Source organism: Schistocerca gregaria, chromosome X, assembly GCF_023897955.1.
Source record: "Schistocerca gregaria isolate iqSchGreg1 chromosome X, iqSchGreg1.2, whole genome shotgun sequence".
NCBI lineage: Eukaryota > Metazoa > Arthropoda > Insecta > Orthoptera > Acrididae > Schistocerca > Schistocerca gregaria.
In genome coordinates, this window is record NC_064931.1 from 53773562 (window position 1) to 54926994 (window position 1153433).

The following is a 1153433-nucleotide window of genomic DNA, read 5'->3' on the forward strand; positions in this document are numbered from 1 at the left end:
GGCCGAGCGGTTCTAGGCGCTTCAGTCTGGATCCGCGCGACCGCTACGGTCGCAGGTTCGAATCCTGCCTCATGGATGTGTGTGATGTACTTGGGTTAGTTAGGTTTAAGTAGTTCTGAGTTCTAGGGGACTGATGACCTGAGATGTTAAGTCCCATAGTGCTCGGGGCCATTTGAACCAGCCATATTAAGCAGTGGAGGCTCGTGCAAACATATACCAATGTGCTACAATGTGGTGACCTATAGCCTTTGGACTTACAGTGCTAGTAATTGTAACTAAATCGAATATAGCAATTTTATGTATATAAACAGCACTGTTATTTTTAAATTTTATAATTAATAGTTTAACATTGTGAGAAATAAAATAAAATGAAAAAGTTGGTATTAGCTGGAATGGAACCAGGGTCCGCAAACTACCAGTGTATATTTTAGATGACTCGCAAACAGCACCGCCTCGTCAATGGATCTTTAAACAGTAGTCATAGTTTAGATGTGCACAATACGCTACATGCAATTTCAAATAAATACTGGCCTGCTGCCGCGATCAACGTAGTGCCAAAAGGGATGACGTCACATCAGAGCATGCGTCGATCGTAACGCGCCAGATCGCCGTTTCAACACTTGCCATTGGTTTCTACTTACCGCAGAGAGAGCGCTGCAATATATGTTTTCATTCATTTTATTGGCATGCAAGCATGCATTCGAAGAAAAATAGCGTAATTTTAGTACGATTTCCGGCTGTCATTCGAAGAGAAATAGTGTCATTTCAATGTGATAGGTACAGTGTGCTGTAGCACATTAGCGTATGATAACCGGCCGCCACTGGTATTAAGCGATAAGCTTTATTCCTTTCGTCATTTTGTGAGGGAGGGGGAGGGGGAGGTGTCAAAGAGAAAAGTCTCGTAAAGGTTTGAAATTATGTGTGAAGGTTATTGGAACCTGCTAGTGCTTTCATTTCTAAATACTGAATGACTGAAGTTCGTGTATTTGCGTGCTACCATTTACACTGTCTCAGGACAAGCACTCTGTTTCTAACTGTAACACTTCTCTTATTGTGTAAAACTATTAACATAATAGCATACATCTTAATGAGTGGATTACGACAGCATTTTTCATTTTATAACTTTCCCAATAATTAGCGAAATATTCAAAATCGATTTTTCCCCCCTATGTAGCAAGTGGTACAGCGTTTCTAGTTACGTATTCCGGGTTCCAGGATAGCCTTTTGGTAATATGTGGGGCTTACATCAGTGGCGTCGATAAATGAAGATACATTGATGGCAGCAACCGTGAACATCGTTCAGTTTAGCGGCTCCCCCACTAGCGGCATAACTGCGCTATTCGGCCCCCTGGAGAACTACGAAGCTACATCTCCGTTCAGGGTAATCAGAAACAGTCTGGAAAGATTGTAAGGCTTTTGAAGATCAGGTTGTGCCGATAAATAATTGTTAAGAAAAAACTCGATACGTCGTGCCATTTCTGAGTTAATTAGCATTTATTTTAGCCAACTAGACCCTTGCAAGCACAAATTCAACTAGTCCGCCAGAGACGGTGTCACCAAACGTGTGCTTTGTTTGATTTCCTAAAACCGAACAAGAGAACGATACAAGAATTAGCCATGGGACTGTAACAAGGATTGAACCCGAGCCAAAGGCTGAGCAGTCTCGTGTGCTATCATACACTCTGTGAGAACAGATGACACAAATTGTATCGTGTGGATTGCTTGAATTTGCGCGCACAACAGCTTTATTGTCTAATTTCAATGCTAATTAACTCAGGAACACCGCGGCAACACCCTTACCTGTTTATCACAGTGTCCTTACTACCCTGTATGTATCTATATATTATAACAGAGGACGTATGTATGTTCATTCAGCATCTCCTCCTAAACTACTGGATCGATTTCAACTGATCATAGTACACATATCATTTGATATCTGGAAAGAAAGGGTGTTGGATTAAGAACCACCTACCTCTCAATCGTGTGGGAGTGGTGGTGAAAACAAAGCATAACATATCGCGCCAAATACCGACACTTTCTATGCCCATTGTTTGAGAATGAGAGCACTTAGGAACTTGAAACATATATAATTTAAAACTTTACGAAACTTTCTCCCGCTGACACCCTTCACAAAATGACGAAAGGAGGGTAAATTTATCGCTTACTACATTTTTCGCAATTCATATAGTAAACCTGCCGCATCAGGCACAACCTTTTTTAATTTATTTCTTCTTTACTACTAACTCTGTCCGCAACATATTTCTCTGATAGTATCCATATATACAACAGAATGTGTCTCCAATGTTAGATCATCGAACGAGACACAGTTCAGAGTAGATACGATGTTCTGAAAAACTATTTCTTCTTAGAACAGAGCTCAAATTACCCAGAATATATTCAGCCCGTGTTTGATAATGAAAGAACTTGGCAACTGCCAACAAACATTGAACATAACAATAAACCTTCTCTACATTTTTTCTCAAGCCCATGGTTTAATGACAAATATTTAACACGTGACCTCTTTCGTAAAGTAGTCAGAAGTTTGAAATTTCTCGTAAAGGCGAGTTCGATTCTTTAAGGAATAGGTTGTTCGTTATTTACTTAGGATCTGAAATGAAGCACTGTGAAGTAAATAACCACCTATATCACACTGGTGTGGGAATGGAATGGGGTGATATTAAAGCATATCTCAGGAACATCTGGTGCAATTTCAACTAGGTCTGTTACGTACATGACCCATTATTTGCATAAAAATACTGTGGGAGTAGATTTCCCCACTACCACTAGGAGTGGGGTTTCTATAACAAGTGGTGACGTAAAACTGTTCGAAAACAGCCTGTAGATATTTATTTCATGCATTTGTTGATTTGGAATACTTTAAAAGTGTGAAGTGCTATTTGTCTTTCATTTGAGCTGTCCAGTGTGTCATCTACGACACGAGAATGGGTCAACAACTTTGTCAACTTGTTTCGGAAACTAAGATCAACCAAACAGCTGAATACCAGAGACAAATTTAGCATCCATTCTGCAGTCGTATGGCGTAAAACAACAGAGAATAAGACAAATGTGTGTGCAACACACTGAGGTGACAAAAATTATGAGATAGTGATATGCACATACAGATGGTGGTAGTATTGCGTGCGCCAGATATAAAAGGACAGACCTTTCATTTGTACTCAGAAGATTCGTGTGAAAAGGTTTCCGACGTGATTGTGGCCGGACGACGGGAAGTAACACACATCGAACGCGCAATTTATTTGGAGCTAGACGCACGGGACATTCTGTTTCGGAAATCGTTAGGAAATTCAATATTCCGAGTTCCCCAGTGTGAACAGTGTGCGGAGAATACCAAATTCAGGCATTACCTCTCACCACGGACAACGCAGTGGCCGACGGACTTCACTTAACGACCGAGAGCAGCGACGTTTGTAGAAATGTCAGAGTAAACAGACAGGCAACACTGTGTGAAATAACGGCAGAAATCAACATGGAACGTACGACGAATGTATCGGTTAGGACAGTGCGTTAATGGGCTATGGCAGCAGACGACCGACGCGAGTGCCTCTGGTAACAGCACGACTTCTCCTGCAGCACCTCTCCTGGGCCTAGTGCCCATTTCTGTTGGACCCTAGACGACTGGAAAATCGTGGCCTCATCATATGAGTCCCGATTTCAGTTGGTAAGAGCTGATGATAGGGTTCGAATGTGGCGCAGACCCCATGAAGCCATGAACTCAGTCAACAAGGCACCGTATAAATAAGTCACTTGGCCGCAATTGTTCGTGACTGGTTTGAAGAACATTCTGGACAGTTCCAGTCAATGATTTGGCCAGCCAGATCGATCCACCATGAATCCCAATGACCATTTATGGGACATAATTGAGAGATCAGTTCATGCACAAAATCCTGCACTGGCAACACTTGCGCTATTATGGACGGCTATTGAGGCAGCATGGCTCAATATTTCTGCAGGGGCTCCCATGCCGCATTGAGTTGTTGCACTATGCTGGCGAAAAGAAGGTCCGACACGATATTAGGAGGTATCCCATGACTTTAGTTACCTCAGTGTATACGTCACATACGAGGATGTTCAACACCTCCTCCTACGCCTCTAGTTCGATTTCAACCCAACTTTTACACATAGTTACTTACTACCTGGAAAGAAATACTGTGGGAGGTAGAAAACGGTAACCCACCACTGGAATGAAGGTGGGGGTGGTAACAGAATGGTTGGCAGAGAAGTGTGAGAGGAGAAGCTGGACTGAGAGAGGGGCATGAGGAGATGGACATAGATAGAAGGGGGGATGTGGTGGACAAACAGAGAGGTGGAAGGAGGAGATGGAGGAAAGAGGGGACGGAGAAGATGAACAGAGAGGTGCAGGAGGAGGAGATAGATGGATAGGGGGTAAAGGAGATGGGCAGAGGAAGTGGGGATGGATAGAGAGGGAGTAGAAGGAGGCGCACAGAGAGAGTGGGTAGGAGGAGATGGACAAAGAGAAAGCAGGAGGAGTTGCACTAATAGAAGTCTGAAATAAGTAAATACCTGGGCAACACTCGGTTTCTAGTCCTTATCTGTTACATACATAAAGTGGAGTGTATATGGGTATGTCCGGGATCTCCTCCTGAACCCCGGGATCGATTTCAGCTGAATTTGGAGCAGAAACAACAGACCTCGTGTATAACAGCAGTGTGGTGTTTATAACATCCTAGCTTCAGTAGGAGCAGAGGTAAGGGCAAAAACGTGTTTTTTCCTACATCTGGCATATAGGCTACCCTGCATGACAGGTATGTTGTGTGGGCTTATAAAACTAGCCTTCCGTGAAACAAGCTTATGTTACCCTCTGAGAGGACTTTGAATTTTGACAGCGCACATGTCTCTAATGGATAAAGATATCGCACTATAATTTTGAATATGGTGAAATTAACAGGAAGAAACAACAGAATTTAACCTTGGGAGTTAATGAAAGTGATAAAATTCATATCTGAATGAAAAAAATGAACGGTCACCAACCCAACTGGGCACATTAATTTGGAAATATATGTTTAAGAAAATTGTATAATGAAACTTCCTGGCAGATTAAAACTGTGTGCCCGACCAAGACTCAAACTCGGGACCTTTGCCTTTCGCGGGTAAGTGCTCTACCATCTGAGCTACCGAAGCACGACTCACGCCCGGTACTCACAGCTTTACTTCTGCCAGTATCCGTCTCCTACCTTCCAAACTTTACAGAAGCTCTCCTGCGAAACTTGCAGAACTAGCACTCCTGAAAGAAAGGATATTGCGGAGACATGGCTTAGCCACAGCCTGGGGGATGTTTCCAGAATGAGATTTTCACTCTGCAGCGGAGTGTGCGCTGATATGAAACTTCCTGGCAGATTAAAACTGTGTGCCCGACCGAGACTCGAACTCGGGACCTTTTCTGGAAATTGTATAATGGTTATTAAAGTTACTTTCATTAACATTTCCCTTTGAAAAGCGCACAGGATACAAACTGACATAGGGTACTCTGAGCTATATGCAGCAGTTATCAATAACGCACACTCCAGTAATTATGGAAAGCAAATTTGCACTAAACTCATACTAATAACAGCTACACTCAAGATCCTTACGTAAACCGAAATGTTATTGCATGAAATTCAGAACTAAATTTGGGCATGTGGGACTTCTATCTTACCCAACAGAAAAAACACAAATAAAGATAATATCATAATTACACTATTTACACTCCAATATATATACTAATGGCCATTAAAATTGTTACGCCACGAAGACGACGTGCTACAGACGCGAAATTTAACCGACAGGAAGAATATGGTGTGATATGCAAATGATTAGCTTTTCAGAGACTTCACACAAAGCTGGCCCGGTGGCGATACCTACAACGTGCTCACATGAGGAAAGTTTCCAACCGATTCCTCATACACAAACAGCAGTTGACCGGCGTTGCCTGGTGAAACGTTGTTGTGATGCTTCGTGTAAGGAGGAGAAATGTGTACCATCACGTTTCCGACGTTGATGAAGGTCGGATTGTAGCCTATCGCGATTGAGGTTTATCGTATCGCGACATTGCTTCTCGCGTTGGTCGAGATCCAATGACTGTTAGTAGAATATGGAATCGGTGGGTTCAGGAGGGTATTACGGAACGCCGTGCTGGATCCCAACGGCCTCGTATCATTAGCAGTCGAAATGACAGGCATCTTATCCGCAAGGCTGTAACGGATCGTGCAGCCACGTCTCGATCCCTGAGTCAACAGATGGGGACGTCTGCAAGACAACAACCATCTGCACGAACAGTTCGACGACGTTTGCAGCTGCATGGACTAGCAGCTCGGAGACCATGGCTGCGGTTACCCTTGACGCTGCATCACAGACACGAGCACCTGTGATGGCGTACTCAACGACGAACCTGGGTGCACGAATGGCAAAACGTCCTTTTCTCGGATGAATCCAGGTTCTGTTTACAGCATCATGATGGTCACATCCGTTTTTAGCGACATCGCGGTGAAAGCACATTCAAAGCGTGTATTCGTCATTGCCATACTGGCGTATCACCCGGCATGATGGTATGGGGTGCCATTGGTTACACCTCTCGGTCACCTCTTGTTCGCATTGACGGCACTTTGAACAGTGGACGTTACATTTCAGATGTGTGACAACCCGTGGCTCTACCCTTCATTCGATCCCTGCGAAACCCTACATTTCAGTAGGATAATGCACGACCGCATGTTGCAGGTCCTGTACAGGCCTGTCTGGATACAGAAAATGTTCGACTGCTGCCCTGACCAGCACATTCTCCAGATCTCTCACCAACTGAAAACGTGTGGTCAATGGTGGCCGAACAACTGGCTCGTCACAACACAACAGTCACTACTCTTGATGAACTGTGGTATCGTGTTGAAGCTGCATGGGCAGCTGTAACTATACACACCATCCAAGCTCTGTTTGACTCAATGCCCAGGCGTACCAAGACCGTTATTACGGCCAGAGGTGGTTGTTCTGGGTACTGCTTTCTCAGGGTCTATGCACCCTAATTGCGTGAAAATGTAATCACATGTCAATTCTAGTATAATATATTTGTTCAATGAATACCTGTTTATCATCTGCATTTCTTCTTGGTGTAGCAATTTTAATGGCCAGTAGTGTAGTTCATATTTTACTTTGCATGGGAAAATATTGAACACTGAGCTCAAATAAGTTCAAAAAAAAAAAAAAAAAGGAACAATCTGGCACTGTATTCTTACAAAACTATGCTTTGCAATAAACTGAGGGTACTTTAGCAAAATCCTTCCAGACTTAACTTCTTGAAAGCTTTTAGCTTTAACTTTTGCTACCCCTTTCACATTTGATAAAAAAAAAGAAACCACTTTGAATTCCTTGAAAGCAATAATTGTTCATTTAAAAAAATGATACTCGGTTTTAGTAGCACTTAGGAGAGGACCCTGCATAGGTTCTTGATCAGAATAGAAGATATGATTCTGAACACCGATTTATAGTATTTGGATTATTATTAAAACCACTCACACAAGTTAACTGATCCATCCTCATATGCATATGTGGATGTTTGAGATTAGTGAAGCAGTGGCGAAGTTTTGGAGGCAAGCGACATGGTTCTTGAGGTTCGATTGCTCTATAAAATCTCTTCTTGGGATCGGATTTTCAACGTGTTAGAGTCATTCCTTTTTGCCAAGAATATCAAGCAATAACCAGATCCACATCCAAGGCAAAATTCCTTGCACGGTAGCTTCCAGCTTCCTCTCTTTGCACCTTCGAAGTGTACCGTGCTACGGCTAGCCACTTACTGCGTACTGTTCCCACCAAGGAACCGCCCAGTTCGAAGGCCAAAACCACCTTTTACATTGCACCACGCCACTTCTGTTGTGGAGGGACTTCACTATATCTTTTACGTTTTACAATGCAAGTGCCATAAGTATGAACCAGCTTCCAATGAACATTGTCTTTCTTATAAGCATACCCATATTATAAAATCTCATTATTTTAACAAATCATTTTGATTTTTTCATATATATTTAGTACAAAACTCTAAATTTCCTGTTACAAATCGATGACTTTAAATAACAAGTAATACATTCTCCATAATTGCAGATACAGAGTTACATAATGTAAACTTACTTCTGATCGATTTAAGTGTTACAAGCTGCCCTGCACAACAGGGATGTTGTGTGAGAACGGTACTGGCCTGCCAAATCAACCTGTTTTGCAAGGCAGTCTACTCATCAGGGACAAGAAACAGTTTGCATTGCCCTGACATGTGGGCTGCCCTGCATGACAGGTGTGCTGCAAGAGTAGTATCAGCCTGCTTTATTGAACCGTATTGCAAGTACTGCATGTACCGATGAGCTTGGATAGGGACAGGTTGAGACGATAGAGCGGCTGGACAGAGTGAGTGGTCAGAGGAAAAGGATATAGAGAGGGGAAGAAGAGAATATGTATAAGGCAGGTGGAATGTGTGGAGGGAGTGTTGGCAGTAGGAAAGAAAGAGTGGGAGATGGAGATGGAAAGAGAGAGAGAGGGATGACAGAAGGAATGGGGAAGAGGAGATGGACAGATACATGAACGATGATGAGATGAACAGAGGGAATGAGGGAGGAGAGAATAGAGAGACAGAGAGGGGACAGGCATGAGATGAAGACAAAGAGAAGGGTAGGAGAAGGTGGATATGAAAAGAGTTGCATGTGTATATGTCTGAATGTATATCCAGCATCTTCTTCTAAACCACTCAATAGACTGCAATAAAATTTGGCACACGTATTAAGTGCTATCTGGGAATCAGGACTGTGTGATTAGAATCTCCTACCTCCCATAGGAATGGAGCTACATGCGATCATGGTTTTCAACACCTAATCTCTAGCCTGCACTGCACAACAGGCATGGTGTGTGAGCAATATCTGCATGCAATGCGTGGGCTGCACATGTGAACAGGCATGGTGAAGCAGCGAAAGCAATAGGAGAAGATGAATAATCAGAGGGAGAGGATGAGATAGACACAGAAGCAGGGAGGAGGAGATGGATAGACAGAGAGATGAGAGTAGGACACTGACATAGAGTAGGAGGTGGAGATGGAGACACAGAGGGACAGAGGGAGTGGGGGTAGAAAGAGATGGGCCAGAGAAGGTGATGGACAGAGAGAGGGAGCAATAGGATTTGGTCTGAGAGACAGGGGAGGAGCAGATTGCAAGATACAGTTGGGAGGAAGAGATGTACAGAGATACAGGAGGAGCAGATAGTCTGACAGAGGGAGAAGAGGAGATGGTCAGAGAGTGGGGGAGGGGGAGAAAGAGAGGGGGAAGAGATGGATGGAGGAAAGGGATGACATGGATGGACAGAGATAGGGCATGAGGAAATGAACAGAGAGATAATATGGGGGAAGGAAGAGCTGGACAAAGAGAGGAAGGAGAATTAGATGTACAGAAATAGGGGAAGACACAGAGGGTGAGAGAGAATTGACCTGAGACACTGTGGAGGAGATGCTTGACAGACAGAGTGGGCAGGAGGCGTGGACAGAGAGAGAGAGAGAGAGGGAAGGAGGACGCGGTCAGAGAGTGGGGATGAGGAAATGGTAAGATAAAGGGGAAAGTAGGTCATGTTCAGAGAGAAGGGAGGAAGAGAAAGAGATGTGTGCAATATATGCATCGAATGAGTACGTGGGTGAAACTGCAAGCAAGAGGCCAGTCTATTATAAGATTAGATTGTATATGTACGTGCACCTCTTCTCCTAAACCACTGGATTGATTTCAACAAACTTGGTACACACATCATTTACTATCTGGAAAGAAGCACTGTGTGAGTAAAGAAGCCTCTACCTCCCACAGGGGTGAGTATGGTGATACGTCAGTCGATGGTTGCATAAAAGGTATCCAGTTAGCAATTACTGAACGTGTTTATTTATAAACGATTAATAGTACATCTAATCCGTTGTGAATTGAAACAAAACGCAAAATAATACACTTCTTGAAATATAACAACGATACTTCCGGCAGCTGAAAGCCAGTCTGATTGTCACTGAGTCTAATTTCATTAAAAACACACTTATAAAAGTCGACGTCCTAGTATGCTCACTGTTAAAGTACAAACTGGAGAAAAAAAGTACTTTAGGGAGCAAAACTAAGTCCAGTATGTAGCCATTTGAAATCTGAACAGGAATAAATTTAGAAATTCACAAGTCTGTTGTGATGACAGAGTCACCATATTTTTCGTCGGGGAGGCCACAAACACTCTAAGTCCACAGCTGGCAGCTTCTGGGATCATGAAATGAGATGTGAATGGCAAAAACGTCGTGGATGCGCCTCTTGAGTGATAATCCTGAGTGATGGAATCATTGCAGAATTGGCGCCTAGCCCACGAAACTCATTTCGAGTGAAATTGGCCCAGTTTGGCCCAAGCACTGCCCTAAATACCATTCGACACTAGGGTACAGCTGGGCATATTTTCTGTCACATGCCTTACGGAAGAGAATAGGATCATATTGGACCATGACCTCTAGTGGCACTTAAGTAGCCTCATGATGGATGGTCGGAACATAGCTGTCTGTCTTCTGGAAAATTTTCCCCTGTTTGTTAGGCATCTTCAAAGCACTGTTGTGATGTTTGTTGCTGACACTGCAGATATTAAGACTTAGTACACAATCCCTGACTCTCCCTCCACCTCACCCCTGCAGAGCAAAGAAGATAGTGAAGTTCATCTCCATGTCCCTCAATAAGGCTTGTTCCATGCTGGTGGCCAGGGTGATGATGTCCACATCCACTGTTATTGGTCCTGACGCGATGTATGTAGATGTTGAAAGCCCATTCAGTGAGCTAGTCGCTGGCAGGGCTTGATATGGTTCAGCATGTCCAGGGTGGAGACAACAAGTGGCCCTGTCTCTGAAAAAAGGGATGTGGTTGATTCTCAGCGTCAGGAGAAGGACCACAGTGAAGTCACAATTGGTTAACATGATTGGGGCATAGTGTGCCATCCTGAAGGGTCATGTTGGCCATTGATCGTCCTAGTAATTTGGGAATTACTGCCAGAAACCGATGTTGGCGTTGCTTAGTAAAAACAAGTGCTCACACTAGTTCTTTAAGTGAGAAATGGTGGCAGCAGTAGAGGGGCTGTGAACTGTGGGGTGAAGGATCTATTTGAGGCAGGGTGGAGGGTGCTGTGTACTAGTGTGATGCCATTTTTATCACAGAAAGTGAAGAAGTCCTTCAATCGAAAAAGTTAGAGATAATGTTTGAATAGTTTGATTAGCTGATGTGGCAGACACGTGGGAAACATATAGGAGGCCATTGCCTGAGTTTATTGCAAAGAGCCAAGTGTGGCCTAAGAAACGTCCTATGAAATCCAAATGAAACCTGGCTCAAGGACTGGGAGAGCCTTGCCAAGAGAAGAAACAGCTTGAGGGAGGCCTACTTGCTCAGGCAGGTGGTGCAGTAGGATACCATCTGAGTAATAGCAGTGTCCATGTCACATCTATAGACGTGATGGAGAGCCAGACATTTCGTGAGACCACACCTCAGTGCTCATCGTAGAGAGGCTACAAAATGTGTTTCTGGACAGATGCAGGGAAAACCTCCCAACTGTGGCCATCTTATTCTGCACGGGATTGGCCGAGCGGTCTGAGGCGCTGCAGTCATAAACTGTGCGGCTGGTCCCGGCGGAGGTTCGAGTACTCCCTTGGGCATGGGTGTGTGTGTTTGTTCTTAGGATAATTTAGGTTAAGTAGTGTGTAAGCTTAGGGACTGATAACCTTAGCAGTTAAGTCCCATTAGATTTCACACACATTTTAACATTCGAACATCTTTTTCCTTGGAGCAGCAGCATGAGTTTCAGTGTTGAGAGTTCATTCCAATGTTGCCAACAGGCTGGGACCTCCGGCTGCTGGATCTGTTTGCAGTCTGGTGGCCAACCATGACATACCAGGTGGAGGATCTAGCTGAGGGCGGGGGGTTGTCTGTGGTGTGACATGCGATGAGCTTTGAGGCCAGTGGGAGGTTTACCAATGCTTCTTCTACACAGATGTTCAGGTGGAAACACATTTTGGGATCCTTGTCGAACAATGAGTTCCATGGTAGGCAGGAAAGGAGATTCCCCCTGCATGTTATCCCTGAACGCAAAAAGAACATTTATAGCCATAAAAGAAGGGCCATTTGGGTTTCAAAGTCAGGTGTTAACTTGAATTTTTTTTAAAAAAAGGATTTGAGGTATGTGGTCGTACACAATGAGTTGACTGTGGGGGCAGAGTCGTGAATTTCTAACCCAAGTGCATTAAAAATATCCGTGCCTAAGAAACTGAAAGTACTCCAGGTATCCACCGCCAAAATCCAGGCCACGATGTTGTGTGACCGATGCCATACTTTGGCTATGAATTGTCCTTTAATTTTTATAAAGTCATTGCTATAACTTCACATCAGGGCATGAAGGGGCTGGAGGGGAGGCGACAGGATGCTATAAAATGATCCTGAATCGATAATGGTCATGGCGGATGACTATCTATCTGCAAGAAGATAAGAACAGTATTTATTTTGACAGTTAACGAGAAACTTTATGTACAGTGTGGCTATACTAACTGAATACATCCTATGCCAAGGCACAGTTCATCCACGTTGTCTGTCTCCATGGCTCAGGGATCCATGTGGGTGCATTCCACTGACATCTTCAGAGCTGACTCACATACTTCAGCCCTGCATCTGGATTTCCTTCATTAGGTGCACTATGTTCTCCAGTAATGGCACTGATGTCACTGATGACCGATAAAACACTGACTGAAGGAAGGAAACTGTTGAAACCAACATGCATGCAATTTCGAAGGAACATTGCATCTAACTATACAGGCACCGTAGAATACAGACACTGCCCTACTGTAATGCATGCCAAAGCAAGGCAGTCTGACGAGCAAAACAATGTCTCTCCCTGTGCGGAAATCGTACTGTTTGTATGCGAGCACTACAGGATATAGCCACTAGAATGTATGGAAGTTTGGCTCGTCCTGGAGCCTGCTCGGATGTCCAAGGCTGTTAAAACGATCGCTCGCGTAAAGTGGAAAATCTGGGTTCGAGTCTTAGTCCAACACAAATTATCATATGTTACTAGTAAATCATATAGCCGTTGTACAATAGTATTAACAATCGAGTCAGGGTCCAGCACAGGTTATTATATTTTACCAGTAAATCGTATAGCCATTATAAAACAGTATTCACAATTTGCGATTTAATAATTTAACATGGCTGTCAATTGTCAGTGGTGTCTGTTCCACCGGACATGGGTGCATGTCTGAAGGACCATTGCATAGAACTATACGAACACTGTAAAATTCACACACTGCCTTACTGTATTCGATAATGACCAATATTAGTATCAGATCGAAACTGGTGGCAGTCCTGCTGACGTTTCGCCCCTAAATGTGGGTATGTGTGTTTACGGGGGGAGGGGGGGGGGGGGGCAAGAGGGTACAGACAGTTACATATCAGCCCATATACTCTGTAATCCTTCTAGCAGTTAGTACAAAACTGGGTAGACGTATCACATGCAGACTGGAAAAATTACTGGGGCAGTAAACCGCCTAGTACCCCTACGTTTTAGGATGGTGGTAAAAAGCGGTGATACAGAAGAATAACTCGGGGACACATGGGACAACGTCAACCCAATTTGGTATGCACACGACTCATATCTGTGTAAAAATACTGTGGGAGGAAAATATCTTTCTAACCTCTAGCGATGGAAATGAGAATGAGAAGGAGGTGATAGAAAAAATGATGTAAAACCACCTGTTGATATTTATTTCCTGTATTTAGTTGGCGTGGAATGCTTTAAACGTGTCAACCAGGTCGAGAGGATGGCAGTGACCCAATAAATTGTCAACGTGTTTCGAGACATACGATCGTGCCCACCGCTCAAACTCACAGATAAATTTGACATTCTTTCTCGAGTCGTACGGTTTAAAAGAGGAGAGAATAAGATATACACGGTCCATTCACATTAATGTGACCACTGCCTACGTTCGATGTCAACGTGCGATAAACACTGACTGCCGACAGGTGGTAGCACTAGCAGTGCAGGGTATACAAAGCGTGCCGGGAGTACGCAGAAAACAGTGCAGTCGTTGTTGTAGGGAAACGGGGAGATTTATCTGACGTTCAGAAGAGCACGATCATTGGCTTTCGGGCCAAGGATGGAAGCATTTCCGACATGGCTAAATTTTTAAACTGTTCACTGATGCCACGTTAAAGTATACCATACACGGCAAATGGGTACTATCCAAAACCGGCTGCAAGCCAACTGTGGTGCACCTCGAGCGATAGATGAGTGGGCGAACAACGGAGCGGAGATGCGTATAGACGTGTCTGACTGCTGTTCAGCGGTAACGAAGGGTGGAATCTGCACGCCGGTACCGCAGCTTCACATCCACCAGTGGCGTCAGCCTGCCTTCTCAGATCCATCACGCTTTATGCTGCATTGGACAGATACAGACCTGCAACAATCGCTAGATGGGTTCAAGCCAGAGGAGGGAGCGTTATGGTCTGGGAAATGTTCTGTGGCATTCCCTGGGTGATCTCCTCATTCTGCACAATGGATCAACACGAGATTGCATCTTTCCTTGTTGACCGTGTCCACCCCAGCATGCAGCTTGTTTGTACACAGTACGATTGCATATAGCAGCAGGACGATGCAACATGCCACACAGCTAGCAGTTTACGTGCCTGGTTCGGACACGACCAAAATGTGTTTGCTGTACTCCTCTGGCTCGCAAACTTTCCGGATTTAAACCCAATCGAGAATGTGTGGAACTCTCTCGATAAGATTCTACGAGCCACGTTTTCTAAACAGAGTGACTCGGAGCATCTGTCTACGGCACTGGAGTCGACTCGGCTGTACACCCCTCGCGGTAGCTTCCAGAACCTCTCTGACTCTTTTCCTGCACAACCGTGCTGCAAAAGGTGGTTATACAGGCTTTTGAAGGTGGTCACATTAATGTGACTGGATCGTGTATATGTGTGCAATATACGTGATATTCGCGAACGTGGGCGAAGCCGCGTGTAAAAAGCTCGTGTAGCAATATAATCAGCAGCAGTAACGTCAGAAGTCAGTTCCCTTTAGTCAGCCGCCTCGAGCATATCATTGCCAGTTACGCTAAGCAACCGTCTTCTCGCCACATATGCCCCTGGAGTCTGAGAACAACATCGTTCCGTTCAACTGGACTCGGCCGAATTCGTCGTCTCGCGCGGCTGTATCGATACGGGACTTGGAAACATTTCTTCTGAATATCTGTGCTACCGTATGTTGTGTGGAACACTCTGAACTTGCTAGATTGATAGATGCTGAACTTAGTGTATTAGTTCCGTCTAAAGGGTGGGAAAAATATAAGACGCAGTTAAATGGAAACGGGACATATGAAAGAAACGTAAGTCAGCTGTTTATTATTTCAAAAATAATCGCCATAGCTGTCGATACGCTTGTCGCACTGTGAGGCAAGACGGTGAATGCGTTCGTGCAAACATGTATTAACCTTTATGATGATTACTTTTCAAATAACAAAACGTTTGCTTACTTTTTTTCCATCTGTCTCGTTTTCATATGACTGTCACAACAATGGCCAGCAAAATATTCTGTGCTTCTTAAGATAGACAACCCAAGTTACATCATCCTCCCCTGGAGTAGATCGTGTAAGTTGGGTTGCATATCTTAAAGTTCATTAAATACACTGACAGAAAGAACCACAACACGAAAAAATATATACTGCACAGTAATGAAGTTTCGGGAATACATTTGTCTAGATAACATATTTAAGTGATTAACATTGCAAGATCACATGTTAATACCAGCGCGATATAAGTCATTGCAAATGTGCAATGCTGGTAGGTTAGTAACCGGTGTAACCGCGAGAATCTCGGCCGCAAGCGTGCAACCGTGAATGCAGTGCGCTGTACACGTTTCTAATGTCAGCTTGCTTGATGGAGTTCCGTGCCTGTCAAACTTAGTCACTGCAGATACGCTTAATACTGTTTGTGGTCGACGCTCGAGTTATCGTCCGATGATGCCCCATACGTGCTCGACTGGAGACATATCTAGTGATCGAGGATGCTACGGCAACATGTCAACGCTCCGTAGATCGTGTTGCGTTACAACAGTGTTATGTAGCCGTAGTAGGTGGGATAACCACGAAAGTGTTCCTGCTGTTATCGAAATAGCACCCGACACCATAACTATAGAGTGTCTAGCACTAGGCCGGTTGCAGGCCCTCAGCGGGCCTCCTTCTAAGCAACATAGGCCCGTCACTGGCACCGAGCCAGTGTGCATTTCAAGCAAAAATAACTTGCACCTATCCTCATAGTGACTCCACTAGAGCCACTCTTACCTGAATAGATATCATCTTTCAGATGTACAAACACACTTACTAACGTTCGTTCGTGTCGCACAACTCCTTCTTTATGGTGCGATTTTTTCCGTCAGTGTATTTTCGCGACTGGTTTTGTTCTGTTCACCCTCTACTTCGTTTATCTTGTGAACTTCATAACCATTTCCTACATACAAGGATGCAATGGTTTAAGTAATATTAGTGTGTCATAACTAGCCGATACTGTAGCTGTAAAAGTGCTTATTTACTGCCATAGGAACAGCCAGTCGCAGACCCAGGGTTCGCTTCTCCCTCCCTCCCTCCCTCCCTCCCTCTACTCCCCAAGACACTCCTAGCCCCCCCCCCCCCCAAGATATAATTTGCTGTCACCTCCAGATTTAACACGCCACAAATTCGTAAGATTTAATAACAACAATAAAATACATAAAATGTTCTCATATAATCAAAATAATCTGCTTAGAGCAGTGATCAGTGCAGCCCTTTTCTAATTTCTTTGAAGGGTGATCCCAAAGCTGGATCCGTACGTGGTACAGCAAAGGTAATGGGCCCCGACCTTCTTTAAAGAACTATCGTGGCATCCGACCTACGTGATTCCGGGAAATCTGTGAAAAGCTAAAGCAGAACTGGTGGAACTCCAGTGCGCTGCCTCTCTGTGCAGAGCAGACGGAGCGCGGCAAGTGTGCGGAGCGTATTGTTTCCAGCAGCCCGAGGGAGAGGCCGAGAGGGTGCCCGCGCCAAGGGGACTGGCCGACGAATCATCGTCAATTGTGCCATATGCCCTCACTTGATGCGCGCAGGGGAGAGGTCTGGGATTTAACGCACACCTCTTGTGAGCAGGAGACGCGCGCACTCACCCCTCGCAACCTGGCAGTTCTCCTACCGCCGCTTATAATTTCTCCTCGAGTACGTACACAGCTGATCGCTCCGACGGCAGGATGATTTCAGACGTGCGGTCGTAGTACAGCTTTTTCGAGCCACTGAGAGTTCCAAACACAGTGTCTGAAAACTTGACACGTCTAACACAAGATCAGGGACACTTTCGGATCGCCCATCTGGTCGGTTGGTCGATTTGGGAGAGGGGACCAAACAGCGAGGTCATCGGTCCCATCGGATTAGGGAAGGATGGGGAAGGAAGTGGGCCGTGCCCTTTCGTGAGAACCACCCCAACATTTACCAGAAGTGTTTTAGTGAAATCACGGAAAGCCTAAATCGGGATGGTCGGACACGGGTTTGAACCGTCGTCCTCCCGAATGAGCGTCCAGTGTGCTAACCACTGCACCTCCTCGCTCGGTGAGCCCATCTGTTGACAACTGGTATTACAAGAGTTTTTAGATATTTCTCCAACACGCCTAGATACGAGGGTCATACTGAAACTCGAGAACAACTCTTTGTTACAACTCCAATTCCAACTTGTAATAAAAACTACTATGTTATCGTAATGGACAGACTTGACATCTTGTGCTGGCACATTATGTCCCGATTACTTCTTATCTCCTGGGCGCAGGCTATATTTACAAAATGGCCGACAACGATTTTTCGTTCGAACAGTATGCTGGCATCGAATACTTTGTTCGAGAGAAAAAAAGCTGATACTGCAATTCATCTCTGACTTCAGAGAGGACAAGGATATATAAGCGGTGGACAAAAACACGGGAACGACAAAAAACCTTCAAGTGGTCTCAGAATGGATAATTACAAGTGCTACAGCGTTTCCGAGGGAATCTTATACCATTCTTCCTGCAAAAGTGTGGCAAGTTCTGGTAAGAATGACGGACGTGGATAGCAATCACGCACCCTTCCTCCAAGGTAGGCAAGAAAGGCTCAATAATGTCGAGTTCTAGTGGCTTCGATGGCCAAGGGAGATGCAGCAGTTGATCATCGTGCTCACACGAGCAGTCCTGAACGATGTGACCTGTGTGAATAGGGGCCCTGTCGTCTTGGAACATATTATAACCACTGGGAAACAAACATTGTACCGTGAGAGAACTCGATTAGCTTATATGGTCATATAATTCTTCGCAGTAATACGACCTTGCTGTTCACTCTTTCGACGTAAACTCAGCCAGAAGCTGGAAACAGTCTGAAACAAGACTCATTCGACCAAATGACTTACTTCCATTGCTCTACAGGCAAAGAGTCACGGGCATTCGCATCACTGACTGGTGGTTTTGGATTTCCAGTTCGCCCTGCAATTCTCAGCTTATGAAGCTCTCTTCGTGTTGTTTTGATGCTGACACGGTTCGCGAGTGCGACATTGAGTTCTGCAGTGAGTTTTGCAGCTGTCGTCCTCTTGTTCTAAATCACAATCGTCTTCGACGACCATCTGTCACGATCATTCGAAACGCACTTTCTTCCGCTTAACTGATGATGTTTTTCCGCTTTCCGTGTGTGCGGTATTTTGATACGGAGCCTCTCGTAACACCAAATACTTCGTCTACCTCGGGTACGGAAGTTCCCACTGTACGAGCACCGACAATTCGAATACACTCAGATCCGATATAATGCACTCGCAACTAAACACAGCACACTTCTGGCTACGACTGGCACTTGCAACGTAGTGAGGGCATTGCACAGGTTCTGTACGTGCTCAAACACGACACCGCAATCTGCAGGTTTGGCTATTGTCTGAATTTCTGTTCGAGGATACATTTCGCTCAGTGTTTCCATATTTTTTTTCCAAACCCTGTTTGTGCCTGGGTGCGAGCAGTGGTAGCACATGGGTGAACGCTTCCGAGATGGGAACACGAGCGTTCGAAACGAGCCTGGACGGAATACCGCGAAGTTTGAAGAAGAAAATATTGAAGAAAGATAACGGATAGCCTCACACTGGTTAATGGTAGGATATTTCGGTGATAGATTCTTCTGTGCCCTCCTTCATCCCAACTTTGTACCCTTGGACTGCCACCTTCTCAGTTCTGTGAAAGAAGCTCTGCGAGGCCAGCGTTACGAAACGGTGGACGATGTCGAGAAAGCGGAGCGGAAAGTACTGTGGGCAGTCGGAATGGTTTTCTACTGGAAGGCAGTTTTCAGACTTACAAAACGGTGAAGGAAATTTGCACAATGAAAAGCATATAGATGAACATGAGGTACACGGTTTCTTTGGAAAACAACAATTAACATTCACAATAATGGATTCCTTGTGATTTTCAATATGAACAAAGTAACTACTTTAATCAATGTAACTGGGTGTGCACTCCCTGCGTTTTTTGTCTCGCTGTCGCCTAGCTCTCAATTTCGGACTCCCACGACATACAGTAACAATTTCATCAACTGCCAAGCTTAAATAAAATCCAAACGCGATAACCTCGATTGCCGATCATCTCCAATTCCACGTTAATATTTTTCTCATGAATGGTGTTTACTTTGTGGCGATATAGAGGATCTCAAACAATTGCCGTCAAAATTCTACATATACAGGAAATGGATGTTATCGCAGAAGAAACTGAGTAGCACCGTGGGTGTAGTGGTTATCATAAAAAACTGTTACATGGAGAGTCATGAGTTCAAAACTGATCTACACTATACAACTTTAATTTTTACATTCGATTGCGTGCATTTAGAAGTATCCACAAATGTCAAATGGTTCAAATGACTCTGAGCACTATGGGACTTAACTGCTGTGATCATCAGTCCCCTAGAACTTAGAACTACTTAAACCAACTAACCTAAGGACATCCCACAAGTCCATGGCCGAGGCAGGATTCGAACCTGCGACCGTAGCGGTAACGCGGTTCAAGACTGTAGCGCCTAGAACCGCACGGCCACTCCGGTCTGCACACAAATGTCAAGAATCACTGTACTGGACTGTTGTAGCTGTATATATCCTGTATGTGTTCTGGCCCGAGGCACTTCGCACCGCCCTCTTGTATGTGCAGGTGCTGATTAAACCTTCGTTAAGTGAAGTTAGTGTTCGTCATTCGTCTAATTACACCTCCTTCTACGTGACATTATTCTGGTGGAGAAGCCGGGTATTGGAACTTGTGACAGCGCACATTAGCGACGAAACAGTGGCTCCAATCATGCCACGACAGAGCCGCCGTTTACGTGGCAAGAAACACGAGTTCGAGCCATATTCAACATATCGCAATCTATCGGAGACAGAAGAAGAACAGGACGTTACGATGACAGCAACTGTGTGCCACCACATGAGACATCTTTCCGTGCTGTCTGGTGACGATGGCCAAGATCCAAACAAGTGGCTGAAGGTATATCAGCGTATAGCCAAATTTAACAAATGGGATGACACCGTGTGTTTGGCTAACGTATTTTTCTACTCGGAAAGGTATGAGAACAACGAGGAGAAGTTCACAAGCTGGGAAGTATTCCAGGCGGAACTGCGCAAGTATTTCGGCGACACACAACGACAGAAGTGCAAGGCTGAGTATAAATTAAAGAACAGGTCTCAGCGTCCAGGAAAAACAACAGCATCCTAGAATGAAGGAGGAAGATAAGGTTGCACATCTCATCAAGGGTGTTGCTGACGGCATGTATCAAGCCCTACTCCAGAAGGAGGTTTCGACAGCAGACGACTTCGTAATATGGTGCCAGTATATCGAGGCAATGCATAAAAAAAGAATTACAGGCAAGAGGTTTGAATGGCTTCCAAACGTCGTATCGATGTTTGTGATGGAGGAAGCAACAGATTTCACAAGTGTCCTTCGTCAGATAGTGAGAGTGGAAGTTCAGAAGGCACTTGGGCTGCAGGGAGAGCAAAAAACCGAGACGCTTCAATAGGTCATATGGGAGGAAGTGGAACAGACATTGAACCCAATCTCTCGTCCTTCATTTTCCTTTAAAACGGTGAAAAAGTCGAGACCCAGGCGAAGTTACGTTCCCACAATGCTGCATGAGGAACCTGTTTGGGCACCAAGGAAGACTGAGGTCTGGAGGACTCTCCATAGCCAACCAGTATGTTTCCTCTGTGGACGACTAGGACATGTGGTGCGATATTGTCGAGAAATGCAGCGGATATTTGGTGACGCCCGCGCCACAAGACAGCAGACCAATCTTAGCCGACGCCAACTACGGGACGACGAAAATGAACGAGAAGATTTGGGTGCAATACGACGTAGGTCACCATCGCAGCAAGCTAGCAGCTGGAGAGGGCGCTCCCCGACGTGCCGATCAAGGGCTCCATCACCGTTTAGAAGCTCCATCCGATCACCTAGCCCCCGCAACCTGGAAACCTAAAGGGTGCAACCTTCCGTAGAGGTGAGGGCGCCGAAGAGAAAAATCCTCCGCCGTCGATCACTACAAAAATGATAGGAAAGTAAGTCGAAACTTGGTCATCCCAGGCTCTGTCGTCTCGTTTAGGAACGGATTCGGTGAATTGTTGATAGATAACTGACGCCGAGAACCGCAGATCCTTCCAAGACGCATGTGCATAGCAAACGCTCAACCAATCGTTGGAGAACAGCTGAGCATCATAGAAAACTCCTATGCCGAGTCTGTGGGGGAAATTAGCGCTACCACTTCGAGACAAGATCTTCTAGATCGACTATCACCAGATCTCACTAAGGAACAACGGAAAAAGCTAGTTGCCATTCTTCAAGATTTCTCTGAATGCTTCAATTCACAGGTGAAGAGGAAGTTAGACAAATCGACGGTGAAGCACCGGTTTAGCACTGGAGACCATCAACCAATAAGCCAGAGAGCATACCGTGTGTCAGCAACGAAACGTCGAATAACTCGCGACGAGGTAGAAAAAATGATGAAGAATGACATCATTCAGCGCTTTTGAGTTGATTACAGTAAGGTTAATAAGATAACTAAAATGGAGGTTCACCTTCTTTCTCGAATGGACGATACACTAGATTGTCTGAAGGAGGCTAGGTTTTTCTCAACCGTGGACATGTACTATGGATACTGGCAAATCGAAGTAGATGAGGCTGATCGTGACAAAACTGCATTCATCACCTCTGAGGGCCTGTATAACTTTAAAGTAATGCCGTTTGGTTTGTGTTTTGCACCAGTAACTTTTGAACCGATGATGGATAACCTTCTAAGTCACCTGAAGTGGACGATGTCTTTTTTTGTTATTTCTATGACATTCTAGTGATCTCAGAGACATTTGATAAAAGACTGAGGGCCGCTCTTAAGTGTCTCCAACAAGGCGGACTGAAACTTAATCCAAGAAAATGTCTCTTGGAGAAAAAGAAATCAAAATACTTGGACACCTTGTGTCAAACGGTGTACCGCCAGACCCAAAACAGGCGAGATCTATAACGGAATTTCCTATTCCTTAAAGTATTAGAGATGTGAGAAGCTTCCTCGAATTATGTTCTTATTACCGTCATTTTATCAAAGACTTTTGTATCAAAGCCAGGCCACTCCAAGAGTTGTTAATAGCTAATGCTAAATTTATCTTTGGTGGTGCTCAATAATATTCTTTCGTTGTGCTACGAAAAGCTCTGACGACTGACCCTGTATTTGGTCTGTATGATGAGAGAGCACTTACAGAACTACACACAGATGCCAGCGGGTACGGGATCGGTGCTGTTCTGGTGCAAATTTCGGATGGAAAAGTGAAGATTATAGCCTATTCTTCTAGGACACTTATAAAATCCGAGAGAAACTACTCAACTACAGAAAGAGAATGTCTTGCTGTGACGTGGTCCATGTGCAAATTCCTACCGTATCTCTATGGAAGGCCATTCACAGTTGTTACAGACCATAGTTCACTTTATTGGTTGACAGGTCTTAAGGATCCAACAGGATGACTCGCCAGGTTGGCACTACGTCTCCAAGAGTTTGACATTACCATAGTGTACAAAAGTGGAAGAAAACACCAAGATGCCCACTGACTCTCAAGGAACCCTGTGCAAGACCATCAAATCTATGATGAAGATAGTGTCTGTCTCGCTGCACTCCAGGACCTCTCTGCTGGGCAGAAGAAGGACACCAAGATATCTGAAATTATGGTTGCCTTAAATCTGTCAGAGGATGTGAAAGGATAATTTAAGGTAGTTAATGGATTACTTTGCAAGAAAAACTTTGATCCGTTTGGAATGAGGTGGCTACCAGTGATTCCTAAACACATGCGCTTAGATGTTCTACAGAAATACCATGACACTCCTGAGGCTGTACATTTAGGATTTATTAAGACATACGATAGAATCCGCAAGAGATTTTTCTGGACAGGTTTATTTAGGAGTGTTCGTCACTATGTGTCGCACTGTCGAGAGTGCCAGAGGAGAAAGACGGTTTCTCAGAAACCACCTGGCAGACTCATACCAATTCCACCAACCGAAACGCCTTTCCACCATGATGGAATTAACCTCCTCAGACGATTCCCAATCTGCTAGTGGCAATAGCTGGATTATTGTTTGCACTGGTTATATGACACGCTATGCTATTACAAAAGCCGTGAAACAGCCGAAGCATCCGAGGTAGCCAAATTCATCATGGAAGACATTGTTTTAAAACGCGGTACCCCAAGGTCGTTAATTACGGTTCGAGGGAAAGTTTTTCAATCGAATCTTGTGACAGAGATAAACCGTCGGTGCAATGTTACTCATCACATGACGACTGCCTACCATCCTCAAACTAATGAGCTTACTGAAAGGCTTAATAAGACTTTGGCCGATATGCTATCAATGTTCATCAATGTTGAGCAGAAGAACTGGGATGAGGTGCTACCTTTCGTGACGTTTGCCTACAACACCACCAATCAAGACACCACAGGATTTACGCCTTTTTCCTGGTGCATGGGGGTGAGGCGACTACGACGATGGACACTGTGTTTCCTTTACCTCCTGATGACGTGGTCGACGACTACATTGAGCAGTTGTTAACCAGAGCTGAGGAAGCTCGGCAGTTAGCTCGACTCTGCACGCTGCAGGCTCAAAAAAAACGATCGCCGAAGGTATGACTCGAGGCACCGCCCTGTTGTCTACCAGCCTGATGACCTTGTCTGGGCCGGCCGCGGTGGTCTAGCGGTTCCAGCCGCGCAGTCCGGAACCGCGCGACTGCCTCGGGCATGGATGTGCGTGATGTCCTTAGGTTAGTTAGGTTTAAGTAGTTCTAAGTTCTAGGGAACTGATGACCACAGATGTTAAGTCCCATAGTGCTCAGAGCCATTTGAACCATTTGAACCACCTCGTCTGGATCTTCACCCGGTTGGGAAGGTCGGTCTCTCTGAGAAGCTCCTCAGGCGCTACTTTGGACCTTATAAGGTTGTAAGACTGTTGTCTGATGTTACTTATGAAGTTGAAGATTTCGATCCCGGCACAAGATGACGAAAGGTCAGAGATACGGTTCCAGTCCACGTCCGCGCACTGTAGGGCGCTCTCTTCTATCCGCGCTCTCTTGCGCCGCGCATTGCACATCGCGCAGGTAGGTCGTAGGGACTCCCCTCTTCCGTAGGGACACGATACACTGCACTTTCGCTGAAAAAGCAAAAATTGTCATTTCGTAAAAAGAGCAAAACTGTCGTACGTCCTTCTCTATCCGAATAAAATTCCTCCAAGCAGCAAAGATGTCTCATCTCCTGTGCTTGCCCACCACTTACACGCAGCAAAGCTGCAGCCCAAGAGGCGGGAATGCCGGCTACTCCCGCCACCATTTCCGTCCCACTGTCCACCTTCCGAGAGCAGGTCGCCTCGAAGGACAAGCAGATTGCACATCAGCAAGAGCTGATCGTACTGCTGACGGGCAGTGAACACTCGCAAAAAGCAACACCCACACCGCCCACACAAGCGCCTGCTGAAAACTCGCAAGGTATGCCCCATCTTTCACCTCCGGCGGCCCAGCACCGACGGAACTGGAGCCATAGCCGACGGAGGACACAACTAACACTGAAGACGGACCGTGGCAGCAGGTCGGTCCGAGACGCAAACAGCCGCCAAACACGCAAACGAGTGTGCCCACAAACTCACGAGGCAACCGCCAAGTGGTGTTGCCAACTCCAACTACACCGCAAATTAACAACGACGGCAACACAGGGACCAACACGAACAACCCTGCGACTGAAGCACCCACAAACTCACAAGCAGCTACGCAGAACCCAAACAAAACCGCTACTGGCTTCCCACCAGTCATCATACACAACTATGGAGACCTTAGTCACCTAAACAAACAATTTAGTAAGAAACACAACCCCACAACATACTACGCAAAACTCACCGGGGAACTGTACGTGGCAAACAAAACAGACGCGTCGAATCTGCTGGACTTTCTTAAAGAAATGAAGGTAGAGCATTTGACGTACAGAACAGTCCTCGAAAAGACACAGCAGTACGTGATCGAGGGGATAGTTTCACGAGCCCCAACCGAAACAGTACACGAAGAACTCACTGCTCTCGGATGGGAGTGCATTCCGGTAAACCGAATGGCAGAGTTCGGCACAGCAAGACCATCGCACAACTACATGGCGGAATGTAGAGATTTACAACGCCCCCTCCCCCCCCCCCCCCCCCCAACAATGCCACAACTGTCAGCGCTTTGCGCACGCGGGTATCCGACGCGTTCTCGCTCCCCGCTGCCGGGTTTGCGCTGGCGGTCAGACGACCCAGCAGCGCGCCACACCAGCACCGGCACACCACACGACACCAGCAGCAACACACCCTACCCCCTGAGATCGCGGACTGCAGCCCACCACAGGCTACAGAAGAGGAGGAGAAGGAGAAACAGGAGGAACGCGACCACACCTCGACGAGTACACAGGCAACAGGACACCAGTACTCACGAACACAATCCGGACACCAACTCGACAACTCACACAACACACACACACACACACTCACCACAGTGAATACATAGGCGCCCACAACCGACACACGAACTGCTGACACACAAGCCAGCCCTCACCAGACGCCAACACAGGGACGAGCGGTCGCTAACACGACTGACAACACACGGGCCGACACGCCCAACATTACGTCAACGTTCCAGAAGATAATAGAAACATTATTCCCCGGACTCACGACCACCGAAATAGCCGCGAAGATTATGGGGTGCGTCTCACAACTCTTCATGCAGTTCATGTCGAGCACGCTCAACTGGACTAGCTTCCAAGCCACTGTCACACCACTTTTTACACTACTACATGGATAATACGCTACACCAGCCCCTGTACTTGGTCTATATGATGAGAGATCACTTACAGAACTAAACACAGATGCCAGCGGGTATGGGATTGGTGCTGTTCTGGTGCAAATTTCGGATGGAAAAGAGAAGGTTATATCCTATTCTTCTAGGACACTTACAAAACCCGAGAGAAACTACTCAACTACAGAAAGAGAATGTCTTGCTGTGATGTGGTCCATGTGCATATTCCTGCCGTACCTCTATGAAAGGCCATTCACAGTTGTTACAGACCATCGTTCACTTTATTGGTTGACAGGTCTTAAGGATCCAACAGGATGACTCGCCAGGTTGGCAATACGTCTCCAAGAGTATGACATTACCATAGTGTACAAAAGTGGAAGGAAACACCAAGATGCCGACTGTCTCTCAAGGAACCCTGTGCAAGACCATCAAATCTATGATGAAGATAGTGTCTGTCTCGCTGCACTCCAGGACCTCTCTGCTGGGCAGAAGAAGGACGCCAAGATATCTGAAATTATGGTTGCCTTAAATTAATCAGAGGATGTGAAAGGATAATTTAAGGTAGTTAATGGATTACTTTGCAAGAAAAACTTTGATCCGTTTGGAAGTAGTCCTAAACACATGCTCTTAGATGTTCTACAGAAAGAGATTTTTCTGGCCATGTTTATTTAGGAGTGTTCGTCACTATGTGTCGCACTGTCGAGATTCCCAGAGGAGAAAGACAGTTCCTCAGAAGCGACCTGGCCGACTCATACCAATTCCACCAGCCGAAATGCCTTTCCAGAGTGTTAGGATTGATATTCTCGGGCGATTTCCAACGCCTGCTAGTGGCAATAGATGGATTATTGTTTGCACTGATTACCTGAGACGCTGCATCATTACAAAAGCCGAAGCATTCGAGGTAGCCAAATTCATCGTGGAAGAGACTGTATTAAAACACGGTGCCCCAAGGTCGTTAATTACGGATCGAGGGAAAGTTTTTCAATCGAAACCTGTGACAGAGATAAACCGTCGGTTCTACATTACTCATCACATGACGACTACCTACCATCCGAAAACTAACAGGCTTACTGAACGCCTTAATAAGACCTCGGCCGACATGCTATCAATGTTCGTCAGTGTTGAGCAGGGCAACTGGGATGAGGTGCTACCTTTCGTGACGTTTGCCTACAACACCGCCAAACAAGGCACCACAGGATTGCGCCATTTTCCTGGTGCATGGGTGTGAGGCGGCTACGACGATGTACACTGTGTTTCCGTCACTTCTGAACGACGTGGTCGATGACTGCATCGGCCAGGTGTTAACCAGAGATGAGGAAGCTCGGCAGTTAGCTCGACTCCGCACGCTGCAGGCACAAGGAAACGATCGCCAATGGTATGACGCGAGCCACCGCCCTGTTGTCTACCAGTCTGGTGACCTCGTTTGGATCTTCACTCCTGTTGGGAAGGTTGGTCTCCCTGGGAACCTCCTCAGGCTCTACTTTGGACCTTGTCAGGTTGTAAGACCGTTGTCTGATGTTACTTATGAAGTTGAAGATTTCGACCCCGACACGAGACGACGAAAGATCAGAGATAGGGTTCATGTCCTTCAAATGAAGCCCTATAAGGATCCTGCAACGCAAGGTAAATTCTAAGCTCCAGCGACAGGCAACAAGCGGAAAGGTGATGAAGAGCGTAGTGGCAAGGGAAGTTCGAAGAAGATCACCTCCAGGGTGAGCATCAGTCATCGGCAGTCGGAATATGCAGGACCGATGACTCCTTCCCGGACTAGGACGACGTAACACAGAGACGCTGTTCTCTTACGGATCTAACAGTCTGGCGCATTTGTTAGATCGGTTACTGCTGCTACAATGACAGATTATCAAGATTCAAGTGAGTTTGAAGGTAGCGTTATTGTCGGCGCACGAGCGATGGGACACAGCATCTCCGAGGTAGCGATGAAGTGGGGATTTTCCCGTACGACCATTTCAAGAGTGTACAGTAAATATCAGGAATCCGGTAAAACATCAAATCTCCGACATCTTTGCTGCTGGAAGAAGATCCTGCGAGAACGGGACCAACGTCGACTGAAGAGAATCACTCAACGTGAAAGACGTGCAACCGTTCCGCAAATTGCTGCAGATTTCAATGCTGGGCCCTCAGCAAGTGTCAGCGTGCCAACCATTCAATGAAACATCATCAATATGGGCTTTAGGAGCCGAAGGTCCACTCGTGTACCGTTCAAGACAGCATGAAACAAAGTTTTACGCCTCGCTTGGGCCCGTCAACACCGACATAGGGCTGTTGATGACTGGAAACATGTTGACTGGTCGGACGAGTCTCCTTTCAAATTGCATCGAGCGGATGGACGTGTACAGGTATGGAGAAAACCTTATGAATCCATGGACCCTAATTTTTAGCAGGGTTCAAACTGGTGGAGGCTCTTTAATGGTGTGGAGCGTGTGCAGTGGGAGTATATGGGACCCCTGATACGTCTAGGTAGGACTCTGACAGGTGACACGTACGAAAGCATCCTGTATGATCACAGGCATACAGCAGGCCGCTGTGACCGAGCGATTCTAGGCTCTTCAGTCAGGAACCGCCCAACTGCTACGGTCACAGATTCGAATCCTGCCTCGGGCATGGATGTGTGTGATGTCCTTAGATTAGTTAGGTTTAAGTAGTTCTAGCTTCTATGGGACAGATGACCTCAGATGTTAAGTCCCTTAGAGCTCAGTGCCTTTTGAACCATATGAACCATTTGAACCCGCATCCATTCATGCCCACTGTGCATTCCGACGGACGTGGGAAATTCCAGCAGGACAGTGGGACACCCCACAGTTCCAGTTTGCTACATAGTGGCTCTAGAAACACTCTTCTGAATTTAAACACTTTCGCTGGCCAGCTAACTCCCTAGACATGAATATTATTGAACGTATCTGGAATTCCTTGCAACGTGCTGTACATAAGATATCTCCAGCCCTCTTACCCTGACGGATTTATGGACAGCCCTGCAGGATTCATGATGTAATTTCCTTCCAGCACTACTTCAGACATTATTCGAGTCCTTACAACTTCGTGTTGCGGCATTTCTGTGTGTTTGCGGGGGCCCTACATGATATTAAGCAGTACCAGTTGCTTTGGCTCTTCGGTGCATTTATGAAGGTGGTGTACAACTTCTGTTTAGCTATTTTTGGTGAGATATAATTTTATTGCACTCTTTTAATTCGATGTGACGGGACATGGTGGGTCAACAGATCAGACTGCCTGAAAGTGTTACATTTGTATGTTACACTCAAAGTACTATCGTGCGCAAAAGTATACGAACGACCTGGGTTGTAATTCGCCTTATTTCCATGCAACCAATATAACGTAGCTGTCTAGCGGGACCTATAATCGCTTTGCGGTACAGTCGTTCGACTATACAAAATAGATACCACGAGACACCACTAGACAACACTGTTCTTTAACGCAATCAGTGCGATGTAACATCCCACCATGGTACTGCAATAACTAGAAAAACAAGTAATTAGAGATGAGCTAGTCCGTAACGCTTGTACAGGTTACCATGATTTTCAAATGCTTTATCATCTCATAACAATCTGAAACAACTATGTCACTATATCAATCGTTAAACAAAGCAAATGTTTGCATGAACAAGATATACTGAGACAATTTCTGGACTAATAAAGGTCTATGTCAGTTCGAAGTACTTTTCATCTGTATAAGGTTTTCCGCGCCTGCTAAATGTCCCAATGACGACTGGTTTTTGCGTAAACTGGTCGTTAAAGCATCTAGTTAAAGGAAACGCGATAAACAGCGGTAAACGCTCTATAGAAACCGCAGTATTAGTGGAGTATAATCAGTAACGTCACTGTACTAATTATTCATGAAGAATTATTTGTTCACATGTTTGAACTATAAATGACATGACGAAATTTTTTGTTCAGGATCTGGACAGAAACCCAGCAGACGTAGCCACTACTAACTAAAATACACTTTCCCACCTGCCCGGGACTTGGTCAAGGCAACGATAATCAATGCTGACTAGCCGTAAAGAGACGTGAAATATAAAGGTTTTCACCAGTATTAGTTAACACATCTGAACTTGAGACGAAATGACGAAATTATTTATACTACATCTAAACCATTATCGCCCTGTTAACTAACCACGAATGACGTTTAATAAACTCTCCTTCAGAAGTGACCAAGTATGCATGTGCTGAAAACTGGAATGCTATGATTTAAAATGTTGTGACGGGATTTTCTACCTAGCACGTTATAGGATTGTTAAACAAGTAAAATCAGATGTTGGAAATAGAATTTGTTTATGAGCAGCGAGCTGTATCAATACGAGATGAGGGTACAATTTGTTTTGCTCGCCCGGGAATCGAACCCGGCGCGTACTGTTGCTGTTTCCCATTCATAAGTAGACGTTAAGTATCAAGTGCTTGCTCACCGGTAGTGAAATGCTCGCACGTTTCACTAGAAATAACAGTACCTATCGTTATTGTTGACTATTCCTGAGCAGACATTAAATACGCAAATTATTTTTCGGTGGTAGGTCAGTGTGCACATGCTAGGGCGTAAAATAAAATTATGAATATGTTTGTGCTGGACCAGAATTGCAACCCAGATACGTTCTATTCCTAGAGATCCGAATTACAATTACAGTCGGGAACCAAAAATTGCAGTGTCTCAAGTTCAATTTAAATATAAACACTGTGAACGAAATAACCATTCCTAAATTAAATGAAATAAACTTTTTATTGCTAGTTCAATGACGACAGGGTTTGTGCCTTCGGCGGCTGCCGCCTTTGTTATGGCGCCATTTAAACAGACTCTGACGCTGTTGGTACTGAAGGGATATTGTTTTTAATGCGGATTCTTAACCTCTGTGCAACCTAACATTCTGGACCTGGCGATTCCATTGGTGAATCAGATCTTTTAGTGAATCTTAAAATGGACGCCGTTAGTGGGAATCGAACCTATACCCCGCAGTTATCAAACCACAATCAACCCAGCACACCACTACAACGCGCGATTAGTAACATCCTGATTGTTGTGTCAGACGATGCGCCTGGAAGCTGTGAAAAAATCCGGCTCCCTCGATTAACTGGTTAATTACCTGCTAGTTTCTAATGCGGGTGTTATTCTAATCTCATGACTGCGTGATATAAGGACCATTCTAGTTTTCATAGCTCCGATTTGATGCCAATATGAAATTTTTTCTATGACAACTAATGTTTTAGTTCGAGAAAAACAACTGCAGCGTGTGAGATTGCCAGATAATTCGATGATTACTGTCATGATTACTATTATTATCTTCATTATGCTGCTACTACACATGTGATTGAAGGAAAGGTATATGCTCTTTGATCATTTTTAGAACCATTTGCCCAAATATAGTAATTATGTAGTTCCTTCAATGTATAGGGAATACTTTTCGATTTAATGTCGGAAATCTCCAATTCTTCGTTAATCACATTAAAATTAAATTAATTGCTGTAACCTTTATTTGAGATCAGAAATCGTGTTGCTTTTATTTATTTATTTGCGCTTAGCGACGATGCTTGTAAAATGCGAGATCTGGAGTTAAAACACTATTCGAAATTGTTGTTGTTGTTGTGGTCTTCAGTCCTGAGACTGGTTTGATGCAGCTCTCCATGCTACTCTATCCTGTGCAAGCTTCTTCGTCTCCCAGTACCTACTATAGCCTACATCCTTCTGAATCTGCTTACTGCATTCATCTCTTGGTCTCCCTCTACGATTTTTACCCTCCACGCTGCCCTCCAATACTAAACTGGTGATCCCTTGATGCCTCAGACCATGTCCTACCAACCGATCCCTTCTTCTGGTCAAGTTGTGCCACAAACTTCTCTTCTCCCCAATCCTATTCAATACTTCCTCATTAGTTATGTGATCTACCCATTTAATCTTCAGCATTCTTCTGTAGCACCACATTTCGAAAGCTTCTGTTCTCTTCTTGTCCAAACTATTTATCGTCCATGTTTCACTTCCATACATGGCTACACTCCATACAAATACTTTCAGACATGACTTCCTGACACTTAAATCTATACTCGATGTTAACAAATTTCTCTTCTTCAGAAACGCTTTCCTTGCCATTGCCAGTTTACATTTTATATCCTCTCTACTTCGACCATCATCAGTTATTTTGCTCCTCAAATAGCAAAACTCCTTTACTACTTTAAGTGTCTCATTTCCTAATCTAATTCCTTCAGCATCACCCGACTTAATTCGACTACATTCCATTATCCTCGTTTTGCTTTTGTTGATGTTCATTTTATATCCTCCTTTCAAGACACTATCCATTCCGTTCAACTGTTCTTCCAAGTCCTTTGCTGTCTCTGACAGAATTACTATGACATCGGCGAACCTCAAAGTTTTTATTTCTTCTCTTTGTATTTTAATACCTACTCCAAATTTTTCTTTTCTTTCCTTTACTGCTTGCTCAATATACAGATTGAATAACATCGGGGAGAGACTACAACCCTGTCTCACTCCCTTCCCAACCACTGCTTCCCTTTCATGCCCCTCGACTCCTATAACTGCCATCTGGTTTCTGTACAAATTGTAAATAGCCTTTCGCTCCCTGTATTTTATTCCTGCCACATTCAGAATTTGAAAGAGAGTATTCCAGTCAACATTGTCAAAAGCTTTCTCTAAGTCTACAAATGCTAGAAACGTAGGTTTGTCTTTCCTTAATCTTTCTTCTAAGATAAGTCTTAGGGTCAGTATTGCCTCACGTGTTCCAACATTTCTACGGAAGCCAAACTGATCTTCCCCGAGGTCGGCTTCTACTAGTTTTTCCATTCGTCTGTAAAGAATTCGTGTTAGTATTTTGCAGCTGTGACTTATTAAACTGATAGTTCGGTAATTTTCACATCTGTCAGCACCTGCTTTCTTTGGGATTGGAATTATTATATTCTTCTTGAAGTCTGAGGGTATTTCGCCTGTCTCATACATCTTGCTCACCAGATGGTAGAGTTTTGTCAGGACTGGCTCTCCCAAGGCCGTCAGTAGTTCCAATGGAATGTTGCCTACTCCGGGGGCCTTGTTTCGACTCAGGTCCTTCAGTGCTCTGTCAAACTCTTCACGCAGTATCGTATCTCCCATTTCATCTTCATTTACATCCTCTTCCAATTCCATAATATTGTCCACAAGTACATCGCCCTTGTATAGACACTCTATATACTCCTTCCATCTTTCTGCTTTCCCTTCTTAGCTTAGAACAAGGGTTCCATCTGAGCTCTTGATATCCATACAAGTGGTTCTCTTATCTCCAAACGTCTCTTTAATTTTCCTGTAGGCAGTATCTATCTTACCCCTAGTGAGATAAGCCTCTACATCCTTACATTTGTCCTCTATCCATCCCTGCTTAGCCATTTTGCACTTCCTGTGGATCTCATTTTTGAGACGTCTGTATTCCTTTTCGCCTGCTTCATTTACTGCATTTTTATATTTTCTCCTTTCATCAATTAAATTCAGTATTTCTTCTGTTACCCAAGGATTTCTACTAGCCCTTGTCTTTTTACCTACTTGATCCTCTGCTGCCTTCACTACTTCATCTCTCAAAGCTACCCATTCTTCTTCTACTGTATTTCTTTCCCCCATTCCTGTCAATTGCTCTCTTATGCTCTCCCTGAAACTCTGTACAACCTCTGGTTCTTTTAGTTTATCCATGTCCCATCTCCGTAAATTTCCACCTTTTTGCAGTTTCTTCAGTTTTAATCTAGAGTTCATAACCAATAGATTGTGGTCAGAGTCCACATCTGCCCCTGGAAATGTCTTACAATTTAAAACCTGGTTTCTAAATCTCTGTCTTACCATTATATAATCTATCTGATACCTTTTAGTATCTCCAGGGTTCTTCCATGTATACAACCTTCTTTCATGATTCTGAAACCAAGTGTTAGCTATGATTAAGTTGTGCTCTGTGCAAAATTCTACCAGGCGGCTTCCTCTTTCATTTCTTTGCCCCAGTCAATATTCACCTACTACGTTTCCTTCTCTCCCTTTTCCTACTACCGAATTTCAGCCACCATGACTATTAAATTTTCATCTCCCTTCACTATCTGAATAATTTCTTTTATTTGATCATACATTTCTTCAATTTCTTCGTCATCTGCAGAGCTAGTTGGCATATAAACTTGTACTACTGTAGTAGGTGTGGGCTTCGTATCTATCTTTGCCACAATAATGCGTTCACTATGCTGTTTGTAGTAGCTTACCCGCATTCCTATTTTCCTATTCATTATTAAACCTACTCTGCATTACCCCTATTTGATTTTGTATTTATAACCTTTTAGTCACCTGACCAGAAGTCTTGTTCCTCCTGCCACCGAACTTCACTAGTTCCCACTATGTGTAACTTTAACCTATCCATTTCCCTTTTTAAATTTTCTAACCTACCTGCCCGATAAAGGGATCTGACATTCCACGCTCCGATCCGTAGAACGCCAGTTTTCTTTCTCCTGATAACGACATCCTCTTGAGTAGTCCCCGCCCGGAGATCCGAATGGGGGACTATTTTACCTCCGGAATATTTTACCCAAGATGACGCCATCATCATTTAATCATACAGTAAAGCTGCATGCCCTCGGGAAAGATTACGGCCGTAGTTTCCCCTTGCTTTCAGCCGTTCGCAGTAACAGCACAGCAAGGCCGTTTTGGTAATTGTTACAAGGCCAGATCAGTCAATCATCCAGACTGTTGCCCCTACAACTACTGAAAAGGCTGCTGCCCCTCTTCAGGAACCACACGTTTGTCTGGCCTCTCAACAGATACCCCTCCGTTGTGGTTGCACCTACGGTACGGCTATCTGTATCGCTGTGGCACGCAAGCCTCCCCACCAACGGCAAGGTCCATGGTTCATGGGGGGAGGTATTCGAAATTAAGGGATGTTAATGTCTGCCGTTAAATGTCAAGTGTATGCTTTACAGATGATTTGGTCAGACTGTGGTGAATCACGTGGGAGTTACATTGCTGCTGCTTAATATCTCCCTCACTTTTGTGTGTCGTGTTTAATAAACTACCGAAAAGACCATATGCAGTATGCAATATAGTAATAAAAATTGATTACAACTTATCATGATAACGGTACAAAAAAGTCTGCCTTCTTAAGGCAAAATACGCCTAATCATTACGAATTAGCAAGAGAAAGTTAAAAAAAACATTCAGTGCAGTACTTAAGTCAATATTATTGACAGAAGCAGAGAAAAAGGGATTAACATGTGTGCATTTCTGTAAATGTTGTGCCTATACATCCACGGACTAGAAAATAGAGGTACTGATATAATAGTGGAGAAGTTTTCATTCGATGTCTTTACTGATGTTAATCTGCCTTCGAGATTCTATTTTACAAAGGAGGAAAACGCACTGTCGCCACCAGCATCTGAACCGACAGCAAGCACAGTTTGCAATTTCATATCCAAACACTTTACCCCTACTCTAGAAGCCATCTGCAACATATGTGGCCTCCTTGTCACCTCAATCGTAGATTCGTCTGCTAAACAGCGATGTAAATAGCGAAACCAGCTGCAGTTTCTGTTGGAACGAGCTTCCTGGGATCAAAATTATTCATTTGATACCTTCTATATCATCTTCTAAGGGAGAATCATTCAGGATATTTAATGAGAATCAGATATTACTGAGCGAATTTAGAAGGAAACTTTTGCACCAGTCCAGGGAGTAATTTGAAGGTCGCAGTGCTGCCAAATGTATGCTGCAATGTTGCCCATTCTCCATTAGACTGGTGACAGGCAGAAGACACATGCTAACGCGAGAAGTCTCTCCAGCTCGTAACCATAGGACAAGCTCGCACAACACAGACGTGACAGAGCCGGCGTTCGCGCTAGCGCCGGTTGCTACCACTTTGACGGAGGCCTAAATTAACAAACGTAAAGGTCAATTAGCTACCGACTGAAACTAGAACATCAGATATAAATATCGGGGAAATAATTTACGGGGCCCTCCTTTTAAGTAGCTGTCGTAGCAATTTTTGTTATTATGTCTTATAAGAACTGAAAAATTAAAAAAAAGTATTCTCCAGAAGCGATTAGGTTCTGTAGTATCACCTGACGCCGTTCACAGCATGAGTAAATAATATTCTTTTTGCTAATAAATACGTGTAAATAATTTTTATTACGTACGATTTCTTTGGCACTACTGCTGTTACATAATAAAACATGTGAAACCACAACATGACACTGATTACAAAATGCAAACGTCGACAAAGACATTTCATAAACTGCGAATAACGCATTATTTCATCTACACCTCACAAGCCGTGTTACGGTGTGTAATAGAGGGCACTTTCTACATCACTATCAGTTCTCCATTTGTTTGCTCCAGGCACGAATGTTTCGTGGGAAGGACGATCGCTGGTAAGTATCTACATTCGTTCTAATCTCTCTAATTTTATCTTCATGGTCTTCAGATGGTTCAAATGGCTCTGAGCGCTATGGGACTTAACATCTAAGGTCGTCAGTCCACTAGAACTTACAACTACATAAACCTAACTAACCTAAGGACATCACACACATCCATGCCCGAGGCAGGATTCGAACCTGCGATCGTAGCGATCGCGCGGTTCCAGACTGAAGCGCCTAGAACCGCTCGGCCACTGCGGCCGGCTTCAAGGTCTTTCTGCAAGATATAAGTAGGAAGAAGCAATTTATTGCCCGACTATTCAAGTTACCTACGGTCTAGGTATTAAACGGCAGACCGTACCACCCTGGAGGCTGCCTCTTTTGCAGCGTCTTCACCTGGAATTGAATGAGCAACTCTCTGACGCTTTCGTGCTTACTAAATAATCTAGTAACTAAAGAATTTGTGGGATCTTCTCTATTTTGGCTATCCTACCTGGTACGGGTCTCAGAATGATGAGCAGTATTTAACTATTGGTCAAACGATTGCAAGAAGTCAAGATTGTAAGAAGTCCAGATTGTAAGAAGTCAAGGAACATAGCATCTACCTGGTCACCTGTGTCTACGGTTTTCTGGAATCTCGTGGGCGAACAGAGCGTTCTGAGTTGCACACGATCCTTGTTCACGGAAATCGTGTTGATTCTTACAGAGTAGATTTTGAACTGTGCGAGTATGAAACATATTACTAAGTTCTACAACAGACCGACGTCAGAAATGTAAACCTATAGTTTTGTGCCTCTTTCCGACGACCCTTCCTGAAAATGAGAATAACCTGTACTTTCTTCCAATCATTAGGATGGCTCATTAGGACATCTACGGTAAGATGATGTTAGGAAAGGAGCAAGTTCTTTCACATACTTTGTGTATAATCCAGTTAGTATACTTGCATGTGCAGTGCCCATTCTTCTGATGAGTTATTTCTGTAGCTTCACTAAACCGTGGTCACGTAGTTCTATATGCAGCTGTCTACTGGGTTGATCGTAGCTTGATAACTGCGGGGCATAGGTGCGTTTCTCACTCATGGCGTCCACTTTTAACATTCACTAAAAGATCTAAATCACCTATGCAAACGCCAAGTCCAGAATGTTAGGTCGCACAGTGGTTCAGTATCCGCATTAAACACAATATCCCTTGAAACTTCCTGGCAGATTAAAACTGTGTTCGGGACCGAGAATCGAACTCGGGACCTTTTCCTTTCGCGGGCATGTCCACACTGACCTACCACCGAAAAATAATTAACATATTTAATGTCTGTTCATGAATACTCAACAATAACGATAGGTACTGTTATTTCTAGTGAAACGTGCGAGCATTTCACTACCGGTGAGCAAGCACTTGATACTTAACGTCTACTTATGAATGGGAAACAGCGACAGTACGCACCGGGCGAGCAAAACAAATTGTACCCTCATCTCGTATTGATACAGCTCGCTGCTCACAAATAAATTCTATTTCCAACATCTGATTTTACTTGGTTAACAATCCTATAACGTGCTGGGTAGAAAATCCCGTCACAACATTTTAAATCATAGCATTCCAGTTTTCAGCACATGCACACTTGGTCACTTCTTAAGGAGAGTTTATTAAACGTCTTTCGTGGTTAGTTAACAGGGCGATAATGGTTTAGATGTAGTAGAAATAATTTCGTCATTTCGTCTCAAGTTTAGATGTGTTAACTAATACTGGTGAAAACCTTTATATTTCACGTCTCTTTACGGCTAGTCAGCATTGGTTATCGTTGCCTTGACCAAGTCCCGGGCAGGTGGGAAAGTGTATTTTAGTTAGTAGTGGCTACGTCTGCTGGGTTTCTGTCCAGATCCTGAACAAAAAATTTCGTCATGTCATTTATAGTTCAAACATGTGGGCAAATAATTCTTCACGAATAATTAGTACAGTGACGTTACTGATTATAATCTATTAATACTCCGGTTTCTATATAGCGTTTACCGCTGTTTATCGCGTTTTCTTTAACTAGATGCTTTAACGACCACTTTATGCAAAAACCAGTCGTCACTGGGATATTTAGCAGGTGCAGAGGACAAATACTTCGAACTGACATAGACCTTTATTAGTTCAGAAAGTGTCTCAGAATACCTTGTTCACGCAAACATATACTTTGTTTAACGATTTCTACATAGAGTATGTGACACAGTTAGTTAATTCAGATTGCAATGAGATGATAAAGCTTTTGAAAGGCATGGTAACCTGTACAAGCGTTACGGACTAACTCATCTCTAATTACTTGGTTTTCTAGTTCTTGCAATATCATGGTGTGATGTTACAGGAGCAGGAAGAAGAGACCAGGAAAGTAGCCTTTCTACCATATGCGGGGCCTATATCTGCCAAGATCAGCAGAATCCTGAAGAAACACAATATCAAGAGTGTGTTCTGCCCACCTAACAAGATCAGGACGCTCCTTGGAACTGTCAAGGATGATTTGGGGTTAAGGAAACCTGGTGTCTACCATATACCGTGTGAATGCGGGATGGCTTACATCGGCCAAACTACAAGAACAGTTGAAATAAGATGTAAAGAACACCAGAGACACACCAGGTTACGACAGGTAACTAAATCTGCAATAGCAGAACATTGCCTTGACCTTGAGCACACCATGGAGTATGACAAAACTATGATCCTGGCTCAGACCCCCCGATTCTGGGCTAGTGTCATTAATGAATCGATTGAAATCAAGATGACGGAGAACTTGATCAACCGAGAAGCAGGATATCAGCTTAGTACTGCGTGGAATCCTGCTTTGGAACTACTACAGAAACAACGGAAGGAAGTTCCATCCTCCAGGAATGAACTACAGACGTCCAAGGGTATAAGTAACGGAACAGAAAGGCATACGCGACACCAGGCGGCAGCAAGCTCCTTGGAGGATGGCCATCATAATATGCAGCTCCAACAACAGTCGGATGCCACAGGAAAAGCACCTCACAGGCGCATACCGGGTTCAGAAGGCGAGGACAATGGGTCGGCCACGAGAGAAACTCGCCGCGGTCGCGGACAGCATAAGGAGCTTCAGCAGAGCCATGATAGTGCTAGGATCGCGCCTATCGGGCGCGGACCCAATAGGGAACGCCTTGGGACGTCCGATACCTCAGAAGAGAGCCGCAACGGGCGCGGACCGAAGAGGAAGCGCCTAGAGACTGATACCACCGACAGAAATGGCCACAGCGGGCGCGGACGGCATAGGGAGCACCACACACCGCCCAGGCATAAATATGGGACGAGGTCAGCTCGCCAACCAGTCTCAGGGAACACCTGATGAAGACGCCGAGTTACGACGTCGAAATATCGTGTTGGGAAGACGCGGACCACCGGCAGTACACCCGATTTTACGAGATGTCAGCAAATCGCCGGGAAAGTCTTAGAAATTACATGGAAATGATCGTTTGGCGTCAGTGGCCGGGAATTTCCAGGTGGAAAGTTGGGCCTCCAAGTGCAAGTCTTATTGAGTGCGACGCCGAGATCAAATGATGATGAGGACAGCAAACACCCAATCCCGGAGGGGGAAAATCTTCCACGCCAACCGGGAACCGAACCTGGGCCCCCGTGCATGGCATTCCAATACGCTGACCGTTCAGCTATTGGGGCGGACTACTCAGTAGTAAAGCCACTTTATAAAGAGGGAGAAAGGGATAATGTAGACAATTTTAAACTTATTTCTATGCCATCAGTGTTTGCTAAAGTTACTGAAAACGCTATGTATATAAGGATATTTGATCATTTTATATCACATAATTTGCTATGAAATGACCAGTTCCGCTTAAGAAGTCGTTTAACAACTGAAAATGCTGTATTCTCTTTTCTCTGTGAGGTACTGAATGGGTTAAACAAAAGGTTTCTAACGGTCCTTTGATTTAACTAAGGCATTTGATTGTGTTGATCACAAAATATTGGTCCAGAAATTGGGCCGTTGTGGAATACAGGGAGTAGCTCACAATTCGCTCACCTCTAACGACAGACAGCAAAAGGTCATTATCCACAGTGTTGAGAATGGCTATGATATGGGGTCTGAGTGGGGAATGGTTAAATGGGGGGGGGGGGGGGGGGGTGACCTAAGGATCAGTGTTGGGGCCACTCCTGTTCCTTATTCATATTAATGATATGCCCTCTAGTATTACGGGTAATTCTAAAAGATTTCTGATTGCTGATGACACTAGCTTGGCAGTAAATGATGTAGTGTGCAACAATGGCTCTATTTCAAATAATGCGGTTCATGACATAAGTTCATGGTTTGTAGAAAATAAACTAATGCTATATCACAGTAATACTCAGTCTTTTCAGTTTCTAACACACAATTCAACAGAACCAAACGTTTTAATTCACAGAATAGGCATACGATCTGAACAGTTCAAATTTCTAGATGTTCAGATAGATAGTAAACTGTCGTGAAAAGCCCACGTTCTGAAACTTGTTCGAAGTTTTAATGCTTCCATTTTTACTGTTCGAACGCTATCTGTAGTAAGTGATCGTTCGACAGGAAAGTTAATCTACTTTGCTTATTTTCATTCCCTTATGATGTATGGTATTATACACGCACCAAAAAAAGTTTTGCGTCACTTCGCTTCCGAGAGATCCGGAAACTATACAGAAAATTGGAATAGAGACCAACATAAACATCATTTCAACCCTTCTTATTGCTCTTGAAAACCATACATTGCATCTTGTACCACCATACACCGAGACCTTCAGAGGTGGTGGTCCAGATTGCTGTACACACCGGTTCCTCTAATACCCAGTAGCACGTCCTCTTGCATTAATGCATGTCTGTATTCGTCATACTATCCACAAGTTCATCAAGACCCTGTTGGTCCAGATTGTCCCACACCTCATCGGCGATTCGGCGTAGATCCCTCAAAATGTTTGGTGGGTCACGTCGTCCATAAACAGCTCTTTTCAACCTATCTCAGGCATGTTCGATAGGGTTTATGTCTGGAGAACATGCTAGCCACTCTAGGCGAGCAATATCGTTATACTGAAGGAAGTCATTCACAAGATGTGCACTATGGGGGCGCTAACTGTCGTCCATGAAGACGAATGCCACGCCAATATGCTGCCGATATGGTAGCACTATCGGTCGGAGGATGGCATTAACGTATCGTACAGCTGTTACGGCGCCTTCCATGACCACCAGCGGCGTACGTTGGCCCCATATAATGCCACCCCAAGACAGCAAGGAACCTCCACCTTGCTGCACTCGCTGGACACTGTATCTAAGGCGTTCAGCCTGACTGGGTTGCCTCCAAACACGTCTTTGACGATTGTCTGGTTGAAAGCATATGCGATACTCTTCAGTGAAGAGAACGTGATGCCAATCTTGAGCGGTCAATTCGGCATGTTGTTGGGCCCATATATATGGTGTCGTAATTGCAAAGATATATCTCGCCTTGGACGTCGAGAGTGAAGCTGCACATCATGCAGCCAATTTCATACAGTTTGAATTGTAACACGACGTTCTATGGCTGCACGAAAAGCGTTATTCAACATGGCGGCGTTGCTGTCAGAGTTCCTCCGAGCCATATTCCGTAGGTAACGGTCATCCACTGCAGTAGTAGCTCTTGGGCGGCATGAGCGAGGCTTGTCATCGACAGTTACTGTCTCTCTGTATCTCCTCCATGACTGACGAACATAGCTTTGGTTCACTCTGAGACGCCTGGACACTTCCCTTGTTGAGAGCCCTTCCTGGCACAAAGTAACAATGCCGACGCGATCGGTATTGGTCGTCTAAGCACGGCTGAACTACATACTACACGAGCCGTGTACCTCTTTGCTGGTGGAATGCCTGGAACTGATCGGCTGTCGGACCCCCTCCGTCTAATAGGCGCTGCTCGCATGGTTGTTTACATCTTTGGGTGGGTTTAGTGACGTCTCTAAAAAATCAAAGGGACTGTGTCTGTGATAAAATATCCACAATCAACGTCTGACCTCAGGAGTTCTTTCAACTGGAGTCATGCAAAACTTTTTTTTCATGTGTGAATTTTGGGGTAACTCTTTGCATACTAAAAGGATATTTCTGGATCAGAAACGGGCAGTTCGAGCAATACGTTGTGTAAGTTCGCGAACCTCGTGTCCACCCCTGTTCAACTAGTCTGAGTATTTTGACATTGGCCTCTCAATATATATGGCCTGTAGAAAATAAACTAAGGCTAAATCGCCGGCGCCGGCCGCGGTGGTCTCGCGGTTGTAGGCGCGCAGTCCGGAGCCGTGCGACTGCTACGGGCGCAGGTTCGAATCCTGCCTCGGGCATGGATGTGTGTGATGTCCTTAGGTTAGTTAGGTTTAAATAGTTCTAAGTTGTAGTGGACTAATGACCACAACAGTTGAGTCCCATAGTGCTCAGAGCCATTTTTTTAAAGGCTAAATCACAGTAAGAGTCAGTCTTTTCAGTTTCTAACAAACAATTCAACAAAACCAGACATTTTAATTCACAGAACAGACATATGATCTGAACAGTTCAAATTTCTATATATTCTTTACTGTCGTTTCTGCCGGCCAGAGTGGCCGAGCGATTCTAGGCGCTACAGTCTGGAACCGCGCGACCGCTACGGTCGCAGGTTCGAATCTTGCCACGGGCATGTATGTGTGTGATGTCCTTAGGTTAGTCAGGTTTAAGTAGTTCTAAGTTCTAGGGGACTGATGACCTCAGAAGTTAAGTCCCATTGCTCAGAGCCATTTGAACCATTTGAACTGTCGTTTCTTTTTGACATTATCAGCTTATTCCCAAGAATTTGCAGCTTTCACTCAGTTAATACTGGGCAGAAATCCAACCTGCATTTAGATGTCAGAAAGGTGTGCAGTATACTGCTGCATCCATTTTCAGTAAGCTACCACAAGAATTCAGAAATCTTAGCAGTAATCAACACGCTTTCAAACCGAAACTGAAGAGTTTCCTCATGGGTCACTCCTTCTAATCTGTTGAGGACTTTGTTGAAAAATAAGCTGATTCTTATGGTATATTGTTGACTGCGCTTACTTAAACTTAAGGCTTAACTTTTTGGGTTCATAAACATTTTATTTTATCTGTTATTAGTTTTATGTTGTAACTTCATGTACTGAAACGTTCCACGACCTTGCAAATTTGCTCCTCAATCTGTAAATAAATAAATAAATCATAACACTGCATCTTGGAATGCATCGTGTTGCCGCCGAGTTCTTCCCACGGCTCGTCAGTCAATACAGGTAAGACCTGCGCCTCGCAATCTGTGAAGAGCTTTTGGATAATGCAAATGAGAACGAGAAGTTCCTTAAGTGGATCATAATTGGTGATGAACTGTAGGTCTTCGGTTATGTTGTTGAGACCTAGGTTCAGGTCGGGATAGGTTCTCCAAGACCAAAAAAAGCTCGTCGGTCAGGTCAGATCAAATGTCAAACCCAAGCTGATAGTTTTCTTTGACCTTGAAGGACTAGTTCATCATGAATTCGTGCCACGGGACAAATTCTTAATCAATGGTACTGTCGGGACGTGTTGCGGCGACTGCGAGAAAATGTGCGAAGTAAAAGGCCTGAAATGTGGCGAGAAAATTCGTGGGCCTTTAAACACGATAACGCACCCGCACATTCATCCCTGTCGGTGCGTGACTACTGCATAAAAAACGAAATCACTGTGCTGCCTCAGCCTCCGTACTCTCCAGACCTGGCCCCTACGGACTTTTTTTATTTCCAAAATTGAAACCCCCGTTGAAAGGACGAAGATTTGCAATGATAGACGAGATGAAAGAAAATTGGCAGACGGCGCTTCGCACGATCCAACAAGAAGCGCACCAAGACTGCTTCCGGAAGTGGAAACTGGGCCGGGAAAGTGAAAATTGTGGAAGAGAGTATTTTGAAGGAGACCGTGAACAATAAGTAAAAGGTAAATGCAGAAAAATTTTGTGGACAAATTTCCGGGAGTCTTTTTATTTTTAGACAGAGCTCGTAATTCGTAAGTATATAGATTCGTGTCTTGGGTTATTGATGGTCGCTTTCGAAGTAGCACACATCAGTATTCGATCCTTCGAATGATCACTTCGGTCCTTTCGTGTTTATTTTGATTTTGTGCATTTCTTTACTTATTGTGTTTTATAACACTGGAGCAACTCGGCAACTTTTGTTGTTTTTTGCCACTTCACTGTTATAGTTAACCTACGTGTCTGACAAACAAGAGATTTCTGGAAACATGAAACACGTTAAAGGAAGAACAAATAAAGAATATCGACTGAGGATATTGTAACTACGTCGAAACATGTTGAGGCATAGAACAAGTAAGTGCGGTTGTCAAAGACGGCCCTCCACTAGCACATTTATTAAATTTCTGAAGTTTATGTTTTGATTAGTACGGGGTGTTCTGTGTTTTTGCCAGTACAGCGACACGTTCCAAATATTTTTCTGTTTCTTCAGCTGGAAGCCTGCACTACCCACCGAAGCGAATGAAGTAATGGCCGCGGACCGCGCGGCGGCTGCGGCTGAAGAATGCGCAGGAAGATGAGCATCTCAGGCGGCTGCGTCGGAAAGCGGCCCGTGATAAAAGCTTGCTTTAACATCCCCTGCATGGCTGATCGCCGCTCCTGATTAACGCACAATAGACTCTTCTTTTGATGTCAGTTGCCGCGCGTGGCGGATTTCTGTCGACGACCATCTATTCTTTCTTGGCCGGTGGGGGAAAAGAAAAACTTAAAGAATACGGACATTATAATTAAAAGGACTCTAAATGCCCATGTTTAAAGCTTTGGTGTGGTGTTACTAGGAAAGACTGCAAGACGAAGCGTGTATACATCAACTCGAAGAAACTGTAGCAAGGAATAATCCGAAGTTAAATTTGACACACAACTACCGCACAGTCCGGTGATACAAAGACGAAAGAATGAAATATTAGAGCATTTTTTAGTCTGCGGTTGAAGCTTCAGCTAAACGAAACTAACACCACGTTTTATCGTGGTCATAAAATGTCGTGATATTCATGGGGACTAGCAGGGGAAAGGTAGCTACTTGTAACTATAAAAGCTGAAATTTCAAATCAAAAATATTTTTTCTTGTATTTAGACTTCCAGTAATAATTTGTAAAAAAATTCTGTATTGTTGTTCATAAATTAACATGACATGCTTTATAAACACCACAGGTTTAAAATTTGCACTTTTGCTAGGTACCTAAATGTCGCCCGCACGAGTGGCCCTTCTCGTGTATCCTTTGTGTGACTAAGACATGCAAACGGTTTCTAAAAGCTCACATATTGAAATATGAATATGGTGTACACACTAAACAAAAAAAACTATTTCTTAATCCTTATATATACATAGTGACTACGAAGATAACCGAAAAATTTTCGGAGGTTTTTCGAAGATATTTTCTAAGTATTTTGGTATAAGGGACGCGTTGTCTCCGGTGGTTCTTTACAGAACAATAATGTAATTGCGATTATTCGGTTTGTTACCTCAATTACCTTTGTTACTGTGAAAATAGCTTTGTGACAGAGAAAAAGCCTGTAATGCGCACTCACCAAAGCGCACTATACAAATGCAGAATACTGTAAGAACCCTGGGATGAAATAAGTGCGTTCTCTGCCTCGTGATGACTGGGTGTTGTGTGATGTCCTTAGGTTAGTTAAGTTTAAGTAGTTCTAAGTTCTAGGGGACTGATGACCATAGATGTTAAGTTCCATAGTGCTCAGAGCCATTTGAACCTTTTTTTAAAGTAAGTACACTTTTATCACAGTGTCGTTTACTCTGTTCTGTCAGTATCCATTTCCGTACGTAACAAATGCAGCATTATTTCCTTACAGGTATTGTTCAAAATGTCGACCACCACGATCATGACAGAGTAGACGGTGATTGTCAAAGAAGCAATCAAAACTGCGGGACAGACAAGCCCGAGGCAGAATGCAATACAACTTGAGGGCGATGTATAAAGTGGGCATTACACTTGTCAACAGAAAGTTTCGCTAGTGAATGGAACAAGTTTGTTTCCATAAAACGCACATTCTGCACACTGTCGACATTTGCACTGTTGTGCAGATATTTTCAGTGTACTGTATATACACGTATGAATGGGGGTAAGAAGTCATATGAAATGCAATTAGTCTGTAACGAACCACAAAAATTCACGTCTCTCTTATACCGGAATACTCACAAAATATCCCTGAAACAACTCCTTAATTTTGTCGTTCGAATCCGCCAACAAACGGAGACTGTCCAGATCCAGGAAAAGGAGGTTAGCTTAGTGCACTTCATTTATTTTGGTTGGGAAGCTGAAGTGATCGGTCCTAATTACGTAATTAATCATAAAGATTGGCCTCAGTTACACAACCATTTGCATAGTGCTAAAAAAGTATTGTCTAAAATCGCAAAACAACTCAAAAATTGACGATGCCATACAACTGATGTCATCCTGCTGGGGAAAAAATGTCACAATACGACTCGAAACTAGTGGCAGACGTACATTATTGGCCGTTAAAACTGCTACATAAACGGGTATTCATTGGACAAATATATTATACTAGAACAGACATGTGATTGCATTTTCACGCAATTTGGGTGCATAGATTCTGAGAAATCAGTACCAAGAACAACCACCTCTGGCCGTAATAACGGCCTTGATACACCCGGGCATTGAGTCAAACAGAGTTTCCATGGCGTTTACAGGTACAGCTGCCCATGCAGCTTCAACACGATACCACAGTTCATCAAGAATAGTGACTGGCGTATTGTGACGAGACAATTGCTCGGCCACCATTGACCAGATGTTTTCAGTAGATGAGGGATTTGGAGAATATGCTGGCCAGGACAGCAGTCGAACATTTTCTGTATCCAGAAAGGTCCGTACAGGACCTGCAACAAGCGGTCGTGCATTATCCTACTGAAATGTAGGGTTTCGGAGGGTTCGAATGAAGGGTAGAGCCACGGGTTGTCACACATCTGAAAAGTAACGTCCACTGTTCAAAGTTCTGTCAATGCGAACAAGAGGTGACCGAGACGTGTAACCAATGGCACCCTATACCCGGGCGATACACCAGTATGGTAATGACGAATACACGCTTCCAATGTGCGTTCACCGCGATGTCGCCAAACACGGATGCGACAATCATGCTGTTGTGAACAAAACCTGCATTCATCCGAAAAAATGACGTTTTACCATTCGTGCAGCCAGGTTCGCCGTTGAGTACACCATCGCAGGCGCTCCTGTCTGTGATGCAGCGTCAAGAATAACCGCAGCCATGGTCTCCGAGCTGATAGTCCATGCTGCTGCAAACGTCGTCGAACTGTTCGTGCAGATGGTTGTTGTCTTGCAAACGTCCCCATCTGTTGACTCAGGGATCGAGACGTGGCTGCAAGATCCGTTTCGGCCATGCGGATAAAGTGCCTGTCATCTCGACTGCTAGTGATACGAGGCCGTCGGGATCCAGCACAACGGTCCCCATTACCCTCCTGAAGCCACCGATTCTATATTCTGCTAACAGTCGTTGGATCTCGACCAACGCGAGAAGCAATGTCGCGATACGATAAACCGCAACCGCGATAGGCTACAATCCGACCTTCATCAAAGTTGGAAACGTGATGGTACACATTTCTCCTCGATGCACGAGGCATCAGAACAACGTTTCACCAGGCAACGCCGGTCAACTGCTGTTTGTGTATGATAAGTCGGGTGGAAACTTTCCTCATGTGAGCACGTTGTAGGTGTCGCTACCGGCGCCAGCCTTGTGTGAATGCTCTGAAAAGCTAATCATTTGCATATCACAGCATCTTCTTCCTGTCGGTTAAATTTCGCGTCTGTAGCACGTCACCTTCGTGGTGTAGGAATTTTAATGGCCAGTAGTGTACTTAAACTCTACCCTTCACCTACAAACTGGCAGGAGAAAAGCTGGGGTGGGAGGTATTATCTTTATTTTTTAAAATGGGAATTGCGTTCAACTGATGAGACGCTGGTTTGGACAGAGAGGATTTTAATAAGTGTATTACCTGTAAGCATACAGCAGAGGACTTTATTAGTTTCTGATGTCAGAGTTCGCTACAAGCACCTGCTCAACAATCACCCTGCAGCCCAGGTAATAGAAGACAATACACACCATCACAACTGATGGAAAATTTTAGGGTCAAATTTATATAGACGACATAGGGCCATAAAATAATTACTTTTAGGTAAGGAATGTTGTATACATGGAAGAAGCCTGGATATACTAACAGATTTCAGATAGATTATATAATGGTAAGACAGAGATTTAGGAACCAGGTTTTAAATTGTAAGACATTTCCAGGGGCAGATGTGGACTCTGACCACAATCTATTGGTTATGGACTGTTAATTAAAACTGAAGAAACTGCAAAAAGGTGGGAATTTAAGGAGATGGGACATGGATAAACTAAAAGAACCAGAGGTTGTACAGAGTTTTAGGGAGAGCGTAAGGGAACAAATGGTAGGAATGGGGGAAAGAAATACAGTAGAAGAAGAATGGGTAGCTTTGAGGGATGAAGTAGTGAAGGCAGCAGAGGATCTAGTAGGTAAAAAGACGAGGGCTAGTAGAAATCCTTGGGTAACAGAAGAAATATTGAATTTAATTGATGAAAGGAGAAAATATAAAAACGCAGTATATGAAACATGCAAAAAGGAATACAAACGTCTTAAAAGGAGATTGACATGAAGTGCAAAATGGCTAAGCAGGGATGGCTAGTGGACAAATGTAAGGAAGCAGAGGCTTATCTCACTAGGGGTAAGATAAACACTGCCTACAGGAAAATTAAAGAGACCTTTGGAGAGAAGAGAGCCACTTGTATGGATATCAAGAGCTCAGATGGAACCCTTGTTCTAAGCTAAGAAGGGAAAGCAGAAAGATGGAAGGAGTATATTGAAGGTCTATACAAGAGCGATGTACTTGAGGACAATATTATGGAAATGGAAGAGGATGTAGATGAAGATGAAATGGGAGATATGATACTGCGTGAAGAGTTTGACAGAGCACTGAAAGACCTGAGTCGAAACAAAGCTCCGGGAGTAGACAACATTCCATTGGAACTACTGACGGCCTTGGGAGAGCCAGTCGTGACAAAACTCTACCATCTGGTGAGCAAGATGTATGAGACAGGCGAAATACCCTCAGACTTCAAGAAGAATATAATAATTCCAATCCCAAAGAAAGCAGGTGTTGACAGATGTGAAAATTACCGAACTATCAGTTTAATAAGTCATGGCTGCAAAATACTAACACGAATTCTTTACAGACGAATGGAAAAACTAGTAGAAGCCGACCTTGAGGAAGATCACTTTGGATTCCCTAGAAATATTGGAACACGTGAGGCAATACTGACCCTACGACTTATCTTAGAAGCTAGATTAAGGAAAGGCAAACCTACGTTTCTAGCATTTGTAGACTTAGAGAAAGCTTTTGACAATGTTGACTGGAATACTCTCTTTCAAATTCTAAAGGTGGCAGGGGTAAAATACAGGGAGCGAAAGGCTATTTACAATTTGTACAGAAACCAGATGGCAGTTATAGGAGTCGAGGGGCATGAAAGGGAAGCAGTGGTTGGGAAGGGAGTGAGACAGGGTTGTAGCCTCTCCCTGATGTTATTCAATCTGTATATTGAGCAAGCAGTGAAGGAAACAAAAGAAAAGTTCGGAGTAGGTATTAAAATCCATGGAGAAGAAATAAAAACTTTGAGGTTCGCCGATGACATAGTAATTCTGTCAGAGACAGCAAAGGACTTGGAAGAGCAGTTGAACGGAATGGATAGTGTCTTGAAAGAAGGATATAAGATGAACATCAACAAAAACAAAACGAGGATAATGGAATGTAGTCGAATTAAGTCGGGTGATGTTGAAGGAATTAGATTAGGAAATGAGACACTTAAAGTAGTAAAGGTGTTTTGCTATTTGGGGAGCAAAATAACTGATGATGGTCGAAGTAGAGAGGATATAAAATGTAGACTGGCAATGGCAAGGAAAGCGTTTCTGAAGAAGAGAAATTTGTTAACATCGACTTTAGATTTAAGTATCAGGAAGTCGTTTCTGAAAGTATTTGTATGGAGTGTAGCCATGTATGGAAGTGAAACATGGATGATAAATAGTTTAGACAAGAAGAGAATAGAAGCTTTCGAAATGTGGTGCTACAGAAGAACGCTGAAGATTAGATGGGTAGATCACATAACTAATGAGGAGGTTTTGAATAGAATTGGAGAGAAGAGAAGTTTGTGGCACGACTTGACTAGAAGAAGGGATCGGTTGGTAGGACATGTTCTGAGGCATCAAGGGACCACCAATTTAGTATTGCAGAGCAGCGTGGAGCGTGAAAATCTTAGTGTGAGACCAAGAAATGAATACACCAAGCAGATTCAGAAGGATGTAGGTTGCAGTAGGTACTGGGAGACGAAGAAGCTTGCACAGGACAGAGTAGCATGGAGAGCTGTATCAAACCAGTCTCAGGACTGAAGAATACAAGAACAAGAACACGTAAGGAATGAATATGTTCGTCGGTGTGAGTTCTCGAATGAGCAATGCCTGTGAATCGGCCACTGTGGCCGAGCGGTTTTAGGCGCTTCAGGCTGGAACCGCGCGACCGCTACGGTCGCAGGTTCGAATCCTGCTTCGGGCATGTATGTGTGTGATGTCCTTAGGTTAGTTAGATTTAAGTATTTCTAAGTTCTAGGGGACTGATGACCTCAGATGTTAAGTCCCATAGTGCTCAGAGCCATTTAAGCCAGTGCCTGTGAGGCAGGTGTTTGTAAACTACTTATTTCTCGTGACGAACAGCTATCTGCCACTTAGATATTAGTGTTGCTAATTTGTGTGACAGCGTGAGCCTATACAAGAGGTCGCGATGTCGTACAACAGACAGTCGCAGCAGTACACTCGTGCAGTATTACGCCACGACACCCTCCTGGCCTACCGGTCAGTTACTGAAACCGGGTTGCTTCGGCATTTGCCTCAGTAACAACAGAGTAAACCCGCTTCGGCGAATGTAAATACTGCTCATTCGCCACAGTGTCGACTTCCATCGGGAGGCCGCTACTCACTGTCATCCTGAAAGGACCACCTGCAAGAGCGACCAGCTGAAGCACTGATGGGCTGAGAGTCACAATGAGAGCTACCTAGCCGCCGATCCACTGAGCTTCCGCGGGACCGCGGTTCGTTCCTCGGACGTCACCCGCCACGGCTGTGGCAGGCACTGAGCCGCGGCCTGCCGCATCAGCTCCTGATGAGCTCAACCGCCATCCGCGAATGTTTACCCGGGGCTGCTCTGGGCCTGCGTCATTAAAATAACACATCGCCGCTGAGGCCGTGGGTCAGCGCCCGCCGTATGTGGGAATGACCTACTAATACGAACCGTTGAAAATTAATAAAGGGATTGTGCCGTCACTGAGCGGCTTTTGACTCACCTGGACCCACCGAATTCCACCAGAGCACATCCACACCCTTTATATTTCGAAAACAGTACTGAATGACCTGTAATGTGTTCACAGTGGTATCACCGCTGTTTTTACGTGACTAATTGTCAAAGATGGAGGATTACTCGTTACATTAACTTGCAGACAGGCATTTAATGTATGGTGCAGCGAGATGTAGTTCCTGGATAACCGAATTGACGTTCAGAGGAAAGTTTCCCAACAGCTGCCATCCTAACTGAGTGGAATAAATCACCGTAGATAGAAACAGTGAGGATGCCATTATAGATACCCTGACTAAAGATCGATGGTAACAGTTCATTTCCGATGACTGCATTTCTGCTCATGTTCTCGGAGGATCTGGAAGTTACAGTACGCGCAAACGGTCAGGGAATCCAAATAGACTGCGCCCCCTTTCGAGACAAAATGTCAGTCTGTGGCTAGTTGTCACGGATGACCGTTGGGCTGCGGCCCTCAAGCGTGAACAAAAGTTTAATTTTGAACCGTAATCAGTTAGCAAGTGATTAGGAGAAGTATTTGAGTAGTGTTCAAACGAATATTCGTGGGAAGTAATATTGTGAAGCAAAATCGTGTAGAATCGTGAGTTTCGAAAAGATTGAAAATCGTACAATGATGGTGTACGACAGTCGTTATAAGCACATCGTAACCTGATCTCTTAGGCGACTGTGTATAAAAGCTGAATATCGAAATAAGTCTTCAACAATTTCAGATGAAATAACTAAATAATTGAAATAATCGTACAGTGAAATATTTGAAAGTGCCTTATATAGCTAAGCAGGTTGAGTGATACTGAATTGAGAGAGACTGATGAGGTACCATAAACTTGCTATAACCCAAAAAGTAAATAGTGGTTAATCCGAATGGCGTTCCTCATTCCAGAATAATCACCGCATGCAATATGCGATGTTGTGGTCTTTCTCAAGCAAATTGATAAAGCGTAGCCGTCGTCAGATTGGCAGTGTGCGGCTGGGCTTTATTGTGCCGTCTGACATCCTCAAAGCCAGTAGTGGAAACATCGCACATCTGAAGCCGTTCACACAGTTTACAGGAAGGTCACGAGACCTTGAAGGAACCGAGTTCCTCGAACTCAGAACCAAAAGCAGTGCGCAGAGCTAGGGAGACACTTTGCAGAAACTGCGACGCGCCATATAGTCAAATCGCTCAGAAATACTGCCGAATACTGCTGACACCACACTTATCCGCCATATGCTGGAGTATTGCTGTGCGGTGTGGGATCCGCATCAGATGGGACTGACGGATGACATCGAAAAAGTACAAAGAAGGGCAGCTCGTTTTGTATTATCGCGAAGTAGAGGAGATAGTGCCACAGACATGATACGTGAATTGGAGTGGCAATCATTAAAGCAAAGGCGTTTTTCGTTGCGAAGGGGTCTTCTCATGAAATATCAATCACCAGTTTTCTCCCCCGATTTGCGAAAACATTCTGTTGGCACCCACCTACATAGGGGGAAATGATCACCATTATAAAAGAAATCAGGGCTCGCACAGAAAAATTTAAGTGCTCGTTTTTCCCGCGCGCCGTTCGAGAGTGGAACGGTAGAGAGACAGCTTGAAGGTGGTTCATTGAACCCTCTGCCTGGCACTTTATTGTGAATAGCAGAGTATTCAAGCAGATGTAGATGTAGATGTAGTGGATCCGTCAGCGGCCGACTGCACTCTGCGAAACAGGAATTGATCATTTCGTATCCCAATGGGATAAATGTCTGAATGAGTGTGGTGATTACTTGTGAATGGAACCACACCATTGTCTCATTGTGGTGGATGTTCGGTTTTCATTTCATTGCCTCTTATAGGATGGAGTGCACAGGTTTGTTTAGCTATGTGGTTCAATTTGGTAGCCGTCTGCGTATGTAATGTAACGAACACGTTTCACTCGTCCGATAGTCGTAAACTTCCACTACTGACAGATGTAGGTAGGAGGGTGGTGGGAGTTACAAAACTTCTGATAAGAAAATCGTTAAAGCCACAGAGAGCAGGCCAGGGTTCTTGAGGAAGAATTGTTGGGACACTAGAATTTGAATGATGGTGTTGGAAGAGACTTCTCACAAAGTATCCTTCGAAGTGATGATTTTCACCTTGCGTAGTTGCTAAGAGCGGCGGTTCTTTTGTTTCACACTACTTTCGGGTACGTTCAATCAAACAATTTTTGATGTTCTGTGTCTTTCTATTAGCCCAGTATTGTTTCATTCTTAGTTACCTTGCTTTCCTTTCTTCTTCAGAGATTTGAATTGTTCGTTTGATTTTTATTTTGATTTGGTACCTCTCTTTCTCATCTTTGGTTTCTTTTTGCAGTTTCATCTATGAACATATTTTCTTTGATTTGGAGTTCTCTTAAGTCCTTTTCCGTTTACTGAAACCAGTTTGTTTCCTTTTTTTGCAGAAGTAGTCTTTTTTATCTATTTGGGTTCATTTTGAGGACGTGTCCATAAAAATCAGATCTTCTTTCCGTCATTGCGTCTGAGAGCTTTTCAGTAGTTTGGTAAAAGGTGATGTGAATTAGTTTTTTTGTTGTGGAAGCTGGGACCAGGTATTTTTCTTAATATTTTCCTTTCTTTGATCTCCAGGCTTTCAACTGGGCCATGGTTGGCGGTGGGCAACGTTTTGGATGCATATAGGACTTCCGGTCGGATTGCTATAGTAATATCACCATTTACAACACTTCCATTAATACCACTCGACTTAACCCAAATATAAATGCCATCATCTGAAACAAGGCGTCTTCTTCCTCTTGTCCTTATCCACATAGGTGCAGTAGTCTCAATGTAGTTGGTACTCTCCATAGTATCAACAATTTCACGAACGTTCCAGGTCCTGTATGCAATAACATCTCGAGGATGGAAAGACTCCAAACCAGGAAGGTTAGCAGATGTAGCACGTACAATTGCACATGTAAACCATCCTCCTCCACTCTTCTCAGAAACTCCAGTAAGAGTAAGATACAAAGTACAACCGACAAAAGTAACAGGTCCTTTCAAAACTTCGGTATTGCCTACATTTTGATTGTCGAGGCTAATAAAATAATGTCTTATTTTTGCATTCTATAAAGGGAATTTTTGTTATTACTTCTTCTAGATCCCATTTCTTTTTTCTCGATGGCATTCCTACTGATCCATTCTCTAATATATTTGAATCCTTTGATGATCTCTATTTTTTCCTCCTTTGATATGGTTTGGTGTTTTTTATGTTTGTCTTTTGAAAGGAGATTATGAGATATATCTTGTCAGCTTCTTTTTGTAGTTTGTAATCTGCTCTTTGGTTTTTTCCCAGGTCTCAGGTAGTAGGGCCATATCAGCTTCAAAGGCTCGACAAATGACTATGATGCCTTTGTTTTTCTTTCTCAGTCGTATTTCACTATGGATCTTCGTGGTCCACTCTCTGACTTCTTTTCCTATGGTGCAGTTAAATAGCAGTGGGGATAGAGACCATCTCCTTGCCATACGCCATTTTTTATCTCAAGAGGGTCGGAGAGTTTTCCCATGAATTTGCCTTTGACATATGTGTTCGTAGGGTCCTCTGTGATTAGGTTTGTGGTTTTGCTGTCTAGGTATAATTCTTTTAGTGCAGAGACGAGGGCTTCCCGGTCTACTGAGTTATATGAGTTTACTCTTGATTTTTGATATGACATAAGGTTTTTGATGTTTAGGATTTGTTCTGGGCAGGATCTTCCTTTCCTGAAACCCGCTTGGTATTCTCCAAGTTGATGGTCTAATTGGGGCTCTGTCCTGTTTAGAAGGACTTTACAGAATATTTTGTACGTTACATCTAGGAGTGAGATCCCTCTGTATCTGTTTGAGATCAGAAGAAGGTGTAAGTGGAGGAATGGCGAACACTAACTTCACTTAACGAAGGTTTATTCACCACTTGCACATACAAGACCGCGGAGTGAACTGCCTGCGGCCGGAACACATACAGTATATGTACAGTTACAGAACATTCCAGTACAATGATTCTTGACATATGTGGATACTTCTAGATTGAACTCGAACCGAATATAGAAATTAAAATTTTACAGTTAAAGTGAGTATTGAACTTGAACTCACACCTCTCTGTCCAACAGTCTAATACCATGTTCAAAGTACTTACGGGCATTCAGCCAGGTTGAATTTTCGACAACTGCCGATATTTCGGCGGATGCACCCTCCGCCATTTTCAAGGCTTAACTGCAACGACCAGACGAAGTGCAGAAAATACGAGAGATCGGTTCTGCGAGTCTAACAGAAAAGATAACACACGTCTAAACAAAAGCCACCAAAGATGAACGAAGTCAGAGCTATCGATAGTAAGAAACTATGGACTGGTAGTTGAGGAAACGTTAACTCTGTCCCTATGTTTTTTAACAAGTGAAAGAGCAGGATTCCAGGCCGAGTTTAAACAAAAGCCTCCATCCCTATTCACAAGGTTGCTAGCCAATTTAATTTCAACAGACTCCTTAATCACACTATCCCAATACCCGGACGTGCATGCTAATATCTCGGTATTATTATACCACATGGGGTGACCAGTGTCCAAACAATGTTCGGCAATAGCAGATTTGCGAGGCTGCTGTAGTCGCGTGTGCCGTTTATGTTCAATACACCGATCCTCCACGGTCCTGATGGTCTGACCAATGTATGCCATGCCACAGCTACAAGGAATGCGATAAACACCTGCCTTACGTAAACCAAAATCATCCTTAACAGACCCCAAAAGCGCTTTAATCTTAGATGGAGGTCGGAAAACACATTTCACATTGTATTTCCGTAAAATACGACCTATCTTGTTTGAAGTGCTTCCTATGTAGGGCAAAAAGGCAATAGATTTAGGAGTCAACTGAGAATCATCATCAGTCACCTGGCGCACAGTTGGTTGATATCGCAACGCCCGTTCAATCTGTCTGTCACTATATCCATTGTGGCGGGAGGTAGCCTCAAGATGGGCCAGCTCAGCAGGCAAAGTCTCAACGTCGGAGATGACATGTGCCCTGTGTACCAGGGTACGAAGTACCCCTTCACGTTGGGCCGGATGATGACAACTGTCCGCCTGCAGATACAGGTCAGTGTGAGTACGCTTCCTATAAACTGCATGTCCCAACGATCCATCCACCTTCCTCCTAACCAAAACGTCAAGAAAGGGAAGGCAACCATCCTCTTCCATCTCCATGGTAAAACGAATGTTGCGGTGGATCGAGTTTAGATGTTTGCACCAACACCGAAGAGTTTGCCGGTAGTGGATTTTATCAGTTCGATTGAACAGGCAGTTTACAAACTACCTCCTGTTGATGCAGAGGATGTCAGGAGGGAGACATGTCGTGTTATGACTAGGGCTCGTCCACCCAAGAGCAATGTGACATCAGCGGAGAGGGCTGCTTTACGCTCTCTCAGAGCTGATCCGGACATTGTCATTTTACATGCGGACATGGGCAATGCCACCGTTGTTTTGAACAAACATGACTATGTACAAAAGATGAATTGTTTATTATCTGACTCAGCGTATCGCAGGATCGATGCTGACCCCACGAAAAGCGTTGAGAGGAAGACCAACAACCTCCTGAAGAAAAGTGGTTTGCCACAGGACACTATCAAGAGTCTTAACACCTATAGTGCTGTTCCCCCAAGGTTATATGGCCTTCCGAAACTACATAAGGAGGGGGTCCCTCTCCGCCCCATAGTCAGCAATATCGGTGCTCCAACATATCGTGTGGCTAAGCACCTTGCTTCAATGTTAAGCCCACAAGTTGGACGTTGTGAACATCATATTAAGAACTCAGCTGACTTCTTACGGCGTTTGGAGGGAATGCAGTTGAATGACTCTGATATGTTAGTAAGTTTTGATGTGGTCTCGCTCTTTACTCGTGTTCCTTTGTCTGATTCGTTGCGGTTAATTGAAGTGAAGTTTGGATTCGAACTAACTAATTTGTTTCGACATGTGTTGACGTCCACGTATTTCTTATTCAATGACCAGTATTACGAGCAGACATATGGAGTTGCGATGGGTAGCCCGTTATCTCCTGTGATTGCAAATCTGTTCATGGAAGACTTCGAGGAGCGTGCATTGGAGTCGGCGCCATTGAAACCTGCCTGTTTTTTTAGATACGTTGACGATACTTTTGTTGTTTGGCCGCATGGCAGGGAGAATTTGAATGCCTTTTTAGAACATCTAAACTCGATCCACCGCAACATTCGTTTTACCATGGAGGTGGAAGAGGATGGTTGCCTTCCCTTTCTTGACGTTTTGGTTAGGAGGAAGGTGGATGGATCGTTGGGACATGCAGTTTATAGGAAGCGTACTCACACTGACCTGTACCTGCAGGCGGACAGTTGTCATCATCCGGCCCAACGTGAAGGGGTACTTCGTACCCTGGTACACAGGGCACATGTCATCTCCGACGTTGAGACTTTGCCTGCTGAGCTGGCCCATCTTGAGGCTACCTTCCGCCACAATGGATATAGTGAAAGACAGAGTGAACGGGCGTTGCGATATCAACCAACTGTGCGCCAGGTGACTGATGATGATTCTCAGTTGACTCCTAAATCTATTGCCTTTTTGCCCTACATAGGAAGCACTTCAAACAAGATAGGTCGTATTTTACGGAAATACAATGTGAAATGTGTTTTCCGACCTCCATCTAAGATTAAAGCGCTTTTGGGGTCTGTTAAGGATGATTTTGGTTTACGTAAGGCAGGTGTTTATCGCATTCCTTGTAGCTGTGGCATGGCATACATTGGTCAGACCATCAGGACCGTGGAGGACCGGTGTATTGAACATAAACGGCACACGCGACTGCAGCAGCCTCGCAAATCTGCTATTGCCGAACATTGTTTGGACACTGGTCACCCCATGTGGTATAATAATACCGAGATATTAGCATGCACGTCCGGGTATTGGGATAGTGTGATTAAGGAGTCTGTTGAAATTAAATTGGCTAGCAACCTTGTGAATAGGGATGGAGGCTTTTGTTTAAACTCGGCCTGGAATCCTGCTCTTTCACTTGTTAAAAAACATAGGGACAGAGTTAACGTTTCCTCAACTACCAGTCCATAGTTTCTTACTATCGATAGCTCTGACTTCGTTCATCTTTGGTGGCTTTTGTTTAGGCGTGTGTTATCTTTCCTGTTAGACTCGCAGAACCGAGCTCTCGTGTTTTCTGCACTTCGTCTGGTCGTTGCAGTTAAGCCTTGAAAATGGCGGAGGGTGCATCCGCCGAAATATCGGCAGTTGTCGAAAATTCAACCTGTCTGAATGCCCGTAAGTACTTTGAACATAGTTTACGCCAGGAGTAGCTCAGGTATCACAGTCTAATACCATAATCACTACACCACTATTCTGCTCAGATTGTGCTCTGCCATTGCTCCCTCCTTAACAGAACAGCGTCTCGGTGTTACGTCCTAGTGCGGTAACGGGTCATTGGTCCTGCATAATCCGACTGCTGATGACTGATGTTCGCCCTGGCGGTGATCTTCTTACAACTTCCCTTGCCACTGCGCTTTTCGTCACCTTTCCGTTTGTTGTCTGTCGCTGGAGCTTAGAATTTACCCTGCGTTGCAAGATCCTTATAGGTCTTCATTTGAAGGACGTTTATTATAAGAGGTGGAGCCCCTCCACGCCCACACCGGCATGATGGCCAACTCAATAGGTCTACTGCGATCTCTGCATGAGGGTTAGTATTCACTAAAGTGAGGTGTCGCAGGTGGGTACTTTGATGTTTGCGTCCGTCTGGTTAAGGTTAACCGTTAATAGGCGCTCATCTGGTGATAGATTGGGTCGAAGTCGAACCAAGGGTAGCGGTTTGAAAGGCAGAGGAAAAAAAGTGCCAAGGCAAGAGCCAAGGGAAAAAAACCTCTGCGATAGTTAGGTCGGGTGGTAAGAGCAGTAGCGGAAGTCTTGCTGCCTGCGATAGGTCGCGCAAGGGTAGTGGGTATCATGCATGTCGATACCTTTGACGTTGTGCGGTTGTGTTGCTCGGAGGCTGGCGCTGGGTGCCAGCGTAGAGCTCTCGTTCAGCGTCAGCAACCTGCAGCAGTTAGGTTTATTATCGTTTTTGTGTCCGATAGGTCATATATTGGATGCACAGTGTAAGGTAATGTGGGCGATTTGTTTGTGCGTCAGTGGGCGAGCTCGTCGGTGTCCTTGCTGTGGCCTGTTGGTCGGCTCTAATAGCATCTGGTAATTACCAGTTAGTCTTGCTGATATGCAATGGCTTGCCGACGTTTGTCGCTTGTTTGCGTGTGTTAGATTACCGTAGGTGACTATGCCCTAGCTAGTAGTGTCTTTGGCCGCTTGTGCTTCCACCTATGATTGTGATCGTAGTTTACCAGAGTGAGGATGAAAGGATTGTTCGAGTGTCTCGAGTTCCTGTATAGTCGTATGGCGTGTTTTTTGAATACTTCCTTGAGGGTATCAAGGCGATATTCATGGTGAATATCCACGGTGCGTGTGTAGCGTGGAGCGTTCTTAATGATTCGTATCACTTTGTTCTGTATAATCTGCAGGCGGCGCAGTCGTGTAGGAGCTGCATATCCCTAGAGGAGGGCTGTGTACGTCATCAGAGGTCTAATCAGTGTCATGTAGATGGACCTCGACACCCTCCTATTCAGTGTGCTTTCCCTGTTGAGCATTGGGTAGAGCTGTTTGAGCCTCGCGTGCGCTCGGTTGGCAACGTACTCGATGTGGTCCCTCCATGCAAGTTTCCGGTCCAGCCAGACACCTAGGTATCTGAATTTCTCTCGGAAACGTATTGAGTGTGTATGTAGTGTTATCGGTCTACAGTGTTGATGTTTGCGCAGTAGCTCCGGCCTACATGCGAACAGAATTGCTTCGCACTTGTCGATGTTTACCTTAATACGCCATCGCTCCAACCAAGTCTCAGCTGTTCTGAGTGCTGTCTGTATTTGTGAATTGATATTCGACGGTTTCCAATCTTGCGCAAGGATGGCGGTGTCATCCGCGTAGATGGCTAACGTCGTGTTTTGTGTTGCTGGGAAGTCGTTAATGTACAGGTTAAACAAGATGGGCCCTAGGATGCTTCCTTGGGGTACTCCAGCTTGTATGCCGTGTTGTGTTGATTGTTTATCCTGCACGTTAGCGTTGAAACACCTGTTCGTGAGATATGAGTGTATGAGACGTACGAGTCCGTCCGGGAAACTAGCTTCGCTTAGTTTGCGTATGAGTCCGTTGTGCCAGAGACGGTCGAAAGCCTTTTCGATGTCCAGGATCGCGGCCCCTGTGGCTTTGTTCACGTTGTAGCAGTGTGTTGTATGTTCGACTACGCGGAGTGGTGATTCCTAAAGCCGAAATGTTCCGGTCTTAGGGTGTCATTGGCGATGCAATGCTTAGTGATACGTTTTAATATTACCTTCTCAACAATCTTGCTGAGCGAACAGCAGACTGATGGGTCGGTAATTTTGTGGGAGGGAGTGGTCTTCTCCTGGCTTCCTGAACGTCAGGACCTTGGCCGCCTTCCAAAAGTCAGGGAAGTGTTGGTGTGTCAGAATGGCATTCGTTAAGTGTGTAAGGTATTCTACGGCTTTATCCGTGAAATCCTGGAGGACACGGTTTTGAATGCCATCAGGCTCATGGGCTATCCTAGCGTTTAATTTCGTTGCGCGAGGGCTGGGCTACAAGTCGTGAAACCTCCTGGTCCGTTTCAAGTGTGAATACTGGGTCTGAGGGAACCAGATTCGGCATGAAAGACGCTGCAAGTGTTGTGGCCATAAGCTCTGCCTTCTCCGTCGCGGAGTAGGCTGGGCCGTCTGTTCCTTGTGACGTGGGAATGTAATGTTTCTCCCTGGTGAAGTATCTGGCTACCTGCCACACGCCAGGACGTGTGGTATCTAGCCCAGCGAGTTTCTCTCGCCATTGTTCGTTTTTGGCTGTTTGCATTTTATCCTGTATTATACCCTGGAGTCTGTTGACGTGCAGTTTATAGAACGGGCGCGTGGTACGCTGCCAGTATCTCCTGAGGCGGTTCCTCATTGAGATAAGGCCCATGATCTCCAGGGGCAGGGCCGCCGAGTGTTGTCTTGGTGTTGTATATGGAATGGCGTCAGTCATTGCGTCCTGGACGGCAGTTGTGAGAGCCTCCACAGCCTCATCGATTTGCCGCGTGTTGTTAATTAGGTGGGTGTCAGGATTACGACTATCAAGCGTTTCCTCGAACAGAGTCCAATTGGCGCGCTTGTAGTTCACTATCCTGCGTGGTTCGATGTCCTGGAGTGTTTCTTCCGTGTGCAGTATTACAGGCATGTGGTCTGAGTCCAGATCGTTTTCAACCGTAAGGTTGAGTGTGCATGCGATGCCCTTTATGAGGGCGATGTCTAACACGTCTGGCCTCTGTCGGTGCTGTGTAGGCACGAACGTGGGAAAGTCCGGCCCAAGTATAATGTAATTTCGGCCTAGTGTGTGTTCGTATAGTTTCTTGCCGTTGGAGGTTCGTATTCGTGAGTTCCAATCGGGGTGTTTTGCGTTTAGGTCTCCAGCGGCGATTACCCGCGGTGCTATGTTGAGTACTGTTTTGATATCGCGTGTTAGTATGTTTTTAGGAAAATTGTACAGCGATATCAGTGCAGTGTTGGCTCCGTTAAACTTGACCCTGACGGCCTTGGCCTCTAGTCTTTCAAGCGCAGCGAGCTCGATGTTCGTGTGTTCTATGTCTCTGTATATGATGATTGCCGTGCCGCCTCCCCTCCTGCCATCCGCTCGGTCGGTACGATAGACGCAATATCCTGGGATGTTCAGCTGTTTGAGAGGCGTAAGCAGTGTTTCATTCACAAGAGCGATTCGGATACCCTTCCGCTCCACGAACGCGGCCATTTCGGCTTTTTTGTTTGCAATCCCGTTGACATTCCAAAACAGGATCTGTGAGTTTGTGTTAGAGTAACAACTGTGAATGGCCTTCCATAGAGATACGGCCGGAATTTGCACATGGACCACATCACAGTAAGACATTCTCTTTTTGTAGTTGAGTAGTTTCTCTCGGGTTTTGTAAGTGTCCTAGAAGAATAGGTTATAACCTTCTCTTTTCCATCCGAAATTTGCACCAGAACAGCACCAATCCCATACCCGCTGGCATCTGTGTGTAGTTCTGTAAGTGCTCTCTCATCATATAGACCAAGTACAGGGGCTGGTGTAGCGTACTATCCATGTAGTAGTGTAAAAAGTGGTGTGACAGTGGCTTGGAAGCTAGTCCAGTTGAGCGTGCTCGACATGAACTGCATGAAGAGTTGTGAGACGCACCCCATAATCTTCGCGACTATTTCGGTGGTCGTGAGTCCGGGGAATAATGTTTCTATTATCTTCTGGAACGTTGACGTAATGTTGGGCGTGTCGGCCCGTGTGTTGTCAGTCGTGTTAGCGACCGCTCGTCCCTGTGTTGGCGTCTGGTGAGGGCTGGCTTGTGTGTCAGCAGTTCGTGTGTCGGTTGTGGGCGCCTATGTATTCACTGTGGTGAGTGTGTGTGTGTGTGTGTTGTGTGAGTTGTCGAGTTGGTGTCCGGATTGTGTTCGTGAGTACTGGTGTCCTGTTGCCTGTGTACTCGTCGAGGTGTGGTCGCGTTCCTCCTGTTTCTCCTTCTCCTCCTCTTCTGTAGCCTGTGGTGGGCTGCAGTCCGCGATCTCAGGGGGTAGGGTGTGTTGCTGCTGGTGTCGTGTGGTGTGCCGGTGCTGGTGTGGCGCGCTGCTGGGTCGTCTGACCGCCAGCGCAAACCCGGCAGCGGGGAGCGAGAACGCGTCGGATACCCGCGTGCGCAAAGCGCTGACAGTTGTGGCATTGTTGGGGGGGGGGGGGGGGGGAGGGGGCGTTGTAAATCTCTACATTCCGCCATGTAGTTGTGCGATGGTCTTGCTGTGCCGAACTCTGCCATTCGGTTTACCGGAATGCACTCCCATCCGAGAGCAGTGAGTTCTTCGTGTACTGTTTCGGTTGGGGCTCGTGAAACTATCCCCTCGATCACGTACTGCTGTGTCTTTTCGAGGACTGTTCTGTACGTCAAATGCTCTACCTTCATTTCTTTAAGAAAGTCCAGCAGATTCGACGCGTCTGTTTTGTTTGCCACGTACAGTTCCCCGGTGAGTTTTGCGTAGTATGTTGTGGGGTTGTGTTTCTTACTAAATTGTTTGTTTAGGTGACTAAGGTCTCCATAGTTGTGTATGATGACTGGTGGGAAGCCAGTAGCGGTTTTGTTTGGGTTCTGCGTAGCTGCTTGTGAGTTTGTGGGTGCTTCAGTCGCAGGGTTGTTCGTGTTGGTCCCTGTGTTGCCGTCGTTGTTAATTTGCGGTGTAGTTGGAGTTGGCAACACCACTTGGCGGTTGCCTCGTGAGTTTGTGGGCACACTCGTTTGCGTGTTTGGCGGCTGTTTGCGTCTCGGACCGACCTGCTGCCACGGTCCGTCTTCAGTGTTAGTTGTGTCCTCCGTCGGCTATGGCTCCAGTTCCGTCGGTGCTGGGCCGCCGGAGGTGAAAGATGGGGCATACCTTGCGAGTTTTCAGCAGGCGCTTGTGTGGGCGGTGTGGGTGTTGCTTTTTGCGAGTGTTCACTGCCCGTCAGCAGTACGATCAGCTCTTGCTGATGTGCAATCTGCTTGTCCTTCGAGGCGACCTGCTCTCGGAAGGTGGACAGTGGGACGGAAATGGTGGCGGGAGTAGCCGGCATTCCCGCCTCTTGGGCTGCAGCTTTGCTGCGTGTAAAGTGGTGGGCAAGCACAGGAGATGAGACATCTTTGCTGCTTGGAGGAATTTTATTCGGATAGGGAAGGACGTACGACAGTTTTGCTCTTTTTACGAAATGACAATTTTTGCTTTTTCAGCGAAAATGCAGTGTATCGTGTCCCTACGGAAGAGGGGAGTCCCTACGACCTACCTGCGCGATGTGCAATGCGCGGCGCAAGAGAGCGCGGATAGAAGAGAGCGCCCTACAGTGCGCGGACGTGGACTGGAACCGTATCTCTGACCTTTCGTCATCTTGTGCCGGGATCGAAATCATCAACTTCATAAGTAACATCAGACAACAGTCTTACAACCTTATAAGGTCCAAAGTAGCGCCTGAGGAGCTTCTCAGAGAGACCGACCTTCCCAACAGGAGTGAAGATCCAGACGAGGTGGTTCAAATGGTTCAAATGGCTCTGAGCACTATGGGACTTAACATCTGTGGTCATCAGTTCCCTAGAACTTAGAACTACTTAAACCTAACTAACCTAAGGACATCACGCACATCCATGCCCGAGGCAGTCGCGCGGTTCCGGACTGCGCGGCTGGAACCGCTAGACCACCGCGGCCGGCCCAGACAAGGTCACCAGGCTGGTAGACAACAGGGCGGTGCCTCGAGTCATACCTTCGGCGATCGTTTTTTTGAGCCTGCAGCGTGCAGAGTCGAGCTAACTGCCGAGCTTCCTCAGCTCTGGTTAACAACTGCTCAATGTAGTCGTCGACCACGTCATCAGGAGGTAAAGGAAACACAGTGTCCATCGTCGTAGTCGCCTCACCTCCATGCACCAGGAAAAAGGCGTAAATCCTGTGGTGTCTTGATTGGTGGTGTTGTAGGCAAACGTCACGAAAGGTAGCACCTCATCCCAGTTCTTCTGCTCAACATTGATGAACATTGATAGCATATCGGCCAAAGTCTTATTAAGCCTTTCAGTAAGCTCATTAGTTTGAGGATGGTAGGCAGTCGTCATGTGATGAGTAACATTGCACCGACGGTTTATCTCTGTCACAAGATTCGATTGAAAAACTTTCCCTCGAACCGTAATTAACGGCCTTGGGGTACCGCGTTTTAAAACGATGTCTTCCACGATGAATTTGGCTACCTCGGATGTTTCGGCTGTTTCACGGCTTTTGTAATAGCATAGCGTGTCATATAACCAGTGCAAACAATAATCCAGCTATTGCCACTAGCAGATTGGGAATCGTCTGAGGAGGTTAATTCCATCATGCTGGAAAGGCGTTTCGGTTGGTGGAATTGGTATGAGTCTGCCAGGTGGTTTATGAGAAACCGTCTTTCTCCTCTGGCACTCTCGACAGTGCGACACATAGTGACGAACACTCCTAAATAAACCTGTCCAGAAAAATCTCTTGCGGATTCTATCGTATGTCTTAATAAATCCTAAATGTACAGCCTCAGGAGTGTCATGGAATTTCTGTAGAACATCTAAGCGCATGTGTTTAGGAATCACTGGTAGCCACCTCATTCCAAACGGATCAAATTTTTTCTTAAAAGTAATCCATTAACTACCTTAAATTATCCTTTCACATCCTCTGATTAATTTAAGGCAACCATAATTTCAGATATCTTGGCGTCCTTCTTCTGCCCAGCAGAGAGGTCCTGGAGTGCAGCGAGACAGACACTATCTTCATCATAGATTTGATGGTCTTGCACAGGGTTCCTTGAGAGTTAGTGGGCATCTTAGTGTTTTCTTCCACTTTTGTACACTATGGTAATGTCATACTCTTGGAGACGTAGTGCCAACCTGGAGAGTCATCCTGTTGGATCCTTAAGACCTGTCAACCAATAAAGTGAACTATGGTCTGTAACAACTGTGAATGGCCTTCCAAAGAGATACGGCAGGAATTTGCACATGGACCACGTCACAGCAAGACATTCTCTTTCTGTAGTTGAGTAGTTTCTCTCTGATTTTATAAGTGTCCTAGAAGAATAGGCTATAATCTTCACTTTTCCATCCGAAATTTGAACCAGAACAGCACCGATCCCGTACCCGCTGGCATCTGTGTGTAGTTCTGTAAGTGCTCTCTCATCATACAGACCAAATACAGGGTCAGTCGTCAGAGCTTTTCGTAGCACAACGAAAGAATATTATTGAGCACCACCAAAGATAAATTTAGCATTAGCTATTAACAACTCTTGGAGTGGCCTGGCTTTGATACAAAAGTCTTTGATAAAACGACGGTAAGAACATAATCCGAGAAAGCTTCTCACATCTCTAATACTTTTAGGAATAGGAAATTCCGTTATAGATCTCACCTTTTCTGGGTCTGGCCGCACACCTTTGTTTGACACAAGGTGTCCAAATATTTTGATTTCTTTTGCTCCAAAGAAACATTTTCTTGGATTACGTTTCACTCCGCCTTGTTGGAGACACTTAAGAACGACCCTCAGTCTTTTTACGTGTTCATCAAATGTCTCTGAGAACACTATAATGTCATCGAAATAACAAAGACACATCGTACAATTCAGGTGCCTTAGAAGATTATCCATCATCGGGTCAAAAGTTGCTGGTGTATTACACAAACCAAACTGCATTACCTTAAACTTGTACAAGCCCTCAGGGCTGATTAAAGCAGTTTTGTCACGATCAGCCTCATTTACTTCGATTTGCCAGTATCCGGAGTACATGTCCATGGTTAAGAAGAACACAACCTCCTTCAGACAATCTAGTGTATCGTCAATTCGTGAAAGAGGGTGAACGTCCATTTTAGTTATCTTATTAACCTTCCTGTAATCAACACAAAAGCGCTAACTGTCATCCTTCCTCCTGACGAGGACCCATGTTGACGACCATGGACTCTGCGAAAGTTGAATGATGCCACTCTTCATCAGTTTCTCTACCTCGTCGCGAATTATTCGACGTTCCGTTGCTGACACGCGGTAAGCTCTCTGGCTTATTATTTGATGTTCTCCAGTGCTAATCCAGTGCTTCACCGTCGATTTGTCTAATTTGCTCTTCACCTGTGGATTGAAGCATTCAGAGAACTCTTTAAGAATGGCAAGTAGCTTCTTCTGTTGTTCCTTAGTGAAATCTGGTGATAGTCGAGGTAGAAGATCTTGCCTCGTAGTGGTAGCGCCAATTTCGTCCACAGACACGGCATGGGTGGTTTCTATGACCCTCAGGTGTTCTGCAATTAATGGCTCAGCGTTTGCTACGCACGTGTGTCTTCGAAGGATCTGCGGATCTCGGCGACAGTTAACTATCTACAGTTCACCGAATCCGTTGTTAAACGTGACGACAGACGATGGGGTGATCAAGTTATTCTTCAGTGGTGTGCTTCTCTTACATTCCACTACATGATCCATGGGTTGATTCATGGCAAGACACGTGACAGTTACCTTTATAGCGCTGACTGTAGGAATTATCACTTCATCCAGCACAAATAGTCTCCACACACTCGACTGCGCATTTTCCTCTCCGCAATATCTCACGTCGTCTAGCATAATCTTAGAGCGACCACATTCTATGACTGCCTGAGAAGCTATCAAAAAGTCACATCCGATAATGACGTAATGACTACACTATTGCAGGACGATGAATTCTAAGGGCTGTGAATGGACACTTATACCCACACGAATGGTACAGCTTCCTGTAGATTTTACATATTTTCCATTCGCCACCTTCACTAGAGATGTTTTGTTGTCGACGAACACGGTTTTCTGCAACTGGCGACGACACTTCTCCGAAATGAATATGATGCTCCAGAGTCCACAAGAGCTTGGGCTGGTCGGCCATCCATGAGGGTATCGACTTACTTTCCTATCATTTTTGTAGTGATCGACGGCGGAGGATTTTTCTCTTCGGCGCCCTCACCTCTAAGGAAGGTTGCACCCTTTAGTTTTCCAGGTTGCGGGGGCTAGGTGATTGGCTGGAGCTTCTAAACGGTGATGGAGCCCTTGATCGGCACGTCGGGGAGCGTCCTATTCAGCGGCTAGCTTGCTGCGATGGTGACCTACGTCGTATTGCACCCAAATCTTCTCGTTCATTTTCGTCGTCCCGTAGTTGGCGTCGGCTAAGATTGGTCTGCTGTCTTGTGGCGCGGGCGTCACCAAATATCCTCTGCATTTCTCGACAATATCGCACCACATGTCCTAGTTGTCCACAGAGGAAACATACTGGTTGGTTATGCTGGGTCCTCCAGACGTCGGTCTTCCTTGGTGCCAAAACAGGTTCCTCATACGGCATTGTAGAAACGTAACTTCGCCTGGGTCTCGACTTTTTCACAGTTTTAAAGAGAAATGAAGGACGAGAGATTCGGTTCAATGTCTGTTCCACTTCCTCCCTTATGACCTCTTGAAGCGTCTCGGTTTTTTGCTCGCCGTGCAATCCAAGTGCCTTCTGAACTTCCTCTCTCACTATCTGACGAAGAGCACTTGTGAAATCAGTTGCTTCCTACATCACAGACACCGATACGACGTTTGGAAGCCGTTCAAACCTCTTGCGTGTAATTCTTTTTTGATGCATTGCCTCAATATACTGGCACCATTTTATGAAGTCGTCTACTGTCGAAACCTCCTTCAGGAGTAGGGCTTGATACATGTTCTCAGCAACACCCTTCATGAGATGTGCAACCTTATCTTCCTCCTTCATTCTAGGATCCACTATTTTACACAGCTCCAAGACGTCTTGACTGTATGATGCTGTTTTTGCTGGACGCTGTGACCTGCACTTTAATTTAACTTCAGAATTTCATTTCTGTCGTTGTGTGTCACCGAAATACTTGTCAGATCCGCCTGGAATACTTCCCAGCTTGTGAACTTCTCCTCGTTGTTCTCATACCATTCCGAGTAGAAAAATGCGTTAGCCAAACACATGGTGTCATCCCATTTGTTAAATTTGGCTATACGCTGATATACCTTCAGCCACTTGTTTGGATCTTGGCCATCGTCACCAGACAACCCGGAAGGTAGTCTCATATGGTGGCACACAGTTGCTGTCATCGTAACGTCCTCTTCTGTCTCCGATAGATTGCCATCTGTTGAATATGGCTCGAACTCGTGTTTCTCGCCACCTAAACGGCGGCTCTGTCGTGGCATGATGGGAGCCGCTGTGTCGTCGCTAATGTGCGCTATCATAAGATCTAATACCCAGCACCTCCACCAGAATAATATCACGTAGAAGGAGGTGTAATTAGACGAATGACGAACACTAACTTCACTTAACGAAGGTTTATGCAGCACTTGCACATACGGTATTTATACAATTACAGAACATTCCAGTACAATGATTCTTGCAATTTGTGGATACTTCTAGAATGTACTCGAACCAAATATAGAATTTAAAATTTCACAGTTCCGGGGAGGTTTGAACTCACAACCCTCCATGCGACAGTCTAGAATCAGAACCACTACAACACAGGGACTGTGCTACGCAGCTTCGTCTGCCACAAAATTCGAATGCAGTGCATTGCCTCTGCTAAGAAAAAACAGCTCAGTCTTCTATTATCAGGTTCAGTATCATAGAGCAGGAAAATCTTGATGCTGGGCTGAATTACTTATGAAGTTGAACGAGTTCATGACTCTTTTGAGAACAATTACCTTCTCCTATTATAATCTTGTATCTAAATTTACGGCTTATCGGAAACCAAGTCAGAAGCCCTTCAGCACATAAAAGCATCCCAAGTTCCTCAGCTCAGTCTCAATTTTTGTTAAAGTATCTTTCATTTGGTTAAAATCTTCGATTTCCTTGCTTGATCAAGAATTTCAGTTATTATAGTATTACATGAGAGTAAATAGGTTTTGGACGAAAGAGGTGGAGGGCGAGAAAGGGGGGTGGGGGTGGTACAGGACGCACTCGACTATGACAAATTCAAGTAACCCGCTGAAAAAAATCTTTTAGAAACGGACGAACTATACAATGTGTTGTCATCACATACCCCTTCCACTCTCCCCGCTGCAGGTCCAGGGGTTAGAGGGGGTTAGAATGGGCCCGAGGTAGGCTTGCCTGTGGTAAGAGGCGACTAAAAGGAGTCTCTCACTTTTCGGCCCTGTAAGTTCAGGTCCCATTTTATGGTTTGACCTGCCACTTTCCAAATTCTACAGAAGTGTGGGCCATATGGAGAAGGACGCCTTACGTGGTGCATAATTTATCCCTAGTGCCCTTACATTTGATCTCCTGAACCTCTTGTCATGGCATTGTATCTCCACCTGCAATTCAACTATTTGGGTGAGGACACTTTCCGGGGTATGTCATCTTCCGTTGTCTCCTGTCCTCTTTCGCCCCCACAGCAGTATTGGATTTCTCTGTGCACAGTAGCCAGTCCGCTGTGGTGAGGCCGTCATGTACCCATTTGGTGGTAGCCCACTGACAACACAGGAATTACACTGCTCATGCCTGAGCTGTAAACTCCCCACATATGCCAAGGAGTAGATGCCTGTCTTCCTGGGGCATCAGGACTCCCGGCAACAGGCGTCATGCCAGGTGGCCTTTGCTGGTGCTGTGTGGCGCCTGTAGGGAGAGCCCCTGATCAGAGTGGGAGGCATCAGGGCTGATGACCCACAATGAAGCAGACTAAGTCATCTGTTGCTGGTGACCGTACGGCGCCAGCAGTCTCTAAGAAGGCAAGATCGAGTACAATGCTGCCACATATGACCCTAAATTGTTTCCCTCAATCACTATACCATGGGAGGAGCGTATGGCTACAGAAAGAAGAGAGCTATATTCGCCTCGGTATTTAGTCTGTAGCAGGATGGAAGGGGACTCAATTCTATCTATGAAGCCTCAATTTTTCATTGGACATCTTCAGGATAAGTATGGGGAAGTGACAGCACTTTCCAAGATGAGAAGCGGTGCAGTCTCCATTCGGATAGCATCCCCAGCCCAATCCCGGGCGTTACTCGCGTGTGACTGGCTGAGTGATATTCCTGTTTCCGTCAGTCCCCATAAAAGCCTCAATATAGTCCAGGGGATTATTTTCCATCGCGACATCCTCTTGCAGAGTGACGACGAGCTCCGCGCCAATCTAGAATGGCGGGGTGCTCACTTCATCAGGTGAGTTTACAGGGGACCCAAAGACAACAGGGTTGTCATCTCGTAGAATCGGGTGTACTGCAAGTGCTCCTCGTCTTCCCAACACGATATTTCGACGTCGTAACTCGGTGTCTTCATCAGGTGTTCCTAGAGACTGGTTGACGAACTGACCTTGTCCCATATTTATGCCTGGGAGGGTGTGTGGCGCTCCCTATGCCGTCCGCGCCCACTGTGGCCATTTCTGGCGGTGGTATCAGTCTCTAGGCTCACCATCTTCGGTCCGCGCCCGTTGCGGCTCTCTTCTGAGGTAGCGGACACATCCCAAGGTGTGAATGTGGGATCTCTTACATTGGTCAAACTACCAGAACAGTTGAAATAAGAACATAATCCGAGACATACCAGGCTACGACAGGTAACTAAATCTGCAATAGCAGAACATTGCCTGGACCTTGAACACACCATGGATTATGACAAAACCAGGATCCTGGCTCAGACCCCCCCCATTCTGGACGAGTGTCATTAATGAATCGATTGAAATCAAGATGGCGGAGAACTTGATCAACCGGGAAGCAGGATATCAGCTTAGTACTGCGTGGAATCCTGCTTCAGAACTACTACAGAAACAACGGAAGAAAGTTCCCTCCTCCAGGAATGAACTACAGACGTCCAAGGGCGTAGGTAACGGAACAGAACGGGATACGCGATACCAGGTGGCAGTAAGCTCCTTGGAGGATGGCCATCATAATATGCAGCTCCAACAGCAACCGGATGCCGCAGGAAGCGCACCTCACAGGCGCATACCGGGTTCAGAAGGCCAGGAGAATGGCTCGGCCACGAGAGAAACTCACCGCGGTCGCGGACGGCATAAGGAACTTCAACAAAGCCATGTTAGTGCTAGGATCGCGCCTATCGGGCGCGTACCCAATACGGAACGCCTTGGGATGTCCGTTGCCTCATAAGAGAGCCGCAACGGGCGCGTACCGAAGATGGAGCGCCTAGAGACTGATACCACCGCCAGAAATGGCCACAGTGGGCGCGGACGGCATAGGGAGCGCCACACACCCTCCTAGGCATAAATATGGGACAAGGTCAGCTCGTCAACCAGTCTCAGGGAACACCTGATAAAGATGCCGAGTTACGACGTCGAAATATCGTGTTGGGAAGACGCGGACCACCGGCAGTACACCCGATTCTACGAAATGACAACAAACCACCTGGAAAGTCTTCGAAATTATACAACAGGGTTGCTACTGGTGCCTTCATCTTGGCGTTTGAAGGTGATTCACTGTCTGATAAGGTCAAGTTGATGGTTTACCGCTGTGACGTTAAACCATACGTCCCTCCCCCCCCCCCCCCCCCCTCCCCTGCTCGCCAGACTGCACAGTACTCCAAAAGGAGCAGAAGATCATGGAGTAAAAGACCCTGGACCAGTTGACTTACCAACAGAGTAAACGTAAATTTGAACGATTACACCCCATTTGGTTGACTTCCACATACGCTGCATCTGCATTACCATCGCCATCACAGGTACCAGTCATACCACACTCTGTGCCATGAACAATGGGCCCTCCAGGCCTCCAGAGTACATCCCCCCCCTTTGTTGATATGGGAAAAAATCTCCTTCCATTGCTCCCAAAGTAAGGCCCTCCTCCCCCCCCCCCCCCCCCCCCCCCCCAGCCGGCTCCTCTCATGTGGTGCCACAGCGGACACTCGCCAGTGGCTAAAGGAGCCAAAAGCTGCTGGACAAAGAGCTTCATGGTCTTCTGTGCCTGAAACTACTTTCAGCATCCCTTGAGGACCTAGATCTCACTGATGCCTCATCCACAATAGGAATGGATACAAATACTTAATCGGTGGCAGCAGGTGACCCTGAGGGGTAACCTGCCTCCTTGCATGCTTCATGCCTTCCCAGGCCACGTTAACGTCATCCTCCAGTGGAATTGCTGCGATTTTTCCACCACCTGGCTGAGCTATAGCAACTGTTAAGCTTTCCACCTGCTTTCTGCAAAGCCCCCCAGGGAACCTGGTTCCCAGCAATGCAGACGTCTGCCCTTCACAGCTATAGGAGATATTACAAGAACCATATCGACTATAATAGAGTTTTAGTTGGAGTTTGTGTCTATGTTCTGAGCTCAATATGCAATGAACCTGTGTCCCTTCAAACCCCTCTTCAAGCTGTGACTGTCAGGAAAGAGATGATGTAGGAAATAGCTGTCTGCAACGTATATCTTCCCCCAGATGGTTCAGTACAGATGAACGCATTGGCTGCACTGATTCATCAACTCCCTAAACCTTTCCTACTTTTGGGAGATTTTAACGTCCATAACCCCTTGTGGGGTGGCACTGTGCTTACTGGCTGAGGTAGAGATGTGAAACTTTAATGTCTCGAATCGGCCTCTGCCTTTTAAATAATGGAGCCCCCACACATTTCAGTGTGTCTCATGGCACTTACTCTGCCACTGATTTATCCCTCTGGGGCCCGGGACTTCTCCCATCAGTCCACTGACAGATACCACGATAAATTGGGGAGTAGTGACCACTTTCCCATCTTCCTGTCACTCCCCAACGCCATTCGCTGGACGTCTACCAAGATGGGCTTTAAACGAGGCAGACTGGGAAGCTTTCACATCTGCTGTCACCAATGAATCTCCCCCACATGGTACCATCGATTTTGTAGTTGAGCAGGTCATTAGAACGACCGTTTCTGAAGCGGAAAACACGATACCTTGTCCTTTAGGGTGCCCCCGGCGAAAGTTAGTACCTTGGTGGTCTCCGGAAATCGCTGAGGCGATTAAAGAGCGTCGGCGAACTCTACAACGTCATAAGCGGCACCCTTCCTTAGAGCTTTTAAACGGCTCCGTGCTCGCGTTCGCCAGCTTATAAAAAAAAAAACGGAAACAGGAGTGTTTGGGAGAGGTACGTGTGCACCATTGGATGCCACCCGTCACCTTCCCTAGTCTGGACGAAGATCAGACAGGTGTTACTGGCATTAACATCAATGGCGTGTTATCTACCGACGCAAACGCAATTTCCGAGCTCTTTGCTGAGCACTATGCTCCAGCCTCTGCGTCAGAGAATTATCCTCCAGCATTTGGCACCCTCAAACAGCAGATGAAAAGGAAAACCCTCTAGTTCACTGAACATCACAGGGAAGCCTACAATGCTCCATTTACAGAGTGGGAACTCCTGAGCGTCCTTGTACATTGCCCCAACACAGCTCCTGGCCAGATCGGATCCACAGTCAGATGATTAAACATCTCTCGTCCGATTACAGGCAACATCTCTTCGTCATCTTCAACCGGATCTGGTGCCATGGCGTCTTTCCATCGCAATGGCGGGAGAGTACCCTCATTCCAGTGCTCAAAGCCTTTAAAAACCCGCTTGGCGTGGATAGCTATCGGCTCATCAGCCTCAACATCATTCTTTGTAAGCAGTTAGAACGTATGGTAAGTTGGCGGTTGTGTTGGGTTCTGGAGTCACGTGGCTTATGGCTCCTGCCATGGCGGTTTCCGCCAGGGTCCTTCCACCATTGAGAATATAGTTTCCCTCGAGTCTGCCACCTGAACAGCCTTTTCCAGACGACAGCACCTGGTTGCCGTCTTTTATTATTTACGAAAAGCTTACGACACGACCTGGTGACATCATATCCTTGCCACAATATATGAGTGGGGTCTCCGAGGCCTGCTCCCGATTTTTATCCAAAATTTCCTATAGCTCTGTACTTTCCACGTCCAAGTCGGTGCCTTCTGTAGCCCCCCCCTCTCCCCCCATATACAGAAGAATGGGGTCCCGCAGGGCTCTGTATTGAGCGTATCGGTACTTTTAGTGGTCATTAACGGTCTAGTAGCAGCTGTCGGGCCGTCGGTCTCACCTTCTCTGTATGCAGTCATACCACATGCATTTCGTACTGCTCCTCCAGTACTGGTGTTTCTGAGCGGCGCCTACAGGGAGCCACCCACGAGGTGCAGTGATTGGCTCTAGTCCACGGCTTCCAGTTTTCAGCCGCGAAGTCGTGTGTCATGCACTTCTGTCGGCTTTACCTTAACGACGATCCACTTACTGTAGAGGAGACATATCAAATCTCAGTACTGCTTTCCGACGCCCAATTGACATGGCTTCCTCATCTTCGTCAGCTGAAGCGGAAGTGCTGGCAGCACCTCAATGCCCTCCACTGCCTGAGCAACACCAACTGGGGTGCTGATCGCTCTACGCTGCTGCAGCTCTACAGAGCCCTCGTTGAATCCCGCCTCGACTATGGGAGTCCGGTTTGTGGTTCGGCAGCGCCCTCAGCGTTGCGTTTACTCGACCCAGTGTCCCACTGTGGAGTTCGGCTGCCAACAGGGGCTTTTAGGACGAGTCCGGAGACCAGCGTCTTGGTGTCGGTCAGAGCCCCTCCATTGAAGGTTAGGCGTGCACAACTGCTTGTCAGTTAGATTGCACACATTAGTAGTTCTCCTGAGCATCCGAATTAATGTCTCCTTTTCCCATCTACAGCGGTTCATCTCCCGCATCAGAGGCACAGGTCAGGGCTAACGATTAGAGTTCATGTCCGATCTCTTCTGTCTGAAGTGGAGTCTTTGCCTTTACCACCTATCCTCGAGGTCCATGGTGTACACCTAGGCCGAAGCTTCGCCAGGACCTTTCACAATGTCCTAAGAACTCAGTTAACACCGCAACTCTCCGCTGTCACTTCCTCTCAATTCTTGACATGTACCGTGACCATGAAATGGTTTACACTGACAGCTCGATGGCTAATGGTTACGTTGGCATCGCATATGTTCATGGAAGACATATTGAACAGCACTTCTTGGCAGATGGCTGCAGTGTTTTCACTGCAGAGCTCGCGGTCATTTCTAGTGCTCTTGAGCGCATCCACTCATGCCCTGGCGAGTTGTTTCTTCTCTGTACTGACTCCTTGAGCAGCTTTCAACCTATCGGACAGTGCTACCCCCCGCCACCCTTTGGTAGTGACCATCCAGGAGTCCATCTATGCCCTGGAACGGTCCAGTCATTTCGTGGTGTTTATGTGGACCCCAGGCCATGTCATAATCCCAGGAAATGAACTTGCCGACAGGCTGGCCAAACAGGCTACATGGAAACCGTGGAGATCGGCATACCTGTAACTGACCTGCGATCATTATTACGCCCCAAGGTTATTCAGCTTTGGGAGATGGAATGTCATAATCTCAGTACGCACAACAAACTGCGTGCTCTTAAGGAGACTACGAATGTGTGGAAGACCTCCATGCGGGTCTCTCACAGGGACTCTGTGATTCTCTTCCAGCTCTGCATTGGCCATACATGGCTAACACATGGCTACCTCCTCCGTCGCAAGGACCCACCTCGGTGTCACTGTGGTTCGTGTATGACTGTCTGCCATATCTTGCTGCTCTGCCCACTTTTAGCCACTCAGCGGCAGACTTTTAACTTTCCCAGCACCGTACCTTCGGTATTGGGCGACAATGCCTCAACAGCAGATTTAGTTTTACGTTTTATTTGTGAAGTTTTTTTTATTGTACCATCTAAGGGTGGGCAAGCCTTCTCTCTGAGGTCGCCACCCTCCCTCCATTTTAACTCTGTCGCACTTTCTTTGCATTTGTTTGTCTTGGTGGTCGTCTTTTCCCTACATGTGTTCATCTCACCTTGTCGTTTTGGGGTGGACATTTTAATGTGTTACAGAGTGGCTGGCTCATCCTCTTTTGTTGTTGTGATCAGCCAGCCAAGACCATCTGCTCTATGGTTTTAACACCTTCTACTTTTCTTTGGGCGTATTCTTTCCCCGTTTTTTATTCGTTCCATTCGTTTTCCTTTTAGGTGTGGTGTTGGGTGTTTTTGTACCTTGAGACTTGCTTGCGTCAGGGAAAACGGACTGATGACCCTGTAGTTTGGTCCCTTTATACCCCAAAACAACCAACCAACCTTCCGCTCTCCGCAGACCCCCTCCAATGGTTCAGTAGCACAACTGCTTTCTATAATTGAGTACCGTTGGGTGACCAGGCTTGGCGATATTTTGCCATTTGGGCTAGTATTGATAGAACTGAAAAATTTCTTTTAAAGAAATGTTACCATACTCGTTTGGACGATATTTCTGTTGAGCAACGCTATTTTTGGGCGAAACAAGCAAGTCCAAGTATATTTTTATGCTCTGATTTTAAATTTAATGTTATTTGTAAAGATGTTTACCGCTTTGATGCCCTGTAAAATACTGAACTACTGCAACCCCGAAGTTCTACCAGTCTCCAAGTAACGACTCCACTGCTAACATTAAACCGCTATAAATAGGTCATTACGCTATTATAGTAGTGCGTACATATTTTTAACGTACCATAATAGCAGTTTTCCTCTTCTTTCTTGTTTCAGGCTCTTCCATAATTAGAAACTATCACAACAGCACAAAGCAAAAAAACAATAAACGGCAGTGCTTAAATTAAACTGCAAGTAAGAACTGGGCTGATTTACAAAACAACAACTGAGCTCAAGTAACGCCAACAATGTATAGTAGCTGAGCTTGGCTTCGGCGATAAATCTATTGACAGCCTTGTTGAGTACCGATAGTGCATATCCTGTTTAAGTCGTATGACTGAAAATCAAAATGTCTTTCAGTTTCACTACATGCAAACTAGGCCATATGTAATTTCATTAAGGTGATAGGGGGGGGGGGGGGGTCCGTACCCCCCCCCCCCTCCCCCCGTGGCTGAATCCATAATTCCGGTAATGGCTTCAACTTCCAAGATGTTAATACACAAGCGCACCGCGCTAATCTAGTACAGACCCTGCTCCAAGAGAAAGGAATCAACTGAATGAAATGACCTCCGCTAGCTACTGATCTGAACCTAACTGAACATTTATGATACCAGTAGAAACTTCCCCTTGAAAGTTGTCTATCAGATTTTCTACATCCAGTAGTGCAGACACTCTGCAAAGGTATATTCTCTACCGAGGAACCAGTTTGGAAAGCATGACTATCTCTAATACGCTCTAATAATATATGTAAGGGGAGTGAGCAGCGTCAGATCTTGAGTGATGACTGTGAAGAACACAGAGAAACTCGTGTTAGGCAGCGTTATCAGCACCTGGAACAATTTGAAAAGGGCCTCACTGTTGGTCTCCATTTGGGACAGACAGCTCGTCGAATCGCGTAATATCAAGATTTGTGGGACATTCGGATGTGACAGTGGCTCGATGCTGGTTTGCATTGCAACGTGAAGGCAGGCATACTCGTCGTCAAAGTTCTGACTGGCCACATGTGACCACCACAAAGGAGAATTGCTCTATTGTGCACCAAGTACATTATAAGCCCTTCACATCTGCACCTGTCATCCAAGAACAAGTAATAGATTTCCTGCTGCGCTCTGTGTCGTCCCACACCGTTGGTCTGACACTAGCAGAAAACAGGCCAGAGAATTGTTGGCTCAAATAGCTCTGAGCACTATGGGACTTAACTACTGAGGTCATCAGTCCCCGAGAACGTAGAACTACTTAAACCTAACTAACCTACGGACATCACACACATCCATGCCCGAGGCAGGATTCGAACCTACGACCGTAGGGGTCGCGCGGTTCCAAACTGAAGCGCCTAGAACCGCTCGGCCACTTCGGCCGGCAGAGAATTATTGCTCCATGCGTATGCTGCCACTGATATCTCAACACAGACAGCTACATATGGAGTGGAACCGTGAGTGGAAGCATGGACTGCTGATGAACGGTGTCATATTGAGCTCAGCCACGAATCGAGAATCTGCACTAAGCCCTGCTCTGGTGAATGTTCCCATTGTTCAGAGTGATTCGCAGTTCCTGCAATACGCCATCACCGACGAATATGGCAATGACATGGGGAGAAGCCACATTCTTCCAACGTTTTGGAGAAGCGCGGCAGCACTACTTCTGGCAAGACGTCGGGAATGACTCCAGGTCACAGACGGTAGCGATCGAGGGAACTCTGTGATGGTACAATTATACAACCATATGTCACGGATCTATTGCATCGTCATTGTTGTCTCTCATGCGATAGTATCTTGGTGCCATTTTTCAACAGGACAATACTTATCCACATACGATACATGTTTCTATGAACTGTCAGCGTGATTTTAGTGACTAATTTAAAACTTCTTCAGTTACATTCATTTGAATTTAATGTATTAGAATTTACATAACTGTTTGAATATCAAAGAGTTATGACTATACTAACCTGGCTGTAAGCCATTTTTGCAAAGAAAAAAAGTCCAAATGTGTGTGAAATCTTATGGGACTTAATTACTAAGGTCATCAGTCCCTAAGCTTACATACTACTTAACCTAAATTATCCTGAGGACAAACACACACAGCCATGCCCAAGGGAGTACTCGAACCTCCGCTGGGATCAGCCGCACAGTCCATGACTGCAGCGCCTCAGACCACTTGGCTAATCCCGCACGGCTTGCAAAGAAAAATTGAATTATTACTTCCATATTCGTAAATTAAGAAACATTTACTTTTTTGCTAATAATGAAGAAATACTCTTTCATACATTTTAACAGTAGCTAATTTTTACATTCGAATGTTTTAAAAAATATGTTTGTTTTTGAATTTACTGAGGGTTGTATCGTGTAAATGTTGATAGCTAAAAATTATAATTGTTTATGGCTAAATAAAATAAATAACTAGAATTTTACTGTCGTTCAACTATTACAGCAATAGATAATGTCAAATGGTTCAAATGGCTCTGGGCACTATGGGACTCAACTGCTGCGGTCATTAGTCCTCTAGAACTACTTAAACCTAACTAACCTAAGGACATCACACACATCCATGCCCGAGGCAGGATTCGAACCTGCGACCGTAGCAGTCGCACGGTTCCGGACTGCGCGCCTAGAACCGCGAGACCACCGCGGCCGGCAGATAATGTCAAGCTACAAATGTACACACATCAATAAAAGTTTTGTTCGCCCCAGTTCCCAGAACTCCTGAAGATAGACGTTGACTGTGGATATTGTATCTCAGACACAGTCGCCTTGACTGTTCAGAGATGTCACTAAACCCACCCAAAGATGTAAACAGCCATGTGTGAGTAGCGCCTATTAGACGGAGAGGGTCCGACAGCCGATCTGTTCCAGTAATTCTACCAGGAAGGAGGTACACGGCTCGTGTTGTCTGCAGTTCAACCATGCCTAGACGGTCAATACCGCGGTTCAACCGCATCCGCATTGTTACTTTCTGTCTGGAAGGGCCCTCCACAAGGGAAGTGTACAGGTGTCTCGGAGTGAATCAAAGTGATGTTGTTCAGTCATGGAGGAGATACAGAGAGACAGGAACTGTTGATGACATGCCTCGCTCAGGCCGCCCGAGAGCTATTACTGCAGTGGATGACCGCTACTTACGGATTATGGCTCGGAGGAGCCTTGACAACAACGCCGCCATGTTGAGTAAAGCTTTTCGTGGAGCCATAGAACGTCGTGTTACAATTCAAACGGTATTCAATCGGCTGCATGGTGCGCAACTTCACTCCCGACGTGATGGCAAGGTCCATGTTTGCAACCATGACATCAGGCAGTGTGGTACAGATGGGCCCAACAACATGCCGAATGGACTGCTCAGGATTGGCATCACGTTCTCTTCACTGATGAGTGCTGCATATGCCTTCAACCAGATAATCGTCGGAGAAGTGTTTGGAGGCATCCCGGACAGGCTGAACATCTTACACACACTGTCCAGCGAGTGCAGCACGGTGGAGGTTCCCTGCTGTTTTGGGGTGGTATTATATAGGGCCGACGTACGCCGCTGGTGGTCATGCAAGGCGCCATAATGGCTGTAGATACGTGAATACCATCCTCTGACTGACTGTGCTACCATATCGGCAGCATATTGGCGAGGCATTGTGCACATCTTGTGAATGACTTCCTTCAGTACAACGACATTGATGGCCTAGAGTGGCCATCATGTTCTCCAGACATCAACCCTATCGAACATGCCTGAGATAAATCGAAATGCACTGTTAATGGACCACTCTGAAGGTTCTACGCCAAGTGGGACAATCTGGACAAACAGTGCCATGATGAACTTGTGGATAGTATGCCACGACGAATACAGCCATGCATCAATACAATAGGACATGCTACTGGGTATTAGAGGTACCAGTGTGTACAGCAATGTGGACCACCACCACTGAAGGTCTCGCTGTATGGTGGTACAACATGCAATGCGTGGTTTTGATGAGCAATAAAAAGGGCAGAAATGATGTTTATGTTCAAATGTGTGTGAAATCTTATGGGACTTAAATGCTAAGATCATCAGTCCCTAAGCTTACACACTACTTAACTTAAATTATCCTAAGGACAAAGACACACACCCATGCCCAATGATGTTTATGTTGATCTCTATTCCAATTTTCTGTACAGGTTCAGGAACTCTTGGAACCGAGGTGATGCAAAACTTCTTTTGATGTGTATATATAAATATACAGATTAGTTTATAAAAACTAGAACGACAATAAATTAAATACATTTCCAATAAAGTACAATATTTAGGTTAAAACAATATGAAAAAAGCAAGTTGTACTGACAATGTTAAAGAAATTATGGTACACTCTCCAAAGAATTACCACTATGCTGTCATATTTTTTTCATAAAATTCATTAACTGAGTAGAAAGTATTAATGGATAACCAACTGTACAATTTGTGCTTAAATAAGTCAAACGTAGCTTCTGCACTTTCTAAGAGGCAGTTTGTTGAAAATTCTCGTGCCCACCATTTCGTAGTTGTTCTGTGATTTAGATAGTCTATAGTAAGTATGTCAATATGCCTATTATTTCTAGTGCCATGACAGTGTTAATCCTCTCTAAGCTGGTATTCTGATGCATTATTCTTTGTGTACTAGAGAACAGAGTAAGTGTACAAGTTTTTACAATTAATATCTTCAGGTCAATAAAAAAAATATCTGCAGTGGGCAAACTTTTCTGAGTTTGTAGTATTATATTAATTTCCTTTTGAAGTACCAAAATAACCTGAACATGTATGCTATTGCCCAAAAATAAAAGCTCATACGATATAAAGCTGTGAAAAAAGAAAATTGCTTGATCTTACACAAGACAAAAGTACATGATTTTTTAACCTTTTAAGAAGATACCACTCTAGACAACCTTGCACTAACATACTTAATGTGTGAATTCCAAGACAACTTACTATCAATGACAATACCTAAAAACTTACACTACCTAAACATCTTCCACAAGCAAATCTCTTAAACTAAATACAATTTTTTGAGTTCTGCTCTCATTTTGTAAGAATCCATTAGCTCTAAACCAGACTGATATTTGTGACAGAGTGTCTTTACTTATGGTTTGAAGTGGTATCATCAGTTTAGAGAATGGACAGAGCATTTATATAAAATGGGAAATCATTTATCGTTTGAATAAATAACAATGGACCCAAAAGTGAACCTTGAGGCACACCATACATAATTTCAGTTATCTGCAATAGCGTATCCACAGTGAAGACCAAATAAAATAAATTTCACACTGTAAATGTGTCAACACAACTTGATTCTTCTTTTGCTCTAAATATGAAGAGCACATTATCAAGTAATACAATGACTCACATCCTTGCAAGAAGTTATTTCTCAGCCCTATTGATGGTATATTAAATGACCAAGCAGCTAAAGGGGAAATGTGAAGAGAAATATTGTTCATGTACCTCAACATGTTCCGGCAATGTGAGACTTTGTCAGTAGTAAAAAATTTTTTCAGTTACATTGTGGTGGAATATTATAAGTCACAGTAACTAAATTTCCACAGCAAAGAATGACATTATTACTGGTCCATTCCAGCATCCTCAGCCCATCAAAAGTGTACACTGGCTGATAAAAAAGTGAAATCGGGTCAAATTTATAAAAAAAAAACTTGGTAGTATGAGCCCCTTTTCGGTATGTTGTTGCACGTCCTCAGGCCTAAATTCATACATTGATTTGCTTGGAGAGGGTGTCAAAAAACAATGTATTTTTACCTGAGGCAAGCTGGCCCACAACTATTGTAAATGCAGCTCGATAACCTGAATGCTAGATGGTTCCAAACACGTTCTATCAGGAGCAGATATTGGGATTTTGCTGCCCAAGCAAGTACTTCAACATCAGACAGACAGTTCATACAGACAATGCCACATGTGAACAAGCATTATCCTGTCGAAAAAAAACAGCACCACGATATGTCACATGAGAGGTAACAAGTGAGGTTGCACGGTGTTCGTACTGTACCTTTGTGCCTACACAGTTCCCTCCGTCACTACCAGCCCACACCTGAAGTCATGCCCCAATGGCTCCCAACACTATGACACTACACGTACCACCAATGTGGCTCTTCAGAACATCGGAAGGAATGGGAACTGCCCCTCGGTTACCGCCATACTCCCAGACCGTGCTCATCCGGCATAGAGCAGAATTGTGGTTCGTCGTTGAAAACAATATGACACCATTTTCAGCAGTCCGTGCTTCCCAGTCACAGCACCACTTTGAGCACAACAATTTGTGTTGTGGTGTTAGTGGCAGCTTGTATGTGCAATAGTAATTTCCAGTCTGGCTGTTGCTAGTCTTCAAACCGCGGTGCAGAAAGACACAGAATGTTGCAAGTAGTCCATTATTTGTTCTCAGATGACAGATGTTACGAAATGTTTGCTGCAAAATACAGTGGTCCTCCCTTACGGTGGTCAGATATGGTCAACTGGAACCTTGACGATGAGAATGCCTGCCCTCACATTCCAATGCAGTCCATCTTCGGGCCACTGTCACATCCAAATGCCCCACAGATCTGAATACTGCACAATTCAACTAGCCAGTCAAATGGAGACCCACTACGAGGTCCCTTCCAAATTCGGCCAGATGTCAATAACGTCGTCTTACGCAACTGCACGGCATCTCTGTGTCTTTCACAGTTATTACTCAGCATCTGTGCTGTGCCTGCCCCATATATACCCTACTGGACCTGGTAACAAAACCAAATGTGAAGAACACTAATGCATTCTACCTATCACAGAGAACTGTAACTCTAATAATTTACATACCTGCCAATGACGTATGGGTACTAAGTTACACTGACATCTGACCGTGTCTTCTAGGTGCTTCACTTTCTTTGTCACACAGTGTATATTCAAACTGAATGAATGGTGGTTAACAGTTTTCTCATGACAGAAGCAGCAATACGTTTATGAAGTGAAAGAAAAGCAGACTCTGAGATGCCTCATAAAGTGCCATTTGATACATTTTTTTTATTTGTAGTACGTATTGGAGCTAATGAAAATTCTATGTGGTGTGCATATGGAACACATATGAACATGTCAAAATCGAGGAAATACATAAAAGAACAAATATAATGCAGCAGTACAGCATATTTATCCGTCATCCAGCTGTGATTCAATGCAGTGAATTATTTTAGACAAGTTTGGTCACATTTTACATCCCTCAGCTTCATTAGCAATGATACAAGAGGAAACCTGCAGTCATCTCTACTCTGAAAGAGACAAAAATTGCTCTTTAATATGTGTAAACTATCAGTGTAATTGGGGCATTCCATCTCACCAGGCAACAAAACTGTATCATAGGATACACTTGGTCATTTAAATTGCTACATAACCTTTATTCACAATATTTCCCTGCAGTGTATCAACTGGTCAACTGCAATATTTTCAAACAAACTCCATGAAACAGTAGCAAACACGCAGTTGAGCACATTTCATTGTTTGGATGTTCACTCCACATAAATCACACTTGTTACTGGAAATAAAGTGAATGATGACTCATTAGACAATATTATTCTCTTGTAATCACTACTGACTCATATGAAATGATATCTGCCTAGTATACATTGTGTTACAACATTCTTGGTGGCAATCACAAATGTATAGTTTTGATGTCACTTTTATTATACAGGAAGCTATAATACAGCTCTGTTTGGCCAAATAAAAACAACCTATATCCATGCACTCATAATTCTACAATTGCATGACTAATATAGAGGTCTTTATTGGAATTTAGGGTACAAAATTTCCAACCCACTGTGTAGCTTATTCATTCTGTGGATACAAAACTAAACTACCAGGCTCAACGACCTCTAGTGGAAAAGCCGTCTCCACATATGGTAGCACAATATCAATAGACATACCTGAACAAATGAGAAGAAGAGGAAGAGATTTGTGTTTAACATCCCATTGACAACAAGGTCATTAGAGACAGAGCACGAGATTGGACTAAGGAAGAACGGGGAAGGAAATCGGCCTTGCCCTTTCGAAGGAACCGTCCCGTTATCTACCTGAAGCGATTTAGGGAAATCACAGACAACCTACATCGGGATGGTCGGACGTGTGTTTCATCCACTGTTCTCCTAAATGCAAGTCCAGTGTGCTAACCACTGTGCCACCTCGCTCAGGGAAACAAATGAGATAGTCTACTGCACTGTAGCACGAGAGGCAAATTCGGGATAATCCCATTCAAAAAGGTTGTACGCAGTTTCCTAGAAAACACCGGGAGATTAAAAGTATGAGTGATTATAATTAATAAGTTTATTAAACACAATGTGTACACACGGTTTTATTTCAGTTACATTTTGACCAGTCTTTTGCCGATGTGCTTTGTTGTGAAATTCTGCTTTCACACTATGCGAAAGGTGTTTTGGGCATGGCTTGGTGCATAGTTGACAGATACAGTCCTGCCTGGGCTCACAATATGATACATTTTGCCATATCTTCTCACGGAAACTGTGGGCGGCAAAATGTATGTACAGGTCACAAAGCTGGAAGTTTGGTCCTTTCCAGGTACCTGAATTCGTCGCTTCCGTTTCCATGATTTCCTTCGGCACCTCGTTGGCTTTGTTTGGTCTCTTTTCGAGGCAGTTTTGTATGCACGATTATAATTTTCCTAAAGAATTTGAACGCATTGGCTTCAAGATAGTATATTCCTCAATTTATTGTAGAATAGCGTACACTGTGATTTAACGTGCGGGACTGTAGTACTTTAATGTTTGGAAAAAAACGGATAAGGTGTAACATGTCATAAGTGACAAGTTCACTGGGGGAGATGGACCACTAACTGGCATTGTACAATGGACGAGGAAATCTGCTGACTCTCCTTCAAAGAATACAACCCCCAGAACTCACCTTAACCAATTTAGGGGAACCTACATCTGGGTGGCCATAAGGGAACATGATCCATACTACCCCCAGATGTGAGTCCTGTGCCTTAACTGCTGTATCTGCTTGGTTTTGCTGATTGGCATGTAAGCAGATGGCTCATGTTAATTTGCACCATCTTCCATTGACCACATTTGTTTTTCAGGAGAGTAATTGTGGTGTCATTTGCTCATGAAATTAGCAAGACTTGTTGCCATGTCAATGTTTCGATTTCTGTCAACAGAATACATAAGGTAACACTTGGTATTCCCTCAAAACTGTATGGAATTAAATAAACAGCCCTCAAGCAGCATAGAAGTTGTCTGCCAGATGAGAACCATCTCTAAAATATTTTTTGAACACAAATGGTGCAAGTGGAGACTAAAGTCTCACTTTTGAGAGAAAACATTCAGCAGTAAATTAGAATATATTTAGCATTCAGTTGCACACGCACACACTCGAAACAAGACAAATTCAAGCCTGAAAGCTGATCTAGAATGTTCAACTTCTTATATACGTGCCTGTCTACTGTTCATCGCTTCCTGGATCCACCGATTGCCTCTACTCGTACCATTCTTCATATTACACCCACAAAGCTTCTATTATTTAATAAACAAAATATCTATAGAATTTCTCTTTAACTTAAACTGCTGAATACAATTACAACATGCTACGTCAGATTTGTAAATACACATCACTGGCCACAAGTCATGTACAGTCTGATTAATAATGCATAAAAATCAGTTGTGACTTTAAAAGATATACTCCAAGAGATAAACTGAATGGCACTGACCAGGTACACATCCAAAATACTAAAGACTGTTCTTGAATCACGTATTACATTCAGGTTTGCATTATGCCATCAGGTACACATCCAAAATACTAAAGATTTTTCTTGAATCGCATATTACATTCAGGTTTGCATTATGCCAACACACACACACACACACACACACACACACACACTCTCTCTCTCTCTCTCTCTCTCTCTCTCTCTCTCTCTCTCTTTTTCTGAACTAATATGAGTTCCAGCTTCACCAAGAGCATTACACACTAATAAGATCATGTCTTACATTTATTTCCAGAACTATCTAATTTCTAAGAAATGTAAATAGTTATCCAGTATTGTGCAACTTTTCAGTCTGATATTAGAATTTTTGGGACTCAAAGCAATCTACGTAATCCAATGAAACTAACTTTAGCTTCTAATTTTCTAGATCTGTAAAGTTGAAGGAAAGACATGTTGCAACTGCATGCCACATTCCACAGCAGAATTTGTTTCTTCTTGGTGCTGTCACATCATTTAATTCAAATTTGAAAATATTTCTGACCTTATCTCTCGGTTGGTATCTACAGATATTAAAAATGGTACACCTTATAGCACAAAAAATGGTCATGGCTAAAATTTGAATTTCCCATCAAATTACACAGGAGCCAATCACGTGGTAGGTGTACAGATCTGCCCATACAAGAACATTTGTAATTGTGAGCACAGTAGAAGAATTAACACCTTTTGTCTTATTCAGTTAATTTGTTTAACACATTTGTTTAACATAGGTCAGGACGCTGTGCAAGTCAATCCATTACAGAGATGTTATTGTCACGTAACCATTCCACCATAGGATGTGCATTATGAAAAAGTGCTCAATCGTGTTGTATATCACACAAGAGGTAGCAAAAAAGATGTGCAGTTATAACAACACTACATTGTATGTTCTAAATTATTTTAATTGTCCATGGTAGAGCATACATAAGCACAACAACTGACATTTAATGTTTAACAGATAACGGCAGTCAACAACTTTTTACACTCATCACATGAAATACAAATTCATATAATACTATTTGTATGTTTCAACAAGTGAAAAATAACAAAATTGTGATTATACTGTCTGGAATACATTTCCATTCATACACAGGTGCTAATTCCATATAATAAATATTATTTAAATTTTAACATATAGTTAAAAGACCAAGTTTATGATGGCAGATTTGTTTTGCTCAAAACATTTCATGTAACAGTTACTCCTGCATAAAATTCCTGCAGTTTGCCTCACACACACTCCCAGTACAAGTAATGTAAGAAATATGTTTTTCTTACACATATTCTAATGACAAATAGTGGCTTAAAACCTTTACAAATACAATATTGACACATGAGTATACAATAAATGAGGTGCTAAAACCTTAGGTCCTCAACTGTGCCTCCCATATCCCATGATCCAACATTTAACATGTTTCCTCTTCTGACAGGATACTGTGAATACATGATATTTCCAGCATTTTTAATAATAAAGTCCCTTCCAAAATATGTGCATTTCTTTTCTCTCATGAGATTTTTGCCTTAGTTCCTATTCCTACAATGCATCTTGAGAATGGTCATATTTTGATATTTCATAACATACACCTCTATTTTATAGCAAACAGTTTCACAGGTTTTATGCCATCATGGCCAGAGACATAATTTATATTGTGGATTTATGTTATCTTGTTCATGGGTTATTTCATTAATATCAGCTAGGCTGCTTGACAGCTATAATATGTTATTAATGGACATTAAAGCTGTTCTAGATTTGCCTGCAATGAGTCACAGTGAGTGTTTATTGTTAATAATTCTATCACAGAACATAAAGTTGACACCTGACAGGTTAGCTCTGTTCCGTACATGGTTTTGTCCTACATATTCATTCACTAGTCAATACATACAAATTTTTAAATGCGTCTCTTGTTGTGGAATGCTCTTATCACTTAACACTGAACATCACATTATTAGTAACCAACCCATATGCCACTCATTCCTTTATGTTGCTTCCCCCAGTAACCATCTGTATTTTTTACTTTGCTGCTGACAGAGCATGTAGACACTAATTTGCAATAAATTATATATGTAATAAATTATATTTGTAACAATGAGATTTATTTTGTTGTATTGTAAGGAGATAAGCACACTCCCACACAGGACACCCCCCCTTCCCACACACACACACACACACACACACACACACACACACACACACACACACACACACAGAGAGAGAGAGAGAGAGAGAGAGAGAGAGAGAGAGAGAGAGAGACAGAGAGAGAGTGTTTGAATTAGAGAGAGAGAGAGAGAGAGAGAGAGAGAGAGAGAGAGAGAGAGAGAGAGAGAGAGAGAGAGAGAGAGAGGGGGGGGGGGAGATATGCATATGATGGAATCTGTTCAGAAGTATGATCATTAGGAAAAATCTTCATTTTATTAACAGTATTCTGACATCCATGTGCTGAGGTCACATTTAATAGAATAGCAGGTACCTTTGAAAGCTGTAAAGTTATTTCTTTCAAGGTTCTTTGTTAGATAGAAAACTTTGCTCTGCTGCAGTGAGGTCACTAATGTCACTAGCACTATTCTGTAGTTTTCATGTGGCTTTTGAAAGCTAATTCCTAATGACATGTCCACGATGTCCTAACAGGATTAACGTTTATGATTCATATGAGCAGCAGCAACAGTATTCTTTAAAGTGTAACAAATTTACAAAGCCACCAACTACTGTGCACCATACCCAGCTCTATTACCTTCCAGTATGTAATAGTTGTAAGTGATTCGATGGTTGGTTATATGTAGAAATTTGATGCACAGCTATAATTTCACTTGCAGCCATTTCTAGCACCTATTTGGAACTATTTATATTTGGTTTATTCTCTTGCAGTCATTTGTATGTACATTGAAACATTTGTTCTTTGTCACAATGTAATACATTTAAATATATTGTATTTTGTCCTTTATTTCCATTTTTTCCTTAACTTTATCACCAATGCCTGTAGTACTGTTACTGATTGCAGCTGCTGCTGCTGTTACTGATGAATTTCATTATTTAGTGGTTATTATTATTCACTATAGTCTTAAGACAAAGTGAATAGCGGTCCTCTAACTACTTTAGTCTGTGAATTTTGGGGTAGAGCCAACTTCACCATTAAGGCAAGCTGAAGTATCAGTGATGTTTAAAGAAAACTGTAGCAAATGAAGTTACAAAAGTTGACTGAATGGGCATTTATTTGGTTTCCATGAACTGCCATCCACACGACTGAAAAAATATATTGCATGTCACTAATACTCATCACGTACTCAATAACAGTGGCCCACTGCCAGTAACCAAGTAGTACCAATTATTTAAGTCTAATTATATTGTTCTTAAATCTTCAACCACAGGTCTGCCGCTCTAACATAGCAGCTTTCTGTCACAATAAAGCTGCTGATGTGAAATTAATTGTTCATTTCTGTGGATAGCTATTAAAGCACTTCTGACAGGATCCTGCATAGCAGTATAGCTCCTTCATCAGAATTCAAGTTTTTGATAGTTAAATAGCAAAGCAATTATTTTATGTCTAGTATAACACTAAATTACTTCTGTAGTTGTGATTCAAGGTATTGTGCACAATAACACCAGATCTCACATCGCTTACTTTTTCAGAGCCCTATCTACCACCTATTACAAAGCAGCATTTTCTTACTGGACTAATGTCTTCTGCGAACTTATCTTGAAAAAGAGAAACAGGGAGAAAAAAACTAAAATAATTGCCACACAGAAAATATATAAAATGAAGAGTTCTTTGTGTACAGTTTTAAATATAAAGCAAACAGTGGATGAAATGGAAATGAGGCTCCATTAAAATCTCAGCAAAAGATAGAAAGATGTGCAGGAAACAAGTAATGTAGCAGATCAAATGCTCAATGTTTTATCCAGATGTCGGAAAGCTGTATGAAACACCGAAGTTTTGCCATGTTACTTTCCACCTATACTACAACTCAGACAGTACACCTTCACATTGTCAACACACACAATAAGAAGTTTGCTTAAGTCTGATTTAAATTAAGTCTCCCCTCTACAACATTCTTCAGTAAAAGTATATATACTTTACACTTTTCATATTTAGTTTTACTGAATGTGGTAATTATCAGTCCTGAGTATATATATAACCCATAGAATGAACTGGGATAAAAAATGACATATCAGGCAAGCACTGAGCAGTTGGTACATACATAAAAAAGGAGACCATCAACATTGTAGCTCAGTCTACAGCTTTTGTGTGTGTGTGTGTGTGTGTGTGTGTGTGTGTGTGTGTGTGTGTGTGTGTGTAGCACTTGCAAGCCTAAGTTGATGTTACTACAGCAGTGGTGAAGTAGTGTGACATGACAACACTGAGCTCCCAATTGTCCCAAAGACAAATCTGTCAACAGGTCAAAGACTGACTGTTATGGTATGTTACTGCTCCCCTATTCCTTCTTTTAGATACCACATTCTTAGCAAAAAAAGCTATTGAGTATGCAGAAGTCTTGAAAAACCACACTGACTGGCTGAAAAGGCTACCCTAGTAGATGTTTGTCATGCCTGCTGATTCAATAACATGGAAACATAACATATAAAGTAATTTCAGGCAGTTTTACCTTCTTTCTGACACTGGAAAATAACATGTAACACAAGATAACATAATCAGATTCCTTATGAATGCCTATCTATTACATATTATGAGAACACACAAATTTTCTCAGATCATTATCTACACAATATCTTCATGGCAAAAGATTCAGAAGAATACTAGGAAATGAATATTCCCATCATACTTGAGGAGTTTGTTATGGCTTATGAAGAAAGTTTTATTAAAAACTTTTTGCTGGTTCTCTCTTCTGTCATTATCTATTTAAGACATAATGAAAATGAATGTTCCAAAACTCAAGTGTGTTTTCCTTCTTTATGACACTGTCTTTCTATTTGCTCATCTTAAATAACTCATTTAGGAAACTCACATATATCTTAATTACTTTGCTAAAATTACAGTGTAACGGACTTCTTATTTATCATCATCTTTGTAAATTATGGGTAATTTCATTTAATAATATTATATAATGTATCCCATTGATATTTAGTTTCTTACAGTTGATATACGTCAGCTTGACGACAAATCTTTTGTACGGATCACTATATTGATACAAGCAAAAAATTTCAGAACCACTTAATTCCTTAAGAATGTAAAAAGAGTACTCATATGATCAACTACTTGATCACTGTTAAAACATGCAGATTTATTAACAAAACAACACGCTGCTTTTGCTGGTACACCACACTTTTTCAATGTAACTACAGCAGTGGAGTGAAAGTCATTATGCACTAAAAACAATTAAGCTTTTTGACAAATTCTTGATAGATAAATAAAAAGGTTTATATGTAGTATCATGATATGAAGAACTAAGCTGGATGTAAGTTCACATGAAAACATAAATATGAAGATTAAAAAAGACAGGTACTTGAGCCACCTAAACTCAATCCACTAATCTCACAATCTGAAATACTTAAAAAGTCTTCCAAAGAACTTGTACATAAAATTCATGGCAATGGAACTGTATTCCGGACACCAAGTGTCTTCCATAAGCATATTTAAAACACAGAATCTTTTCAAGTCATATTAAAAGAAATACTTATTTCAGTTCACGTAAGTTTCACATTATTTCTAAACAGAACACTATTCCTTCATCAAAGAAATTATAAAATAAGTCACTCGAAAAACAAGGGACAGTGAAATATTTATGAATCATTACTCTGGGAAAAAACCAAAAAATTCAAGATTGTATGAAATATTTCTTAAATAACTATATGATTTGATACTTTCATTGCTTGTTCTGGAATATATATCTTGAGTTCAATTTCCCTCTGCCTTTAACACAAAACAGAGAACAAGCACCATGTATTAAACATCCATCAGTTTCATTTTCTGACAGTGTGAACAGAAGCATTTACTCTTTCTTCTGTGAGAACAATGAAAATACCCATCTAATATCATATCAGTTTGAAAGAATTGATAAATACTCATGTAATTTTATCGTGAAAGAATAAATGTCAGGTATTTCTTGTTCACAAAATACAACTCGGTACACAATTTTTATCCTTAGCCTAATTCACATGTGATGTTTTAGTGAATGACTGCATCATTAACAGTATGAAACTGCAGATAATTAAAACAATAAAGCATAATCAGACCCATATGTTGGGGAAACTGGATCTAAAAACAAGCAACCCAAAAATTTTCCCAATTAATACTCATTAAACAAGGGGCTAACAAGAGCTTAGGAGGGGGGAAAAACCCTTGCATGCCCCCCCCCTCATACACATACTGCTTTGCTCTCGAGGACTCCTGGTGAATATGTTCCACATACTGACTGCAACTAAATCTATAAACATATTTTGGCAAAATACCATAACAGCCAATTATCAACAAGAATATACAAAGCAGTGCAATATAAAAGCCAAACTAAATAAAATATTTCTCCAGCAACCTTCTTTCATCCCTACAAATAATATAAAACATAATTGACACGATGCAAGTTCACAGGATCCGGGTGTCATCTTTCTCCACTTTGAAGATGATTTGGTGCATCTGCAAAGGTAAATTTCAGTCGGTATGCTTCTGCCACTAGCATTCCTATTTCAGCATGGGTCCAATTCTGTGTAGGCAAATTCTGCAGCATCAGCATAAGGCCCTAGAATGGAGATAAATATGGCAATAAACAATGACCATATAGGATTAAAAATATCATATTTTATGTTCAGAGACATTGAATGATTGCATCTACAAATGAAAAATAACTAGTCTACAACAATTAAAATGCAACAACGAGTAACCGTGACTAAATGACTGATGGCTGGGACACTGATCTTCGTGTGCAGAAATACCCATAAACAAGTGAGAGTATCCATCCTCCCCCTCCCCCTTTCCACGCACACCACACACTATAGCTAAATGCATGTTTATGATTGGGGAGCACTCTGGCAACATCATTTGAGTGATACCTTTGTCTTGCAGCATGCCATTCACAAAATGAGGACAACCCCTTTAACCTGTAAGAGAAAAGTCATCAATGGCACCAGCAGACAGCACAAGAATATGGCACAGGAACTGAATCCCATCCCTTGGAGCCATCATTAAAGAACTTTTTTGGGTAAATATGGGTATTTATATCTTCCCATGCTTTTTCCTATTTATTCTCAGTTGTCACCATAATACTGCAATATTTAATACACAAAGCAGTGTTTTTTTCCAAATTTATCACGCAATATAAATCCTTTAGTGTCCATTACACATCTGTTGAAGTGTGCACCAAGGCACACGATAAAGCGCAAGGGAAGTCACATGTGGTTAGATTTGCCACAAATGAGCAGATGGAAGGAAAGGAGAAGCTCGACATTTCTTCGAAAATAACTTCTTTTAGATGATGAATACTTATTTTGAAATTAACTGAAGTGAGCGAGGATAATTATTGATTCCTACTGAACATTGTGCAATATAAATTAATGGAGCAGGGCACTGTGGTGAGAAAAGATTGATTGATAGATTTGTTTATTCATCCGTATAACAATACAAATTGTATGGATGTCGCCAATTCTGTCTTATGAACTAAAACTACGTGGGTTCAAACAATGTTTACAATTCAATTCTTACAATTTTTGCAGGTCAATTCTTCCAGCATTTATAATTATGCCATAGACAGTCACTCTCTATAGACTGGCCTATGAACTATGGACCTTGCCGTTGGTGGGGAGGCTTGCGTGCCTCAGCGATACAGATAGCCATACCATAAATGCAACCACAACGGAGGGGTATCTGTTGAGAGGCCAGACAAACGTGTGGTTCCTGAAGAGGGGCAGCAGCCTTTTCAGTAGTTGCAGGGGCAACAGTCTGGATGATTGACTGATCTGGCCTTGTAACAATTACCAAAACGGCCTTGCTGTGCTGGTACTACGAACGGCTCAAAGCAAGGGGAAACTACAGCCGTAATCTTTCCCGAGGGCATGCAGCTTTACTGTATGATTAAATGATGATGGTGTCCTCTTGGGTAAAATATTCCGGAGGTAAAATAGTCCCCCATTTGGATCTCCGGGCTGGGACTACTCAAGAGGACGTCGTTATCAGGAGAAAGAAAACTGGTGTTCTAAGGATCGGAGCGTGGAATGTCAGATCCCTTAATCGGGCAGGTAGGTTAGAAAATTTAAAAAGGGAAATGGATAGGTTAAAGTTACATATAGTGGGAACTAGTGAAATTCGGTGGCAGGAGGAACAAGACTTCTGGTCAGGCGACTACAGGATTATAAACACAAAATCAAACAGGGGTAATGCAGGAGTAGGTTTAATAATGAATAGGAAAATAGGAATGCGGGTAAGCTACTATAAACAGCATAGTGAACATATTATTGTGGCCAAGATAGATACGAAGTCCACGCCTACCACAGTAGTACAAGTTTATATGCCAACTAGCTCTGCAGATGATGAAGAAATTGAAGAAATGTATGATGAAATAAAAGAAATTATTCAGATAGTGAAGGGAGACGAAAATTTAATAGTCATGGGTGACTGGAATTCGTCAGTAGGAAAAGGGAGAGAAGGAAACATAGTAGGTTGAATATGGATTGGGACGAAGAAACGAAAGAGGAAGCTGCCTGATACAATTTTGCACAGAGCGCAACTTAATCATAGCTAACACTTGGTTTAAGAATCATAAAAGAAGACTGTATACATGGAAGAAGCCTGGATACACTGACAGGTTTCAGATAGATTATATAATGATAAGGCAGAGATTTAGGAACCAAGTTTTAAATTGTAAGACATTTCCAGTGGCAGATGTGGACTCTGACCACAATCTATTGGTTATGAACTGTAGATTAAAACTGTAGAAACTGCAAAAAGGTGGGAATTTAAGGAGATGGGACCTGGATAAACTGACTAAACCAGAAGTTGTACAGAGTTTCAGGGAGATCATAATCGAACAATTGTCAAGAATGGGGGAAAGAAATACAGTAGAAGAAGAATGGGTAGCTTTGAGGGATGAAGTAGTGAAGGCAGCAGAGGATCAAGTAGGTAAAAAGACGAGGGCTAGTAGAAATCCTTGGGTAACAGAAGAAATATTGAATTTAATTGATGAAAGGAGAAAATATAAAAATGCAGTAAATGAAGCAGGCAAAAAGGAATACAAATGTCTCAAAAATGAGATTGACAGGAAATGCAAAATGGCTAAGCAGGGATGGCTAGAGGACAAATGTAAGGATGCAGAAGCTTATCTCACTAGGGGTAAGATAGATACTGCCTACAGGAAAATTAAAGAGACCTTTGGAGAGAAGAGAACCACTTGTATGAATATCAAGGGCTCAGATGGAAACCCAGTTCCAAGCAAAGAAGGGAAAGCAGAAAAGTGGAAGGAGTATATAGAGGGTCTATACAAGGGCGATGTACCTGAGGACAATATTATGGAAATGAAAAAAGATGTTGATGAAGATGAAATAGGAGATACGATACTGCGTGAAGAGTTTGACAGAGCACTGAAAGACGTGAGTCGAAACAAAGCTCCGGGAGTAGACAACATGCCATTAGAACTACTGACAGTCTTGGGAGAGCCAGTCCTGACAAAACTCTACCATCTGGTGAGCAAGATGTATGAGACAGGCGAAATACCCTCAGACTTCAAGAAGTATATAATAATTCCAATCCCAAAGAAAGCAGGTGTTGACAGATGTGAAAATTACCAAACTATCAGTTTAATAAGTCACAGCTGCAAAATACTAGCGTGAATTCTTTACAGACGAATGGAAAAACTAGTAGAAGCCGACCTCAGGGAAGATCAGTTTAGATTCCATAGAAATATTGGAACACGTGAGGCAATACTGACCCTACGACTTATCTTAGAAGCTAGATTAAGGAAAGGCAAACTTACGTTTCTAGCATTTGTAGACTTGGAGAAAGCTTTTGACAATGTTGAATGGAACACTCTATTTCAAATTCTGAAGGTGGCAGGGGTAAAATACAGGGAGCAAAAAGCTATTTACAATTTGTACAGAAACCAGATGGCAGTCATAAGAGTCGAGGGGCATGAAAAGGGAGCAGTGGTTGGGAAGGGAGTGAGACAGGGTTGTAGCCTCTCCCCTATGTTATTCAATCTGTATATTGAGCAAGCAGTAAAGGAAACAAAAGAAATATTTGGAGTAGGTATTAAAATCCATGGATAAGAAATAAAAACTTTGAGGTTCGCCGATGACATTGTAATTCTGTCAGAGACAGCAAAGGGCTTGGAAGAGCAGTTGAACGGAATGGATAGTGTCTTGAAAGGAGGATATAAGATGACAGGGTGTCTACGTGGACAAGAAAAAAAATTCCCAGTTTTCCAGGTTAAAAACACAATTTTTCCCGGATGAAACTACGTATAAAGCGGATGAAAATACACCTGTGTTAAGTAACAGTATACTTTCCCTCGGGGCTGTAAAACCTATCAGTCCTTTGAATCGTAAAGGTCTTATACCGGCGGAGGATGTCCCAGAACTTCGGGAAAAACAATGTGTTTGGAAAGTTGTTTGATGCAAGACAATATGCACAGAGAGTATTTTCGTATTGCAAAAGTATACACACAAATTCCGCAAATTACAGCACTGTAGCTTCCGAAACTCTAAAATACAGATTGCGTTGAATTTTTTTCAGCCAGTCATAGATCATGTCACGTGATCTCACTAGCGAATGACGGCAGTTATTCAGAGCACGAGGCCTATGAGAAAGACAGGCACGGCATGTACGTTACGAAGGTAGGCCGAGCTCGCTCAATTCAGGAAAGTGTATTTCTACACCGGTTAACTCTTAAGAAGTGTATGTACGAACAAGAATTGCATCGTCTATTGGCATCCACTGTTATTAGCCCTACAGTGATAGGAAGTCCGTACGCCTACCAATAGGCTCTGCTTTGGCAATTAAAATAGTGCCAAAATGATTATCAGTTGCGTAGAAAAGTCAAGGTGTTCTGGCATGAAGAGACTTGTGACACTGCTCAGTAACACATAATGAACTTTTTTTTAAAGTTTAATTACGCTTCTTGCCAGCGATTGCATAATTTTTTATCTATGAAAGAAAAACATTAAATATGAAAACTTACTTGAAGCTCGGTCTTTTTTTAGCGTTTGTTACACGTTAAGTCATATCAAATACAAATGCGCCGGTAAAATTTTAAATAGTGGCATAAATGACATCTTCTGACCCCCACATTTTTCAAATGGCTGATCCTCAAAGTGTTACGTTTTAAATGGGTGTTATAACGCCCTGTGATTTAAGAAATTCACTGCACATTCTCACACGTAACATAAATCATCTTGTGTGGAAATTTACTTTGAGAGTAACGCATCTCAAGCCACTATTCGTAATAGTTTCTGGTGATCTGTTAGAAATGTAAACAACTGTGACGTCATGCACATCGAATGCACGTTAGTTGTTACGGACGTAATGCATAATCTTCGACCTAAAGCCTTTGACAGTTTTCGGTGTCGGCAAACTGGTCTGTGCATTGTGTAAATTACCCATTTTCTATGCAACTAAATATTTATTTTGGGGTTATTCTCTGCTTTATGTTTCATTGCTGCAGTATTATTCAGCAATAGTGGACTAAAGTTCTTTGTCAGTGTGTCAGATCTTACACATCAAACCTACAAAACTTCAACTTAAATCTAAAACAATGAAAAATCCCAGAATTCTAAAAAATTCCCGGGTTTTTCCTGGCTCTCCCGGGCTGTATACACCCTGGATGAACATCAACAAAAGCAAAACAAGGATAATGGAATGTAGTCGAATTAAGTCGGGTGATGCTGAGGGTATTAGATTAGTAAATGAGACTCTTAAAGTAGTAAAGGAGTTTTGCTATTTGGGGAGAAAAATAAAGAGAATAAAAGCTTTCAAAATGTGGTGCTACAGCAGAATGCTGAAGATTAGATGGGTAGATACATAACTAATGAGGAAGTATTGAATAGAATTGGGGAGAAGAGAAGTTTGTGGCACAATCTGACTAGAAGAAGGGATCGGTTGGTAGGACATGTTCTGAGGCATCAAGGTATCACCCATTTAGTATTGGAGGGCAGTGTGGAGGGTAAAAATCGTAGAGGGAGACCAAGAGATGAATACACTAAGCAGATTCAGAAGGATGTAGGTTGCAGTAGGTACTGGGAGACGAAGAAGCTTGCACAGGATAGAGTAGCATGGAGAGCTGCATCAAACCAGTCTCAGGACTGAAGACCACAACAAACAACATGTGGTATCTGTGTCTACTAAACAGCTATCTACAATTATTCTAAATACTCATTTACCTTGTAACAACTGTTACGTAATAAATACTTAAAAATAATAATATGAAGATATGAAGTTCGTTTACACCTTTTATTTCCTGTGGCGGCCTGTTTTAGTTTTAGGCCATTATATAGCAAACTGTTCTGTGTTTTGGACTTGTTTTTCCTGTTTAGGTATAAGTACTGGCTGGATCTAATTTCACTGTCATGTACTTAGCTGTTTGTAGCATACAGATGAAAATTTTTCCTTGCATACATTACAGTCTGGAAAATGTATTCGCATGAGACAGTCAGAATTTCTAGTTCTTTTTTTTTTTTTTAAATAAATCAGTACAATGTGCCCCACTGCTGCTATTTGTTGTTATCCGTACAGCTCTTTTCTGGATCTTGAAGGCACACTGAATATCCCCATCACTTATTCTCCAAAACGTAATTTCATAACTGAGGATTGAGTGTATGTCTCCACTATATGTCATTTTGAGGCATGAAATATTTCACACTGGTGCAAGTATTCATAGAGCATAGCATGCTGTGGATAGTCTTTTTGTTAAAGCTTTTACATGTTCTGTCCATTTAAACTGACTATCTGCCTTCAACCCTAAAAATTTGGTATCCATCACACATTCTATTATATCATCATTAATTGTTAATTTACCATTATTGTGTCTTTTATTCAACTGGAAGTAGATACAATTAGTTTTCTTTACGTTTAAAGTTACTTTATTTTTCAGTGAACACTTGTGAACATCTTTGAAGGCTGCAATTGCCTTTTCTGTCAACTGTGTTGGATTTTTGGCTGTGATCTCATCAGCAAAACCAATTACTTTTTCCAAGAAGTTATCAGCTACTCTAACATTCCATGCTACTGTTGAATCAAAGACTGTCAAAAACTATACTTCTGGTACATAAATATCATCATTGTCTGCACTATTTCTCTTCAAGGTCTCAATTGCATGTCTCTCTTAGCAGTACCATGAAAGCAGAGATTTTATTTGCTTTTTAATTTGTTCCACTGTTATTTGTGGCCAACACTATTAATGCACAACAGATTTTGTTTAATGATGTGTGATGTTTGTTCCTGTTGTGATAATCCTTACTTACACAGCTTCAGTTCATACCGTCAATTAACATACTCATGGGTTCTTTGCACCAAGTTGCAATATTTTACTTTCATTCTTCTTATGATTACTCATCAGCATGTAGCAGGAAGTGTGAAGTGCATAGCTGCAGATGTCTTCACCACTTGGAAAGCACACTTGTGGTAGGAACTTAGTTGTCAGGATGGATATTAGAATTATTAGTTGTCACAAAACAATATACATTTCTATTCAGTGTGGCTCTGCTGAGTCCCTGCTGGAGAGCAACAGAAAAAAGGTAATGAATGTGCTGGCCAGCATAGATTATACTGCTAGACCAACAGTTTACGCAGTATCCACATGAGAAATGCATGGTGCTACTCACTATTCAAGTGTGATCCTCACCACAGTCACGTTAGTTTGCTGTATAACATAGCAACTACGTTACATAGTATTGTATAAATGACTCCCCCTCTAACTTCCAATTACTTTAAATGAAAGTCTTAAGTAACATTTTGCTAATAATAATAAAGTAAAACGCTTCACCTAAATTGAAATATAAGAATTCAACCACCGAGGAGGTGACATGAATAAACTATTTATGTTTTAATTAAATTCAAGTAAAAGAGAGCACATTAAATAACATCAGCCAGTCATTTACATAGAGGTTATGTACAGAAGACACTTGTCGATCTAGTGGCAAAGCTTCTGTAGTTAATATGGGTGTTGGTTGGATGGGCATGTCATTTGCGTGGGAAATCGGATAGTAACTACATTGCTCTAGGACACTCTTCACATAGGTAGGCCTTATGTGAGCTAAAAGGCACATGAAACAACTATGTTGAAGGACAATGCCCCTTGCTGATCTGCTATGCATTGTAACTCTTCAGTTTATGAACTATTTACTTTACAAACATATGGATGACAGACTGTAATCAGTTTGTTTCCCCTGTAAGCGTGAGTGTACATACATCCATTTGTGAAATTGAGTACGTCTAATACAACTCGCAGGTCAGGAGCATATGTCTTGTGGGAAAGAGTTCCAGCTCCAGTGTTGGCGCACTCGTAGCTACAATTTGCTTTCACACAGCTTTGGAGCTAGATCACATATGTGAACCCTCCAGTAAAAATTTTCATTTCTGTGTTTGTATTGATTGTATTTTTCAAACTACAAATGCTTTCCGGACACTGTTCCAAGTATTAGAAACAGCATCTGAATAGTGGCAGGCCATTATTTTGCTCTAATTACATGAAAGTAATTTGTCAGGTACGGAGCAACTATTAACTGTGTGTGCAAGTACAATTTTTGATTGTGATGATCTTCAGAATGACAGTGGGTCCACATTCTCGAGTCAAAATGTTGCTTCAACATAATGAGCAAGTCATTCCAGCACATGGCTCTGAATTTGTGAGGATTTCTGATGTTTTGTCTTCATTATTCAGTCACACAGATGGCTGAAGGGCCAGGTGTTCAGATGCCAAGATATTCCCAGTCAGAAAATTTATTTTGAATGGCTGTCAACCATCAGTAATGTCTTTTCTTTCAGACATGCAGGTATGCATAGCTTTTTTTCTGTAGTGAGTACCAATTCTGTGCTAAAGATAATGATTAACATGGATCACTGAAGTATCTTTAAAGGAGCACGAGTCAATGAGTTTCCCAAATACAGATGTTTCTCGTGTGCTCTCATCGTGAAACACAACTGTAATTATCAAGCCCTTGCTAATGTGAGATGCATATTCAGAGAGAACCATGTGCCTCTTAATTAAAATTGGTTGTTCATTATAAATTTGATCTTTTTATTTGTGGCTAACTTCCAACTTCCCAAGCCACTTCATTTTATTAAGATTTGTTCAAAATTACTAAATCATGTAATAACAAGGGCAGAAGAGCAGAATTATCCCCGAGTGCAGAATCAACGAGATACTCACAGCGTCCTACAAACTGTAAGATTGTCACTGGCACACAGGCTATCATGACTGATTAATAATGTTGCACCTGTGCGCCCAATGAATTGGACACTATAAAAATAAAGTGTAATCCCTTAAGATTTAGTTTCATTTAAAGGGATGCATCCTTCCAGTTACAATGTTAATAAGATCAAATTCATTAATATTTTCAACCTCCCATCTAGCCTGCTATCTTCCAGCTGCAATATATGTCGCTTACCATTTTGCTTCCTACACTGTTTGCTATGTAACTACTTGCTGTTAGTTTGGTTTTTCACACTGGATCTGTTCGTGCTGTTCTCGTTACCTAACAACAAATTTAGCTTCGCTCAAACTTCAGTGAAGTATAAGATTAAGATTTTGGTGTTTCTCCCACTTTCTTCAAAAATATAAGGTCTGAACTTCATAACATCTCTACTGTATTTTAGGGTGTCATACACAATGAAACGTTCTCGTGTATCTGCAGAAAGATTAAATCCTCAGCCCCAAATCTTAAGTCATTTTCAATTTCTCGCGGCGTAGTGAATATCCCATTAAATTTTAGGCATGCAGCCACACAAATATAATTTCCTCCACTGATATTAGACATCTGGTGTCTTACAGCCTGAAGTAATGCCACACCTTCCGGCAATTCAATATATTTTATTTCACCAGAGCAACACTTGACAATGCCTGACAAGTTATGTACCAACCTTCTTCAAAGAACCGATATACCATTTCTCTAGACTGTCAGTTCATTTGGGATATTTTCCATTGAACATGTCTGGAATAAAGTTTGTCAGCAACTTGTTTGACAAAGTCCTCTGGCAACCACTGTTCATACTGTATGGACTGCATTCAAACAGCACAGAAAAAGATTTTCCAGTAAAATACCCGGGCACTTCCCATTTCCATACAACACTTTATACATGCTTGGGTTCAGCATATTGGGATCCCACACCAAATTGAATTTTCAGAGGTCATGAACTGTTTTCTAACTTGCATTCTCAGAAACCTAATCTGTGGTATAATATTCATTTCAGGCACGTGAATCCTCTGTGGTGTTGCAATTTTCACAATTTAATGAATGAACACTGGTACTACTAACACAAGACACTGCTTGCATGTGCACAACATTCACCCAAAGGGATTGGCAACACCTCAGACACTGAAGCATCAAGGGGTTGCATATACCGACGGCATTGCCTCCCCAGACTATGTCGACCACAACAAGGACAACAGACAGCAGGACAAATGCCACCAGAGGTCCTCCGTGCCAGGGATCTATTTCCTCTGCTGAGTCATATGTGCAGAACTGGATCGGCACAAATTCCTCCTCACCCCTGCTACATAGGGTAGTGCAAGCCAACATGTCGGCAGTTCAGTTCGCTCCACTGAGATGGTGTCTTACTATTGCTTATTAAGCATCTTCCCTTGGGAGGTATAGCACTGCTTCTCTTTCCCCCTCTCCCAACCCTGCACATATTCCAATATAAGTAACATAAGTAAAAGTAATGTGCAAGGAACACAAATGCAATGCTTGGTCAGAACAATTTGAAAAGGTCTGCCACTGTTCAAGGAGATCTTAACATAAGGCAAAGTAAGAAATACAAATATAAAAAGATTCTTTAAGTTTCTGCTTCATAAAAGAACTTCATAAGCAAAGAATCAGTTATGATATGCATCTCTGATAATTTGATCCATACATACTTGAGTTAACAAATTTTCAAAATTTGGAGCTTAGAACTGCGGTCACTGACACAAACAGAAGATATGACAACAATGGAGTATGATGTATTATGGCCACAACATACACCTGAAGACTTTGTCAGCCTGACCGACAGCTATACCACAAAAAAACTGAAGCACCCGGAAGGGGAGGAGAAAACAAAATGAAACTTCCCAAGTCAGAAAGGTATGTGATGTTATTAAAGAGAACACATTTACAAAGAACTTGGCAGTATGATGTTGCACCCCCTCTGGACTGAATGTATGCACTGATGCCATGAGGCAAGCCACAACTCAACTGTTGTAATAAGGTCCTTGGTATACTGGATATGAGCACTGGGACGGAGTTGAGTCCAAGCTGATCCCACACATGGACAGATCTGGAGATCTTGCTAGTCATGAGAGTACTTCAGCATCACACAGGCGGTTCATAGAGCCACATGCCATGTGTGAACGAGCATTGTTCTGCTTAAAATGGCACCACAGTACTGTCACACGAGATATAACACACAAGGACATAAGATGTCCATGTCATACCAATGTTCTGTCCGACAGATGTCATACCCAATGGCTCTTAACACCGTGACACGAGGAGTAATATCACTGTGCCTCTCCAAAGCAATTGAAAGATGGGATCACTTCCCAAGTCACCACCATACTCGCCAACGACGATCATCTGGTGTTGTGCAGAAACGCGATTCATCACTGAACACAACACAACACCACTCGTCAGCAGTCAGTGCTTCTCAGTCATGGCACCACTACAAATGCAGCCATTTGTACTGTGGTGTTAATGGCAGCCTATGTATGAGACAGATCCCAGTTCGGCCGCTGCTAGTCTCCATCCAACACCGTGGGATGACACATAATATTCCAGGCAGTCCTGTATTTGTTTACAGATGCTAGGCACAGGTGTAAGGGATTATGATGTGCTTAGTGAACAGTATAATGATCCTCCCTTATTGTGGTCAGAAATGGTCAACTAGAACCTTGATGACCAGTATGCCAGCCCTCTCATTTCCTTGCAATCCAACATTGGCCTCTTGTTGTTGTTGTTGTTGTTGTTGTTGTTGTGGTCTTCAGTCCTGAGACTGGTTTGATGCAGCTCTCCATGCTACTCTATCCTGTGCAAGACTCTTCATCTCCCAGTACCCACTGCAAGCTACATCCTTCTGAATCTGCGTAGTGTAGTCATCTCTTGGTCTCCCTCTACGATTTTTACCCTCCACGCTGCCCTCCAATACTAAATTGGTGATCCCTTGATGCCTCAGAACATGTCCTACCAACCGATCCCTTCTTCTGGTCAAGTTGTGCCACAAACTTCTCTTCTCACCAATCCTATTTAACACTTTCTCATTAGTTATGTGATCTACCCATCTAATCTTCAGCATTCTTCTGTAGCACCACATTTCGAAAGCTTCTATTCTCTTCTTGCCCAAACTATTTATCGTCCAGGTTTCACTTCCATACATGGCTACACTCCATACAAATACTTTCAGAAACGACTTCCTGACACTTAAATCTATACTCGATGTTAACAAATTTCTCTTCTTCAGAAACGCTTTCCTTGCCATTGCCAGTCTACATCTCTACTTCGACCATCATCAGTTATTTTGCTCCCCAAATAGCAAAACTCCTTTACTACTTTAAGTGTCTCATTTCCTAATCTAATTCCCTCAGCATCATCCGACTTAATTCAACTACATTCCATTATCCTCGTTTTGCTTTTGTTGATGTTCATCTTATATCCTCCTTCCAAGACACTATCCATTGCGTTCAACTGCTCTTCCAAGTCCTTTGCTGTCTCTGACAGAATTACAATGTCATCGGCGAACCTCAAAGTTTTTATTTCTTCTCCATGGATTTTAATACCTACTCCGAACTTTTCTTTTGTTTCCTTCACTGCTTGCTCAATATACAGATTGAATAACATCGGGGAGAGGCTACAACCCTGTCTCACTCCCTTCCCAACCACTGCTTCCCTTTCATGCCCCTCGACTCCTATAACTGCCATCTGGTTTCTGTACAAATTGTAAATAGCCTTCCGCTCCCTGTATTTTACCCCTGCCACCTTTAGAATTTGAAAGAGTATTCCAGTCAACATTGTCAAAAGCTTTCTCCAAGTCTACAAATGCTAGAAACGTAAGTTTGCCTTTGCTTAATCTAGCTTCTAAGATAAGTCGTAGGGTCAGTATTGCCTCACGTGTTCCAATATTTCTATGGAATCTAAACTGATCTTCCCTGAGGTCGGCTTCTACTAGTTTTTCCATTTGTCTGTAAAGAATTCGTGTTAGTATTTTCCAGCTGTAACTTATTAAACCGATAGTTCGGTAATTTTCATATCTGTCAACACCTGCTTTCTTTGGGATTGGAATTATTATATTCTTCTTGAAGTCTGAGGGTATTTCGCCTGTTTCATACATCTTGCTCACCAGATGGTAGAGTTTTGTCAGGACTGGCTCTCCCAAGGCCGTCAGTAGTTCCAATGGAATGTTGTCTACTCTGGGGGCCTTGTTTCAACTCAGGTCTTTCAGTGCTCTGTCAAACTCTTCACGCAGTATCGTATCTCCCATTTCATCTTCATCTACATCCTCTTACATTTCCATAATATTGTCCTCACGTACATCACCCTTGTATAGACACTCTATATACTCCTTCCACCTTTCTGCTTTCCCTTCTTTGCTTAGAACTGGGTTTCCATCTGAGCTCTTGATGTTCATACAAGTGGTTCTCTTATCTCCAAACATCTCTTTAATTTTCCTGTAGGCAGTATCTATCTTACCCCTAGTGAGATAAGCCTCTACATCCTTACATTTGTCCTCTAGCCATCCCTGCTTAGCCATTTTGCACTTCCTGTCGATCTCATTTTTGAGACGTGTGTATTCCTTTTTGCCTGCTTCATTTACTGCATTTTTATATTTTCTCCTTTCATCAACTAAATTCAATATTTCTTCTGTTACCCAAGGATTTCTACTACTAGCCCTCGTCTTTTTACCTACTTGATCCTCTGCTGCCTTAACTACTTCATCCCTCAAAGCTACCCATTCTTCTTCTACTGTATTTCTTTCCCCCATTATCACATTCAAATGTGTCACAAATAGTGATATTGTACAATTCAACCAGAAGGCAAAATGAGACCAAGACACCAACAATGTGGCCCTTTCAAACTCTGTCAGGTAATGATAACGCTGTCTTACAGGCGTTCACAGCATCTACATTTTCTTTACCATGGCCACTCAACATCTGATGATGTTCATGCCCCTTATGTAGCCTACCAGATCTGGTAATAACACTACACTAGAACAAAACTAATGCACTCTGATGGCTGTTCTACCCATCACAGAGAAATGCAACTGCAATCATCTACATACTGGCTGGTGGTGTGTATGTGTACAAAGTTACGATGATGCCCAACCACATATTTTGGGTGCTTAACTTTTTTCTGTTTAGCAGTGTATTTATTCACTTGAACAAAACTTGTGGGCACAATTCTTTGACACGTTTCAGTCACCTGTCAGCTCTCCCTGGTGAAGTCTGTGCAATTCACACTTGTTACTATATAAATCTTCATTTTTGGAAAACTCAGCAGCTGCATCACTGCTCTTGATCTATGATGAAAAACTGCCTCATTCAAATAGTGTGGAGTTTTTAAAACGATTGCATCTGACATTACATCTGGATAGATTTTCACAATGTATTGGCAGACATGGCCTCAAATAACACTAAGTTCAAAGGAAAACTGTCCACAATAAAAGCAGTTTAAGACATAAATGTGAGCTGCTTCAAATACACCTACTGTATCTATAACTTTTAACAGCATATTTTATTTACTCAAAAGCCTTCGCGCCTTCTATGAATAGGTTTAGAATACAGACATACACAGACACAGCCAGACATTTGTAAAGGCCTTTAGAAATGTCTGCTTGTATCTGTGTGTGTGTGTGTGTGTGTGTGTGTGTGTGTGTGTGTGTGTGTGTGTGTGTGTGTGGGCGCGCGCGCGCGTGCATGTGCGCAAGAGTGTATACCTGTCCTTTTTCCCCCCTAAGGTAAGTTTTTCCGCTCCCGGGATTGGAATGACTCCTTACCCTCTCCCTTAAACCCCACATCCTTTTGTCTTTCCCTCTCCTTCCCTCTTTCCTGATGAAGCAACCGTCGGTTGCGAAACCTTGAATTTTGTGTGTATGTTTGTCTTTGTTTGTGTGTCTATCGACCTGCCAGCGCTTTTGTTTGGTAAGTCACATAATCTTTGTTTTCAGATATATTTTTGTCACGTGGAATATTTCCCTCTATTATATTCATATTATATTATCAGAATGACGAAATTGATCTGTAAGACAGTTCCAAGCAACAAGGCTCAGTCTTGGACCTACTATTGTTCTCCTAGTTTGTCAATGATATATCGCATCATTAAATGACCATAACGAAAAAATTCAAGAAATTAGATCCAATACATTCTTCCCAGGAGCCACACACTAGTGGAACATTATCTCCTTACGAAATTGCAATCACAAGCTTTCTCCTTCAAATGGAAAAACATTTTGTTGACACCGATTTACATAGGGGAGACAATTATCATCAAAAAAATAAGCAAAATCAGTGCTCGCACGGAAAGATATAGTGTTCATTTTTTTCCATGTGCTGTTCGAGAGTGGAACAATAGAGAATTATTGTAAAGATGGTTCAATGAACCCTCTGCATGGCACTTAAGTGTGATCTGCATAGCAGCCATGTAAATGAAGATGGTAGATCTATTCTGCCCACCCGTAAACATCACCATTTCTATGCTGAAGACGTCCACACTAGATCGCGTGTTAATGTGGAGCTGCAGTTTAAGGGTAAAACAATGGGAGAGGTGGGGATGTGGACGGGGGGGAGAGAGAGAGCTAGTTTTTTATATTTCACTTACGCAGACATTGTTATTTATTGTATAATTTCCTTACACAAAATTTTATGTTCAAGGCATCACTATTGAAGCAGAGGAACGAGAAGATGGAAGTAATGTAAACTTGTGAAATGACTCATTCCGTCAAATCTCCAATACTACACTGTAATCTAACATGGCATGCACAGTGAAAACTAAGGAAACCCTTAGCCCCAACCATAAATGACTGTGTGTGTTACTTCTGCAAAGTCCATTTATTTGACCATCTCAGTGCCTCATCCACCCTGTTACTATGGTTGCAGCCAGACAAGTTATGTGACTATCATGTCTACTTCATCAGCTTCTTAGAGTGCAAGATTCCTGGTATTTCACATCAGAAACAAAGTACCTGTCATATCATCATAATCACAACACAAAGCCTCACACTTATCAATTTTACTAGCAGTGGCCATTCATTCATGAAACAAAAACATTTGTGAAGTCCTCCTCTGTCGTTAATTATCCTGCATTCTATGAATAATGTAATGTCCTTTCACAATTAAGAAAAAGCTGAAGCATTTCCTTTTGTCAACCTCATAATTTTTTACCCAAAAATTAAAATATTATGCTAAAGAGTAAAGCAGAAGATCTTATGTTCTCTTATTTTGTTTCTTAATCTTGTCACACCATTTCCTTTTCCCCTCACTTTATAATTTATGTTCTATCATGTTCCTCTTTCTCTCCCTCTTCTCTGCTAGCCATACCTGCCAGAGCTCTCAGGTTAAATCTCTAACTACCGTATTTACTCGAATCTAAGTCACACTCGAATCTAAGCCGCACCTGAAATATGAGACTCGAAATGAAGGAAAAAAAAAAAAAATTCCCGAATCTAAGCCGCACCTGAAATTTGAGACTCGAAATTCAAGGAGAGAGAAAAGTTTCAGGCCGCACCTCCAGATCGAACAAAGTTGGTCCATTGTAATATGAGACACAATTTAGGTCGAATGTATGATGATACACCTACAGTAGTCTGGTGCGAGTCGTAAGCTTAGCAGTTAAACTTTACTAGGTAGCCATTGCTATGCGTCAGGCGCTTCGTCCGTATTTATACGGGTACCCTTCATTTTTCACGTGCTTTGTCTGGTTTGAATCAATTGCTTATTTTGCTTTTGATCTGATAAGTACCGTTTTCTTTGTTATAGGTGTTTACGTCTCTCTAAGCTGAAAATGCATTAGTGTACTGTGTCATGCATCGTTTGTCGCATTCTGATAGTGCGTGTTTACGGCCTGTCGCCGCCCGCGGCATGGCTTGCTTTTGTGCGCGCTACCGCCGCGTACAACAATAATAATAATAATAATAAAAAAGGAATCATCTCATTAGCGAAACAATGGCAAGAGACTGCTATTTGTTGTTACTTACACTGCTGCTTTCTTTGATAATGATCAACAAGAACTAAATAATAGACTGTGTATGATAGAACATGTTCTGAACGAGTTAGGTGAAAATTTTTCTCCATTTGAAAATCTTTTCGGCCGCTTCTTTAGTACATCAAACTCTGCACAGAAATTAGTCATCTTAGATTTTAAAATCTAGTCAGTTGCCGTGCTTCATTTCTGACTGTATCACTATTCAGCATAAGAATAATATGAATATAAATGTGACATGATACGTATATTCTTCAGCGTTTGCTATTGTCTCACTCTAGTTTTGTAGTTTATTAGGCAGACAGGATTTAAATGAGATAGCAGCAAACACGAAAGAATACATGGCAAAATGTTTATATTTGTATTATTCTTATGGTGAAAAGAATACTGTATGTGATTCACATTTCATCAGGTTCCTATTAGCAACCATCTCTTCAAAACGTAGAGTTGGCCATATTGACAAGCATCCCAAACAGGCTTGCCACTCAGATTTTTGTAGTACATTGACATTCTGCTACATTCGAAGATGAACAATACGGAATTTGTATTTACTTCGTTGGATAATGTATGAAAATGCAGTGGTCGAAACTCGGGGCGGAGAAAAAAAGCTCGTCTTCCACCTTTTTTTAAAAATTTATTTATTGACGCAGAGGGTTTTGGCGCCAGTATTTATCTTTGTGCCTACAAAGCATGCCTGTGTAGCGCTACATATATTCGACGGCAGAAATTAGTTGTGGCGGCAGCTACCAACATTTTTGAGAACCTCCGCTTGCTTTGCACTCGATTCTAAGCCCCAGGCAGTTTTTTGGATTACAGAAACCGGAAAAAAAGTGCGGCTTAGATTCGAGTAAATACGGTATTCTTCTCTCTAATCTTATACTTGTCGTTAACTAATATAAAGGTGTTTATTCTACTATAGCTACTAACTACTGTTTCCACTACTTATGTCATATTTATTTCTAAGTGTTACATCTCATATAGAATGTAAGATTTATTTTCTTATAACTTGTGTGTTGTAATGAACATAGGGTAAATATGTTCAATGCTTTGTTAGAAGCAAGACTGGTCCTAATGGTCCTTATCTTCACAGGATAAATATATAATTACCGTTTTTGAAAATATGCATTATTTATGGTAACTGCCAATTTAAATAAGACTGTACACTGTAAACACTGCAGTAGAACTATGTATTTGTTCAAGACATTATTTCCTGTATTGTTGCCTGCTGGCAGTAAGAGATGAAACAGAATAATTGTAAGCCAATAATAGGACATTATGTACAGAAACTGACTTAGCAGATGTATTAGTAATAATAATACCTGGAAATCTCTTTCAAGCAAGAGTTCTCTTCTCCAATGCAAGAGAAATGCAGCACACACATATAACTGGAACGAGGCAAATCCATCAGACTCTGCTAGATATGTGTCCCATAGGCGAATTGTACAGTGTAATGGCAGTTCACGGGTCAACAGATTGTTCATCCACCGGAAAGAAAACTGTAAATAGTCCACTCCATGATTCTGGAGATGCCTATGCAACTGGCCTGAAAAATCAATATTTGTTGGTTTATAGTTATGGAATGTGTGCTGTTTAACGAACACTGCACAGTATTTAAATACGAGCAGAAACCCAAAATAAACTGCTCTGTCTGTACAAACATAAATGCTTAATAGTGGCAACAGTGAAGACTTTTGTGAAAATGATTATCAACACAGACAAAATTTTAAAACTGATGATATAACTTTTTAAAAATTACTTTATCATCAATAAAGCAGAAGCAAAGTTTTCCAACTTCTAGCTTAATACAAAATCATAATAAACAAACAAAACTCCTTCACTCCTTTTTCACACTTTAGAACAGAAAATGCTGTGAAAATGCAATCCTGAAGTGTCCTTCAGCAAGTGTCCTACAGCTTGTCCTAATATTTATCTCAATTCCTAACAGACTCAAATGATCATCTATCCGAAAACTTCTGTCACTCAGTTCTATAAGATAAATACGAGCTATTCTACAGAAATTAGGTTGCATGTAAGTGGTCTAATTCATAGACTCCTGGACTTTGTTTCTGTGAAGACTACTGATAAGTTCTTTCCAGGTATGTATTTTACCAAGTGTTATGGTATTTCCTAAATGCAGACAGTTTTCACTTTTGTTTAAATTATTTTACTACAAAATTAAATTTTCTCAACTTCTGTTGCTGCTGATTAGGCGTGACATATATTCATAAATAATAATTTTGTGTTCAGAATTAATCACAAACAACTTTTACAGCAATCAACAGTAGTTTCATGTTCAGATAGTCAGCCCTATTGTGGCTCTTGATCTGTTTCGGATCATTATCTTACAATAACTTTTTGCATCTGAACAGATGCTGGTCAGCTGGAAAAGATTACTCAATTATATGCTAATTTTAAATTTTATACTAAATACATTACAAATAATTACACAACATTTACATATTTTGCATGATATGGAAGAATGATGGAATATAGCTGAAACAGTTTTGTTTCAATGTACTTTCATCAGTTCCAGGTTTAATGCAATGAAATGATTTTGAAGCAAGGGGAAAGCTTTGTGCTATCCATTATGTCTTGAAGGACATCTTTGTTTTTGTTTGTAGAACCACTGTGCATTTTTATTTCAACTAAGTTCCTCACAAGGAATCGTAAACATCTTTTATTTAAATTAAAAACTGAGTACACTTTCAGCATTTGTACCCAGTCCAGTCGCATCAATGTGACCACCACCTATGTTCGACGTCTACATGCAATAACCAATCACTGACAGCAGGTGGCAGTACTAGAAGTGGAGGGTATATAAAGCATGCCAGGGGGACGAGGGACACAGTGCAGTTGTCATCGTAATTGGGAAATGGAGCGATTTATCTGACATCCAAAAGGGCAAGATCATCGGCTTTCAGGCGAAGTGTGGAAGCACTATCAAAACAGGTAAGTTTGTAAATTGTTCACACGGAGCCACAGTTAAAGTATACCACGCATGGCAAAATCGCCATATCCAAAACTGCTGCCGAGGTAACCACAAGACATAGATGACAGAAGTATAGATGTGTACAGGCGAACAGACATGCAACTGTTGAGCAACTGACTGTCCACATAAACCAATGGGATACCAACAGTGTCTACTCAACAATCTTTCAGAGAACGTTGTTGCATATAGGAATCCACAGCTGGTACCTGGTTCATGCTCGTGCACCCATGCTGACTGCTGCTTATCAGTGACGATGGCTGGAGTTTCCAAGCCAATACTGCAACTATTGTGCCAATGTACATTTCATGTAAGGACCGTGAAGATAAGATTAGAGAGATTATGGCTCGTATGGAGGCATACAGACAGTCATTTCATCCTCACTCTATTCAAGAGTGGAAGAGAAAAGGAAATGACGAGTAGTGGTACAGAGTACCCCCTGCCATGCACCATACAGTGAGCTGCTTGCAGAGTACACATGTAGATGCAGAACTAAATGTACACCGAGTGGTGACAGGGGGCCTTTTCAGGTGAATCAAATTTTACGCTTCATCGGACAGATGACTAATGGCGATTATAGCACGAAACGTCCGAAAAGATACACCCTGTAACAATTGCCGGAAGGGTCAAGGTTGGAGTGTTTTCCCTGGGTGATCTCAATATTCTGGAAGGCGCAATGTGTCAGCACAAGTACACATCTATCCTTGGGGACCATGTACACCCCTACATGCAATTTGTTTTTCCTTGGCACAATGATATCTACCAGCAGGACAATACAATGTATCACACAGCTTGCAGTGTACTTTTGAGGTTCAAAGAGCACAAGGATGAGTTTACCGTACTCCCACAGTCACCAAGCTTCTCGGATTTAAACCTAATCGAGAATCTGTGGGACCACCTTGATTGGGCTGTTCGTAATATGGATCCTCAATCGAGAAATCTACCACAGGTGGTCACGGCACTGGAGTCGGCACAGCTTCTCATCCGAGTCAGTACCTTCCAGAACCTTACTGACTCTTCCTGCACATCTTGCAGTGCTATGTGCTGCAAAAGGTGGTTATTCAGGTCAGGTGGTCACATTACTGTGAGTGGACAGTGTACATTAAGTTACCAATATCACTACAATAACTTCCAAATTATTGCCAGAGTTTGCAGTCACTTTATCACCACAGGAAATCAGGGCATGGGGACAGCCAATTGCCACTACAAAATGAGATCAACGCAGCAACTTTTTGCTGAAGTTCAGATGTACACAATATTTTATGAGCTTTTGCTAGTGTCTTCTTGCATAAATCTCTGAGCAGAAGCTTCATTTAGTTGTGGAAAAAACAGCTAGTCTCTTTTAGTCCACTATTGACTTCAATCATACCAAACTCTGTCTACCAGCATCAAGTTTCATCATATGAAACAAGGAAAGCATTTGAGTCTACTATGATTTTCTATGAAACTTGAATACACCCTCTTGTGACTTAACGGTGAAAAAAATTAGCTTACTTAATTGCAAGTTAATTCAGCACAACTTCTGAAGCAAATGAGTTTGAGAGTTACACTAAACAGTCTAGTCAAATTCTTAACCTTTGATTGTTGGTATGACTTAGTAAAAGTATAATTTTTGGTTCTTCACCACATCACTGTCGTTTCCCCTGGATGATACTTTTAGTGCAAATGAAAGTTTCTTTTGGCATGTCATTGCAGTAATTCCTGTTGGGTTTCCAGCTGCTAGAAAAGTGGCAAGAAAACCCAGGAGAATTGTATTGCATTGACACGCCATCATTTGAATATCAACCCTTTCCACTCCAAATGTGAGTGGTGCGCTACACTGCAAATTTCGGTTTCCGCTCTGATACTGAGCCTCATTCAACATTACTTTTCATAGCTCTTACACGCTGCAGTCGGAAATCAGACTGCACTAGGTATCAATGCTGCATGGTGCTGCTACCTGGGGAAGCCTGCATTATCTCGGTGTCGAACTGCAGCAGTGGTGTTGAGAGAGAGTGAGTTTATAATTATTATGTTTAAAGTTAGTAGGCACAATATGGATAGTTCTTCATGCACAGTCCTTTCAGAGAAACAGATTGCAGTGATTTTAGAGGGATGTCTAAATGAAAGTGAGAGTGAAAATGAGTTTCATGACAATGATTTTGATGGTGAGAGAGATTCATTTCAATACAATTTGAGCAAAATGATGGAAACAGCCCACTCTGAAGAGTTTCAAATAATATCACTCATGGAAAATTTTTGTTTTGTAATGCTTGTGTAAATGCATTTCAATGACGACACATGTTTTGTTTTGCTGTATACCCTAATTGTTGGTCAGTGGCCTCTCATTCTTTCAACAAAGACTTGCATAATTCTCTGTGATGCACTTGCCAACTGGGCAGCAGTGATTTAAATACGAGTACACAGAGATGCCCTGTGTCTGCATTGCAGAGTGGAAAGGGTCAATCACCTCTTGGGAATGCTACCAAGTAAAAATTAGTATTTTCTTTCTTTCTTTTTTTGTAGCTAATGACAGGGTTTCGTTTCTATGTGCTACTGACGTCCTTTTAATTTCTTGAAAAATATGACAGCACAAATAAATGACTTTTTCATTTCGATGATAAATTTTTTTTTAACTTGCTCTTAACTTATCAAATCCTCTGCTACAATATCTTTTTACTTCAGCTCTGTTTCCTGGCTACAATTGTAGCTTCTCATTCATCTCACGGAACTCTAATATCTGCTCCTTGTACTTCTGTTATAGGGATGATTTCCACCACACCGCAATATATTGTACAATCCATGTTTTAAGACCTTCTTTGTGCTGTTGAAGTTCCTTCGTTTATTTATTTATAACTGAAGGTGGATAATAAGAATATAGTCAAATATTCATTTTTGTCAATAGTTAGTAGATAAAAAAATAGCTTTTTTAACTGTTGTTGTTGTTGTTGTTGTTGTTGTTGTTGTGGTCTTCAGTCCCGAGACTGGTTTGATGCAGCTCTCCATGCTACTCTATCCTGTGCAAGGTTCTTCATCTCCCAGTACCTACTGCAACCTACATCCTTCTGAATCTGCTTAGTGTATTCATCTCTTGGTGTCCCTCTACGATTTTTACCCTCCACAATGCCCTCCAATACTAAATTGTTGATCCCTTGATGCCTCAGAACATGTCCTACCAACCGATCCCTTCTTCTGGTCAAGTTGTGCCACAAACTTTTCTTCTCCCCAATCCAATTAAATACTTCCTCATTAGTTATGTGACCTACCCATCTAATCTTCAGCATTCTTCTGTAGCCCCACATTTCGAAAGCTTCTATTCTCTTGTCTAAACTATTTATCTTCTATGTTTCACTTCCATACATGGCTACACTCCATACAAATACTTTCAGAAAAGACTTCCTGACACTTAAATCTATACTCGATGTTAACAAATTTCTCTTCTTCAGAAACGCTTTCCTTGCCATTGCCAGTCTACATCTCTACTTCGACCATCATCAGTTATTTTGCTCCCCAAATAGCAAAACTCCTTTACTACTTTAAGTGTCTCATTTCCTAATCTAATTTCCTCAGCATCATCCGACTTAATTCAACTACATTCCATTATCCTCGGTTTGCTTTTGTTGATGTTCATCTTATATCCTCCTTTAAAGATACTATCCATTCCGTTCAACTGCTCTTCCAAGCCCTTTGCTGTCTCTGACAGAATTACAATGTCATCGGCGAACCTCAAAGTTTTTATTTCTTATCCATGGATTTTAATACCTACTCCAAATATTTCTTTTGTTTCCTTTACTGCTTGCTCAATATACAGACTGAATAACATAGGGGAGAGGCTACAACCCTGTCTCACTCCCTTCCCAACCACTGCTCCCTTTTCATGCCCCTCGACTCTTATGACTGCCATCTGGTTTCTGTACAAATTGTAAATAGCCTTCCGCTCCCTGTATTTTACCCCTGCCACCTTTAGAATTTGAAAGAGTATTCCAATCAACATTGTCAAAAGCTTTCTCTAAGTCTACAAATGCTAGAAACGTATGTTTGCCTTTCCTTAATCTTTCTTCTAAGATAAGTCGTAAGGTCAGTATTGCCTCATGTGTTCCAGTATTTCTACGGAATCCAAACTGATCTTCCCTGAGGTCGGCTTCTACTAGTTTTTCCATTCGTCTGTAGAGAATTCGTGTTAGTATTTTGCAGCTATGGCTTATTAAACTGATAGTTCGGTAATTTTCACATCTGTCAACACCTGCTTTCTTTGGGATTGGAATTATTATATTCTTCTTGAACTGTGAGGGTATTTCGCCTGTTTCATACATCTTGCTCACCAGATGGTAGAGTTTTGTCAGGACTGGCTCTCCCAAGGCCATCAGTAGTTCCAATGGAATGTTGTCTACTCCGGGGGCATTTTTTCGACACAGGTCTTTCAGTGCTCTGTCAAACTCTTCACGCAGTATCGTATCTCCCATTTCATCTTCATCTACATCCTCTTCTATTTCCATAATATTGTCCTCAAGTACATCGCCCTTGCATAGACCCTCTATATACTCCTTACACCTTTCTGCCTTCCCTTCTTTGCTTAGAACTGGGTTTCCATCTGAGCTCTTGGTGTTCATACAAGTGGTTCTCTTCTCTCCAAAGGTCTCTTTAATTTTCCTGTAGGCAGTATCTATCTTACCCCTAGTGAGATAAGCTTCTACATCCTTACATTTGTCCTCTAGCCATCCCTGCTTAGCCATTTTGCACTTCATGTCAATCTCATTTTTGAGACCTTTGTATTCCTTTTTGCCTGCTTCATTTATTGCATTTTTATATTTTCTCCTTTCATCAATTAAATTCAATATTTCTTCTGTTACCCAAGGATTTCTACTAGCCCTCGTCTTTTTACCTACTTGATCCTCTGCTGCCTTCACTACTTCATCCCTCAAAGCTACCCATTCTTCTTCTACTGTATTTCTTTCCCCCATTCTTGACAATTGTTCGATTATGATCACTCTGAAACTCTGTATAACCTCTGGTTCTTTCAGTTTATCCAGGTCCCATCTCCTTAAATTCCCACCTTTTTGCAGTTTCTTCAGTTTTAATCTACAGTTCATAACCAATAGATTGTGCCCCTGGAAATGTCTTACAATTTAAAACCTGGTTCCTAAATCTCTGTCTTACCATTATATAATCTATCTGATACCTTTTAGTATCTCCATGCTTCTCACATGTATACAGCCTTCTTTTATGATTCTTAAACCAAGTGTTAGCTATGATTAAGTTGTGCTCTGTGCAAAATTCTACCAGGCGGCTTACTCTTTCATTTCTTAGCCCCAATCCATATTCACCTACTACATTTCCTTCTCTCGCTTTTCCTACACTCGAATTCCAGTCACCCATGACTATTAAATTTTCATCTCCCTTCACTATCTGAATAGTTTCTTTTATTTCATCATACATTTCTTCAATTTCTTCGTCATCTGCAGAGCTAGTTGGCATATAAACTTGTACTACTGTAGTAGGTGTGGGCTTCGTATCTATCTTGGCCACAGTAATGCGTTCACTATGCTGTTTGTAGTAGCTTACCCGCATTCCTATTTTCCTATTCATTATTAAACCTACTCCTGCATTACCCCTATTTGATTTTGTGTTTATAACCCTGTAGTCAACTGACCAGAGGTCTTGTTCCTCCTGCCACCGAACTTCACAAATTCCCACTATATCTAACTTTAACCTGTCCATTTCCCTTTTTAAATTTTCTAACCTACCTGCTCGATTTAGCTGTAAAAACATTTAATGAGATTGCCAGTGAGAATGTTATTTTCTTGAAAAACAAATTTCTCTCTCTCTCTCTCTCTCTCTCTCTCTCTCTCTCTCTCTCTCTCTCTCTCTCTCTCGAGTTGTACTGGTCATCAGTCTGAAACTTTGCCAACACTGGCCAGCGAGTTCTTGCTCTGGCGAAAAACAGTAAAGTTCCAGAGCAGCCAGAAGGAGAACACTTCGCTTTAAAATTTGGAAGAATAAACACTTTGTTTTAGGACTTTGTAAAGTTGTGACTTCACTGTAGGATTTGTGAGAGTACACTTTAGAGTTACAGCTTTAGGTTAGGACATGAGAGATGACTGGTGAAACGAGCCTTGCTGCCTCTGGAACGATGTCCGTACTCAAGTACTAAATACAAAGAGAGGACAGAAATCATCATCTCCAGCTGCGTTTGCCGGCAGTTACTTTAGTCATGTTCTGCATGTTTTGGTAAGATGGGCTATCGTCACACGTGCAGTCATTGCTATGACACAAAGTTAATTTGCTGTCTTCTGTGATCTTGAAGTCACAAATCCAGCCTGTTGCTCTCAATGCAGATTTTTGGCAGTCTTATGGTGTTTGCTCCAATCTTTCCACGTACTTTCGGCTAATCATTTATACCGTCACTCATCGTGTCCACGAATTATTAACGTAAGTTTTATTCTCTCCACCCACTTGTGCCAAGGTTACACTTCAGTGTTATTACCCCTTGTCTACTTGTCAACGATTCTTTATAAACATCGGTGGGTAATTCTCATGTTTAAAGATAATAAATCAAATTGTTAAAGTGACCACTTGTTTCCAGTCATAGCTAGAAGCTCCATCATATATGTCTATATGAGCGGTGTGGGCCTCTTTTTGTTTCATGCTTAATTTGTCCGTCCCTATTAATATTCATTTAAATAAAACACTTTCTATTGCACAGGAGTATCCTTCTTTTTAATTAATTAGTAAGATCATTTGGGATGGTTCCTCAGTCTGTTGGTCATGAGAATTAGATCATGTGCATCCTAGAGATATGCTCCAACCGTATCCAACACCCTACAACAGGAAAGATTAAAAGAAACCACTTAAGCACGAAACACAATGACACCAAAAGAATTATGATAAATTATCTTTTCAAATAAAATATTATTGTAGGAAATAAAATACCGCCTCTAGATAGTGGAAAGATATGCAACTGACAAACTGAGGTATCTGTAGAACCACAAGCATTGTTTATAAATTCAGTGACTTCTAACATTGATTATATTTCTATACTTACCATCAATTCGTTGAATAAGCTCCTTCAGTTGATTGACTTTATGCTGAATACCAAGTTGTGCAAAAATGTAATTATCCTGGATGCCATCCAGAAATTTTGAAAGGCACCAAAATGAGTCTGCTTCTATTATGTCTCTATGATCTTGTGGCAAACTTTCAACATCATAGTTGTCAATATCACTGTCTACAAAAATTAAACAACAATTACACTTCACGTTGTCAAATAAATTTACAGAAAATCAAAAGCTGTAGCTATAGCTCGACTGAGTGAATTGTGTGCTTAGCTAATAGAGCAGTACAGTGTAAGTTGTTTTTCATGGGAACAAATATAGATGTTCACTTACTCATGGGAAATGAACAATAAAAATAATAAATGGGAACAAAAGTATTACTTTTTACACACTACATTATTTTACTCTCTTTTAAAGGAATCTTTTGTCATTTATATAAACATGACATCCTCCTGTAATGCAATTCAGACTATCAGCTTTATTATAGAGAGATTTTATTTGTACCAGCAGTATAGGATAAAAACTAAACACAAAGCCAAAAAGATTATGTTTTACATGATGTATGTAAATAGGTCTAGAACAATTTAAGCTAACAAAGTGACAATGCTTTAAAAGCAATGCCTAATATTATCAAATTAAATACACTCCTGGAAATGGAAAAAAGAACACATTGACACCGGTGTGTCAGACCCACCATACTTGCTCCGGACACTGCGAGAGGGCTGTACAAGCAATGATCACACGCACGGCACAGCGGACACACCAGGAACCGCAGTGTTGGCCGTCGAATGGCGCTAGCTGCGCAGCATTTGTGCACCGCTGCCGTCAGTGTCAGCCAGTTTGCTGTGGCATATGGAGCTCCATCGCAGTCTTTAACACTGGTATCATGCCGCGACAGCGTGGACGTGAACCGTATGCGCAGTTGACGGACTTTGAGCGAGGGCGTATAGTGGGCATGCGGGAGGCCGGGTGGACGTACCGCCGAATCGCTCAACACGTGGGGCGTGAGGTCTCCACAGTACATCGATGTTGTCGCCAGTGGTCGGCGGAAGGTGCACGTGCCCGTCGACCTGGGACCGGACCGCATCGACGCACGAATGCACGCCAAGACCGTAGGATCCTACGCAGTGCCGTAGGGGACCGCACCGCCACTTCCCAGCAAATTAGGGACACTGTTGCTCCTGGGGTATCGGCGAGGACCATTCGCAACTGTCTCCATGAAGCTGGGCTACGGTCCCACACGCCCCAACATCGTGCAGCCCGCCTCCAGTGGTGTCGCGACAGGCGTGAATGGAGGGACGAATGGAGACGTGTCGTCTTCAGCGATGAGAGTCGCTTCTGCCTTGGTGCCAATGATGGTCGTATGCGTGTTTGGCGCCATGCAGGTGAGTGCCACAATCAGGACTGCATACGACCGAGGCACACAGGGCCAACACCCGGCATCATGGTGTGGGGAGCGATCTCATACACTGGCCGTACACCTCTGGTGATCGTCGAGGGGACACTGAATAGTACACGGTACATCCAAACCGTCATCGAACCCATCGTTCTACCATTCCTAGACCGGCAAGGGAACTTGCTGTTCCAACAGGACAATGCACGTCCGCATGTATCCCGTGCCACCCAACGTGCTCTAGAAGGTGTAAGTCCACTACCCTGGCCAGCAAGATCTCCGGATCTGTCCCCCATTGAGCATGTTTGGGACTGGATGAAGCGTCGTCTCACGCGGTCTGCACGTCCAGCACAAACGCTGGTCCAACTGAGGCGCCAGGTGGAAATGGCATAGCAAGCCGTTCCACAGGACTACATCCAGCATCTCTACGATCGTCTCCATGGGAAAATAGCAGCCTGCATTGCTGCGAAAGGTGGATATACACTGTACTAGTGCCGACATTGTGCATGCTCTGTTGCCTGTGTCTATGTGCCTGTGGTTCTGCCAGTGTGATCATGTGATGTATCTGACCACAGGAATGTGTCAATAAAGTTTCCCCTTCCTGGGACAATGAATTCACGGTGTTCTTATTTCAATTTCCAGGAGTGTACATCCACAGATTCAAAGGAATCGCTAATTAGTTGACAGGCTCTACATTCAACTTAGTTATGCTATTCACTACTGACAACAAGAATTATCTGGTTTCAAAAAACAATGAAGATAGTTTAGTATGATGAGAGATTAAAAGTTAAATACTTTCTCTAAAAATTCTCTACATATCTGCAAAAATTTGGAAGAGACCTCCGATAACTTTTCTCTCCACTGCAAGCAATGATTTGCAAAATAGAAATGATAAGTTCACAAAAAACACGTGTGACTAATAAAATAACAAATAGTTGTGCAGTATTTTGGAAAAATAAGAGAATAATGCAACTTTTATTCTTGCCAAATTAATGTTAATCCCAGGTTTACATAACATACGTGAAGTAGGTGAAACTCAGTACAACAGAAACATATGTACCATGGAAGTAACTTGTCAGGTTTCTGATCGATGGACATTGCACAGTCTACCATCTCTACTATACGCAGTTATGAGGTCAAGCTTAGCAATACACTTTTTTTTTTTTTTTATATAAGTTCTTATAATGCTCTCAAAGCTTTTAGTGTTTTGGACAACATGAACATACTATTCAGAATCATATGTATTTTGGTAGCCCTACATGCAAATTCATGCTTATTAAAAAACTTAACAAAGTGCAAAAAAGTTCTCTCACCTTCTGGTATCACTTCCTGCAGGAAAACTACATAAAATGGTGTGACTAAATCATTTATGCCCTGAACATAACCAGATGCTGGATGTCGAATTGCCCAGATAAACAATATTCTTTCAAACATTTCTTGAACAGTCTTTTGTTGAAACAAGGCAATCAGTGGGCTCATGCGAGGGATGTCTATATGAATCTAGAAAGATGATAAAATGTAGAAATACCACATCAAAAAGAATTGATTTTCATACATACCATTAAAATAATACACATGTATTTATGTTTTTTGTTAGTCTGCTTGGTAAGTCATTATTACACAGTTTCCTTGGAGGCTGTATAATTGAAACAGCACTTTTCATTTTCCAAATACTGTGAATGCTGATTAAATGTATTTAAATTACTTTTTTCTGTTTAACTGTTGTGGCAAATATCAGAACACTATTGTGTATTTGTGAAAGGTGTAACACAACAGATTCATTAACAGGTAGATTGGAAGAATTAACTTAAAAACATCAATTCATTGTAAAAGAAGCCACGATATTCTCATTTAAAAAGTAAAAAAAATCATAAACCCAAAGTTTGGTTTGAACATCACAGTGCTTTAACAGGTCTATTGGAGATTCTACACCTTTGTGTGTTACTGACTTTTGTTGAACCTCACTTAGACATTTATATCAGACCCTACTGACTGGTATGGAACCTGAACCACAGAAAGACTTTCTTTTTACAACATACAAAAATCACGGAAAAACAGAAAAAAAGTAGTCATGTATTTAGCTGTTAAACTCACAAGATATGTATACAGAAGATGAATTTAATTATAAACAGGGCATAAAACTTTTTTGGGCTTGAACGACACACAAAGAAATAACTTTTTACTTTATTTCATATATACATAAACTCAATACGGGGTATACAGGGGTTGTAAAAACTGTATTGTACTTTTAATATGAGAAGGCCACTTTAGGTCTAAAAAGCAGCATAACTTCTCCTGCAGCTCAGTGTATATAAACACTGTACGACAGTACAACATTCTTCGCACCAAAATGGTCCAATTTTCCCCACTTATTCTGGAGACATGGCAACAAGTTCTTACATGTTTTCCCAGAGCAGAAAGAAAACTGTTGTTTCATTTCATGCTCATCAAATTAATTTTGGGCATTACTAGCATTGTGTGTGAAGATATGAGCACAAAATCAACTTAAAACTACATTATAAACATGCGGAACCTAATAGTACCTGCAATGTGGATTGCAGCTGAATGTAAGCAGTCTACATTGTACATTTCCATGGTATCACACATATGTAAATATGTCTTTGCTTCAGGGGGGGGGGGGGGGGGGGGGGACGACGACGAAGAAAACACCCATACTTGTCAAAAGCAGTACAAGTTGCTTGTGGTAGGAAGCACAATTTTTCAGCTCCTTACACCACTGAAGCCTTTTCTTTGTGTTCACTTGGTTTATAAGAGGTTTGGCAACATCAGTTCAATCCACAACACTTGGTGCCATTTTTACTACACTCTTTTCACTATCATTGTATTTTATAGATTCATGTAAAGCTCAGCAACCACTTTCATAACAGTTCTTTCCTTATTAAAGCTCAGAGTTTAATGCATTTTTTTTTCAATTCTGGCTCATTTGAGAAACAGGCGTATTAGCTACTGAGGAACAAACTTCAAAATACAGTCTGCTCTATCCCCTCCCCCAATTTTATTTAGCTTTATATACTGAGATTTCACCAGATATTACTTGTATGAGATACATAGTGCCAAGCAGCATCTCTCTATTTTGCATAAGATTTGTCCAGCTCATCTTCCTAAAAACAGGACACATACAATGCCAGATAAAAAGTTCGTGAACAGTCAAAAGCAAGCACGAAACTAATGTGACTTTTTTGAAATCGGAATGAACTCTGTGTTAGATGAGTTGAAAATAGTTCATTATTTTAATAATCATTGCAGATATATAAATTAAGGACATCATTTATATAACTTTTATCAAAATATTTGTTTCCCATATTGTGAAAAATTTCAACAAGAATCCTGTGATTATATAAGACAACAAATTTTAACTTTTTGCTTTCGACAAAAGGCCAAAATAGTTGCTTTACATGGATTTGAGTTTGTTAAAGTTGAAAATGACAACTAAAAATCAAGATCAGCTCAGGTTCGGAAGTTACTGAAACTTTAATATTCTTTACATATTATAATGCAACATAGTCAATCAAGCCTAGCACTGGGCAACACACATTTACTTCCAAATTATTTGACAGTGGTTTTGGTGTTAATTTGATGCACTCATCACAAATATGTCCATTTTTTCTAGAATGATTCTAGTCTTCTTAGATGCAGGGTGTTGAGGCTCATATTTTTACTGAAATATTGATACATATAATTTTCAAATTTTGTTCAAAAATTTTAATAGTGATGAAAATATCTAAATGGATTTAAACAATTTAAGGGGTGCTGAATCCATATAACACATTATTTTTGTCAGATAGGCCCTAGTTTGTTTTAGATATTTGGTAGGCTATGTCACTGAAACATACGAGCAATGAAAGTTGTAAAGTCTACCCTTTTCACAAATCATGTTGAAAAATAAGTGCTTCAGACTAAGTACACGAAAAGCTACAGTCAGTTTAAGTCAGTTAAAGATACACTATTAACAGCTACCTTGTGTACAACACACACTTTCTCCTTACCTGTCGCTCACGGGGAAGATGTAGAGAAATATGCCAACACTGAAGCATTGAATCTTCCATGGTATCGATATTCCATTACAGAAACATGTTGGTAAAATTTATCGCCATGTTTATCACTAAACACTCTTCAGTCTTCAAGGAAAATGTTGATATGTGAGTAGATGAAGTGCATTTTGAGTGATACATTGCAGTGCAGTCTCTCATCGGCACATAACATGGTCATAGGCACATACAAGGGTGGTTTGAAATGTTGTCGGAATGGAATAGAAAAAAAGTACTTACATCACTGAAACTTTTTTTAAATATTTTTCAATGTAATCTCCTTGTAGATTAATGCACTTGGTCCAACGGTGTCCCAGTGCTTTGATCCCATCTCGAAAAAAAAGTTTCCTCCAGGTGTGCTAAATAGTTGTCAACTCTGGCTATCAGTTCTTCGTTTGAAGTGAATCTTCGTCCACCAGGAAAAATTTTCAGTTTTGGTTAGAGATGGAAATCTGACGGAGATATAACAGGTGAATAAGGCGGGTATGGCGACAATTCGTACCTTAGTTCGTGTAATTTTGCCATGGCGACGGAACATGTGTGAGGGCACACGCCAAGAGTCGTGGCTCCTGTCTTGCAGATAATTTTTTCATTTCTAATTCGTCAGTTAAAATGTGATATACCCTTTCAGATGGCATCTGGCAAGCATGAGCAATTTCACGCACTTTCAATCGACAATCCTCCATCACCATTTTTTGCACTTTCACATTGGTTTCTTGAGTAGAGACACATCTTGACTGATGACTACATGGATCATCATCTAAGCTCTCCCGACCAAATGTAAATTCATTTGTCTACTTCGCAACAGTTGAATATGAAGGAACAGAGTCCCCCAGTGTATTCTGGAAATTGGCATGAATGTTCTTCCACTTTCATACCTTTCTTTACGAAATACTTAATTGCTGCTCGAATCTCGATTCCCCCCCCCCCCCCCCTCATCCCCCCCTTTTCTTCTTTTCTTTCTCTCCAGCTTTGCAAATCACTACAGAGGAACAACAGAGCCACATCACCACCACAGCTCTCTTCCGAGAGCACTGACGTGGCATGTGTTTACAGGCAACAATCCAATGAATATCACGTGAACAACTCATTGTGCTAGTGCTGACCTCTCATGGTGATTCCGAGAACTTTTCAAACCACTCTCTTACATGGTCATTCACAAGTTCAATATAATTTTCAGCCCTCCGATTGACCAGAAACAATGTCATACCTTTCTGAAACTATTGCCACATGTTTAGCACATAAAGACTTTTCGTCGTGGCCAGTCCTGTTTGTAACATAAGTCCTTAGCATGATTGTCCCACTCACAAATGTAGCAACAGTACTTACTGTACCCACCGTGTAGGCCCACAAGCATACCAGTGACTTTTAAATCAGCACATATGAGCCACTGATGCTTATCAGAGTTAGTGTTGTGTAAAATATCTCTCAGCATAATGTAACTTCCCTTTGCTAAGGCTGCATATTCCACTGGAATGGAAGGAAGCATGTTGCCATCATGTAACAGTGTGGCTTTCAAACTAGTTTTTGAACCACTTATGAAAAGTCTTCTGTAGTCTTGTTTGTAAAAGATATTGAATTCTTGAATCAGATCTTCAATATATGTACACTACGTCATTATATTTGTTGTGTCGAAAAATCTTTAGAGTGGTTTTTGACATCGGCAAATAGTATGAATGTGTGCTGAAAAGTAACACCTCTGAATTTTTTATGTGAAAACTCTTAAAGCTTTATAAGTAGAACAAACATTACTAACAACCTACACCTTTTTCTTTGCGTTTGCATATTTGCAGCCCTCTGCTGCTAGAGGGCTCCGAATTATAGCATGTAACATGACGGTGTGTAACATAACTATGTTGGTATACAGGAAATGACGTGCTGTAATAGACTTTTGAACTCGAGGGATTCGTCCACACCCAAGTGCAGTGACATCTGCAGGAGTTCAACACCTCAGGTTCGCTGTCATTGATCATTCTCCATACAGTCTTGATTTGGCCCCATCCGATTTTCATCTGTTTCCAGAACTTAAAGAACATCTTTGAAAACTTCACTTTGATGGTAATGAAGTGGTACAAACAAAGGTGAGGTTACGGCTGTGGCTCCATAAACAGTGACATCTACAGTGAGAATATCAACAAATGGGTGTCTCGTCAGGAGAAATGTGTCCGTTGCCAGGGTGACTGTCGTGAGAAGTAAATATGTAGACATGAAGAATAAAGATGTAGAATGTTAATAACATTTGTTTTATTTAAAAAGTTTTAAGAGTTTTCAGATTATAAATTCATACTTTTCAGCACTCACTTGTACATACTCAAGCTGTATCTTCCACAAAATTCCACTCTCTGAAGCAAGAAGCTAATAGTTTGGCTTTATATTTTGGAAGGTTCAAGTCTCTAACAAGATCATTGAATTCAGCTTATGTGATTTTTTTGCATTTGATGTTGGTTTAAAAGTGGAATTATTAGATGTGGAACAATGACATGTATCTGACTGGTCTTCATTTCTTCACTGTCACTATAAAAGTTTATTGTTGTGGCTGCTGCAGAGTATAGAACTCATAAGACCCACTCCATGAGGCACTAGTCACATTGCAATTGGTATATTAGAATACTGCATTATACTCTTTTTTTCCCCCCTTGTTAAATCCCTTATTGAGTGGAGGCAATGAGCAGTAGTAGCCAGTTGTTACGGGGTTTGTAGGTTTGTGCCTAAGGGCTGGCACTGCAGAATTCATGAAAACTTTTTTCCTTTCATCCTTGCACTTAGACTTGATGAACATGACATATAACAAACATGAGGAGCCCATGTTTTTGATTAGTCTCCTACATGGCACCCAAAGTATAGGAAATAAGCTTCTTTCACTGCTTAAGCTGGCTGTGGTGGCCGAGCAGTAATAGGCGCTTCAGTCCGGAACCGCATGACTGCTACGGTCGCAGGTTCGAATGCTGCCTTGGGCATGGATGTGTGTGACGCCCTTAGGTTAGTTAGGTTTAAGTAGTTCTAAGTTCTAGGGGACTGATGACCTCAGATGTTAAGTCCCATAGTGCTCAGAGGCATCATTCCCTGCTTCTGACAATGTTATCGTCCTTTGTCCAAAAATTGCATCTCCACGTGTGCAACAAAAATTGTTGGGGTTAGTAACACACCTGTGGGGTATAATAGCAATTTTTATTCCACACAGTAACTCAGAAACTCAAGCAAAAGTCACAATACACGCTGGAGCATTCCGGAAGGCAAAGAGTGATACCAAAATCTATAAAGATTTGGTATTTTTCTTCATGTAAAAATTTAATTGTTGAAGAATGTAATCCTTAAATAAGGTTGTTTCTGGCTTAACTGTAACAAACTAGCATTGCCTATTCACTTTCAGTTATACACTAACATCTTTGCAAGCATCTGAACCATCAGAACATGTGTGATCATTGAGTATTGTGGTGATCCACTGTCTTGTCAGAGCTTACAGCTTCTTATGTGGGCAGAGTGTCATTGGTGCCTGAACTGAACCCGCACCGACAGCAGTTGTAAAACTATAGTGTATATCTAATATATATATATATCACTATAACAGTATACAGATTTCATGGGAACGTAGTATACTAAACATAGTATTAGAAGAAAAATTTGTCTTCAGAATTGAAAAAAAATGCATTAAACTCTGAGCTTTAATAAGGAAAGAACTGTTATGAAAGTGGTTGCTGAGCTTTACATGAATCTATAAAATACAATGATAGTGAAAAGAGTGTAGTAAAAATGGCACCAAGTGTTGTGGATTGAACTGATGTTGCCAAACCTCTTATAAACCAAGTGAACACAAAGAAAAGGCTTCAGTGGTGTAAGGAGCTGAAAAATTGTGCTTCCTTGGATGATTTCTTTGATTATTTAAATAAAATTCACCCAAAAATACAGTTTACCATGGAAATAGAAAAGGATAACAGAATATCTTTCTTGGATGTCTTAGTTATGAGACGGTCTGATAGAAGCTTGGAATATAAAGTTTTTCGAAAGGCAACACATACGGACAGATATTTACATAAAAATTCTAATCATCATCCACAACAAAAAAGAGGTGTCATACTTTCTTGTCGATCGAGCGCAACGGATATGTACACCTGAACATTTGGATGCTGAAGTGAAACATCTGAAGCAGGCTTTCGAAAAAAACGGCTACTCAAAAAAAGAGATAAATAGAATTTTGCGTCCAAGGAACAGAAGACCAAAAGATAAGAATGAACCACAACGACAGAAAAATACAGTAGTTCTCCCTTTTATTAAAAAAGTAACAGATCGGATCGGTAAGATTTTACGAAAACATGACATAACACCGGTCTTTAAACCAACAAAGAAAATAAGTCAAGTACTACGATCTGTGAAGGATAAACGCCTTCCTCTGTCGACATGTGGTGTGTATAAAATTCCATGTACCTGTGGGAAAGTTTATATTGGTACTACCAAAAGAAGCGTAAATACGCGACTGAAAGAGCATAAAAGTCTTTGTCAACTTGGAAAAATAGAAAAATCAGCTGTAGCGGAACATGCTCTTCAACCAGGAAACCACCAAGTGAAGTTTTCGGATACTGAAGTTTTATCTACAACGTTAAATTACTATCCACTGCTATACAGAGAAGCTATTGAAATTGATAAACATCACGATAATTTTAATAGGAAAGAGGAGGCTATGATACTCAGCGATATATGGACAGTGGCACTACAAAACTGCTAACAATTTTTATCTTGACAAGGTGGTAATCCATAGTCAACCTTATCTTTGCTATGGATTATCACTGCTCATCACGTGTCACCTCAACCACGCCCCCCTTTCTCACAATATATAAGTCACTCTCAGACACCCGACCAGTCAGTCGGCAAGACTCAGCGGAGCAGCGCCTCTGAGGAAGTCCAGCGCAGTCCTGGACGAAACGTAAGGAGCAGAAAATGTTCTTGGACCACGACCTCACATCCCGGAAAGTATATCAACAGCCATGTCACCCGGTCGTGAAAGCCTTCATTCTACAATCAGAAGACTCTACGGGGAGGATTTCTCAATATCAGTTAGACGTATGTAAATAGTCTTCATGCATGTGCCGTCGGATGACGTTGTGCAAATCCCACAATATTTCCTCGAAGCAACTGTCCAACATCATCAACTGGTTGAACCTCACTGGTGGCTAGGTACGACTGACAAGATCCGCATGTCGACGCCGCTGTATATAGAGCACGCGCGTGAAGATTGCGCAGGCGCGGGAAACACACATGCGCAAAAATTTGCAGATAGATGGCGCCAGACTCAAACGCCCTCTGCCGGGAAATGCAGAGCAGCCGTTCTGCGCATGCCCTGATGCTGTGTTTGTTAACATGCTGCTGAAGTTATGACAGGTCTATTATGGAAAGCTCTTTGCTTTCTCGTCGTGATTTTTACAGCAGCCAATGCACGGTTCCAGGCTGTACTCAATTGAAATCCCGCATTCCTGTTGATAAAGTTATCAGCTGTACGGATATGTATTGTTTCCTTAATGACGCAATCCCAGAAAGAGGATGCTGGGGATAAAACTTCCGTCTTTTCATAAATCATGTGATGTCCTGTGTTCAGACAGTGTTCTGCAATTGCCGACTTCTCCGGTTGGCGTAAGCGTGTATGACGCTGATGTTCATTGCAATGTTCTTGGACTGTGCAACATGCCTGACCTATATATGCCGCCCCACACTGACAAGACATGTTGTACACACCACATTTCCTCTGACCGAGATCATCCTTAACCGAACCTAACAGGTTCCTTAGTTTTGCAGATGGTCGGAGAACACACTTGATGTCATATCTTTTGAGGACTCTTCCGATTCTTGTGGTATGGCAAGAAGGCCAAGGTGGTGGGTGTCTTCGTATCTTCATTCTGCTCCATAGATTGAACTTGCTTGGGCCTGAATGCATTACGTATCTGTCTCTCAGAATAACCGTTTTGACGGAAGACTGTTTCAAATGCATCTCACTCGGCAGGCTTTCAGAGTCAGATACCACACGCACTCTATGAACTAGCGTATGTAAAGCACTACCGCATTGTGCTGGATGATGGCAGCTTGTGGCCTGCAAATATAGATCTGTATGCGTTGGCTTGCAGTATACGCTGCGTCCCAAGGTTCTATCTGCTTTCCTTCGTACCAATACATCAAGAAAAGGTAAAGTGCCATCTTTTTCCACTTCACTATGGAAGTTAATATTCGGATGGAGCGAATTTAAATGTTGAAGAAATGTAGGTAAAGTATCCAGTCCGTGTGGCCACACCACAAATGTATCGTCAACATACCGCAGAAAACATGAGGGTTTGAGAGTGGCTGACTGTAGTGCTTTATCTTCAAAGCCCTCCACAAAATAACTGGCCACCACAGGAGAAGGGGGGCTCCCCATGGCGACACCGTCCACTTGTTTAAAATATTGGTCTTGAAATAAGAAGTATGTTGAAGTACGCACATGTTTAAATAGTGCCACTATGTCCTCCTCAAACTTGTTATTCTGAGAGACAGATACGTAATGCATTCAGGCCCAAGCGAGTTCAATCTATGGAGCAGAATGAAGATATGAAGACACCCACCACCTTGGCCTTCTTGACGTACTTTGGTGCCATGTCGTCAAGAATTGGAAGAGTCCTCAAAAGATATGACATCAAGTGTGTTTTCCAACCATCTGCGAAACTAAGGAACCTGTTAGGTTAGGTTAAGGATGATCTCGTTCTGAGGAAACGTGGTGTGTATAAGATTCTTTGTCAGTGTGGGGTGGCATATATAGGTCAGGCATGTCGCACAGTACAAGAACATTGCGATGAACATCAGCATCATACACGCCTACGCCAACTGGAGAAGCCGGCAGTTGCAGAACACTGAAGATAGGACATCACAAGATTTATGAAAAGACGGAAGTTTTATCCCCAGCATCCTCTTTCTGGGATTGTGTCATTAAGGAAGCAATACATATCCGTACAGCTGATAACCTTATCAACAGGGATGTGGGATTTCAATTGAGTACAACCTGGAACCCTGCATTGGCTGCTGTTAAATCACGACGAGACAGCAAAGAGCTTTCCATAATAGACCAGTCATAACTTTGGCAGCATGTTAGTAAACACAGCGTCAGCACACGCACAGAACGGCTGCTCTGCGTTTCCCAGCAGAGGGTGTTTGAGTCTGGCGCCATCTATATGCAAATTTTTGTGCACACATAGTTCCCGCACCTGCGCAATCTTCACGTGCGTGCTCTATATACAGCAGCGTCGACATGCGGATCTTGTCAGTCGTACCTAGCCACCAGCGAGGTTCAACCACCTGATGTTGTCGGACAGTTGCTCCAAGGAAATATTGTGAGATTTGCACGTCATCCCGCGGCACACCCGTGAAGACAATTTACAACATATCCGCCAGAAAAGCCTGAAGAGTTACATCACATAATTAATGTATAAAAAATGATATGCTGCATTTCAAATTACACACACATATATAATGTAAACCAAGTGCACCCTGTTTGTTGGTGAGTAAGTTAAGGTGACTGTTCAACTGTTTGAAACTAGTGCAACAATAGTAAAGAAAGCTTATTATCTGCCAGATTATTGTCTTGCTGTTTTGTTGGTGACAGCAGTCTCATTTGAAAACCACCAGACACTAATGAATATCCGCCCAAACAATTTTTGCAAATAATACAATAAATGGAATTTCACAAGATGAAATTACAAAACCGAGTATCAAAGTTCCTGTGCCAACAATCTTTCACACTGCATCAAGTTTGGGATGAACTGAGCAACACCAAACCATAACTTGTTCATATTCAAACAATGAGGTCTAACTACCATATCACTGTGGCAATTAAATCTTTTTACTCAACTGTATTGTAACAGTTCCTCTATACTCGATCCTGATATGCTGAATGCCAAAATTTTATTCTTTAACCTACTTTTTCTTTTAGGTACAAAAGATGCATTTCCTGGTGTTGAACTACGAGTGCCACCACAAGCCATTATTGTTTTCTTGTTTCCGTGAAGCATTCAAAAAATGGGTGAAGTCTGAAGAATGATCTTGAAAAAGCTGGTTGCTTTGATTTCAACATCACTGTCTTTAACTAATTCAGCCTTGTCATGAGAAACTTCCTCTCATTTGTTGACACTAACCTAGTTTAATTTATTTACAGTTCCTACAACCACATGTAGATAATCCAATGTCACTTTAATTTTAAAATATTCCAATTAATAATTACTTTTTTTCTAATCCCTTACTTGTGGCTACTTTCTTGTAACATTTCTTACATGTTAGCAACCATATACATCTTTGATACATTCTAGTCGCTGCCCGTAGAAACTGAGGGTGCGTTGCGATTTGCCTAACAGACAGCGCTCGATGAATCTCCAAGTGCTGTATTCCTGATTGTTTACTTCACTATGCATTATTGCCGAGCAGTGATGTCCTGAAGTCAGTTGTTTGCTCTTTTAGTACTATTACAAAATGCTACATGACTTGAAAAACATATTAAAGGCATAACCAGTTCCTGCACATTCACTGTTGCGGTGTGGTTCCTTAGTTGTCTTGATTGCAAAAGTTTGTTGTACAATGGAGACAGTTTGACTCAGGGAGAAATTCAGAGGCTGCTCGAAGAATCTTGTTCTGAAATTGATGATGATGATTTTAAAATCTATAACAGTATTTCTGAAACATATAGCAATCTGCCCGAATCCTCCCTCTCGTAAGCAGAAGCCACACAAAGAAGTCGGTAAACTTTACAATGTCTGGGGGAATGCAGCAGCCACTGTGGCCCAAATGGAATTCTTTAAATAGTCATGTTAAACTCCGAGACTGTAATGCCACCAACACTTCTCGATGCTATAAAGTTAAAAAGCAACTCTGCCACAGCTGTCACAAGCAGGCCACAGATCAAACCACCATTCAATCAGATGCAGCAATACTACCATCAGATTTCCACATTGGTGGCCAGGGTCCAAAACTCACCATATCAACAACGCGGGCACCGAATCTGTATAAATACCCATCGTGCACTAACTACGGGGAAAGATCCGTGCCAGGCAACAAGGCAGAACAGGTTTGCAGGCAGCCACGATAAGACCCGGATTCCACCACTGACGAGCCTGCTGTATGTTCCGAGTCCACTCCCTCGGACTCGGTGCCGATCAGTTGGTGGGACAGCTGGGGCTAACTGCATCTGCACTTCTGCCTAGGAGGGCAGCCACTTACTGGTGGCACCACTGGACAACATCTCGACGACAACCCACTGCCTCAACTTGACCCCGCAACTGTAGAGCCCACCCAATGCTGACCTCCACATTTTGGTGTCAGAAGAATTTTCGAGACGAACACTAACAGCCAGACCCAGCATCACGTAGCAGCCACAGTGGTTACAGTGGCACAGGTGGACAACTATTTTGTTTTCTTCTCCTACTTTCACTTACAGACGATGAGATCTAGGTTGGACGATCATTGTAAATTGAGAGTATTTATGAAGGTGGAGGAACCAACTGATTTGTCACAATTTCATGGTAACCCCAGGCAGTGATATTTCCAACCAGTAAGGTGCTCGCAGTGCAAGTTATTAGAGCACCACACGCTGAATCGATATCAGTGGAGTGTTCCACGTGCCACCATTGTGGCCATACTGCTGGGCAGTGTAGTGAGTCAATTTGTCTCATGATCAGACATAATGTGTAAGCTAATATTCTATGACTGTGCTTGGGCATTGTCCCAGTGTTGTTTTGTTATACTTTTTTGTCTACTAGGGATTAAGCTTCCACAATGACAGAGTCCAGGATACAGAGTGCATCAAGGCAGGTGGTGTTGAGTCATTAATAAATTAGGCAACACAATTATCTGTGGACAAATCAGGTGCACAGTCAAATGTTTGCTATGAAAGAAGGTGGGGCATCATACTCTTTTACCAGTGAATCCAGCTGCCACTAGTCTGATTACTCCCTTTCCTGGCAAGACAACTGAGGATGTATTGTCATTTCTGGTTGATCTGAAGGCAGCAGCAAAGATTGGGTTTTATTTAGACATGATGAGCTATTACAAATCATATGTTGCAATTGATGAGGAGGCAAAAGAATTCGTGTGTTGAAATGAATAATAGAAAATTGCACTGATGTTTGAGCAGTCTGGACAAAGGCTCAAGCAATGCTACAGGGAACAGAATAGCATGAGGCTTTTTGGGGCAGCTGAGAAGAATGTCACAGAAGCACAGTGAGTCAGTGGTAACTTTCAGTAACAGGATAAGAAAAGTGAAGCAAATAAGATTATTCTCCAGAAAGCGGAGCATAGGCTCCAAGTGCTTTACTAAAGATGCCTGCTGCATGATGTGTCTAGGAGGGTTCAGGCAAGTACCGTAAAAGACTTAAACGCTGGAGTGTTATTGAGCAAGAGGAAATAGATCTAGCAACAGTGTTGTGCGATAGATTAAGAGTTATATCTATTGACAAAGTGTTACAGATGTGGGTATGCAGGGAACCTATAGTGGCAATGCCGTCAGTCACTATGTGATCAGCAACAGGATTGCAGAAGCAAGGTGCAGAATCGGCAGGGGCGAAATGTTCAGGCGTTAAATACAAATAGGAACACCAAGTCTGAGAGATGGCACTCCCATTAAATTTCACTGCTAAAGAAACATATTCAAGGCGGAGAACGACATAGGGGTAAGAAGCATGCATTTTTATTGGACACAAGTGTGCATGTGTCAGTGGTGCGCTTGGACCTCATAGGTAGGAAAAGGTTAAATGCACTGCACTATACTTTACATGGGGTGGGGGATAATGACGTGAGCTCATTGGGCTTAGCAACATTACATTTTCAGGTTGGGGCAGAACAATCTCAGGAGTGCGTGGTAGTCATACCTCATGTACGTGAACATTACTGCACAATACTGGGGGCTAGATTTTCTTTTCAAACATCAAGCCATAACCGACCTTTGGTGAAATATGGTAGAACTCAAGGAGACAATACTCCAACTGGGGGAAACAGCCACCAGTGAAATACTGCCACAAATTACACTACTGGCCATTAAAATTGCTACATCACGAAGATGACGTGCTACAGATGCGAAATTTAACCGACAGGAAGAAGCTGCTGTGATATTTAAATGATTAGCTTTTCAGAGGATTCTCACAAGGTTGGCACCGGTGGCGACCCCTACAACGTGCTGACATGAGGAAAGTTTCCAACAGATTTCTCATACACAAACAGCAGTTGATCGGCGTTGCCTGGTGAAATGTTGTGATGCCTCGTGTAAGGAGGAGAAATGCGTACCATCACGTTTCCGACTTTTATAAAGGTCAGATTGTAGCCCATCGCGATTGCGGTTTATCGTATTGTGACATTGCTGCTTGCGTTGGTCGAGATCCAATGACTGTTAGCAGAATATGGAATCGGTGAGTTCAGGAGGGTAATACGGAACACCGTGCTGGATCCCAACGGCCTCGTATCACTAGCAGTCGTGATGACAGGCATCTTATCTGCATGGCTGTAACTGATCGCGCAGCCATGTCTCAATCCCTGAGTCAACAGATGGAGACGTTTGCAAGACAACAACAATCTGCACGAACAGTTCGATGCTGCTTGCAGCAGCATGAAGACCATGGCTGCAGTTACCCTTGATGTTTTAACACAGACAGGAGCGCCTGCGATGGTGTACTCAATGATGAACTTGGGTGCACAAATGGAAAACTGTCATTTTTTCAGATGAATCCAGGTCCTAGAATGCAATTTTCACTCAGCAGCGAAGTGTGCGCTGATATGAAACTTCCTGGAAGATTAAAACTGTGTGGCTGAACGAGACTCGAACTCGGGACCTTTGACTTTCGCAGGTAAGTGCTTTACCAACTGAGCTGCCCAAGCACGACTCGCGCCCTGTCCTCACAACTTTACTTCCGCCAGTACCTCGTCTCCTACCTTCCAAACTTTACAGAAGCTCTCCTGCAAACCTTGCCGAACTAGCACTCCTGAAAGAAAGGATATTGCGGAGACATGGCTTAGCCACAGCCTAGGGGATGTTTCCAGAGTGAGATTTTCACTCTGCAGTGGAGTGTGCACTGATATGAAACTTCCTGGCAGATTAAAACTGTGTGCTGCAGAGTGAAAATCTCATTCCATGCAGTCCTCATTTACCTCAAACAATGGAAATTTCTGGGTGGAATAACAATAATATGAAGAGGATAGATTTCTACTCATCATATAGAAGAGGCACTGAATCACATACAGGCACAATGAAAATGTCTGCTACAATATTAAGGCATTGCAGCCTGGCAGCACCAACTACGAAGGGAAATCCATGTCAGGTGATGGGGTGACAATTCTTATAAATTGCCACTACAAGACTTGGGCTCCACTGGTGATAGGGCTATTGCATGTTCTAAGTCCACTTCCATTGACTCATCACCTCTGGGCTAACTTTAGCCACAGCCGGATTTCTGTCTTGGAGGGCAACTGTTCATGATTGGGGCAGTGCAGCTACCCAACCACATATATTTGTGCAAGCAAACAGATACTGTACACCTCCACTCATAAGAGCAGACAGCATCATGGAGAGGCTGGCTGTCTTCCTCTGCAAGAATCATAATGGGTTTCACCATCTGCACAGGTGTGGACTCGTGACGGGACAGTGCAAACGTCAGCATTCTATCTTGACCACCAGCCATGCCGCTGGTAGTTGTTGTATCAGCACCACTGACTTCGCTGCTGACAGCACACACCAAGGGAGCATTGCTACTACAGGACGATGGTACGAAGCCTGTAGCTTGCAATGTGTGCAACTGTAATGATGTTCTCTTGAGCCACCATCAGAAAACATCCTGACAACAGCCCATCACCTGAACTCAACCCTGCCACAATAGAAGCCACTATAGAAGCCACCCACCCCGGACCTCTATGTGATTGTTAGTGTTCTCTCTATCCTCTACATGTACTTCTTTGGCACTATATTTTTATATCAGTATTTCAATACATTTACTTTGGTGGCTCCATGTTCTCTACACACTCCCGCAAAGTAACATGCATCTAAGACCTCATACGCATACTTGACTGGAGTCCTTCAGCTGTGTAATTACGATTTTGATGTCATATTGTTGGGTCCTGTGCAAAGATATGGACCAAATTTTTAATTTATTTTGTTTGTTCGAATGTGATTTACATTTATTTGGTGGTGATATAATTCATCTTGGTTCATTAAAGGTGCAAACCACAGTTGTACCACAGTAGCTCTTGAGAGCATTCCAGGCAGGCAGGGTACTGTGCAATGTAGGATCACCACATCAAATTTTATAAACAGTGTGGAGATTTAAAAGGAGCCCAAGATCTGGTTTCAAAATTTAGTTGAACTGCAACACAGCCTGTTTCACACATCAAACGTTTAACTGTAGTCTCTCTGATGTGAAAAAGATAATTATGTCAAACAAGAAGTGTTAATGAGTAGCATGAGTGATGTTTAAAGAATATTCTAATGTCCTCATTTCATGCACAAAATATGCACCTAAACCTTTGAGGGATAATCGGCCATATAAAGTGCCAGAGCCTCCAGATACAATAGTCCTGCACAAGGCAATAAATGGACTGTGAACTGGGCTCTCATTGTACGTGCAAAGTTTGATAAGAATTTCACAACACTTTTACACAACTGCTCTGCTATTTTCTTATCTGTCAGTCAATTAAAAGTATTATATGCAGGGTGTAGACGTGGACAAGTAAAAAAAAATCCCGGATTTCCCACTAAAAAATAATTTTTTCCCATGGGAAAATACACTTTTTCCGTGTAAAGTAACAATATACTTTTCCACAGAATTTTAAAACTTATCACTCCTTTGAATGGTTAACGTTTTATACTCTGGTGTAGCTCTTCCTGCCGCCACTTTAAGGGGGGGGGGGGGGGGGGGGGGCGCAGCGACATGTACGCTTCATGTTATCATAATTACGAAATTATAAATTCGAATTCCACCAAGCACAGCAAGTTAGTATCTAAAGCATTGAAATCGATATTGCGATGCCCTTTTGTAAGCCAATCATTGTTCATGTCATGTGACTTCGTCAGCTGATGATATTCACAATGATGTAGGCACAATCCTCCTATTAAGCTTTTCACTGTGGTTTTCAGGATGCAATTTCTTAGAGTACCAGAACTGCACTATCTCACATTTGGTTGTTTATTATGGCAAAAAGGCGTACTTGCCAAAAGATGAAAACGTGCACTTGAAATTCAGCAGACAGTTGGAACTAGCCATACTGTGGAATGAAACACTTCCTTTCAAATAAATTGACTACCTCAGCGGAAAATATTAATTAAAGCCGAATTTCTTTAGAAAACCGACAAAAATAACTTCATCATTCTGCAAGACTATTATTGATTGACTGCCAAAAACAGAGAAATAACATAAAACCAGAAAACATGAAACTAATAATAGATTTCAGCTTTCGGTAATTATGTGAATGTATTTTCATTCACTTCGTCTCTCCCAGCCACAGAAATCTGTTTTATTTTCATTTGATGTTGGAGCTGTAAACTAAGAGCAAACAGCAAAATCAATAAACGTAAACATAGGTCACTACAACTAAGACTGCTCAGCACATGCACGAACCTGGCAGTTCGGGCACTCCAGAAAAATTTTTCCACTTGGCATCTGCCTTCAAGTAGCCAGAAGCAGGAGAAGGTACTGCTCATATGCGACTGAACGATGAATGTGCATGAGCCCATTGGCAACTGCTTGAACTAACCTAATGTAAACAGTTTTGATTTCACACTCATCAGAAGTAATTTGTTGTTAAGAAATATTTTATAGTCCTCGTCCTAAGGCCTTTGACACATTTTGTTGTTGGAAGGTGGGAAGTTGTGAAGGGCACATTTCTTTTGCAACTAAAGTTTTATTTTTTTCTCCTCTCATTTATGTTTTACTTTTGCAGTATTATTTTGCTGTAGCGGGATACAGCAATATTCTTTGTTAGCGTACCAGTTTTTACCAGTCAATATTACAAAAATTTAACTGAAAACTAAAACAATGAAAAATTCTAAAAATTCCTATATTTTTCCTGGTTTTCTCTCAGATGAAAAAATTCACGGGTTCTTCCCAGATTTCCTGGTTGTCCCGGAGCGTATACACTCTGTCTATTGTTACTCAGAACCATTTGGTGAAAGGAACAGAATACGCATTCACGTAGCATGACACTACTTGGGCACTTCTTAGCCTGAAATTGGTTGTCGATTAGTATTGTGTTCATCAAAAAATCTTTTAGATATTAGAACACTAGATTGATGTGGTAATCAGAACCAGACACAGCTCCGCTAGAGTAACCCACACCTTGTTACAAAATCCTATTATCATACGACATCTTTATTTACAGTCTTGTACATTCTGACTTCATGACAGTATCTGCTACTAAGATTTGCACTTAACATTAACAAATTTATGGCAACACCAGGAAGAAATACACAGCTCAGTTCCTTGTCAACAGCAAGGTTGTTCGGGGCAGAACAAGCTTGGATTAAAGGATAGGGAAAGAGATCTGCTGTCTGCATTCAAAGGAGCCATCACGGCCTCTCTATTAAGTGACTTAGGGAAATCATGGAAAACCTATATTTGGATGACCAGGCAAGGGTTTTAAGTGCCATCCTCCCAAATGTTCAACTGTCATGCCAAAGGCAAATGCAAGTTCAGAAAACATCCCAATCACGTAAAATTAGAAAACCATTCCACTCATCATGTTGACAGGAGCACTTTTTTTTCCAAGACAGATGCTAACTCTAGTTTAACTGTGCATGAAACATAAGGTTACTGTGTGAAATATGAGTCCCAGCACTTGGAAGTCTTAAAGCTGATGATTTAATTATTCTGAGGTAAACTGTTAAAGAGCAAGAAGAACAATAATAGCAAAGTAGTAGTAATGTCAAGGTGGAAAATCAAGAATTTCTGTTGACTAGCTTGTTTACCATGGCAAATCAATTCCTTGAAAACAAACTCGTCCCTCACAGATTTAAGAGGAAATGGAGGTATGCAGTAACATTTATTTTTACTAATCCCACAACCTATATTTATAGACAGCAATTTTTGTGCCACAACAACTAATACTGATTTCTGGTCACAAGACTCATTCCACCTGGCCCACAAACAAATGCTCAATAAAAATTATGAAACAATTTTTAAATCTGTCACGGTATCATCATAACAAAACATACATATTTCTTTGCCACTTACAGCACACCAACTAGTTCTAATGACATCACAATGAGCTCTAAAACAACTACACTACTACTAAATAAAAACAATCAATTGTACCCAACCTGCCTGTATGTATCTTGGTAAGTTTCATCTCTCTCTGTGTTATAATACTGTTTCACAAGATTCCAGTAGTCTATTCGTTTGCGTTCTAACACTTGCTGCCTTCGTTCTAAGCTTGCTGGTAAATAACCCTGCAACAGAGAATAATTAATTTCAAAATGAGAATGTCTAAGACAACTGAAATTAAGAAATGCTCAATATATAACTGTGGCTCATAAATCATAGCTACAAATGCCACAATTTCATCAAATGAATGCTTTCCATTTCCAGCTATTTATAATACATAGCCACTGTGCTTGTGAACTCTGCAAGTCCTTTGTTGACAAATACTGAATGTGTTATTTACAAATGTAATTATGGACTCCTGCCTGCCACTGAGTGGTCAACTTAATTACAAAGTATGAAATAGTTGTTAAAACAGTTGCAATATGACTACTGAGGCACAAGAATATGTAAATAGAAGGAGAAGTTAGCAACAAAATCTTAACAAGCAGAGAATATTATGGAACAACATTACATAGTGAAATCACAGAAATATTCCGAAAAATTTAAGTATAAAATAAGAAAAACACACAAGCAATCCGAGAACTTCAGAAGATGATTTCAGTACAAACCTTTCTATATTAGAAGAATGCACACCACCAGAAGAAAATATTCTTAAATTAACTGAGCAAGACTGACAATCTAGAATGCAAGCTGGAGATAGCTGACAAAACTGTACTACTTGATCCAAAGTATGCAGCCAAATATTACTGAACATTAAGATGCGGTGTGTCCACCTTCATCTTTATGCCAGCTTGAACTCTGCTGGGGACACTTTCAACAAGGTGTTTGAATGTCTGTATAGAGATGGCAGCCCATTCTTGCTGAAGAGCCATAAGGAGAAGGTAGTCATGTTGGAAGCTGGGGTCTAGAGTGAAGTCAACCTTCTAACTCATCCCAACAGTGTTCCATTGGGTTCAGGTAGGGACTCTGAGCAGGCCAGTCCCTTTTAGGAATGTTATTGTCAACAAGGCATTGCCTCACAGATGCTTCCTTATGACAGGTAGCATTATAATCTCGTTACAAACAAACGTAATCTTTGCACTGTTCCTCTACTGTACGCAGTACACTACGTTATTAAATGCATTCATATTCTTCCACATTTAGCATTTTCGTAATATTAATAGTGCGACCACACCATAACTACAAAAAACATCCCTGCACCGCAACACCACCACCTCCATACTTTACTGTCGGTACTACGCAAGATGGCTGGTAACATCCTTCAAGCAGATGCCAAACCCAAACTCTGTCACTTTCACTCACTCATTTCCAGTCATCCACTGTCCAGTAGCATCACTTCTTACACGACCTCATGATTGTTTTGCATAAACTACAGAAACGTGTGGCTTATCAGGAGCTGCTCAACCATTGTACCCCATTCCTTTTAACTCCAAGCGCACAGCCACTGAGCTAGCTGAACTGCATTACAAACAAGTGTCCACATACTTTTGATCAGTGTATTTTGAACAGTCAGAAAAAAAGCACTGACTACAGCTTGCACACTGCCACCTATGAACAATGTAATACCCCAAGAAGTAGGACAAGCAGCTATATCTCACAAGATAATTTATGAAATTGTTAGAGCTATACAAGCAAAATTCACTGAAGAGATCGGCATTTGTTGAAGTCAGTATTTCTAACACCACCACTTTTTACATGAAAATGAAATTTATAAATAGGACACCCAGTAATAGTGTTATTCACATCCCCATAATTACTAATATTTGTACTACATAGACTACTACAGCTAGACCTGCCAGGGTAGCTGAGACGCCAAATGCGCCGCTTCTTCGACTCGGGTAGGCACGGCAGCCCCAGATCGAATCCGTCCGCCAGATTAACGACGAGGGCCGGTATACCAGCCAGCCTGGGTGTGGTTTTTAGGCAGTTTTCCACATCCCGCTAGGTGAATACTGGGCTGGTCCCCACGTTCCGTCACAGTTACATGACTTGCACAAATTTGAAAATGTTCGCACTATTTCATGGCTTACACTAGATGCAGACAACTGGGGTACACTAATTCAGTACCGGGGGATTCGGGGTGGTGACAGGAAAGGCATCCAGCCATCCTCTGCCACTAACATTGCCAAATCCATAGTAACTCAGCCTACCCCACATTAAAGCGAGACAAAGGCACAAAAGAAATGATGATGATGATGATAAACTGCTACAGTTAATTACGGTTTTCTCTCCTACACACACACACACACACACACACAAATGCGCGCGCGTGGGGAGGGGGGGGGGGGGGAGGGGATAGAATTAGTTAATTTGTACATCACGAGAAATTTTAAGTATCAGCTGATCGTAAGTGCAATTCTGGTGTCACACACAATTTTTAAATATGTACCATGTTCATTCTACTACCATAAAGAAGACAATCCATGGCTAGATAAAATGAGACTGCTGCTGTCTTCTCACCAAATAAAGCATTGTTGGAAAAAAACTATACACAAGAGACGGGGTAAGGTCAGGCATTGTCAGGCTCAAATAAAGCTTAAGATGAAAAGGTGATCGGTTTCATGGATGGCAATGATTTTTTATTGAACTCCTGGCCCTTATTTTTACAGTGATGACCATGCCCAGTTTCACAGGTAGTGTGTGGGCACAATGGGCACAACAGTTCTAAGCTTGATGTAGAAATATCTTGAAGAACAGTGATTCCCAACTTTTCTTAGATCATTACCTCTGAGTGCAATCAGACATCAGATAGTACCTCCCCCCTACCCCACATTTTCACCAAGTTACTTTTATTTTTAAAATGATGAAAAATGAATGATACTTGTGTGTGTGTGTGTGTGTGTGTGTGTGTGTGTGTGTGTGTGTGTGTGTGTAGGGGGGGGGGGGGGGGGGGTACCCACAACTCCTCCTCAGAAAAGAAAGCTAACAGTTCACAGTGAGGTTAAACATTTGTTAGAAAACATGCTTCCTTTGCACTAATTTTCCCCATTGTGGTGCTTGACCTGCATGCTGAGACCCCATTTTTAAACCAAATAAATTCAGATGTGTCGACTATAGTTACTGTTCATAAATCACTTCACTACTGCCCTCCTTACTTCTGAACTGGCAGAAATTTGACAACTTTGGGCTGTTAATGTTTTGTGTCTAACCTCTCTAATAATAATAATAATAACAATAACAATAAAATTGTGTACAATAGTATAGTAGCCCTACTGTAGTTACTGCTGTGTTGCCATCGGTGATGTACGGGACAAAGGACAATGTGTGTGTGTGTAGTGGGTGGACTATGTGAGGAACCTGTAACCTCCTCTGCATTAATACCACTAATTGAGAAAAAGTAATCATTGATAACTTATATAATAAATATTAGAGTCTTACAAAATTGTGATAATAGTAATGATCTTTTGAAAATAATTTAGTTTTGTTTCTTTTAATTTTTAACCCTCAGAAAATTTCATTTCACCTCTCTAGAGGTAATTAACCCAAGGCTGGGAACCGCTGTTGTAGAAGGTGCAGAGGGGCATCCTAATAAGGTTTACTGTACAATATGGAAGCACTGTAGTAGAGTCACTGCTTGCAGTTTTAGGCACATTCCCAATAAATACAATAAATATTACTACCAGGAATTTATCTACTTCATATTTTCTCAAGAAGGGCAAGCTGGACAACATCCAGATGTTAATCTCTAACGGAATCTGCAAAGAAAGTCCTGCTAAGGCACTAGTGGATGAATACCTGCCAAAGCAATTGTGACTTATCTGATAAGGGTTACTGGCTCTACAAAACCTTCCCTGACATCTGGGAAGGGCTAAAGCTACAGCATGTCTCTCTGAATCAAAGCAGGACACTTCTGTTAACTGGGAACAGCCATGGCCCAAAGCATCTCTATTTTGAAATCAACACTGCCAAAGAAGAATTTATCGAAGAAAACGTGTAGAGTGCAACCCGTTCTCAATAGCATCTCACACCATAAGGCTTTGAGTTGGCACTCTATGTCTTGTGTGAATGAAGTCACTGTGATGCTGCTCTCCCTGTCTGCAGTGAACCAAAATGCAGCCATCATTTTCAAACAAACAGAACCTGGATTCAATCGAAAACACTACCCTATGCCATTCCTGTGTTCTCTACAGTACTTATTACTGTAGATTCATTGTGTGTACAGTTGTCTGTTTTTTAACATGTCTGGATTCAAACGTATACACGTTAACTCTTTCACTAAATGAAAAATTAGCAGTGCTACAAAGACTGGACGAAGGAGAATCGCTCCAAAAAATTGCAAAGGAATTGAATATAGGTGTTAAGGATTGGAAGAAGAATCGGAAAGACATTGAATCCTATACATTTACGATTTATGGTGAAAACACTCTGAAGAATCGCAAATTATTAAAAAAGTCTAAATTTGAACTTGCGTGGTAACGCATTGTGGATGTGGTTTTGTCAAGAAAGAAGGAAAGGAACTCCAATATCCGGGCCATTTCTCAAAGAAAAAGTGATAGTTTTGCACAAAAAACTGGATGTTGACAGTAAATTTGCTGCTAGTGAATGTTGGATTGACCATTGGAAAACTCGTCATGGTGTCCAATTTGTTTCTATTTCCAATGAAAAACTATCTGCTGATGCCGCAGCTGCTAAGGACTTTTCTGTTAAGTTTCAAGAAATTGTAGAAGAAAATGAACTGTTACCTCGCCAAGTGTATAACATCAACGAGACAGGGCTGAACTTTAAAATGTTGCCAACAAAAACACTCGCAGCTCCAAATGAATCCGTGGTAGAAACGAAACTTACAAAAGACAGAATAACAGTCATTCCTTGTAGCAACGCAGATGGTACCCACAAGCTGCCCTTCTTCGTCATTAAGCCAAGGGCATTCAAAAATATAAACGTATCTTCCCTGCCGGTTTATTACCGCAACGCAATCAAAAATCTGCTTGGATGGACTGCAACCTTTTTAAATCCTGGTTTTTCAACGAGTGTGTGCCATCGGTCGGGGGGTACTGCCTATTCACGCTCTACTACTGTTGGACCATTACATCCATCTGAGAAGATTTAGTGAAAGGGGACATAAAAGATCTCTTTCTGCCTCCTAATGTAACCTTACTCATCCAAACAATGGATCAGGGCATTATCGAATGGTTAAAAAGGCGATATCGCAGAAAGTATATCAGCTAAATCTTGGAAAAATCTGAAGGAGGTCATAACTTACTTGAGGCAATGAAATCCCTGAACATCAAAGATGCTATCTACACAATCGCTGCAACATGGGATGAACTGAAACCTGACACACTGCGGAAATCGTGGCGTAAGCTTTGGCCCCAAGTTATGACTGAAAATGAGCATACCGAAGATGAACAAAACAACGACGCACCAGAAATCGTTAAGGATCTACAAACTCTGGAGCCAAACGTCCCTGCCAATGAATGAAGTTGAAGAGTGGATCAACGAAAGTGACGAAGACTGTGACACTTGTGAAGAGCTCAGTGAGGACCAGATTGTTACCGCTGTTAGCCAGGAAACTGTGAATGAGGACTTGGATGGCGAAGACGAAGCCCCCACCCGGTTTTCACACAATGATGCAAAAAACACTTTTGACATAGCCCTTCAATACATTGAGCAGAATCCAACTTCAGTTCCAATGGATGTTATGTAGACAAAAAAATGGAGGGACACTGCAGCTAAATCTAGAATAACATCTGCTAAACAAAAATGTATCACTGACCTTTTTTTACAAGTAATCTGTTTTCGTCTTTACTGTAAAAACAATGCATACAGTATGATCATTCCAGACCAATACATATTATAGTGTGTGCAGATGTTTTTTAGTTAATATGTTGTTTAACACTGTGTAAAAAACATCTTTTTATATTGCTGTAGATGTCTTTTAGTTCTTAAATCTTTTAATTTTTTATAATTAATGTCTTTTTATATTTTTTGCAATAAATATTAGATTTTTCGGATAATCCGACTTTTTTTTTCCTTCTGACCATGGTCCCGGTCCCGAAGACGGCGGATTAGAGGGGTTCTACTGTAATGCACTAAAAGTTTGACACTTTGGGGAACAATACATAAAATAGAGATTATGGTGTAGATGGCAATAATGGTACAGATAAGCGTACCAGATTTGACGGACATCTACAGCCCTCCAGACTAAAATACTGTTCCTAATGAGAGGCTGCAGCCTCTCCACTAGCTGCTGGGATAAAAGTCTAAATCAGGCGTGGCTCGTGGTTTCCATACCGAGGAAGGCTGAAACATTTATCGACCAGAACTAACCTAGACCTCAGGCTATACTACACCTCGTTGGTGCAGGAGGGAGTAGAGGGCAGGGGCACAATATTGCACTCTAGCCAAAAGATTACAATTTTATCTTGCTTCTCTTTCAGTCAACTAATAAATAACACCAAAATTCTTTTTGTTTCATAACCAACTCTTAAATAACACCAAAAGATAACTTCAAGATACAATCTATAGGTAGTATATTTATCCACTAGCACATTTCCCAACACTTTTATCACAACAAACTGTACTAAAAGATACATTTTGGAGAGATATTTAATATTGTGTATGTTAGCTTTTCTGTGTTCTCAATTCTAAACCTGAAACATTTAATGCTTTGTGTGTGTTCAATCTGTAACACTTACGAGTTCGCGCAACAATAGAGTGATGTTTCCATGAGATCACAAGTCTTGTGCTGCGATTGTGATTTTTGGGTGAATAAATAAATAACACATCATGATGGAATCAAGCAGTGACATAGGAAAAAATCTTCATGGGCCCATATTTTCCAGCACATTCACACAATGGAACAAGCTCTCTTAAGAGAAAGAGGGCTCTTATGTGTATATAACGTCTAATATCACAGAACATACTTATATTAAATTAATAAGAAAGTCTCAAGATATTCTAAAAAACATAGAGGTGAATAAAAAAATTGGAGGGCAGTAGTAGGCAAACTCATGAACTTTAACTATGTATCTCCATGGTCTCGACTATATCCACTACACTACCTTGCTCTCTCAAGTTTAAGTGCCTTATATTGCGTAATGCCCTAGCTACTGATGTGTCTAACGGATATTTATTTACAATTAATCATTCCAAGAACAAAGTGTTTTTGATACACCTTCAATGTGACATTACCTTGTAATGAAATATTTCCCTAACACTCTAGTCATAATATCAAAACAACAAAAAGTCTTTGAGCACTAATATGAAATTTCCCATCATCATCTTACAACAAATGGTATCAATAATGATGCCTTTTTGGGAGAGCGTCAACATGCTAGAGCTTTGAAGCAACATTTATTCCTAGGACATAAAACTTATAATATAAAGCCACAGACAAAACCCACCAAATACGGGCCTCAGCCAAGCGTAATAAAGCGTCTCCCTAGTTCTGCCTGTGACATTTACATGGCATAGACGTGACAAAGGGCAGCTACGCTGAAGCGACTGAGCCTTCAAGAGGACCATGAGAGCTGTACTTTGTAGAAGCCGTTCTCCCAAAGCTCTGCTACATGCAGCTTGACTAGCATTTAAAGGCACAGCCTTAACTAATGTGTGTTCGAAATATATCAGCCAATGTCAACAGTTTCAAAAACTGTTGAATGTAATTGGGTAAATTCATGAGAGATATTCAAAAGTTTCTTTATAATTTAAATTCATAATCCATTATTGAGGGATGTATTTAAATATATATTTTGGGGCAGCTCAGTCTTAGAGCCTGTAACTATCAGCCGTGCCTGATACAGACGATTGACTTATCTGGCCTTGTAATATTAAGCAATAGTGGCTTCCTATGTTGGTAATGCGGACAGCTGGAAGCAAGGGGAAACTACAGTCATGATTTGAAACTTCCTGGTAGATTAAAATTGTAGGCTGGACCAGGACTTCTACATCTATATCCACTTCACGGGTGAGCCGCTCACGATGCAGACCAGTGAAAGCCTTGCTTAAAGACTTGGCCAAATGGAACACAGCCTGGTGACACGTCTCGGGCCATGGCAGATGGCCAGTGTTTACAAGACAAGGGATGCCACACAGGCAAGAGCCTGGCTGTTGCTGTATCAGCTGTCACTGTGGAAGCAGCTGATACCTCATTAGCACCTTGCATGTGTAGCACGGTACAGTGCTGCCTCCTATGCTGCTGCAGCACAGCAGTCAAATGTGAACATTATTTACGGCCTACATCTGCGCTAAACATTGATCCAGTGCAAACACTTTTAGTAGGCAACAATGCCACTAAAACTACCGACTGCCCATGAAATGTGTTGACTTCAGCATCGGCAGCACGTTCCACTGAACAAACAAGTTCACTGTTGTCAGTTTGTACATGGAGTTCTATGTTAGTTGTTTCTTAATTTCATGCAAGTGTCTCCGAGTGTCGAGTTTATGCACAAAATGTCTGGCTTTAAGAAGATGGAAATTAAATGTTGAATGTCATCAATTCCAGCAAAAATGGACTCTTCACTATGTACATCAATCAACCTGTTTGCTCATAGTGTAGTGAATCATCTGTAGTGAAAAAATATAACATGAAAAGGCACTTTTCTAAAAAAACACACTGCTCAACAACAGCTTACAGGGCAACTGTGGAAAGACAAAATTAAGTTATTAATTTCCAATTTGGACAAGCAACTTCAAATGTTTGCCAAACTGAGGGCATAGTGCGAAAATTTGTTTATCTCTAGTTTTATAGTGAGCAGAAACATTGTGAAGTCAATAAAGCCTTTGTCTGAAGGCAAATTCATGATGCAGATGTACTAAGTCCTGGTAAGAAAAAGTGTTGGAACGAATATGTTTCTCACAATGAGCAGTGGTTCAATGAACTGAGATGATGATTGGTGACAGTAAAAAGTTTGTGTGATGGTGCTGCACTTTCGAAGCATTTTCCATTGCTTTGGACGAGAGCACTGATTTGTCACACGCGGCTCAATTAGCGATTTTTGTTCGTGGTGTACATGTGGACTTCAAAATAATGAAAGAATTATTAGCATTACAGCCATTAAAAGGAACCACTACCGTTTAAGATGTTTTTCATGAAGTTGAAAAAATCATTGAAACCTTCAACCTGCAGTGGAGTCAACTCACTGGAGTTTGTTCTAATGAAGCACTTGCAATGGTCGGTTCACAAAAAAGTTTTATTGGCATATTAAATGAAAAATCTTCTGAACTAAATATTGACAAAGAAAGTTAAACAATTCTTCACTGCATTATTCACCAACAAAATTTGTGTGCTAAATCAATAAAAATGAAACAGGTAATGGATGTGGCTACCACAGCATCAATTTCATTAAGTCTCATGCACTAAATCACCACCAATTCAAGCAGTATTTGGACAATCTGTGCTCCGAACATGAAGATTTAGCTTACCATTGTGAAGTGAGATGGCTGAGTAAGGCCACAACGCTAAAATGTTTTTATTATTTTCAACAAGAAATAGCTGATTTTATGGCTATCAAAGGGAAACCACTGGCTGAAATGAATGATCCCCAATGGATCTGTGATTTAGTATTTCTGGTTGACATCTCAGCTCATTTAAAGGACTTAAATTACAAACTCCAGAAACAAGGGCATTTAATTCATGAACTATACAGCCATCTGAAAGCTTTCCAGACAAGATGCACTTGTGGGAAATGCAAATGAGAGCTGAAAAATGTTACCACTTTCCTACAGTGTCAACTCACAAAAATATTGATTATGTTACTTATGCTGATGAGCTGAAATCATTATTAGTTCAGTTTACCACACGGTTTTCTGATTTCAGGAATGCAGACAGCATGTTTGCTACATTTGCTAACCCAATAACATGTGATGAAGAAAAGGCCCCTGAAATCTTTCAAATGGAACCTATTCAACTCCAGGAAGATCTGTCTTTAAATTCGAAGTAGTAAACCTAGTTGAATTTTGTAAAACTTATTTGACCAAAGCGATCCTTTGCAAGAAGGAAAATTTGTCTTTTGCAAGTGCACAGAAGTGTGAACAACTTTTTCTCTAATGAAGACAAATAAATGATGCAACACACGTACAAAGTTAACAGACGACAACTTGGAAAATACCTAAAGACTCAGTATCAGTGACATAAATCTAGATATCAACAATCTTGTATTAAAAATTCAAACTCAGAGCTCACATTATTCTGTAGTTGAATATTTCTTTAAATCAATGAACTACTGTAAATACATTTATTAAGTGTAACTTTTCAGCTTTCATAATGCCTGATAGCAACATTTGTGTGATCAGCAAATTGGATTTTGACAATGTCGCCACGTTTCTCATTGGTTTCTGTGCAATTACATGAACTTTAGAAGTTTTATTTTGGGGTATGAGTTGTTATGATGAATTGTAAGGAACCAAGATGCTGAGTTAAAGTATGGTGCAAAAATAAATATAACCATCTGAAGATGGGGTGCCGTGTATTGTCACTGTCATGGATAACAAAATTCCACCTTATTCTCTGGGCAAGCTGCTGTCAAGCCAAGTGAGTTTCCTTTTGGCTGTGAGACCGTTTTCTGGATTTCACTTTGTATGATAATGTGCATGTTCTCTTGAAAACCTTAGGGATGAGTCAATGAGTCCAAATATGTTATCTGCAAACCTGCATATCACCAAATGTCTTTGAACTTGTATATTACACGTGCTGCTATCGCGTCACGTGAGTTCTGTCTTTTTCTTGTTTTATTGACTGTACAGGCTTAAAGCCTCTGCTGTCATTTCTGTGAGCAGTTTTGTACTTTTTGTGCAGTGTAAACAACATACGATTTGTGCGTACCATTAACAATGATACAAATTTCACACCGAAGTCAGGAGGCCCTCACAAGTTCCACACTATTGTCAATACATCAATATAATGCCGGCCTGAGGGCAAGTGTTATTTTATTGTTAAAGCTAGAAATATCGAGGAACAGTACTGATGCCACCCAAAATATTCAGTATTACCAACGTGTACCGAGTTTGTGAGTACAATTATCAGTCTGACAAACTGACATTCAGTTCAAAAGCTTGCAGTTCTTTCTCATATAAACAATTAGTAACTAATTCTCTTGTCTGCTGTGGACACGTTAGAACATTGCAGCTGTTGAAATTGTGGGTAATTTATAGTAAATTAGCTGCAACCAGTTACTTTATTTTTCCATGACAACATTTTAAGATGCCTGGCACCCCGTCTTCAAATAATTTCATTTATTTACATGTCATGAGCACAGTTTCTTTACTAATGGTGTTGCAGAATTTTCCAAAGGAAGTTTTATGCCAGCTATTGCAATAAGTCATAGGTAAAGACACATTGTTTATGACAGGCAAATAAATGAAAATGTGAAGATTGGACAAATATAAACCTACTTGTTTTCGAGTCATAATTTGTTGGGTTGGCTTGTTGGGAAAGGGATGTCATTCATATCAGCCCGTTATCCCATTAACATTGACATCACAGACCCATTAGTTTTGACTTTATGTGTTACAAGAACTGCTGTCACGTCATGTGACAAGGCAGCCCCAAGCAAAAATATGTATGTGAAGCCAGCCCGCAGGTCATCAAAGGTTGCCCGTGACTAATCTACATCTACATACATACCCTGCAAGCCACCATATGCACTCACCAATAGTGCAAGGGAAAAAACAACTGTCTATATGCCGCCTCATTAGGGCATCCCGTCTCTGAATTGCTTCAATGTCTTCCTTTAATCAGAGCTGGTGCAGATACCACACACACTAACAATACTCAACAATGGGTCACAAGAGTGTCCTATACGTGGTCTACTACAGTCCTTATATGCTCACTCCATTTCATACTGCTTAGCAACATTACACCTAGATATTTAACCAATGTGACTGTGTCAAGCAGCACACTACTAATGCTGTATGCTAACATTATAGGTGTCTTTTTCCTACTCACCTGCATTAACTTACATGTTTCTGTATTTAGAGCTAGCCAACATAGAGAAAGAAAAATATTACACTAACAGGCTGTTGGGAAAGGAATGAAAGGGGAAGCTGGGCAGAGCACAATTTTATAATTGCTAACACCCATTTTAAGAACTATTAAAGAAGGTTCAATATTTATTTATTGTTCCGTGGGACCAAATTAAGGAGAAATCTCCATGGTCATGGAACAAGTCAATACATGAATTTATAACACGATAGTAGAAACAGATAAAATATTCAGGCGACAAGTCGTAAGTTTAAATAAAGAAAATCAACAATGTAACACTGGAATTTGCTTAATTTTTTAGCCCTTCCAGGAACTCCCAGACAGAATAGAAGAAGTGAGCCATGAGGAAACTCTTCAGTTTAGACTTAAAAGACTTTGAGCTACTGCTAAGATTTTTGAGTTCTTGTGGTAGCTTATTGCAAAATGGATGCAGCAAAATACTGCACTCCTTTCTGCAAAAGAGTCAAGAAAGTGCATTCCACATACAGATTTGATTTCTGCCTAATATTAACTGAGTGAAAGCTGCTAACTCTTGGGAATAGGATAATATTGCTAACAACAAACGACATTAAAGAAAATACTGTGAGGTCAATGTCAGAATTCTCAGACTATTGAATAGGGGTCGACAAGAGGTTCTTGAACTTACACCACATATAGCTCGAATAGCCCGTTTTTGAGCCAAAAATACCCTTTTTGAATCAGAAGAATTACCCCAAAAAATAATACCATACGACATAAGTGTATGAAAATATGCGAAGTAGACGACTTTTCGTGTTGAACTGTCACTTATTTTATATATTGTTCTAATGGTAAATAAAGCAGCATTTAGTTTCTGAAAAAGATCCTGGACATGGGCTTTCCACAACAGCTTACTATCAATCCGAACACCTAGGAACTGGAACTGTTCCATCTCACTTATAATATGCCCATTCTGTCTGATCAAAATATTGGTTCTTGTTGAATTGTGAGTTAGAAACGGTAAAAAAAAAATGAGTCTTACTGTGATTTAGCATCAAATTGTTTTCCACAAGTCACGAACTTATTTCATGAACTACATTATTTGATACTGTTTCAATACTACACACAAGATCCTTCACTACCAAGCTGGTGTCAAAGCGAACAGAAATATTTTTGAATCAGCTGTAATACTAGAAGGCAATCATTTATATAAATAAGAAACAGCAGTGGCCCTAGCACCGACCCTTGGGAACGGCCCACTTAACAGTGCCCCATTGCGACTGAACATTACTACCACTCTCAATATTGTGGAAAATTACCTTCTACTTTCTGTTCTTAAAGTAAGAGGCGAACCAATTGTAAGCTACTCCCCTTACTTTATAGTGGTCCAACTTCTGCAGTAATATTTTGTTGTCAACACAGTAAAAAGCCTTCGTTAAATCAAAGAAAACACCTAGCGTTCGCAACCTTTTATTTAATCCATCCAAAACCTCACAGAGAAAAGAGAATATAGCATTTTCAGTTGTTAAACCATATCTAAAACCAAACTGTACATTTGACAGCAAATTATGTGAATTTAAATGCTCCAGTAACATTGTATATACAACCTTCTCGATAACTTCAGCAAACACCAATGGCATGGAAATAGGTCTAAAGTTGTCAACATTATCCTGGTCTCCCTTTTTATAAAGTGGCTTCACTACAGAGTACTTTAATCGGTCAGGAAACCGACCACTCCTAAAGGAAAAGTTACAGTTATGGCTAAGTACTGGGCTAACATACACAGAACAATACTTCAGTATTCTGCTAGATACCCCTTTATATCCATGAGAGTTCTTGGTCTTTATTGATTTAATTATTAAGTCAATCTCCCTCTTGTCAGTATCATGGAGGAGCATTTCAGGTATCAGTCTCGGAACACTTTTTTCTAAGAGCGCTATATGATTCCCTGTTGGGACTAGGTTTCTATTTAGTTCACCTGCTATATTCAGAAGGTGATTATTAAATACTGTACATATATGCGACTTATCAGTAACACGGACATTCCCACTACGCACTGATTCTACATCCTCGACCTGTCTCTGCAGACCAGCCACTTCCTTTATGACTGACCATATGGTTTTAATTTTATCCTGAGACTTAGCTATTCTATCTGCATACCACTTACTTTTTGCCTTCCTAATAACATTTTTAAGCACCTTACAATACTGTTTGTAATTGCTGCTGCATTTAGATTTTGTCTGTTTCTAACGTTTTTATATAATTGTTCTACAAGATATTCTTATCCCTCTTGTCAGCCACCCAGGATGCCTGTTTGTGCTAGTACCCTGTTTTGAACGTTCTAACGGAAAGCAACTTTCAAAGAGCACGAGAAAAGTCTTGAGAAAAGCATTATATTTACCGTCTACTGTATCAGCGCTATAAACATCTTGCCACTCTTGTTCCTTGATAAGGTTAAAAAGGTCTCTACAGCAACTGGATCAGCTTTCCTACACAGTTGATAACTATATTTAACATGCGTTGCAGCACAAAAATCTTTTAGAGTTAAAATTTGTGCATCATGATCTGAAAGGCCATTCACCTTTTTGCTCATATGAGTAATGAACAAAAATGTTGTCTATGGTTGTTCTACTGTTCCCTTCCACTCTCTTTGGAAAGAATACGGTTTGCATAAGATTATATGAATTAAGGAGGTCTACCAGCATCCAGTCCCTTGCACAATCACTTATACAATTAATACTGAAGTCACCACATATGACTAACTTTTTGTATTTCCTATAAAGTGAACCAAGAACCTCCTCTAGCTTTAGCAAAAATGTTGTGAAATCGGCGTCTGGGGATCTATAAATAACAACAGTTAGAAGTTTAGCTCCATTAAGTTTAACCACACCTGCACAACATTCAAACACCTTTTCAGTGCAGTACTTTGAAACATCAACTGACTCAAATGGGATGCCGTTTTTCACATACATGGCTACTCCCCCACACCGCAAAGAGCTCCTAGAAAAGCTGCCAGCCAACCTGTATCCTGGTAAAGGAAACCTCTGAATTGTCTCCTTATTTAAGAAGTGTTCAGATACACCAACAATTTCAGAGTCAACATCTATAAGCAGTTCACTAACTTTATCTCTAATACCTTGTATATTTTGATGAAATATACTAATTCCCTCATTACTCGGATACCTAGGCGTTGTCAAAAGTGGTTCCTTTGTTAGACAGACTTCCCTTAAGCAGGAATACCTATCAGCTGACTTCAATCTAAAAAAGGTGCAGCTCTAACACCTGCTACTGCAGGAATTTTCCCATGAGTGATCCCACCACCCCCACCTATGCTGTCACCTATAAGCTTTGCCAACCTCCCCTTCCCATACCTCTTGAGGTGCAGGCCATGTCTAGTGAAACCCCTCCTACTGATAGACTCCACCGACACCAATGAAATGTCACCCATGCTTTCTGTCATCAGCGCACCCCCAAGTCTCATGTTATTACACCTGTATTAAGATGAAGCCGATCGTGACGCTGAAACAGTTCCACGAAATGCACATTTGTGTTGCCAGTCTGAGTGGCTATCTTTTCCAGGTCACCATGTATGTCATACTCCCCATCCCTATCAATACTATTACCAGACCTACCCACAATCAGTACCTGATCCTCTTTAGTAAAATCCCTACACAACCCCCCCTATGTTAACACTCACCTGAGCCAATCCTACATTAGGCTTCACAATGCTGGTGAGCTGGTACTCACTCCCCAACACTTCCTGCAGCTGCTGCCCTACACCTCTGCCATGAGAACTACCTAACAGCAGAACCTTCTTCTTCCTCTTCGACTTTGCAACTGTCCTAGCCACCATAACTGTTGAGGTCTGCTGCATACTTCCTACATCTACAGCTACTAGAGATTCCTCTCCACTAGATTCTGATATGTGGAAGAGACCTGGAGGTACTGGTGGGTTTGCACATATATTACATACTGGTATGACAGATATTTCAAAATTGGATTTTAAACTGCTAAACACTTACACAGGTGAACTCAGACCTTCATTTATTGGGTATGAACGGCAGAAATTTCAGAAAAGCAGGAAACTGAGAAGATGAGACCTTGATTAATTGAAGAAACTACTGGTTGTTGAGAGTTTCAAAGAGAGAATTAGGTGACTACTGACAAAAACAAGGCAAACGAATACAGCATAAGATGAATGGGCAGCTTTGGGACATTAAATAGTGAAGGCAACAAAGAACTGAATAGACGAAAAATAAGACACAGTAGAAATCCTTGAACAACATACAAGATACTGAATTTTATTGATGAAAGGTGACAGGAATAAAATCTATAACTTGTTCAGAGTCCTGATTGCGGTTATAAGGACCAAAGGATGTGATAGGGAAGCAGCGATTGACAAGGGAGTGAGAAAGGGTTGTTGCCTATCCCCAATGTTATTCAATATATAACCTGAGCAAGTAGTGATGAAAATTACAAAAAAAAAATTGAATAGAAATTAAAGTTAAGGGAGAAGAAATAAAAATTTGATGGTTTGCCGATGACATCATATTTCTTTTGGAAATGGCTAATGGCTTGGGGCATCAGTTGAATGGAATTGATGATATCTTGAAAAGAGATAAAATGAACACAAACAAAAGTAAAATGAAGACAATGAAACGTAGTGAAATTGAATCAGGTGCTGCTAGGGAAATTAGATTAGGAAATAAGAGACTAAAAGTAGTAGTGGAGTTTTGCTATTTGAACAGTAAAATAATTATGACGGTCCAACTACAGAGGATACAAAATGCAGATGAGTAATAGCAAGAAAAACCAACATATTTGTTAACTTCGAATAGGAATCTGCCAGGAAGTCTTTTCTGGAATCTAATGTGTAGAGGAGGCACTAAAGAACATGAAAGGAGGAAAGGCAGTGGGGTTGGATGACCTAAATGTCGAAATAGTGAGAGCAGCACAGGAGGTGGCCTAGTAGACTTATGAGAGTCGAAAGGAAATGAAAACTCAAGAAAAGTGGAAGAAGGGAATAACACCGTACCTGTCTTCAAAAACGGAAGCCAAAAGTATATAAAAAAAAATTATAGAGACATTAGCCTTAGATGCCACTGTTCAATTTTTTTTTATATAAAATACTGGACTGATGAATCTGGAGAATAGTAGAGAAGCAACTAAGAGAGAAACAGTGTGACTTCTTCTGGTTGTGGTCTTCAGTCCAGACTGGTTTGATGCAGCTCTCCATGCTACTCTATCCTGTGCAAGCAGCAAGGGGGGGGGGGGGAGCAGGGGGGGAGGGGGGGGAGGGGAGGGGGGAAGATCCATAATTGAACTCATATTTGCAGTGAGACATCTGCAAGAATGTAGTGTCTGACAGTGATCTGGGTTACCTAGCCAGCCAGCCAGCCAACCAAAGTACAGATATGGAGAGCAGGTCAGAGTATCGGGCATTATACTCCGCCACAACCACGGACATATCACATGGACCTGTTGTGAGTGTGGTGGTGGTGGTGGTGGTGGTGGTGGTGGTGGTGGTGGTAGTAGTAGTAGTAGTAGTAGTAGTAAATACCGCGGACCAACTTGCATGTCTGTCTCGCTAGTTCCTTGATGCCTTTCATATGCACAATCAATTACTATAGTGACTGGCCTTGCCTGTGCTGCATTTTGATCTAGATTGCTCCCTGGACTGTTTGCGCACACTTACGATGACGCTCGCTACACTCTGGACTTTGTTTATGACTAGTTTTTCACTTCGTGAACTACGCCATCATCGATCTCATGGACTGCTTGTTTGTTCGACCGGCCACCATGTTGCCACCAGTCTGATCATAAATTGCATTTTATCAATGAAGAGCAGGATAGAAAAAGGAACAGCACAAAGGTCTCTTGGAATCAGAGAAAGCATATGAATTTGCTTTCAGAAGTAAAGTTGGGGAGACACAAGAAAGGAAAGGGGTAGAGAAGCAGAGTTCTGAGGATAGAAGAACTGTGCCAGGGAAGTTTACAATGCATGAGAATGGGAGGAGAGAGAACAGGATGGCTGAAGCAGAGAACTGGTCTGAAGCAAATAAAGAAGGTTATATACTAGATATATTAAATAGCAATAATGACATATACTGCAGGAACTTGGATCATGAAGGCAAGGGAGGAAAAAAGGAAGGTGGACACAAGTTAAATTTAGTTTGTGGGATGACAGGTTGGAAGGGAGAGGAAAATTTTGCAAAAATTATAATGCAAAAAATAGTGTGAAATTGTTGGTTTTTAGTAATATCACATGAATTTGACAAGTGTTACAAAATATTGTGAAATCAGTGATTTTTTTAAATATTGTGAAAACTGTCATTTTTCCATGAAAAAAGTTATGAATCTGAGGGGGAAAAAAACATCTAAGTTGGCAAATAAAACAGTGAAATTGCATAAAAATAACAGCAAAATTTGCTAAGAATTAACACTGAAATTGATTAAAAAATAGTCCTGAATTTGGTCATAAAATAAAATGACTTTTTCCTTGCTCTACAGGTAGGTGTAACAAAAAATGGAAATGCTGATAAATGAAAGTGTTAAAGGGATAATACACAATGAATACCTGTTTGTAGGAAAACAGTATTGGTATGTGCAGATAATTTTAGGGCAGAGGAAGCATAGGAAGATACACAAGACAGACATGGAAGGCAATAGACCAGGCAAAGACCAAGAGAGAAATGGTTAAAAGAGAAAGAAGAAACCATTCAGAAAAAGGAAGACTGCACTAGAGCAATGACAGAGGTGGTTGGAAGGCATGAGTAGATGGAGAGGCTTGTGTTCCAAGCAGACCTTGCCAGTGGCAGGAACCTGCAAGATGATGATGATGATGATAAATGGATATTAGAAAAATAGGGAAAACATTTTACGGTAATTTTATTTTTATTAATCCGAGATAAGTACGTCCTGGAATAACATCATTCAAAATACTGAACAAATTAATATTATCAGTAGTTTATATCCTTTAAATGGTACTTACAGATAGGAGGCGCCACGTGATTGGTCTCACTTTTACTGGAATGCCAGACCAACTAAGGTGTCTGAGGTCCTCTAAATTCAAAAGAGAACTTTCCAGTAATGGTTGAAACCTTTCTAACTTACTTCCTTCTGAATCTGAGCCTGTAAAACAACCGAATAATAAGGCAAATACAAACTGAGTAAGAAAACAAACTGCTGAAGAGGTAGCACTGAAAAATAAATTGTTTTCATACACTTTTTGTAACACCAATTTGATGAAAATTTGGTTACTCTTAATTACTACAGAAAAGACAAATTTAATTTCAGTTGCAAGTCGTTTAGTTTCATAAGTTATTCTGTTTCTTTCTATCAACAACCTCCAAATTTATTTTTAAATTATATTACAATCTCAAAACACTTACTTTTGGAATAAACAACTTCAGAAAGTTTCTTTCACACACTCATTATCCACAGACAAAATTAAAAACACACAATATTTCACAACCACCAAAAGCATGTTATGTATGTCAATACTTTTGCATTAATATCCACAAATTTTACAGGAGAGTTTTAATTATGTGAAGGCTGAATTACAGTCTAGTGATGTATCTGTACACAACAAGCATAACTTGAACCAATGCTATATTCTTCATGAAAAAATTATTTTACACACAGGATACATTTCGAACAAATTACTATTCCATTTGAACACTATAGTTCCACTCCGACCTGCAATTTAGAAGTCAGCTATTAATTTTCTTCTAGTTCTTTCTACTGAGAAAGAGACTTAGCTGCAATAGATGGACAGATGGAGTAGCAAACATGTGTCAGACAAAGAGAGACAGACAGAGATGGATACAGGAGGTGACACTTTTAATTTTCCAATTTTTAATTAGGGACCAAGTAACACATTTTGATAAGAGATACAAAATTACAGGCTTGATGGTTCCAAAATGGGGTAACTGACTGAAAATTATAATAAGTCAAACTTCAGTAAGAGACACAAAATAATGGGTTGGACGGTTCCAAAATTAGGGAAGTGGCACAGAGGGGGGACGAAAAACATACAAAATTCATTTTATTTCCTCCTGTAACACTTAGATAGAAACAAGAAACTCTGCTTATAGGATATACATAATTGATTGGATAAGGAAGGCCAATTATATGACTTTAAATCTGATTGTAGTATAAAAACATCCAATGAAAATATGATATACTATCACACTGTGGCTGGTTTTCCAAAAAGAGGGAAATGTACACAAAGCAAGGCACACAACAATAGCCCACCATGCATCAGTAATTGAAAGTAACCACTCCACAGATGATTAATACACATCATTAAATAAATGCAAAGAGTTGTACGGGGGGGGGGGGAGGGGGGGGGGAGGGGGGGGAAGGAATGGAAATTTACTTCAGTATGTATTACTATAGCCTGACTTGATAGTTGACACTTCGCCTGTTGAAGGTATCTTCTTCCAAAAAGTGTACTCAACGCCACGCATGAACTATTCACCATTGCCAAACTGCCACAGCAAACTTCCAATCCCTTGTCTGTTTTTTTTTTTTTTCTTCTTCTTCTTGTTGTGTTTGGATCCCAAATCCTGGGTACTTCTCTTTTGTTTCACATGTCATCACAAACAATAAACACACACAAAACAACAGTGATAAAATAATGCACATTTCGTACACACCACTAGGCAAAGACTACTGGATTCTTTCAAACAAGATGCAATTCAGCTCCACATCATCACAGAGATTGGCTTACAGTAGGTAAACTTCATACGAAATGAGGTAAACCGAACTTTTTGAAGGCACCAAATGATTACTGCAACTTGTGCTACACATAACCACTTATAACAACATAACCCAAAAGTCTTCTGTAGCATAGTTGTAATGTAACAGTTTGAGAAGCAAAATGTGGTGGGTTCAAATCCCTTCTGGTGACAATTTTTAAATTTTTTAAGTCTTCATCAAGAATACTCTAATATTATTTTCAATTAAATGGTTTCAGTGTATTTTTTATCTTTAATCTTTTGTTGCATCATTTTCATCATCGTATTGACTTTTTTATTTGCTGTTATTTTTCTTTCTATCTTTTCTTTTCATTTGGAATCTGTCGGTGTCAAGTATAATCTGCAAATGGTTTCCAACAAGGACTGCTCATCGCTCGGTATTGCACCAACTTGTGCAGCAAAAGCAATATGTTACATTTCACTTTTCATGCCGAAACAGTTTCTTTTTTTTTTTTTTTTCCATGTATGTCAGCTTTAAATGCTGTGAGCAAAGTGAGAGTCATTAATGGTTCTTCTGCAGGATCCTGACCATTATGTTCTCAGATACACTGGATATCAAGGAGTTGTGATTATCTTAAAAAATGAGTGTAAGTTCAGGACTACAAAACGTGTTTTCTGCTACAGTTCAACCATTGGACATTTAAAATCAGTTGTGGATAGAGCATCTCATGTTCCCACCATACCTGATGGCAGCAACCTCCAACATCGCTCTGCGATACACAAACAGCATTTCAGCACCTGTGAAGTGATCTGCTGTGTTGGTAAGTCACCTTTAACTGAATGGTGGCCGATGTGGCAACACTGCACTGCCAAACGACAGTTGTCAACTATCAAGTAATTTTAAACAGACTATAATTACAGTTAATACCAGTTACACGGTATTTCCTTTATCATCACGTATTTCTTTTAAGTGAAGCTACTTGTAACAAGACTGAGTCTGCACACATTTAGATGGTTATCATCAATCACCTCTTAAACATCATATGTAAACATATTGGACAAAAAATTAGTTACCCCAGGAGACATCATGCCAGCACCATATAAAACCATCTATAACCTTGATAATTGCCTTAATTCCGCATGGTCAAGGACTCAAGTTTTTCCAGGTATGTAATGTCCAGCTGAAGCCACTCATTGATTATAATAAGGGCCAGTCAAACAAACACAAGGCAAATGTAAAATTTATACTATAATTTTACTGACCAGTTTTTTACCTGGTTACACATGTTGTACATAGGTTGGTGTTAAGTGTTTGTCTTACATTCCAAGATTTGTTTGATGACATAAGTATTATCTTCTTCACATATCCACGTCATATTTCACTGCATTCGATATAGGGTATCTGGATAGAGCACATATATTTTTGTGTTTTGTGGTTGTTGACCGCTTTGTCTGGATAGGGTTTTTTCATCTTTGATATTACTGGTAACTTATCATATGATTTATGGATACTATATGTTGTGTGTTGTAGTAGCTACTACAAACAGCATAGTGAACGCATTATTGTGGCCAAGATAGACACAAAGCCCACGCCTACTACAGTAGTACAAGTTTATATGCCAACTAGCTCTGCAGATGATGAAGAAATTATGAAATGTATGATGAGATAAAAGAAATTATTCAGGTAGTGAAGGGAGAGGAAAATTTAATAGTCATGGGTGACGAATTCGTCAGTAGGTAAAGGGAGAGAAGGAAACATAGTGAATGAATATGGATTGGGGCTAAGAAATGAAAGAGGAAGCTGTCTGGTAGAATTTTGCACAGAGCACAACATAATCATAGCTAACACTTGGTTTAAGAATCATAAAAGAAGGTTGTATACACCGAAGAATCCTGGAGAAACTAAAAGGTATCAGATAGATTATATAATGGTAAGACAGAGATTTAGGAATCAGGTTTTAAATTGAAGGACATTTCCAGGGGCAGATGTGGACTCTGACCACAATATATTGGTTATGACCTGTAGATTAAAACTGAAGAAACTGCAAAAAGGTGGGAATTTAAGGACATGGGATCTGGATAAGCTGAAAGAACCAGAGGTTGTACAGAGTTTCAAGTAGAGCATAAGGGAACAATTGACAGCAATGGGGTGAAGAAAAACAGTAGAAGAAGAATGGGTAGCTCTGAGGGATGAAGTAGTGAAGGCAGCAGAGGATAAAGTAGGTAAAAAGACGAGGGCTGCTAGAAATCCTTGGGTAACAGGAGAAATATTGAATTTAATTGATGAAAGGAGAAAATATAAAAATGCAGTAAATGAAGCAGGCAAAAAGGAATACAAACGTCTCAAAAATGAGATCAACAGGAAGAGCAAAATGGCTAAGCAGCGATGGCTAGAGGACAAATTTAAGGATGTAGAAGCTTATCTCACTAGGGATAAGATAGATACTGCCTACAGGAAAATTAAAGAGACCTTTGGAGAGAAGAGAACCACTTGTATGAACACCAAGAGCTCAGATGGAAACCCAGTTCTAAGCAAAGAAGGGAAGGCAGAAAGGTGGAAGGAGTATATAGAGGGTTTATACAACGGCGATGTACTTGAGGACAATATTATGGAAATGGAAGAGGATGTAGATGAAGACGAAATGGGAGATAAGATACTGCGTGAAGAGTTTGACAGAGCACTGAAAGACCTGAGTCGCAACAAGGCCCCCGGAGTAGACAACATTCCATTAGAACTACTGACCGCCTTGGGAGAGCCAATCATGACAAAACTCTACCAGCTGATGAGCAAGAAGTATGAAACAGGTGAAATACCCTCAGACTTCAAGAAGAATATAATAATTACAATCCCAAAGAAAGCAGGTGCTGACAGATGTGAAAATTACCAAACTATCAGTTTAATAAGTCACAGCTGCAAAATACTAACGCGAATTCTTTACAGACGAATGGAAAAACTGGTAGATGTGGACCTCGGAGAGAATCAGTTAGGATTCCGTAGATATGTTGATACACGTGAGGCAATGCTGACATTAAGACTTATCTTAGAAGAAAGATTAAGGAAAGGCAAACCTACGTTTCTAGCATTTGTAGACATGGAGAAAGCTTTTGACAATGTTGACTGGAATACTCTCTTTCAAATTCTGAAGGTGGCAGGGGTAAAATACAGGGAGCAAAAGGCTATTTACAATTTGTACAGAAACCCGATAGCAGTCATAAGAGTCGAGGGGCATGAAAGGGAAGCAGTGGTTGGGAAAGGAATGAGACAGGGTTGTAGCCTCCCCCCGATGTTATTCAATATGTATACTGAGCAAGTAGTAAAGGTAACAAAATAAAAATTCGGAGTAGGTATTAAAATTCATGGAGAAGTAGTAAAAACTTTGAGGTTCGCCGATGACATTGTAATTCTGTCAGAGACAGCAATGGACTTGGAAGAGCAGTTGAACGGAATGGACAGTGTCTTGAAAGGAGGATATAAGATGAACATCAACAAAAGCAAAACGAGGATAATGGAATGTAGTCAAATTAAATCGGGTGATGCTGAGGAAATTAGATTAGGAAATGAGACACTTAAAGTAGTAAAGGAGTTTTGCTATTTGGGGAGCAAAATAACTGATGATGATCGAAGTAGAGAGGATATACAATGTAGACTGGCAATGGCAAGGAAAGCGTTTCTGAAGAAGAAAAATTTAACATCGAATATAGATTTATGTATCAGGAAGTCGTTTCTGAAAGTATTTGTATGGAGTGTAGCCATGAATGGAAGTGAAACATGGACAATAACTAGTTTGGACAAGAAGAGAATAGAAGCTTTAGAAATGTGGTGCTACAGAAGAATGCTGAAGATAGGGTGGATAGATCACGTAACTAATGAGGAGGTATTGAATAGGATTGGGGAGAAGAGAAGTTTGTGGCACAACTTGACTAGAAGAAGGGATCGGTTGGTAGGACATGTTCTGAGGCATCAAGGGATCAACAATTTAGTATTGGAGGGCAGCGTGGAGGGTAAAAATCGTAGAGGGAGACCAAGAGATGAATATGCCAAGCAGATTCAGAAGGATGTAGGTTGCAGTAGGTACTGGGAGATGAAGAAGCTTGCACAGGGCAGAGTAGCATGGAGAGCTGCATCAAAACAGTCTCAGGACTGAAGACAACAACAACAACAACAACAAACAACAACAAACAACAACAACAACAACAACAATGTTATGTGAACATACATTATTAATTTCTGACGTCTACATGATTTAGATGGTACTTCTCATTTGATTTTTGTTTAATGGCAGTACACGATACATGGATGCATTCACACACAATGTTCTTCGGCTTGATAGTATCTTAGGGGGATTTTTCATAAATTCTGTAGATGTTACGACGGAGGTGCTTATCTACATTTGGTCTTTTGACATTTTTTGGACACTCATTTTATACATATGATTTAAGACTGCTCCACTATGGTTTCCACCTCAATATTTTATAATTGTGATGTGACATATGAATATATTTATATTGTCATTTTAATTATGTATATAAAATAGAAAGAAACTTCCACATGGGAAAAATATATTAAAAACAAAGATTCCAAGACTTACCAAGCGGGAAAGCGCCGGTAGACAGGCACAATAAATAAAACACACACACACAGAATTTCTAGCTTTCGCAACCAACGGCTGCTTCTTTAGGCGCGCACGCGCCCATACACACACACACACACACACACACACACACACACACACACACACACACACACACACACACAAGCAAACATTTGTAAAGGCAAAGAGTTCGGGCAGAGATGTCAGTCGGGGCGGAAGTACAGAGTCAAAGAAATTATTGAAAGACAGGTGAGGTATGAGCGGCGGCAACTTGAAATTAGCGGAGGTTGAGGCCTGGCGGATATCGAGAAGAGAGGATGTACGGAAGGGCAAGTTCCCATCTCTGGAGTTCGGATAGGTTGGTGTAGGTGGGAAGTATCCAGATAACCCGGACGGTGTAACACTGTGCCAAGATGTGCTGGCCGTGCACCAAGGCATGTTTAGCCACAGGGTGATCCTCATTACCAACAAACACTGTCTGCCTGTGTCCATTCATGGGAATGGACAGTTTGTTGCTGGTCATTCCCACATAGAAAGCGTCAAAGTGTAGGCAGGTCAGTTGGTAAATCACGTGGGTGCTTTCACACGTGGCTGTGCCTTTGATTGTGTACACCTTCTGGGTTACTGGACTGGAGTAGGTGGTGGTGGGAGGGTGCATAGGACAGGTTTTACATCGGGGGCGGTTGCAAGGATAGGAGCCAGAGGGTAGGGAAGATGGTTTGGGGATTTCATAGGGATGAACCAAGAGGTTATGAAGGTTAGGTGGACGGCAGAAAGACTCTCTTGGTGGAGTGGGGAGGATTTCATTATTTCTTTCCGCTCCCGGGATTGGAATGACTCCTTACCCTCTCCCTTAACACCCACATCCTTTCGTCTTTCCCTCTTTCCTGAAGAAGCAGTCGTCGGTTGCGAAAGCTTGAAATTCTGTGTGTGTGTTTGTGTGTTTTATTTATTGTGCCTGTCTACCGGTGCTTTCCTGCTTGGTAAGTCTTGGAATCTTTTTTTTAAATATATATTGTCATTTTGATAGTTTTACCTATAGTGACTTAGATTTTGTTGACACTGTCCTTTTGCAAATGCTACTTGCATGTAACTGTATATATGCTGTTCGTTCTGAATATTATTTTGAGTTTTGTACATTCTATGTATGGTATGACATAGGTGGTTTTCTCTATTTGGTTTTTTGACATGTTCTTGGACATTCAAGTTTTTGCAAATGACAAAAGATATGCCCATACACAGTTTACACCTCTGCATTTCATAATTTCAATGTGACATGTAGACATATTTATACTGCCATTTTTATTGATTTACCTACACTGACACTCAGATACCATTGATGCTGTCCATGCAAAGACTACTTGCACACGCAGATTAATATTTATTTGGTTTATTTATTTCTGATGTTGTTGTTGTTGTTGTTGTTTCTTTCATAAATCTATAATTTTGTACTGTTATTTTTGTAGTTTACTTCATTATTTTGCAGTTTACTGTATCACCTAACTTACCACTTTTTAATCATTTTATTAATAAATAGTACATTTGTACAATGTATAGAGTGGAAATTCATCATGGTATACTACATATAATTCTATTTTAGGAACATGACAATGGATGTGTGTGTTGGTTTGTATCAAATTATTACTGTACATTCACAAACATAGTATATCCTTGACTTCTATTCTGTTTATAAACAAAAAAAAAAAAAAGGTTCAAATGACTCTGAGCACTATGAGACTTAATATCTGTGGTCATCAGTTCCCTAGAACTTAGAACTACTTAAAGCTAACTAACCTAAGGACATCACACACATTCATGCCCGAGGCAGGATATGAACCTGCGACCATAGCGGTCACGCGGTTCCAGACTGAAGCTCCTAGAACTGCACGGCCACACCGGCCGGTGTTTATAAACAGTCTTTGTATTTGCATGGTTGGTAAGTTGTTGATGCTATCATTATTGTTTATGCATACATGCTTGAAGATAGTGAACTGAGTCACTGAAACTGGTTAATAATAAAATAACATAAAACTTATATCTGCAGCTGTTTCATTTTTTTTTTTTTGTTTTTTCATAAGTGAACTGCCAAAGTCCTCCAGACCATCAGTCACAAGGATGGCCATGCAAAAACCAGATGTAAAGGAGGTAAGTTAACTGTTAATTATTTCAGAAATAATCCCAATAACTTTTGATACATTTATCCCACTGTGAAACAAGATGGTCAATACCTTCATAGAAACACACACTCACGCCCCCCCCCCCCCCCGTTTTTTTAAGGGGGGGGGGGGGGGGGGGGAAGAGGAAGAAGAAGAAGAAGAAGAAGAAGAAGAAGAAGAGACACCATGAAGGAATTATCCGAATGGGACAGAAATCGGTAGATGTAATGTACATGTACAAACACATGATTTCAGAAAAACTGGATAGTTTATTCAAGAGAAAGAACTTCACACATTCAGCACGTCAGTAATACATTGGTCCCAAACTCTAGCCTTCTAGTAAGCAGTTATTCAGTTTGGCATTGACTGATAGAGTTGTTGGAAGTCGTCCTGATATCATGCCAAATTCTATCCAACTGGTGTGTTAGAAAATCAAAATCCTGACATGGTTCAAGGGCCCTGCACACAATACTCCAAAAATTCTCTATTGGGAATTGGGAAGGGATCTGGCAACCTTTCTGGCCAAGGTAGGGTTTGGCAAGAATGAAGACAAACAGCAGAAACTCTGGCCGTGTGCAGGCAGGCGCATTATCTTGCTTAAATGCAAGCCCAAGATAGCTTGACATCAGGGACAACAAAACGTAGTATAGAATATCATCTACATACCAGTGTGCTGTAAGGGTGTTGCAGATGAAAACCAAAGGGGTGCTGCTGTGAAAATAAATGGCACCTCAGACCATCACTCCTGGTTGTCAGGCCATATGGCAGGCTACAGTCAAGTCAGTATCCCATCGTTGAATGAGGCATCTACAGAAATGTCTCGGGCTTGGTTTCTCATTTACTGGAGTAGAGTTGTCTTCAGTGATGAGTCTCATTCCGAACTGAGCTTCAACGATCAGCTACAATGTGTGTCTAGTTGCCCTCGACAGAGGTGAGATACCAACCTGACTATCACCCAATATATGGCTTCACAACCAGGAGTGATGTTCTGGGGTGCCATTTCTTTTCCTAACAGACTGCTTTTGGTTGTCATCTGTGGCACCCGTACAGCACAGCGGTATGTCAATGATATTCTATGCCCCATTTTCTTGCCCTTAATGCCAAGGAATCCTGGGCTTACGATTCAGCCCGATAATGTCCATCTGCACATGGGATCCATTACAGGTGGATACTTTAATCTGGCATCCATTGACTGGGAAAATCACACGTTTATCACAGGGGGCAGAAGCAAAGACTTGTGTGAAGTTATTCTAGGAGCACTCTCAACATACAACCTTGAGCAATTGGTTGGAAAACCAACTCCAGATGGGAACATATTAGATATCTTGGCAACAAACAGACTTGATCTTTTTGAGGAAGTTAATCTAGAAGAAGGTGGTTGTTGTTGTGGTCTTCAGTCCTGAGACTGGTTTGTTGCAGCTCTCCATGCTACTCTATCCTGTGCAAGCTGCTTCATCTCCCAGTACCTACTGCAACCTACATCCTTCTGAATCTGCTTAGTGTATTCATCTCTTGGTGTCCCTCTACGATTTTTACCCTCCACAATGCCCTCCAATACTAAATTGGTGATACCTTGACGCCTCAGAACATGTCCTACCAACCGATCCCTTCTTCTGGTCAAGTTGTGCCACAAATTTCTCTTCTCCCCAATCCTATTCAATACTTCCTCATTAGTTATGTGCTCTACCCATCTAATTTTCAGCATTCTTCTGTAGCACCATATTTCGAAAGCTTCTATTCTCTTCTTGTCCAAACTATTTATCGTCCATATTTCACTTCCATACATGGCTACACTCCATACAAATACTTTCAGAAACGACATCCTGACACTTAAATCTCCACTCGATGTTAACAAATTTCTCTTCTTCAGAAACACTTTCCTTGCCATTGGCAATCTACATTTTATATCCTCTCTACTTCGACCATCACCAGTTATTTTGCTCCCCAAATAGCAAAACTCCTTTACTACTTTAAGTGTCTCATTTCCTAATCTAATTCCTTCAGCATCACCCGACTTAATTCGATTACATTCCATTATCCTCGTTTTGCTTTTGTTGACATTCATCTTACATACTCCTCTCAAGACACTGTCCATTCCATTCAACTGCTCTTCCAAGTCCTTTGCTGTCTCTGACAGAATTACAATGTCATCGGCGAACCTCAAAGTTTTTATTTCTTCTCCATGGATTTTAATACCTACTCCAAATTTTTATTTTGTTTCCTTTACTGCTTGCTCAATATACAGATAGAATAACATCAGGGAGAGGCTACAACCCTGTCTCACTCCCTTCCCAACCACTGCTTCCTTTTCATGCCCCTCGACTCTTATAACTGTCATCTGGTTTCTGTACAAATTGTAAATAGCCTTTTGCTCCCTGTATTTTACCAATGCCACCTTTAGAATTTGAAAGAGAGTATTCCAGTAAACATTGTCAAAAGCTTCCTCTAAGTCTACAAATGCTAGAAACATAGGTTTGCCTTTCCTTAATCTTTCTTCTAAGATAAGTCTTAAGGTCAGTATTGCCTCACGTGTTCCAGTGTTTCTACGGAATCCAAACTGATCTTCCCCGAGGTCGGATTCTACTAGTTTTTCCATTCCTCTGTAAAGAATTCTTGTTAGTATTTTGTAGCTGTGACTTATTAAACTGATAGTTTGGTAATTTTCACATCTGTCAACACCTGCATTCTTTGGGATTGGAATTATTATATTCTTCTTTAAGTCTGAGGGTATTTCGCCTGTTTCACACATCTTGCTCACCAGATGGTAGAGTTTTGTCAGGACTGGCTCTCCCAAGGCCATCAGTAGTTCCAATGGAATGTTGTCTACTCCGGGGGCATTTTTTCGACACAGGTCTTTCAGTGCTCTGTCAAACTCTTCACGCAGTATCGTATCTCCCATTTCATCTTCATCTACATCCTCTTCCATTTCCATACTATTCTCCTCAAGTACATCGCCCTCGTAAGGTCTCTCTAATTTTCCTGTAGGCAGTATCTATCTTGCCTCTAGTAAGATAAGCCTCTACACCCTTACATTTGTCTTCTAGCCATCCCTGCTAAGCCATTTTGCACTTCCTGTCGATCTCATTTTCGAGATGTTTGTATTCCTTTTTGCCTGCTTCATTTACTGCATTTTTATATTTTCTCCTATCATCAATTAAATTCAATATTTCTTCTGTTACCCAAGGATTTCTAGCAGCCCTCGTCTTTTTACCTACTTGATCCTCTGCTGCCTTCACTACTTCATCCCTGAAAGCTACCCATTCTTCTTCTACTGTATTTCTTTCCCCCATTCCTGTGAATTGTTACCTTATGGTCTCCCTGAAACTCTGTACAACCTCTGGTTCTTTCAGTTTATCCAGGTCCCATCTCCTCAAATCCCCACCTTTTTGCAGTTTCTTCAGTTTTAATCTACAGTTCATAACCAATATATTGTGGTCAGAGTCCACATCTGCCCCTGGAAATGTCTTACAATTTAAAACCTGGTCCCTAAATCTCTGTCTTACCATTATATAATCTGATACCTTTTAGTATCTCCAGGGTTCTTCCATGTATACAACCTTCTTTCATGATTTTTAAACCAAGTGTTAGCTATGATTATGTTGTGCTCTGTGCAAAATTCTACCAGATGGCTTCCTCTTTCATTTCTTAGCCCCAATCCATATTCACCTACTACATTTCCTTCTCTCGCTTTTCATACACTCAAATTCCAGTCACCCATGACTATTAAATTTTCATCTCCCTTCACTATCTGAATAGTTTCTTTTATTTGATCATACATTTCTTCAATTTCTTCGTCATCTGCAGAGCTAGTTGGCATATAAACTTGTATTACTGTAGTAGGTGTGGGCTCCATATCTATCTTGGCCACAATAATGCGTTCACTATGCTGTTTGTAGTAGCTTACCCGCATTCCTATTTTCCTATTCATTATTAAACCTACTCCTGCATTACCCCTATTTGATTTTGTGTTTATAACCCTGTTGTCACCTGACCAGAAGTCTTCTTCCTCCTGCCACAGAACTTCACTAATTCCCACTATATCTAACTTTAACCTATCCATTTCCCTTTTTAAATTTTCTAACCTACCTGCCCGATTAAGGGATCTGACATTCCACACTCCGATCCGTAGAACACCAGTTTTCTTTCTCCTGATAACAACATCCTCTTGAGTAGTCCCCGCCTGGAGATCCGAATGGGGGACTATTTTACCTCCGGAATATTTTACCCAAGTTGACGCCATCATCATTTAATCATAGAGTAAAGATGCATGCCCTCGGGAAAAATTACGGCTGTAGTTTCCCCTTGCTTTCAGCCGTTCGCAGTAACAGCACAGCAAGGCCGTTTTGGTTATTGTTACAAGGCCAGATCAGTCAATCATCCAGACTGTTGCCCTTGCAACTACTGAGAAGGCTGCTGCCCCTCTTCAGGAATCACACATTTGTCTGGCCTCTTAACAGATACCCCTCCGTTGTGGTTGCACCTACGGTACAGCTATCTGTATTGCTGAGGCATGCAAGCCTCCCCACCAACGGCAAGGTCCATGGTTCAGGGGGGAGGGGGGGGGGTTAGAAGAAGGTATTAGTGACCATAATGTCATTGTGGCTTCTATGTCAGTGGCAGTTGCAAAAAAACCACAAAGAAACAGTGTAGAGTTTCCTTGTTTGGGAAAGCAAATAAAAATGTCATTAATGAATATCTTCATAGTCAGCTCCAATCATTCACTGCAGGACACAAAGATATTGAGCATCTTTGGTTGAAATTTAAAGGTATTGTCTACCATGTACTCAAGAAGTATGTGCCTGGCAAAAATATAGGGGAGGGAAAAGATCCACCTTGGTACAACAAACAAATTAGGAAGTTGCTGAGCAAGCAGAGAATTTTGCACAGTCATTTTAAACATAGTCACTGCCCCACTGACAAACAGAAATTATGCGAAATGAAAGCAGTTGTCAAAAAGTCAGTGAGAGATTCTTTTAACAAATTTAAAGCAATATTTTATCTAAAATTCTAAAAATAACCCAATAAAATTTTGGTTGTACGTATAATCTATGAACACTACAAATAATTCAATACCTTCTCTTGCTGACAGTATGGGTAATGTAACTGATGATGATAAACAGAAGGCCGAATTTCTAAACTTAGCTTTCAAAAACTCGTTTACTGTAGAGAACTGCAGCACCATTCCCCCTTTCAATTATCGAACAAACACAAGGATGTCTGACATACTGTTTAGTGTATCTGGGATTGTAAAACAATTAAGGTCCTTAGATGCCAGGAAGGCATCTGGCCCAGACGGTATCCTGGTAAGATTATATGTTGACTACGCTACAAATATAGCACCATTCTTATCCATCATCTATAAGAGATCATTGGAACAGGGAAAGTTCGACGGGACTGGAAGAAGGCCCAGGTCATAGCAATCTATAAAAAGGGTAGAAAATCAGATGCACATATTTACCGGCAAGTTTTACTGACATCGATTTGTTGTAGAATCATGGAACATATTTTTTCTTCAGACATAATGACCTTTCTCGACTCTGAGAAGCTCATCTGCAGAAACCAGCATGGTTTTAGGAAACAGTGGTCATACGAGACACAGCTGGCCCTCTTTGTGCATGATAGACAACAGGCTCTAGATACTGGCTCCCAAGTTGATGCCATATTTCTCGACTTTCGAAAGGCATTCGACTCAGTTCCGCACTGTGGCTTGCTCCATAAGGTGCGTGTTAACGGTCTATCTGATAATGTATGCAGTTAGACAGAAAGTTTTCTAACAGACAGAGAGCAGTATGTTGTCATGAATGGGGTGACTTCAACAGAAACAAGTGTGACTTCAACAGAAACAGGTATAACATCAGGTGTGTCCCAGGGCAGTGTAATAGATCCACTGCTTTTTATGATTTACATAAACGATCTGGTTGATGGTATTGACAGCAACATTAGACTGTTTGCTGATGATGCTGTAGCCTACAGGAAAGTAGTATCACACAAAAGTTGTGGACAAATCAATGAGGATTTGCAGAAAATAGGTTGGTTGGTGGCTGAAGGAGACCAGACAGCGTGGTCATTGGTCTCATCGGATTAGGGAAGGATGGGTAAGGAAGTCGGCAGTGCCCTTTCAGAGGAACCCTCCCGGCATTTGCCTAGAGTGATTTAGGGAAATCACAGAAAACCTAAACAAGGATGGCCGGACGTGGGATGGAACCGTCGTCCTCCCAAATGCGAGTCCAGTGTTGCAGAAAATAAATAAGTGGTGTAATGACTGGCAGTTATCTCTCAATATTTGCAAGTACGAGGGTCGGTCAAAAAGTAATGCCTCCCATTTTTTTTCTACTTAAAAAAATTAAGTTAAGTGAAAAATTTGAATTTGGTGCCATTCCTCAAACCTTCTTCTGCAATCCACTGCAGTAGTAACTTTCTGTGTCAACAGGTGGCAGCACAGCAGAAGTTTGTAAGATGGCCGACATCGATGTTCGTTTGAGACAGCGTTGTGTGATTGAATTCTTGAATGCAGAAGGTGAAACGCCCATACGCATTCATGAAAGACTGAAGAAGGTGTATGGTGTTGTGACAGTGGATGTCAGCACTGTTAGACGATGGGTTCGTCGTTGTAAGGAAGCTGAAGGGCAAACACCGTTGACTGACGAAAAGCGGAGCGGCAGGCCGGTGAGTGCAGTGACTCCACACAACATTCAGCAAGTTGATGACATCATTCGTGGTGACCATCGGGTGACTGCAGATGAAGTGTGTCGCATTATTTCTCTTAGTAAAGGCAGTGTGATCACGATTATTAAACAATTGGGGTACTCAAAAGTTTATGGACGGTGGGTTCCAAGAATGTTAACCGATCAGGATAAAGAGGCAAGTAAAACAATAGCCTCCCAACACTTGCAGCGCTTCCGTTTGGAGGGAGATGAGTTTCTGAAAAAAAGTTGTGACTGGGGACGAAACATGGGTGCATTTTTTTGAACCCGAATCAAAGAGGCAGTCAATGGAGTGGCGTCACACAAGCTCGCCGAGGAAGAAAAAATTCAGAACTGTGCGATCGGCAGGGAAAGTTATGGCAACAGTTTTCTGGGATACAGAGGGTGTGATTCTGGTTGATTTTTTGGAGCAGGGATGCACAATAAATTCTGTTCAATATGTCACACCCCTCAAAAAACTTAAAGCACGTCTTCAGCGAGTTCGCCCAACAAAATCAATGGCAGATGTTCTTCTTTTGCATGACAATGCAAGACCACACACCAGTCGTCACACCTCTGACGAGATTGTCAAAATTGGATGGGAAGTTTTGCCTCATCCCCCATACAGCCCTGACCTGGCACCATCAGACTTCCATCTGTTCGGGCCACTAAAAGAAGCTCATCGTGGTATTCATTTTGAAGATGAGGAGGCCGTCAAAACATCCGTGCGTCAATGGCTTAGGAAGCAGAGCTGTGATTTTTACCATGCTGGGATACATGCCCTTGTTCAAAGATGGACCAAAACTGTAGAGATGGGCGCAGATTACATTGAAAAATGACAAAATGATCCTCAATGTTGTGGTTTTCAACCTATGTAATTGCATTTAAATTTCCTGACAATTAAACGTAGAAAAAAAAATAGGAGGCATTACTTTTTGACTGACCCTCGTATAACCTACTGTGTATAAGAAGGCAAAAATCCCCATTAATGTACAAGTACAAAATAAATGCCCAGTTTCCCGAAGAGGTAACATCCGTCAAGTATCTGGGTGTGACTATTCGAAATGATCTCAAATGGAATGATCAGATTACAGAAGTAACAGGCAAAGTGAACTCTAGATTGTGCTTTATTGGTAGAATCTTGAAGCGATGCGGTCTTTCAAGAAAGGAAACAGCTTACAATATGTTAGTTCATCCAGTCTTAAGAGTATTGTTTGTCTGTATGGGACCTTTACCAGTTGGGTCTGATTCAAGAGATAGAGAAGGTCAAAGATAAGTGGCAAGATTCGTGATTGGTACATTTAGCCATCACAAGAGAATTCCAAATCTCATAGAAAGTTTGAAGTGGGACACACTTGCAGATAGATGGCACACTAAGCGAAAGGGGTTGCTCACTGAATTCCGAAGTCTGATCTTCACCGAGGATGTAGAGCATATATTACCACCTCCAACTTTCAAATCGTGCAGTGATCACCATACAAAGATAAGGCAAATTAGAGCTTGTACTGAGGTGTTCAGACAGTTGTTTTTCCCTCACATGATCCGCAAGTGGAACAGATGGGGGGTGGGGGGGGGGTGGGGGGGGGGAATATGACTTTGATGTGAATTGTGCCCTCCACCACACACCACTTGGTGGCTAACAGAGTATATATGTAGAAGTAGATGTAGATGGCGAGAGTTTCTAATGCTTGTCTTCATGCTTGTCAAACCCTACCTTAGCCAGCAAGATCACCACATCTCTTTCCAATTGAGATCATTTCCAGCATTATGGGCAGAGCCCTCCAACCAATGCAGGATTTTGAAGGCCGAATGTGCCAACTGGACAAAATCTATCACACTATGCCTCAGGAGAACATCCGACAACTCTATCAATCAATGCCAAACCGAACAACTGCTTGCTTAAGGGCCAAAGGTGGACCAATGCAGTATTGACATACTCAAATTGTGAAGCTCTTCTCTCAAATAAATCATCGATTTTTTCTGAAATTGTAATCATTTGTTTTTCTGTACACATGCATCACATCTACTTATTTTTGTTGCATTTGTATAATTCGTTCATAGAGCATCTTTTTTCCCTTAGAGTGTATTTATGGTTTCTTACATAACCACCACTGACCGAGGCAAAATTGAAGGCAGTGAATATCTTCTTTCTGGGTGCTTGAACTCGATGACATGCTTCAATTTATACAAAATGTTCACGTACTACTGTGTGTTAGTTGTGGTGCTGCATTCCAGAAAGTCAATGAGCATCGGGCCCTTCCAGTCAATGAAAAAGGTATCACAAGTTTCCTGGAGTTGGCATCCCTGTTATTTCAATTACAATGCAGAAGTTTTGCTAGCAACCCCTTACACACCCTATGTAAATTCCCAATGCCCCTTTCCAATGCCCCTCTCATGCAATTTCGATATTTTTGGAGCTCTGACAAAAGAAATATGTGACCCTCGATTTGCTTCAGATGATGAGGTGCACACCAGGGTACAACCTTAATTCTGTAGACAACTGCAAACTTCTTTCCGTGAAGGCATTGACCATCGTATCTCACAGTGGGATAAATGTATTCACAGTTATGGCACTCACTTTTGAAATAACAAACAGCTTACTTACTTCTTTCCCATCGGTCTCATTTTCATTTAACTGTCCCTTACAGATCCTGTGAAGTTACCAAATTTAGAGAATTCTGACTGTTTTGGTTCAACTTATGTTTCGAATAGTCCCAGATATTTTCTATGGTATTAAGAATTGAGTGAATTTGAGGGCTAGCTGGGATATGATAGGGTGCCCTAATGTTCATCAAATCAATGTATGCGTACAACCGTGTGAATATGGCTGTTGAAACCTTGGAAAACAAATGTGTCCACAGCATATTCACCATGAATTTGGTAACTGACAATGTTAAAATAAACATCCCAGTTCACTTCTACAGTAACCTGAATGAGTGAGACTTTGTCATGGTACAACAAACAGCCTAAAATCAGCACAAAACCATATCTGACAAAAATTACACTCTTCACACACTGCACATTAAATGCCTCAGCGGGCTATTAGTGAGCTTGACATGTCGCATAATTTTAAAAGAGGAACACACTATGCACCTCCAGTCAGCTACTGCCCAGTTTTTTGGCTTTTTTGGCCCACTGAAGACGCACAGCTTCATGTGCTACTGTAAGCTATGGCTTTTTGCAATGTACCTGACCCCAAACTGGTTGACACTAACCTACATTAACTGACACTAACCTACATTAACTGACACTAACCCACATTAACTGACAGCTGCAATTCCTGTCAGCTTTGAAACCGACTGTCACTAACAAAGGATGACAGTTATCTCTGATCACGTCAGTTGGGATCTTTTTACCACTCTCCTTACACCATGTACATACCCGTGAGTGGTATGACATTCCTCGTCGACACGTTCGACAATTCACCTTGATACACTGACAAATCGGGCAAATTAGTACACACCGTTTGGTCATGGGGTGGTCCTAACATGTGAGCTACTTTCTGTCATTCTGTCACATTTGCACACTGACCCATTTTACTCTGTTGATTCCATACAACTGGCTGGCACATACTCAGCACTTCACAACAAAGACTGAATCAGTGGTGGTGGGTCACGCGAGAGCCTGATACCCATTCTACACCATCTACAGCACTCTAAAGTGACCATTGTGCTGTTATAAGGGAGTTATTACTACTATTTTGTCTAGTGAGCTTGCGTACCATTAAGTATGCTAAGTTACTGCATTATTGCAAGTGTAAAAAAAAACAAAACACTGAAATCTGTAACCACTTGTGAATTATTTCATTAGTACCATGTAACACATTTGGTCTACATTTACTCAACAAAATTTAGCTTTGTATCCATCTGATGTTAGAATAGGAAGCAATGACTTTTCATTGCAAGAATACACCAAGCCATATGACTTGCAGCAAATACAGAACAGAAGTGTCAAACAGAAAGTTATGAATGAGATTTTGAAACTAGTAGCACAATATTTATAAAATCATTTGCGACTGGTTACAGAATTCATTTTTCACACCACTGTTTTACACATTCAGAGTAAGTATAATCTCAAACTGTCGACATTATTGCTGCGTAATTCTTGTTTGCTGATGAAACTATTTTAGTATGACTGGAAGTACTACCTTACTTTTCTTCTTTTACTTTCTTATTTTATATCCAAAATTCTCTCTTTGTTATTTCTCACTGTTATATAACTTTTACATCACTTAAACACATTGTGTTTGCACTCAATGAGAAGTACTGTGTCCTAAAATTATACAATGCCTTATGTTTAAAACTAGTTAGTATACTCTGCCACTATGGTCACAGATAAGATTTAACACAAAAATTATTGTTCATTTTGAAACATCAGCATTAGACATGAAAGTGCACAAAGCATTATGAATAGCATCAAGCAAATAAAACTGTATTCAGCCTGACCTGGAAAGAGTAAATAACAAAAGACTTAATTTGCTCCCTCTACCGTATTTACTTGAATCTAAGCCACACTCGAATCTAAGCTGCACCTGAAAAATGAGACTCGATATCAAGGAAAAATAATTATCCCAAATCTAAGCCGCACCTGAAATTTGAGACTCGAAATTCAAGGGGAGTGAAAAGTTTTAGGCTGCACCTTCAAATCGAAACAAAGTTGGCCCTTTGTAATATGAGACACAATTTAGGTCAAATGAATGATGATACAGCTACAGTAGTTTGGTTCGAGTCGTAAGCTTAGCAGTTAAGCTTTACTAGGTAGCCATTGCTATGCGTCAGGCACTCCGTCTGTATTTATACGGGTACCCTTCCTTTTTCACGTGCTTCATCTGGTTTGAACTGATTGCTCATTTTTCTTTGATCTGATAAGTGCCGTTCCCTTTGTTATAGGTGTTTACGTCACTCTAAGCTGAAAATGCATTATTGTACTGTGTCATGCATTGTTTGTTGCATACTGTTAATGAGTGTTTATGACCTGTCGCCGCTCGTGACAGAGAGAGAGAGAGAGAGAGAGAGAGAGAGAATCATCTCATTAGTGAAACAATGGCACGGGACCGCTATTTGTTGTTACTTACACTGCTGCTTTCTTTGATAATGATCAACAAGAACCAAATAATAGACTGCGTGTGATAGAAAACGTTGTGAAGGAGAGTTTAGCGGAAAACTTTCTGCATTTCAAAATCTTTGCAGATGCCTCTTTAGTACATTACATTCTGCACAGAAATTAGAGTCATCTTAGATTTAAAAATCTAGTCAGTTGTCGTGCTTCATTTCTGACTGTATCACTATTCGGCGTAAGAATAATACAAATATAAACATGGCATGAGGTGTACATTCTTCCGCGTTTCCTGTTGTCTCTCTCTAGTTTTGTAGTTTATTGGGCAGACAGGATTTAAATGAGATGGCAGCAAACACAAAAGAATACATGGCAAAATGTTTATATTCATATTATTCTTATGGTGAAGAGAATACTGCATGTGAATCACAATTCATAAAAGTTCCTATTAGCAACCATCTCTTGTCACAGGTAGGAAAAAATTCAGAACGTTGAGTTGGCCATATTGACAAACATCCCAAACAGTCTTGCCAGTCGGATTTTCGTAGTACAATGAAAGGCTGCTACATTCGAAGGTGAACAATATAGAATTTGTATTTACTTCGTTGGATAATGTATGAAAATGCCCTGGTCAAAACTCGGGGCGGAGAAAAAAAAGCTCGTCTTCCACTTTTTTTTTTTTTTTCACTGGTGCAGAGGTTTTGGTGCCAGTATTTATCTTTGTGCATCTAAAGCATGCCTATGCAGCGCTACATACATTCAATGGCAGAAGTTAGTTGTGGCGGCACCTACCAACATTTTACAGAACTTCCGCTTACTTTGCACTCGATTCTAAGCCGCAGGCAGTTTTTTGGATTACAAAAACCGGAAAAAAGTGCGGCTTAGATTCGAGTAAATACGGTATATTGCAACTCGTGTAACACTTCCACTGAGCAGGTTGATACTTTGCCATAAAGCCAAAAATCAAATGCAAAGTTAAATCTGCTCTATTATCATGAACAGGAAACTACAGCACACACGTTATGACAGAAAAGCTGAGAAGAGTAATGCAGTAGTAAACACAGTCAATCAAGATTATATTTACAACACATTACAAATACTTGAACAGAATAATACCAATGATATTTTAGATGACCCAACTTTCCAATTCCAAATGGAAATTAAGAAAAGAACTTTGTTTTCGAAAAGAAGTGGTTCACCTCTGAGTGTTACTGAGCCCAATGGTCCCCATTACAGCCCCAGGCAGTAATATACAAGAAAGCTGCACTAACCAGTCGATAGTAAATTGAGTTCAGAGCCCCACTCAGTTTATTATGGAGAAATGACTGCAGATGCTCTCAAATGCACACACATTTGGAAGTAAAAGGTTTGTCTGGAAAGCAATGTCATCAGCTCTATTTTAACACTCCTACTGGTCAGATCATGGCCTATCCGTCAACCAGTAGACGGGGTTTGTTTGCTTCCCAACTCAACCAACACCACTCTGGGCTCCCAGAGTGTCAAGATATGTCCCTAATGCAAACCTGTTAGGTGATCTGCTTTGTTCACTTGCATGCAGTGAAATTCAGCATGAAACTTGGGAAGTCTACTGCTGAAACATTTCCAATAACTGAAGAGGCAGTTGTAAATGAATGTCTGTCAACATGGCAGATATTTCTGTGGCACAACATGTTTCTGGAATGCCAGGATAACATCTACAGTGGAAGTTGCTCTGGATGCTCTTCAGTGTTGAAAGGTGAAGACAGTATAACTCGTGTGCATGAACTTCCTAATACATGTAGTAGAATGAGTGGTTGTCCAATAGATCAGACTCTGGGGAGACTGTAACCAAACAATTGAACACGAAGAAAGTTTATGCAAAACTGGCCTCAAAAATTCTGACCAACTACCACAAGTCCAAGTGAGTGCTTACTTGTGAAGAACTTTATGAACTGAGCAGAAATATGGCCCTTAAATAAAGAGAGATAGCTCCAAGTGGTACATTTCTGTGCATGAGCAGATCCAAAGTGAAGACAATGCTCACTGTCTCTTCATATGCTAGTGACTTTGTCCACCATGCGTTTCTACCTGCCAGACACACTGTCAATGCTACTTTGTACGTTGAAGAGCTCAAACGGCTGGAAAGAAAGATAGATTTGCATATCAGACCCTGCATAGTCTCTTCCTGGAAGCTCCACCAAGACAATGTGCCCAGTCACACCCAGCCTTCTTGATGAAGGATTATCTCATCAAAGACAATGTGGCATTGCTCCCCCAGCCATCTAGTTGCAATCTGGTTCTGGCAAAGTTATGTTTCCTTGGCTCAGGACACCCTTGAAAGGACCATTTCGAGACCAATGACAATGTGAAAGTTGCTCTTACCCATGCCCCAAAGGACATTCATCCCAGACCTTCTAGGGCGCCTACAACACTTGGAAATCGTGCTGGCAAAAATGTAATGATGCAGGTGGGTCCTATTTTGAAGAGTTCTGAGGCATTGTAACACAACCCATACATTCTCTTTCATCTGATCAAAGCGAGACTAAAATCACAAGAAATCAGATAACAAAAATTACACACAACCATTAGCTTCAGGTCAAGCAGGACTGAAGGACTAGCAGAGAGAGGACTACAAAATGAGATGCTGGAAAATTTTTTATGACAGAAATATTGAAAGGATATCAATTCTATAATAATAACATCATTCAACAACTGGAACAATTTTTTCACTTTCATTGAGAGAATACTGATAAAATACTTAAAACTATAAAAGAAAGCATGTAACATTATATTCCTGCATATCTGGGTGACACGGCCATTAGTGGTGGTGTATAATCCAGTAAAAATTGCCACATAACCTTAGGATGATAGGCTCTGTTGAATAGCTAGAAACTATAAGTGTACCTTGGTGTCAATTTTAAGTTTGTGGTTCATACAGTTGCTGCTAGGGTGTCCTTGATGCAGTGGTAACGGTGTGGAGCAAGGACAGTGCAAAGGCAAACTCGCTAAATTTATGTAAGCCTGACAAGGAAATTGTACACTGAGTGTCCTACAGCACTGCAAACAACTGCTTGAAGCAATGGAAAAAGATGAAAAATAACTGGACAATTACAATATTGCCAAGTTTAAAAAGAACTTAAGCTGACAAACACACCTTCCTTCGAGGAAAGACAAATCTTTGAGCGACCCTGACTTGAAAGCAAGGGTCGTGGTCTTCCAGGATAGTTACGAGACACTGTTGGAGAACAGTGTTGTGGCAGCGTAGAACTTTGTTGTTGTTGTTGTTGTTGTTGTTGTTGTTGTTGTTGTTGCTGCTGCTGCTGCTGCTGCTGCTGCTGCTGGTGTTGTTGTTGTTGTTGTGAACTTCGCACAGGTGACAGCGAGGATGCTAAACAATACAATAATTTACACATTTAAAACATAAACTTATTTTTGTTATTATCACAAGGTATTTTGTAACTGCAATAGGTTTTTCACGCAAAACAATTACCCTGTTTATGCATATAAGTCTCTCCGTACGTCAGAGATGCGCTGATGTTTGCTTAAAGTACAACTCACTAGTTTCAATTTGCAGTACATAAATTTTAATTTTTTGTGTTTACATATGCGTGTTTTGATAAATCATTCCATTACTGATGGAGTCATCACAAGCCTGACAGTTACTCGGACTGACCCAAGACAAAAATTGGGGACGACCATTGTCTTTTTGTGTGGAAGGAAAAAAATTCTCTATGTGAAACTTCCTGGCAAATTAAAACAGTGTGCTGGACTGAAACTTAAACTCGGGACCTTTGCCTTTCACAGGCAAGTGCTCTACCGGCCGAGCTACCTGAGCATGACTCACAACCCATCTTCACAGCTTTATTTATATCATTACTTCATATCCTACCTTCCAAATGTCACAGATGCTCTCCTGCGAACCTTGCAAGACTAACACTTTTGGAAAGAAGGATATTGTGGAGACATGGCTTAGCTACAGATTGGGAGATGTTTCGAGAGTGAAATTTTCACTCTGGAGCAGAGTGTGCACTGATATGAAACTTCCTGACAAATTAAAACTGGGTGCCGGAACGAGGCGAGGTACTAGCAAAAGTAAAGCTGTGAGGATGGGTTGTGAGTCGTGCTTGGATAACTCCTGCGAACCTTGCAGGAGAGCTTCTGTAAAGTTTGGAAGGTAGGAGACGGATACTGGCAGAAGTAAAGCTCTGAGTACCGGGCGTGAATCGTGCTTCGGTAGCTCAGATGGTAGAGCACTTGCCCACGAAAGGCAAAGGTCCCGAGTTCGAGTCTCAGTCGGGCACACAGTTTTAATCTGCCAGGAAGTTTCATATCAGCGCACACTCCGCTGCAGAGTGAAAATCTCATTCTGGAGTTGAAAACATATTTTTCATCCAGATCACATGCCATGGCAAAGATGTCTCACAGAAATAGAACAAGGATTTTGTGATAGCACATTTATAATAATTTTGTGTTTAAATCTGACAATACAATTGCAGCAACTACATATACTACTCACATATATATTTTGTACCACACACTGCAGATTGTAAAGATTGGCGGCAGTGATAGAAGCCATGAAGCAAAACTGTAGCACCTGAGCTTTCTTTTAAATTTATATTTTACACAGTGTACAGAAATTCACTGAGGCGCCTTCTAATTAGGTTGTAACGTCAACTAGGGAAGTTCTTATCCCTACCGCCACTCTGTACCAGCCAAAGCCACTTTGTCTAGCTCACTACATAACAAAGTTTACAGACCTTCGCCTAAGAAACATTCAAAATTCCTAAGGTACGGGATTATTAAGTATAAACAGGCACAGACGCTATAAATTGAAGTCAGAACAAGAATTTCATTCTTCTCCTCCTTGGTAGCAATTTTACCAACATTCACAACATCAACTGCCATAACCAAATCGCAAACCCATAAACTGACAAGAAAGAAATTTCAAAATTTGATGTCATATAATAGACCAATTAGGAAAAAAAGTGGGTTCTGCCGTTAGTAATACTGTGGGGTACATAACTGAAAAGACTGTCACTTTGCTAATGATATCCGAGGTAATTGAGCCATTTCCCAACACACTACGGCCACAAGTTGTACCTTAAAAATGCAGTTTTGAGAGTTCTTTCCTTTTATGTTCAATTCGAAAATAGCAAAAATTTATGGCCTACATGGTGAAATAAACTGAAAATTGTGAAATACAGTGAAAACTCTCAGATTACAACATATCGGCTGTTTGTTTTCCACCTGCAGCCAACAGCTGTATAGCATGGTGATGTCACAGTAATGCAATGAGCACTATCTGTTTAATTGCAGTTTGAAGATTGCTTTTTTCTCCTTCAAACACCAAATAATTTTTTTCGTGGTACACACCAAGTTTTGCTGAATGAAGCAGTATGATTAACACTTATGAAAACTTCACATAAAAATAAAGAGTTCACACCACACACATTATCCTGTGAAGACATAAGCTACAGATATTTCCTACTTTTCAGTCATTTTGTCAAATTAGCAAATACACTGAAGCACCAAATAAATTGGTATAGGCATGCGCATTCAAATACAGAGATATGTAAACAGGCAGAATACAGTGCTGCAGCCAGTAACACTTATATAAGAGAACAAGTGTCTGGCGCAGTTGTTAGATAAGTTACTGCTGCTGCAAAGGCATGCTATCAAAATTTGAGTGAGTTTGAATGCGGTGTTATAGTCGGCACACGAGTTATGGGACACAGCATCTCAGAGGTAGCGATGAAGTGGGGATTTTCCCGTACGACCATTTCACAAGTGTACCGTGAATATCAGGAATCCGGTACAACATCAAGTCTCCGACATCACTGCTCCCAGAAATGGATCCTGCAGGAACAGGACCAATGATGACTGAAGACAAGACCTGCAACCCTTCCGCAAATTGCTGTGGATTTCAATGCTGGGCCCTCAACATGTGTCAGCATGCTAACCATTCAACAAAACATGTACCCTTGATGACTGCACAACACCTCGCCTGGGCCTGTCAACACTGACATTGGACTGTTAATGACTGGAAACATGTTGCCTGGTCGGACGAGTCTCGGTTCAAATTGTATTGAGCAGATGGACGAGTACAGGTATGGAGACAACCACATGAAGCCATGGACCCTTCATCTCAGCAGGGGAATGTTCAAGATGGTGGAGGCCCTGTAATGGTGTGGGGTGTGTACAGTTGGAGTGATATGGGACCCCTGATACGTCTAGATATGCCTCTGACAGGTGACATGTACGTAAGCATCCTGTCTGATCACCTGCATCCATTCATGTACACTGTACATTCCGATAGACTTGGGCAATTCCAGCAGGACAATGTGACACCCCACATGTCGAGGATTGCTACAGAGAGGCTTCATGAACACTCTTCTGAGTTTAAACACTTCCACTGGCCACCAAACTCCTCAGACATAAACATTATTGAGCATATCCGGGATGCCTTGCAACGTGCTGTTCAGAGATCTCCACCCCCTCGTACTCTTAGGATTTATGGACAGTGCTGCAGGATTCATAGTGTCAATTCCAGCTAGCACTAACTCAGACATTAGCTGATGCATGCCACATTATGTTATGGCACTTCTGCGTGCTTGCGGGGGCCCTACACGATATTAGGCAGGTTTACCAGTTTCTTTGCAACAGTATAAAGGGTATCAAACCCAATCTGTTTAAAATGAACTGAAGATATTTTGTCATTCAAATATGATATCTGTGGTCTCATGTTTTGAAAAAGCAACATTTAAAAATAGACTTCATTTTAGAAATTAAAAGAATTTCTAGCAGATTCCCTCCTTGGTGTACACAGTCCAGTTTAAGTTACACTTGTAGAACTCAATAAGATGTTATATAAGAGATTTTATGCAATAGTAAATCAAGACACATAACAGAAAACAAAGATAGTAGGATAATTTTTTCAGGCCACTGCTTACCTTCAGGAAGCAAAATTTGTATTACTACTGACAGACATATAAAAGTGAAAGTTATACACATCCTAAATTTTGGACCTACGAGTTCTTCACTCAGAGGGGAGAGAGGGATAGGTTGGTGAAGGTTAAAAGGAAGGACAGATTACTCACACACCAGGGTAAGAGGGGCCCATCTATAGGGAAGACAAGGATAAACAAAGACGCAGGGGAAATGTTAGGGAGAATAGGTCAGAGGTGGACATTAGTAAGTACGGTGCCAGCTTCAGTCCAGGGATGATTAGGTCCGAGTGAGAAGATTCGGGGTAAGAGAAACATATAATGCATTAAAGAATTACGATAGTGAGTCAAAAATTGCCTACAAATTTCATTTTACAATGTATTTACAAAAAAAAATTATGGTTTGACATATACATTATTTTTCAATATATTCTCCTTTCTTTTCAATGCAGTGTCCAGCAGTCCACAAGCTAACATATTCCCACCAAGAAGGTTTTCAGTTGGTAGCAAAGTAATTTTTGCACCGATTTCTGCACTTCCACATCTGAAGAAACTCTATGACCTTATAGCATATCCTTGAGTGGCCCAACTTGACAAAAGTTGAAGGATGCTAGATCTGGGCAGTAAAGATGATGTCCCAGCAGTTCAAAACCCGATTTATTGATAGTTTCAACAGAGCAGTGAGCCCTGTGCATGTGGGTTTGTTGTAGAACAGCAATACTTTCTATGAGAACAGACCTCATTGTTTGCTGTTAATTGCAGGATTGAGCTCTTTTCTGACAATTCACTGTAAAACTCTTTGTAGGTGGCTTTTCCCTCTGTTATGTAGGGGAGAGTGTTGAACTTAAGAGGATAGTGTACCTAGACCCACATGATGTTTTCTGGTCAGTGGTTCAGTCTAAACAGTTTCTGCAATTTTCTACAAATTTTATTTTTATTAGATATTAGGTTTTGTTTCGTGCAGCATTTGTAAACGTTCTGCATACTACGCATTTAAGTACTGTATAGTACATTAAAACTATTTGGAATGTACTGTTAATTCTTTAGGTACAGAATTTTATGGAGAGTAAAATAATATGTATTTTTAGAGCTACTTGTATAACATGTGAACAGTTAAGCCATACTCTGCAAATCATGTACCACCTTGTACCTTGAAACATGAAAACATCTTTTACCATGGAACACATGATACTTCCAAACTGACTTTCTTTAATGTCCAAACAATTTTACCTGTCTTGAAAATGGAAATGTGTGTTACATTTCAATAGTTTCCACCTCAAAATGTATTTAACTTGTAACTGGTTTTTGACAATGCTTCTACTTAAACTGATTTTACTTACTGATTATTGGTTTGCAGTAGAGTAATAATGTAACAAACAGACAAATAAAGTACTGACAAGATTTTTTTTTGATTGCAATGCTTTTAAATTTTAATAGAATATTTGTTCCTTGATTGCAACAGTTTTAAATTTCAGTAGAATATTTGTTCATAGATACACGATCAAGTTGTACCTCAGAACATGTTGTTGTATCTGGAACAGCCTTAATTTTCTGGAGTAACTTTTGTGATTTCACAAAAAGACTGCAGTACTTAATAAGTGAGTGCAATCATTTACAAATGGAATATATTAAACTTCTAGTACAGGGCTCACTAGAGGCAAAAGTCTGAAAAGTGTACCAAGACACAACACTCTCCCCTACTCTTGCAGCATATGCCCATCTGCATCCCAAAAAATAGTGAGTATAACCTCTCTTTTTCCAATCCATACTCTGGTGCTTTGATCCTAGCTCACAATGGTGCACTCATGTTCCATCACTGATAACTATTCTAGTCAAAAATTGACCACCTTCCCTGTAGGAATGATCAAGCAGGCATCAGCTGAAGTCAACACATGTGATCTGAAGTTCTTTAGGAAGTCATCTCGGTACCTGTCGTGCAGAAACCTTACAGAAGTGAAGTTGGTCGTTGAGGATGTGTTAGGAAGAACCGTGACTGATGTCCAAAAGGACGCCACTATACTGATAGTAACTCGCATGTCAACTAAAATCATCTCTTGGGCTTACTGAATCTTTTGGACTATGGTGGACATTGACAGTCGTCCTGTTCCTCTTCACATGTCATACTCGTCTGGGCACTTTCAAACCACTTAACAGACAAATAAAGAGTTTTATGTGACACACACACTGTCCCTGAATTGTGATGAAAATCTATGATGAATTGCAGTCTCACTGCTCGTTGTTACTTCTCAGTGAAAACTAGCAGTGGGGCAGACAGGTTTACATCATCACTGACATACTGCAACTGAAGTGGTCGGGGTCATGTTATACATATAAATGAGGGTCGATTATTTACACATTCATCATAAAACACCTTCACAATTCTCGTACTGCATGGGTGTGTGTGTGTTAAAGAAGATTTAGTACAAGAATGTGTCAGGATGAACAGATACTGTATTTACTCGAATCTAAGCCGCACTCAAATCTAAGCTGCACCTGAAAAATGAGACTCGAAATCAAGGAAAAGAAATTATCCCAAATCTAAGCCATACCTAAAATTTTGAGACTCTAAATTCAAGGGGAGAGGCAAGTTTTAGACCGCACCTCCAAATCGAAACAAAGTTGGTCCATTGTAACATGAGACACAATTTAGGTCGAATGGATGAAGATAAAGCTATAGTAGTTTGGTTCGAGTCATAAGCTTAGCAGTTAAGCTTTACTAGGTAGCCAATGCTATGAGTCTGGCGCTCCGTCTGTATTTATACGGGTACCCTTCCTTTTTCATGTGCTTCGTCTGGTTTGAATAGATTGCTTATTTTGCTTTGATCTAATAAGTGCCGTTTTCTTTGTTACAGGTGTTTACGTCACTCTAAACTGAAAATGCATTATTGTACTGTGTCATGCATTGTTTGTCGCATTCATTATAATGAGTGTTTACGACCTGTCGCCACTCGTGGCATGGCTTGCTTTTGTGTGCACTACCGCCGCATACAATAAAAAGGGAGGAACTGTCTCATTGGCGAAACAATGGCAAGAGACTGCTATTTGTTGTTACTGCAGTGGTTACTTACAATGCAATGCAGGGGTCAAAACTCGGGGGCGGAGAAAAAAGCTCATCTTCTACCTTTTTTTTAAAAAAGATTATTTACTGATGCAGAGGTTTTGGCGCCAGTATTTATCTTTGTGCCTGCAAAGCATGACTGCACAGCGCTACATGTATTCGACGGCAGAAGTCAGTTGTGGCAGCGCCTACCAACATTTTTCAGAACTTCCGCTCACTTTGCACTTAATTGTAAGCCACAGGCGGTTTTTTGGATTACAAAAACCGGAAAAAAATGTGCGGCTTAGGTTTGAGCAAATACGGTATGTTGGAGGGCAAGCTCCTGTCTCCAAAGTTCAGGGTAACTAGTATCAGGTGGGCAGATCTAAATAGCCCATGTAGTGTAGCAAGCACTCAGGTCTGTTGAGTCAGATTGGGTAAGAGTATGAATGGGCAAAGAAGAACTATCTGCCTTGAGGACACCCAGTACCTAGTTGCTCAACAGTATAACTGAAGGGACCTGAGTAATTCCTATCCTCCCACCTGATACTAGTTTTCCTGAACTCCAGAGATGCGAATTTGCCCTCCAACACATCCCCATACCTCTACATCCTCTTGGACTTAATTTACATTAATACAGCCCACCCTCTATGACTACTTTTTACCTGTCTTAATTATTGATTGCACTATTCATCCCTTTTCCCCCTAGTCTACCTTTACCTCTCACTCTGACCTTATCTATGAACTAAAGTTCACATTTTAGTTACTAAAGCACCATCCCTGACCTACTCTCACTGATGCTTCTCCCTCGATCTTTGTCTATCCTTGCCCTCACTACAGATGGGCACCTCTCATACTGGGACCTCAGTGACATGCCCTTCCTTTTTAACTTTCGACAACCTAACCATCTCTCCTCACTGAGGAAGAAACTATGGTTCCCAAAGCTAGGAAATGTCTCACTTTTACTTTCATATGCATCTACCGGCAGTACTAAACACACAAATGTAAACGTCATTCGGTACTGTTGGCTGGGATATCCCACGAGGTGTGTTCATCCATCTGTAGGAAAGGGTGTTCTTCCTCCACACACACTGGTCTCTTTCCTTGTGGTTACATGAGAGTTGTGTTGTACATTTATTTGTAGAGTGTAGGTGAATTTCATGGATGTGTGTGTAGTATAGTGTCATGTTTGTGTTGTACAATGATGATCAGTGAAGAGTGTGGTGAAACTCAGCACTAGCACATAGCCTATGGGGCTGCCGAACTTAACATTTGCATCCGACAGAAGGATAACCATCAACATTTCATGAGACAATGCAGAGGGGTTTGGAATTTAATCCAGGACATTGGTGTAAAGACTGGTGACCAGGAACTTTACACTACCACCTCTCCCCCATTTCCTGACCACATATGGCAGTGAAAATTTCATCCACCACCAGGATTCGGACCACATTACCTCAGAGTCAAATGCCACCACACACACATGTCAGCAAACTTGGATACAGAGATGGGTAGTGCTACACATTTTGCCTATTGAAGGTAACGGATGGCCAACAATTCTGTCTCATAAAATTGGTTTTCTCGACTGACTTTTTCTTTGATACACTGGAGACTTTTTTATACAGATCTTACCTCTTTTTGCAGAAAAGGTAAACACATTTCCCTCAGATTTGAAATTCTGCGTATGTGGAGAAATATCAGCAAATGCTGCTTCGGAGGAAGTATGGCGATGACTGTTAATCACAGTCATTGCAGCTGATTGTGCCACACGTTTAGAAATCTTCACATCTGGAAAATGAAGAACAAATTCATATTAAGACACCCATAAAATGCAGAACTACTAAGGTACGGAACATAGAATTACTAATACTACTGCCCACCACCACCACCACCACCACCACCACCATCACAGTCACAATACAGCATAAATGTAAAATTCTTATGAAGTGGCTGATGTCTAAAGTTACTTCAGGGCATATTCACAGGAGTTGCATTGTGATGTAATTTTTATCAAGCAGTTTATTTAAGATGTATCTTAGCACAAGTCATGACCAATCTGTGATGGAGTATGGACATCTTTCTTCCCTGGTGACCTATAGATCTGTTGAAAAGAAGTTTTCTCAATTATCATAGATGTATCACTGATAAGACTATCAGTTTATATGCAGATACTGGAAATACAAGGTGACAGCTGAATTTTTAACAAAAGTAATACTGGGAAAAAATAGTCAGAAATGGTGATACAATTCCTTTTCTCCTTGGAAGCTGCCAGACATTATGACCTATGTTTCTGTCAGTAACAACATTATTTTAGTTTTACACATACAAATGGTTTCATTTTATGGAAATGAGGAAGCTTTTTTTAACTACAGGCATTTTAAAACTCATGGAGCTTCAAAAAATGCTTTTGGTCTTGCAAATAAAGAATTTTGCAATTTTAATAAGCCAATCACTAGTATGCTCCAGAGAAATGCCAGTATACGGCAGCTTGCTCTTTATTCAACTTGCTCTGAGGCATATTCTTAGGAAGCAAGAAGCTACATCAAGGTGTATACTTGGACAAGGAAAAAAATTCCCGGATTTTTCTCAGATTTGCCGGTTAAAAAATACATTTTCTCCCAGGTGAAAATACACTTTTTCCATGTTAAGTGACAGTACACTTTCCCCCAGATTTGTAAAACTTATCAATCCTTTGAATGGTCAAGGTTTTATAAACCGGTGTAGGACCTCCCGTCACTTTACGAAGCAAACCCCAGAAAAAAATGCATTTTTGAAAAATCTTTGATTTATAGCAACACATACGCTGCATATTTTCATATTACAAAAGTACATAGTCAAATTCCACCAAACACCGAACGTTAGTTTCTGAAGCACTGAAAACGAGATTGAGATGCGCTTTTGTAAGTCAATTATAGCTCAAGCCACGAAATCTCATCACCCAATGACAGCAGATATTCATTGCGTTTATATGGGGCTCCCAAAAGCGGATTTCGTAAACCGAATACAGCTTCTGGGTGGTCATGTAAACACTGCAAAATCAATTCTGGAAATCCGCTTCCTGTTGCCAGTTTCCCAAGTCCGCAATCTATTTCCGCTCCCATGTAAATGGAACCAGTACAGAAACGTGGTTGGACTGTCAGGTTTTGACTTGTTTTCTAAAAATTTCACCTAATATTGACAGAGCGGCTTTTTGTATAGTGAATGGTAAGTGGAAATATTAGACTGAAGCTGTTTACATCTCGTCCAACTGAAGAGAAGTTGCGATTGTACTGACTAAATCATAAACTATATCAACTGTTTTCCAGGTGCCATAGTTAACTGGGTTAGCAAATCCGCTTCAGACCTTAACATATAAACATGACACATTTCCCAAACACTGTTTTTGTCCTTCCGAAGATGTGTCACAAGTAAATGTAGTGATTCAGAGCATAGGACACATGACGTAGTCCTAGTCAGCCTATAGTAACATCACTGTTAAGTACCGCGAACACACAAATAGGGAAAGTTAATGGTTTCAATTAATGTACATAGTGTAACTACAAGAAAAACTAAGCTTTCACATATAATATTTGTCTTTTTGTCGATACATCAGACAAATGTGCCAGTAAAATTTTAAGTAATGGCGCAAATGTCTGGTCTTCTTAACTCGAAATTCTTCTAAGTGACTGGCCCTCAAAGTGTTGAGCTTTAAATGAGAATCAAATGCTCTGTGATTTAAGAAATTCAAAACATGTTCACACACATAACATAACCTGTATTGCATAAAATAAAATGTACTTTGAAAGTAACACTTTTCAAACCACTAACCACAATATTTTTACTGTGACCTATTACAATTCATTTCAGCAGTTGTCAGAGAGCCAGAAAATGGCGTTACTGGGCCTGCGCACCTACAATGATGTAGGCAGCCCACATACATCATCTACATCTACGCGTACATGGATACTCTGCAAATCACATTTAAGTGCTTGACAGAGGGTTCATCGAACCACCTTCACAATTCTCTATTATTCCAATCTCATATAGCGGGCGAAAAGAACAAACACCTACATCTTTCAGTACGAGTTCTGATTTCCCTTATTTTATCGTGGTGATCATTTCTCCCAATGCATGTCAGTGTCAACAAAATATTTTTGCATTCGGAGGAGAAAGTTGGTGATTGGAATTTTGTGAGAAGATTCTATCACAATGAAAAACACCTTTCTTTTAATGATGTTCAGCCCAAATTCTGTATCATTTCAGTGACACTCTCTCCCATATTTCGCGATAATACAAAACGTGCTGCCCTACTTTGAACTTTTTCGATGTACTCTATCAGTCCTATCTGGTAAGGATCCCACACCGCACAGTAGTATTCTAAAAGAGGATGGACAAGCGTAGTGTACGCAATCTCCTTAGTAGAGCTGTTACATTTTATAAGTGTCCTGCCAATAAAACACAATCTTCCCCCACAACATTTTCTGTGTGTTCCTTCCAATTTAAGTTGTCCATAATTGTAATTCCTAGGTATTTAGTTGAATTTAGGGCTTTTATATTTGACTGATTTATCGTGTAACCAAAGTTTAACAGATCCCTTTTAGTACTCATGTGGATGACCTCACACTTTTCGTTATTTAGGGTCAACTGCCAATTTTCACACCATTCAGATATCTTTTCTAAATTGTTTTGCAATTTGTTTTGATCTTCTGATGACTTTATTGGTTGATAAACGACAGCGTCATCTGCGACCAACCTAAGAGGGCTGCTCAAATGGTCTCTCAAATTGTTTATATAGATAGGGAACAACAAAGGGCCTATAACAATACCTTGTGGAACGCCAGAAATCAATTCTGATTTACTTGATGACTTCCAGTCAATTACTGCGAACTGTGATCCCTCTGACAGGAAGTCACAAATCCACTCACATAACTGAGACAATATTCCGTAAGCACGCAATTTCACTATGAGCCGCTTGTATAGTACCGTGTCAAAAGCCTTCTGGAATTCCAGAAATACAGAATTGATCTGAAATCCCTTATCAAGAGCACTGAACATTTCATAAGAATAAAGAGCTATTTGTGTTTCACGAGAACAATGTTTTCTAAACCCATGTTGACTGCGTATCAATAGACCGTTTTCTTCGAGGTAATTCATAATGTTCGAACACTATATATGTTCCATAATCCTGCTGCTTATCGATGTTAATGAAATGGGCCTGTAATTAAGTGGCTTACTCCTACCACCTGTATTGAATATTGGTGTGACCTGTGCAACTTTCCAGTCTTTGTGTATGCATCTTTCATCGAGCAAACAGTTGTATATGATTGTCAAGTATGGAGCTAACATATCAGCATACCCTGAAAGGAACCTAATTGGTATACAATCTGGACCAGAAGACTTGTTTTTATTAAGTGATTTAAGTTGTTTTACTACTCCGCGGATATTTACTTCTATGTTACTCATGGTGGCAACTGTTCTTGATCCGAACTCTGGAATATTTACTTCGTCTTCTTTCGTGAAGGCATTTCGGAAGGCTGTGTTTAGTACCTCTGCTTTGGCAGCACTGTCTTTGATAGTAACTCCATTGCTATTGCGCAGAGAAGGCATTGATTATTTCTTGCTGCTAACATACTTCACATATGACCAGAATCTCTTTGAATTTTCTGCCAGGTTTCGAGACAAAGTTTCGTTGTGGAAACTGTTATAGGCATCTCGCATTGAAGTCCGCACAAAATTTTGAGCTTCTGTAAAAGACCGACAATCTTGGGGATTTCTCATATTCGTATGTATATAACAGCAAGAGATCTTACATTATGTCATTACTGAAACAGGACATCAGAGGATATTCCAAGAGCATCGGAATTTTGTAAACTATACAAAAAGCCATAATTTGACTTAAAGGGTACATTTGTATTTCCAGATTCACAAAAAAAAGTAGGCCCCAACCTCATATGAAACTTTCCAGTGTGGTTTTCAGGAATGCAAATTTTCTTGGAGTACCTGTACTGTATTATCTCATATTTAGTTCTTTATTATGGCATAATGCCATACGTCCCAGAGGATAAAGTGTAGATGAAATTCTGCAAACAGCTGACACTAGTAATAGTGTTTGAAATAAATTGACTGCCTCTGCAGAAAAGATTAATTGAAGGCAAATTTTTTTAGCAAACCGATAAAAATAAATTCCTTGTTCTGCAAGGCAATAATGTGCAACTACAAAAAACCTGGAAATATAATAAAATCAGAGAACTGAAACTAACAACATATTTTAACCTTTTATAATTATGTGAACGTATTTTAATTCACTTTCTAGCTCGTGGCCACAGAAATCCGTTTGGTTTTCATTTGATGTGAGAGCTGTAAACCAAGAGGAAACAGCAAAACCACTAAACGTAAATACAGTTCACGTGGAGACTGCCCCCTAATCCTACAACAATTCAGACTTCTCTGCGCATGCACGAATCTGGCAGCTTGGATGCACCAGTAGCCAGAACTGGGAGAAGGTACTGCTCATATGCAACTCAACTGTGCATGTGCATAAGCCCGCTGGCAACTGCTCAAACGAACCTAATATAAACTGTTGTGACATCACGCCCATCGGAAGCAGTTTGTTGTTATGAAGTATTGCATCGTCTTCATCCTAAAGCTTTTGACACATTTTGCTGTTGGCAGACGTTTGTGTGTAGACTGTGTTTTGTTGTTGTAAATTGTACATTTCCTCTGCAACTTAAGTTTTTTTTTACCTTGTTTATGTTTTATTGTTGCATTATTATTTTGCAGTACCAGGCTAAAGTTTTTACCAGTACAAACTACAAAAATTTAACTGAAAACTAAAACAAGGAAAAATTCCCGGAATTCTAAAAAAGTCCCAGTTTTCTCCCAGATGAAAAAATTCCCTGGGTTTTTCCGGATTTTCCGGTTGTCTTGGAGCGTATACACCCTGCACATTATTATTAATAATTAGATTCAAATGAACCACGACCACTGAAAAATCTCTCATCTTTTGTTACAAAGATTATATTGCCTTAACTGATTTTTAATTTTGCATGCCCTCTAATGGGACTATTGTAAGCTATAAATGGCAGTAATACAAAATCAAAAGGCCCTGGGGTCAAAATTCTGATCCTAGTCACAGCTTAGATTTTGAAGAACAATCACCAGCAGCAACAGCTGAAGACTTCTGGTGCAAGTAGTCACCAAATTTCTGCCAACAGCCTTGTTAAAGAAGGTGGAGGTGCAGATAGAGTTCGTGGCAGCCTTTTGCCCTTGTGGTGTGAAACTGCTCATAAAGGCAGAAGAAGCAGCAATTTTCTATGTCATGCGGATGCAGAAGGCAATGGAAACCACTGTATTAAAGAAAGATAATGGGAATCCACAGGAAAAACAAACAGCACTGAAGAAGTGTCATGATAATTTCTGCACTGGTCTCCCATTCAGATCTCCTGGAGGGGACTGCCAAGAGAGAGGTAACCATGAGAATAATATTGAAAAACCAACAAAAGCACTACAAGTCAGAGCATGGGACGTCAGAAGTCAGATGACGTAGGGAAGGGGGGGGGGAGAATCTGAAAATGGAAATGCAATGGCTCAGTATAGATACAATAGGAGTCATTGAAGATAAATGGAGAGAGAATATCAACAGCAACAGAAAATGGTACCACAGGATGTCATGCATACATGCATTCCCTTCGCATGTTTAAGCCAAGTATTAAGCACATTTACACAATCGGGAATGCTCAGTAGCAGCCAGGTTGTGTGTACGTTTGACAATTAAGTGTCAGCAAGGAGCATTGGTGATGAAATCATAGGAGGCAATGTAGTGCAATCTTAGTAGGGACAAGATCGACTATTCGGGAGTAGGATCTTACAACATCACGAGTATGGAAATTGAGAAATGTGTTAATGTGTTGTAAAGGGTTGAATAACGGCGTAGCCAAGAGACACCATATTGGTAATTCTTTGAAGTGTGTTTCAAAGTATTTTCTTTATTAAAACGAGTATAGTTGATGGCTCAACACAAAAGTTTTGTCTCAAGTACAGATAGTGTTGAGGACCAGGGGACAAAGTTCAAAACCATCGTACAATATGTGTTAGATGAGTATGTGCCAAGCAAGATCGTAAGAGATGGAAAAGAGCCACCGTGGTACAACAACCGAGTTAGAAAACTGCTGCGGAAGCAAAGGTAACTTTACAGCAAACATAAATATAGCGAAAGCCTTGCAGACAAACAAAAATTACGCGAAGCGAAATGTAGTGTGAGGAGGGCTATGAGAGAGGCGTTCAATGAATTCGAAAGTAAAGTTCTATGTACTGACTTAGCAGAAAATCCTAAGAAATTTTGGTCCTATTGCAAAGCGTTAGGTGGATCAAAACAAAATGTCCAGACACTCTGTGACCAAAATGGTACTGAAACAGAGGATGACAGACTAAAAGCTGAAATACTAAATGTCTTTCTCCAAAGGTGTTTCACAGAGGAAAACTGCACTGTAGTTCCTTCTCTAGATTGTCGCACAGATGACAAAATGGTAGATATCGAAATACACGACAGAGGAATAGAGAAACAATTAAAATCTCTCAAAAGAGGAAAGGCTGCTGGACCTGATGGGATACCAGTTCGATTTTACACAGAGTATGCGAAGGAACTTGCCCCCCTTCTTGCAGCGGTGTACCGTAGATCTCTAGTAGAGCAAAGCATTCCAAAGGATTGGAAAAGGGCACAGGTCATCCCCGTTTTCAAGAAGGGACATCGAACAGATGTGCAGAACTATAGACCTATATCTCTAATGTCGATCAGTTGTAGAATTTTGGAACACGTATTATGTTCGAGTATAATGACTTTTCTGGAGACTAGAAATCTACTCTGTAGGAATCAGCATGGGTTTCAAAAAAGATGATCGTGTGAAACCCAGCTCGCGCTATTCGTCCATGAGACTCAGAGGGCCATAGACACGGGTTCACAGGTAGATGCCGTGTTTCTTGACTTCCGCAAGGCGTTCAATACAGTTCCCCACTGTCATTTAATGAACAAAGTAAGAGCATATGGACTATCAGACCAATTGTGTGATTGGATTGAGGTGGTCCTAGATAACAGAACGCAGCATGTCATTCTCAATGGAGAGAAGTCTTCCGAAGTAAGAGTGATTTCAGGTGTGCCGCAGGGGAGTGTCATAGGACCGTTGCTATTCACAATATACATAAATGGCCTGGTGGATGGCATCGGAAGTTCACTGAGGCTTTTTGCAGATGATGCTGTGGTGTATCGAGAGGTTGCAACAATGAAAAATTGTACTGAAATGCAGGAGGATCTGCAGCGAATTGACGCATGGTGCAAGGAATGGCAATTGAATCTCAATGTAGACAAGTGTAATTTGCTGCGAATACATAGAAAGATAGATCCCTTATCATTTAGCTACAAAATAGCAGGTCAGCAACTGGAAGCAGTTAATTCCATAAATTATCTGGGAGTACACATTAGGAGTGATTTGAAATAGAATGATCATATAAAGTTAATCGTTGGTAAAGCAGATGCCAGACTGAGATTCATTGGAAGAATCCTAAGGAAATGCAATCCGAAAATAAAGGAAGTGGGTTACAGTACGCTTGTTCGCCCACTGCTTGAATACTGCTCAACAGTGTGGGATCCGTACCAGATAGGGTTGATAGAAGAGATAGAGAAGATCCAACGGAGAGCAGTGCGCTTCATTACAGGATCATTTAGTAATTGCAAAAGCGTTACGGAGATGATAGGTAAACTCCAGTGGAAGACTCTGCAGGAGAGACGCTCAGTAGCTCGGTACAGGTTTTTGTTGAAGTTTCGAGAACATACCTTCACCGAGGAGTGAAGCAGTATATTTCTCCCTCCTACGTATATCTCGCGAAGAGACCGTGAGGATAAAATCAGAGAGATTAGATGTAGATGTAGATAGTACAAAATGTTGTTGACATTTAACAATTGTCATCACGAAACACTCCACTTCAGTAGGATCGTAGCCTACATGAAACCTGGCACCTGAGCACTAATACTGTGCAATGAGGGGCTACTGAAGCAGGTTAGTGATAAATCGATCAGAGAAGTACTTCCTTCTACCTACAATGCAGCTGAGAGCATTGTAAGGAGTGGGATTCATTACCAATAGGGAGGCGAGGCTAAGGGCAAGTTCCTGTCAAATGTTCAGTAACAGGATGAATATCATCAGAATCGAAAGCACACAAGCAACAGTAGTTCAAGTGCACATGTAGACATCAAAAGCACAAAATGAAGAGAGAAAGGAATGAGTTGTGAGACAGCCACTGGAAAATAAAAGTACCATGAAGTATATCTAAGTTCTCACAAAGTTAGAGTAGGTTCAGTTGAAGAAAACTGAAAGAATAAAATACACACATCAGAAAAAGTTTTGCATCATCCCAGTTCTCAGAACTCCTGAAGATAGATGTTGACTGTAGATATTTTATCACAGACCCAGTCCCTTTGACTGTTCAGAGATGCCACTAAACCCGTCCAAAGATGAAAACAAACATGTATGAGCAACGTCTATCACACGGAGTAGGTCCGACAGCCGATTAGTTCAAGTTGTCCCACCAGGAAGGAGGTACACAGCTCATGTTGTCTGTAGTTCAACCAAGCCTAGATGGTCAGTACCGCGGTTCGATCATGTCCACCTTGTTACTTTGTGCCAGGAAGGGCTCTTAACAAGGGAAGTGTCCAGGTATTTCAGAGTGAACCAAAGCGATGTTGGACATGGAGGCAATACAGAGAGACAGGAACTGTCGAAGACATGTCTTGCTCAGCCCGCCCAAGGGCTATTACTGCAGTGGATGCCAGCCACCTACGGATCATGGCTCGGAGGAACCGTGGCAGCAATGCCACAATGTTGAATAATACTTTTCGTGCAGCCACAGGACCACATGTTACGACTCAAACTGTGCGCAATGGGCTGTATGATGCGCAACTTCACTCCTGACATGCTTGACGAGGTCCACCTTTGCAACCACATCACCATGCAGCGCAGTACAGATGGGCTCAACAGCATGCCGAATGGTCCACTCAGGAATGACATCACATTCTGTTCATCGATGAGTGTCGCGTATGCTTTGAACCAAACAATCATCAGAGACATGTTTGGAGGCAACCCGGTCAGGCTGAACTCCTTAGACACAACGGCCAGCGAGTGCAGCAGGTTCTTTGCTGTTTTGGGGTGGCATATGTGGGGCCACAGTACGCCGCTAGTGGTCATGGAAGATGCGGAAATGGCTGTACGATATGTGAATGCCATCCTCCAACTGATAGTGCAACCATACCAGCAGCATATTGGCAAGATATTCGTCTTCGAGGACAACAATTCGCACCCCATTGTGCACATCTTGTGAATGACTTCCTTCAGAATAACGACATTGCTCGACTAGAGTGGCCAGCATCTTCTCCAGACATCAACCCTATTGAACATGCCTGAGACAGAGAGAAATGGGCTGTTTACAGACGACGAGACCCGCCAACCACTCTGAGGGATCTACACCAAACTGCCGCTGAGGGGTGGGACAATCTGGACCAACAGTGCCTTGATGAACTTGTAGATGCCTCGACGAATGCAGGCATGCATCAATGCAAGAGGATATGGTACTGGGTCTTAGAGATAACGGTGTGAAAGCCACCTGGACCATCACCTCTGAAGGTCTCGCTGTATGGTGGTACAACATGCAATGTGTGGTTTTCATGAGCAATAAAAAGGGCAAAATGATGTTTATGTTGATCTCTATTCCAATTCTCTATACAGGTTCCGGAACTCTCGGAACCAAGGTGATGCAAACCTCTCTTTAAGATGTGTAGCTAGATCTACGAGATGTTGTCAAACCAATTGCATCTGGCACCCCAGACAGCAAGATCAAACCAACAATCACCATCCAGTCAGAACATCTGACAATGTTGAGAAACAACTGGTTAAATATCTTTATTAAATCATCTACATAAGACTAGAAAACAGACAAAATTTAATAACTCATCTGACAAGTCTCCATTTCTAAGCATTGGTATACCATTGTTTGTCTACAAACAAATGGCACAATTGTTGAGGAATGACGGCACTAATGGCACATTCCATTTCTAAACTTTCTTGGCACTAGGTGGGGAAATACTCAACCTACTGATACCAGCCATCTCCTTTCAGCTATTACCAGTTGTACTAGTATGAAATGCGGACTTTTTATCTCAAGAAACATATAAAAATACCAGAAAAAATGATAAATAGTGCTTTATTCAAAATATGCTCCATCATTTGTTATACATTTTCCCCATCTTTCGAGTAATTTGTAACCACTAAAAATTTTCCAGTTTAGCTGCAAACCATTCATAAATCCATTTTTTCACACTTTCATAAAAGTCAAAGCACTGCTCAGCAAGTGCGTGATCCATCAACGCAAACAAGTGGTAATCGGAAGGAGCCAAGTCTGGTGAGTAAGCCGCATGGGGTAGAACTTCTTCGCCAAGTACTTCCAACATGGTGTGCCTTGGTCTACCCATGATTGATTGCACTTGGGATTCTCAAAATAAATTCATTTTTCATTCTCTGCAACTATGTGATGTAAAAATGACTTCCTTTTGTACCGAGCAACCAAAATCCCACATGTGTTTTTGCACTTTTCCATTTGCCTGTAATTCAACTCATGTGGTACCCACCTACCGGTCTTCTGAATCTTTCCGATCTCTCGCAGCCAATTGAAAATACTTTGTTGACAAATGCCCAATTACTCGGTGAGTTGATTCTGTGTGTGAGAATCATCTTCATTCAACAACGCTTCCAATGTCACATCTTCATATTTTTTGTGGTTTCCCACGTTTTCTGTCAGCAACATCGAAGTCACCATTTTTTTAAACACGGACCCATCATTCATACGTATCTTGCGATGGAGCATGCTCACCATAAGCTTCTCGAGGTAATCGGTATCATCCAGTGGCAGTTTTCATCAAATCAAAACAAACAATTAATGCAGTCCATGAATGCTCTTTCTTCCATACAAATTTCGACATATTGAACACAACACTACGCACACACTTTTCCAATTTATCACACATGCACAGCTGACACTTGTTAATGACACAACAAAATGGTACACTGTCAAATGTATATTGCACAAACTGCATTGGTGCGACAAGTGTTGTCTGAAATCTGCATTTCATACTTGTACACCTGGTATGTCATCAAAACAGCAGATATAAGTTACCCACAGAAATCCAATATGCATAAATTAACACCATAGCAAAAATTATAGTGACTTTCATGACTTCAGATTTGTTGGCTTCGCCAACTCGCAAACAAATTGTTATCTTTCAGCTTAACATAGACCTGCTGCTACACTACAGTTCAGTATGTCTGCACCAAAAACATGAAAACACCAAAAATACGACACATTACCACGCCTATACACTCAAGGGCCAAAGGAACTGGTACAGCTGCCCAATATCATATAGGGCTCCCAAGAGAAAGCAGAAGTGCCGCAACACTATGTGGCATGGACTCAACTAATGTAAGAAGTAGTGTTGGAGAGAACTGACACCATGAATCCTGCACGGCTGTACATCAATCCCTAAGAGTATGATGGGGTGGAGATCCTTTCTGAACAGCAAAATTCAAGGCATCCCAGATATGCTCAATAATGTTCATGTCTAGGGAGTTCGGTGGCCAGTGGGAGTGTTTAAACTCAGAAGAGCATTACTGAAGCCACTCTGTTGCAATTCTGGATGTGTAGGGTGTTGCATTGTCCTGATGGAATGCCCAAGTCTGTCGGATGAAGGGATGCAGGTGACCAGACAGGATGCTTACGTACGTGTCACTTGTCAGAGTTGTATATAGAGGTATCAGGGGTTCATATCACTCCAACTACACATACCCCACACCATTACAGGACCTTGACAAGCTTGAACACTCCCCTGCTGACATAGGGTCCACGGATTCATGAGGTTGTCTTCATATCCATACACGTCTAATCACTCAATACAATATAAAATGAGACTCGTTGGTATCGGCAACATGTTTCGAGTCATCAACAGTCCAATGTCTGTGTTGACGGGCTAAGGCAAGGCAAGGCATAAAGCTTTGTATCATGCAGTCATCTAGGCTACAGGAGTGGGCCTTCGGCTCCGAAAGCCCACATCGATGATGGTTCACACATTGACACTTGCTGATGGCCCAGCACTGAAATCTGTGCAATTAGCGGAAGGGTTGCACTTCTGTCACATTGAACGATTCTCTTCAGCCACCATTGGTTCCATTCTTGCAGGATCTTTTTCTTGCCACAGCGATGTTGGAGATTTGATGTTTTACTGGATTGCTGATGTTCACGGTATACTCGTGAAACGGTCGTATGGAAAAATCCCCACTTCATCACTACCTTTGAGATGCTGTGTCCCATCGCTCATGGGCCAACTATAACAACACATTCAAACTCACTTAAGACTCATAACCTGCCATTGTGGCAGCAGTAACCCTATCTAACAACTGCGCAAGAGACTTGTCATCTTCCATAGGCGCTGCCGACCACGGCGCCAATGTTCTGCCTGTTTACGTATCTGTATTTGAATAAGCATGCCTATACCAGTCTCTTTGGCACTTCAGTGAACCATTCTTCCTGCAAGACAGAGCCCAAGTTCAGGTAATGATGAAGGTGAATGATCACACACCCTTTTCTCCAAAGTAGACCACAAAGCCTAAGTAATACTGAGATCTGATGGCTGTGGTGGCCAGGGAGATGCAAAAATTCATCCTTGTGCTCACAAAGCCATTCCTGGATGATGCAAGCTGTATTAACAGGCCCCTGTCACCTTGAAACATAGCATCACAACTGGGGAATAAATACTGTAACGTGGGATGGAGCTGATCAGCCAGAATCGTTATACAATCTTTGGCAGTAATGCAACCTTGCAGAGTAACCATGGGGCCCATGGAATACAATGATAAGGCTGCCCAAATCATCACTGAATCCCTGCTATATTTCATTCTCGGAAGCAAGCAGTCTGCATCACTGGCTTGGGATGGTATGCCAGATGTAACTTGGTCATAAGTTGGAAACTGTGAAACAAGAATCATCCGTCCAAATTACTTTCTACCACTGCTCCTTAGTACAGGTTTTATGAATTCGGCATCACATTTGCATCAATGATATATGGTTTTGGAATTCCAGCATGTCTTGCAATTTGCAGCTTACAGAGCTCCCTTCGTGTTGGTGTTGACAGGGTTCTGGGGTGCAACATTCAGTCTGCAGCAACTTTTGCAGCTATCACTATCTTACTTTTCTTCACAATGCTCTTCAATGAATGTACATTACAGTCACTCAACACACAATTTTGTATGTGTTGTGGCTTAAAGGATGATGTTCTCCCACTTTCCCTCTATGCAGTATAAATCTCTTAAAACACCAAACAATTTAGTTGGTTGGTTACTGAAGCACTCACCACATGAGCACCAACAATCGGAACAAATTGCAACTACACAGAACACTGGCCAAGACTGATACTTGCAACATACTGATGGAATTGCCGCAGGTGCCATTTGTGGTTAAATACAATAATGCCACCTGCAGGCTTGGCTAGCAGTTGCATTTGTGTTCAAGCATGCATTTCTCTCAGTGCTTCAAAATTTTTTCCAATCTCTATGTGATTCTGTATTCACATTTGTTGGGCTCACCTACTCTATGACCAAACTATCACCTTCTACTGTTAACACAGACATCACACTATACTACAGATCTGACATCATTACCAACATTCCAGAAATAGTATAAAAACAAATTCAATTTTGTATGCACATCTATGACATCACACACGACATCGTCGTCGTCATTATGTAATGGATCGTTATCGTCGCCCGATATTGATTGGTACAACCAACCCATAGCTGCAATACAGCAGTTAAGTTTACAGCATACTTCTATTCCTTAACGATAGCCCTTCAAATTAAACACTAAACAGCACAGCACTAAATATTAATTTTATAGTAAACACGATATGCAGATTGTACATACTACTTTTAGTACATGAAACATGTTAAATGTATGTGACATGCATGTATTCTGGCAAAGTCATATGTAAAAAGCTCCTCTTAAAAATCCGGATCATTTCAACCAAACTTGGTACACATGTTACTTCTTATCTGGAAAGAAATACTGTGGGCTTAAGAGCCACCAGCCTGGTGTTGGAGTGGGGGTGATACCTTGATGATGGTGAGAGGTGGTGAAGAGCAGATGGAAAGAGAGGAGAAAGGAGGAGATGGTCTGAGACTGAGTGATTGATTGATTAAATGAGAGGGGTTATGGGACCATATGACGAGGTCATCAAACCCGCAATCCCAAAGTGAGTCACAGAAGAAAGAGGGTCCGCTAAAAGTGGATGGATCCAGTCAAAGGAGTCAAATTATAAAATAGTGATCATTAAACACACACAGTAAAGGCATAAAAGGTGGGACCAAATCTAAAAACTGGGAAAGAAGGGGGTGGTCATGGGGTCTCAGACTGAGAAGACTGCAAAAGAAGTTCGAACCACAACCAACCTACCCCTGCTCCAAGACTAAAGTAGAACTTTATATCTGGAAATAAAAACCACTTTCACACAGGAAACTGAGGACCAGTTCCACCATCCATGGATCGTCTGCTAATATCAAATTTACAGAATAGGGAAGACTATACTTAACACGAAGGGCTGAAAGAAGGGGACAATCCACCAATATGTGAAATATCGTCAGTCTGTCTCCACAACTACATGTGGGGATGGGTCGTAATGTGGGAGGAAACAATGGGTGAGCTGCATATGACCAATGCATTAACGGCATAAAATAGTGGACTCCTTCTGAGAGCAGCGGAAGGAGGAGCGCCAAACTGCTGTAGACTCCTTGATTGTGCAGAGTTTATTACTACGAGCAGCAGCACTCCAGATAGCATTCCACTTTTGGGCAAACAGAGATTTGACATAGATCTGTACATCCGCAGCTGGAATCACAAAAGGGAAAGGGGGTAAGTAACTGCTTCTCTCGCCAAACGGTCAACCAGTTCATTCTCTTGGGACCCAGAGAAAGATGACTGAACAGGCGGCACGTGCAAGGACAGAGAGGTGGTCATGGATAGCAGATACCAAAGGGTGACAAGAGTAGCATTGGTCGATAGCCTGCAGGCTGCTCATGGAGTCTGAACAAATTAAAACACTGTGAGGGGAGGCCTGAGAATCAACAAGGAGGGCCCTGTGAATGGCTAGAAGCAGTGCTGTGAACACACTACATGATGCCAGCAATAAATGGTGTTCAAAGCCAGTAGGAAACTTGAAAGCGTATCCCACCTTATCGATTGTCTTAGAACCACCAGTGTAAAAGATAGTGGTACCCTGGAACTCTGCGAGGATGGCACATACAAGACGCCGGTAAACCACCGAAGTGACAGAGAAAGACCTTAGGACCCTGGAATAGATCTGCTCCAATCTGTGGTCTAAGCATCATCCAAGGGGTGGGGGGGGGGGGGGGTTATGGGAGGAAAGACACAGGGTGCAGTCCAGTAAGTGGAGATGGAGATCCCAACAGAGGGAAGTGAGACTCATGCCAACTAGCAATCCCACCAGTGGACTGGTGTTAACAGAGAGATATCCCTCATTGGCGAAGAGCACAGGGTACACAATAGCGATTGCATACGAAACAAGGAGCTGGCTCTATCAGAGGTGTAGAGGGGGAATGCCTGCTTCTGTGAGGAGACTATCAATAAGACTAGTGCGAAAGGCACCAATCGCCACACACACACACACACACACACACACACACACACACACACACACACACACTCTCTCTCTCTCTCTCTCTCTCTCTCTCTCTCTCTCTCTCTCTCTCTACAATGATGGACAGGGTCAAGGAGTTTCAAAGTGGAAGGAGCTGCTAAGCTATAAACCTGACTACCATAATCTAAACTGGAAAAGACCAGAGCATGGTAAAGATGAAGTGTGGAACAGTCTGCACCCCAGGATGTGTGGGCCAGGACGCAGACAGAATTATGCTTCCACATACATGTAGTCTTTATGTTGCAAATTTGGGGCAGCCATGTCACCTTGTTATCAAAAATAAGGCCCAAGAAACGGGACTGTGCTACAACATCAAGGAGCTGGTTGCCTAAATAAAGTTCTGGATCAGTGTGTACTGTGGGTTGACGACAAAAATGCATAACCCACATTTTGAAGGGAAAAAACTGGAAGCCATGGGCAGTGGCCCACACAGAGGACCATCAGATGAAGCCTTGGAGCTGGTGCTCAGCAGATGCTACTGAGTGGGAGCTGCACCAGGTGCAAAAATCATCGACATACAATGCCGGGGTAACAGAGGTCACAAGCCCATTGATGGCAAGGAGGAAGAGTGCGACCCTTAGTGCAGAACCCTGTAGGATACCATTCTCCTGAATCTGAGGGGAGCTGAGTGGAGTGCCAATTCGAACCCAAACATGGAAGAGTCGGTGAGATAAAAACTCATGGATAAAAACTGGAAGGGGACCACAGACCCCTCAGTCATAGACGGTAACTAAAATGTGATGGTGCCAAGTCATGTCTTACACCTTATGTAGGTCAAAGAAGATAATGACAAGGTGCCAGCGGTGAGTACAATCCTGACAGATGGCTGATTCCAATCGGAGTAAACGGTAAGTTGGAGATTGTACTGCTCGGAAGCCACAATGATACGGGGACAAAAGGTCCCAAGATTCAAGTACCCAACATAATCTGAAGCTGACCATCCTTTCGAGCAGTTAACAAAGTACATTCATCAGGCTAATTAAGTGGTAGCTGTCTAGAGATGTTGGGTTTTCCCCAGGTTAAAGGACAGGGATAACTATACTGTATCACCATTGTGACGGAAAAGCATTCGTGGCCCAATGTGGCTGAAGACCCTGTTGCCTCTGGGGAACATCCAAGTGTTGGATCATCTGGTTGTGGATGAAATCTGGGCCTGAGGTTGTGTCTCATGAAGAGATAAGAGCTTGCACCAATTTCCATTCAGTGAAGGGCGCATTATAGAGCTCTACTTAGTGCAGGACGAAACAGAAGGGGGTCTGTCCTACTCTGTGTTTCCGCCAGAATAAGGAAGTAGGGTAGGAAGAGGACAATGATGCCATCGCAAAATGTGTCACGAGATGTTTTGTGAGGACCAATGGATCAGTGCATAGAGCACCTAGGAGGTTTGGGCCCTGGACAGTTGACTGTAGCTGGTGGCCCAGAGAGCTACGGGGCTTGGACCAAACCTGCAATGAAGAGGCATACATCCCTAGGGAGGAAACATGGCACTCCCAACATTCCTTTTTACTCCATCTAATAAGGTAACGAGCCCTAGCACGGAGATGCTTAAAAGTGAGGACATTTGCCTGTGAAGAGTGTCGCGTAAATCAATGCAGCGCCTGTCGGCAGTTGTGGACAGTGACTGTGACATCCTTAGTCCACCACGGTACCGGTCAATGAAGAGGGGGACCTGTAAATAGAGGGACAGCAGTGTCAGCAGCATGAGGAATAGAGGCAAAGATGCTTTGCACAACTACAGAAATAGAATTCGAGAGGGAGGTGTCAAAGTTGACAGCAGACGTATATAAAGGCCAACTGGCCTGGCGGAATGCCCAACGTGGGGGACTGTCTGACTGGTGGCAGCAGGGGAATGATGGAATCAATAGAAAGTGGTCATTGTCACAAAAATCATCAGGGGATGACCAATGTAGGGAAGCCATGAGAGCAGGGAAGGAGATCGTGAGACTGATAGCAGAGAAGATGCCATGAGTGGTACTGAAGTGGGTAGGGGAACCATCATTGAGGAGACACAAATCGAGGTCCATGATAAATTGGTCAATTAGGATACCCCTACACGTTGAAGTGACACTCCCGCACAGTGGATGGTAGGCACTGAAGTCACCAAGGAGGAGAAACAGGGCAGGAGTTGCTGGATTAAGGTAGACAGTGCAATTTAAGGACGTGGCCTGCCTGTAGGGAGGTAGAAATTGCAAATGGTGATAGCCAGAGTCCTTTGGACTCGAACCACTATCGCTTCCAAGTTGGTACGTACGGGGTACCAGTCACTAATGACATCGGAGCGAACCAAAATGCAGATCCCACCAGATACTACTCAGGGGCCAGCATGTTTCCGACAGGATGTCCGATAACCATGAAATGTTGGAGAGTGGTCATCATGAAAATGAGTTTCTTGAAGAACAAGACAGAACACAGAATAGGAGGAGACAAGACCTTGCACTTCTGGTAGGTGGCGATGCTATCTGTTGCAATTCCACTGGGTGATCATGTGGCGAGAGTCCAAAGTAAACATGAAGAAGCCAAGGAGGAGGTCAGGTCACTCTATCAGTAGTTGTCACCGACAAGGATGGCGTGACATCAATAAATAAGATATTAGACTCAGGTTGTGAGGAGGGAGAGGGCACCACCTGGGGCACCTTGTCTTGGGATTTATGTTTCTTCTTCTTCTCTTTATGAGGTGGAGCAGGGCAGGGCATAGGAGGATACAGGCTTCTGCAAGATCTAGAACCAGATCGGGTGACCTGGGGGTGCACAGATGGTGCACCTCATGGCCGAGTGGTGGTAAGAATCTTCTGGCCTGAGAGACACCAAGGAGAGGTGTCCCAGGAGGGAGTCCAATCACCGTCAGATGCTGAAGAAGGGGACACTTCTTTGGCCGGGGAGGGAGAGAGGCTCCCTGACGGGAAGTCATGGGAACTGCAGGGGAGGTGGAGAGGAGAGGGGGACAGGGCTGGGGTAAGGATGAGGGAGGAGGAAGAAATGGAGTAACAGAGGCAAAAGTTGAAGATAGAGATACTGGATAGAGTCTCTCATACTTTTGGCGAGCCTCAGAATAAGACAGGCGATCCGGGGACTTGTATTCTTGGATCTTCTTGTCTCTCTTGCAAGCAGAGCAATCCAGCGAGCGAGGAGAGTGGCGGTCAGCACAATTAACACACACAGCTGGTGGAACACAGGGGCTTCCCTTATGGAGTGGGAGGCCATAGTCGCCCCACAAAGGGTCTGCCATACAGTGGGAAGACGTGCCCAAAATGTAAGCACCAAAAGCACCTCATAGGTGGAGGGACGTACGGCTTCATGTCACATCTGTAGCACATAACCTCTATATTCTCTGGGAGGGTATACCCTCGAAAGCCAGAATAAAGGCACCAGTATCGGTATGGTTGTCTTTGCGACCCTTCTGCACACGTTGGACAAAATGAATGCCATACCGCTCCAGATTAGTTTGCAAGAGGAGGTCCTATGAAAAATTACTCCCTGGTCCATATTGGTGAGGAGTGATAGACACCGAGACACTGCTAAGATGATCACAGGCATGAACAGCTGCGGATTGGGTGGCAGAAGAAGCTTTTGATCAACAGGGAGCGCGACCACATCTTACGAAGAGACTCCACTTCAACATTTTCCTCGATATTTTCCACGAAAAACAATCGCTTTGTGCCACTGACTGTGTCCCCATCCGTCCTAGTACAGACGAGGTAATTGGGAAAGGGTTTAATCCCAAGATGGCGAACATGGCACTCCTCCCATGGTGTAGCCAGGGAAGGGAAGGTTGCTGGGTCATACAAAGCAGCATTCAATGATCCTTCACCATTCGAAGAGATGGCCATTTGAGAATGGACAGATTTTTGCAGCTCGATACACTTCATGTGCCAAGCATCTGCCCTGATACCGGGTACATAACAGCCCCACCACATAGACTGGCTACACGTGCTGGTGACCTAGCAGAGTGGAAGGGGGCTACTGTGGGAAAGGGAGAGGGGATGGAAGGGGACAGAGGAATCCACATCGTAGATGCTCGGGAGGGAGTTCTTCCCCATTTGGCTCACACTAAAAACAGGAAATTTTGAAGTGGAGGTCAAACCTCAAGTCAGGACCTAAACGCCAAAAACGATGAAAGAACAGGCAAAAGGAACAAAACTGCAACCAATACAGGAAACCAGGTGGATAGCCAGGTCGACATAAATCAGAATACTGAGAGAGGGGAAGGAGATGGAAACGGCGAAGGAGCGAGGATAGGGAGGGAGAGCAGGGTACAGGAAATGCAGCCATTGAAGGAAGAATTGACTGCAATAGCTCGGGGCCCCATGTGTGCCACGCACGAACTCACAAAAAAACCGTGTGCCCCCTTAGGGAGTCAGACAGTGAGGGGAGAAGGAGATAGGCTAACAAAAGATGGAAATAGATGCCTACTCAGCATATTTTGGGTAGTCAGCTAGTTATCTAGATAAAACAAGTTCTCGCTTACAGTTTCACAGTTTACACACAATCCTACCTAAGTAGTTTAAGCTTGCATTCAAGTGTAAATATGCAAACATAACATTTCTGCTTAACAAAGGGACCATGCCAATTCGTCATTGCAGATTTCATCCAAATTTATGTTATATGCAAGACTTGGCCAGAAATGAAAGCTCCACACGACCAATAATTTAGAAGAAAATAGAATTTCTGGTGCAGGTCAGGTGAGGAATGAGCAATTTATGTTAGCGTAATTTCCAGGCAGCGGTAAGAGTACAGGGTGGTAATCCAAGGGTTATGAGATTGCGTCCCTCAGCGGAAACTTTTATGCTACTTACATTGCAAATAAACCAAGATAATGCCTAATTTTATTTGATGAAACCCTATGTGCAGCAGAACAATTTTCTTCTGTCAATTGGCTCACGGGGCAGGCAAGCAAATCCACAATTATATGACAAGATTTTTCCAAATGATGAAGGATAGCCATCGTGCAGTATTAAAAGTGATCTTCTCCCCCCCCCCCCCCCCCCCCCCCCGAAAAAAAGCAATACAATACTGTGATGTTCAGTTCCACTGTCAGCTAAAGAATTTGACCAAGAAGCTTCAAAACTATTCTTATCCCACCGAGAGGAAAAAAGAAATCACACCCCAAGAAGACTGTATCAAAGTTTATTCCATTGTACATCACCCTATATCCTCGCCTTTTTTTCGTGAAAAGATGCATTGTGTGTGGTTTGCTATGAAACTGCAGTAAGAGAGAACCCTTTATGAATTACAAACAGTTTGTTTTGTTATAGAAACTTTTTAAAACAATCATGTAGATGAAAATTGCAATGTATTCAACATATGCAAAAATGGCGGGAAAAATAATGTTACCATCTAATATGAAATTTAAAATTTTCCCGGCGAACTAAACATTCAAAAAGATTTCGGTCTTTGCAGCTGGTCGTCGTTAGCTTCCATCCACGATATTTTGACTGGACAACAGCCAGCCATCTTCAAGTGAGTCATCGAAGACTCCGTTCCACAATATATAGTGGTGCAGCAAATATTTCACGCATGCGTTCAAAATCATATTAACAGACAAACCTACACTGCCTGCCAGCGCCCTTGCTGGTGGAACTGCAGAACTTAGCTGTCTTCGGCGTTGTCAATTGCCACGTCCATCGGAGTAGTGAGCAATATGGGGGGCCCCACTTACGATTTAGCCAATCTTTGCTGAGGCCATTTGTATGCAAATGTCCACACCACATACAAAACTCGGCCGATTTTATCAACAGACTGGAGGCTCTCTAAGTACTTCTGATCTTTTAGTTTCGTTTTAACGTCGTGTGTCTTCTTACAAAGGTACCCCTCGCAGACTCCTTGGCACTGATTAGCACTAAGTTTCAGGTGGGAATCACTGCTTTGTTTCGCCACGCTCTCTCCTCAACATATTTTTGTTCAACCAAGAATATTTTGAACAGATTGATGGCGTCGCCATGGGTAGCCCCTTGTCTCCCCTTGGTGGCCAACTTTTTTATGGAGGATTTTGAGGAGAGAGCACTTTAATCAGCAGCCCTCAAACCAACTGTTTTTTGGGAGGTACGTGAATGACACTTTCGTAGAGTGGCCTCATGGAGAAGAAAAATTAATGGAGTTTTTAGATCACCTTAACTCCATTCATGAGAACATTTGGTTTACCATGGAATTAGAGAAAAATGGTTGCCTCCCTTTCTTGGATGTGCTAGTTAGACGAAAGAGTGATGGCTCTCTGGGGCATTCAGTTTATCGAAAGCCTACACGTACTGATTTGTATTTAAATTCATCCAGCTGCCATCACCCATCGCAAACAATGAGTGTACTTAAAACAGTGGTACACAGAGCTCATGTAGTGTCAGATGCAGATAGTTTGCGTGAAGAGCTTGCCCGCCTGAAGAGGGTTTTCAAACAGAATGGATATTCTACAAGGCAAATTAGCAAGGCACTTGCAATTAAGCCAAAGAAACAGGGAGTGGAGAAAGAAGAGAGCACAACTACTAAATCTTTAGCTTTTCTTCCCTTTGTTGGCAACATTTTCTTCAAAATTGCAAGAATCCTCCACGGTTTCGAAGTGAAAGTGATTTTCCGTCCACCATCGAAGATTTCTGACCTGCTGGGATCAGTGAAAGACAATCTGATATTGCAGAAGGCGGGAATTTATAAAATACCTTGTCAGTGTGGCACATCATATATAGAACAAACATTGCGAACAGTAGAAGAACGTTGCACTGAACATCAATGCTGTACTCGCCTTTTGCAACGTAGCAAGTCTGCAATTGCTGAGCATTGCATTTCCACTGGACACTCAATGGAGTATGACAAGACAACAATTTTGGCCACAGCAACATCCTTTTGGGACTCTGTCATGAAAGAATCAGTGGAAATTCGCATGACAGACAATATTATGAACCGTGACAACGGCTACCAGCTAGATTATGCGTGGAACACCATCATCTCTAAGATCTGCTCCAGACGAAGACGTCAGAGTACTCTGATAACCGCGGCAATTGAGACGCGCCGAAGACAGCTGAGTTCTGCAGTTCCACCAGCGAGGGCCGCTGCTGGCAGGTGGTGTGGTTTGTCTGTTAATATGATTTTGATGCATGCACAGAATACTCGCTGCGTGCTATATATTGCGGAACAGAGGGCGTCTTCGTCAGCCTTCGTTGGCTCACCTGAGGATGGCTGGCAGTTGCCCAGTCGAAATATCGTGGATGGAAGCTAATGATGATCGGCTGCAAGCACGAAATCTTTTTGAATAATGTTACCATCGTTTTTAAGGTGAATACCTGTCCCAGCACGTATAAATCATCAACTGTAAAATAATATATTTAATTTTATATACAAAGTTCTTCAGTATGCCTTACAATCCCTAACTATAAATTTACTTGCAATTCCAAAATTTCCTTTGCATTTCCTTTTATGAAAATATTAATAAATACCAATATCCTGAGAACTACTATGGTTTATTTGCAGTGTAAGTAATGGAAAAATTGAAAATAAAATTTTGTGCATAGGGACTTGATCCCATGACCTTTGAATTACCATTCTGCTCTCTTTCTGCTGTGCCAACCGCTAACATAAATGGCTGATATCTCCCTGTGCCAACCGCTAACATAAATGGCCGATACCTCCCCTGACCCAAAAATGCTATTTTTTTCTAAATGGAACTTTCTATAAGGAACTACTGCTCCTGTCACTTTTTTTTACCAGTCCTTGCATATATCATAAATTTGGATGAATTGGTGATGACGTATAGGCGTGGTCCCTTTGTAAGTGCACACAGTCAGTGCAGTACATATGATAAAAGAAGCATTTTCAAAACAAAAACAATATCATTCAGCATACCTGTACATGAGTAATCAGGTGGAAATGTCATTTAAGATACAGGTACTAGATTTGATTTATGGGGAGCACCACAGATTTTTCTGTTTAGAAGGATCTTAGAAGGATCAGGAACATTATCCAATAATCATTATGAGGCCAAATGAAAAGCTTCTTCAATAAATAATGTCACTTACATGCAAGCAGACAAACTGCTATCCAAGAGGAAGGCTTGGCAACAAGGCATACAGCCTCTTCTTACTTGTTTTTGGTGTATAAAAAAAATTCAACAAACCTGATATAACACAAAATTCATCATCACCTATATCCCATGCATCACTGACGCTTTCTTGGAAATCTTGGAATGAAGTTGAGCTTGATGCACCTCGCTGCCTTTGTGGTCTGGACTCCCTTTTGGGGCTTGGTCTGGAATATGTCATAACCAGATTTTCACAACAGTACCATAAAAATTTAATCATACTACAATACTAAATGCGAATTTTTAAAACTCTGAAAATGAATGTCAGACTCTTTAATATTATTTTACGTTTATTTTACAATTTTTGTAACTTAAGTATCATTTTGACTAGTTAACCATGAAAGTCATCACTGCTACAGCACATTTTCTTACAATCCAATTAGTATAGTTATCAAGCACATGATCCTTCGGCACATGCTTGTCACTTAGCTAAAACTATAATATTCTCTATTAATTTAACTAGAAGAGGGGATGAATAAGTATCTCAAGAAGGTAAAAATAAAATAAAGAAAAGAAAAAAGAAAGCATATGAGCAGCAAAGACTGAGTATGAAGACATGTATTCAAAAAACAATTTCTCTAATATAACATTATGGGCAACAACTAAATAACTCTAAGTCTCAGAAGATGCTCGTGGTGGTAATTGATGATTCAAAAATGTTATGTGCTAGGTGAAGAGATAAGTAAATAGCTGTCCAAGTAGAATATGTCTTTTGACATTCAAACTGTAATTACCATATTATCCCCATGATTGCAATGTAAACGACAACCTTTGCATACATTCCTATCACAAAGAATTTGGGGAAAATGACGTACTGAGAGACAAAGGATGGTAGGTATTGGCTTCTTTGGAATTCCTGTTCTTGCATTGGCATCTAACCAAAGCACACATTAATCTATCAGGGAACTCACACATAATTTATTAGGTTTTAATATATGACAAATGAATGAACTTTTCACTCTGCAGTGGAGCGTGCACTGATATTAAACTTCCTAGTAGATTAAAACTGGTGCCGGACCGAGACTCAATCTCAGGACCTTTGCCTTTTGCGGGCAAGTGGTTCACTGACTGAGCTACCCAAGCACATCTCAAAACCTGTCCTCACAGCTTTACTTCCATTAATACCTCATCTCCTACATTTCTATCTTTACAGAAGTTCTCCTGCAAACCTCACAAGCATAGTAGTCTCAGAATAAAGGATATTGCAAAGACATGGCTTACAATGAAATTTTTACTTTGCAGTGGAGTGTGCACTGATAAGAAACTTCATGGTAGAGGGTAGATCACTTGCCCGTGAAAGGCAAAGCTTCCGAGTTCAATTCTGAGTCCAGTACACAGTTTTAATCTGCCAGGAAGTTTCGTGTTGTAACGGACCTTACATATTTTAGAGTCAGAACTTTTCTGTGCATTGCATGAATTCTGGATAAAATTTTATGCTTGCAAATTATGATCTTATGAAGTGAAGCATGGACAACAAACAATTCTGACAAGAATAGAACAGAAGATTTTGAAATGTTCTGCAGGATAGTGCTAAAGATTATATGGGTGGACTGGATAACTAATAAGTAGGTACTGTATCAAATTGGGGAGACAAGAAATTTATAGAACAACTAGACTAAAAGAGGGATTGGTTGATAGGAAACATCCTGAGGCATCTAGGAATTGTCAGTCTGGTAGTGGTGGGTGGAGAGAGAGAGAGAGAGAGAGAGAGAGAGAGAGAGAGAGAGAGAGAGAGAGAGAGAGAGAGAGAGAGAGAGAGAGGGGGGGGGGTGGGGGGAAATTGTGGATGGAGTCCAATGCTTGACTACAGCAAACAGGTTTAAATGGACATAGGCTGAAGCAAATGCAAAAATGAAGAAGCTTGCCCCAGGACAGACTAACATCTTTAGACTGCAGACCGTAATGCCAACATTATGACCTTTCTGAAGATCCCAAATCTCCTCTGTAACCATCAGCATGGAGCCACAATCATATAAAAACCCACCTTGCTCTATTCAGCAACAAGGCCCAGAAGGTAGCAGATACCAGAGCATAAGTTGATGCTGTCTTCCTTGACTATCACTGGGCATCTGATACGATTCTACACTGTGATATTACAAACACAATTTAAATTTACCAAAGTGGATTGAAGAGTTCCTAGCAACAGACCCATTGCATGTCAGTCTTAATGGAGGGAAATCTTTGGACATAAACGTAGTTTTGTGTACACCACAGCTTAAAAAACCCTTGTTCAACAGATATTTAAGTACTGTTCCTCAGTGTGGGACCCTTACCAGGTATGACTGACAGAGCAAAGATTCAAAGATGAATAGTGCATTTTGCTCCAAGCTCATTCCGTAAGAGCGAAAGCATGAGAGAGATGCTCATCTAAAACCAAACACTACAAGACAACCATTCTGCATTACAGTGTGATTTGCTGTTACACATCTGATAGCATATGTTCCTGGAAGGGTTAACCAACACACTGCTTCCGTCTATGTACTTCTAATGAGAAGGCCATGAAGGTAAAATCTAAGAGATTCAAGCTCATAAGGAGGCTTACCACCATTTGTTCTTTTCATGCGCCCTGTAATACAGGAACATCAAGGGGGGAGTGATAGGAGTACAGAAAGTACTCTGTCCCACACACTGTAATGTGGTTTGCGGAGTACAGATACAGATGTATGCTTACCAACAGTTGTCTTTTTGTAATCCTGCCAGAAGTATAAATGGAGTACCTGATATAATTATAAATAAATCTGATGAGGCCCTTGGGTGGGTGCAATGTGGAAGGATACATCAAATGGTGCCAAGTTACAAGCCAAAACATCCCCCCCCCCCCCCCCCCCCCAAGCAGATGTAAGATCTGCCACATACCACCAGACTCTCACATGTCAACCAGACAATATTCACAGGAAGCTCTCCGGTACCTATTTATGACAACCCAGTGCTATACAGTTTTCTCCTGGACTGCGATTCGGACTTTGTTGTTACCTACTGATGACTTTCGGCTAGCATTCTGATCTGCCTTATGTAGGACTATCTTCTCTTACCATTTCAGCAGTCATTATGTTTTTGGTGAACAAACTGATAACATATAGGTACAATGAGAGTGTGGTTCATACCCGAGTGTTTTCCAGTCATACCTACAATCAGTGTTCTCCAGAACTGACGTGAAAGTTATTCAGCAAACCTAGATGGTCCTGTATTGGCCACGAGGTATCCACCTCCAGAAGTTTCTCATTTTGTGTACTTCCAAAAGAGTCAGGAACTATTACTTTTTGTGATTTAATTGTAAATAAGTTGTGCATAATAAAATCAGTGTTATTAAAGAAGCATACTTACCATTCCTGCATACCCTTTGCTGTAGGGACAAGAAATGAGGAAACACCAGTTGTACAAAAACTATACACTGTCATACATTACTAGGTGGTTTGTGGCGTATAGCTGCAAATGTGGATATATGCCGATGGGCGAGGGAACGTGCGTGACAAAGATGGCATTATCAACACCTCACAGAGTTTGAATGAGGTTGTGTAAATGAGCTGCAAGAAGCTGGATGTTTCTTTGGCAATGCTGTGGTAAGTTTTGCAGAAATGTAGCCACTGCACATGATTGCTGGCTGCAGTGGTCATGAGAATGTACATATGCAAAAAGATCGGACTCCGGACAGCCCTGTAGCACTACCAAGAGGGAAGACCATCATGTTCGAGATATAGCTCTGGGACATCATACTGCATCTGCTGCAGCAACGTGCACAGCAGCTGGCACTAGTGTTGCAATGAATTGTTACAGATCGGTTACAAAGGACAGCTCTGAGCTAGATGCCCTGCAGCATGCATTCCACTGACCCCAAACCACTGTCATTTGCGACTTCAGTGGTGTCAAGTGAGAGCTCATTGGAGGTCTGTTGCGTTTCCTAATGAGAGATTGTTGTGCCTCTGTGTCAGTGATGACCATATGTTGGGTAAGGAAGAGATCAGTTGAGGGTTTGCAACCAAGCTGTCTGCACGCTAGATACAATGGACCTACACCTTGAGTTATACTCTACAGTGCGATTTCTTAAGACAGCAAGAGTACTTTTGTGGCTATCCCACACACCCAGACAGCAAATTTGTACATCAATCTGGTGATTTGACCTGCTGAGCTGCCATTCGTGAACAGAATTCCAGGAGCTGTTTTCCAATGGGATAATGCTCACCCACATATTACTGTTATAACCCATCCTGCTCTACAGAGTGCTAACATGTTGCCTTAGCCTGCTCCACCACCAGACTTGTCTCCAATCAAGCACATATGGGACATGATCAGACGACAACTCCAGTGTCTTCCACAAACAGCATTAACCATCCCTGTATTGACTGACCAAGTGCAACATGCCTGGCACTCCATCCCACAAACTTATATCAGGCACCTGTACAACACAATGCATGCGTGTCTTTATTCACATTCTGGGTATTAATGTACCAACATTTCACATTTTCAATGGCTTATCTCGCACTTACATTAACCTGTGAGCTTGCAATGTCAATCACTTAAATATGTTACCTAGACAAATGTATTCCCAAAATTTCATTACTCTACATAAATTATTCTTTGTGGTGAGATTTTTTTCCAGTCAGTGTATTATTAATGCTGTACAAACTTTTGACAGTACTCATGCTTTAATATGCATTAGGAAGTGCTACTTCATTGCATGTACATAGTGTTTCAGTTCAACAATACCTTCTGTGCCATCAAACAAAGTATAAATTATTTATTGTTGTGTGAAAAATGGTATGTTACACGTGGAGTAATTGAAGGTTTCTCTGATAACTTTTAATTTAACTTTCATAGCTGTTCACTAAAACTAATACTGATTTACGAGGAAGTATCTCAAATTTATGACTGGTACTTAGCTTCAATCTGGTCAAGATTTTTAAGATTTCTCCAAAATCTATAGTTTAGCCATTACTCACACTCACTGTCTGCAAAATGTTTCCCTCAAATGCAAATGTATCAAAGATATGTAAAGTAATTAATTGTACATCACGATTTGGCAAGCCATTTACCACAGGATAGTCATGTGTTTCTTTAGTTTCCACTTACTGACAAAAAAATTATCAATGATGCTAAATTGTAAATAGACACTATCTCAAAATCACTTTTTTCTACAAGACTGTGTTACAAAATTTTTATTATAATCATCAACAATCATTTATTTCTGTATTTCACATGACACAATAAAATGTCAAAACCATTCATAAAAAATCCACCCATTTCCCAGTTAGGTACTTATACAATTACAAGTGTCATATTTCAAAACATTTATTGTTTGCAGGCATTTGTACTTGGATTCTCTATCCATGTGATTGTGCAGTATTACAGCAGAAAAATTCTACCCATATAACTGTGCAGTATCCAGACAGACCAATTACATCAGTTCCATCAATTCTTAAAGTCTTTCAAACACAGTACAACTCATTTACTTTTTTTACCTATTGACATAACATAGAGCTACAGACACTATCTAAATGTGTCAATGTGTGAATTTTTAATTAGTGGAAGAGAAAAAGTACTTGCAAGAAATAGATCAGGAGGGAGAAGTATTTTTGGACAATATGTTCTCAGTTAACTACAGCCTACATATTCATCATGAGATAATTCAGCATCAATACGAAAAACTATACACACATCATTTATTGTTCAGTCCCAGCTGCACATTTTTACAGTATGACTGGTTTCAATCTCCCTCGATCATTTTCAGATCTACATAGTTGCATTGGCAACCTACATTCTTTATTGGAACTACATATCAGAATGCTGTTCTTGGTTAAATTTCCACAACAGATTTTATTCTAATCTTAAACTTTGATGTTTTAATTCTTAAACATCACTAGTGGACCTGGCAATGCTTTGCAATTGATACATAGGTATTAGAACTGAAAATACGTCCTAATCTGCCCCCCCCCCCCCCGACCTACAGTCTATTTTATTATTATTGCAAACAAAACCTTGACTGGGAACTGAAGTCGCTTAAGATGAGTTGGTAAATCAGTTGGAATCATTGGTATACAAGCTATGGGAGAGACCTCTCCTACTGCTGCATCTGTGAGGATAGTAGCTTCAACGACAGCATTTCACACAGTTTTAATCTGTGAAGGGGTTTTCTATTAAAATTGACTGTGATGAAGAAAACAAAACAGAACACTGTTGTGTATCCAAATTTTATTTAAAATTATATATGTGTTGAAAGGGTATACATGGGAAAAACAATTTGTCAAATGGTTTAAATGCCCTGCTTTCATAGCTAAAACTGACTGCAAGAAAGAAAACTGAAGCATTGTGTAAAAATCTGAGGTAAATCAGTTAAAAATGTTTCAAGGTATTTTGTAACATTTCTCCTTTTTATACAGAGTGAAAAGTATTTAAACTGACAGACTGGGAGGTTGTAGGGGACATCAAAACTAATAATTTTCCCTAATGTCATTTTTTCCTACGAGGAGTATTAAAACCGGTAGAGGAAGATTTCTCTGGCGGCAGATTAATTACACCAACAAACACTTTACTATTTTTTTAATGACCAAGAGACAACACAACCCAATTTTAATTACAGTAGATTTTCACAAATGCCTCCATTGACACGTAAGCAAAGGTTACACCGTTGGATCATGTTCTGTCTGACACGGGCAAAAACCCCAGGAGAATCCTGAATTGTTCCTGCTGCTGCTACTACCTGGGCAATCAGATCCTCTTCCGATGCAACAGGAGTTGCGTAAACAAGTTTGCACATCTCTCTCCACACAAAAAAATCCTGAGGGGACATATCTGGGGATCGAGCAGGCCACGGTACAGGACCACCTCTGCCAATCCACATTTCTAGGAACCATCAGTCCAGGAATCGACGCACACAACGACTGAAATGTGCTGGCACCCCGTCATGTTGGCACCACATGCATTGTCTTGTAGGGAGCGGGACATCTTCCAGCAATTCTGGCGAGAAAATTGTACTAGTGCCTGCCATCTAATGGCCTAGATAGCAGATACGGCCCAATTAAACAGTCCCCAACAACACCGACCCACACATTAACAAAGAAACGCACTTGGTGTGGGCTAGTACCTGTTGCATGTGGGTTATCCTCACTCCAAACATGTGAATTGTACATGTTGAAGACTCCATCACGCTCGAACATTGCTTCATCGGTAAACAACACAGAGGATGGAATGTTGGATGCATTTCACAATGTTCCAGGTACCACTGCGAAAACTGTGCTCTGGGTGGATAAACAACTGGTTCCAGGTTGTGGACACGCCGTAGTGAAATGGATGTGACAATAGCTCTTATGGACTGTTCTTACATCCGTCTGATTCGTCCCCATGTTACATGCAATTGCACAAGTGCTGATTGAAGGATCCCACTCCACATGCTGCAAGACAACTTCCTCAAATTGCAGCATTCTTACCTTCCGACGGCGTCCCAGTCAAGGTAATCTGCTAAGTGACCTGGTCTCACGCAAATGTTGGTACACAGCAGCAATGGTCGTATGATGCGGGATATGGCAATTAGGATATTGTTGTTGATAAACCCGCAGTGCAGCTCGTCTGTTGTGGTGCGCTATGTAGTACGCACCAACCATATCAGTGTACTCACTCCAGATGTATCGCTCCATTAGTAAACAGAGAAAATGCACTACGACATTGGTGGATAGCAGTTGCCTACAACTGAAGGGCGTAATACAGCCTCCACCGGTTTAAATAATCCTCATAGGAAAAAATGACATTACGGAAAAATATTTGTTTTGATATCCCCTACAACCTCCCCGAGTTTGTCGGTTTAAATAACTTTCACCCTGCATATCTGTCCATCCAAGTGTCTATTAGAGCATCGTGCAAAAATAAGAAGTAAATCAGTGAAGAACTTGAAGATTTTTGACAACAACATAAAACAATGTCTTGTCTTTATATAGTAGAATAGACTGGTAAGGTTTTTTGTAAAATATCTACTCTAAAATTACACAGTTTTCTTTCATGTAAGTCCAGGATGAATAAATTTTATTTTATTTTTATTTTCAGTCTGAATTTGATGCAAAGAGTTTATATTAGATAAAAGCTTCCTGCTTCTTGAGACTGTTACACAGATGAGATATTTTGTGGTAGTTGCAATTGGAATGGATATATCTTTTCATAATATTTTGTTAAATCTCTTATACGGAAATGTAAAAGAACATGTAACTGCCTATAATACAATCAAATAGCTCTTGAAGCTTTAATTAGCCTATACACTTGGATAGATTACATCAAACTTCATGACCCTTCAATATGTAAATAAGATGAATGCTACAGCGGAGACACAAATGTGGCACACAGTGTGAGCATTACCGACTGGGCTTGGTCGAGAGCTACGGGCTAGACAAGCTAGCTGGGCTGATGGCCCAGCTCAATGTCAAGGTCAGACAGAGGCAGGTTGGTGAGCTAGTAAGCAGTGACCCTACTGTGGAAGGTTGAGGAGCACCAGCAGTCTGCAGCGCATGGCTCTGACTGAATGGCACATAGAACTACATTTATAACAATTTTTTTCTGATGGCAGGCAGCAAGATTTTTAAACTCACTTATTTTTAGTAAACTCTAAATATGAGATGCCTATATCAAAACTGGCCAAGTGACTGAAGGCATGTCCCTCAATATGGATGAAAAACCTCCAGAAACAAATTAATTATGATCACAAACGTTTTTCTTCCGTAGTTACATTCTTCATGGTTTAATATTAAAGTTCTATTGTTTTGTGAAATCTGATTCATAATGAACCTGTTTTTCTGTTAATTTAAGTCTCGACTTGAAGTTTTGTTACAAATTTATATAATTTTAATGTCTCTTTTTATAAAACTGGACTATTTTTAAATTCTAAAAACTTGTGACATAAGGAATGGAATGAAAATAGAGTGATAATATTATCAAGAACAACATCAGAAACCTGAGGAGAAAATATAACAGGATTTCTCTCATCAAAAGTTTGTAGTCCACTTAGATCTTGACCACAATAAAAAGGAAATGATCTGCAAATAATCAAGTATGTTTAGAGAATTATTATAGTAAACACTGTTCAAATATACTGAGTAATATAGCTGTTTTAAGTTTTCAATTTGCTCTCATCTGTGTTATAGCATCAGGCATTTCAGGTGCACCACTGATGCAGACTTTGAGTATTGTGTTGGAATTCTCATCACCAGTGTAAGCTGTTTCACAAGCTAAAGTTACCGTTTTATAGAACTGCAATGATTGAAGATTTCCCATGTTAGGCCAAAGTACTTCTGCAGGAGATTTTTTTATGTCTTTTTGTTTTAGATTCAGGAAAAGTAATGCCTCTGACTACTGAGTGAGGAACAATATACAAGTCACACAACAAAACAGTGTCAAAATGAAAGTGCACTATAACATAAAGACAAGGCTGATTTTGATACATATTCTTGTATACACTGCTTCATGAGGAAGGGTTTTGTATATAAATTAAAACACTTAATACAAATTTTCTGAAGCATAATTAATATTAAGCTGTGAAAATGATGCTATTGGCACCTAAAGAAGAGCCGCCATCATGCAAGAGAGCAGCTGTGGCTTGAGACAGCAGAAAGCATGACCATGTTCACATCTCTTAGATAGATAGATAGACAGACAGACAGACAGACAGACAGAGAGAGAGAGAGAGAGAGAGAGAGAGAGAGAGAGAGAGGTGTTCCAAAACCCGTGGTTTTCAATTATTTACGCAGACAGTAAAACATAGCATGGGATGCAGCTTTACTTAGTTAATGTAAAGAAATTTTTGCAGCACTGCAGCAGATGACTCAGCTTTCAACTTTCCTGGAATCAAATCTACAGGTGGACATGATTCTTTGCTTCACACAGCAGATATACCTGCCATAAAGTGTCCAATACCTGCAGCCATGCGCCTCAACAATGCATCATAGCGTGTACTATGCTTCATATGAGGAGTGCTGTAACACGGGCTAAATATGTAGATCATGCATGTTTCTTTTTATTTCTACTTTTATTTGTGCTCCCTCAGCCAGCCTCCAATACGTACTGCATCAATCACATACACATACACCTATGATTCGCATACAATAGTTACATTGGCTATAAATATATTTCTTACATCACAACATGCTCCCACCATTGCCATATGTTGCTCCAAATGCAAATTAAATATGGAACACACAACATTCATTCCTCTAGACAACTTTCATGGCATGCGCTGCTTACATCACGTAAGTTACATGAAAGTGATGATATTCACTGACTTAACATTGTTCTCTGAATTTTATTCATGACTCCCAAATAAAATATGCAATGCAAGTCAAGTCATCTGACCATAGGTACTTAATGCTACCTGTGCAAAGCCGGGTTGGGTCACCTGTATGGTATAATTATACAGATGACTGAAAATAAGTGTCACACTTTTCTACTGTAGACCTGGAATTTCTGAATTTCTCTTACAACTTTTAAGGGTTTAAGTTATTAAACACAGAAGCTCTTTTCAATGAATGTGAGAGAAACAGTTGTCTTCTACCAGGCAGTTTCTTTAAAATCAGTTGAGAAAGAATGCAGAGAGCTGGCTTACATGTGCTGTCACTGAGAAATATAAAAACAATTTAATTTGCAGAATCCTTGCTTTTTTTCCTTCAGTAAATCACCACCAATGCTGAGTTTTTGAGTAATCCCTAACTTCTCTTCTTCTTGTTCATTTTCCTGGCCTTATCCTGTCACTACAAAGGGTCAGCATGTTAATCTGGATTCGACAATATTAGTCATAAAAGGTGGCCGGACGCCATCCCCGTCACAACCCAGGAATTTGTGTATCACATGTCTCTATCTAGTGTTAACTCATGTCGAAGTGTGTGAACATTTCCAAAATGTTTGCAAATCGTGTAAATGTACCAGGACATGGGTATCAGCCTGGTATTTACCTATTCGGTTGCAGTAAACCATCTAAAAACTGCATCCATGCTGATCAGTACATCAACCCTAGTCATTAATCAGCAGGGCACATTCGATCTTGACCAAACGCGCCTCCCAAATCCTGGAAGTGGCATTTAACATGCACAGCTATCCAGGAAGGTACATAAATTCACTTGTTGCCATGTTAAAATTTGCTGATTTTGTAAAAACACAGAAGAGTTTACAAAGATTAAACTCACTATTATCTAATGCAGTTGAAATTGTGACATAATCCTCAAACAGTATATTTTTAAACAAGCAGCTGACAGCAAGACAGGTCAATAGTTTGTGTGAAAGCCCATTATAGGTATAAGATGTTGCAAAACTCACAGAAATTCTTATTTCACCAGCTTTTGATGGCTCTTAAAAAAATCCATTACTTCATTAATACATTTGTAGCTACTTGCACATGCAATAAATACTCTCCGCATAGGGAACAACCATTTGACAAAACCTCGTTTTGATATCTCATAACATTTATGAGAAACGAGGAATGTTATGATATTACTTCTGGCTTTATCGTTGGCACATGTAAGCAGAACCGAGGGTGCTACATAACATCCATTTTCTTTTGACTGGAGATAGAAATGGATTTGCTCCAAAATTTAAAGAATAATTCAAAATGTTAGCTACACTTTATAAGCACCAATGTATGACCTAACATGTACCAAGTGCAACTAATAGCAACCCCAATTTTTCATTGCAAACTATAAGAATTTCTTGCAGTAGTTTACTTACTTTTGAAACATCACAATAACTATTACAATTTACAAAATGATAGGCAGTTCATCTTGAATACTGAGTAATTTCTTTAAAATATTTTGAGAAACATCGGAGAGTTGGCTTTTGTGCACTGCTGTTGACAAAGTCGAGCAAGCCTGCTACCTGCAACATCAAGTATTACACCAGGTGAGACCTTTAGCATTTGATCTAGCTTTCTCCCCACTCTGCAGGCAAAGTCAAGTGTACTACCTAGCAAACTAGAAAATTTTCTTAAGACCAAGAAGCTTATGTCCAAAATCAGCATTGTTCTAGCAAGCATCACTCATGCGAAACTCAGCTTGCCCTTTTCTCACACGATGTACAGCGAATTACGGAGAAGAGCAACATATTTCTAAATTTCTGGAAAGTATTTGACATGGTGCCCAACTGCAGACTGTGAATGAAGGTACAAACATATGGAATTGGTTCCCCAATATGAATGGCTTGAAGACTTCTTAAGTAATAGAACCCAGTATGTTGTCCTCGATGGCGAGTGTTCATATTCTCAGGAGTGCCCCATGGAAGTGTGATTGGAATGCTATTATTTTTTTACACGCATAAATGATCTGGCAGACAGGGTCAGCAGTGATCTGTGGTTGTTTGCTGATGATGCTGCTGCAGTGTACAGGATTGTGTGACAGTTGGGTGACTGCAGGAGAACAGAAGATAACTTGGACATAATTTCTACTTGGTGTGATGAATGGCAGCCATCACTAAATGTAGAAAAATTTAAGTTAATGCAGATAAGTAGGAAAAACAAATCCATAATGTTCAGATACAGCATTAGTAGTGTCCTGCTTGATACAGTCATGTTGTTTAAATATATGGGCATAACGTTGCAGAGTGATATGAAATGGAATGAACATGTGAGGATTGTTTTAGGGAAGATGAATGGTCTACTTCTGTTTAGTGGGAGAATTTTGGGTTCACCTGTCAAGGAGACTGCATATAGGATGCTAGTGTGACCTATTCTTGAGTACTACTTTAGTGTCCACGATCAGTGCCAGGTCGGATTAAAGGAAGACATCAAAGCAATTCAAAGACGGTTGCTGCATTTGTTACTAGTACATTTGAATTACATGCAAGTGTTACAGAGGTGCTTCAGAAAATGAGATGGGAATCACTGGAGGGAAGGTGAAGCTCTTTTCAAAGTATATTATTGTTGAGAAAATTTAGAGAACCAGCATCTGAAGCTGACTACAGAAATGATTCTACTGTCACCAACATACATTTTTCATAAGGGCTATGAAGATGAAATATGAAAAATGATGAGTCATACGGAGGCCCACAGACAGTCATTTTTCCCTTGCTCTATTTGCTAGTGGAACAGGAGCCAAACTGATTAGTAGTCTTAAGGGTACCATCTGCCGCACACTGTACATTGGCTTGCGGAGTACATATGTAAAGGCAGAAACTTAAGAGGGACCTTACTCCATGTGAGACAGGATTTAGCTCAAGTCTGGAAAGGACAGAGAAACAAATCAAAAGCTCTTCCTCTCATTTAAGGCAAATAAGTAAAGTGTCACCTAGCTTAGATTTTTAATCAATGAAAACAATGAAACAAGCTTCATTTGCAATAACAATATAATTTATGGATAACAATAATGTTGCACTTAGAACAGTTTACCTTCCTGGAACAGCTTTTGCATTTTTCTTCCAAAAAGATCTTGCATCTGTGTCTTCTTCCATATTCCACTCAACTCAGCATCATTAGAAAGGTAGTAGGAAACCAGGCAATCTTGTGATTGCCAACCACGAACTCAGCTGTCAGCAACGGATAACTGACATAACCCCTTTTTGATTCCATTAAATAATTATTGACACATATTTTAAAGTGTACTCAAAGGGAAAGTAGCAGACACCGATGCAGAAGCCTGAAACATGGAAAGCAGTAAAGTGCCATTTATGAATCATGACAGAAAAAATAAGACAGGGCAGACTAACATGGTGGAAGGACAGGAGCATAAGAATTGAATAGGTGGTAGGTAATGGCAGGGCGAGGAAAGTAACAAAATTCCTAACAAAAACAGCAAAACAGTGACAAAGAGGATAGAATATTACAGTGTGGTGGCAGTGAAGGATGAGCAACTGATAAAAGCAGTAAGTTTTCTGCAATCTAATCAAAGTTATATAAAAAAAGTTTGGATCATTTAGAGTCAGATATAAAATAAATATAAATTGCAGAATATATTTCACTTGACAAACAGATAAGCTTCTACTACCTCCAACTTTGGCTACAACGGTAATGAAGTATACGGCCTTAATAGGCAGCATAGTGAAGTGCACAGTCCAGCAAACAGTAAAAATGTGTCTAAAAGAAGATTAATATTGTTTCTCCCATACAATTTCCCGTATTATACACGAGTTCTTGAAAAGAAGCAACCAATCACTTACATATTAGTATGTGGTCAGCATGTAACGATATACATTAAACTGCTATACTAAGATAGATACCTGAGATTGAAACAAGCATTAAACCATACATGAAGAAATGGCAATACATAAATCATTACAACGATGACTGATACTGAAGATTCAGTATGGTGGGAAGCACCCATATGCTACAACAAAAAACTCTTTAAAACAACACAGGATTGAACCAAGGAATGAATGGAATTCTTCTTGGAGCATATACAAAGCTTCTATGCAAGCCCACATAGCATCAACAGTGGTTGCTTGAAGATCACGTTTGTGGATGTTGCATTGTGTGCTGATTTTGGGAACAACTCACGTGATGAATGATTGAAACTGAATATGATGATTCATGAGGCACTTGTCAGTGTACATAATTCGGTATGGTTAATAAATAAAGTTAGCTGGTATTTTGTTCTATTGGGTTAGAACTTTACCACATCATAAGAATTTTCTGCAACATCGAAAAAAAGACACATAAGTAGGTTATTGCAATGGTGAACCTGCGCTACACATCAATCTATTACAGAAATTGTATTTTCATGTGGAGATTTGTTGGCTTCACCAACTCACAAGCAAACTGTCATACTCCAATAAAACCTATGCCTCAGGCTATATTAAAGGTCAGTCTGCCAGCACATTTAGTTTTCTTCCTGCTCTCCATATCAAAAACAAATGTAGCCAATTTGTAACTTCTGCAGAAAGAAATAATTAGATTCAGTGATTCTTACAGACTACCATGTACTATGATCCAACTGGTTACAATCATCAACAACGAATTGCCAACAGCAGAATGCAACAGAAGAGTTGCTGACAATATAAGTGTACTTCAACTTCAATCATACCCGAGATATGTGCAATGGACAAAATGTCGGGCAAAGCTACATTCCATGAAAGCAATGACACTGTCATTATTTGAGGAAGGTGGCACACTCCTTGCACTGATGAAATATAGTATGTGGAATACTTAACACAGCAGATCAAGTTGAAATGAGCTTCATCTGAAAATATTACATCACATTCTGCACATGGAATTTTTTCTCTGTCCAGCTATCTTGATTTAGATTATCCTAAATTATTTCTGGCAAATGTTGGGATGGTTCTTCTTCAAAGGCCCAGTTGATCACCTGTCCTACCCTCAAAATGCATACTTATTTATTTTGTGTTTATGTATATTTTTTGCTATACTTATTTTCATTCTATGATGTGACAAGTCCAGTATCACTCTAAAATGATCCCTGGATGAGTAAACAAAAGAAGGAATGAATTTTGCCAATCAACACAACAATGCTTTCACATGTTGCTACATGCCCACTGCAGTTCAAGATACAAAAGTGTTTGTGGTTTTTGAACAAATAAATTGAGGTTCATTACAATGTCTGTCCTCAGGCCATCCAACACAAACTGCATTGAACTGCTGATACCTGCAGATCTGTGTCCACTGTAAAGCTACAATATTGTACGAACACTGTGGGTGAAGTTGTATAGCATCTTACAAAGATGTGGATAAAACAACTATAAACCTGTGTACTGGGCAAACTTCAAGATGGCACTGAATGAAAATGATGAGTGCAATAGCTTTGTAAGTAAAATTACAAATTATGATGAAAAGTGCACAGCGTGCGAAAAAATCAGTACTTATTGTGATAATACTTGTCTGGCTTGTTCTATTATTTAAAAATTCAATAGAAGAAGAAGAAGAAGTGTGAACACTGAAAAATATGAAGGTGAACTTGTGTGTACAGCATCAACGACCAACACTGAATATTTGCAAGAAAATGGGACGTATTCCCACTGCTATTATGAAAAAACATGCCGACAAAGGAATAACATGTCTAAAATGTGAAACAGTTTAGCACTATAAGCATGCGAATGTAAGTCCAAAACGAAAGACTTGGTACTGTTTCAATCGTTGTAAAGACAAAATGCATGAAAATGTAAACAGCAAAGACACTAAAGACAATATTATCATGTTTCTATTACATGACATTTGTGGGTTAAAGCTAAAAAAAGATGAACTTGAACAACAGTGTGAATATCCATTGTACAGTGATGCGGTAATAGAAAATTTGACTAGTAAAAATACAGGCGACACGACCAATCAACAGTGTCGAAAATACCAGAAAACTGTGAAAAGCAGTGTTGAGTGCTCGGAATGTGGAAACATATTCCATTTTTGATGTGGGAAAGTACATCCCTCACTAAAAAAACAGCAGATAACTATAAAAAACTGGAACTGTGATGAATGTAGGATGAAAACTATTAGGCCAAAAATATGTAACATACCCGATTATAAAGGACTTTGAAGATATTGAAATTCACAATCACGCCAAATAAAAGAAACAGAACAACGTGGATTGGGGCACAAAAAGTGCATATGTATTTAAATCATCTAATAAAAACTATAGCAAAACATCATGCAGCAACCCAGATTTGAAGGTGCTCAATTTGAATTTGGGTAACACAAACAATGTATCAAATGCAACAAATAAAGTACAAGATGGAACAGAGTGTCAAGAAATACCAAGGGGAAAAAAACAACACACATCAGAATATACTCTGATGGTTCTAGAAGAGGGATGGCTACAAAAACAAAGACCCTGACAGTTAAAAACACATTAAAATTGAAGGCATAGTGAAACCTGGTGCAAGATTCAACCTGATCCTCACCAACACTGAAGATTGCAGTAATCTGTCAAAGAGTGACTTTGCATTTCTTATAGGTGGTTCCAATGATGTATACCGTGATGAAACAGCTGCAGCAACAACAGCTTTGAAGAAAACTTTGGGCAAGTTAACAAACACAAATGTTATATTACTTAAAATACCTCATCACTACAATTTAACTGAATCATCATATGTAAACAGAGAAATAACCAAAGCTAACAAGTATTTTGAAACAATCTGCATACAGTTTAAAAATGTAATGCTTTCAGATATTAAGAAATGTATCAGTTGTAACCATGAACCCTCTGACAATTTTAACTGCTCAAGAACTTGTCATACAAGACATGGTCAAGGCCTAAGAGGATTAGTAAAGACACTGCTAGGCCAAAAAATACTCAGTGTGGTAAATAATAAATTATCCTGTATCATCAATTTAGAACATGTCTCAAAACTCAGAACCAGATCAAGGAAATTTATAAGGCTGACCAAGCCTGAAATGTGTCAGACTTGGTCAAAACAAAGAGCTTCAGAACATAATACAAAAAACACACTTAAAGTAAATAATCAAATTAAGCCCAATGTAAGCAATGCACCACCTTGCAGCAAAAATGAACTACTTTTGTTACAAATAAAAGTACAATCTTTAAGACACAAAGTCAGTGAACTACAGTACTACCTGGAAGAAATTAAGTGTGACATTCTCTGTGTGAATGAACACTGGATTAAAAGTGCAGAAATAAGCTTACTTGTACCATTCAGCTACTCACTGACAACAAGCTACTGCAGACCAAACAATGCCCATGGAGTGTCCATTTGTGTCAACAAAATTTTGAATCTAAAATATTCAATCATAGATCTCATAAGCCTGTCTGTTAAAGAACTTTTTGAAGCATTTGCCTTGGTTATACACACTGAAACTCATTATTGCAACAGTTTACTCACCACCAGATACTGATGAGGAGAGATTCACAGAAAAAGTATCTGAATTAATCTAAGTCACTGCCAAATACAAGCAATATAAAACATTTTTCACAGGAGACATTAATATAGATGTAAGAGTAAAGAGAAAAACTGTGGTACACATCCTAAATATCTTAAGATCAATGAATTAATACTGTTTAAATGAAAAACCAACCAGAATGGAGGCGTGCCTTGACAATATAATTAGCGAGGTGTGCAGGAATCAGAGTGGGAGACCATCAAATTAGGACTATCTGACCATGATGGAATATGGCTCAAAACTGGAAATCTGACACTTGATGATACCATGATGCTAACTACATATAGAGCTCTCAAGGATGAGAAAACTGAAATAATGAGAAATGAACTGAGTAGAATAGAATGGGCAAGAATACTAACCATAGACAAAGATATAAATTAAAGCTTTTCTGCATTCATATCCAATACAAAAAATACATTACTAAGAGATAACACCAGCAATATGCATAAACCACAACATACAAAAAAGTGATACACCCCACACCTCAATAAAACCACAATCCTTTTACTCATGATGAAGAACAAAATTGAAGAGAGGTCAAGAGAACAAGAATAGATATATAAACTTAAGAAAAATATACAAATACAAAATTAAAGCAGCAAAAATGAAAGCAAATGAAGAGTATATTTTAAATTCTAAAAACAAATGTACTAAAGCTACACGGAACATAGCTAAAAGTGAGACAAACATGGGAAAGGAAGAAATCAGTAACCCAATTAATTGTAACACTCAATGAACACTTCATAAAGTCAGTAAATGCCCACATACGAAAAAGTGACAATTTAACTGATGTGGAAGCTTTTCTGTTGCAATAACAAAATAAAACAGATAAAAGATTTAATTGGAGTAGAGTAACTGCAACAGATATAAATAACTCTGCAACCAAGCTGAACAACTCTAGAACAGAAGACTACTATGGATTCAGTAACTTTGTAATAAAGGCCATAATTAATGAAATTAGAACTCCTCTACTCTACCTTGCAAATAAAATCCTTAATGATGGCATTTTCCCTGATTGTCTTAAAATTACAGTTACACTCCCCATATACAAAAAGGGTGAGAGATAAATACCAGATAACTATAGACAAATATCAATTGTCCCTTTAATGGCCAAAATCATTGAGAGTTGTTCACACACACAGATTTACATGTATTTTGAGAGCAATAAATTTCTTAATGACAGACAGTTTGGATTTAGAACTAATCAATCAACCATGAAAGCTTGATAACTGAAATCCACAATGCGTTTGAAAGGAAACTGACCACCTGTACAACACTCATAGACTTAAGCAAAGCATTTTATTGAGTATCACACGAGATAATTGTTAGAAAAATTAGGATATTATGGTACCACTGACAAACCACTTAATTTGATTAAATCATACATAAATAACAGGTGACAGTTAGTGTATATGAACGATGAAAAGTCAGAACTAATGAAAATTAAAGAGAGGAATTCCACAGGACTCCATTCTTAAGCCCTTCCTTTTTATTGTCTATGTTAACGGCTTCTCAGACTATATAGCCTGCAAAAGTGTCTTATATGCTGATTATATGGCCATGATCTCCACAGGTGAGAGTGTGCAAGAAGTGGTAAACAAAAATAATGAACTTTTTGAAAAATGTAGCTTGTGGTTTATTGCTAAGCAGTTACACTATGTGATCAAGCGTATCCGGAAACCTGGCTGAAAATAACTTACAAGTTTGTGGCACCATCCATCAGTAATTCTGGAATTCAGTATGGCGTGGGCCCACCCTTAGCCTTGATGACAGCTTCCACTCTCGCAGGCAAATGTTACAATCAGATGCTGGATGGTTGCTTGGGGAATGGCAGCCCATTCTTCACAGAGTGCTGCACTGAGGAGAGGTATTAATGTCGGTCAGTGAGACCTGACACAAAGTCAGCGTTCCAAAAAATCACAAGGGTGTTCTATAGGATTCAGGTCAGGACTCTCTGCAGGCTAGTCCATTTCAGGGATGTTATTGTCGTGGTACCACTCCACCACAAGCAGTGCATTATGAACAGGTGCTCGATCGTGTTGAAAGATGCAATCGCCATCCCCGAATTGCTCTTCAACGGTGGGAAGCAAGAAGAAGGTGCTTAAAACATCACTGTAGGCCTGAGCTGTGATACTGCCATGCAAAACAAGGGGTGCAAACCCCCTCCATGAAAAACACGACCAAACCATAATACAACTCGCTCCAAATTTTACTGTTGGCACTACAAACACTGGCATCTGTCATACCCACACCCTGCCATTGGATCGCCACATTGTCTACTGTGATTTGTCATTCCACACAATGTTTTTCCACTGTTCAATTGCCCAATGTTTACACTTCTTACACCAAGGGAGGCGTCCTTTTGCATTTACCGGCGTGATGTGTGGCTTATGAGCAGCCACATGACCAAGAAATCAAAGTTATCCCACCTCCCGCCTAACTGTCCTAGTACTTGTAGTGGATCTTGATGCAGTTTGGAATTCCTGTGTGATGGTTTGGATAGATGTCTGCCTAGTACACATTTCGACCCTCTTCAACTGTCGGCGGTCTATGTCTACATCTACATCTACATCTACATCCGTACTCCGCAAGCCACCTGACGGTGTGTGGCGGAGGGTACCCTGAGTACCTCTATCGGTTCTCCCTTCTATTCCAGTCTCGTATTGTACGTGGAAAGAAGGACTGTCGGTATGCTTCTGTGTGGGCTCTAATCTCTCTGATTTTATCCTCATGGTCTCTTCGCGAGATATACGTAGGAGGGAGCAATATACTGCTTGACTCTTCGGTGAAGGTATGTTCTCGAAACTTCAACAAAAGCCCGTACCGAGCTACTGAGCGTCTCTCCTGCAGAGTCTTCCACTGGAGTTTATCTATCATCTCCGTAACGCTTTCGCAATTACTAAATGATCCTGTAACGAAGCGCGCTGCTCTCCGTTGGATCTTCTCTATCTCTTCTATCAACCCTACCTGGTGCGGATCCCACACTGCTGAGCAGTATTCAAGCATTGGGCGAACAAGCGTACTGTAACCTACTTCCTTTGTTGTCGGATTGCATTTCCTTAGGATTCTTCCAATGAATCTCAGTCTGGCATCTGCTTTACCGACGATCAACTTTATATGATCATTCCATTTTAAATCACTCCTAATGCGTACTCCCAGATAATTTATGGAATTAACTGCTTCCAGTTGCTGACCTGCTATTTTGTAGCTAAATGATAAGGGACCTATCTTTCTATGTATTCGCATCACATTACACTTCGCTACATTGAGATTCAATTGCCATTCCGTGCACCATGCGTCAATTCGCTGCAGATCCTCCTGCATTTCAGTACAATTTTCCATTGTTGCAACCTCTCGATACACCACAGCATCATCTGCAAAAAGCCTCAGTGAACTTCCGATGTCATCCACCAGGTCATTTATGTATATTGTGAATAGCAACGGTCCTATGACACTCCCCTGCGGCACACCTGAAATCACTCTTACTTCGGAAGACTTCTCTCCATTGAGAATGACGTGCTGCGTTCTGTTATCTAGGAACTCCTCAATCCAATCACACAATTGATCTGATAGTCCGTATGCTCTTACTTTGTTCATTAAACGACTATGGGGAACTGTGTCAAACGCCTTGCGGAAGTCAAGAAACACGGCATCTACCTGTGAACCCGTGTCTAAGGCCCTCTGAGTCTCGTGGACGAATAGCGCGAGCTGGGTTTCACACGATCGTCTTTTTCGAAACCCATGCTGATTCCTACAGAGTAGATTTCTAGTCTCCAGAAAAGACATTATACTCGAACATAATACGTGTTCCAAAATTCTACAACTGATCGACGTTAGAGATATAGGTCTATAGTTCTGCACATCTGTTCGACGTCCCTTCTTGAGAACGGGGATGACCTGTGCCCTTTTCCAATCCTTTGGAACGCTTCGCTCTTCTAGAGACCTACGGTACACCGTTGCAAGAAGGGGGGCAAGTTCCTTCGCGTACTCTGTGTAAAATCGAACTGGTATCCCATCAGGACCAGCGGCCTTTCCTCTTTTGAGCGATTTTAATTGTTTCTCTATCCCTCTGTCGTCTACTTCGATATCTACCATTTTGTCAACTGTGCGACAATCTAGAGAAGGAAGCACAGTGCAGTCTTCCTCTGTGAAACAGCTTTGGAAGAAGACATTTAGTAATTCGGCCTTTAGTCTGTCATCCTCTGTTTCAGTACCATTTTGGTCACAGAGTGTCTGGACATTTTGTTTTGATCCACCTACCGCTTTGACATAGGACCAAAATTTCTTAGGATTTTCTGCCAAGTCAGTACATAGAACGTTACTTTCGAATTCATTGAAAGCCTCTCGCATAGCCCTCCTCACACTACATTTCGCTTCGCGTAATTTTTGTTTGTCTGCAAGGCTTTGGCTATGTTTATGTTTGCTGTGAAGTTCCCTTTGCTTCCGCAGCAGTTTTCTAAGTCGGTTGTTGTACCACGGTGGCTCTTTTCCATCTCTTACGATCTTGCTTGGCACATACTCATCTAACGCATATTGTACCATGGTTTTGAACTTTGTCCACTGATCCTCAACACTATCTGCACTTGAGACAAAACTTTTGTGTTGAGCCGTCAGGTACTCTGTAATCTGCTTTTTGTCACTTTTGCTAAACAGAAAAATCTTCCTACCTTTTTTAATATTTCTATTTACGGCTGAAATCATCGACGCAGTAACCGCTTTATGATCGCTGATTCCCTGTTCTGCATTAACTGATTCAAATAGTTCGGGTCTGTTTGTCACCAGAAGGTCTAATATATTATCGCCACGAGTCGGTTTTCTGTTTAACTGCTCAAGGTAGTTTTCAGATAAAGCACTTAAAAATATTTCACTGGATTCTTTGTCCCTGCCACCCGTTATGAACGTTTGAGTCTCCCAGTCTATATCCGGCAAATTAAAATCTCCACCCAGAACTATAACATGGTGGGGAAATCTACTCGAAATATTTTCCAAATTATTCTTCAGGTGCTGAGCCACAACAGCTGCTGAGCCCGGAGGCCTATAGAGACATCCAATTACCATGTCTGAGCCTGCTTTAACCGTGACCTTCACCCAAATCATTTCACAATTCGAATCTCCGTCAATTTCCTTCGATACTATTGCACTTCTTATCGCTATAAACACGCCTCCCCCTTCACTGTCCAGCCTATCTCTGCGGTATACATTCCAATCAGAGTTTAGGATTTCATTACTGTTTACGTCTGGTTTCAGCCAACTTTCTGTTCCTAGTACTATATGGGCGTTGTGACCGTTTATTAATGAGAGCAGTTCTGGGACCTTTCTATAGACGCTTCTGCAGTTCTGTCAGTCAACAGAAGAGGTTGGCCTGTACGCTTTCGTACTGTACATGTCCCTTCACGTTTCCACTTCACTATCACATAGGAAACAGTGGACCTAGGGATGTTTAGGAGTGTGGAAATCTCGCGTACAGGCATATGACACAAGTGACACCTAATCACCTGACAACATTAGAAGTGCGTGAGTTCTGCGGAGTGTCCTACTGTGCTCTCTCGCGATGTCTAATGACTACTGAGTTTGCTGATAGGGAGTAACTGGCAATAGATGGCAGCACAATGTATCTCATATGAAAAATGTATTTTTTGGGGGTGTCCAGATACTTTTGATAACATAGTTTATGTATAAACAACACAAAAACAGAAGATATTTATTTTAATCTGAAAGTACGGAAAAAAAAGAGAATCACAGTGTCAAACTATTGGGGCTAAAAATAGACCAAAGGCTCTCATAGGATGACCATATAAGCTACCTGAAAGGCTAATTTGCATGAGTGATATTCCTGCTGTATAAACTAAGACATTCTGCTGTGTAAACTAAGATATTCTGTCAGTAAAAGTTTATTGATAATTTGCTACTATGCATTCTTTTAGTCACAGCTACAACAAGGGATTCTGTCATGGGGTACTTCAACAAGCACAAACTGTGTATTCAAATGGAGGGGAAAAAAAACAGTAATTAGATGTATACAAGGATTGGGTCCAAGAGAAATCCGTAAGGAGCACTTCAACCTAATAAACATAATGACCCTCCCAAGTCTCTACATGTATAACTGCTTAATATAAGAAAGAAAATATACAATTTACACAGAGAATGAATTTACATAGCACTAGAAATAACTGCATGCTTGATATACTGTATTCTAGGCTGTCACTGACACACAACAATCACAAACACCTAAGTCTAAAGTTATATAATAAACTGCCACAATCAGTCAAAACCCTCATGCACTTTAAATTTAAGGACGTACTAGAAACATGGTTTAAAAGTAAAGCACGATACTCAACTGAAGAATATCTTGGAAGTAATTTGGAAGGAATGTATAAACAATGAAATAATATAATTATCATTATCTAAATGTGTAAAACTGTATAATTAATTCTTGATTAAAATAAATAATGAACTAGTGTAACTATCATTAACTAAATGTGTAAAACAGTATGATTAATTCTTGAGTGTAAACTATATAATGATTATTACTGAAATCTTCTGATTAGTAATAAGTTTATATACATATTTTAAATAAATATAAAAATTACTAACTACTGAAAAGGTGTGTGTGTGTGTGTGTGTGTGTGTGTGTGTGTGTGTGTGTGTGTGTGTGAAATGTATGCATGGTACACATGTTGAATGGCTAATAAACAAACATATAAACATGGTGCAATATCAATTCATCATTACATACAACATTCTTCTATCCAGTGATCTGAATTCAAAACATTAATGGGGGAAAGGAAACAGAGGAGTGGGGGGGACTGTTCTTGGGGGCCAATTATTCTACCCCTGATTCATCATCCTCACAAGCTGGTACTTGCTTTCACATTGCCAGGTTGTTTGTTGTGTCTCCAGTTTCTGGTACTGGCATAAGACAAGTGTCTTCTGCTAGACGTACACGGTATTTTCTTCAAGTCCCTTAAGTCTGAATTCATTTGAGACATTATCTTTTGTGTTCTTCTGAAGACACTTAGGGTATAAACTTTAATATGGTATTAGCTTGGTCACTCATTAACAGTACATATAAGGAAACACATTTCTATGGACAGTCACTGTAAGTTCATAACTGTGAATTGTGTACTGTTGGTCTAATGCATACTCTGGGAAAAGAATGTGTATAGTTACTGTTCCAACATGGAAAAAGAAAAATTATACTCTGTCTTGACAGTGTTGGGATCATTACAGGCAAAGCACAAGCTCAGATTGGACAAGGGTGGAAAGGAAATTGGCCATTGCTTACTCTACGGAACCACTCTGGAATTTGGTATAAGTGATTTAAAGAATGCAAGTTATTTAAAGAAGTGACGGGAGATCCAGATGGCAGATTGCAAATTGACACCTGCTCCTCTCAAAGATGAATTGAGTATTGTAACCAGTACAATGTTACAATGTTTCAATGTTCCAGTAGTGTGTACAAATTATAGTTAATTTCTGCACACTACTGGAATATTGAAACATCTAACGGCTATTCTATAACCGGCTTAATGCTATGCTTAGTCATATGTATGAATAAAGTTCCCAATTGGCAGCATGGTAACTACAGATGTGGCACTGAATTTGACAGTGATGGACACTAACTACAGTCCTGACCTTTGGAGAAGCACGAGTCCCTGTTCACTTAGATTGCTACAAAGAAATCAGAAAAACGTAATTCCAGAAATCTGTTAATTTGAATTAACAAATCGTACCTTATTTTTGTAACAAAGATAGGGAAAAAATAATTTCTGGTATACGCCTACTGGGCTACTCGAACGTACCAGGCGATCCTCAAATATTTTGAGAGTTGTGATGAAATGTGCTTCCGATAACCATTTTTCAGAACAACACAACCAACCATCCCCCCCGCCACCCCACTCCTGGGTCCCTCGTTATGAGCCCGGAAGCTATGTGCAATCTCCTCCCCCTCCTCAAACTGTCAATACTATTTTGGTCCCACATCCTTTAAGTAAAATAGCCAGAATCACATCTTTTGTACAAGCACAGTGTAGAGTAGGCCTACTTAAATTTTATATCTGCAAGGTTACAAAAACTCCTTGTGAACCATGGTGCTAAATTCTGGGACATTAAGTTACACTGTAGATATTTTGTAATGTGAATGTATATGTCAACAGAAACTTCTTCTCATCTGCCTTTTCTTTTTAATATTCAACACCTGGGAACCGACCTTACCACTAAACCAACATAAGTTGTAATAAGGAGGTTAAATATTGCAAGAAAATAGGTTTCAGTTGACTTGTTGTATATTTCAAGTACACACATTGTACAAAATGCAATCAAATGGGACCAAACAAAAATCAATCAACTGCATGGAGCCTGTGGCAGCAGCAATCTCACAGAACAATGGAGCTAGTGAGATGAATGTACATAGCATTAGTTAAAGTTTGCTTTGTTAGTATAACCAGATTAATCAGACAATTACTTATCAAATTCAACATCTAGAATGTCTGCAGCCTACTAGGTTTAACCCTTTTTTAAAACAAAAAAGGACACGAAAATACAAACACGAAAATCAGAAACTGTACCTACAGAAAACATAACCAAGTGCTGACCATTTTTAGCAAAGTCCTCTGAGCAGAGCTTGTTTCTGTTTGATAATCAAGTGCTAAAGAGTCCTTTAATTGTTAATATGTATGACAAATCATTTGAGGCAGGGTATGTAGGGCCCTACTGGAAAACCAATGTTGCAGTTACAATCTGCTTAACAAAAAGCAGATGGATAGAATCACAACTTCTGGTTGATCTAAATCTAGAAGGACTGTTAAATTTTAATGTATCACTAACATCCAAGTCACAAGGATATGTCAACAGCATTACAACGTTGTGGAAACAAAATTGCCGTCAAGGAAATTACCCAGCAGGGGTGGGAGGGAGGGGGGGGGGGGGGAGATTAGTGAAACCATGGGAAATCTTAATCATTATGATTCTGGAAACATAAATTCTGTGTGAGGTCAATGCCACTGTGTTACAGCAATGTGGTGGAACTTTCTTTTTTAAATGGTGGGCTGTTAGTTTGCCAAACTTGTTTAAAAATAAACAATTTGAATTTATTCAATGACTGTCAATTACCCTCATCAATGTCTTCACCATGACATTTATTTGTGCCAAATCTTACGAGACAGATTCCTGCAAGATTTTACATATTAAGAGTCAGAAGGAGGCAACGCAGCTGAGTGTTATGTGAATAGCTTAAAGCTAAGTTGCACTATGACTCCGTCACTCTCAAAACAAGTAATACTATTTTCACACTGGGCGATGATACACTGAAAGGCTTCTGGGAAGTGTTGTCTTCCAGTTTTCATAAATACACAATTTCCTCAGTTTCAGTTAACATCACAACTGTTTGGCGAAATTTTACGATTATGCACATTCCTTCAAGTTTGCAAAACATTACGGGGGTTTCTATCACACAGTTTAAACTACCAGCGTACATATTCTAATGCAAGGATTTGGGAAATTTAATCGTATTCAGGAAATTATACAAGCTGTCACGTAACATTTCAGTATAATATTTAGAGAATACTGTACTTTGTTCCTATTACCATAAAATACTGTCATGCTTAATACCTTGCGGTAACAACGCAAACATGGTCTTTATAAATCAACAAACAGGAAACTGTCTTCCATTCCATTCACATCTTCATCATCCACACTTACTTTTAAGGGCTGGTTACTGTCATTGCAGCAATACTGCATGGAAACTGAAGGTTTCTAGGGCACCTCAAGTTTCTTATACGACACCCCGGACTCCTCAGTTTATTTTATAAATTGTCATGTTCTTCCAGTAGCACGGTTTTCCATAACTGTCTCTTGGTATGGTTTACCGACATTTACACCCTCCAGTAAATGAACTCAATCAAAGTTTACATTCATTTCAAACAGCACTTCACAATTGTTGCAAATACTCCACTTCACCATAAACTGTAAGTTATACTCTCATCGCGTTTTACTGGTTCTTCTGTATCTATTCTTTAATTGTTGAAATCTGTATCTTCAAAAGCCGAAATAATCAGCTAGTCTCATGTCAGCTTTCTTGTTCTTCAGTGGCTTTATCCGTATTTATGCGACATAGACGCTAAACGTAGCATATTTTCTTTCAGCTCAAATAATTGAAAAATACATGCAATCATCAACACAGGCATTTAAACGTACCGATAGCACACGTTTCACATGCCGAAACCACGGTAACCGCTATCCCTACTAAACATTTCAGAGGTTACATACTGCTCTTCAGTAGTCCACACCTCAAAGTTAAATTGCAAAGGCTGTGGGATTATTTTAATTACAAACAGTAATTAATTCGGGTAATTTACCCACAATAAACCCAGCCTATTTTCTGTTGTCACAGAATGTTTTAACCTTAGATAGTTGCGTTATCTTCGGTTATATGCTACAGACGTTTCCCCCCACCCCTCCCACTTACATACACATCCGCATAAATGTTGAACGACTCACTCACACACAATAGCCACTAGCCAGCGTGCGCGCGCAAATTGCATCTTTTTCTCTGTTGACCTATACCGACGCACGGTTGTGTTTGTTTATACTGCCATCTATAGGTAAGATCAGAGAAATTACGTAACAATGTTTTCTGCTGTGTGGAATAGGTGAAGGTTGAATTTTCATAACCTGTTTAATGTTATTGCTACACGTGCAAGTTGCTGAAGTGGGTTGGAATTGTAACTCCTGAACTATAAGTGTTTATTCAGTTACTGCGTATGCAAGAAGAGGGACGCTTTATTAATCAGTTCTTCAACCGTAACAGGTGAGCATCGTAGCAGACAAGTTTCATTTTCGGCACTCGTAAGTGTTGTAGAAGTGACGATAACTTACAGGAGTACATTTGTGTGTTTGCGATCGCGCTCTTGCTTTGTTACGGTTTTCTCTCATTTTTCATTTATATTCGTAGAGTCAGTGTAATTCGGGTGTTAGAACGTTGGTTTAGAAATGAAGCGCATCTTCTTTCCAACAGTTTTTTTTATTATTATTATTTCTCATGCATAATTGTGACGAACTATGTCATTAGTGCTTATAAGTATAAATAAGTTGTCAGTTCGACTAGCAAAACAGCAGGACAAAATGCTTCATACTTTTTACTATATTTGGGGATTTTTTGTCACAACACCTTTTTATAGTAAACAACGACACTTCAGTTCTTATGGGAGTAATTTATTGCTGCATTAACGACCGTAGTACACATTGTGGAACGTTATTGCCGCATTAACGACCATAGTACACATTGTAGAACGTTTGACAAAATCGCAATCACACTCCTTGCTCAGTCTTATACTTCATCTGTGGCTATCTGATCTGTGTTACTGCTGATTTCGCCTGCTAGAAGCCCCTCGCGGAGAAATTGATTGCATGGCAGTTTTTCCAAAAGAATAGAATTTCCCCTTTTTGTAAGTTGATCGCTGGTGACACTCGTAATATGTCGCACATCATCAACTCTTATAATTAGTAGGAAGATATGTGCTCTGTTGAATATACCTAGATTATGGATGAAGTGGTCATATCCTTGATGCTGTGACAGTCCGGCCACCGTATACCGAAGAACATTGTTACTCAGGTTGTTTTATAACTAACTGTTCTTTCCATTAAATCTGCACATGAAAGAGCAAACATTTATGACCTATCCTAGAATCGTAATATATAAGTTGGGAAGACAGCAACTTTCACTAACTGAATGTTCAATCTTACATTTCTTATTTCATCTGTAATTTAAAAGCAATAGCCATCAACTACCCCTGTTATTGTTGTAGGCCTACGTAGTCCAGATTAGACATCATAAAATTTGTAAGGTAGTGGAGAGCATTTTTTATTTCTTCATCTTTGTTTTTTGCATGTTGTATTTTTCTGTCGTAGTGTAAGGTGTTTCTTTTAATAAGTTTGTGATTTACTTGGAGGAAAAAAAAACCTCTCTTCATAAATGTGCTCAAGGCAGACATTGTAATTACATTCTGCAGAATAAAGAAACTTAACATGTATGTGAAATTGTATCCACATATCTAATATACCATTAATATGAAGCACAATTAACTTGTATTTTTGCCTTTAAAAAACTGTCTGGTCAGATTTAATGACCTTGGCCTTTTACAAGAACTAGGAACTAGCTCTTTATGTAGATAAATGTAGTGATCTGCTTTCCAGTAACTGTAAAAATGTGATAAGTTTTGACTGCAGAATTGATGAGGATGTAATCTTGTAAGTGCACAGTTTTATGGTGGCAGTGCCATTCATTTGCAGATGAGGTACCAAAATTTTGTATACCATATACAACCTTAAAAACTGAAAGTATCCTAAATGGTAAAAACCACTTTCTTGATCCTCAGAACATAACTGGATAGTAATGGTACATGATACTACTGTTTTCAAAATAAATATTGTGTGTTTCACATAAACACCTGTACTCTGCAGTGCACCGTGAATTGCATGGTGGAGGACCATCCCATTGTACCACCTATTAGAGCCTTTTTTTCCACTCAATTCATGTATGCACTGTAGGAATAATGATTACTTAAATGGCTGTGTGCTTGCTGTAATTAGTTTAATCTTGTCTCCACTATCCCTGTGGGAATGATATGTGAGGGGTTGTAATATATTCCTAGATTCATCACCTAAAGTTGCTTTCTAAGTTGGTTTTCATGGGATAGTTTTCATCTGTCTTAAAGTGTCTGCTAGTTCAGTTGTTTCAGCATCTTTGTGACACAGCATGCCCCTTGCTTTTTCAGTTCTTAGAAGTTGATGACTTAAGTTTCATTGATTATATTTTGTTGTTGTCATTTATTGGTTCATTTTGAGCTTTTGTATATTGACATAGTGTATAGGACACAGTGCAGGAAGTGGCTGCATAACAGACTGTGAGATGTTGAGGAGGTTGGGTTCCATTGAAACTGAGCCAATATGTGACCAGTTTGCAAATTGTGCTGTCTCATTTAACACATTTTTTGTGCATTTAATAAGTGTACTTAGATTATATACACACAGGCTGAGCTTTTGAATTTATTATTACATATTCAGATGAACTAGTAGTTTGTAAGAGGGAAAGGAACCTCGATTGGCCTGTTCTTCCCCCACCATTTCTTATGGTATAGTTTCCCCCATGATCCCATAGTTGTGTAATTTTGATATTGTAAACTAACCTAAATGTGAGCCATACAATCCGTAAACTGTATCATTTCTCATGGGAAATCAGTGCTTATAGGTTTTTAATAACAGAGTTCTAAGGTTTGTTAGAAAGAGAGTAGTAGTGCCCTATTGATCAGCCATTTATTTATTTACTCATCTGTAGGCTATTTTGGCAGATATGTCAGATAAATATATAAATGATAAATAAAAATATATAAAATAAAGATATGCTCAGCGTACCTCCAAGGAGGTTGGCCCCTTGTGCAATGAGCGGGAGTAATTTTAGTGTTCTGCGAAGCTTGTAAAACTAGACCACCATGCAAAACCTCAGCTGCATAACACATGCATAGTACACTAGTGTAATGTCTTCCCCCCCCCCCCCCCCCCCAAATGGCTTGGTTCCTCCCTCCGAGGTGTGAATGTTTCTTGGTGACCAGTATTTGGATGACTTGGGATGGGTCATTTACCATGATCCAATAGGTTTCTTTTTTGCTGTTGTGTAATGTTTATTATTTTATTTATTAATTTAAAAAAAAAAAATTCGGATGGGAGATACGGAAAGGAGAAGTACTTTATTTCAGTTCCTATAATAATGTGCGACACCAACAACTACTTCTATGTTTGCACAATTCAGTGCCCCTTTAACCCATACAGGCACCGACTCTGATTCATTTACTTTATGACAAATCCTCGCTCTAAGAATCAACGGCACTGTAGACATATAATAAGATGTACCACAATCTCTGTTATACGCTTCACATATCTGAAATGTGCGGTAAGCAATAACTTCTCGGCTTGTAAAAGTCTCCAGCCCAGATACAATCGCCACTTTACCACTGCGAACTAGAGCCATAGTAACCCAACAATTACCATGTGCACTAGCGTCTGCATTAGTAAGTGTAAGTGTATAAAGCTATTGATAATATAGCTATTACTACGAAGAGTGGAGTAGGTGCGCAAATTATTCTGCTTGGCCCTTCAGTGTTTTGTGGATGCATACTGAATTTTACACTTACTAATGTTGACGCTAGTGCACATGGCAATGGTTGGGCTACTGTGGCTCTAGTAAATGGTCATAAAGTGGAGACTGTATCAGGGCTGGAGACTTTTAACAACTGAGAAGTTATTGCTTATCGCACATTTCAGATATGTGAAGTGTATAACAGAGACAGTCGTTCACCTTGTTATATGTCTACAATGCCCTTGGTTCTTAGGATGAGGAATCATTGTTACTGTCCTTCAAAGTAGTCAGCAGTGTTGTGTAAAACCCATTGCCAGTGACTGGAAAGCGTAGAGTACCATTAGCAGAACCTGTTTTGTTAATGGTACAAATGGAGCGGTCTACTGCCTGTCAAATCTCTGGAACAATTCAGAAGGGAATTCAACAAAATGGTTCCTTTATCTTCGGAATCAAATCAAAGTCGCAGGGACTTAAGCCCGGGGAGTACGGTGGATGGTACAGTAACTCCCAGTCCCATTGACCGAACAGAGCAGCCACAGCTTGCGCTGTATGCATCCGCGACTTTGTACAACAAATTGATGGGTGGGTTGTGCAGAAAGTGTCACAGCTTCTTTTGCAAAGCTGGTCACAGGTGATGCTCCAACAACAGTTTGCCATGGAGGAACATAATGTGTTAGGATAACACTGTCACAATCATACACGAGAATCACCATAGCTTTAGACCGCTCCATTCGCACCATCAACAGAACAGGCTCTGCTAAGAGTATACTACACCTTCCACATTGCTGGCAATGGGTTCTACACAACACTGGTGACTACTTTGAAGGGCAGTAACAGGTGCATACATGTAACTCGTTTGTATCAGTTGTGAATAAATAGTTGCCCTATTTAGGTTCCAACCCTCGTATATAAATAATGTTCTTACCTCTAGATATGTCAGGAACATAACATGGCCTAATCAAAGGAACCATCCACATTAGCAGCAATGGGAAACCATAGAATGTTCGGGTCAGGATAGCCAGGTGGGGCATACACCCTGATCCTGCTGAATGCAAGTCCAGGGCATTAAAACTGGAGGAGCCACATCACAGAGGAAGAGTAATCACATTGTGAGTGCAACAGGCATAGTAAATAAATCAGTGAACGAGAAATTTTTTAAAGTAAAAACACTACTGAAAAAGTGAAAACTCATGAACAACTTATATAACTCTGTGGAAAAGTACAAAATCCATGGCAAGTCAATCAGTGATATAGGTTAATTGTGAGACTTTGATTTAAAATGCCCCATCAAAAATAAAACATCAGAGCACGGTATGTAGCACTGCTAAAAAGTGTAATGCTCAAACACATGAAAACCTGCTGACACTGTCAGTATCAGTAACTACGGCATGAATGCTGTTGCTCTTCTTTTGTTGGAAGCTGATTACACAGTGTCTAATAAGCATCATACTACATACTGACTTTCCTTCAGTGAGAGTCATTGAATGTACAGTCTGATTTAGGTTTGGGCATATTGTTGATGAGACAGTAGAAAAATACGAAAGTATTAAGCTGTAGAAACTCATGTGAACTGAATTTGAAACTGAATTAGCTAATCTGTTAATAAAGTGTTTTTGGAAAACTCTTCAAAAGAGAACTTAGTGTGCATATAACACCTACGTAGAAATAAGATGACAGAATTAGTTCAGAATTGAGCACGTGGTCAAAAGCAGTTCAGTTGACATTTTTGTTGAAAGAGTACAACGATTATAATTTTGTTTCATTTTTGTTTGGTCAGGACATATTAGTTAAGTCAAAGGAGGAGGGTTTGAGGAATATAAGAACAATTTCCTACAAAATAAATCCATGTTGTTGTTGTTGTTGTTGTTGTTGTTGTTGTTGTCTTCAGTCCAAAGAATGATTTGATACAGCTATTTACACTAGTCCCTCCTGTATGAGTCCCTATTTGACTTTTTCAATCATTTAATCATGTTTGCTGTAGTCAGTGCTTGGTCACCATCTACAACTTTTTCCTCATACAGTTCCCCGTCACCTAACTGATTATTTCTTGATGATGCCTCAGGATGTCTCCTTCATTTAAATTTTCCATAAACTGCTCTTCCACCTGATTCTATTCAGTACCTTTTCACTAATTATCCTTTCTACCCATCAAATCTTCAGCATTATTCTTGTATAACATTGAATTTCAAAAGCTTCTGTTTTATTCTTTGCTAGATTGTTTATCACATGCAAGTCAGTTCTGTACAAGGCTGCACTCCAGACAAATACCATCAAGAAAGAGTTTCTAAAAGTTAAATTTGTTAAAAAATTTGCTGTATATTTTATATACGATTTGATATTAATGCGTATTATTTTAATCTCGCACAGCTAATGTTCAGATAGATGTGAATGATTTCTAGATTGACATAATTAGTATTTTTTGATGTTGGTATGTAACTCGAAGAGAAAAATGCTATGAAGTGAGGACACAATACTACTAGAAGCTTTTAGAACCCAAATCCACCAGACCCAATTTTCAGTTGTAAAGAGGTGAGTGGTGAATGGCAAAATAGTTTTAAAGTTTCATGACAAATAGCACTGGGGACTTGTGTTACTGGTCAGTATCCATGATATATTCTGACTCTTTAAACATATACTGATTGATGCATCTGCCTGTGTGGAGAGGCATGCTGCGAGTTCTGCAGATGTATTTCACAATTTTTCTATTATTGTTTGGGGGAGGGGGAGGAAGCTGCTGTCTCTCTCTCTTGCTAATGTGCCCTTGATCTAGGCACTTAAAGATCTTTAACAAATTACGAGAGCTGTTCAATAAAGAATGATCATATTTTTTGTTTTTTGACAACATACCTTTACTCATACTCATAATTTTGATGGTCTTTCTCAAAGTAGTTTCCCATGAATGTGATGCACTTGTCCCATTGTTTCTGCCAGTCTTCAAATACATGCTGGATACCATTTTTTGAGGGGTCCTTCAAAATCTCCTCCACAGCCTTCACCACCGCTTCTGATGATTGATAATGCCTCCCACAAAGGCTTTTCTTCATTTTAGGGAATAGAAAAGTCACTAGGGGCTAAATCTGGACTATAGGGATGTTGAGGGATGCACTTTGTTGATTTCTGCAAGATATTCAGCAACAACATTGGCAATATGCGGCTGCGCTTCACGGAATTGTGGTCTCTTGTGCCTGATATGTATTTGCAATGTTTATAGGACATCCTTGTAGTATTGTCCAGTTACTGATGTGTGTGCAGGTACAACATGCTGATAAACCATTCCATTGAGATAAAGAATGAGATGACTGTAACTTTCCCAGTAGAAGCAACCAGCTCTGCTTTTTTGTGGCTTGGTGATGGAGCTTTGCTGTTTGCTCTCAGGATTAAATGATGTCACCAAGTTTCATCAGCAGTGATTACATTTGAAAGACACTCCGAATCTTCCTCTAAAATCAACTTTAACTGTATGCAGAACTGCATGTGAATGTCCTTTTGTTCAGGAATCAACAGTCCTGCAATCCATCGTGCACAAACACGTGTTGTGCATAATTTTTCTGTCACCAATGTGTAAGTGGCTCCGAATGAAATGTTCAGTATTTCAGAAAGTGATCTTAAGGTAATTCATTGATCCCCTCTCACAGTGACAGGAGCAATGTTGATGTTTCCTTCCGTAAGAGCAGTAACTGGAGCACCGGATCCACATTGCTTTGAAGTTGATCGTATTCCCTCTTTAAACATTTTAAACCACCTTCGGGCTGTGCTGTAGGGAAGAACAGACTCCCTATAGGCCTCCTGTAACATTGTATAGGCCTCAGCCGAAGATTTGTTGAAACAAAAGCAGAATATCAAAGCTGCATATTGTTCCTCGCATGTTACCTCCATTGCAGCGGTAGGCGATACTGAACGTGTCTGACCTTGCCTGCCTCTCACAGGCAGGAACCAGGAGTCCAACAAGGAAACTACTACAGCATGTTTGTTGCACATTAAGCTAACAGAATATCATAATATTAACTTTTAGTGTGAGAAATTATGACTATAAAAAAATTATGTACATTCTTTACTGAACAGCTCTAGTATTACATTTTATTGTTTGTGAATTTGTCTAGAAAGAATGCCCTATTCCCCCTGCAGGTCCGGGGATTAGAATAGTCCTGAGGTATTCCTGCCTGTCATAAGAGGTGACTAAAAGCAGTCTCTCGCGTTTCAGACTTTATGTGATTTTCCCCTCTAGGGTATTAACTCCATTTTTCAAAATTTTCCCAAAGAGCGAGCCAATTGGGGAAGGGTGCCTTACATGGTGCATCGTGTCCATCGTGCCTCAAGATCATTGGCCCACTTTCTCATTGTCACACTGCAGACCAGCTCATTCTCCATTTGTTGGGCGTGGACGCCTTCTTGGGTGCGTTTTCCACCATGTACTATCCAGTGTTGCTTTTTGCACTGATGATAACCATGGACTTCTTTGCACCTCATATCCAGCACAGTAGCCATTCCATTGTGGTGGAGCCACCATGTACCCTGTTGGTTGATCCACCATGCACCCTGTTGGTTGTAGCTCCCTGACAACATAGGGATCACTCTGCTGATGCCTGCGCCATTAACTCTGTACGTATGCCAAGGAGTAGGTGCTCGTCATTCTGGGGCATCGGGACTGCCGGCAATGGCCATTCTGCCAGGTGACCTTTGCTGCAGCTAGGTGCTGCCAGTTTCGAGGGCCCCTGGTCGGAGTGGGTGGCATCATGCTGGATGACGTGCGATGAAGCGTACCACATCATCACTTGCTCCTGATCACTCACTAGCCGTCTCTAAGCATTCCAAGTCTCAGTACAATGCAAGAAAGTACAACCCTAAATCGGTCCTCTCCAAGGTCACTCCATTGGAGGAACGCCAGGATAAGGATGGCAGCCAATCTTATTCATCCCGGTACCTCATATGTACAAGAACGGATGAGGACTCCTTTGTTTCGATGAAGCCACAGTTTTTTGTAGAGCATTTAGAGGACAAGTTTGGCTTGTCCAAAATGCAATCTGGGTCAGTCTTGATCAAAACAGCATCCTCTGCCCGGTTACGGACTTTACTCACTTTTAACAAGTTGTGGGACGTTTCTGTCACCATCACACCACATAAGAGATTAAATATGGTCCAGGATATTATCTTCCACAGGGATCTTCTTTTGCAGTCTGACGACGAGCTGCATGCCAATGTAGAGCGGCGAGGTGTTCATTTTGTGCAGCACGTCCATTGGGGTCCAAGGGATAATCTGGTTTCCAGTGGTGCCTTCATCTTGGTCTTCGAGGATGACACCTTACCCGAGAAGGTCAAGATGATGGTCTACCACTGTGATGTCAAGCCATGTATCCCTCCCTCAATGCAGTGCTTTAAGTGCTGGAAGTTTGCCCATATGTCTTCTCGCTGTACTTCCAGCATCACATGTCGAGATTGTGGACGTTCATCACATCTCAATAATCCATGTGTCCCGCCTCCCATCTGTGTCAACTGCAGAGAGCATCATTCACTTTGCTTGCCAGACTGCAGGATTTTACAGAAAGAGGCCGGCCGGGGTGGCCAAGTGGTTCTAGGCACTACAGTCTGGAACCGCGCGACCACTATGGTCGCAGGTTCGAATCCTGCCTCGGGCATGGATGTTTGTGATGTCCTTAGGTTAGTTAGGTTTAAGTAGTTCTAAGTTCTAGGGGACTGATGACCTAAGAAGTTAAGTCCCCCATAGTGCTCAGCGCCATTTGAACCATTTTACAGAAAGAGAGGAAAATTGTGGAATAAAAGACCTTTGACCGACTGACCTACTCTGAGACTAAGAGAAAATATGAATGCCTACATCCTGTGGCTATGACCTCCTCATACGCCATTGCTACGAGAACAGTTGTAGCGCCATCAATTCTGTGAATTCCAGTCAGCTCTCCTTGATGGTGGGGGGGCACGTATCCCAAGTTGCTCCCGCACAACCTACCTCGGGAGCACTTCCCCGCCAACACCAGTCCCCACTTCTCAGCTGGAGAACCTCTGGCCAGCAAGGGGTCACTTGGGTCACCCCCTTCTCAGGTTTCTCCTAATGGGAAAGATGACGCCTGCCAGTGGCTGAAGTGCCCAAAAGCAGCTAGTTGTAGGGCTTCACGATCATCCTGTCTGGGAGACTGAATCAGTGAAGCCCTCCCAGCCAAAGAAACCAAAGACCCAAGGAGTAGTCAGAAAAGTTGAGAAAGAAGACCCCTAAGACCAAGGAAATTGCGGTGGCACCCACACCATCACTACCTAAAAGGTCTGCGTGGGGATAATGTGTAGATTCTGGCATTGGACACTCACACAATGAATACATCTACATCTACATCTACATCTACATCTACATCTACATTTGTATAGATTGCTCAGGCAATAAGTCGGTGGCAACAGGTGACCCTGAGGCGTAAACTGCCTCAATGAATTTTCCATGCCTTCCCAGTCTCACGATGGCAGTTTTCTCCACCACGTTGCTGAGCTATGGCAACTATTAAGCTTTTCACCTGCTTTCTGCATTGCCCTCCAGGAAACAGGAAACCTGGTTCCTGGCAATGCGGACCCCTGCCTTTCGCAGCTACAGGGGATATTACAAGAACAATAGCGAATATAATAGTGTGTCAGTTGGAGTTCATGTTTATGTCCTGAACTCAGTATGCAGAGAACCTGTGCCCCCTTCAAACCCCTCTTGAAAGTGTGGCTGTCACAATAAGGACGACTCAGGAAATAACTGTCTGCAATATATATCTTCCTCCAGATGGTGCAGTATGCCTGAATGTATTAGCTGCACTAATTGATCAACTCCCTAAACGTTTCCTACTTTTAGAAGAGTTTAATACCCACAGCCCCTTGTTGGGTAGCACCATGCTTACTGGCCGTGGCGGAGATGTCGAAACTTTACTGTCTCAGTTCGACCTCTGCCTCATAAATACTGGGGCCGCCACACATTTCAGTGTGGCTCGTGGTAGTTTCTCGGCCATTGACTTATCAATTTGCAGCTCAGGACTTCTCCCATCTATGCACTGGAGGGCACATGACGACCTGTGTGGTAGTAACCACTTCCCCATCTTCCTGTCACTGCCCTGGTGTCAGGCACACGGATGTCTGTCCAGGTGGGGTTTAAACCACGCAGACTGGGAAACTTTCACCTCTGCTGTCACTGTTGAATCTCCGCCACATGGTAACATCGATGTGATGGTTGAGCAGGCGACTAAAGAAGTCGTTATTGTGGTGGAAAATGCGATCCCTCGGTCTTTAGGGTACCCCCGGCTAAAGGTGGTCCCTTGGTGATCACCAGAAGTCACTGAGGCAAGTAAGGATCATTGGCAAGCTCTACAGCGGCATAAGTGGCACACTTCCCTGGAGCACCACATAACCTTTAAGCGGCTCAATTCCCCCTTTCAACAGCTTATCAAAAGACGGAAGCAGGAGTGTGGGGATGGATACATCTCGACCATTGGGTGCCATACGTCACCTTCCCAAGTCTGGAAGAAGATCAGACTTTTTTTTGGGTACCAGACCCCAACAGGTGTCCCTGGCATTAACATCAATGGTGTGTTATCTACTGACGCAAACGCAATTACTGAGAACTATGCTTGAGCCTCTGCGTTGGATAATTATCCCCAGCCTTTCGCGCCCTCAAACGACGGATGGAAAGGAAAGTCCTCTCGTTTGCTACACACCATAGTGAACCCTATAACGCCCCATTTACAGAGTGGGAGCTCCTCAGTGCCCGTGCACATTACCCTGACACAACTCCTCGGCCACATCGGATCCATGGTCAGATGATTAAACATCTCTCATCTGACTCATCATCATCTTCAACCAGATCTGGTGGGATGGCATCTTTCCATCGAAATGATGGGAGAGCACCATCATTCCAGTGCTTAAACCGGGAAAAACCCGCTTCATGTGGATAACTATCGGCCCATCAGCCTCACAAACGTTCTTTGTAAGCTGCTGGAACGTGTGGTGTGTTGGCCATTGGGTTGGGTCCTGGAGTCACGTGGCCTACTGGTTCCATGTCATGGCGGCTTCCGCCAGGGTCACTCTACCACTGATAATCTTGTGTCCCTTGAGTTTGCCATCCAAACAGCCTTTTCCATATGCCAACACCTGGCTGCAGTCTTTTTTTGATTTACAAAAAGCATGTGACATGACCTGGCAACATCATATCCTTGCCACATTATACGAGTGGGGTTTCCAAGGCCCGCTCCCAATTTTTAATCGCAATTTCCTGTCACTTCATACTTTTCATGTCCAAGTTGGCGCCTCCCATGGTTCCCCCCCATATCCAGGGTCCTGGGGTCCTGCAGGGCTCTGTATTGAGTGTCTCTCTCTTTTTTAGTGGCCATAAATGGTCTAGCAGCAGCTGTAGGGCTGTCCGTCTCACCTTCTCTGTATGCAAATGACTTCTGCATTTCGTACTGCTCCACCAGTACTGGAGTTGCTGAGTGGCATCTACAGGGAGCCATGCAAAGGTGCAGTCAAGGACTCTAGCCCACAGTTTCCAGTTTTCAGACGCAGAGTTGTGCATTATGAACTTCTGTCAGCATCTTACCTTTCATCCGGAACCAGAACTTTACCTTAATGATGATCCACTCACCATAGTGGAGACATATCGATTCTTAGGACTGCTTTTTGATGCCGAATTTACATGGCTTCCTCACCTGCATTGGCTTAAACGGAAATGCTGGCAGCACCTCAGTACCCTCTGCTGCCTGAGGAACACCAGCTGGGCTGCAGATTGCTCTATGCTGCTTCAGCTCTACAGAACCCTTGTTCAATCCCACATTGACTATGAGAGTGTAGTGTATGGTTCAGCAGCACCCTCAGCATTGCGTTTACTCAACCCAGTGCACCACTGTGGTGTTCGCGTAGCGACAGGAGCTTTTAGGATGAGTCCAGTGACCAAGCGTCCTTGTGTCAGCTGGAGTGCCTCCATTGCAGGTTAGGCGTGCACAACTGCTAGCCAGTTATGTTGCACACATTTGTAATTCTCCTGCACATCTGAATTACTGTCTCTTTTTCCCCGCCCACAGCGGTTCATCTCCCTCATCAGAGGCCCAGGTCAGGGCTTACAATTGCATTTACTTCTCTCCGAACTGGAATCCTTGACTTTACCACCTATACTTGAGGTTCATTCACGAACACCCCCATGGTGTACACCTAGGCCGTGGCTTTGCCTGGACCTTTCACATGACCCTAAGGACTCAGTTAACTCTGCAGCTCTGTGCTGTTACTTCCTCTTGATTTCTGATTTCTGTTGGCTGATGGTCACATTGGCTTGTCCTATGTTCATGAAGGACATATGGAACAGCACTCCTTACCAGATGGCTGCAGTGTTTTAACTGCCGAGCTGGCGGCCATATCTCATTCTCTTGAGCACATCCGCTCATGTCCAGGCGAGTCATTTCTCCTGTGTAATGACTCCTCGAGCAGCCTACAAGCTATCAACCAGTGCTACCCTTGTCATCCTTTGGTAGTGACCATTCTGGAGCCCATCTATGCTCTGGAATGGTCCAGTCATTCAGTGGTGTTTGTCTGGACCCCAGGTCATATAGGAATCCCAGGCAACGAACTTGCCGACAGGCTACGCGGAAACCACTTATGGAAATCAGCTTCTCTGAAGCTGACCTGCATTCAGTATTACACTGCAAGGTTTTGCAGCTTTGGGAGACAGAATGGCATAACCTCAGTACGCACAACAAGCTGTGTGCCATTAAGAAAACAACGAATGTGTGGAAGAATTCCATGCGCACCTCTTGCAGGGGCTCTGTGGTTCTCTGTTGGCTCCACATTGGCCATACATGGCTGACACATAGATTTCTCCTCCGTTGCGAGGACCAACCTCAGTGTCGTTGTGGCTCACGATTGATGGTCATCCATATCTTGCTGGACTGCCAACTTTTAGCCGCTTTACGGTGGACTTTTTAACTTTCCCAGCTCCCTGCCCCCGGTGTTGGGCAACAATGCCTCAGCAGCAGCTTTAGTTTTACGTTTTATTTGTGAGGGTGAGTTTTATCATTTGCTCCAAGTTTTAGTACATTTCCTTTGTCCCTATGTGTCCTCTATCCTAGTGCTTTCAGGGTGGAGGTTTTAATGTGTTGCAGACCGGCTGGCTTTTCTTTTTATCCTCATGGTCAGCCAGGCATGGTAACCTGGTTTCTTGTTTAAACCTCTTCTACCTGTTTCTTGCATCTTAGTGGTTTTCTTGTCCACTTTTGTCCATTAAATTGTTTGTTACCCTTCAGTCTTTCTTGGGATTTTTTCCTTTCATTCTGTTTTGTGTTGCAAGTTTCATTCACACCCTTGTGGCATTTTTTTCTTCAGAACAACTGACCAATGAGCTCGTAATTTGGTCCCTTCTCCCCCTCTTTTAAACCAGCCAACCAACCAACCAATTCCATATTCATGAGTAACAATATGTATACATAGTATATCAAATTTTTACATATTTTCTATGGTGAACACAAATGTGCTGTTTGATTTACATCTTCAGTTTCTTTAAAGATTTTTAGTAGATACTAATGCAGCAGTGACAAGGCATTAAGGATTTTGACCTGAAACATTAAGCCATAGGGCAGTTAATTTTTAATGTCTGGTTCACAGTAATATAAAACTTTCTGAAGCTGTTGAAACTATTTATTCATAAAATTTACTATTCCACTTTTGTTGGTGTGTGTAAGTATCCATTGGTATCCCTAAGATGAGTATCTGATGTTGAAATCTTTTACATTAATAACATTAAATGACTGCATGTGTTGGATATTTAAAAATAATCTGTGACATATGCAAAATCACAAAAAGACATTGGACTCTAAAGATGACGATGACTCAGATCTCCTTATGGCTATCGAGATTTAGTTTCTCCGTGTTTTCTCTAAATAACTTAAGTCAAATGTTGGGATGATTCATTTGAAAAGGGCACAGCCAATTTCCTTCCACATGCTTTCCCAGTCTGATCATGAGCTCCATCTCTAAGGAACTCATTGCCCCCTTGTTTTTCACTTGGAGACTCTTGTCACATCTATTAGGCTCACTGGTTTCTCTTGCACCCTCAACTTATTAAATTGTTGTTACCTACTCCAGTAGAATGTGAATAAAACACACTCGTGTTATTTGCTATTCTCGTGTGTGCGACACACACACACACACACACACACACACACACACACACATACACACACACACACACACACACACACTCTTTTTGTGTAGGACACTGATACAATGCTATAAATACAGTCTCAACCATGCTGTGGACCTAGTGTTGACAACATACTACAAATATAAACATTGAGTCCATAAAAATATATTTCACTTACTCTAAGAATGTTCCATTGATGAATCATTGTACTGGGTTTGTGGGAAGGTGCTGTCAATGAGTATAATTTGGGCAGTTGATTGTCAGTTAAATTGTATTGCAAGAGTGAAGAATGCTGGATAGTCGTAAACAATAGTAACAAACATTGGAATGGATGTTTCAGCAGCGAATAGTGTTCTTGTCAGTGATCCAAGAAAGATGTTCGTGCTCATAATCTTCCTTCAGAAGCATATTACCGTAAAGATTCCTTCCTAGATCATCCCATCAGCCATTTGTAGCAGTATAATGACAATAGCAGGAATTGGGACCAAATTGCACCTGGTGTCACCTAGGCCCATCAAATTATTTGCTGTAAGCTAGGCTGGTGTCACTCATCAAGATTCCTCTCAAACGATGTTACTGTACAGTTTCATACCAGAGTATACTAGGCAGTGATGCACAATGCCAGTTCTAAGCCTTGTGATGTAGGAATCTGTAATCAACAATGACCTTCCAATGCCCTAGATTACATTACATTAGATTAGATTAATACTTGTTTCATAGATCATAAATACGACACTTCGTAATGATGTGGAACGTGTCAGGTTAATGAAAGATGTCTATACAAGGATATTACATTACACAAAATATTGCATAACACTAATGCTTAAGTTAGTTTTTTCCCTCCCTTCATTTATATCTAAAAATTCAGCCAATGAGTAGAAGGAGTTGTCATCTAGAAATTCTCTTAATTTATTTTTAAATGTTGGTTGACTATCTGTCAGGCTTTTGATGCTGTTTGGTAGGTGACCAAAGACCTTTGTGGCAGCATAATTTACCCCCTTCTGTGCCAAAGTCAGATTTAACTCTGCATAGTGTCAGAAGAGCGATTGGGCGGTAGTTGTTGACATCCGACGTATCCCCCTTTTTATGCCATGGTTTTACAATGGCATATTTCAGTCTATCGGGGGAAAAACACCCTGCTCTAAAGAGCCATTACATACGTGGCTGAGAATCCTACTTATCTGTGAGGAACAAGCTTTAAGTACCTTGCTGGAAATGCCATCAATTACGTAAGAGCTTTTACTTTACAGTGAGTTTATTATTTTACCAGTTTTCAACTGTTTCGGAGAGGCACAGCCGTGTTACTCCTGGTGCAATGGTGGGAGGAGTCATCGGATATGACTTCAGGTCACAACTGGTAGTGATTGCGGGAACATGGTCGACACAAACAGGACAATACTCGTCCACACATGGCATGTGTGTCTGTAAACTATCTGCTTGATGTTGAGGTGCTCCTATGGTCAACAAAATCCCCAGATATATCATCGTCCTAGTACCTTTATATAGGCTATCAAGGACGAGTTACAACAATTGTTGGCCGGTTTCCTCAGAATAGGACGGCTTTATGTCACTCTCCTAACCGAATCGATGCACGTATTAGGACCAGAGGGAGTACGACGTCATGCTGATAAATGAACTCATACTGCCAAGTTGTAGACATTACACTTGATTTTGTAATTACTGGAATAACATCACATACTATATCAACCTGTGAAGCCTCGTTTCTTCTACTATTTTTGTGGGGGAGGGGGGGGGGGGCGGCAGTGCAGCATCACAGTTATATATTTTATTCCAGTTTAACTATATAGCGTGGTCAACATTGACAAAGGCATATTTTTATGGACGATTTCGCGTTTTAAATGGAGGCAGAGAGTGAACCCTGTTGTCAGCACACTGATTTACCTAGAAATCCATCGTGGAGTTGCTCCCAGATTTTAATTCTTTATGGACAGTATGACTCGGAAATGAGTACTGTCGTCAGTGAAATACACGCAGCCGGCCGGTGTGGCCGTTCGGTTCTAGGCGCTACAGTCTGGAACCGAGCGACCGCTACGGTAGGAGGTTCGAATCCTCCCTCGGGCATGGATGTGTGTGATGTCCTTAGGTTAGTTAGGTTTAATTAGTTCTAAGTTCTAAGCGACTGATGACCTCAGAAGTTAAGCCGCATGGTGCTCAGAGCCATTTCTGAAAAACACGCACGTGTTACATGTAGCGCATTTACTGTGGCATTACTACACGCAGTATTATTATTTCAGTTCCATTTCAGGTGACATGAGTTGGCTTCAGTTAATTACGTTGGTTAGTTGGTTGGTCTAGGGGAGGGGACCGAACAGCTAGGTCACCGGTCCCATTGGATTAGGGAAGGATGGAAGGAAGTTGGCAATGCCCTTTCAAAGGAATCATCCCAGCATTTGCGTTAAGCGATTTAGGGAAATCACGGAAAATCTAAATCAGGATTGCCGGATGCGAATTTGCAGCGTCGTCCTCCCGAATGCGAGTCCAATATGTTAACTATTGCACCACCTCGCTCGGTATTTAATTACGTTAAGATAGCATACTACAGATGGTAATTCTTATTCACGTTTAAAAAACTCCGAAGAGACGGCTGAGGCATATGATTTAAGACAAAAGGCGGCCTCAAATGTCGGGAAGTACCCCAAAAGAGGATGAAAAATGTTGACATGTGACGTCGGTGCAGTGCAGCAGTTGAGCCTATCGGTCTGTCGCACGTGGTCTGCGTGCGCTACTTCAGCGCGTGGGGCTCAGGATTCAAGCCTTGCTTCTGAAAGGCATTATTTTTTCTTTCACTGCATTAGACAGTTATGTGGCTACATTGAGGTAAGATTTTCTGTTTTATTTACGGGTCTCCGCTAGTTTATTGTGAAGTACAGAACAACAAAAACCTAATGTGTTGAATCACAAGTAAACGAATTTAAGTTTCCGAGTTTCGTCGTCACCAGTAAATGATCTATGTGTTCTTTGCTAAATGTCTGTAAATAAAAAGGGACAAAAGAAAAGAAACACAAAATGAGTACAGCTTTTGCGTGACTACAGCGAGAACAATTTTGTAACTCCTACTTTTACAGCAGATCACAAAAATTTGCAGCGATGCGTAGCGCTGCCCCTACCGGCTCGTGTAGGATCGACAAGCCGAAGCGCTGGTGACGTCATATGGTAAAGATTTGTTACGAACTTGAGTTATTTCCCGAAATTTGCGGTCTCGTGTGTCTTTAATTGTCGCAGCGGCGTCTACGTTCATTCGGGTGTTTTTAAACGTTAATAAGAATCACCCTGTGTATTACTACTGCACCAGTTAAATTTTGGTAAGTTTGTAAAATGACAGAGAATTTTGTCGTAAGACGCTGCCATTGATAGATCTAAGAACGATTCAGTTAACCGTCGTAAACGAAGTTTGAACTGTATGTGTCACGTTGTGAGAAATAAATGCGAACTCCTAACTGAAGTGGCTAGTATAATACCTGCTACGGAACATTACACAGGATGTTTAACAATTCGGGTGACACTCTTGTAGAGGTTGTAGAAGGGACTTAATGGCTCAAGCTTTACGTAGGACCCTTTTCTGGAAACTGCGCCTATAAATGTATATACAGGGTGATTCTATAATGATGGTGATGATGATACTACAGACTTTCAAGGATGATAAAAAGATCAATGTATCAATTTGAGATAAGGGTTCCTGATTCGGAAACGAACGAGTCGAAAGTTGCAGGCGAAAATCATTCTGATACCTCTGACACTGGAATACATATGCTGATACTGTTGTTGATAAAATTGTAGAGTAGGCAGCTTTCAGAGGTGGTGGTATGGACCAAAACTAGGTAAAAAGTTTATTAAACATGGGCTGTAAAATGCACACCTTATGAGCTACGAGCACTTGTCTAATACAGGAGATGTGTTTCACACCAGCGAACATGAGCAAGTTCTCATAGCTCCTCAGCTAAGCATTTTAGAGCCCATGTTTATTTGACGTTTTTTCCTTGTTTTGGTCCAAACTGTCACCTCTGAAAGCTGCTTTCCCTACAATCTTGGCAACAACAGTACCGGTGCATGAATTCCACTGATAGAAGTATCAGTTTGGTTGCGATTATAACTCGTTCCTTTCCGGTACAGGGACCCTTAGCTCAAAATGATACATTTATCCTTCTCAATCATCTTTGACAATTTGTAATATCATCATGGAATCACCCTATGTGTACATACATTTACAGGCGCTGGCATCTACAACTTCGACGATCTGTACAGTTGTTGAATGAAGTTTCCAGACTTGGGTTCTCATGTAACACTTCAACTACTAAGTCCCCTCTGCCAGCTATAGAAGTGTGTAAGATGAATTGTGGGACACCCTCCGTATATAAAGATTAGTGCTGTTAAATACACACATCAAAAAAAGTTTTGCATAACCCCAGTTCCCGGAACTGCTGAAGATAAACGTTCACTGTGGATATAGTGTCACAACACAGTCCCTTTGACTCTTCAGAGATGCCACTAAACCCGTCCAAAGATGTGAAAAACCATATATGAGCAGCGCCTGTTACATGGAGGGGGTCCGACAACCGATCAGTTCCAGTCGTTCCACCAGGAAGGAGGTACACGGCTCGTGTTGAGTGTAGTTCAACCATGCCTAGACGGTCAGTACCGTGGTTCGATCGCGTCCACCTTGTTACTTTGTGCCAGGAAGGGCTCTCAACAAAGTGTCCAAGCGTCTCGGAGTTAACCAAAGCGATGTTGTTCCGACACGGAGGATATACAGAGAGACGGGAACTGCCGATAACATGCCTAGCTCAGGCCGCCCAAGGGCTACTACTGCAGTGGATGACCGATACCTACGGATTATGGCTCATAGGAACCGTGACAGCAACGCCACCATTTTGAATAATGCTTTTCGTGCAGCCACAGGGCGTCGTGTTACGACTGAAACTGTTCGCAATAGGTTGCATGATGCGCAACTTTACTCCCGACGTCCATGGCGAGGTCCATCTTTGCAACCACGACACCATGCAGAGCGGTAGAGATGGGCCCAACAACATGCCGAATTGACTGCTCAGAATTGGCATAACGTTTTCTTCACCAATGAGTGTCGCATATGCATTCAAGCAGACAATCGCAGGAGACATGTTTGGGGGGCAACCCTGTCAGGCTGAACGCCTTAGACACACTGTCCAGCGAGTGCAGCAAGGTGAAGGTTCCATGCTGTTTTGGGGTGGCAATGTCGGCGGCCGACGTACGCCGCTGGTGGTTGTGGAAGGCACCGTAACGGCAGTACGATACGTGAATGCCATCCTCCGACCGATAGTGCCACCATATCAGCAGCATATTGGCGAGGCATTCGTCGTCTTGGACGACAATTCGCGCCTCCATCGTGCACATCTTGTGAATGACTTCCTTCAGGATAACGACATCGCTCGACTAGAATAGCCAGCATGTTCTCTAGGCATGAACCTCATCGAACATGCCGGAGATAGATTGGAAAGGGCTATTTATGGACGACGTGATCCACCAACCACTCTGAAGGATCTACGCCGAATCGCCGTTGAGAAGTGTGACAATGTGGAGCAACAGTGCCTTGATGAACTTATTGATAGTATACCACGACGAATACAGGCATGCATCAGTGCAAGCGGACGTGCTACTGGGTATTAGAGATATCGGTGTACACAGCAGTCTGGACCACCACCTCTGAAGGTCTCGCTATATGGTGGTACAACATGCAATGTGTGGCTTTCATGAGCAATAAAAAAGGGCGGAAATGATGTTTATGTTGATCTCTATCCAATTGTCCGTACAGGTTCCGGAGCTCTCGAAACCGAGGTGATGCAAAACTTTTTTTTATGTGTGTAATTAGTTTTTAAGGAATTAATTGCTTGGCAGATTTGATGAAGTACATGGAAACTCTGCATAAATAATTAAGGCAGATTACTTTTGAGTGAATGAGTTTAAACGTGACCTGTAGAAGCACCGAAGACGAAAAGGGATTCTGCGCCCCCCCCCCCCCCCCCCAAATAAGTCATTTGAGGCCACTACTACAGGGATCGTTGGGAAAAGTCTTTGTTTTAAGGCTGAATGTAAACTAGCTATGATATCGTACGGCCGTAGTAGTAGTACGACTTACTCTCACGTATTCGTCAGACTGTCCCATGTTTGACAAACAACATATTGTACCTGTTCCCTTACCTTTACAATTCTCTTTTTTTAGACGAAGACTAAGGCGGCGCAGAAAAAGGAAGAAGTATTGGACGAATGTGCTGCATAAAAGGAGAGGACAACTTACTGTATTGACACTATACGTGGGATTATGTAAATAACAGTCGTGATAGGTTATACTGGCCGAGCGAGGTGGCGCAGTGGTGAGACACTGGACTGGCATACAGGAAGAAGTTGGCTAAGACTCCCGTCCGGCTATTCAGGTTTACGTTTTCATTCGCTTATCTTTTAGGGAAAGATACGTTCAGTTTCTTTTCCAGGCTTGTGCTCCGTCTCGAATGACCTCGTCATTGACGGGACGTTAAACTCTTCCCCATTTCTGCTTTAGAACAAACAAAAAAAAGTAACTCCATTCTGACAAGTATGTAATTCCAAGTTAGGAAGTTCAACAAGCATGTGTCAGAGGCTAAAAAATTTTAAGAGAGTGTGTTTGCTGTAATGTTCAGCAAATTGCGGGTGTTATTGAAGGCTTTTGAAGAAAGCTCTTATCGTGCGAATATTAGAATAAAATGTATATGTTTACTGTATAACGTAATAATTGATAAGGAAGGGTTTGCAGACAACAACACAGCCGCCGGTGTGGGTCCTTAGTTATTGTCAGACAACTATGCAACCCACGTGGAAACCAAGGTGTTAGGATATAGGTTAAGAGAGATACATTCAAAACTGTACTTGATGGGAACTGATTCGGTTCAACAACAGTGCAAGAGTGTGAAAGAGTCCCTGGTGAAGTGTCTTGATGAAGATATGTTGCAGTGTCTCTTATTTAACGGTTTGAGTACCACTGGTTTCTGCCTCAAACCACCATTTTATTAATCTTCTGTTTGAAGTACCAGTGTCTTTCACATGGAAACTGACGATGCTATTGCAATACAGACATCTAGTTGCATACTGAGGTACTTCTACGAATGTAGTGCATTATAACAGTCATTTACAGTGTTCAAGGCAACAGTCGGCGCGGAGATTGTGCTACATGATTGTAGGAGATTTTGACATATTTTTTGTATTGATCATACTGAGATCACAGACAGTAAACGTATTTATATCTAAAGTTATTGTAACATAAATTTGAGTTTTTGCTACTGGTTTTGAAATGGAACCATGGGGTCAGTATTTACTTCTGATATAAATTTATTAAATTTTAGACCAATTTTTACTTGTTATTTAGGCCTGTAATTGTTTTAGGCGCTATGATTTCATCGAAGTTTCGAGATGTGGGATTGTTTTCAAACATATCACATTAAATCATGGGCGTGTGGAAACTGTATATCCCGGTGGTTCCAAAGTGGAACCACCTCCTTAAAACAGTTGATTATTTGCTTTTTGCACATTTTATCTTGTATTCGTTGCTTATTGTGATACTAGAGATTACTTTTGTAAAAAAAATAAGATAATATTTTTTTCATATTGCTGGAATTCAAAACTGTTAAGAGGAATTTTAGACGTTTTCTGAAAGTGACACGAATAACGATGTAATTTTGAAATTTATCGCTGTAAATACTCCGTGTCGTTGACGCTAAAACCACTGCGAATAATTTATATTATCATCTTACTAAATCAGCATAACAGTCTAATACCATGTAATAAAATCAACTTTCAAAATACTCCTGTTAACTTGGAGGCTATGTTAATAACACTTACAGAGCAAGTTCATTTCTGAGGAAGTTTGCAACCATTAAGCTCTTTGCTGGTCAGGTTAGTGATATTTGGAATCACTCTGGGCATAATAGTTTGTGTTCGTAAATGAAGCTAAACGGCTTTTCCGTCTCGATTGCACGTAACTGAAGGGTCGTACGACTTTTTGCTTAAATATTCCAACATAATGGAATGTGATTGCACGTCGGATGTATAGGCCCGCAGGGATACAACATATTGTTGGTATCGATGGTGCGAAGGTGTGAGACTTCGGGCAACTGAAAGTCGTACGACGAGGACGACGACGCAGAGGAGCACAGAGTGAAAGTGTATTAGTTGCCTAGGGCTGCAGACACAGCATTACTTTCAGAACTCCGAGAGCCGATGTCAAGCCTTGTCACGTAATCAACACGAACGTAATACTAGATAACTTGGAGTTTATACAAAGAGATGCCGACAGTCTTTTCTACCGTGCCCCATCCACGGATGGAGCGAGGAGAGGTAAATTATTTGGTACATCCTGCATCCTCCGTCACACACCGCACAGATGTATAGGGGTTGGAGACAAACATGGAAACACTGCGGGAAATGTGTGCTTGAACATAAATGCAGATGCTAGCCAATCCTACACGTTGCGCTGTTCATTTGACCACCAAGAACAGCATACGTTGTGTGTCCTTAATAAGAGTATGTTGCTAACGTCAGTCGTGCTCAGAACAGTGTCGGAACGAAGTTGGTGCTCGTGTGGTGGGTGCTTCCGTAGCCGAGGTGGCCGCAGTGGCACTAGGCGTCATGTCGAAGATTTATACAGCGTCTACAGGGAAAGCGGGAAAATACAGGGGTATGTTGACTGATAATGACGGACGGTCGCTTAAGAAAGGCAAGTCTTTCGGTCCACATGGTATACCAATCAGGTTCCTTTCAGAGTAAGCACACACTTGATGAAAGGTATGTTCCTAAAGACTCGAAAGTAGCACAGGTCACACCAATATTCAAGAAAGGAAATACGAGTAACCCATTGAATTACAGACCCATATCACTGACCTCGATTTGCAGTAGGATTTTGGAGCATATACTGTACTCTAGCATTATGAATCACCTTGAAGAAAATGATTTATTGACACATAACCAACACGGATTCACAAAGTATCGTTTTGCAACACAGCTAGCTCTTCATTCCAATGAAGTAATGAGTGCTGTCGACAAGGGATCTCAGATCGATTCCATATTCCTAGATTTCCGTAAGGCTTTTGATACCGTTCCTCACAAACGACTATTAATCAAATTGCGTGCATATGGAGTATCGTCTCAGTTGTGTGACGGGATTCGTGATTTCCTCTCAGAGAGGTCACAGTTCGTAGTGATGGGCGGTAAATCATCGATTAGAACAGAAGTGATATCTGGCGTTCCGCAAGGTAGTGTCATAGGCACTCTGCTGTTCCTGATTTACATAAATGATCTACGTGATAATCTGAGCAGCCCCCTTAGATTGTTTGCAGATTAAAGTGATATCAGGTGTTCCCCAGGGAAGCGTCCTGGGACCTTTGCTGTTAGTGATCTATATAAATGACCTAGGTGACAATCTGAGCAGTTCTCTTAGGTTGTTCGCAGAGGATGCTGTAATTTCCCGTCTAGTAAGGTCATCCGAAGATCAGTATCAGTTGCAAAGCAATTTAGAAAAAATTGCTGTATGGTGTGACAGGTGGCAGTTGACGCTAAATAACGAAAAGTGTGAGGTGATCCACATGAGTTCCAAAAGAAATCCGTTGGAATTCGATTACTCGATAAATAGTAAAATTCTCAAGGCTGTCAATTCAACTAAGTACCTGGGTGTTAAAATTACGAACAACTTCAGTTGGAAAGACCACATAGATAATATTCTGGGGAAGGCGAGCCAAAGGTTGCGTTTCACTTGCAGGACACTTAGAATATGCAAAAATTCCACCAAAGAGACCGCTTACACTACACTCGTTCGTCCTGTGTTAGAATATTGCTGCGCGGTGTGGGATCCTTACCAGGTGGGATTGACGGAGGACATCGAAAGGGTGCAAAAAAGGGCAGCTCGTTTTGTATTATCACGTTATAGGGGAGAGAGTGTGGCAGATATGATACATGAGTTGGGATGGAAGTCATTACAGCATAGACGTTTTTCGTCGCGGCAAGATCTATTTACGAAATTTCAGTCACCAACTTTCTCTTCCGAATGCGAAAATATTTTGTTGAGCCCAGCCTACGTAGGTAGGAATGGTCATCAAAATAAAGTAAGAGAAATCAGAACTCGAACAGAAAGGTTTAGGTGTTCGTTTTTCCCGCGCGCTGTTCGGGAGTGGAATGGTAGAGAGATAGTATGATTGTGGTTCGATGAACCCTCTACCAAGCACTTAAATGTGAATTGCAGAGTAATCATGTAGATGTAGATGACGCTGTAATTTACCGTCTAGTAAAACCATCAAACGATCAATTCCAATTACAAAATGACCTAGAGAAAATTTCTGTATGGTGCGAAAAGTGGCAATTGGCGCTAAACAAAAAAGCGTGAGGTCATCCACATAGGTACTAAAAGAAATCCTATAGATTTTGGGTATACGATAAATCGCATAAATCTAAGGACTTTAAATTCCACTAAATACCTAGGAATCACAATTACGAGCAACTTAAATTGGGAAGACCACATAAATAATATTGTGCGGAAGGCGAAACAAATACTGCACTTTGTTGGCAGAACACTTAGATGATGCAACAAACCCACTAAAGAGACAGCCTACATTGCATTGTCCGTCTTCTGCTGGACTGTTGCTGCGCGGTGTGGGATTCTTACCAGGTAGGATTGACTGAGGACATCGAAAAAGTGCAAAGAACGGCAGCTCGTTTCGTGTTATGGCGCAATAGGGGGTGAGAGTGTCACTGATATGATACGCGAGTTGGGGTGGCAGTCGCTGAAACAAAGGCTTTTTCTTTTCCGGCGAGATCTATTTACGAAATTTCAATCACCAACTTTCTCTTCCGAATGCGAAAATATTTTGTTGACGCCCACCTACGTAGGGAGAAATGATCATCATAATAAAATAAGAGAAATCAGAGCTCGAACGGAAAGATTTAGGTTTTCCTTTTTCCCACGCGCCATTTGAGAGTGGAATAGTAGAGAAGTAATATGAAAACGGTTCGATGAACCCTGTGCCAGGCACTTAAGTGTGAGTTGCAGAGTAACCATGTAGAAGTAGAAGAGGATTGTGCCGAAAAGTAAGACGATGACAGCTGTAGAAGTCACTGCAAAATTGAATGTCGTACTCGCGTACCTTGCCAGCACCAAAACAAAACGATGCGATCTCCATAAGCTGGGAATTTCAGTTTGAGTTGTAATTTCAAAACCACACATAAGTGATGAAAATGCTTGTAACAGGAAAATATGGCGCCGAAACAATAAAATCTGGACTGTAAAGAAATAGAAGAATGTCATTTAGTTGCACAAGTCTTGTTTTTCAGTTTCTGGCTTCTAGCCTGGTTTACGTCCCAAGAGTGAAACATATTCCGCGTTCGGTGGTTATTTGGACAGTCATATCATAATATTCCATGGGCCCCAGGGCTGCTCTGCAAAGTTACATTACTGCCAAGGATTATGTGACCAGTTTGGCTGACCACGTCCATCCCAGGATACAATGTTTGTTTCCCCAACGGTGATGCTGTGTTTCAAGACGACTGGATCCCTATTTACACAGCTCACATCGTCCAGGACTGGTTTTGTGTATATGAGGATGGATTGTCGCATGTCCCCCAGCCAGCACAGTCATCAGATCTCTGTATCTGTGGTCTACTTTAGTGAGAAGGGTGCGTGATCATTGATCCCCATCGTTGCCTGAAAGTATAACTATTTTGTAGGAAGAATGATATAAGACTCCCCTGAAAATTATACAGGACCTGTACTTATCCATTCCGAGACGACTGGAAGCTGTTTTGAATACCAGCCGTATATCTACACCGTATAGGCATGGTAATGTTGTGTTTATTTAGTATTCTATATTTTTGTCCATCTCTTCTAGACGTACAGTGCTGAAAGGTGGAATGCCTTCAGTTTGTGCTGTTTGCAGCGAACCCCTTTTCAGTCGGAGCTTTGGAATTTCCTGACAGCGACAGGCAGAAAAGGTCACGTCTGCCTGCTTCCTGACATTCCGTCCAAAATCAAGAAATGCTCTTGCCACTTGACGCAATTATGTTTTCTTGTGTAGCATTTGCATATCCTACAAGAGAACTACATAGCAGATCGTGCTACACTTCAGGGAATAATTTGTTCTCTGTCATGTTGACAGTTCTCAGGGCCAACTGCGACGCATTGTACCGTGTGCCGATGAGCAGCAGCAGAAGAAGTATTGAAAACTACCTAGCAGCTTAAAACCGGGTCTCTAACCTGGGACCTTGTGTTTGACCCTGTAGGCTGTGGCTAAGCAGTGTCTCCGCAATATCCTTTTTACCAGTAGTGTTCGAGCGGCAAGATATGAACGACAATTCTGTGAAGTTTTGAAGATAGGAGATGATATACTGGCGAAAGTAAACTTGTGATGGCGGATCGCAAGTCGTCCTCGCATAGCTCAGTCGGTGGAATATTGGCCGTGATAGGCAAATGTTCCGAGCCACAGTTCGTCACTGGCACACAGTTTGAATCTGCCAGAAAGTGTCAGATCGGCGCACACTCCGCGGCGGAGTGAAAATTCGTTCTGAAACGAGAACAAGGCCGTGTAGGAAAAGGAGCTGCCAGGCAACCTCCGCTGTTACAGCATACACTTGCGTGCTGGGTTCGCTCGCTCACGAGGCACACGCCCAGTCCGACAAGGATAACTTATATAACAAATCGCGCCACCTCCACATGGAGTTGTGCAGAGACTGGCACACTGTCAGCTTCTACACTTCCATCGGATCTCTACGGCTCATTGTGCAAGTGAGTGTCGGAGTGCACTTATCACTGTACGAGGGGACTTCACAAAGTAAGTTACTCATTACTGTGGCAGGTCAAGTAACATTAATCGAATACTGCAATACGCTTCAGAGTGACACAGATATGTGAGACTGTCTTTCACCGTAGGCACCAAGTCTCTGTAAGCACTGACGGGAACTTCCTACTAATCGTTCAGTTCGTCGACTATAGAAATCGCCTCCCGGTCTCTGAGTAATTCCAGAGTCGCCGTCTGAAGGGCCTCGTCGTCGAAAAATCAGCGTTTGCTGCGAATCAGTTCCTCGATTGCCTGGAGATTGTCGTCCGTGTTCGGTGTCGATGGCCCGCCTTTCCGCCGAGCATCACCCACGTCTGTGCGGCCTCGGTCATAGTTGGCACCATTTCACTATGGCTACATACACTATGTGATCATAAGTATCCGGACACCCCCAAAAAATAAGTTTTTCATATTAGGTGCATTTTGCTGCCACCTAATGCCAGGTACTCCATATCAACGACCTCAGTAGTCATCAGACATTGCGAGAGAGCAGAGTAGGACACTCAGCAGAACTCACGCCCTTCTAAGGTGGTCAGGTGATTAGGTGTCACTTGCGTCATATGCCTGTACGCGAGATTTCCACACTCCTAAACATCCCTAGGTCCACTGTTTCCTATGTTGTAATGAAGTGGAAGTCTGAAGGGACATGTACAGTACAAAAGCGCACTGGGCGACCTCGTCTGTTGACTGACGGAGACCGCCGACAGTTGAAGAGGGTCGTGTTGTGTAATAGGCAGACATATATCCAGACCATCACACAGGAATTCCAGACTGCATCAGGATCCACTGCAAGTTCTATGACAGTTAGGCGGGAGGTGAGAAAACTTTGATTTCATGGTCGAGTGGCTGCTCATAAGACACACATCACGCCGGTAAATGCTAAACGTCGCCTCGCTTGGTGTAAGGAACGTAAACTTTGGACAATTGAACAGTGGAAAAACGTTGTGTGGAATGACGAATCACGGTACACAATCTGGCGATCCGATGGCAGGGTGTGGATTTGGCGAATGCCCGGTGAATGTCATCTGCCAGTGTGTGTAGTGCCAACATTAAAATTTCGCAGGCGGTGGTGTTATGGTGTGGTCGTGTTTTTCATGGAGGGGGCTTGCACCCCTTGTTGTTTTGCGTGGCACTATCACAGCTCAGGCCTACATTTATGTTTACAACACCTTCTTGCTTTCCACTGTTGAAGAGCAATTCGAGGATGGCGATTGCATCTTTCAACACGATCGAGCACCTGTTTATAATGCACTGCCTGTGGCGGAATGGTTACACGACAATAATATCCCTGTAATGGACTGGCCTGCACAGTCGTGACCTGAATTCTATAGAACAGCTTTAGGATCTTTCGGAAAACTTCGTGCCAGGCCTCACCGACCGACATCGAGACCTCTCCTCAGTGCAGTACTCTGTGAAGAATAGGCTGCCATTCCCCAAGAAACTTTCCAGCGCCTGACTGAACGTATGCACGCGAAAGTGGAAGCTGTCATCAGGGCTAAGAGTTGGCCAACACCATATTGAATTACTGCATTGCCGATGGTGGGCGTCACGAACTTGTAAGTCATTTTCAGCCAGGTGTCCGGATACTTTTTATCACATAGTGTACGATATCCTATTTGTTTCAATACCCACCATAATTTTACAGTGAATCTGTGTAAAATTTAGACGTTTCCATAACAATGGAACTGTCCCGCGTATTTCCAGATGCCGCACCAGTTCATTCCCATAACTTGACGCACCTGTTACCCATACTGCAGCAGAACTGTCGGCAGGAAACGCAGAGCATTTACTATCTTCTGACAATGCGCCTCTCTTGTTGTGTCACGGTCTTAGCACGGGACAACATGCGTAACTTACTTTTTGAAGTCCCCTCGTATTATACCTACAGTAGCGCGGTGGTTAACACATCAGCTATGTTTTGTTGAGAAGTGCCCTACAAATTAGTGTCAAAGACAAATGCTCATAACACCACCTCTGATACCCTTCAGTGTCGTTGTGCTCTGGTCCAGAACTCATATAATATAAATATTCACAATATACAGTACCTGCACAATAAAACAGCTACAGCCTGAGGGTACCGCCGACCGAAGTTGCCAAATCCTCGCTCCCTCAACTGATATCGAGCCTAGGCATGTTGACATCGTTCCTCAGCCGGTAGCAAGTTAAAAAACAAAGACACATCCCCTTCAGGCACCTGCTTTTACCGCCCGCCCGCCCCCCCCCCCCCCCCCCCCCTGTGATATACCGTTGAAATTCTACAGAGATTACACGAAACAACTTGCTCACCTTCTAGCGGTAGTTTTATAGTAGGCCGCTGGATCAACGACGGAGTAATATGTCCCAGAAAAAGCGCATATCATTCCCATTTTCAACAATCCTCGCAGTACAGAGGTACATAATTATAGGTTTCTATCGCTCCTGTCAGTCTCATGTAGCAGTTTGGAACATTATTTATGATCACGTATTATATCGTTTCTGGAGAACGAAAACCGTCTCTGTAAAAATGTACATAGGCAACGACGCCCGGCTTAAGCTTTTTTTTTTTTTTTACGTCAGAAAGGCATTTTGTACATTTCTGCACTGTCGTTTGGAGACCAAAATACGAGCTTACCGACTATCAGACCAAATTTGAGATTGGATGGTCAACGATCGTGCCGAGGTGGATACGCCGGTTCCGTCATATCACCGAACGTAAAGCACCGTTGGGCCACACTTTGGATGAGTGACGGTTGGGGCACTCTGCGCGCTGTTGACAAATTTCCCTTTGCCTTTACGGCAGAGGGGACAGGAACAGTGATGGCGTAAAGTCGCTGGTCATCAGTCTTGGCGCCAATTTCCTGTATTAAATTCCATACCTCTCTGCAGTGTCTCATGAAGTGAGGACATGCTGCGCTGTTGGTGGGGATCCGTTCGTCAGATGGAAATGTGAAGCTCGGTGGCCCTCTTTTTTTTTTTAATCCCATACATTGGTGGAATGTCACCTTCTGTTGGCCTATCGTACTAAGTACAGCCTTCCAAATTCCTGCTCGTTAATATTAGCAGACGATTCATGGATCATTAACCTGGTCCTCAGTTGTATTGGAACAACCTGCATTCTACCCCAAAGTACCATCATCCAAGATGGTGGCGATGACGTCATCCAAGATGGCGGCGTTCTCGTAATCCAAGATGGCGGCCGTGACGTCAATCAAGATGGAGGATTTTGGCAGGAAGTTTGAATTTTGGGGGGGAAAGTGCCACGACCCCCACGCCCAGAAAAATGGCGCGAACAACAAATTCCAACATCATACTACATCACACCACAACTACCTCTACTAAGAAAATTGCGGGAGAAAGGACGTATCTTTATTATTTAACCAATTTCAAGCATGTGTGTTCCCCACTGGATCTGGACTCCAGCTGGCTTAGTTCATATCGGTGCCACCAGAGGGCGCTCTCCTAACGTCAGATCATGACAGAAGTACAGGTATTCAAGATGACTGCACCCAGTGTGTTCACCGCGAGCTTCAGAGCCCAACTGACTTATTTCATATCGTGACCACCAGAGGACGCCACCGTGATGTCTGATGATGACACGATATCGTTCGTTCTCTCTCGCGCCGCGCCACCGGCCCGTGGGCGACCGACCGCTTATGTCACAAACCCTCGGGCGCCACCTCCATACACGCGCCGTACAAAGTCTTCTGTAAATATGCTAACTAAATTAACATCCACATCGCGCATCTAACCTATCAATTACCTAAGTACTTAATTCCATTCCACTTTTAATCATGTTCAATAAGTCAATTTACAAGTTCAATACTCAATGATCAAATGAGAAGTTCCACATTTTCCCACTATCATCGCGTGTTCATTCATGACCTAGCACCCCCCACCCATAGAATGCTGCACACCTATTGGCTACTGCATTAGTCACGTGATTCGACTTCGTAGAACCCAGCACTTGGAAGCAATTTTCACCAATGCCACACCCACCTGGACTTGGAATCAAATAGTTAAATTCTCAACCACGATCCTCAACGCAGCACCACGCCACCTTACTGACCTGTGTTGGTGGGCCAACGTATACTAACCTGTTTTAACGTGCACAGCACATGACGTCATCCAAGATGGTGGGGCGAAATGACGAGGAAACAGATCTGGACACAAGTTTTTATTTTGCAGGCGCTCCTCCACCACAAGATTTACTGTCCAACTGACGTAGTACTTATTATTGTCATCAGAGCGAACTGTCAGCCATCCTATGACCTAATCGCAGATGGTGGTCTGTAGGGGCGAGAATTATGCTAAAATTACTCAGGCTGCTCTAGGCTGCTGTGGAAAGTAAGGAAGAAGTCCACTCTATTTACTTTAGAACGTTTTATTTAGAGATCGAATATATTTATCACACTGAAGCGAAACACTCTACATCTTATGCTTGAGCTCACAATACGCAGTGTGCAGACAGGCAGACGACTCCTAATTTACGCAAATAATTTAGTTACAGCCATTCATACTCCTACTAAATAATTCAGCACAGGTATGTCCAAATAACTCGTAGCACAGCCTACACACCTCCTCGCAAAATAATTCAATCAACGGCCGCAAGCACCCTCAGCCAACCCATGTACAACAGAGCGCATAGACAAGCCCAACGACGTGGCTCGCCCGTCAGCTGTCAAGCCACGCACACGCGCCCACAAGTGACGACATGTCATTCATCATTTCTGAGAGGTTCCTATCCAAATACGTGTTTACCTACACGCCTATGATGAAGCGATCGGGCGGGAGCGAAGATATATTTACAGAGCGAAAAAGTTAGAATCTAGTTCTGTGCGCATTTGCAGTTGACACGGCCATCAGCTGTGAAAGAACACACAGACGTCCATTTAGGGCCGCACAAACTGAGGTGGTCGGAGCTCGGGTTCCGCGCGCTGCGTCACAGTCCCCGAGCCGGTGTTGTCGAAAACGGGTGAAAGTTGCATGCCTCTATACTGTCACCGTTATACTGACACCATAGCATTCCAAAGCACGCTCACGGCAGTCTTATATTTGAGGCATCTCCAGGCCCCACTTCTCTTTACCATTGAAGGCAGAATAGCCGAGCATACCCCCAGCTTGAATGACTCCGCGCCATTTAAAACATTCTCAATCCTATTCTGATGTCACAATGCTCTTTGATTAAAAAAAATTAACTAATTCCAGCTCTTCGTAATTTTATAGTGCCCCAGAAATGGTTAACGCTCGCTTTCTTGTTGTCTCAGCTTGTATGCCCGAAAATTCCTACCCTAACAGAACCTGTTTACAAAAATATCGCCTAATCCAGTCTTCCTCCCGGATATAACGTGACAGACTTCCTGCTACCTATTTATGCAAATGTTCTCACCGCTCCTATATCCCACCACAATCAATCTAGCATTCTGATTCGCTCTTATCGAATATACCAGTCGAATTACTAACGCCGCCGGTATCAAGCACCATGCATGCACCTTTTCTTTCTGGGGCTTAATATGCTTATTTCGCAGAAATTGCTAAATTTCAGTGACAGTTCCCTCAATCTTACACGCCCCAAACCTGTTCTTTCTTTCTACAGACGCTATACTCAGCGGTAATAAACTGTTTTACACTGATCACCATTTTGCACCGACAGTTAAACCCGCAAAGTTGTCCACAGATCTTAAAATACATGCTAGACTTCCAAGAATATTCGAGGCCAGGAACATATTTACCAGAATAACAACAATTAAATATTACAGTTGCTGCTACAGTCGGACACCGATAGGGAAGCATCGTCAGCCTTTTCTGCCATTCTACAGACGCGACAAACAGCGGTAACAAACTATTTTACACTGATCACCATATTGCACCAATAACCATATCTCGCAAAGTTGTCTACACTTCACACACGAGATTCGCAAGGATATTGGACCGTGAAACCGATCTCCATCCCAGCAATATATCACCGAGTACCATCTAGATCTAGTAAACATGCAATGCATATCTCCCACCATACAAAATCATCCCTTTTACATGAGCGAACCGAAGTCACTCTCAGAACTGATGCACCAAGACAGGCTCCTTCCCCCATCGGCACAAACGCCCTACTGTTTCTAGTCCGGACCTGTCTGCTTGCTGCCTTTCTACACCCATCTCCAGACTCGTCAGTTACAAGAACACACTTATTTTCACGATAAAATTATTTCATTATCGCAGTACTTCTCGATATCAAACACACAGCAGTAGCCTACCAATCGCTCACACAACATAATTCCCAAGATATAAACTCGCAATTATTTCTATACAAAGCCGAAACTTTAGCTATGAAGAGCGTTATCCAGACCACTCAGTACCTAGAAACAAATAGAGTAAATTGATATTTGCACTCTCGAATACCGAAGTCGGTCATGTAACATATTCCAGATGATCAATATTGTTTACAAGCCAACTAACGTCTTTCCCATGTCTAGAGAACAAGCAAACGTGTGTCCAACACACCACAGTCTATCTTCCCGCAACTAAATAAAGGCGCTAATGTGCAGAAGCTGTCGACCGAACACTTTTCATGGGAGGGAATAACGCTCCACCGCAAACGCACCATCTTTCTTGATCACGAAAGCGGCCCAACACATACTAAATATTAGTTCGCTATTCGGTCGTCTAGAAGGTGGTAAAGTTAACACTGATACATTCCTACACTCCAACAGGCCTCTGCATTCGGAAGACTGCGACTGTTAACATGGGAACACGAATCGATACCACCACAGACTTTGCATAGACGGACACATTCTTGAAAACCACTCACATAAATCTACTATTTTACTTACAATTAAATGTTATGTCGCGGTTTCACCTGAACGGTATTCGACAATGAGCGAAGTATCGGAAATACCCGGTGTTGACCGCTGTAGATCTGGAAATACCTGTACCTTCCTTACGACTAGATATACTATTCCCTTCGCTATCACAGTACTCCAAATCAAATCCATACCCTCCCTACAACAGCACATGGACATTTACTTTTACTCACACACACACACACACACACACATACTTTATAAACCTGATGCCCAATGTGAACATATCACCTACCCACCACTAATACTAAGTATAATATTACCTCGTCAATAACTGGATGCATACGATACCAAATAATACTGACCGAAAATCAACGATGGGTGTGCATGCCTCTTACGTCCTTCCTGCGAGTGATACCACCATGTAATAGACATAATGGAGCAGATGTTAAAGGAAAAGTGCCGATCCCAACAACTACTGCATTTTACTCTCACAAGCGCTCATCGTTCTACAGGTGCACCCAGGCATCCATGTTAAAACCTATAACCGCTTTAGTAATCGAGATACGACGTTACCTGTGAATGAGGTGGTGTTTTCCGGACAAATGCAGCGACGGTGATTATAGAAATGTGTGTATTAACAGCCAGGAATAAACTCAGTGAACTATGAAAGTGATTCGGCAAAGGAACGTGGTATGCAAGCGCTATTTGCGACTCCATCACACCACACCCAACTACATAATTCATTAGTTTTTGTAACGCATTCTGTCTCGAGACCATATCAGAGGTGACAGACAGTAGTAGTAGTAGTAGATGATGCGCTGATTGATGTCGTAAGAAGAAAAATATACACTAACTTCTCAGATCTCTAGCGTTACGCTATATGTTTGAAACTACGTCCATTCAAACACATGCTTGCATAGGCTTGCCACGCATGGCAGTTTGATCCGTCATGTGCAATGTACGAAGCGATGTTGGGATGCAGATCCACAATATACCACATCCGAGTAAGCATTTGGGTGTGGATCTGCTGCGGACTATATATACGGAGCTATGTTCGGAGACAGATCCACCAGGTGCCATATCTGTGATAGGGTTCGCGGGTGGACCAACCACGCATTACGTTCAGACACGTATTCTATGTTCAAAGTTTGGTCCACCATCGGAGAGGACTGGGTCCTGGGAACCGTCAGCGAAGTGGACAGGGCATGGTTTACCTATGACACTGAAACTGGGGAAACATCATTGGCCGGTGCTGAATTTAGTGTAAAATACTTCGCACTAACAAGTCAGTTGCTTAACATTACAGTACATTGGTGGCGTCTTTTCCATCACATCAGCGCATTGGTTACCACATAATGATTGAGTGACATCGCTTGTATGAGTTGGGGAAGAAGTTTTATGGATGGGTGACAACTACTGGGGGTTGCTAGCAGCTACACAGCAACCGTGTACATGAGTGCAAAATTAAGAGTAAGTCGAAATGGAACACCGAGGGATCATCTATTCCATCACTGTGACATATGAGTTTAATGTAGAGGTCATCAATCACTTTTGGACGGAAGTTTGGAAACTCACATCAACACTGCCAAACTCTTCTAGTTTCCTTATGTTGAAACTGTGTTTTATTTAAAAATCATCCAGTGTTATGCTATCCGCTGTAAGAATATGATTTACAAGGTGTGATACCTAGTTTTTTATGAGAGGTCGTGGATCAGAGCGTCTTAATGTCAGTTTAGAATCTGACACAGACCTAGAAGTCGTGGCAGAAAACGAAACGTTTGGCAATGTACAAAAGCGTGTTAGAAAACTGTTTCAAACAGGAGAAGAGGGAGCGTCTCATACGATAATTCGCTTAGAGTATAGGTGACGAAACTTTAAAGTGGTCCATGGGGTGTCTGTATATTTAATATGATCGTGTCCACATAGGCAGCTGCAGTTAGAGGTGTCGGACTTGGTGAACCTTTAGGAATGCCTGGATGGCTGCACGCTACACTATTCAGGGGAAGTATTGTGAAATCTTTCTTTGCGCTGGAGGCCCACCGTAGCTATACGTCATTGCGCTCACATCGATGCCTAGGTGACTTGAAAATAGGATGAGTTTTTATAGTTAATAATTTTTCTCTGTTGGGGTGGGTATACAGTAACGAAGATATCATGTTGGGAATCTGTAGTACTTGTATCTAGTTTGGGAATGTACCACTTTGCGCGCATTTCCACCGAATGCCAAAACACGGTCTTGTTGCAGTAACTCAGCTGGATCTGTTCCTACACGGGTTGGAGAAGGTGTTGGATATGTCTTACTCCGACTTAAATTGGAGCTAGTACTTGTGGAAAGCTGTAGAAATGGGTGCGACTGCAAGATGTGTAGAGTGTGGTTAAAAGAATGTTGCAATTTTACTGTAGCAGACAGATTCGAGGAAAGTGACTCGTTTAAAGATATGAGAGTGTGTGAAATATGACTGACTTGTGGGTGTGAGCCTATGCAAGCATGTGTTTGAATGGACGTAGTTTCAAACATATAGCGTAACGCTAGAGATCTGAGAAGTTAGTGTATATTTTTCTTCTTACGACATCAATCAGCACATCATCTACTACTACTACTGTCTGTCACCGCCTATAGCTCAGCGGATATATCGCGGAACCTCTGATATGGTCTCGAGACAGAATGCGTTACAAAAACTAATGAATTATGTAGTTGGGTGTGGTGTGATGGAGTCGCAAATAGCGCTTGCATACCACGTTCCTTTGCCGAATCACTTTCATAGTTCACTGAGTTTATTCCTGGCTGTTAATACACACATTTCTATAATCACCGTCGCTGCATTTGTCCGGAAAACACCACCTCATTCACAGGTAACGTCGTATCTCGATTACTAAAGCGGTTATAGGTTTTAACATGGATGCCTGGGTGCACCTGTAGAACGATGAGCGCTTGTGAGAGTAAAATGCAGTAGTTGTTGGGATCGGCACTTTTTCTTTAACATCTGCTCCATTATGTCTATTACATGGTGGTATCACTCGCAGGAAGGACGTAAGAGGCATGCACACCCATCGTTGATTTTAGGTCAGTATTATTTGGTATCGTATGCATCCAGTTATTGACGAGGTAATATTATACTTAGTATTAGTGGTGGATAGGTGATATGTTCACATTGGGCATCAGGTTTATAAAGTATGTGTGTGTGTGTGTGTGTGTGAGTAAAAGGAAATGTCCATGTGCTGTTGTAGGGAGGGTATGGATTTGATTTGGAGTACTGTGATAGCGAAGGGAATAGTATATCTAGTCGTAAGGAAGGTACAGGTATTTCCAGATCTACAGCGGTCAACACCGGGTATTTCCGATACTTCGCTCATTGTCGAATACCGTTCAGGTGAAACCGCGACATAACATTTAATTGTAAGTAAAATAGTAGATTTATGTGAGTGGTTTTCAAGAATGTGTCCGTCTATGCAAAGTCTGTGGTGGTATCGATTCGTGTTCCCATGTTAACAGTCGCAGTCTTCCGAATGCAGAGGCCTGTTGGAGTGCAGGAATGTATCAGTGTTAACTTTACCACCTTCTAGACGACCGAATAGCGAACTAATACTTAGTATGTGTTGGGCGGCTTTCGTGATCAAGAAAGATGGTGCGTTTGCGGAGGAGCGTTATTCCCTCCCATGTAAATTGTTCGGTCGACTGCTTCTGCACATTTGCGCCTTTATTTAGTTGCGGAAAGATATTCTGTGGTGTGTTGGACACACGTTTGCTTGTTCTCTAGACATGGGAAAGACGTTAGTTGGCTTGTAAACAATATTGATCATCTGGAATATGTTACATGACCGACTTCGGTATTCGAGAGTGCAAATATCAATTTACTCTATTTGTTTCTAGGTACTGAGTGGTCTGGATAACGCTCTTCATAGCTAAAGTTTCGGCTTTGTATAGAAATAATTGCGAGTTTATATCTTGGGAATTATGTTGTGTGAGCGATTGGGAGGCTACTGCTGTGCGTTTGATATTGAGAAGTACTGCGATAATGAAATAATATTATCGTGAAAATAAGTGTGTTCTTGTAACTGACGAGTCTGGAGATGGGTGTAGAAAGGCAGCAAGCAGACAGGTCCGGACTAGAAACAGTAGGGCGTTTGTGCCGATGGGGGAAGGAGCCTGTCTTGGTGCATCAGTTCTGAGAGTGACTTCGGTTCGCTCATAGACAACTTTGCGAGATATGGTTATTGGTGCAATATGGTGATCAGTGTAAAATAGTTTGTTACCGCTGTTTGTCGCGTCTGTAGAATGACAGAAAAGGCTGACAATGCTTCCCTATCGATGTCAGACTGTAGCAGCAACTGTAATATTTAATTGTTGTTATTCTGGTAAAGATGTTCCTGGCCTCGAATATTCTTGGAAGTCTAGCATGTATTTTAAGGTCTGTGGACAACGTTGCGGGTTTAACTGTCGGTGCAAAATGGTGATCAGTGTAAAACAGTTTATTACCGCTGAGTATAGCGTCTGTAGAAAGAAAGAACAGGTTTGGGGCGTGTAAGATTGAGGGAACTGTCACTGAAATTTAGCAATTTCTGCGAAATAAGCATATTAAGCCCCAGAAAGAAAAGGTGCATGCATGGTGCTTGATACCGGCGGCGTTAGTAATTCGACTGGTATATTCGATAAGAGCGAATCAGAATGCTAGATTGATTGTGGTGGGATATAGGAGCGGTGAGAACATTTGCATAAATAGGTAGCAGGAAGTCTGTCACGTTATATCCGGGAGGAAGACTGGATTAGGCGATATTTTCGTAAACAGGTTCTGTTCGGGTAGGAATTTTCGGGCATACAAGCTGAGACAACAAGAAAGCGAGCGTTAACTATTTCTGGGGCACTATAAAATTAATTTTTTTTTAATCAAAGAGCATCGTGTCATCAGAATAGGATTGAGAATGTTTTAGACGGCGCGGAATCATTCAAGCTAGGGGCGGGTATGTGCGGCTGAACGCTTGTGCCAACATGCTCTGTGCTATTCTGCTTTCAATGGTAAAGACAAGTGGCCCCCTTGCGGTTTAGGGGGTAGGAATAGGAATAGGCCCATGGCTCTCCTGCCTGTCGTAAGAGGCGACTAAAAGGAGTCTCAAACGTTTCAGCCCTTACGCGAAGGTCCTCTCTTGGGTTTGACCACCATATTTCAAAATTATTTGGAAGAGCTAGCCAATTGGGGGAGGGCGCCTTACTTGGTGCATTGTGTCCATCGTGCATTGAGACCCTTAGCCAGGTTATTCGTTGTTGCATTGCAGTGCCGCTCGCTCTCCATCTCTTGGGCGAGGATACATTCATGGGTGCGATTTCCGCCATGCGCTCTGCAGTGTCGCTTTGTGCACTGACGACGACCATGGACTACTTGCCACCTAATATCTAGCACGTTAGCCAGTCCATTGTGGTGGGGCCACCATGTACCCTGTTGGTTGTAGCCTGCTCTGCTGATGCCTGTGCCATTAACTCCCCACGTATGCCAAGGAGCAGATGCCTATCTCCATGGGGCATCGGGACTCCTGGCAATGGCCCTCCCTAGCCACACCATGGGAGGAACGAAAGGCTGAATGTCAGCGAGACATATTCTTCCAGCACCTAGTCTGTATGAGAACTGATGGGGAATCCTTTGTGTCCATGAAGACTCAGTTCTTTGTAGAGCATTTAGAGGACAAGTTCGGGAAGGTGGACGGCTTGTCAAAAATGAGGTCCAGGTCAGTCTTGATAAAAACAGCATCCTCTGTCCAGTCACGAGCATTACTCGCTTGTAAGGAGCTGGGGTATGTTTCTGTTATAATCACACCCACATAAAAGTTTAAATATGGTACAGGGCATTAGCTTCCACAGGGATCTTCTTTTACAGTCCGATGACGAGCTGCGCTCCAACTTAGAGCGACAAGGTGTCCATTTCGTCCAGCGCGTCCACCGGGGTCTGAGGGATAATCAGGTTGCCATCAGTGCCTTCATATTGGTCTTGGAGGGTGACAAATTACCCGAGAAGGTGATGGTCTAACGGTGTGATGTCAAGCCATATATTCCACCCCTCGATGCAGTGCTTTAAGTGTTGGAAGTTCGGCGATAGTCTTCTCGCAGTGCTTTCAGACCCATATGTCGCGATTGTGGTCGTGCATCCCATCCCGATACTCCATGTACCCCACCTCCCATCTGTTTCAACTGACAAGAGCGCCATCCCCCTTGCTCGCCGGACTGTATGATTCTACAGAAGGAAGGGAACATAATGGAAGACCCTGGACCAACTGACCTACACTGAGACTAAACGGAAATTTGAACGTCTTTATCCTGTCTGCATGATGTCATCCTTATGCCGCCACTGCCACTCCTGTTATAGCTCCATCCGTTGCACCACGTACAGGTCTCAGAACCGAAGGACCACCCCCTTGATGATTGGGGGGGGGGGGAGACTTCCACCCCTGTTGCTCCCACACCACTTACATTGAGAGCATCCTCCCCATCCATCGGGGACACCAGTCCCCCCTTCGGCTTCTCTCGCTAGGTAGGGATCCCTTGGGCCACTCCCTTCCCAGGTTCCTACCAGTGGCAAAGCAAACACCCACCAGGGGCTGAAGACGTCCCAAGTAGCTGATTGTAGGGCTTCGCAGTCCTCTTCAGTCTCGGAGACTAAATCAAAGAAGCCCTCCCAGCAAGAGCAACCAAAGGAACAGCGTGATAAATCAAAATCAAAGACCCTTAAGACCAAGGAAATTGCGTTGACACCCACTCCACCACTACCTACAAGCTCTGCATCTGAGGATGCAGTGGAGATTCTGGCGTCCGCTGAGGACCTAAATCTCGCTAGTCCCTCAGACATGATAGATGTCACTCCCATCGGTACTCAGTTGGTGGCAGCAGGTGATCCAGTGGCGTAATCTGCCTCCTTGTTCCCTTCACGCCTTTCTCGGCCATGGACAATGTCATCGTCCAATGGAACTGCAGCGGTTTTTTCCACAATCTTGCTGAGCTCTGACAACTTCTCAGCCTCCACCCTTTCCTCAGCATTGCTCTTCAGGAAACTTGGTTTCCGGTGATGCGAACCCCTGCCCTCCGTGGCTATCGGGCAGCTTATGAGAGGGTATCTGGTGGCATCTGCATCTACGTCCTTCACTCTCTTTGCAGCGAGTCTGTCTCTCTACAAACACCTTTAGGGGCTGTCGCTGTTTGGGTGTGGACGCCTCAGGCTGTTACTGTCGGCAGTCTCTATCTTCCACCGGATGGTGATATCCCGCAGCATGTCCTGGCTGTGCTGATAGCCCAATTGCTTCCACCGTTTCTATTACCTCCACTGTTTCTATTACCGGCCGACTTCAAGGCCCATAACCCATTGTGGGATGGATCAGGGGCAGCATCGTTGAGCAGGTATTGGCACAGCTCGACCTTTCTATTTTAAATACTGGTGCCTTCACACATTTCAGTGTGGCGCATGGCATGTACTTGGTCATTGGGCTTTTAATCTGCAGCCCTAGCCTATTACCTTCTGTCCAATGTAGTGTGCTTGACGACTTGTGCGGTAGTGACCACTTTCTGATCTTTCTATCACTCTTCTGGGCGCCCCCTGCAGATGGGCTATGAATAAGGCTGACTGGGACTTGTTCACCTCCATCGCCACTATTGAGCCACTTTCCAATGACGCCATTGATGCTGTGATTTACTCGGTCACCACTGGCATCATTACTGCTGCAGAATCTGCCAGTCCCTGTTCTTCTGGGTCCCTTGGTGGAGGAGTGTGCCTTGGTCGCCCGAGATCGCTGAGGCGATTAAAGATAGCAGGTGGCCACTCTAGCGTCACAAGCAGCATCCCTCATTGGCGCACCTCATCACCTTTAAACGACTCCGTGTGCGAGCCTGCCGCCTCATTTGCCAACGCAAGCATGAGTGCTGGGAAAGGTATGTCTCCACCATTGGCTTACGTACCTCTCCATCACAGGTTTGGGGCAAGATTAGGCGACTCTAGGGCTATCGTACCCCACGTCAGTGTACCTGCACTTTCACTGAATGGAGCAGTCTGTACTGACTCCGACGAATTGCAAACCACTTAGCGAAGCATTTTGCTCAGAGTTCCACTTCTGCGAATTACCCACTGGCCTTCCGCGCCCTGAAAGAGCGGTTGGAACATCGGAGCCTTTCATTTCACATGTGCCACCCTGAATCGTACAATGCTCTATTCAGTGAGTGGGAATTCCAAAGTGCTCTAGCCGCTTGCCCTGATACGGCTTTTGGGCCAGATCGCATCCACTGTCAGATGCTGCTCAAACACCTGTCGGTGGACTGGCAGCAACGCCTCCTAGACCTTTTCAATCATATCTGAGTCAGGGTGAGTGCCCATCGCAATGGTGGGAAAGCATTGTAATCCCTGTGCTGAAACCTGGCAAGAACCCACTGGAGGTGGACAGCTACCACCCCATTAGCCTCACTAACGTTCCTTGCAAGTTGCTCGAATGCATGGTGAGCCGAAGGTTGAGTTGGCTACTTGAGTCTCAGGGCCTTCTGGCTCCGTCTCAGCATATGTTCCGTAAAGGCCGATCTGCCGCCGATAATCTGGTGTGCCTGGCGTCTGTCATCCGTACGGCCTTTGACCACCGTCAGCATCTGGTCGCCGTCTTTTTTTTCGTATGTGGAAGGCATACAATACGACATGTCGACATCACATCCTCTCTATGCTTCATGCTTGGGGTCTTTGGGGTCCGCTCCCGATTTTCATACAAAATTTTCTGTCACTTCGTTCCTTTCGTGTGCAAGTTGCGACCTCCCCTAGTTCCTCCCGAATTCAGGAGAATGGGGTACCTCAAGGACCTGTCTTAAGTGTCTGCCTCTTTTTAACTGCAATTAATGGGCTCACTGCGGTGATGGGAACGTCTGTCTCAGTTTCCTTGTATGCTGACAACTTCTGCCTATACTTTAGCTCCACTGGCATTGTAGCTGTAGGGCACTGTCCGCAAGGTGCAGTCTTGGGCTGTAGCGCATGGCTTCCAGTTTTCGGCTGCCAAGACCTGCATTATGCATTTCTGCCAGCGACGCACTGGTCACCGTAAGCTATGGCTATATCTTCACGGTGAACCTCTTGCTGTGGTGGAGACGCACCGGTTTTTGGGATTGGTTTTTGATACCAGGTTGACTTGGCTCCATCATATTCAACAACTTAAACAGACATGCTAACGGCATCTTATTACTCTTCTTTGCTTGAGCTACACCAGATTGGGGCCTGCTGCATTGTAGTTGCTGGACCCCATCTTTCACAGCGGGATCCGACTCGCCACTGGAGCTTTCCGGAGAAGCCCTGTTACCAGCATACTTGTGGAGGCACCTCCATTGCGATTTCGGCGCCAACGATTACTGGCTGCTTATGCTACACATGTTTGTAGCTTGCCCAGGCATCCCAATTATCGTCTCCTGTTCCCTCAGTCCGTCATCCATCTTCCGCAATGGCTGCCCAGGTCAGGGTGTACGATCGCGTTTTGCGTCAAAGCTCTTCTCTCTGTGCTTGAAGTTTTCCGTCTTCCACCTCTTTTCCATGCCCCTCTGCGTATACCCCCATGGTGTGTGCCCCGCCCACGCTTTCGGCTCCATTTGGCACAGGTCCCGAAGGATTCAGTCTGTCCTGGGGTCCACTGCCGCCGCTTTCTTTCAATCCTGGCCGCTTTTCAAGTCTCTGACATTGTCTATACAGACTGTTCGATGGTTGCTGGTCGTGTCGGTGATGCTCTTACTCTAGAGGATCATTATGAACAACACTCATTACCGGCTGGCTGCAGTGTTTTCACTACTGAGCTGGTAGCCATCTCTTGCGCCCTATAGTATATCCGCTCCTGCTCAGGTGAGTCCTTCGTTATTTGTAGTGACTCCCTGAGTGGTTTACGAGCTGTCGACCAGTGTTTCCCTCGCTCTCGTCTGGTGATGGCTATCCAGGAATCCCTCCATACTCTTGCCCGTTGCAGCCTCTCTGTGGCCTTTGTGTGGACCTCGGGTTATGTCGGCATCCTGGGAAATGAACGTGTTGACACGCTGGCCAAATAGGCTGTCGGTGCACCAGCCTTGGACATTGGCCTTTTGGAGGTGACCTCAGGTCTGTTTTGTGGCAGAAGGTACTTCACACCTGGGGTGAAGAATGGTGCACACTTCCATAGGGCCATCAAGGAGGCTACCAGTGTGTGGCGCTCCTTCTTGCGGTTCTCTCGCAAGGACTCTGTTGTCCTCTGCCGGCTGCACATTGACCACACGTGGATAACACACAGCTATTTCTTGTGCCGCGAGGACCCACCTATACGTCCCTGCAGGTCTGCTGTGACGGTGGTCCACATCTTGTTGGACTGCCTGCTTTTTACTCCGATCAGGCAGACATTTGCGCTGCCCGATACGCTTCCTGCACTTCTATCAGATGACGTTGCCATGGCAGATTTAGTTTTGAGTTTTATTCATGCAGGGGGTTTTTATCGCTTGATCAAAGTGTTTGTCCTTTTTTGTGTTTAGTCTGACCTTTGGCTGACAATTTTAACCTGGGGTTTTTAGTGCATTTCTTGGTGGTTGGCTTCCCCTTTCGCTTCTGTGGTCAGCTAACCCCTGTCACACTTGATGTGATTTTATTTCCTTTTTTCTGGTCTCTGTCTGTGTCTTTCTTGTCCTGTGTCGTCTCTTGTATCTCCATTGTTTCTTTTCATTCTTTGTGGGAGAACGCGCTTTGGAATGCTATGGTGTCAGTATAACGGTGACAGTATAGAGGCATGCAACTTTCACCCGTTTTCGACAACACCGGCTCGGGGACTGTGACGCAGCGCGCGGAACCCGAGCTCCGACCACCTCAGTTTGTGCGGCCCTAAATGGACGTCTGTGTGTTCTTTCACAGCTGATGGCCGTGTCAACTGCAAATGCGCACAGAACTAGATTCTAACTTTTTCGCTCTGTAAATATATCTTCGCTCCCGCCCGATCGCTTCATCATAGGCGTGTAGGTAAACACGTATTTGGATAGGAACTTCTCAGAAATGATGAATGAGATGTCGCCACTTGTGGGCGCGTGTGCGTGGCTTGACAGCTGACGGGCGAGCCACGTCGTTGGGCTTGTCTATGCGCTCTGTTGTACATGGGTTGGCTGAGGGTGCTTGCGGCCGTTGATTGAATTATTTTGCGAGGAGGTGTGTAGGCTGTGCTACGAGTTATTTGGACATACCTGTGCTGAATTATTTAGTAGGAGTATGAATGGCTGTAACTAAATTATTTGCGTAAATTAGGAGTTGTCTGCCTGTCTGCACACTGTGTATTGTGAGCTCAAGCATAAGATGTAGAGTGTTTCGCTTCAGTGTGATAAATATATTCGATCTCTAAATAAACCGTTCTAAAGTAAATAGAGTGGACTTCTTCCTTACTTTTCCCAGCAGTCTAGCGCAGCCTGAGTAATTTTAGCATAATTCTCGCCCCTACAGACCACCATCTGCGATTAGGTCATAGGAGGGCTGACAGTTCGATCTGATGACAATAATATGTACTACGTCAGTTGGACAGTAAATCTCGTGGTGGAGGAGCGCCTGCAAAATAAAGACTTGTGTCCAGATCTGTTTCCTCGTCATTTCGCCCCACCATCTTGGATGACGTCATGTGCTGTGCACGTTAAAACAGGTTAGTATACGTTGGCCCACCAACACAGGTCAGTAAGGTGGCGTGGTGCTGCGTTGAGGATCGTGGTTGAGAATTTAACTATTTGATTCCAAGTCCAGGTGGGTGTGGCATTGGTGAAAATTGCTTCCAAGTGCTGGGTTCTACGAAGTCGAATCACGTGACTAATGCAGTAGCCAATAGGTGTGCAGCATTCTATGGGTGGGGGGTGCTAGGTCATGAATGAACACGCGATGATAGTGGGAAAATGTGGAACTTCTCATTTGATCATTGAGTATTGAACTTGTAAATTGACTTATTGAACATGATTAAAAGTGGAATGGAATTAAGTACTTAGGTAATTGATAGGTTAGATGCGCGATGTGGATGTTAGTTTAGTTAGCATATTTACAGAAGACTTTGTACGGCGCGTGTATGGAGGTGGCGCCCGAGGGTTTGTGACATAAGCGGTCGGTCGCCCACGGGCCGGTGGCGCGGCGCGAGAGAGAACGAACGATATCGTGTCATCATCAGACATCACGGTGGCGTCCTCGGGTGGTCACGATATGAAATAAGTCAGTTGGGCTCTGAAGCTCGCGGTGAACACACTGGGTGCAGTCGTCTTGAATACCGGTACTTGCCTCATGATCTGATGTCGGGCACGGATATGAACTAAGCCAGTTTGAGTCCAGATCCAGTGGAGAACACACATTCTTGAAATTGGTGCCGGCCGCGGTGGTCTCGCGGTTCTAGGCGCGCAGTCCGGAACCGTGCGACTGCTACGGTCGCAGGTTCGAATCCTGCCTCGGGCATGGGTGTGTGTGTGATGTCCTTAGGTTAGTTAGGTTTAAGTAGTTCTAAGTTCTAGGGGACTGATGACCACAGCAGTTTAGTCCCATAGTGCTCAGGGCCATTTTTTTTTTTGAAATTGGTTAATTAATAAGGATAATTCCGTTTTCCCGCCATTATCTTTACTGAGTAGAGACAAGTGTGGTGTGATGCATTATCATGTTGGAATTTAAACTTCGCGCCATTTTTATGGGTGAGGGGGGCGTGACACTTTCCCTCTCAAATTCAAACTTCCCGCCAAAATCCTCCATCTTGATTGACGTCATGGTGCCATCTTGGATATTGGTACTTTGGGGTAGAACGCGGGTTGTTCCAATACTCTTAGTTTCCTTCCGGAAAGTGGTTTCTGCTTTCAGTTATAAGGGTTTGCTTTCACCCGCCAGGGTAGCCAAGTGTGCTAACCCGCTTCTTCTCGTGTAGGCACGCGGCCCCGGATCGAATCCGCTGGGTGGATTCACGACGAGGGCCAATGTGCCGGCCAGTCTGGATGTGGATTTTAGGCGGTTTTCCACATCCCGCTAGGTGAATACCGGGCTGGTCCTCATGTTCCACCTCAGTTACATGGCTCACAAACATTTGAACACATTCGCACTATTCCAGGTATTACACTCGACACAGACAGTTGAGGTACACTAATTCCATCCCGGGGGGTACGGGCAGGAAGGGCATCCGGCTACCCCGTAAACATTAACATGCCAGATCAGATTAATGATGGCTGACCCTGCGTCACTGCGGGACAAGGCTCAAGCGATTGATAGATGGATAGATAAGGCTTTGCTTTCCTCCTGGAACAGTGACAGGGTGGTTGTGGTTGTGACATCTCTTAGTGTTTTCTGGGTCTGGGACCCATGACCATTCCCCAATGTTAAGACCGCCTTTTTATTCTTCTGTTTTTCCAGTTTTTAGATTTGACATACCGTTTTATGCTTTGTACTGTGTGTGTTTTTAGCTTCCTTGCCAAATAGTTTGACCCCTCTGACTCGATCCGCCCACTTTATGTGGACGCCTCTCTCTTCCGCATGCATCATTTGAATTGCAAGACTGATGATCTCGCTGTTTAGTCCCAGAACCCCACCCCCCTCAGTCAATCAAATCAGTCAGTCAATCTTGGTGCTCTTCAATAGGAATAGGCTGTGTATTGGCACCGGCTTTCATCCTCCCCCCTTCTCCTCCACTCCCCCCCCCCCCCACACCCCTACACTTAACACATACATTTGCGCGCACACCTTTCTCTTACCCTTGGCGAAGGAAAGGTACTTCGGGATGCGAAGGATAGGAAAAACTTTTCCAGTTAGGCCACTGGGCATGCCCTTTGAGGTCTACCAGCCCTTTATGCCATAGGATTTTACTTATTGTGATCCGATTCAGGATTTTCTTGCAGACACAACTTTAACACGTAGTTTTTAACCAAACAAAATCCACAAATGTGTACGTAATGTCAGGAATACCTCAAGGAAGTGCAATACTGCTCCGTGAACCTGTTCGCAAACGACGCAAGTTGTCTGTAGGAATGCAGCAGCGCCTGAAGGCTACCGATTTACAGGATGACCTGCAGAGAATCAGTGAGTGGTGAAGTTGACCCCGAACATAAATAAATGTACTGTATTGCGCAGAAATAGGTAAAGAAATGCACCACTGTTCGATTATACTATTGACGCCAGTTCACTGGAATTGTAACTACCGTAAAATACCTAGGAGTAATTATTCAGATCGACGCGAAGTGGAATGTAGACTGTAAAATGTGGACTGTAGAAATAGCTGATGTCCGGCTGAGATTCACTAGAAGAATCGTAATGATATGTAAGTTATCCGCAAAAATAATCTTATAGAACTCTCGTTCGACGAATTCTCGATTGTTCCTCATCTGTCTGGGATCTTTACCAGGCCGGATTAATAGAAGAAATAGAAAAGATACAACAAAGAGCAACACGCTTCGCCACGAGATCCTTAACCAGCGCGAAGGCGTAACGGAGATATTAAAGACAAATTCCTTTGGCAGATGCTTCAAGAGACGCATTATGCGTGACTCACGAAGAGGTTTAATCTCGAAATTCCGAGAGCGTACGTTCCGGGAAGAGTCGGGCAGCATGTTACCTCCTCCCGCATACGTCTCGCCGTATTATCACAACGACAGAAACCAAAGAATTAGAGCACATACGTAGGTTTACCGGCATTAATTCTTCCCATTCACGAATGGAGATGGAAGGGAGGAAAAGATAGAGGTACCAAAAGTTCCGTTCTGACCTCGAAAGGACGTCAGAAGTACTCTCTTCATATCGAATTGAAAGCCATTGGCACAAGGAACAGAATGTCAACCTTTTCTCCTTTTGGGGAATCTCATCGCCCACAGCCCCTAATACGGAAGTGTTAAGCGATCGAAAAGAGTTTAATAAAACACCTCCTCTTCGAATTTGATCTGTTTTCTTGACGATCAGACCCCTACCCTTCTCCCCCGCAACACACTGGACGTATTCAGCTAAAGACAAGATATCCTCCACAAGCCTATCTCCTCAGATATAATGAACATCACGAAGAATTACGCCGCAGTGACCACTTCTTAATGATCTCATACAGCCGTATCAGCGGGCGCATTTGGCATTTGACGCCCTCACCCCGGTCCATAGACGACGCTCTATAGGGTGTCAGTGGAGCGATCACCCGCGTTGTCGAAACGACGGTTCTCTCATCCAGCCAGTACCGTGGAGCGGGACAGTTCTTCAACAGCGGTAATTGGTACCTGTCCGCGACGAACTTGTTAGCCTTCAAACAGCTTCATGCTAGAACTCGCTTCTTGATTATGCAAAACAGGAAATAATGTTGAGGAAAACGTCACATGTCAACCACGGAATTTTACCTCTCTCCCTCTCCCTCTCCCCCTCCCCTCTCCCCCCCCCCTTTGCCTGCCTACCTCCCCCTCCCCGTGCGTGTATGCGTGTGCGCCTTGCGGACGCACAAACGACAGTTAGAATGCTGTCCTTTTTCCTTTAATTAGGAACTATGCCGTCTTACGACCCCAGGACAATACGCGATTTACAGTGAAAAGCTTCAACATTTAGATCAGGCTCACGAACACCACTCGCTCCCAATTTTCAATTGCAATTAGCTTGGGGCTATTTCGCCCTCCATTAGTATAGGGACAGCGTTGTCGTCCCTGTCCAAAATCCATGCTGATAGCTGAAGACGGATTAATTTCATTAACATGTTGCGCAAGCTACTCAAGAGAATGGTGAACCACCAGCTTTATTGCGTCTTTTGGTCAGTAGATCTATAGTCAGAAACCATAGCAGCCTTTAGGAAGGACGGTTCACTACTGACCGCCTGATTTTGCTGCAAGTCTGTCTCAAAGCATCAGCATCTTATTGACGCTTCCTATATATACTATCAATATGGCATTTATCGGCACCACCAAATTTTAGCAACGATGCGTAACTGTGGTTTTCGTGGCTCTCCGAAGTTTTGCATCAAAACATCGAGACATTCCTATCAAAAATGGTTGAAGTGGCTCTGAGCACTATGGGACTTAACTGCTGAGGTCATCAGTCCCCTAGAACTTAGAACTACTTTAACCTAACTAACCTAAGGACATCACACACATCCATGCCCGAGGCAGGATTCGAACCTGCGACCGTAGCGGTCACGCGGTTCCAGACTGAAGCGCCTAGAACCGCACGGCCACAACGGTAAAGTAATACCACGATATTACAAATATCAGGGAACATCTTATCATAGATAAGACTGTCCTTAAAAGTTTGTGAGCTCACATTTATTACAATAAATGACATACCTTAAATGTTACCACTCTCATTATTACGTCAGATAGGTGATGCAAGCAGTAAGTTCGTCGTATTCGTGATTTTCTCTTCAAAGTAACATACCGTACATATCGGATTTTGTCGGCAGTAGCTAGATGTTTTAACTGAAATGACGAGACGAAACATTAATTTTTTTCCTTCCCAGGACTCGAACCAGGCACCTATCGCTGTTATATTCTAGAGAAAACGAACGTTAAAAATGGTTTTGTTACACCAGCAGCGACATGTGAGCATGTTTGAACTAGAAATAATACGACAAAAAGTTCAGTGCTGGCTGGGAATCGAACCTCACACATATCGTTGTTGACTACACACAAAGAGACTTCAGCTACAGAATTTTTCTGTACCAGCAGTCAGATTAAACATAGATAAGGTAATCGCAAGAAAATACTTTCGGCTCATAGTGCAGTGGTGAAAATCTTACAATGCTGCACAACAGGTAACGTCTCTTTTCGCTGCTGACAAGCAAATTTTGGGTTTCTAGGAATACATAACTTTATTTATGAAATGCCACATTTACATACCTCTTGAGTATGACACAGCATACCAATTAAACACAGGCCCAATCGAATTCTAAGAGTAGTATTTTACTAATTCGTGTCGATAGAGGCACGCTTGTGTACAGATACTCAGTTTTATTAAAACAGACTTTCGTCGCAATGTTATCGTGGGTAATTTTATTTCATTTCTTATAATACAGTGTACAATTTTCATAAGTGTTGTTAAAATAATAGTAAACATGAAGAGAGAAATTAATCATCAACGATATATGCGAATTCTCTAATGTTATCTATAACAGTCTGGCAATGCACATGCAGTTTATTGATTAGATGCATGCAGAAAACTTGTTCTGAGCTAAAGCTGCCAAACAAGGTTTGAAGGAGGATAAAATGCCACTACCACACGACAGCTGACGTAGAAAATACTTTTCTGACGTATTTTGGCACAATGCGCTCTCCCCACACATAATACAAAAGTTTCGAGATGCATCTGCTGCCTGGCCGTGTATTAAACCTGAAAAGAACAAATGTCACAGTAGTTAGCCCTTTTCCCACATGCGACAATTTTGGGTGGAGAAGTGAATGGGATTATGTTCCAAGATCCATTAGATTGATAACTTCAGCACACAGTAGAATTGCGTTTAAAAAAATGTGGCAGTGAATGTATTCAAACTCGCGCCATCTTATTTACGGTGTGCGACGCTTTCCATTACATTACTAGCTCACACAAAGCTGCAGCGGCTCCAGAAGTCAATAATAATTCCTCCAGAACTTCTGCATTCCACGGTGCTGTGAGATAATGCATATGGCCGGATCTAGACTTCTGAGAGACAGGCAGTTACAGCTTTTCTTTTGCACTGCACGACGTTTTCAACAAACTGATAGCGCAATAAGGTAGCTCAAGTGGAAAGGAACATTTCCTATTTAAATTTCTGCATCCTACACTGTTGGCAGTTCTGTTTAGAACGCAGTTACGTGATTTTATTTCGGTGATTACAAAATAGAGTTGAACGTATGCACTGGGTATCCGAGGCAGCTAGTTCATGGCGATTCGATCAACCAAGTAAATGAATATACTGAACATGCTGCAAACCACTACAGGGAGCCTGTGTGTCAGAATTCTCATCCAGTGTGGCGCAACGGCGTTACGATAGAAAAATGAGTCACAGAGAAGTGGCTTTGGTGGTCTTTTGGATTGATGATAGCTTCATATACTTATGGTCTGGGTTCGATTACAACTTCTGCCAATGATTTTTGATAGGGAGAGACAGATTCTATTCTCTTCTGGCTACGCCAAGTGAAGAAGGTATAATGGCATTGTGGTCTGAAATTCACATTAAACATAATATTCCTGCTCTCCCAAGCAGACGTTAGGTTGAACCACAATAAAGTCAGGAGTGGCGACATGTAGAAACTCTATCACCAGTAACCTTTCTTATACTAGTTATTTATTTCTAGTGACGAAACAAACGTTATGTAGGGTCACAGGACACTTATTCCATCTTTTATTTGAGCTTCTGTATGCCCGTAAAGTTGGTTCTGAACTGGGAATGCAACTCATACCGCCCTTAATGCGGAATTTGATCCTTTCTTGACAATACAGCTCGACTACAATTTGTTGTTTGTTCAAAACTGCAGATTCCTCAACATCTCCACATATTGTGCATGAATGGGTTCGAATCCTGCCGCGGGACTCAAGTTTTAATTATGTATTATCAAGCTCCTGCATGAAAACACCTATCTGCTGGTGGATAATAATTTTGATTTTTAATGTATTTTCATTTGTTGTCAACACTAACAATATCTGACTTTTTGACTCCCAGTGAGACAGAACTATTTGCGACATCACTGCAAGTTCAAGGATGTTATTCCGAGTTGCTGGTACAGAAAAATTCGGTAGCTGACGTCTCTTTGTGTGTAGTCAACAACGATATGTGTGGAGCTCTATTCCCAGTGAGCACTGAACTCTTCGTCATATTATTTCTAGTTCAAACATGCTCACATGTCGCTGCTGGTGTAACAAAACCATTTTTAACGTTCGTTTTCTCTACAATATAACAGCGATAGGTGCCGGGTTCGAGTCCTGGGAAGGAAAAAAATTAATGTTTCGTCTCGTCATTTCAGTTAAAACATCTAGCTACTGCCGACAAAATCCGATATGTCACAGTTGATTGTGCTTCGATAACAATCCGATTAGGTTCTGGGTTCGAATCCCTGTACAACACAAAGCTTTACCCCACGGCGTTTCAAGTAAGTTACTTGTGAAGAAGCAATATGTAACATCTCTCGTAATTCGGTAACAGGGACAATAGATGCTGGGTAGGAATTCGCGTCCATTAAAAGCGTTTACGTTATATAATTTAAAGTTGATATTTGCTAACTGATATTGTCTAAAATGGAGGTTCATCACTCTCTGTATGCCTAGTCAGGAATGACTGTTAGTTTCCGTCAGTCACGAAGTCTTTGCTTAGTCTGCATGACGTGGGTTTGAATCCATATGCAGAACGAGACGGTTCGTCGTGTCATTTGAAGTTCATACATATTCTCAACTAGATGCTCGTGAATAACTTAAATTTTTAATGTCATTTTGTGTTAAATAATAAGTACGGTATGTTACTTTGAAGAGAAAATCATAAATACGACGAACTTACTGCTTGCATTACCTATCTGACGTAATAATGAGAGTGGTAACATTTAAGGTATGTCATTTATTGTAATAAATGTGAGCTCACAAACTTTTAAGGACAATCTTATCTATCATAAGGTGTTCCCTGATATTTGTAGTATCGTGGTATTACTTTACATCTTGAGTTATTACGATACAGAGCTGTTTTCTAGTGGTGTCTAGTTGGAACCATTTTCAATAGTCAAACGACTGTACCGATAAGCGATTAGAGGACCTGCTAGACAGATGCATTATGCGGGTCGAATGCGAATCAGGCGAAATGCAATTAAGGTCGTTCGGATACTTTTGAGCACGTCTGTACATCTGAAATTTCTATATTTACTGTGGCTCTAATTCCATGGTGGCTACTAAACATAAACTTCGGTGAGGCATCCGAAAAACAAAATCGTGGGATTCTTATCGTAGCTTTCATTTGTCCCTCACTAAACTGCGTGTCATGCACGTTAGACATTCCTGCAGAGGGAAGATGATGGAAGGAGGGGGGGCCGAGCATGGGAGCGGAGTGCTCAATTCTCACTGTTATAGGTCGCTGGTTTTGTCTCGGCCGGATTATGGATGCCTTGTATACGTATCACCGACGTTGTGACTGTCGTACTGTTGGAAGGAAGGCAGATACACTCCTGGAAATGGAAAAAAGAACACATTGACGCCGGTGTGTCAGACCCACCATACTTGCTCCGGACACTGCGAGAGGGCTGTACAAGCAATGATCACACGCACGGGGCAGCGGACACACCAGGAACCGCGGTGTTGGCCGTTGAATGGCGCTAGCTGCGCACCATTTGTGCACCGCCGCCGTCAGTGTCAGCCAGTTTGCCGTGGCATACGGAGCTCCATCGCAGTCTTTAACACTGGTAGCATGCCGCGACAGCGTGGACGTGAACCGTATTTGCAGTTGACGGACTTTGAGCGAGGGCGTAGAGTGGGCATGCGGGAGGCCGGGTGGACGTACCGCCGAATTGCTCAACACGTGGGGCGTGAGGTCTCCACAGTAGATCGATGTTGTCGCCAGTGGTCGGCGGAAGGTGCACGTGCCCGTCGACCTGGGACCGGACCGCAGCGACGCACGGATGCACGCCAAGACCGTAGGATCCTACGCAGTGCCGTAGGGGACCGCACCGCCACTTCCCAGCAAATTAGGGACACTGTTGCTCCTGGGGTATCGGCGAGGACCATTCGCAACCGTCCTCATGAAGCTGGGCTACGGTCCCGCACACCGTTAGGCCGTCTTCCGCTCACGCCCCAACATCGTGCAGCCCGCCTTCAGTGGTGTCGCGACAGGCGTGAATGGAGGGACAAATGGAGACGTGTCGTCTTCAGCGATGAGAGTCGCTTCTGCCTTGGTGCCAATGATGGTCGTATGCGTGTTTGGCGCCGTGCAGGTGAGCGCCACAATCAGGACTGCATACGACCGAGGTACACAGGGCCAACACCCGGCATCATGGTGTGGGGAGCGATCTCCTACACTGGCCATACACCTCTGGTGATCGTCGAGGGGACACTGAATAGTGCACGGTACATCCAAACCGTCATCGAACCCATCGTTCTACCATTCCTAGACCGGCAAGGGAACTTGCTGTTCCAACAGGACAATGCACGTCCGCATGTATCCCGTGCCACCCAACGTGCTCTATAAGGTGTAAGTCAACTACCCTGGCCAGCAAGATCTCCGGATCTGTCCCCCATTGAGGATGTTTGGGACTGGATGAAGCGTCGTCTCACGCGGTCTGCACGTCCAGCAGGAACGCTGGTCCAACTGAGGCGCCAGGTGGAAATGGCATGGCAAGCCGTTCCACAGGGCTACATCCAGCATCTCTACGATCGTCTCCATGGGAGAATAGCAGCCTGCATTGCTGCGAAAGGTGGATATACACTGTACTAGTGCCGACATTGTGCATGCTCTGTTGGCTGTGTCTATGTGCCTGTGGTTCTGTCAGTGTGATCATGTGATGTATCTGACCCCAGGAATGTGTCAATAAAGTTTCCCCTTCCTGGGACAATGAATTCACGGTGTTCTTATTTCAATTTCCAGGAGTGTAGTTTGGTAGGCAGGGGTTTTAACATCCTGTCGGCAACGATGATCATGGAGACGGGGATCAAGTTCCTATTGGGTAAAGAAGAGAAAGGATATCGGCTCTGCCCTTTCAAAGAAATCATCCCAGTGTTCACCCTAAACGATTTACAGAAATCACTGCCTTTATCTTGATGACGGGATGGGTGTCTGAACTGCCGTCCTCCCGAATACGATTCTAATGTGTTAACTCTGCGCCAACTCGCTCGATGCGTAGAGATAGACTTGCTTCCGTCGCCATCAGAATAAGGTGCGTTTTACGAGTTCGACGGTGTCGTTATTGAATACGCGATGACCACCTTCCCCCCTCGCCCCCCCCCCCCCCCTCCAACATCCGTTCACAAGAATTATCAGCTTCGTCAGTCCAAACAGAAGCATTTTTTTGTTTGTTTTGATAATACTGTATTCCAGCCTATTTGAACACCCTCCTCCCCCTCCACCCTCTCCCGCCCCCACCACTTCACTCAGTTACGACTTCCGGCACTTTCATAAACTGTATGAACAAAGCTGTTCCGCAGATAAATTTGATGTGTGGCTCAACCTATTGCGCAACATGTACAACATTTTTTTAAATGTTTTTGATATAGACCCCTTGTCTGTATCGGGACAAAAAATTTGACCTCACAAAAGCGGTCGTATATCAATTCACCCTAATTGATCTTTAAGTACGGTATTTCGCGGCATCGTTGGAATTGGTTCTCGAAATTTCACAAACAAGTTTTCGGGCGTCGGCCTGTCTAAATAGTTCAAAATTCGTGTAAAAATTCCTAGAGGAACGATCTTGTGAACATAAGTACTTCCCTCGTCTTCACGCATTTGATATCTTTTTTGAATTCAAACTGACAGATGAGACTACATGTATGACGACGCCGTTGTCACTTGTAATCTGTCGTTGAATAGCTGTAGAGAACTCCCGAATGGCCTAAAGCAATTGCGGTTCACTGTTCGGATGAAACCAGCAGAGATGTCCTGCATAAAAAATTGAAACACATCTCACGTTGCAGCTCGACAATGTCTAGTTTTTGAGGTAGTCTGCATAGAATTCTGTCGCTCAAGACCTAATTACTACGAACATAGAACGAGCAGGTAAAGTGAACGAATGGTGAACTACATAGTAAGCTGTAACGTAATACGGCAATGAAAAGGGTTATTTTGTTAATATTCGGAAGGTATTTCACATCAAATGCACAAAAAATACATAATTTTGAAATGCTGATACTGCTTTTAAAAAATTCTGGCGACTTTCACAAGTCGAGTGCATTTTGTCTGGTGTTTGTTCAGATATTTGCAATTTTGTTTTTTCAGATTGTAGGATGTAATTAGTCCAAACAAATAATCACTTGTTTTATGTAACGACCAGTGCATTATAGATTTGTTTTACGTTACAAGGAAGGAAAACAAAATTAGTGGAATTTTATGTTGCTATTTGATAGAGCTGCCCCAATCGATTGCGACATTTAGTTTGAACGATACGTGTTACCAGGCATTGCAAAACGTCAAGAATAACCAGTCCCACACTAACGCTGCTGTATGGCCCCAGCTCATGGGCTGTCCCACGCCGGTCTCCCCGATACTGCCATCCAGTAGCGGTCGCTGAGTACTCTTTATTCCTGGCATTTTGCTCCCTTTATTAATACATATCGGTAAACAGAATATCGCACAAGATCAATTTGGAACTGTTCTGTCAAGCAGGGACATAAAATACCACTTACGAGGTCTGTTCAGATGATTCCGGAACTTTGTCAACAATTTTTTTTCTACGCTTAACTTACACTTATTGTACATGGTCATCTTCGAAATACTCTCCTCCAAAATTGATACACCGCTCCCAGCGCCGTTTTGACTTCAGTAAGCAGTCTTGGTACGCCTCTTGCTGGATCGCGCGAGGAGCCGTCTGCGAATTTTTTTTATCTCGTCTATCGTATCAAATCTTCCTCCTCTCAATGGGGTTTTCAACTTTGGAAGTAAAAACAAGTCCGCAGGGGCCATTTCTGGAGAATACAGAGGATGAGGCAGCGCCATTTTTTGTGCAACAGCCACGCACCAACAGCGATGAATGTGCGGGTACGTTATCGTGATGCAAGAGCCATGAATTGTCTCGCCACATTTCAGGCCGGTTCCTTCTCACATTTTCCGCAGGAGTCGCCACACGACCCGATAGTACCATCGATAAGCAGTTTGACCTGTGGCACGAATTCGTGGTGAACTAATTCTTCAAAGTCAAAGAAAACTATCAGCATGGCTTCGACTTGACACGATGAGCTTTTAATTTTTGTCTTCGAGAACCTTTCCCGACCCATTATGAAGACTGAACCTTGGCCTCAACATCACAACTGTAGACCCATGTCTCATCACCAAGTTACGATTCTCTTAAGGAACATATCGTTCTCATTTGCGTGATTCAAAAGCTCTTCACAGATTGTGAGGCGAAGGTACTTCTGCTCTTGACTCATGAGCCGTTGGAGGAACTTGGCAGCAACACGATGCATACCAAGATGGTGTGTCAGGATTTCATGATATGTTCCAACTGAAATGTTATATTCTTTTGCAATGTCTCGCACAGTCTGGATTCGATTGGTACGCACAATTTCGTTGATGTTTCTGACAGGAGCGTCGTCGGTAGACGTCGAACGACGTTCTGAATAAGAGTCGTCTTTAACTTCGGTCCGGCCATTTTTAAACCGTGTGAACCATTCATAACACAGAGTACGGCTTAAGTGCTCATCACCGTAGGCCTCCTGCATCATTTGGTGTGTCTCTGTAAAGGTTTTCTTGAGTTGCACGCACAATTTAATGCAGATGCGTTGCTCCCCTAATTTCTCGAAATTTGTAAACTGTGCAACACGACGTTCTACTCAATACAGCGCTGAAGAATAACTAACATACAAACAGTGAAACTTCCGGCAGTACACACTAAAGACAGGTTTGTGCAGGGATGCCAACCGCATTTCGCTCCAACGCACCAATGGCACGAAATTAGGAGTATTCCGGAATTTTTTGAATAGTAAAGTACATTTTGAAGATGAAAGTTAAAAATGGACGAATTCCAAGGCAGGAGGGAGAAGAAGACAGGGTCAAAATGGTCCGAGGTGAGAGAAAAGATACATAGTGAAAAGATGAAAGAATACTGGAGGAAAAAGAAAGAACAACAAAGAAGGAAGCATTGAAATTGGTGCGTGGTCCTTTGATGACCCAAACTAAGAAAGAACGAAAGAAAGAAAGAAGAAGATATATATATTTTAAGAGTTACAAACCGACGTTCTGCATTAACACTGGACCTAGCATGAAACATGTGATGAACAGTATTAATCTTGGCTTGACCCAATATACACATTGCAAAAACAAAATTGCAGGTATCTGGTGAAACAGTCTAACCGCTCTTGGGATAGACACGCGTCATAAACACTAAAATATTTTGCCCCACATTTGGAACGCAGTACAGCAGCGATTGTGCGTTGTATGGTTTCGGCAAGTCCTTGGTAGGTTTCCAGAGGTATGTTGGACCAGACGTCTACACACAGGTCCCGCAGTTTACGCAAATTACGCGACGGTTGTTTGTGGGCACGAAGATGGCGACCGAGTGCGTTCAGATGTGTTCCGTCGGATTCAGATCAGGCGAATTTTGTGGCCAACACATCAACGTGAGTTCACGATCAAGCTTCTCAAACCATTGTATCGCGACGCTGGCCTTGTGCCACAGATATTTATCCTTCTGGAAGGTACCATCGCCGTCGGGGACACATCAAGCATGGGATGATGATGATCGTTTTCAGTAATGTTCACGTAGTCTATAGCTGCCATGATGCTTTCAATTACTACCACTGGTCCCACGGAAGCCCAGAAGGATGTTCCCCATAACGGAATACTGTTGAACAGTATGCGATGAGCGGTGTGTTGCGAAACACCACTAGTGCTGCATTCGGGAGGACGACGGTTCAAATCCGCGTCCGACCATTCAAATTTAGGTATTCCGTGAGTTCACTAAGTCGCTCCAGGCATTTGCCGGGCTAGTTTCCGTGCAAGGGCACGGCCGATTTCCTTCTCCATCCTTAGAACATTCCAGCTTTTGCTCCGTCTGTAAGGACCTCGATGTCGACGGAACGTTGAAACTTAATCTTCCTTCCTTCCTTCCTAAACATCTCTCCCAGCATTTAGATTTGACACAGACAGCCGCATATCCTGCTTTACAGAGCACTTTACAGAGCAGGCAAACTTCCGCCCCCCCCCCCCCCCCTCACCTCACACACACACACACACACTCTTTCTGTGATGTGGTTTCTATGTACAACCACCTTGTCATCGATTTGTGGTTTCACCGTCCTTCAACCACTTTCTGTAGATGTTCACGACAATAGCACGCGATCAGCCGATCAGCTTCACCGTTGTGATGCGCTGACTCCTAAGCACCAGGTCATAATCATCTACCCTTTGTCAAAGTCGTTTATGTCATTGGATTTCCCCATTGTCTCTCCACTTGTATCTGCTCCAATTACATATTTTCCTTGCCGCGTCACGTACCCACAACGCCACCAAGCGACATTCACTCATAATGTCTTGGCTCATCAGTTTATATTTTACATTGGAAAAATCGTTCCGTCAGATTCGAGATGTGGACTTAAAAGTTTATACCTTTGATCCTCCGGAACAGCTCACCAACTGGTTGTAGATAGTACTTTAGTAGCGCTGAAAATATCCGTGTCAATTTCCTTAAACATCGCGATAAAAGCAGGTATTGGAGTCAACCTTTTTCCCCAACACCGACAATATGTGCGAAATGTAATCGAAAACAGTAACCCACAACTGATGGCCATCCCTTGTTGCAGTGAATTTCTGATTGGAATTTTGAATGGCAACTGGTGTGGTAATACTATGAAGTGATGTGGAATTGAACTAACTCGTGTAATCAGTTGGGAAATCGAGTGGAAGACTTACTCTAGAACACTGCTCCAGTATTTGGAGCTCATATAAAGTAGACTTAGTAGCAAATATCGAACTAATTCAAAGACGCGCCGATGGGATTGGTGTAGTTCAGTTTAACTCATCCAAAAGTGTGACGAAGATGATAAGTAGCAATGTTAGGAGGGAAAATGGATGGGGGAGTGAAAATACCGTCATAAAAACCGTAAGTAGTCAACAAACACTTTTTTTTCCTTGCACCATACGCGGATGTTATCTAAGTCACTAGTACTGGTGCTAATTACTTTATATTGCTTTCTGAGTACTTGTGTAGAAGTTGTTTGGTCCAGAACGGGTAAGATTTAGACTATGAGCGCTGCCCACGACGACGTCGGATGCCGCTCTGTGGCGTTTCGGACACGCGAAGCGCTAACAAAAGTATGTAAGCGGAGCAGACACGGACAGTGGGTGACCCTGGCGAAGATATTGACTGCAAATAGGGAAATCCATTGAGATAAATGACTTTCACAAAGGGCAGATTATTATTACACAGAGCCTGCGAAAGAGTATCCTGAAAACGGCGAACCTGGTCTAATGTGCACGTGCTACAGTCGTTAGCGTCTACAGAAAGAGGTAGAAAGACAGTAAAGGCGCTAAATCGTTGGATGTCCACGACTCTTCACAACACGTCGGGTTCGGAGGCTTATCTGCTCTGGAAATAGGATAGATGGTGATCTGTGCCATCTCTGCCGAAAGGGCACAATGCAGGTACACACAAAAGTGTTTCAGAGCACACCGTTCATCGTAAATTTTTGAATATGGAGCTCCCGCAACAGACTTCCGTACGTGTTCGCATCTTGACGCAACGACATCGTCAATTACGATTGCAGTGGGCACGGACTACCGGGATTCGACCGTCGATCGATGGAAACGTGTCGTCTCTTCGGGTGAATCACATTTTTGCTACACTAGGTCTATGGTCGTCTTCACAAACGCCGTCATCGAGGTGGCCGTCGGCTCGAAACGTGCAGCGGCGTTCTGCTATGGGAAACATTCTTCTGCGCGTGCTTAGGACCTTAGGCAGTAATGGAAAACACGGTGACTGCTGCAAACCACCTGCATCTCTTCATGCTCGATGTCTTCCCCGACGGCGATGTTATCTTTCAGCAGTATAATTGTCCGTTTCTCGCAGCCAGATTCGCCCTACAGTGGTTTGAGGAACATTAGAGTGAAATCACACTTATTTCTGCGACCAAATACGCATGTTGTAGATCCTGTGGTCGCTCCCGGCGCCATCACTGTGTACACAAATCAGCGGCCCGTTATTGACGCGAGTTGACCTGTTCGCAGACATATAATGCCACATACTTCCACAAAGCTACCAACAAACTGTAGGACCCTGATACGCCGAATGAGTAATGTATTTCGTTCCAAATACGGATAAACAAGCTATTAAGCAGGTGGTCATAATGTTTCGGCTCTTCAGTGTATGTAATTCAGGTATTTCAAAACATTCCGTGCCAATGAGAGTAACTGCTTGTCGGAGCCAGATGGTACATTTCGCTCAAGGTGCAGCACGAAGTATGTTTTTTTTGTGCTATATATAATTTTTAAGGCTAATAAATCCGTTGTTGCAGTCCATCTAATCTGCATGGGTTTACGTAATGAATCGAGCAGACTCGAAATATATTGGTCTAGGCAATGTTTTGACTGGAACTGTGTATTGATGTCACTAGAAACAAAGATTAATGAGTACTTGTGATGGATAGGAAATCAGCGGCGTCTGAAAACCTCCGATAAGCGTCTGACAGCCTAACATCCAAATAGTTAATTACTGCGGGGGAGGACAGTTGGTAGGGGCATCGGCATTGAGCCTTTGACAAGGCCTGACACCACAGAGAAAGTAAAGTTCACTCTTATGACTGCTCTGTCTGAAGAGTGTAGCCCAACAAAAAGTTGTGGAGTAAGAGTTAAGAGTGGTGTTTCCTTAGGAATATTAACATGTTTTCAAGAATAAAAGAGCAAGTAAGTTTCAGGGAACGAATGCCGTATGCAAACGTATTTGAAGTAGTAGTATTAATTCCAGTAATCCACTGTATACTGCCGAAGCAGAAAGTTTAGGGTTTCAAGCCCCTTCCGTGACAGGTCATAAGCGACTACACACACACACACACACACACACACACACACACACACACACACACCAGGGGTGGGAGAGAGGGGGGGGGATCGTGTGAGGTCGTTATAGGGCTCCTGGTCATGTCATCGGCAGTGTTTCCTACAGCTGTTGAAAGGAGGTGTGGAGTAACTGTGTAGCGAACACGATAGAGAAGGTTCAGCAGATGTTAAATCTGGGAATCGACAGTCCTTTGAAATAAAACATTACCCAGACTAAAACTCTACCTCTACCATCTTGTGCTCCTCAGGCAATGGTTGGATTTTGGCAGTTCTCACTGCTTAAGCCGATCTTTACCCGTCCTCCGTGACCCGTCGGAGAAGACTAACCTAGAACCAACCTGCTGCAGTCCACTATAGAGACTTTCAAGCAATTTCAAAGTCTTTTTGCAAATGCAACGCCATTAGTGTGGATCCATATTCGGATTTGTACGTAGCGTCTAGCGGAGCCGGATTCGCTGAACTGTTGTCCTAAGCTATAGTCTATTTTGTCAATGGTTTTTTTGGGCAGTAAGGCCGTGTCCTAAATGAGCGACAGAAGCGAGTGACAGCTTCAGGCGACAAAACACAACCGCCGGTGTAATTACAGAAGTGTTCTACGTGAGCGACATCTTTGTCGCTGCCTGTCTCCTGCTGCAAACTGGCGACGTTTGAATTCAAACGTGTTTGAATCTTCTCGCTGCAGCACGCGCGACAGAGAGTGACATCCACGTGTCTTCTCGGCGAAGCAGTGGAGCGGATTCGACGGCAGCTATGAATTACTTAACATCCGATTTTAAACAAACTATTTGGTGAACAATTTTTGATTCTTCCGCATCTTAGTTTAAAGTAAATGATAAAGGTATGAGTTTATTTTCGTTATTCGTCACAGTTACAGTGCTGCACGAAATTTTTAAGAATTTGCAAAGGTAAAATCATATTGCGTAGACTTTCGGTATAGCTCACTTAAGGCCATACATTATTGCGTATGAAATGAAACCAATATATCGAAATTGTATTTAAAGTTGAGACCGGTATGATATCTCTTTTCATTCTTGAGACATCGGTTGTTATATCCGCGGACGGGTCGCTCGCGGCGCGTCCGAATCTTTCCTGCGCTTCGGGAATCAAGTGGTAGTAAAAATCGTCGTATCTCATAAACGGTTCAAGATATGGAAACGACGAATTTTGGAAACATTTTATCATATGATTAACACACTATACGTTTTTGTAAACGCGTGAGCAGACCCAAAACAAGACTCCCTATAACTTACACCATTTGTCCAAATTTTCACAACTAAAGGGAGAGGAACAGGTAAACGGGGTATCAAAGTGACCAGCATGAGGTCTAGTTTGGCATGAAAATATTTAACTGCTTGAAAGTAATCAGTATAATTAACGACAACTTAATTAATAAGTTGAGGACAATTGAAATATTTCACGAAAAGCTGCTTCCAAGCTATGTAAATAAAGTGTCAAAAATTTCATCTGTTCAAGACATAGTTATTTTGCACATAACAAGATACATTGGTGCGGTATTTAAATGTCAAAAAGGCTTCCTTCGAATCAAGTATGGTAGAAAGGCAACGAGGAATCAGTAAGATCATGCTTTCTGAATAAAACTTGAAACTAAAAAATGAAAGAAATCGGTCAAATATTTTATGAAATGATTTGTGTGAAAGAAATAAGTAGGTCAGAAAAACGTTTTATGTGCCATTGAATGATGCTCGAAATCATGAACAGAAAATGAGGTGTACCAAAAATATTTTTTATTTCATACTTTTAGACAAATCATTACACAAAACGTTTGACTTTGTTTTCAAAAATTTCGTAAGCTTTACTTTTACAGACTATTTAGAGTAATTGGAACGCTTGGCCTTAACATTGACTGCTGATGAATTACGTTCGCAACATCAAATATGTGTAAAATTTCGTGGTTCATTCTAATTTATTAGGAATTAAATGTGTGTGATATACTGAGATAGGTGTGAAGATCGAGTTCTTTGGCAAGACCTTATAAATATACTTAGCGATCCAGGACATTTACCTAGTACATAATTACAAACTGAATATGCTACCCCTACACCAGAGTAAGCCTTTGTTAACTGACATCAATCTGTGTCTTATCTCTGTATTTAGTGTAGTCAGTCATGTAATAGTCATTCCTTTGCATGTATTGGCTGTTAAAAGTTTTTAGTCATGTTAAAAAAACATTCGAATGTAATTTATTGATGAGATACTCGAATGCTCCTCTGCTCATTCACGTGTATTCGAAGAATTTGTCTGGTGATCTTCGTAGTTAATGATATTTATGAAATTCTCCACGGAAATTCCTCCCTTTGCAAATTGCATGCACAGCATTCCTTTTCACTTTATTTTCTTAAGTAAACCTAATTCTGTAGCCTTACTCTCCTGCCACAGTATAGGATAAAAGAGTTGGTCGGCTAAGCGACGTGGTCGCTGGAGTCTCACGTATCCAGAAGTCGCTCACGTAGGACACGACCTAATCCTTTCTACTTTTGCGGCTAGATACAATGATAGTCTACATTCACACTGAACATAAATGCTACATCACGCTCAGAAAATTCCATTATGGTTATTTACAGTGGTGGCGTTCCCACTCTCAGGATTCGCTTTCGCCACAGACACTTGCCGTTTTGCAGTGCTCTATCCTTTGTCCAGAAGTTACGATAATCTCTGTTTTGTGACCCAGATAAATCACTTGCTTTATACATTTCAGCTGTCAAACACAAACACAGCGCACAGATAAGCTTTCATCTCCCTCATATATCTTCTTCGCTGTACCCCCCCCCCCCCCCCCCCCCCCCGATAGTAGCGCGCGCTACTAAATATGGGCTGGTGTGCCGGCCAGCCTGGATGTGGTTTTTAAGCGGTTTCCCTACATACGACTTAGTGAATACCCGGCTGGAACCCATGTTCCGCCTCAGATACACCCTACACAAACATTTCGAAAACGGTCTCACAAAGAAACAGAATAAGAAGTTAAAATCTTCTGGGTTATTAGGCCCCGTCATGTTTCTTCTCAAATGTTCGACGTTTCGACCCCTCTGCTAGGATCTTCCTCAGAATCTTTTGGGGCCGCTGACCGCATAAGCAGAATTTTAAAGAATAATGGTATTCAGACATCTTTCTTTAAAACAAAATAAGACTTTTTCCAACTGAAAACGGATGCACCTGATTACCTCCACAATGCAGGCGTCTATGAAGTGTCATGTGGCTGCGGCAAAGTGTATATAGGCGAAACGGGAAGAACTGTTAAAGAACGCATTAAGGAACACGAAAGGCACATGCGGCTAAAACAAAGTGCAAAATCGGCAGTAGCGGAACATCACGAAAACTGTGGCTCTGACATCGATTTTAATAATGTACGTGTACTGGCTAAAGAAAAAAACATTTATAGAAGAAAGGTCCGAGAAGCGGTTGAAATTTCTAAGAATGCATCTAATTTCAATAGAGAGGACGGCTATAGGCTTCCGGCATTCGGGAGGACTACAGTTCAGTCCCGCGTCCGGGCATCCTGATTTAGGTTTTCCGTGATTTCCCTAAATCGCTCCAGGCAAATTCCGGAATGGTTCCTTTGTAGGGCACGGCCGACATTCTGCTCTATCCTTCCCTAATCTGATGAGACCGACGTCCTCGCAGTTTGGTCCCCTCCCCCCCCCCCCCCCCTCCCTCCACATCAATCCTATAGGCTTCCGGCATCGTGGCTCCCCGCTATCAAGGAAGTAAATACGCGGCCGCGGTGTGAGCGGCATAAACAACGCGCTGCAAGTCACCTCGGCGGACAATAATATTTTGGGTAGACATTCCCCTTTCTTCTCTACCCGTTTTCAGTCTAGCCACTGATGACGACCAACCAATAGCGGTAGCAGGCATTTCAACCAATAACACTTCTCCAGCATAAGTGTGGAACAGTGCCTTTCTATCCAATGACGATGGACCGCCAATGGTATCCACAGGAGATGAGCTACCAACGCCCCTCCTTCTACATCAGAGCGTGACTATGGCCCACATGAATTTTAACCAATACTATCACTTCTCCAGCACGAACGCCAGAAAACTCCCCATTTATAAGTGGATGCGACACTCGTCTCTGACAGTGTTCTAGAAGTAGTGGACACCAGAAGACCCTGAGAAAGATCCCAGCAGAGAGGTCGAAACGTCGAACATTTTAGAAGAAACATGACGCGTCCTAATAACCCAGAAGATTTTAACTTCAATGACAACGGCCACGAAAGCCCGCAGACTTACATACAGAATAAGGGCACGAAAAGGAGGGGGAAGACAACTCTACGTCGCTAGTGAATATCACGTGATGTACTCCATGAGCTGCGCACAGTAAACTTCAGTTTTAACTGACCTCCGTCTCATTCTACGTACGTTGCTGGTGAGATTTAACCCAGTAACTGGCTCTAATTTTTTGCTACGTAACGTAAACAGTCTTCTCCGTGGGATAAACATTGAAGAAACCTTTCTGGCACGAAATTTAACAGTATGTGATTTCGCTAGAGGGATTTTTGCCAGGATGTAACCTATCATATAGCAACATCATCGTTCTAGCGTGAAAAGAGGAGGCAAGTCGTTCTGCAGGTATAGTCGTTTTATTTGCTTAATCTTAACAGCGTGAATGAAATTTATTACCAGAAAACTTAGGATCTTGGTAAGTTTCCTTGTTTTATTTCATTAGGTATTCCAAGACGGTTTTAGTTTATAGCAAAAACATTCAGGTGATGTAGTTCTTTTTCCTTCAGTATCCCTAAAAATGTGAAACGTCTTTTCGGAAATACCATTCACAAAAGTTTTTATGTACACTGTTTCTTTGATAGTTGTTGGACAGTGTGTCACCGCAATATGATTTCATCTGGCGAACACTGGAAGACAATGTAGAAATGTTGCAGCCTGTGCAAAGTTGAAGCGTTATTATGCACAACAGGCAAGTTCTGTGACGTATCTAGGAAACGATTTTACACAGATTCGTTGTCGTTCCCAGAGCTGCGCTCATTATTACTACACCTCTGCTAAATACCAGAATTTGGTCTGACGCCTTTGCTTTCTTGGGCTTCAGAGTACTTCAGGCTGCTGAATATGGGAAAAATCTTGCTACGTACCACTAAAAGCAGTCCTATCTACTGTCCGGCTGAAGCGGCGTCTGACGGCTCGGTTATCAAAGTGATGGAAACACGAACGGACCTCAATAATTCGGCACAGAGCTATACTCAGCTTAATTGCAGAGCTGCGACGCGTCGCCGAAATTATGCACACAGTTCAGCAGTTGTCATTTAGAGGCTTTGTACCTGTCGTTAAACATCAAGTCACTCTCTCGGGTTTTCAGCTGCAAACGTAGCCACACGTGGTAGATACTGTTGAAGTTATCGGCTGCAGACGTTTATGTAAATGCATTTAAGTCCGTAAGTACACATTAATTTAGGTACGTTTTTTCCTCATCACGGATGGCTTTTTTTTATTACAGCAATACCCCATTTCACGATGTTCAGACGTGCTTGGGTAAACTGGCATCGTAAGTTCATCCAGCCGCGTCTAAAGAGCGTGAAATGGAGCATTGCTGTAATAAAGACGCCTTCCTTACTGAGAAGGACAATGTCTCTAAAATTGTGCCTGCTTACGGACTTCAAGTATTTACATAAGTGTGCGCAGCGAGCGAGCTGTCACAGAAATTAAAACAATGTACTTGTTCCATATTTGGGACGAGCGCCAGGGCAAATCTTAGTCTGGATATCTTAATTTACGTTGTCTATGGTTCCCATTAACTATTTTCCCCAAAAACAGGGATAGTTAATCAAAATGTCGGTCTGTCGCACCCCTGATCCTAACCCAATTTAGCATTGTTCCGTTTGTAGTGAAGTTGAAGTTACGGCTACAGTGATTAAAATTGAAAGCATTGTAATATCACAACCAAATGATATCACATAGCATTACCAGTGACTCAGTGATAGGAGTTTGGCAGCCCAGTCCTCAGTTATTTGTGCCTCCTCTGTACATAATCCCCTAGTTGCTTTTATTTGTCGTTTTATTTTTTCATGGAAATTCGTAATTTCACTAAGGAAAATGCCAGCTTATGGTACTGGAAAAAACGAACATTGATCTTACAGTATCTCTCACTTTCAATAATCATTCATCTAAGTCGTTACTTTCTCTACACCATCTGCGTTGTGCTAAGACATTCACGATCGCGAAGATTGCCTCCCGTTAACGTTTTATGTAGTTCACATAAAATACTGTTCGCAGAAAAAGTTGTTAGAGGTGCTGAGAATTCATTTACATTAGGTCTATAAATTGTTGTGGCAGCTGTTTAATATTAGGCCACGATATGAGCTGAAGAATGGCTAATTTAGCGTGACGGTGTCACCTGAGCGACCGTCAAACCAGGATCGTGTGCCTGCGGTGTCCTGAAATTCGCACCCAGAAAAGGTCAAGGCTCTTCGTCCGATCTCCGCCCAGAGGCAGAATCACCGCTCGGCAGGTAGGTGTGCCGAAGGCCTTATTTTATGACAATGTGTGGCTGCAATGGTGTTGCCAGAAACATTTCTGCAACGCGTCAATGCCCAGGCCATTTCCGTCTCAGTTCTTGTCTGTATTATGTTTACCTTTCACTCAGCGTCTCCTTCCTCAGCCGACAGTGCTGCTGTGCCAAGTCACGTGAAACAGCATTGTTTCGTTTTTGGAGATTAGGTTCGTTTAATGAGTTACACGAACACTGCTCCAAGAATGCAGAAGCAGCTACAGGTATGTAAAATTGGGCAAAAGAGAGAACCAACGAGAAATCCACGAACGTGCTAAATACAACTAGTGCTAAAGAAACAGAAAGTAATGTATACAAAGAGCGAATTCTCAAAAAGGACATTCTCACTGCTATCGTTTTAGACGATGTGCTGTACTGAACAGGAATTTATTCTACATTGGTTATTAAAACGCCTGAACGTTTTTGAGGCTTTATTACGCGTTTTAAATGGGCCAACTGTTATTATTTTATTGCAATGACTGTATAAATTACTTTGCACGCCCTATAATTCTGCTCAACTCTGCTGTGCTGCTTTAATAAATTCTGTTTGTCGTTCCACGAAAGCATTGCAAATGCATGCTACCAAGAAGCATATGGATAACAAATGAACTTTAAAGATGTAAAATGTTTCAGTGCGTAGCGTCTGGCAGCTCAAAAATGTAGAAAAAAAAACATTTACAACAAAGTGGCTAATTAATTATTTAGTGTTGGTTGACTTGTTTCGGACTTCGTCCATTTTCACAAGCCACTTCTTACACAGAACAAAATCTGTTACGAGTGGGTGCGTTGAATGTAGATAATAAAGGATCATAAATAATACGGTTCTTATAACTATTCTGGCAGTTAAAAAACGAATACAACGAATGTAATAAAGCCTACGTTGGACCGACAGACGTTTAAGGGGACTAGGACGTGAAATAACTGGAAAACATATTTTTGTCACCATCTGAAAGACAAATTTCTCTCCTTTCAAAAACTGTATTTTTTATCTACATGCATCAAAAAAATTTTTGCGTCACCTCGGTTCAGAGAGTTCCGGAACCTTTACAGAAAATTGGAATAGAGATTAACATAAACACCATTTCCGACCTTTTTATTGCTCATTAAAACCACACATTGCATGTTTTACCACCATATAGCGAGACCTTCAGAGGTGGTGGCCCAGATTGCTGTGCACACCGGTATCTCTGATACCCAGTAGCACGTCCTCTTGCATTGACGCATGCCTGTATTCGTCGTGGTATACTATCCACAAGTTCATCAAGGCACTGTTGCCCCAGATTGTCCCACTCCTCAACGGCGGTTCGGCATAGATCCTTCAGAGTGGTTGGTGGATCATGTCGTCCATAAATAGCCCTTCTCAATCTATCTCAGGCATGCTCGAAGGGGTTCATGTCTGGAGAACATGCTGACTACTCTAGTCGAGCGATGTCTTTATTCTGAAGGAAGTCATTCACAAGATGTGCACAATAGAGGCGCGAATTGTCGTCCATGAAGACGAATGCCTCGCCAATATGCTGCCGGTATGGTGGCACTATCGGTCGGAGGATGGCATTCACGTATCGTACAGCCGTTACGGCGCTTTCCATGACCACCAGCGGAGTACGTCGGCCGCAAATAGTGTCACCCCAAAACAGCAGGGAACCTCCAAAAATGGCTCTGAGCACTATGGGACTTAACATATGACGTCATCAGTCCCCTAGAACTTAGAACTACTTAAACATAACTAACCTAAGGCCCATCACACACATCCATGCCCGAGGCTGGATTCGAACCAGCGACCGGAGCGGTCGCGGCGTTCCAGACTGAAGTACCGAGAACCACTCGGCCACATAGGCTGGCAGGTATCCTCCACCTGGCTGCTCTAGCTGGACAGAGTGTCTAAGGCGTTCAGCTTTACCGGGTTGCCTCCAAACACGTCTTCGACGATTGTCTGGTTGAAGGCACATGCGACTCTCATCGGTGAAGAGAACGTGATGCCAATCCTGAGCGGTCCATTCGGCATGTTGTTGGGCCCGTCTGTACCGCGGTGCATGGTGTCGTGGTTGCAAAGATGCACCTCGCCAAGGGTGTCGGGAGTGAAGTTGCGCATCATGCAGCCTATTGCGCACAGTTTGAGTTGCAACACGAAAAGCGTTATTAAACATGATGGCGTTGCTGTCACAGCTCTTCCGAGCCATAATTCGTAGGTGGCCGGCATCCACTGCAGTAGTAGCCCTTGGGCGGCCTGAGCATAGGCATTTCATCGACAGTTCCTGTCTCTCTCTATCTCCTCCATGTCCGAACAACATCGCTTTGGTTTACTCCGAGACACTTCCCTTGTTGAGAGCCCTTCCTGGCACAAAGTAACAACGCGGACGCGAACGAACCGCGGTACTGACCGTCTAAGCATGGTTGGACTACAGGCAGCACGATCCGTGAACCACCTTCCTGGTGGGATGACTGGAACTTGCCGGCTGTCGGACGCCTCCGTCTAACAGGCGCTGCTCATGCATGGTTGTTAACATCTTTGGCCGGGTTTAGTGACATCTCTGAACAGTCAAAGAGACTGTGTTTGTGATACAATATCCATGATCTATCTTCAGGAGTTCTGGGGACTGGGGTTATGCAAAATTTTTTTGGTGTGTGTACTTTTCAGTTGTTGATTTGGTCTTAAGCGCTCTTTGAACAAATGTCTGCGAACCAGCCACCCTCATGCGACAGGCAAGGAATGTCAACATAAATATTTCTTGTCTGCCACAGTTATGGAAACAATAAAGCCAAAAATACAGGGGCATTGAAGATACAAAATTTCTTAGCAGATGTCTACATGGCCATACACCAAACCCTAATGAGAGTTTCAACATCTGCGTGTGGCAAAGAGTACAAAAACAGTGTTTGTTCGATTTATTGTACTCAAGTTTACACCTGGATGATGGTGGTGTAATTAGCAAGACAAAACTAAAGGACAAATTAGGCATCCAAGTAGGAACTACTATGATAACTGTGTTGAATGCCTCAGATTATCAGCAAGTAGTTGAAGCTGAAAGGGTTACGAAAGTCAGCACTAACGGTCCAGTGTAAGGAAAACATTCCTGAAAAGGTCTACGGAGGATGAATAAGCAGCTGGCCAGCAAGAATAATGCTGCTGGAATTCTCTGAACGGGGCATACGGTGAGTCAAAAACACTGAGAACAATCTTTCCTCATTTTCTCGAAACTACATCTTCAAGACATCAGGTACATGAACCTTAACAATGATTTGAGCTGTTGTTGTTGTTGTCTTCAGTCCTGAGACTGGTTTGATGCAGCTCTCCATGCTACTCTATCCTGTGCAAGCTGCTTCATCTCCCAGTACCTACTGCAACCTACATCCTTCTGAATCTGCTTAGTGTACTCATCTCTCGGTCTCCCTCTACGATTTTTACCCTCCACGCTGCCCTCCAATGCTAAATTTGTGATCCCTTGATGCCTCAAAACATGTCCTACCAACCGATCCCTTCTTCTAGTCAAGTTGTGCCACAAACTTCTCTTCTCCCCAATCCTATTCAATACCTCCTCATTAGTTACGTGATCTATCCACCTTATCTTCAGTATTCTTCTGTAGCACCACATTTCGAAAGCTTCTATTCTCTTCTTGTCCAAACTAGTTATCGTCCATGTTTCACTTCCATACATGGCTACACTCCAAACAAATACTTTCAGAAACGACTTCCTGATACATAAATCTATATTCAATGTTAACAAATTTCTCTTCTTCAGAAACGCTTTCCTTCCCATTGCCAGTCTACATTTTATATCCTCTCTACTTCGACCATCATCAGTTATTTTACTTCCTAAATAGCAAAACTCCTTTACTACTTTAAGTGTCTCATTTCCTAATCTAATTCCCTCAGCATCACCCGATTTAATTTGACTACATTCCATTATCCTCGTTTTGCTTTTGTTAATGTTCATCTTATATCCTCCTTTCAAGACACTGTCCATTCCGTTCAACTACTCTTCCAAGTCCTTTGCCGTCTCTGACAGAATTACAATGTCATCGGCGAACCTCAAAGTTTTTACTTCGTCTCCATGAATTTTAATACCTACTCCAAATTTTTCTTTTGTTTCCTTTACTGCTTGCTCAATATACAGATTGAATAACATCGGGGAGAGGCTACAACCCTGTCTCACTCCTTTCCCAACCACTGCTTCCCTTTCATGCCCCTCGACTCTTATTACTGCCATCTGGTTTCTGTACAAATTATAAATAGCCTTTCGCTCCCTGTATTTTACCCCTGCCACCTTTAGAATTTGAAAAAGAGTATTCCAGTCAACATTGTCAAAAGCTTTCTCTAAGTCTACAAATGCTAGGAACGTAGGTTTGCCTTTTCTTAATCTTTCTTCTAAGATAAGTCGTAAGGTCAGTATTGCCTCACGTGTTCCAACATTTCGACGGAATCCAAACTGATCCTCCCCGAGGTCTGCATCTACCAGTTTTTCCATTCGTCTGTAAAGAATTCGCGTTAGTATTTTGCAGCCGTGGCTTATTAAACTGATAGTTCGGTAATTTTCACATCTGTCAGCACCTGCTTTCTTTGGGATTGGAATTATTATATTCTTCTTGAAGTCTGAGGGTATTTCGCCTGTCTCATACATCTTGCTCACCAGCTGGTAGAGTTTTGTCATGACTGGCTCTCCAAAGGCCGTCAGTAGTTCTAATGGAATGTTGTCTACTCCGGGGGCCTTGTTTCGACTCAGGTCTTTCAGTGCTCTGTCAAACTCTTCACGCAGTATCGTATCTCCCATTTTGTCTTCATCTACATCCTCTTCTATTTCCATAATATTGTCCTCAAGTACATCGCCCTTGTATAAGCCTTCTATATACTCCTTCCACCTTTCTGCCTTCCTTTCTTTGCTTAGAACTGGGCTGCCATCTGAGCTCTTGATATTCATACACGTGGTTCTCTTCTCTCCAAAGGTCTCTTTAATTTTCCTGTAGGCAGTATCTATCTTACCCCTAGTGAGATAAGCTTCTACATCCTTACATTTGTCCTCTAGCCATCCCTGTTTAGCCATTTTGCACTTCCTGTCGATCTCATTTTTGAGACGTTTGTATTCCTTTTTGCCTGCTTCATTTACTGCATTTTTATATTTTCTCCTTTCATCAATTAAATTCAATATTTCTTCTGTTACCCAAGGATTTCTAGCAGCCCTCGTCTTTGTACCTACTTTATCCTCTGCTGCCTTCACTACTACATCCCTCAGAGCTACCCATTCTTCTTCTACTGTATTTCTTTCCCCTATTCCTGTCAATTGTTCCCTTATGCTCTCTCTGAAACTCTGTACAACCTCTGGTTCTTTCAGTTTATCCAGGTCCCATCTCCTTAATTTCTCACATTTTTGCAGTTTCTTCAGTTTTAATCTACAGGTCATAACCAATAGATTGTGGTCAGAGTCCACATCTGCCCCTGGAAATGTCTTACAACTTAAAACCTGGTTCCTAAATCTCTGTCTTACCATTATATAATCTATCTGATACCTTTTAGTATCTCCAGGGTTCTTCCACGTATACAACCTTCTTTCATGATTCTTAAACCAAGTGTTAGCTATGATTAAGTTGTGCTCTGTGCAAAATTCTACTAGGCGGCTTCCTCTTTCATTTCTTAGCCCCAATCCATATTCACCTACTATGTTTCCTTCTCTCCCTTTTCCTACACTCGAATTCCAGTCACCCATTACTATTAAATTTTCGTCTCCCTTCACTATCTGAATAATTTCTTTTATTTCATCATACATTTCTTCAATTTCTTCATCATCTGCAGAGCTAGTTGGCATATAAACTTGTACTACTGTAGTAGGTGTGGGCTTCGTATCTATCTTGGCCACAATAATGCGTTCACTATGCTGTTTGTAGTAGCTTACCCGCATTCCTATTTTCCTATTCATTATTAAACCTACTCCTGCATTACCCCTATTTGATTTTGTGTTTATAACCCTGTAGTCACCTGACCAGAAGTCTTGTTCCTCCTGCCACCGAACTTCACTAATTCCCACTATATCTAACTTTAACCTATCCATTTCTCTTTTTAAATTTTCTAACCTACCTGCCTGATTAAGGGATCTGACATTCCACGCTCCGATCCGTAGAATGCCAGTTTTCTTTCTCCTGATAACGACATCCTCCTGAGTAGTCCCCGCCCGGAGATCCGAATGGGGGACTATTTTACCTCCGGAATATTTTACCCAAGAGGATGCCATCATCATTTAATCATACAGTAAAGCTGCATGTCCTCGGGAAAAATTACGGCTGTAGTTTCCCCTTGCTTTCAGCCGTTCGCAGTACCAGCACAGCAAGGCCGTTTTGGTTAATGTTGCAAGGCCAGATCAGTCAATCATCCAGACTGTTGCCCCTGCAACTACTGAAAAGGCTGCTGCCCCTCTTCAGGAACCACACGTTTGTCTGGCCTCTCAACAGATACCCCTCCGTTGTGGTTGCATTTATGGTATGGCTATCTGTATCGCTGAGGCACGCAAGCCTCCCCACCAACGGCAAGGTCCATGGTTCATGGGGGGAGGGATTTGAGCTATGTTCACCAAATTCCTCAATATTGAATTGTCTATTATACAGAATGCCGTGTTTCTTAAACTATAACAGATAATTAAATAAATTTCCTGGTACAGCTTTAGTTAGTCATTCAGTGTTGATACAAAACCGCAACTTCCTTCGCGTTGTTGATCAAGAGTAACACTCCAGGTACCCTTAAAACGAGATATGCAGGATACGTAAACATAAGCAAAAATAACCTTTCAAATTTCAGCAAGCACCTCAGAATAAAACACATTCCATTGAAAATATGCTAGAATTTTAACTATTTTACACGTGTCTTCAGAGGCCAATTAATGGACGTACTAGACGAAACACCTGTACAAATCTACATTCACAAGACTAAGCTCCCAGAACAAATGTTAAATAAAAAAGCAGAATCGGGCAGCAGAATAATCATAGAAAATTTCCATAGAACCTTAATCAGCACATGAAAGCACTCCACCAAGCATTAATCATCAAATACGCGACTACAAACGATTCATGGAAACCTTCAAAAGTACCTTAATCAAGCATATGAATCGCAATCTATACAGTGAGAATTATAGCAGCAGGATACTATTGTATGTAGATTTCATTGCAATACAAATGAAATATTTATTGTACAACTGTGATGTGATGGAACACTGTCTTACACTGGATATAGTCATTGAACTTAATACAATCGCGAAGTAAACTGAATACATCAAAGATTATATAAGACATAATAAAATTCATTGCATCAACATCTGTCAAAATTGTGATAATACATGGTGTTTCAAAATGAATATACGAGTTTTAAGGCTTTGTAGCATTTATTACATTCACTTTACAGTAATAAATAATATACCAACAGAAAGAGCAACTCTGTTTTCTTTGTATACCCGTGCGCAACAGAAATAATATGGAAAGACCAGGAGTGGCTGAGAAACGTGTTGAATGAGTCAGAGTTTTCACGCAAAATCAGTTTGGAACGCTAGTCGTGAATTAGCAATTCTAGTGACGTCTGTGTGGAGACTTTTAAAGAGGCGCCACAACTACATCCTTCTAGTCTCTAAAGCCTATAGACTTCAGTTTACGTGACAACGAAATGTTGGTGCACAGCAAGGAACATTTTCCGGATCTTGTCGTCTTCAACGATGAGTCGACATTTCATCCAAGTGGAAAGCGGTATAGATATAATGTGCGCATTTTGGGTTCGGCATACCGTCACGAGATGGTACAGTTGCAACGAGACTCCCCTACACTATGGTGTTTGTGCCATATCCCAGCGGAAAGTTTATGGACCTCAACACGCAGTTGGTTTGACGACTTTGTACTCTTCACGTTCATACACGATCTGAAGCCATGCGATATTTACCTTTAGTGGTCGTAAAGGATCATGTGTACGAGTATGTGCCTCCGCTACACGACTTCAGAAACATCAGTCTTGCAATAGTTGCTCCAGATACTGATCAACGTTTGGGAAGAACCCGCCTGAAAACTCGATGCGTGACGAATGGTGCTCATATTGAACACTTATAAGAAAATCTGTTTGAGTTGATCTTTCACTTGATGTATTATTTATAATTGTAAGTTGAATATAATAAATGCTACAAAACCTTAAAAACCGTATATTCATTTTGAAACACCCTGAATTTACGATAAATAAGCCAGCGTGACGCACAGTATAGTTCATTGAGGAACTTCTCCATTGTATATAAAATATCATTGTCACGTGAATCACATCATGCTGGCTAATGAAGCCACAACAATTAAGGAAAATATAAATGTTCAAATGTGTGTGAAATCTTATGGGACTTAACTGCTAAGGTCATCAGTCCCTAAGCTTACAATTCGGGAGGACGACGGTTCAATCCCGCGTCCGGCCATCCTGATTTAGGTTTTCCGTGAGTTCCCTAAATAACTCCAGGCAAATGCCGGGGTGGTTCCTTTCAAAGGGCACGGCCGACTTCCTTTCCCGTCCGTCCCTAATCCGATGAGACCGATGACCACGCTGTCTGGTCTCCTTCCCCAAACAATCCAACCAAACCCAACCCCTAAGCTTACGCACTACTTAATCTAAATTATCCTAAGGACAAACACACACACCCATGCCCGAGGGAGGACTCGAACCTCCGCCGGGACCTGCCGCACAGTCCATGACTGCAGCGCCATAGACCGCTCGACTAATCCCGCGCGGCGGAAAATATATACTATGCAGACGTGTTAACACAATTCAGTAATATGTAACTACAATTGAGAGATATGTTAACGCAGATCTGAGATACATGTAAGTGTTATGACATAAATAGAACTTTCCTCACCAAACACATCCTAAATACAAAATACGTAAGTAGTTACCATCTGAACCATACTATTACTGATAGACTACGTTTAAGCCGGCCGGAGTGGCCGAGCGGCTCTAGGCGCTATAGTCTGGAACCGCGTGACCGCTATGGTCGCAGGTTCGAATCCTGCCTCATGTGTGTGATGTCGTTAGGTCAGTTAGGTTTAAGTAGTTCTAAGATCTAGGGGACTTATGACCTCAGCAGTTGAGTCCCATAGTGCTCAGAGCCATTTAGCTACATTTACTATCCACATTAAACGCGTCGACTCATTACAAATTTTATTCTCTGTAACAGGTGGCATCTGAAGATAGGCAAACTCCGAAACTTGTCAGCCAACACTAAATAACTAGCAGCTATGGTGTAAACTTTTAAAAATGTATTTTTTCAGCTCTTGAAAGAGGAATATCAGACCTCTGTATCAACCCCCACTAGCCGAAAACTGAACGGTTGCAACTCGTCTATAGTAGATAATAGTGGTATCGGTTCTACAAATTCTCGGATGAATTACTTTCAAACGATATATTCGAAATCGGATTTCAGCATTGTGGAAAAGGCATGTTCCCAGTATCAGTTAACAAGCTAATGTTTCGGAAGCCGTTCCTCTGCTTTAAAAAAGAACGCATCCATGATGCCCTATTTCTTTTGTTCTTGCCAGTATTTTTCCCTGTAGAATGCAAATGTAGGAGAGCTCCACTCACATCCACTATCTTGCTTTTGTTCATTACGCGGCCGTGGCGTGGCTCACGTAAAGACATTTGGCCCGGAAACGTTTAGCCGCAAACATTGCCGGGCAACAGTGACCGGCAATGTTGCCGTACATTTGGTTCAAATGGCTCTGAGCACTATGGGACTTAACTACTGAGGTCATCAGTCCCCTAGAACTTAGAAATACCTAAACCTAATTAACCTAAGGACATCACACACATCCATGCCCGAGACAGGATTCGAACCTGTGACCGTAGCGGTCACGCGGTTCCAAACTGAAGTGCTTAGAACCGCACAGCCACACCGGCCGGCCCCGTACATTCGTGTGGCCGTGATATTGCCAGACAACACTGCCGGCCCATATTATTAGCAGTAGCCAATTTTTGCAGTCCGTGTAAACGTACTTTTACGTGGTGTACAGGTGAACGGGACTAGTGATATAATAAGATTCGTAGTGCTACATTACTTATTATGAGAAGTGATTATTTTTTCCTGTTAGATGATTTTTTTCTCAGTACTATATCTTTAGAGACTACAATCGAAAACAGAAAAACCAATTTACAAACAGAAAATTTAAACATATAACCACTTCTACTTCACAAAGAATACTTTAAAATAAACATAAAGTAAAATATGGTCCACAGCCGTCCGTAGTTATGAGCCATACTTTGTTTATTATAAAATATCCTTTTGACAAGTAGAAGAGATAAGATTTTAAAATTATATTTTAGTAATTTATATATATGTTTTACATTGTTTTTCGAGATGGACGACGTTGGCCGATACAGGCCATATGTGAAAATTTTGAGATTGCGTCGGAGAGAAAATAAAAAGGTTAGACTCACACTGATAATGATCAGCCAAGCTGTCAGTCATTTGAGTGGACGAGGACTTCCCGAGTGCAAGTAGGCCGTGCAGCACAGGAATAATTTGCGGTGGATGACAACTCCCGGCTAGGTGCGATTTTCATATATCTGTGCATGCAGCCCTGGGAACACAACTATTCGTCACTTTGGAAGAAGGAGTGTCCACAGCATACTAATCACGAAGACGTGGCAACATTGGTCACCTTGAATTTTAAAATAAATGTCCTGTTTCATGTGCACGGTAACCTGACCTGAATAAGTGGACCCATGTCTTGGTAGAAAAATACGCACGAAACATCACAGCATTCCTATCTGGTTTTAAACAGTCTGTAATTGACAAGGCGCGACACTCGTCTCCGGCATCTGTCTGTTAGGATCTTCTTGCAATCGTCGGACTTACTCCATGTTAACCTGGCTGCGGGTGGTGCACCATTCCTTGTAGACACATTGGACAGTCTGCGTTGATTCACCAAAAAATAGGACAACTTCATTCACGGTGTGATAATGGGTACGCCCGTATAAGATAGCTTGTTTCTGCCATCCTACGTCAGCCCTTCTTAATGCGCTCATGCCGTACAGCCGACTGACAGTTGTACACTACTTCGCTGTCATTGGTAGTTTCAGCAGTTTAAGGTCTTATGACCACCTCGTGCCAGTTCTGCACTATCTACAGCGATTCAAAGTCACTAATCTGAGCTTTTAAGGGGTGACTAACATTTTTTTTCCCTGTGAGTTTACTGTCGCATCTCAGCAATAGACCTACAGAAAGAATGGAAATTTGAGGGTGTCGACAAAATAGAGCACATGGACAAAATAACACGAATGCCATATTTTTACATCACATTCCGACAGGGTGTTCTAAGATGTATTTTTACTGCATTGGAGCGATCCTTTATTATTCCCTCTATTACGCTGAGGTGACAAAGGTCATGGAATACTTCCTAATGTGTCAGATCTCCTTCCGGCCTGTGTAACAAGTCGTTGTAGTCCCCCTCAGAAACACTGAGCCAAGCTGCCTCTATAGCCGTCCATAATTGCTAAAGTGTTGCCGGTGCAAGATTTCGTGCACAAACTAACCTCTCAGTTACGTTCCATAAATGTTCAGTGGGTGGCCAAATCATTCGCTTCTATTCTCCACTGAAGGAGGTGGCGTAGTGGTTAGCACACTGGATTCGCATTCGGAAGGACGACGGTTCAAACCCGCGTCCGGCCATCCTGATTTAGGTTTTCCGCATTTTCCTAAGTCGCTCGAGGCAAATGCCGGGATGGTCCTTTGAAAGGGCACAGCCAACTTCCTTTCCCATCCTTCCTTAATCCGATGGGACTGATGACCTAGCTATTTGTCCCCTCTCCCCAACCGACCAATCATCTAATTCTCTAGAACGTTCTTCAAACCAAACCCCCAACAACTGTGGCCCAGTACCATGGCGCATTGTCGTTCATAAAACTTCCATCGTTATTTGGGAACATGAAGTCCATGAACGGCTGCAAATGGTCTTCAGGTAGCCAAACATAACCATTTCCCATCAATGATCGGTTCGGTTGGACCAGAGGGCCCAGTCTATTCCATCTACACACTCCCCGCACCATTATGAAGCCAGCACCAGCATGCGCAGTGTCTGGTTGACAACTTCGACCCATGGCTTCTTGGAGTCTTTGCCACACTCGAACCCTACCGTCAGGTCTCTTCATCTGAAATCGGGAATCATCAGACCAGGCCACGGTGTTCCAATCAATATGGTCAGGAACCCAGGAGAGGCGCTGCAAGCGATGTCTTGTTGTTAGCAAAGGCACTCGAGTCAGTTGTCTGCTGCCATAGCCCATCGACACCAAATTTCGCCGCACTGTCGTAACGGATACGTTCGTTGTACGTCCCACACTGATTTCTGGAGTTATTTCACGCGGTGTTGTTTGTTTGTTAGCACTGAGAAGTTTACGCATACGCCTCCGCTCTCGGTCATTAAGTGAACGCTGTCGGTCCGTGGTGAGAGGTAATGCATTAAATTTGGTATTCTCGCTACACGATTGACACTGTGGGTCTCGGAATATTGAATTTCATGACAATTTCCGAAATGGAATGTCCCATGCGGCTATCTCCAACTACAATTGTGCGTTTAGTCTATTAGTTCCCATTGTCCGGCCATAATCACTTTGGAAACATTTTCACATGAATCGTATGTGTTCAAATGGCAGCTTCGCCAGTACACTGACCTTTCATACGTTCTGCACACGATACTACCGCCATCTGTATATGTGTATACCGCTATCTCGTGACCTCCGTGACCTACATTCTACATCTTCATGGGTACTCTGCAAATCACACTCGAGGGCCTGGTAGAGTGTTCGTCGAACCACCTTCAAAATAATTCTCTCTTGCTCCTCTCTCGAACAAAGCACGGAGAAACAGAACACCGATATCTTTTGTGCGACCTCTGATTTCCGCCGCCCGGCCTAGGGCGCATTGCCACGGTTCGCGCGGCTCCCCCGGTCGGAGATTCGAGTCCACCCTCGGCCATAGGTATGTGTCTGTGTGTTGTCTTTAGTGTAAGTTAGTTAGTAAGTTAGATTATGTAGTGTGTGAGCCTAGGGACCGATGACCTCAGCAGTTTGGTCCCATAGGAACTTACCACAAATTTCCAAAAATCTCTGACTTCCCTTATTTCACTACGATGATAGTTTTTCCCTATGTAGATCGGCGTCAGCAAAATATTTTCACATTCGGAAGAGAAAGTTTGTGATTGGAATTTCTTGAAGAGATGCCGCTGCAACAGAAACGCCTTTGTTTTAGTGATGCCCATCCTTTGACACACCCTACCCTATTTGTCGATAATACAGAACTTAATGCCATCTTTGAACTTTCTATTTGTACTCCGGTCATCCTACCTAGTAAGGAACCCACACCGCGCAGCTCTACTCCAAAAGGGGACGGAGAAGCATAGTGTAGGCAGTCTCTTTAGTAGAGCTGTTGCATCTTCTAAGTATTCTGCCAATAAAACGCAGTCGTTGTTCCACCTTTCCCACGACATTTTCTATGTGTAAAACCCGCGTAAGTGCTGTGGGTCGCTAATACGTCTGTTATCCAAGTGATACTGTTGATTCACAGCGATGTGGTATCAGACTGACTTCCATTAATACAAATGCACCATCTAAATGGCCAACGACAGCAGGAGCAGGTATGATGCGGTTATCTGGTGTCAAAGCTACACACAAAATCAAAGGTGAAATTTCACCTATTAACCACAGTAGATGGTTCAAATGGCCCTGAGCACTATGGGACTCAACATCTGAGGTCACCAGTCCCCTAGAACTTAGAACTACTTAAACCTAACTAACCTAAGGACATCACACACATCAATGCCCGAGGCAGGATTCGAACCTGCGACCGTAGCGGTCGCAGGTTCCAGACTGTAGCGCCTAGAACCGCTCGGCCACTCCGACCGGCCCACAGTAGTTGATGGAAGAATAAACATGTCGATGAAGACAAGAGGGTAGGATTCCTTTATAAGAAAACTGTCTTGAAACCGTCTGCTGGCCTTAATTTCCGTATAAAGAACAACCTTCCAAGGAAAGCGATGGAAACACCGTGATGTGAAACATGGTGTAAATTCTCTAACACTTTGAGGAGTCGTATCTTGTATTTTATTTGTCCGTAGGTTCTATGGGCACGCGGAAAGGAGTGGTTGCTAGTTTGGTCTGTAATCTACAAATCTATTTTAGTGGCCATGCCCATGTATATTCAGCAGCATAGCTATTGTTTCCAGCAGGGTATTTTGGCTTCGAAGATCATAATGTGCCTATTCATTCGGATTTAAACGTGGACTGTCGGTTTTATTATAATGCACAGTCAAGATCGCAATTAATGTTCGATTACTATCCCAAATATCTAGTTTCGGCCAGTGGCGATTGTTAGATTGAACTTGGTGTTATACTGAAGTACACCTGAATATGGTACCTCTATTGCACACGGCAACATCAAGCTGGATGTCCAACACTGAATGAAAGTAGTTCTTTCTGTAGGTTATGCAGTAAAATTGCGATGTTGATTGCACGTAATAATAAAATGTTATTAAAGTGATCTTTCACTCTTATTCAGTCTCCTAAGTATCTGTTTAGTGACTATGACGATAAAAGAAAATGTATTCGTTGACCTCCGCCATCGCTGGGTAAGAATATTATTGCGCTATTCTTGTCTGCATTAAGAGAAGAAAATAATTAGGAATCCGTTATCGTACTTAGGAATTGCTTAAAGAATTGGATTACATTTTTCGCGAGCAGTGGTATAAAACCACATGACTAACATTCAGAATTTATTCACATCGATCGACAGGAAATAGCCAACGTTGTCCTTACACCGCATTACGTGGGTCATCCTATTAGTTAGTCCAATCCCTGTAGCACGAAGACAGTTGGCCCTGAGCACTACGGGACTTAACATCTATGGTCATCAGTCCCCTAGAACTTAGAACTACTTAAACCTAACGAACCTAAGGACATCACACAACACCCAGCCATCACGGGGCAGAGAAAATCCCTGACCCCGCCGGGAATCGAACCCGGGAACCGAAGACAGTTAATCACGCGCTATGGGAGATGATCCACCTTCAGTCTTGTATTTTTCATACATACGGTAGAACTCGACTCGCCAACCAAAATCGACGACCATTTATTCTGAATCCAACGAGGCATTTAAATGCCAGAATTGTTGTATAGGACTTCAAAGGACAAGCGACTTTTGAGAACGGAAAAATGACCACACTGATACATCATGCTCGTTTCCTCATGGCTGCGTGAATTGTTTAGAAAATCTGCCAAGTTTTTTATTTATTCCTGGAAACAAAAAAAGGGGCCAGGAGTTGAAGAATGTAACAAGAAATCTTATGTTGAGGCACGAAAATGGCACTACAACCTCAGACATTATCGACATTGCTCGTGTCAGATATGAAGAAACGCCGAGCGAGATGATGCACTCTCGTACGGGAGGAACAGGACTGAAATCCCCGCCCAGATGCCCTGGCGTAGGTTTCCCGAAGTCCTTTGCTTGCGTGTAAATGGACGTTTGGTATCCATCTTCATTCTTTCCCTATCAGACTTGGGGTCCGTGTTTAATGACTTAGTCGGTGACGGGACACTAAACCGTAATTTTCGTCCCCTTTTCCTCTGAAGACGTCACTTGAAACAACGAACATCTCTCTACATAGACTGGATGTTAACACTCTTTTTAACAAAATCTTGCAATGCGAGTATTCTTGTACCATTAACCTCCCTGGCAAACCTACTACATAAAATCAGCTATCAAATAGTAGAGAATTCTATGCTCTCACAATTGACGGTACCGTCCCAGAGAAAGAGAGAAACACCTTTAGGAAACAATGTGCCAACATTTACGAAAAAGATAACTTCTAATTGCAGTGACAGAATGGCGCCAGTACCATATCAGTAAATTTACAACGCACGGAACGAATTGAATCTCTAGCATAGGCAATAGCTTTACGCGTTGTTTGCCCAGTAACCTTATTCTTCTGTGTTCGACTGTCTACGCATACGATAGCATCAGGACAGGGCTATGAGAGTAACGCTCTTCTGTTTGAGCGACACATGCCTGTCCGTACCTCCGGCCACAACGGATCTTCTAGCAAGTGCTGTAAAAATAAAAACTGCGTTGGGTGTAATGCTGTAACATTAGGTCATTCGTGTTAATGGTGTTTGAGGTCCATGGCTGTGCATGGGGTTGCATGAAGAAATACAGCAACCAGCCATGTTTTATGTAGCTTTATTTATGATTGATTTTGAACTTTTTACCCTTCTTCAGTTGGCGTAATAAATTGTATCATCGTCATTGTAACGCTTTTATCGACTGCGATTTGAACGCCGCAGCAGCGCTCTACTAGATATCGTTATCACATTTCCTGAGGTGGGTATTTTCGTTTAATTAATCGGTAAGTGCACTTTGGTTTGTAATGTGTAGCCCCCTTTTCCGCTTTTATTGCCGGTTACAAACGATTAGTTTCACTTTTGCAGCACAGCATTTGCAATTTGGGGAGTGTCGCATTGGTCGGCCACATAGCGACTGCTATGCTGCATCAATGAATTTAAGTATTTGAGATATGAATATAAAGACAGAAAAAGGGGCGGCAAGTTATATAATGAAAAAGCAGCTCATTGTGCAAAATTCAGTCGATAAAAACGATGTATTGGCGAAGATATAAATGTATTACGCCAACTGAAGATTGTGAAAGCCCGAAACACGTCTAGTCATAATAAAGTTATATAAAGAGTAGCTGGTCTCTGTGTTTCTTCCAGTAACTCTGTGTAACATTTGATTTCTATCTCACAAAGTTCTGTAGAGAGGTTCTCACTGATCTAATATCATAACCGCCGTACCCATTCAGAATTGGAGGGGTTTTAACACACATGACGTACTACGGCCCTCCGAGTCTGCCTTCTCTTTGCGTCAAGTTTGTCAAAGCCTTAGTTTGTTTTCTCATTGTGGATACTGTCATGCACTTCAGTAGGCCCCTTCTGCAACAAGATCCATATACTGCAGTCTGTTCTGCCATTGCAAACATTGCTCAACGGAAAGTATTAAAGACACCCATTGAAGTAACAGCTTTCTCGCTAGTATCAAATGAAACACTCCCCGAAACGCATCCCTATGAGGGTTAATACGATGCTGCTCAACGAGTTGGCTGATCTCTAACACCAAAACAGCTTCAAGAAATGAGCGGATCACGCTATAATCATGACCTACCGTACTGGCGATGTACATGCCACAAAGTCGTTGTTCTATTGTAAGATTGTCCCGTGAGTAGATAAGCAGGTTCTTTCTAGATTTAACGGGATTGAAAAGGGCAGGTACCTAAATTTAAAGGGAAAGGCTTCTGGTAATAAGCAGTAGGTTGTCAGTGCTAGTACCAAGCCAGATAACGATCTCACCTAAAGGTCACTGATAAGGGCTTCTGATGTCAGTTTATACAGTTGAGGTATATACACTGATGGAAAAAAATGCAACACCAAAAAAAAATTAATGTAATTTCAGGAATACACATGTCTAGGTAATATATTTAAGTGATCAACATTCCAAGATCACAGGTTAATGTAGGCATGAGATAACCCGTTGCAGACATGAAGTGCTGGTACGTTAATAACCGGTTTAACTGCCCGAATATTGAATGCAAACGTGCATGCATTGTGTTGTATTGTCATTTTGTGGGGTTTAGTCCCATTCCTGTTGCTCTTGGTCGGTCAATACAGGGACGCTTGATGCTGGTTGTGGATGACACTGGAGTTGTAGTCATATGTGCTCGACTGGAGACAGATCTGTGATCGAGCAGGCCAAGGCAACATGGCGAGACTCTGTAGAGCGGTATGTGGGCCAACTTTATCCTTTTGATAAACATCCCCTGGAATACTGTTCATGAATTGCTAAACAACCTGACGAATCACCAGATTGACATATAAATTTGCAGTCAGGGTGCGTGGGATAACCACGAGAGAACTCTTGCTCTCATACGAAATCGCATCCCACAGCATAGCTCCAAGTATAGGTGCAGTGTGTCCAGCACGCAGACAAGTAGGTTGCAGGCTCTCAAGTGGTCTCTTTCTAACCAACTCACGGTCATCACTGGTACCGTGGCAGAACCAGCTTTCGTCAGAAAACACAACAGATCTCCACCTTTCCCTCCAATGAGCTTTCGATTGACACCACTGAAGTCGCAAATGGCAGTGGTGTGGTGTCAGTGGAATGCACGCTACAGGGCGTCTGTCTCTGAGCTATCCTTGGAGTAATCGATTTGTCACAGTACGTTGCATCACCACGCACCTTAGACAGTTGTGTGAGGTCATGACTTAGTTACTCGACACCAGTCACATGATATAAAATTGGCAGGAAACCACTGCTCGAAGAGGAGCACATTAAACTGGCGGGAAACCCCTCCACCCCCTTGGTCCCTTTATATGTATCAGTCATGTAGGCCTCTTCTTTCGAGATCTGTTAATGATGGCGAGAGGCTCAGGTTTCTTATAACAAATTAATACGAACAATAATTCTGTAATGGCAGGGTTTGGAAATAATAAGTGATATAACCAATTATTCAGTGGTTTACTATTATTAACGATTTCTTTTTTGTGATGAATATTTTTACAATAATGTTTTGGTTGGTTAAGTTTTTTCTTTTGTTCACAAAATAATTTATTTCTGATGATATACCCACAGTGTTTTTTATACAATAATTTTTACAATATTTTATTTGTAGTGTATTTACACAGCCGGTTTTCTTTACAAAGTAATTTTTTATTTTTCTCTAGACTTAAAACTGTCAGGTACATTACGCTAAAGCTAATGGAACTTAAATGCTAAGTTTCCCAGTTTGTTTCTATATACAGTATTTACTATTTCTTTCTGATCACATTTTTTACCTGAACCCTGGAAACTCCGCAATCTCCAAACTATTCTCAGTCTTTCATCAGGCCGACAATCTTATTGTCTTGTGGCGTTATTCCAAAACATTATTGGCCTTACATCTAGACATGTCGAATTCCTCGTAACTGTACGTGACTTTATGTGGATTGCGACATTTCACCCAGTAGATAAAGCTGTCTGTATCCATATAAAGTCACTTGGGATGGACGAAGTTTGCTTCGCAAACTGGACTGCACTGAAACCTTGGCCACCTCCACAGCAGCTAGTTCTCAATTGAAGATGGTGGCCAGCTTGAAATTTGGCCTATCGATGTAAGTTCTTGTGCCATGCTGCTTGAAGGAAATACTGCAGGTAATACTAGCAAGTTCCATACCCTACCTGAGACATTGCTGGTGGTTTCTGGTTTGACTTGCATAACGCTCTTCGTTTCGAAGCGTTTTCAGCAGCTTCGGGATGCAATCATTTCGCAGGACTAGGCGCTCCGGAAATAATGGCAAGTCACTGTTCACTACATGCAAATGGACAGGATGTGCCAGATATATCTCCCGAACATATCCCTCACCAGCATCCGTAACCATATCATGGATATTTTCTTTCATTCTTAAGAGTTCCTTCTTCGATTTCCATTGGAACCCTCCAAATGGTAGGCTTTGTTGCAATGTGTACCCGTAGAGGCTGTTTACAGCCAGGTATCGGTTGTAACTTTTAGCGTCATGTGACCTGTACTACTACTACTACTACTACTACTACTACTCATTCGCGGGTTATTTGCATTGGCATATCTGTGCACGTATTGGCAAAGTCCCCCACGAATCCCGCGTTCGAAGAAGAGCAGCATGTCAACATCACTCAGCAGTACAATGCTGACATGGCTTCTTCTTAACATTGCGTCCCATGAAAACTCTGGGATGGTGAAGTAAAAGGCAAGATCGAGTATGTATTGCAATTTCTCGAAAATGTCCGCAAACAGGAGTACATGGGTGTTCACGTATAATCTAGCATATTCTCCTAAATCAGCGATGACAAACTCCTGCCAAACATTCACTACATGCTCATACTCCGAATCCCTTATGGCAGAGCTTGTTAGTTTCCTGGAGGATGCAGTTACGCTGGGCAATGTTGTTTAATGGAGTCTCGCCATCGAATCAGAGTATTTGTAAGGAAATACCCCCTTCTTCAAGCTGAAACTTTGCATCATCGCCACATATGACTCTAGTGATATGCATATCCCCTTAACACATCGTCTTGGGGAAAATTTATGAAGAGATTCGCACATGAAGCAAAGCATATCCAGGAAGCGGGGCGATATTCTTGGCATGAATCTCTTGGAAAACGAAATTTTCTTTGCAGCGGTATCAGAAATGGCACTGACCTAATCATCCTTGAAACTGGCATCGTCCAAAACCTGAATGACGAAGTGCCCACCATACCTGCTCAAATTGTTAAAGAAGATGAGTATGTACCGTGGCAGTTGTTACCTCAAGTTGTATGCATTGTGAGTTAGATGCCAATGGTATCTATTTGGAATTTCCGTTTCACTATCCAACAGCAGTCTAGAAATACGACAATCAACTGCCTGCACGTACAAGACGTCATTCTGTTGCAAGTCAGTCATGGAAAGTTGTTGCGATAAATCCCATCAACTACCCATTCAAGGTATTAGAGCTTAGCGAACAACTCTCTCGCATGATTATCCCCAGTGTATAACTCGAAATTGTTGCAACTGGAGTGAAAGGAGCATACCGTTTGATACGCCGCCGCATACAACACATGTCGTTCTGTGAAGGTAGTCTGAGAGACAGTGGGGTCATCTTCACAATGAGCCACAGGAGCTACAAGGCACTCAAAGCCAGAGTATACAATGAAGGGTCATGGTTCCTGGTGGTGAGTATTCATAAACTTTAAGAACTTTGGATCCTCAGAAGACGTTCCTACAAGTACTGGTTCCTGGCTCAAGCAATCAATGAGGTGTCTTCAAAATACTCTCTCTTGGTAAAAACGTCGAGACATGTAAAGCAAAAATGTCTTGTACAGTGCCTTTTTACTCGTGTTGATGGGGTGGGGGGGGGAGTATGTGGGACATTTTTTTGATCTACACATAGTGCCGTTTCTTGCCCTCTAAGAACAGCAACAAATCTCCGCGTTTGGGTCCCTGACAGACGAATTTTGAAAAGTACAAGGGTCCAACCACTATTTGGATTCTTTATTCTGCATAGTGTACTCATGGTCATCCTCTGACTTGCTATATCATCATCATCATCATCATCATCATCGTTGTCGTCGTTCAGGGTGTGTATGTTAACTGAGTTATCAGGGTTTTGCCTGTCGAATTTTGGTAGGTGCTGGAGTTTTACAGGGAATATGTCTTTGAAGTTATAATTCCTGCAGACATTAGATCTATTGTAAGTACTCGGAAGCAGTGCATTTGTAGAGTAATTTCTATTACTAGTCAGAGTGACGATGCAAAGCAATATTCATCCCTCTCATCTAGGCTCCGGATCAATGTTGACATGCTGCTCTGTTTCGAACGCGGAATGTGCGGCGGACTTCGGACTTTGCCAGTGCGCGAACAGGTTCGCAAAGTGCAAGAACACTTCAACCAGTGAGGAATCAAGCCATCTGACCATATAGGTTATATCCTGTACCTGAATGTAATCGTTCTCTAAGTGTGTGCCATGCAACAAAGCCGACCATTTGGAGGGCTCTGATGGATGTCCGCAGGGGAAAATCACCAGATGGAAGGAAAAGATCCATGATGTGTCTGTGGATGCTGGGGAGGGATATGTTCTGTAGGTAGAACTAGCATATCCCGCCCATTTCCATTATGAGCACACCGACTTGCCGTTGTCCAGTCCCACGAAATGGTTCCATCCCGAAGCTGTTGACAGCGCTGGGGAATAAGCAGCGATATATTCTGCACTACAGAAACCTCCAACAATGTTTCGTGTTGGGGATAGAATTTGTTAATATCACTCGCAGCAACTTCAAGCAGCTTTGCTACTTAAAGGAGTACATAGATTTAAACACTACTGGGGGCCGAACCGCACAATAACGCTGGGTTCGGTGTGGGGGCGGTGGTGGGGTGAGTGGATTGCTGTAGCCTGTTGTGGGGTTGTGAACCACTGAGGGCTACGGCGGGGACGAAACCTTTCCGTCGATTCTGGCTCCCCAGTTCAATTCAATACATTACTGATCATCTGCTGCATATTGAATTCATAGTTCAAATGCATTCCCGCTCGATTCTCGCTTATGCGCAGCATTCGAGTTGCAAAGAAGCGTAAGACACCACTGACCACACATACTCTCTAGTCTATAGGAATGAGGATACTACACGGTCCAGTCACATTAACGTGACCACCTGTCAACAGCCTGAATAACCACTTTTTGTGACGAGGACGTTCAGAAATACTGTCAATGAGGTTCCGAAAGGTGCCGACAGAGATAGAACCATCCAGACTCCAGTGACGTAGTCAGCTGTGCTAGGTTGTAAATAGTATGCGAGCAGCTCCAATCTCTGTGTCAACAATGTAACGCCGTCTCCATAAAAAAATGGTTGAAGAAGATGCATTATTACGAAAACAAAATACGGTGAAATGATTGCAATGGACACAGCAACATAAGACCTGGAGCGTGAAGCAGTGGTCCAAGGTTTTATTCACGGGCGAATTGAAGTTTGAAGTATTGAAAGCCATGGTCCAACCTTTGTTCTTTGACTTCGTGGAACGCATAAAGTGTCAGTGTGTGACGCCAATGATGAAGCATAGTGAAGGATAGGTCATAATATGGGGATGTGGAGATGTTTTGTGAGTGATAAAGTCAGTATTCCATTGAGAATTAATGGAACGTTAACGAAGGAAGGATATTACAGGATACTGATTAACAATGCAGTTCCATCTGGCAACATACTTATTGGTCGTGGTTTTGCTCTTCAGCAGGAAAATGGTCTCAAACATGCTTCTAAATTGTTCAGACGGTATGTCAGTACAAAACAGAAATGTGACACTGAAGAATAAGATCTGGCTAAGTCAATCGCCTGACTTAAATCCCCTTGGACTCTTCCGGGATGAACTTGACAGGGATGTAAGAAAACTGAGGTCATCTAATGTTTAGATCTACGGAATAAGCTACATATGTGTTGGACTACAATATCTGCAAATGCACAACAAAACCTTATTTCCAGAATGCCAAGAATTTGTGCAACTGCTCTGAGGCAAAGGGTGGATACTTTGAAGAGGCTAAAATCTAAACTATATTGTACTGTACTTAATGATAGACAGAGAAAATACATATTTTGTTGGTCGGTTTAGTTTTTCGCAACAAGTGCGAACTTTTCGAATTAGTTAACTTAGAGGAGGGAATCAGAATCGAACTCTTCAAATCAGTTAGGATAGAAGAAGGAATTAGTTATCATAAGGCTAATACAGCAATAACGACAACAGATGCTGAAAAGAAATTTACGAAAGACAGGAAAACAATTGTTTAGCAAGTGCTAAAAGAAACAGGTTGCACATTATCTGAGCAGTCGACGTCATACTTTCATTTCTGAGGACGAAGACATGGAGTACCAATGAATAAAATCAGAAATAGTGCGCAACATGCTTAAGAGATGCATGTGCGAGCAACGATGGATGGGAACAACTCGCCGCGGTTCAATAGTTGTTACAAAGTTCCTACAAAAGCGTCGAGAGTTTAATGACGCATTTCAGCAAAGTAAAAGCCTTTAAGCCAAAAAGTAAAATGATCAATGCGAGAAACGTTCAATCAAACGTCCTGGTTGTAAATGAAGTTAACAGAAGATTACAGACGGATGGCCGAAATAGTGAATTCAGTATTTCGAAATTTTCACTATGGAAGGACGTAATACGATTTCTCCTCTGAAATACTGCACGAATATCGAAATGACAGATACTGTGGTGAATGATCATTTAATCGAAAATCAGCCAAAATCGCTCAGACGAATAACAGCGCGACTTAATGAGATACGTTTATGATTCATTACAGATGTGAAAATATCCACTCTCGTTGTACCAGTGAATTATCGTAGTCGCTGGAACTGTGAAGGGCTCCAAGAAATTGGAAAAAAAAGCGAAGACATTCACATTTGCAAGAAAGGTCGTTGAACAGACACTCATAATTTTAGGTGTGCTTCGCTAACGTAAATATTAGAGTCATTCAAAAAGGAACGAGTCGGAGGCTGTAAAATGAAAACCGCTGAAAGGGTCGTACGGTATTGCCGACGGAAGGGGATGGAATGTCGCTTAAAGAGCGCTGAGGCTCCAAACTCGCCGCTAGAGGGACACGAGGAACACACACGTGCATTTCCATACAGTGGAAGGAGTGCGGGAAACGATTTTTCATCGAAGAATGGCACGAGTGCACATAGAGTACTGTCCGTTGCAATTCCGACACTCAGTCCGACCTCCGGGGCAATGGCTGCCATTGCAACTCACCGGTCTTCAATAACGGGGGCATCTACCCGCTGGGAAATGATACTGGTAACGCGGTGTGGCGTTCCAGTTCGTGCGTCGTATGTCAACGGCATCCGTCTTTGCTCGAATCGCGTGTACCACGCCTCGACCGTTGCAAAGGACGTGCAGCGTACTTCGTACGCTCGTGCCATTCCTTAATGAATTCCCGTCTCCCGCTGAAGACGCACTACACCTCGTCGCTCTCGTTTTGAAGCCTCCATATCTCTGTTTTGAACACTACAGATCAGCGGGTGCACGTGCTTGCACTGTCGTCACTTAGGTGATCGCCCACGTACCTTTAGCGGCGACTTTTGGGCCTCGGCCTCACGTCCTTACATAGACAATGGCATTACGATCCCGTCAGTGGTTTTCGTGGTACAGCCCCTCACATTAATGTGACTACCTGTGAAAAGCGCGAATAACCACTCTGGGATATGGAGCCATACTGACTCCAGCTCGGTTAGGTTTCACGGTTGAGGACCCAGCCCGATCTAGGTGCTCTCACAGATTCTCAATTGGGTCTGAATCTGAGGAATTTATTGGCTACGAGTACGGTAAATTCATACTGGTACTCTTCGAACCACGCGCGTACACTGCAAGCTGTGTGACACGCGCATTGTGCTGCTGGTATATACCATCGTGTCGAGGAAAGAACACACTGCGTGTGTACGTGGTCCCCAACGACACGTGGTACATTTTGCCTTCCAGAATGACGAGATCACCCAGAAAACGCCACGAAAGCATTCCCCAGACCGTAACCCTCCCGGCCTAGACCCTTCCGACCATTATTGCAGGGCTGTACACGCCCAAGGACCATCTGTCTGACCGAGCATAAAAGGTAATTCATCTGAAAAGGCCACCTGTCGCCGCTCAGTGGACGCCCAGTCTGAGTGGCGTGCAAATTCCAGCTTCAGTCGCCGACGAATAGCGGTGATCGTTGGTGCAGGCACCAGGCGCGTGCAACTTTCGCTGAACGGTCACTGACCAGACACTGTTGCTAGCCCCTCGGTTCATTTGCACGCCTATTCGCCCGTACACGTCTCCGCAGACGATTCACACCGTGGTGCAGCACAGTTGCCTCGAGGCCGGCTTTGGATAGCGCTATTTTGCCTTGCACGGTTATTTTAACCACGACGGCACGCAGATATTTTTCAAGCTTAGCCCTTTCTGAAGTGCTTCGTCCCTTCGCCCGAAAGTCAGTGATCGTGCCGTTTTGGACGTCAGATAAATAGCTGCATTCCGCATTAGGACAGTGACTGCACCGAATACCTTCCACTGCTAGTTCTGCCGTCTGGAGTGGTTATTGGACGTTGACGTCGAACATAAGCGGCGGTCACATTAATGTGACTGGACCGTGTAGGTATGTTAACTGTTTTCATCCACAATTTCTCTATGTTGCTGTTCACTGATCAGATTACAGCGGTCTTCGGTAAACAAGACGTGAAAGATAGCGGAACGGAACTCTCCAGAAATAAGTGCCGGGCGAGGTAGCACACTGGTAAAGCTCGCAGTCGGGGGAACGGTGATTCAGATCTCGGTATGGCCATCCAGATTTATGATTTTCGTTTTTTCTCTAAATGTCTTAAGGCAAATTCCGTGATTGTTTCTGTGAAAAGTCTGCTACCAGTTTATTCCTACAGCCCGGGCGTGTGTTCTGTCTCTAATGACCTCGTGGTCGACGGGACGTTAAACTGTGATTTTCCTTCCTCCCTGCGTTGTTCCTCCACTAGCATTAGTTCCGTGCGCCAGTCTTTTCATTACTGCGATAAAGTGCATTATATACACCGTGGGCCACCGAGGTCTACCCGTCGTTATGTCCGGAGAATTTTTTTCCGTGCTGAAGTGTTAGGTTAGTAAGCTTTGGTGAACACCTGCGGCTGTGACCAATCTGCAGTGCACGAGACTAGAGTGTGATGCGTTGTGTTTAACTCACACCTTCTAAAAACCCGTATCACGCATATCTGCAATCTCAGAATTGTGCACTCTATTCTTGATCTCTAGTTATGAACTGTTAAAATTGGTACCAATTCTTGGTCCGTGTATTTGATAATGAGGCGACAGAATTGTCACACGTACTCCATCTGAAAAGGAATTGCACTGCAAAACTTCGCACAGGTCCGCAGCGCCATTAGTCAGGCTGCTAGGTTCCAATTTACCGTAATAGTGGACTCGAGCGTTTTGCCTCAGCCCCACCGACTATCTTTCTGTAGAGGTTTGTATCGAGTGTCAGTCCTGCCGAAGTATGCAGTTATGATCCGTCATATGCCCAACTATCCGTGTCACACATTTCTATTTCCTAACCAGCGGTTTAAGCTGCTTTGTGAACTACTCTAATCTCAGTTTTAAGCAGTTTCCTGTGCAAAAATGGATCCATAGTGCCCCAATGAAACACATCCTTCACCTTTACCTCATCCTTAACCTGTTCCGTGGACTAAAGGCGAGTACATTTCAAAGCTTCGTCTGACAACTGACGTTTTCCCTAATTTCCCTACATTATTTCAAGCTAATGTCGGGATGGTTCCTTCGAACGAGTACTGCCGTCTTCCGTCCGCATCATTACCCATGCCGAACTTGTGCTGCGTCACTAATGACCTTATCGTCGACTGGATAACAAAACGTAATTTTCCTTCCAGATTTCAAAATGAAAAACAGGTCTTCCGAAAAGTCTTTCCCTCCCCCAACTTGTAAACCATCTACACCGGAGATCAGATCATATACACGGTGTTACAAAAAGGTACACACAAATAAAGAAAAGATGTTATGTGGACATGTGTCCGGAAACGCTTAATTTCCATGTTAGAACTCATTTTAGTTTCGTCAGTATGTACTGTACTTCCTCGATTCACCGCCAGTTGGCCCAATTGAAGGAAGGTAATGTTGACTTCGGTGCTTGTGTTGACATGCGACTCATTGCTCTACAGTACTAGCATCAAGCACATCAGTACGTGGCATCAACAGGTTAGTGTTCATCACGAACGTGGTTTTGCAGTCAGTGCAATGTTTACAAATGCAGGGTTGGCGGATGCCCATTTGATGTATGGATTAGCAAGGGGGAAATAGCCATGGCGCGGTACGTTTGTATCTAGACAGTTTTCTAGAACGAAGGTGTCCGGACAGGAAGACGTTCGAAGCAATTGATCGGCGTCGTAGGGTGCACGGAACATTGCAGCCAGTGACTAGCGACTGGGGAAGAGCTAGAACGACAACGACACCTGCAATGGACGAGGCAATTCTTCGTACTGTTGGCGATAACCCTAATGTCAGCGTCAGAGAAGTTGCTGCTGTACAAGGTAACGTTGACCACGTCACTGTATGGAGAGTGCTACGGGGGAACCAGTTGTTTCCGTACCATGTACATCGTGTGCAGGCACTATCAGCAGCTGATTGGCCTCCACGGGTACACTTCTGCTAATGGTTCATCCAACAACGTGTCAATCCTCATTTCAGTGCAAATGTTCTCTTTACGGATGAGGCTTCATTCCAACGTGATCTAATTGTCAATTTTCACAATCAACATGTGTGGGCTGACGAGAATCCGCACGCAATTGTGCAATCACGTGATCAACACAGATTTCCTGTGAACGTTTGGGCAGGCATTGTTGGTGATGTCTGGGCCCCATGTTCTTCCACCTACGCTCAATGGAGCACGTTATCATGATTTCATACGGGATACTCTACCTGTGCTGCTAGAACATGTGCCTTCACAAGTACGACCAACATGTGGTTCATGTACGATGGAGCTCCTGCACTTCAGTCGAAGTGTTCGTATGCTTCTCAACAACAGATTCGGTGGCCGATGGATTGGTAGAGGAGAACCAATTGCATGGCCTCCACGCTCTCCTGACCTCACCCCTCTTGACTTTCATTTATGGGGGCATTTGAAAGCTCTTGTCTACGCAACCCCGGTACCAAATGTAGAGACGCTTCGTGCTCGTATTGTGGACGGCTGTGATACAATACGCCATTGTCCAGGGCTGCATCAGCGCATCAGGGATTCCATGCAACAGAGGCTGGATGCATGTATCCTCGCTAATGGAGGACATTTTGAACATTTCCTGTATACTAAGTGTTTGAAGTCACGTTGGTACGTTCTGTTGCTGTGTATTTCCATTCCATGATTAATGTTATTTGAAGAGAAGTAATAAAATGAGGTCTAACATGGAAAGTAAGCGTTTCCGGACACATGCCCACATAACATATTTTCTTTCTTCGTGTGTGAGGAATGTTTCCTGAAAGTTTGGCCGTACCTTTTTGTAACACCCTGTATAAGAAGTGAAACCATTTCAACAGGAAGATGCATTCGGGAGGACGACGGTTCAACCCCGTCTCCGGCCATCCTGATTTAGGTTTTCCGTGATTTTCCTAAATCGCTTCAGGCAAATGCCGGGATGGTTCCTTTGAAAGGTCACGGCCGATTTCCTTCCCCATCATTCCCTCACCCGAGCTTGCGCTCTGTCTCCAATGACCCCGTTGTCGACGGGACGTTAAACATTAATCTCCTCCTCCTCCTTCAACAGGAAGATAGATTTGAAGAACACATTTTTCATTAGTCGTTTAGGTAACATGCCCTTGATTTCCTCCGACCCACCAACCAACTACCTATGAATTACAATTTCTTTTGCGTGGCCATCTTCCGCAGCAAGCACAGAAATATTTGTTTCGTAAATAAAAACCGTATTTTCTTGATGCACTGTAATTTTTCTCCCAGACGCGTTTGCCTCCTTTTTTACGCTAAGTCATTTTCAATGGAATCAAGAACGATTTTTTAATCTAAAAATAACACATGTCAAAACAAAACTGTATCGTTCTATATCCCCCTTAGAGTGAAAAAAGGCCAGATGCATCTAGGAGAAACAAATTACAGTGCAACAATAAAAGGCGGTTTTTATTTACAAAACAAATATAGCTGTCAATTAATTACAATAAGAAATAGAAGTGTTGTTGTTGTTTGACCAGTGTAGAAATAAATAATAATGAGTAATGAGCGCAACCTTTTGTTAGGAACCATCCCAGTAATCACCTGGAAATATTTGAGCTAGGTGTTCCAGTGGTAACACTTTGGACTAGCAGTTGGAAGGACTGTAGTTCAACTTCCCGCCTTGTCATCCACATATAGGTCTCTAGCGGTTTCCCTAGATCGTATGAGGCAAGACTCGGGAATGTTCCTTTTGAAAAGCGTGTGACCGATTACCTTGCCTTTCCTTACCCAAACCGAACTTGTGCTCCATATTTCATTACCTCGTCGTCAACGGTACGTTAAACCTTAATCTTCTTCTTTTCTTCAATCGAATGATTTAAGAAGACGCAAAAAACCCAATTTTTGAGGGCTGAAATTGATAACAGTCCATTATCTTCATTACAATAACAATATCTAATGAATTCAAATTTTTATTAAGTCAAAATAGGAAAAACCACAGATAAATGGACATTTCGCATTTCTGCAGAGGAAGAATAGTTTCCCAAGCGACAAGCCTTCAACGTGAGCTTTAAAATATTCAGCTCGTCACTGGCTGCCATCCACTCTTGCAGAAATTGTTGAAAATGCATATTTCTGGTAACTCACATTTTTATCAGTGATAGACAAGGACCTGAACCCCATATGCAGATCGTTTTTCTCACGTGTGTCGACTAAACGGATGCTGCCTTTCTTTTCAAACAAGTGTTTCGAGAGACTTGTTCAGGAATAAAGTCACCAAACCACACTTAGTATTTACGTCGCGAGAAACCCGTTGCTATCATTTCCTTCTTGAACACTGGAGACGTGGCTCATCTAGGATAGTGTAGATTAGAATTAAAGCAAAAATTAGAAATTTGTATCCTTGTTTTCGTTGTTGTTAGCTTCGTAAGGCTTACGAGAGATACATAGAAGGTGAAAGTTATTTAAACCGAGACACTCTGGGAGGTTGCACGGGACACCAAAACAAATATTCTTCTTTAGTGTCATAATTACCTGTGAGCAATTTTTTTTTTCATACGGTGGATGGCATAGTCGCTCTCAGCACTTGTACGATTGCGCATGACATGGGTACTAATTGGGTGGTTGTAAGAAACGTCCTTCATGAGCAATTTTTAATACATTTCACTCACAGCGTGAGCACAACCTGGAAACAGGTGGTTATCCACTCGGAGCACGGTTTCCCCAGTGGTACCTGGAACTATGTTAAATGCATCCTAAATGTCCGTCCTCTACGTTGTAAGCATTGTTCGGCCGTGATGGGGTCTTCAACGTCCAAAATTCACATGTTTTAAGTGAGGTGAATCCAAATGCCACATTTACTCGCGCTCATCAGTTGCGGTGGGCAGATTTTGTTGGAGTATGTTTAATTGGACCCTATCTCCTACGTAGGCTATTCAATGACAAGCATTATTACAACTTGTTCCCCAGAGTATTGACAGAGTTGGTGGATGACGTGCCACTTGCTACAAGTGAGCACATGTGGTGGTCCTGTACCGGAGCCTACTCGACCGCTGTGGACTTTATTTTGTGTGCAGCTTTTCTGCTCCAGAAGGAAGAGGACCTGGCCGCGCCAATAGTACTACCACCACCAGTAGCAGCAGTTACGGAGCCTCCAATCGAGCACGTATGGGACATCATCGAACAATTCCAGTGTTATTCACAGAGGACATTAACCATCCCAGTGCTGATCGACCGAGTGCAACAGGCATGGAGCACCTCTACAACATAATGCATGCACGTTTCCATGCGTACATTTAACATTCTGGCAATTACACCAGTTATTGGCGTGATTTCACATTTGCAGTGGCTTATCTCGCGCTTACATTAACTTGCAATCTTGCAATGTCGATCACATAAATATGTTACCTAGACAAAGGTAGTCCTGAAATTTCATTACTTTATATTATTTTTTTATATTGAGATTTTTTCTGTCAATGTATTTGGAAGACTGCTTGCCGTCTTTCAAAGACTATGCTGTTCGTATGCGGTTTTCGTTCTTTCTCCTTGTTAACTCCAACCACAAATGATGTGAAGGAGGCGTTACACTACGCGACCGGAGTAATCGAGCATACAGGAAAGAAAGTTTTTACTTAAGTAGTACTCAATCTATGTTAACGTTTAAATAACATGTTACTTGTAATGTTATGCAAGAATGAAACGTGGTATTAAATAAATTGTAATGAGAGTAACCAGTTACGTTGCGTGGCTATACTTACTGACATAATAACTGAGTAGCCGAAATATGACGCGGCAAATAAAATATATTAGGGGAACAGGGACGCTTGAGGACTCATTCTAGCGACGATGCTTACCGCAAATGGGGCAATCCACTGAAGTAAACCACTTTGACAAAGAGCAGGTTGTTACGACACTGCGCCTGGGAAGATGTACATCTAGATAGATGCTCCGCAAGGCGCTGTACAGCGTGTGGCGAATGGTACTCTGTACCACCAGTTTTCAATTCATTTCCTAATAATAATTTATCACAAAAATGTTCAAATGTGTGTGATTTCCTAAGGGACCAAACTGCTTAGGTCATCGGTCCCTAGCCTTACACAATACTTAAACTAACTTATGCTAAGAACAACACACTCACACACACACACACACACACACACACACACACACACACACACACACAGCCGTGCCCAAAGGAGGACTCGAACCTCCGGCGGATGGGGAATAATTTATCATTTTACTGGTTGTACAGCTCCTTGGCTGTGGATTATATTAGTTAAGAAATACAGCAACCAGTCAGCTTTTTATGTATTTTTATTTAATACGCTTTTCAGGATTTCGCCCACCTTCAGTTAGCGTAATACATTTTGGACTCTTCAATCAGTTCATCATTACAACATGTACAAAAAATTGCATGATACAGCTACCCTGTGCAATATAACAATTTTATTTAGCTACTACACTTCGCGAATGGTACACATGTGCAATAGGGCAGCTGCAACAGGCAACTTGTTGTCAATGTACTGACTCAAAATTCCAGTACGTATTACATTGGCTAAAGATCGGTGAAAGCCAGAAACGCGTCTTAGCTTAAGTAAAAATACATAAAAATGGCTGGTTGCTGTATTTCTTAAAGTAGTATATCCTTTCCTGATATATTCGCAAATAGAGCGAAGGAAAAAAGACTATCTGTATGCCTCCATATGAAGCGTAATTTCTCTTTATCTCCGTAATCCTTACGTGAAATTACTGGCTGCCGTAAACTGCTGTACCTCTTCCATTACTGCACAGTGTATAAGGCAGCTGCCGTAGGGACCACATTCGGCAGTCCATCATACCTCTTACGTGCGACTCTTTTCTATTGAATTTCTGCAATGCACCGGCTCCACTGGATGAATTCTTCTGTTGTTGCGTCATCCTTTACTAGAAAACTTTCGTACGTGCCTTCGGCGACTCCTTACATCAAATGTGAGATTTCTCGGCTTCGGTCATATGTGAATTCGAAATGTTCCAAGGCGCTAAAACATTCTTTACGTACACCTATGTTGTTTCGCCATGACGTTAGGCCGTGTTCTTCGGTTGTTCTTCTGCTAGCAGACTTGTTGTTGATTTTTACCAAATACTTCCTTCAGTTCTGTCTGGAATTTGTTCCAGCTATCGAGTTGTAGAACCATTGCTGTCCAAGTAAAAGTACACATTTACGAAACACATTATCTCATCCCACTTGCTGTAGTTGGTGACCCGGTGGAATCCTTTGAGCCATTTCGTCGGTTCCTGACCGGCATCTCCATAAAACACTGATTGATGCCTGATGTGCAGCTGACTTTCTGCATCCGTGTCCCGGTCAGGGAATGATGTGCTGCTTGTATTCCAGTTCGTGTCCATGTAGGCGACGGATTTTACGTTGCCTTATTGGAGCCACGGTGATGTAGGTGTTTTGATGTACCTGGCGTGTCCATCAAACAATGTCTCACGATACCACAATCAAATCATAATCCGAAGCCAGGGTTGTCAATGAGGTACAACACTTACAACGTTTATTACTAACACCATCGCACAGACAGAACAAGACTGGCCTCCTGGACAGAAAGTGCAGCTATTTATAAAAACACCGAATATTTCAGAATATAGATCGTTACAAACATAAGATATTTCAAGAAACGTCCAGAAATGATAAATGCTAAATAACAAATAATTGCTGGTGGTCAGGTCTGCACAGACGACCCGCAACTCGCCGCACTGATACGCCACAGCTTGCAACTAGTTGTTTTGTAAGATTTCTAGGTTTGTTTGTTAAGTGTTTGTAATAGAACGAGTTAGTCGTGTGAAATGTCTTAAGTTTTGTAAGGCAATAGTGTTAAAAAACGCTGTATCAGTTACACGTTGTTCTAGGTTACTGGATGATGAGCACATGCATTTACAGAAAAAAATATGTCCAGTCACATTACTGTGATCACCTGTTAGAAAGCTGAATAACTCCATTCTGAAATTGCGTGCTTATGGGATATCGTTCAGTCATGTGACTGGATTCATAATTTCCTGTCAGAGAGAGATCACACTTCGTACCAATTGACGGAAAGTCATCGCGTAAAACAGAACTGATTTCTGGCGATCCCCAAGGCAGTGTTATAGGCCCTTTGCTATTCCATATCTATATAAACGATTTATGAGAGTATCTAAGCAGCCGTCTTAGGTTGTTCGCAGATGGTGCTATCGTTTATCGACTAGTAAAGTGATCAGAAGATCAAAACGAATTGCAAAACGATTTAGAAAAGATATGTATGCTGCAAAAATTGGCAGTTGACCCTAAATAACGAAAAGTGTGAGGTCATCCAAATGAGTGCTAAGAGGAATCTGTGAAACTTCGATTACACGATAAACCAGTCGAACCTTAAAGCCGTAAACACGACTAATTACCTAGGAATTAAAGTTACGAACAACTTAAATTAGAAGAAACACACAGAAAATGTTGCGGGGAAGGCTAACCAAAGGCTGCGTTTTATAGACAGGACACTTAGAAAGATCTACTAAAGACACTGCCTACACTACGCTCGTCCGTCCTCTTTTCAGATTACTGGTGCTTTATATGGGATCCTTACTCGATAAGATTAACGGAGTACATCGAGAAAGTGTCTATCACTGAAATGATACACGATTCTGGGTAGACATCATTAAAACAAAGGCTTTTTTCGTTATGGCGGAATCTTCTCACGACATTTCAGTCACCAACTTTCTCTTCCGAATGCGAAAATATTTTGTTGACGCCGACCTACATAGGAAGAAACTATCATCATAATACAATAAGGGAAATCAGAGCTCGCACGGAAAGATATAGGTGTTTGTTCATTTATTGCGCTGTACGAGATTGGAATAATACAGAATTGTTGTTAAGGTGTTTCGATGAACCCTGTGCCAGGCTTTAAATGTGATTTGCAGAGTATCCATGCACATGTAAACGCAGCACGGACCACTGAGAGATGTGAATGAGGTTGTAGAGGGTACCGGCAGGAATGTGGAGTGAACAGCCCGAGCGAGGTTGTCCCACTAATTCTCGATTAGGTTTATTAGTACAGTAACGTGAAACTGCTGCTCTTCGAGCCACGCACGTAGACTACGAGCTGTGAGACACGTTGCATTGTCCTGCTGGTAGAATCCAGCGTACCTAGGAGAAACAAACTGCATGTAGGGGTGGACGTGGTCCCTAAAGATAGATGCAGTCTTGTGTTGATACACTGTGTCTTCAATAATGACGTGATCACCCAGAGATTGTCAGGAAACATTACACTGAACATAAACGCTCCTTCCCCTAGCCTGGACCCTTCCGGCGATTGTTGCAGCGTGTTCGATTTTTCCGATGGAGTATAAAACGTAATTCATCTGAAAATTCCACTTGTCGCCAATCAGTGGACGTGTGGGTGCTGTACTGGCGTGAAAATTCCAGCTTTCGTCGCCGATGAAAAGCAGGTGGGTGCGTGAACCAGGCTCCTGTTGCGGAGGCCCACACATAGCAACGGTCGTCGAGGGACACTGTTGGCATCCTCTTGCTCAACAGCCGCCGCAGCCGTCGTCACTCCTCTAAATTATGACCGCGTTTTACTTTTTACCCGTCGTGACAGTATAGTGAAGGACTTTTAATCTTTAGCTCGGTAGCTTCCGTTCTCTCTACGGCTTATTTTGTGGACCCTTCTCCAAGAGGAAGACCTTGTTCTTAGCTCTCTTTCCTTCCATCGATTGGACTTAAAGTGTAGCCGCTTTTAACTCCTTTTTCGTGTTCTATGGTTCTGACACGGGCGAATTTGAGCTTAGTTGGTTTTGCAATTAACACAAAATTTATAAAACCCTGCCAATTATGGCCCGTGGTGCACAATAGTGACCAAGGCGCCGGTTTTGGATAGTGCCAGCTTGTCATGTACGGAATACTTTAACCATGGCGTGACGCGTAAAGTTTACAAACTTAGCCGTTTCGTAAATGCTTCAACCCTTGGGCCGCAAGCCGACGGTCGTGCCTTCTCGGACGTCAAATAAGTCGCTCTGTTCCCGCATTGCGACAGCGATCCACTGTTTTCTGCGTCCCGCGACACGATTTATATACCCTCAACTGCCTGTTCTGCCACCTGCCGTCTGTGAGTGTTTACTGCACGGTGACGTTGAACGTGGCGGTGGTCGCGTTAATATGATCAGACCGTGTCAAGGACTCTCCCAACTGATAGGCCCCATGTGGTGTCATATATCTGGTCATGTTGCAAATTGTGTGTTCTTTGCCTGTCAGTTGATTTATGATTGATTAAAATTGCTGTATACTCGTAAGCAGGTGCTATGAAATTGCATCGAAACAGGTGAAACTGTTCAGGGACCACTAGTACGTAGCGCACACGAAACATCAGACTCTTCTAAATGCAGACATTTCTTATCATCTTGTAACGATTTGTCACTTTTCGAAGCGTTGCACCCCAAATCAGAATTTTTTGTCCGCGATATGTTTCCGCTTTGCCGCTGCCATCTTTGTCAGGAATCACTGTTGAGATGTCTGAGCAACAGGGACTAAATCTTCTGAGTTTCAGCACGCTTTGCGTGTCAACCAACTATTACGAGAAGTATTTACACTTTCCTGAGGAAGATAAGTACACAGATCTTGTCATTTGATCGTGCCCGTTTAACATGTGAAACGCTGATACGCGGTAAGCACGCTACAGCGCTTTTGCATAACCCTTTCCCTGTTAGTTATGGCAGCAGCTTCCTGAGTATGCCCAGTAGTTTCTGTTTAACGTTGCTGTTATTTCCGTCCAACTGTTTTGGACGACTCGCAGTACGCTCGCGCGGTACATTTCCAGGCGATGATCCATGTATACACAGACGATACCATTAGGGAGCTACCATCAGCTTGCCTTGTTGACAACTTGGGTACATGGCTTCGTGGGGTTTGCGCCACACTCGACCCCTACGCTCAGCTCTTACTAACTGAAATCTGGCCACAGCTGTTCGGGCCACGGTTTTCTAGTCGTCTAGGGTCAAACAGAAATGACCATAAGCACAGGAGAGGCGCTGCAGGCTATTTCGTGCTGTTAGGAAAGGTATTCGCGTCGGTCGTCTGCTGCCATACCCCATTAACAACAGATTTCGCCGTACGTCCCACACTGACTCCTGCGATTATTTCACGCAGTGTTGCTTGTCTGTTAGCAGTGACAACTGTACGCAAACGCCGCTGCTCTCGGTCGTCAAGTGAAGGCCCTCATCCACGCTTTGTCCGCGGTGAGACACAATGCCTGAAATGTGGTGTTCTCGACACACTCCTGACGCTGTGGGTCTCGGAATATTGAATTTACTAATTATTTCCGAAATTGAATGTCCCATGCCTCTAGCTCTACGATTCCGCGTTCAGAATTTGTTAATTCCCGTCGTGTGGTCACAACCACGTCGGAAACCCTTTCACATGAATCATCTGAGTACAAATGACAACTCCGCCAATGCACTGCCCTTTTATACCTAGTGTTGATTGTTTTGGGGAAGGAGACCAGACAGTGTGGTCATCGGTCTCATCGGATTAGGGAAGGATGGGGAAGGAAGTCGGCCGTGCCCTTTCAGAGGAACCATCCCGGCATTTGCCTGGAGTGATTTAGGGAAATCACGGAAAACCTAAATCAGGATGGCCGGACGCGGGATTGAACCGTCGTCCTCCCGAATGCGAGTCCAGTATCTAACCACTGCGCCACCTCGCTCGGTTTTATACCTTGTGTACGTGATTCTACCGCCGTCTGTATATTGCGTATCTCTGTCCCTGGCTTTTGTCACCTCATTCTATGTGCATGTACGAATACTAAAGATTGCGAAAATGAGGGGAGTGTATAATACTCTCACAGGAGTGTAAAATAATCTCACTCACATGACAGCAACAAAACTACAGCAGTACTTGAAAGAAGGAGACAGTCTCGCCATTAGAGACATACCGGCTGGCCGACGTGTCCCCTCACATCCCCCACTCTTCCTCACATCAGTGAAACGCGCCTCTGCGCTCACACGCACGTATTTTCATCATCGCGCGACGAATGTATCCTTCCGCGAAGCAAGCGGACTTGCGCGTAAAATCTGTGCGTGCCTTCCATGCCCAGCCGCGCGTAGTAAGAAGACGGCGAGTTCCAGGCCGTTTCACTCGCTACACGTCAAGGTACGGGAACGTGCAGAGTTCGTCTGGCCGCGAGGAAGCGCCTTTTTCCAGATACTCCAATTACTGAATACTGGACTTCGCTGAAGGTAAGTGCGAGGTTAACAACTCAGCTATTAACTTCGTACCTGGATAGTTGGCATGTTGTAATGGTACTCTGAAGTTTCGAGCCTGAGGAGTGATTCTCGTCTCCACAGCCCACTAATCGTTTGCACAAAAGGATGTACAAACTTTCGTCTTGGTAAGACTATTTCAAATAACTTTTACAACGAAGGAAACTACCGTGTGATTTAAGGCCCTTTACAAAGTTAAAATTATGCCGTTGTTGTCATGTGACCGGTAATAATTAAAAACTTAAAATTATTAATTTTACAAAACTTAGCTTGACAATCTTTTGAAATTTTTACATATTGGCCGATGAGTTGACAGACTAGATCTGGTCGTTAGTACAACACTTCATGTATCCTTTGTAAGTTTGTTGTCAAGTACCTCGAAAATTATCCTCCGTCTACACTGTATTCACGCCAGTTTATTTATGTACTTATTTTTAAATTTTTTGTATGGTTGAAGCAGCACCCGTAGGATAAAATCTCCACGAAGAAATAATAAATAGCCAGTCAGTTGCAGAATAGGTTTATTTAACACCCTTGACCATGGTTTCAGTGTTTAGAAAAACTACTTCTTCAGAAGGAAAGCAGTGACAACTGGGTTACATGTTGTAGCAGAGGTACTTTAAAATATTTTAACATGGTGTACGTCACTGAGTAGTACTTTACCAACGTACAGCTGTTGTGACTGATTAGCTGTAAGTTGGTGACGTACTACTCGATGACTACCACCATGTTGTGTATGTTTTTCATATTGTGGAGGTGAAATTCTATATTTTATGACACCTTTCGGCCATATTTTAATGTACCTCAGCTACAACATGTAATCCAGTTGTCACTCTTTTCTTTCTGAAGAAGGTGTTTTTCTAAGCACTGAAACCATGGCCAAATTGTTTATTTAAACCTTACAACTTGCCCCTGATTAACTTTTTATTGTTTCCTCACGAAATATTTATTTTTACTTGTTAATTCAGTCATCTCATTTCCCAAAACGGAGACCGAGCGAGGTACCACAGTTAAGATGTTCAAATGTGTGAGAAATCTTATGGGACTTAACTGCTAAGGTCATCAGTCGCTAAGCTTACACACTACTTAACCTAAATTATCCAAGGACAAACACACACATCCATGCCCGAGGGAGGACTCGAACCTCCGCCGGGATCAGCCGCACAGTCCATGACTGCAGCGCCTGAGACCGCTCGGCTAATCCCGCGCGGTGGTACCACAGTGGTTAATATGTGGTTCGATAGGAGTGGGACTGATTAAGGTTTTCCGTGGACTCTCTGAATCACTTTAAATGATCGTTGGAATCATTCGGCGGAAGGAAACCAAAAAACCAGTTCCCTAATTCAGTCGCCGCGATATTATTCATCTATTGTGATTCTTGAAAGTTTTTGCCAGACCCTTCTTTGAACAACCGAGAGAGGTGTTGTAGTGGTGAAGACTCTCGACTCGCATTTCAGAGGGCGGTGGTTCAAATCTCCGTCCGCCCTTCCAGCTTAAGGTTTCCGCCAGTTTCCCGAAATCTAAACCGCAAATGTCAGAATGGTTCTTCTGAGACGAACACTGCCTATGTTTCATTCTCTGTCCTCCTATCCGAACTTGTGCTTCATCTTTTTTGATATTCAAACCAGATTCATCAGTTTCAGTTTTTACTGTATGGATAATATCACGGTAACTTCGTCAGTGAACGAATTTTATTTATTTTGATGATGATCCCACAGATGTTAATAACCCTCCTCTTCACCATTGCAGCTTCTCTTACGTGTCGTGTGAGAGAACATCCATTTGTAAATGTCGAAATTAGGAGAAGGGAAACATAAATAACTTTAACCCTTTTACTACCATTGGGACGTGTGTGTCCTATAATAGGTTGTCAGAGAACCAGGGGGAATTTGGTGCATGTTATTGCTCCGTACCATCTGTCAAATTGTTTTGTTCAATAACTTTCACTCCGTATCACAGGTAAGCGGATCGATGTGATTCTCGCAAGCATAAATACGATCAAAGTGCTTTTCTGGAGCTATATCTTTCATTTCATTACCACTGGATCATTGTAGCTTCTACGTCAAGATACCGGAAGAACAAACATAATTTTTTTCATATTGTTACTTCTGAAGATGACATTACATAAAAAACCGTACTCCAATCTCTTCTCACTCTAAAAAAATGTTATTCAAAGGGTTAAATGTTTGTCCTGGAGATATATGAATGTGGCTTCATTCGTTAAGCTGACCACACGCGATAAGCAGTAGATCCTGGTGCGGCCCAGGTTATCAGTTGCAATCATAAGCGAACGCTTGGGAAGACTGGCAGGACGATTCTACCAAGTAGTTCACATACTATTTGTTCTTATGTTCTTGTTCAAAAGAACTGCTGATCTGCCTCTTAGTACTTCCGTGTCTCCTAACCGAGAAAACTTGTTTTCCGACGTTTCCTGTGCGTTTGAGTACATGCATATGCTCTATGAGAAATGTGACACACTTCCAGTACTTTAACTTACATTAAATATCAATTGCTGGAAAGTCCTGAGTAACAAGTTGTTGCAAGCCATTAGGTGGCATGATAATTTTAAGCTATCGGGTCATACTATTACTGCAGCATGATAGGTAGGAGTGTATATATCCAGATATACCGTAATTCAATAGCTTGTGCTGCTGTAAACGCCTAGACGACTCAAGACACGAGAGGACAATTTTTTTCTGAACGCATAAAAAAAAAATCAAATATAACGATACGTCTTCAACGAACGTCAAGGTATCGTCTAAATACAAATTCCAACAAAGACAGCATATGGCAGCATCGATACTACACGTAAGAACACCTGGCGATGGTAATATGCCGAAATAAGCTCGTTGTAATTTACGCAGTAAAACTCATGAAGAGCAGTGTAACTGGTTTATCATTATCGTAATCGTGTCACCACAAGGCATATTTTTGCACCGCAGGCCCCCAAGGAACAAAAAAAAAAAAAAAAAAAAAAAAAAAAAATAAAAGGCAGAAAGACGGTGTAGCGGGGGAGGTGGGACCTTCAATTTATTAATTTGTATAGATTTAATGAGAGTAGCGATAAATTCGTTAGACTTGCCGCTCATACATCTTCCAAACGAGTCGCAGATTTGTTCGATAGAGCTATACCGGGGAGAGAGGTAGCTCCTGCATTCGACATGTAGCCACACTTTTCACCTAGCAAATTAGCTTTTTGAGGATGAACATTGCCTTATATTGAAACAAAGAACCTCAAATAGCACCAACAAAATATCGAGTAAAATGTCGGGGAGATCTAAGGCCTATAAATTCGTGCCGTTTAAAGAAACAGTTTTCTGTGTGGAGGATCATACGCTTAGGAGTGTGGGTTACCGTCAACACTGCCAGTTTGTCATCACCTCAGTGGAAGGTATCACAAATTACTGTCTTGTTTCGCGTTCCACGCTGTCTCCCAAGTCTCGCACGACGATTGGCAGGTTGGACACTAAATCGTGGCTCGACATATGAGAACAGACGCTTCATTCAGTGTAAAACTCCACCCGTGACGACCCGCTGCCCATTATCTTTGGATGATCATGTTTTTAGTGATGCGCATGCATTGACAGATTTCGCACATAAGGCCGCTCTCCTGAAGACTACTCCAGAGAACTCTGGGTTGATATTTGCGCCTTTTTGCTGCTTACAAGGCTTTTCACTGTCGAGTTGTATTCAGCTGCTTATTCCAACGAAGTGTTAGCATAAAGTAGCAATCATATCTAGCTTTAACTGCTCGTGAATGACCTAGCCCTGATCTTCTTCGAATGCCTCCAGCTGTGTAAAAGCGAGTCCACTGTTGTTAAATTTCACTTCGAAACACTCCGTTGCCATGTACACGTTATTACTGCTACGTTGCACCACAGTTGATCGTATAAAAACGAACGTTTAACACGAAACACCGAGGCTTCTGGAACTCCAGCACTTAAGCAAGGCCCCACGTGTCAAGGTGAGCGGACCGGCTTGTGCTCCTTCTGTATTATTACTGACCGGTTGCACTACAGGTTGTCCCACGCATATATTGTCCTCAAGATGTACTACAATATGTTAACGCATTCTTCACTTGATTTGTCCAGCCTGTTTTATTATACGATCTTCTCACAAACTGCTAATAATTGTCACAGCGAGAAATAACGTGCATCAAAAATGAACCACCTGTAGTAAGGTCATACGTCATAACGGCTAGAGTTGGTCACAGCGAGCACAAATATCACTTCTTAGAAAGGCCGCATGGCATGTACCCATTTAAATTTTTTATTTTTGTTGTTCTTCGAACGCGTCTAGTTACGTAGTGGTTGAGACGTGATGCTCGTGTTCTGGAGGAGCAGTGTTCAAATACCCTCCCCTCCCTGCCGTACTGACTGCCGTATCGTTCCCAATCTTTATCCACCCTACCATGCACATGAAATATATTCGCAGTTGCAAATATGGACAATCATCATTTGTGTGACGTAATAACGACAGTGAAAATTTGTACCGGACCGGAACTCGAATCCGCCTCACCATTTGGCTATCCGAGCACGACTCACGGCTACACCCAAACTTCCATATGACGTCAACCATGTGTGTACAACCTGTACTCGTACATCCATTACCTATATTCTTGTACAGGAGAGACATTTTACTTGAAAGTCGCTTGCCCTCTGTCGGCGGTTAAATACGGTACTGCAGTGCCGTGTTGCTTCGGACATGCTTACATGCCCGCAGGAACATTTCATCACCGGAATAACACAAACGCTACAGTATAGTATCGTATATCGTAACCTACCTTGTCTCCTGTCCCTAATGACATGGGTGACGATACAACGTAAAACTCTTAACTTCCTATCTTTTGTGTTCCAGTTAAAAAAAAAAAAAATATCCTCACTCATCCCAGAATCTTACAGTGCTGTTTAGAATAGGGAGGGGTCAAGGAGTGGACAAAATAATTGTCATCCGACATGGATATTGCAATTTGCATTAGTTGCTACGTAGTAATTTAATAAGCAGAGGGAGACCTTCGGACATCTAATAGAGCTACTGTTGTCCATATTACATATTAACGGGTTGGCAGGCGATGCTTGCTGTTGTCACACATCTTTCATATGTGGTCCAGTTATGACTGTTGAAGTGTTTCCAGAATTAATTTTCACTCCGTAGCGATGTGTGCGCTGATATGAAACTTCCTGGCAGATCACAACTGTGTGCCGGACCGGAACTCGAACCTGTGACATTTGGCTTTCGCGGAAAATGTCCACAGACTGAAATATCCAGCCACAACTCAGGCCCCGCTTTAGTTCCGCCTGGACCTCTTCCAAACTTAACAGAATTTCTCCTACATACCATGCAGGAGTAGCATTCTGGGAAGAAACGACATTGCTGAGGATCTCCGAACGAAAAAAGAAACAGTTACATAAATGTCGAGATATTTTTAATATTACAACATTGTGCAAATATAGGTGACAAGCTGCACATACAAAGAAATGTAAAAATCTGTGCTTAAGGAAACAGGGTAATGGACTAAACTCTGACTATCACATTCAGATTAGTAACCAATAAAGATGAGGTTTTAACGGCGAGTCGAAGTGTTGTTAGAGACAACTAAAGCCTGGATTGGGGAAGGCTGAGAGAGTACGCTGAGGTGACATGTCATGGGACAGCGATATGTACATGTACAGATGGCGGTAGTTTCGCATACACAACGTAGAAAAGGGCAGTTCATTGGCGGAGCTGTCATTAGTACTCAGACGATTCATATGAAAAAGTTTCTGACATAATTATGGCCACACGTCGGGAATTGACAGAGGAACGCAGAATGGTAGTTGTAGCTAGAAAAATGGGACATTCCATTTCAGAAATCATTAGGAAATTCAATATTCCTACAAGCACAGTGTCAAGAATGTGCCGAGAACACCACATTTTGAGCATTACCTCTCGCCACCGACAACGCAGTGACCGATGGCATTCGCTTAACGGCGTTGACATAAAGTTGCCAGTGCTAACAGACAAACAATACTGCTTAAAATAACCGCAGAAATCAACGTGAAACGTACGACGGGACGTATCCGTTAGGGCAGTGCAGCGAAAGCTGGCGTTGATGGTGTATGGCAGCAGACGACCGACGCGAGTGCCTCTGCTAACAGCACGACATCGCCTGCAGCGCATCTTCTGACCTCGTGTTTGTATCGGTTGGACCCTACACGACTGGAAAAATGTGATCTGCGCAGATGAGTTGGTGGTAGGGTTAGATTGTGGCCCAGACCCCACGAAGCCGTGGACCCAAGTTGTCAACAAGGCACTGCGCTAGCTGGTGATGGCTCCGTAATGGTCTAAATGGAATTAACTCGGCTCTCTGGTACAACAGAACCAATAATTGACTGTAAATGTTCTAGGCGCTACAGTCTGGAACCGCGCGACCGCTACGGTGCATGGATGTGTGTGATGTCCTTAGGTTAGTTAGGGTTAAGTAGTTCTAAGTTCTAGGGATTGATGACCTCAGCTGTTAAATCCCATAGTGCTCAGAGCCATTAGAACCATTTGACTGTAAATGGTTACGATCGGCTATATGGAGACTATTTGCAGCCATTCACGGACTTCATTTATGGATAACAATGTGTCATGTTAGCAGGTCACAATTGTTCGCGATTGGCTTGGAGAAAATTCTGTACAATTCGAGAGAACGATCGCCCGACTTGAATCCTATCGAAAATTTACTGGACATAATCGAGAAATCAGTTTGTGCACAAAATCCTGCACCGGCAACTGTTCCGCAGTTATGGACAGCTATAGAGGCAGCATGGCTCAGTATGTCTGCAGGGGACTTCAAACGACTCGTTGAGTCGATGCCACGTCGAGTTGCTGCAGTACGCCGGGCAAAAGGCGGTCGGACACGATATCAGGAGGTATCCCAAGACTTTTGTCACTTCAGCGTATGTAGGAACATTCCTAGCATTCATCTCAAGCAATGGAAGAAAACCACGCGGTAGCGAAACCAGGACGGCTGAACGAGTATTTGCAGTCTGCTCCTCATATATACGAACGGATATTTTAGCTATTGTGAAACATCACTCGCCGAATTAAAATTGGAATCTGTTAAATCATACAAATACTAAAGAGTAATGCTTCATGTAAACATGCTATTTCACTCATGGGTAAAGCAAGTCGTAACGTACACCCATTTGAACGTGCGTATTGTATTCAAGTCTTGGTCTCCCTCCTACAGCTTCTACCTACCCCCTCTCTTCTTTCGCGTGCAAAATTAACAGTTTCTTGATGCCTCAGGATGTGTTCAAACAATAGACCCCTCGTTTTAGTCAAATTTTGTCGTAAATTTCTTTTTTCTTACCCAATTCAATTCAGCGTGGTTCATGGTGTGGGTTCCTGTAGTCATGTCCTAGTTCATGAACCACGGGTAACGTATGAGTGGCCAAGTAAGTGGTCCCGACAGTCGGAGTACCAGTTACTTTGGAATAAGGCAGGGCATCTCGGACATATTCTGAGTCGTGGTCACCTTTGTGCTCATACGGCAAAGACTACCAAATCCACCGGTTAGTCCCTCAACCGTTAGGGGTAATACACAATGGGACTCAGGGCAAGTAAGGCTAGCAACCTGCTTCCCTGGTACTTTAAATATTATGCTGGCAACAATCAGAGCAAAATGCCTCGGACCTTTGGAGGTGACGGAGTCCCACCTCTAACTGACAAACCAGGAACTCCTAAGATACGACTTGGCAAACAAATGGTAATGAGATGGGGAGCTATTAATATCAATGGGGGCTACTCTGGGAAGAAGGTAGAGCTGGCAGAGGCTGCAAGTAAGATGGGGCTGGACGTTTTAGCTGTAAGTGACATTCGGGTAAGGGGTGAGAAAGAAGAGGAAGTGGGAGAATACAAGGTCTACCTGTCAGGAGTAGCACAATGGGGTGTAGGGCTGTACATCAGGAAAGAAATGGAACCCAGCGTAGTTACAATAAGGTACGTAAACGAACGACTGATGTTGATAGATTTGACAGTGTCCAGCAAGAAAATTAGGATTGTGTCAGTATATTCGCATTGTGAAGGGACAGATCAAGATTAGATGGATAGTTTTTATGAGGCACTCAGTGATGTAGTTGTTAGGGTAAAGGACAAGGACAGTGTTCTGCTCATGGGTGATTTTAACGCCAGGATTGGAAATCGAACAGAAGGGTATGAAAAAGTTATGGGTAAATTTGGAGAGGATATGGAGGCCAACAGGAACGGGAAACAACTCTTGGATTGCTGTGCCAGTATGGGCTTGTTGTTGTTGTTGTTGTTGTTGTTGTTGTTGTTGCGGTCTTCAGTCCTAAGACTGGTTTGATGCAGCTCTCCATGCTACTCTATCCTGTGCAAGCTTCTTCATCTCCCAGTACTTACTGCAACCTACATCCTTCTGAATCTGCTTAGTGTATTCATCTCTTAGTCTCCCTCTGCGATTTTTACCCTCCACGCTGCCCTCCAATGCTAAATTAGTGATCCCTTGATGCCTCAGAACATGTCCAACCAACCGATCCCTTCTTCTTGTCAAGTTGTGCCACAAACTCCTCTTCTCCCCAGTTCTATTCAATACCTCCTCATTAGTTATTTGATCTACCTATCTAATCTTCAGCATTCTTCTGTAGCACATTTCGAAAGCTTCTATTCTCTTCTTGTCCAAACTAGTTATCGTCCATGTTTCACTTCCATACAAGGCTACACTCCATACAAATACTTTCATTCCTGACACTTAAATCTATACTCGACGTTAACAAATTTCTCTTCTTCAGAAACGATTTCCTTGCCATTGCCAGTCTACATTTTATATCCTCTCTGCTTCGACCATCATCAGTTATTTTACTCCCTAAATAGCAAAACTCCTTTACTACTTTAAGTGTCTCATTTCCTAATCTAATTCCCTCAGCATCACCCGATTTAATTCAACTGCATTCCATTATCCTCGTTTTGCTTTTGTTGATGTTCATCTTATATCCTCCTTTCAAGACACTATCCATTCCGTTCAACTGTTCTTCCAAGTCCTTTGCTGTCTGACAGAATTACAATGTCATCGACGAACCTCAAAGTTTTTATTTCTTCTCCATAAATTTTAATACCTACTCCGAATTTTTCTTTTGTTTCCTTTGCTGCTTGTTCAACATACAGATTGAATAACATCGGGGAGAGGCTACAACCCTGTCTCACTCCCTTCCCAACCACTGCTTCCTTTTCATGCCCCTCTACTCTTATAACTGCCATCTGGTTTCTGTACAAATTGTAAATAGCCTTACGCTCCCTTTATTTTACCCTTGCCACCTTTAGAATTTGAAAGAGAGTATTCCAGTTAACATTGTCAAAAGCTTTCTCCAAGTCTACAAATGCTAGAAACGTAGGTTTGCCTTTTCTTAATCTTTCTTCTAAGATAAGTCGTACGGTTAGTATTGCCTCACGTGTTCCAACATTTTACGGAATCCAAACTGATCTTCCCCGAGGTCCACTTCTACCAGTTTTTCCATTCGTCTGTAAAGAATTCGCGTTAGTATTTTGCAGCTGTGACTTATTAAACTGATAGTTCGGTAATTTTCACATCTGCTTTCTTTGGGATTGGAATTATTATATTCTTCCTGAAGTCTGAGGGTATTTCGCTTGTCTCATACATCTTACTCACCAGATGGTAGAGTTTTGTCATGACTGGCTCTCCGAAGGCCGTCAGTAGTTATAATGGAATGTTGTCTACTCCCGGGGCCTTGTTTCGACTCAGGTCTTTCAGTGCTCTGTCAAACTCTTCACGCAGTATCGTATCTCTCATTTCACCTTCATCTACATCCCTTTCCATTTCCATAATATTGTCCTCAAGTACATCGCCCTTTTATAAACCCTCTATATAGTCCTTCCACCTGTCTGCTTTCCCTTCTTTGCTTAGAACTGGGTTTCCATCTGAGCTCTTGATGTTCATACAAGTGGTTCTCTTATCTCCAAAGGTCTCTCCTGTCTATCTCATTTTTGAGACGTTTGTATTCCTTTTTGCCTGCTTCGTTTACTGCATTTTTATATTTTCTCCTTTCATCAATTAAATTCAATATTTCTTCTGTTACCCAAGGATTTCCACTAGCCATCGTCTTTTTACCTACTTGATCCTCTGCTGCCTTCACTACTTCATCCCTCAAAGCTACCCAGTCTTCTTCTACTGTATTTCTTTCCTCCATTCCTGTCAATTGTTCCCTTATGCTCTCCCTGAAACACTCTACAACCTCTGGTTCTTTCAGTCAATCCAGGTCCCATCTCCTTAATTTAGCACCTTTTTGTAGTTTCTTAAGTTTTAATGTACAGTTCATAACCAATAGATTGTGGTCAGAGTCCACATCTCCCCTGGAAATGTCTTACAATTTAAAACTTGATTCCTAAATCTCTGTCTTACCATTATGTAATCTATCTGATACCTTTTAGTATCTCCAGGATTCTTCCATGTATACAACCTTCTTTTATGATTCTTGAACCAAGTATGAGCTATGATTAAGTTATGCTCTGTGCAAAATTCTACCAGGCGGCTTTCTCTTTCATTTCTTCCCCCCAATCCATATTCACCTACTATGTTTCCTTCTCTCCCTTTTCCTACTGACGAATTCCAGTCACCCATGACTATTAAATTTTCGTCTCCCTTCACTACCTGAATAATTTCTTTTATTTCTTCATACATTTCTTCAATTTCTTCGTCATCTGCAGAGCTTGTTGGCATATAAACTTGTACTACTGTAGTAGGTGTGGGCTTCGTATCTATCTTGGCCACAATAATGCGTTCACTATGCTGTTTGTAGTAGCTTATCCGCATTCCAATTTTCCTATTCATTATTAAACCTACTCCTGCATTACCCCTATTTGATTTTGTGTTTATAATCCTGTAGTCATCTGACCAGAAGTCTTGTTCCTCCTGCCACCGAACTTCACTAATTCCCACTATATCTAACTTTAACCTATCCATTTTCCTTTTTAAATTTTCTAACCTACCTGCCCGATTAAGGGATCTGACATTCCACGCTCCGATCCGTAGATCGCCAGTTATCTTTCTCCTGATAACGACGTCCTCTTGAGTAGTCCCCGCCCGGAGATCCGAATGGGGGACTATTTTACCTCCGGAATATTTTACCCAAGAGGACGCCATCATCATTTAATCATACAGTAAAGCTGCATGCCCTCAGGAAAAATTACGGCCGTAGTTTCCCCTTGCTTTCAGCCGTTCGCAGTACCAGCACAGCAAGGCCGTTTTGGTTAATGTTACAAGGCCAGATCAGTCAATCATCTAGACTGTTGCCCCTGCAACTACTGAAAAGGCTGCTGCCCCTTTTCAGGAACCACACGTTTGTCTGGCCTCTCAACAGATACCCCTTCGTTGTGGTTGCACCTACTGTACGGCCATCTGTATCGCTGAGACACGCAAGTCTCCCCACCAACGGCAAGGTCCATGGCTCATGGGGGGGAGTATGGGCTTAGTAATCACAAACTCCTTTTTAAACATAAGAACATTCAGCGGTATACTTGGGAAGGCAGGGGAACCAGATCTGTCATTGACTATATAATAACAGATCAAGAATTCAGGAAGGCTGTGAGGGACACACGTGTATTCAGGGGATTCTTTGATGACACTGATCATTATTTAATCTGCAGTGAAATTTGGATTGTGAGCCCGAAAGTGCAGGAGGTCAGGTCCATGTGTAGGAGGATTAGAGTGGAGAAACTTCAGGATAAGGAAATAAGGCACAAGTACATAACAGAAATCTCAGAAAGGTACCAGTTAGTTGAATGTAGTCAATTACAGTCATTGGAAAAGGAATGGCCAAGGTACAGGGACACAGTACTAGAAGTGGCTAAAGAATGTCTTGGAACAGTAGTGTGTAAAAGTACGAAGAAGCAAACAGCTTGGTGGAATGACACAGTCAAGGCAGCCTGTAAAAGGAAAAAGAAGGCGTATCAAAAATGGCTACATACTAGAACTCAGGTAGACAGAGAAAGTTATGCTGAAGAAAGAAACAAAGCCAAACAGATAATTGTAGCATCCAAGAAGAAATCTTGGGAAGACTGTGGAAACAGGTTGGAGACTATGTGTCAAGCTGCTGGAAAACCATTCTGGAGTGTAATTAGCAATCTTCGAAAGGGAGGTAAGAAGGAAATGACAAGTATTTTGGACAGGTCAGGAAAACTGCTGGTGAATCCTGTGGATGCCTTGGGCAGATGGAGGGAATATTTTGAAGAGTTGCTCAATGTAGGTGGAAAATACGATCAGTAATGTTTCAGATTTCGAGGTAGAATGGGATAGGAATGATGATGGATCACATTTGAGGAAGTGGAGAAAATGGTCAATAGATTGCAGTGCAATAAAGGAGCTGGGGTGGATGAAATTAAGTCGGAACTCATCAAATACAGTGGAATATCAGGTCTTAAATAGCTACACAGGATAATTGATATGTCCTGGGAGTCGGGACAGGTTCCATTAGACTGGACAAAAGCAGTACTCACACCAATCTTTAAACATGGAAACAGAAAAGATTGTAACAACTACAGAGGTATCTCTTTAATCAGCGTTGTGGGTACAATCTTCTCAGGTATTATTGAAAGGAAAGTGCGAGTATTAGTTGAGGACCAATTGGATGAAAATCAGTGTGGGTTTAGGGCTCTTAGAGGTTGTCAGGGCCAGATCTTTATCTTACGGCAAATAATGGAGAAGTGTTATGAGTGGAACAGGGAATTGTATCTATGCTTTATAGATCTAGAAAAGGCATATGACTGGGTTCCTAAGAGGTAGTTATTGTCTGTTCTACGAGATTATGGAATAGGAGGCAAACTTTTGCAAGCAATTATAGATCTTTACATGGATAGTCAGGCAGCAGTTAGAGTTGACAGTAAATTGAGTTCATGGTTCAGAGTAGTTTCAGGGGCAAGACAAGGCTGCAACCTGTCGCCACTGTTGTTCATATTATTTATGTATCATATGTTGAAAACAATAGACAGGCTGGGTGAGATTAAGATATGTGAACACAAAATAAGCAGTCTTGCATATGCGGATGACTTAGTTGTGATGGCAGATTCGATTGAAAGTTTGCAAAGTAATATTTCAGAGCTAGATCAGAAATGTAAGGACTATGGTATGAAGATTAGCATCTCCAAAACGAAAGTAATGTCAGTGGGAAAGAAATACACTCCTGGAAATTGAAATAAGAACACCGTGAATTCATTGTCCCAGGAAGGGGAAACTTTATTGACACATTCCTGGGGTCAGATACATCACATGGTCACACTGACAGAACCACAGGCACATAGACACAGGCAACAGAGCATGCACAATGTCGGCACTAGTACAGTGTATATCCACCTTTCGCAGCAATGCAGGCTGCTATTCTCCCATGGAGACGATCGTGGAGATGCTGGATGTAGTCCTGTGGAACGGCTTGGCATGCCATTTCCACCTGGCGCCTCAGTTGGACCAGCGTTCGTGCTGGACGTGCAGACCGCGTGAGACGACGCTTCATCCAGTCCCAAACATGCTCAATGGGGGACAGATCCGGAGATCTTGCTGGCCAGGGTAGTTGACTTACACCTTCTAGAGCACGTTGGGTAGCACGGGATACATGCGGACGTGCATTGTCCTGTTGGAACAGCAAGTTCCCTTGCCGGTCTAGGAATGGTAGAACGATGGGCTCGATGACGGTTTGGATGTACCGTGCACTATTCAGTGTCCCCTCGACGATCACCAGAGGTGTACGGCCAGTGTAGGAGATCGCTCCCCACACCATGATGCCGGGTGTTGGCCCTGTGTGACTCGGTCGTATGCAGTCCAGATTGTGGCGCTCACCTGCACGGCGCCAAACACGCATACGACCATCATCGGCACCAAGGCAGAAACGACTCTCATCGCTGAAGACGACACGTCTCCATTCGTCCCTCCATTCACGCCTGTCGCGACACCACTGGAGGCGGGCTGCACGATGTTGGGGCGTGAGCGGAAGATGGCCTAACGGTGTGCGGGACCGTAGCCCAGCTTCATGGAGACGATTGCGAATGGTCCTCGCCGATACCCCAGGAGCAACAGTGTTCCTAATTTGCTGGGAAGTGGCGGTGCGGTCCCCTACGGTACTGCGTAGGATCCTACGGTCTTGGCGTGCATCCGTGAGTCGCTGCGGTCCGGTCCCAGGTCGACGGGCACGTGCACCTTCCGCCGACCACTGGCGACAACATCGATGTACTGTGGAGATTTCACGCCCCACGTGTTGAGCAATTCGGCGGTACGTCCACACGGCCTCCCGCATGCCCACTATAAGCCCTCGCTCAAAGTCCGTCAACTGCACATACAGTTCACGTCCACGCTGTCGCGGCATGCTACCAGTGTTAAAGACTGCGATGGAGCTCCGTATGCCACGGCAAACTGGCTGACACTGACGGCGACGGAGCACAATGCTGCGCAGCTAGCGCCATTCGACGGCCAACAGCGCGGTTCCTGGTGTGTCCGCCGTGCCGTGCGTGTGATCATTGCTTGTACAGCCCTCTCGCAGTGTCCGGAGCAAGAATGGTGGGTCTGACACACCGTTGTCAATGTGTTCTTTTTTCCATTTCCAGGAGTGTATAAACGGATTGAGTGCCAAATAGGAGGAACAAAGTTAAAACAGGTGGACGATTTCAAGTACTTAGGATGCATATTCTCACAGGATGGCAACATAGTGAAAGAACTGGAAGCGAGGTGTAGCAAAGCTAATGCAGTGAGCGCTCAGCTACGATCTACTCTCTTCTGCAAGAAGGAAGTCAGTACCAAGACTAAATTATCTGTGCACCGTTCAATCTTTCGACCAACTTTGTTGTATGGGAGTGAAAGCTGGGTGGATTCAGGTTACCTTATCAACAAGGTTGAGGTTACGGATATGAAAGTAGCTAGAATGATTGCAGGTAATAATAGATGGGAACAATGGCAGGAGGGTGTCCACAATGAGGAAATCAAAGAAAAACTTGGAATGAACTCTATAGATGTAGCAGTCAGGACGAACAGGCTTAGATGGTGGGGTCATGTTACACGCTTGGGAGAAACAAGCTTACCCAAGAGACTCATGGGTTCAGCAGTAGAGGGTAGGAGGAGTCGGGGCAGACCAAGGAGAAGGTACCTGGATTCGGTTAAGAATGATTTTGAAGTAATAGGTTTAACATCAGAAGAGGCACCAATGTTAGCACTGAATAGGGGATCGTGGAGGAATTTTATAAGGGGGCTATGCTCCAGAGTGAACACTGAAATACATAATCAGTCTTAAATGATGATGATGATGAATTCGATTCAGCGCATTATCATTTGTTATTCAGTCTACCTATCTAATCTTCATCATTCTTCAATAACACCACATTTCGAAAGTTTTGATTCTCTTCTGTTCTGAACTCTGGAACTAATGTTAATATTATCTCTTTTCGATACACTTTCCATTCCGTCCAAACGCTCTTCCAAGTCATTAGTCGTCTCTGACAAAATTAAATCATCATCTGCGAACCGCGAAGTTTTTATTTCTTCTCCATGAACTTTGATTCTATTTCCAAATTTCTTCTTTGTTTCCCTCATAGCTTGTTCAATGTACGGACTGAGTAGCTTCGGGGATAGGCTATAACCCTCTCTCTCTCTCTCTCTCTCTCTCTCTCTCTCTCTCTCTCTCTCTCTCTCTCTCTCTCTCTCTCTCTGTCTCTCTCTCTCCCCCCCCTCCCTCCCCCCCTCTCTCTCTCTCCCCTCTCCCCTCTCCCCCTCTCTCCTCAGCCACTGCTACCCTTTTATATTGTTCGAATTTTATAACTGCAGATGGTTTCTGTACAAATAGCCAGTAACCTTTCGTTCCCTGTATTGCACCCCTGTTATCTTCAAAATTTCAGAGAGAGTAGTCCAGTCAATATTGTCACAAGTTATCTCTAAATCTACAGATGACATAAATGTAGGTTTGACTTTTTCAGCCTATTTTCTAATGCAAGTCGTAGGATCAGTACTGCCTCGCATGTTCCAACATTTCTCTAAAACCTAAACTGATCTTCCCCGAGGTAGGCCTCTACCAGTTTTTCCATTCTTTTGTAAATAATTCGTGTCAGTGATTTTGCAACCGTGACGTACTACACTAATGATTCGATAGTTTTCACATCTGTCTCTCCTGCCTTCTTTGGAATTGTATTTATTGCATTCTTCCTGAAGTCTGAGGGTTTATCGTACATAGCAAGTGGAATAATTTTCTCATGGCTGGTTTTCTCAATGATCTCACAACTTCGAAGAGATTACTAAGAACCAAATATACGATCTAAACTGGAACAGTGTCCTGTTGTGTCGGATCTAAAACGCCGTGGGCCAACACAGAACGCATACAGATAATGGTAGTACTGATGGTCATAAGGTTGTCATTGTTTTTATCGCAGGAATGATTGAGCAGGAGCAGCAGCCCAGTATTTAGGACCCGTACAAGGGCACGAGGACGGAAGGAATGTTTCACTGTTATCTAAAGTGATAATTGCGTCTCTGAACAGAGACCGAGATACATTTGACGTCTGAGCTGAAAAAACAAATAATATCAATAGCTTCTTCACGAGCATTACGTAAGTTGTCAATTCCAATATTAATAGTGACGTCCATACAGACACTTTCCATTCTGCAATGTGAAGACTTATTGCGATAACGCAGTATCATTAGGTAACGGACCTCGCGTGCGAGACAAGCCAGATAAAGAAATGCAGAAGGGCTTTCTCGCCGTGCTTGTACTCGCAAGTGTGAGTGTGGGAATTTACGGTGTGCGACGTCTGCGCTGACATAGCAATTCGGCTACAGTGGAAAGCCAGCATCCCAACGGGGCCATCTGGCGCTGCTAACGTGCTGACGTACTGGTCAACGTTCACCGCCGAAGAGGCAGCAGTTGTAACAAATGCTCTCACAGATACGAAATGTTCTTGCTGTTACAACAGTAGTTTAATATAGTTTTCAATTCGAGTGTGTTGCCTGTTTAAGGATTCCTTTCCTTTTCGCGAGCGGTTCTAGGATCTTCAGTCCCGAACCGCACGGCTGTTACGGTCGCAGGTTCGAAACCTGCCTCGGGCATGGATGTGTGTGATCTCCTTAGGTTGGTTAGGGTTAAGTAGTTCTAGGGGACTGATGACCTCATATGTTAAGTCCCATAGTGCTCAGAGCCATTTGAACCATTTGTTCCTTCTCACAAATTTCGTTTGGGGATTGGAGTTTTTACTGGAAGAAAGCCTGTAATTTTCGAAGATAAAAGGTGTATCTTGGATTTACGTGCTTTTCGTAATACTGCAGAAGTAATCGATTACTTATCCTTAATAACACACACAAATTACGATAATTTCTCAATGTCCTGAATATTTTTCATGTGCTCTTTGCTCTTGGGCTAACACGTAACATCGAATGTATACAAATAATTATAGTACTGATGACATAAGATTGCTTGTCATTGAACATCTTGTATTTGCCTTGTTAGACATTATTGCCACTGGTGAGGCATGCTGACAGTGATGTCCAAGCGTGATTTCATCTAGTTCACATTCCGCCCACAATCGCCAACGTATGAACTATATGAAATCCTTAAATTATTGGACCATGTCATATGATGCCACATGTTTGTTGTTCCACCAGAAACTATCGATGTTTAAAGCTTACCCAGATATTATTATTATCATTATTTTTTATTAAACTGTGTGCTCAGAGCACCAACAAAAAGCGACGTTACCTTCTGATAGGAGTCGTCGTCGTCGTCGTCGTCGTCGTCTGCAACTTGCATCCATTAGAACCCCCCCACACAAACCTCTTACACTTCCTTCCATTATCCAGCAGAAGTTTCCTTGATGCCTGTGGGTGTGTCCTATTAACCGATCCCTTCTTTTAGTCAAACTGTGCCACAAATTTCTTTCCTTGGTTGCCGAAGGACAACACCGGTAGACACCGATCAGAGAATAAAGAATGTGTATGGTGGAAGCATGTCTGTGGAAAACCAACGTTGTGGCATCGTACTGATACTTTCTGATAATTCACGTCCTCATAACGCAGAAGTTTACCCCACTCTAGTGGGAGGCCTCCAAGCACCTGTCCTATGGTGCTGATCCCTTGCCATGCGATTGTTGCCTTTCGGTCCCTTAAAAAAGGGCTCGAAGGATCGGCGAGTCCTGTCGGACTAGGATGTGCAACGGACAGTTACGGACTCCTTCACGCAGCAAGACACGGTGTTTTACCAAACGAGTATCTTCGACTTGGTGTGTCGGTGGGACGATTGCTTAAATGCTCACGGCTATGTTGTCTGATTGAAATACCGATTGTGGACTGTACGGTCTTCGGGCGGAAACGTTTTAATCGGCCCTTATATTAGAGAAACGTGGTTTGTTGTCAAACGTTAGCACCTCTCAAACTTTTTTTTTTCTTCCTTTGTTCTCGGTTTGACTTAGAGTGCATCAAAATGGCGACAGATCAGGGGAAGGTACAATTTGTCATCTGCTATGCAGAGTCCAAATCTGTGACAACGGTATTGCGGAATTACCTACGTCAGTGTGGGAGGACACCACCGACAGAAACAACGAGAATGAGGTGGGTCAAAAACTATAGAGACATGGAGTGCCAAAGACCTTCCTCGGAGTTGAAGTTCCCGCAGTGTCTCAAGCACGTGTCGACAGAGTGCAAGTCGCATTTCAGCGCAGCCCCCAGAAATCAATTCGTCGTGCATCACGTGAATTGCCGGAAGCAAGATCAACTGTCTGCAAACTGTTACATATCCGGTTATTCCTTTCTGCATACAAACTGCAAGTGGCCCATGCATTGCAACCAAACACTCGTCCTCTGCGGTATGAATTCGCGTATTTCGCGCTGGCCTCCGTACATACTGACAAAGTGCCTGTTTTCATATGCAGCAACGTTCCATATTTCTGGATTTGTGAATCACGACAACATTAGGATTTGGAGCTCCGAAAACTCGCACAACATACGTGAATACGTCCGTGATAGCCCGAAGCTCAATTTTCTGTTTTGACTAACGCGCGATATAATGATAGGCCCATTTTTCTTCTCAGAGAAGGCCATAACACGTATGTTTATCAGCAAATGCTCGAATAGTTGTGTTACTATAGATCGAAGAGCTGCAGGCGCCCATCGTGATGGTGCAGCCCACATTGGAGTCTGAACTACGGGATGTGCTGACTGAAGTTTCCTCACAAGTCGACTGGTCATGATGGTCCCATCGCAAGGCCCCACGCTCTCCACGTGTGACGCCATTCTACTTCTACGCCATTCTGCTTCTTTTTGTGGGTTATGTCAAGAATCACGTGTACGCTATATCAGTCAATGACATCGCTACCACTCCTGCACGAGTCAATGAAACGATCAACAGCACACATTAAAATTCTGATGCAACAGAAAAAGAACTGTGCTAAACGTTTTACAACAAAACGCGATGCTTTATCTCAAAGTGTACAAGTTATAATTTTTTGAAATGATAGCGGGACTTCATGGAAACACGGTACAACCTGTATCTACTGCGAACTACTGAAGAATGTTGAAAACTAGACGCGTGACTTGAATAATTAATGAGGAAGGTCAGTGCTATAGAACGGGTGTTAGTGTCTCCCAGTTGAGTTGGCGTAACTTCTGCGTTACTACATTTGCCATATGGGGTCGTGCGTTGTCACGAAGCAGCAGCAGTAGCACCACCATTCCATAACGGTGGTTTTCGCCAGATATGCTGTCCCATGCACATTCTTCATACTCCGATGGGTGTCTGCCGGTATTTGCCCTTCAGCGGCCAAGAAAACCCGTCCATTGGTACCGATTGGATGCATTTGGTAATAACGTCGCCGTAGTTCACGTTTACACATTTACCGCAAGCACGTCGAAAAGACAAAGTGCCACACTCGTCCCTTACCTACATATCTGTGCTTACATACCCTCATCAGAGTCTGGCTACTTTGCATGTACGTTGCAGCAACGCCCTCAGACGGACACTTTTTGATCGCCCCTACAGTTCCCAGAAGCATTCTTTTTTTTTTCTAAATGATGCACGGCCTTAATGGGCACCCTGTATTTCCTCTGTACTCTTTTAGTATGGGTCTACATTGATATTTTTTCATTCTGGTATTCTCTACTCTCCTCCGATTTCCAGGGTACTTGCAGGTGCGCTAAGTTCACATTATTTCTTACGTAACTCAACGTTGTCAGATTTTGTTAGTGTTTTTTACTGAATAATGGACTCCACAAATCGTTTCCAATCTCTGCAGACATTTTACTAATTTGGCTATGTGATGCCCTCAGCGCCATAGTTGTGCGATTAGATCATCGCAGTGTTACGATGCAGGCAAACGAGGTAATAAAGTAATTGAATTACACTGAAGCGCCAAAGAAACTGGTATAGGCATGCGTATTCAAATACAGAGGTATGTAAACAGGCAGAATACGGCGCTGCAGTCGGAAACGCCTATACAGGGTGTAAATTTTAAGTTGACAAATCAGAATAACTCGAAAAGTAAGCTTCACACGAAAAATGTGTAGAATCCAAAGTTGATTTGTTTCGAGGGGGACATTTGCTGGTGCTAAAATTAACCCCCCCCCCCCCCCCCCCGTGGTGGTGGGGCGGAAAGCAACTTTAAAATTTCAAATGGGAACCCCCATTTTTATTGCAGAATCAGATTCTACATAAAAAACTACGTACATTTTCTCTTAAACATTTCTTTTGATTCTTGGTAGTTGGCGCTGTAATTGAAGAAAATCCATAGGGTAGGGTTTGAGAGATAGGAATTAGAATTTCACAAATGTTGACCCAAATATTAATTTTTTCCTCAGACTCGGATAAGTTTTTTTTTGTTTCGTGCTCATGAGGTGACACAACTTTTAATTATCAAACAAATCATTTGACTAGCTAGCTAACTAACTAACCAAACATCCTGCTTACTAACGAGTGAACTCATTAACTGACAGAGTAAACTAAGACTAACTGAGGAAAAGACTAACCCACTCGCTAACTAAAGATGAACGTATTCCCGTTTAAGATTTGGTGGTCCTGAAAAGGAACGATTGGTTTTGTTTTATTGTTGATTATTTGCAAATACGTGCAAGTAAATGAATTTCGGGGTGGTTGTTTCCAGTGAGTCCCCTCGGCCCGCTTGTTGTCCGTAAATCCCTTGCATCTCACCGTTTTATGAAATCAAATGTTCAAAGTGATGACCTCCAATTTCGATGTGTTTATTGACACGTGCTGTAAATCCCTGCACACATCTTGATAACATGTCAGGTGTAATTGCAGTGCAAGCATCTCTTATTCTTTGTATTATGTTTTCGCGAGTAGTAGGAGTTTCCTGATAAACGATATCTTTTACATGACCCCATAAGAAAAAAATCTGGCGACGTAAGGTCAGGCGATATGGCTGGCCAATTCACAGGACCTGCCCTGCCTATCCAGCGACCATGGTCAAGTCGATCTCGTACATCGCGTGTTAGTAATGAATAAAGCGGTGTACAACCATCATGTTGAAACCACATGTTTTGTCGAAGTTCGATGCTCAGGTCTTCAAGTAGATTTCGATATTTGTTGCCATTCAAATTACCTTCGACAAAATATGGATCGATCAGTTTATCGTCAAGTATACAACACCAAACATGGACTGACCAAGGTCGCTGATGGTTGACTTCTCGAATCCAGTGTGGGTTCTGTTCACTCCAGTAATCCATGTTACGGCCATCAACTTCGCCGTGTTTTGTGAATGTTGCCGCATCGGAGAAAAGTATCCTGGCAAAAAAGTTCTGGTTTGTTCGCATCCGCTGTACTGCTCAGTGACAAAACGTTAGACGATTTTGGAAGTCATCGCCATGTAGTTCGTGACGCATAGAAACATGGTATGGATGAAATTTGTGGAGCTTCAGGATTTTCCAAATACTCATGTGCGAAATTCTTGATTGCCTTGATATTTCTCTACTGCTCGAATGTGGGTTATGAGTCACAGCAGCTAGGACTGTCACTTGGTTGTTTTCTCCACAAGCAGCAGCTACACGGGTTCTTTTTTCTGGTTCACACTACCTTCCGCAGTAAATTGTTTAATAACTCGCACAAAAGATGACCGTGATCGTACTTGGCCAGGAAAACGCTGCGCTTTTAGCGCGACAGCATCGTCAAAATTTCTCCCACTTTCTCCATAAATATACACCATCTCATTTTTTTCTTCCACAGAAAGATAATTCATAATGATATATCCCACCTATTAATCTCAAGATAGGAAAGATAAGGGGCGTCGAGAAAGGCAGGGTCAGAATTTGTACGAGCGAGAAGCGGCCCGCTCGGCGTAATTCCGTCTAGGAATACTAACTCCACGTCAAACGCGACTGGCAGCGAGCAAAAACCGCGAACGCAGTGACACAAGGTAATCAAACATAAGTCGCCCAAAAGACAATCATTATAAACGATGTCTTGCTGTCTGAATGCTCAGACGGGCAAAAGATATAGTGCGTTTATTACATTAATACTTAAAATTTCTAAAGCTCAGTCTTATTACGAGAAAGGGCGAATTTCTCGTCCCTGGGCTACCTGTCAGCGGCACTCGAAAACTTTACGCCGCTCATCAGCATGGGCTGGCTAAGAGCATCGATTATCGTACATAATTCTAAAAATGTAAACGACGCAACAGCCGCGATGTTCCGAAATAAAATAAAGGTGTTTACAATGTGATTTAAGTCAGTAAATTTATGAATGTCGTTTTCTACGTTTTTTCCACCCGAAACTAAACGACTCAAATTAAGCAAGCACCCCAGCTGTGAGACTTCTCGACAAAGAAGAGTGATTACTCCGAATCCAATAAGAAATTAGGTTCGTGAGTCAGTCAGTTTTTTACTTAATAAGTTCACTCGTTTAATAAGTAGGGTGTTCGGTTAGTTAGTTAGCTAGTCAGATGATTTGTTTGATAATTAAAAGTTGTGTGGCCTCATGACCACGAAAGAAACAAAAACCATCCGTATCTGTGGAAAAAATTAATATTTGAGTCAATATTTGTAAAACTCTAATTCCACTCTCTAAAACCCCACCCTATGGGGAGAGAGGGAGAGATTTATTTTTAGTGAATCAAAATTTACGAAGTGAATAAGTATTTTTTATTTATCCGTAACCATTTTCCACACAAAAATGAGAACATTGATTTTCTTCAATTACAGCACCAACTACCAAGAATCAAAAGAAGTGTTTAACACAAAATGTACGTAGTTTTTTATGTAGAATCTGATTCTGCAATAAAAACGAGGGTTCCCATTTGAAATTTTAAAGTTGCCTCCCGCCCCACTCCCAAGGACGTGGAGTGGCAGGCTAATTTTAGCACCAGCAGATGACCCCCTCGAAAATAATCAACTTTGGATTCTACACATTTTTTCATGTAAAGCTTATTTTTCGAATTATTCTGATTTGTCAACATAAAATTTACACCCTGTACAAGACAACAAGTGTCTGGCGCAGTTATTAGATCGGTTGCTGCTGCTACAGTGACAGGTTATCTAGATTTAAGTGAGTTTGAACGGGTGTTACAGTCCATGCAAGAGCGATGTGACACAGCATTTCCGAGGTATCGATGAAGTGGGGATTTTCCCGTACGACCATTTCACGAGTGTAACTGTTTGTAGTATCGTTCCCAGAACCGATCGCGGTCCTCTGGTTTGGAGCCGAGTGGATGGCTTAAACCAGAGGCTCAGACGATTCTGCGGAGATCTGGGGTGCAAATTTCTCGACCTCCGCTATCGGGTGGAGAAATGTAGGGTCCCCCTGAATAGGTCAGGCGTGCACTACACGCCGGAAGCGGCTACAAGGGTAGCGGAGTACGTGTGGAGTGCACATGGGGGTTTTTTAGGTTAGAGAATTCCCTCTCTAAGCCCGACAAGACGCCTCCTGAGACGCGACAAGGTAGGAGTAGGCAAAATGCAACAGGGAATAACAATATTAATGTGCTAATAGTAAACTGCAGGAGCGTCTATAGAAAGGTCCCAGAACTGCTGTCATTAATAAACGGTCACAACGGCCATATAGTACTAGGGACAGAAAGTTGGCTGAAACCACATGTAAACAGTAATGAAATCCTAAACTCAGATTGGAATGTATACCGTAGAGACAGGGTGGACAGTGAAGGGGGAGGCGAGTTTATAGCGATAAGAAGTGCAATAGTATCGAAAGAAATTGACGGACATCCGAAATGTGAAATAATTTGGATGAAGGTCACGGTTAAAGCAGGCTCAGACATGGTAATTGGATGTCTCTATAGGCCCCCTGGCTCAGCAGCTGTTGTGGCTGAGCACCTGAAGGATAATTTGGATAATATTTCGAGTAGATTTCCCCACCATGTTATAGTCCTGGGTGGAGATTTTAATTTGCCGGATATAGACTGGCAGACTCAGACGTTCATAACGGGTGGCAGGGACAAAGAATCCAGTGTAAATTTTTTAAGTGCTTTATCTGAAAACTACCTTGAGCAGTTAAACAGAGAACCGACTTGTGGCGATAGCATATTAGACCTTCTGGTGACAAACAGACCCGAACTATTTGAAACAGTTAACGCAGAACAGGGAATCAGCGATCATAAAGCGGTTACTGCATCGATGATTTCAGCCGTAATAAGAAATATTAAAAAAAGGTAGGAAGATTTTTCTGTTTAGCAAAAGTGACAAAAAGCACATTTCAGAATACCAGACGGCTCAACACAAAAGTTTTGTCTCAAGTACAGATAGTGTTGAGGATCAGTGGAGAAAGTTCAAAACCATCGTACAGTATGTGTTAGATGAGCATGTGCCAAGCAAGATCGCAAGAGATGGAAAAGAGCCACCGTGGTACAACAACCGAGTTAGGAAACTGCTGCGGAAGCAAGGGGAACTTCACAGCAAAACAGAAACATAGCCAAACCCTTCCAGACAAACAAAAGTTACGCGTAGCGAAATGTTGTGTGAGGAGGGCTATGCGAGAGGCGTTCAATGAATTCGAAAGTAAAGTTCTATGTACTGACTTGGCAGAAAATCCTAAGAAATTTTGGTCTCATGTCAAAGCGGTAGGTGTATCAAAACAAAATGTCCAGACACTCTGTGACCAAAATGGTACTGAAACAGAGGATGACAGACTAAAGGCCAAAATACTAAATGTCTTCTTCCAAAGCTGTTTCACAGAGGAAGACTGCACTGTAGTTCCTTCTCTAGATTGTCGCACAGATGACAAAATGGTAGATATCGAAATAGACGACGGAGGGATAGAGAAACAATTAAAATCGTTCAAAAGAAGAAAGGCCGCTGGACCTGATGGGATATGAGTTCGATTTTACACAGAGTACGCGAAGGAACTTGCCCCCCTTCTTGCAGCCGTGTACTGTAGGTCTCTAGAAGAGTGTAGCGTTCCAAAGGATAGGAAAAGGGCACAGGTCATCCCCGTTTTCAAGAAGGGACGTCGAACAGATGTGCAGAACTATAGACCTATATCTCTAACGTCGACCAGTTGTAGAATTTTGGAACACGTATTATGTTCGAGTATGACTTTTCTGGAGACTAGAAATCTACTCTGTAGGAAGCAGCATGGGTTTCGAAAAAGACGGTCGTGTGAAACTCAGCTCGCTCTATTCGTCCACAAGACTCACAGGGCCAGAGACGAGGGTTCACAGGTAGATGCAGTGTTTCATGACTTCCGCAAGGCGTTCGATACAGTTCCCCACAGTCGTTTAATGAACACAGTAAGAGCATATGGATTGAGGTGGTCCTAGATAACAGAACGCAGCATGTCATTCTCAATGGAGAGAAGTCTTCTGAAGTAAGAGTGACTTCAGGTGTGCCGCAGGGGAGTGTCGTAGGACCGTTGCTATTCACAATATACATAAATGACCTTGTGGATGACATAGGAAGTTCAGTGAGGCTTTTTGCAGATGATGCTGTGGTGTATCGAGAGGTTGTAACAATGGAAAATTGTACTGAAATGCAGGAGGATCTTCAGGGAATGGCAATTGAATCTCATTGTAGACAAGTGTAATGTGCTGCGAATACACAGAAAGATAGATCCCTTATCATTTAGCTACAAAATAGCAGGTCAGCAACTGGAAGCAGTTAATTCCATAAATTATCTGGGAGTACGCATTAGGAGTGATTTAAAATGGAATGATCATATAAAGTTGATCGTCGGTAAAGCAGATGCCAGACTGAGAGTCATTGGAAGAATCCTAATTAAATGCAATCCGAAAACAAAGGAAGTAAGTTACAGTACGCTTGTTCGCCCACTGCTTGAATACTGCTCAGCAGTGTGGGATCCGCACCAGATAGGGTTGATAGAAAAGATAGAGAAGATCCAACGGAGAGCAGCACACTTCGTTACAGGATCATCTAATAATCGTGAAAGCGTTACGGAGATGATAGATAAATTCCAGTGGAAGACTGTGCAGGAGAGGCGCTCAGTAGCTCGGTACGGGCTTTTGTTAAAGTTTCGAGAACATACCTTCACCGAAGAGTCAAGCAGTATATTGCTCCCTCCTACGTATATCTCGCGAAGAGACCATGCGGATAAAATCAGAGAGATTAGAGCCCACACAGAAGCATACCGACAATCCCTCTTTTCAAGAACAATACGAGACTGGAATAGAAGAGAGAACCGATAGAGGTACTCAGGGTACACTCCGCCACACACCGTCAGATGGCTTGCGGAGTATGGATGTAGATGTAGATGTAGATATCGGGAATCCTGTAAAACATCAAACCTCCGACATCGCTGCGGCCGGAAAAATATCCGGGACCAACGACGACTGAAGAGAATCGTTCAACGTGACAGAACTGCATCTGCTCCACAAATTGCTGCAGATTTCAATGCTGGGCCACCAACAAGTGTCAGCGCGCTAACCGTTCAACGAAACACCATCGATATGGGCTTTCGGAGCCAAAGGTCCACTCGTGTACCCTTGATGACTGCATGACACAAAGCTTTACTCCTCGCCTGGGCCCGTCAACACCGACATTGAATTGTTGATGACTGAAAACATGTTGCCTGGTCGGACGCGTCTCTTTCCAAATTGTATCGAGTGGATGGGCGTGTACGGGTACGGACACAACCTCATAAATCCATGGACCCCACATCTCCGCAGAGAGGACTATTCAAGCTGTTGGAGGCTCTGTAATGGTGTGGGGTGTGAGCAGTTGGAGTAATATGGGACCCCTGATACATCTACATATGACTCTTGACTGGTGACACATATGTAAGCATCGTGTCTGATTACCTGCATCCATTCATGTCCATTGTGCATTCCGACGGAGTTGGACAATCCAGTAGGACAGTGCGACAACCCACTCATCCAGAATTGCTACAGAGTGGCTCCAGGAACATTTTCCTGAGTTCAACACATCCCCTGGCCGCCAGACTCCCCAGCCAGGATCATTATTGAGCGTATATGGGAGTAGAGGGACTAGGGGCGTGTCACCCCAAGTACCGTCATCCAAGAATGCGGCTGTGACGACATCTGATGACGTTATCCAAGATGGCGGATTTTGGTGGGAAGTTTAAATTTTGGCAGGAATATAGGTCTCTTGGGCTACCTCCACTAACCTAAGTCATCTGACGCCACCTCTTCCTAGTAATTGACAGGGAAAGGACTCAGCCTGTTCTGGGCTGCTGGAGAGAGAAAGGGGTGTACTTTATTTATTTTGGAACAATTTATTTAGGGGTGGAATATATTAATCACAATGACACAAAACACTCGCCCTGGTGTGCTTGGGGTCACAATACACAGCCTGCAGACCTGTAAACTACTTCTAAATAACACTCTCCAGACACACAAACAACTCCTAATTTACCGAAATAATTTCTGCACAGACATACAATCTTCTAAATAATGCAGTACACTGATGTGCAGCCACAAGATAAAGTATAAAAGTGTCCAAATATCACATAGTACAGCCCACCGAATCCCTGGCAAAGTAATACAACAGACACGCAATCAACGCGCACAAGCACCTTCCGCCACCCCCTGTGCACTGGACCGCACAGGAGATCAGCAGCGGCCCCAGCGAAGTACTCGGCCGTCAGCTGTCAAACTACACATAGGTACCGTCAAGCATGAGGCGGCGACATCCCTTTCATACTTGACACCTGAGAAATTCCTCTCGAAATACGTGTTCACTTAGACACCATTGCTGATGCGTCTGGACGGGGGCGCAGATGGTCCAGGGAGCGCGCGTCATAACCGCGAGTTGCCACCGGATGCAGGTGAAAACTGCCTCTATTTTCGGGTATACAGTCAGTGTTATACTGACATCACAGAATTCCAAGGTGCGCTCACGCAGCTCCAATATGCGAGATGCCTCCGGGCAGCACGTGTCTTTACCGTTGATGACAGAGTAGCACAGGACGCATTGTACCTAGCGCGACATGAGAGAAGGGTATAACTGTACTTAACTGCCCAGCGTAGCTACATACCCTTACAAGCGCAACATTCCCAATGTTATACTGAAGCCACATGACTATCTAAAATAATAACCGATTCGACCTCGCGGAAATTGTATAGTGTCCCAGAAATAGGTAATGCTCGCTTTCTTGAAGTCTCAGCTTGTATGCACGGAAATTCTTGCCCTAACACAACCTGTTTATGAAAATAGCGCACAATAAGGTCGAATGCAGTCTTCCTCGAGGACCTAACGTGGTACCCAGTCCATCACGTGTAACCCTTCCTGCTTCCAACACACACTTGCTTCCAACACACACAAACATTCCCACCACTACGTAGAGGCTCCAATATCCCAACGCAAAGGAAGTGAATAAATCGAGCATTATGATTGGCTCTTGTCGCATTCATCCGCTGAATTACTGATGCTATCGCTATTGAAGCACAATCCACCTTTTCTTTCTTTCTGCAGTAGGGACCTTCAGCGGTAAAATTATTTTGCCCAGATTGCTAAATTGCTTTGACAGTTAAATCCACAAAGTTGTCTACAGATCGTCAAATACATAAGAGACTCAGAAGAATATTGGAAGCCAGGAACATATTTACCAGTGTAACTACAACTAAATATTATGATTGCTGTTACAGTCTGACAGGGATCGATGTGCAGGTAATATCTCCTTTTGACGGCTGTGCTTCTGGAACGAATCTCAGTATCTATAGTGCATATAATTTTCCACGTAAAAAATCTCATATCCTCGCAGTTATCGATGTGCTGAATCTATACGTCCCTCACGATAGCACACACAGCCATCTTCCCTTGTCATGCCACAACATAAACCACAGTTACTTTACAATGCAAAATATATATTTTTTGCACAACACAAGCCACAGTTACTTTACAGTGCAATATATACACATTTTACACAAACAGTGCAGTTATCTTTTATATCTGCACAGCACCCAAAAAAATTATGGTATGCCTACACTCACTCCGATTATATGTCAATATTCCCCTCAGTCCTAGGGAAGCACCATCCGCCTTTTCTTTCTTTCTACAGACGTGACTTTCAGTGGGAAAAAAAAGCTATTTTACATTGATCGCCCTATTGTATCGACAACTACAACCCAGCAGTATATCACCGTGTACCATGTCAATGTAGTAAACATATGATTCATATCCTCCACCATACAAAATCATCCCTTTTACATCAAAAAGCTGTTTTTAGATCGAAGTCACTCTCAGAACTGTTGTGCAAAGACTGTCCTATTTCCCTGTAGACACAAAAGGTTTGCTGTTTCTGGTCCGGACCTGCTTCCCTACTTGCTTTTTTCTACATCCATCTCCAGACTGGGGATTACGAGAACAAATATATTTTCGCTTGGTTTGCGCAAAGCAGTATCCTACCGATCGCTCAGGCAACATAATTCCGAAAATGCGGTCTGGGAATTGTTTCTCTACAAACCCGAAACTTTAACTATGTGGAGCGTGCTCTGGACCACTGAGTAAATTTAAACTTATTCCGTCTGCGAAGACCTTTAATCGGCAGCTCGAAAAAAATAGAGGAAACTGATATTTCCACTCTCGAATACCGATGTCGGTGATGTAGTAGATTCCAAATCACCCCTATAATTTACATGGTCAACTAAAGTGTTTCTCATGTCCAGAGAACTGGCAAACGTGTCTTCCACACGCTACATGCACACACCACAATCGATCTTCTCTCAACCAAATAAAATTGGGGATTTGCAGAAGCAGTCAGCTGAACATTCATATACATTCCTACACTCCAACAGGCATCTCCAGTCTGATAGCTGCTACCGTTAATTGGAAATGTGAATCACCCCAGCACAGATCATAGGCGCTGCAGGCCGAGCATGTACAGATAGAAGGTTTATCCTAATAAATCGGTCACATATATATTTTATCCCTGTACTTTCAACTAAATGTTACGATCGCGGTCTCAGCTGAACGACATTCGACAATGAGCGAGGTATCGGAAATACACTCTGTTGAAGGCTGTGGCTCTGGAAATGGAAGTATCTGTACCATCCTTATGACTGGACATAGTCATTTCCTTTACACATATCGGAATACAAATACATACACAACTGGCCATTAAAATTGCTACACCAAGAAGAAAAGTAGATGATAAACGGGTATTCATTGGACAAATATATTATACTGGAACTGACATGTGATTACATTTTCACGTAATTTGGGTGCATAGATCCTGAGAAATCAGTACCCAGAACAACCGCCCCTGGCCGTAATAACGTCATTGATACGCCTGGGCATTAAGTCAAGCAGAGCTTGGATGGCGTGTACAGATACAGCTGCTCGTGCAGCTTCAACACAATACCACAGTTCATGAAGAGTAGTGACTGGCGTATTGTGACGAGCCAGTTTCTCGGCCACCATTGATAGACGTTTTCAGTTGGTGAGAGATCTGAAGAATATGCTGGCCAAGGCAGCATTCGAACATTTTCTGTATCCAGAAATGCCCGTACAGGACCTGCAACATGCGGTCGTGCATTATCCTGCTGAAATGTAGGGTTTCGCAAATATCGAATGAAGGGTAGAGCCACGGGTCGTAACACATCTGAAATGTAACGTCCACTGTTCAAAGTGCCGTCAGTGCGAACAAGAGGAGACCGAGACGTGTAACCAATGGCACTCCATACCATCATTCCGGTTGATACGCCAGTATGGTGATGACGAATACACACTTGCAATGTGCGTACCTTTGTGATTGGACGTAGTGAGTTGATGATAATCAAGAATGCCTCCAAGGCTACAAAGACGCCATAATCGATACCTCGCTGAATTTGAACGAGGTCGTGTAAAAGGGTTAGGAGAAGCTGGATGTTCCTTCTGCTATGATGTTGGCGTATGGCTCTGGTGCATTGTGCTGTATCAGCAGCAGCTGGCACCACAGTGACACAACAAGCTGTTACAAATCGGTTACTGCAAGTACAGCTCGGTGCCAGAAGCCCTGTAGCGTGCATTCCACTGACCCTGAACCACTACCATTTGCGACTTCAGTTGCGTCAAGCGAGAGCTCATTGGAGGTCAGGGTGTAGGTCTGTTGTGTTTTCTGATGAAAGCTGCTGCTGCTTCGGTGCCATTGCTGGCCGTGTGTTGATTAGGAGAAGGCAAGTTGAAAGCGTGCAACCAACCGGTATGCGTGCTCGGCGCACTGTACTTACACCTGCAGCTATGGTTTGGGATGCTATTTCGTATGGCAGGAGGAGCACCTTCGTGGCTATCCCACGCACTCTGACTGCAAATTTGTACGTCAGTCTGGTGATTTGACCTTTTGTTCTGGCATTCGTGAACAGAATTCCGGGGGAATGGGGGTGTTTTCTAGCAGGATAACGCTCGCCCACAGACCGCTGTTCTAACCCAACGTGATCTACAATGTGTCCACTGTTGCCTTGGCCTGCCCGATAACCAAATCTGTCTCCAATCGAGCCCATATGGGACATCATCGCACGAAACATCCACAACAGCATTAACCTTCCTGACTGAAGCCCCTAGAACCGCTCTTGCACAGCGGCCGGCCCTAGACAAATATATTACCGAAATTTCATTACTCTTCTTTAATCAGTTTCGATGTTGTGATTTTTTCCATCAGTGTATATTATTCCAGGTAGGACAGCAATTGGTACTGAAGACATTGACAGTTCTTGAGCATACATTCGCGTTTATCTTGCAAACGCCTCGTTTGCGGATCCAAATTTATAGTAATGTTTTTGCTTCTATTGTTGCATACATTCACCCGTGTCAATTTCCGTTGTTAATTATGATAAACCCGGTATAGTTGTTTGCTTCTTAAAAGATGCTTGGCGCTGTGCTTGTTGTGTGCGAATGCAGGGGTAATTGGGCGCTGTTCACGAATAGCAGGAAACTGCGTCAGTCAGGCTTCGGGCTATTGTTCTGGTGTGCATTGGCGATAGGGCATGTGTGACACTAGGAGCGGCTGTCGTAATTGGTTGCTAGTGCGCCATCTGGGATTCCTGACGCTCTTGTACCGCCCGATGCTCTTGACGTGACAGATTCGCCCTCATCGTGGTATTGATGTCGGACAGTGGCAAAATCGCAGATCTCTCCACAGATGGCAACTGCTGGTGGAGCCACGCGGCTCTCTATGTACGCTTTGAAACTGTTGAGCGGTGTTGCCTGTTGCGCCAAGTACATCTGAACCGTGACGGAACGTCTTCTCTGTCGGGACTGTGAAAGATTTTCTTAATTTCAGATGGTAAAGATGCTGCTTGTTGAGAACTCCTACATTAGGTGAACTGTGGAGCCTTCCCGAAAAACGACAGCTATGTTGGGTAGGAAGTCTATTTCGAACTGGGTGTTAAGTGTTTCCTAGATTTCCGGAAAGCTTTTAACACAGTACCACTTTGCAGATTGTTAACGAAGGTCTGACCATACGGAATAGGTTATCAAATATGTGAGTGGCTACAAAATTTTTAGATAATATAACCCAGTATTTGTACCCGGACGGTGGCTGTTCATCGGAGACAAAGGAATCGTCAGGAGTGTTCCAGGGAAGCGTGATAGGACAGCTGTTTTTCTGTATACATAGACGATGTGACGGTTCGGGTGAGCAGCAGTCTGTGGCTGTTTGCTAAACGACGCTATAGTGTACCGGAAAATGTCGTTTTTGAGTGACTGTAGGATGATACCAGATGTCTTGGATGCAACTTTTATTTTGTGTGATGACTGGCAGCTTGTCCTTTAATGTGAAAAAATAAGCTGATGCAGAGAAATAGGAAAATCAGTCTTGTAATACAGATTTTCTTCTTTGCTTTTCGTCCTTTTTTCTCCGTAGTTGCACATGTACGAGTGGTATAGATTTGTTGCCGTCTTTTACAAATGTAATAAGTCTCTTATGCTTTTCACGTTATTTTAAAGCATCTTCAGTGGTCAGGTTTTTCGTTGTTTACTGCATTCTTTGTCTTCCACGTGTATGTGTTGAGTTTTTCCACATAGCACTTTCATTGCACGTAATATATTCACATTTTTGTGTTGAGAAGTATCGCTTTTCTCTCGCAGTTTGGTGTGTCTTGTTTTACTATTGCAAAACACGCGATACGGCAAGAGGACAGTGATACTTTCCAACACAGAAATGTGAATATATTCAGCTGCAGTGAAAGTACTGTGTGCAAAAACGCAACGAATACAAGTGGAAGACGAAGAAGAATGCAGTGAACAACAAAAAAACCTAGCCACCGAAGATGCTTTAAAATAAAGTAAAACCCGTATGGTCTTACTAGACTTTTATTACAATTGCAAAAGACAGCAATTAACCTATACAATCTTGTAATGTTCGAATACAGTATTACTGATGTGTTAACACATTGAAGTCCATTAAATATTTAGACGTAACGTTGGAAAGCGACAGGAAATGGAATGAGCAAGTTAGGGCAGTCATAGGGAACTCGAACCGTTTATTGGAAGAATTTTAGCGAAGTGTAGCTCTCTACAATGACGATAGCGTGCAGAACACTTGTACAACCCATTCGTGAGTCTGCGCTAGTGTTTGAGAACCCCGCTAGGTCGGGTTATAGGAAGGCCTCGAAGAAATTCAGAGGCGTGCTGTTCGATTCGTTGCTGCTAGGTTCGATCAATCTGAATTCGCGAAGGGAGAAGACGTTCTTTTCGCTAAAAACTATTGAGAAAGTTTTGTGAACCAGCGCTTGCGACAGACTGCAGAATGATCCTACCGCCACCAACATACAAAGTACATCTCACGCAAGGACCACGAAGACAGCATCAGAGAAATCAGGGCTCGTACGGGGCGCATACAGATAATTGTTTTTCCCCTCACTCCACGGCAAGTCGAACAGGAAGCGGAAGGACTAACAGTGAAACAAGGGACCCTCCACCTTGTATCGTATGGTGCCTTGCGGAGTATGTATTTAGATGTAGGTGGGATGAGTTCTCTGCCAAGATGTGGGGGAGGCTGTGCCGGCAGTTATTAAAAGCAAAAGACGTGGCTATATAAAAGTCGCGGTTCGTGGCACAACCAGTCAAGCCTGCAGCCTCATTTCCTTCACACGTGTGCCGGAAGTGGCGAGGGCAGCTGGTTTCGATCGTGGGCTGGACACGCATCTCACTATTCGCAGCATCGGTCCCAGAACCGGTTTTGTGGCCTGGAGCCACGTGTCGGACTTAAATCAGAGGTTCTGACGATTTTGCAGCAGCCGCATATGCGGCTTTCTTTATCTCCGCTATCGGCTTGGGAAAGCAGGTCCCTTTTGAATAAATCATGTCCGCCCTATATACAAAATGCGGCTACTCAGCTAGCAGCGCACGTGTTGCGTGCACATGTAGGTTATTGGAGACTGCATATTCCCGATGACCTATTATGTGCCTTACTGGAAGAGGTGAGCTGGTAGAGAATATCATTTGTACTTGTAGATCAGATAAAGTATATGTAATTTTGGCATTCGTAAACTAAAGGAGCATCTAAAGTAATATCCCAAACTGTATTTTAGTTCTTGATGCTAATAATACCAGAGTAGCAGGAGGTACAGAAAGCTGACTGAATTTGCATGTGAATAGCAGGAAAGAGAACTTGATGTCTGCTGCTTTTATAGATTATCAGCTGTAGTGCCTTACAGTGGTACAACGCATTAGGGGGAAAATGGATAATCACACCAAAGTTTATGCTATTGTTTTAAGAAGATAACAAGAACCCACCAAGTATAAACTGGGATATCCTCTTTCGTAGAACAGGTGGTTGGGGCATTGTAACAAACTACTAATCCGAAGACTTTCTTAGGCTGTTGATCGGGAATCCGACTTATGAGAGTAACTTCTTAGATCTGATTTCAGAGTCCAACGTTTCGATTCGGTTAATATATCCGAGGAAATCAGTGACTATAAGTTTGTTATATCGTCAAAGAAAGTACGTGTATTGAAGGGTGTTACGAAAGGTAGGAAAATATTTCTGTGTTGCAGGTGCCGCAAGAAACGGACTGCTAATTACATGGTAACAAACATCACACACACATTTATGATGCTGAAAATGTCTAGTACCGACGGATAAATTTCAAAAATATGGTACAATACGCTTTCACAAGTAGGTCCCGAGCAAGGTTTCAGATGATGGGAAACGATCCATCGTGATTCCACATTTGTGCCACAAAGAGGTCATTGCGAGAAGCTTTCAGTTAATTCGAAAATAAATGGCCAACGATCTGACAAAATATCGCTCTAAGTTTTGGTATTATGTGAAGTCAGCAAACTATCAAGGACACGTATCCAATCACTAAATCACTGCCAGCGAAACGGGTGAAGACTAAGAGAATAACAAATTCCGTATTTCATTATTTCAATGAAGAAGGTCTTACCAAAATTCTTCCTTTCAATAGTTGCTTGAACACCGAAATCACAAAATATTGTGACAAAGGCTCGCGGAGTAGAAATAAACTAAAATCACTCAAAAGAGTAAGTGTGAGTGGAACGGTGAGTATACCTTTCAGATTCTATATTCGCACATATTATCTTCTAGCAGCAGCTAATTGTAGGTCGCATGGGCAACGAAGTGAACATGCGATTAGAAAAAAAAGTCGAAGAACATCTGTTTCTAAGAAGGGTCGTCATACAAACGCACGTACATCCATACATAACTACAGCTCTGTATAGGGGAAGGTAAACTGTGGTCGAATAACATGTTTCATGCCCTCATATTATGGCTCTTCTGGAATCCGAAAATCTCAGTTGAAATCAACATGGATTCCACAAGATGCAGTCGTAAACTCAGTTCGCTCTCTTCGTTCACAATTTACATCAAATACTAAATAACAGTGACAGGTTGACGCCCTGTTCTTTGGTTTCCTGAAATCATACAGTTTGTTGTAGGACAGTTGTATTTAGCAGTTACATAATATATAACGTAGGGAACTCAGCAAGGCTGTTCGTGAACGATGTTACGCAACACTATCAAACTGAAGTAAAATGCAGGAGCTGTAGAAGTTTGTCGCTTGGTACAAGGACTGGCATGTTTACCCCTGCCACATAATACCGTAACATATTGCAGTAAATAGATAGACAAACCACAGCAGTCTACACTCATGGAACATACAGGAGTGGACTGTGCGGCTGGTCCCGGCGGAGGTTCGAGTCCTCCTTCGGGGATGGATGTGTGTGTCTTTGTCCTTTGGATAATTTAGATTAAGTAGTGTGTAAGCATAGGGACTGATCACCTTAGCAGCTAAGTCCCATAAGATTTCACACACATTTGAACATTTTAACATATAGGAGTATCGGTCTGGAGCGATTTGTGCAGGAAAGGCCATCTAAAACTAGGTCTAGGAACAATAATGACCAGAGAGATTCAACATCAACATTCTGTGGGAATGTTAGCCGTCCTCGGAGGAAGTAACTCACACAACTCACGTTCAGGAGATTTTCATATTGTTGTGTGCTTCGGTCTGATGGGATTAACAGGAGAGATCCAAGAAATTGCGCGTTTTGTTATGTGTTCGTTTAGCCAGCAGTAAAGTGTGACGGAGGCGATCTCCAACTCCAGTAGCAAACGCTACTCGAGAGACGTTGCTGATTGTTAAAATCTCGTGTGCGCGTTTACCAATAAGAATCACAGAAACACATTTCCTATCACATATTTCACGAAATTGGAGAAATTCGAGCCTTTGTAGATACTTAGAGGCACTCTTTGTTCCCGCACACAATTCGCGAATGGAACAGGTGAGCATGACGCAGTCCTCCAGTACAGTCAGATGGTATGTTCCATTCGCCTCCTGTGGTCAGCAAGAACGGCTGTCCGTACACCGCTTGGATTTTGTTGCGAGAAATTGAATCTTCTGTAGGTTTATGCTCTCGGAATTTTAAACAGTAAATCTTTGCTTGGTGCAAAACGTCTTTCACGGAGAGTTTTGAAAGATGCTTCTGTCTTCTGAGTTACCAACGCATTTATTCTTTTTATCAATCTTTTGCGTATCTTCATCTCCCCCCAACTCTCCTTCCCTGTTATTGGCCAACTGCCAGTCATAGTACCAAGCGGCGATAATATGTAGGTGTTCTTCGCTTTGTGGCAGCTTCCTAGTAATACGGCATTTATGACTACAACTGGACCGTCTGCGAAGACACTCGTCGAGCAGCTGACATATTATTTTCGGTCGGTCCGGGAGGTGGTCTCGGATAGCCGAAGTTAAGACAACCACTCGCTTAAAGCGGGAAATCCGGCTTCGAGTCCCAGTCCAGCACAAATTTTCACACGTCATCAATAAACTGTACACCTGTTTCTAACATTGCTTTTATTATTTGCCTGCACCTTATATTCAGAATCAACGTGGTACAATATTTTCAAATGGTTAAAATGGCTCTGAGCACTATGGGCCTTAACATCTGAGGTCATCAGTCCCCTAGAACTTAGAACTACTTAAACCTAACCAAACTAAGGACATCACACAAACATCCATGCCTGAGGCAGGATCGAACCTGCGACCGTAGCGGTCGCGCGGTTTCAGACTGAAGCGTCTAGAACCGCTCGGCCCCTGAGGTCGGCTACAATATTTTCATGGCTCTGTATTTTGTCTCTTTCGTAGACTAGAATCACGTTAAATATGAACAGTGAATGTTGTTTTCCCTCCTAGTGTTAAGTTTGCCACCACAATTTTTTTAAAATTATTATAATGTCTGATTACCTTCTCATGGTTGGGATTCACTGTCATGTAGAATTCTTTTAAAGGACATCATATTCGCCGTTGACTGTAGAAATTATTTATTGCACAATCACAGTTTCGGCCTTTGGACCATTTCCAAGTGGTACTGCAGAAGATTTTACTTTATCACATGTCAGACTGTAAAAAATCATCCGATATGTATAAATGATTTTAAAGTCTTGACATGTGCCGAAGCAAATTCTTTTGCTGTTCCACTTGAAAATGGCCCAAAGGCCGAAACTGGAGTTGATGTCCTTCAAAAATAAGATTATGACTGCTAACAACGAACTCCCTAAACTTTTCCACGTATGCACGGGTGGTAAGCCCAATTAGTTCAATAACATTCAATATACGCACCACCTATTACCGATATGGCGTCCGAAGTGACAGCATTTAAGCAGATATTCGCTCCAGGCAACTAAAAGTATTATTATTATTTTTGAATAGGCGATGCCCAATTTGCACCCACCATTGTTATGCGATGGAAAGAATGGGAAGTCTCGTAACCACGCTGACGACGTCGCATTGAACTCTGTTTCTCACCTGAGCACGTGAAAAACCTGTAATATGAAATTTCCATCAACATACATATTCAAAATGTATCCGTATGTTCTACAATTACTGTCTCGTAAGGGGCTGTATGGGCTGTTGTTACGTAGTGTTTTGTGATAGTTCCGTGACAAAAATCCAAACCATTGACTGGTTCTATTCTATGATAATGTCCATACTGCATGACACTTAGCATATCTCTTTGCGTGCTCTTTTAACCCACCCTCCAGATCAACCCACGTCCTGTGTTCGTACCAACGCGCTTGAAACAACACAACTGTTCTGCTCCAGTAACATGACATTGAAGTAAACCTGGCATACGGATAATAAATTTTCTAAATAACCGTAACGTAGATCTCAGGATGTATTTAGCAAAAATCGTTTTTTTTTTTTTTTTTTTTAGTAAGCGAGAGTGTGAAACCGTTTCGAATGCCTTCGGGGAGTCAAACAACGCAGTGGTAACCTGGGCGCCGCTGTTCAAGGCTCTTCGTATTTCGTGATGTTAACAGAGCGAGCTGAGTAACACTGAATGTGTTTGTACAGTCAAAGTTGATTCCTGTAGAGCAGTGTTCGTCGAACTTTTCATCCCAAACAAAGACAATACTGACATTTTGGGGCTGCACTGATCTTACTATAACTTGGTAACCTACAAAAAAATGTTATGATCTCCCAATAGACTAGCTATAGTAAGAGCATGATAAGTTCGCCTTTCCCCCTCCCCCGATCTAGTATTATGTTTGATTGCTGCCACCCTCGGCGGTCCCAAATTTGTGACACTGTAATTGCTTCACTAAGTGTTGTTTTTGTCTGTGTGTGTGTAGATGATTAACTCATTAATAACAGTATTTGTACTTACATTTAATTGCATTTATGCAATACCAGACAGCCTCATAAATGTTTACGAAATGTTTTCAATGTCATTTTCACCCTTAATGTAGTTTCATATTCCTTGCTATAAATATCTACCACATTTGAAGATGGCCGTTGCTATAATGCGCATTTACTTTCATACTGAACGGCAGCTGATTGGTACGAGGCAAACACGCCTGTGAGTTGTCGGTACTGGAAGATGAACAACAAAAGCATTCCCCTCTCACATACAATAACCCTGCAATAGCCGCGCTAGTTTCCCCTCAGCCCCGAGGTAAGCGGACAACTTTCCTTAGCTCACGGCCAAATCCACCGACGTCAGTTAAAATTAAGCAGGTCTTAAAATGTTACTGTCTCTGTAAGTATTTTTGTTTGTTACTAAGCAAGAAAACTGCACTCTGTTACTTAAATGGTAGCGGTATCACATCCTTCCGATCCATATACACTACTGGCTATTAAAACTGCTACACCACTAATATGACGTGCTACAGACGCGAAATTTAACCGACAGTAAGAGGATGCTGTGATATGCAAATGATTAGCTTTTCAGAGCATTCACACAAGGTTGGCGCCGGTGGCGACACCTGCAACGTGCTAACATGAGCCGGCCGAGGTGGTCTATCGGTTCTAGGCGCTCAGTCCGGAACCGTGCGACTGCTACGTTCGCAGGTTCGAATCCTGCCTCGGGCATGGATGTGTGTGATGTCCTTAGGTTAGTTAGGTTTAAGCAGTTCTACGTTCTAGGGGACTAATGACCTCAGAAGTTGAGTCCCATAGTCCTCAGAGCCATTTGAACCATTTATTGCTGACATGAGGAAAGTTTCCAACCGATTTCTCATACACAAACAGCAGTCAACCGGCGTTGCCTGGTGAAACGTTGTTGTGATGCCTCGTGTAAGGAGGGGAAATGCGTACCATCACGTTTCCGACTTTAGTAAAGGTCGGATTGTAGCCTATCGCGATTGCGATTTATCGTATCCCGACATTGCTGCTCGCGTTGGTCGAGATCCAATGAGTGTTAGCAGAATATGGAATCGGTGGGTTCAGGAGGGTAATACGGAACGCCGTGCTGGATCCCAACGGCCTCGTATCACTAGCAGTCGTGATGACAGGCATCTTATCCGCATGGCTGTAACGGATCGTGCAGCTACGTCTCGATCCCTGAGTCAACAGATGGGGACGTTTGCAAGACAACAACCATCTGCACGAGCAGTTCGACGACGTTTGCAGCAGCATGGACTATCAGCTAGGTGACCATGGCTGCGGTCACCCTTGACGCTGCATCACAGACAGGAGCGCCTGTAATGTTGTACTCAACGACGAACCTGGGTACACGAATGTCAAAACGTAATTTTTTCGGATGAATCCAGCCAGGTTCTGTTTACAGCATCATGATGATTGCATCCGTGTTTCGCGATATGGCGGTGAACGCACATTGGAAGCGTGTATTCGTCATCACCATACTGACGTATCACCCAGTGTGATGGTATGGGGTGCCATTGGTTACACGTCTCGGTCACCTCTTGTTCGCATTGACGGCACTTTGAACAGTGCGCGTTACATTTCAGATGTGTTACGACTCGTGGCTCTATCCTTCATTCGATTCCTGCGAAACCCGACGTTTCAGCAAGATAATGCACGACCGCATGTGGCAGGTCCTGTACGGGCCTTTCTGGATACAGAAAATGTTCGACTGCTGCCCTAGTCAGCACATTCTCCAGATCTCTCACCAGCTATAAACTTCTGGTCAGTGGTGGCCGAGCAACTGGCTCGTTACAATACGCCAGTCACTACTCTTGATGAACTGTGGTATCGTGTTGAAGCTGCATGGGCAGCTGTACCTGTACACGCCATCAAAGCTCTGTTTGACTCAATGCCAGGCATATCCAGGCCATTATTACGGCCAGAGGTGGCTGTTTTGGGTATCGATTTCTCACGATTTATGCACCCAAATTGCGTGAAAATGTAATCACATGTCAGTTCTAGAATAATATATTTGTCCAATGAATACCCGTTTATCATCTGCATTTCTTCTTAGGTTAGCAATTTTAATGGCCAGTAGTGTATTATGCATGAAGAGATTATGAACAAAATAATTATTTTACGCATACAGTAACATGCAAGCGGAGTGGAGTGAAACAAACGAAATCGAGGTGGGCCGGTTCTTCCTTGGATGATGCGTGCTATACGTTTCCATGTTGTGGTATTTAAATGAACTGTTGTTAGAGCACCGAGTAGACGAAAATAAATTTTAGCGTACTTGTCTTCTTTTTCAATGTGAGAGCGAAGTAACGTTAAAAAAGTTATTAAACGTTTCACTGTCCATCTACAGAATGTTAATGTAATCATCAAGTTCTGAATGTAATATTTCCAGTAGCGGGTTTTCAGTTGTATATTGCTCGTCTTAAACCATTACCTGGACCAGCGCCTTGTTTTCTTGTTCTTGTTCTTCTTCTTCTTCTTCTTCTTCTTCTTTAAACACAGTGGCGGAGGCAATATTAGAATTGATTTATCTGCATTTGTAGCCATTCCCACTAGTGTCAAAATGCAACATACACGAAAAGCGCGTGCTTCAAAAGTAAGGTTATATTGACGTACCCACATCCGTGGTTACGTAAGGGCGAAGTTGACTAGCCAGGTTGTTCATTTAGGTGAGCCTTAACAAGTTTTAAAAAGTAATTGTCCAGTCTCAGGAAGTTGTTGTAATCATTGGGTTGTAAGAGCAATATTTCCTGTAGCAGATTTTCATGGATAAATCTCTCATTTTAAGCTATTCCCTGGACCAGTGTCTTGTTTTCTTCTTCTTCGTCTTCTTCAAAGATAGTTCCAATGTCAATGCCAGGACTCCTTTATCTGCATTTGTGGCCATTCTCGCTGTCCAAATACACACGAAAATCAATAGCGTGTGCTTTAGTGAGGTTAAACTGACGAACATTGTTTGAACGTGTGCGGGCAAATCCGTAGCTAGATAAGAGCGATTTTGTCAAACTCGTTTGATCGTGTACGGGCGCCTTTAGTCGATGTTTTTGGATTTGTGTATTAGTTGCTAAATGCATAGTATTATAGAATACGCCTGAGAATCGCGAGCCGCGCGAGTGCTCGATTCGTACTGCATGCGGCCCGCAGGCCGCAGTTTGACGACCACTGTGAGATTTTCTTTCTCCTGAAAGGTCACAATACGCGAGCACAAAACTTGTTTCTTAATTGGCCAGCATATTAGGGTCTTTCAAACCGAAATGAGCTGGAAGCTGTAAAATGAAAATCGCCAAAGGGATCGTAATGGCATTGTCTGCGGAAGGAGGTGAGGTTCCTATAAGAGTGTCGAGGCTCCAGTCTCGCTGCTAGAGGAACGCCCATCTGACGACAGAGCGAGGACGTGCACTCATCGACAGTCTGCTCTCAGTCGTGCTGGAAGCAGAGATATGGAGGCTTCAAAAGAAGAGCAAAGGGATGTAGTGAGTGTACTGATGGCGGTAGGAGTGCGAGGGAAGGAATTCACCAAAGAATGACAAGTGTGCGAAGAGCACTGCATGTCCGTTGCAAGGGCCAAGGCATTGCTACCCGCGATTCCAGGAACGAGAGAATGTTTTGGGTGATGACGCACTATCTGGAGCGCCACACCGCATTACTAGTATCGTTGTCCAGCAGGTGGATGCCCGGCGTGTTACAGTGACAGGCGTCGACCGTGAGGTCGGAACTGTAGTGCTCTCCGTGTACTCGTTCCTTTCTTCGGTGAATTTCCGTTCCCCGCATACCTTCCGCTCCTTTGCTCGTCTTTTGACGCCTCCATTTCGGGACGACTGTTTGCAGTGGGACGGTAGATGCGTGTACGTGTTCTCTCTATAGTGACGCGCGTGTCGGCCGTGTCCCGGACACCATACCAATCTCCGGCTCGTTTCCTTTTCAATGATCTTAACATTTACGTCAGCGAAGTAGACCTAAAATTATGGGCATCTGTGCGATGACCTTTCTTGCAAATGTGAATGCTAGCGCTTTTTTCCTGCAATCGCTGGGAACCCTTCGTTGCTCCAGCGACTGTGATAAACTTCTGCTAGGAGAGAGATTTTTTTTTTCACACATGCAAGGAATCTGAAATGTATCTCATCAAGTTATTTTCCCTCTGTGCGATTTTAGTTCATTTTCTGTTCAATTATCATTTAACGGAATATCTGTCATTTCGACACGTTCGTGCAAATTTTAGTGGTGCAAACATTACGAACTTTTGCAGCGAACCAATTCCGAAAAACTGAATTCAGTATTTTAGCCTTCTGTCAGTAATCTTCCGGTAATTTAATTTAAAAGAAAAGACGTCGTAGAATATTGAGTATCATCGATAGTCAAAATTTTACGTTCGAATTCAGTGAACGTTTCTCGCATTGATCTCGTTACTATTTAGATTTTTTCGACTTTCATTTGCCTACAAGGGTTTGGCTTTTCGTAAATGCATGATAAAACACTTTGCTTTTGAAGAAGCTGTTGAGTCACGGCGAGGTGCTCCCATTCTACATTGCTCAGCACAGACGTGTCTAAAGCCTGTTGCACACTATTTCTTAAAATTTTATCAACTGATACTCCATGTCTTCGTCCTCAGAAGTTAATGTATGACGTTGATTGCTCAGTCTGTTTCTTGTCACACTTGCTGAGCAAGTATTTTATTTCGTTTCGTTAATTTTCTTTCAACATCAGTAGTCGTCACTGCTGTTACAGCATTATGATAACCAACTCCTTCCTCTGTCTTAACTGATTTGAGGAGTTCGACGTGATTCCTTCATGTACGTAAACTATCGAAAAGTTCAGGTCAGTTGCGTATTAGGAGGTCTAACACATTGTCCTCAGGAGTCGGTTCTCTGAGAAACTGCTCAAACCAATTTTCAGAAAACATGTCAGAACAGTCTCATAGGAATTCGTGTCCTGATAGCCCCTTTACTCGTGCGGATCTCCTATCCTACAGCTGGAAAATTGAAATATACACACTACCTGTCAAAAGTTTTCGATCACCCATGAAAAAAGCTTTATACGCATTTATTTCCATGTACAAACACATCGAACAAACTAAATAGACCAACAAAATAAATATATTCTTTATCATTAAGTACAGTGCTATGTGGTTCAGGTTTTAGCCTCTTCAGAGTCTCCATCCTTTGCCGAAAGAACACTTGCACTAATGCTTGACATTCTAGAAATAAGGTTTTGTTGTGTGTTTGTAGATGTTGCAGTTCAACACGTCTGTAAATTGTTCTGTTGATCTCAACGTTAAATGACATCAGTTTTCTGACCATCCTATCAAGTTCATCCATAGGAGTTGAATGACTGTCTTGGTCGTATCTTATTCTTCAGTTCCCCACATTTCTGTTTTCTACTGACATACGCTCTGCACAATTTACAAGCATGTTTGGGATCATTGTCCTCCTGCAGAACAAACCAACTGCTAAGAAGTCTCTTGCTAGGTGGAGCTGCATTGTTGATCCGTATCCTATGATGTCCTTCCTTCTCTAACGTTCAAGTAATTCTGACTAGGTCACAGACTTTATCACCCACAAAATATCCCTACACCATGCTTCACCGCTGGTGTTACGCACTGACTCTACATACGTTCTCCACGAAGTCAACGAACCAACATTCGACGATGGTCGCCAAATACTTCAAATTGAGATTCGTCCGTGAATTACACCCTGGACCTTTGCTGCACGTTCCAGTTTTTATGTTTCTGTGCCCTTGCAATCGTTTCACCGCATTTTGTTTTCGCAATAATGGTTTTTTGGCCACTATGCACCCATTTTAACCTTTTTCACGGAGACGGCGTTGCACTGTTGAGACAGAGACTAAAGCTGCTTGCATACTATTTACTTCCTTGTGATTTCCAAGTGCAGTACGAGTTTTCTAACGTTTACTTCCCTGCACGATGTTACTCGGGGTCATCCTGATTCCGAAACACTTGTATTGGCTCCAATCAGCTAGAAAGCTGCTACGTCTAAACCACTGTACTGTGTTGCTATTCTCTTACTAAAAGACATAATAAACTGCTTCACCTGTGGGGACATCTTTCGTCCCGACCCATGAGATTAGCATGCTGACTTTTCGTCAGGGCGCTGATGACTATGATGTCGAGCGCCCTCACCTCAACTCATCGTCGTCGTCGTCGTCGTCGTCATCGTCATCATCATCATCATCATCATCTGAGCCTTCCTGATGCAGAGCTACAATGACAGCATGTTCTTCAGTTCCAATCTGCTACATCTATCCCATTTAGGGACAATATGACACGAACCCGATCAGGTATACAAACAGACTGCTAGAAGCATACAATGTTCTATAAAATAATGCAAATTGACTAATACACAGACAGCAGAAGGAATGAGATCTATTCGAATGGAACCTCTTAAATAATGACACGTCAGTGTAGTTGTGCATACTGATCAGAGCCCTGAAGGCGGACGACCAGCGAAATGCATTTTTATACTTGTTTTATCACCAGAATGGGGATATGACAGAATATTCCAAACTAAATCCCTGTTTTAACCACAAATCCGTTGTTTTGAGCGGTAGTGTACCTGTTATAATAGTGTGCGCCTAATGATGGAAGGTAGCCTTCGGTAACTAGATGTGAAAGGAATAAATTACACTACAGTGACAGAGTTTCATCATGTTTCTGTCTATTAATACTATTCACGTTTTGGTCCTACGGGCTACGCGATGAACAACAATAGGCATTTTCTAGGTTTTGTTTTAGCTTTTCTTTGTGCCCATATTACTTACGTTCTCTAAGAATGGCCTTCCGCTTATCAAACCAAGCCGTCGCAGTCTTTTTGGGTTTTCTGCCAGACCAGCTGTCCAGTCGTGAATTTCCTGCCTATTTTTTTTCCGTCAGCTACATAAAGTTGTCTTATTCCTGCTTCCTTCAGGTCTTGTTTAACTCCAACGATCTATTTATTGTTTCTTTGTTTATTTTAACTTTACTGCTCGTTTTCTAGAATTCCACAACCTGTCTAGTGAATTTGGTTGCTTCCATTATTTTAATATGCTCATAAAATATTAGCCTGCGTTCTTTTCATATCCAAATAAATGTTAGTATACTTCCATTTCTTCATTTGCTCTTAGTTTGTGTGTTCCTTCTAGAGTACAATTTGGACCTCACAGATATGCCCAGTTACCTTTCGTGCTCTCTTTCGGATTTCTTCGATGACCCTCGATCAGTTTAAAATGAGTGTGACAGATGTATGTAGTAAGTCTGAAAGATGTTACCATTTTGTGACAACAAATTTCGTTTATATACTTTTTTCTTTTTTTTTTAAATTTCACGGAGTGACTGTTTTCATTGTCTTTTTGATTGTCTAATTATGAAGCTTCTTTTTTAGTTGTCAGGAACAAGTCATGTGTGCTTTCTCATTTGTTACTAATTTTCGTGTTTTGAATGTCTTGTAACGCAATTTTACTGCGCGTTCACAATGTTCATTGTACCAAGAGTGTTTTTTCCACCTTTGTACAGAAAGCAGTTTTGATAGACATACGTTTCAATTATCTCCAATGTTGTGTTTGCATTTTGCCGAGTTCATTTGTTAATAACAGTTGTTCGATGTTGATTGTATCTAATTTAGAAACCTACTGACAACCTTTCGCGTAATTTTTAGGACATTGAGTTTATTTTCACTTGGGTTAGGTAGGGATCTGTGTCAGTATTCGCTCCTTTGCGAACTTGAACATACTCTACTGGTCATTAAAATTGCTACACAACGAATATGGCGTTCTACAGACACGAAATTTAACCGACAGTAAGAAGATGCTGTAATATGCAAATGATTAGCTCTTCAGAGGATTCGCACGAGGTTGGCACCGGTGGCGACACCTACAACGTTCTGACATGAGGAAAGTTTCCAACCGATTTCTCATACACAAACAGCAGTTGACCAGCGTTGCCTGGTGAAACGTTGTTGTGATGCCTCGTGTAAGGAGGAGAAATGCGTACCATCACGTATCCGACTTTGATAAAGGTCGGATTATAGCCTATCGCGATTGCGATTTATCGTATCCCGACATTGCTGCTCGCGTTGGTCGAGATCCAATGACTGTTAGCAGAATAGGGAATCGGCGGGTTCAGGAGGGTAATACGGAACGCCGTGCTGGATCCCTACGGCCTCGTAGCACTAGCAGTCGTGATGACAGGCATCTTATCCGCATAGCTGTAACGGATCGTGCACCCACGTCTCGATCCCTGAGTCAACAGATGGGGACGTTTGCAAGACAACAACCACCTGCACGAACAGTTCGACGACGTTTGCAGTAGCATGGACCATCAGCTCAGAGACCATGGATGCGGTTACCCTTGACGCTGCATCACAGACAGGAGCGCCTGTAATGTTGTACTCAACGACGAACCTGGGTACACGAATGTCAAAACGTAATTTTTTCGGATGAATCCAGCCAGGTTCTGTTTACAGCATCATGATGATTGCATCCGTGTTTCGCGATATGGTGGTGAACGCACATTGGAAGCGTGTATTCGTCATCACCATACTGACGTATCACCCAGTGTGATGGTATGGGGTGCCATTGGTTACACGTCTCGGTCACCTCTTGTTCGCATTGACGGCACTTTGAACAGTGCGCGTTACATTGCAGATGTGTTACGACCCGTGGCTCTACCCTTCATTCGATTCCTGCTAAACCTGGCATTTCAGCAGGATAATGCACGACCGCATGTGGTAGGTCCTGTAGGGGCCTTTCTGGATACAGAAAATGTTCGACTGCTACCCTGGCCAGCACATTTTCCAGATCTCTCACCAATTGAAAACGTCTGGTAAATGGTGGCCGAGCAACTGGCTCGTCTCAATACGCCAGTCACCACTCTTGATGAACTGTGGTATCGTGTTGAAGCTGCATGGGCAGCTGTACCTGTACACGACAACCATGCTCTGTTTGACTTAATGCCAGATGTATCAAGGCCGTTATTACGGCCAGAGGTGGCTGTTTTGGGTACTGATTTCTCAGGATCTATGCACCCAAATTGCGTGAAAATGTAATCACATGTCAGTTCTAGTATAATATACACTCCTGGAAATGGAAATAAGAACACCGTGAATTCATTGTCCCAGGAAGGGGAAACTTTATTGACACATTCCTGGGGTCAGATACATCACATGATCACACTGACAGAACCACAGGCACAAGGACACAGGCAACAGAGCATGCACAATGTCGGTACTAGTACAGTGTATATCCACCTTTCGCAGCAATGCAGGCTGCTATTCTCCCATGGAGACGATCGTAGAGATGCTGGATGTAGTCCTGTGGAACGGCTTGCCATGCCATTTCCACCTGGCGCCTCAGTTGGACCAGCGTTCGTGCTGGACGTGCAGACCGCGTAAGACGACGCTTCATCCAGTCCCAAACATGCTCAATGGGGGACAGATCCGGAGATCTTGCTGGCCAGGGTAGTTGACTTACACCTTCTAGAGCACGTTGGGTGGCACGGGATACATGCGGACGTGCATTGTCCTGTTGGAACATCAAGTTCCCTTGCCGGTCTAGGAATGGTAGAACGGTGGGTTCGATGACGGTTTGGATGTACCGTGCGCTATTCAGTGTCCCCTCGACGATCACCAGAGGTGTACGGCCAGTGTAGGAGATCGCTCCCCACACCATGATGCCGGGTGTTGGCCCTGTGTGCCTCGGTCGTATGCAGTCCTGATTGTGGCGCTCACCTGCACGGCGCCAAAAACGCATACGACCATCATTGGCACCAAGGCAGAAGCGACTCTCATCGCTGAAGACGACACTTCTCCATTCGTCCCTCCATTCACGCCTGTCGCGACACCACTGGAGGCGGGCTGCACGATGTTGGGGCGTGAGCGGAAGACGGCCTAACGGTGTGCAGGACCGTAGCCCAGCTTCATGGAGACGATTGCGAATGGTCCTCGCCGATACCCCAGGAGCAACAGTGTCCCTAATTTGCTGGGAAGTGGCGGTGCGGTCCCCTACGGCAGTGCGTAGGTTCCTACGGTCTTGGCGTGCATCCGTGCGTCGCTGCGGTCCGGTCCCAGGTCGACGGGCACGTGCACCTCCCGCCGACCACTGGCGACAACATCGATGTACTGTGGAGACCTCACGCCCCACGTGTTGAGCAATTCGGCGGTACGTCCACCCGGCCTCCCGCATGCCCACTATACGCCCTCGCTCAAAGTCCGTTAACTGCACATACGGTTCACGTCCACGCTGTCGCGGCATGCTACCAGTGTTAAAGACTGCGATGGAACTCCGTATGCCACGGCAAACTGGCTGACACTGACGGCGGCGGTGCACAAATGCTGCGCAGCTAGCGCCATTCGACGGCCAACACCGCGGTTCCTGGTGTGTCCGCTGTGCCGTGCGTGTGATCATTGCTTGTACAGCCCTCTCGCAGTGTCCGGAGCAAGTATGGTGGGTCTGACACACCGTTGTCAGTGTGTTCTTTTTTCTGTTTCCAGGAGTGTATTTGTCCAATGAATACCCGTTTATCATCTGCATTTCTTCTTGGTGCAGCAATTTTAATGGCCAGTAATGGATAAATCTGCCCCTGACGTCGATATGAGATTAGTGTATAATTAGATATGGTTGTTGTTGTTGTTGTTGTTGTGGTGGTGGTGGTCTTCAGTCCTGAGACTGGTTTGATGCAGCTCTCTATGCTACTCTATCCTGTGCAGCCTCTTTATCTCCCAGTACACACTGCAACCTACATCCTTCTGAATCTGCGTAGTGTAGTCATCTGTTGCTCTCCCTCTACGATTTTTACCCTCCACGCTGCCCTCCAATACTAAATTGTTGATCCCTTGATGCCTCAGAACATGTCCTACCAACCGATCCTTTCTTCTGGTCAAGTTGTGCCACAAACTTCTCTTCTCCCCAATCCTATTCAACACCTCCTCATCTACCCATCAAATCTTCAGCATTCTTCTGTCGCACCACATTGCGAAAGCTTCTATTCTCTTCTTGTCCAAACTATTTATCGTCCATGTTTCACTTCTATACATGGCTACACTCCATACAAATACTTTCAGAAATGTCTTCCTGACACTTAAATCTATACTCGATGTTAACAAATTTCTCTTCTTCAGAAACGCTTTCCTTGCCATCGCCAGTCTACATTTTATATCCTCTCTACTTCGACCATCATCAGTTATTTTGCTCCCCAAATAGCAAAACTCCTTTACTACTTTAAGTGTCTCATTTCCTAGTCTAATACCTTCAACATCACCCGACTTAATTCGACTACATTCCATTATCCTCGTTTTGCTTTTGTTGATGTTCATCTTATACCCTCCTTTCAAGACACTATCCATTTCGTTCAACTGCTCTTCCAAGTCCTTTGCTGTCTCTGACAGAATTACAATGTCATCGGCGAACCTCAAAGTTATTTCTTCTCCATGGATTTTAATACCTACTCTGAACTTTTCTTTTGTTTCCTTTACTGCTTGCTGAATATACAGATTGAATAACATCGGGGACAGGCTACAACCCTGTCTCCCTCCCTTCCTAACCGCTGCTTCCCTTCCATGCCCCTCCACTCTTATAACTGCCATCTGGTTTCTGTACAAATTGTAAATAGCCTTACGCTCCCTGTATTTTACCCCTGCCACCTTCATAATTTGAAAGAGAGTATTCCAGTCAACATTGTCAAAAGCTTTCTCTAAGTCTACAAATGCTACAAACGTAGGTTTGCCTTTTCTTAGTCTTTCTTTTAAGATAAGTCGTAAGGTTAGTATTGCCTCACGTGTTCCAACATTTCTGCGGAATCCAAACTGATCTTCCGCAAGGTCCGCTTCTACCAGCTTTTCCATTCGTCTGTAAAGAATTCGTGTTAGTATTTTGCAGCTGTGACTTATTAAACTGATAGTTCGGTAATTTTCACATCTGTCAACACCTACTTTCTTTGGGATTGGAATTATTATATTCTTCTTGAAGTCTGAGGGTATTTCGCCTGTCTGATACATCTTGCTCACCAGATGGTAGAGTTTTGTCACGACTGGCTCTCCCAAGGCCGTCAGTAGTTCCAATGGAATGTTGTCTACTCCCGGGGCCTTGTTTCGACTCAGGTCTTTCAGTGCTCTGTCAAACTCTTCACGCAGTATCGTATCTCCCATTTCATCTTCATCTACATCCCTTTCCATTTCCATAATATTGTCCTCAAGTACGTCGCCCTTGTATAAACCCTCTATATACTCCTTCCACCTTTCTCCTTTCCCTTCTTTGCTTAGAACTGGGTTTCCATCTGAGCTCTTGATGTTCATACAAGTGGCTCTCTTTTCTCCAAAGGTCTCTTTAATTTTCCTGTAGGCAGTATCTGTCTTACCCTTAGTGAGATAAGCCTCTACATCCTTACATTTGTCCTCTAGCCATCCCTGCTTAGCCATTTTGCACTTCCTGTCGATCTCATTTTTGAGACGTTTGTATTCCTTTTTGCCTGCTTCGTTTACTGCGTTTTTATATTTTCTTCTTTCATCAATTAAATTCAATATTTCTTCTGTTATCCAAGGATTTCCACTAGCCATCGTCTTTTTACCTACTTGATCCTCTGCTGCCTTCACTACTTACAACACTTAACCATAGGACAAGGACAGTGTTCTGCTAATGGGTGATTTTAACCCCAGGATTGGAAATTGAACAGAAGGATATGAAGAGGTTAGGGGTAAATTTAGAGAGGATAAGGAGGCCAACAGGAACGGGAAACAACTCTTGGATTTCTGTGCCAGTATGGTCTTAGTAATCACAAACTCCTTTTTTAAACATAAGAACATTCACCGGTATACTTGGGATAGCAGGGGAACCAGATCTGTCATTGACTATATAATAACAGATCAGGAATTCAGGAAGGCTGTGAGGGACACACGTGTATTCAGGGGATTCTTTGATGACACTGATCATTATTTCATCTGCAGTGAAATTGGGATTGTGAGGCCTAAAGTGCAGGAGGTCAGGTCCATATGTAGGAGGATAAGAGTGGAGAAACTTCAGGATACATTTCTTTGCCCCTGTCCATATTCACCTACTATGTTTCTTTCTCTCCCTTTTCCTACTACCGAATTCCAGTCACCCATGACTATTAAATTTTCGTCTCCCTTCACTACCTGAATAATTTCTTTTATTTCATCATACATTTCATCAATTTCTTCGTCATCTGCAGAGCTTGTTGGCATATAAACTTGTACTACTGTAGTAGGTGTGGGCTTCGTATCTATCTTGGCCACAATAATGCGTTCACTATGCTGTTTGTAGTAGCTTACCCGCATTCCTATTTTCCTGTTCATTATTAAACCTACTCCTGCATTACCCCTATTTGATTTTGTGTTTATAACCCTGTAGTCACCTGACCAGAAGTCTTGTTCGTCCTGCCACTGAACTTCACTAATTCCCATTATATCTAACTTCAACCTATCCATTTCCCTTTTTAAATTTTCTAACCTACCTGCCCGATTAAGGGATCTGACATTCCACGCTCCGATCCGTAGAACATCAGTTTTCTTTCTCCTGATAACGACGTCCTCCTGAGTAGTCACCGCCTGGAGATCCGAATGGGGGACTATTTTACCTCCGGAATATTTTACCCAAGAGGACGCCATCATCATTTAATCATACAGTAAAGCTGCATGCCCTCGGGAAAAATTACGGCCGTAGTTTCCCTTTGCTTTCAGCCGTTCGCAGTACCAGCACAGCAAGGCCGTTTTGCTTATTGTTACAAGGCCAGATCAGCCAATCATCCAGACTGTTGCCCCTGCAACTACTGAAAAGGCTGCTGCTCCTCTTCAGGAACCACACGTTTGTCTGGCCTCTCAACAGATACCCCTCCGTTGTGGTTGAACCTACGGTACGGCTATCTGTATTGCTGAGGCACGCAAGCCTCCCCACCAACGGCAAGGTCCATGGTTCATGGGGGGAGGTTAGATATAGTGTTCATTTATATTCTTGTTGGGTGATCGCTATTTTTTCCCCTTCACGTCTTTTTTCCTTAAAACGGTTTGACATAATTTTAAGATTGAAATGTCTACACAACTCTACCAGTTTGTTTCCATTTCAATTGGTCCATTTGCGTGCAGGAAAATCAGTAGTTGTTTACCTAAATATTCTGTCTTTTCCTGTTTGTTCATTAACATCACCCATTAGAAATTTCAGTGATTTTTGGAATTTTAGAGATCGTATATTCTATTACCATTTATGACGTACTTACTTTATTTTTGGTTTGTTTTATTTCCGAAGTTGATCGGCGGATATTCATTGATTACTCTGTAAATGTAATCTCCAATTTTCAATGAAATTGTCATTAATGTGTTGCTCACAGCTTTGCTGCTGTTACGGAACTAAGCATGTTTTATGATACTGCAAATGTTGTACTTTTGAGAATTCTTTTGTCTGTTTTGCTATAGAACTGTGTAATTTCCAAAATCCTTGGTGTTCTGTCTGGCAGTCAAGTTTTTAGCTATGCAAAAAACAGATGGTTTTTTCTTTAAGCATTTTGCTAATTTACAGAGCTCTTCTGGCCTTAGGAATGAACTGATGTTGATTGTGCCAAAGAGAGTTTTGATTTTGATCCTTACGTGTCCATATGAGTCAGATTTCCTCTGATTTCAGAATATAACGTCTCAACCAAGTCTCTCCAGAATCCGATGCACTAGTCACACCACCGATGGCAGAGGATTTGGTTGCTCCTGAGGTAATTTTGTGATTATTAAAACCCTTCATTGTTGTACTTGGAAATGCAGGATTGAGTTTGTAAATAAAACTCACGAGAAGAACACGGCTAGTGCCATCTCCTGATTTTCCAGAAGCTTCGCTCAGTGTGAGTCAAAATAAGCGAATTCATATTACTTCGAGCAGGGAGTAAGTTCAACTGCGGCTGTGGCACAGTGTGTAGCGTCGCGGCTTCTCACTTTTGCGATCCGTGTTCAAAACTTGATTATTGTTTTTATTTATTTATTATTATTTTTTCGTTTATCTACCGATGTCCGTAGAAGATTACTATGCTACTTCTTCTTGTCAAAGTACAAGGTCGTTACATTAATTGAAAATTACAACTGGGTTTCACAATGTCATAGGTTTATATATATATATATATGGTGGTCCATTGATAGTGACCGGGCCAAATATCTTACGAAATAAGCGTCAAACGAAAAAAGTACAAAGAACGAAACTTGTTTAGCTTGAAGGTGGAACCCAGATGGCGCTATGGTTGGTCTGCTAGATGGCGCTGCCATAGATGAAACGGATATCAACTCCGGTTTTTTTTAAAAAATAGGAACCACCGTTTTTACTACATATTCGTTTGGTACGTTAAGAAACATGAATGTTTTAGTTGGACCACTTTTTTCGCTGTGTGATAGATGGCGCTGTAATAGTCACAAACATATGGCTCACAATTTTAGACGAACAGTTGGTAACAGGTAGGTTTTTTAAATTAAAATACAGAACGTGGGTACGTTTGAACATTCTATTTCGGTTGTTCCACTGTGATACTTGTACCTTTGTGAACTTATCATTTCTGAGAACGCATGCTGTTACAGCGTGATTACCTGTAAATACACATTAATGCAATAAATGCTCAAAATGATGTCCGTCAACCTCAATGCATTTTGGCAATATGTGTAACGACATTCCTCTCAACAGCGAGTACTTCGCCTTCCATAATGTTCGCACATGCATTGACAATGCGCTGATGCATGTTGTCAGGCGTTGTCGGTGGATCACTAATGGCAAATATCCTTCAACTTTCCCCACAGAAAGAAATCCGGAGACGTCAGATCCGGTGAACGTGGTGGTGGTGGGTAGTGTTTAACGTCCCGTCGACAACGAGGTCATTAGAGACGGAGCGCAAGCCCGGGTTAGGGAAGGATTGGGAAGGAAATCGGCCGTGTCCTTTCGAAGGAACCATCCCGGCATTTGCCTGAAACGATTTATGAAAATCACGGAAAACCTAAATCAGGATGGCCGGAGACGGGATTGAACCGTTGTCCTCCCGAATGCGAGTCCAGTGTGCTAACCACTGCGCCACCTCTCTCGGTCCGGTGAACGTGCGGGCCATGGTATGGTGCTTCGACGACCAATCCAGCTGTCATGAAATATGCTACTCAATACCGCACGTGAGCTATGTGCCAGACATCCATTATTTTGGAAGTACATCGCCGTTCTGTCATGCAGTGAAACATCTTGTAGTAACATCGGTAGAACATTACGTAGGAAATCAGCATACATTGCACCATTTAAATTGCCATCGATAAAATGGAGGTCTATTATCCTTCTTTCTGTATTTATAACAAACAGTTATTTCAGTCTTCGTTTAGACCTACTCACATTCTTTAGTGCACACAGACGAGTCTAGACCGGTTGACAGATGCATTATGTTTCTGCAAGCGAGTTTTACTCTTCTTAAAGCTTGTGCAAGGCGAGTTTCTTGGGCTACATAAGGAACAAAATATCTAATCGTGGGATACCTCCTGATATAGTGCAGCAACTCGATGTGGCACGCACTCAACAAGTCGTTGAAAGCCCCTTGCAGAAATATTGGGCCATGCTGCCTCTATAGCCGTCTATAACTGCGAAAATGTTGCCGGTGCAGAATTTTGTGCACGAACTGACCTCTCGATTATGTCCCATAAGTGTTCAGTGGAATTTATGTCGGGCGATCGGGGTGACCAAATCATTTTCTCGATTGTCCAGAATGTTCTTCAAACCAGTCGCGAAATATTGTGGCCCAGTGACGTGAGATCGTTGTTCTGGAACACGAAGTCCACGAATCGCTACGAGTGGTCTCTAAGTAACCGATTCCAGACAATGATCGTGTCAGTTGGACCAGAGGACCCAGTCCATTCGATGTAAACACAGCCCACGCCATTATCGAGCCCCCACCGCACAGTGCCTTGTTGTCAACTTGAGTCCACGGCATCGTTTGGCATGCACCACACTCGAACCCTACCATCAGCTGTTACCAATTGAAATGCGGACTCTGACCAGTCGTCTAAGATCCAACCGATATGGTCACGAGCCCAGGAAAGGCGCTGCAGGCGATGTCATGCTATTGGCAAAGAAACTCGCGTAACGGATACGTTCGTCTTACGTCCCACATTGAATTCTGCGGTTTTTCACGCAGGGTTGCTTGTCTTTTAGCAGTGACAACTCTACGCGAACGCCGCTGATCTCCGTCATTAAGTAAAAGCTGCCAGCCATTGCGCTGTACGTGGTGAGAGGTGATGCCTGAAAGTAGCTACACACACACACACACACACACACACACACACACACACACACATGATATAGGCGGCAGGGTGCGCTGGGAAAACGTGTGGGATGTCGTGAAAAAGCAACTTGAAGGCTGCAGCAGCGTGCAGGTAGACTCGATTATGTCTCTTCTCTTTGTGGAATTTTACTGTGGTCGCTGATTGGCGTAGCATGCTACAGGAAGCAGAATAAACTGCCAAGTGAAGGCGAGTGTTCGGCCTTGGGCAGCTGCTCCCAGTTACCATTGAGGCATGATAACTTCTTTCTCGGATGCTTCCGTATGACCCTTTGCCCTCTCATCCTTATCTCTTACGTCAGGACGGCGCGCCTCTGTGTATGCTGTTGTGTGACCGCGTGTCACACTGTAATAGAATGTATCTTCTCCGTGACATATTTCGGTGTCGTCTTGGACTGACTGGGTGCTGTAGTAACATTTTAGAAAGAGTACAGTGAATTATGCTCATTTCTATATTTCAGTAACTATTTGGGTGAGGAGAGGATTAGTGTTCAACGTCCCGTCGACAGCTAGGTCTTTAGAGATGGAGCACAAGCTCTGACTAGGTTAGAATGGGGAAGGAAATCGACCGTGCCATTTTCAAAGGAACAATCACGGCATTGGCCTTGAGCGATTTATGAAAACCTAAATCTAGATGGCCGGTCGGGGATCTGAACCGTCGTCTTTCCGAATGCAAGTTCAGTTGTAACTATTTATTGATTTAATTACTTCTACGCTGTTCAACAGCACGCCACTACCATCAGTTGGCTTAGTCTTGCTTTGCAATAATGTTTGAGAATTTCATCTACCATGCGTTATTTTGTTTAGGTTCAGAGTCTTTGATGCTTTGAATCTGTGGGAAACGTATAAAATATTGTATAACCCTCGCAGTACCAGGGGGGAGGGGGGTACTTTATGAAAATATTTTTGAAAATATTGTAATTTAGTCCGTAATTTTAAATCTTAAAATTTTGAAGAAAAATATTTGTTTTTGAAGAATTCTTTTATCAGATTCCATTACTGTTTTACAATTTTCAGTTAAACTTAACCCAAAAATGGAAGTATTCAATAGTGGTGTCACTTTCCACTGTGACTGTCATATTCAGTATTTTCGGGTTTAGGACCCTACTTACACATCAGCACCTCTACAGAAATTATGTAACATAAGCCAACAACAATCGACGAACTTTGTTTTTTAACTTTTCTTAGGGTGGGCATAAAGTATCCCCCCACCTTGGTAATGCGATACGGGAAATAAGAAATATGTCGGTATTGCTAGGGATAAGGGGACGATCAAAAAGCTCATGTTCGAAGACCATACACTTCAGAATCGGTATGCCAATCAGGCAAAATCGCCGTCAGCATTGAGGCAATCGTCCCGCCGACGCACCAGGTTGAATATACCATTTTGGCAACACCGTGTCCTGCTGCGCGAATAAGTCCGTAACTGCCTGCTGCACAAGCTCGTGCGACAGGAATCGTCGATACTTCAAACCTTTCTTAAGGGACCGAAAGAGTGATAATCGCATGGGTACTGTCCCCCAGTGATGGAGACACCAGGTTTCTTAAAATCAATAAGCCGTGGTGAGCAGAGAACAGTGAACAGTATAAGCATCACCTTTCCAGCAGATGGCTTGCTCTTGAATATCTTGGGACGAGGGGATGATTGATATCACTGCCCCATACACATTTTTCATTTCCGATGGATGTATACCGTTGTTTGTCCTTCGGCAGCCAAGAAAAGGATAACTGCACGTCGGTATTGCTTGGACGCATTTGGTAATAACGTCGCCATAGTTGACGTTCCCGCATTTACCGCAAGAGCGAATGCCACACTAATTCCTTGCGTACACGTGAGTGCTTGTATACCCGCGTCGGATTCGTTCTACGTTGCATACACTCTGCAGAAACGACTTCGAACGGAAACTTTTTGATCGACTCACATAATTAAGTCCAAATAAAAGTAGTTATAGCTTACTAATTTCACAGTGTCTGTTCCTTCAGACATACGAGTAGACACACATCGGAAGGAGCAGACAGTAGTGACGATCTGCAGCTGTATTACTGTTACGAAATTTATTCGTAACTGCGATCCCGATCTGGTACAAATTTTGTGTGTCATCAGTAGGCAATATTTCCATACCTAATAAAATTGATGTCAAAATAATTCGTAATTGTGAATACATTTCGTACATATGCTTACATAAGCATTAATGTATGCTACTTTGAGCTATGGGACGTTGCAATATTGATTTCGCTGAGAACTTAAGGGTACCGGTAGTGATAACTGGACCGTGGAAAAGTATTTTATATATCTGTTGCAGCGTCAAAGTGCCCAACATCTTCAACTTACATAACATGAAGCAAGTGAGTTTAGACGCTGCTGTCAAATTACGGAGCGTTAATGCAAAGCATCTGTGTATGGGCGTATCCCCCTTCTCGTACCATGTCCCGCCACACAGTTAGACGTATAAATTCATAATCAGTTTGAAGAAATGAGGAACACTGGCCAGTTACAAGTGAACCGTCCCCAGAACTAATTAACCACTCACGGTTTAAGTTATTGTAGTTTATTGTAACAGCCACAACCCTCTCAGAAACCTCTTATGTCCGTAATGAATAACGTTAAAATTTTGATACAAGTTTACGCTAACACCTTGCGAATGTTGGCATACACGTAAACAGATGTAACTGCTCGTCGATCATCATCTTGAACAGAGTCAATATTAGGCAGGAGAAAGAGACATTAACTCCTGTTCGACACAGCTGATGTGGGAGACGGAATGAGGTTCGGCGCCATCATTGGACAAATATTACCGCAAAGTTGTACCTAATTAATGTGAGACTTTTCCATGTGTTTTGGTGAGGATTGCTCTCTGACAGAGGTACACTATGTGATCAAAAGTATCCGGACACCCCCAAAACATACGTTTTTCATATTAGGTGCTAGGTACTCCAAATCAGCGACGTCAGTAGTCATAGACATCGTGAGAGAGCAGAATGGTGTGCTCCGCGGAACTCACGGACTTCGAACGTTGTCACGTGATTGGGTGTCACTTGCGTCATACGTCTGTACGCGAGATTTCCACACTCCTGAACGTCATTAAGTCCGCTGTTTGCGGTGTGGTAGTGAAGTGGAAACGAGAATGGACACGTACAGCACAAAAGCATACAGGTCGACCTCGTCTGTTAACTGACAGAGACCACCGACAGTTGAAGAGGGTCATAATGTGTAATAAGCTAACATCTATGCAGACCATCACACAAAAATTCCAAACTGCACAAGGTTCCACTGCAAATACACACATCAAAAAAAGTTTGGCATCACCCTGGTTCCAGAACTCCTGAAGATAGATGCTGACTGTGGATATTGTATCACAGACACAGTCCAATTGACTGTTCAGAGATGTCACTAAACCCGGCCAAAGATGTTAACAACCATGCATGAGCAGCGCCTGTTAGACGACAGCCGGCAAGTTCCAGTCATCCCACCAGGAAGGTGGTTCACGGCTCGTGCTGCCTGTAGTCCAACCATGCTTAGACGGTCAGTACCGCTGTTCGTTCGCGTCCGCATTGTTACTTTGTGCCAGGAAGGGCTCTCAACAAGGGAAGTGTCTCGGAACATGGATGAGATACAGAGAGACAGAAACTGTCGATGACATGCCTCGCTCAGGCCGCCCAAGGGCTGCTATTGCAGGGCTAACACGTGCATCACAGTATTTTAATATTCTACTAGGCACTCCATCATAATCATGAGGGTCCTTAGTCTTCATTGATTTAATTATTGACTCAATCTCCCCCTTGTCTGTATCACAGCGGAGTATTTCAGACATCAATCTCGGAAAGGCATTTGCCAGGAATGTTATATGATTCACCGTAGAAACTAAATTTTTATATAATTCAAGAGCAATGCTCAGGATATGATTGTTAAAAACTGTACATACGTGTGATTTATCAGTAACAGAAATATTTTTTCTACGAGCTGACTTTATGTCGTCGACCTTGTGTTGCTGACCAAACACTTCCTTCACAACTGTCCATATGGTTTTAATTTTATCCTGTGAATTAGCTATTCTTATTTGCATACAACATACTCTCTGCCCTCCTAATAACATTATAAGCACCTTACAGTACTGTTTTTAATGGGCCACTGTAGCTTGATTGTGCCTATTTCTAACATTTTTATATAATTCCCGCTTTGTTCTACATGATATCCTTATCCTGCTAGTCAGCCACACAGAGTGCCTATTACTGCTAGTACTCCATTTAGAAGGTTCTAATGGAAAACAACTCTCAAAGAGCATAAGAAATGTGTTAAGGAAAGCATTATATTTATCATCTATGTTATCGGCACTATAAACATCCTGCCACTCTTTTTCCTTGACAAGGTTTAAAAAACACTCTGTAGATGTTGGAGTAACTTAGCTACATAGTTTGTAATTATATGTGACATTGTTTGAATGCAAAAGCCTTTTAGTGTTAAAATTTGTGCATCGTGGTCTGAAAGGTCATTCACCCTTTTACCATCAGAATGCCCATCTAGTAATGAATAATGAATAAAACTATTGTCTATGAATGTGCTACTGTTCCCCTGCATCCTATCTGGAAAAACATAGTCTGCATCAGATCATATCAATTTAGGAGATCTACGAACATATTTTTTCTTGTACCATCATATACAAAATTAATATTGAAGTCACCACATGTAACTAATTTCTGGTACTTCCTACAAAGTTAATTAAGAACACACTCTAGCTTGAGCAGAAATGCTCTGAAGTCAGAGTTAGGGGACCTATAAACAAGAATAATTAAGAGTTCAGTTTCACTAAATTCAGCTGCCCCTGCACAACATTCAAATACCTGTTCAGTGCAGTGCCATGATACAACTATGGACTCAAATGGAATACTGTTTTTTACGTACATGGCCACTCCCCCACCCCACAAGGAACTATGAGACCAAAAATATCCGGACACCTGGCTGAAAATGACTTAAAAGTTCGTGGCGCCCTCCATCGATAATGCTGGAATTCAGTATGGTGTTGGCCCACCCTTAGCATTGATGATAGCTTCCACTCTCGCAGGCATACGTTCAGTCAGGTGCTGGAAGTTTCTTGGGGAATGGCAGCCCATTCTACACGGAGTACTGCACTGAGGAGAGTTATCGATGTCGGTCGGTGAGGCCTGGCACGAAGTCGGCGTTCCGAAACATCCTAAAGGTGTTATATAGGATTCAGGTCAGGACTCTGTGCAGGGCAGTCCATTACAGGGATGTTATTGTCATGTAACCCTGGTCCCGGCGGAGGTTAGAGTCCTCCCTCGGGCATGGGCATGTGTGTGTGTGTGTGTGTGTGTGTGTGTGTGTGTGTGTGTGTGTGTGTGTGTGTGTGTGTTTGTTCTTAGGATAATTTAGGTTAAGTAGTGTGTAAGCTTAGGGACTGATGACCTTAGCGGTTAAGTCCCATAAGATTTCACACACATATGAACTTTTTTTTTCATGTAACCACTCAGCCACAGGCCGTGCATTATGAGCAGATGCTCGATAGTGTTGAAAGATGCAATCGCCATCCTCGAATTGCTCTTCAGCACTGGGAAGCAAGAAGGTGCATTAAACATAAATGTAGGCCTGCCACATTGTGTACCGTGATTCGTCACTCCACACAACGTTTTTCCACTGTTCAATCGTGCAACGTTTACGCTCCTTACACCAAGCGAGACGTCGTTTGGCATTTACCGGCTTGATGTTTAACTTATTAGTAGCCGCTCGACTATGAAATCCAAGTTTTCTCACCTCCCGCCTAACTGCCATAGTACTTCCAGTGGATCCTAATGCAGTTTGGAATTCCTGTGTGATGGTCTGAATAGAAGTCTTCCTATTACACATTACGACCCTCTTCAACTGTCGGCGGTCTCTGTCAGTCAACAGACGAGGCGGGCCTGTACGCTTTTGTGCTGAACGTGTCCCTTCACGTTTCCACATAACTATCACATCGGAAACAGAGGACCTAGGGATGTTTGATTATGGAAATCTCGCGTACAGGCATATGACACAAGTGACGCCCAATCATCTGACCACGTTCGAAGTCCGTGAATTCCGCGGAGGGCCCCATTCTGCTCTCTCACGATGTCTGATGACTACTGAGGTCGCTGATATGGAGTACCTGGCAGTAGGTGGTAACACTGTGCACCTAATATGAAAAGCGTATGTTTGGGGGGTGTCCGGGTACTTTTGATCACATAGTCTATATATATTTCCACTTCATGCACGACCTCGGCCACGGAGGTGAATTCATTATATTTAATAATTCAGAAACAGTCGTGGATAAATTAAACTGATGTGAAAGGAATAATCCGCACTGGCTGTAGAATACTTTCTATTAAAATTCCGACCGGTTTCGCGTCACTAGAAGACGCATCCTCAGGTGATAAAGATTCTTTTTAACAAGTCATCGCTATAAGGTAACTGCCTCAGAGCCACTTCCCACGATTCACTCAAGTTGTAAACAAATAGTGCGCTAAAGCGGTAGTCCTTGATTAAAGGGTGTTGTGTGATGTCCTTAGGTTAGTTATGTTTAAGTAGTTGTAAGTTCTAGGGGACTGATGACCATAAAGTCCGATAGCGCTCAGAGCCATTTGAACCTTGCTTAAAATGAAGTGGGTAGCAGAACCGTGCCACAAGCAGCAAGGTGGCTGAGCGGCAGAGGGCATGGCGATACCGAGGATGCATGCTCTAGTGACGTGAAACTGGTCGTGCCGTTTCTTCAAAAGTATTCTGTAGCCAGTGCGGATTATTTTTCCAAATGTGCACATTTGGCTATGGTTGTCCACAGTTTAAAATAACATTCTCGAGAAACTAAACTGTTTTGTGCATTCAAAATCACTTGACGTTAAATAGGCTATATATGATGTGATTATGAAAAAATATCGTTTTAAAAAAAGATAATTATAAAATTATGAAAATGTTATATTCTGCTTTGTTTCTCGCAGTAAGTTTTAACTGAAAACCTGTGAACGACATCTACCGAACAGAATCAGGACGGCAGAGCATTTAAAATAATATACACATTGTTTCCTTACACTGGTCACGAAATTACGGATGTCACACCCTCTGCCTGCAGACAGTAAAAAGTGATTTACTGTTATTGCAAGTATGACACTCAGGGAACTGTTTGTGTATCTTCATAAGCGTAGGTACCCTTTTTTTAATAGTCGAAAATTTTTCACTCTTTCACGTAGGCTAGTTAGCAGAAGACCGACTGAACGCCAGAATTGTTATACACGTAAATTGGGGGTGGCCTCCGGGCTGGAAATAGATTTGATAATTGTCAAAATCTCTCAGAATTCTGATGCTTCTCACAGTCACGGCGTGTGAAATTTTAATTACAGATGACTGTTTTTGTTTAAAAGCGAGTGACTTCCGGCTCTTGACTTAAGGAAGCAAGCAGAGCGGTGTATACTTTGTCCCCACAATTCACTTGGAACTGCTTATTCAGTATCTGCCCGTATGACACAGGTAACCTTTGGACATGAGCTTTCTACTCGTGCTGAATGAAATATTTTACTCGGTATTTCTCTAAGAATGAGCAAGGGCATATTTGTAGATGCGTGGGTGACGTCCGTTTCGATCCAAGATAATGGGCACTATGAAGTTACAAGGAATTTTTTTAGCGATTTTTCGGTAAAATGATTAACCTTCGGTTCACGTAGGGTAACACATCGCCCATCGTCTGTCAGAACCGACCGACATCCTGACAGAAAAAAGAACGTGTATGTGCTAAAGAGTGTTGACGTGTGCAGGCCAAACGTGTGTGTGATTGCACATGAAAGTTAGTACAGATAAAAGCGCACGCACGAGATAAGAGAGGTCAAGTTGAAAATTATTTGGGTATAAGATAGTTTCAAAAAACGACAAAGCTGACAATTTTTTTGCACAAAAGTAAATTTTGCATTGTTTCACGAATTGCGGTAAAATTAGCGCTATTTTAGGGCTACTTAACGTATCTGTTTTGTCCCAGAAGGCTCAGAAAATATGAATAGGTGTTATAAGAAAAGATCTAAGAACGGGTGCAACGCCGAAATGTCCTTTTAGGCGATTGTTTGCATGACCCGAGTACATTTCTGCATATTATACATACTCTTCAGTGTTTGATCTTATGCTCAGTCTAAAAAAATCACGTTAGGTGCTTTCCATATTTGCTGTGAAACTTCCATCTGTGTACATGCATAGCCAATGACGTCACGTGTGCAAGTGTGCAGATCATTCACAACTGACTTTAGATTTTGTAATAGGATCAAATCGTGTGATAGTTTTTCTTCTTCTTCTTTTGAACAGGATGTAAAAATCAGTACCGTCAGCAGGGTAGCTTGAAACGATTTGCAGTTATCTTGTTTTTTATGTTGGCATCATGGTGTGCGTAATATAATTGTTGGTTTGGTGTGTGATTCTGGACAGCCATACGATGAGCAGTGGTTTTATCAAGAAATTGAAGTAAATGAATGAAGCTATAATCCTCTCATATCGTTTATGTTGTTGGCGATTTTAGACCCGAAAATTTACCTTTGAAAACGTGTTTTATACAAGCCAGCGTTTGAAATTCCTGGTAATTTCATGAAACCTTAAACATAGCCGATCTATTGCTGATGACGCCACAATAAAAATTCGTTGTTATCGCACCAGGCTTGTTCACATTTTTTTTTTAAAATTATTCTATGTCCAAAGCTGGATAATTTGGAGCAACTATAAATATTTCATACTCGTTCAAAAGAACAGAGGCCATCATCATCATCATCTCTGTTGCGTTGATGACTATAATACAGTAATAATTCTAGAACTGAATTTACCCGAAAGTGCGATGAAGGCTTAGAGAAAGAAGCTTCAAAGAGGTTTGTTACTCAAATTAAAAACTTTGGTGGGTAATGGCCTTCTTTAGTCTTCAAAGGTTTTTAAAGCGCTATAGCTGCCTCCGCATGCGACAGAATTCCTAAAGTGTCAAATCGCTGCATTCTTATATTACTCAAACTTACTATACAGTAATTAATAATTTTACAGCTAAATAATTCTTGTGGGTTTTTAAAAACGTTTCTAGATTGGTACCACTTACACACGACGTTTTTACCGTGTGATTTAACGTCAGAAACATAAGCGTTTCAAGAAATCTTCTACCAAGATGTAACTTGAATCACCAATATTTCCACATTTTTGTAATGGTAAATATCGACCTACAATTGTATTACCTACTAGCTGTTACCCGCGACTGTGCTCGCGTATCAGTAGTTTCGTTTTGGTAATTAGGGTAAGCATAGCTGTGATTGACCAACGTACGATGCGGCGGATTGCCCAATGTCTGTGCTGAGCCATACGCGAAGACACGTCTAGCCATCGAACGTTGGAGTGGCTATACATTGTTCAACGTGTACAGCACGCAACGGGTTTAATAACTATTTAACATGTTTCATGTTCAGTGATGTAAAAAAAGTTTTATTCCCTACTTCACCCTCTTAGGTGTCGATTTTTAAATAGCCTTACCAAATTTCATCGAATTCAGTTCATGGTTTAACTGTGAAAATATAATAGACAGAGTTACATTCGCATTCAATAATATAAGTATGTAAGTATGGATTACACACATTGAAGATTATATAAGCATCGTATCACGTACCATATATTAACCAATAAAAGCACTTTCACAAATAAGAAGTTTAAAAGTCAAAGAGTAAATAGCTTTTCTAAAAAGAAAATATTTTCCCCTAATTTGCGTAATTTTCTTCGAAACAATAAATATCTTGTACTACACACTTCCTAAAGGAGCCCGTATTCATATACAGGATTCAAGCTATCGCCATAGCAAATTTCATCGAAATTTGTTCAGCGGTTTAGTCGTGAAAACTTAACAAAGTTACTTTCGCATGTATAATATCAGTATGAGTAAAACTTTAAATTACAATATCATTTTTTCGTGATTAGATTTTGATGAAATAAAGCCTGTACGTTGCCCCAAGCTACGCTTAAGTTACCATGAAAATTCGTGTATTAGTTTTGGAGATTAGCGCGTTCAGACGAAAGGACCTCGGTTTTACAGTTTATTTTTAGTATAGGTTGGAGAACGCAAATTATAGCATGCCTCAAAGTTTGGAATACATTTTATTGTTGTGATGCGGGATGGCTCCAGAGTTCAAAAGCATTTAAAGTACCTCAAAAGACGATCTTCTTTGTATACAAGTTTGAATACGCACCGAGGCTGTGATACGTATACACACTCACGGGTGTGTGAGGCGATTCCTACAGCCATCACTTTTCAAATAACGGAGCTCAAGACAATTTTGGTCGAATACCTTGAACTTCTGGAGCTTCTTATCAGTCCCTCCCCCCCCCCTTTTTTTTAAGCGTTGTGGGTATTTACTTAGACCCCAGAACGTGTCAGTGGTCATAACGCAACCCGGCAAGAACGGTGACAACGCAAGCACTACTTAACATAAATCGACTTAAATAAGTCTATAGAACATATACTGAGATAGTATAAGCGTCCTTTAAATGTCAAGTAAGTAATTTGTACAGTAAATTTCATTACAGTCTGTACAACAGTAGTATGGACGTACAGTTCTGTTTTCGTCGAATGTGAGGTGGTGGTGTTGTTGTTGCTGTCGTCTTCAGTCCTGAGACTGGTCTGATGCAGCTCTCCATGCTACTCTATCCTGTGCAAGCTTCTTCGTCTCCCAGTAATTACTGAAGCCTCCTCAGAATCTGCTTAGTGTATTCATCTCTTGGTCTCCCTCTACGACTTTTAGCCTCCACGCTGCCCTCCAATGCTAAATTTGTGATCCCTTGATGCCTCAGAACATGTTCTACCAACCGGTCCCTTCTTCTTGTCAAGTTGTGCCACAAACTCCTCTTCTCCCCAATTCTATTCAATACCTCCTCATTAGTTATGTGATCTACCCACCTAATCTTCAGCATTCTTCTGTAGCACCACATTTCGAAAGCTTCTATTCTCTTCTTGTCCTAACTATCTATCACCCATGTTTCACTTCCATACATGGCTACACTCCATACAAATACTTTCAGAAACGACTTCCTGACACTTAAATCAATACTCGATGTTAACAAATTTCTCTTCTTCAGAAACACTTTCCTTGCCATTGCCAGTCTACATTTTATATCCTCTCTACTTCGACCATCATCAGTTACTTTGCTCCCCAAATAGCAAAACTCCTTTACTACTTTAAGTGTCTCATTTCCTAGTCTAATACCTTCAACATCACCCGACTTAATTCGACTACATTCCATTATCCTCGTTTTGCTTTTGTTGATGTTCATCTTATACCCTCCTTTCAAGACACTATCCATTTCGTTCAACTGCTCTTCCAAGTCCTTTGCTGTCTCTGACAGAATTACAATGTCATCGGCGAACCTCAAAGTTATTTCTTCTCCATGGATTTTAATACCTACTCTGAACTTTTCTTTTGTTTCCTTTACTGCTTGCTGAATATACAGATTGAATAACATCGGGGACAGGCTACAACCCTGTCTCCCTCCCTTCCTAACCGCTGCTTCCCTTCCATGCCCCTCCACTCTTATAACTGCCATCTGGTTTCTGTACAAATTGTAAATAGCCTTTCGGTATTTTACCCCTGCCACCTTCATAATTTGAAAGAGAGTATTCCAGTCAACATTGTCAAAAGCTTTCTCTAAGTCTACAAATGCTAGAAACGTAGGTTTGCCTTTTCTTAGTCTTTCTTTTAAGATAAGTCGTAAGGTTAGTATCGCCTCACGTGTTCCAACATTTCTGCGGAATCCAAACTGATCTTCCGCAAGGTCCGCTTCTACCAGCTTTTCCATTCGTCTGTAAAGAATTCGTGTTAGTATTTTGCAGCTGTGACTTATTAAACTGATAGTTCGGTAATTTTCACATCTGTCAACACCTGCTTTCTTTGGGATTGGAATTATTATATTCTTCTTGAAGTCTGAGGGTATTTCGGCTGTTTCATACATCTTGCTCACCAGATGGTAGAGTTTTGTCACGACTGGCTCTCCCAAGGCCGTCAGTAGTTCCAATGGAATGTTGTCTACTCCCGGGGCCTTGTTTCGACTCAGGTCTTTCAGTGCTCTGTCAAACTCTTCACGCAGTATCGTATCTCCCATTTCATCTTCATCTACATCCCTTTCCATTTCCATAATATTGTCCTCAAGTACGTCGCCCTTGTATAAACCCTCTATATACTCCTTCCACCTTTCTCCTTTCCCTTCTTTGCTTAGAACTGGGTTTCCATCTGAGCTCTTGATGTTCATACAAGTGGCTCTCTTTTCTCCAAAGGTCTCTTTAATTTTCCTGTAGGCAGTATCTGTCTTACCCTTAGTGAGATAAGCCTCTACATCCTTACATTTGTCCTCTAGCCATCCCTGCTTAGCCATTTTGCACTTCCTGTCGATCTCATTTTTGAGACGTTTGTATTCCTTTTTGCCTGCTTCGTTTACTGCGTTTTTATATTTTCTCCTTTCATCAATTAAATTCAATATTTCTTCTGTTACCCAAGGATTTCCACTAGCCCTCGTCTTTTTACCTACCTGATCCTCCGCTGCCTTCACTACTTCATCCCTCAAAGCTACCCATTCTTCTTCTACCGTATTTCTTTCCTCCATTCCTGTCAATTGTTCGCTTATGCTCTCCCTGAAACTCTCTACAACCTCTCGTTCTTTCAGTTTATCCAGGTCCCATCTCCTTAAATTCCCACCTTTTTGCAGTTTCTTCAGTTTTAATCTACAGTTCATAACCAATAGATGGTGGTCAGAGTCCACATCTGCCCCTGGAAATGTCTTACAGTTTATAACCTGGTTCCTAAAGCTCTGTCTTACCATTTTATAATCTATCTGATACCTTCTAGTGTCTCCAGGATTCTTCCATGTATACAAACTTCCTTTATGATTCTTGAATCAAGTGTTAGTTATGATTAAGTCGTGCTCTGTGCAAAATTCTACCAGACGGCTTCCTCTTTCATTTCACTCCCCCAATCCATATTCACCCACTATGTTTCCTTCTCTCCCTTTTCCTACTGACGAATTCCAGTCACCCATGACTATTAAATTTTCGTCTCCCTTCACTACCTGAATAATTTCTTTTATCTCATCATATATTTCATCAATTTCTTCATCATCTGCAGAGCTAGTTGGCATATAAACTTGTACTAGTGCAGTAGGCATGGGCCTCGTGTCTATCTTGGCCACAAGAATGCCTTCACTATGCTTTTGGTAGTAGGTTACCCGCACCCCTATTTTTTATTCATTATTAAACCTACTCCTGCATTACCCCTATTTGATTTTGTATTTATAACCCTGTATTCACCTGACCAAAATCTTGTTCCTCCTGCCACCGGACTTCACATTCCACGCTCCGATCCGTAGAACGTCAGTTTTCTTTCTCCCGATAACGACGTCCTCCTGAGTAGTCCCCGCTCGGAGATCCGAAGGGGGGACTATTTTACCTCCGGAATATTTTACCCAAGAGGACGCCATCATCATTTAACCATACAGTGAAGCTGCATGCCCTCGGGAAAAATTATGGCTGTATTTTCAAATGGTTCAAATGGCTCTGAGCACTATGGGACTCAACTGCTGTGGTCATCAGTCCCCTAGAACTTAGAACTACTGAAACCTAACTAACCTAAGGACATCGCACACATCCATGCCCGAGGCAGGATTCGAACCTGCGACGTAGCAGTCGCACGGTTCCGTACTGCGCGCCTAGAACCGCGAGACCACCACGGCCGGCGGCCGTAGTTTCCCCTTGCTTTCAGCCGATCGCAGTACCAGCACAGCAAGGCCGTTTTGGTTAGTGTTGCAAGGCCAGATCAGTCAATCATCCAGACTGTTGCCCCTGCAACTACTGAAAAGGCTGCTGCCCCTCTTCAGGAACCACACGTTTGTCTGGCCTCTCAACAGATAACCCTCCGTTGTGGTTGCACCTACGGTACGGCCATCTGTATCGCTGAGGCACGCAAGCCTCCCCACCAACGGCAAGGTCCATGGTTCATGGGGGTAGGGTGGAGTGTTATCAGGTAATTATTAATTGATTTTTTTTAGTTGTTCCACTTCTCTTGATTTTCTAAAAACTATTTTGTTTTTGTTATAACACTTTCCACGTTTCTACTTTGTATATAATTACTTTCTATAATATGGCATCCGAATCTCCATCAGGCAAAACTGGGTACTTAAGTTAAAATAAAAAATGAAAAAGAAGTTTAAATTGTTGTATTAGAACGAATACTAAATGCAAAATATTAATTTCTGAAAATTAATACAACTTAATAAGGAACATTAATTAGGTAAAATTTAAAGAAAACAATTTACGAAAACATAGAACCATAAATGGACTTATATGATGCAGATATATTGTATGCCGAGAAAAAGGAGAAGCGTCCTTTCCCCCCCCCCCCCCCCCTCTTGTGCGCTGCAACGCACGAAATTTCGTAAAATTTACAATTGCTGTGATCGTCAAAACAGTGTCTGTTCTTCAGACATTCACGCATATGTGAAGAGTATTGTATTGTATGTTAACCGGGAACCTAGAAACGACGGAGAGGCTCCGTCCCCGCCGCATCCCCAATGGTCTACAACCCCACGACGACTACCGCAGTCCACTTCACCCCTCCGCCGCCCCACACCGAACACAGGGTTATTGTGCGGTTCGGTCCCCGGTGGACCCCCCAGGGAACGTCTCACCCCAGACGAGTGTAACCCCTATGTTTGGTTGGTAGAGTAATGGTGGTGTACGCGTACGTGGAGAACTTGTTTGCGCAGCAATCGTCGACATAGTGTAACTGAGGCGGAATAAGGGGACCCAGCCCGCATTCGCCGACGCAGATGGAAAACCGCCTAAAAACCATCCACAGACTGGCCGCCGGTTCACCGGACCTCGACACAAATCCACCGGGCGGATTCGTGCCGGGGACCAGGCGTTCCTTCCCGCCCGGAAAGCCGTGCGTTGGACCGCACGGCCAACCAGGCGGGCTTGTGAAGAGCATTGTAATATAATGTACAGACACTGTATAAACACTGGCATTGCAATAATCAATTAAATTAACAAGTACATTCAAATTACCTTATACATGAAAAGTTTCACAACTCAGAATGTGGCGCATCGTGAAGTCGCCTACAAGACTGGCATTTCTGCTTTGAAGTGGACGAATTGCGAGATAGATATGTGACTGACGTTTTTCGTGCACGTTAAGGGACTTCACACGTACTTTTTGTGATAAAAACTAAAAATTGCAGTTTTTTTTCGCTTGTCACTGTTTTTGTCGGGACGCGATGTGCTGCAGCCTGTGTATTCAATTTTTATGATGCAGGAAGGCAATATATTCATATTCTTGTTTGAGGAGTGTCTGGTTCACATCCTGTTCTCTTTCTGTGATCAATAGTGCGTCTTATTTCTGTATAATATTTCTCTTGCGCTTATCAATCGCAAATAATGAGGTGAAAAGACTTCCCTCGAATGTGACTACAATCTTGCAGTATTAGTAAATCTCTTGCCACACGTCATTATCAGCAGGCAAAGGGTGTGATATCCGTCAATTCATGATCAGTATAAGGAAACAATCTTTGTAATGTTTGAAATGCACTGTCATCCAGCTCTGATCGATATATGTCAGAAGAAGTCTCTAAATTTGTGCCGTTGCCGTTTACAGGTTTTCTGTTAAATCTGACTGCGAGAAACAAAGTAAAACTTCTTATTGGCATAATTTTATAATTATCGTTATTTCAAAGATTATGTTTTCAAAATCACATCATATATAGCCGACATAATAGCGAGTGCTTTCAAATAGGCACACAAAACAGTTTAGTTTCTCCACGATTATTTGTGAGTTGTTAAATATAACGAACCTGCCTCTTTGCCACAGAGCGGGACTATCCGTGTGACGCCATTGTCACTCGAGTGGCACTGCCTACTGAGGCCAGTGGCACCCCTCGACTCAGTTTTATGAATCAAAGCACCGTTCGTTACGAAACTTGTATTATGAACGTATAAAGAGTCTTTGTACCTAATCTTAAAGGCACTCAAACAGTTCGAAAAGATTCGCCATTTACTTCCGGTGAATTTTTATATTTCGCCCACGAACATCTCTCCTGTCAGTTCTTCGACATGCGTTTGCTGCAAGTTAACTTGAGGCTTAATTTTTCATTTTCACCGAGTTCTTACGTTTGTCATTAGTATGACATACATTGAAATATATTGTCATAAAACATGCATTTCAGGCTGACCCTTTTTTTCTCTTAGAACTTATACTAATCACATAAGCCGAATGCCTTTAATGTACAACATACGGTTCTCAAGCATTTCACCATTGTTTCCATAGCAGAACAGGTCTAAACTGTTCTTTGTGAGCTGCAGCCAGCCGACTGAAACGTGCCGCGCTCACTGTTTGCAACGGAAGTCATGCCACTAGTCAACAAACGGCCGTCGCCACACTGACATATATAACACTGTGCGCGGCCTTCAAAATTTCCTCGTCAGCGGGTGGCTGGTTCTTTGACGCATCGACGAGTCAGCTTTTTTGCTCCTGTCGTCTGCTGACATCTGAAGCTCAGCCAAAACCGATGATCGTGCAAATCGCACCCTCGTATACTCAGCGAGTTCAGGTTTGGTACTGCTTATACTCCCATTTACAGCCAGCCAACTGTCTTTTGGAGGGAATGAAGCACAAGAAGTACAATTTTTGCATAAACTCTATGTACCGAATTCGAGATATTGTCGAATCAATCGAGACAAACTGTGCATTTAAATTTATTTATTTATTTTTATTTGGTCCTTTGACATCTTGTGTAGATGTAGGACAAGTAAAAATGTTATGCAGAGATAAACATTACAAATTTTTCACACAAGGACAATACAAAAATTAACCATAATTTCACATTCAATCTAAATAACATTTACTACATGTATAATTGATATCCCACAAATGAGTCCTAGAGACAATACAGTTAGATAATAATACATACGAACACATTTATGCATTAAGAATATACAAAAATTAATCATGATTACACATTAAATTTTAGTAACATTTACTACATATGTAGTTGTTATCCTACAAATGATTCCTATAGACACTACAGTTAGACACTGCATAGATTTGATCGCATTTATTCATTTACTACACCTGTTTGCAGTTTTATGTTCCTCAGACAGAAGTGGTATCTGCATTAAGAGTAGAAATTGTGTTTCATCAGCAGTAGCTCTTGTTGTTGTTGTTGTTGTTGTTGTTGTTGGTGGTGGTGGTGGCTTCTTTTAACAGGCTTTCTGTACTTATCATTTTTATTCTGAATGGAAGATTATTAGACGATTGTGTTGCACTGTGTAGGACACTTTTCTGGGAGGCAGATGTTCTGATATGAGAGAGGTGAATATTATTGCAATTCCTTGTTTCATGATTATGTCCAGAGCTGTTTTGTTTATAAGCATAAATCTGCTTATGAAACTATTTAAATCTGCTTATGAGACTTGTCTTTGCCAAAGAAGTTCTGTAAGTATTCAGCTCACAAATTTATTGTGCAGTTCTCTCTCTCTCTCTCTCTCTCTCTCTCTCTCTCTCTCTCTCTCTGCCTGCTTAATCACCTGTTGTAACGGCGACTGAAACGGTCGCGGGGTTGCCGAGAATGAAAGCGTAGTGGGACCAAATGGGAGCGGCCTGTGAACAAACGGAACGAATGGGGAGGGACAGACACGAACAAGAACGGACGACCGAGCAAGACCTAACGAACAACAACACGCAAATAGCAACGTGGTCACAAGCGAAACCAAACAAATCCACAATGTCCGCCCGTACACGGAAACAAAGTAATGTAAACTCGCTATCTGTAGGCGAGATGTCGATACACTAACGCAAATGTCAGGCTGCCTGCTGAGCGAGAGGCAGGCACTTAAATACATGATAGAGTACGTCGTTATTGGCCGCATGGCGCCCTCACATTATGAGCGGGCCAGGAGCGCGACGGCTGGAGAGACCTCTAGTCAAATTGAGGTTCATGTCGTCTGGCACGGATTCGAAACCCACGGTGCTCGGTACCTGATCACCTTTATTCCCTTACCTCTTCCGGTGCCAAACAACTCGTAAGAAATTTGGATAGAGTTTTAGCTGTACCAGAATTGAAGTTTTCAGCACTTCACTACTATCAAAATACTCTCAAGAGAAAAGTAATTTTGTGAAATATTAGTGACAGTAATAGGGGTGTGGTGGGTTCAATAATTTCTTAGATAGTCGCTGGACAGTGTAAGGTGCATGGTGTAGGTCTGCATTGTTATGAACTGAGGCCATTCCAGATCATAGTTTTCCAATCCAAAAATATCTGCCTCCATAGCCCAAGTTGCATTCTTGTGTGGTGGGCCTCGTCTCTGAGGTACCCATTTAGAACCCTTGTGCAAGTTCTTGATTATCAGACATTTGTGTCAGTGTGTTTTACGAACTTACTAAGTCTAGCGGGATCGAGTGAAGCTACTGGACGTGCTTTCAGGAGAATAGCAATCCAAATCCCCATCTGGTCATCAAGATTCTGGCTTTTTGTGGTTACCCTAAATTCTGTAAGGAAAAAGAAGACCGGGAAGGTTTCTCTGAAAAGAACATAGTCAAAGTTATTGTCTCTCGTACCCCACTCTGCACTCATGTTCTTTCTCTAACAGTCTTGTTGCCAAAAGGATGTTGAACCCTAATCCTCCTCCTTCCTGCCTGGAAGAATTTCTGAGCATCTCCAGTGTCTTGCAGAGTGATGCCATAAAACACTACTAAACGGCTTGCTGTAGACAGTGAGCCACAGGGAAAGTAAAGTTAATTAGTCATTTCTGAAAGTGTTTGGTAGTACACATCAGATGTCATTGGTGTTCCCTGTTCCATGAAGTTCATCAAACCACACCTTTATGTTCCTAAAATGCTGTTCAGATTTAATTTGTAGATAGTATTTGTTTGATCAATTTGGCTCTGTTCAATGTGAATGACACGCTGTTTGTAAGGCCTTGTGCCGAATGTCGGAAGCCCAATTTTCATTATAAACTGAGCAATCCCACTGTGGAGGAAAACTCAATTCCCCTAGAAAAAAGCACAAAAATTAAATGACAGATATCATAATTTTATGAGAGCTACTTTCAATTTTGCACATGTCTTGCATATAGTTTACAATAATGAAGTGACTTTTTTACCATTCTTATACTGGGAAAGGTCTTCTGTCTGACTGCTGGGTCTCCCACTGGGGAATCGGGCAGAAATTCGCCATTAGTATATCGATGAAATGATGCTAATGTTGACATTGAATGATTTAGTACAATTACAGAAAGTCTATAATTGGAATGGCAAGGCAAGGGATTGGAATTCTTTTTCTTTAAAATTATGTCTAATACCTTAAACACAGCAAGATCTCCAGAAGAATGCCTCAATACCACTAAAGAGAAGTTCTTTAAGATAGAAAAGAAGCTATTTAAGATTGAGAACCAAACTAGTTTTTCAATTCAGCAAATATAACTATTGTGTTTGATACATGCTTTGCTTACAAGCAAAATCTTCAAAAAGTCTGCATTAAAAAAAAGAGAAAAGAAAGACCTATGAAAGATAACAAGAATTGTTGAATGAGCAAGAGATAAAAATGTGCTAATTATAAAGGCAATCGTGCCAGTACTGATGTTTGAAATGAGGTGTAAATTGATATATATATATCTTGACTCAAAATAATGAATATAGTTGATAGGTATTGTCCAGAAGTTGGGGTGTGGCTCTTTTCCCTGAAGTGTGATAAAAGTACTGAGAGGGATACTGATTTTTTTCTGTGCGAATCTCTCCATAATATACGATTCAGCATTATCATTAATTTGTTTTGAATGTATGTTCCTGTCCTTCATTGGTCAGATGAATGTATGGCAGTAATTCATTAACCAATTTAGTAATGTCCATGGTGTTTTATATTATGTATTACAAATTTGTCATCATCATATTTTTTTCTGTTTCAGGTTTACTTCTCCACATAGATACGTGTAATTCTTCCATCCCAGGCTGAATAACATCAGTGAAGACAACATGGAAAATATTGATGGAGATGATGAGGCAAGTTGTAAATTATGAAATTTCATTGTAGTAACCTACCAGAACAGAAAGTAAGTAAGTAAATTTAATGTGAAACCTTGTGTAATGCAAATCACATGTTTTGTGATAGCTGAAATTACTGAGAATTTGTCTGTGCACTCAAACCTGTAACTTTCACAACAAACAATTTAATTTCTACTTTCAGGTGCTGTGAATTCGGTTTATTTATTTTGTAAAAATGATTTATAGTTAAGTTTCATATGCTCAATGTTGGGCTGAAACAAAAATAAAATTATGCGAACAATAAGTATCTACACATATCAAAAAAAGTTTTGCATCACCTTCGTTCCGAGAGTTTCGGAACCTGTACAGAAAATAGACATAGAGATCAACATAAACATCATCTCTGCCCTTTTTATTGCTCATGAAACGCGCACATTGCATGTTGTACCACCATACTGCACGACCTTCAGAGATGGTGGTCCAGATTACTGTACACACCAATACCTCTAATAACCATGACCTCTTGCATTGATGCCTGCCTGTATTCATCATGGCATACTATCCACAAGTTCATCAAGGCACTATTGGTCCAGATTTTCCCACATCTCAATCGACGATTCGGCGTAGATCCCTTAGAGAGTCACTTCGCCAATAAACAGCCCTTTTCAGTCCATCCGAGGCATGTTCGATAGGGTTCATGTCTGGGGAATATTCTGGCCACTCTATTCGAGCGATGTCATCATCGTGAAGGAAGTCATTAACAAGATATGCACGATGAGGGGTGCAAATTGTCATCCATGAAGACAAATGCCTTGCCAATATGCTGCCGATATGGTTGCACTATCGGTCAGAGGATGACATTCATGTATTGTACAGCCATTACTGCGCCTCTCATGACCACCAGCGGAGTACGTCTTCCCCACATAATGCTGCCCCAAGACAGCAGGGAACCTCCACCTTGCTGCACTCATTGGACAGTGTGTCCAAGGTGCTCAGCCTGACCGGGTTGCCTCCAAACACATCTCAGACGATTGTCTGGTTGAAGGCATATGCGACACTCATCGGTGAAGAAAACATGATGCCAATCCTGAGTGGTCCTTTTGGCATGTTGTTGGGCCCATCTGCACCGTGCTGCATGATGTCGTGGTTGCAAAGACGGACCTCACCATGGATATCTGGAGTGAAGTTCCGCATCATGTAGCCTGTTGTAATACGACGTCTTGTGGCTGCTCAAAAAGTGTTGTTCAACATGTTGGCTTTGCTGTCAGGGTTCCTCCGAGCCATAATCCGTAGGTAGAGGTCATCCACTGCAGTAGTAGCCCTCGGGGGCCTGAGTGAGGCATGTCATCGACAGTTGCACTGTCTCTGTATCTCTTCCATGTCTGAACAACATCAATTTGGTTCACTCTGAGGTGGCTGGATGCTTCCCTTGTTGAGAGCCCTTGCTGGCCGAAAGTAACAATGCGGACGTGATCGAACCATGGTATTGACCGTCTAGGCATGGTTGAACTACAGACAACATGAGCCATCTACCTCCTTCCTGATGGAATCACTGGAACTGATTCTACCTCCTTCCTGATGGAATCACTGGAACTGATTGGCCGTCAGACCCCCTCTGTCTATTAGGCGCTGCTCACGCATGGTTGTTTACATCTGTGGCCGGGTTTAGTGGCATCTCTGAACAGTCAAAGGGACTGTGTCTGTGATACAATATCCAAAGTCAACATCTATCTTTGGGAGTTCTGGGAACTGGGCTGATGCAAAACTTTTTCTGATGTGTGTATTTATCAGTGTTGAGCGATTTTTTAGTAACTGTTTACACATTTTGCTCACATTAGTGTTACTGTGTGGTGTAGCAATAGCTCATAGCAGTATAGCAGCATTACTAATTGTGAATGCTTGGGTTGTTAGTATATTTCATGTTTTATACCAGACTTCGGGTTAAGGTGGATAGGGATTGTGCTTGTTGTTTATAAATGCAGGAGGAGTTGGCCACTTGATGGAGACAGTTGTAAGCTGTGTTGGATGTAGTTGGCAGCATCAGTCTCCTGCTCAGGGCTACAAGCTTTAGCACATCTGGCGCCTGTGACATTGCCTGGGAACATTGATGTTGCAGAACCTTTAGATAGAACTGACTTGGTTGGTTAACACTCATCTGAGGTGTAATGGTGAACAGTAGTGAAATTTGCAATTTCTAAATGTAAGGCAAAAGTGGGTATTGGCTTCATGGCTGTCTTCTTACACTTTAGAAATAGATTTTAGATCTTGTCCATTGCTGAGACTATATCTGAGCCAGCATAGGATACCTTTTCTATTGGGGGCTGAGGCTGATCTTGCTGAAATGTCCAAACAAATCCTGTTGTTTGTTTCAAAATGGAGGTTTTAAATCATTGACACAATTCTGTAACTATCTTGGATGCAGGTTGCTTGAAGTTTGGTACTGTGTTAAGAATTGCAGAACACATTTTAATTGGCCAGGTGTGCACTACACACTGTAAGCTACTAAGACTAAGAGGGTACATGTGATGTGCACACATGGCATTCTAAGGATATCAAAACACTTCTACAGGCCCAATTAATTGCATATTGATTTCAGAGAGAGGAGAGTATTAGCCCCATTAATCACAAGGAGCAGCATTCTTCATAGCAGACTGAAGAAAGAAAATGTTGATTTTTTAAATTAGTTATTTGAATTAATGTTGCTAATCATCTCTCACAGTGCTAAGAATGGAAACCTGACTGAAACCAGAAGTTGAATAGCAGTGAAATTTTAAATGCTCATTATAATTTATTTTGCAAAGGTAAGCTGAACAAACGTGGTGGAGACATGTTTAGAGTAGCAAATGACACAATTACACCTAGTGATATTAGTAACAGTAACAAATGCAAAATAATTTGGCTGTAGAAAAGAGTTAGCGTCAATCAAATGTAGTAAATGGGTGCTATTATAGATCCCCAGTGTAGGGAGCCATAGTGGCAAAAAATTTCAGGGAAAATTTGGAGAAGATTGCATGTAAACTTCCTAAGCTTATTTAGTATTGGGGAGAAATTTCATCTTACCATGTGCAAACTGGGAGTGTCAAGTTATTAGGGTAGGTGGGAGGGACAGGGATTCATACTATTGTTCTAAATGCCTTATCCGAACAGTTACTCAGAGAATCATGAAATGCTGTAGCCATTGAGGAGCTGGGACTGGTAAGGCGCCTGGTTACCAAAACAGTAAAAACATTAACAAGAAAAGGCCATTTATTTATCAAAAATGCTACTACAGATATTAATGTATTTCTTAGCACACCTTTATTAGTCCTAAGAAATTTCAATAAATGCAAACAAATGAACAGTAAACTTTTAGAATTGGGAATTGAGCAATTTAACTGAAGCTAGCAAAACGCTTCACCCTGATCTGGTGATTCTATTCCAACCTAGATTAACAAGCACGTTAATAACCAAAACAGGGAGAAAAACATTTCCATTAGAAGAGTTACATACCAATAAACTATATGAGTGGACGTTTAGTTATCAGCTTAGACCAGACAATGAGCCACTATTAAATAAAACTACATAACAAATGAGCAATGATAAAAGACGTGTAAACAAATTTAAGAAGTGATGCCCAGCTAGCTTCAACTAATTGTAATATATTTAACGCTGTGCTCGAAAGCCAAGCCAGCCTGAGTAATACTCCTCAATTACAGATTGGGCTAAAAAACCCAATAAACTGGAAAATTTGTAACATAAACAGACAGAAACCCTCAGTGACAAACATAGTTTGCTTTTTAAAATTTGAATAAAGGTGTACCAATACAATTTGAACCAGAACGTCCCATGTGGCTTTGGTTAAGACAGGAAAATTGCATTTGCCTCTATCTATGCTGATACACATTGCTGGTACCACTCATACTAATCACGAATTATCCCCAAATCACAAAGGCAAAAGACTGAAATACACATGAATTAAAACAAAATTCATGAATGTAACTACTGATAAATGCTTCTTGGCAACAGTGGGTTTAACTGAAGCCTGAAATACACAGTATAAGAACACCACAGCACTGCAGATAACTCCAAATAGCTTTTTACATAGACTACATAACAAGATGCTCACCAAGTAATTTCATGTGGCTCAGCCATGCCACCTTGCCTGCAATTTCTGTAGATACCAAATGGCAGGTGTAATACCGAGGCTGTCTCCTGTCGAAATAGAGTGTCATGTTTTCCAGGCATGTAAATTGACAGGCTGACAGTGCAGACTTTTAATTCTGGCAGTTGCTTGCAGCACCAATGTCCCGCCATACGGCAGCTGCTGCCATTGGATGGCCATCCTGCTGTTATTGGTCGGCACTGACTGTGGCTGATCTGATCTGGGATGGCATTAAGTCAATGCAGCAGACTGTGTGTGCCCCTCCCCCACCCCCCTCCTGACAGGACACTAAATCATACATTGCTTAGCTACAGGTAGAGAGGCTAAACTGTACTTTTGAATATATATCGAAAGCACATGTGGCTCGAACTGACTAGTTAAGTTAACATCTTAGATCTTCTTGTTACAAACAGCCCCCAAACGTTTTGACTCTGTTTTCATACAACAGGACATCGGTGATTATAAAACCATTGTAACAACACTGAATATTTGTGTCAGTAGGAATGTTGAGAAAGGTGTGAAGATATTTCCACATAGTAAATATGACAGGAAACAGATTTCAGATTATCTGAGCAGCCAATATCAAACATTTGTCTATTTGTGCTCAAATCTTCATTCTAAGAGTTAAAAAATATGCATTAGACATACAGGTTCTGTGTCAAGTTGGGAAAGATTCACTGTGGTTCAACAGGCAAATATGCCTGGGAAATGAAAAGAGCTCCACTACAAATTTAAACATAACAAAAACATTGTTGGTAATTGAAATCTGAGTGAATTCAAAATTATCTTCAGGAGAAACATGCATTCAACAGATTCGAAAGTAAAATTGTACCTACCAATCTGACAAAAAATTCTGAGTCATTGGTCTTCTGTTAAGTCAGTCAGTTAATTAAAGTCACAGTCACTCAGTGACCATCCTGCCACCAAAACAGGGGATGATAGTGTAAAGCCTTAAATAATGTATTATATATTTCCAAAATTGTTTCACTGAATAAGTCACACAATCACATATCGAGATAATTGACCACAGGATAGAAAATCAACTAATATTGCTCAACAGAGAAAAGAAACTGGACCTGATTGAATATCGGTATGATGTTTAATAGAATATGTGAAAGAAATTGTTCCCCTTCTATTAGCAGTTTGTCATAGGTCACTGGATAATTGTGCCGCTATTAGAAAAAATGTGCAAGTCATTCCCATTTTCTGGAGGGTTCATCGAACAGATGCATACACTTCTAGGCCTATATCCTTAATGTCATTCAGTTGTAGAATTTTGGAACATGTTTTCTACTCTCATATAATGACCTTTCTGCACACTGAAAATCTCCTTTGTAGAAATTATTGTGGATTCCATAAATGATGGATCTTTTGAAACTCAGCTTACTTTGTTTGCCCACAAGACCCAGAAGACTGGAGGATCATTCCAACCTAGATGATCACATTTTTCAAAAGTTTCCCACTCTTCCATTTCAAATTTTGTTCAAATTTACCATGGGTACAGATATACCATAGAAATTAACTCTTGAAAATTTTGAGCTCGTAATACCCTATATGTTGGAAAATGTAGCCCTATATTTGAGAACCTGGCAACGACCTTGCCGCAGTGGATACACCAGTTCCCATGAGATCACCAAAGTTAAGCACCATCGGGGTGTGGTCAGCAGTTGGATGAGTGACCATCCAGGCCGCCATGCGCTGTTGCCATTTTTCGGGGTGCACTCCACCTCATGATACCAATTGAGGAGCTACTCAACCGAATAATAGCGGCTTTGGTCAAGAATACCATTGTAACGACCGGGAGAGCGGTGTGCTGACCCCACACCCCTCCTATTAACATCCTCCACTGAGGATGACACGGTGGTCAGATGGTCACGGTAGGCCACTCGTGGCCTGAAGAAGGAGTGTTTTATATATATATATATATATGATGTAAATAAAATAGAAAGAAACTTCCACATGGGAAAAATATATAAAAACAAAGATTCCAAGACTTACCAAGTGGGAAAGCGCCGGTAGACAGGCACAATAAATAAAACACACAAACACACACACAGAATTTCAAGCTTTCACAACCAACGGTTGCTTCTTCAGGAAAGAGGGAAGGAGAGGGAAAGACGAAAGGATGTGGGTTTTAAGGGAGAGGGTAAGGAGTCATTCCAATCCCGGGAGAGGAAAGACTTACCTTAGGGGGAAAAAAGCACAGGTGTACACTCGCGCGCACACACACACATATCCATCCGCACATATACAGACACAAGCATGCATAAGGCATACATGAGCGGCTCATACCTCACCTGTCTTTCAACAACTTCTTTTCCTCTGTACTTCCGCCTTGACTGACATTTCTGCCCGAACTCTTTGCCTTTACAAATGTCTGCTAGTGTCTGTGTATGTGCGGATGGATATGTGTGTGTGTGTGCGAGTGTACACCTGTCCTTTTTTCCCCCTAAGGTAAGTCTTTCCGCTCCCGGGACTGGAATGACTCCTTACCCTCTCTCTTAAAACCCACATCCTTTCGTCTTTCCCTGTCCTTCCCTCTTTCCTGAAGAAGCAACCGTTGGTTGCGAAAGCTTGAAATTCTGTGTGTGTGTTTGTGTGTTATATTTATTGTGCCTGTCTACCGGCGCTTTCCCGCTTGGTAAGTCTTGGAATCTTTGTTTTTATATATTTTTCCCATGTGGAAGTTTCTTTCTATTTTATTTACATCATTAATTTGAACCCAACAATTACGTTTGTTATTGTGTCTGTTGCATTCCGAAATCTTTTCTATCATCTTACTTTCTCTTCTTGTTTGTACAAGTAGTTTCACTTTGTTTTCATCTTCCCTTTTTCCGTAATCTACCATACATTTTATCCTGCCTAATTATACTCAATAATACGTAATTTACTTCCAAACCACAACCTAAAATTTTTTAACGCTTTCAACATTACCGCTGCTATAAAATCCAATGTTCCAAGTTTACAAACATTTCGTGTAAACTCGTGAATACTATTTCACAGCTTCAGTTCCTTTCACCCATTATACAACAATCTCAGCTATTTCCAACAACTTTCGTTTTATTTCCATTCCCGTTTTTCCCACATAACCGATCATTTTTTAGCAGCTTCCCACATGTTGAAACGTTATTATTTCTTCATCAAACAATTGTTAGCCTCATTTTCATAACCTGCCAGTACATAACCAGTCATATGAATACATTTACACGCATTTTTTCGAGATTTTTTCAGAAATTTTTTTTCGAAATTTTCCTGAATTTCCCCACCCTTTAACGTGTTTTGGAGACAACACAACTACCTAACCTTTGCACCCATTGTTGTTCACCAACTTAATTTCAGCACAAGCTCATCTCAAACCAACACTTTTTCGACACCTTTATCTCTCCCTATATATATTTCTATTTATTTTCAGTTAACCTCATATTACCCTTTCCACTTTCTAATACCATGTCAACCTCACAACATCCCTACAACGACCCCATTAAATTTTATTTACATTCCCTCCGCATACATGCCTTCACCCTAGCCAGATTACGCTCCCATATTTTATTTACTCAGGCTTGTCTGACATTTGGCATTACCCCCAAAGGCCTCACACTTAAAGTTCCCATCTCTGGCTGCAATCCTTCTTTTCATCAGTCCTTATACCAGTTCCAAACTGCACAATCCATAGCCCTCACCCTCCTAATCCTTCAACTATACATCGACTCGGCCAATGAACACACCCGTCAACTCCTATCCCAAATCAAAGTCCTCAATCTTTCCTCTCCCACGTCCACACCGGCTGTTCATAGCATCCTTCTACAGGCCAACCGCAAATTAGAACAGCATGCCACCCTCCACCTCAAAAAACTATCAAATCTCCTGGTTTCCCACTTCCAGAAAGGCAACTCACTCACCCTCCACAACCTTTCCAACAAACCTCAACCTCCTCTCATTGCACACAGACCCAGTCTCTCCCATCTACTCAATCTCCCACTTCCAGCTCCACGCCCCCAACACCTCAAAATTCTAGTCAACACAATCTAGAACCACAACACCCCAATTCAGTAGTTAACCTTTCCTTTAAACCTCTCTCCCAATCCCAAACCTCTGTCCTATCCAAAGGCTTCACCTTCAGCCCCACTCCCAGGTTCAACCAAACTGCCCTTGTCAAAGATTTACTTTCCTACACTCGTAGTCTCTGCTGGAAATATCACTTTGCCACGAAGAAAAATAATCCTGATCCCACTCCTAATGATCCAACTCCCCAAGACACTATCCAAATTGAACCCTGTCTGGAACAGTTCCGTCCTCCATCACAGCGGGACCCACCTCCTCTTCCTCAAAATCAGCCTCTCCAAACCTTCCAGGAATTTCTCACTTCCAGCCTTGCCTCTCAATCTTTCTTGAAAAACCTTAATCCTACTCCCAACATCACCACAGCCGAAGCCCAGGCTATCCGTGATCTGAAAGCTGACCGATCCATCATCATTCTTCCGGCTGACAAGGGTTCCACGACCGTGGTACTTGATCGTCAGGAGTATGTGGCTGAGGGACTGCGTCAGCTTTCAGACCACTCTACATACAAAGTTGGCCAAGGTAATCCCATTCCTGATGTCCAGGCGGAGCTTCAAGGAATCCTCAGAACCTTAGGCCCCCTATAAAACCTTTCATCTGACTCCATCAAACTCCTGACCCCACCGACACCTTGCACTCCTACCTTCTACCTACTTCCTAAAATACACAAACCCAAACATCCCGGCCGCCCCATTGTAGCTGGTTACCAAGCCCTCACAGAACGTATCTCTGCCTACGTAGATCAACACCTTCAACCCATTACATGCAGTCTCCCATCCTTCATCAAAGACACCAACCACTTTCTCGAATGCCTGGAATCCTTACCCAGTCTGTTACCCCCGGAAACCATCCTTGTAACCATTGATGCCACTTCCCTATACACAAATATCCCGCACGTCCAGGATCTCGCTGCAATGGAGCACTTCCTTTCACGCCGATCACCTGCCACCCTACCTAAAACCTCTTTCCTCGTCACCTTAGCCAGCTTCATCCTGACCCACAAATTCTTCACTTTTGAAGGCCAGTGATACCAACAATTACAGGGAACAGCAATGGGTACCAGGATGGCCCCCTCGTATGCCAACCTATTTATGGGTTGCTTAGAGGAAGCCTTCTTGGTTACCCAAGCCTGCCAACCCAAAGTTTTGTACAGATTTATTGACGACATCTTCATGATCTGGACTCACAGTGAAGAACAACTCCCGAATTTCCTCTCCAACCTCAACTCCTTTGACCGAGCGAGGTGGCGCAGTGGTTAGCACACTGGACTCGCATTCGGAAGGACGACGGTTCAATCCCGTCTCCGGCCATCCTGATTTAGGTTTTCCGTGATTTCCCTAAATCATTTCAGGCAAATGCTGGGATGGTTTCTTTGAAAGGGCATGGCCAATGTCCTTCCCAATCCTTCCCTAGCCCGAGCAAACACTATCCACCACAACCATCAACTCCTTTGGTTCCATCAGATTCACCTGGTCCTACTCCAAATCCCATGCCATTTTCTTTGACGTTGACCTCCATCTGTCCAATGGCCAGCTTCACACATCCGTCCACATCAAACCCACCAACAAGCAACAGTACCTCCATTATGACAGCTGCCACCCATTCCATATCAAACGGTCCCTTCCCTACAGCCTAGGCCTTCATGGCAAACGAATCTGTCCCAGTCCTGAATCCCTGAACCATTACAGCAACAACCTGAAAACGGCTTTCGCATCCCGCAACTACCCTCCCGACCTGGTACAGAAGCAAATAACCAGAGCCACTTCCTCATCTCCTCAAACCCAGAACCTCTCACAGAAGAACCCTAAAAGTGCCCCACTTGTGACAGGATACTTCCCGGGACTGGATCAGACTCTGAATGTGGCTCTTCAGCAGGGATACGACTTCCTAAAATCCTGCCCCGAAATGAGATCCATCCTTCATGAAATCCTCCCCACTCCACCAAGAGTGTCTTTCCGCTGTCCACCTAACCTTCGTAACCTCTTGGTTCATCCCTATGAAATCCCCAAACCACCTTCCCTACCCTCTGGCTCCTACGCCCCCGGTGTAAAACCTGTCCTATGCACCCTCCCACCACCATCTACTCCATTCCTGTATCCCGGAAGGTGTACACGATCAAAGGCAGAGCCACGTGTGAAAGCACCCACGTGATTTTTCCAACTGACCTGCCTACACTGTGACGCTTTCTATGTGGGAATGACCAGCAACAAACTGTCCATTCGCATGAATGAACACAGGCAGACAGTGTTTGTTGGTAATGAGGATCACCCTGTGGCTAAACATGCCTTGGTGCACGGCCAGCACATCTTGGCACAGTGTTACACCGCCCGGGTTATCTGGATACTTCCCACCAACACCAACCTATCCGAACTCCGGAGATGGGAACTTGCCCTTCAGTATATCCTCTCTTCTCGATATCCGCCAGGCCTCAACCTCTGCTAATTTCAAGTTGCCGCCGCTCATACCTCACCTGTCTTTCAACAACTTCTTTGCTTCTGTACTTCCGCCTCGACTGACATCTCTGCCCGAACTCTTTGCCTTTACAAATGTCTGCTTGTGTCTGTGTATGTGCGGATGGATATGTGTGTGTGTGCGAGTGTACACCTGTTCTTTTTTCCCCCTAAGGTAAGTCTTTCCACTCCCGGGATTGGAATGACTCCTTACCCTCTCCCTTAAAACCCACATCCTTTCGTCTTTCCCTCTCCTTCCCTCTTTCCTGAAGAAGCAACCGTTGGTTGCGAAAGCTTTTTCTGACTCGGGTACAAAAACTGTATAGGATCTGAAAATAAGAGGTTCCTAGTTGCTGTTCCCCTGTATTAAGAAAGGTTCAAACAATTGTGTTTGCCCACTTTCACCGCACACTTGTCAAAGACCTTCTCAATATATATAAAATACAAAGAAACATTCCACATGGGAAAAATATATTAAAAACAAAGATTCCATGACTTATGAAGCGGGAAAGCACTGATAGATAGGCAGAATAAAAAAACACACACAAAATTTCGAGCTTTGGCAACCCACAGTTGCTTCGTCAGGAAAGAGGGAAAGATGAAAGGATATGGGTTTTAGGGAGAGGGTAAGGAATCATTCCAATCCCGGGAGCAGAAAGACTTGCCTTATGTATGCTTGTGTCTGTATATGTGTGGATGGATATGTGTGTGTGTGTGGGCACGAGTGTATACCTGTTCTTTTTCCCCCTAAGGTAAGTGTTTCCGCTCCCGGAATTGGAATGACTCCTTACCAAAACCCACATCCTTTCATCTTTCCCTCTTTCCTGATGAAGCAACTGTGGGTTGCCAAAGCTCGAAATTTTGTGTGTGTTTTTTTATTCTGCCTATCTACCAGTGCTTTCCCGCTTCGTAAGTCATGGAATCTTTGTTTTTAATATATTTTTCCCATGTGGAATGTTTCTTTGTATTTTATATATATTGAGAAGGTCTTTGACAAGTGTGCGGTGAAAGTGGGCAAACACAATTGTTTGAACCTTTCTTAATATAGGGGAACAGCAACTAGGAACCTCTTATTTTCAGATCCTATACAGTTTTTGTACCTGAGTCAGAAAAACACACTGTAGTAGTGTGTAAGACACTTTGTGAGCCGATGTAATGCATCAAAGTACCTACAAAATGTGTCAAATATAAAACTGTAGAAAGCGAGCCAAGTCCAGGTGCAAATATTGCAGAAGTGTCGCTTCAGACATTCTCTTTTGAAGCACTAATGGAAAGAGCACACTTTCCTGTGCTAGAAACATTTTTCTGTATCTCAGAGTCAGTTCAGCGAAATGGAAGAAAATTAAGATTGAAAACAAAAATCACGCGCAGTGTGCTACCATCGCAAGATGGTACAGCTTATTAAATGCACAGTGTCAGGTCAAGCAACAGTGTTGATTGGCAAATTATACAATTTTCATTGAAAGATTTCCCTCTATGAAGTCACTGGACAGTAGTTTAATCTGATATTGTGAAATTCATATATGATCCGTGTATATATTGTCCAGGAAAGGAGGATTTTATCTTAATTAGAAGTCCTAATGGAACGAAAACAGAAATTCCTATTGCTTGTACATTTGAAATAGTTGTTTATTCAATATTGAAAAGACAACACAGAGCAAGAAATTGGGTATTCTAAATTTTATGAGTTGCAACCAAAATGGTGCATTACCATTGGAGCACTTGGAACACATTCAGTATGCATTTGCACAATCCATCAAAATGTGAATCTAATCTTTAACATAAGTCCTACTGACATTGATTGCAAAGCTCTTCTTGCCAAGATTGCCTGCAGTTTAGATTCAAGGGATTGCATGCTTCAGCAGTGTGAAAACTGCACAGGAAGAAAAGAATTAGAGAAATATCTGTCAGAAGTTTTTAAAAAGTGTTATTTTGATGATGTGATTGAATTCAAACAATGGACCAACACTTATAATCATACACTGGAGACAAAGCAGCTGCCTATTGAAGAATATAGTGAAAATATGATTGCCAAAATTTGGAAGCTTTCTAGTCACATGAAACACCAGATTTGACACTTGAAGTAAATCAAAGAAAATTTGAAGCCTGGTGAACCAGTCATTCTAATGCATCTTGCAGAAAATTATCCTTTCATCATATTCAGGGACATCACTGGGACAACAGTCAAGCAACACTGCACCCATTTGTTATATACTATAAAGCTTAAAAAGTACAACATATTAGCTTATGCATTATCTGCACCTCTGTGCAGTGGAATTTGTGGAATGGCTAAATGCATAGCAGCAAGAGCAAGCGTGCGACAAACTACAAATGATCAAATATTAACCTTAGAAGATTTATTCAAATTTTTTGACCAACAAGTACAAGGAAATAAATTCATTTTTGTTATGAGCCAAGAAATACAAGATGAAATAAAGCTACAAGAAGATGATTTGCACATGACCATACTTTAGCTGCAACATTTTTTGCCAATGGCTTTGAACCACATTAAAGTTATCCTGGTTTCAAGTGATACAACTTCTTTTGATGCTTCAGTTTATCAGTCAACTGACACCAATGTGGCTTACATCTCATTTCTAAGCTTTATTCCTGGCCAATAAATCAGCTGCATCTACAACTATCACTGGTGGATTGGTAACATAAGTGAAGTTTATATTGAAGAACATGATTCCCTGGTCAAATTCATGCACCCATACGGTCCAGCTCATCATTCTGTTAGCCTGAAAGATAGATGTTGGATTCCTGAACAGCACATCATTGTGAATACTGCAGCAGCCTCAGAACTAGAAGGGGACATCAGTAAAATTTGCAGAAGCCATACTGAACCATACTGAAGAAAAATTTAATCCGATGAAGTAGTAGTTTTAAACAGCACCAGCTTGGGAACCAACATGAAGAGACCCACATATCGGCTTGAGAACCATGGTAAAAAACCCGACTGAGACTTTGGAACCTTGATGAAGAAATCAACAAACACTGCCATCTACATGTAACAGAATAAGCAATGTTTGATAACAACATAATACCCCTCTTGCCTTTGCGACCATACATGGTCACTACCAGTATAGGTGCAGAAACTGGTTGAGTTACCAAATTTCCATGGTTTTCTTTGCTAGTTGTAACACCAGCATTAATCTACCACATGTCATTCTTGCGTGTCTTAATGTTATGGGTTCAGAAACCTGTACTGTATTGCAATCTTAACATATTACACATGACTTTTCTTGAGGTTCAACCTCATATGTAGCACCTTTGCTGAGCTGATTGTAAGATCCAACAGGATGCTTCCAGTGCAGAAAATTGTGCTCTTTCCAGTAGCACTGGAAAGGGAAATTTCTGAAAGGACTCTTTTGCAACATTTAAATCTGGACCTGCCTCATTGTAATTTTAAATTCAGTGCTGTGATTGAGTATAATCGAAAATAATTGGCTAAGCAGGAAGATATGCTAATAGAATCATGTGCCAAGTTGTAGTTCTTTTCCATTTTTTCTTCCTGATATATCTGAACCCAAAAAGGGTCAAAAAATCTGTGCATTTTTCTTTGCAGTTTTCTTCAGCTACTTTCATGCATTATACTGGCTCACAAAATGCTTAACATTCTGTCACACTTTATTTCTCTGATTCACAGCAAAAAGTTATGAAAGACCTAAAAATAAGCGTTTGTTGCTTGCTTTTGTCTTGTAATACAAGAGCTTCAAACATTGGGTTTTGTTTATTTTCACGCACATTCCTCAAAAAGCCATCCTAAAAGAAGACCACTGTTTCTCATACACTTAATCTCATGGTTTAAAATTTAGCGCAGGTTCATTTCTGGGACACGTCTACACCCACAGAAATCTTCTGGAAAATTGAAGCCCAAAGAGCAAGAGGCCCATGATCTCTTTGGATGGAATAACCCAGTAGATAATGGCGAATAGGTTGATATTGTGTCTATGGACTTCCAGAAGGTGTTCTGTACAGTTCAGCACTGTCAGCTAATGGACAAAAATGAGCATATAAAATACCAGACACAGATTTGTGATTAGACAGAGAAGTTCTATTTGTTAAGAACACAGCATGTAATTCTTAACGGAGAGAAATCCTCAGGTGTAAAAGGAGCTTCAGGTGCATCTGAAGAGAGAGTTCCTGAACCTCGATGGGGCAGCTGAAAATGTGTGCCCCAACTGGGACTCGAACCCGGGATCTCCTGCTTACATGGCAGACACTCTGTCCATCTGAGCCACTGAGGACACAGGTGAATAGCGTGACTGCAGGGACTTATCTCTTGCATGCTTCCCGTGAGACCCACACTCCCAACTGTTCACAATTTACATACGTAATGTACCTAATAGATATTTGCCCATCCACTCATTACTCGCGCACACTAGGGTGACAATTCCTGTAAGAGGTTGAGTAACCTGTGTGCATTCGCACAGATGAAGGTCAATGGCCAGGTAGCCATTTAACTATATATGAAGATAGTAACTGTTCTCAAAAGAACAGATACCATTGATGGGCGTGCAACTTCTCTAGAATAAATGATAATTAATGAAACCCTCAGCTGTCGACAGGTGTTGTTGATATACCTTGATGGTGACAGCTGAAAATGTGTGCCCCGAATGGGACTCGTACCGGGGATCTCCTGCTTACATGACAGACACTCTGTCCGTCTGAGCCACCAAGGACACCGATGAATAGCGTGACTGCAGGGACTTATCCCTTGCATGCTTCCTGTTGTGGTGGTGGTGGTGGTGGTGGTGGTGGTGGTGGTGGTGATGTGTGGGGGAGATTTAGGCAGGGTAGATAATTTAAAAAGGAAAACCAATAGGTTAAATTTAGATGTAGTGGCAATTAGTGAAGTACAATAGTAGGAAAAACAGAACTACTGATCAGGTGAAAACAGGATTATAAATACAAAATCAAATAGGGATAATGCAGGAGTAGGTTTAATAATGAATAAGAAAATATGAATGCCAGTAGGCTGATACGAACACCATAGTGAACACTTCATCATAGCCAAGACAGACGCGAAGTCAATGCCCATCACAGCATTAAAAGTTGAAATGCCAACTAGCTCCACAGATCATGATGTGATTGGAAGAGTGTAGGTAAGATAAGAGAAATTATTCTAATAGCTAAGGCAGAGGAAAATGTCATTATGATTGTGGACGGGAATTCAATAGTAGGAAAAGGAAGAGAAGGGAAAATAGGAGAAAATGGACAGAGGGAAAGGAATGAAGAGGAGGTACTTACATGGTAGAATTTTGTAGTGATTGTAATTTAATCCCTAATATTAGTTTTGCGAACCAGGTAAGAAGATTCCTGTATACATGGAAGATACCTGGAGACGTCGGAAGATTTACATTATAATGATAATAAGACAGTGATTTTGAAACCAGATTTTGAACTTTAAGTGGCAGATGTGGACTCTGGCCATAATTTATTGTTTATGAATTGCAGATTAAAACTTGAGATATGGCAGAAAGGTAGGATATGTAGAAGATGCACTCTCAGTAAGCATTAGGCAACAGTTGACTTAAACAGCAGAAAGGGATGCAATACAGGACAAGAGGGTAGCTTTAAGAGGTTAAATAATAAAGGCAGCAGAGGATCAAATGGGTGAAAAGGCAAGACCAAGTACAAATCTTTGAATAACACAGGAGATACTGAATTGAATTGGCAAAAGGAGAAAATAAACAAAACTGTAGCAAATGAAGCAGACAAAACAGAATACAAATGTCTAAAAAAATGAGATTGACAGAAAATGCAAAAGGGAAACTAACTTCATGGTGGTGTTATAGAAGGGGAAGAGGAAGTAAATGAAGATGGAAGTAAATGATGTGAGATGGGGGACAGGATACTGTGAGAAGAATTTGACAGAGAACTTAAAAACACAAGTCAAAACGAGACCCCTGGAGAAGATGGTATTCCCTCAAAATTACTGAGATCTTCAGGGCCAAGCTGCCCATGACAAAACTGTTCCACCTAATGCACAAGATATGAGACAGTAAAAATACCCCAAAATACCAGGAGCAAAAGGTCATTTACAACTTGTACAGAAACCTGACTGCAATTATAAGAATCGGAGAATGTGAAAGGGAAGCAGTGGCCGAGAAGGGAGTGTGGTAGGGTTGTAGCTTCTTTCAGATGTTATTCGGCCTGTTCATAGAGCAAGTAGAAATCAAGGAGAAATTTGTACAAGGATTCAATTCAGGGAGGAGAAAAACTGTAATTAATGTAGTAAGGAAAGTTGTTACACAATGTAAATTGTTTAACCATTCACCATATCGTAGACCCCCCCTCCCACCCCCGCAGACACACACACTCTTTCTCAGTCTTTGGCCACAGTGTGGCAGAGACCATTCATTCTAGTGCGAACTTGGTTGGTGGTCATCACCACACACAAAATACAGTGCAGAAATTGAAGCAAAGAAGGTATAAGACTGGTTGCTTTCACAGGTGACCTCCCAGGCGGCTCGCCAGTGTTCGGCAGGTTCGTGCTGGGCTACCACAGGGCCCCAGCCTATGCAGCAGCATTCTTTCCCTTCTGTGCTGCATGTCTCTTGTAGAACATGTCTGGGGTGTATTGGGAATGTTCTGCATTGTCCGTTGCTGATGTAAGAACGGTCTCACCATTGTTTCTTGCTCCCTTTTTCTTTCTTTGTTTCCCTTCTCCTCTCATTGCTCCATTTCGGCATTTGAGGTTCTTTATTTTCTTCTTCCTTCCTGTACGCTCCTGACAGCTGGCCCACGCATAACATGTGACCAGATAACGTGTAATTCCCAGCCCTGGCTTGACAGGTAGGGTTCACATGTACCCTCTAGTACAGGCCAGGTCCAGGGAGGGGTGGTTGCCTGAGCTGCAACCTTCCCAAATTGCTGATTGGTCCCTCTATCATGGTTCGGGAGGTGTGACCTGAGGTGTGAACAATCACCTAAGGTGGGCGCGTGCCCCAGTTGTAAGGAGTGTGACATTGCAGACGCTGGCAATCATGCAGGATTTTCTCACAATGAGCCAATCGTCTTCACAATCAGTGTCTGTAAAATGAAAACATAATGAGGCTAATGATTCAAAGACCCTTCTTGCTGCACCATGATTCCTCATGGTTTCACATACTGAAGACGGTCAGTCTTTCACCTCAGTAAATCCGTTTATTATTCTGAAATGTGTTGATGCAATTGCTGGCCCTGTTAAATCCTGGTCTCGTTTACAGGATGGCACTTTGCTTTTAGAGGCTACCTCTGATTCTGAAGCACAACAACTGTTTGCCACCTCGCTTCTCTGCAGCTAACCTGTTCATGTTGTGGCCCACAGAACTTTGAATACTTCCCGTGGTGTCATTTACACTAGGCTGCTCGACGGTCTAACTGAGGCCAAAATCCAATCTTACCTCTCCGATAGGGTGTCATTGCTGTCCATCGTGTAATGCAAAAGGTAGATTCCTCCTTAGTGTCCACACACACTCTTTTTCTGACCTTTGATAGAGTGGTGCTTCCGTCCAAGATCAAAGCAGGCTATGAAATTATCACAGTCTGGCTGTACATTCCAAACCTGATGTGGTGCTACCAGTGTTGTCATTTCAACCACACTAGAACATCTTGTCACCATTAAGCCAAATGTGTCACCTGTGGTAGGGACGCGCATGAGGGCAATTGTCCACCACCTCCTCCCCACTGTATCACCTGCAATGGCAGCCATGCTGCCTGCTCTCAGGATTGTCCCATGTATCTTGATGAGCAGGCTGTCCAAGAGATCCAGGTAAAGGAAAAAGTACCTTACCAGTCACTTACAAGTTATTAGCTAGCCTCAAACCCTGTGTTCTCCTGTGTTGGCGCCTATAGTTTTGTTCTTGTTACCCCTCTCTCTATGAAGGACATGGCAATGCAGATGTGTGACATCCAGTTCAGCTCTGAGGTTGTGAAGTCACCTAGTGCCAAGCTAGCATTGCCATCTCCCTGTCCAGCTGTGCAACAAGCCATCAAACTCTCACCTCAGGGGTGAAGCCACCATCTATGTAAGCGGTTGGCCAGGAAGAACAGAAAGAATACTCCCGTGAATACTTCTTGCATCCCTCCAGCCAGCCAACATTCAAGTGTTCCTCTAACCAGAAAGGCTTGAAGAAGTCTCCTCAAGGGAAACGGTCTTCTCCTTCGCAACTCAAAGATCCTCATCGACAGTGTTGCCACGTGATACATTAGCCTGGCCGGCCTCAGTGTCGCCAGTGTGCACTACCAACCATTTTTCCACATTGGACCTCACAGACTGACCGCACAAGCAAGCCGATGTTTCTGTGGACCCCATGGACCAGGATCCTCCTGCTTCTGTGCCCTGTAGTAGCGACTCTTCTCAGGGTGTCACTCAGCAGCCGCTGAGGTGACACCCCAACATCTCTTCCTCATCGTGACTCTCCTCCAATGGAAAGTTCGTGGCCATCGGTCCCACAATGAGGATTTATGGCTGCTTTTAGCATTGCAGTGTCCCCTTGTACTCTGCCTTCAGGAAACGAAATTGTGCCCTCGACTGCTTTAACACATTTCTTACCGATTCATTTTGACCTTCCTCCTGACGTCAGAATTTCCATCTCGTGAGAGCGTCGTGCTGCTCACACGGGATGACATTCATAGTCAGCCCATCTCCCTAACCACCCACCTTCAGCTGTTTCAGTTCGCCTTTTCCTTCCCCACCTGATTTTTTCCCTCTGTACCATTTATGCCCCTCCATCATTCAGTGTCACCAGGGCAGACTTCCTTCAGCTAATTGGGCAGCTGGCTCCCCCATTTCTGCTACTCAGTGACTTCAGTGCGCATCATCCCCTTTCGGGTTCTCCTAGGACTTGTCAGAGAGGTGGCCTCTTGGGTGACCTTCTTAACCAACTTAACCTCTTCTGCCTTAACATTGGTGCACCCACTTTTCTTTCCGGCTCCTCACACACCTATTCCCATTTGGACCTATCGTTTTGCACTGCACAACGGCCCATCGTCTTGAGTGGTCCAGTCTTTCTGACACCTGCTCGAGCGACCATTACCCAAGTGCTATCCATTTGCTGACTCCTACCCCATTTGTGTGCACCCCAAATGGCAGCTTACTAAGGCCGACTGGCAGCTTTCCTCCTTCCTGGCAACCTTCAAAGAACAAGATTTCCCCAGTTGTGATGAACAGGTGGAATATCTCACAAACGTTATCCTTACTGCTGCATAATATTCCATTCCTCACACTTACTCTTTACCACATTGTGTCCCAGTCCCTTGGTGCACTGAAGCATGCTGCAACACAATTTGCACAGGGAGACGTGCTCTCCACGTTTTTAACTGTCATCCTACAATGGCAAACTACATTTGTTATAAACAGATGCATGCAAAGTGTCATTGCATTCTTCAGGATAGCAAAAGAGCCACCTGGATTTCATTCACTAGTTCTTTTAACAGTTCCTCACCCTCCTCTGTTGTGTGGACCAAGTTCAGACAGCTCTCTGGGATTAAGATCCATTTGCCAATTTCCAGCCTGACAGTAACAGACGATGTTATCATGAACCCTATTGCTATCTCCAACACCTCGGGTCACCATTTTTCAGACATTTTGAGCTCTTCCCACTATCAGCCTGCCTTCCTCCATCAGAAACGAGTGAAGGAGGCTCAGACAATACCCTTATCTTCTCCGAATCGCGAGTGCTTCATTGCCTCCTTTACTATGTTGGAGTTAGATTATGGTCTCAGTTCATCCTGATCCTCTGCTCCAGGGCCAGACACCATCCACATTCAGATGTTGCAGCACCTTTCTCTTGCGGGTGAGCACTTTCTGCTTAATATGTACAACCAGATCTGGGCAGAGGGCACATTTCTTGACCTCAGCATGAAGTCACCGTCATACCCATACCTAAGCCCGGTGAGGATAGATACCTTCCTTCTAGATATTGCCTCATCTCTCTTACTGGTTGCGTTTTCAAGGTGATGGAATGTATGATTAATGCCCAGCTGGTATGGTGGATCAAGTCTCGCAATTTCAAACATGGCGTTCTGCAGTTCACCATCTCACTACTTTGTCCACTCATATCATGAATGGTTTCTGCAGAAATCCCAGACTGTAGCCATGTTTTCCGATTTGGAGAAGCCCCACGACACCTGCTGGAGAACGGGCATCCTCCGTACTCTTTACACGTGGGGCTTCCGTGGCCACCTGCTCTGTTTCTTTCGGGAATTTTTAAAAGACAGAGTTTTCAAGGTGCGTTTGGGTTCTGCCGTGTTGGACACCTTTACTCAGGAAAATGGTGTGCCTCAGGGTTCCGTCCCGAGCGTTGTCCTCTTTGCTATTGCAATTAAACATATAATGGCCTGTCTCCCGCCGGGCATCTCCAGCTCCCTTTTTGTTGACGATTTTGCCATCTATTGCATTTCACCGTGGACCTGTTTCAATGAGCAATGTCTTCAGCGATGTCTCGCTCGTTTATACTCGTCGAACATAGACAGTGGCTTTAGTTTTTCCACTGACAATACATCTTTACGTCTTTGGTGTGTTGCTCTTCCATTTGTTTAAACTATAAAATTCCAGGGGCTCATGCTCGATAGGAAATGCTCTTGGTCCCTCATGTGTCTTACCTGGCAGCCCACTGTATGCGGTCCCTCAATGCAATACATGTTCTCAGTGGTACTACCTGGGGTGCAGATCTAACCACCCTGCTCCATTTGTACCGGTCCTTTGTCAGTTTGAATCTAGACTGTGGGTGCTTTGTTTATGCGTGTGCATGTGTATCCCTCTTATGCCATCTTGACACTATCCACCATTGTGGCATCCATTTGGCCACTGGCACCTTTTGCACTAGCCTGGTTGAGAGTCTGTGTGCTGAAGCTGCTGAACTACCACTGTCCTACTGCTGTGACTTTCTCCTCAGCAGGTATGCATGTCATTTGTCTGCCATGTGTGGCCACCAATCCTATGCCTCCTTCTTCTAACGATCGCCAGTATGGGACGTGTCCTCCTTCTCTGTTACCTCCTGGAGTCCACTTTCGCCACTTTCTACGGTGGTTTAACTTCACACTACCTGCAACTTTCCCAGTGGCTGTGAACCCTTCATTTGCTTCCTAAGGACACTACTCCAGCCTCACTCTGTCACCTTCAGTTTCACAACCTTTGCGATTAGTACCTCTGTATACACTGATGGCTCTCGGTTGACTTGGGGGTCCGGTGTGCTTTCATCATTGGCAGCCAAGTCTTTCAATGTTAGCTTCCAGCACACTGCTCAGTATTTTCAGGCCACATAATATATCCAGTGACACAGCCTTTTCAAATGTGTCCTCTGCTCAGACTCACTCAGTGACTTCAAAGTCTCTGTGCACTGTACTCTGCCCATCCCTTAGTGCAGTGGGTCCAGGAAAACTCACTTGCTCACTCTTGGTGGAGCCAGTGTGATGTGGGTTTGTGGTCATGTCAGTCTACCAGGAAACGAGGCTGCTGACGCTGCTTCAAAGGCTGCAGTTCTCGTACCTCAGCCCACTTGTTCCTATATTCCTTCCAATGATCTCTGTGTTGCCGTCTGTCAGGAAGTGGTGTCCCTTTGGCATCACCAATGGTCCTCCCTTCAAAGGAATAAACTGTGGCTTGTTAAGCCTCTCTCAGAGGCTCGGATGACCACCTCTCGGCCCTCCCACTAGGAGAAGGTCATTTTAACTAGGCTGTGTATTGGGCACTGCCTTTTTAGCTATTGTCATTTGATAAGTGGCGCAACCCCATCACTTTGTACACATTGCGCCCAAGCTCTAACTGCCCACCACTTCCTGACGGAATGACTCTTGAGCTGTCGACCGCATTTTACTTTTCATCTGCCAAAGCAATATGGTGAAGTCCATATAATTTTTAGTTTTGGACCTCCGTTTCTGTATGGTGTCTTTTTTTAGCTCTTTCTCCACATGCCTGTTTTTAGCTGTCATCTCGTAAGTCAGTTGGGACTTATGTATAGTCATTTTTTAACTCATCTCTGTCTTCGTGTTGTATATTTTTGACTTGGGCGCATATGACCCCAGTTGTTTCTTGTGCCCTAAAGCTAAACAAAACCAAACCAAAAACAGGTGAGCCTGCTTCTGATGGGATAGGATAAACTTGTGACAGGACTGGAGTAGTTCCTGAGCTACGCAGATGGGAGTTACTGTTGCACCATATCCTTTGCCCCCGTAATCCTCCTGGCTTCAATTTCCTTTAACCCCCTGCATCACCGGCTCTACCCAACAGTCTCCTCTATGTGCTTCATGACTACTCGACACGTCTTCTGTTTGGTGAGTGGGCTTCCTTACTTCTAAAATATATAAATAGGAATTTAAGCTTTTCAAAAAACCAGTTTCCCCAAAAGTCACTGGTTTATGGAAAAAGTACTTCACTGACTGGTGGATGTTGTGTAGTCAGTTGTGTCTATCCATTGACCTGTGAATACAAATATTTTATTGTATAATATGTTTGGTTTTACCGTTGCATGTGGTGTGTCATATTGATTAACTCGTGGGAGAATAGTTCAAATCCCTGTTCAGTTATCAAGCTACATGTTTATATTGGTTACTTTAAATAATGGTGATTGCTTTTCCCATTCCCAATGGAACTAACTCCCATATCAGTGTAAAGTTAACCAGTATCAAGGCCTCTGTTCTGAATCATTGTGATATGATTAGATTTATTCTAAACAAGTCCACTCTAATACCATATCTAATGTGTATGTTAGTACAAGAGTATTTCATGTTAACTTCCCATATAAATAACTGCCCATTGAACTGTAGACTTTAGTAGTCTACACTAAAAAAAATATCATTTTTCTTTTGTGATGTGTATTTGCTTTAACATTTCTCAAATAGAAAGTTGTTTTAGTTTGTTACAGACTTATTGGTCATTTCTTGCATCCTCCTTTTTTCTCCAGGCATCATTGTTTTGCCAGAGATCTCCTCATATTTCTCTTCCTTCCATTACTATCTTTTTCCAATCCTCTCTTAATCTCCTTGTTAGTCTCCTCCTCATCTCCTGTGCCTATTTTTACCATATTTTCCATCAGCCCAGGGGGTTGCCACTCTTTGGCGGGTTCGTGCTTGGCTACCACAGGGCCCCAGCCTTTTCCATTCCGTGCTGCTTGCCTGTGCTCTTGCTATTCCTCTTCTCCTCCTTTGGGGACTATGTCAGGGTTGTTATTGGGAATGTTCCGCATTGTCTGTCACTGACATAAGAACAGAGTCACCACTGTTTTTCATTCCCTTTTCCTTTCATGGTTTCCCTTCTCCTCTCATTCCTCTGCTTCAGCATTTGAGGTTCCTCTTTTTCATCTTCCTCCCTGTGCGCTCCTGATGGCCTGTGCATCTGACGTGTAACATCGGGTCGACAGGTACGGTTCGCTCATACCCCCAGGAACAGGCCAAATCCTGGGAGAGGTGATTGCCTGAGCTGCTACCTTCCGAAATTGCTGACTGGTCCCTCTGTCAGGTGTTCAGGAGGTGTGACTTACGGTGTGGACAATCACCTAAGGTGGGTGCGCGCCCTTGTGAAGGGGGCCCCCGGTTGGAAGGAGTGCACCATTGGAGATGCTGGCAATCGTGAGGGATTTTCTCACAGTGAGCCAATCACCTTCATACTCAACATATACAAAATGTAAACAGAATGAGGCTAACGATTCAAAGACGCTTCCAGCTGCACCACAGTTCCTCGTGGTTTCACATACTGAAGATGGTCAGTCCTTCGAAATGGTAAATCCATTTATTGTTCAGAAAGGTGTTGATGCCACTGCTGGCCCTGTGAAATCCTGGTCTCATTTACGGGATGGCACTTTGCTTTTGGAGACTTCTTCTGATTCTCAAGCACTGCAACTGCTTGCCGCCTCGCTTCTCCACAGCTATCCTGTTCGTGTCAAGGCCCGTAGAACTCTGAATTCTTCCCTTGGTGTTATTTACACTAGGCTGCTTGACAATCTGATTGAGGCAGAAATCCAATCTTACCTCTCTGATCAGGGTGTCATTGCCATCCATCAGGTGATGAAAAGCTAGATTGTTCCTGAGGGCACACTCGCACTCTTTTTCTGACCTTTGATAGAGTGGTGCTTCCGTCCAAGGTCAAAGCAGGCTATGAAATTATCACAGTCCGACCATACATTTCAAACCCAATGCTCTGCTACCAGTGTCATAGTTTAAACCACACTAGAATGTCTTGTCGACACCCATCCAAATGTGTAACCTGTGGTAGGGATGTGCATGAGAATGATTCTCTGCCTCCTTCTCCCTGCTGTATCAACTGCAATGGCGGCCACACTGCCTCCTGTCGGGACTGTCCCGTGTCTTGATGAGTGAGCTGTACAGGAGATCTGGGTAAATGAAAAAGTGCCTTACCCAGTCACTTGCAAGTTATTGGCTAGTCATAAACCATGTGTTCTACCATCTGGCACCTAAAGTTTTGTTCTTGCTACATCTCGTTCCATGAAGGACATGGCCAAGCAGACATGCGACCTCAAATTCAGCTCTGAGGTTGTGAAGCTGGCCAGTGTCATGGTAACATCATCGTCCCTTCATCCAACTGTGGAACAAATCATCAAACTATCGCTTCACGGCGCAAAGTCACCAACTGCAAATTCAACATGCCGAAAAGGACAGAAGGAATACTCGCATGAAAATTTCCTACGTCCCTCCGGCCAACCAACACCTAAGTCTTCCTCTGCTAACTGGATAGGCTCGAAGAAGTCCAACCAAGGCAAATGGTCTTCTCCTTCGCCAACTTGAAGATCCTCTTTGACAGTGTCGCCACATTATATCGTCACCCGTCCAGCCTCTGTGTCGTCGGTGTGCACCACCAACCATCTTCAGCGATGTCTTGATCGTCTTTACTCCTGGAGCATCGACAATGGCTTTCATTTTTCCACTGACAAAACAGTCTGTATGAATTTCTGACGGTGCAATTGGTTTCTTCCACCATCTTTACATCTTGGGCTTGTTGCTCTTCCATTTGTTGAAAGTACGAAATTCCTGGGGCTCCTGCTCGGTAGGAAATGCTCTTGGTCCTCTCATGTGTCTTACCCGGCAGCCCACTGTATGCAGTCCCTCAGTGTCCTATGTGTCCTCAATGGTACTTCCTGGTGTGCACATTGAACCACCATCCTCTGTTTGCATCGGTCCCTTGTCCATTCGAAACTAGACTATGGGTGCTTTGTTTATGCATCTTAATGTCTGTCCCTCTTACACCGTCTTAACACTATCCACCATCGTGCCATCCGTTTGGCCACTGGTGCCTTCTACACTAGCCCGATGCTGAAGTTGCTGAACTACTACCGTTACTTTCTCCTCAGCAGGTATGCATGGAGTTTGTCTGCCGTGTGTGGCCACCAGTCCTATGCCTTCTTCTTCAACGATTCCTTAGATCACTAGTATTGGGTGCATTCCTCTTCTCTGTTACCTCCTGGAGTACACTTTTGGCACTTGCTCCGGCGATTCAACTTCACACTACCTGCAACTTTCCCAGTGGGTGTGAACCCTCCACCGCCTTGGCTTCGTGAAGCAGTCCATGTTAACCTTCGCTTTCATTTGCTTCCTAAGGACACTACTCCATCCTTGCTCTATCACCTTCAGTATCACAACCCTAGCGTAGAACTTTGCGATAGTATGTTTGTGTACACTGATGACTCTCGGACCGAATGTGGTGACAGGTGTGCCTTCGTCGTTGTCACCCATGTCTTTAGATATCGGTTTCTGGCCCACTGCTCAGTATTTACAGCCGAGCTCTCCACCCTGTATCAAGCAGCGGAGTATATCTGGCAACACAGACTGTTCAGTTGTGTCCTCTGCAGAGACTCCCTCAGGGCCCTTCAAAGTCTATGTGCACTGTACACTGCCCATCCCTTAGTGCAACGGGTCCAGGAAAACTGTCAATTGCCCACTCTTGGTGGAGCCACTGTGATGTTTATGTTGGTTCCTGGTCATGTGGGTCTGCCAGGAAACGATGCTGCTGACGCTGCTGCCAAAGCTGCAGGCCTTGTACCTCAGCCTGCTAGTTCCTATATTCTCTCCGATAATCTCTGTGTTTCTGTCTGTTGGGAGGTGGTGTCCCTTTAGCATTGCTATTGGTCCTCCTTTCGTGGGAATATGCTCCGGATTATTAAGCCTGTCCCAGTGGCGTGGATGACCACCTCTCGGCTCTCCTGCCGGGTGGAGGTCATTTTAACTAGATTGCGTATTGGATACTGCCTTTTTAGCCATTGTCATATGATAAGTGGTGCTTCCTCCACCACTTCGTACAAATTGCTCCAAAGTTTTTACTGCCCATCACTTCCTGACAGAATGTCAATTTTTTAACTGCATACGTTCCCACTTGGGTTTACAGTATGAGTTATTGGCCGTTTTAGCAAATTACACGGGGGCTGTCAACCGCATTTTACTTTTTGTCTGTCAAAGCAATATGGCATAGGCCATTTAGTGTTGGACCTCCGTTTCTGTATGGTGTCTTTTGTAGCCCTTCCTCCATGTCCTTGTTTTTAGCTGTCTTCTCTTATGTCAGTTGGGACTGATGTATAGTAGTTTTTTAACTCCCCTCAGTCTTTGTGTTCTATAGTGTGGACTCGGGCGCATATAACCACAATTGTTTTTGTGCCCTATAACAAAACAAACAAACAAACAAACCATATTTTCCATGGCCATCAATCTTTGCCAATTTTTTCCATGTGGCCATTTCAACCTACACTTCTCTGTTGCTTTAAGGGTAACTTTTTTCTAATACTATTATCTTTTTTTTCTTTTTTTTTATTTGTTTCTAATCTTTCAATCTGTCTGTCATAAGCTCACAAGGACATAGTGTGTGTCAATTTGTATATTTCTTATATTATGAAAATTTATGCGATCTTTCTAAACAATCAACACAAAGGTAGTAATGGTACAAAAAGGATGACGGTAGTACTAGATCACATTTGTATTACACATAAATTACATACTGCAAGGTAAAAATTAAAAAAAAAGAATATCACTATCTACATAATTGTTCAATCTTAATTTATATTATGTCATGCATGTATATCTATAGTTTCCAGATGTTTTTACACTGTGACTAGGAAATGTATCCAAGCTCTAAAGTGACCATTCCAGGATGAGAGGACCCCTAAATGTGGATTTGTTATCACACATACATTTCATATGTGGATGGAGAGCATTATAAAGTTATGCCAGTGTACTCCACATCCTTCTCCATCATTGTCAGACATTTACAATCATTGTGTCTTATTCTTGTTTTGCAGTCATGATATTCACCATTTCTTTTATACAACTCGTTATTTTTACTGATGAAACACGTAAGTGAAACCGTAAATTGAGAAGTAGTAGTAAGAATTTTTGCTGTTCGGAATAGGTTTCTACAGACTAAACCACTCATTGTTCTTAGAATATGTTTTTGGACCAAGAATATTTTCTTTGCCAGTGACTGATTTCCCCAAAATATAATTCCATATGACATTAGAGAATGGAAGTATCCAGAGTATGCTGCTTTCATAGTGTTTAAGTCTCCACACTCAGAGGTAATAAGTATGGAAAAAATCAATGAGCTGAGTCTCTTGTCAATGTTTATTATATGATGGAACCAGTTTACTCTGCAGTCAACTCAGGAACTTCATCGTTTCAACTCTTCTATTGTCGGTGTGGCATACTTAACAGTTAGTTCCTCCTTAGTTTTGGCGGTTGCTGTGAATGGAATATAGTTAGTTAAAATAGTAAAGTGGCACTGTGGCTTTGTACATTGTGGCAAGTCATTTATAAATATCAGAGACAGCATAGGTTCTAAGAATGGATTCTTGTGCCACTCCACATTTGATGCTTCTCCCTTCTGATGAAATCAGACCACCACAAAAATCGTCTAGACTGTCTAATACTAGTTTCTGCTTCCTATCTTTGAGGCATGACTGTAACCACTTATTTGATATATCATTTATCCCTAAAAGGTTAGCTTTCTGTGATAATATCTGATGTTTTACAGTGTTTCATAGGCTTTTGACAAACCACAGAATAATCATGTTCTCACCATTTTGTCATTTAGAGACTCTAGAGCTTTATTTGTAAAAGTATTGATTGCTTGTCCAGTTGACTGACACTTTTGGAAACTAAACTGTCTTTTTCTGAGAATATTAAATCTATCAGGATGTTCCAAAATTCTGGTGTGCTCAAGCTTTTCTACTTTCTTTGGAAAAAAGTTGGGAGATGAACTGGCCTGTAGTGTGTAGCGTCTGTTCTCCCCCCCCCCCCCCTCCCCCTTGAAGAGGGGATTCACAACAACATATTTGAGTCTGTCGGGCACAGTACTGTGCACTGCAAGATGTGGCAGAGTACATCAGTTATAGAACCACAGCACTGTATCAACAAATTTAGAGGTGTTATCTACTCCAGTAGAATTTCATTAATCTTCTGTTTTAGCACAGCACTGTTTCAACAAAATTAGAGGTGTTATCTACTCCAGTAGAATCTCATTAATCTTCTGTTTTAGCATAGATATTTAAAAATTTCCCTTCATAAAATCATTTCCCATGGTTGATAATCGTCATAGACTCCCGCGGCACTGTGCCATGTTTGTGCTCGATTGAGTAATATACTGTAAATAAGTGTCCATACAATATTTTCTTTGTTGCCTTCATAATTTTTCTAGCCATAACTACAAATTCATTTTATTTATGGCCAGTTTGGCATGTGATATTCTGTGTTGAAATGTGTGTCATGTTAAAACAGAAATAAAATGAATGTCCATATGTGCCTTTTGCGATTTTATATAAGTAAATCTTTTTTCTTTCAAGTTGGATGGTATGAAACTTATGCAGTGCATAATTTGCAGCAACGGAATGTTTTTTAGATGGGTCTTTTGGGCATGTATGATTTACACCGCACATGAAATACAGTATTTCAAGTAAGTTATCATGCTTGACATCCCATGTACTAAATTCCACTGGGAACCTTGATCAGAAAACAATTTACCAGAGCAATCAATCTGAAAAACAATTGGATAGAAAGTTTACATTTTAAAATACAGGTATTTGTTATAGACCAAAGGGAAAACTATATAACTTGCAATGTGTGTGTGTATCTCTTGCCCCCTGTTCAATTATCTTAAACAGTTATATACTTTGCTCATGATTTTTGAATGTTTTTGTATAATTTTAAAATACTTCAGTATTTGTATAAGAGGAGAAAATAATTTTATGTTTCAGTTCCAAGATGCCTATGAAACTCCACCTATGTAAGTATTTACTGGTACTACATATATAATTTCTTTAATAGATATATTTTTGCTCATTTAATTTTTTTCGTTATTGTGCTCCTTGAATCATACAAATCATAGTCCGTCTTTACAATAAATTTAATTTTTATAGACATAAATCAAAGTTTTGTTGTACTTTTGTTTATATATAATATATATCTGCATGCGTGAGCATTTTGCTTCTGAATAAAGTGAAAGTGTTGAAGTATTTTGGAAAAAATTCCCAGTAGCATTTTAATTTAAAAATATAATTTGACTAAGACTCTGAGATCTGTAGTAACCTGTGTTAAAGTCCTCTGCCTTCATATAAGTATATACTCAATGTTCCCTGCACAGTTGTGATCCACTGAGTCTGAGGATTTATAGTGTGTCGAAAAAATAAACTACTGATTGCACATGTCAATGCCAGACATTCAAATTGTTAACTCTCTTTTTTTTCCGTTAGAAACATAATTTTCTGGCCTTCAGGCTAAAAATTATTTATATTAGCATTACTCTGACTTTTCAACTGCTTGTGATGACACAGAACATTAAAAAAGGTTTATTTATTTTCAAAATTGCATAACATTGCTTCCTTTCTTACATGTGTCTAAAAACATGAGTCAAGACTTAACTGACTAATAAGTATAAAATCAATGAAGTATGTTTCACAGTATGCATGTTGAGAGGACCTGAGACACAGTTTTTAATCAATGCAAACTGTTGACTGGAAAATTAAGTGATACTTTGGATAAAAAATTAGTCAGTGACTTGAAAGGTTAATATAGATACGAACTTGATGATAACGACACAACCTGTACAGTAACTGGATTGGCATGCAAATAAACTATTACCATAACATAACCATGAGTCTCATAAAACTCGTCTCAAGTAATGAGGAAAGACCTTAAAGACAAAACATTTTAACAGATGGAGACAGAAAGTGAAACAAACAATGAGAAGAAAGTTTCTGTGTATTCAACTAGCTTTGCACAAGGAAGACTCTCTTAGTGGATGACCGGATACTTTACACAGTATAACCAAATATTGGTTTAAATATCATAGTTCCTGTGTGGTTAGAACTTCAATGCCTTACTAAAACCTTCATCCAGTGAACCAGCACATTTAGTCAATTTGGGGGAACCTTCAGTTTAATGTGTCATGTGAACCATAGTAAAACTAAACTGACTGTTCCCACAAATGAAATCTGTGAGAGAACAGAAAAATAATTTTGTAATAGTTTCACACTTACACACAGAGCCACAAAGCCACCCGTACAAATACAGAATACGTACACATTTTGAATGTTTTGACACATATTTGTCTGATCAGTTCAGAAGTAATGAAATTAAAATAAATAAATCATCTGTATACAATAGCATGAGTTGAGAGTATTTCCAGTTCATAAACTTCAAGCAGAGCTCTTTTCAGAAGCCTTGATGTTTGGCACTCATTTTCTTGGCTTTGCGATGTTTTCTTATTTTTTTAAAAAAGGAATAGAAGTTGATTTTGGGTAACTAGGTTTATTGCATCCTTCTATAGGATAAAAAAAAAAACTTTTAATGTTAACTACATTTCCGCAGAAAACTGTGCCATAGGACAGATTTAAGGGAACGTATACTAGTAATTCCATCTCTAGGTCAGCCCAATGAGAGTATTTTTAAAAACTAAATATGCAGAACAAAGCTTTTGATTAATGCATCCATCTAGTGATAACTCGATTTATCCCTCTGTATCCCTAGGAATACCACCTATCTATTATCTACTTTTGGGACATGTAAGGTATTTTTATTTTTTCTGGATTTGCACAATTATCTCCCTCCCTCCCTCCCTCCCTCCATACCCCCCCCTTTCTCTCTAAAAAAAGACTGTGAGTCAAGTTATTTGAAGTGCACCTGTTATAAGCCTAGTGCACCATTCTTCTGGCTGTGTTTGGTATGGATGTTTTTGTGCACTTTTTCAATATGTACAGTTACCAAACATCACACTTCTTTGAAAAAGTCCTCAAATACTCAAGAGATACACATATGAGGGAGCAATGCGTTGGTTGACACTTCCAGGGATGTACGCTTTCGGAACTTAAACAGTAAACCACAACATCGTACAGAACACTTGTCTTACAGAATTTGCCACTGGAGTTAGCATGATGCTTTCACCATTACAAAATGAACCTGTAATGAAACAGACTGCTCATCTTTGTATCTTTTCTATTTCCTCTATCACTATTTGTTTTCTCTCGATCCAAAATTAATTTTTATCCAGTTGTCAGTTTTAACTATGAACCTTTGTTTTCTGTGGACATGACTCCATCCACACAAGATGAAAGCATTTAGCACCATAATGTTATAGTTTTCCTAGTAAAATGTTATGAGAATTTTGGGAAGATCATATTAAATGCCAACAGGTTAATTTTTTCTACCATTACTGAGTTTGTGAAGTTATATTGCTCTGTCCATAGAGAATCCTTGAAGGAAGCCGAACTCAGTGGTTGTTAAAAGGTTGTGTTTAGAAAAGTGGTTTAGTGTTCTGTTGTAAGCTACCTTTTCAACAATTTTTGAAAACACAGGAAGGAGGTGACTTACGTACATTTTTATAAATTGATGGTTCACTTGTTTCAGGTTACTACCAGCCTTAGCCCAGTGTACAATGCACTGTACACTAGCATTATTGTCACCATTCTGTGTTGTCTTCATGGTGCCTCATTTTTTATTTGTCTTTATTTCCATGTGTCATATTCACTTCAGAGTACAAAAGCAGACAATATACTCAACTCAGCTCCCACTTCTAACCAGTCAGGCTAGGTTGACAGTGAGGGAAAGCTGTCAGTGCCGAATGAGTACCTTTGATTTGTATCAGTTAAACTAGCCCCCATCAGCCAACACATCAGCTGTCTTTAAGGAGTACACAAATAGTAGTTCTGCTGTGTAATTTCCAAAGATACAGAAAGGTATGGATTAAAAAGTCAAACTTACTGCTATAAAAACACCCTACTGAAAAAGTTGAAGCCATTTTTATAGTGTTACTGAGATGCATCCATAGAACTTGGGTGTTCACAGTCTTCAGTACTTTATACATGTAAATGCTTACTAATTTGCTAGAATAGTGGTTTTAATTTCCATAATTCTCGACAGATTTAAGTGAAAACATTCAAAGTGACATGAAGCCTGCTCTAAAAGATAACTTGAAAGTTTTCATTTCCCAATACCTTAATGTTGTAAGCAGCTGTACACACATGCAAATAAATGTGGTAGCGAGTTTTAGTTCTTTGTTTACATTATGTTTTTGAACATTACTGAAAAATGTATGTAGTGTGTACGAACACCAAGACCAAATTTATTGTAAAATGCATTAAATTCATGCTAAATTTGAGGTGTTGTATATATTATGAAAAAACGATGTCCTGTCCCGAGAGAGAGAGAGAGAGAGAGAGAGAGAGAGAGAGAGAGAGAGAGAGAGAGAGAGAGAGAGAGAGAGAGAGAGAGGGGGGGGGGGGGATATGTTCCTACAAAAGTAGTTAATTCACATTGTGTCTTCATATATAGGTGGAATAATTATTGTATGCAAATAGTGTTTTTAGTCTGTCTGTTTTGACACCATGGCGTTAACAAGCAGTTATCAATCCACTGTAGTTTTATGAACACAGAAATGCTTTATTAGACTTGCTTGTACTGTGATTGTCAGGCTCTGCTGTTCTTCTGGCCTTCAAACCATCTTTTTCAGCCAGTGATGCTGCATCCTGTAGTTTAATGTGGAATGTGATGCACAGTGTGACTCTTTTTCCTCATACAGTGTTGCTTGAAGTGCATGCAAATAATGTAGACACAAGCTGTATAGGTTGTACCATGAAATACATGTTTTAAATAACTCATTGCTTTGGAAGCAATAAACTTCAACATCCCTTTATTTTAATTTGCAATACTTTTTCTCACAATACAGGCAGCACCTGCCATATAACACATCTCTCACACAAGGTAGATGAACATCAGAAAAGCTAGCTGGATAAAATTCTAATGATAATCTAGGATTAAGTTCTGACTCTGGTATCTTACCGATAAAGTACTAAAGATACTAATCCAGCAAAACGTGTAGTTAGCACTACAATGTAAAAAAAAATTATGTGGAACTCATGCTAGTGTTTTCAATCTTTTTGTGTGCCATTGTTACTAGACAAGTCATTGTTTTTTCCTCCAAGTAGCTGCATTCACACTGATCTGCACTGAACTTGCCATTAAGTGAAAAATATTTTGCATGTCATAAACCATTTGTGTGTGACAGACAGTGCACGAATTGTGTTGTGTGATGTTTAAGTACACTATTTGGACATAGTTCTGCACACACCTTTTGGATTAACTGAAGCTTTCAATACTGCTTCACCAACTCACAACGTAACTGGCAATGTTCATCCTAACATAGACCTTGGGCCACACTACAGATCAGTATGTCACCACATTAAGATTCTGTGTTCACATTTGTTGGCTTTGCAACTCAGAGCCAGGCTGTCCCCTCCTAACCTAACATAGACATTGGGATGGACTACACTCAGACTGACACTACAACATACATTCCAGTAAATAATACAGACAAAAGAAATATTGTTACTGTTATTGTTTGCTTTCTGCTTTCACTCATATGATGTCACACATCACGTTGTCATTACGGTGCGGGATGAAACCAACAAACAGTATCAGTAGATTGATGCCACCTATTACAGTTCCTCTTAAAGACCCACCTGTATAATCAATAATATATAAGCTTATGTCCTTTTGCTACAAAGTCTTTGAACAAGTTATTCCAGCAATTCTAATCCAATTTCCTACAAATAATTATGTAATTCTCCTTGCTTTGTGAATATAAATATTATCATGCTTACACATAAAATGCCAGTCTCAGTAGCCAAACTATTAAAAAAAGGAAATATCACTAGCCAGGCTTGTTCGAAGTCTGAACATGTCCATCTTAATGTTAAATCCCATACTATAACTCACTACTTCATAAAACTACTTCTGCTGCATCACAGTCCAATAATATGATTACTTTGCACCATTTTAAGTGATTTTACAATTCTTTCTTGTGATGCAGCTGGGCATCTTGACAACCGTGAAAGTCTAGTGCTATCTGAAGAATTGTTCCACCACTGACTTCGGTAACTGACCTGAGGTAGCTGTCATTTGAAATACAGTGTCCAGTCACATTAATGTGATCACCTATCAAAAGCCTGACTAACCACAGTTTGCAGTCTGTACTGCTGCAAGACAGGCAGGAAGAGAGTCAGTGAGGTCCTCGAAGGTACAGACAGAAATGTGGAGCCGTGCTGACTCCATTGCTGTGTCCAGCTGCACTAGGTTTCTCAGTTGAGGATCCACGGTGCGAACAGCCCGATAGAGGGGGTCTCACAGTTTCTCGATCGGTTTTAAATCTAGTGAGTCTGATGACCGAGGGAGTACGGTAAACTTATACTGGTGTTCTGTGAACCGTGCACACGAAGTGCAAGCTGTGTGACAAGTTGCATTGTCCTGCTGGTAGGTGCCACTGTGCCGAAGAAAAGCAAACTGCATGTGGGGGAGGATAGACACGTACTCTTATTGATCCAGTGTGCCTTCCAGAATGGTGAGTGCCCAGGGAGTGCCATGAAAACATTTTCCAGGCAATTATGCTCCCTCCTCTGGCCTTAACTTTTCCAGCAATTGTTGCAGTGTGTTTGCTTTCAGATGTTCTACGTCATATACTCCAATGACCATTCGCCATCCGAAAAGGCCACCTGTCACAACTTCGATGACCAGTTTCGGTACCGGGTTGCAGTTTTCATCCATCATTGCCACTGAATGGCAGTGAGCATCGGTGTATGAACTAGGTGCCTGCTGTGGAGGCCAATACGCACCAATGTTTGCTGAACGGTTGGTGAGGAGACACTGTTGGCAGCACCTTGTTCATCTGGACAATACGTTGTTCAACTTTGCATGTATACTCACCCATACACAACTGTGATTCAACCCTATGACCCGTGTAGCACCATTTTGCTATGCATGGTATACTTTAACTGCAGCAGCACAGTTTACAAACTTAGCAGTGGCCCAAAAGCCAGTGATCATAACCTTTTGAGCATCAGATAAATTGCTTTATTTCCACATTATGACATTGACTGCACTGTTTTCCACATTACTTCTTCCCCCTCCCTCCCCCCACCTCCTCCCTTCACAAACTTTTTGTACCATCCAGTGGTAGTGCTGCCACTTGCCAACTGTGAGTGGATATTGCACATTGACATCAAACATAGGTGGTCGTTCCATTAATGTGACTGGACCACGTACTTGACAATGATTCCAACAGTATGCTCTAGTCTTGGTATCCTTGTGAGGAAATTTCTTGTGACTACCAGAACAATGATTAAATTTGAAGAAGAAACATCTAGAAAGTACTACAGGAGCATTGTCAGCAAATGCGAAAATTCTGTCAGAATCTACAAACTTATAGATCCCTACAGCAATGTCCCATTGAAACATATTCAGTTCTCTACATTGTCATAGTCTGATATAAAATACATGTACAATGATAGTGTATAACATTTGTAGTCATATACCCAAGATATGCATCATGACATGTAGATATTCGATGGGATGTCTGGACACTTTTGGTCAAATAGTATATTTTTAGGTCACCTAGATCTGTTTTAATAAAGTACTTACTTCTAATATTAAGTATAAAATATTGTGTTACTATTTACAAAGATACTTCAGAAACTACATAATTTGACAGCATTGCATCTCTGAGTGGAATGTAGCCAACTAACTATTGCTGTAAATGTTGGAATGTCTGCAAATGCTGCAAAAGAATTTCACCATTATGGGTGTGTGATTGAGAAAGAGAATATATAATACTGCAAAATTGATTTGTAAGTGGATTCAAACAAGATACTGCCTATTTTGATAGTCAAAAGCTGTGAATTTATAAATACAAAATAATTTTGTAATTATGTTTATGTGCAAGCAGAAACTTCTTGTGCATTTCAGTGCTTGTTAATGAACTGTAATGTACAAACCAGGTGAATAAAATATATTGGTCTGCTATCAGTTTTAGAGTGGAAAAACCTAGTTAACTTTAAAAGTTGTTACATAATCTTATCTCAGTTGTTATCACCAAGCCAAACTGCGTATGAACATTTTAGATTCGTGTACGTACCTTAGGAGAAAATAATCTAATCTAATCTAATCTTAATACTCCCATTGATATTTTTACCAATGCTGTGCCATTTTTTTCCAAGCTGTTTTAGCACATGTTTAGCGATTTTTCTGTTATTGATTCCATATTGTGGTTTGTAGTTATCTGCATTCAGTCAGGGAAATTTACATCAACTTAGTGTGTGTTGTATTTATAATGTGGCTAATTGATCTTCGGTGATCATGGATTAATTTACTGGTTTTTACAATATTAGTTTGCTGTTCAGTTGTTCCAGTAACACTGCTACATATTTTATTGTACATCACATTAACGAATCTGTTAGCAGATGGTGCAGTATTGATACAGGCTGTGTTTTTGGTGATATTAGAAAATCAAGCAACATCACTACATCAGCTTTAAATGTGTTGGTAATCAGCATCAACAGTACTGCAGTCTAGAACACTTAAAATTTTCCAAAATTCAGAAGTGAAGCACTGCTACATACATCTTACTTATATTATATACTATTTTGTTTTGATATCTTGTTTAAACTGAGCTGTTTAGGAATTGTAAAGATCATAAGTGTTGAGACTGTTAGTTAATTAGGTCTGCAGCTGTCTCGGAGAAACATGGAAATGGCACTGGATACAACAATACACAAGATATATTCCATACTGCCTACATTTGAGAAATCAAATGCATCAAGGTAAGCATTTATTTTTATTTGAGCAAAATGATACGAAATAACAACAGTTATCGTGTTGTTGAAACAAGAAGCTGATTCTTGGGGCCAGCAGTCAGCTTGGGAGCTTTGTTAATTGTAATTGTACCTCTCAATCTAAGTAATAATTACCCAGTCTAGAGACTCGATCAAATTGCCAGTGCTGCAACTCAGTCTGCATGATTCCAAGTGTGGTGGTAAAATGAACTGTTTTTAACTACATACTATGAGTGTCTCAGTATATTGTAAACCAGGCACGCATCTTCAATTATCTTAATGTTGATTCGCCATTGAAAAGTAAAGTTAATAATATTGTTACAAACATGTGTTCTGTAGTAAGCATAAAATTCTTTTTAGTGCTACAAATAGTTTAACTGCTTGCTGTGTACCAGCAACAAGTAGGATGGAGGATATGTTGACTCCTTCGAGATATCAGCCAATGAAACATTAAATAAAAACTAAAAAGATGATGTGGCATCAATGTGTTGTGTGTATTTAGGTGTCTACTGTTTCCCTTGTAACTCAGAAATGTAATATGAGTGTGGTTTTAAAAGACAAGCATTTCCTTTCTCCAGCAGATTTCACTATAAACATGTTAATGATATCAGAGGCATTGCTAGATAGATTATTGGGATCTGAAAGAGGGCATTGTAAAATGTGCTCATTAATACAAAGCAGAGTCATGTCACATGTAATTGTGAAGTTCAGTCAATTGTGCATTCAAACTGTTATTCCATGAATTCAAACATCAAAATTAAAGACAGAAAAAATAACTTGGCAATTAAATAATTTTGTAACAGAAGTTTTTCTTGCCTACTTCTGTTCATAGATCACAAAACTTGCATAAAGCAGAGATGAACTTTTGCAAACTACAGTATCTTTCAAAAAGGAAACTAGGGTTTTAAAGATTTTTTCTATGTTACCCCAAAAGTGTGCAGTGTAACTATCATTTGAAAATGGTGCACATCCAGTTTATGGGAGAGTTTTTTTCCCCTTACCTTGAGCAGAATGTCTAGAACAGTATGTCTAGAGCAGTTGATAAAACAGATGCTTCCATTCAGTTTCTCAAGTTAAATATGTCATCTGGTGGTAGTAGTCAAATACCCTCAACAAACACTAAAAGAAAGAAACAACATGGTATCAGATTGGGTGAATGTGGAACTCATGACAAACCAACCCTGTCATTCATTCTCCAGAGACCAATCCAGTTGTGGGCAATGTGCAGTGTTCTGCTGGTGTGAAGTATTCTGCCTTATTGCCAAATTAAATTCTCTGATCGATCTTATAATTGAGAAAACAGCAATAGCCTTAGCTGCAGCATATCAGCATAAACAAATCTGATCAGATACTTCAACAGACCATAAGTTTATCCTTCATATAGGGCATAGAAAATGACGAATTTTGAAGAGTCACTACTGCACACAGTATTCTGTTGTGGATTTTATGACCTCAGATCTTTCATCTTCCATCTTTATAAAACACTGATTCATCACTGAATATGACTAAATTTCCTCTGTGCACCAACATTTTGTTTTTGTACTTGTGCAAGTCCGGGACTGTGGGCTTTGGAGCAACTCTAAATGATTCCAACGTCACTAGCATTTCCTTGAAACTTAGTACCGATAAATCATTGACACTGTTAATTGACAGTTATCTGTTTAAACAGATATATTATTAGTATATACAAAAGGAACTACATGTTCAATGTTCAGTTCAGACACTCTTGGTTACCCCCATACTCTGTTTTATGAAGACAGTGATTGCTTTGTGTTCAAATGTGTGTGAAATCTTATGGGACTGAACGGCTAAGGTCATCAGTCTCTAAATGATTGCTTTCAAAGTGACATCATCACTCAGGTGATCACAATCAGAATCAGTAAGGAACACAAAGTGAAATTTAAGTACATATGCATACTTTATGAACTGAAAAGCTTGGAAAACTTTCATTTTGGGAATTTCTATCTTTTCCTTTGGCTTTTTCTAATGTTCAATTGAGGAAACCATTTACAAGCATACACACAACTAAACTGGTTTCTTACACAATTTAAACCCCAATATTCCATCTGAATCTCCAAAATGAAAGTGGTGCATTGGACTCAAATTTGAGAGGAAGGCATTTCAAATCCCTGACATGCCATCAGATTTAAGTTGCACGTGGTTTCCCTAAATCACCTACAGCTAATTGTGGGATGTTTCCTTTAAAAAAGACATGATCAATTCATTTTTGTGTCTGTATGTCCATCCTTTTGGCAGGAGGTCTTTGGGATGATGGCTGTTTACTATTGTGAGAAAATAAAGCACCTACAGCTGTGCTTACGATTTTATGTTATTTTGTTGGAACCAGTTTCGGCACTTCAATGCGCCATCTTCAGGTTGTAACTGATGCGGAACAGGTTTATACAAACCATTATATATATATATATATATATATATATATATATATATATATATATATATATCGCATTACTTGCCAGCATAAGTGGATATGCAGATAATCTGAAAACTTACGTGTCAGCACTCCATCAATTACTGTCGATGGTTAAAGTGCTGACACACAATTTTTCAGATTATATGCATATCCAGTTATGCTGGCAACTGATGCAACACATACAGGAATCGTATCAACCCATTCTGCATCAATTACAATCTGAAGATGGCACATTGAAGCACCAAAACTGGTTCCAAGAAAGCAAAATAAAATAAAATAAAATAAAAACATGAGTAGGCTGTAGGTGTTTTATTTTCTCGCAATTCATTCTCGATCCATCTCTAATCCAAGTTTGTACTCTGTCTCTAGTGATCCTGTAATCAGGGGTATGTTGAACTTTGATATCTCCTTCCTTCCATCCTTTTTGAAGTATATGGTATATTAAGTAAATGTAAGCCATATACATATTTAATAAAGATTAAAACAAGAAATAATGTATGCTGATAAAGACATGCCATACATTATGTCAGGGTGGTTATAATTAAACTTTCATTACTTGACAGGAACCCCATGAAAAATGAGTGATCATAGGAAAATGAAAATTTGTGGGACATTTGTAAGGAAGTGCAAAAGAGAAATAATGACTAAACCATTGAAAGGAACATATTTTAGTTTCCACATGAGAGGGTAATACTTGTTAACTGCACACATGCTTACATTCCAGGTTACAAAAATTGCTCAGTGTAAGAACCATCTGCGTCCATGACAACCTGGACCTGCACCAGAGATACTATTTCACGATTGTTCATGGGACTTTTTGAATGATGAACCATGGAATTTTCAGCTGTTGTGACACAACTCATCCACTGCTTGAGGATCTCACATTGCATCCAGCATTCTCAGTCGTGCCAACATTAACTTCAACAATTTATGGTGCAATTGGCTGTCAGTCTCTCCAAGGAGAATTCCCAAATCACCTGTTAATTTGAACATCTGAGTCACGTTCTTCAAACCTGGTGCAGAAAGAAATTTTCTCTGTATTCCTTTAATGTGTCAATCCTTGCAAACAGCGATGGCAGTATTGCTGTTGTTTCGATGAAACAGCTTTACAACTAAAGCCCTGCGCACGTTGCCCAGACTTATGTTGACTGACTGTGACTGTAATTCATACTGCTGCCCGTGTTTCAAACCTATGTCTCCATACTGATACCAGCGCCTAATGGAAAGTCATGATATTAACACCACTAAAAATGCAAGTCCTGCAGTGCACAGTCTGACATCATTCCTATAACGTTTGGTACCCATACGACAATTCGTAGCCACTTTATTGCAATTTTGACTGCTTAAAGATATCTTATGTGCATCTCATTGATATAAATGAATGTCAGATAGAGTTGTATGTTGGCTGAAATGGAAGCATCATCTTTCCAGAGAAAGAAAAAGGTATTCAGGCAGCTGCCTGATGATGGTCCTCTGGATGTGGAAGGTGTAGGTCATATGGTGTTATGTAAGAGCTCTACAGGGATGCTGCTGTTGACTGGTGTTGTGCTGTGATCATGAGGTACTCGAAAAATCCATTGTCCATTCTGCACTATTATTGGACTATGAATGGAATGATGTAACAGGTAGCTCCTTTATCTTCCCATGTGGAAAGTAATTAAAATTTCTGGAATGTGTTATTAAGGCCTACTAACTGTAACAATGAACTATGGCTGCTCCTGAATAGCAAACATCCTTGCCAACTTCTAGACCATGAGGAGAATACATATGGAATTTGATAAAGCATCAGTACTAATCAGCATATGGAGCCCTGGCATTGTCTAGTAAAGAACTTGTTGACCCTTTCATTCAGTGATTGAGGTCTTGATTAGAGGGCAGTACTTCCTGGTGTTGCAGTGGCAGACCATCAGTTTATCATTAGTGTCTGTGTGTCCTAAAGCAAGACACTAAAAGAAGTTTTTTCATACCCAACATGCCCCGGCAGCCCTTTGTTACATCCTGGTGTAGTTGCACCTTCAGTGGATGCGTCACAATAGCTTGGATACTCTCGATACCTGCATTGGGGGTTCTAGCAGACATTTATTATGCCTTTACATTTCTTTGTGATACCTATATTGGCTACAAGTTTTTTATGTTTTAACTAATAGTTTAGAATGGCAGACATTTCTGATGATCATATCATTTAAAACCAGTCATAAAATTGAAAGAAAATTTCAATCAAAGACACTTTTGTAAGTTTTAAACTATAGCTGTGATAGCTTTGTTCAAAGAATATGTATAAGCTGGTCTGAATTTTATTCTTAAAGCCTTTATTGTTTGACACAACATAGTGGAGTCTCATTATCACAAACTAGTTCGTTACTTAGATATATTTTACACTCTTTGTAACTGGGCATACATTTTTGTGCTATTGCTTAACATCTTACAGCAACATTTGTTGACAGAGGACCAAATGGCTTTTGAGTTACTGGGCAATATTCAATTGAAAAAAGATTCCTTATGTTAGAGTTACAGCTGTATGACTAAATAACTATTTATCTGGATTCATCTGTAAAATTAAAGCAGTCACAAAGAGATTGAGCAATAGTCAAATTTTGCATGAAAATTGCCTTCAAACTGTAGCTCTAGGTATTGCCACTGTTATTTTGACATATATCACAAAGTTATTGAATTTTCTAGCATACAGTGATAAGCAATAAGTTATAGCATAGTACTGAAACGAAATTACAATTCAGCGCCTAATGTTTCATTTTTGTTCTAGGTCCAGTAGCATGGACTTGGAGTCTGCCCTAAATGAAGCTAGAATAGCTGTAAATTATTTTTTCAATAACAAGTTTGATGAGGCACGAAGAACTCTGGAACCTTGGTATGTTGTGCAGTGTCTTTATCAAAGGATAACAACATGTTAAGAAACATGTGTAAATAAATAACAGAAAACAGTGCAATGTTATCATGCTTAACAATTGATTAAAGAAATTCATAATATTTGTAAAGTTTTTTTTCAGTTTGCTGTCCTGAAATAATTGCTTTGGGCTAGACAATGTAGATATTATGACACCTTATAGATGGAATTGGCAAAAACTGATATAAGAATGGCACATTATAGATAAAATGTTAACCCTGCCAAAAAAATTAATTTTTACATGTAAATAATAATAGGCAGTGAGAGAACATCTACAAATTGGTCTTAGCAAATAATTACAGTGGTACCAAAGGTGATTTTATCTAATTCCAAAATGCTGTTCACACACATTTGCAGGACACATTAAGACTGACAGCACCCATGTGGGTCAAAAGATAGTGACATTTGCTCTCTCAATATAAACACAACTTTTAATATCACTGTCAAAAAGTACAGGGGTAATTGATTGCTGTATTGAGAAAACACACACACACACACACACACACACACACACACACTGGTGGCTGAAATCACAGCAGCCAGCCTTTAAATTCTGTTCAATGCTGACAGAAATAAAACACAATGTCATTTTGTCAGTTCACATTGGTGACATCCTGAAGAGGAAATGTACTTGATATATTATGCAAAAATTGTCCTGCTGGTATTCTTGACCTTTCTGGAGAAAACAAAAAATATTTCTGCAAATAATACATGCAATTCACTTACAGGTAAACAATGTATAGTTTTCTTTGTATGGGTGTTCACACCATAATTGTTCATTTCATTGCTAGGCCACAGGAAAAATCTCTATGTGGATAATTCTCAGAAAAGTAGTGGTAGAAAATCTGCTGTGATCAGAACATTGTTGCCATATCCCAGCCCATTTCTCTTCAAAAAAAAAAGTAGAACTTACTAGTTAATAGCCGGCCACTGTGGCTGAGCAGTTCTAGGCGCTTCAGTCTGGAACCACGCGGCTGCTACGGTCACAGGTTCGAATCCTGCCTTGGGCATAGATGTGTGTGATGTCCCTAGGGTAGCTAGGCTTAAGTAGTTGTAAGTCTAGGGGACTGATGACCTCAGATGTTAAGTCCCATAGTGCTTAGAGCCATTTTGAACCAGTTACTATTGTTTTCCTGCTTCAACCTGCCAGATGTCAACCTTCAATAATTGTTTCCCCATCCACTCTGTCGTCAACCTCTCTCTTACTATATACCTCCACTTCCTTCTCCTCTTATGTATTACTAACTTTGCCTACTTTCTCAGACAGTTTCTCTAGCCACCCTTCTGTCTCTACTGTTAAACCATGTTTTTTTGCCTCCCTCGTTCCTTTCATGTCTCTTTTGATGGTTTCTCCTGCTCATTGTTTATTATACTTGTCATGCAACTTCACATTTTCATTATTGTTATATCACTTTTAATTCATAACTTTGTTACTTCTTCAAGTACTAGACTGCACAAATTTACTCAGCTCACTGCCTGGTCAGTATTATCTGTCAATATTATAATCTTTTGTCATTTTTTTACTTCCTTTTTTTTATTTGACTATCTTTTTTTATTTGACCTGCTGCTGTTTTTATTTGACCTGCTGCTGCTGCTGCTGCTGCTGCTGCTGCTGCTGCTGCCGCTGCTGCTGCTGCTGCCACCACTGCAATGGAGTCCCCTCTCTTCTGTAGGAAGATCTTAAGACTAATTTTTAATCTTATCATGTTAACTAAATACAGACATGGCTTACTAGGGACACAGTGACCATTGTGAATAATATTCAGATTAAATAGTCACAATTAATTTGATCTTATAACTGGTTTTGCCCATCAGACACAATCATCATTAGATTATCATTTCAGTAGTGGCAACGAGTTACGGGTGGGAGGGGGGGGGGGGGGGGGGGGTTGAAAATACTAAGTTCCACAGTCAGGCACAAAGTGACACATGTTGGATCCAATGTACCCCAGCTTGTGTGCATTGGATGATACACATGCCACTCTGTGTTTCATTGTGGTGACCAATGGTACTTTAAATCCTTTAAAGCAGGCTGTTGCAGTGTGATACCATCAAGGAAGGGCACTCACCTGACACCACTCAGCACTGCCACAGGCAGGTAGAGGTAGTGTAGGCTACCTGCGAGACTGTCATGTTGCACAAATTCTGTGCACATTCAGGCTTCTCAGCCATTCCTGCCCACATGCACTTGGCCAGTGGAGTACAATCAGCTGTTTCGCTACTTCCAAGATGTTGCCGTGTTGTTTGAGCCTGTGGTGTAGGGGTAATGCTTGTGCATTCTAAACTTAAGAGTCGCGTGTTTGCATCCGAGTGTATTTTTTTTTTTTTTAACCAGATTTCGGCCTTCATCTAAAGCCCGATAGAACGTCTAACATAATTCGCGTTTTACATTCTACGCACCAGAAATAATAAAAACTTCCAGAAAGAATTACGCAGGTCAGCTTGTGGCTGCGTCATGATCAGAACAGCTTACACTCGAGCGTTTCCTTGTGGTGCACCGGCTACCGGGCACTGGCCAGACACCACCCACTGCCTGAAATCTGGTGCCACCCAAGTGAATGCAGCGCGATGCTGTCAGTGTGTGCATCAGCTGTCATTTTCAAATTTGAACTTCTAATTATCATCTCACAGTTAAAGATTGGAGATCACATACTTTAAAGTCATGAACTATGGTTAAACGTGTTAAAATTGGCTCTCAAGTGAAGAAAAGTGTAACATCTGCAATACAATATTTACTTTTGGTATAATGGAGGGGTAAATGCAGAGGTGGCAGCTCGAAAGATTTGAACTGTGTGTAGCGCAAGCACTTTTGGGGTAAAATAAGCCAAGAAAAGATACTCTTGTTTTAACAAAGATAGTTCTGTCCTGAATGATTTTCTGCATTAAGGAAGTCTCGACTACTGATATAAGTGATGGATTACCATTTAACTATCATGCGACATTTGCATTCAACACGCAACTTTCAGAAGTCAGGTGTAGGAATACCGCACACTCTAATTCGAAACAACAAAAATCAACAGAGTGATTATTATTGCTCATTGAGCATTCCTATGCAAAACTGTTGCTGGTGCCAAGTTATGATACCTTTATTGTTAATTTCCTAACAAGAAATAAAAGACTGAGTCCTACAAAAAGACGTAAACTCGAGCAAAGAGTAGTGTGAACATAATATTTTCCATCTGATAGCTGCAATATTTTTCATTAAGAATTCTTCACCAGGAATGTGTCCATCACATCTGGAAATTTAATTCCAACAACTTAGACACTATTTGGTCACAGCGCAAGAAAATTAACTGAAAAAACTGCATCACTTGTGCTACTGCATGATAACGCACTCAGTTGATTTGAGAAACAAAACTATCCAGGAGATTGATAGGGAAGTCATCTCTCAGGCATTTGTTCCTCTGATCGCATACTCATAAAATTTTACCTTTCCTGCTCCTGATCGATGAACCACCAAGGCAACTCATTTCTACACGAAAATGCTCTTCAAACTACACTGGTTTAATGCCATCATTTGACCCTATAGGTTTCTACAGGCGTAGAATTTCTAAACTAAAAATGGCTCTGATCACTATAGGACTCAACATTTGAAGTCATCAGTCCCCTAGAACTTCTAACTACTTAAACCTAACCAACCTAATGACATCACAAACATCCATGCCGGAGACAGGATTCGAACCTGCGACCATAGCAGTTCCGCAGTTGCAGACAGAAGTACCTAGAACAGCTCGGCCACACAGGCCGGCATTTGTAAACTACTTTTAGCATTGTCAGATTATTTTAGATATTGTGAAAGAATATACTATTGCTGATTAATTTCTTTCTAATAATTACTATTGTATCCAATAAACTAATGGAAGATGCAATTAAAATATTCACTGTACTGATACAAATTAAATTCAATTTACTATAGAAAAACATTACAATGGCAATCTAGCATAATAAAGCACTAAGTGTCTGTAAGATGATTGTGGCTATTTTAACACGAATTAGTAGGATATTACCGACTTCTGACTTCGAGAAGGTCTGTATTTACTCAAGTATCTACATCTACATCTACATCCATACCCCGCAAGCCACCTGACGGTGTGTGGCGGAGGGTACCCTGAGTACCTCTATCGGTTCTCCCTTCTATTCCAGTCTTGTATTGTTCGTGGAAAGAAGGATTGTCGGTATCCTTCTGTGTGGGCTCTAATCTCTCTGATTTTATCCTCATGGTCTCTTCGCGAGATATATCTAGGAGGGAGCAATATACTGCTTGACTCTTCGGTGAAGGTGTGTTCTTGAAACTTCTACAAAAGCCCGTACCGAGCTACTGAATGTCTCTCCTGCAGAGTCTTCCACTGGAGTTTATCTATCGTCTCCGTAACACTTTCGCGATTACTAAATGATCCTGTAACGAAGCGTGCTGCTGTCTGTTGGATCTCCTCTATCTCTTCTATCAACCCTATCTGGTACGGATCCCACACTGTTGAGCAGTATTCAAGCAGTGAGTGAACAAGCGTACTGTAACCTACTTCCTTTGTTTTCGGATTGCATTTCCTTAGGATTCTTCCAATGAATCTCAGTCTGGCATCTGCTTTACCAACGATCAACTTAATATGATCATTCCATTTTAAATCACTCCGAATGCGTACTCCCAGATAATTTATGGAATTAACTGCTTCCAGTTGCTGACATGCTATTTTGTAGCTGAATGATAAGAGATCTATCTTTCTATGTATTCACAGCACATTACACTTGTATACATTGAGATTCAATTGCCATTCCTTGCACCATGCGTCAATTCGCTGCAGATCCTCCTGCATTTGAGTACAATTTTTCATTGTTGCAACCTCTCGATACACCACAGCATCATCTGCAAAAAGCCTCAGTGAACTTCTGATGTCATCCACCAGGTAATTTATGTATATTGTGAATAGCAACTGTCCTATGACACTCCCCTGCAGCACACCTGAAATCACTCTTACTTCGGAAGACTTCTCTCCATTGAGAATGACATGCTGCGCTCTGTTATCTAGGAACTCCTCAATCCAATCACACAATTGGTCTGATAGTCCGTATGCTCTTACTTTGTTCATTAAACGACTGTGGGGAACTGTGTCAAACGCCTTGCGGAAGTCAAGAAACACGGCATCTACCTGTCAACCCGTGTCTATGGCCCTCTGAGTCTCGTGGACGAATAGCGCGAGCTGGGTTTCACACGACCGTCTCTTTCGAAACCCATGCTGATTCCTACAGAGTAGATTTCTAGTCTCCAGAAAAATCATTATACTCGAACATAATAAGTGTTCCAAAATTCTACAACTGATCGACGTTAGAGATATAGGTCTATAGTTCTGCACATCTGTTCGACGTCCCTTCTTGAAAACTGGGATGACCTGTGCCCTTTTCCCATCCTTTGTAACGCTTTGCTCTTCTAGAGACCTATGGTACACCGCTGCAAAAAGGGGGGCAAGTTCCTTCGCGTACTCTGTGTAAAATCGATCTGGTATCCCATCAGGTCCAGCAGCCTTTCCTCTTTTGGGTGATTTTAATTGTTTCTCTAGCCCTCTGTCGTCTATTTCGATATCTACCATTTTGTCATCTGTGGGACAATCTAGAGAAGGAACTACAGTGCAGTCTTCCTCTGTGAAACAGCTTTGGAAGAAGACATTTAGTATTTCGGCCTTTAGTCTGTCATCCTCTGTTTCAGTACCATTTTGGTCACAGAGTGTTTGGACATTTTGTTTTGATCCACCTACCGCTTTGACATAGGACCAAAATTTCTTAGGATTTTCTACAAAGTCAGTACATAGAACTTTACTTTCGAATTCATTGAATGCCTCTCGCATAGCCCTCCTCACACTACATTTTGCTTCGCGTAATTTTTGTTTCTCTGCAAGGCTTTGGCTATGTTTATGTTTGCTGTGAAGTACCCTTTGCTTCCACAGCAGTTTTCTAACTTGGTTGTTGTACCACGGTGGCTCTTTTCCATCTCTTACGATCTTGCTTGGCATATACTCATCTAACGCATATTTTACGATGGTTTTGAACTTTGTCCACTGATCCTCAACACTATCTGTACTTGAGACAAAACTTTTGTGTTGACCCATCAAGTACTCCGAAATCTGCTGTTTGTCACTTTTGCTAAACAGAAAAATCTTCCTACCTTTTTTAATATTTCTTATTACGGCTGAAATCATCGATGCAGTAACCGCTTTATGATCGCTGATTCCCTGTTCTGCATTAACTGATTCAAATAGTTCGGGTCTGTTTGTCACCAGAAGGTCTAATGTGTTATCGCCACGAGTTGGTTCTCCATTTAACTGCTCAAGGTAGTTTTCAGATAAAGCACTTAAAAAAATGTCACTGGATTCTTTTTACCTGCCGCGTGTTATGAACGTTTGAGTCTCCCAGTCTATATTCGGCAAATTAAAATCTCGACCCTGAACTATAACATGGTGGGGAAATCTACTCAAAATATTTTACAGATTATTCTTCAGGTGCTCAGCTACAACAGCTGCTGAGCTCGGGGGCCTATAGAGACATCCAATTACCATGTCTGAGCCTGCTTTAACCATGACCTTCACCCAAATCATTTCACAATTCGGATCTCAGTCAATTTCCTTCGATACTGTTGCACTTCTTATCGCTATAAACACGCCTCCCCCTTCACTGTCCAGTTTATCTCTGCAGTATACATTCCAATCTGAGTTTAGGATTTCATTACTGTTTACATGTGGTTTCAGCCAACTTTCTGTCCCTAGTACTATATGGGCGTTGTGACGGTTTATTAATGAGAGCAGTTCTGGGACCTTTCTATAGACGCTCCTGCAGTTTACTATTAGCACATTAATATTGTCATTCCCTGTTGCATTTTGCCTGCTCCTACCTTGCCGCGTCTCAGGAGGCATCTTGTCGGGCTTAGGGAGGGAATTCTCTAACCTAAAAAACCCCCATGTGCACTCCACACGTACTACGCTACCCTTGTAGCCGCTTCCAGCGTGTAGTGCACGCCTGACCTATTCAGAGGGACCCTACATATCTCCACCCGATAGCGGAGGTCGAGAAATTTGCACCCCAGCTCTCCGCAGAATCGTCTGAGCCTCTGGTTTAAGCCTTCCACTCAGCTCCAAACCAGAGGACCGCGATCGGTTCTGGGAACGATACTACAATAGTTAGCTCTGATTCCACCCTGCGAGCGAGGCTTTCCGCCTTCACCAATTCCGCCAACCGCCTGTACGAACTGAGGATGACCTCTGAACCCAGACGGCAGGAGTCATTGGTGCCGACATGAGCAACAATTTGCAGTCGGGTGCACCCAGTGCCTTCTATCGCCGCCGGTAGGGCCTCCTCCACATCTGGGATGAGACCCCCCGGCAAGCAGACGGAGTGAACACTGGGCTTCTTCCCCGACCTTTCCGCTATTTCCCTAAGGAAAATTATTTTAAAAATGTGGCAGTTCATTTATTATTATGAAAATGTGGCAGTTCATAGATAAAATTATGTATTCACAACAATGAAAAATGTGTCAGCAGAAAACAAAAGTGGCATTATGAATTTTGCAGTACCATTGGGTTTTCATTCTGACATTATGGGGTACTGAAACCATCAAGACAAATTTTGCTCGAGTGTTGTCTTACTATTCCCTTATTGAGTTTTTATCTGCCTGCTTGTAGCTGCAGATAAATCACCACATAAGAGACAAGTTGTATTTCCCGTGTGGGACGACTTTTGTAGATTCAAAAGCATTAACTGATATCCTTATATCACATCTCTAGAGAAAATCCTCACAATATTCAGTTGAAATAACACGATAATATCAAGCGAATTTAGTAGGATAGTTCTGTGCCATCAAGGAAGTAACTCGTTGGTCACAGAGTTGCCAAACATATTCTGCGTTGTTGCCAAGTTTCAGTTATACTACCAGGAAGGATACTAGCTGGTAGCTGATGTGTTCTGTGAGTGACCTCGGAAGTGACTACAACTTCGTCTCAAAACTGTGGGTGGCAAGGGCTGGAATATCCTAATTATATGTCAATGAGTCTTATTCGGATTTCTGTAACTAGGTTGAAGGGCTAGAGTGTAATTACTTGCAATACATTGATGTACTGAGTGCAAGCGAAATGTCATAAATTAATACCTGCGACTATTATTTGTGTTTTACTGTCTTAATCGGACTGAAACCTTGAAAGTGTATTCACAAGACGCGATTCACAATTTTGGAGCTTCTCCAGTGGTGGGTGATTTGGCAACTTATCTTTGCTATACAATATTGCAACTGAGATCACTGTTATTGTCACATCTGCAGGAAGACAGGCATGACCTGGCTTGTTGTTGTCAGCTTTTCTGACAGCTGTTCTGCCATTGCTTGAAATGTGAAGACTTACGGTGAATTCAAATATTCCATATGACAAAAATCTGATGTTTCTATTGTTCCTGGTCCAACATTCAAAAAGTAGTTACAATAAACAGCGTAAAAGCTGATGTGACACAATAATTAATAATGCAGTCATAATTAGTAGAAATTCACAATCTCCGTATCTCGTCTGATAGTTGTGAAAAACTACGTTTTTTATCTGCACTGTACCACAGGATTCCTATACTTAATTTTGTTGTGTTCATTTTCAGTGACAGTAGGGGAGGAGCAAAGCCAGCTGACTTGAAATATAATTTTCCAGCGGATTTGAATCTTTGGCTACAGTTGCAGTAGCACATCCAGTGAGCTGTCAAGAATGTGACCATTCACTCATTCCTGTAATATAGGCTAGGGCACAAAGAAGCAGGTTTCCCACAAAGTAAACGATGAGATACACTGTAATTAATGCCTAAAGTAACAATCTCAAAAACGTAAATTTTCCAAATTGCTGTGACTAATTAAGCATGAATTGCTCAGAAAATTACAACTATGAAATGAGTAGGTTGTGCCTAACCAGGCTGTATATGCATATACATGGTGCTTCAGGAGGAACAGTAGATATTTTTGCGGGTGGTAGTATAGACGAATTACATAAAAAAATTGCATATAAATGTGTGTACTTTTTATAGAGTACAGAGATACAGCTGTCAGTACGTAACCCTAACAAACTCAGAGCTAAGGAAAATGAGGACGTTCAAAGATGATTTTCAAAAATTCTCCCACCAACTTCAATGCACTTTTGACTTCTCTTGATAACACCAAGTGTAGCTCTTCTGAGGTTGTCTTTGTGTTCTTTTATGAGTGCTGCACTATTTGTAATACAAACGATCAAATCTGCATTGGGTTTACTTTTTCTTTGTAGACTTCGCCTTTCAACCATCTCCACAGGCAAAAATCCAAAGAGATAAGGGCCAGGGACTTTGGTAGCCAAGAAAAGTGCCCATATCTACTGATTCATCATCCGGGAAATGTTATGTTTGGAAGATGTGTCACCTGACGGCTAGAATATGCAGGAGCCCCATCATGCTGGAGGAGCATACGCATTCTTGTAGACAAAGGAACCTCATCCAATAATGCTGGAAGCTCATTTTCAGGGAAGTGTAGACAACGGGGTCTGGTAAGGACCAACAAACGAAACGAAAATGCATTGAACCCAGCTGTATGTACTCAATAAAAATTGGACACATGTTTTCTGCAGTTTGTCTATACTACCACCTCCTACATCATTTATTATTCCTCCTGAAACATCGTGTGTAATTATTCAGGTCTTGACAGGCCATCGAAACTTTTTAGTGCTAGATGCATGTCACGTCCAAACCCTCGTGAGAATACAGTGTGGCTGCGAGTGAGTGGAATAATGGACAGAGGGGTACAGTGTATGTGGTATACAGCAAACATGGGAATTTGTGTCTGTCGAGGAGCATGTGTAGATAGGTCCTGCAGGCAGGTTGGCCATTGTGTCCTGGTAGCCCAATACTCAACGCGTCTGCCTAGTAAGCAGAAGGTCCAGGTTCGAACCCTGGTCAGGCACAAATTTTAATGTGCTGCCGTTGCTGTGTTTCAACACCCTGTGACTGTGTGGACACCTGTCCTTTGTTATTTAAGATACAATTGTTTTTGAGGCAATACAGGTGATTTGCGAACATTTGTCTTGCCATCAACGTAACGGGGCTTCAACGGCGTCCATTCCTTAGTCATTCTTTTGTGATGGCGCTATCCCCTGTCATATACATGCATATCAGATTGTAGAACATATAGAGTCAAATAACGAATGGTCAGTATCAGTATTCAAGTATTTACGAACAGTAGAAGCAGAATTGCAGTGAGCTGATCACTTAACCAAGTGCAGCATAGAGTACCTGTGTAGTGAGTCATTTCAGCTGCATAGCTGATGATAATATTTATCAAGCAGTTCACTGCAGAATTAATTTAATACCTGCATGATGATCTCTGTAGTCATACTGTATCATTAGCAGCTTGTGAATGGAATACTATGTTCATTAATTCAGATTAGTGAAGCTGATGTCAAATAAAGAGAAGCGACAATGCCACCACACTATCTTTACTTAGGTAGTCAGTGCTAGATTATGTGCGCCACCATGACTGTTACTGTAAGCAGTTTGACTGCATAACACCACAACATCCACTGACAACCTGTACCATTATCATCATACTCGTGGTGATGTTTGTCAAGAATAGTGGAAAGCACCTCATGAATGTAAAGTTCCGTTTGCATTACGCCTAGGACAGAGAGAATTCTAAATAACAGTAAGAGGTTACCCAATGAAGGGAAGAGGCCAGGTACTGTCTAAAGTTCTTTCAGTTTAATATTAATGTAGTTCCTGACGATTTCACACTAACGGGTTCTTTTGGCTATCGGATTACTCATATGGGAATTATCAAAGTGTAATTATCAAAGTGTAATTGCTAGAACACTCAGCTACTTTAATAACACCTCATTTTGGATTGAATATGACTCAGAAAGCGACGTTAATTTGATGTTTCCGTCCGTCTCCTGACGACTTCCGGAATGAAGTCTGAAGTGCACTCGCAGTTGTGTTGCCTGCCGCATCAATTCCGTAAAGTGTCAGGGCAGCTGGCAGCCATTGCTGATTACACACATGTGCAAATATCTTCACTGCTGTAGGGAAACTTGTCTTTGTTCCATTTTTTTCCATACCGTAATTAGCGCAATAACATAAGGCTCATTCTGCTGAAGAACTTGACGCCCACAAGCTCTTAAATAAGAATCTGCAAGCGGTAATAATGCATGAAAGGAAACGGACTGTTGGCCAAAAGAATGGAGAGCTCCCTAGTTTTTGTGTTTCTGATAGGTCCTACGATAAGAATCTGGTGTCATATTATGCTTCATAACTCTAAACTGTTTATTTTTTCACTTCATACTAAAACACAAGCTTTGATATGAGAAGAGGAAATGACTTATATGCTTCTCATAAACATTAGTTTTTTGTGCTTATTTTCTCACTTCATACTAAAACAAGGGCATTGATATGAGAGGAGGAAATGAAGTACACGCTTCCAAGATGTATTATTTCCTTTTGTGCTAGTAATACGAGCATGGAAGCTTTGCAGTTAATTTTTGTGTGTTGGATAAATTTTGATATCACTTCACATTACTTTGTGAGAAGGTTCCTGTTTTCTTGGGATTCAAATGAAATGGACATTTCATCACTGGTTAATATTCTGATACCCATTCCAATTCCTCCATGGCACCTATGAGTTGAGTCTCACGTTGTTTACTCAAAAATGGTACAAATGGCTCTGAGCACTATGGGACTTAACATCTGAGGTCATCAGTCCCCTAGAACTTAGAACTACTTGAACCTAACTAATCTAAGGACTTCAGACACACATCCATGCCCGAGGCAGGTTTGGAACCTGCAACTGTAGCGGTCGCATGATTGCAGACTGAAGCACTTAGAACTGGTCGGCCACCATGGCCCGCATTGGTTACTACAAGAACATGCAGGCAGTAATGTCTGCTCACTGCAGTCAGAGCCAAGGTGATTTCTTCCTGTTTATGGCAAAGCATCTGCTGTAGTGTCCACACTCAGCCAACATAAACAAACCGTGGCAGCAATAGTCACCACTAATTGCTGCATTTGTCGCAAGCCATGACAAGAAGAACGCATTGTCTCTGCTAATGATATTATGAGTTAATACATCTTACTTACTTAACACATTATGCAGGACGTGGGGTGGGTAAATATTCAGTTTGTAGTAACTAGCCATTGTATTAAAATACTTTAAATTATATTTGATGCAATATTTATTGTTGCTTGTCTCTCTAATGTTAATAGTATTGATTCAGATTTAGCGTGAACATGAAAATGGCAACTGGACTTCTGGATTCTGGGGAGCCCACGCTAGCACAGCAGAGAATTTAGGAGATATCTGGTAAACTTCCCTACAAGCAGAAAACATTAACTGGAACACTAAATATCAGTACATTAATACAAACAGGACAACTACATAATCTCACATCAGAAATCGACCAACAAAAAATTCTCATCCTTGCTCTTCAAGAAACATGACTGACAATGAATCCTTGCATTGTGAAAACTATCGAATCATAAAGAGCAAAACACAACAAAAGGAAGTGAAAGGCGCACCAATCTTCAGCATGACATGTCTTGTACACAGATCCATCATCAGCTCTGTCAAAGAAATCACACCCATCAACAATCGACTTATGGCTATGAGCGTTCAGAGCACCAATAAAAAATATACACTCATCAATGCACATTCCCCTCACCAACATCGAAAATAAGAAAAACCCCGAAAATGTAAAAAATTCTGGAACACACTTGAAAGAACCATGAATAAAATTCACCAAGATGACTTGAAAAACCTAATGGGAGACTTCACCACTCAATTTCAGACAAAAAAGTGTAGTAAGATCATCGTGAAAAATTCAGCACACCAAAACACTAACACCAATGGCATACACCTGATAGACATTTGCCAACAATTCAAACTCAAAACAGTGTCTACCCACTTAAAAAAAAAACAGGAAACATGGCGATCCCCGATTCAGTGCCTTGGTGAATACCAGATCTATCATGTTGCCATCTTCTACGCCCACTACAGAGTCATCTACGATACTTAAGTCCGACAAGGTGTGAACATTGACTCAGACCACTACCTCACACGAGGTAGAATTCACCTAAAAATCTCAGCATCCAAAAACTTGACACATCCAAAATTGAAGAAACCAATATCACAGAATAATGGGACAAAGGACTGATGAACAACTGGACTGACTTCTACAGTAAAATGACCAGAAAATCCAAAGAATTAATCCCACTTAAAAAAAGGCAAAACACTCATGGTGGGACTCAAACTATGATCAAGCTATCATCAATCGTTGACTCGCTTTCCAACAGCAACAAATCAGCAGGAACCATATAACACTTCCTCGATATCTGCAAAAAGACAAACAGAATCATCAGAAAAACCAAACACAACTACACCTCCAAAAAGCGGAAATCAATTGAGGGCAACTTCAGAAACTACAGCAGCAGAAATTTCAATACAACTTTCGTAAACAAAATTAAAGGTTCCTCACCACAAAATTTGACCTTCAAGAAATAAATGGAAAACTCACACTCACCAACTTGAAGAACTGGCATACTAGTTTTCCGATCTCCTTAAATGCCCTGAACACCTGAACGATTCCCACACACATCCCAAAAATACAAAAAACTGTATACCTATCCACCGACACAAGAAGAAATCCAGCTCCACATCAGAAAACGCAAGAATGGAAAGTCAACTGGAGAAGGAGAAGGAATACTGGAAAAACATGGACCACAAACACTACAGGAAATCACACAGGCCATTCAGGATATCTGGTGAAGTAAAAACCTCCCAGACAACCACTCCAAAAAAACGAACAAATCTGATGTGAATAACTACCGAGTAATTTCCCTCCTTTAGTCCCCCTTATAATCATCTCCACATGTCTCTTACAACATGCACAAGAACAAGTCAAACCCTACTAGGTGAATACCAAGCAGAATTCAGACCACACAGATTTGGCCCGAACAAATTATCTTCCTGAAATCCACATTGAAAATACTGCGGTGTTGTGCAGATAAAAAATATAGTTTTTCACAACTATCAGACGAGATACGGAGGTTATCAGTTTCTACTAATTATGACTGTGTTATTAATTGTTGGTTCATATGAGCTTTATGCCATTTATTGGAGCTACTTTTTGAATGTTGGCCCGGGAACAATAGAAACATCAGATTTTTGCCATATGGAATATTTGAATTCACCTTAAGTCTTCACATTTCGAGCAACAGCAGAACAGCCATCAGAAAAGCTGGCAACAAGAAGCCAGGTCATGCTTGTCTTCTTGCAGATGTGACAATAACAGTGATCTCAGTAGCAATATTGTATAGCAAAGATAAGTTGCCAAATCACCCACCACTGGAGAAGCTCCAAAATTTTGAATCGCGTCTGGTGAATACACTTTCAAGGTTTCAGTCCGATTACTTAGTTACTTACTTACTTACTTACTTTCCGTGTCCAGATCAAATTTTATTTTTCCAATAGTTAGACACCACTACGGCTTTACAAAATCAAATAGGGGTAATGCAGGAGTAGGTTTAATAATGAATAAAAAAAATAGGAGTGCGGGTAAGCTACTATAAACAGCATAGTGAACACATTATTGTCGCCAAGATAGACACAAAGCCCACGCCTACTACAGTAGTACAAGTTTATATGCCGACTAGCTCTGCAGATGATGAAGAAATTGAGGAAATCTATGATGAGATAAAAGAAATTATTCAGGTAGTGAAGGGAGACGAAAATTTAATAGTCATGGGTGACTGGAATTCGTCAGTAGGAAAAGGGAGAGAAGGAAACATAGTAGGTGAATATGGATTGGGGGGAAGAAATGAAAGAGGAAGCCGTCTGGTAGAATTTTGCACAGAGCATAACTTAATCATAGCTCATACTTGGTTCAAGAATCATAAAAGAAGGTTGTATACATGGAAGAATCCTGGAGATACTAAAAGGTATCAGATAGATTATATAATGGTAAGACAGAGATTTAGGAACCAGGTTTTAAATTGTAAGACATTTCCAGGGGCAGATGTAGACTCTGACCACAATCTATTGGTTATGAACTGTAGATTAAAACTGAAGAAACTACAAAAAGGTGGGAATTTAAGGAGATGGAACCTGGATAAACTGAAAGAACCAGAGGTTGTAGAGAGGTTCAGGGAGAGCATAAGGGAACAATTGACAGGAATGGAGGAAAGAAATACGGTAGAAGAAGAATGGGTAGCTCTGAGGAATGAAGTAGTGAAGGCAGCAGAGGATCAAGTAGGTAAAAAGACGAGGGCTAGTGGAAATCCTTGGGTAACAGAAGAAATATTGAATTTAATTGATGAAAGGAGAAAATATAAAAATGCAGTAAATGAAGCAGGCAAAAAGGAATACAAACATCTCAAATATGAGATCGACAGGAAGTGCAAAATGGCTAAGCAGGGATAGCTAGAGGACAAATGTAAGGATGTAGAGGCTTATCTCACTAGGGGTAAGATAGATACTGCCTACAGGAAAATTAAAGAGACCTTTGGAGAAAAGAGAGCCACTTCTATGAATATCAAGAGCTCAGATGGAAACCCAGTTCTAAGCAAAGAAGGGAAGGCGGAAAGGTGGAAGGAGTATATAGAAGGTTTATACAAGGGCGATGTACTGGAAATGGAAGAGGATGCAGATGAAGATGAAATGGGAGATAAGATACTGCGTGAAGAGTTTGACAGAGCACTGAAAGACCTGAGTCGCAACAAGGCCCCTGGAGTAGACAACATTCCATTAGAACTACTGACGGCCTTGGGAGAGCCAGTCATGACAAAACTCTTCCATCTGGTGAGCAAGATTTATGAGACAGGTGAAATACCCTCACACTTCAAAAAGAATATAATAATTCCAATCCCAAAGAAAGCAGGTGTTGACAGATGTGAAAATTACCGAACTATCAGTTTAATCAGTCACAGCTGCAAAATACTAACACGAATGGAAGAACTGGTAGAAGCGGACCTTGCGGAAGATCAGTTTGGATTCCGCAGAAATGTTGGAACACGTGAGGCAATACTAACCTTACGACTTATCTTAAAAGAAAGATTAAGAAAAGGCAAACCTACGTTTCTAGCATTTGTAGACTTAGAGAAAGCTTTTGACAATGTTGACTGGAATACTCTCTTTCAAATTGTAAAGGTGGCAGGGGTAAAATACAGGGAGCGTAAGGCTATTTACAATTTGTACAGAAACCAGATGGCAGTTATAAGAGTGGAGGGGCATGAAAGGGAAGCAGCGGTTGGGAAGGGAGGGAGACAGGGTTGTAGCCTGTCCCCGATGTTATTTAATCTATATATTGAGCAAGCAGTAAAGGAAACAAAAGAAAAATTTGGTGTAGGTATTAAAGTCCATCGAAAAGAAATATAAACTTTGAGGTTCGCTGATGACATTGTAATTCTGTCAGAGACAGCGAAGGACTGGGAAGAGCAGTTGAACGGAATGGACAGTGTCTTAAAAGGAGGATATAAGATGAACATCAATGAAAGCAAAACGAGGATAATGGAATGTAGTCAAATTAAATCGGGTGATGCTGAGGGAATTAGATTAGGAAATGAGACACTTAAAGTAGTAAAGGAGTTTTGCTATTTAGGAAGTAAAATAACTGATGATGGTCGAAGTAGAGAGGATATAAAATGTAGACTGGCAACGGCAAGGAAAGCGTTTCTGAAGAAGAGAAATTTGTTAACATCAAGTATAGATTTAATGGTCAGGAAGTCGTTTCTGAAAGTATTTGTATGGAGTGTAGCCATGTATGGAAGTGAAACATGGACAATAACTAGTTTGGACAAGAAGAGAATAGAAGCTTTCAAAATGTGGTGCTACAGAAGAATGCTGAAGATTAGATGGGTAGATCACATAACTAATGAGGAGGTATTGAATAGAATTGGGGAGAAGAGGAGTTTGTGGCACAACTTGACAAAAAGAAGGGACCAGTTGGTAGGACATGTTTTGAGGCATCAAGAGATCACAAATTTAGCATTGGAGGGCAGCGTGGAGGGTAAAAATCATAGAGGGAGACCAAGAGATGAATACACTAAGCAGATTCAGAAGGATGTAGGTTGCAGCAAGTACTGGGAGATGAAGAAGCTTGCACAGGATAGAGTAGCATGGAGAGCTGCATCAAACCAGTCTCAGGACTGAAGACCACAACAACAACACGGCTTTGTCGTTGGCTTGTAGCAGTTCACTAAAACTGCAGGGCTCCGGCAGTAGTCGGCACATGAGCAGATGTGCCTCGTCTTGTACCTCTCCGCATCCACAAAGAACGTCGTCATCGTTAGTCAGCAGTCCCCACTTGCACAGAGTAGTTTTGCATCTGGGTACACCAGCCCTCAGCCTATTTAGTGTCCTCCACACTGTATAAGGAAATTTGTTTCCAGGTGCCATTTCCTCTTTTGGTATTATGTGCAGTGCGGTTTGTTCATTCTCCCATTTACGGACTCTATTATCTTCCCATGAACTGTCAACGATCTTCGTTCTTGCAATAAAGCTATTTCTAGTCTTAAGCCTCCAGGCCTGAGTGACGTTCTCATTCAGTGGGTGTCGAGAATCTGTCTCTTTCTTTGTTCTCTCAGCATCTGCTGCCACCTGCCTTCTGATCTTGGATGGGGCAATTCCAGCAAGTAGGTACAAATTACCCGTTGGTGTGGGTCTGAGACAGCCTGTAACAATTCGCATTGTCTCATTTACACTTACATCGACCTGTTTAGCATGTGCAGATGCTTTCAATACTGGCACTGCATAGTCTGCTGCAGAAACACACAGAGCAAGTGCTGATGTTCTCAGTACTGATGGTTGAGCTCCCCATTCATAGTTTGTCAGCCTGCGGATGATGTTGTTCCTGGAGCAGACTTTAGCCTTGGTGTTTTGGCAATGCTGCTTGAAGGAAAGCATTCTGTCAAGGCAACCCCAAGGTATTTAGGTGTTGGACAGTGCTTTAGCTTCTTACCTTGCCATGTAACGTCGGGCTCAACTCCAGCATCTCTATTGTGCATGTGGAAAGCACATACTTGGGTTTTGTCAGGGTTTGGCTTGAGGTGATTGGCGTCATAGTATTGAGCCAGTTCTTCAAGCACTCTAGAGAGATTTCCAGATGTTGCATCAAAATTGGACCCCTGGACCACTACAGCTGTGTCATCCGCATATACGAACAGTCTTGTATCTTGAGGTATAGATTGGTCATTAGTGTACACCTTATAAAGGATGGGAGAAAGTACACTTCCTAGTGGTAAGCCATTCTTCTGCAGTCGCCATCTACTATTCTTACCATTTAGGGAGACATAAAATCTCCGATTCTGCAGAAGACTACCAATAACCATCGTCAACCTACAGTCCCCTGTGAGGTCATATAATTTGCGCAATAGCTTTTTGTGGTTTACCGTGTCGTATGCAGCAGTAAGATCTATGAAAGCTGCTCCAGTTATTAATTTTTTTTTTCAAACCCATCTTCTATATGTTGCGTCAGATTAAGTATTTGCCCACAACAAGATCTTCCTGGTCTGAAACCGGCTTGTTGCTTTATGAGCTTTCCATCTATAGTTTCTGCCACCCGGTTGAGAATCATCCGCTCCAGTATCTTATAGAGATGACATAGAAGTGACACTGGTCTGTAACTTTTGGGGTCCTTTATCTCCTTTATATCCGATTAAGACAATAAAACACAAATAATAGTTGCTTGCACTCAGTGCATTGATGTATTGCAAGTAATTACACTCTAGCCCTTCAACCTAGTTACAGAAATCTGAATAAGACTCATTGACATATAATTAGGATATTCCAGCCCTTGCCACCCACAGCTTTGAGACGAAGTTATAGTCACTTCTGAGGTCACTCACAGAACACGTCAGCTACCAGTTAGTATCCTTCCTGGTAGTATAACTGAAACTTGGCAACAACACAGAATATGTTTGGTAACTCTGTGACCGAGGTACTTTCTTGATGGCACAGAACTATCCTACTAAATTCGCTTGATATTATTGTGTTATTTCAATTGAATAATGTGAGGATTTTCTCTCGAGATGTGATATAAGGATAACAGTTAATGCTTTTGAATCCACGAAAGTCGTCCGACACGGGAAATACAACTTGTCTCTTATGCGCCGATTTATCTGCCACACCGGCCATTGTGTCAATAAGTAAGTCCCATATCCTGCACCTCTTCGCTAGCCCAGAGGTAATATGTCAGCCTACCAGCTACAAGCTGCTTCCATTCGAAATTCAAGACTCACGGAACATAAGATTTTTAATTCTTTTGTAGCACAGCTACAAGCAGGCAGGTAAAAACTCAATAATGGAATAGTGAGACAATGCTCGAGCAAAATTCGTCTTTCTGCTTTCAGTACCCCACAATGTCAGAACGAAAACCCAATGGTACTGCAAAATTCATAATGCCACTTTTGTTTTCTGCTGACATATTTTTCATTGTTGTGAATACATACATTTATCTATGAACTGCCACATTCTCATAGTACTTGAGTGTGATACAGGACATAAAGTAAATACAGACCTTCTCGAAGTCAGAAGTCGGTAATATCCTACTAATTCGTGTTAAAATAGGCACATTCGTCTTACAGACACTTAATGTTTTATTAAGATAGACTGCCGTTGTAATGTTTCTATAGTAAATTGAATTTAATTTGTATTAGTACAGTGAATATTTTAATTGCATTTTCCATTAGTTTATTGAATACAATAGTAATTATTAGAAAGAAATTAATCAGCAACAGTATATTCTTTCACAATATCTAAAACAATCTGACAATGCTAAAGTAGTTTACAAATTCTACACCTGTAGAAATCTACAGGGTCAATCGATCTCATTAAACCAGTGTAGTTTGAAGAGCATTTTCGTCTAGAAATGAGTTGCCTTGGTGGTTGATCGATCAGGAGCAGGAAAGGTAAAATTTTATGAGTATGCATTCAGAGGAACAAATGCCTGAGAGATGACTTCCCTATCAATCTTCTGGATACTTTTGTTTCTCAAATCAACAGATTGCGTTATCATGCAGTAGCACACGTGATGTAGTTTTGTCGGTCGATTATCTTGCACTGCACCCAAAAGGTGTCTCAATTGTTGGCATCAAATTCCAGCTGTGATGGACACATCCTTGGGGAAGGATTCTTAGTGCAAAACACACTTTTGGAGCTAGCAGTTGGAAAATATTATGTTCACACTACTCTTTGCTGGAGTTTAGTCTGTTGATAGCACTCAGACCATCATTTCTTCTTAGGAAAAAATGGTTCTAATGGCTCTGAGCACTATGGGACTTAACATCTGAGGTCATCAGTCCCCTAGATCTTAAAACTACTTAAACCTAACTAACCTAAGGACATCACACACATCCATGCGCAAGGCAGGATTGGAACCTGCGACCGTAGCTCTTCTTAGAAAATTAATGATAAAGGCATCATAACTCGTCACCAGTGACAGTATTGCATAGAAATGCTCATTGAGCAAAATTGCAGTGATAATCACTGTATTCATTTTTGTTGTTTCGGATTAGAGCGTGCAATACTCCTACACCTGACTTCTGAAAGTTGCGTGTTGAATGCAAATGTCGCATGATAGTTATATGGTAATCCACTTATATCAGTAGTTGAGACTTCCTTCATGCCAGAATGATCTTTGTTAAAACAAGAATATCTTTTCTTGGCATATTTTACCCCAAAAGTGCTTGCGTTACACACAGTTCAAATCTTTCGAGCTGCCTCCTCTGCATATACCCTTCTATTATACCAAAAGTTAATATTGTGTTGCAGATGTTACACCTTTCTTTTACAACACTTAACTTTAGGACAAGGACAGTGTTCTGCTCATGGGTGATTTTAACGCCAGGATTGGAAATTGAACAGAAGGTTATGAAGAGGTTAGGGGTAAATTTAGAGAGGATAAGGAGGCCAACAGGAACGGGAAACAACTCTTGGATTTCTGTGCCAGTATGGTCTTAGTAATCACAAACTCCTTTTTTAAACATAAGAACATTCACCGGTATACTTGGGAAAGCAGGGGAACCAGATCTGTCTTTGACTATATAATAACAGATCAAGAATTCAGGAAGGCTGTGAGGGACACACGTGTATTCAGGGGATTCTTTGATGACACTGATCATTATTTAATCTGCAGTGAAATTGGGATTGTGAGGCCTAAAGTGCAGGAGGTCAGGTCCGTATGTAGGAGGATAAGAGTGGAGAAACTTCAGGATAAGGAAATCAGGCACAAGTACATAACAGCGATCTCAGAAAGGTACCAGTTAGTTGAATGTAGTCAATTACAGTAATTTGAAAAGGAATGGACAAGGTACAGGGACACAGTACTGGAAGTGGCTAAAGAATGTCTTGGAACAGTAGGGTGTAAAAGTAGGATGAAGCAAACAGCTTGGTGGAATGACACAGTCAAGGCAGCCTGTAGAAGGAAAAAGAAGGCGTATCAAAAATGGCTACATACTAGAACTCGGGTAGACAGAGAAAGTTATGTTGAAGAAAGAAACAAAGCCAAACAGATAATTGCAGCATCCAAGAAGAAATCTTGGGAAGACTTTGGAAATAGGGTGGAGACTATGGGTCAAGCTGCTGGAAAACCATTCTGGAGTGTAATTAGCAGTCTTCGAAAGGGAGGTAAGAAGGAAATGACAAGTATTTTGGACAGGTCAGGAAAACTGCTGGTGAATCCTATGGATGCCTTGGGCAGATGGAGGGAATATTTTGAAGAGTTGCTCAATGTAGGTGAAAATACGATCAGTAATGTTTCAGATTTCGAGGTAGAATTGGATAGAAATGATGATGGATCACATTTGAGGAAGTGGAGAAAATGGTCAATAGATTGCAGTGCAATGAAGCAACTGGGGTGGATGAAATTAAGTCGGAACTCATCAAATACAGTGGAATGTCAGGTCTTAAATGGCTACACAGGATAATTGAAATGGCATGGGAGTCGGGACAGGTTCCATCAGACTGGACAAAAGCAGTACTCACACCAATCTTTAAACATGGAAATAGAAAAAATTGTAACAACTACAGAGGTATCTCTTTAATCAGCGTTGTGGGTAAAATCTTCTCAGGCATTGGTGAAAGGAAAGTGCGAGTATTAGTTGAGGACCAATTGGACGAAAATCAGTGTGGGTTTAGGGCTCTTAGAGGTTGTCAGGGCCAGATCTTTAGCTTACGGCAAATAATGGAGAAGTGTTATGAGTGGAACAGGGAATTGTATCTATGCTTTATAGATCTAGAAGAGGCATATGACTGGGTTCCTAGGAGGAAGTTATTGTCTGTTCTACGAGATTATGGAATAGGAGGCAAACTTTTGCAAGCAATTATAGATCTTTACATGGATAGTCAGGCAGCAGTTAGAATTGACGGTAAATTGAGTTCATGGTTCAGAGTAGTTTCAGGGGTAAGACAAGGCTGCAACCTGTCTCCATTGTTGTTCATATTATTTATGGATCATATGTTGAAAACAATAGGCTGGCTGGGTGAGATTAAGATATGTGAACACAAAATAAGCTGTCTTGTATATGCAGATGATTTAGTTCTGATGGCAGATCCGACTGAATGTTTGCAAAGTAATATTTCAGGGCTAGATCAGAAATGTAAGGACTGTGATATGAAGATTAGCACCACCAAAACGAAAGTAATGTCAGTGGGAAAGAAATATAAATGGATTGAGTGCTAAATAGGAGGAACAAAGTTAGAACAGGTGGATGGTTTCAAGTACTTAGGATGCACATTCTCACAGGATGGCAACATAGTGAAAGAACTGGAAGCGAGGTGTAGCAAAGCTAATGCAGTGAGCGCTCAGCTACGATCTACTCTCTTCTGCAAGAAGGAAGTCAGTACCAAGACTAAATTATCTGTGAACCGTTCAATCTTTCGACCAACTTTGTTGTATGGGAGCAAAAGCTGGGTGGATTCAGGTTACCTTATCAACAAGGTTGAGGTTATGGATATGAAAGTAGCTAGGATGATTGCAGGTACTAGTAGGTGGGAACAATGGCAGGAGGGTGTCCACAATGAGGAAATCAAAGAAAAACTGGGAATGGACTCTATAGATGTAGCAGTCAGGGCGAACAGGCTTAGATGGTGGGTTCATGTTACACGCTAGGGAGAAGCAAGGTTACCCAAGAGACTCACGGGTTCAGCAGTAGAGGGTAGGAGGAGTCGGGGCAGACCAAGGAGAAGGTATCTGGATTCGGTTAAGAATGATTTTGAAGTAATAGGTTTAACCTCAGAAGAGGCACCAGTGTTAGCACTGAATAGGGGATCATGGAGGAATTTTATAAGGGAGGCTATGCTCCAGACTGAATGCTGAAAGTCATAATCAGTCTTAAATGATGATGAACCATACTTCATGGTTTTAAAGTATGTGATCTCCTATCTTTAACTCCATGATGATAATTAGAACATCAAATTCGAAAATGACAGCTGATACACACACTGACAGCATTGCGCCGTGTTCAACTGGGTGGCGCCCAATTTCAGGTGTCGGGTGGCAGCTGGCCGGTGACCGGTAGCCGGTGCACAGCGAGGAGGAGCGGAAGCTGTTCTGATCATGACACAGACATGAGCTGTCGTGCAGAATTGTTTCTGGAAGTATTTGTTATTACTGGTGCGTAGAATGTGAAGCAAATTGTTAGATGTTCTATCGGACTTTAGACGAGGGCCAAAATGTTGTTTAAAAAAACAAATACACTCAGGTGCGAACATGCGAGTCTTAAGTTTAGAATGCATGAGCATTACCCCTAGACCACGGGCTCAAACAACACGGCAACACCTCGGAAGTAGCCAACACTTCCTCCTGACACCTCCACATCCTACCGTGTTGCCAGATTGTGCAGATGGGCAGACTTAGAACTGTCAGTGGTGGTCGGTTTTATTGGCCACCTTTAGAGAACAATTTGGACTTAGTCCCTATGATGGCCGGTGGTCAGTTTTTATGTCTAAGACTGTACATCATTACTAATTTTCTACATTATTCATTACATTGTCATAGATTTCAGGGTTTTGAGATGAACAATCTGATATAGTAAACTTGTGGTCTGTCAAGTCGGAATCTACCTCAAATTGACTTGCAAACACTACCTGAGCTACAGTGTGTGCACATCGTGCAAGATTTTCAGTATTCTCCCACTATCTTCATGCAAGTTGCTTATTGGAAACTTAATGTAGTTCAGTTTTGTACTGTGACACATTTTCACTGTGGGCTGCCATTTTTGAGTATTCAAGAAAGACATACAAAACTGACATTAAAGGTGTTGCATCTCGAAACCATTCGGAATAGTTCATAAGTCAATTTTTTGCTCAGAATCACAAATAATGTCACCCCTCAAAGCATGCGCCTTTCCTCCTGGCTCACCCTGTATGTGTGTATATATACAGGGTGTCCTACATAACTCTGCCACCTTACATATATTTGCAAAACAAAACAAAACAAAATGTGAAAAAAGCAATTGACCATGTATGCTCCTATGTCAGAGGCTTGCACAGTGGGCAGGAATGCACACTCTATAAATGTAAACAAAAATCACTTTCAACACAAAGTTAACTACTAATGTCAGATATATGTTTTTTCTACTGAAGTGAATACTAGAGGTACAACTAGTGATGGCCGACTTGTTTTCACTATTCTAAACCTCATACCTTCTGAAAGACATAGACTTTAAACAATGGCAATGGCACCACAGTTTCTGCCGAAATGTGCAGAGCAAGGGTTGCCTATAGCTGGCTTCAGGACAGTGCAGGCAACCTGAGTTACGGTGTTATAGGGCTACGGCAGAAACTGTGGCACCATTTGCATTATTTGAAGTCTAAGTGTTCCAGAAGGTATGGGGTTTAGAGCAGTGAAACAAATCCTGCCATCACTAATTGTGCCTCTAGTTTTCATTTCAGTAGAAAAGACGTACATGTGCCATTTAAAAACACATAACTATGTGTCGAAAGTGGTGTTTGTTTTCATTTATGGATTGTGTATTCCTGGCCACTGGTTAATACATGTTGATAAAGCAGATATCACACTAGACCAATCTGGTAGTGCTCTATTCAATGGGCACATATAATTTCACTTTAAAAATCATTTTGTTTGTAACGAGAAACAAACCTTTGTTTTCTGTCGATGCTGGATGTCACTTGAAAGATACGATGAACACTATTTGTTTGGGCTGACTCCAGCTACACAACACAGTAACGAAATTGCAAATACCTGCTGAAACACCAAAGAAATTGCACCTGATGATTCTTAGGAGAGACACCCTGTGTGTGTGTGTGTGTGTGTGTGTGTGTGTGTGTGTGTGTGTGTGTGTGTGTGTGTGAGAGAGAGAGAGAGAGAGAGAGAGAGAGAGAGAGAGAAGTAAAATATTCACTGATGAACTGCCAGTTATGATCTTTTCTAATAGATTTGTGCTCATGTGTGCAGGGCGAACAGCAGCATGTATCATGCTGTTGGGCACAGTGTGTTCACATTTTTGGAGGCTATGCTGACCTTTGAACACGTGAGTTAAAATTTCACTGTTAAATATCTATACTTAAATAAAATAAATTTGTGGTTTAGTAATGTAGCATGGGTGATGCGGGATCGAGTAAGCCATCACCCAATTGTCACTGAATGTGCTAATGTTTGGGCAGCTGTCCAGTTATTTCTTTTACATATTCTTCTTTAACTGGTCTTCACTAAACATCCTACTGTCACATACTGTTAAGTCCTCATTAACCTTCTCTGTAACTGTTGTCTTCAGAGACATTTCTTCTTGGTTACAATATTGACATAATTCTTTGAGGGAAATAATTTTCAAACTGAAAACTACAATCAAATAAAGACACAAAAATTGCATCTGCTCATAAAACAGCAGCAGCGGCAGATTATGGTAAAATTAAAAAAGCATTAAATTTTAGGTTTGAAACTAAGTATATCATTATGGGAGGTAAAAAAGAAAAGATACTTGTTAGAAATGAGATAATGCAAAATCAAACTGAAAAATCAAATGTGTCTCTGGATTAGTGGAGACAATTGAACAAGATGAAATGAAATTTAATACTTTCCTACTCTGCATCCCTTGATCAAAGGTTCTGAGCTACTGCTATATAATCTAGAAATTAGGTACATCAAATTTAGGTACCATTAATTTTGACTCATGGTATCTGTCTTTTTGGCTATGTTATTGCTCATCCATTTGATAAATTAGAAAGAAAAGGCAAAACAGAATTTCCTTTTCTGGCATTTGCTTCTGTTATAATACAAATATTTTCTATTTCTGCTCATTAAATTTCCTTGGGGTCCAGATTTTATGGTGTACTTTTTGTCAAGTAATGTCCTGCAGATTACTTGAAACAGTATGCTCTGATCATTGCTGTCACACTGTTTTACACAAGGTTTTAGTACTCCATATTCTTTGTGATTCATATTGTAAAGCATAGTGTAACTTTTTTGATGTAAATTTTACTCCAAACAATGAATTCTGTATGCACTTACATGTCATCATTGTCTAAATGTCTTCTTAAGATGATACAGTCACTTGTAACATAAAGCATATGTATGACACACACAAAGATTTGTTTCTAAGGGAAGAAGCCGAAAGGTTACAACAGTAAATCACCTTAACTGTGCAACTGCTAGAAATGTCATTACTTCTGACTTCGAAAATTTTCTTTTCTAATCTGTTGTATGAATAATGTAGAGCAAAAGGTGCAACACCATTTTGATTGACCTCTTACAAAGGCATTTCTTCAGTATGCGAGGAAGATGTTGATAGTGGTCTGGTGGAAATAAACATAAAGCTGTTCTCAACCTGATGGCTGGTTTGAACACAGCAGTGCTTCATCGTACATGGTGTTCTTGAAGATGATATAGTCTTGCTTTCTTCCAGTCTGGGAAATGGCTAATCTTACCAGTCATATGAGAATTTAGAGTTTAATGTGGAATATAATCCATGGTGTAGCTTGAAAACTCTACCTTCCCCCTTTTCCCCACACTGACAGATGTGAACATCATATTACTAGAGGGTAAAAAAAGAAAACTTATGATCAACAGCATAGTATGAGTGAGTTGTGAGTTCTAAATAGGAAAAATTTCACATTTATAGCAGCAGCAGAGATGTGAACCATAGGGAGTAGGGCTCAAGAAGCATCAACTTTGATAATCAGCAATATTGTCTTTGTGTTTGTCTTTTCACAATATATATAAATGACCTAGTAGATAGTGTCGGAAGTTCCATGTGGCTTTTCGCGGATGATGCTGTAGTATACAGAGAAGTTGCAGCATTAGAAAATTGTAGTGAAATGCAGGAAGATCTGCAGCGAATAGGCACTTGGTGCAGGGAGTGGCAACTGACCCTTAACATAGACAAATGTAATGTATTGCGAATACATAGAAAGAAGGATCCTTTATTGTATGCAGTTATTACTTCTGTAAAATATCTGGGAGTATGCGTGCGGAACGATTTGAAGGAAGATTAAGGAAAGGCAAACCTACGTTTCTAGCATTTGTAGACTTAGAGAAAGCTTTTGACAATGTTGACTGGAGTACTCTCTTTCAAATTCTAAAGGTGGCAGGGGTAAAATACAGGGAGCGAAAGGCTACTTACAATTGGTACAGAAACCAGATGGCAGTTATAAGAGTCGAGGGACATGAAAGGGAAGCAGTTGTTGGGAAGGGAGTAATACAGGGTTGTAGCCTCTCCCCGATGTTATTCAATCTGTATATTGAGCAAGCAGTAAAGGAAACAAAAGAAAAATTCGGAGTAGGTATTAAAATCCAGGGAGAAGAAATAAAAACTTTGAGGTTCGCCGATGACATTGTAATTCTGTCAGAGACAGCTAAGGACTTGGAAGAGCAGTTGAACGGAATGGACAGTGTCTTGAAAGGAGGGTATAAGATGAACATCAACAAAAGCAAAACGAGGATAAGGGAATGTAGTCAAATTAAATCGGGTGATGCTGAGGGAATTAGATTAGGAAATGAGACAGTTAAAGTAGTAAAGGAGTTTTGCTATTTAGGGAGTAAAATAACTGATGATGGTCGAAGTAGAGAGGATATAAAATGTAGACTGGCAACGGCAAGGAAAGCGTTTCTGAAGAAGAGAAATTTGTTAACATCAAGTATAGATTTAATGGTCAGGAAGTCGTTTCTGAAAGTATTTGTATGGAGTGTAGCCATGTATGGAAGTGAAACATGGACAATAACTAGTTTGGACAAGAAGAGAATAGAAGCTTTCGAAATGTGGTGCTACAGAAGAATGCTAAAGATTAGATGGGTAGATCACATAACTAACGAGGGAGTATTGAATAGGATTGGGGAGAAGAGAAGTTTGTGGCACAGCTTGACTAGAAGAAGGGATCGGTTGGTAGGACATGTTCTGAGGCATCAAGGGATCACCAATTTAGTACTGGAGGGCAGCGTGGAGAGTAAAAAACGTAGAGGGGGCCAAGAGATGAATACACTAAGCAGATTCAGAAGGATGTAGGTTGCAGTGGGTACTGGGAGATGAAGATGCTTGCACAGGATAGAGTGGCATGGAGAGCTGCATCAAACCAGTCTCAGGACTGAAGACCACAACAACAACATATGCTCTTTTTGCAATCGGCAGAACTGCTTTTAATTTTAAATGAGTCGAAATTATTAAAGCTAAGTTTAGTAATCATTTATTAGTTGGCACAATGCATTCTCAAATTTCCATAGTAATACAATAAATTGAGTAAATCTTAGTTTCCATGTATGCATCTCTTGTTGTAGATTGATGACATAGTTATTTTATAAATCTCCAAATTTGTTCTTATATTAACCTAAGTACATTCCTAGTTAAAGGATTTAGTAGACTACTATAGCCATAGTACTCAGTGAAATGGGCATAATCTTCCTTTCTGTGCATGTGTATCAAGAGTTGCCATCTGGAAAATTATTGTGCTAAATGCATTCCCTGAAAATTATTCCCAGCAGTTACTTCATGAACCCACCGGAATAGTAAATGGTTGTGAAAACACACTTGATCTCTTAGCAACAAATAATCCTGAGCTAATAACGAGCATCAAAATGGATACAGGGATTAGTGAACACAGGGTTACCTTAGCGAGACTGAATATTTTAACTCTCAAATCCTCCAAAAATAAAGGAAAAATATGCCTATTCAAAAAAAGCAGATAAAAATTCACTTGGAGCCATCTTGAGGGACAATCTCTAGTTCTTCGAAATCGACAATGTACCAGTAAGTGTAGACCAGAGGTGGTTTGAATTCAAAGAAATAGTATCAACAGCAGTTGAGAGATTAATAACAAATAAATTAACAAACAGTGGAGCTGATCCCTCTTAGTACACAAAGTGGGTCAGAACACTGTTGCAGAAACAATAAAAAAGCATGCCAAGTTTGAATGAACACAAAATGCCCATGATTGGCAATCTTCTCCAGAAGCTCAGTATGTAGCACAGATTTCAATACAAGAAGCTTATAATAGTTTGCACAACAAAACTTTGTCTCAAAACCTGGCAGAAAATCCTGAGAGATTCTGTTCATACATAAAGTATAATAGAGACAAGGCACAACAATGCCTTCTCTGTATGATAGCAATGGAAATACTATTCATGACAGTGTTGTAAAAGCAGTGTTACTAAACGATAGCCTTCCAAAATTCCTTCACCAAAGAAGACAAAGTAAATATTCCAGAATTCAAATCAAGAACAGCTGCCAACATGAGCAACTTAGAAGTAAATATACTCGGAGTAGTGAAGCAACTTAAATCACTTAATAAAAGCAAGTCTTCCAGTCCAGACTGTATACCAACCTGGTTCCTTTCAGAGTACGTTGATGCAATAGCTCGATACTTAACAACCACACGCTCGACAAAATATCTATACCCAAAGACTGGAAAGGTGCACAGGTCACTCCAATACTCAAGAAAGGCTGTAGGAGTAATCCACTAAATTACAGGTCCATATAATTAACATTGATATGCAACAGGAAGGAATTCGTATGGCACAGGCTGTGTGGCATTCATTAAAATGAAGAACATTGTATTGGACAGTATGCCCAGCAACTGAATGATCCAGCTGGTTATTAGCCAGTTTGTCAGTGGCCATTCAAGGGGACAGACACTTTGTTGGTTGTTATGCCCACATAGAACGAAGCACAATGGTTGCAGCTTAGCGTGTACACTTAAGTTAAGAAAAAACAGAACACCTTGAATGACTAGAGATAGGATGTTTGTATTCACAGGTCATGTACATTAGTATTTTCTGCAGAAATGATTAGCATTTGAACCTCATTGGCCCGCGTGCTCGAGGCTGACGGAAGACTGTAAAACATGACGGGGATGGGTCAGGTTGCACCACCCACTGACAAGATCAACATCTCATCCAAATGGCATTGCGAGACAGATCTGCATCCTCCCCATTTCTGGTGTAACAATGGAACAGTGTAATACATAATACACTATCAGGGGTGACAGTCTGTTGCCATCTATTATAGCACGAGTTACATGCGCATTCTCCACTTCTCCATCTACCTTTGACGAATATGGAGAAACGTGCTAGACAGCAGTGGTGGATGGAATGATATTGCTGGGCACAGGAATGGCATCAAATAGGAGAAATCCAAGTTATGTTTGTGTGAGAATGGTTGCCACATTTTGGTTCACCACTGATGGCCACATTTTGGTTTACCACAGACAGGGAACAGCATCATAGTGACTGCATTCACACAAGACATACAGTGCCAACTAAAGGCCTTTTGATGTGAGGTACTGTTGGGTACAATCACAAATCACAGTTGGTGCATGTCCAGTGTACTATGACCAGTATGGTTTAAGTGAATGACATCTTGCAACCCTTAGTCAGACTATTTCTGCACAACACCACAGGCACCATTTTTCAACAATACAGTGCATGGCCACATTTGGTGCACAAACGGGTGCCTTCTTGGGGTCACAGGGTGTCAGCCTTTTGCCCTGGCCTGCCAGATCACCAGACTTGTCACGAATCAGAAATGTTTGGGATATGGTGAAATGATCAGTGCAGCACTGTATGCCAACCACCACAGATGAACTTTGTAACCATGTAATGCAGCATGGATATGATAGCGGAACAAACACTGGTAGCAGTTACTTCTGTAAAATATCTGGGAGTATGCATGCAGAACGATTTGAAGTAGAATGATCATATAAAATTAATTGTTGGTAAGGCGGGTACCAGGTTGAGATTCATTGGGAGAGTCCTTAGAAAATGTAGACCATCAACAAAGGAGGTGGCTTACAAAACACTCGTTCGACCTATACTTGAGTATTGCTCATCAGTGTGGGATCCATACCAGATCGGGTTGACGGAGGAGATAGAGAAGATCCAAAGAAGAGCGGTGCGTTTCGTCACAGAGTTATTTGGTAACCGTGATAGCGTTGTGGAGATGTTTAACAAACTCAAGTGGCAGATTCTGCAAGAGAGGCGCTCTGAATCGCGATGTAGCTTGCTCGCCAGGTTTCGAGAGGGTGCGTTTCTGGATGAGGTACCGAATATATTGCTTCCCCCTACATATACCTCCCAAGGAGATCACGAATGTAAAATTAAAGAGATTAGAGCGGGCACGGAGGCTTTCAGACAGTCGTTCTTCCCACGAACCATACACGACAGGAACAGGAAAGGGAGGTAATGACAGTTTCATGTAAAGTGCCCTCCGCCACACACCGTTGGCTGGCTTGCGGAGTATAAATGTAGATGTAGATGTAGATGTAGATGTCTTCTAAAGCATGTGGTTAAAAAAAAATGGCAAACTGTGACATGATTATAATGATGCTGTCAGATACCTATATCCTTTAATGTAATGTTCAAGCCGATCTTAACAGTTACTTTTCTTTATCAAGTAAGTCAATTGTATCTGCACTTAACATTTATGAAAACTGCAGCACGAAGAAACTTAATGTAACTGAAATGGAGTTTGTACTAGATTAGGTGCATGAAGAAAAGTGTAGGATTACAGTGCTATACATATCTTTGCTTCTGAAAATTCATTGTAGTGTGAAGCCCTTACATGCTGCAATCAGAGCTTCTAAATGACATGCTATAGAATCAAAGAAGGCCTGGATTTGTTCCTGGGAAACCTCCTTACATGCGTTTGGTATTAAAGTCTTCAAATTGGCAACAGTGGTTGCTGGTAGATTGTGTCAAACAAGCTACTGACTAACCATGAACCAGGAATCATTGATGTGTAATGTTTTAGGTGAAAGTGCATGTCAGAGAAGTGATGGTACCATTTACTCTCCAAAGATGACTTGGACATGACTCACCACAGTTAGCCTGGCTTGTCATGATAAAATGTGATGCGTGGTATTGTCTTAAACAGGACAGTACCTTAGCCTCTACAACTTTCCGGTTATAGTGGTTGTTGTTCAACTTGTCCTCAGTACACTGGTGTTGATATCATTTGTTGTATCTGGTGATACCTGAAACCAATACACTTGATGTGTTTCTGTTACACTACTCATCATTGTAGGTTGCCAGATTGTGATCACCACTGGTGCGTATAACTTGTGTGGTCATCATTGTAGAAACTGAAATATCACTTTATGACAAACCTGTTTCCTAGAAGACATATTCTACCTGATTCAAGCTTACTCACCTGCTGATATATGAATTTTTCACCCTCATAAGGAATCCTGACTGTTGCTTTCACATTTCCACTTACTTGAGGGACACTCTAGTAAAACGTGCTGCTGGGCTTGCACATAGTGCTCTCTCTTTATGGTCGTAATCACTTACTGCTGATACATTGTTCTAAATGTCCTTAATGTTTGGATTAATTTGGTTTATAATTCATGTTTGGATTAATTTGATTTATAATTTATAATTCCTGGGTGTTGCAGGATTCATAAAGATTGGTTCATTGAACGTTTGATGACAACCTTAATACACTGGCTTATATGCTCTTTTTACAATCATCGTCCCCCCATGAACCATGGACCTTGCCGTTGGTGGGGAGGCTTGCATGCCTCAGCGATACAGATAGCCGTACCGTAGGTGCAACCACGACGGATGGGTATCTGTTGAGAGGCCAGACAAACGTGTGGTTCCTGAAGAGGGGCAGCAGCCTTTTCAGTAGTTGCAAGGGCAACAGTCTGGATGATTGATTGACCTGGCCTTGTAACAATAAGCAAAACGGCCTTGCTGTGCTGGTACTGCGAACGGCTGAAAGCAAGGGGAAACTACGGCCGTAATTTTTCCCGAGGGCATGCAGCTTTACTGTATGATTAAATGATGACGGCGTCCTCTTGGGTAAAATATTCCGGAGGTAAAATAGTCCCCCATTTGGATCTCCAGGCGGGGACAACTCAGGAGGACGTCGTTATCAGGAGAAAGAAAACTGGCGTTCTACGGATTGGAGCGTGGAATGTCAGATCCCTTAATCAGGCAGGTAGGTTAGAAAATTTAAAAAGGGAAATGGATAGGTTAAAGTTAGATATAGTGGGAATTAGTGAAGTTCAGTGGCAGGACGAACAAGACTTCTGGTCAGGTGACTACAGGGTTACAAACACAAAATCAAATAGAGGTAATGCAGGAGTAGGTTTAATAATGAATAGGAAAATAGGAATGCGGGTAAGCTACTACAAACAGCATAGTGAATGCATTACTGTGGCCAAGATAGATACGAAGCCCACACCTACTACAGTAATACAAGTTTATATGCCAACTAGCTCTGCAGATGACGAAGAAATTGAAGAAATGTATGATGAAATAAAAGAAATTATTCAGATAGTGAAGGGTGACGAAAATTTAATAGTCATAGGTGACTGGAATTCAGTTGTAGGAAAATGGAGAGAAGAAAACGTAGTAGGTGAATATGGATTGGGGGAGAGAAATGAAAGAGGAAGCCGCCTGGTAGAATTTTGCACAGAGCACAACATAATCATAGCTAACACTTGGTTTAAGAATCATGAAAGAAGGTTGTATACATGGAAGAAGCCTGGAGATACTAAAAGGTATCAGATAGATTATATAAGAGTTTATATAGAGTTTAAATTGTAAGACATTTCCAGGGGCAGATGTGGACTCTGACCACAATCTATTGGTTATGACCTGTAGATTAAAAATGAAGAAACTGCAAAAAGGTGGGAATTTAAGGAGATGGGACCTGGATAAACTGAAAGAAGCAGAGGTTGTACAGAGTTTCAGGGAGAGCATAAGGGAACAATTGACAGGAATGGGGGAAAGAAATAAAGTAGAAGAAGAATGGGTAGCTTTGAGGGATGAAGTAGTGAAGGCAGCGGAGGATCAAGTAGGTAAAAAGACTATGGCTAGTAGAAATCCTTGGGTAACAGAAGAAATATTGAATTTAATTGATGCGGGGTACTGTTGGGTACAATCACAAATCACAGTTGGTGCATGTCCAGGGTACTATGACCAGTATGGTTTAAGTGAATGACATCTTGCAACCCTTAGTCAGACTATTTCTGCACAACACCACAGACACCATTTTTCAACAATACAGTGCATGGCCACATTTGGTGCACAAACGGGTGCCTTCTTGGGGTCCCAGGGTGTCAGCCTTTTGCCCTGGCGTGCCAGATCACCAGACTTGTCACGAATCAGGAATGTTTGGGATATGGTGAAATGATCAGTGCAGCACTGTATGCCAACCACCACAGATGAACTTTGTAACCATGTAATGCAGCATGGATGGCTGGACCACAGGATGCCATTCACACCCTATACTCGTCAATGCCATCATGCACGGAACAAGTTATCAGGGCCCATGGGGGACCCAGTGCGTACTCAGCAACAGGACACATGCTGAACCAAGGTGACTGAAATGCTAATCATTTCTGTAGAACATACTAATGTACATGTCCCGTAAATAAGAACATCCTCTCTCTAGTCATTCAAGGTGTTGTTTCTTTCTGGGCATGGTTGTAGATCACATGACTGGTTTCACAGGTAGCTCTGCCTTTGATGGGATAGGTGATGCTTGTGACTGGACTGGAGTAGGAGGTCATGGGAGAATGTATGGGACAGCACTTGCATCTTTGTCTATTACAGGGATATTAGTCATGAGGTAAGGTGTTGGGAACGGGGGTTGTGTAGGGATGGATGAGAGACTTTTATAGATTTGGTGGGTGGCAGAATACCACTGTAGGAGGGGGGGGGGGGGGGCAGGATAGTCAAAAGCCTGGCAGAGAATGTGATTCAATTGCTTCTATCTTTGGTGGTACTGAGTCATGAGGGGAATGCTCCTCTGTGGCTGGATGGTGGGACCTTGGGAGGTGGTGGGTGGCTGGAGAGTTAAGACATGGGAGATTTCTTTCTGGGAGGGTAATTATGGACTGCAAAGGCCTCAATGCTACTTTTGGTATATTTTGAGAGGGGCTGCTCATCACTACAGATGTGATGGCCATAGATGGCTAGGTTGTATGGAAGGGACGTCTGGGTATGGAATGGGTGGCAGCTGTCAGAGTTGAGGTATTGCTGGTATTTTGTAGGTTTCTTATGGACGAAGGTACTGATATAGCCATCTTTGAGGTAGATGTTAACATTGAGGAAGGTGGCTACCAACCCCTCCCCACATCCCCATTCTACCTCCTGTTTTATTTCAGTTCACACACATTAATGTAACCTGATGTAGACACTTCTGCTGTCCCTCTTCTTCATTCATGTCCACCCACATGCGTGCAGTCCACATTACAATCTTTTTATTTAGTCTTTGATCTCATTGTGTTATCACGTCGATTTCAGTTCATTTTTGCCTTTCCCTGTACTTCTACTCCCACAGGTTTATCTTGTGTCCCCATATTTCATCTGTTCTGCTGTTTTTTTTATTTTTCCCACAAGTTTTTGTACATTTTTTCCTCATGTATTTTCACATTATTTATGTATTTTTACACGTTTTTGTCCTCAACCATGGATCCTTGCTCCTTCCATTTGCACAAACACCGAAAAGTTTTCTTATCCCTAGCCAACACTCAGTCCCATATACTGTTCCTATGTTGTTGTTTGGCTCATAGTCACCCCAAATGGCCTTGCCACCAAATTACCTATCTCTGGCTGCAATCCCTCCTTCAACAATGACCTCCACCTGTTCAGATTCGGGCAGTACATAACTCTCACCAACATAAACAAACCAAAACCTAAACAGACACGAAACTCAGTCATGAACCTTTTGCCCAAGCCTTAATCCCACAGAAGTAAAAGTCCTTTTGCAAAGGCCTTACCTTTTGCCCCACTCCCAGAATCAGTCGTGCTGGGTTTATTAAAGGTCATCTCTCTTTTTCCTGGTCCCTACAGTGAAAAAACTTTTTAACCACCAACCCTACCAAACAGACCCAACCTAAGACCAATGTTGAACCCTGCCTGACTCATTGCACTCCTCCTTCCAATTGTGATCCACCCCCCCACCCCCCACTGTCCCCAAATCATCCCCTTTTAACTTTCCAGAATTTCTTGATGTTGAATGAATCTTATTTAATCATTATTCCCCAAATCCCTCAAACTGCAAGCTAACCTTACATCTGCTGAAAGGACTGCACTCCACCACCCAAAATCTGATCCTGAACTTATTATCCTATATGCTGACAAAGGCTCCACAACTGTGGTTTTGAGCCTTAAGGATTGCCTGGCTGAAGGACTTCACCAACTGTCAGATTCATCCACTTAAAACCCTTCCACAAACCCATTCCAGAAATCCAGCAGGATCTCCAGTCTCCTCAAATCCTTAACCCCATCCCAGAACTTCTCTGCAGAGTATATCTCTATCCTTGTTCCTACATTCTACATGCCTTCTCCAGGCCATAAACTCAACCTCCCAGGACACCTTGTTATGGCCAGTTACTGTGCCCCCATTGAAAGAATCTCTGCTCTTGTAGACCAACAACTTTAACCTATTACCCACACCCAGCCCTCCTACATAAAAGATACCAACCATTTTCACCACTGACTCTTCACAATTCCTGTCTCTTTATCATGTGGTGTCCTGCTTATCACTGTTGATGCCACCTCCCTTTACACTAACATCCCCAATGCCCATGGCCTAGCCACTATTGAACATTACCTTTCCTAATGCCTGATTGATTCCGAACCTAGAACCTCATTCTTGGTCACCATGACGAACAACATCCTCATCTCAGTTACTTCACCTGTGAAGGCATCACCTACACGCATATACAGGGTGAGGCAGTGGGCACTTGCATGGCCCCATCCTATGTCAAGCTATTGATGGACCATCTAGAGGAATCCTTCTTAACCACCCTGAATCCCAAATCTCTCACCTGGTTCAGATTCATTCGTGACATCTTCATGATCTGGATTGAAAGTGAGGACACACTATCCACTTTCCTCCAGAACCTCAACACCTTCTCCCCAATTCACTTCACCTGGTCTTCCTCAGCCCAACAAGAAACATTCCTCGATGATGATCTCCACCTCAAAGATGGCCACATCAGTACTTTTGTCCATATAAAACCAAACAACTACCAACAATACCTCAACTTCAACTGCTGCCATCCATTCCGTACCAAGAAGTCCCTTCCATACAGCCTAGCCACCTGTGGCTGTTGCAGCTGTAATGATGAGCAGTCCCTCTCGAAATATATCAAGGGTGTCGCTGAGGCCTTCACAAATTGTAATTACCCTCCCAGCCTTGTACAGAAACAGATTTCCCATGCCTTATCTTTCCAGTCACCCACTACCTCCCAAAGTCCCACCATATGGCCACAGAGAAGCATTCCCCTCATCACTGAATACCACCCAGGACTGGAGCAATTGAATCACATTATCTGCCAGGGTTTAGACTACCTCTTGTTGTGCCCTGAAATGAAGAATGTCCTCCCCACTACCCTCCCCACCTTACCACAGTGTTATTCCACCCCCCCCCCCCCCCCCCGCCCCTCCCACTGAACCTATACAATATCCTCGTGCATCCCTACACAACCCCCTTTCCCAGCTCCTTACCTCATGGATCGTATCCCTGTAATAGAGAGAGATGCAAGACTGCTCCATAGATCCTCCCACCAATACCTATTCTAGTTTGGTCACAACTCTCATCAAAGGCAGGGACACGTGTGAAACTATTCATGTGATCTACAAATTAAGCTGCAACCACTGTGATTCTTTCTACATGGGGATGACAAGCAGTAAGCTGTCTGTCCACATGAATGGCCGCCCAGAAACTGTGGCCAAGAAGCAGCGGAACCACCCAGTTGCTGACCATACTGTCCAATGCAACACTCTTCATTTTAATGACTGCTTCACAGCCTGTGCCATATGGATCCTTTCTACCAACACCAGCTTTTCTGAATTGCACAAGTGGAAACCTGCCCTGCATTATATTCTGTGTTCCTGTAACCCTCCTGGCCTCAACCATTGTTAGTTATTGTCCTTCACCTACCTATCCCCTTCTTTTCCACAATTGCACCCACTTTCTTTTTACTTCTCTCCTTTTCACTCCACTCTCTGCCAAACAACCATCCCCTCTCCCTCCACCCTTCATCTGCACCTAACTGCCCTACCCTCTGTCCACTTCATCCTAGCATACAGCACTTTACCATCTCCCAGCTGTTCCCTGCTCTCCAGCCTCCTCTTAACCCCCACCACCCAGATTGCTTCTCCCATCATTCACAGTTGCGCAGTCTGGTCTCGATAGCCAGACAAAGTGATCAAAAGTTTGTGAACTGCACTATATGTGTGTGTGTGTGTGTGTGTGTGTGTGTGTGTGTGTGTGTGTGTGTGTGAGAGAGAGAGAGAGAGAGAGAGAGAGAGAGAGAGAGAGAGAGAGAGAGAATGTTGTTTATTTCAGAAGAAGGCCTTCTGGCCCAAACCTTACATGTTTAGTACTCTTTTTGTTGTGCCTGTCTGTGACTCTCAACTTCTCTGCGATACGTTGAGTAACAATTTATTCTTCTCATAACATATATCCAATTATTTTATATGGGCTTACTAGACTGAATTCACTGGAAAGCTGATACAAATTAATCTTTTGAGCACCAGTGGTTTCTGCCTCGAATCAGCATTTTATTAATTTTATTTTGAAGTACCAATGCCTTTCACATGAAACCACTAATGCTATTGCAAGACAGATATCTTGTGGTACACTGAGGTACTTCTACAAATGTAGTGCACTGTAGCAGTCATTTACAGCATTCAAGGCAACAAGTGACATTTTTGGACAACTGTGTTTTCTTGTAAGGAACGTCATCAATTTGAAGTGTAGGTGCAAACCAATTATCCATTAGCATTATTTAAAACTTACTTTCTAAGGCTGATTATTCAGGAAATTATTGCATTTGTATTACATTTAGGTAAAATTTGCCTGAGTGATGCATTCCTTTTGTTACATCACAGTTGCCTAACAAGCACATTTGTTTAAAGGTACAATAAGTTATTTTTAAAGCTGAAATACTGATTTTTTCAGGGACATTAATCTCCAATTTTTCTTACCTCAAAAAGTTGTTGTTCATAGTGATATAAATATATCATTTTGAATAACTTAATAAAGTCATTTCTGATCATTTTATTAATCACATCACTTTATTAAATTGTTAATTGTACAACAAAATTTCATAAAATTAAATAATAAACTTTAAATATTGTGTTACAGGTCTCAATTTGAAAACTGCACTGAAATGCTATTTCTGCAGATCAGTTCTCAAAAAATAGCATCTGGTAGACCCTCACCACAGATTCAGCTTGTGGGGTTACTGATCTTAAATATGAGCCTAGTGCTCCAGAACTCTATTTTTTGGGATGCTGAATGTGCTAGTCCATTTTAGTAATTTGGAATAGTAAGAAGAAGAAAAGTGAATAGCTAGGATTACATTTAGTCCATCTGAACTAAAAATAAAATAGTAAATTTTGAGAATTTTTATGGAGTTGCAATATAGCATGATGCAAAGTATTGCTTATGGAAAGTGCACTTTCTCCTCAAAATTGTAATTTCCATGTGAAATTAAGGTGTAATTGTGTTGTCTGCATAGTCTGCAGAAGTTTTTTACTTGGCTCTTTACCACAGCTCACTTAACTCGGACAACCTGTTTGTGACAAATTGCACTTCTTGACTTTTTTCCCAGAATGTCATGATAAAACCACTGTATACTCCAGACTGACAAAGTGTGAACAATGTCTGCTTCCTGCCAGCTGTCACCAAATATTCTTGGTACATTCAAGGGGCTACTAAAACTACAATAGGCTATGATATTGAAACTGATCATTTGTATAAACAAATCTTATAAATTAAAACCATTTGTATCCTGACCATTGAAGGATACTATGCTTCTGATGTACCACATCCACAAACTAGAATGTAAGTCAATTACAGAGAAATAAATTCAGTGTCACACACTCTTTAATTCTTCACTTATCATACGAAACAAGCACACCACCACACCATACACGCACACCAATTAGTCACCTACCCTCATCATATAGATTTAAGACACAATTCTCATACACCATATGGAACAAGACCATTGTGAGCAGAACTAGAAAATCGTTTTCAATTATGTGGGTGAAGAACCCTTCAGGCTCTCTCAGCCAATAATACCACATGGCTCTTTCTTTCTTTGAATTATACATTTCATTCTGTACTAACATTTTTATTTCCTTATGTAATGTCCAGATTTTAGAAATAATGAAAGACGTTTTCAATATCTCCAAGTTAGTGTAACTCTTCATCCAGTCTTACTCCTCATAAACATAATTTGCAATAGCAGACCCATTGTCATGTGTGGATGCAGGCAATGTCATGCATAGCTTTACTCCAAGTAAAAATAGAGATGGATAAAAAATAAAGTACGAATTTGATTGTTCAGCCAAAGTTAGAAAAACTGAATGTTCTGCTACAATATTTAGAGAGTGCTGTAGTATAATGGTGTCTTTGTGACTGTATTTATAGCTAATTAATTTTTTTATTTACTTGTTTCTGTCACTTCTACATTACTGTCGCATCTATTAGCTAAATATAAGTTTCCTTTCATTCACTGTTCAAGAAACAGCATCTTGAACAGTTCATTCCCCTTCACTTTTGTCCACAAACATAACACCTGGCATGTTAATGTAGATGATTTGTGGAAATAATATTGGTTTTCTGTTTCTAGCAACACATTGAGAAAGCATCAGAAGCGTTGAAACAGTGTATGGCAGTGTGTAACAGGTATCGCAGGAAGAATACTATAACGGAATCAATTGGTAAAATGGTGAAGAAACCTAATTATGATTTATACACAGCAGGTGTGTGTCTTTGCTTAATTTTTCATATAGTAAATTAGTTCTTAGCAGTGTTGTTTGATTTTAGTGTATAATTTTAAACTATAATACTAATTTTCTGCCTTTTGTGGTATTTTCAGAAGAGGTCCATGCTGAATTATGTTACGCAGAAGCTTTACTGCTGAAGTCATTGCTTACATTTGTAGAAGATGAAACATTAGTTAGTTTTATCAAAGCAGGCATTAAAATAAGATCTTGTTATAACTCATACAAGTAAGTCTTCATCTTTGGTAACATAACAGCTTTTTAATATGGTTCTTGATTTTGCTGAATGGATATGTTTTTCATAGCACTAGAATCTACTCTGTTTAGAGAAAGTAGAAGCCATAATTAACCAGTTATGTCCCAACACATTATCATATTTTCAAATCATATTAACATATCAAAATAACAGTGTTTTACAGATGAATTATTAATTGTTTTTTGTCATTCAAGTCATCATCAGTTACTTAACACATTGCCTGGGAAAAAAAGTGAAACACCCTGAAGACATAGTCAGATATCAATGCAGCTTCGTTTGCTAACACACCATTGGTGTGTATGTAAATGATTAGAGTTGAAATTCTGTGTGATAAATAGAACAGTGGCAATGTTACCTTCGTGTTGCTAAAAAGTTTGACAGGATATGTAAAGGCATGAATGGCATCGGATGGTGAGTGATGACCGTGAAGGACATAATGTCACGTACACATGTGAGACAGCATTATCAGCAAGTGACAGGGTTCGAAAGAGTCTTCATTATGGGTCTCCATTTGCCAATGTGGGACTGTATGGGGGACTTGAGGACAAACATATTTGTTGTCAATGTGTGATCAACCATGTCTGAAAATCACAAGGTCCCTCAGGGACTCGGCATTCATTTTCTGGATACAGGCTCGATGTCCCTGGGGTTCCTGAGCTCAAGACTGGTAAGCGCCGCCAGTCCACTGTCACCACAAGCTCTGGGCCTGCTTCAGTGACCACTGTGTAGCATATCAGTGGAATGTTGTATGGCACAGGTGATGGGGATCTTGGCTTGACTGCCTGGATCACAAGAATGGTAAAAACCTCTCTAAAAAAACCTGAATCTTGAGTTGTGGTGTGGACCAATGAGATGCATGGCTGTTGAGGTGGAACAGTCATAGCGGGCAATCTCTGGAAACATTGCCACACCTCAGTTGTACAAGCCTTACACAGGCACATGAGGCTCTGTCTGAATGGACCCTTATTTCCCTAGCTCCTTGTGGGACTGAGGTGGAACCCTAGAAATTAACTTCTTCTCCTCTGAGCAGAAAGGGTGGGGTGCTGGTAGGTACTAACACCCAGTCTAAGAATAGGACTCATATAGCCAATCATCCTGATTCAGGGATTGTACAGAGTTCTTCAGTATACAGTAACAGAATGCATGTTGCTGGTCAGAATGTGTTTTTTATTGTGAAGTGAAAAGAGGGCAGCTTTGATAAGGTTTTACCTTTTTATATTTGTGAAGGTTTGTAGAGTATTGCAGGTACTCTGAAATCAGTTAAGTGATTGCATAATGGAAAACTGTTGGTTGAAACTGCTAGTTCCCAACCAGTCACCAACCTTCAGAAAGCTAAGTGCTTTGAAGAGTGTGCTGTAGGAACAGAGCTCCACATCACCTTGAAACATAGCAAAGGGGTTGTGACCTATAAGAGATCTGGTCAACATTCCTAAGGATGAATTGAAGGATGAGTGAGCTCAGGGAGGGATTGTTTATGTGCAACACAATATATTGAAAAGGGTGGATGGGGATCTCATAAAATATGACTCCTTCAACTGTACCATCAGTAGCATGAAACTCTCATAGCATATCAAGGCAGATTTCCTTTGTCTAAGTGTATGGCCATATTCCCCAACCCAGTGTGCTGTTTTCAATGCCAGCACTTTGGGTGCACCCCCATAGGATGTAAGGGTGAAGCCACTTGTGGAGTAATGTGACAAGGCCGCCAGTGACGGAGTTAGTTGCTTCTCCACTCTGAAGTGTGTAAATTGATCTGGGGAGCACCCTGTCTGGATTCCTTGAAGAAAGAAAGATACAGGAGATAAAGAGATTAAAATGCATCCCATATGGTGAGGCCAAGAAGACCTAGAAGGACATGCAGCCTCCCATATTCACTACATCATTTGCTTCTGTCCTTAAAAAGTATCTTTCAACAGCCAGTGCACCTATGCAAGTGTAGGTTGCTAGTATCTTCACTAATACCTGTGTTTGTCAGTGCACATGTGAAATTGCAGTTGTTTTAGAGCTCATAGTTCTCCCGAGAATATCAGATAAAGCAACAGTTGCCACCACTATGGACTTTTCAGTATGTCCAAAGGCAGAGCCTGGTAAAAGAATCCAGCACTGCCTCCACTATTGTTGCAGTGCTTCAGAGCAACTGGACTACGAAGTCTACCTGGGGCACCCATCTTGCCCCAAGCCTCAAACTCCACCCACTGTGGGGTCTCCGCTGCGGTGGAAAGACAGGGTGAAAGTTCAACCCCTGTGATAAATGGCTCCCATACTACAGTAGAACATGAATGATTTCAGGAATCGTGTGGAGGAACTGTAACTTCCGGCACAGGAACAACCCCTGTGCTTGTGTTTACAGGAAACACATTTCAAGGCCACTGATGCCCCTGTGCTAAGGGACTATATCCTCCACTGAAAGGATGACTTGACTGGGGAAAGAGCCAAGGGAGGAGTTGCTATGCTTGTCAGTAACACACACCACTCCTCTGCTGTTCCTTGGTTGCTGGCCTACAAGCAGTAGCTGCACAGTTTATGTGGGTCAGAAGATCACTATCTGCTCTGTTTACTTACCTCTACAGGATGCGATAGACTGTGAGGCTTTCACAGGTGTTATTAAGCAACTTCCCAGCCCATTTCTCCTACTGGGTGATTTCAATTTCCATAATGTATTATGAGGCTCAAACTATAATTTTCCATGGGAGAACTTCCCGATGCCTCAGGAGCTGTGCGTCCTCAACACAGGCAGTCCCACTTATTTCTCAGTTGCTACTGTGTCATCCTCAGCATTGACCTCTCTTTCTGCACTCTAGCCCTTGCAGGCTCAGCACAGTGGGAAGCAACTGATGACCTTCATTCCAGTGACAACTTCCCACTGTGGATCCGCCTACTTAATGGAAGATTGGTTGAACAGAAGCCACCGAAATGGATGGTCAGCAGAACTAAATGGACTCTGTTTAGCGAGCTGGCTGTGTTTGAACACCAGGAACGGGTGGACCACATCACACAAGTGATCCATCATGCCCATGACTTCTCCATCCCAAAGTCCTCAGGTCATCTTATGAGGCAACCTGTACCTTGGTGGACAGATGATTGCCATTCATCAATCCGGGACAGGCATGTGGCACTTCGATGTTTTAAATGCTGCCCAACAGCAGACAACCTCATAGTCTTTCGAGTCGTGAGATCTGAGGCTCAACGTGCAATTAGGAGAACGAGAAGAGGTCATGGTAAGCGTTCCAAGACAGTATCAATCGTTCCACCTGTTCTGCGAATGTATGGGAAGTCATCCAGAGGATTTCTGGTAAACAATTGTTTACCAATAGCAGCAGTGCTGAAACGAGGGTGTCTCCCAACAATGCCCAGAGACATCGCTCAGACACTGGCAGAATATTTTGCAAAAACTACTGACATTTTGCTGCTACCATGTGACTGTAGAGAGGGAAAAGCTGGAATTGGGACCCAACACTTCTGAGTTCTACAACTCCCCTTTCTCCATGTGGGAGCTGGAATCTGCCCTGTCTGAGACACGTGACACTGCACTCAGTCACAACTTAATCTGGCACTTCGTGCTTCGACATTTGCCTACAGTGTCAAAGGAAATTCTTCTCAAATGTTTTAATTTGACATTGCAGGAAGTTCACTTCCCCAACTCGTGGAGAGGCAATTTTGATACATCTTCTCAAACTAGGAAAGGACTGCATGTGTCCTAGTAGTTATTGGAGTATCGCATTAACGAGCTGTGTAGGAAAGACCGTAAAGCAAATGGTTATCCATCATGTGGTCTGGTTGTTAGAGACCAGGCATCTCCTTAGCCGGTCTCAGTGTGGATTCTAAAGATTTCGTTTCACTGTCAACAATCAGACCCTGCTAGAATTGGCCGTTCAGCAGGCTTTCCTACATAAACATCACTGTAGTGGCATATTCTTAGATATCAGCGAGGCATATAACACAACTTTGAGATAAAGTAATCTCACGCAACTGCATTAGTGGGGCTTTCGTGGCCACCTCTCCATCTTCTTTCCTGTCTCAGTGATTTTGTAGGACCTGAGTTGGTGACACTCTGTCAGATCATTTTGAGCGGGAGAATGATGTACCAAAGAGCGGTGTTTTAAGTGTTACCCTCTTTTCGATAGCCATAAACAGTACCATGCAAATGGTAAGGAGTCCTCTACATTGCTCCTTAATTGTGGACAATTTTGCTGTTTCTTGTTCCTCCTCCAGTGCTGCAACAGTGTCCTGTCAGTTGCAATCTACAATGTGGCAGAGTGGGCTGCAAAGACAAAGACAGGTTTTCGGTTTTCTGCAGAGAAAAAGAGAGAGAGAGAGAGAGGGGGGGGGGGGCGGGGGGGGGAGTGGTGTGTGTGTGTGTGTTTTCATTTTAATCATTCGCATCATATTTTTAATATACCTGAGTTGCATATGAGAGACACCATTCTACTTCGAACTGTTGTGGTTACCACCTGCTGGACATTAGCTAGAACCCTGAAGGTACTGAATAATGTCAAGTGCCTTAGCCCAAGGCCTTGGGGAGCAGACAGGGCATGTCTGATCCCATTTTATAGGACTTTTGTGCATCTATTGCTAGACTATGACTGCACAGTGTATGGGTCAGCAAGGCCATCTTGCCTGAAGATTATTGATGCTATCCACCATGAGGGGCTTAGGCTAACTGTAGGTGTTTACAGGACCAGCCCATACCCAGCCTCTGTGCTGAGGCTATCTTTCTGCTGGGTACCAGGGCACATGGGTATTGTGGGGAATGAAAGGGCAGGTCTAGCAGCCTAGGTGATGTGTTGTGATCCTCAGTTATTTCAGTGTGTTATCCCTCTGCATGCTATAGCCTTGCTGTTGAGATCCAGAGTCTTGCATTGGTGGGAGGATGGATGGCTGGAAGAGACAGACAATAAGCTCTTTCTAGTAAAGCCCACAACATGGCCATGGCATACCTCCTTTTAGTCACATTGACAGGATGAGGTCATCCTTACTCATCTTCTCATAGACCACAGCCCTACGATGTGTGTTTTCTTTCTCTGCCGAGAGGACCTTTCAATGAGTGGTGCTTGCGGTGTACAGATCACTGTGCGCCACATTTTATTGGACTGTGCTTTATTTTCTGACTTGTGGGCCACAGCGGATTTGCTGATTGATCTGTCCTCTATTTTAGGTAATGTTAAAATGAATATGGTTCAAGTTTTAAAGTTTTGTGAATTTTAGGGAAATGGTTTTAATGCATTAACAGGGTGACTGGCTCACCTTCTTTTTTTTTTTTTTTTTTTTAACTAGTGGTCAGCCAATGTAACTTCCCTGTGCATTTCTTTTAGCTCCTTTGTTGTTTTACTTGTGTTTTAGTCTCATGTATAGCTACTTTTGCTTTTGCCCCATTGTTTTGTCTTACGTGAGATAATGATTGAGTGATCAGTTTGAGTGTATGAGTGTGCAACAATTTTAGAGATTTTATCCACATTTATTTGTTTCAGTGAGTATAAGGGCAACACTATATTGTGCACCAAGAATATTGTAACTCCTTCATGCCTATACCTACCCTCCAAGAACAAGTAAATGACTCCCTGCAACATTCTGTGTCATCCTGCACCATTGGTCAGAGACAAGCAGCATCTATATCTACATCGGTACTCTGCAAGTCACTGTATGGTGTGTGGCAGAGTGTACTCTGTACCACTACTGGTCGTTTTATTTCCCATTCCACTCACAAATAGAGCAACTGTCTATATACCTCCGTAAGAGCCCTAATTTCTTGTATCTTGCCTTCGTGATCCTTATGCACAATGTGTGCTGGTGGCAATAGAATTTTACAGGAGCCAGTTTCAAATGCCGGTTCTCTAAATTTTCTCAATAGACCTTATTGATAAGAACTTTGCCTTTCCTCCAGAGATTCCAATTTGAGCTCCTAAAACATCTCCGTCCAGCCTGGTGTGGATCCCAAACACTTGAGCAGTACTCAAGAATAGGTCGCACCAGTGTCCTACATGCAGTCTCCTTTACAGGTGAATCATTCTTTCCTAAAATTCTCCCAGTAAACCAAAGTCAGCCATTTGCCTTCCTGACCACAATTCTCACATGCTTGTTCCACCTCATATTGCTTTGCAACATTCCGCCCAGATATGACTGTGTCAAGCAGGACACTAGTAATACTGTATCCAAACGTTACAGCATTACAGCAATCGGACTAGGGAATAACTGACCCATGCCAAGGCTGCTGTTGACACCTCAACACAAATTGCTACATTTGGAGTGTTAATGTAATGGGAAGCATGGACTGCTGAGGAATGGTGTCACATTGTATTCAGCGATGAAACACAGCTCTGCACTATCCTGTATGCTCATCATTTGTAAGTATGTCCACAACCTGAGGAGAGGTCCCTTTCTTCCAATATTTTGGTGAGGCACAGTTGTGTTATTCGTGGTGTCATGGTGTGGGGAGCCCTGGGATAGGTCCCCAGGTCAAGGGTGGTAGTGATTGAGGGAACTCTTACGGCACAACAGTATGTCACGGACAATCAGCATCCTCGTGTGTTACCTATAATGTGACAGTTTTGTGGTGCCATTTTTCAAAAAGACGGTGCTCATCCACACGTGGCATATGTGTCTATGAACTGTCTGCCTGATGTCCACAAATCTGTGCCTGATAGAATATGTGTGGGACCATCATAGAATGTGTGTGGCACCGTCATGGAGGTCAGCTCGATCCCAGAGTCACTGTATTGTGGATATTGAGGATCAGTACAACACTTGTGGGATGCTATAGCTTCGTGACACTCTTTTCAATCAAATCAGTGTGTATCTAGACAAGAGGGAGTGCATCATCATACTGATAAGTGGGCTTATACTGCAGTTTTTTTTTTTTTTTAATTTGACTCAGATTTTTTGAGCACTGAAATAATGCCACATACTCTCTCAGTGAGTGAAGTTTCATTTCATTTCTTCCTCCCCTTCTAGATGCTTCACTCTTTTTGTCAGGCAGTGCATATATTAGCACTGGTGGTATAGCCTAATACCCTCTCACAGTTATAGACTGATAGCGATTTCCTTTTAACCAATACAGTGCTTCTATCTATGACACAGTGTACATCATTTAGAAGGTTAAACTTATTCACAATTTGGCATCGATACAATGCTCCACGAATGAACTGTGTCATGTCACAATATGGAGCAGACATGTACAGTAAGATTTGTACCTGCCAAAATGAAATGCAGTTGAGGGACCTACCTATGATACCAACTTTCCATCACTTGCCTAGATGCTGAAGGGATATAATTAGTCCAAAAGTGAAATGAATGTTTGCAGCCTCTGCTCATCAGAAGAAATTCATTTCAGAATTAATGTAACAGATAAATGTTGATCATTGTCTGACTTTGAGGCTAGTGGAAGGTAGATCTGATTAACAATGAGATACATTGTCAGGATTTATCATAATTATTAAAGACAAACAAACATTTTTTAATTTTTTTTTTTTTTTTTTTTTTTTTTTTTTTTTTTTTTTTTTTTTGTGCTCACGGAAATTGGAAATTTATCTCCTCCCTCTCCCCTCCTCTACACTCACCCATTCTTCATTGATAAATTCCTAACTTGAATGGCCAGTGGCTTGGAGCTCCCTTCAGTATTCATCATCAATGCCTCAGGAAGAGGATTCACTAGGTGTTGCCCAAAAGGAAAACACTAAACAATTAATTACTTCTTCACATATGGTACTCCAATTCACTGGGCAATAGCATTTCTAGCATATTCTTCTGAAAAAGGTGTAACCTCTGCTCCCTAGACTTACTTACAACCTGGCAAATATGACACTGAATCTATTTGTGCTGCCTCAAGAAGTGCTGTTGTTACTCTATGATTTTCTAGTTATGCCAGTTACTTATCAACGGATGAAATGTGCAGTTAAGAAATACATGTCGATGTCAATCCTTTCCTCAGTTTAGTTTTAAAAAATTGCGATAACTGGATAATCGTAGTCTTCTCTGTGTGGATGAGAGCACAGGCACTCTCGAGCACCTCTCAGTTCAACCTAGAGCAGGCGTTAGTATACGCTGCTCACCAGGTGAACCCAGTTGTGCACATTCTGCACATGCACGAGGTGTGTGGGTGTGCTTGTCTGGATGCACTTGGCCAGTGCAGTAGGATTAAATACACTGTAACTCACTTGCCTCACTGCCCGTGCCTCTGTTGTTGTCTGCCCTTGTCCACCTGTAGTGCTGGGTGCACTCCACTGTGGGCATACGAGCTCGAACAGTGTTGTGCAGATGGCAATATGCTTGCAAGAAATGTGTGGGTATTCACTGCACATACCATTTCTTTCTTTATTTACAATTGAGTGATATATCGTGATTTCTGTAGCTTTCGTCTGGTAATGAAGTTATCACTGTGATACGAGCTTTCACTTTTATTTAAAAAGAGTGCTTGGTGGGTGGAAGTTTAAAGTTTTGATTTGTGTTGATGTGCTATAATGAACAAGTGCATGTGGTACAGGCATTATGTTATGCAACTTTACAGTAATAAATTAGTACATACTGCAGAAAAGCATAATTACTTAACACTTATCAGCAGGCCAAATAAAAAGTGGCTAGTCAAAGATACCGACAGTTCGAAAAAGTGATTACTGTTACAAAGTGGCAAAGAAGCTCTTGTATTCTAAATTTTCAGTGATTATCTGAAAAATGACAAAAACCGTTAGCATGTATTAAGTGCACTTAGGTGAAAGTGACCAGTCATTTAAGAATTCTATTGTAGATTTATTATTTCACCAATCTTCCAATGCATTTATACTACTGGAGGGACAAAGTGCCTTCTTTTCAGGAAATTCCTTAAGTCTATGACAGAACCATCATTTTACCCAACTGGATCTGTTCTTGTCCACTGCAAAGGATTTCTACAAAAATATTTTTCTTTGGGTTTTCAAAACTTATGAAGGTACTGAAGTGCCAGCTGCCAAACTTCATTAGTTTTCTAGATTAACAGTGTCATGAAGAATTAAAATGACTTTAATAGCATGGAAATAATCAAAGGTCCTCAACAATGTTTTTGGCTTGGTTCTGTGTTGCAGTCATAAGTCATGGGTGATATTCTGTGGTTATTTCAATCTGCATTGAGCATTAGCATCCAGCTGTTCATGCACTTACCTCTTTTTTTATATTCATAACTCACCTGAAAAATGTTCTTAAGGTTCTGTTGGCCTGCATCATACACTCATAAAACACTTCTGTGTTGTAGCTCATACCCTTCTCAGAATAAGAACCAGGAATATGGAAATCATTGTCCAGTATGAAAGACTAAGTACAATGATTGCAAAGATTATATATTTTGTTTCAGACTAATGTTACTTGCACTTCTTCATACAATATTTACAGTCTGCACCGAATTAGAACAAAGTCTTTATACTTAAAAATTCTGACATAGGTGTTCACTCTCTGTGGCAGGCAACTTGCCTTACTGTGTGTAGTCTTCATAAAACTGTAGCTAAATTTACCAAAAAGGTATTTAAATTACTTAACAATATATTTAAAAATATAGATGTTTTTCAGACTATAAGTACTTACACAGAGAATAAGTGAACAGTATGCTGCTTGATGTTTTAGTTTTGTATATAAGCTTATTTTGTCTTTATTGCCTTCATCATTACTTATGCAAACAATCACATTTATTTATATTTTACATAATATATCTTTTTTTTTTTTTTTTTTTTTTTTTTTTTTTTTTACCGTGGATGCTATAATCATGTCCTGACATTGTAAATGGACTTATGTCAGCTTTGAGTAAACTATTGCTGCTGTCCATAATTGTTCTCTGTAGTAATTTTTCAATAATGTTGTAAAGCTATCCAGTGATTTGATGTTGTACGTATAATATGTTTATTATTTTGACAGTTGTAGAAATTCAAGTTTGACAGTTAGTTGTTTACTCAAAGATATTTATGTTGTTGCAGGTCATGTATCTATGCAACAGGTATGATGTGTTTGTAATCTCTGGCATTTTGGTTATCCATTATCCATCTATAAAATTTCAGTATCATTTTGTAAAAATTGTGTGTGCTTGAAATAGATTTGTTCATTTAGTGTGTCATGAGGATAATGCTTAGTGTCTATGTATAATTCAAAATTTTTAAAATTTTTATTGAAATTTTATGTAGGGATAACGGATAACCAAAACACCAGAGATGTAAACACATCAGTAACAGTTCTATAGATACATGACTTGCAACAACATAAATATCTTTGAGTAAACAATTAATCACAAACTTGAATTTCTACAGCTGTCAAAGTAATAAAAAAACATATTATAAGGTATATATACAACATCAAATAATCGGATATTCATTCAAAATGTTACTGAAAAAATATTACATCCAACAGCTACGGACAGCAGTAATAGTTTACTCAAAGTTGACATATGTCCATTTACAATGTCAGGACGTGAGTACAACATCCAATGTATATATATATATATATATATATATATATATATATATATATATATATATATATATATATAAAACAGAAAGAAACTTCCACATGGGAAAAATATATTAAAAACAAAGATTCCAAGACTTACCAAGCGGGAAAGCGCCGGCAGACAGGCACATGAACAAAACACACAAACACACACACAGAATTACGAGCTTTCGCAACTGGCAGTTGCTTCGTCAGGAAAGAGGGAAGGAGAGGGAAAAATGAAAGGATGTGGGTTTTAAGGGAGAGGGTAAGGAGTCATTCCAATCCCGGGAGCGGAAAGACTTCCCTTAGGGGAAAAAAAGGACAGGTGTACACTCGCACACACACACACACACACATATCCATACCACTATATATATATATATATATATATATATATATATATATATATATATATAATGTACAATATAAATACATGTGATTGTTTGCAGAAGTACTGGTGAAGGCAATAAAGCCAAAATAAGCTTACATACAAAAATAAAATATCAGGTAGCATACTGTTCACTATTTCTCTGCATAATGTCCTAGTGTGACATAATATATGCTGCAGATCCCACAATAAAGAAGCTTATAATTACTTAGTTTCTAACTCTAGGTTTCACAAAAAAATAGAATAGTACTACTAACTATGCAAAATCACACCACGAGGATTAGTGCCAGTAAGTCACAATCATTGTAGAATCCTTAGTCCTCACAATCCACATTGCAACTAAGATCTTTGTGCCTTTTGCTATGTTGCTTAACTATGTAGTTGCACATAACATGAATTACATTCTTGGAATCTTATTTTTATGTAAAATTAGTTGCCTTAGTCATTACATACACTTGTCTGGCTTGCCATATTATTTAAAAAGTTAAACAAAAGAAGATGTGCGAACACCTGAAAATTCGAAGATGAACTTGTGTGTGTAGCATCAACGACCAACACGGAACATCTGCAAGAAAATGGGATGTCTTCCCACTGCTATTGTGTAAAACGTGCCAACAAAGGAATAATGTGTCTAAAATGTGAAACAGTTTACCACTATAAATGTGCAAATGTAAGCTCAAAGCAAAATAATTAGTACTGTTTGAATTGCTGCAAAGACGAAACACATAAAAATGTAAACAGCAAAGACGATATTATTGCATTTCTATTAGATGAAATTCGTGGGTTAAAACTAAAAAATGATGAACTTAAACAACAGTGTGAATCTCCATTGTACAGTGATGTGGTAACAGAAAATTTGACTAGTAAAAATACAAGCGACAGGACCAGTAACCATTGTCGATAATGCCAGAAAACTGTGAGAAGTGGTGTTGAATGTACGGAATGTGGAAACATATTTCTTTTTAGATGTGGAAAAGTAGATCCCTCACTAAAGGGGCAGGAGGTAATCATAAAAAACTGGACCTGTGATGATTGTAGGTTGAAACCTATTAGGCCTGAATTATGTAACATACCTGATTAAAATGGACTTGAAGATAATGAAGTCCACAAAATCACATCTGAAGCCAAACACACGAAGCAGAAAAACATGGACTGTGGCACAAAAAGCGCAGATGTGTTAAAATCGTCAAAAAAGAAACACAGCAAAAAATCTTGCCGCAATGCAGATTTGATGGTACCTCTTTTGAAATTGAATAAAGCAAACAATTTATCAGATGCAACATACAAAGAACAAGATGGAGCACAGAGTCAATAAATAAGAAGAGAACAAACAACACACATCAGAATCTACTCTGATGGTTTTGGAAGAGGGATGGCTACAAAAATGAAGACCCTGACAACCCAAAAAAACATTAAAATTGGAGCAAGATTCAACCAGATCCTCGCCAACACTGAAGATTGCAGTAATTTGTCAAGGAGTGACTTTCCAGTTCTTATAGGTGGTTCCAATTATGCATACCATAATGAAACAGCAGCAGCAACAACAGCTCTGAACACTACACTGGGCAGGTTAACAAACACAAATGTTATATTGTGTAAAATACCTCATCATTACAATTTAATTGAAGCATCATGTGTAAACAGAGAAATAACCAAAGCTAACAAATATTTTGAAACAATTTGCAAACAGTGTAAAAATGTAATGCTTTTAGATATTAAGGAATGTATCAGTTGTAACCATGAACCCTCTGACAATTGTAACTGCTTGAGAACTTGTCATACAAGACATGGTCGAGGCCTAAGTGGAATAGGAAAGACATTGCTGGCCCAGAAAATACTTAGAATGGCACATAACAAATTATCTTGTATCAGCATTTTGGAACTTATGTCTCAAAATTCCAGAACCAGTTCAGGGAAACATATAAGGCTGACCAAGCCTGCTGTCAAATGGTTCAAGTTTTATCTCTCTGATAGACAACAGAAAGTACAAATATGTCATGAAGGCAAAGAGTATCTTTCAGTTTTCAAAAAAAACTAGCTATGGAGTGCCCCAGGGTTCAGTGTTAGGCCCTTTGTTGTTCTTGGTGTATATAAACAATTTGCCAAACCATCTGACAGTTGCGAAAACGGCAATGTTTGCTGGTGACACTAGAAGAAGAGTAAAAGCTTAGTTAGGGAACTATGTTATTGCACAAGCTCCATACACAAAATTCCTTGGTATATGGATGGATGAGCACTTGAGATGGAAAAAGCATCTAGAAGTTTTGAGTAAAAAAATTAAGTAAATGCTACTATGTGCTAAGAATACTTCAGGATTACTGCAACACTGAATCATTGCTGTGTGCCTATTATGCTTACATGAACAGTTTGCTTAGATATGGTGTGAACTTCTGGGGAAATACAGGTGCGGCAAAACAAACTTTCAAACTTCAAAAAAAAAGGGCTATTAGACTAATGAAAGGGCTTCCCTGCAGAATTCCATGCAGGGAAATATTTAAAGAATTTAAAATAATAACTCTTACTAGCTTATACATCTATGAATGTGTTTGCCTTCTGAAAATTCACCAGGAATTTTCAACATTAAATAATCAGGTTCATAACCATGAAACAAGGAACAGGGATGATTTTCATAGAGACACCCACAAAGGAGCACTCGACCAAAAAAGTATAAACTACCAGCCCAGAATACTTTTTAGTGCATTGCCTTCTACAATAATGAAAATTAAAGCATTTCATAAATTCACGGTAGATCTTAAACAATTTTTACTAACACATATTTATAGCATTGAAGAATATCTGAGTATGGGAAAGTAATATTATTTATATATAATTATATGAAATATTTGTATTTATTATCCAAGTTTTTGAAACAAATTAAAGATAAGAAACTATATCGTAATTGACTACATCCACACAATGTATATTGTTAACAGATGAATAAAGAGATTGATTGATTATTTCCGTGGAAAAAGATTCTTTAGTAACATCTATCAGGAGTGGTTCATTTTAGCATGAATGTCCTTATTATACAGACAGACTGTTGGTCTTCACATTGTGTCAAAAACTGTTATCAACACCAGTCCCAGCCTATTTATTTAAACAAACAATTTATTGGATATTATATTGGTGAAAAGTGGGGAAAAATTTTAATTCAGAAGGGTTGGGGTATTGTAAAGCAGTCAAAATATCCAGCCTTCTCCATGTAATAGATTCAGTATCTGTAGTATCAGGTAAAGTACTGACGCTAGCTATAAACAGAATTTCTGGACATGGATCTACAACTGTTCTAAATCAACATTAAAGAAACAACAGAGTTCAGCTGACTGTTCAGCTGAATACATAAGAGTATAATGTGTAGCTTATGGTGTAGATCCCATAGGGCATCTAATAGAGGGAGCAAGCAAGTGCATTGTACAAGTTTTGAGTGTAATCAAATCCAAAGTCAACACCTAAAGTTGCCATGTGCAAATCATAAACAGTCCAAAGTGTGACCAAAACAATATAGAACCATAACCATCAAACTATTGTGTATGACAAATACTCAAATAGAGGTCATCAACTAGGTGAGCACCTCCAGGGGCCTCACCACTCTGTGGTGATTTCTGTATGCCCATCCTCCTGCTATTCTTTTTCCCCTCTCTTGGATAACATATCTTGGATATTTTCTGCAATGCCTGTTGCAATTTCAATAGCCCAGCACTGGAACAGTCCCTCGTGTTTTCCCTTCTGTCCTCACCTTCCATCTCCTCCCCTTTGTCTGCTTTGGTTTTTGAGGTTTCTCTTTGTTTCTTCTTTCTTCCTGTGCACTCCCAAAGGCCACCCCATGCGTTTGACACATAACAGGTGAATGGGTAACATGTAATTCCCAGCCCCAGGTCAACAGGTTTGCACATACCCCCTGGTTCGGGCCAGGCTCGGGGAGGGCTGACTGCCAGAGGTATCACCTTCCCAGTTGCCGGTTGGTCTACATGTGAGGAGTTGTGTACAACTAAGGTGGGCGAGTCCCCTCTGAGAGAGGGAGGGGCCCTTGGAAGGAGCATGCCATCAGAGATGCTGGCAATCATGATGGACTTTTTCACAATGAGCCAATCACCATCTCAGCCCATGTTTACTAAATGTAAGCGGAATGAGGTGAAAGATTCAAATACTCTCCCAGCTGCACCTTGGGTCCTTATGGTATTTCATACTGAAGGACATCAATCCCTTGCTACGGTTATCCATTTATTATTCAGAAAGGTTTTGATACAATTGCAGGCTTTGCAAAATCCTCCTCTCACTTACGTAATGAGACTTTTCTTCTAAAGCCCAATTCTGATTTTTAAGCCCAACAACTGCCTACAGCTTCGCTCCTCCACAGCTGTCCTATCTGTATCAATGTCCATCAAATGCTGAATTCTCTGCATGGTGTTATTTACACTCAGCTGCTTGATGGTCTGGCCAAGGGAGAAATCCAAACTTCTCTCTCTCTCTGATCAGGGCATTACTGCTGTCTGTAGGATAATGAAAGAGGTTGATGCAACCTCAGTGCCTACCTTGGCTCTTTTTCTGATGTTTGATTGAGTAATATGTTCCTTGAAAATCAAAACAGGCCATGAAGTCATCACGGTCTGACCTTATATTCCAAACTCAATGTATTTTTTACCGGTGCCAACATTACAGCCACACTCACATGCCCAGTCAAAACATGGCCAAATGTGTTACTTGTGGTAGGGATGCTCATGAGGACGATTTCCCACCTCCTCCCCACTGTATCAATTGTAATGGTGACCGTGCCACCTCATCTCATGAATGTCCCAAGTATCTCAATGAGCAGGTCATCCAGGAGATCCGGGTCAAGTAAAAAATACCTCACCATGTCACTCACAAGTTGTTGGCTTGTCGAAAAGCCTGCATTTTCCCATCCAGCACGTACAGTACCATTATTGCTACACCTCGCTCCATGAACGACATGGCCATGCATACTTGTTACCTCTAATTCAGTGCTGCAGTTGTAAAATTGCCGATTATCGCAGTAGCATCCCACTCTCCTACTTCTACAGCCACCAAATCTTTCCTTCATACATACAGTTGCATTTGGGCCGATGGCATGAATCTCAGATGCTGGTGTGAAGCCACTGTCATACCCACACCTAAGAGCAGTAAGGACAAACACCTTCATTTTAGCTACTGCCCCATTTCTCTCACCAACTGTGTTTGAGAGTTGATGAAACATATGATTCATGGCCAGCTGGTATGGTGGCTTGAGTCTCGCAGTCTACTGACCACTGCACAGTGTGGATTTTGAACATGTCATTCTGCAGTTAACCATCTCATCTCTTTGTCAACCCATGTCATGAACAGTTTTCTGCAAAACACCAGACAGTGGCCATGTGTTTTGATTTGGAGAAAGCCTATGGCACATGCTGAAGGACTGATATCCTCCGTAGTCTATACATGTGGGGCTTCCGATGCCACCTGCCCCATTTCCTTCAGAAATTTTTAAAAGACAGAGTTTTCACGGTACGTGTGGGTTCGGACTTGTCAGACACCTGTATCCAGGAGAATTGAGTGCCTCAAGGCTCCGTCCTGAGTGTCATCTTAGCTATAGCCATAAACCCTATTATGGCCTGTCTCCTACTAAGCATCCCTGGCTCCCTTTTCACCAACAACTTTGCGATCTGTAGCAGTTCTCCACAGACTTGTCTCCTTTAGCGGCATTTTCAGTGATGTCTTGATAATTGTTATTCCTTGGGCATCAACAGTGGCTTTCGCTTTTCCACTGACAAAACTGTTTGTATGAATTTCTGGCAGCACAGTGGGTTTCTTCCACTATCTTTACATCTAGGATCTGTTGCTCTTCCATTTGCTGGATCTGAAAAACTTCTGGGGCTCATGCTTGATAGAAAACTTTCTTGGCCCTCCTACATGTCTTACCTGGCCACATGCTGTATCAGGTCCCTCATTGTCCTGTGTGTCCTAAGCAGTACTTCGTGGGAAACGGATCAGACCGTGATCTTCTGTGTGTATTAATCCATTGTCTATTTGAAACTAGACTATGAGTGTTTCCTTTATTCATCTGCATATCCGTCCACCTCACGCCATCTTAATACAATCCACCATTGTGGAATATGTTTGCTCACTGGCCGCGTTTAAACTAGCCTGGTTGAGAGTCTCTTTGCAGAAGCTGCCAAACTACCACTGTCATACCAGCACGATGTTCTCCTCAGTGGATACATATGCCATTTGCCTGCCATGCCCAGCCACCTATTCTGTGCTTTCTTTTCTGATTACTCCATTGACCACCAGTACAGGGTGTGTCATTCTTCTCTGTTACCTCCCAGAGTTCACTTTCAGCTAGTGCTCTGGCAGCTTAACTTAACGCTTCATGCCATGTTCCTGATGGGTGCGAACCCTTCACTGTTTTGGCTTCGTGCAGCAGCCTGTGTTCATCTTGGCCTTCATTCTCTTCCCTAGGAAACTTCTTTGGATTCAATTTATCTCTGTAAGTTTCTCAACTTCACACACAACATAGCTATAGCACCTCCGTGTATTCTGGTGGCTCTAATACTGTCAGGCCCGCCTTTGTCATTGACACTGAACATTTTTGATACTGGCTTTCAGAACGTTGCTCAGTATTTACAGCATAGCTCTTCGCCCTCCATCAGGCCACACGGTCCATCCAGTGGCAAAGGATTTTTAATTGTCTTTGCTCTGATTCTCTCAGTGCACTTTTTAGCCTGTGTGTGCTTTACTCAGTCCATGCCTTAATGCAAGGGGTCCAAAAAGCTTCCACTTGGTTGCTGTTGAGGGAACCACTCTGACGTTCGTGGTCACATCAGTCTGATGGTAGATGAAGCTGCTGACACTGCTGCCAAGGCTGCAGTCCTCCTACCTTGGCCTGCCTACTCTTCCATTCCTTTGGATGTTTGTGTTGCCTTGTCACGTAGGAATCACCACAGGTCTTATATTCACAGGAATAAGTTCCAGGAAATTAAATCTCTCCCAGTGCCTTGGCCAGCCTCCTCTTAGCCCCCTTGCCCCAAGGAGATCATTTTAGTTGGGTTGCGTACTGGGCACTGTCTTCTAGCCATCACCTTTTTTGAAACAGTGATCCCCCACCCCTTTGTGCTCATTGTCATGAACCTTAAACAGTTTGCCTTCCCTGACCGAATGCCCTTTTCTAAACCGCTTACGTTTTAGTGTATGTTTGCAGTCTGAGTTATCAGCCATTTGAGCAAACAACATGCTGGCTGTTGACTGTGTTTTACTTTTTATCCATTGTAGCAATATAGCGAAGAACATTTAATCTTTGATTTGGAATCTCCGCTGTCTGTGTGGCATTTTTTTGTGGACCTTTCTCCAAGAGGAAGTCCATGTTTTTAGCTTTCTTTTCTTCTATTGTTTGGGCTTAATGTATAGTCACTTTTAACTTCTTTTTCTTATTAATGTTGTAAGGTCCTGACATGGGCACTTATGACCTCAGTTGTTCTCATGCCATAAGAAAAAAGGAAAAAAAACCTAGGTGAACTTCTGATTCAGTAACTGCATCACATAGACCCATGGGAAGGTTATATGGCAGTAGGGTGAATCTGTACCTTCATATAAATTTTGTTACTCATATTGCTATCATCTTCAGGTGGGGTTACAAAACTCAGGCTAGATGTTTTTCATGCACCTGCAAGCCTTCATTCCTTTGGAACATTCCTTTACAGCCATTGTGTGCAGCAGCCATGACTCGGTAATAGCTCCACCCAGGCAAGGTGTGACTTGGGGCTAGAATGAGAAACGTTAACGTGTTGGTGTTGGTGTTGGTATTGGGGATACTGAGTGTAGAATTGTTCTACTTCACAACCAGTACCACACCTTTCCAATGTGGGAACTTTGACATTTAAAGCTCCAAGTGTGTTGTACATCCTTCACTGCAGTGTTGTACTCTCACATAACACTAACATGATATATAGGATAGTGAAGCATAAAAATCGTACATTCAAGATGTATTAAGTACGTAGTTACGTGTGGTTCTCAACAATGAATAAAAGATAGAAATGTAGTTATATGTGGCAAAATATTTCCGTGCGAGGTAAAAGTAACATGACTCATCAGAGCAATATTTATGGTGAAACATTATATTGCAAAACAACTGTGTGTAACATGAGAAAAATCTGGAGCAAAGTCATCCAACAATAATTTTCTCAGTTCACGGACAAAATGCTACTACACTAATGCAAACATTATTCTAGTAGTATACTTCCAGCCTATGTGGAACCTTTTAAATGTTTCTGGAACCTGTTAACTGGCTGTAACTGGAACATTGTAACCTCTTACTCATAATTAATAATTTTAACTCATTCACAGCATGTATCATATACACTATGTGATCAAAAGTACCAAGACATGGACTTCGAACATGGTCAGGTGATTTGGTGTCACTTGTGTCATACACATGTACACGAGATTTCCACACTGCTAAACATCCCTAGGTCCACTGTTTCTGATGTGATAGTGAAGTGGAAATGTGAAGGGACACGTAAAGCACAAAAGCATACAGGCCAGCCTCGTCTGTTGACTGACAGAGACCGCCAACAGTTGAAGAGGGTTGTAATGTGTAATAGGCAGGCATCTATCCATACCATAACATAGGAATTCCAAATTGCATCAGGATCCACTGCAAGTACTATGATAGTTAGTCAGGAAGTGAGAAAACTTGTATTTCGTGGTTGAGTGCCTACTCATATGCCACATAACCGGTAAATGCCAAACCACACATCACTTGGTGTAAGGAGCATAAATATTGGATGATTGGCCAGTCTCAATGTGGTGATCTGATGATAGGGTGTGGGTATGGCGAATGCCCAGTGAACGTCATCTGCCACCATGCGCAGAGCCAACAGAAAAATTCGGAGGAGGTGGTGTTATGGTGTGGTCATGTTCTTCATGGAGGGGGCTTGTACCTTTTGTTGTTTTGTGTGGCAATATCACAGCGCAGGCCTACATCAATGTTTTAAGCACCTTCTTGTGTCCCACTGTTGAAGATCAATTCGGGGATGTCAGTTGCATCTTTCAACATGATCGAGCAACTGTTTACAAAGCACGGTTTGTGGCGGAGTGGTTACGTGACAATAACATCCCCGTGATGGACTGGCCTGTACAGAGTCCTGAACTGAATCCTATAGAACACCTTTGGGATGTTTTGGAACACTGACTTCATGGCAGGCCTCACCAACCAACATTGATACGTCTTCTCAGTGCAGCACTCTGTGAAGAATGGGCTGCCATTCCCCAATAAACCTTCCAGCACCTGATTGAATGTGTGCCTGCGAGAGTGGAAGCTGTCATTAAGTCTAAGTATGGGCCGACATCATACTGAATTCCAGCATTACCGATGGAGGGTGCCAGGAACTTGTAAGTTATTTTCAGCCGTGTGTCCGGATACTTTTGATCACTTAGTGTATGTCATGATTTCTTTCTGTTTTATTCATTTATGGTATGTGTGAGAAATGACTGTTTATTTATCTTCATGTGAGCTATTCTAGTGTAATAGTATCAGTTAAACTGCTTCTTAGTATCTGCCTTTGAGTGTTAAATAATTCAAATTCTTTGTCAATTTGAAAACACACTCCCATAAACCAAAAAATCCTGTGATCATGTGCATTGCCCTTATTGATGTACACACAGTGTCTCCAGTTACACCAACCTGGTAAGCAACCCCACACTCTGGAACAGAGTTCCAGTATTGATGATGCAAGAATTTTACGTGAACACTTTCCTACAGTCTTTAAAAATGAGCCAGTGTATTATGTAAGTATCTGATGTTATATTTGTACAACTGTTTTTCAGTTGTTGCTTCCTCATTCTCAACAGCATATCACACAGTTATTTTCCATTGAGTCCTAAATGAACATTGTGAACAGTAATTGTTCCGTCACATTTCTCTGTAGCATGCCCAAAAAGTTTATGGGCTTATGAGGAAATTACAATTGCCATAATCCGTTCTCTATATTTATTATGTCATTACATTTTAATTTTTTAAAATTCTTTCTTTGTTTTCAGAGAGTGTGCAAACATTCTGCATACTAGAAAGTGGAATAATGAATCCTATAAAGTTCATTTTGAGAGTGGTGTTCGTATGGGAATTGGAGCCTTTAATTTGGTAAGTACTGCACAACATTAAAATTAACAGTGTATGCCACTGATCTGCTCATCAGTGCCTCCTATACAATGCACAGCATTTGATTGCTGACTTCAAAAGTTACAAATAGTTATCTCTTCTGGAAACCTACTGTGTGATGTGACAAGTGGTTGATGGGGTTAGTCTCAAACTGAGGGTTTTCTGCAGTTTACCAATCTTCCTATGGCTCAAGATGGAGCTCAAGATGGGCTCTTCAACAAGCCACCAATGATTCCTCTCTCTGTCTTTGCCAGAGAGAGAGAGAGAGAGAGAGAGAGAGAGAGAGAGAGAGAGAGAGAGACAGTCTGTCTCAACCTGTCACAGTGCTTCCATCCTCTGAGGCATCAAGTGATCATCCTCCTACACACTCCCACTGGTCAAGGTCTGTAGGTGAACCTTTGCTAGGCACCTGTTCCTCAGCAGTTCTCCACTGTGGGAAATCTCCCAGGCCATCGGCTTAGGCCTAACAAATGGCAACAGAATAGGAAAGATGATGAAATGGAATACTGACACACTGAAAATCCCCGATGAAGTAGAAAAATACCAACTAACATGGAGCAGAAAGTTGAGCAATTAAGAGACCACAGTAAGAGTAGGCAGAAGTTGGGGCAGGATTGAAGGAACAGAAGAACCCAGGAATGGTTTGACGAAGATTGCAAGTCAGCAATAGAGGAAAAGAATAGGGCAAGAACAAAAGTGCTGCAGAGAGAAACCAGAAATAATGTGGAACAATATAGAGAATTAAAGGGAAGAGCTAACAGACTGTGCAAGAGACAGAAAAGAGAGTGGACTAAGAAGAAATTTCAAGAACTAGAAGAGTTAAAGGAAGAAAGTGAAATAAGATAGTGCTATCATGCTGCAGGCAAAATAAAGAATAGATTCTAGCCAAGAATAATGGCATATTCCAGTTGTTGTAATGGCGACCGGAAGGGTCGCGGGGTAGTAGGTAGTAGTGAAGGAAACATGGCAGGACCCGCGGAGTGGCCTGCGAACAACACAACAGGAGAGGACGGACACGACCAACGGAGGACCTTACGACACAACAAGAACAGACAACAGAGTAACAAACCAAACAAGACAACCACGTCCACTGGAATAGAAACACAAAGTCAATACGCTATCTGAGACTATATGTCCTGAGATGCAACACAATCTCAGACTGCTGGCTGAGCGCGAGGCCAGTGCTTAAGTATGCTATCAGGGGCGCCGCTATTGGCCGCTGGGATCACGTGTTCCACTGTGGAGCCCTCACACTAAAAGCGGGCCAGGAGGCGTGCGCCGCCACAGCTTATGGCACGATGGTGCAGAGACCTCTATGGGTCTTAGACGTCCATGATGTCTGGCGCGGATTCAAATTCCATGGCACGCGGTACCAGACCAGTAAAGATGGGAAAATGATAACAGAGGAAGAACAGATAGTGAGAAGAAGGGGAGAGTATTTCAAAGATACAATAAGCATCAACCTAGAATACGAAGAGACAGCTGCACAGGAGGAAAGAGTGGAGCTGGAAGTAGCCAATGATGCCAATGAGGCAAGAAAGCCAACTGTACAAGAGATCTCACAAGCTTTGCACGAGTCAAAAAACAATCAAGCCCCTGGGGAAGACAGCATAATCCCTGAATTAATAAACATTGGTTGTGAGGCTGTAATAAAGAAACTACACACATTAATATCAGATATATGGGAAACAGAAACTATGCTGGATAAGTAGAAAACTGGAATAATCCCAATTTATAAGAATGGGGACAGAAAGCATGTGAAAACTATAGAGTATAACACTCCTAAGCACAGCTTATAAGATCTTCATAACTATATTAAGTGAAAGGATACAGACGTATGCAGAAGACATACTAGGGAAACAGTAGTGTGGCTTTCAACCAAACAGAGGAATAGCTGATCAAATATTTGTGAAAAGAAAAATGATGGAAAGGTTCTATGAATATGATATAGATCTGCATTTCTTATTCATTGACTTCAAACAAGCCTTTGACAGCATAAACTGGCAAGGCCTATACAGAGTACTGGAAGAAGTTGGTATATGTGCTAAACTAACAAGAGTAATCAGAATGACGGAGACAAGACCATTGTGTAGTAAATAAAATCAACAAAAGAGGTACCATATTTATCAAAACTAGCCTGATACGTGCATACGCTGATGACATTCCTATAGTAGGAAGCAATATCAATACACTCAAAGAAACATACTTGGCAATGGAAACAGAATCCTTAAAAACTGACCTCATAATAAATAAAAACAAAACAAAATATATGATAATGTCACAATCTTTGGCCACAAGAACTCCTAAAGACCTAAACATCAATGGGAAATGCTTCAAAGGAGTGTCCCCTTTTAACTACTTGGGAGACCTAATAGCAAATGACAACAGTATTGGAAAGGCTATAATGGGAAGAATACAAGCAGGAAGCAGAGCTTACTTTGTAAATATGCAACAGTTCAGAAATAGCCTTGTTACAAGAAAAACAAAACTGCTGATATATGCAGGTAACTCCCTAGCCCACCCAGCTGTCACATACAGGTGATAAAAATGCACTATGAACCTTTGAGTGGAAAATACTATGCAAAATCTATGGTCCAATAAGGGAGGAAGAAGGCTGGAGAATATGCTACAATGCCGAATTACAAGTGTTAATACAAGGTTGAGACATAATAAAATTTGTGAAATAACGGTGAATATGATGGCTTAGACTCATGAGAAGAATGGCAGAAGATAGAATTCCAAAAGAAAATGATGAAAGGTGGGATCCATTCAGCTAGGCAGAAAGGGAGACTTAGAAGAAGATGGATTGATGACATAATAGTGGATCTCATCAGCATGGGAGTCCAGGGTGGAAAAAAGCAGCAAATAACCAATAAATGTTTTGGAAGATGGTTGAAGAAGCCAAGGATAACCAAGGGCTGTAGCGCTACTGAAGAGAGGAGGAGAGGAAGAAGAAGAAGAAGAAGAAGCAACTTAGGCCTGTACTGAGCGACTTCCTGTGGGAGCAGTCTCCCACCAAGCAGAGGGAAAATATCTTCTGAACCAAAAATTTTGTAATCCGCTGTTTCCAATTTCCTTCAGACAGTGGCCACTTGAACATTTTAATGCGTGGCATAAAATAGGTGAATCTAGACACTTTTCCTTGGGAAATGAGCTATTTCAGGACACAATTCCATTTTGCTACTTTGTAGGAACGTAACCAGAGCTTTCTGGTTCATTATTACTTTCAGCTTCCAAAAACCTTGAGATATAGTGCATTAACCCTAAACTGTGCTTTATATTTGTAACTTCATTGAACTGAAACATGATATAACAGCAAGCAACATAGTATCAAGTTTGTCATCATAAATTAAATATGCATTCAGGAAATATGTCATTAGTTTATACTCAAATTTAAAGGATGTCTCAAATGTTGTTTTAGGATGTTTTCCATGACTAAATCAACTGACAGTTCATTTTGTAATATAAATCAAATATAGGATTACCTTCAGGGGAGAACTGGACAGAACTGAAAGAATAGTTTTGCATCAGGTTGAGAACAAACGTATTCTAAAACTGAGAGACAGCTGTGTATATCAAAGAATAGAGCTTTGTCAACTCCTGAATTTTTCTCATTGTAATTAACAGTGTTGCCGTTATAATTGACATTTAGTATTGCCATTGGCAGTCTCTTGGTTTTTCCAGTCAAATTAATTACAGCTTTCACTGAGTGAAAGCATAGCGGCAAGCACAGGATTCATATGCTGATGTATTTTAAACCTTTTGTTTTCTGTGTCTTGTTTTATGTCCTAAATTAATACCAATACTCAAGCCAAATGAAAATATTGTTGTCATATCTTCCTTCCAGCCATCAGTCTTAACTTTTTTGTCCCAATTGATGTTTAGTCCATATGCCTTATTTTTTGATGTGTTTCTTCATTTTCATACTTTTATTCTCTTTTATTCTTTTAGTGATAAAACTTTTTTATCGAGGTTCAGTTATGGGTGGGAAAAAATAAGTAACATAGAGAAACAACATCTTGGGACTGCATCTCTCTAGGTAACATACTTAAGTGAGTAACATTGCACGATCACAGGTTAATGTAAGCACGAGATAGGCCATTGTAAACGTGATTGTTGCACTTGGTCAATACAGGGATGGTTAATGCTATTTGTGGATGACACTGGAGTTGTTGTCCAATGATGTCCCTTATGTGCTCAACTGGAGACAGATCTGGTGATCAAGCAGGCCAAGGCAGCATGTTGGCACACTGTGGAGTCATGTTAGTTTACAGCAGCAGTATGTGGGTAAGCATTATCCTGTTGGAAAGCACCCCCTGGAATGCTGTTGATGGATGGTAGCACAACAGGTTGAATCACCAGATTGACATACAAACTTGCAGCCTGGGTGCTTGGGATAACCTCAAGAGTGCTCCTGCTTTCATAAGAAATTGTGCCCCAGACCATAGCTCCAGGGATAGGTCTAGTGTGTGTATTACTTAGCACACATGAAGGTTGGTTGCAGGCCCTAAATTAGCCTCCTCCTAACCAACACACTGCCATCACTGGCACTGAGGCAGGACCAGTTTCATCAGAAAACACAACAGACCTCCATCCGGCCCTCCAATGAGCTCTCACTTGATGCTATTGAAGTCACAAATGTCAGTGGTTTGGATTCAGTGGAATGTACATTGCCAAACACATGGTGTGTCATTTTCTATTTACGTTACTGGGGCTGTTCTCTGATTCGATGGAATGTATACTACCACTCTTAGAACGTGTAACATGTGGAGCTCCATTTTTACAATCTCCTTTGGCAGTAATATAATTGATGGAGGGGGTTGAGAACAGGGCATGAAAGAATCTACATTGTTGCTTTACAATTCACGTCTGAGTGTTTCGTGAGGATTTACAGAACCACTTTTGGGCTATTTCTCAATCATTCCACTCTCAGATACAAATGGTGGGAAAAGAAGAATGTCTAAATCTTTCTCTTTGAGCTCAGATGTCTCTTATTTTATTACAATCATTTTCTTATGTAGGTGGGAGTCAACAAAATATTTTCACATCCAGTGGAGAAAGTTTGTGATTTAAGTTTTGTGAAAAGATCTTGGTGCAATGAATAACCCTAGCTCGTGTATTGTATCCATGACCCTCTCCACTATCTCACAATGTTACAAAATGGGCTGCCCTTCATTGAACTTTTTTGATGTCCACTGTCAATCCTATGTGGTAAGGATCCTACACCATGCAGCAATACTCACCATGCAGCAATACTCCAGAAGAGGATGAAAAAATGTAATGTAGGCAGTCACTTTAGTAGATCTGCTGCATCTTCCAAGTGTTCTGCCAGTAAAACACAGTCTTTGGTTTGCCTTCCCCCGCAACATTTTCTTTGTGATGGTTCCAATTTAAATTGTTCATAATTGTAATCCCTAGGTATTTAGTTGATTCAACAACCTTTAAATTTGTACTATTTATCATGTAACTGAAATTTAACAGATTCTTTTCAATAGTCATGTGGAGGACTTAACACTTTTTATTGTTTAGGATCAACTGCCACTTCACATACCGTACATATATCTTGTCTAAATCATTTTTTATTTCTTACTGATATTCTGACTTTGCTAGAGGTAAACAACAGCATCACTTTCAAACAATCTGAGGACTGTTCAGTGTCTTCCAGATAGTTTATGTAGATTAGAAACAGCAGGGGCACCTACAATACTTTCTTGAGAATGCCAGTTATCACTTCTGTGTTACTCGGTGACTTCCCATCAATAGCTGTGAATTATGTCCTTTCTAATGGGAAATCATGTATCCAGTAACACAACTGAGATGATACTTCATGAGTGCACAATTTGACTAGAATTCACTGTGACGAACAGTGTCAAAAGTCTTCTGGAAATCTAAAAATATGGAATCAACTTGAGTTCCTCTGTCAATAGCACTAATCACTTTATGTAAATAAATGGCCAGTTTCTTTCTTTTTTTTTTGCCACAAGAATGATATTTTTCTGAATCCATGCAGACTACGTGTGAATAGATTTTTTTAATTTTGTATTATTTTTTATGTGCCAAAATCTTACTGCAAATTGATGTCCGTGATATGGATGTATAATTCAGTGGATTACTTCTATTTGGTGTGATCCGTGCATGTTGCCAGTCCTTAGGCATGGATCGTTCCTCAAGCGGGTCATTGGATAAGATAGTTAAATATGGAACTATTACATCAGTATACTTCGAAAGGAACCTAATTATTATTCAGGCTGGACCAAAGGACTTGCCTTTATTGACTTCAGTTGTTTTGCTGCACAAAGGGTATCTACATCCAAGTTATTTGTGTTGACTGTTGTTCTTCATTTGAATTCTGAAGTATTTACTGCATCATCTTTGATAAAAGAATTTCAGAAAATCTTGTTTGGTAACTGCTTTAATGATTCTGTAGTTGCCACTGCTACTGTGCAGTCAAGGTATTGATTGTGACTTGTCACTGGTGTACTTTACATATGATCAGAATCGCTTTGGATTTTCTAAATGATTTTGACAGTGTTTCATTATTGACCCTATTAAAGACATCATACATTGAAGTCCATTGGTAAATTTTGAGCTTCTGTAAAACATCATCAATTGATATGTCATCAATTGATATTTTGCATTCTTTTAACTCTGGCATTCTTTTTTCGTTGCTTCTGCAATAGCGCCCTGGCCCAATTTTCTTTTTCTATAGAGGATCTGTTCTTTTTCTTATTAATTTCTTTGCTGTGAATCCTTTAATTGCCAACAATATTAATTCTTTGAATTTAAGCCACGTCTGATCTAAACGTACATAGTTAGTTTGGAAATAATGAAGACTGTCTCTTAGGAAGAGGTCAAATAAATTTTATCTGCTTTTTTTTTTTTTAAATACATATAATCTAGTTGTCAGAAAAGTTGCAGGACAGGTTTTAAATAAATAGAAAGTTGCACTAACCACAAATAATGATCCTAGTTCCTATCAAAGTAGTCCCCTTGACTATCTATACACAGTTGCCAATGTTTCTGAAGTTATTGGAAACAAGCAAAGAAATTTTCAGCTGCAATGTTTATAAGATTATTTGTCATAGCCTGTTGGATGTCTGTGATATCCTGATGAAGCTTTCCTTTCAGTCGCCTTTTCACTCATGGAAACAAGAAAAAAATCACAAGGCGAGAGGTCAGGTGAATATGATGGGTGTGGGATGGCAATAACAAAATGTCTGGCCAGATAAACAGATAAAGCAGTATGGGGTCTTGCAGTGGCATGCAGTAAGTCCCAGTCCTGAGAATGCCACAAATCAGGGTGGTGAAGTCAAATTGCTTGTTGCAAACGTTTCATGACTTCGCTGTAAAGAGTTTGGTTCACTGTGTGACATGGAGGGATATACTCATGGTGAACTAATTGTTTACTATCAAAGAATGTGATCAACATATCTTGTTCTCGAACATTGCCATCTGACTTTTTTTTCAAGACTGGTGATCCAGGGCTGTGCCATTCATCACTTTGATGCTACGTGTGAGGGCCGTACTTGTAGCAATAATCTTTGACTGAAATGTGTGATTACTTCTGGCTGTATCCAGTGATTATGTTTGTCTGTTAGTGTGTGAAGGATGGGTTTTGCATTAAGTTTCCATTTCCCTAAATCTATGCATGAAATCTCATGACACACATCATGATTCATATTAAGTTCTTCCCATGTTGCTCGCACAGCTGCATGATGGTCTTCTTGCAATAAGTGCCTTACACTCTCAACATTCACATCAGTATGTGCTGTAGATGGGCTGCCAGCTCTGGGATCCTCTTGCACTGAATTTCTGCATTCACAAAATCTTTTGTGCCACTCAAAAAAATGACCTCTTGAAAATGCCTCACCCCCGTAGTCTTGCCTAGTCATTGCCCATGTTTCACAAGGGGTTTTCCTGAACTTAATACAAAACTCTATGTTCACTCATTGCTCACAGTCATCATCCAGTCCATCGTGTCACTGTAAGTAATGCACCAAGAACCCAAAAAATGTGTATTGTTAAGCCCAGCCCTGCCACCTAGTGAGTTTGTGTGGAAGCACGGCCAAGGTCATTTCAAAGACACACATATACCTGGTAACATTAAAAAAAAATTCCTTTTTGTCTTGCATACTCAGAAATAAAAAACATCCTGGAACTTTTCTGACAAAGGGAGCATTTCACAATTATTTTTAATGGATATGGATGTTGTGGTATTCAGTCCCACTACAATGACCTTTTCATCATTAATCCTTTTATCCATCATGACACACACTACTTGTTCAGGATTGTTTGTTGTCAAGAGATCTTGTATGTTACTGCAACCATTTACACTTGATGTAGGCTCCTGAACTAACTGCTCAAAATAATTTTTGGAGAAAGCGTTTAGCAAAATTTCTGTGTTTAATGGGTTTCTAAAGAATTAGAATGACAACTTAAGGCTCTACTAGCAGTGACATATCTAATATCTCACTTCTTCATCAAAATATAAACAAAGTGGCATTGATAATATCATAGACTGAATTCCACTCCTTTTTCCAAAAGGATAGTATAAAACATCTGACCACTGCTCCTTTTCACCCTGCATTTGTGTCAGAAGCAGAGAGGTTAGTCAGAACTTTTAAAACTCAAATGAACAGTATAAAAATTGTGACCTCTGAGGAAATCCTGACTTGCTTCCCTGATACACGTCATTCCACCCTCATGTATGGCAGAAGTCCAACCAAGCTGCAGCATGAGCACAAGCACCATGCCAATTTTGATCTTTTTTTACACAACCATGTGAGCTCCATCATGGTAGCCATGCCCTTACAACTGTACAGTGTCTGTAGTCCGGGCTCTGGACTCAAGGGGGTTGTCACTGTTCATGAGTTGGGAGGGGAGTTGGAGAAGCATGGCCAGAGAAGAGCACCTTGAGCGACATCAAAATTGGCTGTGGCTGCAACAACTTGCTGATGCTCATGGCATGACCTCATCATGGCATAAAAAGCCACCTGAGATGGAGACAACTGCCAACTATGCCTCCCAGCCAGCCCAGATCAAGGCTACTGCCTCCCAGATGAGTGCAGCCTCTGCCTCCACAGTATGCCTGCCATGCCTAGACCACTACATGGAACATAACAAGGCAAAATGGATGCCTCTAGCTTTGGAAATCCCATCACTACATGAAATAAAGTCCCTGAATGATGCCCCATTCCCCACCAGCTGTTGGGACAGATACACACCTGTCCTGTCCCTCCCTTCCCCCCTCCCCTGCCCCTGACCTGGTGCACACCAGTCACTATCACCCAAATGGGCTGGTTGAACAGAGTAGGAGAAATTGAATTTATACGAAACCTACTCAGTGTGTTATTGCAATAGTGTATGTGTACCAGATAATTCAGCTTCATGGATTGCAGCAAACATGTTACATGGAGACACCTGTTGGCATATGTGCAGGAAATACTTATCTGACCCAGCAGGTGGATCAGAAGTTTGTATCTTGTTACTGAAGCCTGTCTACACAGACCCTCAAATACAGCAGGTACCTCACTATGCTATTAGTACTGGTTCACATTACTTGCAGTCATAACCTCTGCTTCCTACTACATTTTTGGCCCTCAACTTGGCATCAGTCTTGGTTTCTACATGATGCTTGCTTCATCACAGTTATCTGACTTCATTGTGTCAGTTTATATCAGAAAAACAAATCCTTAAGAGGTGATAGCTCCGTGAGTCAATCACAGCCTAGAAAAAGGCATGTGGTAGCTCAGAACTTAATACTTCAACCGTGCAAAATATCATCAAAAAGAGTGGCTGTAAGTCTCAGACTTTGTTGGTCTCATTAAATGAAGAAAACCTTGGTAGAAACAGCAGGTTCTCCTGATGTAGCTGTGGTGTTTGTGTATGGTTCAATTGCATCAGTAGCTGGCAATGCAACTCTTATTAATGGAATTCCTCTTCAAAAAAGTTTAGTACATCTTGATCAGTCTTGATCTATTACAATGTAAGGAATACAAACGTCTTCATTACTACTTTTTTGTTCCTATATGAATACAGTTTTACTGAACAAAGTGTAACTTTGAATGTTGATAACAGCACACACAGCAATATAACTAGCAATAGCCAGTAACAATGTTAGGTAAAGTGTCTCATAGCCAGTAAATGTTTACTGTACAAACAGGTCTACAGTGAGTGAGTTGATCACAATCAGAAAGAATAAAATAGTTGAGAAATTTAATCAGAATTGTTACAGCAAAGTACAGGTATGAAAGTTAAGTGAAGCACTCAGGCATAAACACGTGAGAAGTGTTGTGTTGTGGGCATATGCCTTGTACGTAGCTGAGAGTGGAAAGGCCCACCAGATGCCACTGTACCTTGGTGGCAGCACTGTATTAACAGCCAGACTGTCTAAATCAGTGTCCAGCAGCAACACCAGAATCAGGTATTTGGTGCCTGTGTTTGTTCTCTCAAGCAGTTTGCAGGTGGATGTTTGGTTTTGGTTCCACCATTGTTGACAGCCATGGTAAAAATTTCACATTCATTCTTCACAAGTGCATATGCTCCGCCAAAATTGAAGAAACCAATTCACTGCTTACTCCTACCTTGTTCACAAGTTATAAGACTATTGTATTATATGTAATAAAATTAAAACACCCGCAGTCATGTTGATGCTATTTTATTATATTGCAAGCACCTGTGGTGACTCGATGCACCATCTTCGTGCCTTAAATGACACTGAGGGGGAGCATTTCAACCATACAAACGATCCCATCAGCGGCCGATATCTATTAAATTGCTCCCCCAGAATACAGTAAAAGCAATGTTGTGCCTACAACCAACAGACACATCACCACTTCCACAGTATTCTATGGCAGCTAGTTCATAGTTGTTTGCCACTGATGGGATCTAGTGTAGGAGTTCATCCCCTCAGCACCAATTAAGGCCTGAAGATGGTGTATCAAGTCACCGGAACTGGTTGCAATATAATAAAATAATATTTAAATGATGGCTACAAGTGTTTGTTTCATTTTCTTACTTAAGTGAACATCTGAAGTCCTGCAGAGCATCAATCATAAAGATGAACATACAAGAAGTTGTTGTATGACTGTCTGGTATGATCAGAGTTCACACTGGTTCAATAGCACTGTGATTCTGGATTCTCAAGAATCAGTACTACAGTAATATGCCCATCAATGCAACCCTGGAAGTCTGTTGAATTTTGTGAATTATTTCCACTAGGTTGCCACTATGCCTTAGCAAAATTTAATACAGCATTAATATTAAAGAATTGTGTGGCTTTTTGCAGCAGTTGATAACAGGATCGATAGTTCACTATGTTATGTGCTTTGCAGACAAACAACTTGCATACCTATGGTCTGGAAAATGTTCATGCACATACTTGAATGTCCCCCACCTCTTATGTTTCATTTGTTTATGTGTGAACAGTTCAATGGATAACAGCCATAAGTGCCCAATGTCCAAAATTAAAAATTTTGAATTTGTTCTGCCATGTGCACATGGTATTGTATAGGTCTGCCACCATAAGGTAGTACTGAAACTACTACAAAATATGCACCTTCAATGTAATGTAGATACCTGTACACATGTCAAGGCCTTAACCCTCAATGGAAGCAGACAGGTAGTAGGCAAGAGAATGCTGACTGAAGTTGGATTTTCTATGAAAGACATGTTGAAATTTGAAAGAAACTAAGTCCAAACTTCACAAAATGTTGAATATTTAAAAGTAGATTTGCTAGCCCCAAACAGTTTATCATGTAACCAAATAAACTGACATATGGGATAAGCATATGTGGTGCTGTCTTGTTTACTGTTGTGTGCTGGATTTTCAAATTCAGAAATGAACTCAAGTGGTAGCAGTAGTGGTTGCAGGCAGCGATTACGAACCATCAGAGGACAGCAGTTACTACAGTAAGAAATAATTCCTTCTATAGGAAGAGAAAGTATGCAAAAGAACAGTGAAGTTTCACATTCAGAAAAGTATGTGGAGATATTGAAATGTGCAAAAGATGAGAAGTATGTATATGAGTGACTAATAAGTTTATTCCAGCTAAGTAGTGTTCAGCATATCTCTGCAAAATGGCTTGGAAAATGAAAAAGATCTTCGTAACTGATCAAATAAAACTGTCAGACAGAAATATGTTATACTAAGAGAAAATCCATCTCATTGGAATATGTCAAGAACTTCCTTATTGCAAGATGACAAAATGGGGCTGACCATGCTGTACGTAAGAAATACATTCAGAACACATTACAAATTCTTAGTGGAGCTATAACCATAGCTTTAAGATGATGTGATGAGAGTGATCATCATGTTGACTAAATATCTGAATGTCGCCCTCCCCTCCCCGCCCCCCCCCCCCTCCTCTTTCATCATTAGAAGACTAGTACAGAATAAGGAGATATAATTGGCAATTTCATAAAGTAATTCCCTACATACTACTGTCATAAAGATACATCTGAAAAGTACCTTAGACCAATCATATAAAATGTTTAGGAATCTGTGTATAAAAGTGAGAAAATGGTTCAAATGGCTCTGAGCTCTATGGGACTTAAGATCTGTGGTCATCAGTCCCCTAGAACTTAGAACTACTTAAACCTAACTTAACCTAAGGACATCACACATATCCATGCCCGAGGCAGGATTCGAACCTGCGACTGTAGCAGTCGTGCGGTTCCAGACTGAAGCGCCTAGAACCGCTCGGCCACCACGGCCGGCGAGAAAACTATTCAGCCCATGTACTTGCATATATCCCAGCACATTTGTAATGCAAAGTTTAATCTCCATTTCCATCACTCGGGAGACGATACTTGTCGAAGAGCCAGTAGAACTGCATTGCAAGCACAAGAAGTTACGAATAAAACAAGAATTGAAATGGCAGTGTGGTGTCCATTTGCAGCAAGGAGGAGAAAGGAGGGGGAAAAGTCTAGGGCCGAGAGATGTCCAGGAGCTTTATTGAGCAAGCATTTGTGTTTGACTTGCAGAAAAGTTTATCGGCTTCAGGGTTAACAACAAGGGTAGGTTATTATAAGCAACAATTCTGGATACATAACCGTGGAATTTACGGTAATGATCCCTCTGCGGGACACAATTGTGCCTGCAGTGAAGATGTTGTATCTATAGATATACTTGTGCAAAGGTGCTACAACATCTACATGATGGTTGGCCATCGACGAGAGAGGTTGTCAGAGTTGGGGAGGGTGTCTGTGTTTGTCATTGCTACATACATCTTGCCCAATACCACATGGCACAGAGATCCCAGTAGTCACAGCTCTCACACAACAATATGTTTTTTATACCTGCCTCCATATTATCCCCCATGTAAAGAAGTACAACAAGATCTTCTCAAGGCTATCTTCACCCCTTTCTCCTTGTAAGAGACTTCACTATCTTAACTGATGTGCTGTGTGCTCTTCTGCCATATGCCTTAGGGAATGAGTGAGGGACACACTCATTCAGCTAGAAGAAATATGCCTACAGGATTTTGACCAGATGACACACAAGAGCTATACTCTGCTACTTATATCTCCTCTATCCCGGTTGGGGATTTTCTCTGCCCGGGGACTGGGTGTTTGTAATGTCCTGATCATTTCATCATCATTATTCATGAATGTGGCAAGATTGGACTGTGTAAAGATTGGCACTTTGTTTGGGCACTGATAACCGTGCTGTGAGCACCGTGCAAACCAATAATCATCATCATCATCATCATCATCATCATCATCATCATCTCTCCTCTAGTTCTTGCAGATAATGTTTGATGGGAAGTAGTCATAGATTTCCATTTCAGTAACCTCTTTCCATTGGGACCAATCCATAGAGCAGAGTAATCATCAAAAGGCAGCAACAGAAATTACTCAGCCATTCAGGACATTGTACAGCCTGATGGTTCCATTTGAGCAACAAAGTGCTGACCAGGATTGGCTTTATAATTAGCATTATAATTTACCAAAGTTGTGAAAATGCCATACAAAAATCTTGTCATCACACTAGAAAACAGACTGTCCTGTAATGGAGTTGAGAATGCTTCTGGGTATTGAGAGACCGGCATCTGGTTACATACAAATTTAAGTGTAGCCCTTCAGCAGAAAATGTTACATCCCTTTGAATTTTGAGAGCAAAAGTGGGGCACATTGTTAAAGAGACCAAGGAAAAAACATTGAATTCTTGAATTCCACATCCACCAAATATGTTGGTGAAATCTATAGTAGTTTTCATCCATGTTGCCTTTGCTCATCAGTAGAGCTGTGCAGCAAAATTCAGCACAGGTCTTCACTTCCTAAAATCTCTGTGAATGGTGGTGTTAATAATATCTGTATTAATTCTCAAGCACCTTTTACATCAATATATTAAACTTGGTATCAGCATGTGTTATACTTGCTTGTTGTAGATCTGTCATCATGCTTGTCAACAGTTGATCCAATTTAAGTGCATCAGCAATGGTTCCTATTCTGATAGCATTGTAGACAGCTATAAACACATTTTCTGCTTACAGATTACATCCTATATATTTTTGTCATCACAAGCATCTCTGTTGCTGTTCATTGCAGCTTTAAACAGAGCCTGGGGCTTTGGATTGCTCCGTTCTCCTGTGATATGAGCTTTCATACTCACTGCATTTGGCTGTTCTCAGCAGACATACCTGCTTCAGCTTAGTGTGATGTATGGTGTGTTTCTCATTGTGTCTCCATATCCCTGCACACTACAGAAGGCAGTGGAGCAACTGAAAAGCCATCAAATGTCCAGCTCCTTCAATGCCCTATAAGCATTACAAAAGAGCTACTGTATAGAGTGGAAAAAGAATTTCTTAAAACATCAAAATGATCTTTTCGATATTCAGAACCAAGGAAGTAAGTTTTCTCCTACAAAGTCTTACAGGCAGTGAGATAAAGTTTAGGATAAAGGTGTGAAAAGAGAACTGAGTAAGTGTCAGACATTCATAATTACGTAAGTCAAATGTATTTACAGAACTGAGGATATGAAAACTAGGAATTGTCAAAAGAAATGTGCTATGGCATTTTGACAATGAAGTAGTAAATATGGTCACTGTAATGTCATAAAATAAATTATCATTGGTGTGTTGCAAATCAAGGCAGTTACAAATTGTTTGATTCTATTTTTAATGATAATAGAACAGAACATGAAGAAGTGAGAACTTATTGCAGTTGTTCAGGACTTAACATGATGTTTTAGGTTAATTGACGATGATCCAGGGTTCAGTCACATCCAGGAATTCAGATATATGTTTTATGTAGTTCTCTGTTGTTGATTTATTTGTTTCCTTACAGTGATCTAAAAGTCGAACTACAGTCATAATCATGCGGCTTTTTCTATGAAACTAAATTTTTTGAATATCATTGTTGGGAGGTTTTACTGTGATTTCAGTTACTTGTTAAAAGGCCAGCTGACATTCAGACTCTGTTTCATTGAATATTAATGTCTTTGCAGATGATATCTCTACTGCCTGCTCGTGTAATTAAGCTCCTAGAGTTCATCGGATTTTCAGGTAACAAGGTAGGTACTTCTATTACAATTTCATTATCATCGTAGTTGTGTTTCCTACTATTTGTGTGTTTTATAATGTCTATGTTTTACTGTGCCATTAAGAACTATTGAAATATGTCTTCTCCTAATTTATGGAATAGTATAAAATCCACGATAGAAGATAATAAATTAAGAGAATAAAACACTAATTACCAAATAGAAGAGGTGCTCAAACAGTGTACAGGCAGTTTTGAGAGACAGGAAATTCTGTTGTTGAAAAGTAAATGATGTACCATTCTCAGAAATCCACCTGAAAAATGACACACAATGGGTAGAACGTAAAAATGTACCAACAGCACAAACAAAGGGCTGAAACTTTTATTCCTTAAGTATTAAACAATGGAGTTCAGAAGGAAATGTGTCTGTGGACAAGCAGATCACAATGAGTTAGACTATGTGATCAAAGTATCCCTGACACTTGACTGAAAATGACTTAAAAGTTCGTGGCGCCCTCCATTGGTAATGCTGAAATTCAATATGGTGTTGGCACACCCTTAGCCTCGATGACAGCTTCCACTCTCGCAGGCGTACGTCCAGTCAGGTGCTAGAGGGTATCTTGGGAAATGGCAACCCATTCTTCATGGAGTGCTGCACTGAGGAGAGGTGTATCACTGTTGGTCGATGAGGCCTGGCACTAAGTTAGCATTCCAAAACATCCCAAAGGTGTTCTATAGGATTCAGGTCAAGACGCTGTGCAGGCCAGTCCATTATAGGGATGTTATTGTCATGTAACCACTCCACCACAGGCCGTGCATTATGAACAGGTGCTCGATAGTGTTGAAAGATGCAATCGCTATCCTCGAATTTTGCTCTTCAACAGTGGAAAGCAAGAAGGCGCTTAAAAGATCAGTTTTCTGCAATTTTGCAGCACAAAACAACAAGGGTGCAAGCCCCCCCCCCCCCTCCATGGAAAACATGACCACATCATAACACCACCGCCTCTGAATTTTACTGTTGGCACTAGACGCGCCGGCAGATGCCGTTCACCAGGCATTTGCCATACCCACACCCTGACATCAGATTGTCAAGTTGTGTACCGTGATTTGTCACTCCACACAATGTTTTTCTGCTGTTCAGTCGTCCAATGTTTACACTCCTTACACCAAGCGAGGTGTCATTTGGCATTTACCGGCGTGATGTGTAGTTTATGAGCAGCTGCTCGACCATGAAATACTAGTTTTCTTACCTCCCTAACTGTCATAGTACTTGTAGTGGATGCAGATGCAGTAGTGGATGCAGACGCAGTTTGGAGTTCCTGTGTGATGGTCTGGATAGATGTCTGCTTATTACACATTACCGCCCTCTTCAACTGTACAGACGTATAACACAAGTGACACCCAATCACGCGATCACGTTCAAAGTCTGTGAGTTCTGCGGAGTGCCCCATTCTGCTCTCTCATGATGGCTAAGGACTGCTGAGGTTGCTGATGTGGAGTACCTGGTAGTAGGTGGTAGCACAATGCACCTAATATGAAAAAAATATGTTTTTGGGATGTCCAGATACTTGGGATCACATAGTGTACTTGAACAATTTTTGAATGGATAGAAATGCTACAAAATGTAAAGAAATGTTAAGTATTAATTAATGTAATTATTCACTTTTTATTCTTTCTCTTCTTCTTCTTCTTCTTCATATATATATATATATATATATATATATATTTTTTTTTTTTTTTTTTTTTTTTTTTTTTTTTTTAAGAAATCTCGATAAGGATGGAACAAGAACAGAATTATCCATTTAGAAGTTATCTAAGATGGTAGTGGCATAAGGGCATAAAGACATATCATTAAGGTGATCAATCCTCTTGTACACAATCATTGAGCATTACAAAGAATGGTCCAGAGATGTTAGTACACCATGTACACTTCATCACATAGTTTAGAGTGACTTTTGAGGTATATGTGTAGGTGTGGTGAAGTTATAAGGGGTTCATCTATTGTGAAGTATTGCCATCATCTGGGATGCTTGGGCAAAGCATATAGTAAATGCAGCTAATCAAATTGGACCAATAAGTACACAAAACTAATTATAACTGCCACATTGAAACACTAATATTTTTACCATGAGAGGAACAGACTGTCATATATGAGGAATTTTAAAGTGCAATCTGAAATGTTTGTCATCTTTTCACTGATGATAAATATATCACAATTATTTTCATTAATAACTGGTGATTGCAAAATTGTTGCATCTTTATTAGAATTAATGTTTTATTGTTATTTGTTATTTATTTAATTGTTGTTACTTGTTTGTTGTTTAGTTAGTATCTCTACCATTCATTGTGGGTAATAATGTGTGTCAAGGCATACTGCAACTTGTTTGCATGATTAAATATATGAAAAATTTATAAGATGAATTATTAGTGGTGTAATATTTTAATGTTTTTGATTCATTTATCAGGAAGTAGGCCTCAGGGAACTGCAGGCTGGGTACCAGCTGCATAACAGTATTCGCCAAGTTTTGTGTGTCATGACACTCTTAGGATATCACCTAATTGTACTCTATGTACTGAGCCATACTGATGGAGACCTCGATTTTTGTGATGAGATTTTGAGTACACAACTCAAGGTTGGTTGCATCCTAGTTATTCCCACTTACATGTGTTAACAGTGACATCATTGTGTAATTAACAGTATTGTGATTTAGATGTATCCTGAAGGAGCTTGGTTCCTCTTCTTCAAAGGTCGACTTGAGTTTATGAAGGCAAATATTGATGATGCTATAAAATGGTACATTTCTTCGTGGAAATCCCAAAATATGTGGGTGCAGTTTCATCATATGTGTTTCTGGGAACTGATGTGGACAAACAGGTATCAATTTTTGTATTTTTATAATATCTTGTGTGAAGTTTCAGATCTTCTTAACTTAAAACTTTCACATCACAGATAACAGATTTCAGAGATACAAATGTCAAAAGTTGCCTTACTTCTCCTACTTTCATTCACTAATTTCTTATGACATCACCGTCTGCAGTAACTTATCATTGAGGAAAATGTGTCGTGCTCAGATGTGTATAAAAAGGACAACGCGCAGTGCCCTGCCTAGACACTATTGTAAACAGCCCTTTAAACAGTTGTTCATACTGACTGTGTCTGGACAGTACATTTGATTCATTTTGATTATTCCATTTCATTTCATTTCATTTATTCATCCAGTGAAACAAAGATCATTATCATTATAATGTATTTAATTCTGCTCCTAGTAAGCTGTGTGCAAAACATTGGTCCCCTATAACAAATTTCCTGTTAATTTCACTGTTGTTATGTTGTCCCTTCGTTCACTGTATCAAGTAGAACTGTTGTAAATCCTACTGCTGTAGACACTGTATGTCTGACACTTACAAAACCAAAACATTTCTTATATTTACTTACGTAATTCATTACTTTTTTTCACTCATGAGATTGGTATTTTACCTAGAACTAGTGCCCTTTGGTTGTTCGTTACTTTATCTCCTTTTTGACTTCGTACTAAACAGTGAGTAATAGCATTGGTATCTGCATATGAAGGGCCACATTACTTCTTTTAGGTAGTGAGTACATATAGTGCATACATTTTGATAAGTAAAGCTGTGCAGTGAGTTGTCATGTACACTGTTACACAGCAATTGCAGTTGACCATGTTGTGCCATGCAGCATCCTCTGTAGCTGGGCCATTCATGTACATGGCCAACTGATTGGTGATCGTGCCCACATGACATGTCTGCTTCAAGAGGAGGATGCTGTATAGAACTGGTCTTGCAGCTGAGTCTTCCACACAGATGTGCCACAAACCTAAATTGCTTGATGTTGCAAATGGCGTGATGGTTCCTTTGGAATGGCATATCCAGTTTCCTTCCTCCAGTCTGAGCCTGTTCTCTGTGCCTAATGACCACATCACTGTTAATCATCCTTCTTTCTTTTTTGTGAATGTAGCCCATTTGAAAGTAAGAGTGCTGTAAGGATGGACTAGCAAACTCAGTAAACTGAGTAGGCTAAAAGTGAATGGAGCAAATTTGATCTGGAAAGAGTGGCAGCTATTCAAGCAGAAGTCTTTGTTTAGTGCATAACACACATTCTCATAAGCCATTGGAAAAGTGGAGTAGGACTTCCAGAAATGTCTCATTGAGCAAAAGAGAATTCTGTGAAACTGAAATGCCAGATGGGTTTTGTGTTGGGGATGTGGAGGAATAGAAACAGCATTTCTTGAGTATGGTCCATAAAACTATTGCCCATGAATATGAACTAAACAAGGAGTTTATGATTTGTGTATCCGGATTCCACTAGCAACAATGTGGCAAATATGCGTGTTAAATGAGTGTCTATGGAGGTGTCACACTTATGTCTTTAGAATGGGAGGCTAGGGCAACTGACAGAAGGTGCAAACTGAAAAAGTCAAATAATCTCTGTGGAAGCACATTAATAATAAAATTTGGAAAATGCTGAGAAAGCAGACACTGTTGCACTCTTGGTTCAAAAAAGAATTCACAAATATCGACAGGTAAAAGTTAATAGAAATTTGTGCGTCTGTAACGAGATTTATGCGCGTAGCATACAACTGCTTCCATCTTTGTACCTTAGGAAAAGATCTTTCCAAGAACCTGAGAAAATTGTGGTTGTACATAAAAGTTTTAAATTTTGTATTTAAGAAATCATTCTTGCAGGAGGATCGTACAAACATATCACACAGACTCCTGTATGGAGAATGTAGTTATAGGCATCCCTGGCCTAGAGAAGCAACTGAAAGAGTTGCAAACAAATGTCACCAGGCCTGGATGGAATACGAGTTTGGTTTTTCAGAGTGCGCACTACGACAGTCATCCCATACTGAGCCTACATATATCACAAATTTCTCACCCTGAGCAAAGTCCCAGGCAACTGGAAGAAAGCACAGGTGACTACCATTGGTGAGAAGTGTAGAAGAGCAGACCCATGTAATTACAGACCAATATTCTTAACATTGGTTTGCTGCAGAAGCCTAGAACATATTCTGAATTTGAATATAATAAATTTCTTTGAGACCAAAACACTTTTGTCTCCAAATTAAAAAGCATCTCTCCTGCAAACCTCAGCTTGCCCTGTCCTCACTTTCCGTGAACCTCAGATGAGGGACAATAGGTAGATCCTATATTCCCAGATAACCCATTCTGTGAGCGGCTCTGAGATTTCTCAAGTAATAGAATCCAGAATTTCTCAAGTAATAGAATCCTATTTGCCAGAGACAAAGGTACCATCAGGTACGCTCCAGAGAACTGTGCTAAGACCATTCTAATTCTCTATATACGTAAATTACCTTACAGACTGAGTGACTGTTTGCCACTGATGCTGTGGTGTATGGGAAGGTACGATTGTTCAGTGACTGTAGAACGTTATAGGATGACATAGTCAAAATTTCTAGTTGCTGTAATGAATGGCAGCTTGCTCTATGTGTAGAAGCATGTAAGTTAATACAGATGAGTAGGAAAAACAATCCAGTAATGTTCGAATACAGCATTATGAAATAGAACAAGTGTGTAAGGATGATAGTAGGGAAGGTGAATGGTCAACTTCGTCTTAGTGGGAGAATTTTGGAGAAGTGTAACTATTGTATAAAAGAGATAGGGTATAGAACACTAGTGCATCCCATTCTCGATTACCGCTAGAGTGTGTAATATCCCCACCAGATTGGATGAGAGGAAGCTTTACCTCTTGGCTCTTGCACAGTCCTGTGGCAAGAGGATGGCAGGCCTCCAGTGCGGTCCCGTGGCGAGGGTGCAGCAGGCCCCTGGCGTGGTGCTGTGTGTAGAGGGCCAGCCGCGGCTATGGCGTCGTGGCAAAGCTGGGGCATGGGAGCAGCAGAAGGAACATAGGTGAGGACTGTGGTGCATACTGATATGGTGCACCACTCTTGTGAGATGAGCCACGGCTGGATCCTCGCAGTGAAGGGAGAGGAGGACGGATGCTATGTCAGGCTCACGATCGACGGGAGAGAGGCGAACGGGTGGCTGATGAGGTGGGCTGCAGCAATGAGTGCCCTGTAAATGTTGACGAACACCTCATCATGAGGCTGCAGTGAAGATCCAAGTGGGATGCCACTCTCAAGAAGAGAAATGAACCTGGCTGCATCGTCTGGATGAAGCAGCATAATAGCATCAGGCTCAGACGGTGGAGGACAGCCACCGGGCAGAACGGTGGAACAGAAAGGCTGAGATGCAGACCTGGGAAGCAATAGCAGGCAGAGCCATCATCAGGAAAGGGCAACTTTGTTTCTGAGAGTGGCGAATACTGGCACAGACAGGTCTTGCAGGAAAGCCTGTGAGGCCGCATCTGATCACCACAATAAAAGACAGGAAATGGCAGCAATCAGCTCAGGGTGGCACCAGGCAGTTTAACAAAGAAGTGCTTCTCAGAGAAAATGGCAGCAACACAAGACAGGTGAGATCCCTACAGAGAAGAGAGGAGGTCTGGAAGGGGAAGAAGGGAACCGGAGGTGGACATGGAGCTTTGGCAACAGGTGGAACAGTGGGAGAGGTGTCAGAAGGTGACAGGCCCAGATTATCGCAGGTGGAAGTGAGCAGTGATGTCACTGTTGGACTGGAGGTGTAGTCACAAAGAGAACAGGAGGTGAAGGCACAGAAAGCTGTAGGGCATGGCCAATGAAGGGGAGTGTCAAGTGGCAGGCAGCGCTGGAAATGGAAGAGAGATCTGGGCCAGTGGCAAGGGCACTGGTGACGTGGGAGCCCGTAGTGGTGCCAGGGCTAGCATGGAGGGCAGTGCCGGAGTAGGCAGTGCAGAGGAGGTGGCAGAGCCAGAGGTGACAGTAGGGCCAGAGAGGGCAGTGGAACTGGATGATGCCTCAGAACTGGAGATGGTATCAGAGGCAGAGAGCATCTGAGTCCAAGGATGCAGTAGAGCGAGAGAGGCCAACAGGGACTGAGAAGTCAGGTGCCATAGGCAGAGGGATGAGAGGCAACCAGGTGACAAACATTGGGAAGGAGATAGTCAAATGTATAAAACAAATAAAACCCAGTTGCTGGTGTGGAGTCCTGAGCAGGGAGTGCACTGTGACGGCAGAGTTCCCATCGAAGAAGCTCAGAGGTGCACAGCAAGTGCTATTCGTGTTGCAGAAGCTGTGCTGTCCTGCGTGTTGTGTGTTGGGGGCATTGTCACCAAACACTGCTGAATATACTGAGTGGTGTCCTGGTTTAAATGGTGCAACTGCTGTCTCCATAATTAGCAAAGCTGCCGGAATGAGAGTTCCAGCAGAGGGATGCATTCACTGTAAGGCCGAACAATTACCACTACCATTCTTATGCATTTGGTCTTACAAGGAGGCAGGGACAAACACAATAATGTTGGTCCACAGCTTGCAATGAAAAAAACACTTTAGTAGTAAACATACAAATGAACATTTCAAAGTTCAGAGCTGAAACAAGAAATAATATCCACTTCTGGTAGAATGATAAAATGTCTCACTGTTGTCCAGCTCTTTGTCTTTGGTTGGTGTCTGGTTGGTATTCAGTTGACATCCTAGACGGTGGTCTGCCTGGTGTCTAGCTCAGTCAGATGCAGGCTGGTCAATGTCTTGGCAGGAGTCTTGTGCCTCCCTGGACTGGTGGTCTTGGTGGCACTGAAGACAGCTGCAGAAGACCTACCAACAGATGAGTGTAGGGAACCGCCAGCATTGAACCTGGAGCATGAGTGCTGTCAGCTAGTGGTTGTGCAGCATCTTAAATAATCTGATAGAAGGATTTCCATTAGGGTCACCCAACAAGCGGACACGAGTCACGTGGTATGTGGACAAAACACAGTTCTGTGTTCACAGTGTGGTTGTGTGTGCTGCTTTGGGGTGATGTGGGTGCCCCTTGTGGAACTCGCTGGAGTTTGGTGTGTGCATGGACTGACATGTTGCTGTTGTTATCTGTCACTGTTTGTAAACACGTGGTGTGTATGATTGGAACCGGGATTGCTGCATGTGTCCGGCTGAGCACAGGACACTTAATGTGGATGTGTTCCGTGGTGATATTTGCCTGGTGAGTGGCTAGATATTACAAGTAGACACAAAAGCAGTTCAAGTGTGTGCTTTGTGGTTTGTTACTGGTAGGTTCAGTCAGGACACGAGTATTATGAAGATGCTTTTTATAGTGACAAGCAAAAAAAATACACTTCAGACCTCCTCGTCGACAGTGTAGCTAGCCTAGATTTACTTCTGCAGGCAGCTGAATATTAGATCATTTTACCAAAGTTTGAAAAATATCAAATACTTAAATTGGAAACAGGCCACGTCCACAGGGAAGTCCCTATGTATTTGTTATTTTTACAGAACATTATCACTTATAATGTGATACAAATACAGAATGATGGTCTCATCTCAGTATACAATTGACTACAAACTTTGACATACAGTTCTGACTAATGGTTTTGTTAGGTTGCAGCCAGATCTGAAGTAACACAATGCTGCTGTTGTAGGAGCAACTGAGTGGCACTGCACTCTGACATAGGTAATCTTCCAGCAGTGGTGGCATATGAAACTTCTGGAGGGTGTGTGTACACCAACGTCCCTCATTTGTTGCAGTGCTCGTCCTTTCTTGTGGTTGGTACCTACTTTGACGTTGGATATCGATCTCTGGAAGCCCTCACACTTTGTGAACTCAAATGGGAATCCCCGGTGGGAAGATGACATTCTTTTTGTGAGGCACTATTGACAAAATTTAGAGAACTAGCATTTGAGGTTGACTTGTATAGAGGCATATAAATGCTCATTTTTCCCTAACTGTGTTTCTGAGTCAAAGGAAAAGGCTAGTAGTGGTGTAAGGTACCCTCCACCATGCACCATGCACCATGCACTGGCTTGTGGAGTGTTTATGTAGAACGGGCAATGATACAATGTTGAGGTTAGTTGAGGTTGAATATTTTCCAACCATATAAAAGAAGGTTGTGTGAGGTTGTAAGAGTAAGGAAGGGTTGGGGTGGGAATCATTAAAACAAAGGTGTTTTTCATTGCCGCATGATCTCCTTGTGAAATTTTGATCAATGACTTTCTCCTCCGAATGCAAAAATAGTTTGTTGGCACCCACCTACAGCAGGAGAAATGATGATCATCATAAAATTGGAGAAATCAGAGCCCCCCTGGAAAGATTTAAGTGTTAATTTTTCCTGTGCACTGTCAAGAGTGTGAAATGTTAGATAAAAAGCTTGAAGGTGGCACAATAAACTCTCTGCCAGGAACTGTATTGTGAACTGCAGAGTAATGATGTAGATGTAGATGAAGGATATGCAGTCAGGTAACTGTTTCTAGGGTAGGTGACTGATTTAATCAGGCACTGAAAGCGCTGTTGTACTTTTTCTGAAATGAAATCCACATAGCAAGGTTGTAGGTAGTGCTGTCGCCAATTGGTGATGACCTTCCAGGAAATTACTGTAATTCATTGGATAAGAGGTGGTGCCTTTGTCAGTCTAATAAGTTAGCTAGGTAGGTTGGTAGTTTTTTTGGTTAGTTAGCTACATGTTTCATATATGATTGGAATGATTGTTTTATAAAAATAGTGAGGAACCAGACACTTTACATTTTTTTCCCCAGCATTCCTATTCATGCAACTACACAAAAAAAGGTGTTTTTAGATTATAAGCTACCAGATTTTAAACACAAGTTTGTCCATAGAGGAAGAGTAATCTAGAAGTAATTTTAGGTTAGATTTAAAATTGCCTTTGCTGCTTGTCACCCACTTTACATTAATGGGCAAATAATTAAAAATTTTTGTTGCTGGATATTGGACTTCTTTCTGAGCCACTGACAGCTTTAATAATGGAAAATGAAGGTCATTTTTTCTTCATGTAGTGGATGTGGATATCACTGTTCCTTTCAAATTATGATGGGTTGTTTATGATGAATTTCATTAGTGAATTTATAGGATGTCCTAGGAGGAATAGTCAGTATTCAGGAATATGACAGAATTATCATTAGAAGCAAAAAACGTCATATGGACATATGCCATATTGCAAATGGTTTCAGAGATAGAACATATTTAATATAATTGTTATTCATTTTCTGTATTATTCAGCACATTGTCAGGTTTACACATGTACAACAGTTAATAAACATTTCAACATTTGTTTTACAAAGTATCAATTGAAAAACACATATTTTTAACAGATTCTCCTCTAAGCATTATTATACACATCACATTATAGCTGTTTTGCAATTCACAATAAATTTTCGAATGTCCCACCATCAACTTTACTGCACTTACACACTCTTGGCAGAACATGTGTTGCTTGTCTCAGTGCTTCTGTGTGTTCCCTAATCAGGGCAGCAGCATCCATGCTGTTACCAAGCAGTTCCTCTTGCATATTCAGCTTTTGTTTGCCCACCTCAGACTGCATCCAGCCCCCATAAACAAAAATCTAATGGTGGAAGGTCTTGCACTCTTGGTGGCCAGTTCATTGTACTACAATGACCAATCCATAGATGAGGGTAAATGCAGTTGAGATGTTCCCTCCCACATCTGGTGAAATGTGGAGCAACCCCATCAAACAGGAAGTATGTTGCAGTCCACGTGGCCAAAGGAATGTCTTCAAGGTGTTCACCAAACAAATATTTCAAAAAATGCAAGTAATTCTGTTCTGCCATTTGCTCTTCTAAAATAACTGGATCTATCAACATGTTACCGATAATGCCTTATCAAACATTGATCAGAAAATGAACTTGAACATTGGTATCCTCTGTTGGGTGTGGATTGTTCTGTGACCATTGATGATTATTGTGTGTATTCTTGATTTTATTCAGTGTAAATGTGATTTCATCTGTAAATAGTATTAATGGAAGAAAATGATTATTTTATTTTAACCAATGATAAGATTCAAAATTTGACGTATTGTTGCCAATATGAAGATTATGGACACGGTGTATGTGAAATGGGTAAAAGTTTTCCGCATGTAGTGTTTGCTTTACACATCTTTGTGTGGTGTTAATAACACAGAAAGTCACCATGTGCTGGTGGTAGGACTCCACTCTACCATTTCAACAATGTGTTGCTGTTCCTGCACAGATTTTTGAACTACACATTCAGAAGAGGAATGGGAACTTTATAAGAATACCTGCTTCATGCACTCTAGTACCTTCCGCCGCGGAAGTTGAACACGCGCTAGAACAAATGGACGTGGCCAGCCCATAGAGGGCTCCGCGTCCGCGGCGGCTCTTCCACGCAGCGGCTCTCACGCAGCGAGGGCGTCACTGCTACACCACGTGCAGACCGCGGCCAATAGCTGCTCCCTCCAGTTTCGTATATAGGGACCTGCTCTGCCCTAGTCCAGTCAGTCTGGTACTCGCTCTGGATTGCGTCTCTATCTCAGCGGTACTGCGTTCTGGTCGTTGCTCATTGTTGACATTTGCCTGCCTGGCTCTGGTTCCGAGTGGATTTACTGGTGGTATTTGGTGTTGTGGTTTCTACAAGCCTCCATTGTTTATCTCTTCCTTGTTGTGTCGGTCATAGTCGGTCGTTGTCAGTTGTCGTTGATCTGTCGTTCGACTCATCCTTGTGTTTACCCGGTGGTGCGTGCTCCACCGCCAGCAGCTTCCCCGCCTGGCGGCTCCGATCCAAAGCCCAAGGCATTCCTGCGGTTGGTTTTGGTTACTACATGCACAGTGCTGAAAAAATCTGGTAAACGTTCTATGGTCAGGAATTTGATGTGTCAGAAAGTGTTGACAGTATTCTTCAAAAGCAGCAAGAACACTCACATCAAAGAAGCCATAAACATACACCAGATCTTCATACTCTCCTTACTAGTGTAGATGTGTGGCATTTTAGCTTGCATGTGCAAAAACACAGCTAACTGATGCTTTTCTGTGATACACTCTGTCACTCAGATTTCTTTACTCACAACAATGAACAACTGTGTATCCAATGGGCTAGTTTAATATAAGAAAGACATCCCTGGCAAAGAGGTTGAAAGCAACAAGGTAGATTGGGCTAGAATAAAACTTCAAGGAGTTTAGGTACATAAGACGCATTAATGCGAATCACTAGTCAAAAACAAATCTACATTAAATGTGTTCTATCATAGAAACCATTTGGAATAGGACATCTGTCCATATCAAATTTTTTTTTTTTTTTTTTTTTTTTTTTTTTTTTTTTTTTTTTTTTTTTTTTTTTTGCTTTAGATGAGTACTCCTGTCATATCCCTGGATATTGAGCACTCGTCCTGGGGCACACTATACCTGTTGTGATGGAGCAGTTACATATTTTAACTTCTTGAAGAGGAGATAGAAGAGGCTGGTGTGAGGCTAAAAATGGTTGCACTTTCAGAAAAACAATAACTAAAATGAAAGAAGGTTATTCAAAAGTGGACTACTTTGCACATCTGTAAAATCAAAATGTACTGCTGGGTAACATTCAATACCTTGTTGCTCCTCCTGGTATCTTGTAACATGTTTTGATCCTCCTTGGCACACTGTCCACATTGCTGCTCAAGCATGTGCTACTCTGAGGGAGCAGCCTTCCTAAGGTCATCCATTGTGTGAGGGCTCCAGTTACGACACACTGCAAGTTTCAACTGATCTGAAGCTTGCTCAATTGGGTTCATTTTAGCAGATATCATATATATATCATCCATTCAGCTGTTTTCTGCCTCCTGGAGGAAGCGATTAAAATGATGGGTGCAGTGTACTAATGGATTATCATCCTCGAAGATGAAGTATTGCTGAAATATTGACTGTATCACTGGATCCTTTATTGATACTGCACAGTGCTCCAATTGCCCTCTATAATGATGAGAGTTGTCAGAATTTAATACATAATCCTGGCCCAAAGTCACCTCTCTGCTGAACCCATGGAACTGCATGCAAGAGGCACATATTGGTACCTGTCTGCCTTGACATTCTTTTGTGACAATCTTCCAGTGCCGGACCAGTCTTGCACTCATAAGTGAAGAGAACCCAATGCCATTGATCCAGGTCTCATTGCAGGTGTTCTCTTTCCTTCACACTTTTATGGTGCTATAATATTTGTTGTGCTGTCTGTACTGGATCTGTACATGTCAGATAAATTGTGTGGGAACATTTGCATACTTCCTGGGACAACACACATCTAAAGGACAGAGTACAGTTTTGTTGCATTCTCCTCGGTATATCTACGAGCCATAATATGTTAGTACAACTAGTTTTGTTGATCATGAACAAACACTACAAGACAGATCTTCAGTGTTCTGTGTCTCACTGTAGGGGTTGGTTGTTCAAATTAAGTTGCTGTGATATACACAAATTCAGCAGAAAATTTCCCGTGCTGACAGCTTTCTTGCCACATAGGCTTGAAATGACCCTTCGAGGCATATTGACAAACTGAACAGACACAAGTGGCACTGACCCATTCACGAATTTGAGACACATCACTGTCTACTGAACTTCTTTGAGAGTAGATTTACTTTTACATCCATTACCCAGTTATCTGTATGTACTGATTTCTTATAGTTATAAAAGAAGTGAGAAAAATGTAACTGATAAAACTAATGCTATTCATGAGGCTGTTTCCTTATTAGGGTGACTACAATGAATCTTGCATAGTTCCCCATAGTAAGGAATGCACTTTAACAAAAAAAAAAAAACACTTATACATATTATTATTCTTTGAATAGATCCTAAGTGAAATGGTCCTCAAGGGTGTGGAATAAGTAATAATTATTTACAAACTAATACAAAATGTATAACAAAAAAAAAGGATAATCCGTAGACTTGATGTAACCAAGCATAATGAAAATAAAGAACAACAAAGGTACAGTGGTTCCTTACACAGAGTTTAGTACTGGCCTGAAGATGCACAGAAGGCCTATATTACATGGTACAATTTTGTGTGATATTGTTAATAATATGTAATTGCTTCTATAAATCATTTAAGCTCTTCTTAAACTATACATTATTGGTAAGAAGGCTTACTTCGGTTACTGGCAAGTTACTGAAAACTTATATTCCTGTATATTTTACGCCTTTGTAGACCCTGTAGACTCAAGTAAGTTACTGTCTTATTGTAGATTGTTCTCTACCCTAATATAGACTCAGAGAATTGAGCAAATGGTCTGAAAGCTATATTGCTTATGATAAATTTCATTAAGGAATAACTATTCCAAGAAGCAGTAGTTTGGATGCAGATTTCTTTAAACAGGATTTTGTAGAACATTTTTGAATTCACGCCACATCACATGCTTTTGGACTTGTATAAATTGAGCATGTTTGGATGAGTTACACAAAAATGTTATTACCGCATGGCAACATAGAATGAAAGAAAATTAATTATGCCAACTTTTTATTTTTAAATAACCTGTGTGTGACAACACAGGGCTAGTACAAACAGAGCCTTGCTTACATGTTTTATTAGTTCTGTTTCATGCTCCTTCCAACTTAAATTCTTGGCATTAAAACATTATAAGGAGTTAACACTATCAACCTCTCCTATTTGTATGTTGGTTAGAAATCACCTTACAGGTTCTGAACTGCATGTATCTTCAAAGTTTAATGATGATGAATTGGCTAGAAATCATTTACTAATGTCCTGACAGATTTATAAACTGCTGTAACTAAAATTATACTTGATTTGCTATTTACTGTAATGTTAGTGTCATCTGTATTACCTGCTATTGTTAATGATGAAAATGCATTTAATATGCACAGTAAAAACTAAAGGGGACTTACGCATTCAAAATTCCTTGACAAATCACAGAATATTCTGATGACCTGTAACTTATTGTAATGAAATTATTACATTCTTGCAGTATGTTTGAATACCCTTCACAATTATTTTTTAAATTTGAAAATTATGGCTTAAGTGGAACTCAGAAGTTTGATGCTAAATTTCTGATCAGGAAGTAGCCCAGTGGAAAGTGACTAGTTGAACAAATAACTTTGGAGTTAACTACACTCAGAAAAATATTATTATTATTATTATTATTATTATTATTAATATTATTATTTGTTGATGTTTGTGACAACAGGCAGAAAATTGTAAAGATTTTGCAATAGCAAGATCTCTTCTGGTATAATGGAGATAATATAGATGTTATCCTAGTTATTTGTGGAGGTTGGTGTCAAGTATTCCAGGGCTGAATTTATTGAGCCTAACAACCCTGTCTTATCAGTAACATTTATAAAGTGCTTCTTAAAAGTGTTTGCCACACTACGCATATTTGTTATCAATGTATCATTTGTTCATAAAACTATCTAATCCTCTTCAGTTATGGTTTGACATGTCTTCTCCACCATTGTATTCTATATTATCTTTATTTTGTAGTCTGAGGTTGCTATTTTTTTATTTTCTTCTCGTAATGCATCTCCTTCAATGTGTAAGTTACATCCTTCAATATTTGCCAGAATACATTGTAATGAGCTACAATATCGACAGCAGATGTATTCCTGATTAATGAACTGAGTTTTGTTTCTTGTTCAAAAAAATCATTCTGTTAGTAAGCCATGATTTTATGGTAGACTTTGATCTAATGTGACTAATTTGGGGGAGAAAACACAGTTTTAATATATGACAAGAACTACATTAATAGATGCATTACATTTTTGTCAAGTGCAGTTGATGGCTTTCAGTATTTGAACAGTTTGCTAAAATTCTCAATTTTTGGTGTATTAACTACACTCTTGAATTCATTTTTAATACATTGGTGGTTTCTGGTGAATGCGTCACCTCCTTTCCGCAAATCTGCGTAGCTCAAAATCCTGTAATACTTAATAGCTCCCTGATAGCGGCCAAATTATGTCCAGAGAGACAAAATATGTCAGCTGGGCTCAGTTACTAATTCACCAGTGCAAGTACAGTAAAACCTCTTAACGAATCTCACGGGACCAAAAAATTTGTTCCTTAAGAGGGTTTTCCTTAAATAAGGGTTTAGGTCAAAATGCACTAAATAAGTGTTCCAGAATCAAAACTGGAGCGTAGGCTATTTAGGCCATATAAATACTCCATAATCACAAACTCACCTTGTGTTGCATACAAAAATGCAGTGAATGTGAAAATGTTTTTTGGCAAATTTAAAACTACTCGATATATTTATAATACTTTTTTTTTAATTTCAATATTTTTGGATGTTAGGTCACATCAAAAGTCATCAACTGGTATCTTGATTTAAAAGGAGAAAAATTTGTTTAGCTAATGACACTCAATGAATTAGACATCACAATAATGAATAAAACTGCTATACTGTCTTTATTTCTGAAAAAAATCTAGAAGAGTAGTCTGCTGCTTCCTTCCAGCACAGCGTACTCCTGTAAGTTGTCGTTCCAGCTGTTAAACACTGTTAAGAACTGCCTCATCCACAACGAAGGATGAAAAATACCTTCTAACAGTCTCAAGTGCTTCCACAGCTGCAGAAAAACTTGGTGTTGGTCAGTCCACATCTTCATCATCATCATCATCATCATAATCTTCGTCACCACCAATATCAGTAGCAAATAGCTCACTCATGTTCATAGTGGGTGTAGAAGTAAGTACATTATCATCACACGAAATAAAATCTTGGAACCTTGCAGTCTCAGGAACATCTATAACATTCCAATCTTCTTCAAGGATATTGTCCTCCACAAACAATGTTGCACCACAGCCAGCATTTGCAAAGCAGTTTGTGACAGTCTGCTGTGTGACTGCATTCCAGGCGGCAACAAACATATTCATGGCCTGTAAAATATTCAGTTTCATAACTTGCTTCCTCTGCAAGAATGAAATTGATTTTTGCACTAGAGCCATTCTATATGTAGCTTAACTGAATGGATAGTGCCTAAGTCCAGTGGTTGCAAGTGACTTGTGCAGTTAGCAGGAAGGTACACAACATTTATATTTCTTGAAAGTGAGGTATTTTTGGGATGAGCAGGCATCTATCTAGGATAAGTACAATCTTTCTTCCTGCTGCACCCATCTTTGAGTCCAAGCTCCTCAGAAACCTAATAAAAATAATCTGTTGTCATCCAGGCATTTTTGTGAAACTCATATTTGCACAGAAGTGTCTCTATGTTCTTAAAACACCTCAGAGTTTTAAATTTACCAATAATTAAAGGTGGCAACTTTTCACTTCCGTCATTGTTCACGCACAATAATGTTGTCATTCTCTCTCTACTTTTTTGTCCCCCATGACATTTTTCACCCTTAATTGAAAGTGTATTAGATGGAAGGAGGTTATAAAACACACCAGTCTCATTGGCATTAAAAATATTTTTGGAATCATACCCTTGAATCAGATGTGGCAAAGTGTAACTTTTCCAATGCTCCACGCTTTCATTGTCCTCAGATGCAATTTCTCCACTTAAATTTTGGGTTGAGAGATTGTGACATTCTTTAAAATGATCTAGCCAGCCGTTATATCCAATGAAGTTCTCATATCCCATCCTGAGTGCAATTTCTCGTGTCTTCTCACACAACACATTGCCACCTATGAGAATATTTGCAGCTCTTATTCCCTGAAACCAGTCTAAAAGAGCAGTTTCTACGGCTTTGAAAGACAATTCACGAATGTTCTTCCTTTTTGATGAACATGAACCATTTGCTTCTAAATTTAATAAAGTCTCCTTATTTTTTATTATTCCACAGCTGGAGCGCGGTAGTGTGGAAGAAGTTTAACATTCACTAATCTCGATAACTTCACAACTATCGATACGAGACCAATATCCGAATGCAAATGCGAACGCGGACATCGATTTTAAGAATGCAAATGATCAAAGCCTAAAGTTACAATTTAATGTCCAAAAACAAGAAGTGCAGCTGCAGACCGTATTTTAATTTGTGAATTGTAACATACTTATTCCTTAAAAGTGGGATTTAAAAGAAAGCACGATTTGTTAAAACCGAATTTAAGGAACACTGTTTTTATGGCGTTATTGCTGGGACCAACAAAAGTATTCCTTAAAAGCGGGATTTCCTTAAAATCGGATTCTTTAATATGGGGTTTTACTGTAAGTAGTTAGTTATATCTATTCTCCAGTCCTTGAATACTCTAATGCAATAAGAATAGCTGACTGCTTACACAATGTTTACCAGATCACACCTTATAGAATGTATAGGATCAATGTCAGTACTGTTGCCCAACCCATCCACTACAATCATAGTTTCTTTCTTCATTAAATCGTTACCTGATGACTGTATATGCTCTTTCACCTGACCCACACTGGCAATAGGTTGTAAAAAGTTATATCCTGGTATCTGGAGCATAGTTCATTCTGAAATAGTTGCTGTACACGTACAACTTGAGATCTTTCAAGAAAAAAACTTCTTCTCTTTATTGACTTTCCTATAGTCTTCCTTTTCAAATCTATACTGAAGTTTTTTTTTGTATCCTGTCCACACTATTGGACTCAGGCTCATCCTTTCCAAATTGAAGCAGGAGTTCAAATTTATTTTTGACATTTCTGTCAAAACTGAAAAATTGTTTGCTTATTTTCTCAATTTCCCATTACCATTTCACACCTTTCTTTACACAACTTCCTCCATAACATGTTCAGGTGTTTGGTTGCCTTGTGTAATTTAGCCTGAAGGGCAGTGATCTTCCTATCCTGCTCCACAAGTCTTCATACCTCTACTGTGTATTTTACATAATCATTGAAGTAAATGATTAGTTTTCATTATACCATGCCACTATCTTCACCCCAATGGAAAAAAACTGCCACTATCACTCAGAAGCCTGGACATAAATATTCTATGGCAAAGTGAAGCACTTTTCATATTTGGTAAATTTATTAAACAAGAGAAACCGTTTCACAATATTTGTCCAGCATACGGCTATACACAATCAAAGTAGGACTTGGGAAAATTTGCTTTACCAATACAATTAAAATTTAGACCACATTCTGTAAATAGGTACCTTAAATCATATTTACAGAACATAAGGGGAAAAGCTCAAATTAGTTATGCTGGAAAGAGAGATAATGAAACAGAAATTTCCCTGTTTGCTGTGCTAAAAGTTTCAGTGTATGATAGAAATTTACACCCCAAACTTACATTTACAAACTTTTATTGTTTTTTTAGTATGTACAAAAAGTGAGACTTTTGAGATCAAGATTAGGATAGACACTAATATATGTATTTCATATGTAATCCTCATTTAGATAACACAACATTTTTAACAACCTCTCAGTTTTCAAATATATGACCAGTGTTTTTATTTTTTTTAAGTGTTAAACAGAACTGGCATGAAGCTAGCGAATTTGCTGGACGATTGTTTGAAGAAAGTAGATGGTCAAAAACTATTTATGCTTATCAAAAAGCTGCAATGTTGTGTATGCTAGGTGATGACCTCACTGATGATGAACAGACTGAAATTGAATATCTTATGAGGTAAGAATGTCAATGGTGCCTTCTATTTCTAACTCATAGTGCTTGTATTTGAAAGATGATAATTGGAAAAGCTACAGAATAGCCATAAAATTTGATAAACTAAAGCACTACCTGCCATTTTATATTTGTAATAAAGGCATGCACCTCAATGGAAGCAGAGGATAGCTGGAAAATCATTGCCAATGGAGAAGTTTGCAGTCAAAAAGTCGGAACGCTATTTTTCTCAAGGGAAAAGCTTGGTTCTTCCAGGTTATGAACTAATGTATGTGTGGAACCTGTTCAAACAAATTGGGAAAAAATGGGAAATGTTAGATTCAGTGTATAAACGAGTTGATAAAGTACTCAGAAAGTTGGAATCAACGCGTGGTAAGTTAATAACATTTGTTAAAATTTTATGTGACCTTTCCTTTTTTCTGGAAAGTTATCAGATTTAGATACCATTGCTTACAGCTTCCTCATACTAGCAGTTACAAACCTTCATTGAATATGTGTTTATTTTCCTTCCAGTTCCTGCACCTTTAATCAAAATGTGTATTTTCTTTCATTGATAATTATTGTTTCTGCTGTCCTCCTGTAGTGTTGGTAATGTGTGCCATGACATTCAGTATATATGCTTGAGAATGGCAAACCATTAAAATTGTAACAGTATGTATCATGTTCAAAAATTTTATAAAGTCTTCCTAAAATTATTCAAAATCTAAACCTTATTTCTACAAATGCATCTTATGGCTTTAGTATGTAAATGCTAGGTCCACATTTATTTATAATTTTAAGATACAAAGATCTGTTGGCCAGGTATTAGAATAAGGCATGCAGCAAAACAAAATAAGTGAATTATTGAAGTACTTCCCACTCATGTCATTCACAATTTTGTCACCTTGCATATCCTTTTGACTGTTTTCATGTTTACTAGTTGCATACATTAGAAGACTCACAACTACATTTATCCCAAATGTTCTATCTGAAGAAATGTTACCATAGTGACATGTATAAAGACGGACATTTTGCAATAAATTATTTAATTTTTATACTATAATTTCTGTTGCATAGTTAGTGATTTAAGCTACTTATGTTTTATAAGGTTTTTCAGCAAGCTAGTCTTTGGGAAATAGCTGCTGTATACTGGCAGAAGTAAATCTGTAATGACAGGTTATGGATTGTGCTTGGATACAGTCAGTAAGATCATTCTTAATGAAAAATAAGATGTTTGGTATTGCATCCTGGTCCAGCATTAAATTTTAATTTACAAGGAAGTTTCAAAATGGTGCACATTCTGCTGCAGAATGAAAGATTCATTTTCAGCAAGATTAATTCTTTAAGTCTGTTTTTTTATACACTGAGCAGGTCTGTTGGCAGGTTTTGTAACACAGTGAGATGGCAGTCATGGCACGGGATTGTTTTTCAGGAGGAGCTGTTTGCCATTTCCATTTGTTTCTATAAATTTAAATTATTTATTATTAAATCACATAAGATGGGTGCCAGATGTTCCTTTTGAAATAGTCATACTCTTAGTCATAGTCATAGTTTCCTGCCCCATCCTTATCCAGTCTGAACTTGTGCACCATCCTTGATGACATTATAATCAATCCCTAGCTTGCCGGTGTGGCCGTATGGTTCTAGGCGCTTCAGTCTGCAACCGCGTGACCGCTACGGTCGCATGTTCGAATCCTGCCTCGGGCATGGATGTGTGTGATGTCCTTAGGTTAGTCAGGTTTAAGTAGTTCTAAGTTCTAGGGGACTGATGACCATAGATGTTAAGTCCCATAGTGCTCAGAGCCATTTGAACCATATTAATCTCTAATATTCCTTCTGTTGTTTAAATTTCTCTCAAGTTTCTCATTCTGGATGTGTTTTGGATTACAGAGATGGGAATGTGTATATTCCTCTAGACTCTTGTCAGTATCTTTTCTTTGGGAGGAACTATTCTGTTAGCCGAGCAGGAAATTCTGTGTGAAGCTTGGAAATTATGGAACTAGATAATCAAGTGTTGAATCTTTGAGCTGGCATGCTTGGAAGTACACTGGGTAGTATTTTGCTCACAAAAGGTACAGACGTAGACTCAAATCCCAGTCCAGCACACCATTGTATCTGCTCACAAATGTTTATCCTCAACAGGAACTATTTCATTATTCGGTCATTATAGTATTCTTGGACTTTGAAATAAAAAAGATCACTGGACAAGAAGGTTACACATATGTGCTTTGTATTTGTGGAAACTATTCCCTACTCAGTGTTTGTATGTGCCATTTCTCATCAAAAGTGCCAAAGTCAATTGTCATACTGGAACTAACTGAACTATGTCCTTTCACAGCATCCGCATTCATTGATTTTAAATTTCACAGAACCAATTTCTGATTCTTATTTCAGAACAGTTTGTCAATAAGGTTTTGGGAACTGACCAGCATTGTTATTTGTGTGAAACTGAAATTAGGTTGAATTCACCTTCATTATGGAACAGTCCATTTTGAAACTTGGAATATTAACAGAGGCAGCCAGCTGCAAAAGCAACAATAATTTCAGCCACTGGTGAAATAGGGGAGCAACAACAGCTTCATTTGAAAGGGACCATGAGGACTGGAGTGACTATACTACTGTAAATTAAGAATGGCTATTTATATATGTTATTATGTATCAAAGATGTATAGGGTGCAAAAAGGACTATTTATACAATATTTTAGAGCTTTAGAGGAGACAAAAAGAAACTCTCTCTTTGTTGTAGGTGTAGTTTTTGTGGCCTTCAATGAGAAGACTGGTTTGGTGCAGCTATCCATGCTGTGGAAGCCTCATCATCTCTGAATAACTTCTGCAGCCTACATGTATCTGAATCTGCTTACTGTATCATCTCTTGGTCTTCCTCTGTGATTTGATTTGCAACCCCCCCCCCCCCCCCCCAACACTTCCCTCCAGTATCCAGTACTAAAGTGGTTATCCCTTGATGTCTCGGAATGTGTCCTATCAACCAATCTCTTCTTCTTGTCAGGTTTTGCCACAAATTTCTTTTCTCCCAAATTCTGTTCAGTACCTCCTCATTAGTCACATGATCTACCCATCTAATCTTCAGCATTCTTCTGTTGCATCACATTTCAAAAGCTTCTATTCTCTTCTTGCCTAACTATTTATCATCCATGTTTCACTTCCGTACATGGATACACTTCATACAAATACTTTTCGAAAAGTCTTCCTAACACTTACATCTGTATTCAATTTTAAAAAAATTTCTCTTCTTCAGAAATCCTTTCCTGCCATTGGAAGTCTACATTTTATATCCTCCCTAGTATGGTCATCATCAGTTATTATGCTGCCTGAATAACTACTACTACTACTACTACTACTACTACTACTACTACTACAAGTGTCTCATTTCCTAATCTAATTCCCTCAGCATCACCTGATTTAACTGGACTACATTCCATTATCTTCGTGTGACTTTTGTTGATCATCATCTTATTTCCTCCTGTCAAGACACTGGCCATTCTGATCAACTGCTCTTCCAAGTCCTTTGCTGTCTCTGACAGAATTAGAATGTCACTGGCAAACCTCAAATTTTTTATTTATTTTCCCTGAACTTTATCTCCTGTTTAAAATTTTTCTTTGGTTTCCTTTACTGTTTTCTCAGTGCACACTCCTTTTTATCTAATAAAAATGTCACAAAAGCACCATTCCCATGCTAAGAGTCCAAGAAGATTTTGTTGCTAGTGATGCTCAGAGATGGCATACAAACTGTTCTGTGATGAACATTGTTTTTGCAGAAGTTGCATACTGCCTCATAGATTTATTTATTTATTTATTTATTTGGGGAGGGGGGGGGGGGGATGAAGCATTTGGTTACAAGACCCAGATACTCCGGAAGCACTGGTTACCTATATGGCTAGAGCTGCAGCCATTATTTGTGAAACTCCTGCTTGTTTTGAGTGTGCTAGACAGTCATTAGCATACAGGTGCCAATTGTGCATTAATGTAAATGGGCAGCAATGTCTCTAAAACAGTATTCCTCACAGAGCAGTTTGAATGCCATCTCTGAACATCACTAGCATCAAAGCTATCATATAGATATAATGATTAATGGAAAATCTCATATAAAGATGTGAAACAAATACTAAAAAGAGATAGAGGGGCTGGCCAGTACTTACCTCAGCTCAGTATAGCCAATAGATACACAAAAAACAGAACCGAAAATTTACGTTCCTAGGTTTCAGAACAAATGTTCCTTCATCAGGGATGAGAGGCATTTGATGTGGAATGGATGGCAGCTATCAAAATCAAGGTACTGTTGTTTTGTTCATGGGTTTGATATGGACAGAGGTGTGGATGTGAGCTTCAACAAGATGAAGGTCAACATCCAGGAAGGTGGCTTGGGTTTTGGAGAAGGACCAGGTGAAATTCAGATTCGAAAAGGAGTTGAGGTTATGGAGGAAATTAAGGGGTGTTTCTTCACCATGAGTCCAGACCACAAAGATGTCATCTATAAACCTATACCAGGCCAGGGGAAGCGTTTGATGTGGAATGGATGGCAGCTATTAAAGTGAATGATAGGAACGTAAATTTTCGGTTCTGTTTTTTGTGTATCTATCGGCTCTACTGAGCTGAGGTAAGTACTGGCCAGCCACTCTCTCTCTTTGTTAGTATTTGTTTCATATAGATATAATCTCCTCTGAACACTATAAGATTTTGTATTTGTAGCTTTTTATACATATGAGGGAAGATCGGAAAGTGATGCACAGGAATTTTGCTTTTCCAATTGTATTGCAGCCAGAATGTTGAAATTTCATGACAATATTGTTTGATAGTTTCATGTTTGCACTACAGATAGTATTTTGTTGTCACGTGCTGCTCTACCGAGAGAAACCTGAACCAAAAAACAAACTTGAAGTGCATATTACTGTCATCGACTTGTGAAAAGAAATGAAGTGTTGTTCAGCATTTGTGCGCCAAAGGCCATAAACTGAGTGAAATTCACAGGAACATGCGTGGCAGGTATGGGGATGACTGTGTGGACTGTAGCAATGTCTCCAGGTTGTGTACATTCTTCCAAGAGGTTTGTGTGACCCTTTGTGATTCGCCACACTCTGGGCAGCAGTTAACAGCTGCAACCTCACAGAATGTCAGCAGTTTTGAATGACCGATGTGTGCAACTGCAAACCTTATCACGTGTATGATATTGTTCATGTCACATTGAAATTACATAAAATTAGTGCTCACTTGGTGCCTAAAACCTTGACAGGCAACCATAAGGGCCAGCAAGTGATGAAAAGCATTATGTCACAGAAGGGCATGACTTTCTGGAAGGAACCGCCACTTGTGATGAGTCACAGGCCTACTGCTACACGTCCAAAATCAAGCAGGCCTCTATGGAGTGGAAATATGCTGATTCTGCAGTACGAAAAAAAAAATTCAAAATGACTCAGTCTGATAGGAAAGTGCTTGTGACAGTGTTCTGGGATATACATGGTGTGTTATTGGTGGTTCAAATGGTTCAAATGGCTCTGAGCACTATGGGACTCAACTGCTGTGGTTATCAGTCCCCTAGAACTTAGAACTACTTAAACCTAACTAACCTAAGGACATCACACACATCCATGCCCGAGGCAGGATTCGAACCTGTGACCGTAGCATGTTATTGGTGGACTGTGCTAAACATGGGACCACTGTGAATGCTGCAGCATACATAAAAACTTTGTTTAAATTTCGTCATGCCCTCTGTGACAAATGCCTCAACATTAATTCTGACTGTGTCAAACTTCATCATGACAATAGTAGCCCCTTGTTACTGGTCTTACTCATGAGAAAATCACCATATTTGGGTGGGAGGTGCTCCAGCATCCATCATACGGTCCAGACCATGCAACCGTTGGACTTTCATCAGTATTGTCCCATAAAGAAATTCCTGGCCGGCCAAAACTTTGTGACAGATGCATAAGTGAAACCCAGAGTCTGCAAATGGCTGTACTCCAACCAAATGGACCTCTATGAACAGGCCATATTGAAACTGGTGCCATGATGGTAGAAATGTCTTGAGAAGGCAGATGTACTTGGTTTTTTGGAAGGCTATTTCAAGGCAGACTCTTTCCTCCAACACATTACATGAGAGTTTCTATCTCTGTAACTGCTGTTTTCTCATAGTCTGCTAATATTGCCAAATCAGCTGTGAAAGATTGGAAAGAAATTTGAATGTCTTTTTTACATCTTCCAGGTGATACAGGGGTCCAATAGTTTTTCTTTTCCCGCTCTTGGATGACTTTGTTCAAACCCTGATTAAAGGGGAGAGGAGAGAAGAGGACATGCATTGCCACCCTGCTGAACACTGGTTTAGATCAGAAATGGTTCTAACACTTCACCCATTAATTTTACTTTGGGTGTTTTGTTAAGCATTTGATGAGATTTAGGGTTTTTGTTTAAAGTCTTTGTTCTTCAAGGATGATAAAAAGGGATTGTCGATTGACTGAATTTCCTTTTTGTGTCAGGCAATGCATATTAAATGTTTAAATGTCAGATTTTCACCTACAGGTACTTCTGTGATCTGTGTAGGGCATCTGACTGCAAATCCTCACACATTCATTTGTGCATCTGCTTGGAAAAATATTGAACTTATGTCTGTCAGAGTACTCAAAGTAATTGTTGCACTACATATTTTATTCATAGATAGCTCAGTTTTAATGCTAAATAGGAACAAATAAATACTGGTATTCCACAGAATCTGATCTTGAATCTGATCCTGCTCCTGATATATGCAAACAAGCTGTCATCTTTCACTGGCACATGAAAAATAGTTTTCTGTGCCGATGATTCAGGTGTCATAACCCAGTCCAGATGCACTAAAAGAAGAATTTCTAACACAATAATTTTCGTATGCAATTTCACAAGCAGAAGCACACTTTTTGTTGCACTGAGCCCTAGTCATAACCCATAGGCCACATTTTAGTGAATGAAGATGTGTGTCACATTGAGCAAAACCTGTAGTGTATGTTGGTGCTCAGCATGATATAAAAATATAAGCATATACCTGCTGTTTTAAGTAAAATTGTTCACATCAGTAGTCACTAATGCATTGTACTGCCACAGAATTTGAATCAGAGGTGGCCAGTTCAAATGCTGGTGGGGGAGTAAATTTTGTCACTGATATTTAACCTAACTAAGTATGAAGGTGTGAAGTTTGTGATCAGAAGGCTGTGTACCAAAATCCTAGTGTAGGTGCCAAACCTCTCAGATTATTTTATGTAGTGAGAGCATATGACATTATTGACAGTGTGCCATATTCAGATGAGAGTGTTATGCTTGATGGACCATTTACTGCTATCCACAAAGAATAGGGTTTGTGTTAGCAGTTGGTTTAATCTTGTCTCATTCTTCCATTCCATGCTAATCTGTAAAATTACAAGTACAACACTACACTGCACACTCACTAATAACTGTAATGTACATACTAAAGATAAATGCTTGACATTTCAGAAGAAAATAATGCCAAACAAATTCTCTCAGAATCTCAGCCAGAATGGCAATGCAAGATTCTTTCATTCTTGGCAATGTTCGTATGATTGAGTGTGAGGCCACCTTTGACATTCAGTACAAGTAATTGCATTTGCTGGTATACAATATGATCAATAATTGAGGCCATACTTTTGCAATAACTACCTCTCCTCCCTCTCCCCTTTTCCTTCTCCTGCTACTACACCACCCTTCCTCTCCTCCAGTCAATAGTATTTTATGTTCACTCTGTAAGTGACAAGGTTGTAAGAATTTTTTATTTTTAGAATGTAATCCTGTATCCTATTTTTGTATTCACTGTAATTATGCTTTGATATGTTACAAAACAGTAAATGTCACCATAACATAGATATTATACTGCACTACCTGTCTTTTTATAAAAATATGTGACACATTAAATGTTCACAGCTAGCAAATGCCATGTACAGTCAATTGGTAAAAATAAGAACTGAACAGGTAATGAAACACAGAGTATGCAATCACACAATAGTTTTTGTTGCATTGAATGTACTCTGTGATTAAACAAAGTTGAATTTATTGTTCTTGTGGAGTATTATTTGTTGCTCATGAAGACGACCATGTGCAGCTGATTTCAGTGTTTATACTGATACCTCTATTGAACAAATACTGATGCTAACTGCTGTGGCATTTTCAATTTCAGAAGAAGGCGAATATCATGCAGACAACAAAGCGTTAGTTTTATTGTTGAAAGGAACATGTTTGCGACTGATGAATACCCCACTTCAAGCAGAGGAATCCCTAAATATTGTGCTTTCATTGGAGAAAAAAATAAAAGAAGATCTTTATCTTATACCATATGCTATGGTTGAACTGGCACTACTATACAGGAGTCAAAATGATCTCTCTAGAGCAGCCCAATTATTGGAAGATGCAAAGTAAGTTACAGAATATATCCGATGCATTTCAAAAGTTGTTAATGTAAAAGTGTATGAATATCTTTTTTACTCACAAAAAGTGAGTCTGAGTGGCCGAATCTCTTGGTAATGACTTCTAATGTTTGTAGGAAGAACTATACTGGGTATTCTCTGGAGTCACGCCTTCATTTCAAGATACATTCTTTCCAGTCTGAGTTGAACACGAGGAAATCATCAGATGAGACTACTTCAGAACTTTCTAGTCAGTAGTTGATGACAAATTTATGTTTCTAAAAATGTGTGCAATTACCTTGACCAAACCAGTAAAACACTATTTTCTTTCTAACTTCAGTAAATGTAATCTCTGGGGTTTTTGATCTCAAAAGAAATGAAAACTATTTTGTCATTACTGGTTTTTGTACTGGGTAAGATATATACATTCCAATTTTTTTTACATGCTTAATGCTGTGATCCAATTGTTGAACACTTTATTGTCTTGAAGAAACTGTTTTAAAGAATGTTTTTGTTTATTTAAATATTGTTAATGTTTTAGAAGTTTTAATATTTTTGACAAAATATTTCATGATCATTCTTCCATTTTATCTTGCAGTGAAATAGTTACTCTTCACACAAGTTGAAGTATCTAGTTACATTATTAAACAACAAATGATCTACTTCAGTCTTACATCGAGAAGTCAGAAAATTGTGTGTTTGTACTTCCATATTTTTCATACAGCCACCCCCCCCCCCCCCCCCCCCCCCCCGCTCTCTCTCTCTCTCTCTCTCTCTCTCTCTCTCACACACACACACACACACACACACACACACACACACACACACACACACAGCTTACATGATGTGCATATCTACCACACAATCCTTCATTTAAATGGTGGGCTGTTACTTTTACTCATTTCAATATTTGTATTCCATCTGTATAACCAGGGAATCCATCTGTTAAAAATGGTGTGCTATTTAAATACTTGTACAATATACAGATATGCTCATTACTTATGTCAGGTGCCCCATAACTCACTCAGCATTGCTTTTAAGCAGTAGTTTGCTTAACCTTTCAATTTTTTTAATTCCTGAAGGATGTTCTGTGTGGCTTGGTCCATTTTTCCACAACAATCAAATAATTTTCCCATATCTCTTCAATAGTTTACTTGTCCGGAGTTCCAGTGTTGTTGCTGTGTCTTGTTCAGGTAAAACAGGGGATACGAGATACATTTAGTGCTTTCATGTAGCAAGGTAGATATGCATCTGCTGAAGATGAGTTGCAGTACATATGTGGACATTATTTAACTTCTTTTCAATCTAACCTCATACATGTTTTTAGACACCTCTCATTATCCAAGAACTGCCAAGATGCATAGTTACTCTCCTCACAATTGGATGAATCTACTTAATCAGAAGATGATTCTGAATATTCTGCTATGAGCACAATCTTTATGTGCTCTGTATGTGGTTTCAATTTGTGTTTTATTGTTTTTGTTATCTGATATACTGTGTGTAAGTCATTACATTTATGTTTTTCTATCTCTTTCTGCATTTCATTTGTAATTTTTGTGTGTCAGGGGCACTGCCTAGGTGCAGTTGTGTCAGTAGTCTTATATTTATTTTCAGTTTACAGAACTGTTAGATGAATCTCAAGAAGTGGATGGACATTAATCATCTTCATGTGATCACAGTGCTTGTCTTTGTGTGATGCTAATGCTCAGACTTGATTTCTTACTTTGTAGTCTATTTCCCACATATTCTGCATAATAATAACTGTTGCTTATTCAATTATCTGGCTGACAATAATTTGTTAAAAGGATTGTGTGATTAGAAATAGGATTGATTGATGTATGTGAGATAAGTATGCAACTTGAAATTTTTCTTGCCATAATGCATTATACAGATGAAAAGATATTTTCATATGCCATAAGTAATTCCATTAAGATGACAAATGAAGATGAAGGAACAAAGATTTCCTAAAGAAAACAATGGCCTAGATCACATTATACCTGTGATAAAAGAACCAGTATTTCTTCAGGGACATGCCTGATGTCAGTTGCGTATGTCAATGTCTCTGTTATATTTGTTTGTGTATAGTATATTAAAGAAAACTGTAATATGAATTTTTGTTCTTACATTGTGAGAAATAAATGTTTCTCACCATTAACTGTTTATTTAACATTGAATTTATATGTTGTTGTTTTTATTGTACTTCAGTGACACAGAACAAAGCATCATAATAAATATTTTGTTGCTGTGAGAGAATCTGTGAGTCTCAGTTTTATTTCAGTTATTTAATTATCTAAGCATATAACTGAGGAATTTAAAAGATTTAAACCACAACTTATTTATTGGTGAAGAAGAATAACAAAATGACCTGTCAGACTGTGCAACTTGTCCAGACATCAGAAGCATCTGAATATTCACTGATATCATCTCAAGCAAAATGACAAAAATTATGTTTAAAACAATTACTTGCATGTTGTACTGATCTACAGGGAGTGGGCAAAAATATGGAAACATCGTAAAGACAACACAGTACCACAGCTAATACAGTGTAAGAAACCCATTGGCATTCCAGCTATCAATCATCTCAGACTTCATAAATACATGTCTTGTATGGTTTTCAGGGCAATTTTGTACCATTCTTCCTGCAAAATAGTGCACAGTTCAGGTAACAATGATGGAGGTGGGTGGAAATCGTGCACCCATCTCTTCAAAGTAGACCAGAAAGGCTCAGTAACATTGAGATCTGGTTACTGCATTGGCCAGGTGAGATGAGACAATTCATCGTTTACTCATTAAACCAGTCCTATATAATGTGAGTTGTGTGAATGGGCACACTGTCGTCTTGGAACATAGCATCATCAATTGGGGAATGAGCATTGTACTATGGTATGGACCTGATCAGCCAAAATTGTCAGACAGTCCGCAGTGATGCAATATTGCAGAGTAACCACAGGGCCCATGGAATACCACTATGTAGCTGCTCAAATAATCACTAAATCCTCACCATGTTTCTTGGCAGCAAACGGTCTGAATCATAAGCTTGGGATAGTGTACATCAGATGTAAACTCAGCCAGAAGTTGGAGACATTGTGAAACAAGACTTATCTGACCATATGACTTTCTTCCATTGCTCCACAGTCCAGGTTTCATGGTTCCATCACCATGTTTTCTTGTTACCAGTATTTCAAACAATGGAAAATCCAGGATGGAATGTAACTATACCAGAGAAGGAAAGTTGCTACTCACCATATAGCGGAGATGCTGAGTCACGATAGGCACAACAAAAAGATTCACACAATTATACCTTTCGGCCATTAAAGCTTTTTTCAGCAGTAGACACACGTACACACACACTCGTGCAAATGCAACTTGCATACACATCTGCAGTCTCAGAGAACTGAAACCACGTGTGTGTGTGTGTGTGTGTGTGTGTGTGTGTGTGTGTGTGTGTTTGTGTGCGTGCATGCGTGTGTGTGCGTCTACTGCTGACAAAGGCCTTAATAGCCAAAAGCTATAATTGTGTGACTCTTTTTGTTGTGCCTGTCGTGACAGCATCTTCACTATATGGTGAGTAGCAACTTTTCTTCTCTGGTATTGTTACCAGTATTTGCTTCACTGATGTGTGATTTTGGAATTCCAGCTCTCGCTATGATTCTCATCATACAGAGCTCCCTTCGCTTTGTTTTGGTGCTGACAGGATTCACAAGTGTGACATTCAGTTCTGCAGTAACTTTTGCAGCTTATCATCATCTTATTTTTTTTCAAAATCCTTTTCAATGCCCATCTATCATGATTACATAAAACACACTTTCATCTCCAATTCAGCTTAGTGTATAGTGATTTTCTGCTTTCCCTATATGTGGTATAAATCATAGATACGGTTCCTCTTGAAGCACCAAACGCTTCAGCTACTTTGGTTACAGAAGCATCACTAACAATTTGCCCACATTCAGGTTCACTTAGCTCCAACGTAATACACTCACAACTACACAGAACACTTGTGAGCATGATTGACACTTGCAACATATTGAGGGCATTGTATAGGTGCCACTCGTGTTCAGATACAGCAGCACTACCATCTGCAGGCTTGGCTGCCATCTGCATTTACATTAAAGCATGAATTTCTCATAGTGTTACAATATTTTTGTAAAGGTTTGCAGTGATCAAGTTAAAACCATTATTAATAGTTCCCTTCATCAAACCCACAGTTCCCAAGCATATTTTATTCACTTAAAAATGCAATTTTATGAATCTAATCGAATTTGGGACTTCAGATATGCATAGTACTGGCACAAAAATATTCTGTGTAAAATTTACATTAAATAAGGTAAATGTAGAAAAGCTGCACATGATTCAGTATCTGCTTTTTCCACATTGCAAATGGGCATCAGGATTCCCAAAAACCATCTGCTCTGCAGTTGGGACTGCCTAGTATTTGTGGAACAAGGAAAGGACTAAGAAATAAAAGTTATGAGGTGAGTTTATTATTCAGAGCCAAGAAACATTTAAAGCCATGCATTCTAAGATATTTTACCTACTGTTTGGCTTAGAAAGCAAGTAATCAGCATGTTAGGTTACCAGTATGATCTCAACACAGAGTGAGGTCATGATGCTAATATGAAAGATTTTAATTGAGAGTCTGTTTGCAACATTGTAATTGCTAATATCTCTCTCGGTAGTGCCAAAGTGGCACCAGCAAGTAGTAAGTGCTACTGACTCCATTAAGACTACTGAGACAGAGAGACAAGGGCAAACACATACCTTACTATTAGATGCTTTCCATACATCAGCATGCAACACGGATGGATTTAGTACACAAATGGAAAAAAGACAAGTCTACTAAACTTGTATCATCAGAAGACTCATTTTAACTGTTTATTGTACCTGTGCTAATGGGTTTTGATGATCACAGTAACAAAGATATTACTCTCTTACTGTAAAAATATATATGCTTCCTTAATAGAAGGGGACTGAAACACATTAGTGCTACATGGGATCTTTCTCTGTTACTGAACTTTCAGTCTGTACCTTACCTCTTGCTGGCTCTGTATAACAGATTCTACACTCAAGTGACCACTTCCTGATCTTTTTCATTTTCTAGAGAGAACAGTCTCCAGTAAAAGGCCATAGAAGTTATTACTCTATGTGCCAAATTGGACATACTGCAATAAGATAGCAGCATTCAAGCAGTGACCCTGTGTCAACAATAAAGGAGGACCACAACACTATATGCAAATGGTTTTTGACATGGTAAAAACCTGCAGAACCACAGCAGTTCAGACAAGAAGATAATGGAAGCTCTTGAAATATGGTGCTACAGCAACATGCTGAAGATTAGATGGGTACATCAAATAACTAACAAGCAGATACTGAACTAGATTGAGGAGAGAAGAAATTTATCTCACAACTTGACTAAAATGAGGGATCAGTTGGATGTGGGTTACAATAGTTATGGAAAGATGAAGAAGCTTGCTCAGGATAGACTGGTATAGGGAGCTGTATCACACTAGTCTATGGACTGAAGACGACACCGCCACCACCATCACTTGGCATTGCAACGTTATGTGAGAACCACGTGAGTGTGTTTATGCAGTCATCTACTTATTGATAACATTTCCACTACAGGTTTGGAGATATCTTTTCAGGCCACTTTGCTCAGGAAAATATCAAACTGTGTTTGTGTTAGTATATGCCAAAACTAATTTGTATGCCAAAGTTTCAACAGTTTTTGCATATTCATGGCTTTAATGCTGACTGATCTCTTGGAATGGTAAAATCAGAACACAGCAATAGATCCTTTCACTTACAATACCTCAAGTAATGCATTCAAAGGTGAGTAGTATACCTATCGGCCTATGTGACTGCATCTGTTATACCAACTAATATTTGTGTTGATGTACTCATCACTTTACTAGCTATCTATAGGTTTGCCCTAAATGATGTGATTGCTGAAATGTTGTTTATGACTACGCTGAGGTTAAGATGTAAGCAGATGACAAGTTCTTTACCTACTATTTGTATAGTGCATGCAACACTGTAGTGACTGATGATGTAGGTTATCATAATATATCACAAGTTTTACATCTAGATTTACACACACATTCTGCAAACCACCAAATGGTGTATGGTGGAGGGTACCCTCTGCCACTTTCGTTCTTTTACTTTCCTGTACCATTTGCAAATGGAATGTCTGTATGCTTCTGTATGAATACTGATTTTCCCGAGAGGTCCATACACGGATGTATTTTGGTGGAAATAACAGTGTCCTGTAGTCTTCTGCAAATGCCAGTTCTCTAAACTTTCTCATTAGTGTTTCAGAAAATGAATGTCTTCTTCGCTCCAGAGCACAGAGCATTTCCGTATTACTCGCAAACTGATAAAACCTACTGGTAACAAATCTAGCAGCAATCCTCTGAATTGCTTCAGTATCTTCCTTTGATCCAATTGGGTGAGGATCCCAAACATTTGAGCAGTACTCAAGAGTGGGTCACACAAGTATTTTGCACACAGTCTCCTTTGTAGATGAACTACACTTTCCTAGAATTCTCCCAATAAATGAAGTCAACCATTTACCCTCCCTACAATGGACCTTGTGTGCTCATTCCATTTCATGTCAATTTGCAGTGTTATGGCTAGATATCTATTAGAAATAACTGTGTCAAGCAGCACACCACTAATATTGTAGCTTAACATAGGCCAGTGACTGGAAGCCAAGTAGAGAGACCAGAGCAGGCTGAACGGAAGTACAGATCATGGAACCTGTTTGAGACCCAACATGCACCACCACAGCCGTCATTCACTTTTGAGGCAAGCTCATAATCATAGCATATACAGTGTCTCTATTTTCCATTCATTTACAGAAAATAGTATATACTTATCTCTGCTTTACTAGTGTGAAATAACAGATAGTAAATGTCATCTCTCAGTCGAACATTAACAGTTTTCTTTTTTTAAATGTGTGGGTGTGTAAACTAATTACACATCAAAGTGCCATACTACCAGAGGGGGAAGTGAAGATTTCTGTGGAAAAAGAGAGGTAAAGACAAATTAGTAGTTTTGTTTCAGTAACAGGAGCAATTACATAAATATGCTCGGAGATCATTGAAACTTCTTAAGTGGATAGAAACATTTTTTAAACCCTAGACGGCACAGCAAGCATTATTACTTCAAAGATCTTTACAGTGAAAAATGATAACCAGTTTTAGTTCAGTCACCAGTCAAAAGGGGCACCAAGGTCCTTGCATGGAATCAATCATCAGTTATTTGAGAAAGACAACATCTGAGCGACCACAGGCAGTTATTAACAGACGAGAGTGAAATGACTACGAAGTTCAACAATTCATTAAATACCAGTACCTATTAATGTACTTAAAAGATATATTTTACACACAAATGAATTTCAAAATAAAGCAAAATTAAAGTTCACTATTAGTTCAATGCTGATAATTTTACACATGTTCTGGTCATTTAACTTCCTATGGAAAAGACAGGGAAAAGTTGTCCTTGAAACTCAAGTTGAATGGCTTGTGGCACGTGTTTTCAATGAAAAACATCATGGAAAAAGGTATACCTTGCAGGTATAAGATGTATAAGAAGATTATATTGACAGTTTTGAATTAGCTGCAAACTCTCCTCTTGAAGAACTGTCTTGTGCATTATCTTTCTGCACTCCAAGGGGATCCATCATGCAAGGTGGATGGCAGACCCAATATATGTACTGAAAATGTTTGTTCCCTGATGGAGTTGAACTATGACCACAAGAAGAGAGCATAGTTTGTTCTGTTTATGCTTTTGCTTACCATTTTGTGCCACCTGAGATGCCAAAGTACCATATTTGGGTTTCAGAATTCCTTCAAAACTTTATCTGCATATGTCAGATCATCATTAAAGCTACCAGCACTTGCAACCTATGTCCTCAATTACTAGCTGAATGTATTCCACTCTCTGTCTTCCTCTACAGTTTTAGCCCTCTACATCTCCCTCTAGTACCATAGAAGTCATTCCCGGAGTTATTAACAGATGTCCTATCATCCTGTCCCTCCTCCTAGTCAGTCTCTTCCACATATCATTTTCCTCTCTGATTCTGCTCAGAAGCACCTCATTTTTTACCTTATCCATCCAACAATGTGGCGTTACAAAAACTGAAAAATCATTTGTTTCTGTCTCCTGATCTCTCACATTAATCTTCTTAACCAAAAATGAAAAGTCACTACACTGAATCATTAAGCGGAACCAACAGACAAAAAATATAAGGATTCAAGTAGGAATTGGTCAAATTACAAAAGATGACTAATGTGACTGAACAGTTCCTTTGTAGTAAAATAACAGTATCTTTACACAGATCTTGAAGAGAGATTCTTCACAGTGGCATGAAAGTGAAGATATTCTAAACACTTGGCACCTAGTTATTAGACTAATGGTTCCAGAATGAGATTTTCACTCTGCAGCGGAGTGTGCGCTGATACGAAACTTCCTGGCAGATTAAAACTGTGTGCCTGACCGAGACTCGAACTCGGGACCTTTGCCTTTCGCGGGCTAAGCCATGTCTCTGCAGTATCCTTTCTTTCAGGAGTGCTAGTTCTGCAAGGTTTGCAGGAGAGCTTCTGTAAAGTTTGGAAGGTAGGAGACGAGATACTGGCAGAAGTAAAGCTGTGAGTACCGAGCGTGAGTCGTGCTTCGGTAGCTCAGATGGTAGAGCACTTGCCCGCGAAAGGCAAAGGTCCCGAGTTCGAGTCTCGGTCTGGCACACAGTTTTAATCTGCCAGGAAGTTTCAGACTAATGGTTGTAAATTTTCTTGATAAAAAGACCCTTTATTGAAGAATAAGTATGCATAATGTAAAATATGATTTTTCTCATCATATTTGCCTCATACAGTTAGTAAACAGTACTAGGTTTATAGAGTGTAATATTAAAGTTAATGCAGCAATATGGTATTAATAATTAAGTTTAAAGTAAAAAAAATCATTAAAAATGTACTTCTGAACATAATTTTTGGCATTAAAAATATTTGTATTTTATTCGCCTCATAACATACATTTTACATAAAATCTGATTGTATTGTAAGGAGACGTAAATTTTTGCCATGCTGTACGTATAGTTTCATAATTCCCAGACACTATTTTTACCAACACAGGTTTATGTTGAATGCAACAATATTATTGAATTGTTTTTCTTATGACGTAACATTACTTAGTGTTTCAATTTTCCATACATTACTGTATGCACAACACTGTTCAAATGATCATCTCACTATACATAAATTCCTCAACTGAATAATAGATTTTTACCATTAGATCATGTAATTTTATCTTCAGTGAACCTATCTTCATGCTCAGTACATCCCTATCCTTAGGTTTACGGTAGACTTTCGTTCGCATTTACTGGGGTATCAGTTGGTAGAATTTTAAGCATTTAAGCAGTGTGATTCTTGAGTTTCTCCCGGCGTATTTGATAATCAAAATATCCATGGGTGTACTGCCGGTCTATAGTGTCCAACGGGCACAATATTTCGGCGATCAAACATGTCGCCATCATCAGGTGAACTGACGGACTGAGCTCCTATGAACGTGCCGGCACGGAGATCCGTACGCTATGGCTGCTCAGGGGGAACTGGGTTCGGTCGCGACTCTCGCAGGGGTACCCTCGTAAACAAGGAAACGACGTCAAAACTCACCATGATATCTGACTCATCCAACCTGAAGCTATCAAGGCGTTTAACAAAATCCACGGAATTGCGGATGTGATGAGGGCATTTACCCACATAAGGACTTAATATTCCCGTCAGGTATTTGGCCAACAAATATGTAGGTGCCCTGATGTTGCTGACAATGGGGCGTAATGGTACCCCCTCTTTGTGAACCTTCGGGAGTCCATATAGTCTAGGCGGTACCGGACCTTGGGGTAACAATTTCTTAGCATCACCCTCCGGTAAATCTGCGTCCTTGAGAAGAACCCTCGTCAGACGATGCGTACCGTCGAGGATCGATGCCGTGAACACCAGAGGCACACTCGACTGATGTATCCGAGCAAGTCGGCGGTCGCTGAACATTGTTTGTCGGAAAATCACGCTATGGAGTATGACTGCACGAGGATTCTGGTACAGACGTCGAGATACTGGGACAGCGTTGTTAGAGAGGCCATCGAAATTCGCACCAATGACGACCTCATAAACCGTGACTGTGGCTATAATCTTAGCAAGGCTTGGGAACCAGCGATTGGGTTAATCAAGAGTAAATCGAGCAAACGCATAGTTGTGACGACCACGGCGGACAGAGCCATCACACCGACGTCATCTCAGACGCCGTCGCAATCTGTTCCACCGCGCTACCGTGGCGCGGGGCGCGGACGACAGAGGGAGCGCGCCGCGGGCGGAGGGTATTTAAATCGGCCGCCGCCGCGACTGAACCCAGTTCCCCCTGAGCAGCCATAGCGTACGGATCTCCGTGCCGGCACGTTCATAGGAGCTCAGTCCGTCAGTTCACCTGATGATGGCGACATGTTTGATCGCCGAAATATTGTGCCCGTTGGACACTATAGACCGGCAGTACACCCGTGGATATTTTGATCATTTAAGCAGTGTTTTAGAAGTAGTAGGATTCATGGCATATGACACAAATCCCCCCCCCCCCCCCCCCCAGCAAAATTGAACCATCTAATTATATATTCAAAGTAACTTTGGTACTCCACTTTCATGCTGTTTGTTTCTTACACCAGATAGCATGTTCACTACAACAGTAAGGCTGTTCAATTTAGTAGCTAAATAACCTGTGTGTGCTTGCGAGCTTAGATTTTTGTAAAAGTTTGATGGCCTGAGCTTTTTCCATAACTTGATTTTTATGTATGATACTGGTGGCACTGATTTTTGATTTGAAATTGTATAAACAGTTTTTGAAATGTTAAGTTGAACACCATTTTGTTGAAGCGATGTATCTAGGAAGTTTAATGTCTTTGTTACACTATCCAGAATTTTCCTAACATTTTCTTTTTCAATAAGTATTCAAATGTCATTGCCAAATGTGACTGCTTCGGCACTAATATTGAGAGACAAATCATTTATGTAAAAGAGAAACAAGATTGGCCTTAAGATTGAGCCTTGAGGTACTCCTTGTGAAATTGTATCCCACTGTGATACATCTGATTACTCTTTTCTTCCTGTTTGTGAGATAAGACCGGAGCCATTGCAAAACATTTTCTCTGGTGCTGTAACACTATGAAGCAGTATGGAGTGATTCACTGAATCAAATGCCTTTGTAAGGTCACAGAAAATACCTGCCACTTTATTGCTTTTACCAGTGATGAGTTGATTTTTTTCAATGAATTCATTAATTATGCTCATGGTGCATTTCCCCTTTTTGGAATCCATATTGGTTTTTGTGAATAACATCATGTTTCATGATAAAATTTGTTCTCTGGACTGCAGGTATTTTTTCAGATACTCTGGATAACACTGGGAGAATAAATAAAGAACAGTAAACATGATTTCATGCCATTCTACATTTTTTTTACATGTACAATTTTCCATTTTTCCACTCTGCTGAAATCATGCACAACTCTTTTTTTTTCTCTCTCTGCAGAGAAACCAAACTAAGAAGTATCACAAAGAAAAAAAAAGTATGTGAAAAATAAGAGCCTTCCTAGGTGTAATGTTTTATTTTTGGAAGAAATATGGAAATTGCAACATTTGTGTAAACTTGATTACTCTACAATTAAAAAAAAATAGTAAAAATTAACTAAAAACTAGTCATTAAATTGAACAGATAAAAACATAATCTATGAACCAAAAAAAGCAATGGGTGCTTGTTTAAATAGTCAAACAAAAAACAAATCGCCTTGTGATAAATGTGTTGTCTACAGTTGATCAAAACAATGAAGAAATAAGCAGATTTACCTTTTTGTTGCCTGAAAAATACACATGTATTACATAAAACTTAATTTGTATATTATTATTAAAAAATTGAAGTGGGTGTCCACACAACAATAGAACGAAATTGGCCGAGTGAGACTGATTTGGGAATGAGAAATGGAGGAACTAGACCAAGGTGGGAATGAGACCGGTCAAAGTGACTTTTAAATGACCATTCCTTAGAAGTTGTTCCTTAGTCTTTTTGTTCACTTTACTGAACTATTCCTTTTGGCCCATTCATTCATGAACAACCAACCTCTAGTTGTTACCATCTCTGGTAGGGTACACAAGAGGCATACATGGCATCATATGTTGACTGATCACTGTGAAGGACATGGAGATGCCATACACTCATGTAAGATCGTATTATCATCACCCAATGGTGTTTGAATGAGACCTTATTGTGGGTCTCCATTTGGCTAGCTTATCGAATTGTGCACTATCCAGATCTGCAGGGCATTCAGGTATGATAGTGACTTGATGTTGTACTGCATGGGAATGAGAGTGTAGGTACACTGATCATCAAGGTTACAGCCAACTACGCCTGATCTCCGCAAGAGAGAGGATCTCCATATTGGGCATCAAGCACCTCATAACTTCTTCACATCTGCACCTCCCATCTGAACACAAGTTATGGACTCCCTGCAACATTCTACATCATCTGACCCCAGTGGTTGGAGAGTGACAACAGCTAGACTAAGGAATTACTGCCCCACGCATAGGCTGCCATTAACACCACAACACTATCAGCTGCATTTGGAGACGTGCTGTGACTGGTAAGCATAGATTGCTGATGACTGACATCACATTGTGTTCAGCAATGAAGCACTGTTCTGCACTGCTCTGGATGACCATCATCAGTAAGTATGGAAGTGACCTGGGCACAGGACCCATTCTTCCAATAGTTTTGAGAGGTACAGTGGTGTTATTCCTGGTGTCATGGTGTGTGGAACCAGAGGTATGACTTTAGGTCAGAGCTGGTTCCAAATTGGGTATGTCATGAACATTCTGCATTCTCATATGTTACCTCTCAAGCACAGTACTGTGCTGCCATTTTTCAATTGGACAATGCTCATCCACATGTGGCACGTCTGTCTACAAACTGTCAACATTATGCTGATCAGCAAGATCCCCAAATCTGTCTCAAATAGAACATGTCTGGGACCAACACTGAGGTGAACTCCCTTCCAGTGCTAGTATCCAGGATATTGAAGACCAGTTGCAACAGCTGTGGACCATCTTGGCTCTATCAAAGGCAATCAACTGAGTTCCAGTACTTAAAAAATCTTTGAGCAACATGCCACTATATGAAAGTTTCAAAATATTTTGGTTATGGAACTCTGTTGTCTGGGCACTGTTAGTTAGGTTTCATTTTTATTTTATTTAAAAAGATACACATATGAGCTGATAGCCTCTACCTAGCACCTTTTACACTCTGTCCACATAGAAATTCTTGTACAGAATAGGAGAAGTCATCAAGGAGTCTGAGTTTGTTTTCAAAATCAACTTTGCTGTCTGGCAGACATTTTGTATCATTGCATAGGTGATCAAAATGTATTCTAGTATTGTAATTATGTACATTATTGTTCCTCTTTAACTGCAGTGGATCGTTTTCAATAAATTACATGAGAGAATTAATTACTGTGAAGCAGTAGTTGAATGTCTCAACTGCTTCAACTTACGTCTACAAAGTGATCATAGGTAAGCACTACATATAATTTTTACGGCACAATTTTTAGAAATGAAGATGTTATTTCTTAAAGATGAGTCACTGCAGAACATTGTTCCATAATAACGAAAATATGCTGAATATGACAACAAACTGACTTGTCTCCCCCCCCCCCCCCCCCCAAAGATTTGTAATGATTTAAAGTGCAAATACAATGAACTAAGTTGTTTCTGAAGATTCAAACCATGTTTTATCCATGAAACTTCCTGGCAGATTAAAACTGTGTGCCGGACCGAGACTTGAACTCGGGACCTTTGCCTTTCATGGGCAAGTTCTCTACCAACTGAGCTACAACAAGCATGACTCACACCCCGTTCTCACAGCTTTACTTCTGCCAGTACATCATCTCCTACCTTCCAAACTTAAAAGAAGCTCTCCTGCGAACCTTGCAGAACTAGCACTCCTGAAAGAAAAGATATTGCGGAGACATGGCTTAGCCACAGCCTAGGGTATGTTTGCAGAAGGAGATTTTCACTACTAACCGTTCAAAAAACATCTATCAATACAAACAGTTTCAAAAACATTGGCCCTCGTTATTCTAATCGGAATGGGAAATATGCAAAATTCGTCCTGATAATTTAAATTATGTAATACGTTCTTGCGAAATTTACTTTAACATATATTTTGGGTCGGCTCTGCCTCAGAGCCTTTAATTACGAGCTGCGCCTGTCATGGAGTATATTAAATTTTATGTCAACATTTGGTTCACTATAAGGTTTATCCCAAGTCATCTCTTGTAAACTACTCTTAAAAATGTTTGTCCTCTAGTCATTATTTATTCTGATTTACAATGAGGATTATGTATACTTTAAGATAGTATCTTATGTACCTAACTAACTGTGAAACAAAATCAGTGTGTGTGTGTGTGTGTGTGTGTGTGTGTGTGTGTGTGTGTTACTGGGCATACAGATATTCTCTTGCTTTGAGCATTATCAAAGAAAACATTATCAGTTACAGTGCTACTGTCTTTATCCAATTGTGTTGGAAATTTAATTACTGAGATCAAATATTGGGATCCATATAAGATTTCCAGATTATTTTTTCTATCAGAATTCTTCAGAAAATCTACATTGAAATTACCACAGACTATTAACTGGTTGCTGCTGTCTAACAGTTATCATAGTAAGGAATCCATATGCCTCATAAACAGTTCAAAATTTGCCATAGGGAATCTATATACAGCTATGATTAAAAGTGAACTGCTTTCCAGTGTTTATTCCCAAGCACACATCACTACAAAATCTATTTGTTCACATGCTTTTTAGCTTGTGTTCTGTTTTAATATATGCAACAACTCCTACTTTCCCCATATTAGTTATACATGAGTAAGACACTAGAGAGTACTTTTTTATGTTTTACTTCTCTATACCTGTGAGTATGTGGTGCTCAGATAGGTACAGAGTATCTATCTATTGAGAGCCCTCTAAATTTTGCTGACCAGAATCTCTTCTACTATATTACTCAGTCCTCCAATACTCTGATGAAATAACCTAACCTTACTTTTCAGTTCATTATTAAGCATTCTGTGGGGCTCTTCTGTCATTTTAACTTCTCTCACAATAGGGTACCTGAATCCTGATTCTAACCTAATAATAGGTACGCCTCTGGCTCCAGTAACCACAGGGATTACACTTTGTGTGACAGTGGCCCCCATAAATATTCTTCAAGAAACTCAGCCAACCCATATTTCCATTTCTTATTCAGTTGTAGGCCTTGTCTAATATATCCTCATCTTGCATTTGTAAGCAAACGGCACAGCAATTATATGAGATTTCATTTCAGTAAACAGCAGTCTGCTCAACTGTGTATTCACATGGCTCACAGGGGTGTTGACCCACACTTGTCATGATGCTGTAGGACTTCCACAAAACTCACACTTGTGTGTGAAGCTGCTGTTAGTATTCCACTCAGGTCAAAAGCATGCAACTCTACAAGCTGATCACTACAAAATCTACTTGTTTCCATGGTTTTTAATTTGTGTCTTCAGCCATGCTCCACCTGTTATGATAGCCTGATCCTGTTTGTCAGAATCCTGACACAAAATCCCTTTGTCCTCTGTAACATGACAAAGGTTAGCACTTGGTTTCACAGTAGTTGTGGCATGGTACCCTGTACTGTCTGGCCTACACTCTTACCATGGCTATAACCTGACAACAAGACTTATCTTATCTTCCTAATCTCTTTTGTTATCAGTCTACACTTTGCTTCTTTGCTAGAAGTCTGCTGCACCCTACTGTTACCTACAGCTAGACGAGGCCCTTCCTATCCAACTTGAGGTAACAAGTTAAACTTATTGGATCCTGCTATCTGAAATGTAGTTGAAGATCTGTTCTCCTTTCACCAATTACTTGTTACCTTTACCCAGTTCTCACAGTCTAGTTCAAATTTTGCATAATTTAATTCAGCCTGATGGGCACAAATCTTTGCCTCCTATACAGTGATTCTTGTATCTTTTTGCACAGCCATTATTTCCAGAGGAGAGCCCCATTGAGACAACCCACAATCTTCTCATACAACTCCCTAAAGCAACATCCACACTATCACACATTGCAACACAGATAGAACACTTAAAAATATAGCTAAATCATTTAACACATTTTATACTATACTATTTTTTGTTATTTATGAGCTGAAAAAAAAGTAACATAGGCATAAGTGCCAGATCCTTCCCACCCCCATAAAGTGGCTTCCCACTGCCCACCTAACCTGCAACACATCCTTGTCTATCCCTGTGCTGCTCCCATTACCAACCCTTTGCCACAGGGATCATAACAATGTGGAAGACCCATGTGCAAGACCTGCCCAACCCACCAACCCAGTCCTGTCACAGGCTTATTCTGCCTCATCAGAGGCCAAGCCACCAGTGAAATCAGCCATTTCATATGTCAACTCTGCTGCAAACATAGCACAGCTTATTATGCCAGTACGACTACCGAGCTGGCCACTGTGGCCCAGCAGTTCTAGGTGCTCCAGTCGGAACCACGCGAGTGCTACGGTCACAGATTCGAATCCTGCCTCGAGCAGGGATGTGTGTGATGTCTTTAGGTTAGTTACATTTAAGTAGTTCTATGTTCTAGGGTACTGATGACCTCAGATGTTAAGTCCTGTAGTGCTCAGAGCCATTTGAACCATTTTATGGCTACCAAACAGCTATCCACCAGGATCCATCTCCAAACTTTCGAAGAACAAAGTTGACCACCTGGTGGCGCAACATGCAGCTAAGCATAACATTCTAAATTTCAGTGGCTGCTTCACAGTCCAGGCTATCTGTATCCTTCCCTCTTCTACCATCTTCCCTGAGCCACACAGTTGAGAGTTTTCCTTGCAACACATCCTTCATTCCCATGACTGTCCGGGGCACAGTTTCTGGTAACCCATTGTCACCACCACCTCCACTCTACAATTTCCCTGTCCTTCATCCTGTATCCCCTCCCAATTCATGTCCCTACATCACATTCAGTGGGCACCATTCTGTGCGAACTCTGACACCCGTGCATCACATGCCTAGCCTGTGCACCTGCCATCCCTCCCTCAAACATACCTAGCTGGCAAACTGGCTGCCTCCCTCTGAGCCACTAGTCGTCCAGCCCCAACCCCTCTTTCTGCCTCTCTCTCCTATACTATAACTCTAGCTTGCCATAGGCACTGAAAACTACAGCTTTTTTGTTTTAAAAACACTGTACATACAAGATGTGCTTCCCCCCTGCCTCTCCATCAGATGGTTTCCATTGTGTACACCCTGCTTGAAACTGGTTTATGATTTGGGACTTGAATTTCTGCTTCTGGCATTTTCTATGACTTTTTATTTAATAAACACATAGTTCCCATTGTTGGGTTTGACCTGCCACCAATTTTCAAAATTTTCCAGAAGTGCAGATCATACAGGTAGGGTCACCCAGTGCAGTGTATGCTCCACCTTTGTGCCTTTCTGTCTTTGTACCCTTCCCTTTAACAAGGTAGTACTCAAAAACCCAGCACAGTAGCCATCCTGTTGTGGGGGGATAGGGGGGGGGGGGGGGGGTTGTCAAGTACTTGAACAGTGGTAGTGCAGGGATTGCACTGTTGGTGCCTGAGCTAGAAACTCCCCATGTAAGCCAAGGGTTATGTGCCAGTCATGAGTGGGGCATTGGGACTCAGAGCAGTGGATTATTGCCTAGGTAGCCATTACTGAAATTGGGTGGCACCCATGGGAGGAATGTATGGCTAATTGACAAGAAGAAAAATACTCCCCCCCCCCCCCCCCAATAATTAGTTTGCACAGGAACTGTTGGGGGATTCCTTCTTGGTCACAAAGCCCTTATTCTTTGTGGGGAACACAGAACACAAGTTTGAGGAAATGGTAGCCACCTCTAAAGCAAAAAGTGGGTCAGTTTTGATCAAAACAGCATCCCTTGCCCATCCACAGTCATTACTCACTTACAACACTCTGGCTGACTTTCTGGTGACTGTCACTCCCTATTGTAATCTGGATATGATTCAAGGTATAATTTTCCACCGAGACCTACTCTTGCAATCTGATGATGAACTAGGCACCAACTTGGAGTGACAGGGTGTACACTTTGTTGTGTCCATAGGACACCATAGGACAATAGGGTTACTACTGCTGCCTTCATCTTGGCCTTTGAGGGCAATTCATTGCCTGAAAAGGTCAAGGTGATGGTATACTGATGTGATGTCAAACTATGTGTTCTCCACCCACTGGCTTCCCTATGCAGTGCTTCAAGTGTTTGAAATTTGGGCACATGTCTTCACGTTGCAACGCTAGCCCCAGTTGTAGAGATTGTGGATGACCACTGCATTCGAACGCTTTTAGTGCCCCCCCCCCCCCCCCCCCCCCCACTCTGTGTCAACTGTGGAAATCACCATGCTCCCTGCTTACCAGATTGCACCATTTTCCAGAGAGAGAAGAAAGTGCAAGAATATAAGACTGGACAAACTAACTAATGAAGAGGCCAAGAAGAATTGTGAGCGGTTGCACCCAGCATGTATAACAGTGTCATATGCTACAGCTACAATGATGCTGCCCCTTTTGGCAATAGTGCTCCTGCCCATTGTGTCTTCTACAGTGAGCCCTCAGGGTTGCTCAATCATGCCTGCCCCCTTGATGGGGGCCCTCCTCTTGCTGCTTCCTCCATACCTACTTTGTGGTAATTGGTTTCCCACCCACCAGGGACACTGAACCCACCTCCCGGCTGGAGACAAATCACCTTTCTCCATCTTCTCAAGCCAGGAAGGGGTCCCTTGGGATATTTCCTTCTGAGGTTTCTGCCAATCTACAACCAGGCACTGAAGGAGCTGCAGGCTGCTGGGCAGAAGCCTTTGTGATCATCATCATTACCTGAAACTAATTCAGAGAAGCCCTTGCAATCATGCAAATCCTCTAAGAAGAGATAACGTAAGAAGAAGTCCTCCAAGAAGACGGAAATTCCGCTGGCCCCCACTCCACCGGATCCTGCCGGTTTCACTCCTGGGGCTAAGGCAGAGATTCCAACAGCTTCTGAGGTCCCATATTGCACCACACAACTGAACCTAGCACTGATGTGTGTTGACACGATAACCACTCAACCAATGGCAACAGGTGACCCTACGGAGTAACCTGCCTCATTGGTTGCTTCGAGGTCTCACAGTTCATCAACAACATTGTTCTGCAGTGGATTTGTAGTGGTTTTTCCCATGTCTTGGCTGAGATATGATACCTTTTAAGCACTTCCCCTGCCTTCTGCACCACCCCTCAGGAGACTGTTTCCAGTAAAGCAGACCTCAGCTCTTCATGGATACTCTGTAATGATAGTGTCAGGCGGAGTTTGCACATACATTGTAGGCACTCTAAATAGCAAACTCCCATTGAAGGCTCTGGGTTGGGTAAGGGCATTTCAGGATATTACCATCTGCAATGTTTACCTCCCTCATGATGGTGAAGTGTCTCAGAACATATTGTTTGCATTGGTTTCTCAGCTGTCCCCACCTTTCCTAATTGTGGCTGATTGCAATGCCCTTAACCCTTTGTGGGGTGGAATGATTATCACTGGCCACAGTAAAGACCACAAAAACTCACTGGCACGAGTTAACTTTTGCTTCTTAAATACTGGTACCCCCCACACCCTTCAGTGTGGTGCACGAAACTTTCTATGCCACTGACCTTTCCATCTGCAGCTCTTGTCTTCCATCAACCATCCACTGGAGAGCCCACAATGACCTGTGCATTAGTGGCCACTTCCCAATCATCCTGTTCCTCCCTCAGCATCACAACCATGGACACCAACTCAGATGGACTCTCAATAGAGTTGACTGGGGTACTTTTGCCTCCTCTGTCACCCTTGGCTCCCCCCTGCATGGAGGCATCTATGAAGTAGTCAAGAATGTAACTACAGTCATTCTTTCAGCAGCTGCTTCAATGATCCCCTGTTCCTCAGGACTGCCCCAGTGAAAGACAGTACCTTTGTGATCATCAGAAATCGCAGAGTCCATTAGAGATCATAGGCAGGCTCTCGTATGCTATAAGCAGCACCCATCTAAGGAGCACCTCATTGCCTTTAAGCAACTCACTTAATAAAATGATGGAAGCAGGAGTACTGGGAATGGTATGTTTGAGCCATTGGACCATATACCTCTCCTTAACAAGCTTGGACAATGATCAGATGTCTGTATGGGTACCAGACACCTGCAGGTGTACCCAGTATTACCTCAAATGGCACTGTCTACGCTGACCCAGACACTACACCAAACATTTTGCTCTGCAGAGACTAGAGTTAGTCTCTGTGGCAGCGTTATCAACCTGCCTTTCATGTCCTAAAACAGCAGGTGGAGTAAAAGCAATTATCTTCTAGTACATGTCACCTGGAGCCATATAATGCTCCGTTCAGTGACTGGGAATTTGTCACTGTCATAGCCCCTGCCCCGATACAGCCCCAGGGCCAGACCGCACCCACAACCAAATCCTTAAGCACCTGTCAGTGAACTGTCAGCATCATACCATGTTCTTTCCTTAAGAACATCTGGGGGGAGGGTGAGTTCCCATTGCAATGGTGAGAAAGCATCATGATCCCAGTACTGAAAATGGGCAAGCACCCTCTAGAGATGGACAGTTATCACTCAATTATTCTCACCAATGTTCTCTGTAAGTTACTTGATGACATGGTGAGCTGGTGGCTATATTTGCTTCTTGAGCCTTGCAGTCTTCTGGCTCCATCCCAAGGTGTTTTTCGCCAAGGCTGTTCCATTACTGATAATCTGGTTTACCTGGACTCTGCCGTTCAAACAGTTTTACATGAGTGAGATCTCTGGGATCTGCTCTCAATTTTTTGTCCTCAACGTCTTGTCTCATTGTTTTGTGTGTGTGTGTGTGTTCATTCAAGTTGGTGACTCCCACAGATCTCCCCCTATCCAAGAAAATGGGATCATACTGGGCTCTGTACTGAGGGTCCCTCTCTTCCCAGTAGCCATCAATGGTCAAGCAGCAGTAGTGGGATCCTCAGTTTTGCCCTCTTTGTATGCTGATGACATTTGCCTCCTCTACTGCTCAGGTGCCATATGGAAGGTTCAATCACGGGTCCTCACCCACAGCTTTCAGGTTTCAGCCACCAAGACTCATGTTGTGCACTTCTGTCAACATCGTACCATTCACCCACAACCAGAACTTTTACCTTAACAACCAAATACTCAATGTGCCATTTTCACGACTGGTCTTTAATTCTTTGTTGACATGTATTTCCCAACTCCATCAGCTTAAGTGAAAGTGCTGGCTGCACCTTAATACATTTCGCTGCTTGAGTAACACCAGCTGGGGTGCAGATCGCACTACCCTTCTGCAGCTTTACAAAGCCCTGATATAATACTGTCTTGATTATGGGTGTCTGGTATATAATTCACATTACAATGTCAAGTTTTAGGGATCTGTGATATGGAATGGCTCACTCTGACTTCACCAAACTATGGGTGATAAATGAGACTGTAAATCCATGGAGACCCTCCATATGGGCCTCTCACAATGAATTTACCATGCTTTGCTGGCTCCACATTGGCCATTTTTGGCTGACTCATGGTCATCTCCTCTGTTGTGAGGTCCACATTGTGCTGAACTGTCCCAATCTAGCTGCCCTGTGACAGACTCTTACTCTCCCTGACTTACTACCCCTGATATTGGGAGACAATGCCTCAGTGGCTGACTTAGTTTTACATTTTCTTCATGAAGGGGGCTTTTACCATGGTCTTTAAAGGAGGGCCACTTAACCTTATTGGGCAATTGAAGGGTTGGCAGAACACTCTGTTGTCTCCTCTGCCAAGACTCGGCTGCAACTGTCGAGACTTGGTGGTCCACTCGAGCCCTCACTCTACCTGTCCTTTTACTCTTCCTTCCCCATCTCCATGGTCTTTTCAACTTGTTCATCTTTTGTCTATCTGTGCTTTTCTTGCCCTGTCCTTGTTGCTAATCTTACCAAGGCAATTTCTGAGAGGGATGCCTCTGGCAAGTGGCGGACAGTGGTTGATATATGGCCCCTCATTGCACTCTGCCTTCAGGGATTTCCAGCTGCTCCCTAGATGGGACACCTCACCCACTTTTCTTCCTAGGTCTCCTTTTATTCTTTTTTGTCCCTTATCTAGCCTTTGTTGATCTTTGATAGACCTTGGGGTTTTCTTTCCCAGGGTTCTGCATGGTAGGCCATCTCTGATGCACAGTCACATAGACTTGTCTATTCGAGGAAAAAGGGACTGATTGGCCTCTTTAATCATCCAGTCAACCAACCGTACAAAATGTGGGTTACCTCTCAAGGTTTGTAATTGAATCTTGTGGGCCTCAGTATTGCCTGATTACTGTCTTGGCTGCTGTATGATATTACAATTAATGGTCACATGTAATGTGATGCATTAGCAAGCCTGACATGGCTGACAACAAAGAATGGGCATTGGTTTGAAACATTGATAAGGCCCATGCATTTTTCCTCGTACATCCTACACATTCCAACTGAACTGAGTCCTTTCACCCACAAAAAAGAAACTTAAGATCTTTGCTTCTTACACGTAGATGGCTGTATCACAAGTATCATCTTTGCTCATTATTACACAGTGCTGCCACCAGGAGGTGGTTTGTTCTGTCATATGTTACTGGGGTTGATTGTTTGCAACTCAGTCCTTCCTGATGGTAATAACAGCGGAGAAAACAGTTTGTGTATTACTTTGCAAACCACACTCATTCATAATGGGACAACTATTATTTCCAGTATATCATGGAGTACAACTGCTCATTATTATTACAGAAGAGGTAAAATGCTACTCCTCATGCATAAATGTATTAGCTATATATGTTTGTAACATGTGAGGCATTGGACAAATGTTGAAGCTCCAGGACTTGCTGGTGCTTAGCACTGGTGTTCACTTTTATACTTGTAAAGACAGTGAAATGTCTTGGTAACATGATTTACAGGAATGATTGGTAGGGTAAGTGCTGGTCTGTTCGAGGGTGAGGAAGTAAATGTCACTTGAGTATCCCAAGGTGTAATTTTGTGATTTTATACTCTCTTTCACTAGTTCAATACAAAAACATCTATAGGCAATTACAGTGAATGGCAAATGCTACTTATTATGGACAATGCAGTTTCCATGTTATTATTCCAGTTTATGTGCAACAATTCTTGGAGTTGTGTTGGGAGAGGCTGTACTCTTGTAGCTGGAGCATTAATCAGTGTGGCAGTAGATCTGTGATGCAGTTTGGTCAGTATTCAGTTTTCCCAAGCAGATCATGCGTCTGCTATTATTCTGCTGATGTTCCTATTGCACTTGTCACTTGTAATATATGTGCAATGTGGCACATTAACTGGAAGTGGACTGTAGCTGCTTATTCATCAAAAAATCTGAAGTGCCATTTAAACAGTTTTATTTACTGAATCTCATATCAAATGGAGACTCTAATAATATATGAGACAACTTGGAATGTGACTAACCTGGATTTGCCTTGTTGGTAGTACTGCTGCTTTCTGGTGTCTTGCTGTAATTAGTTTTAATGGCTAGTTTTTAAAGGATGAACACAACACTGCAGTAGTTAGCTTGACACCTTTTCACATTTATTGAAACCCCATAATATTACAATGATCAGTTTGTATACGATAATTTGTACAGTATATTCATCACAGCACTTCCATTGCATGATGAAGGATTTGACAGTGGCAACATACACTCCTGGAAATGGAAAAAAGAACACATTGACACCGGTGTGTCAGACCCACCATACTTGCTCCGGACACTGCGAGAGGGCTGTACAAGCAATGATCACACGCACGGCACAGCGGACACACCAGGAACCGCGGTGTTGGCCGTCGAATGGCGCTAGCTGCGCAGCATTTGTGCACCGCCGCCGTCAGTGTCAGCCAGTTTGCCGTGGCATACGGAGCTCCATCGCAGTCTTTAACACTGGTAGCATGCCGCGACAGCGTGGACGTGAACTGTATGTGCAGTTGACGGACTTTGAGCGAGGGCGTATAGTGGGCATGCGGGAGGCCGGGAGGACGTACCGCCGAATTGCTCAACACGTGGGGCGTGAGGTCTCCACAGTACATCGATGTTGTCGCCAGTGGTCGGCAGAAGGTGCACGTGCCCGTCGACCTGGGACCGGACCGCAGCGACGCACGGATGCACGCCAAGACCGTAGGATCCTACGCAGTGCCGTAGGGGACCGCACCGACACTTCCCAGCAAATTAGGGACACTGTTGCTCCTGGGGTATCGGCGAAGACCATTCGCAACCGTCTCCATGAAGCTGGGCTACGGTCCCGCACACCGTTAGGCCGTCTTCCGCACACGCCCCAACATCGTGCAGCCCGCCTCCAATGGTGTAGCGACAGGCATGAATGGAGGGACGAATGGAGACGTGTCGTCTTCAGCGATGAGAGTCGCTTCTGCCTTGGTGCCAATGATGGTCGTATGCATGTTTGGCGCCGTGCAGGTGAGCGCCACAATCAGGACTGCATACGACCGAGGCACACAGTGCCAACACCCTGCATCATGGTGAGGGGAGCGATCTCCTACACTGACCGTACACCTCTGGTGATCGTCGAGGGGACACTGAATAGTGCACAGTACATCCAAACCGTCATCGAACCCATCGTTCTACCATTCCTAGACCGGCAAGGGAACTTGCTGTTCCAACAGGACAATGCACGTCCGCATGTATCCTGTGCCAACCAACGTGCTCTAGAAGGTGTAAGTCAACTACCCTGGCCAGCAAGATCTCCGGATCTGTCCCCCATTGAGAATGTTTGGGACTGGATGAAGCGTCGTCTCACTCGGTCTGCACGTCCAGCACGAACGCTGGTCCAACTGAGGAGCCAGGTGGAAATGGCATGGCAAGCCGTTCCACAGGACTACATCCAGCATCTCTACGGTCGTCTCCATGGGAGAATAGCAGCTTGCATTGCTGCGAAAGGTGGATATACGCTGTACTAGTGCCGACATTGTGCATGCTCTGTTGCCTGTGTCTATGTGCCTGTGGTTCTGTCAGTGTGATCATGTGATGTATCTGACCCCAGGAATGTGTCAATAAAGTTTCCCCTTCCTGGTACAATGAATTCACGGTGTTCTTATTTCAATTTCCAGGAGTGTATTTTAAGTAAAATTTCACTATCCAATTCTGATGGAAATGTAACATGAAGTTAGGTTCATTTACAGTGACTGTTTGATATTAGCAAAATAAACAACACAGATTTGTTCACTTTTTGTATATCTGTTACTGACTGACAGAGATGCCAGAGCTACAAGATAATGATTTGAATGACTACCACAGACTCGCTTAAAGGAGTTTCACAAAGATAGGAGTTGTCAGTATAACTACCAGGTTAGCAACATAAATGTGTTAGTAGTTTAGCTATTATGTGCCAAGTAACTAACATATTATCCTCCACAACTGTGGTATTGTCCATAGATTGTAGTGCCTCACCACAGTCAGCAATCCACATCTATAACACAGAAATTAGTGATGTTCTGCTGCAGTCCACAATGATCAATGGGAGATTCTAAAGAAGACACACCCATTCTCTTTCTCTCAGCACAACAGTGCCCTCACAAGAAGGTCAATATAGAGCTGAGCAAGAAAGTGTTGTGCCCAGTTTCTGACCCCAGCAGAAGCAGTCAACATCTTCAAGTAGTATTAAGGAGTTATTCAAGTCTCAGATGGAAATGTGCTTTTGTAAATATTGAACATTTTACTTCAAGAGAACAGTTTGTTAATTATTGCATCAAGTGATGCTTCAATAGTCAACGACAGTTGTAAATTACCAGTCACTCATGTGGCAAAGGACTGCATCATGATAAGTAACACTTTTTATTCAGTCATGTAATAAAGTGAACTAATATTTCATATATTATAGTTCCAGTGATCCAGTGAACCATCTCCCAGAGGAATCAAGGAACTCACAGCTATGGCCAGACACCTGTAGTTTCATCTGGTCATAACAACAACAATTTATAGATGTGTATATGAATAATTATTAAAATTTGCTACTATATTTTGATTTATAATTGAAAACAGAGCAAAGTCATAGGATAAAATATTATACTGGATGAAATATCAGCTTTATTTAACTATGGGTTACATAATGAGAAAATTGAAAAAATTATATGGACCCTCTTGTGAAACCTGTTTCTGCCTCTGCAGGGATTCAAATATCTCACAAAAAATGCCTAAAAAATGAAAAATAACAAGGTTTTCCGGTAGAAGTGTGCAGTTTCAAGATCTGAAAAATTATTATATTGAATTTTTGGAAATAAACTCTAGTTTAGATTACCCCAGAAAGTGAGAATTTTGGTTATGAATACTTTCTGAAATAGGAGTTTTTGGAAAGAGTAAAATGTCTGCTACTATGAGGAGCATAAGGGCTTTCAAGTGAGGTATAACATTTTATAAAAAACTTGCTGTTTGCTCATTGGAAATCTCAACTCAATTTGTTCTGCAGGAATTTAAAATTCTGAATAATCTTTTAAACAAATTTTTTCAGATAAACTAATTACTCCTTTGTTGTTAGAAATCACAAAATTACTCAGTCAACAACAATTTTTTTGGACAGATGGAAGAAAAGTAAGTAAACTGGTCATTATTTCAAAAGTAATCACTCTAACTGTTAATACATTTATCTCACTGTGAGGCAAGATGGTCAAAGCCTTCAAGGAAAAATTTTGTGGTTGCCTAAAGAACCATGATTTTATTATGCAGGTGTGCACCTCTTCATCCAAAGCAAATCGACAGTCACAAATATCTCTCTTCAGGGCTCCAAAAATATGGACTCATGTGAGTGGAGATTTGGGACTGTATGGAAGGTGTGTAAGGGCTACACAGCAAAACTTCTCCAGCACAGTCAAAAATGACCTTGGCAACATGTGGGCCTGCCAACATGTTGCTGAGGTTGTTTCAAGTACACTGCAGAAGTTTTGCTGGGAAGCTCTTACACATTCTCCATACAGTTCCAACCTGCCTTCATGCAAATTTCATATTTTTGGAGCTCCTGAGGAAAGACATTCATGGCTGTTGATTTACACCAGACAAAGAGGTGCATGACGAGATACTGGCAGAAGTAAAGCTGTGAGGATCGGGCGTGAGTCGTGCTTCGGTAGCTCAGATGGTAGAGCACTTGCCCGCGAAAGGCAAAGGTCCCGAGTTCAAGTCTTGGTCGGGCACACAGTTTTAATCTGCCAGGAAGTTTCAACCGCACACATATTTCCATGAAGGCACTGATTGACTTGTCTCACAGTGGGATAAATGTATTAGCAGGTATGATGATTACTTTTCAGCCAATAAACAGTTTACTTACTTTTTTTCCACCTGTCTTGCTTTAGTTTGACTATTCCTTGTACTTAATGGAAAAAAGAAAAAAGTATGCACTTAAGGACTAGAATTGTAGCAAGAGTAGTGACCCTTGCGTTGCTATATCTCAAACTCTTGAATTGTGATACTACACAGCTTTACTCCTACAGCTGACACTGGTGACTTGAGTCTGGATACCAGATATTACTCCTTCAAAGTGTTTCTGTACAATGAATACTTTCTGTCTAATTGTGGTATTACGTCAGAAAATTATTCCATATAAAACTGATGAATAGAAGTTTGCCAAGTAATCCAACTTCCCATAATTTTCATCACCTGATGCGCTATTTACACACTGGGCAAATACTGCTGAACTTAAGTGTGTGAGAAGAGCTGAAATATCTGATATCCTGTACAATTCCAAGGCCAGCATTCTTCCTGGTCTCTAATCTCATTGACCTTGTATGGGACTAGTCTGAATGACTCACTGCACCTAGATTAACACCTTTCACATCTGTCCCAGAGATGAAAAGAATTTTTTTCTTTTTGGAGGGGGAAAATATTGTTTATAATCTCATCAATAATCTCGTATCTATACTAATACATAGAGGGGAAACATTGTTCCCAAAAATTTCAAAAAGGTCTCCACCAATTTACTTCAAAGTTTTACACAGTATTCTAATAAACAATCTAACAGGTGTAGGCTGTATATTTTTAAAATAATGATGTACTGTTTTTCTATTACACCTGATTGTGAGAAAGTAAATGCTGTGCTTTACTGTGAAAATGTGTGGTTTTAGTTTCTTTCTTGCTGTCAGTTTAACTATGATAGTAGGGGATTTAAAAAAAATTGAAAAATTTTTCTCGTTGTCTGTTCTATGTTACCTTTTCACAAACTGGTAGTTCAGATAACCAGTTCATAGACTTACCACACAGTATCAAAAAAATAACAAATATAGTACACTCTGAAGTTTTGTAATTGAATTGTATACAACAAATTTAAAAAAAAGTCTCAAAAATGATAAATACCAAAAACAAAAAAGCCTTTTTCATCCATATTATTGATGATTTATTACAATTACGGGTTCCACACTTTCAAATTGGGTGAAGTTGCAATGAGGAGCTGAAATTTATGTCCTGGCACAATTCCCAGGACTAACCCATATTAGGACCTATTTCTTATTCCTGTACATATTTAGCTATTGTAAGGCATTGTTGGGCTCACTAGTAATTTATGAAATGCATGTGAAAAACTGTGTTGAACATTTCGAGTGACAGTGTACCATATTCATTATGCTTGTTCCACCTGTTTATTAGAAATTACACTGGTGTAAAACTTGTTATTGCTTGTCTTAAGTCACATAAACAATAAATACAGAGAACGTTTGTTAGTACATTCCATTATATTAGAAAGTATGTGAAAACCATTGTACTATGTGCAGGGTGTTTCACATATGCTGTCTTTGACATTGTGCAGGAGGCGATACCCCTACAGACAAGCTCCAGTCACCACTGGCCTATTGCTCAGATGGTGATGACAGTATGTGCTGTGCCTCATTTATTTTGTAATTGAGTTTTTTTTCTTTCTTGTGTTTATTTTATGTTCACTATAGTACACATAAAAGGTCAATGAATGTGTCTTATGTTAAACTGTGTAACAACGGTGACATGCGTAATGCCATGTTGCCTTCATACAAAAATTTCCCAGTGTATATGTTCCCAGTGATTCAATGACACATAGAGTAATAAAGGAACTGAAGAGACTACACCTATGTAGTGGTACACCCCTTCACCTCAGTAAAATCAGAATCCTTCTACTTGTGATGAAGGACAAAACTGAAAGCAGTCAAGAAAACAAGAATAGATATTTAAACTTTAGAAAAATATATAAATCTGAAATTAAAGCAACAAAATTGAAAGAAAATGAAGAGTATATTTTAAATTCTAAACACAAATGTAAATCTGCCTGGAACATAGATAAAAGTGAGATAAACATGGGAAAGGTAGAAATCAGTTACCTAGTTAATTGTGATAATCTCAATGAACACTTCATAAATTCAGTAAATTCTCATGTGCCAAAAAGTGACAATTTAACTGATGCAGAAACTTTTCTTTTTCCGATCACAGAATAAAACAGCTAAAAGATTTAACTGGAGTAGAATAACTGCTACAGGCATAAGTAACTCTGTAAACAAGCTGAACAACTCTAGTACAGAAGACTACTATGGATTCAGTAACATTGTAATAAAGGTTATAATTAAGGAAATTAGAACTCCTCTACTCTACCTTGGCAAATAAAATCCTTGATGATGATTGCCTTAAAATTACAGTTACACATCCCATATACAAAAAAGGTGATAGAGAAATACCAGATAACTATAGAATAATATCAATTGTCCCTATACTGGCCAAAATCACAGATAGTTGCTCACACACACACATTTACATGTATTTTGAGAACAATAAATTACTTAATGACAGCCAGTTTGTATTTAGAACTAATCAGTCAACCACAAAAGATATTGAATGCTAATTGAGCAAGATTCACTCTGGTTTAAAGCAAATGGGTTCTTGCTTAATGAAAGCAAAACCCAGCAGATGGTATTTAGTTAAAAAGACAAGTTTCCATCAGATGATTCTAGTTGTGTTAAATTTTGGGGGGTATATTTGGATGATAAACTTTCTTGGAATCCACATATTAAGTATATTAGTGGTAAATTGTCTAGGGTAATCTATTTGTTAAGGTGATTAATGCACTGTGTACCTAAAAATTATGTTAGAGTATCTTACTACCCATTTTTCCAAAGCATCATATCCTATGGTATTATTTTATGGGGAAACTCCACTTGTGTGCATGATATATTGTTGCTGCAAAAGAAACCTATTAGGATAATTACAGGCTCGCCATACAAGGCTCATTGTAAACCTTTGTTTACTCAATAAAAAATCATGACAGTAATAAGCTTATATATTTATTATATGTGTGTGTGTGTGTGTGTGCGAGTGTATACCTGTCCCTTTTTCCCCGTAAGGTAAGTATATCTGCTCCCGGGATTGGAATGATCCCTTACCCTCTCCCTTAAAGCCCAAATCCTTTCGTCTTTCCCTCTCCTTCCCTCTTTCCTGATGAAGCAACCATGTGTTGCAAAAGCTTGAAATTTGTGTGTGTGTTTGTGTTTGTTATTGTCTCTATTAATGTACCAACACTTTCGTTTGGTAAGTTACAGAATATATATATATATATATATATATATATATATATATATATAGAAAAGAACTTTCCTAAATTAAAATGCAGGGCAAATATACATTGTTACAAAAGTAGGACAAACAGCTGTATCTATACACCCTACCACAGACTGTCAAAATCAATTAACAGTTGTGAACTTATGGGCCACAAATTAGTTAACAAACTTCCACAAGCTATACAAAATTTACCAGAGCAACAATACAAACAAACACTTCATGACTGGTTAGTTGTAAACCCTTTCTACAATATAAAGGATTTCATAACCTGTGATATTAAACTCTTAATGTTAATAACAATTCTGTTCTTTATAGCATGGACTGTATCGTATTATGTGTATGACTTTGTCTATTGCTGTAATGGCTTAAAGACAATAAAATTATTATTATTATTATTATTATTATGATAACTGAAATCCACAATGCTTTTGAAAGGAAACTGTCCACCTGTGCGACACTTAAGACTTAAGCAAAGCATTTGATTCAGTATTGTATGAGCTAATTGTTAAAAAATTAGAATATTATGGTATTGCAGGCAAACCGCTTAATTTGATTAAATCATACCTAAATAACAGGTAACAGTTAGTGTATGTGAACAATGAGAGATCAGAACTAATGAAAATTAAGTGAGGAATTCCGTTCTTGGACCCTTCCTCTTTATTATCTATGTTATGACTTCTCAAACTACACAGCCTGCAAAAATGTTTTATATGCTGATGATATGACCATGGTCTCCCCAGATGAGAATATGCAAGAGGTGGCAGACAAAAATAATGAACTTTCTGAAAAATGTAGGATGTGGTGTATTGCTAACCATTTATGTATGAACAACACGAAAATGGAGGAAATTTATTTTAATCTGAAGGTAGGGAAAGAAGAAAATCACAGTGTCAAACTATTGGGACTGAAATTAGACCAAAGGCTCTTGTCGGATGACCATATAAGCTATCTGACAGGCAAACTAGCACACGTCATATTCCTGCTGTATCAACTAAGATATTCAGTCAGTAAAAATTTATTGATGCTTTGCTACTATGCACTCTTTCAGTCACAGCTACAATATGGGATTCTGTTATGGGGTAATTAAACAGGTAAAAACTGTGTATTCAGATGGCAGAAAAAAGCAATTAGATGTATACAAGGATTGGGTCCAAGAGAAACCTGTAAGGAGCACTTCAGCCTTCTACACATAATGTCCCTCCCAAGTCTCTATAAGTATAACTGCTTAATATACGTAAAAGAAAATATACAACAATTTACACAGAGAATGAATTTACATTCTCACAGCACTAGAAGCAACAGCATGCTTAATATACTGTATTCTAGGCTGTCACTGACACGCAACAGTCACAAACACCTAAGTCTAAAGTTATACACACATCAAAAAAAGTTTTGCATCACCTCGGCTCCAAGAGTTCCCGGACCTGTACAGAAAATTGGAATATAGTTCAACATAAACATCATTTTCACCCTTTTTATTGCTCATGAAAACCACACATTGCATGTTGTACCACCATACAGTGAGACCTTCAGTGGTGGTGGTCCAGATTGCTTTACACACCGGTACCTCTAATACCCAGTAGCACATCCTCTTGCATTGATGCATTCCTGTATTCATCATGGCATACTATCCACAAGTTCATCAAGGCACTGTTGCTCCAGATTGTCCCACTGCTCAATGGCTATTTGGCATAGATCCCTCAGGGGTGGTTGGTGGGTCACATTGTCCATAAACAGACCTTTTCAATCTATCTCAAGCATGTTTGATAGGGTTCATGTCTGGAGAACATGTGGCCACTCTAGTCAAGCGATGTCATAATACTGAAGGAAGTCAGTCACAAGATGTGCACAGTGGGGGTGTGAATTGTCATCCATGAATATGAATGCCTTGCCAATATGCTGCCGATATGGTTGCACTATCAGTCAGAGGATGATATTTGCGTATTGTACAGACATTACGGCGCCTTCCATGACCACCAGGGATGTACGTTGGCCCCACATAATGCCACCCCAAAACAGCAGGGAACCTCCACCTTGCTGCACTCAATGGACAGTGTGTCTAAGGTGTTCAGCCTGACCGAGTTGCATCCAAACACGTCTCCGATGGTTGTCTGGTTGAAAGCATATGCGACACTCATCAGAGAAGAAAACGTGATGCCAATCCTGAGCAGTCCATTCAGCATGCTGCTGGGCCCATCTGTTCCATGCTGTGTGGTGTCATGGTTGCAAAGATGGACCTCACTGTGGACATCGGGAGTGAAGTTACGCATCATGCAGCCTATTGCACTCAGTTTGAGTCATAACACAACATCCTATGGCTGCATGAAAAGCATTATTCAACATGGTGGCATTGCTGTCAGGGTTCCTCCAGGCCATAATCTGTAGGTAGCGATCATCCACTGCTGGAGTAGTCCTTGGACAGCCTGAGTGAGGCATGTCATCAACAGTTCCTGTCTCTCTGTATCTCCTCCATGTCCGAACAACATCACTTTGGTTCACTCTGAGACTCCTGGACACTTCCCTTATTGAGAGCCCTTCCTGGCACAAAGTAACAATGCGGATGTGATCAAATTGGGGTATTGACCATCCGGGTGTGATTGAACTACAGACAACATGAGCCGTGTACCTCCTTCCTGGTACTATGACAGGAACTGATTGGCTGTCAGACCCCCTGTGTCTGACAGGTGCTGCTGATGCATGGTTGTTGACATCTTTGGGTGGGTTTAGTGACATCTCTAAACAGTCAAAGGGATGGTGTCTGTGATACAGTATCCACAGTCAACGTTTCTCTTCAGGAGTTCTGGGAACCTAGGTGATGCAAAACTTGTTCTGATGTGTGTATAATGAACTGCCACAATCAGTCAAAACCCTCACCCTGTCTAAATTTAAGGAAGTATTATACATATGGTTAAAAAATAAAGCATACTACTCAATTAAAGAATATCTTGGAAGTAATTTGGGAGGAATGTATAAACAATGAAATTATGTAACTATTATTAACTAAATGCGTAAAACTGTGTAATTAATTCTTGAGTGTAAAGTGTATAGTGATTACTGGTGAAATCTTCTGATTAGTGAGAAGTTTATGTATTTATATGTATTTATGTATATGCAAAATGATGATGAGTGTAAAATGTAAAAATTACTAACTACTGAAAAGATATATGTATATATATGCGTAAAGTATAATGTAAAAATTGGAAACAACTATAATTTTATGAACGTGTAAAATGTATTTTGACAAAGCCAATTGCATGGTAAACATGCTGAATGGCTAAAAATGAACATATGAAACATATGTTAGACGAAAAGTGTGTAAAAAACCAAGTGTTTTAATGAAGAATGGACTAGAACTATTAGGAGTGGCCTTGGAAAAAAATCTGAGAAAATCATTGTGCCTTTTATTGCTTCAGACTACAGTTCCAGTAGCATCTGCTAATACAAGAGTACACAAACTCAAAATGGAACCTTACAAGTTAGTGGTAATGCATTGATTAATCAATGCAGGTACTGTTGCTGGATGTCCGTACAGTGACTGGCTGTTGCAGTCTGCACTTATTGGACAGACTGATTCTGAAATGCTCTTTTTATTCTGATGTTGCACAGCTGCATTTATCAGGGTATCTGAGCTCAACAATCATTGTGGGAGTTCTGAAAATCCTCAAGACCCTGTACATGTTGTGAAAACAGGAATGTGGTATAGAGTTACTGCAACACAAATTATGGAGTCATCTTTCGCCACCAAACTGTAATTTTTGAAAGGTATGTGAGCAATGTAGACTAACCAGCTGGATGACATCATTGGCAACTGCTAATATTTTGACTGGAGCACACCCTGCCATTTTCACTGCTAACTGCAGTCAAGAAGCACTATGCATGGGAATTTAAAACCTTGATTTGCACAGAAACTCTGGAGAGATTACAACCACCCACCCCCACAAACTCTCTCTCTCTCTCTCTCTCTATTGTGTTTGCATTGTTATGAATCTTCCTGGGATATTAAAACAGTGTGCTGGACTGGAACAGGTTAGTGGCCCAGTCCAGCATAGTTTTAATCAGGTTAGTTCCGTAGTACAGCACAGTTTTAATCTGCCAGAAGATTTCAATGGGTTTTTTGTTCCTTGGAAAAATATCTAGCTTGAACAACACACAGCTGGTAGACTAACTCCAATTTTGCTTTTGCCTCTTTTGTTTTCTTTTACAGACACAAGTCTATTTATAATTTTTATTTGTTGTATTAACTGAAACATAATGTTGCCCATAGGTTGCTTGGTTATTGTTTAAAGTTCTTAGAGTAACTTTTTTCACACACTCAGTTAGTGTAATATACAGTTCTTTTGGCTCTGTGATAATGTGTTTTTAACAAACATATACTGAAGCTACAAAAAAGAAATAAGTCATCAATACATATTGGAATTCCTGTTACCTTAAACGCAGTGAAGAATTTACTTCCTTCTTAACTGATGTTATTTGCAAATCTGACAGGTCACAAACTTTTGTAGATATTTGGGGAAAAGGACATGTATAGGTTCATGGGTCTGCACAAAAGAGGAGATTTTTTCATCCTAAACTTCATAAATGTGTTCTGTAACAATACTGAAATGTGGAGCATATACTACAGCACTGAGGTAGAGAGAGTAGGTCTTCTATATATGTCATCAGCCTGCGTCAATGTTCAGAAGTTCCAATGACAGTTATCGTTCTATGTCACACCACAATATTAGGATATATTCTTCCTCAGGATTATGCTTGTCTCACTACACAGTATGTAAAACTACGGACTAATGTAGGAGCCTCTAAATTTGTATTCATATTTGCAATCCATTCATCATCTATTATGACACATGAAAAATGGATCAATAGTTTGTAGTATGTAGACAGGTGATGTAGCAACACTGCAGAACACCAACAGAATGGAAAACTGTCAGTGAGATGCACTATGTGGGCATTGTCTCTGGCAGAAGACCATAGGCTATGATGACATTCCTACTTATAGGTTTGCCTTGAGCATTGATTAATAATTTAATTTTTCGTATTTGATGTTTACTTGGATGCATCTTGATTCCTTAATTATATCTGCTGATGACAGAACTGATAGAATATTTGTTTGTAGTCATGTTTCTATAAGAAACAGATACATTTTAATGCAATGTACTATTTTCTTGTCTACTGCTGAACTGCCTTCTTTCATCAAATCCATTCTTCCAAGAGGGGTATCCCCTTAAAAGTTATATGCAGTGAATAAAAATTAATTGAAACCATGAGCTGTCGACAGGTGTTATTGACATACCTTGATGGGGACAGATGAAAATGTGTGCCCCGACCGGGACTAGAACCCGGGAATGTGGGTCTCACGGGAAGCGTGCAAGGGATAAGTCCCTGCAGTCACACTATTCATCTGTGTCCTCGGTGGCCCAGATGGATAGTGTGTCTGCCATGTAAGCAGGAGATCCCGGGTTCTAGTCCTGGTCAGTGTGCACATTTTCAGCCGTCCCCATCAAGGTACGTCAGCAAAACCTGTCAGCAGCTGAGGGTTTCAATTAATCATCATTTATTCTAGAGAAGCTGCATGGTCATCAGTGGTATCTGTTCTTTCGAGAACAGTTACTACCTTCTTATATGCAGTGCATTCATCTGAGCAGGAGCATCCACAAATCACTTTGCTTTTTGCCTAATGCTATGAAATGTTGTAACACAGTTCTTCTGTATGTATAATGATTCAATGAAAAACAAGCTATAAGAACTGATCAGCATGACAACCCTCCTTCCACTAGCATGAAAACTGAATTTAACAGTGACAATATTAATGAGCACGCAGTGAAGGTCCTAGCTTAATTAACCATCAGTATTTGGCATTCAGTATTAAATAGAAACAAGACTCTCAATTACATGGACCATTTCTTATAGAGGAACACTTTGAAAATATAGGTATTGCCTTCACAACCACATTACACATTACAAATTTTCAAAAATCCATGATAAAATATTTTTGCTGAATCCAGAATCTATCACCAATGATATAAAGGAAATTTCCACTTAGACTAAGTTTAGAAAACAACACAACAATAATAAAGCTTGCAAAACTAAGGAGAACAAAATAATAGTTTCAAATGTAATGTGTGAAAGAAAATAAATTTATTAACTATTTGAAATAAAGTTTAAAGATGCAGTGGAAGAGATTACACATGGTTATTACATTTAATAAACACGTTGCAGTTCTTCATTATCTACATAATGTGCCATTTATTTACTACAACTAGTTTGGGTTTTGTAACACTTTATTTCTACCATTGTTCTCTCTGAGCTAGTTTTGAAAAATATGTTTCTATTAGTCTTAAGTTTCTTAAAATCTGGCTCACATATGATTTTTCAATTGTAAAAACTGCAAAAACTTTAAAAGAAACTGTATAGGAGACTAAAAATCTAGGGCTGATAAATGAAAAACTGAACTGCCTCATGATATTTTTGTTAAATTCTTTAAAATTAAGGAGAACAGATTTTGCTACATCACATAGTACATTCTACCAAGATAACTTGTAGCAATTATATTTGCTTCACATAAGGACTAAAATATTTGGCCTATGCCAAATGACCGTTCCTTATTAAATTTGATGTAATTTATGATCCAATAAGGTAAGTAATGATACTGTAACTGAATCAAAACTTCATATAACTCTTTTACATAGGACTGCACTTTTTTCCATGAAGCAAGATACATTGATTCTATCATTTTTCTATAATTATTTTTATATAAATCTTTAGAAATTATTGTTTTACTATGGCTCAAATCTCCGCTTCTTAGCTGAAACTTCCACGTGGGGCCTATCTCTTTGAATTTCTCCTACCATTACAGCAGTTGGACTGAAAACCCTTGTCTCTTTCTCCTGTAACAACATTTCATTTAAGATCATATTAGTAGATATTCTCTGGTAGCATACTGAACGGTACCACTCATGTGTTCAGATTTGTTTGGTTACTTATTTTAAAAGTTAAAAGATAGTAACGTTACTTATCATTACACAGAAAGACAAATCTGTTTTATGCTTACATGTGGTGCCAGATAATAGTCAATATGATGACGGACAGCTCCCCATATTTTGTCCTCCAACAATAACTGAGTCACAGCCTCAATATCAGGTGCCATATACCTATCTTTATCCCATGGCCTGTAATCATCATCATAGTCAATTTATTTTTTGCACTGTAATTTTCCTGAATGTATAATTGTATAGGATTTTTCACAAAGAAGAAAACATTATAACTGTTGACTTTTATAAGTAAAGAACTATATGCAGTTTAACAATGTAGCAGCTGAATGTACAAAAAAATACAGTTAACTGAAGGGTGTCAGTAATAAAACTTCTCACAAAGATGTGTAAATACCTACAGTGCATTCCTACTAAGACTTTGCAAGTATCTTACTGAAATGATGTTTTTGATTATGTTTCAGTTTTGTTTTGTGACATTTCCAAACACAGACTGTTTATGCGGTGGTCACATAGCATCCAGTATCAGCATAATATATCAGTTTAGTTATTATTACTGACAAAATGTTGTCTTATTACTAATTAATTTGTATGAAATGGAAAATACAAGTCAAAAAATTGAGAATGTGAGCCATAATCATATACCAGTACTTAACAGCCTCAGGTACAATTAACATCTTTTTCATATCCCTGTCTACTCCTGAGACATTCCTTCTATCAAAAGGTTTAACATTCAGTTCTAAAACCAAATTTAATCACGCTGCCATACTGAAAGATCTCCACTTCTTCACCCATAGCTCCAATTGAAGTACCATTTCACCACCCAATTCCAACCCAAAAACTACAGAACTTTTCATTATTTCCACTATTGCCTCCTAGCTGTACTTGAAAAATATCTACAAAATCTCAAGTGTCACTTAAGTCCCAAGTTCTTAGTGATCTGAAGGCAGACCACTTTATCATAATCCTTCCTCTGGACAAAGGCTGCAATACTAGGGTGTGTGATTATGTGTCAGAGGGACTTAATGAGGTCATTAAAGACAGAGCACATGCTAGATCTGGCAAGGAATTGGTGAAGGAAATCAGCTGTGTCCTTTTCCAAACAAATCATACCAGCTTTTGCCTTAAGCAATTTGGAGAAATTATGGAACATACATATGGATGGTTACAGAGGGATTTGAACTGCTGTCTTCCTGAGTGTGAGTCCAGGGTCTCAGCCATGTGCCATCTTGTTTGGTGGACTTTGTCAGCTGTCAAGCACTTTGACATAGAAAACTGTTCCTCATGATTTAATTCTTTCTATTCAGACTGAGCTGCAGAAAATCCTAAACACACTAGACGTCTCACTAGGCTTCAAAACTGTCTCCATGTAATTACATACCCATCTTGTACAACTACTTACTCCTCTAGATCCATGTCATATCTACTACATATAAACATCTTGACTATGCAGTTAAAGCAGTCTTCAATTTTCCAAACAAACACATCTCAGTCAGGCAGTAGTAGTCAACCACGACAGACGCAGCAACAGATAAGTAAACTGCTTTTGTGACATTTACGAGTTCCTACCCAGGAGTGAATTTTATTATATCATCTGTGTGCTTTAATCATTTAGTTTCCTGAGTTTCTGCATGTAAATTTAAAATCTAATAGCCATAGTTCTTGTGTTTCCGTCTGCGCCGGAAAGTAAACAAATTTTGTGATATATTACAAGTTCCTTATCAGGGGCACATTATTTGGTTTCACCTGAGTGCTTTAATAGTTAGGTTCTTGAATATCTGTGTATTGCTAGATGCAGTTCATGTGTTTTCATCAGGGACTACATTAGAGTTTACCTGCATAATTTAGTTTCTCATGGTCTTTGGTATCAACAGGGACTGCAATTGTTGTGTGCAGATGTGAGCTGAGTTGGAGACACTTTGCTCTCAGCTTCAGGCTGTGATGGCTTCGGGATTGAGGCTGCAGTGAATGGGCACCACTGTTGTGGGTCGGCCATGGGGATCCAATGGACATCCAGCGCATCAGAGTCCTCCGATCGGTTCTCACCGGTGGCCAGCCGAGTTACTGCTCACACTGAGGCTGACCGCTCACCTGTGGTCGAGCGGGAAGTCGCCCCGGGGTGAAGCAGGGGGTGAAAGACTTCCCTGACGGCTGCACGTAAGGCCTCACCAGTTTGTCTGGTAAACAGGTTCCAGGTGTTGTCTGTGGCTAACACTGTCACTGAGCCAGATGCTGTTGCCTGTCCTGTTTCAGAGGAACCACTCAGCCTGCAAGATACGGGCAATCACAGAGGGTGGGACTATTGGTAGTTGGGAGCTCGAATGTTAGGCGCGTTATGGGGTCCCTTAGGGACTTGGCTGACAAGGAGCGTAAGAAAACCAATGCATCCATGTGCACACTGGATGGAGTCATTCTAGATGTGGAAATGGTCCTCCTGGATGCCATGAAGAGCACAAGGTGCAGCCAACTGCAGGTGGTTGCTCACGTCAGTACCAATGATGTGTGTCACTTTGGATCAGAAGAGATTCTCTCTGGTTTCGAGCAGCTAACAGAAGTGGTAAAGGCTTCCAGCCTTGCTTGCAAAATGAAAGCAGAGATGACCATTTGCAGCATAGTCGACAGGACCGATTGTGGACCTCTGGTACAGAGCCGAGTGGAGGGCCTGAATCAGAGGCTCTGCAACCATGTTAGCTGCATATTCCTCGACTTGCGCCAAAGGAAGGGTTGGGTTTCGGGTTCCGCTGAATAGGCCAGGTGTCCACTATACGCAGGAGGCAGCTATATGGGTAACAGGGGTTGTGTGACATGGACTGGGCGGTTTTTTATGTTAGAGGGTCTCGGGAAAATACAAGATGGGCTTCAGTCACAAAGGGTGCAGACTGAATACAGGAAGAACATAGATACAGTGATCATTGGTATAACAGTTGTAAATTGTCGTAGCTGTGTTGGGAAAGTACCAGAGCTCCAAGCGCTAATAGAAAGCACTGATGCTCAAATCGTTATAGGCACTGAAAGCTGGATAAAGACGGATATAAGCTCAGCCGAAATTTTTGCAAAGAACCTAATGGTGTTCCAAAAAGATAGGCTAAACATGGTTGGCAGTGGCTTCTTTGTTGCTGTTAGAAGTAGTTTAACTTGTCGTGAAATTGAAGTAGATATTTCCTGTGAGTTAGTATGGATAGAGGTCTTTGTTGGCAACTGGAATAAAATAATAATTGGATCCTTTTGCCGACCTCCCAGTTCAGATGATACAGTTCCTGAAAGGTTGAAAGGAAACTTGAGTTTTATTTCAAACATGTACACGACTCATATGATAATAGTTGGCAAAAATACACGTTTGATTCCAGAAGTATGCATAAAATATCATCCGAAATTGTGCTAAACACATTCTCTGAAAATTATTTTGAGCAGTTAGTTCATGAGACCATGCAAATAGTAAATGGTTGTGAAAACACACTTGACCTCTTAGCAACAAATAATCCTGAGTTAATAACCAGCATCAAAACTGATATTGTGAATTGTGAATTGTGTTTTATTCATCTCATGACGTACATTTGCAATCCATTTGGTTTGCGTACAGGAGACATGTCAAAAATTTATAAAACAATTACAATGATTTTTACATTAATTAATGATAGCACTATAATAAATAACAACACTATAAGGATATTTCTTGGAACATGTAACACATTGTACCCAGCTCAAATTTCCAGATTGTCCTGCATGAATTCATCCACTGAGTAATAACACTTCATTGTCAGTACCTCATATAGCTTTCTTTTAAGTGAACCTAAATTCATCTGCATCAACTTGTTCCCTTTTAATTTATTAAAAATTTTCATTCCCATGTATTGAGGTCCCTGGGCAAACAGTCTGAGGCGGTGGGTGGGGAGCATAAAATTTTCTTTGTTTCTGGTATCATGTGAATGGACAAAATGGTTTCCCTCAAATAAGTCGCGTCTGGAGTACAAAAATATAATAATCTCATATATGTATAAGGATGGCAGAGTTAATATTTTGAGTTTCCTAAATAATGGTCGACATGGTTCTTTGTGATTGGCAGTGCACATATTTCGTATGATTTTTTTCTGTATTTTTAGTATCCGCACTATGTTTGTCGAGTTACCCCAAAAAACAACACCATACCTAATAATGGATTCAAAGTAGCTTGTATATGCTACTTTCCGCGTGTCAATGTCCGTTGCAGTTGATAATATTTGCATTGCAAATGCAAAGCTGCTCAATTTGTTTGCAAGGTATTCAATGTGTGCCTGCCACCTCAAATTTTCATCTACTTTTAGACCTAAGAATTTGACTGAGTCAACTTCTTCTATAACTTGGTTGTTGTGTACAATCTTAATTTGCTCACATTTTGACTGTTTGGTTTTGAACTGCATCACGTGAGTCTTAGATATGTTTAGATTCAGCCCATTTAGCTGAAACCAAGTTTCTAAGGTACTGAGGGTACTGATCACAGATTTGAGAATTTTTTCTGAATCCTGATCTTCAACTAAGACAGAAGTATCATCTGCGAACAGAACTGATGGGGAGCTGATATTTAATGGTAAGTCATTAACATAAAAGAGAAATAGGACTGGGCCTAATATGGAGCCTTGTGGAACACCCTGAGTAATTTTTTTCCAGTCAGAAAAATAATATGCGCCATTTGAAGAAATGCTAACTCTTTGCTTTCTGTTGGATAAGTAGGATTTAAGCCATTGTAGGGCACTGCCGCCAATGCCATACTTTTCAAGTTTTTAAACAAGCAATGCGTGGTTTACGGAATCGAATGCCTTTGTGAGGTCGCAGAAAATTCCTGCCACCTTATTTCTCTTGTCTAATGACGTACTTATTTTCTCAATGAAACTGTTAACTGCATCTACGGTGTTTTTCCCTTGCTGAAAACCAAATTGATTGTTTAGAATAACAGAATATTTTGCAATGAAGTTTTGGATTTGAGCAACAGCAAGTTTTTCAAATATTTTAGATAGGACTGGGAGAATTGAGATAGGACGATAATTTCCCATGATCTCTCTTGATCCCTTCTTGAAGAGTGGTTTGACTTCAGCATATTTCAGTACCTCTGGGAAACAGCCCTCTTCAAAACATTGATTTATTATCTGAGCTAGTGGGTTTGCAATTCTATTGTGTACCACTTTAATAACTTTGGTGGGTATTCTATCCCAACCTGCAGATTTTTTGTTTCTTAATGTTAAAATAGCATTTTCTACATCCTCAAAAGAAACTTTTGAGAATTTTGTAAAGTTTTCAGAGTTTTTGCCTAGGCCAAAGGGATTTACTTTGTTGTGGATTAGATTAGAGAACACAGGGTTGTTGTAGTGAAATTGAATATTGTAATCTCCAAGTCCTTAAAATAATAAGCGAAAAATATGCCTATTCAAAAAATCAGATAAAAATTCACTTCATGCCTTCCTGAGAGACAATCTCTACTCATTCCAAATTAATAATATAAGTGTAGACCAGATGTGGCTTAAATTCAAAGAAATAGTATTGGCAGCAATTGAGAGGTTTATACCAAATAAACCAACAAATGACGGAGCTGATCCTCCTTGGTACACAAAATGGGTCAGAACACTGTTGCAGAAACAATGAAACAAACATGCCAAATTTAAACAAACACAAAATCCCCAAGATTGGCAATCCTTTACAGAAGCTCAAAACGTAGCTCAGAGTTCAATGTGAGATGCCTATAACAATTCCCACAATGAAACTTTGTCTCGAAACCTGGCAGAAAATCCAAAGTGATTCTGGTCATATGTGAAGTACGTTAGTGGCAAGAAACAATCAATGCCTTCTCTGTGCGATAACAATGGAGATACTATCGAAGACAGTGCTGCCAAACCATATTTACTAAACACAGCCTTCCGAAATGCCTTCACAAAAGAAGACGAAGTAAATATTCCAGAATTCAAATCAAGAACAGCTGCCAACATGAGTAATGCAGAAGTAAATATCCTCGGAGTAGTGAAGCAACGCAAATCACTTAATAAAAGCAAGTCTTCTGGTCCAGACTGTATACCAATTAGGTTCTTTTCGGAGTATGCTAATGCATTAGCTCCATACTTAACAATCACATACAACTGTTCGCTCAACAAAAGATCCATGCCCAAAGACTGAGAAGTTGCACAGGTCACACCAATATTCAAGAAATTTAGTAGGAGTAATCCACTAAATTACAGACCCATATCGTTAATGTTGATATGCACCAGGATTTTAGGACATGTATTGTGTTCTAACATAATGAATTACCTTGAAGGAAATGGTCTATTAACACACAGTGAACATGAGTTTAGAAAATTAGAAAACATCATTCCTGTGAAACACAACTACGGTAGCTCTTTATTCACATGAAGTGCTGAGTGCTATTGGCAAGGGATTTCAGATTGATTCTATATTCCTGGATTTCCGGAAGGCTTTTGACACTGTGCCACACAAGCAGCTCATAGTAAAATTGTGTGCTTATGGAATATTGTCTCAGTTATGTGACTGGACTTGCGATTTCCTGTCAGAGAGGTCACAGTCCATAGTAATTGACAGAAAGTCATTGAGTAAAACAGAAGTGATTTCAGGCATTCCCCAAAGTGCCCTTTGTTTTCCTTATTTATATAAATGATTTGGGAGACAACCTGAGCAGCTATCTTCAGTTGTTTGCAGGTGACGCTGCTGTTTATTGACTAATAAAGTCATCAGAAGATCAAAACAAACTGCAAAACGATTTAGAAAAATATCTGAATGGTGCAAAAAGTGGCAGTTGACCCTAAATAATGAAAAGTGTGAGATCATCCACATGAGTACTGAAAGGAAGTCGTTAAACTTCAGTTACATGATAAATCAGTCTAATGTAAAAGCCATAAATTCAGCTAAATACTGCGTTTTATTGGCAGGACAGTTAGAAAATGTAACAGACCTATTATGGAGACTGCCTACACTATTCTTGTCCATCATCTTTTAGAATACTGCTGCGCGGTGTGGGATCCTTACCAGTTAGGACTGATGGAGTACATAGAAAAAGTTCAAAGAAAGGTAGCACATTATGTATTATCGTGAAATATGGGAGAGATAGTCACAGAAATGATACAGGATTTGGGCTGGAAATCATTAAAAGAAAGGCGTTTTTCATTGTGACGGATTCTTCTCATGAAATTCCAATCACGAACTTTCTCCTCCAAATGCAAAAATATTTTGTTGACACCAACCTACATAGGGTGGAATGATTACCATGATAAAATAAGAGAAATCAGGGTTCCTATGGAAAGATATAGGTGTTCATTCTTTCCACGCACTATTGTTGTTGTTGTGGACTTCAGTCCTGAGACTGGTTTGATGCAGCTCTCCATGCTACTCTATCTTGTGCAAGCTTCTTCATCTCCCAGTACCTACTGCAACCTACATCCTTCTGAATCTGCTTAGTGTAGTCACCTCTTGGTCTCCCTCTACGATTTTTACCCTTCACGCTGCCCTCCAATACTAAATTGGTGATCCCTTGATGCCTCAGAACATGTCCTACCAACCGATCCCTTCTTCTGGTCAAGTTGTGCCACAAACTTCTCTTCTCCCCAATCTTGTTCAATACTTCCTCATTAGTTATGTGATCTACCCATCTAATCTTCAGCATTCTTCTGTAGCACCACATTTCAAAAGCTTCTATTCTCTTCTTGTTCAAACTATTTATTGTCCATGTTTCACATCCATTCATGGCTACACTCCATACAAATACTTTCAGAAACGACTTCCTGACCATTAAATCTATACTCGATGTTAACAAATTTCTCTTCTTCAGAAACGCTTTCCTTGCCATTGCCAGTCTACATTTTATATCCTCTCTACTTCGACCATCATCAGTTATTTTGTTCCCCAAATAGCAAAACTCCTTTACTCCTTTAAGTGTCTCATTTCCTAATCTAATTCCCTCAGCATCACCTGACTTAATTCGACTACATTCCATTATCCTCGTTTTGCTTTTGTTGATGTTCATCTTATATCCTCCTTTCAAGACACTATCCATTCCGTTCAACTGCTCTTCCAAGTCCTTTGCTGTCTCTGACAGAATTACAATGTCATCGGCGAACCTCAAAGTTTTTATTTCTTATCCATGGATTTTAATACCTACTCCAAATTTTTCTTCTGTTTCCTTTACTGCTTGCTCAATATACAGATTGAATAACATAGGGGAGAGGCTACAACCCTGTCTCACTCCCTTCCCAACCACTGCTCCCTTTTCATGCCCCTCAACTCTTATGACTGCCATCTGGTTTCCGTATAGATTGTAAATAGCCTTTTGCTCCCTGTATTTTACCCCTGCCACCTTTAGAATTTGAAAGAGAGTATTCCAATCAACATTGTCAAAAGCTTTCTCTAAGTCTACAAATGCTAGAAACGTTTGCCCTTCCTTAATCTAGCTTCTAAGATAAGTCGTAGGGCCAGTATTGCCTCACGTGTTCCAATATTTCTACGGAATCCAAACTGATCTTCCCTGAGGTCAGCTCCTACTAGTTTTTCCATTCGTCTGTAAAGAATTCGGGTCACTATTTTGCAGCTGTGACTTATCAAACTGATAGTTCGGTAATTTTCACATCTGTCAACACCTGCTTTCTTTGGGATTGGAATTATTATATTCTTTTTGAAGTCTAAGGGTATTTTGCCTGTCTCATACATCTTGCTCACCAGATGGGAGAGTTTTGTCAGGACTGGATCTCCAAAGGCTGTCAGTAGTTCCAATGGAATGTTGTCTACTCCGGGGGCCTTGTTTCGACTCAGGTCTTTCAGTGCTCTGTCAGTCTCTTCACGCAGTATCGTATCTCCAATTTCATCTTCATCTACAGCCTCTTCCATTTCCATAATATTGTCCTCAAGTACATTACCCTTGTATAGACACTCTATATACTCCTTCCACCTTTCCGCTTTCCCTTCTTTGCTTAGAACTGGGTTTCCATCTGAGCCCTTGATGTTCATACAAGTGGTTCTCTTATCTCCAAAGGTCTCTTTAATTTTACTGTAGGCAGTATCTACCTTACTCCTAGTGAGATAAGCCTCTACATCCTTACATTTGTCCTCTAGCCATCCCTGCTTAGCCATTTTGCACTTCCTGTCGATCTCATTTTTGAAACGTCTGTATTCCGTTTTGCCTGCTTCATTTACTGCATTTTTATACTTTCTCCTTTCATCAATTAAATTCAATATTTCTTCTGTTACCCAAGGATTTCTACTAGCCCTCGTCTTTTTACCTGTTTGATCCTCTGCTGCCTTCACTACTTCAACCCTCAAAGCTACCCATTCTTCTTCCACCGTATTTCTTTCCCCCATTCCTGTCAATTGCTCCCTTATGCTCTCCCTGAAACTCTGTACAACCTCTGCTTCTTTTAGTTTATCCAGGTCCCATCTCCTTAAATTCCCACCTTTTTGCAGTTTCTTTAGTTTTAATCTACAGGTCATAACCAATAGATTGTGGTCTGAGTCCACATCTGCTCCTGAAAATGTCTTACAATTTAAAACCTGGTTCCTAAATCTCTGTCTTACCATTATATAATCTATCTGATACCGTTTAGTATCTCCAGGCTTCTTCCATGTATACAGCCTTCTGTTATGAGTCTTGAACCAAGAGTTAGCTATGATTAAGTTCTGCTCTGTGCAAAATTCTTCCAGGCGGCTTCCTCTTTCATTTCTTTGCCCCAGTCCATATTCACCTACTATGTTTCCTTCTCCCCCTTTTCCTACTAACGAATTCCAGTCACCCATGACTATTAAATTTTTGCCACCCTTCACTATCTGAATAATTTCTTTTATTTGATCATACATTTCTTCAATTTCTTCATCATCTGCAGAGCTAGTTGGCACATAAACTTGTACTACTGTAGTAGTTGTGGGCTTCATATCTATCTTGGCCACAATAATGTGTTCACTATGCTGTTTGTAGTAGCTTACCCGCATTCCTATTTTTCTTATTCATTATTAAACCTACTCCTGCATTACCCCTATTTGATTTTGTGTTTATAACCCTGTGGTCACCTGACCAAATGTCTTGTTCCTCCTGCCACCGAACTTCACTAATTCCCACTATATCTAACTTTAACCTATCCATTTCCCTTTTTTAATTTTCTAACCTACCTGCCCGATTAAGGGATCTGACATTCCACGCTCCGATTCGTAGAATGCCAGTTTTCTTTCTCCTGATAACGACATCCTCTTGAGTAGTCCCTGCTGGGAGATCCTAATGGGGGACTATTTTACCTCCGGAATATTTTACCCAAGAGGACGCCATCATCATTTAATCATACAGTAAAGCTGCATGCCCTCGGGAAAAATTACGGCCTTAGTTTCCCCTTGCTTTCAGCCGTTCGCAGTACCAGCACAGCAAGGCCGTTTTGGTTATTGTTACAAGGCCAGATCAGTCAATCATCCAGACTGTTGCCCCTGCAACTACTGAAAAGGCTGCTGTTCCTCTTCAGGAACCACACATTTGTCTGGCCTCTCAACAGATACCCCTTCGTTGTGGTTGCACCTATGGTACGGCTATCTGTATCGCTGAGGCATGCAAGCCTTCCCACCAACGGCAAGGTCCATGGTTCATGGGGGGAGGCCATGCACTATACGAGATTGGAATAATAGAGAATTGTGAAGGTGGTTCGATGAACCCTCTGCCAGGCACTTAAATGTGATTTGCAGAGTATCCATGTAGATGTAGATCTCTGTCCTGGTTGAATGGCACATCCAATCTGTCACATAGAGCCTCCCGTCCTACATAAAGAAAATACTAATCACTTCCTGGAGTATCTCAAATCAGTTCTCACACTTCTCCTGCCTTAAACATTCTTATACAAATTCGTTCCACCCCAGGCATTTCAGCTTGTGAACACTGTATTTCCCAGTGCTCACATGAAAGCCTCCAAAAATCCTTATCAGTTATCACACTAAACATCTTCGTCCTTACCCATAACAGTTTCACCTTTCAGAGCCAGAAGTTGTGCCCTTCGGCTTCGTATATATTCATTGACAGTAGCATTATGATATGCACTCAATGTGGAAAAGAATTCTCCCACTTTATGCAGCAACTCAACTCCTTTTACCCACTTAAATTGATCTGCGCCTTCTTAAAATCTTTCTGTATGCTGAACTATTCACTGAAGCTCATATTCAAACCACAGTCAGTATCCATGGTAAATATATCTTTTTCTAAAACCATATTCATTAGTATCTATATTAATAAAATTTCCTGGCTTTCCTTTCTCATAACTGCAACACTGATCATATCTACAATCAAATCTCCCATCTAGTTTCCTCTTCCATACCTCTCACCAACATAGTTTCCACTTCAAAAAAAATCAGAAGCACCCCTTATCACACAGTAACACTCGGGTCTTGAATACTTCAGTATATTACTTTAGCAGGACTATGACTCTCTCAATCCAGCCCTGAAATGAGATCATCTCTCTGTGACACACGCCACACACCATTCGCTGTTATCATCCATTGATACAGTTCCTGTGGAACTGTATAAATTCTAAACAACCATCCCTACCCTGAAGTTCCTACACCTGCAATCATTCTAGCTGTAAAACCTGTCCCCTGTGCTCACTCCAGCTCCACCAATGAAAAATGATACAACATTAAAGACAGAACAATATATGAAACATATTTTACTTGATGACATGTTTTCACTTCACAGCTTTTTATATAGCAATGACCCCAATATATTGGGCAGGCACATGAACAGACACAAAAGAAATGTTTCCAGTAGCTGAGCATACTCCACAAGATGGTTTGGCAGACCTGAGTGTTTGCTACACTACGTATTCCATTTGGATCCTCCCACCCAGTACTAGTTTCCTAGAATTCAAGAAATGGGAGCTTGTTGTGCAACACACCCTCTCATCCAGCTACCACTTCAGACTTAACCTCCATTAGTAAAATCCCTTCTCTTCTACAGCCTCCCCCCCCCCCCCCCTCCACTCACCCACCTTTCACCCATATGGTGATTGTCAGGGTATTATTATGTACTCATTTATTCTTTCTCTTCTCCTCTTTTTTTCTTCTCACTCTTTTCCCTTTTCTTTGTTTCCCTTAATTGCATTACACTTCCCATATTTCAATGTTTGTTTCCCCCTCTGTTCTAGCTTTAATTCTCACTCTGATCCTTGTATCATTTCCTGATTGAAGCTGGACAGTGCTTACTAATGTACTATATTTGACCTCCTCCTCTCTCCTTCATAACATATGGTCTGAGAGACTTACATCTCCAACCGACTTTTTATAAACTCCAATAACCAGTTCTTCTTTCCTTGATGAATAGGGAAATTGTAGTTTTACAAGCTAGACATATTGTTTTCTCAATTGAAGACACAAAGTCTAAATGGGCCTGTGATCATGTTTGGCACTTTATTCATAAATGTCTGTCTTGATCAAATGTAACATATAATTCATAATGACTGGTTATTGCTTACTGCCTTAATAAAATCTGTTACACAATAGAAAACTCATTAACATAATACTTGTAAGTTTAATTGGCTGAAGACCAAATATGTAAAAGGCTAAGAATACATGAAAAAAGTAACATGGCTGGCAGCCATGTATGCCATTAACAGTATTATGACACAAGTATCAATAATCTGTACATGCAGGTACATAACAAGACCTGATGGCATCCTATATGCAGCATACATACACAAGCTATAGCCAGTAGAGAGGACTAGTGCTGAGGTACGTAAGTAATCAGCATCATAGATTTATTAGCTTAAAATAGAAGAGCCATTGTCATTAATTAAAATGACAATATTATCAAAAGGATAGATACCACACACACACACACACACACACACACACACACACACACACACACACAAACAACTGTCTCTGGCTGCCAATGCCAGACCTGGCCATGGAAGCCAGAGACAGTGGTTATGTATGTGTGCTCCGTGTTTGTATGAGTGTGTATGTTGTCTAATTCAGAAGAAGGACTTTTGGGTGAAAGCTTACTTGTGTAACAGTTTTTTTGTTGAGCCTATCTGAGACTCGACATATTTGCTATATCGTGAGTAGTAATTTATCCTTATATAATATTGTCATTACACCTTCCTGGATTTTCCATTGTTTCATTAATTGAAATGTTTTCTCACAGCTAAAATGTGTGTCTAACAATTAAACAGACTGTAGAATACAATATGCAGAAAAAAATCCATACTTAAAATCCAAGTAAAATATGTCTAAAGTGGTATACAATCTACTAACAGAAAATATTTTAGCATGACACAGTTAACGAAATACAAAATTCTGTGAAAGGCAAATAAATGAAACAATAATTATTTAATTAAATATCTTGATGGCTGATAGACTATTCAGAGGACTGTCTAGCTGGCAACACATGGTGACCTCTCTGTGAAATGTTTTGCTTTCCTACAGTGATGCTTGCAGCAGAATCCCACTGTTTGCACCACTTGTGGCCAGTGGACATGGCCACATGTCAAGTCAATAAAACTGGTGATGCTGTTAATGCTAGTAAGTTCCTTAATACATTGAAATAGCCATTGATGACAGACTCAGTCATTTCATTAACGAATAACTCTGGTTCCATTTTATATGTACATAGATCTCCTTTTCTTTCAATAGATTCAATAATTGTCCTTTCAGTGTCCTATGCAACACTTCAGTGATCTTGCATATTTCTTGCTACATGTATTTCCTTATCCAAATGCATACCAAACACACGCCATTGTGTTTGCATATGTGTTTTCTGAAGTGAGTCTCAAAATTCCTCCACTTCTGACAAATATAAATATTTCACACTCCCGCCAGTTGATCCTGTAGATTCTGGCTTCAAAATATTTATTACTGTTGTTGCTGTCAACTTAGTAGTGTAGACTAAGGGCCAATTATACCTTCTGTCAAAAATTCAACTTTAATGTCAGTTTTTCTGAAAGTTTGCACAAATCTACAAGAGAGTGCACCATTGAGTGATAGGGCAAGAAACCTTTTGTCATCTCGAACTACTGCCTTCTTGTCATGTACTTTTGACTTTAGTTTGCTATACATGTTTGTTACATCACTGTCCCTATATGTATTTCTCCTGGCTACTTGTTTATTAATGTTCAGATCTTTCACTTCATCAATTTGGTTGGGTGGCAGATTTAACATCCTGTTAATCATGGCTGTAAAATGTGGCCTTTTAAATTGTTTAGAATGACAGGATTTCACAGTTATGATCAAGTCAGTAGCGGTCAGCTTATTCTATCTTCCATCTCGTTTAGTTAACTTGAGATCCGAAAAGCTTATACTTCCGTCTTTCTCCAATTCAATTGGTAACTTAATTTTTTCATGCATCACACTCATTCTTTGTGCTACTTCATGGATTTATTATTTGTCACCTTTATGCAGTAGTATGTTGTTATCCATACACTGTCTCTGTAATACATGCTTTTTGCATACACCAGGATTTTCATCAAAAAACTTATGTTTCTGTTTGTTTTCAAAAATTTCACCTTAAGTATCTGCCAGATCGTTGACCATCATGAGTCTATCCTTTTGGTAAAAAATCTTATCATTAAATGTAAATTAGGATATTTAAATGACAATACAAGCTCTAAAATTCCCTTGAGCTCCTTATTTCCCTTGACTAATCTTCATGTATGTTAACAAGTTTCTACTTATAATCTCCAATGTTTCACTTGCTGGGATGTGAGTGTGTAAATTAGCACTATGTAAGGAAGCTAACATTTCTCCAGCTGGAATTGGTACATCTTTAATAACCCTCACAAACTTGTAACTAGTCTGATGTTGTATATTGTTTTATAAGTATATACTGCTCTCTGTCTTTCATTTTCTTTTTTTTATACTATTTACTGTCTTCTGCAGTTACATTGTGACTGAAGCACTCGAGCAGAAGGATTCATCATTTTTAATTTACAATAGACCTTTTCACTAGTGTAATAAGAGAGTACCAAAAGCACAAAGTTAAACTATAATTTTCAAACAGGACAGTCAGTCTTAGGTGCATAAAGATCAAGTACAATGAAATGGATCTTCTAAGGGTCTTTACAATAACACTAACTCAAAGTTGAACCCAAGCGTAATTAAGAATGCTACTGCGGAATTAAAAGTTGTTTGTGGTGTAGCTAAACTTTAAAAATTGGAACATGGGTGTGTGGTTGTGGTTCATGTTTTTCATGTTGCTGTTGTGGTCTTCTGTCTGAAGACCGATTTAATGCAGCTCTCCATCCCACGCTATTCTGTGGAGACTTCTTTATCTCTGAATTACTACTGCAGCCTGCATCAATTTGAACATGCCTACTGTATCCATCTCATTGTCTCACCCTAAAAATATTTACATACCTCCCTCCCTCCCCCCCCCCCCTCTGCCCCCCCTCCACCCCATACTTCCCTCCAATACTAAATTTTATGATTTCTTCATGTCTCGGAGTGTGTCCCATTTACTAGTCGTCTGTCAAACTGTGCCACAATTTTCTTCCCTCCTCAGTTCTGTTCAGTACCTCCTGATTAGTTATGTTATCTTCCCCTCTTATCTTCAGAATGCTTTTTTACTGCCCAGATAGCAAAGCTCATCTACTACTTTTAGTGTCTCATTTCCTAAACTAGTTCTCTCACCATCACATGATTTTACTACATTCCATTATCCTTGTTTTGCTTATATTAATGTTCACTTTATGCTCTTCTTTTAAGACACTGTCCATTCCATTCAACTGCTCTTCCAAGTCCTTTGCTGTCCCTGACAGAATTACATCACTGGTGAACCTCAAAGTTTCTACTTCTTCTCCTTGACCTTTAATTCCTCCTTCAAATTTTTCTTTGGGTTCCTCCTGCCATGTTCAGAAACTCATAAAGTGTATTCTAGTCAACATTGTTTAAAGATTCATCTAGTTTTACAAATGCTATAAACATATACTTGTATGCCCTTAAAGTATCTTCTGAGACAAGTCATACGGTTCATACTGCCTTACGTCTTCCCACATTTCACTGGAACCAAAACTCATCTTCCCCGAGGTTGGTTTCTACCAGTTTTTCTATTCTTCTGTAAATAATTTGTGACAGTATTTTGGAACCATGACTTATTAAACTGATACTTCAGTAATAATCACACCTGTCAGCACCTGCTTTCTTTGGAGCTGGAATTATTGCATTCTTTTTGAAGTCTGAGGGTATTTCTCCTGTCTCATACATCTTGCACACCAGGTGGAATAATATTGTCATGGCTGGCTCTCCCAAAGATATCAATAGCTCTGAGGGAATGTCTTCTACTCCAGGGATCTTGTTTCAAATTAGATCTTTCAGTGCTTCATCAAATTCTTATAACAGTACCATATCTCCCATCTCATCCTCATCTTCATCTATTCTATCTTCCCTTTCTATAATGTTACCTTCTAAGTCATTACCCTTGTATAGTCCCTCTGTATATTTCTTCCACCTTTCAACTTTCACTTCTCGGCTCAGAACTGGTTTTCTATTTGAGCTCTCAATGTTCGTACAGCTGCTTCTCTTTTCTCCAAAGATTTGTTTAATTTTCCTGTAGGTGATATTTATCTTTCCCCTAATTATACATACTTCTACAGCTTTACATTTGTCCTTTTGTCATTCCTGTCAAGCCATTTTTACACTTTCTGTGAACATCACTTTTTAGACACCTGCCTTTACTTTTACCTCTTTCATTTGCTGCATTTTTTTTATATATTCCCCTTCCACCACTTAAATTCAATATCTCCTGTGGTATCCAAGGATTTGTACTGGGTTTTAGGGGAGAGGGTAAGGAGTCATTCCAATCCTGGGAGTGGAAAGACTTACCTTAGGGGGAAAAAAGGACAGGTGTACACTCGCACACACACACATACCCTGATGTGCGAGTGTACATCTGTCCTTTTTTCCCCCTAAGCTAAGTCTTTCCACTCCCAGGATTGGAATGACTCCTTACCCTCTCCCTTAAAACTCACATCCTTTCGTCTTTCCCTCTCCTTCCCTCTTTCCTGAAGAAGCAACCGTCAGTAGCGAAAGCTAGAAATTCTGTGTGTGTGTTTGTGTGTTTTATTTATTGTGCCTATCTACCGGCGCTTTCCCCCTTGGTAAGTCTTGGAATCTTTGTTTTTAATATATTTTTCCCATGTGGAAGTTTCTTTCTATTTTATTTACATCATACTTATTACTTATGTACATGAGCACTTGCTCCCTTTACTGGCTATAGCTTGTATATGTATGCAATGTATAGGATGCCTTCAGGCCATTAATAGATCATGTTATATACCTGCATTTACAGATTATTTGATATTGATATTTTTATCAGAATACTTTTAATGGTATATATGGCTGTCAGGCATTTTTCCTTTTTCATATATTCTTAGTTTTTCTGTACATTTGTCCTTTAGCCACTTGAACTTAGTGTCATAACATTAATGAGTTTTCTGTTTTGTAACAGATCTGATGGCAGTAAGCAAAAACCAGTCACTGGGCATTAAATGTTATATGTGATTAAGATGGACATGTATGAATAATTTGGTGTTCCATTTGATATGTTTTTGTCACTAATAGTGGGAACGATATGTCCTTCTACCCTGTATGTTTGAAAATTTTCTACATGTTTCAAAAATGAATTTTCTGTTTAATGTGATTTATTATATTAGCATGTGTTCTATTACTCTGAACTACATTTTAGAGAGATACATTAAAGTGAGACTGTATCAACAATATAATTTTGGTCTTTTTTAGTAGGAATACATATTTGTATAGGTGGTTCCAAAGTCAAAAGGAAACTGGGATTTTTAATTACGTTTTTATCTTGTTAAGCTATTAACTGTACATTTTGTGTCACATACACCTGTAAATATTTTAGGAATGGCATTGATAATCTCTCTATTGAGTATGCCATCACAAAATTATCATTCTATGAAAAGGATGTGGAAGTCCCACCTGGTTTATCAAGGCTTGCTGTTTGTATTAATGTTTATAATATCACATTCAGCTGGCTTTTGGTTATTTATGTAAATACAACTTCTCACATCCACGACTGTCTTATAATAAAACCCATTTCTAGGAGAGAACTTGTGTTTATAATGATTTCAGGGGTTTTAATAGCAGTTTATTTCATACAGTACCTGACACTGTTTCTCACAACATTGTAAACTTCTTCAAGTGGTAATGTTGTCTTCAAAGGTCGCAGGAACTCGATTGCTTGACAAGCAGCAAGCAATTCAATTGCGATTACTTTTTCAACATTTTCCACCACCTGCAGAAAATAACACAGTTATGAAGAGAAATAGCTTAAGTATTCCCATCCATATTACTTCCTAACAGTGTCCATATTACTTTCTAAAAATGACACAACAGGTTAATCATATATACAAGTGTGTGAAATGCATCAAGGTCAACAATTAAAGAAATATTTGTTGTTATGCAGTACCACATAAGAGATAAAAGATTACAAGGAAACACAGAGTACAGTAACAGACAAGAACTGGAACCAGTACAAAAGCTGCTATGTTCTATTATGGTTCAGTTTTCACTAAGTTATATTATTTTTAAATATTGTACACAAGTAAATTTTAACTTTCCTCACTGACAGTCTATAAAACCTGAAATGTAGCAAGGTATAACTGTCTGATAAAATCTGCACAAATATTCAGTCAGATCTTGATTAGATTTCAAGGTGATACAAAGATTGGCAATTTACTTTAAATAAATAGAAATATAAAATTTTACACATGGGCTCCTATGACTATATTATTAATGAGTCACAGTTGAAAACAGTCAACTTATTGAAATACCTGAGTGTAGAAATTTATTTGGAAATGAAATGTAAAGACCACATTGGCTCAGTCATAGGTATAGCAAGCAGCACACAGTGGGAAAATTCAATCAGTCTACAAAGATGATTAGAAACAAAATACTTGTTGGTACCCATCCTAGAATATTAGTCATGTATATTGGACTCACACTGCATAGGTCTAACAGCAGTTATTGAACGTATACAATAGGAATGGTTACAGGTTTGTTTTACACGTTGGGAACAACCATGGAGATGCTAAAAAACCTGAACTGGTATTTATTTCCATACATATTATGTTGATCCTTTTATGCATGTCAGACACTATGACATATATAAATGTAAATTATGTAGAATCACAGGCACTGACTCCAAGTGTTTGAGGGGGGCAGAGCCCCCCAATAATTTAAGAAAATTATTAGTTGTATTTGCTTTGTAAAATCACAAAATTGTGTTGAAATTTTTTTATTTTCCTTGTTTGATGACAGTTCTCTTTCAAAATACATTCAGTAATAAGTTAAAACAAATAATTATTATGGTAGTAAGCAGGTTAACTGAAAATGAGTGATGTGAATCATGATAGTATTATGGTGCTTACGGCACACTTAGAATTTGTCCCGGGTAAAGTCTGGCACTGGCGGGCCAGTGCTGCGGCTGTGGTGATATCAAAAGGACTGGAGCAGAAGTACCTGGAACCCTCCACCTTGCATCACCATGACGCTTTGAGACATTAAGATGCTGCGGTTATATAAAGCCCACCCTGCTGTCACAGTCATTCGGTGTGAATAGTTTCATTCAGTGCGTGCTGCAGACGTTTTTAGTGTTCCAACTTTAGTATCTAGTGGACTATTTTGTATGACTATATTTTATTCATTTACTTTAGTCTCTTAGTGTATTGTGAATTAAGTTTGCAATGGATAAATTTGTTACCAAAAAGGTGTGTTTGGAAGTTGATGATACTACAAGTCAACCTCCAACAATTATTGTGTTGTAAATTGATTCATCGTCTTCAGGTGAGAACCATTCACAGCTAAAACCTGGACAATCCAGTAGGGAAGATCATGTAAACAGAAGTGAAACAAATTTGGAAAAATCAGCTGAGTTTTTCAAAAATCACCTAGACATTGAGAGACTGTGCTTACACTTGAATATGTTAGCCAATATTGCTAATAAAAAACAACTGGTCTTAAAAAACATGCTTGATGTAAGAAAGTACATTACACAAGAGCCTGCAGTTAGAGAAATGTTAAGTAGTGAAGTGCATTAAGCTTCTCCAAGTAGTTTCAATCATGACAGCAACAGAAGAACAGTCATTTAATGCCCTTAGACATCTGAAGTCATATCTCCAATCAACAATGGGACAGAGGCGATTGAACAACTTGGCTATTCTTCATGCACACCAAGATGTTTTGGATGAATTGGATATCTGACCAGTCATCAACGACTTCATATTCAGTAATCCAGTCTGTCAGTTGACATTTGCACCTTTCTTAAGATACTCTACTCCTAATAATGGCATTTAGGGCAATATTAAAAATCTTTATAAAATAGAGAATTAAATACATGCATAATGCTATATTTTCAGTTTTCAAATATTAATACTAGTTTATTATTGTATTACTATAGTACTGTATTAGTTATTTTCAAATACTTAAATATTTTTAGGGTGTATGACCCAATTAAAACAAGCTAATTACATATTTTTGACTGAAAGTATTAGGCATACTGTATTAACTTTATTAACTGTATTAAATCATTAACTTTGAGATACTGTTTTTATTTAATTAACCCTGAGCCTTATTCAAAGTAACCTTGAATTAGCTATTTCACTTATTAATCAAAGTGCTATTACTGTGCGACAGCAATATTTTATGTTTTATTCTTCTAATGATAGTTTAGGATTTATTTAAATATAATTTCAGTCTTTTCAGAGCTATATATTCACTGCTCTGTAATAGTCTATAAGCATGATTATTACTGTAAATTACATTAGATTTTTATGAAAATACCACGTGTGTTCATGTTTTGTTTCTTTTCTCAAAGCCAAAAAATGTGTCAGGTTTGTCGAGTTTCCCAGAGTGCTGAGTTATCAGGAGCCCAATTTTCAGGGTTCTAATGTTGATCATATGACTCTAAAATGCTTTAAAAAAACTTTAAAACTCACTATTTTTCATCTAAAATTTAGAAAATTTCCTGCCCCCCCCCCACCCCCACCCCCAATATTTTTTATAAGTCGGTGCCCCTGTGTAGAATATACTATAATTGTATATTTTTGAAATGAGACTCAAGTTTTTTTTTTTAAATTGTTCAGCAACTGTATCATCTCATTTGTGATCTCAAATGGAACAAATTACTAATTTATTCCATTTGTCAAGTATAACCTCTGCACACACCAGCTCACAGGAACTATCTACTTCTCTTTCACTACAATGTAAACTTTATCTAATAGCAATAAACCCTTCACCACCAACCATATTTAATCTATCCTTTCCAAATACCACTGGGTCCTTTGCAGAAAATTTGGCTGAATTTATCTCCAGCTTTAGCCAGCTTTCAGTACCTTTAACAATTTGAACTTGCTTTCAGTTAGCACTTGGAGCTATGGTTCTTTACCAACACAGCTACAACAATTTACAATTACAATACCAATTGTTGTGAGGTCTTCTCTCATCCTTTATTTGCCCTTTACCCTTTTAGACTGATGCCCATTCTGTAATTTCCTGAGATTCTCTAATGTAAAAAATCACCCAGTCCATTCTACGCAGTGTGTAGTCACATTCTGTCTGTAATGGACTCCTGACCTATTTGATCTAGTAAGCATAACACAAAAACACATCACACAATGGCACAAGTTGAGGAATCTGTAGTCTAAATGGTCACAAAACCATATGAGCATCTGATTCAAACCCTACATTCAGTTCTGTACCAAAGGCATTTGCATTGCATCCTTTTTTAGACTGATGCCATTTTTGTAATTTCTTGAGACCCTCTAACCTAAAAAAAACCACCCAGTCCACTCTAGATACCCATGTAGCCACTTCCTGTGTGTAATGGACTGCTTACTTGTTGAGCAGAACCCAAAACCTCCCACCCTACTGTATGGTGCAAGTCAAAGAATCTGTAGCGTACATAGTTGCAGAACCATCTGAGCCTCTGATAGATCCACAGTCAGCCCTGTTGACACTGCTACAGATGGTGAGCTCTGCCTTCACCTCACAAGCAAGGCTGACAGAATTTAACACTTCATATAGCTGCCTGAAACCACACAGGATATCTTCCAATCCAAAGTGACATATATCATTGGTACTGACATGAGCCACCACCTGCATCTGAAAGCACCCGTTACACATCTGGGCTGGCTCCCCTGGTATGTGTACAGAGTGCACATTGGACCTCTTCCCCTCCTTGACTACTATATCCCTAAGGGACCACATCACACATCTAGCAATGGAGCTTCAATTCTTACAGAACATAACCTCCTACACCCCACTTTTCACAGCTACAAGGGAAACCTTTATTGTGAGCATAACTGACACTATCTCTAGTAACGTATGAATAGAATATAATAAAAAGTTTGGCTATGGATCCTATGACACAATGCAGTGTGTCAAGTTTTCATTTTAACTAATAAGTACTATGGTGTGGAAGTGTTTCATGTGAACGATGATGGAACTATCGTGGTGAGTTGGGAGTGTGCACCTCTCTCTGCAGTTTTTCCTTCAGCTTCAAACAATCAGAAACTGTGGTCAGTTATGGTTCAAATGTCCAACAGTGACATTGTTTCAACAGTTTGTGTGTCTCTGGTGGGTGGATGGATTTGATTATTGACACATTGGAGCTTCTGGGACATACTTAATTTCCATATATTGATTTATGTTGACCAGTTCATGTTTTTGACACTATTCAGATTGTGGTGGAACATCACATAAACACTGTGAGTGAAAAACTTCTTCTTTTTGTTTATATTAACAACAACTGAAACTTTCAAGAGTCTGGATAGCAGCTACATCTACATCTACATCCATACTCTGCAAGCCACCTGACGGTGTGTGGCAGAGGGTACCCTGAGTACCTCTATCGGTTCTCCCTTCTATTCCAGTCTCGTATTGTTCATGGAAAGAAGGATTGTTGGTATGCTTCGGTGTGGGCTCTAATCTCTCTGTTTTTATCCTCATGGTCTCTTCGTGAGATATACGTAGGAGGGAGCAATATACTGCTTGACTCTTCGGTGAAGGTATGTTCTCAAAACTTTAACAAAAGCCCGTACCAAGCTACTGAGCATTTCTCCTGCAGAGTCTTCCACTGGAGTTTATCTATTATCTTCGTAATGCTTTCGTGATTACTAAATGATCCTGTAAAGAAGCACACTGCTCTCCGTTGGATCTTCTCTATCTCTTCTATCAACCCTATCTGGTACGGATCCCACACTGTTAAGCAGTATTCAAGCAGTGGGCGAACAAGCGTACTGTAACCTACTTCCTTTGTTTTCGGATTGCATTTCCTTAGGATTCTTCCAATGAATCTCAGTATGGCATCTGCTTTACCGACGATCAACTTCATATGATCATTCCATTTTAAATCACTCCTAATGCGTACTCCCAGATAATTTATGGAATTAACTGCTTCCAGTTGCTGACCTGCTATTTTGTAGCTGAATGATAAGGGATCTATCTTTCTATGTATTCGCAGCACATTACACATGTCTACACTGAGATTCAATTGCCATTCCTTGCACCATGCGTCAATTCGCTGCAGATCCTCCTGCATTTCAGTACAATTTTTCATTGTTGCAACCTCTCGATACACCACATCATCATCTGCAAAAAGCCTCAGTGAACTTCCAATGTCATCCACCAGGTCATTTATGTATATTGTGAATAGCAACGGTCCTATGACACTCCCCTGTGGCACACCTGAAATCACTCTTACTTCGGAAGACTTCTCTCCATTGAGAATGACATGCTGCGTTCTGTTATCTAGGAACTCCTCAGTCCAATCACACAATTGGTCTGATAGTCCATATGCTCTTACTTTGTTCATTAAACGACTGAGGGGAACTATGTCAAATGCCTTGCGGAAGTCAAGAAACATGGCATCTACCTGTGAACCTGGGTCTATGGCCCTCTGAGTCTCGTGGACGAATAGCGCAGCTGGGTTTCACACGACCGTCTTTTTCAAAACCGATGCTGATTCCTACAGATTAGATTTCTAGTCTCCAGAAAAGTCATTATACTCTAACATAATACGTGTTCCAAAATTCTACAACTGATCGACGTTAGAGATATAGGTCTATAGTTCTGCACATCTGTTCGACGTCCCTTCTTGAAAACGGGGATGACCTGTGCCCTTTTTCAATCCTTTGCAATGCTTCGCTCTTCTAGAGATCAACGGTACACCGCTGCAAGAAGGGGGGCAAGTTCCTTCGTGTACTCTGTGTAGAATCGAACTGGTATCCCATCAGGTCAAGTGGCCTTTCCTCCTTTGAGCGATTTTAATTGTTTCTCTATCCCTCTGTCATCTATTTCGATATCTACCATTTTGTCATCTGTGTGACAATCTAGAGAAGGAACTACAGTGCAGTCTTCCTCTGTGAAACAGCTTTGGAAGAAGACATTTAGTATTTTGGCCTTTAGTCTGTCATCCTCTGTTTCAGTACCATTTTGGTCACAGAGTGTCTGGACATTTTGTTTTGATCCACCTACCGCTTTGACATGAGACCAAAATTTCTTAGGATTTTCTGCCAAGTCAGTACATAGAACTTTACTTTTGAATTCACTGAACGCCTCTCGCATAGCCCTCCTCACACTACATTTCGCTTCGCGTAATTTTTGTTTGTCTGCAAGGCTTTGGCTATGTTTATGTTTGCTGTGAAGTACCCTTTGCTTCCACAGCAGTTTCCTAACTCGGTTGTTGCACCACGGTGGCTCTTTTCCATCTCTTACGATCTTGCTTGGCACATACTCATCTAACGCATATTATACGATGGTTTTGAACTTTGTCCACTGATTCTCAACACTATCTGTACTTGAGACAAAACTTTTGTGTTGACCCATCAAGTACTCTGAAATCTGCTTTTTGTCACATTTGCTAAACAGTAAAATCTTTCTACCTTTTTTAATATTTCTATTTAAGGCTGAAATCATCGATGCAGTAACCACTTTATGATCACTGATTCCCTGTTCTGCATTAACTGATTCAAATAGTTCGGGTCTGTTTGTCACCAGAAGGTCTAATATGTTATCGCCATGAGTCGGTTCAACATGGTTTTTAATAAATATCTGCCAGCTGTGAGGCAAAACTACTGAACATAATAAATGAATTTAAAAAAAAGAAAAAAACTATACCTAGCTTTCAGAACTGTTTGTTCCTTACTACAGGAGGAAAGAGAAACAGCTTGGGGAAGATAGGGAAGGAGGGCTGGCTCACTCAGATTCCAAGTTACGAGGGACCCACACATTATCTCTGTACACCATATAGAAGAGGTGCTATGGTTATGAGAATATGATGGTGGGCTGGTGCTGAAGATCTCTGAGATGCACAGAAAAAAACAATTTTCCATTTAGTTACCTTATTTAAGAACTAATAACAGGAAATGACCCAGGGTAATTAGCTTCTTGTTGAAAGGACTAACAGTGCTATATGTTGGTCCATGCTTCAGTTGTAGGTAGAAGATATTTGCAAATACACCCATTTCTTAAATTCTGACAGTGAAATCAACATCATCTGGCAATGACAAACCCACATTGCCAACAACGATAAATACACCAGCCCCAGATTTCCCAGTTATGCATCGAATGCCACAAGTTACTGACATCCCTGCTATATCTTTGGAAATTGATCCAAACATGGAATCTATACAGACAACCCAGCTTCACGTGCCATTGCCACATTGATTGTGCCATTAACATGGGTACAACCTCTCTTTGGAGTGACCTTAAGAGGGGCACATGGTCAGTTTTTGCTCAGAATATTTTGTTTATTTTCATTTTGTATTTAAGATTCTAAACATGTTTGTTCAATAAATGACTGTTTCCAACAATGACACAGGCATATGGACTAGTGATACAGGTAAAATGTGTGTGTGTGTGTGTGTGTGTGTGTGTGTGTGTGTGTGTGTGTTTTTGTGTATCTCCAACTGCTCATGTGCCAGTTTCAGTGAAATTCACTTTATTTAAATACTTACATACTTACCATTAAAGCTTTTCTAGCAGCATAACATCCCATTGAAACATGGTCTTCTGTTCCTGCACTTGTACTAAGGGAATCTACAGAAGCTGGATGGCACAATGCTTTGTTTTCTGAAACTTTTACAATTTTGAAGAATATTATCAGATGCAAGATAAAATGGTGTAGTGCCATGATATATTTCTTTTTCAGAAATTATTGTTCTTTAATATACACTGAAGCACCAAAGAAAATGGTATAGCCATGCATATTAAAATACAAAGATATGGACATAGGCAGACTACAGTACTGGAGTCAGCAACACCTATTTAAGACAACACGTCTCTGGCGCAGTTGTTAGATTGGTTACTTCTGCTACAATGGTAGGCTATCAAGATTTAAGCGAGTTTGAACATAGTGTTATGGTCAGCCCATAAGTGATGGGACACAGTGTCTCTGACGTAGTGATGAAGTGGGGATTTTCCTGCACAATCATTTCACAAGTGTACCTTGAATATCAGGAATCTGGTAAAACATCAAATCTCTGACATCACTGCAGTCAGATAAAGATCCTGCAAGAATGGGAGCAACAATAACTGAAAAGAATTGTTCATCATAATAGAAGTGCAACCCTTTTGCAAATTACTGCAAATTTCAATGCTGGGCCATCCTCAAGTGTTAGCATGTGAACCATTCAATGAAATATGATCAATATGGGCTTTCAGAGCCAAAACCCCACTCTTGTACCCTTGATGACTGCATGACACAAATCTTTATACCTCATCTGGGCCCCTTCAACACTGACATTGGACAGTTGATGACTGGAAACAGGTTGCCTGGTTGGACGAGTCTTGTTTCAAATTATGTCAAGCAGATGGATGCGTAAGAGTATGCAGACAACCTCATGAATCTACAGACCCTGCATGTCAGCACAGGACTTTTCAAGCTGGTGGAGGCTCTGTAATGGTGTGGGGCTGTTCAGCTGGAGTGATGTGGGACCCCTGATATGTCTAGATTCGACTCTGACAGGTGACACATACGTAAGCATCCTGTCTGATCACCTGCATCCATTCGTGTCCATTGTGCATTCTGATGGAGTTGGGCAACTCCAGCAGGACAATGCCACACCTCACACATCCAGAATTGCTACAGAGTGGCTCCAGGAATAATCTTATGAGTTTAAGCACTTCCACTGGCCACCAAACTCTCCAAATATGAGCATTATTGAGCATATCTGGGATGCCTTGCAATGTGCTTTTCAGAAGAGATCTCCACCCCCTCATACTCTTATGGATTTATGGACAGTCCTGCAGGATTCATGGTGTCAATTACCTCCAGCACTATGTCAGACATAAGTCAAGTCTATGCCAAATTATGTTGCAGCACTTCTGCATGCTTGTGGGAGCCCTACATGATATTAGGCAGGTTTATCAGTTTCTTTGGCTTTTCAGTGTATAATGTGTTCAAGAAATAACTGTCATTAAACAGCAGAAGAGTGCAAATCACCAGTAAGCATGTAAAAATGAGTGACTTGCAGTGAGTTTTAATGCCTACAGAGACTGAAAAAAGGCACATCTGAAGCAATTAAAAACTGAGGATCCAAATGTCCCAATAACACTCCATTTAGAAATAACCATAAGAACTGAACTTTGATATGCTAGTCTCTAAGCTTAAATTCATTCATAACAGGTAGGGTGAAAGAAAAATATGCAGATCTGTTATTTTGTGGCATGGTAATTATTTATTTACCACTTGGGCAACTTACTGACCAGGCAATTATGTCAAACTTTTCAGGAGGTTGTTGTTCCTTGAGTAATGTTTTCTAGTATTCAGATTCATTAAAAAATTCTCATAAACTGTCTGCTGTTTAGATTAAATTGTCAAAAAATATCAAACACATTTCTGACATTAGTTAAATTTTGCCCATCCCATAATAAGAAATCAAACTTACCTGTTAGATTATTCAAAAAACAAAAATGGAATATAGAATCATGTAATATGGCTTAGGCATTCTGAATCACTTACACACTGCATTTTTGCAGGACTTGTATACCAAATTTACAATAGAAAACAACAAATTTCATTAATATCTTTGTAAATATGCAAGGAAATATTATTGCTTGAGTGTGAGATAATGTAATCGTTCTCAACCTAATTTGGCCTATTCAGTGCAGAGGAAAGATAAAAAAGGAAACTATAATTTAGACAAATACGAGAATTTTGATGGCATTAAGCAACATAAAAAAGTACAAAAATGGAAAGGAATGAAGAATGTCCTAAAAGTAATTTCTCTTCTTCAGGGGACAAGCAGTACTATTTGATGAAGAAATAAAATGCATACATCATGCAGGTGCTGACAGCTGTGAAAATTGCCAAACTACAAGTTTAATAAGCCACAGATACTAATACAAATTCTTTACAGAAGAATGGAAAAACTATTAGAAGTCAACTTCCAGGAAGATCAGTTTGGATTCTGGAGAAATTTAGGAATACACGAGGCAATATTGACCTTATGACGTCTCAGAGAAGACAGGTTAAGGAAAAGCAAAGCTATGTTTATAGCATATGTAGACTTAGAGAAAGCTGTAAACAATGTTGACTGGAATACTCTCTTTTAAATTCTAAAGGTGGCAGGGGTAATATACAGGAATCAAAAAACTATTTGCAATTTGTACAGAAACCAGATGGCAGTTACAAGAGTCAAGGGGGCATGAAAGGGAAGCAGCAGTTGAGAAGGAAATGAGATAGGGTCATAGCCTATCTCTAATGTTATTTAGTCAGTACATTGAGCAAATAATGAAGGAAAACAAGGAAAAGTTTGGAGCAGGAATTAATTATCAGTGAGAAGAAATAAAAACTTTGAGGTTTGCTAATGACTTGGTAATTCTGATAGAGACAGCAATAGACTTGAAAGAGCAGCTGAACAGAATGGACAGTGTCTTGAAAGAAGGATATAATGTAAAAATTAACAAAAGCTAAACAACGGTAATGGAATGTAGTCAAATTACATCAGGTGACGGTGTGGTAACTATTTAGGACATGAGACACTAAAAGCACTAGATGCATTTTGCTATTTGATCAGCAAAATAACTGATGGTGGTTGAAATGGAGAGGATATAAAGTGTAGACTGGCAATGGCAAGACAAGGGTTTTTGAAGAAGAGAGATTTGTTAACATTGAGTATAGATGTAAACATCAGGAAGTCTTTTCTGAAAGAATTTGTATGGAGTGTACCCATGTATGGAAGCGAAACATGGATGATAAAGAAGATGGATGATGGACAAGACGAGAATAGCAATGTGGTGTTACAGAAGAATGCTGAAGATTAGATGGGTTCCTCACATAACTAATGAAAAGGTACTGAATAGAATTCGGGAGAAAAGAAATTTGTGGCACAACCTGACTAGAAGAAGGGATTGGTTGGTAGGACATATTCTAAGACATAAAGGGATCACCAGTTTAGTAGTGGAGGGAAGTGTGAGGGGTAAAAATCATAGAGGGAGACCAACAGATGAATACACTAAGCAGATTCAGAAGGATGTAGATTGCAGTAGTTACTCAGAGATGAGGAGGCTTGCATGGAGAGCTGCATCAAACCATTCTCAGACTGAAGACCACAACAACAACAACAATATAATCTCAGACTCTGTAGTATGAAGCCCCAGATTAATATTTAATTATGTAAGCTTGATACAGTGGCATAAAGCAGGAGTTTGCTTTAAAATGGGCTATCAAACTCATTTGACTGAGTCATGAGTATTGCTCATAAAGTCCGGTACCATTACCAGACTATATTAATAGAAGAGCTAGAGATGATCTAACAAAGATCAGTATGTTTCATCATGGGTTACTTTACCAAGTGTGAGAGCTTTACAGAGTTGAAACTTCCTGGCAGATTAAAACTGTGTGCTGGACCGACACTCGGACTTGAGACCTTTGCCTTTCATGGACAAGTGCTCTAGAGCACTTGCCTGCGAAACGTAAAAGTCCTGAGTTCAAGTCTTGGTCTGGCACACAGTTTTAATCTGCCAGGAAGTTTCATATTAGTGCACACTCTGCTGCAGAGTGAAAATCTCATTCTGGAAACATCCCCCAGGCTCTGGATAAGCCATGTCTCTGCTATATCATTTTCTCCAGGAGTGCTAGTTCTGCAAGGTTCGCAGAAGATCTTCTGTGAAGTTTTGAAGGTAAGAGACAAGGTACTGGCAGATTTGAAGCTGTGAGGGCGGGTTGTGAGTTGTGCTTGGGTAGCTGAGTTGGTAGAGCACTTGCCCGCAAAAGGCAAAGGTTCCGAGTTTGAGTCTCAGTCTGGGTCACAGTTTTAATCTGCCAGGAAGTTTCATATCAGCTCACACTCCACTGCAGAGTGAAAATCCCATCCTGTTTACAGAGAGGCTCAACAAACTTCAGTGTCAGATCTTACAAGAAAAGTAGTATATATCATGGGCAGGTTTACAGTTAAAATTCTGAGAGAGTATATACCAAGAACAATTGTATAACATGTTACTTCCCTCCACATATCTCTTATAATACGATCACAACAAAAAAGGTAGAGAAATTAGAACTCATAAATCATTTGATCACAGTTTCTAGACACTTATTAGTGGGAATTATTATGGAATGTGTCAACCCTTCATCTTTATGATGGCTTGAACTCTGTTGGGAACACTTTCAGTGAGGTGCCTGAAAGTCTGTAAAGGAATGGCAGCACATTCTTCCTCAAGAGCCAAAAGCAGAGAAGGCAGTGATATTGGATGCTGGTTGTGAATTCAATGTTCTAACTCATCCCAAAAGTGTTCCGTTGGGTCCAAGTCAGGGTTCTGGGCAGGCCAGTCCATTCCAGAAATGTTATTGTCCACAGACCATTGCCTCACAGATGCTGGTTTATGACAGGGTGCACTGTCATTGGATTTCCAAAGGGTATAGCAAGATTCATCACTCCCAATCACTCATTTCGTCATACACAATCCAATGGTGTCACTCTTTACATCATCTCAAGTGCCACTTAGCAGTGACTATGGAAACTTGTGGTCTATGGGGAGCTGTTCAACCATACCCCAGTCTTTTTAACTCCCTATTCACAGTCATTATGCTAGATGGACTAATTGGCACATAGATAGCTAACACATACCTATGAAAAAGTAGCAATCATTCTAGTGATCTTGATACGTCATTACGTCTGGTATTTGTTTGAGAGGAGTCACAAATATTCTTGTACAGAGAACCTCGTACAGAGAACGTTCGATACATAGCATTCTAAATATGGACTATTCACCAAATAGGAAGCTAGTTTACATTCAGAAGCAGAAATATTGGATCTGAAGAATGAATTAGTAAAAAGTCCTAGATGTAGCAAGTGCAAGTGTGTAGATTAGCCAAGAGTGAGAGTGATCAGTTGATTGTGAAGTATTAATAATAGTAATTCATACTAATTTCTCAGTAAAAATATTTTTACGAGACTCATAACAATATTTTTAATAATAACATAACAATAGTTTCCGATACGTAACTCGTGATACGAGTTAGGTATAGGAAACCATCGATGCGTGTATCTCTGGTAATATTGACTTTTGAGATGATTCCTAAAAACTCATAGTTACTACATAGACCCTCTATCAGATGCTCTAGAAAGAAACAGAATTGACAATAAAAGTTCCACACACATAAATTGCCAGATGATGTCATCATTGTAAACTAGCTCTTATATTATAGGTTGTAAGGCACATATTGGCTTGACGCTTTCACTGTAGGTATTTGTTCACACTCTATGAAAGTCTGGAAGTGAACATTCTGGGAGAAAATGTTACTGAAACAACTGAGCCACAAATATAAGGGAAGCAGAGTCGTTGCCAGGTAGTCAGTTTGAAAGCTACAATTGTCACGATAACTTGGAAGTGATAAAAAGTGAACAGCTGTGATTATTGGCTATTACCACAGACTTTAGTCAGTGTTGTTCTTAGTGATATTATAAATACACAGAGTGTGACTGTGTGTGTTTTAGTGCTAAGTGTACTAGTGTTGCATTTTTCAGTGCAAATTCATGATTTAAGAGAAGAGAACCACAATTGTAACTTTTTTATACCATAAGATGGCATTGTCTTGTATGAATAAAACTTTCTTAAACTTTGCATGTGACTTGATTATGTTTTATTATGGTAAAAGTAAAGGTAGCTCAAGATACCTTTAGCATCCCCTCCTTGAGGTTTTTCTGTGTCTGCCACTAGATCTTCCTGGCCCTGGTTTAGCTTTGGTTGTCTCTTCATATTTACACTTCACAGTCAAATCACTAATAATCAACTTTATCAGCTTTAGAAGATTTGAAATGTGTCTGATGGATTTGTTGCTCAGATGACATCCAATGACTATTCCTTGTTTGAAGCCCCTGAGCTCTCCTGGTCGAGCAGTTCTGCTGTTACTGCTTCTTTGCTGTTAATTGGATACTCTCTGACTTCTTTTACACTGGTGTATCAGTCACTAATAACATCTAGTGGTCAGTTCTGCATTACACTGCATTACATGGGGTGTCTGGATACCTGACACGTTCCACATCATTACGAAGTGTCGTATTCATGATCTATGGAACAAGTATTAATCTAATCTAATCTAATCTAATCTACTTCTGACATACTCTGACATACAACCTTGAGCAATTGGTTAGAAAACCAACTCAAGATAGAAACATATTAGATATCTTGGCGCCAAACAGACCTGGTCATAAGTAAAATCTATGAACGCTACAAATAATTTGATACCTTCTCTTGCTGACAGTACGGGTAATGTAACTGATGATGATAAACAGAAGCCCAACATTCTAAACCTAGCTTTCAAAAACTCATTTATGATAGAGGACTGCAGCACCATTCCCCCTTTCAATTACGAACAAACGAAAGGGTGGCTGACGTAGTGTTTAGTATATCTGGGATTGTAAAACAGTTAAGATCTTTAGACGCCAGAAAGGCATCTGGCCCAGACAGTATCCCCATAAGATTTTATGCTGACTATGCTACAAATATAGCAAATATAGCACCATTCTTATCCATCATCTATCAGAGATCATTGGAATGGCAGAAAGTTCCATGGGACTGAAAGAAGGTCCAGGTCGTAGCAATCTATAAAAAGGGTAGAAAGTCGGATGCACGTAATTACCAGCCAATTTCACTGACATCGATTTGTTGTAGAATCATGGAATATATTTTGTGTTCAGACATAAACACCTTTCTAGGCTCTGAGAAGCTCATCTGCAAAAACCAGCACGGTTTTAGGAAACAGTGGTCATGCAAGACACAGCTGGCCCTCTTTGTGCACGAGGTCCAAAGAAGAGCTGCAAGATTTGTGACTGGTACATTTAGCCATCGCGAGAGCATTACAAATCTCATAGAAAGTTTGAAATGGGACACACTTGCAGATAGACGATGCGCTAAACAGGAGGATCTGCTCTCTAAATTCCAAAATCCAATCTTCACCGAGGATGTAGAGCATATATTATTACCACCAACTTTCAATTTGCATAATGTTCATCATTCAAAGATAATGGAAATAAGATCTCATACTGATGCGTTCAGACAGTCGTTTTTCGTTTGTGCGATCTGCGAGTGGACCAGAGGGGCGGGGTTGGAGGGGGGAGGGAATATCACTTTGGCGCGAATTGTGCCTTCTGCCACACACTGCTTGGTGGCTAGTGGAGTATATATGTAGATGTAGATGTAGATGTAGATGTAGTGTATGCAGGCCAACCAACAATTGTTTTTCCCTACACACTGTTCATGAATGAAAGAGGGATGAGTGGAAAATGACAGAGATATAAGAGGTGCCCTCTACCACACACCATAAGATAGCTTGCAGGGTATAGATATAAATGTAGATGTCTGAATCTGTGGTACTATAACATGTGAAGCTAAGTTTTTATTTATATTACTCTCTGTAATTATACCTATTTCAACCAACTGTACTCCTGACTGTTTGTGTGCACTTAAGTGTTTGAGTATACTCCCATAGAAACAAGTATACTTTGTCTGTCTAAAATGAAATACAAAATGCAATTAATGTCCCCAATAAAGATTATTTCTTAACAAGGTGGAAGAAGTGTTACCTAAGACATTGTGGCAACACACTACTACGTGTTTGTGTCCACCACCTGGCTGCCCTTGCAGATAATTTCATGTTATAGCAGACAATGCGCAGCCCAGCAAAAACCACAGCATGAGCTGTAGCATTCTAGGACAAGAGTTTTTTCTTCCACGTGCTTCTTTGGCACAGTGCCTGGGTTTTACCCAAAAAGCATGCTACAGGAACCACTCTGAACTCCCAACACTTTCCACACTGCTGCCAAGCTGTCCACATGATCAGCACAGTGATTAAAAGTTTCTTGTGTGTTTAAATTATTAATTTATCAGAAGTTAATGGATTGCCATAGTGCAATAAAATAGGTGCATGACCTGTGTAAACATCAAATGTGATTTGGTTTTATGTGCCTATTAAGCAAACAATATTGCAAGCTTCCCTTGACACCCATGGAGAACTAATTGGTGTAGGACTGACACAATATTTTGGGACATAAATGACTCAGCACCACCTCACCTTGGCCTTTCTGACTGTGGAATATCTGCTTGACAGAGCCCATTTTGATATAGCAAGTTCAGTGTGATCTAACCCCATTGTCAACTACGTAACCTATATACGAAGACAGTAACTTGTTCTTGAAAGAACAGTTACTGTTGATGACCGTGCAGCTTTTCCCTGTAATAAATTATGACTAACTGAAAACCTCAGCTGCTGACAGGTGTTGTTGATATACCTCGATGTGGACAGCTGAAAATGTGTGCCCCGACCGGGACTCAAACCCGGGATCTCCTGCTTACATGGCAGACGCTCTATCCATCTGAGACACCGAGGACACGTGACTGCAGGGGCTTATCCCTTGCACGCTTCCCGTGATACTCACATTCCCAACTGTCCACAATTCTACATATGTATTGTACCTTATAGACATTTGCCCAACCACTCATTACTCACGCATGCTTCAGCGATTCCCGTAAGAGTTTGGGCAACCTGTGCGCATTCGCACAGACAAACGTCAATGGCTGGGGAGTCTTTAAGTATATATATGAAGACAGTAACTTGTTCTCGAGAGAGCACTTACTATTGATGACCGTGCAGCTTTTTCCTGGAATAAATGATGAATAACTGAAAACCTCAGCTGCCGACAGGCTTTGTTGATATACCTTGATGTGGAGCAGGAGATCCCGGGTTCGAGTCCCAGTCGGGGCACACATTTTCAGCTGTCCATATCGAGGTATATCAACAACACCTGTCGGCAGCTGAGGTTTTCAGTTAGTCATCATTTATTCCAGGGAAAAGCTACACGGTCATCAACAGTAACTTTTCTTTATTGAACAAGTTACTGTCTTCGTATATATAGTAGGCTGCCCAGCCATTGACCTTCATCTGTGCGAATGCACACGGATTGCCCAAACTCTTATGGAATCGCCAAAGCATGCGCGAGTAATGATTGGTTGGGCAAATGTCTATAAGGTACAATACATATGTAGAATTGTGGACAGTTGGGAATGTGAGTCTCACGGGAAGCATGCAAGGGATAAGTCCCTGCAGTCGCCCTTTTTGTCTGTGTCCTCGGTGGCTCAGATGGATAGAGTGTCTGCCATGTAAGCAGGAGATCCTGGGTTCGAGTCCCAATCAGGGCACACATTTTCATCCTTCCACATCGAGGTATATCAACAACACCTGTCGGCAGCTGAGATTTTCAGTTAGTCATCATTTATGTAACCTATTTTGGTGCCACGCATGTGCTCAAGGATGAAATCCAAATGTTATTAGATTAGTTTTGTCAACAGACCACAAGTTCATTATTGAACTTTGCAATTTCTTTGGATATTGTACTGGGTTAGTCACTACATTCTCAATTCATAAATAGTATGTATTTTGCCTTGATCATTTAACTGTGTATTGCATAGTTTTTAATCCTTGTATTAAATTAGCCACCTTCGCTGTACCACAAGAATATTAATAATGTTGTTTCATGTTGCCTAAAGAGACTATATTAACTGATCTTTCCAAGAGATGTTGGGTACTCATGGCATGTTGTGGTATACCAATTGGCACAAGGTTCTTTTGTTCATATACATTTCTGCAAGTTTGTGCAACTGATTGTGCCTTGTTAATGTTCCAATAAAGTAACTATTCAAATCTGGATGTTCTATCATGACATGTTTCCATGATTTACCATTCTTTTTCACCCTGCTTGCATAGTAATACTGCTGTATTTGTACGTCATGTTCAGTGAGCAACAAATTCTCACAACATGTACACACAGATAATCTGTATAACTGACATCAGAGATAAGTGTGTAGAAATGGCCTTGTGAGAAGCTGTTGTAACTGAGATCTGGGCTCTTCACCTACTCTTATGTCATATAATCATTGTAGCAAAGCAATATGTTTACCACGAAATGTACACATAATCGGAAATGAGAAGAACTGATATGTCAAATCACAGCTATATGTGCCTATTTAATATTTATGCATATATTACTACAGAGCTTGAACTTTACATTAAGAACAATAAAACTATCTTGAGGCATACCTCAGGGCACTGGATTGAGCCCTTTTTATTCTCGATGTATATCAATGATCAGACAGACAAAAAGGTTTTTGTAAGGAAAAAAATCTGGTGCACAGATTGGCAAATTGTGTTACATTTTCATAAATGTAAAATTGTGCACTTTATAAAATAAAAAAGTCCCTTGACTACTATATCAATGACTCATTTGCAATTAATCAACTCATATAAATATTGGATGTAAAAATTTGTTGGGATATGAAGTGGAATGAACATATAGACTTCACTGTAGATGAAGGAGGTGGCAGACTTTACTTCATAGGTTGGATAATGGCAAAATGCAGTCAGTCTACAAAGGAGATAATTTGCCAAATATTTTTGTGGTGTATCCCAGAATATTGCTCAAATAGGTTTAACAGTGGAGTCTAAAAGTACACAAAGAAGAGTAGCATGGATAGTGAAAGATTTGCTTAACCCCCAGGAGAGTCACAGACATGCTGAAAATCTAAACTGGCAGACCCTTGATGACAGACGTCTGCAATCCCATGAAAGCCTTCTCACAACATTTCAAGAACAAGTATGAAATGAGGAATCGAGGAGTATACTGCAGCCTCCTATGTATCAGTCCTGTAGAAACTATGAAGACAAGCTTAGACTAATTACCACATGCACATGGGCACTTAACTAGTAAATTTTCTTATGTCCCGTTTGCAAATGGAGCAGGAAGAAATCTTAATTCTTGTTACACTGGGACAATCCCTCTACCATTTTCTTCATTGTGGTTTTCAGAGTAAGGATGTCAATGTAGATGTAAATATATGGTCATTCACTGGACACAAGTTTTGAAGTCAAAACCAAAATTCTAACTTTAAACTTTAAGTTAGTAGTGTGATGGAAGCTCTGAGGTATTTAATTAACTAAAAAATGTAACTGGAGAATTATTACGATCCATAATGATGATCACCAAATGATACTGTAATTTTCCCAATAATGAGCACCAATATTTCTGTTTTAACAGCTACAAGTCAGTCTTTCCCATGGTGAAAATATTGTCTCTTGCAAAATCATGGGTTGACATGATTTGTATTTGTGCTAGATCACCACACCACATGGGAGGAAGAAATCGTGAAATATAGTTCATATTTGGCATGATATAGATACCAAATTTTTCTTCTTTTTTTCCTTGGAAAATGTCAACAAGCAGCATCTGCTGCCATTTGGCCCACAGATAAAGTAGCAGTCATGTGAGCATGTTCTCTCAGATGGTACTTATCCATAAAATGTCAGCTGTGTGATTTTGGGAAAAAAGATGCTCTTTCTTCATTGCAAGTGTACACAACACTAAAATTACATTCAAGAGAGAATGGAAGAAATTCTGCATTAGTATGCTGGACTATTCCTTTCTAATATTTTTAAAGAAGAAGAGAGGACTTTTGTAAAAAGATTTGTGCACTATCAAAAGGGCTAACATTTTACCATGCTCCTAAATTTAAGCAAATTTTCCTAATTACACTATTTTTCTTTAATTTGAACTTATTACTGTAATTTCTCAGCAGTGGAGGATGTCGACAGTGCATCTGACGCACTACAGTTAGCAGCTGTCCAGCACTGTCAGAGGTGTGATTAGAGTGTCATGTGTGCTGACCCAATAGCAGCACAGAGCTAAGCAAGTGACCACGTGCCAGTATTGTTCAGTATGTTGGTTGAGCTCTGTTAAATATCACCATGCCAGGCATGGACACATTAATGGCCATAAAATTTTCTTCAGGAAATCAATCAAAGAACCTTCACAATATAATCCTGTCACTGAAATAAGCCTAGAACATGTATGAATGCATGGTCTGAAAGAGGTATGACCAAACCTTCCCAGGCATCCAGCCATGTCACATGTTTGTATATCCTTGAGATTTTGGCTGAGTGAACCATAACCATTGTCAAGTGGTATTATATGTATTTTGGTTGCAAGACTTATTACTGGCTGTGATGCCAGTAGTGCTCAGTTCATCACAACATAAAGCAATGTTTTGGTCCCTTATCTACCATGCTGAAACTTGCAATGGGTGGTAGCTAACCTATTCATGAAAACTTTTGAGAATATTACCTTCAACGCAGCTGCTGCAAAATCAATTTGCTTTTACTACTATTTTGACAACACATTTGTTGTCTGGCCACCCTGACATGAAAACCAGGAAGAAATCTTGTCAATACTTCAATAGCATTCCTGACTACATCAAATTAATGATGGAAGCTGAAAAATTTGGTGCCATGACTTTGCTTTGTCTTCATCCAGCAAAAACCCAGTGAATGTCTCAGCTCCTTTGTATACAGAAAATTCAGTCACACAAACTGGTATTTTGATGCTTTCATGTAGAACCACCCTGCTCAAAAGCACACTGTTCTTCAGAGCTTGGATCATTGAATGGAATCTGCCTCTGATGCCAAAAACTTTCCACAAGAACTTTTTCTGTGAGAATGGTTAAAACAACAAAAAATATTGCTAGTAATTCCAGAAAGTATCCACAAGCAGGAAAATCACCAAAAAGAAGAGTAAAAACGTTTTGGTTTTGCATTTTGTGCTTCAGTGACAGGAAAGTGAGACAACTCCTGACAAGACTTAACATCAAGTCAACCTATAGGCTTCCTGTTGAAATATACCAACCAATAAAGCCTGTGGAAGATAATGTAGGCATCACAATTTACATTGTTCACAAAATACTAGACAAGTACAGACTATACACAACACAACAACACCAGACTGGGCATCTACATCTAGGTACATACCTTGCAAGCCACTGTATGAAGTGTGGTAGAGAGTTCCCTATATCACCACTGATCATGTCCTTTCCTGTTCCACTCATAAATAGAGTGAGGGAAAAACAATTGTCTATATGCCTCTGTACAAGCCCTAATCTCTTGAATCTTATCTTCATGGTTTTTATATGAAATGTACATTGGCAGCAGTGAAATCATTCCATAGTCATCTACATCTACATACATACTTTGCAATCCACCATACAGTGCTTGGCAGAGGGTACCTCGTACTACAACTAGCATCTTCTCTCCCTATTCCACTCCCAAACAGAACGAAGGAAAAATGACTGCCTATATGCCTCTGTAGGATCCCTAATCTTTCTTATCTTATCTTTGCAGTCTTTCTGCAAAATATAAGTTGGCGACAGTAAAACTGTACTGCAGTCAGCCTCAAATTCTGGATCTCTAAATTTCCTCAGTAGCGATTCATGAAAAGAATGCCTCCTTTCCTCTAGAGCCTCCCGTCTGAGTTCCTGAAGCATTTCCATCCTCAAATGCCAGCTCTCTAAATTTTCTTAATAGTACCCTCAAAAAATGATGCTTTCCTTCTAATGATTTGAGTTTCTGAAGCATCTCTGTAATACCTGCATGTTGTTGAAACCTACCGGAAACAAACGTAGCAGCCTGCCTCTAAATTGCATAATGTCTTCCTCTAATCTGACCTGGTGCAGATCCAAAACACTTAAATAGTACTCAACAATGGGTTGCACTAGTGTCCTATATGCAGTCCCCTTCACAGATAAAGTATACTTTCCTAAAATTCTCCAAATAAGCCAAAGTTGACCAATTGCCTTCCCTACTACAATCCTTAAATCCTCATGCCATTTCATATAGCTTTGCAGCATTGCACCTAGATATTTAATTGATGTGACTGTGTCAAGTACCACACTATTAATGCTGTATTCAAACATCACCTTTCATTCTTCTACATTTAGAGCTAGCTGCTGTTCATCACACCAACTACACATTTTGTCTGTCATCTTGTATCCTCCTACAGTCACTCAATGCTGACATCTTATTACACCAGATGGATGGATATGTGTGTGTGTGTGTGTGTGTGTGTGTGTGTGTGTGTGAGTGTACACCTGTCCATTTTTCCCCCTAAGGGAAGTCTTTCTGCTCCCAGGATTGGAATGACTCCTTACCCTCTCCCTTAAAACCCACATCCTTTCGTCTTTCCCTCTCCTTCCCTCTTTCCTGAAGAAGCAACCGTCGGTTGCAAAAGCTAGAAATTCTGTGTGTGTGTTTGTGTGTTTTATTTATTGTGCCTATCTACCGGTGCTTTCCCGCTTGGTATGAAACTTCCACATGGGAAAAATATATTAAAAACAAAGATTCCAAGACTTACCAAGCGGGAAAGCGGCTGTGTATGTATGTATGTATGGATATGGATATATGTGTGTGTGTGTGTGTGTGTGTGTGTGTGTGTGTGTGTGTGTGTGTGTGTGTGTGTGTGCGCGAGTCTATACCTATCCTTTTTCCCCCTAAGGTAAGTCTTTCCACTCCCAGGATTGGAATGACTCCTTACCCTCTCCCTTAAAACCCACATCCTTTCATCTTTCCTTTTCCTTCCCTCTTTCCTGACAAAGCAGCCGCCAGTTGCGAAAGCTCGAAATTCTGTGTGTGTGTTTGTGTGTTTTATTCATTGTGCCTATCTACCGGCGTTTTCCCGCTTGGTAAGTCTTGGAAAATATATATATATATATATATATTGGCCTTTAAATATGTCTGCTTGTGTCTGTGTATGTATGGATGGATATGTGTGTGTGTGTGTGTGTGTGTGTGTGTGTGTGTGTGTGTGTGTGTGTGTGTGTGTGTGTGTGCGCGAGTATATACCTATCCTTTTTTCCCCCTAAGGTAAGTCTTTCCGCTCCCGGGATTGGAATGACTCCTTACCCTCTTCCTAAAAACCCACATCCTTTCATCTTTCCTTTTCCTTCCCTCTTTCCTGACGAAGTAGCCACCGGTTGCGAAAGCTCGAAATTCTGTGTGTGTGTTTGTGTGTTTTATTCATTGTGCCTATCTACCGGTGCTTTCCCGCTTGGTAAGTCTTGGAATCTTTGTTTTTAATATATTTTACCATGTGGAAGTTTCTTTCTATTATATATATTAACAGTGGTCCTGTCACACTTCCCTGGGAGACTCCAACAGTGGTCCTGTCACACTTCCCTGGGAGACTCCTGATAATACCCGTGTCTCTGATGAACACTTACATCAAGGACAATATGCTGGGTTCTGATACTTAAGAAGTTTATGAGTCACTCATACCTGGGAACTTATTCCATATGCTTGTAACTTTGTTAACAGTCAGCAGTTGCAGCGTCTCAAATGCTTCACATAAATCTAGGAATATGGATTCTGCCTATTGGCCTTCATCCACAGTTCACAGCATACCATATGAGAAAAGGCAAGCTGAGATTCACAAGAATGATGCTTTCTAGAACAATGCTCATTTGTAGACAGAGGCTTTTCCCTCTCAACAAAATTTATTATATTCAAACTGAGAATGTGTTCAATGATTCTGCAGCAAACTGATGTTTAGGGTATTGGTCCATAATTTTGTGGATCCGTTCTTTTACACTTCTTTTATATATGAGCCACTTGTGCTTTTTTCCAACCACTTGGGACTTTTCGTTGGGTGAGAGATTCATGATAAATGCAAGCTAACTAGAGGGCCAATGCTGTAGAGCTCTTACTGTAAAATAAAATTGGAATTCCATCAGAACCTTGTGACTTATTTGCTTTCAACTCTTTCAGTTGTTTCTCTATGTCATCAATGCTTACTACTATGTCCTCCAGAAGGAGGCCTGTGTGATGGACAAATGACAGTGTGTTTGTATGCTTCTCCTGGATGAATGATTTCTTAAATGTGAAATTTAAAACTTTGGCTTTACTTTTGCTATCTTCTACTGTCACACTTGATGGTCAATGGGTGATTGGTTGAAGCCTTAGATCCACTTAGCAATTTTACATAGGACTGGAATTTTCTTGGGTTCCCTGCAAGATTTTCTTCTTAAGTGTGAGGGTGGTACTTGTTGTAAGCTTTGTGCATCAATTTTGTCACATATACACAAATTTCTATTAACTCTGGCCTGTCATCATCTGCGGATTCTCTTTTGAACTGAGAGTTCAACAGCCTTTGCTTCCTCAGCATTTTTCAAATTTCGTTCTTAAACCATGGTGGGTCTTTTCTCTCCTTAATGTACGTACTGGGCACATACTTCACCAGAGTATGATTTACAATCTGTTTAAAATTTGCCCATAATTTCTCTACTTCAATCATACTGGAACTAAACAATGTCAATTCATTGTCTAAATGGGATGCTAACAACTGTCTATCTGCTCTTTCTAGCAGAAATACTGTCCCGGCTTCTTCACTGATTTATTAACTTTATGAACCAAAGTCACCAGTGTGATGACTTCATGGTCACTAATCCCTGTCTATACACTGATACTCTTGATTAGGTCAGGCCTGTTTGTAGTGTCAAAGTGTAAAATATTTACATTGTGTGTGGGCTGTCAAACCAACTGCTCAAGACAGTTTTTGAAAAGTATGTTCAAAAGAATTTCTCAAGACTGCCTGTTGCACCCTGTGCAATGAATCAATAGACATCCCAGTCTATAGTCTATAGGTTAAAGTTGTCTCCAACTAACATTGCATGATCTGGGTATTTCCATGCTACTGTCTGCAGAGTTTCTTTCAATGACTCTGAAACCATCACAGTGGCATCGAGTGATTGGTAAAAACATTCAACAATTAACTTTATTTCACATAGATCTGCTATTTGCCACCAAATAATTGCACTGTCACATTTAAATTTGGCCTCAACAGAGACAATATATTTGTCAACTGCAATGAACACACCCACTCCTATGGCATTTAATCTGTCTTTTTGATATACATTCAATTAATTTCTAAATATCTGAGAGATTTCTACTTGTGGTTTCTGCCATCTCTCTTTCCCCTGAATTATTTGAGCATGAGAAGTTTCCTGGAGGGCAGTGAATTCAGGGACTTTGTTATGAATACTTTGACAATTTACTAACAAAATTTTGGTAGTTGAAGTGTCTTTACTCTGAATGCAGTTTGATTTTGCTATCTGTGTATCGAGTGTGAGTGTTCATCAGAGTACCTCAAACTACCATCTAGCCTGAAAGACCCCCTTGTACTTTCCACAAATACTCTGCTACATAAGTAGTTGCTTCCTTTGTGTAGTGTGTCCTCACCTATCAAGTGGAGCCCAATAACAAAGGTCCGGAAATCTGTGGCCAAGACTGTCACAGAGTCGATGAAGTATTTAGTTAAGACCCTCCACTTGGCTCCAAACCAAAGGACCCCGATTCAGTTGTGGAACAATGCTGCAAATTGTAAGTTCTGCTTGCAGTCCACATGCAAGGTCAGCAGCCTGCACCATGCCCAACAGCCACCTGCATGAAGTGAGGATGGCTTCAAAACCCAACCGACAGGTATCGTCGGTGCCAACATGAGCCACAACTTCCAGATGATTGCACTCTGCATTCTCAATAGCTGCAGGCAAAGCCTCCTCCACATTTTGGATGAAGCCCCCACCCTCCAGCAGAAATACTGAGTGCACATTGACTTTCTTTCTGGCCTTGAATGCTGTCTGCCTAAGGGGCTCCATAATGTGTCTAATGTTGGAGCTCACGATAACTAGTAAACCCCTGCCCCTGTGAGCCTGCTTGGACCCTCCTGGAGGAGTTCTCACCTGTCCATTTACAGGGTGAACGGGCAAGGCCAGATGGCCAACTTCACATTGTCCCTCTGCCTTGAGCAACGTGAACATGTTACAGCCCACCATTTACCCTCATGTAAGGGCAGATCCACCATGTCAGATACACTAGGAGCTACATCCTGAAGCAGCAGCCTGAAGATGACTAACCATAATCAAAAGTGCAGTCAGCTGTTTGTGAACTGCCACCAGTTCCTCCTGTGTCTGCAGACAACACGCATATGCCCTACACATTGCAGTATTACTAACTTAAGAATTGACAATAAAAGCACAGACAGAAGCGTGGACATGCAGCTTGATACTCTCCCAATGGGTCACCAAAGGAGCCTGACACTTTATGAGTCATGAGCTGAAATGAAAACTGCACAACAGACTGCCTGACAACACTTTACAGTTACAAAAATGTGAGATTGCACCTTTTTTTCTTTAAAAAAATGCAGGGAATTCAAGAAATATACTGTTAAGAAAGCACAGAAGAAGCTAAATCCGTAACTTGCTACTCTCCATGTGTGTATCAGACAGCAGTTGTAGGCTGAACAGAGAAGTGTCTTTCTATCTGCTATCCTCAGTAATCACTGGTAGATGAAATTGAGGTGTAACATAAACAAAACTGTATTCAGTGGCATGTCTGTCATCATAAGGGCTAATGGTTTCTGTGCTAGCGTAATAAAATAACATATAGAGCTCAAACTATGCTCACCAGACAAAACATTAGTAACTGCATTGAAAGAGCACACTGGTCACATTGAAGCACTGTAGAAACTATAAAAGTGGTACCAGATAGTCGCATGACACTCCACCACTGGCAGTGAAGTGGTGTGTATGTGCCAGTCATATGTATGGAACCAATGCAGTAAGATGGGTTGACATATAAATATGACAGAATGGTGGAAGGGAGCTATCAAGTTTTGACGTGCCTATAACCATGCCATAAATGAAGTTGCCTCATTTGTTGGGTTGCTATATCAATGCAAACTACCTGATGTGTCTGCAAGAATGGTACATCATTCTCAGTCATGGCATAAGAACACTGGTCATCAAAAGATCCTAACTGACAAGGATCAGAGACAAGCATTATGCCTTGTTAATGATATCTGCTTTTAAGGAACTGATGCTGTCAGTAAATGGCAGTCCATCGCATCCAGTTTCTGAATGTATGTTGCAAAGTGTACTGGATGCATCAGGCAGTTTGAGATAGGTACTTAGCAAAGGGCTACTTCTCACAGCAGCAAATCTTCAGTGGACCAAACAACATAGAAACTGGACAACAGCTGATTGGAGGCATGTAGCATGGCCCAAATAGTTGTGATTTTGTCTCTTTTTCAAATGATGCAAGATATCAACTATACTAATGGGTCAATGAGGCATTTAACTTGCAGTGTATGGAGGGTGTAGTTCAGGCTGGAGGTTGTTCTGAGATGTTTTGGGGGTATTTTTCATATTATGACTTTGGCCTACTCATTCAGGTTACTGTGAACATGAACTATGATGGTTATTTCAACATTCTTATTCTACCTCTCCATGGTGAGTATGCTATGGACCCTCCCACATCCCAAGATAACAACAGCCATTTTCACAAGGCTTCAAACATAGCAACATGGACTAGCTCCACTTGCTATAATCTCATTCACTAACTATTTTTTTCTCTTCACTGTTCAATATGTGATACATGCACTGTGAATATATGAACTTTCCAATTTCTTATTCAAGTATTATTTTTCAAAACTTTATTGTTCAATGTATAGTTTACAGTCTGCTGATGGCAGCAGTGTAAATATTTCATACAAAAACATTTTCCTTAATGAAATATTCAAAATTCAGAGTTCACTAAAATCATGTGCTCTTCAAAATTACACCCCACTAATGACTGTTTGCTTTAGGATTGGTATACTTTATTTGAAAGCCATTATTCCCATCTGTCTTAAGAACATCAACAATGTAAGGGTAAGATAGATTGCTACTTATCATAAAGGTGGCATGTTAAGTTGCAGACAGGCACAACTAAAAGACACTTATGCATTAGCTTTTGGCCACAGCCTTCATCAGAAACTCACACACACTTTCATTCACACAAGCAGCACACCTCAAGCACACATGGCCACCATCTGCAGCAGCTCAGACTGGCATTCTGCTCTGTCTTCTGGCCCCTGCCATTCTGTATTGGATGGCTGCTGTGCCATTAGGATATCATATGGAGGAGCATGGGCTCAGCACACTGCCATAATGGCCATTTTCAGCTTCCTACACCTTGGAGCAACAACTTCTCAATTAACTGGCTCTTCATGTAGCATCACGAGGCTGAATGCACCCCGTTCTGTCCCTCCCACCAAGGAAGAAACACTAGCAATACTGGGACTCAAACATGGGTCCTCACATAGCAATCAGACATTCTGACCATTTAGCTGCAGAGGTAGATTGTTTTTGATTAACTGATATTTTAACTATCTAAATAAGGAATTATACTGAACAGCTGGACATAATAAGACTTCTGATTTAATTTTGATGTATAAGATTTGAATCTAGTGGGCTCTTTCTTGATAGTGGTCTCCATTAGAGTTACACTCTACCAAAACTACCATTCAGTAGTTTTAGTACACTATATAAATGATCTAGTAAACAGTAGGATTACCTGTAGTGTTGGTAGCATTGGTAGGGCAAGAACATGATGAATATGTAAGAGAACATCTGGGGGCCAACAACTTCTCTTTGGTTGTTTGGCACATAATTAGAAGCACCCATCTTTCAGTGTCTGTCCATTGTGTATTTTAAACCCTTACAGAATATGAACTGCATTTTATAAGTAATAAAAATTACTTGCTCTCATAACTTTGTGCTTTTATGTAATGAAAGAAATTACTTTTGATAAAAGTACAGTTTACATACACAAACATAAAAAATCTATATAATTATTATTGTTATTTTGTAATCAATAAAATGTTCTTCATCACGATTAAAGGCAAAGTTCCTGTTATTATTGATAAATGTGAACATTGTTTATGAATCAGAAAGATGTTTTACATATGTTCAATGAAGTATTGAAACAATGTTAGGCATACTTTTGTTTTGCAGTTTTTTTAATTTACCTTTTCTTTGAGGAGATTGCATTTTTTAGAACTACATGATAAATCTGTATTATTATTTTTAATTTTTACTGCCACATCCCTCTTTTTCATGTTACAAATAAACAATTTTCGAATAAAAGCTGAATTAAACACTGGCAATTTCAATTTTGCTATAAATACCATTTATTTTTAAGTAACAGACAAGTGGATAACTATGTAGAACAAAATGTTCCATAGGTTATGCAGGCATTCATATATCCTCACTCAGTTTCTAGATGGTTCACCACTTCCATTTTCTAGGTGGATCTAATAAGACACTGATTGCATATGTAAACAAAGTAATTGATATCAGGTAACACATGCTAGATGTGTAACACACCTAATGTATAGGTAACGTGGGTATGACCTTAAGTAACCGAGGCTACTAGGAAAACTACCATAGTCTATGCTTGCTTACGAGAGTTTACAGCAGCCTACAGTAGTTTTACAAATCTAGTCTCCAGCCAATTAACACCCACCTCCACACTTCAGCACATAATAAATTCACCAATTAACAGTGTTATTCAACCTTGATGGCCACTATCCTTTTCATATGAAGCTGCAGCACTAGTAAATGTATGTTTGGACACTGACTCATTGCAAAAGTATACAGGACTCCTCACTAATGGCTTGATTTTTATGCAGTTGCACCACCATTGATGTTGACTAATAGATTTATAATAACATTTCATCCAGGTGCTAATAAAAAAATAAAAAGAGAGGAAAAGGTGCAGTTCACATAATTTTGACTACCAGGTTTTAATACATAACATATAAAATACTACCCTGCCTTGGAGTGCAATAGCCAACAAATCTACCAGTACTATGATTTGCCTAAGTCTTACACTCAAATTTGGCCCACTATTTTCCCCATACCACTCAAAGCACTTTTTTATTGATTGAGCCCTTCCACCAAAAGTGAGATATTGTACCCCACAGCAATCAGTTTCCATACCATATCATTTACATCATTGTGTTCATCCTCATATTAGTTTCACATTAGCACACTTTCGTTTCTTTTGTCAGATGATGAAACTTCTGGATTCAAAAAGACAGCGACTCTTACTTTTTTTTTTTTGCCCATGCAAGCTAATGGTTTACAACCAGCTACTATTAAAGTACAATTTTAGTTGTTATACAGAATTTATGAAGTTGCGTAATAACTTTATTTTACTGCTATGGTTGTATAGATCAATCTTAAACAGCAAAAGCTTAAACTAAAATAGAAATAGAATCTCCATCATAGGGTATGCAAAGGGAGAGAAAAATCATTTCCATAGGTCATTAACCTCTGCTCTAGAATACTGCAGCATTTCAACAAAAACATGTATCTGAGAATGTATTGCATGCTTGGAATGGTTCTTGCTATTTTCCCAGACATTACTCATACTATGGATATGCATGCATTTTCTTTCTCTCCAGAATCAAAAGGATGATGCTCATATTACATGGTAGTTTGTCCCAGAACCTCTTATGGCTCAGTATACTTTCAAAAATTCTTCAGTGTTTAATAGTATATTATGTTATGCTCAGTTCAACCAGGAGGTAAAATTCCTAGTGTTGACAACAGAAATACTTAAAAGCAGAGAGCATTATTTTTTTAGATTTCAAAGCCTGCATGATTTTTCCTCAGGGACGAAAGAGGGATAGATCAGGGTAAGCTGGAAACAAGTGGTATGTCACTTGAACCCTAGACTGAGAGGGACCCACTTGTAGTGAGGAAAAGGAAAGTCAAAGATAAAAGAGTAGATGTCAGAGAGAGTACAAGAAAACAGATTGGACATTGGTACGCACTGTTCTAGCTTAAGTTCAGAGATAACAAAGTGATGTGCATTAAAAAAACAAGATAATTGAAAAGTGCAATGAATGATGTAATTAAGAAATCAGAGGAAAGACAGAAAAAAGAGGGAAAGAAACGTTAATAAAGATACAGTGGGAGTGGTGAGAATGAATGGAGGAGGATGAAGACATAAGACATACTGAGCTATTGGAAGTTCTAGGACAAACCACCATATAATAAAATTCTACTACTGCAAAAAAGGGATGTTGTTAATGAAAATTAAATCCAGGGAAGTGGCAGGATGCAATTTCCCACTGGTTGAACTTCATTATTTACTCCATTACTTTTTATCATGTATGAATGTATGCTTTTGTGGCAATATACATTAATAAAATATTCTCTGGTTTCAAAACACACCAAGTGGTTAACTGCCCATGAGCTTCTAGCAGAGATCTCTGCCATTGTCAAATGGTTGACTGTCATGTGAGTGCCACTGCCATGCTTATATAGCTGTGCCAGCAACAGTGATATCTCTAGTGCCCATTTCTGCACCATATATGGCAATGCTTTGGTGGTGCAGCAATCACAATATCAAAACATTGTCATATATGATGAGGGACTGGAAACCAGTGGTGTCACTGGCAGTGGCATGGCTATGTAAGCATAGCAATGGCATTTGCACGATAGTTCACCCTGTCCCTTCTATCATCTCTAAACTGAAGTTGATATATTGCTTACCAATGTGCACTCTTTGATGTCTTAATCTCTCTGGAGCCTTATCCATTATCTTTGTCTCCCCACATGCTTACTACAGGTGAGTCCCTCTTAATCTAATAACCCATCACCTGCTCCTTGTTGCCACCCTCTCCCAACTAATTGCACATTCCTTCCTGTGGAAGGAACATATAAGTTTCTACTTTTCATGGCTTTGATCTGCAGTACTTGGAATTTTTCCAACTAGAAGTAAACAATGGCCAAACAGTCTGTCTCCTCATAATTCAAAAGTTTTCTCACTCAAATTTTACAATTAGTGGAATATCTTTTGTAACTTCAGTTAAAAACAGTGAACATTTGATATTTTTGTTATTCAGATAGGTGAAGAGCTGTTTGGTTATGCAGGAAGGATTTGTTCTGGAGGTGTAATAAAAGGTCATATAAATTATTCAGTACTCTCTAAAGCACTGGAGGGGACTAGAAAATGCTGTTCAGGCCCTAGACCCAATGAAGGGAAACTCCTAATCTACACCTCCACATGGTAGAGTGTGGGCAACATCACTTCATGTGATGGCTAATGTAGACAGGGACCTAGGAATGGCCGGGATAAGTCATCACCCCAGCATTTGCTGGGCAGGGCAACCTCTTGCCCTGGAAATGAGAAATCATTTCCAAAGGCAGAAGAACCAGCTGATAGTCAACAGCGTAGGATGTGGAAGGTAACAGGAAACTATCACATTAAAGATCTACAGATATCCCGAGCACCAGCAGTAAACCACGCCAGTATATTCTCTAAAATTTTCTGGAGATAAGGTAGTCCCCCAGGCAGATCTCTGAGTGGGGACTGCAAAAGATACAGACAAGGTGAAGAAAAAGAATCCCATTTTTAACATAGCAACTTGACGTGTGAGAACAATGCTTCAGTGTAGCAAATTAGGAAACCTAAAACTTGAAATGGAATGAATGGAAATCTATACCCTGGCCATATCAAAGATGAGATGGCTCCAACCTGGTGATTCCTGGTCTGAAGAATACAAAGTCATTCACACTGGAACTGACCAAGATAGACCAGAAAAGGAAGGAACTGGAATAATTTTGAGGAGAAACTAAGGCTCATGTGTTCAATGGATATGTGCAATATAGCTCTCAAATAATACTATTCAAACTTGAAACTAAACCAAAGGACACTGTGATAATAAAAGTATACATGCCAACATCCAAATAAGAAGATGCAGTCATTGATGACATATACAAAGAAATAAGTAATGTGGTGAGAAAGGTTAAGGGAGATGAAAACCTGATTTTCATGGGTGACATCTGTGCAGAACTAATAAATACTGCTGGTAACACCACAAAAATGATGCTGCTTAAACTTATTAGGTTCATCTAAAACACAGGAGAGATATGGACAGACTTTCAGAAATACATCATTGTTCCTATATAAAAAAAGGCAGCAGCTACAAAATATGAACAGAACTGAAATTTAAGCCTAATATCACATACATCAAAAGTTCTCATAAAAATAATTCTGAAGAGAATTGAAGAGAAGGTGGAGGATATGCTGAGTGAAAATCAGCTTGTTTTCAGAAGGGGATTGGGAACAAGAGAAGTGATTCTGGCATTGAGACGCCTTATCAAAAAGCAATTACAGAAAAATAAACCAACTTATATTGCTTTTATAGACCTGGAAAAGGCATCTGATAATGTTATCTGGCAAGAGATGTTCAGAGCGCTGAGGAAAAGTGGAGTGAAGTACGAAGACATCCGTGTGATACTCAGTTTCTATAAGAATGAGCTGGCAGTGATTAGGAACTGTCACTTAGGACAAGAAGCAAATATTAGAAAAGGGGTAAGACAAGGATACGCTCTTTCTCCTCTTATATTCAGTGCTTACATTTGGAAGCTATAGACCAAATTTGAGAAACTACTGAGGTGGGGATCAAAATTAATGGGCAGAAGATAGACAGGTGATGTTATGCAGATGATATTCTATAGTCATGGAGACAAAAGAAGATCTAGAGGAAGTCCTCAGAACAATGGAAAGGATTCTATGCAATCAGCACACAGAAAGAGAATAAACAAGAAAAATACTAAAGTAGTGGTATTCAGTACAGAAGCAGAGTATGAACCTCCAAGAATGAGAACTGGAAGAGAGGAGCTGCAAGTTACAGAGGAATTAACCTACCTGGAAAGCAAAATCACAAGGGATGGTAGAAGCCAGAAAGAAATTGTGAGCAAAATACAACAGGCCAAAATTGCATTTAATCTGGGGAGATACTTTCTCACCAGCAAGAACATCAGTCTGAAAATAAGGAAATGTATCATGAAAGCTTTCATTTGATATTTGGTCCTATATGGATGTGAAACTTGGACAATGGGAAGAAAAGAGAGAAGATGGCTAGAGGCCCTGGAGAAGTGGTGCTACAGAAGGGTGAAGAAGATCATCTGGAGAGACAAAGTAACAAATGAAGAGGTGCTTAGAAGAGTACAGGAAACCAGATCTCTGTGGAGACAAACTTGTAGGGCACATTCCAAGACACAACAACATCACTGGAACAATAGTAGAAGGAGCTACTGAGGAAAGTAAACGGTGGGATATCATATATGCAACAGGTCATGAATGATGTTGGATGTAACACGTACATGGAAATGAAGAGTAAGGCAGACAGAAGAGAGGAATGGCACTCTGTTGCAAACCGATATCAGGGTTGAACACTAAAAAAAGAAGAAGGAGGAGGAGGAGGAGGAGGAGGAGGAGGAGTAAAGGAGACAACTCACCAAAAGGCAGAAGCGCTGCATTGTCGATAGGCACATAAAAAAGTTCTAATAGCAGCTAAGAAACTAAATAATGACTCATATATCAGGAAAGGTACTAAAAAAATAAAGTCAACCTGGGAGGTAGTAAATAGGAGCAGAGATAAACAAAAAATTAAAAACAGCATTTTTGTAATTAAAAGCGAAGCGAAAACAGTTGAGGACCCACTACAGATAGCCAATATATTCAACACACATCACACAAATATCACAACAAATCTAATTCAAGGAAGATGTGATTTCAGCTCCAGAGTGCAACTACCATTGAATGATAAAACCATGTTTCTATACACTGTTACTGGATTAAAGGTACAAAATGCCTTAAATCAGTTAAAAAATAAAATGACCTGTGGCTGTGATGGGATTCCAGACAAAGTAATAAAGAACAGTGCAAGATACATAGCTTGCCCACTTGATGACATGATTAACATGTCATTTAGCACAGGAGTCTTCCCAGAAAAACTAAAGAAATCGATTGTCAAGCCTATTTACAAGAAGGCTGACCAGTCTGATGTTATCAATTACCAGCCTGTACCATTGTTATCTGGATCTTCAAAAGTAATTGAAAGGGTAATGCATGAAAGACTGTCTCATTTTCTTAATAAAAATCAAATTCTAGTTAAGGGCAAAACAGTTATAGGATAAATAGGTCAACTGACACAGCAATTTATAGCTTTTTAAAACTGATCATAAATTCTGTATACAAAAATTAATTAAACTGTCGTCTGTTTTTGGACCTGTCTAAAGCATTCGATGTCATTGACCATAATTTACTGCTCAGGAAACTATATTGCTATGGGTTTTGTGGAGTAGAACATGATTGGTTCAAATCCTATCTTTCTAATAGGTATCAAAAGGTAGAGATACAGCATGTGGGTAAAGTCTACTCATCAGCATGCCAAAGAGTCAGGTATGGCATGCCACAGGGCTATGCACTGGGGCCATTGCTGTTCTTAACATTTATAAATGATATGCCAAGCTATATATCAACAGCAGATACAGTATTGTTTGGCAATGACATCAGTCTGTTTGTCAAAGCTACAAATGAAACTAACTTACTGGAGAGAGTCAGAGTAGCCACAGAAGAAGCAAACATGTGGTTTACAAACAAAAAATTAATTCTGAATGACAAAAAAACAGTTTGGATGAACTTCAGACATATAACAAACAAAGTAAAATCAGACCTAACTGTAGAATTTGCGCAATGTAAGATAGAGCAAACCCCCCGCCCCCCAATACAAAATTTTTAGGATTATGTTTAGATGAATATTTAATGTGGGAGAAACACACAGAAATGTTAAACAAAAAATTAAGCCATTATTGTTATGTTCTTAGAATACTAAAAAATTCCTGTAGTGTTGATGCAGGGTTATGTTCATACTTTGCACTAATACATAGTACACTAAGATATGGGGGAATACCAGTTTTTTCAAACACTTGTTTGTGCTTCAAAAAAGAGCAATAAGAATAATCAGAGGTATGACACACAGAATATAATGTAAAAACGTTTTTAAGGAACTGCAAATCATGACTCTACCATGTATCTATATTTATGAAATTATGTGTTTTATGAAGGCACACGAGGAACATTCTTTGTTAAACAGTCAAGTTCATAACTACAAAATGAGAAATAGAGATGACTTTCATAGAGAAAGTCACACAAAAGCTATGTATCAAAAAAGTGTTATTTAGCAGCCAAAAATTTTATTTAGTGCATGCACTACTAAAGGAAATTAAAGATATACCAAAATTCCACATATTGAGAAAAGAACTTAAAAAATGTTAATTAGCAAGTGTTTTTATAGTGTCATGGAATACTTCAATCACCAGCACTCAATATATAGTAGCTTATTTTCTTCATCATAATGATCCAAAATGCTCATCGAAAACAAAATTGTATTCATTTATTATTCTAATTTAGCATATTATGAACATTGTTATGTGTATGGTTTCATGTTATATCTAATAATATTTTATTTGTGGACATATAATTGTAAATCTTTTCTTGTCATATTTTCTATGTAAGTCAATGTATGGCAAATTCTATATCTTTTTTATAGTGATGAGATACAAGGATGCTTTGCTAGCTTTCAGAATGAAATTCCTTTTTCAAGCTTGTAGGAGAAACATGCACACAAACACACACATGCTCACTCACATGCACATGCCTGTCTCCCTACATTGTGCTCAGTCGACTGCCAGCTCGTTCTTGGCCCACGTGAGTGTACTGGGTGAGGTGGTGGTGCAGGGTGGGGTGGGGTGAGTGATGGAAAGAGGCAGGAGGCAGAGGGGGTGGGGGGGGGGGGGGAGTGTGGGAGGAAGCACCTAGCGGTTCATGGAAGAGTGAGAGCCATCTGTGGGCCTAGCTAGAGGTGTGGGTAGAGGGGTCAGATGGCAGATGGCTGGGCATGTGATTTGACAGACTAGGACATGCAATGGTAGTGCACAAGTAAGCTGACGTGAGTTGGGTAATGGTACTGGGACAAGGGATGGTGCTACCGGGGGGAGGGGGGGGGGGGCAGTGACTTACCTTAGTTTTAGGCAAGGCAGGTTACAGGGGGAGGATCCAGATGGCATGGGTTGTGAAGCAGCCATTGAAATCTTGCATGTTGTGCTCTGCTGCATGTTGTGCCACTGAGCTGTCAACCTTGTTTCGGGCAGCAGTTTGACAGTGGCCATTCATTCTGGTTGACAGCTGGTTGATTGCGTACCACTGTAAAATGCTGTGCAGTGTTTGCAGCACGGCTGGTATATAACATGGCTGCTTGCACAGGTGGGCTAGCCTCTGATGGGGTAGGATAAGACTTTGACACGAATGGAGAAGGTGGTGCTGGGTGGGTGGATTGGGCAGGTCTCGTGTCTGAGTCTTCGACAAGGATATGACACCTGTGACAGGGAATTGGGGGTGGGAGTGGCATAGGGATGGACTAGGATGTTGTGGAGGTTGGGTGGGTAGCGGAACACTACTTTGGCAGGGGATGGAAGTTCTTGGGTAGAATGTCCCTCATTTCAGGGCATGACAATAGATAATCAGAGCCCTGGTGAAGGACATGGTTCAGTCATTCCAGTCCTGAGTGGAATTGAGTGACAAGGAGGGGTGCTTCTTTATGGTTGGTTCTTGGTATAGATGTGAGGATCAGGTGTGTGTGGGGATATGTCACAAGAGATCTAGTTGTGTATTAGGTCTGGAGGGTATTGACTGTCTACAAAGGCCTTTGTGAGGCCTTCAGCATACTGGGCGAAGGTGTTCTCATCACTGCATCTGTCACCTCCAGCACCGCGCATTGAAAGACTAAATGAGAGTGAACATTTTTCTGCCTAACAACTGTTCTGATCTCTAATTTTTCTGAGCATGCATCTGAATTTAAGTCATAAAATGATGCTCTTCAGTGCCTTTTGGATAGGGCACCATATTTTCTTCTCTAGAACTAGTCATGTACCATTTTCTTATGAGCAGGTATGTGTATGTTCATAAAGTAAAGATCATGATGTTATGTTTAACCTACATTTTTGATCTATTTTAAGCAGTATCTGGGAATTGAAACATACTCCACACATTAACATCATTTTCTAACTCCCTCCCATAAATATTGTACAAGCTGTGGGTCCAGCTGGAGTTTGCTCCTACTCAGTAAGTCCTTACAATATGACTAACAGATGTAATATAAATGAGAATCCTCCATATTTCCACAATGACTCTTCCATTCTATGCCAGTGTGTTCCCTCTTTCGAAATTTCCTGACATGTCCTAGACAGGGGACCTTACCTTTTGCATGGAACACTCATACCAATTGAGCAAACAGGTCATAAATTATGACCTGCTCCAACAGCACCACTTCTGCCAGTACCTCATCCTAATTTTCAAACTTCACAGAGGCTCTCCTATATAACTTGAATGACTAACACCCCTAGAAAAATAATATCACAGGGAAACAACTTAGCCACAACCTAGGGGAGGTTTTCAGAATGATTATGCATTGTTTTGAAATTTATGGATGATTTTTGACGTCAGTCAATGCATCCTCCTCATGTAAGGCATGAATCTAAGCAAATATCTAGTCACTTGGCTTTGTAGCCTTTGATGCCCCAAGATACTTTTAGCATTTTTGTACACTTCTCAATCATCCTGTCTCCACATGGCTCTTATAGCTAAGTTGTTATCAAGTCTTCTTTTGGTGTTATATGAGATTTTAGACGTGGAGATGATTTCTGTCCTTTCCTCATTTCTTCAGGGCTAGGAGCTCAACTGACTTGGACTGTCGTGATACATAAAGCGTTTACCAGCAGATTCACAGCTGTAAAGGTTTTCAAAATATTTGACCATGTACACTATGTAATAAAAAGTGTCCAGACACCTGGCTGAAAATGACTTACAAGTTCGTGCTGCCCTCCGTCGATAATACTGGAATTCAGTATGGTGTCGGCCCACCCTTAGCCTTAATGACAGCTTCCATTCTTGCAGGCATATGTTCATTCAGGTGCTAAAAGGTTTCCTGTGGAATGGTAGCCCATTCTTAACAGTACAGCACTGAGGAGAGGTATCAATGTTGGTCGGTGAGGCCTGGCACGAAATCAGTGTTTCAAAACATCCTAAAGGTGTTCTATAGGATTCGGGTCAGGACTCTGTGTAGGCCAATCCATTACAGGGATGTTATTGTCATGTAACAATTCCGCCACAGGCAGTGCATTATGAACAGGTGCTTGATCATGTTGAAAGATGCAATCGCCATCCCCAAATTGCTCTTCAACAGTGGGAAGCAAGAAGGTGCTTAAAACTCCACTGTAGACCTGTGCTGTGATAGTGCCATGCAAAACAACAAGGGGTGCAAGCCCCTCCATGAAAAACATGACCACACCATAACACCACCACCTCCAATATTACTATTGGCACTACACACACTGGCAGATGACGTTCACCAGGCTTTCGCCATACCCACATCTTGCCATCAGATCACCACAGTGAGTACCATGATTCATCACTCCACACAATGTTTTTCCACTGTTCAGTCGTCCATTGTTTATGATCCTTACACCAAGCAATATGTTGTTTGGCATTTACAAGCATGATGTGTGGCTTATGAGCAGCTGCTCGACCATGAAATCCAAGTTTCTCACCTCCCACATAAGTGTCATAGTACTTGCGGTGGACCCTGATGCAGTTCCTGTGTGATGGTCTGGATAGATGTCTCCCTATTTCACATTATGACCATCCTCAACTGTCGGCAGTCTCTGTCAGTCAACTGACGTGGTGGGCCTGTATGCTTTTGTGCTGTACATGTCCCTTCACATTCCCACTTCACTATCACATCAGAGACTGTAGACCTAGAGATGTTTAGGAGTGTGGATATCTCGTGTACAGACATATGACACAAGTGACACCCAATCATCTGACCACGTTCGAAGCCTGTAAGTTCCGTGGAGTGCCCCATTCTGCTCTCTCACAATGTCTAATGACTACTGAGGTCACTGATATGGAGTACCTGGCAGCAGGTGGCAGCACAATGCACCTAATATGAAAAACCTATGTTTTGGGGGTGTCCGGATACTTTTGATCACATAGTGTAGCTGCAGTTATCCAAAGTATTACAAAGTTCATTTCCATCTACTCTTCTAAGGAAAAGGCTGGGTGGAGAGTACTTACCAAGGTACTATTTGAGTGACTGGTAGAAGTTTTAGAAGATTTTCCTTCTAAAATCTCTATCCAGTTTCATCACATTGTTTTGGGTGTACTGGAGCTTTGCTTGTCCAAGGGCCATGTCTGTAAATTACTGCTGTTTTAATGGTATGAGTTTATCCCTATCTGTCTGGGTATTATGCAAGTTTTATCTTAGTGGGTTTTTCTATCTGTGACTGCTTTTTCTCAGGCTGTTGTCAATCAGATGCATTACCACATCCCTCTTTTTGTTTTGCTAAAGGGACAGTCTCTACAGAAACTTTGACTAAGTCATACTTCAGTGGTCCTAGCTGTTATGTTCTGATGTTCCAATGTTCTCTGTGAATTTGTTACCAAACGTTTTGCTAAATTAACCTAGGGATCAATTTACTAGGTACCTTAGTTTCCTTAGGGAGGTACTTCAGATATAATTTGAAAGGCAAATAATCTTGATGGAGGCTGGCATCTCTTAGTACTCAGGCAGTCTAGATCTCTCTTCTGGTCTTTCATTATATAGCCATGTGAGTGGCTTGAAATGTGTTCAGAAAGGGTCTGGATGATGTGTACATCTTCTGTTTTATTTTAAATATATTTGTGACACTGACCTTACTTACAGAATAAGGACCTTACAGTCTCTCATGAATTTCCCTTTGTAACATAGATACTGTTACCACCTACCCACTTTATGTCTGTATTTTTGTTATTTCTCCAGATTGCATTAAAATCACTCATTAGGATGATTGTGTGCTACAATGGTACCTTGCTTCTGAAATTCTCTGTTCTTGCAACAAATAGTGTGTGTGTGTGTGTGTGTGTGTGTGTGTGTGTGTGTGTGTGTGTGTGTCCATAACTACCATATAAAAAATAGTAAAATTACACATATTACCAGTTTCCTCTGCACTTCAAGATGTTGTTAATATTTCATAATAAAAGAAAGTCAAGCAATTGCTCATCACTTTGTGACCTGATAGCAAATAATTAATAAAATTGTACTACAAATAAAAATGTAAATATGTCTCACCTAGAGCCGCAGCAGTACAGTGGGCTAACATGAAGCCTGAGTTCAGACCACCATCTTTGACAAGGAAAGCAGGAAGCTCACTCAAGGCTGCACACAAGAAATATATGGAGTGAACAAGATAGCATAATATAAAATTTTTGATGTATCACTTGACAAGAGATATAAGAATCATTTCATTTTGCACACTTTGCTCCCTCTTAAATTGATTAAACATATTGAAAAACTCTCAACTCACTAATTTCTATTATCTGACAAATTACACACAATTTGCTTTTTCTAAATGAATAAATTAACTTAAAAACTACAGCTACAGCAAGAACAAACATGGTTTATGAAATGCAGTACTTTATAGAGAAACATGTAAGATACAATGAAGTACAGACTGTGCATAGCACTGAACATATTGCCTGTACAACAGTAATACAGGTTACAGACTAGGCCAAGCTCTCATTTGCAATCACTTAAATAATACTGTTTCTTTGGTGGCTCACCAGAGTATGCCAGGGGGCTGACCAGGTGCCCCCTGGAAGCAGGCCTATGAACTGTATGGATGCATGCTCTCTGAATCACACATGTCAGGGGTGAAGGTACATCAAATATCTATTGGAGTACTCTCATTTTGCTGGAATTGTTACAAAACTTTCTTGACAAAGTGAGCTATTGCCTATCTGTTCAAACAATAAAGTAAATAGAAGAGTGGGAATTACAGAGGTTCTATGGGAAAATATAAATAAGCTTACAAAAAGAGTGGATTGTAATGGTGGAAGTCATCTAGTTTGCAAGTTCTCTCTCTCTCTCTCTCTCTCTCTCTCTCTCTCTCTCTCTCTATCTATCTATCTATCTATCTATCTACGTTTCTCATATATTTCTTTTCAGTGCAATTATGGATCAAATAATGATGCATATTAAGCAGACTGAAGCTAAAACTTTGTTTTAGTGTCTTGAGTAGTGCACAAATTACATAATTTTAAGGAAATTTGAAATCCATGGAATAATGTGAGGCACTGCAAGACTTTAACCTACCAAGTACTGACTGGGACATCTATAGATTCATTGCAGGTGTTACAAACAGTCAATCTTGTGAATTAGTTCTGAACACCTTTTTCAAAAACTGTCTTGAGCAGTTAATTCCAGAACCCGCACACAATGGAAATATTTTAGATCTTGTAGCCACCAACAGGTCACACATTATTGACAGTGTCAGAATAGAGACAGGGATTAGTAATCACATCATAATCTTAGTGGCGATGGTTACTAATGTTAATAAATTGATCAAGGAGGCTAGGAGAGTATTTACGCTGGAAATAGTAGATAAAGAGTTGTTAACATCTGACTTAGACAATGAAGGGACATCATTTAGTTCTGATGTGTTGGACATAGAGGAATTATGAGCAAAGTTCAAGTTTATTGTAAATCATGTTCTGGAGAAGTATGTGCTATATAAGTGGATGAAGGACAGGAAAGATCAATCAGAGTTTAATAACAAAGTTCAGAAAATGACAAGGAAGTAGATATTGTTGCATTCACATGTTAAAAATAATGTGAAAATGTTGACAGGCAAAAGGTACTAGAAATTCACATTTCTATAAAAAGATTGATGTGCAAAGCATACACCTTCTATCATCATACCTTAGTGAGAGACCTTGCTGAGAACCTGAGAAAATTCTGATCCTCTGTAAAATCGCTACGCAGGCCAAAGGGTTCTATCCAGTCTCTCATCAACAAATCTGGTGTGGTAATGGAAGACAGAAAAAAGAAAACTGAATTTTCAAATTTCACCTTTATAAAATCATTTATGCAGGAGAGAAGATCCAGGACAGAATAATGACAATATTATGAAAAGGACAGTTGCTACTCACTATATAGTGGGGATACTGAGTCACCAGAGATAGATAGATAGATAGATAGATAGATAGAGAGAGAGAGAGAGAGAGAGAGAGAGAGAGAGAGAGAGAAGAGAGAGAGAGAGAGTTGCATTTGCATATATGTGTGTTGTGTGTGTGTGTGTGAGAGAGAGAGAGAGTCTTAGCACCTCCGCAATATGGTGAGTAGCAACTATTCTTTCCATAATATTTTCATTCATACAGACATAATGTTGTTTGACTGCTGCAGAGACTTCCATATGGAGAGCACAGTTAATAAACATCTTTGGAATAGAGGAGCAATTGAGAGAATTAAAAACAAATAAGTCACTTGAACCTGACGGAATTCCTATTTGGTTTTACAGAGAGAACTCTATGGCACTGGCCCCTTACTTAGTTTGTATTTATCATGACTCTCTCACCCAGCTCAGAGTCCCAAGGGACTGGAAAAATGCACGAAAGTAACACAATTTTACAAAACTGAGTTTGTTCCTTTCTCACACAAAATACTGTGAAACTTGGATGAAGGACAACAGACAGACTATGTACCCCTAGAGTTCTGGAAAGCAGTTGACATAGTGGCCCACTGCAGACTGTTAATGAAGTTATGAGCATAGAGAGTAGGTTTTGAGATATGCGAGTAGCTCTATAGAGACTTAAGAAATAGAACCCAGTATGTTGTCCCCAATGGTGAGTGTTCATCAGAGACAAGAGTATTTTTGGGAGTGCCTCAAGGAAGAATGAAAGGACTGCTCTTGTTCACCATATACTGAAAGATCTGACAGGTAGCATAAGCAGCAATTTGTGATTACAAGGGTAGTAGGAAAAGTTCTCTGAATCACCCTTAGCGCAAGTTGTTCACATGATATTCATTGGACTGTTGCCTGTAAACACATGCCACATCAGTGCTCTTGGAAGAGAGCTGTGGGGGTGATGTGACTCTGTCATTGTTCTCACATAGTGATTTGTGAAGATGGAAAAAATCGAGATTTGAGTAGTGATTAAGTACTTTATAAAGAATGGTGTGCAAGCAAAGGAATGCCAATTTCCAGAATACACTGGGGGACTCTGCTCCTTCATATTCAGCTGTTGCCAAGTGGACAAATGAATTGAAATATGGTTGGGAGAGCTTAGATGATGATCCACATAGTGGTCAGCCAAGATGTGTCACTACTCCAGAAATCATTGCAAAAGTGCACAAAATTGTCATGGAGGATTGCTGATTGAAAGTGTGTGAAATTGCTCACACTTGCCAGATGTCATCTGAAAGGGTATATCACATTTTGACTGAAGAATTAGAAATGAAAAAATTATCTGCAAGATGGGTGCCGTGACAAGACAATGCGCACTGGCAGACATGTGCCATCGCTGTGGCAAAATTACATGAACCCAAGGTATGAATTGTTGCCACACCCACCTTATTCACCTGGCTCTGTCAGACTTCTATCTCTTCTCAAAACTGAAAATTTTTCTTGGTGGATGAAGATTTACTTCAAACAAAGAATTGATAGCCCAAGTTGGCAACTATTTTGCAGGCCTGGAAGAAACATTGGACCAAATGCATTAATCTACCAGGAGACTAGATTGAAAAAGTTTCAGTGATGTAAGAACTTTTTTCTATTCTGTTACAAGAACTTTTCAAACCACCCTCATATTTGCTAATGATGCTATAATGTACAGGAAGCTGTTGTCATTGAGTGACTGTAGAAGGATACATGATGACCTAGAAAGAATATTTATTTAGTATGATGAATTGCAGCTTACTCTACATGTAGAAAAAAGTAAGTTAATGCACATGAGTAGGGAAAAAATCCTGTATTGTTTGAATACAGTATTAATGGTTTGCTGCTTGATACAGTAGGTGTAACATTTCAAAGAGATTTGAAATGGAATGAGCACATAAGGATGGTAGTAGGGAAGGCAAATAATTGATTTCAGTTTATTGGGAGGATTCTAGGAAAGTGTAGCTCATCTGTATACAAGGAGACCATTCACACAACACTAGTGTGACCCATTCTTGAGTACTGCTCAAGTGTTTGGGATCCACACAATGTCAGATTAAAGGAAGGTATGAAGCAATTCAGTGAGGTGCTGCTAGATTTGTTACCAGTAAGTTCAGTCAGCATGCCAGTGTTATAGAAATGCTTTGTGAAGTCAAATGGGAATCCTTGGAGGGAGAATGATATTCTCTTTATAAAATACTATTGAGAAAATTTAGAAGACCTGTATTTGTAGCTGACTGCAGAATACTTCTCCTGTCACCAATGTGAACATTTTGAATAAGGAATGTGAAGACAAGATAACAGAAAATAGAGCTCATAGAGAGGCATATAGACAGTCATTTTAACCTCACTATGTGTGAGAGTGGTAGAAGATACCTTTCACCCTATGATATATGGTGGCTTGTGAAGTATGTATGTAGATGTAGACATAGATGTAGAATATGTGCACAAGAAGATGTCATAGGAACAGTGTGACACAGTGATTCAGATGTAAGATAAACTGGAAAACCATCCATTGGTCATGAGTGGTTCTTCCAGTGTTTGTTGTCACACTCATGGTGCTATACATAATTGAAATAATGGATATGATACCCTCACATGGGAAAGCAGGATGCTGGGATGCATGACACATCCCCACCTTGTGGATAAAACCATCCAGAATGGCTTGGGTTAATGTTTCCTATTCTGGTTAAGTGCTGTCTGAAGGTGAGCCTGCTGTGTCCCACACATATTCGGTTGGATTTAAATCCAGGGAGGCCTATACATCTTACTGATAGCCCTTAAACCCCCCCCCCCCCCCCAAAAAAAAAACAATAGCCCTCAGGGACACTCTTCCACCAACAGTACTCATGTAAATGAGACTGAAGGTTAGAAGAGCGCCTCTGCCCCCTCCCAAGAACTGACTTAATGGCCCCCCACAATCCCTCTATTGTATTCGTACAAGCCTCCATCTCATAATTTTTAAACTCTTAACTATGGTTCACTTCTAAATGATTGTACCCCCTCTCTCCCAACACCTATAAGAAGAAAAAGCATCAGAAACTACAGCAGAACCCAGTTCTATAAATTCCTCAATTAACCCCACTAATTCTCTCTTAATCTGCCCCTCCAAAACCCTAAAATACATTCCGAACCCCCACCCCCTGATACAACGGCCCCCCACACCTAAACACCAACCACACAGACTTACCCCTCCCACACTTCCTTTTCCCAAACTGTGATTCATCCACCTCCACCACAACCCCAGGCCCACCCAACCTACCCCTGCACTTAATAAACTCCGGGCACACTTCATGACAAAATGAAAACCAGTCAATCACACTCCTCTCACTCACACCAGTCTCATGCACACAAAAACTGTGGGAGGATTTATAACAAAAATAGTACATCAAGAACACAATCTCACACATGCCCAACCTAGACTTCTCAAACCAGGAACTGCGACATATGGAGCACCATATGTTATCCCTTTGGCACTGCCACATATAACCATCCCTGGTTCGAGATGCCAGAACTTTTGCCAATTTCATGTCATGACCACAAACAGCACACTTCACGGCCTCTGCCAACAAGCCAAACAGCTGCAGAAACTTAATCAGCTCCATCAGACTCGCCCCCAACTCAGCATGCAAATTCACACTGTTAATTTTGTCAGTCATATCCGTACCCTACAACAGCAGCAACAAATTAATTTACTCAAATTAGCACAAGACCTTCAGCGAGCAGCACTACAATAACTTTTACACAACAAACACCAAATCGGTTACTCACTGAAAACAATTCCTCTCCACACACAGCCAAACCCAGAACCACCCAGAACAAGCATAACACCAAACTGAACCCAATACACCACACAACATGAAACACACCACACGAGGGCGCCACAAACAGCAACACGACAACACCTTCAAACATGCCAAAATCACAGACCAAACTCTGTGCCGTCCTGACGCCACACATCACAACAGCTTTACGTCATGGGTCAAAGCTGACGGGTGGGTTCAGACACTTCCGTTGACCAGGTAGTTGATGTACAGATTCTAAGCAAATACTGTAAAACTTGTGGCAGTGGAACTGAGAAAGAGCATGACCATAACTGTCAGATGAATTATACTGGTCCAAGTGTGGGGAAGGAAGTAGCAGGAGTTCTCAGGATTTTTAATCGTTCAGTGGCAAACAGAGGCATCAGATACACACAGTCTTTAAGGGATGGCTTATGACTGGGTATGTGCAGAACAACCCTATGGTCCTAATGACATAATTTCTAAATTAGAGTGCATTGGACATGTCCAGAAGAGAATGCGGTCCAGGTTGAGAAGAATATTGAAAGAAAATTAAAAAATAGTATTTGAAGCTGATAGGAAGATAGGTGGTAAAGGTCACTTGACAAATGTTGAAATAGATATATTACAGAATTATTATGGCTTGGCCATGATCCTGACACTTGGTGCAAGTACAGGAGAACTGCCAGATATGACCACAAACATTCTTTACCTGCATCAGTAATGAATGAAATTAAACCCATATTTAGAGATCTTTGTCAAGATACCATGTTGAAGAAATGTCTTCATGGGAAAACCCAAAATTTTAATGAATGTGTAAATTCTGTCATTGAGAACTGGTTACCAGAAACTGTATTTGTTCAGCTTACAACCCTCAACATGTTATTTTATGCTTCAGTGATGGTGTAATTAGAAAACTGGCTGTTTTGGAATTATTGAGCATAAAATCTAGTGGAAATACTGCAAAATCCTTGGTGCAGATTGATAAACAGAGAATCCACAAAGCAGATATTGCTAATTTAAAATGCACAAAAGAAGCCAGACAGAAAAGAAAAGGGACCAAGAGAAGAAAAGGAGATCATTATGATTCAGGTGATGCTCAGTTTCATGCAGGAAAATATTAGTGGTAAGTAATTCTCATCAATAACTATACTAGAATTGCAATATTAAACCTTAAATGGTTTTTTTCGATACTACATTTTTATACTTTCAGGTACCATTATTTGATAAACTAATGGGGTTAGAAACATGAAATTTGGTCAATTTGTACTGCAGATGGTAATAAGTTAATACAAGTAAGTTGAGAACCACCACACAATCAGAAACTGTTTTATAATAATTAATGTACAAAAAAGTTAAATTTTACTAGTGAAAGAATAACATTTTTTCCTTGAAAACTGTTAGAGGTATTATGCTCATTTTACTTGTAAATTGAGGCATATATGTTATATATATGCTGTAAAAATTTCAGTTTTATCACTTATATTTCTCTTGAAAAGTGTACCTATTGAAAGGGTAAAATAGCATTGGCAGAATAGGGATGAAAACTGCCTTCCATCTCCCCTTAATAGATGTCTAGAATTTGTAGTATTTCCTACAACATTAAAAATATCAAAAGTTCTTCCACTGTACAAAAAAGGGGACAAACATGATCTCAAAAATTACTGACCAATTTCAGCAGTTCCTACATACTCCAAAATATTTGAATCTGCCTATTTACAACCAACTAAACAACCACTTTGAGTATGTAATTTGCTTCCTATAGTCAATTTGGCTTTTCCAAGGGAATAAATAATACCACTGCTGTTCTCTCAAGAAGTAATAACAGCCTTTGAGTATAAAAATAAAGCTTCACTTCTTTTTTGTGATTTAAGTAAGTAATTTGACTCTATTTTTAATGACATCCTACTTGCTAAACTCAAATACTGTGGTGTAAAAGACTCTTTATTTTCAATAATTGTATCAATCGGAAACAGTTTGTCTCTATCAGAAATAAGCACTCACAACCACATGAAGTTAAAACAAGGGTCCCACAAGGTTCTGTCTTTGGAACCTTCTTTTTTATAATTGAAGTCAATGAATTACACTATTGCATTCCAAACTCTGTTATTTGTTATGCTGATGACACAAGGTTGCTAGCTCAGCATGAGAACACCTTAGTTCTGCAAGATATGGTATGGTGCAAGATGGCATGAAAGTGTCACTGAAATAGTTTTTATCAAATACACTCCTTTGAAATCCAGATAAAAACCAGTAGATTATACTGGGATTGTCAAAAGAGGTAGAGGTGAAAGTAGTTAAAATTCTAGGAATTCATGTGGATTCTAAGTTAGCTTAGGAAACACACATCAACCATACCTGTACAAAATAATCTCAAGTTACTTATTTAATGTGGAAACCGAGAGGCTTAGTAATGAAAGAATATTTAAGAGATATTTATTTTGGACTCTTCCAAACACCATAGACTATGAACTGCTGATATGGGGACATTCTCCTCACATCAATGAAATTCTAAAAATTTAAAAGTAGATGGTATTGGCAATGGGTAATGCTGGTAGATTAAGGCACTGCTGGCCTATATTCAGACATGTCACAAACTTTAAATTCATTAATTTCTCTATATATGCCTCAGCACTGTATGTGAAAAACAACACAGCAGATTTTGAAATGAGGGAAAACATTCACAAAACACTAGATGCAAAATAAAATTAGATATAGTGAGGCATAGGCTGGAAATAACAGGGAATTCCCATCTAATGAGTGGTTTAAGAATATTTAACAATGAAAGCAATCAATTTGACAAAACGATTTAATTGGATGGATAAAAAATCTATTCACCAAGCAGTGCCAAAACACCCACATCAAAGAAGGCTATAACTGGGCAAACCTTTGGAGCCAATGGCTGCTTCTTCAAGCAGAAGAAGCTAAGTTCATTGTACGTAACAGGGTGGAGTGGGGTGGTGAAAATGAAGGTTTTATAAAGCCAAAACAGACTGAAGAAACGAGTAGTTACTGTGAAGAAATGCAGAGACAGAATAAATGTAAATTAAGGCCAGGTGGGTGGCAAGAACCAAGGACATGTTTCAGTGTTAGTTCCCACCTGTGGAGTTCTGAGACACTGGTGTCTTGGAGAAGAATCCAGATGGCACGTGTGGTGAAATGATCACTGAGGTCACAATTGTCACCTTGTAGAACATGCTTTGCAAAAGGATGTTTTGTTTTGCCAGTACACACCCTCTGCTTGTGCCCATTCACCCTAATTGATAATTTGGTGGTAGTCATGCTAATGTAAATGTCTCGAACAGTGTTTACATAACAGCTGGAATATGATGGATCATTTCACAGGTGTCCCTCCTTTTGTTAGCATATGTTTTTCAGTTACAGGGCTGGTATAGGTGGTGGTAGGAGAGTGCATAGGGCAAGTCTTGCACGGACAGTCACAGGAGTAGGAGCCATAAGGTAAACAGATGGGTGCAGAAGGAGCATAGGGTCTGACAAAAACATTGTGGAGAATGGCAGGGCGACAAAAAAAAAACTGTAGGTATGGTGGGCAAAATTTCAGACAGAATGGGTTTCATTTAAGGGCACAATTTTAAGAAGTCATGACCTTGTTGAAGTACCTGATTAATACATTTCAGATTAGGATAATACTGAGTGACCAGTGATGTGCTCCAAAGTTTTTTTGGAGGGATCGGCAGTGCCAGGATTTAATGTGATGGCCCAGGGAATCAGCTTTTGAACTAGGTTCATGGGGTAATTATGACCAATGAATGCTGAGATGAAAATGATGGCATATTGCTTTAAAGAGTCTGCCTCCAAACCAATTTGTTTGCCTCAAATGCCAAGGCTGTATGGGAGAGACCGTAGTGGTCGTGCGGTTCCAGACTGAAGCACCTAGAACAGCTCGGCCAACCCGGCTGGCCACCTATTTCACCTCAGGTAGTCAATGGTAAATAAAGAATCTGAATGTCTCAAGTTTAACACAAAATTTGATTGCAAAAACTTTGCTCTAAATTGGGCTGGCCCATTTTATTAGCGCCGGCCGGTGTGGCCGAGCGGTTCTGGGCACCTCAGTCTGGAACCGCACGACCACTACGGTCGCAGGTTTGAATCCTGCCTCGGGCATGGATGTGTGTGATGTCCTTAGGTTAGTTAGGTTTAAGTAGTTCTAAGTTATAGGGGACTGATGACCTCAGATGTTAAGTCCCATAGTTCTCAGAGCCATTTGAACCATTTTATTAACACACAGCAAAAACACAACTCTGCTGATGATCTCAAAAATGACACAATGGCTGTATGGAGCTGATACTCATACTGAGCATCTGGAAGGATGAACACACCATTCCACACAAATGGAACAATACAGCATTGCCAGATCACTCACAGTGTTGTCAATCTCATTACCTTTTTCACACAGGTACAGGGACACAAATGGGACCAAAATGGAGCCTCATAGCACACCAAAATTTATATTTCTTATCTTTACCTTCTTTCTTCAATAATCATACATAATCTCTGAATATTTGTGTTTAATTTTTAGGTATGATTCTATTAAACGCATCACCTTTTCACTGACACCAATGATTACAATTTCTCATAAGAGCACACCTCAGTAAATTCTGTCTAAAGCTTTTGAGAGGTATAAAAATACTCCTGCTGTTTGGTAACTATCATTTATTTTCTTTGACATATGGTGAAAAAACTGTACTGAGAGTGATACAGTACTATAACTGCTTTTGAAGCCATGCCCAAAGTCACATATGATATTTTTTGTATTATATTGCTCCATTATGCTTTCCTTTCATGATTTTTTTCATTAGTTTGCTAAATGATGAGTTTAAGGAAATTGCTTTGTAGTTCTAAGCTTGCTGTCTTTCCCCTTTTCTAGACAAGAGTTGTTACCCCAAGACAATGTATCAGTCCTCACTCCTAGATGAACAAAGGAAATGTTTTCATACAAAGGTGTTATTTTTATAATGTAAGATGTTTTCACTAGAATTGCCACAGTAGCAGATGACTGTTGCAATGATGAAAGAGCAACTGCTCCATGCAGTATGCTACTGAAAAAATGGTTCTTCATAGCATATGAATTGAAGATGTGTGCAGTGATTTCTTTCCAACTTAATATCCAAAATATTTGATTTTTTAATATTTGATTTTGTTTATTAATAAATACTATATTTTCTTAGTTATTCTTATTTGATCTAATTTTTATTTAAGAAGGATTGTGTAGAAACTGATTTTACCAATTAATAATGCCATTCACCTCAAACTGTACTATTAAATACATGTAGATAAATATTTACTGCAGGTGAACATGTAAGTTTGACTCATTTTGCAGTGTTGAAGCCCTTATTCTGTCAAGTAACTTCAGAAAATGGATTATATGGACTTACCAGGGTTAACAAGGCGTTCAATTCTTCTTTCACTCATCGATGCCAGTTCATGAACAGCAATTGCCAAATAATCAAGCACTTTGGCAGGATATTCCCCATGAAAATTTCCAGCAGAAATAATTTCACCTCTATCAGCAAATACAATATGGATTTATTAAGGAAAATATGCGATCTCATGCTATAAACATTACACTGTCCATGTGATAAAAATTTCTACTACAAAAATCACAAAAGCACAGAACAGACATACAATTCAAGTAGTAGCTAGCTACACAGCACCTATACAACTGACATTTAGTAAGGGTTACTGGTAGTAGTTTTCATACAAAGAAGCAGTAACTAGATAACTCTGGTGAAACTTCTATCCCATCACCAGGAGAAGAGGTTCCACAAGCATTGGTTTTACCACATCAAATGTAAGCAAACATACAACTCAGGTACAGTTTGTGTGTATATCTGTATATTTGAAGCTATCAATCTGTGTTCAGCTGTTTTAGCAATCAGACAACTTGCTCATGAAGATTTTCAGAATTTTACTATGTAAATTACAGTTAAAAAAGTGGATATGTTTTCTGTTTATGACAAATATCAACAAACTGTCAGAGAAATGGTGTGCTTGTATGCTAAAAGGTATCCTGATCATGCCATTCTATCAAGATCTATCTGCATAAACTTTATAAAAAACTCAAGATACTGGAATTGTGGGGAAAAAAAGGAATAGAAAGTTATGAGAGAAATGCAGCAAACATTTTATCCACAGAAACAATAAGTCCACATGTCACTGTTGAGACAGTTCAAATGTGCAAGTAGGCTCATCAAAAAGAGCATTCCGTGAGTACTGAATCATCCTTTCCACATTTTGCTCCACAAACAGCTTCATGGCAATGACTTTCAAAATTAGTTTCTATTACCTGACTGGTGTCTATGAAAACTGCAAAGTATGCAGCATTTCTACATAACATATTGTTTACAGATGAAGCACCATTTACAAATAAAGGGCAATCAAGAATTGTACTGTTGGGCTTGGTTTTACTGATTTTACTGATGGAACCTTAATTAGTCTCAAGTACCTACTGAGATGTTGCAGCATCCCACCTGTATGGTTTGTCAACCTTGTGGTACAACAATATCTGTGTTGCCTACATGTCATGCGACCACTCTGCACAAGAAAACAGTTTTTCAGCAGTTCCACTAGCCATCCCTAGCAGCACCACCATAGGTCATGGACTGGGGTGTACCTATTTGCACCCACAACCCGTGTGACTTAAAATAGTTCCTGTGATATCCTGCCACACGACAGTGTTTAGTCCTGCACACCACTATGCAGAGTGAGTTCACATCAAGCTAGAGCTAAGGACATACATCTGCTTCACTACAATGCCACTGCCTACTGCTAACCAGCTGCCTCCTTGATGGATAGTGCCTGATCTCTGCAGCTCCACAGACAGTCCAGTCTCCATGGTTGGATGTTCACGGTTGATGGTTCACAAACTTTGGCAGAACATTAAGTGTATTCTGTTTTCCAAAGATCTATATCACTGTGCACATATTAAAAATGAACTCTTGTGGAACTTGATTTCTGTGTGCAGGAATAGAACTTGGTAAATATCAGTTTGTGGAAAACTTGGCCAAGTATGAGGCCGTGAGTTGCTGAACAAAGACCTTCAGCTTGTCAGTCAGTTTTGAGTGTTAATTGTGTTTGGTTCATTGGAGCAGATGAGCATACTATATTTTTACAGTAAACCATATTTGTGGAAAAATAGTGATTTTAGTTCCACCTATGGTGGATTATTTGTCAAAAGTTCCAAACAAATATGCTGCTAGAGTTTATAAAGACATCCCACTGAACATAAGGCAATCCATGTGGTATCAACATAATGGGTGTCCTGCCCATTTCACACAAATAATTAGACCTTCCTAGCAGAACATTTGGAGATTGTTAGGTAAGTCACTCCAATCCATCACACTCACTGGAAGTGACACCTGTGGACTTTTATATCTGGGAAAAATCAAAATCCAGGGGTCTATTTAGAAACATATATGACTCTCAAAGATGTGAAATGCTGTATAACACAGGCCAGTGTTGTGATATGTCCAGATGCAGTACTATGTGTCTGGAGTTGCTTTAGTTCATAAAATGAATTAATGCTCAAGGTAAACATTTTAAGCACTCAATATTCCAGACATAATAAATTGACTTTAAATAATAAAAAGCATGACGTCATCCACATGAGTGCTTGAACAAATCTGTTAAATTTCCGATCCATGAGAAATCACACAATCTAAAGGCTGTCAATTCAACTCAACAGTAGGCTACCAAAACATTGGTAACTATTTTAACAAAACTGTACAGGACTCTCTTGCTTTGTAGGTTCAAAAAGAAGAATTTGTGTAAGCACAAAAGGTAAGTTTCTTCCTGCTCCACATTAATTTTCCAGGAACTGTGCTCCCTTAATAAGTTATATGGTATGTGACTGTAGAAGAAAACTTGTTATAAATTAAAAAGAAGGTACTAACTGATACTATGCCATATCCCATGGTATGCTTCAGTATGCCATATTTTTTGTGACTAAATAAAATGCAGTTATTTTGTACACAATTAGTGATATAGCATTGCTGTGCTTCATTCTCATTAGATGCTGCAAATTTGACTACTTTTTTCCTTTGTTTAGTAAACTGTGTATTTTAAGGTACAGTCTTAGAGATGAAACATGACCATTTGCTGGTCACTACAGAGATTAAGACTGAGTCATACTCTTAAGCCACCAATAAAACAGGCTGACCCTCAGATTTGTAAGCTAGGCCATCTGCATAATCTGACAACAATGAAGAATGCACGCGTGTCTAGAGGAAATGTTGTCTTCTGCTCATAATATACAGTGCTGTATCTGTCATAGTCTAGTTGTAAACCTCATGCAATATAGTTAGCCTATTCCTTTATTTTTTTTTTAAGTGCATTTAGGCTGTCTGCAAAGGTAATCACTTTGATGAATCCTTGAAGATAATTTGTTTCACTTTCTAACCCACTAGTAATATCAAAACCTTCCATAAAAGAACTTGTGGCTGTGTCAAGATCAGAACATTTTATGCTTGAGAGCTTCCTCACCCTATAGCAGCCACAAGCCATCTGCAACCTGCCACTGGTCACCTTACCACCAGCTGTCATCCAACCAGGTGACAGAGGCATGGCACATTCCAGCACATTTCTGCTCTCTCATTTTTAGGATAAAAATGTTTCTGATGGTAGTTTGATTTTCCACTTTGATAAATTGAGTGAAGTCCTGGCAGTTATAAAAGACACATGGGTTGCTATGAGTGTATTTATCAAGTGTTGTTTTCTTATTTTAAGTTCTAGCATTTGTCATGTAGTTACATACTGGATTTTTCATACTCCAGTCTTCTGAAAGTTGTTATGAAACTGAGTCACAAGTGGAAAATGTCTAACATTTGTGACATATTGTTCGCCTTTGGTTTAATCGAGGATGAAGGCAGTGGAAGCAGCTCAAAAGATTTGTATTTTGTGTAGGGTGGGGATTTGGACTAATCACATACAAGAAGAAATTTCTTGCTTCACGAAAGATCATTTTCACATGAATGATTTTCCACATTCCTGATGTCTCAATAATTGACAAGTGTGATGAACTGTGACATTTGGATTCAATAGGCTAGGTTCAGAGGTCAAGTGTAGGAGTACTGCATTCTCTAATTCAAAAAACCAAAACCAAAGGATTGACTATTACCACATTCTTTCTTGAACATCATTCTGTTTTCTCTCTGTACATTCCTGTGCAGTACTGTTTCTGGTGTTGAGTTATGATACATCTATGTCTATAACTACATGGATAGTCTGCAAATCACACTTAAGTCCTCATAGAGGGTTCATCAAACTACATTTACAATAATTTTCTGTTATTACAATCTTGAAGAGTGCTTGGAAAAAATGAACACCTATATCTTTCCATGCAAGCCCTGATTTCTCTTATTTTATTATGATGATCACTTCTTCCTGTGTAGGTCAGCATCAACAAAATATTTCTGCATTTGAAGAAGAAAGTTGGTGATTGAAGTTCCATGAAAAGATCCTGTTACAATGAGAAATGCCTTTATTTTAATTGAGTCTACCTCAAATCCTGTATCATGTCCATGACACTCTTCCCATATTTCTTAATAATACAATATGTGTTGCCATTCTTTGAACTTTCCCAATGTACCACATTAATCCTATTTTGTAAGGATACAACACTGTGCAGCAATACTCCAAAAGAGGAAGGACAAGCATATCATAGGCAGTCTCCTTAGTAGATCTGTTGCATCTTCTAAATGTTCTGACAATAAAACACAGTCTTTGGTTTGTCTTTGGTGTTCTTTCCAATTTAAGTTGTGTTCCAAAATCCTACTCCATATGGATGTTAAAGATATGGGCCTGTAATTTAGTGGATTATTCGTATTGCCTTTTTTGAATATTGGTGTGACCTGTGCAACTTTCCAGTCTTTGGGTAAGTATCTTTTGTCGAGTGAGCAGTTGTATATGATTGTTAAATATGTTCCTATTGCATCAGCATGCTCTTAAAGGAACCTAATTGGTATACAGTCTGTACCATAAAACTTGCTTTTATTAAGAGATTTAAGTTGCTTCACTGTGCCAAGGATATCTACGTCAAGGCTACACATGTTGACAGCTGTTCTTGGTTCAGATTCTGGAATATTTACTATGTATTCTTCGGTGAAGGAATTTCAGAAGATTGTGTTTAGTAACTCTGCTTTAGCAACACTGTCATCAATAGTATTTCCATTGCTGTTGTGCAGAGAAGGCATTGATTGATTCTTGCTGCTAGCATACTTTACCTGTGACCAGGATCTCTTTGAATTTTCTGCCAGATTTTGAGACAAAATTTTATTGTGGAAACTATTATAAGCATCAATCTGACATTGAAGTTGTTGCTAAATTTCTTACTTCTGTAAATGATCACTAATCTTGGGGGTTTTGCATTCATTTAAATTTGGTCTGCTTTCTTCATTGTTTCTGCACCAGTTTTCTTGACATTTTTTGTGTGCCTTTGAGGTATCATCTCCGTCATTTGTTAATTCATTTGGTATAAATCTATTAATTGCTGTTGATACTATTTCTTTGAATTCAAGGCACATCTGATCTTAACTACACTGTTAATTTGGAAGGAATGGAGACTGTCTCTCAAAAACCATCAAGCGAATTTTATTTGATTTTTTGAACAGATATAATTTTCATATATATTTGGTGGATTTGGGAGTTACAGTATTCAGTTTTGCCATTACAACCCTGTGTTCACTAATCCCTGTATCTGTTTTGATGCTGGTTATTAGCTCAGGATTATTTGCTGCCAAGAGGCCAAGTGTGTTTCCAGGACTGTTTATGACTCACGTGGGCTCATGAACCAATTGTTCAAAATAATTTTCAGAGAATGCATTTAGCACATTTTGGGATGAAGTTTTATGCATATCTCTGGAATTACACATTCATTTTCACCAACATATCAAGGGCAAGGTGAAGTCACTGTCAACTATAATTGTACAAGTCCGGTACATATTTGAGATTAGGCTCAAATTTTCTTTGAACCTTTCAGCAGTTGTAAGATTTGAGTTGGGATGTCAGTAAAAGAGTTCAATTATTATTTTATTCCAGTTGCCAACAATGGGTGACCTCTACCCATACTAACTCACAGGAACTATCTAACAGCAACAAACATGCTACTGCCAACTGTATTTAGCCTATCCTCTCTGAACACCAGTAGCTCCTTCACAAAAATTTTGGCTAGAGCATCAGTACTTTTTATTAGTGCCTGGAGCTCTGGTATTTTCCCAACACAGTTGTGACAATTTATGACTGTTATACTGATGGTTACTAGATCTACATTCTTTCTGTGTTTGACTTATATTCCTTGAGACTGAAGTCCTTTCTGCATTTCTGCAAGGCCCTCTTACCTAAAAAAAAAAAATAAAAGAAACCATCCAGTCCATGCCACACGGTCCCCGCTATTCATGTAGCCACCTCCTGTGAGTAATGGACTCCTGACCTAGTTATCGGAATCCAAAATACCACCACCCTATGGCACAAGCAGAGAAATTTGCAGCCTACACAGTCACAGAACTGTCTGAACCCCTGATTCAGACCCTCCACAAAGCTCTGTACCAGATGTCTGTAATTGGTCCTGTTGATTATGCTGAAAATGGTGAGCTCTGCTTTCATCTCAGAAGCAAGATTGGCAGCTTTACCATTTCTGATAGTGACTTTGAGTCCAACTGGTAGTGAGGCTGTTCATGCAACTCCAATGTTACCCTTCCATAGCAAGCAAGCCCTCAAGAAACACCAGAGGCCCATGAGAGTGCGACAAGTGCCCACCCATTCTGGGAGCTCTGCTCTACCGCTGGCAGGCTGTGTGAAAAGTGTTGACTTTGGATTAAAGTGCAATGCGTATTTTATTTGTTCTTTGGATTGCAGGCATCCCTTACTATAGCTGTATTTACTCTTTTCAGTTTCTTGTTAACTCAAGTTCTTATCAAATTTCATTTACATGACTTTTTAAAATAAAACAGTTAAATCAAATACTGTTGACTCATTGAATTAGTATAATGAAATAATGGACTGCAGTTACAGAAGTACTGATTATATGCCAGTCAAACTGTACAACAGCATATTTAAAATATGAGCTTGAAACATAAATTTAACAAACTATAAAACTGTTGCTTGTAGAAAATCCTTTCTATTAAGACAATGAATACATACTAAATGCAAAAAAATTGGAAATAGCCACTGTTTGTAATAAAAATAAAATGCACATAGGTAGACAGGTAGTAAATTCAAGATGTGTTCTTATGTATGGTGTAATATAGGTAGACTGCAGAAGATTAAAAATGTATAATTACATATTGTCCTACAGTATTTAAAAATGGTATACTTAAGATAATTAAATAATGTTGTGATTATTATTTTGTAAAACTGACAATGCAGATGTGTACTTCGATCTGATCCATATATGCACATCCAAAGCTTTAAGAAAGTTGTCAAACCAGCAAAGCAAATGACAAATATTAAATTAATCTTAAACATGAGAATAAATCAAAGGCAGTGTGGTCAGTTGTAAAACATGAGTTAGGTATCAAAGCCTCTAGACTTGGAATTAGTACAATTAAGCTTGAAGATGAGATCATTGTAAATCCGGCTCAAATTTCAGAATGCTTCAATGAGTTCTTCATTAATGTAGTGAAACCAGAGATTAATGTTGCAGATTATGAGAACAATGTATGTCCCTTTGGACTAAACCATAATTCCGAATGCCTCACAAAATTCAAAACAGTTTCAAAAATAGATGAAGAAAAAATTATATTAAAACTAAAAAACAAAAATTCTGCAGGTTGGGATGGAATACCAGCAAAACTCCTTAAATTTGTGTGTAAAATAATAGGATACCCACTATCTAAAATAATAAACCAATCCTTTGAAGATGGAAGCTTCCCAGAGGTGCTGAAGTATGCACAAGTAAAACTGTTGCTCAGAAAGGGTCAATAGAGGATATGGGGAATTATCATCCCATCTCCCTCCTTCCAGTCCTATCAAAAATATTTGAATATGCTGCTGCTATGCAGATTCGAAATTTTATGGAGAAATGTGATATCATTATGGAAAACCAATTTGGTTTCCATCCTGGCAAAAGTACTATTGATGCAATTAACAAGTTTATCAATAAGACCAGCACATCATTAGACAACCATAATAAAATCGCAGGAATCTTTTGCGACCTCACAAAAGCCTTTGACTCTGTAAATCATGCACTGCTCATCTATAAGCTTGACAAGTATGGGATCAAGGGCAATGTTCTAAATTGGCTTACCTCATACTTATCAAATAGGAAACAAAGAGTGATTGTCTCATAAAATACAGCAAATTTCTATTCAAAATAGAAAACAGTAGCTCAACGTGCCCCTCAAGACTCGTTCTAGGACCTATTTTGTTTTTGTTCTATGTTAATGATTTACCGAACAATATAAAGTCTCCATCAATTTTATTTGCAGATGACACATCTGTATTAATTGAAAACGAGGAGCCAGAAAACATCCCTCTCTACATAATAAACACAATGAACAAACTAGAAAAATGGTTCCAACTGAATGGATTAAGATTGAACATCCCCAAAACCCACATGGTCCAATTCAGAACAAAACAGTCAAAGCCCCAAGAAATTAAAATAACTCATAAAAATCAGGATATAGAAGAAGTGGATTATGTGAAGCTTTTAGGGTTAAACCTAGATAAAAATTTAAATTGGAATAAACATGTTGACTACCTGTTAAACAAATTATGTAGCTTCGCATTTGCTATGCAAATATTAGCTGGTGCAACAGACATGAATACAAGGAAAATTGCATACCGCAGCGACTTTCAATTAGTTTGCGGTGGCGTGGTTCCTTCTGTTCCTTTACGCCGAACCTGCACCTACCTCTGAACATTGTCTCAGCATATCATCAGTAGGGAAGCTGAGTGAAACCTACTGTACTTCAATGTGAACCAGGCTGCAATTAAAGTCACTAATCTACATTTTGGGAGAAAGTTTTCACACAAAATGAAACGTTGGAAATTTTGTCCTCAATATATCCTGAAACTTAGGTGTACAAGTATCACTGCAATGCCAGTCTTAACACAGTCACTCACAATCCCTTTTACTCATGTTAGCAAGTTGATGGTGTTGCATGTGCTGAAAATTTAATAGATACAAAAATACTGATTGTTTTTGATTGATAATGCTCGCCAAATATTAAGTCTGTCGGTATCAAATTCAGTCACAGTTTTTAGCCACAGACCTGCTCAATACACCAAGCAGAATATGTCTTTTCTTGTCACAAAATTCACTTAAAAATTCGGAAATTTCTACACACCCATCATAATAATTATGCTGTCACTTTACCACACTTTTGATGTATGAAACACTGCTAGATTGGGCAACTTATCATTCCCATCAGAACTACTACTACACACATCCAAACTATTTCATGGCTAGGCTCCCACTTCTCCCTAGAATACTCTAAGTCTTCTCTACCAGCAGAGAAAGGTATGCAATGAATATTGCTTTACCATTGGTCAGTTTACTCAACAGCCAATAGCAAAACAACATTCTCCCACATCAGTCCACACTTTTCATTTATAACCAATCACAAAATAGTAAACCTAACGACTGCACTTTTTACCGACATAATTACCTAATATGCTGAAATTTTGTTTATGCATAAAGTTATTTATTTTGTTATTTATGCCTGAATTAACTTTCCCTTTACCATAAACTTACTTTACAAAGGTATTCTACAAAAATCCCCTTTGTCCATATCCATACTTCTTCAAAATGTTCCCACACTAAATCCTACTACTTAACTTGTTAAACAATTATCTTCATATTAACCTTAAACCACACTCACGCATCATTCAAACTGCTAAAACACATTTATAACATTTTACATACACAAAAAGACATAATAACACTTTATGAAAAATTTAGTGCACTCAAGTGGGCACAGTCAAAACTAAATCAGTCCCCTATCCCTATACTGTCATCTATTGGCTGATGCAAAAAACTACATGCACATCCAGTCTTACATCACCATCTGTCACTATCCAGCTCTGAGACACATCTCCCACTTAACCGCCTCCTAGGCAGGATCGGTGTATGGTGCTATGCCTCAAGTTGTAAGGTATGGTATTATTTTTTGGGGAAATTCAAGCAATATATTGCACATACTAAAGTTACAGAAAAGAATAATAAGGAACATGTGTACTAGAATGAGATTTTCACTCTGCAGCGGAGTGTGCGCTGATATGAAACTTCCTGACAGATTAAAACTGTGTGCCCGACCGAGACTCGAACTCGGGACCTTTGCCTTTCGCGGGCAAGTGCTCTACCAACTGAGCTACCAAAGCACGACTCACGTCCGGTACTCACAGCTTTACTTCTGCCAGTATCCGTCTCCTACCTTCCAAACTTTACAGAAGCTCTTCTGCGAAACTTGCAGAACTAGCACTCCTGAAAGAAAGGATATTGCGGAGACATGGCTTTGCCACAGCCTGGGGGATGTTTCCAGAATGAGATTTTCACTCTGCAGCGGAGTGTGCGCTGATATGAAACTTCCTGACAGATTAAAACTGTGTGCCCGACCGAGACTCGAACTCGGGACCTTTGCCTTTCGCGGGCAAGTGCTCTACCAACTGAGCTACCGAAGCACGACTCACGTCCGGTACTCACAGCTTTACTTCTGCCAGTATCCATCTCCTACCTTCCAAACTTTACAGAAGCTCTTCTGCGAAACTTGCAGAACTAGCACTCCTGAAAGAAAGGATATTGCGGAGACATGGCACAGTTTTAATCTGTCAGGAAGTTTCATATCAGCGCACACTCCGCTGCAGAGTGAAAATCTCATTCTGGAAACATCCCCCAGGCTGTGGCTAAGCCATGTCTCCGCAATATCCTTTCTTTCAGGAGTGCTAGTTCTGCAAGTTTTGCAGAAGAGCTTCTGTAAAGTTTGGAAGGTAGGAGACGGATACTGGCAGAAGTAAAGCTGTGAGTACCGGACGTGAGTCGTGCTTCGGTAGCTCAGTTGGTAGAGCACTTGCCCGCGAAAGGCAAAGGTCCCGAGTTCGAGTCTCGGTTGGGCACACAGTTTTAATCTGTCAGGAAGTTTCAACATGTGTACTGCCCATCCAAGGACATCATGTCACCCACTATTTGAAAAACAACAGTTATTAACAGTTCCCTCCTTATGCATCTATGATATTATCATCTTTCTACACAGCAATTTAGAGTTATTCAAGAGAAACTGGTTCAATCACATGTATAACACAAGAAACAAAGACAATTTTATGCTTCCCACTCATCGCTTAAACCTGTATATGCAGTCTCCTCAGTATATGGCAATGAAAATTCATAACAAGCTAAAAGAAAGAATGTTCTGAGTATGAACCCAGAGACACTGAAAACAAAGCTATATGATATACTTGTCAAACGGTGCTACTACACTGTTGAGGAGTTCATGAAGGATGAACTGAACATTTGAGCAGGATAAATTTACATATAATCTGTCCTTCACAAAAGGGAGGAAATAAAAATAAAAGTTTATATTAATGTTAAAATTCTTTGTGCCAATTAGGCCTAAGTTGTGTTATCCATTTTTTGACATGTCTCCTGTACACTAATCATATGATTAGAAATGGTATCTTATGAGATGAATAAAACACTATTCACTAAAAAAAATCTTGCTATCATTGTAAATTTGGAAATATGACTGTAAAGGGCATACACAGATACACAGGTAAAGAAAGTACCATAATACAGTATCCTAGGAGAAATAAAATAGAAGTGGAAGATATTAATTTGTTGACTCACTAAAATTGTGATATCTTGTTGTTATTTTTAAAGCCGTGATAAAATGGTTTGAGACTCATCAGAACATGGTAAATCTAATAAGATATTTTTTTTAAAAAGCGAAGTACACCCACCATCATATGTTTTAATGACTTATTGCAGCAGTGTCATCTAACAGCATATTGTATAATTTATAAAACTAGAAATGTATCTGCTTGGTACCTTACGAGAGAGATTACACCTTAAAATAATTGCTGCTTTAAACAGATGCACCATTTTAGAAAGGATACTGGATTGTCAGTTCCACTATTCATTTCTACAGTGATAACTCCTTGTACGAAATCAATTGTATCATGAACAATACCATGCACCTGAGGGCAACACCGCAGTGTGTAGGCATCTTGCACACGGTTGCAGAATCGGTGGCTCTCTGACAGAATTGACACATGAATGAGAAATAATGATCAAATGAAAATGATAAATATATTTCAACATATTATGTGGTAGATAAACATTACAGAGAGTTAAATAACATTATAACAAATATGTTTTTACAAATTGGTGACTGCTCAAGTCAATATAACATAAGTGAAAAAGAAGAAAATAGCTAAATGAATTCACTTACAGCATATAAAGGTGAAAAGAACTCCAGAAGTATATATCATTATATTGTTATTGTTTTTCTTATCCTGTTATATATTCTGTTATATAAGTTAGTCATCAATGTGCTTCCAGAGGGTTCTTTTGCAATCGAGTATTAAAAGCATTATCTGTTACCATACCTAGTATTTCAGGACTATGCCGATAAACTTTGATGGAGAGCAGATCATACACAGCAAATCATTTTCTGGCCAGGAGTATATCCTCTTTAACTTGTCACTGAGGCCATGAGTGAAGTGTACTGATCATGATACCCACTGCACCACAGTCAACTTAAAGTTAGTTGTCCTGCTTTTAAGCCTTCATTTTGACTGAACTGTTGTTATTTATATGTGATGTTATTAACTGAATGTGGACTACCATTTATTTGAACTTACAGCCATTATTATATGCTACATTGAGGAAATGAAAATCACATTTGTGACAAGTTAAAGTCATGTGCTGGATCAGGACTCAAACCCGAATCTCCGCCTTTTAATGAATTTAGTGAATTAACCATGTACACCTCATGGACTGACTCAAAATTTCAACATATATTCTTTTTCTCCCCAGATGTCAAACCCATTTCAGTGGAACAGATGCATGTATCTATGAACATTGTTTTCCTAACAGGACACATCCACTCCACAGTACCATTGCTGCACTTTATTGATATTTTCAAGAAAGGGAAAATTATTGCCTTGAAAATGTTAGTGGTGAACCACAAGTAAGGATGTTAGATTTGAGGCTGTAGTGATGAAGAGGAGTATTAATCTGTGTTCAACTAACACATATGATGTGGTATGTGCAATGAACAAAGTCACATAATCATTTGGAAGAATGTGAAAGAGTACAACCAACATGTGTACAACCATCAGAAGACACAGCCAACTGGACCGCATATGGAATCTAAGCAGTGGTTACTTCATCAAAATGCCAATTATATTGCCATATTACTCACAGATGATGACTACTTCACATGTATCAGTTATTTTAACAGTTAGAGTGGTCATATTTGGGATTATTAAAAACAACATGTAGTTGCTGTTATGACTCAATAATAAATGTTTTTCCATGAACATTTGGACTGGAATAATTGTCAATTATCTTCATGAACTGTAACTCTGCCAGTACAGTTAACTGAAGTAGTTTTTCATAAGTTTCTGCATATTACACTTACAAAATCAGTGGACACAATATCACTATCTGTACAGAACAAAATTTGTTTTGAGCACAATGGAATTGCAGAATATTGCATTGTTGACATTAAAGTACAGCTAACTTTAAATATATATTTGGCAGTTGAGTAGGAACTGTTGTAAGGCTATCACATCATCTGGTTTCATCTTTGGGAATATGATGCATTTCATGACAAGAAACATAATCCTGCCACCTTCAACAGAGTTGGAGAGTTCTTGACTGCAGTGATGTTATGCATGTGATAAGGCTTAAATATCTGTTGTCAAGTTATGTGAAAATGCTTTTAATAAAAAGGGTTAATAAAAATGTTATGTACATTAAGTTAAAAGGAGTAGATTCCTTAACAAACATTGCTTTTCTGTGTGAGACCTACAGCTCCTCAAAGTTTTAAAGTGAGACACTAAAATTACTTCCAATACAAATGTAGTTTCAAAAATGGCAAAGTCCTGTAGCCTACTTTTTTTGCATTGGTTGTGGTGGCGTATTTTTGTATATGGGGTATAGGTTGTAAAGATATTGCTAAATTTATTTCAATGGGTGTTTCTAGTGTTTATACATCTTTTTAGGAAATAAAATATATTGCACTTGTCATAGGTGAAGAAGTGATTTGTTCTTTTGTAGCCGCTCTGGGTCCTTAAAACAATATCTGTCTCTTGGGGTCCCACTCTGGGTACTCAATAGGTTGTGTAAGCTATTCCATAAGCTGCTGCAGAAATACATCAATCTTGCCAAAAGCCAAGATGTTATTTATTCCTTTGTAGCCATTGTGAATTCTCAATAAATTGTCATATCCTTTGGGGCCTCCTCTGGGTGCTCAATAGACTGTGTAAGCTGCTACAATGCACTGTTGCTTGTTACATGCATTCTAAAATGGCCAAGTGCAAGTGTACCAAATAAGTTCCTCTGACACACATGATTTTTCTAGGCTTGTGACATAATGCGAATGAGATGTTGTAATGTATGTAACCACACAGTCATGATATCTATTAGTCATCAAGATGCCACCACAATGGTTGTGAAAAAAGTGAGTTTACAGGAGAACACACATAAATGCATGCATCCATTGAATTTTGTTCTGAACACTTAGTTGGTCATTTGAGTGATTTTTTGTGGAAAATATGCAGTGGTTCTGCCAATGTACAACCTTGTCATAGTAAAAGGACTGTATTGGTTTATATTTTAATAGAAGATGCTGCTGTATTTTTTTATGTACCAACTTGTAATTTTTCTATTAATGTGGAATTATATTAACATTGCAAAAGAATTTGATTTTCTATATTCCTATATTGTTACACTTAATAATAAAATTGGATTTATTGAAAAGTATCACAGTTCACAGTGGGAGTGTATGAAATAAAGGTTCTTATTTTCAAAGTGTAGACTCATGTTTTGTGGTTGAACTTTTGAAGTTATGAGGTGATGGAATGATGATATTTAGAATGGTTTCAGTAAAACAGTGTATGCACATGGGTTTCCTGGTGTAGGTAAATTTACTTTAGTTGAAAACATTATGGATTACAATGAAGATCATGAAGATTTTTATATGTCTACACCCAACTCATTCAAGAGTGGTTATGAAGGTATTGTGTCTGAAGAGTTCTCTTGGGAATGCTGGAAACCATCTTCCTCACAGTTAAGTGTCTATCTGAAGGAAAAAGCTTTCCAATCACAATAAATATTTTAAACTTAATTATAACACCACATTACTTCAGCAGCAATGTTTATATTCCTATTTCTTATTGGAACATACAATGAGGTGACAAAAGTCATGGGATAGTGATATATACATTTGGAGATGGTGGAAGTATAATGTACACAAGGTATAAAAGTGCAGTGAGTTGGTGGAACTGTCATTTGTACTCAGGTGATTCATGTGAAAAGATTTCTGATACGATTATGTTGCATGACGGGAGTTAACAGACTTCAAACACAGAATGGCAGTTGGAGCTAGAGGCATGGGACATTGCATTTTGAAAATCATTAGGGAATTCAGTATTCTGACATCCACGGTGTCAAATTTCAGGCATTACATCTCACCACAAACAACGCAGTGGCCGACGGCTGTCACTTAATGACTAAGAACAGTGGCATTTCCTTGGAGTTGTCAGTACTGACAGACTAGCAATACTGTGTGAAATCAATGTGTGACATACAATAAATGTATTCGTTAGGAGAGTGCACCAAAATTTGGCATTAATGGGCTACGGCAGCAGATAACTGACACGGGTGCCTTTACTAACAGCATGACATTGCCTGCAGTGCCTCTCCTGGGCTTGTGACCACATTGGTTGACCCTAGACAACTGGAAAATGATGGCCTGCTCAGATGAGTCCTGATTCTAGTTGGTAAGAGCTGATGGAATGGTTCGAGTGTAGTACAGACCCCATGAACCCAAACTGTCAACAAGGCACTGTGCAAGCTGTTGGTGGCTCCCTAATTGTGTGGACTGTGTCTACATGGGATGGAATGGATTATCTGGTCCAACTGTAATGATCATTGACTGGAAATGGTTATATCTAGCTAGTTGGAGACCATTTTCAGCCATTTATGAATTTCATGTTCCCAAACAATGATGCAATATTCACAGATGACAGTGTGCCATGTCACCAGGCCACAATTGTTCTGGACAATTTCAGCAAATGATTTGGCCACCCATTTCTCTCAATGTGGATCCCATCAACTATTTATGGGACATAATTCGGAGAGCCAGTCCTGACAAAACTCTACCATCTGGTGAGCAAGATGTATGAAACAGGCGAAATACCCTCAGACTTCAAGAAGAATATAATAATTCCAATCCCAAAGAAAGCAGGTGTTGACAGATGTGAAAATTACCGAACAATCAGTTTAGTAAGCCACAACTGCAAAATAATAACACGAATTCTTTACAGACAAATGGAGGAACTAGTAGAAGCTGACCTCGGGGAAGATCAGTTTGGATTCTGTAGAAATACTGGAACACGTGAGCCAATACTGACCTTATGACTTATCTTAGAAGAAAGATTAAGGAAAGGCAAACCTACGTTTCTAGCATTTGTAGACTTAGAGAAAGCTTTTGACAATGTTGACTGGAATACTCTCTTTCAAATTCTAAAGGTGGCAGGGGTAAAATACAGGGAGCAAAAGGCTATTTACAATTTGTACAGAAACCAGATGGCAGTTATAAAAGTCGAGGGACATGAAAGGGAAGCAGTGGTTGGGAAGGGAATAAGACAGGGTTGTAGTCTCTTCCCGATGTTATTCAATCTGTATATTGAGCAAGCAGTAAATGAAACAAAAGAAAAATTCGGAGTAGGTATTAAAATCCATGGACAAGAAATAAAAATTTTGAGGTTCGCTGATGACATTGTAATTCTGTCAGAGACAGCAAAGGACTTGGAAGAGCAGTTGAATGGAATACACAGTGTCTTGGGAGGAGTATATAAGATGAACATCAACAAAAGCAAAACGAGGATAATGGAATGTAGTCGAATTAAGTCGGGTGATGTTGAGGGAATTAGATTAGGAAATGAGACACTTAAAGTAGTAAAGGAGTTTTGCTATTTGCAGAGCAAAATAACTGATGATGGTCAAAGTAGAGAGGATATAAAATGTAGACTGTCAATGGCAAGGAAAGCATTTCTGAAGAAGAGAAATTTGTTAATGTCGTGTATAGATTTAAGTGTCAGAAAATCTTTTCTGAAAGTATTTGTATGGAGTGTTGCCATGTATGGAAGTGAAACATGGACGATAAATAGTTTGGACAAGAAGAGAATAGAAGCTTTCGAAATGTGGTGCTACAGAAGAATGCTGAAAATTAGATGGTTAGATCACATAACTAATGAGGAAGTATCAAATAGGATTGGGGAGCACAACTTGACCAGAAGAAGGGATCAGTTGGTAGGACATATTCTGAGGCATCAAGGGATCACCAATTTAGTATTGGAGGGCAGCGTGGAGGGGAAAAATTCATAGAGGGAGACCAAGAGATGAATACACCAAGCAGATTCAGAATGATGTAGGTTTCAGTAGGTACTGGGAGATGAAGAAGCTTGCACAGGATAGGCTAGCATGGAGAGCTGCATCAAACCAGTTTCAGGACTGAAGACCACAACAACAACAACAACAATTCTACACTGGCAATGCTTTCACAATTATGGATGGCTATGGAGACAGCATGGCTCAATATTTCTGCAAGGGACTTGCAATGAGTTGTTGAGTCCATGCCAGATCAAGTTGCAGCACTTTGCTGGGCAAAAGGAGGTCTGACATGATATTAGGAGGTATCCCATGACTTTTGTCACCTCAGTGTATTTGAAAGTGAAATGGAACACTTGATTTATTTACCTAAATGAAAATAAAGTTGAATTCTCTACTTTTTATTTCTTTAAGAATTTTTCCATCTTTGAAATAAACTTAAAATTATTTTATGAGATTTAGTTCAAAATTTTCCAGTGAGAGTTTTATAATTATTGTATAATTTTTTTAACCAAAGAAAATTATCAATTACAAGAAAAAGGAGTGGCACAATTAAGTTACAGTTATCTCTGAAAGCTAAGTTAATTTTGATTATAAAATAACAATTTTTAGACATTCTCGCGGTTTTCAGATTACTGTAACCTACTATCTCAGATGATTTCAGCACATTTATGGGTAGCTCCATAATGATTTTGTATTGTCATTGAAGTACTCAGTAAGCCTAATGGCTAAATTATATTGATAACAGCCATTTTTCCCTGCCATAGTGTGTCATAAATTTACTAAAATCTTATAACCCATTAAATAAAAATATGTTTAGTATTTATCCTTACTTACACACCCATGAGGTCCATTTCATTTAGATTTTAAGGAAAGAACATTACAATATCTCTGTTTTTGTAAGTATGTATTATGTATTTTTATTTTTGGCTCCTAGATCTTTCAGAATCTCCTCTCTATGTATCTCGGGAGTAAAAATTATAGACTTATATAATTTAATCTTCATCTTTTTCTCCATGATAAAGCCATTTTTTATGTTATCAGTCTCTTGGTTGAGATTTATGGTTAGCTTCAAACATTACTTGACAAAAAAACTGATGTAATTCTTGTGTTCAGGATAGAGTGAAAATAGTTTTGTTGGTAATAAGATATTCAAATATATCTTCAACATACACTCACGAGCAATTACATTAGAACACCATCCTAATCATTTTGCCCTGGCGTTTGTGGTGACATACAGTGGCATGGACTCCTCAAAACTGAAAACACTGGGGAGACATCCAAATCTATGACTGTCCAATCAACATCTACAAATTATGGAGACTGGTACCAGCTGGATCCAAAGAATATATGTATCATTTGATGGGGTCCTTGATGTACTCAATGGTATTGAGGTCAGGTGACTTGAATATCTGCTCTCCTTTCTCTCTTTTTGCCATAAAACATTTATTGGTAGAGACTGATAGCTACCCATATTTAGTTTTCAGAACTTCATCTTATATACAATGAGCTTAAAGAGTTTGGAAATCTCTTTTTTCCTCTTCTAATTTCACTTCTGTATACATAAATCTCCAAGCAATTGAAATATACTATAAAGTGCTTCTTTTTCATTAACTTAGAAGAATAGGAAATAAAAATCATGCGGTTAAAGTGTTTAAACAGTTACTTTCACTCTAGATTCAGCGCTTCAAGGATGTCTTCATTTGTGTGAAGGAAATAAAAGTGAAAAAGTCATACATCAAGAATATGTAAATGTGACACAAGATATCTTAATAATACAAACCTGCAATCTGAGAGGGATAAAATTCTGAGTGCAGTAAAGCTCTCAGTCTTTTAGCAACTGCTATTTGGCCCTTGTGTGGACGAATCATTTGAACATCAGAATCAAAAGCTCTTGATGTTCCTTTGAGAACCTCCAAGGTTAGAGCTGCTGCTACATCAGCTTGTCTTGCTATAAAATAAGCCCTTTCTACTGCTTCAGCTCCCAAGGATGTAATGAGCTGTGTCCCATTGATGAGTGCAATGCCTTCCTTTGGTCCAAGTTTCATTGGTTCCAAATTGTGAGACTTCAACACCTTCCATGAAAAAAAAGATTTTTTTCAGTATTTCCTGTACAATTACTGCCATTTTGTTAGTTAGCTCTAAAGGAGACCATTGTCTGAAGGCTCAGTAACCTATATTGAGGACCTGAGTTTGATTCCCAGTACTGCCAGATACTTTTCCTCAGTTGGAGGTGGGGAGTGATAGGCACAATGAGCTGAGTAATGATATTACAGCAAAAAATAACATTTAATGCCACTTTATCATAATGATATACTTTATTCTCATTGTGATCACAAAATGTAACAACACAGAACAGAGCTAGATGTAAAGTGAATTCAAAAATCACAATAAAGAGAGATCACATGGATCGATATATCGAACTGCCACAGATATCAGCTGAGAAGCTACTTGAGTGAGAAGTAGTGGCTCCTAGGTCTGGGAAGCTGGTAACAGCTGGGAGACCAGTGTGGTGACCCCATGCTCCTCAATACTGCATCTGAATGATGCCATTCACAGATGATGACATGGTGGCTGCCCAGTGGACAGAGCTTTAGCTTTTTGGCAACAATTTCTATATTGTTTGTGTACCAGTTAAACACTAAATACTTCAGGTATATGAGAGAATTGGAACAAAGTGAGCATGACTCCTTTGTCTACTGTCAATGTGTTTTGATAGAAGTTATCTCTAGCAGGAGGTGATTATGTGTAGTATATCTTCATGCATGGTTTCTTATATGGTCCATGTCCACACAGCTCCATTTACAATGGGTTTACTCTGCACAGCATCAGCAGCTTAAACTGCAGTTCATGTCTTGAAAATGACAGAGCAGTTACCTGTTCAAATGTCAGAGGCTTTTGGTGAGCTTATCTGACCACATTTGGGTGAGCTATTCAAATAATTTGAAAATGTTAATAGAATTATTCCGAAGAACTATAATGTAGATATTAGATTCTAAATCAGACTGAATGTTATTACAGAGGCATGCAACTATTATAAATATAATTATTGGATATAATTTGAAAAGGCTTTGTGATTGCTTAAAAAGAGACATTGGTTTTCTTGAATTTGTTTGTTAATTCTCATGCTGCCTTTTGGTTTAACCTGTCATCTGATGAGCTATTACAAACAGACAAAAGTAACAGTCGGCACGTTACAGCTTTCACAGAAATGCATATTTCTTATAAAAATTAGTCATAAACAAACACTTTTCAAGAACAAAAGGCTTCCTGACACAGAAATACATGTAATTTTACATAAAAATACATGAGACTTTGATATAAATCTCAAATACTTTCATTACTAATGTGTAAAGTAACACAAAGCACCATTTGTTGCACAGTTCAAGCCTAACTGTTGAAATGTCACACAAGCAATGGCCAGTGCTACACTGTGCTCTGGGAGGAAGGCTCAGTTGCGCTAATTGGCCTAACCATGTCAATGCATGTATAAAGAATGCCACACAGTTTTGTGGCCAGTATAAATATTACACTTACATTTTTAAGGCACAATTGCCAAAAATGTGTATCAATATACAAGGTAAGTCATGAGGTTTCCCCCAGTTGCTGGAGGTTATTCTTCAGGTTATTTGGAACAAAAAATGTAAATAAAGTAATACAATCAGATCAACAATTAAGGAGCTACAGCAGAGTTCTAAAACATGCCATGGTGTATGGAGCACTACACTTGGTTTCACAGGACACATGATCAAAGGGAAGCAGTGGCTGGGAAGGAAGTGAGACAGGGTTGTAGCCTCTCCCCGATGTTATTCAATCTCTATATTGAGCAAGCAGTGAAGGAATCAAAAGAAAAATTCGTAGTAGGTATTAAAATCCATGGAGAAGGAATAAAAACTTTGAGGTTCGCTGATGACATTGTAATTCTGTCGGAGACAGCAAAGGACTTGGAAGAGCAGCTGAACGGAATGGACAGTGTCTTGAAAGGAGGGCATAAGATGAACATTGACAAAAGCAAAACGAGGATAATGGAATGTAGTCGAATTAAGACGGGTGATACTGAGGGAATTGGATTAGGAAATGAGACACTTAAAGTAGTAAAGGAGTTTTGCTATTTGGGGAGCAAAATAACTGATGATGGTCGAAGTAGAGAGGATATAAAACATAGACTGGCAATGGCAAGGAAAGCATTTCTGAAGAAGAGAAATTTGTTAACATCGAGTATAGATTTAAGTGTCAGGAAGTCGTTTCTGAAAGTATTTGTATGGAATGTAGCCATGTACGGAAGTGAAACATGGACGATAAATAGTTTGGGCAAGAATAGAATAGAAGCTTTCAAAATGTGATGCTACAGAAGAATGCTGAAGATTAGTTGGGTATATCACATAACTAATGAGGAAGTACTGGACAGGATTGGGGTGAAGAGAAGTTTGTGGCACAACTCGACTAGAAGAAGGGATCAGTTGGTAGGACACGTTCTGAGGCATCAAGGGATCACCAATTTGGTATTGGAGGGCAAAATTGTAGAGGGAGACCAAGAGATGAATACACCAAACAGATACAGAAGGATGTAGGTTGCAGTAGGTACTGGGAGATGAAGAAGCTTGCACAGGATAGAGTAGCATGGAGAGCTGCATCAAACCAGTCTCAGGACTGAAGACCACAACAACAATGATCAGTCTTAGGTAGACAAGTGCAGTGACTGGTACGTTTGCATAACAACTATGTTGTCAATACTGCAGTCACTGTTCACTGTTATTGTCTCCTGTGTATAGTACACTTTGTGATTTTCATCACAGGAGTATCGAGAGATGGTGTACATTTTGGGCTCCTGTGATGGTAATGCAAAAGCTGTTGTTGCTGAATATCACCATTGGTATCCTAATCGTAAGATTCTGAGTGCCAAAGCATTTAGTTGAACATAATGAACATTGTTAGAAACTGGTACTCTTCTCAGTATTTGTATTCACTCCAGAAGACATCATGACATTCAAGAAAATGAAAAAATTCTTAATTCAGTAGAGTGCAGTCTTCATTCAAGTACAAGATGCCTAGCTGCCCAATTGAACATTTCACAATCTAAGGTATGTAGGATTCTTTATGAGAATGGATTATATCCTTTTCATGTGCAGAAAGTTCACGATTTAGAGCCACATGATTGCGCCAACTGTTTGCACTTTTGTAACTGGTTAAATGTAAATTGGAAGCTCTATCACTTCATAATTTTCAGTGATGAGGCAACCCTTATAAGAGATGGCATCAACAGCATGCATAACACGCATGTCTGGGCAGACAAAAATCCTCATGCCATGGTAGTATCTCAATTCCAATGCAGATTCAGCGTCAATGTCTGGTGTGGTGTTGTGTGTGACCAGTTACTGGGGCCGTTTATTCTCCCAGGAAATTTAAATGGTCAGTTGTATGGTAACTTTTTTACGAGAAGACTTACCACACCTTCTTGAAGACATTCCTCTGGAAACAAGATGCCACATGTATGCCCAACATGACGGGGCACCTGCACACTTCCACCATGAGGTCTTAATCAGCAATTCCCATATTGATGGATAGGTCACAGGGGCCCTATCAACTGGCCTGCCAGATCCCCAGATTTAACACCCCTAGATTACTGCATCTGGGGATGGATAAAAGACATTGTGTATGAAGTTAAGGGGGACACATGAGAAGAATTCATACAATGAATTTTTGATGCCGCAATGTCAATAAGGAATGAGCATGTGAAATTATGAAATGCTCCTGTGTGAATCTTTGCTTCAAATGCAGGGAGGAAATCTTGAACACTTACTTTAAATCCACTCTGAATGCAAGAGACTGCTACAAAATTGTTTAAATTAATTATTATGTAAATTTTCAATAGTGAAATCAAACAATAAAAGTTTTTTCTGCCATTTTCCTGAGTTTATGGCTCTGATCCCATTACTTTACTTACATTTTTTGTTCCAAATAACATGAGGAATACCCACCAGAAACCAGGGGAAAACCATGTGACTCACCCTGTATAAAGCAATTAAAAATTTCTTGCTCACACATTGGCAAAAATCCTACCTTATTTATAAAAATTCAAGTGACATATTATATAAAACCAGTGTATTATATAAAACCAACATCTATATAAATTGTCAAGAAATGACCACCTCAAATCTTTTTCAGTGCATTTGGCAATGTAACTTAGCATAAAAATACATTTTCACTTTTATTACAAAGTAAAAGTTCTTGTGTCATTGCTTATCTGACCAAGGGCAAATATGTACAACTTCACAAATGAATTTACAAATTTAATTTGACAACAGAACAAAGACTCACGGGGCAGCACTCACCCAACCTAACGCAAGATAAGTGTAACTTCGTCTAACTTAAAATTTCATAAATGAAAAGTCTTCCGTAACTCAGACAATCATATGCTGGATTATTTTGTTTTATTATGATGGAAGAACAGTTCATCGCAAAGGCTAAAAAACCAGTTATGGATGCTGGTTGTCTGCTCATAACAAACAAGGAAAACATTAGACATAGCCTCTTTTTTTAGCATGGTTCATTATCTGAGAGGACTGCAAATATATTTAGAAATAAAAAAAATAAAAAAAATCAGTATATGAGTTCCGTTTCTGAACAGAAACAAACTAGGGCAGATTCTGTGACATAGTTTAAAAGTCCCAAAAAATAAATTTTGTGACACAGGTATGCAGGACCAAGTGTGGGCCCTGTGAGTGTTATTAGATTGGCCAAATGGGAAGGGGGTTCAAAATGCATTTCAGGGAGTATTGATACAATAGTAATGGTAGTGCCCTGGAATACCTTTTAAGGAAACAGAATCTTCATCTAGCTTTCATTGAAAACTGTTTATCATTATCACATACTGAGAATGAGGATAATAATTTGGATATACTTGAAGATATGGAAATTTACATCAATAACCAGTTAAGTCTAACCCTTTTGATTAATGAGCAGACAACAAGCAACTGCAACTGGCTTTTTAGACTTTTGATACACTACTGGCCATTAAAATTGCTACACCAAGAATAAATGCATATGATAAACGGGTATTCATTGGACAAATATATTATACTAAAACTTACATGTGATTATATTTTCACGCAATTTGGGTGCATAGATCCTGAGAAATCAGTACCCATAACAACCACCTCTGGCCGTAATAATGGCCATGATATGCCTGGGCATTGAGTTAAACAGAGCTCGGATGGCGTGTACAGGTACAGCTGCCCATGCAGCTTCAACGCGATACCACAGTTCATCAAGGTTTGACAGGAGAATTGTGACAAGCCAGTTGCTCGGCCACCATTGACCAGACGTTGTCAATTGGTGTGAGATCTGGAGAATGTGCTGGCCAGGGCAGCAGTCAAACATTTTCTGCATCCAGAAAGGCCCATACAGGACCTGCAACATGCTGTCGTGCATTATCCTGCTGAAATGTAGGGTTTTGCAGGGATCGAATGATGGGTAGAGCCACGGGTCGTAAGACATCTGAAACGTAATGTCCACTGTTCAAAGTGCTGTCAATGCGAACAAGAGGTGACCGAGACATGTAACCAATGGCACCCCATACCATCACGCTGGGTGATATGCCAGTATGGTGATGATAAATACATGCTTCCAATGTGCATTCACCACCATGCCGCCAAACATGGCTGTGACCATCATGATGCTGTAAACAGAACCTGGATTCATCCGAAAAAATGACGTTTTGCTATTCGTGCACCCCGGTTCGTTGTTGAGTACTCCATTGCAGGTGCTCCTGTCTGTGATGCAGCATCAAGGGTAACCACAGCCATGGTCTCCAAGTTGATGGTCCATGCTGCTGCAAACGCCATTGAACTGTTCATGCAGATGGTTGTTGTCTTGCAAACGACCCCATCTAGTGACTCAGGGATGCAGATGTGGCTGCACAATCCATTACAGTCATCTCGACTGCTAGTGATACAAGGCCATTGGGATCCAGCACGTCATTCTGTATTACCCTTCTGAATCCACCGATTCCATATTCTGCTAACAGTCAATGGATTTCAACCAACGCGAGCAGCAATGTCCCAATACGATAAATCGCAATCGCGATAAGCTACAATCAGACCTATATCAAAGTTGGAAACATGGTGATACACATTTCTCCTTCTTACACAAGGCATCACAACAATGTTTCACCAGAAACGGCTGGTCAACTGCTGTTTGTGTATGAGAAATCTGTTGGAAACTTTCCTCATGTCAGCACATTGTAGCTGCCGTCACCTGTGCCATTCTTGTGTGAATGCTCTGAAAAGTTAATCATTTGCATATCACAACATCTTCTTCCTGTCAGTTAAATTTCATGTATGTAGCATGTCATCTTCATGGCTAGCAAATTTTAATGGCCAGTAGTGTGTGTGTGTGTGTGTGTGTGTGTCTATAATCGAATTCTTGGCATACCTGTCCCAGTATGGCAGTATCGACTGTGGCAGTCGCTTTCCATATTCTCTTACGGAGCTCTGCTACATCACGTGGTAGAGGCGGTACATACACCAGATCTTTAATGTGTCCCTACAGAGAAAAGTCCCACGGAGTGAGATCTTATGATCGGGGAGGCCATTTCATGAAACAGCTCTCTCCGCATTTGAACTTGTCATGTTTGCAACTAGCACTGACTATCAGCAAATTACCAAACTACAGTGTGGTGGTACACGTGAAAAAAAAAAAATTTCAGGGTTTCTCTTCAAAATGACATATGTATGATACCTATACAATGTTTGGTTTGTACTTCATCTAATGTTACATCAATTTTGTATTAGGTCGAGCAAATAATGACAATGAATCTTTGCTCTGTTGTGAAACTCAAATGGTAAATACATTTGTGAAGTCTTAACTCTATCAAATGTATGTGTTTGCACTTTATAATCAAAATGAAAATGTATTTTATGCTATGTTATGTAGTCAATTCTGCACTATGAAAGATTTCAGGTGGTCATTTCTTGACAATTTTACATAGGGATACAAACAAAAAGCATTACAATGGTTTTTATAAGCTCATTTTACATAATATATTCATCAACACAGCTATGCTGCCTACCATGACCAAGCCTTCCTCCCAGCACACACAGTGGAGTTTGTCATTGCTAGTATGGTATTTAAGCAGTTAGGGTCAAACTGTGCAACAAATGGTGCTTCTTGTCTTCTACACATTAACAGGGATAATATTTGACATCTACATCAAAGTCTCATGTATTTGCTTCTAAAGTATTATGCATTTCTGTATCAGAAAACCTTTTGTTCTGGAATATTTTTCATTTAGAACTAATTTGTATATGAAATTTGCATTTCTGTAAAATTTCTAACATAACATCTGTTACTTTTTTCTGTTTGTAGTAGGTCATCAGGTGATGAGTTCAACCCAAAAAGTGATATAGCAGTTAATAAACAAATTCAGAAAAATCAGTGACTGTTTTTAACCAGCCACGCAGCCTTTTTAAATTCTTTCAATAATTGTGTAGATATTGGAGACAAAAAACATGAGTATAGTCGTAGATGAAAATGTTGATTGTGTTTTTACAGTATTTGAGCTGATGGCTAACTGGGTAAGTGACAGGTTACAGATCAAATGGTCAAGGGTTCAATTATGAGCGAGTTGTAGAATCATTTCTGTCCTTTATTCTGTTTTCACCTGTGACAGTTGTTTTATGTATAAGAATAATTTTTGGAGCCCATATTAAACTGTAGGTCCCCGTATAGCTGACTGGGTGAGTTAGTTCAGTGGTCAGAAGAAAGAAAGGGCATACCATTTCCTAAAGCTTGGCTAGTAAAGCATTGCCATGTTTAAAGCAACCTTTTGGTTCAAAATAGCATTAGTTTGTCATCTTAAAAATATGCGCATAAAGATATTTCTATGTATTCATTCCTGTGACTGATCACACTACACCAAACACACATTCAAATGTGTGTGACATTTGAGTGTCTGGAACATATCAAGCAGAAGTTATTTAAATTTGTATTTAAAAAAAATCTCATTTGGAAACTTCTTCCCCTATGCTAACAAAAAAATGTCATAGGACATTTCACATTAGGAAAGGTATTAATGGTTCAGTAATCAAATATATGAAACATAAGTGACATTTATAAACAACATGTTTTCTGTCAGGTATTTATTAACTGTAGCTCTGTACTGGAAAAACATGATACTTGTCTAAACATCTAAAATGTCACAGAGTTATTTAGTGCAATTATTAATAAGATCTTATACAGAAATTTGTTTTAGAAAACTTTCTTTATGTGCATAAAATAAAGGTGTATTTTGTAACTGCTTGGAGTACAAATACAAGTAAAGCTTAATAGAACCTTCTATAGTATGAAATGACTGAAGTAGGTGTAATACATTAGTATGACTTCACAATGACAGATTAATGGAGGTGAATATCAGTAAGAATACTATGAGACATGGAGACAAAATCTCAGTGGATAGGAAACTGCTAGAACAAGTAGCTGCTTGAATGTACTTAAAGTCATTCATAATTTCAAATGGAAAGTCGAAAGAAAAGATTGGGAAAAGAGATGGAGTAATAGACTTACTGTTGACTGTGATGAGACAAAACTTCTTCAATAAGAAAGAGAACTATTCAAGAACACAAATTTTTTCACCTACAGTGTATAGATACTTATCCTGGTTCTGGGTAAAAAGCCATATTTGAGCAGGAAAGAGGAGATGAGTATAGTATAGTAACCAAGTGGAACAATCACAGTGACTTGAACATGTCCAGTTAGTACTGAAAGTTTAATGGAGGTAAAGATGTAAGACAAGAAAGTACGATGACACCCAAGATAGACCTGTGACTATGTAACTGAAGAGTTACAAGAATATAGGGGACTGTTAGAGAGAGAGAGACAATAGCTATGACTCTAGGCATGAAGAACTGTATAGGTCCCTTGCATCCTCTTCACTATAAGGTAGTGGTGGCATGATTAAGTAAGCAAGCTAGACAGATGATTCAGTAAGGTGATCCTTATCTTCAGACAAAAACAACCACTTTTCATTACATAGCAATATTTTCACTAACATTTTTACAGCATAGCGTTCAGATAAATAATGTGTGGTTATAATTAAACTTTCCCTATTTAACATGTTGTAAAACGGAAACTAGTTACCACACTAGTATCAAATTTGGTAGCATTAATGTTAAGGACACAGGGAAGAGAAATAATGCAGAATCAATTCAGTTGAAACACCTTTAATGTGCTGCTATGATACATCATACCATTACATATTGGTACCCTTGCTGCTACAAAAGGGGCTCAATATAGTGTCCATCAGTGTCCAGAAGAGTCTGAAACTGCAGGATTGCACATCAGAACAAAGCATGTCTGCAGTTATGTTGGCTACCCCTCTTAATATGATGTGCTTCAGATCAACACATGTGTGAATGTTCCCCTGGTAAACCCTGTCCTTCAGATAGCCCCACAACCAGAAATCACAGTAAGTGAGATCAGGTGAGTGTGCCGACCAAGCATTTGGAAATGATCAGCTGATAATTCAATCATTTCCAAATGTGTTTTGGAGAAGCAGGTGAATTTCATGAGTGATGTGTGGTGGGGCCTCATCTACCATGAAAACTGTTGAGTTCAATGTGTGTCTCTCCTGTAGGGCGAAGCATATCACTTTAATGCTGGCCAGTAACACTGCATGTCTTTGGTCCTTGAATGCCAACCTATTCAAAAAAGAATGGGCCAATGATGGACATAGGCATGTTCACCATACAGAGGAACTTCGTGCACAGTGACTGGAGGTGAAGATCCTGACACTCGGCAATTCTGTATGTTCACCTCACTTGTCAGAGAAAAATGAGCTTCGTCTGTCCATGGGATAGTCAAGGGACAGCCCTCATCAATATCAATCCTTGTGAAAAATTGGAGAGTGAAGTCAACACATTGTTGTGCATCCCAAGGTGCAAGCTGCTGTAGATATGGATCTTGTATGGATATCATTTGAGATTGGTTTGAAGCACCTTCTGTACAGTGGACTATGGGATGTTCAAGTGTTGTGACATAGTAAATGCACTGCCTGACGATTCAGAATTGTGCACAGTGTTGCCTGCCATAGCAACAGTGATTTCATCAACCACCTGTGGCGCAACTGGTCATTGGTCTCTTCCTGGAGTGACGCCTAGTTCTCCAATTGATTCAAACTTCTTCATCATGCTCAACACAGCAGGTGAGGAACAGGACCCTTCCATAATCCTTTCAGCCAGCAATATTCTCAAAGAGCAGCTGCAGCATTACTGTTGTTTTGATAATAGAGCTCCATCAATAATGCCCTGCTCCTTTTGTCCAAGCTCATGTTGACATGTCAACATGTGCACTGCAACTGGCGAGGTGTGTGAGACTAAGAATCATGATGACTGGTCATGGCACCTGGCGGACAGAGTTGGAACTGGATGGTGGCACTGTGATGCATGGAAATCATGCACCCCATACTCTGGACATTAATGCTACAAAGATCGGTACCGGTGTGGTAATTAGTTTCCATGTTATAACATGTTAAATTGTTAAATAGGGAAAGTTTAATTATAACCACCTGGTATATAAATAAACAAGTGATGAACATACATAAGTTATGAAACAGCTTCTGAATAGTGTAAGTGGCAAAGCAACAGTAATATTTCATGTTAGCGTCTTTTGTTTGTCTTGAGTAAGTTATTAACTTGCAGTCAATTTCAGTATATGTAAAATAAATGTTTTTTATATAATAAATCCCATCTGTTAATATTACACGGACAGAATATTGTTAACAATAGTTATTAGTCAGAGTGACACACTGATATATTTCTAGACTTCTTCAACATCCCTGAGGGGATGCTAGCCACTTTTTACATGATGTACAAACAACTAAAAAAATAAAAAACTGTAAATTATTGAGCTTTAATACAAATGATGAAATGCATTCTCACATCTTTGGCATCCCCCCAGCCTGTTGATGGACTCCACATTTTGCCCTCTCCCAGCAGTCCTAAGGCAAGATGAGCTAAGGGTGCTAGGTCACCACTGGCTCCCACTGAGCCTTGTTCAGGCACCCATGACAAACATGAAGCTGTAAAGAAGATAATTAAATTATTACATGTAGAAAAGAACACTTTCATACTGACTGAAATATTATTTTCCAGCAGCATAAACACATGGTTTTTTTAAACTATGGTAAATTGTAGTATTAACAAACAAATCAATTAAAAATTATATTTAGAAAATATTATACAGTTGTATCTGCAATGTTTCTGGATCTCTTCAAAGCATTTGTCACTGTTCCTCATGAAATACTGCTAAGAAAACTGTAAAACTATGATATTTGAGAACAAGCAGGTGAGAGGATAGAATCATACAGACACAACAGGAAACCATATATATATATAGGGAATACATGTCAGTCAGAAACCAAAGCCATGAAATATGGAATGCCGGAAGGATCTGTAATTGGGCCATTGTTGTTTAATCTATCTGTTAATGACATAGATGCTCAAGAGAAGGAGAAGAAAATATTGTATGCAGATGACATGACAATACTGAACAATGACAAAAATGTGATACTGCTTGACAGAAGAGCATAGATATCTGCAAACACCACAGCTCAGTGACTCCTGGAAAACGAAGTTGTCATAAATCTAAAAAAAGACTGTATGTTAAGGTTCACAAATAAAGAGAAGGCTGTGCGCATGCATTTATAGGTGGATGAAATGAGACTGGAAGAAGTAGAATCCACTAGATTCTTATATATTACTGTGGATAACAAGCTGAAATGGAACCACCATAATAATTCTTTCAGTGAGAAACTCAGCTTCATTATATTTGTTATGAGGCAGGTGTCACAGTATTCAGACAAACAGCTTTTGTGAACAGTATACCACTGACTCTTTGAACTATACCTGCAGCATGGACTGATAGTCCGGGGAAACTTAAACATTCAATAAATAAAATGGGTGTTCAAATCACAAAAAAAGCAACCAGGGCCATATTATGAAGAAAGACTTTTGAAATATGCATAAATTGCTTCAAAAGACTAGGCACCTTAACTTTTACATCCCTGTACATATATATAACTATAATATATATCCCAAAAGATAGTGCAGAGTAAACTACAAATGCTAGTGTACACATCCACAACACACAGAGGAAGAATGGCATACAAAGCATATCCCACCAACTGACAATGCTTGAAAAAAGATCCCAGCACACAGATATAAAACTTCTAAGAAGTCTGCCTAAAAAGTTGTCTGGCAATGTACATGACACGAAGTTTTCAAAGAACCTCAAAGATTATCTGATGGAAAAGGAATTTAACAGTGTTGAAGAGTACTTATCACATTAACTTTGTATATATTGCTACTTAGAATCATGAATGTTAGAATGTAAGAAGAATGATTAGGAAGTATGTGATGATGAATGTTTTCTATTTTTGACATGTCTATACTACATGTACATTTACTGTGTACCATACAATCCTACAGGATCCCAATAAAATTCAGTTTGTTCTTGTTGAGGGTCAGCTGTCAATTCCTGCACCAAGTGTCAATATTCTGCAGGTCTTCCTGCATTCTGTTACAATTTTGTCGCACAGTGTCTTCTCTATACACAACAGCACTATCATTGAACAGTTCCATGGAGCTTGCAATGTATCCTCTCTTGGATCAACAGAGTGAGCAGAATTTCACATGGTTATTGTTTGAATAATGAGTGCTGATTCCTACAGGGGATATTTTTGTCCTCTAGAAAGGTTATTATAGACGAGCATAAAACTCATTCCAAAACTGTACAACAGATTGAAATCACCCATAACAACACACAGTTGTGTTTATTTGTTCAGCAGCCCTTCTTGGAAATGAGGATGGCATGCAAACTTTCCAATCACTTGGAAGGCTTTACTCATCCAGCAACCTATGGCAGTCTGCTTCTAGAAGCACTGCAAACTATTTTTCATTGCCAGGTCTGTGGTACTTCTGTAGACTAAAAATACCTAAAAGATTGCTCATAAGAACTATCACATGACAGTAATAATTTCAAAATGATACAATGACTTTATGTGGTGGTGAGTCTTGTCTTGCTTAATGCCATATTTCAAATGCTCTGTTTCACAGTATTACTCTCTAAGGTAACAAAGCCTGTATAAAGAACTAAAGTTAAAAATACTACAATTTGCATGTTGTGCATCTGGAGTCATCAACAATAGGCATTCAGCAAATTATTATTTTTGATGACTCCACATGCACAACATGCAAATTGTAGTATTTTTATCTTCCATGTGCTTTTATTACCATTCTTGATATCACCGGTACATATTAAATTGTTGGAGGAATCTATTTTCCAGTTTCTTATGTGGTGCAGTTGTGGTGTTTCAAATGGGGGTATTATACTACTACCTATACAGCTCTCACACTAACATGTAGTCATTTCCATCTCTTTTGACTATTATATAAAATAGGCTGCTTCACAAATTACATGGGTGTCCAACATAATATAATGATGAGGCTGTAGAGGACTGTTGCATATCCTTCCTATGCAGGGATACATTCCTTGGTACATCACTGGAATGAACGTTTGCATGGCTGTGCTGTCTGTGTTTAAATATAACATGCATACAAGCCATATAAGACTAAATGTGTTGCAAGATTGTCCATCAGAAGTTTAGTAACCTTACATTTCAAATTAGTCCGCATTTGATCACATGGAAATGAATCAAAATTTCTAAGTTATTTAATTTGGAATATGTAGTCTCAATATTAAGATACATGAGTAAGTTGATGTCTCCTAATTACAAGTGTATGTTCTGTGCATAAATGGCAACAGATAAAATAAATATATCATTATCTGAATAAATATAGTATCTCAATGTGATGAAACTTACCTCTGTGGAACACAAAATAGCTTGTACATGAATATAAACAACAAAAAAGAATTAATCTTGTTTTTGTTTTATTACCAAAAAAGTAACATCAAATTTTAATACTCATAAAACCCCTGCAGAAAGAGTCACACACTGCTTGACATCTAAGAAAAATGATTAGGAAGTATGTGATGATGAATGTATTAATTAGTATGTGTTAGTGCTTAATATACATAGTATTAGAAAATAAAACTTCAATATTTTTCTACAACATGTGGTTTTTATAATAATATGAAATGTATCATTTAACAATGTTTTCACTGCCATGTGAAAATTTAACAGTCTTACCATTAAATGCATTGATTAAGTGTTGTAATGTTTGGAGAGATATACCACTGTGGCCTTTAGCAAGAACATTTATTCGTAGTGCTAGAAGCATTCTTGTCTTCTCTGGATTCAGTGGATTTCCTACACCTGCTGCATGGGATCTAATTAAATTGTACTGGAGCTCTCTGTGGATAAAACATTTCCTTATAAATAACATAATTACCTTGCAAAAGGGCTAATACTTGGACTACACAGTTAATTTTTCTCTATAAGAAACATTTAGAGAAAGAAAAAAATATAGGGTATATAAGATACAAATTTATTGTTCAGATTAACATCTAAAACTTAAGCTTTTTTTATACAAAAGATGACATTTATGAGTTGAGATTTCCACATGTGAACAATTTATCTCATATCATCAGGTTATAAAGGATTGATCCAATGGTCTTAGAGCAAGGGCACCCATAACCAGAGGCAAGGACAGTGGTGGGTGGGGGCAGGGGGGGGGGGGGAGGGAGGGGGGAAGACATCACCCCCCCCCCCAGCTCTCAGAGAAAGAACAAAATATAGTGTAATAAGTTGTTTTTCTTTCAAGAAAATGATTTAAAGTTGCTATTAAAACAGGTTTTCAACATGGTTGGAACTCAAACTTTTTTATGTCCACTAACAATTGTCATTCATCTTCCACATCTACATCTACATGGTTACTCTGGGAATCACATTTAAGTGCCTGGCAGAAGGTTAATCAAAACCACCTTCACAATAAGTCTCTATTATTCCACTCTTGAACAGTGTGCAGAAAAAAAGAAAATCTGTGAGGGCTCTGATTTCCCTTATTTTATTATGATTAGCTTTTCTCCTGATGTAGTTCAGCATCAACAAAATATTTTCGCATTTGGAAGAGAAATTTGGTGATTGAAATTTCATGAAAAGATCCTGCCACAATGAGAAACGACTTTGTTTTAATGATGTCCACCCCAAATCCTGTATCATGTCCATGACACTCTCCCCCATATTTCTCAATAATACAGTATGTGTCGCCATTATTTTAACTTTCTCAGTTTAGCCCCTTAATCCTATTTGGTAAGGGTCCTACACTGTGCAGCAATACTCCAAAAAGAGGAAGGACAGGCACATTGAAGGCAGTCTCTGTAGTAGATCTGTTACATCTTCTAAGTGTTCTACCAATGAAACACAGTCCTTGGTTTGCCTTCCCCTATGTGTTCTTTCCAATTTAAGTGGTGTTGCAAAATCCTGCTACACATGAATGCTAAAGATATGGGCCTGTAATTTAGGGATTACTCCTATTGCCGTTTTTGAATATTGGTGTGACCTGTGGAACTTTCCAGTCTTTGGGTACATATCTTTCATTGAGCGAGTTGTCTACATCTACATATATACTCCACTAGCCACCAAGCGGTGTGTTATGGAGGGTGCAATTCATGCTTCTTTGATGAAGCAATTTCAAAAGTCTGAGTTTAATGAAAACACTCATAGCCCTAGCTCTGCCCCCTCCCTCTCCCCCATGCATTACTAACTATTGTATGGGCCCCCTTGTCTCTGCACCATGTTACGAAAAGGATCTGATAGTACTGTCATGTGCAGTATAATTCAGCTTCACTATGAGCAAAATAAAAGACATATTAGATGTAGTCACACTTCCAGTCAGTCAATTAATATATGTACTTACTCATACAAGTAGATAATAAGTATCCACTGATACCATTATAGACCAAATAAATTTTTATATTTTATGTTACAAATACGTCTTTTGAGAGTGCAGCTCTTAGACAAATATTACCAGTGAAATGACTGCCAGGAGGTTACTTTTTTTTGAGCCAACACATTATGTTTCAAATAGATTTGTATCTGGCAACAGCAAACAATTGCACAGCATATAAATTATAAGATATCAAAGTGCACAAAAAATGACAATTACTTCGATTAGAGACATATATACATATTGTATTTTGCTTTGACACAACCAAGAAGGAGGCAGATAAGCACTACTTACTTTTTGGGTTAAGGTAGCTACATTTCTAGAATAGTTCATAAATGTGTATTTTTTCAGAGAGTTCAAAGAAATAACAATATAAGCAGCCATTGAAAACAGAACATACTGATGTACTCACATTAAATGTGAGAAGAACTTACTGTACAGTGAGATCAAGCCACTTACAAATACAGCAGTATAGTAAAAGTAACAGCCACTTCATTGGGCAGATGTGAACCGACTTTCTGCTAGCGGTATAAAAATGTAAAGAGTCAGCTAAGGTAATTCAGGTAACAAGCTTTCCTTTTCTTTCAAACTTTGAGGAACTTGAAGCAGCAGTAATGGTCTCATTCCTATCTACATTGTTTATACCATCACTATCACAGGAAAAATGTGGAATAGGTATAGGCTGGGGAAATAAATGTACCTACTTTCCAGGGATCCTTGGTTTGCTCAGTTGAAAAAATTACATTAAAAAGCACACTAAATTAAATTATGATCTTTGAAATGAAAAATATAAATTACATTTTGATATAAATTCTGTTTACTTACTCTAATTTGTCAGCATCAATTACGGTCCTCGCAAACTTTCCAAAACCTGTTGTTATTCCATAAACCACTGAAGCAGAAACATTTGCACCACAGATATAGTTATTTTTAAAGACAAAATAATTGTATTAAGTAAGAAATATGGACTTCTCATATCTATTCACCATAATATTATTAATTTTAAAACTAATTGTGAATATTTATGAAGTTATTTCTTGTAGAAATCCTTAGCAAAACTTTCACAAACCCAGAGAGTTACTACAGTTATGCTTAATTTGGTCATATATTCACCACAAAATGTACAACATTTCTATTTTCTTCATCAAGATATACTAAACAATTTTCAGTTGAAATGTAGCATATCATGTTGTTTCCTTACAGTGTATGTATATGTACTAACTACTATATACATCCAAACAGAGCACAGCACATGCATGATAATGAGGTCAGTCTTATGTAATTTAGCAGTTTGCAAGGAAACAGGTAAAGTGATTCATGTATTCGAAAGAAATAAAAAATGAATCATAAAGTACATCATTATCCTCTTATATTCAGAAAGAATACAGAAGACCGAGAAACAAAGAAGTTTTGGGCATATTGGAAATCAAGTGTTTCCAAAATAAACTGTTGTTCTTCCAAGCAAGTCATTTAATTTATTGGACTGTACAACAAAATTTTTGTCACTATTTTTAATTGTTAATGATAAATATTACTGTTCATAATCATTTCAGAAAGGCTAAAAAAGAGTCACAAGAATGCTGAATCAGAATGAAATAGTTCTGCCTACCATTAGCCCATTATTGTGCACAATCCACATCTCAATGATCTGATTTAAAGACAAATGATTATGTAGTGATTTCCCCCAGAGAATGGTCTCGGTGCCATGAATCTTATAAAGTTTTTAAAAGCATTAGTGCAAATGGCCAGGTGTGTCTCCCTCTCTCCATGTGATTTTTTATTGTCACTCTCATGTTGAGTAACCAGAACATGATTTGTGCTTGCACCATGATATGACAAGTATCTTAGCTCTCCTTTCTCCAACATAATTCCAGACTTACCATATCACATTTCTGTGATCCATAAACGTAATTTATCTAGCAACATGGCTCTCATTTTGAAAATAAAACAGTTTGTTGGACTGATATTGATTCCAATAAGTTTACTTCAGGTTTAGGTGAAAAAAAGGTTGAAGTGAAACCAAACAATATTTACAAATTCAGCATGTCCAAATTCCTGAAAAAAAGTTATTTAAAAAATGCCAAACAAGATTCAGATATGTGTTGGCAATGTCATAGTTTAACCTCTTATGGCCACAACATACAATTTTTTAGCATTTTACTCTCCTTCTTCTTTCCTTTCCCCTTCCATGTTCATCATTTTTGTTCTGTTCCACTTGTTAACACTCTTTCAATTACCAGTATCCATCTCCATTTCTTCTCTGTATATCATCTTATTCAAACCCTTAGGTATTTCCTGATTAGTTATTTTATGTCTCACCACCTGGAGATTCAGAGATTCACTAATATACACCCCTGGAAATGGAAAAAAGAACACATTGACACCGGTGTGTCAGACCCACCATACTTGCTCCGAACACTGCGAGAGGGCTGTACAAGCAATTATCACACGCACGGCACAGCTGACACACCAGGAACCGCGGTGTTGGCTGTCGAATGGTGCTAGCTCCGCAGCATTTGTGCACCACCGCCGTCAGTGTCAGCCAGTTTGCCGTCTCATACGGAGCTCCATCGCAGTCTTTAACACTGGTAGCATGTCGCGACAGCGTGGACTTGACCCGTATGTGCAGTGGACGGACTTTGAGTGAGGGCATATAGTGGGCATGCGGGAGGCCGGGTGGACGTACCGCCGAATTGCTCAACACGTGGGGCGTGAGGTCTCCACAGTACATCGATGTTGTCGCCAGTGGTCGGCGGAAGGTGCACGTGCCCGTCGACCTGGGACCGGACCGCAGCGACGCATGGATGCACGCCAAGACCGTAGGATCCTACGCAGTGCCGTAGGGGACCTCACCGCCACTTCCCAGCAAATTAGGGACACTGTTCCTCCTGGGGTATCGGCGAGGACCATTCGCAACCGTCTCCGTGAAGCTGGGCTACGGTCCCGCACACCGTTAGGCCATCTCCCGCTCACGCCCCAACATCGTGCAGCCCGCCTCCAGTGGTGTCGTGACAGGCGTGAATGGAGGGACGAATGGAGACGTGTCGTCTTTAGCGATGAGAGTCGCTTCTGCCTTGGTGCCAATGATGGTCGTATGCGTGTTTGGCGCCGTGCAGGTGAGCGCCACAATCAGGACTGCATACGACCGAGGCACACAGGGCCAACACCCAGCATCATGGTGTGGGGAGCGATCTCCTACACTGGCCGTACACCTCTGGTGATCGTCGAGGGGACACTGAATAGAGCACGGTACATCCAAACCGTCATCGAACCCATCGTTCTACCATTCCTAGACCGGCAAGGGAACTTGCTGTTCCAACAGGACAATGCATGTCCGCATGTATCCCGTGCCACCCAACGTGCTCTAGAAGGTGTAAGTCAACTACCCTGGCCAGCAAGATCTCCGGATCTGTCGCCCATTGAGCATGTTTGGGACTGGATGAAGCGTCGTCTCACGCGGTCTGCACGTCCAGCACGAACGCTGGTCCAACTGAGGTGCCAGGTGGAAATGGCTTGGCAAGCCGTTCCACAGGACTACATCCAGCATCTCTACGATCGTCTCCATGGGAGAATAGCAGCCTGCATTGCTGCGAAAGGTGGATATACACTGTACTAGTGCCGACATTGTGCATGCTCTGTTGCCTGTGTCTATGTGCCTGTGGTTCTGTCAGTGTGATCATGTGATGTATCTGACCCCAGGAATGTGTCAATAAAGTTTCCCCTTCCTGGGACAATGAATTCACGGTGTTCTTATTTCAATTTCCAGGAGTATATGTAGAAAAGAATATTATTTGCTCCATTCAACTATTTTAATTTTATTTTATTCATATAGTTTCTATTATACTTTAATTCACTGTTCCCCCCTTTTGAAATATTTTTATCCATGGCTCTTCTTTGAATTTCAGTGGAACTCTTTGCTTACAAATGGACAAAATTTTGTATGTTTTTTGTTGTGTCGCTTCTCTCATAACTGTTTATTACCATCAAAAAAAGGTACAATGTTCTCTTAGTAACAGACAGCCACGGCAGAAATTTGGTGAGTGTTTTAGAGGACAATTACAAAGATATCCAAGCAATAGGAATAGTGAAACCAGGTGCAATTACAAAATCTGTTACTGATGTTGACCTGCAGGGAAACAAGAAAGAAGAGAACGAATATGTAGCATGTATAGTTGGTGCCAATGTTATCACAAGAAATAAAGAATGAAATTGCCTAGCAAGCCTGGAAAACTTCCTAGAAGCAAATAATTCACGAAACACCATTATTAAAACACTGCCTCCCAGGTAAGATCTCATGTACAATTCATGTGTAAATAAGTTGATTCAAAAAACAAACATTAAAATGAAACAAATGTGTGCTCATTTTGCCAAATGTAAAATATTAGATATAGACAAACTGAACAGAAGCCTACATACCAGACATGGTATGCACCTAAATTTTGAAGGCAAAAAATTCTTGTGTGACAAAATATGTGAAATTATCAAAGAAAAATACGAATTAAACAGAATTCTCAGTCACAAAGTAAACAATGATGTTTTTTTAGAGAAAAGCATAATAAATTAACTGTTGCATATGAGAATGTCCAGTATGTAACTAATAAAACACAGCAGCTGAGTGTTTACCTAAAAGAAACTAAGCCACACCTCTTCCTAGCGAGTGAATTGAGATGCGAGGAAGAGGACACATATGGTTATAGGCTAAAAAATTACAAACTTATAAACTTGTACTGCAGAAAGACACACAAAAGTGGTGGGGTAGTCATTTATAGTAGAAATGATGTAAAATCAGGTGGAGAAATGTAGGGTCCCCCTGATTACGTCAGGCGTGCACTACACGCAGGAAGTGGCTACAAGGGTAGCGGAGTATGTGTGGAGTGCACATGTGGGTTTTTTAGGTTAGAGAATTCCCTCACTAGGCCAGACAAGATGCCTCCTGAGAGGTGGCAAGGTAGTAGTAGGCAAAACGCAACAGGGAATTACAATATTACTGTGGTAATAGTAAACTGCAGGAGCATCTATAAAAAGGTCCCAGAACTGCTCTCATTAATAAACGGTCAAAATGCCCACATAGTACTAGGGACAGAAAGTTGGCTGAAACCAGATGTAAACATTAATGAAGCTCTAAATTCAGATTGGAATGTATACTGCAGAGACAGGCTGGACAGTGAAGGGGGAGGCATATTTATAGCAATAAAAAGTGCTATAGTATTGAAGGAAATTGATGGAGTTTCGAAGTGTGAAATAATTTGGGTGAAGGTCACAGTTACAGCAGGCTCAAACATGGTAACTGGATGTTTCTATAGGCCCCCCGGCTCAGCAGCTGTTGTGGCAGAGCACCTGAAGGAAAATTTGGAAAATATTTTGAGTAGATTTCCCCACCATGTTATAGTTCTGGGTGGAGATTTTAATTTGCCTGATATAGACTGAGAGATTCAAATGTTCATAATGGGTGGTAGGGACAAAGAATCCAGTGAAATTTTTTAAGTGCTTTATCTGAAAACTACCTTGAGCAGTTAAACAGAGAACTGACTTGTGGCGAAAACATATTAGACCTTCTGGTGACAAACAGACCTGAACTATTTGGAACAGTTAATGCAGAATAGGGAATCAGCGATCACAAAGCGGTTACTGCATTGATGATTTCAGCCATAAATAGAAATATTAAAAAAGGTAGGAAGATTTTTCTGTTTAGCAAAAGTGACAAAAAGCATATTGAGAGTACTTGACAGTTCAACACAAAAGTTTTGTCTCAAGTACAGATAGTGTTGACAATCAGTTGACAAAGTTCAATATGCATTAAATCAGTATGTGCTAAGCAAGATTGTAAGAGATGGAAAAGAGCCGCCATGGTACAACAACCTAGTTAGAAAACTGCTGTGGAAGCAAAGGGAACTTCACAGCAAACATAAATATAGTCAAAGCCTTGCAGACAAACAAAAATTACGCAAAGCCAAATGTAGTGGGTGGAGGGCTATGCGAGAGGCGTTCAATGAATTCGAAAGTAAAGTTTTATGTACTGACTTGGCAGAAAATTCTAAGAAATTTTGGTCTTATGTCAAAGTGGTAGGTGGATCAAAACAAAATGTCCAGACACACTGTGACCAAAATGGTACTGAAACAGAGGATGACAGACTAAAGGCTGAAATACTAAATGTCTTTTTCCAAAGCTGTTTCACAGAGGAAGACTGCACTGTAGTTCCTTCTCTAGACTGTCGTACAGATGACAAAATGGTAGATATCAAAATAGATGACAGAGGAATAGAGGAACAATTAAGATCATTCAAAAGAGGAAAGGCCACTGGACCTGATGGGATACCAGTTTCATTTTTCACAGAGTACGCGAAGGAACTTGCCCCCCCCCCCCCCCCCCCCCCCCAATCAGTTGTAGAATTTTGGAACATGTATTATGTTCGAGTATAATGACTTTCCTGGAGACAAGAAATCTACTCTGTAGGAATCAGCATGGGTTTTGAAAAAGATGGTCGTGTGAAACCCAGCTCGTGCTATTCGTCCATGAGACTCAGAGGGCCATAGACACGGGTTCCCAGGTAGATGCCATGTTTCTTGACTTTTGCAAGGCATTTGATACAGTTCCCCACAGTCGTTTAATGAACAAAGTAAGAGCATATGGACTATCAGACCAATTGTGTGATTGGACTGAAGAGTTCCTAGAGAACAGAACGCAGCATGTCATTCTCAATGGAGAGAAGTCTTCCAAAGTCGGAGTGATTTCAGGTGTGCCACAGGGGAGTGTCGTAGGACCATTGATATTCACAATATACATAAATGACTTTGTGGATAACATCAGAAGTTCACTGAGGCTTTTTGCGTATGATGCTGTGGTATATCAAGAGGTTGTAACAATGGTAAATTGTACTGAAATGCAGGAGGATCTGCAGATAGTGTTGAGGATCAGTGGACAAAGTTCAAAACCATGGTACAATATGCGTTAGATGAGTATGTGCCAAGCAAGATCGTAAGAGATGGGAAAGAGCCACCGTGGTACAACAACCGAGTTAGAAAACTGCTGCGGAAGCAAAGGGAACTTCACAGCAAACATAAACATAGCCAAAGCCTTGCAGACAAACAAAAATTACGCGAAGCGAAATGCAGTGTGAGGAGGGTTATGCGAGAGGCTTTCAATGAATTCGAAAGTAAAGTTCTATGTACTGACTTGGCAGAAAATCCTAAGAAATTTTGGTCCTATGTCAAAGCGGTAGGTGGATCAAAACAAAATGTCCAGACACTCTGTGACCAAAATGGTACTGAAACAGAGGATGACAGACTAAAGGCCGAATTACTAAATGTCTTCTTCCAAAGCTGTTTCACAGAGGAAGACTGCACTGAGCTTCCTTCTCTAGATTGTCGCACAGTTGACAAAATGGTAGATATCGAAGTAGACGACAGAGGGATAGAGAAACAATTAAAATCGCTCAAAAGAGGAAAGGCCGCTGGTCCTGATGGAATACCAGTTCGATTTTACACAGAGTATGCGAAGGAACTTGCCCCCCTTCTTGCAGCGGTGTACCAGTGGTCTCTAGAAGAGCGAAGCGTTCCAAAGGATTGGAAAAGGGCACAGGTCATCCCCGTTTTCAAGAAGGAACATCGAACAGATGTTCAGAACTATAGACCTATATCTCTAACGTCGATCAGTTGTAGAATTGTGGAACACGTATTATGTTCAAGTATAATGTCTTTTCTGGAGACTAGAAACCTACTCTGTAGGAATCAGCATGTGTTTCGAAAAAGACGGTCGTGTGAAACCCAGCTCACGCTATTCGTCCACGAGACTCAGAGCGCCTTAGACACGGGTTCACAGGTAGATGCCGTGTTTCTTGACTTCCGCAAGGCGTTTGACACAGTTCCCCACAGTCGTTTAATGAGCAAAGCAAGAGCATATGGACTATCAGATCAATTGTGTGATTGGATTGAGGAGTTCCTAGATAACAGAATGCAGCATGTCATTCTCAATGGAGAAAAGTCTTCCAAAGTAAGAGTGATTTCAGGTGTGCCGCAGGGTAGTGTCATAGGACCGTTGCTATTCACAATATACATAAATGACCTGATGGATGACATCGGAAGCTCACTGAGGCTTTTTGCAGATGATGCTGTGGTGTATCGAGAGGTTGCAACAATGGAAAATTGTACTGAAATGCAGGAGGATCTGCAGCGAATTGACGCATGGTGCACGGAATGGCAATTGAATCTCAATGTAGACAAGTGTAATGTGATGCGAATACATAGAAAGATAGGTCCCTTATCATTTAGCTACAAAATAGCAGGTCAGCAACTGGAAGCAGTTAATTCCATAAATTATCTGGGAGTACTCATTAGGAGTGATTTAAAATGGAATGATCATATAAAGTTGATCGTCGGTAAAGCAGATGCCAGACTGAGATTCATTGGAAGAATCCTAAGGAAATGCAATCCGACAACAAGGGAAGTAGGTTACAGTACGCTTGTTCGCCCAATGCTTGAATACTGCTCAGCAGTGTGGGATCCGCACCATGTAGGGTTGATAGAAGAGATAGAGAAGATCCAACGGAGAGCAGCGCGCTTCGTTACAGGATCATTTAGTAATTGCGAAAGCATTACGGAGATGATAGATAAACTCCAGTGGAAGACTCTGCAGGAGAGACGCTCAGTAGCTCAGTACGGGCTTTTGTTAAAGTTTCGAGAACATACCTTCACCGAAGAGTCAAGCAGTATATTGCTCCCTCCTACGTATATCTCGCGAAAAGACCATGAGGATAAAATCAGAGAGATTAGAGCCCACACAGAAGCATACCGACAATCCTTCTTTCCACGTACAATACGAGACTGGAATAGAAGGGAGAACCGATAGAGGTACTCAGGGTACCCTCCGCCACACACCGTCAGGTGGCTTGCGGAGTATGGATGTAGATGTAGATGTAGATGAATTGACGCATGGTGCAGGGAATGGCAATTGACTCTCAATGTAGACAAGTTTAATGTGCTGCGGATACATAGAAAGTAAGATCCCTTATCATTTAGCTACAATATAGCAGGTCATCAACTGGAAGCAGTTAATTCCATAAATTATCTGGAATGATCATATGAAGTTGATCATCGGTAAAGCAGATGCCAGACTGAGATTCATTGGAAGAATGCTAAGGAAATGCAATCCGAAAACAAAGGAAGTTAGATACAGTACACTTGTTCACCCACTGCTTGAATACTGCTCACCAGTGTGGGATCCATACCAGAGAGGGTTGATAGAAGAGATAGAGAAAATCCAATGGAGAGGAGCGCGCTTCGTTACAGGATCATTTAGTAAACACGAAGGGGTTACAGAGATGATAGATAAACTCCAGTGGAAGACTCTGCAGGAGAGATGCTCAGTAGCTCGGTGTGGGCTTTTGTTGATGTTCCGAAAACGTACCTTCACCGAGGAGTCAGGCAGTATATTGCTCCCTCCTATGTATATCTCACGAAGAGACCATGAGGATAAAATCAGAGAGGTTAGAGTTCACACAGAGGCATACTGACAATCCTTTTTTCCACGAGCAATACGAGACTGGAATAGAAGGTAGAACTGATAGAGGTACTCAAGGTACCCTCTGCTACATGCCGTCAGGTGGCTTGCGGAGTATGGATGTAGATGTAGATAGATAATCTGAGTACTGAATTGGTATTTGAGGTTGCAGCAGTAAACCTAAAGTATGGAAACAACAGCCTTATTATAGCAGCACTGTACAGGTCACCTGGAAGTAACACAGAAGAGTTTCTAAATTGCATAGAGGACCTGCTGGAGGGGACAGCAGTGTATAAAAAACACTTGTTGCTTGTTGTAGACATCAACATAGACTATTAAATAATAGTGTTAATTATTTGCACTATATGGATGTATTACAGTGTTATAACTTTGAACAAATGAACACAGAACCTACAAGAGTCACTGCAAATACAAAGACATATATTGACCATGTTCTCACAAATGTAGGAAAAGAGAAAGTAAATGTAAACACTTTAGAAAACTACATTTGTTATCACAGAGCTCTTACTATGGAAATTGATGTAGGGAACACAGATGTAACTGAAAGTGGTACAGTTATATATAAAAGAAAATTTAATTCTACTAAACTTAAGATGGCACTAGGGAATGAAAAATGGGACCAGTGTACAATGCAACTGAAGTGAACGAAAAATGGGAATATTTCAATAAGTTATTTAGTAACAGTTTAAATGAAACCTGTACTTTTGTTAAAAAAGTAAATAAAGCTGTCAACCATAAAGCTGGGAATCTCCCTTCTGAAATTATTGAACTGAAGGAGAAAATGAGATTGCTATATACTTTTTAGAGATACTAAACTACAATATTTCTCAACAAAATATAAACTGCTCAGGAAAACATACAGAGAGTCCTTGACTAACCTAAAAGCACAGGAATATACCTCTGAAATAATGAACTCTAGCTGTATCAGTAAAACTGCCTGGAAAATAATGCATAAATTAAGTGTGAAACAGAATTCCTGTGAACACAGCAACATAACATTAAAAGAAAATTATGAAAAAATAAATAATCCAAAAGAAGTGCGTGAGAAATTTATACAAAAGTTCAGTACAGTTGGTACAAATGAAGTTCATGTCAAGCCACAAAACTCTAGTCTTGGAATATTTAGCCAGTCCTTTTATATACACGCCATTCATTACTGAGAGCGACACCCTAGCAATCATATCAGCACTTCGACCAAAAATGTCTTGTGGCTGGGATGACATTTCACCTAAACTGGTGAAGGAATGCAGGGATGAATTAGTGAAACCCCAGACTCACTTGATAAATACCTCCCTCAGTAATGGTGTATTCTCTGACCTTTTGAAAATTACTGAAATTATTCCATTGCATAAAAAGGGATTAAAAAGTGACATTAAAAACTACAGGCCAATATAATTAACCTCAGAACTAGGCAGATTGTTAGAGAGAGTAATACTAAATCAAGTTGAATCATACTTCACCAAACACAATCTGTTAAACAACCTACAACATAGATTTAGCCAAGGGAAATCTACTACAACAGCAGTAGCATCTTTTATACATGAAATATTAAATAAGCTGGACAAAATTGACAAGGTAATAGGCACTTTCCTAGATATGAGTAAAGTCTTTGATGCTGTGAATCATACCATTGTTCTGTGTTAGCTAGTAGAGTACAGGTTGAGAGGACTAACCTGGAAACTACTTAACTCATATTTGAAAGACAGGAAACAGTGTATAAAGCTAACTTATAAAAATTATAAGCAGCTCCTAACAACCAAATCAACCTTCAGGGCACTTCAATGTGGTGTGCGTCAAGGAAGCATACTAGGGTCATTTTTGTTCCTTGTATATGTAAATAAATTACTTGAACCCCAAAATTGCATGGTTGTAAGCTATGCTGATGACATATCCTTCATCAGCTGAGGCAGTGATATGCAGTCTGCAGTTAACAGTATCGAGATCAGTTTCAATACTCTGTCCCCATACCTTACAGCAAACAAGCTTCTTGTAAATGAAGACAAAACTGTTATAATGCTGTCATAACTGAAACACATCCCCATTGGGTCTTGCATATGCAAATTCACATAATTTTTTGGGCATCATTGTTGATGAACACTTATCATGGAAAGAAAATGTAGATACTATTTGCAAGAAAATCAGTATAAATGTGTATCTACTGAAATGGGTCTCAGTCTTCTTTGACCATGATACTTTAAGGCAAATATATTTTGGGTTGATTAATCCACACCTTAAGTATGCTATTGAGATGTGGGGTGGGGCATCAGCAGTTAATATGGATAGACTTTTTAGATTACAAAAAAAAGTCAGTAAGAATGGTAGCCAAGGTAAAGAAGAGGGCGCCATGTAGAGACATTTTTAGAAAATATAAAATTCTTATGGTGTACTCCATGTATATACTGTAGACAGGTATACACACTCACACACACACATATCCATCTGCACATATAGACACTGTGTCTGTATATGTGCAGATGGATACGTGTGTGTGTGCGAGTTTATACCTGTCCTTTTTTCCCCCTAAGGCAAGTCTTTCCGCTCCCGGGATTGGAATGACTCTTTACCCTTTCCCTTAAAACCCACATCCTTTCGTCTTTCCCTCTCCTCCCCTCTTTCCTGATGAAGCAACCTTGGGTTGCGAAAGCTTGAAATTTGTGTGTGTGTTTGTGTGTTTTTTATTGTCTCTATCAACGTACCAACACTTTCGTATTTGGTTTTAGATATATTTTTCCCATGTGGAATGTTTCCTTCTATTATATTCATAATGTAAATATTTTACTGTATATGTGTAACGTAAGCTAAATTTTCCTGGCAATGTCCGAAAACTTTTTGTTATATGAATAGAAAATAAATAAATAAATAAATGTCTTCAGGCACAGGAGCTTTATTTGTTATGTATGTAGTACATGACTTCCATGCTTGATTTTTGTTTCCATATTTCATTATTCCATAGCTGACCACTTCTACGAGTCACAAGTTGTGCTTAATGTGCTAATTTACACCAATACTTACCTTTCTTTTCTCCTAAAATCTTGTCAATAAGTTCCCTTGCCCTTGTAACATTATTTTCGGATTCATGTGTGAGCTGAAATAAGAGGAAATGCAAAATTATCAGAAACATTTAATATTACTTGAGCTTATTGGTGGCAGTTGATAAAATACACACACAGTAACAGAACTGTGGGTAACTGAAGATGATGACTGAATGAAAATGACAGCCCTTGCAAAATGCTCACTGATTTTCTCATAAATAACCAATTACAAAACCAGAAAGACATTTTCACTGAGAAATGACAAATATATTACAGATTTCTATGTGGCCAGAATTTAATTGTTACACACCTAAAATTTTCTCAAATCCAGTTCATTTCTTTCTTATTGATGAGATATTTAAATGTCTAGGTGTGAGCAGTATTTTGAATGATGATGAAGAAAATAGGGTTACATTTATAAAATATGCTTTTTGGCTGCATGAAACAGGATGAACTGTACTTCATGCAAAACAAGATACCATTATCTGGGTCAATGCTCAATATTTTTTCCACACAAGAAATTTAAATGATAATAATTTTATAATAGCAGAACAAAGTGTGCATTAATTTTACTCACTGTGAACATAAAATGAATATATGATTAGTATGATTCTACTATAAGCAGTGGTATATCAAGGAAGGAAGGACAGAATTTAATGTCCATTGTCAGGAACTATGTAAGCTACAATTGAAGTGGCTTGGGGTGAAGTGCCAGGGACGATTTGCAGCAGGCTGTTGTTAGCTCATGAAACCAGTATTATGAAGTTAAACATTGTATCTAGATTTGTGATGCTACACTTGCAGCACTATGGCACAGAGGTTATACCCCTTTAGTGCATGATGTGGTTGATTTGTGGCATGCTGTTGGCCAAGAAGCTGACCATGAAATCTGTTCCCAGGAATGCTGACACTCAGAAATCCACTCAGTAGTGCATGGCCCAGTTAGGTACACTATGGGATCAAAAGTATCCAGACACCTGGCTGAAAATGACTTACAAGTTCGTGGCGCCCTCCATTGGTAATGCTGGAATTCAATATGGTGTTGGCCCACCCTTAGCCTTTGTGATAGCTTCCACACTTACAGGCATATGTTCAATCAGGTACTGGAAGGTTTCTTGGGGAATGGTAGCCCATTCTTAACAGAGGGCTGCACTGAGGAGAGGTATCAATGTCAGTGGGTGAGACCTGTCATGAAGTCAGTGTTCCAAAGGATCCCAAAGGTGTCTTAAGGGATTTAGGTCAGGACTCTGTGTAGGACAGTCCATTACAGGGTTGTTGTTGTCAGGTAACCCCTCTGACAAGGGCCATGAATTATGAACAGGTGCTCAATCGTGTTGAAAAATACAATCACCAACCCTGAATTGCTCTTCAACAGTGGGAAACAAGAAGATGCTTAAAACATCAATGTAGGCCTGTGCTGTGATATTGCTGGACAAAATAACAAGGGGCGCAAGCCCCTCCTTGAAAAACATGACCACACCGTAACACCACCACCTCCAAATTTTACTGTTGGCACTACACTCACTGGCAGATGATGTTCACTGGGCATTTGCCATACCCACGCCCTTCCATCGGATTGCCAAATTTTGTACCGTGATTCATCACTGCACACAATGTTTTTCCACTGTTCAATTGTTCAATGTTTACACTCCTTACACGAAGCAAGGCATAATTTGGCATTTACCAGCATGATGTGTCGCTTATGAGCAGCCACTCGACTATGAAATCCAAGTTTTCTCACCTCCCGCCTAACTGTCATAGTACTTGCAGTGGATCCTGATGCAGTTTGGAATTCCTGTGTGATGGTCCGGATAGACATCTGCCTCCTGTATGCTTTTGTGCTGCATGTGTCTCTTCACATTTCCACTTCACTGTCACATAAGAAACAGTGGACCTAGGGATGTTTAGGAGTGTGGAAATCTTGTGTACAAATGTATCAAACAAGTGACACCCAATCACATCACCAAGTTCGAAGTCCATGAATTCCACAGGACACCCCATTCTGCTCCCTCACAATGTCTAATGACTACTGAGGTCACTGATATGGAGTACCTGGCAGTAGGTAGCAGCACAGTGGACCTAATATGAAAAATTTTGATTTTGGAGGTGCTTAGATACTTTTGATCACATAGTGTATAGAGTGATTGCTGGCAGATGCAGCCAGTGGATTCCAGCCTATGGAAGTAGAATTTGCCCCTATGAGTGAAGGCACATGGTGCTAGGTCACCCCTTCATCCCTCCCAGTGTGGTAGGGCAGTGGCTGCACCACCCTAGTAATGATCTATTGCCCCCAGTGCACGAGTGTGGCTGACACTGAACTGAGCCTGGAGGTTCCACATCAGTAGAAAGGCACCAGCCAGGGAGGAGGACCCAGTGCTAGAATATGGCCTAGCAGTAGCAGAGGCCCAGACTCATGGAGGCTGCTTGCTGACCCATATCATTCTGGTGCATGATGTAATCCTCTTGTCATAGAACATGCTGCTGGACTGTGAATACCTCTGCTAGAATTGATGTTTATTTATAATGGTTGGAAGATCATTTGTTGTGCCAATATACTGCTTCCAACCACATATGGAGTAACAGATCCATCACTCAACAGCGTAGACACAGCTTGACCTGTCCTGCAAGTCTCTCCACTGTGTCAACAGGATTGTGGTGCTCAGGCTCACCTGACTTGTAATACATAATTAGCCCTGTTGCTACAATTTACAGGCTGTTGACTTGCTGCTCAACAGCTGCTTATAGCTTCTTCAACTGGAATGGCTGTAATGCCCAACAGTAATGCCCTGGACTGATCTGCAACAAAACTCAGCATACATGGACAACAATATATAACATTTACACTTTTCTCTCCAAGTTCTACACAGCTTGAGCTACAAAGTTCGTTGGTAGTGAATATATCTTATGATTTTAGCCCTCTGGCTCATCATTCATCTACACTTAATAATCCTCCTGAAATCAACACTTACAATTGACATGTGAAACCTCCAATTCTCACTAATTAACAGCCACTTTGTTGCTCATAAAATCATATAATACAATATACAACTGCTAGTATTGCCTTTCACTAGTCATACCACGATGGCAGCTCTCCATGTGTTATTTAACACATAAGAAAAGTTGCTCAGGGGCCCTGTGCCACGTTCACTAGTGTTTTGTTGCATCTTATATTCTGGAACATGTATTTTTTTCTGGTACCTAAATTGTGGTGTTCACCCACACAAAAAGTTTCAACTCTCTACTATCACTCTTTGTTCTTAATGTACAACTGGTGGCCCAGTGTGTGGTATCTGCACCACCAGGGGATCACATGGATGGGTGGCTCTCTGTCTAAGGCTGTACAGAACAGAGTCAGAGCTACTGTGGTGCTGGATATTGAGACACTCAAGATCAGAATCATGTGATGTTTTTCCCAGTACTGCTGCACATGGCGTAGCATCCACTTTGCAGAAATATGCCCCTCTTGGGTTGTTATGATGTGGATAAGAGTGTGGATCAGATCAGACTGCTGTCATGTGGGCAACACTGTTCATTTTTTTGCCTAAGAAAAATTGAATCTTGCATTTGTCCATACCAGTCTGGAACACTCGGGTCTAACATATTATAATTCTTTCCCTCTGACAATTTTGGAGCTTCTCTGCTGTCATTACTGCATGGCTACCCCATCCTCTGGTATTAGGAATGTTTCCCCTGTTCTTACCTGTATTAATTTTTCTAAGGCTTCCAACTTTAATGGGAGGGTTGAATGGTAAAACACCAAGACAGTGTGTAACCATTAGCAATCAGGAAACGAATCATCACAGATAGACATGCCTGGTCTATCCTAACTTCCACTGTTGCTAAATGATGGTATAGTGATAATTCCTCTTATAACTTCTCTAAGCCAGTAAGTTACTTCTCTAGTACTAACAATGCTGGACTTTGCTGTCCATACACTACATTTCAGATGACTTCTTACAAACTGACCACTACCACTCACACATCCCGGATGCTGTTGGTTAACAATTGTATCAGCCTAACAGCCTTGTGACTATTACCCTTGTGTCCAAAAAATCCACTTGAGTCAGTGCAATCCTTAGATTTTGGTTCACAGTAACAACAGCTATCTTCATATACTTCATTACCTCTATTGTAAGTTTCTGTAGCACACACATTGTTTAACAGCTCCTGCTTCAAACTTGACATCTGTGTAGTATGCCATTCTATAACTGCCTTTTTTTAACTTTTTGCCATTTCCCTCTTTCTCTTCTTGGTACCATTTAGGACCTGGATATCATTGTCTCCCAGAGCCTCGAACACAGTTTTCAATATCCTTCTTACAGCATATAAAAAACCCATCTTGCACCCTTGCAAGGTACACTGTACTACATCTACTTCCTGTTGTATTTGCTCCTGTAACCATTCATAGGACATGTACAATATATTGTACTACCCCAAAACTTCTCTGAATAGACCCTTTATCTCCCAAATCTACATCTACATATATACTCCGCAAGCCACTAGGCGGTGTGTGGCGCAGGGCCCAATTCGCACCAAAGTCATATTTCCCACATCTGTTCCACTCGCGGATTGTGTGAGGGAAAAACAACTGTCTGAATGCCTCAGTACAAGCTCTTATTTCCCTTATCTTTGAACAATGATCATTACGTGATTTGAAAGTTGGTGGTAATAATATATGCTCTACATCCTCGGTGAGTATTGGATTTTGGAATTTAGTGAGCAGCCCCTTCTGTTTAGCATGTCGTCTATCTGCAAGTGTGTCCTACTTCAAACTTTCTATCAGATTTGTAATGCTCTCATGATGGCTGAATGTACCAGTCACAAATCTTGCTGCTATTCTTTGGACCTTCTCAATCTCTTGAATCAGACCCAACTGGTAAGGGTCCCATACAGACGAACAGTACTCTAAGACTGGATGAACTAACGTATTTTAAGCTATTTCCTTTGTTGAAGGACTGCATCGCTTCAGGATTCTACCAACAAACTGCAATGTAGAGTTCGCCTTATCTGTTACTTGTGTAATCTGATCATTCCATTTGAGATAATTTCGAAGAGTCACACCCAGATACTTGACTTATGTTACCGCTTCCAAAGACTGATCATCTATTTTGTACTCATACATTAATGGGGATTTTTGCCTTGTTATACACAGTAGGCTACACTTACTAATATTGAGAGATAACTGCCAGTCACTACACCATGCATTTATTTTCTGCAAATCCTCATTAATTTGTTCACAAATTTCATGTGATACTACTTTCCTGTAGACTACAGCATCATCAGCAAACAGTCTAAGGCCTATGACAGTACCATCAGGCAGATCATTCATGTAAATTGTAAAAAGCAGAGGACCTATTACACTGCCCTGGGGCACACCTGAAGTTACTCTTGTTTCTGTTGAAGTTACCCCGTTCAGGATGACATAGTGCTCCCTGTCTGTTAGAAAATTTTATATCCAACCACATATGTCATTGGATAGATTGTAAGCACGCACTTTTTGTAGCAAGTGACAGTGTGGAACTGAGTCAAACGCCTTTCAAAAGTCGAGAAATATGGCATCAACCTGGGAGCCGGTATCTAGAGTCTGTTGTATATCATGCACAAAGAGGGCCAGCAGTATCTCGCATGACTGATGTTTTCTAAAATCATGCTGGTTTCTGCAGATGAGCTTCTCAGAGTCTAGAAAGGTCATTATGTCTGAACACAAAATATGTTCCATGATTCTACAACAAATCAATGTCAGTGAAATTGACCGGTAATTATGTGCATCTGATTTTCTACCCTTTTCATAGATTGCTATGGCCTGGGCCTTCTTCTAGTCCCGTGGAACTTTTTGCCATTGTTAGATGATGGATAAGAATGGTGCTATATTTGTAGCATAGTCAACATATAATCTTATGGGAACTGACAGGGGCCGGTGCTACAGTCCTCTACTGTAAATGAGTTTTGAAAGCTAACTTTAGAATTTTGGCCTTATGTTTATCATCATCAGTTACATTACCCATACTGTCAGCAAGAGAAGGTAATGAATTATTTGTAGCGTTCATAGATTTTACGTATGACCAAAATTTTTGGGGGTTATTTTTAGAATCTGCAGATAAAATATTGCTTTCAAATTCGTTAATAGAGTCTCTCATTGTCCTTCTGACAGCTGCTTTCATTTTGCACTGCTTGTTGTAAATTTGAAAACACATCCTTAAACCTTCTCACCTCATTTCTCATCTCTCACTCATTAAAAGTTAGTTTTGTGAGAACCACATCCTCTTGCCTGGTAAAAAGCACTCTACTTTCCAACCACTGAAAATGCAGGCTCCTACTTCACCCTCGGTGAACTGGTGAAGTGCTGCCACAACTAGAATTCCCTTCATCCTTTCCTCTGGTGCACAGAAACCTGGGAACAGTAAGCTGCAACTACTCTTCCTCTCGCCTTAAAAAAGATCTATTGTCACCCTACATAATTCTCTCAAATACATTGACAATAAACAGTTGACATATAACTACAATAACTGCAGCCCACATAAAACTTATTCTCCACACTGTTTTTGCAACAAAATATCACCTTCCAATAACCACACAATTTCACACCTTAACTAATGTTACAACTCAGCCTAACCCCCAACTACATTACAACATAACACAAAATGTACAAAATAATATCCTTATTTCCTTGACATTCATTCATACACTACTTCCTGCACGGGTTGCTCAATATCTTTGTGCCTGCACCATTTCTTACTTCCTTTCACATTCTCCTTGGTGGTGGCAGTGAATCTGAATCTGATGATGGTGTCTCTATTACTTGGTATTGTCCCTGGTAATTTGTAACAGTTTTTTTAATATTGTCCTTTGGGATATGTGACCTTGATAACATTACCCATTGCCCAACCCTATATTGCAGTAATTTTCCAGTGTGTTTTCCTACTAACTGCTGGCATTCTAGGGTCTTGGTGTTTGCCCTCTGCTGTTCCTACTAACTTTTGGCATTCCAGAGCCTTCATGTTTGCCTTCTGCACATGCCTTCATACTGTCTTTAGTGTCTTGGTAAAATTTTGAAATGGCTCCCTGTCCTTATTGATTTTTAGTCTGACCATAGCAAACAGCAAAGCCATATCCACATGCTTAGCCGGGAGGTAACGTGCTCGCCTAAATGCAAGCGGGCCCGAGTTCAGTTCCCAGCTGGGTTGGAGATTTTCTCCACTCAGGGACTGGGTGTTGTGTTGTCCTCATCATTATTTCATCCTCATCACCAGAGTGCAAGTCACCCAGTGTGGAGTCGAATGCAATAAGACTTGTAACTGGCAGCAAAACTTCCCCTACTAGGGGCTACCAGCTAACAATGCCATATGCTCATTTCCATTTCAACAAAGCCATCTTCCTCACACACACCACCTCCTAAAGGAATAGCCCAGTACTAGTGTGAACCTTTGAGCCATATGCTGCTAAGACAAGTGACAAGTCCGTATCTCATTCATTATGGTGGGAGTATACATGGTAACTCTACATCCTACCAAGAGTATGACACACATGCTCTGTTCTAGCATTAGTCTATAGTACAATGGACTAGTTCATAATTTCTGAACCTATAGCAAATGATAGAATTTCAGATACATCATACTTCAGGCCCCAGCTGTTGACCTTTGCTTATGCCACTGTAGTTGCTTGATGATTAAGAATGATGATCGTTTCCACATACCATGAGAAGTGCTCAATAATAATTAAAACAAAATGGTTTCCTGCTAGAGTCCTGTTAAATAGTCCTAGGATATCCATTCCTATCATTTCAAAAGGTTTAGTTGCCACTGGTGGCATTTGCAACGATACTTGCTTGTGGTTCATGTTCGCTTGTTATGCACACTGAACAGAATTTCTCACATATTGGTCCACATGTTCCTTCCTTGTTTTTGACAAGTACCACTCTCCTACCTTCAAGTTCATTGCCCTATGATCTCCATGGTCAGCATCATGTGATCATGTGTTTCCTTTAATACGTCTTCCTTGAGCTTTGCCAGTACTACCATGTGTGGCCCCAACCTAGTTAACTTTCATCACATGCTGGCACACATGCTGAACTGTGGCTGTGTCGTGTACAGCATATAGTTGGTATCAACAGTTTGCACTGTCTGCCATTTTGCAAGTACATAACCCAGGGCTTGCACTACTGTTACCTTTGTGCCTAGCTTTACGTACAACTTTGTAATCAAATTTGGTCAGTATCATCACCTACCTTGCGAGCCCACTAGAAAGTTCTTTTACCCCAACTAAACAATTTAGAGCTGCATGACCAGTTACCACCTTGAATTTCTTTCTATAAAAATAACATAAAAAATAGGTAATTCCATATATTAAGCTGCGCAGGTTTTTTTTCTGTTGTGAAATGGTTCCTTTCCGCCTTATTCAGTTTTTGTGAAGTGCGAGCTACAGGATACTCTTAACCACATACCACCTGTATTAAAACCCTCAAATGCCTGGTTGAAAATGTCATACGACAGCACAAATTTCTTCTGATAGTCTTGGAAAATCAACATTGGGATTGGTGTCAAGGCTTTTTTTAACCTCCTGGCACTCCTTTGTTCACTTGAATTTCACACCTTTTTTCAGCAGTTGTGTAAGCAGGCATGCAACATCTATGAATTCCTGTACAGATTCTATACAGTAGTTGGCCAGCTCCAAAAATGTTGTAGCTCGTTACTTGTCTTGGGAACTGGAAAATCCCATATTGCTTGTACCAACATTGGAGTCCATCCTTATCCCTTCTTTACAAATTATATGCTCTCAAGTAACCAACTGAATCCAAGGAAAAAAGACACTTCTCATGCTCAGTGTAAGATATGCACTTAAAAACCCCTCTTAACCATTGTATAGCTCATATATCCCTCAATAACACAGTTCTGTCACCAAAGTACAACGTGCATTGCCAAAATTTCAACATCTTTAGTACCCAATCCAACAATTGCTGAAATGTTTCTGGTGCACTGTATAATCCAGATGGCACTCTCCAGTATTGATAATGACCCCAGGGGACCAAGGCTGCTGTCTTTGATCAGTTCTCTGGAACCTCCTCCAACTGATGGTACCCACTCCTCCAGTCTATGGTAGAGAAGTTCCAAGTAATTGATGGTCCCCATGATATTCGGTATTAGGTACATGTCTGTTACCATCTTACTATTAAGGTGTTGGTAATCACAGCAGATTCTATATTTTTGGAACCATGTGCTGACTTCTTAGGCACAACTGTGATGGCAGCTCCTCATGGACTGATGCTCTCCTTTTATTCCATCCATTAGCTGTCGGTTTTTAAAATCCTCCATAACTGGCTGTAAATGTTGAGGTACACAATATGATTTCTAATATACTGGTGCTTCATTCCCTGTTGGAATTTGATGCTGCCCTATGGATGTAGCAGAAATGGACCCTGAGAATAAAATAAATCCTTGAACTCTAATAGCAATTTTTCCATCACCATCCTTCCTGTTCCTTTCAGATGCTCTATCTTCTTACATATTGTAGTTTTAGCAGTGGCCTGCACTTGACCATTTTTCATTTTTGACTTGTTCCAATCATCCTCCTTTAGGATATCTACATTTGCAATTAAAAGACCCTTTATTAGCTTTACCTAATTGATGCCAAAATTTTCCCATTTTATTGGTACCACTTGCCTGCCATCTCTCTCTTGTATGAATGCAATGCTTCTTCTCACAAAACAATGTGACCTGTCCAGTACATCATTCTCCTCCAGTGGCTCTATTATACACAACATATCAACAGGCAATTCTGGTTCTACATTCTTACAAAGCAATTTTATGGTGCCTTCCAGCACAATATCATTTAACTCAAGTCTTAATGTTTTTGTTCATAGTTTAACTAGTTTTTTGAGATGGTCTGTAGTTATTTTACTTTATTCTCTGGAAACATAGCAGGGGCCTCAGTTTTCCCCTTAAGACAAATGAAACTTGTGATAATGCATCACTGGTGACAGTGTCCCCCAACTGGAATGATGTCCCTTGAAGTTCCACCGTGCGTTACCAAAGGTCGATTTTGGTATGATGTTCTAACAGTGCATCTTACCCCAGAATTGTACTACAATCTTCAGTTAAACAAGGCACTACTTCCATACCTTGCTTAAACTGAACTGCCTCAACCTGAAAACTTAATACTGCTAAACGTAATGACTTCACATCAGTGTCTCCCACCCCATCGAATCTGCAGTTCATTAGACTCAATTGTTTCTGATCTAAAAGGTTCCAAATTGCCACTGACACATGTGTCTCTACCTACAACAAAAAATTATGTTTTCTGCCTCTGACAATTTCCACTATCCACATTCCACCTCTGCACATACACCAGTAGCATCAAAATTAAATGGAAAAACCACTAAGTGATTTGGGTTTCCCTTTTCTGTTTATTGCCTGTCTACTGCTGCAGTGGCACACCAATGGCTCCAAGTGGGTTTGAATTGATGAAATGCAACTGTATTCCACACTTGGTCCAGGAAGCCCATTTGGAATGAACTGAGTTTTCAAGACTTGTAAGCTGGCCTAAATACAGCCTGGGTTCACGGTACAGCAGGTCCTAGTTGCAGTCACATGCCCCATTTAAGGAAAGAGGTCCATGGGGGCCAGTGACCTCTGACGGCACTTGCGTTGCTGTCTGGTGCCCATGCTGGAAGTGGCTGATGTTGTATATCACCTGCAAGGAAGATGCCTACCCACATAGCCTGGGTGTAATGTGTGTTGCTGGCAGATTAGGTATAGGCCCACAATACAGCAATTTCTTTTGGGGAAAAATGGTTCTGCACACAAATCATCATGTGTTTAGAAAGCATCGCTCATGTGAAACACAGCTTGCCCCATTTTCTTGCACAGTATCCTGCAAAACATGGATAACGGGCAACAGGCAGATACCATAGTCCTAGATTTCTGGAAAGCATTTGACACAGTGCCCCACTGCAGACTTAATAAAGGTTTGAGCATATGGAATAGATTTCCAGATATGTGACAGATATTTGACAGATAGGATGAACTGCTGCAATATGCAACTGTTTGCTTACAACACTGTAGTGTACTGGAAAGTGTTGCCACTGAGTGACTGTAGGTGGATACAGGATGACTGTCACAGAATTTCTAGTTTATGTGATGACTAGCAGCTTGTATAAATGTAGCAAAATGTAGGTTTGTTGAGATGAGTGGGTAAAATATTCCTATAGCGTCTGAATACAATGTTAGAGATGTGCTGCTTGATACAGTCATATCACTTAAACATCTAGGCATATTGTTGCAAAAAGATATGTGATGGAATGCACACATAAGGTTGGGAGTAAAGAAATGGAATGGCTGACTTTGGTTTATTTGGATATTTCTGGAAAAATGTAGTTCATCTATAAAAGGGACCATGTATAGAACTCTTGTGTGATCTTGAGTATTTCTTGAGCTTTTGGAATCCCCACTATGTCAAATTAAAGGAAGATGTCAAAGCAAATACACAGGTGTGCTGCTAGATTTGGTACCAGGAAGTTCAGTCAACACATGAGTTTTACAGAGATGCTTTATGAACTCAAATGGGAATGCCTGGATGGAAGACAACATTCTTTTCACAAAACAGTGTTGAAAAAATTTAGAGAAGCAATATTTGTGATTGACTGCAGACTGATTCTACTGCCACCAATGTATATTTTGCATAAGGACCATAGAGACAAGATTAGAGAAATTAGGGCTCATACAGAGGCATGTAGATAGTAATTTTTTTCCTTATTTCATTTATGAGTGGAACAGGAAACGAAATGACTAGTAGTGGTGCTAGGTACCCTCTGCTGTGCATCATATAGTGGCTTGCAGATTAGACATGTAGATGTAGATGCCATTTTAAAATTCAACTCCTATTGTTAGACACAAAACATTGATGATCTACTTTGTAGCGGTTGCCAACACCATGAGCTGATGACTGCTACGAACAGATTTTAGTTCTTAAGTACACTGAGGAGAGTGGAAGTGATCTGTACACTGCCTTTTGAGAAACATCAGAGATGCAGTGATGACCCACATAGTACACAGCTCTCTCCACATGATCAGTTTTGCATATAGGTGGCCATTATGAACAACATGAAACTTCAAACACTATGGTGCATGAAGAAGGTGGGCAAGAGTGCAACTAGAATGACTGGAACATCTGATGATTATCATAAAAGAGAGTAGAAGCAGTCAGTTATCAATGCATGTCTCCTCAACTATGCAGGCCCATGGGTTCAGTAAGAGGTGGGGCAGTAATGCTTTGGGCTGGCTTCATGTACTTCATCAGTATTGAGTTGTCAGTACAGAAATTATAACAAATGAGTTGTCCAAGTATATAATTTTTTTATTTGAGGAATGCAATATGTTTCAAGAAGACATGATCTCATTGTGAAGTTCTACAAAAAAGAAGACAATGACTCATTGATTCACATTATTTCACATACTAGTATAAACACATTTGGGTAGCTATCTATGTTGTCCATGTGTTGTATGTACTTACTGAGGGTTATTTGAGAAGTTTGCAGTATTGGCACAAGATACCCAACCTAATGTTCAACCTTACAGTCAACACTGCAGCACTGGGTTTATATTTCAATATGATAACTCAGAAGCACACCACACCACATGAACACCTTCCTCCAGGAGGCAGGACTCCATCACATGGGATGGCCCATGGTATCTGCTGATGTGAACCTAAGTGTTCATGCTTGAGACCAGTTGAAAATTGCATTGTGTCATCATGGGGTACTTATTGACATAGTGGATGACAATGGGAAAGCTGTTGTCAAAAGAATAGGACAGACACGAGAATCAATATCTTAACCACATTGTGGAGGGCTTGCTGAAGAGGGTCTAAAGCATGGAGTAGACCAGCACAGTACTGAATGTAACTCAGCAGCAGATTCTGATTCTACAGATGTAAAGTGATGCACCCATCTGAACATTTTTTTATTCATAAGTCTTGTTCTTTCCTTCCATGCTCTCCTTGAATCTAGGTCCATACACTTTCACATATATGGTGTCCACTTACATTAATGTGACCTATGTTCGATGTCAAAGTGAAATAACAACCCTCAGGTATAAGATGGCAGCACTAGCAGTGGTGGCAATATAAAGCATGTCAGGGAGATGTGGAAAACAGTGCGGTAGTTGCTGTAACACAGAAAACGAGTGATTTATCTGGCGTCCAAAAGGGCATGATCATTGGCTTTCAGAAAAGGGACGAAGTATTTCTGAAATAGCTTAAGTCTGTAAACTGTTTGCATGCCACCATTGTCAAAGTATACCATGTGTGACAAAATGGCACTATCTAAACCCAGCATCAAGGCATATGTAGTGTGCCATGAGCCATAGGTGCTAGGGTTCATTGACAGCTGTGGAGATTCATACAGGTGAATAGATGTGCAACAGTTGTGCAACTGACTGTCCAGATAAACCAAGGGGCTACCAACAGTATCACCTCAATGACCATTCACCCAGTTTTGCTGTGTATGCATCTCTGCAGCAGGCACATGATTCATTGACTGCTCTTCATTAGCAATGAAGGCTGGAATTTGCATGCACTGTAATTGGATGTCCACTGAATGGTGAAAGGTGGCCTTTTCAGATGAATTGCATTTTATGACTAAAATTGTTGTCATGCAGTGAGGAGAAAACCTATAAACTGACACTCATTCACTCACTCCCACCTCACTCCTCTCACAGACCTTAACATAATGGAGATGGCTGAAAGGTGCTAGATATTGGATTAAAACAGAAATGAAACCACAGAAGAGGTAAAAGAAAGGCACAGGGTAAGGTGCCACTTCTTTGCATAGCAGGACCCATTTGGTTGTCATCTGTGGCACTCTTAAAGCGCAGAAGTACATCAACGATATTCTACGCCCCGTTTTGTTGTCCTTCATCGCAAGCCATCCTGGGCCTACATTTCAGCAAGATAATACCCACCTGCATGCGGTGATAATTTTTACTGCTTATCTTCATCCTTGCCAAACCCTTCCTTGGCTAGCAAGGTCTCTGGATTGACAAAGTTTAAAACATTATGGCCAGGGTCAACGAGCTTGGGATTTTGATGATCTAATGTGCCAATTCGACAGAATTTGGCACGATATTCCTCAGGAGGACATCCTATAACTCTGTCAACCAATGCCAGGCCGAATAACTACTTGTATGAGTGCCATAGGTAGACCAACTTGCTAAATTTGTGAAGCCCTTTCTCTTGAAGAAATCATCCAGTTTTTCTGGAATTGTAATCACTTGTTTGACTGTACAGGTACATCACATCGACTGATTTCCATCCCATTTGGGTTATTCTTTGGTACTGCATTGTTTCTTTCGTCTTCTAGTGTATCTGTTTGAATACGCACAAAACTGTGCTTCTTTTCAGTTTTTAGATTGGATAACATTTATTTCTTGGTTCCACCAAAAGTTCAAAGCAAACTATCTATTGCCTTGGAGCCCACGTCGACTGACAACAATAACACAAAATAAGAGAGTGAATAATATAGGTTTCGGCTCGATGTTTGATTTAAACGACAAGACTGAAAAGAGGATGTTATAAAATGTTGAATCAGGACTGCCTAGGAACTCTGAGTAAGTTATAGACAAGAAGAGGTGATATCGGAAATTTGATGCAACAGGAAAAGTTCCAGGATGACAGCTGGCACTGGTGGTGTGTTGATGAACATGCCCATGAATAGTGGAGGTTTTTATCTTAAAAAATTGCTCTTTGCAGTAAGCTTTCCTACAGCAAAATACGTACGGAAATGGAAGGGAACTAAGATGAACTTACAAGTGAAAGAAATAAGACAGAGAGCGCACAGACAGAAAATATCACAACTTAATCCTTGAAATCGTAATTCGGTAGTTATGAATCACCTGCTTCTGTATGCATTGCACTCACCTTTATTTTGAAGTTTCCTTTGCCTAGTGACCGTAAGTCGTTTATGGATAAACTGGAGCCGTCCAGGTATAGATACTGGAAATAAATAATTTCTTTTGTAATGCCACTGTTAGAAAGATCTGACACATTTAATTGACCATACAATGGAACAAGTCACTGTTTATTTGGCGATCTTACTTACCTCTTCAGGAGGGGTGAACTTCGCTGGTCTGTTGATACTTGTTAAGGAAAATTATTGTCAAACTTTCTCTTAAACTCTCACCCCTTTCACTGCATTAACTGCCCATTTAAAAGATGTCGCAACTGTGTTACAGAATCACCAGTAATGGACAACTTTAAATAAGAAGATTTGTGGTTGATCTCAGTTCAACTTTTGGACTGTCTTAGCATCTGAAGTTTTGAAGTTGACCAAGTTTCCTACATTTTCCAGCATATGCTAGGTAATGTGAGGTTCATCATTCCATTCATTACTACTGCCTCGAACGCACTTCATCTGAACAAAATCGCACTACCAGTTTTCAAGAAAAGGTGCTGGCCCAGAATGTATAGCACACAAACTATGTTCACGATGCATAGAGACCAGCAGAAAAATGCTCCTATCAGAGCGCAGAGAGGCTATATGCTACTTTTTTAAAAGACTTTGACTGAAAAGTAGGGTACCAGCTGCTTCATTCTACCCTCAATACGTTCAGAAACTTTGGCATGCGATCATACTCGCAGTCTTTTTAACATGTAACTCACATCTCACCCCCACAAGCTCCCCTAACTGTTATTCGTTCACAGCCACTTGTCCATTGTCATATGTCACTCATACCCCACCACTCACACGTGCCAATTCTCACTCACTCATCCAGCTCACCTCAATATGTCTTTGTGCCTCTGTAACTGTCTCTGACTCCTCTCTCAAATCCACAGTCTCCTTCCTTATGTCCTACTACTGCTGTCTTCTTTCACTACCACTGTCTCCCTCTTGCTCTCTGTTACTGCTAGTCTCTCATTCTTTCTTCCCACTGATGCTGTCTCTTCTGACTGTCACTATCTCTCCCCTCCTCGTTCTGTCATAAACTGTCTCTCATCATCACTGGCTTTCAGCCACTTCCACTTTCTCCTTCTCTTTATTCCTTGTCCACTCGCGACAGTCCCTTCACTCTTTTCCGTGTAATGTTCTGTCACTGTCAAATGTGTTCCACTGCCACTGTGTCCCTCCCTCTCTCTCACACAATGGACTTATCTCTTTTGCTCTTTCTATACCACAACCACTGTCTACTATCTCCCAGTATTTATTACTTACAACCACTATCTACTATCTCCCAGTATTTATTACTTTTCCATCTCTTTCCAAATGCCTCTGTCTCATTCTTTCACAGCATAAAGAAGCGCTAATACAAATAGCGTATCATGCCAACATTTTTGTGAAAATTTTTAGAGGTGCTGAGGAACGTAGGATGAGGTAACTGGTACTCCAGTTTTCAGTCAGAGTCATTTAAAACAGGAGCGTACTATCCTTTTCTGTGCATTTCTTCTCTGGTTCCGTTTTTCTCCTGATACAGTAGGCCAATACGACAAAACTAATTTTACACCTAAGACCGGATTTTACGTACAAAAAAATTTTGCATGTGCTTCAGTACCACAACATGGAGTTTCCAAAACCCTTCTGATGATAACGGAGACACTGTACAGCATATTGCTTGACATTATTGCTAAAACATTTCCCTTATAGATCATATATATAGGCTGTCCTAATTTTGTTACAGTATCGTGTGAAAATTTGAGGTCAACTAGTAAAATCTTTTCCACATTTTTGTTAACAACGTTTTCTATTTATATACTAGATGTATATTAATATGAAGTGTATATGTAAAAAATAAGTAGCCTCTCTCCAGCTGAACAGTCCTATACAATACACTAAAGTTGAGAGTTCATTAAAGTTTGTGTATATAGTTAAAAATTACTATATACATACAAATTAATACTAAAATAAAGATTAATAATATTACATGTTAAAATCACAAGTGTTTATAATCATGTCAGTCTATAATCAGAAAAGTTTATAAACATACATTCATTTATTCATAACTATGTTTTGGTCAAAAAATTCCTGCACTGAATAAAATGGATTTCCTGTCAATATTTGTCTAATACAGTTTTTAAATTCATTCATTTCTCTGTTTGTGTGATGATGTTTGTAAGACAGTTACAAAGGTGTCTTTCTATGTATGTAATCCCTTTCTCATCCCTTAGAGATTTACTGCTGTTAGGATGTTCAGTTCCTTGAATTTTGGTCTACAAGTGGTACACCTCTTTTGCCTTGTCATTATGCGGATGGCATTTTTCTGTATAATAAGGATCTTATTCATATTTAATGCACTCCCCGAAAGTTCAATCCTATAGGACATATGGAACAAAATTGTGCGTAGTAATATTTTATCAGGTTTTCCATGTTGGCAATTTCACTTAACTTCCTGATAGCAATACAAACCGAGTTGAGCTTATGACGTACGATACTGATGTGCTCTGACCATGTCATTTTGTCATCTATGAGGAGACCCAAAAATTTTGAATTTTCATTTGCTCAAGTCTGTTGCCATTAACTTTTAATTCTAAGAAATTTTGTTTGGTCGTGTTGTTTTTAAAACAGATAAAATTGGTTTTATTGTAATTTGGTACTGATCTATTATTGAAAAACCATTTATCAAGATAACAAAGAACCCCTTCAGCATTCAGAGCACATTCTTCTAAATTTGCAGCCTTCATTACAATATTGGTATGATCAGCATAAAGCCTTGTCTTATTTTGGGTGCCATTGGATTTACATAAATAATGAAGAAAATGGCCCAAGTACACTTCCTTGTGCCACATCATGTGTAATTTCCTTTGTATCTGAACAAAATTTATTTCCTTTTTCATCTAATATTTCCACTTTCTAATACCTGTTTGTCAACTAGCATCTCAACAAGTAAAGTGCAGTACCTCTGATCCCAAAGGATTCTAATTTCTTCAGAAGTAGTTTGTGTTTTACTAGGTCAGTTGCTTCAGACAGGCCAAAAAATACCCCTGTTGTAGTTTCTTCCTTGTCAAAAGCATCTAGCACATAGCAGTCAGTGGTGGACTTATTTTTCTGGTAACCATGTTGACTTCTGAGTAATATTTTGTGTGCAATGAAAACCTCATCAACCTGTTGTACAGAATACGTTCAGCGATCTTTGCTGCTGTTGCTAAAATACTCACAGGTCTGTAATTTTCTGATTCTCCTGCAACATCCTTTTAGGCTTTCTGGGAAGACCCCCTCCATGTCACAAGCATATTTGATGATCCTGTGTCTTAGTGCTTATTGTGTGAAAAGTTTGAAATAAATTGAGCAAGAACTTTTCGAGCTTTTTGGTAACAATTCTTGTCTTTTATATAGTATATATATTATATGAATTACTTATGTATCATGTACATAAAAAAAGTGTAGCCTATGTCTGTTAGTATGTTTATTAGAGTATTGTGTAGAAATATGAATTACTCAAGAACTTTTTGAGATTTTTGCTACCAAAATTTTCCTTTTATATAGTATATATACTTATTTATAAATCATATATGAAAATATATAGCCTATGCCCATCCAAACGCTTATTAGAGTATGGTGTACAGGCCCTAAACTTGAAGTAATTAAGTCATGAACTTTCTGAGATATTTGCCTTCTACTTTTCTTTTTATATAGTATATACATTTATATGCCATACAGATTAAAAATATGTAGTCTCTGTCCATCTCAACGTTTACTAGTGAATAGTGTAAGAATTTGAACAAAATCGCTCAATACCTTTTCGAGATATTTTGCTAACAACCTTTCCCATTTCTACAGTATGCATATACTTATATACCACATATATATTAAAGATATGTAGCATATATATGTCTGCACATTTATTAGAGTATCATGTAAAAATGTGAAGAAAATAAGTCAAGAAATTTTTGAGGCTTTTGTTAGAAACCTAATGTAGCTTGTGTCTGTCTAAACGTTTATTAGAGTATCGTGTAAGAATTTGAAGTAAACTGATTTTTGGTAACAATAATTCCCCTTTAAATACACTGACTGAAAAAAGACGATTAGTGTAGAGTAATGAAATTTTGAAAATACATTTGTATAGATAACATATTTAAGCGATTAACATTGCACGATCATAGATTAATGTAAGCGCGAGGTAAACTATTGCAGACGTGAAATGCTGGTCCATTAACTGATGTAACTGCCAGGATGTTTAATGCAGCTATGCCAATGTGCGTGCATTGTGTTGTGCAGGTGATGGATGTTAGTTTGTCGGATAGATTTTCGTGCCTGTTGCACTTTGTTGTTCAATACAGGGACAGTTAATGATGGTTGTGGATGACACTGGAACTGTCGTCCGATGATGTCCCATATGTTCCCGGTTGAAGATAGATCTGGTGACCGAGCAGGCCAAGAAAACATGTCGGCACTCTGTAGAGCATGTTGGGCTACGACAGCAGTATGCCGGCGAGCGTTATCCTGTTGGAAAACACGCCCAGGAATGCTGTTCGTGAATGGCAACCCAACAGATCGTGCTTGTCAAATCCTATCTTGGCCAGCAAGGACGCCAAATCTCTCACCAATTGAGAATGTCTGGCGCGCTATGGGTAGAGCTCTTTAATCACCTTGGGACTTTGACAACCTAACGCGCCAATTGGACATAATTTGGCACGGTATTCCTCAGGAGGACATCCAACAAGTTTATCAATTAAAGGTATGTCGAATAAAAGCTTCCATAAGGACCAGAGGTGGACCAACGCGTTATTTAGCCACTCAATTTTTGTAGCTTTTTGTCTTGAATATTTCATCCAACTTTTCTGAAATTGTAATCATTTGTTTATCTATATATGCACATCACATCTACTGATGTCCGTCCTATTCGGATAATTCCTTCGTCGAGCGTCCTTTTTCTTTTTCTTTTTTCAGAGGTCCGCTTGTCTCTTGTTGGTTATATCTTGTAACACCTTGTGCACAGACGCTTCATTCTTCTGAAGAACTGTCGCAGTTTAAAGCTTGACACCTAGAAGATCATCTCGTGTCACAGTGTCTCTTGAGACTCGTTTTAAGACAACCGAGTAAAGCCTCCCACGTCCGCAGCTCGTGGTCGTGCGGCAGCGTTCTCGCTTCCCGCGCCCGGGTACACGGGTTCGATTCCCGGCGGGGTGAGGGATTTTCCCTGCCTCGTGATGACTGGGTGTTGTGTGCTGTCGTTAGGTTAGTTATGTTTAAGTAGTTCTAAGTTCTAGCGGACTGATGACCATAGATGTTTAGTCCCATAGTGCTCAGAGCTATTTTTTGAAAGCCTCGCACCTCAAAATACAGCTGCTGAAATACTTGAGAAACTGCATCACTATTCCCAAAAAAGTAATCATTAGCCCTGACACTCCCACACCAACAAGATTTACATTGTGTGCTGTACAGGGCACAAATTTAGCAAGGTCGTTTTTTGGCGTATATGTGATTGACCGCCTTCGTATTTTCCTGCCATGTTCGAGCTATTACCAAAGCTTTGGCCACGACAGTATTCAATGTCCAACCCATGACTGCCCAATTTGTTCAATGCTTCTTTCGGTAACCGTTTTCCAGATTTTTTATCACTAGCGATGAAATCCACAAAATTGTCTTCAACTGAACGTTTCCATTCTTAATGTAGATTTACCTAATAATTTGACTCTGTTCTAAATGCGCCGTTTTTGTAGTACAGTCTAGTAATGGAGCACTACTTAGCATTTTTAACAGCTTATTATTTCGGATCGAACCTTATTTCCCAAAATTTCTGTAACCTCGTTGTGAATTTTAGAAGAAAAATATCTTGATACATGTTTTCCTCTTCTAACATTTTCTGTGTAACAATACATTTCAGGACACAATGTCCCTTTTCCATTTCAGCTAGTGTGCTGTTTTGGAAGTCAGCGTCAATAGAAGCACCTGCTTCCATTCCAATTTCTAATTCTTTCCACTTGACGTATGAGTTTAGGTGATTTGACGATCTTTCGTGTATTTGAATGAAGTAATTTACGTGTTTCCAATCACTGAATCCTTTCTCCAAATCAGAAAATTAGAATTTGTCGTCTTCTGAAGGGGGAAGGCAAGGGAAACAAAATAACATGTCCTTCGACTGCCTGAACAACATCCATCGCCTTTTTACTTTTTCACTGTTTGGTAGAACTTAAAAAAAAACATTTTAGAGAGAAGTGCCTTCCCTCAACTGTGTAGGGAAATGTGTAGTTATTATTTAAGTCAGTCAGTCGCCTGTGGGCCTCGTTCAACAAGTTTATATCAAACTGTGTCGGATCGAAACTTTTATGGGATCATCATAGATTATTTGTATTCTCGCATCAGTTGAATTAAATGTACGATTTAAATGTACGAATTGAATGATATGATCCCCCACTCTTTTGGCTGCAAAACCCAGTTTTCAACATAATTTCCGTTCAATGCGACAGACTTACTCCACCTTGCTGGGAATGCTTGTATGCAAGGATGGCACCACTCTACTGATAGACATCGAAGCCAACGTCTTGCTGCACGAATAACGTCCCCGTCATCCACATACTGCATCCTTCATAGGAACAAACGGATGGATGTTGGAAGATGAGGGAGCCGGGTGGTAGAGTGGATGAGGGAGCAGACTTGTGTGAAGCCTTTCGTTGTGCTAGAGAAGGAGAACTTCGTTTGCATTTTTGTGACGATGAACACGCTGAAGTCGTTTCTTCAATTTCCTGAGGGTAGCACAATACACTTCAGAATTGATCGTCGAACATGAGGGAGGACACGAAACAGACTAACACCCTTCACAGTCCCAGGAGACCGTCGCCACGACTTCACTTGCTGAGGGTGCGGCTTTGAATTTTTTCTTCAGAGAAGAGGTGGTGTGGCTTCATTCTACGGACTGCCGTTTTGTTTCGAGTTCGCAGTAGTGAACCCGTTTTTCACCGCCTGTGACGATGTTCGACAAAAAAATCGTCACGATCAACCTCGCAACGCGCATGCAATTCCGCACAGACAGTCCTTCGTTGCTGTGTGCGGCCAGCCAGCAAGCGGGACATCAGAGAGCTTTACACAACCTTATTGCGGTGATGATAGACGCCTCGCCCACGTTATTTTTTTTATTTTTTGTCTCCGTATACATTCTGCAAGCGCCCATTAATGACTGCGATGTTCTGGTGTTCCGGCAAAAGAAAGTCGATGACAGCTCTTTGCCGAGAGCGCTTCTCTGTTAAGGCGGCTGTTGTCGATACATCAAAGGGAGTGGCGCTCAGTTGTCTAAACTGGCTGCATCTTGAGACCGCTTGCTCCAACTGGAACACAGTGCTCGCCTCGGAGCGGCGCACTCTTCTCGGTGCGCGGCGCGCTCAGTGTGGGCCCGCCTTTACAGACACCATTCTGAAGGCTACGTATACTGCCACCTATCGGAACATCATGAAACTGTATAAACAGGATCATTCCACGATGCTCCACAACAAATTCCCCATTTTTTCAACCAAAATTGGCCGAGAAAAGAAATGTGTTGCATTAGTTATTGAGCGTCCCTCGTAAATGTAACAGCAAGCTGCAGCGCTAGTCCACAAGGACTTTTCTGTTTGCTCACCGAGGTGACAACGCTCAACGGACCCGACAGGAACGTGGTTGTGCCGAGTAGAGCCACCAGCTCACTTACCACAATGCATCCAAAGTGGTTCAAACGGCTCTGAGCACTATGGGACTTAACATCGGAGGTCACCAGTCCCCTAGAACTTAGAACCAATTGAACCTAACTAACCTAAGGACATCACACTCATCCGTGCCCGAGGCAGGACAATGCATCCAAAGAGCCCTTTGTTGAGAAGTACTAACCGTAATAAAATCTTCACGGGTTTCTTGTCGAATAAGAGCGCAATGTGAGCGAGACGTTTCACACAGGCTACTCTGTTATTGCATCTTCTGGCGAAGACACAATTTTCGCGGGCGATGTTGGAAGCAGAGGTGTAGGAGCTCTCTTTACAGCCTGCTCGCCCCTCTCTCCGCGATTCAACCTGCCGCCTGCCGCAACGGACACACGGGAGAACATGTGTACAGTGGCTACAGCAGGCCAACTTGGAGTCGGCAAGCCTGGCAAGGTGCCGTTCAGCCTGCTGCAACTGGCAACAGATTGCGCCTTCGAACGAACGTGACTAGCCAGAAATATATTTGCGTCGATAGTTACACTGTGGCTCGTTTGTCATAACGGTGAGAGCGTCCAAATGAACAAACCGAACTGAAAGGTGGTTGAGAAAAAATGAAGAATAGCGGAATACATACCAGCCACGAAACAGAGCCCCAGTCCAGCAGGGGAAAAGTTTTCGGTTGTTTAAATCAGGCAGCTTCGTGTAAATCGGTAGGTTTCTCGCAATGCAAATTGTGGAAAACGTTATTAAACACTCATTCGGCAACCTCGAGTATGTTACGACACGTTCGTAAATTTGACCAGTAGTTTCATCACTATACTAACTATTTTGAAAGATGACAAAGACTTTGTGGGTGACAACTGTGTGGAAATGTGTGCTAAGAACTTGAGGCCATTAGGATGGAAAGGCTTTCTAGATTTAGTTCAACCATTGATTAAAGTACGAAAATAATATAACCCATTGGATATAAAAAAACACATTCTGGTGGTTTGCAGCGTAGTGCGGAGAGAATTTAGTACGAAACAAAAGCTTCTTCTTTCAGATATGTACTTCGTAGATGAACGTAATATGAAAAACGAACCTCGTGTTTGATAAAATGCATTTGGGAGGTTTCCAATGAACAATTTTGGCCACTTACAGTGAATGCAGCCAACCCACAGTACACATCCTGAAAAAATTAATTAAAACTGGTGTAACTGGGGTCATATTTGGCTGAAACATACGTAGCTTACAGAAATTAGATTACAGAAACTAGACTTCCGAGACCTTACTTCAGTTGGCTTTGCTGTGTAAAGCATATCCTCAGGTTCTTAGGCGAAAAGGATCGCGACATTCAGAGAGGTGACGTGATATTGGTTCATACTGAGAATCGCCAGTACTAGTTGCAGACAAAAGGGCTCATGTGTAAATTAATTGGAAACCCCGAAATACGCCGAAAAGGAAGTAAAGAACAAATAAAAACCGCTATTCTCTGACCTACAATGTCCCAGACTGAACACATATTTCACTGAGTCTCGTCTTGTGACATTCGGTGTAATATTTCTGGCTTTGCAGCCATCACATTTAGCTACAAGAAACTTTTCTTAGAGCAGTTGAGAAGGAAGCAGTAACTTAGGTATTAGTGCCCATACAGAAGCCTGGGATAGACCCTGGTCAAGCGACATCGTATAGTCCGATTGCACTGTCGTCCTGCGTGTGTAAGACATTCGAACATCTCCTCCAGTTTCGCTTAGAATGGTCGTTGAAACATGAGAACTTGATCCCGCGCACGCAAAACGGCTTCCGTAAGGGCAGAAGTACTTATGAGAATATTAACTTGCTTGAGATGAACATCGAAAACACGTTCTTCACTAACGGGTATTTAACGGCCTTATTTCTTGACTCTTGGGGGGTGTATGACAATGTCCTGATACCTAAACTTATCAACAAATTGCAACTGCTGAATCTTCCTATGTTTATTTTAGGGAATATATGCATTTACTTGGTTGCCGTACCGTATAAAAAAATGGTTCAAATGGCTCTGGGCACTATGGGACTTAACATCTGTGGTCATCAGTCCCCTAGAACTTAGAACTACTTAAAGCTAACTAACCTAAGGACAGCACACACATTCATGCCCGAGGCAGGATTCGAACCTGCGACCGTAGCGGTCACGCGGTTCCAGACTGAAGCGCCTAGAGCCGCACGGCCACACCGGCCGGCCCCGTACCGTATACATGAGCGATCAGGACAGTGTGGTGTTGCCGACCTATAGATTTTGTTGAGCCGCACCGTCAAACTCCTCTAGTACGCGGACGACGTCTGTATAGATCGAAGCTCCAAAGACACTGGTATAGGCATGCGTATAAAAATATAGAGACAGGTAGAATACGGCACTGCGGTAGGCAACGCATATATAAGACAAAAAGTGTCTGGCGCTGTTGTTAGATCGGTTACTGCTGCTAAAATTGCAGGTTATCATGATTTAAGTGAGTTTGAACGTGGTGTTACAGTCGGCGCACAAGCGATGGGACACAGCATCTCCGAGGTAGCGATGAAGTGGGGATTTTCGCGTACGACCACTTCACGAGTGTGCCGTGAATATCAGGCATCCGGTAAAACATCAAATCTCCGACATCGCTGCGGCCGGAAAAAGATCCTGCAAGAACGAGACCGACGACGACTGAAGAGAATCGTTCAGCGTGACAGAAGTGCAACCCTTCCGCAAATGGTTATAGATTTCATTGTTGGACCATCAACAAGTGTCAGCGTGCTAACTATTCAACGAAACATCATGAATATGGGCTTTCAGAGCTGAAGGCCCACTGGTGTACCCTTGATGACTGCACGACACAAAGCTTTATGCCTCGCTTGGGCCCATCAACCCCGACATTGGACTGTTGATTACTGGAAACACATTGCCTGGTCAGAGGAGTCTCGTTTCAGTTCGTATCGAACGGATAGACGTGTACTGGTCTGGAGGCAACCTCATGAATCTGATCCTGCATGTCAGCAGGGAACTGTTCAAGCTACTGGAGGCTCTGTGATGGTCTGAGGCGTGTGTAGTTGGAGTGATATGGGACCCCTGATACGTCTAGATACGACTCTGACAAGTGACACGTATGTAAGCATCCTGTCTGATCACCTGCATCCATTCAGGTCCATTGTGCATTCCGACGGACTTGGCCAATTCCAGGAGGACAATGCGACACCCCACATGTCCAAAATTGCTACAGAGTGGCTGCAGGAACACTCTTGTGAGGTTAAACACTTCCTCTGGTCATCAAACACACCAGGCATGTACATTACTGAGAATATTTGGGATGCCATGCAACGTGCTGTTCAGAAAAGATCTTCACCACCTCGTACTCTTACGGATTTATGGAAATCCCTGCAGGATTCATGGTGTCAGTTCCCTCCAGCACTACTTCAGATATTAGTCGAGTCCATGTCACGTCGTGTTGTGGCACTTCCGCGTGCTCACGGGGGTCCTACAAGATATTATGCAGGTGTATTAGCTCCTTTGGCTCTACAAAAATGTTCAAATGTGTGTGAAATCTTATGGGGCTTGACTGTTAAGGTCATCAGTCCCTAAGCTTACACACTATTTCACCTAAATTATCCTAAGGACAAACACACACACCCATGCCTGAGGGAGGACTCGAATCTCCGCCGGGACCAGCCGCACAGTCCATGACTGCAGCGCCTGAAACCGCTCGGCTAATCTAGCGCGGTTTGGCTCTACAGTTTATATGTTTTTGTGTGAAATGCCTACGGCTTACCGGCGCATGTGAAATGTTGGCCGAATGGGAATTCAAAACGGGCTCATTTTGTCATCTGGCCAATCAGTTGTGATTTTCACGAGGAAACGGAGTAATAACTTCTCATCCGAACTTCATATTGGCCTGTACACATTGCCCGTTCGGACACATGCTAAGGTCCTCGGCGTTTACTTTGACAGCAAGCTGACGTGGATGCGACACATTACGTACCTTATCGACTAGATGGATCACACTGTGAATATTTTGCGTATGCTTGCCCGAATGCGGTGGGGAGAGGAACCGATTAGGCCCTTGGCTCTTTTTAAGGTTTTGATCGGTTCTGTCTTAGATTGTGATAGCATTGTCTACGGCATTGCACCGCCATCAACTTTGCGCAAGCTCGATGTCGTCCATTACAACGCGATTCGTCTTGTTCTCGCAGCCATGAAATCATAGCCCACCAACGCCCTACTAGTGGAAGCATCCGTCACGCCGTTTTCTACCAGACGGCAGATATTGTCTGATATTTTTCTCCTCAGTCTATCTTCGATACCTGATTGTGCCTCTCTTAGAGCAGTGGTTCGATTCTGGAAACTAACACAGGCACCTCACGGACGACGACTGACCAGAAATCCTTTACTAGTTCGCAGCTACGAGAAATGGTACCATCTCTTTCCAGTCGTTCTACAGGACGCAAAACTTTCCTGTTTTCGTTTTTCGTTTCTACATCTACATCTATACTCCGCAAGCCACCTGGCGGTATGTGGCTTTTCTTCACTCCAGCCCCAGTGGCATACCTGCCGACCAGCATCACGCTTGTAGCTGTGAATGGCATGTCTCTTAACGACCATACAACCGAACATCTCTTACCTGCCATGGTTTGCCTCGGTGCAGCTTCGTAGACGTCGTGTGACTTTTATCATTCGCATGAGGTTGGGCCCCGCATCTATGTCGGTTGAAGATTGTCACATCTGGATACTGCGATAAGGACACAACTACATCATTTGGCATGTTCCAACAACACGGCTGCACAGTCAGACTTGTATCAGAAATTGGTTTCGATAGGTCTCCCTACCAATGTTCCTCTTTTACGCCACCGTTTCGATAAATTTGAGTACTGACCTCTATTTGTACGTTACATATTCATTTTTCCTCTCCTGTGCATTTTATGTCACTGCTCTACTGGCAGTATTGTACATAGCGTTGGTTGTATTGTGTTTGTAATTTTGGGTTTTCTTTTACTTCAAGTGCGTCTGTCTGTATGCTACAATTCTAACATTCTTATATGGCGTTATTTCCAGTTATGTTCTTCAGCTATTGTTATACTTACTGTATGATGTACAGTGTTTGCCCTTTAATGTTTTGTCTTTTCTATAAGAGCATATTTACGTTTGTCATAATGATCCTATATAGTGCTTTTTGTAATTCTGCTCCAAAATCATTGTCATCACTGCCGTCGTCTCTTTGGTGTTTGTCTAATTGCGCTTTTACACTGAATAGCCAAAGAAACTGGTACACCTGCCTAATATCGTGTAGAGCCCCCGCGAGCACGCAGAAGTGGTGCAACACGACGTGGCATGGACTCGACTAATGTTTGAAGTAGTGCTGGAGGGAACTGACACCGTGAATCCTGCAGGGATGTCCATAAATCCGTACGAGTACGAGGAGTGGAGATCTTTTCTGAACAGCACGTTGCATGGCATCCCAGATGTTCTCAGTAATCTCCGTGTCTGGGGTGTTTGGTGGCCAGTGGAAGTGTTTAATCGCAGAAGAGTGTTCCTGCAGCCACTCTGTAGCAATTTTGGACGTGTGGGGTGTCGCATTGTCCTGCTGGAATTGGCCAAGTCCGTCGGAATGCACAATGGACATGAATGGATGCAGGTGATCAGACAGGATGCTTACATACGTGTCACTTGTCAGAGTCGTATCTAGACGTATCAGGGGTCCCATATCACTCCAACTACACACGCCCCAGACCATTACAGAGCCTCCACCAGCCTGACAGTTCCCTGCTGACATGCCGGGTCCATGGATTTATGAGGTTGTCTCCATACCCGTACACGTGCATCCACTCGATAAAATTTGAAACGGGACTCCTCTGATCAGGCAACATGTTTCCAGTCATCAACAGTCCAATGTCGGTGTTGACGGGTTCAGGCGAGAAGTAAGACTTTGTGTTGTGCAGTCATCAAGGGTACACGAATGGGCCTTCGGCTCCGAAAGCCCATATCGATGACGTTTCGTCGAATGGTTCGCACGCTGGCACTTGTTGATGGTCCAGCATTGAAATATACAGCAATTTGGGAAGAGTTGCACTTCTGTCACGTTGAACGATTCTCTCCAATCGTCGTTGGTCCCGTGATATTCATGGTACACTCGTGAAATGGTCGTACGGAAAAATGCCCACTTCATCGCTACCTCGGAGATGCTGTGTCCCATTGCTCGTGCGCTGACTATAACACCACGTTCAAGTTCACTTAAATCTTGATAACCTGCCATTGTAGGAGCAGTAACCGATCTAACGACTGCGCCAGACACTTGTCTTATATAGGTGTTGCCGACCGCAGCCTCGTATTCTGCCTGTTTACATATCTCTGTATTTGAATATTCATGCCTTTAACAATTTCTTTGGCACTGCAACGTATTTTACTTAAGGGTGTGTTTACATGCTACCTTCGTCATTATGTGCTATTTGCTTTTTTGCGATTATGTTTATAAGTTTATATAAACGCTATCAACAATGTAACAAATGAATTAGCTCGACAGAATTGGAGTAACCCATGTGGAAACTCTTCAGTTTAGATTTGAAAGCGCGTGGATTACTGCTAAGGTTTCTGAATTCTTGTGGTAGCTTATTGAAAACGGATAGAGCTGAATACTGCACGCCTTTGCATGACGTGATGTAGCCGCGCGGTCTCAGGGGCCTTGCAACAATTCGCACGGCTCCCAACGTCGGGGATTCGAATCCTCCCCCGGGCATGGGTGTGTGTGTGTTGTCCTTAGCGTAACTTAGTTTAAGTTAGGTTAAGTAGTGTGTAAGCCTAGGGACCGCTGACCTCAGCAGTTTGGTCCCATAGGAACTCACCACCACTGCACGCCTTTCTCCACAAGAGTGAAGTAGGTGCGACCCAAATGCAGATTGGGTTTGTGCTAGTATTAACTGAGTGAAAGCTGAAAAGTCTTGGGAATAAGGCTATATTGTTAACAAGAAACAACACTGAGGTTCGCGAACTTACATCGCTTATTGCTCGAACTTTTTAGCCGAAAATACCCTTCGAGAATGGGAAGAGTTACCCCAAAAGATAATACCATACGTCATAAGCGAATGAAAATAAACAACGTAGAGAAATTTTCGTGTCGAAGTATCACTTACTTCAGATAATTTTCTAATAGTAAAAATTGCAGTATTAAGTCTTTGAACAAGATACTGAACATGTGCTTTCCAGGACTTTTTACTATCTATCTGGACACCTAGAAATTTGAACTGTTCAGTCTAACTAATCATATGCCCATACTGTGTAATCAGAACGTCAGGTTTCGTTAAATTGTGCTTTAGAAACAGTAAAAACTGAGTCTTACTGTGATCTAGCGTTGGTTTATTTTCTACAAGCCATGAACATATGTCTTGAGCTACACTACTTTAAACAGTGCAAATGTTGCACAAAACATCCGTTACTACCAAGCTAGTGTTATTATCAAACAGAGATATTTTAGAATCACCTGCAATGTTAGGTGGCACATCATTTATATAAAAAAGGAACGGTAGTGGCCCCAACACTGATCCCTGGGGCACCCCTCATTTAACTGTGCCCTACTCGGACCCCACATCATAGCCATTTCAATCCTGTGGAGAATGAGCTTTTGCTGTCTGTTCTTAAGGTTACAGCTGAACCAATTTTAAGCTACTCCCCATATTCCATATTGGTCCAACTTCTGAAGAAATATTTTCTGATCAACACAACCAGATACCTTAGTTAAATCAAAATGTGTTTGGTCGCTTCAGCAACTCACAGATAAAAAGAATATAGCATTTTCATTTGTTAAACCACTTCTAAAACCAAACTATACATTTGACAGCAAATTATGTGAAATCAAATGATCAGTTATCCTTACATACCCAGCCTCTTCAGTAACTCCAGCAAACACTGATAGCATAGAAGTAGGTCTAAAATTTCCAGAACGAGATTTTCACTCTGCTGCGGAGTGTGCGCTGGCATGAAACTTCCTGGTAGATTAAAACTGTGTACCGGACCGAGATTCGAACTCGGGACCTTTGCCTTTCGCGGGCAAATGCTCTATCATCTGAGCTACCCAAGCAGGCCTCACGACCCGTCCTCACAGCTTCAGCACTTGCCCGCGAAAGGCAAAGGTCCCGAGTTCGAGTCTCGGTCCGGCACACAGTTTTAATCTGCCAGGAAGTTTCAGGTCTAAAATTGTCTGCATTATCCCTTTGTCTTTTTTTAATAAAGTGGCTCTGCTATTGAGTACTTGAATCGCCCAGGAAACCCACAATTCCTAAGTGAAACTATAAATATGGTTAAGTAGAGGGCTAACATGTACAGCACGGTATTATTCTGCTAGATACTCCATCATATCCATAAGAGTCCTTAGTGTTCAGTGACGTCATTATTCACTTGATTTCCCCCCTTTTCATTATCACGGAAGAATATTTCAGAAAACAGGATTACAACTTGCGCAAATGAAGTGTGCTGCTAGAGTCAGCACTGTGCCATGTTGTGCGTTGTGCGGCGGCGAGAGAGGAAACAGCTAGTTGGAACTCAATCAAAACGGAAAATAGAACATGCACTATTACTCTCCACCGTGGAGACGGTACACAAATATGTAACAAAGGCGTCTTGATATTACTGAAAACTATTAATTGATGAGGAAGTGTTATATGCATACAATAATATTAAAGTTAATGTTTCGTTGTTGTTGCTTAGCACTAAGGTAGTTCAAACCACTCAAAAATGATACTAAAATGGCTTCTGTAAAGGAAAATTGTGCACAGACTGTTATTCACTTTGAAAAAGGAGAGAAGGAAGATTACTTTTAACGTCTCGCCGACATCAGGGTCATCGGAGATATCTGGATGGTTGGACGCGGTTTTGAACCGTCATCCTCCCGAATGTGTGTGCTAATCACTGCGCCACCTCGCTCAGTTTCATTCAGTTTGGCACAGATGATGGAAAAACACAGGGAATACAATTCACCAATATACACCGCTTTCACTGATCATGAAAAAAGCATTCGAGAGAGTAAACAGAGTGAAGGTATTTGAAGTCTTAGTGAACAAGTCTCTCACATCATCTGGTAAGAGCAAAAGGAAGTGTGTACAAAACAACGAATATCAGAATTCTAGACGACACCACCCAAGCCGAGACAACCAGTGACCTTATATAAGAGTGGCCTCTGGTATACACGCTATTTTATTGTTACATTGATGTCATTAATAAATGACAGAAGAAAATACCTGTATAATGTATGATTAACGACGCCACTCTAAAAACAATGATCTTTAAGGTTGGCCAAGTGATTTCAGTGCACTTAGAGAACGATCTCTAACGAATGCTGCAGATACTTATGAAAACAGCAAAGGGATAAAATTTGGATATCTTTGCAACAAACACCACAGTGTTGACATTCAGGGGAAGTGAGTCAGTCCGGGCCAACATAGATAACAACAACAAAACAACGTAGTAGGTCAACAAGTTCTTGTATCTGTGAATAACGACGTTACCTGTACGTCACATCGTGACACCATAACAAAGCTTTTGTTCCAGATTTTGTACGGAACAATCAAGTGGAACTTTCGGAATAGCAGATGGGAGATTTCTAAAGTTTCACAAAGTAATGGTAGTGCCAACATTGCTTTGTGGGAGCGAGTACTGGACGGGCACTAACGCAAGAAGAAACCATAAGAACAGAAAGTGCAGAAATGTGAAACCTTGCAAGGGAACCTCCCCATCGCACCCCTCTCAGATTTAGTTATAAGTTGGCACAGTGGATAGGCCTTGAAAAACTGAACACTGATCAATCGAGAAAACAGGAAGAAGTTGCGTACAACTATGAAAAAAATAAGCAAAATATACAAACTGAGTAGTCCATTCGCAACATAGGCAATATCAAGGATATCATAGGTACAGGAGCGCCGTGGTCCCGTGGTTCGTGTGAGCAGCTGCGGAACGAGAGGTTCTTGGTTCAAGTCTTCCCTCGAGCGAAAAGTTTATTTATTTTATTTTTGCTAAGATATGATCTGTCCATTCGTTCATTGACATCTCTGTTCACTGTAATAAGTTCAGTGTCTGTGTGTTGCGACCGCACCGCAAAACCGTGCGATTAGTAGACGAAAGGACGTGCCTCTCCAATGGGAACCGAAAACATTTGATCGCAACGTCATAGGTCAACCGATTCCTCCACAGGAAAACACGTCTGATATATTCTATACAACACAGGTGACGGCATGTGCGTCACATGACAGGAATATGTTGTCGACCCACCTAACTTGCACACTTGGCGAATGGGTAAAAAGATTCTTCTACCTTGCCGATTTAGGTTTTCTTGTGGATGTGATAATCACTTCCAAAAAAGTGATGAAAACATAAGAGTGTGTCACATAAACTGCAACAAATGAATGCAACAGTTTCACAGTCGCACAGTTTTCTCTGTGCTCTGTCAAAACATATGTTTTTAACGTTTTCAAACTTTTCCGTGTGTAGATCGTCAAATGCTGCATATGTCCAAGCAGATCTGAACATGTCCTGGAATTTTGGAGAGCGAGGCTGATTATGTGTGAGTGCCTGAACTCTGATAATTGTCTGAAAATAAAAAAATTAAACTTTTCACTCGAGGGAAGACTTGAACCAAAGACCTCTCGTTCCGCAGCAGCTCACGCTAATCACGGGACCACGGTGCTCTTGAGCTCAAATTGTCCTAAATGTTGCCTATGTTGCGCATGGACTACTCAGTTTGTATATTTTGCTTATTTTTTCATAGTTCCACATAACTTCTTCCTGTTTTCTTGATTGATCTGTGTTCAGTTTTTCAAGGCCTATCCACAGTGCCAACTTATAACTAAATCTGAGGGGGGTGCGATGGGGAAGTTCCCTTGTTAGAAGCGCCAGGGCAGTTTGCATCAGGAACGTTTGCAGTTTTGGTTTCCACAGCTGGAGCTTGTTGTTGATGGACTTCCTGTCTGTATTCTTCGGCCAATGAGCGATGATTGTCCATTTGGTGGCAGCACTATTCCAGCTTCAAAGTAAGTTGTTACTAGGAGTCTTCCAAATTCATCGAGAAAACATTGTTCTTTTGTAAAGGACATTTTTTTCTACCCTGGATTTACTTCTCTCTACAGCACAAAAGCACTGTAGGCAAAACAATAACATTATATAATATCGATGGTAGGCAATGAGAACCTCGTAACTCCATCCGTCAGTGAAGACGTTTATTTCCAGTAAGCATTAACTCCGTAATCAAAGTGAGGTTTGAGTGTGCATGGATTTCTCTAGTCTGTCAATAACTGGTCTTCTACTGTAGCAACTTTCTCTATAACTTTACATTTTTTTTAAGAAACCACTTTTGCTTCACCTGAAATATCTAAGGAAATGGATTTACGCAGTTCTCTTTGCCTACCTTCGATATGATCATTGGCCAGCGGTTGGTTTTCCTCTTGCATGTGTAGGTGTCAATAAGCTCATCCAATGCGTCAACTGGTCGCTTACTTGCGCTGTAGTCCAATATAATTTTTGGTTTCTTGTCTTCTCTGTTGCTTACTTCCTCACTGTTGTGCATTGTACTCATCAGGGCAGCCTGTTTATTCTTCGTTGAAACGTAATATACGACCGTGGTATCCTTAGTAAAAAGGAACTTTGAAGTGTGAACATCTTCTTTGCTTGCTATATTATTAGGGAGTTCAGGCTTATTTTTTCTCGCCCTCTACACCATTGTAAGATGTTTTTTGAGAAGTCCTTGGCCTAATGCATATGATGTGAAGAAACTATCACATGTGACATTTTGTCGTTTTAGCTTACGTGTCACATCCATGCCATCATACCTTGAGTTTCCTCAGGTGCTTGTCCAGCTAATTTTCCTGCATGGATTCGTGTCTTCAAAACATAAGAAGTAGCACTATCACACAATGTCTGTATTTTTAGCCCATATTTTGAGAGTTTTCTCGGTAGATACTGTCTGAATGGACTTAGAACTCGGAAACCCACCAGTTATTCTTCTACGGTTGCATTTGTGCCAGGATTACATAGTTTTGCAAGTATTTCCACCCAATCATCCCACAGAACTCTTATAGATACCAACTTGCCATTTACTCTTTGTGCTCTTCGATCAGACTTGTCATCGAAACGGAACACATGTGAGATGCAACAGAACCGTTTCAGCGACATTACGTCAGGAAATGTGGCTCTATCAGTTTCTGGACGCGGAAAAGGTTCTGAAGCTCCACATGAATTTTTTACCTTTAAATTGAATCAGTTGAACAGCCTGTACATTGTCATTAGAGGTATCAATATCTGAAATGCCTTCTGAACCGAATGAAGTACCAATATTGTCATCACTAGTGTGATTTTCTTCTCCAGAAATATTCTCCACGCAGTCAGATGCGTTTACTAATGCTTCCAATTTCTCATCGGAAAGAACTCGTTTTGTCCGGATAGCCATACAGGAATTACAGAAATTACTACGGTAGATACGATAACTGCGTCTGCACACAGCAGTTTATAAAATGTAACTGTTAGCGATAATTTAATATAATAATCTGAACGCAATCAGCAACTTGCATAGTTGCGTAACGTTCGTACATTACAACAAGGATCAGATACTTACTTTGTCATAAAAAACATTATGCATATTCCTCAGGGATGTGGAAATAAAAGTTGACTATGACATTTGTACATTCTGTGAGTTTTTATGCTCCTCCGGTCAGTATTACCCGAGTAACGTAAGTGTGACAAATCGAGTTTTAGTAAAGGGGTGAAAAGTAATTTTTTTAGAGTTTGAGCTTCAAAGTATTTAGAATGTTTAGAAAAACATAGTCATCATGTTTGGGGCAATTCTATTTAAATATTAAAACGTTATGGAAGAACGAAGCCATTATCAGGTCATGTTGTTGTTGTTGTGGTCTTCAGTCCTGAGACTGGTTTGATGCAGCTCTCCATGCTACTCTGTCCTGTGCAAGCTTCTTCATCTCCCAGTACCTACTGCAACCAACATCCTTCTGAATCTGCTTAGTGTATTCATCTCTTGGTCTCCCTCTACGATTTTTACCCTCCACGCTGCCCTCCAATGTTAAATTTGTGATCCCTTGATGCCTCAAAACATGTCCTACCAACCGATCCCTTCTTCTAGTCAAGTTGTGCCACAAACTTCTCTTCTCCCCAATCCTATTCAATACCTCCTCATTAGTTACGTGATCTATCCACCTTATCTTCAGCATTCTTCTGTAACACCACATTTCGAAAGCTTCTATTCTCTTCTTGTCCAAACTATTTATCGTCCATGTTTCACTTCCATACATGGCTACACTCCATACAAATACTTTCAGAAACGACTTCATGATACATAAATCTATACTCGATGTTAACAAATTTCTCTTCTTCAGAAACTCTTTCCTTGCCATTGCCAGTCTACATTTTATATCCTCTCTACTTCGACTATCATCAGTTATTTTACTTTCTAAATAGCAAAACTCCTTTACTACTTTAAGTGTCTCATTTCCTAATCTAATTTCCTCAGCATCACCCGATTTAATTTGACTACATTCCATTATCCTCGTTTTGCTTTCGTTGATGTTCAACTTATATCCTCCTTTCAAGACACTGTCCATTCCGTTCAACTGCTCTTCCAAGTCCTTTGCGTCTCTGACAGAATTACAATGTCATCGGCGAACCTCAAAGTTTTTACTTCTTCTCCATGAATTTTAATACCTACTCCGAATTTTCCTTTTGTTTCCTTTACTGCTTGCTCAATATACAGATTGAATAAACTCGGGGAGAGGCTACAACCCTATCTCACTCCTTTTCCAACCACTGCTTCCCTTTCATGCCCCTCGACTCTTGTGACTGCCATCTGGTTTCTGTACAAATTGTAAATAGCCTTTCGCTGCCTGTACTTTACCCCTGCGACATTCAGAATTTGAAAGAGAGTATTCCAGTCAACATTGTCAAAAGCTTTCTCCAAGTCTACAGATGCTAGAAACGTAGGTTTCCCTTTTCTTAATCTTTCTTCTAAGATAAGTCATAAGGTCAGTATTGCCTCACGTGTTCCAACATTTCTACGGAATCCAAACTGATCCTCCCCGAGGTCCGCATCTACCAGTTTTTCCATTCGTCTGTAAAGAATTCGCGTTAGTATTTTGCAGCTGTGACTTATTAAACTGATAGTTCGGTAATTTTCACATCTGACAGCGCCTGCTTTCTTTGGGATTGGAATTATTATACTCTTCTTGAAGTCTGAGGGTATTTCGCCTGTATCATACATCTTGCTCACCAGCTGGTAGAGTTTTGTCATGACTGGCTCTCCCAAGGCCGTCAGTAGTTCTAACGGAATGTTGTCTACTCCCGGGGCCTTGTTTCGACTCAGGTCTTTCAGTGCTCTGTCAAACTCTTCACGCAGTATCTTATCTCCCATTTCGTCTTCATCTACATCCTCTTCCCTTTCAATAATATTGTCCTCTAGTACATGCCCTTGTATAAACCCTCTATATACTCCTTCCACTTTTCTGCTTTCCCTTCTTTGCTTAGAACTGGGTTGCCATCTGAGCTCTTGATATTCATACAAGTGGTTCTCTTCTCTCCAAAGGTCTCTTTAATTTTCCTGTAGGCAGTATCTATCTTACCCCTTGTGAGATAAGCTTCTATATCCTTACATTTGTCATCTAGCCATCCCTGCTTAGCCATTTTGCACTTCCTGTCGATCTCATTTTTGAGACGTTTGTATTCCTTTTTGCCTGCTTCATTTACTGCATTTTTATATTTTCTCCTTTCATCAATTAAATTCAATATTTCTTCTGTTACCTAAGGATTCCTAGCAGCCCTCGTCTTTTTACCTACTTTATCCTCTGCTGCCTTCACTACTTCATCCCTCAGAGCTACCCATTCTTCTTCTACTGTGTTTCTTTCCCCAATTCCAGTCAATTGTTACCTTAGGCTCTCCTTGAAACTCTGTACAACCTCTGGTTCTTTGAGCTTGTCCAGATCCCATGTCCTTAAATTTCCACCTTTTTGCAGTTTCTTCAGTTTTAATCTACAGGTCATAATCAATAGATTGTGGTCAGAGTCCACATCTGCCCCTGGAAATGTCCTACAATTTAAAATCTGATTCCGAAATCTCTGTCTTACCAGTATATAATCTATCTGATACCTTTTAGTATCTTCAGGATTCTTCCATGTATACAACTTTCTTTTATAATTCTTAAACCAAGTGTTAGCTATGATTAAGTTATGCTCTGTGCAAAATTCTACCAGACGGCCTCCTCTGACGAATTCCAGTCACCCATGACTATTAAATTTTCGTCTCCCTTCACTACCTGAATAATTTCTTTTATCTCACCATACATTTCATCAATTTCTTCATCATCTGCAGAGCTACTTGGCATATAAACTTGTACTACTGTAGTAGGCATGGGCTTTGTGTCTATCGTGGCCACAATAATGCGTTCACTATGCTGTTTGTAGTAGCTTACCCACACTCCTATTTTTTTATTCATTATTAAACCTACTCCTGCATTACCCCTATTTGATTTTGTATTTATAACCCTGTATTCACCTGACCAAAAGTCTTGTTCTTCCTGCCACCGAACTTCACTAATTCCCACTATATCTAACTTTAACCTATCCATTTCCCTTTTCAAATTTTCTAACCTACCTGCCCGATTAAGGGATCTGACATTCCACGCTCCGAACCGTAGAACACCAGTTTTCTTTCTCCTGATAACGACGTCCTCCTGAGTAGTCCCCGCCCGGAGATCCGAATGGGGGACTATTTTACCTCCGGAATATTTTACCCAAGAGGATGCCATCATCATTTAATCATACAGTAAAGCTGCATGTCCTCGGGAAAAATTACGGCTGTAGTTTCCCCTTGCTTTCAGCCGTTCGCAGTACCAGCACAGTAAGGCCGTTTTGGTTAATGTTGCAAGGCCAGATCAGTCAATCACCCAGACTGTTGCCCCTGCAATTACTGAAAAGGCTGCTGCCCCTCTTCAGGAACCACATGTTTGTCTGGCCTCTCAACAGATACCCCTCCGTTGTGGTTGCACCTACGGTACGGTCATCTGTATCGCTGAGGCACGCAAGCCTCCCCACCAACCGCAAGGTCCATGGTTCATGGGGGGAGGCCATATATTCAGGTCATATTCACCCGAAAATAACAGCGGAGATAATATAAGACACATGGGGCCGCAAATGTCGGGAAATACAACAAAAGTAGATGACAAATATTGAACATGTGACGTCACCAGATGACGTATCTCGCTGTACGTGGAGCCTATCGGTCTGCGCACCTGGTCAGCCTACCCCAAGTCATGTATTTACGTCGCTGTGACTCCAGGCCTACGTGCGCAACTTCAGCGCGTGCGGCTCAGGATTCGACTCTTGGGTTTAGCAGGGAGTATTTTTTTTTTTTTGCATTTTGTGACAATTGTGTGTTTACATTGACATAATATTCATTATTTTGTTTACCGGTCTCGCAGTCTCCGCTGCTTAACTGTAAGGTACAGTACAACAAAAACCTAATATATTGCGTCACAAGTATAAGCTTCCGAGTTGCATCGCTACCAGTAAAGGACGTACGTGTTCTTTACTAAATGAAGTCGGTAAATAAAAAAGAAAGGGCAAATGGAAAACAAATGAATAACAACAAAATACCAGACATATAGTTATTGCTTGAACAAAGCAGCAAATGAGCGATGGAAGAGCATAAGTTTGTTTACATGGTTGGAAGGGTGAAGTAAATTAGACATCTTTTCAACTTTTTATGCTTGCTTCTTCTACTGTCACGCCTCACTCTAGACGTCAGCCGGTAGGCATCGGGAGTCTTCAGTCGCCGACCTTTGAGATCTTGAAACACCAGCGTTGCCAAATCAGCTTTTCCTAGAGCTAACTCTGGCTTCTTTTTAGTACCATTTAGTTGGCAAACGATTGATTTAGCTGGGAACCGGAAGTGTGACTTTTTCCATAATCATTTGGAGCTTTTTCTGTCTTTGTTTTCCTTGATTATAGAAAAGCACTAAAATACATGTCAACTGAAGGAAAATCATTTGCATTAATGTAAGGTTTAAAAACACGCATTAATATTTCTTGAAAATGAGTTATTAGACTGAATTAAAAGGCACAACAAAGCAAGTTAAAATTGTGTTGGTGGCCGTTCTGGGCTCGTCACAATACGTATACACGTGAAGAAAAACATAGCTACGAAATATAAAAAGCTGAGAGCGTCACTGGAAAAACCGTTACAGCATAGCTGACATCAGCGAAGTATCGAAACTCCACACTAATGAAGGAAGCTTTCCTAATCAAGACAGTCTTTGATTTATGCGGGATGAATCAGAAGTCGAATGTTTCACAGTTCCAGTAAACAATGGGCGAGCATCTGAACTGAGGAGAGGAACAGCAAAATTCTATTCAGTGCACTAGTTTGCTAGTCAACCTCACTACATTGTACAGATGATTTAGATGAAGCAGTACTAAATATAGGTTTCATGGATGCAAATTAATGTTTAAATTGAGAAGTATAGCGTTCCATGTTATCCGTTTTAAACTTTTAAAAATGCAAGTCTATCGCTTCAGTATTATCAAGGATATGTAATTCAAATAATGTTATACTCTCACAATTAGTTGTTTGTCTTAGTGTAATGTCCAGCAGTTTCCAAATTAAGAAAATAAGTACAACCTAATTCTTGTTCTGTGTACTCTTGAGGAGCGATGTGGCCAGATACATGTGAAATTTTAGTGTTTTTTAATGTATTTTGACATTTAAGAGTAGCCACTGACTTTATTATTTAGAAACTGTTACACAGTATAATTACTGAAAAAGTAAATCTTTTATTTAAATTTTTTCTGGTTTCTTTCTGTAGACACTTTTAGCTTATTTCGTTTTGGAGAGTTGAAACACTGTACAATACTGGAGCTAAGTTGCAACAAGAAGTCCAGGGTTTAAGATGAGCTTGCTGTGTAGGCAGAAGATAAGATCATGAAGAGTAGAAGAGGCCATGTACCTCTCCCAGTTAATTCCTAAACTACTCGTCAAGCCTTCGGTACGTCCTCGGTTTTATTGTCCACAATCTGCTGATTTAGACTGATCCCATAACATAAAAGTACATGTGATATTGAAAGTCTGGTCATCGTTTGATTCTGGTTCGAGTACAGTTTACTTTATTTTGTTCTTATATATCCATCCATGGTTGGTTGGTTAGTTAGTTACGTGTTCCAAGGATCATTTGGCACGATAGATCGTAAGTAGTGAGATAAAGTATGTGCCACCCCACTTTCCGTTGTTGCCAACTTTATTCAAGATCGCGGCGATGACCTCATCGAAGATGGCGGCTTTTGGCGGGAAAATAGGTCAATTGGACTACGTCCACTAACCTAACGCTCCAGAAATATGGCGGCAAATTTGAATTTCGGCGGGAAAATAGGCCAATTGTCTACCTCCACTACACTAACCCCCCCCCCCAAAAAAATGGCGGTAATTTTGAATTTTGGCAGGAAAATAGCTCAATTGGGCTATGTCCACTAACCTAAGCCTCCAGAAGAAATTGGCGCCAAATTCAAATTCCAACCAGATAAAGCATGCAAAACCATACTTTTCTTTATTATTATTCATTATTATACATGATCGTTTATTATAATTCATTATCATTTATTATTATTAGTCCACCTCCACGAGAAAATTCACGCCTAATTCAAATTCCAACACAATAATGGCTGCAAAACCGCACTGATCTTTATTATTATTATTCTTTATCATTCATCATTTATTATTATTTATTATTAATATTGCACTACCTCCACTAGAAAATTACGCCAAATTCAAATTCCAACACGATAATTTCTCGAAAACTGTACTTCTGTTTATTATTATCATTTACTAATTATTCAAGATGTCCCATGTTGGTGGGAAAAAAGCCATTTGCGTTACATCCATAACAAAAAATCTGTCACAAGTTCATATTCGAACACCGTAAACTATCACACGTACGAAATAGCCCACATTCTACGAACTTTCGCGCTCATTTACCCTTTCACTCCTAAGTTATGAAAATCGCATCAAATAATATAGTGCACTTACAGTAACCTAATTCACTTCCTATGATTTTGTGTGGGGAAAAAAGGGCTTATGTCCATATTACAAGCAGTACGGTCATCACTTGTACTTCAACATAATCAGTACACATCTTCGAGACCCCAGTGCAGTCAGCACGACGTCCACAATACAACTGAATTAGTTGAAATCGTCGCCACACCTGGCCCCGTGTCCCAGGCGCCACGGTCGCCGACCGAGCGGCAGCATAGCACCGCCCGCCACACGTAAGGGAGTGGCCGCTTCGCGCTACGTCATGGCCAGTCCAGCTCTCTCGTCCACAACATGTTTTCGTGGACAGGGGAGTCTGTCCCCACCGACCAGTTGGCGCCAAAGCTGTTCGCTGGACACGTTCAAACCTGTCGATGCCGACCGTCCACCGTCCACCACGTACTTTGTGTGACCGAGAACGCCGTGCTACACTTTTGGCGCCATAGTTTACTCGACGGTGGAATCCGCCATGACTGTATAACAGCACGTTTGGTCGCCACGAGAACGCTCACAAAGTTAATTGACTCTCCCACGCGCGCGCGTTATAACCGGACACTCACCACGCCGCCCCCTGGCTGACGTCCGACCGCTTACGTCACACACCCTCGGTCGCCCCCTCCATACACGCGACGGACATAGACTTCTGTAAATACGCTAACTCCCACATCGCTCATCTAACTTATCAATTACCTAAGTACCTAATTCCATTTCAATTTTAATCATATTAAATAATTCAATTTACAATTTCACGTACGTATGCAAAGGTTTCAACTACCTACTTTCAACTACCTTTCGAGGACCATACCGCCACTTCTTTGTAGGAAACCTCGCCAAGTGTGAAATCTGCTAGTAACAAAGCTCACTGGCGTCTTCGCTACCAATGTAAGAAAATTGCTGAAAACAAAGTCGCCCACCATCACCAATTTCTAGTGGGTGGATGGTAAAAAGACTCAGCCCGCACTAGGCTGATGGAAGGAGTGTACTTTATTTACTTGGGAGCAATTTATTTAGTGATGGAGTATATGTATCACAGAACACACGCTCTCACACGGCCCCACAGCATACAGATCTGCAAACTACTCCTACATAACTCATGTATAACGCTCTACACACACGCTTGCTAATTGTAAACCGTCAAAAAAGTCACAGCTCAGCCTACAGACGTGTGAAGCACACCTAAATAATTCAAAACATTCACGCCCTTAGAACCGAACAACTCTTAATTTCTCTACATAATAATCCATCTTAAATACCCTGCTCCCTAATTGTCAACTTTTCAAACTCATACACCTGTCTTTATTAAAACAACTAGAGACAGACAGCACCACCACCCTCTGTATTCGCCCCTTAGTACACGGTCGAGCTGACTTAGTACACAGCCCCCCCCCCCCCCCCTCGACATCAGAATATGTCAATAGTTTCACATATATTTTTGAAACTCTTGCTTTTGTAGGTTTTAATATGCAAGGTAGATCTAAGGCAGGTTCTGAACTCCAGTACTGCACTACACTTGGCAACACAACCACACCCACCAAGATATTCATTCCAATCCAAGCCTGTAACTCTTCTACAGATAAATTTGTCCAGTTATTTGTTGGCTCACTCACAGTCTGATCAGATTGCTGTTTTTGCGCAAAAACCGCTCAGACTGCGCTGTGCTGTTCGGGGAGGTAAGGAAGGACTGCGCTCTATTTATTTCGAGCCCTTTTATATAGTCATGGAGTATTTTTGTCACAAAACACCCGCACTGATCTGACTGTGGTCATGTGACACTGGCCACAAACACGTAAACAACTCCTAATTTCACCACACAATAGCAAATTGCTCTTAAATAATGCAGTACACAATATCTGCAGACGAGGTCTGCACTCTTAAACTCTCCAAATAACGCACAGCACAGTGCACAGACATGCTCGCAAAATATTGCAACAGACGCGCCCAAACACCCTCACCCAATACCCTGCCCCCGGGTGCCAAACCGACCAAAAGTCTCTGCCCAACCTCCCCCAAACATGACCTCCTCACAGTCGCACTCGCGCCTAACACCGAAGAAATTGATATCACCTATGCGCCTTAAATTACGCTCCAAGGCAGGCCGCGCGTGCGTGCGGTCGGCAGGAGGGGGGGGGGGGGGGGGGGTTGCATAGCCTCCACCCAAGTTCAGCTTCCGCGCTCTCATGACAGCCGAGCAGAAAGGACGCTCTCCTCTGACACATGTGAAAGCTGCTTTGTTCTTCACATGTATACCGCCAGCGTCTCAGGTCTGGACCTGAATATTGTTATCATTGGTATGTGTTTCTGTATATTACATTAAATAACCTATTCTCAGTGAGAGGGGTGTGTATGTCGGTAAAAGTGTTTGCTTATTTGACTACATGTATGAGTAATTTAGTACGTTTTATTGTTCACCGAATATGACTACCTGTGGAAAAAGGAATTATTATGTTCTATTGAGCTGGGTTGTATGTGTGGGCGTAAATGCTTGTACAAAATTATTATAACAGGGCGGGTGGCATATAAGTAGAACAAGTTCTGAGAAAGCGCGTGTTGAAGGAATGAGCGAGTGGATAACATGACTCATCTACGACTGTATCATTAGGACATGTAAATAAATGTCAGATAACCTATATTGAGGTAATTTTTTTTTTTCTTTTTAATCATATGTATGACTTCTGCTTGGAATTATGTTTGTCTATTTGTTCTAAATGCATACTCATCTATGCTTAGAAAGGGAGAATGCTTTATTATTATTAAGTGAGTTTTGGCAGGAGTGAATATGGTTTTATACATGCGAGTGTTTAAGATTTGTGAGAGGAAATTGTCAGAGAAGGGTGAAAGACTTCGGGTTCACTGGCTGGGGGAGCCAATGTTTCCATGTCCAGTTGGATGATGCGGGGGAGGGGGGAGATAGATCTGCGCTATTCAGGAATTCATTTGTGCACTGTATGTCGTTGGACAATAGCTGGAGAGCAGGTATAGGGAGAGGCCACTTCAGCATGCTGGTCCTGGGGCTCAGTGGACGGCTGTTTAGATGGACAGATATGTGGCTTTGACATGCCACCTCCGGCGCTCGGACGCTAGCTTTGTAAGGTGCAATGGGATTAGTTTGAGCATTTAGTACTTGTTTTGCTGGTTATTGGATTAAGAACTGTAACATTGAAGGTCATATCCTCAGCAGGAACGCTGTGTAATTGAGTAAGAGTGTTTACGTATTTGAAGATATGTTTCGCGATTGGTGATGTTAAGTTGATGGCGAAATTAAGCTACCACTGTAAAAAAATAGCTATCTGCTGCTGAAAGAAAGAAAGAAAGAAAGAAAGAATGGGGTGACCTTGCCCCCAGACCCGATGGATTAGTTATTAGATAAGAGCAAATGATAGTTGTTAAATTATGCTGTGTTCCGATATAGGAGTCTTTAAACGGAGGCGCGAATGAATGTGTATGTTGAATGGATGATGTGTAATGCAGGATGGAAGGAGTGAGACATTAGAACATCGAGGACGAGCGGATTCGCGTTTTTCCTTGTTGTTCAATGAAATGTGACGATGGTTACAGTACACAAACCCGCGTCAGCGACGTCTTCACAGGCCTTACGCACACTGGTCGGGTATTCATTATCGGGGATAGCGACTGAGGCGTGTCGCTGATAAAAGTTGTATAATGACTAGAGAAGATGAGTTTGTATGCTATCGTGAGAGGGTGCAACTTGATAACATAGATAACTGGGCTAGATTTTTCGTTTATGAGGAAATTTGTGCAGTCAATAGATAGTGATATTGGACCGCTAGTGACAAGAGTTAAGAGCGGAAAAATAGGTCCATATCGAGCGCTGGCAGAATGTTGGGGCAATAGTAATAATATTTAATTCAAGTTGGAGGTGGTAAATATGGACCAGGCTTTGAATATTGGTGTGAGCGTGGTATCTGCTTGACGGTCTGTATAAAAGTTTGACTCTTTAATTGCGTTTGGTATTTCGGGGTGTGTGTAAAATTAATTTTACTGCTGAAAGAGCGAGAAAGATGAGTTGATGGGTGGTTAGATAGAGGCTACGTTTGCAATTCGAAAAGAGGGGATGAGGATGGTAAATTGATTGATGGTGTGAGTGGTGATATATGAGCGTCAAGATAGGGTTGAGGACATTTGCGTATGTTGATGGTGGGACGGGTCAGATGTTAGGAGCGGTGGCAGGAGTAAATTATATATTATTTTTTAAAAATAATGTTGTAAAGTAAGAATAATACTGAGAAGGTTTTAGATGGCTGGACACGCGACGAGGCGAGAGTAGGGATGTGTGGTTATGTTTCGTTAAAGGGCCTTGCAATGTCGTGTCAGGAGCAGTGCACAGTGTATCATAGGAGGTAAAGACATGTGCTGCTGCTGTGATGTGTCGAGCGTATGGAAGCTGCGCTTTGGAATTATGCTACGTTGATATAAATTTGACTTTCACCCACGTGTGGTGGTCGTGGCTAGGGGTTGTGATGCATCGTGGTCCTGGACGGACAGCTGACGAGCACGTCGACAGCGCCAACTCACGCTTGCGGAAGCCGAGCAGGGGCTGTGGGCGGTCTGTAATCAGACGGATGCGTGACTTCACGATCTTGTGTACAGGGAACGGTGAGGGGTACTTGCAGACGACTGATGAGTTATTTTGCTAACGAATCTGCAGACTCTGCTGTGCGTTATTTGGAAAGTTTGCGAGTACTGAGTGTATCTACACATCTGTGTGAGGAATTATTTAGTAGCAGTTTGTTATTGTGTGTACTGAAATTATGAGTTGGGAGCGTGTCTGTAAGCAGCGCAATATGGCCCAGGACACATCTGGGTGGGTGTTTCGTGATAGTGTGATAGATATACTGTATCGTAAAATAAATTGTTTGAAAAAATAAATAGAGTGCTGTTAATCATTACACGCCCCTGCAGCGCAGATCAAAGTGACTAGTTTTCCGTCACCATCACGGTTGCAGGCGAGTAGTGAGTGTTTCGCGGCGACGTTAATTGTGCGTCTAAACGAGCTATGGGCTATTCTGACAATAGACGTGAAGGCAGGTCCAGACCTGAGACGCTGGCGGTATACATGTGAAGAACAAAGCAGCTTTCACATGTGTCAGAGGAGAGCGTCCTTTCTGCTCGGCTGTCATGAGAGCGCGGAAGCTGAACTTGGGTGGAGGCTATGCAACCCCCCCCCCCCCCCCCCCTCCCGCCGACCGCACGCACGCGCGGCCTGCCTTGGAGCGTAATTTAAGGCGCATAGGTGATATCAATTTCTTCGGTGTTAGGCGCGAGTGCGACTGTGAGGAGGTCATGTTTGGGGGAGGTTGGGCAGAGACTTTTGGTCGGTTTGGCACCTGGGGGCAGGGTATTGGGTGAGGGTGTTTGGGCGCGTCTGTTGCAATATTTTGCGAGCATGTCTGTGCACTGTGCTGTGCGTTATTTGGAGAGTTTAAGAGTGCAGACCTCGTCTGCAGATATTGTGTACTGCATTATTTAAGAGCAATTTGCTATTGTGTGGTGAAATTAGGAGTTGTTTACGTGTTTGTGGCCAGTGTCACATGACCACAGTCAGATCAGTGCGGGTGTTTTGTGACAAAAATACTCCATGACTATATAAAAGGGCTCGAAATAAATAGAGCGCAGTCCTTCCTTACCTCCCCGAACAGCACAGCGCAGTCTGAGCGGTTTTTGCGCAAAAACAGCAATCTGATCAGACTGTGAGTGAGCCAACAAATAACTGGACAAATTTATCTGTAGAGGAGTTACAGGCTTGGATTGGAATGAATATCTTGGTGGGTGTGGTTGTGTTGCCTAGTGTAGTGCAGTACTGGAATTCAGAACCTGCATTAGGTCAGCCTTACATATCGAAACCTACAAAAGCAAAAGTTTCAAAAATATATGTGAAACTATTGACATATTCTGATGTAGAGGGGGGGGGGGGGCTGTGTACTAAGTCAGCTCGACCGTGGACTGAGGGGCGAATACAGAGGGTGGTGGTGCTGTCTGTCTCTAGTTGTTTTAATAAAGACAGGTGTATGAGTTTGAAAAGTTGACAATTAGGGAGCAGGGTATTTAAGATGGATTATTATTTAGAGAAATTAAGAGTTGTTCGGTTCTATGGGCGTGAATGTTTTGAATTATTTAGGTGTGCTTCACACGTCTGTAGGCTGAGCTGTGACTTTTTTGACGGTTTACAATTAGCAAGCGTGTGTGTAGAGCGTTATACATGAGTTATGTAGGAGTAGTTTGCAGATCTGTATGCTGTGGGGCCGTGTGAGAGCGTGTGTTCTGTGATACATATACTCCATCACTAAATAAATTGCTCCCAAGTAAATAAAGTACACTCCTTCCATCAGCCTAGTGCGGGCTGAGTCTTTTTACCATCCACCCACTAGAAATTGGTGATGGTGGGCGACTTTGTTTTCAGCAATTTTCTTACATTGGTAGCGAAGACGCCAGTGAGCTTTGTTACTAGCAGATTTCACACTTGGCGAGGTTTCCTACAAAGAAGTGGCGGTATGGTCCTCGAAAGGTAGTTGAAAGTAGGTAGTTGAAACCTTTGCATACATACGTGAAATTGTAAATTGAATTATTTAATATGATTAAAATTGAAATGGAATTAGGTACTTAGGTAATTGATAAGTTAGATGAGCGATATGGGAGTTAGCATATTTACGGAAGACTATGTCCGTCGCGTGTATGGAGGGGGCGATTGTGGGTGTACGACGTAAGCGGTCGGACGTCAGCGGGGCGGCGGCGCGGTGAGTGTCCGGTTATAACGCGCGCGCGTGGGAGAGTCAATTAACTTTGTGAGCGTTCTCGTGGCGACCAAACGTGCTGTTATACAGTCATGGCGGATTCCACCGTCGAGTAAACTATGGCGCCAAAAGTGTAGCACGGTGTTCTCGGTCACACAAAGTACGTGGTGGACGGTGGACGGTCGGCATCGACAGGTTTGAACGTGTCCAGCGAACAGCTTTGGCGCCAACTGGTCGGTGGGGACAGACTCCCCTGTCCACGAAAACATGTTGTGGACGAGAGAGCTGGACTGGCCATAACGTAGCGCGAAGCGGCCACTCCCTTACGTGTGGCGGGCGGTGCTATGCCGCCGCTCGGTCGGCACCGTGGCGCCTGGGACACGGGGCCAGGTGTGGCGACGATTTCAACTAATTCAGTTGTATTGTGGACGTCGTGCTGACTGCACTGGGATCTCGAAGATGTGTACTGATTATGTTGAAGTACAAGTGATGACCGTACTGCTTGTAATATGGACATAAGCCCTTTTTTAGGTTACTGTAAGTGCACTTTATTATTTGATGCGATTTTCATAGCTTAGGAGTGAAAGGGTAAATGAGCGCGAAAGTTCGTAGGATGTGGGCTATTTCGTACGTGTGATAGTTTATGGTGTTCGAATATGAACTTGTGACAGATTTTTTGTTATGGATGTAACGCAAATGGCTTTTTTCCCACCGAAATGGGACACCTGGAATAAATAATAAATGGTCATAATAAATAGAAGTGCCGGCAGGTGTGGCCAAGCGGTTATAGGTGCTGCAGACTTTAACCTCGCGACCGCTACGGTCGCAGACTCGAATTCTGCGTCGGGCATGGATGTGTGTGATGTCCTTAGGTTAGTTACGTCTAAGTAGTTCTAAGTTCTAGGGGACCGATGGCCTCAAGTCCTATAGTGCTCAGAGCGATTTGAACCATTTTGAATCAATAAATATAAGTACAGTGTTGGAATTTGAATTTGGCGCAATGTTCTACTGGAACTAGGCCAATATTAATAATAAATAATAATAAATGATGAATGATAATGAATAATAATAATAAAAAGAAGTACGGTTTTGCAGCCATTATTGTGCTGGAATTTGAATTTGGCATTAATTTTCTCATGGAGGTAGGATAATAATAATAATAAATAACAATAATAAATAACAGTAATAAATAATTATAAATGACAATAAATTATAATGAATTATAATAAATGATAATGAATGATAATGAATAATAATATAGAAAAGTAAAGTTTCGCATGCATAATCTTGTTGGAATTTGAATTTGGCGACAATTTCTTCTGGAGGCTTAGGTTAGTGGACATAGCCCAATTGAGCTATTTTCCCCGCCAAAATTCAAAATTCCCGCCAATTTTTCGGGGGGGGGGGGGGTTAGGTTAGTGGAGGTAGCCCAATTGGCCTACTTTCCTGCCGAAATTCAAATTTGCCGCCGTTTTTCTGGAGGGTTAGATTAGTGGACGTAGCCCAATTGACCTATTTCCCCACCAAAAGCCGCCACTTTGGATGAGGTCATGTGCTGTTGCCAAGTCTACATGCTGCCATCTTGGATCACATCATCGCCACCATCTTGAATAAATTTGACAACAATTGAAAGTGGGGTGGCACATACTTTGTCCCACTACTATCCTAATGATGTGGAATGGGTCATTTTACATCCACATTAGAAATAATTAGGAGCATACAATTACATATTGAACATCACTACAGTTTATTGATGTATTTATTTTATAAAAATAAAAAGATATGCAGATGTGAATTAGTAATTCGTACCCACTACTTTGTATACATTACAGTAATAGAAGTTATGCTACAGAGCAGTTTCTATTAAAATTGTACTTTGCTGTCTGTCAGACATTTTAGATCAGTGGGTAAGTGATGAAAACTTTTTGTTGCACCATTATGCAACCCTTTTTGTGCTAAAGACACCCTTAATGTGGAGTAATTGATGTCATTTTTCCTTCAGGTATTGTAATTATGTACCTCACTGTTTATTTTGAACTGTAGTAGATTATTTACAACAAACGTCATGAGGTAAAAAATGTACTGTGAACAATAATCAGAATACCCAAGTCCTTAAATAGATGTCTACAAGATGATCGTGAGTGAGTACCACATATTATTCTTACAGCACGTATTCACGCAATGAAGACTTCCTTTCTTAAAGATCAGTTACTCCATAACATTATTGCATATGACATTGCTGAATGGATATACACTCCTGGAAATGGAAAAAAGAACACATTGACACCGGTGTGTCAGACCCACCATACTTGCTCCGGACACTGCGAGAGGGCTGTACAAGCAATGATCACACGCACGGCACAGCGGACACACCAGGAACCGCGGTGTTGGCCGTCGAATGGCGCTAGCTGCGCAGCATTTGTGCACCGCCGCCGTCAGTGTCAGGCAGTTTGCCGTGGCATACGGAGCTCCATCGCAGTCTTTAACACTGGTAGCATGCCGCGACAGCGTGGACGTGAACCGTCTGTGCAGTTGACGGACTTTGAGCGAGGGCGTATAGTGGGCATGCGGGAGGCCGGGTGGACGTACCGCCGAATTGCTCAACACGTGGGGCGTGAGGTCTCCACAGTACATCGATGTTGTCGCCAGTGGTCGGCGGGAGGTGCACGTGCCCGTCGACCTGGGACCGGACCGCAGCGACGCACGGATGCACGCCAAGACCGTAGGATCCTACGCAGTGCCGTAGGGGACCGCACCGCCACTTCCCAGCAAATTAGGGACACTGTTGCTCCTGGGGTGTCGGCGAGGACCATTCGCAACCGTCTCCATGAAGCTGGGCTACGGTCCCGCACACCGTTAGGCCGTCTTCCGCTCACGCCCCAACATCGTGCAGCCCACCTCCAGTGGTGTCGCGACATGTGTGAATTGAGGGACGAATGGAGACGTGTCGTCTTCAGCGATGACAGTCGCTTCTGCCTTGGTGCCAATGATGGTCGTATGCGTGTTTGGCGCCGTGCAGGTGAGCGCCACAATCAGGACTGCATACGACCGAGGCACACAGGGCCAACACCCGGCATCATGGTGTGGGGAGCGATCTCCTACACTGGCCGTACACCTCTGGTGATCGTCGAGGGGACACTGAATAGTGCACGGTACATCCAAACCGTCATCGAACCCATCGTTCTACCATTCCTAGACCGGCAATGGAACTTGCTGTTCCAACAGGACAATGCACGTCCGCATGTATCCCGTGCCACCCAACGTGCTCTAGAAGGTGTAAGTCAACTACCCTGGCCAGCAAGATCTCCGGATCTGTCCCCCATTGAGCATGTTTGGGACTGGATGAAGCGTCGTCTCACACGGTCTACACGTCCAGCACGAACGCTGGTCCAACTGAGGCGCCAGGTGGAAATGGCATGGCAAGCCGTTCCACAGGACTACATCCAGCATCTCTACGATCGTCTCCATGGGAGAATAGCAGCCTGCATTGCTGCGAAAGGTGGATATACACTGTACTAGTGCCGACATTGTGCATGCTCTGTTGCCTGTGTCTATGTGCCTGTGGTTCTGTAAATGTGATCATGTGATGTATCTGACCCCAGGAATGTGTCAATAAAGTTTCCCCTTCCTGGGACAATGAATTCACGGTGTTCTTATTTCAATTTCCAGGAGTGTATGTAAAGTATGTCAACATATTGATTTGTCTCTCTCCAAGATTTGCAATGATTCTGAGCGCAAATGTGGCTGAACTAAGTTGTGTTAGTGTTTTTTTCCCAGTTTAAATTCTCATCAATATGGACTCTTAAGAATTTTGATGTTTGCACAAAACTTATTATTTAGTCACCATGTGTTACCCTTATCATTGGTGTAGTACCTCTACATGTGCAGAAATGAATATGTTGTGTCTTTTTAGAATGTAGAGTGAGACCATTTGCAGAAAACCAGTCAATGATACCGCTAAGAAATTTATTTATCATTTCTTCTGTTTATGTACATATGCTTGGACTGATCGCAATACTATATATCATCTGTAAAATGGACTAGTTCTGTTTGTTGTATACTGGGCGGAAGACCGTTTAAATATACGAGGATAATCCCAAAAGTAAGGTCTCCTATTTTTTTTATAAGAACATAGACCTGTTTATTTCTACAATTGTTTACATCAGTCTAGAGCTTGAACATTTAGCTATTTTTCAACATAATCACCATTTCTGTCTATGCATTTTTGTAGACGCTGTGGCAGGTTTTGTGTGTCCAGCCCGCCGCCATGCTGTTCAGAAAGTTATGAACCTCTTCTTTCAACTCGTCGTCGGAGCTGAATTGCTTTCAGGACATATGTTCTTTTAACTTAGGGAACCAGGACTATAGCGTGCGTGGGTGATTCTGTACCACTGAAACTGTTGCAGGAGGTCAAAGTTTGCCGTGCAATGTGTGGGCGAGCGTTGTCATGGAGAATTCTCAACATTCCTCTTCTCTGGTTCTAAATTGCCCGTTTGAGTTTTTTCAGAGTCTCACAGTACCTGTCAGCGTTAATTGTGGTCCCAGCGATTCAGCTCCGACGACAAGATGAAAGAAGAGGTTCATAACTTTCTGAACAGCATGGCAATGAGCTGGTATGACATGGGCATACAAAACCTGCCACAGCGTCTACAAAAATGCATCAACAGATATGGTGATTATGTCGAAAAATAGTTAAATGTTCAAGCTGTAAACTGATGCAAACCATTGTAGAATTAAACATGTCTATGTACTTATAAAAAAATAGGAAACTTTACTTTTGGGATTACCCTCGTACAAGGAACATTACTGGACCTAAGATTGGATCTTGGGGAACCCCATACATGATTTCCCCCGTCAGAATTATGTCTCTGGACTATATTGCTTGAATTTCTTGGTACAATTCTCTGCATTCTTTTGGTTAGATATGACGCTATTTGTTGGTTGGATATATCATCAATCCCATAACACATTAATTTATCTAAGAGAATACTGTGATTCCCACGGTCAGATCCCTTAGAAAGGTAGCACAAAATACCAAACAGCGCTATTTTGTTGTTTAATGCCTGTAAAATCTGGTCAGTGAACGTGTAAATGGCATTCTCAGTAGAGCAACACTTGTGAAACCCAAACTGTGATTTTCTAAAGATACTATTGTTGCTAAAGTGAGATACTATTCTAGAATACATCATATTCTCAAACAATTTGGGGAATGATGTCAGTTGTGAAACAGGTCGGTAGTTATTGACATCTCTCTTATCGCTTTTCTTAAAGAGGGGTTTAACAATGACATATTTCAGCCTCTCTGTAGAAATATGTTGGGTTAGTGATGCATTACTTATTTCAGATAAGACTGGGCTTCTTACATGGGAACAGGTAGAATACAGCGTTGCGGTCGGCGACACCTATATAAGACAACTAGCCTCTGGCACAGTTGCTACATCGGTTATTGCTGCTACAAAGGCAGATTATCAAGATTTGAGTGTTATAGTTGGTGCACGAGGATGGGACACAGCATCTCCGAGGTAGGGATGAAGTGGGAATTTTCCCGTGCGACCATTTCACGAGTGTACCGTGAATATCACGAATCCTGTAAAACATCAAATCTCCGACATCGCTGCGGCCGGAAAAAGATCGTGCAAGAATGGGACCAACGGCGAATGAAGTGAATCGTTCAACGTGAAAGAAGTGCAACCCTTCCGCAAATTACACAGATTTCAATGCTGGGCCATCAACAAGTGTCAGCGTGCGAACCGTTCAACGAAACATCATCGATATGGGCTTTCGGAGCCGAAGGCGCATTCTGGTACCCTCGATGACCGCACAACACAAAGCTTTACGCCTCGCCTGGGCCTGTCAGCACCAACATTGGAATGTTAATGACTGGAAACATGTTGCCTGGTCGGACGAGTCTCGTTTCAAATTGTATCGAGGGGATGGGTGTATACAAGTATGGAGACAAAATCACGAATCTCTGGTTTTTCAGAACGCAACTAGCGACAGAATATTATCAGATCCGTTAGATACATATGTCTGTGGCCTGATGTGCACGGAGATGACTTACAAGGTACTCTTGTGCTTCGACCGCTTAAGCTTGTGTCATATGACTGCGAGCCCAAGCTAGATGGCTTAATATACGCATACTAAGTAGAATGTGTGCTTGGAAATCCGGTCACCATTGTATTATCTTTTTCTGGAGGATAGCAGGTGGAGCTTTTCCTGCAAAAAGGTGAGGTATACAGTTAAATATTGGTTCAAATGGTTCAGATGGCTCTGAGCACTATGGGACTTAACATCTTAGGTCATCAGTCCCCTAGAACTTAGAACTACTTAAACCTAACTAACCTAAGGACATCATACACATCCATGCCCGAGGCGGACTGCAGCGCCTAGAACCGCATGACCACCGCGGCCGGCAGTTAAATACTGGTGTAACTTTCTACGCTCTCAGTTATTAGCCTCCTGAGAGAAGGAATGCTAAATCACAAGGGTTGAAAAAACCTGCACATACGGCAAGGATATGTATGGGTACCCATTAAGGGCTATACTTCGTACCACATAACAATATGCAAACGCTTAGAGAAACAAATACCCCAAGAAAACCATAATATGTAAGGGGTGATCAAAAAGTTTCCGTCTGAAGCCGTTGCTGCATTGTATGTACAACCTAGCGCGACTCCTATGCAGGTATATAAGCACGATAAGGCGAAGTGCCCGGGAAAACTGCGACTGCGGGTGCTGGTGCTTCATGATAATGCACATACCAGTATAGCAAGTTTCGTAATGCTGAAGTTGTGTCAACTCAAGTGAGAGACACTCGAGGTCCTGATCTCTCCCCATGAGATTATCACGCCTTAGATCCCTCCAGAAAAGCCTCGAAGGGTCGAACGAGGATGTACAGCAGGCAGTTACGGACTTCTTCAGCCAGGACTTCACGGTGTCTTACCAAACGGGTATTTTCAACCTGGTGCGTCGCTGGGATGATTGCCTCAACGCTCACAGCGATTTTGCCAGATTAGCATACCGATTCTGAACTGTACGGCCTTCGAACGGAACTTTCTGAATGCCCCTTATACCATACCGTAGTTGATACTTCTCTCCAACCAAATTATTCCCTCTGTCCATCACCTATTCGCTTCTCCAACTCTGTCCTCCTTGATAAACATACTTTTCACAGTCTACATGAAATAAACATCATTTGGCCACTTCACCTTCTATCTTAATATAAAATTAAGGCATTTGTATATCAAGTACATTTTGCATTCGCTGTACATGATACTCTACTTCATCAATTTCCTATTTGACATTTTAGTTAAGCACACTAATAAGCATCGTCGTCCACACTCACTCCAAACTTGATCCAATGACCACTTTCATACAAATACTCGTACACACACATTTCCTACAACACCCATCTCTTTCTCTCCACATATCAGCAGCCAGATTTTATTTTCCGTCCCCGTTTCGTCCAGGAACAACCGAAGGGAACCGGGAATCTACGGTCAATGAAGCCTCGTGCACTACAGCATCACCATCAACAGGAAAAACAACAAAATCTCTACTGTCATATCACCGAAAAGCAACCTCCAAATCAGCGTCGTTACACCAAAAACTGTTATCATATAATAACCACAGTTTTTTGAAAAAATAATTTCATTATTCTCGTGTCGCTATCTGCTTTAATTCATTCCGTTGTCGTTCCGTTTTGTATACAACGTCACCGGACGAAATATAAGGGGTTATCAAAAAGTATCCTTCCGAAGGCTGTACAGTCCAGTATCGGTATGTCAATCAGGCAAAATCGTTGTGAGCATTGAGGCAATCATCCCACTGACACACTAGGTTGAAGATATCGAGTTGGTAAAACACCGTGTCGTGCTGCGTGAAGAAGTCCGTAACTGCCTGGTGCACATCCTCGTCCGGCAGGAGTCGTCTGTCCTTCGACGCATTTTTAAGGGACCAAAGCAGTGAAAATCTCGTGGGGAGAGATCAGGGCTATATGGTGGGTGTTCGAGTTGGGCGGATCTTCTGCGTTACGACATTTGCGATATGGGGATGTGCGTTATCGTGAGGTAGCAGCACCCCTTGGCGCACAATTTCAGAACGGTGATTCTCGCACACATGCTGCCCCATACACATTCTTCATTCTCCGACAGATGTCTACCGGTATTTGTCATTCGGCAACCGAGAAAAGAATAACAGCTTGTCAACCTGTTTGGACTCATTCGATAATTAAGTCACTGTAGTTCACCTACCGCATTTACGGCACGCACGTCGGAAAGACACGAATGCTACACTAATACTTGCTTACATGATCGTGCTTATATTCCGGCATTGGACTCACGCTACGTTGCATATACAGTATTACGCAGTAGCAACGCACTGAAACGAAAACAATTTGATCTCCCCTGATAATAGTCAACCCTCTTCAAAGAAAGGAGCTGATTGGTCGCTTTGGAGCGCAGTATATCAAGTGGAACTGGTAGTAGGCGGTCATGTGACGTAAGCCACAGCAATGAAGTGAGGTGTGTGAGCCAGCGGTTGTTTAAAATCAGTGCAGTAAGATGGGTCGACGTGGAGATGGGGCAGAATATCAGGAAGGAGCTCTCTTGTTTGAACGTGTCCATAATCACGCCACGATTGAAGTTGTCCGATGTGTTGGTGTATCAGCACAGATTGTCCAATGTGTATGCAAGGAATGGTGCGCAGCTCGTAACAATGTGCCACTGAATAAAAGCAGTGGCTCTAGAAAGGTCCTAACAGAGACTTTCAGTGTTGTAATAATAATCTGTTTCAAACTCGACAGGCCTTGCTGCCGTCAGTGAAGGCGAGTCCATCTCAGACAGATTCCGAGGGACCATTACGAAGGGAACTGTATTCAATGCATATTTTTAGTTGGGTACTTAGCAAAATGCCATCACTCACAACCGACAACACACAAGAATACACGCCTTCGCGTGCCAGTCAACATTTGGAAAACAGCTGAATGTAGACATGTAGTGTGGTACGACGAATCGCTCATTTGGCTTTTCTCAAATGATGCAAGGCGTCGAACGCACCGATGACCCAATAAGGCGTTCAGTTCGCTGCGTTTGAAGATTGTTCTTCAGGCCCGAGCTGATGCTTTGAGGCAGTTTTTCGTATCACGATTTGAGGCCAGTCATTCAGTTTACCTCGAGTGAGCCAGGACTTTTATTTCGATATTGTCGTTGGGCAAGTATTGTCCTTTCTGCCACACCTTCACGAAGACCTCCTGTCTTCCAAGTTGACAAGAGTCGTGTTTGCACGGCTGCACCCATTCGTTCCCGGCTGCACGCATTCGTTCCTGCGTTGGCAGATACGCCGCCATCATATCGCACCTAGAGTGGCACGCCTAGTAATCACTCTGTCTTAATCCCACAGTAAATTCACTGATGATCCAAACCATTACGACCCCTGCCCTTCTCGAGGTTGAATGCCTCCTGTTGGCGTTGCGGGCACATGACGCAGTAAGGAAGGAATGTAAGCGGAAGATATACGAATGGGCAGTAATTATAGCGAAGATAGGGGCGGAAATCTGGTATGAGCGGTTTTGACAAAGAGCACATTGTTAAAGCCATGCAGCTGGAAACGAGAATCTCTGAAACGGCGAATCTGGTCACCTGTTGACGAACTACTGTCGTGAGCACCTACGGAAAATGGTTGGAGGATGGTGAAACAAAGAGTAGGCCGTATGGTATTGGACGACCACGTCTCATCACAAAACGTAGACGTCGAAGGATCCCCCAGTGAGTAATCAAGATACGCAGCGATCTGTGGCAGATCTGACGACAGAGTACAGTGCTTGTGCAGGCACAAGTGTTTCGGAGCACGCCTTTCAAAGGCCATTGTTGAAATGGAGCTCCAACGACCACTTGTTCTTGTGTTGACCCAACATCGCCAGTTATGATTGCAGTAGGCACAAAATTTTGAGTTTTCACCTTGGATCAATAGAAACGTGTCGCTTGTCTAAAGAATCGCATTTCTTGCTATAACAGATCGATGTTTGGGTCCTTACACGCCGTCATCCAGGCGAATGGCTGTACAAAACATGCAGGCCGGTGAGGGCAGAATAATGCTACAGGGTACATTGAATTGGTCTCCCACTGGACCTGTGGGGGTAATCGAAGGCATCTTGAATGCACTGAACTACGTGAACATTTTTGCGGATTACCTGCGTCGCTTCGTGCTTCAAGTCTCCCCACACGACTATGACATCTTCGGGCAGGATTGCAGGGTCAGAATCGGATGTGTTGGCCAGAAAATGTGCCTGATCTGTGCCTATTGGGACACAGCTACGTTCCCGTAAACCACTATCCCGTAATTTTCGGGAATTGCTTGGCCTGTGCCTAGACAACTGGTGCCTCATACTTCTGGAATCCTGTCACGGACTTGTTGAATCCATGACAAGCAGAATCTCTGTTGTACTGTGACTGAAAAGTTCACCAACACCATGTTAAACAGGAGGTCATAATGTTTTGGCTGATCAGCGTACCTGGGATAATGTGGAACAGAGGATGAAACGCAGAAATCAACATTCTCGGAATTTGGTAGTTCTATGTGATCTAATTATTAATAAAGAAACTTGTAGACTGCCTTTGAGGCCGTTTATCAAGTCCAGAGACGGTGTTGTGTAGTATTAGTGTGATGTCTCCCCGGGCCGGCAACGTTTTTGCCCTGAGTGGTTACTTTGTAAGGTTGTACAGTAGTCGTATGGCAACTATCAGCCGACCCCTCACAAGGGGAATGAAATAAACGTTAAAACGGCAAAACGCAATCAATATCTTCACTGCACGATAACAGTGGTGATGTTATTGATGACAGTGTCACTAAAGCAGAGTTACTAAACACGGTTTTCCGAAATTCCTTCACAAAAGAAAACGAAGTACATATTACAGAATTCGAATTAAGAACAACTGCGAACATGAGTAATTTAGGAAGCAGATATCCTCGATGTAGCGAAGCAGCTCAAAAGTCACAGCAATACCCAAGGACTGAAAAGTTGAGTTACAGACCCATATCGCTAACGTCGATTTGTAGTACGATTCTGGATCATAAACTGCGCTCGAGAATTATGAATTACCTCGAAGAAAACGATTTATGAACAAACAGCTGACACGGATTGAGAAAATATCCTTCTTGTGAAACCGAACTAGCTCTTTATTCTCAGGAAGTAATGAGTGCTATCGACAGGGGACGTCAAATTTATTCCACATTTTTAGATTTCCAGAAGGATTTTGACATCGTTCGTCACAAGCGACTTCTAATCAGATTGCGTGCCTACGGAGTATCGTCTCATTTTTTTTATTGGGTTCTTGATTTCCAGTCAGAAATGTCACAGTTCGTAGTAACTGACGGATAGTCGTCCAGTAAAACACAAGTAATATCTGGCATTCCCCAAGGAACTGTAATGGGCCCTCTGTTTTTCCTGATCTACATAAACGGTTTAGGGACAATCCGAGCAGCCGTTTTAGACTGTTTGCAGATGATGCTGTTATTTGCCGTCTGGTAAAGACGAAATGGAAAATGATTTAAACAAGATAGCTGTATGGTCCAAAAAGTGGCAATTGACTCTAAACAACGAAAAGTGTGATACTAAAAGGAATCTGGTAAATTTCGGTTACACGATAAATCACACAAATCTGAAGGCTGTAAACCCTACTAAATACTTGGGGATTACAATTACAAAACTGGAACGATCACATAGATAATGTTGTGGGGAATGCAAACGAAAGAGTGCTATTTATTTCAAACACTTAGAAAATGTAACAGGTCTACTAAATAGACTGCTTACACAACTCTTGTCCGCCCTGTTCTGGCGTATTGCTGTGCGGTGTGGGATCCGCATCAGATAGGACTGACAAAGTATATCGAGGAAAGTTCAGAGAAGGGCAGCTCGTTTTGTATTATCGTGAAATAGGGGAGAAAGTGCCACCGATACGATACACGAATTGGAGTGGCAGTCATTAGAACAACAGCGTTTTCCGCTGGGTCAGGACCTTCTGATGATCAATCACCAACTTTCTCTTCAGAGTGTGAAAATGTTTTATTGGCGCCCTCCTACATAGGTAGAAATGATGATCGAGATAAGAAATTAGAGGTCGCACGGGAAGGTGTTAGTTTTTCACGCACTCTGTTCGAGAGTTGTACGGTAGAGAAGTAGCTCGAACGTGGTTCGTTGAACCCTCTGCTAGGCACTTGCAGAGTAATCGTGTGGATTTAGACGAAAAAATTAAACAGACAAGGTAAAAACATACATTGGCGAGAGATGTCGGATATCATTTACGACGATATAATATAGTGAGAATTTGAAGGATACACAGGCTCCAGTATGTGCTTGAGGTTGTCTGGAATGATGGATGCGCTCCGCAGGTCCGACCTCATCACTGAAAGAGAACAAGTCGTGTGTGGACATTGGCGGTAAAGCGGGCGCGTGCGGGTGGGAGCGAGGCGCCGGCTGACGTACCGACGATGACGAAGTCGTTGTCGTCGAGCACGTCTGCGATGGCGTCGTCCATGTGCAGCAGCACGCCGCCGCGCATCTTGCGCACCTCCTCCACGTCGTTGTCATCGCTGCTGCCCTTGTTCAGCTTGCGGTAGCGCACCAGCGCCTCCGAGCCGAGCCACTGCACGTTCTGCGAGCCTGCAACACGTTCGCCTGCAACTAGGTCTCTGATAAAATATCCTTCATCGATAGCAGTAGTGCTACGCAATTGGTGCAGTGGATAGCGCTTTCAGTTAACGTGTAGGAGGACGACGGTTCGATTGTGGGATGTGGAATTTTTTTCTGCTAAAGGTAGTCTGCGAGGTACGGTGTAGCGATTACTGTGGGTCTTCTACAAAACATCTACAGTTACGTATTACGAACACGGAAATGGAAATACAATCGTTTTCGTTGGTCATCTTTTAAATAAATCTTTTGCATGTGGTGGACGCGAATTGTTTCACACAACTGCGTCTACTAGATTCCAAACTTGTTTTGTGTGTAATCCTTCCGCAATGGTCCCATCGATTAATACCGACAATTATTCTTGTCACGTTCGGGTCCACTACAATCCGTTAGGGCCTTCCTCACCAGTAGGCCTAGCGACTTACTTAGCAAATAATTTCGATGGGACCACTGGGGGGAGGGTACATAGAAAACAGGGTTGGAATCTAGTAGAAGCAGTGGCGCGAAACAGTTTGCGTCCACGACGTGCTGAAGACTTCTTTAAAAGCCGACCAATAATAACGATTGTACTTCCATTTCTGTGTTCGTAATAGGTAACTCCAAATGTTTTGTAGAAGGCCCACTGTAATCGCTGTATGACGATTAGGACGCTAGATAGCGTACCACGCAGACTACTTTTAGCAAACAAAGACAAACACGCCTCGACTTAGTATCGAACCCTCGACCTCCTGCGTGCCAACCAAAAACACTATCCAGTGCACAAACTGCACAGCACTGTTTTTCTTCTGACAGAGGTAGTTACCAAACTTGTGATTACAGTGCCGCCGGACTGCCTATCTTTAACGTCCATTTATTGCCCGAAATATGCGCAGGACGAAATTTTGTGAGAGAAACTTTTGTGTTGCCAGTATGTGAGGAATCGCGCTGCGACGTTCCACTGAGCGATTTTTTTTTTGTCGTTGTGTATCGGTAATATTTCTTCCCTATATATATCGATATCAAAACGGCAATATCTAGTGCCGATTTTTTATTTTATACTGTATATTTTTCAAAAATTTCGGTAAATATTTGAAGTTGTTCTTTTGAAATTGTAGTAGAACATAATTTTACTTTCACTGTGTGAAGGAACCTTATTATTTTTAGAGCTTTCGTGACGTCCAGTCCTTCTCTTTGATTATGTGAAGCAAGTATACGTGGCACTAAACAAGTAGTCTGATTGGACTGGGAGCGGCGGGGGAGGGGAGGGGGGGGGGGTGCGGTGTGAATGGAACAACAAGATTTCCAGCTGCTTTAAAAAAAAAAAAACGCGGAGACGTCTGAGGGGAAATGCTAACGTAATCGTCGTTTGGAGCTACCAACAGAAACTGCAACGTCTTGCTTCATCTCGTAATTTTGACACTACAGCTGCTAGTTCGCTGGCGTTGGCAGAAACGAAAAAACTGAGAAGTCGACATGAAGTGTTCCGGACAAATCCGGTATGTGACGAAACTGAACAACGGGTCCATCGGGCATCTTTTATTGTGCTACTTGCATGCAGTTACCATTGTTAGCAAAGGGGTTGTCGCCAAGCGTTTTCCTTTGAATTCTTGCTTTAAGGGAGATTGGCAGTCTGATAGCTTGTTGATGTACAGAATATCTAACAATGAATCAATACTTAAATATAAAGCTATAAAACCGGCAGTGTATTTACAATGTGAATCCGATATGTCTATAGGTCGGTTGGTCGATATTTTTCCGTCGATGTATCGGTACCTTTATTTGATATATCAATGCCGATAATGTTATTCTTTTCAATACCGATATCTCGAATTACCGATGTTTTTAAAAATATTAACAGTCCTACCTGGAAGCACATGTACAGCTCCTCATCGGTAGCGAATATCTCAGCAACATTCTATTACAATACTAAGGATGAATAAAATGAACGACCAGGTAGGCCCGCATCTAACGTGCCGAGAAGACACAGAGTGCCGAGGGACTTGTTTCATTGCTGAGGTCAGTTGGAGGATGATTAAGTCCCTGGTCGGAAAAGCTGTATACACTATCTGATCAAAAGTATCCGGACACCTACACTGCCGGAAAAAATGCATCAGAATCAAGGATCGTGTTTAATGGCGTGCGTACTGAAGTGTTAGCGATTTATTTGTCACAGTCATCGGCGATCAGATAGCACTCAGGAGACCAATCTGTGCACACTCTGTTTTGACTTTGCAGGCAGTAATTGCGCTGAGTTTAGAGGTAAACAGTGTTAGCAACATTCATTCTAGGATGCAACCATGCCCCGACGACGTGTATGTACTCCAACTGAACAGTTTCAGACATTTGAGCAGTGTCTCATTGTGGTCCTGCGGGAAGCTGGATGGACGCATCGATGTATTGCTGCACTTGTTGGGCGCAGTGCATCGGTGGTGCACGCCTACTTTCAGCAGTGGTCTGTGGAACATTCCCACACTTGTATAGCAGCTACTGGAGGTCCGCATAGTAGAGACACACATCAACACCGATGCGTTGTGCAAGCAGCAGTGCCCGACCAAACATCATCCAGTGACGAAATCGGGCACATGTTATACCTGATGTGTAATCAGGGACCATTCGTAGCCATCTGCGTGTTTCGGGATAGAGATCAAATGTGCCTCTGGCCAGGATAACAGTGACACCACAATACCGCCAGGCATGACTGCTCTGGTGTCACAAAAGAGTTGACCGGAGAGAGAAATCGGCTCTGTTGTCTTCAGTGATGAGAGTAGGTTTTACCCGTAGATGAGCGATGGACGCACACATGTATGATGTAAACCTAGTGAGCCTCCCATTCCATCCCAGGCCATCAGTTACAACTCGCAGTTACGTTTGGTAGTTTTGCTGGGTAAAGTAACCAGTACCCACCACATTGGACACGCTATTTCCCGCATGCTACTGCCAGTTATTCGACAGGAAGAGCATGGACTTTTTCATGATGATAATGCACATCTATACACGTCTGCTGCGACGAAGGTGCTCCCCATGGCCCACAAAAACTCCACTGGCCAGCAAGATCGCTAGATCAACTCACCAACTGAAAATGAATGGGACATAATCAATTGGAAACTTATCCGTTCTACAGGGACAACAAAAAAACTGCCGCATTGCAACGAAATGCGCAGCATGCTTGGGACAATTTGTCTCAGGATGCCATTCGGAACTATTATGATCTGTGTACACACTGAAAAGCCGAAGAAAGTGGTACACCTGCCTAAATCGTGTATGGCCGCCGCGAGCACGCAGAAGTGCCGCAACACGACGTGGCATCGACTCGACTAATGTCTTAAGTAGTGCTGGAGGGATCTGGCACCGTGAATACTGCAGTGCTATCCACATATCCGTAAGAGTACGAGACGGTAGAGAACTCTTCTGAACAGTACGTTGCAAGGCATCCCAGATATGCTCAATAATGTCCATGTCTGTGGAGTTCAGTGACCAGCGAAAGCGTTTAAACTCAGAAGAGTGTTCCTGGAGCCACTTTGTAGCAATTCAGCACGTGTGGGGTTTCGCATTGTCGCATTGTCCTGCTGGAATTGCCCAATCACTCCAACTGCACATGCCCCACATCATTACAGGGCCTCCACCAGCTTGAAGAGTCCCTGCTGACATGCAGGGTCCATGGATCCATGAGGTTGTCTCCGTACTCGTGCTCGTCCATCCGCTCGATACCATTTGAAACGAGACTAGTCCGTCCAGGCAACTTGTTTCCAGTCACCAACAGTCCAATGTCGGTGTTGACGGTCCCAGGCGAGGCGTAAAGCTTTGTGTTGTGCAGCCATCAAGGGTACACCAACGGTCCTTCGGCTCTGAAAGCCCATATCGATAATGTTTCGTTCAAAGGTTCGCACGCTGACACTTGTTGATATCTCAGCATTGAAATCTGCAGCAATTTGCGGAAGGGTTGCACTTCTGTCACGTTGAACGATTCTCTTCATTTGTCTTTGGTCCCGTTCTGGCAGGATCTTTTTCTGATCGCAGCGATGTTGGGTATTTGATGTTTTATTGGGTCCCTGATATTCACAGTACACTCGTGAAATGGTAGTACGAGAAAATACTCACTTCATCGGTGCCTCGGAGATGCTGTGCCTCATCGCTCGTGCGCCGACTGTAACACCACGTTCAAACCCACTTAAATCTTAATAACCTGCCATTGTAGCAGCAGTAACCGATCTAACAACTGCGCTAGACTCTTGCTGTCCTACATAGGCGTTGCTGACGCGACGCCGTAGTCTGGCTGTTTACATGTCTCTGTATTTGAATACGTATGTCTATACCAGTTTCTTAGGCGCTTTAGTGTTTTTGAGTGACGTCCGACAGAACAGACACCACTCGTGATGACGCTGCTGATGCGCACATTTATATGGGAAAGAACGGAGGGGATGGGTGTTAATTCGCGACTTCCAGCCGCACTGGGCATTGTGATAATGCAGTCCGGAATTAACGCATTTCGCGAGGGGTCGCCTGTTCTGTCGGACGTGTCAAGGACCCTTCCCACTCTTATAGAAAGGTGGCGTCTGTTCGTCTCGGACAGGTCCGACAAAACTGGCATAACTCAGCGCGACGGTTCCTTGACGTTTGTTTGAGGGCACATGCATTAATATCAGAGTTCGAGTCCCGGTACGGCACAAATTTTCAACTTTCCACCACAGTGCCCTGAGCGATTGAATGTCACCAATTCCCACCCACCTCTTCCTCTTTTTTCCACATTTTCTATTTTTATGATCACTTGCATGCGAGAGTACACCTACCTCCTTTTACTCTGTTGATTCGGCCTCTCACGACATCTAACGGTGAATTCCGCGTTACATAGAGGTGGCCGGGAACCTGTGATCAGATAGTTTATAGCTTCTCACTGTTCAGGAAGCAGAGGAATCGAGGCAAGTCGGATGGCCTTTGGTCGGTATCGCTTGTTTCTGTCCATTACTATTATTTATTTTATGGCCTTCATTGGAACACTCTAGTGAAAAATACAAAGTTGTAAACAAGTTGTTACACAGGGATACAATTTGGCTCAACAATAACTTAATATGGTATTTAGGTAATATAATTATTAGAGTCTATTCTTATATGAAAGATGTGTTGCTCTTTTGTCTGTCCAATATTTCTTCATTCTTTCAGATATTTTCTTTCTTTCGTTACTAAATTTAGCTAGGAAACAATATAGCGCTCTGTAGCGATATAGCATCGAAGTCTGCATGTTGAATACAATGCTGATTTGAATGTATTTCCCTCCCTGCGAGGAGGAGTTTGGCTTGTTCCGCCCATACCTCTCCTTCCCGTGCAGCAGGCAAATTTTAGGCGGTGGTCTCGTGCTCACTCTTTCAGCATACCCGCGAAAGCTGCCATGTTATAGGGGAGAGGACCAGCATGTGGACACACCACAGATATTGAAGATCTGCAACTAATATATGATACTAAAAAGACACTCAATTTCTGGTCAGATAGATGGCAACGCGGTTTCAACCCAGATCTGTGCTTTGACCACAAGGGTAAAGTTTACCCATCAAGCAGGAAAGCACTAACTAACTTCCCACACAGCCAGCATAGACCTGTCATTGTCCGCATTGCAATACAAGTCCCTCCTGTAAAATCAGCTCCAAAACCAAGATGGAATTTTGAAAAGGCTGATTGGGAGTAATACGCTAAACGTGCCGATGCCACTGTACGGTGGATAAAGCCAATCATTAACAGCTATGGACGATTTAGTAAAGCTCTTATTGCATCAGCTAAGAAAACTATATACCACGCGGTTTCAGGAAAGAATATACACCTGCCTGGAATGAAACAACTGAACGCCTCTACAACGAGTTCAAAGACTCGGGAGACAAGGAAGTGGCAGAGGAACTTATCGAGTCACTTGTCAGCGCCCGAAGAGAAAAGTGGAAAAAAAAACGTTGAAGGTATAGACTTTAGAAAGTCCAGTCGAAAATCGTGGGCCCTACTCAGGAAACTAGGGTCTGGTGTATACAATCCCTGTGAAAGAGCAAAAACCACTCCCAATGCAATTGCAGGCCGTGTAGCCAATATGTTCAGGGCACCTCTTGACAAAGAAACCGCCAGAAACATTAACAAACTAATTAAAACACGGTGGAGACAAGCTACTGAAAGATCACATCCTGCAGCACCTTTCACAGTAGAAGAACTGAAAACGGCTATCTCGAACATCAAAACTAGGAAGGCAGCTGGGTCAGATGAGTGATACCCAGAATGTATTAAGTATAGTGGGGAAAATGTTACAACTGGCTCGTGAACTTCTATAATAACGTCCTTGAAGAAGGCCGAGTGCCTAAGATATTCAAAAGATCTAAAGTATTGCCAATATTAAAACCTGGGAAAACACCAGACAAGCCTGAACATTTTATACCAATCTCTCTCCTGAGCACCTGCTTCAGACTCTTGTATAATCGTATTGGGACGACTTTGAATGAAAGAATCCCCATCTAGCAGGCTGGTTTTCGACCACAACGTAATTGTGGCGACCAAGTACTGGCTTTAACAACACATATCGAGAACGGTTATGAACGGAAACTTAAAACAGCTGTTGAATTTGTAGATTTAACCGCTGCATACGATACTGTATGGAGGCATGGTCTTCTTAGCAAGATACTTGAGATTGTCCCTTGCCAGACCTGTGCCCTTCCTCCCGCAAAATAGCGCAAGCGGAGGTAACGATGATGGAGGTAGATAGCGATCACGCATCCGTGTCTTCAAAGCAGACCTCAAAAGGCTCAATAGTATTGAGATATAGTGACGATGGTGGCCAAGGGAAATGCGATAATTCATCCTCGTGCTCACAAAACTGGTCCTGGACAATGCGAGCTGTGTTATCAGGGACCCTGTCGTCTTGGAACATATCGTCACCGTTGCGGAATAAATGTTTTACAGTGGGAAATACCTGATCAGGCAAAATAGTCACATAATCCTCGACAGAAAAGCGAACTAGCAGATTACCCGTGGGGCCCATGGAATACCTCCTTATGGCTGCCAAATCATCACCGAATCCCGACCATGTTTCACTCTTGGAACGTAAATTCAGCCAGAAATTGGAAATAGTGTGTAACAATAACTTTCTTACAGTGCTCCACGATCCAGGTTTTATGGCTTCGGCACCACGTTTTCATGTTACGGGCATTTTCATCACTGCTGAGTGGTTGTGGAATTCCAGCTCGCCCTGAAATTCGCACTTTATGGACTCCCTTAGTGTTTTTTTTTTTTTTTTTTTTTTTTTCTTGCTGACTGGGTTCGCGAGTGCGACATTCAGTTCTGCAGTGATTTTTGAAGCTTTCGTTCTTTTTATTTTTCGTCATAATCCTCTCGAATGACCATCTGTGACAACCACTCAGCACACACTTTCACCTGCGTTGTGACTTAGCGGATGATGTTTATCCTGTTTCCCTGCACCTAAATTTTCGATATGTGCCTCTTGAAACACCAAACACTTCGGCTACTTCGGTTACACAGGCACCCAACATACTAGCACCAACAATCCCACCTTCTAATTCACTTAGCTCTCACAACTACACAGAACACTGTTCTGACCACGGCGTCCAATCACTTGCGAACGCAGACACTTTCGGTTTTACCTGATTCGAAGGGTTGAGTGCCCTTGTCTCCTCCTCCTACCCTGGAACACGGCCTCTGGGATTCCCCTGGAAGGTGTACAGAAACTTACCTGCTCCGAAGGGAAAATAGCGCCACGCTCGTCGAAGCACAAGTCCTTACGATCACTTTACTTCCGAAGTTCCTAGGGTGACCATCAGTATAGAAGTTATTACAACGGCCAAGGGCATCACAGTACTTATACGATCGTAAAGTGAAGGAACCTAAAGAATCTGTTTTTACGTGGGTGACCTTACGCCAAAAGTCGTATCATTGCAATGGAAGGATGCATTCGAAGAACGGAGAAGTGTTTAACATAGCAGAACATCTCTGTGGACCACCTGATGATTCAGTTCTGGCAGTGAAGAGCCAAGTGGAGAGCGCGAAGAAGAGACATGAGAAGAAACTACGCAGTTATCACAGAAATAGGTGGATGAAATGGGAAATCTTCATGATAACGATTATGCCTTTGTGACGTGATGCCTAACTCAAAATCTTTGAAGAGGACCTTGCGTCGTCACTGGAGTCAAGTGTGAACAAACAATAGCTCATAAACACTTATGAATTTGTACTTTCATCATTGCAACCCAGTCAGCAATCGTGATCATCTAATATATAAGAAACTACCAGCCTCCATTGCGGTAATGAAACCAACCTTTACCTAGGTTTCAGACCAAATAATTGAGCCTTCTTCAGAAGATATACCTGAATCTATAATATGTCAAAGAGAGCATGGTCTAGAAATACAACTACAACAACCTGAATAGGCGTAGTCACGTTTTAAAAATGAATCATCTTCATGAAGGTCTTTTAAAAACGGGAGATGGCAGTAACTTTCTTCGAGAAGACGATAAATTGCAGCAGAAGTTAATCATTTTTAGTGGAAATAAAGGGAAAGAAAGCTCAAAAACGTTTTTCTAATTTTTTATGGATGGGACATTTAAGAAGTGCAGCAAGCAGTTTGCACAAATCTGTACCAAACATGAAAACTTTGTAGGACCGAGTGACGAAACAAACTTTCTTCCTACTGCACTTTCACTGCTACTAATATAACGAAAAGCTCTCTCAATCTTTTGACTACTTTGTTAACAACTGCCTACAGAATGAGGATATCCCCAAAGCAATGTGCCACGGAAAGTGGCATGGAACAGTGAACACCGTAGAAGGGTGGCACAACAAAATAATAACAACATAAATAACATTATTGGACACCCTCATCCTACGTCACCTACTTGGTGGAGTGCTTGAAGAAGGAAGTGAAGCTCACAAACTGCGTGTTCATGAATTTGGAGATCAAACTTGAAGGAAAGAAGAGGAAGAAGAAATAATTGAAGCTGGACAACAGGAGACAGATTCGCAAAAAAAAAATATGAAGAGTTTGGCAACTTTAGGTCCTGCTTGCGACCCATTGACTGTATTCAGAATGTCGATTAATATATGTTAAAAAGTAATGTATTAAGAAGCTATGGAGACCACTGAGTCCTCTCGCAGATTATTTAATTAACATTATAAAGTACTCCCTAAGGCAAAAAAAAAAGTAAAAAACGACGCACCGTGAAGGAATTATCCGAATGGGACGGAAATCGGTAAACGTGATGTACATATACAGGCAAACAAATGACTACAATTTCAGAAAAATTGGATGATTTATTCAAGAGAGAGGGCTTCTTAAATTGAGCAAATCATTGACGCGTTTGTCCACCTCTAGTCCTTATGCAAGCATTTATTCGGCAAGCCCTTAATTGATAGGTTTGTTGGATGCTGGCCAAGGTAGGATTTGGTAAGCACGAAGACAAGCAGTAATACTCTCGCCCTATACGGCTGGGCATTATCTTGCTGAAATGTAAGCCCAGGATGGCTTGTCACGAAGGCAACAAAACGAGGCATAGAATGTCGCGGACTTACTGCTGTGCTGTAAGAGTGCCGTGGATGACTACCAAAGGGATCTTGCTATGAAAAGATAAGGCACGCCCGCAGTACGGCTAGACAGCCAAGAGTGATACCGGATTTTACTCTCGGCTGTCGGGCTGTATGGAGGGCGATCATCAGGTTGGTATCCCATTGCTGTCTTTCTTTCTTTTTTTGCGTTTTGTGTCCAAAGAGTGATCACATTTGGCGATTTTTTCTTCTGGGATGGCAAAATAAGGAAAATAGTTTCATATTATTGTTTATTCGCTTGCAAAGGTACTTGGGCGCTCTATGGGTCCTTTAGTCCTTTGAGGATGTTGGTTACGTAGTCGTACGAGTGACGAGTGAGAAACTATTTACGTGTAGGATACTTAATAACTAAACATTGCATCATATTTGATGGCCCTGTGGGGACGCAATAGTGGCTCGAGGCACCTAGTATTTGTGCCATTGTCGTGGTAGGGCCTGGCCTACATTCTCGAGTTGGCTCGTGTATTTCTCTCGTTCTGGCCCACCTTGGGGCGCCTAGGCTCTACTTCAAGCACCTGTTTTGTAGTGGTTGCAAACTGCAAATATTAGAGTCACATGTTGTTCCCCAAGACGTTGAGCCGTACAGCAGGGAGGGTTGTACCGTTGGTCTATGAAGTTGTAATTTCGTTGATGGGTTTAGATTCCTGCTCGTGAATAACGGCGTGAGTGACCGGATCATATTCATACTATTCAATTTTCCATCTTGTATGTGTGGGGTAAAAGTCATCACTTTATCCAGTACCATTCCCACGTATTTCGTAATCGTGGTCCAGGGTATTAGTTGTCCATTGTTGGCAAGTCGCACCCTCAGTTCCGGCCGTTTATTCGTAAACAGTATTCCTGCAGTTATCGTAGGGTCTAGGGTGATTTTATTGCTCTTCACCCACTGTTCGGTGACTCGAGTTATAGCTGCGTCCTGTTGACAAGTTGTTTGATGTTCCTCCCAGAGGCTAGGAAGGCCGTGTACCGGCGTACAGACTGACAGTGACTTGTCGAATGGTGGGAAAGTCGTTAATTCGTAAATGAAAAATACACGGTGATATCACTGCTCCCTGTAGGATGCAAGCTGAGACAGTTTTCGGTGAAGACTTGTTCCTGTCTATTTGTACAAACAGACGTCTGTCCTGCCACTGCTGTCTGGGGCGTCTCCAAACACGTCTTGCTGGTTAGTGGGGCTCAGTTCGAAGTGGAACTCATCAGTCTTCAATCCCGCTTTGAACTCAGCCCCGGACAACAACAAGGATACCAACTTGAATGTCACCCGCCGACAACAGGAAGCGATGGCCTGGGGTGCGAAGCGAATACGACGAATACGAAGAAGGGCCTTCTTTACCTGCGGGATAGCTGGTTAAATTACCTGGCGAAAGGTGAGTGTCTGGCAGGGCATTGCACAGGTGCCGCTTACGGTCAAATACAGCGACGCCACCTGCACATTTGGCAAGCATCTGCATTTACGTTCGAGCATGCGTTTCCGTACCTTTGTCCAACCTTTGGAAATTGTGCGTACAGCATTCTCTTTTCTGTGACGATTTTTTAAAAGTACGTTTCCTTAAATCAAAATGTGTAAACCGCAGTTGGACTTGACATTCAGGTAGCGACCTTTAATATTCATCATCCAGACCCTTAAAAAAGGTAAAGATGAAATCAACCTCAAGGTTGGTTTGAACACCACAGTGCTTTACTAGCCTCGGTCATGCTGTAGATGGTGTGCTCTTGCCTTCTTCCAATTTTTGAACTGACTCAACCACGAAGTTATGGGTGCTACTCAAGCTTCGATTAATATTGATTAGAATGGACACAATATTTAGTATTAACGATGACTGTAGCCACGGTTTTGCACACAACAAATGTTACAGCTAGGTGGGCGGGTGTGTTAGACCCCCAATTGGCAGGTGCAACTAAGTTTCACATAGGCATTTTGGTTGGACGTGTCAGTTGAGGTTCAGCTATACCCGTTAATGGATGTATGAAATGAATCGTGTTTTCGTGAAATCAAAAATGGTTGAAATGGCTCTGAGCACTATGGGACTTAACATCTTAGGTCATCAGTCCCCTAGAACTTAGAACTACTTAAACCTAACTAACCTAAGGACATCACACACATCCATGGCCGAGGCAGGATTCGAACCTGCGACCTTAGCAGTCCCGCGGTTCCGGACTGCAGCGCCTAGAACCGCACGGCCGCCTTTGTGAAATCCTTGCGGATGTACTGTACATCGATTCCTTCAGTACGTGCCTGAATTCTAATCCCTGTGGCTTCATAATGGAATGCAAATAAAGAGTAAAGCAGAAAATACTGTCATTCAGACGTAAAAATTGAAAAACGCGCGCATAATTTCAGAAGCTCACTTCCTCCTTTTCTACCGTCGCCATGAAAGCCACAAAATGAATCGTCGTTCAGTAGGGAGAGATGTTTCTGTAATGGAGAAAGACTTCCTCCAGGTACAACACTACAGAAGGTCTTATATTTATGAAATACACTCCTGGAAATGGAAAAAATAACACATTGACACCGGTGTGTCAGACCCACCATACTTGCTCCGGACAATGAGAGGGCTGTACAAGCAATGATCACACGCACAGCACAGCGGACACACCAGGAACCGCGGTGTTGGCCGTCGAATGGCGCTAGCTGCGCAGCATTTGTGCACCGCCGCCGTCAGTGTCAGCCAGTTTGCCGTGGCATACGGAGCTCCATCGCAGTCTTTAACACTGGTAGCATGCCGCGACAGCGTGGACGTGAACCGTATGTGCAGTTGACGGACTTTGAGCGAGGGCGTATAGTGGGCATGCGGGAGGCCGGTTGGACGTACCGCCGAATTGCTCAACACGTGGGGCGTGAGGTCTCCACAGTACATCGATGTTGTCGCCAGTGGTCGGCGGGAGGTGCACGTGCCCGTCGACCTGGGACCGGACCGCAGCGACGCACGGATGCACGCCAAGACCGTAGGATCCTACGCAGTGCCGTAGGAGACCGCACCGCCACTTCCCAGCAAATTAGGGACACTGTTGCTTCTGGGGTATCGGCGAGGACCATTCGCAACCGTCTCCATGAAGCTGGGCTACGGTCCCGCACACCGTTAGGCCGTCTTCCGCTCACGCCCCAACATCGTGTAGCCCGCCTCCAGTGGTGTCGCGACAGGCGTGAATGGAGGGACGAATGGAGACGTGTCGTCTTCAGCGATGACAGTCGCTTCTGCCTTGGTGCCAATGATGGTCGTATGCGTGTTTGGCGCCGTGCAGGTGAGCGCCACAATCAGGACTGCATACGACCGAGGCACACAGGGCCAACACCCGGCATCATGGTGTGGGGAGCGATCTCCTACACTGGCCGTACACCTCTGGTGATCGTCGAGGGGACATTGAATAGTGCACGGTACATCCAAACCGTCATCGAACCCATCGTTCTACCATTCCTAGACCGGCAAGGGAACTTGCTGTTCCAACAGGACAATGCACGTCCGCATGTATCCCGTGCCACCCAACGTGCTCTAGAAGGTGTAAGTCAACTACCCTGTCCAGCAAGATCTCCGGATCTGTTCCCCATTGAGCATGTTTGGGACTGGATGAAGCGTCGTCTCACGCGGTCTGCACGTCCAGCACGAACGTTGGTCCAACTGAGGCGCCAGGTGGAAATGGCATGGCAAGCCGTTCCACAGGACTACATCCAGCATCTCTGCGATCGTCTCCATGGGAGAATAGCAGCCTGCACTGCTGCGAAAGGTGGATATACACTGTACTAGTGGCCGGCCGCGGTGGTCTCGCGGTTCTAGGCGCGCAGTCCGGAACCGTGTGACTGCTACGGTCGCAGGTTCGAATCCTGCCTCGGGCATGGATGTGTGTGATGTCCTTAGGTTAGTTAGGTTTAAGTAGTTCTAAGTTCTAGGGGACTAATGACCACAGCAGTTGAGTCCCATAGTGCTCAGAGCCATTTGAACCATTTGAACTGTACTAGTGCCGACATTGTGCATGCTCTGTTGCCTGTGTCTATGTGCCTGTGGTTCTGTCAGTGTGATCATGTGATGTATCTGACCCCAGGAATGTGTCAATAAAGTTTCCCTTTCCTGGGACAATGAATTCACGGTGTTCTTATTTCAATTTCCAGGAGTGTATAATATTACATTACTAACACGAATTATGTTATAATCTAGTTTTTCAAACTTAACAGTTCCTGTGAAACTACAGTTCAGAGGAGTAGAAGGAATTGGCCAACAGAAAATCCCTCAATTCCCTTGTACTTCCAGTGTATTATCAGCAAGACATTAAATATACTCTGGCAAATTTTGAAAACGTCTGTACCTATCAAATTTAATTCTCATGTATTAATGCAAACTCTTGAACTTTTTATGGTAAGGCGTTTTTCTATTGGAAACATTTTTTCTCCGAATATCGAATTCTTCCCGCTCAATAAATAAATAGCCGGCCGATGTGGTCGAGCGGTTCTAGGCGCTGCAGTTTGGAACCGCGCTGCTGCTACGGTCGCAGGTTCGAATCCTGCCTCGCCAAGGATGTGTGTGATGTCCATAGGTTAGTTAGGTTAAAGTAGTTCTAAGTCTAGGGGACTGATGACCTCAGATGTTAAGTCCCATGGTGCTTAGAGCCATTTGAACCAATAAATAAATGAATCGATTCTGTAACTTCTTAGTGATTGACGACAATATTGTACAATAAACTGATTTCTTCATCCTAATATCATACACTATTTTAAAACTAAGCTAATGCGCTTTATTAAATTTAGGCAGTGCGTTTTCCAATTCAAGTTGTGGTCGATCTGTACTCCAAAAACCTGAACACCGTCTGCTTACGAGCACAGTGGTGGTTTTATTTGTCGTTGTCGATGTGGTCAATGTAGATCTAATTTGATGGCTTGACTCATTAAGATATCCTAGAGGTCGTTCTTGCACCGTGAATTTAAAGCCCTTACATTTAGTGCACAACTGGTCCTTAAACCCTTTTGAGTATTTAGACAAGTTAGCGAATAATATACAAATAAGAGAAATGACTGAAAAGTAACAGCTCCGAATTTTTTATCGTGTTCTCAACATTACTTGAGGTATTACGTGTCATGTACATTACTCGGCTGACTTTCCCGCTTCGCTGACTCGAGTTATGACCCTCTCACGCTAGAGAGCTCCGAATTGCAGTATGTAACATGGCACTGTGTAGTGTAACTACGTCAGTGCTCGAGAAACAACGTGTTGTAATCGAGTTTGTAACCGTTGAAAACGTGTCTTCAATTGAAATCCATAACAGAAGGACAGGTGTGTACGATGATGATTGTATCGACGTCAGTAATGTTCGACAATAGGTTGTTCGTGCTCATAATGAAGGAAACGGTGGTGCTAACCTCAACAGAGCTCGGAATGGCCGACTGTATACGGCAACCGACGAGTTTCATCGCAATCAGGTTGACTAATTCATAAGTGAAAATCATCTGATAACACAGACACAACTCTCAAGTAAGTGTGGCATATCACGAGAGCATCTACAGGCCACCACAGCAGAACTGCGGTACAGGAAACTATGTGCATGGTAGGTGCCTCGAATGCTCACTCCTGAGGTGAAACAGAGGAAATTGGACATCTGTCAACAAGTTCTTTTGCGTTTTTAGTGTGAAGGTGATGGGTTCCTTAATAACATTGTGATAGGAGATTTAAGCTGGATTCGTCATTTTGACCAGAAGAGCAGCAATCGAGTTCCGCCACAAACGATTACCGGTGCAGAGAAAGTTCAAGACCATGGAATCAACAGGCAAAGTCATGCTCACAGTGTACCGGGATGTTCAAGGTGTGGTGCATTTGGAGTTGGTGCTTAAATTCACCATGATAAACTTTGCAAGGTACTGTGGGACCCTCAGAAAAGTGAAAGCACGAATTCGAAGAATTCATTCACATATAAAGCACCCTCTCCTTTAGGATGTCAATGCCAGATCAGACACGAGCGCTGCAACAATACGAAGCCTGGGGTTCCCTGTCACGGATCATCCTCCATACAGTCCCGACTAGGCCCCATCCAATCGTATGTACCCAAAACTTAAAGAACAACTTCGAGGACTTCCCTTTGATAGTGATGAAGCAGTAAAAGTAGAGATGAGGTTGGAGCTCCGTCAACAAAGTCAAACATTCTACAGTGACGGTATCAACAAACTAGTTTATCATTGGGAGAAATGTATTCGTCGCCAGAGTGACTATGCTGGAAACAAAGACATATAATGTTAATAACGTTTGTTTTATATAAAAGCTTTAAGAGTTTTCACATAAAATTGCGGAGGCATTACTTTTCAGCGCGCCCTCATAAATTAATGTGCCGCATTGCCCACAAATAGGCGGAAAACCCCAATTTTTTTTGATTGTATGCTCCGTTATCAATCGACTGAAAAAGAATCAAACGTAAAATGCCTATGAGTGTGAGTCCGGAGACAGTAAAAACGAAACGACCACAGAAAACGACCCTGAGATTAGTTAGAAGAATTCAAAGGAAGTTTAATTCTCTCACGAGGAAGATAGCTTACAAATTCGACAGGTTCTTGGTTATTAGTGTGGGACTCTCACCAAGTAGAATTAACAGAGTATATAAGAGAAGACTCAAAAAAGAGCGGTATGTTTCAGCACGGGTTGCGTTGGTCGTGAGAGCGAGAGGTCATGGAGATGCTCATCGAATTCCAGTGAAGACATTCCATGAAAGACGTTATGCAAGACGAACAAGTTTACTATTAAAATGCAGCGATTTTACGTCCCAAAAACGTTCAGATAACAAATTATGTTCTCCCACATACATTTCGTGAAATGACCAAGACGGTAAAGTCAAAGAAGGGTTACACTTTAATTGCTACACTTACAAAGAGCTCCCAAAACCAAATTTCGTAATACTGATTTCCCGAACCGCTTCTGGTTGATCATGTAAACACCCCAATATCGATTTTGGAAATGCGGTGCTAGCGGCCGGATTTCTTTTTCCACAATCGGTTTTAGCTCCCATGTAAACACACAACCGTTTTTGAAAAGCGTTAGGGCTGAAAGGTGACGTCTTCTTTTTAAAGAATTTCGGCTAATCTGGACGGTGTGACTTTTTCTGCAGTGAAGGAGAAGCAGAAATATTACACTAGACATGAAGTTGTCTACTTCCAATATTTAATTACAAAGAGAAAAAGCCATTGTGCTGACTAAATCAGATGCCAGAACAGCTGATTTCTAGAAGAGATTTGTGTAATCCAATTGACGATCGGAAAACCGTTATTTGACTGGTCTAGCGAAACCGCTTCAGGCCGTAAGATGTGAACACAACAGAGGCAAACGGTTTCCGAATTTCAGCTTTCGTCTCCGGAAGTTGTACGTCATGTAAACGTAGCAAGTTAACTTCTCGCGCATCATTCCCGAACTGAAAAGGACAGCGCGGAAATAACAGTCGTACAAGAAGTATTCACGACTTCGCACAGTAAGGTGCCTTGCTGAGTATATGGAGATGTAAATGTAGATATACGGATGAACCGTTTGGTCTAATTTAATAATTTGTCTGGTAGCAGTAAATGGCAGATCAGTAAATCACGGATCCGAGTTTAGCTTGATATACGCCGAAATCACACTAAAGCAGTACACATTCTGCTCGCAAATACATTTCATACACTGAAGGGTCAAAGGAAGTGGAACATCTGCCTAATATCTTGTGGGGCCCCGCGAGCACGCAGAAGTGCCGTGACATCGACTCGACTAATGTCTGAAGTAGTGCTGGAGAGAACTAACAGCATGCATCCTGCAGGGCTGACCATAAATCCGAAGAGCGTGAAGGGTGGAGATCTCTTCTGAACAGCACGTTGCAAGGCATCCCAGATATGCTCAGTAATTTTCATATCTGGCGAGTTTGGTGAACAGCGTAAGTGTTTAAACTCAGAAAAGTGTTCCTGGAGGCACTCTGTAGCAATTCAGTACGTGTGGGGTGTCACATTGTCCTGCTGGAATTGACCAAGTCCATCGGAATGCACAATGGACGTGAATGGATGCAGGTGATCAGGCAGGATGTTTACGTGCGCATCATCTGTCAGAATCGTATTGAACGTATCAGGGCTCCCATATCACTCCAACTACACACGACCCACACCATTATAGAATCTCCAACAGCCTGAAAAGCCCCGTACTGACATGCAGGGTCTGTGGGTTCATGAGGTTGTCTCCATACTCGATACAATTTCAAACGAGACTCGTCCGACCAGGCAACTTGTTTCCAGTCATCAACAGTCCAGTGTCGGAGTTGACGGGTCCGGCGAGGCGTAAAGCTTTGTGTCGTGCAGTCATTAAGGGTTCACCAGTGGGTGTTCGGCTCCGAAACACCATATCGACGATGTCTCGTTGAATGATTCGGACGCTGACACTTGTTGATAAGCCAGCATTAAAATCTGCAGCAATTTGCGGAAGGGTTGCCCTTCTGTCACGTTGAACGATTCTCTTCATTTGTCATTGGTCCCGTTCTGGCAGGATCTTTTTCCGGTCGCAGCGATGTCGGAGATTTGATGTTTTACCGGATAGTCACGGTACACTCATGAAATGGTCGTACGGCAAAAGTGAAGTGAGGACTTCATCGCGACCTCGAAGATGCTGTGTCCCATCGCTCTTGCGCCGACTATAACACCACGCTCTAACTCACTTGAATCTTGATAACCTGCATAACCTGCCATTGTAGCAGCAGTAACTGATCTATCAACTGCGCCAGTACTTGCCTTATACAGGTGATGCCGACTGTAGCTCCGTATTCTGCTCGTTTACATATCTCTGTATTTGAATATGCATGCCTATACCACTTTCTCTGGCGCTTCAGTGTATTATTATGACGCATAATGTGCACAATTATTTCTTACAGGGTGATCAGAAACAGTCTGAAAAGCTTGTAAGAGTACTGCAGTGTAGGTTGTGCTGAGAAATAACTGCTCAGAAAAAAGGTCGATATGTTGCGCCGTTTCCGAGTTAATTAGCATTAAAGTTAGCCAGCAAGGCCGTTGAGCGCGCAGATTCAAGCGCCCACCATATACAATTAGTGGTCAGTTGTTCTCGTAGCGTAGATGATAGCGCGCGAGACTGCTCAGCCTTTAACTCGGTTCGGTCCTTACTACCATCCCATGTCCAATTTTTGTATCGCTCTCTTGTTCGGTTTTAGGAAACCAACCGAAGAAAGCGTTTGGCGACACCGTCTCTGGCGGGTCACTTGACTCTGCTCGCACAACGGTGTGATTTCAATGCTAATTAACTCGGAAACGGGGCAACGTTTCGAATTTTTTTCTTAATGATTCTTTCTCAGCACCACCTACCCTGCAACATTCTTACAAGTTTTTCGAACAATCTCTGACCACCCTCTATATTTTATCTTTTAGCTTTCGTCAACAAATGAAATTTTTTACGATTTAATCTCTATAATTGAAAGTTACAAATATTTGATTAACGTAATAAAATCTGTAATCTTAGCCTTCAGAGCCACCAGAGAGACAGGTGGGTTAAGAATTCAAATAATATTTCCTTATAAATACGTAAGGAATGGCTCACAGCCCTCTTTGCATTTAGATGATCTCCGATAATGTCTCGGAACATGTATCCAGCGTGCGACAGTAAAACCTCAACTTTCCGTGGGATACTGAAAGGCGTTAAATACTCGTGCTGCTGGAGGAGAACTAGCATTCATTTCTATGATGGATATGCTGGGCTCGATATGTATCTCTACGGCGAAGAAATGACTTCGCCGTCACGGGTGCTCATAGTGGGAAAATGGGGAAGTTCTCATTTGAGCCAGCCTAAGTGGCCGTGAGGTTCTAGGCGGTGCAGTCTGGAACCGCGAGACCGCTACGGTCGCAGGTTCGAATCCTGCCTCTGGCATGGATGTGTGTGATGTCCTTAGATTAGTTAGGTTTAACTAGTTCTAAGTTCTAGGGGACTAATGACCTCAGAAGTTGAGTCCCATGGTGCTCAGAGCCATTTGAACCATTTTCTCATTTGATCATTGAATACTGAAACTGTAAATTCACTTATTGAATATGATTAAAATTGAAATGGAATTAAGTACTTAGGAAATTGTTAGGTTAGATGTGCAATGTGGGTGTCGCATGTGTTGAGTTAAATTCGATAGCATATTTACAGAAGGCTATGTCTGGTATGGGTATAAAGGTCTAGGCTGGACGCTGTGATGTCAGCGGTCGCTTCCTCGGCGGGCCGCTGATGTGGCGCTTGTCCGGTTATAATGTGTGTGTGAGAGAGAGAGCAGACGATCTTGTGTCATCACGGTAGCGCCCTTTGGTGGGTACAATATGAACTAAATCAGTTGGGCTCTGGAGCTCATGGTGAACACAGTAGGCGCCGCTATCTTGAATAACGTTGCCTGCGTCACGATCTGACCTCAGGAGAGCGCCCTCTGGTGGCACCGATATGAACTAAGCCAGATGGTGTCCAGACCTAGTGGCGAACACATCTGCTTGAAATTGGTTAAATAATAAAGAAAAGTACTTTTTTCCCGCCATTTTCTTTGCTTAGTAGAGTGGTGTGGTGTATTATCGTGCTGGAATTTGAACTTTCCCGCCAAAATTCATACTTCCCGCCAAAATTCGTCCTCTTGATTGACGTCACGTCCGCCATATTGGATGGTGTCATCGCCGCCATTTTGGATGACGTCGTCGCCGTCGTCTTGGATAACCATACTTCAGACTAGTACGAATGTTGTTCCAATACTTTTATATCCTCCCTGTTTCGACCATCATCAGTTATTTTGCTTCGCAAATATCAAAACTCATCTACTACTTTAAGTTTCACATTTCCTAATCTAACTGCCTCAGCATCACCTGGTTTAATTCGACTACATTCCATTATTCTCGTTTGCTTTTGTTGATGTTCATCTTACATCCTTCATTCAAGACATTGTCCATTTTATACAGCTGCTCTTCCACGTTCTTTGCTGCCTCTGACAGAATTACAATGTCATTGACCGATTTCAAAGTTTTTATTTCTTCTCCCTACTCCAAATTTTTCTTTCCTTTCCTTTACTGCTTGCTAAATAAACAGATTGAATAACATCGGCGATAAGCTAAAAGCTATGTGTGACAAATGTAATTCATGAAGTAGATGTGAATAAAAACAGATGAAATATTACCTCTGAGTTAGTAGCCCTACTAAAGTCTCTTCTACAATAATTGCATTAATAGGTTAAAATGGCTCTGAGCACTATGGGACTTAACATTTGCAGTCACCACTCCCCTAGATCTTAGAACTACTTAAACCCAACTAACCAAAGGACATCACACACATCCATGCCTGAGGCAGGATTCGGACCTGCGACTATAGGGGTCACGCGATTGCAGACTGAAGCGCCTAGAACCGCTGAGCCACACCGGCCGTCTTGCATTAATAATGTTGGGGTGCAGTCTCATATGTTTAACTATTTATGGTTAATAATATTTGAAATAAAGTTAAATTTTTTTGCGAAATTCGAAATTTAAAAAGTGCTTTGCGTGATTGTTGGCCTGTTGTTGTAACTCATGAAGGTATCCGCATTGTGGAAGTTCTGGATTCAATGGGTACACTCATACTTCCTCTTCTTTCTCCTTATTAAGATGTCGTCCTCGCAGTGCATCATTGCAAGTAGTGCATTCACCTAGCTATTTGAACAACTGTAGGGTAAATGCTCCAGGACTTCAGCGAGGTGCCAAGTGGCAGCATAGAGGCGGGAGCGTTAAAGCGACCTTATACGCAGCTAGGACGTACAAATAAGAAAAATTGTACGGATCCGCCAGTATTTAGAGAGATCACTCATTTGTGAATTAGCCGTTAAACACTATTCGTTACGTCGTACAGAAGCTAAAACAAGTAAACATTATGTATTTGAGTAGGAAATGGCGCGTAAAAGACAACAGTAGAACCTGCAGTAAGGTGTTAAGGAAATAAACTCAGATATTTTGGGTAATGTTTCTTTTGAGAATATAGTTCATCATTTATAATTTAGTTTAAATTCATTTGAAATTAAAATGTTCAGTTTGGCAGCAGGGTGCAGTCGTGAAAATGGAGTTCAGTTGTTTCGCAAGTGACTGGAAGAGATGCATCTACTCTGTGCATAGTTTACTCATTAATATGTTACTCAAATACCTTCGACGTACGTAGCCTTGTACCCCAGCAGTTCTCAATTCTTCAACGTAAACTCGCTGGGTGCCGAGTAAACATCACCCCGCTTAATTGTGCAGACCGTAAACAAATGTTAGAGTTATTATACACATTATGGGATATGGGTAGTAAGTTAAGATGGGAAGACGCTATGTAAGTACTGAAATTTCAGAACACTCTATTTTAGAAAAAAAATGGTCAGTCATTAATAACGACATTTAATATAATAACTTTCGTCTTGATAGTTGAATAGTTCTTTAATAACAAATTGGACACAATTCCAAACCTTAAAATTAAAAATATTTTCTGTAGGCAGTGATGCAGAGCTTCAGGGTACGCTATGTGATGAAAAGTGTCCGGACGTTTATTAGTGAACACTAACATTGGGTGCGTCCACCCTTGCTTGAACTCTACTGCGGGGGGGGGGGGGGGGGGCTTTCCGTAAGGTATGTGAATGAATGTGGAGGAATGGCAGCCCACTCCTCCTCAAGAGGCGAAACCGGGGAAGGTAGTCATGTGTGACGCAGGGGTCTGGAGAGAAGTCGACGTGCTAGCTCAGCCCGAGGGTGTTCCATCGGCAGATCAGTCCATTTCAGGAACGTAACAATCCTCACAGATGGTTCTTTATGACAGGGTACATTGTGATGGTGATACAAGTAGTCATCATCCCTGAACTGTTTCTTTACTGTATGCAGTATGCAATACAGTAAAATGAGTTCACATCCTTCCCCATTAAGCGGTTTATTAAGCGCAATAACTGGACCACGCAATAACCACTAAGAGTACCCCCACTCTGTAACAACCATCTCCTCTGCTCGCACGCAAGATGCTAGATAACGGACTCCAGTCATTCGCCAAACTCAAACCCTTCCACCGGATTGCTAAAGGTTATAGCGCCATTCATCACATCCAATAAGTCTTTTCCAGTTGTCCACAATCCAGTGGCGTCATCGTTCTTTATACTACGTCATTGACTACAGAAATGTGCGGCTTATGAGGAGCAACTGGACCATCATAGAATAGCCTTGGATGTACACTATTCTTTTTAACTGCCTACGCATAGTCACCGTGCTAGCTGGACTGCTGGTAGCACTTAGGAACTCATGAGCGAATCCTTCCATTGATTTCTTGCCATTTTAACTGCCACCTTTCGCAATACTCCACAGTCCCTGTCCATCACTGCATAATGTGTGCCTGGTCTTGGTTCAGCTATGGTCGTTCCTTACCGTTTCCATTTCACAATCACATCACCAAAAGTTGACTTGGGCAGCTTTAGAAGGGTTTCAATGTTCCTGATGGATTTGTTCCTTAGGTGACATCCAGTGACTGGTCCACGTTCAAAGTCACTGAGCTCTCCTGACTTGTCCATTGTGCAGTTACTGCTTCTCTACTGACAACACAATGGTCCCCGCCTCCCTTTATACTGGCAGGTCTACCTCTCGAGACATCTTCTGCGAGCCGGCCCGCTGTGGCTGAGCGGTTCTAGGCGCTTCAGTCCGGAACCGCACTGCTGCTACAGTCGCAGGTTCGAATCCTGCCTCGGGCATGGATGTGTGTGACGTCCTTAGGTTAGTTAGGTTTAAGTAGTTGTAAGTTCTAGGGGACTGATGACCTCAGATGTTAAGTCCAATAGTGCTTAGAGCCATTTGAACGATTTGAACATCTTCTGGTCGATAAGGGTGTCCTGATACTTTTGGTCAGATGGTCGTATTGACAGATCATGTTCGACAATGTTCCTGGGTGCATCACGCGTTCCCAGCTCTCGCTATTTGAGGTTACGTCCAGCGTCGTCGAACACGATTGTTTTGATGGCTCAGAGCAATAACGTTGCGCAGGCCAACTGACCTCCAAATCTCACCGGTCGACGGACACTGTACTCCTTCCGCATGTGCAGTTTTTCGTGGGTGCATTCGGCTCTGACTTCATTCTTGTGGACAACAATGCGCGACAGCATCGAGCAACAGAGGTGGAGGAGCTCTTGACGCTTGGACTGGCCTGCCAGTCCCCGACTGAAAATCGCACTGAGAAGTTTGCAGCACGTCCACATACACCAATGACCATTGAGCAGTTGTTAGCCGCGTTCGAGTGCTCTACAATAGGAACTTCTTACCAGCATGGGGGCACGTTGCACAACATGTGGTCACTCGCCTTTTGTATTACTCAGAGTAATCATAAATCCCACTCACTCCAATGTAATTACTGTCTCTGAATAAAATTGTAGTTTCTGTTCGCCTCATTGCGTATTTATTTCAATTACCTTTTGTTTCATGCTGTAGTAGTTCTTTCTGTGTGTGGTCCAAGATTCATCGAGATATGTTACTTGGCATCGTACGAACGTTACTTTGGCCCTTGTGTTTTGTGCACCAGTGTAGTTGTCGGTGAATAGATATTATTACAACAGGTTCTGGTGGTTTCACGAGGCCGTTCTTTAAATTTTAAAATTTACATCGAATTAAATAACTACCTTTGTGAAAGGGAATTTCCGCGTGCGCTTTCGTTTAGCATGGTTATCAGTACTTACAGTAGTCTCAGCACGGAATCAGTATGTAATTTTTTGCGTTCAGTGTAATTATCTAACGTGCCCAAATAATATTGCACAGTACGTTACGGGCCATATTTCGCCTCAACTCTTTACGGATATAATTCCAGCCACGTCTAAGTTTAAAAGGTACAGATGCTATAACGAAATGTACTACGATGTTGTATGTGTTGTATGTATATCGTTATACAAAGAAAAAAAAAAAAAAGGTATTCGGGAGGAAGAGAGAAACTGCCGTGTCTGGTGGAACCAGAGTTGCTTGCGTAACAACGCTACAAGCGGCAAACATGCAGTGCAGGAAGCTGGAACATTATTGCGGCAGCTGAATTTAATAAGTTGTGTACTGCAAAAAGTGGCCTAACGCTTTTCATTTATTCGTGTTAATGTTTCCAATTTGATTTTATATGGCTAATGCCAGTGCAATTCTGGGCAGAGAGGAGTGCGAGAGTTCCACGAGTCCATATCGCTCTGTACCGAATCGGATTGTAAACTACTGTTTCGGAAAGTTTAATCTGAAAGTTTTAGTGTAACTTGTACGAGGAAACTCATTACAAAGGAAGCGAGTTCACGTTAGATCTTGTACAGTTTTGGAGAGCTGCGAGGGCCTATTTATTCGATTTGAATCCAAAAGAGATTTAGACGAAAAGTGGTTTTATCACAAGCCACCTGTGGTTGCGTGGAAAGTTTAACTGGCAGTCATATGGAGTCGGCTTGCTTTCATATGCTGTTCTAGTTTACAAACCTATTTCCCTATTACGAAGACTCCTGTAGACAATAGTGCTTCTACACCGTATTGGTGTTTGTGGTACATGGTAGCCGTGAGATCGAAAGACGACTCATTGTGCTGAGATTAGTACGCAGGCACTAGATTAGTCGTACTGGAACTTTTTGGCTTCGTGATACCGTACTGTTAGCCCACTGGCAAACAAGAGCTACACCAGTCAGCTGAGTAATATTGTACCTAACCGAACCATTAACCCGCGTGAGGAATAGCGTTAGTACCCACTGACAAAATATTTGCGGCGAGTCTTCATATAAACGTAGCAACTGGAGAAAAGTGTTGTAGAGTAGAGACAAGTGTCTGAACACGCACAGCTTTAATTAATTCTGTTTCATTTTGGACCAAAGTGGCGGTGGCAAATTAGTATATTTTTCTTTATAAATAGGCCAGGTGAGTAATACGATTGAGGAAACACGGGTACTCGTCCGCAGCGACGCATTATCTGCATGTGGGTATTTTTTCAAACAAATCACATTTGATGTGGACGTTTAAACAGAGTGTAAAGAGTCCCGACTTGTTATTTTAGTTTCCCAAAATAAACAAATATTTCAATAACCTCATTCTATTTTTAAATAAAAGGAAACAAGAAATGAGAAAAAATAAAAGGAATAATATTTGACGAATGCTTTACTATTCACGAATTGATTCGCTTTCAGCGATAGTCTTTGAAATAAGATAACGAAATAGCGATCGAAGATAATAATATATAGAAACACACTGAAACCAAATGCTATCCTCAAAAATTTTGGTCAGTCAGTGATATAATCCTAGCGAGTTTATATGAAAGGATAAAAAAGGAAAAGGTACACGTTAAAATTGAAAAGCACGAAAAAGTATTTAGTGGGCTTGCGAGCAAAGAATTACTGGGAGAGTTAATACTATATCGCCGACTAGTCCGTAGTTGATATTTTTTAAGAGAGAAGTTCATCTTGGAACAAAAGAAGGGGAACCGCTCGTAATTTTCTAAATGTTATTAAGCACGGGAGAAATATTAAGTAAATTTTCATATGAATTTGTTTATAAAATAAAAATTGGAACTTCTCACCCGTGGTAATTAAAAGTTACTAGTAAGTTTGTGGTGTTACGTATTTGTTTGAGAAGGGCTAAAGCCAGTGATATCGTATTTTTTCTAGCCCTCGTTTTGCGAAAAACCTAGCAATACTAGACTAACGTTATAGAATATGAGTTTCGTTCTCTATGCACTGTACAACTGATTATTTATACTTGAGAACAGAAGCTGTATAATTAAACTAGCAATGTAATACTTAATTTAAAGGACCACTGAGGTTTGTGTAGTGTTGGTGCACTGTCAGAGACTAGAACAAGATATTTGAGAGATTTTCTATTTGTTTTATTATTTACGATAAGACAAGTAGTTTACTTCAAAAACATAACAGAAAATTAGCTTATAGAACCTTGAAAACCTGAAGGTACATCTTTGTCATACTGTGTTATCCCATTAGCTTGGTGCCACGTAAAGTTAATGTACAGCAGAGGGAGTTTAACTCAGCCGCTTGGTCAATACTGGGAAAGCTAAAATCTTTAAATTTTATTGGAGTGTTATGAGAAGCGTAGATCACTGATCGTAGTTGTTGGTCGTTGGCGGTTTAAATCTTTATATGTCTATGTCCTCCGCATTACAGTTACCGGAGAATATGCACTCTAAAAAACGTCGATTGTGATGTGTTGAGACTTTCCTGATACTTAAGGTTAAAGTAGGTAAGCCAGCGGCACTCTCCTTCACGTACAGTGTAATATTGTCAGATAAGCAGTTAAAATTTAATATCTGGACTGTAGACGATTTCAGCGCCACTAATGTCTTCTAATAATCGCATAATATTAAATGTAGGCTGGTTTGTCCGGTATGTAACATTATTGTTCTTATTGTTCTGTTCTAATAGTGCCTTGGGTCTATCTTTCCTGTTACAGCGGCAAGCCGACTAATAACGAAATGTGCCCGACAGATCATGGTTAAACACAGATGACGCCCGTTGCGGACACAGAACGAATTTTATGCTACAAATGGCTAGTGGCGGTATAAATAAATAGTTACAGTTTCAGGCTAAAGCAGTCCTAGTAAAACAATTGATATTTTTTGATGCTGTCCTTTGTTTCAATAAGCCCCTTTATCGCGGTACGTAATCAGATCAGAGAGCTGTGGTACTTCTCTGTATAATACATGACAGACTGTTTAGTCCCAAGTATGCAGTTCGTTGTTTGTTACTTCGGGGAGGGCGTTGGTGATTCGATTACTAAGTGACAGTCTCATTTATGCTTTCAAGCGGCATTTTGTCACGTCAGCACCCAGTCGAGAGAAGAGGCGTAAGGTGCTATGCTGTACGGAAGGTTTCCACGCTCCTGGCATCGTACAATGGGGTAGTCTTAGTGGAAAACGAGCTTCCAGGAGCTGTTTCAAGAATACATATAATTTGCACGCCCGGTTAGCCGTGAGATCTAACGCACGGCTTTCCGGATTGGGAAGGAGCGCCTGCTCCCCGGCACGAATCCGTCCGGCGGACTTGGGTCGAGGTACGGTGAGCCGGCCGGTCTGTGGATAGTTTTTACGCCGTTTTCGATCTGCATTGGCGAATGTGGGCTGGTTCCCCTTATTCCGCCTCAGCTACACTATGTCGGCGATTGCTGCGCAAACAAGTTCTCCACGTATGCGTACACCACCATTGGTCTACCACGCAAACATAGGGGTTACACTAGTCTGGTGTGAGATGTTCTCCAGGGGGGGGGTGCGGGGGTGGGGGGTGGGGTGGTGTTTGGGGGGGTTCACCGGCGGCCAAACCGCACAATAACCCTGAAAGACTGGTTCGGTGTGGGGAGGCAGAAGGGTGAAGTGGACCACTGCGGCTGCGGCGGGGACGGAGCCTCTCCATCGTTACTAGGCCCGCAGTTAACATGCATACATAAATACATACATACGTGTATAATTTTGGCCTCCACAGTTTCCTGAAACAGCTATTTCCAGAGAAACATCCAACGTTTGTAAAATTGTAGATCCAAGACGGTATCCAAGGCTCGCTTTGCCATTGCTGTTGTCTTTCATGTGGTAATATGCTTCAAATTACACATTAACTTGCGGGCGTCCCTTCGACTAAGAGTAAGAAGGAATTTTGTGAAAATGCGAGTTCCTTCTGATCCTTCTTGCACACTTAAGCAACTACTACATTAGGCTACTTAGTGATTTAGGTACAGAAAATGTCGTGATGCGAATTACTTCCATTCAGTAATGTAATAAAGAAGAGATGCGTCATAAAATTTGTTGTTTTCGACAGTTAAACGCCAACAGAAATTCAACCAAAGATTGGGAATATTTTAAGAACTCTAGTCCTTATTTTTCAGTAGTTGACACCACACTCATATCCACGCCAGAGTAAAGAGTTTAGATATATGACACACGAGTAATTAATTATCGTGTATCTCTGTGTAAAATGTGTGCCATGTTTGCTGAATGCTGTCCAAAACCAAATTCGAAGGCGAAAAAGACTGCTACATATTTTGTGCACTGATATATTGTGGATAAGAGCATTAAGTGAGGGAAGAGTGGATGTTGAGCATTTCACATTAGACACGGAAAAGCAGCCTTGTTTTACGACAAGCATATTAATTTTCGTCTGATAAAGCAGTGGGTGGAAGCCACCATTGTGTATTCGTTAGAAGAGTTATAACAGTGTTTTATGTTTTACAAAAGCGATTATTCTGTCTGGCGTTTGAGTATTCCTTCTCTGTTCATGTAACACATTTCATTAACAAGATAATCGTATTAAGTGACTTAAAATTTTTCATTATACTTTTCTTGGAACAGTGTGTCTCAAGGCACTTGAGGCCCTCTGGCGGTTAAGTTCCACCGACTTCACTCCTATGCTGTATTGTGGCGGCAACGCCAACAGATGTCGCTGATAACTTACGTTAGTCTTTTTTTCTTATCCATGTTCCCTTCTTTCCTCAGTTATTCTATCAACTTTATGTTATTTAATTAGGTCCATAGCTTGTTCTTGTGTGTGTTAATATTTTTATCTAAAATCAGCACAAGAGCGTCTGAAAATCATATGTTGCTACTTTACCATTTCCGTTTAACAATTTTAATTTTAACTTTATTCTTGTTTTCAATTATTACATTTTGTCACCATGATAGCTTACACATTTGGCTAGCCCACTATAGACTCTACCTCTTGTACTCTTCATTTGTTGCATATTGTACAATTTCTTTAATTGACGAATATGTGTAGGGTTACACTAGCGACATCTAACGAGCTTACTACCCAAACGTATGTTGTGGTAACGGTATTGCAGTTTGTTATGGACAGTAACGATAGAGACAGTATAACTCTGCCAGAACTGTGGCATAGCTTACATCACATTTTTAATATGCTGTGCTGATTTTGTGTATATTTTCTGATGACACCACTATGCTTTTATTATTTTAGGACAAGTTATAACACAGGATGGCATGTCATATTACAAGCACATGTTTTCATATCCATGAAAGTAATAATTTTTCGTTGTGGTATGTTTTATTGTCCTAAGAGGTAATTTGTTCACTAGTTGTATTCCATTTCCCATGATTTGCTGCAGATCTGAACATGGCCATTGCTGACTGAAATGGGGAGTCTAAGGACCAAATACTTTGTGATCATTGGCGGAAATAAAAAGAAATATTCTCATTAATTGACTTCAGTGTATGAATTTACACCTGGGGAATAATACCAAAGTCTACTGGAACAACTGGACCTAACATTTCAATACAAGAGATGACCAGATTGAAACAAATCTTTCATCAGGAAAATGCAACTGCCCTCAAAGGTTCTTTGGCAATGAAAAAACTCAGATACTGAAACTAGGAATTGTTGGAATATCCATCTTACTCACCATATTTGACGCCTTCTGTCTTTCATCCATTCCATCTAAAGAAATTTGTGGTTATAAATCGGTTTGATTCCGGTGAAGAAGTTATGTAAGTCGTAGATAGGTATTTTACAGATCTTCCAGAATCACATTTCGGAAACTGTATTACTGAAAAAGCATTGGATGAAGAACGTTCGTCTGAAAGGGAACTACACAAAAAAAACAAGCATTATTTCACTGCTAGGACATGACCATTTCATCTTGCACTTATACTTAACATCTACTTTTACAACATACAGGAATTTAAAGTTTACACATTTCAAAGAAATACGCCGAACACAACTACTTTAGAATCTGTATGCACCAAAGGAAACCATACATTGAGCTAACATTCGACTATAATACACTCCTGGAAATGGAAAAAAGAACACATTGACACATTGACCTGACACTGCGAGAGGGCTGTACAAGCAATGATCACACGCACGGCACAGCGGACACACCAGGAACCGCGGTGTTGGCCGTCGAATGGCGCTAGCTGCGCAGCATTTGTGCACCGCCGCCGTCAGTGTCAGCCGGTTTGCCATGGCATACGGAGCTCCATCGCAGTCTTTAACACTGGTAGCATGCCGCGACAGCGTGGACGTGAACCGTATGTGCAGTTGACGGACTTTGAGCGAGGGCGTATAGTGGGCATGCGGGAGGCCGGTTGGACGTACCGCCGAATTGCTCAACACGTGGGGCGTGAGGTCTCCACAGTACATCGATGTTGTCGCCAGTGGTCGGCGGAAGGTGCACGTGCCCATCGACCTGGGACCGGACCGCAGCGACGCACGGATGCACGCCAAGACCGTAGGATCCTACGCAATGCCGTAGGGGACCGCACCGCCACTTCCCAGCAAATAAGGGACACTGTTGCTCCTGGGGTATCGGCGAGGACCATTCGCAACCGTCTCCATGAAGCTGGGCTGCGGTCCCGCACACCGTTAGGCCGTCTTCCGCTCACGCCCCAACATCGTGCAGCCCGCCTCTAGTGGTGTCGCGACAGGCGTGAATGGAGGGACGAATGGAGACGTGTCGTCTTCAGCGATGAGAGTCGCCTGTGCCTTGGTGCCAATGATGGTCGTATGCGTGTTTGGCGCCGTGCAGGTGAGCGCCACAATCAGGACTGAATACGACCGAGGCACACAGGGCCAACACCCGGCATCATGGTGTGGGGAGCGATCTCCTACACTGGCCGTACACCTCTGGTGATCGTCGAGGGGACACTGAATAGTGCACGGTGCATCCAAACCGTCATCGAAACCATCGTTCTACCATTCCTAGACCGGCAAGGGAACTTGCTGTTCCAACAGGACAGTGCACGTCCGCATGTATCCCGTGCCACCCAACGTGCTCTAGAAGGTGTAAGTCAACTACCCTGTCCAGCAAGATCTCCGGATCTGTCCCCCATTGAGCATGTTTGGGACTGGATGAAGCGTCGTCTCACGCGGTCTGCAAGTCCAGCACGAACGCTGGTCCAACTGAGGCGCCAGGTGGAAATGGCATGGCAAGCCGTTCCCCAGGACTACATCCAGCATCTCTACGATCGTCTCCATGGAAGAATAGCAGCCTGCATTGCTGCGAAAGGTGGATATACACTGTACTAGTGCCGACATTGTGCATGCTCTGTTGCCTGTGTCTATGTGCCTGTGGTTCTGTCAGTGTGATCATGTGATGTATCTGACCCCAGGAATGTGTCAATAAAGTTTCCCCTTCCTGAGACAATGAATTCACGGTGTTCTTATTTCAATTTCCAGGAGTGTATTTTGTAATACAGAAAAATATAACAAAACAATACTATGTTGATAACAATGCTTACTCTGTGTCAATCATTTCACTTTGCTCTTGTACTGTATATCTCCATTTAGAAGAGGCGTCACCCGAGGGACAGATTTGGCATAAGTATTGGGACAAGATGAATTCTGGCACACTCTGCTTTGTTGCCAGATGTATCCAAGATGGCGCATGACGTAATCAAAGATGGCGGCGACGAAGTCATTCAAGATGACTGATTTTGGTAGAAAGGTAGCACAAGTGCGTTACCTCCACTAACCTAAGTCACCGACCACCACCTCTTCCTAGGGACTGGTGGGAAGTTCAAATTACATCAGGATAATGCAATACACAATGGTTAGCTCTACCAACCTAAGAAAATGGTGGGAAAATAGGTCAACTGGGCTACCACCACTAACCTAAGTCATCTGACCACCACCTAATCGTATGAACTTGTGGGAAGTTTGAATTTTGGGCGGAAGTTAGGTCAATTCGCGTATGTCTACTAACCAAAGAAAATGGTGGGAAAATAGGTCACTTGGGCTACCTCCTCTAATCTAAGTCACCTGACCACCACTTTGTCCTAGTGAATGGTATGGGGAAGGACTCGAATTGTAATGGACGTCAGTCTTTATTTAAACAATCAGAGGCATTACCACCATCCAGTGTGTTCGCCACGAGGTCTGCGCTCCAACTGACCTAGTACACAGTACTGTCACCAGAGGGCGCTCTCATCTGTGACGCAATCCAAGATGGCTGCCATGACATCAGCTGATGACACAAGTACCGTTATCCAAGATGGCGGCAAACAGTGTTTTTCACCCCCTGGACCTATTACACAGTACTGCCACCAGAGTGCACTGTCATACCTCCCATTACGAAATCGAAGATTGTGGGACAAAATGGAGGGAAACAGAAAGACCACTTGCACTATCTCTACTAACCTAAGCACACTGCGGCAAAGAAAGGACACTTCAACTAATCGCAGTGACCCGAACGCCACCTGTTCCTAGTGGCTGGCGGGTAAAAGGATCCAGCCTGGACAGGGCATAAGACTTTATTTTGCATGCAGTCCTGATTCAAACAATTTGAGGCACATCCGTCATCCAGTGTGGTCGCCATGGAGTCCAGAGTACTGCTACTAGAGAGCACTATCGTCTGTTTTGTGACGTAAGCCAAGATGGCTGTCTCAAGGGGAAATAACTCAGCCTGTGCTGGGGTGCTGGAGAGAGGAAGGAGTGTACTTTATTTATTGTCAAACAATTTATTTAGTGATGGATTTTGAGAGATAATATGTTTATGACACTGATACAAAATACGTGTCTGACATGCTTGGGGTCACGCCACACAGCCTAGAGACCTGTGAACTTGTCCTAAATAATGCACTATAAACAGCTCGTAAATTACCGAAATAGTTTCACTACATAGCGTTCAGACATGCAAACTACTACTAAATAATCCAGTACAGTGATGTGCAGACACTAAATCATGGACTGTGAAAGTTCTTTGACAGTTATACTGATGTCACATGTCTGTCTATGTAAATAAGTGCAAATTCATCCTGTGGGCCGCCACACATGTGATCGCCACTGTTGGTGTATGAACCTTCTATCTCCACCTGTGGTCCAGGAAAGACTTAATTGCCGAGCAACTCATCCTCATAGACGCTGTAGGAAACGTTTCCAGAATAGCACAGGGTACATTGCTCCTTGCGATCCTAACGGAACTTGCGAGCTGTGTCTAGCGTGCACATGTACCCACTGCGGGTAACGATTCGTGGTGAAATGTTCGTCCTGCTGTCAATATGCGTCTCAGAAACGTTAAACGTTCACACTGCTAAAAAGCCTGTCTAGTCATGCGAAAACACCATTTATAATAAAAGCATTCTTGTTGTTTGGAAAGAGATCACTGTCTAAGCACAAACAGGGGGAAATCAGAACAATTACACAAACAGAATTGAAAGCACTGTCATACAGAAGAGAAAAATGTCTGGAATTTTCTGTATCCTACAGTTATAGGTCTGGAGGTGTCCTAATGGCACAGTGACAGATTAGTGACAGCATCCCCACCAGAGATGGATGGTCTGCTTCAACTTTTCTTTGAATACTTGCTTTCTCAGAACTTTTTATACATTCAAATGAGTTTGTAGACTCTCGTACGTCCTAGCACAAAGAATACTTTGTTAATTATTAGAGCCTTATGATTGTATTTTGTACAGATTGCCATATTGCACCGACAATTAAGCCCTCCAAAGTGCCCCTACATATCGTCAAATATGGAAAGACTCTTACTCAATTACACTGCTCTCCCACTAAGCCACTGAGGACATGAGCTTCAATGTTAGAGCCCAAAACCGATCTCCAACCGTGTCGATGCAGTACACATACAATTCGTATCCTGCGCCATACAGAATAATCCCTTTTACATTATTTGTACATATATCGCAAAGACAGAATGCACCGTATATATTCCTCGGAGCAATAGATATTTCCCTGTGAGATTTGGCGGTCATTCACTCTCGATGGATGACTAAAGTGCTCTCAGCAGACCGAATTTACTCTCAGAACTGTTCTACACATTTGGACTCGTTCCCCCTCGGCACAAACACGTTACTGTTTCTGGTCCGGACATGCTTGCTTTTCTACATCCATCTCCAGACTCTGGGATTACAAGAACACATGTAATTTTGCATGGTTTGCCATGATGTTATACCATTTTCGCGGTACTTCTCGATATCAAGCACACAGCAGTAGCCTACCGATCGCTCGCGCAACCTAATTCCTAAGGTATAAACTGGAAATTATTTCTCTACAAACACGAAACTTTAGCGCTTATCTCATCTGCGAAGACCTTTACGTGAGAACTCGGAACAAATAAAAGAAACTGATATTTCCATTCGCGAATACCGATGTCCATGATGTAACAGATTCATACGGAAAATGGAAATGAGCGTTTGGCATCACTGGCTGGGAGGCATCTTGCGGGGCAGGTCTGGCTGCCTTGGTGCAGGTCTTATTACACTCGACGCTACATTGGGCGACCTGTGGGCTGGATAGGGATGAAACGATGATGAAGACAACACAACACCCAGTCCATGAGAGGAGAATATCTCCTACTCAGCTAGGACTCGAACTCGGGCCCGTAGGACGGCAATCCGTCACGCTGACGACTCAGCTATTGGGACAGACACAGATTCCTATAATTTACAAAGTCAACTAATGTGTTTCTCATGTCTTTCACCTGCTAGATTCACACACCACAATCCATGTTCCCGCAACTAAATAAAGGCACGAAATGTACAGAAGCAGTCAACCGAACTATTTACATGGGACGGAATAACTGTCCAGCGCAAACACACGTCTCTCTTCAATATTCTCAAATTTCCATGTGATCACTAAAACTGCCCAACATATACTAAGTATTAGTTCGCTGTTCTACCGTCTAGAGGACGATAAAGTTAACTCAGCTACATTCCTGCATTCCAACAGGCCTTTGCATTCGGATGGCTCCTGCTATTAATGGGAAACGTGAATCATTCCCGCACAGGTCACTGGCGCTGCGGGCCAAGCACACATAGACAGAATGATCCTATGAAATCGTTATCCCTGTACTTACAACTAAATGTTACCATTGCAGTCTCAGTTGAATGACAATCGACAATGAGCAAAGTATCAGAAATACACCCTGCTGATGGCTGTGGCTCTGGAAATAGAAATATCGATAACCATTCTTATGACTTGACATACTCTTCCCATACTATCACAGTACTTTAAATCAAATCTATACCTTCCTTACAACCTGGACATAGTCATTTCCTTTGCACATGTCAGAGCACAAACACATACTTTTTAAGCCTGATGCCCAAAGGAGAACCTATCACACACCCCCTACTACAAAGTATAATACTTCGTCAATAACTGATCAATGGCAATACGAAATAATACTGACAGAAAACCAACTATGGGTGGACATGTCTCATACGTTTTTCTTCCGGATGCTACCATTGTGTCTTAGAAAGGGAGGTTTAATCGTCCTGCAAACCGCCAGATGTTAAAAAACCCGATCCCAACAACTACTGTATGTTACTGTCACAAGTGGTCTTGGTTCTACAGGTGAACACAAGAATTCATGTTAAAAGCTATATCCGCTTTACAAATTGAGGTACGACATTGCCTATGAATGAGGTGGTATTTCATCCAGACAAATAGTGTGACTGTGATCGCTGGAGTATATAGTATCAGACCAACAGTGCTCATACACGTCGCCGACTGTGCAATCTCATGATAACATTACCCAATTTAGTAAGTGATTTGGCTAAGGAACATGGTATGAAACCTGTATTTGCAGATCCCTCACGCCACCACAACTAGATATTTCTACAGTATTTTTAATGCATTCTGTCTCGATCCCATGTCAGAGGTTCAGTGATATATCCACTGGGCTACAGGCGATGGTTGATTGAGAAGGATCATAAACAGTAGATGGTGTGCTGACTGAGGTCGTAAGATATCCGCTAGAAATTCTGTCTGGGATTTGAAATCAAGTCTTTCCATTCAACACCATACCTGCGTTCGATACTATAGAGAAGTCATTTAATGATTACACACAATTGAATCATATTTCTGCCACTCTCATATCTCGAAACAAGTCACCTTTCTCGAATCTGTGTGCTACAGTAAAATTCCAATGTGTTTTTAGTCAGAGAAAGCCATATCATCCACGACATGCAACCTGTGCATAAACAGAGCGACCTGAGTCAGTGCGACAGGACTCTGTTTTGACCATTTGGTGGAAATGGGCGCATTGTGGCGCATTCCCAAACTAGATACAGATACTACAGATCCACACCCATTCACGTCTACCTCCCGAACTTGATATCTTCGTTATTCTGCACCATCCACAAGAGAAAATTGTGAACTATAAAAGCTCAACTAACTTCATCCAATACAGAACTAGATAGGATTTCTAACGGATCTCTCTCCTCCCACGTATCGAAACCAAATACCGCATGCATGCAGGCATTGAGCACATGTGACAATCCTATTAAATATACAGGTATTGATCAACTGTACAGACCAGTTTAAAGTTCCATCACCTGTACTCTAGGAGTATGATCGTATCCCTTGGACTATAGTGTAAGTCGCAAGAGACGCCCCCCTGTGGCCCTGTCTCGTTGTTTGAAACATTATTTTCTAACAAGCTTTATACATTGCCAAACATTTTATTTTTATGACACGACTTGGAGGTCTGTGTCAGCTTTTAAACTGACATTAAGACGTTCTGAGCCATGGACTCTTGCAGACAACAATGGACTCTCACAGACAACAAGGACATCACCCAAAAGTACAATTATCCAAGACATTGCACTGTGGCGAGATTGATGTCATTCAAGATGGCTGCTGTGGTGTCAGCTGATATTGCGAGTACCGTTACCCAAGATGGCGGGAAACTGCCACACCCCCTGCCAAGCTCCCCTGGCGTGAAATTTGAATTTTGGACGGAAGATGGGTCAACTGGGCTACCTCTACATTTAAACTCATCTGTCACAGTGGTGAAATAGCTGAATGCTCTCCATTCTGTTCCGACTGATTCCTCATATTGCACTCATGTATGCGATCACTGTTTGAGTGCTAGCAACACCAAGAAGGTTTCACCCACCCACAAAACTCTTTCCCCGATTCAAACAAGCGTTGCCAGTCAATCATTATGTGGTAACCAACAACCTGTCAGTGTATGGATGGGATGGAAAAGGCAAAGCCAATATACTGTAATAAAAAGCATCACAGTTGATAGTGCGAACAATTTTAGCAATTTTACAGTAATTCCAACACTGGAAAATGATATGACAGCATGTTTCCCCAATTTCAGTATTATAGCTAAACCGCCCCATCTCTACTTTGCGAGTATCATTGCGAATGTAGATAGATGACTGTGCAGTACGTCCATTCATTGTTAATTCTTGAACACACAAATCGTCAAAGTATACCAGACAACGCTCTAAATATTTCTAACATCTCAAGCATGATGCATAATTTACGATCTGTCTCAATGCGGATGGGACTCACAGAACATTCTCACAGTCTTAGGATAAAATTAGAGACTGAAATGCCTCCTCGCACTGTCTTTGACCAGCCCACCCTGTAGCACCATTACCAATTTAATCTGCAGTAGACCAGAAATAAACCTCTACATTCCACGTCTCGTGAATGAATGGAGCTTGCCGAGTCCTCACCCATTCAAGTGCACAAGATCTCACCAGATGCACCCATGTTGAGGAGGTTAGCACCCCTTATTGGTGTATAGTAAGAGATTTGAAAGTGTTGTGATGAAATAGCACAGGGTTAAGAAGAACAAGGATTTTTATGCATGATGGAGCTCCAGACTGATGGAGTTCAAAGCATTTTACATAAATCAACTACGTTATCAACTCTACAGTATGGTTTTAGAGTCTAGGATCAGGACTTGGAATGTATTGGTAAGAGAGAAAATAGACACCTGCACTCGCAAGGCTACAACATTCTGCACTTAAAACAGGCTATAATGTTAGATCGCTTGACTTTCTGACCTATCAGTTGTGTGGAATGCAGCGCTGTTAATATTCCTACGTAAGAAATATATTTCCATCGCGTGAATTACATCCTTCTTGCAGGTTTCTCTACGATAATCTATGTTCACAAACTGTAAAACACTGGTTCTATGTGTTACATGGACAATATCTTTCCAGATATGTATACCATCCACTGTCCACATGCGATCACGGTTCAGAAATTATACTATGCCCACATCAGTTCTATATAAAATGATCGTTAATAACTGAGAATACCTCTTACAAGGAAACAGATAAACGCATAGCAGCGATGTCCGACATTTGAAATTACAAGTCTTGCCGCCACTAACTCTGTAAACAGCGCATCTGCCAAGCAGATGTATACACCACAGGGATTGTAGTGTCTCAAGCAGGCCAGGGTGGCCGAGCGGTTCTAGGCGCTACAGTCTGGAACCGCGCGACCGCTACGATCGCAGGTTCGAATCCTCCTTCGGGCATGGATATGTGTGCTGTCCTTAGGTTAGTTAGGATTAAGTAGTTCTAAGTTCTAGGGGACTGATGACCTCAAAAGTGAAGTCCCATAGTGCTCAGAGCCATTTGAACTATTTGCAGTGTCTCACAAACACCTATCACTATCTTATTTGTGACCTGAAGATCGATTTTACTCTTAACATGCGATGAGGAAATGGAGTAAATCGCATAAATCTTCGGAGTAATGTGTCATGATTCATCATACGTGAGATGGAGGTTCTCTGATGATCCAGAGGTTTACTGTTAACGATTGAAGTAGACAGTGCTCTAAGACCCACACAGAACAAGTGGTTGTATACGAGTCGAACGCCGGCTATGTCATGCGACTGATGCATCCGGACAGAACAGTGGAAAAAAATGGTCAAATGACCTGTGCCAACATATCCATCCCGCTCTAGAATGCATCATCAGCCTGCCATTAAATCGTATCTCGCTAAATCTCTATCTCAATAACCCACCCTGTCGACTTGCTGTTATCCTTTAATGCAGATGCAAGTAAGTTTAGAGGCAGATGGTTCTCTGTCTTCCTGAAAAGCGCCAAATACACTAGTCAAGTCGCGTGTATCACTATTACCTCAATAGACGTACAGTTGAATGCCGCCTCAACGGAAGGAAAAGTGACTGTTTCCCTGCTTTAGTTTGCTTCTATGTCTACGTTTTCCTGCATTCCTGTTGCTGTTGCATACTTACCCACATGCACAAATTGCTCTGCGCCAAGCAGAAGACACACAAGTGCTTCCTCAGTTTTACAACACGAAGCGTGAGGTTACATAGTGATCGCATGGGTGGAAGTGACATAAAAATTAACAGAATTGCGGAAAATAAGTATATATTGAGGAAAAATACGCTGAAATGCAAGGAAAAAACAAGAATGCTTTTATGATTAACTGCGCGAAATGGCTTTGTGGTTGGAGGCGCCATGTCATGGACTGTGCGGTCCCTCCCGCCGGAGAATGAGCCCACGCTCGGGCATTGGTGTGTGTGTTGTTCTTAGCATAAGTTAATTTAAGCAGTGTGCAAATCTAGGGACCGATGGCCTCAGCAGTTTGGTCCATTAGGAATTTACACGCATTTGAACATTTTTATAATTAATGGTGTTTTTGCATGAGTGCACAGGCATTTTAGTGGTGTGAACGTTTAACGTTTCTGAGACGTATATTGACAGCAGGACGAACATTTCACCACGAAGAATTAGCCGCGCTGGGCACGCGTGCACACTAGACACAGCTCACAAGTTCCGTTAGGATCGCAAGGAACAATGTACCCTGTGCTATTCTGAAACGATTTCCACAGCGTCTACGAGGGTAAGTCGCTCGGCAATTAATTGTATGCTGGACAGCAGGTGGAGATAGGAGGTTCATACACCAACAGCGGCGATCACACGCGTGCGCGGCGCACAGGATGAATTTGCACTTATTTACCTAGACAAATATGTGACCCCTGCGCTGGCTCGTGATGGCTGGCCCTGAGGGGCGCGTTGGGGTCTGCGATAGTAACGGTTGATGATAGTTGGGAGGCGTTACATGTACTGAGTGTTTGTGCACTGGATTATTTCCTGTGGTTTAAGTGCTGTGAGCGTTAGACATGCACTATGGTTTGATGATTTATTAGGTGTTTTGGTGTTTCATGCATTTGTGAAAGGGTGTGCAGGGCATGATTTCGAAAGTTGATGATTAGAAAGCGTGTTTGGGGAGTCTTTTAGATGGAGTTGACAAGCGCACGCCCTTGGAGCATTTGCGTTCTGCAAATATGTCTTAGCTCCCATCTGCTCACATCAGCAACGATGCCTAGGTGATCATGTATTTCGAGTGGAATTTGTCAGATGTCCTGTATGAAAGGGCTGCCACAGCATCATGCTTCCGGGCACCTGTGCATCACTTCACGAGGTTGCTGCTGCATCCCAAGTTCTGGGAGTGTGTGTGGTAGCCTCTTGTGTGGTCCAGTGGACAGGGGGGTGCGACGGGCGGTGCCTGCACGCGTTGTTTGTGAGCAGGTCTGTTGGTTTATGAGTTTGCACATCATTTAATAGTAGTTTGCATTTGTACCCTGTGTAGCGAAATTGTTTAAATAATTTACGAGTTGTTTGTAGTGCATCATTTAGGACAAGTTCACAGGTCTCTAGGCTGTGTGGCGTGACCCCAAGCATGTCAGTGTCATAAACATATTATCTCTGAAAACCGTCACTAAATAAATTGTTTGACAATAATTAAAGTACACTCCTTCCTTTCTCCAGCAGCCCAGCACGGGCTGAGTTATTTCCCCTCGAGACAGCCATCTTGGCTTACGTCACAGAACAGACGACAGCACTCTCTGGTGGTGGAACTGTATACTAGGTCAGTTGGACTCCGAACCCCATAGCGCCCACACTGGATGTTGGTAGTGCCTCAAATTGTTTGAATAAAGACTGCATGCAAAATAAAGACTTACGCCCATCACAGGCTGGGTCCTTTTCCCCGCCAATCCCTAGGAAGAAGTGGCAGTCACGTGGCTTAGATTAGAGGAAGTAGTTGAAGTGTCCTTCCTTCCTGCCGTGTACTTAGGTTAGTAGAAATAGAGCAAGTGGTGTTTCTGTATCCCTCCATTTTGCCACACCACCTTGGATTATGTAATGGGAGGTATGACAGTGCACTCTGGTGGCAGTACTGGTGACAAATCTACACACTGACATAATGGATGATGTCATCCCCGCCATCTTGGATACATGTGGCAACAATGCAGAGTACACCAGAAGCCGCTTTGTCCCAATACTGGCACATACTCCTCCACTTGGCAGTTGCCCCTCAGTGTGTTCCATGAGTGCACTTAAATGGAACCAGACTGACAGGCATTACCTAAGAAAGCCCGAAATGTCTCTGTGATTCGTTTTCATGCACACAGAGGGAACTGTTTCTGTACCCTGTTGGTTTACAAGGTACACAGTGTATCTGAAATTGAATCGTTGCGAGTAAGAGCGATGCATCTCCCTAATACAGGAAAGTGATCTACAAATCCCTTGAAACCTAGGAATACATGAAATGCGCCTCGCTTTCCACACCCACGTACTTTCCCCAACTCACATACTATATCAATTCAGCCATTTCCCACATCATACGCTATCCTTGACGTTTCCTTTGACCCAATACATTAATCAGAAAATTCAGTTCCAGCATCCAATATTCTACTCACTAATCCCCAATCCACTACGACCATATCACTCATTTTATGCATCTCCATGCCTTATCCATCTTCTCCCATCGGATAACCAGCGATAAGATCCGTCCCAAGATGTACTCTTCCTTCCATCCCTAGTCAACGGCACTCCACCTTGAGCCCTCCTCTTTGTCCTCCCTCCAGTTTCCTCCTTCCTTAATAGATGTTAGTTGCTTCCCACGATTCCACAGAGCCTAATTCTAGTATTCAACATTCCATAGTCATCATGAACTGTATCATGCACTATCAGCATCACCATTATACCATAGCCGCATTAACATTATCAGTGATTACATTTTAAATGACGTATAAAGTCACCTAAAAGTAATAAAAATGTTAAAATTTGTTCACCAGTGTATGTTTCTAAAAACAGAAAGCTTACATGTAAAACCTTTGGCTGAAGAACAGCATATCAGCTGCCAGCCCGCTCAACTCGTGAGGAATTGAAAAAAAAAAGACAATAAAGAAAAAGAAAAACTCGCGATTATTCCATCAGGGAGTTTACGCTCTACTGCACAGCTAAGAGTCGCCGGATGGATCTTGTCCAACAGGATATCACACAATCAGTTACCTTGCCAGCGTTCCTCATTTACATTTGCAAGTAGTTTCTTATGTAGCTTACGGCTGTTCGAAATATGAGCCTGTTTTCTCTGAAAGCGGCAGACGACTTGATTCTTGACTACGAGCGAAGTCCCCGAGTAGTAGCGACGAGCTGTACATAAGATTTTACCATAGCATCGTTGGGAAGTCGCGAAGCATTGTGGAATTCATTGTCATTGAATCAGTTCTGCAGCCATAATGTCACCAAAAATTCACATAATTCGTAGTAGTATCAGTTAATATTGGTTTTGATTCAGTAAAATGAATCTCGGAATTCTTTGTAAGTAACACACTAGCAGAGAATTAACTTACGTGGCATAGAAATAAGGTCGTATCTGACTGTATTCACGTATCGCCTCGTCTGGTAAACTGACCAAACAAGAAGTAGTTTTTAGATAATTTTTCGAATATATTAATCAAACGTAGATTTGGTCTTCATTTCTCACGTCAGATTCTCAATACTCAAACAGATAAATATGAAAACACGTTAGACAGGTACAATGTAGTTCCCAAACTGATTTTTAATATGATTGCTTCCACTTCTCCTCTTCCTCCTCACAAGCTTCTTGTTCAGAAACGTCGAAGCGACAAGCGACTGGAAGGATAAATAAGCACAGAAAAAATAAATGTGTAAGTTAGAATGAACAGTCAAGATAGCAATAATATTTGTTTATTAACCGGTTTCGGCGTATGTAAAAATTATGTTCAGAGTTTTTTGGCCCCCTACGGTTGGTACTGGCGGCTCCTCGCTTGGCTCGTGATAGGGGGTCAAAAATACTGAAGATCGTATCAGGTGGCTATTCTCCGTAAACTATGTTGTCTAAATTTTTGAAAAATAAATGTGCCAAGGTGAGGCGAACTTAAGGTCCTGTTGTAGTAGATATTTCAGAGGTGGTAAAATCAGAAGAACAAGAATGAGTATGCAGTCTTTACGTTTTGACAACAATGAACTTGTGACTGTTACGTGTCAATCGAGTAATATAGGGAGTGATTCTGAGCAATGAGAACAAACTGCGGAGGTCGATCCGTCATAGGGTAATGAACAAATACTGTCTACAGGGCGAAGTTGAACTCTAATGAATTTCGGAGGTTTTTAAGGAATATTTTGGCGTTAATATGTTATGGCAGCAGACGACCGACGCTATTGAGTTTGCTAGCAGCACGAAATCGTCTGCAGCGTCTCTCCTGTGCCCGTGACTGGACGACTGGAAAACATTGGGTTGGTCAGATAAGTCCCTATTTCAGTTTGTAAGCGCTGATGGTAGGGATCGAGTGTGGCGTAGACCCCACGAAGGTATGGGCCCAGGTTGTCAACAAGTCACTGTGCGAACTAGTGGTGGCAACATAATAATGTGGAATGTGTTTACAAGGAATAGACTAAGTATTTTGGTCCAGTTGAACCGAGCTTTAAATGGAAATGGCTATGTTCGGCTACCTGGAGACCATTCGCAGCGATTCCTAGACTTCACGTTCCCAAACAACGATGGAATCTTTATGGATGACGCTGTGCCATGTGACCAGGCCACAATTGTTCGTGATTAGTTCAAAGAACACTCTGGATAGCTCACCAGCAAATGATTTGGCCACCCAGATGCACAAGACTACATATGAATGGCGTCACAGACAGAGTGCATTCGTTAAGAGGGGAGGGTAAAGAGGTGGGGGCATATGTTCAAATGCACCAGCCTACATATGAATGAGGCCACAGACAGAGTGAATTCGTTGTTCTAGTGTCTCTTAATGTTCGATACCTCACACTTACCTCCACGAGTAGATACACAAGGCTCGAGACCCTACGATCGGACGGGCTTTGCAGCTGGACAGCCTAATCCGATCCATCGATTGTGGAAGACGAAAATTCTTTCACAATAGGGCGGTGTCTGCCACACTAGTTACCTTGCTGCCAAATACAGCGTGGTCATAGACTCTTGACTCATTTACAGTAAGTAATGAATACATTTACGTAATAATACTGAATGGCAGACAGACACATCAAAAGTGAACGTGTGGCGTGGATTTACAAAGGCCAGAATTGATGGAACTCTCCTTTTTTCCCCAGAATGGACGCTTACAGAAAACATTTACCTGCACGTGGAGCAGTTTCCGAACCGCGGGTTTCAGAAAGATGGTTCTGCTGACGTTGTTGTGTTCCAACAGGATGGAGCATCTCTTACTGCCCCCCCCCCCCCCACCCCCCACCCCCCCGTAGCTGAGTGTTCAACACGTGACTGCCCCATGCAGCGGGCCCGGGCTCAGATTCCGGCCGGGTCGGAGATTTTCTCCTCTCGGTGATTGGGACTGGGTGTGGTGTTGGTCTCATCATTATTTCATCGTCATTGACACGCAAGCCATCTATTGTGGCGTCAATTGCAAAGGCCTGCAACTCGGCGGCTGGTCTTCTCCAGGTGGGATTTCCGGCCATCATTTCATTTCACCCCTTACTTTGCCCTCATAGTAAGGGAGTACTTAAATCCTAAGATCTCTAATCCGGGATGCAGCGTCGACTGTTTCACCAGACGTGTTTCAGAATGTATTTAGATCTCCACTTCAACGGTGGAAGCTCTGCTTCGAAACTGACGGAGGCCATGTAGAAGCACAACGAAAATGTATACGTACACTGACGATAATCATACGTGCGTATTTTGTAAATACATCAGTTATTTCGTAGAAATGACCAGAGACTTTATTACCAACCTGACAAAGGCTGGGTCTTATGCAACTTCTAAGGGTAGAATACTCTGTAGAGGATGCTGCACAGTGTGAATAAATCATCTATAGTATGGGACGCCAACGGCCTTGCCGCAGTGGTAGCATCGGTTCCTGTCAGATCACCGAATTTAAGCGCTGTCGGGCTGGGCTAGCACTTCGGTGGGTGACAATCCGATCTGCCGAGCGCTGTTGGCAACCGGGGTGCACTCAGCCCTTGTGAGGCGAACTGAGGAGCTACTTGACTGAGGAGTAGCGGTTCCGGTCTCGGAAACTGACTTAGGGCCGGGAGAGCGGTGTGCTGACCACATGCCCCTCCATATCCGCATCCAGTGACGCCTGTGGGCTGAGGATGAAACGGCAGCCTGTCAGTACCGTATTGGGCCTCCATGGCCTGATCAAGGGAGTTCAGTAGTTACATAGCTAGTATAGGACCCTTGCAACTACAGACATACGTTCACTATACTTTATTTATCACTCTCCTTCGCAGGGATCGCCTGCCGCAAATTTCCCATTATTCGGAATCGTTATGTGCTGATGGGCCTGTTTTATCTGACAGAATTATTGAGCTATTGCCGTAATATAAGTAATGTTTAACTCCTGGGTACCCAAAGTAAACTTCTAACCTTATACATTTCTCAGACAGACACAGTTCAGTCACATAACTGTGACCACCTGTGAGAAGCCTGGATGACCGCCTTTTGCAGCGTGGACGACTGGACGTGCAGGAAGAGAGTCAGTGACGTTCTGGAAGGTACCGACAGGGATGTGAAGCCATGCCAACTCTAGTCGAGAGTCCACGGAGCGAACAGCCCGATCGTGTTGATCCCACAGACTGTCGATCGGGTTTTAATTCGAGGAGTTTGGTGGCCAGGGGAGTACGGTAAACTAATCCTGGTGCTTTTCGAACCGTGCACGTACATCGCGAGCTGTGTGACACGTTGCATTGTCCTGCTGATAGAAGTAAACTTCTAACATTATATATTTGGTGCATATACACTGTCCAGTTGGTGGATGCTATGGTGCTGAGAAAAAACAAACTGCATGTAGGGCTGAGCATGATCTACAAGGATACTTGTGTTGATTCGTTGTTACTTCCGGAAAAATATTCCCCAGACCATAATGCTTTCTCCTCTGGCCTGGACTCTGCTGACAATTGCTGCAGTGTGTGTACTTTCAGACGTTTCACGCCGTACGCGCCAACGGCCATCTGTTCGATGGAGCATAAAACGTGATTCATCTTAAAAAGCCACCTGTCATCACTCAATGGATGCCCAGTTGCGGTGTTGGCGAGCAAATTACAGCCTTTGTCGCTGATGAGCAGTAGTCAGCACGGGTGCATGAACCGGCCGCCTGCTGAAGCAGACCCACGCAGGAACGTTCGCTGAACGATCGTTGAGAACACGCTGTTGGTAGCCCTTTGGTTCATCTGGGCAGTCAGTTGCTCAACAGTTGCACGTCTACCCGCCGTTGTTCGCTCCTGTCATCTGTGGCCCGTGGTGTACCAAATTTGCCTCAGCACTGGTTTTAGATAGAGCAAGATTGTCATGCCTGGTGTTTTTTAAGCACAGCAGCTCGCAAACAACTTACAAACTTAGCCCTTTCGGAAATGGCGCTCTTGGCCTGAAAGCTAACGATCGTGCACTTCTGAACGTCAGATAAACCGCTCTCTTTCCACATTACGACAACGACTGCATTATTTTCCGCTTTATATATTCTCCACAGCTAGTGTTGCCAGCTGCCACCTGAAAGTGGTTACTGCACGTTGACGTCGAACATTAGTGTGACTGGACAGTATACACCTACGAGGGTCATTCAATAAGTAATGCCCCACATTTTTTAAAAAATCCATTAATATACATCGACAAACGCCCTTGTTGGTGCTTCACATTGGATGTTTGTTCTGTGAACCGGAGAAGTTTCGAACGGTTCTGGCAGATGGCGTCTACATACGACTCACGTTACAAGCAAGGCGCTGTTATTGAATTCTTGTGTGCAGAAAAAGAAACCGTGGTGAACATCCATAAAAGTTTGTGTACGATGCCACAGTTGATAGGAGTACAGTTGGGCGATGAGTAAAGAAAGTTACAGCCTCAGGAAATGCAAAAACAGAGCTCAATAATCGACCACGCTCGGGGCGTCCTGTCATCGTCACTGCTCCAGACATGCTGAATCGTGCGGATGCAATTATTCGTGCCGGATTGCACATCACAACTCGACAGTTGGCTCTCCAGTTGTCGGTCGGCATTGGAAATGGGTCTGCCATGATTGAGTCTCACGGACAACCCCCTTTGCTGGAATAGTCATGGTGACAGTCTTCTGGGATTATGATGGCGTCATTCTCGTAGATATGATGCCAAGATGATCAACCATCAATTTAGAGGCATACGTGAAGACTTTGAATAAACTCAAGAAACGTTTCCGACGTGTTCGATCGGACAAGAATCGAGCACAAATCTTGCTACAACACGATAATGCACGCCCACACACATCGCCAAACAGGATTGGACATCAGTGCCCCATCCACCTTACAGTCCAGATCTGGAACCGTCGGACTTCCAACTCTTTGGTCCGCTTAAAGATTCTCTACGAGGAACACACTTTGAAGATGACGAGAGGCTACGGCTACAGGACAAGAGCTTCTACCAGCAGGGAATACGTGATATTCCACAACGTCGGCGTACGGCCATAGAACGTGATGGAGACTACGTAGAAAAAGAGTACATCTACAACACATGTTGATGTATATTGTCATCAAATTCTGACTCTTAATAATAAATATGTACTGACAAAAAATGCGGGGCATTATTTATTGAACGACCCTCGTACATAGACTCCGTACGCCACAGTACAGTACATGAAGCAGAATACATCATATCAATGTTATTGATTTTCTTTGCTATTCGGGTCAGTATAGAATGACGAAAAATGTCTATCTATATGGCTCTGTACACGCCCCAGTCTCTCTGATCTTATTCTCATGCTGTCTACGGCGATGAACAATGGTGGACATTCTTCGTTGAATACAGGTTCACCAGATTTACACAACAGGGCTTCATGAGAAGTAAATCGTCTTTCTTCCAAGAATTCCCATCCAAGTTCCACGAGGATTTCTGTTATACTATCGTATGGGCTATACTGACTGCAGTGGGCTTCTATCGGCGTCTGTTATCATGCCTTTTTGAAGAGGACTCCAAACACTAGAACAATACTCTAGAATTGATCACACTAGTGTCATGTGATTTCCCAAAACCTATCGAAGGGTCATTTAGCTTCACAGTTTCCATACGCGTTACTGGATGGTCTTTGGCAAGCAGGTTTGACACGTGCTGCACCGTTTAAGGTTTTTCAGTCTTCCTTCTGCTATAGGTCAGCCTTCATGGTGACATGATTTTGTCACAAATTGATCCACGAATACCGCAAAAATAAGGTGTGGGAGTAGTAGTGACACGTGGGGTATATGAGACGGGTCGCAGCTCATGGACGCGTAACTTCTTCGGTGAGAACACTACCTCTGAGTAGAAGATTTATGTTGGAAACAACACCTAGGCCGTTTTCCCACATCTACAAAGATTGATAGCCCAGACAGGTACGCACGTTGATCCGCTTTCATGGAGTTTCGGAGGTGGTGTGGAAGGGCTGTTAGATAATAGTTATCCTTCGACCAGTGAGTCACACCTGTAGAGCTTATTAGATAAAGACTCTGGCTGCCAAATGCAGTTTAGTAAGGCAGACAGGTAGAAAGCTTAAATTTTTTGTAGACTTCATAAACCAAGTTATTTCACACAATTTATTAGGTATTTCTAACAGGGAAATAGAGAGTTTTGCGGAAGATTCTCTGAGAAAAACACAAAGGAATGGAAATATATCGTCTACAGCGAAGTCATTGAGACGGATGAGAAGATGTTTATTGATTAGACGTCAGGGTTAAAAGAGACGGAGAACAAGTTCAGAGGCACTAGGATGGCGATTAGGTTAGGAAACCACCCGAGCAAATGGCTGAAGTGCTTTAAGGAAATCACAGGAAATATGGATGGTCAGATGGGGCTTTGAACCTAGCTTATTCCGAATACCATTCCAAGGCTTACTGCAGACGGAGGACTAGCTTGAAGGAACAAGAAATACGTAGATTGGTTAAAATGGCTCTGAGCACTATGGGACTTAACATCTGTGGTCATCAGTCCCCTAGAACTTAGAACCACTTAAACCTAACTTACCTAAGGGCATCACACACATCCGTGCCCGAGGCAGGACTCGAACCTGCGACCGTAGCAGAGAAATACGTAGAGAATCTCCTTATGCAAATATCTACAGAATTAGTCTTAAATTATGTAGGGGAGCCCGTGGGAAACTCGAGTGACGCTGTCTGCACGTGGGTCTGAACCCTGAGCCTCCCCCACCGCAACCGACCGAAGCAGAGCAGCCCTTTAGACACTGGATTCGCATCCGTGAGGACGACGGTTCAAAACCTCGTGCGGTCGTTCAGATTTAATTTTCAGTGGCTTAAGGCATACGCCAGGGCGGTTCCATTGGAAGGGACACCGCTGACCGCCTTCCACATTCCGAGCATGTGCTTCGTCTCTGATACCCTCTCCGTCGACTGAACGGTAAAACCTAACCTTGATTATCCTGAATCCTAGTCAAATGCCTTAACCCCCGAATTGCCCGGCCAGTGTATAGGTCCTAGCTTCTATTTAAAAAATAATTTTTACTGAATCGTAGCACAAGTTGTACGGTAATTTCTCCGTGATCGTTTCCGACCCTTTGGCTATTGGAAAGTGTTCACAAACAACAAGAGCCTCTCTGTCGACTGGAATATCTGTTGCACTGTAACAGACAGAGGGGTTTCTTTTGTTCTGTTATGAACACTTGAAAATGAACTAAGGGCCGCAACCGGTCGTGGAGACATTTTGACGCATTCGGTGCTGTGACTCAATTATTAAAAAAATTGAAAAACGTGGTGAAATATTTTGTGAAATAATTTTTCTGAAAGTAAGAAATAAAATAGATTAGACAAACATTCGACATGCCTTTGGTGGATACTCGAAATCACCTACAGCAAATAAGACTGCATAGTCTACACAATCCACCAGGTGAATATGCTCCAGTACTCTTTGAAAGCCTAAGATTATCATTGAACTCTTAAATTCTCAATCGGCACCTCGTACGTGACTTCAAATTACATCCAAAGATGCGTAAAATGTTTCTCTGATATTTTATTTCTTACTTTTAAAAAAGTAATTTCACAAAAAATTTGACGGTTTTTTTTTCAAAATTATTATTACTTCAGTTTTTATATTAATCGTTAGATACCATACTAATGTGGCTTTTAATGCACTTTTCGAACAGCAGCAGCTTTTCGTGACACACATAATTTTCCCTCAAATCTCTATTTAAAGTTTTCCTTAATTACCATGATTACTTTCAAGCAATTAAAGCGGTTTTTGCAAAACTATGCATCACGTTGGGCAATTTGATACCCCATTTGTCTATTTCCCACTCTCTGTTTAGCACTGATTGCCGGCCGCGGTGGTCTCGCGGTTCTAGGCGCTCAGTCCGGAACCGCGCGACTGCTACGGTCGCAGGTTCGAATCCTGCCTCGGGCATGGATGTGTGTGATGTCCTTAGGTTCGTTAGGTTTAAGTAGTTCTAAGTCTAGGGGACTGATGACCACAGATGTTAAGTCCCATAGTGCTCTTTGCCATTTGAACCATTTTTTTTTTGCATTGAAAATTCGGGCTAAAATTCTTTGTGTGAGTTCTAGTGAGTCTTATTTTCTCTTCAGTCAAACATTTAACCAAAAACTGTTACTGACAGCTGTCATTATCGTATTTTTGTGGTTGAATCGTTGCTTCATTTTACTAATGTTTTGTTTCTAGAAGGAAGAAGTAAAAACAACATGATGTACGCTTTCAGAGAGAATCATCAGAGAAAGTCGGCTGAGGTAAGCAAAGATTTATCAGTGCCGACCTTCCCTGAAAGCGATATTAAGCACGCGCGATTACAGCAGATCGATGTTTTCTTCGCACTCTGTAATTTCCGCAGTGCTGCGAACAACTCTGTGTCGTGGCTACCGTAGACTTCTCACATGTTCCGGCACGTATGTTCCCTAACCAATAGATAGATGTCGGCTTGTCCAAATTCATTGTTGTAAAAACATTTTTGAGTATATGAGAGTATGCCAAACCTCTTGCTGGAGTGTTTTTATAAATGCATTCCTTTAAATATTCCAACGGCCTTGCCGTAGTGGCAGTCCCGATTCCCGTCAAATCCCCGAGGTTAAGCGCTGTCGTGATTGGCTGGGTCATCGTCCGGGTCTGCCGAGTGCCTTTGGCAAGTGGAGTGCACTCAGTTCTTGTGAGCCTCCGTATCCACATCCGGTGAGGATGACACGGTGGACCGGTCGGTACCTTTGGGCCTTCACGACCTGTTCGTACGGTGTTTGTTTTATTACTTTTAGTATATATATAAAATGTCCTTTTTTCATTTGGTGCAATTTTTCACGTCTTAATGTAAAGACATATTCCCTAAAGAAACTTATTTTTCTTACATAGCTTCACCACCTCTTACCTTATTATTTTCATTGTGAAATCTCACAAGCAAGTACACTTGATTGACAAATGTTGTATTGTGAAAGTGTGATTGCCTGTAATTTACCATTCGCTACATTTTACACCACAGTTTGACGAACAGAAAAGTATTTCTCCTTTCAGAAGACGTATAGATTCTGAATGAAGAAAATAGGACAGAGTTTTATGTGATATGCTGAACGTAATTAGTAGTTGATGATAATAAATCCATGTTTTTTCTTTGTGTCCACATCTGTAGGCTTGTTCATAGCTCAAGCCTTTCCTGTACCGCCGGCCGGAGTGGCCGAGCGGTTCTAGGCGCTACAGTCTGGAGCCGCGAACCCGCTACGGTTGTAGGTTCAAATCCTGCCTCGGGCACGGATGTGTGTGATCTCCTTAGGTTAGTTAGGTTAAAGTAGTTCTAAGTTCTAGGGGACTGATGACCTCAGAAGTTCAGTCCCATAGCGCTCAGAGCCCTTTGAACACTTTCCTGTACCAAAGTAATTAATTACTCGAATTATGTGGTTCCAGATACATTTTAAACCCTTAAACATTTATGATGCATACATACAGATTGAAGCGATGAATTAAAATTTGTACCGAGGCCTGGATTCGAATCCACATCTCCTTCTCACTAGGCAGTTGCGCTAACCACTACGATACCCTGGAAAAGTGGCTTTACGTAACTGCACGGACGATCCTAGCATACCTCCCTCCTCAGTCCAAATTCCTGTTCACACCTCAGCTCCCTAAACTCGAGTAGCCATGGAGAGGCTCTCCAACTTTGTTGGTATAACATTTCAGCATCGAATAAAACAGGGGATCCTGCCTGAAAGCCAGGTGTGGGTGCTTTAATCAAATGATGTTTGGAGACTTGAAAAGGTCTCTGGAACCATATAGTTTCACTTGATTTAAGCACCTGTGCCTGCGTTTCAGGCAGGATCTCCTTTTTCGTTCGATGCTTGGGTGTTATTTCAGTTAAGTTGGAGAATCACTCCAAGGATGTTCGAGTTTAAGGGGAATACCAAGTGGGCTGACGTATTTGGATTAAGGAGGGAGGCGTGCGAGGGTAGTCCATGCCAATGTGCCAGGGTGTCGTACTGGATAGTACATCTACCCAGTGAGCAGGAGATCCGGGTTGGGATCCTGGTCTCGGAACAAACTTTCAATCGTCGCTTCAGTCTGCATATTTGCATAATTTCTGTGTTTCAATTTCAGCATCCATTTTCTCACAAAAGCGCCATGCACACAATAACGAACACAAGTAGTAGGGCCACGAGTCATTCAATAAGACCGTTACTGCCTCACAGGGGCCCCTATAGCCAGAATGGCGGTCCGTGTGGTAATACATGGCGACAGACAGCAAGTCGGACCACCGTTTTAACTTAGCTTTCACCTCTCAACGCGCGAGGAGTCGCCAGAAGCAACACGTGGTTCGGATTCCACGTTAAACTGTAGGTACCCTTTCAGCAGTTGGATAACTGGGGTAGGATAGGGACACGCAAATCGTCGAAGTGGCGTTCAGTTGAAAGACTTGCACTCTCGAGCCACACGAAATTATTGGTTCAAATGGCTCTGAGCGCCATGGGACTTAACTTCTGAGGTCATCAGTCCCCTAGAACTTAGCACTACTTAAACCTAACTAACCAAAGGACACCACACACATCCATGCCCGTGGCAGGATTCGAACCTGCGGTCGTAGCGGTCGCGCGGTTCCAGACTGTAGCGCCTAGAGCCGCTCAGCCACTCCGGGCGGCACACGAAATTATTATTATTATTATTGTTATTATTATTATTACTATTATTATTATATAAGGGACAGACAAATGTAAACGAGACAGATGGAAATAAAGGAAGTAAACTGTTCATTATTTAAAAATCAATCGCTTCAACTGTTAATACAAGAGCAATTAAAAAAGTAACAGCAAACTATCAGTATTAAATTCAGTTTACACGTCAGGCATTTGGAATTCCCGTGATGTGAAGATGCATGTTTTGAGAAAGTTATGGAATATGCCGACAGATGATATGACAAGCTGAATAGGGAAGGCAGTTGAAACAAAATGGTCACGTCCCAAAGCCGTGTGCACCGTAGAAGGACAGCGAGCAGTAATACGACTTTTGTGATCGGAGGGCGTAAGACGTTAAGAGATCCATAAAAGGTGTAAAGGCAGAGAGATAGATGTACAGTAATGAGAGAAGAGTGTATGAGTGGGTAGTGGATGCACGTCTGTCACAGAAGAGCAGGGGCGTACTTGGCGACAATGTGGGACGCGTTGACGCCACGATTCGTGAGAACCGGCTTATTTCTGCAAAAACTTTAGCTGGGGAACTGAGTATCAGTGTCGGATCCATTCGTACCATCTTTAGTGTACACGATGGGTGCCTAGGATACTCACTGGTGAACACAAAATGATGCTGTTCAGGCTGGCGTGATATGACGCTGAAGGACACGACTTTCTACCACGTATCCTCACAGGAGTGCATCACTATGAACCAGACACCAAAAGAGAGTCTTCGGAATGGTGACACACATCTTCTCCAGCCAAGAAGAAATTCAAGTCTCAGCACTCTGCCGGAAAGGTCCTTTTCACGCTGTTCTGGGGTACGAATGAGCGCATTTAGGAGCACTTTCAGCAAGGGGTGAAAGAGTGATCAGTGCCCGGTACGGCGCCATGTTGGAGAATGATCTGAAGCCAGCAATACAGGCCGTCGCAGAATACTTCTGTGGATTTCAAGTCGTACTGTATCCCCCATAGAGCCCTGATCTCGCTCCTTCAGATTACCATGTCTTTGAACCGCAGAAGGACGCTCTCAGAAGACGACGATTTGAAATTGATGATGAGGTTAAAGAAGCGGCGCGCTCGTGGTTGCTGGCGCAACCGAAAACCTTTTATTCAAATGCAATAGAAAAATTGGTGCAACAGTATGAGAAGTGTATTGAAAAGGAGGGTGGTTAGGTTGAAAACTAACATCTTGTTTGTACCTGTAATTGAAGTATATGCTTCGCAAAAAATAGTTTTTCTTTACTTTCCATATTTTTGGAGTCCTGAAGGAAGACATTCGTGGCCGTCGATTACCATCTGATGAAGAGGTGCACGACTGGACACAATAATGGTCCCGTAAACCGCAAACATTTTTTCAAGACGGCAGTGACCGTCTTGCATTGCAGTGGGATCGATGTATTAACAGTTACGGCGATTACTTTTGAAATAACAAACAGTTTACTTACTTTTTCTCCATGTGTCTCATTTTCAATGGTTATGTGGTCCGGGCACGTTAACTCCAATATAGTATTTTCAAGTGGGGACAAGTCCATCATGTGGGTTCTACGGATCCGCCGGCGGCTTCTGTAGCTTGTAGCTGATGGGAATGACGAGTTTCAGGCCGACAGGCGTTGTAATGCTGTTAGTTAATGTTTCCTGCACTTGTCTGTACCTCTCGTCAGCTGAGATAATGAATTCACGACCAGTTATAAAGTTTTAAATTGTTTACGCTGATAGGAAAACAAATTATGGCAGTTTTTAATCGTGGGGATAAATTGTTTTGGATCTTGTTCTCGATTTGCTCGGATAGAGTTATTGCATTTACGTCGACAACTGGCACAGTATTTCAAGCTGAGCTGACAAAGTAAAGAGTTAGAGGACCAATGTTTTCGGCACAATGCGGCGAAACAGAAGTGAGTTCCCTGGTTTTATGAGAAATGACTGACTGAAGATGGGCGCATAGGAACAAGCAGTTGTTCATCAGAAGGAAGGACAAAAGAAACGTCATGACTGCCAACATATTCCATGACGATAAAGAATTAAATTTATATAATGGGAGGCGTGAATAGGAGCAATTCTCTGTCACAAAGCTACGAAATGGACAGGAGCAAAACGAAAAAAAAAAATAACAGGATGATTTTTCACCATTCATTTGAACGGCGCTTGCTTCAATGCCTGCGTTCTGCACAAAAAATAAAATAAAATAAAATAAAATAAATATAAATAGAATGGCGAAAACATCAGATTGGAATTCGTGATTAGTCTAGGGTATAGTTGGCCTTATCCTCTTGGCAACAAATGTCATCGAGTGGACATCCAGCTCTAACACCAAAGCGAATCGTCTTACAGCCAGGCAGTTTCCAGAATTTGTATCAAGCGCAAAGAAGAAAAGACCAGCAACGCGCTATGCAGCACGCACGAGAAGAGGCCTTGGAAAAGAGACATCTTACTGGTGAGCAGAATGTGAAGTTCCTCTCTGTGCGGCGCCATATTTTAAAATTTTCCATGCGGAAATGAGCTGTACGTATGTGAAAATAAAATTTCATTCTCATTTTTAATATATTCTATTCGAGCCTAAACGACTGTAGTTTTCGTATGTAAACTAAAATCAAGCTTAATTTTGAATGAACGATCAAACCACGCGACATCGAACGCTGAAGTGGTTGATATTGTAAGCCGGTGACTTGTACAGTAGCCTTCTCACCCAGGACTCACCGTCTTTGCAGGGCACCTGCAACCACTCGCCACAAACGCGCGCAGAGATCTTCATGCTGAGGCGCTTCACAACACACTGCACACCAGTCGTGCTCCACGCCAGCCAGCGCCTTTCGCCAGAACCACTCCTTCAGCCTTGGTTAAAGAATTTATAGTGCAGACTCGTACTAGTAAACAACGCATAAATTAAAGTCGAAAGCGCTGCAAATAAATAGACAGCGCCCCTCTCTCGTAAAGAAGGACTTTTATTTCGGCCTTGAGACCACTGCCACCTTTGGCCATGTTTTCCCGGTTATTCCAGTCCCACTCGAGTTTCAGAGGGGAACGTAACAGAAAAATAAGAGTACGCGTTACGACATATGCTGATCAGCCTGTTCGGAGCATAATCTCATTAACGTCGACAGGGTTAAATTGGTGGCTGGTCCGAATGTACTAGGAGGCTGAGTTGTCGCTAGGCTGATTGATTCGCTCCGATCCACTGGACTGTATAGTTTCCTAATACGATCACGATTTAACGATTTCAATGCTAAGATCAGTACAAGTGGCTACAACGAGTTTTATGCTACTGATTAGATACCAGGCAATGCATAAATGACTAGGATGACAGAACTCTTTGTGAGCTCCGGTTTTAAGAATTCAGTAAGATGTGAATGCTACAATCAAAACCTTTTTTCTTTTTGCCTAGCGTTTATCCCGTCTAGTACGAGGCCCGTTTTCTTTCAGAATTTGGCAAACTTTATTTCATTATTCAACTTTCTGGCTGACGCCACAGTTGCCAAGATAACCTACTGGAGGAAAGTCGTGTGAGCTTTGTTCTGCGCGTTATCGTATTTTAACTGTTTTCTGCATCACTTTCTGTAAGGCGGAATTTAGCGCCAGCGCAGCCTTTGCCTAGGCGAGTGTGGGAAACCCCCTTAAACCAAACCTCCCAGTGCCAATAGTTAGCGCGCTGTTCGAGGAAATCTTACAATGAGTACCTGTAACCATCTACAATTGGCCGTCGTAAAGTTTTAAACGCCATCTGGAAAGTAATTATTTAAATCATACTGCCCTTATACATCCCCGTATAGATTTCTAACCCCATACGGAGAATCCTGAAAATTTGTGATAGTGAATTTTAATAGATAGAAATACTTGTAAGATTTAAAACAAAACTGCAATAGCTAACAGTAAGGAGGTGAATTACTCATACACCAATTACGTATGACATGGGCCCCATGTTTTTCGTTTTAATTATTACAAGTATTTTCATAGATATTAAAAATTCACAATCACGTATTTTCAGGACTCTCTGTATGGGGCTAAGAATCTGTATAGGACTAGGAGAAATTTTTTGTAGGTCTACTTTTTAATCCAATTTAAAATTGTGGTATACTGACAAGTGATTTTTATTTAATTATTTTCTGCTATTTGGCCATGTGCCTGTGATTGCTTTCAAACGATTTCAAACATTTTGATGAGACTCAACAGAGACATGTGATAACAGGTTTCTCTTCACTTGAGTAAAGCAATATATTCTTTCCTCCAACGTAGATCTCACGAAAAGACCAAGAAGGGAAAATTAGAGGGATTCGAGCTAGCACGGAGGCTTACCATCAATCGTTCTTCCCGCGAGCCACTCGCAACTGGAGCAGGAAAATGGTAATGACACACAAAGTACCCTTCGCCACACACTAGACAATAAATATATTTAATATTCTAATGTCCTCCAGTTCTGAGCTATGTTGAAAATTTTTAGGTCACTAATTCATCGAGAAATGACAGTAGTAAACAAAGTACACACTGCTACACACCAGGCAAGAAAAGGAGTTAATATTGCGTTGTCATCCAGTTCTGAGGTTTGTTGAAAGTTTCACGCCTCTAGCTCATCGTGGTGACGGTTTAATATCAATTGCAAAATATATACCGAATAGCCGAACAGACAAACAGACAGACGAGAAAGCGATCTGATAAAAACGTGTTAAAATAAAGTCAGTTTTGAAAACAATTTATTTTACCACACACGCGATTTCAATAATAAATTTGCGGTTGGCTGTCACCATGCATCTTAAATCATAAGACGGATACACAGTGGTTGTCAATAAATATTATTTTCTCCGTGGTTAAGGTAAACTAATGAACCGAAGATGGCCAGCGACAGCCGACATGTTTGATCGCCGAAATATTGTGCCTGTTGGACACTACAGACCGGCAGTACACCCGTGGATATTTTGATTATCAAATACGCCGGGAGAAACTCAAGAATCACATGGTAATTTATTATTGAAATTTCGTATGAACCACAGTAGGACCTCGCTAATCTGTCCCATATGGGATCGAGAGCATGGTCAGAACGTAAAACAAATCAGTTTATCAGAGATACATTTTTATTGACCTGTAACGTCACAAGAGAGTATGGAACCGCTTTAATTTTCATCTGGAAATACTCTTTGACATTCTGTTCCTCGTTAAAACAGTACAAAACGAAAACTGCGATGCACAAAAAAAAAAAAAAAAATACACGAAAGTGTAATATACAATAGAGCTTGTACTGTATAATACGTTTGTATCGTACGGCAAGAGTTGTTACTGCGATTGAAAGTTTAACAACTGTACCTACCTTATTATAGGACAGCATTGACACACAACTGAGTCATTTTGTGTACTGTTCTCGTAGGGAGCTTTTGGTAGTTTAAATCAGACTCGTGAATGTCATCCTTGACCAGGGAACGGATTAAGCTCTTTAACTAGGTTTTCAATTTTAGTAAAAATCAGTGCCTTTTCTTTCATGATTGGTCCAGGTGAGGAGTTCTTTTCCTTATGTTCTGCTCACACCACACCCAAAAAGCATTGTCTAGAATTTCACTTTTAGCGCTCTTCAAAGTTTGCACATTTTCAGTTCTCTCTTATTGTCAATTGTGATTGTGTAACTTTCATGAGTTTTTCTAATTTTTGTCCAGTCTTTAATAGTATCTGTTACGCCTACCACTTGCAATGTTTTGAAGAGACTCGCATCTCTCTAATCTCAAAAGTTGTTTCAGTTTTCCCGCTAAAGACAGCGCCATACTTTTACGTTTGGTTGATGCCATAATTTAGTTTTAGACACTTTAAATTGTAAGAAAAGTACTGTAACTAATTTAGAAAATAAATGTCTACGCAAACTAACACTTATTGATCGAGTTAGAAACAAGTTATTTAATTGAAAAACTGACCTAATTACCGCACTTATCATCGGTCAACTGCCTGCTGATCCATATCGCAGGCGATGAGTCCAGTGGCTGCTCCTGAGTATACATCTGAGAGTCCACAATTTCAGATAAATTTGAAAGTGTGAAGCTGATAGCATCTGCTGGACAACAGTTATGCTTATCAACAAGTTTATTCAACTCTAGCCACTTCCAATAACAATAATATTAATAATAATAATAATAACAGCAATAATAATAAGATGCATTACTTATCTGACAGATGAAAGAATTGTTTTTGTCGAATTTGGTTGTTTTGTACAAAATTAAGTACAGTTTAGGGTAATAACGAAAAAATGTGTAAGCTTTCGCATCTCTCCGTTTCGCTTTTTTGTGTAAGTGGGAGTTTTCGTGCTTTTCCATTTTTTTTTTCGGGCAGATGTACAAGATCCCTAACAGATGTTTTAGCTCTCGATTTTACTTCCAGGCTGAAAATCAGATATTCTTACGTTAAATCCACACAACAAATTGTTATAACTGTACACTTCCCTAGTTAAATGTTCGCTTTTAGTCACGCTTATTTCGTTGCATCAGTCTTTCAGTCAAAGGATCTCTTCTTGGAGGCCCTAGTTCCTTTGCGGCTAACTTTTCCTGATTATTTACTTTTATGTTCTCAGAATGAGATTTTCACTCGGCAGCGGAGTGTGCTCTCAAATGAAACTTCTGGCAGATTAAAGCTGTGTACTGGACCGAGACTCGAACTCGGCTCCTTTGCCTTTGGCGGGCAAGTGTTCTACCGGCTGAGCTACCCAAGCACGACTCACGACGCGTCCTCACAGCTTCACTTTTCTATTAGCATTTAAAATAGATTCAATATGATTCATGTTTACACTGCACACGAAAGCCTATTCCCGCACAATAAACAACCAGCTCTAAACACAAAACTGCCGTTTATAGAAATGATTAAACTCGAGTAGTAACGTCTACCGACATGGTCACTTGACTGGAATACAAATGAGGCGCTGAGATCCATAAGGGCCTAAAGCACACAAGCACACCGTCGTCGATCCCACATTTAAGTGAGTATCAGAGAAATCAGTGATACAGCCTTACATGAATGTTCGTTTATACAACACAGATAAACCTGCCTCAGCATAAGATCAACAGATTTCAGAAGCATGAAGAAATGCTACAGTCTCACAATCGACGATGATGTGCTTTAGGCCCTTATGATTCTCAGCTCTTCAAATAGTTTACTGTACGATAAAATTCAAAACTTAATGTCCTATAAGTTATTCATAAACCCACAAAATAGGTTTTTCTGTCAGTATAACACACTGACGACCGATATAATTATGCTATACAGGGTGCCAAATATTTTAATATGTTATTGTACAAGTAAAAGTAAAGAAAAAAGATCCGCAAATGTTTAGTTATGGAGTTACGGATAATAAAAATTTTACCTGAAATTTAGCAACTTCGCTAATATGAAACCATCGCAAAACTGTACGAGGTTAAAGTAAATCACGATTTCCATTTATTTTGTTGTTATTGATCTGGTGAATTTAACAAAACATGTCCCAAGCATGTATCTGCAGTAGTTTTCCAGAACATCCAGAGAGGCAAAGATTATTATACAAGTAAATTTGTTCACTTACGATTAAGAATGCAGAAACGTTTATGTGATTGTTGGCAACCGTTAGTGAGTTGTTTCAGCCATTTCTTAACCTTGAAACGAGTTAGTTTTCTGTATTGTTCAGCAAAAGAACATAATAACAACAGTGTATTTATGTGAAACTGTTGTAGTTTGTAGATTATTTGTGAAATAGGGATAGCATTAATAAAAGCAGATTATCTGACACATTCATAGAGTTTCAGTTAACGTTATTATCACCATTTTTCCAAAATTAAATTTTGTACAACTTCTGTTGAAACCTTTGTTCAATTGTCTGGAATTCAAAAACCAAATTGTCCCATGTAGTTAATAAATTAAAATTTTTGCGAAATTGCGTCTTCGCTTCTTTGGATATTCTGGAAAACTACTGCAGCTACACGTCTGGGTCAAGTTTTATTTTCGTCTCGCCTGTTTTTGGAATGGGGGACTGATGACCTTAGCTGTTTAGTCCCCCTTAAACATCCCAACAACCACCACCACCAAGTTTTATTAGATTCATCAGATCAATAACAACAAAATAAATGGAAATCGTGCTTTACTTTAACCTCATACAGTTTCGCGTTGGATTCATATTAGCGAAGTTGCTAAATTTCAGACAAAGTCTTTTATTCGCCGTAACTCCGTAACTAGACATTTGCTGGCGTATGTTTATATGAACTTTTTCTTTAGTTTTATTTGTAGAATAACATATTAAAATATTTGCATATCTTAGTGAATCACCCTGTATTGTGAGTTAACTGTCATATCTGAGGAGTGTGCTTGCTTATCTTAGTGAATCACCCTGTATTGTGAGTTAACTGTCATATCTGAGGAGTGTGCTATCATCTAGCCGGATTTATGAATGAGTGAATGGGGATAAGAGTTTGTTGCAGTGTGCTACCATCTGGTGCCACTGACGTAAACTTGGAGTGAGCGATGATTGCAGCTGCGCACAACGTGAATTGTGCACGTTATTTATCAAATCCATATGCATGTAGCCCGTACGGCAATTACAGAGCCCCAGTTACACATGCGAAAAAAACTCCCTAAAACGTGCTCAGCTGAAGATGTGCTCGTGACCCTGATGCCAAGTTTCACAGAGGTTCTACTGTATTTTCAAAAAAAGGGATTTGAACAGTTATTTACATCTCCAGTAAGACAGAAATATAGTTCTTTCGAGAATAAAGCTATGTAATAAATTTATTGCTTACAGATATAATTATGTCTGCAGTGCTGGTATACATAAAAGTTCCTCGTGCCACAGTACTGTAGCACATCGCTAGAGGAGCTAAAACAAAATGGCGCAGACCATTGATAAGGAGGAGTATCGCGTTGCATTTGGTTTCAGGCATTTCAAGGGGAAAAGCGCTGCAAGACCCCACACTGAGTTGATGGAAGTGTATGTTAGCAATGCACTATCGTGTGATGCAGTGGTCATGTGGCAACAACGCTTCCAGTGTGGTCAAAGAAGTCTGAATAACAAAGAACGAAGCAGCACACCATCTCTCAGTGAAGAACCAGGATTCACAAGAAAAGTGTAGGCGCTGGTTGCTGAAGACTGGCGTATCACAGACGATGTGGTAGTGGAAAAAGTGAAAATCAGTCGTGGATCGGTTTTAAATGTCTTGTACAACATTTTGAAAACGACAAAACTGACGCACAGTGGATTATGCGACTACTCACACCCATTCAAAAAGAAAGCCGAACTGAGGAAGCAGCGAAAATGTGGCATGTGATGAGCCCAATCCATATGACTTCTTTTGCCTCTTGTCATAACGGACAACCACTGCTCGCATCACTATGACCTCAAGACCAACAAGCAAAACAACAGCGGTAGCAAGTGGGATCATCGAGCCTGAAAACGACAAACACCCAGCCCTCATCGAGCAATGTGATGCTTCATGGGGCAGAGTACAGAAATCTCATACTCAGGTTGCCGAAGGCTGTTAATATGAAGTGTCACGGGAAGTTATCCGAGGGGGGCATTTGTGCTTGACGACACTGCTCCAGCTTATTGTGGACAGGACAGCCTCACACATAGGCTGCTCTCTGGAAAATCAAATTTTGTGCCATCCCATATTCCCATGACATGTGACTCAGTTGGTCGTGGATTCAAGGAAAGGCTCATGTGATTGGTGATCTCTCGAAAGAACTAATTACTACAGTTTTTCTTGGAGTATCTGCTCAATGAACAGCCAACAGATGTAAAGCCGGTTCATAGGATCCAACAGGCATAATATTTCGTCGATCAGACACTGTGCTACCTTCAGATTTGCTGCCAAACTGGGGGCTTACGTACGATATATATCCCTTCCCCCTCGAGCTGTTTCATACGTGGTCAAAACTTTTGCAACCCATCACTGGAAGCCCCATGTCAGACTGTCATCAACCTAACTAACATGCAGCTGCGTGTCAATGTAGTTTTGGCTGTAGATAGGGAACTTAAATTTGCTCCCATCCCTCAATTCACGTAAGAGGCAGATATCTTAAATGCAGTGCTCTGATCAGAACCTAGCCTACGAAATGAACAATACCAGCAGAGAGAGGGTGACCATTCCAAGACGTGAGAGAGTGTTCCGAGATTGTTACCTTACCTCCTGACAATGGCAACACTACTCTTGTTCTCTCACACAAGGACAACACTGAGACGATGCAGAGGCTGCTAGACGATGACTTCTACAGAAAGATCAATGTTGATCACAACAAGAAGGTGGAGAGCAGGACCAGAGCGCTTGTCAAGTACTCGAATTTAGTGGAGGGAGTCATCAACAAATTGTCACCACAAGGAACTGCACTGCCAAGATTTAATATACTCCCTAAGGCCCAGAGAGATGGGGTCATTGTCAACAACATCAGAGATCCCACATAGTTGTTGGCAAAATTCCTGACACCACTAAGAAAAGAACAAGAGAAAGATTGACCTTCATCAGACGTAGGCGGAAATGACGAAAACAAACTGTGTTCCACATTCATGTGCTTGCATAGTTGCAATCTCCAGGCCTGTATTCCAATGGCCGTGCTAAGTGAAATACTGGTGGGCGAGTACATACTTTGATTTCATTGATGTGCACAAATGCAGAAGTAGTGGGGCAAGGCTGGCACCATCACACATTACATTGTTGTCAAATTTATTCAAGGTGGTAGATCCAAGATGGTGACCATAGATGTGCAACGTTGCCGTGACACCATGGTGGGAAGTTCAAATTTTAGCAGGAAGAAAGGTCAATTGGGTTAACTTCAATAACCTAATTCACTGCCCTCCCTCCCTTCTCCTATTTCACTTCCCTCCCCCCATCTGGAAATTGGTGGGAAAAGGACTCAGTCAGAGCTGAGCTGCTGGATATAATGGACGTAAGTCTTTATTTTCAGATGTTTTTTATTCAAGTCTCTGATCACAAAATGAATTCTTTAGAGATGACTGGTTTCAGTAATGACCATCCTCAGATCCTTTTTACACCATGTCCTAAAGTACGATTATGTCGCAGTTAGTGAAAGTCTTTATTTTGTATCCATTCCTCTCCTCTCTTCCTGTCCTCATCAGGAAATTGGTGGGAAAGGGCTCAGTCTGTGCTGGGCTGCTGGATAGGATGGATGTAAGTCTTTATTTTGTATGCATTGTTTATTTAAACAATTTGAGTTGTTATAGGCAGTAGCTCCATCCAGTATGTTCACCATAAGGTCCAGAGTTCAACAAACCTAGCTCACAGTACCACCACCAGAAAGCACTGTCGTCCCTCCCCCTTTCCCCTCCCATGACGTAATCCTAGATGACGGTCTAGGGAAAATGGCAGGAAAAGGACTCAGTCTGTGTCTAGCTGTTGGACTAGAAGGACATATTGTTCAGTGAACAAGATGTTTGTGCTAGAGAAGAAGGAATACATTGGCACCTGACGGCTATGTCGAGACCATTAATATTTGGTGAAGACGAATACACTTCATGAAATAATAATTATGGGCTAAGTTATACGTAGCAACTCATACTGATAAATGAATGTGCTGTAAATGTAGACCATTCGATAAAAGACCAGTAGTACTGATTTTTGCACAGAAGACAAATATGGGCTAAGTTATGCTTCACAAATCATATTGATAATGTGTGTGATATAAATGTCGATCATTCGATAAAAATTCAGTCAGACAGTAAAGGTCCAGTCAGTCAGTTATCTGAAGTGCAAGAGACAAGACGTTCACCCACGTCAGCGTGTGGCCTCTTCCAGCAGACCAGACCAGCGGTCAGGCAACATGGCAGCTTAAGGCACAGCCATGGACTGCGCAAGCTTGCAGCACAGTCACACAGTAACTGCTAAGCACTTCCTCTCACGTTGGAAATAACCACGGCCTCCCTCCTCCTCATCTCCTGCACACAGATACCCTTTGTCACTGAACACGAACTGCTTCAGGAGTTATTACATCTGTTGTTGCACAATATTGTCACACACGTAACCTGAAGATTTCACGGGGACTAAATGTACCACTGCACAAAGAGAGAGGGAGAGGAAGGGAGAAGGGAGAAGGGAGGGAGAGACAGAGAGAGAGAGAGAGAGAGAGAGAGAGAGAGAGAGAGAGAGAGACAGAGCCTTTCAGATGATGCGAGAATGTTTAAACAATTACACTTTTTATGCTGAGAAATACAGGCACCGCCACACTTGAACACGGACTCTGAAAGAAATAGGTCGCAACACAGTTATGAAACCAACCCAGAGACACTTCGCTCGCTTTTGTGTGAAGTACTCTTGCCTTCGAGCATGAGCTGCTTCAGGAGTTACTTAATCCTACTGAATATGTCTCTAAACACACATTCAAAAAAATCGCTGCACACTTATGAATCCTCTCTGAGACACTTCAGAGACTTTCGTGGAAAGCAGTTCCCGAAACTGATATCAGCTGCAATATCTGATTTGACATACCAGACCAATGATACCTGGAAGTCGAAATAAATGTCTACGTAACTCCATCACTACTTTTCCAGTTTTAGCTGATTTTTGAAGACACTTCCAGGGAGAGGGAAAAATTGCTGAGTCCTACAGCTGCTGTGGTGTTCATCACTTTCCTGAAATGGTGAGTGGGTTTAGTTTGATATTTATTGCTGCTGCAATCAGGGTCGTAATTTTTTCCTCACATTGCAAAGCAATGTCTAAGAAAAGACGGGAAAATCAGAACAACTACACAAACAGAATTGGAAGCACTGTCCTACAGATGAGAAAATTGACTGGAATTTTTCGGTGAATTTTCGTTGTCCTATAGTTGCTCATATAAAGCCACTATGGCAGATGAGAGACAGCATCCCGCCAGAGATGTATGGTTTGCTTGGACATGTCCCTGAGCACTCAAACGAAGAAGACATCAAGTTACTCTCAGACCTTTCTGTAGATACTTTTCTGCCGTCTTGTTTGAGCCAGTCTGTGAAGACTCCTACGCCCAGCACAAAGAACGTCTTGTGAATGAATTTACCCGCCAAACTGCTGCTGCTGCCAGTATCGGAGCACTGTCAGCCTTTTTTTTTTCAGACGAGACTTTCAGTGTAAAGTAAAAAACGTCTTTCATTCCCACTACAGCTTTTGCAGTTTTCCACATCAAATCCACACATTCCTTACGACGGGTCATAGTCACGTTCTTTGCACATGTTGGAACATACGCATACTTTATAAGACTGCTGCTCACAGCGAGTCTATTAGGCATCCTCTACCACTACTAAGTATAATACTTCACTAATAAATGGTTACCGGTGTTACGAAACTATATTGACCGAAACTCTGTGACGGATGGACTTGTCTCATTTGTTTTCTTGCGAGTGGTACCAGTGTGTGTTGGAAGAGAGGTTTTATCGCCTTCTAAGTCACCAGATATTAAGAAAAACACGATTGTATTGGCTATGTTACTTTCCCCTAATAGTCTTGGTTCTAGCGTGTAATGTATCGTTGGATTTGTTAATTTTGAATGTGGCAAAGGATAACATTCAGGCCTTATCTCAAAGAAGTCAAAAATGCTACTGTGACATTCCAGGAATACATAAACTGATATTAATGACAAGTTTAGGATTTAACGCAAAATTATAACAAAATCTCTCCCTTTTCCATATTACATTTAATTTACCAAAGCTCTCAAGAATCAAGTTATAAGCAATAAGCCAGTTTAATTACTTCTTCCCACAATAAATCAATTAATATTTAAACATTGAAAGTGTAATTAATCAAATTATATCTCTATATGTGAAAATGTTATCAATCGAAACAAGTAAACCTTTAGCAGTGAAAATTACACCTATGTCATAGCTGTACAATGAACTAAGTTAGGGGAGGATGACTTTATCTAATATATTCTCATGTACTCATTGGAGGGTAGGTTCGTAATTATCTCTTGAATATCTCTATTCAAAGTGTACACATGTTCGCGTATGGAATTCTCGCAAAATTGGACTCAACATTTAATTTCGCCAAAAGCGCTTCGTACATTACCAAATGGTAACTGTGGCGGGTTTGTGTCCATGCTGGGTCTGAAATCACTGATTCCCTACTCTGGCCTTGATTGAAAGTAATTACTCTCAAACGCTATGCGTTCTGTGGAATGTTGACATTTTCCTAGTCGAAATTAATGGCAATTGCACACTCACTCTGAGCTGAAGCGACATGCGCCAAATTCAGCCAGAAATTATTCCTGCAGGGATATTTAACTATCGCTTTACGTTTGTCACCACGATACATGAAGCATATCGCCCTCACTTCACAAATGTAAAGTAGAGTTAGAGTCGCGAATTTACCACACGCATGGATGTGTCCTGCCGCTAGATGTAAGCGCCCGCTCTCCCTGTCTTTGTGTCTTAAATGAGTCCTCAAAGTGCTTTTATATGACGTTATCATACCCACCTTAATTCTACTACGTCACACATCTGGCTTCAGCCGACCGCTCCCACGTTAAAGGTAAATTTTTCTTGCTCAGGTCTCCACTCGTCAATGTACTCTGGCCAATTACTTGCGTCTTGGCCGTGTTTATTCTGATAGGTATAATAATGATTTTCTCTTATTTCTTTCTGCAGTGCGCCTGGGCTTTCTTTTGTTAAAGCTAATTGAGTCGTTCCAATGTCATTAGCCACCTGTCCTGTCCGTCTTCAATCTGAGTTCACTTTGTTATATTACTCATACCCCTATTTTTAAAAGGGTAAATCGCTTGTTATTCCATACATGGGATGGCTGTAATTACACTCCTGGAAATTGAAATAAGAACACCGTGAATTCATTGTCCCAGGAAGGGGAAACTTTATTGACACATTCCTGGGGTCAGATACATCACATGATCACACTGACAGAACCACAGGCACATGGACACAGGCAACAGAGCACGCACAATGTCGGCACTAGTACAGTGTATATCCACCTTTCGCAGCAATCCAGGCTGCTATTCTCCCATGGAGACGATCGTAGACATGCTGGATGTAGTCCTGCGGAACGGCTTGCCATGCCATTTCCACCTGGCGCCTCAGTTGGACCAGCGTTCGTGCTGGACGTGCAGACCGCGTGAGACGACGCTTCATCCAGTCCGAAACATGCTCAATGGGGGACAGATCCGGAGATCTTGCTGGCCAGGGTAGTTGACTTAGACCTTCTAGAGCATGTTGGGTGGCACGGGATACATGCGGACGTGCATTGTCCTGTTGGAACAGCAAGTTCCCTTGCCGGTCTAGGAATGGTAGAACGATGGGTTCGATGACGGTTTGGATGTACTGTGCACTATTCAGTGTCCCCTCGACGATCACCAGAGGTGTACGGCCAGTGTAGGAGATCGCTCCCCACACCATGATGCCGGGTGTTGGCCCTGTGTGCCTCGGTCGTATGCAGTCCTGATTGTGGCGCTCACCTGCACGGCGCCAAACACGCATACGACCATCATTGGCACCAAGGCAGAAGCGACTCGCATCGCTGAAGACGACACGTCTCCATTCGTCCCTCCATTCACGCCTGTCGCGACACCACTGGAGGCGGGCTGCACGATGTTGGGGCGTTAGCGGAAGACGGCCTAACTGTGTGTGGGACCGTAGCCTAGCTTCATGGAGACGGTTGCGAATGGTCCTCGCCGATACCCCAGGAGCAACAGTGTCCCTAATTTGCTGGGAAGTGGCGGTGCGGTCCCCTACGGCACTGCGTATGATCCTACGGTCTTGGCGTGCATCCGTGCGTCGCTGCGGTCCGGTCCCAGGTCGACGGGTCCGTGCACCTTCCGCCGACCACTGGCGACAACATCGATGTACTGTGGAGACCTCACGCCCCACGTGTTGAGCAATTCGGCGGTACGTCCAACCGGCCTCCCGCATGCCCACTATACGCCCTCGCTCAAAGTTCGTCAACTGCACATACGGTTCACGTCCACGCTGTCGCGGCATGCTACCAGTGTTAAAGACTGCGATGGAGCTCCGTATGCCACGGCAAACTGGCTGACACTGACGGCGGCGGTGCACAAATGCTGCGCAGCTAGCGCCATTCGACGGCCAACACCGCGGTTCCTGGTGTGTCCGCTGTGCCATGCGTGTGATCATTGCTTGTACAGCCCTCTCGCAGTGTCCGGAGCAAGTATGGTGGGTCTGACACACCGGTGTCAATGTGTTTTTTTTTTCATTTGCAGGAGTGTATTTCCTGTTGTCAGTAATATCGTTATTTGCTGGGGATTTTACTCAGTATCGTCATTATGCTGCTTATGTAAGGCTCGAAAATGTGTACACCTTGCACATGCCGTTCCTTCTGACTTCATTTTGTACTGCTGTGAACAATGGTAGAGGTATTGATCATTGCAGTGCCAAATTATAATCTCAATTAATTTTCCATTATCCAGCTACTGGTATAACCTATTCTAGATGAGCTTATGTTTAGTCTTGAATTTCTAATTTGAATCCTGACATTACATGTTATATTCTCTTGATAATCTTCTCTTTACAGTCTTTATAAGGGTCCTGAAGTTGTAGGACAACTTCTTTCTTTTGTTATGACATATTTTAAAATGTTTCATGCACTCTGATATTGTCCTTTGTCAATAATAATTACAGTCATTCCACATTTATCAAACACTCATGAGATTATGAGGATGACTTTTTTTTGCTCCTAATATCTATAGCCTCAACCTTTATATATCTATTACTCAACTTCAGTTATCATTATATTAATGCAATCATTATTTGTCTTTAAAAATATGTTTTCTACATCTACAATATACCAATAATTTAATGGATGGACTTTACATATGAAATATAAAGATATAAAATATAATTCAGATAAAATGAAACATCTTTCATTGTGAATTACATAATATAAAACAGGGTACATTTTTCAATTACATTACAATGAATTTACAACATTACAAAGAAATTACCAATGTGCAGGGGTACAGGTCAAATGTCATGTAAAATTTTAGATTTGTTTGTATAAATGAGTGTCTTTTTTTAAATATTTTACCATGACTTTGCCACATGCATCACTTTTTCTAAGTACACTTTCACTTTTTGTTGGTTTTTGTCTCAACGTTGCTGATTAGCGGTTGTTGGTCAATGGTTGTAGACTCTGCTGTAATTGAAGTTCAATGGTGTCTACAGTTCTGAGTGATTGAGTATGACTGCTAATAAATGTTCAATTTGGCCAAGGTACTGTCATAAGGCTATGACCTAAATGTCCTTGCTCCTTTTCTGGTATGGTTGGCATCGAGGATGTCATATGTAACTCCTCGATGATTGAGTACCGTTTATTGATGTTTGACATCCCCAATATGTGCTCTGCTCACATATTTGGTCTCTGTTCTTTTGAATAAGTTATTTGTTACAGTTTGTTGACTATTACTTGTAGTGAATTTGAGAAATCTCATATTGGTATTGAGATAAATGATTGGGAAGAAAAGGAATCTTCTGTCTTCTACCCTCATCTTAGGATCTTTCTTTTCTTCGTTTCTTTGTGCTTCCTCATATCTTCTGCCTTGGAACTTGTGCTTCTCGGGCATAGTAATAGGATCTGCCGTTTAGAGAAATTATTTAAAACGATTACCAGTTGTTATTATGAGATACTAAGTTTGACTATATCACAGAAGTGATAAATCTGCTTTCAGATATTATGCACGTGTCCATTAACTCATTAAGAGAAATATTCCGTATATACTTTGCCAGGTGGTCATAATGATGAGCTTGTTTCCTGTCGCTATTGTTGATTATTCTTTTGGCTATTTAATGTGTAATTACTGTAAGACATTTTATTAATTATAAGCTTTAAATGGCTGACATGATGTAAACCTATATTCCTTCCAGTTCATGGGTTTACCAATTCCACTGCATTGGCATGAACTATTTTATTAATTACCATATGTCAGTGTCGCCCTAACCGCTGTCTGCTTCACGTCTGCTGTGCAGCGAGCTACCTTAATTTAAATATTAACTGTATTTCTCTTACTTGTTACTTCTTCTTCCGTGTGTTTTTGCTTTTAGGAAGCTTTAATTGTCGAGTGCTAGTAATAGAGTTCCATAGATTTCGTGTTTGTTTTGAATACAGTCAGAGAGTCCCTTTAGTCAGTCATAGTGCCAGTAGTGCTAGTGTTTGTTTTGAATACAGTCCAGAGACAGGTAGTGCTATTTTCATTGTTTTCTACAAGAAGTGGTTAGCAATCACAGTTTAGTCAATAATCAGCCGCCTTTAGTGAATTAGCAGTCTAGTTAAAAGTTGATTAAGTCTCTTCAGTAAATTGATTCCTTAGGATGGATAGGATGTGTGACTGCTGTGTACGGACGCAGGAGGAGCTGGCCACTCTTCGCGAACAGCTGAGCGTGTTGATGGCCGCGGTCAGCCGTCTTCAGGCTGCTGCCTCGGAGTGTAGCGGCAGTGGGGAGTCTGGTGCGTCGCAAGGTACACCGCAGGTGTTACATGCTTCACCCACTGTCCCTGCTGTCAAGACATCTTCGCGGGTACCGGGCGCGGTTGGGCCACCCTCTCCCCAAGGGGAGTGGCGGGTTCAGCGGCGTTCACGGCGCACGAGGCGGAGGGTCAATGTGGAGGCTGGCCGTGTGGCATCGCCCGTTCTGCCTGTGAGTGGACATGTGGCTGCTCCTTCAGCAAGGTCCGAGCAGGCACACGGGGGGAGGGGTTTATTAGTTATTGGGAGCTCCAACGTTAGGCGGGTGATGGAGCCCCTTAGGGAAATAGCGGAAAGGTCGGGGAAGAAGGCCAGTGTTCACTCAGTCTGCTTGCCGGGGGGTCTCATCCAAGATGTGGAGGAGGCCCTACCGGCGGCGATAGAAGGCACTGGGTGCACCTGACTGCAAATTGTTGCTCATGTCGGCACCAATGACTCCTGCCGTCTGGGTTCAGAGGTCATCCTCAGTTCGTACAGGTGGTTGGCGGAGTTGGTGAAGGCGGAAAGCCTCGCTCGCGGGGTGGAATCAGAGCTAACTATTTGTAGTATCGTTCCCAGAACCGATCGCGGTCCTCTGGTTTGGAGCCGAGTGGAAGGCTTAAACCAAAGGCTCAGACGATTCTGCGGAGAGCTGGGGTGCAAATTTCTCGACCTCCGCTATCGGGTGGAGAAATGTAGGGTCCCCCTGAATAGGTCAGGCGTGCACTACACGCCGGAAGCGGCTACGAGGGTAGCGGAGTACGTGAGGAGTGCACATGGGTTTTTTTAGGTTAGAGAATTCCCTCCCTAGGCCCGACAAGACGCCTCCTGAGACGCGGCAAGGCAGGAGTAGGCAAAATGCAACAGGGAATAACAATATTAATGTGCTAATAGTGAACTGCAGGAGCGTCTATAGAAAGGTCCCAGAACTGCTCTCATTAATAAACAGTCACAACGCCCATATAGTACTAGGGACAGAAAGTTGACTGAAACCACATGTAAACAGTAATGAAATCCTAAACTCAGATTTGCAATGTATACCGCAGAGACAGGCTGGACAGTGAAGGGGGAGGCGTGTTTATAGCGATAAGAAGTGCAATAGTATCGAAGGAAATTGACGGATATTCGAATTGTGAAATCATTTGGGTGAAGGTCACGGTTAAAGCAGGCTCAGACATGGTAATTGGATGTCTCCATAGGCCCCCGAGCTCAGCAGCTGTTGTGGCTCAGCACCTGAAGAATAATTTGGAAAATATTTCGAGTAGATTTTCCCACCATGTTATAGTTCTGGGTGGAGATTTTAATTTGCCGGATATAGACTGGGAGACTCAAACGTTCATAACGGGTGGCAGGGACAAAGAATCCAGTGAAATATTTTTAAGTGCTTTATCTGAAAACTACCTTGAGCAGTTAAACGGAGAACCGACTCGTGGCGATAACATATTAGACCTTCTGGTGACAAACAGACCCGAACTATTTGAATCAGTTAATGTAGAACAGGGAATCAGCGATCATAAAGCTGTTACTGCATCGATGATTTCAGCCGTAAATAGAAATATTAAAAAAAGTAGGAAGATTTTTCTGTTTAGCAAAAGTGACAAACAGCAGATTACAGAGTACCTGACGGTCAACACAAAAGTTTTGTTTCAAGTACAGATAGTGTTGAGGATCAGTGGACAAAGTTCAAAACCATCGTACAAAATGCGTTAGATGAGTATGTGCCAAGCAAGATCGTAAGAGATGGGAAAGAGCCACCGTGGTACAACAACCGAGTTAGAAAACTGCTGCGGAAGCAAAGGGAACTTCACAGCAAACATAAACATAGCCAGAGCCTTGCAGACAAACAAAAATTACGCCAAGCGAAATGTAGTGTGAGGAGGGCTATGCGAGAGGCGTTCAATGAATTAGAAAGTAAAGTTCTATGTACTGACTTGGCAGAAAATCCTAAGGAATTTTGGTCCTATGTCAAAGCGGTAGGTGGATCAAAACAAAATGTCCAGACACTCTGTGACCAAAATGGTACTGAAACAGAGGATGACAGACTAAAGGCCGAAATACTAAATGTCTTCTTCCAAAGCTGTTTCACAGAGGAAGACTGCACTGTGCTTCCTTCTCTAGATTGTCGCACAGTTGACAAAATGGTAGATATCGAAATAGACGACAGAGGGATAGAGAAACAATTAAAATCGCTCAAAAGAGGATAGGCCGCTGGTCCTGATGGGATACCAGTTCGATTTTACACAGAGTACGCGAAGGAACTTGCCCCCCTTCTTGCAGCGGTGTACCGTAGGTCTCTAGAAGAGCGAAGCGTTCCAAAAGATTGGAAAAGGGCACAGGTCATCCCCGTTTTCAAGAAGGGACGTCGAACAGTTGTGCAGAACTATAGACCTATATCTCTAACGTCGATCAGTTGTAGAATTTTGGAACACGTATTATGTTCGAGTATAATGTCTTTTCTGGAGACTAGAAATCTACTCTGTAGGAATCAGCATGGGTTTCGAAAAAGACGGTCGTGTGAAACCCAGCTCGCGCTATTCGTCCACGAGACTCAGAGGGCCTTAGACACGGGTTCACAGGTAGATGCCGTGTTTCTTGACTTCCGCAAGGCGTTTGACATAATTCCCCACAGTCGTTTAATGAACAAAGTAAGAGCATACGGACTATCAGATCAATTGTGTGATTGGATTGAGGAGTTCCTAGATAACAGAACTCAGCATGTCATTCTCAATGGAGAGAAGTCTTCCGAAGTATGAATGATTTCAGGTGTGCCGCAGGGGAGTGTCATAGGACCGTTGCTATTCACAATATACTTAAATGACCTGGTGGATGACATCGGAAGTTCACTGAGGCTTTTTGCAGATGATGCTGCGGTGTATCGAGAGGTTGCAACAATGGAAAATTGTACTGAAATGCAGAAGGATCTGCAGCGAATTGACGCATGGTCCACGGAATGGCAATTGAATCTCAATGTAGACAAGTGTAATGTGATGCGAATACATAGAAAGATAGGTCCCTTATCATTTAGCTACAAAATAGCAGGTCAGGAACTGGAAGCAGTTAATTCCATAAATTATCTGGGAGTACGCATTATGAGTGATTTAAAATGGAATGATCATATAAAGTTGATCGTCGGTAAAGTCGATGCCAGATTGAGATTCATTGGGAGAATCCTAAGGAAATGCAATCCCACAACAAAGGAAGTAGGCTACAGTACGCTTGTTTGCCCACTGCTTGAATACTGCTCAGCAGTGTGGGATCCGTACCAGACGGGGTTGATAGAAGAGATAGAGAAGATCCAACGGAGAGCAGCGCGCTTCGTTACAGGATCATTTAGTAATCGCGAAAGCGTTACGGAGATGATAGATAAACTGCAGTGGAAGACTCTGCAGGAGAGACGCTCAGTAGCTCGGTACGGGCTTTTGTTAAAGTTTCGAGAACATACCTTCACCGAAGAGTCAAGCAGTATATTGCTCCCTCCTACGTATATCTCGCGGAGAGACCATGAGGATAAAATCAGAGAGATTAAAGCCCACACAGAAGCGTACCGACAATCCTTCTTTCCACGTACAATACGAGACTGGAATAGAAGGGAGAACCGATGGAGGTACTCAGGGTACCCTCCGCCTCACACCATCAGGTGGCTTGCGGAGTATGGATGTAGATGTAGATGTAGATATGTCCTTTATATACGGAATAAAATTTGTCACGGAACTGTTTCCCTTTATTTGATAATGGATGTGTTCTAACAAGAACGAACTGTCCCACAGAAAATTTTCTTGTGGATGCACCTTTGTCACCACTAAGCTTCCGTTTTTCCGCTGCTCGTGTTATGTTTTCCAATGCTATTTTTATGATCTGTTGGTGTGACGGACTTCTGGATGTGGGGAACAGTACCACTTCTCTTACCCTATCCACAGGTCTTTTGATCTTGAATACCTTGATTTGCGGTAAGAGCGTAGTACTATGTGGAATTTCATTAATGATATTTTGTAACTGATGTAAATTTGCATCCTGTGTCGTGAGCTATAGTTTAACCGACACCATGTTCCAATATCTTTCATTGTCCGTTCTGTACTATTAGGGCTTGTTTTGTAGCGGGATATGAATATGGCTTTAATTTTGTGTCTTTTCAAAGTTGTTATCCATGGTTTTGACCTATATTGTGGCCCATTGTCTGAAATTAATCATTGTACATGTCCCACTTGTTTAAGGAAATCACGCTGTAGTGCTTCACTAATTGTAATACCTGCTGTACTTTTCAGAGGGGTCAATGTGACATATTTTGATGTTAATTCTATAACCACGAAAATAAATGTGTTCCCATTCGTTGTTCTTGGTAACAGTCCCATTAAATCTGTTGCTGTCAAATGTTTTATTTTTTAGGGTACTATAGGTGATAATGGTGGTCTGGTCTGAAATTTCGCGTGTTTAGTTCGTTGGCAATCTTTACATCTTTTAAGCACTTGACGAATTCGTCTTTCGGTATTAGAGAAATTTGCCGTCTCTTTGAGTTTCACGAAACGTTTCTTTGCCACAAAATTTCCATTACTTAAATGAGTGTACTATATATACTTATTTATTAATTCATCAGGAACGCATACCGTCCACAAACTAGTGCCTGGGTCTCATCTGTGGAACAACACAGCATTCTTCAGCAGATAATGCTGACGATGTCGACCGAGTTCTAGTCGCTCCATTTATGCTTGGACCCCAATACTTCTGGATCAATATTTAGAAAGGCTGTTGTAATGTAATTCTCAAAAGGTACTCCTCTTAGATAATATATTCCACCTTGGTCTTGATCTGTACCGAACTTACCTGGTGTTGCGCCATTTGGACATCGTGAAAGAAAATCTGCTAAGCTGCTTGCAGATCCTGTTATGTGTTTTACACACAAATCATTTTCTTGCAAGATTAAAATCCACCTTGCTAGGCTACCATGCGTCAACTTTGCCGTTAGTAAAAACTCGAGAGCTTTATGGTCCGTGTATACAATAGTTTTCGTTCCAAATGGGAAATATCGAAACTTTCGGAAACCCCAGACGACCGCTAAAGCTTTCAACTCTGTAATGGAATAGTTCCTCTCACTTTTTGATAAGACACGACTTGCAAATGCAATGATTTTATGCACAGTCTGTCCATGTTGTTCATAATGTTGAAATAATACTACTCCTGAGCCAGTCTTGGCGTTGTCTGTTGCCATATAGAAATCTTGGGTAAGATCTGGGTGTGACAGAATTGGTGCTTCCACTAGCGCCTTTTTAAATTTCTGAAACTCTTGTTCTGCAGTTTCACCCCATATCTATGGAGTGTTTTTACCAGTTAAACTGCATAACCGTGGTGTAGGTAGATTATCTATGCAAATAAACCTTTTAAAAAATGTTACTAGTCCCAAAATTTCTTATTGCTTCTAATTTATTTGGATTCAGTTTTATTTCCTGTGCAGATATGACATGCCCCAGAAAGTTTATCTGTTGTGCCCCAATGTGGATTCTTTCCAAATTTACTGTTACCCTATGTTCTTTAAATGTTTGTAGTAATGTATCCAAAACTTCATTTTGTTTCTCCCATGATGACTCATCTATGAGAATGCTATCTACATAAAATGTCAATCTTTCCTGAAACTCCTTAGGTAAAATACACTACTGGCCATTTAAATTGCTACACCACGAAGATGACGTGCTACAGACGCGAAATTCAACCGACACGAAGAAGATGCTGTGATATGCAAATGATTAGCTTTTCAGAGCATTCACACAAGGTTGGCGCTGGTGGCGACACCTACAATGTGCTGACATGAGGAAAGTTTCCAACCGATTTCCCATACACAAACAGCGGTTGACCGGCGTTGCCTGGTGAAACGTAGTTGTGATGCGTCGTGTAAGGAGGAGAAATGCGTACCATCACGTTTCCGACTTTGACAAAGGTCGGCTTGTAGCTTATCGCGATTGCGGTTTATCGTATCGCGACATAGCTGCTCGCGTTGGTCGAGATCCAATGACTGGTAGCAGTGGGTTCAGGAGGGTAATACGGAACACTGTGCTGGATCCCAACGGCCTCGTATCACTAACAGTCAAGATGACAGGTATTTTATCCGCATGGCTGTAACGGTTCGTACAGCCACGTCTCTATCCCTGAGTCAACAGATGGGGACGTTTGCAAGACAACAACCATCTGCACGAACTGTTCGACGACGTTTGCAGCAGCATGGACTATCAGCTCGGAGACCACGGCTGCGGTTACCCTTGACGCTGCATCACAGACAGGAGCGCCTGCGATGGTGTATTCAACGACGAACCTGGGTGCACGAATGGCAAAACGTAATTTTTTCGGATGAATCCAGGTTCTGTTTACAGCATCATGATGGCCGCATCCGTGTTTTGCGACATCGCGGTGAACGCACATTGGAAGCGTGTATTCGTCATGGCCATACTGGCGTATCACGCGGCGTGATGGTATGGGGTACCACTGGTTACACGTCTCGGTCACCTCTTGTTCGCATTGACGGCACTTTGAACAGTGGACGTTACATTTCAGATGTGTTACTACCCATGGTTCTAATCTTCATTCGATCCCTACGAAACCCTACATTTCAGCACGATAATGCGCGACCGCATGTTGCAGGTCCTGTACGGGCCTTTCTGGATACAGAAAATATTCGACTGCTAGCCTGGCCAGCACATTCTCCAGATCTCTCACCAATTGAAAACGTCTGATCAATCGTGGCCGAGCAACTGGCTCGTCACAATACGCCAGCCACTACTCTCGATGAAATGAGGTATCGTGTTGAAGCTGCATGGGCAGCTGTAACTGTGCACGCCATCCAAGCTCTGTTTCACTCAGTGCCCATTCGTACCAAGGCCATTATTACGGCCAGAGGAAGTTGTTCTGGGCACTGATTTCTCAGGACCTGTGCACCAAAATTGCGTGAAAATGTAATCACATGTCAGTTCTAGTATAATATATTTGCCCAATGAATACCCGTTTATCATGTGCATTTCTTCTTGGTGCAGCAATTTTAATGGCCAGTAGTGTACTTCCTAAACCTCGAATAAAAGTTGCAGATGAACTGTTCAATCCTAAAGGGAGTCTTTTAGATCTATAACACTTACCAAAAGCAGTGAATGTAGTATACTTCCTACATTCTGGCGCTAGTTCAGTTTGCCGAAAACTACTTCGTATATCGAGTGATGAGAATACTTTTACATTATGAAATTTTTGTAGTAAATCTTCTAGTCTCTCTGGATGATCTGCTTCTGGTATTATAATTGTGTTAATTTGTCTGGAATCTAGCACTAAACGTATCGTTCCATCCATCTTTTCTACAACACGTAACAGGCTGTTATACGTTAACGGTAACTGTTCAATAACACCCTCCTGTTCCATCTTGTTTAATTCTAAGAATACAGCTCGTCCGTAACTCAATGGAATGTTATATGGAGCAACTCTAAGAGGTTTGTGGTCTTTAAACTCGAATCTGTATTGAAAATTTCTTGATTTTTCCCGGTTTTGTTTCAAATACAATAGCATGCTTGCGTTATATTCCATCTGAATCCCGCATTTGTTGATCTGTTAACCACTCTAGACTTTCCATTTTTTTCCGATCTCTGTGTGAATATCTTCAAATATTTCTACATCCATAGACTGTGACTCACGTATCCTTAGATATCACGGGTTATCCTGACACGCCATATCTCCTTCTACTTGCATCTGAAGCTGTGTGTAATTTCCGCAGATTTCTCCATGTCTCAGGTTGTCTTCAAACTTTAAAGTAATTTCTCCTAGAGTGAGACTTCCTCTGCCCATATCTAATACCGCTTTCTGTTGACTAAGAAAATCAGATCCGATAATCATATCGACTAACATTTTCGGTACTATGACGAAGTTGGTATCTATTATATGACCCTGGCAGTCAAATGTAAGTCTTGTCTGCCTTGTGACGTTCGACGAACGTCCTATAATTGGACCATGTACTTTAACCTTGCATGTTTTGAAATCTTAACAACTCATTGTCACTATGACATATTGTCGTTAACTCACTTCCGCTATCTATAACCGCGCTACCTTTTACTGTTACACGCACTATCGGACTTATTTCCAAAATGCTATCATCTTTAACTTCCTCCATTAATGTATCCTCAATTTCCATCGTAATTTAATCGATTTATTTGTGTATGTTCTACTATTTGGGGAGAAGTACTTCCCGTTTGCAATTCGTGTAACTGTATTTTTGCTGCTTTTAGATCAGCTGTTACCTTAGCCAATCTCGATTTTAAAATCTCATTCTGACACCTTGCTCTCTCTTTTAAATGTGTTTGTTCCTCACACATTCGCGTGATCGTGTTTAATTTGGATTTTAAGACATGACAACTGTTCTTTAACTGTGATAATACCTCTCGCTTAGATTCTATGGCTCCATTAAATTCTGTATTAGGTGTGACTGTACGCGCACCCTGAGTCAATAACTCGTTCTCATGTTTGTGTTCTGCCACTGAAGGTTGCAGATTCATCTTTCAAGCTAAATCGTCTTTTATGGCGACGCTGTTTTCTGTATTTGGACTTCGTTCTGCGATGTACCTTCTGTGTTTTGGAAACTCAAATTATACCCTAGGCTTGCATCAGATCTCCACAAACGTGTGTAATTTGTGTGCTCATTGTGTGACATTTGTGCTGCAGAATCACTTGCAGGTTTCATTGCGCAATATGCGTGCATAACACCCGCTGCTACTGGCTCTCTGTATCTTGTCTAGAAAACAATTCTGGCTCGATAGATACCGTACTGTAACCTGTCGGTACTCGTGCTACTGGTTGTGGTATTGTGTAATCTGGTGCTATCGCTTGGTCTGCGAATGTCACGTTCTGTGTTTGACGTATGTAACCTTGCTGTAAACCACATTGTTCCCCACTGTTATTGTGCTGTTATGGAATATGCTGTTTTGAATTAATTTCCCGATCTCTCTTTGTGTTTTCGGAATGACATTCACATGTGCCTTTCCGTCGTGCGTTACACGTACTTTGCCGCTCGGGATTAGCCGAGTGGTCTCAGGCGCTGCAGTCATGGACTGCGGCTGGTCCCGGCGGAGGTTCGAGTCCTCCATCGGGCATGGGTGTGTGTGTTTGTTCTTAGGATAATTTAGGTTAAGTAGTGTGTAAGCTTAGGGGCTGATGACCTTAGCAGTTAAGTCCCATAAGATTTCACACAGATTTGAACACTTTTTTACACGTACTTTCGCATTCGTTTATTGTCGTGTTAGTGGCGACTGTTGACTTTGCCGTCTTCACAGTAGTATCTACTGATATTAACATGGATTCTATCATCGTCTGCGACTCCCCATTAATGCTTTTTGCGTCTCCTCGACTTTCAATTGAACGCAAAATTTCCGACCTGAGCCTTTGACGTTGATGTTCGTTTTCTTTCTTGTATCTTTACTATAAGAGCATCGAATTTCCGTAATGCAGCTTTAGTTGTTCGTTTTTGAGAAATCGTCTTGGCAATGACATGTTTCGCTTTTGTCGACGCTCTGACGGCAAAAGCTCACCTTTTACCTTCTTGACACTATGTTGCTTATCTTCACGTAACATATTCATGTCTGCTTGTACAGTGTTGATATATGTTCTCATTTGTGCGTTCCGTGTCATAAGCGTTTGAAGCGTGACTTGTGCTTCTTGAGTTTCAGTTCGGATTTGATCCAATTGCCCTTGTATATTATCACTAGTTTTCCGTACTTCTCTATTAGTTTCTTTCAGCCCCTGTATTATACGTCGTTCTAAACGCTCTGCTAATTCTTTTTGCCCTTTATTAGTTTTGTAGTAAACACTGGAACATAACAAATATGTTAGCATTTTCTACACGTACATCATTCTAACCTGTTGCCATGTGATGCAACCGTTCCCTCTCTCGTTTTTCATAAAATGTTTCACTCTCTTCCGAACGCAGTGTAGGTGCACTAACACTCGTTCTTTCATTTGGTTGTAAACCTGTCTGATTCATTATAATCACGTCCGGTTCTACATACTGTCAATTGCTGTCTACTGGCTATACATCTGAATCCTATGCAACGCTATTCTCGTGCCCATTACTTTGACCTGACTGAACACCATGGGTTGTATTTTTGGTCTCATTCGGTATTGCAACGTTCTCTGTTAAGGGTTGTTCACACGGGTGTTGCATGTCCAACTCGATCCTATCACGATTTGTCATTATTTCGCCCTGTCTTGACCTATTGTTGTCTGTGATTTTCGATCGTTCTTCTATGCGTTGTTGTTCTTGAATTTTACGAAATTGACTACGTGTTAACATCAGATTGTAAGATTTGACTTTACCCCAAAATCTTATTCACACAGTCCTGTACTCAATGTTTTCTGTTCATGGAGTTGAGACAGAACCCAACACAACCCAATACAACAATATTTTTGTGCCAGCAATAAACATACAAAAAACACTTCTGTCTTCACTTATGTACTATTTATGTACTTAACTACTCAGTTGAGTCACATTTAATGTTAAAATTAATTTTTTTCCAATTTGCGCTAGCTTTTGTCTACCTCTCTATCTATCAGTTTTCTATCCTGTCTAGCAGAATGTTGTTAATTCAAAATCCTGGCAAGCTATCAGAATGCTGTTAATTCAGTATCCTGGCAGGGTAAAGCCATTTTTTAATGTGTCGTTGAATTTGTTAATTATGAATGCACTAAAGGATAACATTCTGACTGTCTTCTCAAGCCCAGGGTGGTGAACAGACATTCCACATAGCTATTAATTCTGGTCCTATCGCAAAGTAATCAAAAATGCTACTGTGACATTCCAATAAACTGATATTAATAACAAGTTTGGGATTTAACCCAAAATTATAACACAATCTCTCCCTTTTCCATATTACATTTAATTTACCAAAGCTCTCAAGAATCAAGTTATAAGCAATAAGCCAGTTTAATTACCTCTTTTCTCAATAAATGACTTAATATTTAAACATTGAATGTGTAATTAATCAAACTATATCTCTATATGTGAAAATGTTATCAATTGGAATAAGTAAATCTTTAGCAGTGAAAATTACACCTACGCCGTAGGTGTACAGTGAACTAAATTGGGAGAGGATAACTTTATGTGCTGGCCGCGGTGGTCTCGCGGTTCTAGGCGCTCAGTCCGGAACCGCGCGACTGCTACGGTCGCAGGTTCGAATCTTGCCACGGGCATGGATGTGTGTAATGTCCTTAGGTTAGTTAGGTTTAATTAGTTCTAAGTTCTAGGCGACTGATGACCAAAGATGTTAAGTCGCATAGTGCTCAGAGCCATTTGAACCATTTTTTTTATAACTTTATGTAATCTATTATCATGTACTCATTGGATGGTAGGTTATCAATTAGCTCTTGAATTTCTCTATTCAAAACGTGCGCATGTTGGAGTATGCAACTCTCGCAAAATTGGACTCGACATTAAATTTCGCCAAAAGCACTTCGTACATTACCAAACGGCAACTGCGGCGGGGCTGTCTCCATGTTGGATCTGAAATCACCGATTCCCTACTCTGGCCTTGACTGAAAGTAATCACTCTCAAACGCTATGCGTTCTGTGGAACGTTCAAATTTCCCTAGTCGAAATTAATGGCAATTGCACACTCGCTCTGGGTTGAAGCGACGTGCACAAAATTCAGCCAGAAAAGATTCCCTCAGGAATATTTAACTATCGCTTTACGTTTGTCGCCACGATACGTGAAGCATGTCGCTCTCACTTCACAAACGTAAAGTAGAGTCAGAGTCACGCCTTTACCACATGCAGGGGTGTGTCCCGCCGCTAGACGTGAGCGCCCGCTCTCTCTGTCTCTGTGTCTTAATTGAGTTCTCAAAGTGCTTTTATATGACGTTATCATCCCCACCTTGAGTCTACTACGTCAGACATCTGGCTTCAGTCGATCGCTCTTACGTTAAAGGTAAATTTTTATTTTTCTTGTTCCGGTCTCCACTCGTTAATGTACTGTGGCCACTTACTTGCGTCTCGGCCGTGATTATTCTGATAGGTATTATATTGATTTTCCCTTATTTCTTTCTGCAGTGCACCTGGGCTTTGTTTTGTTAAAGCTAACTGAGTCATTCCAGTGTCATTAGCCACCTGACCTGTCCCTCTTCAAGCTGCGTTCACTTTGTTATATTACTCGTGCCCCTGTCGTTAAAAGGGTAAATCGTTTGTTATTCCATACATGAGATGGCTCTAATTATTTACTGTTGTCAATACTATCGTTATTTGCAGGGGATTTTATTCGGTGTCGCCGTTATGCAGCTTATCTAAGGCTCGAACATGTGGACACCTTACAACCGGTGCACACAAATATCCATATTAGAAACTGAGGTAGGCTTAGAACCCGTGCACGGACATGTTGCTGATGGAGTAAGGTCATAATGATACTGCCGAATTTACAAAGTGATTCAGCTAAGGAAGCCAGTATTTGCAACTCCCTCTTGCCGCTACTACATATTCCTCCAATATTTGTAACGCATTCTATCTTGATGCTGTGTGAGAGGTTCTGTGATATATCCACTGGGTTATAGGCGATGATTGATTGAGAATAATCACATATAGCAGATGGTGTGCTATGTGACGAATCATTTTAAAGAATGCAATGAAATGTACACTGGCTTTTCAGATCTATAGTGTCACGCTTTCTGGTAAAAACGCTGTCAGCGATTTGGAATCAAGTCTTTCCATTCAACCACATACCTACGTTGGATCCTGTGGAGATGTCTTTTAATTATTACAGCCACTAGTGCATCATATTCGTGGCATTATAATATATCGAAAGGAGTCACCTTTTTTTGAACCTATCTGCTGCAGTAAAACGGCAACGTGGGTTTTTTAGACAGTGCCTATGTATCACGTAACTGTTCCTCAGACTCTGTCCCGCCATCTTTGCAGCATTGTGCACGTGATCGTTCAAATTTAAGTCGGAACTGGGCAGATGTTGGAGAGCATTATACTTGCCACCTTCTGCAACCCATGTAGAAACAGGATGAGCTGAGTTAATACGACAGGACCATGTTTTGACTACTCAGTGGAAAGGGGGACGTGTTGTCACAGCTCCGCCAGCCATGTACCATGAGGTCGTAATATAAAAAGACAGTACACGAACTGAGAGAAGGACGAGGATTTTGCTACTACGTTGCTGCACGTTTCCAAACTACATACAGTACTACATTCCCTCGTAGATATGAGTCCCTCGTGGTGCATCCACGTGTGTCACCCAAACATTGTATCATTGCTATTTTGTACCATCCAAGAGAGAATAAAAAATTACGAACTATAAAAGCCCCTCTAACTTTGCCCATCAGAGAACTCGCTATAGACAGGGTGTTCAAAAGTGATGGTCAGTATTCAGGGATAAGACAGGAAAGATCATTTTAGACAAAAAAGTCAAGTAAACATGGGCTCTAAAACGCGTATCTCATGAGCTATGAGCAATTCCTCATCTTCGATATTGTGAAGCAAATCTCTTTTACTGCAAGCTCTTTGCGTTCCACATTTTGGGAAGTGCTAGTATGGACCAAAACAAGAAAAAAATGACCAGTAAACATGTGCTCTAAAATGCATACCCTAACAGCTGTGAGCACCTGTTCATCTTTGCTTCTTTGGAACACAACTCTTCTAATGAACTAGTGCTCATAACTTTTAAAGTATGCATTTTAGAGCACACGTTTAATGGCCTTTTTTTACTTGTTTTCGTCCATACTACAACTTCCCAAAATATGGAAAGCAAAGAGCTCGAAGTAGAAGACATTTGTTTCACAATATTGAAGATCAAGAATACCTCATAGCTCTTAAGGTATGCGTTTTAGAGCCAATATTTACTTGAATTTTTTGTTTTGAATGATCATTCCTGTCATATCCCTGAGTGTTGACCATCACTTTTGAAACATTCTGTGTATATCAAAAACAAATATATGTGCATGTTGGCATCCAGTATATGTGGTAATCATGCTAAATACACAGGCATTAATCCATTGGAGCAGATGGCCACTGACTGAAGTCGCCTGCATGGACCAGTGTGAAGTATCATCGCCTGTACTGTAGGAGGAGAGCCATATCCCACAGACTATACTATCAGTGACAAGAGAAAGTCCATGTGTCGTTATTTGTAGCATTGTTTTTTCGTACTGTAACATGTACAAGCAGCGTATGACACAGCTTTGTACTCCACAATATATTTTGTTTTTTCCACCACCACTTTGAGGTCTGTGTCAGGTTAACATGTTTCGAGCCATTAGCTCTCACAGAAAACTAGACATCACACAGTCTATATTACATTGTTGCTGCTGCTCCGACAATACACACACACTGGATGATTTTAAGTAAAAGACAGTCAAACATAAGGAAAGTGAAAGAGTTTTGCGGCTTTATGGAATGTTTCCAGACAGCTGTCCGAAGGTTATTGCTGGCCTCTGCATTTAAACTCATTTTTCACAGTGACAGGATAGCTGACGGCTCGGTGTTTCATTTCGATTTATTCCTCATATTGCAGTCATGTATGTGATTGATGTTTCAGTGCTAACCATCCCTGGGAAATGTTGCCCCTCCACCAAGACTCTTTCTCCATCTCAAACAAGTGATGTAAGTCAATAATTATGTGGTAATCAACAGAGTACCAGTGGACGGAAGGGCTGGAAAGGGCACTCTCAGTCTACAGTAATAATAAGCATTACAGTTGAAATTGCAATAAATTTCAGCAATTTTACAGTAATTTCAACACCGATCAATGACACGGCAGCATGCTTCCCAGTTTTTTTATCACTACTTTGTGAGGACCATATAACTGATTGCAAATGTAGATAGAAGACTGTGCAGTACTTTCATTCATTGGTAACTCTAGACATATTCACCAAAGTATACCAGACAGCAATCTACATATTTCTAACACGATCAAAGTGCGGAATTCGCGGTCTTTCTCTATGAAGATAGAGGTCACAGAAAATTCTCGCATTCTTAGGATAAAGTTAGAGATTGAAAGATCTCCTCGCACTGTCTGTGACCACTCTCCGTGCAGCACTGTCACCGATTAACTCTGCAGCTGAACAGAAGTAGACCACGACATTCCGCATCTCGTGAAGGAATAGAGCGAGCCGATTCCGTAACGGCTCTTCGCACTGATCTTGCTCATGGTGCCCATCCAAGTGCACAAGATTTCTCCAGATGAGTGCATGTCGAGGAGGTTAGCACCCCTTATTGGTGTACAGTAGTAGATTTGAGTGTTGTGATGTAATAGCAGACGGTTAAGAAGAAGGAATGGATGGTTTTCACGCATGATAGAGCTCCAGACGGACGGAGTTTGATGTATTTTACCTAAATCAACTGCCCTATCAATTCTTAAGTGTTGTTCTAGTGTCTGGGATCGGTACGAAGAAGATATTGGTAGGAGAGAACATAGACACATTCACTCCTAAGGCTACACAGTTCTGCACTTAAAACACAGTATAATGTTAGAGTGGTGCTGTTTCCCAACTATTGGTCATGTGGAATGGAATGCTGTTAATATTCCAATCTAAGAAATATATTTACAGCGCATGATATACATTCTCCTTGCATGTTTCCCTACGATAAATTATGGAAACAAACTGTAAAATGAAAAAACTACGTCCTTAAAACATCCATTCTTTGTGATACACGCACAGTATTGCTTTGCAGAGGTGTGTAGCACTCACTGTTCGCATCGAATTACAGTTTAGAAATTACACTATACTCGCATCACTCGTTAGTAACGGAGAAGGCCTCTTACAATAAAACAGATAAACACATATCAGCGGTATTTGGGATGTGAAATTACATGTCATGCCATCAGCAACTCCATAAACATGACATCTGTCAAGCATATGTATACATAGGGATTGCAGTACCACACATACACCTGTCGCTAACTTAGAACCACCATAATTATGAAACTGAAGACTCGATTTTATACCTAAGATTTGCCACGGGAATGGAGTATGTCTCATAAATCTTCGTCTAGAGAAAAGTGCTAAAACTAGATGGACATGTTCCATCATCATCACAAATGAGATGGAAGTCCTCTGATGACTGAGATATTTGCTTTTAGTGATCATAAGTAGATAGTGCTCTAAGTCACACAAAGAACATGCAGGTGTATGCGAGTCAAACGCAGGCTATGCGACACAACTGATGCACCCCGACAGATCAACGGAAAAAAATGGTTAAATGAAGTGCACCAACATCTACCTCTCTTCCTAGAATGCCTTGTCAGCCTACAATTAAATCATACCTCGTTACAACTCCGTCTCAACCGATCACTCCAGCCACTTTCTGTCATCCTTCAACGCAGATGCAAGTAAGTTTAGAGGCAGATGGTTCTCTTTTGTCCAGGGAAGCATGAAAGACAGCAGTCAACTAGCGTATATCACTATTATCGAACTACAAATACAGTATAATGTTGCCATACAGCAACTGTTTGTTAGCTGACACTGCAAGGTTGAGACTGGCGGAGAGTACAGAGAACTACATAGTAAACACTGTTGGTTAGGATTTAAAACACAAAATCATTCCTACATGGGGTCAAAAACGCAATCCATTCTGTAGTTGTATATTGCAGTCACCCCAGTTCCTAATACAGTGCTAAGGACACATAGCGTCCCATCGTCTGCCGGCCTGCAACACACGTCTTTTGCCGGGCCAGCTGCTACCGGTCAGGGCACGTGCTCGGACAAGCGGTAATCCTAGGCACACGTTCTATCTCTCTGGAAATACCGCAGCCTTCCTTCCTTGTGACCATGTGAAGCCAGCAGTAGACCTGAAGCACTATCCGTGATACACAGACATACAGTAAACAGAGCAAATACACTGCACCTGTGTTCGAGTACAGTGCTATACTGTACCGTCTGAGCAGAGAACAGTGCATTTGCGCTAGGTATTGACGGCTGTACTACCACATTTACAAGAACTTTTAGAATATGTGGCGTGAACTGATGTCATGATGGTGTCGGCATAAGTGACATAAAATTACGAAAAAATTAACGGAAAAGACGTAAAAGTTGAGGGAGAAATATGCTGAAACGCTAGAGTACATGCATGTCTTCATCTTGCTGACACATACAAAAAATGTCGTGCACCAAGCAGAAGCACTTCATTCAGAAGGAATACCATACCTCGAATACTAAAGCTTGTATAGCTTTTAACACGGGTATTTGTAAGCGATAGGAGAACCGAGACAATTTGTGACAGTAACATAGCCGTTGTGATCGTGTTTGTCGAATGGATGGTCACTTATAAGGCGATTACATCTCTGTTCCTAAGACACACTGGTACCACTCGCAAGAAAAACAAATGAGACGTGTTTGATCCATAGCGGATTTTCGTTCAGTATTGTTTCGTATCACAGGCATTCAGTTCTTGGCGAAATATTATACGTAGTAGTAGTAGGGGATGCGTGATAGATTCGCTGTGAGCAGCAGGCTTATAAAGTATGTATGCCTTCCAACACGTGTAAAGAAAATTACTATGACCTGTCGTAAGGAAGGTATGGATTTGACATGGTAAACTGCGATATCCACAAGGGGAATGAAAGACATTTTACTTGGAAAATAATGTCCAGTCATAAGAATGTTACAGATATTTCTATATCCAGATCCACAGCCCTCAGGAGGCGGTATTTCCGATACTAAGCTCATTGTCGAAAGTTGTCCGACTGAGGCTGCAATCGAAATATTTAATTGTAAGTACGGTGATAAAATATATGGTGCCGGTTTCCTATGACTATTGTGCCTGGTGTGCGGGGAGTACGTGGCGGCGGTGGCCTGTGGCGGGCACGGTTCACGTTTCCGGCTTACGGCTGGGAGAGGCCGCCTGGGGTGCATGAATGTACTGTAGGTGGCCCAACCGTGTCTCCCTCTAGAGCGCTGGATTATGAACTAATATTCAGTATGTGTTGGGCAGCCTTCTTGATCGCGTGTGTTCTCAGTGGAGATTTGAGAAGATTCAATATGGACGTGTATTTGTGCTGGACAGTTATTTCCTCCCAGGTAAATTGTCCGGTTGACTGCTTCTGCACATTTCCCATCTTTATTTGATGAGAGAACATCGATTGAGGTGTGTGTTGAGTGTGCATCTAGATGGTAAAACACAGATGGAAGATACATTTGCTGGTTCTCTAGAATTGAGAAACACCTTAGTTAACTTTGTAAAGCAGAAGGATGATTTGAAATCTGTTTTGTAATTGACACCGGTATTCGCGAATGGAACTACCAGTTTCCTCTATTTTTTCACGCTTTCACGTGAAGATCTTCACAGATGAGATAAGTGTCTAGTTACGTAGTGGTTTGCAGCACGTTCCACATGGCTAAAGTTCTGGGTTTGTAGAGATATAATTTCCAGGCTTTATCTTCAGAATGATACTGTGCAAGAGATCGGTTGCATACCGCTATGTGCTTAATATCGAGAAGTATCGCGTAAATAGTGTTGATATTCAGGCAAACCGTATGAAACTGCATATGTTCTCGCAATTCCAGAATCCGGAGGTGGAGTAGAAAGCAAGCAAGCAAGGATGTCGGGATCAGAAGCAGTAACTTCTTTGTGCCGAGGGAAACGAGCCCAGCCTTTGTACAACGGTTTGGAGAGTGACTGCTATCCGTGGAGGGTGCATGTGCAGGGGGCAGCTAACTCGTGACCGCTGGCTGCGGTGGATGACCGAGAGACCTCGCGGGAAATATTTAGTGCTGCAAGGACTATATATGGTAGATGTGCTTATGCTGTCTGTCTTCGCCATCTGATGGTCGACAGGTATATGCAGGATGCAGAAGTAATGGTTTTGTATGGCACAGGATATGAATTGTGTTTACTACATCGGTATAGTATGTGGTGACATAACCTGATTGGAGATCAATTTCACGCTGAAAAATTCAAGCTTTCCTCCACAGTAGCAGAGCTGTGTAATTTAGGAAGTGTCTTTCAGTATTTCATGATCTGTAGACCACTTATGCAGGCTGCTGTATTATGTTTTTCAATCTATACTAAATAGTTTTGCCACTTGAAGTCTCATCTGCAGAAAAAAATGGCGGACAGTGCTCCCATACTGGCAGCAGCAGCAGTTCGGCGGGAAAATTCAGTGACAGTTAATCAGAATGCTCCATTCGTTCACAAACATCCTTTGTGCTGGGCGTAGGAGCCTCTACAGACTGGCTCAAACAAGATGGCAGAAAGGTATCTACAGAAAATTCTCTAATGTCTTCTTCGTTTGAGTGCTCAGGGACATGTCCAAGCAAACCATCCATCTCTGCCATTATGCCTTTAGACCAGCAACTGTAGGGCAACGAAAATTCACCGACAAATTCCAGCCATTTTTCTCATCTGTAGGACAGTGCTTCCAATTCTGTTTGTGTAATTGTTCTGATTTTCCCATCTGTGCTCAGAAACTGCTTCGCGAACTGAGGAAAAACTAACGACACTGTCTCCAGCAGCAGCAAATATCAAACTAAACCCACTCACCATTTCAGAAATGTGATGAACACCACAGCAGCTGTAGGACTTAGCAACTTTTCTCTCTCCCTGGCAGTGCCTTCAAAAAGGCAGCTAAAACTGGAAAAGAGATGATGTAGTTATGTAGATGTTTATTTCGACTTTCAGATATCATCGGTTTGGTATGTGAAATCAGATATTGTGCTGATATCAGTTTCAGGATCTGTTTTCCACGAAAGCGTCTGATGTGTCTCAGGGAGGATTCACAAGTGTGCAGCGATTTTTTTGAATGTGTGTTTAGAGACATATTCAGTTGGATTAAGTAACTCCTGAAGCAGCTCATGCACGAAGACAGGGGTACTTCCCACAAAAGCGAGCGAAGTGTCTCTGGGTTGGTTTCATAACTGTGTTGCGATCTTTTTCTTTTAGAGTCCGTGTTCAAGTGTGGCGGTGCCTGTATTTCTCAGCATAAAAAGTGTAATTGTTTAAACATTCTCGCATCATCTGTAAGGCTCTCTCTCTCTCTCTCTCTCTCTCTCTCTCTCTCTCTCTCTCTCTCTCTCTCCCTCTCCCTCTCCCTCTCTCTCTGTGCAGTGCTACATTTAGTTCCTGTGATATCGTCAGGTTACATATGTGACAATATTGTGCAACACCAGATATAATAACTCCTAAAGCAGTTCGTGTTCAGTGACAAAGGGTATCCGTGTGCTGGAGATGGGGAGGAAGAAGGCCACAGGTATTTCCAACGTGACAGGAAGTGCTTAGCAGTTACTGTGTGACTGTTCTGCAAGCCTGTGCAGTCCCTGGGTGTGCCGTAAGCTGTCATGTTGCCTGGCCGAGTCTCTGGGCCTGCTGGAAGAGACCACACGCTGGCCTGGGTCAACGTCTTGTGTCTTGGACATTGGAAGACTGACTGACTGGACATTTGCTGACTGACTGGACTTTTATCGAATGATCGACATTTACAGCACATGCATTATCAGTATGAGTTGTGAAGCATAACTTAGCCTATATTAATCTTCAACGCAAAAATTAGTGCTACTGGACCTTTATCGAATGATCGACATTTACAGCACACGTATTCATCAGTATGAGTTGCAAAGTATAAATTAGCCCATAATCATTATTTCATGAAGCGTATTCATCCTCACCAAATATCAGTGCTACCGATACAGCCCTACGATGCCAATATATTTCTCTTTCTCATAAACAATTATGTATGTCCCCCCAGTCCAGCAGCTAGACACAACTGAGTCCTTTCCTCGCCATTTTTCCCTATACCGACATCTTGGATTACGTCATGGGAGAAGAAAGGGAGAGGGATGTCAGCGCCTTTTGATGATAATGCAGTGAACATGGTTAGTTGGCCTACAGATCTTATGGTGAACACATTGCCTATAACAACTCAAAATGTTTAAATAAACAATGCACACAAAATAAAAACTTACATCCATCTTATCCAGCAGTCCAGCACAGACTGAGCTCTTTCCCACCAATTTCTTGATGGGGGAGGGGAAGAGAGGGGAGCAATGCATACAAAATGAAGTTACATATGTTCTATCCAGCAGCTTAGCATTTACTGAGTCATTTTCCCGCCAATTTACTGATGGGGAAAGGCAGGGAGGAGGAGAGGGGAGGGGGAGGGGAGTGTGTTAGGTAAGTGGAGGTAGGTGAAAGGACCTATTTTCTGCCAAAATTTGATCTTCCCGCCATGACGTCACTGCGATGTTGCCACATCTTGAATAAATTTGGCAGCAATGCAACTTGTGCTGGTGCCAGCCTTGTCCAACTACTTGCAGATGGTAGTAGTATCGCGTCTGCAAGGAGTGAAATCGTAGTGCATTATCGGAGCTATCATTTGTACTCAGGTGATACATGAGAAAATGTGTACAACGTGATTATGGTCGCATGATGGGAATTAACACACCTTGAACGTGGAATGGTAGTTGGGGCGACACCCATGGGAGTTTCTATTTCGGAAATCGTTAAGAAATTCAGTAGCTCGAGATCCAGTCTCAAGTGCGTGCTGAGAATATCAAATTACAGCCATTATCTAGCACTGAGTGAAATATCTGTAGAAATCAATGTGAGACATATGACGAACGTATCCGTTAGCACAGTGCAGTGAAATTTTGGCGTCAATGTTCTATGGAAGCAGGTGACCGACGCGACTACCTTTGCTAACAGCACGTCATCTCATTCGGTGCCTGTACTGGACTCGTGACCATATCGGATGGACCATAGAGCATTGGAAAAACCGTTGTCTGTTCAGATGAGTCCCGATTTCCGTTGGTAAAAGCTGATGGCAGGGTTCGAGTGTGGTGTAGACCCACAAAGCCATGGACCAAAGTTGTCAATAATTCGCACAAGCTGGTGGTTGTTCCATAATGGTGTGGGTTGTGTTAACATTGGATGGACTGTGTCCTCTGCTCCAAATGAACCCACCATTGACTGGAAATAGTTAGGTTTGGAAACCTTTTGCAGCATTTCGTGGATTTCATGTTCCCAAACAACAATGTCATATCACTGGGCCACAATTTACGATTTGTTTGAAGAATATTGTGGACAGTCCGAGCGCAAGATCTGGCCATCCAGATTTCCTGACATGAATCCCATCGAACATTTATGGGGCTTAATCGAGAGCTCAGAGCAATTATGGACGGCCACAGGGGCAGCATGGCTGAATATTTCTGTAGTGGACTTCCAACGACTATCCTGGGGATAGTGAAATTCTCTTAGACGTGGAAATAATGTGCCATCACTGGATAAACAGGACAGCCAAGACGCTCCTTGTTTGTGACTTTTTGATGGCCTTTGCTGAATTCCTGTATCCAGTTGAACACAAGTTTTCGTGAAATACAGTTCTAACCATATACGAGACGAATTTCTCTGTGGACAGTCCTCCGGCTCATACTAACCGCGTTGTTCTAATTGGGTAGCACATGTGCCAGCTTGGTCTGAGGGCATATCATTAACAATTGGCCTTGGAATACTGCCATCTTTATGGCTCCAACAGTGCCCTTTCCATCTTCCACCTTTCAACATTTTGCCCTTCATATCACTGACAAGTTTCCTCGATCTAGAGTCCGTTATCTTCTGGATGTTTCCAGTGCATTCAGAAATGCATTAGGAAATTAGTCCACGAAATCGTTGTTCATCGAGCTAGTGTCAAAGTGTTCCTTCAAAAAGTGGGCGTGGCAGGAAGGTCACTTCACACATTTAATTACTTTTAAGGCATTTCGGATGCGATTTTATTATTGAAACTCTGGGAACTTATTGTCCACTAATTCTACTAATAAATATAAAAAATTAAAACTGACATTTTCGATCAATTACAAGAATGTCTAACCATTAAGCACTGACAGAAGCAAATTATAGCAACATTTTAATACTTTATTGTTATTATAATTAAAAGTCCTAGGCATCTACGTCATGTTAGAGTCTGAGTAATTGCATGTTTCTGCTACCCACCAAACAGCCAACAGAAAGAAACGTTTTAAAAGTCGCCCTCCGTCACCGCCACGAACATACTGTGGCTCCTACAAGAAGCGAATCTTCTATCAGCGACTGCACTCACAGCCTTTTTCACCTCTCCACGAATGAAGAAACTGTTGTGTCAGCTTTGGAGGTGGTCAGTAAACACAGACAGACATCTAAAAACAGATAACATGTCAATACGTTTATTTACATTATGCACACCTAATAAATGAGCTACACATGTCTTTGAATGGTGTAGATCCTTCTGTGGTGCAGAGATATACAGGATGAATCACCTAAAACTTGTTGCGCAAATCTTGCGGTAATGGAAAGTGCTGTTGATGTGCGATTTTCACAGAATGGGTTGGTAGTTAGAGGCTCGTATTGTTAGCCTTTCAACAGATTGTAATAATACTTAGAAAGTGTATTTTTTATGCAAACGCACACTTATTAAATTTAACAATGCCTATTGACATTATCAAACTTTTGTAGTGTAGATTAGAAGGTCTGTGGTGTTTGTTTCAGGTTTCTAGTACGAGTCGTTTACGAGATATCGTATTTTGAAAAGTTACCACACCCACACTTGTACAATAATGTAGTGACACACACCAAAGAACAACACAAGTTGATACACTAATTATACATGGATTCTGATCAGTAAAGAGACAGTTGACCATCATAGACTGTGTTGAAAATGGCCACCGGCAGCGGCAATACACGCTCCCAGTCTGATATGCTACGATTGCTGCACAACTGCTAGAATTTCAGGGGAGATGTCCGTGCAGGCTGCAGCAATACGTCGTTGCATGTCACTGGGTGTAGTTGCTAGCCTATAAAACTGAGTTAGCATCCGTCTATAAAGAGTGATATGTTAGAGCTCAGGAAATGAATAAGATGTCAGTATTATACATTGCATAGCTTTGGAAGTATGTTTTTCCAGAAAAGGAAAAAAGGAAAAAGTATAGTGTGAAAATGTTATGTGAAATGTTAGATGTTTTATTATCATCATAACTATTTGTGTTACAGTTTTCGGCAAACCCCTGCCCTCTGTTATGTAAATAATCTTTCAATGTATAGAATAAGTAGGTTAACAGGTGTTTTTTAACTGTATTTTTAAGTAACTTTGTTTTAACAATTTCTATAATCTCCTTTGGTTATTTGCTGTAAAGCTTTATTAGTTGGCAGAAAATACTGTTTTGAGTCTTATACCTATGCTTTCTTGGTAAATGTTGAGTTCAATCGAGATCTTGTTCAGTGATCATGTACAGAGCTCTTTGTGCAGTAATTATCAATGCTATTTCTTATGTGTACAACTGCTTGGCAAATGTATTGACATGGTGCAGTTAAAATACCCAGTATTTTGAACATACTATTACAACTGTTTTTGGTTATAATTCTTATGACCCTTTCCTGAAGTCTGAAAACTGTGTTCATATTTCGTGCATTTGTTCCCCTGAAAAGAATGCTAACAATCGAGTGTATATATGAATAGTGTGTAACTAAAAGACGCTGTCTGTTTCACACTGATGACAAGACTCTAAGGGCATAGACAGTTTATTTACATAGGTAGCAACAGCTATTTGTAAAATATTTCAGCTTTCATAAAATCACTCTTTCTCTCAATCACGCTAATTACTTTCAAGCAATTAAATGCTTTTTTCAAAACTGGCTCCATGCAGGTCAATTTCATATCCCATTTGCTCATTTCCCACACTTTGTTTAGTTATGAATATTTGTACAAAAATCCATTGTGTAAGTTCTAAAGGCTCTTGTTTTCGTAGTGCTTAAACATATGACATAAAAAGAAAAAATAGCTAAAATCTGTGGCGAACAGCCCATGACTGTGCTACTTATTTCTCTGCAGGTGGAGTACAGCCTTTCCTCTCTACGGCTCTAAGAATAACGGGACCAGCACACTGGCTGCTATTTACCATAGGGAGAAATGTCCAGTACTCATTTGGCAGAAGACTGACTGGACCTGAAACCATCTTGGAAGACCTGGAACGATAAAGAATTCTCTCCAGTACTAATGCTATGCCAACTCCTAGAACATTTTGACCTTTAAATGATCTTCAAGGTGACCACCACATGATCATGAAGGTCATGCATAATGTCATCAGTGACCTTGAACTCACTATGCCATCACCTCTTTAGTCAATAAAGTCAGTCACATAAAATAAATTTAATAAATTCAGGTATCTCAATTGCGCTTTATACCCCCTCTTCCACTCCCACCCCATTTCCTTTCAATCGGCAGCGAATAAGAGCCGCCGGCCGGTGTGGCCGTGCGGTTCTAGCGCTTCAGTCTGGAACCGCGTGACCGCTACGGTCGCTGGTTCGAATCCTGCCTCGGGCATGGATGTGTGTGATGCCCTTAGGTTAGTTAGGTTTAAGTAGTTCAAAGTTCTAGGGGACTGATGACCACAGATGTTAAGTCCCATAGTGCTCAGAGCCATTTTGAATAAGAACCTACTATTAATATGGGCCACAAAAATGGCTCCATATATCGAGTAAAAATTATGTAATGTCAACCAGATGCAGTCGCACTAGGGCAGAGAACCTAACAGTCTTTTCTCTTCTCACGCTTAGATGCCCAATCCGTCCAGCTGGCAACTGCTTTTGAGGATTTATTCTGGCCTTACGAAACAGGTCAGCAGACATCCCAATATGGATACGATATCACAGTGCCTATGTTATTCTGATTACGATTCAAAGTTCCTTTGGGCATGCATGCGTGTCCAAAGGAACTTTAAGTGGAAATCAAAATAAATCAGGCACTGCAATATCGTATTTCTCTGCCGATACTGGGCAAGTGACTTTCAAGCACAACGTCTGACCTGTATACATAATGGAGATAGCAGTACAGATGGTAGAGGCACGGTTGACGACATACGGATGTTGGGGGTCTGGCCCCGAGACTTGCTCGGTTAGCCAAATGGTACAGTATGCCTTCGGCGGTGCTACGGCACGGACGTCTGTTTACGTCCCTGCCGGGGAAGTTCGCGCAGTTGTTTACCTCTTCCGCGTACTCGTGCGTTTAGACGACTCGATATAGAATGGCACATGCATACCGGAAGTCGACTCTCAAGATTAGTTTTTCGAATGAATATGCGAGACCGAAAGCCTACGAAATAGAGAGGTTCCTACGAGACGAAGTTAAACTTGACTACAACGAACTTATCGGAATCCACCTCTCCATAGTGAGAAGTGTCGTTTACGTCAAGCTGATTAACAATGCAGTATGTGACAGAATCATCCGAGATACTAAACATGGACTCAAATTTCGTCACTCTGATGGACATCTTGGAGAAGTAACTATTGATCACGCAGGACTGGGCTTACGAAACATACGTATTTTAGAACCTCCCTTCGAGGTTCCGTCTGACTTGGTCGTTGACGCCTTACGCCCATATGGAAGAGTGCTTAGCCACGTAGAGGAAAAATGGTCCAACTTCACGACTTACCCCGTTCTCAATGGGGTGCGTCAAATCAGAATAGAACTGACACAACATGTACCCTCGTACTTGTTCATCGGCGGATGCAGAGCTATAGTCATCTACGATGGACAACCGAAAACATCCTCAGGCTGCGGGAAAGAGGGCCACCTACGTTCCGAATGCATGCAGCGGAGGATAGTGCAAGTTCCAAACGGCGAACCCGTGCCTCCGTCCACGTTGACGCCGCTGCAGCTATCGTATGCGGACGCATTTCGACCAGATCCCATCCCGAAGAATGACCAGCTACAGAATCCTGACAGTTTACGGCAACCGACTGCAGCAGAGACCGCCTCCAGTGACGAAACGACACACACCTCTGCTGCTCCGGCGCCGACGACGCCCTTAACCGAGCGGAAAGAATCGGTAGGAGGTATGGAAATTGATCCTGCTGTTGTGCCGACAGCTGCTTTCGTCCCTGAGCACCGCGAGTCACTTCCGCACTCGGATACGGAGGCGCACACGCGCAAACAACGATCGCCGAAGCGCCACAAGAAACGACGGCTAGCGCAGTTGGATACCTGCTTACTGCAGTCCACGTCAGATGGACTTGGGTGTAACGTCGATATAGTGCATCCGGATGCGCAACGGGAGGTTCTACCTCCCACACAGCAGTACGACGCGAATCGTGCTAGACAAGGGTTGAATACAGACACACCGGACGGAAAGCCCACGGAAGCAGTCCCTCCACCCACCGCAGCAACGCCACCGCCTTCGGTCAGCCCGGCCGGAGAGACACGACGGGAGCTGGACCTCCAGCACAGGAACTGGGCCGACGAATCCGATACTGACCCACACACCGACGACGCACCCGCAATGGCGAGTGCTGCGTCCACCGGATGTTAACCACACAGAAGATGCAGACTGACGCACAGACAGCGTGTCACCGGGCAGCAGCATACAAATTAACATAAGCGTTCATGTGCGCTTTACGCACTGAGGAACAGCGGCAGGCATATCGAACAGCATCTATTAATATTAATACGATCAGAACGCCAGTCAAATTGCAATTATTACGAGACATGTTGCATGCGTCAGACGTCGACATCGTTCTGCTGCAGGAAGTATGTATTGAGAGATTCCCCGACCTCTATGAGTACGATACATACATTACACCTACTACCGACGGCGGCAGCGGAACAGCAATACTTCTACGTAGCGGCATCGTAGCCGAGGACGTGGTGTACGTGCCGCCAGCGCGAGGACTGGCGCTCACAGTGCTGGGAGTACGGGTCGTTAACATTTACGCACCGTCGGGGTCCGACAGACGGCGCGACCGATCCCGATTTTACGCAGAGGAGATTGTAACACTGTTCTTAGGTCGGTATGAACATGTCTTATTTGGAGGCGACTTCAACTGCGTGCTCGCACCGTAAGATCAACACCCACGTTATACTTCATGCCCGGAGCTGCGGCAACTCATACAGGACATGAATCTCATTGATACATGGGAGAAGGTACATGGCGACAGACGTGGATACACCTACGTCACGAGTCACTCTGCAAGTTGACTAGATCGCATTTAAGTAACACGTCGTCTCGAACCTGCTATCCTCGATGCGGAATTGTGGCCTGTCGCCTTTTCAGATCACATAGCATATATATGCACGGTCGCCCTGAGTCGTCAACAAGTGTGGAGGAGTCGCAGTGTTTGGAAACTGAATGCAGCACATCTCAGGGAACCTGAGTGCAGACGCTTAGTCGAAGACACTTGGCACGTGTGTGAACGACGTCTCCCGACATATCCGACGACGTTGCAGTGGTGGCTGGAATGCGTTAAGCCTGCATTGCGCGGAGCGTTAATTGCATACGGAAGAGAGCACATGATGTGGAGGCGACACACGACGGAATTTTATTTCACGATGCTCCGCGAACTTTCTGTACAAGCACCTGCACAGGAGCGTCGTGCCGGTATAAAACGAGCACAGGTCCAAATAACCTCCATAACGCGCCGCCGTCTGGAGGGTGTCGCAATCTGTGCCATGCGTTATTTGGACTGTTTACGAGTACTGAGCGTGTCTACACATCAGTGTGAAGAATTATTTAGGAGCAGTTTTCTGTTGTGTACTGAACTTACGAGTTGGTCACGTGTCTGTGGACTGTGCAACATGACCCAAAGCACATCAGGGAGGATGTTTTGTATGAGAGTGATTGATATACTCTATCCTTAAATAAGTTGCTTGAAAATAAATAGAGTGCACTCCACCCTTATTCTCCCCAGCAACCCTGAGCACGCTGAGTCGTTTTCCCACCATTTTCTCTCACCATCTTGGTTTACATCACGAAAAAGAAGACAGTGTCCTCTGGTGGTGGTACTGAGTATTAGACCTCATGGAGAACACACTGTTTGCTGCCATCGTGGATAATTGTACTTGCGTCATCAGCTGTTGTCATTGAGGCGTCCTCTAGAAGCGTCGAAATGTACTAAGCTAGTTGGGGTCTGGAGCTCATGGTGAACCCACCAGGTGGCGCCATCTTAGATTACGCTACTTGCGTCATCACCTGACGTCACTACAGTGTCCTCTAATGGCATCGATATGAACTAAGTCAGTTGGGCTATGGACTCAGTGGCGAATACACTGGGTGGTGGTGCTGCCTCTAATTGTTTAAATAGAGACTGGTGTATGATATCTACAGTTGAAGATTAGCAAGCAGAGTGTTTTAGATGGATTATTATTTAGAGAATTAGGAGTTTTTTGGCTATCTGGACGTAAATGTATTGCATTATTTACGAGCGGTTCGCATGTCTGTGCAATGAGTTATTTCTGACAGTTTACAATTAGCAAGAGTGTGTGTAGAGCATTATACATGAGTTATGTAGGAATAGTTGCAGGTCTGTATGCTGTGGGGCATGTCAGAGCGTGTGTTCTGTGATACATATACTCCACACCTAAATAAATTGCTCCAAAATAAATAAAGTACACTCATTCCTCTCTCTCTCAGCCTAGTGCAGGCTGAGTCGTTCTACCAGCCGCCCCTAGGAAGAGGTGACAGTCTGGCGACTTAGGTTAGTGGTGGTGGTGAGCATCGTTTGCAGCAATTTTCTTACGTTGGTAGCGAAAACGCAAGTGAGCTTTGTTCACTGGCATAATTCAAATTTGGCGCGGGTTCCATGAGGAAGTGGTGGTCGGATGGCTGAGGTTAGTACAAGTGTCCTTTCTTTCCCCCAGTTTTCTTGGATTGGTAGCGAAAGCGCAAGTGGTCTTTCTTTACTGCCAGAATTCAAACTTGGAGCTGGCTCCTAGGAGGAGGTGGCTGTCTGCACCTTGAAAAGTAGTTGAAATTAGATAGGTCAAAGTATAGTGAACACCTTTTCATACCTATATGAAGAGAATCACGTGGCCAATAAGCAATAAGAGTGCAGCATTATAGGGGTGGGGTGGGGGCTGGGTCATGAATGAACACCGCACTGATAGTGGGTGAATGTGGAAATTGTCATTTGATCATTGAATATTGAAATTGTTAATTCAGTTATTGAATATGATTAAAACTGAAGTGCAATTAAGTAGTTAGGTAATTAATAGGTTAGATGCACGATGTGGGTGTCACTTAAGTTAGCATATTTACAGAAGACTATGTCCGGCACGTGTATGGAGTTGGCAGCCGAGGGTGTGTGGTGTAAGAGGTCGGACGCCCGTGGGCCGATGGCGTGGTGCATGTCCGGTTATAACGCGCACGCGAGAGAGAGGGAGAGAAGACGATCTTGTGTTATCACGTGACTTCATGGTAGCGCCCTCTGGTGGGCACAATATGAACTAAGTCAGTTGGGCTATGGGGCTCATGGTGGATACATTGGGTGCAGCTATCTTGAATGACGGTACCTGTGTCATAATCTGACATCACTTTGGCGCTTTCTGGTGGCGATGATCTGAACTAAGTCCAGACCTGCTGGTGAAAGCACATGCTTGAAATTGGCTACATTATAAAGCAAGTCCATTTTTCTCGCCATTTTCCTAGGTGTGAAGCATTATCATGTTGGAATTTGAACTTCCCGCCATTTTTCTGGGAGGGGAGGGGGCGTGGCACTTTCCCGCCAAAATTCAAACTTCCCGCCGAAATCCGCCATCTTGGATGACACCATCGCCGCCATGTTGGATGACGTCTTCGCCATCTTGCATAAGGGTACTTTGGCGTAGAATCCCCGTTGCTCCAATACTTCCGGTCTCCTCCCTCAAACATACCATGCAGACGAGCAAATTATTCGTGGATCACTGAAATAATGCATGCAAAGATGCTCACAATGCTTAATCACCAGAAAATAATTCAATGCACAAACACCCAAATGGTTCAATGGTTCAAATTGGCCCTAAGGACTATGGGAATTAAATCTGAGCTCATCAGTCCCCTAAACTTTGAACTACTTAAAACTAACTTAACCTAAGGACATCACACACATCCATTCCCAAGGCAGGATTCGAACCTGAGAGCGTAGCAGCAGCGCTCTTCCGGACTGGAGGGCCTAGAGCCTCTCGGCTGCAGCTTCCGTGAAAAATAGAACATTTATTGTTATCGGAAATGTTTTGCTGTATTATAGGAGCGAAGTTGACGTCAAATAAATAATAGTCGAACGCTGAACGGTAGCTCTCGTCTGGCTCCACTCGAACGTACTACGTGACGTAAAAACAAAGTCTGTGAACGCGAGTGGTTGTGGGGGTGTGCCAGCGATGCTTCGTAGCCATTACGGACGAACAGGGTTCCAAATGCTGTCTGTGGCTGACGCTGTCGCTGAGCCAGATGCTGTTGCCTGTCCTGTTTCAGAGGAAATCACTCAGCCTGCAAGATCCGGGCAATCACATTGGGTGGGAATATTGGTAACTGGGAGCTCCAACTTTAGGAGCGTTATGGGCCCCTTAGGGACTTGGCTGACAAGGAGCGTAAGAAAACCAATGTGCACTCCGTGTGCATACCATTTCAGATGTGGAAAGGGTCCTCCCGGATGCCATGAAGAGCACAGGGTGCAGCCAAGTGCAGGTGGTTGCTCACGTCGGTACCAATGATGTGTGTCACCTTGGATCTGGTTTCGAGCGGCTAACAGAAGTGGTAAAGGCCGCCAGTCTTGCTTGCAAAATGAAAGCAGAGCTGACCATTTGCAGCATAGTTGACAGGACCGATTGCGGACTTCTGGTACAGAGCCGAGCGGAGGGTCTGAATCAGAGGCTCAGACGGTTCAGCGACCGTGTAGTCTGTAGATTCCTCGACTTACGCCAAAGGGTGGTTGGGTTTCGGGTTCCGCTGAATACGTCAGGTCTCTACTATACCCAGGGGTGGCTACACCGTTAGCAGGGGCTGTATGGCGTGGACTGGGCTGTTTTTTTAGGTTAGATGGTATCGGGAAAACACAAGAAGTGCTTCAGTCACAAAGGGTGCAGGCTGAACACAGCAAGAACGTAGATAAAGCAACCATTGGTATAATAGTTGTAAATTATCGTAACTGTGTTGGGAAAGTACCAGAGCTCCAAGCGCTAATAGAAAGCACTGATGCTCTAATCGTTATAGGCACTGAAAGCTGGCTAAAACCGAATGTAAGCTCAGCCGGAATTTTTGCGAAGAACCTAACGGTGTTCCGAAAGGATAGGCTAAACACGGTTGGCGGTGTCGTGTTTGTTGCTGTCAAAAGTAGTTTAACATGTTGCAAAATTGAAGTAGGTACTTCCTGTGAGTTAGTGTGGGCAGAGGTCATTGTTGGCAACCGGAATAAAATAATAATTGGATCCTTTTACCGACCTCCCAATTCAGATGATACAGTTGCTGAAAGGTTCAAAGAAAACTTGAGTTAGTTTTCAAACACATACCCGAATCATACGACAACAGTTGGTGGTGACTTTAATTTACCCTTGATATGTTGGCGACAATACATGTTCAATTCCGGAGGTACGCATAAAATATCATCCGAAATTGTGCTAAACGCATTCTCTGAAAATTACTGCGAGCAGTTAGTTCATGAGCCCACGCGAATAGTAAACGGTTGTGAAAACACAGTTGACCTCTTAGCAACAAATAATTCTGAGTTAATAACCAGCATCAAAAACGTTGAAGGGATTAGTAAACACAGGGTTGTCGTAGCGAGATTGAATTTTGTAATCCCGGTATCCTCGAAAAATAAGCGTAAAATATACCTATTCAAAAAAGCACATAAAAATTCACTTGACGCCTTCCTGAGAGACAATCTCCACTCTTTCCAAATTAATAATATAAGTGTAGACCAGATGTGGCTTGAATTCAGAGAAGTAGTATCGGCAGCTATTGAGAGATTTATGCCAAATAAATCAACAAACGAAGGGGCTGATCCACCATGGTACACAAAACGGGTTAGAACACTGTTGCAGAAAAACAAAACAAACATGCCATATTTAGACAGTCGCAAAATCCCCAAGATTGGCGAGCATTTAGAGCAGCTTGAAATTTAGCGCGGACTTCAGTGAGAGTTGCTTATAACAGTTTCCACAACGAAACTTTGTCTCGAAACCTGGCAGAAAATCCAAAGACATTCTGGTAGTATGTGAAGTATGTTAGCGGCAAGAAACAATCAATACCTTCTGTGCGCGGTAGCAATTGAAATACTATCGAGGACAGTGCTGCCAAAGCCGAGTTACTAAATGCCTTCACGAAAGAAGACGAAGTAAATATTCCAGAATTTGAATCGAGAACAGCTGCCAACATGAGTAATGTGGAAGTAAATATCTTCGGAGTAGGGAAGCAACTTAAATCACTTAATAAAAGCAAGTCCTCTGGTCCAGACTGTATACCAATTAGGTTCCTTCGATAGTATGCTGATGCATTAGCTCCATACTTAACAATCATATACAACCGTTCGCTCGACGAAAGATCCGCACCCAAAGACTGAAAGTAGCACAGGTCACACCAATATTCAAGAAAGGCAGTAGGAGTAATCCACTAAATTACAGGCCCATATCGTTAAAAGTCGATATGCAGCAGGATTTTGGAACATATATTGTGTTCTAACATCCTTCCTGTGAAACACAACTAGCTCTTTATTCACATGGAGTGTTCAGTGCTATTGACAACGGATTTCAGATCGATTCCGTATTTCTGGATTTCCAGAAGGCTTTTGACACGGTACCACACAAGCGGCTCGTAGTGAAATTGCGTGCTTATGGAATATCGTCTCAGTTACGTGACTGGATTTGTGATTTCCTGTCAGGGAGATCACAGTTTGTAGTAATTGACGGAAAGCCTTCGAGTAAAATAGAAGTGATTTCTGGCGTTCCCTAAGGTAGTGTTGTAGGCCCTTTGCTGTTCCTTATCTATATAAACGATTTGGGAGACAATCTGAGCAGCCGTCTTCGGTTTTTTGTATATGATGCTGTCGTTTATCGACTAATAAAGTCATCAGAAGATCAAAACAAACTTCAAAACGATTTAGAAAAGATATCTGAATGGTGCGAAAAGTGTCAGTTGACCCTAAATAACGAAAAGTGTGAGGCCATCGACATGACTGCTAAAAGGAACTCGTTAAACTTCGGTTACATGATAAATCAGTCTAATCTAAAAGCCGTAAATTCAACTAAATACCTAGGTATTACAATTACGAAAAACTTAAATTGGAAGGAACACATAGAAAATGTTGTGAGGAAGGCTAACCAAAGACTGCGTTTTATGGCAGGACACTTAGAAAATGTAACAGACGTGCGTAGAGACTGCCTACACTACTCTTGTCCGTCCTCTTTTCGAATACTGCTGCGCGGTGTGGGATCCTTACCAGATAGGACTGACGGAGTACATTGAAAAAGTTCAAAGAAAGGCAGCACGCTTTGTATTACCGCGAAATAGGGGAGAGAGAAAAGATAGAGGATTTGGGATGGACGTCATTAAAAGAAAGACGTTTTTCGTTGCGACGGAATGTTCTCACGAAATTCCAATCACCAACTTTCTCCTTCGAATGCAAAAATATTTTGTTGACACCGACCTACATAGGGAGGAACGACCACCACGATAAAATAAGGGAAATCAGAGCTCGTAATGAAGGATATAGGTGATCATTCTTTCCGCGCGCTATACGACATTGGCATAATAGAGAATTGTGAAGGTGGTTCGATGAACCCTGTGCCAGGCACTTAAATGTGGTTTGCAGAGTATCCATGTAGATGTAGATGTAGATGCAGGATAACACGAGTTGTCAGTTTTTGCGTTGTATTGCGGTTCTTGTGCAGTGCCATGCAGATAGTTATGTAATTAATGCATGACAAAGTGAGTTGTATAGATTATTTTTGCAGTTTTAAGCCGTCCTTGTGCAGCGCTATGCATATAGTTGTGTAACTAGTACCGATCTTTGTGATTAATTATGTAATTAGGATGGATATTTGGGTTAGTTTCCTGATCAAAATAAATAAAGTAGACTTACCTTCCTCTCCTGCATCTGGTGAGTTTCCATGCGTTTGGGGCGGGGGAGTAGAGAAAGTCCAGTTTTGTGAGCAAAAGTCTATATAGTTTTTCACGTTCGACTTGGAAACTTATCACCTCTGCGAACACATTTACGTCCAAACCGATATTTCCACTCGCGAATACAGATTTCTGTGATTTAGCAGATTCCAAAAAAGGCCCTATAATTTCCAAAGTCAAAGAACGTCTTTCTCATATCTAGACAACCGGCAAACGTGTCTTCCGCCTGCTAGATGCATACACCACAATCGACCTCCTGTCAACCAAATAAAGAAGTCAAATGCAAAGAAGCACTCTAAGATAATGGAATAATGACCCAGCACAAACACATATCCATAGTCAATCTTGTCAAATTCCCACTTGATCACGAAAGCTGTCCAACACATACTAAGTGTTAGTTCGCTATACGGTCGTCTAGACGACTACACGGTTAGGTCAAATACATTCCCGCATTGCAACAGCCATCTCCAACCAGATGGCCTCCCACCTTTAGTGGGAAACTTGAATAATTCCCACCACAGGTCACGCTACAACAGAATCATCCTACCAAATCGAACACATATATATTTGGTCGCTATACTTACAATTGAATGACATACGACAATGAGCGAAATATCTGAAATAAACCCTGCTCACGGCTCTGGAGATAGAAATACATGTAGCACTCTTATCACCTGACATACTCTTCCCTTTGCTATCACAGTATTATCCGTCAGATCCAAGCCTTCATTGCCACTGGACATAGTCATCTCCTTTACACATCTCAGAACACAAACACATACTTCATAAACCAGATGCTCCCAATTTAGAAAATTATTCTGCTAAGGAACATGTTATGAAATCGGTATTTTCAACCCCCTCAAGCCACCGTGGCTAGATATTTATCCAGTATTTGTACAGCATTCTCTCTCTATGCCATGTCAGATCTTCTGTGGTATATCGACTGAGCAGTCTCTCTCTATGCTACGTCAGAGGTTCCGTGATATATCGACTGGACTCTAGGCGATGCTTGATTGAGAAGGATCACAAATAGTGGATGATGTGCTGATTGAGGTCATAAGAAATGTACATTAGCTTTTCAGATCTCTAGTGCTACGCTATCCGCTAGAAACCCAGTATCCGATTTCGAATCAAGTCTTTGCATTCAAACATATACACTCCTGGAAATGGAAAAAAGAACACATTGACACCGGTGTGTCAGACCCACCATACTTGCTCCGGACACTGCGAGAGGGCTGTACAAGCAATGATCACACGCACGGCACAGCGGACACACCAGGAACCGCGGTGTTGGCCGTCGAATGGCGCTAGCTGCGCAGCATTTGTGCACTGCCGCCGTCAGTGTCAGCCAGTTTGCCGTGGCATACGGAGCTCCATCGCAGTCTTTAACACTGGTAGCATGCCGCGACAGCGTGGACGTGAACCGTATGTGCAGTTGACGGACTTTGAGCGAGGGCGTATAGTGGGCATGCGGGAGGCCGGGTGGACGTACTGCCGAATTGCTCAACACGTGGGGCGTGAGGTCACCACAGTACATCGATGTTGTCGCCAGTGGTCGGCGGAAGGTGCACGTGCCCGTCGACTTGGGACCGGACCGCAGCGACGCACGGATGCACGCCAAGACCGTAGGATCCTACGCAGTGCCGTAGGGGACCGCACCGCCACTTCCCAGCAAATTAGGGACACTGTTGCTCCTGGGGTATCGGCGAGGACCATTCGCAACCGTATCCATGAAGCTGGGCTACGGTCCCACACACCGTTAGGCCGTCTTCCGCTCACGCCCCAACATCGTGCAGCCCGCCTCCAGTGGTGTCGCGACAGGCGTGAATGGAGGGACGAATGGAGACGTGTCGTCTTCAGCGATGAGAGTCGCTTCTGCCTTGGTGCCAATGATGGTCGTATGCGTGTTTTGCGCCGTGCAGGTGAGCGCCACAATCAGGACTGCATACGACCGAGGCACACAGGGCCAACACCCGGCATCATGGTGTGGGGATCGATCTCCTACACTGGCCGTACACCTCTGGTGATCGTCGAGGGGACACTGTATAGTGCACGATACATCCAAACCGTCATCGAACCCATCGTTCTACCATTCCTAGACCGGCAAGGGAACTTGCTGTTCCAACAGGACAATGCAAGTCCGCATGTATCCCGTGCCACCCAACGTGCTCTAGAAGGTGTAAGTCAACTACCCTGGCCAGCAAGATCTCCGGATCTGTCCCCCATTGAGCATGTTTGGGACTGGATGAAGCGTCGTCTCACGCGGTCTGCACGTCCAGCACGAACGCTGGTCCAACTGAGGCGCCAGGTGGAAATGGCATGGCAAGCCGTTCCACAGGACTACATCCAGCATCTCTACGATCGTCTCCATGGGAGAATAGCAGCCTGGATTGCTGCGAAAGGTGGATATACAATGTACTAGTGCCGACATTGTGCATGCTCTGTTGCCTGTGTCTATGTGCCTGTGGTTCTGTCTGTGTGTTCATGTGATGTATCTGACCCCAGGAATGTGTCAATAAAGTTTCCCCTTCTTGGGACAATGAATTCACGGTGTTCTTATTTCAATTTCCAGGAGTGTATTTGCGTAGGATCCTATGGAGAAGTCCTTTATTACAGCCACTAATGAATAATATTTCTAGCACTCTAATATCTCTAAACGACTCACCTTTCTCTAGCCGATCCGCTACAGTAAAATTCCAACCTCGTTCTAGTTATCCCCCATGCAACTGGTGCCATTTCCCCAGCTTTACGAATCTGATCGTTCCAATTTATATCACAACTGAGTAGGAGTCGGGGAAAATAAATCTACCACCTTCTGCAACGCATGTAGAAACAGGCTAAGCTGCGTTACTGTGACAGGACTGTGTTTTGACCATTCGATGGAAGCTGGAACTGCTAGAAGAACAATGATTTTTTCTACCGTATTGTGGTGCGCCCCCAAACTACATACAAGTATTACAGATCCGCCTCCATTCACACCTATATGCGTTATACTGTACCACCCAACACAGAAATATTACCAACTATAAAATCTCCTTCCGAACTGACTATGCGAATGTAGACGAGATGTGGCTCAAATTCAAAGATATAGTAGCAACAGCAATTGAGATATTCATACCTCATAAATTGGTAAGAGATGGAACGGATCCCCCGTGGTACATAAAAAAGGTCCGAACGCTGTTGCAGAGGCAACGGAAAAAGCATGCGAAGTTCAGAAGAACGCGAAATCCTGAAGATGGGCTAAACTTTACAGACGCGCGAAATTTGGCACGTACTTCGATGCGAGATGCCTTTAATAGGTTCCACAACGAAACATTGTCTCGAAATTTGGTAGAAAATCCGAAGAAATTCTGGTCGTATGTAAAGTACACAAGCGGCAAGACGCAGTCAATACCTTCGCTGCGCAGTGCCGATGGTACTGTTATCGACGACTGTGCCGCTAAAGCGGAGCTATTGAACGCAGTTTTCCGAAATTCCTTCACCAGGGAAGACGAATGGAATATTCCAGAATTTGAAACACGAAAATCTGCTAGCATGAGTTTCTTAGAAGTAGATACCTTAGGGGTTGCGAAGCAACTCAAATCACTTGATACGGGCAAGTCTTCAGGTCCAGATTGTATACCGATTAGGTTCCTTTCAGATTACGCTGATACTATAGCTCCCTACTTAGCACTCATATACAACCGCTCGCTCACCGATAGATCTGTACCTACAGATTGGAAAATTGCGCAGGTCGCACCAGTGTTCAAGAAGGGTAGTAGGAGTAATCCATTTAACTACAGACCTGTATCATTGATGTCGGTTTGCAGTAGGGTTTTGGAGCATATACTGTATTCAAACATTATGAATCACCTCGAAGGGAACGATCTATTGACACGTAATCAGCAGACTGTTCGCAGATGATGCTGTAATTTACCGTCTAGTAAGGTCATCCGAAGACCAGTATCAGTTGCAAAGCAATTTAGAAAAGATTGCTGTATGGTGTGTCAGGTGGCAGTTGACGCTAAATAACGAAAAGTGTGAGATGATCCACATGAGTTCCAAAAGAAATCCGTTGGAATTCGATTACAGGATAAATAGTACAATTCTCAAGGCTGTCAATTCAACTAAGTACCTGGGTGTTAAAATTACGAACAACTTCAGTTGGAAGGACCACATAGATAATATTGTCGGGAAGGCGAGCCAAAGGTTGCGTTTCATTGGCAGGACACTTAGAAGATGCAACAAGTCCACTAAAGAGACAGCTTACACTACACTCGTTCGTCCTCTGTTAGAATATTGCTGCGCGGTGTGGGATCCTTACCAGGTGGGATTGACGGAGGACATCGAGAGGGTGCAAAGAAGGGCAGCTCGTTTTGTATTATCACGTTATAGGGGAGAGAGTGTGGCAGATATGATACACGAGTTGGGATGGAAGTCATTACAGCATAGACGTTTTTCGTCGCGGCGAGACCTTTTTACGAAATTTCAGTCACCAACTTTCTCTTCCGAATAGGCATTAGACAGTTTGCCGATGATGCTGTAGTCTAAAGGAAAGTAGTATCACACGAAAGTTGTGAATAAATCAATGACGATTAGCAGAAAATAAATGCGTGATGTAATTACTGGCAGTTACTGGGTGTGACTATTCGAAATGATCTCAAAAGGAACGATCAGATTACGTAAGTAACCGGTAAGGCGAACTCTAGATTGCGGGTTATTGGTAGAATCCTGAAGCGATGCAGTCCTTCAACAAAAGAAATAGCTTACAATACTTTAGTTCGTCCAGTCTTACAGTATGGGATCCTTACCAGTTGGATCTGATTCAAGAGATTGAGAAGCTCCAAAGAAGAGCGGCAAGATTCGGGACTGGCACATTTAGCCATCGCGAGAGCGTTACAAATCTCATAGAAAGTTTGAACTGGGACACACTTGCAGATAGACGCGCTAAACGGAAGGGGCTGCTCACTAAATTCCAAAATCCGATATTCGCCGAGGATGTAGAGTATATACTAATACCACCAACTTTCAAATCACGCAATGGTCACCATTCAAAGATAAGGGAAATTAGAGCTCGTACTGAGGCGCTCAAACAGTCGTTTTTCCCTCGCACTATCCTCGAATGGAACAGAGGGGGGGGGGGGGGGGGGAGAGGGGACATGACTTTGGTGTGAATAAAGCCCTCCGCCACACACCGCTTGGTGGCTAGCGGAGTATATATGTAGATGTACAATTGGTAAGGGCTACACTCTCTTAACTGTTAGGCGCGCTACAGTCTTTCGCTGGTTTCCAGAGAGGAATTACTATTGATCTCTTCCAAATTCTCAAATACTGTCCATCAAACCAAACCTGAGAGGAGCTGTCCTTTCGCTTCAGGACACAGAGGACGAAGCATGGCATAATGGATCTCATCAGGTCCTGGAGCAGTATCTCTGGCACCAGACAAATCTGATTCCAGTTCCCATATGAAGGGCTTATTTGGCTCTGGCTCTGAGCACTATGGGACTTAACAGCTATGGTCATCAGTCCCCTAGAACTTAGAACTACTTAAACCTAACTAACCTAGGGACAACACACAACACCCAGCCATCACGAGGCAGAGAAAATTCCTGACCCCGCCGGGAATCGAACCCGGGAACCCGGGCGCTGGATGCGAGAACGCTACCGCACGACCACGAGATGCGGGCAAGGGCTTATTTCAATAGTGGTACAAGTCCATTTTTGTTCATTATGAGATACAGAGTCCTAAAGTTAAATAGTTAAATGATCGCCGAAAAATCTGTAGTTGAGATACCAGAAATATTCAAGCATATGGCTGCTTGTTAGAGATGAACCTTTCTTTCTGAAGGCCGGAGTGGCCGAGCGGTTCTAGGCGCTACAGTCTGGAACCGCGCGACCGCTACGGTCGCAGGTTCGAATCCTGCCTCGGGCCTGGATGTGTGTGATGTCCTTAGGTTAGTTAGGTTTAAGTATTTCTAGGTTCTAGGGGACTGATGACCTCAGATGTTAAGTTCAAAAATGGCTCTGAGCACTATGGGACTTAACATCTTAGGTCATCAGTCCCTTAGAATTTAGAACTACTTAAACCTAACTAACCTAAGAACATCACACACATCCATGCCCGAGGAAGGATTTGAACCTGCGACCGTAGCATCTCTCGGTTCCAGACTGCAGCGCTAGAACCGCACGGCCACCGCGGCCGGCTCAGATGTTAAGTCCCATAGTGCTCAGAGCCATTTGAACCTTTCTATCTGTTTGTTTGGATCATTAATTTCAGAAGCATTATAGGCAGAAAAGTGGAGGTAATGGACTTGTATCACTATTGAAATAAGCCCTTCATATGGAGGACGCAATATTGTAGACTTCCTCATTATGCGACAAGAAATTCAGCTTCCTCACCTCCGCAGTCCTACGGAACACCTGAAAAGCAGGAGCTTGTCTGGATGACGTACTTGTTGTGTCTAGGAATCCTGCCTACTCGGTTCGCTAGACAAACAATCAAATAACTCGTGTTAATGAGTTTTACTACAAAAAGACAACTTTGGCATTTGCACAGATGTGTCGCAAGCAAAGGGCGACATACGAAATAATCAGTCTTTGCAGTGATTGCTGACCTCTGACTGACGGCAGTCTTTCCTGAATTGTTATTGAAGTGCCTAACGTTGACGTTGCTGTCCAAGTGACTGGTGACGACCAGTCGCGCGCGGAGCTTATGTCCTCTTCACATAGGAGCCGTTGCTGTCACATTGTCATCCTGGAAGGGAGGTCAGTCAGCACACAATTGGCTGTCCCCTTCTCACAGCCTTCTCTGCTTTGTCGTTCCCAACTGGCGTCCCGACGCTCGACTTTACGCCGTAAAATTCCTCCTCCTCCCCCCTCCCCCCAATCTCCCCAAGCGACGGACCGTTGTCGCACATGGAACACAACAACGGAGGGGGAGGGGGGGGGGAGGCAGAAGCGTGGAGGCTCTGATGGATCAGTAGCTGTGGCTGCAGCAGGCGGGGACGTCAGACATTCGGCCTTCGCTCTTGTGCAAACGTCCCCTGGAAAACGCCCAGAAAGGTACCCAGATGTAGAAGGCATCGACTGATGTGGCGCGGGCGGGTCGACATCCATCGGTAGGGCGAAAGGAGACGGAAGAGGTGAAGGCTCGGTATCCGTGGGGTCGTCCTGCGGTGTCGTGATGACAATCTCTGGCGTTTACTATGGCCGCGTGGTCCTCGGGATCCGTGAATCTGGGGGAAGAGATACAGAAGGATCACCGTGTACGTGACAGTGGCGAGGTCGATTGTGATGTCGGCGCTGCAATCTGTTTGGTCCTGAAATGAGACACATGCAGGCACCAAGTCGACGAAGGACCACTAGTCGCGCCCTCCGTCTGCTGCCGCTAAAAACCCTGAAGAGCACAATATCGTGCGGCGCGGAGCTCTACTTACGGCCTTCCTTCGGCGCCGGATGCTGAGGAGAGTGGAGCAGGTGGAGCAGTGTCCGATGGCGGCGGAAGTGAAGCAGTTCCTCCGGCGACGGTCCATCTCGTGGGTGCGAACGATAAGAGGCGAGAAACAGTTGCAATGCTCGATCTCTGGTGTGTGTGGAGCGAAGTTTGGCTATCTGCTGCTTGAAGGTTCTGACAAAACATTCCGCTTCGTCATCTGACTGTGGATGGAACAGTGCACTAGTTAGATGGTGTATGCCACTGGATTCACAGAATGTCTCAAATTCATTTGACGTGAACTGAGGGCCGTTGTCCGACACTATGACTTCAGGCAAACCTTCGAGGCAAAAAATAGAGGACAACGCCTGAACTGTGCTAGGTGAATTTGTAGAGTTCATTTCTGCAGCAAAGAGAGTCTTTTTATAAGGGTCTACCACAATCAACTAACGAATGTTCCAAAAAGGTCCCGCAAATCTATGTGCACACGTTGCCATGGTGATTGCGACTTAGGCCAAAGCAGAGAATTTTTGTGCGGAGCGGACTGATTTTCCGCACATCCGTAGCACTGTGACGTCATCTGTTTCATTTGGGTGTCCATAGCCTGCCAAGTACAGTGTCGACGCGCTAACTGTTTCGTACGAACAATCCCACACTGCCCTTGGTGAAGTAACTGCAACACTTTTTGTTGCAAAGTTTTGGGGATCAACACACGTAACTGTCCACTGTCATTTTGAACAAGAATCACACCTTACTATGTAGCGAGGCTATGCCGACTTGCAAAGTATCGGCACACTACAGAGTTCTTTATGCTACGCAATGAGCGAGGTCAAGATGTGCGAATGTATTTTAGCAAAATGTTCAAATCTGAGTCAACTTCAGTGACCAGTGCAATTTTCCTATAGTTCAGAGGAAATGATTGAAGCAATTCAGAATCGTAAACATCGATGTGACAACAAGAGGCAGCAGAAACGTCAAAGTCTGTATCAGGGTCAATCGGAAGACGTGAAAGGGCGTCCGTATTACCATGTTGAGCTGTCGGACGATACACAATCTCGTACTGGTATAGAGACAACAACAAAGCCCACCTTTACAATTAGTCGATTGTGATCCGTTACTAAGTAGAATTCTCTGCCATACAAATAATGGTGGAATTTGACGACGCCAACCACAATAGTTAATGCCTCTTTCTCTATTTGTGAATCGTTACACTGAGCTTTGGACAACAATTTTGATGCGAAATCAATAGGCCTGCCTTTATCACCAAATATGTGAGAAAGCACTGCACCGGTTCCATAAGAGGAAGCGTCAATTTGTAGCACAATTAGTTTGTCGGGACCAAAGTGAACCAAGCATCGATCACTGAGCAATGCGTCTTTAAGTTTGTGGAAAGCTTCTTGGCACTCATCTGTCCAAACAAAGGGGGCGTCCTTGCGCGCAATGGAACTACAATTTATGCAGCATTCGGTACGATCCGAATATAATAATTAATTTTCCCTAAGACTGACTGCAGTTCCGAGACATTGACAGGAACTGGCAAGTCACGTATGGCCAACAAATGTGACTGGAGAGGATGTACACCTTGACTTTTTATGAGATGACCACATACTGCAACTCAGTTTTAAAAAAAACACACTTACCCACTTTACGCTTTAGCCCTGCATCAGATAACACACGAAACAAAGCACGCAAATTGGCAATGTGTTCTTCAGGTGTACAACCTACTACGACAATATCGTCCAAACGGTTTGAACAGTTTGGTACTTGAACAGTCAGGTGTTCCAAATACCGTTGGAAAGTGGCAAGTGCGAAAGCACTGCCAAAAGGCAAGCGCAAATACACTCCTGGAAATTGAAATAAGAACACCGTGAATTCATTGTCCCAGGAAGGGGAAACTTTATTGACACATTCCTGGGGTCAGATACATCACATGATCACACTGACAGAACCACAGGCACATAGACACAGGCAACAGAGCATGCACAATGTCGGCACTAGTACAGTGTATATCCACCTTTCGCAGCAATCCAGGCTGCTATTCTCCCATGGAGACGATCGTAGACATGCTGGATGTAGTCCTGTGGAACGGCTTGCCATGCCATTTCCACCTGGCGCCTCAGTTGGACCAGCGTTCGTGCTGGACGTGCAGACCGCGTGAGACGACGCTTCATCCAGTCCCAAACATGCTCAATGGGGGACAGATCCGGAGATCTTGCTGGACAGGGTAGTTGACTTACACCTTCTAGAGCACGTTGGGTGGCACGGGATACATGCGGACGTGCATTGTCCTGTTGGAACAGCAAGTTCCCTTGCAGGTCTAGGAATGGTAGAACGATGGGTTCGATGACGGTTTGGATGTACCGTGCACTATTCAGTGTCCCCTCGACGATCACCAGAGGTGTACGGCCAGTGTAGGAGATCGCTCCCCACACCATGATGCCGGGTGTTGGCCCTGTGTGCCTCGGTCGTATTCAGTCCTGATTGTGGCGCTCACCTGCACGGCGCCAAACACGCATACGACCATCATTGGCACCAAGGCAGAAGCGACTCTCATCGCTGAAGACGACACGTCTCCATTCGTCCCTCCATTCACGCCTGTCGCGACACCACTGGAGGCGGGCTGCACGATGTTGGGGCGTGAGCGGAAGACGGCCTAACGGTGTGTGGGACCGTAGCCCAGCTTCATGGATACGGTTGCGAATGGTCCTCGCCGATACCCCAGGAGCAACAGTGTCCCTAATTTGCTGGGAAGTGGCGGTGCGGTCCCCTACGGCACTGCGTAGGATCCTACGGTCTTGGCGTGCATCCGTGCGTCGCTGCGGTCCGGTCCCAAGTCGACGGGCACGTGCACCTTCCGCCGACCACTGGCGACAACATCGATGTACTGTGGAGACCTCACGCCCCACGTGTTGAGCAATTCGGCAGTACGTCCACCCGGCCTCCCGCATGCCCACTATACGCCCTCGCTCAAAGTCCGTCAACTGCACATACGGTTCACGTCCACGCTGTCGCGGCATGCTACCAGTGTTAAAGACTGCGATGGAGCTCCGTATGCCACGGCAAACTGGCTGACACTGACGGCGGCAGTGCACAAATGCTGCGCAGCTAGCGCCATTCGACGGCCAACACCGCGGTTCCTGGTGTGTCCGCTGTGCCGTGCGTGTGATCATTGCTTGTACAGCCCTCTCGCAGTGTCCGGAGCAAGTATGGTGGGTCTGACACACCGGTGTCAATGTGTTCTTTTTTCCATTTCCAGGAGTGTATTTGAACAACCCCAAATGAGTTTTCACAACACACACGGTTTGAGATTCTTCATCTAGAGGTATTTGAAGATATGTGTCACGCAAAACAATAAGTCAGCACAGAGGCGAGTACAACCTGAAGGTTTGTGGAGCATAACCAGTGGACTTGGCCATTGATTAGCTTGTATGGGCGCAATAGCTCCGCTATCTAGCAATTCTTTAAGTTCGACAGCCACATTGTCCCGTAATGCAATGGGAACAGGCCTGGCTCGGCAAAATTTCGGCTGAGTATTGTCTTTTATAGTAATATGTGCAACATAGGTGTTAGCCTTGCCTAAACGTTCAGAAAAGAGTTCAGGGAATTCTTTCAGCTGTCGTTGGCGTTGAATGCAGTCATTGACAACACAGTATCCTTAATTTGAAAGCCAAACAATTCAAACGAATCAAGGTCAAATATGTGATTGTAGCACAGTGAAAGTCACAGTTCACGTATGCGAACAATACGTCGGGCATGGATGTGTGATGTCCTTAGGTTAGTTAGGTTTAAGTAGTTCTAAGTTCTAGGGGACTGATGACCTCAGAAGTTAAGTCCCATAGTGCTCAGAGCCATTTGAGCAATATGTGGCAGGCAAAGTACATTTTCTGAGAACGGGAATGTCTTGTCTATTATAAGCCGTCAGGTGTGTACTAGTTTTAGACAGGCGCGGGGAGTCTAACAGTTCTTATGTGTTACGATTCCGCAATATAACAGAGGCACTCGTGTCCAACTGAAATTTCACACGTTTTTCGCTAAGACGCAAATGAACAAGAAGTCTGTTTCACTGGTGTATCATTGCAGAAACTGTTTGCTTGCTAGTTTTGCTAATGCCTGCAGAAGGCTTTGAATACACTGCATTGATTACATGGGCCTTGTGACTAGATGTTTGTGAGTGGGCAGAATCCTTATGTTTGTTCTGTTGTAAACATACAGATTGTACGTGATCTTTTTTGCCACAAGCGTAACACTGTGCTTGTCTGGGCGGGCAATCCTGGATGGCTTTTGTACCGTTAATTTTGTTCACCGATGTAGTTGTATGTTTAGAAAACTGTTTACGCGGCGCGGCGCGCGCTTGCTGTTGCTGCCAACTTGGCCAGTCATGACCAAGGGACGACTCAACTCGACAAATTGGTGGCTGCTCAGATTTATCGGCCGCTATGGCACCTAAATCATACTGATCTAGAATTTGCACTATATGATGAAATGAGAGATCTGACTGTTTCTGAATATGTTCTCTTAAGGTTTACATCAGTTACATTGTATACAATCGCACCATGCAACATAACATATGAATATAAAGCACCACAAGCACTTACGAATTTGCATTTCTTCATCGTACCCTACAAATGTTTTACACACTCGCGATAAGTTTGTTCTAACCCTTTTTTTATTTTTTTATTTTAATGAAAGAATTGGTACCTAGCTGCCACCACATTCACGTGTTGGTTATAATAGTTATGTTACGACTTCTGCACCACTTGTTAGCAGCAGACACAGTGGATGCACCAAAGACTGAGACGGCGTGGAGTTTTACAATTATTTATTGAACTGTCTTTACAATTTCTCCCTCGCCGTCGCTGCCCAGCCCTGTGGATCCCTCCGCCTGGCTACTGCTGTGTAGATTCTCAGACAATGCGCTCAACGCGCGGCGCTGATCGCTCTCAGGAGCTTCAGGCCAGCAGTGCTCTGCTGAAGCCAGGATGCCCTGTGGTTGAGATTAACTCGTCGCCGCTCGGCGCCTCAGTCGGGCACGCCCACGGAGCCGCGTCGCCTTGAGGTCAGCTGCCGTCGCCTGCCGCACCGGCGGCTGGGAAGCCGTCAGTCACGATGTCCTCGAGGTCCCTTGAAGTCCGGGCATCAGTCCCCGGCCGACACCTCCGAGAAAACAAGGCCAACCAACAGGGGTTGCTACGTCACCGTGACGTCACGACAAGCGGCCCAATATGGCTATAGTATATTGCTGTGAGTGGATTGCTTTCGAGTTCGAGCTGTGAGTTGCTGAAACTGTTGTTATTTCGATACATCTCATTCACCACAGCAAAGTACTTGTCCGTTACACTATGTTGAATAAGTGCTGTGTACCGGGCTGTATTGGCAACTACCGGACTGGGAAAAAGATATATGTGTGTTCAGATTTCCAAAGGACGCTGAACAGAGGAAGAAGTGGACACATGCTATTCGATGGCAGAACTTCACTCCCTCTGAACATTCAGTGGTAAGTAGTAACAAGGTACATTATTAACACAAAAAACTAAGCTAATTTCGTAAGAATAAATTACAACTACAAAGACTCCACTGTTTACTTTCATTGAAAGTATTGTTTAAACGATTTTTATTGTTCCGATTTAGAATGTTTCAGTATGTATTAACTGTAAAGTGTGTAAGTTAACGTAAAACTATAGATAACAATGTAAGAAGTATATTTGATTTAGGCTAGCAGTTACAAATGCAAGTCAGGCTACCAAATGTTCTGGCCCTAAGGTTTTCTCGTTTGATAAGTAGCATTTTTGCATTACTAACAACAAAACATTTTAAGGTTGTATTAAATACTTATCTCACCTTGTGTTAAAGATGTGTGGCATACTTTTACTAATGTGAAATCTTTATATCTTAAGTACAATTAATTAATTTCGAAATTATTATGGAACAATTTTCATTTCCTTTCCAGGTTTGTCAAGAACGCTTCAGTCATAGTGACCTGATTCTTCAAAGCACAGCAGGTGACTGGAAAACAGGGAGAACTTTGACATTGCCTCTAGAAAAACGAAGACTGAAAGAAAATGCAGTGCCATGTTTCCTGCCAAGCTGTCCCAGTTATTTATGCTCAAGACAAGATGTTCAACGAGAGCCCCCAACTCAAAGAAGACAACGGCTAAAGTAAAGCTATATCTGAAAGTATAGAAACAGCTTCTGCACGAAGGGAAAATGACAGTTTTCAAGATTATATTGAATTTTTGAAAAAAGTGAGAATGTTACATTAAATCAACAGTGGAGTAAAGTTGTGAAAGAAGACTGTATATTGTTCCTCTATCTTAACTTTGAGAAAACTCCACATGATATTGTGTATTTAACAGTTTGTAGAAACCTGAGTGTTAAATTGTATGTAAATGGTGTTGAGATTGTTGCCAGCACACTTCCAGAGGTTTTGATTCTTTGTTCAATGTTGTTTACAATTTCTCCACATGTTTAAAAGTTTTTGCGATCATCTGGTTTTGTCATTCTATCACATCCAAACATATTAAGGAAGCTTAGTTGTAATATAAACGTGAACCCAAGCAATTCAAATTTTTTAAGTCATTTGAAAGATGAAGTTTCATATTTGGAACCACATGAACTGTTTGTTACCTTTATGCTAGATGAAATCCACATCAAACCATATGTAGATTATAAAGGGGAAAATATTAATGTAATGACTTTGGATACTGCTGAAATAGCAAGCAGTGCACACGTATTCATGATTCAGAGTACTCTTTCTCCTTTCAAAACTGTTGTACATGTATTGCCAGTGAAAAAAAGGGTACAGAGAGCTTGTTTAATGTAGTAAGAACTAGCAGTAGATATAGAAGCAGCTGGCTTTCAGGTTGTTTCACTTGTTACAGATAATAATGCCATTAACAGAAAATGTGTACATACTTTGCAAATCCTCCACAAGCCATTTTGTATACCCATCTCCTTCAGATGGTAAAAGACCAATGTTTTTTCTGCATGACACTGTCCATATTTTTAAGTGCATGACGAACAACTGGATAAATCTGAAGAACCACAGGCAAACATTTTGTTATCCAGATTTTGATAGTTCTGATATTGTTAGGGATGCATCTTTTGCTGCAGTTAGAGAAGTACATGACATAAAAAGCCAAAAACTGTTAAAATATGGTTATGGGTTGCCTGTGAAAGCCCTGTGGCGTTCATCTTTAGAAAGCCAAAATGTTAAGCTGGTGACTCAAATGTTCAGTGATTATGTAGAAAGTAGCATGGTTGAGTTGGGGCCAGTTCATAATGTAGAAAACTGGGAAGGTACTGCTAAATTTATAAATCTTATTAGGACTTGGTGGGGGATTGTCAATGTTAAAGCATCTCTGGAGGCACTTCACCATAAGAAAGAAATGCAGAAGCCTCTGACCAGTAAAGCAGGAGACATAGGTTACAGTTTTCTTGACAAATTTCTTACTTGGTTAGATAAATGGAGAAGTGAGAGTCAGGGAATGGTAAATTGTCTGTGGAAACACACGCAGCACTTCGACTCACAACATATGGCTTAATGCAAGTAACTGAATACTATTGCAAGGAACTAAACATGTCATATATTCTGCCAGGTAAGTTCCAGACCGATTCTCTTGAAGCAAGGTTTAGTCTATATAGAGCGTTATCAGGATGTCAGTATCATATCTCACTTAGGCAGTTGTTAGAAACTGAAAAGAAGTTAAGACTCATGACTGTTTTAGAACTCCATGTTCACCCACAAGACAAGCTGAGAATTGTAGAGACGCATAGTTGTGATGAAAGTACTGAGAGCAGTGTGAATGATAGTGGATATACCTTTAATGTCAATATTAGTGAAGATGATTCAAAAAATGTTGAATCTGAACGCCCAGTTTTAACATACATTGCTGGTTACTGTTGCCACTCATTGATTAGGAAACTTCAGTGCAGAGACTGCACAGATTTTTTGGTACTGCATAGGTCAATGACAACTGAGAAACAGTTTAATTTAATTAGACAATTGGAGAGAGGAAGTTTGAAATTCCCACATGAATTTCCTGTGACAGTAGTTATGTACAGTTACTTGACTCTACAAAAGTTGTTGGCAACATCATCATTCCTGAAGCTGCTGAATCAAAGTGCAGTAGCAGCTGAACTAATTTGGAAAATAATTATGGCTGCTGATCTGTTGTGTGAAAGTTCTTGTGCTCAGCACACTGTATCAGAACCGTGTAAGAAAATTATGTGGACCACTGTAAATATAGTACTAAATAATTTTTGTAAAAAGAAAAGTGATGAAACTTCTGTGCAGTCTCTCCAAAGTTCTAAGAAGATGAAACTTCTAACACTGTGCCACAATTTGAAATAAACTTTTTTTTTTAATTTAATATCTTTAATCTGTATTTTATTGCTACCTCCTACTGAACTCTTGAAGTCCCCAACACAAATTGTTTTACTCATTGATGAAATGTGTTATGTGTATAAGCGAATGCAAGTGCTGTACAGTGTCTTCAAAGTACTAAGAATCAAAAATCTACTTCTTAATGGCCACAATTCCTCAAAATTTTTGTAATATTGCGTAAAACACATTGCTCGCTCCCTGTCACTAACCTCCAGATAAGTAAACTGCTTTTACCCTTTAAATGAATGATGTTATGCTCTGTCAAGTGTTAAACCAAGTGTAAGTGCTCTACAGTTTCCTGAAAATTGTAAGAAACAAAAATGAGTCTTTTTGGCACAGCCTTAACATCTTATTTTATTGCTTAGGATGAATTGATTGCTGTCATTAGCATACATCTGAACCCATAGTAAAAAATTCAGAAACTTCTGAGTAACAAAATAAGGGATATGTGGTAAAATTTCCTGGATAAGTTCATTACTTGGTTGGACAAATGTAGAAGTTTAAAATTGCAGAATGGTGAATTGCCCCTAGAGAAATATACAGCACTTAGGATTACCACATATGGCTTAGTGAAGATAAATTATTACTGCTGTGGAGAACTTAACATGTCATATATCTTGCAAGGTAAATTTCAAACTGACTCACTAGATACTGTAGCTTGATTTGAACTTTACTGGCGATTATGTGGAAGTCAGTGTCATATGTCATGTAGGTAGTATCATATGTCATGTAGGTAGTTGTTAGAATCAGAAAAGAATTTTAGACTTATGAGTATCTTAGAACTAAATGTGCATCCACATAGGAAACTGAAAATTGTACAGATGATTGGTGATGATGAGAATCCAGCAATGTGTAGGTTGATGGTGCTTCATTTCGTGATGTGTGCCAGTGATGATTTGAAAAGTATTGAAACAGATGTACCAGTTTTAACATACATTGCTGGTTTCTGTTGTCACTGATTGCTAAGAAAACTCCATTGTCTAGAGTGCACAGATGTCATATTTGCTACTTCAGTACATTGCTATGTCACGCAAAGGAAGGCTTAATAGTTTAGTAACACATCAGGTGGCCTTGGTTGTTCAACATTTCTTACTATATGTGATATATGCCTGCTTCTAGAACTCCTTTGAAAAGTGTTTATCTTCAGTACCAGAATGAACATAAAATTGTCAGGTTTTCTAAATAATAAACCACTTTGTCAGTACCAGACAGCAATAATAAGACTTATAGTTGATGATTTGTATGTGACAAAGGAAGTAACCTGTAGAGAGATTGAAAATGGTAAGTAAAGAGAGCCTCAGCCTTTTGCTCACATTCTTACGTGTAATGCACTTGGCTGTTTTTCATTTCCTACTGATCTTACCATTCATAACATTTTTTAATATTGTTTCTAGAAGTGTATCTTCAATAGCAGAGTGAACTTCAAATTGTCAGGGTTTTCTTAAAGGAAAGAGCAGTCCCTTAATATTATAGTGCAAGACAGAATCTTGTGTTCAGTGATGTCTATGTTAAAAGGAGAATATTTGATCTCTATCCTTTGTTTCCATTTTTTATTACTGGGATACACTTGTAAAAATTCTTGAAAAGAGCTCTCACCATGAACATATGAGTAAATTCACAACAGTCAGGTGTTTTATGAGATAAAGCATACTCTTTTTGCCTTATTGTAAACGAAAGTTGTGAGGGTTTGGTACGTATGACAGTGTTTAAGATAATTTACTTGCAGTGTAATGGCTTGAAAATGTTAAGTCCTGCTGTCAGTTAGCATTTGTCACCAACTGTATGCGAGTTTTAAATCTAAATAGTGTTCTGACAATTATAAAATAGTGGCAAAGTTCCTGAATCGATTAAACTTATTCTTGCCCGCATATGTAATCGGTATTTCGTTATGAACCTTTATGCTGTTTACAAGAATATATATAATTTGGTCTTTGGTTAGAATTATCGATTAGTTCGCTCCAGTTCAGCTGGGCGGCCTTGTTCCTTGTTATCCCGGGGGTGTCGCCCCGGCGGCGCCTGTGATCGAGGCCGTGCTGCGGCCAGTCCTGCTGGAAGTTCTCACTGTAGTTAGTCAGCCATGGTGCCAACCAAATTCCGGCCGTCCTCCAGAGCTGAAGTTGACATCTGGCGGCGAACGGATGACTCCTGTGAGCTGGAACAGACTTCCAGAATCGTCACCTACAAAGACTGAACATTCGGACATGGACCACATCCGTCCTCAGATCCGAACTGCTTCCTAATGGCTTCTGTCTGTTGCTGCCTGTGCTCCAGTATTTATATCTGGCAGGAAGACGTTTTTTACCCTCGGTGGTAGCTTTTTGTTATTACTCCCGCAGTATATTGCAGCGTAACTTACCTTGCTGGCCTCACTTCCCCTTACTCAGCACTCTCCAGGCTTCGCTTGGCGCTCGGTCTGTGTGCGGCCTTGCATCAGGCTGTTGGTAGACTGCTGCTGTCAGCCAGGCTATCTGTGTGTGCTTACTTCACAACACCTCAGTCGCTGGCGTGCCTCCGTTTTGCCATCTCCACTGCATGAAGCAACGCTTACTACATGTGGCGGCAACACTGGCTCCTCCTAAAAATTAAATTCGTCCCCGAATGTACCCTATCATTAACTCTAGTTCTATCCTATATTCTACTTCTTCCCTATATACATCCAGGTTGCCCTGACTCATGCCCTACTGGTAATCCATTCTACAGGAATCTCATCGAGCAGTCTTGCATTAACATGCTGAATCCTCCATTGTACTAAGGCATATAACACACCCATAAATACAATCAACACAGTAATAGTACTGGTTGAAATACCAACAGTCACTATGCTATGTTTCCGCCTGGTATCGTACTCCTCCACATGCCTTAATAATTGCTGCATTGAAGTTTGAACTTTCTCCGAATCTACTAGGTTATCTATCATTTGCAATAGTGTAGCATACAAGGTGTTGTTAATATATGTCAAATTTTCTCCTGGGGCAATGCTGAATGACGCATCTGGCCAGTACAACGTCAGATAAGTATCTGTAACCTTGGTGACTCCCGTGACTGTTGCTGGTAAGCTGAAACGATCCCCAACTATTTCACAATTTGTCCCGTTGATTAGCAAACCACTGTCCAGTAATTCCATCTCCATGGTTGCTGTCCAATTCCCATTGTCATAACACTTGGCTGATATCCTCTCCGCAGCAGATACTGAAAACAACCAATGTCTCCCAACTTGCTGAAAATGTGGTGTAGGCTTCACTATTATTCTCCGACACTCCTGTAGCTGCCACATCTCGTTCCTTACCTGCAGGATGTTGAGTGCCAGCCGAAGCGTCCACTTGTGACTCTTGAGGACCACATCTGTTTGTTTCTCGAACAACACCCCACTTCACAACAACACATCCTGTACCTGGCCAGCTTGTGTCAGCTGCCAGAGGACCACGCCCCATACTATCCACTTGTACCCCATTCTGCATCACCTACAGAATGGAGAGAGAAGGAAAAAACTCCCATCACTACCCCTTAATACCAATAAAATAACCCTAGTCCGTGAACAAAAATAATACACACGTGATAATTACTGCTAACTACACATCCCTTGAACGCAACTTATACTTAATACCCAGTTTACTGTCTGCTTCTGGCGCTTCTTTTCGCCTTCTGCCAGAAGGAGAAGTACATATACATGGATCTACTACCCCCTAGAACGGCTTAACTCTACTAACGTGAACCACCATTGACTTGGTAGGCAATTGTAATTTTAGATTGACAGGTGATGTCATTTCTACTACCTGGTACGGTCCCTGGAACTTGTTTGCGAACTTCTTGGTTCTCCCTTTTGGAACATACAGATTATCTAGTAGCACCCATTGGCCTACACTGTACTGTGGCAACTTCCTCGCTGTATCTCCCATCTGTTCTTGTCGTTCCAACACTTTCGTGTTAGCTCGTCTAACTCTGTGTCATACTTCCTTAATGGTTTTCGCAAACTGCCTTACATGCTCGCCCTCCACTCCCAGCCTTGGACAAAGCATGTCAAAAGGTGATGGCATCTTCCACCCATACACCACTTCGTATGGCGACAATCCTGTCGACGTATGTACCTTACTATTATATGCACTGGTTACAAATTGCAAGTACACATCCCAGTTGGTGTGTTGACTATTTATTTAGTGACTCATCATCTTAGCGATCCTACGATGCTCTCTCTCTGTTCGTCCGTTTGCTTGCAGATGGAATGCACTAGTCCATAGTAACTTACACAGTTGCTTCATCAGATCAGACGTGAAATTAGTACCTTGATCCGACATTAAGGACTGAGGTATGCCATACCTGAGTAACCAGTCATTAACTAAAGCTTGCGCCACTGTACTTGCTTTCTGATTGGGTAATGTGACCATGACTAAATACCTAGAAAAGTAGTCAGTCACTGTTAACACATACTTATTCCGTGCGGCACTCCTTGTAATGGGCCTAATACGTCAATTCCGATTTGTTGGAAAGGTCCGTCTGCCTCGGTAATCTTTGAAGCTGAATCTTTTGATGGCTCAAGTCTGCATGCTGTGTGCATGGCACACAATTCCTGACGTATCGTCCACATCTTGACCTCGTGCCCTCCACCAAAACTTCTCCGCTATCCACCTATCTGTAGATCTTCTTCTGCCATGACCTGAAAGAAAATGGTCATGCGCCTTTTGGCAAACGTCAGATCTTAACGCTGCTGGTACGACGACGCGCAGGCCGCATTTTGTCGACCTGCAAAGTAACCCGTCCTGTACTAGGAACTTCGGTTGCTTTCTCAATAATTGGCGATAACTATCCACGGCTTGTGCCCTTTTCCACTCATCTTCAGTCACCCCTGTTACCTGTAATACTGCCACTTTCCTGCTCAATGCGTCATCATTGGCATGTTTCCCACCTGGCTTGTGTATTACCTCATAATCGAACTCACTGAGTTTCAGCGCCCATCCCAGTACCTACTCGCTGGGTCTTTCAGACCTAATAACCATTTCAGAGCTGAATGATCTGTCACAACCTTAAAGCTTCCTGTATATTACAGCTAACAATTCCTTCTCCATTGTGGAGTTTATCCGTCCCGCCTTGTTGACGAGACGCGAATGCAATCGGATGTTCTTTGCCATCAATTTCTTGCCCAAGTACAACCCCAAGAGCGTGATTAGATGCGTCACATTGTAGTATAAACTCCTTCGAAAAGTCTGGAAACTTCAAAACTGGATCTGATGTCTGTTTCAACTCTTGAAATGCTTTCTCGCACTCTGACGTCCACTGGGAAGTAACAGCTTTACTTAGCAACTTAGTAAGTGGCCTCGCTATTTCTGTGAAACCCTGTACGAATTTCCGATAATTGCTCGCAAGACCAATAAACGACTGTAGTTGTTTAACCATTTGCGGAACCGGAAAATCTCGTACTGCAGTAGTGAGACGAGGATCTGTCCGTACCCTGTCATGACTGATAACATGCCCGAGATAATTTACTTGTGCTTGCGCAAAATGGCATTGTCCAAATTTAATGTTTGCTGTGCTGCCTCCAATCTTTTAAACACCTCCTCTAACTATTCCACATGCTGCTCTTGAAAAAACTATGTCATCCAGACTCACCATGCATTTTTTCGGTTTCACCCGTGAAAGACTCCATCCAACAACCTCTGAAATCTTGCTGGAGTGTTTTTTAGTCCCAACGGCATTCTTTTATACTCGAAGTGACCACAATGCATCGTAAAAGCTGTTTTTGGCCTGTCCTCCGGACATACTTTAATCTGGTGATAACCGCTTCGCAAATCCATAGTGGAGAAAAATTTACTCTGCCCCAGGTTGTCTAACGTTTCTTTGGTATTCGGAATCGGATATATGTCCGCCACTGTCTGTTCATTCTAATGCCTGTAATCGCAACAAAAGCGAAATTTTTTCGACCCGTGGTGTCTTCTTTGGAACTAGGACCACGCTACTGGACCAAGGACTATTACTGTGCTGGATTATCTCATCTTCCAGTTGTTACTCTATTAATTGCTCTACTGCTGGTTGTAATTGTTTCGGTAGTCTGTATGGCTTATGATGCACCGGAGTGTGATTCCCTGTCGGAATATGATGCTGTGTTATCGGTTAGCAGGTAATGTACCCTGTGCTTCAAACAATGCTTTATACTTTAGTAATAATGCTTACATATCCGAACCATCATTTCCTCTCAAATGATTTACCTTCTCACGAAGAGCAGACGTGCTGACTGTTTGCTTTACATCATAGTATAGCCTGGAACTATCGATGTCCTCTTCATCCATTAACTCTACTGTGGCTATTACTAATCCCTTCGGAAGATCGACATTATCCCGCTCGAAGTTATCTAAACTCACTGGAACCATAAACTGCCTGTTTATGTCCATTACCCGTGATACATTCCTATGAATAAAGCAATGCTTTTCGTCTAAAACCTCATTACTCGGTAGTGGCTCTACCAAGAATAACCACTGCTGTGGCACATCGACATCCACTGGTACCCAAATCAGCTTTCCTGTACCTGTTCGTACATTGTCACACGAAACCACCTTTAATGCACTTGTACGCAGTTTAGTTGGTATCAGCTTAGCTATTGGTGCACCTTGCGACTATGAAACATTTGCAACGGCTCTACCCATTGAGAACAAGTTCCCATCGAGTTCCAGCGTATGTTGCGAAAGGTCAATTTTGGTGTGATGTTTAATCACAAAGTCCAACCCAAGTAACGCTGAGAATCCCTGTCCCACAGTTGACAACACCTCCATTTGCTCCCGGAACCACACGTTCCCTGTCTTAAAATTTAGCTGTGCTGTCCCTAGTGTATCTAATTTTTTATCACCTACTGGGCGCAATCTGTATCTTGGAGCTTCCAATCCTTTCTTGGACACGAGGTTCACACTGACAACTGACACATGCGCTCCAGTATCCACTAAAACTCTTCGCCACTTATCTTTTATCCAAACCATCAAACTACAATCCGCCTCTTCGTGCACTCTCTGAGTACTTCTTTTTACTGGGAATGCCTTCCGACGGCAGGAACACTCCCTTTTCCGTTTAACTGTTTTTTACCTGCTGTATCACTAACCCATTTCTTGGCTTTACACTGCCGTGCCTTATGCCCTATTTTCTGACAATTGAAACACTGCGGTTCCCGACATTGTCCCTTAAAATGACCTTGCTTCCCACAACGGTAACACTCTTTGGAAGACGAAAAAATCTTCTTTTCATTGCGACTTCTAGTGGCGCTATCCACTTCCCGCAAATGTGTAGCTACGCACAATGCTGCTGCTAAGTCACTTGGATTTTCCATCCGTATCGAACGTGCAAAATCCGGCGAGACCCCTCTCAAAAATGCGTCGAAAGCTCTATTCTCCGCTTCTTTCGTTAACTCATGCGTATGCGCATTCGTTCTCCTAATTCTGTCTGAAAATTCTTCTACCGTTTCACTCGTTTTTTGCATCATCCTCCCCAATTGTTCTCTAAAAAATCTGGCACTGTTTTGTTTCCTAATCCTTTACAATAATCTGTCAGCCAACTCTGTGAACGTAGTAGCATCCTTTAACCCTTCGTGGTAAGCCACATAAGCCTTTGTGTCACCTTCTAACCGTAACCTCGCCATTTGCAAACACATTTCATCCGACCAGCCACACAGTCTAGCCGTACTACGTATGTCACCAATGAAAACATTCACATCCTCTGATGTTTTACCCGAGAAGGAAGGTATCAAATTAGCCGCTGAACAATTCGCCACACCGGCAGAGACAGTACCCTTGCATTCTACACTATCGCTTCCCGAGCCTGATTGAGTATTTTCCAACAATTGTTGCTCCATCCTCTGTATGTGCTGCTTTTTGTATTACCCAGAAGCAAGTTAATTCCTAGCACGTCTAATGGCAAGCCATCTACACTTACCACATCGCCCCATTACATGACCATAGAAGCCACACACATCTCAAGTGCTTGGTACAAATTTATCGCAAGGAGCGACGTGACCTGTTAATCCACACACTACACATTTAGATGGTACTAAGTTAATGTGACTATCATTCCCACGAAACTGCGATAAGTCTACAGGGCTGCTAGGCCATTCAAATGACACTCTCACATCCCTTAACGTTACCCTCGACATGTCTAGCTACATAGAAAACATAGAGAGAAGGCAGTTTCTGGACTCACCCTATTCGGTGTTTCTCAGTTGCCCCGCACGGTGCTAGTCAAAGTCGTGGCGTGGGTGTGCCTAACACCACTTGTTACGACTTCTGCACCACTTGTTAGCAGCTGCGTCAAAGACTGAGACAGCATGGAGTTTTACAATTATTTATTGAACTTCCTTTACAATTTCTCCCTTGTCGTCACTGGCCAGCCCTGCGGATCCCTCCGCCTGGCTGCTGCCGTGTAGATTCTGATCGCACTCGGGAGCCTCAGGCCACCAGTGCTCTGCTGAAGCCGGGATGCCCTGTGGTTGAGATGAACTCGTCGCCACTCGGCGCCCAGGGTGGGCACGTCCACAGAGCCGCGTCACCGTGAGGTCAACTGCCAATGCCTGCTGCTCCAGCGGGTAGGAAGCCATCAGTCGTGATGTCCATGAGGTCCCGTCGTGGATGGACCACGCGCTGTGGGGCAGGGTTGCCGTGAAGTCCAGCGGCGTCTGTGACCAAGTCTGCGCTGCGGCCGGTCCTGCTGGAAATTCTCACTGTAGTTAGTCAGGCATGATACCGACCGAAGTCTGGCCGACCTCCAGAGCTGAAGTTGACATCTGGCGGCGAACGGATGACTCCTGTGAGCTGGAACAGACTTCCGGAATAGTCACCTACGAAGATTGAACATTCGGACATGTACCACATCCGTCCTCAGATCCGAACTGCTTCCTAGTGGCTTCTGTCTGTTGCTGCCTGCTCTCCACTATTTATATCCGGCAGGAGGACGTTTTTAGACTTGATGGTAGCTTTTTGTTATTACTCCCGCAGTATATTGCAGCGTAACTTACTCAGTACTCTCCAGGCTTCGCTCGGCGCTCGGTCTGTGTGCATTCTTGCGTCAGGCTGTTGGTAGACTGCTGCTGTCAGCCAGGCTATCTTTGCGAGCTTGCTTCGCAATGCCTCGGTCGCCGGCGTGCTTTTGTTTTGCCATGCTCCACTGCGTGAAGCAACGCTTACTACATATGGCCACAACAGTTAGTCAGAGGACTTGTAACCTGTTCATAGGAAGGTTCACTCAGAGTGGCGTTAGGGAACAATTTCTGAATGAGCGAAAGACTGCACTTCCTAGTGTGTACAAAATGTAATATAGTTTCACAGTACCTGGCACTTTCTGAGCAATGATGTTGGATTAATACCGTTGCAACCACTCGAGAAAGTCCTCTTCTTTTACGTTAAACTGTCGAAAAGGAGGTATGGCACTTGGAGCTACTAAGTGGGCTTGCTATCTGCTGTGTCTAAAACTGGAATATCTGTGTTAGCTGCGTTGCATCTATCACTTGCAGCTGAGGTGCCTGAGAAGCGGGGGGGAGAGGTGAGTTGCTCATTTTGCAACTGGCAAATGCAATAAACAGATAATACAAGCAATAAAAATAAGCTCACAAGCCAAAAAATAATCCCACAACGCCCATCTGAAAACAGTGAATAGAAAAAACACTATTAGAGACTGTTAAACACATAAATACGCCCCTGCAAGGAAAGGTAAGGTAGAATTTAGGTGCCAGCAAAACACAAAAGCCCACGATAAAATAAAATCAGTGGTAGCTGGCTGCTCTGGGTTGTCGCTATGGCATTCGTTCACCTTATCGCCAATCTTCTTGCGTCTACTAAGCCTACCTACTAGGTTCGCAAGACAAACAAACAACTCGTATGAATGAGTTTTATTACAAAAATACAATTACAGAACTTAACTTTGACAGTTATACAGATGTGTCGTAAGCAGAGGGAGACGTACGAAATTATCAGTCATTCCACTGATTGCTGGTTTCTAACTGACAAAATTCTTTCCTGGACTGCTATAGAAGTGCTGCTATCGAAGTAGGCCCGTCACCAGCCGGGCGCAGCGCTCATGTCCTCATCATGTAGGGACCGTTGCTGTCTCATCGCAGTCCTGGGAGTCATGACAGCCAGCACACAATTGGCTGTCACCTTCTCACAGCTTTCTCTGCTTTGTCTCTCCCAACTGGCGTGCTGCGGCTTGACTTTACGCCATAACAGTAGTGGCAATAAAAAACTTTCCACGAAAACCTGAGCCATGTCTTCTGCCTTGTCCACCAAGACCCCATTACTTGAGAAAGCTGTAAGGGAACGAGTAATGCCCTCGCCTGCAAACCGCCTTATTGAGTCCTGAAGTGGTGCAGTGGAAGTGGGCCGATTAATGAAAGTTGTGAATTCCTTCCAGGAAGCTCCTTCCATTCTTTTATTACTCGCCTCACACGTGCTATGACCCACCTTTGTGGTTTCCTATTAGCCACCGTCCTAGTTTGCAGACAGATAAACTCTGGGAAGTGGTCACTAGGATGTAAATCTGTAGACACTTCAAACTGAACTGAGCCTGCAATAGTTCAGGAACAAAAACAAAGGTAAAACAAAGGTCTGTGGCAGTATTGGAACAAGGCCGGTGTCATTCCAAAGTGCCGTTATCCAAAATGGCGGCGATGACGTCATCGAAGATGGCGGCGATCACGTCAATCAAGATGGCAGATTTTGGCAGGAAGTTTGAATTTTGGAGGGAATGTGCCACGCCCTCCTCACCCAGACAAATGACGCAAAGTTCAAATTCCAGCAGAATAATGCGCCACACCCCATTTATCTACTAAGCAAAGAAAATGGCGGGAAAAAAGTACTTTTCTTTACTATTTAACCAATTTCAAGCAGGTGTGTTCTCCACTGGGTCTGGACTCCAACTGGCTTAATTCACATCGGTGCCACCAGACGGCACTCTCCTGACGTCAGGTGATGACACAAGTACCGTTATTCTAGATGGCTGCACCCAGTCTGTTCACCGTGAGCTCCAGAGCTCAACTGACTTCGTTAATATCGTGGCCACCAGAGATCGCTACCGGGACGTTGAGTGATGACGCAAGATCGTCTGCTCTTTATCTCACGCCGCTTTAAGTCAGTCCACTACGAGGTCCAGGGCCCAACTGACTTAGTTCATATCGTGGAAACCAGAGGGCTCTACAGTCACGTATGGTGATGACACAAGATTGTCTCCTCTCTCTCCCCTAGCTGTTATAACCGGACGTGCGCCGTATCAGCGGCCCATGAACGTGCGGCCGCTATCGATACCGCCTCGACCCTGTACCTTCATACTCGTGCCAGAGATAGTTTACTGTAAATATGCTAACGAATTTTATTGAACACTTGTGACACCAACATCGCGCATCTAACCTATCAATTACCTAAGGACTTCATTCCAATTCAGTTTCAATCATATTCAATAATCGAATTTACAGTTTCAATATTTAATTATCAAACGATAAGTTCCACATTTTCCCTTTATGAGCGCAGTGTTCGTTCATGACCTAGCACCCCTCACCTCTAGAATGCTGCACAACTACTAATTTCAGTACAGACCTGCAAACTCATCCTAAATAATGCTTCACAGTGATGTGTAGACATGCTCAATACTCGTAAACAGTCCAAATAACGCATAACACAGCCTACAGACCAGCTTGAGGAATAATGTAATCAATGCGCACAGGCAGTCCAGCAAGTGACGTATCTGTCAGCTGTCAAACAACACACAACTGCACTCAGGCATGAGGCAGATACATCCTTTTTCATACTTGACGCTAGAGAAATTCCTATCGCAATAAGTTTTCACCTAGACGCCGATGATGACGCTATCGGACGGGAGCGAAGACATACACTCCTGGAAATTGAAATAATAACACCGTGAATTCATTGTCCCAGGAAGGGGAAACTTTATTGACACATTCCTGGGGTCAGATACATCACATGATCACACTGACAGAACCACAGGCACATAGACACAGGCAACAGAGCATGCACAATGTCGGCACTAGTACAGTGTATATCCACCTTTCGCAGCAATCCAGGCTGCTATTCTCCCATGGAGACGATCGTAGACATGCTGGATGTAGTCCTGTGGAACGGCTTGCCATGTCATTTCCACCTGGCGCCACAGCTGGACCAGCTTTCGTGCTGGACGTGCAGACCGCGTGAGACGACGCTTCATCCAGTCCCAAACATGCTCAATGGGGGACAGATCCGGAGATCTTGCTGGACAGGGTAGTTGACTTACACCTTCTAGAGCACGTTGGGTGGCACGGGATACATGCGGACGTGCATTGTCCTGTTGGAACAGCAAGTTCCCTTGCCGGTCTAGGAATGGTAGAACGATGGATTCGATGACGGTTTGGATGTACCGTGCACTATTCAATGTCCCCTCGACGATCACCAGAGGTGTATGGCCAGTGTAGGAGATCGCTCCCCACACCATGATGCCGGGTGTTGGCCCTGTGTGCCTCGGTCGTATTCAATCCTGATTGTGGCGCTCACCTGCACGGCGCAAAACACGCATACGACCATCATTGGCACCAAGGCAGAAGCGACTCTCATCGCTGAAGACGACACGTCTCCATTCGTCCCTCCATTCACGCCTGTCGCGACACCACTGGAGGCAGGCTGCACGATGTTGGGTCGTGAGTGGAAGACGGCACTGCGTAGGATCCTACGGTCTTGGCGTGCATCCGTGCGTCGCTGCGGTCCTGTCCCAGGTCGACGGGCACGTGCACCTTCCGCCGACCACTGGCGACAACATCGATGTACTGTGGAGACCTCACGCCCCACGTGTTGAGCAATTCGGCAGTACGTCCACCCGGCCTCCCGCATGCCCACTATATGCCCTCGCTCAAAGTCCGTCAACTGCACATACGGTTCACGTCCACGCTGTCGCGGCATGCTACCAGTGTTAAAGACTGCGATGGAGCTCCGTATGCCACGGCAAACTGGCTGACACTGACGGCGGCGGTGCACAAATGCTGCGCAGCTAGCGCCATTCGACGGCCAACACCGCGGTTCCTGGTGTGTCCGCTGTGCCGTGCGTGTGATCATTGCTTCTACAGCCCTCTCGCAGTGTCCGGAGCAAGTATGGTGGGTCTGACACACCGGTGTCAATGTGTTCTTTTTTCCATTTCCAGGAGTGTATTTACAGCGCGCAAACACTAGAAACTGGTCCCCACTCCTGCGGTCGACGAGGCCGTTAGCTGTCAAAGCGCACACAGACATCCATTCAGGACCGCGCTCTGTCACAGCCTCTAACCGCGGCCACCAAATGCATGTGAACGTCACCGCTAAACCGACGTCGTAGGTTTCCAAGGTGCAGCCCCCATATGCGAGACACCTCCTAGCAGCAGCTGTCTTTACCGCCTATGACACAACAGCACATTGTGCATTGCTCCTAGCACGACATGACACATGCGTTTAACCGTACTTAACTACCCAGTGTGACTGACTCATCGCCGCCAAGTGCACGCACATAGTTACAAATGCATCTAACAACACTCCCAATGTTATTCTTGTATCACATCTCTTTGTAAAAAAGTAACAGCCTAGTCAACCTCTTAGGAATTGTACACTGTTCCAGAAATAGTTAACCCCTCTTTCTTCATGCTTCAGCTTGTATGCACGGAAATTCTTACCCTAACAGAACCTGTTTACGAAAATAACATCGAATGCACTCTCCCGAGTGATCCTGACGTGTTACTCTTCCTGCTCTCAACATACGCAAATATTCCCTACGCTATTTAGAGGCTCCTATATCCCAGCACAAACGATGGAGTATTATGATTGGCTCTTATAGACTTTACCCGACGAATTACTGATGCTGCCGGTATCGAACCACCATCCTCCTACTATTTCTGGACGTATCAGAGGAAAAATTATTTTCCACAACATCGCTAAATTGCACTGACAGTTAAACCTGCAGAGCTGTCTACAGATCTGAAAATACTTGCTACACTCACAAGAATATTCTAAGCCAGGAAGATATATACCAATATAACTACAATTAAATATTACAATTGCTGCTACAGTCTGACACTGATCAGTGTACATTTAATGTATCCTCTTGATGACCTTGCTTCAGTATCTATAGCGTATATAATTTTCCATGTAAAAAATCTCTCTCATACCCTCATGGTGAAACGTCCCCTTAGAAAAAATTGTGCAAGACTGTGCTTAAACTGAAACACAATATTTTTGGCGCAACGCAATCTGACTTCCAAAAATCCCTACGAAAGAATGGCCCTGACTAACATTAACCTATACGTTTCACAAATCACTTACCTCACAAAAATCTTCGTTACTCAAGCTACTGCAATACAGCGACCGCCACTACTGCCAGCTAAATAAAAGATTCAAACTACTGATAGGCATAGTTAGCAAATGAAAGATTTTAATAGAGAACAAACAATGTATTTACCTCACTATTCATAATATATATATCAGTTCATGACACCAATTCTTACAAATTACAAAACTCCGCCATCTCTCTCCCCACGTCCACCACTGCTGGCGGCTCACCTCCAACTGCCCAACGCTACACGCTGTTAGCATCCAGCTGCCGCTGCCCGACACTACAATGGCAGACAACAATGCAAACTAGCCACAGACTGCGCACAGCACAGCCAGTGATTTTTCATACAGAGCGCTACGTGGCGTTACCAATAAGAAAACGTAAACATCCTACTTACATAGCCCCCATGGTCCCCACAAAAAAAATTTACAAATGGTTTTGGGCAGTGGCCAATACAGATTTGAAATTTTTTTTTCATAATTATGATTACAATAGCAAAGAAATCAAATGCACACACTTATTGATACAATGTTGGTCAAAAGCTAAAATTTTCTCACAGTCCATATAGACAGTCCTGATCATTCATCACAGTAAAAATGCAGTTTTTTTTTCAAAGTCTGAGCAATAAAAGAAATTGCACTTAGAAGTAGTGGATTTCTAAGTAGTCTTGAAGAAGTAGTGTTGTCCTTCCAACGAAAGGCAGTGCTGAGTCTTGACATGCAGACAGGTAATGGGCCATAGCAGAGTCAGTCGACATTAAAGACTATCGGTAGGTAGGTCATCATAGAGCAGACCCACTGTAGTCCTGGTATTGGTGGGTCACTAGAGGTGCAGACCACTGCAGTCCTTGTAGAAATAATGGTATTGGTGGGTCATCAAAGGTGTAGACCCACTGTAGTCCTTGTAGAGATGGCCAGCAGCCATCTGTTTGACTGTGCAGGCGCACAATCACTATTGAAGTGTCTTGCGGATAATATAGCAAGTCCACAACCACCACTTGTGCACTCACAAAAATTGTTTTTGAAATGTCCTTACAACCAGCAATGCTGTTATCCAGTCCCTTACTGAATTATTAACACATGTGCAAACACTATCAGTCCCTACTTCTCACATATTGTCCATATACTATGACCAACAAAAACGTATGCAGTGAAATGTAATTTACAAGTTACTTAATTTGATGAACTGGTGTCAATTACAATTTTATAACATAAGAATACAATAGCAAATTTACAAAATACATCTTTAAAGAACATAACAATACAGATGACATTTGTAGTAGTACAGGCTTTACAAAAGAATCGAAATAGCAAATACATCAGTGTTACAAAAATTACATACATAAAAGATCAGAATAACTTTTGAAACATCAACTTCACACATGAGCTTTAGAACAAAACAGAATAAATAATGTGTAAACATCTTTACAAAGTAAATAACATGTTATTAATGCAAATTGTATTTGAGGATAACAGTATTCCTCATCATAGTGAATGTAGCTGAATATTAGAAAATTGTACAACATAAGTCTTATCAGATGAACATATAAAGACAGGAAGAACATAAATACACAAGGGTACACAAACACATAGTGGGATAACAGAAGGAAAGGGCAGGCTTTGTTTTACTGCAGTATTTTGCAAACAAAACTTTCTTTACTTCTCGGAGATCTCCCTTCGTTCTTTTCCAAAAAGTCCTATCTATACCTGCTTTCTGTACTTTTCACATATAACCTCTCAGTGCATTTCTTCAAATTCATCGCAACTCATTCTCTTATATAGGCTACCCCCTCTTAAGCTAACTTAAATCTACTGAGCTCAGATGCTTAACTAAGGGACGAGGCAATGCAGCAGCACAAAACAATTAATACAAACAGCAATGAAAAAAATGAAAATTGGCAAAAAAAGGCAGCAATATTACAACTAATATAAAGCAATGTGCAGCAAACAAGAAAAAATAAATCAGTAGTAAAACTGGCTTAACAGAGTAATGCAAAGTGAAATTTAGTAGCACTATGAATGGCAAACAGCTGCAGCAAATACTATAACTTATACCTAAACATGACAAAGCTCAAGCAGAAAAAATATTACACTAAAGACAACAATGCAGATAAGGGAAATGTATATTCACATCTTAATGTCTATATAATTAAAGCGGTGCACCACGAAAACTTATTGTAAAAATATATTACCATGTACTTGAAAAGAAAATTCTGTATGCAATTCCTATGAAGGGAAATGTCTTTTTGAGCTCCTTCCTTTTTTTAAGTACATCATAAAGTTATTATTTACTGGATCTGTAGGCATAAAATATCTATATTAGTACATCCATTAAATTTTATTTTAACCAGTGCTGCAGTGCAGATAGAAACTGGATATTAAACAAAATGAGCAATGTCTCAGCTAGAAAGACAATAGATATAAAATGTTTCTCATCATTTCATTTCAGTAAATATCATAAATTAAGAGCTTCACAGTGTAATCATATGTTTTCAAGTTTGGGCGTGTCGTATTTGCGATGCTTTCTACAAAGGATTGTCAATAGCAAGGTTAATGCCCTCCCTTTTTTTTCTCTCCACCTGTGCCTCTGAAAGGCACAAACTAATGGCTTTCTTTTGTCAGGTGGTTGTCCTGCAGCTGGGTGCCCACGACGCATTACGTGCAGGTGGTCACTTAATTGTCTTACCGAAATATTTACGACACCAGTTTCCGCTACAGTGGCAGTCACATATAAAAAAAATTCACAGGTCAAGAATTTGCGTTACAAATCTGTGGAAATAAAATCATTTAAAAATAATAGTGTTCAAAAAATTTTCGTCGTCATTGTAATACATTCACGCACTTACATACATTTCATAACTCTTAAAGTACGATTCTTGGTTTCCAACAACCTTTTTCACAAACCAGAGTCCCTAACCACTACTCATTATTCCTTACCTTATTCGTCGACACTTCTTCAATATTTCATCATAACAGATACGTAGCATAATCAAATAACTCTTTTACCATCAGCTTATTGATCATAAACATACCGCAACAGCGTAATACACATAGTCATCGTAATAATAATATCATAACACCTCAGTCAAATCTCAAAATCGTCGTAGCTTCCTTCAATAATTTCAAAACCTAAAAAAAAATTCTTTGCTCATGTCAAAAGTGTCATCTACCTCAAAAGTACTTTAAAAATCGTGATCCCATACCAAATATGTCATTCAAAGCTCTCATAGTATCACAATGGTTCTGAAAAAATATGAACATTTCACAAAGTACAGACAAAATAGAATTTCATAAGTGTGAAATTATCCAACTGTATGATTGCGTAAACATGTGTCACTGACGTAATAAAAAAAAAAATTTTCTCTCTCAGTTAAGTGATCAGATAAATGTGTAATTTATGTGTTAGAGAAATATGGCACCGATGTGTAAAGTTGTATAAGCAAATACCATATTAGCTAGGGCTCCTTGTGCTTGCCAAACACATGATACACAAAGTAAGCGTGTACCCCCCTGAGGATTAATGTAATTATATCCTCAGGTGTTACAGATTACAGCAATGGAATGAAATGTATCACGGAAAACTTTCTTTGCAATTCAAATATGTTGAAAAATAAATAGTTTAATGAGTGTCCTGTAGCGCTAAATGTGCGTCTTGCTGTAAGACAATCTCTGTGGAAGTGTCGTAGTTATTGTCCTCCGAAAGCTAAGTTCTGCAGAAGTCAATGTACTTACCTCATGATAAACGAAATTGAAATGCTTTGCTTATAGATATCTTAGTTATTACGCTTATTGCCGTGATGAAGTAAGTACTGTACTGTACGTATTGTTGTGCTACAGAAAAGGCTGTCTCATTGTAGCTATACCACAAACGTTACTACTAAAACATATTTTACTTTCCAGAAAAATTCATAAAAACTGTGCAGATATAAAACAGATAAACTGCAAAAGCAACATTGTAAATTGTCACTCATTAGTAGCGTCGTGATAAAATCGTGTAGCTGTCACATAAACTAATCACTGTATCATCTGGTATCTCACAGAAAGTACTTTAAATCCAGAATGTATTTTCAAGTAAACCAAAATGTTGCATTAAAATCTCATTAGCAATACTGGTAAATGTTCTAAGTATGTGAGCCTTATAGTCGTTACGTAATCGTGCAACTAACAAGCAAGAATGTACACACGTAATAACACAGTGATGTCTGTTCACTATAACAATGCACTCGTAAATATTGTCTAAATATGTTCCATAGGTTCTAGACTGGATAGTAAACTTCAAAATATTGTTGCATGTTAACAGTTTCTAAGTGTGACAAAGCATGCTAGAAATGTGAAGTGAAATGTTTTATGGCAAAGACAAAGTTAAAAAGCAGATTATCTTTCAATAAACGGTTTTACATGTGAAATGTGGTGTAAACCATTACTCTTTGTAGTACTCAAAGTTTCAACTTGAACGCAATTATCATGCGGTGTACGTCGGTAAAGAATACAGGACCTTTTCTCAAGGTTAGCGTCTATGTTATTTTTCGCTAAGCCAGCCGGCGCACGTGGCGGCCTGGGGTGCGAGTCATTGTCTGTCTCTTTGTTGGCGCTCGCCGTTATTGGGATTAGGAGACCTAACTTCTACAAATTCACCTTGCCGAGAGGGCCCCGCCCTGTTTCAATCCCGCCAGTTCTGATGCAATTCAGGTCTGTCGTTACGATCATACCGTCTGTCGTCATGTCGGTAGATTCCATAGTTTATTTCTTGTCGGTCACGTGGTCGAGAATTTCTCTCTGAATCATAACTGCGCACTGGACCGTTGCGTCTGAAGTTATTCCGTCTCCCGTGATGATAATAGTTCTGGTTGACATATTGTCTGTTTCTATGATTGTCTCTGTCATATTCATTACTACGGAAATGCGATCTTTCTCTGTAATTATTACTAACCTGCCAACGGTTGTCATACGGGTGGTGTCTGTTTTGGTCACGATTTGCGTTGTAAGAATAGCCGTGTCGTGTCCAGTTATTATTTCTTTCATCGCGGAATTGCGACGGATGTGACCTGTAATTGTTGTGTTCCTGTTTTCGCGTTCCGCGATTGTCTGTGTCAATTTCTACTTCTTGTAAGAGTCCCTGAAAAGCTTCAATGTCGTCTTTGCAACGCCCTGCCATAATAATATTTTCCTTAAATGTTCCGGCAATTTCATTAAGCAAATGCGGATCAGTTCTGAAGGGCTGTATGGGTTTGAAAGATATTTATTCTTATGTAACATGTCTTCAAAATATTTCACAAGACTTGAAAATTCAGATTGTTCGAAATTTTTCATCATTATGATGCCATGTTTTACTCGGTCTTGTGTGGCTTGGGACCAATATGCTGAGAGGAAGGCATGGTGAAATTCTCCTTCACTGTGGCAATCGTGAATGACCGATCGCATTCTTACAGCTGGTTCATTCTCTAAGTAGCCACACATAAATTCTAATCTGTGTTCTAATGACCAGTTGGGAGGAAAACAATGAGAGAATTGATGGAGCCACGCTTGTGGATGAATGTCGTTGCCAGAATTCTTAAATGTTTTGAATTTACGTGCAGTAATGAACAGCTTATAGTCAAAATCATCGTGTCGGCGGGTAGCATATCGGTCATTGTTACGTCGTTTCGGCGGTTCCATCTCAAAATTCGGTGCACCTTGCCAATTACTTTCATGATTTCCGAAATGCCCTGTGTTATTATTTTGTGGTTGTTCTGTATTGCTATGTCCCTCTTCCCATACTGGGGCGCGAGTGTCCTCTGAAATATGTAATTCTTGTATTACTTGAGCCAACTGATCTTGTACTTCCCGCATTTCTCTTTTGTACTGTGTGTTGATTTGATTTTGATTCTGTTTGCATTTCCTAATTTGTTCATACTCTTCAGTGTCAGTGAAGGCTACAGGTTTTGTGTCATTCAGATCATCATCTACCTTCGTAGATAAGTTAGTGAACTGATCTGAAAGTTCGGCTACTTTATCCAACAGTGAAATTATTTCCTCTGTGTGTCTTTCTGAACCAATTTTCAGAGTATCTACTGTGTCCTTTAAGTTTGCTTGAGTTTTTGCAAGTTGCGTAACCGAATCGGTAGATGCAACTGAGTCCATTTTAGCTTGCAAGGTGTCGTGATTTTCATGAACAATAGTTTGCAGTTCTTTTATGGCTGCTTCATGATTCTGTAATGCGTTTTCATGCCGCGAAAAAATAGGTTGAAAATGCTCACAAATTTGTGTTTTTACGTCATTACAGATTTTTTGACATTTCGATTCAATGTTATGTAACTCAGTAGTTAAATCTTCAGGTGTTTGTTCAAGTGTGGTGTCTAACTTCCGAAGATTTTGTTCCATTGTGTCTAACTTTTGAAGCTTTATTTCTGTGTTTGTCTCTGGTGTTGTTCCATTGTGTCTAACTGTTGCTGTGTTTGTCTCTGGTGTTGTTCCATTGTGTCCAACTTTTGAAGATTTTGTTCCATTGTGTCTAACTTTTGAAGATTTTGTTCCATTGTGTCTAACTTTTGAAGATTTTGTCCCATTTTATGTAAGTAGGCTGTTTACGTTTTCTTATTGGTAACGCCACGTAGCGCTCTGTATGAAAAATCACTGGCTGTGCTGTGCGCAGTCTGTGGCTAGTTTGCATTGTTGTCTGCCATTGTAGTGTCGGGCAGCGGCAGCTGGATGCTAACAGCGTGTAGCGTTAGGCAGTTGGAGGTGAGCCGCCAGCAGTGGTGGACGTGGGGAGAGAGATGGCGGAGTTTTGTAATTTGTAAGAATTGGTGTCATGAACTGATATATATATTATGAATAGTGAGGTAAATACATTGTTTGTTCAAGTGTATGTTCCACTGAGTCTAACTTTTGAAGCTTTTGTCCCATTTGTTGCATTAATTGTAATAACAGTGCACTGGTGTCTGAAACATGTTCCTTAGTGCTATTCGGAAATGTATTTTAACCGGCAATATTCGCAGTTTGAAAAACAGAAAATGTGTCTTGACTTATTTGAGAAACCGGTGAGGACGCAAAACCTGAATCTACAGTATTTGCAAGATTGTGTCCTGTCATTTCGGAATCCTGAGGCGAGCTGTTGCCGACCGATCGATCGATAATGCTTCCCTGTTCACTAATTGTTTCACTGCCTACACCATTATTTGCAGCCCGCTCCATTTCCCTATGCGCTATTACCAAATTACTACTTTGAACGTTAGTGAATTCATTACATGGTGACGCTAACACACTGCTTTCGTCTTCACAGTCATTTCTCAGTTTACTTTGGAGCCTAGTGTTACGTTTTTCACACGCCATTATTGTCACAATTTTTCACACGACAACACAGAAAAACACAATTTGAAGAACAAAAATAAGAGAACACATTAACATAGCACTGAAAATAATATCTAGTTAATTGCAAGCGCAGCTGCGAAATACTTCGTGCAAAACTACATGCACGCCACAACTTTTTTACTGTACAACAATGAAAGACTGCAACTACAAAGAAAATTCTCTCTATGACTACGCACTAGCAATAAACAAAAGCTACACTAATTACACAAACTACAAGGAAAAAATCAGAAGATTCCAGTGAGGTATCCTTGGCTAAGGGTCGACATATGAAACGTCCCCTTAGAAAAATTTATACAAGACTGTGCTTAAACTGAAACACAATATTTTTGGCGCAACGCAATCTGACTTCCAAAAATCCCTACGAAAGAATGGCCCTGACTAACATTAACCTATACGTTTCACAAATCACTTACCTCACAAAAATCTTCGTTACTCAAGCTACTGCAATACAGCGAGCGCCGCTACTGGCAGCAAAATAAAAGATTCAAACTACTGATAGGTATAATTAGCAAATGAAAGATTTTAATAGAGAACAAACAATGTATTTACCTCACTATTCATAATATATATATATATCAGTTAATGACACCAATTCTTACAAATCTCCGCCATCTCTCTCCCCACGTCCACCACTGCTGGCGGCTCACCTCCAACTGCCCAACGCTACACGCTGTTAGCATCCAGCTGCCGCTGCCCGACACTACAATGGCAGACAACAATGCAAACTAGCCACAGACTGCGCACAGCACAGCCAGTGATTTTTCATACAGAGCGCTACGTGGCGTTACCAATAAGAAAACGTAAACAGCCTACTTACAATGGTTATGGATGTGATGATATACGTCCCTCACGATAGGACACACAATCATCGTCTCTACTCATGCCATAACATAAACCATACTAACTTTACAATACAATATATACACATTTTACACAAACAGCACAGTTATTTTTTGTATCTGTACAGCACCCAAAAACATTATCATATGCCTACACTCACACAACTATATGTCACAATGCTCCCCAGTCCTAGCGAAGCACTGTCCACCTTTTATTTCTTTCTACAGACGTGACATTCAGCTGCAATAAACTATTTTACATTGTTTGGCAGCTAAACCCCACAAAGTGCCATACATATCGTCAAATACGTAAAGACACCTGCTCATTTACACTGTCCTCCCACTCATTCCAGGAGCTTGAATATTAGTGCGTGAAACCGATCTCCAAAGCTGCAATACATCAACAAATATCGTTACTGCTGCCGTTAACGGCGAACATGATTCAATAGCACCACAAACTTTGCATACACCCAAACATTCTAGAAAACCGGCCACATATATCTTCTATCACAATTAAATGTTACGATCGCGGTCTCAATCTAATGGCATTCGGCAATGAGCGAAGTATCGGGAATACACCCCCCCCCCTCCTCCCACTGAAGGCTATTGCTTTGGAAACGGAATTATCTATACCTTCCTTACAATGGGACGTACTCCCCCCTTTGCTCTCACAGTACTCCAAGTCAAATCCTTACCTTCCCTACAACAGGACATAGTAATCTCCTTTCCACAAACACACATACTTTATAAATGCACCCATCAATACTACTAAGTTTATTACTTCATCAATAACTGATTGCCTACAATACCAAATAATACTGATCGAAACTCAGCGATGGGCATGCGTGTCTCGTAAGTTCTTCTTTCGAGTCCTCCCACTCTGCCCTAGACAGAGACACGTAATCGGCGAGATGTTAAAGAAAAAACCGATGCCAGCAACAACTGCACGTTACTGTCACTATCAGTCTTGCTTCTACAGGTGCACACAAGTATCCATGTTAAAACCTATACCCGGTTTACGAATCGAGGTACGACATTACCTCTGAATGAGGTTGTTTTTTTCTGGACAAATACCGTGACGGTGATTGTAGGAATACGTATTATCAGCCAACGATGCAACCTCGGTATAAAGTCACTGACCTTTGAAAGTGATTAGGCTAAGGAACGTGGTATATAAACGGTATTTGCGACTCCCTCCACTGCCCCAACTAGATAATCCTTTATTATTTGTTACGCACTCTGTCTCGACATCATATCAGAGGTTCGGCAATATATCCACCCAGTTATAGGCTATGACTGATTGAGAAGGAACACAAACAATAGTAGCAAATGATGTGCTGACCGAGATCTCTAGTGTTACGTTATACGTTCGAAATGATGTCAATCATTTGGAATTACCACTCTCCATTCAAGCACATACATGCATCGGATGACAACCACTACTCAATCATAATTCTCGCTCTCGCATATCTCGAAACGAGTCGCCTTTCCCAAACCTAGCTTCTACAGTAAAATTCCAACGTGGTTTTAGTCACCCCCTACGCATCGTGCAACTGCTCCCGTTTCTACAGCTTCGCGCATGTGATCGGTCCAGTTTAAGTCTGAACTGAGCAGAAGTCGGAGAAAGACTTATCCACCACTTTCAGCAACCTGTGTAGAAACAGACCGACCTGAATTACTGCAACAGGACCGTGTTTTGACCATTCGGTGGAAATGCACGGAATGTGGCACGTCTTCAAACTAGATACAAGTACTACAGATCTACTTCCATTCAAATCAATCAGCCGAACAGATAAAAATTACCAACTATAAAAGCTCATAAAATTTAGAAGTCACCAAGGCACCTATGCGGGCGCAATGACGCAAAGCTGCGGTCGGCCTCCGGGGAAACAGGTCTCACAATATTTCCCACAATGGCGTAGCATGCAGGCTTACAAGCATTCCTAGCCTTATAACCCCTTCCTCTCAGGCTCTCACCTCAAACTGCTTCTCCTACTGCTGCTGTATGTATGACAAGATTCTATTAAATATGTGGACGCCGCCGAGGCCACTTTAAAGTATGATTACCTATACTCTAGGCGAATTATCGTATGACGCGCTCCCTCTGGTCCTGTTTACTTGTCTCAAACACTGTTTTCTAACACGCTTTTGCACAACGCCAAACATTTCCTTGTTCTGTTACGACTTCCAACCCTGTGTCAGGTTCTAAACTGACATTCAGACGCTCTGATCCACGGCGTCTCACAGAAAACTAGATATCGCACGGTGTAACTGATATTCTTACGGCCGATAGCATAAAACTGGATAATTTTAAATAAAAGACAGTTACAAGATAAGGAAATTAGAAGAGTTTGGCTGCGTTGCAGAGAGCTTCCAAACTACCGTCCAAAAGGTATTCACGACCTCAAAATTTAAAATCACATGTTACAGTAACGGAATAGATGATGGCTCCGCATTCCATTTAGGGTGATTCCTCATTTTGCACTCATGTACGGGATCACTGTTTCACTGCTAGCAACGCCCAGAAGTTGTTTCCCATCCACAAAACTTTTTCCCCAACTTAAACAAGCGTTGTCTATCATTATGTGGTAACCAACAGAGCACCAATGCACGGATGGGATGGAAAAGACACCGCCGTTGTACTGTAATATTAAGCAACACACTTGATAGCGCAAAGAATTTTACAGTAACTCCAACACCGACCAATCATGTAACAGCATCTTTCCCAAATTTCAGTGTCATAGCTAAACCATCCCTTCTCTACTTTGCGAGTATCATTGCGAACACGGGTAGATGACTACTCAGTACACCTATTCACAGTTATTTCTCGAAAACATAAATCGTCAAAGTATACCAGACAGCGCTCTACATATTTCTAAGACCTCGAGCATAGTAACCACGAGGGTGTGAGAGAGATTTTTTATGTGTAAAATTGTATACGCTATAGATACTGGAGCAAGGTCGTCAAGGGAGACATTACATGTACATTGATCAGTGTCAGACTGTAGCAGCAATTGTAATTTTTAATTGTAGTTATACTGGTAAACACCGGGTGATCAAAATGTCAGTATAAATTTGAAAACTGAATAAATCACGGAATAATGTAGATAGAGGGGTACAAATTGACACACCTGCTTGGAATGACACGGGGTTTTATTAGAACAAAAAAAAAAAAAATACAAAAGTTCACAAAATGTCCGACAGATGGCGCTTCATCTGATCGGAATAGCAATAATTAGCATAACAAAGTACGACAAAGCAAAGATGATGTTCTTTACAGGAAATGCTCAATATGTCCACCATGAATCCTCAACAACAGCTGTAGTCGAGGAATAATGTTGTGAACAGCAGTGTAAAGCTTGTCCGGAGTTATGGTCAGGCATTGGCGTCGGATGTTGTCTTTCAGCATCCCTAGAGATGTCAGTCGATCACGATACACTTGCGACTTCAGGTAACCCCAAAGCCAATAATGGCACGGACTGAGGTCTGGGGACCTGGGAGGCAAAGCATGACGAAAGTAGCGGCTGAGCACACGATCATAACAAAACGACGCGCGCAAGAGATCTTTCACGCGTCCACAAAATGGGGTGGAGCGCCATTCTGCATAAATATCGTACGTTCCAGCAGGTGTTTATCAGCCAGGCTGGGGATGATGCGATTCTGTAACATATCGGCGTACCTCTCACCCGTCACAGTAGCAGTTACAAAACCAGAATTTCCTCGAAGAAAAAAGGCCCGTAACGGTAGATGTGGTAAATCCAACCCATACCGTGACTTTCTCGTCCTGCAATGGAGTTTCCAAGACGGTTCTAGAACTTTCAGGAGCCCAAATTCTGCAATTGTGGGCGTTCTATCGTCTAAACAACCCGTGGCTTCGAACTTCGAAATCATTCTCGCCACAGCTGCATTTGTCAAAGGACCTTTATCCATTCGAATTCCCTTCTATGGCGGTAGGATCGTAACTCTGAACTAGCATATTCCCCATTCTGATAATACAGCTTCACTAAAAGCACCTTTTCAGGTAACATCAACATGTTGCGACTGCTGGCGCATCTGATTCTCTCTCTTTTTTTCCTTTTATTGTTACTTTGCACCTCATACAAAGGTGGGCTGGCAGCTGATAAAGATACTCCGCTCTTCAGCCACAAGCATTACAAGTAAAGAGACAATGAAGACAAAAAGTAACAGATTGGTGGTTAAAAATAGTAGACACAAAAATTAAAAACACGAAGCCGTTCACACTTGACGAAAAAACACAAAAAAACTGTCGGCACTGCGCACAAACACTGATGACTTGGCTGGTACAAGTGAACGAAGGAGCGTGGCGGCGAAAAACACTAAATCACAAAACGATGGCACACACACGAGAAACTGATGGCGATGATCTCCAGCGCGCGAATGTCCACTCAACGTGTGCGAGTCCGAGGGATTCTCTCTCTCATTGCTGCTCCTTTTATACACGATTGTCATGCTCAGTCACTGGCGTTTTTCTGTCCAGCACCATCTGTCGGACATTTTGTGAACTTTGTTTTGTTTTTGGTTCTACTAAAACACCATGTCATTCCAAGCATGTGTGTCAATTTTTATCTCTCCATCTACATTATTCCGTGATTTATTCAGTTTTCAAATTTATACTGACTTTTTGATCACACGGTATCTTTCTGGCTGAGAATATTCTTGTGAGTGTAGTATGTATTTTACGATCTGTAGACAACTTTGCTGGTTTAACTGTCCATGCAAGTTAGCGATGTGTGGAAAGTAATTTTACCTCTGAAAGGTCCAGAAAGAGTAGGTGGATGGAGGTTCGATACCGGCGGCATCAGTAATCCGTCGGGTAGACTCTATAAGAGCCAATTATGATACTCCATCGTTTGTGCTGGGATATAGGAGCCTCTACATAACGTAGGGAACATTTGCTTATGTTGAGAGCAGGAAGGGCAATATGTTAGGATCGCTGGGGAGAGTGCATTCGATGTTATTTTCGTAAACAGGTTCTGTTAGGGTAAGAATTTCCGTGCATACAAGCTGAGGCATGAAGAAAGTGGGGTTAATTATTTCTGGAACAGTATACAATTCCCGAGAGGTTGACTTGGCTGTTATTTTCTTACAAAGAGATGTGATGTAAGAACAACATTAGGGGCATTGTTAGATGCATTTGTATTTATGTGCGTGCACCTGGCGGAGTTGAGTCAGTTGGCTCAAATGGCTCTGAGCACTATGGGACTTAACATCTGTGGTCATCAGTCCCCCAGACCTTAGAACTACCTAAACCTATCTAACCTAAGGACATCACACACACCCATGCCCGAGGCAGGATTCGAACCTGCGACCGTAGCGGTCACGCAGTTCCAGACTGTAGCGCCTAGAACCGCAAGGCCACACCGGCCGGCAGTTGAGTCAGTCACGCTGGGTAGTTACGTATGGTTAATCATCCCGTTACCAAGCTTTTTCACACCTCTATTTTATCAAGCGGGATATTTGGACTTCCCCAAAAGATTTGTGTGTTTTATTATAATATTTGTTCTCAGATTTCGTTATTTTCATTGAATGGGTTTATTTAGTATTCAAAAACAGCTTTTCAGGTTATTAGAAGAATTTAATCAGATCACAGATACAAAGTATTAAAGTTTTTTTTATTCTTTCACTAAATTCAGTACTCAACGAACAGAAAATTAATCATGTATGTACCTCAACAGTCACTGCAGTAAAATAACACAAGACTTTTTTCAACTCTTCAGTCAAGCACTTTTTTGCACTGCATGCACTTCACAGTAACAGTTTCTTCTCTGAGTATATTACAAACAGCTTTCTTGCACGTTACACAACAGAATCTTGTTTTCCGATCTTCGTTTCTCTTGCAGTCTTGACACCGTTGTGGCGTTGGTAACTTGGAACACTGGGTCTGGATCACTGCGGTAGGATTTGCGATACCACAAGCTTTAGTGCATCTTGTACATCTTTATGAAGACCGTTGATATTTTTGGCTCTTTCTTCCACGTTGCCTTTGCTGAGTCCAAATGCCAGTTCAGTCGAGAAGAGTTTAATTCGGCTTCGGTTATTCTTCTGCCATTCAGGAAATCTTTGAGTGTACAGAATATATGCATTCAGTGCTACAATATCTATCATTTCCATGAGGATTCTTAGTGGCCACCGCCTCGTTCCTCTAACACAACTGTGTTCTCTTGTCATTATGTGCCCATTATCTACAGCACCTTTGGTTTTGTTGAAGTGCAGTATGATTTCGGGTTTGTGTTCACTTTCTTCACCACTCACTTGTCTCTCATTATGCTGAGTAGAGAGTGGTATTATTGCCTTTCCCTTCTTTGGAACATAGGAAACTAGGGTCAAGTCATTTGTGAAACCAAACATTGAAGAGTGAACTTCTCTCTTTCTGTTGGGCATGAATTCTTTCGGAATCTCTTTCTTATTGGAATGCAAGGTACCAACCAATGTCATGTTTCGTTTTAAAAGTTAGCAACCAATGGAAAACTGGTGAAAAATTATCAGTTGTTACATCATGACCGTTATTCAGAAATGGTTCCATCAGATCCAAAACAACGCTCTGTCCTTGATTCACTTCCCGAGTATTGTCCACCATTCCTGTGTAAATTTGGATCTGTAACAAGTAAGATGTCTTCACATCAGCACAAACCCAAATTTTAATGCCATACTTGTCAGGCTTGCTCTTCATATAAACCCTAAAAGGGCAGTTTCCTCGGTAGGCTGCTAACCCTTCATCAATAGGCACGTATTCATAAGGATAGAGGTTCTTGCACAAGTTAGATTGAAATTTGTCGAACACTGCCCTGATGGCTTGTAGCTTGTCCTTGGTTTCTTCAGTTCTCTGTGCTCTTGGGAGACACTGTTGTCAAATCGCAAGAATTTCAGTATAGACAAAAATCTGTTTCTTGACATGGCAGCAGAAAAGAATGGTTGCCGAAAGACAACATTACCTCCCTACAGATCGGAAGCACTTGTGAAATGTCCATGAGCAGCTCCTATTAGAATTGCTAATACAGTGTGCACTTCAGTTGCATTTATATCTCTCCATGTCGTTTTGTTCGAAGAATAAGCTGCATTCCACAAAGAAATTACTCGTTTGGCTTCCCTGTTCGTTTCTTCTACAATAATGCTCACAATTTCCGGTGAGATAAATAATAAAAATGACTCTGTTATTGTTTTGATTGCTTTTCCATCATTCACTGGGCCAGGTGTTACGTTCAAAATATTGCGACGTTGAGGCCGCCCAAGTTTTGGTGGTTCACTAGAAAATTGCAGTCCACTTCTAGAAACAAACAAACCTCCAGTGTCTTCTTCTTCTTCTTCTTCTTCTTCATCTTCTTCTTCTTCTCCTACTTGTTCACGTGAATGTGTAGTGTCTTCTGGTATTTTATCATCAGCTTCATCTGATGCTATGATATGGTCTCTGTCAAGAGGTTCCATATATTCATTCAGTTCATTATCAATGTCCCATTCATTTTCATCGTCACTGACAGAATTGCATAGAATTTCCATGATCTCTTCGCTAGAAAGTCCTTTGGAGATCCTTATTTGCAGATGAAATACTGAATCGTGTAATATCAGCTCAACAGTGAACGTCAGATTCAACTCAACAATAGTAGCCAGCAAAAATAACAAACATTGGATCCATGGCAAAACTCAACAAAGAAGGTGAATGTCAGATATATTTCCCATAATCTTCTTTTTCTACAAATAAGAAAATAAGACGTTTCATACTAACTGGGGTAGTCTCACAATCCCACCAATAAATACCTTGAATAACAATGATAAAGCCAAAAAAATTAGACAGTCGTGAGTGTGAATTCAACGTCAATAATTTTAGTACGAAGTGATGAAACCACAGGCATGTGGCACTTCAGATGACATTATTATAGGGAAAAATCAACCTGAGGTAGACAGAATACCCTGCTTGGTAATGCGAGGGTTAACCATGTCGCGCTAGGAGCAGTGCGCCCTGTGCTGTTGTGTCATAGGCGGTAAAGACATCTCTGCCAGGAGGTGTCTCGCGTATAGGGGCTGCACCTTGGAAATCTGCGACGTCGATATAAAGGTGACTGTATAGACCGAACTTTCACCCGAGTTTGATGACCACGGCTCGGGGCTGTGACAGAGCACGGTCCTGAACGGACATCTGTGTGCTTTGACATCTGGCGGCCGCATCGACCGTAAGTGTGCGGACCAGCATCTAGCGTTTGTGCGCTGTAAATATGTCTTCGCTCCCATCCGATCGCGTCATCATCGGCGTCTAGGTGAACACGTATTGTGATAGGAATTTCTGTAGTGTCGAGTATGAAACGGGATGTATCCGCCTCATGACTGTGTGCAGCTGTGTGTGGTTTGACAGCTGACAGATACGTCACTTGCTGGGCTGCCTGTGCGCGTTGATTGCATTATTTCGCAAGCAAGTCTGTAGGCTGTGCTATGCGCTATTTGGACAGTTTACGAGTACTGCGCATGTCTACACATCAGTGTGAAGCATTATTTAGGAGCAAAAAATGTTCAAATGTGTGTGAAATCATATGGGACTTAACTGCTAAAGTCATCAGTCCCTAAGCTTACACACTACTTAACCTAAATTATCCTAAGGACAAACACACACACCCATGCCCGAGGGAGGACTGGAACCTCCGCCGGGACCAGCCGCACAGTCCATGACTGCAGCGCCCCAGACCGTATTTAAGAGCAGTTCGCAGGTCTGTACTGAAATTAGGAGTTGTTTGCGTGTCTGCAGACTGTGTATTGTGACCCCTAGCACATCAGGGCAAGTATTTTGTATTAGTGTGATAAATATACTCGACCGCTGAATAAAATGTTCCAAAATAAACAAAGTGCACTCCTTCCTTGCTCTCCCCAGCAGCCAAGCGCAGCCTTAGTCATTTTCGCACCATTTTCCCCATACAGACCATGGTGTGGGATTAGGTCATAGGTGGGATGACAGTACCTTCTGGTGGTAGTGATGTGTACTAGGTCAGTTGGACTCTAGATCTCATGGTGGAGACATTGATTGCAAAATAAAAAGTTATGTCCTTAATAGAGAGAGTCGTTTTCCCACCATTTCGCCCCTCCATCTTGGATTAAGTCATGCACTATGCACATTAGTACACGTTAGTGCATGATTGAGCGACAACTTTGGTCGGTAAGGGGGCATGGCGCTGGGTTGAGGATCGTGGTGGAGTTGTTGTTGTTGTGGTCCTCAGTCCTGATGCAGCTCTCCATGCCACTCTATCCTGTGCAAGCTTCTTCATCTACCAGTACCTACTGCAGCCTACCTCCTTCTGAATCTACTTAGTGTATTCATCTCTTGGTCTCCCTCTACGATTTTTACCCTCCACGCTGCCCTCCAATACTAAATTGGTGATCCTTCGATGTCTCAGAGCATGTCCTAAAAAACCGATCCCTTCTTCTAGTCAAGTTGTGCCAAAAGCTCCTCTTCTCCCCAATTCTATTCAATACCTCATCGTTAGTTAATGATCTACCCATTTAATCTTCAGCATTCTTCTGTAGCACCACATTTCGAAAGTTTCTATTCTCTTCTAGTCTAAACTATTTATCGTCCATGTTTCACTTCCATATATAGCTACACTCCATACAAATACTTTCAGAAACGACTTCATGATACATAAATCTATACTCGATGTTAACAAATTTCTCTTCTTCAGAAACGCTTTCCTTGCCATTGCCAGTCTACATTTTATACCCTCTCTACTTCGACTATCATCAGTTATTTTACTTTCTAAATAGCAAAACTCCTTTACTACTTTAAGTGTCTCATTTCCTAATCTAATTTCCTCAGCATCACCCGATTTAATTTGACTACATTCCATTATCCTCGTTTTGCTTTTGTTGATGTTCATCTTATATCCTCCTTTCAAGACACTGTCCATTCCGTTCAACTGCTCTTCCAAGTCCCTTGCTGTCTCTGACAGAATTACAATGTTATCAGCGCACCTCAAAGTTTTTATTTCTTCTCCATGGATTTTAATACCTACTCCGAACTTTTCTTTTGTTTCCTTTATTGCTTGCTCAATATACAGACTGAATAACATCGGGGATAGTCTACAACCCTTTCTCACTCCCTTCTCAACCACTGCTTCCCTTTCATACCCCTCGACTCTTATAGCTGCCATCTGCTTTCTGTACACATTGTAAACAGCCTTTCGCTCCCTGTATTTTACCCCTGCCACCTTCAGAATTTGAAAGAGAGTATTCCACTCAACATTGTGAAAAGCTTTCTCCAAGTCTACAAATGCTAGAAACGTAGGTTTGCCTTTTCTTAATATTTCTTCTAAGATACGTCGTAGGGTCAGTATTGCCTCACGAGTTCCGACATTTCTACGGAATCCAAACTGATCTTCCTCGAGGTCGGATTCTACCAGTTTTTCCATTCGTCTACAAAGAATTCGCGTTAGTATTTTGTAGCTGTGACTTATTAAACTGATAGTTCGGTAATTTTCACATCTGTCAACACCTGCTATCTTTGGGATTGGAATTATTGTATTATTCTTGAAGTCTGAGGCTATTTCGCCTGTCTCATACTTGTCTACTCCGGGAGCCTTGTTTCGACTCAGGTCTTTCAATGCTCTGTCCAACTCTTCACGCAGTATCATATCTCCCATTTCATCTTCATCTACATCCTCTTCCATTTCCACTATATTGTCCTCAAGTACGTCGCCCTTGTATAGACCCTTTATATACTGCTTCCACCATTCTGCTTTCCCTTCTTTGCTTAGAACTGGGTTTCCATCTGAGCTCTTGATATTCATACAAGTGGTTGTCTTTTCTCCAAAGGTCTCTTTAATTTTCCTGTAGGCAGTATCTACCTCACCCCTAGTGAGATAAGCCTCTACATCCTTACATTTGTCCTCTAGCCATCCCTGCTTAGCCATTTTACACTTCCTGTCGATCTCTTTTTTGAGATATCTGTATTCCTTTTTGCCTGCTTCATTTACTGCATTTTTATATTTTCTCCTTTCATCAATTAAATTCAATATTTCTTCTGTCATCCAAGGATTTATACTAGCCCTCGTCTTTTTACCTACTTGATCCTCTGCTGCCTTCACTACTTCATCCCTCAAAGCTACCCATTCTTCTTCTGTATTTCTTTCCCCCATTCCTGTGAATTGTTCCCTTATGGTCTCCCTGGAACTCTGTACAACCTCTGGTTCTTTCAGTTTATCCAGGTCCCACGTCTTTAAATTCCCACCTTTTTGCAGTTTCTTCAGTTTTAATATACAGTTCATAACGAATAGATTGTGGTGACTTTAACTATTTGATTCCAAGTCCGGGTGGGTGTGGCATTCGCGAAAATTGATTCCAAGTCCTAGGTTCTATGAAGTCGAATCACGTGACTAATGTAGTAGCCAATAGGAGTGCAGCATTCTAGGTGTGAGGGGTGCTAGGTCATGAATGAACACTGCGCTCGTAGTGGGAAAATGTGGAACTTGTAATTTGATAATTGAATATTGAAATTGTAAATTCGCTTATTGAATATGATTAAATTTGAATTGGAATTAAGTACTTAGGTAATTGATCGGTTAGATGCGCGATGTTGGTGTCTAAAGTGTTCAGTTAAATGCTTGAGCATATTTACAGAAGACTATCTCCGGCACAAGAATGAAGGTGCGGACTCTAGGCTGTGGCGTTAGCTCGCAGGCCACTGACGCAGCATGTGTCCGGCTATAATGGCCGAGAGAGAGAAACAGAGCAGACAATCTTGTGTCATCAGCCGACGTCACGGTAGCGCCCTCTGGTGGCCACGATATGAAGTAAGTCAGTTGGGCTCTGAAGCTCATAGTGAACTCACTGGCAGTGGCGTGAGAGAGAGAGAGATAGCAGACGATCTTGCGTCATCACCCGACATCCCAGTAGTGCTCTCTGGTGGCCATTATATGAACTAAGTGAGTTGGGCTCTGGAGCTCACAGTGAACAGACTGGGTGCAGCCATCTTGAATAACAGTACTTGCGTCACTACCTAATGTCAGGATAGCGCCCTCTGGTGGCACTGATATGAACTAAGCCAGTTGGAGTCCAGACCCAGTGGAGAACGCACCTGCTTGAAATTGGTTAAATAGTAAAGAAAAGTACTTTTCCCGCCATTTACTTTGCTTAGTAGAGATAAGTGGGGTGTGGTGCATTATCCTGCTGGAATTTGAACTTTGCGCCATTTTTCTGGGCATAGGGGGTGTGGCACTTTCCCACCAAAATCTGTCATCTTGATTGACGTGATCGCCGCCATCTTGGATGACGTCTCTACCGCCATTTCGAATAACGGTACTTTGGAATGGCACTGGCCTTGTTCCAATACTAGTGGCTGAAAAAGACCCTGTAGCTGTGGAAAAGTGTTTCATCCAACCCGAGTTCAGAAAGAAAATACTCTCAGAATGGATGAGTCGCTCGATCATCCGACCCCTGGAGCAAGTGGTAGCCGAGCCCTACAGCCCAGTATGTGCACTGAAGTCCTCCACAAGGAGGAATGCGCGTGGGAGTGCCCATAAGAGTTCTGTCAGTGTGTCTGCATTCAAAGCACCATTAGGTGGAAGATACAAAGAACACACTGTGATATAAACCGTGCTAGAACTTTCCCGGAAATTGCTCAGATGGTCGTGGTAAGAGGGACAGGAGAGGAGTGTCACCTCTGATCAATGAAAACAGCCACTTCACCTTTAACCCTGTCTCCAGTAATATCGTCCTTCCTGTACGCCTGGTAGCCCCACAATTCAGATGTGTTGGTGACTGTAACATACGTTTCTTGTAAGCACATGCAGAAGCGTTTCTCGTGAACCAGACTGATATCTATTTAAATTTCACTGCAACACAGAAGTCCCTGTGGAAACCATTGTTTAACGATGGTTATTCTTTTCTTTCTCTCTTGGAGGTGGTGATTTATCAAGGATGTAAGGGGGAATGTTAGCAAATTCCCAGCTCTCTGGTTCCTCCAATTGGAAGTCCATATTCTCAAGCGCATACTCCCCATCAGAGAGGGAGAGAGGTCGCTGTTTCGAAGGTTTAACTACCACTTTCTTCTTCGACTTGGAACAACTTTTCGATGGACGTTTTTCTGTACTTATGAGAGGAGGTGGTTGCTTGGGTTAAGGGAATGGCTTAGTAGGATTCTGATGGAGGGCACTGGTATGTGGCTTAGTTGGTAAGCCCATAGCTGACGGCTTCCAAATGACTTCTGTTTCAAGTGTAGTGTTTCCCCACAGGTACACCGATAAGTGCATGTGCTCGTACTTCAATCTGTGGTCTGAGTTAGTGTGAAGGCATCACACTTGGCGACTGGCGTCTTAGCGGCTGATGTAAAAGAAGTAGCAAAAACAGAAGGTTGCTTAGCTTTGAAAAGCTTTTTAGCTTCACCGTAGCTGCAACTCCTGAATTTTCCTTTCGTCATTGTAAACCTCATACTTTCTGCTCCACACTGGGTGATCCGCAGAGCAGTTTACACATTTCGGAAGAAGTGTACAAGAATTGCCTAATTCGTGAGCTCAGCCCCTACAGTTGCCACACGTCGCCCTCCCATTACATCCCAGAGTGGTATGGCCAATTCTTTGACATTTGAAACATCTTATTGGGTTAGGAACAAATCGGTGAACCTTAAATCAAATATAGCCTGCAAGGATATGTTCAGGTAATTCTTGAGTAGTACACGTTTCCAGTTCGCCATTGACTCTCCTCATACAGTTCTGCACTTCCGTGACGCCCATATTTTGCCATTCTTCACGTAATTCCGCAGGGTCCACCTCCATTACATCGGAGCAGGTAACCAAGCCCTTACTAATGTTAATAGTGTTATGCAACTGAGCCTCGACTGGGTAGTCACCTAAGGCCTTACATCCCTGAAGCTTAGATATTTCTTTTGAATTGGAAGTTGCAACTAGAAGTTTCCATTACGAAGTCGTTTGACACTTTTTAGGGACCCAGCAATACCTTCCAATGCCTTGTGAATATTGAAAGGGGATACCTTCTCATAGGTTCCCCCTGTTTGCTTGATTTCAATGAAAGTGTTATGGCACACTAATGCCATGTTACTATGATTCTGAGACTTCTTTCCAGGAGGACCGACCAACAGAGCTCTCTTTGATGAATGGGTGTAGGTACTAGCTGACGGTACTCCCGTCCCGTCAGGATTAGTAGTTTGATGAGATCGTTACACAGGGATCCTACGAGACGCTAGGGAAACAGCCACCCCTGCAGGCCTGAGCAAACGTTATACACTAGGGATGGCATGTGCCCCCAGAGGCTGCCCGCTAGAAACTATCTTACATCAACAGCCATTCATCTCATCAGCACGTAGCATACCTTGAGGTTGAGGTATTTTTTTATATAGATGTGTACCTTCCTCGCGGTCTAGGTGGTGAAGCCAATGCCCACGTTCTCCGAAACACAGATCGGGGGGTATAATTCACAACTGAAGTAGTTGGATTTTTAAAACTCACTTTATTTATTTTATTGATTGATGACAACACTGATAACGGTGAAGATGTCACGAGTTAAGGTCGCTGATGACATCATACATGACTCTGATCATGTGATCACCTTGAAGGTCATTTCAGTGTCAAAATGTGCTGGAATCAGCATAGCATTACTGTCCCAACTATTATCTAAATTCACGGTCCTGGGGGAACTGGACTGAGGAACTGGAGGGATTGAGCCTAGGACCTCCAGAGCTGGAGCCTATTGCTCTACCCAATAGACAACCAGGGCCACAGTACACGAAATATAAAATGTAGAAGTTATGGTTCTTGTAATGTAGTAATCCCACAGTCACTCCCCTCCATTTTTTACACTGCATCAGCGAGTATTTTAAAATTTCAAAACCTACATCATCATATTTACTTTGTAAAGTCAACTTCCACTACCAAACTACAGGGCGGATATAATTAAACTTTCGTCACTTGAGTCAGTGTAGACGGAATTCTGGATACTCAACGTTACAGAAATGTTGTTTAGACAGTGCGCTTCAGGATTTGCGTTAATAGTAGTGTTAGTGTCATGACTTGTACGACAACGTGTTGCAGACAGTCAACATCGGTCTGGACAAAGCAAGTACGGCTTTACTCGAAGGTATTTCATCAAAACAACAACAGTGTTGCTGCTTGAATATCGAAACATTAAGGAAATACACAAGGGTCCTCTTTCCGCATCGGAGGAAGTTCGAATTAACTGGCAGCTTCAGAATTGCTCCTAGGAGAGGCCGACAGCTAACTGCGCCACAAAGTGTTAAAGACGTTACTTTTGCCACGTCTAAATCTACATCTACACAGATATTCCCTAAATCACCGGCGGAGGGTACCCTGTACCACTACTAGTCATTTCCTTTTCAGATCCACTCTCAAATAGAGCGAGGGAGAAACGACTGCATATATGCTCCGTGTCAAAAGTTTACCAGAAACCTAGAAATATGGCATCTCTGCCAGTTGTCTTTTCTCCATAGTTCGCAGTATATCACGAGAGAAAAGGTCAAGCTGAGTTTGATTCGTGGGCATAAGTTTCTCAGTCTCGAGAAAGTTTATTATATTCGAACAGAGAATATGTTTAAGGATTCTGTAGCAAACCGAAGTTAGGGATATTGGTCTGTAATTTTGCGGGCCCGTTCTTTTACCCTTCTTATATACTGGAGTCACCTGCCCTTTTTTCCAGTCGCTTGGAACTTTATGATGGGCGAGAGATTCGCGATAAATGCAAGCTAGGTAAGGGGCCAATACTGTAGAGTACTCATTGTCAAACCGATTCCATTCGGACCTGGTGATTTATTTGCTTTAAAATCTTCCAATTGTTTTTCTACGCCAGGTATGCTTATTACTATGTCGATCATACTGGAGTCTGTCCGATGGTGAAATGACGGCATGTCTGTACGATTCTCCCGCGTGAACGATTTCTCGAACGTGAAACTTAAAACTTCGACTTTCCTTTTGCTATTTTCAACCGCCACACCAGACTGGTCAACAAGGGACTGAATGGAAGCCGAGGACCCGCCTAGCGATTATACGTAGGACAAGAATTTTCTCGGGTTCTCTGTCAGATGTTTCGCTAAAGTGTGATGGTGGTAGTAGTCGTATGCTTGGCGCATAGATCTTTTCACAGCTGCACGAATCTCTACTAAGCTTTGCTTGTTTCATTTGTGCGTTTCCTTTTGAACCGGGAGTGCAGCAGCCTCTGCTACCTCTGCTACCTCTGCATCTTCCGAATTTCTTTATTAAACCGCGGTGGGTCGTTTTCATCCTTTATTCACTTACAAGGCACATTACTCTCCAGTCCACTATATCTGCTTAAACTTTGCCCATATTTTCTCTACGTCCATCTTTCTGGGACTAAGTGATGTCAATTCACTGTCTATGTGAAATGTTGACAACCGCTTATCTGCTCTAACAGAAACACTCTCCTAGCCTTCTTGGCTGATTTATTAACTTTCATAAACACAGTTGCTATAATGACATCACGATCGCTAATTCCCGTTTCTATACTGACATTGTTCATAAGGTCCGGCCTCTTTGTAGCTACTAGGTCTGAGATACTTCCATTACATGTTGGCTGCCAAGAGCGCTACTCAAGGCAGTTTTCAGAAAACGTGTTCAAAAGTATTTCGCATGACTGTCTGTCTGTACAGCTCGCAGTGAATCCACGGTCATCCCGGTTTATACTCGGTAGACTTTGTTTAAATGACTCTAGAACGGTCACAGCGGAGTCAGGTGGCCAGTAAGAATAGCCAACAATTAACTCGGTTTTACCTACACCTGTCGAATGTGACCAGATAACTTCACTGTCACACTGAACTTCGACATCAGTAGAGGCAATATTTTTGTCATCTGGAATGAACACTCCCCTCCTATGGCCTATAATCTGTCTTTCCGATATATGTTCTACAAATCGCTAAATTTCTCAGAGCTCTCCACTTCGGGTTTCAGGCAGGTCTCGGTCCCAAGAATAATCTGAATGCGATAACTATCCTGGAGGACAATAATTCGGGAACTTTATTACGAATAGTTCTACAATTTATTGATAAAATTTTGAAAGTCGACGTGTCTTTACTCTGAACTCCGCCTGACTTCCCTTGTTGCATATCGATTGGCGAGTGTTTATCAGAGCACTTCAAACTACCGTCTAGCCTAAAAAACCCTCTCGTGCACTCCACAAGTACTCTGCTACTCGAGTAGCTGCTTCCTTTGTGTAGTGCACTACTGATGTATCGAGGGGAGTTCTGCAAATCCGCACACGATAACGCAGGTCTAAAGCTTCAGCCGAGGCCTTCAGAGTCGACAAAGCGTTTGGCATGAACATTGTACGCTATTAAACAATGTTACCCTCTCATGTGTAAATTAACATGTGTTTCTTTCAATGGTTTATTCGTTATTTCCCTTCTGCAAGTACACAAGTACTCTGTTACCCGATTAGCTGCTTCCTTTGTGTTGTGCACCCCTGATCTGTTTCATTGTCCTACGATCACTCGTTTTTCGCGGGACCATTCGAGTAAGTTAAGTTTAATTATAACCACCTGTACAAAGGGTAGCATACAGCCCCGCTCAGGAGTGTAGCAAGAAATCGAGGTTAACAGAACAAAAAGCCAAACTCCTTTTTTATGAACAGGGAAGGAAATCCCGTGATCAGTCCCTGTAGACCACGTGACAGTCAGGAATTTAAATTTACAGACTTTAAATTGGTTGTATTGCATTCATTCTTTTTTTTCTGCCACTGCACGTGTCATGTCTGCAAGTGTAGGCGAACTGTCACGAAGGTCACTGAACTACGAGTAGAAGACGCTCACTGATATGCTGTTGACATTTCGAAATGGTCTGTTGGAAAAAAGTTTTACCTTCAGACTCTACTGATTCTTAATGATGTCACGAATTCACATAATCGAATGTGTTGTTGTGACAACACAGATAACTGAAGCTGAAGTCAACATCAGCTTTCTGCCGGATTTCCACTGTCACGTTTCCCAAGACTTACTCATCCATATACATTTGCAATGTCAAATATCTGCAACAAACACACAGGATTTATAGCGAGATTCACACTGGCTGTCACATAAGATAGGTTTATCGGTGACTAGTAACATTAAGTTCCGACCTATGTTGTTAAAAAGTACACAATTAGACGGAGATCGTTTTCATTCCTTTCTCTCTTCATTTCATCGGCATAGATTAATTCAAAAACTGTCTCAGATAGTGACGAAAAATCAGTGGAAATAACCCCAGCTCGTATCAATTGCAACTTCAAGTTTGTTTTGAGTAGTTTGCCTGTGAAGTGTGGTATAGGACAGAGAATTGTAGGAAATTTGACTTTGGCATTCCATTTCATTAGCAGGCATGGATGAATATACACCGACGGGAAAGAAATCGCATCACGAACATGGAGGTGTACGTGTCTCTATACAAATTTCGCGCCGGTCCCATAAGAGTGGAGCTAGTAGCGTCACTATGGGGATGCAAATAACCTTTGCTTTAAATGCACGCTGCAGCGGTAGTGAGCGTTTGTTACTTTTGAGACTGGACGTGGTGAGTTGGTGTTAGTGACGAATGCTTTTACGGCCACAAAGACGTCATTAGCAACACCTCACTGAGTTTGAACGAGCTCGTATAAAAGTGCTACAAGGAGATGAATATTCCTTTTGCGATATTGTAGAAAGATTTGGCAGAAATGTAGCCACTGTACATGACTGATGAGAGCGGTGGTCACAAGAATGTGTGGTCGCAAAAAGACCAGGCTCCGTGCGGCTACGTGGTACTACGGCTTATGGCTCTGGCACATTGTACTGCATCTGCAGCAGCCATTTGAGCAACAGATAGCACCACAGTGACGCAACGAACTGCTAAAAATCGGTTACTGCGAGGACAGATCAGCTTCGAGTCAAATGCCCCTAACCACTGCCATTTGCGACTTCAGTGGTGTGAAGTGAGAGCTCCTTGGAGGGCAGGGTGGAGGTCTGATGAAAGCTGGTTCTGCCTCGGTGCCAGCGATGGCCGCGTGTTGGTTAGAAGGAGGACTGTTGAGGGCCTGCAGCCAAACTGTCTGCATGTTAGACACACTGGACCTACACCTGGAGTTAGGTTATGACAGCGGGGACACACTCGAGATTACCCCACGCACCCTAACTGCAAATTTGTACAACGATCTGATGATTCGACCTGTTGTACTGCCATTCGTGAACAGCGTTCCAGGTGGTATTTTCCAATAGGGTAACGCTGTCCGTCCATGGTAGCTGGGTGGTCAGCGCGACGGAATTTCGTACCTAACGGTCCGGGTTCTATTTCCGGCACGGCTGGAGATTTTCTCCCCCCAGGGACTGGGTGTTGTGTTGTCCTTATCATCATTATTTCACCCCTATCGACACGCAAGTCGCCGGAATTGCGTCAACTCGAAAGACTTGCTCACATACCGCTGTTGTAAGCCAACATACTCTACAGCGTATTGATATGTTTCCTTAGGCTGCTCAGTCACCAGATATATCTCCAATTGAGCATATATCAGATATATCTGACGACAATTCCAGCATCATCCACAAACAGCATTAACCGTTCCTGTATCGACCGACCTAGAGGCATGGAATTGCAGCCCATGTACTGATATTCGGCACCTGCACAACACAATGCGTGCACGTTTGCATGCTTGCAGTTAACACTCTGACAGTTACACCGGTTATTAGTGTATCAGAATTTCACATATGCAATGTCTTATCACGCGCTTACGTTAGCTTGTGATCTTGTTATGTTAATCACTTAAATATGTTAGCTAGACAAATGTATTCCCAATATTTCATTACAGTAAATTAATTATTTTTTGATCTGTCAGTATAGTTCTTCCATGGATTATGTTATCAAGTCTTCCACACCAAAATATGTTTAGTACCAGATGCCAGGCTGTGAGGCTTGGGAAGTTAGTGCACTTGTAATGCTTTCATTATAATATTTGATGGAATGTACCCATTTGCACTCTGACACTATTTGTTTACTTTTGCTAGCTTTATCGCCATGTTGAAATCGAAATTAATTTGAGATGTAGAATCTGTTAATAACAGTAGAAATAAGTCTACCTTGGCCCTTTTAAAAAATCTCTCCTGGAATCCTTTGCAGTAATTTAGGAAATTCACTGTCAGTCTGAAGAACACTGGCTGAACTGCCTTTTTTAATTTCATTTTGTTCGGATTTTTTAAAATTCCGGCTGGACGTCCCATGACGCTTCTTCAACTTCATCATTGACCCATTAACTCAGTTCTTTTGTTACAGAGGGCGTTAACCCTCTTACTGAACATGCTGAGCTACCGTGCCAGCTAGTACAATGTAACACTCAGCATGATATACAGGAAGGCGAGTCAACAGGGGTAGAATCTGCGAATTAATGTCCATTGATGATGTGCAATGGCCAGTTAAGGGTTGGTGATAATAAATTATTCCACAATCATGAAAACAGGCAAAAGTGAACCCTGTGACAACATGACAACATTGGAAAGCAGATAATGGAAAATAATATAAAAGTAAAAATAACCCAGAGACCACTAAACTTAATGGAACAAAGCAGAATTCAGTAACGTGCAGAGTAATTATTCCTCCTTTGTTTTACGTGGCAGTATTTTCCCCTCGCAATGTGGCTGTGAGGCTCATAGTCGATGGCCTGCAAGTGAATCTCTGCAGTGGCATGCTTCTCATCATGACCGCAAAGCGGCGCTCCTCATTTCACTACGGAACAGACAGGCTTCTAGGCCCTGGTAAATATTTTCAAATGAATGATTCAGTAGAGTGGTGCACTATGCTGCTAATATGATTCGTCGGCGAGCAAAGAGAGTATCAGTGCAGTTTCATGTGGTTTGCCTACCTCTGGAGCAACACTCCCTTGATTTATTTCTAAAACCCCTCTGGGCTAACTGCCTTATGTACAAATAGCGGAATTATGATTAGTGAGCCTTGTCTCTGAATTTAATACCCTGCTAGGATAATTTATTGTCATTGTCTCTGAATTTAATACACATTAATAATAATTTATTATCCAAGATAATTTATCCCCCCCTCCACATGCAAGTCTCAAAGGGTACAATAGGGTCCAGGATTATTTATTACTCTGCTGTAACCAAATCCTCATCCTTTTGGCTGACAGCTGAATTAATTATGGCTGCCCAAGTGCAGGTTCTTTTTCCAAGGTAAAACATGAAGTGAAATGATCGTGTGGCATTGTTGGCCAGGAGACCTCGTCCAGGTAAGTTCAGCCCCTGGGTGCAAGTCTTATTTCCTGCTTAACTGAGTGTTTTGCTTAGCATTCAACGGCCCCAGGTTCGATTCCTGGCCAAGTCGGATATTGTCTCCACTCATGGACTGGGCGTTGTGTTGTCCTCATCATCACCGGTATGCAAGTTGCCCAATGTGGCGCCGCCTGAAATAAGACTTGCAACTCGGCGACCGAACTTTCCCGGATAGGGCCTACCGGCCAACCAGACAACACGATCATTTTTTTAAGGTAAGGAATCCTGACAGGGCCACTACCCTCCGACACTACCCCCTTCGCAGATTCTACAACCCCAATCCTATCCCCATGACATGATATGAATTTTTTGCCTCTGCCTCCATACACAAGGATAGAATCTCATTTACCATGATCTAGTGCATAGTATTATATTTTCTCTAACCTGAAAAAAGTTTCCAAGAACTCAGTTTTCCAATTCATCATTAAGGTTGAGAGCTCAATCCAAATTTTATGCATGTGGAAGGAGGCAAACATGCATGAACAGCTTGTCTTGTTATAGTGTCCCTTCCCATAAAATAAGTGGGCAAACCGTACATAACGCAGAACAAATGTTATTGGTTGATCTGAAACACCAAAACGCTATTGTCTTTTTGTGTGCTGCGTAGAGAATGGGATTGAATCATTCTAAAACTGTGATATTTGAAGCATTTTAAGTCTTTAGCGAGGGAATGTTTAGCTCATAGAATGCAGTACGTTGCACAGGTTGCCGGGTGTCCCATATCTCAGTATGAGTCTGAGTGTACTCTAGAAACTTAATGGGAATTCACTAAAGAAAGACAATGTAGTTGGTTGGTTGGGTGTAGAAGGGACCAAACTACGCTCTCATCAGTCCCCTTGACCTTAGATTAACTAAAACCGATAAAATTCCACATTATAAGAGGGAACTACAATATCCATAAAATGATAAACGATGGACAGGGAAGGAAGGAAAAGGGCGGAAGAAGAGATGAGGGAAAGAAAGTGACTAATGACAGGGGCGTGAAGGAAGAAGCACAGGAGACAAGAGAGACGCTCAAGGCAGAACAGACCCCATAAGGAAAGGAGTGGGGAGGAAGAGGGCTGGAGTGAGCCACCACGCCCAGTTGAAGCCAATCCGGCCGGGGTGAAGGGGAGAGCAAGAGGTCCTGCCATCCCCTCCACTCAACGATAAGGTGGAAGGTCCCTCCCTTAAATAAAGTGATAAAAACTCCCATCACGAATAAAACGTAAATATATATCCGCCACTGAGGCATTGTCAGCCAGCACCAGGGTAAGCGAGCCTGGAAAGCTAAAAGTCCGTCGCAGGGTGGCAAAGTTGGGGCAGTCCAATAAGATGCGAGCCATAGTCAACATTGATCCACAACAACAGGGAGGAGGGTCCTCACAACGGAGGCGATAACCATGAGTCAGCCAAGTATGGCCAATGCGGTCCCAGCATAGGATGACAGAAGCCTTACAATAGGCCTGTAAGGAGGACTGCCACGGAGTTGTAGAATCCTTAATCGCCATGAGCTTGTTCGGCGAAGAAAGAGTGTGCCATTCGGCATCCCAAAGGCCCAAAACCTGACGACTTAATGACGAGCGAAGGTCTATTTCCAGAATGCCAATAGTAAGAGGTGTCCTAGTAGTAGCTAATTTAGCCAGTCGATCGGCAAGTTCATTGGCAGGTATCTCAACATGGCCTGGGGTCCAAATGAAAACCACCGACCATCGCGTTGAGCAAGGGGAGAAAGGGAGTCCTGGATAGTGATGACTAATGGGTGGCGAGGGAAGCACTGGCAGATAGCGTGCAAACTGTTCAAGGAGTCACTACAGACAGTGAAGGATAGTCCTGAGCAGGAGCGGATACCGTCCAGTGCGTGCAAGATGGATACCAATTGTGCAGTAAAAACACTAGAGCCATCTGGCAAGGAACGAAGTTCCGTGCGTCGCGCATGGGTGTAAGCAAAATCAGTGTGGCCAGCAACCATAGAGCCATCAGTATAGATCACTTCTGAACCCTGAAAAGAACTGAGGAGTTAGTAAAACTGGTGGTGAAGAGCCATCAGAGGGACAGAATATTTTGAATCGATTGAGAGATCAATACAGAGTTGTGGCCGAGAGATGCACCATGGAGGGATACGTGCGTGAGCGGAGAAAAGAGGTGGTAAAGGAAATTGCTGGAGCTCAGAAAAGAGTGACTGAATGCGGACAGCCATGGTAAGCCCACACTGTGGCCGCTGCTGCGGCAGGGTGATTTCTGTGTCTGGATATAGGAGACCATAATTAGGGTGCTTTGGGGTGCAGCAAATGCGAAGCGCATTAGATATCAGCTGTAGCTGGCGCAAAACTCGCAGTGGTGGAATCCCTGCCTCTGCGAGAAGGCTAAGTACGGGGTTAGTCCGGAAGGCACCAGTCGCAAGTCAGACCCCACAGTGGTGGATGGGGTCTAGTATCTGCAATGTCGAAGGCGACGCAGAACCATAGACAGGACTTCTGTTGTGGTTGGCAGGAGAGCCAACCGTATGGTTAAAGGAGGCCGAAATGTACGCGTTTTAGCTCACGCACGCTGACGTGAGGTCTGGAACATGACAAGGGAATTAGAATTTAGAAAAACGGACGTAGCTGGTGGAATACTTAACTTTAATCCATTAGTGAAGAACGTCGCTCTTTATGGTACATGATTCACAATATCAATAGTACGGATACTGGCGCCTTGCTAGGTCGTAGCAAATAACGTAGCTGAAGGCTATGCTAAATATCGTCTCGGCAAATGAGAGCGTAGAAGTCAGTGAACCATCGCTAGCAAAGTCGGCTGTACAACTGGGGCTGAGTGCTATTAAGTCTTTCTAGACCTTCCGTGTGGCGGCGCTCGGTCTGCAATCATTGATAGTGGCGACACGCGGGTCCTACGTATACTACCGGACCGCGGCCGATTTAAAGACTACCACCTAACAAGTGTGGTGTCTGGCGTTGACACCACAACTTCCATAGCCTAAACGAGACTGTACTAATGCTTGATAGAATCACAGAACAGAGCAGTCTGCACCCCATGCGGTCTTGCACAGACACCTAAGAGCATTGAGATGGGACCAGCACATCCTCTTCAGCAGGGGAAGATGAGGGAGCCATGTCAACGAGGCATTGAAGACCAGACCCAAGAAGTGATGGGTGTCCACCACCTCGAGGGGCTGGCCACCGAGGGACAGTTCCAGATGGGAATGGACTGTACAGCGACGGCAGAAATGCATGACACACAACTTGGCCGCTGAAAACTGAAAGCCATGGGAGAGAGCCCATGAGTGCACCTGGCAGATTGCCCCCATAGACAGTGTTCCATAGAACCCATTGTGGAGGAAGCAACATGGATACAAAAATCGTCATCATACAAAGAGAGGGACACTGCCCGCCCAACAGCTGTCACCAGACCATTAATGGTTATGAGAAAGGGCGCTCAGCACAGAACCTTGTGGAACCCCATTTTCTTGCTGATGGGGAGTGTTGTAGGAGCACCCAACTTGGACCCGAAATGAGCGACTCCATTCGTGAAGGGTGGTGAAGAGGTGGTGTTGCCAGGTGGTGTGATAGGCTTTATGCAGATGAAAGAAGACTGCAAGGAGGTGTTGCTGATGGGCGAAAGCCGGCCGGATAGCACACTGCAGGTGGGCCAAGTTATCCACCATAGAGCATCCACAGCGAAAACCACTTTAAGTCGATGACAAATGGTAGCGGGATTCAAGGATCCAAAACAGCTGCCGACGCACCATGCATTCAAGGAGGTTGCAGAGGGTATTGGTAAGGCTAATTGGATGGTAGCTATCCAATTGAAGAGGTGGCTTCCCTGGCTTCAACACTGGACCAACAATGCTTTCCTACCACTGGGTAGGAAAGACTCGCTCACTCCACAGACAGTTGAAGAGGGTCAGTATACGATGGTAGCCAGCCACTGATAAATGTTGGAGCATTTGGTTATGTATCCGATGTGGTCCAGGAGCCATGTCGGGACAAAAGGCGATTGCGCTGGCAAATTCCCACTCGCTGAATTGGGCATTATATGGCTCTAAGCAGCGAGAAACAAAAGAAAAAGGCAGTCGTTCTGAGCGCTCTTTCAGGAGAAGGGACGTGGGCAGATACTAAGCCGATGCCAAAGCTTCAGCAAAGTGTAGGCGAAAATTTTCTGCTACAATGTCTGGATTGGTAAGGACAACACCATGTACACAAATTCCCACAACCCCAGTGGGAACACGAGGGCCAAAACTTCGCCTGAGTTTCGCCCAGAGCTGTGAAGTGGGTGTGTGTGGTCCTATGGCAGCTACATATCGTTCCCAGCAGATCCGTTTCTGAAATGTGATTAGGTAGCAGGCCTGGGTGTGGAGTCGTTTAAAGACCAGAAGAAGAGCAGTAGAAGGGTGCTGCTTGAAGTGTTGAAGAGCATGGCGGCAGTCTTTTATGGCTGCAGCAATTTCCAGAGGCAACCAAGGGACCATCTTCTGGCGGGGGCAACCTGAGGAAGAAGGGATTGCTGAAACAGCTGCTGAAAGGATGGCGCCAGTCAAAGTCTGTGTAGATTCATGAACATTGTCGTGTGGCAGTACAGGGGGGTATGGGAGCAGAGGATAAGGTACCCCAGCCCTAAATATGACCTACCTGTGAGGGTGACAGAGTGAGAGACACTGAAGGCTTGTCAAAACAATCGAGTAGTGGTCACTGTCACATAAGTAATCGTGGACACCCCACTGAATCGAGGGAAGAAGGCTGGGACTGCTGGTGGAGAGATCAGTGGTCGAGAAAATGCTGTGCGCCACACTAAAATGTGTAGGACCGTCTATGTTTAGTAAACAGAGGTCAAGGCCTGCCAGAACAGCTTCAATTGTCCTGACCAGGGCAAAAGTCCCATAGTAGCAGGAAGGGAGAAAGGAGTTGTTGGAGAAGGGTGGTTAGAGCAAGGGATGTGGGCAGCCTGTCAGGTGGGAGGTAGAGATTGCAGATTGTGATTGGAGTGACCAGATGGATTCTGACAGCAGTGGTTTCCAGAGTGGTATGGAGGGGAACCCATTTACTAACTATGTCTTTGAGGACCAATGTGCAAACACCACCAGAAGCCCACAAGGGGCCAGTTGAGTTCCAGCAGAAAGCATGGAACCCACGAAGGACAGGTGAGTAAGAATTGAAAAAAGGGGTCTCCTGGAGCGCAATACAAGCAGCAGAGTAGAAGGAAAGAAGGGGCTGCAACTCTGGAAGGTGATGGAAATATTCATTAAAATTCCAGTGGAGGATTCTCAAGCCAGATTCTAAATGGAAAGTGAATGGACCAGAGTCGATCACGCCGCCGAGTCTCCATCTATCACCAATAAGGATGGGGTAATATCCATATAGATTGGGTCAGACTCTGATGGTTCATTGACTGGAGGAGGGGAAGGCTGCACTTCAGGGAGTACCAGAGGGGCCTTGCCCTTGTTCTTGTGTTTATGCTTCTTGTCTTGGGAAGGAAGTAAAGGGCAGACTTCATCGAGGACAGGCACAGAATTACACTGGGCAGTCTTGGCGCCCACGGGCTGCAGATCACGCTGCTGATGTGGAGCAGCAGATCGCCTTGCAGGGGGCGCCAGGAAGAGGAGTCCTGGGAGGGAGCTCCAGTAGCGGCGGCCGCTAAAGGAGCGGAGCACTTCTCTAGCAGGGGAGGGGGAGCAGCTCCCGAAGTGGTGGGTATGGGTATTAATGGGGAGGGGACGGGGGAGTGGGAGAGGGAGAAGGGGGTTGGAGACATGGGGTGAATGGGGTGGGGCTGGGAAGAGGAGGTGGTAGGAGGGGGAATGGATGTAACTCAAGCAAAAGTAGAAGTTATAGATACGGGATGGAGCCGGACACTTTTGACCAGCCTCAGTGTGTGAGATGATCTAAGATTTTGTGCTCTTGAATCCTTCTTTCTTTCACAAACACCGGGCATGCAGGCACGCGTAGAGAATGCTGTCTATGACAATTTACATGCACTGGCGGGGGAGCACAGGCACTCCCCTCATGCAAGGGGCGCCCACAGTCACCGCAGAGGGCATCAGTGGCACAGCAGGAAGACATGTGTCCAAACTGTAAGCATTTAAAGCATCTCATCGGTGGTGGAATATAAGGTTTTACATCACACCGATACACCATTACCTTGACCTTCTCTGGGAGGACATCCCCCTCGAAGGCCAGGATAAAGGCGCCCATAGCGGTGTGGTTCTTTGGAGGACGTCTCTGCACACAGCGGATATAACAAACCCCTCGCCGTTCGAGGTTAGCACAGAGCTCCTCGTCAGTTTTGAGACGAAGATCTCGGTGGAAAATAATGCACTGTACTGAGTTCAAAGATTAGTGGGGCATGACGGAGACTGGGATGTCACCGATACAGTCACACAAATGCAGGTCGTCAGATTGTGCAGCAGAAGATGTCTTTACGAGTGAAGCACCGGACCGCATTTTACTCATCGATTCCACTTTGTCATACTTATCTTCAATCGTCTCCATGAAAAACAAAGGCTTGGTCGTGGCTAAACTTACGCCATTTGTGCTGGTACAAATCACGTACTAAGGGAAAGGTTTCGACCCAAGCTGGCGAGTTTGACCCTCCTCCCACGGGGTGACCATGGAGGGAAAGGACTAAGAATCAGAGGAAGGAGTGTCATGTCTGCTACCACTCATAGAGACGGCCACAGAATGGTCAGGGTGGTGAAGCTTTTGTCTTCCCGGCGGGGTCAGGGATTTTCTCTGCCTCGTGATGCTGGGTGTTGTATGATGTCCTTAGGTTAGTTCGGTTTAAGTAGTTCTAACTTGTAGGGGACTGATGACCATAGATGTTAAGTCCCATAGTGCTCAGCGCCATTTGAACGAAGCTTTTGTCGCTTCATGCGCAAGGCGTCCGCCCTAGTACCACCTACTCCAATCAGGGGCTCACCCCTCAGGTGCCACCCAGCCACATCAAGGGCCGTCTGGCACGGCGGCCATTGCCTGGAGTTCTGGTGCTCCAAAGTGATGAGCATCGACTCCTGCACATACACGAGGTGTTAACAGCTCAGGCACTGGCAGTGTGATCCCTGTGGTTTCAGGGGGCTCAGCCAAGTGGGTACCTAACAGCCCCACCACACGGACTGGCTACCGTGCTGGCGACCTAGCAGGAAGGGGGCCAGGGTGCAAAGGGAAAGGGGAGGGGAGGGGGAGAGGAACCTACAGCATGGAAGCTAGGTAGGGAGTTCAACCCCAAATGCCTCACCCTGAACGGAAAATTTTGTTTTGGAAATGTAGGTTACTGCCGCTGTAATATACATGTATATGGGATTGTACTTGGGGTCGACATCAGTTGTAACATTTACTCGCTTTCAATTCACACTTCTTTGCAACTTGTCTGTGTCTTCTGACAATGTAAAGGTCCAAGACCGATGAGCAATTCTAAAAATCATTCACGAAGAAGTATTTTCTAAGCTACCTCTTTCATTTTTGTGTTACATTTCCTGAAGATTCCTTCAATGAATTTCCGCTCCATGTATGCTTTCCTGATTATTTGATTTGTGTAGTCATTCTATGTTAGGTCACTCCAGATGGATATTTGCAGGTATTTTACAGTAGTTACTGTTTCCAGTGAGTTGTCATCACTAGTATAATTGTAAAATACTGAATTTCTTGATATGTCATCAATAGTGTAATTATAAAATACTGAATTTATTGGTCTATTTTTGGCAGTATGTTTCATTTACATGAGTCCATGTCCCTGTATCAGTCTTCGACCCTGTAGTCCTGTGGCAATGCTATCTTTTTATAGACAACTGCATTATTTGCAACCATACTCATAGAGCTTCCAGTCTTATCCGTGGAATATTTATGTTGTTGTCGCTGCTTCACTGGTCAGTCGCAACTAATCAACCACATAATGCATTTTTATCAGCGATAATTTCAATATAGGCTCTGAGCACTATGGGAATTAACTTCTAAGGTCATCAGTCCCCAGAACTTAGAACTACTACGTAAACCTAACTAACCTAAGGACATCACAAACATCCATGCCCGAGGCAGGATTCGAACCTGCGACCGTAGCGGTCGCACGGTTCCAGACTATAGCGCCTTTAACTGCTTGGCCACCCTGGCCGGCCTTCAATATAGGATCCATATGTATTTTTCTTTACTGCTACAGAACAAATAAGTTACTACAGTAGCATCTCGTGTGACTTATTCTCGAAATATTATGTATTTTGATAAATAATAATAATAATAATACAGACATTTTTATTTTTACACAATTTTTTTCATACGCTATCTGAGATCTCTAATAATACCTCTGTATTACGATAAGCAATCTACGTGTGTTTTGCACATATTGTCGTGTGCTATAGTGATATCCTACGAACGATGATGATTGGTACATGTCGAGGCGCGGACGAAATTGCGTTGTTGACGATTCCAAGCGACAGTTGCGGTACGCGCATGGGCGTGCCTTCCGCTTGGAGAAAGCATATATCCTGCAAATTAAGTCTCTCGCTTCCTCATGCGGAATGTATCACTTACCACTAACATCAGCCACGACAGGTCGCAACAAATGGAACTAAATTCATTTAACAGCTAGCTATGATAAAGTTTAACGCTCGCATTAGCTACGGCCTTCTGAGCAGAGCGTTCAGAACACTACTGTACATTGCTAACTGAGATTAATCGTTCTGCAGCTGTTCCAGTGTTGGAAGAATTGTGGTATTATAAGCCTAATTTGGAAGAATTGGTGCGTCAGTTTAGTGACTCTTATAGAGAATACGTATTTATGCCAAATGGCGTAAGGTATGCAAACAGGTATTTTGATTTTAGGCAAGGCCGTTATAGGCCATTGTGGTAAAATTATTAGAACCTCAATAAAATAACCTCATAAGTGATACTTCAGACGCACAACCGAAGGCCATCCTAGAGAATGGCCTCATAGGCAGTGAGGTCTCCTGATCAAGGTAGAAAGAAATATAGGCTTGTACGCAAGTTATCAAAACAGAAGCGACATTGTCATTGTAAATGTTCTCAAAAAATGGCTCTGAGCACTATGGGACTCAACTGCTGTGGTCATTAGTCCCCTAGAACTTAGAACTACTTAAACCTAACTAACCTAAGGACATCACACACATCCATGCCCGAGGCAGGATTCGAACCTGCGACCGTAGCAGTCGCACGGTTCCGGACTGCGCGCCTAGAACCGCGAGACCACCGCGGCCGGCGTAAATGTTCTAATGGTTGTTGTTTGTATTTGAGGAATGCATGCAGAATGTATCACTTACCACCAACATCAGCCACGACAGCTCGCAACAAATGGAACTAAATGCATTTAACAACTAGCTATGATAAAGTTTAACGCTCGCATTAGCTACGGCCTTCTGAGCAGAGCGTTCAGAACACTACTGTACATTGCTAACTGAGATTAATCGTTCTGCAGCTGTTCCAGTGTTGGAAGAATTGTGGTATTATAAGCCCAATTTGGAAGAATTGGTGCGTCAGTTTAGTGACGCTTATAGAGAATACGTATTTATGCCAAATGGCGTAAGGTATGCAAACAGGTATTTTGATTTTAGGCAAGGCAGTTATAGGCCATTGTGGTAAAATTATTAGAACCTCAATAAAATAACCTCATAAGTGATACCTCAGACGCACAACCGAAGGCCATCCTAGAGAATGGCCTCATGGGCAGTGAGGTCTCCTGATCAGGGTAGAAAGAAATATAGGCTTGTACACAAGTTATCAAAAGAGAAGCGACATTGTCATTGTAAATGTTGTAATGATTTTGTTTGTATTTGAGGAATTCATGCGGAATGTATCACTTACCACCAACATCAGCCACGACAGCTCGCAACAAATGGAACTAAATTCATTTAACAACTAGCTATGATAAAGTTTAACGCTCGCATTAGCTACGGCCATCTGAGCAGAGCGTTCAGAACACTACTGTACAATGCTAACTGAGATTAATCGTTCTGCAGCTGTTCCAGTGTTGGAAGAATTGTGGTATTATAAGCCTAATTTGGAAGAATTGGTGCGTCAGTTTAGTGACACTTATAGAGAATATGTATTTATGCCAAATGGCGTAAGGTATGCAAACAGGTATTTTGATTTTAGGCAAGACCGTTATAGGCCATTGTAAAATTATTAGAACCTCAATAAAATAACCTCATAAGTCATACCTCAGACGCACAACCGACGGCAATCCTAGAGAATGGCCTCATGGGCAGTGAGGTCTCCTGATCAGGGTAGAAAGAAATATAGGCTTGTACACAAGTTATCAAAAGAGAAGCGACATTGTCATTGTAAATGTTCTAATGGTTGTTGTTTGTATTTGAGGAATGCATGCAGAATGTATCACTTACCACCAACATCAGCCACGACAGCTCGCAACAAATGGAACTAAATGCATTTAACAACTAGCTATGATAAAGTTTAACGCTCGCATTAGCTACGGCCTTCTGAGCAGAGCGTTCAGAACACTACTGTACATTGCTAACTGAGATTAATCGTTCTGCAGCTGTTCCAGTGTTGGAAGAATTGTGGTATTATAAGCCCAATTTGGAAGAATTGGTGCGTCAGTTTAGTGACGCTTATAGAGAATACGTATTTATGCCAAATGGCGTAAGGTAAGCAAACAGGTATTTGGATTTTAGGCAAGGCCGTTATAGGCCATTGTGGTAAAATTATTAGAACCTCAATAAAATAACCTCATAAGTGATACCTCAGACGCACAACCGAAGGCCATCCTAGAGAATGGCCTCATGGGCAGTGAGGTCTCCTGATCAGGGTAGAAAGAAATATAGGCTTGTACACAAGTTATCAAAAGAGAAGCGACATTGTCATTGTAAATGTTCTAATGATTTTTGTTTGCATTTGAGGTGGTTATTATTACCGCGCTTGTATTATTTCCTGGACATTTCAGGATGGCGTACAACCTTCGTTCCGTTTTGGGTTTCAGAAGAACAAACTATGAAACTCTTACCAATATTCATCAACCAACTCAAGATTCTGAACATAACATTATTAATTCTACGCCGGAACACCGGCCAAGTGAAGATGTTACACAATCTGTATTTGACGACGGATGGGAGGTGTCGTTGTGGCGCATGCCACATACCTACCCGGAACTGCAGGGGCATCCGCTGCGAGTGACCACCCGTTGGGAGCCTACTGAACGCTCATTATCTGTCGGAGAATGCGTGACGTACGTGCGCACAAGAAGCCTAAACGCGACCGCCATCGTTCGTGCCCCCAACTGTAGTATAGAACAGAGGGAGAAAGGAGGTTACAGGCTAGTCTGCAGTTCCTGAGTGGTTAGGAGCAGGTGAAGACAAACTTCCAGTGATGGCAGATTGACTGCTTGGGTGAGCGCCAGACACTGTCACAGGGCACCAGTGGGAGCTGCGGCTTCTGAAACTCGATAGGATACTCGCAGGAGGCTCAAGGGACTCAGAGGTTTGGATGGACAGTTTTATTTCCTTCAGACTTACTACTCCAATGCAGGCTGATTCTAAGCATTAAAAAAGCACAAGATGTTACTAGTTGCAGAACAGAAGTCAGTGTGTGAGTCTCTGGGGTGAGAAATAACAGAAGTAGCAACGTTGCTAGATGTGCTTGCGAAGGTAAGTAGCTACACGCGGCGAAGTGTCAACCGTATGTCAGGCATGATCTGTTAGAATCGCTAAGGAGAAAGCAGCTTGTGTTATTCTGGAATGGATTTCTGCAGCGTCTTCGCCGGACCGCATTTAGAGCGAGGGTAGCGACGAACCCACGCACGCGGCCAAGCTAGACGCGTCTGTCGTCTGTAAATAAGTCTTCGCTCCCGCCCCATCGGATCATCAACGGCACCAAGATGCAACTTTCACCTGCGTTTGGCGGTAGCTCGCGACTGTGACAGCGCGCGCGTCCCTGACCGATTGCGCCAGGACCTGTGTGTAGGTGAACACGTATCTGTATAGGAATTTCTCAGAAATGAAGTACGAAAGGGGTATGGCTGCCTCATGCTTGCGGGACCCGAGCGGGGGTCTGTGCGCGGTTTGACGGCTGACGGCCGCGTCACGAGGTCCAGTTGACAGGGGGGGGGGGGGGGGGGGGGGTGCTTACATTATTTTGCGAGTGGGCCTGTAGGCTGTGCCATGCACTATCTGGATAGTTTACGAGTACTGAGTGTGTCTGCACATCACTGGGCTGCATTATTTAGGAGTAGTGTGCAAGTGTGTACTGAAATTATTTGGTTAATTTAGGAGTTGTTTGCGTGTCTGGAGAGCGTTATTTAGAAGTAGGTTGCAGTTTTGTGGATTGTGTGAGATGGCCCCACGCATGTGAGAGCGTGTGTTTTGTATCAGTGTGATAAATGTACCCCATCTCTAAATAAAATGTTCAAAAATAAATAAAGTGCAGTCCTTCCTTACTCTCCCCAGCAACCCAGCGCAGCTTGAGTCATTTTCGCGCCATTTTCGCTATACAGATCACCATCTGGGGTTCTATGACGTAGAATCACATGACTAATGCAGTAACCAGTAGGAGTGCAGCATTCAGGGGGTGGTGCGGGGGGGGGGGGGGGGGGGGGGTTCCTACGTCATGGATGGACACTGCGCTCCTAGTGGGAAAATGTGAAAACTCTCATTTGATAATTGAATATCCAAATAGTACATTCATTTGTGGAATATCATTAAAACTGAATTGGAATTAAGTACTTAGGTAATTGACACGTTAGATGTACGATGTTGGTGTTACGTATTTGGTTACATTCGCTAGCATACTTCCAGAAGACTATGCGTGGCGCTCTCAGGCTTTGCACTCGCGGCACATGCCGTTATAGACGCGTGAGAGAGAAAGCATTACAGCATCTATCTCTCTGAGCGCTTGACTACAGGGGTGACTTGTGTTTAATTCACTGCGAGCGACGATCTTGGATTACGTAATGGGATCGTGCAGTGGCTGCGTCCCACAGCACATGGCAAACTAAATATATGCAGCCATCTTGAGTAATGGTACTTGCGTCATCAACTGTCATCACGGTAGTGCCCTCTGGAGGCGACGAAATGTACTGAGTCAGTTGCCATCTGGACCTCGTAGTGAACACACTGGGTGCCGCTATCTGGGATTACGGTACTTGCGTTGCCACGTGACGTCGTGAGAGCGCCCTTTGCTTGTGGCGATGTGTTCTAAGACAGTTGGGCTCTGGACTCAGTAGAGAACACACCTGGATGAAATTGTTTAAATAATAAAGACTTATGTCCAGGTCCTTTCCTCCCACGAATCTTTAGGAGGGGGTGGAAGTTGGGTGACTGATGTTACAAGTGTCCTTTCTTTCGCCCCATTTTCTTACCTTAGTAGAGATACGCGAATTGACCTTTGTTTACTGCCAAAATTTAAACTTGGTGCCAGTTCTTAGGAAGAAGTGGCGGTCAGGTGACTTAGGTCAGTGTAGGTAGCCCAAGTGAGCTGTATTTCCGCAATTTTCATTGCTTACTAGATATAACTGGAGTGTGTTGCACCATTTTTCTGGGGAGGGGGCGTGGCACTTTCCCGCCAAAATTCAAACTTCCCGCCATATTGAATGACGTCATGACCGCCATCTTGGATGTTATCTTCTCCGCCATCTTGTATAACGGTACCTGTGGTAGAACCCCCATTGTTCCAATACTTGTAGAGGCTCTGTAATGGTGTGCAGTGTGTGCAGTTGGAGTTATTTGGGATCGCTGATACGTCTACATACGACCCTGACAAATGACACGTATGTAAGCATTGTGTCTGATCACCTGTATCCATACACCCCACACGTACTGAATTGCTACAGAGTGCCTCCAGTTACACTTTGAGTTTAAACACTTCCGCTGGCCACCAAACTTCCCAGATATGAACATTATTGAGCATATCTGAGATGCCTTACAACGTGCTGTTCAGAAGAGATCTCCACCCCGTCGTACTCTTACGGATTTATGGACAGCCCTGTGGGATTAATGGTGTCAATTCTCTCGGGCAGTACTTGAGACATTAGTTGAGTCCATGGCATGTCCTGTTCCGGCACTTGTGCGTGCACGAGGGGGCCCTACATGATATTAGGCAGGTTTACCAGTTTCTTTGACTCTTCAGTGTATTTATTTCCTTCTGTCAGTTCTTTCGCGGGGAAATAATGCCTGAGTTCGAAGAGGAAGGAACAAGTTTTAGAAATTTACTTTCCATTAGGATATACCCTCCATACTGAGTACGGTATGGTTTTTGGAGAGATTCCTATGGCAATGCAGGTAAATGACCACTTCATAAACACATTATACAAAAAGAAGAAATGTATTCGCAATTGTGAATACGATTACACTTCAGCTACACAATTTATTGGTGATATGTCGAAATTTGGGCTGGACTGGGACTCGAACCCTGGCTCGCTACTTCGCGCGAGCGGTCACCTAAACAACTTCGACTCTGGACTGAAACAAACCTACATCTATCACCATGTGTCCATATCCTGAATTCGCATAGTTTCTGTGATTTCCGCACCAGCAGAGAAGTTTTTCTTATTGTCGTGGTCTGTTTAGGCATGTAATACTATTTTGCAGTGTCTGTGTTTTACAGAGTATTAAGCAATGTCCTTCAGGCATGAATTCATGTAACAGATACTGCTATGATACACAACTGTATGAAATACAGAAGAAATGTATTCACAATTGCGAATATGATCAGCTACAGAATATATTGGTTACTTATGAAAATTTGTACTAGATTGGGTCCAAAACCTGAACTTCCAGCTTTACACAAATGGTTGCATTAACAACTCTGGCTATCCGAACGCCACTCCCAGACTGACCCAACCCTCCATATGTCACCATGTGTTGGCATCTTCCATTCAGACAGTCATAATGATTACCGCACAGGGAGAGATGTATTTATTATCGTCGTGATATGTCTAGTCACGTAATACTACTTTTTAGTGTCTGTGTTTTATGGTATACTATGCAAGGTCTTTCAGAGATGCACTTACACTGGTAGGATTTACAGATGCATGAAATGAAAGAAATGTATTCACAATTGTGGATACGACTGACTTCAGTTGCACAATGTATTGGTGACATATGAAAATTTGTACAAGACTGGAACCCGAATCTGGACTTCCCGCAGTATGGGATTGGTCGCCTTAACTTATTCAGGTATCTGAGGATTCGTCCTGGACCAACCAAAACCATCTGTTACCATGTGTTCACGCTCTGCATTTGCACAGGAACCTCTCATAATTAATCGGGTGCAAATAGTTAAATACTTGCATTTAATTGAGGATGGCATTAAGGACAAGAAGTTCCCAGTTGTTGTTACAGAACAGATTGGACACCAGTCATTACATGCAACTGATCCTGATACATTTATGTATGGCCACGTGGCATGTCTGGTGAGGTGCCGTTGTAAGGTGACACAGTCGACAGTGGTCGCAAACAGGCACGTCTTAGAATATACACTGAGGTGACAAATGTCATGGGTTAGTGATGTGCACATATACAGATGGCCGTAGTATCGTGAACACAAGGTATAAAAGGGTAGTGCATTCGCAGAGCTGTCATTTGTAATGAGGTGATTTATATGAAAAGTCTGGCGACTTGATTACGGACTCACGAGAGGAATTATTATGACAACACCAAAGGAATTAACAGACTTTGAACGCGGACTGGTAGTTGGTGCTAGACGCATGGCACGTTCCATTTCACAAATTCAGTTCTCCGAGATCCGCAGCATCTGGAGTGTGCTGGGAATACGACATTTCAGCCATTAGCTCTCACCACGGGCAACGCAGTGGCCAACGGTCTTCACTTAACGACCGAGAGCAGCGGCATTTGGTTAGAGTTTTCATTACTAACAGACAAGCAAACTGCGTGAAATAACCGCAGAAATCAATTTGGGAGGTACGACGAACGTATCCGTTACGACACTGCCGCGAAATTTGGCTTTAATGGGCTATGGCAGCAGACGACCGACGCGAGTGCCTTTGATAACAGCACGAGGTCGCCTATCCAGCGCCTCTCCTGAGGTCGTGACAATGTCAGCTGGACCCTAGACGGATGTCAAACGGTGGCCTGGCCAGCTAAGTCTCGATTTCATTTAGTATGAGCTTATGATCGGTTTCAAGTGTGGCGCAGACCCCAGGAAGTCATGGACTGAAGTTATCAGCAAGGCACTATGCAAGCTGGTGATTGCTTCATAATTATGTGGGCTGTGTTTACAAGGAATGGACTGGGTCTTCTGTCCAATTGAACCAATCATTTACTGGAAATGGTTACGTTCGGCTACTTGGAGACCATATGCAGCTATTCGTGGACTTCATGTTCCCAAACATCGATGTCATGTCACTGGGCCACAGTTGTTTGAGATTGGTTTGAAGAACATTGTGAGCAATTCGAGCGAAAGATTTTGCCACACATATCGCCCTACATTAATCCCATTGAACGTTTATGTGCCATAATTGAGACGTCTGTTCGTGTACAAAATCCCGCACCGGAACAATTTTTCAATTATGGACGGGTATAGAGTCAGCAATATTTCTGCAAGGGACTTCCAACGACTTGTTGAGTCCATGCCCCCGTCGAGCTGCTGCACTATACCGGACAAAAGGAGGTCCGACACGGTATTGCGAGGTCTCCCACGATTTTTGTCACTTCATTATACAGCGAGCATGATACTAGGTCCTGAAAACCGTGCCGTAGCGTCAGTGGATTCATACAGGTTAGAGTGAGATGGGGAATGTGTGAAGCTGCTGTAACAACGCTCCCCACTCATTAGAGGCCTCCGGAGGGGACCAGGTACCGAAAACACTGTTGTTTCTAGTAATCATAGGAAAAGTAGTGACGTTAAGGTTGCAGCTGAACGCTGTTGCTACCAAACTTGGAGTTTGTTAATGTAAAGACCAGAAATATCACTACTTACAGAGGAGGAAGAGGGAAAGGACCAGATCGTGATTGGTTGGAGGCACCAGAAAGGTATAGGGCCTCATTTCAAATTGACCGATGTCTATAAAGTACCGGTGGTTTGAAGGGCCGGCTGTAAATAGGGAGAAATAGTGGGCCGCCACAACCCTTTAAAAACCCAGGATTTTTGTATTCAAGGGAGTTCTGTCAGATTGCCGGTTTTCTCACACTGTGTTGCTCATCGCCAGCCTCGAGTAAGCTGCGACTAAAGAGGGAACATTCCCAGGTGTAAATGAACGATTTTGATGAAACTTGGCAGGTATACAGACAGGTCAAAATAATGTAATACGTATTTTTTCGTTTTTGCCCAATTTCACTTTTAAATGTTAAAAGACACCACAAAAGGTAATTTGATATAATAGTTTAAGACAGAATATCTTCGAAACCATGAAATATAAAAAATCTGTTTCATATAAAAGTTGAAATATGATTAACATTCTTGAAAACTGTATAACAAACTTTTGTAATAATTTGAAATTTTGCAAAATACCCCACCACCATTCATTAGTTTTGAAAAATGAAAATAATTATTATAACAAAAAATAGAGAAGCTTTCATGCCACGTCCATCCATGTGTAATAAAGCAGGTTCTCTGAAATACCATTTTTTGAAAAAATGTTGTATACATGCGCAGTCAGAATATTTTCAATATACCTAATTAAAATATCTAAATGTTCATTATTATTAAAATTATTTGTTTTACTTATTTTGTTTTATGTTTTAAATTGTTATTTTACATTTTAAATTCATATGTGTAATTTGTTACCTGAAAATTATAAGTAACACTCATTATGGTACAAAATCATTACGAAAACGGTAATCTGTAAAGAAAAGGTTAAAACATAACTTTTTGCACCATGGACATAAAATGAACAAATTTTCTTCACGGAATACATACAACACACAACACAATATAAAACAAAATCAGCAGGATTCTGAGACTTTCGCAGGCAGTGCTCTAAATATTCTGATTTTTCAAGACATCTTTCAATACAATGGTCATACCTTGGTGAAGAGAATTATTTATGTGCTAGTGACTGCAACTTGATTCTATTGTTTCTCAAATGGATACTGATGTAATAATCTTTGAGCAGAACTAGACCTGAAAATCTTCTCAAAGTCCTTCCAACATCTAAAGCCATATACATTTGGTGACGGTACCTGTCCCATCGAGCCTTTTGGGATCGCTCAAAACGCTTCTTATACACGGACCACACCCGCAATGGAAAAATAGTACAATTTTTTTCCCAGACTGAGAAAGAAAACTGCTGTCAAATAGCTTTTGATGTAGTCAAACGTTAGTTTACCAGATTTCAATGCCATCACAAGACCATTGGGGACTTCAGAGAAAGATTCTCGAATTCGTGGTCCAAACTTTCGATTAGTTTCTTTAAAAACTGTGAAATGGGGGGTCAGTACGAAAAAACCGTTTTCAGCATCATAGCTGAGGACAAGGAACTTGTTCATCTGGTAATTCCAAAATACTCGATAAGTTAGGTACAGCTGTTAGAAGCGTACAGCTATCGATGTTGAAAGAACTTTGTGAGAAGATGTTCATATGTAGTTCTGCTGAATGACTGTGACCCAATCTACACTTGAGAAACAATATAATCAAGCAGCAGTCACTTGCATTAATCAAATTTCTTTGCCAAGATCTTCCATTGTGCTGAAAAATGCCTGGTAAAAATCAGGGTATTTAAGGGATCACTGACATGATTCGAAATTTTGCTATTGTATGAAGAAATTTCGTTCATTCAATTTGCTTTGTGAGAAAGGTCATGTTGTAAGAATTTCTTTACTGCAATGATTTTGTATAATAATAATGGGTTACTTATTTTTAAAATTAACATAATATACACTCCTGGAAATTGAAATAAGAACACCGTGAATTCATTGTCCCAGGAAGGGGAAACTTAATTGACACATTCCTGGGGTCAGATACATCACATGATCACACTGACAGAACCACAGGCACATAGACACAGGCAACAGAGCATGCACAATGTCGGCACTAGTACAGTGTATATCCACCTTTCGCAGCAATGCAGGCTGCTATTCTCCCATGGAGACGATCGTAGAGATGCTGGATGTAGTCCTGTGGAACGGCTTGCCATGCCATTTCCACCTGGCTCCTCAGTTGGACCAGCGTTCGTGCTGGACGTGCAGACCGTGTGAGACGACGCTTCATCCAGTCCCAAACATGCTCAATGGGGGACAGATCCGGAGATCTTGCTGGCCAGGGTAGTTGACTTACACCTTCTAGAGCACGTTGGGTGGCACGGGATACATGCGGACGTGCATTGTCCTGTTGGAACAGCAAGTTCCCTTGCCGGTCTAGGAATGGTAGAACGATGGGTTCGATGACGGTTTGGATGTACCGTGCACTATTCAGTGTCCCCTCGACGATCACCAGAGGTGTACGGCCAGTGTAGGAGATCGCTCCCCACACCATGATGCCGGGTGTTGGCCCTGTGTGCCTCGGTCGTATGCAGTCCTGATTGTGGCGCTCACCTGCACGGCGCCAAACACGCATACGACCATCATTGGCACCAAGGCAGAAGCGACTCTCATCGCTGAAGACGACACGTCTCCATTCGTCCCTCCATTCACGCCTGTCGCGACACCACTGGAGGCGGGCTGCACGATGTTGGGGCGTGAGCGGAAGACGGCCTAACGGTGTGTGGGACCGTCGGCCAGCTTCATGGAGACGGTTGCGAATGGTCCTCGCCGATACCCCAGGAGCAACAGTGTCCCTAATTTGCTGGGAAGTGGCGGTGCGGTCCCCTACGGCACTGCGTACGATCCTACGGTCTTGGCGTGCATTCGTTCGTCGCTGCGGTCCGGTCCCAGGTCGACGGGCACGTGCACCTGCCGCCGACCACTGGCGACAACATCGATGTACTGTGGAGACCTCACGCTCCACGTGTTGAGCAATTCGGCGGTACGTCCACCCGGCCTCCCGCATGCCCTCTATACGCCCTCGCTCAAAGTCCGTCAACTGCACATACGGTTCACGTCCACGCTGTCGCGGCATGCTACCAGTGTTAAAGACTGCGATGGAGCTCCGTATGCCACGGCAAACTGGCTGACACTGACGGCGGCGGTGCACAAATGCTGCGCAGCTAGCGCCATTCGACGGCCAACACCGCGGTTCCTGGTGTGTCCGCTGTGCCGTGCGTGTGATCATTGCTTGTACAGCCCTCTCGCAGTGTGTGGAGCAAGTATGGTGGGTCTGAGACACCGGTGTCAATGTGTACTTTTTTCCATTTCCAGGAGTGTATGTGTATGAAATGGTAAACTAAAAAACAAAGAAACATAATTAAAAACTAAAAATAAACATTTAAAACTTAAAAAATAAGTAAAACAATTATTGTTCATTTAGATATTTTAATTCGCTAGTAACATAAATAAATATGAATGTTCAGCTGTTTTAATTAGGTATGTTCATTATAATTTGACAGCACTTTGTGTACAACTTATGTTCCAAAAATGGTATTTCCGAAACCAGCTTTATTACACATGGATGGATGTGGCGTGAACGCTTCTTTAATTTATGGTGTAGCAAATGTTTTCATTTTTCCAAGTTGGGTTGGGCTATATTGGATAATTTCAAATTATTATAAAAGTTGGTTATACAGTTTTGAAGAATGTTAATCACAATTTAATTCTTATATGAACGCATTTTTTATATTTCGTTTTAGATATTCTAGCTAAATCTAATATTAGAAATTACCTTTCACTGTGTGTTTTGCTCCTTATATGTAAAATTGACGAAAAATGAAACATTACGTATCACATTATTTTGACCCATCTACATAGCAGCTAAGTTTCATCGAGATCGTTTGTTTACATCTAGGAATGTTTCCTTGTAAGTCTATTTGCTCACATGAAGTGCTGTTCCCAGTTAGTTAATTTCATGTTTGACAAATAATTTTGCATAATAAATACTAAAGATTTGGAATGAGTCATTTCACAATCAAATAAAAAATTAATGTGTAAGTTAGGGTACATGCTGAACATTAATAACTTTTTTAATATACAGATGTTTCTACTTTACAGCGCTGATTTCTAGAAAGATTTCTAACACACACCACATGTTTTGATACTTTAGATTTGTCACGCCGGCCGGAGTGCCCGAGCGGTTCTAGGTGCTACAGTCTGAAACAGCGCGACTGCAACGGTCGCAGGTTCGAATCCTGCCTCGGGCATGGATGTGTGTGATGTCCTTAGGTTAGTTAGGTTTAAGTAGTTCTAAGTTCTAGGGGACTCATGACCTCAGAAGTTCAGTCCCATAGTGCTCAGAGCCATTTGAACCATTTGAAGATTTGTCACAGAAAAGATTTCTAGCACACACCACGTGTTTTGATACAATTGTATTGTATCAAAACATGTGGTGTGTGTAGAGGCAGTCAACTGAACAGTTTACATGGGAAGGAATGATAGTCCATTGCAAACGCACTCCCATACACAATCTTCTCAAATTTCCACTTGATCACGAAATCCGCCCAACACATACTAAGTATTAATTCTCTATTCGATCGTCTAGAGCCGTCAAAGTTAACTCATATACATTCCTACACTCCAACAGGCCTTTGCATTCGGACGGCTGCTGCCGTTAAAGGGTAACGTGAATCATTACCACCGCAGGCCATGCATACATGAAATTATTCCAGAAAACCGGTCACATATATCTTTTATCATTATACTTACAATTAAATTTTACGATCGCGGTCTCAACTGAATGGCATTCGGCAATGAGCGAAGTATTGGGAATACACCCTGCTGTCGGCAGTGGCTCTGGAAATAGAAAAATCTGTACCTTCCTTACAACTGGATATACTCTACCCTTTTCTATCACAGTACTCCAAGTCCAAACCCTCCTTATGAGTGTACATGGTCATTTGCTTTCCACAAACACATGCTTTGTAAAACTGATGCTAAAATGAGAACATATCACGCATTCCCTACTGCTGCTAAGTACAATACTTCGTCAATATATGATTGTCTGCGATACTAAATAATACTGACCGGAAATCAACGATCTGTGTGCATGTCTCTTAGGTTTTTCTTGCGAGTCCTACCACCCTGTCCTAGAAAGAGAGACGTAATCGATGAGATGTTAAAGGAAAACCCGATCCCAGCAATACCATGACGGTGATCGTAGGAATGCATATTACCAGCCCAAGATGCAACCTCGTGATAAAATTACCCCATTTTGAAAGTTATTCTGCTGAGGAACGTTGTATGTAAGCTGTATTTGTGACTCCCTCACACCACCCCAACTACATAATTCTATGGTATTTCTAGCGCATTCTGTCTCGATACCATATCAGAGATTCTGCCATATATCCACTGAGTTATAGGCGATGGCTGACTGAGAAGGAAAACAAATAGTAGTAGTAGTAGATGATGTGCCAATTGACGTCATAACAAGAAAAATGTACAGAAGCTTCTCAGATCTCTAGTGTTACGCTATCTCTAGAAATGATGTCAATCATTTGGAATCAGGTCTCTCCATTCAAGCACATACCTGCATCCGATCACTCCAACAAGTGAAGCATATTTCTGGCACTCCCATATCTCGAAACGAGTCACCTTTCCTGAACCTAGCTGCTACAGTAAAATTGCAACGTGTTTTTAGTCCCCCCCCCCCCCCTCCTACGCATCTTGCAACTGCTCCCATTTCTACAGCTTTCCGCAAGTTATCGGTCCAATTTAAGTCTGAACTGAGCAGAAGTCGAAGAGAGACATACCCACCACCTTCTACAACCAATGGAGAAACAGAGCTACAGGACAGTTTTTGACTATTCGGCGGAAATGCGCCCAATGTTGTACATCCCCAAACTACATACAAGTTCTACAGATCCACGTCCATTCAACTCAGTCAGCCTCACATGCTATCATCGTTATTCTCTACCCCCAACATAGAAAAATTACGAACTATAAAAGGTCATCCCATTTAGAAGTCATCTAGGCACCGACGCGGGCGCAATGACGCATAGCTGTGGCGCAGTCCAGCGTGGAGAAACAGATTCCGCAATGCTTCCCCAGAATAGCGAAGTGTGCTGCCATCCAAACATTCCTAATGGTTTACCAAGTCCCTAACCGAATTTACACCTCCAACTGCTATTGCTCCTAACGCGATGCGGAGGCCACTTTGAAGTTTGACCAGCTATACTCTAGGTGCATGATCTTATCCCGCTGACTATACTAAGTCACATGATATGCTCCCTCTGGTCCTCGTTCAGACACTGATTTCTAACACGTTTTTGTACAATGTCAAACATTTCGTTTTTCTGCCATGACTTCAAGGCCAGCGTCAGGTTCTAAACTGACATTATGAAGTTCTGATGTACGGCCTTTCGCAGGAAAGGAGACGTTGGATGGTGTAAATGATATTCTTACGGCACGATAGCATAACACGTCACACATCAGTTTATTTTAAATAAAAGACAGTTACAACATAAGCAAACTGGAAGTGTTTTGCAGCGTTGGTCTAGGTCTCGAAACTACAGTCCGAAGGTCATTCACGAACTCTACATTTCTACTCGTCTCTCACACTGACAGAATTGCTCATGACTCTGCGTTCCATTTCGACTGATTCCGCATATTGCACTCATGTATGCGATCAGTGATTCGGCGCTGTCCACCCCAGAAGTTGCTGTTCATCCACGAAAACGTTTTCCCCAACTCAGACAAGCAATATCAGTCAATCATTATGTGATAACCAGTGCACGAATAGAATGGAAAAGAGAACATTCATGTACTGCAATAACAAGCATCACAGTTGATAGCGCGAACGATTTTACAGTAACTTCAACACAGGACAGTGATGTGACAATATGTTCCCCCAATTTCAGTATCATAGATAAACCACCCCCTTTCCAAGTTGCGAGTATTAGTGCGAACATGGATAGATGACTGTGCAGTACAGCCTTTGAGTGTTAATTCTCGAACACATAAATCTTCAAAGTATACCAGACAGCGCTCCACATATTTCTATCACCTAGAGCATAGTGTTTAATTTACGATCTATCTCTCTGCGTATGGGAGCCACAGAGCATTCTCACTGTCTTAGGGTAAAATTAGAGAGTAAAAAACCCTCCTCACATTGCCATTGACCAATGCAACACATTAGCGAATTATTCTGCAACCGACCAGAAGAAGACCCCTACACTCCATCTCTCGTAAATGAATGGAGCTTTCCGAGTCCTCGCCCATCTCAAGATGCGTCCATTTCGAGGAGCTTAGCACTCCTTATCGATGTATAGTAACAGATTTCAAAGTGCCGTGATGTAGTAGCAGACAATTAAGAAGAACAAGAAACGAATTATTTTTATAGGCGATGGGGCTCCAGACGGATGGAGTTCAACGCATTTTTACGTAAATCAATCAAACTATCAACTCTAAAGTACTGTTCTGGAGTCTAGGATCGGTACATGGAAGGTATTGGTAAGAGAGAACATAAATACACGCACTCCTAAGGCTACAACGTTCTGCACTTAAAACGGGCCTATAATGTTAGATCACCTGCGTTTCCGATCTATCAGACGTATGGAATGTAGCGTTGTTAATATTCCTTTGTGAGAAATATATTTCAAGCGCATGACATACATCTTCCTTCCCGCTTACTCTACAGTCGTAATACACTTGCACTGTGTGAAACCAGCACAATATAGAGTGTCCACTGTTCACATCCGACACTGTTCAGAAATCATACCATGCATGCATCAGACCTAAATGACCACTAGTAGTGGTGGATACATCCTACAAGGCGACAAATAAACGCATAGCAGCAGCGTCCAACATGTGAAAATTGTGTGTCATCCATCACTAACTCTGTAAACAGCACATCTGTCGGGCAAATGTGTGCGCGGGGATTCGAACGCCTCACAAGCTCCTATCGCTAACTTAGTTATGACGCTGAAGTCTGAATTTTACATCCAAGATGCGATAGGGGGGATGAAATACATTACATAAATCAAAGTTCGTTTAGAGGAATGTGTCATCATGCATGAGATGGAAGTCCTCTGATAACCGACAGGTTTACCGTTAACGATCGCAAGTAGAAAGTTGCTTTAAACCACATACAGAACACGTGTAGAACGCAGGCTATGTCACGCGACTGATGCATCCGGACAGAACACTGGAAAAAATTGACCTGCAGCAACTCCTCATTCTCTAGAATGAATCAGTCAACCATTAAATCGTAACTCGTTATAACTCTATCTCAATAGATCACCCCGTCCACTCTCTGTTATCCTTTAACCAAGATGCAAGTAAATTTAGAGCTGTGTGGTTCTCTGTCGTCCTGAAAAGCATCAAATACAGTAGTCAACTCGCGTGTATCACTGGTACACCAACAGACATACAGTATAATACTGCCTCGACGGAAAAAATTGACTACCTCCCTGATTCCATTCGTTTCGATGTCGACGTTTTCCCGGATTCCTCCTGTTGCCGCGTACTCGTTCCCATGTACAACTTGTTCGGCGCGAACCAGAAGATACGCAAGTACTTCCTCAATTTCACAGCAGTTCCGTGCATATTCCGTCAATTTATACCTATTCCCTCGTGATTTTTCGCAATTCTATCCATTTTAGGTCAGATCTATCCATACTATCAGGACATAACATCTTGTTCTGTATCCTAAAATTGCCTGTAAATATAGCACAGCTGCCAACACCTAGCACAAATGCACTGATCGGGAGACGTAATATAGCACTGTACTCGACTGTATCCAGTCAGCTCCACATTCGGAGGTTGTTTGCCCTGTTTTCTATATGTCTGTGTATGTGCACACCTCAAGTCAAAAACGCACAAGTCAAACACCAATCGAGCCCCTGGGGAAGACAGCACAATCGCTGAATTAATAAAAACTGTTGGTGAGGCTGTAATAAATGAACTGCACACATTAAAATCAGATATATTGGAAACAGAAAGTATGTGATATAATTGGAAAATTGGAATAATAATCCCCATTTATAAGAGGGGTCAGAATAGCATGTGAAAACTGTAGAGGTATAACACTCCTAAGCACAGCCAGCACAGCCTATAAGATCTTCACAAGTATATTAAACGAAAGGATACAGAAGTGTGCAGAAGACATACTAGGACAATATCAGAGTAGCTTTCGACCAGACAGAGGAACAACTGCTCAAATATTTGTGATAAGACAAATGTTGGAAAAGGTCTATGAATATGATGTAGATCTGCATTTCCTGTTCATCGACTTTAAACAAGCCTTTGACAGCATAAATCGGCAAGAACTCTACAGAGTACTTCTATCGACCTACGGACCCCCTTGAAGATGTCTTCCGCAGTCGGAGACAAAAACGTTGGGAATTGAGACAAAATTCATCAACCGACCACGGCATAACAGCCCGGATAATTATAATGGACATGATATTTCCGGCCGTGAAAGTCTGCGTTTTAGTATCAATTGAAATTTCTTGGACATATAATTACTCCTGAAGGGATAAAACCAAATCCTAAAAAGATGGATGCAATTAACAGATGTGTTTATCCAAAGAACAGAACGGAATTAAAGTCATTTATCGGCTTAGTTTCATTTTTTCGACGATTTTTACCCAATTAGTTAGGGAGCCAAGACTGTTTGTTACGGCTGTTAAGAAAAAATGTCATGTGGGAGTGGAATTCCGAATGCACGCAAGCTTTTGATAGCATCCGCAATGCTTTGACTAATGCTCCACTGTTACATCATCCGAGGCTTGATCAAGATCTTTATATTGCTGCGGATGCTTCTGAAACAGGATTGGGTGCCACTCTTTTCCAGATGGACAATCCAGAAGATATGAGTACCATCAAAATAATTGGGTTTGCCAGCAGAACACTCTCTAGCTGTGAACGTGCGTATTGTACTACTGAACTGGAAGTACTGGCCGTGGTCTGGTCCCTTAGAAAGTTTCTCTATTTTGTATATGGAAAGAAGATCGTTGTATTCTGCGACCACAAAGCTTTATCTTTTATTTTAACAGGAAGGATGTTCCATTCACGTTTAACCCGGTGGGCCTTGCTACTGCAAGAATATAATATTACGCTCAAATACATCAGAGGGAAAGACAACATCATAGCCGATGCTCTTTCGAGACTATCGAAAAGAAAGAATGACGACGAGTGTGAAGAACGGACTATTGACTTTAAAGTCATGAATTTATCAAGGCAATATTGTGAGAGGCAGATTTCACAGCTATGTCGAAGACTTCCACAACTGCAAGAAGATGATAAGTCGTGGAAAGCCATTAGACATGCTGTTGAAAGCAAAACGCTAAGTCACTCTCAAGAACGGTATCAATTAAAATCCGGAATATTGTATCGGAGGAAAGATGAAGAAGATGTTTGGAAAGTTTGTGTTCCAAATAAATATTTAGAATCACGAGTATGGTACACTCACTTGAATTGGGGTCATTTTGGTGTCGCTAAATGTACAGCCAAAATAACACAATACTGCTATCATCCAAATTTGGGACGTCTAGCTACAAATAATCTTAAGAAGTGCAAAATATGTCAGAAGGTAAAACCCATAAACTATTGTCGGAAGATAGAATTACATACGATCATCCCACAACAACCTTTAATGTTGGTGTCATGTGATGTCTATGGGCCATGTCCCATGACACGTGGACGGTTCAAATATGTTTTGGCTTTCTATGATCTCTTTTCAAAATATTTGAAATTATATCCTTTGAAATATCCCCACGTTCGACCCATGTTACGCAAATTTATCAACAACTATATAACTGAGCTCGGCAAACCTATAATGATCTTGACAGACAACGCTGCTTATTATACAAGCAAAGTATGGAGAGACACTATGAAAGAACAAGGAATCCAGCACATTTACATCTCAAGATTTTACCCTTGTGGAAATCCAGTTGCGAGAATCTTCCGAGAGTTGAACCGATTTTTACGGACGTACATACCCAAACAACATTATAAATAGATCGATTGGATTTATGAATTTGAGAAAGTGTATAATGACTTACCACACTTATCGACAGGTTATTCACCTAACCAAATAGTATTTGGTGAAAGTATTGTACCAGGATGGATGAAGAAATTACCTGCGATAGAACAAAAGATTACCAAGAAAGAAGATATGGTGAAGAAGGTCTACGAAAACCTGAAGCATCAAGCACAATTGAGAAAAACCCATTTTGATAAAAATGTGAAGAAAGTAGTCACATATGATGTAGGGGAAGAAATTTTATTGAGAAATCACCCAAAAGCATCAACCAGGAAAAGACTGAATAAGAAATGGCAATATTTATATACAGGTCCATACAAAATAATGAAAATACCTCATGAAGGGATCTACCTCCTGGCAGATTGTGATACTGATGTAATTAAGGGCTTGTTCCCTCACATAGACCTGAAGAAGTATTATCAATAATGAGCAAAATATAGATTCAAGAAACACTGAATGATACCAAGACTACACCCAGAGTAAACTAAATAAAAGCACCAGTGGATAAATAAGTACTTATACTAACTTAAAAAGAAAATTAAAGAATGTACCGAAGATTTCCATGAGATACCTTCTTGGTATCAGCAACAATGACGACGCTGAAATACGATTTATCCTCTCACCGAACAGCGAGGATGGATGATGTAAAAGTGGAATTAAGAGGAAAAGAAAAGGACCAAATCCTCTCTGGTTAAACAAGTGGCCTGATAAGGGTTTTGGCCTAAGATGCCAATCGTCGAACCCGGCTGTGGTCCCTGCCTTGCACAGTCGGTTGAAGAACTGAGGACTTCATCCAAGAAAAAAAAAAATGTGGTGTGAATATGAAGTGATTAGTGCGAAGTGTTCCTAAGACAACCTATAAACAAATGTGGAATTTAGTTAAGGGCATTTTGTCTAGGCCCATTAACTCAACTTAAATATTGTAGAATGTATGTACTGACTTGTTGAGTGAATCTGAGAGTGAGTGTATTCGCCGAAACAAATACCCTCTCCTGTCACAGTACAAAAAAAAATAAGCCTGTTTTGTCTGGAACCCTCTTCAAGACATCACAGTCTGGGGGGCCGTGTAACATTACGAGTCAAGATAGCTGTAACGGAACTTGAATAACGTAAAGTTATTATTAAAAACGCACGCCGCGCGATTTGTTACGATTTGGTCGGTCATAATAATAGTAACATGCTTTTGAATACAATTAAAATATAACGGCGATACCTATTTAGTGTTATTGGAAATAATATGTAGTAAATTAATGAGTAAGGTAGCCGATCCTATAAGAAGAGGTAAAATTGGGCATATTAAGGTGTTTTGCTTTATATCGACTAAGCCAATGATATGGCGTCTTTTTTTTTTCATTTACTCTTAGAAAGAAAAAAAAACGAGTAAAGAAGTGCTAATTGTGCCTTGTGAAAAATACAGGGGCGAGTTTTAAATAGCTACGGTGTACAATCAGACTAACAAATGGACATTTAGTTACACGAAATCGCGGATAGCAAAGTGTGGTCATTAAATTGAGCACACCTACAGGGCGGTCAATTCCGGGATAAGTCTATTCTCATCTCACGAACGACGCAGTATTGAGACCGTTTTTTTTTTTTTTAATTATATCGCGGAGAGCGGGCTCCAATTTATAAAAAGGAGAAAAGCTGTATCATTATCATTGACTGTTGGTGTCAAGCAACCAAAACTGTTCATCAAAGGGTTTCGGCGAATGAGTGGTGAATGCGAAATGAAACTGTTAACGAAGTTATGTTAAATAAAACAGAAGAGACAAGACAGTTTGGTAGTATCTGTTATTATTCCATAAACTGAAACATTTCTTCTCGTTGTACGAAGCCTTTATAGACGATCGTTATGACAATTTGTTTTGAAGGGATCTCGTTTCGAGTTAAGTTTTGGGGACCTGGTCAAGAAGGGACAGTTCGTAGATCCTAACTACTGAAGCTATTCTAGAATCAGGTGCTACCGTGACCGTTGTGTGTTGTCAATGGCTTAAGGACATCATATCATGCTCTAAGATCGACGCGCCTTTCCTCTTGGTACAACGGTGCTCCACGGTAACAACGACAACGTCGACGACGAATGAAGAAACGGTAGAATAGAATTCCAAAGAAAATGATGAACGGTGTGATCCATTCAGCTAGGCAAAAGTGAGACCTAGAAGAAGATGGATCGACGACGGAATAATGGATATCACCAGTTTGGGAGTATGGGAGTGGAAAAGAGCAGCAAATAACTGAGAAGTGTGGAGGAAGATTGTTGAAGAAACCAAGGCTCACGACGGGCTGTAGCGCTACTGGAGAAAGAACGAGAATGTATATTAGTTAACTTTGACGTCTCTAGACGATCGAATTGAGAGCTAATACTTAGTATGTGTTGGGCGGCTTTCGTGATCAAGTGGAAATTTGAGATGATTGTGTATGGAAGTGCGTTCGTGATGGACTGTTATTCCCTCCCATGTAAATTGATCGATTGACTTCTTCTGCACATTTCGGGCCTTTATTCAGTTGGGAGAAGATCGATTGTGGTGTGTGCACATGTCATGTGGAAAACATGTTTGCCTGTTCTCTAGACATGGGAAAGACCTTGGCTTGTAAATTATGGGGATGATGTGGAATCTGTTACATCAGCGAGATCGGTATTCACTGGTGGAAATATCATTTTTAATTTGTTTGTTTCTAGTTACTCAGTGGTCTAGAGCACGCTCCACCTAGCTAAAGTTTCGGGTTTGTAGAGAAATAATTCCCAGTCTATATCTTCGGGATTATGTTGCATGAGCAATTGGGCGGCTACTTCTGTGCGCTTGATATCGAGAAGTACAGGGAAAGTGATACAATATTATGGCAGACGATGCGGAAATACTTGTGTTTGTGTAATCCCAGAGTCTGGAGATGTGTGTAGAAACGCAAGCAAGCAGGCAGGTATGGACCAGAAACAGTAGCGCGTTTGTACCGAGGGGGAAACGGGCCTGTCTTTGCACATCAGTTCTGAGAGTGACTTCGATTCACTGAGGGGTTTCAGATGTAAAAGGGGTGATTTTGTATGGCATAGGATACGAAATGTATGTTTACTACATCGACACGGTATGCGTTGATATATTGCTGAGTTGGAGATCGGTTTCACTAACTAATATTCAAGCTCCTGGCACTAGTGGGAGGACAGTGTAAATGTGCAGGTGTCTTTACGTATTTGACGATATGTATGGCACTTTGGGAGGTATAGTTGTCGGTGCAATATGGCGATCAGTGTTAAATAGTTTATTGCGGTTGAATGTCACGTCTGTAGAAAGAAAGAAAAGGTGGACGGTGCTTTCCTAGGACTGGGAAGCATAATTACATATGGCCTTTGTGAGTATAGGCATAGGATAATTTTTTCGGGTGCTGTACAGATATAAAAGATTACTGCACTGTTTGTGTAAAATGTGTACATATTGCATTGTAAAGTTAATATGGTTTATGTCATGGCAACAGTAGAGAGGATGACTGTGTGTCCTATTGTAAGAGTCTTTCCGTATTTGACGACATGTGCAGTAATTAGTATGATTTTATTGTTAGTGCAATGTGGCGATCTGTGTAAAATAACCGCTGAAAGCCACGTCTGCAGAAGGAAAAAAGGCGGACCGTGCTTCGATATCGGCGGTATCAGTAATTCGGCGAGTAAATTCGAGAATAGCCAATCAGAAGGGCCCATTCTTTCACATCCTTTGTGCTGGGGCATAGGAGCATCTACATAGCGGTGAGAATATTTACGTATGTTGAGAGCAGGAAGGGTAGCACGTGATGCAGTGGGTACCATGTTAGGTGCGCCAGGAAGACTGCATTCGACGTTATTGTGCGTTATTTTCGTAAAGAGGTTCTGTTAGGGCAAGAATTTCCATGTATACAAGCTGAGACAACATGAAAACTCCTGCAGGAGCACACGTTAAGTATTTCTGGCGGACTATGCAATTTACTAGAGTTTGATTTCAAAAGAGGTTCAAATGGCTCTGAGCACTATAGTACTTAACTGCTGAGGTCATCAGTCCCCTAGAACTTAGAACTACTTAAACATAACCAACCTAAGGACGTCACACACATCCATGCTCGAGGCAGGATTCGAACCTGCGACCGTTGCAGTCGCGCAGTTCCAGACTGAAGCGCCTAGAACCACTCGGCCAGCAGAGTTCCATTTGGTTATTATTTTAGATAGCAATGTGGCTTCAGTATAAGATTGAGAACGTTGCTAGATGTGCTTGCGACGGTAAATAGCTACGCGCGGCGAAGCGTCAACCACACGTCAGGCCCGGTCCATTAGAACCGCTGAGGAGAAAGCAGCTTGCGCTATTCTGGAATGGATTTCTGCAGCATCTTCGCCAGACCACAGTTAGAGCGAGGGTAGCGACGAACACATGCACGCAGTCAAGCTTGGAGCGTGTGCAATCTGTAAACAAGTGTACACTCCCATCCGATCACATCATCAATGGCGCCAAGATGCAACTTTCACCTGTGTTCGGCAGCGGCTCACGACTGGGGCAGCGTGCGCGTCCCTGGCTGGTCGCGCCAGGACCTGTGTCTAGGTGAACACGTATCTGGATTGGAATTTCTCAGAAATGAAGTATGAAAGGGGTACGGCCACCTCATGCTTGCGGGACCCGAGCAGCAGCCTGTGCGTGGTTTGACAGCTGAAGGCCACGTCACTTCGTGGTCCAGGGGGGGGGGGGGGGGGGGCTGCTTGCATTATTATTGCGAGTGGCCTGTAGGCTGTGCCATGCGCTATTTGGACAGTTCACGAGTACTGAGCGTGTATACACATCACTGTGCTGCATTATTTAGGAGTAGTCTGCAAGTGTGTACTGAAATTATTTGGTAAACTTTGGAGTTCTTTGCGTGTCTGGAGAGCGTTATTTAGAAGTAGGTTGCTGTTCTGTGGGCTGAGTGAGATGGGCCCAAGCATATGAGAGCGTGTTTTGTATCAATGTCATAAATGTACCCCATCCCTAAATAAACTATCCAAAAATAAATAGAGTGCAGTCCTTCCTTACTCTCCCCAGCAGCCCAGCGCAGCCTGTGTCATTTTCGTGCCATTTTTCCTATACAGACCACAATCTGGAGTTCTATGACGTACAAACTCATGATTAATGCAGTAGCCAATAGGAGGGCACCATTCTAGGGGTGTGGGGTGCTACGTCATGAATGAACATGCGCTCCTAGTGGGCAAATTTGAAAATTCTCATTTGATAACTGAATATCCATATAGTACTTTCATTTATACTGCTAGAAGACTATCTGTGGCGCTCACGGGCTCTACACTCGCGGCACATGCCGTTATAGACGCGTGAGAGAGAAAGCATTACAGCATCTATCTCTCTCAGCGCTTGACTACAGGGGTGACGTGTGTTTAATGCACTGCGAGCGACGATCTTGGATTACGTAATGGGATCGTGCAGTGGCTGTGTCCTACAGCACATGGCGAACAAAATATATGTAACAATCTTGAATAATAGTACTTGCGTCATCAGCTGACGTCACAGTAGCGCCTTCTGGAGGCGACGAAATGTACTGAGTCATTTGGCATCTGTACCTCGTGGTGAACACACTGGGTGCCGCCGTCTTGGATTACAGTACTTGCGTCATCTCCTGACGTCATGAGAGCGCCCTTTGCTGGTGGCGATGTGTACTAAGCCAGTTGGGCTCTCGACTCAGTGGCGAACACACCTGCATGAAATTGTTTAAATAATAATAAAGACTTATGTCCAGGTCTTTTTCTCCCATGAATCTTTAGGAGGAGGTGGCGGTCGGGCGACTGAGGTTAGTACAAGTTTACTTTTTTTCTCGCCATTTTCTTACCTTAGTAGAGCTACACAAATTGACCTTTGTTTACCGGCAATATTTAAACATGGCGCCAGTTCATAGGAAGAAGTGTCGGTCGAGTGACATAAGTTTGTGGAGGTAGTCGAAGTGAGCTAACTTCCCTCGATTTTCTTTGTTTAGTAGATATAACTGGGGTGTGGTGTGCCATTTTTCTGGGGAAGGGGGCGTGGCACTTTACCGCCAAAATTCAAACTTCCCGCCATCTTGAATGACGTCAGGGCTACATCTTGGATGACGTCATTGAAGCCATCTTGGATAACGGTACTTGGGGTATAATCTCCGTTGTTCCAATACCTCCACAAACTTGAACAGCCCCTGCTGACATGTAGGGTCCATGGATTCATGATGTTGTCTCCATATCCGTACATGTCCACCTGCTCGAAACATGTTTCCAGTCATCAACAGTCCAAAGTCAGTGTTGATGGGCCCAGGTGAGGCATAAAGATTTGTGTCGTGCAGTCATCAAGTGTACACGAGTACCCTTTGGCTTCTAAACCCCATACCAAAGGTGTTTCGTTGAATGGTTCACACACTGACACTTGTTGATCACCCAGCGTTGAAATGTGCAGCAATTTGCGGAACGGTTGCACTTCTCTCACTTTCAATGACTCTCTCAGTATTCGTCGGTCCCGTTTTTTCAGGATCTTTTTCCGATTGCAGCGATGTTGGAGATTCGTTTTTTTTTTTTTTTACCGGAATCATGATATTCATGGAACACTCGTTAAATAGTCGTACGGGATCTATATTTATATCTGAAAGCTTCGAATAGTGAGATCCACAATTATCAAACAAGGAACAGGGATGACTATCACAGGGATGTCCACAGATATCCAGAACAGTGCTGTTTACAAACCAAAAATTCTGTGCAGTGCATTGCCAGATAGCATCAAAAAATAGCGAACATTAATACATTCAAAAAAGAACTAAAAAAGTCAACTGATAAACAACAGCTTCTACAACATTAATGGACACCTGAAATTTTGCTCAAATTTGTACATCTGCTTCATAACTCACTAAACAAAAATTCATAATTATCAACCATTCCTAGATAAAACCAAACTTCTTTCTTCCATGTATGTACATGATGTAAATATGTAATATTTTATACTGTTCTGTACCTTGACAAGTCCAGTATCATGAATGTGACAATGTGGGTGCTAAATAAATAAAATAAAATAAATAAACCACTGCACCAGGCACTCTTTATCTTATATAGGCACTGCCGACCACAGCACCGTATTCTGCCTGTTTATATATCACTGTATACGAATACGTATGCCCATACCAGTTTCTTTGGCAGTTCAATGTATATTGTAATATATTTGTGTGGATGTCCACTTTTCGCATCAAAAGTTACATAACAAGTGTTATTTTACTTTTTCTGTCTTAAGTATGCTGCAAATTAAAAAAAAAAAAGGAAAGAAATTTCACCTAATGCGTTTCGTTTTATTGATAAAGCATCATCAGTGGTAACTGGTGTTTATGATACTTTCTCAATAACTCGAAACGCATCGGTCGGCCGGAGTGGCCGTGTGGTTCTAGGCGCTGCAGTCTGGAACCGAGTGACCGCTACGGTCACAGGTTCGAATCCTGAAGCGGGCATGGATGTGTGTGGTGTCCTTAGGTTAGTTAGGTTTCATTACTTCTAAGTTCTAGGCGACTGATGACCTCAGAAGTTAAGTCGCTTAGTGCTCAGAGCCATTTTGAAACACATCTCGTTAAAATATTTCTTAATCTGCAGTACGCTTAAGACACAAACAGGCAAATGATACTTTCTGTGACGTAGCTAATGATTCACCGGTAGCTGAAAGTAACAATAATTAAAACAGTGTTTATAGTTTTTACAGTTTGATTTGCTAGTAGATAACATATTTAATAAAGACACTAATTTATTTTCATGACTGATTTTATTATTGGTTCGTGTGAAGAAACTAATTCACTAACGTTCATGCATCACACAATTACAGAAACTGTAAAGAGATTTGGTCCTGCAGTGTCCAGCTCACGCTGGCTAAATCACGTCCCGTTCTCATGCGACATTCGTAAGCATTTATCAGAGTTTACGATTTCACGTTTGCGAGCGATTGGTGGAAACCTGCTTGTAACTTGGCTCTTACACTCGGCGCTCCCTGCCTGCAAACAACAAGAAGGATGTTTTTCCTCCCGTTCCGGTGTGACCAGTTCTTGTGCCAAGGATACCAGACAGCTATGAATACGTTGTAAGACAAAAAAATACGTCTGCTAGCTGAAAAAAGAATAAATATGGAATTGCAGCACTTCGGAACCAATAGCTAACCTTTGAAAAAGGTCAAGAAATATCTAAAATATTCAGAATAAGTCCGTTTTAAGAAATATTATTCAATTATTCTTTAAAAGCAATGAGGCGGTACGTATTGGAAGTAGTACGAGGTCTGTTTAAAAAATTCCTAAACGTTCGCAATTTTGCGCCAGTAGCGTGTTGAAGCGAAATGCGGTTGGTATCCCTGCACACGCCTGTGTTTAATGTGTAACTGTCGGTAGTTTCATTGTTGTATGTCTGTTAGTTATTGTTCAGTGCCGTATTAAGTTGAACGTTATGTCGTACAGTTTGCGTATTTCGAGATGGCAGTGTTACAGGGGCAATGCATCTTAATTACATTTTGCTTGAAATGCAAGAAATCTTTACAGGGACGCACCAAATGATGCAGGAAACCTTCTATGACGAGTTCTTACACTGTACTCGGTGTTACGAATGGTTCACAGGGTTTAAAAATGGCCGGACGGAAGTTAAAGATTCAGGACGCCCTTGACGTCTACCGACGTCAGTTCAACAAGAATTTGTGCAACAGGGACAAACTGTTAATTGATGGTACTATCGGGTCGTTTGTGACGCCTGCGAGAAAATGTGAGAAGGAAACTGCCTGAAATGTGGCGAGGCAATTCGTGCTCTTGCATCACGATAACGCAGGAGCACATTCATCCCTGTTGGCGCGTGACTACTGCACAAAAAACGAAATCATTGTGCTGCCTCCGACTTCGTACGCTCCAAGTCTGGCCCCTGTGGACATTCCTTTTTTTAATTTCCAAAGTTGAAAACACCGTTGAAAGGACGAAGATTTGCACCGTTAGACGAGATAAAAGAAAATTCGCAGACGGCGCTTTGCGGGTCCAGCAAAAGACGTACCGAGACTGCTTCCGGAAGTGGAAAAGGCGTTGAAAGCGGTTATAAGTCATGGAGTAGAGTATTTCGAAGGAGCCGGCCGGGATGGCCGAGCGGTTCTAGGCGCTACAGTCTGGAACCGCGCAACCGCTACGGTCGCAAGTTCGAATCCTACCTCGGGCATAGATATGTGTGATGTCCTTAGGTTAGTTAGGTTTAAGTAGTTTTAAGTTCTAGAGGGCTGATGACCTCAGAAGTTAGGTCCCACAGTGCTCAGAGCCATTTGAACCATTTATTTCGAAGGAGACCATGCACAATAAGTAAAAGGTAAGCGCAGAAAACTTCCGGGGACAAAGTTCTGGAATTTTCTGAACATCCCTCGTATGCCCTGGCCTTCCTCCACACCCTAAGTTTACTAATCTAGCCATTTATGGAGGGGCTTCCAGTTGTCTGAGGACACCGAACTACACTGAGAATTGGCATTTTTGTCATTAATAGATAATTGTGAGAGGTGTAAGCGACAGCGACAGAAAAATACTAGGAGCTTCGCGAATGCTAGATTTCACCAACAAAAGTCTCTCTGTGGATGTTTTTTTCTGCAATGACTGTAATCATCCTCTAGGATTTGTTTTGCTGTCAGCACGCGTAATTGGAATAGCGCAGAATCAGTTTCTGCGTTCCGCACGTTACGGAACTGGTGTGTGGTTCCGCCGCATAACACTGCATACGTGGCATTTGCGGCCAAACTTAACACCAAATGAAAGAATGCAAAAAATGAGTCCATTTGTTGAATACCACATTATTGTATCAAAAAAAGTACAACAAAGAAAAAAATGCATGTGCTATGAGATTAACGTTTCGTCAACGGCAGATGGACAGAATAGTTTATGGAGACTAAATTTACATATACAGTAACAAAATTTTTACATTACACCTGTAACAACTAACGAGACAACAAATACGAATGAAAACCTTCATTTACCATACTTATGAACTAGCAATGAAAAATAGCTTTGTGACAATTATTAAGAATATTTTCGGCAAATAAATTGGAATCTGTAAAATATCAATATCCCTTAAGAATTTCTCCCACAAAAATTGAAATCTGTAAAACGTCAGTTTCTCTTAACACACTCTTCTGCAAAATCAACGTCTGCTTTTTAAGACTAGCGACTCGATAATACTCGGCCGTTTGCCAGTGAAGATAGTTATGCAAATTGGGGCACAGTTTTCCCATAGTGTGATCCTTAAATCCAGGCGGGTGCGTGAACTGAAAGAGGAAATACAGATTAGTGAACAGGAAGCAGACCAGGGTACGTAAAAGATAGTAGATATGAACGCCGGCTTCTCAGGAATATATATCCTATGAACACGAACATTTACTTAACCAAAAAATAAGGCGGGAGATACATGTTATACACTGCAAAACAGAATTAAAGGACAAAGTTTTCGAAACCCCTTAATTCCTACTCATTGCTACGCTTAAGTTTGACATTTGGCTCAAAGATGCGTACAACCTTCCTCTATAACGGTTCAAATGCGTGGCGCCCGGCGACGTCACCCTCGTCCTCGAAAACGCTTCAAACAGCAAGGAGTCGACAAATGCGAAAAACAGGCCACAGCTCAGAAGTTTATGTGACGTGTAAAGTGGATCAATGATGTCACATTGGCACCAAACTTCACCACAATTCTGCCCAACGTCACAAAATAGGAAGATCGTCACACTCCCTATTACCCACATTTCACTCCTTTTGACTCATCTGTGACGGAGGTTAGAATAGCGGCGCACTGCGTTGAAATCACCCGGTTTTCTTATGCTTGCCCGAGAGAACATTCCACACACACAGCCGCTCCGAACTGGCACGAAAAGGAAGCAGGGGGTGCCATAAAGGACCTCAAAGAAACCAACCCCTTCTCTCGGGTGTTGATTTCCACACATTTGTCGGTCGAAAACGACAGTTCGTAGTGCGATGAGCAACACAAAGATATTCTTGACAACCTTTGACACTGCTGACACACTCCGACGTTTTAGCCCTTCTCTAAGGATATTATGGGTCTGCCCCGTCTGCAACGTCACCTGACCCCTTTGTAGCGCAGCGAAACCGCAATTTTTGCTCTCGAGTGCAGGTTGGAACCACCAGTGACCTTTGAACACCAGTATATGAGATTTAAATGTGATCCAGTGCAGCAACGGGGGCTTACGATTTAGCAGAACATCTTAAAATTGAAAGACACGCTTTCCCCATTATCTTTACTCAATACAGAAATTTTGCAAATGGTCGACAAAGGGAACAACACGAATCTTTTAGGAAAAGCTGAAATTTACAAAAATTCCCGCCTTACCTCTAAGGATTTGCTGATTGATCATCTCACACTGAAAAACAGATTTTTATAATTGTACAGCTTCTCGATTAAAATGTTGACAGTAACCTACTTATATGAGATGTCAGTCTTTCTCAGCGTATTCCAATGATGAATTCTTCTCAGGTTATCAGCCGAATATTGGTGTCGTCTTGTCGCAACGTTTCGATGAGTTTCGTACCCGGAAGATCGTGGTTACGAAACTCATCGAAACGTTGCGACAAGACGACGCCACCACTCGGCTGATAAGCCAAGAAGAATTCATCATCAGTAACCTACTTAATGTTTAAAGTAATTTTATTTTATCGTTTCTAGCCACCATGAGTAGTAGGGCAACAGTGGTGTCACCCCACTCAGCATTGTTGCCAAATTTATTCAAGATGGCGGATCCAAGATGGCGGAGATAAATGTGGAAAACTCGCAAAGACGACATGGCGGGAAGTTCAAACTCTGGCAGGAAAACAGGTCAATTGGGGTATCTCCACTAACCTAACCCCCTCCCCACATCCTTCCCTCCCCACCCTAAGAAAATGGTGGGAAAAAGTGGCGGAAAAAATGGAGAGGAAAAAGGTCACCTGGGCTACTCCGCTATCCTAATAATATGGCGGGAAAATAGGTCAATTGAGCTACCTCCACTAACCTAGGTCATCAAACCACCACCTCTTCCTTGAAATTGACGGGAAAAGGACGCAGTCTGTGCTGGGCTGCTGGATAGGATGGGTGTAAGTCTTTATTTTGCATCTACTGTTTATTTAAGTAATTTGAGTTGTCACTGGTAGTAGCTCCATCCAGTGTGATCACCACAAGGTCTGGAGTCCAACTCACGTAGTACACAGTACTACCACCAGAGGGCACTGTCATCCTTCCCCCCTCTCCCCTCTGATGACATCATCCAAGATGGCGGTCAGGTGAAAAATGGTGGACAAAGAACTCAGTCTGCGTCCAGCTGCTGGAGAGGAAGGAGTGCACTTATTTTCAGTGCGAAGAGGGAACAATTTATTGAGGGATGGATTCCATGTACTTTGTTTATTATTTTGATACAAAACATTCGCCCTGGGGTCCTTGGGGTCACAATAAATAGCTTACAGACCTACAAAGTACTTGTCAATTTGTAAGGTGTCAGGCAGACCCAACACCTTCCATGAAAACCCTGACATGATAAGCAAATCCAGTAGTATGTCACATAGCTCCAAATAAATCGTGACATTAAATTAACCAAAGTAATATGAGTAACGAGTGAGCAAATGGAATACCACAGCCTAACACAAGAATGCCTAAATGTATGTCTTACCTTCCCACCATGAGACAGATGCAGTTCCGAGGGGGAAACGAGAACAGAAGCAAAGAGCAGAACCGTGTTAAGCTAGAAGGCCCTACAATAAGGGACAGACTGGACACCTACGTCGCCAGCGAACCACTAGGGCCACACCACCCGCAAGTTTTACCGTGAGACTTTTTCGCGTCTCTGTTACGTCAAGGACCACCCCCCACCCCATGTTAAAAGCTACAGCCCTCCAGGAAAACAGTACAGATCTTACGATAACACAAAAAGGGCCACACCGCCCGCAAGTTTTAGCGTGAGACTGTTTCGCGTCTCTGTTACATTAGGACCATCACCCAGCCCATGTTAAGAGGTAGAGCACTCCAGAAAAACAGTATAGATCTTACGATAACGCTAAAAGGACCACAGCAGCTGCAGTTTTTAGCGTGAGACTTTTTCGCGTCTCTGTTACATTGCAAACTTTAAAAACATTGCCCCACCACGAAAAGTATAACGTTTCTCATTGGATAGACAGAATTTTTGTAGGCGTAGCTTAAGGTTAACATTGAGACCCTGACTGGTCAGATGAAAACACAGCCAGATAGTTTTTTTTAAACCAACTTCGGTAAATTGTAGTAAGGAGACGTTAGGAAAAGTTAGTTAGTTCCGAGGCGGGGAGGTGAGCGGAGCTGCGACGGACGCCGCCCGTGACAAACACCGACAAGGTAATGAATGCACGCGATGCCGCATATTTGAGTGCATAAGGCTTCACTCAGAACTGCAGCAGTCTCATCTGTTACACCCCCTTTTTGCGTAATGCTAGTGTCGATCGTAAACTAAAGCTCATGGTGTTCACATTTGCCACTTGAAGTAAAAATCTGAAACGCGATGATTTCTAAGTTATATAGTTATTGAGCCCCCCCCCCCATGAACCATAGACCTTGCCGTTGGTGGGGAGGCTTGCATACCTCAGCGATACCGATAGCTGTACTGTAGGTGCAACCACAACGGAGGGGTATCTGTTGAGAGGCCAGACAAACGTGTGTTTCCTGAAGAGAGGCAGCAGCCTTTTCAGTAGTTGCAAGGGCAACAGTCTGGATGATTGACAGACCTGGCCTTGTAACACTAACCAAAACGGCCTTGCTGTGCTGGTACTGCGAACGGCTGAAAGAAAGGAGAAACTACGGCCGTAATTTTTTCCGAGGGCATACAGCTTTACTGTATGATTAAATGATGATGGCGTCCTCTTGGGTAAAATATTCCGGAGGTAAAATAGTCCCCCATTCGGATCTCCAGGTGGGGACTACTCAATAGGATGTTGTTATCAGGAGAAAGAAAACTGGCGTTCTTCGGATCGGAGCGTGGAATGTCAGATCACTTAATCGGGCAGGTAGGTTAGCAAATTTAAAAAGGGAAATGGATAGGTTAAAGTTAGATATAGTGAGAATTAGTGAAGTTCGGTGACAGGAGGAATAAGACTTCTGGTCACGTGACTACAGGGTTATAAACACACAATCAAATAGGGGTAATGCAGGAACAGGTTTAATAATGAATAGGAAAATAGAAATACAGGTAAGCTACTACAAACAGCATAGTGAACGCATTATTGTGGCCAAGATAGATACGAAGCCCACACCTACTACAGTAGTACAAGTTTATAAGCCAACTAGCTCTGCAGATGACGAAGAAATTGAAGAAATGTATGATGAAATAAAAGAAATTATTCAGATAGTGAAGGGCGGTGAAAATTTAATAGTCATGGGTGACTGGAATTCGGTAGTAGGAAAAGGGAGAGAAGGAAATGTAGTAGGTGAATACGGATTGGGGGAGAGAAATGAAAGAGGAAGCCGCCTGGTAGAATTTTGCACAGAGCACAACTTAATCATAGCTAACACTTGGTTTAAGAACCATGAAAGAAGGTTGTATACATGGAAGAACCCTGGAGATACTAAAAGGTATCAGATAGATTATATAATGGTAAGACACAGATTTAGGAACCAGGTTTTAAATTAAAAGACATTTCCAGTGGCAGATGTGGACTCTGACCACAATCTATTGGTTATGACCTGTAGATTAAAACTGAAGAAACTGCAAAAAGGTGGGAATTTAAGGAGATGGGACCTGGATAAACTGAAAGAACCAGAGGTTGTACAGAGTTTCAGGGAGAGCTTAAAGTAAGGGTCAAGTAGGTAAAAAGACGACGGCTAGTAGAAATCCTTGGGTAACAGAAGAAATATTGAATTTAATTGATGAAAGGAGAAAATATAAAAATGCAGTGAATGAAGCAGGCAAAAAGGAATACAAATGTCTCAAAAATGAGTTCGACAGGAAGTGCAAAATTGCTAAGCAGGAATGGCTAGAGGACAAATGTAAGGTTGTAGAGGCTTATCTCACTAGGGGTGAGATAGATACTACCTACAGGAAAATTAAAGAGACCTTTGGAGAGAAGACAACCACGTGTATGAATATCAAGAGCTCAGATGGAAACCCAGTTCAAGGCAAAGAAGGGAAAGCAGAAAGGTGGAAGGAGTATATAGAGGGTCTATACAAAGGCGATGTACCTGAGGAAAATATTATGGAAATGGAAGAGGATGTAGATGCAGAAGAAATGGGAGATACGATACTGCGTGAAGAGTTTGACAGAGCACTGAAAGACCTGAGTCGAAACAAGGCCCCCGGAGTAGACAATATTCCATTAGAACTACTGATGGGCTTGGGAGAGCCAGTCCTGACAAAACTCTACCATCTGGTGAGCAAGATGTATGAAACAGACGAAATACCCTCAGACTTCAAGAAGAATATAATAATTCCAATCGCAAAGAAAGCAGGTGTTGACAGATGTGAAAATTACCGAACAATCAGTTTAATAAGCCACAGCTGCAAAATACTAACATGAATTCTTTACAGACGAATGGAGAAACTAGTAGAAGCCGACCTCGGGGAAGATCAGTTTGGATTCCGTAGAAATACTGGAAGACGTGAGGCAATACTGACCTTATGACTTATCTTAGAAGAAAGATCAAGGAAAGCCAAACCTACGTTTCTAGCATTTGTAGACTTAGAGAAAGCTTTTGACAATGTTGACTGGAATACTCTCTTTCAAATTCTAAAGGGGGCAGGGGTAAAATACAGGGAGCGAAAGGCTATTTACAATTTGTACAGAAACCAGATGGCAGTTATAAGAGTCGAGGGACATGAAAGGGAAGCAGTTATTGGGAAGGAAGTAGGACAGGGTTGTAGCCTCTCCCCGATGTTATTCAATCTGTATATTGAGCAAGCAGTAAAAGAAACAAAAGAAAAATTTGGAGTAGGTATTAAAATCCATGGAGAAAAAATAAAAACTTTGAGGTTCGCCGATGACATCGTAATTCTGTCAGAGACAGCAAAGGACTTGGAAGACCAGTTGAATGGAATGGATAGCGTCTTGAAAGGAGGATATAAGATGAACATCAACAAAAGCAAAACATAGATAATGGAATGTAGTCGAATGAAGTCGGGTAATGCTGAAGGAATTAGATTAGGAAATGAGACACTTAAAGTAGTAAAGGAGTTCTGCTATTTGGGGAGCAAAATAACTGATAATGGTCGAAGTAGAGAGGATATCAAATGTAGACTGGCAACGGCAAGGAATGCGTTTCTGAAGAAGAGAGAGTTGTTAACATCGAGTATAGATTTAAGTGTCAGGAAGTCATTTCTGAAAGTATTTGTATGGAGTGTAGCCATGTATGGAAGTGAAACATGGACGATAAATGGTTTGGACAAGAAGAGAGTAGAAGCTTTCGAAATGAGGTGCTACAGAAGAATGCTGAAGATTAGATGGGTAGCTCACATAACTAATGAGGAGGTACTGAATAGGATTGGGGAGAAGAGAAGTTTGTGGCACTACTTGACGAGAAGAAGGGATCGGTTGGTAGGACATGTTCTGAGGCATCAAGGGATCACCAATGTAGTATTGGAGGGCAGTGTGGACGGTAAAAATCGTAGAGGGACACCAAGGCATGAATACACTAAGCAGATTCAAAAGGATGTAGGTTGCAGTAGGTACTGGGAGATGAAGAGGCTTGCACAGGATAGAGTGGCATGGAGAGCTGCATCAAACCAGTCTCAGGACTGAAGACCGCTACAAAATCAACATACACTCCTGGAAATTGAAATAAGAACACCGTGAATTCATTGTCCCAGGAAGGGGAAACTTTATTGACACATTCCTGGGGTCAGATACATCACATGATCACACTGACAGAACCACAGGCACATAGACACAGGCAACAGAGCATGCACAATGTCGGCACTAGTACAGTGCATATCCACCTTTCGCAGCAATGCAGGCTGCTATTCTCCCATGGAGACGATCGTAGAGATGCTGGATGTAGTCCTGTGGAACGGCTTGCCATGCCATTTCCACCTGGCTCCTCAGTTGGACCAGCGTTCGTGCTGGACGTGCAGACCGCGTGAGACGACGCTTCATCCAGTCCTAAACATGCTCAATGGGGGACAGATCTGGAGATCTTGCTGGCCAGGGTAGTTGACTTACACCTTCTAGAGCACGTTGGGTGGCACGGGATACATGCGGACGTGCATTGTCCTGTTGTAACAGCAAGTTCCCTTGCCGGTCTAGGAATGGTAGAACGATGGGTTCGATGACGGTTTGGATGTACCGTGCACTATTCAATGTCCCCTCGACGATCACCAGAGGTGTACGGCCAGTGTAGGAGATCGCTCCCCACACCATGAAGCCGGGTGTTGGCCCTGTGTGCCTCGGTCGTATGCAGTCCTGATTGTGGCGCTCACCTGCACGGCGCCAAACACGCATACGACCATCATTGGCACCAAGGCAGAAGCGACTCTCATTGCTGAAGACGACACGTCTCCATTCGTCCCTCCATTCACGCCTGTTGCGACTCCACTGGAGGCGGGCTGCACGATGTTGGGGCGTGAGCGGAAGACGGCCTAACGGTGTGCGGGACCGTAGCCCAGCTTCATGGAGACGGTTGCGAATGGTCCTCGCCGATACCCCAGGAGCAACAGTGTCCCTAATTTGCTGGGAAATGGCGGTGCGGTCCCCTATGGCACTGTGTAGGATCCTACGGTCTTGGCGTGCATCCGTGCATCGCTGCGGTCCGGTCCCAGCTCGACGGGCACGTGCACCTTCCGCCGACCACTGGCGACAACATCGATGTACTGTGGAGACCTCACGCCCCACATGTTGAGCAATTCGGCGGTACGTCCACCCGGCCACTCGCATGCCTACTATACGCCCTCGCTCAAAGTCCGTCAACTGCACATACGGTTCACGTCCACGCTGTCGCGGCATGCTACCAGTGTTAAAGACTGCGATGGAGCTCCGTATGCCACGGCAAACTGGCTGACACTGACGGCGGCGGTGCACAAATGCTGCGCAGCTAGCGTCATTCGACGGCCAACACCGCGGTTCCTGGAGTGTCCGCTGTGCCATGCGTGTGATCATTGCTTGTACAGCCCTCTCGCAGTGTCCGGAGCAAGTATGGTGGGTCTGACACACCGGTGTCAATGTGTTCTTTTTTCCATTTCCAGGAGTGTTGTTATTGAGAAGCCACATTAGCCACTGTAATTTACGACAAGTTAGATAAGTAATTAAAAATAATTGAAGGTCACTGTAGACCATTTTATAGTTTGCAGTTTTGTGAAACTTAATTTAAACCTAGATTATAGATGTGATATGGCATAGGTCAGCCTTCGATCCATTTTAGAACTTGGAAACCCACTCAGGGAATATTCGTTCACATTTTTGTTGAACTCAGTTGGATTTTACCATCCTTTATTAAAACACTTCCTTTTATCAATAGTGCAATTTATAAACAATGTTTTGTGAGTAGAATAAAATTTCCAATGGTAAACTTAACTGCTTTTTCGACGTTATTTTACCAGCTAATAAAAATAGGAAAGCCTTGAACCCCTTCCACTAAATTTAGTTATATTAAGATTCTTTTACAGGGAGTGCAGTGGAGCTGACGCTGAGATCATTTAGTATTTGGTTATATCATCGCTAGTCTCACTGATCTCTTCTGAATTCTACATGTCATGTGTGGTCTGGCGTCTCCTTACCAGCAACAGGTCCCAGGTTCAAACTAGTCAATTCCTTAAAAAACACACTCACAGCGCTGTTGCGCGAAAGTGGTAGGGAGACACGATATAGAAGAAGCAGACACCACCATGAATGTTTAGAAATTACCGAAATAATGCAGTAAATTGATGTACATACAAGCAAACAACTTTTAAATTGTAAAAATAATGCGTGTATAACGCTCTGCAAACACGCTCACAACACTTAAACAGCCAAAATAATGCAGTGCACGAACACTCATTGTACGTAGAAACACTTTCCAACTATTGTTAAGAAATTCGACCGCAACGTATCAGCGAACTGGTCCTTACAGAGATCCAAGGTGTGCGCGCCGGGTGCAGCACATGTGGCGGCGCAGCATGTCTCATATGTGAGATGCCTCTGGCCACACATATGTTTACCTAACCACCAAGGCTGACATATCACCTTTGTACCTGCGGGTCCAGCGCCAGCAAACTGCCGAGTGAGATGTTCGACTAGTGACTCACACTCACAAGCACAGCTAAAATGTTGTCAGTGCTATACTGACATCTAATGTGTATGTAAATAACGGGCAAGTCTCCCTCTGGTCGCGCTATGGAAATCTTTTCCAGCGCTTTTTGAAACTCTATACAAAAATATTCCAGAATAACACAGGATGCATTAGCAATCCTAATGGGACAGCCCTTCCATTACATATCAACCCTTCCAGGAAATTGTAAAGTGTTGTAGAAATAGTTAATGGTCGCTTTTGTTGTTGTATGAGCTTTCATGATGTATCATCTTGTCTGGATGGAAATTTTTGTTGTAACAGGATCTGTTTACGAAAATAGCCCAAAATAACACTGAATACATTCTTCCTGATGGTCCTAACCAGGCACCCCATCCATCACGTGTTACCCTTCCCAGGAATTGTAACATTCTGATTTTAACATACGTTTCAGAAATGGTAAATATTCTCACCGCTAAAAGCCTCCATCTTGTCTGTATATGCTTCCAAAAACAATGTTAACCATAAAAATAGTCTTGTTGTTTGGAAAGAGGGCACTCTCTAAGCACAGAGGGGAAAATCAGAACAATTATACAAACAGAATTGAAGTACTGTCCTACAGAAGAGAAAAATGGCTCGAATCTTCGGAATCCTAGTGTTGCTGGTCTGGAGATGTCCTAATGCCACAATGGCGGATGAGGGACAGCATCACGCCGGAGACGGATGGTTTGTCTCAACTTGTCTTTGAACACTTGAACAAAGAAGACATCACGTTATTCTCAGAGCTTTCCATAGATACCTTGCCCCCATCCAGTTCGAACCAGTATGTACAGGCTCCTATATCCCAGTGCGAAGGATATCTTGTGAATGAATGAAGCGTTGTGATTGGCTCTTACTTAATTTATCTGTCTAACTGCTGCTGCTGCTTCTGCTAGTGGGGGACCATTGTCCATTTTTTTCTGCAGATGAGACTTTCAGCACCAAAAGTATTTTGTACAGGTCTCCATATTGCACTGACAGTTAAACCCTGCTAAAGTGGTCTACAGATCGCCAATTACGAAAAGACACTTCCTCAGTTACACTGCTCTGGTAGCTGTGAGCAAAGCTTGAATTTTTCAGTGTGAAACCCGCCATACTGCTACTGCATGTGTGGGAGCACTGTCCGCCATTTTCTGCAGACGAGGCATTCAGTGGCAAAACTATTTTGCACAGATTGACATTTCGCACTGACAGCTGAACCTTGCAAAAGTGGTCTACAGGTTGTGAGATATGAAAAGACACTTCCTCAATTACACTGCTCTGCTTCTGTTGTGGAAAGCTTGAATATTTCAGCGTGAAGTCGATCTCCAACCCGGCTATATCACCACATACCGTAGTAGTGAGCAGGAAATCGCGTATGTTTGAAATCACAGTGATTGAGAAGTCACAGATATCACAATAACAACTTTACAAAATCTAACTGCGATTTCAGTCACAGTTAGCAGTCGCAAGTAGCATTTCACATTAAACGCCGTGAGCCATCTATTGGCCGAATTCCATACTGCTTTCTGCGATTTCAGTGCCGAATCGCAACTAAGAGTCGCAAGTAGCAACTAAAAAAGCGCAGTTAACAGTGCCATCTGTTGGCCAAAGTTCGTACTACGCTCATCTCTGCGACACGCTATCGAGTCTAACTGCGACTTCCGTGATAAGTCGCAACTAAGAGTCACAAGTAGCAACTAAAAAGCGCAGTTAACATTCTTTTCCTAGTGCCATCTGTTGAATGACGTACGTACTTCGTTATGAGAGCCTCGTGCCTCACGAGATCGGTGTGCTGTGTGTGCATATGAAGGACTTATTTCATTAGTGGTAAAAGTCCATTTTTGTTCATTTTGAGATATGGAGTCGTAAAGTTAAATGAGCGCTGAAAAATCTACAGTTGAGATACGAGAAATATTCAAGCATATGGCTTCTTGCTAGAAATGAACCTTTATTAATGTTTGTTTGGATCATTAATTTCAGAAGCATTATATACAGAAAAGTGGAGGTAATGGACTTGTACCACTATTGAAATAAGCCCTTCACATTATATAACGACATGCACATTCAGCATCAGTTATGGTTGGTGAAACACAGCTGTGACTCTGAATGTATTATATTAATAAGAAGCAACATTACCTTTTCTCCTGAAAATATGAAGTAACATAACAAATGTGATTCTGCTTCCAATATGACAATTTTGATTAATTCTCCACAGTCCACATGCCTACAGGACTTTGCAATGTTAACACAGCAGAACTCAGACATCTGTAAAGTGTAGTGAAATGAAAACAGCATTATTGAGTCATATGAATGCCTCACTTTTGTTCCGGCACAGTTCAAGACTCGGGATAAAAGTTTTGCACCTGGTGTTCTACGTAGCAACTTCACACACACGAACTTTTTGCCGACACTACTACCACCTACATAAGTAAGCTTTTCCTGTGTTACTTTCCAGTACTGAACTTAAGGTATTCCTGATTTAACTGGAAGATCTGTACTTCCCACTTTCATATCAACAACCTCAAAATGCATATTGTAGACTTCGTGATATGTTACAGGTCAGTGTCACACCAAGATTGTGGAGAAGAGGGGGGGGGCGGCATTTCACTCTCCAACTAGTGTTTGCCAGTAAATATATGGCGGAAAATTACGCGTATAGGACGGCCTAAACATGTGGAAAATGAGATTTTCATTATTCACTTACTGTATTTAACATTTATTATTCCTTTAAAATCGCATAACAACTTTAATAAAACACAGTTTAATTACTCATCTGCACACTTATTTCACAATTATGTCACTTTTAAACTGCAAATCCTCTAAGAGCTGTCTTGAATCTTCAAGAGTCTCTCTCAACAGCCTTGATGTGGATAGATACGTACAGCAACCAGTAATCAAGAGTCAGAACTGTGTCTGCAAAATCACAAGGATTATTAAACAATTTTTGCTGTCACTAATTACAAGCAATATAATTGACAGAGTAGAGTGCTAATATTTCCTGTAATGAATACCACTCAATGGGGTATATTTCACATCTGCAAGAACGATCTCACTGAAGTAATTAAGTCCATCGAAACACTTAGAAACTAACCTCTCGGCTGACGAAAACGGTCTAAAGACGCAGTGGTAATTTCTCCAGATCTGTTGAGTATTCAATTTACTGAGTGACTGAAATGTAGTTCGGGTACCTGTGAACATAACGATATGTTAGAATTCATTTTCTAAACACGAACTATTACGCTACTGTATGGCTATTTACATATTAATTACACTATTAATATTTTGACAGTTGTTTCTTTAATACATAATTAAAGCCAACGGAAGAACAAACATAAAACTTACTTACCAATGACAGGTTTGTTGAGATGCAGTTTTCTGTGTGGGCAGATGTAACTTTTTCATACGGTGGTAAGTCGCAGAAATCGCAGGAGTCACAGAAATCGCAGAAGTAGCAGAAATAGCAGTGGCGGAGGGATACGCGACCTACGTTCCTTAACTGCGACTCTTAACTGCGACAAATCACAGTTAAGAATAGCAGATACTGAAAAGTAGCATTCACAGAAATCACTGATATCGGAAAATCGCAGTTTAGGCCCATCACTAACATACCGTATCGATGTAGTAAACACATAATTCGTACCCTGCGCCATACACAATCTCCACTTCTGCATCTTGCATATAGCTATCGACCACCAGATACTCTTGATACCACAAAGAACTGTTGTGGGTTCCCTCGGCGAAAAGGCGTTACTGTTTCTGACCCCAGCCTTCTTGCTTTCTACATCCGAAACTTTATTTTAGCGAGGTGCAGCAAGCTGGAACAAGCTGCAAACCACTGAGTAACTAGAAATGTATCTCGTCTGTAAACACCTTTACGTGAAAAGTCGAAAAAAATAGAGGAAACTGATAATTACACTCGCGAATACCGATGTCGGTGATATAACAGATTCCAAATTATCCATATAATTTACAAAGTGAACTAAGGCGTTTCTCATGTCTAGAGAAAAGCTAACACGTCTCCCACCAGCCTCTCACATGCTAGATGCACAAAACACACACCACAATCGATGTTCTCTCAACGGAATAAAGACAGGAAATATGCAGCAGGAGCCAACTGGACAATCTGCATAGGGGGCAATAGTGGTCCAGCCCAAACACGCGTCCATACTGAATCTTCCCAGATTTCCACAGAGAACACACGCAATCATGAAGAGTGCCCAACACATACTGAGTATTAGTTCGCTATTCAGCTTTCTAGAGGGTGGCTTGGTCAGGTTAGCTATGTTCCTGGCCTTTCCATTCAGACGGCTCCTGCCGTAAGCTAGAAACGTGAATTGTTTCCACCACTGGGCACCGCCGCCGCGCGCCACACATCCTCAGAAAGAATCGTCCTAGGAAACGGGCCACATATGTATTTTATCACTATATTTACAATAAAATATTAGGATTACAGCCTCAATTGGACAACATTCGACAACGAGCGGAATGTCGTAAATACGCCCTGCTGACGACTGTGGCTCTGGAAATAGAAATATCTGTACTGTTCTTGTGACTTGACATAATTTTCCAAGTAAAAAAAAAAAAAAACTTTCATTCCCTTTGCGGCTGCCGAAGTTTTCCACGTCATATCCATACCTTTCCATATGACAGCACATATGCATTTTCCTTGCACGTGCCAGAACACACACACATACTTTATGAGCCCGATGCTCATGGCGGATGCGAACATAGTATTGGAAGGGGTTTCTTTCAATGATTGATGATAAGGGACCCTAGGCGGGTCAGCCAAATGTCGGGGGGTTTTAACAAGAATGCTTTTACTTGTTAACTTTGCCTATTGGATCGGGTCGTTGGCTCTGGCTGAAGGCCTGTTATGAGACCCAACCTGTTAATTAAAACTGCCCCTTCACTAATTTTGATTAATATTTAATAACTAAATAGTGTTCAGGAAACTGATCACTACTAAACAAACAAGGATAGCTTTGAACAAATTTATTGAACACCAGTCTTCCTGACTTCAAACTAAACAATGACATACATTTATAAGTAATAAAATTAAGCTAGTAACGGCAATGGCACTTAAATTCCAAAACTAACTCTTAAGGTCGTATAACGCATCTGTACTTGTTATTTTCTACTCTCTCCCCTTGTCAGATGGCATAAAATACGTCAGACAAATATACTGCAGTTAACAAATTCTCAATAAGAGCGTGGCTGGAAAACTAAGCTCTGGTAATCACAAGCGCTCGTAATATCGGATTAAATGCCGAAACTGAGCAAATGCAGCATCGTGGACAGGTCAGCGAGCTGCCGATGGCGTCTGCGTCGTCGAGGAGCCTCAAGTGCAACAAAATGAATTTATTTTCGCGGACAGGCTTCCTGTTCGTAAACTCCCACTCAAAAGCTAATTCTGCTTTCTTTCCAATCGTCTCGCACTCGTTAAGACGGGACTCACCAGCCCAAAGGCGGAATCCAGTAACGTCTTTAATAAAGTGTGGCTCAAGGAAATTGCTCCTGTCTGCTTCCTGTGAGACGGTATTCCCAACCGTAATTAACGGAATCAGCCTGTCTCTAACAGTAAAACATGACAGTTCCCTTAACTGAATACTAGTTTCAGTTGCAACTGGCAGACTTATTCAAAGTCCTGCACAGCACACTGAAAAGAATTTACTCTCCTACAGCAGAGCCGAAAGCACGACGTCCGCTCGCTACAGGAGCTAAGACGCTTCTCTTCGATAACAGCTCCAAAAGCTTCCCTGTGCAAAAATCAGCACCTCTCGCTGTTTTTCGAGCTGGCCAATCCAGTTGCTCTAGACCAGCACAGTTCGCTTCCACTATTATTTCCTGGCTTCTTCCAGCCAATTAAAACATTCTGTGCCTTACTGCGCCTACAATGTTCTGGAACAAACTGAAACTCCGTTCAAAATTGATCCCACCAATCGTGTCTCTCTGTTCGCCCTCGCGCAGGAAAAGGTCATTGCACTAGCTTAACCGCGTTTCTTAGAAAGCCCCAGAAAACGTTAAGATTCGTGGGAAGGCTCCCTTAGGCGCCAGCTCGTCTCGACATAGTGGCGTCGGCATAACGTCCAGCGCCAACGGGGCGCTGTGTCTCGAAGGCCTGCCTCTGTTGTCCGCGCAATGGGTGCCTACCTGCTCTGGCGGCGCGTCTCCCCCTGTGGGACGCTTTCGCATGCCGACTCGTAATGGTCGGTTGTAAACTTCCGCACCCCTCTGTCCTGCCTTTGAGCAGTGCCTCTCGTCCGCTCCAGCCAAACTCCGTGAAAATATCACCTGTACCCCGAATTCATGCAACATGCGAATTTCTTAAAGTTAATACGCGCCTTATGCCGTCTGATACTCCCTATATTAATTTCAATAGGCTGATTGCCTGGTAAATAACACAATAACCGATATCTAACTTGTCTTTGCAACAATTATTATATTACAGTAAGGTGCAAAATACTGCTACCTTACAGTATAAATTCTGAATTGTGATCGGATATGAACAGTGGACGCTATACACCTCTGGAAAGCTATATTGTGCATATAGCACACAGAATCGATGTTGTAAGGAAATAGTTTTTTAATGTTACAGTTTGTCACCATAGTCTGTGGTGGAGAAACGTACAAGAAGGATGTTTGTCATGCACCGGAAATATATTTCTTACATTTGAATATTAACAGCATTGCATTCCACATGTCTAACAGGTCGGAAACTGCAATGATCTAACATTATAGCCTGTTTTAACTGAATAACAGTATAGCCTTAGGAGTGCCTGTGTCTATGTTCTCTCTTACCAATACTTTCTTCGGACTGATCCCAGACACTAGAACAATACTTAATAATTGATAGCGTAGTTGATTTACGTAAAATGCTTCGGATTCCGTCCATGTGAAGCTCCATTATGCATGAAAACTACCCGTTTTTTGTTCTTCTGAACCATCTGCTATTACACTGCAACACTTTCATATCTACTACTACCCACCGAAAAGGGGTGCTAACTTCCTCGACACGCGCGCATCTGGAGAAATCTTGTGCTCTTGGCTGGGTGCGGAACAGCAGTTAAGGACTCGGCACGCTCCATTCCTTCATGAGAAGCAGAGTGTAGCGGTCAACTTCTGCTCAGTTGCAGATGATAATGGTGACAGTGCTGCAGGGAGGGTCGGTCAAAGACAATGAGAGGAGATCTTTCAATCTCTAACTTTATCCTAAGAATGCGAGAATGCCCTGTGACTTTCATACACATAGAGAAAGATCGTAATTTATGCACTATGACCGAAGTGCTAGAAATATGTAGATCGTTGTCTGGTATACTTCGATGTACATGTTCGAGAATTAACAATGAATGGACATTCGCATTGGTACTCGCAGAGTAGAGGAGGAGCAGTTTAGCGATGATACAGAATCTGGGAAGATGCTGCCGTTTCATTGGTCGGTGTTGAAACCACAGTAAAATTGCTAAAATTGTTCGCACTATGAACTGTGATACTTATTATTACAGTACACTGACGGTGTCCTTCCCATCCCATCTGTCCACTGGTATGCTTAGTGGAGGGACAACACCTTCTGAGGACGGCTAACACCAAAATAGTGATAGCGTACATGACTGAAATATGAAGAATAAATCCAAATGCAACACAGAGACATGAGCTACCCTGTTATTATGACAGATGTGTTTAAATGTAGAGCCCGTCAATCACCTTGGGACAGCAGTTTGGAAACACTCCACAATGCCGCAAAATTCTGCCAGTTTCCTTATATTGTGACTTATTTCAATCATCCAGTGTGTGTGTCTGTGTGTGTATGTGTGTGTGTGTGTATGTGTGTGTGTGTTTCTGTTGTTGTTGTAGCAGCAGCAACAATAAGACTTACACCACGTGACATCTAGTTTTCTGTAAGAAGCAGTGGATCCAACCGAGCTAATATCAGTTTAGAACCTGACACATACTTCGAAGTCGTGGAGGACGGAACAAAATGTATGGCAGCATACAAAGCGCGTTACACTGAACGGGTACAGTACCGACCGACATTGAAAATAGGTACAACATTCTTCGTTTTCTTGTCAGAACAACATATTTTTTGTAATAATAACTCAATTTCACTTAATACGCCGAAGCCGGATAACATCATCATCATCATCATCATAATCATTTAAGACTGATTATGCCTTTCATCGTTCAGTCTGGAGCATAGCCCCCCTTATAAAATTCCTCCATGATCCCCTATTCAGTACTAACATTGGTGCCTCTTCTGATGTTAAACCTATTTCTTCAAAATCATTCTTAACCGAATCCAGGTACCTTCTCCTTGGTCTGCCCCGACTCCTACCCTCTACTGCTGAACCCATGAGTCTCTTGGGTAACCTTGCTTCTCTCATGCGTGTAACGTGACCCACCATCTAAGCCTGTTCGCCCTGACTGCTACATCTATAGAGTTCATTCCCAGTTTTTCTTTGATTTCCTCATTGTGGACACCCTCCTGCCATTGTTCCCATCTACTAGTACCTGCAATCATCCTAGCTACTTTCATATCCGTAACCTCAACCTTGTTGATAAGGTAACCTGAATCCACCCAGCTTTCGATCCCATACAACAAAGTTGGTCTAAAGATTGAACGGTGCACAGATAACTTAGTCTTAATACTGACTTCCTTCTTGCAGAAGAGAGTAGATCATAGCTGAGCGCTCACTGCATTAGCTTTGCTACACCTCGCTTCCCATTCTTTCACTATGTTGCCATCTTGTGAGAATATTCATCCTAAGTACTTGAAACCGTCCACCTGTTCTAACTTTGTTCCTCCTACTTGGCACTCAATCCGTTTATATTTCTTTCCCACTGACATTACTTTCGGTTTGGAGATGCTAATCTTCATACCATAGTCCTTACATTTCTGATCTAGCTCTGAAATATTACTTTGCAATCTTTCAATCGAATCTGCCATCACAACTAAGTCATCCACATATGCAAGACTGCTTATTTTGTGTTCACATATCTTAATCTCACCCAGCCAGTCTATTGTTTTCAACATATGACCTGTAAATAATATGAACAACAGCGGAGACAGGTTGCAGCCTTGTCTTACCTTTGACACTACTCTGAACCATGAACTCAATTTACCGTCAACTCTAACTGCTGCCTGACTATCCATGTAAAGACCTTTAATTGCTTGCAAAAGTTTGCCTCCTATTCCATAATCTCGTAGAACAGACAATAACTTTCTCGTAGGAACCCGGTCATATGCCTTTTCTAGATCTATAAAGCATAGATACAATTCCCTGTTCCACTCATAACACTTCTCCATTATTTGCCGTAAGCTAGAGATCTGGTCCTGACAGCCTCTAAGAGGCCTAAACCCACACTGATTTTCATCCAATTGGTCCTCAACTAATACTCGCACTTTCCTTTCAACAATACCTGAGAAGATTTTACCCACAATGCTGATTAAAGAGATACCTCTGTAGTTGTTACAATCTTTTCTGTTTCCATGTTTAAAGATTGGTGTGATTACTGCTTTTGCCCAGTGTGATGGAACCTGTCCCGACTCCCAGGCCAATTCAATTATCCTGTGTAGCCATTTAAGACCTGACATTCCACTGTATTTGATGAGTTCCGACTTAATTTCATCCACCCTAGCTGCTTTATTGCACTGCAATCTATTGACCATTTTCTCCACTGCCTCAAATGTGATCCTATTTCCATCATAATTCCTATCCCATCCTACCTCGAAATCTGAAACATTACTGATCGTATTTTCACCTACATTGAGCAACTCTTCAAAATATTCCCTCCATCTGCCCAAGGCATCCACAGGGTTCACCAGCAGTTTTCCTGACCTGTCCAAATTACTTGTCATTTTCTTCTTACGTCCCTTTCGAAGGCTGCTAATTACACTCCAGAATGGTTTCCCAGCAGCTTGACCCATAGTCTCCAACCTGTTTCCAAAGTCTTCCCAAGATTTCTTCATGGATGGTGCAATTATCTGTTTGGCTTTGTTTCTTTCTTCAACATAACTTTCTCTGTCTACCTGAGTTCTAGTATGTAGCCATTTTTGATACGCCTTCTTTTTCCTTTTACAGGCTGCCTTGACTGTGTCATTCCACCAAGCTGTTTGCTTCATCCTACTTTTACACACTACTGTTCCAAGACATTCTTTAGCCACTTCTAGTACTGCGTCCCTGTACCTTGTCCATTCCTTTTCCAATGACTGTAATTGACTACATTCAACTAAGTGGTACCTTTCTGAGATCGCTGTTATGTACTTGCGCCTGATTTCCTTATCCTGAAGTTACTCCACTCTTATCCTCCTACATATGGACCTGACCTCCTGCACTTTCGGTCTCACAATCCCAATTTCACTGCAGATTAAATAATGATCAGTGGCATCAAAGAATCCCCTGAATACATGTGTGACCCTCACAGTATTCCTGAATTCCTGATCTGTTATTATATAGTCAATGACAGATCTGGTTCCCCTGCCTTCCCAAGTATACCGGTGAATGTTCTTATGTTTAAAAAAGGAGCTTGTGATTACTAAGCCCATACTGGCACAGAAATCCAAGAGTTGTTTCCCGTTCCTGTTGGCCTCCATATCCTCTCCAAATTTACCCATAACCTTTTCATACCCTTCTGTTCGATTTCCAATCCTGGCGTTAAAATCACCCATGAGCATAACACTGTCCTTGTCCTTTACCCTAACAACTACATCACTGAGTGCCTCGTAAAAACTATCCATCTTATCTTGATCTGACCCTTCACAATGCGAATATACTGACACAATCCTAATTTTCTTTCTGGACACTGTCAAATCTATCCACATCAGTCGTTCGTTTACATACCTTATTGCAACTACGCTGGGTTCCATTTCTTTCCTGATGTAAAGCCCTAAACGTCATTGTACTATTCCTGCTTTGACTCCTGACAGGTAGACCTTGTATTCTCCCACTTCATCTTCTTTCTCACCCCTTCCCGAATGTCACTAACAGCTAAAACGTCCAGCCACATCTTACTTGCAGCCTCTGCCAGCTCTACCTTCTTCCCAGAGTAGCCCCCATTGATATTAATAGCTCCCCATCTCATTAGATTTGTTTGCCAAGTCGTATCTTAGGAGTCCCTGGTTTGTCAGTTAGAGGTAGGACTCCGTCACCTCCAAAGGTCCGAGGCATTTTGTTCTGATTGTTGCCAACATCATATTTAATGTACCAGGGAAGCAGGTTGCTAGCCTTACTTGCCTGGAGTCCCATTGGATTTTACCCCTAACGGCTAAGGGACTAACCGGTGGGTTTGGTAGTCTTTGCCGTATGAGCACAAAGGTGACCACAACTCAGAATATGTCCGAGATGCCCAGCCTTATTGCAAAGTAACTGGTATCCCGACTGTCAGGACCACTTACTTGGCCACTCATACATTGTCCGTGGTTCATGAACTAGGACATGACTACAGGAACCCACACCATGAACCAGCCGGATAACAGTGTAGGAAAAAATGACTATTTATTTATTTATTTGATCACATGTGCACCCCCACAAAATAAATCCCTACACCCAATTTGGTGAGGTCTGTGAAATGAATGAATGTATGGTCGTCTGCTAACCACATATAGTGAATGTGCAATATATGATCATCTTTGCGACAGTCCTTTGGTCACCTTTGCTGGAACCAAAGAGATGAAATTTACCTGAGCTTTGAGCGCCTGAAATGTGGCTGACCAATATGGTAGCAAGGTGCTCCCCCACTTCGGCAGAGGTGCGAGATGACCTGGAGAACAGCCATGTTTCAGCACTCTGGCGCTGGATCTTGTGTTTGTAAGACCTGTCTTAGGTGTGCTCCGTAAAGACAAAAGAGTGGAGAAAATGGTATGCATGTGAAATACTTAAGAGTAGTTTGGAATAATTATTTCTCTATTTCAGGAACTTTTTTTGGGGGGGGGGGGAAGAATTAAATGACAGGCAGATAATATTAAGGGGATCGTAGTAATCTTTGGAAGTGACCAACGGTCACAGTGAAACCACGTGTAGCAATAAGTTGAAATAGTTGTGAGTGATAGTACTAAGTTGGAATACTTGCGAGTGCTAGTACTAACTTGAAATACTTCCGAGTGCTAAAGTTAAACTGAATTACTGGCGTGTGTACTACAAGTTGGAAATATTTAAGAAATGGCGTGTGCAGGACTTGAAATTAGAGACGAGTACTTCCACGTGGTGAGTTCTGTGTGAGTCTCAATCAGTGTATGAGACAAAGGATAAAGAGAAGTACTCGTCCATGGTATCAGTTGAGGACTCGCGTGTATGACGAATATGTTCTTAATATTACTTTGCGTCTTATGTTTCCGAGTGACGCTGGATTCAAACTCTAATACTCTGAGAGTGAAGCAAGGTGAGACAGCGGTCTATCCAGCAACGGCACTTGGCTTGCATTGCACAGGAAGACGAGCATATATCCTCCAGAGCTCGTAGTAGAAAAGAAAAGTTACGAAGTGGGGCAGTGTCGTGTGAAACTGGGATGAATACTGATTGAAGTGGGAATGCTGAAAGTGAACTGATTCTAACGTTGAGACTATTTTTTGTGTTGTATTGTATGTTGCCAGTGTGATGTATTTCATGTAATATAAGTATGTGTGGTTTGCATGGGAGAGTAGCAAGATAGGTTCAGAGGCAGGGGTTATGCATGTTCCTTTTGTACCGCTCGGTCTGAAGTAAATTTTCGTGATGATGGGCGTGAGAGTCGAAGTGTGAGATACAGCAAAAGATCTGCCATCCCATCCAGAAAGTGCACTGTAGCGTTAGATAATTATGAGACCATAAAGTAGAGAATACCAACGTAAAGCCATGCCCACTGGGAGGAGTTTCTCATGACTGTGTAATTATTGTATAAAAATGTAATAATAGAATAATAGAATTTATCGGAATAAAAAAAAAAGATAGTGAAAAGAAAAAGATTGGTGGCCTTGTTCTTCGAATAGTGTGTAGTCATGATATCCAGGATTTATAATGTGTGCGCCATTCACATTCAGTGTGATGGCCACGTGCTGATCAAAGCCATTGAGTAAGAAAGAAAATGTGGTATTGCCAGTGCGTAGTGAACAATCAGAGTTGTGTAAATTACTAATAGTCAGATGTGCGTCATCCGTTTCCGTTGCGTAATGTTCAAACATGAGAATAATTTGTAGCTTAATTGTGAGTACTAGAGCTCATAATCAGTCATTGATGTTTTGCGATAAATAAGAATAAATCTACACGCTTGGCAGACCACTCATCTTGCAGGCCTGACTGCTTGATGCCACAGTATGAGCAAGGCATGTGGGTGCCTCTCAACACCACAAAAAAAAAACAATGTTTCAAACAATGACACAGGGTCACAGGGAACCTCTATTGCGACTGATAATTTGTGGGATATGTTCCTCCTCCTCCTATAGAACGGATGTTGACACTTTAACTGGTCTGTGCAATGGTTGAATACGTGTATATTTAATAGGATTGCCGCATGTGCTCGATGCCGGCACGCAAACGGTATTTGTTTTCGATATATCGGAAGAGAAAGATGCGGTAAAAATCTTATTGAGTTCTGTGTTGCATGAAGTTAGCAGAGCTTTTACATTTCGTTATTTTTTCCTGTTGGGTGGTACTGAATAATGAAGATAGAATGTTGGGCTGATTGACTTGAATGGACCCTCAGGGACGCAGATCTGCTTTGGACTGCAGTACCTGTATGATGTTGAGTCTTCATAATTTTCCTGATAAGAAACACCACCGTAACTGTTTGTACTGTCTTCTATACTATCTTGTGTTACAGGAGCATGCTTCGTTTGGCGTTGACACTATACATCGTACACAGTTGACAGAGCTACGACATCATGTTCCCATTTCAACTGAATGGTCAAAACGCAGTTTTGTCGCACTAACTCAGGTTAGCCTGTTTCTACACGGCTTGCGGAATATGATAGATATAGCTCTCTCCGACATAAATTGGAATTATCACATGCGCAAAGCTGCAGGGCAGAATCTGAGGAGCAGTTGCAAGATGCCTAGGGACTGTCTAAAACCACGTTGGATAGGTTCGAAACAGGTGACTCGTTTTGAGATATGAGAATGTCACAAATATGATTCACTAGTGGTTGTAATCTTAAAAGACTTCTCCATAGGATCCAATGCAGGTATATGGTTGAATGGAAAGACTTGATTCCAAATCTTAGACAGCATTTCTACCAAAAGTGTAACACTAGAGATCTGGCAACTTAGTGTACATTTCTTACGACCTCAATCATCACACCATCTACTGTATGTGATAATTCTCAATCAATCATCGCCTGTAACCCAATCGATATATCACAGAACCTCTGACATGTCATAGAGGTACTATGCATTACAAATACTGGAGAAATATCTAGCGGTGGCATGAGGGAGTTGCAAATACCGGCTTCATGCCACATTCCTTAGCAGAATCACTTTCAAAATTAGATGATTTTATTACGATCTTACACCATCGGCGACGTGTAAGCGCACTGTCGGTTTGTTAATATACACGACAGCACACACTGTCTATATTCACTGTCGCAGTATTTGTATGGAAAACGCACTTCATTCGGAGATATGGCCATACCTCGATTTATAAGGCTTGTATAGTTTTTAACATGGATATCATTAGCGACACAACTGTAGAACGAAGACCAAATTGTGACAGTAACATAATTGTTGCGATCGTGTTTTTAACATCTGGCGGCTTGTAAGACGATTACGTTTCTCTTTCTAAGCCACAGTTGTACCACTCGCAAGTAAAACTTATGAGACATGTCCGCCCATCGCTGATTTTTGATCAGTGTTGTTCGTATCGCCAGCATTCAGTTATTGGTGAAGTATTATGCTTAGCAGTAGGAGATGCATGATAGATTTGCCTTGAGCATCAGGCTTATAAAGTATGTGTGTGTGTGTTGCGACATGTGCAAAGAAAATGGATATGTACTGTCATAAGGGAAGGTTTGGATTTCACGTGGAAAACTTCGATAGCGGCAAAGGGAATGAAAGATATTTTGTTTAATAGGCAAATTATGTCAAGTCATAAGAATAGTGCAGATATTTCTATTTCCAGAGCCACAGTCGTCAGGAGGGGCTATTTCCGATACTTTGCTCATTTAATGTCGTCTGATTGAGGCTGCAATCATAATATTTAATTGTAAGTACAGAGATGAAATATATATGTGGCCAGTTTCCTAGGACGATTCTTTGTGGGGTTGCGTGGCGTGCGGTAGTGGTGGCCTGTTGCGCGAACGATTCACATGTCACCCTCTGGACAGCTGAATAGCGAACTAATACTCAGTATGTCTTGGGCAACCTTCGTGATTGCGTGTGTCCTCCATGGAAATTTCAGAAGTTGGCGCTGGACCATTATTCTCTGCCATGTAAATTTTCCAGTTGACTACCTCTGCATATTTCCTATCTTTATTTGGTTGAGGGAACATCGGTTGTGGTGTGTGTGCATTTAGCAGGTGAAAGATGGGTGGAACACATGTTTGCTGGTTCTCTAGACATGAGAAACACCTTAGTGGACTTTGTAAATTATAAGGATAATTTGTAATCTGTTATATCAAATGGCTCTGAGCACTATGGGACTTAACTTCTGAGGTCATCAGTCCCCTAGAACTTAGAACTACTTAAACCCAACTAACCTAAGGACATCACACACATCTATGCCTGAGGCAGGATTCGAACCTGCGAGTATAGCGGTCGCGAGGCTCCATAATGTAGCGCCTATAACCGCTCGGCAATGTGTTATATCACCGACATTTGTATTCTCGAGAGGAATGATCAGTTTCCTCTATTTTTTTTCAAGGTTTCGTGTAAAGGTCTTCGCAGAAGAGATAAGTTTCTATTTATTCAGCGGTTTGCTCATTTAATGTCGTCTGATTGAGGCTGCAATCATAATATTTAATTGTAAGTACAGAGATCAAATATATATGTGGCCAGTTTCCTAGGACGATTCTTTGCACCCCACTAACGCTTCTGGTTTCTAGAGAAATACTTTCCGGTCTTTACCTTCGAAGTTGTGGAAGCGAATGTGTTGTTCATGTGAAATTGCTATGTGCTTGATATAGAGAAGTATTGCGTTAATAGTACGATATTGTGGTGAACCGTGTGAAAATACATATGTTCTTGTAATTTAGAGTCTGGAGATGGATGCAGAAAGCAAGCAAGCAAACAGGTAGGGATCAGAAGTTGTACAACAGTTCAGAGAGTGACATCAGTCCCCTGAGGGTGCTCTGGTCCACATCAGAACAGCGTGCGTATGGTGGCAGATGACTTGTGACTGTTGGCTGCAATGGTTGACTGCCCGACCTCATGAGAAATATCTAGTGGTGCAAGGAGTATATACAGTGCATATGCTTGTTCTATACGTCTTTGTGGTATCTGTATGAGTATCTGGTGGCCGGTAGCCACATGCAGGATGCAGAAGTTGTGATTTTGTATGATGCAGGATACGAATTGTGTATTTACTACATTGATACGGTACGTGGTGATATAGCTGCGTCGGAGATCGACTTCACGCTGAAATGTTCAAGTTTTCCTCTACAGCATCAGATCAGTGTAACTGCAGAAGTGTTTTCCATATTTCATAATCTGTAGACCACTTTTGCAAGGTTTAGCTGTCAGCGCAAAATGGCAATCGGTGCGAAATAGTTTTAGCTGAACGTCTCCTCTGCAGAAAATCGCGGACAGTGCTCTCACACCAGCAGCAGCAACAATTTGGCGGATGAATTCAGTAAGAGCCAATCACAATACTTCATTCTTCCACTAAACATCCTTTGTGCTGGGACATAGGAACCTCTACAGACTGGTTCGAACAAGATGGAAGCAAGGTATCTACAGAAAGTTCTGAGAGTAACGTGATGTCTTCTTTGTTCAAGAGTGCAAAGACAAGTTGAGACAAACCATCCCTTTCCGGCGTGTTCCTCATCCGCCATGGTGGCGTTCGAACATCTCAAGACCAGCAGCTCTAGGACTCCGAGGATTCGAGCCATTTTTCTCTTCTGTAGGACAGTGATTCGAGGCCGGCCGCGGTGGCCGAGCGGTTCTAGGCGCTTCAGTCTCGAACAATGCGACCGCTACGGTCACAGGTTCGAATCCCGCCTCGGGCATGGATGTGTGTGATGTCCTTTGATTAGGTTAGGTTTAAGTAGTTGTAAGTTCTAGGGGACTGATGACCTCAGATGTTAAGTCCCATAGTGCTCAGAGCCATTTTTGAACAGTGGTTCGAATTCTGTGTGTGCAGTTGTTCTGATTTTCCTGTCTGTGCTTAGACAATGCTCTCTTTCCAAACAACAAGAATGCTTTTATGATTAACAATGTTTTTGCAAGCATACACAGACATGATGAAGGCTTTTAGTTGTGAGAACGTTTACTGTTTCTGAGACATATGTTGAAGGCAAGTCCTTACGATTTTTCATTTTTGTCCAAAAACTTTAATTGTGTAAGTTTTCTTAACTTCAACAGTCTTTAAAATCATTTATAAATTTTCGATAATTAAGAATTTAGGTTTGTGACGAAAAGTAGAATTTTGCGTTCGATGTGTAATTAGAAACTTGAAGACGTGCATTTTTCTTGAAAAATGATGATTAAGTATGAGTGAATTCACACACATTTGATCAGTTTCATACTTAAATGATTTAGGTATTCAAACCGAACAAAAAATTTTCGGCGCAACGAGATTCGCCGTCCCACAGAATAAACGAGTTGCCAATTACGTCATACATGTAACTGGAACACAGAATTTTATTATATAGTGTTTCTCGGAAAATGTGAAACCTGATTTTTCTCGAGAACAGTTCGTTTCTTGGCATTAACAGTGCTCCGCGCGCGCTTCACTACGAAGCAGGAAGCACTGTCACCCATACGTATTAACCGGCGAGACAATCAGCAAAAGTAGCATTTACAGAAACTGCGACTCTACACGATTTTTGAAATAAAAACTATGTAGCTAAAGTACGATTAAGAAAAACCTTGATCGCTGTTAATACAGCAGAATGTCTTAAAGTTTCATTTACAGTGACATTGTAATAAGATATCTAATATATAAGTTGGACCAACTTATAAGAGCAGAACTACACCAGTGCGCGAGAGCTACGGCTGCTGATCAAGCTTTCATTTGTGTTTGTTTAAATCAATTTTGTTATTGTGATGAATGAAGTATACACACGAATTCAACTTGCAAACGTACGCTGGGGCCCACTGCACGCCTTCGGGTCGGCAGCGTCCTCTATCGAAACCCGAGTGTAGCGCGTCCAGCGGCCGACTATGCCTCCAGGATATCGAACAGTTCAAAGTAACGTTGCAGTTCCAGCGGCCTATGGAGCCTCATAAATGATAATAAAATTTGAACAGTTTACTTTCCTTTCTCTAGCTCCCTTTACATAGTAATGGTATTATTTTTATATGTCTGTTTGCTTAACATGATCCATCGTTATTGTCTGTTTAAATGCTGTTGTTAATCATTGGCCGGCCGCTGAGGCCGTGCGGTTCTAGGCGCTTCAGTCTGGAACCACGTGACCGCTACGGTCGCAGGTTCGAATCCTGCCTCGGGTATGGATGTGTGTGATGTCCTTAGGTTAGTTAGGTATAAGTAGTTCTAAGTTCTAGGGGACTGGTGACCACAGATGTTAAGTTTCATAGTGCTCAGAGCCATTTGTTAATCATTTTACACGGCTTTCTGAGGTTGAATGCATAAGTGCGCTTCGACTGTTGCAGTATTTATTACAGTTTATATGTACACTAGCGTTTCCAGTTTGTATATAGGCGTGTTCAATGCCATTCCCTCAACAGTTGTTGGTTGATTTTCATCACATATACTATGTACGTTTTGCGATTTGACAGTTCATTGTTTGCTACTCATCGCACATATAATATTTTTAGCGATTCCACATTATTTAATTGATTGGGTAAGGTATATTGTGGCCCACAGGCTTAAATATTTTACATTTCTTTTAACAAACCTCTTCTGCTGTTCAATCTTTGTGCATTTGTTTTTAACAGACTGTTTTATATATGTATTTTTTGCCATTCCTTTGTAGGGCACTAACGTCCGATTTTTATTTAGAGATTGGGTTACCATATGATTTGACCCTATTTCACTTCTGAAGATGACCCTGTAAACTGTTGGAACCGTTAAAGTGACCCACATACAGGTTTTCTTGTGCACCTGACGACTCACTTTGTATCTATGTGAAATACTCTGCGGCTGCTGAACTACAGTTGTGAACAAAACCACGAATTCACTATCTAGTCAGGTAAGACGAACTGTTGCCACCTACAGGAATATTAAGCTTAAAATTCTTAAAGCTAGCCAACATATTTCCTTCAATAAGCTGTTTCTTCTATGAAATCTAATTCCTAAATATGTATCTGCTTATGCGACAATTCCGAAAAATTGTGCTCCTTCCACCATTATGAGGAACTGTGTGTCCTACTTAATTAACAATTAAATACGTACGAATTATGGCAGGAAAAACTTTCTCAACTTATCTTTCTCAGCTTATCTTTTTTATTTAGAACTCAGTAAATTAGTGCATGCCACGCAGTTTGTCATTATTGTAAATTTAATGTAGGAGTGCCTAATTGTGAAGCGAGTCTTGATCATTCGGCAATAACATACAAAGCTTTCACCTCTGAATATGCTCAAAAGATCCAATGTCAGAAAAAGAAAGTAGCTTCCCACTTTTTTCTTTTTATGAGAAGGTTGCTGGTAAAACTAACATATCACTTGGTGAAACTGGACTTAACATTTTAAACAAGAGTCTTAAGCATAACGTTGACATCCCCCTAGATGAGTCTACATCTACTAAACTACTTGTTGACGTGAACTTGCCATGGGCTCTGTTAAGCTTGATACATCTGAACAAGTCGAGATAGGGTGCAAGGTTAATAAGATTATTACTAAAGAAATTAATAACACTAGTTACAAAACGAAAGATAATTCTCTTGCCACAGTTAAGCATATCAGTAAGAGGCTTGGGGAAGAAAATGCACTCATCATCGAGGCAGGCAAACGCAACTATTCAGTCAACTTATATAAAGATGTGAACGTAAAATAGTAGTCATGGCTGTACCAAGAAGGTATCGTCAGAAAGTAAACACAACATCTGAGTTCTTTTCTGAAAATAATATTCACACCGTTAGTAGGAACCCAACTACTGATTTCATTAAACAGCTAAAAGAAGCCTTTGATTCTTTTAATTCCCTTTTCTCTCCTAGAGACCGAGCTAGACTGTTAAACTATGAATCACAAGACGCCAGCTTTGTAATAGCTAGTGAAGGTAAATAAAAACAATTGAAACTTCCTGGCAGATTAAAACTGTGTCCTAGACCGAGATTCGAATTCGGGACCTTTGTCTTTCGCGGGCATGAGCTCAACCAACTTTCTTTTTTAATCTCATTTTGTTCTATATTGTTCGTTGTATTTGTTCCTGGCGGACGTCCGATGACACCCGTTCAGGTTCTTTGTTGATCCGCTCACTCAGTTTTTTATCACAGAGGGTAGCTAACCCTCTGACCGAGCACGCTTTTTTTATAAAAACATTTATTAAAAAACAATGTTACACATTCCAAATACATACTAAGTTATACATACATGAAGTGCTCCCTGCCGCCGTTGGATAAGCAGCTGCAGCAGCAAGTCGTATAACCCTAGCTTACTTATTTGTTAGATAGTTTAATTAATTTCTTTGCGTGTTTTTGGGTACTTGCATTGTTTAATTCATATATTTCGGGCGTATTATAGTATTTGAGGGTTGTAGCATCGCGCCTTAGTACCTGAATAGTGTAAATTTGCGTAGTCGTCTGTCTTCTGTTTTTGTTTTGAACAGCCAGTGTCGGTTGGTCACAGCCATTGTGCTCCCTGCCACCGTTGGATAAGCAGCTGCAGCAGCAAGTCGTATAACCCTAGCTTACTTATTTGTTAGATAGTTTAATTAATTTCTTTGCGTGTTTTTGGGTACTTGCATTGTTTAATTAATATATTTTGGGCGTATTATAGTATTATAGTACTTGACAGTTGTAGCATCGCGTTTTAGTGTTTACTTGGTAGGTTCTTATTTAAATTGCGTGAGAGTTTCGTATAGGAGGTGCAGTTTCGAGTTTTAGTTACTGTAATCGTAAATTCAACAGATTGAAGCGCAGTCGTTAGGCATTTGTACAGGTTAGTTGATACATTCTTTGCGTGTTTCGCTTGCGTTATCTAGGCACGGATTCGTGTTTCAGTAACTGTTGCTCAACATCGATTAGAATGGACAGGGACTGCGATTGCTGTGTTCGGATGAGGGCTGACTTGGCATCCCTTCGCTCACAGCTGCAATCGGCGCTGACTTCGGTCGCGCAGCTTGAGGCTGTTGCCAATGGGCACCACTGTGTGGAGCCCGACTTGGGTATCACGGGGATGTCAACCTCGTCCCGTCTGTCCCCAGATCGGTCTGCCGCTGTGGTTTCCCCGGTTGCTGCCCGCAGTGGGGCTGAGCCCTCGCCTGTGGTTGATTGGGAGGTCGTTCCAAGGCGTGGCAGGCAGCGAGAGGCGTATCCGGAGGCTGATCAGAAAGCGTCCCCGGTGCGTCTGACAAACCGGTTTCAGGTACTGTCTCTGGATGAGCCAGATGCAGCTGCCTGCCCTGTTTCAGAGGATCATTCTCAGCCTTCAAGGTCCGGGCAATCGCAGAGGGTGGGCTTACTGGTAGTTGGGAGCTCCAATGTTAGGCGCGTAGTGGGGCCCCTTAGGGATACGGCGGCTAAGGAGGGGAAGAAATCCAGTGTGCACTCCGTGTGCATTCCGGGAGGAGTCATTCCTGATGTGGAAAGGGTCCTTCCGGATGCCATGAAGAGCACAGGGTGCAGCCAGCTGCAGGTGGTGGCACATGTCGGCACTAATGACGTGTGTCGCTTTGGATCTGAGGAAATTCTCTCTGGATTCCAGCAGTTATCTGATTTGGTGAAGGCTGCCGGTCTTGCTTACGAGATGAAGGCAGAGTTCACCATCTGCAGCATCGTTGACAGAACCGACTGCGGACCTTTGGTGCAGAGCCGGGTGGAGGGTCTGAATCAGAGGCTCAGACGGTTTTGCGACCGTATTGGCTGCAGATTCCTAGACTTGCGCCATAGGGTGGTGGGGTTTCGGGTTCCGCTGAATAGGTCAGGAGTTCACTACACTCAGCTGGCGGCTACACGGGTAGCGGAGGCTGTGTGGCGTGGACTGGGCGGTTTTTTAGGTTAGAAGGCCTCGGGAAAGTGCGGGATGGGCTGCAATGTCAAAGTGTGCTTGGCAATTACAGGACGTGCTTGGATCAAGGAACAGTCGGAATTATAGTTGTAAATTGTTGTAGTTGCGCCGGAAAAGTCCCTGAGCTTCAAGCGCTAATATAAAGCACAGAAGCTGATATCGTTATAGGTACATAAAGCTGGCTAAAGCCTGAAATAAGTTCTGCAGAAATTTTTACGAAGTCTCAGACGGTGTTCGGGAAAGATAGATTAGGCAGAATTGGTGGTGGAGTGTTTGTGTCTGTCAGTAGTGGTTTATCTTGTAGTGAAGTCGAAGTAGATACTCCGTGCGAATTGGTATGGGTGGAGGTTATACTTAACAGCCGAATTAAGTTAATAATTGGCTCCTTCTACCTACCCCCAGACTCCGATGATACAGTTGCGGAACAGTTCAGAGAAAGTTTGAGTCTCGTAACAAATAAATACCCCACTCATACGGTTATAGTTGGTGGGGACTTCAACCTACCCTCGGTATGTTGGCAAAAATACTTGTTCAAAACCGGTGGTAGGCAGAAAACGTCTTCCGAGATTGTCCTAAATGCATTCTCCGAAAATTATTTCGAGCAGTTAGTCCACGAACCCACGCGAATTGTAAATGGTTGCGAAAACACACTTGACCTCTTAGCCACAAACAATCCAGAGATGATAGAGAGCATCATGACTGATACAGGGATTAGTGATCACAAGGTTATTGTAGCTAGGCTCAATACAGTTTCTTCCAAATCCATCAGAAACAAACGCAAAATAATTTTATTTAAAAAAGCGGATAAAGTGTCACTAGAAGCCTTCCTAAAAGACAATTTCCATTCCTTCCGAACTGACTATGCGAATGTAGACGAGATGTGGCTCAAATTCAAAGATATAGTAGCAACAGCAATTGAGATATTCATACCTCATAAATTGGTAAGATATGGAACGGATCCCCCGTGGTACACAAAAAAGGTCCGAACGCTGTTGCAGAGGCAACGGAAAAAGCATGCGAAGTTCAGAAGAACGCGAAATCCCGAAGATGGGCTAAAATTTACAGACGCGCGAAATTTGGCTCGTACTTCGATGCGAGATGCCTTTAATAGGCTCCACAACGAAACATTGTCTCGAAATTTGGTAGAAAATCCGAAGAAATTCTGGTCGTATGTAAAGTACACAAGCGGCAAGACGCAGTCAATACCTTCGCTGCGCAGTGCCAATGGTACTGTTATCGACGACTGTGCCGCTAAAGCGGAGTTATTGAACGCAGTTTTCTGAAATTCCTTCACCAGGGAAGACGAATGGAATATTCCAGAATTTGAAACACGAACATCTGCTAGCATGAGTTTCTTAGAAGTAGATACCTTAGGGGTTGCGAAGCAACTCAAATCGCTTGATACGGGCAAGTCTTCAGGTCCAGATTGTATACCGATTAGGTTCCTTTCAGATTACGCTGATACTATAGCTCCCTACTTAGCACTCATATACAACCGCTCGCTCACCGATACATTTGTACCTACAGATTGGAAAATTGCGCAGGTCGCACCAGTCTTCAAGAAGGGTTGTAGGAGTAATCCATTTAACTACAGACCTATATCATTGACGTCGGTTTGCAGTAGGGTTTTGGAGCATATACTGTATTCAAACATTATGAATCACCTCGAAGGGAACGATCTATTGACACGTAATCAGCATGGCTTCAGAAAACATCGCTCTTGTGCAACGCACGAAGTATTGGCCGCTATCGACAGGGGATCTCAAGTTGATTCCGTATTTCTAGATTTCCGGAAAGCCTTTGACACCGTTCCTCACAAGCGACTTCTAATCAAGCTGCGGAGCTATGGGGTATCGTCTCAGTTGTGCGACTGGATTCGTGATTTTCTGTCAGGAAGGTCGCAGTTCGTAATAATAGACGGCAAATCATCGAGTAAAACTGAAGTGATATCAGGTGTTCCCCACGGAAGCGTCCTGGGACCTCTGCTGTTCCTGATCTATATAAATGACCTGGGTGACAATCTAAGCAGTTCTCTTAGATTGTTCGCAGATGATGCTGTAATTTACCGTCTAGTAAGGTCATCCGAAGACCAGTATCAGTTGCAAAGCGATTTAGAAAAGATTGCTGTATGGTGTGTCAGGTGGCAGTTGACGCTAAATAACGAAAAGTGTGAGATGATCCACATGAGTTCCAAAAGAAATCCGTTGGAATTCGATTACTCGATAAATAGTACAATTCTCAAGGCTGTCAATTCAACTAAGTACCTGGGTGTTAAAATTACGAACAACTTCAGTTGGAAGGACCACATAGATAATATTGTCGGGAAGGCGAGCCAAAGGTTGCGTTTCATTGGCAGGACACTTAGAAGATGCAACAAGTCCACTAAAGAGACAGCTTACACTACACTCGTTCGTCCTCTGTTAGAATATTGCTGCGCGGTGTGGGATCCTTACCAGGTGGGATTGACGGAGGACATCGAAAGGGTGCAAAAAAGGGCAGCTCGTTTTGTATTATCACGTTATAGGGGAGAGAGTGTGGCAGATATGATACACGAGTTGGGATGGAAGTCATTACAGCATAGACGTTTTTCGTCGCGGTGAGACCTTTTTACGAAATTTCAGTCACCAACTTTCTCTTCCGAATGCGAAAATATTTTGTTGAGCCCAACCTACATAGGTAGGAATGATCATCAAAATAAAATAAGAGAAATCAGAGCTCGAACAGAAAGGTTTAGGTGTTCGTTTTTCCCGCTCGCTGTTCGGGAGTGGAATAGTAGAGAGATAGTATGACTGTGGTTCGATGAACCCTCTGCCAAGCACTTAAATGTGAATTGCAGAGTAGTGATGTAGATGTAGAAGTTACTTAAACAAAACGGTTTGATCATTTCAATTACGCTGACGTTAAGGAAAGACAACAGAAGATTGTGTTGTCTTTAAAAAAAATTCTTGATGTTTAACTTAAATCATTCTGGTAATTTAACCAGAATGAATTAAGTTAAACATCAAGAAATTTTTTTAAAGACATTCAAACTTCAATCTGAAGAAGTAAAATCTGCACTTTGAATTACATGAGCTCCAACCTTTACAGAAGCATAATTAGTTCTTTATGATGGATATCAGCAAGTTGGTGGGATAATTTTAAATATAAAACAATTTAATAATCATATTAGACAATTTCTGAAATACTTGAGAAAGGCGGAAAGGAGATATATAATAAAGTTGACTAGCCTTCCAACTACACTTTCTGGACATTAATTGAATCTTAAGTATCTGAAGTGATCAGATATACATAACGAGTCTTTCACTGCGAAACTGACTTACACGTCACAGTGCAAAAATAACAGGGCAATGTGCTAGCCATTCAATATTACAGTTATCAGCTAGAATCTTATGGTTTTAACGAATCGATACGGACATTTCTATAAAAACTGTCTATTTCCAAAATTTTAATATAAGCCGATAATGCACCTTTAATGTTTTGTGTTTTGACACTATTAGACACACAATCTCAATGTCACATAAGTTCTGTACATTAGCTTATAAATGTCAAAAACTACTCTCTGAAGTAGAAAAAGCACACATCATAAATATACTGTAAAATCTTAAATAATATCCTTAAGGTAACTACAATACATCACTGTCAACACAGTCTTCTTTTTTATATTACCCAATGCCCATTCTTTCAAATACAATTTTTAACATATTACCGAACTTTTTCTTGTGATTCGAATACCTTCTAATTTTGTGGAACTCACATAGCATGTGTACCTTGAACTCTATGATGCTATCAGATCCTAATTTGTTAAGGACGTAGTTAACAAAATTTCCCAGCAACCAGTACACAGCGTTATTTTTTGCTTCTGGAAAATAGTGTGCTTCAGGCCTGTGTGTCAATGACAGCGATATATACTGCTCCCGGATCCACTTCCAACTATCCATGTGACCACTGCAAGTATATCTAGGAATTATTGTGTCAACTAGATGGCATTGTTGACATAAATTTGTTTCACAGAGTCTGATTGCGTGTAGTCTTTCATTGGTGCTAACTATGTTGTTAACTGTCTTGTACCATGACGTTTTTATATTAGACGTGAGCACATTAGAACTAATGTTTTGCCAAATCTCAGTCCACTCAATGTTTGGAAACTGTCGTTCTATTTTGTTCCTTCCTTCGCTTTTCTTTCCTTCCCGCATTATGGCTCTCGATGTTAAGTGTCGGGACTGCCTGAGTTCTACACTGACATAACTAAACTCAACATAGAAAATCCTCACATGCTGATATTCTGCACGTCAATCAGGGGAAGCAGGCTTGGAGGTTTAATGATCTCGAAAAGTTGGCTGGTTATGCTTTCTCGCGAGTCTCTTATTAAATTGCCTTTTGATATAAAGAGTAGAGGCTTTATCCGTTAATCAGTTAATCCTAGTCCACCATTTTTAGGATCTAAAGTGGCTACTTTAGCAGGCTCTCTGAATACTTCACCTCTCCACAAAAAGTTGGTGATTTTGGACATTATTCTCCTCGCTATCATTCTCGATATTGGAAACAGCTGGGCAGTATAATAAGCCTTAGCAAGGATGCATGAGTTGATATACTGTATTCTTTGAACTTGCTTCATATATCGAGTTAAATTCTCTACAATGGCTCCTTGCACTTTATCTGCTGCAACTTTCCAATTTAAAGCCGTCATTTTCATAGGGCATGCTGTCAGGGTGATCCCAAGTGTTTTATGTTGTCGGACTAACTTTACCCACTCGACGTTGATATTATCAAAACCTCTGAGATTTAACATCTTACTTTTTTTTTCGTTTGCATTGGCCCCAGATGCTCTACAGTACGAATCAATCACTGTTGCTAGCGTGGTTACCTTGTCATTATTCCTTATAATGACCCCTATATCGTCAGCATACGCTCTTATAACTGTTTTATTTCCTGATAATGTTAAGCCTTTTAATCTAGCATGGACATGTCGGAGGAAAGGTTCCAACGAAACGGCGAAGAGTGACATGGACAGAGGACTTCCTTGAGGAACACCTCATTGTATTTGCATCGGCCTGGATTGTTGACAATCCACCGCTATTTTAGCATTTATTTCAGTTGCTATGTTCTTAATCAACTGTATGACCCTATCGTTAAACCTATTTTCTTCAATGTCTGTAGAAGATATTCATGATTTACTACATCGAACGCTTTATAAAAATCTAAAAACAATAAAGCACACTTTATGTTTGTTACAGAAGTTATTGCAATGATATCCCTGAATTCCGCTAGATTTTGAAAAATGGTTCTGCCATGCACACAATTCTGATGTTGACTAATAATTTTATCTGTAAGGCATGTTTATTATTATAGCTATTAATTTATAATCAGAATTCAGCAGTGAAATTGGACGAAAATTATTTAAATCTTTGTTTCCATTATTTTTTGGCACCAGAACAGTTTTATTCTCCTTAAACTCAGCAGGAATCATTTTACGCTGAATAACCTAATTTACAATGTCCGTGATTTTCGCACATACTATTGGCCAGTAACGGATGAAAAACTCTGCTGGCAGACCATCAGGTCCTGGTGATTTTTTTGGTGGTGAGGCGCACAGAGTCTCATACACGTCGTCACTGACAACCTCGAGAAAATTTTCGTTGTCTTCTTCTGTCAGCTGTGGGGCTAGGATGTCAAGGAATTCTTCGAAGGAAACATCACTACTTTGATGTACAGAATATAGCTCGCAGTAATAGCGAGAAATCTCGTCAATGATATCCTGCTGTGTTCTGAGAATCGTACCGTGTTTTGTTAGAATTTCATCAATAAAAGTCCTTCTCTCGTTTTTCGTATGCTTCACTAAATGATATAGAGAAGTAGTTTCATCTTCTGACACCGAATTTGCCTTCGATTTTATTTTCAACCCTTCCATTTGACTTCTCTTGATATTAAGTAACTTGGCTTTGACTTTTTGATGTCTGATATCCGAAGTGAGGAACCTGCTGAGACTTGATCATATAGATCTCTCAAAACGGAATAGTAATACTCTATAGTGCACTTCATTTCCCTTGCGCTCTTGGCACTGTATTGAATAAGAATTTTCCTCAACTTTGGCTTTGCCATTTTAACCCACCAGTCAATAGCAGTGGCATATCTACTACGGGCTCGCAGGCATATTGCCCATGTTTCTTTAATCAGATCTTCTAAATCATGATTTACTAACAGGGAAGTGTTCAAATTCCACTGATTCTTAAATCGGCAAACCGTCTGTCTTGTTAGATTTATGCAAGCTAAGACACTTGCATGGTCTGAAAAGTACGTAGGAATGCTTTCTACTTTTGTCACGGAAGTTTCAAGATTTTTAGAAATATATAGTCTATCAATCCTGCTACGTGATGTTGCCATGACATAAGTGAACTCAACAGTGGAGGGGTATTTGATTTCCCACATATCCTTTAATTCTAAACCAGTAACTAGTTGTTTTAGTTCACTTGAGAAATTAAAATTAGGTAACTGATCTTTTCGATTTAAAACACAATTAAAATCACCTCCAAGTAATAACTGTCTTGGCGATTTCCTTAACAAGTATATCAGGTCATCTTTGAAGAAACGTGCCCTGTCAGCTCGATGAGAACTTCCTGAAGGGGCGTACAAGTTGATGATAGTCACATCATAGATATTTAGTCCTATTCCCCTTCCGGATTCCAGTCTCTCCACCTCGCTTACTGTAATCCTTTCCCTCACCAAAATAGCTGTTCCAACACTTGTTTCGGGAGACACATTTATGTAACTGACAAAACCGGGAATTACCAAATCCGAAATTAGAACTTCTTGTAATAGGGCAATATAATTCGCTGATTCGTACAAAAATTCCTTAAGGGCCGATAATTTCAAACCGGTCGTGATTTTATTTATGTTTATAGTGGTGACAGAATATGATTGCGTCATTGTGCTGTCACTATGTAGTTGTTTTGATGAACTAATTTAGTTTCCTGTGGTTCAGGGTTCAGTTAAGCTGTAACAGTTTTCTCGGAAGGCTGAACATGGAATAACACTTCAATCAGTTATTAGTTACCGTCCCGTTTTTTTCTACTTCTGATGTTTTCTCTTGTACCGCAAGCAGACTGATTTCCTGGTAAACTTTCTGATTTTTCCTCCAGTGATTCGTGTACGACCGCTTCGGACTGAACATTCTTTGGGCTTGGGTCGCCTCTACCGGATTTTCCCTTCCCTTGGTTACGAGCTACATTCTCATTTGGTTGCGTCGGTATTTTACTTCGCGGCTTATCTGGAGCAGCAGCAGACGCTTTCGCAACTTCGGTTGCCGGCGTCTGCCTGAGGTGTTGACCGTGATTTCAGTTTGGCCACCACTTCCTCGTTTTTTATTAATTTCACTCACTTCCTGATCGAGGGAAACAAATGGAGACTGCAGTTTTGCAACCTCTCCCTGAATTTGTTTATTATTCTGATCTTTGCAATCGGCTACTGCACCTGTTGTTTCTTGCAAATTAATGCTGGTTACACCCCCTTCATTTTCTGGTACCGTATGTGTATTATCTTTCTGTTCATTAGTTTCCATTCTCATTTTGCCTTCAGGCTCCTCTGCCTCCTCATCGCACTGTTTTTGCTTGCGAAGTGAGGGAGTGGGACAAGACGGCTTGTCCTCTGAACAACTATCAGTTATCTCCAGTGGTCGTTTTTTCGGTTACATTTCAGTTTCACGAGTAGTGGCAACAGGGTTTCCTTTCGTTGTTAACGGGGGAAATTGACTGTTATCGTGAAGGGAGACATCAGCTTGGCCCGCTGCGTGAACATCCTCAACCAGTTGCTCCGGGATATTCTTTGGTAACAGATCATTTAAGGTAAGTTTCTGACGCTGTATGAAATTACTTTTAAGAACAACAATTCGCCGCGAACATTCCTGTCTGAAGTGACCGGTTTCGTTGCATATATGACATGTAGCCTCCCCCCATGAACCATGGACCTTGCCGTTGGTGGGGAGGCTTGCGTGCCTCAGCGATACAGATGGCCGTACCGTAGGTGCAACCACAACGGAGGGGTATCTGTTGAGAGGCCAGACAAACGTGTGGTTCCTGAAGAGGGGCAGCAGCCTTTTCAGTAGTTGCAGGGACAACAGTCTGGATGATTGACTGATCTGGCCTTGTAACATTAACCAAAACGGCCTTGCTGTGCTGGTACTGCGAACGGCTGAAAGCAAGGGGAAACTACAGCCGTAATCTTTCCCGAGGGCATGCAGCTTTACTCTATGATTAAATGATGACGTCCTCTTGGGTAAAATATTCCGGAGGTAAAATAGTCCCCCATTCGGATCTCCGGGCGGGTACTACCCAAGAGGACGTCGTTATCAGGAGAAAGAAAACTGGCGTTCTGCGGATCGGAGCGTGGAATGTCAGATCCCTTAATCGGGCAGGTAGGTTAGAAAATTTAAAAAGGGAAATGGATAGGTTAAAGTTAGATATAGTGGGAATTAGTGAAGTTCGGTGGCAGAAGGAACAAGACTTTGGGTCAGGTGAATACAGGGTTATAAATACAAAATCAAATAGGGGTAATGCAGGAGTAGGTTTAATAATGAATAAAAATAGGAGTGCGGGTAAGCTACTACAAACAGCATAGTGAACGCATTATTGTGGCCAAGATAGACACAAAGCCCACGCCTACTACAGTAGTAAAAGTTTATATGCCAACTATCTCTGCAGATGATGAAGAAATTAAGGAAATCTATGATGAGATAAAAGAAATTATTCAGGTACTGAAGGGAGACGAAAATTTAATAGTCATGGGTGACTGGAATTCGTCAGTAGGAAAAGGGAGAGAAGGAAACATAGTAGGTGAATATGGATTGGGGCGAAGAAATGAAAGAGGAAGCCGTCTGGTAGAATTTTGCACAGAGAATAACTTAATCATAGCTAATACTTGGTTTAAGAATCATAAAAGAAGGTTGTATACATGGAAGAATCCTGGAGATACTAAAAGGTATCAGATAGATTATATAATGGTAAGACAGAGATTTAGGCATCAGGTTTTAAATTGTAAGACATTTCCAGGGCAGATGTGGACTCTGACCACAATCTATTGCTTCCTTTACAGCCAACTGTCGAATCATAAAGACAAGAAACACATTTGCTTCAATTGTCTAAATACGTTTACAGGAGAAAAGTATTTATAAAGGCATCTGGAGTACTGTGAATCCAAAAGAGAGGCCACGGCTGCTGAAATGGTGGTCCCCACACCACTGAATACCCCTGCTGTCCGTGGTTGGTTCAGTCAGAGCAACTATCTCACACCCGCCAGGTAGGCGCTGGTGAAGGCTCCCTGTATCCATCAACACCGACATTGGGCTGTTCATGACAGAAAAGAACTTACTTCGTCGGAAGAGCTCGTTTCAAATTGTATCGAGCGGATGGACGTGTAGGGGTATGGAGACTGTTAAAGCTGGTGAAGGCTCTGTAATGGTGTGGGGCGTGTGCAGTGGAGTGACATGGGACTCCTGATACGTCTAGATACGACTCAGACAAGTGACACGTATGTAAGCATCCTGTTGTTATTCTACAGAAGAAAACAAGTTCATTAAATTCAAGAATGGTCACCACCAGTAACGATGTCCATTTGTTGTATATGCAGGCTTCAAATGTCTCCTTGCCCCTATCGCCTACTGTGAAGGAAACCCCTTAGCATCACATATTACCTTCATGCAAAAACATGTACTGTGTGCGACAGTGTACCAAATTGCATGTTCGTATGATTCGAGCCTTAACTGCTATGAATCTTACGTCAGGGATAATCCTGCAGTTTGGTTCCTCACTGAGCTTGAAAAACTCTCGTGGGATGTTGACAAACTTTACAGCATCAGCATCGTCATGACAGATTCGGAGGAGGAGAAAAACTATACAATGATGTGGTTAACTTTCATATTTGTGGGCTGCCGTTATATAGAAAAGCTGCAACTCCCTGTAGAGATCATTGTCATCTTACAGGGAAGATCCTCGGTGCACTCACAATGCATTTAATTTGAAGTATCGGTTACCATTACACATACTCTTCTTCTTCCATAATTTAAGTGGGTATGATGCTCACTTTCTAGCTGAGCAATTTGTTAATTTTGATAGGAAGAAAAATCAGCTCAATGTCCTGCCTGAGAGTATTGGGAAATACATTTCATTCTCCAAATGAATGACACCAAAAATTAATCTCCATTTTCTTGGCATGCTACATTTTATGCAGGCGCCACTCTAGAAACTCGTTGAAACTCTACCTGGGGATGATATGCACATTACCCATTCTGCATACCCTGATGAGGAAAAGTTTCAGCTTGTGATTAGGAAAGGAGTTTTCCGTTATGAGTATCTGGATAGTAAAGCGAAATGCGACAAAACCAGGCTACCCGACATATCTCCATTAACCGCTATTCTTACAGGCGATGCCATACCTAGTGCAGATTATGAGCATGCCGTGCTGTGAATGTCTGGCAGCAATTCAACATTCCAAATTTTGGGTGAATACACAATGCACACCAAAATGCGCTTGCTTGCAGATATTTTTGAAAAGTTCCAAAGTGTATGCATGGCCACATACTCTCTGCATCCCACCTTTTATTACATGGAATCTGGGTTGCTCTGGGACACAATGCTGAAGAAAACGAGAGGAAACATCAAACTTTTGACTGATGTCGATATGCTTCTTTTCTTTGAGCGTGGGATCCGTTGGGGACTTTGCCAGCGTGTCCATAGACACGCGAAGGCAAATAATTCACACATGGGTGCGGGGTTCAGTGCAGCCCTCGATTCAAGTTGTATTCTATACTTGGAAGTGGATAACTTATACTGGCATGCCATGATGCAACCATGGTAAGTTTCAATGGGTGCTCGAGAACGAATTAGACAGATTCTGTGGAAAAATATTGCGTCTGGAGGCTGATTCTGAGTATGTGGTGGAGGCGGACCTCTCATACCCAGTTAGTACACACGAAATGACAAGCGACTTGCTATTACATCCAGAGCAATAAGTTCTGCAATGAAGCACTATCCCTAAACTGATGACCACTGTTGGACACAAACAGAGGTATGTAATTCATTATCGCAATCTCCAGCAGTACTTCAGCGTTGGGATAGAGATAGGTAGAATCACCTGGGCTATATCCTGCAATCAGTACCCCTGGTTCACAGAGTATATTGAATGAAATTCCGAAAAGAGTGTAAGAGCGACTAGTGATTTCGAAAAAGATTTTTAGAAATTGATGAATAATTCCATTTTCGGTAAAACCTTGCAGAATGCAAGAAATGAACACGATATTTTGACTAGGAGAGAATGGGATGGGCTGTGGGGCGTGAGAAAGTGCATCGTCAGACCAAATTTTAAGCAGGTCGCTATTTTCAATGAGGACTTTGTCACTGTGCAGATGTCGAAAGTTTCATCAGAGTTTACAAAACCTATCTCTTTGGGTATGTATATACTGGACATCTGAAAACTCCTCATGTACTGCTTCCATAATGAATTTGCTAAAACTCATTTCGTGGAACCGAAGTTAGTTTAGTTTTACTTCATCTGTTGGGTGAAAAACAGCAATCCATATGAAGTAATTCGCTGTCATGAAAATGAATTCAACACATCGGGATATGCAACCGATAATCCTTACCGTATTATGCCTCAGAACAAAAAGGTTATTTTTTACATATGAAGTCTTCACGGGTTGTCAGCCGAGTAGCATCGTCGTCTCGTAGTAAGGTTTCGATGGAATGCGTCTCCATCATCTTCAGGCAAAGATGAAGATGATGAAGACGCATTCCATCGAAACGTTGCTACGAGACGACGATGCTACTCGGCTGACAACCCGTGAAGACTTCATATATGAAATTCGCCGAGAAAGCCTGCACTCGCATATAAAAAGGTTATTTGCTTAACGAAAGAGGAGGCGGATGGATTACCGATTGTGGAGTTTGTGGGTCTAAGATCCAAAATGCCCAGAGGCGGGCTAAGGGTGTGCAACGTGCAGCATCAAGTGTCCCCGTGGTTGAAGACTACTTGCAGTGCCTGAACGGTGGTGTTCGCGGTGCTCCACCGCAACCTCCACATTTGGTACAGTAAGCTAGTATTCGATCGCAAAGTGACAAGGTGTACACTGTGCTGCAATTTAAAGACAGTTTGACACCTCATGAAGGTAAAAGAGCCATTTGTGATGACGGGATTGAAATCCCCCTGTACTCACAATAAGACACGGTAGGGGGTGTGGGACTCCAATGGTGTGTAAGAGAGAGAGCAAGTGACTGGCTGAGAGAGAGCTTGTACCTAATATTATGGTTCTTTAATGATAGAGTAAATATGGCTGGCTCTGAGCACTATGCGACTTAACATCTATGGTCATCAGTCCCCTAGAACTTAGAACTACTTAAACCTAACTAACCTAAGGACAACACACAACACCCAGCCATCACGAGGCAGAGAAAATCCCTGACCCCGCCGGGAATCGAACCCGGGAACCCGGGCGCGGGAAGAGGGAACGCTACCGCACGACCACGAGATGCGGGCTAGAGTAAATATGGTATGTGTATGATGTATGGTGTGCCAGCATGTGTGAGTGCTTATGTGTATCTGCGTGTATGCTTTTGAATGTATTTGAGTTTGGATGTCTGTGTAAATATGTGTGTCTATGTGTAAAAATATTCTGTCTATTTTTTCCCTGAATAAGTAGCAAAATGTCTATGCGTGAATATATAAGCAGCATGTGTTTGAAAAATTATTAAAAAGTTAAAAATATGCAATACATATAAAAAGGATTAAAAATCAACTAAAATAATGAAAAAAGTTCAAAAATTTTAGTTGACAGAAAAAATAGCCTACCACATTTCTCTCTTTTGCACTTCATGTATGTGTGTGATTGAGTGAGTGCACGTGTAAATAGATTAAGTTTCACCTACCTCTAGATGTCCAAGTCATACTAGTTTTAAGTGTGAGTTCCACCCAGCTCATTTTTGTGCAGCTATTTGGGATGAACATTTTAGGACCATCCACTTTATTAAATTATTTCAGCTGCTTGAGGTGAGTAATGTTTAGAGCCAACCAGTACAATATATAAATTAAGTCTTCTGTTTGTGTGGAATTTCACTGGTAATAAATAGTATTAGCGTAAAAGAAACTATATCTTTGCAATAGCTGTAATCAATACTGTAATGTAAAGTAAAAATTTTTTCGAGCAATAGTATTATTTGTAAAACCAAGAACTGTGAATAACAAAATTCCCAACAATAACAAGAACTGTGAATTTAAAAGCAGTATTACTTCATATTGTAAAAGCAACAAGATTTGTGGATGTAACGCTGTATGACTACTGTGAATATTTATGTCGCAATAAAAATTGTTATTCGTTATCATACGTCTCTGTTGTTATTTCACAAATCTCTACCCTTAAAAATGTATATAAAGGCTGTGCAAGATGCTCAAGATTTTAGTTTGATAGATGAGAGAGGTGACGGTTTAGATGGAGGAAAACAAAATATATGTAATGACTGCATGGAACTTTGCCTACTGTTCTGCAGGTATAGGTTTTTTGGAACAGGCGGCACGTTATCGTGTCCGCTTCCAAAGACATACATCATACATGGCTGAAATTATATCTCCTATGCTTGTACTAAGCCACAGATATAGGATCTGGGCAAAGCTACATACTATCTAAGTACGAGCAGGGTTGTTTTGGGGAGGAGACCAGACAGCAAGGTCATTAGGGAAGGACGGGGAAGGAAGTCGGCCGTGCCCTTTCCAAGGAACCATCCCGGCATTTGCCAGGAGCGATTTAGGGAAATCGCGGAAAACCTATATCAGGATGGCCGGACGCGGGATTGAACCGTCGTCCTCGCGAATGCAAGTCCAGTGTGCTAACCACTGCGCCACCTCGCTCGGTATAGAAAGAAAGACAAACACGGAATGTGAGGTAAGAAATTGATTTATTTTCATTACTCCAACTTAAAAGTAATTTTACATTTTCATAAGCAGACAGTACCGTTTTCACACAGGTCCTTCTTCTTGAGCTGATGGATAGCGGGGCACACGTAGAATTCCATCTCCTGAGTAGATGCAAACTTGAAGATTCGCAGCATCTGTGTGATCTTCTTCTTGCCTTTGACGTAGATGATGGTCTCAGGACGACCAAATATTCGAAGTGACGCCATCATTTCTTTATAAGGTACACCAAGATAGTCGCAGTGGAGTCTCTGAAAGAAATGATGAAAATTAATGCAGTACTGACTGGGTGTTCAGACAATCAGATTCAGGTACTCTTTACTGCTCTTTAAACGCTTATCCAGTGGATTTGAGAAAGGAAATAAGAATATTCGTGGTGGCAGTACTATTTCTACTGAATGTTGTTTTTAATAAAGAAAATCAATATCAGTGCATTTACACAGCATCAAAATTCGCTTTAGAAGAAATTAAAAATTTCGTAGAACAGGTATTTGAGGAGCAAGTGTGAAAATAGTAGATTTGAAATTAATATTAAGATCATCATAAATAACATCTAACATATCGCACAAAAACTTTGAAACTGTACATTTTAGAACGTGATATAGTCCTAATCATTAGAAAGATGTAATCGACAGATGTCAAATATCAAAGTGTTTCTTCTGGTTTTACTTTACTTGAACTAGAACTGTAACTTCAGTGTTAGAATTGATTTTTTAATAGACCTCGAATTACACATCTACAGGTAGAGGCTTACTTGAAATCTGTATTGCTGAATTTATTTAACGTTGTGCAGGCACACGTCAATTAGCCTTCAATGACTGTCATTCAGTACACGTTTGAAAGATAAAGTTTAGTATAAGATACTCTTAAGTACCTAAAGCACTTCACGTGACAGAATCACCACCCTTTGACCATAAAAACAACGCCATTTGTAGACAGTTGATGTCCACCTACCACAACCCAAAAAGATCCACTATAGTAACTTTAAGCAAAAGATAATCCCACATCTAAAAAAGCTTTCTTGTCTCGCACAGACCATAGCGAGTACTACACACTCTGTCCTCAGTTGTCGGAGGAATCCGACATGTCTTACGAATATATGAGATGACGGGAGAAACAATCTGATACATACTCAAGATAATTCGTGGTGACCTTGAAATAAAAGATATAAACACTCTCTTTCGATGTATTTATTTAAAGTTGTGCTGACGTACGTCAATTAACTCTTAGTGACTGTTATTTAGTACAAGTCAATTAACTTTCAGTGACTGTTATTTAGTACACGAGTGAAAGACAAACAAAGTGTAGCATAAGGTACTCTGAAGACCTAAGGCAAATAAAAGTGAAAATACATACCGTACACCGCATCTGCAAACCGCTTCATATGAACAGTATATCCCACTGGTATAAAACGCCAGTAAACGGTAATAATAATTTATAGACCACTAATGACAATCTCCGGCAAAACAGGTCCAGTACAGTAGCTATAAGCATAAGATACGCCACCCTCTTCAGTTGAACAAATTCATTTTTGAGTTTATAATGTAAGCCTAAAATTTCCAATGAAGATTTTTCCTATCTGAGGTTTCGAATAAATGTCAGTCCATAGATTTCGAAGTATATCCCGATTATGATATTTTCATCCTCAGGATGCCACAAACTCACTCTTTTTTGGACTAAACTTATCAGTTTCTCACGCACCATATTTCGTGTGCGAGAACTTGGTCGATTTGACCGAAGAAAACAAACTGATTTGAATTTTACCGATTGTCGTTCGAAGTCTGTACGTTCGGGAGATAAGACCGCGCACGTAGTGGCAAACTGATTCAAAAAGTTCGGCCGAGTTCGGTTGTCGGCGGAATCCACCGATATGGGAGCCACTGTGACCGCAGCCTTACGGTGCGTGACCAGAAAAAATTTTCTGCCTTACATGTAAAGATGAACTGTGGTGACACTATTATTGCCAGGGATTCCTTCTCCAGCTCACTATAGTTAATCTGAGCTCTGTTCAAAGTTTTCGAAGCAAATGCGATGGGGCGTTCTGTTTTTCCAATTTTGTGGGATAAAACCGCCCCGATGCCAGGGGACGAGGTGTCGACTGAAAGTACAAGTGACTTGACCGGATCATAGTACATAGGGCCAAGTTGACGAAGCAATGCATTTTTCACTCTTGGAAAAGCTTGGTCTTAGTCTTTTTGTCCAACGGAACGGAAGGTTTTTACGTCTGCGGTTCAAAGATGCAGGAGTTTCGCCGCTTTAGGAATGAACTTTATGTAGTAAATCAGTTTTCCAACAACAGCTTGGAGTTGACGTAAATTCTTAGGAGATGGTAACTGCAGTCAATCGTGGTAACTTTTGACCATATTTTTCAATTTTTTGAAAATACTGGACACAAGATTCGTTATACATCACAACGGACACTGCAACATTTTATATCTTTAGTGTTTGGGGAAGTGAAAATGTACACTAACTGTGTCCTATTAGGGTAAAATTTCTTTTTTAATTTTGGTACAAAGTTACGCTGTCATTTAGGGTAACTTTACATTAGTCGTAAAAAACAAAAATTGTATTTTTCCAATATCTAATGCTCTGGTTAAATTTAGATCATGCCAAGAAGAAATCATGTGTTAACAAGAAGAGAAAACAAACCATGTTAAAATTCAGTATTGCTGGTTTACTTTGAAATAGCAACATATTTGTATAGTCCTGGCGTGGTCAAACTTATATCACTGTCGCTAGAAGCTCTCTTCACAGCCATTGTAATTAAAGCATAATCACAAGCTTGAGAGATTGTAAGTAGGTGGAAACAACTGAAATACTAACTAGAAGCAACAGAGGTAATAAAACTGTTCCTTTTAATACAAAAAATGCAAGTATGTGGAACAGAATCCATTTGAAACAAAAGTAGTAAGTGGTCAAAGACGTCCCGACTGGAAAAAAGTTAGCCTGATTGACTGTGCTGAACCGCTTGCAAATGTTTCGTCGAAGGACGAGCACCATTGGCGTCGATGATATGTCGTAAGTATTCGATCTTTGTATTCAAAAAAGAACATTTCTGCAAGTTGCACTTGAGGCCCACCTCAGTCAACATTGGAAAAGACAGTCCAAATTTTTAAGTAGCTGTTGTTCTGGTTTTTGTCCGGAGACGATTATGTTGTTAAGGTAGCTAAAACAAGAAAGCACCATGGACGTTACTTGTTTGAGAAATTTTTGAAACAACGCAGGAGTGGGTGCACATCCGAAAGCTGGACGTTGATACTCAAACAAGCCGACATGAGTCGGGGATATGATTGTTGAGATGCACAATCAAAAAATGAGAGGTTCAGGTGCTCAACATCCTTATCAGTCGTCGGTAGGTGATGTGTCAAATGGTTCAAATGGCTCTGAGCACTATTGGACTCAACATCTTAGGTCATAAGTCCCCTAGAACTTAGAACTACTTAAACCTAACTAACCTAAGGACATCACACACACCCATGCCCGAGGCAGGATTCGAACCTGCGACCGTAGCAGTCCCGCGGTTCCGGATTGCAGAGCCAGAACCGCACGGCCACCGCGGCCGGCTAGGTGATGTGTCAGTGCCTTGTATGTAGCAAAGAAAGCAACTTGGTGCAACCACCTGGTGGGACTCAGTTTCTGTTCCAAGTACTAACAAGCCCTCTTGCTAGGTTGAACGACACCTTAAAGAAAAATAATGTTTCAACATCTGAGTAGCCCATGAAAGTCATGGGCCTGCTTATTGTTATGTGCTTCAAGACTTCTCAATGACTGACATCTTTCTTTGACTCTACGACAATCGTTGATGCGGTAATCAGAAAATTGTCCAACACAAGGCTTGCCTCTGGATTGATCTTAAACTGCAAGACTTCCTGTTGGTCAAAATCAGGGTCTGGAGCAGCTGGAAGCATAGAGAGTGTATCCAGGTTGGCTTGATGGATGGTTGACTTGTACCCAATGTGATTAGAACACAGACCAATGCCATAAGCCGACATGAGTATTCGCAACAAAAAGTTTCTGTTTCTCTTCGTCCAATGGTAACTGAAGATAGGTTTCTGTAAGATCAATTTTTTGAGAAGAACTGTCCTCCCACTAGGCGATCCAAAATTTCTTGTACATGTGGGAGCGGGTTAGGAATCAATGACCGTCTGTCAATTGATTGAATCCGCACAAAGACGAGTCTTCCCATTTGGCTGATGAATAACAAGAAAAGGTGATGCTCACTGACTTGCTGAAATGGGTTTTAAGACACCAACAGATTCCAGTCTCTGAATTTCTGTTGTCACGTCATCGAGTAATGAATGTGGCCCAGGGCGTGCTAGGCAAAATTTGGGGTGCCCATTAGCTTTCAGCGTAATGTGGCTGTGAAAATCTGTTGCACATCGTAGAGCACCGTCGAACAAATGTTGATATTTGTCACAGAGTTGTTAAATTGCGGTATGGGAAACTTTTGTGTCAATGACATGCACATTGTCCAGTACGTCTAATCCGAAGGAACCAAACGCTCCCAACCGAAAATATTTGGACTCTTGCGTGACCGAACTACTTTTAAAGGTACAACCTTAGTGGAATTTTTGTATTTTGCAGGTAAGCGGCACGTTCAAAGCACTGAAATGCTGTCTCCGTTGTAGGGGGAGAGATATAGACTTAACATTTGCGAAGGTGGTTGCCGAGTGTTTCCATATATATCTAGGTTAAGCAACGAGACAGAGGCTCCGGTATCTAGTTGAAAAGGCACTGACTGGTTACAAATTTTCAATGTAAACCACAGTTTGTGGCGCGTTCTATGAATACAGATGTTTATTCTGTTTGTCAAAACCGTTCTGTTTCCACCTGCGCACTAGAGCGCCTTCGTTGATTTCGAGATTGGGAGAGCTGTTTTGAACTGTGTGGTACTAGAATCAAACGCGTATCTCTGCGGTTTCTGCGTCTTCTCTTGTCTGATTTTTTAAAAGGAAAAAGAGAAGAATCCGAACATGAAATGACATCGATTTCCATCCTTTCCCGCTTCGCATTATTACCGCGTGAAACAGAGGAGCGCTTTCCAGGCAGACCGGTATTGTATGTCCTGTGCGATGACAAAAATTGCATTCAGCTTGTCTGAAGAAACAGTTTTCCGATCATGGGTGACACAGAATTTCACACACGATTTCACCCTGTGCGGAGCTGTAATTAGCGTTGCGTCGGCGTGGCAGACGCAGTCTGTGGCATGTCCGGCCTTGTTTACGTGCTGGGGCCCGGGCACGAGTTGTTTTTCTCAAGTGAAGCGATATCTAGTATACGGCAACCTTTCTCAGCTAAATCTTTAACTTCCCGTACATCGATACCTTTAAGCACTTCACTCGGACTAGTCAGTCTCTGATATGATAGATTCTGAATAATAGCATCGCGAAGCATTTCATTCCGATAAGTTGCGCCACAGACAATTGAATTTACAGTCTCTAGTCATGCCCTGCAATTCCGCAATCCATTCTTCATAGGACTGATCACTATACGTGGCGTGCGGAAAAATTTATACTGTGAACAGCAACGTGTATTTGACTCTAAACAAATTCGTCTAATCTTGCAAATATGACCTTGTAGGACTTGGTTTGTGGCTCACTAAAGAGAACAATTTCGTAAAGACGTGGTAGATGTACACTCGTGCACATGAAAAGAAAAATCCACGATGTGATTCACCTGTGATTTTGTTGGTATCGAAATGTTGATGCAGTTGTGTTATGTATTCTGTCCACGTTTCCTACCTCTCATAGGGCTGTCGGAAGGACGGCGTGGCAACAGCTGAATTCCTTCCTTAGCCTCTGGCATCTTTTGCTGCTGGGCTGCTTGCACTTGTGCGAGGCAAGAAACTGCTGACAGCAGATCTGTTATTTGTTGACTGAAATTGAACAAAAGATGTTAGACGCCACTCAGCGCTTAGACGTCGCTCTCCCTGATTTGCCGTTGTCCCTTAAACACCCTCAGCTTACTATACGCACACACACACACACACACACACACACACACACACACACACACACACACAAAAGAATTCCACAGAAAGAAAGAAAAAATTGCTGTGCACTGGTGTCCAGAGCTCCTTGCTTGTTCCAGTTTCCTTTTGCTCGTCACCAGTTTCTTACGTCTTCCTTGCACGCTGTGCGGTTCTTCAGGAGAGTGAGGAACAGATGTCGTTCATGAACATAGAATTCAGATATTAATTTGTTCTACATCTAATATCAAATTGTAATAATAATACAGAGCTTTGTTGCTAAAGTGGCAGCGTCAGTTGATAAAAAAATATTTGAATGCAGAAATATGCACAAATACAAAAGATTTATAAATCTGTCACGCTTCAGTAAAATGTCTATTCAGAAGATAGATAATGTTGAGCCCTTGGCCGCTGTGAAAATCTCTAAATGTTATTCAGTTGGCAAACACACGAAATGTCGAAGGTGCACGAAGGGCCGAATTTAAATACACTCACTGCTGGGGCTCCAGAGAGAGGATGCTTGCATCTGATGGGCAGCGGTGTTATCCTTCGCGTCAGCGCACTCGTGGTGAGTCGTGTGAATTAAAAACCCCTTTTACGAGAAATATACACTATTTTCATAATTCTTGACAGATGTGCCATAGTTCTAGAGTCCTTTGTACAAAATTTGAATAGTTCTGCAGAATTTAACGAAGAAAACAACAAAACTGGAAAAAATTTTCCTATCGAAAACATTCTTTGAGAATTTCCGCATGATGTAAATAAGTACAAGACATCTGAGCACAGTTCTGAACAGAGCTCCAAGAGTTCTATGAAAAATCCCAGCAACATTTTCTTGTGCAGCTAATAGTTCACGAGATAATTGCAATTTAAGGAGAAAATCTTTTCACTTACCTTCACACTTTCTTTTTCAGAAATATATATATCTTTTCAGAGTCTTGATAGATATGCCATAGTTCTAGAGTTCTTTGTACAAAATTTCAATAGTTCTGCAGAATATAGCGAAGAAAACAACAACACTCAAAAAAAGTTTCGTATCGAAAATATTCTTTGTCAATTTTCGCAAAAATTAAAGTCGTACAACAGTTCTGAGGACAGTTCTGAACAGAACCCCAAGAGATCGATCGAAAATCCCAATAACATTTTTATATGGTGATAATAGTTTATGAGATAAATGGATTTAATGTGGGACACACTTTCTCTACAGAAAATATAAATACAGTTCTGATGCGGAGCATGGAATGTCAGAACCCTTAATCGGGCAGGTAGGTTAGAAAATTTAAAAAGGGAAATGGATAGGTTAAAGTTAGATATAGTGGGAATTAGTGAAGTTCGGTGGCAGAAGGAACAAGATTTCTGGTCAGGTGAATACAGGGTTATAAACACAAAATCAAGTAGGGGTAATGCAAGAGTAGCTTTAATAATGAATAGGAAAATAGGACTGCGGGTAAGCTACTACAAACAGCATAGTGAACGCATTATTGTGGCATAGATAGATACGAAGCCCACACCTACTACAGTAGTAAAAGTTTATATGCCAACTAGCTCCGCAGATGACGAAGAAATTGAAGAAATGTATGATCAAATAAAAGAAATTATTCAGATAGTGAAGGGAGATGAAAATTTAATAGTCATGGGTGACTGGAATTCGGTAGTAGGGAAAGGGAGAGAAGGAAACGTAGTAGGTTAATATGGACTGGGGCAAAGAAATGAAAGAGGAAGCAACCTGGTAGAATTTTGCACAGAGCACAACTTGATCATAGGTAACACTTGGTTCAAGAATCATAAAAGAAGGCTGTATACATGGAAGAACCCTGGAGATACTAAAAGGTATCAGATAGATTATATAATGGTAAGACAGAGATTTAGGAACCAGGTTTTAAATTGTAAGACATTTCCAGGGGCAGATGTTGACTCTGACCACAATCTATTGGTTATGACCTGTAGATTAGAACTGAAGAAACTGCAAAAAGGTGGGAATTTAAGGAGATGGGACCTGGATAAACTGAAAGAACCAGAGGTTGTACAGAGTTTCAGGGAGAGCATAAGGGAGAAATTGACAGGAATGGGGGAAAGAAATACAGTAGAAGAAGAATGGGTAGCTTTGAGGGATGAAGTAGTGAAGGCAGCAGAGGATCAAGTAGGTAAAAAGACGAGGGCTAGTAGAAATCCTTGGATGACAGAAGAAATATTGAATTTAATTGATGAAAGGAGAAAATATAAAAATGCAGTAAATGAAGCAGGCAAAAAGGAATACAGATATCTCAAAAATGAGATCGACAGGAAGTGTAAAATGGCTAAGCAGGGATGGCTAGAGGACAAATGTAAGGATGTAGAGGCTTATCTCACTAGGGGTGAGGTAGATACTGCCTACAGGATAATTAAAGAGACCTTTGGAGATAGGAGAGCCACTTGTATGAACATCAAGAGCTCGGATGGAAACCCAGTTCTAAGCAAAGAAGATAAAGCAGAAAGGTGGAAGGAGTATATAGAGGGTCTATACAAGGGCGATATACTTGAGGACAATATTATGGAATCGGAAGAGGATGTAGATGAAGATGAAATGGGAGATACGATACTGCGTGTAGAGTTTGACAGAGCACTGAAAGACCTGAGTCGAAACAAGGCCCCCGGAGTAGACAACATTCCATTGGAACTACTGACGGCCTCGGGAGAGCCAGTCCTTACAAAACTCTACTATCTGGTGGGCAAGATGTATGAGACAGGCGAAATACCCTCAGACTTCAAGAAGAATATAATAATTCCAATCCCAAAGAAAGCAGGTGTTGACAGATGTGAAAATTACCGCACTATCAGTTTAATAAGTCACAGCTGCAAAATACTAACACGAATTCTTTACAGACGAATGGGAAAACTAGTAGTAGCTGACCTCGGGGAAGATCAGTTTGGCTTCCATAGAAATGTTGGAACACGTGAAGCAATACTGACCCTACGACTTATCTTAGAAGAAAGATTAAGGAAAGGCAAACCTACGTTTCTAGCATTTGTAGACTTAGAGAAAGCTTTTGACAATGTTGACTGGAATACTCTCCTTCAAATTCTGAAGGTGGCAGGGGTAAAATACAGGGAGCGAAAGGCTATTTACAATTTCTACAGAAACCAGATGGCAGTTATAAGAGTCGAGGGACATGAAAGGGAAACAGTGGTTGGGAAGGGAGTGAGACAGGGTTGTAGCCTCTCCCCGATGTTATTCAATCTGTATATTGAGCAAGCAGTAAAGGAAACAAAAGAAAAATTTGGAGTAGGTATTAAAATCCAGGGAGAAGAAATAAAAACTTTGAGGTTCGCCGATGACATCGTAATTCTGTCAGAGACAGCAAAGGACTTGGAATGGATAGTGTCTTGAAAGGAGGATATAAAATGAACATCAACAAAAGCAAAACGAGGATAATGGAATGTAGTCGAATTAAGCCGGGTGATGTTGAGGGTATTAGATTAGGAAATGAGACACTTAAAGTAGTAAAGGAGTTTTGCTATTTGAGGAGCAAAATAACTGATGATGGTCGAAGTAGAGAGGATATAAAATGTAGACTGGCAATGGCAAGGAAAGCGTTTCTGAAAAAGAGAAATTTGTTAACATAGAGTATAGATTTAAGTGTCAGGAAGTCATTTCTGAAAGTATTTGTATGGAGTGTAGCCATGTATGGAAGTGAAACATGGACGATAAATAGTTTGGACAGGAAGAGAATAGAAGCTTTCGAAATTTGGTGCTACAGAAGAATGCTGAAGATTAGATGGGTAGATCACATAACTAATGAGGAAGTATTGAATAGGATTGGGGAGAAGAGAAGTTTGTGGCACAACTTGACCAGAAGAAGAAATCGGTTGGTAGGACATGTTCTGAGGCATCAAGGGATCACCAATTTAGTATTGGAGGGCACCGTGGAGGGTAAAAATCGTAGAGGGAGACCAAGAGATGAATACAGTAAGCAGATTCAGAAGGACGTAGGTTGCAGTACGTACTGGGAGATGAAGAAGCTTGCACAGGATAGAGTAGCATGGAGAGCTGCTTCAAACCAGTCTCAGGACTGAAAACCACAACAACAACAGTTCTGATGACAGTTCTGGACACCACGTGAAAATTTCTATCGAAAATCCTAGTAGCATTTTTTGTGCAGGTAATAGTTTAAGAGGTAATTGCAACTTAATTAAGAACTCCATAAGAGCTCCTATTGTGAAGCTGGCACCGTTTTTCAGAAATATGTATTTTTCTCAGAGTTCTTGATAGATAAGCCATAGTTCTAGAGTTCTTTGTACAACATTTCAATAGTTCTGCAGAATTTAGCGAAGAAAACAACATTACTCGTAAAAATTGTGGCATCGAAACCATTTTTTGTCGATTTTCGCAAAAAGTAAATTAGTACGACAGTTCTGAAGACAGTTCTGAACAGAGCCCCAATGGTTCTATCGAAAATCCAAATAACATTTCTTTGTGCAGCTTATAGTTTGCGAGATAATTCCATTTTAAGGAGAAAATCTTTCCACTTACTGTGAAGTTGGCACCCTTTTCTTCATAAATGTATATATTTTTTCAGAGTTGTTGATAGATATGCCATAGTTGTAAGAGTTCTTTGTACAAAATTTCAATAGTTTTGCAGAATTTAGCGAAGGAAACAACAGTACTCGTGAAAATTGTGATATCGAAACCATTTTTTGTCGATTTTCGCAAAAAGTAAATTAGTACGACAGTTCTGAGGACAGTTCTGAACAGAGCCCCAATGGTTCCATCGAAAATCCAAATAACATTTTTTTGTGCAACTAATAGTTTGCGAGATAATTCCATTTTAAGAAGAAAATCTTTTCACTTACTGTGAAGTTGGCACCCTTTTCTTCAGAAATGTATATTTGTTTCAGAGTTCTTGACAGATATGCCATAGTTCTAGAGTTCTTTGTACAAAATTTGAATAGTTCTGTAGAATTACACGAAGAAAACAACAATAATAGAAAAAATTTTCGTATCGAAAACATTCTTTTTCAATTTTCGCTAAAAGTAAATTCGTACAACAGTTCTCAACAGAACACCAACAGCTCTATTGAAAATCCTAATAATATCTTTTTGTGGCGATGATAGTTTATACGGTAACTGCTTTGGTGTTAGACCCACTGTCTCTACAGAAAAAAATTAATTCGTACAACAGTTTTGATGAAAATATGAATCTGGATAAACCGGAAATCCGGATTAGTGAGGACCAAATAAACGAGGTTCTTGTTTATAAACTACTAAATCCACATAAACGTTAATACTGTATCCCCTCGTACAATATATTCATTTAAATCTACTTACAGTTCTATACATTGTAAAGACTTGACTCTCGCTGTAGTGTAACTCATCAAACTTCCACACTTCCTTTCTAACTAGAACAAATGTTTGTAACAATATTAACGATAGCAGTTTCAAATTTATTCGTTACACACAGCACATGTTTTTATGTATCATAGCGTCTGGTGATGTTGCCACCTAACCTACATCCATAAGGGTAATGGGCTTATTTTTAGCTGTTAGTGGGCCCTAGATGTCCTGAGAGTTCAAAACGATTACTGTTTTACGTAATAAAATTATTCTGGTGCTTCCTGATTCTGAAAATATACACTTCATGTACAGTACCTCGTCATTCTCGTGCTTCAATGTCATTTTGTTTAATTTGGGCGCCGCAGTTTCCGTAGAACCTCGTTTATGTAATATCTTTGAAGAATATGTCGACTGTCGTATGTGCAGGAAAACTTTACATTACATAAAACAAAATCAGAATGCGTTTCAACACTTGCAATATGTTTTAATGGTGGAGTAAAAATGGTTCAAATGGCTCTGAGCACTATGGGAATTAACTTCTGAGATCTTCAGTCCCCTAGAACTCAGAACTACTTAAACCTAAAGACATCACACTCCATGCTTGAGGCAGGATTCGAACCTACGACCGGAGCGGTTGCGCGCTTCCAGACTGTAGCGCCTAGAACCGCTCGGCCAATCCTGCCGGCCTCATGGAGTAAAGATTAAAAACAATGTGCAGAACAGGCATCAAAACTAGGAACAACATGAAAATTGTGCTGGTATGGGCAGACAGGCAACATGTCACATAAACTGAAAAAGTTGCTGAAAACATGAAAAAGGAGACCAGAAGAACAAAGAAAAGAAGTAAAACTAAAGAAAATGAAAAGGACATCAAAAAGATTATGGAGCAGGAATTGTATGCAATGTCGTCATTGAGAAGAAAATGACATAAAAATCTTTAGTTTCAATTTTCTGTAATCAACGTTGAAACGTCCCCTTAGAACAATTATACATAACTGGTCTATGTGAAACGTCCTCTTTGAACAATTATACACGAATGTGCTTAAACTGACACACAATATTTTTTAGCGCAACGCAATCTGACTTTCAAAAATCCCTACAAAAGAATGGCCCTGACTAACAATAACCTATACGTTTCACAAATCACTTACCTCACAAAAATCTTCGTTACTCAAGCTACTGCCATACAGCGAGCGCCACTACTGCCAGCTAAATAAAAGATTCAAACTACTGAAGGCACTAACTACTGATAGGCATAGTTAGCAAATGAAAGATTTTAATAGAGAACAAACAATGTATTTACCTCACTAGTCATAATATATATAGCAGTTCATGACACCAATTCTTACAAATTTCAAAACTCCGCCATCTCTCTCCTCACATCCACCACTACTGGCGGCTCACCTCCAACTGCGCAACGCTACGCGCTGTTAGCATCCAGCTGCCCCTGCTCAACACTACAATGGCAGACAACAATGCAAACTAAACACACACTGTGCACAGCACAGCCAGTGATTTTTCATACCGAGCGCTAAGCGGCGTTACCAATAAGAAAACCTAAACAGCCTACTTACATAGCCCCCATGCTCCCCACAACAAATTTTTATAAATTGTTTTGGGCAGTGGCCAATAATGATTAGATAATTTTTTTCATAATTACTATGACAAAGATATCAAATGTACACACTTATTGATACAATGTTGGTCAAAAGCTAAAATTTTCTCACAGTCCATATAGACAGTCCTGATCATTCATCACAGTAAAATAGTAGTGTTTTTCTCAAAGACTGAGCAATAAAAGAAAATGCACACGGAAGTAGTGGATTTCCATGCAGTCTTGAAGAAGTAGTGTTGTCCTTCCAACAGAAAGACAGTGCTGACTCTTGACATGCAGACAGGTAATGGGCCACAACAGAGTCAGTCGACGTTGAAGACTATCGGTAGGTAGGTCATCACAGAGCAGACCCATTGTAGTCCTGGTAGAGATTACGGTATTGGTGAGCCACCAGAGGTGCAGACCCATTGCAGTCCTTGTAGAAATAATGGTATTGGTGGGTCATCAAAGGTGTAGACCCACTGTAGTCCTTGTAGAGATGGCCAGCAGCCATCTGTTTGACTGTGCAGGCGCACAATCACCATTGAAGAGTCTTGCGGATAATATAACAAGTCCATAACCACCACTTGTGCACTCAGAAAAATTGTTTTTGAAATGTCCTTAGAACCAGCAATGCTGTTATCCAGTCCCTTACTGAGTTATTAACACATGTGCAAACACTATCAGTCTCTACTTCTCACATATTGTCCACATACTATGACCAACAGAAACGTGTGCAGTGAAATGTAATTTACAAGTTACTTAATTTGATGAACTGGTGTCAATTACAATTTTATAACATAAGAATGCAATAACAAAGGTACAAAATACATCTTTAAAGAACATAACACTACAGATAACATTTGCAGTAGTACAGGCTTTAAATAGAATCGAAATAGCAAATACATCAGTGTTACAAAAATTACGACATAAGTACATACATAAAAGATCAGAATTACTTTTGAAACATCAACTTCACACATGAGCATTAGAACAAAATAGAATAAATAATGTCTAAACATCTTTACAAAGTAAGTAACATATTATTGATGCAAATTATATTTGAGGATAACAGTATTCCTCATCATAGTGAATGTAGCTTAGTATTAGAACAGAAAAAATTCTATGAAACAGTACACAGAGACAGGAAGAAAATAAATACACAAGGGTACACAAACACATAGTGGGATACACAAAAGGAAAGGACAGGGTTTGTTTTCAGGGTAACATTTGGTACTGGAGTCCAACCGAAAACGTCATTCCATAGATCGCCCCTCTTATTTCAACATTTGCTCCAGCCAAAAAAAAATCCTATCCAAGCATGCTTTCTGCATTCTGTTCTCATCCTCTTTCAAAAATAGTTTTCCTCCACTGTACACTACTTCTTTGGCCAAACCGTTTTCTTATAGCTTCTCAATGCTTTTCTTCCAATTCATCATAGTTAGTTTCTTATATAGTCTACCCCCTCTTAAGCTAACGTAAACCTACTGAGCTCAGATGCTAAACTAATGGATGAGGCAATGCAGCAGCACAAAACAATTAATACAAACAGCAATGACAAAAAAAATGCAAGTAAGCATAGTGAGCAGCAATAAATGCAATAATTTGACAAAGCTGAAGCAGAAAAAATATTACAGTAAAAATGTTTAATTCCTATGTCACACCTTAAAACTAGAGTGATGCATCACTAGAACATACGCTAGCAGATAAGTTACCGAATCGTAAAAAAATTATTTTTGCAAGTCCTGTGAAGGGAAATGTCTATTTGTGCCCTCTTTTCTAAGGAAGTAAATCATAAAATGATTCTTTACTGGGTCTGTAGACAGAAAGTAGTTATATTAGTACATGTATTAAATTTTAATTTAAACAATGCTGTGTTGCAACAAGAAACTAGATATTAAACAAAATAGGCAAAGCAAGGCGTGAAACGTCATTCACTAGCCATAAGGCACTTCATAATGCAGTAAACAATCTTCCAGCTAGCAAGACAATAGACATGAAACGTTTCTCATCATTTCATTTCAGTAAATATCATAAATTAAGCACTCTACAGTGTAATCATGTTTTCAAGTTTGAGGGTGTCGTATTTACGATGCTTTCTACAAAGGAATGTCAATAGCGAGGATAATGGCCTCTTTTTTTCCACCTGTGCCTCTGACAGGCACACACTAATGGCTTTTTTTTTCAGGCGCCTGTCGCGCAGCTGGGTGCCCACGACGCATTACGTGCAGGTGCTCACTTACCTTTCTTACTGAAAAATTTACGACATCAGTTTCCGCTACAATGACAGTCACATATAAAAATATTTTCATAGGTTGAGAATATGCGTTACAAATATGTAGAAACAAAATCCTTTAAGTATAATAGTGTCCAAAAAATTGTCGGCGGCATTGTGGTACATTCACGCATTTACATACATTTCATCTCTTAAAGTACGATTCTTGGTTTCCAACCACCTTTTTCACGAACCAGAGTCCCTAACCACTACTCATTATTCCTTACCTTATTACACATATACATATTTGTCCACACTTCTTCAATATTTCATCATAACAAATAAGTAGCATAATAAGTGTGAAGTTATCCAACTGTGTAATTACGTAAACATCTGTCACTGATATAGTAAAATGAATGTTTGTATCTCCCAGTTAAATGATCAGATAGCTGTGTAATTAATGTGTTAGAGAAATATAGTACCGATATGTAAAGTTGTATAAGCAAATACCATATTAGCTAGGGCTCCTTGTGCTTGCCATACACATGGTACACAAAGTAAGCGTGTACCCCCCTGAGGATTAATGTAATTATATCCTCAGATGTTACAGGTTACAGCAGTGGAATGAAATGTATCACAGAAAACCTTTGTATCATTGTACTTCAAATATCTTTAAAAATAAATGTTTTAAGTACAAAATTAATCACTCATATACGTGTACTGTAGCGATAAACTGTGTGTCTTGCTGTAAGACAATCTCTGTGGAAGTGTCGTAGTTATTGTCCTCCGAAAGCTAAGTTCTGCAGAAGTCAATGTACTTACCTCATGATAAACGAAATTGAAATGCTTTGCGTATAGATATCTTAGTTATTACGCTTATTGCCGTGATGAAGTAAGTACTGTACTGTACGTATTGTTGTGCTACAGAAAGGCTGTCTCATTGTAGCTATACCACAAACGTTACTACTAAAACATGTTTTACTTTCCAGAAAAATTCTGAAAAACTGTGCAGATATAAAACAGATAAACTGCAAAAGCAACATTGTAAATTGTCACTCACTAGTAGCGTCGTGATAAAATCGTGTAGCTGTCACATAAACTAACCACTGTATCATCTGGTATCTCACAGAAAGTACTTTAAATAAAGAATGTATTTTCAAGTAAACCAAAATGTTGCATTAAAATCTCATTAGCAGTACCCATATATGACCTAAGTATGTAAGCCTGATAGTCGTTTCGTAATCGTGCAACTAACAAGCAAGAATGTACAAAGACAACACTGTGTCGTCTGTTTACTCAGGGTCGCCATATGAAACGTCCCCTTAGAACAATTATACATAACTGGTCTATGTGAAACGTCCTCTTTGAACAATTATACACGAATGTGCTTAAACTGACACACAATATTTTTTAGCGCAACGCAATCTGACTTTCAAAAATCCCTACGAAAGAATGGCCCTGACTAACAATAACCTATACGTTTCACAAATCACTTACCTCACAAAAATCTTCGTTACTCAAGCAACTGCAATACAGCGAGCGCCACTACTGCCAGCTAAATAAAAGATTCAAACTACTGAAGGCACTAACTACTGATAGGCATAGTTAGCAAATGAAAGATTTTAATAGAGAACAAACAATGTATTTACCTCACTAGTCATAATATATATAGCAGTTCATGACACCAATTCTTACAAATTTCAAAACTCCGCCATCTCTCTCCCCACGTCCACCACTGCTGGCGGCTCACCTCCAACTGCGCAACGCTACGCGCTGTTAGCATCCAGCTGCCCCTGCTCAACACTACAATGGCAGACAACAATGCAAACTAAACACACACTGCGCACAGCACAGCCAATGATTTTTCATACCGAGCGCTAAGCGGCGTTACCAATAAGAAAACCTAAACAGCCTACTTACAACGTGTTTGCATACAGAGATACTGTTACCAGTATCTCATCCACTATTAAAGCTACATAAACAAAGCTATCGATGAATAATAATATAGTGCTTGCCTACATACTGAACTACATTATTCAGCAATGGATTAAATATTTTAAGCTGCAGTATGTCATATTATGTTCTTAAATTATTAGGACAAAAAATTGACTCTTAAAATACATTTTTTTTAAATAATCAAAACATGGCAATGGTTAATATTACTGGTTTTCTGTTTCAACAAGGTAATAATTCAAAGAATAAAATATGTTTTTATTTTTTATTTGGAATAGCGTGTAAGTACATTGAACCTAAAATAACAATTACATGTAATTCAGTGATTCTTGAGTTTCTCCCGGAGTATTTGATAATCAAAATATTCACGGGTGTACTGCCGGTCTATAGCGTCCAACGGGCACAATATTTCGGCGATCAAACATGTCGCCATCATCAGGTGAACTGACGGACTGAGCTTCTGTGAACGCGCCGGCACGGAGACCCGTACGCTATGACTGCTCAGGGGGAACTGGGTTCGGTCGCGGCCGTCGCAATCTGTTCCAGCGCACTACCGTGGCGCGGGGCGCGGACGGCGGAGGGAGCACGCCGCGGTGACGCCGTCGCAATCTGTTCCACCGCGCTACCGTGGCGCGGGGCGTGGACGGCGGAGGGAGCGCGCCGCGGGCGGAGGGTATTTAAATCGGCCGCCGCCGCGACCGAACCCAGTTCCCCCTGAGCAGCCATAGCGTACGGATCTCCGTGCCAGCACGTTAACAGGAACTCAGTCCGTCAGTTCACCTGATGATGGCGACATGTTTGATCGCCGAAATATTGTGCCCGTTGGACACTATAGACCGGCAGTACACCCGTGGATATTTTGATTAACATGTAATTCAGTATCTAATGTACAGTGTATTCCACAGATTTATAATTTTTTTTCACCTGGAGCTCACAACATACTAATTCTTTGATAAAAGTTTCATTCCTGAATCTATTGACAGTCTTGCATTATTAAATTTCAAAGTACTAGTAAAAACTACAGGCCGTGATGTACAGGTCCCCTTAACAGCTCTTCTTCAGGATACACTAAAATCCAGAAGGAAATACGTATGTAGGGAATTCAGTAATAAATAAGCACAGAATTTATGAGGTGTGAAACAACTAAGAAAAATAAGTACAAAAAATATATACGTGAAATTTAGGGCATAAAATGCTCCTATTCTAGTAACTAAAACAGGAGGGCTGTGGCTCCAGAAGCAAAGATACTAAGAATTAACATAGGGCTGCATTTGTAATATTTAGATATCAACTTTTAGCAATTGCTTACCTTATAAAGCAAAGTTCCTATGTAGGAACTACTTGTTTCGTCTCGTCGGTCTTTTAGCTCCCATTTGAAAATTTCCTGTCTTGACATACATGAACAGGTGTGGAGAAATTATCGTTTCTTTTGAAACTCTCTGTACATCGTACTGCTTCCAGTTGGTTCCATCGAAGACATATGCCATGTAGTGTTTGATGAAGCTGTTATAATGATTGGCACCAACGAGAGTGTACTCTTGACTGTTGACTTCAATTTCTTTCGTGATCGGTTGCAACACACATTTCTTCCTTTGATTCAGAGGAAACTGATCTTCAGTTAGTGGACAAGTTGTTATACTAGTATCCATCACAAGTAGCATTCGAACTTCTTTTCTTCGACTGCTTCTCCTTTAAATTTCTTGCATTTTATGATAGTCTTTAGACCTCCATTTGTTGCATCTACAGCCTCTTGCATGAAATTATACCCAAGTTTGAAAAGCACATACGTATCAACGGAAATATAATTCAGTTTCACACAGCGTGAATTTAGGCACGTCAGACACGATATCTATTATTGCAGATCGGGATATATTTTAATATTGTCGAGATTACTCCTTTTTTTTTAGAAACGGTGTCACATATAAAATATCAAATCTCTGCTTAAAATGCTGGGAGTTTATAATTTGTTTGTCCAAAACATCCAAAGCCAGATTCAAAAATAGATGGCTCACCATTTGAATGGTACTTTTGAAATCATCACTGAGTGATATTGGTTGCATGAATAAGGTCACCAAAGAATTGAAACCGCACGTTCCCATCAAGTTGTAGCAGATTTGAATTTGATTGAGGACCCATTTGGGAAAAAGTGGCAAATTAATGTCTATGAATTTCTTAGTCGAATTCCAGTTTGGGCAATCATGTAAGTAGATTTTCTTGCTCTTAGTTTGCATGCTCGATATGACAATGATTTCATTTTGAAGGTTTTTCAGCATTGCACTCTCCTCCATTTTATTGTTACAGGTCTCTAGGTTTTCTTCTGTTTTCGAACCACAGAAAGAAATTTCAGTGAAATTCCTGGTGAAGTATAATTCTCGATAGTCTTTTGTGGAGTGAAATATCTCTTATAGAGTCCAAATTCGGCAGTAAATTATTATCTGAATAGCGATGAAAACACACACTATCACTCTTGACTGAGAGGCTGTTGTTCTCCGCATTCAAAACAAGTGGGCTCAAAGTAGGAGAAAATCTGTATTCAGAACTATTATAAATTTTATTTAACTCTGTACTCTGTCTCATTGCCATCTTAGTGTTTGGTCTCCCTTCGTAAGGTATCATTCAGTGTGCTCTCAGAATTATCGAGTACATGATTGCTTTTGGGGTTTGTTATTTTCAACTTCTTATTTTTTCCTCTCTAGTTTTCTTCTTCATGGTAAGGCAATGGTGCTTCAGTTGGTTTGTGGTTAACAGCTTGCTTTGAATCTTGTTTTTCCACCATAAGTGGCGATAGCAGTTTAGTTTCCTCACGCAGCCACTTCATATGTTGAAAAATGAATTTGTCTACTCGTAAAGGTAGCTTGTCAAAGCCCATTGTCTTTAATTTTGAAAATTGTCCTTCAGTCGCTGCTGACGAACGAATAGATAAAGGAATATGGAAAGAAGGATACATCACAGCTGTCCACAGCGGTATATAGTGCATCAACTCTTTCAGCATCTCTGCAGCATTAGGAATGTTGTACGGATTCACACCAAAGAGATTGTCACCCTTAGTCCGATTCGCATTGACTTGAGCTTCATTTTAGATACGTTTTGCCCTATCAATCCACGTGTTTGCAGTAGATTCCTTAGAGTCCAAAATTGATTCCAAAAGACAAACATCATTGTTTTCAACGTCATCAGTTTTCTTGTCAAAATGGCTCTAAGCACTATGGGACTTAATATCTTAGGTCATCAGTCCCCTAGAACTTAGAACTACTTATACCTAACTAACCTATGGACATCACACAACACCCAGCCATCACGAGGCAGAGAAAATCCCTGACTCCGTCGGGAATCGAACCTAGGAACCCAGGCAGTTTTCTTGTCATCATTTTTCTTTTCGTCCATATCTGAATGACGTGGACCAGCTCTGATAATGTTATCAAGGTGGCGCTGATATTCCACTGATGAATATTCTTGACCGCACTTATCAATACCAAGATGTTCACTCAACGCAACAATCAAAAGTGAGCACAAAGCACGTTCAATATCACGAAAATCTGTCATCATGTAAATATGGGCCAAAACTCTAAGATAGAGTTGTTTCACTTGTGATTTGCCTCTTGAGAAGCATTTACACTTCGAAATCATGATCGTGAAATGCTTTAAATCTATTCTCAAACAACACGAGGGTAGAATTACTCTTTCATGTAAAACAATATCACTATAACACCTATTCAAATAATCAGTTAAGTCCGAGCAATTGGCTATTGCTCTAGAAATGGCAAACAACAATGCCTTACCAAAATAAGTTACTATGAGTTTTGGTCTGGGAGCTCCAGATCTGACGATTTTCATAAAGAAAAATGACAAGTATGATGCGTCATGCCTAGAGCATATCATCTGATAAGTTGGGCAACTGATTGATGATCGATTGACGATATTTGGATTTTTGCTAGTGACACATCCATTTAACTACAGACCTATATCATTGACGTCGGTTTGCAGTAGGGTTTTGGAGCATATACTGTATTCAAACATTATGAATCACCTCGAAGGGAACAATCTATTGACACGTAATCAGCATGGCTTCAGAAAACATCGCTCTTGTGCAACGCAGCTAGCTCTTTATTCGCACGAAGTAATGACCGCTATCGACAGGGGATCTCAAGTTGATTCCGTATTTCTAGATTTCCGGAAAGCTTTTGACACCGTTCCTCACAAGCGACTTCTAATCAAGCTGCGGAGCTATGGGGTATCGTCTCAGTTGTGCGACTGGATTCGTGATTTTCTGTCAGGAAGGTCGCAGTTCGTAGTAATAGACGGCAAATCATCGAGTAAAACTGAAGTGATATCAGGTGTTCCCCACGGAAGCGTCCTGGGACCTCTGCTGTTCCTGATCTATATAAATGACCTGGGTGACAATCTGAGCAGTTCTCTTAGATTGTTCGCAGATGATGCTCTAATTTACCGTCTAGTAAGGTCATCCGAAGACCAGTATCAGTTGCAAAGCGATTTAGAAAAGATTGCTGTATGGTGTGTCAGGTGGCAGTTGACGCTAAATAACGAAAAGTGTGAGACGATCCACATGAGTTCCAAAAGAAATCCGTTGGAATTCGATTACTCGATAAATAGTACAATTCTCAAGGCTGTCAATTCAACTAAGTACCTGGGTGTTAAAATTACGAACAACTTCAGTTGGAAGGACCACATAGATAATATTGTCGGCAAGGCTAGCCAAAGGTTGCGTTTCATTGGCAGGACACTTAGAAGATGCAACAAGTCCACTAAAGAGACAGCTTACACTACACTCGTTCGTCCTCTGTTAGAATATTGCTGCGCGGTGTGGGATCCTTACTAGGTGGGATTGACGGAGGACATCGAAAGGGTGCAAGAAAGGGCAGCTCGTTTTGTATTATCACGTTATAGGGGAGAGAGTGTGGCAGATATGATACACGAGTTGGGATGGAAGTCATTACAGCATAGACGTTTTTCGTCGCGGCGAGACCTTTTTACGAAATTTCAGTTACCAACTTTCTCTTCCGAATGCGAAAATATTTTGTTGAGCCCAACCTACATAGGTAGGAATGATCATCAAAATAAAATAAGAGAAATCAGAGCTCGAACAGAAAGGTTTAGGTGTTCGTTTTTCCCGCTCGCTGTTCGGGAGTGGAATAGTAGAGAGATAATATGATTGCGGTTCGATGAACCCTCTGCCAAGCACTTAAATGTGAATTGCAGAGTAGTGATGTAGATGTAGATGTAGATTTCGCAGATGCACATGTACTGATACAGGTATATGTACTTTGACTTAATTTCCACACAGTCAGCCCTGTTGACAGATCTCCATATCGTGAAATAACTCGAAATGCAACGCCAACTGTAGCATCTACTGAATCGTATACGCTGCTATTGATTTGATGACAATATTTGTGCAACTAACTTTGATCTTTCAGCCAATATATACAGAAGAATGGGACCAGTCCGATTGCATAAATTTCGTCCCGATGGGTTGTAAGTTTTGCGATTTTCAGGTTTTCAACAGGCTTACTAGTTGTTATACCAAATTGTTTGTCCCTTTCCTCTTCTTTAGCCTTTCTCAAGACATCAGCATTTGGTAAATTTGGAGGAATCATGTCTCTGAAAGACATATTTTCCGCTTCATCATTTCGCGAAAGAGCTGCAGGCACTCTGTTATCAACCAATTTAGCAGCTACCTGTTGACTTCTCGTGCCAGGAAGTTGTCTTCTTTCAGTTGATTACTATCGCCTGAAAAGTTTGAATGTCGGCAGTTCAGAATAATACCGTTGTCCTTTTTTGGCTTCTTCAGAGCAATCCCTTCGAAAGTGGCTCCGCATTCTGTACATCTTCCTTTGATCTTCAATAAGTACTTTGAACTAAAACTTTCACACACTTTCGCGTATTTGAAAGAAAAGGCGCATGGAATTTTGTGATGTTCATAAATTTTATCAGCCATCCAATCGGTCCATTTCCCTATGTCCAGTCTTGAAGGCTTTCCAAGTTTCCTCTTTCTTGGTTTTATGGTAGACCATTTTTCTGCTGACAGTAGTAAGTCAAATTGCTTTGTCATGTCCTTGTCGCACGAAGAACCAAAAATACTCTGCAACTCATCTTTACTGTCGTCGTCTTTTTCGTCAACGAAACATTCGAGCCTGACGTGAAATTTAACCGACAGTAAGAAGATGCTGTGATATGCACATGATTAGCTTTTCAGATCATTCACAAGAGGTTGGCGCCGGTGGCGACACCTACAACGTGTTGACATGAGGAAAGTTTCCAATCGATTTCTCATACACAAACAGCAGTTGACTGGCGTTGCCTGGTGAAACGTTGTTGTAAAGCTTCGTGTAAGGAGGAGAAATGCGTGCCATCATGTTTCCGACTTGGATAAAGGTCGGTTTGTAGCCTATCGCAATTGTGGTTTATCGTATCGCGACATTGCTGCTCGCGTTGGTCGAGATCCGATGACTGTTAGCAGAATATGGAATCGGTGGGTTCAGGAGGGTAATATGGAACGCCATGCTGGATCCCAACGCCCTCGTATCACTAGCTGGTAGTGTATGTTTTGAAGACTTTTCGAGCCGATGTCGGCCATGTCATCGGACAGTTTTTGGAAGACCGGATGAGACGTAGAGAACTGAATGCCTCTATCATCGATTACTTTAAATTCCTTAATGCTGAGTAGATGTTTCAATTCTGGTAGATTGTACATTTTTATGGGTATCATGGTTCATAAATATCACACAACAGCACCGACTGCACAACAGGCACCGACTGTACAAGAGCTCTGACTGAACTAGCATAATGATTATTCGCATGACAGTGAGTAGGAGTGGTGGGCAGGAAATCGCGTATCTGTTAGAAATCACAGTGATTGAGAAGTCACAGATATCACAATAACAACTTTACAAACTCTAATTGCGATTTCAGTCACAGTTCGCAGTCGCAAGTAGCATTTCACATTCAACGCTGTGAACCATCTGTTGGCCGAATTCTGTACTGGTTTGTGCGATTTCAGTGACAAGTCGCGACTAGAAGTCGCAAGTAGCAACTAAAAAGCGCAGTTAACAGTGCCATCTGTTGGCCAAAGTTCGTACTACGCTCATCTCTGCGACACGCTATCGAGTCTAACTGCGATTTCCGTGACAAGTCGCAACGAAGAGTCGCAAGTAGCAACTAAAAAGCGCAGTTAGCAGTGCCATCTGTTGAGCAAAGCTCATACTACGCTATTCTCTACCGAGTCAAACTGCGATTTCCGTGACAAATCGCAACTAAGAGTCGCAAGTAGCAACTAAAAAGCGCAGTTAACATTCTTTTCCTAGTGCCATCTGTTAAACGACGTACGTACTTCGTTATGAGAGCCTTGTGCCTCACGAGATCGGTGTGCTGTGTGTGCATATGAAGGACTTATTTCATTAGTGAGACAAGTCCATTTTTGTTCATTTTGAGATGCAGAGTCGTAAAGTTAAATGATCGCTGAAAAATCTGCAGTTGAGATACCAGAAATATTCAAGCATTGGCTTCTTGCTAGAGGTGAACCTTTATTTATGTTTGTTTGGATCATTAATTTCAGAAGCATTATAGACAGAAAAGTGGGGGTAATAGACTTGTACCACTATTGAAATAAGCCCTTCACATTATATGACGACATGCACATTCAGCATCAGTTATGGTTGGTCAAACACAGCTGTAACTCTGAATGTATTATATTAATAAGAAGCAACATTGCCTTTTTCTCCTGAAAATATGAAGTAACGTAACAAATGTGATTCTGCTTCCAATATGACAATTTTGGTTAATACTCCACATGCCTACAGGACTTTGCAATGTTAACACAGCAGAACTCAGACATCTGTATAAGGGTAGTGAAATGAAAACAGCATTATTGAGTCATATGAATGCCTCACTTTTATTCCGACACAGTTCAAGACTCGGGATAAAAGTTTTGCACCTGGTGTTCTACATGGCAACTTCACACACACGAACTTTTTGCCGACAGTACTATCACCTACATAAGTAAGCTTGTCCTGTGTTACTTTCCAGTACTGCACTTAAGCTATTCCTGATTTAACTGGAAGATCTGTACTTCCCACTTTCATATTAACAGCCTCAAAATGCATATTGTAGACTTTGGGCTGTGTTACAGGTCAATGTCACATCAAGATTGTGGAGAAGGGGGGGGGGGGGGCGGCATGTCACTCTCCAACAAGTGTTTACCAGTAAATAAGTGGCGGAAAATTACTGGTATAGGATGGCTTAACACATGAGGAAAATGAGATTTTCATTATTCACTCACTGTATTTAACATTTATTATTCCTTTAAAATCGCATAACAACTTCAATAAAACACAGTTTAATCACTCATCTGCACACTTATTTCACAATTATGTCACTTTTAAACTGCAAATCCTCTAAGAGCTGTCTTGAATCTTCATGAGTCTCTCTCAACAGCCTTGATGTGGACAGATACGTACAGCAACCAGTAATGAAGAGTCAGAACTGTGTCTGCAAAATCACAAGGATTAATAAACATTTTTTGCTGTCACTAATTACAAGCAATATAATTGACAGAGTAGATTGCTAATATTTGATGTAATGAAAGCCACTCAATGGGGTATATTTCACATTTGCAAGAACGATTTCACTGAAGTGATTAACTCCATCGAAACACTTAGAAACTAACCTCTCGTCTGACGAAAACGGTCTAAAGACGCAGTGGCAATTTCTCCAGATCTGTTGACAATGATATTTTGAGTTATCAATTTAATGAGTGACTGAAATGTAGTTCGGGTACCTGTGAACAAAACGATATGTTAGAATTCATATTCTAAACACGAACTATTACGCTACTGTATGGCTACTTACACATTAATTACACTATTAATATTTTCACAGTGATTTCTTTAATACATAATTAAAGCCAACGGAAGAACAAACGTAAAACTTACTTACCAGTGACAGGTTTGTTGAGATGCAATTTTCTGTGTGGGCAGATGTAACTTTTTCATACGGTGGTAAGACGCAGAAATCGCAGGAGTCACAGAAATCGCAGAAGTAGCAGAAGTCACAGAAATCGCAGAAGTAGGAGAAATCGCAGAAGTAGCAGAATTCACAGAAATCGCGGAAGTAGCAGAAATAGCAGTGGCGGAGGGATACACGACCTGCGTTCCTTAACTGCGACTCTTAACTGCGACAAATCACAGTTGAGAATAACAGATACTGAAAAGTAGCATTCACTGATATAGGAAAATCGCAGTTTAGCCCATCACTAGTGAGTAGTATTGTTACGTTTAGCCATTAGGGGCAGAGCAAGGAGCGAAATGCAGCGCTGGCGGGCGCCTTCACACGACGCGGCGCGCGCCACCCAAAAGTGCAGCTGTTGTTGCCATTAGCTTTGTTGCTACCTCTATTGTAACTACTATGCTGAAGTCACTTGCCGAATGTTTAAAAGACGCAGTTCACGTGTTCATTGTCTCCAGGTGTAGTGCCACGACTTTTGCATTGTTGCTGCGCTTTGTTTATTATTTTTTGGTCTTGAGAGGTCTCAGGGACGTAACATAGTTTTTATTATCCTTCCATCAGGCGCAGCTGTTCAGATTGATACGTGTCGAAATTTTCTGTAAATTACTTTTCAACAATTTGCAGTATTGGCGCCTTCTTGTTAATAGCTTCCTTTCTCCCCATGCTTTTCATTGCTGTGTGATTCTGCAAATTACTTGTCAACAATTGGCAGCACTATCTCCTTCTCCTTTCTGTGTATGCCGTTCATTGTTGTATGATTCAGTATCGACGCTAATGCACTCTTGATGAGATATGAGCCGATTGCTCGTCATTATCCACTGTGCCCTTTCGTATTTCATTTCAGCAATTAATTTATTTGTTTATCAATGTAGTATGTAGTACAGAGCTAATCCAGAATGTAAAATGCACTTACATTCTGTTTGAACTGTTTAATCGTCAGTGTCCGCAGTCTGAATGTCAAATATCAAATTAATACACTGCGCCTGGTTACGTTATTTTATAGGAATTTTATTATTTTAAGTGGGAAATACTAGATCATGTTGAAGAAATCCAAAGCATACTGTTCGAAGAGGATAATATTATTCGAAATTTACCTGGACCAATAGGTGCAGCCAAAGCAGCCATCTACATCTACATCCATACTCCGCAAGCCACCTGACGGTGTGTGGCGGAGGGTACCCTGAGTACCTCTATCGGTTCTCCCTTCTATTCCAGTCTCGTATTGTTCGTGGAAAGAAGGATTGTCGGTATGCTTCTGCGTGGGCTCTAATCCCTCTGATTTTATCCTCATGGTCTCTTCGCGAGATATACGTAGGAGGGGGCAATATTCTGCTGGACTCTTTGGTGAAGGTATGTTCTCGAAACTTTAACAAAAGGCCGTACCGAGCTACTGAGCGTCTCTCCTGCAGAGTCTTCCACTGGAGTTTATCTATCATCTCCGTAACACTTTCGCGATTACTAAATGATCCTGTACCGAAGTGCGCTGCTCTCCGTTGGATCTTCTCTATCTCTTCTATCAACCCTATCTGGTACGGATCCCACACTGCTGAGCAGTATTCAAGCAGTGGGCGAACAAGTGTACTGTAACCTACTTCCTTTGTTTTCGGATTGCATTTCCTTAGGATTCTTCCAATGAATCTCAGTCTGGCACCTAATTACCGACGATCAACTTCATATGATCATTCCATTTCAAATCACTCCTAATGCGTACTCCCAGATAATTTATGGAATTAACTGCTTCCAGTTGCTGACCTGCTATTTTGTAGCTAAATGATAAGGGATCTATCTTTCTGTGTATTCGCAGCACATTACACTTGTCTACATTGAGATTCAATTGCCATTCCCTGCACTATGCGTCAATTCGCTGCAGATCCTCCTGCATTTCAGTACAATTTTCCGTTGTTGCAACATCTCGATACACCTTAGCATCGTCTGCAAGAAGCCTCAGTGGACTTCCGATGTCATTCACCAGGTCATTTATGTATATTGTGAATAGCAACGGTCCTATGACACTCCCCTGCGGCACACCTGAAATCACTCTTACTTCGGAAGACTTCTCTCCATTGATAATGACATGCTGCGTTCTGTTGTCTAGGAACTCTTCAATCCAATCACACAATTGGTCTGATAGTCCGTATGCTCTTACTTTGTTCATTAAACGACTGTGGGGAACTGTGTCAAACGCCTTGCGGAAGTCAAGAAACAAGGCATCTACCTGTGAACCCGTGTCTATGGCCCTCTGAGTCTCGTGGACGAATAGCGCGACCTGGGTTTCACACAATCGTCTTTTTCGAAACCCATGCTGATTCCTACAGACTAGATTTCTAGTCTCCAGAAAAGTCATTATACTCGAACATAATACGTGTTCCAAAATTCTACAACTGATCGACGTTAGAGATATAGGTCTATAGCTCTGCACATCTGTTCGACGTCCCTTCTTGAAAACGGGGATGACATGAGCCCTTTTTCAATCCTTTGGAACGCTTCGCTCTTCTAGAGACCTACGGTACACCGCTGCAAGAAGGGGGGCAAGTTCCTTCTCGTACTCTATGTAAAATCGAACTGGTATCCCATCAGGTCCAGCGGCCTTTCCTCTTTTGAGCGATTTTAATTGTTTCTCTATCCCTCTGTCGTCCATTTCGATATCTACCATTTTGTCATCTGTTCGACAATCTAGAGAAGGAACTACCGTGCAGTCTTCCTCTGTGAAACAGCTTTGGAAGAAGACATTTAGTATTTCGGCCTTTAGTCTGTCATCCTCTGTTTCAGTACCATTTTGGTCACAGAGTGTCTGGACATTTTGCTTTGATCCACCTACCGCTTTGACATAGGACCAAAAATTCGTACGATTTTCTGCCAAGTCAGTACATAGAACTTTACTTTCGAATTCATTGAACGCCTCTCGCATAGCCCTCCTCACACTACATTTCGCTTCGCGTAATTTTTGTTTGTAATGCTGTTTGTGATGATGTAATTGCCTCATAGATGACGATATTTGTCTATTGTAGTTTTGTATTCCAATCAGCATTTTGAGAGCGTCAGAGGTTCATTTAAGCGTGAGAGAGGGGTAAAATCAATAGATGTTAATGAATTGAAAGCCTTCATCAGTCTCATGTTTTTAATTGTTGTTAACAAAATTAACAGATAAAGCCTGGAACGTCTGTGTGGAACTGATGGGGATGGCACTGAAAAATTTCACCTCGCAAATGAACATAAAACGTTTCCAATTTATTGTGGAGTGCCTTAGATTTTACAGTCGCGCTAATCGTGATGAAAGGAGACAATTATACAAGCTAACAGCAATTCGGGAAACTTTTACTGTGTTTGGACGCAACTATCCGAAATCTTATATCCTCGGAGAAAATGTTAGAGTAGACAAGAAGCTGGAAGGATTCTGTGGGAGGTGCAGTTTTTTCCAGTATGTACCTATCAAAACAAGTATGGATTTAAAATCTATGTTTTTGTGGCTTCTTAAGTATTTTACCTGTACAATTTGGAAATATACGTTGTGTTGCAACAAGAAGGATTTACCAACTGAGCAATAAACATTTTGATGTTGTTGTGTGCCTGTGTAAACCTGTATATCAGTCAGGTCGAAATGTGAAAGCGGACAACTGGTTTACTAGTATTGGAATGATAATAGAGCTATGAAGGGAGAATTTTTCTTTTGTTGGCACGATGAAGAAAAACAAGCGTGAGATTTCTCTAGAGTTTGCTATCAGTAAAAGAAGGGCTGCCCACAGTTCCTTTTTTGGCTTCCACAAGACTAAACTCTAGTTTCCTCCGTACCTAAAAAGGGGAAGTGTGTGATCCTGGCATCACATTTGCATGAGGATCATTCGATAGATGCTGACACTGTAGATAAACGGAAGCCATCCATCGTAAATTTTACAATAGCGTTAAGTGTGGTATTTACACAGCGGATAAGCTGAATGCTTTGTACAACGCTGCAAGAAATGTGCGCCGTTTGTCAATGGTTATATTTTTGTAATGATCAGTATGGTTGGAATCTATGCACAAGTTATTTATTGCGGCAACAGTAAGAATTGCATCAGAAGGAAAGGGTTCCTGAATCAGATATGTTATACATTGTTGTTTTCTTCGCTATATTCTGCAGAACTATTCAAATTATGTACAAAGAACTCTAGAACTATTTCATATCTGTCAAGAACTCTGAAAGAAATATAGATTTCGGAAAAAAAGGGTGCCAGCTTCACAGTAAGTGAAAAGATTTTCTCCTTAAATTGCCATTATCTCGTAAACTATTAGCTGCACAAAAAAATGTTACTTGGATGTTCGATAGAACTCTTGGAGTTCTGTTCAGAACTGTGCTCAGAACTATTGTACTTATTTACATTATGCGGAAATTGACAAAGAATGTTTTCGATAGGAAAATTTTTTCGAGTATTTTTGTTTTCTTCGTTACATTCTGCAGAACAATTGAAATTTTGTGCAATGAACTCTAGAACTATAGCACATCTAACAAGAACTCTGAAAAAAATGTATATTTCTCTAAAAAGGGGTGCTAACTTCACACGACTCTCGTGGCCGGGCGCGGTGACGGCTCTAGAAAATGCCGCTGCGTGACTGGCGGCGCGCGTGTTTTAAGTGCGGCCGACCAAATGGCAGCCGATACCGCATTATGGTCCAGGTCGAATATTATATGGACAGAATGGTCCTGATTAGTGCAGCCTGTACCATACGCGGTGACACCATTGACAGTTATTCCAACGCTTGTTGCTAGCTGAATGTTCGCATCCAGGCTGTGGTGTCCATGTAGAAACGACAGTGTGATGAGTGTAGCTCATGTTTCTGTTGCTGGAGGAGGCAGAAGAGGGTTCACAGCTGTCTGCCATGCAGGAAATCCATTGGATTGTGGATGGAAAGGGGACAGTAACGAGGTGCTTAGTCGTGTCGATTCAAACTCAGTAAAAGTGATGTACATGAACTGGGATCCATGGTGTCTACTGCCCTCAATAGACCTCTTCTGGGAAAGACTTGAGGTAATGTATTAATTTGGCCCCAGCTATTGTAAAATGTATATGCCCCACATATGAAAATTTTGAAAAGGTGTCGACACTGTAAGCTATGAGGGCCACTCAATCAGTAATGCAACACTTTTTGATCTGAAAGTAGGTCGGTTTTATTCAGGGTTCCAATACACCATATTATTCCCCACTCTTGTGGCTACTAAACCCTGTTTTTCAACGCAATCTCTGTTCGACGTGATGGCCTTACACCACTTTACTGAGAGGGCCTGTATGCCGGCATGGTACCACTCTACTGGTCGACATCACAGCCACCATTTTGTTGCATCAAAAACCTCTGTAACATCCACGTACTGCTTTCAAGAACCCCCTCCCCCCTGCCCCCCTCCCCCCTCGCCGACTCGCATTGTACCTCCAGAAGTATCTCAACTTAGCTGGCGAGTCTGTAGATGGTGACATAAGGGGAGTACAGTATAACTGGCCACGCTTTCTCACCTGAGTTTTGCGTCCGCCCTGATAGCTGAGTGGTCACCGTGACGGATTGCCGCCCTACCTGCCCAGGTTCGATTCCCGGCTGGGTCAGGGAATTATCTCCGCTTGGGGACTGGGTGTTGTGTTATCTTCATCATCATTTCATCCCCATCCGGCGCGCAGGTCGCCCAATGTGGCATCAAATGTAATAAGACCTGCACCACGGTGGCCGGACCTGCCCCGCAAGGGGCCTCCCGGCCAATAACGCCAAACGCTCATTTCCAGTGCTGTGAGGTGGTCATACGCCAGAGCGCTGCTGGCGAGCGGCGCACCGTGTGTTTGTGTCCACTGCGGACACTGTAAGTGCCGTTTTCCTTCTAGACTACCGTGGCACACAACTATCGGGAGAAGACATGAAGTTTCAACTTTTGTTCCGACTTCGCCCGACCTGAGGCCCTGGAGGTAGAGCGATTTATTCGCGATGAAGGTACAAATGGCTCTGAGCACTATGGGACTTAACTTCTGACGTCATCAGTCCCCTAGAACTTAGAACTACGTAAACATAACTAACCTAAGGATATCACACACATCCATGCCCGAGGCAGGATTCGAACCTGCTCGCGATGATGTTAAAATTCTACTAACGGATCTAATTGGTATCCACTTGTCCATAGTTAGCAGTACCATAAACGTCAAAATGATCAACGATGCAGCGTGCGACAAGGTGCTTCAAGAGGAAAAACGTGGACTGCGTTTGTGTCATTCTGATGGCAACGTCGGACCGTTATCGTCGATTACGCAGGTCTTGGCACACGAACGCTAAGGATCTTCGAACTGCCGATAGAACTACCTGCAGATGTCGTAATCGCGGCGCTCCGTCCCTCTGGCAACGTTCTGGAACATGTCGCCGAACGCTGTGTACAATTTCAAACCTATTCCATTTTAAACGGCGTCAGACAGGTCTGCATCGAGTTGCAGAAACACGTGCCGTCCTATCTACGTATTGGAGGCTGCTGTGCCGTTATAATGTACGACGGCCAACCTCGCATCTATTCTGGTTGCAGGAAAGAAGGTCATCTACGGTCTGAATGCATTCAGCAACGTGTCACGCAGCTCCCGTTGTCGGAAGCGTCAATCACACCCACGATGACCGCCATACCGGTCACTTATGCAGTGATTCTTGCACGTCTACAGTTTCATCCAGTCTGTCACCCGGTCCTTCCGACTGGCACGTCCCACCATCCCATTCACCTACAGACAGTGCGGACGTCCCACCTGACAACCTTACCGCCTAGCAGATTCCTGCATCAGACGCTGAGGAGACCAGTACTTCTTCACAACACCTGTTTGACAATTTCATTGCACTCACCGACGCCTTCAAACCAGGTCGACGCTCCTCCTTGCCATTGTCCGACACTGAGGAACACGTACACAAACAACGCTCGCCACGTAGGTGCAAACGCCGCTGCCGTTCACCCACGGGCTCTCAAAGCGTCGCCACCCGAGACGACGAAGACGACACCCACCCAGCCGACATTCTCACGCAGAGGTCAGCGGACAGGTTTCGCGACGAACAAGACGTTTTGCAGGACGGAATCACTGTGGAGGTCGCCATGCACAATGAAACGATTGGTGCACAGGTTCAGACGCCTGTCTCACCGTTGACAGCTCCAGATCTCTCTCACCACGATTCAATTCCCACGGACACTGGACAGACCCACGGGAGAGGAGCACGGGCCGACGACGTTTAGGAAGGTGCGCCCCCTCCTCCGGATGAGCTGCTTCCCCCGGACGAGGCTGCCTGTTAACATTAAAAGCGAGGCACTGCAGCAGATGGGATGGGACTTCTTGTCAGTGCCCTCCTCATACTTCCCTTGGCAGTGTTAGATGTGCGTCCACCAACACTGAAACAAACGTACCGGTTCGCCACACTGAACATCAACATGATCGGCACCGCAGCTCCTATGTGACATGCTTCGGGTCTCTGACGTCGACGTCGCCCTTCTTCAGGACGTACGCGTTGCCACACTACTACCGGCCTACGGCTACGACTCATACACGTCCGCATGTTATCAATCAGGGCTCGGAGTGGCTTACTACATACGCAAAGGAATCCCCCTCACTGACACGACAATCCTTCCCTCTGGTAGGGGCGCAGCTGTTACCATCTTTGACACGCACGTCGTCAATACCTACGCTCTGTCTGGCTCTGCGAACCGTCTGCAGTGATCCACTTTTTTCGGACATGATGTGATGCTCCTGTTTTCTAGGCGCTGTGATCGCTTTATCTTGGGAGGCGATTTCAACTGCGTCCTCCATCCACAGGACCAAACGCCTGGTTATTCGTCATGCTGGGTGCTGCTCACCTTAATAGAAGATTTTCATCTAGTGGACGTTTGGGAGAAAATTCGTGGCAATACCCCTGGGTTTACCCATTATACAGCACATTCTGCGAGCAGACTGGACCGATTTTATGTCTCTGCCCACCTTGGCAATGAAGTCTCCCAAGCAGAACGATGGCCTCTTGCATTTTCGGACCATTGCGCCGTCATTTGCTCCCTGGCTTTGCCTCGTCAGTCAGTGTGGCGCAGCAGAGCTTACTGGGAGCTTAATACCTCCCTCCTTAATAATCCACATTGCCGACAGTGTATTTCCACTACATGGGCATCTTGCGGAAGACGCCTCGTGCAGTACACATCCACGTTCTATTAGTGGCTCAAATGTGCCAAACCTACGGTCAGAAAGGTCTTCATTCAATGTGGCAAGGTAGCAGCAGCATGGCATCGAGACACCACAAATTTTCACTACGCCGTCCTCCGTGAGCTCGATGCACTCCCTCAATCACCTGAAACCCATAGGAAACGACAGAATACTAAAGCTCGTCTCCTCTCTCTCCAACATGCGTGACTGTACGGTGTCGTGGTGCGTTCCCGACGACAGGACTTCCTCCATGACGAAACGCCATCCACAATCCATGCCGCATCCGACCATCGTCGTCGATGTCGACTTTTCGTCCCCAACATCACGACCTCTGTCGGTGTTCACCACACAACGCAGACAGCAGTAGTGTCTGCCTTTGCTGAACATTATCGCCAGTTTTATAAAGACGAACCGATGGCAACGCAAATTCCTGATGATCTCCATCCTTCCCCTGATCAGACCCTCACCGTAGCGGAGTCAACGTCCGTGATGTCTGCAATCACCGCAGAAGAGGTGGTAGATGCGATCAACAAGGGGGCCAAGAACAAATCACCAGGACCAGATGGTCACCCCGTGAAGTTTTACCAGGCGTTCATCACGTTAATGCTTCCTTGCTGGATGGAAATGATTCAGAAACTCTTTACTCTGTCCTTCCCAGTTCCACCAGAATTCGTCATTGGCATTCTTCTACCTGTGCCTAAGCTGAAGGGAGGGTCTCATGTCTCTGCATATCGCCCCCTTGCATTAATGCATGCAGACTACAAAATCTATGTACGCCTCTAGGCAGCGCGCATACGCAGCGTCTTACCTACGGTCCTTTCACCGGAACAGACTGCATATGGTTCTGGAACCACCTTACAAACAGCCCTAGGAGAATGCCATGACCTCATCGCGCTGGCGGCAGTTTGTCGCCTGCGTGCAGTGCTGGTAGCCATCGATTTCACGAGCGCCTTTGATCACGTTCGACACCCATTCCTCCTCATGGTGGCAACACGTGTGGTGTTCCCATTACTCTTTGTCGATGCCATTCGCCGGTTACTACTTCCCGCGGTCTCGGTGGTAAAAGTCAATGGGAGGCTTGTAGGACTGATTCCTATATGCCCCCATCACGGATGTGCTATGTCTACTTTACTATATGCAACTGCACTTGTGCCCCTCATCACTGGACTTATCTCTAGACTGCAGGGTCTCACTTTACGTGACTGCACACTTCACTACAGGGCTTATGCGGACGACCTCCTCTTTCTCACCTGCTCCTCCACAGAACTCAATGACGCCATCCAATGGATCCACCAGTATGGACGTCTTTCGGGAAGCATTCCTAACGTCCGAAAATCGACTATGATGCACATTGGGAGCGGCCTTCTGGTTATGGGGGCAACCCCACCCCCAGTCAGTACCACCTTTCGTTATTTGGGTATCAAATTTACGAGCTCCACACACCGCACAGTGGCCCTTGATTACCGGCGGCTTTTGCAGTCGATTCGGCGCCATGTCTGCAGTCAACTGATCCATAATTTACACCAACTTCATCATGTTTCCTGTGTCAACATGTATGTCGCCCCTGAACTGGTACACATCACCCAGATCCTCCCAACGCCGTTACTCCTTGGCCGCCGCATCCAATCAGCCTTTGGATATTTCGTGTCAGCATTGCAATGTTATGCTTTATAATTTTTTTTTTTTTTGGTCATCAGTCTACTGACTGGTTTGATGCGGCCCGCCACGAATTCCTTTCCTGTGCTAGCCTCTTCATCTCAGAGTAGCACTTGCAACCTACGTCCTCAATTATTTGCCTGACGTATTCCAATCTCTGTCTTCCTCTACAGTTTTTGCCCTCTACAGCTCCCTCTAGTACCATGGAAGTCATTCCCTCATGTCTTAGCAGATGTCCTATCATCCTGTCCCTTCTCCTTATCAGTGTTTTCCACATATTCCTTTCCTCTCCGATTCTGCGTAGAACCTCCTCATTCCTTACCTTATCAGTCCACCTAATTTTCAACATTCGTCTATAGCACCACATCTCAAATGCTTCGATTCTCTTCTGTTCCGGTTTTCCCACAGTCCATGTTTCACTACCATACGATGCTGTACTCCAGACGTACATCCTCAGAAATTTCTTCCTCAAATTAAGGCCGGTATTTGATATTAGTAGGCTTCTCTTGGCCAGAAATGCCTTTTTTGCCATAGCGAGTCTGCTTTTGATGTCCTCCTTGCTCCGTCCGTCATTGGTTATTTTACTGCCTAGGTAGCAGAATTCCTTAACTTCGTTGACTTCGTGACCATCAATCCTGATGTTAAGTTTCTCGCTGTTCTCATTTCTACTACTTCTCATTACCTTCGTCTTTCTCCGATTTACTCTCAAACCATACTGTGTACTCATTAGACTGTTCATTCCGTTCAGCAGATCATTTAATTCTTCTTCACTTTCACTCAGGATAGCAATGTCATCAGCGAATCGTATCATTGATATCTTTTCACCTTGTATTTTAATTCCACTCCTGAATCTCTCTTTTATTTCCATCATTGCTTCCTCGATGTACAGATTGAAGAGTAGGGGCGAAAGGCTACAGCCTTGTCTTACACCCTTCTTAATACGAGCACTTCGTTCTTGATCGTCCACTCTTATTATTCCCTCTTGGTTGTTGTACATATTGTATATGAGCCGTCTCTCCCTATAGCTTACCCCTACTTTTTTCAGAATCTCAAACAGCTTGCACCATTTTATATTGTCGAACGCTTTTTCCAGGTCGACACATCCTATGAACGTGTCTTGATTTTTCTTTAGCCTTGCTTCCATTATTAGCCGTAACGTCAGAATTGCCTCTCTCGTGCCTTTACTTTTCCTAAAGCGAAACTGATCGTCACCTAGCGCATTCTCAATTTTCTTTTCCATTCTTCTGTATATTATTCTTGTAAGCAGCTTCGATGCATGAGCTGTTAAGCTGATTGTGCGATAATTCTCGCACTTGTCAACTCTTGCCGTCTTCGGAATTGTGTGGATGATGTTTTTTCCGAAAGTCAGATGGTATGTCGCCAGGCTCATATATTCTACACACCAACGTAAGTAGTCGTTTTGTTGCCACTTCCCCTAATGATTTTAGAAATTCTGATGGAATGTTATCTATCCCTTCTCCCTTATTTGACCGTAAGTCCTCCAAATCTCTTTTAAATTCCGATTCTAATACTGGATCCCCAATCTCTACTAAATCGACTCCTGTTTCTTCTTCTATCACATCAGACAAATCCTCACCCTCATAGAGGCTTTCAATATATTCTTTCCACCTATCTGCTCTCTCCTCTGCATTTAACAGTGGAATTCCCGTTGCACTCTTAATGTTACCACCGTTGCTTTTGATGTCACCAAAGGTTGTTTTGACTTTCCTGTATGCTGAGTCTGTCCTTCCGACAATCATATCTTTTTCGATGTCTTCACATTTTTCCTGCAGCCATTTCGTCTTAGCTTCCCTGCACTTCCTATTTATTTCATTCCTCAGCGACTTGTATTTCTGTATTCCTGGTTTTCCCGGAACATGTTTGTATTTCCTCCTTTCATCAATTAACTGAAGTATTTCTTCTGTTACCCATGGTTTCTTCGCAGCTACCTTCTTTGTACCTATGTTTTCCTTCCCAACTTCTGTGATGGCCCTTTTTAGAGATGTCCATTCCTCTTCAAGTGTGCTGCCTACTGCGCTATTCCTTATTGCTGTATCTATACAGTTAGAGAACTTCAAACGTATCTCGTCATTCCTTAGAACTTCCGTATCCCCCTTCTTTGCGTATTGATTCTTCCTGACTAATGTCTTGAACTTCAGCCTACTCTTCATCACTACTATATTGTGATCTGAGTCTATATCTGCTCCTGGGTACGCCTTACAATCCAGTATCTGATTTCGGAATCTCTGTCTGACCATGATGTAATCTATTTGAAATCTTCCCGTATCTCCCGGCCTTTTCCAAGTATACCTCCTCCTCTTGTGATTCTTGAACAGGGTATTCGCTATTACTAGCTGAAACTTGTTACAGAATTCAATTAGTCTTTCTCCTCTTTCATTCCTTGTCCCAAGCCCATATTCTTCTGTAATGTTTTCTTGTACTCCTTCCCCTACAACTGCATTCCAGTCGCCCATGACTATTAGATTTTCGTCCCCCTTTACATACTGCATTACCCTTTCAATATCCTCATACACTTTCTCTATCTGTTCATCTTCAGCTTGCGACGTCGGCATGTATACCTGAACTATCGTTGTCGGTGTTGGTCTTCTGTCGATTCTGATTAGAACAACCCGGTTACTGAACTGTTCACAGTAACACACCCTCTGCCCTACCTTCATATTCATAACGAATCCTACACCTGTTATACCATTTTCTGCTGTTGTTGATATTACCCGATACTCATCTGACCAGAAATCCTTGTCTTCCTTCCATTTCACTTCACTGACCCCTACTATATCTAGACTGAGACTTTGCATTTCCCTTTTGAGATTTTCTAGCTGCCCTACCATGTTCAAGCTTCTGACATTCCACGCCCCGACTAGTAGAACATTATCCTTTCGTTGATTATTCAATCTTTTTCTCATGGTAACCTTCCCCTTGGCAGTCCCCTCCCGGAGATCCGAATGGGGGACTATTCCGGAATCTTTTGCCAATGGAGAGATCATCTTCAACTACAGGCCACATGTCCTGTGGATACACATTACGTGTGTTTAATGCAGTGGTTTCCATTGCCTTCTGCATCCTCATGTCGTTGATCATTGCTGATTCTTCCGCCTTTAGGGGCAATTTCCCACCTCTAGGACTAGAGAGTGTCCTGTACCTCTATCCGCTCCTCCTCCCTCTTTGAAAAGGCCGTTGGCAGAATGAGGCTGACTTCTTATGCCGGAAGTCTTCGGCCGCCAATGCTTATTATTTATCAAAATTTAGACAGTGGCGGGGATCGAACCCGGGACCAAAGACGTTTTGATTATGAATGAAAGACGCTACCCCTTTTTTTTCTTTTTTTTCTTTCTTTTATGCGTACGTAACACAAATGGGCATTTTTTAAATAGCCAGCTATCCTAGCCATTTTTTTTAACAAAAATGAAAAAAAAAGGAAAAAGGATTTTCGAAGGTTTGTTTTTCTGCTTTTTTTACTTTTATTTCATTTTTATTTTTATACAAATGGAAAAAAGGAAGGCCTTTCCTCTTCGGATACATGAACAGAATAATAGGAAGTCGTCCCGTTACGACAAAGGATGCTCCATACTATAGCCCTCTGCGAATTTTTCGATGACTGTCTTCTCGTTGCTGTGTTGTTTCCGTTGTTTGTTCAAATCTCTTAAAAAAAGGAACAGGGAAGAGGTGCTATGGTTATCTTCTCATGTCATCGATAATCCAGCTGCGAGGCGGATTATGGAATGCGCTCCAAAGGAAATTAGAAAAATATTGCCTATATTTAGGGTTCTTGACGATCGCACAATGTCGTTCGTTGAGGTAATACCAAAAATCGGGTACTGTCTTTTCGCCATTGCCGAAGAGGTAGTCAACAGCGTGGCCGCTGATCCACGTCACCGAGTTCGTTTTTGCCCTTGGGAAATAAATCTTATCGGGGAAAAGAAGTGATCGGGTAGTTATCCTGTCGGGAGTCGTGCGTGTGAGAAAAGCCAATATCTGACGCACCAAATACCATACGTCCTTTGCCGACCCACATTCGAAACGATGTTCATCTGTGTCAATCACTTGGCATGTGGCACACAAGGGGGAATCAGCGAGGTGGATGTGATGTAGGCGGGACTGGCACAACTGTTTCCCAGTAACAGTTACGTACCATGCAGATTGCACCTCAGTATCAAGGGTGGTGGCATTCACTGCCTGCCACACAGCGCGCCACTTTGTATTGGGGTGTTTGCTTTCAATCACATTCGGCATCATGTTCATTTGCATGGTAGCACATATCGCCCTCGTCATCATCAAGCGTGTGGCTAGTAGTGCAGTGCGGATGCAGTAGTGCAGAATTGGCTAATGTAGAATAAAGGTGTTGGGATGTCCGATATCATCACAGGGGGTGCGAGTGAGATTAGTCGTAAGGCTTCCAGTAAGAGACTTGTGAGGCACGTAGGACTTCGTCTCCACAGTTGCAGGTGACAGCTGACGAACAGGGCCTTCGCTCTGTTCTTAACATGACAAAGGCCTAAACCCCCTCTGCTCCTCGGGAGTGTTAGGGACTCGTAACGAATCTTAAATAACATGCCCGTATTAACAAAGGATCCCAAAACCGCCAACGTGCGGTGAGCCAGGGTAGGTGGTATGGGGAGTATCTGTCCAAAATGGGAGATACGTGACGCCAAATAGACGTTAGCATATCGTGTCCGTTGCAGGAGGTCTAGATGTCTCAGACGGTGGTCACTTATTCCTGCTCTCATCTGATTCAATAAACGTTTGTAGTTAAGGGCTGTTGAACGCTTCATGTCAGATGTGAAATCAATGCCAAGACAGCGGATTGTGTCACTGATTCGTAGCGGTGCGACGCTCTCGTCGGGTAGGCCTCTGCCTATAGACAGAGCTTGTGATTTGTGGAGATTGAGATGGCTCCCCGATGCCGCGCCGTAGGTCGCCACCCACGCCATTGCTGCACGAACATCGTCATTAATGCGAAAAAGGAGTACCAGATCATCCGCATAGGCAGTGCAGTAGAAAGTGTGTCCACCAAGGGACATCCCAGTCAGGCGCTGTCGGAGGCCGCAGAGGAGTGGTTCCAAGACGAGGGCGTACAATATCGCCTAAAGAGGGCAGCCTTGTCGCACCGATCGCTGGATCTGTATCGGCGGCGTAAGACGGCCATTATACAGTATAACACCTTGGACGTCGCGCCGCGTAGGAGACGCATCAGTACATTAACTATGATGTCCGGATACCCCATGTGTCGCAGTACCTCCATCAAAAGTGTGTGGTCGACTCTGTCAAAGGCCTGGCTAAAGTCGAGTGAGGCCAAAACTCCTGGCAGTTGGCGAGCTTTGGCTAGCGCGATCATATCTCTATATCGGCACAATGCAGTGCGAATATTATGGTCACCACCTAACGATGCCTGGTCCTGCGACACAACACATCGTGCTGATCGCTTTAGGCGTGCCGCCAGAAGCCGGGTGAAAATCTTCAAATCACTGTTGAGTAAGGTCCAGGGCCGATAGTCACTGATCCTGGATCCGCCTCGTGGTTTGTGTATGGCCACAATCAGTCCTTCTAGGAAGGCCCCAGGTATCTGCGTCGTGGGAGACATAAGATCGCGGCAAATATCAGTCCACGCTGGTGCCAGCAGTTGTTGATACGTCCGGTAAAATTCCAGAGGAAGGCCATCAGGTCCCGGGCTTATGAGCAGCCCCAGCCTGTATTGCTTCAATGATTTCCTCTTCCGTTACATCTGCAGTCAAATCCGCCGCCGCTGTCGGAGAGATCGAGCCATAAGTGAGTTGAGAGACTTCGGCGATCACCTCTGGGGGATGTCGATGTTCCGAGTACAGCCTAGTGTAGTGAGCATGAAGGGCGTTTCCTATGTCGCGCTGGGTATGAAGACGTCGTCCGTCTTCCGTCGTGATAGCTTGGATCAGTGTCCTGCGTCGGCGCCGTCGTTCTGCATGACGTGGTACATAGACGGTTCCTCCTGGGCTACTGTGGCTTGAGTGCGCGCTCTGACGATCGCACCCTCAAGGTGGCAACGTGTTAATCTGATGATCTGTGCCTTGGCACGGTTCACCGTCTCCTGCCGTGTAGGTGAGTACAGTAGTGTTGCACATTCCCTTAAGATGCTGTAGTAAAAGTCCATGGTATGTCTCTTCCATGCTACAACATCTCGGCTGTAGCCCATCAAGGTCTTCCGGAGGGCTGGTTTGGCGCAGAGTAACCACGACGACAGTGTAGACCGGTAGGTGTCACGCCGGCGGCTACAAGAGTCCCACGTGTTCTCTATAAGGCGGCGGCATTCCTGAGAAGCTAGGTGGGCGACGTTCAACTTCCAAGGACCACGGCTGTGCCATATCTTCTGGCGGCCGAGGGTAATAGCGCAGATGTAGGCCTCGTGGTCAGAAAAAGCTGTGGGCCAAACTTCGGCAGCTCTTGTCCCCACAGCTATGGAGCGCGAGATGAAAATCCGGTCGATGCGGCTGGAGGAATGGCTGGTGTAGTGAGTAAATCCGGGCCGATCGCCACAAACATGCTCCCACGAGTCCACCAATTGAAGATTATTTATAATTGTCGTAAGTTCTGCGCAGGGAGAATGATGTGGTAACTGATCCTTAGGTGCTTGGCTACAGTTGAAGTCCCCTCCCATTATCAAGACGTCCTGTCGGCCCATAAAGAGGGGCGTGATTGTATGAGCGAAAAAGGTGGATCGTTCGTGACGCCGACCAGATCATGACGGTGCATAGATGTTAATAAGTTTGACTCCTTGGATAGTAAGAGCCATGCCTCTGGCGTCAGGGAGATACTCGACGTCTTCTGCGGATATACCGTCGCGGATGAGGATCGCCACACCACTGCCATTGGCAGACACATGTGAGACCCAAGTCTGGTAGCCATAGGGTCCCTTGAAGTCGGCGACATACACCTCTAATGTCGATGTTGAGTAGATCCTGTAGCATCGCTAGTTTATGTCGGGCACGTATGTTGTTGATGTTAATCGTCGCTAGACGGTATGTTTGGTCAGCCAGGTCGGCAACTGGGTTGTGTAGGAGGCCAGGTGTGGGCGGCAGGGGCGGCCCCACAGAGGCTGACGATATAGCCGTAGTCACTGTTGTTGTCTGGTGCTGGGTACAGCCGAGGGAGCATCTCTGCCTTCGGCATCCTCCTGGTGCTGTGGCTCATCCTCGACATCATCCGCCCAAGAATCAGATGCAGCAATTGGTAACTGTTGATTAGTGCTGTCAGTAGAGCGCTTGCGCGTATGTTCAGTAGCAGAAGTGATGTTGTCAGACCGAGACACAGAAATTGTATCCGCCGTAGCATCGTGACAGGAAGGGTGAGTTGTGGTGGTAGATTCCTGAGTGTCGTCCGACGCGGGATATTTGTCTGGGTCACACATCCGAAGCAGGCAATCATCGAACGGCGTATGGCGCCGTTTCTTGCGTTTTCGAGGGGACCGTTGTTTCCGGACATGTTGTTCTGTGTCAAAGTGCGGGCGACAATCATCTGATGCGGTCTCCATTGGTAGGAAGGCAGAGGTCGGGACAATTTTAGTTTCTACTTCCATCTTCTCTTTAGGCTCGTCTTGGTGGCACAATTGATCACCGTCTTGAGGCAAGTCTGCCGAAGACGTCGTAGAGGGGGATATGGTGTCCGCCACACTGTCATCGACCACTGACTGCAATATGGTGTTACGATCCTGGGCAGGAAAAGCTGTTGCGGTTGCAGCCGCTGCATACGTGATGGGGAGTGAAGTAGGCGTCGCCGGGGATGGAACTTCACCAACCGGTGTCTGAGTCAGTCGGCGTTGAATGCAGGCCGATCGGACATGTCCTTCCTGGCCACAGCCGGCGCAAGTACGCGGTTGTCCGTCGTACATGACAATGGCTTTGCAGCCGCCAATTACTAGATAGGATGGCACATGCTTCGTCAGTTCAATCTTAATTTGTCTCACTCCATTTAAGACGGGGTACGTCTCAAACGTTTGCCATTTTTCAACCAAGTGGCTTAGCACGTTGCCGTATGGTTTGAAAGCTGTCATCACAACATCTGGCGGGACTTCGAATGGCAGCTCGAAGACCCTCAGAGTGCGAAGGCCTAATCCAGCGTGGTCGATCGTGACAGTTCCTATGTGACCATCAGAATGCTTAAATTTAAGTCCACGAGCGTGTCGGCACACAACATCAGTGCACGCCTTTTCATTGATCATTTTTATGTAGACGACACTTTGTGTTATAGAAAAGTGGATCCCAATGATGTCTTGAGGTGCAATATGAAGTTCTTCTCGGATGAAACGTTCAATGTCAAGTGCTCGAGGCCTTGCGTAGTCCGCTTGAGATGTGATCTTAATTGTGGACTTGCGGTACGAGTGCGCCATGGCACTACCGAGACCCGGACGCGTGACACTCGCCGCAGCGGAAGGTAAACAGTAAACAGGTGGTGGTGGTTAGTGTTTAACGTCCCGTCAACAACGAGGTCATTAGAGACGGAGCGCAAGCTCGGGTCAGGGAAGGATTGGGAAGGAAATCGGCAGTGCCCTTTCAAAGGAACCATCCCGGCATTTGCCTGAAGCGATTTAGTAAAATCACGGAAAACCTAAATCAGGATGGCCGGAGACGGCACTGAACCGTCGTCCTCCCGAATGCGAGTCCAGTGTGCTAACCACTGCGCCACCTCGCTTGGTGACAGTAAACAGGGGGACACAGGTATGACGACCTTGCCCCCCCGCTGCTAACAGCGGACTGACCCCTAGACCACGGGTGCTTTATAATACTGATATTATTTTCATGTTTTTTTAATTGCCGTGGCACCTTTGGTATTTTCATAAATTTTACTTGTTAATAAACAGTCATAAATTTTCCTGTGATCAGTTGGCTCTTGCAATGAGCAAATACTGGTGAACTCCATAAGGGTACCAACCAGAAATTGTTTTCATATTAATGACACAGGACCCATTGTTTTTACTTGCTGGCCGAATAAGGTCTACATTATCTTTTAAATAGGTGTCACAGATTGTTTATTTTTCCCTTTGAAATTGGTAGATTCTAAAGATGTGTTGAAATTATTGTGCTTTAGCAAATAGCTGGTGACCTTTTGCCTTTTATTTACATTTTGGTTTAAGTTGGGTGTGAGAAGCCTGCTTGGGAATGTCCTAGCATGGCCAGAAAATTCCCTGCACAGTCTTTTCCCGGAGCGTTGGGGTTATGAAAGGTCTCTGTTGGATCCCTTTCATGTTAATTTCTTAAATCTGTTGTCATTTACGGCATAAATTCCTATTCTAAATTTACTGTGGTGTTTCTGACTATCTGGGAGGAGACTGAGCAGTGGAACGTGTTACTTTTACACACAAACAAGAACGACCTGTCACACTACCACACTTTATACCACAGTTTATATGTAATACATGTCACACAGTCTCATACGGAACCTACATCCGCTTTCTTTTATATACTGTATATGATAAGATACTGTCATCCCCCTTCCCTTCAGTGTGAGAGGATGAATGAGCAAATGTATTTCTAGTTCCATGCTGGATGGTAGCAGACAAGCCTGTCTGCTAGAGAACAGTAGGACCAACGTCGGAACAGGTAGCTGCGCTTTCTAAAAGCAAAGAGGTTTCTATCCTTAGTATGGTTCTGTCCGTCCCTTGTCATGTTGGTATAGGAAGCTGCTCCTCTGGTCATTTCCGTTTTGCATACGGAAGCACCCTTGGTAGGAGCGCAGGTCAGTCTGTCCGTGGCGAGCGTCTGAAGTGGTAAGATCTCCGCCTAAGCGCGTGTCTGCTAAGTCCGTAGGACAATGGATTACTTAAGTTCAGCCTAACTGAAAATTTAATCACCTTCATTTCAGGTTTAGCTCTAAAATATCTAATGTTGTCTTAAATTGCAACGCAGTGTAATGCGAGTGTGAAGTTCAGAATACACTCCTGGAAATGGAAAAAAGAACACATTGACACCAGTGTGTCAGACCCACCATACTTGCTCCGGACACTGAGAGAGGGCTGTACAAGCAATGATCACACGCACGGCACAGCGGACACACCAGGAACCGCTGTGTTGGCCGTCGAATGGCGCTAACTGCGCAGCGTTTGTGCACCGCCGCCGTCAGTGTCAGCCAGTTTGCCGTGGCATACGGAGCTCCATCGCAGTCTTTAACACTGGTAGCATGCCGCGACAGCGTGGACGTGAACCGTATGTGCAGTTGACGGACTTTGAGCGAGGGCGTATAGTGGGCATGCGGGAGGCTGGGTGGATGTACCGCCGAATTGCTCAACACGTGGGGCGTGAGGTCTCCACAGTACATCGATGTTGTCACCAGTGGTCGGCGGAAGGTGCACGTGCCCGTCGATCTGGGACCGGACCGCAGCGACGCACGGATGCACGCCAAGACCGTAGGATCCTATGCAGTGCCGTAGGGGACCGCACCGCCACTTCCCAGCAAATTAGGGTCGCTGTTGCTTCTGGGGTATCGGCGAGGACCATTCGCAATCGTCTCCATGAAGCTGGGCTACGGTCCCGCACACCGTTAGGCCGTCTTCCGCTCACGCCCCAACATCGTGCAGCCCGCCTCCAGTGGTGTCGCGACAGGCGTGAATGGAGGGACGAATGGAGACGTGTCGTCTTCAGCGATGATAGTCGCTTCTGCCTTGGTGCCAATGATGGTCGTATGCGTGTTTGGCGCCGTGCAGGTGAGCGCCACAATCAGGACTGCATACGACCGAGGCACACAGGGCCAACACCCGGCATCATGGTGTGGGGAGCGATCTCCTACACTGGCCGTACACCTCTGGTGATCGTCGAGGGGACATTGAATAGTGCACGGTACATTGTTCCAACAGGACAATGCAGGTCCACATGTATCCCGTGCCACCCAACGTGCTCTAGAAGGTGTAAGTCAACTACCCTGGCCAGCAAGATCTCCGGATCTGTCCCCCATTGAGCATGTTCGGGACTGGATGAAGCGTCGTCTCACGCGGTCTGCACGTCCAGCACGAACGCTGGTCCAACTGAGGCGCCAGGTGGAAATGGCATGGCAAGCCGTTCCACAGGACTACATCCAGCATCTCTACGATCGTCTCCATGGGAGAATAGCAGCCTGCATTGCTGCGAAAGGTGGATATACACTGTACTAGTGCCGACATTGTGCATGCTCTGTTGCCTGTGTCTATGTGCCTGTGATTCTGTAAGTGTGATCATGTGATGTATCTGACCCCAGGAATGTGTCAATAAAGTTTCCCCTTCCTGGGACAATGAATTCACGGTGTTCTTATTTCAATTTCCAGGAGTGTATATTCCGGTAGTTGCTTTGTCACTACTTTGTGAGTAAAGTGGAACCACGTGTTGATCAGAAACTCTAAGATCATCAATCTTAAATGCGAATGTGCGTGAGATTATAACGTCTCGTCTTGACAATATTTTTCAATATAGCAACTTTTCTTATGTTCAACCCACGTGGGGTGTAATTTGTGAGACCAGTACCACATGCTTATACAGTTGTTTGACCCATCAGGTTAATAGTAAGACGGTAGTAACCAGTTCGAGGTTTTTGTTTTGTAAATTGTTTTTCGATCTAATTTATTTTAATTATCAAAATTATTGTGGAGTTAGACTCTTTGTGTAAACCAAGTTGACCACGTGAAGCATGTGGTGTAAGCATCAAAGTAGCTCTCAGCTATTCTTTTCGGGAAGATTTCACAGAGAGTTAGTATGAATTTAGTATACCAGTGTGTGGTAATTACATGACGGACAGGATTGCGCTACGAACATTACTTCTTTGGGTGAAAATTGAACCAGTTGGTTGTGGTTAATTTCCTCTTGCATATGTTTCAATGTTCTTCGTGTGTTATTTTATGAATGCAGTGTTGTACGTAGTCTCCCAATATTGGCTCCCTATTTGATGTGTTCCGTAAGATTACAATCTCACATTTTTTTCAGTCATAAATAAGGCACCAGTTTAGTTATGAATCAAGTTTAATATGCTCAAATTTCAATGATAAATCTTAAAATAAATTTCCAAATATAAACCGATTTATTTCTTTTTATTTAAATTCTCTTTATATATATATATATTGTCGTACAACGATTAAAAGATCATAATTAATGTTAGTCTGGTTTGGAATTTGGTAAGCTAGACTGGATACCTGGTGAAACAGTTCCTCAGTAATGCAAGGTTAACTTCCCTAGACAGCTCACAGCTTTTAACCCGCTTTTATTGTCTATCAGCACCGCTTTCATAGCAAATTAAGGAAACAACATTACAAGAAGTAGAGAGGATGGTGAGGAGAAAGAATCGATTAGTTTAAATTTGTGACGTATGCATTTTGAATAATATGTTGATAAAAATAATGATAAAGATGTTTCTAAGTCACTGATTAAAGTGATGTTTTTAGTTTTTTTTCTTTCCTTGTGCAATTAGGATTTAGGTTGGTTCAAATGTGAAGATAAAAGGTTTCTTTGTGAACGAGTGAAATGCTGTTTATGGTTTTTTTGTGTAAATTGAAAAGAGTCGCTCCTGAGAGAAGCAAGATCTGTGTTGAATTAATGCAAAACTCAGGGGAATATCCGATCTGTGGATATTATGGGTCTGGAAAACCCAGGTCCCCAGCTGTTAGTAGCCTTGTTTCCGATTTTCTGCTTTCACTGCTACTATCTATCTATTACTATTCTATATCTGTCAGTATAAATGAGGATCTCTTACTATAGTATGCGTGCTGCAACATTACAAGGTGGCCCCAGACTCGTCAGTGTGCGGGCACAACCTTCTGCACTCTTTGTCCATACTATGTTGTGGCACTGGCGGAGGCTGGTCCCGTCCTTAACACACAGTCTCTTGGATATCCTCGGACCAGCTTCTCTCGATCCATCGATCAATGTAGCACCTATTTCTCCATTATTGTACCATGTCGCCAATTGTTTCATAAAACTCAGCTACGTTTGGACCAATCTTCCAGTCACCCGTCCTCCACGTACAGAAGACTATTATTATTTGTTTATGCGGTCCGACCCTTGAGACCCCATGGTGCTACAGCACTCTGACATTAACTGGCGAACGGTTTGGGGTGTATGCATGCACCCTTTTTACCACTGTCTTTGTCTGCACTCTGGTATGTTTTAGTCTATGGCAAATTCCCGACTAATAGTCGACTTTATCGCATAGGACTGGCCACCTCCCCACTCTGCCCTGACGGTCAGCTCAAAGACCCTGACGATCAGCGTCTTATATGTCCCCTAAAACGAAACATTTGGCTCCTCATCCAACAAATAGTGGTCTCTTACCTCCGTGCCCCGCCAACGATGGTAACCCCAGATTTCTTGTTGTTGCCCCAGACATTTCACTACCCTCTTGGTAAGAACCATACACTCGTCTGGTTTTGAGGACAGTCCTCGACTTCTGGTACAAAGTTGTGACACATAGCACCCTCATCCAAAAACCATCTTACCGACAAACGTTTGCTGGTTAGTTCTGCAGCGTCTTCTTTGAATCCCTCAAAGTTGGGGTGTGCCATGCCTACCCGTCACATGGTGCAACACCCTTACCCACGTTCTCATGCATCGTCAAAAAAAAGAAAGATAGAATGTGTTATATTTTGTTGTACTTCATGTTTTTCTAATGTTTTTGTTAAACTATCAATCATTTGTATACATTTAATTGTACCTTGAAGAACTGTTGCGTTTTGTGTATACAGGGTGTTACAAAAAGGTACGGCCAAACTTTCAGGAAACATTCCTCACACACAAATAAAGAAAAGATGTTATGTGGACATGTGTCTGGAAACGCTTAATTTCCATGTTAGAGCTCATTTTAGTTTCTTCCACCTACGCTCAATTGAGCACAGTATCATAATTTCATACGGCATACTCTAACTGTGCTGCTAGAACATGTGCCTTTACAAGTACGACACAGCATGTGGTTCATGCACGACGTAGCTCCTGCACATTTCAGTCGACGTGTTCGTATGCTTCTTAACAACAGATTCAGTGACCGATGGATTGGTAGAGGCGGACCAATTCCATAGCCTCCACGCTCTCCTGACCTCAACCCTCTTGACTTTTATTTATGGGGGCATTTGAAAGCTCTTGTCTACGCAACCCCGGTACCAAATGTACAGGCTCTTCGTGCTCTTATTGTGGACGGCTGTGATACAATACGCCATTCTCCAGGGCTGCATGAGCGCATCAGGGATTCCATGCGACGGAGGGTGGATGCATGTATCCTTGCTAACGGAGGACATTTTGAACATTTCCTGTAACAAAGTGTTTGAAGTCACCCAGGTACATTCTGTTGCTGTGTGTTTCCATTCCATGATTAATGTGATTTGAAGAGAAGTAATAAAATGAGCTCTAACATGGAAAGTAAGCGTTTCCGGACACAAGTCTACATAACATATTTTCTTTCTTTGTGTGTGAGGAATGTTTCCTGAAAGTTTGGCAGTACCTTTTTGTAACACCCTGTATATGTACTGTTAGTTTGCTCAATAAAGATTATTGCATCTAAGAAAAAAAAGTTGTAAGTGTGATGGATTGCCGTCCTATGGGCCTGTGTTCGTTTCCCGGCTGGGTCAGGGAGTATTCTCCACTCAGGGACTCGGTGTTGTGTCGTCTTCATCATCATTTCATACCCATACGGCGCGCACGTCGCCTAATGTGGCATGGAATGTAATAAGACCTGCACCACGGCGGCCAGACCTGCTCTGCAAGGGGCCTCCCGGCTAATGACGCCAAACGCTCATTTCGATTTTACCTGAGTTTTGCAATAATCAAGCCAGTCCGTCCTACTTCATGAGCCACCACATAGGAATTCTTCCTATCTGTTGTGTGGAGATACTCTCGTAGTTTTATGTCCCCTTGCAGAGCCGTAGCAGCGCTGTAGGATTGTGAAAGTGCAAGACTACTATCTATGCTTTACGTAATGATGCAGGAAGAGGTTTCTTGTGCAATTAATTTTTTCACGGGATGCCATTATGATGCAATAATTTAAGAAACATCGTAAAATGAACTTGTTCAGATTTATTATAAGCTAACAATTAACGGTACGAGAGTATGGTCTACTGTATGACTAGATCGAAAGGCATCGTATCGACGACTGACGCCTATGGCGCACGGTCTGTAACTAGAGAGTACAATCAGTTTAGTTCGCATAAGATCACACATCTTTGGTTATGCCAAAATTATTCATTTATTTATTAATATCAACGTTTCCTGGCATTGTAAAATTACTGAAACATAGTATTTATGACACGTAGACTCGTCCTAATGTCTGAGTGGCGAAAGTCAACTTTTGTTTGATTTCCGGAAGAATAAATGTATTTTCTCTACGTATTTCTTTGTTGACGTAATGAGCGATTTCTGCATCGGCACCTCATTCCACGGGCTCTAAACGCGCCGGATGGCCAAACGCCTCTGCCAGCCAGCGTGGAAACTTACTACAGCGCTCATACAATTCACTCTATGTATGTCAAATAGCAAAACTGGAAATAAAGTAAAATGCCCTCTTATCTGCAAATAAGGGGTACCGTACATGCTTCCCACAGAGTGCATCTTTCATTGGGCAGAAAAAAAGGTCAGAAGGTGTGAGATCCGGGCTAGGGTAGATGAGGAAGAACAGACCACTGAAACCTGTGAATTCCTCTTGGGTGTCCAGACTAGCGTGATGCCTTGTGTTGTCATGGAAAAGGAGAACTTTGTTTGCATTTTTGTGGCGATGAACATGTTGAAGTCGGTTCTTCAGTTTGATGAGTGTAGCGCAATACATTTCAGAGTTCATCGTTGCACCATTAGGGAGGACATAAAATAGAATAATCCCTTCAGAGTCCTAGAAGACCGTCGCCTTTACTTTATGTGCTGAGGGCGTAGGTTTCAACTTTTTCTTCGGAGGAGACGTGTGGTAGCGTCACTCCATGGTTTCCTGCTTTCTTTTCAGTTCGAAGAGATGACCACCTACGATGATGTTCAACAAAAAATTGTCATGATCAGCCTCATAATGTGCAAGCAATACCACACATATGACCCTTCGTTGCTCTTTGTGGGCTTCTGTTAGGTGGCAAGGAATGCAGTGGGCACACACTTTTGAGTACCACAACCAGTGGACAAGTGTGTCAGTAGTACCAAAAGAGACGCCCAGTTTAGTGTCCGCACATTCCAATATTGCAGGAGTCACAGCTGCGAGCAGTCAGTAGGCACGTTGGAGATCAGACAGGTTTGTGTGTCCTTGTTGCGATGATGACAGATGACTCGCCCAATGACTCACCGTGATTTGTTCACTTGCAGATCTCTGTAGACATTTTGCAAGCGCCTATGAATATCTATGATGCTCTGGCTTTCCCCCAAGAGAAACACAATAACAGGTGTCTGCTTGGAATGCACCTCCATTACAGATACCATTCTAAAGGTTATGTATAGTGCAGCCACCTATTGGAACTTCATAAAACTATAGCGGTTGAAGTGAAAATATCCCACGATGTCCCACAACGAATCCTGCATTTTTTCAGCTGATATTTGCTGAGAAAGAAAGTGTTTTGGATTACTTATCGAGTGCCCCTCAGACACTGAGTTCATAAACGGTCCCATGAAATCAGTAGAAACAGTCTCAAGGACGAGACAGTTGAGGTTTTGAAGGGAACATTTGAGGGATAGGATTGTTGAGATGTACAGTCCCAACATGAGAGGGTCTGATGCTCAGTATCCTTATTAGTTGTAGGTAGGTGATGTCTCAATACCTTGCATGTTGCAATGAGAGCAAGTTAGTGCAACCAACACATGGAATTCATTTTCTGTTTCAAGTACTAACAAGCCATCTTGCTTCGTTAAATGACGCCTTAAAAACAAATAATGTTTCAACATGTGAGTGGCCAATGGTCAGGCCTGGTTAATGTCACCCACTTCAAGACTTCTCAATGACTGATATATTTCTTTGAATCTAAGACAATCAGCAATGCGGTAATCAGAAAAAGTGTAACACAAAGCTTTGCCTCTGAGTTGGTCTTAAAATGTAAGACTTCCTCTTGGCGAAATAAGGGTGTGGAGCAGTTGCATTCATGCTGGTACCCAACGTAATAAGAATACTGATTAATGCTATAAGTGCTGGGTTGCCTTGTCCGATAGATAAAAAACCAAACAATGACAATAGCAGTGTGTCCATCTGATGTGACCCTTGACAACACAGGGATATGTATGGATTTTTTTGTACACCATATATAAATGCCAACATGTCCTTTTCTATTTGTGCATAATATTTCTGGGCCAAATTAAATGACATGGAACTGTGTGTAGTGAGACGCTACAAATCATCTTGTTTACAGTGCGGTAAGACTGTCCTGATACCATATTGAGAGCAGCCCCAGATCTAAGATATTTCCAAACCACAAACCAGGGCAAAAACTTTTTAGCCCCCACCCCTCCCCCTTGAGCGTTTGCGATAGGACGTTAAAAATTTTAAAAAAAGATTTTTAAGAAATATGTTCAGTTTGTAGCGCACGTCTTTCTGAAGAGTCTGATACATAAAACGTATATGTCTGAGTACATGTAGGACAAGTTATTTGGTCTTAAGTGCGCCAAAGTGCAGTGCCACATCTCTTCACACATCACTGTATTTCGCTCAGTGTAATTCAAACGTTTATATTTGGTAATGGAACCCATCAGACCTATAGTCAGGACATTGGAAATTCAATTGTCCTGTGATGCTCTTCTACTCCCCGTCGGCCGGTTTGACATCCTGCCCCCAAAGAAAAAAAATCAAAATGAAAACTGGGTTTGATTATTTGTGACCAGGAATATAGGAACTCTTCAGATAATTTGCACTCTTTATTTCAGATTAGCTGATAACTTTTTCTTTCATGTGACATAAAATTAAATATAGGAAACATAAAAGAAATAAAGACAGGGGATAAGCAAGACAGTACACATTTCTTCAGTCCTAAGGTCCCAGCGTTTTTTCTCTCTAATCTTGCTACAGTTTTACAAGGCGTGCTTTCTGCGAAAGAACCTATTACCTCATCGAAGTTCGTCAAACGTTTTGCTTCATGAAAAATGAAGACGTCGTTGTCTAATGCCGAAAAAGCTGTTATACGGATAGTACCCAAGACTGATGTGGTTTCTCAATTTGATTACGTCTATTTTGTCACTGTAAGACAGGACGTAATAGGCCTTTCTAATATTAGGCTTACATCAACTGTAACATACGCCAAACATGAGAGACTGTTCTGGCACAAATGTTAATTTTTATCTATCACATTTACGTAAATAACACGACAGATATAACTCACGAAGTACCAACATCAAATGCTTATTAGAGGACTGCTACAAGCAAAAAGTGTTATGTTTGGAAATAGTTTAACGGTTCATTCATATGCTCTAGTTTTTCAAGCATGAGATCCAAAAATAGAAATAGTGCGAAAATTTTATATAAATTTTGAATCGTCATATTCTTCTCTTTAATTTGTGTGATGTCCCCGTTTCTTCTCCTTACTCATTCTGAGCCGGAAGGTGTGGCTGAGCGGTTCTAGGCGCTTCAGTCTGGAACGGCGCGACCGCTACGGACGCAGGTTCGAATCCTGCTTCTGGCATGGATGTGTGTGCTGTCCTTAGGTTACTTAGGTTTAAGTAGTTCTAGGGGACTGGTGACCTCAAATGTTGAGTCCCATAGTGCTCACAACCATTTTTTGAACCTCATTCTGACGAACAATTTTGTCATCACTAATTCTGTAACTATTCCTGACATTGTCAAAACTTGCTCTCCATTTAACTTCGCTAACCCAGCCAGAATCACTGGTTCAGTTATCCCGCGTTTATCTCCGGTTAGGTGTTATTCCAGTTCTAAGCAAAGAAGGGAAAGCAGAAAGGTGGAAGGAGTATATAGAGGGTCTTTACAAAGGCGATGTTCTTGAGGACAATATTATAGAAACAGAGGAGAATGTAGATGAAGATTAAATAGGTGATATGATATTGCGTGATGAGTTCGACAGAGCACTGAAAGACTTAAGTCGAAACAAGGCCCCGGGAATAGACAACATTCTATTAGAACTACTGACAGCCTTGGGAGAACGGGGCCTAACAAAACTCTACCATCTAGCAAGCAATATGTATGAGACAGTCGAAATACTCCCAGACTTCAAGAAGAATATAATAATTCCAATCCCAAAGAAAGCAGGTGTTGACAGAGGTGAAAATTACCTAACTATCAGTTTAATAAGCCACGGCTGCAAAATACTAACACCTGGGACCTGTGGAATAGTACATTAGGTGATTTCTTTGAGTTGTAAATATTTGTCATGTATTGTTGTTTTTCTGACATGTTCTACAGCCTGGAGGACCCCCTCACTACGGATCAATTGGAATGAAAGTACATCTAATATAATCTAAACAGACAAGTGGAAAAACTGGTAGAAGCCGACCTCGGGGAAGGTAAGTTTGGATTCTGTGGAAATGTTGGAACTCGTGAGGCAATACTGACCCTTCGACGTAGCTTAGAAGAAATATTAAGGAAAGGCAAACCTACATTTCTAGCATTTGTAGACTTGGAGAAAGCTTTTGACAATGTTGAGTGGAATACTCTCTTTCAAATTCTGAAGATGGCAAGGGTAAAATACAGGGAGCGAAAGGCTATTTACAATTTGTACAGAAACCAGATGGCAGTTATGAGTCGAGAGCTATGAAAGGGAAGCAGTGGTTGAGAAGGGAGTGAGACAGGGTTGTAGCCTATCCCCGATGTTATTCAGTCGGTATATTGAGCAAGCAATAAAGGAAACAAAAGAAAAGTTCGGAGTAAGTATTAAAATCCATGGAGAAGAAATAAAAACTTTGAGGTGCGCTGATGACATTGTAATTCTGTCAGAGACAGCAAGGGACAGGGAAGAGCAGTGGAATGGAATGGACAGTGTCTTGAAAGGAGGATATAAGATGAACATCAACAAAAGTAAAACGAGGATAATGGAATGTAGTCGAATTGAGTTTGGTGATGCTGAGGGAATTAGATTAGGAAATGAGGCACTTGAAATAGTAAAAGAGTTTTGCTATTTGGGGAGCAAAATAACTGATGATGGCCGAAGTAGAGAAGATATAAAATGTAGACTGGCAATGGCAAGGAAAGCGTTTCTGAAGAAGAGAAATTTGTTAACATCGAGTATTGATTTAAGTGTCAGGAAGTCGTTTCTGAAAGTATTCGTATGGAGTGTAGCCATGTATGGAAGTGAAATTTGGGTGATAAATAGTTTGGACAAGAAGAGAATAGAAGGTTTCGAAATGTGGTGCTACAGAAGAATGCCGAAGATTAGATGGATAGATCACATAACTAATGAGGAGGTATTGTTTAGAATTGGGGAGAAGAGGAGTTTGTGGCACAACTTGACAAGAAGAAGGGACCGGTTGGTAGGACATGTTCTGAGACATCGAGGGATCACCAACTTAGTATTGGAGGGCAGCATGGAGGGTAAAAATCGTAGAGGGAGACCAAGAGATGAATACACTAAGTAGATTCAGAAGGATGTAGGTTGCAGTAGGTACTGGGAAATGAAGAAGCTTGCACAGAATACAGTAGCATGGAGAGCTGCATCAAACCAGTCTCAGGACTGAAGACCACAACAACAACTACAGGCATTATTACGTGTTCATACAATGTGTTTTCCACTCTGTTCTAAGAATTGAACTTAAGGGGCTGCTAATCGGGGACTGTTCAACTGGTCCGTAATAGTGTAGCGAACTGGAAAAAATCTTCTGTCAAAGTTTCTATCATTCACGCATCAGTCAGCCACATAAACAAACAGCGATTGGCATTCACTCGTTCTGGTTTATTCGGCTCAGTTCTTACAGCATCGAATCCTTTTGTCTGTGGGAAAGCTTTTCATTTCTAGATGCAATGGGGATTCCCCTGGCAGAGACATCACGTACACTATGCGCGCATTCAAAAATCAGCTTACGATTCATTCAGATATCAACTTAGAATGTGTTCAGAAACCATCTAGGATATGTCTCAAAATCATATGAGCAATTGATAAATGAACATCTGCTGGATGCTGCGCGCTTTGTGAAGCAGATTTTTTTCTTCAAGAATATGAACTTGGCACCTCCTGAAATTGCTGCCCAGGGCAGATAACCAGTTTGAGAGGCATCAACAACTGCAATCAGGTTTCCTGGGGAATACAGAACTAGACATGGAGCAAACTAACACTTATTAGAGGTTGCAAAACGCTTTGTCATACTTCGCTGGGTGCAAGATCTTTGCTACACTAACAACGAACTTACCACAAGTTTACATTTACTGCTGTGTTGGACAAATACCTTTTTTGCTACTCATAAAACCAACATATTTCGCTGTCTGTAGTAAATTCTTAAGCTAAGATATGATAGATACTGATACAAGCCATATTGTGTGTTTAAAACCTATTAGGATTCCAGATACAATAGCAGTTGTACATGTGGTTTGGACAGAATAATCTTAGTACAGGATTTGCTCCCTCTTATTTTAGAGAAAAAAATCTTTGGTTGGGTGACTGGAAATGTGTCTACAGTCACTTGAGAGATTACTGCTTTGAAGTACCCATAAAGTCTGAGAGAGTCGTATGCCTTCTGAACAACTACTAACAGAGATGCCCAGAATGTAGATGAGATGGGTGGAATGACATTTTGCTACGGTTGGCAGTTAAATTCCACCTGGCTTCTTATTTCATGCTATACAAGAAACCATTTGCCATAATGGAGCCCCATCAAGAACAATTCTGAGTCCATTTTCTATTTGTTACCGCTGATAGCATAGCATAGGCACAAATACCTTTTACTTTTTTTAAAAACATTACAGGTTACACTATAGTGTTCACTGTCTGCTCATTGTATATTCTAACAAGGTACTTTATACATATTAAGTGTTCTGAGTCCTATTTCATTCTTCAGAGTTCCCATGTGTTGCTGGACTTCTCCTGCAGGTCTCAAGACTAATTTAATGTTCTCTCTCTTCAGAAGTTGGCCAACTTTTCCTGTTGGTGAGCTACAGAACAAAATGACAAAAACAAAGTTTCTGAAATGATCTGTCTGTTGTTGGCTACAAGCAGTTTTGTGGAAGACTAGCCATAAATGACCCAATTCTTGTGGCAATCAGTTTCCAGTTCATATATTCCAAGGAGAATTTGAATAAATGTTGTGTAAATTTAAACACTTTCTGGAGAGAAATTGCGTTTTTTAAAATTTGTGTTTTTTCTGAAGCAGAGATGGGGAACTTGCCAGTGTACCAGAGCAATGACCATTAATGTGACATGTATACTGTAACTAAGCCTGATTCATTACATCATATTGTAAGCATTAAATGAATAAATTTATGGCTGTGGTGCCTACTGTGAAGGTGATGAATGTTAATCCATATACATATGCTATGCATGCAGAAGAAAATCCAATGCTTATTTTGTGGTTATAATGCCCAAATTAAGACATTAGATAGTGAGAGAGTTCAGTTCTGACAAGGCTGCAGGATGTTGTCAGTCAGCTCACATATTTAGCTTTTTCTTGGGACACCTCAGGTGTCACTTGTTTCACCCATAGTCTGTGCTGTTGAAGCATCTTGCAGCGCACCCCTTTCAGGGACCTGCAATCACCATAGGGTGAGTGACAGGTTGTTGTAACATGTTCTCATCACTTGAGGTGGAAGTCGAGGTAGAGGCTAGCCATCTGGCCTCACCTATTCACCCTGTGCATGGACAGGTGGCCACTCCTTCAGCAGGGTCCGAGCAGGCAACCAGTGTGTGTGTGTGTGTGTGTGTGTGTGGGGGGGGGGGGGGGGGGGCTTATACAAGTTTTTGCAAGCTACAATGATAGGCACATTATGAAGCCTCTCAGGGAAATAGCATCCAGGGTTGGAAAGAATCGAATGGACACTTGGTATGTCTGCTGGGAGGGGGGGGGGGGGGGGTGCTCGTTTGAAATGTGAAGGATGCATTCCCCACTGGTATTGGGAGTGCAGAGTGCAGTCGTCTACAAGTTGTGGCTCATATTTGCAAAAGTGACATCTGTCACTTGGGTTCTGAGGCCATCTTCAGTTCGAACATGTGGCTGGCAGCAGTGGTGAAGCCTGCTTTCCTGGCATGCAAGGTGCAAGCAGAGCTCACAATTTGCAATGTTGTTGCTACAATTGATTGGGGCCCTTTCGTTTGAAATTGAGTGGAGGGTCTCAATTGAAGGCATCATTGATTCTCTGATGGTCTTGGCTGCAGACTTCTGGACCTGTGTTATGGGGTGGAGAATTGTACAACTCACCATGACAGGTCAGGGGTGTACAACACAAATGAAGCAGCTACTCAGGTAGCAGATTACTTGTGGAGTGAACATGGAATTTTTTAGGCTAGGTGGTAGTTTGAGGTACTCTGATGAACCCTTGCCAACTGATATGCAGAGAGCGAAATCAGACCATGTACAAGGTAAATATCCTCCAAATGTCAAAATTTTAACAGTAAACTGTTAAAGTATTTTTAATAAAGTTTCTGAATTTAGTGCCCTCCCAGAAAGTAGTTGTGATCAAATTATTCTTGAAACCAAGAACTGGCTGAAACTTGAACTAGCACACTCAAAATTATTTAGCGAATCATGGTATGTTTATCAAAAGGACAGACTGGATGCTGTAAGGAGGGGAGTGTTCATTGCTGCCAACAAGAATATTGTGTCTATCAAGGTCAAAACCACATCCGACTGTGAAGTTATCTAGATGCGAGTAATAGGCCTCAGTGAACTAAAGTTGATTAATGGATGTTTAATTGGCCACCCAATTTTGTTGTAACAGTTATAGAATCATTCAGAGAAAGTCTACACTCCACAGAAAAATATTTTTTTTAAAACCATTTCTGTATGTTGCATTAACAGTTAAATCATTATATTTTGTTACGTGAACTATTAATTAATAGAATAAAATGAGCAGGTTGGATTTGTTACATGAACAATTAATTAATAGAATAAAATGAGCAGGTTAGACGCTATTTTGAGAAAAGGTTGTTGCTTCTTCAGTTATAGTACGTAACTGCTGGTTATCAGCTACTGCTTGCTAATATGATACTGATAATAGTCCAAGAATAACAATCAGCTTCAGGATGGAAGAGCAGATGAATATTTTACACTGCAGATAAAATTTCAAATCTAGATAAATTGATAACAGAATGGCCTTTAATTTTCTTTGTAACATTCCATGATAGCCAATTTCCAGTGTTTTATGTTTGCCAGCAGCTTGTTAAATTCCCTTAGCATTATACAGAAAACTATGAGCAATGAACATGGACACAAACCATAACATTACAGTATATGAATCATAATCCATATCCATAGTGAGAAGAACATCTGATGTGGAAAGATGTCAGATATGTATACATTATCTAACTGTAATGCAATATAATCATTTAAAGTTACAATATATTGTGATACAGCGATGCTACGAGGGCTATCCACAAAGTACATTACGTTTGGGAATTAAAAATAATAGCAGCAGTTCGTGTTAGGTCTGCAACCGATTATCATCAACTTGTCTCCAGTCCCACTAATCTTGTACCATGCAAGATGGCTGTGAGTGATACACTATTCCTTGTACACTCATTGAGCAGTTTGTGTTGATATGACAACAAATTGAGGAACTCTGTTCATGGTGTGATCATTTCTGCCATTCTGTCATGTCTTCATGCTGATCCATCATTTCATACTCATTCCAGCCCATACTTGGTTGGTTGGTTGGGTGGGTGGGTGAAGAAGGGACTAAACTATGCAGTCATCAGGCCATCCAACCTTAGATTAACTAAAACCAATAAAATCCCACATTAAAAGAGTGAACTACAATATCCATAAAATGATAAACTATTGAAAGGCAATGAAGGAAAAGAACAGAAGAAGAGGTGGGGGAAAGAAAGTGACTAATGACAGAGGCATGAAGGAAACAGCACAGGAGACAATAGAGATGCTCAAGACATAACAGACCCCATAAGGAAAGGAGTGGGATGGCAGAGGGCTGGGGTGAACCACCAAGCCCAGTTGAAGCCAATTCAGTCGGGGCGAAGGGGGGTCCAAGAGGGCCTGCCATCCCCTCCACTCACCGATAAGGTGGAAGGTCCCTCCCTTAAATAAAGGGATAACAACCTCCATCACGAATAAAATGTAAAATGAGATCCGCTGTTGAGGCATTGTCAGCCAACACCAGGGGTAACGAGTCTGGAAAGCTAAGAGTCTGTCACATGACAGAGGAGATAACCATGAGTCAACCAAGTATGGCCAATGCAAAGCTGGCATAGGACGACAGAGACCTTATGAGAAGCCCAGAAGGAGAACCACCACAAAGTTGTAGAATTCTTAATCGCCCCCAGCTTGTCTGGCGAAGAAAGAGTGTGCCATTCTGCATCCCAAAGGCCCAAAACCTGACAACATAATGCAAAGCGAAGGTCTATTTCTGGAATGCCAATAGTAAGCGATGGACTGGTAGTACCTAACTTAGCCAGTCGATCGGCATGTTCATTGCCAGGAATCCCAACATGGACTGGGGTACAAATGAAAACCACCGAGCATCCACGTTGAGCTAGAAGAGAAAGGGAGTCCTGGATAGCGATGACCAATGGGTGGCGAGGCAAGCACTGGCCGATAGTGTGCAAACCACTCAATGAGACACTACAGATAGTGAAGGATAGTCCTGAGCAGGAGCAGATATGGTCCAGTGCGCGCAAGATGGCTACCAATTCTGCAGTAAAAACACTACAGCCATCAGTCAAGGAACAAATATCTGTGTAAGCAAAACCGTTGCTGTCCAGCAACCATGGAGCCATCAGTATAAATCACTTCTGAATCCTGGAATGAACTGAGGAGACACTAGAATTGGTGGCAAAGAGCCATCGGAGGGTCAGAATCCTTTGAATCGATTGAGAGATCAAGACAGAGCTGTGGCCGAGAGATGCATCAAGGAGGGGTACGTGTGTGAGCAGAGAAGAGAGGCAATATAGAGAATTGCTGGAGGTCAGAAAAGAGCAACTGAATGTGGACAGCCATGGTGTCTGGATAAAGGAGACCATATTAGGGTGCTTTGGGGTGCTGCAAATGCGAAGCAAATAAGACATCAGCTGTTGTTGGCACAAAACTTGCTGTGGTGGAATCCCCGCCTCTGCGAGAAGGCTAAGTACGAGGCTAGTCTGTAAGGCACCAGTCGCAAGTCGGACCCCACAATGCTGGATGGGGTCTAGGATCTGCAGTGTCTAAGGTGACACAGAACCACACACAGGACTTCCATAGTCTAAACAAGACTGGACCAACAGGAGAACAGAGCAGTCTGCACCCCAGGCGGTATTGGACAGACAACTACGAACATTGAGATGGAACCAGCACATCCCCTTCAGCTGGCAAAGATGAGGGAAAATGTCAACCGGGCATCGAAGACAAGACCCAAGAAGCGATGGGTGTTCACTACCTCTAGGGGCTGGCCATTGAGGAACAGTTCCAGATGGGGATGGACTGTATGGCGACGACAGAAATGCATGACACTTCTTGGCCGCCAAAAACTGAAAACCATGGGAGAGAGTCCATGAGTGCACCTGGCAGATTGCCCCCTGTAGACAGCGTTATGCAGTGCCCATTACGGAGGAAGTGACATAGATACAAAAATTGTCAGCATACACTGCCAGCCCAGCAGCTGTCACCAGACCATTAATAGCTATGAGAAAGAGAGGGACGCTCAGCACGGAACACTATGGAACCCCATTTTCTTGCCAATGGGGAGTACTGTAGGAACAGCCAACTTGGATCCGAAAAGAGCAACAAGAAAGGAAGTTATGGATAAAAATGGGCAGAGTGCCACAAAGGCCCTATTCGTGAAGGGTGGTGAGGATGTGGTGGCCACAGGTGGTGTCATAGGCTTTATGCAGATCAAAGAAGACTGCAAGGAGGTTTTGCCAATGGGCAAAAGCCGACCGGATAGCAGACTCCCAGTGGAGTAAGTTATCCACCTCAGAACGGCCACAGCGATAACCACCTTGAATCGATGACAAAACAGCTGCCGACTCACCATGTTTTCAAGGAGTTTGCAGAGGGTGTTAGTAAAGCTAACTGGACGGTAGCTATCCAACTGAAGAGGCAGCTTCCCTAGCTTAAACACCGGAACAACAATGCTTTCCTACCACTGGGTAGGAAAGACTCTCTCAAGACTCAATGGTGGGCAGCCACCGATAAGTGTTGGAGCATTTGGTTATGTATCCGATCTTGTCCAGGAACCATGTCAGGACAAAGGGCGAGGGCGCTGGCAAATTCCCACTCACTGAATGGAGCATTATATGGCTCCGAGCAGCGAGAAACAAAAGACAAAGGCAATTGTCCTGAGCGCTCTTTCAGGAGAAGGAACGTGGGTGGATACTGAGGCAGCTACATATCGTTCCCAGCAAATCCATTTCTGAAATTTGTTTAGGTAGCAGGGCCGGGTGTGGAGTCGTTTAAAGACCAGAAGAAGGGTTCTGCTTGAAGTGTTGAAGAGCACGACGGCGATCTTTTATGGCTGCAGCAATTTCTGGAGTCCACCAAGGAAACCTGAGGAAGAAGGGATTGCTGAAAGGATGGCAGCAGGCTGGGACTGCAGATGGAGAGGTCAATGGTAGAGAAAGTGCAGTGTACCACACTAAAGTGTGTGGGAGAGCTTGTGTTTAGTAAACAGAGGTCAACTCCTGCCAGAACAACTTCAACTGTCCTGTCCAGGGCAGTAGTCAAATGACTACGCCAAAGAGGGTTGTGGGCATTAAAGTCCCCTAATAGCAGGAAGGGAGAACAGAGTTGTTGAAGAAGGGTGGCGAGGGTATGTGGACAGCCTGTCAGATGGGAGGTAGAGATTACATATTGTGATTGGAGTGGCCAGATGGATCCTGACAGCAATAGTTTCCAGAGTGGTATGGAGAGGAACCCACTTACAAACAATGTCCTTGCGCACCAAGGTGCAAACATCACTAGAAGCCCGCAAAGGGCCACTTCAGTTCTGACAGAAAGTGTGGAACCCACGAAGGGTGGGTGAGTAAGAATTGACAAAACAGATCTTCTGGAGGGCAATAGAAGCGGCTGAGTAGAAGGAAAGAAGGGGGCTGCATCTCTGGCAGGTGACGCAAATACCCATTACAATTCCACTGGAGGATTCTCAAGTCAGAGTACAAAGGGGAAGCGGAGGGAGTCGAGTTGGTCACGCCACCAAGTCACCATCTGTCACCGATAAGGATGGGGTAATATCGATATAGGTGGGGTCAGACTCTGTTGGTTCACTGACTGGAGGAGGGGAAGGCGTGCAGCACTGGAGGGACCTTGCCCTTGTTCTTGCGTTTCTGCTTCTTCTCTTGGGAAGGAAGAGAAGGGCAGACTTCAGCAATGGCGGGCACGGAATTACACCGGGCAATCTTGGCGCCCACCGGCCGCGGATCGCACTTCCGATATGGAGCAGAAGATCGCCTTTCAGGGAGCTCCTGGAAGAGGATTCCTGGGAGGGAGCTCCAGTACTGGCGGCTGCCAAAGGAGGGGAGCACTTCTCCGGAGGGGGAGCAGCACCCGATGGGATACTGACAGGGAGGGTGAGTGGGAGAGGGAGGAGGAGGCTGAAGGCATTGGGCAAATGGGGTGGGGCTGGGAAGAGTGGGGGTAGGATAGGGAATGGATGTAATGGAAGCTCATGGAGGAGGCGCCCACAGTCACTGCAGAGGGGATCAGTGGTGCAGCGGGAAGATGTATACAACCCGTAAGCATTTAAAGCATCTCATTGGTGGTGGAATATAAGGTTTTACATCACACCAATACACCATTACCTTGACCTTCTCTGGGAGGACATCCTCCTCGAAGGCCGGGATAAATGCGCCCATAGTGGTGCGATTGTTTGGAGGGCCTCACTACACACAGTGGATAAAACAAACCCCTTGCTGCTCAAGGTTAGCAAGAAGCTCCTCATCAGTTTGGAGAAGAAGATCCTGGTGGAAAGTACTGCCCTGTACAGAGTTCAAATATTGGTGGGGCGTGACGGAGACTGGGACGTCACCGAGTCGGTCACAAGCACGCAGGGCATCACACTGGGTAGAAGAAGATGTCTTCATGAACAAAGCACCAGACCACATTTTACTCATTGATTCCACTTCGTCATACTTATCATCAATCGTTTCCACAAAAAACAAAGGCTTGGTCGTGGCAAAACTTCCGCCATCTATCCTGGTACAAACCAGGTACCGAGGGAAAGGTTTCAACCCAAGCTGGCGAGCCTGACCCTTCTCCCAGGGTTGGCCAGAGAGGGGAAGGCCAAAGGATGAGATTAAGTGTCATGTCTGCAAGTATACTTAGAGGCAGCCACAGAATAGCAAGGCGTCGACCCTCGTACCGCGCACTCTGATCAGGGGCTCGATCCGTGGGCACCACCCAGCCACAGCAAGGGCTGTCTGGCACAGTGGCTACTGCCAGGTCTTCTGGTGCCCCAAAGTGATGAGCATCGACTCCTGGGCATATGTGAGATGTTAACAGCTCAGGTACTAGCAGTGTGATCCTTGTAGTTTTAGGGTGCTCAGCCAATTGGGTACTTAACAGCCCCACCACACGAATTGGCTACCATGCTGGTGATCTAGCAGGAGGGGGGCCACGGTGCAAAGGTAAAGGGGTGGGGAGGGGGAGAAGAACCTGCACCATGGAAGCTAGGCAGGGAGTTCGTCCTCAAATGGCTCACACTGAACGGAAAATTTTGGGAATGGAGGTCAAACCCCAAGGGGACCAAAAATGCCTAAAAGATGGAAACAGCAAACAAAACAATAGCACAAACCAAAACAAAGTCAGGAGGATAGCCGGCCAACAGAAAGAAGTCCACTAAAAAGGAAATGAGGGGGCAGGGACAAAGGAGTAAGAATAGGGAGGGAGAAAAACTGGGATGGTAATGCAGCCTGGAAAGGAAAGGAGACTGCAATAGTTTGGAGCCCCTTGCGCGCCACACATGTATTAACAAAAGAACTGGGGGTCCCCTGTGGGGTCCAGCCCATAGGAATCATACTCTTTATAAGAAGAAGAGTCTGACTGGTGTACTATAGCACCCTTGTGAGACCCACACGAATGGCTGCTTGGAGACGCAAATAAGACATGAACTGCATATGAACAGGAGGAACAGAAAAATGAGAAAAGGTAACAAGTGTATGCAGGGCTGCTCAATTTTAAGACTATCAGGATCCCAGACAAATAGAAAAATAAACAATATTTCAACTGATACACAAAATCATGCACATACTGTGTTTTGTCAAAGACCCACTAAGGCTACAGATTTGAGTGTGATCACAATTATACAAACCAAATGTGACACAATCTTGCCAAAGGCACCCATATAATAGTTTGTAGGGGGGTGGGGTGGGATAGGGGTGTGGATGGGACTCGACCAGGGCATATGAAGTGTTTTCAAAATTCTGGAAGATGAATGACCATTTTAATAGGGTCAGAACTGGAACTTTTTTTTGGCTAATTTTAAGCCTACATACTACCAACCATAAATCATTTTCCTGAAAAAAAAAAAGTTTTTTTGACAACATTATATTTTTTCCTTTCCTGAGAAATTTTGGGTGGAACCCCGCCCCTGGGTATGGGAGCCCTTCCATTCTCGCAACAGTCCATGGAACAAGTGAAAAGCTTGAGCCATATATGAAAATGTGTAGCAACAGAAACAAACATTATGACTGTTGAGGCTTTCGTGGCCACTTGTTTATATGATACACATGGATGTCCAATACATACGGCTCAATACTTACTCACACCAACTATTAATTTATCACCCAAAGTAGACAAGAAATTATGATTACTAAATTCATAACACCAATGAGATGATTATGTGAGATGCAGCTCCTCGGGCACGAGATGCAATACCTGGTATGCATTCTGAGGAACAGTGGGTAATTCACTTTGAATCCAAGATGTTTCATGGAAGCTAACACCCAGAAAACTGAAAAATCAGAAGCAGAAAGGATCCACTCGCAGTGACGAGAATATACCACATACTCTGTTCATATGGAAAAGCCTTTGTTTGGCCGATCGGACACAATCCATCAGTACAAGGATCACAAAACATAAATGGTTTTGTAGGCTGGGACAGATGGGGAAATTTGCCATGGTGGACCAAACATAGTGAGAGAGAACATACAATAAAACTAAACAACATACAGATTCTCTCTGTAGAGAACTATCTTGCCTGTACGCAAAGCCATTGAAATTCACAAGCAAGACCACAGTTTCAATAATAAAAAGGAAAGCCTCAAGATAGATGGATACTGGATTCCCCTGCTGCAGTGAGTGACTACTGTGGGTAACCAGGGGAAAACCACAGCAGTAATGACCAGGAAAAGAACCTCAGACAATGATGCAGCAAGTACATTTAACCTCCAGGCATGGGCTCAATTCCAGTCCACCAATAGCAATAGAAGCTGAATCTTTGGTACTGCTACGCCTTGTGCTGTTGAAATATCAGTGAAACAACTAAACAACTGAACCTAGCACCCACCGACAACATGTCAGAAAGGGCATCACTGAAGAACAAATTTAGTTTTCAGCGGACAATGGTGGTTTGTTAAGCCTATGGCTCTGGAATTCTGCAATCAAACATGGTGGAAATGAGGTTACATGGAAATCTAGTCAAATGAGAAAGTGCTTTTTCGACAAGTCCCAATGGGTTGCCCTCAGTATCCTAAATTCATCAATAACATTCCTGCATTAGAATAGTGCAGGTTAGAGACTGTAGGATATAGTAGCCCCGAGATATGAGAATAAACCCTTGCCCACCAGTTCCTCACCGTTACTCCAGACTCGCACTACTGAAGGTATGTGAGAGATGTGAGGCACAGAACCTAAGAATTATCATGATACAGCATCTAGACACTTAATCAGAATATGGCGAGACGGAAACTTGAAATGCTGGAAAAAGTCATGGAGATTTCATACAATGTTTGATTTCTAACCACATTGTTTGTACCATATTTATTATTATTGCAGTACGACTACAAGCTCTAACAGCCTTTTTGTCACCACACTGCTTGTACCATATTTATTATGGTTGTATGCTTAAAAGCTCTAATATCATATTGAAAAAAAAAAAAAAAAAAAAAAGTAGTGACATGGTATCTCCAGCACTCCTAACAGCAGTTCAGGTCCACACATTGACAGAACATCAATATTCTGCTGATGTAAAAAGATAAACAAAAACTCAAATTGGAGTTTAAGAGTCGAGAGAGTGAGTGACAGGTATGCAGACTTAAAACTGTTTACCATTTTAGACTGTGAAATTTATCCAGAAACATTAATTCATTCTCGACAGCTTAAGGCATTAACCAAACAAACTTCCAAGGCAATTAGGAAACTCCACTAAGGAAGTATGTTGCTACTTCTGGGAATCCAATTCTTAACAAGCTATTAGTGGTACTGCTAGAATCCAACAAAACTGTAGGGATGGGTTGACAGATATACAGGGTGGTCCATCTGAAGTTTTGGATGAGATTATCTCAAAAACTATACAGTGGGTAAAAATAGTGGGTAAGACAAGTTCGTAAGCTCAAAGGGAGACAGAAAATGATACTACACGTGACCTCCAGCCCCCACCCTCTTAAGTGGGGCGGGGGCAACTTTTACATCTTAAATGGAAACACCCATTTTTTTTTATTGCAGATTCGGATTCTCCATAAAAAAAGTCATCCAGTTTCCTCTGAAACATTTTCTTAAACCATTGACATATGGCGCTGAAATTGAGAAAAAGGTAAAACTGAGGGAGAACACTGATTTATTTAGAATTACCCGAGAAAGATCCATCACATCAATAAAAAATGTCACCAATTCTTTCGTTACGAGAAATTAAGCTATTTTTGTACAAAATGTACTGTATTCTACTTTTAGCGTTACCCACGAATGACAACTTGGACGTAGCAGAATGATGTTCCCATGGTGTGCTTCATTAGGGTGTCCCCCCTTGCCTCTTACATGTTGGGGTGTTTCAGTAGTGTGAGTCCCCTTGCTTCTCACAATTTGGGGTGACTAATTAATTAAATTAGCCACAAAGAAATTGTTCAAAATTATCCCCATTGGCTTCCATGCACAAAGTCAATTGTCTGCGAAAGTTATCCACAGTTTTGAGCAGCACATCCCGTGGTATGGCTGTACACGCTCTTCGAATGCGTTGCTCCATATCGTTTTTGGTTGTGGGCTGTCTTTCATAAACAATATTTTTTAAATAACCCCCCCCCCCCCCCCACGTAAAAATCAGGAGATGTTCTCTCTCGTGAACATGGAGGACACTGAATTGGTCTGCTGTGTCCTATCCACTGACAAGGGTATCATAAATTTAAAACATTATGCACATTTTTAGCATAATGGGGAGCTGCTCCGTACTGTTGGAACCACATTTGTTGCCTAGGTGCTGAATTAACATCTTCCATTAGCTCCAACAAATCATCATGAAGTTGTAAATAAGATTCCCCAGTAACATTTCAGTCAAAAAAATATGGTCCTATCAAGTAACCATTTCAAATTCCACACCAGACCATTAACGACCATTTGTGTTGATTGTTAACAGGTCTGTGCCAGAGTGGATTGACAGGGGACCAATAATGACAATCATGACAATTTAATTCACCATTGTATTTTAATGTGGCTTTATCGGTGAACATAATTTATGTAAAAAAATCATTGTGACCTCTTATTTCCAAGGCCCACTGGCAGAAATGCATGCGTATTTGCATATCTTTTGGTGTTAATGCCCATGTCCATGTCATATGATATTTATGTGCCTTCAAAATCCGCAAAACAGTTGGTTTAGGTATTCCAGTTTGTGTCTGAATCGCATGATTACTAATTACGGCATCCAGCTAAACACAGGCGAGAACAATAAGGGTACGAGTCTCATTTTCATTGTATTTGCGATGACGAGGTGGACGGTGCATGTATCCATTTTGAGTTTGTCAAGTGCAATTTTTAATAATGTTTTCGCTTGGATGTAGTCTGTTTGGGAAACGATCCACATACAATTGCACAGCTGCAGTGTAATTGTTATGACATTTGCCTAAAATTGACATAATATCAACTCTCTCTGTAGGAGGATAGTGAGCCATGATCACTAAAGAATAATTTACTTTTGTCAGTTTATGGTTCCCAATCTGAAACTGAAGTGACGCCTGATCGCATTGCACCGACCTTTATACTACTGAGCCATAGTTCGCAGGCGCCCCCCCCCCCCCCCCAAAAAAAAAAAAAAAAAAAAAAAAAAAAAAAAAAAAAAAAAAAAAAAACTGGATGGGTACATTTTTTTTTGGGGGGGGGGGGGGAGGCAAGCTAAATTGGAGGGAATGAAAGAATTGGCGCACATTTTGTATCGATTTGATGCATCTTTCTCAGACAATTCTAGATAAATCAGAGTTCTTCCTAAATTTTAATTTTTCTCCATTTCAGCGCCACCTATCAATGGTTTTAAAAAATGTTTCAGACAAAACTTGATCTCTGAATCTACAATAAAAATTGGGTGTTTCCATTTAAGATGCGTGTGGGGGTGGGTGGGTGGATGAGTGCGTGCACGCGCTTGCACGCAATTTTAATTTTATTATCTAAGAGGCCAATCTTGAGACAGGTGCATGAAAATAATTGAGATTGGTATAAAACTTTCAACCTCTAATTTGAACCAAAAACAAATTAGAAGATTCAGAGATATTTGAAGCTTTATTAATGGGATGGTTTGATTTCAGCAAATTCTGTGATTGGACAAGTACTGGAAAAATAACTTTTTTTATATCAATGTAATCTGTTGTAATAAGTTCTGTCTACAACTTCTTCTACGTATGCACACACCACACTCAAAGATATGAGATAAATACTTTGATGAGCACTGTATTTTTATTTCTTTCTTTTACAGTTTGTTTTAATTGAGGCACTTCCAGAACAGCTTCTGCCTTGTTTCATTTATTTCTCAAAAACTGTACTGCAATTGAGCAGTTGATAAAAGGGACATAAAAGAAAACTGTCATTATCACAAACAGTATTAGCAATCATGTAATTGTTTAACACAATGTACAAAACATTTAACAGAGTCAATTGGTAGGTTTCTTGTAAAAGTAAAGCACTTTTAAACATAATCATTCTTCAATAAATAAATCTGTAGATTTAAAATTTGGGACTAGACTTCTGAGAGACAGTTAGTTATTCATCCTGAATTACTAACTTACTAAAGTTATGACTTAAAGTTCACAAAATATTTACATTTCTTGTCAATCTTCCTTCTTTGAACAGAACTGTAAAAATGGCATGAATTTAACATATCAAGTAACAATATTTAAGTATTTCTATAAAACAGTAAACAAAAATGCTCATTTTAAATATATAATTTTCCATATTGTTGAATAAAATAAAATTTCCTTCTATGTTGAAATAAATGTTTACAAACATTTTTAAGAAAAATCACGAAATTTGACATTCTTACTGCAGGTACATAGACACAAAGCAATCCTGCAGATGGCATATAGTTTGAGCATACAGTTACTTACAAAATGTATAATATTTACATTTAAATAAAATAATAACAATATCTACAGTTAATGGTACACACCACTAACAGCAATTTTCTTCATTAACGCTGTTGAGAGGGGGGAAAATACTATCACACATCATGCAATGGTATTAACTTAGGCTATTCAAGTCCACATCTGGACAAACCAGTAAACTTCATACCCTGGGACAGTGAAAACTGAAAAGGCACCTTGAGAGGTAACATATCTACACCACTTCAATTTAGGAATTCATTATGTTTAATTAAATATAAAATACTATCTTTACAAACAACAAAATAATGTCTAGCATTCAAGAAATACTATCCAATGCACATTTTCTGTAATCCTATATCAAACCAGTATCTTGTTTAGCTTTCATTTTTTACTGTTAGAAAAAATACTACAGCCTACAATCAATCTCAATATGCCAACCCATTTCAAATACTCTTTTTGAAGGGTGGAAGTTGACATGAGGAGAAACATACTTCAACCACATACTTTCTTTGCTATGGTATTCCAAATACATGGCTTATATATAAAAGAGAACTAACCATTTTACAGAACACAGCACCACACAAATACTTAAAAAAGATTTGCAAACCATCCACTCTCGGGAATTACAAGTCATACTTCCCAATTAAAATATTACAGAGTTCTACCAGGTAGAGCTTCAATTTTGCATATCTCTCTCTCTCTCTCTCTCTCTCACACACACACCACACACACCACACACACACACACACACACACACACACACACACACGTTTTTTATTTGATCCATAGCGAATATCACAAATGGATAACTTCTTTTGCATACGGCAAGACAGTGATGGCTTACTCAGTCGTATAGCAGGAACATACCTCTTCTTTTTCTCTGCTTTTTTCTGTATATATACAGTTTCTCTATGTACATAAAATACATCCTGAATACTCTTACACTTTTGTGCTTCTCACACAGTTTACCACATTATTACAGTAATGATCAGCCACTGTAAGCTTTGCTGGTATTAAAAAGGTATAAAATTATAAATTTCATGACGAGTCTACAACATTCCACGACATTGTCTACAAATCTTAAACAAACGTTTACCCAAACTAGTGCATGACGACATATTTATATAAATGTCTCTACAGAGGTTGCACACATTATGTTGTGTGATTATTAATTGGAGTTATACACTATAAAACAAACGATTACAACATAATCAAACTGAAGGAGTGAATCGTTTTTGCTTCTCAATGGAAAAAAAAACACAATTAAAATAACAAGATATAATCATTGTAACTTACTGTTACTAACTTTACACACAGCATTAGTTCTACATTTTACAGTTTTATGTTATTACCAAAACATTTAACTTCATTTCTTGGCACAAGATTACAATCCAGAACAGAACACACTGAATTTCATTACCAATATTAGCACAAAAAAACATTGGGTTTCATATATTCTCAGTGAACTGAAATGGTTGAAATAATATATTTATCCACAAAATTAAAATGGTTCAAATGGCTCTGAGCACTATGGGACTTAACATCTCAGGTCATCAGTCCCCTAGAACTTAGAACTACTTAAACCTAACTAACCTAAGGACATCACACACATCCATGCCCTGGGCAGGATTCGAACCTGCGACCGTAGCAGTCGCGCGGTTCCTGATTGAGCGCCTAGAACCGCGAGACCACTGCAGCCGGCTCTTCAGAATTAAATTGCAACATGAACATAATAGGGGAAAAATTCTATGAGGGAGAATTTGCGCTTCAGTGACACAGTCCTTGTGTTGCAACCAAGTTATTTGCTACTCAGCTAAGGTAACAGACTTCTGTTCACGAGGATCTGGATTAATTTTCATTCCATGCGCCAATTTAAGTTTGCTCACTTCAGGCAAATGTCAGAATGATTCCTTGATTATAGTCATCACCAATTTCTTCCCCACTATTTTGTCAAATTGAAGCAGCAATGATTTTGTTGTAGATACAATCATTACCACAACTACATATATAAGTACTTTAAATTTTCATTTGACAACTGTTCCATATAGCTACAGCTGGGTGCAGAGATTTTCCCCACAAATGAATTATCACACACACACACACACACACACACACACACACACACACACACACACACACACCCCTCTTAGAAAGTAACTTTTGTGCCAAATTATAAAACTCGAAAATCCAATTTTGTACTTTTTCTTAAAACAAATACATCAGACTAACAACAATAACAATAGCAATAACAACAACAACAACATCAACAACAACAACAAACCAAAGCAGCAAAAAATACAAACAAGTGTACAAACAAGCAGACAGATTCAAAAAGTAAGTATGAGTAATACAACATTAAAAAGTCATGCAATGACAGAACATTATACATAAAACAAGTTTTACCAAATGAAACAGGAGTATGTTTAGAAAGTATCAGAAGCAGAATGCTACTAACATAATACTCATCATATAATACAGATTAAAAAAACAGTTACAACTAAAATATTTCATGATACATAAAAGAGGTCCTACATCATTAAATCTATTTAAACAGTGGATGAAAAAAATATCATCTTGTATTGCAATATTAAAGCACATAAATTATTTTATCTTGACCCCTGAGACACTTGCTAACAAAATTTCATATGCATTATGCTTTCCTTGTACAGTTGGAAACATTCATAACATGCTGTTCTTGTACATCTTCACTATGGTTGAAGTGGTGAATCAGCTGTACCCATGAAGAAAGACAATGTGGGATAGAATGCCATAATAATTCCCAGGAACACTATGATGAATGGTACCAATCCACACCACAAAGCCTAAAAAGAAACAGATAAAACTGTAATTTTACAGAACATTTTGGAAATTTGCAACAACATATCAAAACAATTAGAACTGATTATAGCATATTTTAGTGATATTTCAGTTTTTTTTATAAAATGCGTAACTTCTTAAACCACACTTCAATTTGAACAGCACGAGCCAAAAATCTTACACCAATTCTAGTCTGTTGATGTGCATATCACTGTAAATAAACAAACAATCAGCAAATACAATATTGATTTATTATTTACATTTCTTAAAAGAGAACATAAAAGTTGATCAGAACTACCAGACAAACTGAAGATGATTTCTTTTACCCTCAGCCACAATTTCCTAATACACTGTCTCACAAAGAAGGTGGAGCACCCAGAAGACATGGTCAGATGTCAATGTAGCTTCATTAATGTACATCACCATCGGCAGATATGTGAATGTTTAATAGCTGCAATTCTGTTGAACAGGTAGAACGGCCACCAGAGTCAGTCAGGGTTGTTACCAGGCCTGGTAGAGCCAACATCACATGTTGCGTGATCACTGTGTAGGGCAAGGAGATGCAGCATCACATGAGAGACTGTGTCATCACCATCTGACACAGCTCGAAAGGGGCTTCATTGTGGGTATACATTTGGCCATCTGATTGAATAATGCAATATCCAGATTTATGGGGCATTTGGATACGACAGTGGCTGGATTTTGGTCTGCACAGTTATGTGAGGCAAGCATATTCATTGCCAAGGTTACAGTTTACAGTTGACCCCATCTGATCAGCACAACGGGGGAGGGGATCACTGTATTGAGCACAAAAAACATTGTAACCCCTTCACATCTGTGCCTGCCATCCAAGAACAAATAGTAGATTCCTTGTAATATTCTGTGTCATGCTGCAGTATTCACTATTGGTCAGAAACTAGATTAAGGAATTACTGTTCCATACACAGACTGCTGCATCTTGAGCGAGACTGTGACTTGGAAGCAAGGACTGCTGATGAATGGCGTCACACTGTTCTCAGCGATGAAGCACCATTCTGCACTCTTTCGGATGACTACCGTTGGTGAGTATCTTATCAACCTGGGGATATGTCTGATTATTCCAATGTTTCGAAGGGACAAATTGGTGTTACTCCTGGTGTCACAGTGTTGTGAACCACAACATTTGACTTCAGGTCACAGCTGGTAGTGATTGAGGGAACTCTGACAACTTGTCCATATACGACATGTCTTTATGAACCGTATGTGTGATGCTCAGGTACTCCCGTGGCCATGAAGATCCCCAGATGGGCCCGGACAGAATGCCTGGGACCAATTTGGACATCAACTCTTGTCTCAGTGCCAGTATCTACAACATCAATGACTGGTTACAACAGTTATGGGCCAGCTTTCCCCAGAGACAGATACAACAGCTTTGTGATGCTCTTCCCAACTGATGCACCGAGGCTAGAGGGGGGGGGGGGGGGGGGAGGAGGGTGGGGGGGGGGGTACAACATCATACTGATAACTGAGCTCATACTAATAACTGAGCTCATACTAATAACTGAGCTCATACTAATAACTGAGCTCATACTGCCAGGTTCTCTATAAATCTGGCTCAATAGTGAAATAACACAACATACCCTCACTACACATGAAACTTAATTTTGTTTCCTCACACCTTCCGGGTGTTTCAAATTTTTTTGTCAGGCAGGTATATTGGTGATGTTACATTGCACCAAGAGCATGAATAAAATGGTCACAAGAAATTAAGTCATGCTTACTTTAAAAGTTGTCACTATACTGTAAGTCAATGACAGTGTGAAACTTCCTGGCAGATTAAAACTGTGTGCCCGACCGAGTTACAGTCTCTGTCGGACACACAGTTTTAATCTGCCAGCAAGTTTCATATCAGCGCACACCCGCTGCAGAGTGAAAATTTCATTCTGGAATGACAGTGTGTGTACACAACTCTCTCATTGGACTTTATTATCTATTAGTCTCGGTGAATGTTTGTCAGTCGATAACTTAGGATTTAAGTTGTAGTCCATGTCTCGTGAGACAAGTGCGTGTGCTCTCCAATAGTGCCTCACTAACGGCTGTTAGTTCCCCAATGTTTTCTATTATGCAGCAGTAAATGATATTTCTTTCGAAATTCAGTTGATCAGAAGTAAATCACTTAACCTATCCTTCAGTGCAGAAAAATCCAAATTTTGTCCAGAACATTGTCATGACTGAACATTTTATTCCCATGGATCACCAAACTACAGCTCTCCTTTTGTATCCTGAAATAATAGTATATTACACAGTCTGAATGTATAATACAAAAAATGGTGAACACACGGGTAAAAATCAGGAAACAGGCCTGACAATTTGATGCTGTTGTGGAACTCTATACACTGCTCATGGAGAAATTAATCAGTTGTAAGCTGCTGTTCTTTCATAATGGAACAAGAGGACATAGGAGTAGTGTACACTGTGCCACAATCTGTTGTCTACAACTTTTCTTAATTGCAATTACCTTGGATTTTTTAATGCCCCTGCATATCAGAGTCAAAGTCTGATTCCTCATTTACATAGCTGGACTGTAAATGGGATATTTTGGATCATAATTTTACCCAGTTGTAACTGCTGAACAGTCTAACTGGAACAAAGGAACACCCCGTAGTAAAACCTTATATTCTTCAATCAATTAATGACAAACCCAGTTGTTTTGTCTCCGACTTTTCAGATCTGACAACTACTGAGGACCTAAGCAATACTGTATCCCCAATCTCTTTGTTTTGTCTACTACGAAGGTTATTCACAAAGTAACTGCTGCAGCTAATTTAATGTCGTGCGAACACTGAACACAGGTGAACACTGCCTCCCAAGCTGCTTGCTCATAAAACAACAACATTTGCATTGGTATTGTCACATTAGGGTGTTGATATTGCTAGTTCAATATGCATAAAACAACTGAACAGACCATTGACTGTCAAATATGGTAAGAGATTTGGTTTTTGACAGTAAAGGAATGTTACAACAGTGGAAATTCATCGACAGACATGTGAGGTTTATGGCCACAATGCAATGAGTGACAACAAAATTCAGAAGTGGACTAGAGTTTTCAAGGACAGATGGGAAAATGTCCATGTTGAACTATGATCAGGCCACCCGTCAGTGATCTCAATAGATCTAATCAAAGCTGTGGACAAAAAGATTCCTGAAGACTGGTGATGCACAATGACGACTTTAGCATTAGAATTTTCGAATGTGGGTAGAACAACTTTGCACAAAATCATCTGTAAAAAGTTGAAAAGGTAAAAGAAGCAGTTAAGACTAGTAATTCACACAGGCGGCAGACACCTATGACTTAAGGACACAAAATCTTGTAGGATGTTATAACAAATGTGTAAACAAACGTGGAAGCTACATAAACAAAATAGAAATATGTACAGAATTAAAAACGAGCAGTTTCTTGAAAAAATCTGTAATGTTTTATGTTCTATGTTTTCTGAGCAACTAGATCTTAATTTCCGAATAACCCTCTTACACACCAGAAAAAGTCGAACTCCATTTGTGTTCACAGTCCATCTGCTAAAGTATGTCTGCACCGTACACCTTTAAGTGCTACCCAACAAAACTGGAATTTTTGAACTATTATATAATTTGTAAATGTGCTGTGTCAAGTCCAAATGCTATGGTGCATTGTGATCATCTTTAGGTGCACACAAAAGAGTTAGTTCTATTTATTTAAATTGCTACTTTATTTGTTTGAACACACAGAATAACAGCACACACAGAGACAGAGATGTATCACCTCATACAACAATGTCAATATCTGGCATCATTTGTGACTATCCGAACTGATTCATCTCAAAATCTGATAACATGCACATTGTGCTGATATTTAACACACACTGATTAGAGTAGTATGTGAATATGATACATTGTCTTAGGCCGGCAACATTAGAAGTAGGTACTGAGTAAACTACTTCAATTACAAATATATAGACACACTTGGGAGCCGTAACTAAAACACAGATAAACAGAATGAGCAACAACAGTTATCAGATTGTGCTTGCTCAGTAATTTCCTAGGATGCACAGTACGTAACTCAACATAATTACCAGTTAACTGTTACCTTCAACAGTGTGAAAATGAGTTACAATGAACTGTATCCACCATGTACGATGAACTGCCATATTACAGCACTAGCCTGAATTATAAGTGTCCTCGTTTTTTGGGGGGTGGGGTTAAACAGATGAGGTCACCTTATGTGTTCTAGTTTCATACTGGAATTTTGATTCAGGTCTTCAGCCATGTACACTGACTATTTTTCACTTATTTCCCAAGTACACATTCCAAGCTCCACAGAATATTTATGCACTGCACAATCGTAAGCTGTTTACAAACACTGATCACAGCATATACTCTGCTAGAGGTCAGAAAATTCTAAATGACCAATGTTTTCGAAATCTATGCTGGTCAGCATGATCTATGTCTTTTGTTCACAGTACCTAATTATGTTAAGCACAGGGGGGCGATGGAGGGGGGGGCGATGGAGGGGGGGGGGGCGATGGAGGGGGGCGATTAAAGTCGACCACATCCTTTTCAAAGAAATCATCCTGGAATCCATTTACACGATTTAGTGAACCTGAGTAAATCAAAACCTAGGATCCTAGCCACCATCCTCCCAAATTACCACTGTATCACCTAGCTCCATAGCAGTACTATACTTTTGTATGCAACACTTTATAATAATGCCAACTACAATCATGATACAGGGTTTGTATAAAAAGTAATGATTGACCTTGTGAATCAAAATATATTGTAGGTATCGCTACAACCACTTTGTGTTATTCAATGTACGACCCTTGGGGGTCAAGAACCCACTGAGTGTGGGTAACCTTCAAAGTACTCATCGTGGCAGCTTGGATCTCCTCCAGGGTACCATGACCGTGTCCTTTCAGGGAGGTTTTAGTTTGGGGAACAAAAAATAGTCTGTTGGGGCCACATCATGACTGTAGGGGCTGGGGGAATCATTTGAATCCCTCACTTGGAGAGGGAGCTGGCCACCATGAAGCAGGTTTGACTATGTGCATTACCATGATGCAGCTTCCAATCATCATCAGTGATGGCTTTCAGTCTCTTGAGCACTTTGGAACAGAAACCACCTTTGACAGTTTGGCATTGGGTCACAAAATCATGATGAACCATGCCCCTGACATCGAAAAATACAATCAGCAAGGCTTTCACCTTCAATTTGCTCATGCAAGTCGTCATTGGATGTGGGGATGCTGCGGTGTGGCATTCGGCACTCGTGCTTTGTTTCAGAGTCGTACTGAAAAACACAGGTTTTGTCTCTGGTGATAACGCTATCTAAAAATTTTAGATCAGCTTCAAGGCTATGGAGATTAACTTTGCAGGCATCCAGATGTGCTTGCTTTTGAACGTCTGACAAAATCTTGGCACAGACCTTCCTCATCGACAATTCTTTAGTGGTGACGATGTGCACTTTCACTTTATCAAGTCCAAGGTCATCTACTATCATCCTGACACTCATCCAATAGTGTTCAATAAAACACGCACACAGTCGATGTTTTTGTCAGGTTTGCTAGTTGAAGGGTGTCTGGAGTGTTCCTCGTTCCAACGCTGTCACGGCTATCTTTAAAGCTCTTCATCCGTGTGAAAACCTGGGCTTTTGACAGGCAGTAATTGCCGTAGGTTTGCCGATACATATCCAATGTTTCCATACCAAATTTTCCTAGTTTCACATAAAGCTTGATGGTGAAACATTGCTCGATCTTTTCCTGCATGTTCGGCCATGACCGACGACTTTGCAATGTATACGCTCAATGCACGCCGTGTGTTTTCAGCCAAATACCCCCACCACCAATCCTCCTGGACAAGTGCGCACTGCAAAGTACAGTTACTTTTTATACAAACCCTGTAAGACCTTGACTGGGGGAATGGACAAATACTCTTTGTAGCTAGGCCATTCTCTTTAGAATGAACAAATGTTCTGAAAGTGGGCTTAAACGGAGGAAAAACTGAAATAACGGATGGTGTGAACATTTTTTTGAAATGTTTCATATAAATGGCGAATCTTCACTCCACTGACAAAATTTCAGAGTTTGTTCAGTGATGTTTTCAGATTTCTTTTGACATAAATGACCCATGGTGTTTATTGCATTGAATCAGAGTAATTGCATTTTGTTTGACTTCATACCACATTTTTCTTTCTACCTGTATTGCATTAAAAACAGATGTACAACAGCAGAATTTTCAATGGTATGTGCAGTGTTTCTGACACCAAAACAAAACTTTTACCATTCCGTCACAGTCCTTGCAATTCACAACAGCATAGCCTACTGTTCTCTTTGCCTTCAAAGCTTGCATTCAGTACTGCTCAGTTCTGTCTTGAATTTGTTTTTCTAGCAGTGTTAGTTGTGCATTAACAGTGCCACACAGCAGTATGGGCAGGTTTACTGATGAACAATTAGCTGACTTGTGCATCACTGATTGGAAGGAAGATCTGTACAACGATGCTGTACTGAGTTGTTCCTGGAGTGATGATAGCATCATACATGTTTAAATATAATCATGTACTGTGGAAAACAGTGATTGATTATGCTACAACTAAATAATTTAGGAGTAATGGAGACCTCTCATCAAATAGCAGAAGCACTGAGTCATCTACAGCCAAACACAAAAGAGAAAGAAAAGAAAACACTCTGTGTGTGTGTGTGTGTGTGTGTGTGTGTGTGTGTGTGTGTGTCAGGGGGGTGGGGGGGTGGGTGGGGGCACGTGTGTAGTCTGGCTCAAGAGAAGAATAATTCCGAAAGCTAGTTAGTTTTCTATTTCTTTTTTTGTGTGCCTGTTGATGACTCAACACTTGTGCTACTCAGTGGGTGATTTTTACTTCTAAAGAACTTACATTATACAGAATTTTCCTACCATGTTTATAAGTTACCACTTATACTTTTATCTGCACATAGGCGTGCCTGCACACTTTGAACTATTAAGTCTGTCATACCATTCCCTAAAAGCTGGCTGAGCTGCCAAACTCCACACACTGAGGAATTTGTAATAATTTTTGTACCTCTGTAAAAATTTTGGCAGGTCAGACCTGCGGTTGTAATTAAACAACAGAGATGCATGAAAAAATATATTGCAAAATTGTTTGGTAATAAAATCACTAAAAACCACACAAAAATGCTTTGTTATTGTTAATTTAATTAACTACTGCTATTAAAAACCAATCCTATCACAAAAAAAGCTTTGTCAGGTAACAAATATAACAAACTGTATCACAGATACTACAAATCTCAATGTTACACATGCAAATTTGCTCACTCACTCACTCACTCACTCACTCACTCACTCACACACACACACACACACACACACACACACACCCGCGCACACGCACACACACACACCCGCGCACAAGCACACGCACACAAAATCTGCACGGAAACAACACATTATGATGCTTTTTATGTTATATAAGTTCGCTTGGTTACTTTAAATGAATTTCTGTCATTATTTCCTGTTTGACATTATTTTATTTCTTTAATGAATATGATAGTAAAAAGAAGAACTAATATAGTTTCATAGCCAACCAATTTGAACTGCTGGACTTGAGTTCTACCTGTAATTCTTCTATTACTCTTATGTATGCAAACAAACCTTCAAGAATGTATCAAGAAAGGAGGTAGAGTGGAAGCTTAGATATGGGAAGACATGAAAGGATGCAACCATCCCTCCATTTACCTGTAGTGATTCAAAGGAACTGAGGACAACACCAATCTGAATGGGAATTTCAAATGTATTCTTCCCATGTGCGAAGTCTGAGGAATTAAGTACTGCGCCACATAACCCAGAACATAAATTTTCAGATGTGATTTATAGCAAAACGCAAACAATTTCACAAATTGTCTGGAAGAGGAATGTTATGGCTTAGATGTCTCACTGACAACAAGACAAGGATGGGGAGGCAATCCATGATGCCTTTTACTAAAGAACTATATCAATATCAGCCTGAAGCAATTTACTAACATCACATAAAACTTAAAAGTCTCCATCTTACCATTTAGATTTAACTACATTCTTCTTGAATGCAAGTTGAGTGCCCTAACCTCTGCTCTCACAGTGTATGCAAAAGAATCAATTTTAGAACTAGTGACGGCAACAGAACGTAATACAGGCTTCTACATTTTTCTATATGTACGAGGTGCGACTATAAAATAACGGGACTGATGCTGTCACAAAGTACGCACACACCAAAGGTGAATGACCAATAGCCATGAAGTGTGAAGCCTACTCAGCCAAATGCAGAATCTCTGGTGTCTGTAGACAATCAGCATGACTGTGGCCTTTGTTTGTGTAAGGGTTGTTTTTTTGTTTTGCAGAAAAAATGGTAAGTGTAATAACAGAACAATGAAATGTTGTGAAGTTTCACATGAAACTTGGATAAACTGCTACAGAAACATATCTGTTACTAAAAGAAGTGTATGCCGAAGGTTGTTTACCATGCACGTAAGTTTTTGAATGGTTCAAGCATTTCCAAGATAGTCAAGAAGACACTGAAAATTGCTCACACATGGGACGTCCTTCAACATCAAAAACAAATGAATATATCGAATAAGTAGGTAATCCAATCTGATCTGACCGCTGGTCGAGTACTCGACCGATTGCCGAAACTGTAGGAACTGACAAAGAATGCTTAACGCAAATTTTACACAACAAAAACAACATGAGAAAAGCTGGTGTGAAACGGGTGCAGAAAATAATCATGATCAAACAAAAAGCAGCTCATGAACTGAATAAACAGATGCTTTTGAAAAGGTTTGTGCAGACTCATTGAATACCACTGTAATGATCCTAATTTCTTGGCGAAAGTGATAACGTGATGAAATCTTGATTTTTCACTGATGATTCAGAAACTAATCACCATTCCATGCATTGGAAGGACCCAACTTCACTAACAGTGAAGAAAGCTTGAATGAGCAAATCAAGATTCAAAGCAATGATGATTATGTTTTTCAATTTTCATGGAACTGTGTCTCCTCACTGGCTTTCTGAAGGTTGAACTATTAATCAAAATTACTACCTTAAGGTTCTTGTTCGACTCTTGGAAGGAGAGGGAGGGAGGGAGGGAGGGAGGGAGGGAGGAGACCCTAATTGTGGAACAACAAGTTATGAGTTCTGCATCAAGACAATGCACCGTCTCATGCTGCATTCTGCTGAGAGGTTTCTAGTGAAGAACAGTATGCCAGTGTCAGACCATCTATCTTATTTGCCTGACCTAACACCATGTGACTTATCTATCGCCAAATGTCAAATCTGCATTAAAAGGAACAATATTTCAGTCCACTGAAGCAGTGAAAGAAAAAGTCGCACTCATCATCAAGGAACTCACTGACTAACACTTCCAGCACGGTTTCCATCTATGGAATATTCACATGGCTCGTAAGGACAGAGCAGGGGAGTATACTGAATGAATATGTTTTTGATATAAAACGTTTTACAGCAACAGTCTCATTCTATAGCCACACCTCATACACAAGTGTTAACCTTGTTGCCCTCCTGACACTAGATAATGATGATGTCACTTGTAAATTTTTGTTTGCAAGTGTCCATTATTTTCATGCTTTTTTCCACTCAGCTGTGTTTGTCATTTACTTTATCTCTAATTGTTTCTGAAGCCTTTTGTGGCTTTATAATCAGGCACTTAGGCATAGTTGTTGCTGTACCAAAGCATCTACTGTAGTAAATACAAAGGGGCCTCTCACAGGTTCAATTATATTGCTAAACCATCAATATGTTGACTGTTGGATGGCACATCTTGACGTATAGTCAATCACAGAAACTCTGATGATCAGAATTGATGGCCACCAAAATATTTCCCTACGATACTGCAGTGCCCATGTTATTCCAAATTACCATGCAAAGTTCCTCTGGACATGCAGTCTTGAGTAGCCAAATGATAAGACGACTGCTCACGATAAGCAGGAAATCCAGATTAGAGTTCCAGTCCACCACAAATTGTCACTGTCATCACTCCATTATACAAGCTGACGATTGTTCATATTCGCAACTGTGAATACATTTCATGTGAAATATTATCAGTGCTGTCAATATGTATTGGCTGTCCACACAAAGTGTGCACTGTTCCATAAAATTGCAGATGTGCAGCCACATAAATTCAGCTTCTTCTTCTAATGTTTCAACTGAATACCGTCCAGCCATCTTCAGAGTGAGCCGAGATGACTAATGCTCTAGCACTTGCTCTGTCCTTTTAAACCTGAGGACCGAACCACTGCTCAGGTTTAAAACGATGGAGCAAGTGCTGGAGCATTAATCACCCTGGCTCACTCTGAAGATGGCTGGACAGTATTCAACCAAAATATTAGAAGAAGCTGAATTTATGCGGCTGCACGCCGAAAATTTTGTGGAACAGTCTTTGCACCGCGAAAACTAGAAGATGCACGTTAAGTGTGCACTTTTTATGTTTGCAGTTCAATTTTGTTCCTTTTGGTAGATGTTCACAGTGCACTGCTATACTTTCCAAAATGTACAAGGAACAATTGGCTGAATTTATTGAGTGCTACAGGGGAAAAAAAATCCTTGTGGGGAAATTTTGGATGGTTGCACGAGATTTTGCTAAATTACTGCTTTTTTTTTTTAAAAAAAAAAATTGAAAACATTGTATTAGCTTGTTTAAATTCATAGCAGTTTGGAAATACTGTTTCTACCTCAAAAAGTATGTCATACATGTGCGAAATGCATGTCAGTCTCGCCAAATCCTCACAAAACATAAAAAAAAGTTTTTTGTTAATTTTCTCAATATATTTTTGCTGGGTAGATATAATTGCTTCACAAGTTGAAAATAACAATTTTTCTAACTGAGTTGGCTCATATTACAGAGCCAAACTTAAAGTATATGAATGACTTGCCTAGCTAATGACTAGCCATAGCTAATATCCTTTTTTCTGGGTATAAGACATCACTTAGTAAAATCTCATTTCCAACTGACAATATTATTGATGGTGCACGAGTTGGTTCAGTATACTGAAGGCTTGTCAACTAGTACTGTCAACAAATACTGCACATATTCAGTCTCATATTTACTAAATTAGAGGAAGCTTAAAGATATTCTTGCAAGTGTATTTCATTTCGATAAATGTGTCTTACTGGCCAAGGATGAACTCACAAAAGGCTTCAAAATCAATTGAAAATAAAGTAAATAACACATACAGCTAAGTGAAGACTTAGTATGAAAATAGCCTGTGTGCTCCAAAACAAATGTGTATTAACCAGCTGACCAAGAAGCACATAGTATATTATGTACATCATGTTTCAAGACATCAGAATTTTCATCTCAGTAATAAGAAGAAAAAGCCATTTCCTATTTGTTATTCCAGTTTTGATTATACTGTAATAGAATATGCAGTATAACCCCACTTTTGTTCCCAGGATTATTGTTTTACCGTCATTTACAAAACTTTTTACCGCCACTGTTGCATTTTCTACATTCACAATATTAATTGGCACAATTTTTTTGTATTAACATACCTATAATTTTCTCACAATTCATGCTTAATGAAACAACATTCGATGTGGGGGAGGGGGGAGGGGGGGGAGACATAACTGATATAAAAGATGCTGGCCTTGTTTACATGTTTCACAGTTGAGTTTCTTGACACCAGATATCTCTACTCGGAACGATGCTGATAGGAGCAATTAGGTTCATTCAAGTAAGGTATAAAGACCAATCACAACCTTTTTCACACGTTGCATTACTCTAATCCATCTTCTGCGTGTTTTGTTTTTTGGGCACTTGTAGCACTCTCTTTGAGATGCTCAAATGTTTCTGGTTTAACAGTCGAGTGCTATCTTCATATCTCGGAGATACAAAGACTACTTTGTCTAATGGCAGGCACTGCTGTACGGAGGGAGTAGTCTCTCCCCACCTATCTTCCTAACCAACAGAGTGCCAAACAACAGTGTAGTGCTAGCCATTGTTAAGTGAAGGTTGTTGCTCTCAGTGGCCTTCATATTTTGACACACATCACCAGCAAATTTGCAAGTATTTTTGATCAATCAATTTTTGTACTTACTGTATTGTTGTGGTTTTATTCAAGCTATTTTAATAGCATTTGAACATACTACTGTGGATCTCCCTTTTGAAATGGACGCACCGTGATAGCCTGTGTATCTCTCAGATAAGGGGACAGCACATTTGTGAGTATTTTTGTTCAATCTATTCTATTTTCATCTTAATTCTATTTATGTGATTTAGCTCTAATTATTTTAGTAAAATGTGCCCTATTAGTTTCTTCCAGTACAGAATCATAATGGAATTACAGAAACATTTTTTTGACTTGAATAATCCAGCTGATGTGCCACGAGTCCATCAAATTTTGTTGGATCAAAAAATGCAATATCCAGGATGGAATGTAACAATACTATGAAAAGGATAGTTGCTACTCACCAGATAGCAGACATGCTGAGTTGCAGATAGGCACAACAAAAAGACTGTCACAAAATGAGTTTTCGGCCAACAAGGCCTTTGTCAAAAATCCCCCCCCCCCCCCCCCCCCCCCCCCCCCACACACACACACACCTCAGCCTCTGGCAGCTGCCCGAGACTGTGGTGGTCACATGTGTGGGTTGCACGTAAGCTCATTTTGTGACAGACTTTTTGTTGTGCCCTACCTGTGACTCAGCAGCTCTGCTATATGGTAAGTAGCAACAATCCTTCTAAAAACATTGTTTGATTGTATGGATGAGGACGCAGTGTGGCATGGAGCATCTTCACGTGATTTAGAAGAGGAAGACTGTGACAGAGATGCAGCAAAGAACACTGAGAAGTGGGAGGAAGATTTGGAAACAGAGCAGAGTCACAAATATGTGAGGTCTGCTGAAGAAGAAGAAGAAGAAGAAGAAGAAGAAGAAGAAGAAGAAGAATTTCAATGTTTGTCACTGGAAACAGGGGAAGAAGGTAACAAACGTTTACTTGGGGGATAAAAACTCCTTACAGTCAACAGAGGAAAACTGCCAAGCACAACCTAATCAAATGGTGTCAACGTACAATTAGAAATGTCCAATATACTGATAACATTGTGGATACATGGAAATGTCTCATTGTCAATGAGATGGTAGATATGATTGTTAGATATTCAAATGAGTACACTGACAGCACATGTCTAAATTACTCAAAGCCTAAGTTTGCACACTATACCAATTGCACTGAAATATATGCCATCATAGGACATTATAAAGATGGAAGAATCAACCTTTAATATTTGTGGGGTTAAGAATGATTTGACATAGAAATCTTCCGTTTAACAATCCCCTCTTTAGATTTTGATTGTTATTGTAGACTATGAGATTTGATGATAGGGAAAATAGACTAAAATGGAGAGCAGTAGATCATTTAGCATCTATTTGTGATTTCTTTGTAAAGTTGATAAACAGCTGCAGAGCTTGCTACTGTGTGGGAGCTGATGTCACAATTGACAAAAAGCTAGAGAGCTTTAGGGGCAGATGCCCATGCACTCAGTATATTCCATTAAAAAACTTGCAGTTGTAGGTTCTAAAATGTTTTACACAATCAATCTGGAAATTTATCCTGGTAAACAACTAGACAGACAGACCATTCCATCATAGTAACAAATGCACAGACATATTACAAGAATTGGTTACTCCCGTAACTAACAATGGATTGTAATGTGACGGCTGATAATAGTTTTAAAGGTATCACTCTTCTTCGAAGCTTGTCAGAAAAACATCGCTTGTCTTATGTGGGAGTGATAACGAAGAACAAATGACAGATCCCTAAAGAGATGAAAGAAGTGAAAAAACAGAACTTTTTCAGCCCCTTTGCAGTTTCATACGTCGCTCAAAATAAAGGTAAAAAGAAAACTTTACTGCTCATCTCAAGTTTACATATGGATGATTCAAGTGAAAGATGCCGTTGACAAGACAGAGCCTGAAATGGTAGCTTATAACCATGAACGTAAGATTGGAGCAGATGTAGTTGACACAATGTGCTCTGCTTTCAATATCACAAATGGTACTTGAACGTTGCCGATGGTTGTATTCTTTTCATTTCCAAATAGTGCTAGAATCAATTCTCAAGTTATTTATATGAGAAATGGAAATATCCTACTCAAACTTCAGCTGTTTGTTCAAAGAATCTGAAGAGAACTTATTGATAATCACTTCATAAGGTGATCACTTATGCCTGGTTTACCCTTGTCAATTTCTACAAGCCTTCATGAAATTTCATCTGAAAATTGACAACCTGTCATTACTCATGCCAACCTTTTTACCGTTAATAGTGCAACTGGAACTGTTATCAGCTCTGCTGGGCCACGAAAACAACAAAACTGACAAAATACACCTGCAAGACATGCAGACGGTATGGATGTTTGTAACATTGTGCTTTTATTTTTATTGTTGGTGTAACACAGGAAATGAACAAAATGACTACGTCTTTTACTAATTTTGTTCTTTAGACAGTATTATTCTTCACTATTGATGTACTTTAATTATTATAGTATGCTTCTTAAAGTTTAATACACCCACTTATATTTTCTTGCTTTTACAAGATTTTACTATTGATTTTGTAGGTTTCTTGCCATTAAAAGGGCAAAAAGATGTGCACCTGTATTTATTTACCACATTTCCCCACAATATTAACATAAAAAGTGGATATACAGGCTGCTCATTTTAACTGAAAACACTGAAATACCTCTAACATTACACACCAGATTAAAAAAGTTATAATTACAATTTATTTTGTCTGAAGCATCATAATTTATGACACGCAATTCAATGGCCCTTGAATATCCAATAGCACATGGGACCCCACATCCACACTACGAGGATAGGACAGGCCAGTACTTTATAACTTCTAATCAGAAACCCCCTTTGCAATGTTGTATTCCCCCAACATATCGAACAGCAGACTACTCGACATGCCACTGTGGCCATATAGCAAATTACAACATATCATAACAGGCAGTACTTGATTCATGTCGTGCAGACGTAGGACAGACAGATAGTGGCTCCAAACATTACAATACCTGTGCAGTGTTTGTTGCCTGTACACCTACCTATTATTTGGAGAACAGACATCCTTGTGGACGATGAATGTTGCAGCCACAGAAGAAAAATTTGGAATGATCCTGATTTATGGGCAATGAAGGAGAAATGCTGAGGCTGCAACTGCCCTGTATGCGAAGCATTTCCCACAGAAAGCCCATTTGTTCTTTCATAAGGTTGTGAAACTGTGAAAACCTTTATATCTGATGGGAGCATACAGACCAACAAAAGGAAATGACACAAATGTGTTACATGATAAGCTAATGAAATAGCTGTACTAGAGCAGTGCACCACAATCACGTGTCCCGCAATTACAGCACATCTCTGGGTTGTCTGTAGGGTAATATTGTCACAATACTGCATTGTCACGAGTATCATCCATACCATGTGTCACCAGATCAAGAACTTCACAGCAACGATTTCCATAACGAGCCAGCATTTTGTGAATGAGCACGTCAACAAATGCAAATGACCACCACATTACGCAACTGAAGCACAGAAGGTATTAGACATTGCTTCCACTGGTTGGTGGGATGGCAGAGATGGCCCTATTAACTGACTCGCTAGGTTGCCGGATTTGACATCACTGGATTTCTTTCTGGGGGGTAATTAAAAGATAAGGCGTACCAGCAAGTGCCAACAGGCTGTGAAGAGTGTATCAGAAATCACTTGTTTCTGTCTAGTGTACAGTCACTTGAAAAGAGGATCACCATATGTGTTGAAATTGGTAGTACTACATTTGAACACTTACTGTACATGGAGAAGTAGAGTGGCATTCGCCACGGTCACAGTGGCACGCTGTGTAGTCCCATGTTCGATATGTCAGAAGAATACAATGATGCAAATGGGATTTCCAATGAGTAGTTATGAAATACTGGCCTGTCCTATTCACACAGCATGAAGGTGGAGTCCAGCCACTGGGTAGCATGTCGTAAATTACGATAGTGTACCAATTTCTATTCTTCTGATTACAGCACCATCTGTGGTGAAACAAAGAAAATGTCTAAGAGACAACTGCTGCAGAATCGTAATCTGCAATAAAAAATGGGAGTTCCCATTGAAGATTTAAATAGCTTCTAATAGCAATGACTGACTGGTTGGTTTAAAAAGGGGGGGGGGGGGGGGGAGACCAAACTGTGAGGTCATTGGTCCTTTGTTCCCGGTAAAAAAGAAAGGAGATGTATAGCACAAAAACATAAGAAGGAAGAATCAGAAGAACGACAGAAGGGCAACCAACACTACTACGGACAAAACATGACAAGAAAACCACAGAGAGCAGCAAGATACAGGTAGAAGGGGTAAAAACAAGAGATCAGATGACCGTGGCTGGCCAATCACGAGAATAAAAAAGGAAAAGCAAGCCACTCTGCGACACATTGAAACATCGACCCTAAAAGCATTAGAGTGGAGAACACAGAGGACAAAGGACATGCGCTATAACTTATATAGAATGATAAAACCCACCGTCACTTATAAAACTTAAAACTAAATTAGCTGATGAGGCATTGTGAGCTAAAATTAATGGCAACGAGTCCATCGCAGGGCAGTCAAAGGACGACAGCACACCAAGATGTGGTGTCACCACCAGACACCACACTTGCTAGGTGGTAGCCTTTAAATCGGCCGCGGTCCGGTAGTATACGTCGGACCCGCGTGTCGCCACTATCAAATGATTGCAGACCGAGCGCCGCCACACGGCAGGTCTAGAGAGTCTTCCTAGCACTCGCCCCAGTTGTACAGCCGACTTTGCTAGCGATGGTTCACTGACTTCTATGCTCTCATTTGCCGAGACGATAGTTAGCATAGCCTTCAGCTACATTATTTGCTACGACCTAGCAAGGCGCCAGCATCCGTACTATTGATATTGTGAATCATGTACCATAAAGAGCGACGTTCGTCATTAATGGATTAAAGTTAGGTATTCCACCAGCTACGTCCGTTTTTCTCACCTCTAATTCCCTTGTCATGTTCCAGACCTCACGCCAGCCTGCGTGAGCTAAAACGCGTGCATATCGTCGTCCTTTAGCCATACGGTTGGCTCTCCTGCCAACCACAACACAAGATATGGGCCACTGTCAGCCGCTCACCAAGATATGGGCCACTGTCAGCCGGGCGCTGCACCTACATTGAGGTGGGTCATCAAGGTGCACGAGGTGGCCGTGTGTCACCCACGTGTGGCCAATGCGGAGCTGGCAGAGAACCACAGAGTCCCTGTGAGAGGCTCGCATGGAGGACTGCCACACATTTGTAGCCTCCTTAATGGCATGCAGTTTGTTGTGCATGCTGAGGTTATGCCATTTCATCTCCCAAAGCCCAAAACCTTGCGGTGTAGTCCTGAACGCAGGTTAGTTTCAGAGAAACCGATCTCTGTAAGAGGTTTCCCTGTAGCCTGTTTGGCCAGCCTGTCTGCAAGTTCGTTGCCTGGGATTCCGACGTGACAAATACTACTGAATGACCAGATCGTTCCATGGCATACGAGGTGGTATCCAAAATTTTCAGGACTGGTGCTGGCATCTGTTGAAAACCTTACTTTTGGACTAATGGTCACCATCACCCTCTAAGCAGTTTCCATCCGCACGTACACACCGGTCCCAGCGCTTCTGCCACTGGTCAAACGTTTTCTGGAAATGTTGTTCTTTGAGCATGTTTATCACCACCAGCGATGGTTCTTGCATCCTCTCAAGAGTTTTGAACTGACAGCCTTTCAAATTGAGTTTCAGTTTTGGGAATAACATACAGTTGCAAGGTGCCAAATCTGATGAGTAAGGTTGGTGGGGTACAAACCGCCACTTTTTTTTGCCAAAAAGGTCCTGGTGAGCAAGAACGTGTGACAGAGCGCATTGTTGTGATGCAGCAGCCAGTTCCCACGATGCCAAAGTTCGGGCTGTTGTTGCTGCACGTTTTCAAGTCGCAAAATGTCACAGTAGTACGCAGATTTCACTGTTTGGTTGGGTGGGATGAATTCTTTGTGCACAATTCACTTGGTATCAAAGAAAACGATGCTCGTGCTCTTCACTTTGCTCTTCATCTGCCTAGCTTTTTTCGGTCTTGGAGAGCCCGGGCTCTTCCACTGGGGCGATTGTTGCTTTGTCTCTGGGTCAGAACCGTAAATACAGCTCTCATCGCCAGCGATAACCCGTGACAAGAGGGTCAGATCATCAGATGCGGCTTGACACGCACTGTTCTGTTCAGGGATCCATCGTAAAATCACCACACACTGAACACAGTGTATTACAGAAATCACTATGAACACGCAACACATACTCGCAGATGAATGCCACTCTGCACACTGACTCATCAAATATGCAGCTCTCGCCACCAAGTAGTGCAAAGATCTACTACTCCTACTTTCCAGATGGCAGCACCAGTCCTGAAAATTTTTGGATTCCACCTCGTAGATGGATTCCCGGATGGTTGCTACCAAAGGATGATGAGAGTAGCATGGCCGATGGCTTGTAGGCTGCTCAAGGAATCAGTACACAGAAGAAACGACTCCCCAGGGCATGAACGGCTGTCCCCGAGAGTCCTAGATATAGCCACCAGCTTGGCAGTGCAAACACTGCAGCCATTGAGCAGGAAATGCTGTTCAATGTGTACTCCATGGACATATGCGAAGCCGATATGACCATCAGTCATCAAGTTGTCGGTGTAAACCACTTAGTGGCCTCGGTACATGTCAAGAACCGAGAGGAAGTGGCAGCAGACAGCTGCTGTGTTAACTGAGTCCTTAGGACCAAGTCAAAGGTCCAGGTGAAGCCGCAGCCTAGGTGTACACCATGGAGGTGTACGTGAATGGACTTCAAGTATAGGTGGTACAGGCAATGACTCCAGTTCAGAAAGAAGGGATCAGACACGAACTGCAACTGGAAGCCCTGACCTGGGCCGCCGATGTGGGAGATAAACCGCCGTGGGTGGGAAAAGGAGACGGTAATTCAGATGTGCAGGAGAACTACGAACATGTGCAATGTAACTGGCCAGCAGTTTTGCACACTTAACTTGCAATGGAGGCACTCTGTCCTCCATAAGGACGCTGGTCACCGGACTCATCCTAAAAGTGCCTGTCACTAGGCGAATGTCACAGTCGTGCAATGGGTCGAGTAAACGCAACACTGAGGGTGCTGCTAAACCATAAACCATAGTCATAGTCATAGTCATAGTCAAGGTAGGATTAAACAACTGCTCTGTAGATCTGCAGCAGTATAGAGTGATGTGCACCCCAGTTGGTGTTGTTCAGGCAGCGAGGATACTGAGGTGCTGCCAGCATTTCTGCTTAAACCAATGAAGGTGAGGAAGCCAAGTCAATCAGGCATCAAATACCAGTCCTAAGAATCGATATGTCTCCACTACAGTGAGTGGATCATCATTAAGGTAATGTTCTGGTTCTTGATGGACAGTACGATGCCAACAGAAGTGCATGACACAACTTTGCACCCGAAAACTAGAAATCCTGGGCTAGAGCCCATGGCCATGCCTTGTAGATTGTTCCCTGTAGATGCCACTCCAGTAACACCAATACTGCTGCAGCAGTAAGGGATGCAGAAGTCGTCTGATTACAGAAAAGATGAGATGGACAGCCCTCCAACTGCTGCTAGACCATTAATGGCTACTAAATAGCCATTAGAGAGTCCTGAGGGACCCCATTCTCCTGGATATGGGGGGAAGTATGGGAGGTACCAACTTGGACACGGAAAGTACAAAATGACAGGAAATTCTGGATAAAAATCGGGAGCAGACCTCGGAGACCCCACTCGCATAGTGTGGCAAGGATATGATGTTGCCAGGTGGCGTCGTAAATTAAAAAAGACGACAACCAGGAGTTGACATCTGGAAAAGGCTGTTAGGATAGCAGAGTCTAGGGACACAAGATTATCGGTGGTAGAGCGACCCTGGCGGAAGTTGCCTTGACATGGAGCCAGTAGGCCATGTGACTCCAGGACCCAACCCAACTGCCGGCACACCATATGTCCAGCAGCTTACAAAGAACGCTGATGGGCCGATAGCTATCCAAATCAAACAGGTTTTGACCGGGTTTTTGCATCAGAATTATGGTGCTCTCCCGCCATTGCAAGGTCATATGAGAGATGTTTCATCATCTGACTGTGGATCTGCTCTGACCCAGGAGCTGTGTCAGGGCAATGTGCAGGGCACTGAGGAACTCCCACTCTGTAAATGGGGCGTTATAGGATTCACTGTGGCATGTAGTCAACGAGAGGACTTTCCCTTCCAGCTGCCATATGGAGGAGTAATTCTCCAACGCAGAGGCTCGAGCATAGTGCTCAGCAAAGTTCTCGGCAATTGCATTTGTGTTGGTAGATAACACGCCATTTGTGTTAACACCGGGAACACCTGTTGGGATCTGGTACCCGAAAACACGTTTGATCTTTGCCCAGACTTGGGAAGGTGACGTATGGCACCCAATGGTCAAGACATCTCTCTCCCAACACTCCTGCTTCCATTGTTTGATAAGTTGGCGAACGCTAGCATGGAGCCGTTTAAAGGCTATGAGGTGCTCCAACGAAGGGTGCCGCTTATGCTGCTGTAGAGCTCGCCGATGCTCCTTAATTGCTTCAGCGACTTCCGGCGACCACCAAGGGACTCTTTTGCTGGGGGCATACTAAAGAGTGAGGGATCAGGTTTTCTGCCACAGAAATGATTGTTGTAGTCACCTGCTCAACCATCACACCAATGTTCTCGTGTGGGGGAGATTCAATGGTGACAGCAGAGATGAAAGTTTCCCAGTCCGCTTTGTTTAAAGCGCATCTCGGCAGGCATCCATGTGCCTGTTGTCGGGGCAGTGACGGGAAGATGGGGAAGTGGTCACACCACACAGGTCGTCATGTGCTCTCCAGTGGACAGATGGGGGAAATCCTGAGCTGCAAATTGATACATAAATGGCCGAGTAACTACCATTAGCCACACTGAAATGTGTGGCGGCCCCAGTATTTAAAAGGCAGAGGTCTAACTAAGACAGTGAAGTTTTGACATCTCTGCCTTGACCAGTAAGCTGCCGTGATGGATGTCCACAATCTCAACATGTGATGCTGGAAGTACAGCGAGAAGACAAATGGCCAAACTTCCAGCACTTAAAGCACTGCTTCAGGAGAGGGATGTAGAGCTTCACATCACAGCGGTAGACCATCACCTTGACCTTCTTGGGTAAGGTGTCATCCTCTAAGGCCAAGATGAAGGCACCAGTGGCAACCTGATTTTCCCTCACACCCCACTGGACATGCTGAATGAAATGTACAAATCACAATTCTAAATTGGTGCGCACCTCATCGTCAGACTGCAAAAGAAGGTCCCTGTGAAATATGATACTCTGGAACATATTTAATCTCTTATGGGGCGTGATGGTTACAGAAACAACCCCCAGCTTGTCACAAGTAACGCCCATGACTGGGCAGAGGATGCTGTTTTGATTAAGACTGACCCAGATCTCAATTTGGACAAGCCCTCTAACTCCCCAAACTTCTCCTCTAAATGCTCAACAAAAAACTGAAGTTTCACTGTCATGAAAGATTCTCCAACAGCTCTTGAACATACAAGGTACCGGGGCGAATAAGAGCCGCTGCCATCCTTAGCCTAACGTTCCTCCTATGGTGTGGCCAGGGAGGGGAATGATTTGGGATCTACTTCTGTGCGTTGAATTGAGCCTGTGAATGCTTAGGGACTGCTGGTGTTTCACCACCACCACGAGAAAGTGGCCAAAAGATCTCAACGCACAATGGACACGATGCACCATGTAAGGTGCCCTTCCCCAATTTGCTCGCTCTTCGTGAAAATTTTGAAAAATGGACGTCAAACCCTACAGGGGACCATCACATAAAGGCGAAAAGGTGTGAGACTCCTTTTAGTCGCCTCTTAGGACAGGCAGGAATACCTTGGGCCTATGCTAACCCCTGGGCCCACATGGGGGAGCAATGACTAAGTAAGTCACAAAAGTGTTTTAGTGTAACTGAGGTACAGGGTGGTAAGAACTAAACTTTCTATGCATGTGTGGTGTCTGTTTTTCGGACACGTCTGGGAGGACAGACACAAAGTGTAATCCACAGCTGTGAAACATATTATGTAAAGGGGAGGGCCAGGGGCCGATGATACCAGCCACATGGCAACTTTTCACAGAATCAGCAGCTACGAGTGAGAATAGGTGCAGGACAGGGACCTGAATCCAGGGTCTCCTGCTACTAGGCAGCTACGTTAATCATGGCACCACCCATACACAGTGTTGATCGCAGATGTGTGGACTATATCAGCACGTTCCTTGGCCAAATCACTTTCCTACGTAGTGCCACCAGTTATTCGCAATCCCCGTCTATGTCTACTGTGCTCACTAATTTTAGACTCCTGCTGGTGCAATGGTTAACGCAACTGCCTAGTAAGCACTAGATCCACGATTTAAGTCATGTTCCAGCACACATTTTCACTCATTCCCACTGATTCCGCAGGAAGTCCCAATGCAGCTGATATCATCAATTATTTCCCTTTCCATTCCTTTCTCCTTCAATTCAACTTCCATATACATAATTAAACTTTCACTACTTGAGAAGGTCCCCATGACGAACAAGTGAGCATAGCACAATGAAACTTCATGAAAACATTTGTAATGATAAGCAGAAGAGAAATAATGAAGAAACAATTACTAGAAACATTTTAATTTTCACATGACAGGGTAACATTTGTTAATTGCATTCCATGTTTACATTCCAGGTTACACATGTTGCTCAACGAGATGACCATGTGCATCCGTGACAGCATGGAACTGTACTGGAAATATAATTTCACAACTGTTTGCAGCACTTTTTGAATGTCAGAACACAGACTGGTCACATATTGTGACAACTTGTGCATTGCTTGAAGAGACCACATTGCATCCAGCATTTTCAACCATGGCAACAGAAACTTTTTCAACAATTTGTGGTACAATTGGCTGTCGGCCTCTCCCAGGAGTAATTCCCAAATTGCCAAATAATCTGGACTTCCGAATTGTGTTCTTCAACTTTGGTGTGGAAAGAGGATCTCTCTGTACTCCTTTAACACACTGATACTCATGAAGAGGCAGCACTATTATGAGTAAAACCCTCCTCACTCTGTGGAGATTCATGTTGGGTGGCTGCAGCTATACTGTACACTGATGATTATGTTTCAACCCTACGCTGCCGTACCGCTACTGCCGCCTAACTGCAAGTCTTGACATTAACACTATGAACAATGCAAATCTTACAGCACACAGTCTGAACATCATTACTGTAAAGTAAGGTACTCATATGGTAAATAGTTTTCCATCTACGCTGGTTCAAGTAGCAAAAGTTTAATTATAACCACCCTGTATACGCAACTGCAATTTTAACTATTAGTTCTGTAAATACTTCTTAATTCCATACATTACTTCATAATTTTTTGAGTAACTACAAACTGCTAAACTACTTCAATTCTGAGGGACGGATGGAATCACCTTTCACGACCAGAATGTGCACGCAAAAATGAGGGGTACCCACTTACTGTTTTATGTGGAGAACATTTTCTTCTTATAGTAATTCTCTTTCATCATCTCTAAATTAAATTATTGTCAGCTCTGAGTTATAATGCAGAGAACATACTTGCTGTGAAGTCAATTGAGCATTGATAAATGGCCCAGACAAACAAAGCAATAAAAAATAACAATGAATATCAAGCACTTGGGGTCGGGCATACATGCAAAGCCAAGAAGAAGGTTTGGGGTAGCGTGGCCAGTGCGGATGTCAAACCGCGCCACTCTACACAACAATGAAAAGTTCCATGCATTGTTATTACATCAAAGGAAGCTTGAGCTCCGTTTGGATGGCATTTCTTGTTTTCCGTTATTATTGGCACACAAGCTCGCACACACTGGAGCATTGCTGGACACCTACAATGACTGCCCCATTCTTCGCAATTTTGGGACGTTCTATGCCAGTCTGTGCAGCACTGCCTGGCACTGCACTTCCGATGTCCACTCGCCTTTATATGCTCACATCTCAAGACATAATAATAATTTATGAAAACACTTAATTCCCTTCTTCACACTCGCATGGGTGGCATTTGTTGCTTTAAACTGTGCAAGCACCTGAAGGTTAATAATACAACAAAACCTGTCTCCTATCTTAAACCTAAGCTGTAAGATAAGATATATGTAAAATAAAAAAAATTACCATTTTCTTATGTTGATATTGTAAACTTTAATGATCCAACCACAATATCGAATGTCGGCTCTTGACTTGACCCACTGCTATTATATTATTAAAGTAGGTCTATTTATTATTTTGACTCATTGCTGTGCTTTTCATTTGTGCGTTTACAGTCCAACTGTCGACAGCATTAATCATTAGGTGCTGCATGGCCTGCACGGGTATTACTGTTGCTTTCAGTGAAGTTATAGGTTTTAGTCAACAGTTCTGTTGACTACTTCAGTTCCACATATTACATCTATATCAACATAGATTCTTCGCAAGCCACCGTAGGGTGTGTTACGGAGGGTACCCTATACCACGACTTGTCATTTCCCCTCCTGTTCCACACCCAAATACAGCGAGGGAAAAATGACTATCTGTATGCCTCCATATGAGTCATAATTTCTCTTATCTTTGTGGTCCCCATGCACGATGTACATTGGCGGGAGCACAATCATTCGGCAGTCAGCTTCAAATGCCGGTTCTCTAAATTTTCTCAATAGAACGCCATCATCCCTCAAGGGACTCCCATTTGAGTTCCCCAAGCATGTCCATAACACTCAAGTTTTGTTCAAACCTACTGGTAACAAATCTAGCAACCCTCCTCCGAGCTGCTTCGATGTTGTCCTTCATTTTGACCTGGTATGGATCTCAAACACTAGCAGTACTCGAGGATAGGTTCCACCAGCATCCTATATGTTATCTCCTTTACAGGTGAACCACTATTTCCCAAAATTCTCCCAATAAACCAAAGTCAACCATCTGCTTTTCCTACAACAGTTTTCACAAGCTTGTTCCACGCCCTATCGCTTTGCAGTGTTAAGCCCAGATATTTAAAAGACTTAACTGTGTCAAGCTGGACACTTTTAATACTGTATCCAAACATTACAGGTTTGTTCTTCCTACTTATCTGCATTAAGTTACATTTTTCCACATTTAAAGCTAGCTGCCATTCATCGCACCAACTGGAAATTTTGTGCAAGTCGTCTTATCTTTCTACAGTCACTCAAGTTTGACATCTTACCGTACACCAGGGTATCATCAACGAACAACCGCAGACTGCTGCTCACCCTGTCTGCCAAATCATTTATGTATATACAGAACAACAGCAGTCCATCACACTTCCCTGGGGTACTACTGACAATACCCTTGTGTCTGATGAACACTCACCATCAAGGACAACATACTGGGTTCTATTATTTAAGAAGTCTTTGAGCCACTCTCATATCTATGAACTTATTCCATATGCCCAAATTCATTACCACCTTGCAATAGGACACAGTGTCAAATGCTTTCTAGAAATATAGAATCTGCTTTTGCCTTTTATGCCTGGCATGTTACTTTTTTAGTGAAATGTGTATAAACTGTGCTAGTAATTGAAAGGTGTAATTTTTTAGTATGAAATTTAGTATAGTAGATTGTTTCAGTAAATCTGGTTTCGAAGTTTCAACTACAGAAGATGGTCCATATGGTCCAAAAAAACGTAAAGCTAATAATGGCCCACCTACCTCATATACGACTAGTATCACCGGAACAGATATTGTGTAGACAAAAGCCAACCATGTGAAGTAATTCCTTGTTATCTGGATTCCCAAAATATCTAATTAACCTGTTTGTTGGAATGACAGTACATGGAGAGAATTTAAGATAAAATATGAATGGTTAGTGCATAGGGAAGGCAAGATGAGTTGCTCAGTGTGTAAAGATGTGTAGAATATTGGAGTGAGTAAATCACAGGGAGTGTATATTTTCAAATTATGTAGTAGTATTCCGATGGGTCCAGTTAGCGGATGTAAACAAGCTCAGTTAACATAATCGAGAAAAAAAGTAATAAACATAGGAATTCTGAAGCCCATTTAACTGCATGCAGACAGTGAAAAGAATGACAATATGATGTTCTAGACACCCTCGTAGTTGAACAGCAGAAAGATATTTCTGAAAGTACAAGGAAAGAGTTTCACATACAGCACATTTTGTAGCAAAAAATAACAAACCATATTTAGACTTTCACAAGCTTGTGGATTTACAAATTCAAAATTGTCTCCACAGGGTCAAAACATTGCACAGTAAACTAAGCTGGGTCAACATCATAGACTGCATTGTGAACACAATGAGGAAGCAGCTCTTGTTCATCCAGAATATTGAAGAATTCCAAGGTCTTACTGATGGGCCTACATCTGTTGCTTCACTATCAGTTTTAATAGTGTATTTAAGGTCTGAAATTAGTGATGGTTGTGTAAATATCTTATTCTTGGATATTACTGAACTTAAAACACCAGATGCAGAAACAACGGAAGCAGAATTTCTACAATGTCTCTTGAAGCATGGTTTTTCTTCAAGTTATCTGAATGAAAAGTTGTTTGGAGCATACAGCAATGGTGCTAGTGTTATGCTAGGTAGGAATTCAGGTGTTTCTGAATGACTTAAGAACAAGCTGTATGAATTTTATCATCAATCTTCAAAGAATCAGCATAAACTGTAAGCTCTTGCACAAGATTTAGGTGCAGAACTTCAGAAGATATCTAATGTATTCGTAGTGCATTGGGTGGCCTCAAGCTTCAGCACAGTGCAAGCAGTATGGAAGTCCTACCACACACTGAATCCTCATTTCAATAGACATCTGAATGACATGACTACAAAATAAATTGAAAGGGAAGAGTTCAAGGGATCACAGAAAACACTATCAAGTCCCTGAGTTCTAGATCAAAACTGCACTGTTTTCATATATTTTTGAAGAGATTAGTATCCTCTCACAGTAACTCCAAAAGGATAATGTTAATATCCCATCATTGCATAGGACAATTACAAGGGCAATAAAAGCTACTGAACAATCGAAGGAAATGCCAGGCACTTGCACGAAGGAAGCAGAGAAAGCTATTTATGAAGGGTGCTTCAAAGACATTTCACTGGTTCTCTGAAGGGAACCAAGAGGAGTTAAAAATGATTACACGTCAATCCCAATCAACTGAAGAGAAGGCAGCTAAAAACAGAAACATGGAGAAATGTCTATAAAATATGCCATAGAGAAAAGGAGATCCTGAACTAAAAATTAAATGTCCATCATATTGCTACAATGGATAAAAAGTAAAATGCAGTCAATAGCCTGCAAATCATATGCTAACGGTTGATAACTCTCACAGAAAACGCAAATGAAAATGTAAGTGGTTAAAAAAATGGTAGACCATCAAGAAATGGCAGAGCATCAAAGGTTGAGCACAAAGTGGTGTGGGAGCACCACTTAACAAATGGCGATAGCTAAAAAAAGTGTGCCCGATATGCAACCTAGGTAAAATGATATCTTCAAGGTGAGAGCTGAGAGGAGGTCGTCCAAGACAGTGGGAGAGGCTTAATAACCCGGAGCTTGTTCCCACGAAGGGAGGACTTGTGATGATGATGATGATGATGATGATGATGATGATGATGAAGTTGTACCACCTGCTGAAAGACGGCAACACAGATATCGTCGGAGGGAATGTAAGAACTAGTGGGCTTACGAACGAGGACTGCAGCCTTGGCAGCACAGGTAGTGTGAAGTTAAGCTGCCAGAGCAAGAGTTGAAAGCATCTGGGAAATGTGCCCTCTGCCCATATGTGGTTGTACCTATTAGGCAGAAAGTGCTTGCCCACAAGAGAAAGGTACCTCAAAATCTGAACATGGACAGTGTCTGGCCATGGGGTGGAGGGTCAGAATGAAGTGAGAGTGTGATCTAGCCCCCTCATAGTAAAGGCAGCATTGTAGCAATCATGATTCTGAGAAGAAAAGAGCCTGAGCCTCCTCTGCTCATTTCCAATGAAGGAAGGCATTGTGATAGTGGGAGCAGCTCCAAATCTCCACAAAATGGCGGCACAAGGTATTTGAGATAGCAAGTGGGTCCAGTATGACATCGTCTGCTACTGTCAGGCTGAGACTGGGGAATGGATTTTGGTCCCAGAGAGCCATCGAAGGTTGGACCGCACAACAGAAGAGAGAGTGGAACTGTTAAAAGAACTAGTGAATGAAATCCAGCTAGCTTTTTTGCTATCCTGAAGAACACGACAACACTGTGCACGCAGCTGTTTATAATGAATGCAGTTTACCATCATAGGATGATGGGGACTGGGTCACAGTGTGGTAAAGAGGAAGTGAGAGGAATGGAACGTTCTGAGGCAGTAAGGATAACATTTTTAAGATATTCTACGTGGTATCACAACTAGGAAAATGTTGTTCATCGAACGTCGCCAGGGAGGAGTAAAGCCACCAGTCGGCTTTAGTAAGCTGCCAACTGGGTGTGCAGGTGAAGTAGGAGTCAGCAAATGGACTGCACACAGGAAATGGTCACTCGAGTACGTGTCAGAGAGAATGGACCACTAGAGATGATTGGCAAGTTGGTCAGTGCAGAAGGATAGGCAACAAATACGAATAGGTGTGCGTGGAGTCAGAAAGGAACATGGGTGCTCCTGTGTTAGGGCAGATGAGGATAAGTTGATTGAGAAGGTCAGCCAAGAGGGCATCTCTGGACAGGTTCTGAAAGAACCCCGCCAGGGATGATGCGCATTAAAGTCACCGAGCAGCAAAAAGGGGTGAGATAGCTGCCAAATAAGCTGCATATAGTCTGTCCTGATGACATGGAATGAATGAGGGATGTAAACGGTACAAAGGGAAAAGGTCAAATGAGAAAGGAAAAGTGAACTGCAACAGCTTGAGGGCGAGTAGTCAGTGAGATGGGTTGACTATGAACATCATCTCATGTGACAAGCATGAGATGGAATGCTGTCCTCAGGGGGTTGTCAAAACAGACTGGGAAGAAATGCGAGAACTAAAAACAGTTGTGAGGATGCAATTTTGTCTCCTGGAGGCAGAGAACAAGCAGACTCTGTGATTCTAACAGCAACTGTAAATCTTCATGATTTGATTGAATGTTCTGTTGGAGGAGAGTCATATCGAGGAAAGGGGCGGAGGGGAAAAATGAAGGGGGTGTCACCTCGTTTGCTGCTGAGTGCCAGCCTTAAATGACACTCTGCTACAGGGCACAGAGCCTGGAAGATCCTGCTCCACAAGATCTATGGAGGTGTCCGGCAATCTCCTTCTGTTGATCTGCAGAGTTCAGGGCAGAAAAACAGTCGGCGGTGTGCACTGGCGACACAGAGGCCTGCCGGGCGAGGGTACATGTGGTGACACCGTCAAAGAGGATCTCCGAGTCAGTGAAGCAGAAGACTGTTTGCCTTTCTTTGGCTTCTTGGAGCCTTTTCGGTTGTCAGAGGAAGACTCAGATGTTTGTCGGTAGGAGGGAAGTAGGAAGTCTTTGTGCGATATTCCTTCTGTCCTCCTCGGTCTGCTGGTTGTGTAGCAGGTGACTTTGTCCCGTGAGGCGAATGGTTGGTGGCTTGTTGCACAGCTGGATGGGGAGACGGCGATGCTACCATGACACTTGGCAATTTTACAACCACAGGGCTCAATTTGAGGTCGCATGTCTGCATGGCCATGTCCTTTGTGGGGCGAGGTATAGGAAGAGCTGTAAGTGCCAGATGAAAGAATACAGGGTTTGCGACTGGCTGAGGCACTTTTTCCTTTATCCGGATCTTCTGGACAGCCTGCTTGTCGAGATATATGGGGCAATTTCGAGAGGAGGCAGCACGGTCGCCATTGTAGCTGATACAACGGAGAGGAGGAGGCAGACAATTGCCTTCGTGAGTATCCCTACCACAGGTTACACATTTGGCCGGGTCTCAACAGGACATTCGAGAGTGGCTGAAACAATGACACTGATAGCAGCACATTGGGTTTGGAGTGTACGGTCAAACTGTGATAACTTCGTAGCCTGCTTTGATCTTGGACAGAAGCACCACTAAGTGAGAAAAAGGGTGCATGTGGGCACTAAGGATGCATCTATCTTTTTTATCACCTGATGGACTGCAATGATATCCAGATCAGAGAGGTACATTTGGATTTCTGGCCTGGTCATTCCATTGAGCAGCCTAGTGTAAATAACACCATGGGAAGAATTTGCAGTTCTATGGGCCTCAACATGAACAGGATATCTGTGGAGAAGCGAAGTGGCATGCAGTTGTTTTTCTTATGCAAAGTGCCGTTGCATGAACAAGAGCAGGATTTCACAGGACCGGCAACTGCATGAAACCTTTCTGAATAACAAATGGATTTACCATTGCAAAGGACTGACCATCTTCAATACCCAAAACCACAAAAAATCGTGGTGCTGCTGGGTAGGTCTTTGAATCGGGAGCTTCATTCTGTTCACGTTTGGTAGACACTGACTGTGAAGATGATGACTGGCTCATTGTGAGAAAATCCCCCATGATCGCCAGCATCTCCGATAGTGCGCTCCTTGAGGGAAACAAAACTGGAACATTTGTCCTTGTTATGTGAGAGTTAAATAGCTTCCCAAGTGAAACGTAATGTTGACTCCTGGAAATACCCCGTGCCCAAATTGTTACTCAAAAATATTTGTTGTGAAACCACAACCAGAATCAAGTAACCTTGTTAATGACACTTATATTCCTAATGAGGAAGCTGTTAGCATATTGGATTTTGCTTGTTCTACGTTAGATGTATCTCGTGTTTCAAAAATAATAAATTTAAGTAGCAGAAAATGAAAAGCAGCTACTGAAAATAAAGTACAACAAATTTTGGAAAAAATTAGAAGAGACTTGGACTCATGCTTTAATAATACAGATACCAACATCATTCCTAAAGAAGAAGAAAACCTACCACCAGCATCATCTGACACTGAATGTTTGAGTTTAATAGAGAAATTAAAAATTAAATGTTCAGTGACATCTAAAGAGAAAAAGATAGAATTTTTAAGTTTGCTCCCCGACTCATGGTCAAGAGAAGAAATTGTTCATGAATTCAACGTTTCTCATTGTTTGGTTAAACTAACCCAGAAATTAGTGAAAGAGCAAGGCATTCTTCCAGTTTTAGGAAAGAAGAAAGGAGTAGGTATAAGTGAAGAAACAGTTTAAAAAATCCAGCAGTTTTATGAAGATGATGAAAAGAGTACAATATGCCCAGGTTGCAAAAATAGCAAAAGCGTTGTTATAAATTTAGTTAAGTAACAAAGCAGAAACAACTAGTACTGTCAAATTTAAATGAACTTTATGTAGTTTTCAAAAATTCTCAGCCTGAATGCAAAATTGGTAGGTCAAAATTTTGTCACCTCCAGATCCTCAGGGACATGTGTTTGTTTATATCTTCAAAATTTCAAACTGACGATTGTGTGTGCAAAACTCAGTGATGTTACCTACAAAGAGTTACTAGATTTAATGGTCTGTGACACCAACAGTTACGAATGCATGATGAGTTTGTGTAATAAATGCCCTGGTAAGGAAACCGTTATTGAATAGTTTTACGAATATGATAAGGAAATGACAGACAGTATTATCTTCAAACAGTGGGTCACAACTGACAGGGCGAAATAACAGTGGTTAAATCCCAGGAAGAATACTTGGAATCTTTAATTGGTAACTTACAAAAACTCAAAAGTCACCACTATGTTGAAAGATAAACTTTGCAGTTATTCAATTTGCATTCTATGTGACTACCTGGAGCACAACATTTTGGCTGTACATGTGTTTCAAAAGCATGTAATAAATTACATAAATGAAAATTTTCCCAAGGTTGAGAAGCTGATATACTTTTCAGATGGAAGTGGTAGTCAGTATAAGAACAAAAATAATTTTTCAAATCTATGCAACCACAAAGTAGACTTTGGGTTGGAGGCTGAATGACACTTTTTTGCATCTTGCCATGGTAAAAATGTATGTGACGGAGTAGGATGTACAACAAAACGTGAAGTAAGTAAAGCCAGTCTACAAAAACCACCCACAGACCAAATTCTCACAGTACAGGACATGTATGTCTTTTGCAAGGATAATATTAAAGGCATTACCTATTATCTGAGCAAGAAAGAAGAAGTGGCTCTGCATATTAAAACAACACTTCAAACCAGATGTGAAAACTCCATAGAAATAAAAGGAACAAGGCATTTCCACAAATTCCTGGGCATTGCAGAAAATTTACTTCAATGCTATGTAACATCAGAAACCAAATTTTATGAGGATCATTGTCTCAGTAAAATGACATCTCTGTCTTTAATGCTGAATGACATAGTGTATGATGGACAGTGGAGACTTGCAGAGGTTGAAAGAATGTTTGCAAAACAATTATGGTTTTGTGCATTTTTACCACCCTGATGGCCCAAGAATCTCATTTAAGAAACCTACTAGTGAAAGTTTGGATACCAATGAAAAATGTTATACGGAAACTTTCAGTGCTTGAACTTGCCATAGCAACTGGGAGGTCTTACTCAGTATCACAGAAACTGTCTGAAGAAATAAGTGTTCCTAACATTCACCACCAGGTTTAGGAACAGTCGCATCTCTAAGAATGTTAATTGAAAATATTTATTTTAAGTATGTCAAAATAATAAAAATGTTTCCACTTTTTGTAAATAATTCAGTACCTTGCTTCAATAATAATTGATTATATCACACCAGTACCACACATGAACAGGCAACAGCCATAAGATCAGTTGTAGAGTAATGTGAATTATCTCCTCATTTTCAAAAATTCATATTTTCATTCGCAGTCAGATATCAATGTTGAAATTTTTACAGTACGTTGCTATCATATAGGTGTACAATCATAATATTTTTATATTCAGTCCCATTTGAGATAACTAACCCCAGACTTTACAAAAAATGAAAATAATCAAAAATTCACAAAAAATAAAGGAAACATTTGTAAGTGTTCTTGCTCTATATGAGGCTAGTAGTGTATGACATCTAACTATATGAAAAAATAGACACACATAAATCACTCCTTGTTTGTTATTTTTGGGCCTAAAAAGTGGATTTTGGGAAATTTGGATATCAAACTTTGGAGATAATTTTGACTGGTTATTTTTGAATTTACGGTATTTTGTGTAATAGGCAATGTTGTATAGAACACTTTTCTAAAAACAATCATGCCAATTGCAACATTTTAACTTAACCCAGTGCAGAGATATTCATATTTTTGCTAACGCCTCTAAACTGAAACATTGTCGCGCACTTACAAACGAAAATGGCCGCCATTCATTAAAGGTGAAAGGTAAAATTTAAAAAAAAAAACTGTTTCGGTTTCTCAATTATAGGGTAATTACATATGAAAAATTAAAATATTTAAAAATGGTCAAGCAATCAACTTAATGTTTATTGAACCACTTAATTTGGATTGACTCAAATGGGTATTTTCAACTTGGTGACTTGGTGGGGATGATTGCCTCAGTGCTCACGATGATTTTGCCTGGTTGGCATACCAACCCTGGACTGCAAACCCTTTAAATGGAAACATTTTTACCACCCCTTATTTAATACCTCCAGTCCGCCAGATATTGTTGGAGTCAAGTGTGAGACATTGAGGAATACTGTATCACAGTGTCTCCATCACATACATATCAATTAACGTTGTCTGTTCTAAAACTTGTTGTGGAAGGAATTCTGCCATGGGCATATTCAACTGCTCACTGGTCCGAGCAAAAGGTTTAGCTAGATGAAGGTTGATAATTATATGAGTAGCTGACTGTGGACTGCAACTTTATCACTACAATGTTCCTGGTTTCATATCGTTCACAGAATACGGATTTGATTTTTATTGTGAACTTCAGCACTCACATAATTTATATTTAATTTTTGATAATATATAAATTACAAAGACAAAACACTGAAAGTAATATGAAAAGGATAGATTGCTACCCACCATTAAGGCGACACATTTTTGAGTTGCAGACAGACACAACAAAACTGTTATGCACTGAGCTTTTCATCATAACCTTGTGAGAAAGGAAAA

At 41.7% G+C, this 1153433-nt stretch overlaps 4 protein-coding genes and 1 non-coding gene across 23 annotated transcripts in view; 1 reads left to right on the forward strand and 4 right to left on the reverse strand.

The window, feature by feature from the left end:
• Positions 1 to 88722: 88722 nt before the first annotated feature.
• On the reverse strand, positions 88723 to 245838 carry LOC126298879 (TBC1 domain family member 22B). 2 transcript variants are annotated; one of them, XM_049990405.1, is made up of 11 exons: positions 245753 to 245838; positions 231107 to 231353; positions 217804 to 217934; positions 193562 to 193717; positions 185103 to 185336; positions 161773 to 161912; positions 142897 to 143025; positions 123870 to 124056; positions 121154 to 121336; positions 112466 to 112689; positions 88723 to 94525 (listed from the first exon to the last, which is right to left on the reverse strand). In XM_049990405.1, exons 2-11 carry the CDS (start codon positions 231166 to 231168, stop codon positions 94388 to 94390), a joined length of 1584 nt encoding a protein of 527 aa, XP_049846362.1. In that variant the 5' UTR covers positions 231169 to 231353; positions 245753 to 245838; the 3' UTR covers positions 88723 to 94387. The 2 variants fall into 2 exon arrangements, with proteins under 2 accessions (XP_049846362.1, XP_049846361.1); XM_049990404.1 differs by having other exon boundaries at positions 245258 to 245772.
• A 233-nt stretch (positions 245839 to 246071) lies between these two features.
• On the forward strand, positions 246072 to 581317 carry LOC126298875 (tetratricopeptide repeat protein 39B-like). Of its 13 annotated transcripts, none has more exons than XM_049990392.1 (15): positions 246072 to 246159; positions 430304 to 430397; positions 460208 to 460236; positions 473302 to 473406; positions 498870 to 498945; positions 514505 to 514637; positions 514754 to 514886; positions 535769 to 535868; positions 551335 to 551400; positions 553832 to 553999; positions 554078 to 554241; positions 570534 to 570695; positions 570832 to 571061; positions 578839 to 579073; positions 579202 to 581317. In XM_049990392.1, the coding sequence occupies exons 2-15, from the start codon at positions 430371 to 430373 to the stop codon at positions 579320 to 579322; spliced, it is 1749 nt and encodes a 582-aa protein (XP_049846349.1). In that variant the 5' UTR covers positions 246072 to 246159; positions 430304 to 430370; the 3' UTR covers positions 579323 to 581317. The 13 variants fall into 13 exon arrangements, with proteins under 13 accessions (XP_049846349.1, XP_049846356.1, XP_049846355.1 ...); XM_049990391.1 differs by having other exon boundaries at positions 246155 to 246365; XM_049990395.1 differs by lacking the exon at positions 246072 to 246159 and adding an exon at positions 246385 to 246403.
• Positions 581318 to 615837: 34520 nt separating this feature from the next.
• Positions 615838 to 851993, reverse strand: LOC126298882 (histidine ammonia-lyase-like). The gene is given in 17 exon segments (XM_049990415.1): positions 615838 to 616608; positions 616773 to 616890; positions 634815 to 634945; positions 642674 to 642786; positions 675867 to 675953; positions 686909 to 687080; positions 698577 to 698716; positions 705866 to 706157; positions 717018 to 717157; positions 720287 to 720450; positions 722811 to 722877; positions 734515 to 734587; positions 749442 to 749516; positions 749623 to 749650; positions 795245 to 795311; positions 795392 to 795568; positions 851885 to 851993. Coding segments are annotated over 17 exon segments (2007 nt in total). The 5' UTR covers positions 851940 to 851993; the 3' UTR covers positions 615838 to 616500.
• Trnas-cga (transfer RNA serine (anticodon CGA)) lies at positions 697075 to 697149 on the reverse strand. The gene has a single exon. It is a non-coding gene; the product is annotated as a tRNA-Ser (tRNA).
• A 263865-nt stretch (positions 851994 to 1115858) lies between the features above and the next one.
• The window catches only part of LOC126298880 (sarcolemmal membrane-associated protein), a 323320-nt gene continuing 285745 nt past the window's right edge, over positions 1115859 to 1153433 (reverse strand). For all 6 annotated transcript variants that reach the window (XM_049990412.1, XM_049990407.1, XM_049990408.1 and 3 more), the window contains one exon: positions 1115859 to 1119350. In XM_049990412.1, the coding sequence (XP_049846369.1) occupies positions 1119237 to 1119350 (114 nt within the window). In that variant the 3' untranslated portion in view covers positions 1115859 to 1119236. The remainder of the gene's footprint in view (positions 1119351 to 1153433) is intronic.

Excerpts from the sequence above, each read along its gene's own strand:
- LOC126298875 (XM_049990392.1), top strand. The coding sequence starts at position 430,371 with ATGGAAAATATTGATGGAGATGATGAG. Across the intron at positions 554,242-570,533 it reads GAACTGATGTGGACAAACAG|TGTTAAACAGAACTGGCATG; the intron begins GTATCAATTTTT and ends ATTTTTTTTAAG. Across the intron at positions 570,696-570,831 it reads GAAATTGAATATCTTATGAG|GCATGCACCTCAATGGAAGC; the intron begins GTAAGAATGTCA and ends TTTGTAATAAAG.
- LOC126298879 (XM_049990405.1), bottom strand. The coding sequence starts at position 231,168 with ATGGAAGAAGACACAGATGCAAGATCTTTTTGGAAGAAAAATGCAAAA. Across the intron at positions 185,337-193,561 it reads TACCTTTTCTGCAAAAAGAG|CATCCTCGCTGTCACCTGTG; the intron begins GTAAGATCTGTA and ends TGTATTGTTTAG. Across the intron at positions 94,526-112,465 it reads TGCTTGAAAGAGATTTCCAG|GGCCTTATGCTGATGCTGCA; the intron begins GTATTATTATTA and ends TCTCCATTCTAG.